Source organism: Microcaecilia unicolor, chromosome 3 (genome assembly GCF_901765095.1).
Source record: "Microcaecilia unicolor chromosome 3, aMicUni1.1, whole genome shotgun sequence".
In the NCBI taxonomy this organism is placed as follows: domain Eukaryota; kingdom Metazoa; phylum Chordata; class Amphibia; order Gymnophiona; family Siphonopidae; genus Microcaecilia; species Microcaecilia unicolor.
Genome location: NC_044033.1, coordinates 413,220,402 through 414,373,834, shown reverse-complemented (window position 1 = coordinate 414,373,834; position 1,153,433 = coordinate 413,220,402). Strand labels below are relative to the sequence as shown.

At 42.3% G+C, this 1,153,433-nt stretch overlaps 1 protein-coding gene and 1 pseudogene across 1 annotated transcript; both read left to right on the top strand.

Moving 5' to 3' along the window:
• Positions 1-202,429: 202,429 nt before the first annotated feature.
• KLHL29 (kelch like family member 29) lies at positions 202,430-1,117,456 on the top strand. The gene is made up of 15 exons (XM_030195140.1): positions 202,430-202,453; positions 202,727-202,803; positions 352,296-352,416; positions 535,886-536,191; positions 786,662-786,818; positions 792,631-793,182; positions 882,313-882,451; positions 936,172-936,371; positions 975,644-975,903; positions 1,009,306-1,009,504; positions 1,023,314-1,023,496; positions 1,025,580-1,025,760; positions 1,063,707-1,063,900; positions 1,086,749-1,086,893; positions 1,115,238-1,117,456. The coding sequence occupies exons 1-15, from the start codon at positions 202,430-202,432 to the stop codon at positions 1,115,419-1,115,421; spliced, it is 2,922 nt and encodes a 973-aa protein (XP_030051000.1). The 3' UTR covers positions 1,115,422-1,117,456.
• Positions 334,274-335,133, top strand: LOC115467364 (annotated as a pseudogene).
• Positions 1,117,457-1,153,433: the final 35,977 nt, after the last annotated feature.

Below are 1,153,433 nucleotides of genomic sequence, written 5' to 3'. Positions count from 1 at the left end.
AGACCTCAAGGCTGGAGGGGGCCAGAGCCCAAGGTGGGGGGGGCACATTTTGGTCTGCCACCCCGCCGCCACCTCGCTGCTCCCGCCACCTCGCCGCCACAATTTAATACCTTGGCTGGCGGGAATCTCCAACCCCCACCAGCTAAAGCCTTCATCCAGCACCAGTCTTGGCGCCACTGTGTTGCCTGCCCTGCTCACTCATCCCCTCACGTCCTGCATGCTGGATGAAGGCTTCAGCTGGTGGAGGTTGGGGACCCCCGCCAGCAAAGCCAGGGGCCCAGAAGAAATTTGGGGGCCCAAGACCCCAGGGCCCCACATAGCTACGCCACTGGTTTTGGCTTTCTCTTTGAAATTTTTCTGGTTATCTTTAATTTCACAAAAATCTTAACACTTCTTTAAGCATTTTTTGTCTTAAATTGTTGGGGTTTTTTTTTAGTTTATCTTTGTTATGTATATAAGTTGCATTTTTTACTTTTTGTATCATAAGATGTGCCTTAAGTTGATAAGTTGAGCTTAGAGAAAATACCTTGGACAAAAAGTATTCTGCCATCGTGTCTACAGAGGAAGAAAGAAAGGTTTCTGAGGACTGAGAAAATGTAAACAATTTTCTGCCAGAGTCTATGAAAACCTGAATCAGTTTAGAATACAATAACTTCTTGGCCTTCTTCAGTTGGGCCACATAAAAGTATTATTGACATTTACAGATCTGATCATTCTCCAAAGTTTTATTTTTGCACCAAAGACCACTCAGCATGCTTCATTTGTCATTTCAAGAGGGTTAAACTCTGATGATACCATGGGTTACTTTTTGCTTCGTAGCAAAATGGCCCTCAGAATACTGTAAGAGAGCAATTTCATTATGCTTATTTTGCAGAAAGGTGTTCTAGAGACGTAATTGTTCTTCAAGTGAACAATCCTGGAAACCATCAGGAAATAAATCAGAAAAGGCATCTTAGTAGAAAAATCAATAGAGTGCAACTTCCTAACCCATCTGCCAGAGGAAAGGGACTTATTAACTGGGGGTATCATAGATACTGAGTAGAGAGGTGTACTGAGAAAAGTATAAGATAGTGGTCAGACATGAAAGGATAACCTTGTAAAAGATTGTTGCAACTTGATAATGTGAAAGGGTTGGATATTATCAGGTCAAGTTTTTTTCCCTGCCAAATGAACATATTGAAGTAATTCAAGATCATTTTAAAAAGTCAGAAAGCGGTCTTAACGGGGTTCTGTATAAATGTCAACATGAATATTGAAGTCATCCATGATAAACAACAAGATTTTCATACTTAATCTTTGGGTCAGCTATGGTTTGATAGACTGAGTCCCAATCAATAGCTGAAAGAGAGGGAAGGCAATAAAATAGAAGCACATGGAAGGTGGAGCAGACTACATTTTTGAGTAGAAGAATTTCCAGATAGGGAAGATCAGTAGGAACTAGCCTCCCGATATTCAGTGCTATTTAACCAGCCAGGAACGGCTTCTGACTGGTTAATTAATGCTTAACTGGCTATCCACAAATATTCAGCAGGAGATAGGCGGTTACCTCCTGCTGAATATTCGCAGTCAGTACTTAGGGCCTTATTCTATAAAGGTTATGCTCCTAAAACTTATGCTCCTAATTTAGGAGCATAATTTACACTCCTGAATTTATGCTTCTAAATTAGGAGCATAATCTATTTTGGAGCATAGAGTAAGCTCCTAATTTAGGAACATAAATTTAGGAGCATAACCTTTATAGAATAAGGACCTTAGCAGCTAGCTAGTTATATCACATGATATAACCGGCTGTCCAAACATATTCAGCATATCACTAGCTAAGTTTGGCAGCCAGATCAGGCCACCAAAATAGCAGGCCTACCTTTGGCTGCTATAAACTTAACCAGCTAGCACTGAACATTAGCTTGGCCGATTAAATTTAAACTGGCCAAAAATAAACTGGAAGTTCAGTGTCGGCCACTGGAAATGGCCTGGCTTTGCATATCTGGTCTTGCTGCCACCAACCACAGGAGTTAGCTGGGTTGCCTCCCGCAGTCTGAATATCGGCTCCAAGTTCTTTAACAATTAATGAACTGGGATAGATAAGGGCTAACCCTCCACCTTGTCTAGATTGCCTAGTTGAAGAGACTGCTAGTTGTGAAGGAGGGAGACATCAATTCAGGTGGCATTCCTCCCCCCGAAAGTAGCCGAGTCTCCACCAGATAATGCAAATCTAATCAGTGCTGGTTTATTAAGTCCAGTATTAGTGGAAACTTCTGTCAGAGTAAATGCAGTTCAAAAGTCCCCATTGTAGAGTTCTTGCAGGGAAGACCTGATTTGCTGGCGAGCAATGTATTAAACATGAGAAAGAATACAATGGCTTATGTGAATATGGGCAGTGGCCATAAAGCACTGGGATATGTTGTCCCTCTGACATTAAGTGACTGGTCGCACAGGAGGATATAAGTGGGAATAGAACCAGAAAAGTCAGGAATTAGAAGTAAGAAAGGTTGAACCTGCTGGGAGCCATAAGGGATTTTCCAGTTCACTCAATCCAAGGAGCTCGCCTAGGGAGAACACCCTGCCGCTTATGCGTGCTCCGCTGTGGTGCAAATGCTGCTACTATTAAGAATTAAATGAGCAACTAATAACTTAGTTGCTCATTTTCAAAGCAGATGGACGTCTTAAAATGCTTTAAAATAGAGGGCCATCTGCTAAAAACATCCAAATCCTGATTTTAGAAAGTCAGAATTTGGACATTTTATCCTGCATTTTGTCCAAATAGCAAGGAGGCCTGTTGTGAGTGTATTTTTGGCGGGACTAGCACAGTCCCAAAAGCAGCATGTCCAACAGATGACATTTAATGTAAGCAAGTGCAAAGTGATGCATGTGGGAAAGAGGAACCCAAACTATAGTTACATGATGCAAGGTTCCACATTAGGAGTCACCAACAAGGAAAGGGATCTAGGTGTCATTTTTTATGATACATTGAAACCCTCTGCTCAGTATGCAGCAACGGTGGCTAAGAAAGCAAATAGAATGTTAGGCATTATTAGGAAAGGAATGGAAAACAAAAATGAGGACGTTATAATGCTTTTGTATTGCTCCAACTAGCAGTGCGACCACACCTCGAATACTGTACGCAATTCTCGTCACTGCATCTCAAAAAAAGATATAATGGAATTAGAAAAATTAGCACCAGCAGCCTGGTTCCATCCCTGTACCATAGCACATGGTTCAGCCCTAAGAAACTCTTACCTTTATTCATGTGTTTTCCATTTTAAAACCCACAGACCTAATGGAAGGTGTGAAGTCTCTTAGATTAGAAAAAATGCATGCAAGGCACCATAGAAGCACTCCACTCGAAATGGAATATATTTACAGGATGAGCAAAAATTGCCCCCAGAATTCACTTCCTCAATCAGCATAACCCATAAGGTATTTTTCCAATCACTGGAGCATTTTTTGTTTCCAGTTAATCTCCTTCCTCTTATTAGGAAGAGAGTGTGGGTGCCTTGCTCCCACTTCATCATATATCAGTAATAAATTCTAATAATAATAAAGCTTATTTCTCATTCCTTTTTGCAGCTTCCAATTTCAACTAGCAATAAGTCTAACTTATGTATTATATTTAAAATGACTTTTTAAATATCACTAGCTCATATACAGTATCTTACTGAGATTTTTAAAAAGTGGCAGTCAAGGATGACAGCAAGCTGACTCAGTGGCTTAGCTGTTGATTAAATTTATGGTTTGTTTGAAAAAAAAAAAAAAAAGTTTTGTGTCACAGAAAAAGTGCCTACTGAGAGGAAGAATGGTAAGGTATACTGTTTGCTTGCCTCAGTTGATGGCACATTCACCTCATAAGCCTCAGGGGATCCAGACTCAAGTCCCATCACCAACTTCAGTCTGTAATTAAATGGCAAGCACAGTGTGTCTGTCTGTTTATGGAAAAAGGCATGTGACAGTCGCCATTTATACACTGGGGTATGTGCAGAATGTAAAATATGTTACTCTAAAATTTGTGCTGTGCTTTCATGCTAAGATTCTGTTACTTCAGAACATCAGTGCTGAAGGTGGAAAATGAAAACTACTTCATCTTCAAGAGCCCCTTGTAAGAAGATGACAGCTGATCGTCTGGAGCATAATAATGTCTGTTAAATTACATGAAATATTCCATATTGTAGAAGAGTTGTTGAGAGGAAGAAGGTGCTCAGGTAGCTGTCAGCTACAGCTATTCCTTCCTTTTTTCTGCACCAGAGAAAACAAGAAGTAGAGGTCCCAGATGGGAAAAAGGAGACTAACAGTTGAGGTTGGCTCCTGCCAGCAACTCCTGCAAAATCTTTAGCTGTAAATGCCCTTTAAAATGCATTTTGACTCATTTATAAATTACCATTATGCAATATCTGGCAGCTCAAGCATCATTTTTCAAGGGATTAAGAGCTGCGAAAGAAAGAAAGAAAGAAAGAAAGAAAGAAAGAAAGAAAGAAAGAAAGAAAGAAAGAAAGAAAGAAAGAAAGAAAGAAAGAAAGAAAGAATCTACACATGAAATGGCATGCTCATGCATTACCCTAAGTACTGGCTTCATGGTCTGTAATTTTTCCACAGGTAAAAAAAAATGCAGGGGGGTTTCCACTTCTTGGTTCATATAGCTAGATTGCAACTTAGCACCCCAAAAGGAAGGTTGTGCGTAAGACTTTTATGTGGCATTTCATCCCTCACAGGATTTGCTTTTTGAGAAGAATATTTTGTGTCATATGTCCTAAAGGGATGTGTCCTAAGTGTGATGTAAAGCAGTTATATATCACCCCTAGAAAAGAAGAGTAAGAGATTCCCATTTCTTTCCTCACACTACTACAGTAAGGGGTCACTCTAGGCCTGAGTGTGTCTTGGACAGGAGAGAGAAATCCTCTAGAGCAGTGTTTTCCAAGTCCAGTCCCAGAGTACTGATTGTCAGTCAGGTTTTCAGGATATTCACAATGAATATGCATGAAAGAGATTTGCATATATTGGAGGCAGTGTATGCAAATCAAGTTCATGCATGTTCATTGTAGATATCCTGAAAACCTGACTGGGAAGGGGTACTCCAGGACTGGACTTGGGAAACACTGGTTTAGGGTGTTCTCACCCTGTTAATGGGTAGCCAGGACTGAATGAGGGTGATTGGTCACAAAGTAAAGGGTCAATGGGCTAGAAGTTGTGTGGGACAAAGTATGGGAGTACCACGGAGAGTCTGTATCCTGCAGAGCCTGAGGGACCGAGGAGAAGAGAATACAGAATAGTACTTAAGCCTCTCTAGTGGCCATGCTAAATTGGAAGAAAGTTGGATACCAGGAATAACATTATTTTGGTTTCCCTTGACTTCACTACTGCTTCCATCCTTGTTTGACTATGGTTTGCTATTGTGATGTTTAGGTGTCCTTGGCATGGGTGGCACAATTCTCAGCTCATTTCAGTCTTTTCTCCATAATAGGTTGGGTTGAATACAATTCCCAGTCCCATTCCTCCTTTCCTTTTGAGTATGGAGTGCACTAGGATTCTATTCTTGTTCCATCTCTATTTAATCTCTTCCTCACTAGCCACACTCATTTGGGGCTTTGGCCTTACCTGTTTGCAGTATATAAAAACTGTGTTCTGTCTTTATAAGCATACTGAAGAAGAATTGGAACCAGTCTCCCTGTGTTTATATCTTTAGTTTGCAGTATATAAATGCCATCCAGCTGGCACTACGGATCTGCAGCTTGTAAACTCATGTCTTGATCTAGTAGCATGATAGTTAGCTCAACACAAGTTAGTCTTCAACCTTCACAGATCTTTGGTTTTCTCAGGAGAAATCCAATTTATCCCTGGCACATTATTCTTGGTAACATTATCTCACTCACAAAATGTGTCTCTAACCTTGGTATTCATATTGATTTTAGCCATAGTTCAGTCTTTCTTTCTGGCTTTGAGGAAGATTCATTACCTTTAAGACATGTGAAAAGGTATTTTCAAAGCACTTAGACTTACAAAGTTATATAGGGGGCATATTTTGAAAGCACTTAGACTTACAAAGTTATATAGGGGGCATATTTTGAAAGCACTTAGACTTACAAAGTTATATAAATGAGGTGTATTTTCAAAGAACTTAGACTTGCAAAGTTCCATAGTAACTTTGTAAGTCTAAGTGCTAAGAAAATGAGCCCTATAGTAAACTATAGAACTTTGTAAGTCTAAGTGCTTTGAAAATGAGCCCCTTAGACAATCATTTTAGAAGTTCTTTGCACAATTTCCACATGGGAATACTGGCACTAACACATGGAAAGAGGCATGTTAAGGACATGGCATGGTTGGTGCTGAGGTTTACATGTCTATGATATATTCTGCAAAGACCATGCATGTCAAAGTTAGAAAATCAAAACCTCACCATCTGCACCTGCTATAGATCTGGTATTGGTTTGGTGCTGGAACCACTGTCTATGTTTGTGCCCCAGGAAACTTATGGGCAACCACAGGACCACTCTCCCCGCCTTGACTCCAGGAAATTCAAAATTAACCCTTGGGTTACAAAACAAATTTAAATATGTTAAAATATTTATGAAAAATAATGAATAAACAACTGTCCAGGTGTATTTAATATTTCCAACAGATATGCAGTGAACTATACTGGTGTGTAACAGTACTGTGCAATGCTCACAAAGAAAAATCTTTCCAGAAAACTCTTGTGTAAACATATATGATTGGTAGGGACATGATATTGGCAGGACATAACTGTGCCTGCTTGTGATAAATGTGCAAATGTTTGCATGTAACATAAATATACAGGTAACATTCGTTAGTGTTTGTCTACTAAAGACATTTAAAAACATAATGATAATGAGCAAATTGGTAAAACCTCTAAAATGCAACAATGTGTGCAATAAAACAATTTTAAGAAGGCTGATAAAATATTTATGCAGCTTATGGTAAATTAATTAAATAAAATGCTTACTTCTACAATGATTGCTTTTACCAATATTTCATTTGCCTTATTTATGGTTTTTCAATAATCAAAACAAGTACAGCTGAAACTTTTTTTTTTAAACAGCAACAAATTAAATGCTAGATAAAACCACCAAAGTATGTGACTACACATTCAAAAAATGGCAACAGCATCCGTCACCTATCATGTTCTTTCAATGACTTTTATTAGCCTATAATGTCTCAAAGTGACATAAAACAATCAGACTGCTCAAAATCCATTTAAAAATAACAAACCGAAGTACAGCAACTGGTAATGCACTGTGAGAGAACTTGGTGCCGTGATTACTGATCAATTGCCATATAGGCACCCCTTCATAGACATGCTATTCACTTATATAGTTTAGCAGTTTAATTTAGGAATGCTTTTTGCAGGTTTAAATTAAACTATATAACTATATGAATAATGGCTGAATATCACTACTGTATATAGAGCTAGTCATTCCATTCTTGCTCCGCCCTAACTCCATCCTAGCACTATCCAGATGGTGCAGTGGAAGTTAGAGGGATTTTTACCAGTATTATCATTCTGGATAATGCCATTGGAAATCCACAGATAGTAGACTTATATGTTTAGTAGTGGCTGCTAAATGTATAACTCTGTTTGAATATTGACCCTTGCATTTTTAGTCATATAATGGTCTGGATGTGATATGCCTATGAGATAAAAGGCCTAGTATAGCACAGGAGATGGACAGCTTCTCACAGAAGTAGGACCTTGAGAGTTAGTTCTCCCTCCCTCCTTCAATCCAATAGAGTCCCTGCCCATACTGTACTTCTGCTGTTCCGTTCCAGTTATCCAGGCCAAAAATCGGCTCGCCTTGGGGCCTATGTACTAAGCCACATAAAACTGGCTGTTAAAGCAGGTAATTAGTCAATGTTATTGCAGACATTATTTGTCATTGTAAAACCCAATGTATTATAGAGCACAAAGCATTTAGCATATCAGGAACTAACAGCAGATTTTTCCTTAGTCAGTAATGCATTTGTAGTGCTGTAACCCCCTAGTGGTAGCATCACATCACAGCAATTAATGTTAAGGAGTCCCCTGGGTAAGGGTAAGGTTTCCTGGACAAATTTCACACCCACCAGGGAATTAAACATTAAGGGGGTCTTTTAGTAAGGCACGCTCACATTTTTAGCATGCGCTAAAATTGGGCGTGTGCTAAACATTAGAGATGCCCATAGGAATGCACTGGCATCTCTAACGTTTAGCGCGCCTACAATTTTAGCACGTACCAAAAACGTGAGCGTGCCTAAGTAAAAGACTCCCTTAAATAGGTAACATTTATTCCTGTCATGAGCAATCGAAGATTAAATTACTAAATAGTTTCAAATTAGTTTCAAATTGTCAAAAAGGAACAGCATTTCTATTTTTCTTATTACAGGGTTCAAGACTGTATGACCTCATCACAACTTTCAGATAAGTACATACAATTTAAAAATTAAATTTACATTTTTTATTTGTTTGGATAACTTAGCTCTCATCAAGAACTTGACTCTTTGTTGTCTCTTCTTATCTTTCAGAACATACAGGCACATCAAACAGGTAAGTATGTCCTTTTCTCTCTCCCTATCTCCCCCCTCTCTTCCGGCCCAAAAACCTCATTAGTAAGTCTCTCAGTCCAATCCTTTATGGCAGATTACGTTGGCTGGCTTCTATAGTTTTCTACGCCCAGGACCAATCTTTCTCTGTTCTTCTGGTACCTACTCCCTAGCTCAACAAACTCAAAAATACAGATCCTAATCTCTAACTAAAACTGTACAGTTGTTTTTTTTTAATTGCAGGTACATTTTTTCATATCTAGCTTTCCCCAAAAATCAGTGTAATCATCTGTTACCCTGCCTACACCAACCAATCCCATATATCCATGCATTCCACAATTAAACCTATGCTACCCCCGCACCTGACACATTTCCCAAACACATACACGCCTGGAAGCCAAAATACCACGGGCTTCAAAATATAATCTCAACATGCAATTCTCTGCTTCTACAGACCAACTTATTCTTAAAACACGCTTTTCTTACACAGCACACAGGCACGCATCTTTCTTTCACAGCGCTGCCCACTCAACTACCAGGTACAGTAACAGCAACTTTTAGAATGTTTTGCCCTGGTTACCAGGGCAACCAGCAGGCACGTGCATTCCTGCACTGAAACAGCTCTCTGCAGCTTGCAATCCCTAATGCACAACAACTACAAAAATCTTTTAAGAAATAGGGTTATTCTAACCGTACTGGAAATTTAAAAAAAAAATGTTTACAAAAACATTTTCTCCTAACCAACATAGAGTTTATTTCACCACCATCTCATTTCTTCCAGCATACTATCATGCACACCTCTTTTACATGTATAACCTTGGTTCAAGTACAAATATACATTTCCCCTTCTCCTCATATCCACATACACCATTAAAATGCCATACAACATACATTTTTTTTTCCACATACTCTTCAAATATTGACATTTAAAATTCAAATAATAAAACATTTTTCATACTGCATTTTTCATGTCTTACAATTTAACCATTTTTTTCTCACAAGTTTTAGAATTTTTTTGTAAGGCTATGGCTGGGTAATCCCCAAATCCTCTCTCACGATCAGCGCTCTCACCCGTGCCACTGAATACGTTTTCCTCTTTAAGTCATAATGGGGAGTAGCCTAGTGGTTAGTACAGCAGACTCTGATCCTGGGGAACTGGCTTCAATTCCCACTGCAGCTCCTTGTGACTCTGGGCAAGTCACTTAACCCTCCATTGCCCCAGGTACAAATAAGTACCTGTATATAATATGTAAACCACTTTGAATGTAGTTGGAAAAACCACAGAAAGGCAGTATATAAGCCCCATTCTGTTCTCACATAGCCATCTCTGTCTCACCTTCCCATGACCTACACTGAGATAATTTCAATTTAGCATGACTATATTCTCCCAACTCTATCTCACATGGCAAGAAGTGGAAACTGATGATTGTCCCTAGACGGTCTCAGACCACGTCTCTGAATAGTTTTCCTGGTAACTTTTCACTTTTCTCTTCTTTCCTATTTTCTTTATAATAATCAATACTTTTGTCATGGTTTTCCTTAAGTTATTCTTATGTCCATACCCATTCCCTTGCTGTTTCTTTTCTAAAACTAAGTGCTGGTTCTCCACCAGTCTTTCCATTTATCATCTTCTTCTTTGGTGACCATATCTTCTATCAAAGTTCCAGATTCTCCAGGCTTCTCATTCTTTGGGTTCACCTCCTCTGCAATGGCTATATTTTTGTCAACCCCATTCTCAACCACAGGCTCTCTTTATGCATCAGATGGACCCTCATTTAACTGTTCCGTTATCGGCTCTTCTTGCAGCTTCATCTCTTCCATTTATGAAATTCTCCTCCCAGAGACATGGAGAGCTTTCATGAAGCCATTCTTAGACAGAACATTCTGCATTTCCTATTGCTACTTTTGTCAGTTGCTCTTCAGTAGACTCTCCTGATGACAACTCTGAAGACTCTTCCTGATTCCTGCCTGAAAACTTGTACCTCTTCTTCTCTCAATTGTGCTATTTGTTCCACAGATATATCATCAGCTTCTCTTGACACAATTCTCTCAACTGACTGTATCACTCCATTCTTTTCTTTTTCCTCCCCAGCAACTGTCAGATTACTCTAATTCTCCTCTTTTTCTTCACTTTTTCTTTTCTGTTCTTCTGTCAGCTTCTTCTGTGATTCTTATAACACATCCAATTTCTCTTGCAACACTTTAAGTTGTTGCAGTCTGTCATCATTCTGTTGGAGCTCTTCAGTGGTTGGGGGTAGAACCTCCATGGTACTATAAATCTGGTACCATGTTGTTGGCCTGGGGCATGGGGAATGTTCTCTTCCTGGACTAAGCCCTGGACATCTTTGTCACTCAGGATTCGGGCTCTGCTCAAGCCTCCTTCAGGCACTTTCAGTCATTTGCCCTCTCCCATAGTAGAAGTCTTCTTCCCCTGTGAGCTCAGCCATACTGAACCACTGAACATGTCCTGTTTGACCATGCCTATAGCAGATTATGGCCAGCTTCTTCCATTCATCCCAGTAGGAGAACTGTCTTCTCTTTTCCTCAAAATGTTCCTGATGATACCGTTCACTTCTGTTACTCCAGAGCTCTTCTTGGTGCTCCTCCCTATCCTTTACTTCTCTGACAATGGCCCAATAGGTCTGTAACTTTGCATGCTGGTCTGCCATCACTGTAGCTAGGAGTGAACTCTGACATTCAGGAAAATTCAGGGATCAGGGATTCGCCAGGGACAACCAAATTACATGAACACTTAAATCTCGCTTTGCAGGTTAGATCTCACTTTGGGTGGTGGACTAGGTGAGAAATCCTGCTGACTATACCAAAATGTAACCCCCCCCCCTAGTGGTAGCATCTGGTATTACATCACATCACAGCAATTAATATTAAGGAGTCGTGACCAAAGGGTAAGGGTTCCCGGACAAATTTGACACCCACCAGGGAATTAAACATTAAAATACGTAACATTTCTTTTTCTCATGAGCAATTGAAGATTAAATTGCTAAATGGTTTCAAATTAGTTTCAAATTGTCAAAAAGGAACAGCATTTCTATTTTTCTTATTACAGGGTTCAAGACTGTATGACCTCACAACTTTCAGATAAGTACATACAATTTAAAAATTAAATTTACATTTTTTTATTTGTTTGGGTAACTTAGCTCTCATCAAGAACTTGACTCTTTGTTGTCACTTCTTATCTTTCAGAACTTACAGGCACATCAAACAGGTAAGTATAACCTTTTCTCTTCCTCTCTATCCCCTCGCTACTGGCCCAAAAACCTCATTAGTAAGTCTCTGTCCAATTCTTTATGGCAAGTTACATTTGCCAGCTACTACAGTCTTTGGTGCCCAGGACCAATCTTCCTTTGTTCTTCTGGTACCTATTCCCTAGCTCAACAAACTCAAAAATGCAGATCTTAATATCTAACTAAAACTGTACAGGTTTTTTTTTTACTGCAATTACTTTTTTTTCCTATCTAGCTTTCCCCCAAAATCAATATAATAATTAGTTACCCTACCTACACCAACCAATCCCATATATCCATACATTCCACAGTTAAACTTATGCTACCCCTCACTTGACATATTTCACAAAAGGCACAAACACATACACACCTTGAAGCCAAAATACTGCAGGCTTCAAACCTTAACCTCAATGCACAATTCTCTGCTTCTACTGATCAATTTATACTTAAAACACACTTTTCTTACACAGCACATAGGCACGTATCTGTCTTTCACAGCGCTGCCCACTTATCTACCAGGTACAGTAACAACAGCTTTTATAATGTTTTACCCAGCAGACAAATGCATGCCTGCTCTGAAACAGCTCTCTGTAGCTTGTAATCCCTACTCCACAACAACTACACAAAAATACTTTTTCCCAGCCCTGATGAATGTTTCAACATACTGCACCCTCAAGTACCCATGAGGACCCAATGCACTCCTACCACCTCATTCCCAGATATTGAACAATACATTTAAAGACCCTGATGCTCACCCCGAAAGTGTTGACAAAGTGTTCTAAGGTACTGATGCCCCTCACCGCCTTTCCTACCCCAACCAAGAAATCTCCTTCTTTGTTACCCTATACAAATTGCATAAAAATGAAGGAGGCAAGAGAGAGCATGACTTCCTCCTACCCCACTGGCACTGATATGCAACAGGTATGGGATGACCTTATGTGTTCCTTTGTCCTTTGTGCATATCTTCTCTTCTTCTTCCATCTTCTTTACACACATCACATAGAGTAGGTAAGCAGGGGTACCTGGAAAAGGAGACATAAGGGTTCAGAGCTTCATCTGCATTACTCAGGTTTGGAGGCAACATCAGAGCCTCTGAACCCTTTTGAAAGTATTTGGGATGTTGAGGGCCACTGGGGCCTTGGGGGAAATGTTCTGAGCCAAAAATCATGCCCTAGTGCCCCTACCCCACCCACTGCCCTGTGGCCACCACAGGAGAGACAATGGTCAGGACTGATCTTTAAACCTATGTCTTCCTTGCATCCTGCTTAAACAACCTTTGGGACAGCTCTGACCTTTGATGCCAATATAGCAACATTTATGTAGGGTGGCATCAGAGCTTCATAGTTGCTCTAGGGAAGTTTTCTTTCAATGCAAGGTCCACAGGACAATTGCATGCCCCTGGAACCTCTATGGTGGCTCTCACCATCATTGTCTTTTTTTTAAGGCCAGATGTATGCTGTGGGTCTTGTATTGAAGAACATTGTCTTGGTCCAGCATCTGCTCCTCCCTCCCCCCCCCCCCCCCAGGTCTGCTCTGTTTTCACCACCCAACCTCACACACCTTCTTGCAGGTCCAGCAGCTACTCTTCCTTCCTTCCTTCCTTCTTCCGACCCCACCACAAATTTACTGTCTTGCCAATAGTGGAAAACCCAGGCTTCTTCCAGGCCAGCACCAGGGGCCTTTCTTATATCATAATTTTCTACTGCCATGTGGAAAGCAGAAGGAAAGTTCTGGGGTTGGCTAGATAGCTTGGTTTTATTGATGCTAGCAAAGACTACAAGTTTGTTGGACCACGGTTAGAAAGGGAGAGTTACAGAATCCACAAGAGGGGGTAGAGAGAGAGAGAGAGACTGAACCAGGGGGTTGAAGAGAGAGGGACTAAGGACCCAGGGAGGGAGGGAGAGATGCAGAGCTGTGAACCCAGGGAGAGAGGGCGAGGTGCAGGACTGTGGGAAGGGAATTGGAGGCAGAGAGGAAGAGGTGCTGGCCATGGGGGTGGGAGGAAGCAGGGAAGAGAAATGAGAGAAGCTAGTCCCAGGGAGAGACAGACACAGAGCCACAGTAAAGATACCGGACTGGGTAAAAGCATAGGAACAGGGACATAGAGGAGCAATGCTGGACAGAGGAGAATAAAAGAGAGATGGGGATGGAGGGGATGGGAAGGGAAGGGAAGAGAGGAAGCAGATGATATACATGGATGGAGGGAGAGGGAAGGAAAGAGAAAGATGAGATGTGCACATGGATGGAGGGGAAAGGAAGAAAAGGAGGAGATGGTACAGATGAATGGAAGAGATGGGAAGAAAATAGAGGGAGGAGATATGCACATGAATGGAAGAAAGTGGAAGAGATGAAAAGCTAGATATATCTGAGAAGGAGACAGAAAATGGAAGAAAGATGCATATGAAAGAACAATGTCAATGATGGGTATAGGAGAGGAAGTGAAGAAAGGAGGAGAGAAAAGAAGTTGCAAATGGATAGGAGACCCCTGGAAACAAATACAGAGGAAAGCAGAACCAGAGCCTGGGAACAAGAAGATTAGAAAACTAAAAATCACCAAATAACAAAGGGCCTCTTTTACCAAACTGTGCTAGCGATTCCTGTGTGGCAATGCCAGCAACGCCTGTTCATAGGGCTTTGTCAGCACTGTTGTGCAGGAATCACTATTGTGGTTTGGTAAGAGGCCCAAAGGTAGGAAAAATTATTTTATTTTCAGTTTAGTGATTGAAATATGTCAGTTTTGAGAATTTAAATCTGCTGTCTTTATATTTTGTACAATGCAGGAGGAAATGTATTTCTTGCTGTTGCACTGCATACAAGTCTAACATCTTAAAGTGTCAATTTAATTATTGTCTACAATAGCACTTTCAGTCTGTGGTCACTTATCCAGTATTCTGCATGTGTGACCAAGGTCAGGTCGTCTGATGGGGATGGATGTTGGCATGCATTGGTCGGTGTCATGGCCCCATCTAGGTCTGCTCTTCTTCAGCCCTTTTGGACCCCAAATGACCCTGACATAAAAATTAGCAAGGATCACTGATCTAGGGGGCTTAGAGGACAGCCATATTAGCAGTCATATAGCTTGCTGAGACAAACTAAAACTGTAACTACACCTCAAGAAGTATAGTTAAGCTTTTGCAGCGGTTAGCACAAATTATGTTGCTTCACACAGTTTGTACTCATTGATATTAATAATTAATAAACTCCTTAGTCTGTATTTTTATGATACAAGTGTCATTTTTATTTTTACATCAGTAATGCAAAACTAGCACTAATTTAGCATTAACTAATGTGAGCTTTAATTTAGTATTAACACATGTTCGTACATTAGACGCTATTGCTGTCTGAGTGCCTAAAGAATTTATAGCAAGTGTCCCTCAAGGTTGTACTTTTTAAACTATACTCAGTTGTGCTACTCTGAAGACTTCAGTCAGTTGTGACTTATGAGCCTCAGGCTAAATAATGTTAATGCTGTTCTCTCTAAAGTTTGATACCTTATTGTAGGGAAATTTAGCCAAATACACTAACCCATAGCACCTGTCCCTGAATTTCATCTTCTTGGTGTACAATTGTGTTTGTTTGAATTAATGAGTTATGCAGCTTGCAACATCCCAAAGGAAGTCAGGAGCATCTGCTTCAAGACAACATTAGCATTATTTCTTGGCCCGATAGATTTCTCCTGCACTTCTGAGCTTCAAGCTCTGTTAGAACTGAAGCTGTGATCTGGGATCATTTACAGTATACAAGGATATTTCCTCTATTTAAGTCCCTTTCCAACTCACTTACACCAGTCATTATCAGGTGCTAGTGCAAGTCAAGTGCAAATCAGTCTTTATTATAGGGTTAAAACCCAATACGAAGTGTTTTATTGGGTTTTAACCCTATAATAAAGACTGATTTGCACTATTGACTGATCTGCTTTGTTTCCATATTGGATTTTGCAGATCATCTGCCTTGCTGTTTTTTGGGATTATCAGGTGCTATTCACCGGTGTACATTGCTGACCCCTGCAATCATGAGACCAAAGTCTGTCTGTAGGTGTCACTGTTGTACAATGATTGGGACTCCCTCTCCCCAGGGGCTGTGAACACTATTTCTATAGCATCCTCAGCAAAAGCCAACCCAATGATTAGAAAACCTGAAACAAAAATAGCACCCAGGTCTTTCACATAGCAGAAGAAGAAAAACACAAAAACGCATTAATAATAAAGATGTCAGTGGCAAGTGATTATTCAGTGAATCTTGGGAAAGAGAAAAGATCCTCAAGTACCAAGGAATACAGTTGGAGATCAAGAAAAAGTAGTAGAAAGATAAAGATATATTTCCCATTATTTTTGGTGCCACAAGATTGATTAAAAAGAATTTTCAAGACCACCTGGATAGATTGCCTATACATGTTACATCTTATGAACTCTAGAAGGAAGTTCTCTGGCACAATGCAAATCCTATGGTGAGTATTAAGAGTAAATTTTGGGAGACTGGTATCATTTTCCACATACCCAGGCTTAGGGTCATTCCTGTCATAGTATGCACAAAACTAACCTCTCTGGAGATATTGCCCAGTCTGAAACATTAGTCTATCCCTATTAGTATTATTTTAAGATTTGTATTCTACAGAACTTGGGAAGGACCAATACCATTAATCTGTGCTCTAACAACAGGAAGGCTCTATCCTGTTGGGTCACAAAACTGTCAAGGTGTGGAACGGCAAACTTTTTTCAAGGGACAACCTTAAAAGCCATGTATGTGGCAGCACAAGGCAACGGAAGAATGTGAGAAGGGAGAAGGTGTATCCACTGAACGATAGGTGGGGGGGGGGTTGTTACCTTATGTGTTCCTTATTTTCTTTCATTTATACTTTTACCCTGTAATCTGTCGCTCCTTACCTCTTCTACTACAAATGTGTCTACACTGAATTCCTCTCTAGAATTCATTTATGTCTCATCCTACCCATGGATATGTGAGCACATACGGATACAACCCTTTTGGGATGTTAGTGGGGTACCTGACACATCCTAAATTTTAACAGAAATAGGTCTCTGGTGATACCAGCCTTCGTGAGTGAAGTGATCCTTAAATCCAAGCTCATTGCACTCTAAATAATAGAAAGAACTAACTCCACAACCAAGTATTATAAAAATAAAGCATGAATTTGTTTACAATAGCAACAAAGATAATGTGCAAAGAAAGCAAGAATAAAGACACAGGAAGTCTTATCATAGAAACAGCTTAGTGTAAACGCCCATATATTCCCTAACTAGACTCCTGAGTAAAAGAGTCACTCTGAACCCAAAGCACATATACAAAGGTACATGGCAAACATACAACCAGATGCAGACCATTAAATTGCAGCATGTTCCTCAGATGGTCAGTCAGGTCCAACGTAGGTCTGCTCTTTGGATGGGATGTCAACATAGCAGCCCTTTCATCAGATAATATCACAAATATTGAGGTTTCAAGAGCCAACTGATTGTTTCAGTGGCACCACACTGAAGCAGTCACCTTGACAAGATGCCAGGGATTCATAAACGATGTGTGATTTGCCAGCCACAGTGTCTCAACAGCTGCAAGGGTAATTTCAAGACTCAATGGCTGTTCTGGCCATGACATTGATGCTGGTAACTAACTTGTTAGTCTCACTCACACACACAAAGACTGACGCTGGCTGCACATACTGCAGCAGGACATATTCATCCACTCCTAACCTGGCTGAGATAATATTTACAACAAACAAAACAGCGAAGATGACTAAAAAAACATAAAAAAAAAATAAAAAATGAAACCATGAAAAATAATAAAAATAATAATAAAAATTTTCAAATATGTGTATAAAAAATGTATGTTTAAAAAAATATAAAAAGGCGACTCTTTGGTTGTGAAAATTAAAAAATAAACTTTATTAATCAATGGATAGCAGGGAGAAAAGGACTCGACACAGCTATGTTTCGGCTGTACAGGCCTGCGTCAGGAGTCAGAGAAATGTCCTCTTCTCTCAGAACTTCTCAGAAAGTGTTGCTAAATAGCACTGTGCTGAGATAAGGAGACGCGTCAATATCTGCGGTGTACAAAAGAAAAATCTCAACCAACGGCCAACTCCGAGAGTCAAACAAAATTTTGTTTGACTCTCGGAGTTGGCCGTTGGTTGAGATTTTTCTTTTGTACACCCCAGCCACCCATGCTTAAATGCTGGTTGTCGTCTCCACCATGCCAACCATATAGGCCAGCAAACCTGATGGAGTCTTGGTTATAACCAAGTATAGCCCAAGTATTGCTGACAGTATTCAACTTACCAGTCAATATGTCTCCCCCCCCCCCCCCCCCCGAGCTGTACAACACCTCACTCACAGCACGTGACAATAAAGTGATCTACAACTCTGGAGTTCCCAAAGCTTCACCTGTCTTTTGTCATTTGTGGCATCAGCCTTGGTTCCCCTAATGCTAGCATTGCCAAATCTTCTTTCAATCTTATGCCATTTGTGGGATACAGACCATAGAAGTCTGTCCAGCATCAGCCTCAGTTCCCCAATTCTGGATTTGGCTAATCTTTCAGTCTTTTGCCATTTGCGGGACCCGCATGTTACACATGCATGCGGGAGACACACCCATGTCATACCAGTAAAGTAGAGGCATAAATGTTAAAAGGAGATGAGGTTTGATAAACCACTTTTCTGTGGTTACAATCAAAGCAGTTTACATATTACATACAGGTACTTATTTTATACTTGGGGAAATAGAGAGCTAATTAAGTTACCCAGCATCACAAGAAGCTGCAGTGGGTATTGAACCCAGTTCCCCTGGGTCTCAGGCTACTCCTCTACTCTTGCTAAATATGGCACTTGGGTGGCAGGTTCTTTCCTCATTTAGAGAGAAGAGAATATTTTTGGCTACCTGGGAAGTATTTCAAGTGCTGGCCTTAACACTAGATGAACAGAATAGATTTTCCAATAAAATGCCTTTTTGGAATAAACCTAGGTTCAGGATTCTTAGTGATCCAATAAACTGGAGGCATTGGCAACAATATGAAATATGAAGGGTTAGACAGGTTATCAACAATGGAGAAATTGTTTCTTTTCAGTATGGGTACCCCTCAAGTTTTTGATTTCAATGTGCATTTGCTGAACAAAGAATGGGAATTTATTTTTTGTCTAAACCATTGTGGGTATCTAAATCTGCATCTATTACACCTTCCTTATATTTGTGGATCATAGAATTTTATGGAACCGGTGACCAAACTAGACAACTTTTGGCCTTGTAATTTATCTAAAGGAACTTTAGAGCACATTATTTACATGGGTAACCTTTTCTCTGTCTGGTTTTGACCGTCGCAACTGCTCCTCTTTTTTTTTCACCGTTCTTCTCATTTTATCATAGTCTCGTTTTTTAAAGTTAAATGCTAACATATTTGATTTCCTATGTATACTTACTTCAAAGCTAATATCAAATCCAATCATATTATGATCACTGTTGTTAAGCGGCCCCAGCACCATTACCTCCTGTACCAGATCATGCGCTCCACTAAGGACTAGGTCTAGAATCTTTCCTTCTCTCGTCAGCTCCTGTACCAGCTGCTCCATAAAGCAGTCTTTGTTTTCATCAAGGAATTTTTCCTTCCTAGCATGCCCTCATGTTACATTTACCCAGTCAATATTGGAGTAATTGAAATCAACCATTATTATTGTGTTGCCCAGTTTGTTTGCGTCCCTAATTTCCTTTAATATTTCTGCATCCGTCTGTTCATCCTGGCCAGGCGGACGGTAGTACACTCCTATCACTATCCTTTCCCCCTTTACACATGGAATTTCAATCCTTAGTGATTCCAAGATGTGTTTTGTGTTTTGTTTCCTGCAGTTGTCATCTAGAAGCACCTGAGGCATAATAAGAAGTTGGCTGAACTGCAAGCCTATTTGTTTGCTTTTGTGTTATTCCTGGTGATTAAGTTGATTGTGTCCAACAGGAAAGATAATTACTATGTGGGGGAATCCTGTACGTCAGGCTTGTCCATTTAAAATGACTGCAGCAGAGAAACACAATTTTTTATTTAAGTGCTTTCAAAGATGGGCTTCTCTAGATGTATATGTTGGCATTTAAGCTTACCACTGTAGCTTGTCTTTTTATTGTATGATTAGCACAGTCTGGTTTGGTATGTTTTTCTGTGTTGTTATTACTCCTTAATAAAAATCCAAAATGCAGCATGGATGCATTAATGGAGAAAAAGTTAACTACACCTCAGGGAGGTATATTTATTGTTTTGTGCTACCATCCACATTAACATATGTCCCTTTGTACTTACACCTTGCAATCTCTCATACTGTGTGTCATATTTACATCTCATTAATATCAGCCATTAAAATATGCCTTAAATACTGCATTTACATGCATTTATGGCCAATGGAGTTTAATGCATCATCCCCTTAAGGATCTTTAAAACTTCACTCCACTTTTTATGCATCTAACATTATACAAATAACTCCAGAATTTTACACACACTTGTAAGCCTTTGAAAATTGTTCCTGATCAGTCCCAGATAAACACACAAAACTTGGGGAAACTTGGAATCATTATATCCCATCATCTCAGAATTATATGAAATGCATAAGGTTGAAATTATTCCCCATTTATAAATATAGCACATCAAAGGATTTCCGAACTCTGGCAAATAACTTAGGGATATTATTCTAATTAGTACTCCCACAAAGCACAAATGGATTTCATTATCTCAAATACTTGCCTGGTATGGGAGCAGTAATTACGACATTCTTTTCAATGCTGATTTCTACAGTGCAATGAGTTTCACATTCACCTTCAAAAAAGGTACAAGGTATGAAAGGGAACAGAAACAAAGCAGAGAAACAAATATTATCATTACATCATAAGCAATTTTTATGACATCAGCCAATATTACTGCAATGTTAAAGGTTAGAAATATTGATTAAATATGTGTTAAAATTCCCTGTAAGGTATTTTGACTCCTCTAGATGTTCAACAATAGTGAGTTATACTATCCAGCTTATAATTGAAAAAGAAAAACGTCTATATTGCGACCCAAATCAGGAGATAGATGTTTATCTCACAAAAACGAATAAAGCGGTATAATCGAAAGCCGAATTTGGACGTTTTCAACTGCACTCCGTCGCGGATGCGGACAAAGTTGATGGGGGCGTGTCGAAGGCGTGGTGAAGGCGGAACTGGGGCGTGGTTATCGGGCGATCAGAGATGGGCGCCTTTCGCTGATAATGGAAGAAAAATATGCGTTTTTAGCGAGAATTTAGGGCACTTTTCCTGGACCCCAGTTTTTCCACGAATAAGGCCCCAAAAAGTGCCCTAAATGACCAGATGACCACTGGAGGGAATCGGGGATGACCTCCCCTGACTCCCCCAGTGGTCACAAACCCCCCTCCCACCACAAAATATGCCGTTTCACAACTTTTATTTTCACCCTCAAATGTCATACCCACCTCCCTGGCAGCAGTATGCAGGTCACTGGAGCAGTTATTAGGTGGTGCAGTGGACTTCAGGCAGGTGGACCCAGGCCCATCCCCCCCCCCCCCCACATGTTACACTTGTGCTGGTAAATGGGAGCCCTCCAAACTGCCCCCAAAACCCACTGTACCCACATGTAGGTGCCCCCCTTCACCCCTTAGGGCTATAGTAATGGTGTAGACTTGTGGGCGGTGGGTTTTGAGGGGCATTTGGGAGGCTCAACACCCAAGGGAAGGGTGCTATGCACCTGGGAGCTCTTTTACCTTTTTTTTTGTTTTTGTAAAAGTGCCCCCTAGGGTGCCCGGTTGGTGTCCTGGCATGTGAGGGGGACCAGTGCACTATGACTCCTGGCCCCTCCCACGAACAAATGCCTTGGATTTATTCGTTTTTGACCTGGGCGCTTTCATTTTCCATTATCACTGAAAAACAAAAACGCCCAGCTCACAAATTGTCGAATAAAACATGGACGTCTATTTTTTTCGAAAATATGTTTCGGTCCGCCCCTTCACGGACCCGTTCTCGGAGATAAACGCCCATGGAGATAGACATTTTTGTTCAATTATGCCCCTCCATGGCACTTATTTTATAAGCCCTGTTTGTGAAATGGAATGGCCGTCCATGTCCTGGGAATGTTCAAATACCAATTTTGCAAAAGCAATACAGGAAACATCCAAGTAACATTGGCATCCCCATATGGGCGTTCAAGAAGAGGAGTGCCAGGGGTTTGGTATAGGTGGTGTCATGATCTCAACAACTCAGCATTATAACGTATAGCAGGCCAGCCTACACAACAGGAAATGGGAGTGTCAATATTAAATCTTATATAAAAATGAACAAATGCCACCTTGACCTATCTTTTGAGAATCTTTTTTGTTGTTGCTGAACAGAGGAAGATTGTGGTTTGATTGCTGTCACTGTCTGCCCTAGTTTGTCACATTCCCATATATATTGTCCTGCCTAGTCCCTCACAGTTGCATACCCCACCTTCCACATCCATCCCTTGTTGTATATTTGCCCCTCCCCCATTTGTGTGATCACCCTGAACCTTGTCCTCTCTGTCTCCCAGGTCCTCCATGTCTCATTGCCTCTCCTGACCACTATTACCTTTAAGCTGAGTCCTCTAAGCTGAGTCCTCCACCTACCAGTCCTACCAGTGGGAAGTGCTGTTTCACTATCACATTTTCAATAGTGATAGACAGACAAGCTCTTCAGGACTACAGGGAATCTGCCTGTCCCAAGGGATTGAAAACACAATATTGAAGCACCACCCCCTACTGGCAGCATTGCAGTTGGAGAACTCCCATTCAGTTTAGAGAGAACAGTGCTCCTGACCCACCTGTATCCTTTTTCTCACTGTCCCTGTAGGCTGTGCCTGCCTCCTTGTGCATCCCATGTTTGTTATTGTGCAAGTTTGCTGGTGCTAGGTATATGTTTTCTACTCTACTAATGGTGTATGTGTGTGTGTGTGTGTGTGTGTGTGTGTGTGTGTGTGTGTGTGTGTGTGTGTGTTTGTAGTCTACTGGTCCTGTGGGTACATATGTCACAAAGTTAGTGTTAGTGTAATTGCATGTATGGTGGTGGGTCTGCTGTAAAATAGGCATGAGTCACTTCAATGAATTGGTCATACATGCATTGATTCATCTGTCATATAGGGAGGAGAGGGGGGGGGGGGCTAACAGGAGCCATCCCTATCAAAGAATATGCAGGCCAAGGACCCACTGATGATAAGTGCCTAACTAGGTTTCATTTGGATGACTGCCGTTCTTCAACTGTGTCAGGAAGTAGAACCCCTCCTTCAGTCCCAGACTGTGCCAGTTCACTTCAAGGTCACAGTCACCTTTGCTTTGTTGGTCTCTGGTACCTTTCAATCTGTTTTGGCTGTCACAGCAGGCCTAAGTCATCAACTGTATCACAATGTATATTACAGTTCTTAGCAGCCTTTCTCACACACATCTCTCAATACATTGTCTTGCCCATCACAGTACAGGAGATCCAACAAAGTATGACAATTTTACAACATAGACCGCATCCCATCTGTCATAGGGGTAATTGACTGTACCCACATGGCTCTCAGACTCCCAAGAGGGAGGGAGCTTACTTATAGGAATCGTAAGGCATATCATTCACTAAACATGCAGGTTGTGTATAATGCACATGGTGAAATTGATGTATATGCCCACTTCCTGAATCAGGTCATGATTCTTATATCTTGCAACACTCTGGAATTTATGAGCATTTCAAGAGTGATCAGATCCCTGGCAGTTGGCTACTGGTTGAGAATGACAGCTCTCCCCCCCCCCCCCCCCCCCCATAAGTAACACAGATGTCCTAAATCAGTGGCATAGGCTTGGGGAGGGTCTTGGGGGCCTGGGACCCCCCAATTTGGGTTCAGCCCCCCCAAAAAAAATTGATCACTGCTGGTTTGCCTGGGACTGCTCCTCAAGCCCTGCCAACAGAAGCCCTCCTCCAGCCAATGCATATTTTCCTAAGCCATCACACACTGCCTCCCCTACCTCTCGCATGTGTCAAAACTGAGCATGCACTGGAGGCGAGCATCACTCGTACATGCTCAATTTCACTAAAACCAAGCATCCATGGGGGAGAAGCATGGCAGGCAGCACAGTGACTCAGAAAAACAAACATTGGCTGGAGGAGGGCTTCCGCTGACAGGGCTTGGGGACCCCCACCAGAACAGGAATGTGGGATCGCAGTGGGAGTGCAGAGCGGCAGGGAGTCAAACAGACTGGAATGGTGGACCACCACCTCTTTTACCAGCAGTTCCACCTCTGCTGAGGAGAATTTGCCCTTCCTCAACAGACCCTCCTTTTGTCCAGTCATTTGCAATGTGGCATATGCAACAACCGTTATAAAATAATGGCATGGACATAATCACTATTCCCTCTAAGCTGAGCAGAAATCCTCCAATTACATTGCTGCTAGTGGGGGGAGGTGCTTCAGTGTTGTGTTTTCAATCAAGAGGGACAGGCAGAGGCTTGCCTGTCCCTCACTATTGAAAATGTGATAGTGAAACAACACCTCCCTCCCCCCACCACCACCAGCACCACACACACACATACACACTGACAGAACAGTAGGTGCATGATTATAAAATGGTTTCCACAATATATGAACATTTATGTCATCCATTTTGTATGCCAAAAAGGACCATTTCCAAGTGAAAAGTGATTGAAGTCTGAGATTGCCCTTTCAACAGCTGTGAGATGTCTCCTCATAAACTTTTCTTTTGTGGCATCAGTACATGACAATTGCTGGACTTCAGGTATAACCAGTTGCATGTGACACAAGTTAAGAACATAACTCTTGATTCATCATTGAACAGAGGTACGCACCAGAGCTCTGAAACTCTGTGACCTTCTCCACTCTCTCGTCATTATGCACAATTGAACACAGGTGCTCTGTATCAAATAAGCAAACTGTATCAGAATTTAAGAAAGCATGGGACAGGCACGTATGATCCCTTAGGAAAAGGCAGAGTTAGTGGTTACTGAGGATGGGCAGACTGGATGGGCCATTTGGCCCTTATCTGCCATTATGTTTCTATGTTTCAATGTGTCTGTGCAATATTGATTATGAGGGTGAAACCTATAATCTGCAGCAATGTGTTGATTGAAATCATCCCTCACCATTAATACTATAGAGTGTGCATGGAGGCTCATTTTCAAAGCACTTAGCCTCCCAAAGTTCCATAGAAACCTATGGAACTTAGCCTCCCAAAGTGCTTTGAAAATATGCCTCATAGTGGTCAACAGACATATTCCAGTACTCTAGAGTCAGTTGTTTTACATTTAGTGGATGATAACTGTGTCTAAGTGTGTTTCCAATGGTATTGTGTCATTAATGTGATGAGTATGTGAAGGTGGCCATTTTCTGGACAGCTCTCCATGTAGAATGGTATATATCTCACAGAACTAACTGGGGACAAAGAGATGCATGCAATGCTGTGTAAATATCTGACCTTATACATAACAAATTACTCCCCAAACCACCTCCATTCCAACCACAATCCAACAGAAATATCAGACATAGGACAGCTATAGCATGACCTTTCTTCTGCACCTCTATGAATCGGTGATGTGGCCTCCTCATAATGGAAGTGGTCACCAAGCAATGGCATCCAGATTCTTGTTCTACTGCTGTTCCTTGTGTTCCAGATCAGATAACATTACATACCACTGGCACAGTTTTGTTATCTTCTGTGAGCCCTCGTGGTACAGCAGACTACAACAGTATTTGACTATTCCCAATAAATAAAATAAATATTCAAGCCATATGAACAAACTACAATTCTATATATACTAAAATATATTCCAGCAACTATTCCAGAGCTGGCGGTTGGGAGGCGGGGCTAGTGCTGGGCAGACTTATACGGTCTGTGCTGGGGCTGGTGGTTGGGAGGCGGGACTAGTGCTGGGCAGACTTATACGGTCTGTGCCGGGGCTGGTGGTTGGGCGGTGGGGATAGTGCTGGGCAGACTTATACGGTCTGTGCCAGAGCTGGTGGTGGGAGGCAGGGATAGTGCTGGGCAGACTTATACGGTCTGTGTCAGAGCTGGTGGTGGAAGGCGGGACTGGTAGTTGGGAGGCGGGGATAGTGCTGGGCAGACTTATAGGGTCTGTGCCAGAGCTGGTGATTGGGAGGCGGGGTTGGTGGTTGGGAGGCGGGGATAGGGCTGGCCAGACTTATACGGTCTGTGCACTGAAGAGGACAGTACAAATAAAAAAGTAGCACATATGAATTTATCTTCTTGGGCAGACTGGATGGACCGTGCAGGTCTTTTTCTGCTGTCATCTACTTTGTTTACTATGTTTAACTATATAAGACATTTTTGCACTGCGTAGTAGCCTTTGACACCTTCCCCCACCCACCTAAGGGGTGAGGCCTTGCTATAGCAGAAATACGTATTTTACTAAAGCCCAAATTTAGGGTAGAGTGAAACACATGTCTTGTGTGCTTTATGGACAAATGAAATGCAGCCTAGAGTCTCTAAAAATAATAGGGAGCTATGAAGGGAATCGAATTGAACCATATAATTGAGAAACTACTCCCAGATCCCAGTTTGCCAAACTGTTTCATGTGCTGTATTGGTGTTACAATTTATTACTGCTATTGCAGACTGCCATACATTTCAATCCACTGCCATGCACTATTGGTTTGCTACCCAATCATATTTATTAGGGCTGCATGTTAATTGTGGTAAACACCATGATTAACAAGTTAATTATTAATCACGATTAATAATTCACTTTCTGCCTCCCTACCCTCCCAGACCACCGACTGCTCTCTCTCCCCTCCCTTTCTCAACCAGTTTCCCTTCAGCTTGCAGTAAGTCTTCGACTCTGCAGCAGAGGCAGCCATACTGAAAAGATGCCTTGCATCCTGACCCATCACAAACAGGAGATTATATCAAAAGGGGGCAGGGTGGATCAGAAGGAAGGCCCAGTGGCTGGGATGGGGAAGGAAAGAGAACCTCAGGTGGTGGGGGGGGATTGAGAGAAAACCTTGGGTGGTGGGGGGAAAGGGAGGGAGGAAGGGAGAACGAACCTTGGGTGGCCGTGGGGAGGCAGAGATAACTGTGGGCAGGGCTAAAAGGGGAGGGAGAGATGCTGGATTGCACAGGGGACGTGTGGAAATAGGGAGAGATGCCAAACTGAGGGAGAGAAGTATGGAGGGAGGGAAATGGAGGGAGAAGTGAGATGGAGAGAAGTTGGGCTCAGAGAGAGGGGGAGATAGATAAAAGACTGATTCCAGGTCAGTTATCTTTTCAATTATGTCTATTTGTATTAATCTGATCTATTTTAAGTAAAGTCAGAAAACACAACAATAAGCTTGATACACATTCTAATTATGAACTTAGCTTTGTCAACTCAGGTGCAAGCAGTCCGACGTGGCACATGTTTCGCATAAAGCTGTTTCAAGGACATACCCCCTGGAAAAACAAAAATTGAAAAAAGCATTCAATTCTTGCAAACATTAGTTTAAACACCTATTATTTTAACAATAATTTGAAAGGTCAGAGAACCCCCAGAGCAGGGGCGTAGCCACGGGTGGGCCTGGATGGGCCTAGGCCCACCCAGTTTGGGTTCAGGCCCACCCAGCAGCAGAGAGGAGGGAGCAGGCAGCGCTGATCCTGCATCTGCCTCCTTCTCTCTGACGGCAGCACTTCCCAGACGCTGCCTACCACCACCACGATCTACCTCCTCCCTCTGTCTCACTCTCAACAGCAGCAGTAGCGATTCAAACACGCTACCTCCTGCTTCTAACCGGTTAGAAGCAGGAGGCAGCGTGTTTGAATTGCGACGCTACCGCTGCTGTTGAGAGTGAGACAGAGGGAGGAGGTAGATCGTGGTGGCGGTAGGCAGCATCTGGGAAGCGCTGCCGTCAGAGAGAGGGCAGGCAGGTGGAATGAGAGGGAAGGATGAATGGGGGTGAAGGAGAATCGCTGGACACATGGATGGGAGCGGGAGGGGAGGGGGAGAGAGGAGAGTCACGGGATGGATGGATGGAGGTGGGGGGTCAGGGGAGAGAGGAGAATTGCTGGGGATGGATGGATGGAGGTGGGGGGCAGGGGAGAGAGGAGAATTGCTGGGGATGATGGATGGATGGATGGAGGTGGGGGCAAGGGAGAGAGGAGAATTTCTGGGGATGGATGGATGGATGGAGGTGGGGGGCAGGGGAGAGAGGAGAATTGCTGGGGATGATGGATGGATGGATGGATGGAGGTGGGGGGCAGGGGAGAGAGGAGAATTGCTGGGGATGGATGGATGGATGGAGGTGGGGGGCAGGGGAGAGAGGAGAATTGCTGGGGATGGATGGATGGATGGATGGATGGATGGAGGTGGGGCAGGGGAGAGAGGAGAATTGCTAGGAATGGATGGATGGAGGGGACAGGGGCAAGAACAGAATTGTTGGGGATGGATGGATAAGGGCAGGGGAGAGAAGAGAATTGCTGGGTATGGATGGATGGAGGGGAGAGGAGAGTTGCTGGACATGGGTGGATGGAGGGGAGGGAAGAGGAGAGAGGAAGGTTGCTGGACATGGGTGGATGGAGGGGAGGGCAGGGGGCAGAGGAGGGTTGCTGGACATGGATGGATGGAGGGAAGGGCAGGAGAGAGGAGGCTGCTGGATATGGATGGAGGAGAGGGAAGGGAGAGAGAAGAAATGCTGGACATGGATGGAGGGGAGGGAAGAGTAAGGAAGGAGATGAGATGAGGGAAAAGGAAGAGAGGAGAAAATTGCACATGGATGAAGAAAATAGGCAGAAGCTGGATCCACTGGACAGTCAAGTCTACGGAGGACCCAGAGCAAGAAATGAAGAAGAAAGGCGGAAAGTAAAGAAATAAATGGAAAGGAAGTCCTGGAAATGGAGTAAAGAGGACAGATAGCAGCAGAATCAGATACTGGGCCAGTATGATCAGAAAAACAAAGTCACCAGACAGCAAAGGTAGAAAAAAAATCATTTTATTTTCATTATAATGATTGGAACATGTCCACTTTGAGAATCAGGTGCTCAACATTAAAAGTTTATATTTATTTACTTATTTATGGCATTTTATCCCACATTAAACATGAATTAGATTGGAACCTGGGATCATTTAATGTTTTTTTTCCTGGAGAGAGTAATGCATTGCCTCCCCCACCCCCCAGGCTCTCTCCCCGGCTATAGACAGCTCTGCAATTTTGAGGGGAGGTGCACAGGTGGCTGGGAGGGGGGGCGCAGAGGTGGACCAGGGAGAGAGCCTGTTGTTAAACATTTACCAGCACACCACTGTCTAGTGCCCACCCATCCAACCTGTTGGCCCACCCAAAAATTGACTTCTGGCTATGCCACTGCCCCAGAGTCATCAAAAATGAGGATCCCCTACCATCACGGCTTAGCTTCTTCTCTTGCTGACCAGCGATGTTACCAAAATGTGGCACTGGCGTTTTTTACATGCCTTTTAAACAGTCAGCTGAGACAATCCACCAATCACAGAAGACACATGCCAAACTGTCATATCAGTGAGACCCACTCAGTCTCAGCATTCAAGCCTGTAGGATTAACAGTTTGTAATAGAAAAATCCAATGTTGTTCCTTATAACTGAGCATGCTTTCATGATTACTACCCTCCCACCCTTCTTTAATCTGGTCCAATATTTGCCATCTAATGTCTTTACTGTATGTTGTTTCTCCCTCCAATGGGGAACTATTGGCATTTCTAGATTACCCGTAGTGATTCTTGATTTGTGTTCATGTAATCACAGACACACCGATCTGCTACTACTTCCTGTATATAACAAGTGGACATTCAATCATATATACCACATTCGAACTGTTACAGTCTGTGTTAAAGCGTGCTTCTACTACACGACCTGTTCGATGGTCAGTCTACACGGGGCCTGTGAGGGTCTGTTCACACCATTGACAATGTCCGCAACATGAATGATTTACGGTGCCGCCAGGAGTTATAATATATTCATACCTTTGTCTGAACAATATCTCACCAATGGTGTGGCCTCTCTTGTTTGCTACAACAGGAAATTTATCTAAGCATCAATAAAGACATAGAACATGCCAGTGTGTTCTCATAATTTGAACCAATACAGGTGTTTTCAATGTGCCTTGTACTTCAGCCCTTCGTGTAGTGCCACTGCCTGTACTCAACCTCATGACCCATGTAGTCACTGGTTTCAACAGTGACGGGACATATGTTGGGAGAATGTACACCCCAATACATGTAACAAAGATAGTAGGGTCATTGCTATCTATTGAAAAGCTTTGCTAACTCCTGCTTTGGACTGTGCAAAGTGTGATGGGTATAGATGTTATAGGATGACATTGATGACTTGTACCTTGGCATTGGATGGCACATAGGGGGTGAGGCCAATGACATAAGGAGTCTGCTAGTTTGATGCTATCTACTAAAATGCCCTTATGAGGTCCTTGTTGTATGTCCCATGTACACTAGCAATCATGGTATATGTGATTCACAGTTGGACTAAATGGTTTTGGGTTAGCTACAAGTAGCGGATGAAGGCACACTATCTGAGAGAATACTACATTGGCATACATTGCAACTTGAGATGGCTGTTAGTGAGATGAGAGGTACACGATACTCACCTTCCTCTGCCACACACAAGCATGTGACCCTTGAGTCTTACCTTGGACCAGTGCTGTTGCTCCCATCCTTCCCACAGCATCAGCTGTGATATGACTTCATCCCCCATTTTTCGTAAAACCCATGCAGGCCTGGTTGTAGCATGGGCTCAGTGGGAGTGCACCGGTGTAACCTGAAAAAAACAAAAGTAGGGGCGGACCAAGGATCTTCTAGAACGCAAATAAAAAAAACACTCCTTTATTGACAAAAGCAGCAACAGTCATCAAAAACTGTGCTGGTGTAAGGCGCATACCCCCGGATTCTATATAATGCGACTTAAGTTCCACGCACAAATCCAGTCATATTCTGGATCTGCGTGAGCAGCTTCATTACTTAACAAGCCGATCATCGCCAATAATTGCCACTTAACAAGCAATTATTAATACTAATTGGCATTAATTGGAATTTACACACACAGCTGTCTAAGCGTATTCTATAATGTGATGAGTGTAAATTCTAAGACGCTTAGGTGAAAAGGGAGTGTGAAATGGGCAGGTTATGGGTGTTTATAAAATGTATGCATGTTGTAATAGAATACATCCTGTCTGCGCATAATTTAGGTGTCGACATTTACACCAAGTTTTACTTGGCATAACTGCCCGTGACTAAATATAGTCGTGTGGACAGGCGCTCAGCATATTCTGTAACCCACATGGAAATGTAGGCTTATTCCATAAAGTATGCCTAAATTTAGGTGCACTTTATAGAATATGCCTAGGCATATTTTGTTTTGCCACTGATTTTTTAGGTGTGATATATAGAATCTAGTCCATAATGTTGAAAATGTAATCTGTGTTATTCAGATAGACCTATGGGAAGCCACTGCTTGCCCTGGGATCAGTAGCATGGAATGTTGCTACTATTTGAGTTTCTGAAAGGTACTTGTGACCTGGATTGGCCACTGTTAGAAGCAGGATACTGAACTAGATGGACCATTGGTCTGACCCAGTATGGCTATTCTTATGTTCTTATGTTGATGTACCATATCAGAGGCAAGTTCTGCCTTTTTTTAAAATTTTATTTTTATTACTTTACAATATTTATAATCAAGTACAACCTCTTGAAAAGAAAGTGATAGAATTAACGAAAAAAATTCTTTACATAATTCATAAAGCATAATCATCATTACCAATTTTATCACTCAAGTCCACAAATAGGATTCCAAGATCTTAAGAAAAAAGAGGAGATAAATCAAAAGGAAAATGTAAATAGAAGAAAGTAGCTTTCACGAAGGGATTGGTGATTCAAAATTTATGAAACTCCAGATGTAATCTTGGAAGCGATAAGTTTTGAAAGCTGAGGCAGATCCGTAAACACATATTTGACATTATCAAACCTTATTATACACTTGCAGGGGTATCTCAAGAAAAAGGTACCTCCTGCTTGAGTTACTGCTGTTTTCATTGTGAGAAATTGTTTACTTTTCTTTTGAGTCTCTCTTGAAAAATCCGGGAATAAGGAAATTCGAAAACCAAGAAATGGTTTCTCCCTATGCTTAAACAACATCTGGAACAACCATGCCTTGTCAGGAACTAAGGCCACGGTTGCAACCAAAGTTGCCGCCGCAGCCTGTTGAGTATCCGATGTCTCAATGAGAGCTGTTACATTCAAACTCTGTTGTAAAGGCAATTTTTGAGGAAGATAGAAAACCTTTGAAAATGGTGGTAAATTAATTTCTGGTATACAAAGATTTTCAAGTAAATATCTTCTTAACATGTCCTCAGGCTTTATCATAGGTACTTGAGGAAAATTTACAAAACGCAAAGTTTGATTCCTGGTATAATTTTCAAAGTTCTCAGTTTTAATTCTTAGGCTACATACATCTTTAACAATAGTCAGTTGTATATTCTCAATTTTTTGTATTTTTTGTTCCATTGTATCTAGTCTAGAAGAAATTTTTTTTTAAATCATTTCCATGTTTTTCAATCTTCTGTTCCATATCAGTTATTTGCTGAGTTTGTGTGGTTAAAGAGGAAAGAAACATTTGTCCCAACTGGGACATAAGGTCCCACAATGAGTCTAACATTACCTCCTTCGGTTTGATAGTCAGGTCAGCAGAAAAAATGAATCCTTGTCCAGCTTTCTTCTCCCCCGTCGCTTCCATTCCCCGCAAAATTTCTCCAGGCAAACAAGGATCTTCAAGAGGATTAAACCTCTTATCTCCCGCTGTTACAAGCTGTTCTTGGGTCCCCAGCGATTCCGACGTTGAAAAACCCCTTCAGGAGGACGCCATCGCCCCCAAGAGCGGGGAACTCGTTGCTACTGGTTGCGGGGGCGGAGCTCTCTCCTCGGGACTCAAAGTTGTTTCAAGCCCGAAAGACGCCGAAGGCTCCTCACCATCACCAGCGTCTAAATTCGGAGGAGTCCCAGGATCACTTCCACCAGCCCTCTGCAGCAGAAAAAACCGATCAATCGGCCCAGGTATCTGGGAAGGGGTCTGGGGGGGCGCAGGCAGCAGCCCTTCCTCTTCTTTTAGGCATGAGCAAGGAATAATGCTGCAGCTAGTCGCAAAAGCCAGCGGCCATCTTGGGGCAGGTTCTGCCTTTGAATGCATCAGAAGCACCACCTTAGCATGTCCAAGTTTTGCTACACTCTAAAGTGCCTGGAAGACACAAATGAGAGTGGACATGGTTCATGTAGTAGCCCTTCCTATATGCTGAAAGATGTTTCCCGAATGACATTCACCACTATCCAACCAAAATGTCAGACATAGGACACCTATAGCATGACATTTCTTCTGCACGTCTATGAACTGGTGATTTGGCCTTCTCGTAACGATAGTAGTCTCCAGGCAATGATTCCAGGTTTCCTGTATTCCAAGTCAAATAACATTACCCACCACTAGCACAGCTTCATAATCACAAACACCTCAGAGAACGTGTCAGCACAGGTCTGACATTTGTGGTGTTGCAGGACAGAGTGCAGTGTCAGCAGTGCTAAAGATACTGGCTAGCCCTTGAACAGCAGTCACCATATGGTAAATGTGGATGACTTTGTGCTTTTGTAGTTATACAGGAAAACGTGCCTCATTATTTCTGTGTTCGTCTTTATCTGCAGTGTAGCAAAGAGGTTGTAATTTGAGAGGAGTCACTATGTGTTGGACTTATGGGTGCTGTCTCAGTATATGTTGGCTGCTTCTTCCATGCATGTTTATGTTACTGTGGGCTTGCAGGCCTTAGTTTAGGGATTGCAAGGTAGATCTTCCATATAGGGTAACACTGCATGTCCTGCCATTTCAATACCTTGGGGGGGGGAGCATGGGGACAGTACAGGAGCCTCATGCCACTGCCACCAACTTGGATTTAGACATATATTTCATGAATGCTTAAGGATTGTACATGGCACGTGCTGGGCACATAGCTCCAATTCAAGATAAATACCTTGCTAGGGTATGCCAGATATGTGTCCACACCCTCATTGCAGTGTCATGATAGGGGGGTCTCCTGTGATGACAGAATAGCTCTCTCCTGTATATCATATACAGGACAGCAAGGAGATTACTCTCCTGGTGGCTAAAGTTTGGTTCCATTCTGGAAGAGATATTTCATATTGGGGGGGAGGGCTGTGGGAAGCACTATTCCATGGGGACAGGAAACTGAATAGCTTAATTACACTTGGCCTATGCTGCCCATCCGGTAGATATACACTTAGTACTTGGACATCTGTTCTATCTACATATATGTACTATGTTTTAGATAGTATGGACGACCATCCTGCGGCCAACTCATGTCTGGAAACGTTCAACTTCTGAGCTGCCTTATAACTGTAACACAATTGGTGCTTAAATTTAGGCACTAAAGTTATAGAATATGGGGGAATAGCCTTCTTTTCATTCAGAAAAGTAGGTTAATAATATCATAGAGATGTATTATGAGGTCATAGAATGTCATTTATGAAGTAATTATAGAGCAGAAGGATGGGGATATAAAGTACACATACCCAGAACAGTATTTCAGGTCAATTTAATAAAATATCGGGCAATGAATTTGCTTTTGTAAACAAAATTAAAATCCTAACTAAAAATATATATGTCATCCATAAAAGTTAGAGATTTTAAAAAATGAAGACCACTAAAATCTGGCATAGCATTTTTAACAAAATCTCAGGTCACAATGGCATTTTTTCTTTTTATATACCAAAACATTCAGTGATTTCATGTCCTTGAAATGGCATCTTTCTGCTATAACCTTGTTTCTACATTATTAAACTGGTGGCAGGCAAGGCATAACTTGCTTTTCATTACTTTTTTGCTTTATTCTTCTTTTTTGTTTCCATAGCAGGGATCCCAGCCTCATTTCCAGAGTGGATAACTCAATGTGTTGACTTTGAAGTACAAAATGAGTGTTTCACATTCTGAATGTGAGAGGGGTAAGTAAATAAAGGAAAAAAATCTCTGTATTCTAAAGTCACTGTGACACCATGGAAGAAAAAGTTAAGTAAACACTGCCAGGGAATAAATCTGAAAAAAAGGTGCATTTGAAATATGCAGCATCAATAGTATGGAATCATTCCTGAGACTCAATGACAATCTCTTGTGCAGTGCAGAAGATTTGAGTTCTGATCTTATGTCTATTGAGGCCAGAGTTACTTAGATATAGCTCTCACCTTTCGCAATAGCTCAAGGTGAGTATATTCAGATACAGTGGATGTTTTCCTGTCCTCGGAGGGTTAATAACTTAGGGGGTCCATTTATTAAGATGCGCTAATGGATTTATCGCGTGCTAATGATTACCGTGCGCTAACTGATAAGCCCATTAGGACGCCCATAGGAATATATCATTTAGCGTGTGCTAATCAATAGCACATGCTAAATCTGTTAGCACATCATAGTAAAAAGGCCCCTAGGTTTGTACCTGAGGCAATGGAAAGTTGGATACTTTGCCTGGGATCATGGGGAGTAGTGGTGGGATTTGAGTCTGGTTTGCCCTGGTTCTTGCCTTGCTGCTCTAATCCCTCCATCTGATGCAGATAAAGTGATTATGCTACTGTAGGCAGAAGCGAAACACAGAGGCGTTATAGCTGGGAAGAAAGAGCTTTGCTTTCAGACTTTGGCAGCAGGATTGTCTTTAGGACAAGCTGATCTGTCTCGGTTTTACCTCACTGCCTGCGTAGACTTGGATTTCTGGATTCATCAGTCCTGAAAATCTGGAGGCAGCAGCCGTCCTATTTAAGCAGCATATGAGCAGAGTGCAAAAATTTTACAGTGCCAAGAGTCCAGTATCATACTCCAAGATCAAAAGCAAAAAAATTCAATATGATCAAGTGCACCCAGTTCAGCAGATTAAAACATATTGTAAAGAGTATGTAGGAAAGGCCCCAAGGGAACCCTGGGATAGGCCAGAATACCCCCGTTATAGGCAGGCATCCCCCAGGAAAAAACTAGAAATAAAGAACTACAACTCCCAGCATGCCCCAAGGGAGCCTGGGGATAAGAGAAACTATGTGCATTCCCAGGAGTCACCAGAGGAGGGCCGCAGGGGAAGGAGTAAGGCTGATTCTCCAACCTGGTGGAAGAGGTGGTGGAACAAGTGGGTGGAGAAAGAAGGGACTCCAAAGAACTTTAATGAAGAAAAGAGTGAGCAGCTGGGAGAAGGGCGGGGTGAAGAGAATACGGATTGGGCACCTGAGGAGAGGGAGAAGGAGAGTGGACCTTGCCCTATGGAGTTGACTGAGCCAGAGAGCGCCCTGGAAGAGCCGATGGACTTTTCAGCTTTGGCTCAGAGAAAGCCAAGGCAGTAGCGTGGCCAAGCCGGGTCATGCGGGAGGAGGTCAGGTAGGAGTAGGACTGACCAAGAGGGTGGGACCCTAGGCTTTGAGCCCGCGCAAAGCCAGTGAACTGGGTTTTGAAAGCCTAGCTGGACTGAGCTGTGTTTTAAAGCTTGGCTAAAATTGAACTGTGTTTTGAAACCAGGGCTGAATTGAGCCGTGTGTTTTTTTTTCTTTTTACTGCTACTCTCCAGGGGACCGGGAGAGAAAGCAGCGGTTGAAGCCTGCACGCTGTAGCATTGTTTGTTGTTTTGGGGAAAAGGGGAGCCATACAGTAGTGGGTTTTTGTTGAGTTTGGTTTTGTGGAAGGGCTGCAACCCAGGAGAAAAGAGGACCCCTTTTACAATATCTAATGGCAATAATGCCCTGAGTCAGTGAGAGAGAGGGAGGCTCCAAGTGCAGAGGATCCAAGGGTGGCAAGCAAGGCTGCAGTACCTACGAAGAGCCTAGAGAAGAAGAGTGGTCTTAGCAGGGAGCTCTACCTTGTAAGTGACAGAGCAGAGGAGGATTGAGGTTGGACAAGTTTGTCTTACAACCTGGTAGACAGTGTGACTTGGGAAGTCAGTGAAAGGGAACGGTGGGGATTACAGGAAGAAACAAGGTAGTTGGGTTGCCTGATGGAGGGGTGAACAAGCATGTTCTGTGGGTGTACAGGAGCAGGCAATGGGAGAGAAAGCTTGTGACTATAAGAAACGACTTTGTATGTTTATTTACCTCTGACCTGTGGAGAGAATGGGTTACACATTTCTCTGCATGCAAGTCAATATTTTTCCATTCAAGAGCGCTTGAAGAACAGCTCGAAAGTCACCATAAGAAAGATATTTTAAATGATGACACAGCTGCAAACGATAATAGGAGCTTGAGATTAAGCTAATCACAATAGGCTTCATTATAAGAGTAGAATCAAGTTACTCCTAAACTTATAATTTGAGTACAAAGAAGAATTTCAACCTGATCCAGTTTCAACACCAGAGGAGTTCCTACCAAAACAGTCTTAGGTTCACGGTGCTATGTTACCTTCTTTTAGAGTAAAATTTTAAAAAAAATCTAAATACTGTTTTTTTCCTAATATAACACTGTACACTTGCATTTCAAAGCAGCCTTGATTTGACTTTACTGCCAGACATTTCCCTCATTAGTCTCAAATCAAGCCAGCTGAGTAATTCCTTGAGGCATAGCTTCTATCCTTATCTTCCTCCCCTATCTTCCCTTCCCCTACTACTACTACTACTCCATCCTTTCCCTGTCTTCCTGTGTCCTGATATTTTTAACTTTCTATTTATATTCTCCTGACATTTTTACATGCTTTCTTATCCTTTTTTCCTATTATTTTTCTCTAAATTATGACTTATGTGATTGTTATTGTTTTGTTTAACTCTATGTAATTTACCCCCTTCTGTTCTTGGGCCCTCTCTCCTCCCTTCCTGTTAGTTAGTTAGTTAGTTAGTTAGTTAGTTAGTTAGTTAGTTAGTTAGTTAGTTAGTTAGTTACCATCTTTTTCAAGAAATTCACCCAAGGCAGTGTACAACAAGAATAAGTTGAACATAGATGATAGACAATTAATAGACAGCATAGAATGTAAGCAGACGTGGAACATATAGACAGAAGGCAGCTAACAAAACAAAGGGACTAACTTAAAGAAAGTTGCATTTGAAGACAGAAAGGTGCATGAATATGATCTCAGCTAGTGTTGGAGTGGATAAGCAAGTCCTGCTACCATATGTGCAGACCGATGTTAGTCCTTGTGTATGTGTGACCAGCAAGTTAGTTGCTTCTTCTAATTAAAGGCTTGGAAGAAGAGCCAAGCTTCCACCTGTTTCCTGAGGTAGAGATTGTATTGTGTTGCCCAAAGCCTCTCAGGGAGTGCATTCCAGAGTGTGGGCTACTCCAGAGAAGGCTCATTGGTGGGTGTCACATTGTGTGATGTCCTTTGGAGAGGGTGTTGATGGGACAGATTCATGGTCCTCTCAACCAGGAAAAAGGGGCATCATCCACAAGGGGTTCAAATTGGAAAGAAGGCTCACGACGAAACCAACCCTGAGAGTGAAACACTGAGATAAGAACAGAAAAAATTCCCAGCTGTGAGATGAAAGTAATAAAAGTGCATACTGAAATATTTGGCCAAATTATTCAGTTAAATAAACCACCTTCAAAGTTTTTATAATGCTATATTGGCTTTGTATTAGCAGGAGGAAAGAAAATGAGAGATCAAGAGGCATTGAAGGGACCACAGAGAAAACCCAGCCATTAACAGCACCTGTAGTAAGAAGAAATTTTCTTCCCTGGTGCCAAGTGGTAACCAGTATCCCAGGGCAATCCAAAACAGTCCAATTCAAAGTCTCCAGGTTCCCATCTACCAACACAGGTATTAAATAACCAGTTCCCATAGCATTATAAGAAAGTATGTATTGTATCATCAGCGCTGAGAAGCAGGGATTCAGCAATCAGATTCCCTGTCTGAATTACAAAGCATTACGCTGCATCTTGTATAGTGTTACAGTATTGTGATTTCCATAAGTACAATCCAGGATATCCAATAATTTCAAAGCAGCAAAGCAGTGCTACAAGGCAGGGACCAAAGCTGGAGAGATGTATAAACTAGTACACATAAACTAGTAGAAAAAGTAGTGACCTCATTTGAAGTGCTACATCCACTTCTGGAGGACACCTAGAGGAACTTCCAGAGAAGATGAGGAAGGAACGTGAAGGGCACAACAACACTTCGGCTGACGGGGGTTTGGGTCCCCCGTCAGCACAGGTAGTACACAACGGCGGCGGGGGGGTGGTTTTCGGCGGTCCGGGGGTGGCGACAGGTTCGCTGATGGGAGGGCGAGGGGGCCGTAGCACGGGGAGCGAGGGGGCCATAGCGTGGGAGGGGGAGAAATTGCCTGCCTAGGGCCCATTTCCTTGTCTTCAGAAACAGGCCTTTTTTACTAGTTTTTTATATTTTTAAACTTATTTAAGTGCAATATTAATCTGTCAACTGTCTTCTTAAATGTTTCCCGGCTTGTTCTTAATCACAATTTATTCCATTCCGTATATATCAAACTTGTTCAAAAGATAATACTTACTTTCAGTGTAGTTTTAGGCACACAGGAACATATTCTATAACAGTGCGCATAAATTTTGGAACGCCCACAAAACGCCTATTTCCCCGCCTATGACCATGCCCCTTTTTGGTTGTGCGCATTAGGATTCAGGTGCAGTGTGTTACAGAATACGCTTAGCAAGTTGTGCGTGTTTGTTCTAGTTATTGACAATTAGTGCTTATTATTGCTCGTTAAGACCTGTTATCAGCACTGATTAGCTTGTTAAGCCAATTAAGTTACACACATCATTATAGAATTTGCTTGGATTTCAGCACAGAACAGTAGACACACTATCAGGGGGGATAGTGCATAATGCAAGTCTATGTGTTCAAATGGGTGGAGCATGAGAGGGGCATGGATGGGATTCCCACTTAGGCATGTATCCTACAGAATACTGTAAGTTATGTGCTTTCTTGCTGTATTTAGGAGTCCTTTTACTAAGGTGTGTTGAAAAATGGCTTGTGGTAGTGTAGGCACGGATTTTGGGCACGTGCCGATCCATTTTTCAACACGCCTGTAAAAAAGGCCTTTTTAAAATTTTTGCAGAAAATGGACGTGCGGCAAAATCAAAATTGCCGTGTGTCCATTTTTGGTCTGAGACCTTACTGCCAGCCATTGACCTAGCAGTAAAGACTCACGCAGTAACTGTGCGGTAATGACCTATGCGCTGGGCCGGTCTTAGCAAGTGCCGGGCCCTGTGCAGACCAATTTGGTGGGGCCCCATCCTAGCCCCGCCCCACCTAGCTCCACCCAACCCTAGCTCCACCCCATTGACAATTAATATCTTTAATTAAATTTAGATATTAGATATGTATCATATGTCAAAGAATTTTAGATATTAGATATGTATTATATGTCAAAGAATAAAGTGGTTGCTCAAAGCATATACTAACCACAATCGCTCAACTGCAAAACAATATGCACAAATTTGTGCAAAAACACACTCAGAACCTTACTGTACCATAAATATTACACTGCGCAGACCCTAATACACCAATATACCGCCCATACGGAAAATGCAGACCGTCAACAATATGAAACAAAGGATCATATCACAATTCTCATGTAGAGCCACAAAACACCTTTTTAGGGTGGAAAGTGTTCACAATGAGCTCCTTTTATTAACGACCATATATAGATCCTTCAAGAGGTAGTGTGTCATGATTTAGGCTCTACACCCTTTCTGATGTTTTGGTGCCACCTCAGTAAGGCCAACACACAATCGCTCCACTGCAAAACACTATACACAAACTTGTGCAAAAACACACTCATAACCTTACCAAACCATAACAGCACTAATTCCAAGGACAGGACGAGCTACAACCTTATGCGTGGAAAGGCAGCACTATAATTACACCGGGCTCTAAAACACCAGTACACAACCTAATAAAACAAAAAACAAAACAAAAAAGGCTGCAAATACTACATGCTAGCAGAATACTGCACCTTGATCACACATGAAAAACACATGACACAACAGATATGAAGGCAAATTTCTGAACTGGAAAGTTACCTCAAGAAGTCAGACTCAGCATGTAGCAATACTAGAAAAATTGAAACTTACATGCAAAATATCACAGATGCACATTTCCAAAAGCTGACATATTCCAATTAATAAATTCTGAATTAAAAAAATGTTTTCTACCTTTGTTGTCTGATCATTTAGTTTTTCTATTCGCTTTGATCCCAGTGTCTTCTGTTTTATGCAGTGTCTTCTTTCCATTTGATATTTTTTCACTCACCACGTCCACCATCCTCCTGTGTCCTTATGTTCTCTCCCCCTGCCCTCCCCTCTCCTCATCCATGTCCAGCAATTTCCTCTCTCCCCTCCATCCATCCATCCATCCATGTCCTGATGTCCAGCAATTTCCTCTCTCCCCTCCCCTCCAGCGATCTGTTCTCGTTCTCTTCCCCCCCCCTCCGCCCTCCTCTCCATGTCCAGTGATCTGTTCTCTCCCTCTCCCTCCCCCTGCCCTCCCATCCCATCCATGGCCAGCGATTCTCCCTGCCCTCCCTCAGCTCCCCTCTCCCTCCCCCTGCCATCCCATCCATGGCCAGCAATTCTCCCTGCCCTCCCTCAGCTCCCCTCTCCCTCCCCCTGCCCTCCCATCCCATCCATGGCCAGCGATTCTCCCTGCCCTCCCTCAGCTCCCCAACAGCCCTCTGAGTCCTCTCCGTTCCCCCCCCCCCCCCCCGCGCACACGAGTGTGTTGAACCTGTCCTTTTTCTTTCAGTAGCAGCGGGCGACGTGAAGGCACTGCAAGCTCGCCAGCTTCAAGTTCTCCCTTCCCTGTCTTCACACAGTGTCCGTCCCCCCTTCGTGGAAACAGGAAATACGTCATCGTAAAGGCAGGATGGACACTGTGTGAAGAGGAAAGGGAGAACTTGAAGCAGTGTCTTCACATCGTTCGCTGCTACTGAAAGAAAAAGGACAGGTTCAACACTCATGCGGGAGGGGGGACGGAACGGAGGGGGGGACGGAGCGGAGGGGGGATCGGAGGGGGAAACGGAACAGAGGAGGGAGGAACAGAGCGGAGGAGGGAGGAATAGAGTGGAGGAGGGCTGCCGGTCGGGCCGAGGGCGGGAAGGAGGCGCGCCACGTGGGGCCCCTTAGAGCGTGAGGCCCTGTGCAGTCACACCGCCTTAAGAGCGGCCCTGCCTATGCGCATCAAATGTCATTTGACATGCATCCAATACGCGCGTCCGAAAAAAATTTATTTTTTTTGGGTGTGCGTATCAGACGTGCACCAAAAATAAAAATTACCACAAGAACCACGCGGTAGCCAGGTGGTAACTCCATTTTGGCACACATTGGGCATGTGTAGACGCTTACATGGTTTAGTAAAAGGGCTCCTTAGCCACCTGCAATTATGTCAGGTCTATGGCTGGTATAATTGTGGGAGCGTAAACGTTAGGTGAGTCAATGCTGGGTTACACTTGTATTCTATAACAGAATCTGGGTGCACAGATGCCATTAAAGAGTAGGCTCTCACCGCACAGCACCATGTGTTAATTTTCTGTGTTAAGCCACGATAACCGCAAAATCTAGAGCACTTTAGTGAAAGGGCCCCTATGAGATTAGATGTTCCACATGAATTACTTTCCCAAATGATTCTAAATAGATCTTGGATAATAGTATTGTTTTAATTTGTAATGCAAGACTTTATTTATGAAATAATCACACTTTCTTCGATCTGTGTATAGGACTTCACATCATGTCTTGAGAGATATTTCTATAAGGTTTTGTTATGTTCAACTGATTATTTATTTATTTGTTTGTTTGTTTGTTTGTTTATTTATTTGTAGCATTTGTATCCCACATTTTCCCACCAATTTGCAGGCTCAATGTGGCTTACATTTGCCGTAGTGGCGATTGCCATTTCCAGTACATGATGTAATATTTCTTATAAATATTTAAGTGTATGTGATAAAATTGCCAAAAATCCCATAAGAATAACATCTTAATGGATGACTAGTGACATCTTCAGCCTGGCCCCTTACAAAAATGCAGCATCACATCAGGTAGATTCGTAGAATATGAAAGACTATTTCACTGCATGTTATGCTGAAATTAATTTACAAACTATATATTGATTCATTTTTAATAGAGAGTAATATTCTTGTCAGTTCTAGACTACAAATTAGGCACAGAAAGCTGTTCTATCTTTTCAAAGAAATGGTACTGTAGATTCATAGATTATCAACCAGGTGATACGTTTCCATGGTCACTTTAAAGTAGTACCCCACGTCTGTTTTCATTACCTGCCATGAATGTTCCTTATTTGTTCTAGTGGCCTCATGGTAGATTATGTTATTATGGTCAATGACATATAATCCAGGCAGCTGCAAGCATTCTCCCCCTTTGTTCTATCAGCTTCTTGGAATTCAGATAACTCTTTCTGTCCTTCTTGATTGCATTTCCAAATCCTAAGGAACTGTGACCGCAATTTATACCAGCTTGTGAAAAGTTAAGAGTGTCAGATATTGCCTTCCATAGGTTGGGAAGTATCCTTTAAAACTTAACTGAGAGTTCCATATGGCAAGTTAAAAATGCCCTTTTAATGTAGAGAAAATATATTTGTGACAACCTCTTTACCAAGTTTGTGTTTCTTTTTTATCGGTCTTCATAAACAGACTGCTGGCTTGCTCTAGGTTGCAGTGTGAAAAATTAGGGAATTTCTTACATTCTCCTCTCTCTTATCTGATAATTGTTTTGTTCAGAGAGGTAAGGCAGGCCAATATAAATGTTTCTGCTATTTTATTTGTCCTTTTTTAGCTCATTCACAGTTTTGTTCAGGCACTTGTTTTTTTTTTTTTATTTTAGCTTCTCTCTATGACTTATATGTTGCACCCTGTCATGAAATGCCTAGCCACCCGCCCAGGGTTCCCTGAGGCCACTTAGCAGGTCTATCCCCAGCACAGCTCAGGTCCACCTGCACCTACCGCTTGTGCTCTACACTAGCATCCTCCTCCCACTGACTGTGTCACAACCGCCTCTGGGTGAGTCTCCCACTCTCAAATTATCCCCACTGATTTCTAAGTTACTAAGGCCACACTCCCAGTGGTCTCACAGTTCCCAGAAAGCACTCACAGACCCAACACACAAACCACCAGGATTCTTTATCAGTCCAGACAAACAGGGCAAACTAACAATTATATTTATTCTCTTAAAAATATTGAACAGTGGAAAAAAATAGTGCAAATAGCAAACAATAGCAGGTAACTGAAATCTGGAACAATTATAACAATAACTAAACATTTGTATACTGTCTAAACAGTACCTGGGGAGATCATGACATATCTGTTCACAGAGCCTTAGCAAAGAGATCTTTCTCTTCTCCCAGGCTAAGCCTGAAGCAACAGCCAGCAAAAACTGCTGGGTAATTTCAAACTCTAGGCCAATCAAAGCCCAGTCAACAAGTTTTAAAAGTATATTGACCACAGAACTATAGATTCACTTCTTCACTAAGTGAAACTAAAAGAGGACATTCACTTTTCTTTAACAGCTTTAACATAAAACATGCACCACCTGCTGGCCAAACTAGAGAAATGCACTTCAAGAGCTAATAAAGGCAATCTTACGGGTTTAAAACACACTATTCTGTCACACACCTCAAGCAAATTTATCTGAATTTCTTTTCATATGATGCTTACCATAGAAAAAGGGGTAACAATATTTATTGACATACATACCCTGCCCTTTCCACAAAGTTATTATTATTTTATCGTCCTGTTCACAGTCCCCACCAAACTATTTTAGTCATTGGTGTAAGGAGGAATTTCTCCAAGGGACAGCAAAGTAATTTTTGAACATCTAGATAGACTAAAGAGGCGTATTTTCAAAGAACTTAGACTTACAAAGTTAAGTGGAGGGGCATTTTTGATATGACATCTAAGTCCAACTTTAGTCGTTTTGCTAAAACTATCCAAAATTCAAGTGGGGAATATAGCCATTTTCAAAAGAGAAAAACATCTTTTTTTCAAAAAATGACTATTTGCTAGATGTTTTTGTGCTCTGTGCGTTTATCTTTTGATCCATTGTCAAAAAAAAAATCCAAATGAAAAGCGCACAAAATCAAACCATTTGGGTGTAGGAGGAGCCAGCATTCTTAGTAAACTGGCCACACAGACATCCCAGCAGAGCAATGGGGCACCCTAGGGGGCACTGCAGTGGACTTCTAATAAATGCTCCATGGTACGCATCTCACTGTTATTCCCTTATCTTGTCTGCTGAGCCCCCCAAAACCCACCTAAAACCCACTACCCCGAACTGTACACCACTAAAATAGCCCTTATGGGTGAAGGGGGCACCTATATGTTGGTACAGTGGGTTTCTGGTGAGTTTTGGAGGGCTCACAGTTTCTACCACAAGTGTAACAGGTTGGAGGAGGTATGGGCCTGGGTCCACCTGTCTGCAGTGCACTACACCCACCATTAGACTACTCCAGAGACCTGCATGCGGCAGCTTGAAAGAGGAACCCAAGGAGTGCTTACGTTCAAATACTCTCCTCTGTCATACAAGTACCTGTCCTGCTGAGATCTGTACTTGTAACCATAATTCAAACAACAAACAAAGGAAATTGACAATTCTATAACATAAGAGCTAAACTGTGGCCTCTCGCATGCTCTAAACTTAATGCTGTACAACTGACAATGGAAGAATGGCAGCGAATCATAGCATCATTTTGGAGTCTACCACAATGGCACATCCACACCTCCCCACCTTATGAGCTCCTGAGACACCATGACCTCTCCTTTCTGAAGGTAGAATCCACCGATGGTGAGGACTCTGTTCTGAAGTCTTTAACAGCACCCATTTAAGACTGATAAAGAGTGTTAACCCGACTGACTCAAATTAGCTATCACCATGAACTGGCTCACATGGATTTGCTTAAGTCTTTTGAGCATGTTGGGCGACAGTCTACCAGATAACTGAGTGCCTAACCCTATCCCTATAGTGCATAATCCATCTAGAAAACACTGTACTAAGAAACACCCTTGCTGTAATGCATAGGCGCCCGGTATCAGAGGCTTGGGGAGGCTAAGCCTCCCCAGCCGAAGATCGGATCCTGATGACGATGCCCACACGACTCAGTTCTGCCCGCCCGGGGCTCGCCGCTCGTCCCAACTGCCCGCCCTCTTCTCTCCCCCAAGACCCTTTCCTTTTTTTTCTTTTAAATTTACCTCCAGTCCAGCAGCACAGTGACAGCGTCAGTGAAAGTGCTCCCAGTAAAAGCGCTTCTCTTCGCTCAGTGTCCCGCCTTCTAAGAAGGTGGGTCACTGAACGGAGAGAAGCACTTTCACTGACGCTGTGCTGCCAGACTTCGGAGGTAAATTTAAAAGAAAAAAAAAGGAAAGGGATCTTGGGGAGGAGAAGAGGGTGGGCAGTTGGGGCAGGGGAGAGATGGGAGATGGATGGGATGGCAGGGCTCAGGGAGAGAGGGGAATTGCTGGATATGGGTGAATGGAGGGGGGCAGAGGAGAGAGGAACATGGATGGGAGGGCAGGACAGGGCTCAGGGAGAGAGGGGAATTGCTGGATATGGATGAATGGAGGGGGCAGGGGAGATAGGGACATGGATGAGAGGGCAGGGCTCAGGGAAAGAGAGGAATTGCTGGATATGGATGAATGGAGGGGGCAGGGGAGAGAGGAGCATGGATGGACATGGATGGGAGGACTGGGCCCAGGAAGAGAGGAAAAATTGCTGAACATAGAGGGGAGGGGAGGGAAGAGAGAGGAAGGAGATGAGATGAGGGAAAAGGAAAAGAGGAGAAAAACTGCACATGGCTGGAGAAAATAGGCAGAAGCTGGATCCACTGGACAGTCAAGTCTGCGGAGGACCCAGCTTTTACTTACGGATGTAGGACAAGAAATGAAGAAGAAAGACGGAAAGTAAAGAAATAAATGGAAAGGAAGCCCTGGAAACAGAGTTAAGAGGACAGATAGCAGCAGAATCGGATACTGGGCCAGCATGATCAGAAAAACAAAGTCACCAGACAACAAAGGTAGAAAAGATCATTTTATTTTCTTTATAGTGTTTGCAATATGTCCACTTAGAGAATCAGGTGCTCAACATTAAAAGTTTATATTTATTTACTTATTTATGGCATTTTATCCCACATTAAACATGAATTAGGGTGTTTTGTGGCTGTACATGAGAATTGTGATATTATGATCCCTTGTTTCATATTGCTGACGGTCTGCATTTTCCGTATGGGTGGTATATTGGTGTATTAGGTTCTGCCCAGTATAATATTTATGGTACAGTAAGGTTCTGAGTGTGTTTTTGCACAAAGTTGTGCATAGTGTTTTGTAGTTGAGCGATTGTGGTTAGTATGTGACTTTTATTTTTTTTCTGTGTGTTATCAGACAATTATGGATTTAAGCTCCACCCCTGGCCCCACCCCTAACCCTGCCCACTTTAGCCTCCCCAAACAGTTGGGCTACCGACCGCCTATGCTGTAATGTCAGATACCTGCCAGACAATGCCAATATATACCATCAGAATAATACTATGGTTTCAGACCAGAACCAAATGGCTAATATTTCACAGCCTAAAAAAACTTGTTATCTTTTGAAATTACTCAAACAAGTCTCCCCTTTGGAACGCAAGTCTCAACTCACTCCTGTCCCTACCATTTATATCAACACCAGGTCTGTGGGGAACACGGCTCTCTTACTCAGGGATCTGCTAGAATCTTCAGATCTGGGCTTTCTGTTTATCTCAGAAATATGGCTCATAGACACTGATAGTCCAATTTTGCCTCACATCTATCTACCCGGTTATGGTATTCTTCACTCTCCAAGACAGAGTAAAGAAAGCAGCAGACTTGCTGTTATATTTTTAAAAAATTTCCACGTATCTTTAGCTAGTTCTGGGGTTGACCTGAACTGGAATATATGCTGTACAAATTCTGCAATGATTCAAAAGAGACAAATCAAATTGCCCTACTTCTCATTTACTGTCCTCCGGGAGCTTGATCCAAGGTAAAACCTCGACTTGTAAAGTTTACTTCTTCTGCCATGTCCCAATTTTCTAGGATTGTCTTCCTGGGAGACTTAAACCTACACTTGGAAAATTATGTGGACACCAATTTCCACAAATTCAAATCATGCCTATCATTCCTGAAGGATTGCAAACTATCTACATTCTCCAAGGGTGCAACTCATGAAAAATGTCATACATTAGAATTTGTGACCTCCTATCCTAATCTGTTTATGTCTTCCCTTGCCTCAATACACCTGGGTCTTTATGAACTACTATTATCCTACACGGATGACATCCTGCTTCTCTTACCAGTGACAGCATCAAACAAAGATACAACTCAGTCTGTAGTGAATGACATGACTGCTGTTAACACCTGGATTCTGACCAATAAACTGAAATTTGTCACGGTTGTGGCCGTGCCCTTATGTTCAGACCTACTGTACATAAATGTATTCTATAAGTTTGGCAACTAAGTGCCCCACCCAAAATGCACACCCCTTTTGCAGTTAAGCACTAAATTATAGAATAGTGCCTCAGAGTAGTTAGGCTCCTAACAGCCTTTTGAGCACCTAACTTGTGGCGCACTATGGGGATCGTTTTCGAATTAGAAAAACATCCAAAAAGGGGGGCACAAAGCAGCAGATGGACCTTTTTTGCCATCTTTCCTCTTTCTCCTTCCTCTCTTTCCTCTCTCTCTTCTTTTCCCTCCCTGCTGCTCATCTGCTTAATTTTGGTATTTATTCTCCCTTCCCTCTTGCCATCAACTGTCATTGTAATTCTCTTCTAAATTCATTGTAAGCTGCTTTGGGACTGCGTTCCATGGCAAAAGGCGGGGTATAAATGATCTAAAATAAATAACATACTGTTTCTCTGTATCTAGCTCTCAGACCTCTTCAGTCTGCCTTTTTCCTGTTGTTGTTGTTCTTCTTGTTAGCCAAGCCTTGCATTGGTGTCCCTGAAGCCAAGCCTCGCTTTAGTATCCCTGCTTCATTTCCTACTTGTGACATCATCAGCCTACTCCTTTATAAGGACCCAGGGAGCTTTCCTGGGTTGCCTTTGCAACAGGTCTATTTTCCTTTTTCTTGTTGTACTGTTGTGTGATTCTAAGGGAACTGGTCTTCTTGTTATACTGTGCCTTTGGGCACAGCCTTGAGCCCTGTGTGAGTGGTTTTGGTTTGAATCTGTATGGATTACTTCCCTGTTAGGTTTGCTCTCAAGCAAAACCCTCTTCTGTTTCTCTGTGTGGGTTGTTCTGCTTAAAGCCCTCTTCTGTTTCTCTGTGTGTGTTGTTCTGTTTTAAACCTGTATGAATTACTAGTCTGTTAACTTTACTTCCAAGCAAATCCCTGGTCTGTTTTTCTGTGTGTGGTTCTGGTTTCAAACTGAACAGATTCCTTCCTTGTTATCTAGGCTCTCTAGCATATGCCTGTTTTATTTCCTTATGTAGTTTCCCTTGTTACCTTTCACTGTTCAGAGAGAGCCGGTTGTTGCCAGCCCAGCTGCTTTCCTTGATTACTTTGCTTCCACAGCCTAGCTGCTTTCTTTGATTACCTTGCTCCCGTGCAGCTGGGCGTGCTCTGTCTCTGCCTGCCTTTCCTTTCCCTTCCTGGCTGAGTTCTGGTAAGAACATTGTTTGTTTTTCCCTTTATTTGCTTTAAACCTTTGACTGCAGTGTAAACCCTGCTTCTTACTTTCCCTTTAGCCTGCTTTAACTCTTTGTCTGCTATGTCTGTCTCCTGATTCTTGTGAGCATTCCTCCTTATCTGATTTGTGTATGTAAAGGCAGCTTTCCCTGTTTGCTTATTTTTTCCCTTTGTCTCTAGTGTCTGTTATTTGACTTGTGTATTCCTATAAGCGGCTTCCCTTTACCCTTGTGTGTTGTGTGGCCAGCCTTGTGTATTCTTATGAGTGGTTTCCCTTTACCTTTGAGTCTTGTATGGCCATCCTTGTGTGTTCTTGTGAGTGGGTTCCCTTTACCCTTGAGTGCTGTGTGGCACAGCCTTGTGTATTTTCTAAATGGCTTCCCTTTACCCTTGAGTCCTGTATGGCCAGCCTTGTGTATTCTCATACCTCACATTAACATTATCAGCTTTTGTCTCACCTAGAATGTAAACTGCACTGAATCCTGAAAAAAGGATAATAGCTGTATACAAGAATTGATTTGATGTGATTAATGGACCTGAGTATAACATCTGAGGCTGGCATAGATGTTTTTAATCACTTTTTGGAAGGGGGAGGGGGTTAGTGACCACTTGGGGAGTAAGGGGAGGCCATCCCTGATTCCCTCCAGTGGTTATCTGGACATACAGGGCACTTTATTGTGGCTTATTCATTACTAAAACAGGTCTAGAACAAAATGTCTAACTTATGGCCCTAGATGTTTTTGTTTTGTTCCATTATGACAGAATAACATCCAAGTGTTACAAATGCCTAGATCCCACCCTTAACATACCCCCTGACACTTCCCCTTATGATTTGAATGTACTTCTGATGGACTTCATAGATCAATGTCTAAAAATAGGTTTTGAAAATATCAATTTGTATGTTTTTGTGAGAAAAATGTCCAAGTGCAGTTTTATGCCACTTTTTGGAAGATTTTCTCTTTTGAAAATGAGCCCTATAGTAACCTATGGAACTTTGTAAGTCTAAGTACTTTGAAAATGAGCCCCATAATTTATTTCATTTTTCGCAATCCAGGTTCCATACTGCCTTTAGTATGGAAAGCATAATCGTTTCCTTATTGGATTCTGCTCGATTAGCTTTAAATGAAGGTAAATTAATGCTTGTTCTTCAGTTTAATCTATCAAACACATTTGACTTAGTTAATCATATCATTCTTTTGAAAATATTAGATTCGATGGGCATTTCGGGTTGTGTTCTATCTTGGTTTTAAGGATTCCTGCAAAGCAGATCATGATAGGGTCAAAAAAGGTGGTGAGCTGCCTAGTTCCTGGTCTAATCCTCACAGCGTTATGCAGGAATCTCTGCCTTCCCCTATTTCATTTAATGTTTTCTTATATTCATTAGGATTTGAATTAGAAGAAGCTGGCTACAAAAACTGACAAAAACCCTGATCCTAACTGTACAATACTTTCAATAGGACAGCAAAACTAGAATTTCTCACCTACTCATTGGCGTAGCGAAGGTGGGGCGGTGGGGGCGGTCCGCCCCGGGTGTCAGCGGGTGGGGGGTGCTCCGCTCCCGCTGCTCCCACCCTGTCCTGCCTTTAAAAAAAAATTTGCGAAGCACCGGAGTGGCAGGCAGGGCCTCGCGTCTGCCTTGCTAGTAAAAATCTCCTCAACATCGTCGGGCCTTCCCACATTGAGTCCCACCCTCCTCTGAGGTAACTTCCTATTACTGCGAGGGCGGGCGGGACTCAGTGTGGGAAGGCCCAACGACGTCGAGGAGATTTTTACTAGCAGGGCAGATGCGAGGCGCTGCCTGGCACTCCGGCGCTTTGCAAATTTTTTTTTTAAAGGCAGGGTGGTGGCAGGAGAACAAAGCTGGTAGGTGGGTTGGGGGGGTTCCCAGCCCAGATGGGAGCAGGAGGGGGTTCTTGGATGGGAGAAGGGGGTGGGGAGAGGTTTCTCAAATGGGAGAAGGGGGTGGGGAAGGGGTTCTCGGATGGTTGAAGGGGACTGGGGTTGGGGTGGGGAGGCGAGGGGGTTCTCGAATGGGAGGAGGGGAGGGGGCTTTCAGGTGGGAGAAGGGGGCTGGAACTGGGGTCTGAGAAGAGGCCATATAGGAAAATGGGGGCCATGCCTGGGGTTGGTGGGAAAATGGGGCATGAGTGGGTCAGGTGGGAGAATGGTTCTGGGGCTAAAAAGGGGGGCCCTAATACAAGGCATGTGGATGAAGGGGGCTGGAACTGGGGGCTGAAAAGGAGGGTAGGTTGGATAAGGGGGCCAGTACTGGGACTGGAGGCTGAAAAGGGGCTGGGGCTGAAACTGTGGGGACAGGGGGCTGAAAAGGAGACAGGGAGAAGTGGCTGGGGCTGAAGCTCGGGACTGGTGAGAGAAAAGGGCTGGGGTTGAAACTGGGGGCTGAAAAGGGGACAAGGAGAAGTGGCTGGGGGCTGAAGCTCGGGACTGGTGGGAGAAAAGGGCAGGGGCTGAAAAAAGGGGCAAAGAGAGGGGCAGATCCTGGATGGAAGGGGGAGTAAGAGGAACGGCAGACCCTGGATGGATGGGAGAGGGAGGGCAAATGGTGGATTGAAGGGGCAGAGAGAAAGGGCAGACAGTGGATAGAAGGGATAGAAAGGGCAGACAGTGAATGGAAGGGGGGAGAGAGAGGGCAGATAGGGGCAGATGGTGGATGGAAGGGGCAGAGATAGAGGGCAGATGTGGATGGAAGGAGCAGAGAGAGAGGGCAGACATTAGATGGAGGGAACAGCAGAGAGGGCAGACACTGGATGGCAGAGAGAGACCGAAGACAGATGCTGGATGGAAGGAAGACAGTGAAAAGAAGATGAGGAAAGCAGAAACCAGAGACAACAAACTGTAAATAAAATATATATTTTTATTTTTTTTTTTGCTTTAGTATAAAGTAGTATTGTAGCTGTGTTAATAAATGTTTATAATTGAACATGTAAACAAGGTAATCTTTTTATTGGACTAATTTTAATACATTTTGGCTAACTTTCGGAGAACAAAACCCCCTTCCTCAGGTCAGGAAAGGATACTGTAACAGTACTATACTGTATTGACCTGAGGAAGGATGTTTTGGCCTCTGAAAGCTAAATGTATTAGTCCAATAAAATGGTATTATTTTATTTTCTATATTTGTTTTATTTATATTTGTTAATTTGTAAAGTGGTGATTGGTATTTGTTAGTTTTTTTCAAATTTACATCTGCTGTCTATATTTTGCACAGTACTAGGGGACATTTTCTGTTTCTGTGATGTTGCATTGTATGCAGAGTCTGGCATCTTGGGGGTTCAGTTTAATTTTTGTCTAAATAGAAAGTTTAAATATTACTACTTATTCTATAGTGGATTAGGGTGTATCTGTGTTTGTGAAAAAGACATGGCTTTCAGTTGGCATTGACTGTGCAGGATCGACGATCTGTACTATTCTGTCTGGTTTCATTTTGCAATAGGTGAATTGATGTTCTAGTGCTCACTGTAGTGTTTAAGATGCTTTCCTTTTCCTTGTGTGATTCGTAGAAATGACTGCTTATGGTATGGTAGAATTGCTCTATAGGTCCTGAGTGTTTTGTATTCTCGGCATGCCTAGTACTGGATTTTGGAATGGGGTGTTAAAAAATGACTGGCCCCGGGTGTCAACTACCCTAGCTACGCCACTGCATCTACTGCAAAGATTTTAGGAGTTTTTATTGATCAAACTGTATCATTTGACACCCAGCTTAATTATGGGCCCTTTTTACAAAGTGGCGGTAAGCCCAGCGCGAGCTTTCCACTTGCTAAAAAGGAAGTACCACCAGGATACCGCAGAAGCCCAGCGGTTGTTCCCAATTCTTCATTTTCAGCTGCAGATACAGCGATAAGAACAGACTCAGATGTAAGCATTTCCAGAAATAGATTTTAGCTTGAGTGGTGAATTACGCTCATTTATAAAACATGCGTATTTTATCTGCATACATTTACACCTACTCCTGAGCAGGTGTAAATGCACGCAGGTTCATTTGACCCAGAATGTTTGCAATATTTCTGCTGGTATGTTATAAAGACACTGAGGTATATATGTGTCATTACAAAATAGGCTGAAAATTGATGCCTATATTGGCCTCTGCACCTAAGTACCTCTTTTTAAAATTATCCTAGCAGTGTTTAATGGACCATAAACTTCAATAGCAAACAAAATTAAATAAAAGCAGTACAAAATGCATATATCATTGCCGCCTTTATTTTGTTTCATTTGAAAATGAAACAGAACAACCTTTCTGTATGCATTTTTTTTCACTTGGTTTCCGAACAAATATATATCCCTAAAGATTCATTGCCAAAGTACTGACCCCAAACACACCATATTATAACTTGCATTGGGAAAAACTGCAGGATCTTTCTGCTGTTTTCCTGCAAAGCATTAAGGTCTCCTGCTACCACTATCTGTGATTTACAGCAAAATCTTACTTTAAGAAGATTACAGACTGTGCTGAGCACTTTGATAGAGTAGAACATACTGATCTGCTACTTTTTCTGTATAGATAATTTTAAAAACCTGACTCTGGTGTTCTTTTGATAAGACTTTTCATTACAGTGGAACTTTTTTTTAGTGAACATCTATTTTTCACTAAAAATGCACTGTCATGAAATTCATTATATCAGGAGAAACACTTTCCTTACTAGTCTATGTCAGAAATATGAGAGATGTGTCCTGAATAGGAAAAGAACAAATGCTGATGCTTACAAGGTACAATATTTTGAATTGACTTTGTTGTTGAAAATATTTGTGAAATGTGTGTGTGTGTGTGTTTTTCTTTTTTTTACAGTAAGCAAGCAGGAAAGCATAAAATACCAAGGCAGAAAACGGCAGGTAAGACCAGTCTTGTCTGTTTGATTTATGTTGATTTATGTTATGTTTTGCCATAAACCCCAAGCTGATCTTGGCTATTTCTTTCACTTTCCAACTAAGGATCCTCTGTGCTTATCACATCCTTTCTTGAATTATGTTCTTATCTCCATTACTAGATCGGGAAACCATTCCATTTATCCATCCACCACACTTTCCATAAAGAAATATTTTCTGATGATTAGGGTTTAAATCAGGTTAATACATTTTCATTAAAAGCTCTACTGCTGGCAGAAAAATAAGTCAGCTACCCATCATACATTCTCTGGATAAAAAATGTTCTTGTCATTTCCCTTTCTATTGTCCTACGCTATTTGAAAGCTAGGATAATTATTGAGATAAGTATTGCATGTTATGTTGAGCAGATGTGATAGATGATATGTAACTATATGCTTAATAGGGAATATTGATGTACTGTGATGGTTTGCTCTTTAAGGGACCCTTTTACTAAAGGGCAGTAGGGGCAGCATGCGGGAAAACAACACTACCGCTGGGTGTGCCCAGGTGCCCTGCGGTAGTTCTGGTTTGGCCGCACACCATTTCCCGCACTAGAAAATAGAAAATTATTTTCTGGCATGGGGGTGGGGAGTAAGCATTCTAGCAGTAATCGGGCACTGCATGGCTATCACCGCACACTGCTCAATCAACGTAGAATTAGCGCATGAGCCCTTACCGCCTACTAAATAGGTAGTGATAAGGGCTCACAGTGGTAATAGCCATACACTACTGGCCATTAATGACCTTCATTTTAAAAGTGCCCTTTTCTGGCCATGGTAAAAAGCAGCCTCAGTGTGCGGCAATTCCATGAGCCCACACTATCGTGGGCCACGCTTTACTGCAGCTTTGTAAAAGGACCCCTAAGTCTCATGTTGTCATAGTAACATACTAACGTAGTAAGCAACGGCAGAAAAAGGCCTGTACGGTCCATCCAGTCTGCCCAACATTGTAATCTGAGCACATCTTGCACAATTTATTTAATAGGTTATTAGTATTATATGCTATCTTCTGTGCTTTTTGTTGAATTATTTTGCTCAGGCCCTACAATGAGGTGATCATTTTGGTTAAGCTCCGGGTAAAAAGGCCTACAGATTTTGTAATAAGACTAATCCTAATTCTAGACCGCCAGTGGTAATTTCAAAAATTTTAAACTATACTCACAAGGTGGAAGTTTTGCAAGTGTACCAAAAACTGGGTAGCCTAAGATACTAAGATAAGAGAGTTTAACATTCCAAGGCTACTTCATGTGGATCTTTGCACAGTGCCATGCTTTCCCTGGTGTTTGCTCAAGGCTGTTTTGTGGTGATGTACCCAACTGTGGAAAAATGGTGTGCAGCACATTTTTGACTCATGCACTGATACAGAGACGTGGTTCACTACCCAGGCCGTGCCATCTGCTTCAAGATGACAAAGGTTCAGGAGCCTAAACACTAAACACTAAATGCTGAGATGATGTATTTGTTCTTTATGGCTCTAATATCTAGTAAGAGAGCCAATCTTGATGCCTTCTTTTTTGATACTATTCTTGCTTTCTGCTGAGGCTTTTTCCCCTTTTCTTCAAAAGGAAACATTGAACTTTACAGCTACGATATTCTACAATGCACTTCACAGAACCATAGTCATACATATATATATAAATACTTTGGTGCCAACATATGAGAGTAACCTCTAAAACATTAACATCTAAGGGGTGTAGTTATCAATGAGGGTTACTTTGTAGCACAGATCCCATTTTATACAGTGAGATCTAGTTACTAATAACTAGGGTTAACAGTAAAATAGCATGTCTTTACGGTAGCCCATGATAACATCGCTACAAATATATGTTTGATAGTTCAGAACCTAAAAGAGTAAGTGCCAGCATTCTCCGCTATTGCAGCCACCTCTGAGGAAGCAGGACATTACATTAGAGAGGTGGCCACAGTAAAGGGAAGAGGTGGATGCCAGCAGCTGGACAGCGTATGGGAATCGCTGGGACCACTAGCTTTAAAAAAACATGAAAAGAAGGTAAAATCGAGGTGAAGGAAGAGGGGAGAAGCCGCTCCCGAAGAGTGCCACCTGAGACCCCCACCTCAGATGGCCTAATGGTCGGGCCACCCCTACCCCCTCCCATCCACTGCGGCCCTGCAGTACAGTCTCACTCCCTCCCCCGCATGCACCTCCGCCGGGTCTGCACTAATAAACTACCATAGGAGAAGTGCGGAACCCAGCTCTCTACAGCGCCACTAGTGCTTCTTACGCCAGTCCTGGAAGTTTACATCAGAGGAGGCGGGCTTAGGGCAGGAAGCATAAGTAGCGCTGCAGAGAACCATGTCCCACGCTCTCCCATGCTTGTTTATTAGTTCAAGCCCAGAAAAGGTGCAACGGGAGGGAGGGAGCAAGACTGTGCTGCAGGACCATGGTGGATAAGAGGGGAGAAGGAGTGGGCCCTGCATGCAGTGAAGGTGCAGTTCAGGCTGGGGAGGCAGCTGAGCCTTGCAACAACAAAGTAATAGCCAATCAGTAGCTGTTCTGGGCAGTTGTAGAGGGCGGGGACTAGGGTTTCCACGTGATGTCAGACCCTGGGTTGCATCAGATTGGGCCTGAACCTCTGGTCCCAGCTCAGCTGTTTTGGGGATGGAAGTTCGGGTCAGCTACAAGCCGCTTCTAACAATATTTGGCAAGCCTGTAGAGGGGGAGAAGCAGAGGAATGGAAAATATTTTCTTTTAAAACTACTTTCTAAATTTGTACTCAGGGGATGGGACTTGATATACTGCCTTTTAGTGGTTACAATTAAAGTGGTTTACATATTATATACAGGTACTTATGTTGTAACTGGGGTGATGGAGGGATAAGTGACTTGCCAGAGTCACAAGGAACTGCAGTGGGAAGTGAACCCAGTTCCCTAGGTTCTCAGGCTGCTGCACTAACCACTAGGCTACTCCTCCAGTACAAAAGTGCAGCTTAAATGTAACTCATTACAAGAAAAAGTACTGCCAATTGTACTTAAGTACTGTAACAAAGTACAAGTACTTTGTTACTACCCCTCTCTGCATGCGTGCATCAGCTTTCTTTTGTTCTGCCTCTCTTCTTTAAAATACCCTATCTCTGCCTTTATGTGCTGAACCTTCACTTCCCAAATTCAAGAGGTCTTTAAAGACTTACCTGTTTTAGGGCTAGATGCACTAAAATAAACGAGCCAGTAACGTTGGTTTTAAACTGGTTCTAGCCAGTTTAATGTGCAAGTAGTAAACCAGGACATGCACAAAAGGGCATTGTCCTGTCACGATAGCAGCTAACAAAAACAGAATGCAGATGAGCAAATTAGTATTATAATGTGTATAATTCGTATTACAATGAGATGCACTACCATTTTCCGATCCCCTCACCGTGGAAAACCTAATGGGAGGTCTGCATCTCTCGTTGGGGCTGCTGTGAGGGAATCAGAAGGAAAAAAAATTCTTGCAGAGCTGAACAACAGCGAGCTTCAAAAACATCTGAGAAGGATGACAATCTGGAAAAAAAAAAGGGCCTAGTGCTCGTCAGGGACGTCCTTCTAAAGTACCTAACATGGACGTCCTTCACTCACAAAACCAAAAAAGGACGTCCCTGACGAGCACTTGGACGTTTGCAGTAGTCTCAATAATACCTGGCTGTCGTGCAATTCATTTCCTCTTGGGTTCCAACTCGGGTGAGTCACTTCTGCGTCTCCAACTTTTGCTAATGCTGAGATCCTGCCTGGAAAAGTGTTAATGCGATTTCTGCCTCCGTGACCCCCCTGGCAAAAGGTTGATAATGAGGTTGATGTCGTACTAGCACCTCTTCCCTGCTCAGTATAAGCAGAGCACTGCTACCCCATTGCCTCCAGGCTCCCCTTGTGTTAAGGCAAAGGCTGAAAAGGGGAGGGAGGAGAGGATGGGGCTCGTATATGGAGATAACAGCAGTGAATGAGGGAGGAAGATCAGAACCAGATTCTGACCTCGCAGAATGTGGATCACGATTGTGAAGCCCCCCCCCCCCCCCCCCCCGGCCTCTCAGCCAATCACAGCGCGTTTAGCTGACACCAGTGACAGCTAAACGCACTGTGATTGGCTGCTCTAGTCCTGGAGGAGGGGTTTTTTTTGTCTCCCGTTGACTTTTTTTTATTTGCGTTCAATCCTTTCCTTTTCTCCCTTTGCTTTGTAATGTGCATGAAACCGGGTTTCACTGCTTCCAATCCAGATCGCAAAAGTGGATTCAGTGGATGCTGTTCAGGTGCTGAACAGCCCCTTATCCACCACTGGGTTTCAAAGAAAGGTAAAGAGTATTGCAAACCTGTTGTCGTCCATAAAGGACGTCCTTGGCATGCACAGTTTTTGTCAGTGCATCTACCCCTTAGTGTGCTTTCTGTGAATGTCTGGGTACTGTGGGGTCCCCATAAGCTCAGTAGTCTATTTCCTTTACTATCCCTACTATCAGTTTCCAATCCTTTTTCTCTTTAATTTCCTGCTTCTGTTTCTCCTATCTGGGGAGTCTTTTTCCCCAAGCCCTCCTTGTCATTCCCAGGTCAGGAACACTGCAGGCGCCAACTGCTCTGTAGCAGGGGCTTCAATCACCACATACTGCAAACTCCTCCTGCCTTGGTTCCCAGGACTTCCGCCTCGGGGCTCAGTGACTCGGCGAGGGGTGGGCTACCAAAGACCAGAATTTTCTCCATGCAATGCCTTTTATTAATTCTTGTCCCAGCCCCTATGGGCTGGTCCTTCACAAAATCCTCCCACCAGACTGGTAGTCCCAGCCCCTGTTGTCTTAGTGACCTCCCTGAAAATCCTCCCACCTTCTGCCTGCAGCAGAGGCAATTGTCAGAGGGGTCACAGACAATATTGCTATACTACCCCCAATGATAGGAAAGTTGATGGCAGACTCCTGTACACCTTTAAAGGATCATTGGCAAAAGGACATTGTGTAGCCTTTCTCATAATCCTAGCATCACAGAAGATCAGAGACCCCTTTTTTAAGATTGTGATTATTTTTTCATGATGGATTTTTACTTTTCTTACTAGCAGCACCTGGAAAAATGCACTAAGAATATTTTTCTTGTACACATGTATATTTTTAATCCAACCTCCTCAAGATTTAGGAAAATGCAACATGTACAACACAATATCAGACTTATTTTCGAAAGAGAAGGGCGCCCATCTTTCGACACAAATCGGGAAATGGGCGTCCTTCTCTCAGGGTCGCCCAAATCGGCATAATCGAAAGCCGATTTTGGGCATCCCCAACTGCTTCCCGTTGCGGGGATGATGAAAGTTCCCGGGGGCATGTCGGAGGCGTAGCGAAGATGGGACTGGGGCGTGCCTAACAGATGGACGTCCTCGACTGATAATGGAAAAAAGAAAATCGTCCCTGACGAGCACTTGGGCGACTTTACTTGGTCCATTTTTTGTTACGACCAAGCCTCAAAAAGATGCCCGAACTGACCAGATGACCACCGGAGGCAATCGGGGATGACCTCCCCTTACTCCCCCAGTGGTGACTAACCCCCTCCCACCCTGAAAAAAACAACTTTAAAAACTTGTTTTGCCAGCCTCAAATATACTTAGGTCCATCGCAGCAGTATACAAGTCCCTGGGGGGGGAGATGTGTATGTGTCAGCGGAGGCATAGCAAAGGCGTGGTCGTCCTTCTTTCAAACATTTTGGATGTCCTGAACTGCCCCCCCCCCCCCTCCACACACACACACACACAGGGATGGCCAAATTTCAAGGGAGTAGCGTGGAGTGGAGGAGTGGCCTAGTGGTTAGAACTCTGGGCTTGCAATCCAAAGGTAGCCAGTTCAAATCCCACTGCTGCTACTTGTGATCCAAAATCCAAATAAATAAATAAAGAGAGTGTCAGAAGCATAGCAAAGGCATGGATATCCTTCTCACAGAAACATCCACATTTTGGACTACCCATCGCAGGCATAGCAAAGGCACCTAACACTTGGACATCCTCCTTCACCCATACTCAAAAAAAAAAAAGACATCCCTGACAAGCACTTGGACGTTTTCAGCTGGACTTGTACTTTTTTAAGGTTGTAGACGGCAATTTATTTAAGGTTGTAGATGGCTATTATACATGCAGCTTGTCTGCGTGTATGAAGCCGTCTTTGGCATGCGCAGAGCAGCCACTCATAACACTTGGCTGCTCTGCACTGGCTTCCCCTCCTTAGGAAGGAAATCGTGTGCAAATGAGCTAACAGCAAGCAAGCTCATTTGCATGCAATTTCCTTCATGCATGCCCGTTCCTTTCCAAATCGCTAAGGGATAGGTAAGGGAAGGGCTTTTTCCGTTCAGTTAGTGCATCAGTTAGTCCACTGCAGTGCCCCCTAGGGTGCCCGGTTGGTGTCCTGGCATGTCATGGGGAACCAATGCACTATGAATACTGGCTCCTCCCACGACCAAATGAGTTGGATTTGGTCGTTTTTGAGATGGGCGTCCTCGGTTTCCATTATTGCTGAAAACCGGGGACGACCATTTCTAAGGTCAACCATCTCAACATTTAGGTCGACCATAAGGTCGACTTAAATGTTGAGATTTGGGCATCCATGACCGTATTATCGAACAAAAGATGGACGCCCATCTTGTTTCGATAATACGGGTTTCCCCACCCCTTCGCGGGGCCGTCCTGCGAGGACGCCCTCATGAAAACTTGGGCGCTCCATTCGATTATGCCCCTCCACGTGAGCTAGGTATGCTTACTCATCTCTAGGTATTTGCTATGAAAAAATGAATCACAAGTTAAATTTACTTTTTCTCACAGCAAGTCCTGTAAATTATTTGGTTTTGTTCTTTGTCTTTAAGCAGCTTTGACCCCATGAAACTGTCCTACAGATTATCATTCTATTGCTTAACGAGACCCCTGAGCTTCTAGCATTCTTTTGGAGATTAGTTGTGGCCTTCTATCTGCATCCTTTATAACCTGCAGTGATCAGTAATGCCAAAATGCTTTGCTTATTAAAACAGAAATTTTGACCACTGAGAGCAACCAGCATTGTATTTCCCTTCTACAGTTCTTTTCTGACATTACATAGTAAGAAAACATCTTCCTGGTTAAATATGAGATTTAAACTGTAAAATTCATATTAAAATACTGACAGGTTTTGTGCTTCAAACTTAAACAAACAAAAAAAATCCACTCTGGTATACAACGTTTTTTGAGGAAAAAAATTGTATTTAAAGACGTAGACAATAGGGTTTGATTCACCTTTGCCAGTTATGAGGAAAAACTTACAGGGAAAAGTTATTCAGTGCATTTAGGAGAATTATAGTAGTTGTATCCTGTGTAGACAACAGAAAAACCACCACACATTTTGTAGTAACTAAACCACTTTTACATAAGATTATAAACCAGACTTCACTCTCCAGTACATTAATCAATTCATTCCAATATGTTTGATCATTATCGCCCATTTTTGGCCATAAAGGAGGTTCTCCTGATGTTACCTCAAACTGGATGGAGTGGAGGAAATGCACAGAGCTTGATTAGAGTATGACATCAAATCAGACTCAAAGCCCAAAATTAAAATCAATTCCTGCTCTGGTTTATTTAAACGTATTCTCCAATGAGTTATGCATTTGATATACTACTTTACTGTGGTACAATCAAAGCAGTTTACATATTATATTAGATTGTGAGCCCTCCTGGGACAGAGAAATATCCAGTGTACCTGACTCTCACCTCGAGCTACTACTGAAAAAGGTGTGAGCAAAAATCTAAATTAATAATAATAATAATAATATTCTGCTACTTTCTCTGTCCCTAGTAGGCTCAAAATCTAAGTTCTTTGTGCCTGGGGCAATGGGAAAAACAGGATTTTCATGAGTGGGAAACCAATTCTAATAGCTTAAAATAAGTTAAAACTATGCTCTGTTGTACTTTTCAAAGGGTGCATATCTTACATCAAGGGCTACACACCTCATAGTGTTTCTCAACCAGTGCGTCAGAGCATGCTAGTGTACCTTCAGCTATGATCATGTGTCACAGAAAAGTCAGCACTGCCTAATGCTCACATCCCAGCCAGCAGCTGGGCTCAACTCTCCATATCTTGCAGGAAAGAGAGACACCAGCAATTAGCAAGATATCTTTTCTTACACAGTGTGAAAATTAATGAGCAGAATGTACAAGGTTCAGGGTTCATTTAATTGATTACCCACTTAGAGTCATACCATCAAAGCGGTGTACACAGATAAAATAATAAGCATAAATACAACTATAATGTGTAGACAGCATTATAGAAAAAAATACTTAAAGTCTAAACAGTACATGTAGGCTATAGATAGCTAGAACCTTCTTTGTGCAGCACACATATTGCAACCTCATTCCTTCTCTTCACCCCACCCCACCCCGATCCTCCTCTTGAATCCTTCCAGCCTCTGATGGGGCTTTTACTGCATCTTTAGGTTTTTTGGCCATATGAGTGCTTGCTAAGTCCATATTGCCAATTGTATGAAGGCTGGTGTGCTATTCATTTTTTGTTAATGTAGGCCTTAGGCTTGAAAATGTTGGGAAACGTTGCACTACATGACCCTTTAATGGAACTGCCAGTGCAGTGACTACATTTAATGCTTAATTTTCTATTTTATTTTATAAATATTTAATAGGTATTCCATTTAGGATCTGATTCACTAAGCTTTTTCCCGTAGCTACATGGTGTTCTAGTGAATCAAGCCCGTTGACTTCTGGTATCTGTTACAACTTCATGCATGAAGTCATGATTGTGTGTGTGTGTGTGTGTGTGTGTGTGTGTGTGTGTGTGTGTGTGAGAGAGAGAGAGAGAGAGAGAGAAAGAGTTTTTAAGTGAGGATAGTAGAAATGGTATGCATCTTGTGAAAGATAGTGAAGACATTAAACTCAGATGCAAGTCATTTTTAAGAAGTGATTTGCGATGATGCCTGTGAAGAAAGTTGTGTTATTCCCTTAAAAGCAGCTACAGTATGTTGTAGGAATAGATAGTCAGTCATTCTTTTTACATAGCTAAAGGGTTTTTTTTCCCAGATACCTATTGATGTTATATGATCACAATATCACTTCCAATGATACCCCCGCCTACATACACAAAGGTACTCCATCCTGAGGTAGAAGTAAATATACTAGGGTATGATGATTCTGGGAGTTAACTAAGCATGTGACTGACTACCCCTTTGTGGGAAGGTCCATGGAACTGAGGGTGCAAGTGAACCATCTATAACAGCTCCACCTATGAGTCTCAAATACCCATTTTTAAGTCATGCTGATATTAGCCACCCTAACATCTCCTGATTTTCCTCTTTTGTAACAGTTTATATCACCCTCTAAGACCAAAACACCAAAGGAGAATTGAGTCCCCAAGTAATGTTTCCACAGACCTACATGGGAGACCTCCAACTAGCCAGTGGAGACAGGTAGGTAGAAGAGATTCAAATATATGCTACACATGTTAGTGGGAACATTGGATATGGATTTCTTTTTTTTGTTACATTTGTACCCCGCGCTTTCCCACTCATGGCAGGCTCAATGCAGCTTACATATTGTATACAGGTACTTATTTGCTCTTTGCAGTTAACACACAGTACCTTCTATACTCTTGTTACTCCTGCAAATAGTGCTCTTAAATAAGAAGTGAGAAGTACATCTGTGGCAAAGATTTTTTTTTTCTGTGCAGTAACTTTATGGGCAGATGCTGAGAACGCACCCGATAATTACTGCACAAGCTTTGCACTTATCATATGGTAGCTGTAAAACTTTACTATACTTTAGTAAATTTTCCTTTGCAGGTGACATGTGCCTTTTTTTAACTTGTCCAAGCTATGCTCTTCAAGATATTATTGAAGAATTTTATATGTTCAGTTAGTCTGCAAGCCTTCAAATTAACTTTGCTAAATCAGAAACAAAAGGGACTGAAGCCAAATGTATATATTGACTATCTCATATCATTTCTAAGATTAGGTGTAGACCGGATGGCCTCACTATTGGGCTCATTTTCGAAAGAGAAGGCCGTGCATCTTTCGACATAAATCGGAAGATGGAAGTCCTTCTCCCAGAGACGTCCAAATTGGTATAATCGAAACCCAATTTTGGACGTCTCCAACTGCAGTCCGTCGCAAGGACGTCCAAATTTCAAGGGGGCATGTTGGAGGCATAGCGAAGGTGGGACTTGGGCGTGCCTAACACTTGGATGTCTTTGACCCATAATCAAAAATAGCAAGGATGTCCCTGACGAACACTTGGACGTTTTCACCTGGACGTGTTTTTCTTATGAATAAGGCACAAAAAGGTGTCCGAAATGACCAGATGACCACCGGAGAGAATCAGGGATGACCTCCCATTACTCCCCCAATGGTCACTAACCCCTCCCACCCTCAAAAAAACATTTTTAAAAATATGTCATGCCAGCCTCTATGCCAGCCTCAAGTCCATGACAGTGCATGAAGGTCCCAGGAGCAGTTTTAGTGGGTACTGCAGTGCACTTCAGACAAGCGGACACAGGCCCATACCCCCCTACCTGTTACATTTGTGGAGGAAACTGAGCTCTCCAAAACCCACCACAAACCCACTGTACCCATATATAGGTGCCCCCTTCACCCGTAAGGGCTATGGTAGTGGTGTACAGTTGTGGGCAATGGGTTTTGGTGGGCTCAGCACACAAGGTAAGGGAGCTATGTTCCTGGGAGCATTTTATGAAGTCCACAGCAGTGCCCCCTAGGGTGCCCGGTTGGTGTCCTGGCATGTGAGGGGGACTATTGCACTACAAATGCTGGCTCTTCCCACATCCAAATGGCTTGCATTAAGATGTTTTTGACATGGACGTCTTTGGTTTCGAAAATCGCCAAAAGTCAGAAACGTCCATATCTAGGGATGTCCAAATCTAGGGACGTCCAAATTTAAGGATTTGGATGTCTCTGACAGTATTTTTGAAACAAAAAGATGGACGTCCATTTTTTTGAAAATACGGGTTTCCCCGCCCCTGGATTTCGCCATTTTGCAAGGACGTCCAAATCGCAACTTGGACGTTTCTTTCGAAAATGCCCCTCCATGGCCCGTAAATTGATTCTTCTGCTGTTATTTTTTATTTATTTGCATTTAATAATAAAGATTACAAGTATTCACTCCATGACCACAACCACTTGAACTTCAGGAAATCACTAAAAACCTACCTCTTCAAAAAAGCCTACCCCAACGACCCCACATAACCCTCTTCACCTACCAACACAGCATGACTATGATCAAACAGGACATCACGCAATCTTCATCCATTCCGACCCTCCACGTATACCTCATACGATCACTATACAACTTTGTATTTGTTATCCACCGACTGGGCAAACGCCTTTGACAGTACTATGTAAGCCACATTGAGCCTGCAAATAGGTGGAAAAATGTGGGATACAAATGCAACAAATAAATAAATAAACTGACTCTTAAAGTAATAACTGCGGGCTTAATAAGCACATTTTACCCCTGAGTTGAAACTTGGGGGCTTCACCTCCCCACTCACTTGTCCGAAGGAATCCCTTGCTGTCTCCACACTTGGGCTCACAACCACCAAGTGGTGTCCCAGGACAGAAACTTGAGCTCACATTTTCTGTGAGCCAGTTCCAGACTTCCAGACTTTGCCTCTGATGCACAAATGTTTGTAATCTGACCCGGTGAAGAAACTTCCAATAGCAAATTGCACCATGTCCCAGTGTCTTCTTGCCTCAGTGGTTCAGGCCAAGATCTGCAGTCAGGGCTCAAACTCATGTCTGACACTGGAAAGGCCGCCTTATCAGGGCCGTGCCAACATGGTAAGCGGGGTAAGCACCGCAGGGGGGCGCCGACCTCTGGAGGGCACCCCGTGCCATACTTACCCTCGTCACTTACTCCCTGCCAGTGTTTTCACTCTCATGCACAGGGATCTCTCAGCCCGGTGCCCAGTGGAGCCCTTCGTGGTGCAGGGTTACCTGCCATACACCCCCCTCCTTTCCCGGGGAGCGAAATATCTGACCCTTCTGCCCACTCACCCGCTGCTCATCACAGTCGCCGCTTTCTGGGCGCCGCCATTTTGCCTGCAGTGACGTAATCAGTCTGTTCTGATTAGTGGTTACCGCACTTCTCGAGTTTCGCGGCACAAAGGTTCCAGCAGGGGGAGGTCCTTGGTACAGACTATGCCTGTCGTGCCCACTCCCTACCTCTCCTATGCACTGATTGGATACCATATGGGAGGAGGCGGGGAAAGCGGTGTCCTTACAGGGTCTTAGTCCCACCCATCCTTCACCCTATAAGTCTTATCAAATAACCCTTCTTGCTGTTGACTCCAGTCCTTTCCCATGCAATGATTGGATATCATAGGGGAGGAGGCGGGGCAAGCAGTGCCCTTGTTCTCTCAGGCCTGTCCCTTCACTGTATAGTATGAATGCACCCTGTATCTCCACCCCTCTCCCTCTCCTGTGCTCTATTGGTTATGGAGGAAAAAAGAGGAGGGGCATAGCACACCCGAAGATTCTCGGGTTCACCAGTGTGGCTGACTTGGGGTGTTCTTCGTGATCAGGATGAATCAGCCACACGAACCCAACCACTTTCCCCTGCAAGAAGAGCCCTTTTCAAGCTTTGCAGAGCTAATCTATTCAGGGCACCGTTGAATTACTCACTTATCATGCTATGTAGAGAGAACCTCCATTATAGGTAAGTAATCTCACGATTTCAGTCTAAAACAGTTAACCTGGGTGAGGGAGGAGGACCTTCAGAGGACCACAGCACACAATACCTCTTTGTTCAGTCCATCCCCAGTGCCCCAGATTTCGCCCCCAGCATTACTCCCTGCCACCAGTCAATCCAGGCACAGCCAGTCTAATCACAGATACAGTGCTTAAAGGCTGTTTTTAAAACATATTTAAGAGGGACATGGAGAGGAGGGGAGGGCAGGGCCCAGGGAGAGGACAAATTGCTGGAAATGGAGGGGAGGGGAGAGAGGAGAATTGCTGAATATGGACGGAGAAGGGAAGGGCAGAGAGGGATAAGGATGGACATGGATGGGAGGGCAGGGCCCAGGGAGAGAGGAGAAATTGCTGGAAATGGAGGGGAGGAGAGAGAGGAGAATTGCTGGACATGGATGGAGGGCAGGGATGGGAAAACAGAGGAAGGGGATGCACATGGATGGAGGGGAAGGGAGAGAGAAGAAATGCTGGGCATGGATGGAGAGGAGGGAAGAGAGATGAAGGAGATGAGATGAGGGGAAAGGAAGAGAGGAGAAAATCTGCACATGGATGGAGAAAATACAGTCAAGTCTGCGGAGGACCCAGCTTTTACTTATGGATATAGAGCAAGAAATGAAGAAGAAAGGAGGAAAGTAAAGAAATAAATGGAAAGGAAGCCCTGGAAACAGAGTTAAGAGGACAGATAGCAGCAGAATCAGATACTGGGCCAGCATGATCAGAAAAAGAAAGTCACCAGACAACAAAGGTAGAAAAAAATCATTTTATTTTCATTTTAGTGTTTGGAATATGTCCACTTTGAGAATTTACATCTGCTATCTTATTTTGCAATGTATAGCAATTTGTTTCTAAGAATATTGCTGACAATTCCTGTTTCCTTTGCATCTTGTGCCACACGGGGGGGGGGGGGCGCCAACTGATAGTCTGCAGGGGGGCACCAGAGACCCTAGGCACAGCCCTGCGCCTTATTGCCAGCTTCGGTTTCCCCTTCCACAGTTGCAGCACCAGTGATCACAAATTCCGTCATGAGTTTCTGGGATACAGAAGATGAGTCATCAGGGTAAGTCCTCACTTTTACATTTCGCCATTTTTGCAAAAGTGATATTTTTAAAGAAAAACAACTCAGTAGGGAGGTGCTCAATATGTGGCTCATCAGGTGTCACCATCTTGGATTCCCTCCATCATCTGTCCCATGATTTCTTGAAGTCAGATACAATCTTCTTCTCTACCACTTCCATTGGAAGGCCGTTGCACTCATCCACCACTCTTTCCATTAAGAAGTGTTTCCTTAGATTATTCCTGAGTCTATCCTCTTTCACCTTCATCCTATATAGCCTATATCCTATATCTTCCTTTCAACTGGAAGAGACTTGCTTTCTGTGCATTTATGCCAAAAAGGTATTTAGATGTCTCTATCATATTTCCCCTCTCCCGCCTATTTTCCAGAATATACATATTGAGATAAGTACATAAATACATAAGTATTGCCACACTGGGTCAGACCAAAGGTCCATCAAGCCCAGCATCCTGTTACCAACAGTGGCCAATCCAGGTCACAAATACCTGGCAAGATCCTGAAAAAGTTCAATACATTTTATACTGCTTATCCCAGAAATAGCAGTGGATTTTCCCCAAGTCAAATTTAATAATGGTCTATGGACTTTTCCTTTAGGAAGCTGTATAGACCATTTTAAAACCCCGCTAAGCTAACTTCCTTTACCGCATTCTCTGGCAATGAATTCCAGAGTTTAATTACACGTTCAGTGAAGAAACGTTTTTTTCCGATTCGTATTAAATTTACTACTTTGTAGCTTCATCGTATGCCCCCTAGTCCTAGTATGTTTGGAAAGAGTAAACTTTATGATGAAGACTGATGACCATTTTAGAAGCTGCCTCTGAACTGACTCCATCTTATGAATATCTTACTCAAGATGCTGTCTCCAAAATTGTACACAGTACTCTAAATGAGAGATTTAAACAGAGGCACTATCACCTCCTCCTTCATGCTGGCCATTCCTCTCCCTATGCATCCAAGCATCCCTTTTGAATTTCTTGTCACCTTTTCTTCCTGTTTGGCTAACTTAAGATCATCAGATACCATCACCCCAGACATACCAAGTTACCTGCATTGAGTCCCCGACTCCAGCTTACACGCCAAAGCCCCTTCCTCTCATGCATTGAGACTCGAGGAGGTGACTTTGGCATCTGGTCATGCAGCAGCGATCCCCAGCCACTGCTGCCTCTGCCGGCTCCACTTGTTCGCAAACTCTCATGATGCTACTGCGAGAGATCACAGCCACCATTTTAAACTGTGGAGCGGAGCCATGGGCAGCACTGCATTGGCTGGGGATCACTGCTGCTCAATACTTTGCAGCTCAGCAAGCAGTAGCAAGGAAAGAGGGAAATACAGCTAGCGAAAGCGCGAGCGGAAGAAAAAATGGCTAAAGATATAAAGAGAGGTGACAATACTTTTTTCAGATATATTGGAGAAAGGAGAAGAGATAGGAATGGAATTGCGAGACTGAAAGATAATGAGAATGGCTATGTGGAGAGTGATAAAGATAAAGCGAACGTGCTAAACAATTCTTTCTCTTCGGTGTTCACGGAGGAAAATCATGGAGAAGGACTGCGGTTGGCTGCCGAGGGAACGTCTGGGAATGGAGTGGATACTGCACCGTTTACGGAAGAAAGAGTTTATAAACAGCTGGAGAATCTGAAGGTGAACAAAGCTATGGGACCGGATGGGATACATCCCAGGATACTGAAGGAGCTCAGAGAGGTCCTGGCAGGACCTCTTAAAGATTTATTTAATAAATCTTTAGAGATGGGGTGCGGAAACCCAAAAGAGAGATACCGAATAGGAGGGGAGAGATTAGCGAGCTTGACTCAGGAGAGAGACCTTGGGGTGTTGGTGTCGGAAGATCTGACGGTGAAGAAACAATGCGACAAGGCGACAACCGTGGCCAGAAGGATGCTAGGCTGCGTAGAGAGGGGCATAACCAGCATAAGAAAGGAGGTGTTGATGCTCCTCTACAAATCGTTGGTGAGGCCACACTTGGAGTATTGTATTCAGTTTTGGTGGCCGTATCTTGCTAAAGATGTAAAAAGACTGGAAGCGGTGCAAAGAAAAGCTACAAAAATGGTATGGGATTTGCGTTGCAAACTGTACGAGGAGAGACTTGCTGACCTGAACATGTATACCTTGGAGGAAAGGAGAAACAGGGGTGATATGATATATACGTTCAAATATTTGAAAGGTATTAATCCGCAAACGAACCTTTTCCGGAGACGGGAAGGCAGTAGAACTAGAGGACATGAATTGAGGTTGAAGGGGGGCAGACTCAGGACTAATGTCAGGGTGGTGGATATGTGGAATGCCCTCCAGTGGGAGGTGGTGGAGATGAAAACGGTAATGGAATTCAAACATGCGTGGGATAAACACAAAGGAATCCTGTTTAGAAGGAATGGTTCCATGGAATATTAGCGGAGATTGGGTGGCGACGCCGGCAATTGGAAACAAAACGGGAGCTGGGCAGACTTCTACGGTTTACGCCCTGATCATGACTGAATAGATAGGGATGGGCTGGAGTGTAAATTTTAAGGGGCTTCGATGTTAGCTTCAGAACTTAGTACAAGATCAGTACTGGGCAGACCTCTACGGTCTGTGCCCTGAGAAAGGCAAGGACAAATCAAACTCAGGTATATATATAAAGTATCACATAGCATGTAAAATGAGTTTATCTTGTTGGGCAGACTGGATGGACCGTACAGGTCTTTATCTGCCGTCATTTACCATGTTACATGGTTTGCTTTTTAAACCCAAAGATTAATCTTAAGGGTGGTTGAACAGGTATAAACTGTGTTGTTTCTGACTTGTTTTGGGCTGCTTTGGGTCCTGCTGATCTATACATCTGCTATCTAGAATTTTGGAAGGTAGAAATGAGAAAACAAACATTAAATTTTGGATGTACTCTGAGAAGTTGTTGTTTACTTTTGCATGTGTGTATGGATGCCTGTTCTGGTGTGTGCATATGATAATATTTGAATAACTGTCTATACTTATGGCTGTGATTTCTGAACATGCGGCATCATTAAAGGACAGACTTTTAAATGCCAGTTGGGTATATATGCCAACTTTGTCAAATGTTTCAGACATGTCCATGTACTTGCTCCCATGATATAACTGAATTCTATTATTCTGTCTCACTGTATTTTCAAATGTAAGCCACATTGAACCTGAGTTTGCTTGGGATAATGTGTGATATAAATGTAAAAAAAAAAATCCTTTATCCTCCACCTTTTAAGACACTGCCTATCCAGCTGGATGGTGATGGCACAAGGAAAGCAAGTTTTGGTCCAGTGAAGACTAAGTCAAAATAACCTGTTCCTTAGCTGGGCTCTAGTATTATCATATTGAAAATGCGACCATACCGTGCCTCTGTGGTTATTTCCACTAATAAGTTAACTGATTAACTGGCTTTCTTGAAAGGATTGTATAAACTTTGGATGCATGACTAGGGACACAAACATACACTTATTTATTCAACATCACAATCCCTCAGGTAGAGCCACAAAACAAACTTTTAGGGTGGGTAGTGTTCACAGTGAGCTCCTTTTATGATCAACCAGATAGAAGCGATAAGTTTTCAGTTTTGGCACAGTATAAGTCTTTCTAATCCAAGATAGCAGGACCGGATTATACAAAATACAGGAGAAAATGCATTTCTGTTACTTTTTTACCAGTATTGCACTGTTTATAGAGTCTGGCTTTCATGGGCAGAGAGGAGGGGGGGTCTCTATTTCAACTTTTGTTGTATGTTGTTGGGGTTTTTGTTTATTTATTTGTTTGTTTGTTTTTGTGGCTCCCTATTCTGTATTAGATTGGTAGCATGGAATGTTGCCACGATTTGGGTTTCTGCCAAGTGCTTGTGACCTGGCTTGGCCACTGTTGGAAACAGGATACTAGGCTAGATGGACCATTGGCTACTCTTATGTAGATGAGGGTCTGTCCATGTTCTACATGTGCGACTGAGATGAAGGATTCTGTTAGCATATAGTGTCTGTGTAGGAATGTGTAACAGTGCAGCTTGTTCCAGTTTCCCAATAGTAGGTATATTGGTGTTCCAGAGCCCAGTGTAATATATATAGCACTGTCTTTTCATAGGTGGGTTAGGGCTGTTATGGTGTGGTAAGTTTGGTGTTCTAGGGCAGTGTTTCCCAAGTTAGTCCTGGAGTATCCCCTTGCCAGTCAGTTTTTCAGGATTTTCACAATAAATATGCATGCAAATCTCTTTCATGCAGATTCATTATGGATAGCCTGAAAACCTGAATGGAAAAGGGGTACTCCAGGACCACCTAGGGAAACACTTCTGTAGGTCCCAATGTAATATTTGTATCACCATCTTTTCATAGGTGGGTTAGGGCTGTTATGGTGTGGTAAGTTTTCAGTATAGGTTTTGGGTGTCTTTTTGCAGGGATTTGTGTTATTTCACAAAGTGTCTGGCCCTTGTCACACAAAATAAAAATGTTCAAGACTAGTGGTCTTCTCATCCTGTAGAGTCACCACATAAACAAAAGCCCATCTGATTTAAACAGTGTCTAGCAGTAGAAGGAATGTGTTTGCTGTTCCTGAGGTGATGATCACAATTTGAATATTTTTACTTTGTACTTAAGAAGACAGGTTGCGCGTCCTTCCTGTTTCCTTGTAGGCAGGATGCAACAAAGACAGCCTGAATTAATCATAAACCACCTCAGTCACTGCACCTGAGCAACGCTTTCTAAAAATACTAGGACTAGGGGGCATGTGATGAAACTACAGTGTAGTAAATTTAAAACAAATCGGAGAAAATGTTTCTTCACCCAACACGTAATTAAACTCTGGAATTCATTGCCGGAGAACGTGGTGAAGGCAGTTAGCTTGGCAGAGTTTAAAAAGGGGTTAGATGGTTTCCTAAAGGACAAGTCCATAAACCGCTACTAAATGGACTTGGGAAAAATCCACAATTCCAGGAATAACATGTATAGAATGTTTGTACGTTTGGGAAGCTTGTCAGGTGCCCTTGGCCTGGATTGGCCGCTGTCGTGAACAGGATGCTGGGCTCGATGGACCCTTGGTCTTTTCCCAGTGTGGCATTACTTATGTACTTATGAACTTAACAACACAGGCACTGCTGTCTAGCTGACACCAACCGGCGCCTATTTTATAAAAGTCTGCTCCCCCTGTGATCAAAACCTGGCTACGCCTCTGCTACACAATGACCCAAATCCCACCTCATTTTTGGACATGCAAGTTTGCTTGTACAGCAATTTATACATCCAAAATTAAGTATAGCAGCGTTTTTAAAAAAAATCACATATTCAATAGCGCCACCAACTGCATAAGAGCTCTTGAATATTGATCTCACTTTTTCCTCTCATGGAGCCCTTACCCTTTACTGATTTTAAAAGAGGTGGCTTGGACAAACATATTCAGCAATGCATGTAACCCTCTAACAAAATCTGTTAGAGGTATAAAATGTGTAAGTATCACCATAAAGTTGTACATTTAGAAAAGATTGTAAATAAATAGGCCTTATAGAGGCATATTTTCAAAGCACTTTGGGAGGCTAAGTTCCATAGGTTTCTATGGAACTTTGGGAGGCTAAGTGCTTTGAAAATATGCCTATTAGTGATGTATGTAAATTAGCACAGCTGTTTCAACAATGAACCTACTACTACTACTTATCATTTCTATAGCGCTACAAGGCATACGCAGCGCTGTACACCATACACAAAAGACAGCCCCTGCTCAAAGAGCTTACAACCTGGTGGCTTGACACTTACACGTGTGCTAAGCATTGAATGGGTGGAGAAAAGCATGGATTGCACATGGTAAGTTAACACACAAGAACATAACAGTCCATCTAGCCCAGTATCCTGTTTTCAACAGTGGCCAATCCAAGTCACAAGTATCTGGCAGAAACCCAAATGTTTAACTGTTAATTCACAAATAACTCATTGCAATTAAAGCAAAATTCCATCTATTGGTTTGTCCTGATAAGGAATGTATTTCATCACTCTTTGCCAATAAATGATGTAATTCTATATGATGTATAAAAAAGTTACTTTCTATTTTAAAAAATGCTCTACAAAGGAATGTTATATTGACCTTTGGATAAAATTTGAGGAACTTCTTCCCAAATCTTTTCATGGTTCAATTGACTTAGTAAGAGCTCCACTGGCTGAATGTGTGGGTTCTTGCACCACTAATGATAAAAGTTAAGTATGGATGGATAAGTGAATGTAGGAGTTGAAGAAAGTCATGCTAGATTTGCCGCCTCAGTGTTGTCACACAGCTTTGTTAAAATTTTGTTCTTGTAGCAGTAAGGATGTAATCAGTCATGCATATTCATAAATAAAGATAATAAATGACTATATCATAATTAGTCATAAAAGATAAAATATTGCGAACATCAACCAGTTTCCTGCATGGGAGTTATAATTATATATGAAATGATCCAAATAACTTTAGATAAATGTGTCTCTTTCTCAAGATTTATTTAATCTAAAATCATAGACTGCAATAGGAAATGTCTATCCAGATTTCCACTGAAATGTTTTTTTGTAGAACATTTGTTTGAAACAAAGCCTGCATTATTGATGAGAGGATCTTAGAAGTAACAAAGCATGCCTTAGTCAATTATTCTTGCCATTCCCATCAAGCTTTGATTTCTGCAAATTTTAGCTATAGTCGCCTCTGCTAGGCTTTCTGTGTTCAGCCCAATGAAAGATAATTGCAATCCTGCATCACAAGGGTGCTTGAAGTTGTCGACATGAAACTCGGTATCAGATGGTTTACCCATTTTGATATACCTTGGACTAGAAAGGAATATATAGCAATGCCATTTCTTTTACTGAATATATCTGTTGTACAGTAGGTAGCTCAAGCTATACAGATTTAAATTAAAATAAACTCTATTTGAAAGACAGAAGCTGTTCCTGAAAGTGAAGAGTTATGCGGTGATTGAGAAAGAGGCTCTAGCTGTCAAGTGGGCCCTGGAAACGTTCCAATATTATTTATTTGGGGCGACACTTCCTGCTGGTTACCGACCATCAACCCCTTCAGTGGATTGCTCAACATAAAGACTCAAATGTGTGTATCACGTGCTGGTTTCTTAAGTCCAGCCCTTTAGTTATTGGGTGGGACATTGGGCGGGGTGAGACCATGCTAACACTGATTTTTTTGTCTCAGGAGGTAGACCCTGATATGGCAGGTGCTCAACTGGGCAGGGTTGAGCTGAGAGGGAGGGTGTGTGGGGGAGTATATAGAACACTGCTCCTTACCCTTACAAATAGTCCCTCAGATAGCCTGAGCCACCTTAAAACCACTAGCCCTGCCCAGGGAGGAAGTGAGATGGGAGGAGTGGAGTCAGAACCAGGAAGTAATAAAAGGCAGGGCTCAAGTGGGGTTAAGGAGGCCCAGGGAAGGAAGAACGGAAGCCCCAGCATATGCCTTTACAACTTATGTCTAGCGACCGTGACTTGACTGAGGTAAGCCAGCTTTTGGATCTGAGACTTGTAAGCCCTGTTTTGAGGTCTAGCTGAAGCCAGACTGGGAAACTCAAAGAGAGAGAGAGAAGAACTTACAGGCTGTGTTTGAGGCACTGTCAGTCACTGGTCCTGGTTAAGACTGCGTTGTCTGAACTAATGAGACATTTCATCTTTTATTCCCAGCCCTGTGATGTAACAGGCCTCAGGTTTCTGTTAATAAAGCACTTATTTCATTTTTACACCTTTGTCTGGCTGTGTTATTGTACAAACCTACCCTCAACCCTTGCTCGCTATATCATACTCTCTATGGACAGGAAAATACCTACCGTACCTGAATGTTGCCTTGAACTATTACTGAGAAAGGTGTGATCTAAATCCAAATCTAGTACCAAACATACTGTGAAGTAATACAAAACACTGCAAATATCACTCAGGACCTTCAGAGCAATTCTACTATACCATAAGAACAGTTACTTGTACAAGTTACACAAGGACCTGCCTAGGAAAAGACGGTACCACAAACACTGCAGTGGGCACTATAGAATATCAGTATATTTATTAGATAATTAAATAAGCAGATTAGTACAGATCGATCCTACACAGTCAGTGGTAACAGAAAGTCATGTATCTTTCACATACATAGAACACAAATAGACCCTCACCCAGTATAGAATAAGTAACCACAAATTAAAACCAGAAATATTTAGACAAAAAATTAAACTAAACCCCCATGAAGCCACAGTGCAACAGCAGAGAAAGAGAAAAAGTTATGCATGTCCCCCTGTACTGTGCAAAATATTAAGACAGCAAACATAAATTTCAAAAATTGAAATATTCCAATCACCTCATTACATTGTACAAATACAAAAAAAAACTGGAAACTATGATCATACCATTCTATTGAACTAAATACATTTTTTTCAACTAGCTTTCAGAGGCAAAAAATCTCCTTCCTCAGGTCAGGACAGTATACTGCTGTTAAATTGACTGAAAAAGGAGGTTTTGGTCTCCAAACGTTAGTCAAAACAGTATGAAATTAGTATATAAAAAGATATCACCTTATTTGAATTTTCTATTTATGAAGTCTTTTTACTAAGCTGCGGTAGTGTATGCTTACCATGGGATGAGGGACTACAATAAGTTCCAAATCTGCATGCTACTTGTATACTAACAAAAAAATATTTTTATTGGAGGCATCTCTGCATCCAGCATCTATCCTCTTTCTCGAATCCATTCCATCTAGCGTATGCCCCCTCTCTCCTCCTCCATCCAGCATGTGCCCACTCTCTCCCCCTCCATCCAGCATCTTCCCACTCTCTTCCCTCCACCCAGCGTCTGCCCACTCTCTCCCCCTCCATCCAGCATGTGCCCACTCTCTCCCCCTCCATCCAGCGTCTTCCCACTTTCTCTCCTCCATCCAGCGTCTTCCCACTCTCTCCCCCTCCATCCAGCATCTGCCCACTCTCTCCCCCTCCATCCAGCATCTGCCCACTCTCTCCCCCCCTCTCCCTCTTCCACCCAGTGTCTGTCCTCTCTATCTCCTTCATTCATCCAGCATCTGCCCCCCTCTAATCTCCTTCCATCCAGTGTCTGCCCCCTCATCCATCCAGTGTCTTCCCCCTCTTGCCCCCTCATCCTTCCAGCAGAAATTCCTTCCTGTGACTGATAGTAAAAGAGAGGTGGGGGTGGGAAGTAGTGTAACACATCTGAAGTAGAACATTATAGCTAAAAATGTATAAAACAAAACTCTGGAATTCATTGCCAGAAAATGCGGTAAAGGAGGTTAGTTTAGCGGGGTTTTAAAATGCCTGGACGGCTTCCTAAACGAAAAGTCCATAGACCATTACTAAATTGATTTAGGGAAAATCCACTGCTTATTTCTGGGATAAGCAGCATAACATGTATTGAACTTTTTCGGGATCTTGTCAGGTATTTGTGACCTGGATTGGCCACTGTTGGAGACAGGATGCTGGGCTTGATGGACCTTTGGTCTGCCCAGTGTGGCAATACTTATGCACTTATGTACTTACCCATTGTCTCCCCCTTCCATCCAACATCTGCCTGCTCTCTCCCCCTCCATCCATCAATTCTGGTCATCGCATCTCAAAAAAATATATAGTGGAATTAGAAAAGGTACAGAAAAGGGTGATGAAAATGATAAAGGGAATGGGACGACTTTGCTATGAGGAAAGGCTAAAGCGGCTATGACTGTTCAGCTTGGAGAAGCGATGGCTGACGGGAGATATAATAGAGGTATATAAAATACTGAGTGGAGTGGAACAGGTAGATGTGAATCACTTGTTTACTCTTTCCAAAAATACTAAGACTAGGGGGCATGCAAAGAAGCTATTAAGTTGCAAATTTAAAACAAAACAGAGAAAATATTTCTTCATTCAATGAGTAATTAAACTCTGGAATTCATTGCCAGATAATGTGTTAAAATCAGTTTGCTTAGCAGTGTTTAAAAAAGATTTGGATAATTTCCTAAAAGAAAAGTCCATAAGCCATTATTAAGATGGACTTGGGAAAATCCACTACATATTCTAGGATAAGCAGCACAAAATCTCTTTTACAGTTCTGTGATCTTGCCAGGTAATTGTGATCTGGATTGGCCACTGTTAAAAACAGGATACTAGACTTGATGGACCTTCGGTCTGTCCCAGTATGGCAATGCTTATGTTTTTATGACATCTTCTGCATACTGCTGCAAAAGACCATCCTAGTGTACATAGTCAACATCCTCATATTCTCTAGGACACAGGTCCAGCACAGGGAGCAAGTCAACAAGTCCTGTAGTGCCTTCAGAACCACCTTTATGCCAAGCTCGATAAGTATGTCTTCGAGCGCAGCGAATTGCCTTTCTTGATATGGGGCATAGCCAAACACCCAATTTTGGGTGGGCCTGAGCCCAAGATGGGTGGGCAGAAGAACCTCGCCCCGTCCCACTCATGATTTGGTCTCTGCTTCTCTCGCCTGCATGCCATATGGTCTCTCAAACATCCCCCCTCTCCCATATACCTTTTAAATAGCAGATTTTCACCAGCAGCGAGCAGCAACTAATACACACTGCTCATGTTGGCCCCACACCCTTCCCTCTGATGCAACTTCCTGTTTCCGCCTAGGCAGAAATACATCAGAGGGAAGGCTGTGGGGCCGGTGCGAGCAGTATGCATGTCACTGCTCACTGCAGGCAAAGATCTGCTACTTACAAGGTATGTAGGAGGGACACTTGTTGGGAGTTTTCGGCTGGTGGGGCTTGGGGATCCCTGCCAGCCACATCATAGGTGTAACCTGGGCAGGTTACATAGGTATGCTGCTACTGGGTCGGCCTGAACCCAAAGTGGGTGGGCTTGGGCCCACCCAAGCCCACCCTTGGCTACGCCACTGATATAATATATCAGACCAAGGCCTGAAGATGGACCCAGCTAAATTCTCTGCTATCCAGGACTAGCCTCACCTCCAGGGTCAGTGAGTATTTCAACAATTCCTAGGATTCGCAAACTACTACTACCAGTTCATCCGGAATTATTCATCCATTGCTGGGAGGAGTGGCCTAATGGTTAGTGCAATGGGCTTTATTGCTGGGAGGAGTGGCCTATTGGTTAGTGCAATGGGCTTTGATCCTGGCAACCTGGGTTCAATTCCCACTGCAGCTCCTTGTGACCTTGGGCAAGTCACTTAACCCTCCATTGCCCCAGGTACAAAAACTTAGTGAGCCCTCTAGGGACAGAGAAAGAACCTGCATATAATGTGTACAGTGCTGCGTATGTCTAGTAGCACTATAGAAATGATTAGTAGTAGTAGTAGATATCATAGACTAGGACAGATATATGTGCAAATCCAATTACATGCCAATTAAATCTAACCCCAGAAACTGACTGTTAGCACCTAATTGATTAATTGTTTGCATGCAAATCTGGGATCCATGCCAAAATTTGGGCGCAACCTATATAGAATCTAGAGGATGAGGTAATAGGGGATGGTCTTCCCTGTCTGTCATAGGAGAGGAGTCACCTCCACAAATTTGGAAGAAACTATAAAAAGGCCTTGTAGACCTACATCAAAGAGCTTCATTTTTCTCACACAATAAATTCAGGAAGTGAAGAGAGGCTGTCTGAGCCCAAGCCGTGGTCCAGCCCACCTGCATGCTATCCTCTCTGACTTATCTGGATACAAGCTTTAGCATTGCAACCACCAGGGCCGCCGAGAGCCAGAGTTGGGCCCGGGACAAGGCCACCCCCGGGCCCCGCCCACCCGAGGTCGCCGCCCACCCAAGATTGCCGGGCCCCACCCACTCGAGGTCGCCGCCTACCCGAGATCGCCGGGCCCCCCGCCGCCCACCCACCCGAGGTCGCTATCGGGCCGGGCCCTCGGAACTAACCTTAAGCCTCCTTTCACTTCGCAGCAAGCAGCGGCAGGGCAGACCTCTCCTCCTTCCTTCCGTGCCCCTCCCTCGCAGACGTTACGTCAGGCGAGGGTGGGACATGGAAGGAAGGAGTGGCCTGACCTGCTGCTGCTTGCTGCGAAGTGAAAGGAGGCTTAAGGTTAGTTCTGGGAGTGATGGAGGGCGGGCCAGGCGGCGACAGAGGGCGGGACAGGCGGCGGCGGCGGCGCCAGGCCCCCCTGGAGGCCTGGGCCCCGGGACTTTTGTCCCCCCTGTCCCCCCCTCTCAGTGGCCCTGGCAACCACCTCCAACTTGGCTAGGCTTGACAAGCAGTATTCTACACTATGGCAAAAAAGGAGTCTATAGACAAAAAGAATGAGAGAAAAGGAGAATACTCTGTAATATAAAAGCTGATGCACCCAGGGAGAGTTAACCATCTAAATGTCTATTGAATACAAAGAAAGAAAAAAATTCTATCAAAGACTGTAGAAGGAACTTAACCACCTAGGTGCATCCCTGCACTACAGTTTGGGTCTCAGTATTGTGCTGGAAGTATAGAAAAACATCTTAAAAATGGGTTTTGAAAATTCTGATTTGGACTTTTTATTTTTTTACAAAACGTCCAAATCACAATTTTCAAAACCCATTTTTAAGATGGTTTTCTATGCTGTTTATATGCAGTGTGTCCAAATCACAAGGGGGCATGTTGGGGGCAGGATTTGGGCATTCCCAAAACTTAGATGTTCTTTTGTCATAATGGAACATTGCAAAAATGCCCTAGGCTAAAAGTTAGATGTTTTAGTCTAGACCTGTTTCAATCATGACTAAGTCACAAAAAGGTGCCCCAAAAGATGACCACTGGAGGGATTAAGGAGAGACCCCTCCTTACTCTCTTAGTGGTCACTTACCCTCTCCCACCCCACAAAGATATGAAAGAAACAGTACATACCAGCTTCTATGACAGTTTCAGATGTTATGGCCTATCCCATTACAGTAGCACTCAGGTCCCTAGATTATCCTAGTGGTTGATGCAGTACATTGTAGAGAAGGGAACCCAGGCTCATATCCCACTCTAACTGTTACACTTGTGGTGGAAAGTGTGAGTCCTCCAAAACCCACCAAAAATCTACAGTACCCACATATTGGTGAATCTTGTAAACATAAGGGCTTTTATAGTGGTATATAGTTGGGTACAGTAGGTTTTTGGTGGGATTTGGAGGGCTCACCATACAATTTAAAGGGATAAAGGTGAAATGTGTACCTGGGACTTTTTATGTAACGTCCACTGCAGTGCCCCCTAGGGTGCTCCAGTGCTCTACTGGGATGCCTGTATGACCAGTCTAAGAATGCTAGCCCCCATCATACATCCAAGTGGCTTGTTTTTTGTGTGCTTTTCCCTTTGACTTTTGTTTTTAATGGTCAAAAAAGATAGATACACTTAGCACAAAAATGTCTGTCAAATGACCATTTTCAAAACAAAAAGTTGGACATTTTTCTGGTTTGTAAACAGCCATGTTTGCTACTGGATTTTTGGATATTTTCTACAAAACATCCAAAATCAGATTTACATTATTTTACAGCATATTTCTATACCTGCAACTACGTGTCAGGTTCAGAGCAGTTTACAATCAATAAAGAAAAGCCAAGACAGACTCTTGGGAACTCAAAAAATTAAAATTTTACAATATACTAACTACATCCTGCAGTGTCAGAAACTTTTAAAAACTACATCACCAAGATCTCTTAAACAGCATGGTTTTCATGACCCTCTTGAATTTAAAAAAATCTATCTGAAAATTAAGACAAGAGAAAAATTTTTTTACAGATCCTCAGAGCTTGTATAGCTACCAGACTATCATGTAATTTGAATCTCTTTACTCCTCTGAGGGGAGGGCAGAAAACATGTTATGACAAGATTTTTTCCCTAATATTGGATGTAAATTCCAAATGTTCTTTATATAAACTGGACATTCACCACTTAAAATCTTATAGAATAGCCAGGGAAATTCAAACAGAATCCTCACCTCTATCAGTAACCAGTGGAGTTCAGTGTAACATAAAGAGATTTTTGTATTTCTTCTGCAAAGAAAAAATTAGTCTAATCGCAATATTTTCTATAGATTGCAACTTACAAATAATTTGTTTAGATGCACCCAAATATATCAGATTCCAATAATCCAGTGTGGCTAAAAGCAATGCCTGGACTATTAGCATAAACAAATTAGAAGAACTTTCTTATACACCTTAAGAAAAAGAAAGTACTTTTAGTTAAAGCTTTGAGTTGTAGTTCTAAGGAGAGAGATATCATATCGAAAATGCCCCTCTTACTGTGGCAACTTCTATAATCCAATAGTTTATTTATATCTGTTGGTTTCCAATAAATATCTGTTTTGAATCCATCTTTCTGAATACTAATCTTTGTATCTAGGAATGGTACCTCCCTTCTATCGTAATGTATCTTAAATGTTAAGTTGCCATCCAAAATGTTCAGCCATACAAAAAATTCTTGAAAAAGTTCTTCTGTACAATTTCACTCAAAAAGAAGTCATCAATGTATCTTTTTCATAGAATTACATTCACTTCATACTTCAGACTCTTAAGAAACTGTTGCTCATAATTAGCTACATATAGGGGGTCTTTTACCAAAGTTTAGCTTGGGTTATCTGCAGTAGAGACCATTTTATTCGTATTTATTTATTTTATTTATTTATTGCATTTGTATCCCACATTTTCCCACCTTTTTGTGGGTTCAGAGTGGCTTACAATATGATATAAATGATGGAAATACAATTTGTTACAACTTGGTTATGGATTACATTGTGTAGATTTAAGCGAAACAGTCAAGTAACGTTAAGGAATATAACAATGGAACACAGACATTGAAACATTGGAAGGGGACAATGGGAGGCTTAAAGGGCAATATTAAGGCATGAAGACATATGGTATACATATTTCTCTGAGTGGAGGTATGAGTGATGTGAGATTACGGGGATAAGGTTGTAGAATTGGATGTGTGATGCATTAGTGAACAGTGAGTATGGACTTTATGTGTTTTGGCTCTTTCCGTATGTTTTTTCAAAAAGATGGGTCTTCAATAATTTGCGGAAGGAAATTTGTTCATGGATCGTTCTTAAGTTGCGTGGCAGTGTATTCCAAAACTGCGTGCTTATGTGAGAGAAGGTTGACGCATGTAGCGTCTTGTATTTCAGGCCCTTGCAGTTGGGGAAGTGAAGGTCGAGGAAAGTTCGAGATGATCTTTTGGCGTTCCTGGGTGGTAAGTCTATTAGCTCAGACATGTAGGCTGGGGCTTCGCCGTGAATGATTTTGTGGACTAATGTGCATACTTTGAAAGTGACGCGTTCCTTGAGTGGTAGCCAGTGTAGTTTCTCTCTTAATGGCTTTGCACTTTCATATTTTGGTTTTCCGAAGATGAGTCTGGCTGCTGTATTCTGAGCCGTTTGCAGTTTCCTCAGTATTTGCTCTTTGCAACCTGCGTATAGTGAGTTGCAGTAATCCAGATGGCTGATTACGAGGGATTGCACTAGGCTGCGAAAGACGGATCTTGGGAAGAATGGTCTTATCCTTTTCAATTTCCACATGCAGTAGAACATCTTTTTAGTTATGTTGTTTGCATGAATTTCGAGTGTTAGGTGGCGGTCGATAGTGACTCCAAGGATTTTTAGCGTTTCTGAGATTGGAAGGTTTAGGTTTGGTGTGTTTATAGCGGTAAATTCCTTTGTGTTGTATTGGGAGGTGAGTGTCAGGCATTGAGTTTTTTCTGCATTTAATTTCAGACGAAATGCATCTGCCCATGTGTTCATGACGTGTAGGCTTTGATTGATTTCATTGAGGATTTCGTTGATGTCTTGTTTGAAAGGGATGTATATTGTAACATCATCAGCGTATATGTATGGGTTGAGGTTATGGATTGATAGGAGTTTAGCCAGGGGGATCATCATTAGGTTGAAAATGGATGGTGAGGAGCCATACTGAGGTGGAGTCAAGATGGCGGCTCGTGCTTGAGGTGTTGCGGGTCGAGTTTGCTGCTCTCTTAGATTTTTACGTCGAGAGTTTTTCCTAATGCCGCATACCAAGAGAAAGGGGATGGTAAAGGGCTTACCGCGGCCAGCCTTTGTTCCTACCCCTACTCAACAAACCCTCCTGCGATTCCTTTCGAGCACCCCAGCTGGAACCGGTGAGATGGACCCTGCGATTGGAGCGACCAGAGGAGCGGCGTCTCCATTAGGGGCTGAAACATCTTTGTCCCCACCGGATCTTAATCCACCGCTTTGCCCTGCAAATCTTCGGGCTGGCGATGAGGACTCAACGGAATCGGAAGTCAGTGACCGGAGGGCCTCAGACTGCGGTGCCATACCCCAGGAAGCAGAGGAGATGAACTTGGAGCTCGCTGCTCCCCAAGCGGTAACTTTGCAAAATATCTGGGCAGCTATTCAAAATTTAACTAAAACTGTTACAAAAACAGCTCAAGATACAGCGTCAATGGTCAACAAAATGGACCTCTTGACCCAAGCTCTTGAGTCTGCTAAACAAGAATCATTAGCTCAAAACGTACAGACGCAAACAGAAATTACCTCTCTTAAAAAGGTTACAGAAGCACTGATAGTTGATAAAATAAAGATGGCTTCAAAGTTGGAACAAATAGAGAACTATAATAGACGTTTAAATTTGAGGATATTAAACTTTCCCATTGCTATTGGAATTTCACCGATGGATTTCTTTAAAAAATACCTGTTTGAAGTTTTGGAATACCCGCAATCTGCTATACCACCGATTAATAAAATATATTACCTTCCTGAAATTAAACAATCCAAGGTGAATCCAATAGAGAATGCTCAAATTCCAGAATTGAACTTGCAGGATATCTCGGCTCTGTTGGAGGAATCCATGTCGGAAGTCTTAAATCGAAGGACCCTTTTGATATCTTTTGTCTTTGAACAAGATTTAAATGTGTTGTTGAAACTTTATTTTAAAAACTCTCAGAGATTATTTTGTGGTCAAAAGATATGGATCTTTCCGGATGTGGCAAGAACTACACAGGACCGTAGGAAAATTTTCCTTGCTTATAGAGAAGTTAAATCTATGGGAGCTAATTTTCTGTTGGCATATCCTTGTAAATGTTGTATAAAATATCTGGGAAATAAGTATGTTTTTTACGAGCCAGAACAGCTTAAATTGTTTATAGAAAGTAAAAAGCTGTCTAGATAGTTGTTGTAAAGTAATTAAGATATGGAAGAGTAATTCTGGGTTTTAGGGCCAGGCCATATGCCTTTTCTTTCTCATTATTTATTTATTTATTTATTTATTTTTTAAATACCTGATTTGATCTTCTCATCTACTCTCTCCACCCCCTTACAAATAGTGGTGGTCTAAGGAAGCATTTTTTGGTTTCTTTTAAAAAAGCTTTCATTGTTTAGAATGCATACATATACCAATAATTCAGACAATTTTCAACTATGTAACTCAAAATCAGATCTATGTAATTCATGCTGTGTTGCAATTTATAAATTTGTCTTGTAAATGTGAAGAAATTAATAAAGAATTAAAAAAAAATGGTTGGTGAGAGGGGTGATCCTTGTGGTACTCCGCATTCAGGTGTCCATGCCTTAGACGTGGTTGAATGTGATGTGACTTGATACAAACATAGGGTTAGGAACCCCTTGAACCAGTTCAGGACATTTCCTCCAATTCCAAAGTATTCAAGTATGTGTAGCAGGATTCCGTGGTCAACCATATCAAAGGCACTTGACATGTCAAATTGTAGAAGGAGTATATTGTTGCCAGTTGCAATTATTTGTTTAAATTTAGTCATAAGGGTGACTAATATTGTTTCTGTGCTATGATTCGACCGGAATCCTGATTGGGCATCATGCAATATTGAGTGTTTGTTCAGATAGTTTGTGAGTTGTTTAGTTACCATTCCTTCGGTTATTTTGGTTATTAGTGGTATGGATGCTACTGGCCTGTAGTTGGTTATTTCGCTCGTGCTTTTCTTTGTATCTTTAGGAATAGGGGTGAGTAAGATTTTTCCTTTTTCTTTTGGGAAGAGTCCGTTTTGTAGCATGAAGTTTACATGGTTCGTTAGGTCTATTATGAATTGTTGAGGAGCAGATTTCATGAGGTTATTTGGGCATATGTCTAGTTTGCAATGGGATTTGGCATATCTTTTGAGAGTTTCAGAGATGGGGTCTCCTGATAGTATTTCGAATTCGGTCCAGGTTCTGTCTGCTGGGTATGTTCCTTCTTCTGGATCCAGACAATCTAAAAGTGTGGCGTACTCAGTAGGGCTGGCGGGTATTTTGAGTCGTAGTTGTATTATTTTCTCTTTGAAGTATTTCGCAAGGTTGGCAACGTCTGGTATATCTTTGTCGTTGTTTGTAACTGGTGTGGTGTCTAGCAGTTTGTTCACAAGGTTGAAGAGTTTATGTGTGTCTTTGTAGTTTGGTCCTACTATTGTTTTGTAATGTAGTCTTTTGGTCTGTTTTATGGTGTATTTGTATTTTCTCCGAAGTAGTTTCCAGGCATTTAGTGTTTGTTCGTCTCTCTTTTTGTTCCATTCTCGTTCTAGTTTCCTGACTTGTGTTTTAAGATTTTTCAGGTCTTCGGTGAACCATGGATTTGCTTTTTTCCTGTGTGATGTTCTGGTTTGGATTGGGGTGATTTTGTCTAATGTTGTTGTACATATATCGTCCCATTCTTGGAGGAATTGGGTGGTGTCAGCGTTTGTTGACCATTCGTTCTGGTAGATCTGTTGCCAGAATATTGTGGGGTCTATTTTTCCTCTTGTTGTGTATGTTGTTCGCTCATGTTTATTGATTGTGTTTATGTGTGTTTTTCGCCAGCAGAAAGAGACATTTGCTTTATAGTGGTCTGACCATAATGTAGGTGTCCATCTTGTGTCAGTGAGTATGATAGTTGAGTCCGGTTCGAATTTGTTTGTTATGATATTGTAAGGAGGTTGGAGGGTCTAAGCAGCCCAGGAGGAGGTATGGGGCCAGACTACATTCCCCACAAGGCCCTGAGAGAAGGGATTGGGGTGGTAGGTCCCAAAACCCGGTATGGCCCCCACGTGGAAGGGAGGGGGAAAAGGACTAGAAAGAGCAGCTGCTATGGCAGGCGAGGGCCAGAAGGGGGAGCAGGGATGACAAAGCTCAATACCCTTGGGTTAGAAATCAGTACAAGATTCCTTCCACCTGGGAGGGGGAGGAGGTCTCCAGCCAACAGCCTAGCAGAGGAGCAGAGTTAATGGAGTGCTTGGAGGAAGGAGAGGCTGGAGAGACCAACACACCAGGTTTGGAGGAGCCAGTTGACATGCACTGTAATTGTACTTTGGGGCAGAGTTGCAGGGACTGAAGGCAGTGGGTGGTCACAGGAGTAAATTAGCTGTGTTGTGGGCGGTGTACTGCCATTCTGCAACCACCCAAGCGGAAAGACTTTAAAACTGAAACCCAGGCTGTTGAACTGAGGGAGACCTTGGATTTAAAGGGAAGTTTTTTCTTGTTGCTTTATTTTGGGAAACTGAATGGGACTTTAACCCCCTTGAACTGAGATTTTGTGGAGGAGGGGAAATAAACTGTGTGGAACTAAAAGCTGGGTTGTCTGGAAGGACTTTGTTTGGGGACTGCTGAAGGGAGCCTACCACCCCTGAAGGTTTGCTACCGGGGTGGCAGATATTACAATATTTAGTGTGTGTCCTTTTTTGTGTGTTGGTGCGTGTTGGGTGCTTGCAGGTCCCAGAGTTTTAGGAATTCTTTGCATTCTCGTGTGCTTGGTGAGGTGTCATCTTCTATGTGTAGGTTGATGTCTCCTAGTATAAGGATGTTTGAGGCAGATACGCAGGAGTTCGAGATGAAGTCCATGAGTTGTGCTTGGGAGTCTTGCCATTTTCCTGGTGGCCTGTAGAATAGGATTGTGTTAAGGTGTCCTATTAGGTTTGGATGATTAATTCTTGTCGATGCAATTTCAAGTTGTGGTGAGGTAGATTCACCCGTGATTGTGATGGTGAATTCGGGTTTGTGAATAATAGCTATTCTGCCTCCTCTCTTTTTTCCTTTTCTTGTCCAGTGGGTGATTTTGTAATCTGGTGGGCATGTTTCTAGGATGGCGGGGTCTGTGGGGCTATGGAACCAGGTTTCTGTGATAAATAGAAGGTCTAAGTTATCTGTGGTAATCCAGTCTCGTATGTCTACTGAGTTGCTTACTGCTGATCTTACGTTGATGTATCCTAGTTGGATTGAGTGGTATGATTCCGTGGGGGGGTTCGATGTATTTATTTTTATTAGTTGTCTGTTTCTTCGGTGGTTGAATTTGTTGTTGTTATTTTCTTCTTTTTGTCGGTGGTATTCATATCCGGAGATTCTTCCTTTTGGTTGTTTATTTTGTCTTTGGTTTGGTGGGTTGTTGATAGTTTGTACATAGGATTGGTGTATTGTGAGTGAGTTGTTCTGGATGTTCTTTAGGGTGGGCATTGTGTATATGTGAGTGCTGTGTGAATTGTGGGTAATGGGGTTGTTGTTATCTGGGTTGTGGGTTGTGTTTGTGTGTATGAGTAGGGAGAGACAATGGATGACTACAAGTGTTTTACTGGTATTCATCTCTATGTCTAAGGCGTTGTGGTAGACATTCAGCTAGTTTACATTCATGCGAATTAAGCTTACATTTGCATTTAAGCTTGGCAGTTCAAATCGAGGTAAAGTCTACATTTGCATTTGAGCTTGGCTACAGTTCAAAGCGAGATAAAGCTTACATATGCATTTAAATTTGGTAACAATTCAAAGCTTAGCAACAATTCAAAACAATTCAAAGCAAGTTTGGTAACAATTCAAGCTTGGCAACAATTCAGAGCAAGGCCAGCCTGCAATTGCCTTTAAACATAAAGTAGTAAGGCATTTGGAAGCAAAGCTTAGAAGCCAAACAGTATGAGGGGCTTTCAGTGTGTGTTTGAAGGCAGTATTGCAGAAAGCAAAAGCAAGCAGTTAAAGGCTATATACAAAGTCAGAAGCAGGCAAGTAAGGTATTTAGAAGCAAAGCCCAGAGGCAAAACAGCATGAGGGGCCCCTAGTATGCGTTTGAAGGCAGTTTTGCAAAAAGCAAAAGCAAGCAGGCAAAGGCATAAGTACATAAGTAATGCCATACTGGGAAAACACCAAGGGTCCATCGAGCCCAGCATCCTGTCCACGACAGCGGCCAATCCAGGCCAAGGGCACCTGGCAAGCTTCCCAAACGTACAAACATTCTATACATGTTATTCCTGGAATTTTGGATTTTTCCAAGTCCGTTTAGTAGCGGTTTATGGACTTGTCCTTTAGGAAACCGTCCAACCCCTTTTTAAACTCTGCTAAGCTAACCGCCTTCACCACTTTCTCCGGCAACGAATTCCAGAGTTTAATTACACGTTGGGTGAAGAAAAATTTTCTCCGATTTGTTTTAAATTTACTACACTGTAGTTTCATTGCATGCCCCCTAGTCCTAGTATTTTTGGACAGCGTGAACAGACGCTTCACATCCACCTGTTCCACTCCACTCATTATTTTATATACCTCTATCATGTCTCCCCTCAGCCGTCTCTTCTCCAAGCTGAAAAGCCCTAGCCTCCTTAGTCTTTCTTCATAGGGAAGTCGTCCCATCCCCGCTATCATTTTAGTCGCCCTTCGCTGCACCTTTTCCAATTCTACTATATCTTTCTTGAGATGCGGCGACCAGAATTGAACACAATACTCAAGGTGCGGTCGCACCATGGAGCGATACAACGACATTATAACATCCTCACACCTGTTTTCCATACCTTTCCTAATAATACCCAATATTCTATTTGCTTTCTTAGCCACAGCAGCACACTGAGCAGAAGGTTTCAGTGTGTTATCGACGACGACACCCAGATCCCTTTCTTGGTCTGTAACTCCTAACGTGGAACCTTGCATGACGTAGCTATAATTCGGGTTCTTTTTTCCCACATGCATCACCTTGCACTTGCTCACATTAAACATCATCTGCCATTTAGCCGCCCAGTCTGCCACAAATCAGAAGCAAGCAGGCAAAGTCAAAGTCAAATGCGGCCCAGCAGCTGTGAGAGCCGTTCCCATCGGGTCTCCAGTACACACACCCAGTCAACAGGATCTCACCCAGCCTGGCTCCATCATCCTCGGTAGCGCCTCCAGTCCAGAGACCCATGGGCTGCTGGCACCTCCAATGTGCCTGGATGACCCGCGGCTCGATGCTCCGGTGAGTGCCCGGGTGCACTGCAGCACCGCGCCTCGGCCGGTTGCCGCCGCTCGTGTCGCCGAGCGGCCGGGTGGCGATCCTGCGATGGAGGCCCCCTGGCCTCCTCGGGCCACGTGGTCGGCGCCTCTCCTCGGGCCGTGGGCACGTCACCCAGACAGCCACCGTCAGTTTCTGGTCGTCCAGTCAACCGATCCGGTGTGGTCCTGGCGCGGCTGGACCCCCGTCCGACCACTGGACCTCTCCTCGGCCTCGGATCAGAGCCAGGCCCCAAGATGGGTGAGTGGCCGCGCTCGGCCCCCACTTCTCGGCCGCTCTCCGCTTGATCGCCGCAGCACAGGGCCTTCGACTCGGCCGGATGCTCGGCTGGAGTGCTGATTCACAGAGCCGGGCAGCCGATTGCCTCGTGGCCCTAGATCTCAGGTCACTGCGAGCCACCGTCCCGCCATGCTCTCGGCTCTCGGCTCGCACCCCACGATCTTCCCTCGCTGCTCCCGAGCAGGCGATCCCGTCCAGTGGAGGCACTCCACCTCCACCTCCCCGTCCACCTCGATCGCAATCCCCAGCAGATCCCAGCGATCCTCTGCAGAGGTCCCGTTTTGGCGTCCGATCAGGTCGCCATCTTGAACAGGCTTCTGTTTGGGCCCTGCTGCAGATAACTCGAGCTAAACTTTAATAAAAGACTGTCATAAGTTGGATATAGAGGGGGTCATAGTACCCCCTTAGCCGTTCCCTTTATTCGATGCTAGAACTCCCCATTAAAACAGAAATAATTCTTAGTGAGTGCAATTGTTGCCAGTTCTACTATGAATTCCATAGGGATTCTAAGTAAGAAGTCTGTATGCCTAATTGTGTTCCATGTTACTTCTATTGCTTCTTGATATGGTGTATTTGTATATAATGATTCTACGTCAAATGTAGACAGGATAATATCCTTAGTATATCTAACAGTCTTTGGGGTATTAATCATGTCTACAGAATCGCAGGTATATGAAGGAACACATTTTACAAAAGGTCTGAGAAATCTATCTATAAATATTGAAAAGGGGTTCTAATACAGAGCCTATGGCAAAAATTATTGGTCTGCCAGGAGGTGATTGTAAGGATTTGTGTATTTTTGGGAGTATATAGATTGTAGGTAACACTGGGTGTTTTACTTCCAGAAAATCATTTTTTAGATGTTAAAATGACCCCCCTGCCCTATATCAATCAAAGCTTTGATTTCTTGCTAAATAAAGAAGGATCTTTTTTGAGCTTCTTCTAAAAAGCAGTCAGTGATTTTTCTCTGGATTTCTCCAATGTATGCTTCCCCATCCTACTACTGCCCCTGCTTTGTCAGTTGACTTTATTACCATATTCTCATCCGCTTGTAATTTATTAATTGCAGCTCTTTCCTCCTTTGATATATTATAATACACTTTTTTTTCTGTTGTTCTAACTTTTCAATGTCATTAAGGATTAATGTTTTATATGTTTTTATTAATGGATTAGTTACACTAGGGGGCTGCCACTTGCTCTCCTTCCTGACAGTGGACATATTTGCATTACTGGCTGTATTTGTAGAGAAATAATCAATGATTATAAGTTTCCTAACAAGTTTAGAAAGCTCCACTCTGTCATTAAACGCATTGTAAGATGGTGTGAGAACAAATAAAAGACCTTTATTCAATACTTTGTTTTCAGTCTCAATCAATTCATGTTTAGAAATGTCATATACCCTGTTTTCTAACATTTTTGTGCCTGATATCCCATCTTGTATTGAGGAAACCATCCTCTCCCTCTTCCTCGATCTCTCCCTCCTCTGGAAATTTTTCTCTCTCTTTTTCTGTCTCGTCTGTTGTTGATCTCCTCTTCCACAACTGGCCCAATTGAAAAAAACCTGTTTATGAATATTGCCCCCTTGTTTACTAAGCCGCACTAGCGGCTGTCGGTGCATTAATACCAACACAGCCCTTTCACTTTAAATGGGCTGTGTCAGCATTGCCGCGTCAACCACTAGCACAGCTTAATAAACAGGGGAGCTGGTTTATGGGGGATTAGTATAGAGGGATTCTGAGTGTTACTTCTCATTTTCTTGTATATGTTTATACTTTCCTGCCTATCCTTGCATTATTCACATTACCTTTACTTCAAAAAATTGTTGTAGCTGGTAGAGAAACAGCAGTTATAAACTCTATTTTCTACTCATTTTTCTACACTATCCTATTCAATACAGATGGCCAAATTTTAGTGAGGATATCCTGTTTCTTGATGGGTTTATATTAATTGTTGTTGTAATCTGCCTTGGAAATATACTAAAATTAAATGGAAGTAAAATTGAACTCTCCTTTCATTGGGGCACATAGAATCGCATCCGCATCTATTTTGTCAAAGTTTAAATTTTCGATGCACAAATGAATTATTCTGTTTTGAACATGTTTCAGGAACAAGTGGTTTTATAAGTCAAAATAAAAATAAATATTTTGTTTCATGCAGATAACCCTGATTGTAGTTTTGATGAGGAGCTGGAGGTGGTGGGGAAGGGGGTGCACCATGTCATCCTTTGCCTCAGGCAGCAGATTGCCTTGGGCCACCCCTGTCTGCTTCCACTGCCTTAAGGGCTTTTCTTATTGGCTTGCCTCGACTTCAAGCATGCTGGGTAAGAAACCTGCTCCAGCCTCCCATTGTATCCTTGTATCCAGTTTTGGAGGCTATATATCTTCAAGGACATAAAAAGACTTGAGGCAGTTCAGAGGAAGGCGACAAAAATATTACAGGGTTTGTGCCATAAGACGTATGAGACGACACTGGAAGACTTGAATATGTATATGCTAGAGAAAAGGAGAGAGAGAGATGATATGATACAGACACTTAAGTACTTGAAAGGTATTAATGTACAAACAAATGTATTCCAAAGACATATGGGCAGTAGAAATAGAGGACATAAATGGAGGCTACATGGAGGTATACTTAGGACTAATATCAGGAAATACTTTTTCACATAAAAGATAGTGGACGCCTGGAGCACCCTTCCAGGACAGGTAGTAGAGTCAAAAATGTTAAGCAAATTAAAAAAATACATAGTATAGACACAGGGGATGCCTTACCTGAAAGAGGGTAGACATAGAACATTGCTGTTTAGGTATTATGTTAGGCACGAATAATGGGAACTAAAGCCAAAGCCAGCCAAACTTCTACAGTCTGTGTCCTGCAAATGGCAAAAGAATGAAGAAGATTCGCCAAATCTAGAATGGGGGAACTAAGGCCAATGCTGAACAGACTTCTACAGTCTGTGTCCTGCAAATAGCAAGAGACAGGTGACCATTTTAGTAGCCGCCCTCTGGACCAACTCCATCCTGTTTATATCCTTTTGAAAGCACAGTCTCCAGAACTATATACAGTACTCTAAATGGGGGTCTCACCCAGGGCAAGACTTAAGCAGGGGAAACAGGAGTGGCCACACAAGGCCCCGCACTCCTAGGGGCCCCATGCTTAACTGAGTCAGTTTTGCAACTGGTGACTGACCAAGAATTGAAGCTTCTTTTCCCTTTCCTTCTCTCTCTCCTCTCCCCGGCCCTTCCCCTTGATAATCATACTCCTTCCACCGCACAAGCCAGCTCTTACATCTCCTCCCTCTCACTCCCACTCACTCCCACTCACTCTTTGGTTTTGCGCTTCTCAGAGAGATAGTGGCATTTTATTGCATTTTGGCAATTAACAAATTCTGTTTAAAAAAAAAAAAAAAGTCCCTTACACCTTATTTGAAATTTTAAGTCAGAGGGGGGAGCACCAAACTGATCCACACAGGACCCCACAACTGGTAAGACCAGCTCTGGTCTCACTGGAGACATATACAGAGAAACTATCACTTCTTTTTTTCCTGCTAGCCATTCCAAGCTTCCTTTTGGCTTGTGGCTTTAAGATTATCTGATACGATCACTCCCAAGTTCTACTCTGCTTTTGTGCATAGAAATGCATTACCTCCTATACTGCACTGTTCCCTTGGGATTTTGAAGCCCAGATGCATGACCCTGCATTAAATCTTAGCTGCCAAATTCTAAACCACTCTTCAAGCTTCACTAGTTCTCTCTTCATGCTATCTACACCATCAAGGGTGTCTACCCTATTGCACATTTTGATATCCACAAAGAGGCAAACCTTTCCAGGCAGCCCTTCTGCAATATTGCTCACAAAAATGTTAAAAAGAGCAGGACCAAGGATTAATAAAATTGTCAAATAGGCTATCTGGGCATTACTTTATAAACTGGAATATTACCTGGTATAGGAAAAACAGACAAAAACATAAGTTTGGTTATTTTGACTTGTTTCTTTAAAGCACTGAAATCAATAGATATATTTTATCTCTATTTTTAAGTGTAGAGGGAAACAATAATTGAAGAGTCTTTGTAAGTGAATAAGGCTTGTAAAGAGTATTAGTATTATACAATAGGCCATACATTTTTAATCCATGAATTCATGCCCAGAATGCATTTGAAAAGAAGAACTATGTAGAGATATAAAATACATCACAGAAATGAATCACATAATGTTCAGTATTTGTGTTACTGGAAGAAATAAGCATTAGCTTATATTACACAGAGCCTCCCACAAGTTAAAGAGATCATCTCACTGACCTTGAAAATCAATTATATTTTTCAACCATTGAAGGGTCTACCTTATAAAATCCATCTTTATAACAAAACTTTAGTTATTACTAGGATTGCTTAGACCAGAGGCAGGGTAGAAGTTGGAGGGGCAATGCAGGACCATAAATCAGGGGAGAGAAGAGAGACAGGCTGGCCAGGATTAAGGCTTAAGCAAACTAGGCACTGCCTTGGGCCTAAATATTTAAGTAGGAGCCTTCTCAGAGGTGCTAAGTCAATGGCTCCCAAGGCAGACTTTTAGGGCGTCTTTTACTAAGGTGCGCTCATATTTTTAGTGAACATTAAAATTGTGGGCACGTTAAACGTTAGAGACAGCCATAGGAATGCATTTATTTATTTATCGGTCCACTTGTATCCCACATTTTCCCAGCTTATGCGGGCTCAATGTGGCTAACAAAGTTACAATAAAATTACATTATACAATAGTAAAAATTGACAAGAGAAGCTAACAGAAGGAAAGGAGCGGATAAACTAACAAAACGGGAAAAGAATAAGGGAGTTAAACAGCATTGTTGACATCTGGGTAGGCTTTGTTAAACAAATAAGTTTTTAGCAGTTTTTTAAAAGTTTGATGATCTGATGTCTCTTTCAAGAATCTCGGCAAAGCATTCCAGGTTCGCGAGCTGATGAATGAGAAGGAAGAGGTATAGATTGTCTTATATTTTAGATGCTTGCAGGAAGGACAGTGCAGATTTAAATAAGTTCAAGATGTCACCAAGGAATTTCTCAACGGCAAATCGATCAAATCACACATGTACACAGGTGCTTCTCCGTAAATGATCTTGTGAGTTAAGGCACAGATCTTGAAATCAATACGGTCCTTAATGGGGAGCCAGTGAAGTTTCACACAAAAAGAGACTGCGCACTGTCAAAGCGAGACTTACCAAAAAACATTCTGGCTGCGGTGTTTTGAACCGTCTGGAGCTTCTTCAGAATATGGTGTGTACAACCAGCAAAAATGCAACTGCAGTCATTGATGTGACTTAAGACCAAAGAGTGAATCAGTGTTTGAAAAATATCCTTAGGCAGGAGCTGTTTGATGCATTTAAGCTTCCACAAAGAGAAGAACATTTTCTTTGTAATTTGTTTAACGTTACAATCAAGCGACAGTTGGCTGTCCAACGTGACCCCAAGAATTTTCAAGCTGTTCGAGACTGGGAGAGTAGTGTCGGGAGTAACCAAAGCTGTAGGGAGAGACTTGGCATCTCAAACGTTTAGTGCGCCCACAATTTTAGCACACGCCAAAAACGTGAGCACGCCTTAGTATAAGACCCTTTTAACCTGGTAAGTCAGTAAGAGTGGGAGCAAGGGAGGACCAGAGCCACTGCAGCCCACAGAAATCTTTCTATTCTCTCCACCTCCTGTATATTGTCCTCTGGTTTGCAGGAGGAGTCAACAAACAGTGGTACTTACCTGCAGAACCCTCTTTATCTATTTTTTCCTTTCAAGTCAGAGCCAAATAAAGCACTTTATGGAAGTTTTAAAATGTATTTATGTTATGAGGGGGGCTCAACATGCTTACCTATGACCCTCCAAATGGTTAATTCTACCCTGGATACAAGAGATGCTGGACACAGGGAGAGGGAGAATAGAGAGATAGAGGGAAAATGCTGTGCACAGGGAGACACAGGTGAGATGCTTGACATAGAAGGCATGGAGGGGCATAATCGAACGTGGCACCCACGTTTTCCTGAGGGCGTCCCCGCAGGATGGCCCCATGAAGGGGCGGGAAAACTGCTATTATCGAAACAAGATGGGCGTCCATCTTTTGTTTCAATAATACGGTCGGGGACGCCCAAATCTCAACATTTAGGTCGACCTTAGAGATGGTTGACCTAAATGTTGAGATGGTCGACCTTAGAGATGGTCGTCCATGGTTTTCGGCGATAATGGAAAACAAGGACACCCATCTCAAAAATGACCAAATCCAAGCCATTTGGTCATAGGAGGAGCCAGCATTCATAGTGGACTGGTCCCCCTGACATGCCAGGACACCAACCGGGCACCCTAGGGGGCATTGCAGTGGACATCAAATGAAAAAGCAAATGAACAAACTTTTGGAAAAAGAAACAAAAGTGAACAGTCATCTTTACTTTCTGACAATCTGCAAGAAGAATGACATCATTTCCAAAGGACTGAGGATCAAAAATCCTTTGGCTACTACTTACAATTCTGACTATGCAGAGAAACTCTGCAAACGCACTAGTCAGAAACTAAGAAATGAACTTATACATCAACTCTACAAGAAAAAAAGAATAATACAAACCCAAAGGGATGTAATCATGAGGAACATGGAGGAATTACATCCACACCTTGTGAACCAACTTAAAGAGGACCTACATAACATCCAAGGAGAAAAACAATACATTGCTATCCGCAAAAAAAGAAATAAAGCTATATTCTCTCCTGCAAAATCAAAGAGAGAGAAACTGCTTATCCTTGAATAGCTACAGCTCTGCAGAACCAACATCCCCAGACACCTTGGAGACACTTGGATACACATCTGAGGCATGTGAAAATCAGAGCCCAAACAAACCAGGGAATACTGATCACACCTTTACAGATGCAAACCAAATGGGGATAATAAACCTCTCGAACCATCAATTATCACAGCATGAGGTCTCTGTACTCTCCAAAGGGCTCTCATTTTGCCTATTCAGTAAACTAGATGAAATCCAACTATATTCAGACCTAGAAGAATTCTTTAGAAAAATGCGCCTTAAAACACATTTCTATAATAAAGGGACACCAAACAGACCGGAATACAGTCTTAAACAAAAGAACACTTATTTCACGTCACAGGAGGGACAAAACTACAAGCTGGATAATTACATAGAAAGTTTCAGACATAGGGTGAAATCCCAACTTTCCAACAAACAAAAGAGAATCCTGTACAATCTTACCCCACCAGAAAGACCGGCCATAAGAACCCTACAAACTAACGAACGCATTATCATCAAACCCGCAGACAAAGGAGGCGCAGTGGTAATTATGGACATACAAAAATACATTGAAGAGGGGCACAGACAGCTCTCAGACAATAAATACTACAGGAAACTAACTGAGGACCCCACACAGGATTACACAAAACAGCTGAAAGAACTTATCAAAACATTTCCTACACAAGCGCAACCTCACCTGAAGAAACTCATACCAAACCAGCCTTCTGTGGGCACATTCTACATGCTACCCAAGATCCACAAACCGGGAGACCCTGGCAGACCAATCATATCAGGTATTGGCACATTCACGGAAGAAATATCTGGATTCATAGAGGGAATTCTGAAACCTCTCGTATACAAAACTAACAGCTTCATACAAGACACCACAGACTTTCAGAATAAATTGAAAAATATCAAGCAACCACCACCTAACACCCTTCTGGTCACGATGGATGTAGAATCACTATACAGCAACATTCCACATGTGGATGGCATAGCTGCATGTGGAAGACTCCTAAAAAAATTTGCACCAGAAACTATTACAAAATTAATCAAATTCATTTTAACTCACAACTACTTCCGCTTTAATGGGCACTGCGATGGGCACCAGGACAGCACCCCAATATGCCAACCTTTTTATGGCTGAGCTGGAAGAGACATTTCTGAATACACACCAGACCAAACCTCTAAAATACTACCGGTACATCAATGACATTTTTATGATTTGGACGGAGGGTGAAGAAACTCTGAAACAATTTTATTCTTCCTTCAATACATACCATCCTACAATCAGATTCAAAATTGACTACTCCCCAGAAAAAGTCAATTTTTTGGACACCACAGTCTCAATCAGTGATGGCTGTATACAAACATCTATATACAAGAAACCCACAGACAGATGCAGCTACCTCCACAACTCCAGCTTCCATCCTTCACATACAAAAAGATCCATCATTTACAGCCAAGCCACAAGATACCACCGTATCTGCTCTGACCCAGGGGACAGAGACAGACACCTTAAAAGCCTGACTGCATCCTTCAAACAGAAAGGCTACAACCCCAAAATAATCTCCAAGAATATTGCCTCCTCCCTCAAAACACCCAGGGAGAATCTGCTACCGTACAAGGAGAAAAAAAGCCACAGACAGAATCCCCCTTGTAGTGACATACAATCCAGAGCTGGAAAAACTGAGGAAAATCATAAGAGATCTACAACCTATACTCCAGGAGGATGAATTACTGAAAGAGATATTCCCATCCCCACCAGTACTGGCCTTCCGACAGCCACCCAACTTAAAACACAAGCTAATCAGAAGTAAACTTCCATCACAGAAAAGGAACAGAAGGGCACACTTCCCTGTAATTTATCCAGTTGCAAACTATGCCAAAACATTTCACAGGACCCCACAGTCATCCACAAAGGAAAGATATTCAACATAAAGGAATCTTTCACATTCTCATCTTCCAATGTGGTATATATCATTCAGTGTAAAAAATGTAACGAAGGATGCTATATTGGAGAAACAGGCCAGATGCTTAAGACAAGATTAAATTTACATAGACATCACATGAACAATGCTGGTGCCAGTAGGGCTCCCACCCCTGTTGGTCAGCATTTTACAGGACCAGGACACTGTACCAGTGACTTCACAGTGAGAATCCTGAAAGGTAACTTTAAAACCATACAAGAACGTAAGACCTTTGAAGTCAGAATGATTGAATATTTTAACACCCAACAGAAAGGACTTAACAAGGATCTGGAGTTCCTAGCCCATTATAAACCATAAAGCTGTATTTCTCTGTTGATCACCCCACCCCTCACCTATCCACACCCATCCTGTTAGAATATCAATGATATGCTTTGATGTCCCCATGCATACCTCCTACCCACCCCCATCCTCCCACCCTATCAGACTGTCATAGTAATGCTTGAATGTTTTCACTTATATACACTGTCAGCTAGCACATTTGCTTATTTCCGATCTGACGAAGAAGGGCAACCTTCGAAAGCTAATCAAGAAATGTATTAAGTTATGTCCAATAAAAAAGGTATCATCTTATTTTCTTTTCCATGTTTTATTTTGTTTGATTTCTATTGATAACCAGTGGACATCAGAAATTGCTCCCAGGTGCATAGCTCCCTTACCTTCAGTGCTGTGCCCCCCAACCCCACCCCCAAAACCCACTCCCCACAACTGTACACCACTACCAGAGCCCTAAGGGCTGAAGGGGGGCACCTACATGTGGGTACAGTGGGTTTTGGGTGGGTTTTGAAGGGCTCACATTTACCAGCACAAGTGTAACAGGTAGGGGGGATGGGCCTGGGTCCGCCTGCCTGAAGTGCACTGCACCCACTAAAACTGCTCCAGGGACCTGCATACCGCTGTCATGGAGCTGGGTATGACATTTGAAGCTGGCATAGAGGCTGGCAAAAAAAACATTTTTTTAATTTTTTAGGGTGGGAGGGGGAGTAAGGGGAAGTCATCCCCAATTCCCTCCGGTGGTCATCTGGTCAGTTTGGGCACCTTTTTGAGGCTTGGTCGTGAAAAAAAATGGACCAAGTAAAGTCAACCAAATGCTCATCAGTGACGCCCTTCTGTTTTCAATTATTGGCCGAGGATGCCCATCTCTTAAGCACGCCCCAGTCCCGCCTTCACTATGCCTCCGACATGCCCCCATGAACTTTGGTCGTCCCCGCGACGGACTGCAGTTGAGGGCGCCCAAAATCCCATTCACTCTTTGTTATCCTTCTTGGTTTACCTCGCTGTTTTCTTTTTGTTGCTTGCGGTTTCGTGAGGTTTTTTCCTTTTTTGGTTAGTTAGTCGGGTGGTAACTCCATTTTGGCATACGGGCGCGCGTAGATGTTTACATGGTTTGTAAAAGAGTCCCTATGTGCAAACAAACAGAAGAAACTTAGGGCCCTGTTTGCTAAGCCACACTGTAGGCACACTAGTGTTTTTAGCGTGTGCTAATTTTTAGTGTGCACTAAAAGCACTAGTGCACCTTAGTAAACAGGCCCTTAGCTTTCAAAATGTTCTTTGATCTATGGATCCCCACCATCTGTGGTCAAAGTTTTGCCAAAAAAGCTATATCAAGGTGTCAGATCACTCTACAAAATACAAAATTTAAAAAAAAAATAAACTTTAAAACATGCTATAAATAAGCACAAGTGATGAAAAGACTTTAACTATGAAAGTGATGACAATGATAAGACCAGTTAACATAGTCTGCTGCAGTATTTACTTTATATTAAGTATAAGCTGGCAAATTTATGAAGAGGTTTTGTATGAGATAAAACATAAAAGGACAGACTTAAAGATCTTAGTATGTATACTTTGGAAGAAAGGTGAGAGAGTGTAGGAATGGACTATTAATTCACACTGACCCCTACAGGGCACTGTAGGTAGAAACATGCAAATACTAAAGCATGTTGTACACTCTAGCTATACCAAGTTCTGACACCTAATATATGTTTATACTACTAAGAACACATAACTGATAGAAATAACAAAGAATGTATTCACATGAAGAATAAGAAGTATTTATAAGAATAAAATGTAAAGAATGAATGAAGTCAGAAATAGCTAGAATATAAAAGTAACATACGAACATTTAGAATATCACAAAATAAAAGAAATAAAATTCACACTAATCAAATATTGAAATGAACACAGACTCCCTGCTGGCAAACTGCCTACTGTTGGTTATCTGCTAGTGATTACAAATTTTCACCAATACAACCTGAGCCGTTGTTTGTCTCTCTCAAGAATGACTGGAGTAGCAGGTGTTTATCTTCATAGGCAGTGCTCACTCTAAAGTGTTCTAGTGATCAATGAGATGAGATGAGATGAGTTGACATAAGATGAAAGTTGCAGGTGCCGATGGATGAAGGGGGATAAGTCCAGATAAGTTGAATTTATGCCTTTTATATTATTTTGTTATCAGCTCTCTCTCAGATTTGATAAGATTGTAACAGGTGATTGGCTAGTACCTTTCGTTGTTACTATAGTGATCACAGGAATGTCTTGTAACAATATTTCTGGAGGGTTTTTCCTGAATTTAGGTTCCAATGAGTCTGAGGGTTGACCTAACCTAGGTCCTCTCACATTGTCCATATTCCATTCTCTTGCATCAGCCAGATAACAGGGTCACAGGTCATGTTCAGGCAAGCATGCTTGGACAAGTTTTCAATCACAGCACATATCTGAGCAGCAGTCTTTGCTCTGTTCTTGCATTCAGCACTGGTTATCTTGTGGCAGGGGCTTTTACCTCTACAGGAGAGAGAAGATATGATAGAAACATTTAAATATCTCCATGGAATAAATGCACAGGAGGTGAGTCTCTCTCAACTGAAATTAATCTCTGGAATGAGAAGGCATAGAATGAATTTTAAAGGGGCATCCAAATGGCAGAGGAAAATTTAATGTGGACAAATGCAAAGTAATGTACATTGGGAAGAATAATCCAAATCATAATTACCTGATGCTATGGTCCACCTTGGGGATCAGTAAACAAGAAAAAGATCCAGGTGTCATTGTAGACAATATGTTGAAATCTTTTGCCCAGTATGCAGTGGCAGCCATAAAAGCAAACAGGATGCTAGGAATTATTAGGAAAGGGATGATAAGTAAAAACAATTGCTTCTGTATCACTCCATGGTGTGATCTCACCTTGAGGTATTGCATTCAATTCTGGTAGCCATATCTCAAAAAAGATATAGCAGAATTAGAAAAGGTTCAAAGAAGAGCGACTAAAATGATATAGGGGATGGAATGCCTCTCATATGAGGAAAGGCTAAAGAGGTTATGGCTCTTCAACTTGGAAAAGAGATGGCTGAGGGGGGATTTGATTGAGGTCTACAAAATCCTCAGTGATGTAGAACAAATAGAAGAGAACTGATTTTTTACTCTTTCAAAAAGTACAAAGACTAGGGGACACTCAATTAAGTTACATGGAAATACTTTTAAAACAAATAGGAGGAAATATTTTTTTCACTCAAAGTATAGTTAAGCTCTGGAACTCATTGACAGAGGATGTGGTAACAGCAGTTAGTGTATGAGTTTAAAAAAAGGTTTGGACATGTTCCTGGAGGAAACGTCCGTGGAGGGGCATAATCGAACGGAAACGCCTATCTCCATGGGCGTTTATCTCCGAGAACGGGTCCGTGAAGGGGCGGGACAAACCGTATTTTCAAAAAAATGGACGTTTTTGAGCTGGGTGTTTGTTTTTTTTAGCGATAATGGAAACTAAAAACGCCCAGCTCAAAAACGTCCTAATCTGAGCCATTTGGTCGTGGGAGGGGCCAGGATTGGTAGTACACTCGCCCCCCCTGATATGCCAGGACACCAACTGGGCACCCTAGGTCAGTGCGGTGGACTTCAGAAAAAGCTCCTAAATGCATAGCTCCCTTACCACGGGTGCTGAGCTCCCAACCCCCCTCCCCCAAAACCCACTACCCACAAATGTACAACACTACCATAGCTCTTAGGGGTGAAGGGGGCACCTACATGTGGGTACAGTGGGTTTTGGAGGCCTCCCATTTACCAGCACAAGTGTTACAGGTAGGGGGGGATGGGCCTGGGGCCACCTGGCTGAAGTGCACTGCGGTACCCACTAAAAGTGCTCCAGGGACCTGCATACACGCAGGCCTCTAGGACTTGTTACTGCTGTATAACATTGGCACACCAGTTTACACCTGAAGACTAATCTCTCCGAAAACGTCCTTTATTGGAATAAGCATGCTTACTCACAGTTAACTGCAGATTAGAGGTTGTGCCCCACCACTAGCAACAAGTCTCCCTGGTAGTGAGATTAGCAGGTCAGAGCTGGCAGAATGCTGTACAATGCCCTCTTTCAGCCACATTCAAGGTAAGAACTAAATTCTCTAACGTGGCTAACACATGGAAGGGATCTAAAACTGGCTTACAAAAATGGCCACTACCTCATGGACCACCGGAAACACAACAGGGCACACTCTGACCCAGTAGGCAGGGGGAAAAGCACCATGGGAGAAGAGCCTACCAACTACCAACATCTTGAGACTGTAACACAAGCTAATGAAATCACGGAGCCCAATACCCTACACCCACCACAATGCAATGCTGATGTGACCCTGTAGTGCACCCAAGAGCCACATCTGACCCAGGGAAAGGCTGTGACAGGATCAAACACATTCTGCTGTCATGGAGGTGGGTACGGCATTTGAGGCTGGCATAGAGGCTGGAAAAAAAGTTTTAAAGTGGGGGGTTTTTTGGTGGGAGGGGGTTAGTGACCACTGGGGGAGTCAGGGGAGGTCATCCTCAATTCCCTCCAGTGGTCATCTGGGCAGTTGGGGCACTTTTTTGGGACTTGTTCGTGAAAAAAAAGGGTCCAAAAAAAGTGACCCAAAATCGCGGTAAAAACGCCTTTTTTTTTTTATTATCAGCTAAAGACGCCCATCTCTCCTCAGCTGATAACCATGCCCCAGTCCCGCCTCCACCATGCCTCCGACACACCCCATCAACTTTATTCGTTTCCGCGACGGAGTGCAGTTGGAAACGCCCAAAATCGGCTTTCGATTATACCGATTTGGGCGCCTTTGCGAGAAAAATGCCCATCTCCCGATTTGGGTCGAAATATAGGCGTTTTTCTCTTTCGATTATAAGCTGGATAGTCTGCTATTGACACAGACATGGCAGAAGCTACTGCTTGCCCTGGGATTGGTTGCATGGAATGTTGCTACTATTTGGGTTTCTGCCAGGTACTTGTGACCTGGATTGGTCACTGTTGGAAGCAGGATACTGGGCTAGATGGACCATTGGTCTCACCCAGTATGGCTATTCTTATGTTCTTATGAATGGGAACCAAGGGACCCAGGCTTAAATCTCACTTCACAAAAATACCTACTTTACCTGAATATAAAGACATCTGCAAGTCTGAAGGCTACTGAAGTGGTATACATTCAGGTACAGTGGGTATTTTTCTATTCCTGAAGGGCTCACAATTAAAAAAAAAATCATAAACAACTGAACTAGAATTTGAACCTGGATCCCCTGATTCTTAACCTACTGATCTAACCATTAGACTACCCCTCTGATTTGCATGGAGGTCCGTGTAGCAGTATTACAAGTTGAATGTTCCTATGCTCCCACACAGACCTCTATGTCTCCTCATCCCTCCCTCTTCATTTTCCTTGAGGTCCCCCTTTCCTTTCTCTTTTAATTTTCCAGGCCATTTCTCCTTCCCACCCAACTCCCCCTTCCCCCTTTCTTTCCACTTTCTTTCTTTTTTTTCCTTTTCTCCTTCCCGTACGCTCTCCTCCCCCTTTCCCTCCTCTGTTTTCTTTTTTCTCCCCCTTCCTTTTCTTTCTTCCACTTCCCCCTTCTTTCCCTCCCCCTCCACTTCCCCCTTCTCCCTTCCCTGCTCCCCTTTTTTGTTTCTTCCTTCTTTCCCTTCCCCAGTTTCCTCCCTTCCATGTTTCCACCCTAGTCCCAGTGAGAACATATTTTCCTTCATTCACCTTTTTTTAATATGATTTTTTTGCAAACAAGTCAGTCCCCAGCACACTTTAGCCTTTTTTTACCCTTTTTTTTTCTATTGGTTTCCCCCTTTTGTTGCACTGGTTTGATGTACAAAACTGCCTTTGCTGTCCACGGTCTCAAACTGTCTCTGTTGTCCACGGTTTCAATATGCATCTCATTTCTCATTTGCACACAGTTCTCCCATTTTTATCTTTTTTTTAACACATATATATGCACATAATTTGGGGGCTGCATCAGTTTAATTGAATTCCACTTTTTGTGGTAATCAAATTTGATTTGTTCCTCTTCACCTTATGTAAATGCACACATAGAGGGGCATAATCGAACGAAAACGTCTATCTCCATGGGCGTTTATCTCCGAGAACGGGTCCGTGAAGGGGCGGACCGAACCGTATTTTCGAAAAAAATAGACGTCCATGTTTTATTCGACAATTTGTGAGCTGGGCGTTTTTGCTTTTCAGCGATAATGGAAAATGAAAGCGCCCAGCTCAAAAACGAATAAATCCAAGGCATTTGTTCGTGGGAGGGGCCAGGATTCGTAGTGCACTGGTCCCCCTCACATGCCAGGACACCAACCGGGCACCCTAGGGGGCACTTTTACAAAAACAAAAAAAAAAGGTAAAAGAGCTCCCAGGTGCATAGCACCCTTCCCTTGTGTGTTGAGCCCCCCAAATCCCCCTCAAAACCCACTGCCCACAAGTCTACACCATTACTATAGCCCTAAGGGGTGAAGGGGGGCACCTACATGTGGGTACAGTGGGTTTGGGGGGGGGGGTTGGACGACTAAGCATTAAGCAGCACAATTGTAACAGGTAGGGGGGGGGATGGGCCTGGGTCCACCTGCCTGAAGTCCACTGCACCCCCTAACAACTGCTCCAGGGACCTGCATACTGCTGCCAGGGAGGTGAGTATGACATTTGAGGGTGAAAATAAAAAGTTGTGAAACATCATTTTTTGTGGTGGGAGGGGGTTAGTGACCACTGGGGGAGTCAGGGGAGGTCATCCCCGATTCCCTCTGGTGGTAATCTGGTCATTTAGGGCACTTTTTGGGGCCTTATTCGTGAAAAAACAGGGTCCAGGAAAAGTGCCCTAAATTCTAGCTACAAACGCATACTTTTTTTCCATTATCGGCGAAAGGCGCCCATCTCTGTTCGGGTGATAACCATGCCCCAGTCCCGCCTTCACCACGCTTCCGACACGCCCCCGTCAACTTTGTATGCTTCCGCGATGAAGTGCAGTTGAAAACGTCCAAGTTCGGCTTTCGATTATACCATGTTATTCGTTTTTGTGAGATAAATGTCCATCTCCCGATTTAGGTCGGAACTTGGACGTTTTTCTCGTTCGATTATAAGCAGGATAGTACATTATCGATCTGAATACACTTCACGCTTTCCAATCAATATAGCCACACAGTTTATTTTGGGGTCTAAGCACTCCACTTGTATTCTATTTTTGAAGCATTTATATTTGATCCTTTTTGATGCGCAAAATATAATTAATCGCATCCATATATAAGTATCATTATCATGCACACACAGTACTATCACTATATTATTACATTTTTTGTGGGTTCAGTATTTTTATTTCTTCCCCAAATATTCCAATGTATTTGTTTTCATACATGGAAGAAAAAAGAGCAGATCAGTGATAGATGTATGCACACTTTATTAGTCAATCCGCATATAAAACAATGCCCCACAGGCCGTGTTTCGCCCAGCAGGGCTGCATCAGGGGCTACTCAGTGATCCTCTCTATTAAGCCTTTATTAAGTGGCCATACATATTCCAACAATTGTTACTAAAAAAAAGGTAAAAGGATAAAAGAAAAATGTGGCTCACAATGATAAGAATGGTGAAAACTCATTCCAATTTCCACTTCATCAAGGTCTAAAAGCCAGCACAGATTTTACATATATGTATCTTATGGTCGACTTCCAAGTCTTCCATGTATGCACTACAATACTGCTGGGCAAAACGCAGCCTGTAGGGCATTGTTTTATATGCGGATTGACTAATAAAGTGTGCATACATCTATCACTGATCTGCTCTTTTTTCTTCCATCTTGGAGTTTGCGGATGGTCTGCCCTGTTGTTTTTTGGGACCCTCTGTTTTCATACATTCAGGGCCCCTTGTAGCATTGGCACATGGATTTTGTGCACACAGAAACCCCTTTACCGCCGCGGGTAAAGAGCCAAAAAAAGGAAATGGCTGTGTGGTAAGTGCACACTTCCGAGCGACCATTTCTGAGGGGAGCCCTTACTGCCACCTAGTTTGGAGGTGGTAAGGGTTCCCACACTAACCTGGCGGTAACCAGGCAGCACTGAGTACCACCAAGTAAAACCACGTGGTAAAAAAATAATTCCTGTTATATTGGAAATGGCGTGCCCTGAAGGCAGCACTACCTCCAGGTCCTGCAGAAGGCCAGCATTGTTCTTTTCTGCCCCTTTTCTCCCCCAATTTTCATTCTTCTTTCCTCCCCTCTTTTAATTTCAGAGAGTTTTTTACATTGCTATTATTTTTCCCCTATTCCATCAACCAGTTTATGAGCAGTATGTCCAAATATTTTTTATCTCTTTTTTAGATGGATATTCTTGTTGCATGTAACAGTCAAGATTGGCTGTTCATGATCCTCTCTGACATTTAAGCCTCACATAGATTCAGTTCTCCACTCTGCCTTCTTTGCCCTCTATCATGTCCAGTGTGTTTGTTCTCTTCTCCCTGCCTCTCTATTGCGCCCTCTCCTTCTCAACTTCATCATATCACATCTTAACTACTGCAATTCCCTTTTTGCTGGTCTTCACCTCTATAGCATCAAACGACTACAGTTAGTTCAATCCACTACAGTTAAGCTCCTCCATAATGTCCATTGTTTTGACCATGTCACCCCCATTATGCAATCCAAACACTGGCTCCCAATTTCTGCTCGCATTAAATTCAAAATACTCCTACTAGTAAATAAATTGTGACTTCCCACTGCCCCTTTTTATCTCTTCACTCCTTACTCCTCCCTCCAATGCCTCATATCTGCTGATAACAACCTACTTACTCTACCCTCACCTTCTGTCCTCCGTCTCAACAACATCCATGACATTGCCTTCAGTTATCTAGGCCCTAGACTCTGAAACAACCTCCCACACCACGTCCATAATCCACCTTCAAGTAGGCCTTGAAGACTTTCCTCTTCATCACTTCTTACTCGGCCCCATCTTAGCTTCTCCATGTTTTTGTAACCATCTAGTCCCATTTTTCCCTCACCCGCTCTCCTGCCGCCCCTTCTCCACTCTGTTAGCCTGGCTCTTCTGCCCTCACCTCTTTTGATAACTATTAATTATTTGTAAACCGCTTTAAAGCCTATGTTCAGGCTCTCTGCGGTTCATCAAGTTAAATGGAAATAAATCATTCATCATCATATTCTGTTTGTGACACATCCTAGGTATGCCTCTTAATAAGTAGCCTTTCTTACAATACTTTGCATGTGTGTTCATTTATATATATTGTACATGTATATTGTGTCACGTCCTTTTATCTATGCCATGAATCCTGGTTGATGAATTGAGTATTAAAAGCATATTGACATTTTGGACTGGTTATATTTGTTTCTTTTTCATTGCCTCACTGCTTGACCTAGTCACAAAGATGAGCCACAGTGATCCACCAGAGGACTAATTATAAGCAGATAAACTACCTGCACCAGGGCTTATTGCCTGATTTCTGGTTCTGGTAGTGGTGAGTGGAGGGTAAACTGTAGAAAAGACAAACTCCTTACAAATAGTTTGGATATGGTAGGGTTCCTTCAGGTCTCCCTGTCAGAAATGGTGACCAATTTCACCTTCCGCATTCCCTTCACTCTAAGGATAGAGAGGAATTAGACACTAAAAATGTATTTCTTTTCTTTGTCATAAGGTACTTATGTTTCCTGATTTATGTAAAATTATGCAATTAAGATAAAAGACTTTTTTTTGTTAAAGCAGGGGGTGGTCTCCCTTGGGGCCACCTTCATGCTACGTCTCCCTTGTAAATGTGAAATAAAACTGGTCGGTAATAAATTTCATTTTTTATGAGCCAGGACAGCTGCAAGATTTTCTGGAGCAGCAGGCCAGACCAAATGCTTTGGTACTTAAAGATGACTCTAATTAGTTATTTGAGAATATGGTACAATTGTAATCTCTTTGAGACCAGGCTTTGTATATCTGTACTAATTTTCCGGAAGAACTCTTCCTTATTTCCCTTAACTAATTTCTTTTGGGATCTTCTACCTTTAGTGGTCTATGATAGTTGTTATCTAATTATCTTTCTTTTATTCCTGAGTAAAAGCTTGTTTTAGGAATATGAATTTGCTGGTGATGTATACTGATTATTTTCAAATGCATTCTTAATGTTATTTGTAATTGAGAAACTCGGGGCTTGATGCTCAAAAGTCACCATTAAATACCATGTGCATCTATATCCGCAGTTGAACTTATGATTTTGAAACCGTGATTAGTACTCAAAGGAAATCGGATGCAAATGAGATGCATGGAAATTCTGCAAGTGGCTCAGTCGGCAAAGCACCTAGCACATGTATAAAACAGTCTCTCGGTAAGCATCGATGCTATATATATGCCCAGGGGAAAAAGGTGACAACCGCATCATAGATTTCCATGACTGTAACAATGCTGTTACGTGCAGGACACACACACACTCACACATATAGTGCATGCACATTGCACATTTCACACACACATGCAGGTTCTATTAACATATGTTTCATGTCAACTTTTTCACACTACTGTTACGTGCGGAACACACACACATATAATACACGCACATGGCACATTTATGTGCGGGACACACACACTCATACATATAAGGCTGCATTCTATATAAGGCGCAGCTAGTAGTGTGCATTAAATTGTAGGTACGGCCAATTTATACGCACTACTCAACGAGCCAACTAGTGATAACAACCAACTATCATCACTAATTGGCAATAATTGGAATTTATGCTTGCTTTCTAAAAAGAGGTGTGCATAAATTCCAACGCGCATAGCTGAAAAGTGTCATGGCCATGGGAGTGAAGGTATGTCAGGGGCATCAATCAAATTTACACACTTTGTTATAGAATTCGAGGGAACACACATACATTTAGATGTGGGCATTTACCCTGGTTTTTTAGTGTCATAAATGGCCACACCTAAATGTAGGCACATTCCCCCAGCCTATGCACTATTTTATAAACCGTGCCTTACTGTAGACGCTGTTTATAGAATAGCGCTATATGTGCTATTCTGAAACGTCTACATTTTAGACACAGTGGGGGGATTCTATACATTTGGTGTCCAAACAATCTGCATGGAAAACATTTTCGCCTAAGCATATTCTAGAAGTGGCGCCTAGGTGTAGGCATGGTATATAGAATATGCTTAGTTGGCATCCTAGCACCTAAAACTGCATGCATCCATTTACACCAACAAAAACAGCGTAATTCCCAGTACATAGATTTAGGTGCCATATTCTATAACTACGAGCGTAAGTTTTGGAAGACCATGAAATGCCCATTTCCCCACCCATAACTATGCCCCTTTTTGCCTTCGTGCATTAGAATAAAGGCGCTCTGCATTATAGAATATGCTTAGCGATTTGTGTGCAAAATTCTAATTATTGTTACTCAAGTGCTCATTATTGCTTGTTAAGTGCTGTTAACAATGCTGATTGGCTTGTTAAGCCAATTAATGTACGAGAGCTGTTATAGAATCCACTTGGATTTCGACGTGGAATGCTAGGCACGCTATATAGAATCCGGGTACATATACATAATTCAGCCCATTGTATACACACATAGCACATTTCACACACATGCAGATTCTATCAACAGATGTTCCATGACAGCTTTTCCACATTACTGTTATGTGCACAACTCACATATATAATAAATGCAAATACAAATACTTTTTAAAAATGCATGCAGACTGCTCCACCGAGAAGTTGCCCTCATGCAAAAACAGCTCCAGACCTGCCAGAACATTTTGAACATTAAAGGTAGCTGCTCCTTTCTGTGCATCGCATGGAATGCTCATTTTAATATTAATGGGCTTGTTGTAATATATTTGCATAGGATTATCGGTAGCTGCTACCGTGAACAGTAAAAGCAACACAGAACCCCTTTGTGAATTAGACACTGAATAATATGTGCGCTAGACTGGCTACAACCAGTCTAAATCAAACGTTATAAGCATGGTAAGATTTGAGCATCAGGACCTCAATAAATAAAATGGTTATCTCTTCTTCACCAGGGTATACTCCAGAGCAAGCATGGATTAATCCTCCAACGAAACACCTAATTTTAAAGAGTCAACGCTTTCAGAAAAGCAGCTGGTACAGTCTGCCCAAGGAATATGAAGAAAAAGTGATGAATACAGAGCTGGAAACAACTCCACAAACAAATATACACAAACTGGAAAAGATAGAATCCGGAGATGAGAAAAGAAAGACAGCACAACAAAATGAAGGCTAAGCTATAGCAATGCCACACCATCCCAATATCTACCGGTATACAATATAAATGCTAAACACAAGCTGGGGAGAAAAGAATCAAAACTACATCTAAATTCTTAAATCTTGATGTAATTCAGTGTGTGAATATATAACTCACCCATGCAGCAGTCTATAACTTCTGAAACTGCTATAGAGGGTGAACAAATTTTTCATTCACTGGGTCTCCCAATATACCATAATCACCAAGTGGCTCTACCAAAGGTATAACAAAAGCTCATACATTATAAACTATTACATAACACTTTACTAACAGTAAAATCTACCTAGAAATATCTTGCTGGTACTAGTACTATCTTACTAATAATATCCTTTCTTACTATAAACACACTGTGAAACATTCAACATTCATAATAATAAGTATAACACTCTTGCTGATATAACACAAATTAATCACTTATTTTGGGAAATACTAGCTATGTTTGATTTCACAGAGACGAGACGTTGCTCTGATGCTTTTTGCCTCACTTTGTTACAAGGATCATTTAACGCTACAATTTTAAAAAGAGACACACATATTTTCTTTATAATTGGATAGAATTAAAAATCAACACACGGTGAGAAGACTCCTGACGCAGGCCTGCACGGCCAAAACACAGCTGTGTCGAGTCCCTTTCTCCCTGCTATCCTTTAGTTAATAAAGTGTTTTAATTTTTTTATATAACAAGTGTCTTTTTCATTTTTTAATTCTTTTATGTATTTGTATTTTTAAATACAAATTTGATCTTTTTTTGTTTTTAATTTTGGATTATTTTTGTTTTTGTTAGTCATCTTCGCTGTTTTGCTTTTTTGGTGTTTTTTGCGAAGACTGGTTTCTTCTGTTTTTTGTATTATATTTGTACCCCACATTTTCCCACCTATTTGCAGGCTCAATGTGCCTTACACAGTACCGTAAAGGCATTTGCCAGTTGGTTGATAACAAATACAGGTTATATTATGGTCGAAATGAGGTAGGTGTGTATCAGGCACCATGAGGATGGAAGGGATGAAGATTATATATTGTCCACTACGATCATTGGTTATGCTGTGTTGCTGGGTGTGGGGATTTGGAGACTTAGTGAATGAAAAATTTGTCCACCCTCTATAGCAGTTTCAGAAGTTCTGTACTGCTGCATGGATTAGTTTTACATTTCTGAGGGTCTTCCCTTTTATCTCATTCATACACTGTGTATTACATCAAGATTTAAGAATTTAGATTTAAGATTTTGTTTTGATTCTTTTCTTCCCAGCTTGTGTCTAGCATAAGCTATAGCAATAGCAGAAACTAAACTCACTTCAGGCGCTGACAGCATGAGCATTTCTTTAACCACCAGTAAATGTCCTCAGGTACAAAGGAGAGAGGCATGAGCAGTGGGAATGAGGTATAACCATGCTGAAATGTGAAGCAATTACATAAAAAGCTACAAGGCATCAGCTACACCATGCCAGATGGACACAGACAGTTTGTGAAAGCCAACTTGCATCTGCATAGTCAGAATCCATCATGCTGGAAAATGAGACATGCAAAGAAAAATAGCTGTTCTCTTGGCTACTCGTACCTCTTGGGGTTCATCTGCAACTACCGAGGCACCAAGAAGTCTACAAACAACCTTTCCTGGTGTCTTAAGAGGGAGGGGAGTGACTCAGACTTTGACTTTGCTTCCTGTTTCACACACACACACCACCTTCTTCTGGATAACTGTGCCACGATCATTCTCAAAAACACAAAAGAGGAAACATCATTCAGCATGTCGCCTAGTAAAGGTCAAATCAAATTACAAATCCATAATTACTGGTCATTGTTACCCTGCCAGCAACACATATGGAACCCATCAGTGATAAACAAGAATCTGTTTATTCATTCATTCACTCATTTATTCACCTCGAAATGCTGTTTTATGTTCATTCCAAACTTCATACACATTCATGGTTTTTCTTTCATGGTTATTACTGAAGATCCATGGGAAGTAATACTGAATTGAGAGGGCCAGCTTAAGTAAATGGGGTGATGATATTGCGATGCTAGCCAGTGGTCACCAACTCTTTTCTCAATCGGTGAGCACAAATATATGATTCCTGCAGTGTGTCATGTTTCTCTAAGGGGCCCTTTTACGAAAGGGTTGCCATGTAGCAACCCGAAACTACCACCAGCCCAACGCGGCCACCGGCGGTAATTCTGCCTCCAGTATGTGCCATTTCCAGAATACCAGAAAATATTTTTATTATTTTTACCACAGCACTAACCCAGAGGTAATCGGGCAGTGGCATGCGCTGCCCAGTTACTGCTAGAGCCTTTACCGCCACCTCAGTGGGTGGCGCTGCATGGCCACGCGTAAAATTAATCTTACCGCATGGCCATTTTATTTTTAGGGGCTTTTTACCTGCTGTGGTAAAAAGGGTGCTGGCACATGGGGAAAATGGCTACTGCAGGGCCCTTTTTACCGCAGCTTGGTAAAAGGACCCCTAAGGGTGGTAAGCAGAGCTTTTTAAAGAGAGCACATTATTTATGCTCAGATATATGTTGGGTGGTATATGAAGCAAAAAATACATTTAGAAACTTACGTATTCTCACATGGCACAGCTAAAACACATTGTTTCATCATCTTTCACAATAAACAACAAATCTGATAGAAGATATGAGATTATTGTAGATTATTTTCTTTTTTTTAGTCATTCCAAGTAAAATAGATATGCTTCTGTTTCTAAAAATACATTAAACCAGATTTGGAGAAATTGGCACACAGAATGCCTGAGAAGATTCCAGCTGGCTAGAGCTTATTACTCCCAATGATTTGCATGAAGACTCACTTTCCTGTATCCTTCATTCTCACAGCTTGTCTGCTGATGTTAAATGGATGCAAGTCTGTGTTATTGGTTTCATCTAGAGGGTGACAGGAAACACAAATGTAATTAATCAGTTCTTTGTCTCTTCAGTGTGTCTAATTATTATTATTATTTATTTACTGCCTTTTTGAAGGAATTTTGCAGATGCATTTGCCTATATACCTATTACATCCAGTAACTCTAACGTGAGGAAGATAGAAGGAAGGTACAAAGAGTTTCTTACAAGATAATTTCTTTTCCTTGTAACAAGAGCTTTTGTCTATTCAATATATTTTATTGAATTTTTTCCCAAAACATACAATAAACCAAGAAACGAGGAAAATCTAAACAAGAAAGGAGAAGGGAGAAAATACAGTGTCAGCATGCCAGAATGCTCTTAACTTCATAAGAGGCATATATATTAAAAAAAAGAAACTTGATATAACCAGATAATGATTGGGCTATAGTGTAGTCTGAAGAGATTGAAGATAGAGTTCCAGAGGAGTCCAAACATTTTTCTTAGAGAAAGTTCTCCGAAATTTTTCCACCATTGCATATTCAAATTTTTGATGTTGTAGAACCGAATTCCACCAAAAATGGACATTTAATAATTGTGCGTATTTCCAGTTTTGTAGTATATGCTTCTGAGCAATAGTAAGCAAAACGTCCAATAATTTTGCCTGTGGAGCTGATAAATTCAGTTGATTAGAAGACTTGAAAATTACTATGGAGGATGAAAGGTCACAATCAATTGACAAGATCTGTTGAATGATACACCATATTACTTTCCAAAATTTAGAGACGTAGGTCACATTCAAAAAGCATATGTAGCAATGTACCAACGTGCTGGGAACAGTGCCAGCATTTATCAGAAGATCAAAGCCCCGCCGCAGCAAGTTTACGGGGTGTCCAGTTGGTTTTATGATATAGAAAGAACATTGATTGCAACATAGAAGCGGAGGAGAGAGGTTTCACTACTTTTGTCCAAAAATGAGTCCATGCTTCATCATCTAGAGCATATTCATTATCCATTTGCCAAATGTTTTAAAGAACTAGATTGAAATTATATGCACTTTTGATAAAAAGTTGATAGATACGAGATGTCGTGTGACCATTTAGAATCAGTGTTTGTGCATTGGAAAAAAATGAGGGTAATTGATGCGTCAGAGAGTTGAGAGTAGACATTGCAGTAGCACTGTGAGATAATTGTAACCATTTAAAGTACATAGAGTATGGCAAATAAATTGTTCCATAATTTCTGAGTAGCCTAGTGGTTAGTGCAGTGGACTTTGATCTTGGGGAACCGAGTTCGATTCCCACTGCAACTCCCTGTAACTCTGGGCAAGTCACTTAACCCTCCATTGCCCCTGGTACAAAATAAGTACCTGAATATATGTAAACCGCTTTGAATGTAGTTGCAAAAACCTCAGAAAGGCAGTATATCTTTACAATATCTGAGAGTCAAAATACCTTTATCTATCCATTCCTTCCAAAAGAAAGGAACCTTATTTACAAATATATCGGGGTTATACCATAGTGATTATGAAAAGACAAGGTAAAAGGAATAGTTTGTAACTTATCTAATTCTGTCATGCATTTAATCGTGGAGATTATGATATCATCTATTTTATGAGATGGAAATGAGGTAGATGAGAGCAAAAAAGACAAACAAAGTGGGTATACCATAGCTTCTTCAAAAAGCAACCATATAGGTTTATAGTCATATTTTTGAAAAAAACAATTACATCCTTGATGAGAAATAAAAGATTTATGATAAGTGTGACAATCAGGAAACAGGACACCTCCTGAGTCTTTAGTACTTTTAAGTTTTTTGAGAGCAATTCTGGGATGTTTGTTCGACCATAAAAAGGAGGTCAATAATTTGTCTATCTGAGAATAAATAACGAGAGGAAAAATAATTGGGAGCATACTTAAAGTGTAATTGATTTTAGGAGAAACTATCATTTTAATTATTTCAAGACGACCCCACCAAGATAAATGTAAGGGGTGCCAGGTATGTAACAACAATTTGAGGGATTTAAGAATCAGGTCAGCATTAAACTGGATAGTATCAACCAGTGAAGTATATAGATCCAGTCCGAGATACTTAATCTTTGGCATTGCCCAGACCAAATTGAAAGATTTAGCAATGTCAGGGAGTGCGAATTTATTAAAGGGTAATAATTCAGTCTTTTGTTGATTGATTTTATAACCTGAGAATTGGGAAAAGAGAGTAATTAAGTCAATGAGGTTAGATATTGATTGATGGGGACTAGACAGATATAGCAAGACATCATCAGCGTAGGCCAAACATTTAATTTCCAAATCCTTGTATACAATACCCTTAATGCGAGTGTGAGACCTAATTGCAATCAGGAGTGGTTCAAGAGCTATGCTAAATAAGTACGGAGAGAGGGGACAGCCTTGTCTAGTACCGCAATGGAGGACTATCTTCTCCGATAATACATTGTTAGTAATTACTCTAGCAGTTGAATTAGCATACAGAGTTTTAATTTTTAACAAAAATTCAGGGGGACACCCAAACCAGGATAAGGCTGCAAAAAGGTAATTCCATTCAACCCTGTCAAAAGCCTTCTCTGCGTCTAGGGAAAGGGCCACAACTGGCTGGACATAGGAAGACGCTACCTGAGATAAGTGCAAAAAAAAGCCTTGTATTGTCGCTAATAAGTCTACCAGGCATGAAATCTACCTGACCCTGGTGAAAAATTTTAGATATGAGTTTTTTTATTCTATTTGCAAGAATATTAGCATATAGTTTGTAATCTACATTTAATAAAGAAATGGGGTGGTGATTAGATACCAAAAGGGGGTTTTTGTTGGGTTTAGGAATCACAGTAATGACTGCCTCCGAGAAATGGCTAGAAGAAATATTTTCAGGAGATAAGTCATTAAAGAGATTTAAGAGAATAGGAGAAAGATCATTTTTAAATGGTTTGTAGAACTTGATGGGAAGAATAAACAGTGTATTCTTTAGCTGTCGGGTTACATAATCTCCATGGATCAATGAGATGTAATTGGTCTATAAGAGAGTGTAAAGTGATAGACGATTTTGAAGGTAACACCTTACTTTGACAATGCCTATCTAGAAAATAATCTAAGGGAATATTAAAGTCCCCTGATATAATAATGGGAATAGAATCCAGTGACTGTATTGTTTGAAAGAGATTAGTGAAAAACTTGGGAGAGTCAGTATTTCGGGCATATAAATTTACCAACAATACAGAAACATTATTTATAGACACTTTGACAATTATCCATCTACCATTTGGGTCAATAATCTGCTCTAAGATAATTGCATTAATATCCTTATGAAACAGTATTGAAACTCCATGTTTCCTACCAAGAGAGGGAGAATCTATATATATATAACTATATTGAAAAAATATATACATAAAAAACAGATATACAACTTAACCCAGGGGTTCTCAACCCAGTGCACAGGAAACACCTAGTCAGTCATGTTTTCAGGATACCCATAATAAATATGCATGAGATAGATTTGCATACAATGGAGATAGTGCATGCAAATTTATCTATGCATATTCGTTACAGGGTATCTTGAAATCCTGACTAGCTAGATGTGTGGGTTGAGAACCTCTGACCTTGCCCAGTATCCTGCTTCCAACAGTGGCCAAGCCACAAGTACCTGCCAGAATCTCAAAAAGTAGCATGATTCCATGCTACTGATCCCAAGGATAAGTAGTGGCTTTCCCAGGGTCTTCCGTAATGATACTTTAACTTCAGGAACTTATCCAAACCTTTTTTAAATCCAGTCACACTGACTGCTTTTACCACATCTTCCAGCAATGAATTCCAGTTTTGCAGCATTTTGTTCTTCCACATTTTGACTACTACAATTCATTGCTTATTGGCCTTCCACAATATATCCTGAAATCTTTACAGATTGCGCAAAACTCTGTTGCACATTTAATTTCTCGTACTTCAAAATTTCACCATATATCCTCAATACAGATATCTCTTCATTGGCTTCCAGTTGAGATGAGGATTCAGTTCAATTTAAAGTGTTGACTCTTGTCTTTAGTGCCATTAAGAATAAGGCCCCTGCCATTTTGTCAGGTTCTCAGGTTCAGAGCCCGCGGGGCCGGGCTCTGGAGCAAACGTGAGCCCTTGGGCTGCTGCCGAGGAGCAACAGCAGCAGGCAAAACCCACCAACCAACACTGGGCAAGCACACCGGCAGGGACTGCAGGCACTGCCCAGCGAACCGGAACATATGGACTGGAATCCCCCGGACTGGGGACACAGGACTGGAACCCCCCGGACTGGAACACTGGACTGGAGCGCACCAGAGTGGAACACACACCAGACAGGAACACACTGGACTGGAGCACACTGGACTGGTCCGCACAGCTTCACCTGCGCTTAGCTACTAAGTCCCCCAGGAGTTGAGCTCCTGGGTTCGAGTAGCCGGCAGGACTTACTGGATACCGGATGACACAGGGACCAGGACTGGAAACAGAAGTGCTCCTAAACCTAAACTGATCTACGTGCTCCCAAGCCCTAAACCAGCAGGAGTGTTCCTAACAGTAAACTGACAAAAAGACTTCCTAAGCCCTATACTAAACAGGAGCTCCTAAGCCCTGCTCAAGAAAGGGACTTCCTAAGCCCTAAACTAACAGAGCAGGGAACTAAACACAAAGCTAACACAGGTGCTACTAAGCACCAAGCCACAAGCAGAGCTTTACACTAATAAGCTAAACACAAAACTAACCAGCTACCTAAGCACTGCTCTAGCAAGCTAGATACAACTAACAAGGTGCTTCCTAAGCACTACTCTGGCAAGCAACCAGAAGAGCTCCTAGCACTAAAAGGGAAGACAGGGGAGGCACAAGGAAAAGCAGGGAAGCTAACACATAAGCCAAAAGTGATTCTAAATCACCAAACACCAACAGCAAAGACTGCAATGCTCCTAATAGCACAAACCCAGAAGTACTTCTAACAGCAAACTCTGCAGTGTTCCTAACAACACCAAACCCTGAAGTACTTCTATCAACAACAGAGCTTCCAAAGCCCTACACACAGCAATGCTTCCAAAACCAAGAGGGAAAAGCAGGGGAACCATAAGGGAAAAGCAGGAAAGCTAAACACACAGTCACCAGTGCACACTGCACTAACACTAACCTGGCCCTTAGCAAAAGCAAGCAGGGAAACTAGACACAAAGTCAGAAGTGCACAGTGCACCACCCTACCTAAAGCAAATACCACTGTTGCAAAGGCCCTGAAGGAAACAACACCACTTCCTTATCAAGGCCCTCCCTGATGATGTCACACTCCCTAGACCTAGGCAAAAGCACACTGACCCAGAGAGGCCCAACCCACACCAATGCAACACTGTGAAGCACTTGAAGCCAGTACACCCAAAGAGAGGTAGAGCAACTCAGGCAACACACACACAGGTGCAGTATAGTGAAACAATTAGAGCCATGCTGCTGGAAGCTGCCAGCACAGAGAGAGAGAACCAGCTGCTCAGAAAGGACAAACAAAAGAAACAGAAGCCAGCTAAGCTGACCACCAGGAAAAAGGTAAGTTTGAGAGGGGTTCTGACCCCAATCATAACACATTTTATGTGCTTCTGTCAGTCCACACGAAATCTCCAGTCAAATGATAAGCATTTACTTGAAGTTCCCTGCTTTCGAACAGTTAGTCTTCTTGGCCTTTGCTCATCCACCTTCCAAGGTATTTGTTCCAAAATGATGGAATTCGCTACCTTTAGATCTATGCAAAATTAACTCTCTTCTGCAATTTAGGAAACATCTTAAGACCTATTTGTTTAAGAAGGCACAATCATGACAGCCTATTCAATTTAGCCTGGAAGGACCCTGATTGTAGAGTCTGGATAAAGCTTTCATGTTGTTTTATGTGGTATTTTATGTTGTTATTCTTAATTATGTATGCTTTATTGTAATCAACCATTGACAGTGGAATGAGTGGAATATAAGGGACCCTTTTACTAAGGTGTGTAGGCACCTACGCACATCCAACACACATCAAATTGGCACTACTGCCCGGCTACTGCATGTCCCTGGCGGTAATTCCATTTCTGGTGCGCACCGAAAACACGCAGTAGAAAATATTTTCCATTTTCTATCGTGGGGCGCTTACCCAGCAGTAATCAGCAGTTGGCACGCGCTAGACACTTACCACCTGGTTAGCATGTGAGACCTTACCGCTAAGTCAATGGGTGGCGTTAAGGTCTCAGGCCAAAAATGGACACGCACTGGTTTTAATTTTGCCACACATCCATTTTTCAGCACAATAAAAAAAAATCCCTTTTTTCCAGACGCGCTCAGGAAATGGAGCATCGTGCACCCAAAGCACGCACCTATACCACCGCAGGCCACTTTTGGGTGTGCCTTAGTAAAAGGGCCCCTAAATGCCTCAAAAAGAAAATTAACTAATTAATTATGGGGTCCTTTTACAAAGGCACTAGCATTTTTAGCACGCACTAAAAATAAGCACTCGCTAAATGTTAGAAATACCCATATATTTCTATGGGCATCTCTAGCGTTCAGCACACGCTAATCATTAGCATGCACTAAAAATGCTAGTGCACTTTTGTAAAAGGACCCCTATGTGATGAGTGAAACAATATGTTCTTCCATTCTCACCTATTTGGCTGAACCTTAATTACTTTTCCTAAAGTTTTTGAAAGAGCAGCCCTAGCACAATGTCAGCATTCAATATGCAGATGCAGTTATTTAGAGACATCTGTGCTATTTATAAGGTTTTTCTATGCTATGTGTAAGATAAGTTGTTCAGTTACTGGAATAGCTAACAAGCAGCCTCACAGATTCCAAAACCTTTGAATTTCTCAAAAAGGTCACCAACAGAGACTGGCAGAAAAAGGTAGGGCTCCCAATTAGCTTGCAACCTCCACTGTTTATTATTGCCTCTGCAGATGTTACCATAAAAAGTTCACAGTAACATATTTTAATTAAATTAAGATGGCATGTGGCCTACAACAGGGGTAGAAGTCTGGACCATGTTATTTAATATTTTCAGCAGCGATCTGAAGGAAGAAATAATCAAATTGTGTCATACTGAAAATATACTGCAGGACTGATTTTGCAGAAGGATATAAATGCACTTGACAAATGGGCCAAAAAGTGGCAGATGAGATTGGTTGTCAACGAATGCAAGATCATACACTTGAGGAACAAGAAAAGGCAGGTGGCAAATGCAACATCTGTTAACAGTAATCAGGAAAAGGACATGACATGTTAGAACCTAAAATCTGGGCATAAATGAACAAAGGAAAGAAGCAGCATTTTGTCATACATGAAACCAGGGGTGCAAACAAGCAGAAGAGATGCCAGGCCTTCCATTTTTACAAGACACTTGTAAATAGAGGATGAGATTCAGTTTTTTGCACCAGTTCTCACAAAGATAAGCCACACTAATCTAACAGATGGCTAACATATGCAGATAAGTCAGCTGTAGTTGGGTTATTTCCCTTACAAAAAAGGCACATGCATGTCAGCCTATTTACATCCTTGTGGGATCTCTCAAGAAAAGCAATGTTGCTCACCTGTAATGAGTATTTTCCAAAGACAGCAGGATTGATATGGCACACAAGTGTGTGAGATCATCTAATGGCACTAGGACAGAATTGCTCTCCCAGAGCTCAGAACGCTAGTGTAAAATTCTAGCATGCACTGTCCTTCCCACATGTAGGGGGTCTCCTCAGCTCAATTCCAAAGTTCAAAGCATTAAGACAAATCTTAGGGACATAGGAAGGATTGTGTGCCTAATCAATCTTGCTATTTATGGAAAACACCTATTGCAGGTGAGCAACATTGCTTATTCATCAACAACCAGGACTAAGTTAGGCATACAAGTGGGTGATTCCCAAGCTTAGGAATGCTCAGCATTGAATTGTCTTAGCATCTGCAGTAGCCTGTACAGTCAAGTACGAGATTTGTTAGTCAAGAAGTACAGATTGTCCAGCATCAGTTGAACAAAGACACTGTCCTGTGCTGAAGCTTGGTCTAAACAATAGTGCACAGAACTCTGATATGAGGACTAGCTACCTGCTTTGTAGATGATATTTGATGAGGCAAACTTATGGGCCGATGATCAGAAGGAAACATGGGTGCTAGAGGCCAATAGCACCATACTAATAGTGCTCGCTGGCTCTGAATGCTAATTGCATGCAAATGCATGCAAACAAGGGTTTCCCACATTCCTCCCTCATGATCAGCTGGCAGTGCACCAAACAAGGGCACTGCTACCACTGCAAACCCTACGCCAGCTCGGAGTTGGTGTTAGGGTTTGCTAGGAAGGGAAGACTGAGGGAGACCCACTGAAGAGGTTTGACAGGTCTGGGAATTTCTTCCGGACCTGTCAAACCTAAGCCCTACCCACAAACGACAAATTCCCCGAAGCACAAGAACCCTGGTGGTCCAGTGGGACCGCTAGCTTCCCCCTCCTACACCCCACATCAAACAAAAACACCCTGGTGGTCCAGTGGGACCGCTATCTGCCCCCCTTCCCCTGGCTGCCTACCTCTTCATAGTAGTAGTAGTAGCTGGAGAAGGGAGGGACTAACACTCCCTTCTTCCTCTTCGGGTACCTTCCCAAAATGGCCACGTCCCACCCTGCCCGGTACATCCTGAGATGTACCGGGCAGGGCTTAACCCATATATGGAAATTAAGCCCCCTTCCCAGCACATCCCAGGATGCACCAGGCAGGGCGGGATGCCACCATTTTGGGAAGGCGCCCGAAGAGGAGGGAGGGAATGCTAGTCCCTCCCTCCTCCAACTACTACGACTATGGAGAGGTAGGCACGGGGAGGGGGCGGATAGTTAACGGTCCCACTGGACCACCAGGGCGTTTTTGTGCGATGTCGGGGGTGAGAGGGAGGAAGCTAGTGGTCCCACTGGATCACCAGGGTTTTTGTGTTTTGGGGGTGGAGGGTCTGGATGTCCACCAGACTTCCAGGTCTTGTGTTTGGGGGGGCAGGCATAGGTTTGACAGCTCCGGGACCGGCTTTTGACAGCCCAAACCTGTCAAACAACTTCTGCGGGAGGATTGTGCCTTGGGCGCATGCCCAGGTACAATCCTCCCGCAGAAGTACCCCTTTGATCAGAGCTAATAGCGCACATAAATTTGCATGCTATTATCTTTGATCCTAGGGGTGTTATAGCCCTGTGCTGGTCCGGCACTATTTTTAGAGCTCATAAGTATATAAGTATATAAGTATTGCCATACTGGGAAAGACCAAAGGTCCATCAAGCCCAGCATCCTGTTTCCAACAGTGGCCAATCCAGATCACAAATACCTGTTTGGAACAGCATGTTGCTTCTGATCATCAGCCCATTAGGTAGGCTACTGTAGTTGCAGTAACTCCAATGTTTTAATGCTTAACTTTAGGGCTGAGAGTAATATACGCTTGTTCATAGCAAAACTGTATTCAAGAGGCCAGCTAGTTAGCTAGAGAATTTATTTGCAACCAGCATACCAGGCTTATTTGGTATGAACAAAACAAATAGTTGAGTCAGCTTTCTCAATGGTGCAGTTCTTTTCCAGCCACAGATAAAAGCCTGTTTACAATCTAAATTATGAAGGGACTTTCATTGAGTATTTGAATGAAACTCCGGACAGAAAGGCATTCAGGTGGAAAGGTATGACAACTTTAGGTAAAAACTTAGGATGTGTTTGAAGAACAATTTTGTGATGATAGGATACTTGCAAATTCTTGCAGTTACTCATACTTAAAGTTTGCTAACCCACCTAGCTAAAGTTCTGACACTTCACTAGCCCACCTAGCTGAAGTGATTGCCACACAAGCATGATGGTTTGCACATGTGCTCACTATCAGGAAAGAGTGTAGCCCAGTGTTCATGGGAGAAAAAACAATGTCAGCTTTGAGATGCTATTTTGTTTCCATCAATAGCACAGCTTGTGAGGTCAAATGCAAGCTGTGTTCATTTTGCATAATAATGAGGTATTTTGCAAACGTTTGCTTGGTTTGCATATTATTATTTAACTTGTGTCGTGCTAGCAATTTTTGTTTATGCTTATAACAGTGCTTTATATGCTACCCTTCAAAAAATATCAGAGTAGTTTACAGTAATAACTAATTAAAAAAAACAGAAAAACTAGACAAACAAGGACTGCGCTGGAAGCCCCTTCCCGAACACATCCAGTCATTGTCTAAAAGCAAGGGAAAAATAATAATACTTTAAAACTAGGTAACAAGCTTTCAGTGCAAAGATATTTAGGGCCCTGTTTACTAAGCCGCTTTATAGGCGTGCTAACTTTTTAGCATGTGCTAATCCTAGGGACACCCATAAGAATGTATGGGTGTCTCTAGCGTTAGCAAGCACAAATTTTTAGTGTGCGCTATAAAGTTAGAGCGCCTACAGCACAGCTTTGTAAACAGGGCTCTAAGTAATGGATCCAGTACATAAAAAGCAGAACTCAAATGTTCTGTAAAGTCTTGCCCTAGAAGAGGACCAAAAGACAAAAGATTCCCACCTTGAAAATGTAGTGGACGCAAAGGAATATAGGGAATCAAAGCATTGGAAAGTGCTGATGGCAATCTAATTTTCAAGCTTTCAAAGGTAATAAAAACTATTTTATAATTAAATGGAAAAAAATACAGGAAGACAGTAAGGGCCCCTTCTAGAAAGCTGCGCTGCCAATTCCCGCACGGCAAATGAGAGGAAGCCCACCCACTTTTGTTTCAGGCCCACCCAGAAGTGCTACACCTCAGCCAAAACATCCCCTCCAACTTCCTGCATGTATAGTACAGCATCTCTTCCCTTCCCTCCACCCTCGCATGTCCAGCACCTCTCACCCCTCCCACAGTTCCGGCACTTTCATGTCTTTCTTACCCTCCCCCACCCCTGCTACAGCAGCGCTTCCACTTTAATGCTATCATGCCGCTAGGCAGGAATGCCACACAGGGCATTGGGGCCTTCCCTCTACCACATCTCACCCACTGATGCAACTTCCTGTTTACACAGGCTGGGCATGACATAGCAGAGAGAGAAGGTTCTGATACAGCACTGTGTGGAGTTCCTGCTGGGTTGCGATGATAGCATGAAGTGCACTGCAAGCGCTGCGGCAGGGATGGGGGGAGGGTAAGGAAGACATGGAGGTGTTGGTGCCGGAACTGTGGGAGGGGAAAGAGGCGCTTGACATGGGGGTTGAAGGGGAAGGTAGGGAAGAGGCACTGCACATGCAGGCGGGAGGTTGGAGGGAAGGGAGAGAGGCACTGAGCATGTAAAGAGCTGCTGGAGGAAAGGGGTAGAGATGTGGAACTGTGAGGGGAGGGAAGGGAAGGGAAGGGAAGGGAGAGAGGTGCTGGATATGTGGGTGGTAGGGAATGGAGAGAGGTGCTGGATATGTGGGTGGGAGGGAAGGGGGAGAGGTGTCGGGCATGCAAGGGGGCTGGAGCGAAAGGAGAGAGGTGCTGGATATGTAGGGAGAGGGAAGGGAGAGAGGTGCTGGATATTTGGGGCGGGCAGGTGGGAAGGGGCAGAGGTGCTGGGCATGCAAGGGGGGCTGGAGCAAAGGAGAGAGGTGCTGGATATGCAGGGGAGGGCTGAGGGAAGGGGGAGAAATGTGGACCTACAAGGGGGCTAGAACAAAAGGAGAGAGGTGCTAGACCTATGGGAGGGGGAGGGGAGGGGGAGGGGGTAGGGTTAGAGGGAAGGGAGAGGGATGTTGGACCAAGAAGATAAAGGAAGAGGGGGTCAAATGCTGAGCCCACAGTGGGAGAATGAACCAGATGCATAAGGGGGAGGGAAGAGAGAAGGAGAGGAGCTGGTTGGGGTGGGGTCAGAGAGGAGAGGGACACATTGGTGTGGGGGAGGGAGAAGGGGGACTTAGAGGGGTATAGAGAAACAGAAGGGAGATGATGGGCATTGGATGGGAGCATGCGGACAGGGACACAGGTGAGATGCTGTATTGGGATGGAATATGGTCACAGAGTGGCAATGCCTGACACAGGGGTGGGGAGGGAGATATGGGAATAGATACAATGGACACAGAGGGGAGATACCAGACAAGGGGGAGAACTGTAACACAGAAGGGAAATGCTAGGCATGGGGTACTTGGGTGCATTAAAGAATGATAATGGATGTGGGAATATGAACACAGGGGAGATGCTGGATAAGAAATATATGGACACAGAGATGGGAGATGGATGGTGGACATGGAGACAGAAGAAATGTCAAATGGACAAGAAAGACAGAAGGAAGCAGAAACCAGAGACTGGGACCAATATGATTTGAAAAATAAAATGCAAACAAAAAAAACAGCACCACGGGCCTTTAAAAATGGAACACAGTTCTTTAATGAATAAGCCTTGTTGCTTTGTAGCCTTTACTATACGTGGGGTAAGGAATAATATATTGTAGAGGAATATTTTTGAGTTATTCCCCGAGTTTTCCATGTCATCACTGTGACCCCTGACGCAGGTGCTAGTCACCGAAACACGGCCCATGACGGGTCTTTTTGTCAAGGCTTATTCATTAAAGAACTGTGTTCCATTTTTAAAGGCCCGTGGTGCTGTTTTTTTGTTTGGACTTCAGTTTGTACTTCGTTCCCTCTCTTTTGCTATATATTGAAAAATAAAATGACCAGACAACAAAAAGGTACAAAAAATTATTTTTATTTTTATTTTCTATTTTGTGATTAGAATATGTCAGATTTGGCATATGTCAGATATGACTGGGGCCCAGGGAAAAAATCTGAGACAGGAACCCAAAGCCCATTATCAGGCTGCACCTTCCTCAGCTTCTGGCAGACTTGGGGCTCTCTCTGGCCATAGAGCCAAGCACAATTGCCCTAGTTGCACGCCAACCCCCACCCCCCAACACCATTCCTGGCATGTGCTATCTTTATATTTTGAACAGGAGGAAATGCCTTTTTTTCTCTCTCTCTAATGTACTACATGCAAGGTCTGGCTTCTTGGGGTTTCAGCTTTAATTTATATTTATAGAGTTTGTGAATTTGGCATTTGTGTTCTGTGTGTTCATGGTATTCTATCACCATGAAGTTTCTATGTAGCATTCTGTAGTAATTTGGCTTGTTCAATTTCCTCGATAGATGTATTGATATTTTAGGGACCCACTGTAATATTTAGGGCACTACCTTTTCATAGATAGGATCCTTGTTTTGGAAGTTAGTGCTGGCATGGTAGATTTGCTCTAGATTCTGAGTGGCATTTTGTTTATAGATTTTTTTAAAATTAGTTTGCAATATGTCTATTATTAAAATTACCAAAATTTCTTTGTATGGTGAGTTTTATGGGGAAATGTCCTTGCTCTGCTCTGCATCCATGGTTGGTGGAAGGCCAGGAGGTTCTCTGGATGCGGAATATATTAAATACCAAAGTGTTTTCAGTGTCTTTAAAATTGGGATGATAAGCTCTCTTCCCTTTAGGAATTAACCTCTCTGTGGAGTTGTTAAACCAGCTGTCACTCCGAATGTGGTGCAAACTCAGCCACTGTAAAAGTACCTTGGCTTTTAGTTTCAGTTTTCATTACCTACGGTCTATGAGTGTGGAGGCTATTTTGCTTGGAGGTAAAATACAGTCTTTCATTATTTAAATTATATTCTAGCTTTGATATTGTGTGTTTAGCAGACTATAAGGCTCATTTTCAAAGCACTTAGCCTCCCAAAGTTCCATAGAAACCTATGGAACTTAGCCTCCCAAAGTGCTTTGAAAATATGCCTCTATAAGCTCTGACAATCCCTCACTGATGCACATTAATGCAACCAAACTTGAATTTTCGATTTTGCGGCTTCAGTCAAAATCAGGTGATGAGTTTTGGCTGCAATTTCGGTTTCGGCCAAACATCTACAGATAATTTTGGTTTCAGCCACAAATGAAAAAAAAATCAGTTTCTGTCAGCCTCTAAAACATGTGCAGTTCCAAAAAGGAAGGATAAGTGATATGCTGGGCATGAAACAGATACAGGGAAATTGGAAATGAAAATGTAAAATGTCCTGTTTACTAAGGGCCCTGTTTACTAAGCCATGCTGTAGGCATACTAGCATTTTTTACGTGTGCTAACGCTAGAGACACACCTATATTCCTATGGGTGTCTCTAGCATTAGCGCATGCTAATTTTTAGCATGGAATGTTGCTACTATTTGGGTCTCTTCCAGGTACTTGTGACCTGGATTGGCCACTGTTGGAAGCAGGATACTAGGCTATGTGAACCACTGGTCTGAGCTAGTATGGCTATCTTATGTTCTTAAGTTTAGTTGTGGGTGGAATTTCTGGTAAAAGAGAGGTTTGCTTGGGTCAATCGAGGGAAAAGGTGATGGATGAAATTGATTGTTAGATTCATGTTCATGTCCAGCTAGGGCTGTGGTCACAGGGGGGGGGGGGGGCAAATGTTTGGGCCAGGGGTGATGGTATCAGACTCAGGAGAGGTGACTTAAGAAAATTAAACAGACTTTTCTGGTGAATTTCACCAAGTGTCAGCTAGCACAATGATATTCTTAAATAAATTCAAAGACAAAAAAGAGGAAAGGGAACTGAGAATACGCGGCTAAACTGCAATTATTGTGTATTGCATCCAGAGGGAAAAAAGCAACAGCAGTCACAAATCTGCATTTTATTTCCTTCTTTAATACAATAAAAATGTACTTAATATGAATTAAATTAAATGGAACTGTTTTTCTGCATTCAGACTAACTGCAATGATTCTTGAAATGTTTTTTAATTCATTGTCATTCTGTATTAAAGTGGTGATATGGGAATATTTATATTAGTTTTCTGCCTGAAGAAAAAGAAAATAAAGTTGCACCTTTAATCTGCAGTTAAATAAATACAGCATAAATTTAAAACCTCTTATTTACTAACTACACTGCAAATGTTTTCTTTTAAGTTGGTTTGTATGATGTTAAGCATTAAAATAAAGAACGATAATCAATAGTCAACCCTGCACAATATTGTGGGTTACCTCAGTGTTCCAGAGGTTAGAACTGAAATTCCACACTGAATATGTTGGTTTTAGAATACGCATAAGTGTCTTGCTTCTGTGGCCAACACTGAATCATGCGTAATCCTGTTCCAGGGAAACAAAATTGTGAGGGGAATCAATAGCTATTAACCATTATCATCTACAAATTTAGAAACGTGGAGGTATATTTTCAAAGCACTTAGACTTACAAAGTTCCATAGGTTACAATGTAGCTTTGTAAGTCTAAGTGCTTTGAAAATGAGTCCCAAAGTGACACACCACAAAATGCTAGAGGCTGCGAGTCCTAAAGTGATTGGGTTAGGAGATGGTTGAGTGAGAAGCAACCAAAGCATAGTGGTAAATGAAGTTTACTCTAGGGAAGAGGCGTAACTAGTGATTCTTATCAACATTTTTGCAGGGGCAACCTACTACTACTACTATTTAGCATTTCTATAGCGCTACAAGGCGTACGCAGCGCTGCACAAACACAGAAGAAAGACAGTCCCTGCTCAAAGAGCTTACAATCTAATAGACAAAAAATAAAGTAATCAAATCAATTAATGTGTACAGGAAGGAGGAGAGGAGGGTAAGTGGAGGCGAGTAGTTACAAGTGGTTATGAGTCAAAAGCAATGTTAAAGAGGTGGGCTTTCAGTCTAGATTTAAAGGTGGCCAAGGATGGGGCAAGACGTAGGGGCTCAGGAAGTTTATTCCAGGCGTAGGGTGCAGCGAGACAGAAGGCGCGAAGTCTGGAGTTGGCAGTAGTGGAGAAGGGAACAGATAAGAAGGATTTATCCATGGAGCGGAGTGCACGGGAAGGGGTGTAGGGAAGGACGAGGGTGGAGAGATACTGGGGAGCAGCAGAGTGAGTACATTTATAGGTTAGTAGAAGAAGTTTGAACAGAATGCGAAAACGGATAGGGAGCCAGTGAAGGGTCTTGAGGAGAGGGGTAGTATGAGTAAAGCGACCCTGGCGGAAGATGAGACGGGCAGCAGAGTTTTGAACCGACTGGAGAGGGGAGAGGTGACTAAGTGGGAGGCCAGCAAGAAGCAGATTGCAGTAGTCTAAACGAGAGGTGACAAGGGTGTGGATGAGGGTTTTGGTAGAGTGCTCGGAAAGAAAGGGGCGGATTTTACGGATGTTGTAAAGAAAGAAACGACAGGCCTTGGCAATCTGCTGGATATGAGCAGAGAAGGAGAGAGAAGAGTCAAAGATGACCCCAAGGTTTCGAGCTGAGAAGACAGGGAGAATGAGAGAGTCATCAACAGAAATAGAAAATGGGGGGAGTGGGGAGGTGGGTTTGGGGGGGGGGGGGGGGGAAATGAGAAGCTCGGTTTTGGTCATATTTAATTTCAGGTGGCGTTGAGACATCCAGACAGCAATGTCAGACAAGCACGCTGAAACTTTGGTTTGGATGCAAGGTGCGATATCAGGGGTAGAAAGGTAGATTTGGGAGTCATCAGCATAGAGATGGTAGGAAAAGCCATGGGATGAGATTAATGAACCAAGGGAAGAAGTGTAGATAGAAAAGAGGAGGGGACCAAGAACAGAACCCTGAGGTACGCCGACAGGCAGAGGGATAGAAGTAGAAGAGGATCCACCAGAGTGAACACTAAAGGTGCGGAGGGAGAGGTAGGAAGAGAACCAGGAAAGGACAGAGCCCTGGAATCCAAGTGAGGACAGGGTATCGAGAAGTATGCTGTGATCAACAGTGTCAAAAGCAGCGGAAATGCCTTTTTGGTTGGGGATGCCACTGCTTAGCTCTCACACCTATTTCTCACTTTAAATTTGCACAATTCATTCTTACATTTTCCTTATATAAATCATGTAGAGTATAATTCATTTACATGGGACATTCCCAGACCAACCAAAAAAAAATCCCCAACAATGTATACAGAGCAATAAGAGCAACACAGGTTCATTGCACTGTCAGACACTGTATGAAGTAACACAAAACCCTGCAAATGGACACTCAGAAGTGCAAGGTTGCGGCTCTATCACACCTAGGGCAGGGTGGTGTGGGCAGTTCACCTCAGATGCCGGCAGCAAGGGGGTGCATGGCTGTCGGCTCAGCCACTTCCCTGTCCCAGAACAGGAAGTTGACATCAGAGGGGGCAGGGGACTGGTAGAGTCGATGACCACGCACCTGCTCTGTGCACCCCCTTGCTTGGAGGAGCAGGATGTGCTGTGCCTGTGGGGGTGCAGTCCACCAGGTGGTGCCCCTTCCCTCCCTGCCCCAGGTGCCATATAAGGTAGTTGTGCCATTGGGTTGTGGGAATTGCTGTTTGAGAGCACGTCTACTGGAACGTTTGTTATGAAGGGTTAGGTAAGGATCAAAATAGCCAGTCTTGGGAAAGGTAGGCATGGATTCCCTATGTGGATAAGAGCATACCACTGGGGATATAAAAGATATATGATGTTCAATTATTTATTATGTAAATGTACTGACTTAGGGGCTCATTTTCGAAAGAGAAAAACATCCAAAAAAGTGTCGTAAAGCAGCAATTGGATGAATTTCTTCTCAAAACATCCAAATCGGTATTTTCAAAACCTGTTTTGCAGACATATATCTATTCAAATCCTAATACACAACTTGCAAATAAATCTCTCTTAATACCATGGAACATCAGGAGAGGAAAAGACTTCAGATACTCGATAGCCACTACAACTTTATTAGTAGTAGGTATCGCGCTGCTCGGCGTTTACGTTTGAAATGACTTTTCTGATGTAAACCTGCTGGCGAGCATCGTCACGAGTCATAAAAACCTCTCTAACTGTACCTTATTACTTTTTTATAAATGTTCTTTTTAAACTTTTTTTTCTAGCAATGTCTTAAATGCTTATAAATCTTAAGAAACTTATCTGCTAACAACTTGGACTAACGAGTGGCGTCCGACAGCGAACCCCTGTTTTGGGTTTCGCCATATGAAATGCCCCGATTGTTGGACCAACTTCGTGGTTTAATAACAGTCTTGAGTAGGCCTCTGGCTAGCAGGCCAAGCACTCTATGGTTGGTGGGGGTGGCCCCGCCCCAAACACCCTGTAAGTTCTCATGCCAGGCTGTTTCTGGTGACTGGCATTGAATATCTGATTTATTTTTAGCCAGTTATCCTCTAGCACACGGCCAAATATAACTGCTAAAGTAGGGCTGAAAATAGGCGGATAGCCTGTTATGTTGGTCAATATTGCTGGCTATCTGCTAGCCACTAACCAGTGATATTCAGCGGGAGATAGCCAATTACCCTATGTTGAATATCACCAGATAACCAGTTATGGGGTTTTTAACCAACCAGATGCCAATCCTGGCCAGTTAAATGCTTTTGAATATCGGGGGGGAAAGTGAATAGCAACATGAATAAGATGGAAATTAAAAGATTATTATTTTTAAATATTATGGTATAAATTCAGCCATGGCATTCAATATTTTTAAATGACAACTGCCACAGGCAAAATTAGCCCTGGATATTCAGTTCCAGGCCACATCCAGGCACCATCCCTGAATATCTAGGGTTAATTCAAAGTTTTCTGGCTTCCAGAGCTTATGTGGGGCCAATATTCAGCTGGGTCTCACATAAGATACTTATGCAGGCCACATAGGTTGTTTCAGGTGCCTCTGCCCCTCTGATCCCCCCACTCTGGTTCCAATTCCCCTCCCTCACCCCTGAAGAAGAATGCTATCTGCCCTTCCGATTCCCTCCACCATGGTCCCAATCCCCCCTCCGTTACCCCTAAAGAAGTCTTTTCCTCCAATTCCCTTCCCCAGTCCCAGTCCCAATCACCCCCCCCCCCCAGAAGCAAAATAAAGTTCCAATCCAAGCCCACACCCTCCACCCCTGTAGGCCCCCCCTAGACCTACCTTGAAAATCCATGGTGGTCTAAAGGGGGACATGTGGGCAAGAGTGATGCCCACTCGCTCCAGCCCAGTCCAGGTCTGGCTACAAAATGGCCACAGCAATCCTTAGCAGCAGTCTCGTGGTACTCACAAGTATACAATGGAGGCAGTGTATGCAAATATATCTGATGCATATTCATTGTGGATATCTTAGAAACCAGACTGGCTTGGGGTTCCCCAAGGACTGGGTTGAGAAACCCTGCTGTAGCTTGTAAATAGGCTCTTGCCTGCTGCTTGAACAGAACTATTTCATTCACAGATTCAACTCAGCTCTGTTTCATTCAATCCAAATAGCCTTGGAAGGCTAGTTGCAAAAAAAAAAAAAAACAAGAACATATTTCTTTCCATTCAAAAGTCAAATCTCATCAAATTATAGCTAAAGCAACTTTTTGGAATCTGCTGCATTGACTACAATCAGCAAGGCAGCTACCTGGTTCTCTCTTCATACTTTCTCTGTATTCTACTATTTGGACCATGTTCCTGCTTGACTGAAGGCGCTGTCCTATACTGTACTAGCCAACCTGTCCATGACACCTAACAACTCTCACTCACACTTGACTGAAAGGAACCCACTCGTGAGCCTGAGTCAATTCTGTTTGACAGACAAAGCAGTATTGCTCACTTATAGCAGTTGCTTTCCCTAGACTACAGGATTGATAAGATACACAATCACTCCCACCCACCCCCTACCCCCTGAGAGCTGTTTAACTGTTTTGAACTTCGGAATTAACTGAAGAGCTGAGGAGACCACTGCACATGCTCAGAACTTCACTCTAAGTTCTAGGAGAGCAGTTCTGTACTGGTGCCATTGGGTGACATCACTCACTTGTGTGCCTTATCAGTGCTACTGCCTATGTAAAACTGCTTTTTTGCACCTGCTAGAAAATAGAGGGGACAGATTGCCTGTAGGAGCAGACTAAAGAGAACTTCTATAAGGGCTGCTCACAACTTCTGAATTCTCATCTTGATTCTTATCAGAAGGGCGTGAGTGGCACTGATATGCAGGTTTTTACATCTTATTATTTGCTTGCTGAATTCATCCTCTCTAACGGATATTCTTTAACATTAAGCACTATCCCTGAATTCTACATAGTGCAACTTAAGTTGCACGTGCAAATCCAGTCGTATTCTGGATTTGCATGCACAACTTAATTAGTTAACGAGCCAATCAGTGCAGATAATTGCCACTTAACAATCAATATTGACACTAATTGGCATTCATTAGAATTTATGCACAGAACTGTCTAAGCATATTCTATAATGTGATGCGCGTAAATTCTAAGTTGCATAGTTGAAAAGGGGGCGTGGCTATGGGCGTGGAATGGGTGGGTTGGGGACGTTTCTAAAATCTATGTGTGTGCTTATAGAATGCATCCGGTCCACATGTAATTTAGGCATCAGCATTTCCCCTGAGTTTTACTTGGCGTAACTGCCCGCGATTAAATTTAGTCACGTGGACGGGCACTCGGCGTATTCTATAAACAGCACAAAACTTTAGGCTTATTCTATAAATTATGCCTAAATTTAGGCGTAATTTATAGAATATGCCTAGGTGTATTTCATTTTGGCGTCAGTTTTTTAGGTGTGATATATGGAATCTAGCCCTATGCATCAACTGACAAGGTCTGTAACTTGGAAACAAAGTTTCCAAGGGTGAATTCATCAAGCAAATAATCCTATATAATAATTTGCACCATGAACATTCCATGAAGCTGCCTGGGTCCGTGCCTCCATTCTGATTGGCTGTGCCTAGAACTGAAGCCTCGGATGACGTCATCCAGAGAGCCCAAGCAACAGCAGCATTCTGACAGAGAAAAAAAAAGTAACACCCTGTCAAAAAACCTCCCCTGTCTCACACATACTACTCTCTGTGACCCACAACACACACAGTTCACCCCCCACACACACATAACACACACAGTTCCCCACTCCACACACACACAATTACTGACTCAAACACACACACACACACATACTCATGCAACATCTAAAACTCCCCCCCCCCCCTCTGTCATTCTGACAGAGAAAAAAAAATGTAACCCTCACCTCTGGCACTGTCAGACACACACACACACACACACACACACAATAACTCTCTCACATACACAATCACTGTCTGTCTCATAGACACACACACTGACCCCTCCTTGGAGAATACAACACAGATGATGAACACTTCGGAACCCCAATACAAGCCCAACACCGACACAGACCACTTCACCACACTACTACTACTACTTGACATTTCTAAAGCGCTACTAGGGTTACGCAACGCTGTACAGTTTAACATAGAAAGACAGTCCCTGCTCAAGGAGCTTACAATCTAAAGGACAAATGTACAGTCAGTCAAATAGGGGTGATGGGTGTGCATACCACACCCATCACCCCACCCCCTCTCTCATTCTGACAAAGAAAAAAAACTGTACCACCCTCTCAAAAACCCTCCCCTGTCTCACTTACACATAAACACACGATCTCTCTCTGTGACACACAACACACACAGTTCCCCAACCCACCTCCACTACCCCCACAAGGTAACTGTCACACACACACACACACACACTCATGCGCCATCGCAGTTCATCAAACCCACCCTCACCACTGTCACTGTCAGAAACATACACACACAATCTAACTATCACATACACAGTTACTGTCTGAATCATATACACACACACTGAAAAAGCCAAGAACTACACAAACAACTACCCCTCCTCTGTCAATAGAACAATGATGTACAACACTTAGGAACTCCACTCAAACACAAACTATCAATAAAAAAACAAACAAACATATATTAAAACAGTTCAGGTCAAAACAAACACAAACAGATAAAACCCTTGCTAGCGCTTGTTTCATTTGATTGAGAAACAGGCCTTTCTTACTAGTAAGATATAATGTTATAGAATATGCTTAATAGGCTGTAGCAGGCTTCAGAACTAATGAGAGCATTTTAATAAACGAGCAAACCCACCAAACAAAATTAATGAAAGCATATTTTCCTAATGTATATTTTGATGCAATGTTAAGGTATTCAGTACTGCTGAATAAGAAATTTTCCCCTGTAAAGATCTAAAGCAGGAAGTTAAGCAATGTATTTATCATGATAGTAATACCCTATACATCATAAAATAACAGCAAAACACACATCATAGAGAGTGAACAAGCAAAGGTATAATGAATAAAGACATCTCTCTTTTTTCAGCAACAGCTGACTTGATTATATCCATAACGTATTTAAAAAATGCTTTGGTAAGACTTTTAAAACCAGGGCTTTTTTTGAGGGGGTACTTGGGGGTACTGAGTATCGGCACCTTTTCCATTGTCTGCTAAAATTGACCCATGGTCCTCATATTTTAATGAAAGAGCTCAGGCTCTACATACAAATTCTGCCTTGTCATAGATTCTGCGACTGGTTGCAGGGGGCCTGGCTATTGTGGGGTGGGTCCCTCAGTGATCACCCCACCCCTGAAGGATGGCCTGGCATTTGAGTACTGGCAACCTTTTTGCTAGAAAAAACACACTGTGTAAAACAGTCAATAAAACAGCAAGGAAGTAGTGTACCACAGTGTTTCCCAAGTCCAGCCCTGGAGTACTCCTTGCCAGTCAGGTTTTCAGTGGAGGAGTGGCCTAGTGGTTAGAGTGGTGGACTTTGGTCCTGGGGAACTGGGTTTGATTCCCACTACAGGCACAGGCAGCTCCTTGTGACTCTGGGCAAGTCACTTAACCCTCCATTGCCCCAGGTACAAATAATTACCTGTATATAATATGTAAGCCACATTGAATTTGCTATGAGTGGGAAAGCGTGGGGTACAAATGTAAGAAAAAAAAAATATGCATGAACTTGATTTGTATACACTGCCTCCATTACTTGCAAATCTCTTTCAGGCATATTCATTGTGGATATCCTGAAAACTTTGGCAAGGAATACTCCAGGACCGGACTTGGCAAACACTGCTGTAGCACAAGAGAGAGAAATGACTTGCTCAAGGAAAGAAGAAGAGTTCCTCATGGATGTAAACCACACAGCAAACACAAAAATAAGGAACAAACAAAGGTCCAAGGAAATCAAGCCTTAAAGGTCCATCGCATTTATTCAAAGTACATCAAAACTCTGGTGCAACAGGAGGTGTGACTCGACACGGGCCTTGGACCTTTGTTTGTTCCTTAGAAATGAATTGCTACCATTTTCAGTACCTGGTAGATGTTGATATTAATGCTGATATTGGTGGATATGTGGAATGCCCTCCCGTGGGAGGTGGTGGAGATGAAAACGGTAATGGAATTCAAACATGCGTGGGATAAACACAAAGGAATCCTGTTTAGAAGGAATGATTCCGCGGAATCTTAGCGGAGATTGGGTGGCGACGCCGATAATTGGGAAACAAAATGGGAGCTGGGTAGACTTCTATAGTCTATGCCCTGATTGTGACTGAATAGATAGGGATGGGCTGGAGTAAATAGGGCCCTATATTCAGAATCTTCAATAACTATTATTGGACTTGAGAAACCCTGGTTCCTGTGCTTCACTTCTTTTCCTTTGCTGTTGCACCCATGAAACTTCCATCTCCTCTCTTGCGTACTGCAAATACAAGTGCACCAGAGATTTATGCAGTGAATGTTTAGTGATACTAATCGATGCAAAAGGCAAATTGCAGTTGTGACTTGTGATGCTGTAAATTATGCATAAAATAGACATTAACCAGGACAAATAAAGTTGCCCCAAATACCTATGGATTTATGGAGCTTAAGATAAAAACTTTTAATGGCAATATATTCCACTGTTTTTATCTGAATAAGGCCCACTATCTTTCTTAAAGGATCTGGTACACTGGCAGAAACACATCCTCTTCTCCCCTCCCTGCAGTAACTTCTCACCTCTGATCACCCCCATTACCTACTGGGGGTTTCCCTGATGGTTATTGGGAGAGCAGGAGAAACTCTTGCCTGGCATTTCTGCTTTTTAAAATAGCTGCTTTACCTTCTAGTGGCAGTCTTATGGTACTAAGGGTCAATCTGCCAAATAAAGGAGTGCTCTCTTATTTTTATTTTGTTACATTTGTACCCCGCGCTTTCCCACTCATGGCAGGCTCAATGCGGCTTGTTTGGTAATCTGACCTCTAGCAGTGGCACCCTGAGATTGCTATTAGGGGACTGAGGTGTCTATTTTGCATAATAATGTGCTTTGTGTAGATTTGCATCTCATTAACTTTCATTGTGCTACAAAAATGTTGATTAAGGGCAAATAACACAGAACTTTCATTATTCCCTTAACTCACATTCCTGTAAAGTAGTTATTAAACTACGCCTTTAAACTGGGTATAATTTTAGAAAGAGAACAAAGCATTGTTAGAAGTGTTGGAGTTTGAAAAGGGCTCTCCATACCAATGAGGTGATGGAAGCAGTAATTAATTCTTGAAATGGAGGGGAAACTGACTGATATAAATATCACATACCACCACGTGTATTTAGTGTTTTGGGTTGCTTTGGGGCTCATTTTCAAAAGAGAAAAACGTGAACTTTCCAATACGATAGAGAGTGGCTCCCGTAGGTTCCTGGGAGGGAGGAGGGATGGAAAGGGGAGGGGGAACGCTTGCATTTCATGGTTGGGTGGCCTGGGGCAGATAGTAGATTTTGGTTTGACCCGCTCCTCTAAATGATATGGCAAAATCATACAGGAAGGTTCATATTTCAGAAGTCGATCAGCAAGGTGTGGAATCCTACTTTAGGTGGCACTGGTGAGGCCTGTTAAGTGGAAACAAGAGTTATGGTTTACCACGCTACATTATCAACCGAATTGTTTAAATAAAATCCTGTGGAGAGGGGGGAGGCACTGTTAACAAGCTTGATAAATACGTTTGTTCTTTTATTTGCACCTAGTTGGCAGTGGCGTAGCCAGACTGCCAATTTTGGATGGGCCTGAACCCAAAGTGGGTGGGCACAAAATTTTCTCTCTACCCCCCTCCCCCAGCAAAATTTAGTCACGCTAATCAGATGCATTTGTCACACAGGGTAAAGTGCTGCTTTTCAGTGCATCAGATTTCAGAAAATGTATTTAATAGCCTAACACCCTTTTCAGTGAGCTTTCAGAGGCCAAAACCTCCTGCCTCAGGTCAGTATAATGCTGTTACGGTATCCTCGCCTGACCTAAGGAAGGAAGTATTGGTCTCTGAAACTTTATTAACACCATATTACTTTATCCTAAATTAAAAATACAATTATTTTCTTTACCTTTGTTGTATGGCCATTTACTTTTTCTCATTGTGTTGCTCCCAGTCTCTAGATTCTGCTTTCCTTCGTTTTCACTTAACTCTTCTGCCACGGTTTCCTGGCCATTTCTCATTTTTCTCTCCTTTTTCTTTGCTTTCTTCAATATTTTTCTGCCTCTCTCTCTCTCTGTCCTGATTTAATTCATTCTTACTATCCATTCTTTAATTTCCTTCATCTACTTATGGCTTTTCATCTTTTTCTCACCCTTGTTCTCCCCATGCCCCTTCCTCTTATTCTCCAGTCTTTCACTACTCTCCTTTTCCATCCAGCAGTTCTCTTCTTTCTCTCCCCATCCTTCCAGTCTCCCCTCTCTCGCCCCATCCTTCCAGTAGTCTCCCCTCTTTCTTTCTGCATCCTTCCGTCCAGTGTCACCTTTCTCCCTACCCTTCCATCCAGCGTCTTCCCTCTTTCTCTCCCCATCCTTCCATCCATCTACCCTCTCTCCTGATCCTTCCATCTAATGTCTCTCTCTCCCTCTTTCTAACCAGTGTCTCCGTATCACTCTACCCTTTTCTGTTCAGTGTCCCTTCTCTCTCCACATCCTTCCAGTCTCTCCCCTTTCTCTCTGCATCCTTCCAGTCTCTCCCCTTTCTCTCCCCATCCTTCCATCCAGTCTCTCTCCCCATCCATCCGTTTTCCCTCTTTCTCTCCCCATCCTTCCATCTGTTTTCCCTCTGTCTCTGCCATCCTTCCATCTGTTTTCTATCTTTTCTCCCCATCCTTCCATGTTTTCCCTCTTTCTCTGCCATCCTTCCATGTTTTCCCTCATTCTCTGCCATCCTTCCATCTGTTTTCCCTCTTTCTCTGCCATCCTTCCATCTGTTTTCCCTCTTTTCTCCCCATCCTTCCATGTTTTCCCTCTTTCTCCCCATCCTTCCATGTTTTCCCTCTTTCTCCCCATCCTTCCATCTGTTTCCCTCTTTCTCTGCCATCCTTCAATCTGTTTTCCCTCTTTTCTCCCCATCCTTCCACGTTTTCCCTCATTCTCTGCCATCCTTCCATCTGTTTTCCCTTTCTCTGCCATCCTTCCATCTGTTTTCCCTCTTTTTCTCCCCATCCTTCCATCTGTTTTCCCTCTTTTCTCCCCATCCTTCCATGTTTTCCCTCTTTCTCCCCATTCTTCCATGTTTCCCTCTTTTCTTCGACGAGGCCCACCCTGCGTGCCAGCGCCAGCCCCAGCTCCCATTGCCGGCCACTGCTGCTTTTCCTGTTGAGCAGCAGGGCCGGCACTACAAAAAGAAGAAGCGCTAACGGCGCTAAGGAAGACGAAAAATGTTTAAAAAAAAAAAAGCGCGGCACCGGCAGGCACTGTCTAGGAAGCCTTGAGGCATTGGCTGCTGGCTCGCAGGCTCCTCCCCTCTCCTACGTCACTGCAGTGACATAGGAGACGGGAGGAGCCTGCGAGCCAGCAGCCAATGCCTCAAGGCTGCCTAGACAGTGCCTGCCGGTGCCGCGCTTTTTTTTTTTTTTAACATTTTTCGTCTTCCTTAGCGCCGTTAGCGCTTCTTCTTTTTGTAGCGCCGGCCCTGCTGCTCAACAGGAAAAGCAGCAGTGGCCGGCAATGGGGGCTGGGGCTGGCGCTGGCGCTGGGCGGGCCTTGGCCGAAATTGGGTGGGCCTGGGCCCAGCCAGGCCCACCCGTAGCTACGCCCCTGCTAGTTGGTATTGTTTGAGTAGCTTACACTGTAAGTATTAACTCCTAGTTTGAGCATCGCCAAGGAAATTGTTGAAATATAAAGGTCTAATTGGACAACATGATACAGTGGGGTGGGGGGGATAAAAGTTAAAAACATTGATGACGATGTGTATCGGAATGTAAGTGTGAAGGTAGTTGAGTTTGTAGAGGATTAATGCATTTATAGTGTGATGTACATTCTTTGTGCTGTCATTAATAAAAACTGTTGAAACACAAAAGAGAAAAACGTCCAAAAAGTGACATGTCTGCATTTGGTCGTTTATCTCACAAAAACGTCCAAATCAGTATTTTCGAAACCTCTTTTTATACGTTTTTCTCTGAAGTCCATCAGAAAGACGTCTAAATCTCAAGGGAGCGTGCCAGGGGCATGTTCAAGGCAGGACTTTGGCGTTCCTAAGACTTAGGTGTCTTTCAGCCATAGTGGAACAAAACAAAAATGTTCAGGACTAAAACTTAGATGATTTGAGCTAGACCTGTTTTTATAAAGAATAGCTACAGTGGGAATTGAACCTACTACCCCAGGATCAAAGGCCACTGCACTAACCACTAGGCTACTCTTCCAGTCCAAACAAAAAGATGCCCTTACTCCCCCAATGGTCACTAACCCCCTCCCACCCCAAAACCTTTGATTAAAAATATTACTTGCCAACCTCTGATATTATACTCAGGTCCATTAGAATAGTATGCAGGTCCCTGGAGTAGTCTAGTAGTGGTGCAGTGCACTGTAGACAGGTAGACCCAGGCTCCTACCTGGGTAGGAGGAAACTGTGACTCCTCCAAAACCCACCAGAAACCCACTGTACCCACATATTGGTGCTCCCTTCACCTGTACGGGCTATGGTAGTGGTGTACAGTTGGGGGTAGTGGGTTTTGGGGAGCTCAGCAGACAAGGTAAGGGAGCAATGGTGAGGTGTACCTGGGGGCATTTTATAAAGTCCACTGCAGTGCCCTCAAGGATGCCCTTTTGCTTTCCTGTGATGTCACTTTTCCACTATTCCACCTGATGCCAAGCTTTCTTTTTTTTTTTATAACATCTGAGCCTTGTGTCTATTGTTTATCAGTAGATTTGGGCTTTGAATTCAGATCTATAGATAAAAAGAAGGTCTCATTACATACATCTAAATACCAGAGTGCTATTTTTCCATACTTCATAGCAAGAGTGTACATTCCCTAATTACTTGTCCAAATACAACTGAAGCTTTTACCTCCTCAGTGCATGTAAATGGTTTCATCCCTATGTGGATTCTCTGATGCCGTGTGAGGCTTTCTTTCCAACCAAAGCTTTTACCACACTCAGGACATGTAAATGGTTTTACTCCTGTGTGTATTCTCTGGTGCATTGTGAGGTTTACCTTCTGACCAAAGCTTTTACCAGACTCTGTACATGCAAATGGTTTCTCTCCTGTGTGGACTTTCTGATGCGCTTTGAGATTTACATTACAGCCAAAGCTTTTACCGTACTTAGAACATATGAATGGTTTTACTCTATTGTAGATTTTCTTGTGTATTTTGTATGTTTTGCATTTGGATGATTTTTGTTTGAAAATGGACCAAACAATGAAATGTCCAAATAACAAAATGTTTTTCCAAACAACATTTTCAAAAGGAAAGATAGACATTTTTTTGTAGAAAATGACCTTTCCTATTCTGATTTTGGGCGTTTTACAAAAAACGACCAAATTCAGACTTACATGTCATATCCAAAAATACCCCTTGTGCATTTGACTTGCCCAAAGTCACAAGGAGCAGCAGTGGGAATTGAACCCAAGTTGCCAGGATCAAAGCCTGCTGCACTAACCATTAAGCCACTCCTCCTCTGTTTTGGATGTTTTGCATTTGGACGTTTTTTGTTCGAAAATGGACCAAAAAAAAACACGTCCAAATCACAAGAAGTCCATAGTATTTTCAAACGATAGACGTCTATCTTTTTCGAAAATGACCTTCTTTCCTGTTCAGAATTTGTAAATAAATGTCTCCAGGAGCCAAGAGCAGAAGGAGGCTTTGGAGAAAGGAAAAACAAAGAGTTCCCTGGTGCAGACAGGACAATCATGGGAGTAGGATCCAGGAGGGTCAGGGCATTATGGAAGAAATGCCTGCTGCCATAGCCTGCTTCCAGCCTCTAAAAATGTAAAGGCATTTGACTGGTGTTACAAGGCGTTCGGGATTTTTCTCAAGTAAGGGAAATTCAGTCTGTAGAGGGTTCCCCAGCCTAAAAATTAAGAACAAATTGCGTGAACTGTGACTATTGCTATTTGAACCTCTGAGAACTATTGTTTTATTTCCACATGTGTCGTTTATTTAAAGCTTTACAATCCCTTCCACTCCCTCAGAAATCCTCTGTGTTTGACTTTGCTTATTTTAATTCAGATAACTGTCCTTTTCTCTACCACCAACAGTGGAAGGTTGCTCTATATAGCCACTATCCTTTATGTAAAGAAATATTTCCTTAGATTACTCCAGAGTCTACCCATCATCATATGACCCCTCATTCCAGAACTTTCTTTCTATTAAGAGACCCACCATTTGTGCATTTATATTAAATATCTCTATCGTATTTCTTCTATCCTCCATCTCTTCCTAAGAAGACGTTGACCATTTCAGTAACTGACCTCCTGCCCTCTGGACCGTAGCTTAACCACAACACTTCACCACCCCACCCCAACTTAAACGACGTCTTTCTTTAAATGTTTACTTAGTTCTTCTCTGTTGTCCTTGATCTCTTTATAACACCAATTTGTATCTTTTAACCTGTATTGGCGATGCCATAACAGATCTTTGTAAGCCACATTGAGCCTGCAAATAAGTTGGAAAATGTGAGATACAAGTGCAATAAATAAATAAATAAAATAAACTTCATCTGGATGATATCTTTTTGAAGTAGTGATTTCCAGACCTGCATATAGAATTCCAAATGAGGTCTCACCAGAGACTTGTTCAGAGGCATTAGCATTTGTATTTTCCTGCTAACCATTCCACTTCCTATATACTCAAACATTCTTCTGGCTTTCGCTGATGCATTATCTACCTGTTTGATGGCCTTTGAATCCATCAGATATGATCACCCCAGATCTCAGTCTTTTTTGGGGGTACAAAAGAACTTCACACCCTCACCTCAAATACATAACCCTTTACTATTCAGCATGAAATTTTAGCTGCCATACTCTAGACCATTCCTCCTGTTTTGTCAGATCTCTCCTCATATTAACCACACCTTTCAAAGTGTCTACCCTGCTGCAGATTTTTTTTTATCTTCCATGAAGGGGAAAATGTTTCCTTACAGCCTTTCCAATATCACATTAAAAAATGCTGAAAACAACCAGACCAAGGCCCTATCGCTCTGAAAAATGCTCCTGTACTCAGAATTTCATTTACTTGTGCCCTTTGTTGGCTTCCAGTCAACCATTTTCTAACTCAGTTAGTCACTTTAGGACCCACACCAAGGGCACTCAGCTTATTTATAAGTTGCTTGTGTAGAATTTTGTGAAAAGGCTTGCTGAAATGCAAGTACACACCACTAGCTCTCTCCCTGAGTCAACTGTGATCGAGGATGAGTATATAGACTGTCATAAACACTGCCCTTCCCCTGATACTCCTACCCCATTACTGGACCTGGCTTTAGACATATAACATATTTCATGGCTAGACATTACAATTGATATAGTTCTGTTTGCTCAGACATTTGTTCATTTGCACTCCACCACTTTATCAAATTACAGCACTAACAAAATAAATCATTTTCACCATTTCTGCTTATTTCTGTACCACAGGAACTCCATATTGCTTAGTGACATTTTGATGTGATTTATTGTGCTACAGCAGGTTACAATGTATCTTTATAGAGGAAAATAATGTAGTACATTGGCATCCTTTCTTATATTTCTTCAGAATTTTTCAGAATTGAAAGTTCAGCATGAGCTTTATCTTTATTCTTAAACTTCTGTTCCACTGTTCCCACAGAAAGTTCAACACAAAACTATCTCGAATGTAAATCAGACAGATCCCACTTAGAATAAAAACTAAAAATTGGATCACTAAATTATCCAGAATCTTAAGAATTGATACCAAAAGTCAATTCAAACAAATATGTTTTTACCTTCCTTTGAAAGGTTAAATAATCATGTTCATCCCAAATAACAGGTGATAATGTATTCGATACCCAAGGACCAGAGACAGAAAAAGCATGATAGCGCTTTTCAGCCAAATGGTTAGACTTCAGTAGTGGAACAGATAACAATGCAACTGCAACAGAATAACATAACATAATATTTATTCTTATAGCCCACAATACCTCTCGGTTCGATGCGGGTTACAAAAGAAAAGAGACTGAACAATTCAGGAAATGCAATATTATACAACTAGCAAAATATACCTATAACAATCAATTCTTATTAAAACTCTGAAACAAATATGCCTTATAGCAAACATCTAAAATGAATGTAACTTGAAGCTTGCGTTATTAAAAGAGAAATATTTTTCCCAATTTAGCAGCTTGATAAGCTAATAATCATTTTCTTCCGAAATTTGTACGCAAACATTACACTCTGGATTTGACAGAACAAAACAATTTACCAAATATGAAAGAGCTATCCCATATAATACCTTATACATCATACAGGACAATTTAAAATTAATCCTGGCTACTATCGATAACCAATGACCTTTTGAGTAATAGAATGTTAAATGATCAGAATGTTTCAGAGAATAAATCAATCTCAATGCAGTATTTTGAATCGTCTGCAGTTTTTGTATTAATACTTTGGAACACCCCAAATAAATAATGTTACAATAATCTAAGGAGCTTAATAATAGAGCTTGGACCAACAACCGAATGATGAACTTCAAAATATTTACAAACACAGCGCAATTTACACATAAGAAAGAAAGCTTACTAACTTGAAGCTCCAAGGTCTGTTGAATCAAAACGTACCCCTAGAATCTTCACAGAAGAGGAGAAAATATACTTTCATTTAATATGAGATTGCTCAAGCTCCTTGGAGCCTGAAATCAACAACAACAACTTTGTCTTTTCCGTATTTAACTTTACTTGTGAACCGACATCCAACATTCAACTGTACTAAATATTGATTGTATAGTTAATAATTCTTTAGCAATTTCTGATTGAATTGGAAGGAGAGCAGTAATATCATCTGCATAACTAAATCATTTTATCCCAAGATTGTCCAGTGTAAATTCCAATGAATGTACATACAAATTAAACAATAGTGGGGACAAAGGGGAAATCTGAGGAACCCCACTCACATTACTCCAACTACCTGACAAATTGTTAGATATTTTAACTCTATTGGGCTCATTTTCAAAAGAGAAAAACGTCCAAAAATTGGCATATGTCTGCATTTGGACATATTTCTCACAAAAACGTCCAAATCAGTATTTTTAAAACCTATACTTAGATGTTTTTCTCTGAAGTCCACTAGAAGTGCATCCAAATCTCAAGGGGGAGTGTTCAGGGTGGAACTTGGACGTTCCTAAGACTTAGATGTTTTTCAGCCATAATGGAACAAAACAAAACCATCCAGGACTAAAACTTAGACGTTTTGAGCTAGACCTGTTTTTATTACAAATAAGGCACAAAAAGGTGCCCTAAATAACCAGATGACCACTGGAGGGAATCAGGAATGACCTCCCCTTATTACTCCAGTGGTCAATAACCCCCTCCCACCCCCACCCTACTACTACTACTACTATTTAGCATTTCTATAGCGCTACAAGGCATACGCAGCGCTGCACAAACATAGAAGAAAGACAGTCCCTGCTCAAAGAGCTTACAATCTAATAGACAAAAATAAATAAAGTAAGCAAATCAAATCAATTAATGTGAACGGGAAGGAAGAGAGGAGGGTAGGTGGAGGCGAGTGGTTACAAGTGGTTACGAGTCAAAAGCAATGTTAAAGAGGTGGGCTTTCAGTCTAGATTTAAAGGTGGCCAAGGATGGGGCAAGACGTAGGGGCTCAGGAAGTTTATTCCAGGCGTAGGGTGCAGCGAGACAGAAGGCGCGAAGTCTGGAGTTGGCAGTAGTGGAGAAGGGAACAGATAAGAAGGATTTATCCATGGAGCGGAGTGCACAGGAAGGGGTGTAGGGAAGGACGAGTGTGGAGAGATACTGGGGAGCAGCAGAGTGAATACATTTATAGGTTAGTAGAAGAAGTTTGAACAGGATGCGAAAATGGATAGGGAGCCAGTGAAGGGTCTTGAGGAGAGGGGTAGTATGAGTAAAGCGACCCTGGCGGAAGATGAGACGGGCAGCAGAGTTTTGAACCGACTGGAGAGGGGAGAGGTGACTAAGTGGGAGGCCAGCAAGAAGCAGATTGCAGTAGTCTAAACGAGAGGTGACAAGGGTGTGGATGAGGGTTTTGGTAGAGTGCTCGGAAAGAAAGGGGCGGATTTTATGAATGTTGTAAAGAAAGAAACGACAGGTCTTGGCGGTCTGCTGGATATGAGCAGAGAAGGAGAGAGAAGAGTCAAAGATGACCCCAAGGTTTCGAGCTGAGGAGACAGGGAGAATGAGAGAGCCATCAACAGAAATAGAAAACGGGGGGAGCGGGGAGGTGGGTTTGGGGGGGAAAATGAGAAGCTCGGTTTTGGTCATATTTAATTTCAGGTGGCGTTGAGACATCCAGGCAGCAATGTCAGACAAGCACGCTGAAACTTTGGTTTGGATGCAAGGTGAGATATCAGGGGTAGAAAGGTAGATTTGGGAGTCATCAGCATAGAGATGGTAGGAAAAGCCATGGGATGAGATTAATGAACCAAGGGAAGAAGTGTAGATAGAAAAGAGGAGGGGACCAAGAACAGAACCCTGAGGTACGCCGACAGGCAGAGGGATAGAAGTAGAAGAGGATCCACCAGAGTGAACACTAAAGGTGCGGAGGGAGAGGTAGGAAGAGAACCAGGAAAGGACAGAGCCCTGGAATCCAAGTGAGGACAGGGTATCGAGAAGTATGCTGTGATTGACAGTGTCAAAAGCAGCGGAAAGATCAAGAAGAATGAGGATGGAATATTGACCTCTGGATTTAGCCAGTAATAGGTCATTGGAGACTTTAGTAAGCGCAGTTTCGGTTGAGTGGAGAGGGCGAAAACCAGATTGTAATGGGTCAAGAATAGCATGTGAGGAGAGAAAATCAAGGCAGCGGCGGTGAACAGCACACTCAAGTAATTTGGAGAGAAAAGGAAGGAGGGAGATGGGTCGGTAATTAGAGGGACAAGTAGGGTCAAGTGAAGGCTTCTTAAGGAGAGGTGTGACCACAGCATGTTTAAAGGCAGCAGGGACAGTCGCAGTGGAAAGTGAGAGGTTGAGAATGTGACAGATAAAAGGAATGAGAGTAGGAGAGATGGCATTAAGAAGGTGGGTGGGAATGGGATCAGAGGAACAGGTGGTACATTTTGAGGAAGAAAGGAGAAGTGTAGTTTCCTCAATAGTAACTTCAGGAAAGAAGGAAAGGGAATGAGGGGAAGGAGAGAGAGGGGAACGGACTAGTGGAGGGAGAGCTGGTGAGGTAGAGAAAGCAAGGTTTATCTTTTGAACCTTGTTGTGAAAGAATTCAGCAAGGGTCTGAGGAGATAATGAAGGGGGAGTTGGGGGAGGGGGCACCTTGAGGAGAGAGTTCAATGTGGTGAAGAGAAGTCGAGGATTGGAGCCAAGAGAGTTGGTCAGTTGGATATAATAATCCTGTTTGGCACGTAAAAGAGCAGATTGGAAGGAGGTCAGCATGAACTTAAAGTGTAAGAAATCAGCAAGGGCCCGAGATTTCCGCCAGAGGCATTCGGCAGAGCGGGTACAGGAACGTAAGTAGCGGATATTAGAAGTCAGCCAAGGTTGGGGTTTTGTACGCCTTACAGGGCGGGTCATCAAAGGTGCAAAAGTGTCTAAGGCAGAGGATAGAGTATTGTTGTAAGAAGAAACAGCCTCGTTGACAGACGTGGATGGTGCCACAGTAGAGAGGAGGTTAGAAACATGGGAGGATAGAGATGAAGGGTCAATATCGTGAAGATTCCTAGATAAATTAGATAGGATAGGACGGGACTGGGAGGGAGGAGATTTAAGTGTGAAAGTTATAAGATGGTGATCAGAGGAGGGATGATCAGAGGCAAGGAAACTAGAAGGTGAACAGTTGGAGGAGAAGATGAGATCAAGACAGTGACCATTTTGATAAGTGGGGGAGGTGGAGCATAGTTGGAGATTAAAGGACGACGTTAAAGCGAGTAACTTGGAAATATAAGAGTTGGAAGGATCATTAGCAGGAATATTAAAGTCACCAAAGATGAGAGAGGGGGAGGAAGGATCATGGAAGAAGGCAAGCCAGGCGTCAAAGTCACTGAGAAAGGATGAAAGGGACTTATCAGGGGGACGATAAATGACCGCTATTCGAAGAGGCAGAGGAGAGAAAAGGCGGATAGAGTGGACTTCAAAGGAGGAAAAACAGTGAGATTGAGGTGGAAGAAGGGGTTGAAATCTGGAGGAGGGAGAGAGAAGTAGTCCAACACCGCCCCCACGGCCAGCAGGGCGAGGAGTATGTGAAAATAGATAACCGCCATGGCACAGGGCTGCGACTGAAGCAGAGTCATCAGGGCAGAGCCAGGTTTCTGTTATGGCGAGCAGATGGAGGTGACGCGAGATAAAGAGGTCCTGGATATAGGCGAGTTTGTTGCAGATAGAGCGGGCATTCCATAGGGCGCAAGAGAAGGGCAGAGAAGAGGAGGGGAGTAGAGGAATAGAGATGAGGTTAGAGAGGTCACGGTGAGATCTGTAGAGTTTGGATAATAGTTGGTGAGGAGGGCCAGGATTGGGATTGATGTCACCAGCTGAGAGTAAGAGAAGGAGTAAAAGAGAGCGGAGGAGAGTAGGAGAGGTGTGGCCACGAAGGCGTCGAAGGCGAGAGGTATTTAGGTGGAATGGGGAAGGCAAAATGGAGGGAAGAAAGAGACGGAGATTAAAAGCCAAGAGGGAGGAAGAGGGTAGGAGAGAAGGTGAGGTGATGAAATCAATGGATGGGAAGTGAGTTCCTGTAGCGGAGAGAGGTAGGGGGTGAGGGAAAAGATTAGGAAGGGACAGAGCTAGGAAGAGAATGTGAATAGGGGCCATAAATGATTAAGGTACTTTAGCAACTGGAAAAAGATTAGATACAAAGAGAAAAATGCCCGGCGCGCGGCACCTAGAGCGGAGGCCCTGAGTGGATCGGGGTGGACCTGGGTGTCACCCCGGAGAAGGATGTAAGGATATGCAGATGAGCTGCAAGTCCTCCACAGCACCTGAAAGGCAGCCGGTGGTAGAGGTGGGCACCTCTCAGCTGAGGAAAGGCTTACCAGGGGTTAGGCCGAAGCCAGCATTCCTCCCCCTGAGGGTCGCCTGAAAATGTGATGAAAAACATTACTTACCAACCACTACGTCAGCCTCAGAAGTTATACTAGGTCCATTAGAACAGCATGCAGATCCCTGGAGTAGTCTAGTGTTGGGTGCAGTACACTGCAGACAGGTGGACCCAGGCTCCTACCTCCCCCTACCTGTTACACACATGGAATAAAACTGTGAGCCCCCCCCAAACTCACCAGAAACCCACTGTACCCACATATATGTGCCCCCTTCACCTGTAATGGCTATGGTAATGGTGTACAGTTGGGGGTAGTGGGTTTTGGGGGCTCAGCAAACAAGGTAAGGGAGCAATGGTGAGATGTGTACCTGGGAGCAGTTTATGAATTCCACTGCAGTGACCCCTAGTGTGCCCTATTGCAGTCCTGGGATGTCAGGGGGACCAGTCTACTAAAAATGCTGGCTCCTTCTATGTCCCAATGGCTTGATTTTGTGCATTTTGCACTTGGACTTTTTTTTTTTTTTTTCAAAAATGGACCAAAAAGCAAAACATCCAAATCACAAAACGTTGTTTGGAACAGCATTTTCGAAAACAAAAGATAAACATTTTTCTTTTTTGAAAATGATCTTCTTTCCTATTCGGATTTTGGACGTTTTGTGCAAAACGTCCAAAGTCGGACTTAGACGTCATATTGAAAATGCCCCTCCACATTTCCTATTCAAAAGAAAGCCCTGAAACCAAGACCTAAAAGACCACAAAATTCCTACAGCATCTAAAATCTGCAGGAGAACCAACTTCAAAGTCTACCAGATCGAAAGCAATACATAAAACTAGCACTTTCTTCCTTTCACTAAGCCACAATTGTATTAAATTGAACATTGTGCCCACTACCGTTTCCGTACTAAAATTCGAACGGAATCCAGATTGAAAAGAATAAAGGATATGATGCTGCTCTAAAAATTGAGAATTCAAGGATCTTATAAGAAATGTGTAACATCAACATCCTAGAGCAGTGACTTTCAGGGCACCCATAATACATATGCATGAGATAAATTTGCATGCACTACCTCCACGTTATGCAAATCTAGAGCATCTCATACATATTCATTGTGGATATCCTGAAAACCTGACTGGCTGGGGTGCCTCCAGGACCAGGTTTGGGAACCACTGGCTTAGTGCAACCCTTATAAAAAAAAAAAACAGTATCAACTCTCTTGCAAAATGAGGTACGCCTTTCATGTGCCGCACTCAAATGTTCTTAGTAATAAGTTTGTCTCCAACTATAATAAAAAGAAATGTGGTCAAATGCATGCTTGCTGAATGTAGAAATGCCCTTCATAAATGGAGGAAATTTGGGGCTATCAACAATCCACAAATACCAAAGGGAAGCAGAATAATCTCATCCAAGATACTTAGCAGTCAAATGGGCCCTTTTACTGAGCTGCGCTAAAAAGTGGCCAGCACTATCGCTAACTTGGGGCTGCAATGAGGCCACTTTTAACGTGGCTGTAAAATGACCACTTTCTCCATGTGCTAATTTCCTCATTAGTGCATGGCCATTAGCGCGTGAGCCCTTACCACCACATGTTTTCTAGGCAGAAAGGGCTCCCACATTAACCACAAGCTAATTAGTTAGCATGCAGCAATGTAGCTGCACTAACCGATTAGCGCAGAACAGGCCTACTCTCCGCCCCCAAACATGCCCCTAGAGCTAAAAAATAAAATGTATTTTTTAGCATATCTATCCATGAAGTATAGTTATTTATTTATTTATTCATTCATTCATTCATTCATGACATTTATACCCTACATTAGCCCGAAATAGTTTCAAGTTCAATGTGGCTTACAAACAAACAATAAATTGAATAAAACATAATAATGTACAGAATATAACACAAATTACAATAAGTTCAAGAAGCAAATTAATACATGTGCAGTAAGTAACCAGGGATTTAGAATATCTCAAGGACAAACAAATAATTAACGGAGTTCTCAGCTTCAAAACCTCTCACCAATAATTTCAAAGCTGACCTCAGTGCCAAACGCCCCTAACAAGAGACACATTCCAAGAGCAGGGGCTAAAGCTATTTAATCACAGGTCATTGCCTCACTAGAAAATGGAGAAAAAAAGCCTATGGCATTAAGAAAAAAACTCGATTCATTAATAAACCATTGATGTGAGCTAATATATAAAACATCAAACAGTCCTCAATGCCAAAATTTGCGCATTCTTGGTTCAAAATCACAGTTCCACAAGTTTATTTTTAAAAATCAAAGTAGTGCACTCACAAGCCCAACAAGGGCCTCTTGCTTCACCGAAGTTGCATCATTGATGTGACTTGCTTCACCTGGTGTGAAAACAAATCAAAACCCTGATGTAGGTCCTTAAAAGATGTCATTATTTATGAAAAACCTGACATGGCTATGTTTTGCCCTCAAGATGTCAGGGGTACAACTAGTTGCACCCCTGGAAACAGCCTGAGGGTGAAACATGGCCACGTTGGGTTTTCATAAAGAATAACATCTTTTAAGGACCCTTTTTAATTGTGGTAATACTGTCTTTTGTCTTCTTGATTTCTGTATTACCAAGCCTCTGTGGTTTTCTTCTTCCCTTTTCCTCCACCACCAGCTCCAGACTCTGGCCCAGATGCTCAAAATTTAACAAGCCAGTAATGTGCTTTTTATACTGGTTGTAGCCTGTTAAGCGAGCACGGAGTTCATGAACAAAGGGGCTCTGCGGGCTCTTTTCCTGTCACGGTAGGAAACAATAATTGTATGCAAAGTTCTTTTAATGAGATAATTACTATTCAAATATGCATTCCAAGTGATGCACAGCCGTTTTCCTAGCGATGCACAGAAAGGACCGCCTACCTTTAGGATGAAATTTTTAAGGGTGATCAGGAACTGTCGGTACTGCTGTTTCCTTCCCATTACCACTGAAATAGCAGCTGCCTGAATGGCTGAAGAGAGCTGCTGCATAGAGCCTGCCCCCTCCCCATTTGCCAAGCATGCAGACACAACCTTTCTCTCTCCTTCGCCTCACTCTCCCTTGCTTCCCTCCCTGCCTGCTTGCAGAGTCAACACCACCTCCCTGGCTGTACTGCTGCTGAGGGTCAGATCAGATTGGGCAGGTCTGGCTGCAGGAAAGTGAGTGCTGAAGAGGAGTCAACTGGCAGCAATTATAAAACATTTTAAAAGAAAAAGAAAGCTACACACTGCTTTCATATACACAGCTTGTATGCATGTATGAACGAAATCTGTAGCATGCACAGAGCAGCCACAGTTACGCCTGTGTTTACAAAGGCATGCTATAAGTGCGTTAGCATTTTTTTTTTTTTTTTAACTCATCTTTATTAACATAAAGTTCAAAAGCCGGGCACAAATCATGAAAAAAGAAAAATAACAAGTACAAAATTGGCCCGTCTTATCTTATACAAGTATCAAGATTTCCACATTTTCAACATTTTCTCCCCTCCCCCCCCTCCCATTCCTACCCCACCCTCCCCCCTCCCTCTCTTCAGGAATTTAAGATTCTGCTGCGGGCTACTGAAGTCAATGTGTCCCAAAAGGGTGCCCAGGCTGTACAAAAAAGGTTTCCCTTAGTCCCTGCCAGGTCTGCAATCCCGCTGCGTTCAAATGAGCACATGTAGATCATGAATGAACGCCATTGGGCTATGGTGGGGGTGTCCGATGTCATCCAGTGTTGTAAAATTGTTTTTTTTCCCATCAATAAAGATCTATGTAAGAAGGCGCGTAAGCCTGGCTTAGATTGTCCGTGTATAGTATAAATTCCAAATAATTGAGTGGGAGTATGTCGCCATCTCACCTGCCACATAGACGAGATGTGTGCCGCTAAGGCTATCCAGAATTGTTGAATGGAGGGGCAAGACCAGAACATGTGACTCAAGTGGGCATTTTCCTTCCCACATCTGCGACAGCGGTCTGATTCACACAATGTGGCCCGGAATGCCCTCCTGGGAGAGATGTGTAGGCGAAAAACAAACTTGTACTGAATTTCCCACCAGCTAACATTTTCAGTCAATTTATAGGTTCCAGCCAAGATAGTCTTAATGGTCTCCGGGGTTATTTGTGTAGACAACTCCACTGTCCATTGCTGTGCCACCCGGTCAAAATCTGGAGAGTGCAGATGGTCTCTCAAATGTGCATGGAAGTACTTTAAGGGGATCCGTAGTCGTGCATCAAGACCAAACATTAAATTAAAACATTCATACACTTCCCTGGATAAGTCTTTCTTGGGCAGGGAGTGCACGTAGTGTTGAAGTTGTAAAAATGCAAATGTATCAGTTCTGTGTAAATGGAACTCTCTGTTGATTTCAGGAAGCCTTTTAATCTCACCCTTATCTGTTATCACCTGATGCAGAAAGGAAACTCCCTTGGCCTCCCATTCACGGAATGTTCTAGAGGTGTCTCCCACTGGGAATTCCGGATTACCCCGTAATGATAGTAAGGGAGAGGTCGACTTATTAAGACTAAAGAACTTACATAACCATCTCCAAGACTGGCGTAGTGGACACAGCACGGGCCCCGCCATTCCCAAACTCGAGGGTGGTCTCTGACCCTGGTGTAGCCAGTTTGAAAAGTGTAGGGAACCCAACCAGCTAGTCTCTGTCGCTGCAAGGGAGAAGTGGTTAGTGGACCTAAACCAGTCCGATATGTGGCGCATGTTACTTGCCACAGAGAACAAGCGAAGATCCAGCAATCCCAGTCCCCCTTTAATTCTTGGAAGGATGGCTCTGTTTATGGTCATGCGCGCCCGTTTCCCTTGCCACAAAAAGTAGTTTAACTTTGCCTTCAACCATTTTTCATCCCTAACGGACAAAAACATAGGCAGGGTTTGGAAAGCATATAGCCACACAGGGAAAAGGACCATGTTATAGAGTGCTACTCTACCCATCAATGAAACTGGGAGGTCCTGCCAGTCCTGAAGGGACCGGGCCACCCGCCTCTTCAGGTGTACCATATTTCGTGAGTATAGTGAGTGCAAATCCATGGGAATCCTTACCCCCAAGTAAATCACCTCCTCCTGTGCCCACTGTAAGGGGAAAGGGCCCTCCCAATTCAACTGAATCTCTGCTTTGGATGGGAGTGCTGTGGATTTCTGCAGGTTCAAACTAAGACCTGAATATAATCCAAACTCGTCAATGGCAGCCAGGACTCTGGGGAGAGACCGCTGGGGATGGGTCAAAGTTAACAGAATATCATCCGCAAAGGATAAGACCTTTACCCGTTGACCCGGGAGAGGCACCCCACTTATATCTGGGTCTTTCTCTAAAGTACGTAGCAATGGCTCTACATATAGTAAAAATAATAAAGGAGAGAGGGGGCATCCCTGTCTGGTACCAGCTTTGATCTGCAGTGGAGGGGACCTTGTTTCATTAATTAGAAGTCTGGCTACAGGCTCTCTATACAGTACTTTAATTGCTTCTAGAAACCAGCCTCCTATTCCCACGTATGATAGTACTTGGAACAAATATTCCCACCGCACTCTGTCGAACGCCTTCTCGGCATCCAAGCTGACTAGCAACAAGTCGATGTCTGCGGCATGGCAATGCGCAATTGTCAAAAGTACTTTACGTACATTGAGCACTGAGTTTCTGTCCCTCATAAATCCCACTTGGTGTTCCCCAATCAGTGTATTCATACAGGGGGCTAACCGATCTGCTAAGATCCGGGCCAAGATTTTAAGGTCCACATTAATAAGAGAGATGGGTCTGTATGATTCCACTCTATCACTCGGTTTGCCCGGCTTTGGGATTAAAGTAATTAAAGCTTCATTGCTCCCCATGGGCAACTCTCCTCGTTCTATCACTTCTTCTAAGTAGTCAATGAAAGTGCTTATAAACTGAGGGGGCAAAGTTTTATAGTATTCAGCTGAAAACCCATCTGGGCCCGGAGCAGAGCCCAGAGGGAGAGACTTCAGCACCTTCTGGACCTCCTGTGCCCGCAACGGTTCCATGAGGACTCTCTGAGCCAGAGGGGAAAGGCGGGGGAACCCTGCATCTACTAGGTAATCTTCCACTGCCATATCTGTAAAGTCTCCCTCGCCTGAGTATAATCTAGAAAAATAGTCATGGAACACCTGAGCAATCCCTTCTGTAGAATATATCTTGTCTCCCTGGGGAGTCAGTATTGATGCTACCAATTTTCTCTGACTACGTGCCCTCGCCATTTGTGCTAACAGTTTTCCGGGTCTATTCCCATATCTACGGTAGTTAAATCCCCTTACTGTTAGTCTCCTTTGAGTTTGCTCGTGGATTAAGGAGTTCAGAGCAACTCTAGTGGAGGACAGTAGATCACTCGCTTCCGAAGAGGGGTTCTGCAAGTATTGTGCCTTTACTGAATGTAGGGTGCGTTCTAGTCTAATTATTCCCGCCGCTAGTCTTTTTGCTCTAGCACTCATATAGGCAATGATGGCCCCCCGCAAAACTGCTTTCGAGGCTTCCCATAGGATTATTGGGGAGTCACAGGAGTTTTGATTGTTAAGAATGAGTCTTTATATATTCATTGAATGTTTTATCTTTATGTAAATAAGCGGAATATCTCCAATGGTATGATTGTTCCCCGGGAGCATTAAACTGTAATTCTGTCCATATCAAGGAGTGGTCAGTGATTTCCATAGGGCCTATCTCAGCCTGAGTAATTTGAGAGAACAAGGAGCGTTGCACCAGGATATAATCCAGCCTAGACCACGAGTGGTGAACCCGAGACTGGTGAGTGAAATCTATTGTGGAGGGATGAAACAGTCTCCATGGATCTACTAAATTTAGGGACTGGCACAGAGCCGAAAGCCCCCTCTCTCCCCTTCTCTCACTTCGCAGGGTTCCCCTGGATCTATCCACCTCTGGGTCCAATACCTGATTGAAATCTCCCGCCCACACCCAGGGTGCATCAGAGTATCGCAGGCCCAGGGAAACCAGAGATTGAAAAAACAGGGGTGAATATACATTTGGCCCATACACCGCACACAAATACAACTGCTGACCGAACATTGTCAAGCGGATCAGGACCACTCTACCCTCCCGATCTTTATATATCAGTTTGGGCTGGCACAGAACACCCCTTCTAATCAAGATCGCTACACCACTTCTTTTTGCTCCCGATGATGAGTAAAAGCACTCTCCCACCCATTGCTGTTTTAACTTCTCATGTTCTTTGTCACTCAACTTCGTCTCCTGGAGACATGCAATTGAGACCTTATGACGCTTCAACTGGGCTAATATCTTGGTCCGTTTAATCGGGGAAGAAATCCCAGATACATTCCAAGACATCAGCCTCACTGGGACCCTATGAGGTTAAGTTAGTCTGTGAATTTTGTTGGCGTTTCACCGTAAGGGAACCCCAGGAGGCCCAGCCCCTCCCCCCGGGGAATGTTGTACTCCAATAGTTAGAAATGTTGACTACAGCCTGCCCTTTTATTGTCTTTTGTGTTCTTCCTGACAAGAATCCCGCCCCTCCCTCCCTCCCATGTTCCCCACCCCCCTCCCTCCTTCTTCCCTTCTCCCCCTTCTCTTTTATCCATCCAAGAATCATATTCTCCTGTCTAGCAGTTGAATACAGGTCACTTCCATGCTAGAGGCCCCCCCGTCCCTCCACACCAACAATCACAATGTCTCAGTCTTTATAAAGTCTCAGCTCTCACCCTCTGCCAATACCTTCGCTTGACTCCAGTTGCATTCATGAGATGGCTTTCAGGTCTCAGTAGCGGCCTCCAAACCATTATCTGGTGCAGTATCTAGGTTTTGGACAAAGGTGTGCGCTTCATCCGCATTATTAAATGCTTTCCACCCATTGCCTTGTTTGATTTTCAACACCGCGGGGTAAAGAAGCATAAATTTGATTTTCTGCCCATGTAGCTTCTGGCATATAGGGTTAAATAGCTTCCTTCGTTCCTGCAATGCCGTGGAGTAATCCTGGAATATGCGGATCAGCTTTCCATCATATTTAGTTGAGTCCCTCTTCTGCCGATATCCACGCAGGATTTCCTCCTTATGTAGGTAGTTATGGATTTTAACAAGGACTACTCGTGGGGCCTGGCGGCCATCTTGAAGGCGCCCCACACGATGAGCCCGTTCGAGGCATAGTGGGCCCATGCTGTCTGAGAGCGTGAACTCTCTCTTCAGGCACTGCTCTAACTCCGTGGCTAGGAATCTGTCTCCAATTGATTCTGGGAGCCCTACGATTCGTAGGTTTGCTCGGCGCGACCTATTCTCTAGATCATCAATTTTCGCTAGTAGTTGCTCGATCGTGCCATTTTGTTTTTTCACCTGCGCCGCATTAGATATGCACGTGTCTTCTAGCTCCGAGACCCGGCGCTCGAGTTCTCCTGTGCGGCCCGTGGTGTCCGCCTGTGAGGCCGTCAACGTAGCGATCTGGGACGCCAATTGTTCAAACTTTGGAGCCAGTGCTAACCCCACCGCATCCGTAAGTTGCTTTAATTGTTTCGGGGTAAAAGTAGCATTATCGCTCTTGGCGTGTTCTTCGTCGCCGTTCAGCGCTTTAGTTTTTTCTTTTTCCCTCTTTGCGCCTCTAGCGGGTAGGCTTTTGGTTTGCGGTTCCACAAATTTATCCATTAGGAGTTCTTGTTAGTCCGCTGTCAATTTAAGACCGAAATTCTAAGTTTTAATCAGGTAGTTGGTGAAGATTAACGGAGGAGCCTCAGAGAGCACAGAAAACACGTCCTGAGCCCTCTAGCGCATCACGTGACCTCCGTGCGTTAGCATTTTTAACGTGCATTAAATGCTAACCTGCGTCAAACGCTAATGTGCCTATAGGAATGTATTGGCGTATTAGTGTTTAATGCGCCTTAACTTTAAAGGCACGTTAAAATTGCTAACACACCTTAGTAAACATACCCTTTAGTGACTGGCTGTTCTGCGCATGCTCTGATGACCAATTGGCTTCCTCCCTGCCAAACTGCTCGCTGTTTTTGTGAGCAGCTCATCTGCATCTCGTTTCTACTGAGCATCCTTCACTATTTCCAACTCGGAAATTTCTACTGAGGTGGAAATAGCGATCAGTGCTTTACTGGGACTTTGGTGCATCTGCCAGTCTGTTCCTTACATTGCTGTGCTGTACACCTGGAATAGACTTCCTGAGATAGTACATCATTGTTTTGTCTCTGGCCCTATTCAAATCCAGGCTAAAAGCTCATCTTTATTAGCTTGTTTTTAACTCTTAACCTCATATTTACCTATTCAACATCCCTGTTGTTTTAAAAATAGGTGTGGAGCGTTATTCTATATAGAGTGCTCCAAGTTGAGTGCTCTTTATAGTTTAGCGCTTAGAGCCCATTCCCATGCCGAAATTTGGGCACCAGTATTTATGCCACCTGAAACATGCTCTTACATTCCAATTTCATCCACCATGTCGGTCTATTTATCACGCCTAAAAAGTCAGCGCCAAAACAAAATACGCCTAAGTGTATTCTATTAAGTACACCTAAATTTAGGCATACTTTACAGAATAAGCCTGAGTTTCCATGCAGTGTACAGAATACATCACCAACTAAATTTAGTCGCGGGCAGTTATGACAAGTAAAACTTGGTATAAATGCCGGTGCCTAAATTATGCATGGACCGGGTGTATTCTATAACAAACACAAACAGAAGAAAGACTCCACTGAGAGAAAGCACCAAGCATAAAACAGTAGAGAAGAAAGAGGAACCTCTCGCAGATGGTGTCCAGGAGGAATCTTTATTAAACAATAATCTTCAATAAACAATCAAAAGGGACCCAACACGCTGCGTGTTTTGGCCCTAACGGCCTGCTTCAGGGGTCTAAAAAATTATATAACATAAAAACATAATGAATAAAAATAATAGTACAGAGGTCTAAAAAATAAAATCATAATCAATAAAAATTATGATAGAGTATCAATAAAATAATAGTACAGAGGTATATGTTATGTTTTTTTATGGTAACTTGAACTAATATGCATGATATATTTATGTTCCCAGACCATGTTTTTTTACATGTATTTAAAGGTTATTCCAAGTGATATTTGCAGAATATATCTATGCTTATGGTTTTCTATGTATTTAATGGCAATTTTAATCGATTTTTGTATTATATTTTTACGCATTTGATATTTGCATGATATATCTTTATTTTTAGACCAGGTCTCTTATTTTTACCTCTTTGTTAAGTTATATAATTTTTGTGCATACATATTTTTTGTGTATTTATATATTTATATTTTTAGACACATATCTTGATGTCTCTTTATATATATGCATATTGATACAATTTTTATACTTACATTAATTTGTTATTTATTTAAGATTCAAAGTTCATTTCTTTCATTCATTTATCTTTTGTGCATAATATTTAGATTACTAATAGGAGATTTGGTTTCATGACTTATCTGGGAATATGTTTGACATGTTAGATTCCTAGGTATGTATTTTTTATACATTTTTAATTCCATTGATACTGTATCATTATTTTTATTGATTATGTTTTTATGTTTTATACCTCTGTACTATTATTTTATTGATACTCTATCATTATTTTATTGATTATGAATTTATTTTTTAGACCTCTGTACTATTATTTTTATTCATTATGTTTTTATGTTATATAATTGTTTAGACCCCTGAAGCAGGCCAAAACATGCAGCGTGTCGGGTCCCCTTTGATTGTTTATTGAAGATTGTTGTTTAATAAAGATTCCTCCTGGACACCATCTGCAAGAGGTTCCTCTTTCTTCTCTACTGTTTGGTATTCTATAACAACGCACATAGATTTTAGAAATGCCCATGATCACGCCTCCTTTTCAAATATGCATCTTAGAATTTTCTTGCATCACGTTATAGAATTTGGATAGACAGTTCTGAGTGTAAATTCTAACTCATGCCAATCAGTGTCAATAATTGCTTGTTAAGTGGTAATTACTGGCATTGAATGGCTTGTTAAGTAATTAAGTTACACATGCAAACCCAGAATACGAGTGGATTTGTACGCACAACTTAAGTTGTGGTAAAAGGGGGCCTTGACGCGCATCAAAAACACGCATGCTTGCCAGTGCAGGCCCCCTTTTGCCGCAGCTTTGTAAAAAGATCCTTTGGCGTATTGAGCAGTTTTGGAGGCCATACCTTACTCAGTCTAGAGGAAGGAGACGAATATGATATGGGCTTCTGCCAAAAGACGTATGAGAAGAGACTGGAAGACCTAAATATGTATATCCTAGAGGAAATAAGGGACAGGAGAGATTGTATCATATCTCCCCTGCCCCTTCTTTCCTCTTATGATACAGACTTTAACACTTGAAAGTATTAATATAAAAACAAATGGAAAGAAGGGACAGGGGAGATTGTATCATATCTCCCCTGTCCTTTCTTTCCTTTATGATACAGACTTTTAAACACTTGAAAGTATTAATATAAAAACAAATGTTTTCCAGAGAAGGGTAACGGTAATGCCAATAAATTCTGTTTCACTAAGAGGGTGGTCAATGCTTGGAATGCTCTCCTGAGGGAAATGATAGAGACAAAAGCTGTGATAGAACTCAAAAAGGCGTGGGATGAACACAGAGAATCTCTAATTAGAAAATGGATGGTATTACAAAAAAAAAAACCTTAAATGGCTGCATGTGTGTTGATGTGTCAAGTGGTGCTTAGATGGCGACTCTAGCTGTGAAGAACCAAGGCTGGTTCTGGGCAGACTTGTACAGTCTGTGTCCAGTATATGGCAATCTGGGTTAGGATGGGCTGGAGAGGGCTTTGACAGCAACTCCAGTAGCTGGAAGGTTAGGACAGTACTGAGCAGACTTTTACAGTCTGTGTCTCGTAAATGACAAGATGGATTCAGATAGGCTGGAGTGGGTTTTGACGGTAACTCCAGTAGTTGGAACATAAGGATAGTGCAGGGCAGATTTCTACAGTCTATGTCCCAGAAATACCAAAGAAAGGCCATGATCATTTTATATCAAATTAATTGGTTTAATCATGAATTGATAATGAGTGTGACTGTTGGGCAGCCTGGATGAACCATTCAGGTCATTATCGGCTGTCATTTACTATGTTACTGTGGGGTCCTTTTACTAAGCCGCATTAAAAAGTGGCCTGCAGTAGTGTGGGCACGTGCTTTTGGTGCACACCGGGCCTGGTTTTACCGCATCTGGGAATAAGGGTTTTTTTGGTAGGCCAGGAAAAGGGCCTGTGGTAAAATTGAAACCAGCACATGCCTATCTATGGCCTGAGCCCTTAACGCCACCCATTGATCTAGCAGTAAGAGCTCATGCACTACATGCGTGGTGACCTATCAACATGCGCCAACTGCCAATTAACACTGGAAATGCCATGTGCGGTAGGAAATAACAAATAATTTATCCTGGTGGTATGGGCACGGGCCAAATCTGAAATTACCATCAGGGGGCATGCTAGCCTGGCAGTAGTCACGTTTTGGCAAATGCTGCATGTGCGTAGAGTCTACCATGCCTTTTTTTGTTACATTTGTACCCCGCACTTTCCCACACATGGCAGGCTCAATGCAGCTTACATGGGGCAATGGAGGGTTAAGTGACTTGCCCAGAGTCACAAGGAGCTACCTGTGCCTGAAGTGGGAATTGAACTCATTTCCTCAGGACCAAAGTCCACCACCCTAACCACTAGGCCACTCCTCCACTATATAAGTTCCTGCAGAAAAAAAGACTTAAAAATTATTAGTTAGATAGACTTGGTACAGCCATTGTTCATCCCTGGAAAAAAGCTAAGAGAAATAGATCAAATTTTTGTGACCTGCTAGGTACCCCTAACTAGGACTGGCCACTGTCAAAGACAAGATGCTGAGGTCAATGGACCTTATGATCTAGTTTTCATATTTTTAACTCTCATGTATGTGATGATGTAGCTTTTCTTTATGCCAGTGATATCTTACACTTACAAACCTTAAGGAGTACATTGAGAGCTAAGGGGCCCTTTTACTAAATGGCATTAAGCCATTAATGCACGGATAATGCACACTAACAGGGTACTTCACAACACATTAAAGAGTTTTGCAGTATTTTGCCTGTTTGCCTGTGCTAACCCATGCATTACCCATTTAAAAAATATATTTCAGAGGGGTTGTGTCATGGGTGGATCATGCGCATTCCTGTGTTATCCAGTTTTAATTAACACACGCTAACTGGATAACACAGACGGGGATCACCTAGCACCTCCTAAATAGGAGATAGAAAGTGCTCCTGCATTAACCTTTTGCAGGTACTGCCCACTAATGGGAACATTAGCCCATGACCTGCAAATTTTTTAAACTAGGTGACTAGAGTAATTTGTTTGATGTCATTGTGGACACATTGGGCCAGATTCTATATATGGCGCCTGAAAAATCCACACATAACAAATTTCCACCTAAGCGTATTCTATAAGTGGCACCTAGATCTAGCCGCAGTATGTACAATACACTTAGTTGATATCCCAGCCCCTAGAACTATGTACATCCATTTACACCAAGGAACCTGGTGTAAGTACTGGCATATACATTTTGGCACAGTGGGGCATATTCTATAACAGTGCACGTAAATTTTGAAAAGCCCACAAAACACCCATTTCCCTGCCTTTAACCGTGCCCCTTTTTGACTGTGCACATTAGAATTTAGACACACTGTATTACAGAATACACTTACCGAATTGTGCACATAAATTCTAATTATTGCCAATTAGTGTTCATTATTGTTTGTTAAGTGCTGTTATCAATGCTGATTAGCATGTTAAGCCAATTAAGTTACGCGCATTGTTATAGAAAATGCTTGGATTTTGGCACAGAACATTAGGCGTGACATATAAAATCCGGGGGATTTCTTATATGGGCTGTCTTTAGGCAAAAGGAAAGCTCATTAAAAGTTGTTTTCCATCTGGCTGTATGAGATGCACAGTTATACAGTACAAGATTCCAAGGATGTAGGCTTATAAATGAGCCCTTATTAAACCAATATGTTAAATCCTATCTGAGATTTCTCAGCTAGTGGGTCTAAATATTGTGATAAGGCAAGCCCCAGAGATTCCCCAGTGAAGCAGTTGAGCCCAGAACTACGGGTCCCAGAAGTCCTTGCAAGAATGAGTGAGGAGAGTAGTCCTAAAAAGATGGAATGGATTCCCAGTCCCAGCAGGGGGAGCAATGGCTCGAGGCAGGGTGAGCCTGTTACTCCCTTCCCCACTAGAGGACGAGGGAAGGATGAAGCTCAGTTTCCCTGGCTTTGCCATCAGTATATAATTCCCCCCAGCTGTGAGAACAGGAGAGCAGATTTCCTGGAGGCTCTCAGTCACCAAAAGGGAGGAGAGTCGCAGGGAGAGAGAGATTCCATGGAGTATGTGGAGGAAGGAAGGAGTCTGTCACTAGAGCTGCCCAAGGGAGAGGAGCCAGCTACCATGGAGTGGGAGAATTCAAAGGTTGCCCTGCCCAGCACTTGAAGGCAGTGGAGGAGGCCACATCAGGCGTGGTGCTGAGAGGTGGAAGAAACTGCCAACTCTGCTCCCTACAGGGTCCCTCTGTGCTGTGAAAAGGCAGGTGATTTGTGGTATTGGTTTGATGTGCAAAGACTGTCCATGAAGATTTGTTCTGAACTGTTGTGCTATATTGGAAGTGTGCTGAACTCTTACTAAACCCTTCTGAAGGAGGGGGAAGGGAAAGCTAATGCCCTAATAGAAGACCTGAGGTCTTCAGGAGCTGAGCGTTTGCTGAGGGATTTTGGGACCGGGACTGTACCTTTTTTTCTTTTGAAGATTATCTTATGAGTACCTTTTTCTTTTGAAGATTATATTAAGAGGGCTGTACCTTTTGTTATGAAGAATTAATTAGGATGAAATTTTTGTATGAAATTGCCTTGACAATAAAATATTTTCGCCCTGAGTTCCAGTATCAGCAGTATTCTCTCCAGGAACCCTGGGAGCCCCGCAGGCTTGCTGGCTCCACCCAAGAGGAGGAAGCGGACCCCCCCCCCCTTTACAATATATATATATATATATATATATATATATATATATATATATATATATATATATATATATATATATATATATATATATATATATATATATAATCATTAGGGCCTGACTTAAGAAGACAAAGGTGATAATTTGAGAAAAAAAAAATTTTAATGTCAGCAGTAGAGGGACCTTCACCCAGTCATGACTTTCTGCCTGTTCACAACAGGTAACCAAAAGTTCTTTTGACCATAAGAACTGCCATATTGGGTCACACCAAAGGTCCATCAAGCCCAACATCCTGTTTCTAACAGTGGCCAAATCAGGTCACAAGTACATGACAGGATCTCAAAAAGGAGCTAGATTCCATGCTAGCTATCCCCAAGGATAAGTAGTGACTTTCCCCAAATCTAACTCAATAACGGTTTACGGGCTTTTTCACCACTATTTTGTTCAAATCTTTTTAAAATCCAACTACACTAGAGCTTTTATTAACTTGTTTCCTTTTCTTCATTGCAGGTGCAGTGGATTGTGAAGACTGTCATTATCCACAACCTGGTACCTTTTCTTTAACTGACACTGCCTTCACCTCTGAGAAAATACCATCTGGATAAACCCTCCAGATTACCTACAGGATGCTTAGGAAGAGGGAAACCATGAGATCTTATGCTTCTGCGTTGTTGAGCTAAAACGAAATGTTAGTATATTGTGTATTGGTACACAGAATGTGCTAGCATCTCAGTGATTTTCACATTTTATTTGGAAATACACAAATACCCTTTGATTTGCTTTAGTGAAGCACTGATGAGTTTTATAGAGCAGAAAATTACATGTCATAATTATTAGACACTATTCTTGTGGAAAAACAATATTTTACAGCAGGAGATTTTTATTTTTTTAGGATATGCAAATATTTTTAAAAATTCCTACCATGTGAAGTCAATTCTGACATTATCCTTTCCCTGGTAATCACCCACCTGGATTATTGCAAGTCTCTGCACTCAGATTTACCACTGACATCTCTCAAACGATTATAGTTAGTACAATCAACTGGAGTCAAATTACTTCATAATCATGTTTCACCCGTATTAATTTCTGAACATTAGCTCCCAGTCTTCACACGTATCCACTTCAAACTTCTTTCCATGGTTCACAAAGGCCCTCTCCCCTTGATCCAGATTACATAAGAGGAAAGGAAAGGAAAAGGAAAATAGCTGCAAAATCCACTGCCTTTCTGTGGTTTTTGGAACTACATTCAAAGCAGTTTACATAGTAGCAATGGATGGTTAAGTGACTTTCCCAGAGTCACAAGGAGCTACAGTGGGAATCAAATCCAGGTCTAAAGGATCAAAGTCCACTGCACTAACCACTAGGCTACTCCTCCACTAACAAATCTGTTAGTCCTCTAACCCCTTCACAGACACTACAGGCCTCACAAGCTGCTCTACTACATCTTCCCCTGCCTTTCTGTTCAAAATTAGATATTACACTGGAGACAGTCTTTAATTACGCAGGTACTAAACTATGGAACACATTGCCATTAGCAATTAGATCTACTAAAATATTTAAAAAAAAACAGATTAAAAGCTGGCTCTTCCACCACATATTCACTACTCAAATGCTATCCTCACAACACCAAGGGGCCCTTTTACCAAACAAAGGTTAAAGGTGGCCTGTGGTGGCGTCAGCACATGGGATTGCCACGTGCTGAGACCACTTTTGATTGCTGCTGGTAAAAGACCTTTTTTTTAAAAGGCCAGTAAATGGCCATGCAATAATTAAAAAATTTCCAAGCAGCCATTTACAGCTGGAGTCCTTACCACTTCCTACTTAGGCACTCCCCGGCCCTACTGCCCTTTGGTAAAAGGGCCCCTAAATTTCCTTTTCCACTTTCTCCACTTGTTCTATCACTCTCCTTTTTACTCAATGTTAGGGAGGGGGTTCACCTTTCTCATTAATAATTTATTAATACCTGTTGGAATGTGAACCACTTTGCTGTGATTGGCAGTATGTCAAGTGTGTGCAGACAAAAGCTCCATGAAGCCCAGTAACCAGTGGCCAATCCAGGTCACAAGTACCTGTCAGGATCCCAAAAAGTAGCAAGATTCCGTTCTTCTTAGCTCCAGGGATCAGCAGCAGCTCTTCAACGGTCTACCTTAATAGTCTATTGATTTTTTTTCTTCAGGAACATGTCCAAACCTTTTTTTAAATTCAACTCGCTAGCTGCTTTTACCACAGCCTCCAGCAATAGGTTCCAAAGCTTAACCGAAGTAGCCTAGTGGTTAGTGCAGTAGGCTTTAATACTGTTGAATGCCCCATCAAACATATAAATGGCGAGTGACCGTACTCACCCGCAAATGCGCAGTAGAGACTTCCCTCTCTGTCCCGCCCCCACGTCAATATGTGATGACGGGGGCGGGACAGAGAGGGAAACTGCATGAAGAGGAGGGAGGGAACCACCAACGTCGCTACCGCTCCCCCCACCCGGAGTCGCCGCCGCCGCCCCCTCCACCCAGCCAGAGCACTCTCTTCGGTATTGAACTTACATCGCCGACACGCAGCAGGCAGATCAGCTGAGCTCCCGTCGGCCTTCCTTCCTGCCTGTGTCCCGCCCTTGCCGACGTTACGTCACACGAGGGCAGGACACAGGCAGAGAAGGAAGGCCGACGGGAGCTCTGCTGATCTGTGTGCTGTGTTTCGGCAATGTAAGTTCAATAGCAAAGAGCAGGCCCGGGCCGGGTGGAGGGGTGGCGGCGGCGGCGCCACCGACTCTGGGGGGGGGACCAGTAGTGGTGACCTCGGGGGGGAGACCTGCAGCGGCGAGGGGAGGGGGCCTTGGAAAAACCCCATACTAGCCCGTTTTAACGGGCTCAACGGCTAGTAGGAATATAATGGGCCTCTTGGCGTTTACCGCCAGCTGATTTCTCTCACAAGCTAAAAACGCTGCTGCAGCTTAGTAAAAGACCCCCTTAATCTTCCACTTCCCCAGGTACAAAATACATGAAATGAGATTGAAGGGGGGCAGACTCAAGAAAAATGTCAGGAAGTATTTTTTCACGGAGAGAGTGGTAGATACTTGGAATGCCCTCCGGCAGGAGGTGGTGGAGATGAAAACGGTAATGAAATTCAAACATGCGTGGGATAAACATAAAAGGAATCCTGTTCAGAAGGAATGGGATGGATCCTCAGAAGCTTAGCAGAGATTGGGTGGCAGAGCCTGTGGTGGGAGGCAGGGCTAGTGGTCGGGAGGCGGGACTAGTGCTACGGTCTGTGCCCTGAAAATGGCAGATAGAAATCAAGGTCAGATATACACAAAAAGTAGCACATATGAGTTTATCTTTGTTGGGCAGACTGGATGGACCGTGCAGGTCTTTTTCTGCTGTCATCTACTATGTTACAAGTATCTCTCTATATAAAAGGCAACACCAACGTTCTATGAAGCCTCCAGCCGGAAGTGTGAAGGGGGCGAGATATCTGGTTTCCCTATGAGTGTCTGCCCCGCCCTCTCTGTAACACAGTCAGTGAAGGAAAACAGCAGAGCACGAAATCAAATCGCTGGCTCTGTAACAGTGAAGGACTCAGAGGGGGGAGGGGAGAGAGGCCAGAGGGTAGGGACACACACACTCCCACATGCACACAGAAGAAACCATTGCTAGCCCCCGTTTCATTTGCATCAGAAGCGGGGCTTTTTTACTAGTCTCTATATAATATATAAACCACTTTGATTGTAACCACAGAAAGGTGGAATATCAAGTCCCTTCCCTTAAAAAAATTTAAATTAAATTAACTCTGCATTGAGTGAAAAACAATTTTTTACTATTTGTTTTAAATGCACTACTTTGTAATTTCATGCTCTGTCCCTTAGTTTTTGTTTGTTTTTTTTAAAAGAATAAACAATAGATTTGTATTTACCTGCTCTATTCTAGTCAGGATTTTTTTTTTTATCTCTGTCATATCTCCCCCCAGCTATCTCTTTTTGCAAGCTGGACTATGTGATAGACAACAGTAACTTCTGATAACTTTACTTTTTAATATAAAAGGATCCTTTAGGGAAGCAGAGCCAGTTTTTAATATTTGCTGCAATAATAAAGATTAAAGCAAAGCTCACAGGTCAGTTAAGTACATATTAATTCAAAGTCATTAAAATGCAGCCTAGGAAAGGGGGTAGTCAGAAGTACAAATGTCATATTTGAATTGGTATTAGAACTACAGAGCACCTGAGACTGTGTAAGAATGTGATTCTGTATTTGATTTTCTCTCATGGGATTATCTTCTGTTTGAGAGGTGGAAAGAACTGGATGGCCAGTCTGTAAATTGAAACAATGTCAGCATTCACCTACTAGCTGGGATAAAATTGTTGTTTGTTATTCAAGTATTATGTGATACAGGAATTTTGACTAACACATGACAAAGTACAGCCAAGCTTTAACAGCAGCCAGAAACAATATTTCTCTCAACACACTGAACTGGCTGTCAATTCAACCAAGCACCTATTCGGGATGGGCTACTGCAACTCCACGAAAGAACAAGCCTGCTCAGTCAAAACTGAGCTGCAATGATTTATTTCTACTAAGGCTTTACTCTTGCTCACTTTTACTAATGAGTAAGATAAGATGATGGTTATGAAAAGATTTTATGTTTTGTGGTCAAAAGATTCAAATGTTTTCAGATGTGGCAAATGTCACTCAGTTGCATTGCAAGTCATTTCTTGCCTTGAGGTCTCAAGGCCTTGCTAAAGAGGAAATCTTTCTGCGGTTGATCCATCCCATCTGGAAAAATTTCTTGCCAATAAAAATGTTACTTCTGATACAGTGGTGTGATGGAAGGGTGGATGATGGTTAGACCTCAATACATTTAGGGCCCTGTTTACTAAGGTGTGTTAGCGTTTTTAGCATGCCTACACTTAGCGCGCGCACTAACCATGTAGGCGCCTATAAGGATACTGTAGGCATGTACATGGTTAACACACGTTAAAAACATTAACGCGCCTATAATGCTGCTTAGTAAAAAGGGCCCTTAGGGCTTCTTTTACAAAGCCACGCTGGTGATTCCTGCATGGCAAATGAGAAGAAGCCCATAGGAACTGAAAATTGGTAGCGCAGCTTTGTAAAAGAGGCCCTTAGCTGTTAATTGGAGACTTTTAATATTATTATTAGCATTTGTATAGCGCTACCAGATGCATGCAGCACTGAACACCTGATACAAAGAGACAGTCAGGGCCGTGCTAACCCGGTAAGCGAGGTAAGCATGGCAGGGGGGCGCCGCCGCACCATGCTCACCTCCCCCCAACATCCCTTTTCTTTTTTTTTCTTTTTAAATTTACCTCCCTGGTGGCGGTTCCGGCAGCGCAGCGTCAGGGAAGGAGGCGGCGCTCCCGACGTCAAGTATGACGTCAGAAGAAGGCAGAATACAGCGAAGGGAAGGCTAGACATCGGGAGCGCCGCCTCTTTCCCTGACGCTGCGCTGCCGGAACCGCCGCCACGGAGGTAAATTTAAAAAGAAAAAAAAAAAGAAAAGGGATGTTGAGGGAAGAGAAGAGGGTGGGCAGTTGAACAATGGGAGTGGGAGGGCAGGGGAGAAACGACAGCAAGGATGCAAAGGGGGGGGCATGGATGCGAAGGGGGGGAGAAGAGGGCGGGCCAGGCTGGGACATGGGAGAGAGAGGAGCATGGATGCGAGGGGGGGTCATGGAAGGGAGAGAGGGGAATTGCTGGAAAAGGATGAATGGAGGGGGCAGGGGACAGAGGAGCATGGATGGGCATGGATTGGGAGGGCAGGGCTCAGGGAGAGAGGGGAATTGCTGGAAAGGGATGAATGGAGGGGCAGGGGACAGAGGAGCATGGATGGGCATGGATTGGGAGGGCAGGGCTCAGGGAGAGAGGGGAATTGCTGGAAAGGGATGAATGGAGGGGGCAGGGGACAGAGGAGCATGGATGAGCATGGATTGGGAGGGCAGGGAGAGGGGAATTGCTGGATAGGGATGAATGGAGGGGACAGATGGGCATGGATGGATATGGATTGCAGGGCAGGGCTCAGGGAGAGAGGGAATTGCTGGATAGGGATGAATGGAGGGGGCAGGTGACAGAGGAGCATAGATGGGCATGGATTGGGAGGGCAGGGCTCAGGGAGAGAGGGGAATTGCTGGAAAGGGATGAATGGAGGGGGCAGGGGACAGAGGAGCATGGATGGGCATGGATTGGGAGGGCAGGGCTCAGGGAGAGAGGGGAATTGCTGGAAAAGGATGAATGGAGGGGGCAGGGGACAGAGGAGCATGGCTGGGCATGGATTGGGAGGGCAGGGCTCAGGGAGAGAGGAGAAATTGCTGGACACAGAGGGGAGGGAAGAGAGATGAAGGAGATGAAATGAGGGAAAAGGAAGAGAGGAGAAAAACTGCACATGGATGAAGAAAATAGGCAGAAGCTGAGGACCAGAAATGAAGAAGAAAGGAGGAAAGGAAAGAAATAAATGGAAAGGAAGCCCTGGAAACGGAGTTAAGAGGACAGATAGCAGCAGAATCAGATACTGGGCCAGCATGATCAGAAAAAGAAAGTCACCAGACAACAAAGGTAGAAAAAAAATCATTTTATTTTCATTTTAGTGTTTGGAATATGTCCACTTTGAGAATTTACATCTGCTATCTTATTTTGCAATGTATAGCAATTTGTTTCTAAGAATATGCTGACAATTCCTGTCAGTGTGACAAGTGGTGAGCGATCATTTTCACGGGGGGGGGGGGGGGGGGGCGCCGCCGCTGCCAACTGATAGTCTGCAGGGGGGGGCGCCAACTGATAGGCTGCAGGGGGGCGCCAGAGACCCTAGGCACGGCTCTGGAGACAGTCCCTGCTCAAAAGAGCTTACAATCTAAATAATATAGATAGACAAGACAGTTACGGGTGAGGAAAGTAATGGGAGCTAAAAAGCAGCAGTGAAAAGGTGGGTTTTCAGCATAGATTTGAAAACAGGTAGAGATGGAGCTAGACGTATAGGTCTAGGAAGTCTATTCCAGGCATAAGGTGCCACGAGGGAAAAGGAACGAAGTCTGGAGTTAGCAGTGGAGGAGAAGGGGGACGACAAGAAAGATTTGCCAGTGAGCGGAGTTCACGGGGAGGAATGTAGGGAGAGATGAGAGTGGAGAGGTAATGGGGGGCTGCAGAGTGGATGCATTTAAAGGTCAGTACGAGAAGTTTAAACTGAATGCGGAAGCGGACAGGGAGCCAGGGAAGTGACTTGAGGAGTGAGCTAGTGTGGGTGTAATGATTCTGGCGGAAAATAAGTTGTGCTGCAGAATTTTGGACAGATTGGAGAGGAGAGAGATGGCTGAGCGGAAGACCAGTGAGAAGTAAATTGCAATAGTCCAAGCAAGAGGTGACAAGGGTGTGGATAAGGGTTCTGGCAGCATATTCAGAAAGGAAGGGGCGAATTTTGCTAAAATTGTAGATAAAGAAATGACAGGTTTTGGCGATCTGTTGAATATGCGCAGAGAAGGAGAGAGAGGAATCAAAGATGACTCCAAGGTTACGAGCCGAGGAGACAGGGAGGATGTGAGAGCCATTAACAGAGATAGAGAAAGGGGGAAGAGGGGAGTTGGGTTTAGGGGGAAAAATGAGAAGTTCAGTTTTGGACATGTTGAGCTTTAGATGGCGTTGAGACATCCAAGCAGCAATGTTGGACAAGCAGGCTGAGATTTTGTCCTGGATCGAGGTTGAGATTTCAGGGGTGGAGATGTAGATCTGATAGTCATCAGCGTAAAGATGGTATTGAAAGCCATGGGATGAAATCAGGGTACCAAGGGAAGAGGTATAGATAGAGAAAAGGAGAGGTCCAAGGACAGAACCCTGAGGCACACCAACAGAAAGCGGGATGGAAGTTGAAGAGGATCCACTAGAGTGAACACTGAAAGAATGAAGTGAGAGGTAAGAGGAGAACCAGGAAAGACAGGGCCCTGGAATCCAAGAGAGGACAGCGTATCCAGAAGTATAGTGAAGTTAACAGTGTCAAAAGCAGCAGATAGGTCAAGAAGGATAAGGATAGAATAGAGACCTCTAGATTTAGCCAGTAGCAGGTCATTAGAGACTTTGGTAAGTGCAGTTTCAGTAAAGTGAAGAGGGCGAAAACCAGATTGGAGTGGGTTAAGAATAGGTTGTGTACAAAGAAAGTCAAGACAACGGCGGTGAACGACACGTTCTGGCTTATTTTCGAAAGGGATCGCCAGCGATCTTCCGACATAAAGCGGGAGATCGCTGGCGATCTCCTGATCCCAGCCAAATCGGTATTATCGAAAGTCGATTTTGGCCGGCTTCAACTGCTGTTTTGTCGCAGTGCCAGCCAACTTTCAAAGGGGCATGTTGGTAGGGTAGCAAAGACGGGACGGGAGGCGGGATGGGGCGTGGATATGAGATGGCCGGCTTCGCCTTATAATGGAAAAAAAGAGGCCGGCTCGAACGAGCATTTCGCCAGCCAGACTTAGTCCATTTATTTATAGGACCAAGTCTGAAAAAAGTGCCCCAACTGACCAGATGACCACTGGATGGAAGCGGGGATCACCTCCCCTTACTCCCCCAATGGTCACCAACCCCGTCCCACCCCCCACCCCCAAAAAAAACTTAAACATTTTTGGCCAGCCTGTATGCCAGCCTGAAATGTCATACCCAGCTCCTTGACAGCAGTATGCAGGTCCCTGGAGCAGTATTTAGTGGGTGCAGTGCACTTCAGGCAGGTGGACCCAGGCCCATCCCCCCCTACCTGTTCCACTTGTGGTGGTTAATGTAGAGCCCTCCAAACCCCCCAAAACCCACTGTACCCACATATAGGTGCCCCCCTTCACCCCTTAGGCCTATGGTAATGGTGTAGAGTTGTGGCAAGTGGGTTTTGGGGGAGATTTGGGGGGCTCAGCACACAAGGTAAGGGTGCTATGCACCTGGAAGCTATTTTTGTTTTTTAAATTTTTGTAAGTGCCCCCTAGGGTGCCCGGCTGGTGTCCTGGCATGTGAGGGTGGCCAGTGCACTACAAATGCTGGCTCCTCCCATGGCCAAATGCCTTGCATTTTGCCGGGTTTGAGATGGCCAGGCCCGGTTTCCATTATGGCTGAAAACCAAAGCCGGCCATCTCATATAAACCCGGCGATCCGCCAACAATCCTGTTGTAAACCCGGCAAGCGATTTGGCTGGCACCAAGCATATTTCGAAAATATGCTTGGCTCGGCCCGCTTATGGCGCCAGCCCCAAAGATGGCCGGCCATCAATTTGGCTGGCGCCATTTGATTATGCCCCTCTTTTTCGCTTTATTTTGGAATGTGGTAGTAATGCCTTGTTTTCTTTATTGAGTGCTTTTCAAAATTAAACAAAAAAAGAAAAGGTCAGTGCTGCAGATATTGAACACCATTACACCTTCTATATTCCCACACGCAGAAATTATACACACTAGTTAGAATACCTCACCTCAGTCATACATACAGAACATAGATGGACTCTTACCTAACACGGATTGAAGGAACATAAATTAGAAACAGAAACATGCAAACAAAAACTGAATGGAAACCCTGAGAAGCCATACTCTTTGTGAGCAGTACATAGGCATCAGAACAGGGGGAGCCATGGGTGCCATGGCACCCAAAAACCCAGAGAGTGCAGGACACCCCACCACCACCACTGCTGTTGCTTATTCAGTAGTGGCAGCAAAAAAAAAAAAAAAAAAAAAACAGATCATGTGACCACACTGTTCATATTCGTCGTGGCTGCTGACTTTGCCGCAGAACAAGAAGTGATGTCAGAGGGGGGTGGGATCAGCAGCCCTGAGTATGAACAAGCAGCCCTGCAATTGCTTTACCTTTGTTTCACTGCTGCACTGCTGTTAGTCTGGACAAACAGGAGCAGTAATGATGGAGGGGTTAGGGGAGGAGGGATACAGAGGGTAAACGCTGGATGAAGAGAAAGGGGGCACAGGCTGGATGGAAATGCAACCCTGCCTTTCTGGAATCAAGACTGGTCTTACTGCCCAAAATTCAATCAATGCAATGACTGATATACCTCAGACCAAATCCTGTCTCTCAGGAATGAGGGGAATACATTAAATAAATGGACCTCATTCAGATGGCTAACTCCAATCTGAAGGAAATTCAGGTTAATTAAGATTTAAGAATCAGAGAAATGTTACACGATTCTTAATGGTGTGTTACAGAAGTAGATTTCTGCAAAAAGCTGTTTATTGCACTTTATATTTTCTTTAAAAAATATATTAGCATCAATATGTTTAAAAAAAACCATTAAAACCAGATTAAAATGTTTAAAAAGTTAAAAAGCATTAAAAAGTAAGTTAAAATGTTTAAAATGTATTAAAAGATATTAACACTTTCAAATATCAATTACAATGTTCACCTTTTTCCACACTAATACTGGAGCCAGTTACATAAACTAATTAAAAAAAACAACAGGTATTTGTTTTAATTTATTATTAACTCCAGAATATTATTATTGATTTCAGTGGTGTACTCAGGCTATCAGGTAAGTATGTCTTTCTGTGTTAGTTTGTGTATGCACTGAGCTCATGGTTTTTTTTTTTTCTCTGTTGTGGAAAATTAAATGTCCATGTGTATTCTGTGTTCTTCCACTTATCTGTTTCTTGCTTTAATTACTTCTTTTTCTTTATCTGTCTTGGACTTCATTCTTCAAGCTTTATTCATCTTCTTGTACCTATTTCTAACTTTAAATTCAAATCAATAAAAGAGACTAAGGCCCCTGTTTACTAAGCCGTGCTATACGCGCTAGCATTTTTAGTGCACACTAAAAATTAGCATGCACTAATGCTAGATACACCCATAGGAATATATGGGTGTCTCTAGCGTTTAGCAAGTGCTAATTTTAGTATGTGCCAAAAATGATAGCGCACCTTAGTAAACAAGGCCCTAAGTGTCCATGTGGTTACTGCCTAAAGGGTCCTTTTACTAAGCCATGGTAAAAAGTGGCTTGCAGTAGTGTGGGGAAAGTGCTTTGGGCATGCCCTGGGCCATTTTTTTTACCACAGCTGGGAAAAAGAGATTTTTTTTAAATGGGCCTAGAAATAGGCATGCGCTGAAATTAAAATTAGCGCTCACCTATTTACTGCCTGATCCCTTTCCACCACCCATTGACCAAGTGATAAGGCCTCACGTCCTACCCACACAGTAATCATGCAGTGTACGGCAACTGCTAATTACCGCTGGGAACACCCTCTGCGGTAGAAAGTAGAAAATTATTTTGTTCCACAGGATTCAGCGCATGCCAAACTCAGAATTACTGCCGGGTGGTAGTGCCAATTTGGCATGTGCTACCCATGCGTTAGCCCTCCCATGCCTTAGTAAAAAGGCTCCTAAGTAAAAACTATTCTACGGTTAAGCATTAGCTAATGAAAATAAAGGATGATTTTAAAACCCTTCACTGCATGAACCTGGCTGTCTTTATACTTATTTCCTGACTAACAGGGAGTGTTTAGCAGGAGTCTCAGCTGGAACATTCAAACATCCACTTCCATACAACTTCTCAGTTTACAGAAAATTAATTTGTTTTTAAGAACAGGATTTTCAGTAGAGAAATATGCTATTCATTGAATTCTTCCAGCACACGTTTCTCTTTATCTTGGAAAAAATTACTACCAGCACTTATTTTTAACATGCAGCTCTCCATAAAAGAACTCCTGTTTGAAATATTTTTCTCACTCTCAAATTATTTCATAAATCTCACTTTCAGAATGTACTTTCCTTTAAATTTTCTTTAAAGAAAATTATGTATCTATTTTTTCAATCTTTCATACAACTGGCATGACTCTTAACTAACCAGACTTATTTATTTCTGTTTGGTCTCACTATTGGGCTCATTTTCAAAAGAGAAGGACGTCCATCTTTCAACATAAATCAGAAGATGGACGTCCTTCTTTCAGAGACATCCAAATCAGTATAATCAAAACCCAATTTTGGACGTCTCTAACTGTAGTCTGTCGCAAGGACGTCCAAATTTCAAGAGGGGGTGTCGGAGGCGTAGCGAAGGCAGGACTTGGGCATGCCTAACACTTAGACGTCCTTGACCCATAATCAAAAAAAACAAGGACATCCCTGACGAACACTTGGACGTTTTCACCCAGATGTGTTTTTATTATGCATAAGGCACAAAAAGGTGCCCGAAATGACCAGACGACCACCGAAGAGAATCGGGGATGACCTCCCATTACTCCCACAGTGGTCACTAACCCACTCCCACCCTCAAAAAACATCTTTAAAAATATGTCGTGCCAGCCTCAGATGTCATACTCAGGTCCATGACAGCGCATGCAGGTCTCAGGAGCAGTTTTAGTGGGTACTACAGTGCACTTCAGACAGGCAGACCCAGGCCCATACCCCTCCTACCTGTTTCATTTGTGGAGGAAACAGTGAGCCCTCCAAAACCCACCACAAACCCATTGTACCCATATATAGGTGCCCCCTTCACCCATAAGGGCTATGGTAGTGGTGTACAGTTGTGGGTAGTGGGTTTTGGGGGGGCTCAGCACACAAGTTAAGGGAGATATGTTCTTGGGAGCATTTTATGAAGTCCACTGGCTCCTCCCATGCCCAAATGGCTTGCATTTGGACATTTTTGACATGGACATCTTTCATTTTGAAAATCACCAAAAGTCATAAACTTCCATGTCTAGGGACGTCCAAATTTAAGGATTGAAAGATGGACGTCCATCTTTTTTCAAAAATACCTGGATTTTGCTGTTTTGCAAGGACATCCAAATCGCAACTTGGACATTTCTTTCGAAAATGCCCCTCTATTTCTCCAAGCAGTTCACTGCACTGAATAATCTTACTTATGGCTCTGTATTGAACTGTACAATAAAAATCTTTCTTCTTTTCTCACTTCACTGTTTGTTCAGTATTTATACTAAAACTGATCAGATTATTCTGACAAATGTTTTATTTAAAATCAATCAAATCTATTAAAATTTTCTTCTTTTAAAATTAATCTCTCTTTTCCATGTATCTATACCTCACTTCTAATTTTCAGACACTCAGAAAATATGGTTGAACACAAATCATTTACTGAGAAACAGATTCCTTCTACAACCTAACAGATTTTAAAATGATCTGTTTTTTTTTATTAGATCTATTTTAGATTAGGTTACCTTGCTCCCTTTCTTTTTCTCCCAACCTAAGAAAATATAGATCCTTCTCCAAAATTATTTTAAAAGACTGTGGTATATACTCTAATTATCAGTTAATTAGAGCTGTTTAACTAAAACTATTTAAACACTGTTAATTACTTTTTTTTTTTAATCTCTCTCATTCACACAAACTCTCAGCACCTCCTGCCTCTTTCAGTTACTCTCAGCTTCTCCCCAACCCTCACCCAGTGAGGTTGGAATTTGTTACAAACAGTTCAGAGTCACAAGTTCCTTCAAAGAGTAGTGCAGCCAATCAGCATACAACTCACGTTGCTTGTAAACTGAATGAGAGAAATAACTTTTAAACTTTATTAAAAATAATTATTTCTAAGCTTCATTTTTGTATTAAACCTCACTAACTCCCCTGTTTACTAAGCAGCGCTAGCAGCTGCTGTGCACTAACGCCGACACAGCACTTTGAATGGGCTGTGTCGGCATTGCCACGCAGCTTAGCAAAGAGGGATAAATCAGGTTAGCAACTATTCAACTTTGCTTTTAACTTTGGCAACATTATGAAATTGTGGTTTTTTTTTACTCTAAACCAATACTAATAAATGCATGCTTCTGCAGACTTTGCTGTCACCTAGCAACCACACAGCACAAATAAGGGGCTTCACAGCACCTGCTCTGGTCACTTTATACCTTTTTAAAACACAAATTTGTATTTTTTATATTTTATAAAGGCACAGGTCTCTGTGCCAGTCTTCCTGCACCCAAAAACGCATACATGAAAAATTGCACCAAAATTGGGCTCCTTGGGCACTGCAACTGGCCCCCCTTAATCCCCAGCAACCATTTCTCAAAGAATACAATCCAAACGTGAGTGTTCCTGTGCATGTGTGATCGTGATTTAAACGCGAATCGCTGCCACTGAAAAAAAACTCTGCCATTTTATTTTTTATATTTTTAATAAATAATTGGTGTCACAGTTTTTGAAATTTAATTCTGAGACTCCTTGGAGCTTACTGTCTCCCCTGCTACTCCCTCTCATGCACAGATGACACGGCTGCTGACATCATTCGCTCCGCATCATGGAGCATGTGCACGAGTTCCATAAGTGCTCTAACAAGGCTGCAGTTTAAGCCAGGGACTCTCCTATTACACATCCCCAGGCTCCCTGCATTTTAAAAAATGGCCCAGAAAGGCACGACGTGCGCCCAAAGTACGCTCTTCATGGTGAAATGTCGCAATTAAAATGCACCTAGAGTATGCCCAAAACCCCAGCAGCATCAAAAATTATTTTAACCAGCTGGTTACAGAAAGAAGGGAGAGAGGGGGCAGACACTGAAGGACATGGGAACTCCTTCTGAGCCTTGCTTCGTCTACAGCCCTCTTTGGATAAATTTAAGACAGATCTTAAAACTCACCTCTTCTCTGATGCTTTTTCTTAATAGTCCAGTCACTAGTACCAGTGAGTTCCCAGATGGAATCCTGGGGACATTTGCAGCACTCCTAATGTTTCTTCCCCATCCTCTATCCTATCTAACATTGTAGTTCCTCCTCTCCTATCCTTCCTATCTCTATCCTGTCAATTCTAGATTTCTGTTCCCTTTCTCTCCATATTGTTAGACTGTAAGCCACTCTGAAGGCACTCCCAAAGAATGAAGTAGTAAACCTTATTAAACTTGGAAACTTGGATGAGGGAGAGAGAAGACAGATGCTAGGTGGAAGGGAGAGAGAGGGGGCAGATACTGGATGAAAAGGGAAAAGAGGGGGCAGATGCTTACTGAAAGGTGGAGAGAGAGGGGGCAGATGCTAAATAGAAGAGGGAGAGAGGGGCAAACACTGGATAGAGAGGGTGTCAGACACTAGATGGAAAGGGGTAGGAGGAGGAGAAGGGGGAAGATGCTAGATGGAAGGGGAGGGGGGCAGATGCTGGATGGAAGGGGAGAGGGGCAGATGCTGGATGGAAGGGGAAAAGAAAGGGGAGAAAACATTGTATGGTGTGGGTGGGAGGGGATAGAGAGGGAGAAGATGCTGGGTGAAAAGAGGAGAGATAGGGGCAGATACTGGATGGAAGGGGGAGAGGGAGAAGGGCCAGACATTAGATGGAAGGGGGAGAGAAAGAGGGGGCAGAGACTAGATGGAAAGGGAGAGGGGGCAGACACTAGATAGAAGGGGGAAAGAGAGGGGAAGATGCTGGATGGAAGGGGAAGAGAAAGGGGGCATACGCTGAATGGAACAGGGAGAGAGAGGGGGCAGGTGCTGGTTGGTTGGAAGGGAGAGAGACAGAGGTAGCAGACGCTGGATGAAAGGAAGAGAGAGAGAGAGGTTGACGGGTGAAGAGCTTTGAGCATCTGCACATGCCCAAGGCCTCTCAGCTTCTGCCTCCTCTGAAATAGGAAGTTTGGAGGAGGAGGGAGCAGGCACCTGCAAACCCCTATGCTTTTGGTGCTTTGTTGATTAGAGTATCACCATCCTGGGAAAGGGAGGTAAAGCACTAAACATGTCATAGGGGGTGAGCACGTGGAGAGAAGTGCTGGTGACCATGAAAGTGTTAGGGCAAGAGAGAAGTCCTGGATACTAAGGGGGAGAAGAGGAGAGGAATGTTGGGCACCATGGGGCTGAGATGTAGGAAAGTATGCTGGATTCTGTGGGAAGGGAGCAACTATGGGACAGTAGAGAAGGGAAGGGGAGATGCTGGAGCTGGGGGAAGCATGGATGGGGTTGGGGGTGGAGCTTGGTCCTCCAGACAAAAAAGCATTCCACTGCCCCTGGAGCAGTGTAACACTGGTGAAACAGAAACAGAAATTGCTTTTTGAGGGTAACAGTTCACGCTGACCATTAGGGATCAGTGTAGGACATCCTATATAATAATTTGCACCTCCGTCTGTATGCCTGGGTTCGTAACACAGTTCCCATTGGTCCGCCCTGGGGATGACGTCACAGGACAGACCAATGGGAAGTGAGAGGGAAGGGAACCCAGCACCAGCCACCGGAGGTGAGTAAAGAATCGCCCCCGAGTTCCATGACCCCCTACCTCCTCCCTCCCTCCTTCCACTCCCGTCCGTCCAAGTTATACGGGCCCACTCCCGTCCGATGGCCCTAATCCCATCCGAGTTCCACGCCCCCCTCCTCCGATTTCCACCGCCCAGCGCCTCCCTCCCTCTCTCTCTGTGGCCTCCGAGTGTAAGCAGGACGTGTGCGGCTGCCCCTACCCTTCGTAAGTGCCGGCTGTTCTTTATAACTTTTTACCTCCTGCTCCGTCGGCAACAGTGAAGTCCAGCATGCACGGACACCGCTTCAGACTGCCTTCGCTTTCGCTTCTGTTTCAGCTGTGCCTCTGGTCCCGCCCTCATTTCCTGTTTGCGGGGGAGGGTGAGGGGAGCCCTTGCTAGCGTCTGTTTTGTTTCACACAGAAACGGGCCTCTTTTACTAGTAAACATATAAATAATAGCACTAAATCTAGGAATAAACAAAACACATCTAATAATAAAGGTCCCAGAGTTCAGAATTCCCTCTTATTATTCACCTGTAAGCTACAAGGACCATACATAACATGCAGAAAAGGATTTATTTACAAGAACAAAGTATAAAGCAAAAATGTAAACAGATGGGGGCTGTCACGGTGGCGGCGGGCGGATGGAGAGGAAATGCGGCGGGCGGGCGGGGGGGGGGGGGTGGTAGCAGGTGGAGAGGAAATGTGAGGCCTGTGCCCACCCAGTCCACCTCCAGGCCCATCTAAAAATTAAACTCTGGCTACGCTACTGGCTGCAGTACTATCCAGTTAGTGCCAGTGGCTGAACCTGGATAACTATCCCAAATAACTTAGAAAAGCAAAAAAGACTGTTCTAAATTAACCAGGTATCTATCTGCGTACCATCACTGAATATCAGTGGCACCCCTGGGGCTGCACCAGACCTCAATATTCAGTGCCTGTATCTAGATAGGGGCTGGCACTGAATCTCCAGGTTTCATTTAGCCAGTAGCAGCCAGTGTTTAAAGAAACAGTGACTGCTGATGGCTGAATATTGACACCACTGTATCCCATGTCCAGCATTTGTCCTGCCCTCCCCCCCCCCCCCCCAAGGTCGCCACCGCCGCCCCTCCCCCCCCCGAGGTCGCCGCCACCCCCCTCCACCCAGGCCAGGCCCTCTCCTCTCCATTAAACGTACAGCGCCTCACCTCCGAAACCGTAGCAGGCAGATCGCCTCCCGTTGGCCTGAGTCCTGCCCTCGTGTGACGTAATGTCGGCGAGGGCGGGACACAGGCAGGGAAGGAAGGCCGACAGGAGCTGATCTGCCTGCTGCGGTTTCAGCGCTGTAAGTTCAATGGAGAAGAGAGGGCCCGGCCTGGGTGGAGGGGGGGCTGTGGCGACCCCCGGGGGGAGCGGTAGCGGGTACCTCGGGGGGGAGGGGAGCGGTAGCGACCTCGGCGGTTCCCTCCCTCCCCTTCCATGTGGTGCACTCCTCAGCGCAGTTTCCCTCTCTGTTTCTTCATCATGTCTTGACGCAGGGGCGGGACAGAAAGGGAAGTCTCTACTGCGCATTTGCAGGTGAGTCAGTCACTTGCCATTTATATGAGGGGTATATAGAAACACAGAAACGTAGAACATGATTACAATTTAATAAACTTGATATACCACCTCGGAAAAAAAGGGTCTAGGTGGTTTACAATGTCGAACAAAAGACAGAACTCCATTACATATAGAAAAACACACACACAAACAAAGATCAAACACACTGAATCTCCTCAGGCTACCTCAAGGTCACCAGAGTCCAGGAGATACAATCAAGAGGCCTGCTTAAAAAAATAAGTTGATAGCAAATAAAGATCATATGGCTTTTATCCAGTGTGTCCATTCAAATCAATCACTTAGCTCTACAATCCCATTTATTTTACCATTAAGATACTTTTGTTTCTTAAGCTACCATTGAGCCAGAAATGTGCTTGCATTAAAATAAATGCTAGAATACTGTCTTATTTATTTAATTATTTAGCAATATTTCATATACCACAATAATAGGAAAAAAGCTCACTCATGATGGTAAATAACAATAAAAAAAAGTTTTAAAATCCAACTCTATCCCACATTACACTTAAAATAAAAATTTAAACCATGGGTACCATTCACCACTTACAACACTAGAACAGCAAGGTGCACTGAACATTTGCCCCCAATGTCCTAAAACCCTACAGCCACCTTACCCACCATTTCTTTGTAAGTCTAAGGGGTCCTTTTACAAACTGTGGTAAAATGTGGCCTGCGGTAGTGTTGGCATGTCTTTTAGACATGTACTTGGCCATTTTTTACCTCGGCAGGGAAAAAGGCTATTTTTTAACGGGTCGGGAAATAGGCATGTGCTAATATTAAAACTAGCGCATGCCTAATTACAGCCTCAGCCCTTACTGCCACCTATTAACCTAGCAGTAAGGGCTCACACACTACCCACGAGGTAACCATGCAGCATGCACCCCCACAGTAGAAAATAGAAAATTATTTTCTACTGCGGGATTCAGCACGCGCTAAACTCAGATTTACTGCCAGGTGCACGTGCTACCCCAGTTGTAGTGCTGATTAGGCCCACGCTATCTGCACGTTAGCCTTTCTGAGCCTTTGTAAATGGGCCCCTAAGTGCTTTGAAAATACGTCTTAACGTATCAAAGTACAGGGTCAGCCACAGCAAATGCTAGAAACCTAAAACGCATCAAGTGAATATCCTGCCTGAAAGTTATCTTAGTAATAATTTACTCAATAGTTAGAGCTAACAAAATAATTAATATGCACAGTATATGATTGATTGATTGATTTTGCTTTTATGAGAAGGGAAACAGTTTCAACCTGCTCCTTTGGGCATCCAGCTGAATCAGAACTTGGGCTAGAGACTGGCACCTTAAGCCTTCACTCACAAACACGCAGGCATATTTCTCCTATTTCAGGGATTCCCAAACCTGTCCTTGTGACCCCACAGTGACCTGGGCTTTTAGATTATCCACAACGAATATCCATGAAATATAGTTGCATGTCATGGGACTACAATTTATGGAAATTTATCTCATGCATATTTGTTGTTGATATCCTGAAAGCCCATGTGGCTATGGGTTCACCAGGACAAATTTGGAAAGGGCCATTTACCAGGGCACCTTCTTGAAACCTGCAATGATGGGACCCAAATCTGATCATTCTGTGTTGCTCCTCTAACACATATATGTTAATTCAATTATTTGAAATTTTGACCAAAGGCTGATTACATTAATATTCTTTCATGGCACTATTCATCCCCATTTTTTTTTTTTTGCCTGCTCAGGAATAAACGGAGGAACCACCCCCACCAAAACATATGCAGAAGATAGTTGATTTTTAAAAAGCCATGATTGGAAAAAAAACATAATTGGGGGCCCTTTAACTTAGGTGCAGTAGTTCTTCAGTTACCACATAATAACTGCAAAGCTTCTCTGTTAACTGTTGGCCTACCATCTCCCCATACAGTTAGGGCTAGCTTCTATGGGCCCTGTTTACTAAGCTGCGCTGTAGGAATGCTATCATTTTTAGCATGTGCTATAAATTAGAGCTTGCTAAATTTTAGTGCACCTTAGTAAACAGGGCACTATATATGGCACCAAAAAAAATCAGAGTCGAAATAAAGCACTTAAAGTTAGGCACAGTTTATAGAATAGCGCTTACGCCTAGGAATCGCACCTAACTTTAAGCATGGTCATTTGCACCAACTGAAATGTGATGCAAATGTACCCACCTACATTAGGCATGTATCCTCATTATTCTATAACAATGAGTATTAATTTTAGGAAGGCCCCCATTATGCCTATAACCCTACAACTTCTGTGCCCCCTTTTTCAGATCACACGTAAATTTTAGGCGCTGATCCCATGCCTAAATTTACGCATGTGAATGCCAATTAAACCTAATTAATGCTAATAATTGCTTGTTAAAAAGCCAATTATTGGCACTAATTAGCTCATTATTCAATTAACTTGCATGTGCAAATTGGGCATGCACCCATATATGTGCATGCAATTTTTGGCAACTTTTATAGAATTAGGAGATTAATGGAGAGAAAATACTTTTATCACATTAAGAGCATCACAGATAATGCAGATCCAGTTACCCTGGATTCTGTATAGGTTGCCCAAGTTTGGATGTGGAGTCCAGATGCATGCACAAACTAATTAGTCAATGAACTGTTAACAAGCAATTATTGATGTTAATTGGCAGTAATTAGGACTTACTTGCAGATCTGCCTATAAGTACATAAGTACATAAGTAATGCCATACTGGGAAAAGACCAAAGGCCCATCGAGCCCAGCATCCTGTCCCTGACAGCGGCCAATCCAGGTCAAGGGCACCTGACAAGCTTCCCAAACGTACAAACATTCTATACATGTTATTCCCGAAATTGTGGATTTTTCCCAAGTCCATTTAGTAGCGGTCTATGGACTTGTCCTTTAGGAAATTGTCCAAACCCTTTTTAAACTCTGCCAAGCTAACCGCCTTCACCGCATTCTCCGGCAACGAATTCCAGAGTTTAATTATGCGTTGGGTGAAGAAACATTTTCTCCTGTTTGTTTTAAATGTACTACACTGTAGTTTCATCGCATGCCCCCTAGTCCTAGTATTTTTGGAAAGCGTGAACAGACGCTTCACATCCACCTGTTCCACTCCACTCATTATTTTATATATGTCTATCATGTCTCCCCTCAGCCGTCTCTTCTCCAAGCTGAAAAGCCCTAGCCTCCTTAGTCTTTTTTCATAGGGAAGTCGTCTCATCCCCGCTATCATTTTCGATGCCCTTCGCTGCACCTTTTCCAATTCCACTATATCTTTCTTGAGATGCGGCGACCATAATTGGACACAATACTCAAGGTGCGGTCGCACCATGGAGCGATACAATGGCATTATAACATCCTCACACCTGCCTATGCGCTATTCTATAATATTTCACACCTAAAGTGTCTCGCAATCAACTCAAAATGGAGTGTGGCCAGTGGAGGGGCATGGACGGGTCAGAGACATTCTGAAAATTTAGTCACAGTATTATAGAATAGGGTCACTTACAGGCCCAACTGCCATTGGCTGCACACCAGCATTTACTCCAGGTTTCAACAGGTGTAAGTCCTCATGCTAAGCGCTATTCTATAAAGGTTACTTAGCACTAAGTGACCTTTATAGAATTGGAGCTTAGCGCGGTTAACGACACCTAACTTTGGGTGCCATTTACTGAATCTGGCCCTTAATGCCACCCACTGAATTCATGTGATCAGTAGATGCAATGCAATATGCAACAATAATGTCAATTTTTTATACTTTATTTATTGCATACATTTGATATACCGCCAAAGGCCTCCATACCGCCATAGGCATCTAAGCAGTTTACCAAATAGAATAGGAGACACATGACAGTCAGTGCAAAGGGAGAGAAAGAAAAATTTAAATAGCATTAGAGAAACAGAGGGAAAAAAGATGAGTCGTTAAAGCTTGTTTAAAGGCAGAAAGTAAAGGCTGATTCCTAATGTGTAGTGATAACTCATTCCAGTATTTAGGGCCAATATATCTAAAAGCAGTATCACAGGAGGTGGAGAGGCAAAGTTGAGAGGGAACGGGCAGAACCAGGAGGTTGTTATCTGCAGACCTGAGACAACGGAGGGGAGCATAAGGAATGAGAAAGCTGTGACAGAGAGAGATCTGGATTTGTAAACCAAGAGAAGAATTTTAAATTTGATGTGAGCCAAAACAGGTAGCCAAGGAGGGTGACATGATTAAAAGAGTGAACACTGTGGAGGCGCATCATAACTGTAGAGGAACATTGCCAAAGTGGAGGACCGTGACGCACTACATACAGAAGTACACAGAAAAATAGTAGTGTTGCCAGCAAAGCTCTTCCATAAAGATAATAGAAGGATGAAACTTTATTCTTCAAGAGACCCAACATGTCACCTTGTTTTGGCAAAATGCCTGCCTCAGGGGTCCAAAAACAATAACAGACATACAGTATTATTAGAAGAGAACAAAAATATACAGTTTGCGAATGCTTACAAAAATTTAAAATAAATAAAACATTAAATAAATGGTTACAACTTCCATGATGGAAATAACAAATAGAAAATATAAAAAGAATAATACATTTATCAAATCGAGACTATGAATACTTGAAAAGCAGGTGAAAAGTATAAAAGTTCATGAAATATGCAAAAACAGGAAAAAAGACAAAAAATGCACCTGTATGAAAAGTCACAAAATAATGTGACATATGGTGGTCAAAAATGAAACAATGTCTGTAAAAAGACACAGAATGGCATGAGTCTAAACAACAATGCACAATGGGCACATCCAATTATATGTGTATGCATGTGTCATTTAGTGACAGCAATTCTAAAGAGTATGACTGGGGGATAAATAATGCTGTAATGTTGAAAACTGTATACATAGCACCAAAAAAGAAACATATTGGACTTGTTATCCTAGCATTCTATAAAGAAAATAGGTGTCTAATAGGCTTAAATAGGAATGTTCTTCAAGACAGCTTGAATGCCTAATTTATGATGTCACATCTTGGTGGTGTTAACGGTATGATGTTTCATCAGACTGTCAACATTGCTACAATGCAATGACACAAATTATGAAGAGTCCAATGTAAAGTTAAACCACTTCTGATGATGAGCACAGCTCCTTCAATCCCCCTTCCCCTGCCCCTAAAGGGCTATGAACAGCACCTCTGTAGCATCTCCAGCTTACTCAGGATGTTCAAAACCGATCCAGAAATTTAACTGTGGAGGAGTAGCCTAGTGGTTAGTACAGCGGACTTTGATCCTGGGGAACTGGGTTGAATTCCCACTGCAACACCTTGTGACCGGGCAAATCACTTAACTCTCCATTTCACCAGGTACAAATAAGTACCTGTATATACTATGTAAACTGCTTTGAATATAATTGTAAAAACCACAGAAAGGTGGTATATCAAGTCCCATTCACTTTCCCCTAACTGGGGATCCTCTGTATGGCCAACTGCAGCATTGCCACTGATTCAGCCTAGACCAAAGTCATCAGGACAATGCCCTACCTGCCTTTTAAGTTTAAACCCGATCAACCATCTGTCACAGAAATTATCATGGCATCGCATAGAAGAATTGATTGAATCCCTGCTAAAGTACTTTCAGGGTTGGTTAAAAATTGCTAAAAACATCAAGCTGATGTTTTGAGGACCTACTGCATTACCAGGCTCCCTGACCAGTACTTATAAATCTAAGAGTAGTTCCACTTATGTATTTAAGGTGTCAGAACCAGTTACTATCAATGTTCTCACACACACACATTATGCATTTGAGACTAGGTTGTAAATATTATACTACAGTGCTTAGTTTCAAAGCCCATACACTAACAAAGTTCCATAGTAACATATGTAACTTTGTAAGTCTATGTGCTTTGAAAATGAGCCTCTACATGTTTAAAGTATTTGATAAACTGCTGTCTTCCTGACAAGTTTTGTACTTTTATTTTCCTAGCTGAGAGAATGAGAATTTTATCTTGTCACCGACATATAACTCTCCATAGGCCTGCTAATGAGTCCAAGAAAATGGGCTGGGAATCCCTGTGCAAAGCTTCTTGAAGTTTTGCCTGCTGTGTTTTTAATTAAACAGACAAACAGGAAAGACTGGGGAAAATAGTCTGACATTTGACAATACACATACACTTGGGGAATTAATAGTAAGTAGTATTATAAGTATTGTTGTAATTTCTATAAACATAACCAATCCCATACAATACTTTCAAAGACATTTTAGGGACAGTCCTTAATCATTGGAACTTAAAATCTAGTCAAGACAGCAGACAAGACACACAGATTAAAAAAAATAAAAACTGAAAATTACATAGAAGGCTTTGATTTAAAACAGTGAGGCCATGATGGGTAAAAAGTAAGGTGGAATATAGCTGGGATTAAGTGAGGAAAGGGCAACTTTAATTGAGTAAAACAGCCTCTTACAAGTCCATGAATGAAAAAGAGCTAGTGACGTGATATAGGAACTAATGAAAACAATTAAAAAAAATCAAATCAAAATCTGCATAAAAGACACATGAAGCTAAATAAAATAAAGGATTTTCTTTTTAAAGGTGTGCACCCCTAATAGAGTGGAATAATAATATTCTTGGTTTTGATCTCCATCTCCTTATATGGAATTATGACTGCTAGCAGCAGTAATGTGAGACTACCACTAGGGGTCATTGGCACCATTTTGAACCTGGCATTATCCTTGGGCAGGAATAGAGGAGGACTGCTCCTGCTCTGGGGCACTAAACTAACAGGGAAATGGGAGGGATCGGGAAGCAAGGGAGGGTCAGGCTCTGTGGTTTGGCACGGCTTGTGCTACAGCAGCTGTGCTGGACTGCTGATAGTGTGTAGCTAATGACAGCTAATGCATGGAACTCATCCACTCACTAGCTGTCATAGCTTGCCACTTCTCTGCTTTACCTATCATGCCTGCATATCACCCCTAACCACATTAAGCAGCTAGTGTTTTGTTTTATACCACGCTTCATGGTTTTAATGCACAGTAGCTGTTATCCTGGGTCTGTGCTAATGACTACTGTGTGGTAAAACCCACACTAGCTGCTTAATGCAGCTTACCAAAAGCGCCCCATATATACCTATGTGTCTTTATAAAATGGGTGCCTAATGACCCAGGCCAGGGGTAGGCAACTCCGGTCCTCGAGAGCCACAGGCAGGTCAGGTTTTCAGGATATCCACCATGAATATGCAGTGCTTGCAAATCTATCTCCTGCATATTCATGGTGGATATCCTGAAAACCTGACCTGCCTGCGGCTCTCGAGGACCGGAGTTGCCTACCCCTGACCCAGGCAACCTGTTATAAAATTACCTTCCTGTTGCTTATTCCATTCTGTGCTAAAGAAGGGGTATTTCTTGAAAGCTAGGTGGGTCATGTGATATGCTGAACCAGAAAGCAATGCTTTCTCTCAAACTTCCAGGTTAACTCCAAGAAATCTCACCCATCAGTCCAACATCTCTAGAAAAGACCTATCTCCATGGCACTAATATCTTGTTAACAGTGTATGGACAAATATGTATAAACAAAGCTGCTCCCGAAAAGACAACAAAAGCAAGCAAAAAGGAGAAAGATAAATTGCGGCCTGCAGACACAGAAAGCCCCAAGATGGCAGAGCATGTAGATGATGGCCCAGTGGCAAGTACAACACGCATACAGCAGATCACAAAAGCAGTAATAAGCGCCTTAGAAGCTAAATTTGACAGATGCACCAAGCAGACTGGATCACTGACATTGTAGCTATTGGATTTTAGGGACTCAATATCTGAGCTTGAGCATCGAATGAGTACTTCTGAAGACTCAATAAGTGTAGCCTTGACAGAGCTATCTAATTTAAAGTGGTATTAAATGAATGTGAAAAAAATATTGAAGATTTAGAAAGTCAGTCAACATGCAGCAATTTGAATTTTTATTTTTCCAACTTAACCCCTCCCCACACCCCCCCCCCCTCCCTCTCCCCCTTCTTCGCTATTATCCATTTACCCCTTCAGCCGAGACTGCTCTCTTGTACTACAGCCTCATTGAGGTGCTCCTGCAACTTCAACAATACAGTTCGATTGACAGCCCCAATATTTAGGCCTTCGCCAGTCTGATCACGTGTATTCTTTACCTCCCTCCCCCCACCCCCTCCCCTCCTCATCCTGTTGCCACGTCCCTTAGCCTATCAGTTCTGTTCTCCTCCTTTACCCTATGGTAGCCCATTGAGTACTTGACTGCGTGCTCTTGGGGATATCGTATTAAACATCAGAATATAAAGACCTGCATGAGAAGAACATCAGGTTCACACTACAATATGCAGCTTGGTTAGGAGTCATGGATAATGGCATGGCACACACTTTCCATATACTGGAGGAGACTGAAAGTTGGCCACCTTATCGACTAGATTGACAGGGTCCCCTAAATAGGACTAAACGAAGCAGGTAAAGCCTTTTGTATCTAGTTATAGACAATGGCCAGCATAGCCCCTGACAGTGTGGGAGAGATTTGTTGATTGCCATAACATTTTACTCTTTGTTGGTGTAAAGAGACAGTGTCTCATTGCTGAATTTCACTGATGAGAGAGGAATGCACTGAGGCTCCCACTTCCTACTGTTATTGGATCTGTAAGGTGATCGTTTGCAGGTATGAAGAAACTAGACATTTGATAGGACCCACTGGATGCTCAGTACATACCCCCACGATACTTGATCCTGGAAGAGTTTGAGATTAGGATAAACTGAGCCTTGTTAGTTCAATATGGATGCAATCAGGTCTCATGGTAACTCAACTTTGAGCTAGCACCAAAGGTTTGTGTTTTGAATATGCTACCTGGTAGTTGTAGCTGCATGTCATTGCTATATAGATCCTGGAAGGAGACGCCAAGGCTAGAAACAAGACAAAAACTCCAAATGTGAACTTTCTCAATATGTCCTGTGTATTGTGACAGGTCAAGGTCCTGTCAGGCAAGGTGGTGCCTTATTGTCAAGAAGCCACAGGGGTAAGCTCTGGCTCCCTGATTTCTGAGTCAGAACTACAAGTAATAAAGGAAACGAACATAACAAATATAAGAATAGCCACACTGGGTCCATCTAGCCCAGTATCATGTTTCCAATAGTGGCCAAGCCAGGTCACAAGTTCCTGGTAGAAACCCAAATCATGGCTACATGCTACAAATCCCAGGGCAAGCAGTTGCTTCCTCATGTCTGTCTCAATAGCAGACTATGGACTTTTCCTCCAGAAATTTGTCCAAACCTTTTTTCAAACCCAGATATGCTAACTGCTGTTACCACATCCTCCGGCAAAGAGTTCCAGAGCTGAAATATTCTTTGAGTGAAAAATATTTCCTCCTATTTGTTTCAAAAGTATCACCATGTAACTTCCTTGAGTGTCCCCTAGTCTTTATACTTTTCCAAAAAGTAAAAAATCAATTACGTCTACTCTTTCTACACTACTCAGGATTTTGTAGACCTCAATCATATCTCCCTTCATCCATCTCTTTATAAGCTGAAGAGCCCTAACCTCCTTAGCCTTTCCTTATACGACAGGAGTTCCATCCCCTTTATCATTTTGGTCACTCTTCTTTGAATCTTTTTAATTCTGCTGAGCAAGTAACACCTACCAAAGTAGAAGCTGAAGCAAGGAGTCTAGGGAGAGCTCAGCTGATAAAATGCTGACATCTGACATCACCAGGGAGAAGGGGCACAGCCATAGGACAAGAGCAGGGGAAGGAGGAACCGGAAGACCAATAGGAGAGAAGCAAGGGAAGCCAGGCAGAGGAAGAGCAGACCCAGGTGAGTGGAAGCAAAGCAATCAAGAAGCCTGGAAGCCAGGCAGAGAGAGAGAGCAGAGCCAGGTGCATGGAAGCAAAGCAATAAAGGAGCCTGCAGCCAGCCAGAGAAAAACTACACACACATGGTTCAGGGCTGTGCCAGTCAAGTGTGCATGTCGATGGGACCCTGCACAGCTCGAGGACGCCACTTACGTTGAGGTAGGGGACATGACACCCAAACAGTGAAGAAGGCAGTTGAATCGGTTTTTGGTGCCCAGTTGTTATCATATATTTCTTGCCAAAATATTTTGGGGTCCATTTTACCTCTTGCTTTCTCAAATGTGTTTTAAATTTGCTACTCCCTAGTCCTAGTATTTTTTGGAAAGAGTAAACAAGTGATTCACATCTACTAATTCTACTCCACTCATTATTTTATAGGCCTCTATCATATCTCCCTTCAGCCGTCTTTTCTCCAAGCTGAAGAGAACATAAAAGTAGCCATACTGGGTCAGACCAATGGTCCATCTAGCCCAGTATCCTGTTTTTCAAACAGTGGCCAAGCCAGGCCACAGGTACCTGGCAGAAACCCAAATCACGGCTACATGCTACAAATCCCAGGGCAAGCAGTTGCTTCCTCATGTCTGTCTCAATAGCAGACTATGGACTTTTCCTCCAGGAATTTGTCCAAACCTTTTTTAATTCCAGATACACTAACTGCTGTTACCACATCCTCCGGCAAAGAGTTCCAGAGCTTAATATTCTTTGAATGAAAAATATTTCCTCCTATTTGTTTTAAAAGTATTTCCATGTAACTTCATTTAGTGTCCACTAGTCTTTGTACTTTTCCAGCCAGTAAAGATCAATTTACGTCTACTCTTTTCACACCACTCAGGATTTTGTAGACTTCAATCATATCTCCCTTCAATTGTCTCTTTTCAAGCTGAAGAGCCCTAACCTCTTTAGCCTTTCCTCATACGAGAGGAATTCCATCCCCTTTATCATTTTGGTCATTCTTCTTTGAACCTTTTCTAATTCTGCTATATCTTTTTTGAGATATGGTGACCATAAGTGAACAAAAAGGTAAGGGAACCACAGAAGCAGAGGACTGTGATCTACTATGTGTAGAGAAGCAAAACAAAGGAGTAGTGAGACCAGCAGGAAACCTTCAGGAATAACAGGACGACTGAGTAATGGAATACAAACTTTTATTGATAGGCTTCAGGGGCCTAAAAGGGAAAAAAATAAAGAATAAAAAATAAAAAATTGAAACGAACTTTGTAGGACAGAACATATAAAATAACACGTGTACATATTTGCAAATAGGTCCATAACAAAATACATATATGTAAGAAGATAAAAAAACACAATGAATATATATATTGTAAAAACATAAAAATGTTATGAGAAAAGACCGCCATATGTGGAATTACAACATGTATATATAATAATAAAATATAGATACAAAGAGCACATTTTTCAAAGTAAAACTTAATAAATGTGATCATGTGTAGAGAGGTCATATAAAAAAAGAGGGAATAATGACCATGTGCTGAGAGGTCATATATGAAAGAATACTGAGAGGGCTGGTTCAAATTCCACTGCTGCTCCTTGTGATCTTGGGCAAGTCACTTAACCCTCCATTGCCTCAGGTACAAACTTAGATTGTGAGCTCTCCTGGGACAGAGAAATATCCAGTGTACCTGAATGTAACTCACCTTGAGCTACTACTGAAAAAGGTGTGAACAAAATCTAAATAAATAAATATAAAAAAGGAGAAAGAAATAGGGACATACCTTTGTGTTGGAAATGTATCTACTGTGAATAAATGAACTTGGTTGTATAAAACACTGGTGTCTAAAACAGAAATGAGTAGATTGAACACTACATGGTAAATGTGTTGGAAAGGGCAAATGCAAAAATACCTACTGCTTAAACCTAAATCTAAGTTGTTGACAACGTGATAATGAGAATGAAGGTGAGACAGAAAAAGACCTGTACGGTCTATCCAGTCTGCCCAACAAGATAAGCTCATATGTGCTACTTTATATATACCTAACCTTGATTTGTATCTGCCACTTTCAGGGCACAGACTGTAGAAGTCTGCCCAGCACTAGTCCCGCCTCCCAACCACTAGCCCTGCCCCCTAACCACCGGCGCTGCAACCCAATCTCTGCTAAGCTTCTAAGGATCCTTTTCTTTTGAACAGGATTCCTTTATGTTTATCCCACGCATTTTTGAATTCCGTTAACATTTTAATCTCCACCACCTCCCTCGGGAGCGCATTCCAAGTATCCACCATTCTCTCTGTGAAAAAATACTTCCTGACATTTTTCTTGAGTCTGCCCCCCCCCCCCCCCTTCAACCTCATTTCATGTCCTCTAGTTTTGCCGCCTTCCCGTCCCCAGAAAAGGTTCGATTGCGGATTAATACCTTTCAAATATTTGAACGTCTGTATCATGTCACCCATTTCTCCTTTCCCCCAGGGTATACATGTTCAGGTCACCAAGTCTCTCCTTATACGTCTTGTAACGCAAATCCCATACCATTTTTGTAGCTTTTCTTTGCACCGCTTCATTTCCTTTTACATCCTTTGCAAGATATGGCCTCACCAACGACTTGTACAGTACCTTGGCAGTAATATAGGGCATATAGGGCATATTGGGCATATTTTATCTTTAGTTTTGAAGATCCCATGCTAATTTTTCAATTAGTGTGCGGAACTGTTACAAAAAATAAAAAACAAAAACCATGGGAGCACTTACCCCCTCCTATTTAGGAGGCTCTAAGGATTCCCATTTTAAGTCCACATTATCCAATTAGCACATACTAATGTAACTAAACTAGCTGGTATTTGTGACCTGGATTGGCCACTGTTGGAAACAGGAGGCTGGGCTTGATGGACCTTTGGAGGCATATTTTCAAAGCACTTAGCCTCCCAAAGTTCCATAGAAACCTATGGAACTTAGCCTCCCAAAGTGCTTTGAAAATATGCCTCTTGGTCTGTCCCAGTAAGGCAATACTTATGTACTTATGGATAACGCTTCCACGCCCATTCCCCATGCTACAGCTCCTCAAAAAAAAAAATAATTGGCATGAGGTTAGCATGTGTAAACAGGGATATTACTGCAGGATGCTTTAGTGTTCCAGCAGTAAGGGTTCCTTTTACAAAGGTGTGCTAGCAGTTTTAGGGTGCGCTAATCATTAGTGCACGCTAAATGCTAGTGACACCCATAGAAATATATGGGCGAATCTAACATTCAGTGCGTCTTTTTTTGTGCTGTAAGCCCAAATTAGGTATTAGCATACCTTAGCAAAAGGGTCCCTTCAATGTTTATGATTCTATAATAGATGCTACTGTGGTACGTAATTGGTGCATATATGTACTTTTCACCATGTACTTCAGAACAAGCTCTACATTTCTACGTCCTTTCTAAAACCCACCTCTACATATATTAAATTAAATGCAATTATTTTGGGTTGTTATTTAGTAACCTTTATAAACAGAGAAGCTTCTGTAGTAGAGAATGACACGGGGACAGGGACCCGCAGTAACCATGGAGATGGGGACAGGGACAGAGCTTGCGGGGACGGGGTAGGGATGGGAACAGAGCCAACAAGGAACACACTTTGTCCCCATGTCATTTTCTACTTTGAAGCTTGTTAATGAACTGGACTGTTATTTATGTTTGATGCAGACAATGATATTTTGATTTTTTGGAAAAACAAGCAAACATGCTGGCCACAACTAGCAAACTTTGCATGGAGGATCCTGCACATCCTGCTACCAGCACATCTTTTATTGCAGGAAGGACTGTGGAAGATAGGAGAGCTAGACTGAATCCTGAGATTGTTGATGACTTCTTATTCATCCACAGATTAAAAAATCATAACAGTGCTTCATAGGGCATATTGCTCCCCTCTAGGTCATACAGAATGGGTTCTATGTTGTACCCCTGGACATTTTAACAGGATGGATTAGGATTCCTTGCGGTAGTAGAAATGAGCTTTTGTTGGGGTTGGAAGGGTAAAGGGTGGTGGTGAGGAAGTTTTGGGAATGGGATATTTAGTACTTATGGTTGTACAATTGTTACAGTTCTATGTGGACTCTTTTGTGAGTCTGAAGGGTATACTTTGTAATTTGCTTTGGAAATAACAAAAAAACGTTTTCAATAAAAATCCTATATAATAAAACTCACCTTCAACGTTCTGAAGACACTGACGTCATTGAAGCCAAGCCACTGACGTCACTTCCTTCAAGACGGGTTCGAAGGGTTCGTGGTGGTGAAGCCACTGAAATCACCAAGTCTCGGGGCCCCGCCCTCGCGTCAAACGTGATGACGTTGAGGGCGGAGCAATGGCGTCACACACCAAGGGCGGAGCAATGGCGTACGGTGCATTCAGGAGGTGCGGAGCAATGGCGTCAGAACGATGAAGGGGTCGGCAGGTAGGTAGGTAGGGAGGGAGGGAGAAGGGGGGGGGGTGTTGGGGAGGAAAACCTTGCTAGCGCCCATTTCATTTGCTCCAGAAACGGGCCTCTTTTACTAGTTTTATATAAAAAAAACCCAACAAAGCTCCTCTTTTACTAAACTGCGCTAGGAATTCCCATGCGGCAAATGCGATGCAGCCCATGAATGCCACACTGGGAATTGGCCAATAACAAGCAATTATTGTCAATAATTAGAATTTACACGTGCAACTTTCTAAGCGTATTCTGCAACATGGTGCACGTCCATTCTAATGCATGGATCTCAAAAGGGGACATGGCCATGGGAGGGGCATGGGTATGTCATGGACATTCCTAGAAACTACATGCACTGTTACAGAATACGCCTGATCCACGCCTAAGTTAGGCACAGGCATTTACACCAGGGTCTCTGTTTACTAAGATGTGCTAGTGTTTTTGATATGTGCTAACTGTGTAGTCACCCATAGGAATATTATGGGCATCTACATGGATAGTGTGTGTTAATGCTTAATGCGCACTAAAAACGCTAATGCTCCTCTAGAACGGCTTAATAAACAGGGCCCTAGGTTTTAGTTGATATAAATGGTCATGCCTACATGTATTAATGGCTCTGGGCACTATGCATATTCTATAAACTGTGCCTAATGTTAGGTGCAGGTTGTAGAATACTGCTAAGCGCAGTTTTTTTTTCTGTATTAATTTTTTTCAGCACCATATATAGCATCTAGTCCTTAATGCAGGAAAAATGGCCTAGCATGAAGCACCAAACCCCTAAGAGAAAAACTACACTGGCTCCCACTAAAAGAACGAATTGCGTTCAAAATTTGCACCCTGGTCCATAAAATCATTCACAGCGAGGCCCCAGTCTATATGTCAGACCTCATAGATTTACCAACCAGGAACACAGAAAGGTCAGCATGCACATTCTTGAATCCCCACTACCCCAGTTGCAAAGGACTTAAATATAAATCAACATATGCATCTAGCTTCTCCTACATTAGCACGCAACTATGGAATGCACTACCAAATGTCATAAAAACAATGCACGACCTAACAATCTTCAGAAAATTACTAAAAACCAACCTGTTCAAAAAGACATACCACAATGATCCATGCTAAATACTAGACAATGAAACTCTACCAGAACTAGACAAAACCGAACTCTCTACACTTGACTGCTTCATTCACTCTGACACTAATGAACGTTAACGCACTACCACTTTATTTCTTACACCGGAAATGAACTGATTGTCTAACTTACTCTATAATTTACTCTATCATTTATGAACTTTAATGCAATACCACTTTGTATTTCTCATTCCGGAAATGGCGATCGCCATTACGGCATAATGTAAGCCACATTGAGCCTGGAAAAAGGTGGGAAAATGTGGGATACAAATGCAAAAAATAAATAAATAAAGTGTTCTGCATTAGTTTTGCCATTTGCATATGCTAAGTACATGGTATTTATTATTTTGGGAGGGAGCATGTCAGGGGTAGAGTGGAGAATGGGCGTGGAAGTGCTGTACAGCTAGTGTGCTGACATTACCGGCATGCTAACCGGTTACTGTATCCATAACATAGGAGACCTCTTGAATAGGAGGTGAATACATGCTCCTGCATTATTTTTTTTTTTAATGGACACACTCTAATGCTAACATTTGAGCATTGCCAGAAATTCAACAAATAGAAAATTCACTATTTTACAGCTGCACTAGAAATGGGCTTAGCGTGCGGGGAAAGTCTGACATTAGGGTGTGCTAAGTCTATTTACTAGCACAGCTTGGTATAAAGGTCTGGTAAGTATTTCATTGCTGTCTTTTTATGTGTCAATGGCAGTATATACATAAACACAACAATACAGAAGAGATCAGTATTTGATTAATGTAAGTCATATGAGTTTAAAGGGCAAAAGAAGGGGGCAGGCTTTGTTTAGCACCTTTTGGGTAGGCAGTTTTATGAAGGCAAATTGGCAGTACATTCACTTATATCCATTCCTGGCCTAGGAAGCCATGTTTTAAAGTTACTCCCCTCTCTGGAACAGCTTCCCTGAGATTGTATGCCATTGCCTTTCTCTGGAGGTATTTGGGTACTGCATAAAATCATACCTTTTTAAGGTTTCTAAAGCCCAACTCTTCCATATCAGAGCTTTGTTGATTTTAACTGTGTTTACTGCAATAAAATAACTTTTTCAGAAGCCTCTTCTTGTCTGTGAGACTTGGCTAGCTTGTAATATCCACAGCGTAGGGACTTCCTCTTATGCTGCATAGGTTTGGTAACACTATAGAAATGACAATTAGCAGTAGTCATAACAATAATTAAAATTGGGGTGATTATTTTTATTATATCACTTTCAGGCCCTCATGATCAAAAGCAAACTCTGGCGCTAGAGGCTGTTAACGCCATACTAGCGCCAGAGTTTGCAGCCGACCTATGATCAGAGCCCTCGAGCGCCTGAAACAGCGCACTCGAGGGCTCTCAGCGCAAGTAGCATGCAAATGCATGCTAAACAGGGCTTCTAGCACAATTAGCTTGCAAATGCATGCTAATTGGCGCGTAACGCATTCATCCCCAATGATCAGCGACCAGCGCGCCAACGTTTGGGTCGCTGGCCGCAGCAAAATCAACGCCAGCTCCGAGCTGGCGTTAGATTTTGTGGATCATTGGGGAGGAATGGTGAGCCCTGTCCAGCTCCCTTACATGGTCCCTTACATGGTCTGTAGCCCCGCCCAGTGCATCCCAGGATGCAGTGGGCGGTGCTGGGCGCCGCCATTTTGGGCTTCGACTGACTGGAAGAGGAGGGAGGAAGGCATGCTGCGTCCCTCCTCCAACACAAGGTAGGGGGGACAGGAGGGGGCCGGGAGGGGGCCAGGGGGGTGTCACGACACCACGGACCACCAGGGAATTTAAGGAGAATGCTGGGGGGAGGATTTGGGGTGGGCTGGAGGTACACCGGACCTCCAGCCCCCCCCCCCCCCCCCGTCGATGGAGCAATGATTTCTGGGGGTTTCGGGGGCTGGAGACCCACCGGACCTCCAGCCCCCACTCCCCCATCGTGGGAGGGTGGGAGAGGGTTTGGCCGGCAGCGGCCACGTTTTCTGGGGGTTTGGGGGGGGGCCTCGTTGTTCAGGCCTCGGGGCAGGCTGTTTGACAGGTTTGGGCTTTTGACAGCCCAGACCTGTCAAACAAGTGCGGGAGGATTGTGCTGAGCGCATGCTCGGCACAATTCTCCCGCACTTTAAACATGATAATCAAAGATAATAGCGCTGCTTAGATTTGCATGCATTATCTTTGATCATCGATGCAGAAAAGCCCTGCGCTGTCCCGGCGCTATTTTTAGGGCGCTGTTTGGAACAGCGCAGGGCTTTTGATCATCTGGGCCTCAGTGTATCTGCAATCCAGCTATTGGAAGAAATAAAGCCCTCAATGTCATAAAAAGTACCAGACAGCTGAAGAACAAACGGTTTCTTCCTATCCAAGTTTTACAGAAGCAGTGAATGAAAAAAGGGACAGACAGAGCCTTTTCACAGTGTTATGTCATGTCTAGAAACAGTACATTTTCACGGACAGAAAGCTCAAGAGACACAGAGAAAGCTGACCGAATACTTGTACGGTTAGATTAACAAGCCCAAACAGTAACTCAGCTCAGCATAACTTGGATTTGAGAAATGGATAGTAACCAAATTAATTTATAACCCATTTCAGCTGCCAAGGCAGGGGCATCGTGCTAGCTTCAGTTCTCGCTATAATATCTAAAGCAAAAGGGAAAGAGCATCTATTTTATTTCTGTCAAACTCAGAACGAAGATAGTCTGTTCTCATCTCACGACCCATATACGGTGCTATCCTAAGAGTGAGTTTCGATGCTAATACATCATATATAATTTAAAAATCAGTAAAAAGCACAGGTATTTATCATTTACAGGAACGCATGTGATGTAGACGAAAGCCTGGGAGAAGAGAACAGTTATTTGATGATATCTATTCGCTTGTCTTTTCCCCACCATAGGATTTCATACGCATTCCCCAGATCACGCTTTTTTTCTCACTTCCTATATGCATTTAGAAATAGTTTTCTTTTATTTCCCCAAAGCGCCTTGAAATTTGAAATGCAAATTATTTTCCAAGATTTCCACTCGCTGTATCGCTCTCATGCCATCGATTATGTGAAATTAATTTTGAAGGGGCGCTAATATCCCGATGATTATCACTGTCACTTAAATATGTGTGCATGTAGATATATGTACACATGATTTATTTAGGTGGGTGGGAGGGTTGCAAAGAAGGTGGGTTGTCGCCGCGCTGCATCCATCCTCTACAGCGACAAATATACCTGAGAAGCGAGTCGGAGCAACACAAACTCACACTCCCGCGCACTCATTACATACACATCTGTACGGACGCCCGCAAACGTCGAACACCTGAAGAGGTGAGGGCAGACTAGACTCGCGTGGGAACGCGCGCAGACTCCACCCAAATCCTCGCCTTCCTTCTGCCGTGACGTAAAGTACCGCCCATCCGGGCCACGCCTCTCCTTGTGGGAAAAAAAAAAGGGGGAGGAGGCCTGCTGGAGTATGGCAGAGCGCGAAGCTCGCCGCAGTAAAGGGAGCCTCTAGCGCCGTTAACCTGAGCTTCCCGGCCCCCTTTCTCTTCAGTCACTCCTCCGCAGTCAGTCACAGCCCGGTTCCCGGGGGAGGGGGAGTGAAGGGAGGAATAAGCAGCGCCGAGAGGCGGCTCTCTGCATACAGCCAGCCTTTTGCGAAAGAGGGAGGGAAAATAATAATAAGGAGAGAAAGAGAGAGAACTCTTCTGTGACCGGTGGCGCTTGGAGTGCAGGTAAGGGACACCGAGTCTTCGTTCCCGCGAGGCGGCGGTGCTGCTGCCGCCGTTGCTGAAGGGTGCCGTTATGTGTGCATGTGTGTATGTGTGTGTAGGTGCTGCCTCTTGTGCAGTGCCAGCCTGCTAATGCTCCTTCTCGTTCCTTTCCCTGCGCCTGCGCCAATTTCTGCAACCCAAACTTCCTGCCTGGCAGTGTGCGGTGGCGGTGAACTGTGCTGCTGTTGCCGCCGCTGCTTCCCCGGGCAGCTCAGCGCCCACTTGGCAGAGCCGCCTCCAAGCCCAGCGCGCCGCAGCGGACTCGGGACCCTTCCTCCATCTCCCCAGTACTTCTCTCTTATTTCTCCTAATTGATAAGCGTTATTAGCGGGGAACTTCCAAGACTGCGCTTAATTATTATCATCTCGTCGTCTTAAATGTTTTTGGATGTTGCAGTACCTTCTGGTAAGAAATCTGGATTTTGCTGCCTATCTTTCTCGTCCATGGCTCTGGTGGTCTGATTTGTTGTTTGGAACACTGCTGTCGCGCTTTGGTGCTGTGTAGTGGGTTGTTGGTAGAAATACGATCTCTTCGTACTACGTTAATTGTCGCCCCCCCCCCCGAATTATTTTTGCTATTTGTTAGCTTGGCACATGGGTTTGAGGGTCAGCTCTTAGGGGCTGTCCTGACTGGCGCTAAGGATTTAGCTTAAGCATTCCCCCCCCCCCCCCCCCCCCCAAAAAAAAAAAAAAAAAAAGTGTAGAGCTCCAAACTGATTGACTTTCTTCAGTGTCTTCTGTTGAAAAAAATGCCCATGCACGACTTTGTGTAAAGTAGCATACTCAAAAAGTAGAACTAATACTGGCTTGTGAATTATGGTAATTGTTAAATTTTGAGCAAGAATTTAAATCATTATTAGTACTTGGTCATTTGGCGTTATTTATTTGGGCTGCCTAGTTGATTCTTCTGGCAATGAGAATGTTAAAAGGAGAAACGGAAAATCAATCTGTTTTCCTGCAAAGGAATTGTAAAACGTGTGTTAATATCGTGCTCATACACATTACATAATAGTGCCTCTACTAATTATTTTAAACTGTCATATTTTTCCCCAAATCGTGCTCTGTTGCTCTAATGAGTTTAAAAGAGCTGTGGTGCTTAACCCCAGTAACCTTAAGAAAAAAAAAATCAATTTTGCTCATTTTAAAAAAGTGTACTACAGCGGGGGCTACTGTCGGGAAAATGATGGCACGATAATATTTTCATGCTTTATAATTAGTAATGTGCTTTTCTCATCTCCCTAGAAAATTTTAAGGTGAACGAAGACACGGTATTATAAGCAGCTTGTTTGTACTTTAAAAACAAGTAGGCATTCCTTTCAGTTTGTTTTCCCCTCAGACTTTTAGTGTTCTTGGGTTGTTTCTTGGTAAGCTTATGAAGGTATCGTTTGCACTGATATGCATGCAACAAATGGGAAATATGAAGCTAAATAAGTGGAAAAGACATTACATCTAAGATATCATTGTTTACAGAGATGTACTTATCCTATAGTAGGCAAAAGTTTGAAAAAAATGTAATTTGAGTGAAGAGATTGAAAGAAGCCACAGAGGTCAAGAGATTTGCTTAACCTGGACTACTGAGTGGCTCTGATCTCAAAACTTGTGTTGGTAGTACTACTTCACTCCGTTTGAGGTAAAGAAGCCTTCCAAGTGTTAATTTCAGTAGATTAGTATTCAGTTTAGATCCAAAAACAGTTCAACTCATAATTTAAAGTAAATCTTTGTATGAAAAGATGATTGACATGATAAGTTTGCCCATCTTTTACTGTTTTATTAGGTGAGTAAGTTTACAGGGAGAAACTGCATGTATATATTTCAGAGTATCAAATGTGTATTTTATTTGCTTTGTGACATTTTGGCCACGTGCTTAAGAGAAAAGAAGGCTTATTTAGCAAGCTGTGATTTAACCTTCTCCAAGCTCTGATCAGAATGTAAAGCACTTGTTAGTGGTTTGGTCATCAGATGTTCATTGGTTGTCTATAGGGAATTTATTTTCAAATACAGACATGTCAGCTAACAAGTTCTAGGTAATACTTTTTTTTTTATTGAAGAGATGTGATTTCTCACAAGCTGTTGTGTGATACTGCCTCCTTCATATATTTGCAAAATTGCAAGGATGAGGAAAGATGTAGTCACAAATGCGCTTTTTTTTTATTGGAAGATCCTATAACTTGTAGCTTTGTTTTCTGACCTGTATTTAAGTGGATTCAAATGATGGATAACTTCATTATTTTATTTCTAAAAACCTGATTACACCTATTTATGTATGTTTCTTTTAGTTCAGAAACTTCGTTCGTTGTGCTGAGAAATAAAGCAGTCAGTTGTTTAGTTCTAATTTTGTATTTATGTGTGTGTGTTCTAAAGTCTTGGCAGCTGAAAATCCATTGAATAATGGACCCCAGGAGACTGCACCCTTCTGGGTGCATAGTATCTCTTAGGTAAGATGTACCGCTGTTGGCATAGTAATGATTGGAGTAATTAAGACCAGTGTTTGTTCCCTTTTGTACTGGAGATGGAATGTACTTTTATCACTCTTCTAATTCTGTAAGCCATGTTATTTGCACTTGCTATTTTGCAAAAACACACAGGCAAAACTATATTTTTATTTAGATTTTGCTCACACCTTTTCAGTAGTAGATCAAGGTGAATTATATTTAGGTATACTGGGTAGTTCTTAAATTGCTTTAATCAAGAATTGTTCCAGAACCAGGAATTCCTTTCCTAGAAGAATTGCACATTATAACAAATTACATACCCTAAATAGAAATTATATATACATAAACATGCATGGCGTTTTTGCAGGCTAAAACTCAGTTTTAAAAATAAGCTTCCATGTTCTGTGATGCTGTTAAAAAAACAAACAAACCCAAAATGCCAAATGTAATCCAAAAATCACTTAATGAAGCAAGACAAAAGCTGATGTGCCCAAGTAAATAAATCACATAGGCGCCATTTTACTAAGTTTAGTGCACACTAATGTAAGCTTTAGTGAAAGGGACCCAAACTGTGGTGGAGGAGTGAACTAATGGTAAGTGCAGCAGGCTTTGATCCTGGCATCCTGGTTTCAGTTTCTGCTGCAGCTTCTTGTGATCTTGGGCAAGTCATTTAACCCTCCATTGCCTCAGGTACAAAAACTGAGTTTGTGAGCCCTCTAGGGACAGAGAAAGTACCTGTTTTATAATGTGTGATTGTTACATAAGTACATAAGTATTGCCATACTGGGAAAGACCAAAGGTCCATCGAGCCCAGCACCCTGTTTCCAACAGTAGCCAATCCAGGTCACAAATACCCGGCAAGATCCAAAAAATGTACAAAACATTTTATACTGCTTATCCCAGAAATAGTGGATTTTTCCCAAGTCCATTTAATAACTGTCTATGGACTTTTCCTTTAGGAAGCCGACCAAACCGTTTTAAAACTCCGCTAAGCTAACAGCCTTTACCACATTCTCTGGCAATGAATTCCAGAGTTTAAATACACGTTGAGTGAAGAAACACATTTTCTCCGATTCGTTTTAAATTTACTACATTGTAGCTTCATCGTATGCCCCCTAGTCCTAGTATTTTTGGAAAGCGTGAACAGACGCTTCACATCTACCCGTTCAACTCCACTCATTATTTTATAGACCTCTATCATATCTCCCCTCAGCCGCCTTTTCTCCAAGCTGTAGAGCCCTAGCTGCTTTAGCCTTTCCTTGATGGTTAAGTGGATTATAAATGCCAGAATTAAATTTAAACATATAGGGCTAAATTCTCTATATGGCGCCTTAAAAATTGGGGCAGAATAAATTTCCACCTAAGTGTATTAGGCGGCGCCTAGATTATGTGCGGTGTATATAGAATGTGCTTAAAACTACCCTTATCCATTTATACCAAGGGAAACATGGCATAAATACTGGTGCATAGATTTAGGTACACAGGGTCATATTCTATAACAATGCATGTAAATTTTGGAATGTCCATGAAACACCCATTTCCCTACCAGTAACACGCCCCTTTTTGTTTCCGAGCATTAGAATTTAGGTGCCGTGCATTAGAATGTAAATTCTAATTATTGACAGTGCTCATTATTGCTTAAGTGCTGTTAAAAATGCTGATTGACTTGTTAAGCCAATTAAATTAACACGTGTTAGAATACGCTTGGAGTTTGGCATGGAACGCTGGGTATGATATATAGAATCCGGTGGATAGTTCTATTAAGTGATTGAGTGAAGTTAGTGATGACAAGGTATGCAAACTTATTTAATGTTGAGTTTGTCCCATTGAAGATAGACACTAACAGAACATTTCTAGAAAGTCATTAAAAGAACAAAAAACAAATCCAGTGAATGACAGCCTTTCAAAGAATAAAAAGGCTGTATGTAGAGTACTGTATCTCTCCCTGTAAGTCTTAACAAAGTGAGATCATATTCTCTAAACAGTTATACAGTTTTATGCTAGCTTAATTCATTAGCATACAAAAAAGGTTTCACTTCCGTTGGCCTGTTTGATATGTCATGTCTATGAACTTTCTGACATTTGTCATCAGGATTGTTGTGGGCTTCCCCAATTTTCTATTTATTCTGGGTGCTTGACTAGTTGTCTTTCAAAATGCAAGCGCAAAGTGAGTTGCAAATTAGGTGCAGTAGGTATTTCCAGAGATACTTCTGACTTTGGTCAAGTTAACTTGAAGTAAGGTTTGACTCTGCTTTCATGCTCTCTCAGCTTATTATTTTAGCCATAGGGCTCATCCTCCACTCTTATGCGATTCTCTTTTTGTTTGGTTTTTTTTTGCCTGATATTTTTCCCTTTAAACTTATATCCTGGTTTTACTGTACTTGGACCCTAAGTATTAGGCATTTTTCTCCATTAAAATGAGAACTCTTTAGAGGACTGTACGTCTAGTACATAAGTAATGCCATACTGGGAAAAGACCAAGGGTCCATCGAGCCCAGCATCTTGTCCACGACAGCGGCCAATCCAGGCCAAGGGCACCTGGCAAGCTTCCCAAACGTACAAACATTCTATACATGTTATTCCTGGGTTTTTGGATTTTTCCAAGTCCCTTTAGTAGCGGTTTATGGACTTGTCCTTTAGGAAACCGTCCAACCCCTTTTTAAACTTTGCTAAGCTAACCGCCTTCACCACATTTTCCGGCAATGAATTCCAGAGTTTAATTACACGTTGGGTGAAGAAAAAGTTTCTCTGATTTGTTTTAAATTTACTACACTGTAGTTTAATCGCATGCCCCCTAGTCCTAGTATTTTTGGAAAACGTGAACAGACGCTTCACATCCACCTGTTCCACTCCGCTCATTATTTTATATACCTCTATCATGTCTCCCCCCAGCCGTCTCTTCTCCAAGCTGAATAGCCCTAGCCTCCTTAGTCTTTCTTCATAGGGAAGTCGTCCCATCCCCGCTATCATTTTAGTCGCCCTTCGCTGCATCTTTTCCAATTCTACTATATCTTTCTTGAGATGCAGCGACCAGAATTGAACACACTACTCAAGGTGCGGTCGCACCATGGAGCGATACAACGGCATTATAACATCCTCACACCTGTTTTCCATACTTTTCCTAATAATACCCAACATTCTATTCGCTTTCCTAGCTGCAGCAGCACACTGAGCAGAAGGTTTCAGCGTGTTATCGACGACGACACCCAGATCCCTTTCTTGGTCCGTAACTCCTAACGTGGAACCTTGCATGACGTAGCTATAATTCGGGTTCTTTTTTCCCACATGCATCACCTTGCACTTGCTCACATTAAACGTCATCCGCCATTTAGCCGCCCAGTCTCCCAGTCTCGTAAGGTCCTCTTGTAATTTTTCACAATCCTGTCGCGAGTTAACGACTTTGAATAACTTTGTGTCATCAGCAAATTTAATTACCTCGCTAGTTACTCCCATCTCTAAATCATTTATAAATATATTAAAAAGCAGCGGTCCTAGCACAGACCCCTGAGGAACCCCACTAACTACCCTTCTCCATTGTGAATACTGCCCATTTAACCCCACTCTGTTTCCTATCCTTCAACCAGTTTTTAATCCACAATAGGACATTTCCTCCTATCCCATGACCCTCCAATTTCCTCTGTAGCCTTTCATGAGGTACCTTGTCAAACGCCTTTTGAAAATCCAGATACACAATATCAACCGGCTCCCCTTTGTCCACATGTTTGTTTACTCCTTCAAAGAATTGAAGTAAATTGGTCAGGCAAGATTTCCCCACACAAAAGCCGTGCTGACTCGGTCTCAGTAATCCATGTCCTCGGATGTGCTCTGTAATTTTGTTTTTAATAATAGCCTCTACCATTTTCCCCAACACCGACGTCAGACTCACCGGTCTATAATTTCCCGGATCTCCCCTGGAGCCTTTTTTAAAAATGGGCGTTACATTGGCCACCCTCCAATCTTCCGGTACCACGCTCGATTTTAAGGATAAGTTGCATATCACTAGCAGTAGCTCCGCAAGCTCATTTTTCAGTTCTATCAGTACTCTAGGATGAATACCATCTGGTCCAGGAGATTTGCTACTCTTCAGTTTGCCGAACTGCCCCATTACGTCCTCCAGGTTTACCTTGAAGTCAGTAAGTTTCTCCGACTCGTCCGTTTGAAATACCATTTCCGACACCGGTGTCCCACCCAAATCTTCCTCGGTGAAGACCGAAGCAAAGAATTCATTCAGTCTCTCCGCTACGTCTTTGTCTTCCTTGATCGCCCCTTTTACCCCTCGGTCATCCAGCGGCCCAACCGATTCTTTTGCCGGCTTCCTGCTAGTAGAGCTGTAGAAATAAGTAGTAGTAGTATGTTTGTGACTTACATAATTTTAATAGTTTTGGATTATTTTTTTAAGAATGTAGGCTGTCTTCAAATTTTGTTATAACCTCAAGATAAGCAAAGTGAGCATTGTCTGGCAAAATAAACCTGAGTGCACTGATGGCCTTGACAATGTCCATTATGCCTTTACTTTTCAGTCAACCTTCATAAATATCACCTATATACTTGGAATATTTTATAGTATTTTAGTTAGAAAGCTACATTAAGAGAAAAGCTCCCTTGCACCTTAGTGTGTGTGTGTGTGTGTGGGGGGGGGGGGGGGGGGGCGTGTATGGCTGAAGGCTTGCTTAGGGCATTTGGTACCCTTGGCACATTTCACCGTAGGCAGGCCAATCCAGTTGTTGTTCTATTATATATTTACTTCCAGGATTTATTAAACCACACAACTTAATCCTCAGTGGCTCATAAAAGAACATACGCAATAATAAAATAAGACGTTTTAAACTAAAATAAGGTGCTCATATTTACAAACTAAGGTCTGACATCAGTTAGTATCCAGTGTATAACTAAAGGTGCACTGAATCAGAGACTTTTTATTAGGGTTACAGGAGCTAATCATAAGAAACCGACAAGGAAACAGCATCCAACAAAACTGCAAATTAGTATGAAAACTGCACATAATCATACAGATCTAGCAAGAGCAAACCTGAGCCATAGGGAGCCTGTTTTTAAGTTTACACCTCCTAAACAGAAAACAAGAATGATTCCCCCCCCCCTCCCCCCAAGAAAAAAAAGTCAGTTTTTACATGTTGAGCTGTCTATTGCAGGCTACATGATTGATGGAATTCCAGAAAGGTTCCCAGACGCAACAAAAGGCTTGACCCTACACAGAGTCCAAGTCAGTAAAATATTTCCGCTCCTGGGTAGCTTGCTGAATCATATAGATCCTCTGTTGGACGAATGTGTGTGTGTTGAAAGTCATCCACTGCAGAAGAATCCATTTTTTGCCAAACACAGTTCTCCATAAAAAGCCTTTAAAACCCCTAGGGATACATGACTCCACAGTATGAGTCAAATAGCATCTTGGACGTCTGCATCCAGCATAAATTCCATAGTGTGGATACGTGAGAGCAAAGCACAGCCCAAAAACGTTGAACTTTAACATGGTGCCAAAACATGTGGCCTAATGTAGTGGCTGGCTGGAAACATTTAAGACTTTTGGAGTTGGGTCTCAGAGTAACTTTAAAGGATCAATGAGGAGAGAGTCACATAACCTCATCAGCATTTTGTATTGTTTTCCAAAGTGACATACTGTAAGGAGCTTTTACATAAAGGGAGAAACTGTTTGAGCTGCTCAGTTGACATATATGTTTGAAGATCAAGTTCCCATTTGTGGCAAAGTTTAGCCTAGTTGTAAGGTGCTGTTCGGTCTAGTAAAGATTGATGGTGAAAACTAAGTGGGACATTGACTTGCACCTGCTCAGATTTGTCCATGTCCAAAGAGGTGTGGGAAATCGAGGAGACATAGAGGCATATTTTCAAAGCACTTAGCCTTCCAAAGTTCCATAGAAACCTATAGAACTTTGGAAGGCTAAGTGCTTTGAAAATATGCCTAATAGTGATGTAATTTCAAGTAAGCAAAAGTGTCACAAGACACTTAATATTGTGTTTACTACAAACTGTATATTCTTGTTTACGACTTTGTAATTCTTCATATTGTTACTATGTAAGCCGCATTGAGCCTGCCATGTGTGGGAAAGCGCGGGGTACAAATGTACTAAATAAGACTGAAGATTAAACTCCTCGCAGAGCACGTCTAAGCTCTTTGTCCTCCGTCTTTGAGAACACACCAAAGATAGAAAGTAGTTGAAAACCAGCGCTGAAAAGTAAGAGAAGTGGAGTTCAGCTTGAAGTCGACATTGCCTGGCAAAGCCAAAAAGGGGTTACATCTGCAGGCAGGCCAAGAGAATTGCATAGCCAGTGCCACATACAGATCTGTCTTAATGGGTCTCAAATGACAGGCTTAGGCATGCAAAACGTAACTGAAATGTCTAATCAGGGGAAAGCCCGTCTCCACTGGAGTACAAGAGTAGTGAGAAGTAACTGAACCAGTCATTCATACGTTGCATTTGACATGCCATTGAAAAGCATTTAAGGTCCAAGAGTCCCAAATCTCCTTTCTCCTGTGGGATGGAGATGACAGAGTAAGTGTCCCGTTCCGGGCCCTTACCTGCCGGTCCGCGGGCCGGGGCAGGAGGTTGGGGCTTCCGTGGGGTGCGGGGCGACGAGGGAAGACTGCCGCCAGGAGGGCCACGACCACAAGTTGCTCCGAGGCCGGCGATCCTGAAGAACTAACGCCGGCCTCGGAGAAGGAGATCCGCCGGCCAAGATGGCGGCGCCGGCGTCGGCGTCCTCCTCGCTGCAGCAGGACCAGCGAGGAGGCTCCGCCCACTTGCGCCGGATTGGCGCATCCACGAAGGAACTCTGCCCCTCAGACGGGAGAACCAATCCGGGCCCCACTGCCGGCTGGGACAGAGAGGATTGGTCCCAGCTGTTCTTCGGCCAGGACGAGCGGGGGATTTAAACGGAAGCACCGAAGGGATCCAGTGCTTCCGTTTTGTTGTTTGAAGCCATCCTGCTAGTCCCTTTCAGACTGTGCTGGTTCCTTGTTTCAGCTAGCCGTCCTGCTAGCTTCTTCCAAGCCTGTGTTTTGTTCCTCGTGACCGCTAGCCGTCCTGCTAGCTCCTTCCAAGCCTGTTTTTGTTCCTCGTGACAGCTAGCCGTCCTGCTAGCTCCTTCCAAGCCTGTGTCTGTTCCTCGTAACAGCTAGCCGTCCTGCTAGCTCCCTCCAAGCCTGTGTTTGTTCCTCTTGACAGCTAGCCGTCCCGCTAGCTCCCTCCAAGCCTGTGTTTGTTCCTCGTAACAGCTAGCCGTCCCGCTAGCTCCTTCCAAGCCTGTGTTTGTTCCTCGTAACAGCTAGCCGTCCTGCTAGCTCCATCCAAGCCTGTGTTTGTTCCTCGTGACAGCTAGCCGTCCTGCTAGCTCCTTCCAAGCCTGTGTTTGTTCCCCGTGACAGCTAGCCGTCCTGCTAGTTCCTTCCAAGACTGTGTTTGTTCCTCGTGGCAGCTAGGCGCCCTGCTAGCTATTTCCAAGACTGTGTTTGTTACTGCTCAGCTAGCCGCCCGGCTAGGTACGCTCACCAAGGACTCTGTATCCACAGCCAGCCAGGTCATCCGTCACCCCGTGGTTCCAGCAGTCCTGCTGGCCGCCCGCAGCTGGGGGCTCAACCCTCGGTGAACGGCGGTCGCCGCGGGTGAAGATTCGGGGTGCTCGGCTATTTCCTGGGCCTAGTGGAGCTCGGGAAAACTCGAGAGCTCACCAACACCAGAGTGACATCAGAGCCGCGACAGAAAACGGAAGCCATGAGCTCGCCGACGCAACCTGATCTACGGGACCTGGCCAAGGTTCTTCAGCAGCAGCAGGAACAGCTTAATGCCCTGTCTGGGGCGCTCCAGAATGTATGTTCTCAACTATCCACGCTTCAGGTGCAGAACCAGGCCGCTGCGGTCCAAGGGGCCGCAGCGGCTCCCCGTATGGGAGGGTTCCGCGTGGGACCTCGGTTCCCTGAACCAGCACGATACGACGGGAACCCGGGAGGTTGTCGAGGGTTCCTCCACCAGTGTAATCTGGCCTTCCGGATGCAACCGGAGGCCTTTGCTTCGGACCAAAGCAAGGTGGGCTACATTATGGGCCTTTGTGAAGGAAAGGCCCGGGACTGGGTAGCCCCCCTGGACGAGCAACATGATCCCATTTTGGAGGATTATAGTGAATTTCAGCGCCGGTTCCGGATGGTGTTTGACCTGCCGGGAAGACCCTCCTCCGTGGCATCGGAGCTGCTCCGGATTCATCAGGGAGAGGGTACGGTGGCCGACTATGCCATCCGGTTTCGTACCTTAGCCACGGAGCTGCGGTGGAATCCGGAGTCCTTGATGGCCATTTTTATGGAGGGATTGCAAGAACGAATCAAGGATGAATTAGCGGGACGGGAGATTCCCGGGCAATTGGATGCCCTCATTTCACTCTGTATCCGGGTGGACACCCGATTCCGGGAGCGAGCCAGAGCCCGGGTGGAGCGGCAGAAGTGGGTACGAGGGTCCTCTCGGACGAGCAAAGGGCCGTCCTCTCGCCAGGGGAACCGGGACACGACGGAGCCCGGGGAGGAGCCCATGGTGATGGGCCGACAACGGTTGACTCCCGCCGAAAGACAGCAACGACGGTCTAATGGACTGTGCTTCTATTGTGGCCAGGATGGGCATTTTCTCCGGACTTGTTCCCTCCGGGCGGGAAACGCGCTCCCCAAGGCACCCTGAGGGGAGGGTTCCTGGGGCACTCCGCTCCCCTACAAGAGACCTTGATCACCCTGCCGGTGACCTTACGGTGGCAGGAGGCCACGGTTCAGACCCGAGCCCTGGTGGACTCGGGCTCCGGGGGCAATTTTATTGGGCTCGAACTACTGCAGCAAATGGGATGGCCCATGGTTCCCCGGAGGCCTATGCTGCGGATAACCTCCATCCAGGGAACTACCCTTCCCCAGCCGGTCACCGAGATTACTCCCCTATTGGGGCTGCAAATCGGGGAGGACCATCGGGAGGAAGCCGAATTCTTAGTGTTATCCCGGACCATTCACCCTGTGGTTCTGGGATTACCATGGCTACGATACCACAACCCGGTCATCGACTGGACCGGGGGAAAGATTCAGACCTGGGGCAATTCCTGTCAAGAGAACTGTTGTAAGGATCGGGCGGGCAGCTGTCCGGCCTTACTTACGGGGTCCGGGGAGGAACTGGGTAAACTGGGCGCCCTGCCTATGATTTATAGAGACTTTGCAGATGTGTTCAGCCCCAAGGAGGCAGAAGTACTACCGCCGCATCGCTCTTTTGACTGTGCTATTAATCTGAAGACAGATACGGTTCCCCCTCGGGGCCGATTGTACAGACTGTCCCGAGGAGAGTTCAAGGCAATGCGAGATTATATCCAGGAGAATCTACGGAAAGGGTTCATTCAGCCGTCTACATCCCCAGCCGGGGCAGGGTTTTTCTTCGTTACCAAGAAGGATGGGACCCTAAGACCGTGCATCGACTATCGGGGTCTAAACGCCATCACCGTGAAGGATCGATTCCCGCTCCCGCTTATTCCTAAGCTCTTGGACAAACTGCAAGGAGCTCAGATCTTCACGAAGTTGGATTTGCGGGGAGCCTACAATCTAGTACGAATCCGGGCAGGGGACGAATGGAAAACGGCCTTCAACACCCACGAGGGACATTTTGAATATCGGGTAATGCCATTCGGTCTCTGCAATGCCCCTGCGGTGTTTCAACGCCTTATCAATTGTGTACTAGAAGAATTGCTAAATTCCACGGTGATTGTATATCTGGATGACATCCTAGTTTACTCTAAGGATCCCCGGGAGCATCCGGGCCATGTACGGGCTGTGCTGTCCCGCCTACGTCAAGCCCATCTTTTTGCTAAGTTGAGTAAGTGCGCTTTCCATCAGCGATCCTTACCCTTTTTGGGGCATATCCTGCTTCCAGGAGGGTTACAGATGGAGCCAGACAAGCTCCAAGCCATTCGAGAGTGGCCTCAACCGAAGGGCCTGAGGGCCTTGCAACGATTCCTGGGTTTCGCCAATTACTATCGCCAATTTATTCCCCAGTACTCCAGGTTGACCACCCCGTTGACGGCGCTCACCCATAAGAACGCGAGGGTGAGGGATTGGCCGCCGGAGGCGCAAACGGCCTTTCATCAGGTAAAAGAGGCCTTTGAGTCCGCGTCTATCCTATTGACCCCCGACCCTGAGAAACCTTTCATTGTAGAAGTGGACGCGTCCGCCCTAGGGGCCGGGGCGGTCATTTCTCAAATCAACCCCGAAGGCCGGCGTCAGCCGTGCTCCTTTTTTTCACGGAAATTCTCTCCTGCCGAGCGGAATTATACGGTAGGGGATAGAGAACTCTTGGCGCTGAAACTAGCATTGCAAGAATGGAGACATCTACTGGAAGGAGCGGAACACCGGTTCACGGTCATCACAGATCATAAAAACCTTCTATACCTCCAAGAGGCCCAGCGGCTGAATCCCCGACAGGCCCGGTGGTCATTATTCTTTGCCAGATTTCATTTCCAATTGGTATTCCGAGCGGCCTCCCAGAATACCCCGGCAGATGCGCTCTCCCGGGCCTTCGAGACACCAGAAGAAACTACGGAGACTCATCCGATGTTAGACCCCGCTTGTGTCTGTGCGGCCACAGGAGAGGTTGCCTCGATCCAGAAATTCGTGGCGGCCGCCGATCGGAAAAGGGTTCTGCAATGGGGGCACTCGTCTAGATGGGCAGGTCACTTCGGGTATCATAAGACACTCCGGTTCATCACGAGACAGTATCGATGGCCACAGATGAGACGAGATATCCTCCAGTTTGTTACCTCGTGTCCGGTATGTGCCCGAACCAAGCCAATAGGAGGACCCCCCGTGGGGGACCTACAACCACTGCCCGTACCGACCAGTCCCTGGTCGGAGATATCCATGGACTTTATCACGGACTTACCTCGGTCCCAGGGTCATACCGTGATCTGGGTGGTAATAGATCGGTTCTCTAAAATGGCTCACTTTGTCCCATTCATGAACCTCCCGTCGGCCGCCTCTCTAGCTCAAGCGTTCATTCACCACATTTTTCGATTACATGGACTGCCCACTCGGATCATCAGTGACCGAGGGCCCCAATTTACATCTCACTTCTGGAGAACTTTGTGCACGGCCTTGGGGGTAGAGAATCATTTTTCATCCGCGTACCATCCTCAGACCAACGGCATGGTTGAGAGGATTAACCAAACCCTGAAAGGATTCTTACGAGCCTTTGTCAACCAACGACAGGATAACTGGGTTTCTCTACTTCCCTGGGCCGAATTCGCCTATAACCAAAGCGACCACTCATCCTCAGGGCAGTCCCCGTTCTTCCTGGTATATGGACGACATCCCCGGCTTCCAGGACCGTTTCCGGCTACCGCCATGAACCCGGCGGGGGATCAAGTCATAGCCGACCTACAAGAGGTCTGGCGGGTGGCTAGGGAACAATTACAGAAGGCCGCGATCAAGAACAAGATCTTTGCTGACCGCCATCGGCGGCCCGCCCCCGTGCTCCAACCAGGACAGAAAGTATGGTTAAGCACAAAACATCTGAGACTCCGAGGACCTTCCCAAAGACTGAGACCTCGGTATGTGGGGCCATATGCAATTCAAGAACGAATTGGGCCGGTAACGTATCGATTGCGGTTACCCGCCACTCTACGAGTACATAACGCCTTTCACATCTCGCTATTGAAGAGGTTCCGGGAGTCCGGGTGGCACCCACATCCAGCCCGAACCGAGGATCTCCAAGTGGTCCCGGACCCGGAGTACGAGGTAGGAGAGATTCTCGACTCAAAGTGGCGGCGAGGAAGACTGTATTATTTGTTAGCATGGAAGTCTTATGGTCCCGAAGATAATTCCTGGGAACCCGTGGCTAATGTTCATGCTCCAGAACTGATCAAAGCCTTCCACGCCCGATATCCGTGCAAACCCGGGCCCCGGAAGAAGGGGTCTTCCGGGGAGGATACTGTCCCGTTCCGGGCCCTTACCTGCCGGTCCGCGGGCCGGGGCAGGAGGTTGGGGCTTCCGTGGGGTGCGGGGCGACGAGGGAAGACTGCCGCCGGGAGGGCCGCGACCACAAGTTGCTCCGAGGCCGGCGATCCTGAAGAACTAACGCCGGCCTCGGAGAAGGAGATCCGCCGGCCAAGATGGCGGCGCCGGCGTCGGCGTCCTCGCTGCAGCAGGACCAGCGAGGAGGCTCCGCCCACTTGCGCCGGATTGGCGCATCCACGAAGGAACTCTGCCCCTCAGACGGGAGAACCAATCCGGGCCCCACTGCCGGCTGGGACAGAGAGGATTGGTCCCAGCTGTTCTTCGGCCAGGACGAGCGGGGGATTTAAACGGAAGCACCGAAGGGATCCAGTGCTTCCGTTTTGTTGTTTGAAGCCATCCTGCTAGTCCCTTTCAGACTGTGCTGGTTCCTTGTTTCAGCTAGCCGTCCTGCTAGCTTCTTCCAAGCCTGTGTTTTGTTCCTCGTGACCGCTAGCCGTCCTGCTAGCTCCTTCCAAGCCTGTGTTTGTTTCTCGTGACAGCTAGCCGTCCTGCTAGCTCCATCCAAGACTGTGTTTTGTTCCTCGTGACAGCTAGCCGTCCTGCTAGCTCCATCCAAGACTGTGTTTTGTTCCTCGTGACAGCTAGCCGTCCTGCTAGCTCCATCCAAGACTGTGTTTTGTTCCTCGTGACAGCTAGCCGTCCTGCTAGCTCCATCCAAGACTGTGTTTGTTCCTCGTAACAGCTAGCCGTCCTGCTAGCTCCATCCAAGCCTGTGTTTGTTCCTCGTGACAGCTAGCCGTCCTGCTAGCTCCTTCCAAGCCTGTGTTTGTTCCCCGTGACAGCTAGCCGTCCTGCTAGTTCCTTCCAAGACTGTGTTTGTTCCTCGTGGCAGCTAGGCGCCCTGCTAGCTATTTCCAAGACTGTGTTTGTTACTGCTCAGCTAGCCGCCCGGCTAGGTACGCTCACCAAGGACTCTGTATCCACAGCCAGCCAGGTCATCCGTCACCCCGTGGTTCCAGCAGTCCTGCTGGCCGCCCGCAGCTGGGGGCTCAACCCTCGGTGAACGGCGGTCGCCGCGGGTGAAGATTCGGGGTGCTCGGCTATTTCCTGGGCCTAGTGGAGCTCGGGAAAACTCGAGAGCTCACCAACACCAGAGTGACATCAGAGCCGCGACAGTAAGACAGATGCACCCTCTTAGCAGCCCGCAAGTAACTAAGGATCATTTTGGAGGGTTGCCGGGCATGGCAAGAGCTAAGGATAAGAGGCAACATTTTTGAAAAGTATATAGCCAATGGGTTTATCATACTGTAGAACACCTGTTTCCCTATCAATGAAAGAGGAAGTCCACATGTAGCTTTGCAATTGTAGGGGAGTGATGTTACAATGACACAATATATGGAGATCTTGTGGTATAACACCTAAAACCTGATGGACCTGCTCACCCACACCAAAGGAAAGACATTCCCAATTGGTGACATCCAGGAGAAATGGTAGGGCCACAGACGTCTGTAGATTAAGGACAAAGCCAGAATAAAACAGAAACTCATCCACTGCACCTAAGACTCTAAGGAATGATGACTGGATACGTTAAAACTAGCAAAATGTTGTCAGCGTATGATGTACTTATCCATTAATGACCAGATCTGGGGTGTGAACTTGGGCAATTTTCACATTAAAGTCTTGTCATATGCTGAGATCTTGCTAGCTTTAACAGATCCACAGTCGTCATTCCTTAAACAAAAGTGGTTAAAGGGGAGGCATCCTTGCCTAGTACCATGCTCAATCTGGGATGTATATCTGTCTGCTCCCCATTAACCAGGTGATGCACCATAGGCCTAGTATATAAGAGTAGTGATACCTTGAAAGAATCAGCCCTGTATGCCTACATAACGAAGGACCTAAAATAAATACGTCCAGTCCACCTGATCAAAGACTTCAGCTGTGTCCAAATTCACTAGCATACTAGGTATTTTATGATGCTGACAATGTGACATCACCAGAAGCACCTTACGGACATTCAACGGTGATTGCTGGTTCTTAACAAAACCAACCTGATGTTCCCCAATCAATGGAGGCAGACAAGCAGAAATTGTCTGCCAATATCTGAGAAAATGGATCTCGTGGATCTTCCTCCACTCCCATCCCACTATCTGTTGGAGTTCCCCAGGGATCTGTCCTTGGACCCCTTCTCTTCTCAATCTACACCTCTTCCCTAGGCTCACTGATCTCATCTCATGGTTTTCAGTATCATCTTTATGCTGATGACACCCAGCTATATCTCTCCACACCAGACATCACTGCGGAGACCCAGGCCAAGGTATCGGCCTGCTTATCCGACATTGTTGCCTGGATGTCCAACCGCCACCTGAAGCTGAACGTGTCCAAAACCGAGCTCCTCGTCTTTCCACCTAAACCCACTTCTCCTCTTCCTCCACTCTCTATCTCAGTTGATAACACCCTCATCCTCCCCGTCCCATCTGCCCGCAACCTCGGAGTCATCTTCGACTCCTCCCTCTCCTTCTCTGCGCATATTCAACAGACTGCCAAGACCTGTCGCTTCTTCCTCTTCAACATCAGCAAAATTTGCCCTTTCCTCTCTGAGCACACCACATGAACTCTCGTCCACGCTCTCATTACCTCTCGCCCTGACTACTGCAACTTACTCCTCACCGGCCTCCCACTTAGCCATCTATCCCCCCTTCAATCTGTTCAGAACGCTGCTGCATGTCTTATATTCCGTCAGAACCGATATACTCATATCACCCCTCTCCTCATGTCACTTCACTGGCTTCCAATCAGATACCGCATACAATTCAAGCTTCTACTCCTTACCTACAAATGCACCTGGTCTGCAGCTCCTCACTACCTCTCTACCCTCATCTCCCCCTATGTTCCCGCCCGTAACCTCCGCTCACAGGACAAATCCCTCCTTTCAGTACCCTTCTCCACCACTGCCAACTCCAGGCTCTGCTCATTCTGCCTTGCCTCACCCTATGCCTGGAACAATCTTCCTCAACCCCTACGCCAAGCCCCCTCCCTACCCATCTTCAAATCTCTGCTTAAAACTCACCTTTTCAATGCTGCCTTCGGCACCTAACCTTTCGAGAAATATAGTATGCCCTATCAAATTGACTCTACACTTGTCTTTTAGATTGTACACTTGTCTTTAGATTGTACACCTGTCTTTTAGATTGTAAGCTCCTTGAGCAGGGACTGTCCTTCCAAGTTTAATTGTACAGCGCTGCGTAACCCTAGTAGCGCTTTAGAAATGTTAAGTAGTAGTAGTAGTAAAATATTTTGATATCTATGTTGATCAAGGCTGGTAAGATTCTGGATAACAATTGGGCTTCCCTGACTACAGGAATAAATAAGAGACTTGTTTGCTTGAAATGGGAAGGATCCCTCCTCCAGTGCAGAGGGAGGGATAAGCTGCAAGAGGACCACAGAGCTGAAAGGTCATCATTTTATAAAAATTCCGGAGTGTATCCATCCAGGCCAGGTGCAGTAACATTCCGGCCTTCCCGGAAGGCTTGCTGAATGTCCTTGGCACGAATAGGGGCATTAAGAAGGGCCAAGACTGCAGGCGAGAGACTGAACAGACTCGAATCTGCCAAGTAATCCAAAAATATCTGTGCCTACTCCCCCTACTGGGGCTGCATACATTTGTAGAAGTGAGAAGCGATGAACAAAGCAATCGGCGATATCTTGCTGTTTATTTAGCACCTTCCCCGCCAGGGTTTGTAGATGAGAAATATAGCTAGAGCCCTGCCAGAGCTTATTTAACTGCAAGCAGTTTTCCAGGCTTATTCCCAAATCCGTGGAATTTTTTTTGTTTCTCAAAAATATAAACAACATCTTTGTGCACAAGATGGGTGCGAACATAATGACGTTTAGTGCATTGATAGTTTTGCTCCAGAATTTGGATTCTTGGGAGAGATGTTTGGCCCTAATTGTAAATGCCAGAATGTACCCTTGTAGAGCAACCTTTGCTGCTTCCCAAAAAGGCCCCAATTATGTGTGTGTTGTATGTATCCTGAGGTACTTAGCTGACAGAACACTACTAAATAGCAATTATTCTGTACTCCTGTCTAGGGGAAGCGTACCTCTTTGGCCCAGTGGCTAGCTAGCTGTGCTGGAAAAGGGAACAATGCCACAGATGGAATATATATTATTTATTGTGTGTGTATATATATATATATATATAGTTCTGAAGCAAAATACAAACTAACTTGCTATGAAAATAGATTATCACCAAAATATAGATAATGAAATATGATTATCCTAATGGACTAACTAAATGAGTGATTTCACAACCAATCACAATACTGATACCCTAATAATTATTATGAGAACTTACACCACACGTCTTATGCAAAATACACAGTTAGCAGCTAAATTCACAGACCATAAGTCATGACATAAAACCCATTTGTCTCAGACAAAAGCCAAGGACTAATTATCCTCATGACCATAGGTAGTATATCCTGTTATCCTACCTTGCTGTCTGTGGCAGACCTCCAATGGTAAAGAAGCGGATTCCTCCTCTGAGACTCAAGCTGAAGCCTCAGCGAGTCTCTCAGTCCAGGAATAGGTCCCAGATCTGTATTCTGGATGCAGATAACAGTCATTAGGTAAGGCCGTATATTGTAGCTGAGCTAACCTTGTGAGTCTGTTACAAGGTATGCAGTTCACTGGTGTTTAGGAAATCAGTCTCTTGCTCTTTCCGAGACTTCTATCCACCTGCAAGTCTTCCGGTCCTCTCCCCTCTCTTCCTCTTCTTCAGTCCAACTTTTTGGCATCCATGGGTCAGATAATACCTGTGGACCAATCACAGATGGTGTAATAATGTCCAGCCAGCTTCGTGGTCATGGAGAGCCTTTGTTGTAGCCATGAAACTGTTATCGATGGCATGCAAACCTCCCTGTCTGATCCCATACTCCTGGTGCCATGTGTGTCTCTCTCCTCCAGTCTTCCCAGGAGATAACTGAGCTAGTTTGCAACAAAGAATATGTCCTTAGATGAAGTCATCATGGTATACTCAGCAGTAATTTTCCTTTGTAACAAAGCTGGTTTCTGATGGTTACTGATGCATACAGGCCACAGGCTGTAAAATTCATATTGTTATAACAGAATGGCTGTATAGGCCAAGACCAGCAAAGGTGAGATCTCAGGTAAATACTCCTACAGTGTGTTGGTCATTAAAGGTGACATAATCAGACCATTTGAGTTTAAAAAGGCCTGAAAGTCCTTAGATAAGTAAGAAGGGGAGTGTGACATCCACCCAGATGGAACATGTGGTCGGACACTGCCATAAGGCCAATCTCTGTTTATAGAGGGGAAAAAAAATCTTGAGATGTCAGAATGTAATCAGTGTGAGAAAATGATGTGTGCCCTGGACAAGTGTGTGTAGTCACGTTTGGTGGGATGTAGCAGGCGGCAGGGATCAACCAGCACCAAGGAAGAGCACAAGTAAGAGAGTCCTTTACTGAAGTGGCAAACAGGCGCTGCTTTAGTGGAGGATCTGTCAAGCTGAAAGCTTGTCCAGGCCACAATGCACTATTTTTTTTTCTGATAAACATTAGGGGCATAAAGAACAAAAAGATAAAATTCACTTGGAAGCTGGATTTTTAACAATTAAAAACCATCCATTATCGTCTTTAGTTATCATCCGAACTTACAGGGCAGGTTCTTTCGTATGCACTATCATGCCTGTTTTCTTATGGAAAGAAGATGAGTAATAAATCTCCCTGACCCAACCACACGTCAGCTTCACATGCTCTCGGCATCATTTAATTTTGTTTTTTGTAAACAAGCTGTATCAATACTCTGCCTCTGCAAGGCTGCTAAGATCTTTGGCATGCTTAATAGGGGATGTGATCCCAGAGACATTCTAAGAAGTTATGCACACATGGGAATCGCCCATAGTCTGTGGCAGAGTCAAAGAGCAAGAAACTTAATAAGGTAGTGATTCTTGTGCTCCTAGGATGCCCAGCCTTCATCCCAGGAGGGAGAGAAACACTTGGAGTCTCTACCCCAAAAGAAAAACAAGAATACAGTCCCCACAGTAGACTCAGCATCCACTTACCAGAAACCCCACAGGTTAACCTGATGCAGCAATAGAAAATTACATAAACACAAAAATGAACTAAAACGCCCCCAATACCCACACCCTGCCCCCTCCCCCACCATCATTATACCCCATTATAAATCTTCTCACCATTTCCTGCTAAAGTGAGAAAAGATGAGACCACGTGTTCTATGTAGCGGGGCCCACACTATCACCCCAGTCAGATACACATAGCAGAAAGCAATGTAGGAGTCCAATGATACTCTGAAGCAGGGGAAAGGCTGCCAGCACAAAAACATTTATGGGTAATCAACAGCAGCACTGAAATGTGTTGCCCATTTAGGGTATAAACAGGGGGACCTGCAGAGAGTCTACAGAAAAGAGGACAGTAATAATCTACAACAGGTCCAACACCAACTTTAGGAGTCAGGCAGGTGATCTGCAGCCATGTAAGTAACGTTAAGCTAGTCCGCCGCTTTCGCGGAAGAGTCAAAGGAGAGCCACTGGCCATCATGATTGACTTTTAGCAAAGCAGGATAGATTAGCATAAACTGGAACTGCTTTTTGGTGAGCTTGACACAGATGGGTTAGAACAAGCCTCGCTTCTCTGTGAGTGCCAGCAAGTAGTCCTGGAAAATGCAGATGGGAGAGTCAGCATACTTGATTCCCCCCCCCATCACCCAAATCGGAGCTTATAACTTCAGAGCAACTCCATGTTTTGCATGTAATCATGAAATTTCACAATAACTACTTGTGGCTTCATGTCTCCCTCTTGCTGATGGGTGCGTTCAATGCAAACAGGCCTAGCACAGGAAAGGTGAGCACTAGTCAATCCTCCAACTCTTGCTGTATCCGCTGATCCAAGATGGTTTTCAGAAACCCGATGAATCTCAAACTGTCATGCTGTGATCTGTTCTCTAAATTGTCAGTTTTTGAGGCTTGATTCTTGACCAGCTTGGCAATGCATGCAAGTTTTTCACGTAAGCCTCTGTTCTCAAGGCCAGACACTGGAGCTCTCAGTGACACCTCAGTGATTGATTTTGAAGGTGCACAAGTTGGTCAGACAGTTTCCCAAATCACGGATACAGAGCAGCAACCATGGCATCGGTGAGTTCAGTAAAGAGAGGCCCTGCATGTTGCATCTATCTCCTTTCCCTAGTCTCTGGCTTTCCACTGGCTTTTCGCAGCCATCCGCTCAAAATTCTGCGTCATAAATCTCTGTAAATAGGAAGGGCCAGATTTAAACTTTTGGATAGATGACCTATGGTTCCCTTGCATGATATTTGTGTAACTTAAAATCTTGCATTGGGCAAAATCTGCACTACTGGAAAATTAGCACACAAGCAAAAGGGTTTATGTACACAGTTTTTTTTTTTTTTCTTTCTTGTAACTTTGGGACTGATCAAATTTAGCCCCGGAGCAGTGCAGGGAATTAAAGCCTCAATGATCAGATTTATGCATAGTATTGGTTTTGATGCAAATTTATGTGCACTGTTGGTTTTGATCATGAGGGGACTTCTGTGGGCAGGGTTGTGCACAGTCCTACCACAAACGTTGTTTGACAGGTCCAGGCTGTCAATTAAAAAAAAAACCCCGGGCCTATCAAACAAAGCTGGAGGTCTTTCCCCCCCCCCCCCCCCCCCCGCATGCAACAGCCTCCATCCCCATGCCCCACCTAACACCTCCTCCATACCTTTAGAAGTGGTGGAGGGAAATAGCATTCCCTCCTCCTGGAGCACCACCTTCAAAATGGCGCCCTGCTATGTGCATCCTGGGATGCACTGGGTGGGGCTTCAATACACTATAAGGGAAAACTTCCTTATATGGTATTGAAGCCCTGTCCAGTGAAATAAAACGAAATGAAAATTAAAGGTACGAGGGGGGAAGGTGTTTGGATGGCACTAGACCACCGGGCTGGGAGTAGATTTGCCCATTGGGGTCTGGGGGTGGACCTGTAAGCATGCAAATGTATACTGGACAGGGCTCCACCTTCCTTACCAATATTCTGCAAAACGTAATGCCAGCTCCGAGCTGGCATAAGGTTTGCTGCGGGAGCTGTGCCAATGTTTGATGTGCTGCCCACTGAACATTGTGGAGGAATAGATAATACCTTGTTTTGCATGCATTTGCATGCTACTTGCAGTCAGAGCTGGTGAGCTCATTTCACACGCTCGCCTGCTCTGATCATGGGGCAGGAGCAAATGCGGGCGCTAGTACTGCACTAATAGCCTCTAGCTTTCGTTTGCTTCTGATCATCGGTCCATTTGTGCTTATTGGCTTTAATACTAATGCATGCAGTGTGCTAGGTCTGATTTTGTTCATGTCTGAATAAATGGAATAATTTGAAATGTAAAACGAAATAATACTGCTTATCTTTATGAAGTTTGAAAGCCACATATACCTCATCAGTTGATGACATTATACCTTGAAGGAGGAGACAGACAGAATTTTAAATGACATAAAGTGGAAATAGTTAAATTCTGTTTTAACTTGTTTTTACAATCAAAGGTGTGTGCACAATGCCATTAGACATAAAGAGCCTGTGGGGTGATTTCACATGCATCTACGATAAACTGTTTGTGACTCTTGAGAACCTGTGCGCAGAGCTATTCTTATAACACCATACAGTATCAGGTGGGTAGATGCTCAGCATGACAAACTGGAAGAATGCAGGAACTGAGACCTTTTTAAAGTAAAAGAGCATGTTTTGTATTGCAAATGAAATTAAATAGCTCGGCTAAATATATTCATAATACAGAAAGCCAATGAAACTTTTATCTTGAAAGGTGGAGAGAACAAAGAAACCACAAGCACAGATGAGTGATCAATTTATCTAGGTCAGCAATGAAGAACCTATGGTATAAATATGCAAGGTTGAGGCAGGATTAAGGCATAGGAGAACAAATCATGTGCCTAGAGCTCTGATTGTTTTAGGAAGGAACTTCTGAGATGTGCTAATTCAGTCCCACGATTGGAAGGTGGCCAATGTTAAAAAAAAAAAAAAAAAAAAAAAGGGAGGGGGGGGGGTCTAGGTGTGATCTGAGAAATTACAGACCAGTTAGCCTGACTTCAGTGCTGAGCAAAGGAAACTACAGTAATTTTGTTTTTTATAATAAACACATAAACACATATTTTAATAGAACAAAGTCAATATGGATTTAGCCTAGGGAAGTCCTGCCTCACCAGTTTGCTTCATTTCTTTGAAGGCATGAGTAAACGTGGATAAAGGTGTGCCAGATGTAGTGTATCTAGACTTTTAGAAAGCTTTTGACAAAGTCCCTCATGAGAGACTCCTGAGAGAATTTAAAAAAGTCATGGTATAGGAGGCAATGTTCTGTTGTGGATTTGGAAGTGGTTAATGGATAGAAAATAGAGGTAGGGTTAAATGGCCATCTCTGTGAGTGGAGGAGTGTGAATAGTGGAGTGACCTAGGGACCTGTACTGGGACTTGTGCTATTTTAACATATTTATAAATGATCTAGAAATGGGACTGACGAGTGAAGCAATTAAATTTGCAGATGACACAACTATTCAAAGTTTAATTGCACATGGACTGTGAATAATTGCAGGAAGACTGGTCATCCAAAGGGCAGATGAAATTTAATGTAGACAAACGCAAAGTGATTCGTATTAGACTAGATTCTATAAATGGTGACTAAAAAATAGCGTTTAGCACTATTTCATAAATCACGCTTAGTTAAGCACAGTTTATGGAATAGTGCTAGGAACTGCAACTATTTAGGTGTGACCATTTACACCAATAAAAATCTGATGTAAATTGCCACATGTAAATTTAGGTGCAGATCCTGCTAATTTTATAACATGCCTAAATGTCCCCGACCTGCCCATACCCTTCCCATTGCAATGTCCCCTTTTTGGATCCGCGCACTAGAATTTACATGCACATCTTTATAGTGTATGCCTAAAGATCTGCACACAAATTCTAATTAGTGTGGAGGAGTGGCCTAGTGGTTAGGGTGGTGGACTTTGGTCCTGAGGAACTGAGTTCAATTCCCACTTCAGGCACAGGCAGCTCCTTGTGACTCTGGGCAAGTCACTTAACCCTCCATTGCCCCATGTAAGCCGCATTGAGCCTGCCATGAGTGGGAAAGTGCGGGGTACAAATGTAACAAAAAAATTGTCAATAATTGCTGCTGCTTTTTGTCTAGTCAGTTTTGATAGGCTCGTTGATGAAGTGGCACATGCAAATTGGATGTGTCCAAATTTGAATGCAGAACTGAATACCATATAGAATCCAGTGGATTGGGGAAAAAATCCAGATCATTGTTACCTGATGTTAGTCTCCACCTTAGGATTCGGCACCCAAGAAAAAAGATCTAGGTGTCATCATGGACAGAATACTGAAATTTTCTGTGTAGTGTGTGGCTGCAGCTAAAAAAGGCAAGTGGAATACTAGGAGTTATTAGGAAAGGGATAGAAAATAAGACGGATACCTTATTGCTTCTGTATCGCTCCATGGTGCACACAATACTCGTGGTGAGGTTGCAATTCTGGTTGCAGTTTCTAAAAAAAAAAATATATATATATATACTACTACTACTTAACATTTCTAGAGCACTACTAGGGTTACGCAGCGCTGTACAATTTAACAAAGAGAGACAGTCCCTGCTCAAAGAGCTTACAATCTAATAGACAAGTGAACGGTCGGTCCGATAGAGGCAGTCAAATTGGGGCAGTCTGGATTCACTGAACGGTAAGGGTTAGGTGCCGAATGCAGCTTTGAAGAGGTGGGCTTTAAGCAAAGACTTGAAGACGGGCAGGGAGGGGGCTTGGCGTAAGGGCTCAGGAAGGTTGTTCCAAGCATAGGGTGAGGCGAGGCAGAATGAGCGGAGCCTGAAGTTGGCGATGGTGGAGAAGGGTACGGACAGGAGGGATTTACCCTGTGAACGGAGGTTACGGGCAGGAACGTAAGGGGAGATGAGGGTAGAAAGATAGTGAGGGGCAGCAGACTGAGTGCATTTGTAGGTAAGAAGGAGAAGCTTGAATTGAATGCGGTATCTGATCGGAAGCCAGTGAAGTGACCTGAGGAGAGGGGTGATATGAGTATATCGGTTCTGGCGGAATATGAGACGTGCAGCAGAGTTCTGAACAGATTGAAGGGGTGATAGATGGCTAAGTGGGAGGCCGGTGAGGAGTAAGTTGCAGTAGTCCAGGCGAGAGGTAATGAGAGCATGGACGAGAGTTCGGGTGGTGTGTTCAGAGAGGAAAGGGCGAATTTTGCTGATGTTAAAGAGGAAGAAGCGACAGGTCTTGGCTATCTGCTGGATATGCGCAGAGAAGGAGAGAGAGGAGTCAAAGATGACTCCGAGGTTGCGGGCAGATGAGACGGGGAAGATGAGGGTGTTATCAACTGAGATAGAAAGTGGAGGAAGAGGAGAAGTGGGTTTTGGTGGAAAGACGATAAGCTCGGTCTTGGACATGTTCAGTTTCAGGTGGCGGTTGGACATCCAGGCTGCCATGTCGGATAAGCAGGCCGTAACCTTTGCCTGGGTCTCCGCGGTGATGTCTGGTGTGGAGAGATACAGTTGGGTGTCATCAGCATAGAGATGATACTGGAAACCATGAGATGAGATCAGGGAGCCCAGGGAAGAGGTGCAGATTGAGAAGAGAAGGGGTCCAAGGACAGATCCCTGGGGAACACCAACAGATAAGGGGATGGGGTGGAGGAAGATCCATGAGAGTGAACTTTGAAGGTGCGGTGGGAGAGATAGGAGGAGAACTAGGAGAGGACAGAGCCCTGGAACCCAAATGAGGACAGTGTGGCAAGAAGTAAGTCATGATTGACAGTGGAATTATAAAAGGTTCAAAGAGAAGGGTAAGCAGAATGATTATGGGATGGAGCTCCTTTCATGAGCAAAGGCTTATGAGATTAGGCGTCTTCAGTTTAAAAAAGACAGCTGAGAGGGGATATGATAGAGGTCTACAAAATCCTGAGTGGTGTAGAACAGATATACACAAATCATTTGTTTATTCTTAAAAAAAGTATTAAGATTATGGGGCGCTCAATGAAGCTACATGGTAATTTTAAAACAAATAGGAGGGAAATGTTTTAACTCAGGAGGTCTTATATTAAAGCTTAGCTCGAGTATCTGCAGCAGGGCCCATTTTATCCCTATGGGCCTGCTGCAAATAACTCAAACTAAGCTTTGGTAAAAGACCCCCCTCAATGAATACTCAAGGTCTGGAGTTCTTCACATAAGTACATAAGTATTGCCATACTGGGACAGACCGACGGTCCATCAAGCCCAGCATCCTGTTTCCAACAGTGGCCAATCCGGGTCACAAATACCTGGCATGATCCCAAAAAAACACTTTATACTGCTTATTCCCAGAAATAGTGGATTTTCCCCAAGTCCAATTTAAAAATGGTCTATGGACTTTTCCTTTAGGAAGCTGTCCAAACCTTTTTTAAACTTTGCTAAACTTAACTGCCTTTACCACATTCTCTGACAACGAGTTCCAGAGTTTAGTTACACGTTGAATGAAGAAACATTTTCTCAGATTCGTTTTAAATTTTAAAGATTCATCGCATACCCCCTAGTCCTAGTATTTTTGGAAAGCGTAAACAGATGCTTCACATCTACCCATTCAACTCCACTCATTTTATAGACTGCTATCATCATCATATCTCCCCTCAGCCGCCTTTTCTCCAAGCTGAAGAGCCTTATTCGCTTTACCCTTTCCTCATAGGGAAGTCGTCCCATCCCTTTATCATTTTCGTCGCCCTTTTCTGCATCTTTTCTAATTCCACTATATCTTTTTGTTTTTTGAGATGTGGCGACCAGAAATGAGCACAATATTTGAGGTGCGGTTGCACCATGGAGCAATACAAAGGCATTATAATGTCCTCATTTTTGTTTTCCATTCCTTTCCTAATAATACCTAACATTCTATTTGCTTTCTTAGCCACAGCAGCAGCACACTGAGCAGAGGGTTTCAACGTATCATCAACAACGACACCTAGATCCCTTTCATGGTCAGTGACTCCTAACGTGGAACCTTGCATGACGTAGCTATAATTCGGGTTCCTCTTTCCCACATGCATCACTTTGCACTTGCTCACATTAAATGTCATCTGCCATTTAGACGCCCAGTCTTGTAAGGTCCTCTTGTAATTTTTCAGAATCCTTCTGCGATTTAACGACTTTGAATAACTTTGTGTCGTTAGTAAATTTAATTACATCACTAGTTACTCCCATCTGTAGGTCATTTTATAAATATGTTAAAAAGCAGTGGTCCCAGTACGGAACCCTGGGAAACCCCACTAACTACCTTTCTCCATTGAGAATACTGAACATTTAACCCTACTCTCTGTTTTCTGACTTTTAACCAGTTTTTAATCCATGTTGGCTTTGTCTCATTAATCCATGCTTTTGAATATGCTCTGTAATTTTGTTCTTTATAGTAATCTCTACCATTTTGCCCGGCACCTACGTTGGACTCACCGGTCTATAACTTTCTGGATCTTCTCTAGAACCTTTTTTTAAAAAATTGGCGTTACATTGGCCACCCTCCAATCCTCCAATGGTACGCTCGATTTTTAAGGATAAATTACATATTACTAACAATAGCTCTGCAAGTTAATTTTTCAGTTCTGTCGGTACTCTGGGATGAATACCATCTGGTCCAGGAGATTTGCTACTCTTCAGTTTGTAGAACTGCCCCATTACATCCTCCAGGTTTATAGAGAACTCATTTAGTTTCTCAGACTCTTCAGCTTCGAATACCATTTCTGGCACTGGTATCTTGCCCAAAAAGACTCTAGTGTTTTTTATTTTTTTATTTATCAAAAAAACTTTTATTCCTATATTTACTTAAAACCTCCTACTCATACCATCCTTTCACCCTTCTCACCCTGCGCTGCACTAGACAATGTTTCAATTAACTTACAAAATTCACATTGTTTTCTATTCACATTGTTTTCACATTTTAGTTGACAATTGAAAAAACACAACTCAGTCTGTAGAATGCAGTAATTCACGCCGCACTTTGCACTCAGCCGCTGCACTCGTAAAGCAAACAAATGCTGATTGTGTTAGTCGCCTGGTGCGGCGTTTTGTGGCCCATGCCTAAGGGAGCCTTAATCTGGCATGCAGCCGATTAGATGAATGACTATGTAATGGTGGTTCCTCCTGAGGAAGATCTAGTGAAATGTGGTCCAGCATCGGGGAACCGACATAAACAGGAGACACCAAGGGTCAATCAATGAAATACTCACCAATTTCTCAGTACCTGTATAATGCTGCACAAGCGTGTTTTTTGCATTGGCAGTGGTAAATAGAGGATTCACATTTGAACTGAGTGTGACACATTCGCGACTAATACAATCAGCATTTGTTTGCTTTATGAGTGCAGTGGCCGAGTGGAAAGCGCGGCGTGAATTACTGCATTCTACAGACTGCGTTGTGTTTTTTCAATTGTCAACTAAAATGTGAAAACAATGTGAATAGAAAAGTGAATTTTGTAAGTTAATTGAAACATTGTCTAGTGCAGCGCAGGGTGAGAAGGGTGAAAGGATGGTATGAGTAGGAGGTTTTAAATATAGGAATAAAAGTTTTTTTGACAAAAAATAAAAAACACTGGAGTCTTTTTGAGAGAGATTCTAAGTTTGGCTCTGGGAGTTGTTTTATCCCCTGATTAGCAGTACTGGTATCTCGCCCAAATCTTCCTCGGTGAAGACCAAAGCAAAGAATTCATTTAATCTCTTCGCTTTGTGTTTGTCTTCCCTGATCGCCCCTTTTACCCCTCGGTCATCTAGCGATCCTACTGATTCTTTTGCCAGCTTCCTGCTTTTAATATACCTAAAAAAAGTTGTTTTTTTTTTTGCCTCCAACGCAATCTTTTTTTCAAAGTCGCTCTTTGCCTTCCTTATCAGCACTTTGCATTTGACTTGACATTCCTTATGCTGGTCCTTATTTTCAGTTGGTTCCTTCCATTTTCTGAAGAATTTTGTTTTAGCTCTAATAGCTTCCTTCACCTCACTTTTTAACCATGCCGGCTGTTGTTTGGTCTTCCGTCCTCCTTTTTTAATACATGGAATATATTTGGGCTTCCAGGATGGTGTTTTTGAACAGCATCCATACCTGATGTAAATTTTTGACCCTAATTTTTTTTTTTCCTCCATCGTTCTTCTCATTTTATCATAGTCTCCTTTTTTAAAGTTAAACACTAACCTATTTGATTTCCTATGTATATCTACTTAAAAGCTAATATCAAATCCGATCATATTATTATCACTGTTATCAAGCGGCACCAGTACCTCCCGCACCAGATCATGCGCTCCATTAAGGACTAGGTCTAGAATTTTTCCTTCTCTCGTCTGCTCCTGTACCAGCTGCTCCATAAAGCAGTCCTTGATTTCATCAAGGAATTTTACCTCCCTAGCATGCCCTGATGTTATGTTTAACCAGTCAATATCGGGGTAATAGAAATCGCCCATTATTATCGTGTTGCGCAGTCTGTTTGTGTCCCTAATTTTCTTTAACATTTCTGCATCCTTCTGTTCATCCTGGCCAGGCAGAATGGTATCACTATCCTTTTCCCCTTTACACATGGCATTTCAATCCATAGTGATTCCAAGATATTTTGTTTCCTGCAGAATTTTCAAACTATTTGATTCAGGGCTCTCCTTAATATACAATACTACCCCTCCACCAATTCAATCCACCCTATCACTACAATATAATTTGTACCCCGGTATGACAGTGTCCCACTGGTTATTCTCCTTCCACCAGGTCTCAGAGATTTATTTTTTATTTTATTTTTGACATTTATATCCCACAATATTCACGCCCATGGGCAGGCTCAATGTGGCGTACAATAGTTAATAAGCAAACAATAGTACATTGCCTATTATATCTACTTTTTCATTTATTGCAATATATTTTAACTCTCCCATCTTATTTCTTAGGCTCTTGGCATTCACATATAGACATTTCAAACTGTTTTTTGTTCCTATTTACATCATGCTCAGTACTTGACAGTATAAATTTGCAATCTTTTTGTCTGTTTTTTAAAAATGTTTATTTAAGGACACCTGATCTACTATGGTCTCTTTTGCAACCTCACTATCAGGATACCCTATCTTTCCTGTTTTGGTGATATCTTTGAAAGATACCTTATCCTGAACCATTCGCTTTTGAACAACTGTCAGCCTCCACCCCCCCCCCCCCCCCCCCCCCCCCCCCCCCCCCCAGTTTCCAGTTTAAAAGCTGCTCTATCTCCTTTTTAAATACTGATGCCAGCAGCCTGGTCCCACCCTGGTTAAGGTGGAGCCCATCCTATTTGAATAGGCTCCCCCTTCCCCAGAATGTTGCCCAGTTCCTAACAAATCTAAAACCTTGCTCCCTGCACCATGGTCTCATCCTTGCATTGAGACTCCGGATCTCTGCCTGTCTCTTGGGCCCTGCTTGTTGAATGGGTAGCACTTCAGAAAATGCTACCCTAGTGGTTCTGGATTTGAGCTTTCTACCTAAGAGTCTAAATTTGGCTTCCTTAACCTCTCTCCCACATTTTCCTATGTCATTGGTGCCCACGTGTACCAAGACAGCCGACTCCTCCCCAGCATTATCTAAAATCCTATCTAGGTGATGCGTGAGGTCCGCCACCTTTGCACCAGGCAGGCAAGTCACCAGGTGATCCTCACATCCACCAGCTATCTATATGCCTAATGATTGAATCACCAACTACAACAGCTGTCCTAACCCTTCCCTCCCGGGCAGCACTTGGAGACGTATCCTCGGTGCAAGAGGATAGTACATCCCCTGGTGGGCAGGTCCTGGCTACAGGAGTACTTCCTACTTCACCAGGGTGATGCTCTCTTTCTAGGAGACCTCCCTCCTCCAAGCTAGCACAGGGGCTACCAGACTGGAGGTGGGACTTCTCTACAACATCCATGTAGGTCTACTCGGGTACCTCTCTGTCTCCCTCAGTTCCACCAAGTTTGCTACTCTAGCCTCAATAGAACAGACATGTTCTCTGAGAGCTAGGATCTCTTTGCATCAGGCACACACATATAACCGCTCACCAACTGGTTGGTAATCATACATGTGACACAATGGAAAAGACTGGATAGCACCTCTCGCTGCTGGACTGCTGACTCCATCTTAGTGTATGAGTTTTTCAGTAGTTTAAAACTTGCTAAAGTATTAAGGATGTTAGCCTAATATAAAAATATCTTTTAGTTTATATGGTGTATTGTGTGATTTATTTATTATTATTAGCATTTGTATAGCGCTACCAGACGCACGCACACAACGCTGAACACCTGACACAGAGACAGTCCCTGCTCAAGAGATTTCCTTCTTAGATGGTAATGAAATGCATTTAAAACTCTGTAAGAGCACTCTTTGCTTGTTATCCTAATTACAATAACTGACTATAAATGAAGAGTTTTCTCTCCTAGGCGTGGACGGGTGTTTGGGTCGATGGGAAGACTAAACTAGATCCTGCAGTGCCTGCTAGAGGCTATCTGTTAATGCTGTGGTACAAAGTTCAAGTTTTAAAACTAAGGGGAAAAGACTATGGAGATTAGCTGTTGAAATTTGCTTTTTAATTTTGCCTAACACTAACCTACAATTCCTCTTTTAAACCCCAATCTTTAAGTTCCCAAAGCACAAAGCAAAGTAGCGTTCACTTACCAGAGAAATGTCCTCTTCTCTCAGAACTTCTCAGAATTTCAGATTTGGTGCTTGATAAAATTTGCTTCTTTATATTTATTCTGCGTATTGCTAACCTACAATTCCTCCTTTAAACCCCAATTCAGGGGCGTAGCCAGACACTCAATTTTGGGTGGGCCTGGGCCCAAGATGGGTGGGCAGAAGAACCTCCCTGTCCTACAGGTGATTTGGTCTCTCCCTCTCTTGCCTGCATGCCATAGGGTCTCTCAAACATCCCCCCTCCCCGCATACCTTTTAAATGCAGCGAGCAGCAATTAATACACACTGCTCATGTTGGCCCCACAGCCTTCCCACTGATGCAACTTCCTGTTTCCACATAGACAAGAATACGTCAGAGGGAAGGCTGTGGGGCCAGTGCGAGCAGTATGTGTCAGTCTCCGCTTGCTGCAGGCAAAGATCTGCTAGTTACAAGCAGTAGCGTAGCCAGAAGGCAATTTTTGGGTGGGCCAACAAGTTGGATGGGTGGGCACTAGAGTTGCCAACTTTTTGAAAGAGAAAAAAAACCCAGCCACCTAATACACCCATGCTTTACCCCTACCCCACCCCATGCTGCACCTCTACCTCACTCCCCATTACTTCAATGAGGGTAGCAGTGCAGGCTTCAGTGGCCAATTAATTGAGAGCTAAAGGAAGTACAAGGAACTGCACTCTTCTTCAGCCCCCATTGAGCCAAGGTCCTCCAACACACATATGGTATTGAAAGCCAAACACTGAACGCCAAACACATTCTGCATCCAGAGCACCTCCTGGCCTTCCATCAATAATGGATGCAGAGCACAGCAAGGACATTTCCCCATAAAACTCACCATACAAAGAAATTCTGGTAATCTGAATAATAGACATGTTGTAAAGTAATTTTAAAAAATCTACAAACAAAAAGTCACTCAGAATCTAGAGCAAATCTACCATGCCAGCACTAACTTCCAAAACAAGGATCCTCTACCTATGAAAAGCGGCTCTAAAATATTGATACATCTATCAAGAAAACTGAACAAGCCAAATTACTACAGAATGCTACATAGAAACTTCATGGTGACAGAATACCTCGGGGCCACGCACACAGAACACAAGAGCCAAATACAGAATAAGTGACCAAAAACTCTATAAATATAAATTAAACTGAAACCCCAAGAAACCAGACCTTGCATGTAGTACAACACTAGAGAAACAAAAAAGAGGCATTTCCTCCTCTGCAAAATTTAAAGGTATCACATGCCAGGGATGATGTGTTTTTTTTTTTTTTTTTTTTTTTTTTTGGGGGGGGGGGGGGTGCAAATAGGGCAATAGTGCTTGGCTTTCTGGCCAGAGAGCCCCAAGCCTGCCAGAAGCTGAAGAAGGTGCAGCCTGGTAATGGGCTTTGGGGTCCTCTCCTAGATTTCTTCCCTGGCCCCAGCCATGTCTGACATATGCCAACTCTGACATAATCTAATCACAAAATAGAAATAAAAATAATTTTTGTACCTTTTTGTTTGGTCATTTTATTTTTCATATCATATTGGTCCCTGTCTCTGGTTTCTGCTTCCCTGTCTCTTTCCTGTCCATTTGACATTTCTTCTGTCTCCATGTCCACCATCCATCTCCCATCTCTGTGTCCATATATTTCCTTATCCAGAATCTCCCGTGTTCATATCCCCGCATCCATCGTCATTCCTTTGTGCACCCATGTACCCCATGCCCCAGCATCTCCCATCTGTGTTCCTATTCTCCCTCTTGTCTGGTATCTCCCCTCTGTGTCCATTGTATCTCTATTCCCATGCTCCCATCCAATGCTCATCCCTTCTGTTTCTTTGTACCTCTCTATGTCCCCTTTCTCCCTCCCACACACCTTTCCTCTCTAACCAGCAACTTTCCTTCTCTCTTCCCTCTCCCTTATGCATCTGGTTCATTCTCCACTGTGGGTTCAGCATTTGACCCCCCCCCCCCCATTCCTTTATCTCCTTGATCCAACATCCTTCTCCCTTTCCTCTAACACTAACCCTGCCCCCTCTCATAGGTCCAGTACTTCTCTCTCTTCGTTCTCGCCCCCCTTGCAGGTCCACATCTCTCCCTCTTCCCTCCAGTCCTCCCCTGCATATCCAGCACCTCTCCCCCTTCCCGCCTGCCCTCCCCCACAAATCCAGCACATCTCTCCCTTCCCTCCCACCCACATATCCAGCACCTCTATCCCTTCTCTCCCCCTACATATCCAGCAACTCTATCCCTTCCCTCCAGCATTTCCTTACATGCCCAGCACATCTCTCCCTTCTCTCCAACCCCCATGTCCAGCGCATCTCTCTCCCCTCCCACAGTTCCGGCACCGCCAGGGCGCTACCTCCGTGTCTTCCTTACCCACCTGCCATCCTTGCCGCGAAACTTCTCTCTCTATGATCGCCACCCAGCAGGAACTTCAAACAGCGCGTCAGCGCTGTGTCAGAGCCTTCCTCTCTGCCGTGTCCCACCTAGCCTGCGTAAACAGGAAGTTGCGTGAGATGTGTCAGAGAGGAAGGCTCTGACACAGCGCTGACGCGCTGTTTGAAGTTCCTGCTGGGTGGCGATCATAGAGAGAGAGAGAGCAAGTTCCACGGCAAGGATGGCGGGTGGGTAAGGAAGACACGTAGGTAGCGGTGCCGGAACTGTGGGAGGGAAGAGAGAGGCGCCGGACATGCAAGGGTGGAGGGAAGGGAGGGAATTGGTTTGGGTGTAGCGCTTCTGGGTGGGCCTGAACCAAGACTGGACGGGCCCAGGCCCACCCGTAGCTACGCCCCTGCCCCAATCTTTAAGTTCACAAAGCAAAATAGTGTTCACTTACCAGAGAAATGTCCTCTTCTCTCAGAACTTCTTCACAAAAGAATTAGTAACAGTAATTAATGTATCTGTCTTTAAAAAAGATTTGGACAACTTCCTGGTGAAAAAGTCAATACTTTGCTATTGAGGTAGACAGTCATGGGGAAAGCCACCCTGTCCCTGGGTTCTTGTGACCTGGATTGGCCACTGCTGGAAGCAGGATACTGGGCTAGATACAACATTAATGGCTATTAGTGTGTTAATGTTTTCTCTGGTAAATCAACTGTTTGGTAAGAGGGAGTAGAGTCACCTTCTCCCCTCCTGTACATTTGTCCTCTGTTCAGCAGGAGGGGTCGGTGAGCAGCACTGCTTGACTGGTGCCTCCCTCTGTTGCAGTCAGAAGCATATGAGATATTTATTTTATATTAGTGTGTTTATGGACTGGATTTAATATACTAGTTTGCCTAGGACCCAACAAAATCTTGCCCTGTCCCAGGTAGAACTGTTTGTTTTACAGCTCATCTGACAGCAAGTGAACTCATTCAGACATTTGCACCCCTCTCTGATAGAAGTGGCCTTCAGACTCATAAGGTTGCCTGTCAGTGGTCTTAATGCAGCAGAGCTGATGCACTTTTTTAGCATGTTTTTTTTAAAAATACAATTGCACACAGATGTTTAAAGTAATCGTTATTCATATACAGAAATGATACAATACTTTACTCTTTTAGCTAATTCCACCTTAAAATTCTTTTGATGTTTGTCAGTTTATTTTGAGTTTAGTTTTAGTCCTTTTAAAAAATCTTCTTGCTAAGTAAATTGGATTTTGATAAAGGTCAGCATGACAAAAACCATGGTAAAAAAAAAGACCTAGGATTCAATAAACAGTGCTGAAAAATCAGCACTATTCCACAAAGAGTGCAACAGGATGAGTGCCCTTCTATAGGATAGTGCTTAGGGGTATTCCTGTGCCAAACTTAAGGTGCGAGAGCTTACACCAGCTCAAACCTGGTGTAAATCCTGCAACACAAGTTGGGAGCAAATCCCTGGAGTTCTATAACACTGTGCACATCTTTTGAGAGTGCCCCTGACCTTTCCATGGCCATGCTCTGGTTTGGTTTGCACTGCTATTCTCTAAGCCTGGGCACCCAACTCCTAATTGGTAGCATCCAGTTATTATGTTTGTGTTGCTTAATATACTGCTACTTCTAACAGAAGATCACAGTAGTTCACAAAATCAAAAAGTAAGAAAAATTAGAAAAGAACTCCAAAAATCAATAGGAAAGACTCTCTCTAAAAAGAGCACACATAACAAAAAATTATTTTAAAAGGCAAAATAAAACTACAGAAAGCTCTGTCGCTGGTCAGGTCAGCCAGTGCCACCACTAAGTTGTGTGGGGAGCAGCGTTTTGAAATGTGAAAGTTGTGGAAAGTTGAGACTACAGGACAAGGAGGTAAGTCGATCAGAGCTTAAAAAAAAAAAGCAGTGTGACTGGTAGTTTCATAATGTGCTTGTTTTGGTGAGGGCAAGACCAAGTGAAGAGAGTTGAGTGAACGGAGGCACGCGAAGGTGTGTAGGGGAGGACAAATAAACAGGTGAGCAGAAGTGAAGGCACATATTTTTGAAACGGGGATGGAATTTAGTCAGAAGCCAGTGAAGAGATGCAAGTAGATCAGATGCAGAATCGAATCTTTGAACCTTACAAAGAAAGCGGGCAGCCGTGTTCTGTAAGTTCTTTAGTTGATGCAGTTGAGAAGCTGGAAGCCCTGCATAGACCACATTAGAATAATCAAGATGGGATATCACAAAAGGCATGGATCAAGGTGTGAAGATTGGAAAAGTCCAGAAATTTAGAAATAGACCGCAAACAACAGAGAGAAAAGAATTCATGCTGGAGAACAGCAGACACCTGTGGACAGAAAGAGAGAGAGCAGAATTGGACAACACCCAGGTACCTAAAAGATGCCAGAGTTTGGAGAATCAAAACAGGAACCATAGAAGGAGTAGAAAAAAGACTGGAAATCCAGCAGGTGACAATTTTAGAAGTATTCAGTACAAGCTGATTGTCAGAGAGCCAAAGAGAAGTGGCAGCTAAGCAAGATTGTAGACAACTACGATCAGGATGAAAAGGAGAAGTAGGGAAGCGCAAGAGGATATCTACGTAGATAAAGAATTTTATATTGAAATTTGAATCAGTGTGGCAAGAGGACTAAGGAAGATATATTTAAAAACGAGGGGCGAGAGAACAGAACCCTGAGGGACACCGCTGGAAAGGGGAAAATCAGCAGAGGAGAATGAAGGTGTAGAAACTGAAAAAGAACAAGCAGAAAAAAAGAGGGAAACCACATGAGTACATTACCTGAAAGTCCAATAGAGGTGATGAGACAAAAGAAGAAAGGTCAAAGGCAGAAGAAAAGTGATACTACCTGCATCAAGGGTAGAATTAAGTTCGCTCAGGAGTGCTGCTATTGTGGTTTCAATACTATGAGTAGTACGAAAACCTGTTTGATGCAGGTGAAGAATGGACAAGTCATCAACCTTGGTGGAAAGTTGATTTTAAAAACGCATTCTGTTATTTTAGATAAGATGCACAAGTTAGAAACCAGCTGAAAGCTCTCAGGGAGGGATGGTTCAAGGGAAGGTGGTAAAGAGCTCAGAAGAGACTTTTTTTTTGGAAGAAAAATACATAAGCACATTAGGAAGACAACTAGAACTAGGGTTGGAGGGGGATGTGATGGTGATCCGGCCACTACCTGAAAGAGTTGCCTGGATGGACAGTGAGACTGAGCAATAAGCTGAGAAAGATAGGACTGTTTGGCCTTTGAGTTGTGAATGGTAACATCTACTGATGAACTGGAAAAATTGAAGATAGGGAGAAGAGCGGTCCTTGTGACACAGGCGCTCAGCCCTGTGAACTTGATGAAACCAGGGTTGAGAGCGATGTTGAGAGACACTTGATTGAAGCGAGTCTGGAACAGCATTCCAACTGGAGGTCATTTCCTCTAGTGGAAGTGAAAGGAAATCTGAGGGGAAATAAAGGAGGGCCGGTTTTAGGATCTTTCTAGACAAAATAGGTCCAGAAGCAGGTAACAGAAGCTGAGGAGTTAAACTGAGATTGTTCAAAGGGACCAGAGTAGGAAAAATTTAAAGTAAGGAGATGGTCTGACCAGCCGAGGGGAAAAGAACCAAAAGAAGAAACAAGAGGAACAGATATATCACAAACTAAGACCAGATCTAGAGTATGATTGTGGAAATGGGTAGGGAAATAGACTAGCTGAGAAAAAGCAATGTAGTAGAGACAGGACACATGAGGGACAGATGGGAGATTATATGAATATTGAAGTTTCTGATTATAAGAAGGTTTTGAAAATGAGTACTAATTTCAGCAAGGGTGAGCAAAAACACTTCCCATTCAGGGCAAGAAATGGAAGTGGGACTATAACAAACTATAATATACTAAGGAACAGGGAAAGACATTTTAACAATTAGAATCTCGGAATAAGGCAAGGAAACAAGTGAGATCTTTGATGCAGGGAGAAATGATGGAAGGCAAATCGCCAAACTGCCACCTCCTTTTGGATGACCTAGCAAGGTGAAATGCAGTAAAACTGTGTGGAAGACAACAGTAAAGGTATGACTCCTCTCCATACCTTAGCCAGGTTTTGTTGAGGCAAAGAATATCCAACTTTATGAACTGAGAGCAAATCAAAAATCAAAGCTGATTTAGACTTGAGACCGGCAGTTTAAAAGTCCAACCAGGCTGCACAGAGAACAGCAAAGAGGAAGAAGGCGACACGGTCTAAATCTCTCTCTCTGAGCAGGGACTGTCTCTCTTTGTTAAATTGTACAGCGCTGCGTAACCCTAGTAGCACTCTAGAAATGTTTAGTAGTAGTAGTATAAGAGGTGACACTTTTGTTCATGGACTGTGGCAGTGCCAACAAATTAAAATTGTATTTATTGGATGTTCTGTTTTCATTTATTCATATGTAGATTCTGTGACCCCTGAGGTAGGCTATCACTGCTCTTTGTTGGGTCTGTTCAGTTGTGGTGCTTTTATCAATAAACCTCTTGTTTTGGACCTCCCTTTTGGCTCCTTGTGGAGTTAACATTGTCCTGCCCTACTTTATTTCTTGGACTTCCATTTACATAGGAGTTGTTTTTTTTTTTTTTCTGATTCTGACTGGGGTTGCTAATTCTGTCATCCTGTACTAATATTGCTGCCTTCTACTGATGGAGTCTAACACCATCAGACTTTCTACTTCTGCTCCTGTGTATGAAACAAAAGTGAAAATGGAGTCCTCAAGGTGGATTCAGCTGCAGGCAGGAAATGTATGGTGGACTGGAAAAATAAGTATTGTGGATCGTGCTTTATATGCCTTCATTCAGAATTTGTACAGTGATACAGTACAGAATACAATCAGAAATCATAGTTGAATACTAGTCATTTGGTAGTCCCCTTTTCATTTATACCTGCTTTCTGCTGAAAATTACTGAAAGCGGCTTCCAACAAAATGATAGTTATTGTACGTTATCATTTGCACTAAACCTTCCCATCTTGTACTGTTCTCTCTCTGCTTCCTGTTTAGCAATGTCACAAAGATGGACTAGGCTGAATGGTGACTGAGGGCCTCATATGCATAGAGGCGTATTTTCAAAGCCCTTAGTTACAAAGTTTCATAGTAATGTATGGAACTTTGTAAGTCTAAATGCTTTGAAAATGAGCCCCAAAGTATACTACTGCATTAGCATAGGCTTACACTATTAATGCACACTATTAGGAAATAGGTTCCAGTGAATAAAATGGGACCTGTACTGTCAGTATATATCAAGGCATTACCTTGTGTTGACACCATAACACCCTTTTAGTAAATGATATCCTAAATCTCTCATCAGTGGTATTGAAGTTTGATGTCATGCTGTAGTCCTGTCCACATGTCAGGAATATTCTGTTTAAAATATTTTATTAAGTGCTGTTGAAAGACTGTCTAAATCTAGCTTAAGGTGGCATTTGCATCTGCAAACCCTTAAAGCTTTTACATAGGCTTTTTTTTTTTTTTTTTAAACCCTACTACTACTAATCATTTCTATAGCGCTACAAGGTATACGCAGCGCTGTACATCATACACAAAAGACAGTCCCTACTCAAAGAGCTTACAGTGTCCCTCACTTTTTAAGGACAGGTCTCATTGCCCTGTACTTTGGACTACGGCCTGTGCTCGTCTCCCTTAAAGGCCCACCAACTTGACTTGCTTTTTGTTTTTTAGTCTTACATATTTTTAAGAGTAATACAATAACAGTTAACAAAAGAACATAAGGGTAATATATAGTATATATGAGTTAGAATATACAGCACATTACAATTTCTTGGGATATATTATGAGAGGCCATTTCTTTGTACAAAGAGCATAATTTTGTAATCTCTTTTAAATCTGAAACTCCTTGACTGTTAAGCATTATAGCAAAATTATATTTATCACGGAGAGGGTCATGAATAAAGTTATTTTTGGAAATCTCTTGTGTCTGTTTCAGCTAGATCATAAGCTCCACGGAGAAGGGACTTTGTTATACATCTGTGCAGTGCTGTATACAGTAGTTGTGGTATAGAAATAACTTTTTAGTGGACCAGTAATCTACCTACATGTATTGCTGCCTTTTAACTTCCTAAATTGTACTTGTGCACAACAGGGGCGTAGCCAGACCTTGCCAGGAGGGGGGGCCAGAGCCCGAGATGGGGGGGCACTGTTAAGCCAACTCCCCCCCCCTCCCGCTACCAACCCTCGGCCGCCGTCGCCGCCCGCCCCATGAAGTACCTTGTTTGCTGGCGGGGCTGCCCAAACCCCGCCAGCCAAGAGTGTTCTTCAGCGCTGGAGTTAGTAAACTCCGGCGCCTTCATTCAAGGAAGTTCGTCTGAAGGATCAGCTGGTTTTGATGCATTTACGTCCTGCACGGGGCTACATGCACGGTGCAGGACGTAAGGCGTCAAAACCAGCTGATCCTTCAGACGAACTTTCTTGAATGAAGGCGCCGGAGTTTACTAACTCCAGCGCTGAAGAACACTCTTGGCTGGCGGGGTTTGGGCATCCCCGCCAGCAATCAAGGTAAATCATGCGGTAGCGGGGCTGGCGGCGATGGTGGGGGAAGGTTGGTGGCGGGAGGGGGGTCGTCGGCGGGGGCCCGGGCCCCCTCAGGCCCCACGTAGCTATGCCACTGGTGCACAATATAGAGTTGAATCTTAAATGGTAAATGATGTAGTGGCAACTTGTAGGTTTTCACTTTAAAAGAAACTTTATTTCAATTCTGATTTTAAACAAATGAGCCACTTTCTTCCTTGGATTCTTTAATATTAATGTTTATAAACAGACTTCAGCATTGCAGATTTGCTTTCAAATTTGTAGACATTTTATAACGTATTGACTTGTTTTTCACTGTATGCTGTAGACTTGGAGAACTTTAGAAAACTTGCTAAACAGATTATATTGTAATATAAAAGAAGGTGCTGTTATAAGAAAGTATTGCACATTTGTAGCCAGCGATGAATAGCTGAGGTTAATATCTTTCAGTTGCCCAACACCCAAGGCCTGTAGAGTAGTTAACAACAAACTTCAGAGAAAAGGTTCATACTTCTATAGATGTCTAGACTCCCTCCCCATAAGTAGGACCTACTCCTAAGTAAAGCTGCCTCAACTTCATAAAAACAGTTAATGATAATTACCTAGATTTCTACTATGACAGCATAGTTAGAAGTGAAGTGGAGGAGTGGCCTAGTGGTTAGGGTGGTGGACTTTGGTCCTGAGGAACTGAGTTCAATTCCCACTTCAGGCACAGGCAGCTCCTTGTGACTCTGGGCAAGTCACTTAACCCTCCATTGCCCCATGTAAGCCACATTGAGCCTGCCATGAGTGGGAAAGCGCGGGGTACAAATGTAACAAAAATAAAATAAAAAAATAAACAGATGCAGTATTCGCTTTCAGCAAACATTTGAAAGGTAAGTAGGAAAAGTAATAAAAATACAAGTAATGAGGATAATAAATGAGCAAATCCATAACCTTATATGTTCTCAGTGGAGATGGCAAGTATAAAATCTTCCATTGCTACTGAAAGAATCCTTTGATTTTCAAATTCCATTATTCTTTCCTCTGTAAGCTATTCCACCTACACCTCATCCTAGTTGTTTTGTAGGCAAAATTATTGTAGGAGTTTGGAGTAATACATCTTTTGGAAAATACTTTTTATTGTCTTTGGTCTGTGTGTGTTTGGTGTTTATATATGTGTGTGTGCATTGCAGCCTGAGGGTTTATGACTTTAAGCATATTTACCTTATTACGAGATGACTTGCTTGCATAGCAGTAGATGTTCTTTACTTCTGTGCCTTGGGTTCTATGAGAGCATTGAACCTGCCTAATGTATTAGAAGGCTACTACTTGAATATATAGCAAAGTGAAAGAAAGTGGTATTTAGGAAACGGTGATACTGCACATATTTAAGGTTTATTTGGATTTTACTTTTCAGTAGTAACTCAAGGTGTTATGTTCAGGTAGATAGGTATTTCCCTGTCCCCAAGCACTTAATCTTTCATTGCCTCAGTATGAAATTATAATTTAAATGCCTTGCCCAAGGTCTGAAGGAGTGTGACAGGAAGATTCGAATCCTTGCTTCTGTGGTTGCCAGCTTGCTCTAACTACTAGGCTACTTCACTCTCATCTCTCTATATAAAAGGCAACACCAACGTTCTATGAAACCTCCAGCCGGAAGTGTGAAGGGGGCGAGATATCTGGTTCCCTATGAGTGTCTGCCCCGCCCTCTCTGTAACACAAACAGTCAGTGAAGGAAAACAGCAGAGCACGAAATCAAATCGCTGGCTCTGTAACAGTGAATGACTCAGAGGGGGGAGGGGAGAGAGGCCAGAGGGCAGGGACACACACACTCCCACATGCACACAGAAGAAAACATTGCTAGCCCCCGTTTCATTTGCATCAGAAACGGGGCTTTTTTTACTACTATTCCTTAATATCAAGAGACAAAAATAACAGAAAAACAAACTACATGCTAGCACCCGTTTCATTTGTTTTCGAAACGGGCCTTTTTCACTAGTAGTAACATAATTGACAGTGTATAAAGACAGGGAGATTTGGAAAGGAAAGCCGTTTGGCAATGCCGACAAAGCCCATTCAAAGTGAATGGGCTGTGTTGGCATTAGTGCACTGGCAGCCACTAGTGCGGCTTTGTAAATGGGCAAATTGGGTAGAAGAGGCTCCTGCCTGGTTAAATTGTAGCAAGCAGGCCATCCCTGGATTTAAAATAGCACTTACCATTCAGTGCTGCTGAAAAACTGGTGTATCCACCACAGCATTGTATGTTTAGTGCCAGGATGGCGCTGGTATTTACCTACAGTGGGGGAAATAAGTATTTGATCCCTTGCTGATTTTGTAAGTTTGCCCACTGACAAAGACATGAGCAGCCCATAATTGAAGGGTAGGTTATTGGTAACAGTGAGAGATAGCACATCACAAATTAAATCCGGAAAATCACATTGTGGAAAGTATATGAATTTATTTGCATTCTGCAGAGGGACATAAGTATTTAATCCCTCTGGCAAACAAGACCTAATACTTGGTGGCAAAACCCTTGTTGGCAAGCACAGCGGTCAGACGTCTTCTGTAGTTGATGATGAAGTTTGCACACATGTCAGGAGGAATTTTGGTCCACTCCTCTTTGCAGATCATCTCTAAATCATTAAGAGTTCTGGGCTGTCGCTTGGCAACTCGCAGCTTCAGCTCCCTCCATAAGTTTTCAATGGGATTAAGGTCTGGTGACTGGCTAGGCCACTCCATGACCCTAATGTGCTTCTTCCTGAGCCACTCCTTTGTTGCCTTGGCTGTATGTTTTGGGTCATTGTCGTGCTGGAAGACCCAGCCACGACCCATTTTTAAGGCCCTGGCGGAGGGAAGGAGGTTGTCACTCAGAATTGTACGGTACATGGCCCCATCCATTCTCCCATTGATGCGGTGAAGTAGTCCTGTGCCCTTAGCAGAGAAACACCCCCAAAACATAACATTTCCACCTCCATGCTTGACAGTGGGGACGGTGTTCTTTGGGTCATAGGCAGCATTTCTCTTCCTCCAAACACGGCGAGTTGAGTTCATGCCAAAGAGCTCAATTTTTGTCTCATCTGACCACAGCACCTTCTCCCAATCACTCTCGGCATCATCCAGGTGTTCACTGGCAAACTTCAGACGGGCCGTCACATGTGCCTTCCGGAGCAGGGGGACCTTGCGGGCACTGCAGGATTGCAATCCGTTATGTCGTAATGTGTTACCAATGGTTTTCGTGGTGACAGTGGTCCCAGCTGCCTTGAGATCATTGACAAGTTCCCCCCTTGTAGTTGTAGGCTGATTTCTAACCTTCCTCATGATCAAGGATACCCCACGAGGTGAGATTTTGCGTGGAGCCCCAGATCTTTGTCGATTGACAGTCATTTTGTACTTCTTCCATTTTCTTACTATGGCACCAACAGTTGTCTCCTTCTCGCCCAGCGTCTTACTGATGGTTTTGTAGCCCATTCCAGCCTTGTGCAGGTGTATGATCTTGTCCCTGACATCCTTAGACAGCTCCTTGCTCTTGGCCATTTTGTAGAGGTTAGAGTCTGACTGATTCACTGAGTCTGTGGACAGGTGTCTTTCATACAGGTGACCATTGCCGACAGCTGTCTGTCATGCAGGTAACGAGTTGATTTGGAGCATCTACCTGGTCTGTAGGGGCCAGATCTCTTACTGGTTGGTGGGGGATAAAATACTTATTTCCCTCTGCAGAATGCAAATAAATTCATATACTTTCCACAATGTGATTTTCCGGATTTAATTTGTGATGTGCTATCTCTCACTGTTACCAATAACCTACCCTTCAATTATGGGCTGCTCATGTCTTTGTCAGTGGGCAAACTTACAAAATCAGCAAGGGATCAAATACTTATTTCCCCCACTGTAGTTAGTGGAGATATCCAGGCAGTTAACTGGTTAGTGAACAGAACAAAATTAGGACAACAAAAAGGCTTTAGCTGGGCTCTGTCTGCATATTGCTCACACCTAGATAACTTCTAGCAGCTGCTGGACCTATATTATATATATATTTTTTTCAAAACTAGGTTTTTACGATGTATTACTGATCTCTCTCTCTCTCTTTTAAATCTCTTTATAAACGTTTAGAACTTTCATTTTACCAGGGGTTCTCAACTCAGACCTTGGGAGTTGCCAGCCAGTCTGGTTTTCAAGATATCCACAATGAATATGCATGAAATAGATTTGCATACAGCAGTGGCGTAGCCACAGGTGGGCCTGGGTGGGCCGGGGCCCACCCATCAGTAGCACACGTTTAGTGGTAGCTGGTAAGATCCCAAGCTCGGCCAGCTGAAGACTTTCTCCTGATGGTAACAAAAATGCTACTCTCCATGATACCGGCACCTGCGTATGTTCAGTTTTCAGTGCATGCCTGCTGCAGACTGCCAAGGTGGAAAGAAGCGTTTTCCCACCAGCTGAGATATTTTTTGGGTGGTGGTTTGGGGGGGGAGAGAACAATTGGTGCCCACCCAGTTCTTCCTTAGGCGTACCCAAAATCTGATGTCTAGCTACGCCCCTGGCATATAGTGGAGGTAGTGCGTGCAAATGTTCTTATGCATACTCATTGTAGGTGTGTAGGGCTAATTAAGGTGATTATCTAATGAGCTAGTTAGCTAATTGTTCTGGTAGAGTTTGTGGCTTGTCTCATCTGTTTGGAGTATGATTTTGCCCTAAAGTGGTCGCAAAACAAAGAGGGTTCTTACAAAGGTTTTGTTGGCAATATGAGAGAATACTTTGGAAATATATTGCAATTTATTGGAGAGAGAGATTGATACATGGATAGATAGTAATATAGCTATCTATATGACAAAAGCAATAAGGAAAACTTAGCAGCAAGACTAACATAGTAACATTCATAGTAACATAGTAGATGACTGCAGAAAAAGACCTGCATGGTCCATCCAGTCTGCCCAACAAGATAGTCATATGTACTACTTTTTGTGTATATCCTACTTTAATTTGTACCTGTCCTCTTCAGGGCACAGACCGTATAAGTCTGCCCAGCACTATCCCTGCCTCCCAACCACCAGTCCTGCCTCCCACCACCGGCTCTGGCACAGACCGTATAAGTCTGCCCGTATAACAGTGAGGTAACAATATTGGTACAACTAATAATTATCCTGTGACATAACTACTGGTCCTAACCTAAGACCACATGCCAAAAGGTTCTGACTCAATTGGAACTTGGCAATACTTTCTATCTCACCCTGACTATAGGAAGGATAACTGACCTCACTCTGTAGACTGCCTGGAAAAAATCCTTTGGCTCCCTATGGCAGGTTAAATGATGGGAGACGGCATGATGTCAGAAGGCTGAGGCCGGAAGCCTCCCAAGGAAGTTTTAATTCTCAGTGCAGCTGCTGCCATCTTTGTACACTCAAAACAATGTAATTGATAAGGCAACAAGCTCTGCCTACTGGCTTCAGCCCACATAATTGGCCAGATAGGAGACATCATTAAACCTCCTTGACATAGCATGGCTGCTCCACGGAGCCTTCCACCACAGACTCAGCAATGAAGTTGGAATGCACACAGCTCTTCTCTGAAATTATCTTAGTTGATGCCAAGATGCTACCCAGGACTGATTCATACTTGGTACGGTATATATTCTTGGTTCAGTTCCTTTTGAACACTGAGAGCTTTAGCTCTTCGCTAATGCTCAGAGGGGACTACATGTTGGCTAGTGAAATAACAGCCATCAGAAGGTGTCGGTCTCTGTCAAACAGGCTTAACTACCTTTGTAGCTCTTGTGCCAAACTCCTTGAGTAGGTTCTTCCTGTAGAATAGCTCCATGTGCACATGATATAGAGGACATTGTATCACACTTAGAACAGTCTCTGGTTGGATGAGCTGAGCACACAAAGACTGACTTGCATAAGGTGTGACATGGACCGTATCATTAAGCTTTGGTCCACTAGGATCACTGAGCTAACTAGATGGTAAACTGTCACTAGCTTGTCACAGGAATGCCTATGCAGATGATATGAGGCCCCTGGCCTTGGTACTGGTTCTCTTTATCAGAGCTGGTACTGCTAGTGCTTTACAAGAAAGAGTCAGCAAAGATTATCACATACCAGTGCTATTTATGGTTGCAGAGTTAGTTAAAAGCGGTTTCCAGTGTGGGGGCCAGCAAACCGCATCAGGACAGTTCACCGTGTGTGTGAGGTCCTCTGAGAGTGCCTATTTAGTGTTCCTATATTCTTATATATCTTTCATTTAGTGAGTTTGAGTCCCCTCAGTTTTTTGACAGAGGGCAGTTACTTAAGAATAAAAAACTACCCTAAACGTTTCCTTCACTTATTTGTGGAATTTTTTTTGTTGTTACCAGAACTCTATTTATATTGGCAGTACAGGTATTCCTTCCTTCCTTTCAGCATTTTGCAAAGGAGTTTAGTATTAGAGTCAAACGTAGTACTGTTGGCTCCATGTTTCTGTGAGAAATTGTACATCTTGAGTCTTTTTTGAGGCTAGTGCACTGTTCCCATGTCTCTCCTACTCTCCACGGTAATCGTGGAAGAGTAGGAACCTCAGTGCTGCCATGGTGGGATTTTCTCCAGATGCAGTGTTGGTGCTTTCAGAGGCAGAATAGTTTGTTCTGGAAGGTGGAGGCTTTCAACCTGAAGGCCACCAAGTTCAGGGCTGGTTTCTGCAAAATACTAGAAGCTGTGGAATTCAGCTGTCTTTCAAATGGGGCATATTTTACTTCGCCATCCCAAATTTCTTGCTTTGACAAGTGGGTCATTGTATGGCTGGGACAGCTAACACTATGCTACAGTTCTAAAGGGTTAGCTCTGTTGGTTTTCCACAGCAGCTCAGCTCTCTGGCATTGGCACACTGACAGTGGCCAAAACTATTGCATACCAACTCCTGCCACCACTGTATCTAAGCAGCACCTCTGGTTGAATGCTGTAGTGTCTCTAAATGCTTCTAAGGCATTTCAACGTTTTCATTGTATTGGAGATCTAGCAATATTACAGAGCTACTTCAATGTAGAGGAATAGCCTAATGGTAAAAGCAGCAAGCTGAGAGCAAGCACAGGGATCCAGAGGTTGCTGGTTCAAATCCTACTGCAGCTTGCCACCAATAGTCACATTCCTGCAGCTTCACACCAGAGAGAGAAAATGCAGATTTCCCTTGGAATGTCAGTGTCCAGTGTTGCAGGAAGTCTTGTAAAAGCCATGACTGTATTGTCCTAAAAAGATGATTACTGGCCCAGTCACAGTTTGGTTCATAGGCCTCAGTTCAGCAATGTAGGCCTTATGTATACAAACAGTATATACCCTACAGCTGTCCTGAAAACCAGACTGGGTTGAGAACCCGCTGATCTAGATGGTTTATAAATGTGCTGTTTGATGCTGCTATTTTCAATGCTGGAGCCCAGATTGGGCCTGACATTGAATATCTAGATTACTTACTGCCCATGGCGCTTACTTCACCTTACATTTTCCCCACTAGACACCAGAAATTTTGCTAGGTAGGCCTGGGAGGGTGGGAGGGGGGGCAGCTATTGGAGTTGGTGGGTAAGTAATTGGGTAAGGAGATTTTGAGGGAGCAGAATCAAGGGGGTGGAGCAGCTGCTGAATTTTTGCCAGCGCCCTTAAAAGGTGTCTGGGAGCGTTAGGCTAGAAAAAATGATGCCATTTTATAGCCCCCCTCTTGCCTCTAAAGGGGGAGCTAAACAGCTTCAGAAGAGACTGAAAGAGAAAGTCCTTCTGGCAAAGGAAAAGCACTCCAGAGTTTAGTTTTTCTCTTATAATAATGCTAAAATTTATTAGAATAAATACATGGTTACAATAAAAATTCTTTTATTCCAGTGTTTACAGAAAATTGAATTCTTATTTATATCAGTCTAAATTTCAGTATAAGCAAAATAAAATCTCTCTGGACTTTCTGTGTATTTCCCTGGAAGCTTAACAAATCTGACTGCCACAAGATGTGCTTGTCAGATTACGGAAGCTTAATTTTGTCTAATCACTTAATGCCTTATATTTTCTCTCTTATCTGGTATTCTTCAACTCTAACCTCTAAGGTCACCTTCACATAATTCTGCTTATTTGGCATTTTCCCCAGTTATCCATCATTTGCCCTTTGTAGCCTCCCTCCCTTGAATACTTATCACTCATACTTGTCCTTCACTTAGTGTGTCTCTGTGTTATGTGTAGAGCCTGTTTGAAGCAAACAGACACTTGTTAAAGTTATGGCCCATTACTAGGGCTAAGCAAGCCTGTCTATTGTCCCTGTAAAGGTCAAGAAAACACAAGCTAGCTATGTGCCCTACTAGATCATAAATAAGGGAATAAGTTATATATACAAAGCTGGCTGATCTGCAAAACCAGACAGCTCTATATTAAACAGCTTTTTGATGCTGATTTTATCAGGATTAGTACAGCTTGTGGTGAGCCACAAGCTGCAGTAATTGATATAATAGATGTTTTGTATGCATTTGCATGCTTTGCATCTTGTTGTTGTGTGTGCTGCAGTATTTTAACATGCATTATGGAAATATAACACGCATTTTGCCCTGCAACTCAAGTTGCTTAACTACCAAAATACACATTGCCCTTTAACATAACTCCTCACCTCTCTTAAATTCTGCCTGCCATAGGCTGAATGGGGGCCTAAAATGGCTCATCTAGTCTGCACACTAAAGTATTTTAGGTTATAACTGTTGCTTTATGCAGGTTACCATTCAATTTAAAGTGCAGAAGTGGGGCTTACAGTACTGAGTACAGTTTTGGATACCATTATCTCAGTAAGGATATAAAGAGGCTAGAGGCAGTCCAGAGAAAAGAAATCAAGATGGCGTGGATCTACACCAAAAGACATGGGATAAGCCTTGAGGAACTAAATATGTATACTCTAGAGGAAGAGAAGGGATAGGGGAAATATACAGACATTTAAATACTTGACAAGGTATTAAATACACAAGAAACAAACCTTTTCCAAAAGGAAAAGAGAACCTGTACAACTTGGGAACATAACATGAAGCCGTAAGGAAACAGCTTTAAAAGCAGTGGATAGCTATAATTCCCTCCATGAAGAAGAAAATTATAGTAATGAATTCAAAGAATCATGGAACACAGGAATTGCCTTAAAGGCAAGAAAGGATGAAACCAGACATTGAATGCCTCAACTCAAAAACAGCAGTGAAATAAAATACTATTAGTCTATTTTTAGAAAAGGCCACAAACAATATCACTTATTGGCTGAGCTCTTTATTTTCAGGAGACTTTTCTAAGGTCAGGTAGTCTGCACCAAGATTCTCCCTGGAGGTAGAGTAGGATAGGTTTGAAGCATTGTAAATTACTAACTTGAAATTAGTTGATATAGCTTTTGGACACTTAAAGTAGCAACAAAGTTATTAGATACTAGTTTGGCAGTGATTTGAGATTTGTTGGTTTTCATTTATAGAGGGGGCCTGCACTGGTGTCGGCGTGTGTGTTTGATGCATTTCAAGGCTCCCTTTTTACCACAACGGGTAAAAGACAGGTCTTTGTTTTTTATTCAGGAAATGGCTGTATGGCAAGTAAAGCACTTGCCGCGTGGCCATTTCAAGAGGGGGGGAGCACTTCCGCCACCTATTGAGGTTGTTGGTAAGGGCTCCCATGCTAACCCGGCAGTAATTGGGCAGCACCTGGCACTGTCCAGTTACACTGGGTACACACTGGCACTACAAAAATAAAATTATTTTTGTAGCGCCGGATATGATGCGTTCTGGAGGCGGGAACTACTGCCAAGCTGCTGCAGTAGCCCAGCAGTACTTCCCTTTTAGCAAGTGGTAAGCCCGCATTGGGCTTGCTGTCACTTTGTAAAAGGACCCTATACTTAAGATATTTTTGGAGCTGAAAATAATACAAACATGGAAAACAATTATTTTCTTCCAAAACTATTCAATCAACAATGTTCATAATAGGTAATATTCATTAACTGAACTTTGATACATGATTATTCCTTGATACCAACTTCAAAACGCTTCTTTATGTAACTACCCTAGGTTTCCAAAACAAATTTCTACTCAGGTGAATGTTTAAATATTTTACCCTATTTTCTGTACTAGTGTTCTTTTAAAACGGAATAAGTTCTAAGACACTTGTCGGTCACTATTGCTTTTTCTGCTGAGGGCAACATTCTTCCTTGGGAACTGAGGATGTCGGTTGACACTGAAGAAGTCTTGCTGTTTTTCCTCTTCTGATGCCTATCCAGGAAGTACCTGTTAATTGAACTCAAAAGAAATCCAATATTAAAAACTTATTTCCCTTTCATGATGCTTCCGTTTAAGTACGTGTGCCTTGTTTCTTCAGGAACTTGAGTACCCCTAAAATAAAAAAGGTATAAGGGGTATCTAAACACACCCACCCTTCCCACCTTGTCAGATTTAAGTTTCTTTCTAGCCGGTTTACTTCACCTACACCTGGAAAAGTCTTCTTGCTCCAAGTTAGAGATCCTCTTTTCAAAGCCCACAAGGAGTGTTTTCCTTAGCCTTCAATTTTTATTTAGCTTCGTTTTGGTGTGCTGTAATCAATTCAGGGAAACAAGCATTAATAAGACTTCCTTTAACTTGTAATTCAGCCAGGTCTCTTGAGAGGAGACAGCCTCACAATCTGAAAACATAGGGCTTTTGTTTTTTTCTCTTCAGGGCTGCCCATAAGGTTGTTTTTTTGATCACCTGGGACATCCTCATGACCCCATTTTGACAGATAAAAAGCTGGATGCAAGAAAACTGGACATAATGGTAAAAGAGAAAACCAGAAGGACACTAATCCATAGAGGTGTTAGTCCTGAGTGAGTACTCTGTGAATGAGAGAAGGTCCCAAGTACCAAGAAATGCAATCTGAAAACAAGAAAATATGGCAGAAATATATCCCATTGTTTTGGGTACCGTAGGCTTGGCCAAAACGTTTCCAAACATACCTAGATAAGTTGTTATAGTATATTTTATGAACTCCAGAGGGAAACTCTCTGATAATTCAAGTTTTATGGCAAGCATTCTCGGTAAATTTGAGAGACTGAGATCATACTCTGCACACACTAGCTTAGGAGTGAAGTTCATTCCTATCATGGTATGTGCAAAACTAACCCATTTGGAGAAATTGCCCTGAGAAAAACTTTGGAAATGTACTTTCTAGAAAATGTTTTAGCAGTAGTATGTCATCTTTATGCACACATACAACAATTAAAGCAAAAGAATGAAAAGAGGATTTTGTTTGCTTTGCGCTTTTATGCATCCTTTTGCACTCCTCCAGTGCAGAGCTGTAGAAGTGCTCTTTCACATACAGCAGATTAAATCGGTAGTATCTTTACCACAGTGCAGTATGCAAAGAAATTTCCTAAGAACACTGCTTTCTCAAATGCAGAGTTTAACTTCTCTCTTGTACTGATAGAATATTTCCTAAACCTTTTAGCTAACAGGCATGCACAGCCTTGCACACAAAAAGACTTTTCTGCTTAAATCATTCTACATTTCAATTCTGAGCTCAAACCTGTTTTTTTTTCCCAGAGCTTTTCCCTTGTTAGTCATGTGCTGTGCCTAGCTATCTTCTACTGCAGAGCTCCTGTGATGCAGAACCGCCCCCCCCCCCCCCCCCCCCGCCTGTTTTGGGTTTGCTTCCTGCCTCCCAGCCTCCACTGTTAAAACTAACAAACCTCTGTGCAGCCCTTTAAACTAATTGAACAGACATCCATCACTCATTCTACCAGCAAGGGTAGTTCTTTTCTCAGCTGTTTCAGTTCAACTGTTTCTATGGGAAATCCCAAGATATTTCTTTTTAACCTACAGTTTACAGTACTCCAATGAGGTCTCGCTCATGACCTGTGCAAAGGCATTGCATCCTTATTCTGCTAGTTATGCACATACCATCTTTGTGCTTTGCCTGCTACCTTTTTTTTTTAACACTGTTTTGCCACCTTGAAATCAGCAGTCACTCCCAAGGTCTCTCTTCTGGTCTATGCCTGTTATTCTACCCCCCACCCCCCCCCACGCATTTGGCTTTCATATCAACATTCTAAATGATGGCAGAAAAAGACCCAGATGGCTCATTAGTCTGCCCAGTAAGGGGGTTGGGGATTGTAACTGCTGCCTCCTCTGTACTTTTAAGTGTGAAGTTTCTCTTTGAGAAGAAATGCTTTATATGTTGTCTCCATCCACTTGCTATATAGGGATCATCTGTGTTTATTCTCTGCATTTATAAATTGTCATTGTTTGTTCTGACTACATCCACCAGGAGGGCATTCCTGGTATTTACTATCCTTTCTGTGAAAGCTTTTTTTTTTTTTTTTTTTGCTGTTAAGTTTATATCTCTAAAACTCTATTTCAAGTTCTCTAATTTAGTTTGCCTCTTTTTTTTTTTTTTTTGGGGGGGGGGGGGATAAGAGCCATTTGTTCATTTATACAGACCTTTGAAATACTTGAAAAGTATCATTTCAGCTCTTATCTCCTCAAGGCTGTGTGTGTGTGTATATATATATATATTGCATTTGTATACCACATTTTCCCACCTCTTTGCAGGCTCAATGTGGCTTACAATACATCATGAATGGTGGAAATAGAGAATATACATTTAGTATTACATAAGGATATTGGGTAACATGATAATGATGAAACATGATAGTAGTGTAGCAAGCAAATATTATAAGACAATTCTGGATATATGTGTAGGAGTTCACATTTGTTGATCTTTGTGGTATGCCTTGTTGAAGAGATGGGTCTTCAGTTGTTTGTGGAAGTTAGTTAATTCATAGATCGTTTTTAGGCTGCATGGCAGTGCTTTCCAGAATTGTGTGCTCAAGTAGGAAAAGGTTTGACGCATGCGTTAGTTTGTATTTTAGACCTTTATAGTTGGGGGAAGTGAAGATTGAGGAATGTGCGGGATGATTTTTTAGCATTCCTGGGTGGTAAGTCTATCAGGTCTGACATGTAGGCTGGGGCATCTCCGTGAATGATTTTGTGAACTAAGGTACATATTTTGAACGTGATGCGTTCTTTAAGTGGGAGCCAGTGTAGCTTTTCTCGTGGGGGTTTCGCACTTTCATATTTTGTTTTTCCGAATATGAGTCTGGCTGCAGTGTTCTGAGCTGTCTGAAGTTTTTTGATTATTTGTTCTTTGCAGCCAGCGTATAGTGCGTTGCAGTAGTCTAGATGATGGAGTACCATTGATTGTACCAAGTTGCGGAAGACGGTCCTGTGGTCCTTGGGAAGAAAGGTCTTACTCTTTTTAGTTTCCACATTGAGTGGAACATCGGTTGTGTTTTTGCGTGACTCTCAAGTTAGGTGTCTATCAATGGTAACTCCAAGAATTTTTAGGGCATCCGAAATTGGAAGGTTCAATTTTGGTGTGTTAATGGTGGTAAATTTGTTCGTATTATGTTGAGAGGTGAGGATTAGGCATTGGGTTTTTTCTGCATTGAGTTTCAGTTGAAATGCATCTGCCCATGAATGCATGATATGTACTTTGGTTGATGTCATTGGAAATTTCCTTTAAATCCTTTAAATGTATATCCTTTAAATGTGTGTGTCTATATATATATACACACACACATACATATATATAATATATCCCTTTTGTATGTCTTTGGGTGTGGACACTATATCACTTTTTTTTAATGACTGCTTAAGTCTCGCTCTCTGTCTCTCCCCATATCATTTGTAAGATTCAACCTCCAAAACTGAACGTAGTACTCAAGTGAGGCCTTACTAAGTTCTGTACAAGGGCGTTATCACCTCTTCCCTTCTAGATATACCACTATATGCAGCCTAACATCTTTCTGGGTTTGGCTGCTACAGAAGAATGGTAACTTCAAGTCTCTCAGGTACTATTACCCTGTGGTCTTAGTCTGTGCCTGTATTGCACAGAGCTCTTTTCAATTTTTGAACACCAAGTGCATCATTCTTTATATTTATTTGCTTTAAATTGTATCTACCCAGTATTAGATAATTATTCTGTTTCTTATTTACTCCCTCTGGGGTGTCCACTCAGTTACACATATGTCATCACAAAAAGGCAAGTTTTTCCTCCTAACTCTTCAACATTATTGCCCATAAAATGTATTGAACAATTTTTATGGCACTCTACTACTTGCCTTTCCTTTCCACCAAAATTTCATTTACCACCACTATCTGTCAATTTCTAATGCAGTTCTGTACCTGATGTCCATGGTTTAGGCTGCTCAGTTTTATTTGAGTATTATATGAAGAACAGTATCAAAGGCTTTACTGAAATCTAAGTAGACCACATCCAGTGGGTGCTTTTTTAAATCTAGATCTTTGGTTCTCCAGTTAAAGAGAGAAATCGCATTGATTTTGTTTTTAGCACAATCTGCATTTGGTAAAACCATGTTGCTTCAAGTCTTGCAACCCACTGGATTTTTGGAAGTCCACTATACTTCCTTCAGTAGCATTTCTATTTTATACCTTTTTTCCAACCACCAAGATAAGGCTTAACAGTTTGTAGTTTTTTCACCTTGTTACCACTTTTTGAAGAGGAACCACACCAGCCTCTCCAGTTCTTTGGAGAGTCTCTGAGGTTCTGTTAGGTTCTGGAGGGTCCTCTTAAGAATTGTGTTTTTCTGAGCTCCCTCCGTACCCTAAAATCTCATCTTGTTCCATTACTTTTTTTTTTTCCTCCAAGTTCTTATCATTTTCTTCCTCTGTTCCTCTACGTACCCTTGTCAGCCATCTATTTTCTCCTCTTTCTCCAAGATTTTCTTCTGTGAACATGGAACAGTTCTACTTTCCACTTTTTCCTCGTCACTGTCTTGGAGCCCATGTTTGGCCTTCCTCTTTTCCCAGTAAGGTGACACACTTAGCCATTTTTAATTCTGCCTGTGCTTATCTTCTTCAATCTTGGTAGTGCTATTTTGTTCTTTTTTTACCACTTGAACTATATAGGTTTCCTGTTCTCTTACTTTTTAGTTTCCTTATATAAAGTTGTTGCCATTTTAGTATTTCTTTGCAGTTTGGTCCACTTCTTCCTACCCCATTGGCTCCCTTCTTAAGGGACTTATCCCATTTTACAAAAATCAGCATGTTTTGAAATCCAGGATTTTGGGTTCTGTGTGTCTGGACTCTGATACAGCTCATATTTGAATCCATACAATGTGGTGGTCACTGCTGCCCTTGTGGGTATCCACCCAGACATTAAGCAAAATGCTTCCATTTGTGAGCACTAGATCCAGTGTTGCCCTTGTCACACGTTTGTTCCATCATCATTTTTCTGAACAAAGCACTTTGAAAGGTATTCCTACTCTCGCTACTTCGGATTCTGAAAATGGGATATTCCAGCCCACATCTGGGAAGCTGAAACTGCTGTAACCAGGATTAATGTTTTGGTTGGGGTGAGTACTAGGCAGTGCAGATGTTAACTACCTCTAGTTCACATCTCGTTAGCTGTTGCTCCTGGGTTTTGACCTATAGGCCTGACTACAAAGTGAAGGGGCCTGGCCTCCCCTATCCTATTTGTGAATATGCCCCTGTGTTGAAATATCCTAGAATCAGCATCTAACTTTTTCATTTGTAGGTGTTGACTATCTTTTGCCAGGTTGCTCTTATTTTATGAGTTGGAGGCATATTTTCAAAGCACTTTGGGAGGCTAAGTTCCATAGGTTTCTATGGAACTTTGGGAGGCTAAGTGCTTTGAAAATAAGCCTCTTTGTCTACACCTGGGTGTATGGAAATTCCATCTTTTTTTATTTTTACAATATGATCCATATTGCTTCTGTCTTTTCCTAAGCATCCCACATTTCAGTTACTTTAATATTGGTTACACAGAAAGGGCTACTACCTCACCCTTTTGTCCATATCTGCCCCTCCTGAACAAATGAGTCGCATATGGCTATGTCCCATTCCTGGGATTCAGATTATCTAAGTCTGCTTCTACCATTAAGGTTTTTTGTCTATTAGATTGTAAGCTCTTTGAGCAGGGACTATCTTTCTTCTGTGTTTGTGCAGCGCTGCGTACGCTTTGTAGCGCTATATAAATGTTAAATAGTAGTAGTAGTGCATATCTGAAACATTACTTAGACTGCAAGCATTTTGTGCTGTCTTGCTTTCTCTGGGGGTGACATGTTTCTATTGAGACAGACATGGGGAAGCCGCTGCTTGACCTGGAATTGGTAAGGGAAATGAGACTTGATATACCGCCTTTCTGAGGTTTTTGCAACTACATTCAAAGTGGTTTACATATATTCAGTTACTTATTTTGTACCAGGGGCAATGGAGGGTTAAGTGACTTGCCCAGAGTCACAAGGAGCTGCAGTGGGAATCGAACTCAGTTCCCCAGGATCAAGGTTCACTGCACTAACCACTAGGCTACTAATGGTAGCTACTAATTGGATTTCTTCCAGGTACTTGTGACCTGGATTGGCTACTGTTAGAAATGGGATTCTGAGCTAGATGGACCATTGGGCTGACCCAGTATGGCTGTTCTTATGTTAGCTGCTTCCATATGCCACCCCCATTCTCTAGTTTAATGTCTAGCAATGTCGTGTCCAAATTTATCACTTAAGATTTTTTTCCCCTGCCACAGAAAGATATAGGTCATTGTTAACATCTTGTTTCTCTATTGCATAGGCCCCCAATGTACAGTATCTCAAACCTTCTTTTTGGCACAGATCAGGACAGCTTATTTAAGCTGTATGTGCATTATGTAGCCTGTGGCTTTATTTTATTTTTTTCTCTTTCCATCGGCAATTAGTAGTTCTGGAAGAGCCTATAGTATTTAGCGTGTACTTAGCCCTTCCCCAGAATTTTAGAGTGCCAAGGACATTTGTCCCTAGGTGGATTATATTTAGCCCAGTGAAGAAAGTAAGGTTTCTAAAATAAGCATAGTATTCCTTCTAGCTGAAGATTCTAGGAGGCATTTTGTCTTGTTGGAAGCATAGGACTGCGTTGCACGAACATCAAACATTTCAGTAGTTTTTTTTTTTTTTTTTTTAGTCTACACCTGAGTTTAGAACTGCAGCCATCAATTTCATTATTTGATTTAATCATCAGCCTTCAGTGAGATTTTAGATGGTTTGTTAGTGGATTTTCAAAGCCCATTATAATTTTAACAACTTGGTCTATATGTGCTGTTAGCTGATCTGGCTACCAGTGGCTTAATCACGCTTAAGCATTTGTGTTTGGTAAGCCCTGTGTACCTGGCTTACATAAGGCTTCTATTTTGCCAATTGCATTTTAATTTTTGCTTTATAACTTCATTTTTTATTTCTTGATATTAAGTGAAGACTTTTTCCTCTGGCTCTGTCATCAAATGCCTTGAACATTATTGGTAAGACAGGCCACATTAATCATGTTACTCAGCCGACATGAATGTCCAAGGTCCCGAGCCCTTGTGAAAAGAGACATCTATCCTGGGCCAGCATCTCGAATGAAATGAAAGTCCAGTCAAATATGGCCAGGAAATAGCTGCGGAAGGTAAATCACGAATTAGCCAGCAGGTGCAGCCAGGCCCTCATACTCCCTAGTCGTCTACGATACTCATGAAACCTGTCTGAAAGGCCAGCGACATAGAGGGAAAGAATAGCATTATATGGATAGTCTGATCAAAAATTAAACAGTCAAATAGGGTAAATGTTACCGTGCAGATGTCGGAACACAGTTCTGATCCATTTTTTACTTCACAGGTGGTAGCGACTCTATAAAGTCCTGCAGTTTCTTGGGTTCCTCAAAGAAGAGCTGTTTGCTTTTGATAGGGTAAGCAGACTCTTGCTGGGTATTGCAGTGAAAATTGCATGCCTCGTGTGAAAAGAGTCGTGCAGTGAGGGGCCAGTGCTCTTCGTTTTCCTGCCAGCAGGTTGGAGTAATCCGGAAAGATCCGCAGGAGTATACCCTCGTAGCATAGGTCCCATTTGTGCTTGTAAAGCGCCATGATTTGAGCTTTATCTGCGAAGTTCAGGATCCGGGCTATCACCGTGCAGGGTTGACCCACTGGTAACACCATGCCTCCCAGCTGATGCGCTCGCTCTGTCTTGATGGGGAGGGTCGTTGTCTGGAACCCCAGCTGCTCCGGGACCCATCTGCCTACTAGAGCGGGGAGTTCGCTGTCTTTAACTGACTCCGGAATTCCCACCAGTCTGATGTTATTTTGCCTGGCTCTGTTTTCTTGATCTTCAAAGCGATTGGTAAGAGTCTTGTTTCTTCCTCGAGCACTCGCAGCCAATTTTCAGCTGAGGCCAACCAGTCCTCCTCATGGGCCACACGGTCTTCCACTTGTTGCAGGCAAGCTCCTTGAGAATCCAAACAGGTCTTAATGTCATCTACTGACGATTGAAGCTTTGATAGCTTGTCCTCAAGGATTACAGCAACACTTCTGGTAAGTTCCTGAACCGTCTCCTCCTGCAATGTGACCATGGGTATCTGTGGGTCCGGCGCCATTTTGTTTTCCACTTGCCGGTTCCGCTCTCTCATAGTGCACAGCGTCTTTCCTGCCTTGGGAAGCTCTATCGTCTTATTCCCAATTAGCAAATAGAAAGGCAGGGAAAGTTGAAAACTGTCTTAGCATTTCTATCCAGATTTCATGCCTCAAAGGGGTGTAAAATAAAGAATAATTAGGGATCCATTCGGGAGCTCCTCTCATGGGCGTCCGTTCACTACCTGATCATCATGTGCCCCCCCCCCCCCCCAAAAAAGCAGTAAACTTTTAATACTTGTTGTCCTGGACTCTGATAGGCTCAGGAGCTCATTTTCATTTGGATTTTACTGTGTTCACCCCCCCCCCCCCCACCAGACTTAGCTTGAGAGAAGAAGCCCTGTGATCAGTTATATTTGATAATCTGTGAGCAGCAAATTTCCTGATTTCCCCAGGTACTTTTTAGAAAGTAAACAAATGTTTAGTGTTTAAATTGATCCATATTTCAGTTACCTGTTGTTGTTTGCGGATTGCACATTTTCTGTTAATTGTTCAATATTTTTTAAAGACAATAAAGAATTTTCAGTTTATTGCCTCTGCTATCTGGACTGCTAAAGAATCCTGGTAGTTTGTGTTGGATCTGTGAGTGCTTTCTGGGAACTGGGGGACCACTGGGAGTGTGGCCTCCAGTAACCTAGAAATCACTGGGGTAATTTTGAGAGTGGGAGACTCTCCCAGAGGCAGTTGAGACCCAGTCGGTGGGAGGAGTGTGTTAGTATAGAGCATAAGCGGCAGGTGCAGAAGGACCTGAGCTGTGCTGGGGATAGACCCTCTTAAGTGGCCGTGGGGTAATCCCAGGAGGATGGCTAGGTGTTTCCGTGGCAGAGCATATATGGTTTTTCAAAAGGAAAGAAATCTTAAAGAAGAATTAAAAAAAACAAAGAAACAAACTAGATGCTGACCTTAGAGCTGAATATCATATTTTATTATTTGACCGAATACAAATAATGGGCATTGAACTTTATCATAAATAATAAAAGTAATGTGAAATCAGAGATAATTTACTTCAGTAGGATTTAACACAGTAGAGCCCTGGTTTATTAGTATTCATATTTTAAATCACTATTTTGCCTAATACAAATAATGTATTCAGGGCACTATTTGGGGCTGAATCGAATACAAATATTTGGTACATCCCTACTGATATTGAGCAACGTAATAGTTCACGTGTTTTGATAGATACTCTACAAGTTGTGGTAACTTAACTAAGCCTACTTAAGATTTATCTAAGCATCTCAAAAGCTACGGGTACTTCCTTCACAAGTTTTCTGGTATGACTTTAGAGGCGTGTTAAGATATGTTGGGATGTTTGATCAAAAAATAAAGGTCAGGCCATGTTTGCTTACCTTTTTGTAGCAGTGGTTCTCTACTCGTAATATGCATGAGAGGAGATGGCATACAGTGGAGGTAGCGTATGCAGATTATCTAATGCATATTCATTGTGAATATCCTGAAAGTCTGGCTCTGTGTGTCCTGAGGATTGAGTTGAGCCCTTGATTTTTGTAAAAATAGCATATTGCTGCAATATTGCTTATAGATGTGCTTCTCTGCATAATTAGAAAATGGAATGGGGTTTGTATTGTAGTAAATCTGCATCAATTAACTACTGTAAGTACATATAGTATTTAGTAGAGAAGTTTCACCTATCTTTAGTCATTCTTAAGCGGCAATACTTCAATGGTCACTGACTTCAGTGAATGTTTTGTAAACCAATGTGAATTGCTTAATGTTTCCTCCTCCTGAGTTCCCTTTTAATAATAGTTTTAGGTATAAGTGGGTAGGTGTTTGCATTTGAGCATCACTTGCCTGCCAGTGACACCCAATTAAAAGTATATAATTTTCCTGCCTTAAGAGCCGTTATCAAAGATGATTTTCCTAGGTGGTAGCTGTTGTTAGCATCATGGCCAGATAAAATATAAATCACCATGTTGTCACTATTTATGCTGTTTTCTTTTAGATGATGTTTTCCTGCAGAGCACCAAATCCACTTTTTTTTTTCTAGAGCTTAGATCAGCCACCCACTTATGTTACTTTTATAGAAGTTACACAACCACTGGCGTTTGTAACAGGTTAGAAATTTGGATGGTGTTTGCTTTTGGCAATTCATCTAGAGTACTATATTTGTAAGGTGAGGAAAAAAAAACCTTCAGTGCTAAGAACTCTTACAATCCTGTTTATAAATTTTTACTCCCCTGCATTCTGTGCTGATAAATCTTAATTTACATTGTACACATAATTTTAAGCAGTGAACTATGAATTACTTGCAAATCAGTGCTATGTATAACCTTCCTATATATAACTCTTGTTCTTTGACAACATAGATGTCGACAATGGACTGATGTGCATATGTTGTCAATTCTCTATCCTAGGATTAGGTCTGAGATCTCTTATGGGGGGGGGGGGGGGGGATGACACCATAGTAGCCTTTATGCTTTTAGGGGGTCTCTTACTAAGGTGTGCTAGCCTTTTTAGCTTGCACTAAAAATCTGCTGCTGCTAAACACCGAGATGCCCATTATGGGCACCTCAGCGTTTCATGACAGCTGATTTTTAGCATGAGCTAAAAATGCTAGTGTACCTTACTAAGAGACACCCTTAATGCTGCATCATCGTTATCTTAACAAAAGGTAAGGGTTTTTAAGGGCCTCTTCCCTATTAGAAATTTTCTATGGTGGTACCAGTTCTTGATGTGATTTCTAGATTATACTTGTTGGAAACATTTGATTCAGAAAAGTGTGTTTGTATTATTATGGGCAGTACCAGAGGTCCTCATGTCCAGTTCTTGAAGTCCAGAACCCAGCCTGGTTTTCAGGATTTCCACAATGAATATGTGTGAGATCTATCTGCATGCAGTGGAAGCAGTGAATGCAAATAGATCTTGTGGAAATCCTGATGGCCAGGCTGGGTTGTAGACCTTGATCTCCAAGGTAGTAAAAGATACTATAACCGGGATGGTGGAATGGCAGGGATCTTCCCTCTTGCTGGGAGACCACATATTCTGTAACAATTTGGAAATCGGAAATCTGATACTGAGATGGCTTTTCCTCCTTTTTCCTCTAGGGGGAGCTATGCATGAGTTATACTAAATAACTGAGTTTCATGCTATTAAACATAAAGATTTTAACTAAAAACAGGCCAAAAGTAAAACAAACAAACCTGTCTCTGATATTTGTGGAAGTGGCCTATAATAGTACATTTAACATATTTTAAAAAATATTAAAACACCCTCTCTATAATAAAATCACTATTATTTGCTGGTATTTTCTTTGTAGTAGATGACAAACCTGCCTCTGCAGTCAGTGATTCAGCTAATAGCCCTGCTTGTAAAATACAAGGACAACATGACAGGCTAGAATGGAGAGCTATAAGAAATCTATCCTGACATAACCTAGCAGGAACCCTTAGGGCTTGGGGTCCTTCCTAAGGGATTTTTGGTTGTTTAAAACATTTTATAGTCCACTAAACAGTTGAACCTGAGACTTTTGAATTTTCCACAATTTAATAACGTGTACTCCTTATTTTATAGATTCTTAGAGACATTTCAATATACAGACTTGGGTCTTGTTGTTATCTTCAGTTTCAGCTCAGAAGTGTAGTATCTCCCCTACCAGAGGAGCTCAGACTGATATTTCATCTGATAATTTAAATCTGACTAATATTTTGGAGAGCTCTATGGAAGAGGTTATTTCCAGAGCTGTTTCATCTTCCATCAGGATGAAGAAGCTTTATTAGGTTTGTTTTGTTCTTGTTTTTTTAGTTTTTTTGTGATGTTTTTTGTTCTTCTTAATGCAGTTTTTTTTTAGGTTGGAAGGTATGTTTCCTGATGTTTTAAAAGGAACATAGCCCAAAAGGAGAAAATTCTTGGCCTTATGTCAAGTATTGCCTCTGAGGACTACTTTGCAACTGTGTTATCATAGTAAATGTTTAATCTCTTAAAAAAATGTTCTATGCATTCTATGAACCATCACAATTGCAGTTCTTCCTGAAAGGAAGTTCCTAGTGTGTAATCCAAATCTGTTCCAATTAGTGTAGAACAGGGTATAAGAATGTTATAGGGGAATGCTGTCCTTACCTTAACTGTAATTTAATTTAGATTCAAATGTATGTATTTTTTTCTGTCTTCAGGACTTTTCCATTTTGGTTTCTCTGATGTGGGCTAACCTAGTATATTGTGATCTTAAGGAAATAGAGATCAGTAGATGCCACATATGGGTAGACTGAAGAGGGCATATGGTATCTATCTGCTATTTTCTTTCTGTTTTAGTGCATCTGGCCCCCGATGAGTTAACTGCAGCTCTCTCACAGAAGTTTTAAGGCACACCTGATCTTACAGATTGTCTTTAAAACAAAATACCAGGTGGGGGAGGGTTCAGCACACTTTTAGGAAGCAAAAGAGATCTAATACTTTTTGGCAGTTATATCTATCTAATTTTCAAATTAAACAGATAAACCAGTTTGAACACAGCAAGCAAATCACAATATTAAAGGTAAGCAACTTCATTGCACTACATGATGTGTTATAAAGCAATGTACAATACAAAGAAATAAAATACAAGAAAAACATGGAAAAAGTAGGGCTGCAAATTAATTGCAGTTAACTCTGCAATTAATGCATTAATCACAATTTTTTAAAAATTAATCACATTGCAGCATCTCTTGTCTCCTCCATACATCTCTTAGGTTCTCTTCCACAGCCAACCCCTCTTTCATGCAATCCGGCATTTTTCCCTCCACCTGTAATTCAACATCACCCCTTCCCTGCCAGCCTACCTTAAAGGTGGTCTTCTGTTGGTGCCTGGCAGTGTTACACATAATGCTGCCTGCCACCTGCTCCAAAGATTTCCTTCTGGTCTGTCTCACCTCCTCTGAATTACTTCCTGTTTCTGCATGAGTGGGATAGGCTAGAGGGAAAGCTTTGCAGCAGGCCGCAGCCTGGCAGTGTATGTGCAACACTGCCGGGAACCAACAGAAAACCACATTTAAGGTGACTGAGGAGGGGAACAGATGTCAAACCCCATTTGGGGGGGGGGGAGTGGGGTGACTGCTTACTTACAAGCAGAACTGGTGGGGGCCACTGGTGGAAGCTATGGCTAATCAGTGAGCTCAACTCAAGCATTACATTACATTATACAGGACTTATAGCCTGCAAATACCCTGGATAGTTCACTGTGGATTACAGAATGATAATAATCGAACCAATTATTCAAATTGATAACAAAATGACAGAGGAAATTAAAAAAATAAATGAGAGAAAATGTATGAGTACATAAATGTATCAATTTATAAAATCTTAAATAAAACCAGCAACTACAAGAAGAACTTGGTGCTACTCACTACCAAGTTTGTGTCACTCATGGGTGTGGAGGGAAGGGAGGAAAGGAAGTGATAATAGACTCCAGCAAAGAAAGATAGTGGGAGGGATTGAGATTCAGTGCTTTAGAAAATGGCATTTTGATATACCACCTTTCTGTGGTTACAATGCAAGCAGTTTGTTATATACAGGTATGTATTTTGTACCTGGAATAATGGAGGAGGATTAAGTGACTTGCCCAGAGTTACAAGGATATGCAGTAGGAAATCACAATTACAAAGGTATATTTATCACAATTAAAATTTTTAATTAAAATGTAGATTTAGCAAAAAGCTTAAACACCCCCCTCCTCCAATAAATTGCCACACAGTGAATGGTAGCCCCACTTGATAGGCAAAAATTTCCATTACAGTAGACCTAAAAGCCTATAATAGGTAATATAAAATAGCCTTGTACACTTAACAAGTTAGAAGGTTAGATTGAGCATGGAATAAAAAGGAAAATGACTCCACACTCAATGCTTGGAAACATCTACAAAGAAAATATAAATATACTATTAGACGAACCAAAAGAGCATACTACAAAAATGAAATTGGGCCAGACAACAATTCACATAAGCTCTTCCAATTAGTGAACAAACTATTAGACACCACACCGATTACCTCTAATAGCACAAACATCCCTTCAGCAGATAATCTTGCTAACTACTTCAAAGAGAAAATTGTTAAGTTACGACTCACGTTACCTAATAATTCCACAGACTTCGTAAAATTTCTTGTTTGTCTAGACCGATTGCCCGGTGAGCATCCAGCAGACAGAACCTGGACTAACTTCGATACACTTTTGGATGATTCCATCCACCAAATGCTTAAGAAGTTTGCCAAATCCCATTGCAAACTAGACATATGCCCTAACAAGCTTCTAAATTCAGCTCCTCAACAATTCATATCTGACCTTACGCTACATATGAATTATATGCTACAAAACGGACTATTCCCAAAGGATAAAGGAAATATTTTACTCACCACTATATCCAAAGATAAAAAAAACCCGCAGATGACTTAACCAGTTATTGCCCAGTAGCATCTATTCCCCTGTTAACCAAGTTAATTGAAGGTATGATGACCATTACCGAATACCTAGATAAATTCTCAATTCTCCACGATTCTCAATCAGGATTTCAGTCAAACCACAGTACCGAAACAGTATTAATTACTCTTTTCACTAAATTCAAACGATCAATAGCAACCGGCAGCAACATGCTCCTCCTACAATTTGACATGTCCAGTGCATTCGATATGATAAACCATAAAATTTTATTAAATATTCTGGATTACTACGGAATTGGAGGTAACGTTCTCAATCGGTTTAGAGGTTTTTTTTTAACTACAAGATCTTACCAAGTAAAATTTAACTCGAATACGTCAGTTTTATGGACACCAGACTGCGGAGTTCCCCAGGGATCTCCACTCTCTCCGACCCTTTTCAACTTAATGATTTTTTGTTACATTTGTACCCTGCGCTTTCCCACTCATGGCAGGCTCAATGCGGCTTACATGGGGCAATGGAGGGTTAAGTGACTTGCCCAGAGTCACAAGGAGCTGCCTGTGCCCGAAGTGGGAATCAAACTCAGTTCCTCAGGACCAAAGTCCACCACTTAATGATGACGCCCCTGGCCAAGATATTATCCAGTGAAGGCCTTAATCCGTACATATATGTGGATGATGTAACGATCTATATCCCGTTCAAACATAATCTATTGGAAATTATGGATGATATCAACCAAAGCTTCCAAATTATGTATTCATGGGCGAATGCTTTTCAATTAAAACTTAACGCTGAAAAAACCAGTGCCTTATACTTACTTCACAACATAATACAAGCAAATTCACCTCCATAACAACTCCAAACTTTTCCCTTCCTGTCTCAGACACCTTAAAGATTCTTGGAGTAACCATTGATTGTAATCTTACACTTTAATTCCATGTTAAGAATGCAACTAGAAAGATGTTTCAGTCAATGTGGAAACTCAGAAGACTAAAACCTTTCTTCCCAAGAGGCATCTTTCGCAACCTGGTACAATCGATGACGTTGAGTCACCTAGATTATTGCAATGCGCGCTGTATGCTGGTTGTAAAGAGTATATCATCAAGAAACTTCAGACAGCCCAGAACACCGCAGCTAGACTCATATTTGGAAAGTCAAAATACGAAAGTGCAAAACCCTTAAGAGAGAAGCTCCACGGCTCCCAGTTAAGGTACGTTCTGTTTTCAAAGTTTGCACTCTGGTTCATAAGGTCATTCATGGAAACGCTCTGGCATACATGTCAGACCTTATTGATTTATCACCCAGGAATGCTAAAAGATCAGCACTCACATTCCTAGGACTTCACTTCCCTAGCTGTAAAGGTCTAAAGTACAAACTAGTACATGCGTCCTGCTTTTCGTACATTGGCGCACAGCTGTGGAATGCATTGCCACGTCATCTGAAAACTATTCATGACCTCATTAACTTTCGAAAATCACTAAAAACTTTTCTTTTTAACAAGACTTACCCTAATGATCAACAATAGGAACTCTAACACATCACTTATTACTTGATAATCTAACTTTTCTGAAATGTTTTTTGAATTGATTATATCCATTGTTACACCTGTTCTTTATGTAACCAATTGTTTACGTACTCTTGATTGACGCTTGCTATGATGTATTATTGTAAGCCACATTGAGTCTGCAGTTAGGTGTGAAAATGTGTGATATAAAGAAATAAACTCTCCATTGAGACACATCATGAATACCCATATCTATTTACCACCTGAAATGTTGTCCTAAATCGGGGTTGGGCAACCATGGTCCTTGAGGGCTACAGCCTAGTCGGGCTTTCAATATTTCCACAATGAATATGCATGAGATCTATTTGCATACAATGGAAGCAGTACATGCAAATCAATCTCATGTAAATCAATTGTGAATTTTGAAAACCTGACTGGCTTGTGGCTCTCTGACCCTGGTTGCCCACCTCTGATCAAAAGGCTATTAATCATTTAGGTTTTTAGAATTTTGCCCTTTTGAATGAAAAGGAGATTTTATTCTTTTTGAAGTAAACTGAATAAGAAGCCTGAATTTGAGAGCAGTCTTTTATTTGGCCAAGGAAGCTTCTGGAGGGATAGTAGCCTAGGAATAAATTAGGGAGGGCCTGCCATACAGGGAGCAAGGCAAAGTGCAGACAGAGCTCCCTTTTTCAGCACAGCACCTTCTGGGCTAGTGCTGGCTCCAATATGGGGAATCCATTTCCTAATCAGTAGAGTGCACCTAGGAACAGCTCCGAGGGTGCCCCCTAGCTGTGACAATGCCCAATGCAATGTTCAACTTGCTTTCAAACTTGAAGAGTAATTGGAAATTTGGTTTCAAACTGCAAAATGAACTATTTTCAGCTGTTACAGCATGCATTTTCAGCTGATTTGAGTTTCATGGAAAAAGTAGCATGTTGCCAAGATGTACGATTGACTTGTCACTGGTATGACGTGCTAAGCCTGATTAGGCGGTTTGATTCAGCATGGCGTGTCTTCAACTGTGGCCAGTCTGGGTCACTAGGAAACTCCTGGCAAATTCCAAAGGCAATAGATCCATTTCTTTAATTCTCACTCAGGGATGAGTGGTAGCTTTCCATGGTCTACTTGTTTATGCATGTCTTCAGCACAACTGGGTTTAAAAGGGGTTTGGACAAATATCAAGATGCCATCTCTGGCAACAAAATACACTGATTTCATAGAGAGAAAATATATTTTCTCCAATTTGTTTAAAATCAGCCACCTTTTTTTTTAGGTTCAAGGAACATCCCCCTAGTCCTGGTACAGTTAAAATGATTTATAAATCTCGTATCCTCCTCCAGGTCTCTTCTCCAGCTTTGTTGGTAAATAGTTCTGTTTATTTTGTACAAGTGCAGAGTACTGTTAGAAAATTTTTTTTTTATTTTTTGAAAGCAGTTATCAGCTGCTTTTGTCTGCTTTCTGTCTGGGAAATTTCAGATGGCAAGACAATAGCAACTCTAGCTTTTCTTTGTTTGTCAGCCATGAGTGGAGTGTAGGAGTAGGCTAATGGTTAGTGCAGTGGTCTGAGAACCTGTGGAGCTGGGTTAAATCCCACTGTCTCCTTGTGATCCTGGACAAGTCACTTAACTCTTTCCATTTTCCCCAAAGTAAAAAAATTTAGATTGTGAGCCCCCTAGGGCCAAAGTACCTGCATATACAGTAAGTGTAAACCTGCTTTGGTTGTAACACATAAGGGAGGTATATCAAATCCATGACCTATTACCCTTTACAGAATCAACAACCCTAAAGTTATAGAGAGAGTTACGCTGCAAGGGTGTCTGCTTTTTCATTCTAAGGGTAGAAGTTTTCCTCTAATATGACTTGGTGCTCAGTTTTGGAGAAATGTTAAAATTGCTGTTTTTTTTTTTTTTTTTAATCTCGCTTCTCTGAGCATTTAATTGCATCCTCTTGTTATGTGATTAGTACTGGAAAACAGAGGGTGATAATGAGAAGGATTCATTGAAGTCCTGTACAGACAATATATATGCTTTTTGTATTTTCTGTATTTCATTTTGTTCCCAGGCTTGTTTTTCCAGGTGATGTAGTAAAGCTGATCATTATACAGCTTGCTGGTGATATCCATCATGATGCTGAACTCTCTTGCCTTGAAATAAGTCAGGTTGGTGAGGTAAAACTATAAAGGCTCAAAATTCTATGACCCTGTTGGATGATTCATTTCACCGCAGGTGCTGGCTGGGCCTTGGCACTTAATTGCCTGGCACTCTATATTCTTCAATTTAGAACAGAGCAATGCATTTCATCTTCAAGTATCTTGTTCCAGTGATTTCATCCTGCAGAAATTAACTAGGTCATGCTGCATGCGTGCCTTTTCCCAAGTGGAGGAGATGCTTGCATTGCTATGTTCATATATAATATGGGGAAGTTGTACCAGCCAGCAAATTAGTTGTTTGCAACAGTGGCAGACCTTGGGGTCAATGCAGAAAGCTACTATGGGCAGAAGCATATGATTAACAAGCAGTTCAGCTGCTTGATAGTGGCTGTTAGATGTAGAATTTCAGTGCTGAAACTCTCAACTTGTGTGGTAGACATCAGCACACGCAGTATATTAATATGTATGGTAAAGTCTTTTACTTAATCCATAGCAATACAGAGATTGTGTGCTTATTTTCTGGCATTGTGCTCGCACTAGACATCTACAGCCAGGTCTGAGGTAGTGAAGCAAGGTAAGGAGATTCCCCTTTGCCTTAGATACCGCTTTCTACATCGGCTCCAGCATCCCTGGTTTCTAGAGCCCCCCACCAACACAATCCCCCTCCCCACTACTTAAAAAAAATCCTGATGTCTACCCAACCCCTTCCCCTAAGTCATACCTGGAAAAGAGGCAGGAGTGATGCCACTTGCTCCTGTCTCTGATACTGCTGTGTAGAAAAATGTTGGCACCCTTATTTGGTTGTCTTCTATGCTCATTGCTGCATAGCCGTGGAATTTTTATAATTAGTTTTGTGGCAGAAGCTGTTCACTGAGCTAGGTCTGCTGTGTGGCTTTCTGCTTCTCTCATTCCTTTACTATTAAAATGTTAGGAAGAGGAAGAACTTCCGCAAAGCCCTGAAGACATACCTCTTTAACAATGCCTACCACGAGAACCCCTAACTTTAACACAACACCTATCCAACTTTATTTAGAATTTATCCTTCTACACCTGCCTGAACAAATCATCTTGTCTTCATTAATCTTGTTTGTAACACCAATTGTATTATTCAACTTGGTATGGCGATGCCTTAACAGGTCTTTGTAAGCCACATTGAGCCTGCAAATAGGTGGGAAAATGTGAGATACAAGTGCAATAAATAAATATTATGTGTAGCACTTTGTAATTTTTTTTTTTTTTTTTTTTGAACAGTGGTTGGAAATTCTTCAGTACATCAGACGTAAGTGTGCTTCAAGGCAAGGTGCTTTGAGTTTGCAAAGTAATTTCAGGTTTTAGAAAAGTAGCACTGTTAACGTAATTTAGTTTTGTTATAACCCATATAAATACATAGTAACCAAAACAGCTTTTCTTTTCCTAGTTGTAGACCGGATTCAAAGTAGAGACTTTTTTTGTTGTTTAGCAGAGCACTCTAATTTTGAGAAAAATCTGAGATGAATGTTTGGCAGGCTTACTTATTTTGTAGCAGCATATCCCTCTGTTTTTTTTAGAATTTCAGTGAAGGTGAACAAATACTGGTGCATCAAGTATCCTGAGCAAATTTGTGTGTCTCTGCCAGAAGGGTTTAGTTGCATTCTGGCATTCACCATGCCATGTTATATTGTGAATTCCACAGCATTCTGAGATTGTGTGTTGTCTTTGTGGCGGAACATCTGTTCTGGTAATTTATGCTTGAGGCTTCCTTAAACAGTACACTCTGGCATTTTCTTCCACTTTGGAAGAAGCAGATGCCTGCTGTAGAAGATATTAATGGTATCCTTTTCTGACTGTACTAGCTAAGTCACTGTGTCACAACCTTGCAAACAGGTGCTGGTTTGGTAGAAATATACATGGGCTTGGTTTTAACATTTCTCTTCTAAACGCTTACTGAGTTCTCATTCAACATAAACCTTTGATATAGGAACATGTGTTGCTGTACTGGCACAGACCGAAGGTCCTCCAAGCCCAGTATCTTGTTTCCAGTAATGGCCATTCCAGGCCGCAAGATCCCTAAAGAATAAAACAGGTTTTATGCTACTTTATCTTAGAAATAAGCAGTGATTTTTAGTAATGGGTTATGGAATGTTTAAGGAAATGATCTGAATCTTTTCTTAAAACTTGCCAAGCTAACTGCTTTAACCACATTCTCTGGCAACAAATTCTAGAGTTTAATTGCACATTGAAATATTTTCTCCAATTTTGTTCTAAAGTTACTGCTTAGTAGCTTCATTGCTTTTCCCCTAGGTTTTGCATTTTTGGAAAGAGTAAACAAGCGATTCATGTCTGTCCGTTCCACTCTATTCAGTATTTTATAGACCTCTACCATGTCTCTCCTCAGCTGTCTCTTCTCTAAGCTGGAGAGCCCTAGCCTATTTAGTCTTTCCTCATAGGGAAGTCATCCCATCCCGTCCCATTCCACTGTATCTTTTTGAGATGTGATGACCAGAATTGCGCACACTGTTTGAGGAGCGGTTGCCAGTGGCATAGCCACAAAGGGGTCTTGGAGGCCTGGGCCCCCACCTTTGGGCTCAGGCCCCCTCCAAACATGCAGCACCTATTAAATGGATGTGGGGAGGGGGAAGCCAAAGAACATAGCATAAGAATAGCCATACTGGCTTAGACCAATGGTCCTTCTAGTCCTGTATGCTGCTTTTAACAGTGGCCAATCAAGGTCACAAGTATTTGGCAGAAATCCAGATAGTAGCAACATTCCATGCTGCTGATGGGCAAGCAGTGGCTTACCCCATATCTCAGAACAGACTATGAACTTTTCCAAATCTTTTTAAAATCCAAATACACTAACCACTGTTACCACATCCTCTGGCAACAAATTCCAGAGCTTAAATATTGAGTGAAAAATTTCCTCATCGAGTGTCCTCTAGTATTTGCACTTTTTTGAAACAGTAAAAAATTGAGTCACTTTTACCTGTACTACACCACAGAATTTTGTCGACCTCTGTCATATCCCCCCTCAGCTGTCTTTTTTTTTTTTTTTTTTTCTTCAAGCTGAAGAGCCCTAACCTCTTTAGCCTTTTTCCTATGAGAAGAGTTTCATCCCCATCATTTTGGTTGGCCTTTGTAAGATGCCCGAGTAGGTATGAGCGTGGCTGGGTAAATAATAGTTGGACAGGAGGTATAACTTCAACATAAAAGTATTTATTTATGGTTCATTTCTACCCCACATTTTCCCACAAATGCAGGCACAATGTGGCTTACATGAATTGTAAAAAAAGAAGAAAAGTACAATACATGAATGCTACTGAGGAATAAGGATGTAACACTAGCAACAATGATAATGACTAAACAGTAGAGTTACTGATGGAGTATGTTTTTTCGAATAGGAACGTTTTCAGCAACTTCTTGAAAAGATGGTGATCAGCTTGCGATCTCAAATGCAAAGGTAGAGCGTTCCAGTTCTTTGGGCTGGATTAGTGGAAAGATGAGGCAAAAAGAAGCTTGTATTTGACACCCCTACAAGTTGGGTAATGTAGTTGGAGATAGGAGCGAGCTGTTTTTATGGCATTTCGTGGTGGTAGATCTATTAAAGGAATCATATATTCCGGAGCTAATCCGTAGATTATTTTATGAGTTAATGTGCAGATCTTGAAAGCAATTCGTTCTTTCACTGGTAGCCAGTGTAGATTGAGATGCAGAGGCTGTGCATGAACTAGGTGTGATTTTCCTAAGATGAGTCTCTCAGCAGTATTCTGGGCAGTTTGGAACTTTCTCGGTAAGTGCTCCTGACAGCCCGCATGTATCCCACTACAGTAATCTAGGTGAGACAGGACTAGCCAGTGAACGAGAGTGCAGAACAGCTCTCTGGTGAGACAGAATCTAATATGCCGCAGCCTCCACATTGCATAGAACATCCTCTTGGTGACCGCTCGCATATGCGGATCCAGCTCAACACCTAGAAGCCGGAGGCTCTTTGAGATAGGAAGTGACTGGTCTTTGATGACAAGGATGCTTGAAAACAATTTGGTATGGAGGGACAAGAGGACAAGACACTGAGTTTTATCTTAACAAAGTTCCTGGTCCTGTTAACTCACAGGGCAGAGTCATAGCAAGATCTTCCTCTGTGTATATCCAAGTCCTCTATAGTTCAAGAATCTAATTATCTACTCTCGGGCTTGTTTCCTCACAGAACCCGAGGTGTTCACAAGGGTGCCACCCTGGCGGTTCAGTAAGCAGTGGTAAGCCAGCCTCTGGCAGCAGCTCAAAACACTGTCCACGGCTGTGGGGTTGCCATGCCCAATCCAGTCTCTCACTTCTACTCCTTGGGTCTGGTCTCGCCTAAGCACAGCCTCCAGCATATTTATACAGTTCAGTGTAAGCAGTACCAAACGTTCCAGCATTCTTGCACAGTTCAGTAAACAGTACTAATGGCGCAGTACTCTTATACAGTTAAGTTCCTTAACTCCCACATGTATTACATCTCCTCAGGGCTTTACCCCAGCCATACACTAGTATTTATACTCAAGGCTTATGGTAATTCTCAGCCTCAGACAAACAACTCACACTCCTGGCTCTGGCTTACCTCAGCCAGATTTCATCACTTCAGTCGTCTCAATTCAGCCAGGTCTCTCTCTGTCTCTCTCTCTCCTTTTTGACTAACTTGTCTGTTGGGAAGTCACTCCCTCCTGAGCAGGCAGCTTCACTTCTCTATGATGCACTGGATCCTGCCATAGTAGTTCTGCAGTTCATCCAGGGACACAGCAGATCCAATCCACCTGCTTTTGGATGGCTGAACTGCAACTCCCCAGTCCCTTACAGCCTTCTTTGAACTTTTTCTAATTCCGCTATGTTTTTTTTTGAGATACGACTACCAGATTTGAATGCAATACCTCAAGGTGAGGTCACACCATGGAGCGATACAGAAGCATTATAATATTCTTGGTCTTATTTTCCATCCTATTCTTAAATTCATAGCATCCTGTTGGCTTTTTTTTTTGGCTGCCACAGCACACTTCCACTCAAAGAAATTTGCTATTGAGCCACTCCCCCTCCTCATGCTGTTGCAGAAAGGAGCAAACAGCATGCCTTCAGCCACCAACAATGGGATTACTCATTCATGCTCAGAATCCCACCAGCTGAATGCACACCCCCAGCTTGCTCTATACTACAGCAGCATGAGGAGAAGGGGAGCTGCTCGGCGGTGAATTTCTTTGGCTGGCAAGACTTCGGCATCCCCTCCAGCAAAAGTAACTTTAATATGGGGGTGGAAGAAAGAATGCATTGCCCCCTCCCCCAAATCGCAGAGCTGGCTATGACCATGGAGTGATTACAAAGGCATGTCATTTTTGTTTTCCATTCCTTTTGTAATTTCTAAAATTCTCTTGAGATTTTGAGATGTCTCTATACTACTAACATTTATTGACTTCACGAGAAGTTCTTTGGTGTGAAGATTTAATAAAAGTTGGCAGGTATCCTGAATAAATTTGCAATGAGCCTACACTCACACTGGCCACCTCACCTGAACAGTGTGACTACCTGGTTCTTCATTTGCCATAATGTTTTCTTCAGTGCAAACTTATCATGCCCTGCCACTGCCTGATTGGCTATTGGTTAAGCCTGTTTCTTGCAATTTTTTTGAAAACATGTTCTATGCGTACCCTTTTCCATTTCTTTTCTGGAAACTCTTGCACCAGTCTTGAGAACCATATCTTTTTTTTTTTTTTTTTCTTTTCCTCCTGGATACAAATTTTTAATAAGGATCAGATTCTCCTTTCTGAAAACCATGGTAACTGTTTAAAAACAGAATCCATTGCCTGCCGCATTGAGCCTGCCATGAGTAGGAAAGCGCGGGGTACAAAATGTAACAAAAAAAAAAAATGACATCTGCATGTGTCATGACAATAATTACTCGGTGCTGGCGATGGTCATTTAGGTGAGGTGGCCAGCATGAGTGTAATCCTGGAGAAGGCCCGCGATTGATTGGCAAAAGCATGAATGAGAATGGAGTGGATAAGAGAGTGTATATGAAAAACTTGAAAATCTAAAGGTGGACAAAGCCATGGGACCGGACGGGATCCACCCCAGGATATTGAGGGAGCTCAGAGAGGTTCTGGTGGGTCCTCTTAAAGATTTGTTTAATAAATTCTTGAAGACGGGAGAGGTTCCGTGGGATTGGAGAATGGAGGACGTAATCCCTCTTCACAAAAGTGGTGATAGGGAAGAAGCTGGAAACTGCAGGCTGATAAGCCTCACTTGAATTATTGGAAAAGTAATGGAAGCAATGCTGAAGGAAAGGATAGTGAATTTCCTGGAAGCCAATAAGTTGCAAGATCCGAGACAACATGGTTTTACCAAAGATAAATCGTGCCAAATGAATCTCATTGAATTCTTTGACTGCGTGACTGGAGAATTGAGTCAGGGACGTGCTATAGACGTAATCTACTTAGATTTCAGCAAAGCTTTTGACACGGTTCCTCACAGGAGGCTCTTAAATAAACTAGACAGGCTGAAGATAGGACCCGACGTGGTGAACTGGATTAGGAACTGGTCGACGGACAGACGCCAGAGGGTGGTGATTAATGGAATTTGCTCGGATGAGGGAAATGTGAGTAGTGGAGTGCCTCAGGGATCGGTGCTGGGGCCGATTCTGTTCAATATATTTGTGAGTGACATTGCCGAAGGGTTAGAAGGTAAAGTTTGCCTTTTTGCGGACGATACTAAGATTTGTAACAGAGTGGACACCTGGGAGGGAGTGGAAAACATGAAAAAGGATCTGCGGAAGCTAGAAGAATGGTCTAAGATTTGCATTTCTTCGTATTGAATTTTAATTGCCAAACTGATGCACTTATGGAGTAGAAATCCACGGGAGACGTATGTGTTAGGCGGTGAGAGTCTGATATGTACGGATGGGGAGAGGGCTCTTGGGGTGATTAGTATCTGTGGATCTGAAGGTGACGAAACAGTGTGACAAGGCGGTGGCCGTAGCTAGAAGGTTGCTAGGCTGTATAGAGAGAGGTGTGACCAGCAGAAGAAAAGAGTTTTTATTATTATTCTTTATTAATTTCAAATTATACACACCAAGTATTACACTGGTAAAGAAAAGGTACATTTGTCCATAATTAAAAAAAAAAAAAAAAAAAAGCAATATTCAAAGAAATAGTAAATCCTGACTAAGTACACACTAGTCCTCAAAATTACATCCAAAATTTAACAATAACCGGAGAATATAGTAACAATTTTAAAGAAAACAAAAACCGGTCAGAAGAAAAAAAAAAGTTTTTAATGCCCCTGTATAAGTCGTTGATGAGGCCCCATCTGGAGTATTGTGTTCAGTTTTGGAGGCTGTATCTTGCTAAGAATGTAAAAAGAATTGAAACGGTGCAAAGAAAAGCTACAAGAATGGTATGGGATTTGCGTTACAAGACGTATGAGGAGAGATTTGCTGACCTGAACATGTATACCCTGGAGGAAACCCTATGTCATGCTCCATCTCTGGCCGTCTTCAAATCTAAGCTAAAAGCCCACCTTTTTGATGCTGCTTTTAACTCCCAACACTTATTCACTTGTTCAGAACCCTTATTTTATCACCCTCACTTTAATATTCTCTTATCTCTTGTTTATCCTGTTTGTCGGTCCTAATTAGATTGTAAGTTCTGTCGAGCAGGGACTGTCTCTTCATGTTCAGCTGTACAGCGCTGCGTACGTCTAGTAGCGCTATAGAAATAAGTAGTAGGAAAGGAGAAACAGGGGTGATATGATACAGACGTTCAAATAATTGAAAGGTATTAATCTGCAAATGAACCTTTTCCGGAGATGGGAAGGCGGTAGAATGAGAGAACATGAAATGAGATTGAAGGGGGGCAGACTCAAGAAAAATGTCAGGAAGTATATTTTCACGGAGAGAGTGGTGGATACTTGGACTGCCCTCCCGCGGGAGGTGTTGGAGATGAAAACGGTAACGGAATTCAAACATGCATGGGATAAACATAAAGGAATCCTGATCAGAAGGAATGGATCCTCAGAAGCTTAGCGGAGATTGGGTGGCAGAGTGGGTGGTGGGAGGCGGGGCTGGTGGTTGGGAGGCAGGGCTAGTGCTGGGCAGACTTCTACAGTCTGTGCCCTGAAAATGGCAGATACGAATCAAGGTAAGGTATACACAAAAAGTAGCACATATGAGTTTATCTTGTTAGGCAGACTGGATGGATCGTGCAGGTCTTTTTCTGCCGTCATCTACTGTGTTAGTATGTTACTATGTTTGCAATTGTTTGGACAGTTGTACAGCAAATGGTTTTTTTTTTTTTTTTGAAACATTGTAGATGTAGGTAAGTAAAGTGAATTTATTTCCTTTCATGGAAAACACTGTTGTGTGGCATATGTAAAAGGAAAATGGCTGAGTTGTGTAGGAAGAGAGGATAATTCTTCCCATGTGGCAGGGACTTGTTGAATTCCCATGTTTTGGAAGGGATTCATGTGGAGTTACATACCCTCCTGACTGTACCCTCTTTGCTCAAGTGGGTTAGGAAGAGAGAGCTTTTTACTTTTTTGCATTAACCAGTTAGAAATTAAAGAAAACTGATAACTTTATGTAAGTAGTTGGAATGATTTCTGCCTAGAAGGATAGTACTGCTTATACTGACTGACCAGTAGGGGCAGAGTAGGACATGGGACGTGTAAATGGCACTGAATCTAAGGGAAACAGTCTAATAAAGGTCCCAGAGTTCACTGATAAGCTACAAGAATCACACACAAAAATAGAAAAATAGTTTATTTACAGTGATAAAAGTATAAAACCAAAGTGTAAACAGAGGTAAGATTTAGAATTTAAAAGTTCCAGATTACAAATATGTAGAATAAGTTGCAGAAGTCAGATGGAATAACACACACACTACCTAGGGCAGAAACCTCCTAAAACCTTGAGTGATAGCAGACTTTAGAGTAAAGAGCATATAAGCTCAGTCTGTTGGGATCGGGTTGTTCCTTCATGTAGGCAGCTGTCACCACAAGCAGATGGTGGCGATCTTCTGATGATTCTGGTATGTGTGACTTTGATGTTCTTGAGCAGTGCTGTCCTGTGCCTTTTGCACATGCATCTTTGATACAAAAACTTAGAAATGTCCTTCAAGATATCATCTTGATAGGTGATTTGGTTTGTGTCCACTGTTATAGATATAGCAACTCCTCTTCCCCCCACCACACAATTCTTGAGGCTCCAAGTACTGTGGTTAGAGCAGTAAGTTATGAAGAAGGGAGCCAGCATTCAAATCCTTGTGATGCTCTTTATGATCTTGGGTAAGTTGCTTCTTCTTTATTGCTTCGGATACAAACTTGGGGCTAGATCTAGTAAGGTGCGTTAAAGTATGTTAATGTGATTTTATGTGGGTAATTGTGTCTATTTACGAATGGGACCTGCATTAAATCACATTAGTAGATCAAGTCCTTGGATTGTAATCCCTCTGGGGACAAATACATTATGGCAGTACATGAGCTAAAACAAACAAATTTTAAAAAAGTATAATTTAAAAAAAAAAATTGTCTCTTTGTCTGTGGTGCACCTGGAGGTTCTCGAAGCAGAATTCTCCTGATTGATCTGGGTTTGTGAATATCCATACTGAGCATGCATGAAAATGTTGTATACGATGAAAGAAGCAAATGCTTCTTTCATGGTATCCACTTGGCTAGCCTGATTTTCAGGATAGCTACACTGAACATGCAAATATCATGCATGTTCAGTGTAGCTATCCTGAAAATCAGGCTAGCCAAGTGGATCCTAAGGACAAGGTTAAGCCCTTCTAGTGCAGAAGGGATAGGTAAGTATTTGTCTTTTTTTTTTTTTTTTTTTTTTAAACCTTAAACAAAAAAATAACTTTATGCGTTTTACTGTAGTACACACATTAATCATTGGACATGTGTAGCCTATGGTGTATACTTTTTCATATTAAATAGAATACCCCAGAATTTGCTTATAATTTATTGTGGATCTCTTATGCTACTTTCAAAAAAAAGAGAAATTAAAAAACTAAGTGTCATTGCCTACAGACAGATTTCCCCCCTTGGCCGTATTCCAATTGAAAGCCAGTCCCCCCCCCCCCCCCTTGTTAATCTACTGATCTGCAGTAGGAGTCAGTTGATCCTTCAGCACTGAATTGGCTTTAGATATCTCAAGCATTTTGGATAGACTTCTTGGATCCAATTGTTGTGCAATGTCTGAGAAATTAATGGTGCAATGGTTGTATGTTGGCTGACCATACTGTGTTTAGTCATTGCCCCAAGTATATTTTTGGCCCATCTCAAGTGACTATTCGAGTCTTTCAAAACTGGGATTTATTTTATATTTTACTTTTTCTTTAGAACCTTTGAGAGTTTGAACCATCTGCCAAAAGCTCTCCAAAATTCATCAAAATAAAAACTTTTTCTTGTAACTCTTCTGTTGTAATATAATTGATTTCTAAGGTTAAATTTAAAAATTGTCCACTAGAGAGCATGATGTATCATACTACATAATCAAGGGGTGTTGAAAGGTAGAACACATTAGACTGAGATCTGTAAATGTTTATTTTGACTTGATGGTATTGCAGGTGTTGATTTATCTTAAGGGGCTGGTGAACTTTAAGATGTCTTTTGCTAGAAGTGAGAGGGCCGTTGTCTAGGATCAGTTGCCTAACTGTCTATTCATGCATATATGCAAACATACAGTATGTCAGTAAAGTCCAGGCACATCAGTCAGATGGTGCGGTAAGGAGCCGGTGGGGGATGTGGGGGGCGGGGTAAGAAGTCTGGATCTGACTTCCAAAGAATAGAGGAGCTAGTGACAAGACGTTCCTTCCACCTGTGGAAGGCAGGGAGGAGAAGATTGGCACACCTCTTGAAGAGAAGAGGAGCTGGCAGAAGCAGTAGTGAGAACAAGGGAGCAGCAGGGTAGATATTAGGAACTGGCTGAGCAGGTAATTAGGAGGTAGGTGGAAAATGTAATGGAGAGGGCAAGAACACAAGGGTAAGAGAGTGGAGGAGTGGCCTAGTGGTTAGTTGGTGGACTTTGGTCCTGGGGAACTGAGGAACTGAGTTCGATTCCCACTTCAGGCACAGGCAGCTCCTTGTGACTCTGGGCAAGTCACTTAACCCTCCATTGCCCTATGTAAACCGCATTGAGCCTGCCATGAGTGGGAAAGCGCGGGGTACAAATGTAACAAAAAAAAAAATAAGGTAAGCTAGAGAGAAAGTGACCTCTTACCTCTAACCCTTTAAACACACCCCATTATGCACCCTTACCTCAAGGGCCGGATTTACATGTACTGCAGCACCTAAGCTGTAACACTTGAGGGCCCCCTCCCTCAGTTTTCAAGTAGGAGGTACATTTTAAGTTTTTAAAGTGAACTGTGAGGTCCTAAACTGTAGCATTTCTTGCCTTATATTTAAATCCAGCCCTACCTCCTTTACACTCTCATGCATACCCTTCCTTGCTTACTCCCCTGCAACCTGCACAGACCCTGCCCCCCCCCCCCCGAAGTCTATACATTTCCCCATAGACACAAATATACCATCACCCTCTGCACACTACTCTGGTACATCTCATCGTGCCTTTTTCCTCCGAATATTTACATGCTTGACTTTTCCAATGGAATAAGGGGAAGTACATCATTGTCACACAAAGGGCCCTCATTTTACAAGCCTTATTCACATTTGATGCATGCAGATCTGGCATTTGTTTATTTATTGGGATTTATTAACCATATTTAAACATTTATCCTTGCATAAACGTCCAAGGTCCCGTTTTGCAAAGCCAGGATATGCATGTATCGAACTCAAGTTCGTTCAAATGGCAAGAGTATGTTTTTTTTGGGAGGTGGGGAGAGAAGAAAAGGGTGTGGAAAGTTCATAGACATTCCCCATTTTAGAAGGGGGTTAACCGTTTTCCCCCCCCTAATAAGATCAGCATTGGAAGTTACACCTGCTACCGAGCACATTGTAGGAGTTGATAAACAGCTGCTATTGAGCATCTCTGGTTCTAATGTTGCAAAAATAACCAATTATTATTGTCGTCATTGTACAACATAACAGGGTATTTGCTGTCTTTGAACCAGTCACTATATACACTTATTTTTGTTAAAGGCATGTTTATGCTATACATACTTGGCGCATAAATGTCCATTTTTCCTGTTGGCAGATTCTTTTGTAAAATACTGGTGAAACTTGAGATACACTAACCTGCACGTCTAAATTCCTTTTACTTCTACGACCTGTCTAAAATGGGGCTATATGTGTGCAGTTTTCAACTTTTATCCTCTTCATTAAAGTTATTTTTTCCCCGAGTAGGAAATAGTGAGAAAGACACAAGAGAAATTTTATTATCCAATGTGAAAACGTGCTTGACATGCTTGAAAAGTGAAAGGTGTGCTTTCTGTGACATGCAGTTTTCTGTAGGGACAGAAAATTGAATGAAGGGGGGGGGGGATGAGGGGATGCTTGCTGTAATAGCATTGTTTTGATAACTTAAGTAAATGCTTCAGCCTCTTTGATCTTTAGGTTTTTTTTATCAGCACCCTGCTGTATGGTAGTCTAACGTCTGAGGGTTTGTTCTTATTGTGGTATTAATGATAAGCATGTCTCTGGACATACTTATTATTTATATACTGTGTACCCTGAGCTCAAGACAATTAAAAAAAAAGTCATCATCTTAAAAATACACTATTAAACCATGTAATTATTTAGAACTCGGAAACGTGGTGAACAAGTTTGTTGGGAGCTCATTCCACAAACTTGGAACAACAGACTGAAATAAAATTTATGAGATGATTTTCAATGAGTGAAAGAAATGGAAGGTATCAAGTTTATTAATATGTTTTGCTTGTAAGAAATTGAGACTTTTTATCTGTGTAAATACTAAACTGCATATTGGACATTAAGAAAAGACTGCATTTTTTTTTTTTTAGCTTATCTCTCTCTTTAACCAAACATCATCTGCTTCTCATGTTATGCTGTGCTGTTGCATTTTTTTCTGGATTTTAAGTCATAAATATTCTGGAGGTCTGAAGTTGGAACTGTGCTTAGAAATAAGAAATTCTTTAAACACTGAGAAGGTGAAAGGCTGTCTTAGGATTGATGTATAGCAAGGATTTTCATGTTTTGCATTTAAGCTCCTGGAGCCCCCCTGGAGGAACAGCTGGATCCAAGTCTGGTAACATCCAAGCTACTGGGCAGAGAGCTGTTTTAGTGTAATTTTACACTGCTGTTTCCTTGCTGTACAAAATAAGTAATGTGACCCAAAATGTCCTTTGTTTTGGCAACAATTGATACCATGTTTTTTCTTTCAAATTACGAATTCGTGTGAAGATTGCAGGCTTCACTAACATTCTGTTGACATGCTAGCTGATTTTATTAGGCTGAGTGAGAATTGTTTAAAGATTCAAGTCTTCTGGACCATAATGGCTCTTACTTGAGGAAGGGATCTGGTTAGTCCTGTTTGTCTTTTCAGATATAACTGTTTTACCTCTGATTTTCTATTAGCTCTTGAAAATGAATGAACACCCGAAGTTAACATTTCCTCCACAAACTATCATAGTTAAGTAGCGTTATTACCTCTTGGTGCTGTGAGTAAGAGATGACAGCAATAGTTGATAAATTGCTCTGATAAAACACTTTTTTTTGGTCGATTAGAGGTGGTTGGTCTACTGTCTAGCTCATTGGTGATCATGCCACATCATACTACCTGATCATGTAAAGGTGAAAAATGTGTTGGCAGAATATGCTGTGACAGATCAGATAGGGACCCTTTTACAAAGGCACGTAAGGACCTACATGCAAGCAGTGCATGCCAAATCAGCATTACTGTCCAGCTAGTGCGTGCACCTGGTGGTAATTCAGAGTTTGGCATGTGCCGAAACCTGCTGTATAAAATCATTTTCTACCATGGGGCGTTCCCAGCAGTAATCAGCAGTTGGCACGCACTGGACGCGGGTAACGTGTCAGCCATTACTGCTAAGTCAGTGGGTGGTGGTAAGGGCTCAGGCCGTAAATAGACGTGTGCTGGTTTTAATTTTGCCGTAAGTTCATTTGCTGGCCCACAACCCCCCTTTTTTTTCCCAGACGCAGTGGAGAAATAGTCCAGCGTGTGTCCTAAACACGAGCCCATACTACTGCAGGCCACTATTTGGTGCACCATTTGTAAAAGGGCCCCATAGTCACTAAGTCAGCGTAACACTTTTCTGGTGCTTTAACACTTTTTTACAGTTTTTGACAACCTGTAAATATATTAGAGGTTATACTATGTACAGTGTTGCAAATTGTAATCGACAGATTTCAATAAGCATTGAAATCATCATAGGTGGTCAGTTGGTGGCCCAACTGTTTGGGGAGGCTAAAGGAGTGTGGGGGTTAGGGGTGGGGCTAGAGGGAGGCTAAAGGAGTGTGGGGGTTAGGGGTGGGGCTAGGGGCAGGCTATACATCCATAATGTCTGACCACACACAGAAAAAAAAAAGTAAAAGGGGGAGGAAAGGAAGTTGCTGGACCAGAGTGCAGAGGTGCTACGGGTGGTCCATCTCAAACAGTGAAAAGTATCACCCTAATTAGTGAGATTGAAGGCTAGCCAGTGAGGGTTTTCTCACAGTGCATTAGGTGTAAACAATTTGTCATGGTGGAGAAGAGACAGAGTCCTAAGGAAGGGCTGCTGATTGACAAGTAATGCCTTCATGTACATATAAAAATGGATTTATATATCATAATGACATCATATTTAAACAATTATTTCAAGCACTTACCAAGACTAAACCACATACACATCTATGGAACAATTCAACATCAAATCCTACAAAATATTGTAAAACCATGTCTGATATTATGACAAACTAAAATTAGTGTTGTCACTTCAGGCCAACAAACAATTCCTCCACTGCAAAACACTATGCACGAACTTGTGCAAACACACACTCAGAACCTTACTGTACCATAACATCACTAACTCCCAGGACTCAACCTTATGCATCAAAAGGCAGCACTGTAGATATTACACTGGGTGGGCCCTAATACTCCAATGCACCACCCAATGAGAAAACAGAACAATCAGGCCTGCAACAACATCTCTACATAGATACATCCTAGTGGAATACCACACCTTGGTCACCTATGCAAGACACAGACAGACCCTCAACAATATGAAACTAGGGACCACAGATCAGTAATAGAGATATGAAGGCAAAAACACTGAAATGGAAATCTCATGAAATCACACTCTGTATAAGGCAATACTATAGATATAGAAACTGAAATCCAAAAGATCAGAATGCACATTTCCAAAAGCTAATATAACAGGATGAGCTAGAAAGAGTCGGTAGCCCAAGGTTGAGTGTAAAATACTTGTAGTGGACATTAATAAGCACATTCTTTCAACTAGAAGTACATTTCAAAGTGCAAACATCCAATAATTGCAAAACAGTGGTCTCAACAGAACAGCAAAGACTCAACACGGCGGAGGAAGGACCCAGCATTGTCATCACTCACACACTGTGTGCTCCCTGGCACAGGGACAGCCGCCAAACAAAATTACCTTCATTTACTCTATTTTAGTTCATTAACGTGCAACATTGAGATTTTCAGTTGGATTATATGAATCTTGATGCTTACATTTTTGCTGAAATACAGCCATGTCAAGTCTTTGATCTTTAATTGAGCCCCCTGTTCTGCAATCATTGGATGTTGCACTTATGACCACATGATTATGGCTTCATGGATTTGTGCACATTTATAAAGCACATTTTTTTTTCAGCTAGAAGTTTTTGGTACTCTCCTTGGATTATCTTGACTCAAGTCATCCTTGCTGGTTTATTTATTTTTTTTTAGGACTTTGTTCTTCTTGCTTTGTCTACATTTCCAAAAGTTTACATGTACCAATTAATAAATTCTAAATAAAATACTTTTCTATCTTTGTTGTCTGAGCATTTAATTTTTCTATTTGCTTTAGTCCCAGGGTCTCTTTCCTGCTGTTCTAGGTTGTTGTGTTTTTTTTTCCTGTCTTTGCAGGGACTTGTGTCCATTTGACATTTCCTCTCTCTGTGCCCACCATTCATCGTCCCTCTGTGTCCCTATCTGCTTTGTACAGTATCTCCCCCTCTGTGTCCCTGTGCCTCCCCAAGCCTCTTATACCAGGTACAATTTAAATCTGTGGTGGGTTTTAAGGGATTCTCTGGAGAAGCTTCATGGACAGAGGGCAAAATAAAAATGTAAATTCAACTGTGATCTTATACCAGTGGTAAAGAAATTTGAGTTTTGAAATATGTCTTGTTTGAAGGTTGTTTTTAGTGCTCGCAGCTGCATGAGAGAGATTTCAGGCAGCAGTGTTGCCTTCTAATAGCTAAGAGCAGCCAAGCCACACATAATATGCAATTGAAAAGTGGCCTAGCATCTCTCAATTAAAACATATATAATGCTCCATGGCTCTACTTGAGACTGAACCAACAGTGGAAGGAAACAAAAAGTTCCAAGAACTCCAGAAGTTCAATAGTGGATTAGCTTGGTAGATAGAACAGAGGGCCTGAATTGTTGCTTCTCCCCCTCCCCCCACCTCTCTCCAAAGCACAGGATGCATAAAAGCCTAAGAAAATAGTACTCATAGCCTAGAAATCTCTCCATCACCTATGAGGGGGAGTTATTAATGTGGTGAGCTATCAGTCAGATGGGTTATTATACTGTTAAACCCCGGTTATTAGTAACTACTGGAATGTCCTCTTAGGAGAAGTGGTGGAGACGTGATTAAATTAAAAAATGTGTAGGATAAACAGGATCTTTAAATGGGGAGAAAAAGAAGGAATCAAAATAAAAACTTGTCAGTGCTCAGATTGCAGTTCCAGTAGTAGGAAAGGACTTCTATGGTCTATCTCCCAAATATGGCAAAACAGGGCAGACTTTCACGGTCTGTGCCCTAATTTTGATTGGGCAGGAGTGGGCTGGGAAGTAGGATCAGTCACAGGCATCCTTTTTATAGTCTGTGATCCAAGGATAGCAGGGATAGATGAACAAGTGTGCATCATTTTATTTATTTTTTGTCACATTCATCTAAGGGCTGATGAGTAAAATGCCAGATTACAACATTGTTGGATTGCTGGTTTACACAGTTCTATACCACAGTGCAGTTTACATCAAGACATCGCAGGCATACCTGAGGAAGATAAACATCTTAACACACCTTGGAAACTATATCCAACAAGTCACATTTAAAAAGTACAGTAATTATGTTAAATTAGCAAAACCCAGCCTTAAAATATAAAGTGCAGAACCAAGACTGATTAGCAATTCAGAAATTTCTCAAAAAAACAAGTTTTAAGTACTTTTCTAAATTTCAGGAGACTAACAGGTAGTCTAAGAATAACAGGGAGGCCGTTCCAAAATTTGACCCCTTCAAAGGAAAATGAAAATTGAAAAACTTTTATACCTTATTAACTTCAGAGATGGCAGATGAAGAAGCAAAGAATTACGTAGTTGTACAGTAGTGGTCCAACAAGGAATAGTAATCAAAGCTAACAAATACCAGGAGCATAGCCATGTAGTATTTTAAAAATAAGCGTACAGCCTTTAAAATACACCCTTGCCTGAATACGTAACCAGTGTGCTCTCATCAACAGGTGAGCAACCCGATCAAACCCTTAGCAGTATATATCAGACAAACTGCCATGTTCTATAAAGTTTGTACCCCCTTTAAAATAGTTTGTGAACAGCCAGCTAATAAAACATAACAGTAATCTAGCTGGCTTTTAAAATTAAGACATTCATGATTAATTTGAACTGCAGAGGTTCTAAGTGCCTAATTTTTCTTAAAGAAGAACTTTTTTTTTTTTGTAGTTAACTGAGCTACTTTCTTTTCAAAAGAAAGTGAAGTATCTAACACAGTACCCAGGATTTTGAGCTCTGGTTCCACTGGAAAGCTGACCTTTATCTACGGTTATCATTTGATATAAAACAGCATGTTGTGAGTTAGAAGCTGTAAAAAAATTTTCATTTTATCTATGTTCAGGTTTAGTCTAGTGTGAGTTATAACCCACAATTTAACACAGTTTGCAACTGTAAACTCCAAGCTTGATATCTCCCTCTCCAATGGTATAAGCAGTGTGTTTTTTCTAGCAAAAAAGGTGCCGGTACTCAAATGCTAGGTCACCCTTCAGGGGTGGGGTAATCACTGTGGGACCCACTCCACAATAGCCAGGTCCCCTGAAACCAGTCACAGTATCTATGACAAGGCAGAATTGGTGTGTAGAGCCTGAGCTCTTTCATTACAATTTGGGGTCCCTGGGTCAATTTTAGCAGACAATGGAAAAGGTGCTGGTACTCAGTACCCCCTCAAAAAAAGCCCTGGGTATAAGTAATGTGATGCTATCTGAATATATAAAATTTTGCAGTGCATTAGTATCCAAGATTTTACCAAGAGTTGACATCACTATGTTGAAAATGTGTGATAACAAGGATCCCTGAGGACACCACATGGTGGAGTCCAGAGGGCAGACAGCTCATTGTTCATTTTAACTGGATAGGATCTAAGAGTTAAAACCCTTTGAACCAATTTAACACTGGGCCTGATATACTTATCCCATCTAGTAACCATGTATTCAAGTATTGACAATAAATGTGACTATCTGAAATTATAAAAGCAGTCTTCCATAATTGTGACTACCCTGTTTATCCTAGTATATGGTCATAATGGAACCTGCATGGAATGGCTTTGATGAAAATTTTGAATTGCAATTAATCTTATGATTAAAATGCTTAATCTCATGATTGATCATGCGATTAAAAACCAGGAAGCTGGGAAAATTTAAAAGCAATGTATTTTATTAATAAAATAACTATAACAAGAACAGCTGAAAAACACATTTTATGCATACATAAACTACAGATATTGCTCTTTTTAAGACCAAAACGCATTCAGTATAAGGCTGCACATTTACAGCAATTATTACTCTGTAGATTTAGTGTTTCAGCTAGTTGCTGAGGCACACAATTTTTTTCAACATTGCCTGGTGAAAGAGCTTCCTGGGGTTTTTTTTTTTTTTTTTTTTTTAACTATGGGGCTTACTTTCAAAGCTCTTAGACTTACAAAGTGTAAACTATGGAACTTTGTAAGTCTAAGTGTTTTGAAAATAGGTCTCTCTGTCAGTGGCGTAGGAAGAGTGGGCGGTCCGCTCCGGGTGCACGCCGCTGGGGGGTGTCGGCTCCGCGCTGGTGCACTGCCCTCTCTGCCCGGAACAGGTTACTTCCTGTTCCGGGACAGAGAGAGCAATGAACCAGCGCGGAGCCGACACACCCCAGCAACGTGCAGTAGGGGCGGATCGGCCCTCCCGCCCGTCCCTCGCCGCAGGTATGTGCTCCGGGGGGGGGGTGCTCTCCAGCAGGAGGAGGGTGCATCGTGCTGCACCCGAGGGGGGGGGGGTGCGCAGCTGGGAAAGAGATAAGAACGTAATGGTGACAGTGCTCCGTGAAGGAGAGGAAAGGCGGTAAGGCACTGGCAGGGACTGATTAATTTTATTAATCATGATTAAAAATTTTAATCGATTATAATTGGCACGTTAATTGCAATTAACGTGCAGCCATATAACCCATCTTAGCCTGTATTAATAAATCCCCTCCCCCCCCCGCCCCATGCGGAGTCTTGTGTTTAGGCAGGTAATTTGGCATATTATTTACAGACTCTCATACTAAAATGTGGAAACCGCTTCAAATGGTATTTTGTGTGGTGGTGGTTGATGCACTGTTTGGTATGAAAGATCAATTGCAGAATTTACCATGCAAAATTCTACCCTTCTCCATTGAGAATACTGACCATTTAACCCTACTCTCCATTTTCTTTCTTTTAACCAGTTTTTAATCCACAATAGGACACTACCTCCTATCCCATGACTTCTCCAATTTCTTCTGGAGACTTTCATGAGGTACTTTGACAAACGCCTTTTGAAAATCCAGATACACAATATGAACCGGCTCACCTTTTCCCACATGTTTGTTCACCCCTTCAAAGAAAAGTAATAAATTGGCGAGACAAGATTTCCCTTCACTAAATCCATATTGGCTTTGTCTCATTAATCCATGCTTTTGAATATGCTGTGTGATTTTGTTTTTTATTATACTCTACCATTTTGCCCGGCACCGACATCAGTCTGATCTGATGTTTTAAATTCTTTTTTCTTTTGACTTGTCTAATATTGAAATATTGGCAAGTTGAGTATGGAATCCATTTCTTGGCACATGTAAGATGGGGACAGAAGCTTTGACTGTCATGCCTGCCTTCATCCTTCTGTCCACTGCACCATCAGCTTCCTCCAACTGAACCTCTGCACCATCAACTTCCTTCAACTGAATCTTTGCTCTAAGAAATTAAAATCTTGCTTTTGATTTATAGCTTTTTGACACCTGTCAATCTATTTTTCCCTTTTTTTCCCTTTTTGAAACACTGCGAAGTCCAATTATCTTCTCTCATCCATTCATCTATTAATTTTTGCCACTGTTCATGCTTCCTCTCTCATTAGCTTCTAGCAAAAGATTTCTCCTCTTCCCTTTATAAATTTTGCTGCTTCTTTTGTATGTGACTACTAAGGTCTTCTCTTGCTGTCCTTGATTTGTGTACCTTATGCATTCCCCTTCTGTACTTGGACAAGACTCCAAAGCTGTCATTAATTCAGATATGTCTACATGTCTGTTCTTATCAGAAACACCAAGCCTCATATTTCAGTTTTATTTGATCAGTCTTAAGTCCCTGCCTTTTTGGTGCTGTTTTCAAGTAGGTCAGGTCAGCAGTGGTCTGACAAATCCTTCCCCCCCCCCCCCCCCCCCCCCCCACTTGGACTCTGTTTTGGATGTGATTTCTCTGCATCCTGTTTTGCTTGCTGCATCAGAAAAATACAGAAGTAGCTATAATTTCTTTCAACAGTATGTAGCATAAGTTCCAGACATGGAATCAAATTTACAATCATTTTGTTGTGGCATGTCTTATCATGCCTGTGACTTTGATACTCCCCTTGCAGAACTTGGAGATGGAAAGAGAAAGATGTTCTTATAAAGTGTCACTGTGCTACAAATTGTCATCTTTTTCTCTAATATATTCTCAATGGTTCTTCTTTTATGCCATTCTGTGTGTTGGTGATTTCCTGGAATATGGCTTTTGTTAGTGTTCTGCTACTGGGAATGGGTGAGTTTTAAAGTTATCCACTTCTGTGTTTAATTAGAGTACATGCATATTCTTTCAGGAACGTTTAACCTGGATTGGCCATGGAAGCAAGACGCTGGGCTAGATGCTCCCAAAAAGCACACAGGGAACCAATCTGAAAAATCCAGAACAGCACAAAAGAAAGCAGACACATGTGGTGAAATAAAACCAAAAGAATAAGTCTCACAAGTGGTTAGCTGTCTATTTCCAGCTTGTGAACCTTATGCTTTTTGCTTCACTGCACTAACCAGACAGGAAAAACATTGGACTTCTTCTGTTATTTTATGATAAGCCCCTGACACAGCCTTTGAGAGGGTGAAACATGACCATGTTGGGCAGTTAGAGAAGCTGTATTCCGTTTTTATGTATCTTGTACTGAATACATTTTTTTTCACCATACGTGTCTGCTTTTCTACTGGGCTAGATGGACCATCAGTTTGACCCAGTTTGGCTCTTGTGTTCTAACCATATACATACTTTCTTGTTAAACATATTGAGACTCTTTGTAATAACAAAAACAAGGAAAAATGTATGGACTCTCTACTTATTACTCAAATAAGAGCATAGATAAATTTTAGGTAACCTATACAAAAATGTAGCTCTCAATATAGGCAACAAATCTGGGGAGAAGTGCAAAACAAAGGAAACAAATCAAGGCAATCCAAAGTGACAGTGCACTTGTACAACCTGAACAACAACAATTTAATAAACCCTTAATGCTTTAAACCACCAAGGTAATTTGGAGACATTGCATAATTGGAGGTTTACAAGTTTGAGCCATCTTCTGTGAACATATTAACTCCTGCAAATGTGAAGGATTCCAAAAAGCACATTTTTTCCCCCAAGAACCCAACAAGATATTTCCTAACTTCAACAAAAAAAAAAATCATACCCAGAGCCAAAGCACTGGATCTGAACTTGAGAAGTATTCCTCCCCCCCCCCCCCTAAAAAAAAAAATCTCCAAAGTTCTTAAGGAAATATCAGGAAAGACCATATAGGAAATCTATGAGGGTGTAAACAGTTCCTTGAAATAAACTCCCAGAGCAGACTATCGGTCGTTGCCGTGAAGGAAACCACTAGTTTCCTCCATGGAAAACTTTTGAATAGAGGTATCCAATATAATAGTCAAGCTTTATATCTTGTTCTGAAGCTGCAAGGCCCATAGGTATGCCTTAAGAATATTGGGGATAGATGCAGTTAAAATGTAAATTAAGGAAATGTTGCTTCAACATTTTCTTTAGGCATTCTTATAGTACAAACAGGAAAATACCAAAAATAAATAGCTGTGCATATTTATCAGCATTGAGCAGAGGTGTTTTTGGAAGCAAGGATTAAAGTAGCTTTTTTTTTTTTTTGTAGATAGAACCTTTAGACTTTACACGTCAGCAGTGTGAAAACTGTTCTTTCTATTACATATTTTCCCACTATTCCAGGACAAGTGGGATATTCTTGTCCATCGACCAGTAGGTGGAGATAGAGATACGTAGTGCAATCACCTGTTTCCAGTTCAAATGTTGTTAAAAAGACGCTGTCGCCATATTGTAACTTGAATCGATGGCGATAAGAAGGCAATAGAAAGGTTGAAACGGTAAGCTAAGGGTTTATTGGAGAGTATTTGTTACAACATATAGGCTTAGAAGCCTGTTGATTTTTTTGGACTAAATGTATCACTGCAGGTCCGGTGCTATGACTCCCCCCTTGACAAAGCATTACCAGCAAAACAGGCACCTGTCGGGGAATGAGAGCACACTGGCAGATACAGATAAGTGATTTGTAGCCATCAGTATTAACAAGATCGCCTTTGAGTAAGATAACGATATAAGTAAATTGACAAACACAGAGTATAGAGAGGAGGAGGGCGAGTTTATGATTAAAAACACACACATAAGCTAAGACTCACCGAAAAGGTGAAGTGAAGTTAGCTGTGGTGGATATATGAGACTCCCCTTTTATGATTAAAGAAAATAGTACAAAAATTATCACCATATAGGCGATTATTACTCTGAATGCTCTACTTTCATAGAATTTGTAAGTCTTTTAAAATGAGCATAAAATGGGGGCATTTTGGGAAACTTGTATAGGCATCTTGCTATAAAATTACTTTTCATATAGGTAAGTGTGTGAAAAATAACATTATACTTTTATGTGGCAATCAGAGGTCTTCCTGGGAACAGAACTAGTGCACAGCTTGAACTACAATGCATATGTTTTGGGTTTTCAAATGTGGATACATACAGCTTTGAGAGAATTTGTGTGACCAAATAGCAAGTGTATACAACTAATTTTGGTGGGATAATTATCAAAAGTGTGTATGCAGGAAAGGGGTATTTTTAATTAAAAAATGTATAGTCCATGCTATCTGTAATTCAGGATAGATTAAATCATACATAGTAACCCCTATCAACTGTCCATACAAGCATATAAATATGGTTTGGAGTATTGTTTCATTTCTACAATAGGCCAGTAATTTGATGTGGTACTTGCAACAGTGGAGAGCCTTGTATTTCTGTGATAGTCTTACATGAACAAAAAGCCAATTTTTGTATTTAATCAGTAACACTGACCCAGACATTACACAATGACCCAGACAATGTAGTCATTGTTTTTTATATTCTTTCTACTTAATGCTGTCAATATTTTAAGTATTGTTTTCAAAACTCCCTCCCCCACAAGCCCCAAAAGTTGGCCTGTTTCACTCTTTTTGCTCCGACGTATTGAGCCATTCAAGGTAAGAGCTATGAGACCTGAAGATCCAGGTATTAATCTTGCCTGTGCACTCATTATTTTGAACAATAAAATTGTTAATGGAGTTTTTTTTTCTGCAACAATTTTATTTTTAATGTAGAAAATGCTTGGCTCAGCAAGTTACCTTCTATGAAGATTTCCTCTGTAGACAATGCTTTGGGAGAATTTAAGTTGTGTAATGTCTGGGTCATTGTGATGCTGAAGAGATATGTGATCTCTTTGGGCTCCAAAGATGATAAGCTCTTGGAAGAAGGCACCAGAAGTGCATACTGGAAATGCATGATTGACAAAAAGTGATGCTTTCAAACCCATTCCATCTACTTATTAAGCATTTAGAATAAGTCTCCTTGAAATTAAATTGTAATAAATAATTGTACTATATCAGATAAAGAATTAAATTGTTTCATGGAGCTTAATCTAGATATTAAAGGAGAGGCAAAATAAAGAGCAAAAGATATGGTAACTTAAACATTGTGGAGACGTATTTGGTGTGTTTTTTTTTTTTAATGTCAGAATTCTTGTCTTTGACTTCTCGACTTTATTGACAACAGACATGCTTCCTAAATGAGACTAGTTTCCACAGATTAGATGATGGTCTGCTGTTAAATATTTATCGTGTGGGCACTAGTTGAGCAACTACCACATTCATATGCAATTTATAGTCAACAGTTTTTCTGTAATTATTTAGTGAAAAATACTTTGAGCAATTGCTGCAGTGATTATTAGCTTAAGAGCCATTCCAGCACTGCCATATGGGGGACCATTAAAAATAAATGGAAGTGGGAAGAGCGCAAGCTCTATCAAATGAACTGTTGTGGTTTCTATTAGCTTGAGATTGTTCTGCCAGTTTGGTTTAGCTCTTGCTGGCCAATTCAGTGTGGCAGGAATTGCACTGTGTGCGCCAGAGAGTTCATTAGGGGCATTGTTATTCCTAATGAATTGCCTAAATTGTATTCCATTTCATTGCAGTCCCTTGACTTTCTTTCTCTTATTGTTAACACTGTTATTGGTTAATCTGCCTTTCAGAAGTCAGAGACATGGGATTTAACTTCAGCCCTGGTGGTGTGCTGGTTCATTGCTAATTTAAAATTCTTGCACTGTAGCTGAACAACTTTTTTTTTTTTTTTTTCATACCCTCTTGTTTCATTCTGCAACTTTTTTGTTTTTGTTTATGGCAAGCCATAAAAAGTATTTTATAATCAAAGGTTTTTTAGGATAGACTTTTGGCAAGCCATAAAAAGTATTTTATAATCAAAGGTTTTTTAGGATAGACTTTTGGAGGTTGAATGCTTAGAGAAAAAAGTGAGAGAAACGTGTGCTCAATGTCCTCCTCTGATTACTGTGACCATAGTTACAATAAAGTGGTGAAGGTACATCAGCCTTGATTGATCATATGAATGCTGTTAAAAAGCAAGATGGTTAAATACGTTGTAAAGCTGTAGCTAACGTGTGGATGCTGTGTTTTTCCTTTTCCTCAACTTTTTTCAATTTTTTTCTCCCTCTCCAATCTTTAGTGCTCAGTTTGGTCTTAGTGTCTATTATATTCTCAAGTGAGAACTTAAATATATTTATATGTTACACTATGATAATATATGAAATTGCTACTTAAACAGCTCTTGTGCTGTAGTAAAGGATGGTGCATCAAGAAATGGAAAATAGTCTGCTAAATTAATTTGTTACGAGATTTCTTTGGTCTTCACGCCCAGTCCTCAAGGGTCACCAATGGGTCAGGTATTCAGGCTATCCCTAATGAACATACATGAAGGAGATTTGCAAATCCTTCATACATCATCTTTAGTGATATCCTGAAAACATGTATGAAAGACTTGCAAATTTCCTTCAAGGAACTTTTGTCTATATTTCTACAGACATTTACTCATTGGGATTCTAATTAATAATGAATGTCAGATTCTATTTTAGGGTAATTTCTTGTGGATGTGGTTGTTGGCCCTCTTGAAAGGGGTTTTTTTCATCCCTCCCCTGTTCAGTGTCTTCCTTGAAAAGTTTCTCCAGTCATATACAGTCTTTTTTTTTTTTAATTTTTTTAAATAATTTACAAATAATTCAAGAACACATCTTGATACAGAAAAGATGAATGAGTTTGTTCGAAATTCCATATTTTCAAATAAATAAAGTACAAAGGAAAAGAGAGAGAAATTTCCATATTACTTTTCATATTATTCATCTTTAGTCCACAATTAGTTGGAGGCATATCACTATTATCTTGGAAAAACAGAGAATAACTCTCCCAATAAAGAAATAGGCTGAAAGAGTCCAGGAATTCTCCTCAAATGTGTAATTATTGCTCTTGGTTGTACAGAAGGGGTCAAGGCTATCTTGGAATCTAAGAAAGAACTTAATTTGTTTAGGATCAAAAAACTCATATTTAACAGAATTTAATTTGATTATGCATTTACAGGGCATATACAGTCTTTTTAAGATGACCTATGCTTCAGCTGTTCCAGGGTCTGGAACTCTTTTCTTGTTATTTGGGCCAGCAATCTCTTCAATTGTAGGAACTTCATATATTCTGATTGCTTTCTTGGCTAAGGACCTCTACCAATGGATTTGACAACCTCTGGGCTTTCTCTTCTTCCGATTTACAAGCTTATCCTAGCCGTTTCTTTTACCCTACTCTACCTTAACAGTTTATTGACTTTTTTTCTTCCAGGAATTTGACAAAGCTTTTTTTAAACCCAGCTATATTAACTGCTTTTCCACATCTGGCAATGAGTTAAAGAGCTTTGTGTTGACTGTAAAAACATTTTCTCTAATGTATTTTAAATGTGCTATTTTGTAACTTCTTGGTGTCCCTAGACATTGTATTTTTTGGAAGTGTAAAATTTCTTTTGGTTTCTATAATTGTGGCTATAAATTCCTCTGGAACACTATATTCTCAGCTGTGGAGAGAGACTGGTCTCTATTCTCTTCTGCTTGAAGTTCTACCCCTCATTTTAAGCTATCTAAGTATGGTGTAATCTCTGAATTTTGACCTTGCCCCTTTCTCAGAACCCTGCCCTAGAGACCCTTAAAAATTTTTTTTTTAAATAAAACCATTCTTTTCTCTCTCTCTCTCTACATTTTTCCCCCTGCAGCTGTTCAACATTCTCTGCATGTGTTGTCTGTCTGACTTGAGTTTATTCTCTTGTTGCTTGTTCATGTTTAACCTGTGTGGGCTATAAACCCAAACACAAATGATCATATCAACATTTTGGCAAAAGTGATTCAAGAGGATGTAAAGTGCTGCTTAGTTTAGTATTTATTCTTGTAATCCAGAAGTTGGAAGTAATTATACAAAAGGGGTCTAACATCTGTCTGGGGGAAAACGAACTCTAAAAATTTAACAATGGGATGAAACTGGACATATTAGAAAAAACAGTGAAAAAGAGACGCATTTTTAAAATGGACCATATTGGACTGAGGGTTCCTGAAAAAAAGGTCTATTCTACTCCCCCCCCCCCCCCCCCCCCCACAATTTCCTAATACATTTCTAAGTCTAGTTTAAACTTATAGTTAAACATAGCAGTTATCCCATTGTACAAACTTCCCTTCTCAACTGCTCCTACCCCGAAAAACTACCCAGCTTCCCTATCCCCCTAAATTACCTCCCCTCAACTTCTGCTCTATGAAAAGTATCCCCAGTAAAACCACGCTGTCAAGAAATTGCTTCACACCCATAAAATAACCTCCTGCAAAACCCTACTACTTCACAAACTGCACCACCTATGAATTCCTTTTGCTACTGCCCTACTACTTCAATCTTCCATACTGCACCATCATCTCAAGCTACCTCTCAGAGACAGCACATGAAATGTACACAGAGAAAGCAGAGATGCACACATATGCAGATGGTTAGAAAGAATATCGTGAACTATGCTCTGCATGCTTTCCCCATTTGTTCACTTGTCCATATTTTCTGTTGCTGTATTCATTGTTTTGTACAGAAGGAGCAGAATTCACTAGAAGACCTGTTAGACTGCTGGTAGTAGCAGAATAAGCCCACCTGTTACCACAAAGAATATTTGTATTTAGAGTGTTGTAAAACATGCAGCAGAGATGCTAATGGTGGGCCCGTCCCAAAAAGTGAGTTTGAAGACCAATGAGTGAGATTTTTCAGATGGTGTGTCTAGGGTATGTCTTTAAAAATATGAATATCTACTATAATAAAAAGCACCTCCAACGTTCTGAAGCTGACTCCGTGGTAGTGAAGGGTTTGTAGGGTTCGTGCTGCCTGTAACCATCTGTCTCACTGTCCAACCCTTGCATCATAACGTTATGGCATTGAGGGCAGAACACTGAGAGGGAAGAGGACGCAGCAGAGTTTCAGGCTCCCTCCCTCCGTCTGAGTTTCAGGGTCCCCCCTCCCTTCCAGTTCCAGGCCCCCTCCCTCCGATGTTTAAAAGTCGTCTTCACTTACCACAGCTGAGAAAGAGAGAGAAGGGCCGAGCCTGCACGTGTTTTACTTCTGCTGCCCGCTGCCATAAGCCTGACTTGGTAAGTGAACATGACTTTTAAAAATCGGAGGGAGGGGGCCTGGAACTGGGAGGAAGGGAGGGATGACGACCCTGGAACTGGGAGGGAGGGGGAGGGACCTTGGAACTGGGAGGGAGGGAGGGAGGTGGGGGGAACGAACCTGGAACTCAGAGGGAGGGAGGGGGAAGACACTGGAACTCGGAGGGAGGGAGACCCTGGAACTGGGAGGGAGGGGGGAGGGGGAGGGGAGGGGGGACCCTGGAACACACTGTCACTCTCACACACACTCTCTCAAACATCCACACTCCAAGGAAAACCTTGCTAGCGCCCGTTTCATTTCTTTCAGAAACGGGCCTTTTTTTACTAGTTGTTTATAAATTAAACTAGCAATATTTTGTATTGCGAGGTGAGTACAAGGCATTGGGTTTTTTCTGCGTTAAGTTTCAGCTGAAATACATCATGAACTCCTGGGCAGACGCATTTCAGCTGAAACGTAACGCAGAAAAAACCCAATGCCTTGTACTCACCTCGCAATACAATAAGAATAAATTCATCACCATCAACACACCCAATCTAAACCTACCAGTTTCGGATACCCTAAAAATTCTAGGAGTCACCATTGATCGACACCTAATACTTGAGAATCATGCTACAAACATAACCAAGAAGATGTTCCACTCAATGTGGAAACTAAAAAGAATTAAACCATTTTTTCCAAGGTCTGTCTTCGGCAATCTGGTACAATCACTAGTACTCAGTCACCTGGACTACTGTAATTCATTATACGCTGGTTGCAAAGAGCAAATACTTAAAAAAAAACTCCAGACAGTCCAGAACACAGCGGCCAGATTAATATTTGGCAAACCAAATGAATGCGCGACACCACTACGAGAAAAACTACACTGGCTCCCACTTAAAGAACGCATCACGTTCAAACTTTGTACCCTAGTCCACAAGATCATCCATGGAGACGCCCCAGCCTACATGTCAGACCTAATAGAACTACCCCACAGGAACGCAATAAAATCTTCTCGCACTTTCCTCAATCTTCATCCTCCCAATTGTAAAGGTCTGAAATACAAAGTGTTGCATGCGTCTACATTTTCCTATATGGGCACGCAGCTATGGAACGCACTACCACACAACCTGAAAATGGTCCATGATCTGGCCAACTTCCGCAAACTACTGAAAACTTCTCTTCGAAAAAATATATCACAAAGATCAACACGTGTAACTGTACAATCTTTATTATAGATAGTAATGTCTTATAACGTCTTTTGTTGTAATACAACCATGTACTTCACCACCATATAACCCAAACCTTCTATAAACCAAATGTACATTTTCTACTTTCTATTTCCAATATTCGCAATGAATTGTAAGCCACATTGAGCCTGCAAAGAGGTGGGATAATGTGGGATACAAATGCAATAAATAAAATAAATACAAGACTTAAATATCTTGTATTGCTTTTTTATTAAAGTTGTAGGCTGCCAGTAATGTTTGGCTAGTTCAGTTTACTTTTGCTCTACCTTTCTATGGTCTGCCTACAGCATGCATCTGTGTATGTGGGAGAGAAACTGGGTTTTTCTGCAGTGCTCCAACAATGTCTTCTGTGGTTAGGATTAGGGCAGTTCAGTTCTCCTTGGACCCTCTGGCCTGCTCCCTGTGCCAGGGGAAGCAAATGGCATTTTCCCTGTCTTTTAGCCAGGTAAAATCTAACACAATCCGAGCATACATCCACACAGCTTGTTTTGTATGTGTCCTTGCTCCAAAGGCATTGCTTTCCTCTAAACTGCCTCAGGATGTATATTCTTAGCACTGGACACAATTGGTGCTAATTCTCTCCAGTTCTCAGCTGATCTTTCTCAGTTCTGGTAGGATCAAGTTTCAGAAAACTACGCCTCCTCTCCTTGCTACTTGTCAGTCTTATTTTTTCTTTGGATGTCCACATTGTAACAGTCTTGCTGTCCATATGATTATCTCTCCATTCAGTTCCTGGATGCTTGAGGAGGTGTTCCGCATGTAAGTGAGTGTGAGGTACTCTGAGTGTGTCTTGCACCTAATTTATATATTTTATTTTATTTCCATTTTGCTCACACCTTTTTCAGTAGTAGCTCAAGGTGAGTTACATTCAGGTACACTGGATATTTCTCTGTCCCAGGAGGGCTCACAATCTAAGTTTGTACCTGGGGCAATGGAGGGTTAAGTGAATTGCCCAAGTTCACAAGGAGCAGCAGTGGGATTTGAACCGACCACCTCTGGATTGCAAGACTGATGCTCTAACTACTAGGCCACTGCGCAGTGGCGTAGCTATGGGTGGGCCTGGGTAGGCACAGGTCACCCATTCTTGGCTCATTCCCACCCAGTGTCAGCAAGCATCTAATTCTCTCTCACTCTCTCTCAACTCTCTCTCTCTCACTCTCAACTCTCTCTCAACTCTTTCCCACCCCCATCCTTCCCCAGTATACTTCCATGGCATTGCTGGCAGCAGCAATTCATATACACTGCCTGCACCAGTCCACAAGCTTCCCTCTGCTGCATCCTACCCTCGCTGACAACACTTCTGTTTTCTCACTATTCAGAACCTACCCAAGGAGCATGATGCATTAAGGAAATGGGGTGGGGAAAACAGTAAAAAGATTTGGTCTCTTAGCCAAGAAGTGGCAACCCTTAGATGACTTTTTGTGAGCAAAAACATCTAGAGGACATAATTTTCTCGGCTATGATTCTGCTAGGAAGTATTCCATGTCCTTGTAACAGCCTTATTCCCTTATCTAACTTATGTTGGTATTCTGTAGGTTACTATATGCAGGTTATGAAGCAGGGAATCTAGTATTTAAATTTCTTAACATCAGCTTACACTGTTCTGAACTAGCGGGTGTTATCCCTTCCCTCCATCAGATGGAGGTAGAAAAAACTGAATTCAATCAGAGACACCACCAGTTATAATCTGTGGTGCTCTCTGGAACATTCAGGTATTTTTCTGTACCTTCCAGCAGGTGGTAGGTTGTGATGTGGTGGTCTGTCCCTGGCCTAGCTCCCCGCTCTGCTGGGTGTGGCTGCACAGCATGGTCAAGCCTAACCGTCCCTCCCAGGCCAGTCTCTGCACCGTACCTGGTTGAGCTCATAGCGTGGTTCTGCAGCCCCCAGTCATAAAGTACTTTGGGAGAAAGGTACTGTATAAAGACCCCATCCTTGAAGGTGTTATCAGTGAGCTGTTATTTACCTGTACCCTGATAACGGCCATCAGCTGGCACTGAGCCTGCCACCAGAATGAAGTTTCACCTACCTGAAGATTTTCCCGGCTGGGAGAGTCCACCTTCTGGCTGAGTTCCTGAATCTTGATTCTTCATAATCAGTTCCTGTGCTGCCTCCAGATCCAGTGTTTGCAAGTGATGTGATATCTGTCAGGTCTGAATGGTTATTTCCTTAGTGTCTGTGAGTGCCTGGGGTGTTAGGCATCCTATTATTTCAGGATTAGGGAGAGTGCGCTATCCTAGTTCTCTTGCCACCTATTTGAGACCCTTTTCCACCATTCTAAGTGATTTGGCATAATTTGTTGTCTCTGATTACATCTATTATTATTTGCTGCCAGTCTAGTACAATAAACAGCTGTACTTTTTTTTTTTTTTTAATAATTTTTGAGCCTTGTATCTATTACTCTCAGTATAAAGTATGTGTGTATAAGCATAATTCTGGATAGTAGGATTAGGATCACTAGGGTGAGAGGTGAGTTGGTTTTGTTTATAATATCCAGTGTGCTTAGAGAGAAATTATACCTCCCACTCACACTCAGTGCCAGCTCCTTTTTGGATTTAGTGATATGCGCTTCGTCCCCACAGCATTGCCATGCAGGAACTGCTAGTGCAACTTGATAAGAGGCCCTTAGATTGTAAACCCTCTGAGGAGAGGTATTTTCATAATTGTTGCAAAAGCAAGCTGTGTGCCATTATTTGTGTGAAAATGAAAGTATTCACTTATGCATTAAGAAAAAAAAGTTTTTCTGTACCTAATTTTCAGTTCTTTGCTGCCTAGTTCCCCTGGAGCGTACTCTGGTACAGCTAAGTCCATAACCTGTATATCTGAAATTCACTTTGGGCTTCAGTTTGGAAAAGTTGAGTAATTCTGTATCAAAATTCAAGCAGCTTCCTTCAAGCCACAGCCTTCAAATCCAGCTTTGTCAGAGCTTCTTGTCAAGTAGGTGTAGAAAGAGTTTTCAGAATTAATATGAACAGTGGTTCTTTTGTTTGCTGTTTCTATGGTTATACTCTGGACAGCTTAGCAGGCTGCAGTAGTAAGGGGACTGACGTTTAGTCACTGGATGTCTGAGTTCATTTGGTGGTTAACATGTTTGTTGCTCTTTTTGTGTAGTATATATGTACAGTAAAGGCTTCTGTTTAAAACTGCTTTGTATTAAAAAAAAAATACCAAAATGATACCATATCCCTACAGCACTGGTGCTGTGAGTCTGCTGTTTTTTTTGTGAACAGACATAGGGTCAGAAGACCTCCTAAATTCTTGAACTATTAATTTGGTTTGGTTGACAGTTGTAAACTTGATAGTTGAATAACTATCTATTTAGGAGGCTTGACTGCTGTATTTATGTATAATAGAGCACTGTTTTCATTTATTTTCTGTTGGCTTGCAGCACAACACAGTTGACAGTTGATTTGACATAAGGGGTTGATGAAAGGAAAGCTATATTTTATTACCTTGGTGGAAACTAGTTTGGAGCAAAGCCATTAAAAAAAACAAACAAAAAAAGAAGTCTAGTCCTTGGGGAGGAGAAGAGAGAGAGAGAGAGCTCCTCTGAAGTCTGACAGGCTGCAGCTTCCTGTTTTGTCACACTGTCAATTATCGATGGCCAAAAGGCATTGTGGGGTGGATTCTTTTTCAGCTTTTGATCGTGTAATGTGCTAAGACTCTATTTGGAAAAGATTTCCTATAGAAAGATGCCATTTTGAAAAAGCAGCTACTAATGTTTACATGGACCTTAAACTGTGGATCAGGCAGGGCGTATATGCTTGCCATTTAAATGCAATTGACTTTCCATTTCTGAGTTCCCTAGACTGTGGAGCACTTTGTGTGCTCTTGAATTCACTACTTTGCATGTATTTCTGTACGGCCACCCTTTAGAGGTGATATTGAAAATTCTCACAGATCTTATCTCTTAGGGCTACTATTACTAAAGTGTATTGCTGTTAGGGTATGATATTAAATAGTTCATACCGTGTGAAAAGTAAGCTTGCTGTAGCCTACTAAGTAACACATGTGTAAAATTATTTAAAAAAAAAAGTGTCTGGGTGATCGGGGGCTGGAGTCATGGCGGTTGCTTTCAGCCACGAATGAAGTTCCTGAGGCAGAGGCAGGCAGAGAAATGGCCTGCTTGAGACTTATCTGCTGGATCCGGCACATCTGAGGCATGCACGTTTGTGCTCTGAGCAGGGATAGGCCCAAATTGAAGCTGGGGCTGTTATGCTGCCAGAAGGACTGCCATGAGAAATCATGGGCAGGCTCCAATAGCACAGTGGGTCTAGCTTGACCTGATCTGGAGATGGTAGTCACTTTAAAGCATCCAGGTGCTCTGGTAAGAGTCTTCTTTTGGTTTTCTGATTTATGATGTTAATTTTTTGAGTGGTTGTGAGGTCCTGAAATCTTCAAGAGGTGGGTTAGGGTGGTGAGATTTTTGGATAAATTATTTTGTGTTAAAATGATTGTTTAGGGTATGGACTGTTCTTATTTTATTTTATTTTTTTTTCTTTCTGGTGACATGTTTTGGACTGACAAAGCTTGGGGATGTGTCTGAGATGATGCTGAATTTAATTTGAGGGGACATCTGTGGATTTTTGGTAGTTCTGAAATCTCAACCTCAATCCAGGACAAAATTTCAGCCTGCTTGTCCAACATTGCTGCTTGGATGTCTCAACGCCATCTAAATCTAAACATGACCAAAATGGAACTTCTCATTTTTTTTCCCTAAACCCACCTCCCCTCTCCCCCCTTTCTCTATCTCTGTTAATGGCTCTCACATCCTCCCTATCTCCTGGGCTCCGTAACCTTGGAGTCATCTTTGATTCCTCTCTCTCCTTCTGTGCACATATTCAACAGATCACCAAAACCTGTCGTTTCTTTATTTACAACATTAGCAAAATTCGCCCCTTCCTTTCTGAATACGCTACCAAAACCCTTGTCCACACCCTTGTCACCTCTCGCTTGGACTATTGCAATTTACTTCTCAGTGGTCTTCCGCTCAGCCATCTCTCTCTCCTCCCCAGTCTGTTCAAAATTCTGCGGCACAACTTATTTTCCGCCAGAATCGTTATACCCACACTAGCCCACTCCTCAAGTCACTCCACTGGCTCCCTGTCCGCTTCCGCATTCAGTTTAAACTTCTCTTACTGACCTTTAAATGCATCCACTCTGCAGCCCCCCATTACCTCTCCACTCTCATCTCTCCCTACATTCCTCCCCGTGAACTCCGCTCACTGGACAAATCTCTCTTGTCGTCCCCCTTCTCCTCCACTGCTAACTCCAGACTTCGTTCCTTTTCCCTCGCGGCACCTTATGCCTGGAATAGACTTCCTGGACCTATACGTCTAGCTTCATCTCTACCTGTTTTCAAATCTATGCTAAAAACCCACCTTTTCACCACTGCTTTTAGCTCCTAGCCACTACTCAGTTGCCCTCCCCTTGTCCCTTCCTTCCTTCTCACCATGTACTTCCCTCACCCGTAACTGTCTTGTCTGTCTGTATTATTTAGATTGTAAGCTCTTTTGAGCAGGGACTGTCTCTTTGTGTCAGGTGTTCAGCGCTGCGTGTGTCTGGTAGCGCTATACAAAAGCTAATAATAATTTGGTATAAATTGTATACTCTTGTTTAAATGTGTTAAAACCTGAGGAAAAAATATGGTGTCTGTGGTTTGAATGGATTAAGGGTTTCAGGTCATTTTGAATAATTTTAATAATGTGTGGCAATTTTTATTAAAAGTTTAACTTTTCAAATATACTCTATGGATAAATTGATTTTCAAAATGGAGATTGTTGAAGTTAAGTTCTGTGCTTCTGAAAATTCTGTGTTCTGGCGGTGGTCAGCTGATGTCAACATTATCGCTGTTTCCCTTAGCATCGGCTACTCTGGCAGTTGGCAGAGGGGTTGAAGATACTAGAGAGCAGGGGAGTAGCCATTTGGGCTCAGGCCCACCCAGCGGGTCTGTACTTTTGCAAGCGCTGGCATAGGGAGAGCAGGCTGGGCTCCGGGTGCGCCTGCGGTCCTGCCTCTCACACCCTCTTTTCCTTCACAAATATTTCTATCAAAGGGTTACTGCCAGCAGCAGTAGCGATTCTGACATGCTGCCCGTGGCTAAACCAGAAGCCTCCCCTCTGTTGCTGTGTACCGCCGCCCCCACTCGATACAACTTCATCTTTTTTTTTTTTGCCTGCATGGAACACTTCAGAGGGGGAAGAGTTCATGGGTTTGCCGCAGGCAGTGTCAGAGGATCGGCTGCTGCTGCTGGCTGTAACCCTTTGACAGAAATCTTCCTGAAGGACATTTCTGTGCCAGCAAGAATCGCTCCCCTGCCCCCATCTACCTTCACTAAAGGTAGGTGTGGGCAGGAGAGCGATAACTCGCTGGAAGGAAGGAAAGGAAAGAGTTGCTGTAGAGAAATACATTGGGGTGTAAGGGAGGGATGGGAAGGAACAAGGTGCTGCACATGGGGGAGGGAAGAGAGAGATGCTGCATGGGGTGTGAGGTTAATGATTTCTGGGGGTGGGAGGGAGAGATGCTGCATTGGTTTTGGGAGGGAGGACTGTTGGAGGTGGGATGGGAAGAGAGGGAGACATGTTGGATATAGAGGTGATGGGGGGGAGAGAGAGGGAAAAGTGTTGGACATGGAGGTGGGAGATGGTGCATGTTAGGGGGAGGAAGAAAGAGATGTTGGACCTGGGGCATGAGAGAGAGATGTGGACAGTGGGAGAAAGGAAGGAGGGACGAGAGATTGGACATTGGGGTGGAGGACTGAAAGGGAGAGAGATGCCCAGGAGGGGGGTGGAAGAAAGAGGAAGTTGTTGGATCCTTGGAAAAGAAAGGAGTGAGGGAAAGATCCTGGACAATTGGAGGGAAGAAAGAGAGGGAGAAATGCTGGATCATGGGGGAGGGGGCAGGAGGGAAGAGAGAAGGGACTGGAAGATGCTGAGGGGGAGTGAAAGGGATATGGAGATGCCAGACTACAAGGGTAGGGAAAGGATAAAGAGGGAGCAGGTTCTGGGCTACAAGAGTGGAGGGAAGAAGATGCTGGAAATGGTGAAACTATGTGGGAGAAGCCAAACTGGGGGGGGGGGGGGGGTGGCAAGGAAATGAATGAGAGGAGTTTAGTGATTACAGGGGGTAGAAATATGGTATGTGGAGTTGATTAAAAATGAAAGGGAATGGAAGGCTGGGGGAAAGAGTGAGATGGGTAATGGGAGAGCTAGTGGGTGAGACCCAGAAAGTGTGATGTTGAAATTTTACTGTGGTGGCAGATAATGCCTCAATGCGGAAGGGTCCAATGTAAACAGGATCCTTCCAAGTCTTGTGTGTGTAATATTTGCGATGAACCAATGCTCCAACTTTTAATGTCAGGTCTTGGAGGGTCAGCATTATCCCCCCCTTTTGTCTGGGAAAAGCAAGATAAAGATGTTATAATGGATTGTAATTGATCCCAATACACCGAGTAAGTATCTGGCAGGTAATATTCAGGATTACCGGGGAAGAGAAGCATTTTGCGTCCAGTGCACAATTGAAATGGGCTCAACTTTGAGGCAGATGGTGAGGCGCGCAGGGTGAGAAGCGCCAGAGGTAAGGCATCCAACCAGGATTTGATGCCATTAGAAGTTGTTGCAATTTGGTTTTCAACAAGCCATTGTATCTTTCAACCAAGCCATTGCTCGTGGGCTTGTAAACGCTCACCGTGCAGTGAGTAATTTGCAATTTAGAAGTCAAAGTTTGAATTAGGTCATTAACAAAATGAGAACCATCAGTAGTAATTTTACAAGGAATGCCAAATCTGGGGATATCATTACAAGAAGGAAATGGAATTTGATAGGTAGCTGAAAAGTTAAAAGGAGAAGGATGAGAAAGAAGGTGAAATCAGAGGCAGTAAAAGAAAGACAGGAAAGAGCTAAAAAGGAAAGATCACTATGTCAAAGATAGGTGTAGTGAGGGATCGGAGCAAGACAGGAGAGAGGAGAAAAGACACATGGACAGCAGCTGCTAGAAGGAGAATTAGCAGAAGACAGGAAAGCAGAAAAGAGAAACTGGAACCAACATGATGGAAAAATAAAATGTCCAGACAACAAAAGTAGAAAAAAAAACCCATTATTTTGAATGTATTACTACTACTACTACTACTACTATTTAGCATTTCTATAGCGCTACAAGGCATACGCAGCGCTGCACAAACATAGAAGAAAGACAGTCCCTGCTCAAAGAGCTTACAATCTAATAGACAAAAAATAAATAAAGTAAGCAAATCAAATCAATTAATGTGAACGGGAAGGAAGAGAGGAGGGTAGGTGGAGGCGAGTGGTTACGAGTCAAAAGCAATGTTAAAGAGGTGGGCTTTCAGTCTAGATTTAAAGGTGGCCAAGGATGGGGCAAGACGTAGGGGCTCAGGAAGTTTATTCCAGGCGTAGGGTGCAGCGAGACAGAAGGCGCGAAGTCTGGAGTTGGCAGTAGTGGAGAAGGGAACAGATAAGAAGGATTTATCCATGGAGCGGAGTGCACGGGAAGGGGTGTAGGGAAGGACGAGTGTGGAGAGATACTGGGGAGCAGCAGAGTGAATACATTTATAGGTCAGTAGAAGAAGTTTGAACAGGATGCGAAAACGGATAGGGAGCCAGTGGAATATGTTAGCTTTGGGAACTGTGCATAGCAAATGTCTCTTTTTTGTATTCACTAGTAAAGGAAATACATTTCTGTTTTTATTTCTTTAGTGTTGCAGTACATGCCAAGTTTAACTTCTTGGGGTTCCCAGTTAAATTTTTGTGATCTCTTGTTCTGTATTTGGTGAGGATCTGTCGGTATTATAATGGCAGCTGAGAGATTGGAGGAGATGCAGGGAAGAAAGGGGATCAGGCAGGCCCCCTCTTATTTTCTGACCTGGGCCCCAACATATTTAACACCCGCCCTGACCCTTGCTTTAGCTGGTGGGGATTTCTAAGCATCACCAACTGAGGACCTCCTGCAAAGGTGGCCAGACATCCGTTCTGCAGTGTGCAGCACCCTGCTTGTCATCAATAACTATACATGTGTGGTGTGCTGACATCGGTAGCTCAGGGACATTGCTGCTGCCTGCCAAACTTGGTCAAAGGTTGTTTTGGCCACCTTCAGAAGAAGTCTTCAGCTTTCAGAGCTTAGGGATCCTCATTAGCTATAGTATTTATATATTGAGTTGTGAGGTGCTAGGGGAGAGGTGAAGAGGGGGGGTTAGGGCAGGAGTAGAGAAAATGTGCCCACCCAAAATTGGCTGTCTGGCTATGCCACTGCTAGAGAGATCAGATGTGTGAGAGAGCTCTGTGTGAATAAGAGAAATTTAGACAAAAAAAAGCTGACAATTAGTTCAGAGGATACTATTTTTAATTCTAGGTTTAGGAAAAGTCCCCCAAGGAAACTCGAATATAGAAAACGGGGATTTTCTTAAAAAAAAAAAAATCAGTTTTATTCTCCGAGGACAAGCAGGCTGCTTGTTCTCACTGATGGTTGACGTCCTCGGCAGCCCCCTCCATCGGAAAGTTTACTAGCAAAGGCCTTTGCTAGTCCTCGCGCGCCCATGCGCACCGCGCATGCGCGGCCGTCTTCCCGCCCGAAACCGACTCGAGCCGGCCAGTCTTCTTTCGTCCGCGCTCGGTACGGTCATGTTACGCCGTTCGTGCCCCAGAGAGTCGACCTCGCGCGTCCTTTTCGACGTGTTTTTTTGCTGTTTTTTCCTTGAAAAAGTTCGGGAAGCGCTCCGGTAGTGTTCCGGAAGACCCTTTCAGGTTTTCTGCCCTTCCCGTATTTCTCAGTTTTTGCCCCGTAAGTTTTCTTTCGTTGTCGGGGTAGGCCTCTTTTGGCCTCGGTCGAGATTTTTCTCCCTCTAAATTTTGGTGCTTCAATTTTCGCCATTTCGGCTTTTGATTTCGCCGGCGTGATTTTTCCGCCCATGACATCGAAGCCTTCCAGCGGCTTCAAGAAGTGCACCCAGTGCGCCCGGGTAGTCTCGCTCACTGATAGGCACTCTGCGTGTCTTCAGTGTCTAGGGGCCCAGCACCGCCCTCAGAACTGCAGTCTGTGTTCCCTGTTACAAAGGCGGACTCAGGTAGCGAGATTAGCCCAGTGGAACGTTTTGTTCTCGGGCTCTTCGTCGGCATCGGCACCGGAGGCATCGAGTGCATCGACGTCGTCAGCGTCCGGACCATCTTCCTTGGCTGCCGCTTCATCGACTGCATCGAGGCATCGAACCTCTGCATCAGCGCCGAGGCATCGGGCGACTGCATCGACGTCGGTGGTACCGAGACTTCGTCTGCTGATGTCGTCGGACGGAGGTGCATCGTCAGGAGTGCAGGTGAGGGCTGTCCATTCCCCTGCTGGTGGCGGTGAGCCTTCGGGTGGGTCTCCTCCTACCCTGAGGGCTCCTGCGGTACAGCCCCCCCGGGATCGACCCTCTTCGGTCTCGGCCCCGAGGAAGCGACGGATGGATTCTACGTCCTCCTCGTCGGTGCCGGGGAGCTCCGGTGACATGCTTCGGAAGAAGTCGAAGCATCGACACCGGTCTCCTCCCCATGTCGGCACCGAGAGCTCTGGGTCGCCGAGGGATTTGGCACCCAGCAGGCATCGGCACCGAGAGGACCGCTCACCCTCTGTTCAGGAGGTGTCGATGCGCTCCACTCTGGACAGCCTGGAACAGCCTCCTCGCCCGGAACAGGTTCTGACGTCGACGCCTGCATCGACCTCTCAGCCTTTCTCTGCAGCCGCTCTAAACGAGAGCCTCCGGGCCGTTCTCCCAGAGATCTGTTGCGCCCTACCCCTCCGGTACTGGCGGTGCTTGCGCCTCCGGTACCGTCGAGCGTGGCGCCGGCTGGCCCATCGCCCGGGTTGAGGTCCCCGACGTCGGTACCGCGTGCGGTGCCGACAGCGGCCACCTCCCAGGAAGGCTCCCCGACTACGTCGGCGGACGGAGCTTCGCCGATGCGGGCGAGGGAGTCTACCTCTCGACGCCCCCACCGTGGACGGGGTTCCACCGAGTCGAGTAGGGCGAGGTTGCAGACGCAGGTTCGTGAACTTGTGTCTGACACCGAGGGTGAGGCCTCGTGGGAGGAAGAGGAGGACCCCAGATATTTCTCTGACGAGGAGTCTGAGGGTCTTCCTTCTGATCCCACTCCCTCTCCTGAGAGACAGCTTTCTCCTCCCGAGAGTCTGTCTTTTGCTTCCTTTGTCCGGGAGATGTCTACGGCCATCCCCTTCCCGGTGGTTGTGGAGGACGAGCCCAGGGCTGAAATGTTTGAGCTCCTGGACTATCCTTCTCCACCTAAGGAAGCGTCCACTGTTCCCTTGCACCATGTCCTAAAAAAGACATTGCTTGCGAACTGGACAAAACCTCTAACTAATCCCCACATCCCCAAGAAGATTGAGTCCCAGTACCGGATCCATGGGGACCCAGAGCTGAGAGCGCACTCAGTTGCCTCATGACTCTGGAGTTGTGGATCTGGCCCTAAAGAAGGCTAAGAGTTCTAGGGAGCATGCTTCGGCGCCCCCGGGCAAAGACCCTAGAACCTTAGACTCCTTTGGGAGGAAGGCCTACCATTCTTCTATGCTCGTGGCCAAGATCCAGTCTTACCAGCTCTACACGAGCATACACATGCGGAACAATGTGCGGCAGTTGGCGGGCTTGGTTGATGCTCTTCCCCCTGAGCAAGCCAAGCCTTTTCAGGAGGTGGTCAGGCAGCTGAAGGCGTGCAGAAAATTCCTGGCCAGAGGAGTTTGACACTTTTGATGTTGCGTCCAGGGCCGCTGCTCAAGGTGTGGTGATGCGCAGGCTCTCATGGCTACGTGCCGCCGACCTAGAGAATAGACTCCAGCAGCGGATTGCGGACTCGCCTTGCCGTGCGGACAACATTTTTGGAGAAAAAGTCGAGCAGGTGGTAGAGTCTCTCCACCAGCGGGACACCGCATTCGACAAGTTCTCCCGCCGGCAGCCTTCAGCCTCTACCTCTACAGGTAGACGATTTTTCGGGGGAAGGAAGACTGGTCCCTATGCTTCTGGTAAGCGTAGGTACAATCCTCCTTCTCGACAGCCTGCGGCCCAGGCTAAGCCCCAGCGCGCTCGCTCTCGTCAGCAGCGTGCGCCTCAGCAAGGCCCCGCGGCTCCCCAGCAAAAGCAAGGGGCGAGCTTTTGACTGGCTCCAGCAGAGCATAGCCGACATCCAAGTGTCAGTGCCGGGCGACCTGCCGGTCGGGGGGAGGTTGAAAGCTTTTCACCAAAGGTGGCCTCTCATAACCTCCGATCAGTGGGTTCTCCAAATAGTCCGGCAGGGATACACCCTCAATTTGGCCTCAAAACCTCCAAATTGTCCACCGGGAGCTCAGTCTTACAGCTTCCAGCACAAGCAGGTACTTGCAGAGGAACTCTCCGCCCTTCTCAGCGCCAATGCGGTCGAGCCCGTGCCATCCGGGCAAGAAGGGCTGGGATTCTATTCCAGGTACTTCCTTGTGGAAAAGAAAACAGGGGGGATGCGTCCCATCCTAGACCTAAGGGCCCTGAACAAATATCTCGTAAAAGAAAAGTTCAGGATGCTTTCCCTGGGCACCCTTCTCCCCATGATTCAGCAAAACGATTGGCTATGCTCTCTGGACTTGAAGGATGCCTACACACACATCCCGATACTGCCAGCTCACAGACAGTATCTGCGATTTCAGTTGGGCACACGCCACTTCCAGTACTGTGTGCTACCCTTTGGGCTCGCCTCTGCGCCCAGGGTGTTCACAAAGTGCCTAGCTGTGGTAGCAGCGGCACTTCGCAGGCTGGGGGTGCACGTGTTCCCATATCTCGACGATTGGCTGGTGAAGAACACATCCGAGGCAGGAGCCCTGCAGTCCATGCAGATGACTATTCGCCTCCTGGAGCTACTGGGGTTTGTGATAAATTACCCAAAGTCCCATCTTCTCCCAGTGCAGAAACTCGAATTCATAGGAGCCCTGCTGGATTCTCGGACAGCTCGCGCCTATCTTCCAGAGGCGAGAGCCAACAACTTGTTGTCCCTCGTCTCGCGGGTGCGTGCGTCCCAGCAGATCACAGCTCGGCAGATGTTGAGATTGCTGGGCCACATGGCCTCCACAGTTCATGTGACTCCCATGGCCCGCCTCCACATGAGATCTGCTCAATGGACCCTAGCCTCCCAGTGGTATCAGGCCGCTGGGGGTCTAGAGGACGTGATCCACTTGTCCACGAGTTTTCTCAAATCCCTGTATTGGTGGACGATTTGCTCCAATTTGACTCTGGGACGTCCCTTCCAAATTCCTCAGCCACAAAAAGTGCTGACCACGGATGCGTCTCTCCTGGGATGGGGAGCTCATGTCGATGGGCTTCACACCCAAGGAAGTTGGTCCCTCCAAGAACGCGATCTACAGATCAATATTCTGGAGTTGCGAGCGATCTGGAACGCTCTGAAGGCTTTCAGAGATCGGCTGTCCCACCAAATTATCCAAATTCAGACAGACAACCAGGTTGCCATGTACTATGTCAACAAGCAGGGGGGCACCGGATCTCGCCCCCTGTGTCAGGAAGCCGTCAGCATGTGGCTCTGGGCCCGCCGTCTCGGCATGGTGCTCCAAGCCACATATCTGGCAGGCGTAAACAACGGTCTGGCCGACAGACTGAGCCGGATTATGCAACCTCACGAGTGGTCGCTCAACTCCAGAGTGGTGCGCCAGATCTTTCAAGCGTGGGGCACCCCCTTGGTGGATCTCTTCGCATCTCGAATGAACCACAAAGTCCCTCAGTTCTGTTCCAGGCTTCAGGCCCCCGGCAGACTAGCATCGGATGCCTTCCTCCTGGATTGGGGGGAGGGCCTGCTGTATGCTTATCCTCCCATCCCTCTGGTGGGGAGGACTTTGTTGAAACTCAAGCAAGACCGAGGCACCATGATTCTGATTGCTCCTTTTTGGCCGCGTCAGATCTGGTTTCCCCTTCTTCTGGAGTTATCCTCCGAAGAACCGTGGAGATTGGAGTGTTTTCCGACCCTCATCACACAGGACGAGGGGGCGCTTCTGCATCCCAACCTCCAGTCTCTGGCTCTCACGGCCTGGATGTTGAGGGCGTAGACTTTGCCTCTTTGGGTCTGTCAGAGGGTGTCTCCCGCATCTTGCTTGCTTCCAGGAAAGACTCCACTAAGAGAAGTTACTTCTTCCATTGGAGGAGATTTGCCGTCTGGTGTGACAGCAAGGCCCTAGATCCTCGCTCTTGTCCTACACAGACCCTGCTTGAATACCTTCTGCACTTGTCTGAGTCTGGTCTCAAGACCAACTCTGTAAGGGTTCACCTTAGTGCAATCAGTGCATACCATTACCGTGTGGAAGGTAAGCCGATCTCGGGACAGCCTTTAGTTGTTCGCTTCATGAGAGGTTTGCTTTTGTCAAAGCCCCCTGTCAAGCCTCCTACAGTGTCATGGGATCTCAATGTCGTTCTCACCCAGCTGATGAAACCTCCTTTTGAGCCACTGAATTCCTGCCATCTGAAGTACTTGACCTGGAAGGTCATTTTCTTGGTGGCAGTTACTTCAGCTCGTAGAGTCAGTGAGCTTCAGGCCCTGGTAGCCCAGGCCCCGTACACCAAATTTCATCATAACAGAGTAGTCCTCCGCACTCACCCTAAGTTCCTGCCGAAGGTTGTGTCGGAGTTCCATCTGAACCAGTCAATTGTCTTGCCAACATTTTTTCCCCGTCCTCATTCCTGCCCTGCTGAACGTCAGCTGCACACATTGGACTGCAAGAGAGCATTGGCCTTCTACCTGGAGCGGACACAGCCCAACAGACAGTCCGCCCAATTGTTTGTTTCTTTTGACCCCAATAGGAGGGGAGTGGCTGTAGGGAAACGCACCATATCCAATTGGCTAGCAGATTGCATTTCCTTCACTTACGCCCAGGCGGGGCTGGCTCTTGAGGGTCATGTCACGGCTCATAATGTTAGAGCCATGGCTGCGTCGGTAGCCCACTTGAAGTCAGCCTCCATTGAAGAAATTTGCAAAGCTGCGACGTGGTCATCTGTCCACACATTCACATCTCATTACTGCCTGCAGCAGGATACCCGACGCGACAGTCGGTTCGGGCAGTCAGTTCTTCAGAACCTGTTTGGGCTTTAGGATCCAACTCCACCCCCCGAGGGCCCTGTTTGTTCTGTTCCAGGCTGCACTCTCAGTTAGTTGGTAAATTTTTTAGGTCAATCTCAGTTATGTCCTCGCCGTTGCGAGGCCCAATTGACCATGGTTGTTGTTTTGAGTGAGCCTGGGGGCTAGGGATACCCCATCAGTGAGAACAAGCAGCCTGCTTGTCCTCGGAGAAAGCGAATGCTACATACCTGTAGAAGGTATTCTCCGAGGACAGCAGGCTGATTGTTCTCACAAACCCGCCCGCCTCCCCTTTGGAGTTGAGTCTTCCCTTGAAGTGTATTGTCTTGCTACATACTGGACTGGCCGGCTCGAGCCGGTTTCGGGCGGGAAGACGGCCGCGCATGCGCGGTGCGCATGGGCGCGCGAGGACTAGCAAAGGCCTTTGCTAGTAAACTTTCCGATGGAGGGGGCTGCCGAGGACGTCAACCCATCAGTGAGAACAATCAGCCTGCTGTCCTCGGAGAATACCTTCTACAGGTATGTAGCATTCGCTTTACTTGAGGGTCACTGTTGGGTCAGAGAGAGACTGGATAAGGTGGCTGAAGTGCTGCATTGGTGAATGAGTGAGAACTCGGTGAAAAGTAAATTTATTTTAACTAACCTCTGTATAGCTGCTTTGGTGGGTAGGCCTTCAAGGCCTGAGTGCTTGATCAACCTGAAAGTGTCCTAAATAAAAGCACATAAGTGAGTGTGACACTGAATGAGAGAAATTGGATTGGGATCCAGTGGACAGCTTAGGGGTCACAGTCATGGATCATAATTTGTTTTCTTTAAAAAGATAGTCATTCCAAACAGTTCCTTTTATTCTGAGATGGGAGGGCGGTAGAACGAGAGGACATGATATGAGAGTGAAGGTGGGCAGACTCAAGAAAAATGTCAGGAAGTATTTTTTCACAGAGAGAGAGTGGTAGATATTTGGAATGCCCTCCCGCGGGAGGTGGTGGAGATGAAAATGGTAGCGGAATTCAAGCATTCGTGAGATAAACATAAAGGAATCCTGTGCAGAAGGAATGGATCCTCAGAAGCTTAGCCGAGATTGGGAGGCGGGGCTGGTGTTTGGGTGGTGGGGCTAGTTCTGGGCAAGACTTCTACGGTCTGTGTCCTGAAAATGGGACTAGTTCTGGGAAAGACTTCTACGGTCTGTGTCCTGAAAATGACAGATACAAATCAAGGTAAGGTATACACAAGAAGTAGCACATATGAGTATATCTTGTTGGGCAGACTAGATGGACCGTGCAGGTCTTTTTCTGCCGTCATCTACTATGTTACTATGTTAGTATAAACTGGGTCTAAAGTCAGGGAGTTAGATCTCCTTTGGTTTGGTTTGCCACAGAAAAGACATGAAGCTGGGCCCTACCGTTTTCAAGTGGGGAGGAGAAGTGAAGATTAAAGAGAGTTTCACACAGATTAGTGGACATTTACACTTAAAGGAGCAAAAGGAGATGCATTATAAAGAACATAGAACAGTGAAATACTTACTTGCTAAAGGGTTCCTTAGGACCTGAAAGACACAAATTAAGCACAAAGGGTACGTCTTAAAAGAAAACAAAATAATTGTTAAAGTATAGAACAAAGAGATTAGTTATTTATCAGTACTTATTTAATACTAAATGTGCTAAAGATTTGCAGTTTGACTCCTGTTTTGGAATAGTTTAATTGAACCAGTAAAAGAAAAGAATTGAATAAAAGTTGAGTGGAAAAGATATTTATTCCCTGTTTACTAAGGTGTGCTAGCGTTTAGTGCAAGCTAAACATTAGTGCATGCTAACGATAGAGACCCCCGTAAGACTATATGGATGTCTCTAACATTAGTGCACGTTAATTTTTAGCATTCGCTAAAAATGCTAGTGCACCTATAGCATGGCTTAGTAAACAGGGCCTTTAGAGAAATAAGGTAAACAATTTTGCTCAAACTTGGAAAGATTTCCGTCAGTACCAGTGATAATTACAATAGCTAACAGGTTCAGAATTGTTATTAATAAAATCTGCTTTATTGCTGTAACATATGACTTGTTCTTGGACTCCAAATACATTGTTTATTTTCTTCTCACTGTTTAACACTGTGGATAGTTTAATTGTATATTGCCACTCAGAACTGTCTGACTTGAGGTATACACATATACATATACACAAAAAATATGTCTAGGTGTATTCTCTAAGGATCGCCTAAATTTTATAGAATAGGTTTTAATTTCTATGCAGTAGAATACACGGAGTGCCTCTCCATGTGACCAAATTTAGTTATGTCTGTTTACTCCATGCTTTACTTGGCGTAAATCCCAACACCTAAATTAGATGCAAAGTGGGTGTATTCTATAACAATATGCATAGATTTTAAATGCCCATGCCCCACCTATGGCCATGCCCTTTTCTGACTATGCAACTTAGAATTTACGCACACCACATTACAGAATACACTTAGCGAGTTCTGTGCATAAATTTTAATGCCAGTTAGTGCTGGTAATTGCTCTTTAACATCCAATTGACATGCTGATCAACTAGTTAACCAGTTAAGTTATGTACATTGTTATAAAACGCACTTCAATTTTCGCACTGAAATTAATGCGCAATATATAGAATCTGGCAGAAAGCCCATGTTTATCGCATTAGTATAATGCTTTGTTGCTTTGAAAGTCATATGCTAATGTAAGCATGCAAGCTGCAAATAACGCGGGATCACTTAGTGCCTCCTATTTAGGAGGTGCTAAGTCTTTCCACATTATGCACATTATTCAGGTAGTGTGCATTAATCATAATGTGCTACTTGAATAACACCTTCATGCCCATTCCCTGCTCATAGCATGCTACCTGTGAAAAAAGTACTTTTGAAAAATGATGCACTTGGGCGCATAGGAAATATTAAATTACCACAACTCTTCAGAGTGTTTTGTGATGTGCATTTTCCCACGCACTATGCATGCATTAGGGCTTAACTCCCTTTAGCAGGTGGAGCCCCTTTGTTCTTTGAGTAAACACAAAAGTTTTTATCATTTAGGTTCTTTTAGCCTAATATTACATTTTGATTTAAGATGAGAAACTGTCAGTGACATATATGGAAGAGCAGGGGAATCAGGAGGGGAATAAATACTTATCACTGTAGATACTTCTCAAATAGGGAGTCATTTGGAACCTTCAATCCTGGGAAGCTAAATAGAAACTAGATAGTTTTTTTTGAAGGTATTTTTAAAATCTTGGTATTTTTTTATAAATTGAAAATACAATTCCTAGATAAGTCTAGCTCTCTTGTGATGTAAATCTGTATTGAGCAGTTTCTAGACAATAGTGGAATAAATGCACTTAATATTGTATTGTAAGATGCCAAACAATGAGTATACAATCAGGCATCTATTACTTCAACAAAACGTAGAGGACTCCTAATCAGAACATGTTTGTTCTCTGTCTCCAAAGATGAATTTTTCATCAGTAAAAAATGCAGTTCAATTGTTCCCTAATTTTGATTTAATTCTGAGTAACTCTAGCATCTAGGGGTCTCCATGCCTCTTTCAAATCGTTGACAGCCGCATTGATATCAATTCTTAGTAACTTGATTTGAGACACCAGTTCCAATTTATTTGATTCATCACAGAAGCATTCACAGATGTGTCAGAAGTTCCAGAACTCTGTCACAGCCCTGGAAGACTTCTCCAGGTTATCTTGTGTGTGTGTGGGGGGGGGGGGGGGGGGGGGGGGCTCTGATTTAGCAAATTGAACAAGTATTGCAGAATAGGTTGGTTTAGGGTCTAAGTCCCACGTGGGTAAGAATATTACTCCTAAGGCTGCACATCTCTTGAGGTCAAGGTTTTAGACAACTGGGAACATGTAGGGCTGAATTCATACCAGTGGTAGTCCCTCAGAATGCATTAAGTACCATGATCAGATAGAAAGATGGATCCAGGGCCACTGAGTACTTATTTCAGGCCCACATTAGCAGGACTTATACACAGGATAGGAATCTGAAAATACCAGGGTGTTGAAAGGTAAAAGGGATGATACTTAATATACTGCCTTTTTGTGGTCATAATCAAAGCAGCTTACATATTATATACAGGTAGGTATTTTGAACCTTGGGCAATTGAGGGTTAAGTGAATTGCTCAGTCCCAAGGAGCTACAGTGCGAATCTAACCATTAGGCTACTCCTGAAACTGGTCGCCTGAGTGTAAGGAAATATGCAACACTGCACATGCTGGATTCTGGCAAAATTGTAGAGCAGTCTGTTTCAAAAAGATGAAGTGCAATTGTTTGTCACTCACCCTGACACATTAGTCCTGCCCAGTCAGTATATGAACCCAGGCCATAACCTCACCTTCCCTTGTCCTTGTGCAGAATGAGGGTGTCCTTTGCACAGATAGTGACTCTAATCAACGTAGGCCACATTACACAGGTGGTTGTCGGAAGATGCCGTAGTGGCTATTATCACAGGCCAAGGCTGATTTGATCCCAGTAGATCAGGGATAGCTTACACTGCCTTTTCTACTCCTTGCACGGGTGAGAAGCTGTTTTAGATCCAAAATCAGAACAGAGGCGGGGGCAAAGGCTTCATGCAGCCATTCTTCCTTAACAGTGCCCTTCCCCCCATTCTGAAGTCTTGTACTTACATGGGACGTTCCCAAAAGACCCCTCAAAGACAGGAAAGCCCTAGCTGGTCTGCGATGCCAGTGTCTATGCCAAGGGTGGATATCTTGATTTTATTTTTGCTTGTTACTGTTCTCAGGGATTTCCATGATAGAATTGTGGAATTGCTGAAGCATTTCTGTGACAACTCCATACTTCTGTTTTTGATCAGCAGAGGCTGTGTGATGCGGGCTGTGTTCCAGTAGATTTCTGCAGCTGTCGTATTGAGCTGAGTTGGTGTGGCTGGATTTGGGAGTGGCATTTCTGGCAGATGCTCTCTGATATTATCCAGATTTCTTTGATATGCAGGTGTGGTGGTGACAACTAGGAGATTCTGATTATGGAAATGGGCAGCAGACCCTGCCTCAAAGGTGTGCCTCAGTAAGCTTCTCTTCAAGGGGAAGGTAGTCTATTGAAGAGAGTTTAGAGAGGATAGTTAACCTCTCCCAGGTTTTTACCTAAAGACTGGAACCATTCAGCGAGGGGCAATGTGAAGAGGATTCTGCTAAGAGAGCAAAGAAGATCCAGGCTGAAAGAAATGTAATTTAAAAAAATAAAAAAGAGGAAAGCATAGTTACGTTGGACCCTATCCCTAGTTCCTCCAAACAGTGAAGCTTTCAATTGTTCTTTTAATCAAAAGCTGTACTGAAAGTTTTAAGGCCAGCCATAACATTTTTGGAAGGAGGTTTCTAGGTGTAAAGCTGATGGGTCGATTTTGCATAGAACAGCCTCCTGGTGGAGATTGTGGAGGTAAGGACTGTGTTGAATTCAAGAAAGCATGGGACAAGCACGTGGGATTTCGTAAGGAGGGGGAGGGGGGAATGGGACTTGATATATCGCCTTTCTGAGGTTTTTTGCAACTACATTCAAAGCGGTTTACATATATTCAGGTACTTATTTTGTACCAGGGGCAATGGAGGGTTAAGTGACTTGCCCAGAGTCACAAGGAGCTGCAGTGGGAATTGAACTCAGTTCCCCAGGATCAAAGTCCACTGCACTAACCACTAGGCTACTCCTCCACGAGTAGGGAGAGAGAGTAGATTGGATGGACCATATGGCCGTTATCAGTCATCATTTTCTTTTTCTATAAAATAAGATTGTAAAGGAAAGCAATGAAAAGCCAGGAAGTGAAAAATAGTCAAGAGGGTGGGAGTACAATTGAAGAATAAGCTAATTAGCACCAATAATTTGATTTTTAACAAGCAATTGGCACTAATTAGAATTAAAATGTACATATTTAAAAATTTAGGCACAGGATCCTCACCTAAATTTTACACTCATAAGGGGCATGGAAATGGGAGGGTCATGGGCTGATTGGGGCTGATCCTTTCAGTTACGTGTGTAATTATTGAATAAGGTGATATCAACACTTAAGTGCCTGCCCACGTTTCCATTGGTGTAAATGGCTGTGCCTAAATTTACTCGTGGTTTCCGGACATAAGTGCTATTCTATAAACTGCCCCTAATTATAAGCACAGTTTATAGAATAGCTCTGAGTAAAGTGGTGTCACCAAACCCACTCCACCCTCTTCCTGTGGGACTGCTTTACTTACATATTCTGGTGTTTGTCAACATTTGCTCATTTATGATCTGAAGAAGGGTTACCGAAAGCTAATCAAAAAAATGTACTGTTAGTCCAATAAAAAAAGGTATCATCTTTTTTTTTTTTTTTTTTTTTTCTGTTATGCTTTATTTCTATTTATTACCTGGAATAACACTGAGTAGCTTTTTCATCACTGATTTTATTAGGCACCATATCTAGACTTCAGTCCTGAATTCTATTCTGCCACTTAAATTTCTTAGTCTCACAAGATCCTTCTGCAAATCCTCATGATACTCTGTGGTTTTAACTGCTTTGAATAGTTTCTTACATTGTATCATGCTGTCCCTATTTAGGATTCAATTTGTCTCCAGTTTTATCTCATTGATTTGGACTCTTACCATTTTAACAGCATAACTGTAAGTTTTATGTTCAGCTATACCTGCTGTACACTGCCTTGGATGAATCTACCAAAGGGGATTAATAAATAAATGCCAATAAATATATTAAAACTGATCTTAATGTCACCAGTGTGAGGAGCACTGCTTTTAGGATTCAAATTTGTAATCACTCATCTCATTCACAATTTTTGTAGAGCCTGTTTTAATATACAATTAATAAATGAAATGAAGGTAAATCCCTCCAATTTTTCTGTTTATACAACAACAATATAAATTTATGGAAAGGAACAGTCAAAACATCTACTGGTGATTCAGCTGACCTTATTTAGGTTTATAGTTTCAGGTGACGCCTCACGAAGCCCCCGGCTACACAATTTGAAAGCTCACAGGGGCTGGGCTGCTTCATCATAGGCAGTCACCTATATAAATTTTTCTTTAATAGTTTTCTTTTCTTTTACTTATTGCTAGTCCTTTACTTATAAATTTTCATTCTACAAAACACTTAGCTCAAATCAAGACGCTGAATTTTGACCACGACCAACAGTGGCCAGCGTTTCGTTATCTGCCTCAGGGTCACGTGGTCTGCGTCGATCCCCACGTCTCACGTAGCAAAAGTTATAAAGCACCAAGGCACCTTCACTTTCTGTATCCATTTGGATACAGAAAGTGAACATCCATTTGGATACAGAAAGTGAAGGTGCCTTGGTGCTTTATAACTTTTGCTACGTGAGACGTGGGGATCGACGCAGACCACGTGACCCTGAGGCAGATAACGAAACGCTGGCCACTGTTGGTCGTGGTCAAAATTCAGCGTCTTGATTTGAGCTAAGTGTTTTGTAGAATGAAAATTTATAAGTAAAGGACTAGCAATAAGTAAAAGAAAAGAAAACTATTAAAGAAAAATTTATATAGGTGACTGCCTATGATGAAGCAGCCCAGCCCCTGTGAGCTTTCAAATTGTGTAGCCGGGGGCTTCGTGAGGCGTCACCTGAAACTATAAACCTAAATAAGATCCTTAATATACAATTAGCCAAAGTCTTCCAAAAGTACATGACAGGTGCAGTGATAGTAGTTTTGGGTCCTCCTGTTCTCAATTCCTATATAGAGCCATGCTTTGTGTATCTGTTTCAGGGACAAAGCAGTATCAGACAACATGTAGAATAGAACTAAGGACAGCATGTTAGTATGCCCCCTGGGCCACATGAGGTCACTACAGTATCTGGATTACAGAGACGTAGAAGGAGGTGACAGACATCAGGAACTGCAAAGAATGATTTTCCAAAATGAAGAGGAACTGCAAAGAATGATTTTCCAAAATGAAGAGAGAGAAAGATTAAACAAAAACAAGAGCAAAAAATATACGTGAGGTGACTGCCTTTTTATTGGATTCATTTTATACATTTTTATGTACAATCATTTTTATTAAACAGTAAATAAGAGACAATCCAAAAGTTTCAAAGCATTGTTTACAGGTAACTACCAAAACTCCTCCCTACCCAACCCTCCCTCCCCTCACATAGTGTGTTCAGAGAGCAGTACTTAGTCTGTTGAAAATGAACCAAAAAGGACCATTACATATTGAGCAGTCTACTCCGGTCAGTAGGAGTCATTGTGTTCCAGAATGGGCGCCTACATTTCTGAAATCGGTCAACTGCAGAGGAAACAAAATCTTGGATACCCATTTGCTCCAATCTCATTGAGAGAATCAGATGAGAGCAACACTATTGAACTGTGGGCTTTCTGGTGTTGGAACCTTTCTATAGGAGAGTCACTCGGTAAGAGACCTGTTTTTGCTGCTATTGTTGCTCTCATCACAAAAGATGCATATCCCAGCGGGGCAGGCGGGCCCAATTGCGGGAAACCAAACATTCCTTATTAAGCAGATGAATCCATTACGAATGGGTTGTGTCCATCAACCAGCAGGGGGAGATAGAGAGCACTGAAAAATCATAGTTCCTCATGGCCAGCTAGCTCCATCTGCCTCTTCAGTATTCTCTATCTCTCCAGCAGGGTGGACGCAGCTTATTCAGCTCCTTCAAAAAATCTGCCTGGGGTGGCTCCTGTGCTTTGGCCAGTGGTAGCAGGGGTGTTGGGGGCTATTGCAGCTCCACTTTGAAGGCACATAGGTTTGCCCTTTCCCTGCCTTACCCAGCACCCGATGTGGATGTAGACACACAGGTTTGCCCTGTCCCTGTCTTTTCCCACACTCCGTGGATGCAGGCACATTGGTTAGTCCTTTCCCTGCCTTTCCCACTCTACTGATCCTCTGGAGTTGGAAATTTGCCTCTATTGCTGTTGCCTCTAATTCTCCTCACAGTGTTAAAAAAAAAAAAAAAAAAAAAAAAAAAAATTGCATCGCGCTTTGGCGCTGCGATTCCAGAAAAGAGGTTTTTCTTCTGATTGTGCAGCGTGACCGGAGCTCTGTGGACTCGGTCTGGTGAGGTAAGAGCGTTTTGTAGCTCCTCCGGGGAGGGCCCGCGATCTGGACGATTTTGGCGCAAATCCGCCATTTTGAATTTTCTGCCGTTTTTGGCGATGGCTGCAGAGGTTAAGCGCTGTTCCCGTTGTGGCAAGCGCAGATCCACAGCAGGGCAGGGCCTGTAAATCGTGCTCTTCAGACGTCAGGGCCAGCCCGAGCATGGCAAGCGATGTTTCTTCCCGCTCAGTGGAGCTGGCAGCGGGCGCCATTTTGGTCACGAACCCCGCAGAAGCGGAGGGGTTTGAATCTGGAGGAGAGCCTCGTGTGGAGGCTAACAGGGGAGCTTCTATCCCCGGATCGGAACCGGGAGGCCATGGTGAGCCCTTCTCCCCTGAGTTTGTGTTACTGCTGCTGCATAAAGCATTCATGTTAAAAAGAGCTCTCCCGCAGGGGTCTCATTCTGCCCTGCTATTTTTTCCCCCTCCAGTGGAGCCTGGCCTCAGATTGTTGTCAGACGCGTTTTCCCCTGACAGCTGGCCGCAAGACAAGCGCAGAAAGGTTAATTCCCCTTCAGAGAGTGGCGCACCCCCCTTCTCCCCCCCGTGGTTGGGATGTGAGGATTCTGAGGGGTCTGGCAGGCCCTCGTGTTCTGAAGAGCCAGAGGAAGGTGCAGGATTGTCACCGGATCCAGATGATCCTTTTTTGGTGACGATTTCCCACCGCGACGAGCTGCCAGCGCTTATTTCTGATGCCTTGCAGGTCCTCTCTATTGAAGATCCTGGGAATGGCGAAGCCTCCTCTGGTAATCCGAGGATGGTCTCTCCCTGGCTGCTTCTCTGGATGTGGCACGGTTTCTCAGAGGGGTGCTTCGGCTCAGTCCTCCCATGCGGGCTCCGTGTCCGGCCTGGAACCTGGGGTTAGTTTTAAAGGCCCTTCAGTGTTCGCCCTTCGAGCCGCTAAGGCGAGCTTCAGAGAAGGATGTGACCCTAAAGACGGTCTTTTTGGTGGCCATTACTTCGGCGAGACGGGTGTCTGAGCTCCAGGCGCCGTCCTATCGAGACCCTTTTCTGCAATTTTCAGAGTCCGGAGTTATGGTATGTACGGTGCCTTCCTTCCTGCCTAAGGTGGTTTCAGCATTTCACCTAAACCAGCCTATTTTCCTGCCTTCCTTTTCCAGAGAGGAGTTTCCGGAAGCCTTTGGGCAATTGCACCTCCTAGATGTGTGAAGGACTCTGTTGCAGTATCTGCGCATGTCAAATGCTTTTAGGACCTCTGATCAACTTTTTGTCCTGTTATCAGGTCCGCGCAGAGGGTTTCCAGCGTCTAAAGCCACTATAGCCCGTTGGCTCAAGGAAGCTATTTTTTCAGCCTATCTGCTGTCTGGCCGGCCTCCGCCTGAAGCCTTCAAGGCACATTCCACAAGAGCGATTTCCTCTTCTTGGGCTGAAACTGGAGCACTCTCTCTTCAAGAGATATGCAGTGCAGCGACATGGGCTTCTAAGCTCTCTTTTGCCCGACATTACAGGCTGGATGTGGCTGCAGGAGAGACACGCTTTTTGGAGCACAAGTGCTGGCGCATGGTGTGGCTTGTTCCCACCCTATCTAGGGATTGCTTTGATACATCCCATTCGTAATAGATTCATCTGCTTGATGACAAGGAAAGGAAAATTAGGTTCTTACCTTGACAATTTTCTTTCCTTTAGTCATAGCAGATGAATCCATGAGCCCTCCCTCAGTGATTCATTGTGTGATTGATGTTGTTTTATGTTCAGTTTTTCGTGTAGATCTGTTCCCTCATTGGGAGAAGTTGGAAAAAAGTCTTCAGGATTTCTGTTCTGTTATAGGAGGTTCAGTTCGTCCCTCCTTTGTGTTATTGCTCCTGTTCTGGGGCGTTCATCCGCTGTGAGGAAAGTTCATGTTATGCTACTTTGCAGTGTAACACTGCTTTGGAAGCTTCAAATACTGAAGAGGCAGAGGAGCTAGCTGGCCATGAGGCACTGGTTTTTCAGTGCTCTCTATCTCCCCCTGCTGGTTGATGGACACAACCCATTCATAATGGATTCATCTTCTATGACTAAAGGAAAGAAAATTACCAAGGTAAGAACCTAATTTTCCCATAAGTCAGGAGCGTAATGCCATCCCACCTGCCTCATCCTGAAGACGTGAAGCAGTACTGCTTTCCAAAAGCTCTCCACCAAGAAACAAGTTTAAAACATATGACCCAGTGTTGCCCTGTCAGCTCCACACTTCAAACAGGATCCCCATGGAGAGAGTCCCATGTGGAAGGCCCTAATCGCAATGCAAACATTATTTATTTAGATTTTGCTCACACCTTTTTCAGTAGTAGCTCAAAGTGAGTTACATTCAGGTATACTGGATATTTCTCTGTCCCAGGAGGGATCACAATCTAAGTTTGTACCTGAGGCAATGGAGGGTTAAGTGACTTGCCCAAGATCACAAGGAGCAGCAGTGGGATTTGAACCGTCCACCTCTGGATTGCAAGACCGGTGTTCTAACCACTAGGCCACTCCACTCCACTTGTATTGAAGTTCCCAATGCACTGCAGAAAAGGATAACTTATGAATGTTTAATATGTGCCTTTTGAATTGCTCCACATCTAAAGTAATGGGAAGTTCTTTCTTCCACTGTGCAAGCAAATTATTGTAATCCAGTTCAGGGATAGTGTCTCTCATATGTTGATGAAAGGATAGAGGCACTTTTTGCTGTTGAAAGCTCCTTCTGCACATCTTCTGCTAACGCCTCCCATGGTAAAGATCGCGCACAATGTCTCCATTGAACATAAAATGTATCACTGAGTTTGAGAGCAAATTCTTTTTGAAGGTTGCCAAATGATTTAGGTTTTCCCTCCAAGGTCACCACGTGTAGCAAATAAATGATTCCCCGGTTCCGCCATTAACGAAAGGTAGGATAAAGTTGCCCAGGCGGAAAAGCTGGGTTATTACAAACAGGGAGAAAAGGCAACACCTTGGCTGAAAATTGATGTAAATGACAAATCTGGTGCATCCTTTACTGCTGAATCAGTCCAAGGAGAGGCAAGTCACCTTGAGGTAACTTTGAGCTCTGAGAGCTGTATGCCGCCTCCTTAACTGGGAAATGGTTTCATATCAGTTGTGAAGTCTGTGTAGGTGTCTTGCCTAGCCCCAGCTCGACAGTTGTGAGCTCATCACTGACTCCTCCTGACCCAGGAAGTACTGTACCACGGCGCAAGGAAGGAGTTGCATCAGAAGGGGTGGGACGGGTCAGAGGGGAAAGGCCTGCTGCATGCCAGAGGCAGCCAGTGAGTAAGGATGCCACTGATGCTGCAGCACTGAAGGCTTCAGGAAAGGTGACAGAGCAGCATGCAGGGCTGCGTGTGCGAGAAAGACATCAGATCATGTGGGGGAGGAGTGAGGAAAGAGTGGGGTAGCCACGGGGGGGGGGGGGGGGGGGGGGGCTTGGGGACCTGGGAGAGGGAGAGTAGCAAGCGTGCAAGGCCAGGAACAGAGGCAGAAAAGCTGTGTGGGGGTGAGGAGTATGGATTCTCAGGTGGTCAAACTTAAGCGGTGTAAACATTTTTATTAAACATAAATATCTAGATTTCTAGACTTCTACTGTTCATTCTTCTCACTCCCTCACTCTTCATATTCTCGTATAGACTTTTTTTTTCTGTTGTTTAAACATGTATCACAATCTAAAATTGGAGCTATCAAAGGCTCTAATCATGCTCCTATAATACTACAATTGAACAGATTAGGGCTGCAGAACTGATGATTTTAATGCCCCTCTTGAATAACCTGATTTTGGGAATCAATGATTACTTTGAATTTAACAAATTGGAAAACACAGGATGGTTTTGTTTGTGGGATGTCTAAAAAGTATATATGAGAGGTACAGTAATCTTATATTGCTAAACTGAAGAAAAATAGATAAGAGCATAAAAAAAATAGCAATGACTTGAAAGTATTAGATCAACTACAAAAATCTTGCTACTTCTACTACACTATTCTTTGTAGGAAAGTGGGGAAATTTGTTTTCATGAAAGTGGCACAATATTTATGCAGAGAATAAATGTGGACATTTATGAGCATGCTATTTAAAAGCTAAATCAGAAAGATCCAACATCACAGCTATCAAAAATGAAAGAAATGAAACATTAAACCAAGTTCTATAAACAAATATATACATCTGAATCGGATACAGACTCTTCGGAATCGGCAGACAAAATGGAACGCATGCTGGAGCCATCATTGCAGGAAACGAGTGCCTCCGCAGTAGCAACGCTATCACCCGGCAAGGGCTCTGAACAGCCTGCCAAAGAAAGTCCCGCTGCAGATTTTCTCTTCCCACAGCGAGAACACCTCTTAACCACCTCTGCGCCATCCTGGCGCCCACTCTGTGGGAAGAAGGGAAACAAGGCACTCACCTAATACAATGCAGCTCAGGCAGAAACAACCTCCCAGAAATAGACCTGCCACCAGACAGGTGCAGGTTAGACAAGGCACCCCGCTGGAGAAGGGACTCCGTAAGAAGCACCGTGCATCCTGTTCTTGCTCTCTCCCTAGTCTCCGTTTGTTTTGTTTTTATTATTATTATTTTTTTTATTAAACTCCAGCTACACAGCTCCTTTTTTTGTTGTTGTGAGGAAGATTACAGCTAGCAGCCAACACTGGGAAGGAAGGGGGGGGGGGGGGCAGGCACCCAGCACTTATGCTTCTAAAGATGGCACCAAAAGGCCAGTCCCCCAGACTCAACTGGCTAATACTAGCCCAGAAGTAGCCCCCAAACCAAAGAATCCAGGAGCTGGTAAGAAGTTGTCGACCACCTGCTGGAGATTGGAGGGGCTGATCATCCAGTATCACTGACTTCAGTTAGTAACCTCTATCTCCACTTAATAGTAGGCGGACACAACCCACCAGTTACTGGATTCATCTGCTGATTGTGCTAAGGAAGGAGGAGATTCCCAAGCGAAATCATTGGGGGGGGGGGGGGGGGGCAGCAGAGGGAAGGCAAGTAAGCTGCAGGAGGATAGGGTTACCATATTTGCCCTGACAAAAAAAAAAAAAAAAAAGACACCAATAGCCATGCTCCCTCTCTGGCACACCCCCACCCACCATCTAGACCTCAGTATGGAATGAGCAGTTCTCTTATATTCTTAAGCAACATTTTTTGCAGAGTCTATTTCTCCTGCCATAACCAAAATGACATTAAAGTTAGGGTAATTAGTGGAATAGTATATTTTCCATTATGAAAAACATTCTGTAGCCAGCAGAGAAAAAGATGACATTCCCCTTGATTTTAACAGATTTTGTTTGTTTTAGAGTCCCCACTAGGTTAAGCCAGTTTGACAACGCACTGTTTTTAATTTTTTTTCCAAACATTTTTTTCTAGGCATTAGGATCCATATAAAAAAAACAGCTAAAATAATATTATCTTAACAAAATACTGGATACACAATGTTGTGTTTTTCAAGGTAGCCCAATATAGAAACCAACTATAAAAAATGTTAAATCTTTTTGTATTAAAGAAGAGAAAAATTCATACATGCAACTAGAATAAAACATTTTATACTTTGGGGCTAAATGTAATTAAGAGACCAGTTAATTGTTTACAATAAGAACTTATTTTCTTTAGGACAACTTGGGGGGGGGGGGGGGAAGAGAGAGAGAGAAGAAAATTAAACTTAAAAACCCATTTACCACAATTTTCCATTGATTCATTACCTTTCCAGCTTATCTTTATAGTACTGAGGGTAAGGATAATCTACTTGGCTCTTTATGTAGCAAGTTACAAACTGTAGCAAAGGTTAACCTCCCCAAGCCTTGCTGCCGGCGCCGTTTCAGAATGGCTGCTGACACTTCAAGCAGTGACCTCGCAAGACTTCTGGAAGTCTCACAAGGCCGCGGCTTGAAATCTCGGCAGGCATTTTGAAGCAGCACCAGTAGCAAGCGGGAGACTTGTCCTTTTTGAGGACACTGTGGGACAGTATGGGCGGGAGATTCCAGCCTGTCCACATACCCGGACAAATGGGCAGGCTGGAAAAACCCGCCCAGACGCCCCCTAGTGTCCTCAAAAAGAGGACACCTCCAGGTAAAACCGGACATATGGTAACCCTGCAGGAGGAAGGTGAAACCAACACCAGAGCACTGCAAGGGAAAGGGGACAGTGGAGCCAGCAAGTATCGCAGGGGCAAGGTAAGAGTACATCAGCCCTAGCATATGCATATTACAGGGACACTTACTGAGAGACTGTTCTGCACATGTGCTAGGCACTTTCCCTACTGAGCTGCTTGCTGAAATTGCGTGCTGCTCATTTGAATGCTATTTCCAAACCAGTAAGTTCAAAAGTAAATGCACAGTTTTTTTTTTTAAATTTTACATTTCCATTTTTATTTTACAAGAAAACTTGTACAGAAAGGAGTATCATCACTACTTTTTAGGAAATAGTCATATACATCATATTTTCAGTGAGAGTTACTACTAAAGTCCACAATAGGGGCAAGGCATAATTCAAGGATTTATCTGCTGATAATTTTAAGAAAATGAATAGAAAGTATTCCGAGTATTATTCTTTACAGAGTGGATATAATAGGAGTTGTCGACAGGGGAAGTGTAGTTGAGTCCTATCTAGAGTCCAGGAAGGATAACAAGTGTTCACCTAAAAAAACAAACAAAAATGTATTTAACAGATTGAAACTTAACACATTTGCAGGGAAAATTAAGCCAAAAGGTTCCACCCAATTGAAGCACACGGAAACAAAGTTTCAAAAAGTCCTGTCGCCTCTTTTGTGTTTGTCTTGAAATGTCAGGAAAAACTTTAACTTTACAATTCAGAAAATCTTCCTGTCAGTGTTTGAAGAAAGACTTTAAAATCCAATCGTGGTCAGGCTGAAGGACAAAGTCCACAATTAAAGTGGCAGGTTGTACACTTAATAGATCATCCTCTATAGTCTGTGAGAGATTTAAATTCAGTTCCTCAAATGGAATTCCTGTGTTTGGTAATATTTGTTCCATTGATTTCTTAACATATGGTGCTAAATATATTTTAGAAATAGGTGGATAAAGTTGTTCTGAAATTTTTAGCACTTCTGAAAGGTACCTCTTAAAAGTTATCAAAGGAGCCATTGCTGCTTGACTTTCCTTAATTTTATTAGTTTCACTCTTAATTTCTTTTTCAAAGGAATAAGTTTGTATAATTTGTGTTTCCAATTCTGCCACTTTACCTGGGAGCGTTTGAGTAACCATTAACATGGAAGTAATTTTCTGTGAAAAAGAATTTGACTTACCAAGGCGTCCCAAATATTTTCAAGGGTAATTCTTTCTGGTTTCTTCATCGTCAAAATCTTGACTGAAAACTGAGTCTCCTGCTGGACTCCTCCATTACTCATAACTTTCACCTCCTCCGTTCCGACTCCCAGATCTCTGACGGTGTTTCCCGCAGTGCCTCCCTTCACTGCTACACTCTGCAATCCACTGCCTTCGTCTGCCCCTGCTCCCAGACTGATCTCCTCATCGGGTCTGAGCGATCTGGGGCATCCAACTGGCTGTGTTGCCAGCATCGCCGGTGGACTCCGCTCCTCCGGGCTCAGTGTGATGTCCCTTTCAAGTGGGGAGAGTGGTTCACCTTCCGCTGCTCCTCCCTGCATTTTGCCCAGCCAACTCTCCTCGGATGGTGAAACGATCCATCTGGCCCAGCTCCAATCTCACAGTGGGAGCAGGGTTAACCCTCTGTCTTCCCCTTCTCTTGGGCATTAGAAAAATGTTAATAGGAATCAATACAGCGAGAACGAGGTGAGTCCGAGGAGCACTCTCACACACTTTCTATTCGGATGCCATCTTGCCCCCCTGTAGATCAGGGATCTTTTGGAAATGTTCTTCAAGTTACTAAAACCACTCAACCGATAGCTATGGGTTTAGATACAGAAAAAGTTTTCGATCATGTTGAGTGGCCATACCTACTTTATACCGTAAAGTGGTTTGGTTTATTGTTAATTTTTATCAAAATGATAAATGTACTATATACAGCACCAACAGCTAGAATTCAGATTAAGTCTAAACCTTTCTGCCTATCAAGAGGAACAAGACAAGGGTGTCCAATGTACCTTTATTATTCAGTATTGCATTACAACCTTTATTAATTGCAATCAGAAATAACTCATCTATACCATTCAACAATACTCATTAATATCTGGATATTAACTCAATTCTACAAAAACTGAGCTAATGCCAATAAACTGTCCAGAGATTAAATCTGACATGGAACAATTCCAATAGAAGTGGTCGCCAAGTAAGCTGAAATATCTTGGCATATTTTTTGATCCTACTCTAGAGGAGACAATACAATATAATGCAACCATTGACTAAATTCTCTGCAAGTACTAATATTGAAATAGTCGCCCCTAAGATTAACATGGTGGGATCATTTGTAAAAGATAAAAATAATGTTCACACCCAAGATCAACTATACACGAAGTATTTCTTCTTTAAATCAACACTATATAAAGATACATAAAAATATCTTATCTTCTTTTTTATGGAACAGCAAACCTCCCCATATAGTAGGGTGTCCAACCTCAGTCCTCGCCAGGTCAGGTTTTCAAGATTTCCCCAATGAATATGCATGAAATCTAGTTGCATACAATGGACATAGTGCGTGGAAATAGACCTCATACATATTTATTGGGGAGATCCAGACTCTTGCTGGTTCTCCGGGCCGGTAGTAGACACAAACCTGGCAAGACGGGACCTCTCACTGTACTCACTGTAGCAGGATCTGGTGGGCATACAACAGAAATCCTTAGATTGCTTGGGAGCTTGTCTCAATCTTATTCTCCTACACACTACATCATGGCTGATTCAGATAAGATGAGTGAAGACAAAATATGCTCATTTGAACGCTCAAGAGCAAAACAGTCTTCTAAGTTTCAGTATTTCATCCATCGCATTCCCAGAAGTTGGGAAGTTCGACAGTCTTGGAGTTCTTCAGTGCTGACGACCCTCCACTCCTTGCGTTACTCCCTTCCTTTGACCTTCAGGCTGAAGCCAGATTTGGTCTTATGTAATGGCCCAGGAACATGCGTTCCTGTGTGCGCTTCTGCGGTCTTGGGATTCTGGGAATAAAGAAAGTGATTATCATCTATGTGGAGAGCATCTGCCGAGTGGAAACCTTATACTTCTCTGGACGGATTTTGTACCACTTTTCAGATTACTTCATTGTTCAGTGGCCTGTGCGGAAAGAAAAATATCCCAAGTCTGTATATCTTGGGCGGATAGTCTGAGAACAAGAATGAACTTTAGCACATCTGACACTTTCCCATGTTGTGAAGCAACTACTGTTCAGGATTAAGAAGATATGCGGGGGAAACAACAGAAGTACTGAGTGCAGTAAGCTCAGAGGGTGAAGTATTTCCAGGGCATAGTTTTATCACAAACACAGCCTGCACTGGTAAAGGACAACAAGAGTGGTTGGATAGCCTTCTTTACTGGGGCTGTGGTGCAGAAGAAATAAATGAAATTTTGAAAAATGAAATCTTCCGCCAGGGTCGCTTTACTCATACTACCCCTCTCCTCAAGACCCTTCACTGGCTCCCTATCCGTTTTTTGCATCCTGTTCAAACTTCTTCTACTAACCTATAAATGTACTCACTCTGCTGCTCCCCAGTATCTCTCCACACTCGTCCTTCCCTACACCCCGTCCCGTGCACTCCGCTCCATGGATAAATCCTTCTTATCTGTTCCCTTCTCCACTACTGCCAACTCCAGACTTCGCGCCTTCTGTCTCGCTGCACCCTACGCCTGGAATAAATTTCCTGAGCCCCTACGTCTTGCCCCATCCTTGGCCACCTTTAAATCTAGACTGAAAGCCCACCTCTTTAACATTGCTTTTGACTCGTAACCACTTGTAACAACTCGCCTCCACCTAACCTCCTCTCTTCCTTCCCGTTCACATTAATTGATTTGATTTGCTTACTTTATTTATTTTTTGTCTATTAGATTGTAAGCTCTTTGAGCAGGGACTGTCTTTCTTCTATGTTTGTGCAGCGCTGCGTATGCCTTGTAGCGCTATAGAAATGCTAAATAGTAGTAGTAGTAGATCCTAAAAACCTGACTGGATTATGGCCCTCAGACTCAGGGTGGACAACTCTGCTGTATAGCTTTTCAAAAAGCTGAAATATCCCAGAGAGAGGGCTGAGTAAACATCATAAGCTTTTATGACTATCACATTGCTTTTATAATAAGAGAGTACTCTGGATAACAGAAGAGAGTTAACTAATTTTCCACTCTGGTTGCAATTTGAAGCAAAAAAGTGTTAAATATCCTTTACACTTTCTTCCTTTCATGTGTATATCTTCTAGTGATGTGAAGAACGCTATAAAAAACATCAACTCAAGTAGCTTTAAAGAAATTGAAGACTCTCTATGCAGCTCCAATGGTCAGTCTGTTTATACGCCACTATGGAATAATGCCCAATTTAAGATTCAAGGAAAAACCATTAATTGGAAGCATTGGCAAGATGCTGGGATATGATATATTGATCAACTAGTAGATAAATCTTCAAAGGATGACCATTTAGATATAAGTTCTAGATTTAACTATACCCACTGGCATAGAATCAACGTAGGAAAGAGATGTGAACACCTCTCCAGGCTAAACGATGGTCTGAAATTTAGAGAAATATATCCAAAACTGTTTGCTCTGCTACTGTTAATCTATTTTCTTTTGCACAGAGCCATTTGGATGCCTTACAAATTATTTAAAAAAAAAATGAATATAGTAAATGCTGGTCAAGTAAAAAAAAAACCAAAAAGCCACAGGGACACTTTCACATATGTTGTTTTCATGTGATTACGTAAAACATTATTGGGATACAATATGGTCTACTATTTGCTCACTTTTAGATATCAATGAACCATTGTCATATAGTGTTTTGGTTCTTGGTGATACTGGCTATAAATCCGTGCTTGATAAAGCAAAGCTATTGAGAATATTATGTTTGGCAATCAAAACTATTGCGATCTTGGAAAGACTGTGCAAGTCTTGAATATAATATATGGTGGAATACAGTTTGTATCGCAGCCAAATTTGAACAGGCGGCTGCGGAAAGGAATTTTAAGTGTGTGTGTATCTTTTTGTTCTATAATAGTTTGGTATTAAGCAGTTTATCAAGGGCCCCTATTACCAAATGGTGATAAAAGGGTCCCTGTGGTTGTCGGTGCATGGGATTGCAGTGAGCCGAGGGCCCCCTTTTAGCGCCGCCGGTTAAGGGCTTTTTTAAAGGAAGGAAATGGTCATGTGGTAAGTTAAACACTTGCTGTGCAGCCATTTCCTGGGGGAGCCCTTACCGCCTATTTAAGGGGATCTGGCAATAACCAGGCAGTGCGTGGTACTGCCTGATTACTGCTGGGCATGCCCCCAGTGCTAGAAAATGAAATATTTTATTGCGCCACAATTGGCATGCAGAGGGAGTTGGAACTACTGCAGAACTCCCCTAGGCGCCTGGCTGTATGGCTGAATCCCTGTGCGCCAAGCCAGTGCTACCCCTACCACCCTTTTGTAAAAGGGCCCCAAAGTAATTAACATCGTGTTAGAGATTGTATCATCAGATACTTAAGTTATTTCAAACTGCTTTTTCTAAGAAACGTGATTCTTCATAAGGTAATCAACAGACTCCTTAGTTTCTAAAGGTTATGATCTTACTAGGTTTTTGGAAACTTGTGATTTAAAAAATTGCTTTAAGAAGAATTTTACTTTTCTGTGGTTCAAACGTTTTAGTACTTCCTGATGTGGCTAGAGCCACACAACTTAGGCTTTTTTCTCTCTAAAATCTTAGGTTGCTCTAGGAGCCATTAAAAAAAAAAAGAATTTCCTTGTCCAATAGCACAGCATACTAATTATGCCTTTGGAATTCTATGGATCTGGATAAATTTATCGTTTAAGATAACAGTTTAGCATTATAAAAATGTGTGTGTGAGGCTTGTGTTCAATGTCTTGAGTATAATTCTATCTACTCCCCCCCCTTTTTTTTTTTTTACAAAGCTGCTCGGTAATGCTGACACAGCCCATTCACTTTGAATGGGCTGTGTCTGCATTACTATGATTGGTAGCGTGGCTTTGTAAAAGGGGGGGGGGGGGGTAATTTTTTTTTCTGCTATTTTGCCTTCTTGTAAAGGCTTTTTTTTTAAATGGGGCTTTGCTTTATTTGTTTGAGATGTATATATAATTTCCTAATTTTCCTTTATATTTTCAAATTCTATATTAAAATTTGTTATTCATAATAAAGAAAAAAGCTCTTGTTTTCCCCCATACCGAAGCTCATACTCTGAATTACCCATGATGGACTTCGGACTGTGTACGGTTATCATCTCCATAATGTCTTCATTTCTCACTAGCTCTATGGCGTTGGAAAGTCTGAATTGGTTCTCTTGCACTGCACATATATCCTTGCTATAAATCTGCAGTATTTATGCCAAGATATACTTAAGTCGTAATCACTGAAACCTTTTTTTTAAACATGTTATTGGGGGGCAGAAAATAATTTTAGAATAGTGTTTCTGAACCTAGTCCCAGGGCACACCTAGCCAGTCAGGTTTTCACGATATCCACAATGAGAATGCATGACAGATTTGCATACAGTAGAGGCAGTGCATGCAAAAGTCTATCTCATGCATATTGTTGATATCCTAGAAACCTGACTGGCTGGATGTATCCCGAGGACAGGGGTGAGAATCCCTGGTTTAGAAGATGGTGTTCCATAGTTAAAATGTTGTGTTTTTTTTTCTCCTGTGGACATAGAATGGAAGAAGAAACTTTTTGATAAATAATCATTTGTAATGTCATCTGTCATTTTTGGACTTTCATGTTTTGACTTAAAGCTGGTGACCAGCATTGAAATTCATTTTTTGCTCTTTAATATTCCTAATTTGGTAGACAAAATTCAAATTATAAAAATGATTTTGGAGAGCTGCTGTTGGAAGCTTAAAACTGTTAGTAACTGAATGTGATGAGGGGTTTTGCTATGTGATGCAAAACATTTCTGAGTTTTGAGTATAAATGTATATATTTTTTTTCAACCATTGGTATGTGTGCAAGCTCATTTCTTGATTGGAGTTCAAATTGTCTGAAGCTATGATAGGGAAGAACAGCTTGTCATGGAAAATGATTAATAGTAGTGCCACCTGCCACAGAGGCTTCCTAAGTGGCAGCAGCAATTCAGGCTGGAGTGCGTGTGCTCTTAGCTATTTCTGAACATAGGCTCTTCTTTTGAAGAGAGGCGGCTGCTTCAAGAATTATTCCCCTTTGAATTTATGCATTTCAGTTATGTTATTTGCCGTAAATGCTTCTTGGTACCTTTTAGCAAACCCCTTATCTTTGTTACAATGCTTAATTAGGCACTTAATCCACTTTCACTGCAACTATCTCATTAGCCAGCCTTGCCTGAAGTGCCCACCAAGAATAAGTAGTACTAAAAGAAAATATTCTAAAACAGTCTATGGAGAAAACAAAGTTGAAACACATGGTATGCCCCCAACACTTACTTAATAATTTAGGGTCAGTTTCTTGTATTTTTGACTCCCCTCCTGACCCTTGTAACCACAGAGCTACTCAAAAGTATGTGACACTTAAGGAAACATGAAATTTGGTGCATTTCTGAAGTCAAAGCATAGCTTTGCCACATGCTAAGCCCAGGTCATCGTTGTCATCTTATATGTTATGTAACAGTGGGGCCATTTTACTAAACTAAGCTTAAAAATGGGACTAGCACATCCTTACAGGGGGCTTTCCTGTGCACTAAGCCCATTTTTAGTGTGGCTTTCAAAAAGGGCTGTTTCCTGTTTGAATATATGGCCATGTGCTAATATTGACATTAGTGCATGGCCATTAAATTGAAATGAGAGCACTTATCACCTCCTATTTAGCAGATGCTAATGATTCCAGTGTTATGGACATGCTAACTAGTTAGTTCGGTGGAGATGTCAGTGCGCTAGCTGACTAGTGTATCTATGCCCAATCTCTGCCATTGACGTGCTCTTCCCCCCCCCCCAAAAAAAAAGTTAAATTACTTCATGCATAGTTATGACATCTGTGCATACTAACGCAGAACACTTTAACATGTCCATGTTAAGCCATTTTTGCTGTGTTAGGCACATGTTAGTCACATGACTGCTTCATAAATGGGCCCCAGTGCCTCTTCTAGCTTCATTGTAGATCACTGTTTCATGTTTTCCAAGGTCTGTCTAGATCTATCTTTTTTTTTTTTTTTCTTTACCCAGATATAAAATGTAAAGGTCTAAATAGCAAAATTCCCACTATCATGTTAAGATTTTAGATCAGTTTTTTTAAATGGAACTTATCTAATCCAGGCTGAGTTATAAGCGCGCCCCATTTTGATTTAAGGTAGGTTGATGGTTTATAAAACGCATATATACTTAGCAATTGTATGCAGTTTCTGATTTCATTACGATCATGAGCTTTAGGTTTATACTTATCTATTGAAAGTTGGAGACTTCTAAGCAGATTGCATGGTACACAAATATTAAGCTGGAGAGTCGCATGGTACGCTGCATGAGGTGGCTGTGTTGCTCTTATGCTCTAGCTCCCCTCCCCTCTAAATCCTAAATAATCATATGTAAATTCATATTGTCTTGCTCCATAATCTTTCTCTGACTTATGGACAAAGAGATTCTGAAGGAAAGGGCAATGATGACTAGTAAAACAGCTGAAAAGATAAGGAGAAAACTAAATCGGCAGAGTCTACGATGGTGGACAAGGATGAAGGTACTCTAGTGGTAAGTGAATCTGGAAAAGTGAGTTGCAAATGCAGAGGGCTTGTTGGAACAGGAACGAACTATAACGTGACACCTATAAAGAGAAATTGGACGATTTAGAAATTACTCAAGGCAAAGTAACTTGCAACTTCTAGGTTTTCTGGAAACTTGGCTGGCAAGGGAGCTGGACCCAGATCCCCATCACAAAGATCTCCAGGTGGAGTTGTCACATCGTCTGGGTCATCGACTGGACTCGTTGGACAGGTCTAGAGTAGCGATTTTCTGCATTTTAAATTGTGCTCACAAGTAACTTCTGCTTGCAGAGTATAAAAAGAGGAAAAATGAGCTGCGCCATAAGCGGATTGTTCTTTTTCAAGACTATTTAGCGCGAGTCTCAGTTTGCAGGAAGGAGTTTAACCTGATTTGTGCTCAGCTGATTTGTATCTAGTGATTTTTGAGGATTTTGCATGAGGGGACAAATTGCACACATGAATCAGCGAGTGGGGCAACAGACTTTTCCAGCAGTTGCAGAACAAGGGAGAAGATCCTACAGAAGCTTCAGAGATCTTGAGAGGTGTGCACCTTTGTGAATCTGCCATCCGAGCTTACTCATTCCATACAAATTCAGTATCAATTCAGAAAATGCAATCTCCATGTGGCTCACACTGCAGGCCCCCCTCTTTTTTCTTTGTCTATTTAGTAAGGTCCTATTCATTTCCTTAGGAGTAATGATGTAGGCCCACAAGCCATGGGGGTAATTCTTGTGGCGTGGGTACTCTAGTCACAGTTGGAGATATGACCTTGAACATTTGAATAGAACTGTGTTTTTTCCGAGGATGAGCAGGCTTGCATATTCTCATGAGTGGGCAGATGCTGATCCACGTCGCCCGGTCCGGCATTTGTGTCAAAGTTAGAGAACGCGGTTCCCTCATTTTCTTTTTTTTCTGCGTGAAGAGCAGCTGCATTTTTTCGGTCTCTCTTCACATGCCTGGTCTTACAGCTTTGTGAGTGCCATTGGCCTTTCTTTTCTTTTTTTATTGTTTTTTTTAACTTTTTTTTTTTTTTTTTTTTTTGCCTGTATTTGTGTTTCCTTTATTTTTGATGAGGGCCTGTTTTAGGCCCTGACTCCGGTCAGGTACTCCCTTCCTTTTTTTTTTTTTTTTGTGTGCCTTCGTCCCTTTTTCAGGTACCATCGAGTCATTTGATTTGGCCGGCTAAGTTCTCCCGTCCCTGTCCACGAAGACTCCCACCAGCTTCAAGCATTGTACCCGGTGCAACCAGAGCATCTCGGGGAAGGACACCCATTATTGGTGTCTGCAGTGTCTTGGGGCCCAACCATAGCCCTGCTAACTGTGTTCTCTGTATTCGTATGAAGAAGAGGACCCAGGTTTCCCTAGAGACTATGTGAAAAGATTTTTGGAGCCAGGTCTGGTTCCTCGACATCGAGGTCGGAGGTGCTGTCATTGACGTTGTTTTGCTTCGGGGTAAGCATGGTTGCTTCGAGACCTCTGGACACTGGGAGCAATGAGGCATTGAGTGGGTCTCCACCTGTCTTGAGGCCTCTTGGTGTGTAGGCCCCCCGGGACTGTCCATCATCGGACCTGACCCCGAGGCGACATGAGGATTCGACATCATCCTCGTCGGTACCGAGGAGCATGGGTGACATGCTTTGGGTGAAGGCCAATTTGCACAGTCATCAGTTACCCTTGATACATGGTGCTGTGAGCTCTGAGACTGAGGGATTCGGCACCCGAGAAGCTTTGGCGCCGGGAGGACCGCTCTCCCTCCATACAAGAGGTGCCAATATGCTTGTCTGCAAGCAGCTGAGATCCTGTTCCTGCATCAGCTCCAACAGTTCTGCAACCTGTGCTTCAGCCGACGCCCTAGCTTTTTCCAATGTCGGCCCTTGATGAATGCATTCTGAGCTGCTGGATGGCCTTATGCAGAGCTGTGCTTCAGTATCAGAGGTGCTTGCATCTGCCATACCTTCTGCTGTGGCCCCGCCTGGCCCTCAGTCTGTGGTACGGCCTCCGGCGCCGCTTGCAGCCCTGGTCTCACTTGTCACCCAGGCTGATACCCCCCTTGACTTCGTTGGAGGAAGCTTTTTCTAGAGTCGAGGCGGGAGCTGGTCTCTCAGTGCTGCTCTCGAGGACATGGTTCCTTGCCATCGAGGCAGGCTCAGTCTCCAACATCCCATATGGAGATCTTGGGAATCTGAGGAGGATCCCAGATACTTTTCCTTGGACCAGTCTTATGGGATTCTGTCTGAGCCCACCTCACCACCTGAAAGGAGATGGTCTCTGATTGAGAGCCTTTCTTTCCCGTCTTTTGTAAAGGAAATGGATGGGTCCATTCCATTTTCATCAGAAATGGAGGATGAGCCCAGGGCCAAGATGCTCGAGGTCCTGGACTATACATATCCTCATAAGGAGGCTGTGATGGCTCCTTTCCACAAGGTACTCAAGGTCGTCCTTGTCAGGAACTGGGCATCCCCTCTGTCGGTCCCTGTTGTCCCCAAGAAGATTGACACCCAGTATTGGATCCACAATGAGCCTGGGTTTGTAAGGCCTCAGTTTCCTTGTGACTCCATGGTGGTGGAATCCACTCTCAAAAGAGCCAGAAGTACTAGGGTCTATGCCTTGGCTCCCCTCAGGCAGAGAAGCTAGAACCCTGGATTCTTTTGGGATGTATCAGGCCTCAATGCTGGTCTCCCGTATTCAGTCATACCAGCTCTTCATGAGTGTTTACTTGTGAAACTCGGTGAGACAGCTGTCAGACTTGGTCAATATGCGCCCTCTGGAGCAAGCCAAGCCCTTTTGCCAGTTGGTCAAGCAGCAGAAGGCGTGTCGAAAGTTCTTGGCCAGGGGCACTTACGGCACTTTTGATGTGGCATCCAGGATTTCTGGTCAAAGTATAGCAATGCGCAGACTCTCTCAGCTGCGTGTTTCTGACTTGGAACATTCTGTTCACCGGAGGTTGGCGGATGCCCCTTGCTGGGGGGAGATAATCTTTTCGGAGAGAAGGTTGAGGAGGTCATAGACTAAATCAAGAAACACACTGATGCTATTTCTTCTGTCTCCCACTGGGCACCTTCTGCATCCACCCCCTCATCTAGGAGGTTTTTGGCAAGTTGGGTACTCCCTACTACTACTACTACTACTGTGGCATAGGTACACTCCTTTGGCTCATCAGCCTGCTCAGACTCGGCCCCAGCGCAGTCGTTCTCGTCAACAGTGTGCGCCTTAGGGCCCTACTGCTCCCTAGTCAAAGCATGGGACAAGTTTTTGACTGGCTCCAGCATAGCAGCAGTAAAAGTGTACTTTCCAGACGACTTTCTGGTTGGGAGAGGTTGAAATTTTTTTCACCAAAGGTGGCCTCTCATAACCTCCAACTGATGGGTTTTTCAAATAGTCTGTATCGGATACACCCTGAATTGGCATTACAAACCCCCAAATTGCTCATTCATTCAGCTCTCAGCACAGGCAGGTACTTGCAGAGGAACTCTCCGCCCTTCTGAATGCCCATGCGGTTGAACCTGTTCCACCAGGGGAAGAAGGGCAGGGATTCTATTCCAGGTACTTCCTTGTGCAGATAAAGACAGAGGGGATGTGTCCTATCCTAGACCTGAGGTCCCTGAACAAATTTCTAGTCTGAGAAAAGTTCAGGATGGTTTCCCTGCGCACCTTTCTCCCAGTGATTCATAAAAATGATTGGCTACGCTCTCTGGACTTGAAGGATGCATATACTCGTATCCTGGTACTTCTTGCCCACTGGAGATACTTTCTTCCTACTGGAAGTATCTTTGATTTCAGCTAGGAACACATCACGTTCAGTCCTGCATGTTGCCTTTTGGCCTCATGTCAGCTCCTAGTGTCTTCACCAAGTGTCTAGCGGTAGTCACAGCATCACTACACAGACTGGAAGTCCATGTGTTCCCATATCTTGACGATTGCTGGTGAAGTGCACCTCAAGAGGATGTTGCTCAAGAGTCCATGCGGATGACTATTTGGGTGCTGAAACTACTAGGGTTTGTTTTAAACTACCCCAAGTCCCATCTACACCCTGTCCAGTAGTTGGAGTTCATAGGAGCCTTCTTGAAATGCAGAAGGTTTGAGCCCACCTGCCAGAAGCCAGAGCAGACAATCTTGTTTTGCTGGTGTCCAGTGTTCATGCCTCTCGGCAGGTCACAGCTTGGCAAATGTTGAGATTGCTGGGCCACATGGCTTCCATAGTGTATGTTACACCCATGACATGCCTTCACTTGAGATAGATTAGCTGAATGGACCCTGGCTTCTCAGTGGTATCAAACCACAGGTAGTCTGGAGAATGTCATCCATGTGTCCCAGAGCTTGTTCGCTCTCTTCAGTGGTGGACAATTTGATCCATTTTGACTCTGGGACTTTCATTCAAAATTCCTCAGCCACAAAAGGTGCTGACAGTGGATGCATCTCTACTGGGATGAGGAGCTCATGTAGATGGGCTCCACACTCAAGGAACTTGGTCCCCCCCCCCCCCCCCCCCCCCCAGGAAATGAATCTTCAGATCAACCTTGTGGCGCTTTGAGTGATCTGGAACCCTTTAAAGACTTTCAGAGATGGCTATCCCATCAAAGTATTCTCATTCAAATGGACAATCAGGTTGCAATGTATTACATCAACAAGCAGGGGGCACTGGATCACGCCCTCTGTGTCAGGAGGCTGTCCGGATGTGGCATTGGGCTCGCCAGCACGGCATGCTCTTTGAGCCGCTTATCTGGTAGGCGCAAACAACACCCTTGGCCGACAGGCTGAGCAGGATAATGCAACCACAGGAGTGGTGTCTACACATGGTCATGGCCCGCAAGATCTTCTGAGCATGGGGCCCCCCCATGGTGGATCATTTTGCCGCTCAACTCAATCACAAGGTCCCTCAGTTCTGTTCCATTCTTCAGTTCCATACCAGACTAGCGTCAGATGCATTCCTTCTCAGTTGGGGGGCATGTTTCTTGTATGCTTATCCTCCAATACCTCTAATAGGAAGAACTTTGTTGAAACTGAAGCAAGATTGTGGAACCTTGATTCTGATCATGCAGTACTAGCCACGGTAGATTTGGTTCCCTCTTCTTCTGGAATGATCCTCTGAAGAACCATAGAGATTGGAGTGTTTTCTGACCGTCATCACTAGGAACGAGGGGTTGCTTCTGCATCCCAACCTCCAATCTCTGGCTTTCACAGCTTAGATGTTGACAGCTTAGAATTTACTTCCTTGGGTCTTTCGGAGGGTGTCTCCTGGGTCTTGCTTGCTTCCAGGAAAGATTCCACTAAGAGGTGGTATTCTTTTAAATGGAGGAGGTTTTCCGTCTGGTGTGAGACCAGGCCCCTAGATCCTCTTACTTGTCCTACACAGACCCTGAGTGAGTACATTCTACACTTCTCAGAGTCTGGTCTCAAGACCAACTCCATAAGGGTCCACCTTAGTGCAATTAGTGTTTATCAACATGTAGAAGGTAAGCCTATCTCTGGACAGCCTTTAGTTCACTTCATGAAAGGTTTTGCTTTTGTCAAAGCCCCCTGTCATACCTTCACCTATGTCATGGGATCTCAATGTCGTTCTCACCCTGTTGATGAAAGCTCCTTTTGAGCCACTGAATTCCTGCCATCTGAAGTACTTGACCTGGAAGGTCGTTTTCTTGGTGGCTGTTACTTCAGCTTGTCGGGTCAGTGAACTTCAGGCCTTAGTAGTGGATGCACCTTGTACTAAGTTTCATCACAACAGAGTAGTCCTCAGCACACTCCCTAAGTTCCTACTGAAGGTGGTGTCTGAGTTCTATCTGAACCAGTTAATTGTCTTGCCAACATTCTTTCCCTGACCTCATTCCTATCCTGGCAAAAGCAGCTTGCTAACCTTTGGATTGCAAGAGAGCATTGGCCTATTACATGGAGTGGAGAAGGCCTCACAGACAGTCTGCCCAACTCTTTTAATCCCAACAGGATGGGGGTTGCCATCGGAAAACACACCATCTCAATTTGGCTGGCAGATTGCATTTCCTTTAGGCTGGGCTGGCCTTGGAGGGTCATGGTTACGGCTCACAATGTCAGAGCCATGGCTGTTTTGGTAGCCCACTTGAGGTCAGTCTCCATTGAAGAAATTTGCAAGGCTTCGCCGTGGTCTTCAGTCCACACATTCACATCTCAGTACTGCCTTGAGCAGGATACCTGATGCGACAGTCAGTGTTGCAGAATCTGTTTGGGGTCTAGAATTCAACTCCACCCTCCTAGGCCCATTTAATTCAGTTTCAGGCTGCACTTTCATTCTGATTATATATAGTTCTAAGTTAATCTGTGTAATGTCCTCACTGATGTGAGGCCTAATTGACCAATGTTTGTTGTGGTGATTCTGAAAATAGGGATTCCCCACTTGAGTATTTGCAAACCTGCTTGTCCTCGGAGAAAGCAAAGATACTTACCTGTAGGAGGTATTCTCAGAGGACCTCAGGCTTCATATTCTCACAATCTTTTCCACCTCCCCTTGGAGTTGTCTCTTTCATTATTTTATTTTTATTTGTTTTTGTTTTAAAATTAAACTGAGGGAACCGCGTTCTTGCGGTGGATGGGAAGGCACTCATGCATGCTCAGTGGAGCACAACTTGTGCTGCACAAAGCTCCAACTTTTAAAAAATATTTTGTCATAAATCCCAGACCGGGCGACATGGATCGGCATCTACCCACTCGTGAGTATATGAAGCCTGCTGTCCTTGGAGAATTCCTGCTACAGGTAAGTATCTTCACTCTTTGTGGTCCTCTGGTAATGAGAGCTGATTATGTGGTTATAGTTTATGGTTTGAGTTAGAGGTATGAATATATGGTTTCTTGGGAAATGAATGTGAATGAAATGATGTATTTGGCTGTATGTAATTTCTTTGAAAAGGAGGGTATATTGGTTGTGGGGAGTTGGGGTGAATGGGGTGGTATGGTGTGTGTGTGTGTGTGTAGCATTAATATGATAGGATGATGCTGTGTTCTGGGTTGTTGCCAGAGGATCATGATGGGACAATGAAATTTCTGAATCCTGTTTGTTCCAGTTGTTTCTTTGCAGAGGGTTTTGGGAAGTGGGGGAGAGGGTGGCTGGCCACATTGGAGTGACCTCTGATGATATTTAGGTCATAGTTGGGATGGTCTTTTGGGGGTGGGGTAAGGAAAAAGATTTGGTGGTAATGTAGGAGTACTGAAGGGGATTGAATGTGTCGTAAGGGGTATATTTAGAGTCTCCGGGACTTTGGGACTTTTATAGATGGTTGCTGTGTGATAGGTCGGGTTGAGGGCTGGGCACTCTGGCATAATCCAATAAAAATTAATTTCAAAGTCACAGTATATATTGTGTTGCAGTGGTTCCCAAACCTGGTTCTAGAGACACCCCAGGCAGTCAGGTTTTTAGGATACTCACAATTAATATTCATGAGAGAGATTTATATGTAGTGGAGGTGGTACATGCAAGTATTGATGAATATTCATTGATATCCTGAAAACTTGTCTGGCTTGGGGTACCTCCAGGATCGGTTTTGGGAATCAATGTTATATAGGAAACTAATACATCACTATACATAATCTCCTGGAATGTAGCAGGTATATATTCCCCTATTAATGTGTAAAATTCTTGTAAAATATCAAGTCAGTGGATCATGTGGAAAAGACAAAATCATGATGTGATGCTGGTTGGGTCCAGTACCGATGCCTTCCCTGAATGAGAAAATCCATGCTATACTCAAGGATGAGCTCTCGGGGATACTGCAGTCAGTCTGTAAAGACGTACAAGCTGCTTGCACCTACTTCAGCCCAACCTGTGGCTACATCAGAGAGAGAGTGTCATGGGAGAGCTCTCATACATCAACGCATGTATCAGCAGAGGAGCTTTCTCCAACATCAGCAGCTCATATGCCTCAACACAGTTACATGCATAATCGACGAACAAGTCGGCACTCTCTGTCACGTACTCCTCTTGAACAGTACTTTGCAGAGTCTGACACAGACCTCTCCTGGGAGACAAATCTGACTCCCAGGACCTCTCAGATGAGGCGTCCTATGGCATCCCATCTGATCCTTCGCCATCTCAGAGGAGAAGATGTCCCCCAGAAAATATATCCTTTCCAGGTTTCTTCGTGAAGTGGCTCAAGCTATACCTTTCAAGCTGGTAAAACAGGAAGAACCTTGAGCAGAACTTTTTGATGATCTTGATTCCCCCCACCAAGAGAGGGTATTAACAGGGCCGTGCCGACACGGTAAGCGAGGTAAGCAACGCAGGGGGGCGCCAACCTCTAGAGGGCGCCACTCACTTGCAAAATCTTTTACCTTAAGTTGTGATTCTCCTCTCTCCTCTGCCCTTCCCGCATCAGGAAGTGAAGGTAGCCCAGTAGTGCTGAGACAGACAGGCTGCTCTGCTAAAGCTACTTCAAAGAGTACAACCAGCAGCTATTTATGGCTTTGGTGTGTGAACAACTTTCATTCAGGGTGAGCTGGAACAACATTCAAATTAAAGAGAACAGGTTTGGAGGCAGGTGTGCAAGTGAGACTGGGGAGCAATAAAAATAGTGTAATTGTTATCTGTAAGTGGTTCAAAGTTTTTGTTTTTTGAGCATGTACACTGAGAGGAGGGCATGACTGCAATGATGTGTACATAATTATCATAATTGGCTGAGGTTCAAAGAGGAAGTTTAGCTGACGTATAGTGTAGAATAGCTGGTAAGTAAAAATCTGATTGCTTTTTTTGTGTGTTTGTTTTTATATAAAACATTCTGCTTGGATAGGGAGAGTTTGTGATATTTGAAAATACATTTTGCTTTAATGAAATTGCTAAACTTTAGAGTCAGAGACTTATCAATGAGGGATACATACAGTGGAAAGGAAGCCCTGGAAACAGAGTTAAGAGGACAGATACCAGCAACAGAATCAGATACTGGGCCAGCATGATCAGAAAAAGAAAGTCACCAGCCAACAAAGGTAGAAAAAATCATTTTATTTTCATTTTAGTGTTTGGAATATGTCCACTTTGAGAATTTACATCTGCTATCTTATTTTGCAATGTATAGCAGTCTCCAAGAGACTGGGCTCCCAGTTAGCTAGGGAGGTCAGACTGTGTAAATGAGATGAAGAGACCCCCCCCCCCCCCCCCCCCACTGTAACAAAGACAGGAACATGCATAATCAAAGCTTAGGTCTCTGCAGTTACAAGGGCTGGCCATTCCTAATTATGCTAATAGTTTTTAATAGGCTGAGTCCCACTGAAAAGCCTCTTTATAAAGGCAGTGCTTTCTCTGGAGAGCAGTGTTAAGAAACAGCAGGAATTGTGTTTATTTTTTTAAACTGCTTTCCTGTGTACGCTAATTTACAGTTTTCTAGTATATGCTTGATATTGAAGGGTGTGGTAGACCCTTTTGTCAGGTCTGGCTGGGCCTGTAGTTTTCAGTCTAAAGGAAAGACAGGTAGCAATGGAGAAACATCTAATGAAGAAGCGAGACGGGGGGGGGGGGGGGGGGCGCCAACTGATAGTCTGCAGGGGGGCACCAGAGACCCTTGGCACGGCCCTGGGTATTAAGATTTAGTTCTTGGTGAAGTGCAGGGCATACTATGAGGGGTAACAGTATTGGGTCCACTGTGAAACAGTGATCATAACGTGATCAAATTTGAGATACTATCTGTAATGAAACCACAAAGGAATTCTACTATAGCAGCATTTAATTTTAACCATTTTCCTAATTTTATCATAGTTACCCTTTCAAAGATTAATCTAAAAGTATCAGCTGCAAATGTTAGGACATTAAATCAGGCATGGATGTTGTTTAAAGATACCATCTTGGAAGCCCAGAGTAGATGCATTCTACATATATACAAAGGTGGAAAGAAGAGAAAATGACAGCCAGTATAGTTAAAAGGAGAAGTGAAAGAGGCTTTTAGAGCCAAAAGAATTCCTTCAAAGAATGGAAAAAGGACCCAAAATGAAGAAAAGAAGCAACATGTGCACTTCCCTAGCTAGATGCAAACATTGATAAAGAAGACTAAAAGAACATGTGAAGGGAAACTTACCGCAGAGGCAAAAAAAACTCACAGTATGTTCAGATCTAATATCTAGTGGCAGAATATTCCAGTTTTTTGTTGCTTGATATGCAAAAATTGAATGAAACATGATTTTTATTTCTACCTTTTGCTGATAGAAAATAGATAACTTGAGTCCCCATACTGTGAAACTTTATGCAATAGTAGAAAAGCCAATAATTGGGCAGACTAGATGGACCGTTCAGGTCTTTATCTGCCGTCATTTACTATGTTAACAACTTTTTCAGGTACATCAGAAGCAGAAAGACTGCAAAGGAATCCATGGGCCAGTTAGATCATGAAGGAGCAAAAGGGTGCACTCAGGGAGGGCAAGGCCATAGTGGAAAACTGAATTAATTCTTTGCTCCAGTCTTTATGAAAGATGCAAGAGATCTACCTGTACTTAATCTGCCAAAAGGCTCACAATACAGTCCATTCCCTCAAAATAATCAATTCAACACATAATGGACTAGTAGTTCATTATTAAATATACATGGATGGGTAGGGGGAAAAAGTCTTATCTGTCGCCAGGTCAAAAACTCTCCAATCTCTCTGGGTCAGTTTATTCAAGGGGTCTTTTACTAAAGGTTAGCTCGAGTTATCTGCAGCAGGGCCCATAGGAATAAAATGGGCCCTGCTGCTGATAACTCAAGTTAATCTTTTTATTAAAAGACCCCCTCAATATGGCCCATTGAGATAGATTTGCATGCAATAGAGGCAGTACATGCAAATCTCTCATGAATATTCATTGTGGATCTCCTGAAAACCTGACTGGCATGACGCCAGGACGAGGTTTGGAAATCACTGGCTTACCCCATTACACAAACCTATACCTGTAACTGCCACTAATAATGAGACCACAATTTTAATTTTTCATTTTGGATGTTGAGAATGACTCCCTTAATCCCTGGTGTAAAAGTCCTGACCGGAGTGAGCACTTCTTAAAAACCTATAGATGCTATGAGCAGGTAGGTGTAAATCTTGATGTGGAAATTTTTCTCTTCTCATGTAAATGGGGAATATATATATATGTAGATTTTAGTCCTTAGATATCTGGGGTGGATACCCATGTGAAAATTGCAGTATCTACATGTGCATATCGCATACACTCTAAATACCTATTTCAGAAAGCAGCTGTTTGCATGCGGAAGTGTTTCTAAAATAGCCATTGTGTTTCAAAATAAGTTATTTTGGAGGCATCTATAAATGGTTTAAATAGTAAATAAAAGGGGAGCTGTGTTTAGGCATTGTCGACCGATAGCTATGCCTCACTGCTCAGGATCCTCTTGTTTATCTGCTAACGTCAAATGCACTGAATTAAAATACGATATTTTAAATCAGTAATGTGATGTGGGTATACAAGAGATGGATAGCTGTTGATTGAAAATGCAAGGATGTATTGATATGTTAGTACTGTACTGCATTTCTGTGAATAAGGATGTTTCTGAACATGTAGATATAAAGGACCCAAGTACAACTTGGCAGAGCTGATAGTATAGAAAGTCACCAGGAGGTACTGCGGTGACTAATATACAAGTATTATTTTTCTGCTGTAGTGTGGCCAACTCTGTAGACACTGCATTTCTGCCCATTTCACTCTTTTTGGTTGTGATTTCTTTCCCAAAGCAGTATGAAGTTATTCCTTATAACAAATAGATTACTTGGTGTTTTTCTTTGCAAGTTGATTGTATTGTTTTACTGAGATCGGTAAGCATAGAGAGTTAACAGCCAACAGCTGCATTATATGCTTTAATATAGTATTTTGAAGTAGAAACAAAAAATCCTTTAGCAACAAAAATTATTTTTAAAAGAAGCATTGTTTTCATATTTTTAGGATAGTATGTACCAGGACCACTCTTCTAGCAGCCCACAGACTTGAGCCTGTGTTCCATGAACTGCTCTCTGACAATACAGCAAGCCAGCAAGGGCTAGCAAGATACTCCAGGAAGGCAGAGGTACATTGATGCTTTTTTTTATTGTGGATTCTCTTTGCCTTTAATGATTTTATATTACTGTTTGCTCCACACCTGTGATTGAACATTTCATGATAGCCAACTCTTGGTCAGCTGTGTTCTGATTATGCTGATAGGTTTGGGGTGTTTGTTTTGGGTTGGTAGTAAGGGAATATGTTGCAGCTGTTATTGATGGAGCTAATTTGCATATGTAGTGGGGTATGTGAAGGATTTGGTCTTTATCTGTGGGGTGATTTTATTGGGGGCAAGAGTACTTTATTATTATTATTATTATTTTTTTTTTTAAATTCTGTATGCTGTTTTAATGCATCACACACGGCACGGAACAGCCTTTGCTGGGAGCATGGTATATAAGTGATGTGTGGGAGTGTAAGAATTTATTTTTTGCAAATCATGCTTTCGTCTGCGTTTTTGTTTGAATTGTTGGACTCTTGAGTAGGATCCTTTTAATTCCACTTCTCATGCTTGTGACTGAAACCCTCAGCTGATCGGATGTTAACATAAACTTCTCCATAATTAGTTTATACAGAGTATGAGCATTGTATTAATACAAAAAAAATTCTGATGCTTGTTTGACTTAATATAATATATTGACCTCGGTTATTTTGTTAGATATACTTTGCTTTTTCATGTTGGTCTGTTCATTAAGGTAAAATTGTTATTTGCATATGTGTGGGAAGCAAAGAGCTCTGGGGATGCTGGCACATCTAATCTAATCTGGTCATTTCAGTTCCGCTTTACCTGAAAGGCTCAAGGCGGATCCCAAGAAAAAAAAGTAGACCCACCAAAGTACAATAAATCTATACAGAATGCAGCAGCAAGACTCATAGAAGGTTGCAAGCGATGTGACCACATCACACCATTTTTGCAAAAATGTCATTGGCCACCAGTACAATACAGGGCTAAATTTAAAACTCTGATCTTCAAGGCCCTGAAAGGAAATGGCCCTGAGTATCTAAAGAATAGGATGATCCTCCACACACCGCCAAGGACATTAAGGTCCTCCCAAGGACTTTCACTAACTACACCCTCTCCAAAAGATATTACACGATGTGATACCTGCAAGCGAGCCTTCTCCGGAGTAGCCCCCACACTCTGGAATGCATTGCCTGAAAGGCTCCACTTAACACAAGACTATCTCTGCTTCAGGAAGCAGGTGAAAGCTTGGCTCTTCAACCAAGCCTTTAACGGAAGAAGTAACTAACTTGTTAGTCTCACTCACACACACAAGTAGTGACTCGGGCTTCACATACTGCAGCAGGACATGTTTATCCACTCCATGTGCAACTTTCTTCAAATCAGTCACCTTACTTTCTAATTATTCCTACTTTCTTACCCATCTATATGTTACAACTTTGCCTTACCCTTCACTACCAATTATAATATCTATTACGTATTGTGTTGACATTGCTAGTATACCATATTTGATCTATTCTTACTGTACACCACCTTGAGTGAACTCCTTCAAAAAGGCGGTAATTAAATCCAAATAAATAAAATCAAACAGATTTAACTATCAGCAGAGAAGTCCATTAGATATTGATTGAGCAGGAGAAATTTAATCACTTTTCTAAAAGTTGAGTAACAATCTTTCTAATGTCCTTAGGCAGTTTATTCCAAAGTTCAGGGCCTTGGCCAATAATAGACCTGTTTTTAGTAGTCATCCTTTGACACTTCAACACAGAAGGTATAATCAGTCTGATCTCTTGCAAGGAACAAAATTCTAGAAGAAGAATACATTAAAACAGTGTCAGCAAGATAATCTGATGCAGGGCTTGTAAAGATAGGGTTTGCCTTGACTGATTATAGGGCCTGTCCTCTCCCTCCCTTCTGATGCACATATGATACTTCAAGCCAATCGAGTGGTAACAGCAGCAGATGCTCATGGAGAGTGACTGTGGGAGATTCTCAGTTCTTATAGCTGTCTTATGCGTGCTGTAGCAGTCTCTTCTTGCTGTCATGACTCAATTGATATAATGAAAGTTCATGGAGGGGGAGCATGAGGGACATGGGAGACAGTGATGGAGGAAGAGAGAGGGGAGATGTAGTTTCAGGAGAATGAGGAGAAAGGGCTACCACTGGAGAAGAAAAGTCAGGCAGGATTAAGTGAATAAATAAACAACATACTGAGCATATTGAAGGTTGAAAAAGTAATGAAAAGAGGGTGAGCTAAGGTTTATATGTGCAGTATAGCTATAGAGGAGTGCATAGACCAGTGATGGCGAACCTTTCAGAGACCGAGTGCCCAAACAGCAACCCAAAATCTAATTATTTATCGCAAAGTGCCAGTACTCATTATGTGCGGGGTCACCACATATGACTCCACCCCTCTGATAGCCACACCCCTTACACCAGCCGTGGCGCTTATAAACAGACATCATTGAAAATATTATACTAGTATAGGAGAAAAAAAAAACATGATTTTTTTTTAATTATAAATCATTCTGTAAGCTGTTACAGCTCCAGTATACCCAGTGCAAACTAAGACAGCAGATGTAAATTCTCAAATTGGACATATTCCAAACACTAAAATGAAAATAAAATGATTTTTTTCTACCTGTCTGGTGATATTGGTCCCCGTCTCTGATTCTGCTGCTCTCTATCTGTTCTCTTAACACCATTTCTAGGGCTTCCTTTCCATTTATTTCTTTACTTTCCTCCTTTCTTCTTCATTTCCTTGAGTAGATGAGTGATAGATGGCTGAGTTAACAGATTTTTTTTTTTTTGGGGGGGGGGGGGGGAATTCATGGGGGAGCTTATGAATGGTAGCAGAAGCTGAATGAGTACTGTGCAGAACCACAAGCTAGTAATCCGGGAGAAGATGAGTGATAGATGGCTGAGTTAACAGATGGGGGGGGGGGGGGGGAATGCATGGGGGAGCTTATGAATGGTAGCAGAAGCTGAATGAGTACTGTGCAGAACCACAAGCTAGTAATCCGGGAGAAGATGAGTGATAGATGGCTGAGTTAACTGATGGGGGGGGGGGGGGGGGGGGGGAATGCATGAGGAGCTTATGAATGGTAGCAGAAGCTGAATGAATACTGTGCAGAACCACAATCTAGTAACTTAGCTGCTTACATGTTGCTTTGTTGGAGGGAGATGGATGTAGAACACAGTAAGGGAAAAATCGATAGGTAGTTGTGAATGAAGGCTTTTGGTGATAGAATTCTGCCCTGATTCCTGTTGAACTGGAAATAGAACAAGATAAAGGCCTATTTTGCTCAGGAAATGCATGGTTGTGATGTTTGAGCTGATGGGGAGAAGAACCACAAGCTAGTAATCCGGGAGCGAGACTTAGTACTATATAGAACAGTGTAGAAAAATGAGCGGATATTACCTGGGCCGACGATACCGGTGGCTCGGCGGGGGTGGAATACAGCTGAAGCACAAGGCGAGACTCTGGAGTCGCGGAGCGGTGGCTGCGTGCTGGCGCACAGAGTGCTACAGGGGGAGCAAGACGCGACGCCGTGACATGGAAGAGAGGAGCCTTACAGGAGATGACGCAGTTAGAGAAGCAGTGGAAGTGTAAGGTAAGCGCCGGCGACACCCCCTAGCTCCAGAGCCGAACAGCCAATGCGGTGCCGCGATTCCTTGGTTTTTTTTTTTCTTTTTGTAGCCACGAACGATGAGGGCTTTGTGTGCCCTCTCTGGCATGCGTGCCATAGGTTCGCCATCACTGGCATAGACAATGGCCTAGTTTCAGCAAATTCCGCGCCCCCCCCCCCCCCCCCCCCCCCCGTTCTGCTTTTCTAGTGACTCGGGTGAATCTGCATCTGTGACCTGACAAATTGCAAGGATAATGTTTCTCAGAGGAACAGTAATGAAAGACTGAGGTAGGGGCATGCTGAGGAGGCCAGTATACCGAGAGGAGCATGGCTAGTACTCCATTCAGGAAGAGGTATAAGGAGACATGAGAAAAGAGATAAAGGTGGAGAGGTCAGGCCCTCAGAAACTAATGTTGAAGACAGATCAGTTCTGAGGAAAATAGTTTTGTTTTATGCTGAATTAATTACAAGAGCAGAAGCAGAGACAGATTTGGGTTGATTTGTGTTTATGAACTCACCCAAGAAATGTTTGCAAATGGACTTAATTGCCTTGTATACAGCCTAGAAAAGGATTTAAATGGAAGCTATAGCATTAAGTCTGCTGTCCTTTTTAAGCCCTCATTGACATAGAGTTAGAATTTCCCAATGGCAATTTTGGGGTTAGCATGATAATTTAAGATGAGTCTGCAATTAATTGAAGTTTTTATAATTACATGGATCATTATGCTGGTCCTAGCTGAGATGCTGCTTTAAAAAATTCTTTATTCAGAAATTTCCATTTAATTCTAAGCTAACTTGTGTAAAGAGATTGATGGAATATGTCCAAAAAAGAAAATAACACAGAACCAAACATATGCACTTACTCTGTCCTTCAACCTATCATAAGGGTGAAAAAGAGCAAGATCCACTGGAATTTTTTATTCTAAAGCAAGAACACAAAGGACCACATGGTGATTAAGTAAAGGGACACTTATTATATTTGTATGCCATATGATTTTGTATGTTGGCTGTAATCCACTTTGGAGAAATATGCTTTAGATTAGCAGACTATAAAACTGTTGAAAGAAATAAATAGGAGCTTCTTTCTGGATCACAGAGAAGCAGACACATCAGGAAAAGCTATTATCACAAAGCATGATAACGGTTATGGATCAAAAACACATTTAACATATTTCATTGTGCATTTACAAACTATAAGAAAATATAGCATTCCAATCTGTAAAACTATAGGCTGCTTCTTTCTCTTTGTGGCTGTAACTACATAAGGGAAAAATCTGTCACATAATGTTCAAAAATGGGATGGAAGTGACATCTCCCACCTGAGTGGAGCTCTAGGTTCAGTGCGCTGTGGTTCTTGCACTAGTCAAATTAGAAATTCCCTCTAGCAGTATTGATTTGCTATTAAGGATACTTGTAGCATAGCAAGAACCCCCATCCTCAGTACAGCATAAAGAAATGTGGTGGATATGCAAGAATTCTCCTTTGAAACAGCAGCTCAACCACATCGCAAGGCTTCCAAGATGGCAACCATGGCACGACGGTGCATGTCCAAGTATGAGGAGCTGGATAGTTAGGGTGATGAACTGACGTCTGGGGTTTCTGAAGGCTTGTGTTCTTGTTCCAAGACTTAAGGCATGACCTTGCAGCAGTGCTTACCAAAATAGCAGACTTGGAGTCCAATTTGAGGGCTGATCTTGCAGAGCTGGGACACAGGTTGGAGGAGGAAGACTGAGGAGCAATAGTCAGCTATTGAAGCACTAGAGAAATGTGTGGAGGAGGTATGTGGGTTGCAAGAGAAGGCTTTTGATAGATTAGAGGACTTGGAGAATAGAAGCCAATGCCAAAACCTATTCTTTAGGGACATCCCTGAGTTGCCAGAATATACTGACTGTGTGGCAGGTAGCACAGGGACTTTTGGTGTCCGCAGAGACTGGGGCAGCTGCCACAAAAGTCAAAATTCAGAGAGCCTATCAAGCTTTTGGTGGGCCTAAGCTGAACTTTCCAAAAGATATAGCCTGTTTTAATAATTAGCAAAATAGAGGTGGGGGTGGTTAGGTGAGGGCAGCTAGTCCACTTTGTAGCACATTTACTAAAACGTTCGACCTGTCCCCAGTAATACTGTGAAGTAGATGAGCAGAGAAATGTATCTACAAAGCTATAAGAGGCGCGTTTTTGTTATCATGGATTCACACTTGCTCTCCTGGTTACTGCAGAAGGGAAAAGCTACAAGGTATGCATGAGAGAAGAGGCTGTGGGGCTGTTGGGACTGAATACTGTGGTCACTAAAGTCACTGCTGAAGATAACCCTGTGGAAGACTGATGCAAGGAGAGAGTGGGGGTGTAAGCATGGTAAGGGGGGCCTAGGGTGGATGACAATATCCTTTCCCCTACAATGTAGGAGGAAACTGGAGGGGATATGGGGGATGGAGAAGGGAGAAGTGTTGGGGGGGGGGGGGGTTCCAGACAGAGAAGGGATTGGGGAGGAGCTGGAAGAGGTATCCTCTAGTGAGCCCTAATGAGTCAGTGAGACAACTGGGTACAGAAGTTGGATAGAGATGGCCCTCAAAATATTCCCTGCCATCTATTAATGTGAAGGGGATCCAATCACCTTTTAAGAGGCAGTGTTTACTGAAGTAGTCTACATACCTCTCAGCACCAGTTTGCTTGGTCCAGGACATATCTCAGGACAGTGGATGAGAAACTGTTTAGGTCTGCTACATATCCCCTCATTCTATAAGTCTAATTGTAAGGAAAAGAAAAAAGGCAGGGTTGGGATCATGTTTTTTTTACAGAGATATAACACCAGGCATTTCAACATATTGCGGATCCTGGAAGAAAATATTTGATGGTACACATAGTTATCCCAGCCAACAGCTTATAAAATTGTCAGTATATGTGCTCAATACTATCAAAGAGCTTTTTATGAGGAATTAGAGGGTAGGTTGCTAGGGTTGGGAAAGGGCCATTGCATAATTGGTGTTTATTTTTAATGTAAAATAAATTCTGGCCAATATTCAGCTGTCAGCAATGAGCGTTTTTTTTTTTTTTTAAAGCTGACTGTCTTCAGTTAAACTAGCTCCAGATATTCAATACCGGGCTACTAGACATGGGCTGGATGTGGGGAATTCTGCAGGCCCTGGCTGAATGTTGACTGGGAGCCACATAAGGAGTCCACATGTCTCCTGGGCCTACCTGAAGAGGCCTAATGGTCTAGTGGTGATTGCAAGATCAAACTCTACTTGGTACTGCCCCTCAGGCTCCTAACAGAAAATTGCTGCCATGATCTCTAACTGTACTACAGCTAGAGGCTAACACCTCTAGTGGTAGTGCTGCAAGACTATTGCTGGAGGTCATGTTGGCCATTTTTGATTTAGGAATCTGAGGGCCAGGATCAAGTGGAGTTCGCTACTGCCCTGACAACCACTAGACCAGCAAACCTCTTCAGGTGGCCCTGGGGGCCTGCTGTGATGAGATGGGGGACCAGAGTGATATTGAAAGGGGGGAAGGGAGGGATGGATCTCAGGCTGCTACCAAATAGTCATGCAGGTGCTGGCCGATATTCAGTGCAAAGTAGCTACTTTTCTCTGAGGACAAGCAGGCTGCTTGTTCTCACTGATGGGTGACGTCCACGGCAGCCCCCTCCAATCGGAATTTTCACTAGCAAAGGCCTTTGCTAGCCCTCGCGCGCCCATGCGCACCGCGCATGCGTGACCGTCTTCCCGCCCGAACCGGCTCGTGTTCGTCAGTCTTCTTTTGTCCGCGCTCGGGACGGTCGTGTTTTGCCTCTGTTTCGTGCCCCTCAAGTTGACCTCGCGCGTCTTCGCAATTTTTGCAAAAAAAACCAAGAGAGACCGATCCGGTCTTTATCCCTTTCCCGTGTTTCCAGCTTTTTCCCCGTGTAAGTTTCCTTTCGCTTTCAGGACCGGCCTATTTGGCCTCGGTACGGGTTTTCTCTTCCTTCTTTTTGGTGCCTTTCGTCGTCATCGCAAATTTTGATTTCACCGGCGTGATTTTTCCGCCCATGTCATCGAAGTCTTCCAGCTACTTCAAGAAGTGCACCGAGTGCGCCCGGGTAATCTCGCTCACTGATAGGCACGCTTCATGTCTTCAGTGTCTGGGGGCTGGGCATCGCCCACAGGCCTGCAGTCTTTGTGCTCTTTTGAAAAAGAGGACTCAGGTAGCGAGATTGGCCCAGTGGAACGCGTTGTTCTCGGGCTCTTCGACGACAACAGCACGGGACGCATCGAGTGCATCAGCATCGACTGCATCGAGGCTTCTACCTCCTGCATCTTCGGTACCGAGACATCGAAGGGCTGCGTCGACGTCGGTGGTACCGGGACCTCCGCTATTGCTGATGTCGTCGGACGGTGGTGCTTCGTCTGGAGTGCAGTTGAGGGCTGTCCATTCCCCTGCTGGTGGCGGTGAGCCTTCGGGTGGGTCTCCTCCTGCCCTGAGGGCTCCTGCGGTACAGCCCCCCCCCCCCCCCCCCCCCCCCCCCGAGATCGACCTTCTTCGGCCTCGGCCCCGAGGAAGCGACGGTTGGATTCTACGTCCTCGTCGGTACCGGGAAGCTCCGGTGACATGCTTCGCTTGAAGTCAGAAGCATCGTCACCGGTCTCCTTCCCGTCTCGGTACCGAGAGCTCTGGGTCGCCGAGGGAGTCGGCACCCAGTAGGCATCGGCACCAGGAGGACCGCTCACCCTCTGTTCAGGAGGTGTCGATGTGCTCCCCCTTGGACAGCCCGGAACCGCCTCCACGCCCGGAACAGACTCTGACCTCGACGCCTGCATCGGCTTCTCAGTCTTTCTCCACAGCCGCTCTGCATGAGAGTCTCCGGGCTGTTCTTCCAGAGATTCTGGGAGAGCTGTTGCGCCCTTCTCCGGTACCGGTGGTGCTTGCACCCCCGGTACCGTCGAGTGAGGCGATGGCTGGCCCCTTGCCCGAGGTGAGATCTCCGGTGTCCGGCTACGGCCGCCTCCCAGGCAGACTCCCCGACGACGTCGGCGGAGGGAGCTTCGCCGGTGCTGGCGAGGGAGTCTACCTCTCGACGCTCCTACCGTGGCCGTGTTTCCACGGAGTCGAGTCGGGCACGGCTTCAGACGCAGGTTTGTGAACTTGTCTGATACCGATGGAGAGGCCTCATGGGAGGAGGAGGAGGACATCAGATATTTCTCTGACGAAGAGTCTGATGGCCTTCCTTCTGATCCCACTCCCTCGCCTGAAAGGCAGCTTTCTCCTCCCGAGAGTCTGTCTTTCGCGGCCTTTGTCCGGGAGATGTCTATGGCCATCCCCTTCCCGGTGGTCGTGGAGGATGAGCCCAGGGCTGAGATGTTTGAGCTCTTGGACTATCCTTCTCCACCTAAGGAAGCATCCACAGTTACCCATGCATCATGTCCTAAAAAAGACATTGCTGGCGAACTGGACCAAGCCATTAACTAATCCCCACATTCCCAAGAAGATAGAGTCCCAGTATCGGATCCATGGGGACCCAGAGCTGATGCGCACTCAGTTACCTCACGACTCTGGTGTGGTGGATCTGGCCCTAAAGAAGGCTAAGAGTTCTAGAGAGCATGCTTCGGCGCCCCCGGGCAAAGACTCCAGAACCTTAGACTCCTTTGGGAGGAAGGCCTATCATTCCTCTATGCTCGTGGCCAAGATTCAGTCCTACCAGCTCTACACGAGCATCCATATGCGAAACAATGTGCGACAGTTGGCGGGCTTGGTGGACAAGCTCCCTCCTGAGCAAGCCAAGCCGTTTCAGGAGGTGGTCAGGCAGCTGAAGGCGTGCAGAAAATTCCTGGCCAGAGGGGTATATGATACCTTTGATGTCGCGTCCAGGGCCGCTGCTGAAGGTGTGGTGATGCGCAGACTCTCATGGCTGCGTGCCTCCGACCTGGAGAATAGGATCCAGCAGCGGATTGCGGACTCCCCTTGCCGAGCGGACAACATTTTTGGAGAAAAGGTCGAACAGGTGGTAGAACAGCTGCACCAGCAGGATAACGCTTTCGACAAATTCTCCCGCCGGCAGCCTTCAGCATCTACCTCCTCAGGTAGACGTTTTTATGGGGGAAGGAGGACTGTTCCCTACTCTTCTGGTAAGCGTAGGTACAATCCTCCCTCTCGCCAGCCTGCGGCCCAGGCTAAGCCCCAGCGCGCTCGCTCTCATCAGCAGCGTGCACCTCAGCAAGGCCCCACGGCTCCCCAGCAAAAGCAGGGGATGAGCTTTTGACTGGCTCCAGCAGAGCATAGCCGACATCAACGTATCCGTGCCGGGCGATCTGCCGGTCGGGGGGAGGTTGAAAGTTTTTCATCAAAGGTGGCCTCTTATAACCTCCGACCGTTGGGTTCTTCAAATAGTCCGGCAAGGGTACGCCCTCAATTTGGCCTCGAAGCCTCCAAATTGCCCACCGGGAGCCCAGTCCTACAGCTTCCAGCACAAGCAGGTACTTGCAGAGGAACTCTCTGCCCTTCTCGGCGCCAATGCGGTCGAGCCCGTGCCACCCGGGCAAGAAGGGCTGAGATTCTATTCCAGGTACTTCCTTGTGGAAAAGAAAACAGGGGGGATGCGTCCCATCCTAGACCTAAGGGCCCTGAACAAATATCTGGTCAAGGAAAAGTTCAGGATGCTTTCCCTGGGCACCCTTCTCCCCATGATTCAGCAAAACGATTGGCTATGCTCTCTGGACTTGAAGGACGCCTACACGCACATCCCGATATTGGCAGCTCACAGGCAGTATCTGCGATTTCGGCTGGGCACACGTCACTTCCAGTACTGTGTGCTTCCCTTTAGGCTCGCCTCTGCGCCCAGGGTGTTCACGAAGTGCCTGGCTATAGTAGCAGCAGCACTTTGCAGGCTGGGAGTGCACGTGTTCCCTTATCTCGACGATTGGCTGGTGAAGAACAATTCCAAGGCAGGAGCTCTACAGTCCATGCAGATGACTATTCGACTCCTGGAGCTACTGGGGTTTGTGATAAATTATCCAAAATCCCATCTTCTCCCAGTACAGAGACTAGAATTCATAGGAGCTCTGCTGGATTCTCGGACGGCTCGTGCCTATCTTCCGGAGACAAGGGCCAACAATCTGCTGTCCCTCGTCTCCCGGGTACGAGCGTCCAAGCAGATCACAGCTCGGCAGATGTTGAGATTGCTTGGCCACATGGCCTCCACAGTTCATGTGACTCCCATGGCTCGTCTTCACATGAGATCTGCTCAATGGACCCTAGCTTCCCAGTGGTTTCAGGCTGCTGGGGATCTAGAGTACATGATCCACCTGTCCACGAGTTTTCTCGAATCCCTGCACTGGTATACGATTTGGTCCAATTTGACACTGGGACGCCCTTTCCAAATTCCTCAGCCACAAAAAGTGCTGACTACGGATGCGTCTCTCCTGGGGTGGGGAGCTCATGTCGATGGGCTTCACACCCAGGGAAGCTGGTCCCTCCAGGAACGCGATCTGCAGATCAATCTTCTGGAGTTACGAGTGGTCTGGAACGCTCTGAAGGCTTTCAGAGATCGGATGTCCCACCAAATTATCCAAATTCAGACAGACAACCAGGTTGCCATGTATTACATCAACAAGCAGGGGGGCACCGGATCTCGCCCCTTGTGTCAGGAAGCCGTCAACATGTGGCTGTGGGCTCGCCGTCACGGCATGTTGCTCCAAGCCACATATCTGGCAGGCGTAAACAACAGTCTGGCCGACAGGTTGAGCAGGATTATGCAACCTCACGAGTGGTCACTCAACTCCAGAGTAGTGCGCCGGATCTTCCAAGTGTGGGGCACCCCCTTGGTAGATCTCTTTGCATCTCGAGCCAACCACAAGGTCTCTCAGTTCTGTTCCAGACTTCAGCCCCACGGCAGACTGGCATCGGATGCCTTCCTCCTGGATTGGGGGGAAGGCCTGCTGTATGCTTATCCTCCCATACCTCTGGTGGGGAAGACTTTGTTGAAACTCAAGCAAGACCGAGGCACCATGATCCTGATTGCTCCTTTTTGGCCGCGTCACACCTGGTTCCCTCTCCTTCTGGAGTTGTCCTCCGAAGAACCGTGGAGATTGGAGTGTTTTCTGACCCTCATCACCCAGAACGAAGGGGCGCTTCTGCATCCCAACCTCCAGTCTCTGGCTCTCACGGCCTGGATGTTGAGAGCATAGACTTTGCCTCTTTGGGTCTGTCGGAGGGTGTCTCCCGTGTCTTGCTTGCTTCCAGGAAAGATTCCACTAAGAGGAGTTACTTCTTTTTATGGAGGAGGTTTGCCATCTGGTGTGACAGCAAGGCCTTAGATCCTCGCTCCTGTCCTACACAGACCCTGCTTGAATACTTTCTGCACTTGTCTGAGTCTGGTCTCAAGACCAACTCTGTAAGGGTTCACCTTAGCGCAATCATTGCATACCATTACCGTGTGGAAGGTAAGCCGATCTCAGGACAGCCTTTAGTTGTTCGCTTCATGAGAGGTTTGCTTTTGTCAAAGCCCCCCGTCAAACCTCCTACAGTGTCATGGGATCTCAATGTCGTTCTCACCCAGCTGATGAAACCTCCTTTTGAGCCACTGAATTCCTGCCATCTGAAGTACTTGACCTGGAAGGTCATTTTCTTGGTGGCAGTTACTTCAGCTCGTAGAGTCAGTGAGCTTCAGGCCCTGGTAGCCCAGGCCCCTTACACCAGATTTCATCATAATAGAGTAGTCCTCCGCACTCACCCTAAGTTCTTGCCGAAGGTAGTGTCGGAGGCCAACATTCTTTCCCCGTCCTCATTCCTGCCCTGCTGAACGTCAGCTGCACACATCGGACTGCAAAAGAGCATTGGCCTTCTATCTGGAGCGGACACAGCCCAACAGACAGTCCACCCAAATGTTTGTTTCTTTTGATCCCAACAGGAGGGGAGTGGCTGTGGGGAAACGCACCTTATCCAATTGGCTAGCAGATTGCATTTCCTTCACTTACGCCCAGGCTGGGCTGGCTCTTGAGGGTCATGTCACAGCTCACAATGTTAGAGCCATGGCAGCGTCAGTGGCCCACTTGAAGTCAGCCACTATTGAAGAGATCTGCAAAGCTGCGACGTGGTCATCTGTCCACACATTCACATCTCATTCCTGCCTGCAGCAGGATACCCGACGCGACAGTCGGTTCAGGCAGTCAGTGCTTCAGAATCTGTTCGGGGTTTAGAATCCAACTCCACCCCCCTAGGCCCATGTTTATTCTGTTCCAGGCTACACACTCAGTTAGTTGGATAAGTTGTTAGGTCAATCTCAGTTATGTCCTCACCGTTGCGAGGCCCAATTGACCATGTTTGTTGTTTTGAGTGAGCCTGGGGGCTAGGGATACCCCATCAGAGAGAACAAGCAGCCTGCTTGTCCTCGGAGAAAGCGAATGCTACATACCTGTAGAAGGTATTCTCCGAGGACAGCAGGCTGATTGTTCTCACATACCCGCCCGCCTCCCCTTTGGAGTTGTGTCTTCCCTTGTCTTTGTATTGCTATATACGGGACTGACGAACCCGAGCCGGTTCGGGCGGGAAGACGGTCGCGCATGCGCGGTGCGCATGGGCGCGCGAGGGCTAGCAAAGGCCTTTGCTAGTGAAGATTCCGATTGGAGGGGGCTGCCGTGGATGTCACCCATCAGTGAGAACAATCAGCCTGCTGTCCTTGGAGAATACCTTCTACAGGTATGTAGCATTCGCTTTTATGTGGTCTTATCTGGCCACTTCACAATGCAGTCACTGGCATTGAGTATTTCTGGCACCTGCATAGCTGTTGGCTCCTCCCCATCTTCACCTTTGGAATTATCTCCCTTGGAACCTCTTTCAAAATGGTTTGTTATTGGCACTGCACAGGTAAAATGTTGGCTGGTCTGCTGACTGCTATTTAAGCAGATAGGAGAGCTCCTACCCACAAATAGTTGTGACTCTTGGGTCCAATGATTCTTTTACAACAAAGAAACAGTACAATTAAGGCAGAATTTATTCTCAAAGGGAAACCAACTTAAGTCTTCAGCCATCTTAATTGGGAAGAAATGCTATATAACCTCACAAAATTTTGTCGAGTTTACACTCTTTCCCCCCCCCCCCCCCCCCCAACCAAGATAAACTAGTTTTCTGAAATTAAGAACTGATCAATATGCAGAAATTTATTTATTTATGGCATTTGTATCCCACAATATTCCCGCCAGCAGGCAGGCTCAATGTGGCGTACAATAGTCTATTAAGCAAAACAGTAGTACAGAATACAGTATTCAAAGTCATAAGAGGGAGAGAGAAACAACTGAGGGAGGAAAGGGAGAGAGGAGAGGTATATGTCGCTGAGATAGCCGCGGTTCAGAAGGTTGTGGCGCCAGGCGGGCTTTCGGCGTATGCTCTGCCAAATAGGAAGGTCTTGAGCCGTCTCTTAAAGGTCTGATGATCTGGAGTGAATTTGATCTCTTGGGCCAGCCCGTTCCTCAATTGAGTACTGAGATAGGGGAAAGAGGAAGCATAGACGGTCTTATATTTGAGGCCACTAAAAGCTGGGTAGTGGAGATTAAGGAATGAACGAGCTGACTTGCGGGAGTTCCTGAGCGGCAGGTTAATGAGTGTCTATATAAGCGGGGGCTTCTTCATAGATGATTTTGTGCACCAATGCGCAGATCTTGAAAGCAATGCGGTCCTTCACTGGAAGCCAGTGCAACCTCTCTCGTAGTGGTCTTGAACTTTCAAATCTCGATTTGCCGAAGATGAGTCGGGCTGCTGTGTTCTGAGCAGTTTGCAATTTTTTTAGGAGCATACTTGTGCATCCCCCATAGATACTGTTGCAGTAATCTAGATGGCTTATGACGAGAGACTGGACTAGGTTACGGAATACTTCTCTAGGGAAATAAGGCTGGATACGCTTAAGCTTCCAAAGAGAGAACATTTGCTTGACTGTAGAGTTCACATGCTGTTCCAGCATCAATGATCTATCTAATAAGACTCCCAAGATTTTTAGGGACTCCGAGATTGGTAGGACGAGCTCAGGAGTGAGCAATGTAGGAGGCCTGAGTTTGTTATAGGGAGAGGAGAGAATCAAGCAATGTGTTTTCTCAGCGTTGAATTTGAATCGAAATTAGTTGGCCCAGTCGAGCATGGTGTAGAAGCCTTGTCGAATCTTACTGGTTGTTTCATTTAAGTCTTTTTCAAAGGGGATGAAGATAGTGATATCATCAGCATAGATAGATGGGTTAAGACCCAATTTGGAGAGAGCCGCTGCTAAAGGAATCAACATCAAGTTGAAGAGGGTTGGCGATAGTGGGGAACCCTGTGGCACTCCACAGTCTGATTTCCAGTGAGATGAAAAATTGGAGTTGGCGGTTACTTGGTAAGTTCTTGACTTAAGAAAGCCTCTCAGCCAGGATAGTACATTTCCGCTGGCACCAAAGTAATCTAGGAGCCGCAACAGGATGCCATGGTGCACCATATCAGAGACACTGGACATGTCGAACTGCAAGAGCAAAATGCTCTTCCCTACAGCTTTCACTCTTGAAGTTGGATAAGAGAGTGGCAAGTACGGTCTCAGTACTATGGAGTGGTCGGAATCCCGATTGCGAGGTATGCAGAATATTAAACTTGTCCAAGTGCTCACTAAGCTGTTACCAAGCCCTCCATGAGTTTCAAGAAAAGGGAAATGGATGCTATCGACCGGTAGTTGGACAGATCACTACTCTTCTTCTTGGTATCTTTGGGTACTGGGGTTAGTAAGATGTTGCCATAGCTTGTAGGGAACTTTCCATTGCCAAGCATGTAGTTGAGATGCAGTGTTAAATCTTCCAGGAAACAGGCTGGGGCACATTGGAGTAAATAGTTGGGGCACACATCTAGCCTGGAATACTTCCTGACAAATCTGCGAAGCTCCAACTTGACAGAATCTACAGAGAGAGGTGAAAAGTTTGAGAGCAATCGGTCTGCTGGTTGCTCGTCAGGACCCGGATCCAAGCCACTAATGAAGTCACTAAGGCTGGAACTGTTCAGCGGAAGGGAGCTCTGTAGTTTGGTGACTTTATCTTGGAAAGATTTGGCTAAATCTATAGCAGATGGTGTGCCTGCTCCTGTAGTGGTAACCACTGTGGCGTCCAACAGTTTGTTTACAAAGAAGTAAAGCTTTTTGGCATCTTTGTAATCCGGGCCTATTTTGGTTTTGAAATAGTGTTTTTTTGCCTGCCTAATTGCATAGTTGTACTTTCTGTGAGACTGCTTCCAGGCTGTGAGATCTTGAGTATCTTGGTGCTTTCTCCAGGCCCTTTCAAGTCTTCTGGTGTTTGTTTTGAGCGCTCTAAGGTCAGCATTAAACCACGGGGCAGCTACTTTCCATTTTGTTGAACATATCTTTAGTGGCGCAATGGCATCTAAGATACTTCTACATCGGTTATCCCAAATGGGGAAGAAGCTGTCCAAATCCACTGGGTCAGGCCAGTGTGACTCATAGATGGACTGCCAGAATGCCGCTGGATCAACATACCCTCTAGTCGTGTAAGGCGTTTGGGAATGTGTGCGCCTTGGACTTTTTATCTGCCACAAGATTGAGCAGGTGAGCTTGAAGTGGTCTGACTAAGGGACAGCTGACCACAGGGCCTTGGTTATGCGCAATCTATCATAATGAGCCGATTTGAGGGAGAGGAGGTCTAAAGTGTGCTCTCTAGAGTGGGTTGCCAGAGTATTCCAGCAGGTAAAGTCCCAGGTGCTAAGGAAGTCTAAACACTCACGTGTGTGCTAAGGAATAGTCTTTGAGATGCAGATTGATGTCTCCCAGGACAAGTACGTTGGGACAGGACAAGCATGTATTGGAAATGAAATCAGCAAAAATGGGCTGCGCTTCACTCCAGTTGCCGGGCGGACGGTAGAATAGGATACAAGTCAAATGACCAGATAAGGTTTTATTAAGGATTCTCACTGAGGCAATTTCAAGCTGTGGCGTAATGGAGTCAGCAATGGGTTCAGTGATGAAGGTGAAACAATAGATGAGTGCAATGCCTCCACCTCTCCTCCCAGGGCGCGGCCAGTGAGCAAGCTTGTAGCCCGAGGGGCATAAGTCAAGCAGGATGGGATCAGTTTGGGGTTGGACCCAGGTTTCTGTAATGAAGACCAGGTCGAGACTAGTGTGATCCAAAATGATTTAACAGGCCAGAAGCAGCTGCTGAATGCTTAAATTGCTTGCTTGGGGCTATCTGCTAATTTTCAGTGACATTTAAATGGTAATCGTGGCTGAAAATTAGCAGTTGGTGCTTAAGCGAAAGCTGGCTATTTTGGGGGGTGTTCCAGGGGCAAAGTCGGCAATTTGCTGGTTAAGGGGTCCTAGCAGTGGGGGCTGTTTTTCCTGTGCGCCAGGGCCCTTTTTACCGCAGCAGGTAAAAAAAGCCCCCAGCACACTTGGCCGTGTGGTAGGGAGCCCTTACCACCACCCATTGAGGTGGCAATGAGGGCTCATGCGCTAACCTGGCAGTAACCAGGCAGCGCATGGCAATGCCCGATTACCGCTGGGTTATCACTGCACAAGTCATTTCCGGGAGGTTTTCTTTTTCCCCTGGAAATGGCGCATGCTTGGGGCGGGACTACAGCAGGTGGCCACGTTGGGCCAGTGGTAGTCCTGGAAATGCAAGCGGTAAGCCCGTGTTGGCTTACCACCAGTCTGTAAAAGGGTCCCTAAGTTATGATTTAGAGATGCTGCATTGTGTGTGTTTGGGGGGGGGGGGGGGAGCAGGAGGGAGACGGGCTGCTCTGTGCTGTTGGATTTGAGGGGACAGTGCGCATAGTTTTTGGTACCCCTTCCTCCTTTGTGCCCTATGTGGTCATACATACAAGGTTCAAGGTTCCATTTATTTGATTAACCGCATAAGAAAAACTATCAAAGCAGTGTACAATTACAATAACATCACATAGAGAAAGAGGGAAATACAAATTGTGATAGAAAAGAAAGCAGAGGCAAAAATATCAGTCTGCTGCATCCCCTCAAGCCCTGATAGCCAAGAGCTATCCAGCAGTCCTAGCCGGAAGGAGAGTTTTATACATTAATCACCTTGTGAAAAATTGTTCTCACTGTTTAAATCATCTCTAAAATCATAAGGCTACAGCCCTGGTTAAATTTAAACTATCGGAAAATGTCTACCTCCAAAGAAAGATTCCTTCTTTGGAGATGACAAATGCACTATACACAAGAAAGAGAAGATGCAGCTTCCAATTGCATTTCTAACATATTCCCAGATATTTATTAAATGATTCTTTTGCTGAAACTTTCTCAGGTCTGGAAAGTTAGCTTAAGATTCTTCTTCCTGGCAGAGTTCTTCAAATTCTCATGATTTCTATGAAGCTAAATTTTCCTTACTAAACATAGCTTAATGCTAGGTCAGTTTGATAACCCTGTGCCCAAGAGTCCAGTCTTGTTTTGCAGTGGGTAGTCAACATTCTGAGCTGGGACAAACTCCCACAATTGTATAGCTGATTTAACTAGCCCAAAATAGTCTTACCCAATACAGGTGGCTCCCAAAGCTGAAATTCAGCATAAGCTGCACAACTTCACCTATGCCCAGCCAAAGAGGACGGTGTATCTGTTATAGCGAGGTGGTTGTTTCATCCCCCAGTAGCCACGGTTTTCAACACTGGTAATCCACTGGCTGCTACTGAACTCTGACTTTGACAAGAAAGGGATCTGGCATGGAGAAAAGCAGATTGCAGTCATTGCAGTCCGGATACCAAAGGCAGGGTTCAGAGGCCACTCCTACACTTTGTGGCTTAATATAGTTTCCAAGACCAAGGACTTTGCTGATCCTCTTTCTACCAGCTTGCCTTCCAGTGGTGGCATCCCTTGAAGATATCTGTAACCCAGCTCTGCAGATGTTCCATGGTCTGTTAGAAACACCCAGGTCTTCCCTTTCCTTTTCACCATATGTAAAGAAAATCATCTTGCTCCTATATTAATGTGCTATCATATGTCTGCCATCTTGTCTTGCCTCTCAGTAAGTAGACTATCCATTGCAGTGCTATTTATTTTTTTTTTTTGGGGGGGGGGAGGGAAGAGATGTGGGTGCCTAGCCCTGTTGTCTAATTAGATTGTAAGCTCTGTCGACCAGGGACTGTCTCTTCATGTTCAAGTGTACAGCGCTGCTTACGTCTAGTAGCGCTTTAGAAATAAGTAGTAGTAGTAGTATAGACAAATACATTGTACAAAATTACATAAGAACATAAGCGTTGCCATACTAGGACAAACCAAAGGTCCATCAAGTCCAGTATCCTGTTTCCAACAGTGGCCAATCCAGGTCACAAGTACCTGGCAAGATCCTAAAATAGTAAGTTTTTATGCTACTTCTCCTAGAAATAACCAGTGGATTTTCCCAAATCCATCTTAATGGCTTATGGACTCTTCTTTAGGAAACTGTCCAAACCTTTTTTTTAAACTCTGCTAAGATGACTGCTTTTACCATGTTCTCTGGCAATGAATTCCAGAGTTTAATTACATGTTGAGGTGGCTATAATGTCCTTTCTCCCAGAGTGTTTGAAATGTATGCCTAAATATGTTAGGGGAGGAAGTAAACTTGCAGTATTTTTATGACCAATTATTAGAATAAAACTGTAGGTGGAAGGTGTGACTGGAAACTGAGCATGGAGAAAGAACTTGGCTTTGACAGACTTATAAATAAAGGAATCAGGGACAACAAATTTAATCAGCATCCCTGCTACTCTTCAAGCCGTTACCTCTCCCAACTTTGCGCTTGTAAAACTGATTAATATAACAATTTAAAGGTTTTAAACAATTTGCATAACCAAGATAAATGTTTATACGTTCACCTGTATTGGGACTGTACCATATTAATTTAATTTTGGTTATGCAGTAGATTTCCCCCCTCCTTTTAAAAACATAACAGGATCAGGAGAGATGAGACTGTCCCTTCTTTGTGAACACTATACCTTTTTTGTTTCCTACTTGATTAATTTAATTGCCAGCTGTAAGTCTATTCATATGAATTGCTAGTGAAGCTGGTGCCAATTATATATATGGCATCATTGCTGTGTAACATGTAGTTCAGTCACTTTACTTCACCTTGAACTTTTGCAAGCAGCTTTAAGGTAAGTAGAGAGAATGTTAGATGTCCCTTTGGGATATTCTTATCACTTGCAGATGAAGGTTAGATACCTGATCAGATGGATATTAGTCTTGTTAAGAGTCCATGTTTAAGGATTTGGTAGATCCAGAAGTATTTGAAATGGAAGATGCTATCTTCATTCAAAGACTCCTGCTCTTTAAACTTTCTGTGAAGTGTAGTTACTTTGGACTGTGAAGCTACAAAATTCTTTTTCTGACTTTTTGTTGTTGTTGTTACAAACTCATGCTTATTCATTTCAGAGGCAGAGTCCTTTCTGGATTCATTAACATAGTGATTAGTTAAACTGGAAAGGGGATCTAAATTAAGATCTACTGAAGGTAAAAGGAGACCAAAATTTTGAATAACTGTAACCTTTGCCTTTCCTCCAAAAACAGTTCTCTAAAATAAGTGAACCTCATTTTGTAGTTTTTTAAATTGAAAAATATTTCCCCACCCTCAGTAGTATTAAATTTAAGTAGATTAAACTGATTTTGTAGGTTGATATATTTAAAATTGTAATTTTAATTTATTTCCTCTTTCATCACCCTTGCCTCTTACTTTGGTAATTGAAATTGTAGAAAGTGCAGCATCGTTCATCTGGCTTAGTCAACAGTGTGGTGTAATTGTTAAATTTTATCTGATTATCTATGCATGTAACTATTAAAATTAATTTCTCATTTGTGGATGATTTCAAAAACAATATACTGACACAATTGCTTTGCTGAAGTTCTGTAGATTCTCTACAAAAAATATAATTACAGAACAGATCCAGTTATCTGATCATCTTTCATCACTATCTGAGAGCTGTGCATTAGAAGGCAGGGAGCAGAAATCCAAATAAATAAGTTAAAATTCTCTGAAAATGGCAGTGATGGAAGGAAAGTGAGTAAATATATCCAAGAGATTTGCAAAACTGATATCTCATGCATTGTTACTAAGATCCCTGTTTACTAAGGTGCGCTAGTGTTTTAGCATGCGCTAATGCTAGAGACCCATAGGAATATATAGGTATCTCTAGCATTAGCACGCGCTAATTTTTAGCACATTCTAAAAACGCTAGCATTCCTACAGTGCGGCCCTAAAGATGTTGATTATATTACATGTGTTTTTGTTAAAGCAGACTTTTGGCTTGAGTTATATGTCTAGCTCTGAAGGCGCTATCTGTGGAAGGCTATCAACAAATTGGAGGTTGTCCAGCGAAGGGCTACGAGAACAGTGTAGGGCCTTGGTGTTCGTCCCAGTCTTCAAGGGCCACCAGCAGGTCAGATTTTCAGGATGAACATACATGAGAGATTTGCATGCAGTGGGGGTGGTAGGCATGCAGGTACTGCATTCATATTCAAGAGTTTAGGGTCTGCATTAGAAGCCCTATGATATGAGAGTAATAAAAAAAAAATGTAAAACATAAATGAGAAATGAAATGGGGAGATATGGTAGATATTCAGATATCTCAAGAGATAAACTTGTTTCAAGGGAAGGAAACTCTTGAACATATGAGCCTCTGAAGAGTTAAGCAGAGGAACAATATCAGGAACTTTTTTTTTTTTGTCTAAGCAACTGAACTGTAAGTTGGATATTCTTTATTCTGAGTAATAAAATAAATAACATTTAAGAACATAAGTATTGCCATACTGGGACAGACCAAAGGTCCATCAAGCCCAGCATCCTGTTTCCAACAGTGGCCAATCCAGGTTCCAAGTACCTGGCAAGATCCCAAAATAGTATGAAACAAGCAGTGAATTTTCCGCAAAGTCCATTTTAATAATGGCTTATGGACTTTTAGGAAGCTGTTCGGACCTTTTTTTAAACCCTTTTAAGCTAATTACTTTTACTACATTCTCTGGCAATGAATTAGTGTTGAATTACATGTTGAGTGAATAAATATTTTCTCCAATTTGTTTTAAATTTACTATTTTGTAGCTTCATTTCGTGCCCCCTAGTCCTAGTATTTTTGGAAAGAGTAAACAAGTGATTCACGTTCACCCGTTGCTGTTCCACTCATCTTATAGACCCCTATCATATCTGCCCCTCAGCCGTCTTTTCTTCAAGCTGAAGAGCCCTAGGCACTTGAGCCTTTCCTCGTAGGGAAGTCATCCCATCCCCTTTATCATTTTCGTTGCCCTTCTCTGTACCTTTTCTAATTTCACTCTTTTTTGAGATGCGATGACCAGAATTGCGCACAGTATTCGAGGTGCGGTCGCACCATGGAGCGATACAAAGACATTATAACGTCCTCATTTCTGTTTTCCATTCCTTTCCTGATAATACCTAACATTCTATTTGCTTTCTTAGCCACTGTCGCATACTGATCAGAGGGTTTCAATGTGTCATCAACATTGACACCTAGATCCCTTTCTTGGTAAGTGACTCCTATTGTGGAACCTTGCATTACGTAGATATAGTTTGGGTTCCTCTTTCCCACATGCATCACTTTGCATTTCCTTACATTAAACATCTGCCATTTGGATGCCCAATCTTCCAGATTACAAGAGGACCTTACAAGACTTTCACAATCATCTCGCAATTTAACAGCTTGGAATAACTTTGTCATCAGCAAGTTTAATTACCTCAGTAGTTACTCCCATTTCTAGATCATGTATAAATATGTTAAAAAGCAGCGGCCCCAGCACAGACCCCTGGGGAACCCCATTATCTACCCTTCTCTAATGAGAATACTGATCATTTAATCCTATTCTCCATTTTCTATCTTTTTTAAACAGTAGATCACTACCTCCTAACCCATGACTCTCCAGTTTCCTCTGGAATATTTCATGAGGAACTTTGTCAAATTCCTTTTGAAAATCCAGATACACAATATTGACCGGCTCACCTTTGTCCACATGTTTGTTCACCCCATCAAAAAAATATATGTGAGGCAAGATTTCCCTTCACTAAATCCATGTTGGCTTTGTCTCATTAATCCAAGCTTTTGAATATGCTCTGTAATTTTGTTCTTTATAATAGTCTTTACCATATTACCCAGCACCAACATCAGACTCACCGGTCTATAATTTTCCCAGATCACCTCTGGAACCTTTTCTAAAAATTGGAGTTGCTTTGGCCACCCTCCAATCTTCCGGTACCATGCTTGATTTTAAAGATATATTACATATACTAACAATAGTTCCACAAGTTCATTTTTCAATTCTATCAATACTCTGGGATGAATTACATCTGGTCCAGGAGATTTGCAACTCTTCAATTTGTCAAATTGCCCCATTACATCCTCTAGGTTTATAGAGACTTCATTCAGTTTCTCCGACTCAACTTTGAATACCATTTCTGGCACCAGTATCTCTCCCAAATCTTCCTCAGTGAAGATCGAAGCAAAGAATTCATTTAATCTCTCTTCTATGGCTTTTGTCTTCCCTGATTGCTCCTTTTACCCCTCGGTCATCTAGTGGTACAACCGATTCTATTGCCGACTTATTGTTTTTACTATGTGTTTTTGCCTCCAACGCAATTTTATTTTCAAAGTCCCTCTTTGCCTTCCATATCAGCGCTTTGCATTTGATTTGACATTCCTTATGCTGTTTCTTATTATTTTCAGTCAGTTCCTTCTTCCATTTTCTGAAGGATTTTCTTTTAGCTCTAATAACTTCCTTCACTTTTTAATCATGCTGGCTGTCGTTTGGTCTTCCGTCCTCCTTTTTTAATACATAGCATATATTTGACCTGTGCTTCCAGGATGGTGTTTTTGAACAGCATCCACGCCTGATGTAAATTTTTGACCCTCGCAGCCACTCATCTAAGTTTGTTTGTTTTTTTTTTTTTTTCCACTGTTTTTCTCATTTTATCATAGTCTCCTTTTTGAAAGTTAAACGCTAATGTATTGTATTTTCTTTGTATATTTACTACAAAGCTAATATCAAATCTGATCATATTATGATCACTGTTATCAAGCCATCACCATTACCTCCCGCACCGGATAATGCACTCCACTAAGTATGAGGTCTAGAATTTTTCCTTTTCTTGTTGGCTCCTGTACCAGCTGCTCCATTAAGCAGTTCTTGATTTCGTCAAGGAATTTACCTCCTTAGCATGCTCTGATGTTACATTTACCCAGTCAATATTGGGTAATTCAGCAACACAATAATACTGGGTGATTCCAGTTTGTTAGCCTCCCTAATTTCCAATAACATTTGTACATCTGTCCATCCTGGCCAGGCGGACAGTAGTACACTCCTATCACTATTCTTTTCCCCTTTACACATGGAATTTGAATCCATAAGGATTCCAAGATGTTTTGTTTCCTGCAGAACTCTCAATCTATTTGATTCAAGGCCCTCCGTAACATACAATACTAACCATCCACAAATTAACTTCTAGTATTATGACAATCAAAAATCATGTGTTTAAAGGTACCGACACATCATTTACATGACCAACAAGTATTGTTAGCAGACAATTTGGCAGTGACATTTGTTGTGACGTCCATAATGTTCTGTGGTGAAAAAAAAATACAAAGACTGTACATAATTTGCTGAAGAGAGAGGTTTCCCATGTTTGGCCGAGAACCATTTACCCTTTTGTCTATTCTTCTATAGATGACCAGCACCTCCACACAGCGGCCCTTGGAAAATCATCCCACTGTCCAGGAAGCCTAAATGTTATATGCACAGCCATTCAAACACCTTCAGGATGAGTGTTTTTCTGCTTAAGGCTTTTAGCTTCAACGAAGTGGATGGACAAGAACATCACCTGTGCACCTATCTGCTTCTCCCCCAGAACCATAGTCAGTTTTGATATATTTGAAGTTAATAACTAGCAGGACCAACCAGATCAGCAGTATCAGATAGTGGTCAATAGGGTTAGTCTTGGCAGATGTAGTTAAACAGCCAGATTAAACCATCGACAAGTAGAAGCTCTACCACAAATCTTTATTGTGGTACTAAGAATAAACAAAGAAGATCCAACTTGCAGTTCAGTTGTTTTGATAGAATTGTTGTCTTCTGCATGCAGGGTCTGTAACTAGCTACTCTAAAGGCAAAAAGATGGCCAGAACCTCAGCCCAGCTGAGATGAAAATTTATAACACAAAGGAAATAAGGGGGAAAACACAGGGTAAATAAAAAAAAAAAAAAAAAAAAAAAAAAAAGGGAATGACTTGGGGAGATGGTGATACCCTAAAAATTCTTGGAGTCACCATCGACCGACACCTAACACTTGAGAATCACGCAAAAAACATAACTAAAAAGATGTTTCATTCAATGTGGAAACTAAAAAGAATCAGACCATTTTGTTCCATGGAGTGTCTTCCGCAACCTGGTACAATCATTGGTACTTAGTCATCTGGACTATTGTAACTCACTTTACGCCGGCTGCAAAGGGCAAATACTTAAACTCCAGACAGCCCAGAACATGGCGGCCAGACTAATATTCGGCAAACCAAAATACGAAAGCGCAAAACCCCTATGTGAAAAACTACACTGGCTCCCACTCAAAGAACACATCACGTTCAAACTTTGTACCCTAATTCATAAAATCATCCATGGTGACACCCCAGCATATATGTCAGACCTAATAGAACTACCACCCAGAAATGCAAAACAATCTTCTCGCACATTCCTTAATCTTCATCCTCCCAAGTGCAAAGGCTTGAAATACAAATCAATGCATGCATCAACCTTTTCTTATACAAGCACACAGCTCTGGAACGCGCTGCCACGCAACCTGAAAACGGTCTATGAATTGACCAACTTCCGCAAACTACTGAAAACTTCTCTTTGACAGCATATATCATAAAGATCAACACGTGTAACTGCACTATCTCTAATATATCCAGAAATGTTCTTTAATGTCTTTTGCTTTAAAACTATCATGTATTTCACCACCATGTAACCCAAAACCCTCTGTAAAACCAATTGTATGTTCTCTTCTACCTCCAGCATCCATGACGAATTGTAAGCCACATTGAGCCTGCAAAGAGGTGGGATAATGTGGGATACAAATGCAATAAATAAAAAAATCTTGATGGAATTACAGTAAATTAAGGAGTGATCAGTCCTAGAACAGTTGCTGATCACAAAGCACACTAGCAAGATTGGGCTTTCTCACACAGCCCTCAGGGGCACAGAGGGAGGGCTGGCCCTAGCTCAGAATAAACTTCCTGAGCCCCTATGTCTTGCCCCATCCTTGGCCAACTTTAAATCTAGACTGAAAGCCCACCTCTTTAACATTGCTTTTGACTCGTAACCACTTGTAGCCACTCGCCTCCACCTACCCTCCTCTCTTCCTTCCCGTTCACATTAATTGATTTGATTTGCTTACTTTATTTTTTGTCTATTAGATTGTAAGCTCTTTGAGCAGGGACTGTCTTTCTTCTATGTTTGTGCAGCGCTGCGTATGCCTTGTAGCGCTATAGAAATGCTAAATAGTAGTAGTAGTAGTAGAATGAACAGCCAATAAGCTCACAAGGAGTCAGGATACTGCAAACTATAGGAAAAGCAGTCCTAATTCATAGTGCTATTAACATAGACAATGTTAATAGCACTACAAATACTGATGCTAAATATAAACAATATACCTGCCTCCATGAATATGGGGCAGAGCATTCTTTACCTGGTATCAGTAGATGCTACTATTTAACTCCTCAAACTATAAATATTATAAGCATGCAAATGCCAATTTACTTCTGGATCTTAAAACTTGGCAATGTCTTGCTCATCTCCAGTTTGCTGTTGCTCTGGCAACTTCTCTTGCAGTCTTGCAGGAGCTGAAATGAGAAAGAGAACATAAACACAAAGTGAGTGAAAAGTCTTTGAGTCTCTGGAGTTGACAACAGTCCACGGTGTCCTCATCTCTTTGTGGTATGAATCACTGACTCAGTGATGGCAGTTCTAAAGAATTTTTTTTGTCTTCCAGGGAAGTCTTTTGTAGAAGTTCCCAGGTGGTAGATTGTCATCGATGCTATGTAGTTCTGTATCTTTGATGGCACTTTGATGTTGAGTATCTGGTCTTTCATCAGCTGGTTGATGAGATGAAAATGCAATCTCTTTGTGACAGCCAGCACTGTGTGCATGGGATGTGCAGTTGTTCAAAAGTCTTTAAAGAATCCTTCCATTTCTCTCACTGTTATCGCATTTCTGGTGGTAATAGAACATCCCACTCATCAGTACTTTGGGAAAAACTCCCTCAGTAGGATCTTCCTTGATTGGTGACTGGAGCTATAAACTCTAGTGACTATGGACTGTGGACAAGACACCTCCGCATGTATATTTTTCTCTTGGGTGAAGACTTGAAAGATAAAAACATCTCTTTAGATCCCAATACAATTCAAGGCTTCTCTGAGGTGGAGCGGCATCTGCTCTTAGATCTAGATCCTTTAAATCTCTGGCATGGTCTTCTGCAGGAAATGCTCTCATTAGTTCTGGACTATTAGAGGCGATTTTATGAATACTCAGATTTGCCTCTGCCAGCATTCCTTGTGTCCTTTTTAGCAAGTCAGTGGCTGCTTCTTTGGTAGGTAAGGACTTCAAGCCATCATCTACATAAGTCTCTCTCAGTGAAATGTCTGGCATTTGTACCATATTCCCTTTCTCCTTGGGCTGTTCTAAGCCCATAGGTTGCTATTGCAGGTGATGGACTATTATGAAAGACAAATTCTTATTCCGTATTCCATGATTTCCTGGTTGTCATTGTTATGGTACAACAGGAATCTCAAGTAATATATGTGGTCTGGGTATACGTCAAAGCAATAGGATATTTGCTGAATATCTGCTGTTAGGCAATAGGGTCTGGTGCTACCCAGCTTAAAATTTTTTTTTTTTTTTTTTTGCTGCTACCTTGGAATTTTTCCCCTTTTTGCCAGCGGGTGTCATCAGGACAGGGCTTACCTTACACAGTACTGTCGAGCATATTGTTCTCAATGATTCATTTAGGTTTTGTTATCTGCCCAAACTATGGCATCCAGCTTTTTCTCTGGTTTCTTCTCTTTTGCAAGGAGTAGATAGAGTTGGCTGATCTTTTCTTTGGGTGTGCTCCCAATTCCTCATCCTCTAGCTTTATGGTTTTTGGTTTGGGTTGGACGGTCTTCTTCACTTTGGGTGTTGGTTAGGTGCTGAAGCTTGGAGACATTGCCTGTTGTGGTTCTCTAGTTCAGTAGTGATTCATAGTGATCTTACTTTTGGATTCTCCAGTAGTCTGCTCTACTCCTTCAATCAGGGCACTACAACTGCTGCTTTCGCCTTTGGATTGCAATTTTGTCCGCTTTTTTTTTTGTCCTCTCCATAGTCCCACCCTTTATGGGTACTGCTTTGCTACATCCCATTCATCTGGACTTGTCTGGTGTGACGACAAGGAAGGAAAAATCCTTACCTGATAATTAGCTTTCCTTTAGCCCTGCCGGACCAGTGCAGACTCCTGCCTGATTCATTCATTGGGTTTCACGAGCGCTTGTTTGGAATTGTACATTATAATTTTCATGAGTTTTTCTTTTCTTTTTTTTTCTTCCGGTATTCTTGCATGTCTCTTGGATCAGGGGCATGCCAGTAAGGTATATGCCTCCTTGCTTATTAGTCTTGGCTGTACAAGACAGAGGTTGAGTTTTCAAGGGGCTGTTAGATAAAAGCAGTCAGGCCCTATTCTTGATTTTTGTTTTGAGCTGTCTGTACTGCCATTGAGAAAGCCACAGGAAAGTTAAAGGCAGGCCCAGGGGTAAGGAAATCAAAGGGATAATCTTGACAGCAGTAACTCCTGAGGGTGGAGGGAGAAATTCCCCCCTCCCTCATATGCCAGTGAACAATCAGAATGGAAATCTGGCACTGTGACCAGTACATGTCTCCCCCCACCACCACTACCTATCTGAATAGTGGCGCTGAATATATGGATTAAGTTAAACGCCAGCACCATGTACTCCAACCCTCCAGGTTTGATTTTTTTTTTAGTGGGGTGGAAGATGGTGGCAGGAGTCATTTTGGGTACGACCCAAAATATTTTCCTTTTCAGTTCCCCACCCCCGCTCAAGTCTAGCCCTCTCCTTGTCTTTCTCTCCCCCTCTCTTATGCCTTCCATACAGCTGTTCTGTTCTCCCAGATTCTGATGACTTTTCCACACCAGTCCTACGAGGCACACATGGATCTAAACATGTGGAGGGGCATTTTCGAAAGGGACGTCCTCGTAAAATGTCCCGATCTAGGGGCAGGGAAACCCGCATTTTCGAAACAAGATGGATGTCCATATTTCGTTTCGAAAATACCGCCAGGAACGTCCAAATCCTTAAATTTGGTTGTCCCTAGATTTGGTCATCCCTAGACATGGACGTTTCTGATTTTCGAAACCAAAGACGTCCATCTCAGAAACGACCAAATGCAAGCCATTTGGTTGTGGGAGGAGTCAGCATTTGTAGTGCACTGGTCTGCCTGACATGCCAGGACACCAACTGAGCACCCTAGGGGGCACTGCAGTGGACTTCATAAATTGCTCCCAGGAACATAGCTCCCTTACCTTGTGTGCTGAGCCACCCAAACTCCCCCCAAAGCCCACTACCCCAACTGTACACCACTACCATAGCCCTTACGGGTAAAGGGGGCACCTAGATGTGGGTACAATGGGTTTGTGGTGGGTTTTGGAGAGCTTGCTGTTTCCTTCACAAATGTAACAGGTGGGGGGGGGGGGGGGGCTGGGTCCAACTGTCTGAAGTGCACTGCACCCACTAAAACTACTAAAACTGCTCCAGGGACCTGCATACTGCTGTCACGGACCTGAGTATGACATCTGAGGCTGGCACAAAATATGGTTTTTTTGAGGTTGGAAGGGGGTTAGTGACCACTGGGAGAGTAATGGGAAGTCATCCCCGATTCTATCCGGTGGTCAATTCGGGCAACATTTTGTGCCTTAGTCGTAAAAAAAAACAGGTCCAGGTGAAAACGTCCAAGTGTTCGTCAAGGAAGTCCTTCTTTTTTTCGATTATGGGTCAAGGACAGCCAAGTGTTAGTCATGCCCAAGTCCCGCCTTTGCTAAGCCTCCGACACACCCCCTTGAACTTTGGCCGTCCCTGAGACAGAGTGCAGTTAGGGATGTCCAAAATCAGCTTTTGATATACCGATTTGGACGTTTCTGTGAGAAGGACATCCATCTTTCAATTTGTGTCGAATGATGGGTGTCCTTGTCTTTCGAAAATGAGCCCAATAGTGGCCTCCTTCACTTGTGGGGTCCTTGACTAGGCTGAATTCTTGGCCTGCACTTTTCGGACTTAAACCTCTAAAAATGTGGATTGGCCCAATCTTCATAAGGACTGTTCATCCTGATCAAGTCCAAGAATGGCAAACTCCCCGCAGGCTTATATTTTGAGGAAAGAAGAGAGAGGTGCTGTTGCTGGGAGATTTCAATCTGCCGGATGTAGATTGGAAGGTTCTGTCTGTGGAATTGGAAAGAAGTAGAGAGATAGTGGATGCTTTTCAAAGTGCTCTGTTCAGACAAATGGTGACGGAACCCACGAGGGACGGAGCGAAGCTGGATCTGATGCTCACAAATGGGGATAGTGTGTCAAATGTCTGAGTGGATGCCCACCTGGGCAGCAGTGACCATCAAACGGTTTGGCTTGATATGACAGCTGAAGTGGAGGGCAGCCACTCAAAACTCAAAGTCCTGGATTTTAATTGTGCTGACTTTAGCAAAATGGGGGAATACCTGAGGAACGAGCTGATGGGCTGGGAGGATGAATGAGAAGTGGAAGGACAGTGGTCCAAGCTGAAAGAAGCTATAAATAGGGCCACAAACCTTTATGTAAGGAGAGTAAATAAAAGCAAGAGAAAAAGGAAACCGATATGGTTCTCCAAGCTAATGGCTGAGAAAATAAAGGCTAAAGAGTTGGCGTTTCTGAAATACAGAAATACTCAAGAAGAGGAACACAGAGAGGAATACTGGATGAAACTGAAAGAAGCCAAGAGAGAGATACGTCTGGCGAAAGCGGAAGAACAAATGGCTAGAAAGGTAAGGAAGGGTGACAAAAATTTCTTTAGTTATATTAGTGAAAGGAGGAAGACTAAAAATGGAATTGAGACTGAAAGATGCTAAAAACCGCTATGTAGAAAATGATGAAGCAAAAGCAAATTTGCTAAACAGATAATTTTGTTCTGTTTTCACAGAAGAAAATCGTGGAGAAGGACCACGATTGACTGACAAAAGTACATATGAGAATGGAGTGGATATAGCACCGTTCACGGAAGAGAGTGTGTATGAACAACTTAAAAATCTAAAGGTGGACAAAGCCATGGGACCGGATGGGATCCACCCCAGGATATTGAGGGAGCTCAGAGAGGTTCTGGCGGGGTCCTCTTAAAGATTTGTTTAATAAATCCTTGGAGACGGGAGAGGTTCCGTGGGAGTGGAGAACGGCGGATGTGGTCCCTCTCCACAAAAGTGGTGATAGGGAAGAAGCCTCACTTCGGTTACTGGAAAAGTAATGGAAGCGATGCTGAAGGAAAGGATAGTGAATTTCCTGGAAGCCAATAAGTTGCAAGATCCGAGACAACATGGTTTTACCAAAGGTAAATCGTTCCAAACGAATCTCATTGAATTCTTTGGGTGACTGGAGAATTGAATCATGGATGTGCTATAGACATAATCTACTTAGATTTCAGCAAAGCTTTTGACACGGTTCCCCACAGGAGGCTCTTGAATAAACTAGACAGGCTGAAGATAGGACCCAAAGTGGTGAACTGGATTAGGAACTGGTTGAAGGACAGACGCCAGAGGGTGGTGGTAAATGGAATTCACTCGGATGAGGGAAAGGTGAGCAATGGAGTGCCTCAAGGATCGGTGATGGGGGCGATTCTGTTCAATATATTTGTGAGTGACATTGCCGAAGGGTTAGAAGGTAGTTTGTCTTTTTGCGAATGATACTAAGGTTTGTAACAGAGTGGACACCTGGGAGGGAGTGGAAAACATGAAAAAGGATCTGCAGAAGCTAGAAGAATGGTCTAAGGTTTGTCAATTAAAATTCAATGCGAAGAAATGCAAAATGATGCACTTAGAGAGTAGAAATCTATGGGAGATGTATGTGTTAGGCGGTCAGAGTCTGATATGTACGGACGGGGAGAGGGATCTTGGAGTGATAGTATCTCAGGATCTGAAGGCGACGAAACAGTGTGACAAGGCGGTGGCCGTAGCTAGAAGGTTGCTAGGCTGTATAGAGAGAGAGGTGTGACCAGCAGAAGAAAGGAGGTATTGATGAGGTCCCACCTGGAGTATTGTGTTTAGTTTTGGAGGCCGTATCTTGCTAAGGATGTAAAAAGAATTGAAGCGGTGCAAAGAAAAGCCATGAGAATGATATGGGATCTGCGTTACAAGATGTATGAGGAGAGACTTGCTGACCTGAACATGTATACCCTGGAGGAAAGGAGAAACAGGGGTGATATGATACAGATGTTCAAATATTTGAAAGGTATTAATCCGCAAACAAACCTTTCCGTAGATGGGAAGGCGGTAGAACTGGAGGACATGAAATGAGATTGAAGGGGGGCAGACTCAAGAAAAATGTCAGGAAGTATTTTTTCACGGAGAGAGTGGTGGATACTTGGAATGCCCTCCCGCGGGAGGTGGAGATGAAAACAGTAACGGAATTAAAAAAATGCGTGGGATAAACATAAAGGAATCCTGCTCAGAAGGAATGGATCCTCAGAAGCTTAGCGGAGATTGGTTGGCAGAGCTGGTGGGGGAGGCGGGGCTAGTGGTTGGGAGGCGGGGCTAATGCTGGGTAGACTTCTACAGTCTGTGCCCTGAAAATGGCAGATACAAATCAAGTAATACAAAAGGGAAATTCAAACTTTAATTGAATAATGTAGTTTGGTGTTCCTCACTGGGTAAATTAGCAAGGAGGACGGTTTTTTTTTTAAATCACGCAATTTTCTCACTTATAGTGAGTTTTTGCGACTGACTGATTTTTCCCCCTTGTTTTCCTTGCTGGAACCAATGATATAAACGGACTCCTAAATCGATAGAGGGTTCTTGATACATTTGTATTTTTCCTCTATCGGGAGATTTGAGGTTCTGTTTTGTTTAAATATTCTCTGAGAGACACCCACAAACTACTTATTCAAATTTTATTAGTTTTTTGAGATACAAATCAGTCAGGTATACACACAAAGCAGCACATATGAGTTTGTCTTGTTGGGCCGACTTGATGGACCGTACAGGGCTTTCTCTGCCGTCATCTACTATGTTACTATCCAGCTCATTTTCAAAAATGATCGCCGGCCATCTTCCGACACACATCAGAAGATGGCCGGCGATCTCCTGAAACCGGCCAAATCGGTATAATTGAAAGCCGATTTTGGCCGGCTTCAACTGCTTTCTGTCGCTGATTTTGGCCGGCTTCAACTGCTTTGCGTCACGGAGCCAGCAAAATTTCAAGGGGGCGTGTCGGAAGGGTAGTGAAGGTGAGGCAGGGGTGGGACGGGGGCGTGCTTACAAGATGGCCCTCAATTCGCCCTATAATGGAAAAAAAAAGCCAGGCTTGATGAGCATTTCGCCGGCTTTACTTGTTCCCTTTTTTTTTCACGACCAAACTGGAGCCCCAACTGACCAAATGACCATCCGAGGGAATCGGGGATGATCTCCCCGTACTCCCCAAGTGGTCATCAATCCCCTCCCACCCCAAAAAAAAAATCCAAGTGCTCGTCAGGGACGTCCTAAATCAAAACTATTTTTGCTTGACTTTTTCAGTAGTACAGTGGGATTTGAACCAGCCATCTCTGGATTACAAGACCGGTACTCTAACCACTTTTCCACAGAACCACTTACTTGGATGTCCTTCCCTTTTGATTATGCCCCTTCAGGTCTCTCTCAGCCAATCACAGACAGGGGTCTCTCTCAGCCACTCACAGACAGCCCCAGCGCTGTGATTGGCTGAGAGAGACCTGAAGGGGCATAGTCAAAGGGGAGGGACATCCAAGTAAGTGGAGCTGTGGCGAAGTGGTTAGAGTATCGGTCTTATAATCCAGAGGTGTCCGGTTCAAATCCCACTGGTACTACTGAAAAAGCCTGAGCACTTGGATTTTTTTTTCCACTTTTTTGAAGCCGGCCATCTGTTAACCCGGCGATCTCAACGTTTGACCTAAATGTTGAGATTTAGCCGGCCCCAACCATATTATCGAAAGAAAAGATGGCCGGCCATCTTTTTCGATAATATGGTTGCACCGCCCCTTTGCAGAGCCGGCCCCAAAAATGGCCGACCATATAGATGGCTGGCGCTGTTCGATTATGCCCCTCTGTTACTTATTCTCAGGTAAGAGTAACATAGTAAATGATGGTATATAGACCTGTATGGTCCATCCAGTCTGCTCAACAAGATAAACTCATTACATATGGTATGATGTGATACTTAATATGTGTATACCTGATCTTGATTTGTCCTTGCTATTTTCAGGGCACAGACTGTAGATGTCTGCCCGACACAGTCCTTGTTCTAAATTTCTGAAGTTGTCAAGCCCCTGAAAAGCTCCACTGCAGCCCATCCACATCTATTCAGCCGCGATCAGGGCATAGACCGAAGAAGTCTTTCCCAGTACTGGCTTTGCTTGTTTCTCCCGTTGAATAAATTTATCTAGGTGAACTTTACACCCAGCATTAATAATGGTGTTTTATCACTGTACAATACTGATTTAGGATTTTTTTCCCCCACTGCATTTCTTTATTCTGTCCACTGCTGAATTTAAAAGTTAAAGCATAAAAATAAATTACAACTCTTAGTTGACTAAATTAACTTTCTCTTGATCTGAGAGACTAAATGCTGCTGTAAAATTTAAATGTAGAGCACGCTGCTATAGTTTTCTTTGAAAGAAAGCATCTAAACATCTAGTTTACATTATTAGATTTAGGAAAAGATCTTTCTTGAGAAAACTGTTTTGCTAATTCTCTATGGGCCTGATATTCAAAGTAGTTTAACGGGGAGAAGAGGCTTAGTTCCTAGCTGCTTATATTAACCAGGTAGTGACACCATGCAGTGCTGCTGAAAATCAGCTCTGACCGCTGCAGTATTCCTGTCTTTGCCCACTTAGCTATCAGATGGCACCTACATAACATCAGGTCAGCAGCTGACCCAGATATTCGATGCCAGTTTCTGGCCATGGCCTGACATATAATATCTAAGCTTAATTCTGCTCATGGCTATCAGCAGCTTAAAAACAGCTGACTTCTGTGAGCTGAATATTGGCCACTATATATTGTAAGTTTATGATGGTTTTGAGACTGACCTTGTCTCGGCAGCGATCTCTAAAATTCACCTCTCTTCAGTGGCCTACAAGGTGGATAGTAAATTATAGATTTTGCAAGAACAGATAAATTTTATCCAAAGAAACAGTGTAAAAGTAGACAGACTATATTGTTACTCTGTATATGTCTGTCTTTTCAAGTTTTTAATAGAAGCTGTTCCATAGTTGTGTTTCTAGGGAAAAATGCTAGGCAGATTACTTGTTTGAAGTTTTTTATGTGAACTGTGGGTATATCTGTCAGGCCATAATGAGCAATGAAAGACTGAAGAATGTTAATTTAATTGATGCTGGTTTTTGCTATTAACGGTAAGCACCACCAGCTGCACCTCATAAGCACTGTTTATCTGCTTTGGATTTACTGTTCAGCTGGGTCTGGCTTGATTGATAAAGGCAGAATTAGGATGATGAACTATGCAGAAGCACTAAGCTGTAACACTGCATCGTAAAGGACAGCGCCTAAATTTTAATTGCTTTTCAAATTATCAAGTGATTATTAGGTTAAATGCTCATAATTGGTGTATGATAATTGGGGAACTGTCATTAAGTAGAGGTCAACACTGATTCTTCTTGTGACAGCGGAGATTAAAAAAAAAAAAAAGAAATTCCCTTTGTGTAATATTTCTGAAGGTTCTTGACTACATTTTTCTTCAACAGAACTGAAATCTGGCTCCAAGTTAACCCTGGCTTCATTAAGGTGGTCTTGTTTGTCACAGAGTACCCTTTCAAAGAATTCTGATATCAGGATAACTACAAATCTGACAAGATGCTGAGGTGGGAGTTAAAAGCAGGAGGAATCGAGGTGCTCATGTGATGCTTGGAACTGACTTGCTGGGTGATAGAACTGCTTCTGTCTCATTTTAATTTAATTTGACACATTTATATTCCACTCAGTCTTAAGTTCAGAACAGATTACAATAGTTAAAAAGCATATAAAAGACTATACTAAAACACACCCACCCATCCAACATCAACTCTAACATTATACAATTGATCCAACTAATCCTTGCCATCAATGAACCTAAAACAAGTTTTCCAGAGCTTCTCAAATAATAATCAAGGTCTACTTAAATATTTAGTAAAAGCCCTTCTCCGTCTCAACATGTCTCGCATCACTGCTTTCAGATACCTTGGCCCTAAACTGTGGCATGACTTTGTCTTACCATTAGGAACTTACCATCCTTCACTGCTTCTAAACAAGCCTTCAAAACTCACCTATTTCTATCCTCCTTCCCCAGGTCCAACTGATGCTTTTCTGCCCCCCTTTTTTTGCCTCTTCTCTCCCTATTTTAATTATTTTAATTGTATTTTATTGTTAATCGCCTAAATGCCTATGTGAAGACCTTTAGTAGTATATCTAGTAGTGCTTTAGAAATGATGATTAGTAGTAGCAGTAGTATATCAAGTGTACCAAAATAAATATAAAAAATATAATAAATTTCAGTTTAAAAATCTGGAAGAATTCCATAGTTTGACCCTTTTACTCATTAATGTCTGTTCTGTACTTGTCATCCGACAGATAAATATAGAAGGTTTAACCATTTCATTTAATTTGCTGAGCAGAGATTTCTTTGAGGGGAATATACTGCCACAAAATCTTTTAAATAACTGGGACTAAGGCCATACAAAATCTTAAACATAAAAATTAAAATCTTAAACTCGATTTTTGCAACTATTGAAGCTGAATCAGATAAAGTGTAATGTAGTCATATTTCCTCCCACCCAAAATTAGTTTGGTTGCATGATTCTGGACAGCCTGCAACCTATAAACTTGTTTGAGAAAGATCCATGAAGACCACGTTACAGTAATCCAGTGTGTTAGGCACCAGCGACTGGACAACCTGTTGAAAATGGTGCACCTCTTTAAAATGTCTATCAACAATTTCAGTTTAAAAATACATTTCTGTATGATACCGCTAATATGAGTCCATAGTGAACCCAGACTCCAGGACTCCCAAGATCTTATATCTGATTTAAGAGGAACTGTTCAGTTTATCTTAATAATTTACAGCACTTCCCTCATAGTGAAGAGATCCTTTCCAGCATCCTAGACAGATCAAGCAGTAAAACCGAAGCACATGGAAATGAGCTGTCCAGGGAGATACAGCGGTGAAGGAGGAGTGGGTCTTGCATAAGGATATATGGTGTGACATGATAGTAGACCTTCATCCTGCTGCAGATAACTTGAGTTAATCTTTAGTAAAAGACCACCTTAGAGCTCAAGTGGGGCAGCGTGATGGCTGTTTGGCAGCAGGAGCAATATTTGAACGGGTGGACCGAATGTGGACTTCTGTTTTGTACAGTGTGTGAATTTTTGCATGGTTCTTTGTGAGTTTAGGAGAGGTTTGAGGAGTTTACAAGTGGATTGTGTAATGTTAGCAAATTAAGGAAAATCAACTTATATACACATAGAATGATCTTGATTTCCATTACAGTATTGCTGTCAAAATCTGTACCCTAGTTCATAAAATAATCTTTGACGAAGCCCCGAGATGACAGACCTCATAGACCTACCAACCAGAAACACATCCGAATCGTCACGAACATATCTAAATCTCCACTACCCAAGTTGTAAATAACTTAAATACAAATCAACTTATGCATTCAGTTTCTCCTTTAAAAGCACACAACTGTGGAATGCATTACCGAAAACCGTGAAAACATACGGCCACTTAAACTTCCGGAAATCACTAAAAATTAATTTGTTCCAAAAGGCATACCCTACCAATCCAACTTAAATGCTCAAACTCTGCAACACATCAGCACCAAAGTACGTAATGGTCACAGCACAACCCTTCCGCTTTATGACACCCTAACGAGACTCTTCCACGAGAACCTATCTTACCACAACATCATTTCGTTTGTTCGCACCGGAGTCTACGAATGCCTCTTCGGTACTATGTAAGCCACATTGAGTCTGCAAATAGGTGGGAAAATGTGGGATACAAATGCATCAAATAAATAAAAAGTCACTTTCATGGAACTTAAAATTTTTTTTATTTTACTACATTTTAGGGGGAGAGGAATAGTTTTCTAATAATTTTCTAAAAGACAAATACTTCACATTGGTTAATCCTTGACACCTCTATACTTGTCACTACAGATTTGAAGAAATGTCATGTACTATCACATGTTTTCAGTGTATTAGCTACGATTTGCAGACTGCTTAAAATCATTCTAAAAAAATAATGATGATAGTTGAAAATTTTGGACTTTGGCTTTTGTTGGACTCTCTATAGATGTTTAAAATTGATTTGTTTCATTACAGGTTGCACAAAGCTGTTTGCTGTAGTTTGCAGGTGTCTCATCATAGTAATATAGTAAATGTTGGCAGCTAGACTTGCACGGCCCATCTACTCTGCCCAAACAGGTGGCCAGAGTTGAGTCTACACAGGTTCCACTTCATAATTAAACATTGGTATACCTAATCTCTCTCTCTCCCTGCCAATTTCGGGGCACAGACTGTAGAAGTCTGCCTGGCACCAGTCCTACTTCCCAACCTTTGAAGCTGCTGTTAAAACTCACTCCAGTTATAGGGTCATTTAAGTTTTGCTTTAATTAGATTCCATCCTTTCTATATAGTGTTCCTCTGTGTTTATCCCATGCATTCTTGAATTCCATCACTGTTTTTGTCTTCACAACCTCCTGCAGGAGGGCATTCCAGGTATCCTCTACTCTTTCCATGAAAAAGTATTTCCTGAAATTCTCTCACCCTGCAATCTCAAATCATGACCACTATTTCATCTTCTTCCCTGTCACCTGAAAAATATTAGTTTCCATATTCCTTTTAAGTATTTTAAACATCTGTATCATATCCCCCCTATCCTTCCTGTTCTCTAGGGTACACATATTGAGGTCTTTAACTCTCTTCTCATATATCTCTTTGCATGAGCCCTATTTCATTTTTGTCACCTTCCTCTGAACTGCCTCTTTTGATGTCTTTAAAGGAATACGGTTTATCTGGGTGAAGTCAGGCTCTCTTTTGCTGTATTTAAGCTGAAGAGAGAGTGGAGACTAGAAAGTTGCACAGGGACAGAAATCTTACCCGTCCCCGCTGAAATCGTAGCCTTCCCCACCCATCCCCACAAGATCTTAACTTGTCCCCACCCATCCACGCAAGAACTTAATGGTACATTAAAAAAACATTCTAGTTGGCTCTCTGTCTCTCTGGGTTTGAACCGCAGCACTGCAGGCAAGAAAGGAATGGAAGTTGGAACTCTCTGGTGTGCACATGTAAGACCTGTCTCTGATTCACCGGTACTATGTTCTGAGAGGCCGCCGCATGCACGTGCAAGTAGATTAGGTGACGTCTGATGCTTGTGCCTGTGTCAGAGCTGAGGTCTGCGCATCAGCCCGGGAGCAGAAAGGATTAACAGTAACATAGTAAGTGACGGCAGATAAAAACCTGAATGGTCCATCTAGTCTGCCCAATAGTCACACTCATCAATTCATAATTAAATCAACAGTGAACATATTATATATTTGATTATGGTCTTTCTTTGGCATTTCTGGGACACAGACCATAGAAGTCTGCCCCGGCTCTATCCTTATGTTCTAACTGCTGGAGTTGCCATCGAAGCCTACGCCAGCCTATTTGTCTCTTCATTTGCGGGACACAGACCGTAAAAGTCTGTCCAGCACTGTCCTCATGTTCCAGCCGCTAAAGTTGTTCTCTAAGCCCTTTCCAGCCCATCCTAAACCAGATTGCCATATATGAGACACAGCAGGCCATATAAGTCTGCCCGGTATCGGCCCTAGTTCACCACAGCCGGAGTCGCCATCTAAGTGTCACTCAGCATATCCACATACGCAGCCATTTAAGTTTAGGATTTTTAAAACTTCCATTTTCTAATTAGTTCATCCCACGCCTTTTTGAATTCTGTCACCATTGTCACCATTTGTGTCTCTACCACCTACTTAATGGAGACTTTCCACATCTGTGCTGTTAAAGCAAGGAGGAGGAGTACTCAAAGAACGTGGTACTCGGTAGGTGAGAGACTTGAGTCAAGTGCAGTGTACACTTCCGTGGGAACCCCACAGGAACTGCTGCCATCCCCGCGGCAACCCCGCAGGAACTGCTGCTGTCCCCATGGCAACCCCATGAACCCCGTTCCTGTGCAAATCTCTAGTGGAAACAAAAGAAAAAGGATTTTTATATAAAGCAACACGTTCCTAGAATTGAAAACCAAAGGGTAAAGGATAATTCTATTTTGCACTTATCTGGTGTTTGTGGGGAAATATAAAGACTTGTTGATACATCTGCTCTGTAGCAATCTGTAGTTACTCTGAAATATATCATTGAGTATTTTGCACCACATTTGTTGATCATTTTTAGCACTTCAGAATAAACATTTACACACAGCTGTGATTTTTAACAAGTTTATGCATATTCGTTGTGGATATCCTGAAAACTTGACTGGCAAGGGGTACTGGACTTGGGAAACACTGCTCTAAATATAAACACAGGTTATTTAATGGCTGTAATGCTCTAGGCTTGTGTGTCTCAGGTTAGGGGAAATACTTGACTACTGTGACCAAAAACAGCTTTTGCTGTTGCTACTGAACTGTGATATTGCTAAAGCTACAAGGGGGCATTATAATAGCGTGACTTCTCCTTTTGTACTTTTGGTTCGAATGCACTATGCTTTATTTTCCTGATAAACAGAAACTAAGAACCCCTTTAATTTACCAGGCCCCATGCATTTGCTTCTGTGATCTAATTGGATCTCCTTTGATATGAGCAGTAAACTTCAGATCAAGTGATGAACAGTATACTTAATTTTAATAACATGAAGGAAGAGAGATCACAGTTACATGAAATATATGAAAGAAAAAATTACTACTGGTCAACAGATTTGTTTGCTGTGCTGACTACATTCATACATGTTTATTGGAGGTGTACCTCCGAGGACCATGTTGCTAGCCTTTTAATACTGAGAATTCAGATCCTAATCTTGTTGATTAAACCATTCATCCTTACAAAATTATATGAATTATCCTTCATTAATTAAGAGTAGTATCATGAGGTTGCATCCTCCTCACGTATAGCTGATAAACAATAGTTTGCAAATGAACTTTTTCCATCAGCTTGGAAACATGTCACACCTTTCATGGAAGAAAGCATTTATAAACGGCTTGAAAATCTGAAAGTGGACAAAGCTATGGGGCTGGATAAGATACATCCCAGGGTACTGAGGGAGCTCAGAAAAGTCCTTGCAGGACCTCTTAAAGATTTATTTAATAGATCTTTAGAGACGGGAGAGGTACCAAGGGATTGGAGTTGAGTGGATGTGGTCCCTCCTCACAGCAGTGGAGACAGGGAAGAAGTGGGAAACTACAGGCTGGTAAGCCTCACGTCACTGGTAGGAAAATTAATGGAATCGCTGCTAAGGGAAAGGATAATGGACTTTCTAGAAGCCAACGGGTTACAAGATCCGAGGCAACATGGTTTTACCAAAGGAATATCCTGCTAAACGAATCTGATTGACTTATTTGACTGGGTGACCAGAGAACTGGATGAATGACGTGTGATAGATGTAATCTACTTGGATTTCAACAAAGCATTTGATATGGTCCCTCACAGAAGGCTTGTGAATAAGCTGAGAGGGCTGAACTTAGGACCCAAAGTGGTGAACTGGATTGGAAACTGGTTGACCAACGGGCGGCAGAGGATACTGATAAATGGAATCAGCTCTGAGGAAAGGAAGGAGAGTAGTGGAGTGCCTCAGGGGTCTGTGCTGGGGTTGATTCTGTTTAATATATTTGTGAGACATTGCTGAAGGGTTAGAAGGAAAAGTCTGCCTTTTTGCAGATGATATGAAGATAGCCAACAGAGTTGGATACCCTGGAGGGAGTAGAAACTATGAGAAGGAATCTCTAAACGTTAGAAGAATGGTTGATGATCTTGCAGTTAAAATTTCAAAATCCAATTGCTCTAAACACATATGGTAATACTCTGAGAAAGAAGGTATTTATTCACATACTTCTTAAAAATGGAGGAAAAAAGTCCTCAGTGAAACCACTCCAGCCAGCCAATACTTGGTTTAAGGCTTGAGCTTAACACACCATTACAGGTCTAGAACAAAAACTCCACTAAAAATTATGTCCTCAATTCTCAATCGGAGTATAACACCATCTGTATATCCACAGACTAAAAATATATTGAAAGATATCACCACACAAAAAATGTTTATATAATCCACTTAGCTCACACTCACTGTCTTCATATCCGGTGTACAAGTATATCAAAAGCTGCATCAGAATGCATTACAGTTCCAAAAGCTCACTGTCTTCTAAATATGAGCGGGGGTAAAGCTGTTTGCAAGCAGATCCTCAATTCCTGATAGGGAGTCCCTGTTTTGTCAGAGCTGCATCAGGGGTAGTAATCCTGTGCCATAATCAGTTCTTCTAAACAAAATAGGCAGGGTAACTGACAAGATACGCTGATCGAAATTTAAAGTTACACTTTTGCTATGGTATATGGTGACTAAAGTTGTGCTTGCAAATCAGCATACATTGCTGATTTGCATATGCAATATAATCGATGAGCCAATTGGCACCAATAATTGACTGCTAATGACCAGTTGGCATTAATTGGCCTTAATTGGGATTTACGCACAGATCGTATTCTGTAACGATCCACATGTAAATCCTGTAACGTGTACATTCAAGGGGGTATTCCCAGAATTTATGCATATTGTTACAGGAGAGACTCCCCCCACTTAAGTTAGGCACCATTTTTGCTCTTAGCCGCTATTCTATAAAAGGCGTGGATCTTTTATAGAATAGTGCTCAGCTCTTAAATTTTTCATCGCTGGTTTTTCAGCGCCATTTATAGAATCTAGCCCTTAGTTACTTTTGTGGATTCCACCATTCCATATTGTCACGTTTTCAAAAGCAGGAACTAGGTTTGTGAGCCCTTGGGCCACTGCCGACGAGCGGCAGTGGCAGGCTAAACCACCCCACACCAGGAACCAGACAGAACTCAGATAGGAACAGCAAGACTTCACCTGCACTAGCCGCCCTTCCCCAGGAGTTGAGCCCCTGGATGCAGGCGGCCGACAGGACTTACAGGACAGGGTAGGAACTGGAAGCTGCAAGCAGCCACTAAAACAGGGAACAAACACTGACAAACACGAGACAGAACTGAAAGCTGTCAGGCAGCCACTGAACAAGAAACACAGACAAACAGAAACTAAACATAAAAGACAAACAAGTAACAAGTCTAGGAAACCAACAAAAACCCTAAGCTAAACTACACACAGACTAACTAGCATCAGACAAGGAACTAGAATAAAAACCAAGCTAGGCAGAAGTGCCACAAGCACCAACATACCAGGGCCTTAGACTTTGCAAAGGCAAAGCAGAGAGTTTCCAAATGGCTAATAAGCCCAGCAGCAGCTGAGATTTATTTATTTGTTGCATTTGTATCCCACATTTTCCCACCTATTTGCAGACTCAATGTGGCTTACATAGTACCGAAGAGGCGTTCGTAGACTCCGGTGCGAACAAACAAAATGATGTTGTGATAGGTTCTCGTTGGAAGAGTCTCGTTAGGTTTCATTCAGCTGCAGCAATCACAAGGCCGCTACGGGTGCTGTGCAGGCTCAAACAAGACAAGCAAGTCTGGCAGGCCAGAAGATCTGGACTGGGCTGAAGTCTGGAATGGGAAACAGCACACAGACAATCCAATGCAGCCACCATGTCTGGCCACCAGGGGGCAAGATGACTGAAAGCCTGAAACTGGGCACGACCGTGACACATATCTTGCCTAATTAAATAGCTGCCTTGATATGGTGATGGGACTGGTGTTTTTTTTTTTTCTTTTCTCTTTTACAATCCTAAGCTGAATACCACAAAGTTGCATTTTGTGTGGATTGGTAGAAACTGTTTTCATCATTATTCTCGAGTATCAAGTGCCAGACTTGGCCATAAGGAATACCTTTACTGAGCTTTTGGTTTGATCAATTTATCTGTAAAACCAGCTTTTCCCTAGTGATGAGGTCAACCCCCCCCTTGGATGTTTTTGCCATGTTATTAAATTGGATTGACTATTGTAGTGTTCTGTATTGTGGAATGAAGCAGTCATCTATTCATAGACTTCAGCTTCTACATAACTGTATAGCACATTTTTTTGTGTAGGACAGGTAGATGTGATATGTGATCCTATTTTAATGTTAATATACCATATCTAAGTAGTTTGCAAAATATCTTCATCGGGGAAAGAGGGATCATCACATAAGGAGGCCTGGTATGCAATATCAGTTATAATTAGTATAGAACATAATTACTCTGAGGGACAAAAGGAAGGGATGACTATGCAGAGATGGATGTGACTTTACTGAGGAAGTTGCACAGGCTGCCTTTTAGTAATAGGATTCAATGTAAGGTCCTGGTCTATAGGGTACTTCATATGGCTATTCTTCATACTTGGCTGTTGCTTTTGTTTCCCATAATAGACAACCGTCGTGGAGGAGCACAGGTCTTGAAGTCTAGAGGTGGCCAGTTCAAACCCCACTGCTGCTCCTTGTGATCTTGGGCAAGTCACTTAACCCTCCATTGCCTCAGGTACAAACTTAGGTTGTGAGCTCTCCTGGGACAGAGAAATATCCAGTGTACCTGAATGTAACTCACCTTGAGCTACTACTGAAAAAGGTGTGAGCAAAATATAAAAATAAATAAATAAACCAGTGTTTCCCAATAAGTATATTGGTTCTTGGTACTCGCTCTGGCTCAGATTTGGTTGGATACTAGCAGAAATACTGCATTTCGAAGAAGCATTGTTCATCTCTGTGGAATAATTTGCCTCCCTCATTAAGATCTGAAACTAATTTTATGTATGTTTTTATTGTAAGCCACTTAGTTCTTTATGTGGGGTATAAGATTTTTAAAATGTGTTTAGCCTTAAGATTTAAAGACATTTTTTATACATGCAGGCCTCTGGGGGAGGGTGTATCATCTCCTGGGGTGTGATGATCTGGAGTGTGTGCACCTCCCGTCTTCTCTGTTCCCTTTATCTTCGTGTTTTAATGTGTAAATTTGCTTTGATATGGCAAAAGATGTTTTTTAAATCTAATAAACTACATAAAACAAAGTTACAGCACATTTCTACAGGTTCTATGGAGGGGGGGAGAAGAAATTAACTTACAGCATTGCATAATAATGCAATAAATATAACTGAAAAGTGCTATTTTGTTGTATGTATAAATAAAGCATATAATACTCCATGGGGAGAATTGCTTCACACCCCAGTTAGTTCTATAAAAAAAACTGTCAACACTAAGCCAAAACAATGTAAAACTGGAACTCACATTTTTGTCTCTATTTTTTTTTTTTCTGTTTAAAGAGTAAGTTGGCATTCAGGAAGATTTCAGTAATCCACTTTCCTTGTTTCATTTTTGAGCTGCTGTTTTTGTATGTGTTCTAGTTGTATTTTTGAATTTGAAAACATTTAGATATAAAACTTTATACAGAAAAAATAAACAGTGCATGAAAATGTACTCTGATAGACTCAAAATTAGAGAAATCGTAAGCAGATGTGGCATGCCTTCATGCAAAAGGCTAAATGTGTGGTTCTCTTTTGAAAGCTTTGATGAATGTGCCAGACATTCTTGCAGCAGTGCTGAGATGCCAGAAGTGGATGTTTCAGAGGTGAAAGTCACCAGGGAAGGCTTGCTGGAAATCTGCATTCCTGAAGATTCCATGCTTATGGAAAGCCTGTGGATCCTATTTGCAGGTTACACTTATTCTGCATCTGTGGCAAAAGATTGAGATGAAGCCCCTGTTTGTTCACACATTCTTATTCTGGTACATTTTGTGCCACATACCTGTCCCGCTCTTGTTCTTTCTGGCCTTATATATTTTAACAAATTCTCTTGGCTATTGATGCTGTTATAGGGTTTGTTTCTATTTATGCCAGTGTTTCCCAAACTGCGCCACGGCACCCTGGTACGCCACGACAAACTCATAGGGGTGCTGCAGAAGTCTAGCAGGGGAAGCAGCCGTACCATGAGAGCTGACGCCTCTTGGGGCAGCAAATCCCAGGCCCCGCTGCTGCTGGAGGGTGAGGAACACTGAAGACCATAAATGGAGCAGCTGTGGCTTTTCACCTAGGGTGGACTTGAGGAGGTGTGGAGCAAGGTGTGCGAAGAGCTGAGGGACTGGCACAGGCTAAAGGCCTGACACAGAGGAAGAAGCTTTACTGTCAGTGGAGCCGCAACGGAAGTGAGATGCTCTGTCCTCAGACAAGGTTAGGACTCCATACTGCTTCGGGGGGGGGGGGGGGGGGGGGGGGGGTTGACCTGAGAGGAAATGTATGTGTGTGGGAGGGGGAAGGAGGGGTGAGGGCACGGAACTGAAAAGGTTTGGGAACCACTGATTTATACCATTCTGTAATTACTGTTTTCCAGTGCTTTTTTTGTGCCGGTACGCAACGGTACGGCGTACCGGCACCTTTTATCTGAGGGCCGGGGCCCTCAGCTCACCAATTTTCCATTTTTTCCCCCTGCAAATTTAATATTTAAGTGAAGTCCCAGCACAAACCCGGTAGACAGTGAAACCAGCAAGCAGGCAGGCTCACCTCCTTCTCGCTTCCCTGCCCTTTCTCAGCTGCACAGCGTCCACTTCCGCGTTCATCGCTGACTCGTTTCCCTTCCCTGCCGTAGTCTCAGCACAGCGTCCCGCCTTCCTCTGATGTAATTTCCTTTCCGCTAGGGCGGGACGCTGTGCTGAGACTATGGCAGTCGGCAGGAAAGCGAAGCGAGTCAGCGATGAACGCAGAAGTGGATGCTGTGAAGCTGAGAGAGGGTTCTTTATCTATGCTGACGATATTCTTTCTTTTTCCAATTTCGCCATTAAATCCCAACCTTAGCTGTTTGCAATCCTGTCTCGTATTGTTTCTGACTTGCTTTCTGCTCATCGTTTGGTGTTGAACACCTCTAAGACTGTTGCTTGTTGGATTTCTGACCCTTTTACTGCTCCTTCACTTGTTCCTGTATTATTCAATACTCCTTTTCCCACTGTTGATTTGTTCAAATATCTTGGTGTTATCTTTGACTCTGCTCTTACTTTTTCATCTCAGGTTTCCTCTGTTCTTTAATGTGGTTTTTTTCTCTCCTAGACATCTTGCTATATCTGCATTCATTTGTAATTTCTCTCTTGGACTATGCTAATGTTGTCTATTCCAGCATCTCTAGCTATTAACTTCGTCGCCTTCAAACTTTACAGAATGCAGCAGCTGGTTTGACTCCATTACACCTCTTCTGTCCTCACTCCATTGGTTACCAATCAGATATCGCTCCTGGTTTAAAATTCTCTGTCTTACCCATAAAACACTTCACTGTGGTTCTTCTGCCTCTCTCTCCTCTCTTATTATCCCTTACACTCCTTTTCACTCTGTTCGTTCTCTGAATTCCCACCGTTTGGTTCTTCCTTCCTCAAGACTGGCCCATTAATAGTCTATCCGTCACTCTGCATTGTGTGTATGTCCTAATTAGATTGTAAGCTCTGTCGAGCAGGGACTGTCTCTTCATGTTCAAGTGTACAGCGCTGCGTATGTCTGGTAGCGCTTTAGAAATAAGTGGTAGTAGTAAGTAGTAGTAGTAGAGGGCAGGAAAGTGAGGAGGAGGCGAGCCCACCTGCTTGCTGGTTTCACTGTTTACCTGGAATGATCTTGTGGGGGGGGGGGGTAGGTGGAGGCTGGGGCGAGTCGCGTCGCTGGACATGGAAGGGAGGGGGACGATGGGGGGGAAAAGGAGAATCACTGGACATGGAGGGGAGGGCAGAGAATCGGTGAACATGGAGGGGAGGGAAGGATAGGGGCAAAGGAGAATAGTTGGAACGAAGGGCAGAGGAGAATCCTGGACATGGATGGGAGGGAAGAATAGGGGCAAAAGAGAATCGCTGGACATGGAGGGGAGGGCAGGGAGGAGAGGAGAATTGCTGGGCATGGATGAGGAAAGGGCAGGGGAGAGAGGAGACATGCTGGACATGGAGGGCAGGGCAGGGAAGAGAGGAGAATCGCTGGGCATGGAGGGCAGGGGAGAGAGGAGACTTGCTGGACATGGAGAGCAGGGGAGAGAGGAGACATGCTGGACATGGATGGGAGGGGAGGGCAAAGCACAGCAAGCAAACTTGTGAGCTGCTGCACATTGTCGTTATTTATTGTCGGTCGAAAAAAACGCCGAACATAGGTGGGTGGCAGGGGAGGGCAGGGGGGACAGGAGGGTCACTGGACATGGGTGGATGGAGGGGATAGCAGGGGGAGAGGAGGGTTGCTGGACATGGGTGGATAGAGGGGAGGGCAGGGGGCAGAGGAGGGTTGCTAGACATGGGTGGATGGAGGGCAGGGCAGGGGGGTTGCTGGACATGGGTGGATGGAGGGCAGGGCAGGGGGGTTGCTGGACATGGGTGGATTGAGGGGAGGGCAGGGGGCAGAGGAGGGTTGCTGGACATGGGTGGATTGAGGGGAGGGCAGGGGGCAGAGGAGGGTTGCTGGACATGGGTGGATGGAGAGGAGGGCAGGGGGGTTGCTGGACATAGGTGGAGGGCAGGGGGGACAGGAGGGTCACTGGACATGGGTGGATGGAGGGGAGGGGGGTTGCTGGACATGGGTGGATGGAGGGGAGAGCAGGGGCAGAGGAGGGTTGCTGGACATGGGTGGATGGAGGAGAAGGAAGGGAGAGAGAAGAAATGCTGGACATGGGTGGATGGAGGGGAGGGCAGGGGAGAGAGGAGGGTTGCTGGACATGGGTGGATGGAGGGAGGGCAGGGGAGAGAGGAGGGTTGCTGGACATGGGTGGATGGAGGGGAGGGCAGGGGAGAGAGGAGGATTGCTGGACATGGGTGGATGGAGGGGAGGGCAGGGGAGAGGAGGGCTGCTAGACATGGATGGAGGATAGAGAAGAAATGCTGGACATGGATGGAGGTGAGGGAAGAGTGAGGAAGGAGATGAGATGAGGGAAAAGGAAGAGAGGAGAAAAACTGCACATGGATGTAGAAAATAGGCAGAAGCTGGATCCACTGGACAATCAAGTCTGCGGAGGACCCAGCTTTTTCTTATGGATGTAGGGCAAGAAATGAAGAAGAAAGGTGGAAAAGTAAAGAAGTAAATGGAAAGGAAGCCCTGGAAACGGAGTTAAGAGGACAGATAGCAGCAGAATCAGATACTGAGCCAGCATGATCAGAAAAACAAAGTCACCAGACAAAGGTAGAAAAAAATCATTTTATTTTCATTTTAGTGTCTGGAATATGTCCAATTTGAGAATTTACATCTGCTGTCTTATTTTGCACTGGGTATACTGGAGCTGTAACAGCTTACAGAAATTATTTATAATGAAAAAAAAAATCACTTTTTTCTCCTATACTAGTATAATATTTTCAATGATGTCTGTTTATATGCGCTATGGCTGGTATAAGGGGTGTGGCTAATGTAGGTGTGGCTATAACAGGGGTGGAGTCATATGTGGTGACTCTGCCCACAATGAGTACTGGCACCTTTTTTTCTACAAAAAAAGCACTGCTGTTTTCTCCCTGTTCTCTGAAGGGATTTTGCCTATTTTTGCCGAAGTCATAAATAAGAATGAGCAGTATAATGGCAAAATGTAGGTAGAGATGACTCACAGGTCTGGTTCCAGCAGATGGTCTACTATCAGTCTTTCTCTTTCTGACTCCTAACCCATCTTTTTCTTTTTTTTTTTTGACCTGTCCTATTATTGAATTTGTAGTTCTTTTCCTTTTCCATATTGTTTGTACACTGCTTTGTTTCCCATTCTGAAAGGCGGTATATTAAGAACCTAATAAACCTAAACTGCTTTCAAAGGGTAGAATATACAGGTGAGAAACCACTCTGTATGTCTGTGTTGTCCCTATTTCTGCTGTCTGTAGGGAAGTGGGGCTGGATGGTTTAAACAGAGCAATATCCCAAGGCTTTAATATATCTAACCCTTAGTTTTCGGTCAGCTGATTTCAAATGATAAACTTTACAGCTTAACCTCAGGATACCACTGTTCCCTGCCATGCTTCTCCACCATTAGTATATCTAGCAAACTGTAGTGGGGAATGGGTGCATGCTGGGGAGAGCACTTTCTGCATGCCTCATAGAATTATTGCTAACCTTGTTTGTGTATGTCTAGCTAAACACCAGGGAAGAGGGTAGAGGCAGTTTGAAAGGAGCAATTCCCTAACTGCTGTATTTCAGTAAATCCTTGTTTGTATTGACTGCTGATTGGGAAGCGTTTCTCTGAAACCTGCAGTTCAGTGTGGCCCATTTTTAAACAGAATATCTTCTCACTGATTTTTCTGTTACATTAAATTTTTTAGAGCAGGCTTGTCCAAGTTGAATCCTCAGGGGCTGCAACCAGGCTAGGTTATCAGGATATCTCCAATGAATATGAATAAACTAACAATCCAGGTCTTAAATCCTTTAATTATCGGTTAATTTTAATTAATCCCTCTATTATAACCTATACTTACACAATCAAATTAATACAATCATATTATACCAAAAAACATAACTTTATTCAATTTAAACATAAATTCCTATTAATTAGTGGAGATTAAACAAACCACTGGTGCAAGGTATTTAACAACTATGACACTCTAAAATTCTTTTCAATTCACATTTCCCATGATTTTGTATAACATACACATAGTCAATTGACTTATCTTATTTCTCATTCCAAATGAAAAGATGTTTGTATATTCACGTATCTAATCCATAAGCGAGTGTCAGTTATATGTCCGTTGATAAATAAGAGAAATTATCAATGTCCTCGTAGTGAGTCAGTATCCTCTGAAACCATTGACTCCACTCCCGAACCAGATCTTCTATCAAGTTCTTCTCACAACAGTGTTAGAATCTCACACATATCCACAATTGTCCACAGATCTCAACACAGGCCGTGTTTCATTGCTACTTCTTCAGGAGATCCTACATAAGAATATGTAACATCACTAAACATATCTTAAATATCAAATCATAATATAAAACCTACATTCTTAAATTTCTTACCAGCTACATTTCAGCACTAGGCACAAAAACAGGAACTTCCGTTCTGATAATATGCATCATCATGTTAGATTGAATGATCTAACTTTATGTGAAGCTCCTACTCTTATACGGACAGTAATAATGCCCAATCAACCTCCTTATTGAGGCCATATGGGTGAACAGTCCTCCAATTAAAGATATATCGCTGTTCCCTACGGATAAGTTCTCTTTCTACGTTGCCATACCCATCTTGCATACAATTAATGACAACAAACCTCAGATCATTAACTGAATGATTATATTGAAGCCAGTATCTATTTTCTGTAATCGAATATTACTCAAATGTTGAGCAATACGTAATTTAATTTTTCTTGTGGTTTCCCCTATATACCATAGCTGACAAGGGCAGCATATAGCATAAACCACATTTTGTGAATTGCAATCTGTATGAGATCGCAACTCAAAATACTTATTCAAAGAATGTATCCATATTCGAGTTGTACATAATGCAAATTTACAATATACACATGAATATGAATGAGAGAGAAATGTATTCAGTTGACATGCACATCTTTCTCATTGGGATTATCCTGAAAACCCAGCCTATTTGCTGCCCTCAGGGCCTGTACTATGACAAGTCTATTGTAGAGCTCTTTTGCCCCCGGACACATGTTCTCAACCCTTTAGATATTTATTTATTTATTATTACATTTGTACCCCAAGTAATTTGTTTGCAACGCTCCATTAGGCTAGGAGAAAGTTTGTGAAGCACGGTTTATGGAGTTCTTTTCAGATGTTTTGCCATTGTATAACCTCTGCCTATTGTTTCCCTTTTATCAATATCTGTTTTCTCTATGTGCATTTCACCTGAGGTGAGAGGGGAGTGACACTTTCAATTGAGTTTTTTTCAGACTTTCCTTTGTATTGGAAAGAGCAATAAAATTAAACTGTTTGATAATATATTTAACTTTGGATACCCCTTTCAACATATTCCAAGTATGAATTTTAGTTTAATCAGAGCTGTCTTTGTCCCATGGCAATGGATTGCCATACTTCTTCTTCACTTGCTGGTAGGATACAGCTGCCAGTAGCAAACTACTAGTTGTCAGAGTAGGTAATCATTATGAAAGCTATATGGTTTAGTTACTAGGTTTTACAACAATGAAAACAAAACTAAATTTCTGAATCACTATGAGCCAGCCAAATGGTGATGAGGTTTCTAAGTAGGGTGTGAGTTTGTATTTTGAGTGTGTATGCATGAGCCCTGTTTATGCCTTTTTTGTGAAATTGGGCAGAAAAAGTTTGCCGAATCTACTTTGCCTATAATGTAGGTTGAATTACAGGCAAGAAGCCAAAAGTGCTTAATCAGACTTTAGTCTCTACACTTTCTCATTTAAAGAAGTGGAGGAGTGGCCTAGTGGTTAGGGTGGTGGACTTTGGTCCTGAGGAACTGAGTTCGATTCCCGGCACAGGCAGCTCCTTGTGACTCTGGGCAAGTCACTTAACCCTCCATTGCCCGCCGCATAGAGCCTGCCATGAGTGGGAAAGGGCGGGGTACAAATGTAACAAAAACAAGATGCTCAGAAGCAGTTGTGTGTTAATCAGTTCTTATGAATTTAGGAGAAACAAGAATACTTAAACAACAAATAGAACTATTTTGTTTACTGTTAAAATTAAACGCTTCTGCTTTTATTAAGATATAGTAAATAAGGCTATAGGCGTTTGGGACGTGTTCCATGTTTGAAGTTAGAGAACACAATCCAGCTTATAATCGAAAGACAAAAATGCCTATATTGCGACCTAAATTGGGAGATAGGCGTTTATCGCCCAAAAACGAATAACGCGGTATAATCGAAAGCCGAACTTGGACGTTTTCAACTGCACTCCATCGTGGAAGCGTACAAAGTTGACGGGGGCGTGTCGAAGGCGTGGTAAAGGCGGAACTGGGGCGTGGTTATCGGCCGATCAGAGATGGGCGCCTTTCGCCGATAATGGAAAACAAATATGCGTTTTTAGCGAGAATTTAGGGCACTTTTCCTGGACCCTGTTTTTCCACGAATAAGACCCCAAAAAGTGCCCTAAATGACCAGATAACCGCTGGAGGGAATCGGGGATGACCTCCCCTGACTCCCCCAGTGGTCACAAACCCCCTCCCACCACAAAATATGCCGTTTCACAACTGTTTATTTTCACCCTCAAATGTCATACCCACCTCCCTGGCAGCAGTATGCAGGTCACTGGAGCAGTTATTAGGGGGTGCAGTGGACTTTAGGCAGGTGGACCCAGGCCCATCCCTCCCCCTACCTGTTACAATTGTGCTGCTTAATGCTTATTAGTCGTCCAACCCCCCAAACCCACTGTACCCACATGTAGGTGCCCCCCTTCACCCCTTAGGGCTTATAGTCATGGTGTAGACTTGTGGGCAGTGGGTTTTGAGGGGGATTTAGGGGGCTCAACACACAAGGGAAGGGTGCTATGCACCTGAGAGCTCTTTTACCTTTTTTTTTTTTTTTTTTTGTAAAAGTGCCCCCTAGGGTGCCTGGTTGATGTCCTGGCATGTGAGGGGGGACAGTGCACTACGAATCCTGGCCCCTCCCACGAACAAATGCCTTGGATTTATTCGTTTTTGAGCTGGGCGCTTTCATTTTCCATTATCGCTGAAAAACAAAAACGCCCAGCTCACAAATTGTCGAATAAAACATGGACGTCTATTTTTCCCAAAATACGGTTCGGTCCGCCCCTTCACGGACCCGTTCTCGGAGATAAACGCCCATGGAGATAGACGTTTTCGTTCAATTATGCCCCTCAATGTAAAAGAGTGTTATGTAAATGTACACTTTGGCAAGCATTAGTGAAAACCCACAGTGTGATTTGTATAGCAGAAGTCTGTTTTAATGAGCTTGAAACTATGTAAAATAACTGGCTTTGATCATGGGCATTTTGAAATAAAGTGATAAATACTGTACACTGTCATGTGGAAAATTCCTGATTCAGTCCCCAAGTCAGGTCATTTGCTTACCTAGTTGGCAAGGGCTTGGGGTGCTATGGAGGCAGTGTTATCAACCCTCGAGGGAGTTATGGTCATTGCTTAAGGGTAAAGGTGAAGCCTACTGGCCAGATTTGGGGCTCATGATTGCAGGATTTTGAGGAGTCCTGGGGCCATAGTGCTTGGCTGAGAGCTGTCACTGCAGTGACCAGACTCTAGGTATGTTGATTGGTGAGGATCCAAAATAGGCAGAAACCAACCCACAGTTGTGGGTCCAACTGTGCTGGAAATAAAAAGAAGCAAGAGTTCACTGTCAAGGACCAAAAAAGAAAAGTTGAAAACTATAAAAACACCAACAAATTAGCTATTTTGTTTTATGTCCTTCCAAAACAAAGTGAGCTATAATACCAAGCTGTTAGTTTATGGCCTTTGAGTGATTTACAGTGGGGGCCCTTTTACTGAATTGTTTTCAGCACTTATCCCCAAATTCTATAATGGCACCCAAAATTAGGCGCCCAACCAATTAAGCACATAACATAAGCAGCTAATTGGCACTTAAATGGAGATAAGTACCAGTAATTGGCGTTGAGCCCTAATTTACCATTGCAGGAGTTAGTCTTATGCCCCTATTCCATAAACAGCACCACTAACTTTTCTCATGCACTAATGCAAAGAAGGTGTTAATATGGGAGAGTGTTCTGACTATTCTTTCACAAGCTGTATAGAATGGTTGCTGTATTTAGGCTGGTGCCTAAATGCAGCAACTGGACATATAAATGCAATAGTTGCATTTGTATGCCCAGTTGCTGCATTTAGGCACCAGCATTTATGATGGCCATAGACATGGCATAAATGGTTGTGCTTAAATTTTGGCATGTAACTGCTAGCATTCTATAATAGATTTGGTACACAACTCTGCCATTATAGAATACTAGCTTAACGCCCAGTGTTTTGGTGCCTATCTTTTAACAACCTATATTGAATTTACCCCTTAAGTCGTGAATTAGCATGAGCTTTCAGCACACATCTGTGATGTTATTGCATTGGTTTGACTCCTAGCATATGTTTTGTAAATAATGAGCATGGGTGTGCAACTTGAAACAAAGCAAAGGGCACTTCCATACCATCAAGCTGATCAATCCATAGACTGGTGGGTTGTGTCCATCTACCAGCAGGTGGAGATAGAGAGCAAACTTTTGCCTCCCTATATGTGGTCATGTGCTGCCGGAAACTCCTCAGTATGTTCTCTATCTCAGCAGGTGGTGGTCACACACAGCAGCAGCTCTGGCTAGGCCTCCAAGCCTAATTTTTAGGTTTTGTTGAGTGCCTGGGGTTGAGGGCTCTTTTGAGCAAGTGCAAACCTGGTGGTGCCAGGTCCCTCCTTTTCTCCCCCCCTCCCGCTGGCTCCGTTAAAAAAAAAAAAAAAAAAAAAAATTTTGAACGTCCTTAAAGGCGTTTATTTCGACGTTTATTTAAACGTTTATTGCAGCTACTCACTGGGACACCAGGTCGTTACAGCTCGGAGCGGACAGCAGGTAATTTTTACCTTTTTATAGCAGGCAGGGGGTTCCCCGATTTATCTCCACGTGGCATATGGCGTCGGAGGGCGAGGGCGTAAAGAGTCGCTCCCCGGATCGCTTGGGCGCTTCTAGAGGGGATGCGGGGGTCTTAAAGCCTGATTCGCCCTTGTTGGGTGACAGTTTCGTGGCCGATGAATGTCCCGGCCCTTCCTCCGGCGTGGCGGTTTTTCCCGCCAATAAACGCCCATCCCCCGCTCCTCGCCTCCGCCATCTTGGCCGGCCACGCGGCTCGGACGGCTTCTTCTTGGGGCCGCCCTTGAGGTTGGAGACATTAATGCCATAAAACGCCCTTAATTTGGGCGACGGCACAAAAGCGGCTAAAGTTAAGCGCCGTTCTTCCCGCGCGGCTCCTTCGCGGAGTGTCGCGCCGGACGCCATTTTGGATGCGCAGCATGTCTCTCCCCGCTCTTGCGAGCGCCGGTTGAGGGTGCGTCTAGGGCTGTTGCCCAGGCTGCGGAAGTACACAGTCTGGGGGGTTTTCTCCCACGAGTTTGTTTTGCTGCTGCATCAGGGCCTTCCTTATGCAAAACGCTGCCCCTGCTCCCTCGTCTGGTAAAGAGGTTGAGGTTCCAGAGGTAAACGCCCTCGGGTTGATTCACAGGCCTTGGAGGACTTGTCTCCTCCGATGTAGATGAGGGCAGCGTGTCTGAGGTCTCCCAACGGTCCTTTGCGGATTCCTTGGAGGAGACGGATCCCCGCTCGGATTGAGCGGATGACCCCCTCTGCAGCGCGGCTTTTTAGCTCAGAGGATTTGTCCAACCTGTTGGTACAGGCCATGGACACTTTGAAGATTTTCCTCTCCGGAGGACGTCTCTCTCTCAGCCCCTGTTGGCTCTGCCATTATGCTGGGGACGAAGCGCCCGCCTAGAACCTTCCACATGCATGATGCCATGCACACCTTAATTGCGGCTCAATGGGATGTCCCGGAAGCGAGCCTTAAAGTGGCTAGGGCTATGTCCCGCCTCTATCCTTTGACTGAAAGTGAACGTGAGGCCTATCTGTGGCCTACCGTGGATTCTTTAATCACTGCGGTGACTAAGAAAACGGCGTTGCCGGTGGAAGGTGGCACGGCCCTAAAGGACGCCCAAGACAGAAGATTGGAGGCGGCCTTAAGGTCGTCCTTTGAGGCAGCTGCTTTAAGTTTGCAGGCCTCAATTTGCGGCTCCTATGTGGCCAGGGCGTGCCTGTCTATGGTGCAGCGGGCTTTCCCCTCGGATCCTTCCTTGAGGGCTGATTGGCCGGCCCTGGAATCGGGCTTAGCCTATTTGGCAGACTTGCTGTATGATGTCTTGAGGGCCTCAGCGAAAGGTATGGCTCAGACAGTCTCTGCGCGGCGGTGGCTTTGGCTGAAACATTGGTCTGCTGACCACGCCTCTAAATCCCGCCTGGCTAGATTGCCTTTTAAAGGCAAGCTGCTCTTTGGGGTCGAGCTGGACAAAATCGTGACCGATCTCGGCACGTCTAAGGGCAAGAAGTTACCAGAGGTCAGGGCTCGGGCTAGTACTCGCCCTGGTACCTCCAGAGGACGGTTTCAGGAAACCCGTCGGTACCGCCCGGGCAGGTCGGGCTCCTCTGCCCCCTCTTCCTTCAAGAGGAACTTCTCCCCCAAGCAGCATTCCTTTCGCAGAGACCGCCGTCCCGGAGGTGCTCCCTCCGGTCCTCCCCCAGGGTCTCGTACCCAATGACAGGGCCTTGGTCCACGCCCCAGTGCAGATTGGAGGACGGCTGTCCTCGTTTATGGGCGAGTGGACCACAATAACTTCAGACGCTTGGGCGCTGGAAGTCATCAGAGACGGCTACAAGCTAGAGTTCTGCCGACTCTTAAAAGACGGGTTTGTACTCTCTCCCTGCAAGTCTCCGGTCAAAGCTGTGGTAGTGCAGCAGACCTTGAACAATCTGATCCGCCTGGGGGCGGTCGTTCCGGTGCCAGAAAATCAGCTTGGCAAGGGATGTTACTCCTTTTTCTTTGTGATTCCAAAGAAAGGAGGTTCTGTACGGCCTATCCTCGACCTCAAGGGGTCAATTGGGCCTTGAAAGTTCGGCACTTTCGCATGGAGACCCTCCGCTCTGTTATAGCGGCAGTGAAGGCAGGAGAGTTCCTGGCATCCTTGGACATCAAGGAAGCGTACTTGCATATTCCCATCTGGCCTCCTCATCAACGCTTTCTGCGTTTTGCAGTCCTGGGCCGACACTTCCAGTTCAGAGCCCTCCCGTTCGGGTTGGCTACTGCTCCACGGACCTTCTCCAAAGTAATGGTGGTCTTCGCGGCCTTCCTGAGGAAGGAAGGAGTTCAAGTCCATCCTTATCTGGACGACTGGTTGATCCAAGCCCCCTCTTATGCAGAGTGCGGCAAAGCTGTGAACCGGGTGGTTGCTCTTTTGAGCTCCCTGGGGTGGATCATCAACTGGGAATAAAGCCAGCTGCGCCCGACTCAGTCCCTGGAGTATCTGGGAGTTCGATTCGACACCCAAGTGGGCAGAGTGTTCCTGCCAGACAATCGGATTGTCAAGTTTCAGGCTCAGGTGGACTAGTTCCTAGTAGCCTCTCCTATTCGGGCTTGGGACTACGTGCAGCTGTTGGGCTCTATGACGGCCACGATGGAAGTAGTGCCCTGGGCCAGGGCTCATATGAGACCACTACAACAATCTCTGCTGCTGCGCTGGACTCCGATTCGGAGATTATGCTGTGCGCCTTCCCTTGGACCCAGCAGTGCGCAAGGCGCTGAGCTGGTGGACGCAGACAGACAGTTGTCTGCAGGAATGCCTCTGGTGACCCGAGTGGATTGTCGTCACGACAGACGCCTCTTGATTGGCTGGGGAGCCCACTGCTTGGGAAGGACAGCGCAGGGGCTCTGGTCTCCTGCAGAGGCAAGTGGTCTATCAACCTCCTGGAACTCAGAGCCATTCGGTTGGTGTTGTTGGAGTTCATCCCGTACTGGCGTTGAAGCCTGTACGGGTTCTGTCGGACAATGCCACGGCTGTGGCCTATGTCACCGCCAGGAGGTACCAAGAGCGCCACTCTAGCCAGGAGGCCATGATCTATGCCAGTGGGCGAAGCGAACCTGGAACAGCTGTCAGCGGCCCACATTGCCGGAGTCATAATGTCAAAGGCGGACTTTCTCAGTCGCCATACCTTGGAGCCCGGAGAGTGGCAGCTATCTGCTCAGGCGTTCTTGGACATCACGAAGCGCTGGGGCCAGCCGAGCCTAGATCTGATGGCGTCATCGGCCGATTGCCAAGTGCCGCGCTTTTTCAGCAGAGGACGGGACCCTCGATCCCTGGGAGTAGTTGCTCTTCTCCAACGGTGGCCGACACAAGAGCTTCTCTATGTGTTCCCGCCCTGGCCCATGTTGGGCAGGGTGCTAGACCGGGTGGCAAAGCATCCCGGCAGGGTAATCCTGGTGGGTCCGGATTGGCCCAGACGTCCCTGGTATGCGGACTTGATCAGGCTCTCAGTCGGCGATCCTCTGCGGCTGCCAGTGGAGCAGGGCCTGTTACATCAGGGTCCCGTGGTGATGGAGGATCCCTCCCCCTTTGGTCTTACGGCCTGGCTATTGAGCGGCAGCGTCTGAGAAAGAAGGACTTCTCAGACAAGGTCATCGCCGCTATGCTGAGAGCGAGGAAGCGCTCTACTTCTACTGCTTACGCCAAGGTTTGGCGTATCTTTGCAGCGTGGTGTGAAGCAGGCTCTCTTTCTCCCTTCACTGCTTCAATTTCTTCAGTGTTGGCGTTCCTGCAAGAAGGTCTGGACAAAGGCCTGTCGCTCAGTTCCCTGAAAGTTCAGGTAGCGGCTCTGGCTTGCTTCAGGGGCCGCCTGAAGGGTGCTTCCCTGGCTTCGCAGCCAGATGTGGTGCGCTTTCTCAAGGGAGTTAATCACCTGCACCCTCCTCTGCACTCAGTGGTGCCTGCGTGGAATCTCAACCTGGTGCTAAGAGCATTGCAGAAGCCGCCTTTTGGACCTTTGTCGAGGGCATCTCTGAAAGACCTGACGTTGAAAGCAGTCTTTTTGGTGGCTACCTCTTCAGCCAGAAGAGTTTCCGAGCTCCAGGCACTCTCATGTCGAGAGCTTTTTCTGCAGTTCACTGAGGCAGGAGTGACTATTCGCACAGTGCCTTCCTTCCTGCCCAAGATTGTTTTTCGCTTCCATGTGATTCAGCAGCTCTGTCTCCCTTCCTTTCGTAGGGAGGTCTACCCAGAGGAATACTCTGCTCTCAATTTCTGGATGTGAGACGAGTCATCATCAGATACTTGGAAGTGACCAATGATTTCCGGAAATCGGATCATCTGTTTGTCCTGTTTACAGGTCCTCGTAAGGGTCTGCAGGATTCTAAGCCTACAGTGGCAAGATGGGCAAGGAAGCCATTGCAGCGGCTTAGGTGGCCGCGGGGAAGGCCCATACCTTTGCCAGGCATTACCGCTTGACTGTGGCTGCTCGGGCGGAGGCCTGGTTTGGAGCTTCAGTGTTGCGGTCAGGGATTTCTATGTCCCGCCCTGGGTGAGTACTGCTTCGGTACATCCCACCAGTCTATGGATTGATCAGCTTGATGATATGGAAGGTAAAATTATGTATCATACCTGATAATTTTCTTTCCATTAATCATAGCTGATCAATCCATAGCCCCTCCCAGATATCTGTACTGTTTATATTCTGGTTGAATTGTAGGTTCAAGTTTAGCCTTCAGTTTCTTCAGGAGGACTTCGTGTTCAAGTTCTTCTTTCACTTGGATTCTTCAAGAGTTGAGACGAGTTTGTGTTACAGTGAGCTGCTGCATTCCTCTCCCCTCCGTTTTACGGGGCTGGATTGAGATTTAAATTCTGCCGGCACTCCCTCCCGCTTCGTGCGGCTGTAGGGCAGCTTTGTACCCCTCCCGCTTCGGCGGTGTTAGGGTCAGTCAGCTCCTCCCGCGGTTGCGGTTGCAGGATAAGCCAGATCCCCCCGCATTGGCGGGTGTGGTGTCCCTCCCCCGCTCCGCGGGGATGAGCTGGACGGATTCCCCTCCCCCACTTGTGTGGGGATGAGCTGGGTTAATTCCCCTCCCCCGTTTCGGCGGTGGTGAGCTGGGCAGAGTGTCCCTTTGTGGGTGTAATTCTCTAAGTGCTGAGTCCTGCGGATGGAGCTTTGATATCGACATACTGAGGAGTTTCCGGCAGCACATGACCACATATAGGGAGGCAAAAGTTTGCTCTCTATCTCCACCTGCTGGTAGATGGACACAACCCACCAGTCTATGGATTGATCAGCTATGATTAATGGAAAGAAAATTATCAGGTATGATACATAATTTTACCTTTCCATAGATTGACTGTATTTAAATATCTGAGTTTCATATTTGGAATTTGTTCCATTCTTATCAGTTTTTGATGTAGCACTATCCTGTTCATGTGGTTTTTCAAGCTCCAACTTCATATCGAGTATACTAGTCAATTGCTCGCTGACATTTTCTTTGCTTGCAGACACAATACCTGACTCTTATTTTAGTTTTCATGTTGATGGTCAGATATTATTTGGCCTTCAATTGATGTTGTGAGATGTAACATTTGCTGCTGGCCTTCTAAACCTCCCATTTGATGATCCCAACCTGTTTTGATCTTCAGGCCTCTTAAGTACATATTGGGAAAGACCGTAAAGGTCCATCAAGCCCCAACATCCTGTTTCCAACAGTGGCCAATCCAGGTCACAAATACCTGGCAAGATCTCAAAAAAGTACAAAACATTCTAAACTGCTTATCCCAGAAATAGTGGATTTTCCCCAAGTCCATTTAATAATGGTATATGGACTTTTTCTTTAGGAAGCTGTCCAAACCTTTTTTAAACTCCGCTAAGCTAACCACCTTTACCACATTCTTGCCAACTCCACTCATTATTTTATAGACCTGTCATTATTTTCATCTCAATTCCTACAAATCTAAAGTAGAGCTCCCGAATGATGATTATCAGTGCATCTGTCTTAGACAATATTTTAGAACCAAGAATTGAGGCTAAGCTATCTCATTTTTCTTAAATTTAGTTCATTTAATTACAGCTAGACGTGTAGCATATCATTTGGCAGCCTGAATTAATGAGCAGCCCATTAAAGTTGGGCAGACAAGAGATAATTGTGAATGGAAGATGAATCATCCAGGCATATTACTGAAAAGCCTGCTAGGAAACCTACAATTTCTTTTTACTAAATTACTATACTATGATTGAGCAAAACAAATTTCACTGAATCCTCTTATGCTTACTTTTTGTTTTGTTTTTGCTTGTTTGAAACACAACTTTGGAGCTGAAATATAAACACAGTTTACAAGAATATTGTGCACAAAGGGCATCAATTTTAAGCTTTTTTTGTGATATTTGTCTTGCACAAGGTAATATATTAGAAAAGCAGAACCAAATAAACTTCCAAATTGTAGTTTAAAAAAATTCCTTCAAAATATTACATATGAATGCAAGCAATTCTCTGTTAAACTAATTTCCTCTTCATTTGTCGGAGGAAAAGACTTCAGATTGTCTGCATTGCGCCCTAGCACATATCATTCAGATTGCAGGCTGCTACCTCTCCTCTGCAGATGATTATCTGCTTTGATTGAGATAAGGTGCAGAATCGTCAACAGTCTGAAAAACCTCCGCTATTCTCAATTGTTTCTTTGTACATTGTAATTTCTTTGTACATAGTTCTTGTATTTATTATTTTATAAAGTTATAATTGCTGTACACTTATCTGGGCTGTAGAATGTTCAGTCGGGACGCTCAACGAGAGCCTCCGTTTCTCTAACCGCTTCCTCAGGAGTCGTACCCTTGACTACTTCACTTGCCCTACAGTTAAAGTGTAAATATACAATATCAGAAAGTGGACTACGGAGAGCTATCTTATAAATAATAATTAGTTTAAAGAAGCCTACCTTGTGCGGGTCCTGCCTTTACTTCTGCAGGATTTCTATTAATTAAAATGGAGTTGGAGCATTTCAACTTTCAACCTGATCACCTGTCCAATCACTATCGACTTCCTTCTTAAAGGGGCCTCCTCTCATTCACCTTGATGGTTTGGTCGTTTTACCTTTTTTTTTAAATACCTTCTTTTTGTAGAAATGCTTTCCACTCTACATGTACATTCAAACCATTCAGTATTATAGTATTTAGCCTAAAGATCCAGCGCTGCTCTGCCTGTATCAGAGCTCGATCCCTATTCCCTCCTCTTATCAATTCCTTCATCTGATCTATCACTATACATTTAAAATCTGAAAATGTGTGCTGTTTTTCCATACATTGAAATTTAAAAAGTGAAATAGGTTTTGCAGGTCGATTAACTTGATCAATCGCGTTTTCCCCATTTCGTTTGCTTATTTTAAAGTCCAGCTATTTTATTAGACTGAGGACACATACTTAGAATATGATGTTCTTTATAGTATAGTAGTTATTTTAGAAGTTCTATTCTTGTTTTGGACATCTGAAAACTGGCGTTTAAATGTCCATATTGCATGGATGTCCAAATCCCAATTATATAAAGCCAGGATATATATTATCTAGCACTGCAATACATCCATATGGCAAGGGGGAGTGGTCTGGATGTGATTTTGGGCATAACTGGAAAAGGGCCAAAATATGAAGGGGAAGGGGACATCCATATCTGAAGAGGTGGTTGTTTATATTTAGACCTGTTACTTTGCGTGTCCAGGTCACAAAAGGTGCTCTGAGCACAACACCTTAATCCCCCAGTGGTTCCTGTCCCTCTCCCTCCTGAATATGAAACCAGCAAAGGATACCAGGCTCTGACAGTTTCAGGTACTGTGGACTTTCTTAACAGAGCAGCTTGTGGATCCATGGAGCACAAAAGAGAGAAAACAAGGGACCCAAGTTCAAACCCCCTTTTTTTAAATTATTTTTAAAATTTATTTTAAATTGTGAGCCCTCTTGGGACAGAAAATTAACTACCGTACCTGAGGGCTGTTGAAGTGGTTTCAGGTATAGTAGGTATTTTTCTATTCCAGGAGGGTTTGATTTAAAATAAACTATAAAAAAAAGAGCTGAAATGGGATTTGAAGCTGGGTCCTTTGTTCTCAGTCTACTGCTCTAACTGTTAGACTACTCCTCTGCTCTACATGGACATCTGTGGTTACTTTATAAAATGGATGTTTTATGCTGCCACACAGACATCATGTCCCTTGTTTTTCCCCATTTATAATTTGGACATTTCAGTTTGTAAAATAGAAAGTCATGCTGGACGTTTCTAGTATATAGATGTCCATCTCTCATGTATTTAGAAGAGGCTTTTTCCTGTTCTAAAATACATGCGAGATGGACGTCCATTTTTGATGTACTGACTTAGATGTCTGTGTTCTGAGTTTTTATCCTTTGGGATCAGATACCATCAACAGACCCCTGATGCAGACATTTATTGCCAAAACACGGACTGCGTTGGGACTGACCAAAAAGAAGTTGAAACACTGTCATTTCTGAAGGCTTTTTGCGCTCTTTTTTGTGGCTTTTTGCATTTACTTATGCTTTTGGGTTCTCTCTTCTGTATCATGCTCCGAGTTGGACATCCACTTCAAACAGAGAACAATCAAAACGTGCAAATATCAATTCAGGATGAAATCCTATTTTGAATTTATGTAGCACAGCATAGTTCAACTTTTCAAAGATGCTTTCTGGAGGTTAATTTTATAATAGGTAACCTAAGTAGGAAATCCAAGTAGGCATCTGTTTTGAGGGTATTTTATAGAAGCAGAGGTCATTTTACAAAACTGTGATAGTGTTTTTATGCGCTTAATATAAAGCTTGTGCAGTAGCTACTGGCGCATTCCCAGCATATTCCCATGCAGTTATTCAACAGTCCATGCTTGTTTTCCACCCCATAAAAAGTATGCAGTTAATACACATATTAGCACGCTGTAATTGTCGTGCCAGAGTGGTAAGTTACAGTTCACTAATTCGTGCACAAATTCATGCAATAACTGTGAGCACACTTTTTAGGAAAAAGGCCATGTAAGCACTTGCGTCTCTTTATAATATAGTCTCAAAACCTGCAGCAAGCACTGGTAAGTGCACCCAGACATCTTCACATCTGCTCTGGAATTAGTATAAATGAATGTGTGTGAGGTATATTTATATTTTATAAAATATGTGCGTAGTTTGTATGAGCTCCACCCATACTCCTTCAAGCATGCCTACCCTTGGGTCGTATAAAAGTCAGTGCTGCGGGAGGTCCCAGCAGCCATGTTTTCAATAGAGCCAGCATGGGCAGCAGCAACTGACGATTGCTCCTGCTCTGACTGATGCATAAGTACATAAGTAATGCCACACTGAGAAAAGACCAAGGGTCCATCGAGCCCAGCATCCTATCCACAATAGCGGCCAATCCAGGCCAAGGGCACCTGGCAAGCGTCCCAAACGTACAAACATTCTATACATGTTATTCCTGGAATTGTGGATTTTTCCAAGTCCATTTAGTAGTGGTTTATGGACTTGTCCTCTAGGAAACCGTCTAACCCCTTTTTAAACTCTGCCAAGCTAACTGCCTTCACCACGTTCTCCGGCAACGAATTCCAGAGTTTAATTACGCGTTGGGTGAAGAAACATTTTCTCCGATTTGTTTTAAATTTACTACACTGTAGTTTCATCGCATGCCCCCTAGTCCTAGTATTTTTGGAAAGCGTGAACAGATGCTTCACATCCACCTGTTCCACTCCACTCATTATTTTATATACCTTTATCATGTCTCCCCTCAGCCGTCTCTTCTCCAAGCTGAAAAGCCCTAGCCTCCTTAGTCTTTCTTCATAGGGAAGTCGTCCCATCCCCGCTATCATTTGTCGCCCTTCGCTGCACCTTTTCCAGTTCCACTATATCTTTCTTGAGATGCGGTGACCAGAATTGAAAACAATACTGAAGGTGCGGTCGCACCATGGAGCGATATAACGGCATTATAACATCCTCACACCTGTTTTCCATACCTTTCCTAATACCCAACATTCTATTCGCTTTCCTAGCCACAGCGGCAGAAGGTTTCAGTGTATTATCGACGACACCCAGATCCCTTTCTTGGTCCGAAACTCCTAACGTGGAACCTTGCATGACGTAGCTATAATTCGGGTTCTTTTTTCCCACATACATCACCTTGCACTTGCTCACATTAAACGTCATCTGCCATCTAGCCGCCCAGTCTCCCAGTCTCGTAAGGTCCTTCTGTAATTTTTCACAATCCTGTTGCGAGTTAACGACTTTGAATAACTTTGTGTCATCAGCAAATTTAATTACCTCGCTAGTTACACCCATCTCTAAATCATTTATAAATATATTAAAAAGCAGCCGGTCCTAGCACAGACCCCTGAGGGACCCCCACTAACTACCCGTCTCCATTGTGAATACTGCCCATGTTAACCCCACTCTGTTTCCTATCCTTCAACCAGTTTTAATCCACAATAGAACATTTCCTCCTATCCCATGACCCTCCAATTTCCTCTGTAGCCTTTCATGAGGTACCTTGTCAAACGCCTTTGACAATCCGATACACAATATCAACCGCTCCCCTTTGTCCACATGTTGTGTTAACTCCTTCAAGGCATTGAAGTAAATTGGTCAGGCAAGATTTCCCCACACCACAGCATGCTGACTTGGTCTCAGTAATCCAATGTCCTTGGATTTGCTCTGTAATTTTGTTTTTAATAATAGCCTCTACCATTTTCCCCGCACTGACGTCAGACTCGCCGGTCTATAATTTCCCGATCTCCCCTGGAACCTTTTTTAAAAATGGATGCAGAACCCTGAGTAGCAGTTTGCAGAACCAGACGGATCCACAGAACCCAGTTTGGGAATCACTGTTGGAAGATATGAAAAGATTGAAAAAGTCAAAAGGGACAGATTATTCCTTCTAATGTTTTCCATTAATCCAATTTAGCTCACAGGTTAGTACATATTTGTAATGTAGCCTGCAGCGATTGATGTAAGTCCACCAATTCCAAACTTTTCTATTCTTCGTTCAGACCCTTTAAGTTCTGAGAGGACTGCGATTGACTGGCAAAAGCACGAATGAGAATGGAGTGGATAGAGCACCATTCCCTGAAGAGTTGTTATGAACAACTTGATGAAAATCTAAAGGTGGACAAAGCCGTTGGAACCGGACGGGATCCCCCCAGGATATTGAGGGAGCTCAGAGAGGTTCTGGCGGGTCCTCTTAAAGATTTGTTTAATAAATCCTTGGATACGGGAGAGGTTCCATGGGATTGGAGAACGGCGGACGTAGTCCCCTCTTCACAAAAGTGGTGATAGGGAAGAAGCTGGAAACTGCAGGCCGGTAAGCCTCACTTCAGTTATTGGTAAAAGTACTGAAGCGTAGTGAATTTCCTGGAAGTCAATAAGTTGCGAGATCTGAGAACATGATTTTACCAAGGTAAATCGTGCCAAACGAATCTCATTGAATTTCTTTGACTGGGTGACCGGAGAATTGAATCATGGACGTGCTATAGACCGTAATCTACTTAGATTTTAGCAAAGCTTTTGACACACTTCCCCACAGGCGGCTCTTGAAATAAACTTGACAGGCTGAAGATAGGCGCCGACATGGTGAACTGGGTTAGGAACTGGTTGACAGACAGACGCCAGAGGGTGGTGATGAATGGAATTCACTCGGATGAGGGAAGGTGAGTAGTGGAGTGCCTCAGGGATCGGTTCTGGGGCCGATTCTGTTCAATATATTTGTGAGTGACATTGCCGAAGGGTTAGAAGGTAAAGTTTGCCTTTTTGCGGATGATACTAAGAATTTGTAACAGAGTGGATACTCGGAAGGGAGTGGAAAAACATGGAAAAAGGATCTGGCGGAAGCTAGAAGAATGGTCTAAGGTTTGGCAATTAAAATTCAATGCAAAAGTGATGCACTTATGGAGTAGAAATCCATGGGAGACATATATGTAGGCAATGAGAGTCTGATATGTACGGACGGGGAGAGGGATGTTGGAGTGATAGTATCTCATGATCTGAAGGCGACGAAACAGTGGTGACAAGGCGGTGGCCATAGCTAGAAGGTTGCTAGGCTGTATAGAGAGAGGTGGTGACCAGCAGAAGAAAAGAGGTTTTAATGCCCCTGATAGAGTCGTTGGTGAGGTCCCACCTGGAGTATTGTGTTCAGTTTTGGAGGCCGTATCTTGCTAAGGATGTAAAAAGAATTGAAGGGGTGCAAAGAAAAGCTACGAGAATGGGTATGGGATTTGCGTTACAAGATGTTATGAGGAGAGACTTGCTGACCTGAGCATGTATACCCTGGAGGAAGGAAGAAACGGGTAATATTATACAGACGTTCAAATATATGAAAGATATTAATCCGCAAACGAACCTTTTCTGTAGAATGGAAGGCGGTAGAACTAGAGGATATGAAATAGATTGAAGGGGGGCGACTCAAGAAAAATGCCAGGAAGTATTTTTTATTCACAGAGAGAGTGGTGGATACTTGGAATGCCCTCCCGCGGAAGGTGTTGGAGATGAAAACAGTAACGGAATTCAAACATGCGTGGGAATAAACATAAAGGAATCCTGTTCAGAAGGAATGGATCCTCAGAAGCTTAGCAGAGATTGGGTGGCAGAGCTGGTGGTGGGAGGTGGAGCTAGTGCTGGGCAGACTTCTACAGTCTGTGCCTTGAAAATGGCAGATATAAATCAAGGTAAGGTATACACAAAAAGTAGCACATATGAGTTTATCTTGTTGGGCAGACTGGATGGACCGTGCAGGTTTTTTTCTGCCATCATCTACAATGTTGCTATTCTCAACCTTAAAAAGTTTAACATACCTATAAATTGGCTTATACCATATATTCATATATTCATCCAAGATGCATTCAAATTCGGACAGATCTAGACAAAAATATATATATAAAATGAGTATGCAAATATGTGAAAAATCATATGTGAAAATATATTTACCACCACGTTTGCATATGGAATGTAAATGGCGTATGTCCTAACAGGTACGTGAACACGGAACAACTCAAATAATGTATATTATATCTTGAAGGAAAAACAGAGTAAAATTGTCGCAACAAACGTTTATGCAGAATTTACTAAATAAAACTGCTAAAGAAATTAACATCCGGAAGAATTAACGTTCGGGTCATTTCAGAATTGCCTGTCCGACAAAAGGTGATAGTCAGAGAGTTGCTGATAAATGGAGAGGTAAATGAAAATAGAAATAAAAGGAATGTTGAAAACTGAAAAGTGTGCGTTCTCTGAAGATGACTTTCTAGTTAAACAATTATGTTGAACGGTGTACACTTATATATAAAAAGCTTACAATACACAAGGTTCAGTTGAGTTTGATAGTGAGAGCTGATGAAAATCTGTACTTATATCTAATACATATATGAAAAGCTTGCCTGCTGGTGCTGTCCGAGCTGATGCCTAAACCATGTAATCAAGGTAAAAACCAATGTGAAGAAAGCGCTGCAATTTAAAGCTCAAAACGATGTCCGCACCGTAAATGACGTATGACATGGTTTAGGCATCAGCTCGGACAGCACCAGCAGGCAAGCTTTTCAATATAGGTAATTAGATATAGAACAGATTTCTATCAACCCATACGTCATTCAACTGTGTGGACGTTGTTTTGAACTTTAAACTGTAGTGTTTCTTTATATTGATTCTGATTTTGATTACATTGTTTATGCATCAGCTCGGATAGCATCAGCAGGCAAGCTTTTCATAATATGTTTTAGATATAAGTATAGATTTTCATCAGCTCTCACTATCAAACTCAACTGAACCTTGTGTATTGTAAGCTTTTTATATATAAGTGTACACCGTTCAACATAATTGTTTAACTAGAAAGTCATCTTCAGAGAACGCACACTTTTCAGTTTTCAACATTCCTTTTTATTTCTATTTTCATTTACCTCTCCATTTATCAGCACTCTCTGACTATCACCTTTTGTCGGACAGGCAATTCTGAAATGACCCGAACGTTAATTCTTCCGGATGTTAATTTCTTTTAGCAGTTTTATTTAGTAAATTCTGCATAAACGTTTGTTGCGACAATTTACTCTGTTTTCCTTCAAGAATATAATATACATTATTTTTGAGTTGTTCCATGTTCACGTACCTGTAGGACATACGCCATTTACCATTCCATATGCAAACGTGGTGGTAAATATATTTTCACATATTGATTTTTCACATATTTGCATACTCATTTTTATATATATATTTTTGTCTAGATCTGTCCGAATTTGAATGCATCTTTGGATGAATATATGAATATTGTATAAGCCAATTTATAGGTATGTTAAAACTTTTTTAAATTACACCATTGTAAGCCTATTATGTTTGCCACATACATCTTTTGATCGCATCATTGTGTTATATATGTCTTTTGATTGCATTATTGTTTTCCTTTTAATCTTCATTTTTATAAGATAATATTATATGTCTATGGCTCATACTTCCACCATTGTAATTACATACTGCGGTTTACTTGTTTATTTATTATTTTAAATATATATGTATTTATTAAGTTTTATGATATTTGTGTTGTATGTTTTGTTTTTTAGACCCCTGAGGAAGGCCATTTTGGCCGAAACACGGACCGTGTAGGGTCTTGAGCAATAAATTTGGCTTTTTATATCTTTGAGTCTGGTCTTTTTGATTTCTTCCGTTCTTTTGTTTTTTCTGTTGTTTTTACGGGAGAATTGGACTCTTTTTGTTGTTTTCGACTATTCTCAACCTTTCCAGTTGTTGCATCTTCAATGCCAGACCATTTGGTTGAGCTATCACAGCCTTCCCCACTTCTGCAGCTTCATCCCATAGAGTGTCCAGAGTTATAGCAGAAGGACAGACAGTAAGAAATTGACATATAACAAACAAATAATATGGCTGTTTTTTTGTGTGTGAGGTAGGAAATTATTGAGTACATTTTGCTTACTGTGCTTGTATCATATTTCAGATACTGAAAATTGTAAACATTTCTTGGTGTCTGTTCAGGTGTCAACTTTAATTGCATACTAATGTCTAGATTACATAAATAGTCTCAGTGTCAGTTAATACCAAGTCTACCTAATAGATTTGATAATATTTGTGTATAATTACAGTAATATAGTAATTTGAACAGCTTTCCCTTTTAGTTGTCATGTTCTACTGCTTTGGCTTCCAAGTATGAACCAGAGGAGCTCTGCCTAGCATGTGAGGTTAAAGCAAAATTTCCCTTCTCTAAACTGAGGTTTTCTCTTCTCCAATTTATGTGCAGACAGGTTGCCAGAATCATTTTCAGTGACCTGAGAGTTTGATGTTATTTTTATCCAACATACATTTTGTGCTTTTTCGTTGACAAACTGATTGCTAATAACCAAGTGGCCTGTTTAGTGTGTGCTTTTTTTTTTTAATCTTCCCTGCCTATTGGTAGGCAGAAGTCCCCCTTCCCTTTCACCCCAGCATTTCTGCTGATCATAAAAATGAAATCTTTTTTTTATGATGATCAAACATGACCTGGAAATTATTCTCTGTTAGTAAAAAGATGAGTTATATACAGAGAAGCTTCTTAAGGTGCTTGTCTTTTTAAAAAAATCTGTGTGGGTTTCTGTTGTAGATTTTTACCTGTATGGAAGAGTAATGCATGACAGGTTGTGGAATTATTCGCTATATATACCCCTCACACTTCATCCCCGTTTAGCTGAGTGAAGGAATTCCTTTGGCAGTGTACACTTTTCACAATATGAATTAATACAGAAGCGGACACATTTTTCTTAATGTGAATATTATAGACCATTTTAGAAAGCATGTGTTAAAATTCAGTGTGCTTTCTTAGCAGGCTAAATTTTCCAAATGGCCCTGCTAAACAATGATAATTATACAGCCACACAAGATATTAAGCCAGAAAAGCTATTAACTTTCTTTCTTGCCTTTTTGAAAAGCAGTGTTATAAAATGAAATTTTTGTAGTAGTTAGCTAAAATGGGTTCATTCTGTGTTAGAAGCAGTCCTGCCAAGTCTCCCGCATTTAGCGAGTCATCTCCCGCACTCCCACCAAAGCGGGAAAGTCTCCCGCTGAAACACATGGTGCCAGCTCCCATTTCCGGCCACTGCTGCGTCTCCTGTTGAGCAGCAGCGGCCGCTACAAAAAGAAAAAGAGCTAATTAAACAAACCAAAAATGTTTTTAAAAAGCAGGCGTTGCACCGCAGGCATCCTTCAGGTATTGGCTGTCGGCTCTGCAGCCGCTCCTCTCTCCTCTCACGTCACTGCCCGTGGAGCAGGAAGTTGAGATCGACTTCCTGCTACGCTGTGCTTCCTCCGGGACTTTGAGAGGAGAGGCTGCAGAAGTCGACAGCCAATGCCTGAAGGCTGCCTGTGGTGTGCCACGCTTGCTTTTTAAAAACATTTTTGTTTTGTTTAATTAGCTCTTTTTTCTTTTGTAGCAGCCACTGCTGCTCAACAGGAGAAGCAGCAGTGGCCAAGAAACGAAGATCTGGTGGAAGGAGGAGCGAGAGGCAGGAGCTAAGATAGAGTGGGGAGAGAAAGAGGGAAGATGGAGAAAGGGCTGGAGAAAGGCTGGAGAAGAGAGAAGCTGCTGGTGATAAGGATGGGGAGAAAGGGGGGCATGATGAATGCAAAAGGGTTAGAGAGAGAGACTGGATGGAAAGAAGGGGAGAGAGAGAGACACTGGATGGAAGGATCGGGAGAGGGGGGGTAGATGGATGGAAGGATGGGGAGATAGAGGGAAATGGACTGGAAGGATGGGGAGAGGGAGGAGGATGGAAGGATGGGGAGAGAAAGAGGGAAGACAGATGGAAGGGTGGGAAGAGAGGGAAGAAGGATGGGGAGAGAGAGGGAAGACGGATGGAAGGATGGGGAGAGAAAGAGGGAAGACGGATGGAAGGATGTGGAGAGAAAGACACTGGATGGAAGGATGGGGAGAGAAAGAGGGGAGATGGATGAAAGGATGCAGAGAGAAAAGAGAGACTGGAAGGATCAGGAGAAGAGGGTAGATGGGTGGAAGGATGGGGAGAGAAAGAGGGAAGATGCTGGATGGAAGGGTAGGGAGAAAGAGGAGATGCTGGATGGAAGGATGCAGAAAGACAGAGGGGAGACACTGGAAGGGTGGGAGAGAGAGCAAAGCTGCTGATGAAAGGGGAGTAGTGAAAGACTGGAGGAATAAGAGGCTGAGGCACGGGGAGAACAAGGGTGAGGAAAAGATGAAAAGTCATAGGTAGTTGAAGTAAAAAGAAGGAAATTAAAGAATGGATAGTAAGAATGAATTAAATCTGGACCGAGAGAGGCAAAAAAATATTGAAGAAAGCAAAGAAAAAGGAGGAGAAAAATGACAAAATGGTCAGGAAACCCTGGCAAAGAGTTAAGCGAAAATAAAGGAAAGCAGACATCAACAGACTGGGAGCAACACAATTAGAAAAAGTAAATGGCCATACAACAAAGGTAAAGAACATAATTTTATTTTAATTTAGGTAAAGTAATATGGTACCTGTGTTAATAAGTTTGAGACCAATACTTCCTTCCTCAGGTCAGGAGAGGATACCATAACAGCATTATACTGACCTGAGGCAGGAGGTCTTGGCCTCTGAAAGCTAATTGAAAAGGGTGTTAGGCTGTTAAATAAATTATTTTCTGAAATGGCCGTGGGTTTGAGGTGTGCTAGGGGGCGGAGCCATGTAGTAGGCAGAGCCAGTGCAATGTGGGGTGGGGCTGTGGGCGTGTACTAAAATCTCCGTCTCAAAAATTGGGACCCCTTGGCAGCTCTGTAGAAGCTGATGCCAGATGAATGATATGGATAGGGAGATGACTATTTTTCTATTAGAGATGCAGCGAATGAAATGTTTGGAGGATTTTCTGTGCATTTGCAATGTATGAAGTTCTTTTAATGATTAAATTTTGTATGCTAGCAGCTTCTAGTTTATAATTTGACCTCATGTGGTCTGGTTTGATTGGGCAACAGTTGGAACAGGGTGGTGGTTTTTTTTTTTTGGCTTCAACAGGGCTGGCATCCAACACACTTTGGGCCATTTAATGTGGTGCGAGAGAAATTGAATACAGCAACTGGTCTGGATATAATAGCGTCTTTCTGTGAAGTTTTCAGTGTTGAACAAAAATTTCCTTGTTCAAATGTCAGCATGTTTAATTCTACAAGAGAGGTTTAATGGCACCTAATGCACTTTTTTCATTTTCAGTTGGTTTCATCTCTTCCTGCAGGGTCTCCTAATCTTCAGCTGACTGGATCTGGTTACCTGTAGCTCCTGTCTTGAAGCAGCAGTGTATTGCGGTCTAATTGCAAAATTCTAATTTATGTATTATTGCATTTGTATCCCACGGTTTCCCACCTCTTTGCAGGCTCAATGTGGCTTACAATACATCATGGATAGTGGAAATATATAAGAAAATAGACATTTAGTATAAAATAAGGATTTGGGGTACATGATAATGATAAAGCATGATAATATTATAACAAGCAAGTATTTATAAGACAATTCTGGATAAATGTGGAGGAGTTCACATTTGTTCATCATTGTGGTATGCCTTGTTAAAAAGAGAGGTCTTCAGTAGTCTGCGGATGTTAGTTTACTATGATAGATCAGCTTTACTATCTTAAAGTGAAAAAGATATACTTTTCCTTAAAAAATAAATAAAAGCATTAACAGTAGCCAAGAAGGTGACCTATGACACTTATTCATCCTGTCTGAGATGACAGATTGGGAAATATTTTTAAAATGCCTTGGTGCTGATCAGGGAGCATGTTGAAAGCAAGAGGAAAACTATGGGCTCATCTGTTTTAATGGCTGAGTAAAGGACCCTTGCAGGGCTGTAGCTAGTTATGTGCAGCTATACAGGGTACAAGGGAAGCTGAGGTACCAAAGCTGCCATATCCATTGACTTCCCTTGCTGATGTCACACAAGTGGGTGGAGTGAAAATGCAATAGGAGCGCTTGGGGTGTGATACACTGGGTGTATTTGCAGCTTGCAATGTTTCTGGACCTGTGATTCCATTGCTAAAAGTGAATTATTATAGAACAAACAGGCTGCCACTTGGAGAGCCTGAGCATAAATCTCAGAAGCTAAGCAAAGTTATGCCTGGCTTGATAACTGCATGGAGGACCACAATGGAAAGCCAGGTTGTGTTAGACAATAGCAAACTTCTGCCATATTTTTCCTAGACAGTGTGATGGCACTATGATTATTGTTCAACGCCCAAAAATAGGTAGATAGAGAAAATGAAACAAAACCAATTGGTTGTGGGTTGTCCTTGTATTTGGGTTTTGTCATGAGTAGCAGGCACTGCTGCTTTAAACTTTACCTGATAAATCAAAGGGAAGAAGTGTTTCCTTGTCATCAGCAGCAGATGAATCCATTAACTGATGGGTTGTATCCGCCTACCAGCAGGTGGAGATAGAGAACACTGAAAGACCATAGTGCCTGTAGGATGGCTAGCCCCAACTGCCTTCAGTATTTCTCTATCTCCCAGCAGGTGTGGACGTAGCTTGATCAGCTCCTGGATTTCAGACTGCCTGGGGTGGCTCCTTTGCTTTGCCAGTTGAGCAGGGGTGTTGTGGCTGGTGGTGCCCACTTTAAAGGCATATAGGTTCACCCTTTCCCTGCCTTACCCATTCCCCCCGCCTCCCGGAATCCCTCTGTTGCTGCCTGCCTCAACTTTGCTCATAGCGTTAAAAAAAAGCGCTTTTACTGCGTGGCTGTTCTGAGGCTTTTTCCAGTGATCCTGCTTCGGTGCAGCTTGATCGGAGCTCGTTGACTCGGTCTTCTGAGGTGAGAGTGGTGCCCAGCTTCTCCGGGGAGGTCCCGTGGACGCCGTTCCGATCAGGGTAAGTTTTGGCGCGAAGCCGCCATTTTCTTGCTATATTCCCGTCCTGTGAAAAAACGGACGATGGCTGTTGAAAGAGTTAAGCGCTGCTCCTGTTGTGGTAAACGCAGATCAGCAGCGGGGCTGTGTAAAACGTGCTCCTTGGATGCTCACACTAGTTTGAGCATGCCAAGCAATGTTTCTTCCCGCTCGATGGAGCTGGCAGCGAGCGCAATTTTGGAAGCGCCGCATGCCTCGACCCTTGCGGTTGCGGAGGAGTCTGAGTGCAGGGGGATGCCTCGTTTAGAGGCTGCCAGAGGAGCTCCTACATCCATTTCTCCTAATTTGGAGGCGGAGGGTCAGGGTGAGTTTTTCTCCCCTGAGCTTGTGCTTTTAATGCATAAGGCTTTTATGCTGAAAAGAGCTCTGTCGCAGGTGTCTGACACTGCGTTGCCTCCTGGCTTCCCTCCGGGTGTTGATGCCCCGGGGATGACTTCAGAGGTTATTTCCTCCCTCGAGCGTTGGAAACACGCTAAACATAGATGGGTAAATTCCCCGTCTGGAAGTGGCGCATATCCTTTTTTCCCCCCTGTGGTCGGGCTGTGGAGAGTCTGAGGGATCTGGCAGACCCTCAGGGACGGATGATCCAGAGGAGGGTGCCTGTTTGCCACTGGATTTGGATGATCCCAATGCGGTCCAGATTTTCCACTGCGACGAGCTGCCAGCTCTCATTACTGACGCCTTGCAGGCCCTCTCGATTGATGATCCTGCTGAAGGCGATGCCTCCTCTGTTAATCTTAGGATGGCGAGTACTAGGAAGCCTACTCGGGCCTTTCCTGTGCATGACTTCATCCAAGAGCTTATTTCTGCTCAATGGTCTGACCCCGATGGGCCTTTGAAAGTGGCCAGGGCTATGGGTCAGCTTTACCCTCTGCGTGAGGAGCACTTGACCCCTTTGGGGATGCCTAAAGTGGATGCATTGGTCACGGCGGTGACAAAAAAGACCACTCTCCTAGTAGAAGGAGGAGTCACTCTGAAAGACATGCTGGACCGGCGGCTTCAGTCCGCGCTGAAGCGGTCCTTTGAAATTGCGGGCCTTGCCTTGAGGGCGTCAATTTGCAGTTCATATGCAGCCCGGGCATGTCTTTCCTGGCTACAGCAGGCGGTGGAACAGTCCGCCGATGATGCGGGCCCCCTTTCTGAGGTTGCCCCACGGATGGAGTCGGCCCTGTCATTTTTGGCTGATGCCCTTTATGATCTGGTCAGAGCTTCGGCTAAACAGATGTCTGTGGTGGTGTCTGCCCGCCGCCTTCTTTGGCTGTGGCATTGGGCGGCTGACATGGCTTCTAAGCAAAGACTGGTGAGGCTACCCTTTCGGGGCTTCCTGTTTTTTGGAGAGGAATTGGAGAAGATTGTGAAAGACCTGGAGGAATCTAAACTCCAGAGGTTATCTGAAGATATGCCGAGGCCTTCTTCCAAAGGTTCTGTGTTTCCCTCCTCTTCCAGACCTCGCTTGCGTGAAGCTCGAAGGTATCGCCCGGGTCGCTCTGCTGGGTTTTCTCAACGTGCCCATTTTCAGCAGAGGAACTCCTTTCGCTCCGACAAACATTGCGCAGGGGCTGGTTCAAGGCCAGGAGTTCAGGGGCGTCCTCTCCAATGATGGGACGCCTGTCCACTCCTCCTTGCCTGCAATAGGAGGACGTCTTTCCCTCTTTCTAGAGGAGTGGACCAAGATTACCTCAGATCAGTGGGTCTTGGACCTGATCAGAGAAGGTTACCGACTGGAATTCGGTGCCCTGGTGAGAGACGTGTTTGTGGAGTTTCGATGCAGCACTGCTGTAAAACGGGCAGCGGTAGAGGAGACATTACAAGTCTTGCTGCACCTCAAAGCGGTGATCCCGGTGCCTCCCGCCGAACGCGGCTGTGGCCGCTATTCCATTAATTTTGTCGTGCCTCGAAAAGACGGGTCTTTCAGGCTGATCCTCGACTTAAGAAGTCAACGAGACTCAGAGTTTGACATTTTCGCATGGAAACCCTGTGCTCCGTCATTGCGGCGGTACAGCCAGGAGAGTTTCTTACCTCTCTGAACCTAAAAGAAGCTTATTTGCACATTCCTATCTGGCCTCCACACCAGCAGTTCCTCCGCTTTGCATTTCCAGTTTCAGGCCTTGCCTTTTGGCCTAGCCACAGCTCCCCGTACCTTTTCCAAGGTGTAATGGTGGTCGTAGCTGCCTGTCTCAGGCGAGAGGGTATCAGAGTTCACCCTTATCTCGACGACTGACTTGTCAGAGCAGACTCGGCAACCGAGAGTCGTCTTGCCACAGTCAGAGTGGTGGCGGTCCTGCAGGGGCTAGGCTGGGTGGTCAATATACCCAAAAGTCACCTGACCCCCTCTCAGTCTCTCGAGTATTTGGGGGTCCGGTTCGACACGGCATCGGGGTTGGTTGGTCTTTCTCCCCGACCAAAGGCGGTGCAAGCTTCAGAATCAGGTCTGTCTGCTCCTGCGGATGCCACACCCGTGAGCTTGGGACTTTGTCCAGCTGCTGGGGTCGATGACGGCCGCTTTGGAGGTGGTGTCTTGGGTGAGAGCGCATATGAGGCCTCTGCAGATTGCCCTGCTTCAACAATGATCTCCCGTGTCCCAGGAATATCAACGCAGACTAACATTGCTCCCTGCAGCCCGGCTCAGTTTGGAGTGGTGGCTCTCCGACAGGATGCTGTGCCAAGGAATGCCTCTGGCGCTTCCTGGTGATAACAGATGCCAGCCTTCTAGGCTGGGGAGCGCATTGCCAAGGAAGCTATGCTCAGGGTCTGTGGACACCCATGGAAGCAGGGTGGTCCATCAATCGCTTGGAACTGAGAGCGATATTCCAGGCTCTTCTGGCCTTTCAAAGACTCTGAAGGGGCTTGCTGTCAGGGTTCTGTCAGACAACACGGCAGCGATGGCATACATAAATAGTTAGGGCGGCACTCAGTGCAGGGCCCTGGCCGCGGAGGCTGCTCAGATTTGCCACTGGGCCGAACTCCACCTGCAGCTTCTGTCAGCAGCTCATAAAGCAGGTCAGAGCAATGTGCAAGCAGATTTTCTCAGCAGGCATGAAATCGACCCGGCGGAATGGGAACTGGCAGAAGAAGTTTTCCTTCAGATTTGTGCCAAATGGGGGACTTCCGGTATGGATCTAATGGCGTCAAGTGCCAACGCCAAAGTACCTCGCTTTTTCAACAGAAGGAGAGATCCTCACTCGGCGGGGTTGGATGCTCTGGCACAACCCTGGCCCTCAGGCCTCCTATATGTGTTCCCTCCTTGGCCCTTGATAGGACGAGTCCTACTGCGGATTCGACAGCACGAGGTCTGGTGATTCTCATCGCTCCAGGTTGGCTAAGGCGGTCCGTGGTATGCGGATCTCTGCTGGATGTTGGTGGATGTTCTGGTGCATTTGCTCCGGGTGCCGAACCTGTTGATTCAGGGTCCGGTGTCTGTGGAGGATCCCTGCTGATCTGGTTTTACGGTTGGCTATTGAGAGGGCGCAATTGAGAGACAAGGGCTACTATAACAAGGTCATCTCCACTCTCTTGCAGGCCCGCAAGCGGTCCACCTCTGCAGCTTATGCTCGGATCTGACGCAAATTTGAGGCATGGGGTGTTTCAAAGGCATTCACACCGACGTGAGCTACTGTCTCAACTGTGCTGAGATTGAAGGGGGGCAGACTCAAAAAAGATGTCAGGAAGTATTTTCTTCACGGAGAGGGTGGTGGATGCTTGAATGCCCTCCCGCGGGAGGTGGTGGAGATGAAAACGGTAACGGAATTCAAACATGTGTGGGATGTGCATAAAGGAATCCTGTGCCGCAGGAATGGATCCTCAGAAGCTTAGCCGAAATTGGGTGGCGGAGCAGGTGGGGGAAGAGAAGTTGGTTGTTGGGAGGCGAGGATAGTGGAGGGCAGACTTATAAGGTCCGTGCCAGAGCCGGTGATGGGAGGCGGGACTGGTGGTTGGGAGGTGGGAAATACTGCTGGGCAGACTTGTACGGTCTGTGCCCTGAGAAAGGCAAGTACAAATCAAGGTAAGGTATACACATGAGTTTATCTTGTTGGGCAGACTGGATGGACCATGCAGTCTTTTTCTGCCGTCATCTACTATGTTACTATGTGCTGGACTTTTTGCAGGAGGGCTTACAAAAAGGCCTGGCTTACAATTCCCTACTGGTGCAAGTGGCAGCATTATCATGCTATCGAGGGAGGGCTTGTCCCTTGCTGCTCATCCGGACATTGCCTGATTTCTCAGAGGGTTCTTAGGCACTGTCCTCCTGTCCGGTTGCCCTGTCTGGCCTGGAACCTGGGGCTAGTGTTGAAGGCTCTTCAGTGTTCGCACTTCAAGCCGCTTAAGCGAGCTTCGGAGAAGGATGTGACTCTCAAGACAGTCTTTTTGGTGGGCCGCTTAAGCGAGCTTCGGAGAAGGATGTGACTCTCAAGACAGTCTTTTTGGTGGCCATGACGTCGGCTAGACGCGTGTCTGAGCTGCAGGCGCTGTCCTGTCGGGACCCTTTTCTGCAATTCTCAGAGTCCGGAGTAACGGTACATACACTGCCTTCCTTCCTGCCTAAGGTGGTTTCAGCGTTTCACCTGAACCAGCCCATTTTTCTTTCTTCCTTTTCTAGGGAAGAGTTCCCGGACTCCTTTGGGCAGTTACATCTTCTGGATGTCCGTAGGGCGCTGTTGCAGTATCTATAGATGTCAAATGGCTTCAGGACTTCTTATCATCTTTTTGTCTTGTTGTCAGGTCCTCGGCGTGAAGTCATAGATGGAAATCCCATCTATGACTCAAATCATCACTGACCAAAAAATCCCCTCCTTGCCTACTTATGCTTTTGTATTAACTGTATTAACATTTATGATAAACGTTAATATAGTAACATAGTAGATGACGGCAGAAAAAGACCTGCACGGTCCATCCAGTCTGCCCAACAAGATAAACTCATATGTGCTAGTTTTTGTGTATACCTTACCTTGATTTGTACCTGTCTTTTTCAGGGCACAGACCGTATAAGTCCGCCCAGTACTATCCCTGCCTCCCAACCACCAGCCCCGCCTCCCACCACGGCTCTGGCACAGACCGTATAAGTCTGCCCAGCACTAATGTTATAAAAACTATCATAAATGTTAATACAAAAGCATAAGTAGTCATTGACCATGGAAATTTACCTTAATTTCAATTTAAAGCCCCCCCCCCCCCAGTTATAGCCATTTGACTTCTCTATTTAAACCATTTGGGAATACAGTATTCCACATAAAAATAAAACATTCTTTAGTGACAGGTGTCTCTGATATATTACCTCCATGGGACAATCCAACTTGAAGTAAAATAGTAAATCTCAAGTCTTGTTCGGTATGATTAAGTGCATTCCAATGTTTCTCTTTATGATTTCTTAAGTTTCTCAAATGTTCACAAATTCGCAATTTAATACTACATCTGGTTTGACCAATGTAGTACAAACTGCATGGACAAATAACACAATATATTACATTGGCACTGGAACATCAGTATACTGTCTCAAAAAGAATAGTCGATTGGACCCAGGTATATTAATATGGTCTGTTTCAATAGCATACCTACAAAATTTACAGTGACCACATTTAATATGTCCAAGTCGTGTGCTCTCTTGTTTATGACAAGGCAGCATTTCTCCAACATTGTGGCTGCGAGTATAAGCAAATTTAGGATAATCATGAAGTGATGGATGAATTTGTAAAACATGCCAATATTTCTGAAGTATAGATTGCACTTGAGATGAAATTTATTTATTTATTTATTGCATTTGTTTCCCACATTTTCCCACCTATTTGCAGGCTCAATGTGGCTTACAGTATGCCGTAATGGCGATCGCCATTTCAGGAAAGAGAAATACAACGTATTATTTATTTATTTGATATTTATATCCCACAATATTCCCACCCATGGGCAGGCTCAATGTGGCGTACAATAATTATTAAGCAAACAATAGTACAAAGTACAGTGGACAAGGTCACAGGAGAGAGAGAAATAACGAAGGAGGGAGAGGAAGAGGGGAGGTGACAAATTATCACGGAGGGAGCCGCAGGCTAAAAGGGTATGGCACCTATTGGGTTCTTAGTGTATGCACTGCCAAAAAGGAAGGTCTTGAGCCGCTTCTTGAAGGTCGGGTGATCTGAAGTGAATTTGACCCCTCGAGGCAACCCGTTCCACAATTGAGTGCTGAGATAAGGAAAGATAAGTTCATAAATGTTGAAGTAAATTATAAAGTAAGTTGGATAAACAGTTCATTTTAGGCATGAGAGATAGGGGGGTAGGACGTTAATGTTCATTGGTGACAAATTGAAGCAATCAGGTGTAAAGGATTCCGTTTTATCTGGTTCTGGTAGAGTTTTGATGTTAGGTCAGTTATGATGTCTCATTATGGTATGTCTTTTTGAACAGGTTGGTCTTTAGTAATTTCCGGAAGGCAGTTAGGTCGTGCATTGTTTTTAAGGCCATTGGTAGTGTATTCCATAGTTGCGTGCTGATGTAGGAGACGCTAGATGCATATATTGATTTATATTTGAGTCCTTTGCAACTGGGGTAGTGGAGGTTCAAGAATGTGCGTGCTGATTTTTGTGTTCCTGGTTGGTAAATCTATGAGGTCTGACATGTATGCCGGGACCGCGCCATGAATGATTTTATGAACCAGGGTACAGATTTTGAATGTAATTCATTATTTGTGTGAGCCAGTGTAGTTTTTCTCTTAGGGGTTTGGCGTTTTCGTATTTCGCTTTTCCAAATATGAGTCTGGCTGCAGTGTTTTGGGCAGTTTGAAGTTTCTTAATGATTTCTTCTTTGTATTCGGCGTAAATGCATTACAGTAATCCAAGTGGCTCAGCACCATTGATTGTACCAGGCTGCAGAATATTTCCCTTGGGAAGGAAAGGTTTAACTCTTTTGAGTTTCCACATTGCATGGAACATTTTCTTTGTTATATTTTTTGCGTGGTTTTCTAGTGTGAGATTTCTGTCAATTGTAACACCCAGAAGTTTCAGGCTGTGTTGTGTTGAATAGGGCAAAACACATACCAAAGAATTGGTCTTTTCCCAGTGTGGCATTACTTATGTACTTATGTCCTGTTTTAGATTGATCCAATAATAGCCATTCTCGGTTAGCAAAAGATGCCAGTTTGTACGCTTGTGGATATACTGTTTGTTAGTATTACTACTACTATAAATCATTTCTATAGCGCTACCAGTCGTATGCAGCGCTTCACAATTGAACATGAAGAAAAGACAGTCCCTGTTCAAAAGAGCTTACAATCTAAATCAGGACAGACAGGACCAATAAGGTATAAGGGTAGGACAGGCAGGACACAAAGGGAAAGGGACTATTGAAGAGGGGAAGACAAGATCAAGGTTACGAGCAAGTGACAACTTAGGAGTCAAAAGCAGCATCAAACAGGTAGGCCTTTAGCCCGGATTTGAAGGCGGCCAGGGATGGAGCTAGACGTAACAGCTCAGTAAGCCTATTCCAGGCATAAGGTGCGGCGAGATAAAAGGAACGGAGTCTGGAGTTAGCGATGGAGGAGAAGGGTGCAATTAGGTGAGATTTGCCTAGTGAACGGAGTTCCTGGGAAGGAGTGTAGGGAGAGATGAAGGTGGAGAAGTAGGTAGTGAGGGGCTGCAGAGTGAATGCACTTATAGGTATTAAGAACTATACAGAGATGTCATCATGTTATAAATTTAATACAACGCTGTAGAGAATATTGTATAGGGCAGCATAGCTGAACATAATCATAATTGGATGTATTTATTCACATAATAGGGCAGTGATTGGGTTCGCAGATATATGCCTCTCCTTCTACTGCGAGGATTGATAAGAATTTGAGTGGCACAAAAAAGGTGTGCTATAATAACGCCAAAAGTGTGATGTTGGTTCTCTACTCAGCCAGTCACATTTATAATGATTGATCTGTGAACTGAGCACTTTTCAATTCAATTTAAATGTATTATTTATAAGCCTAAAAGTACATCATTTTTGTTGCTGTTTTTTTATACCTTCAATTAAGTTGTTTATAGTTAAGGTTTTCCTATCCATTTTTTTCAAATCCTCTTTGAAACAGACAGTTTGTAATTCATCTTGTTAACAGATGCAAACTTAGGAATATTGTGTATCTTCTCCAATGCAATTTATAATTTTACAGTATATACATATTTATAATTCCTCCTGTTCATACCCATCCCTTCTGGGTGTAACAATCTAAGGCTGTGCCTGCACCACTTCTGCAGCAAGCAGATCTTTCTGTGGATCAGACCTTCATGTCTGGCCACACTCTCCTCCAAAGGAGAGTACCTCTTCAGGTTTACCACCTTTTACTCTGAACAGATCTTTCCTGTTCTGCTCCCAGGCTGGGATCCCTTATTTCCCACTTGGAGCACGCCTTCTCATGGTTAATGCTTTACTGACAGCCTTAGTTTCTCAAACCCATCCAGGGCTCCCTTCTCTTCTCAAGGGTCCAGACTTCATGCAAACCCCAACATCAACAATTAACTCCTCCCCTACTGTCATTCAAAACCAGAAACATTTCCCTCTGCAACTTACCCAGGAACTCCACCCCCTTGGGTTGGATCCCTTAACTCCCACAACCTCAGAAACCCTCCCCTCAGTAACTCTGAAGCATTCTCTCTAGAGATTTTGTAATCCCCATTATAATGGGGGATTACATATATAACATGGTTTCTCTTTATGTAATGAAAATGTGTTTGTTTTTTTGCTGTTCCATCCTAACAGTCTATTTTTATACAGACTTTTTATGGCTCTCATTCTGTGGATTTTTTAATGGTATAATTTGTATTTAATAATTTTTATATTATTTCTTCTCTGTAATTGGGATGCTTGACAACAGTGGCATTCCCTTGGTCTCTATTCAAAGACTTTAACATATTTAAACAGTTTAATGCTTTATTTTAATCTTGTTTACATATTCTTTTGTATTTTTATTTTCTATGTAGGTCTGTTAAATCTTCCTCCAAACTTCCACTTACAGCCTAGTTGAAAGCTTTCTTATCCCTGCTTACTGATATTTTGTGATCGGAAGCTGAAATATGAAGGCACATTTTAGATAGGTCATTGATTGAAACTGAGACATCCAGGTCAGAATGTGCTCGATTTTTTTTTTTCCTCTTGTATTTAACTTTCTGTAAAATGCATGTAAAAGCGTGAAGGAATGTAGATGTATTTGCTGACACTATTTTGCAAATACATATGTACAGAAAAAGCACGGCATCAACTCAACAGCTTCCATGTGGCTGCTGGTATTCCCATATAAAGTGGAGCCATTTTATAACCCATTACGTATAAGTCCCGCCAATTAACTAAGGAAGCGTGCTGTTTTGTTTTTATTTAGAGCCCCGTTTACTAAGATGTGCTAGTAGTTTGTGCTATGTAGACACCCATAGGAATATTATGAGCATCTAAATATTATGAGCATCTACATGGTTAGTGCGCTGTAAAAACGCTATCACGCCTCTAGTGTGGCTTAGTAAACAGGGCCCTTAGTTTGGAGGCATAAATTTAAAAAAAAGGGGGGAGGGTTGGGATGTGGGATTGAGAATTATTCCCTTTAATCCTTTGTGTAAAACCCTAGCCAAAATGAGCACTTTAAAAAAAATCTGTGAGCGCCTCTGAAATTTGTAGAAATTTGTTTTAATATGCATATATGTTCATTGTAAGGTGAGCAATATACATATAAATTTTCAGTCCTCTCAGATCATGCGTAGGGTTATCATATGTCCAGTTTTACTCGGACATGTCCTCTTTTTGAGGACACTGTAGGACATCCGGGCCGGGTTTTCCAGCCTGCCTGTTTGCCCGTACGTCCCACAGTGTCCTCAAAAAGAGGACAAGTAAGTCTCCCACTTGCTACTGGTGCCGCTTTAAAATGCCTGCCAAGACTTCAAGCGACGGCCTCGCGAGACTTCCAGAAGTCTTTCAAGATCACCAATTGAAGTGTCGGCAGCCATTTTGAAGCGGCACTGGCATCAAGACTTGGGGAGGTCAACCTTTGCTACAGTTTGTAACTTGCCACATAAGGTGGAGTGGAGCCAATTAGATCATCCTTTCCCTCTGTACTGTAAAGATAAGCTAAAAGGTTATGAATCAATGGAAAATTATGGTAAATGGGTTTATGAGTTTTTCTTTTTTTTCTCTCTCTCTCCGCAAGTTGTCCTAAAGAAAATAAGTTCTTATTGTAAACAATTAACTGGTCTCTTAATCATATTTAGCCCCAAAGTATAAAATGTTTTATTCTAGTTGCATGTATGAATTTTTTCTTAATATAAAAACGATTTAACATTTTTTTACAGTTGGTTTCTATATTGGGCTACCTTGGAAAAACACAGCATTGTGTATCCAGTATTTTGTTAAGAAAATATTATTTTATCTATTTTTTTTTATATGGATTCTAATGTCTAGAAAAAATGTTTTCAGGAAATCAAAAAAGTAAAAACAGTGCGTTGTCAAACTGACTTAACCTAGTGGGGAATCTAAAACAAACAAAATGTGTTAAAATCAAGGGGAACTGTGTCTCATTATCTTTTTCTCTGCTGGCTACAGAATGTTTTTCATAAAGGAAAATTAATTATACTATTCCACTAATTACCCTAACTTTAATGACATCTTGGTTATGGCAGGAGAAATAGACTCTCCAGAAAATGCTGCTTAAGAGTATAAAAGAACTGCTTATTCCATACTGAGGTCTAGGGGGCGGGGTGGGGAGGGCAGATGGCGTGGCTATTGGTGTCCATTTTTTAAAAAAATTTGTCAGGGCAAATGTAAGCCTAACCATGCCTCCCTGAAATATTTGCATTTTAGGGATCCATGTATGGAAATAACAGGTTTCAAGCAAGGCACAGTGCCCCCCCGGTGCATGGAGCTGCCACTAACATGGCGCCGTGCCCTGACGGGCAATGCGCGCTCCTGTCAGCGGGAGGAGCGAGCTAGGTGCAGTGGGCTGCTTCCCGCCTCGCCGAAGCTCCCCGCTGAGAAGGGGAGAGATGAAAAAGGGGGTTTAAAACCCCCAAGCAGAGCCCGGACGTTCCCTTCCGGCGTCCGGGCATCAGACAAGCACGCACCTCTCAGAGCCTCCCCGGACCTGATCTCGCCCGCATCGACATGACCCGACCAACGGTTTCAGCGAGGAGAGTTGTGCTGCAAGCGGTTTCCCCGGTCATCCTCTTCAAGCCCGGTAGGTGAATGCCGTTTTCCAGGGTGTGCGAGTGGCTCTGCAATTTGGTATCCCAGCCGCCGGGCGCAATGGGCGAAAGATGGACTAGTCCTCAGATCCCCGGAAGGCTGCTAGCTCGCACTCCCCTTTTCCTGCGTGGCGCCAGTTTTAAAAAACAAAAAAAAAACGCTTTCCCGTCGGCCTCGCCTCTCGCGCGTGCCATCGCGAGCCAGGCCCCTAGCTCTGATTTGGAGAGCGGGGATAGGGTAAGCGATCAAAGAGTTGTGGCTCCGGGAGGCTAGGACAATGCCCAAGTTCCCTCACGTTGTCGATGGCAGCTTCACGCCTTTTGCTCGTGCTATTGCGCGTCATACCCCAACTCTAAGCGCCGATACGCCATCCACATCCCAGCAAGATTGCCTAATAACAAAAAAAAAATAACCCCACCAACCTCTTCGCTGGCGCAACACAGAACAAGCGTTATATCAACCGAAGGGTATCCCCGTCCGCAGTGGGAGAGCGGCTTCTTAAGGGGAGGCCAATAGAATAGCGGCCATCTTGGTAGTACATTCCGGGTGGCCATCTTGGTCAGTCAACATATGGCATGTGTTGAAGCCATGTAGGTAGTGGGGGCATAGCAGCCATATTGATCAGTCAAATTTCAGCTTTTAGGTGGTCATATTGGTCGGTCAAAAATTCAGCAGTTTAGGCGGCCATCTTGGTCAGTCAACATATGGCATGTGTTGAAGCCATGTAGGTAGGGGGAAATAACAGCCATCTTGGCCAGTCAAGAAGGGGAATGTAGGTGGCCATCTTGGTCGAATATACATGGTTGCCATCTGGGTATGCCAAACTACACAGGAAGTGCCCAGGAAACCGGGGATAGGAACGGGGACTTGATTATGGGTTAGGGGCAACGTAGCCATGGATAGCTACTGTCTGGTTGGTCAAAAAAAAAATTCAAGATAACTGTCCTTGACATGATACTAACGTATTATCTTTTGAGTTATTTAGATCCTCCTGTCTCTCGACTCTATTATATCACTCACCCGAGCAGCATGGAAGCGGCAACCAGCCCGGACAACGATGGAGCGCGCAACCTACCAGAACTCACAGTGGAGGAAGCACACGACGCAAACAACTTATTGGCGGACGAAGCTGTGACACGCTGAGGACACTAGCATCACCACAGCAACGACTGCACAACCGAGAGTCCCATCAGGCAAAGGAAAAGGCCAAAAGAAGAAAGTCAACAGCAAGGCAGTCACAACGGCGACGAAGACCAGAATGAATAAAAAGGGACGACAGACCACCGGCCCCGACGCGGCAAGCCCAACAGATGACATACACTCGCCGGCGAGGCCGGTCTCGCCAGGGCTTTGGCCGGGCCCGTCGGTGGGGCACTGCCACCATCATGCAGCACCTACAACGACGTACGCCCAGAGCTGGAGTTACCCACAGCAACACCATTGCTGCGGCACATGGACAGGTTGCGGTCCTTCCCATTACCATTTACATGTGTAATACTTCAAAAGTACCTCCTCTGGCTCTGGGAATCTTACTTGTACTTGTCAGGAGATTTTAGTGATTAGGCCCTACTCTCCTACTCTAAAGCAGCTAATGCAACAATGATCCCTAAGAGGGCACACAAGCCACGGTTCCCTTCAGAACACAGAAGGAATTAGGCAGGATATGAACCATCTTTTCTTTTGTAAGAAAGTAAAATCCTGACTCAGATGCAATCTTTGTTTTGTTCTTGGTTCCTTTTCTTTGGTCCTATGTTCACCTCTAGGAGGCAATGGTGTTGTAGCACAATAAGACAACAAACAGGTGTGTCTTGGAAAAAGATAATTTATATAGGAAATAGGCTTCTTACAAAGTTGTTAGAGTTGCTTGTTTGTGTGTTTCTGTGTGTGAATGTGTCCTTCTATAAGTGGCTGGGGGGGGGGGGGGGGGGGGGGGGGGGGGAAGGCGTGTGTGGAATGAATATAAGTGTGTGTCAATGTCCAAATGTGTGTATGTGTGTTCTGTTTGTCTCTGTTTTTATACCTGAATTCTCTTTTTCTAGCACCTTCCAGTTTCATCATTTGGTTTGCTTGATCCGATGTCTCCTGCTTACCCAAGGAGGTGTGAACTCTTTTGGGACAGTTCATGGAGTCAAGCTGTCTGGTTTCTTTTGTTGCTCTTGAGCACTGGTTCTAAAACATGCAAACTAGGCCCAAAAGGTAGGAGACATGCAGCCTACATACACTGACATCCAAGATCAGACTTCTAATATCTCCCAAATGTCTGGCTAATATTCTTGGTAGGCCCTGAACAGCACAATGTCATTCCAGGGTGGTAATCTGGCATACTGTGGTTCTTTAGGGATGTTAACAGAGATATGTTTATTCTGTTTTGTGTTCTGCGGTTTTAATCTATTATATTTTAGCATTTGATTATAAAGCACTTTGGATGACCCTCGAGAAGCAGATAGGCAGTCTATAAATATTTTAAAGATATGTATGTGCACAGAGTCCCAACTGTAGTTTCTTTCAGAGGCAATATTTTTCAATGGGGTAATTTTGTGCATACCATGATAGTAATGAACCTCACTCCTAAGCCAGGGTGTGATCTCACTCAAATGTACTGCTAACGCATGCCATAGTACTTGCATTGCACAATAGCAGGATTTCTTTCATAGCCTCTGGAGTTGTATGTATTCATGAATGTCTAGTAGCTGTTACTTTTCCTGCTCCTTTTTTATTAAGTTTTCCAAAGATGGATATTTGCCTTTTTTGTGCAGCCAAAACATCTCCTCAGAGTCACTGCTTGAAGAATCAGGATTGCCATATCCTTTTCTTTTAATATGGATTCATTTAGAACTCAAATATTTACTTCAATCAAGGACAGATGTTGCAATCCTTGTTAGTGGCACTATATTTATCCTTCTAAAATGCCTTTGATTCTTTTTCTATATTTAATTTTGATCTAATTTTACTTTGAAAGATTCCACTCTTGCAGTCTGTTTCCAGTCGAATGTCTTCTGATCGTAGCCAACTCATTCAGAGAATTTTCAGTAACTTAGAACATGAAGTTCATGTTACATTGGTTACAGTCTCTGGCAGAAATCTTTTATTTTGATTTACTAAAGTAGGTTAATTTTTGTTTTGATTCTAAATTGCTTGAGGGCATTTCATTCTGTAGTATGCATGAAATAGGTATAGAAGCATTTCAAAATTTGGCTTGCTTGAAGAGATGGAAGGAGCTGACAGATTACTCTCCTTTAGCAGACTGTGCTGAAGGGTGCTAACATTAAATAATTCAAGGTGCCTGAAATGGAGAATGCTTACTGCCTTGCCCATAAAAATAAATGCCTGATTTTAATTTATTTGGTGAAAATTTATAATCCCTCATTCTGGAGGAGAATGCACTACTCTTGGCAGAATATATTATAAATGACATGAGGTATGCTGGAAAGCATGTATAAAATTCACACAATTAAATCTTAGCTGATAGTATTCCTCTCTAGGGTATCTAGGATGGGGATCGTTCATGGAGAGAGCTTGTGCCTAAGCTGATATGAGCCGGGAGTTGTCCCGGAGGACTAGAGAAGGGTGGATGTGGTTCCTTTTGAGGTAATCAAGTTATATTTCAATTTGATTTGTCATCTGCATTTGACTTGGTGAATCATGTAAAATTGTTGGATATTTTGGGTAATTTAGGAATAGTGGGAAATGTGATACAGTGGTTTAGAGCAGTGTTTCCCAACTCCGGTCCTGCAGTACCCCAGTCAGGGTTTTTTTTTTTCAGGATATCCACAATGAATATGCATGAACTTGATTTGCATACACGGCCTCCATTATATGCAAATTTTTCATGCATATTCATTGTGGATATCTTAAAAACCTGATTTTTAAAAACATATCTATTTGTTTGCAGATGACATAATTATCTTATTTCCATTAACAAAAGCAGTTGAAGATAGTACTAATGAAATCGCTGGTTACTTTGAGACTATGGAGCAATGGGCTTCAAGTTATAAGCTTAAACTAAATGCTGCTAAAACCCAAGATTTTATGTTTAACTTTTCTTACTGTGGCTTTGTATTACATGGAGGGGCATAATTGAACGGGGGCGCCCATCTCTAAGGACGGCACCGTAAAGGGGCGGGGCAACCTGTATTATCGAAACAAGATGGACATCCATCTTTCGTTTCGATAATACGGTCGGGAACGCCCAAATCATGAAATATAGGTCGACCTTAGAGATGGTCGTCCCCGGTTTTCGGCGATAATGGGAAGTGAGGACGCCCATCTCAGAAACGACCAAATCCAAGCCATTTGTTCGTGGGAGGAGCCAGCATTTGTACTGCACTGGTCCCACTAACTGAATGGAAAAAGCCCTTCCCTTACTGATCCGGGAAAGGAAAGGGCATGCATGAAGGAAATTGCAAGCAAATGAGCTGCTCGCTGTTAGCTCATTTGCACACAATTTCCTTCCTAAGGAGGGAAAGCGATGGCAGTTGAGGATGTCCAAAATGTGGATGGTTATGAGAAGGACATCCATTCCTGCTATGCCTCCAACACCCCCTTTATTTATTTGGATTTTGGATCACAAGAAGCAGCAGTGGGATTTGAACTGGCCACCTCTAGATTGCAAGACCAGTGCTCTAACCACTAGGACACTCTGCCACGCCTCCACTCTACTTCACTCCCTTGAAATTTGGCCATCCTTATGGGGGGCAGTTGAGGACGTCCAAAATGTTTGAAAGAAGGACGTCCACGCCTTTGTTATGCCTATGCTGACACACACATACCTCTCCTCCCCCAAGGGACCTGCATACTGCCCCCCCCCCCCACAGGGATGGCCAAATTTCAAGGGAGTGGAGGAGTGGCAGAGTGGCCTAGTGGTTAGAGCATTGGTCTTGCAATCCAGAGGTGGCCAGTTCAAATCCCACTTCTGTGATCCAAAATCCAAATAAATAAAAAGGGTGTCAGAGGCATGGATGTCCTCCTCACAGTAACATCCACACTTTGGACGTCCTCAACTGCCGTGCCGTCACAGGAAAGGATGTCCCCAACTGCCGGTGCAGTGAAGGACGTCCTCAACTGCCGTCGCAGGGACAGAGGCATACCAAAGAACATACTCTTTAAAAAAAAAAAAAAAAAAAAAAAAAAGACAAAAGTTTTTGAAGTTGTTTTTTTTTGGGGTGGGAGGTGGTTAGTGACCACTGGAGTAGTCAGGGGAGGTCATCCTTGATTCCCTCCGGTGGTCATCTGTTCAGTTTGGGCACCTTTTTGATGCTTGGTCGTGAAAAAAAATGGACCAAGTAGTCAGCCAAATGCTCGTCAGGGACGCCCTTCTTTTTTTCTTTAATTGGCCGAGGACACCCATCTGTTAACCACGCCCCAGTCCCGCCTTCTGTACACTGCCAACACACCCCTTTGAACTTCGGTCGTCCCCGCGATGGAAAGCAGTTGAGGACGCCCAAAATTGGCTTTCGATTATGCCGGTTTGGGTGACCTTAGGAGAAGGACGCCCATCTCCCGATTTGTGTCGGAAGATGGGCGCCCTTCTCCTTCGAAAATAAGCAGGATAGTAACATAGTAGATGATGGGAGAGAAAGACCTGCATGGTCAATCCAGTTTGCCCAAAAAGATAAACTCATATGTGCTACTTTATGTGTATACCTGACCTTGATTTGTATCTGCCATTTTCAGGGCACAGACCGTAGAAGTCTGCCCAGGACTAGCCCCGCCTCCCAACCACTAGCCCCGCCTTCCCCACCAGCTCTGCCACCCAATCTCCGCTAAGCTTCTGAGGATCCATTCCTTTTGAAAAGGATTCCTTTGTTTATCCCACACATTTTTGAATTCCGTTACCGTTTTCATCTCTACCACCTCCCGCGGGAGGGTATTCCAAGTATCCACCACTCTCTCTGTGAAAAAAATACTTCCTGACATTTTCCTTGTCTGCCCCCCTTCAATCTCATTTCATGTCCTCTAGTTCTACCGCCTTCCCATCTATGGAAAAGGTTCGTTTGCGGATTAATACCTTTCAAATATTTGAACGTCTGTATCATATCACCCCTGTTTCTCCTTTCCGCCAGAGTATACATGTTTAGTTCAGCAAGTCTCTCCTCATGTTCATCCATGAATATTTGTGGTATTTGTGGTTCAGATTTTTCCTTAGAATCAGCTTTAAAGGTGTTAGGTTCTTTTGGATTCTCATTTAACTATGAAATCTCATATTCACAATTTCTCAGGCTGAGACAGCTCCAGCACATTAAGTATTTGTTGAGTAAAACTCACTTTCAAGTAGTGGTTCAGGCACTGGTGTTGTCTCAGCTTGACTATTGTAATGCACTTTATACTGGATGTTCACAATTATCTTTAAAACTTTTGCGAATTTTGCATAATGTAGCTGCAAAATTGATTTGTAGAAACCATAAGTTTGATCATGTCACTCCTTTGTTGCGATCTCTCCATTGACTTCCTATTGAAGCACGATATAAATTTAAGCTCTGTGTTTTCATCCATAAATTATTTTATGGGTTTGTTCTACATTTTGTGGAGTTATTTACAGTAGAAACAATTCTCTTAGTTACAGTTTCCTTCTTTGAAGTCTAAGTCCTATCATAGTTCTAGCTTTGTTTATTGTTCAGTGCAATGTTGGAACTCCCGAGTTGAGATTAATGGAATCGTATTTACATTTTCGTAAATTTTTAAAAGTTCATCTGTTTTCCATTTATTTAATGTAATTTTGGTGACTAATGTCCTGAGAGATTAGTTTATGAATATTATTTTTTTTCTGTATTGTTGCTAGTGATGGCCTAGTTTTTACTGTAATCCGCATTGATCCAAGTTGGTATATAACGGAATGTAAATTTTATATTGTTTTGTATTGTAAAAGCAGAGGTAAGGAGGAGGTTGGGAACTGCAGGCCAGTTAGTCTTACCTCTGTGGTGAGTAAATTAATGGAAACACTTCCAAAATAGAGGATGGAGAGATTTCTGGCATCAAATGGATTTCAGGACCCAAGGCTGCATGGTTTTACTAGAAGAAGGTCTTGTCAAACTGATTTAACTTCAGTGACTGGGGGAGCACTAGATGTGGTGTACTTAAAATGTAGTAAAGCCTTTGACACAATTCCACATAGGCGACCAATAAATAACTGAGGGCATGTTTTCTAAAGTGTGCTAGTAAATGGGCTTAGTATATGCTAACATGGGGTTTTACTGCGCGTTAAGCCTATTTCTATTGTGCTTAGGAAATAGAGCAATTTCCAGTATTTCTTTCTGAAGTCTTGCACGAATGTTTGCATTAGCACAAGTAACCTGAAACAAATTGATGGGGGAGCACCTACTGCCTCCTATTTAGGGGGGTGCTAAGGGCTCCTGCATTATAGATACGCTAAACATGTGGTAAACAGAACACACTAGCTAGGATAGTGTGTCCATGCCCATTATCTTCCTTTGACAAGCCCCCTCCAGAAATAAAAAAAAAACCATGCACTTAGCATGCGCAAACAGGTTACTACCACAACATGCTTTAGTTTGCTTTGTGTTAAACATTTTTAACCCATGCTAAGCAATTAAAAACTAGATAAGTGGAAGAAGACAGAGGGTTGTGGTATACCAGAGAGATTTGCATATACTCCAAATTTTGTAAATATAACATGCACATTAATTGGTTTATTTTCAAGTTAAGTTTACGTCAGTGTCTGAGGTGGGCACCATTGGTAAATTACTATTAACAATTCAATGAACATACTACCAACACAAACTGATTCCTTATTGAAACGCCTGTTAAAGCTCATAAAAATAATTCCCAAATTATTATGTTAGAAGGGAAAAAGACCTCAGTGGCTCTCATGGTTCCAAAATAAGGAGCCTATGGAAGAACCTCAAATTCAATCCACCATCATTGGTCAAAAACCCTCTCTATTTTTATATGCACTTCAATTTGTGTATACCAGGGGCGTAGCTACGGGTGGGCCTGGGCTCACCCAATTTGGGCTCAGGCCTACCCAGTGGGTCTGTACTCTTGCAAGCGTTGGAATAGGGAGAGCAGGCTGGTCTCTGGGGCTCCTGCAGTTCTGCATCTCTCTCCCTCCCTTCATATTTCTATCAAAGGGTTATTGCCGGCAGTGATTCTGACATGCTTCCTGGAGCTAACCCAGAAGCCTCCCCTCTGCTTCTGCATAGCACCGTCCCCATTCGACACAACTTCCTCTCTTTTTTTTTTTTTTTTTTTTTGCCTGTGCATAACACTTCAGAAAGGAGAGGCTTCTGGGTTTGTCACAGGCAGGCAGTGTCTGAGAATAACTGCTGCTGCCGGCGGTAACCCTTTGACAGAAATCTTTGTGAAGGACATTTCTCTGCCAGCGAGAATTGCTCCCCTGCCCCCATCTACCTTCACTAAAGGTAGATGGGGGCAGGAGAGCAATTCTCGCTAGCAGAAAAGTGCATGGGGGTGAAGAGGAGAGAAGGAAAGAGGTGCTGCAGAGAAATGCATGGGGTTGGAGGGAAGGAATGGAAAGAGGTGCTGTAGAGAAATGCATGGGGTTGTAGGGGATTGGTGGGAAGGAACAAGTTGCACGTGGGGGAGGGGTTAGAGACAGAATTTCTGGGGATGGGGTGGGAGGGAGAGAAGATTGTTGGAGGCAGGGGGCGTAGCCAGACAGATTTTGGGTGGGCCTAGGCAAGAAGTGGGTGGGCACCAAGTTTTCTTCCCCCCCCCCCCCCCCCAAACCACCACCAAAAAAATATCTCAGCTGGTGGGCAAATGCTTCGCTCCACCTTGGCAGTCTGCAGCAGGCATGTGCTGAAAACTGAGCATTCGCAGGTACTAGTATCGTGGAGAGCAGCATTTTTGTTATCAGGGGGAAGTCTTAAGCTGGCAGAGCTTGGGGATCTCCACCAGCTACCGCTAAACGTGTACTACTGTTGGGTGGGCCTGAGCCCTAAGTGGATGGGCCCTGGCCCACCCAGGCCCACCTGTGGCTACGCCACTGGTTGGAGGTGAGATGGGAAGAGAAGAGAGGAAGACACGTTGGACATAGAAGTGATGGAGTTGAGGGGAGGGAGAGAGAGGGAGATGTGTTGAACATGGAGGTGGGAGTGAGGGAGATGCATGGGGAGGGGGGAGTAAGAAAGATGTTAGACCACTTCTTTGGCAGTCTCGTGAGGCCACCGCTTGAACTCTCGGCAGTCATTTTGAATCGGCGCTGGGAGAAAGACAGTCTGCAGATGTTCCGGGCAGGAAATAGATGGGGCTCTTTACTGCCCCAAAGAGGTCACTAGACCGCCAGGGCACCACACTAAGGTAGGGGAGGGGAGGATAGGACACCCTGAGCCCCCGTCCGCTCGCCAGCCTGCCTATTTGTCTGCAATTCTGGACAAATGGGCAGGCTGGCAAAACCCGCCCAGTTGCCCCACTGTGTCCTCAAAAAGAGGACATGTCTGGGTAAAACCGGACATATGGTAACACTACTCTCGACTAAGGGATAAGAGGGGTCTATGTGAAACAAGGATGGGTTTGTGTGAAAAGGGCTGGTGGATGAGGAGATTGTATGAAAGAAGGGTTGGGCTGTGGGAAAAGTGAGTTAGGGATGAAGGAGAAATGTGTGAAAGGGAGCATAAGGGACAGATGTGTGAAAAGGTTTAGAGGGAGAGAATAGGAGGGTGTTTAGGTATAGACACTTGACATGGAGGGATTAAAGTGAGAATACGAGATGGAAAGAAGAGAAGACAGAAGGTGGCGAGAGGAAGACTGGGGAGAGGATGAGCATTAGTGAGGGTGTGTGAAATGGGCTGGTGCTGGACAAGAGAAGCCCCCATCCATGTTAGTCATTCCCCTGTATTCCTTCACAAGATTCAGAACCTCTCTTCTCATCTTCAGCAGTCTTTTTATGTTTAACAATTTTTTTATTCATGACTTTGTGCATAACAAATACAACTGTATCGTGATTAACAAGGTCTAAACTAACCAAACTAATACAAGAAAGCCAGTAAAGAAGACCATCATCAAATTTTCACAATTTCCCCCCTTTCCCTGCCCCCCCATTGCGTGATACTTTTTTTTGTTATTTATTACAACAGCTTATGTACATATAAAACACGAATCTTATTAAGAAAAAGTAGCATGTGTCAACAGCTCCTTGTCCCATCCCCACCACCCTCTATACCCAGCCCATTCCAAAAATGAGCATAATATCAAGCCCTTATTTCCCCAACATAAATTACCCCCTCCCGCCTATCCCCAGCTACAGAGTCAAGTCTCCCCTTCCGGTCTCCATGAGACCTGGATTCTTATGACCCCATGAGACCGTTGGCGAAGAAGTAGCAATGATGTACTACCCTACCCTCTACCCACCCAGGTACCCTCCCAACATGAAGTAGTCAATAGCATGGAGTTGTCATTTGAGAAAAGGACTGATCAAAGGGAGAGTGCAATCGCAACACATTAAGCACCAAACTTCTTCCCCTAGGGGACAGAGAGGACAGATAAGGTTCCCATAGCTTCAAAAAAATGAGTTTTACATTTGTAAGATCCTCTCACCTCCCTCGCCTCCGAATTTATCGATTGATGCACTGGATTATGCCAGTGCCGGTATACTGGTGGTGTGCCCGACACCCAGGACTGCAAAATGTATTTTCATGCCAACAAACATGCTTTCCGGAGCAACAACGTAGATTCCGCTGTGGCTCTCCTCAGAGATGTAGGACAGTCCAGTAACAGTAGGGACATAGTTATCGCTAACTGACGCCGAAGAATCTCTTCAGCAGTCTTTTTAATCTTCTCCATTCCCAACCCCACCTTTTTTTATTCCCAGCCATCAACTACCTTCTCCTATCCTTTCTCCCATCAATATTCCCTTATCCATAAAACTCTCCAGCATAATGAAACAAATTATGTAGACATAAATTAAAGCTGGAAAAGTACTTTATTTTAAAACAGTGGATTCAAATTCATGTAAATATGCCAATAAATTTACACACAAATTTCTAATGCTTTACATAGAATCTATTCCTGATTTACAACAGTAAACAGGATGCAGTAGTCATCTCGAATGCCTAGTGGAATTAGAAAAGGTACAGAGAAGTGTGATGAAAATGATAGGGGATGGGCGACTTCCCTACAAGGGAAAGGCTGAAATGGCTTGGGCTCTTCAGCTTGGAGAAAAGGTGGCTGAGGAGAGATATGATAGAAGTATATATAAAATACTGAGTGGAGTGGAATGGGTAGATGTGAATCGCTTGTTCTTTCCAAAAATACTAGGATTAGGGGGCACTAAATGAATCTACAAAGTAGTAAATTTTAAAACGATTTGGAGAAAATATTCCTTCACTCAACGTGTAATTAAACTCTGGAATTTAAAAGCAGTTAGCTTAACGGGGTTTAAAAAATGTTTGGATAGCTTCCTAAAAGAACAGTCTATAAGCCATTATTAAAATGGACTTGGGAAATCCCAATGCTTATTTCTGGGATAAGTAGCATAAAATGTATTGTACTGTTTTGGGACCTTGCCAGGTACTTGTGACTTGAATTGGCCACTGTTGACTGGGCTTGATGGACCTTTGGTCTGTCCCCAGTATGGCAACACTTATGTACTTATTTTTTTCACTCAAAGAATAGTTATGCTCTGGAATTCATTGCTAGAGAATGTGGTAACAGCAGGAGCTCTCACTTCCAGTATTTTCCTTTTTTTCTATCAGTTGTGCACCTCATCCTGGGGGTACAATAGACAAATACTATTTTTCTGGGACAAGTACAGCAGCACTCCATAGGTTGAGAAATTGGAACACAAGTTAGGAACTGTTGTCCCTATGGTAAGATATTTTTGTTAACAATGCAGCAGTTTATCAATGAAGGGTAAAATAAAGAAAAGTCACATTCTTCCCACATAGTTTTCCACTCTGGAATGCAAAGGCCATAGGAGCTGTTCACAAATTAATTTAGATTAGAGAAATATTGTGCTCTTTGTTTTCTGTTGACACACAGCCCCAAATTATTTGAGTGGCGTGCACAAGGAAATTGGGAAAATAAAACAAAGCAGATGGCAAATGTATAAAATCATCCTGACCGGAGGGTTCTATAAATACTTTCTCTCTGCTTACTTGTTTTAGTTCCCACCACTTCACAGGCAGAACAACATACTATTCACAAAACATTTTGTTACTGCAGAGCAGTAGGAGTTTAAAGAAAAGGGCAGATTAATCCTTTTCAAAACAGCTAGTTTTGAATTAACATTTTTTTTTGTTCTTTAATGATTTACAGCATCATTGTGTTAAATTGTTGGTACAGTACAGTAGCATTGCCATTGAGTTTTCAATCCTGCCATTCTTTTGAAGAACATCACTGCATTTTATACAATGGAAAGTAAACGGCAAAAGTAGAAAACTGCAAACATCATACACTTACACAACAAGAGGAAAGATGGACAACAGCGCAATATGAGCAAACACATACCACCAAACACCCATTTCATGAGAAACTGGGATGAACTAAGTGAAAACACACTGAACAAAACAGCACCACTCCAAAAGAAAACAACCAATCATGCCCCTGTTTTAATGAGGAACTAATGGAAATGAAAATCTTTGCAAAAAAATAGTAAAAAACAAAACAAACAAACGAACAAAATCATATGGAAAACCATAAGAATATGCAAACACAGCATAAAAAAGCCAAAGCAGAACACTACAGCACATATGTGAACCCAGAACAGAACAACACAGAGAAACTGTATGAACTCATGAACAACCTATTGAACACGCAAGCCCTGCGAACATCAGATGAAAGACCACCAACTGCAGATGAGCTCTCACAACATTTTGAACAAATATAGTAAAAATAATATAGAAACTTGCAGCAACCCAAATTGCTCACAGACTTCTTACATGAAAGTGAAACCAACAGTGATCATACCAAGGCAGACAAAATCTGGTCCTCCTTCAAAACAATCACAACCAACTCAGTTAAAACACTGCTGACAAAATATGCACACACCAAGTACCTACTAAGTTGCCCCATCTACATGGTGAAAAATACGCCAGACTGGTTCATCGAATGCTTCATGGAACACACAAAATACATGCTATCGAAAGGCCACGTCCCTTCCAAGGGTGGTATCGTACTCGCTCCAATACCTAAAAATGTCACCAGCAAGATCAATGACCTCCCAAACTATAGACCGGTGGCCTCAATACCACTACTAACCAAAATGATGGAGGGACTAGTAGCAAACCAACTAAGGCACTAACTGATACAGTTCTCCATAACTCAGTCAGGTTTCAGACTACTATACAGCACTGAAATAGTCATAACCATGCAGATAATTCAGAAGAGCAATATGCTAAGGACACAACATACTACTACAGTTTGATTTGTCAAGTGCCTTCGATCTAGTAGACCACACAACACTGATGACACTACTCGACAACATTGGAATCAGCGGAGCAGTGTCAACCTGGTTCAATGGCTTCTTAAGAGCTAGATCCTACACTGTAAGGATGTCCAACCAACTCTTAGCTTCCTGAATACTAGAATGTGGGGTACCACAGAGCTTTCCAGTATCACCTATACTGTTTAATGATGGCCCCACTTGGTAAAAAAACTAGAGCAAATTGGTTTCAACCTATTCATATATGCTGGTGACATCACCATCTTTATACCTTTCAACAATAGCACAGGAGTACTGGATAAGATCAAAAAAGGTCTGTATAATGGGCCACAACCTTTCAACTTCAACTAAATAGAGACAAAATCAAATTTTTGGCCTTATCCAGTCCACACAACCTCACTTCATACCAAAACTTCACAGTCGACCAGCAGACATACCAAATCAAAACTTAAAATACTAGGCATTATTTCCGATAAACATCTGACACTAGAAAGCCAAGTATCAGCAATCACAACAAAATGCTTTGGAAATGTATGGAAACTGAGACAGATTAGAGATTACTTTCCCAGGCAATCATTTTGCCTAATAACACAATTGCTGATACTGTCCCAACTAGACTACTGCAATGCAGCATATGTAGGGTACAAAGCATATGAACATCACTGCAGAAGCCCAAAACACAGCAGCAACACTGATTCAAAAAGTCGAAATATTAAAGCGCAACACCACTGCTCAAAGCACTATGCTGGCTCCCAGTCGAGGCAAGACTTGTTCAAATCAAGCACTCTTATTTTCAAAATACTATTCGGCATGTTCCCAGAGTATATGCTAGACCTGCTAGAATTATCCCCAAGAAATGCAATCCCAGGAACCAGAAGTTACCTACTACTTCACCTTCCAAACTGCAGAGATATAACACATATGTATGGTTAATATTACTGATGGTGGAAAAGGCTTCAGATGCTCAACTTTCAGTGGTGTAATTGCCAAGATGGTTGCTGGGTGAGCTTCCTCATTAGTCTCCCGACGCTAGAATCTTATACAGTTTACAATTCTCGATGTGTTTTGACCTTTTAATTAGATTTATGCTCATGGAAAGATTCAGTTTTCACTGAACGCTGTTGGATATCTGTACCTAGATATTTCTAACAAACGCATCTTTCCTCCTGTAATGTTCACCCCTTACATACAAAAAGATATATACTTAGCTAGGTGCCACAGTATCATCATATGTGTTCTTAACTAAAAAAGAAAAAAAAAGCCAAAGTTGTCTTCGATTGCAAGCCAAATATTTCAAATGCAAAAGCTATACCTTCAAAACATCTCGTGAGAAAGCTGCATCTCGGCTTAAAGTAAGAAAAGCCACAGAGTAGGTATCCCTTAATATGCAGCTCAGTGCTTGAAAATTCATGAATGACCTGCAGCTGTTATTACTGGAAGATGAGTGAGTGGAATATTCCATTTTTCTTCAGTAACCTAATCTAAAACAAAAATGAGTAGGAAGCAAACTTCAAACAAATTGAAATAGAAGAAAATGACACAAACCCTGTAAGACATGCTGGCACAGCTTATAATGTGCTGTATCACAGCACCCTATATCCTCTGGGAAAGATATGCAGTATTAAATGATCACATTTCCTGCTCGTCTTCATAGACATGATTCAGAAAATGTGAAGGAGAATACTGCATCAGTGAAGTGGGTTGGGTGATAAATTCCAGAGTAAACCTCCAACGTAATAAGGTGAGGCTGGAAGGGACAGTGGAAGCGCTCAAGCTGTCCACATGGGGACAAAATCTGCAGCTACACTTTACTCAAGAATGTTGCCTAGCAGAATATGTGCAAGAGAGCGAGAGCTGCAGATTTGCACCTGATTTTCTTATGGGCATTGTTTATTGAAAATTTATCCACATAGAAAAATGGAATCTATACATGCTGGTTTTCTCCCAGATTTCTATATGCCCCTGAGAATGCCACCCCCTAAATTCAGCTGGAAGTATGCACTTTGTGGAAAAATATGCCTACTTTGAGCTGCATTGAGAGCTGAAAATGTGCAGAAAGCTGACATTATATGGGTAAAATGTTTCTACCTAAATGGCTGTGAAAATGTGCCCTCAGAATCACATGCCTTAGAGAACTGCCTGGTCACACTCTTGGGTGGGAACTTTTTTTCCAGAACAGATAACTGCACTGATTGACCTGGAGTAGCCTAGTGGTTAGTGCAGTGGACTTTGATCCTGGGGAACAAGCAAAGCACAGTGCCCCCCGGTGCACAGAGCCGCCAATAACATGGCACCGCGCACTGATGGGCTTGTACGCCAGAAGCAGCGGGGCGTGGAGGTCAGGATCCCGCCCCGCAGATGCTCCCTGCTGAGAGGGGCTGGGATAAAGGGGTTTTAAAACCCCTGGGCTGAGCTCAGATGTCCTCTTACGGCGTCCAAGCACCAGCTAGCAGCACCAGCCAGCAAGCACGCACCTCAGAGCCTCCGCATTTCCCAACCTCTTGCTGCCCCATTGCGACCCGATCACCGGTTGCCTCTGGTGTCTCCAGGTCCCCGCAAACGGAGCTGTGAACGTGTTCCGCCGTACATCCACGCGGTAAGCAATTGTAGCAATTGAGCACTGGCGCGCCGGTAGGAGGCGAGTGTATCGCGCATGTCCGCTCCCTTCTGTTGCTTAGCCTGCGAACCTCCTCGTCAATCTGGCGTGATTTTCAAAAAAATAAAAATTACAAATTTTGGTATGCCCCACGCCTTCCCCTTTTGTCTGTGCCGAGCAGGACCGCTAACCCTCGCAGCGCCTGTCCGATCCGGCGTGATCAAGCGATTTCAAACAAAAAAAAAAACCTCGCTCGCATCAGCGCCGTCGACTGACACGTACTGTCACTATGCTAATCCCATAGTTTCCCCTCCCCGGCCACGGTTTAGGGCCGGTCAGCTCGATGTGCATTTCCCTCGTTAGCTATGGGAGTTTAAAAGGAATGGTGGCCATCTTGGTCAGTCCATAAGGGCATATGAGGAAGCCTTTAGTTAAGGGAATGGTGGCCATCTTGGTAGGGCATATGTGGTGGCCATCTTGGTCAGCCCATAAGGACATATGAGGAAGCCTTTAGTTAGGAAAGTCTTGTCGGCCATTTTTGTCAGTCAATAATCGACATTTAGGAGGCCATATTGGTAGGGTACAAATAGTGGTCAGTCAGTTGGCATACATGGTGGTCATATTGGTCTGCCAAAAAACTCAGATGCTCCCTGGAATGCCGAGACAGGATCGATATAGCTACCACCCGTTTTGGCCACGAAGCGAAATGACCGGTAATATATAGATAATGACCGGTAATATATAGATAAATAAATGAAATATATGTGGACGTTTTTATGCAAAAAAAAAATTTTAATTGTTTTGTCTTCATATGGTGCTAACGTATTTTAAGTTATAGATTTTCTTGTCTCTCGACCCTATTATATTCCACTCGCCTGAGCAGAATGGAAGCGGCAATGAGCAATGATACCGAGGGAGCGTGCCACTTACCCGAACGCACGATGGAGGAAGGACACTGCGCACCCCACGTACCGCCGGATGAGCCACTACAGACGCCGAGGACACTACCAACACCTCAGCGGAGACTGCACGACCGAGGGCCCCAGCAGGCAAAGGAAAAGCCAAAAGAAGAAAGCCAACAGCAAGACAAAAGGGCATGCAGCGGCGACGAAGATGAGAACGAACAAGAAAGGGCGCCAGACACATACTATGGGTCTCCAAACTCATGCACCCGCTCCTGAGGCGCCAAGCACCGCGGACGACATGGAGAGGAGCGCACGCACGCCCTCGAGGCCGGTCTCACCAGGGTTTTGGTCAAACATCCCACAATTACCCAGGTGGACCCCACCGCACCCGGCGATGCAGAACGACGCAGCACAGGGGATGGCTGCCCGGGCCCATCGGTGGGGCACTGCCTATGTTATGAGTTTGATTCCCACTGCAGCTCCTTGTGACTCTTAACCCTCCATTGCCCCGGTACAAAAATAAGTACCTGAATATGTAGACCGCTTTGAATGTAGTTTCAAAAAAAACGCAGAAAGGCGGTATGTCGAGTCCCAATTCCATTTCCCTTTTAATCAAGGTATTAAAAGGGAACTTACTAACTACTTAGCATTTTAGGCATTTTAGGCATTTAAAGGTAAGATGACTGAGCATTTTATTTTCATCGCCAAATTATTAGACACAATCCACTTGCAGCAGTAAATTCTGAGGTATCTCACACCTCAGCAAACACATCAGTGCTCCCCTCCCTTCTGTTCCTTCTCTGTTCTTTACAGTTTAGTATGAAAATATCACTATATTGCACAAGTAAATCTCAAACTAATTATTTTATTTTATTTCAAAATCTTTTTTATTGAAAATTTTAAATAGTAGAACAAACAGTCCCCAATTTCCTCCCTCCCCCAACAGATTAACAGTCAATACAGCAAAAACAAACGAAAAATAAACTTTGCTTCTGGAGATATGACTCTTATGTCCAGTGTACGCTGTATGTTGGATGCAGACCACCTCCTATCCTCTAAACCCACCCCAACCGTCCCCCTCCAAGGGAACCCATCAAAATAGTTATAATGGTATTTGGAGGGTAACATTGTGGGTTATTCTACACATCATACTTCTGAAAAGTTCTGCCACAAGTGAATTTAACTTCATTAGAAAGGAATGGTCTATAATTTATTGAACTTTATTTGTTATATTTTTTACAAAAACAAATTGGTTTCCACTCTTTTATTTTTAAAGAAAAGTAAGGTTTTATTAATTGGGTGGTCATAGTGAGAGTGGTTCTGTAAGGAGCTGCCTAGTTTTAGGCAGCAAGAACGTGTGAATAGTGGTGGTCTAGTAATTTCCGTGAGTACCAACTAGTGGAAATATTTGTGCCATGCTATCATGACTTGTACTTTGCAAGTGAGCATGTGCATGGCAGCGTTTAGGTGAAGCGCACATGTATGCACCTAAATTGTAGGCTACGTTCTCTGCCATTTGTGTGAGTGTTCTGTAAAGAAAAGTAGGTGCCTAATTTTCTTTTTAGAATAATAGGTGCCCTGTTATTGAATTATCTTCTACCATACACACAGTTCTGTTTATCTTCATGTTTTGGGTAGTACATCTATTTGTGTTTGGTTTGCACCTTTTCAGTAGGTTCTTCTTGAGGACTAGATTTAATACATGAATGCAGGCCTCATTATTCTCACTAAGGCCCATTTACAATTAACATTCATTAAATAGCCCTAAATTTCAAATTTAGCTTAAGCTTTTTTCAGTTGTAGCTTAAGATGAGTTACATTCCAGGTACATTAGTTTTGCTCTGCCCCTGGAGGTGGTACACTTTGTTCTTGGGGCAATGGAAGGTTGCATTCAGGTACATTAGTTTTGTTTCTGCCCCTGGAGGCCATACACTTTGTACGTAGGGCAGTAGAAGGTTAAGTGACTTGCTAGAGGGTACAAGGGTACTTCCTAGTTCTTAGCTCTCTGCTCTAAGGACTAGGCTGTTGCTTCATATCTAATGTAATTCTGGTTTTCCCTATGTTTTTCTGACACACACAGATAGCTATGTCTTTTTTGCAACATTAATAGTATTAAAGTGGAACAATATAGGGCAGATACACAAAGTACTTAAAGTATTTCTATTTTGCTGCTACTAGTACACTTCTGCAATCAGATATTTACAATTTGTTAGATATTCTACTTGTAGCTGATATTAATATGAACTTTTGCAAGATAGTATAAAACATTTATTCGGTTAGTGCTTGGGCATTAAACAAAACAAACAAACAAAAAAAAAACTAATCGAACCTTCATCTATGGATGTTTGCATCTTTCATTCTTTTGTTTGTAAACCTAGTTTTAGAAAGAAAACTGGCTTTATGAAATTGTCTTTCTGCTAATCTCCTCCATCATAACCTTTAAGCCATTTGTACAGTTTTGTTCAGATTTCTAACAAATTTGGAGCACCCCATGATTCTTATATGGTCCTCAGGAGTAGCAGCCTAGTTAGAGCAATGAGCTGACAACTAGGGAAGCCAGAATTAAAATCCTGCTACTCCTTGTGGTTTTGGGCAAGACACTTAATCTTGTTTTGCCTAAGGGTACTATGCCTACCAGGGGTATAAAAATAATCTTCTATACCTGAATGTAACTCACCTTTAGCTGCTACTGAATTATTACATTGAAATGTCTTTGGAGCCCTCCTTGTCTTTTTATTCACAGCTTTTCTTTAAACAAAGCTGTTGATTTCAGATTATCTCAAAGAGGATGGTATGCACCCTAGGGTACTGAAAGAACTCTGGTCCTATTTTACAAAGCTGTAATACTGGTGCGGCAAATGAAACGAAGCCCATTCAATTCCTGTGGGCTTCCTCTTATTTGCCATGCAGGAATTGTAGCGTGGCTTTGTAAAAGTAGCCCTCAAAACATTAAATTGCTGATCTACTGTTAGTGATCTGTAACCTGTTAAAATTGTCCATAGTACAGGAAGTCTTGCCTCACTAGTTTGCGTAATTTCTTAAAAGGCATGAATAAACATGTGGATAAAGATGAGCCGTTTGATGTAGTTTATCTAGATTTTCAGAAAGCTATTGGAAAAGTTCCTCCTGAGATCCAGAGACAGTTAAAAATTCATGGGATAGAGGCAATGTTCTGTTGTGGATTAGGAATTGGTTATTGGACAGAAAATAGAGAGTAAGATTAAATGGCCATTTTTCTCAATGGGATCTGTACAGGGACTGGTGCTGTTTAACAAGTGAGGTGATTGAATAGTTTTGTCATCTGCAGATTTAAAGTTGTTAAAAACACACATATGGACTATGAAAAATTATAGGAGGACCATAGGAAATTGGAAGATTGGGCATCCAAATGGTAGATGAAATTTAATGTGGACAAATGCAAAGTAATGCGCATTGGGAAGAATAATCCAAATATATTTACCTGATACTAGGGTCCATTTTAAAAGTCAGCACTCAAGAAAAAGACCTAGGCATCATTGTAGACAATGTACTTAAATCTTCTGCTCTCTGTGGGGCAATCAGCAGCAAAAAAGCAATCAGGATGTTAGGTATTATTAGGAAAGGGATGGAAAATAAGACCAAGAATATTATAACGTCTTTATATTGTTCCATGGTGTGACACCTTGAGTATTGCATTCAGTTCTGGTTGCTGTATCTCAAAAAATATATAGTGGAATTAGAAAAGGTTCAAAGAAGAGTGACCGAAATGATAAAGGGGATGGGACGTCTCTCAAATGAAGAAAGGCTAAAGAGGTTAGGGCTCTTCAGCTTGGAAAAGAGATGACTGTTGGGGGGGGGGGGAGAGGAGGATGTGATTGAGGTCTACAAAATCCTGAGTGGTGTAGAACAGGTGAAAGTGAATTGATTTTATTTTATTTTTTACTCTTTCAAAAAGTACAAAAACCAGGGGAAACTCAATGAAGTTACATGAACTTACTTTTAAAAACGATTAGAAGGAAATATTTTTTTCATTCAATAGATAGTAAAGCTCTGGAACTCATTGCCAAAGCATTGCCAGAGATTGGGGTAACAGTGGTTAGCATATCAGGGTTTTAAAAGTTTTGACAAGTTCCTGGAGGAAAAATCCCTAGTCTGTTGTTGAGATAGACATGGGGGACGCCACTGCTTACCCTGGGATCAGTAGCATGGAACGTTGCTACTGTTTGGGTTTCTGTCAGGTACTTGTGACCTATATCGGCTACTGTTGGAAGCAGAATACTGAGTTAAATGGACCATTGGTCTGACCCAGTATGGCTATTCTATATTCATGTGAAGCACTTTATAATGTCGTCATGTATTTTGAATGTTGTTCTGTCGTGTAGTAGTCATAAGAATAACTTTGATTAACAATTGGGACGATACCACTATCTTTGAAACAAATAAAATTTTACCATCCGAAGTGGCTCAATCAATAAACAGTTGCTCATTCAACTTGTTGCTTCAACTATTTGACTTTTTTTATTATTTCAACTGCTTTATATATATATTAAACCATGTATGTAAAGAAGGAAAAAAGCCTCTGTATTCCCGTTTTCAGTACATATTAGTGCCTGTTAACTGGGATAGAATCTTCATAGGCTCAAAAAACCTTCTGTTATTTTTTAATCAACAAAACCAAATTGTTATGACAACACTTATCTTTTAGTGTCGTCCTTGCCGTTGCAATTTAGCTTCACTCTAAATATGCCGACGGGGTCCCGTTTCGCCGTGCAGGCTTTCTCAAGGGAAACATCTGTTGCTACGATGTCAATCTGCTTCAACAAACAAAAGTATGAGTTAGCTCCTGCTTGAATGCCACCCTCCTGCTTATGATAACGTTTCGTAATCTGCTTTTTTGACCTACTTATTCAGCCCTGCCGTGCTCACTGTCTGAACAACGCTATCCTTGAAAATGGCGCCTTTATGCTACTCCACTGTGATGTCACTGTTCTCTAATTGGCTGGCTCTTTATCTACCAACTTTGAACTGAATCTTAAAGGGCCCCTGTTATAAAAATGTGTAGTAGTCATAACCAGATGCAGTCTGTGCCAAAGGAGGAAACTGGACATCATAGAATGTGTAGTTTTATATATATTTATCTGCAAGTTTTTAATTTTAAATGGAATGGTACTATTTTGTTGTGAAAAAAAAATAGAACGACTTTTGTATTTGATACTATACTTGATAGGACTACCCTCCTGGTGGTATGAAGATGTTACTGCTAACTGCTGCTAACTTTTTCTGGTTGAGATTAGGGACAGAATATTTAGGGGTCCCTTTACTAAGCTGTGATTAAAATGTGGCCTTAGTGTGCCCTTTCCCCCTATGCACTAAGACCATTTTTACCACAGCCGGATAAAGACCGATTTTCTATTTTTTTTTCTATTAATGACCATATGCTAATGTTGCTATTAGTGCATGCCATTAAAATGAATTACTGAGTGAACATAACAGCTGTTTTGTAGGTGGTAGGGGTCACATGGTAATCTAGCACTAACCAGTAATGCAGATGAGCAAATTGATTAACACTGGAAGGCCTACTCTCCGCCCCTCCAACAAAAATGTAAAAGTGTGGTTAGTACGTACCAACTTGGAACTTGCAGGATGCCTGAGCACATCTCGCAGTAAGCCATTTTATGCTGCAGTAAGAGCATGCTAGCACTTAATGCAGCTTAGTAAAAGGGTCCCTTAGTGTTAGAAAGTAAGTAAATAAAGAGACGTTTGTTTTGTCAGGCTTTTGGGGAGTAATGGTAGTTCTATATAAACAGTGTTATGATTAACTGTTGAGGTATACTTGAAAAACAAACAGGAGGGGGGTCACGTGATGCAGTGAGCCATGAGGCAGCATTTTCTCAGAGCTCCTCAGCTTGTTTCCCCCTTCAGGTTCCGTCGAGCTATATTCTGCGCAATTTGTATAATGTTTAATAAGTACTTGTTATACCGCCTTTCCTAGGAAGTCAAATTGGTTTCTAAAATTACAGTGAAAACATAAAGGACGTCCATAGGCACAGCTCGTCTTTTTTTTTTTTAATATATATATATAGTGAAGGACGACCTCGGGGGGGGGGGGGGGGGGGGAGCTGAGCTAAACGCGCTGTGAGACTTCCAGGTCGAGCACTTTTTTCCCCGATTTTTTTTTTTTTTTTGTAACATTTCAATCCCGCACAGCCCCAACGACAGGTACCGACCTCTCATTAGATTTTCCAGTGGTAAGGCAGTCGGAAAAATTTAGTGCATCTCATTACAATGGGGTTTCTACACAATTTGCTCATCTGCATTCCGTTTTTGTTAGCTGCTACCGTCGTCGGAAAATGGCCTTTAGTGAATGCCGGGGTTTACTACTGGCTCGTTAAGTTTAGTGCATCTGGCCCTCTGAGTAGGGTTTGATTCTTGAATTAGGCTAACTCTCAGGTTAAGCTCTGAACAGATGTTGATAACCTATTTGTAGTTGTTTTCTAAGGAGTGGAGAAGTGGCCTAGTGGTTAGGGTGGTGGACTTTGGTCCTGGGGAACTGAGTTCAAGTCCTGGCACAGGCAGCTCCTTGTGACTCTGGGCAAAGTCACTTAACCCTCCATTGCCCCATGTAAGCCGCATTGAGCCTGCCATGAGTGGGAAAGCACGGGGTACAAATGTAATAAAATAAATAAATAAAGACACATGCCACCTTATCACTGCATATACTTTTAAAAGCATAACCCCTGGGGTAATTTATTAAAGTCCTTTTATGTGTGTGAAATTAATTTTGCACATGAAAAATGTTTACAAACTTACCTCCATGCAGTTACTCATGTATTTTTATAAAATATGTGCATACATCACAACTCTGCCTCCACCCCACCCTAACTACAACCCTTGAACACTTAAGTGCAGGGCATGTAAAAGCAGGCACACTTTCCCTGTGCCTACTTTTTCAGCATGTATGTGGCTATGTAATTTTTAAAGGCTCCTGTCTGAGTGCAAAAAAGGCTTAACATGTGCAAAAAGCTTTATAAAATTACCTCCTTATTGACCCAGTCATTATACCCTCTTTGTGAGGAGCAGGAGTGCACTTTATTGGAATTCTTTATGTATGATGAATAGGGAAACTGTTTCCTTTTATAATGCTAATGATCTTGATGATCTGCAACATTATAAATTCAGGTGCTTAAAAAAAAGTAGGTGAAAAGACATATATGCTCAATGCTTTTGTTCTTATTCATTTGGAGAAACTAGATCAGCTTATTGAAATAACCTATATAATGGGCAGGCATTTTTTGGAGTCTTGGAGTGGGGGGGTCAAGGAATGGATAAAGGTTTGTTGATGAAAACTCTACCCTCACTTACGACATTTCTCACTTCTCTGTGATCTCCCGTGGTTTTAGAGATGTACAGTACCTCACAAAGTTGTTTTGTAAGACTGTAAACAGAATCTTAGATGTTGGTGCTGACAATTTGCATATGATGTGAGCAAAAAAAGGAGAAGGAGAAAAAAAGAAGGCTGCAGTGCACAAGTGATGACAGATGAGAAGCACTTGAGTCAGAAGCCTATTTTCTATTATTCTACTGATGTGCTTCTTCCTGCAGCCATGAACAGAGAAGAAAATTAGGTTACCATCTGTTAAATTAGTTGCTTATATGTATGTAGAAGATATTATCACATTTGTACAGTTGTGTGTGACTGCTCAAACTGTCTGACAGTAGTCACCATGGTCAAAGGATTATATTACAGCAATACTGTAAAGCACAGCAGTATGAAAGATTAAATACTTTGTCAGTTTATTACTTGCTGAAAAGGTTATGCACATGGAATTATCTTGTTAATATCATAATGGCATCATTGGATTGACTTCCCATATTCTCACGAGGGGATTCTCAAGCTATTCATTCTTTTTCATCCTTCGAGTGTACATTCAAAACATGTTTCAAAATATTAAATATAGTTCCAATACAGTACATAATATCAAACAAGATCCTAGATTGACTTACTATCTGACAATTTCCTGGTCCTGCACCTGGGCCTGTGACTCGGCTCTATTTCTTACTATGTTAGTGCCCCAGTCGCAGGCTGTCTTAGGTTGCAGGCCACTCAGGTTCCCTCAGCAGGATGGGAATCCCATGCCTGCTTTACCTGTCATTGCCATACAACCTCATGAGCACTAAAGGGCGATCTCAGTTTCCTGCATACAGTAAGTGAGGTGTTGGCATGAGTCACTGTGTCAACTCCTTTTTACAGGTATCGCTATACGTAACAAAAAAAATGTGGTTATAGTGAAATGTAAGTTGCTCCTCTTCAACCTTCCCCGGGCCTTATGTTACTTACACTACCTTACCATCTAAATGATCCTAGAGGAAGATATCTAAATGATCCTAGAGGAAGATAATAATGCAAAATAAAGGGTATCTCAAAGAAATTAAACATTATTTCCAACATTTGCAATTTCTGCGTTAATGCGTAATCTTTCATACAGAACATATGCATGTCCTATAGGTTCTCTCTTATTTAAAGCAGTTTCAATTAACTGTTGCACCAAGCTCCTTATACAAGGTATTACACAACAGCCAAGTAGTACAAATAACAGCAATAACAATTACCAATGTGGTCAAGCTAGATAATATGAAGGTTTTCCGTTTTCCAAAAATATTACCCATCCACCCTGTCCAGGTGGTATCTACACCAGAATTCTCAGCAAGTTCATCGGCTAAGGTGGTAAGGCCTTTCAAAGCCTTGGTTATAGTTCCATCAGGCGCAGTATTTTGGGAATAAAAGTACAACAGTGTCCTCCGAGCATGATACACACGCCACCTTCTTTTGCTAGTATCGAGAACCATCCGGTTTTCTCATGCCATCCGGCTTGTGGCATCTAGTTGAGTGGCAATACCTTTAACTGCATCTCGAGTGTAACTGATAAAACGCTGTTGGTTGTAATAAATGTAATTAATCCAATCAACATTCTTATTAATAGTGGACCACCAAAATAATGCAGATTCGAAACCAACAGCAATTTGGTTACGAGTTTTAAATTCATCTGGCACCCCCCTGGGGACTCCTATAAAATGCTATCGTCAAATGAACCCTGGATGCTTCTCCTTCATCTAATGGAAGAGGGGGCATCAGGGGATCGTGATGCTATGTTGAGGGGGACTACTAGCTGCACCAAAGCGCATTGTCCTTGCCAATTGGGAAGTAAAACATGGTATAGAGTCTTATTGCCACAATACCACCATATATCAGCTCGAGGACGAGAAAAACTTGAAAAGTCGAGGTGTTCAATGGAGAATGAACTGGAGTTACATAAAGATAAGCCTCCTACAAGATAGGGATTGGCAACCTGCGCCCTTTGTAAACAGGTTTCAAATATTGTCCCCTGTACAGGTGTCCTAAACACCGGAGGTACCCTCGCACCCTTGGATAATTCGGGAAATAAAAAACTGAGGGAAAGACAAGATGCTTCATTAATTTTGCTACCAGTAATTTTAGCATACATATAGTTCCATTATAATCATTCACAAAATCCAAAGGAAAGTGAACAGCCAAGGGCTCGGGGCGAGAGGAGGAGCAGACATAACAATAAGATAAATTCAAACTTTTGAGTTGTGAACCGTATCTAATCCATCCACAAATTCGTGTCACCATAACCAGTTTCAAGAGCAAAAGTTTCCTTTAAGCTGGTTACGTTGAGAACCTTAATGGAGATTTTTGTTTCAGTGGTTTGGGGTACCAAGGGATTACCCAGGTTAGTATTGGATGGTGAAGGAGAAGTGACCGTAATGCAAAAGTGGCCAACAAGATCTGTGTTAGTGGCATCTATTCCTATACCAAAGGTGTGGTTCATTGCATTATATATCCCCTTAAATGTGATAAGCACAGGACTGCACTTCCCTATTTCACAGGTTGTGGGGTTAATCGATTGTCGAAGAATGGTGATATTTGTACTTAGGGGATTATGCCAAGCATAATGCCCACTGGTTGGATAATTAGTCCAGTGTGCCACCATACATTTGACCATTGTGTACAAGGAGATGCATAAGTACTCATTTCAGTGTAAACACACAGATAAACACAGAATTTAGAATACCATCTCTGCCACTCAAGAAGCTATACTGCAAACATCTAATTGCAATGTAACTGTCTCATCGGTTGCATTACATTTTATGATAATCGTAACTGGATAGTACCCATAAGCGTAGAATTGTTAGGGCTGTCAACAACATCCTGGGAATTGGCAACTTGTAATCGACAAACTTTAACAAAGATAACAAAGCAAATAAGCATATAGTTATACATCCTTATAGGAGGAGTGGCCTAGTGGTTAGGGTGGTGGACTTTGGTCCTGAGGAACTGAGTTCGATTCCCACTTCAGGCACAGGCAGCTCCTTGTGACTCTGGGCAAGTCACTTAACCATCCATTGCCCCATGTAAGCCGCATTGAGCCTGCCATGAGTGGAAAAGCGCGGGGTACAAATGTAACAAAAATAAACAAAATAAATTATCAATTTTAGTCACAAAAAATAATGCAGTATTTTGCAAGAATCATCAAGATTAATGCTAAAACAAAAGTACACAGGAAAGCAAGTCCAACAATGTTGAGGGTACATTCACAAGCATCCATCTGCAGTTGAATCAGTATAACGTCCTGATTCTGGAGAGGTTGAAAAGTCCTTATGTCTTTACGTTGTACCCAGAAAGTGTGATCTTGCAATTTTACTGCGGTGGCAGATAATGTCTCAATGTGAAAGGGTCCAATGTAATCAGGATCCTTCCAAGTCTTGTGTGTGTAATATTTGTGATGAACCAATGCTCCAACTTTTAATGTATCAGATCTTGGAGGGTCAGCATTTTAAATAGCACAGACTCTAGCAAACCTTTTATAAAGAGTGCTCAGAAAGTACTTTGGAGGAAAAGCCCTCAGAAACCAACGGCAAATTGCCGAAGGTTTAGAATGCTGTTATGTGATGTGTTTTGCAACGTATATAGCGTTCAGTTTCTATCATTGGGCCTTAATTTAACTCCAAAGAAGGTTTTTATATATGTTTTTTTTTGTAAATATTTTTATTGAATTTTCAATAATACAACGATCAGAAAAAAAAAAACCAACAATGTGTACTATACTACAATACAATGGTATACATTAAGCTGAGTACAAGCATTGGTCAGTAGCTAAGCCATAGACAATAGAAAGAGATCCAAAGTTTTCCACTTCTGAGGTCCAGTAGGTCCAGGTAGAAAGCGTATTCACAGTTGCTCATATTTTTTGTACAACAAGACCCAGTTCCACCAAAGAATAACATTAACTGGGAAAAATGTTTTACCACATTATTAAGCTCACGTAAATCCTGCACAATTCTCCATTGCCCTGGCTCTTTTTTCTGTATGGGAAATAATGGCGTATTATACGGTGAATGGCACACTTCTATGATACCCTGATTCAGCAGTTGCTGGATCTGTTTTTTCACTCCTTGTATAATTTCAGGCTTCAAGGGATACTGTCCTATTTTAGGTCCATCACATTTAAGCAACAATTCAATACGATGTGGATTTGTTTGACCCTCCCTATATGATGCGTCCGGGGATGCCCAAAGATAGTGTGGTAATTTTTGTAGCGCTCTAGATACTGTCTGTTCAGCAAGAGTTGTCACAGCAAATATCAGTTATTCTGAGTTGGCTCTGGGATATCAAAATGAATTTGAAATTTAAATTGTGATGATAAATCCCTTCCTAACAAATTCACAGGGCACAATGGGGCATATAACAAGGGAGCTGCTATTTCTTGACCTGCGAACTGGATATTTATTGCTTCTAACATAGGAGTATCAGTTGGTACTCCATTAAAGCCTATTGCGGTAACATTCTCTTAGGACAATTTCAATAGCTTCTACAATTTCAGAGGGGTGCTAGCCAACACTGAGCGTGATTGTCCGGTATCAACCAGAAAAGATACAGGAATACCTTGAATTTGTAATGTTACCATAGGATCACTGTATCCTGCATGTGTGTGTACTACTCCTAGTCACTGTGTCTGCTCCTGGTTTTCAGGATTCCATAATGGAAAAGACTGACGCTGGGGAGGATAGAAAGGATTGTTTTGGGAACCCCCCTTTTGTCTGGGGTCCACTCCTGCATTCTGAGGCAAAATAACCTATGTTATTACATTGCCAACACTGGATATTATGTCGGCGAGATGGACTAGGTTGCCCATCTCTGGCACAACCAGAAAAACCAAAACCTTCCTGTTTCCCACGAAAATTCTCTCTAGTGGCTGTCCTACCTCTGCCATTTATATACAGGATGTGAGAGCCATTATCAAAGTTAGAACAGAAAGGATAATTCCAGCAGTCAGGATTACCATGTGAATCACCGTATGAAGTAGAGTCAGGTTTGTTTTTTTTGATCTTCAATTTGCTTTATTTGTAGGGACATTAAGTGAGTTTGTAATTTCTGCATTTCCTTATCTTGTTTTTGTGTACTTTTCAGAAATGTCCTACAGTGGTGTAAAATATGTTCTTTCATCTCTGGCCATGGTTTATGGGAAAGTCCTACAGTATTATCAAGACCCTCCTTAATTTTAGAAGGTAGGGTTTCTTTAAATCGATGATAAAATATCGGGAGACTATTTGGGGCATCAAAGCGCTCCTCCGTTTCTTCTCTATGCAACTGTTTTAACTTAAGCATATGTGTTTCAATAGGCTCAGTAATTTCCCATCGTTGGAAAGTGAGGACAGAGAAATCCTTACTTGTTGGAAAGCGAGTTTGGATAGCTGCCCACAGTCTGGTTTTAGTAACATTAGAAAATTCATCACCATCCCATGTATTTTCTGTGGCTGCATTACTGAAACCAGCAGCAGCAAAAAGATCAATAACATTAGCTTGCGGGATACGCCCTAATAATGCTTTAATATCCCCTATAGCCAACATGGTCCCCATAGTCAATTCACTAAATTTGCATATCCATTTATTTCCTCCTCCTGTAAGATCAGGTAATTGTTTGGCTAAACTGTTTAGTTCTACATTAGAGTATGGGGTATACTCGGTATGTGGGACACCCGCGGATAATTTATTGAATAAGGGTAGGATTTTTAATGACGAAGTGGGCTATGAGACGGAAAATTTTCCCTCATATTTTTCCCAAAGTTTAAGACCCTCAATCATATAAGTTTTAACCCGAGGATCCCAACCGGGGTCAGGGTATAAATGAATTAGGTCTCTAGTCATATTCAATTTCTCAGTCGTGACAGATCCCCCGCGGGGATATACACACTGAATTGGGCCTTAAGGATTCAGACCAAACCGCAAGGTTATCTGTCCATAGCACCACAAAATACCAGGAATTCTCTTGTTGGGCTACATATTCGTAAACTGTGGAGGGCTTAGAGCCACAATATGCAACGAAAATTTCACTGGGTTTATGTGATTTCTCCTCGGTGGCATGAATTAATGCTTTAGTTTCATTATTTTTGACTTGTGATCTCGTAACAGTACCTGAACCCAGGGCTCTATCTTGTATAACTCAATTTCCAGATCGATTGAGAGGAGACGGTTTGTATAATTTCTTCTTCTACCCTTGTGTTATCAGACTTTGATTTACTGCTCTGGTGATGACTTTTCTGACCTAGAAACTGTTCAAATAATTTTGTGTCCTCAGGTGAAGCATTAGAAACAGAAGGATCACAGAGGTCCACTGTTCCCTTAATTTGAACAGTGATTTTAGGTTCATCCTCATCAACAGTATTACTTCCTGATTGAAGGGGAATTTCTTTTGTTAGATTCGGATATAACTTCTTATAACCTACAGCAGTCCCACAGGGTAATAATTTAGTAGTTTCTGTATTAGTCGGCTCACCATATGGTGGAGGAGACGGAGCCATGGGTGCTGGTGGAGGGGGTGGAAACATACAGGAATCGGGCAAAGATTTTGATTCTGATTCCTTATTACTAATAAGGATTCATTTATTTATGGCTTACAAATGTTTCATACGAGATTTACCTTTTTTATAGGTCTCATATTTAATCAATTTGGGTAATAAATTTAGATCTAAAGATCCATTTGGGGGCCAACAGAAATCAATCTGTTTTTTATTCCATTTGTACCATTTTTGGCATATTTTTGTCAGATCTTTCTGTTCTAACGGAAAGTATTTAATTATTATCTCAAGAGGTGTAGCCATTATTTTTCAAAGATTAAACAAAAATTTGTGACTTACCAATCTTCGTCCTTACCAGGACCGTCTGTTTTGTCGGGAATCGTTCAGCTCAACCAACACCCTCTTTTCTTTTCACGAATGTACCCGGAATCTCCGGACTGAGCCAGGATACTATTTCTTCTCCTTAATGTGCCTAGAATCTCCGGACTGAACCAGGGCACTCCTTACTTGGGTCTGGAATCTCACAACTGAACCAGGACCCTTCTTACTGGGAACCCAAAAACAGGGTCAACCAGAGGGTCGTTCGTCAACGATCCCCTCTATCGACGTCGGGGTTACCAGTGTTTTAAATGCTAGTCTTTTTACCACCACCCCAAAACAATTATGTACCAGCCACAATATTTTGAAGTGATAAAAGACTAGGAAGGCTACGTATGAGAAAAGTGATCTTTTTTTATTTACTTACCAACGTACAGATATATAAAGGTACATATATAATCAATAGTTTCTCATGGGAGAACAGCTGCCGCTACACAAAAGTGTTCTCTGCCACGGTCTCTCCAAAGTAATGCACAGCTTCAACTGTTTATATATCCTTTATTTTCACATAGGTTTAACAAATTATCTTCCTCAAAGATCATTCTGTTTTCTTTCAATACCATCTGCTTTTTCTCTGTCGTTAAACCACATTTTTGTGTCTGTCTCTAATTGCCCCTTTCCCACGCTTGCTTGCATGCAAGAATGTCTTATCAGATCATGAGTCTCTAGCTCACATGCTTATCAGCTTTTGTCTTTTTGCCCTGTCCTGTTTCAGGGTGCCCTTTCGCTCTGTTTCAAGGTGCACACACATGCTCATTATCTACATAGTGCTGGGGTGGAGGGGGGCTATTCATCTAGGTCTACCACTGGGTAGAGAAGCCCTGGTCTAAGGTAGCCCTGGCAAGAAACACCAAATAGCTGTATGGATAGCAGCATTTGAATGTTGATCAGTGACTTTTTACAAAGCTTTTTTTTACTTCACAATGGAGTCCATTTTCAAACTGACTTGTATATTCACCAGTATTTTTAAAGTACTATATACTACTACTACTATGTATATCTTATGAGAGGCTGAATTGTGTTGGACTGAAAATCCCTCTAACCGGCCTGACATTATCCCTATAGTGAAGGAGCAGATTGAGGACAAAATTATCCAGATAGTGGAGAAATTTTCAACTGCTGTTCAGATAATCTATGCCTTCTAGAATGCAGTGGTGGTGGTCAATGGACAATTAAATAATCAGTGAAGCTGAATATATATATTAATTTTTAAATGAATATGATGACCACTGATGCTGGAAATTTAACCCCCAGTATGCCTAATGATGAAAGGAACATCCAGGCCTATAAATAATGGCCCTATCAACTGATAAAAATTGGCAGTATATATTCATCAAAATGAGATCATACATTTAAACTGTTTGAATTTAGAGGTCTTTGATGAAGAAGCTTATGTTTTTCTACCTGTGAAGTCAGAGGGGACGGGAAATGGAATGGGGATTAATCTTTGTTCCTATCTCCACCCCGGTACCTCATGGAAAGCCTGCAGTTACCTTGGGTGGCTACTAAAAAATAAAATGGCAGTGGTCTTTGGGGTCCTTTTACAATGCCACAGTAGAGCTACCGCAGCGTTGTCACACGCCAAATCGGGAATACTGCTGGGCTACTGCACAAGCCCAGCAGAGGTTCCCACCCCCAGCGCACACTACTTCCGTCATGACAAAAATATATATATATTTTTTTTTGAAGTGCTGGGTTAGGATGAGAGGCCTTAACCATCACCTAAATAGGTGGCAGTAAAGGCTGCCCCCAAAAAATGACTGTTCGCCAATCCCTGTGATTAGCACAGGGCCATTTTTTTTTTAGCTGATGATAACCTTTACCCACTGCGGTAAAAGGGGGCCTCAGAAATTCTGGATAATAATTAGCAAAAATGTTGTTTAAATTATGACAAACTTGCAGAATTTGCCAATTTTGTGCGCAGAATTTTGATTTTTTTTTTTTTTTTGCGCAGAATTCCAGAAGGAGTAAGTACCTGAGGGGATAGTTCCAAGGAAGAGAAATAGCCAGAACTAAGTATTTCCATAGGGTGGGAGCTGTATGTAGTAAAATCAGCCTTCAAGAGTTGATTATATGTGGACAGAAGATTGCTAAGGTAGGAGAGAACCTTGCAGGATATGTATAAAGCAGTGGTTCTCAAACCTGGTCCCGGAGGTACCCCAGCCAATCAGGTTTTGAGGATATCCACAATGAATATTCATAATGATGCAGGAATTACCACTATTGTTAGCAGAATCTGTGGTACTTCAGGAGTCAAACACCACACACCAGAATGAGAGAGAAGTCTTCTTTATTTGCCAGCAAACAAAGTAGGACATCAGCGCTAGCTCTCTGTGTCTTGTCTCTCTCGTCTCAGCTCCTTCTCTAACGTAAGCTGCTTCTGTTCTCATTTATATATTGTCCTAAACCCCTCTAGCCCCCCTTTCTCACCAGATGGTAAGGAATAGATTGATTACCCTGTCTTGAACTAATTATCTCTACACATTTACTCAAAATATCAGTTACATAGGTTTGAGATATTTCCTAAACTGACCTATGACCTGGGGCCTCTCAACCTAGACAATGTGGCACCTATCTCCTGCATTTTATTATTATTAAATTCTCAGATTCCCAGTCATAGCTTAAACTGGGTTCATTAAGGGGTTAGTCTTGCTTAATGGCACACAGACATGGTTTGTTATTACTTTCAGGAGGCCAGTCCTACACTTAGCTATAATCCATCAAGGAGAAGAGTTGACTTTTCCTGACCTCTTTCACCTTTTGGCTTCATACACAGAACTAGCTAGGACTGTGGATAATTCAAACCAGATGATGACCTCTTAAACTGTAGGAAATCTCACTTGAAAGTCAGACAATGTAAACACTGAATTGAAAAGATATCTTACATAGAGAAATAGAACTTATTAATTAAACAGACTAAAACATACAGTATTTTAAAATAAGCAGAAATCAGAATTCCTTATAAGACAGAATCTAAATTATCTAGAATTATTTAAATCTAAACTATCTCCTTCTAAACAGCATTCAGCCTAATCTTTTAAAACTGCCTGCTTGCTAATCCCCTCGAGACTGTCAGTATGCCTTACTTAGAATGGCATCCAGATGTGGTAAACAATACCTATGAACCAGCCTTAACAATCCATCACTCAAAAAGGGACAAAGAAAGTTTTATTTCTCACTGACCTTTCTAACCTCTAGTCTAGCAAAAGCTAGACATTTGAGTAATTAAAACCAGATGGCATTCTACCACTTTACAGGACTGAACCAAAATTAAACAGAATTAACAAATTAATATGATTTCTCTGCCCAGGCTGCCTCAATAACAGAGATTTGCATGCACTGCCTCCACAGCATGATAATCTATCTTATAAATATTCAGTGTGTATTTCCTGAAAACCTGGCTGGCTGAGGTGCCTTCAGGATCAGGTTTGGGAACCACTGGCCTATAAAGTATATGAGTTTGGGATGTGCCAAAAAGGGACTTGAAGAGTGTAAATAATTGTGTGTTCCCTCTGAATGATTAATTACTCTGACCTCGTATCTTCTCAGACTGTTTTACACAGGCCGAGTACTAACTAGCTCCATAATCAGAGGGACACCCGGGATTCAGTGGATATAAGGACATAGTTTATTAGCAACTTACCAAAGGCAATGCAGGCATTAGGCATTCATATCTGGAAAATGATGGAGCAGCGCTCCGCGACACATAGCAGGTGCAGTCAGCCTTCTCCCTTCTGTCTTCTGCCCTCATACCCTAGCTGACTGCCTTTTTATACATTTCTTGTACCATTCATTCCTATGGACACTCACTTTCTCACTGGCCATCTTTGTACCTTCTAAAAGTCAACATCTTAGATTGCAATGATTCTACATGTTCCCAGGTTCATATCAGTTGATACCATTGATTCTTACATGGTTCCAAGTTCCCTCCAGCCCCCCCCCCCCCCCCCCCCCCCGGATGTTCTTGCCCTACTTGCATTTGACCCACTGCTATCTGCTTTTAGCCAAAACATCCTTGCCCTTGATTTCTTGCTAGTGCCAGTCCAGCTGTTGTTTATAGAGCAGATTCCCCCTCCCTCTATCTTCTTTCAATTACCTCATTCAGCTTTCATTACAGTGAAATGTCTTATGATTTTTAGAGGCCTAGCTCTTGGCTCTCAGCCTGAGCCCTTGGCCTATTTAAAGAGGAGCCAGTCCCATCAAGAGTATTGACTGGGACTATAGTGTGAGAGAGGACCAGACTCTATTTAAAGGACTAAGCCTGTGAAGAAACAGAGCTGTCTGTAGCCTTATTGGTATACATAAAGTACTTTTTACTTTTACCTGCAACCTGTGTATTTACGTGACACGTTCCTATGAGGTCGTGCATCCAGCCGAATGCCACGCTTCCTCAACACATTTTCCTGCCACCTAATTCTTGGTGCTTTCGTTATAGACTTAGCTCCTGTACATATATATTACCATGTGGATATAATTTCATACATGTTTTTTTTCTAGGATTACCTAAATTATACAATATATATACTTTATATGGATGCATATTTGAAACTACAGAATATTTTTCTTTTCTGTGTAATGTAGAGAGGGAAAGGAATCTTGGATTTAATTCACATGTTTTCCAGTAGGGATTTAGATTTAGTTCATGCCTTTTTCAGTAGTAGCTCAAGGTGAGTTATATTCAGTTACAGGAGTTATTTTCCTGTCTTTGGAAGACTGTACCTGAGGCAAAGGAGGGCTTAGTGGCTTGCCCAAGAATACAAAGAGCACCAGATCTTTCTCTGCTGTATACTTTAGGATTCTCTTAACTTAGTTTAGTAGTGTTGAAAGTTTGTGTGGGTGGCTAAAGTGACTAGCTTGTCTAAATATTGTTTTCATGTTGGATTAATTGTTGGTTCTTTACTAATCGCTGCAAGAAATATTTTACAAGTACTTTACAAACTGATGTTGACATCTATTCCTTCAGTTTTTGTTATTTTAAATACAATAGTAAAGTACCAGATTTAAATGAAGGTCCTCACTTTGATTTAGACTGTCCATCTCGCATCAGAACAGTTTTCTCTTTTTACATATCAGTTATCAAATGCCTTGTTACCATTTTTTAGGAAGCACAGACTAGTTCCTAATTGCATTAGTGATTCTACAGCAATACTCGATACCTGTTTTAGTATCTGTGTCAGTTACTGCCATCTGCAATAACGGAGTGAAGAACCTTGGCCCAGCTGCAGAATTGAAATACACTGGCAAGATCTAACAATTGACCGCCTTTAAGAATATATACACAGCTTATTCTCTTTCCTATTTAGTCATATATTTGGTTATTCATTTATTACATTGGTTAATGTGAATTATTTTCAGGAGATCATTTTTATCTGTTGCATTACATTCTCTTTCCTTACTAAAGACTACTACTGGCTGCAGTTGGCTGCTAGAAGAGGTTGTTGACCTTTGAAAGGGTAACTTTAAAAGGCGTTTCCATTAATAAAAGTGTTCTCTATCAACAAGTAGGAGAGATGAGGACACACTTGCTGGTGACATCTCTGGAAGGAACCTGCCTTCGGTGCTCCAGTCTAGCATGAGACTGAACTTGAAGGCGCATAAGCATGCACAGGAATCCCTTAATACTATCACTCCTCTTCACAGCTCAGTCTTTTTCTCCCCAGGAACCTGTTTAGACCCTGTTTAGACATCCCTGAATTCTTTTTTTCTCTTCTGCTAATAGCTTTTATAGCTCTGTTTGCCCCAGGGGAGAATTAAGATAATGAAAGGGACAGAGTAAGCATGACTAGAGGCCAACCAAAACTGCTTTTTTCAGATTCGGCCTAAACTGCTACTGAAACTGTCAAAACACTTTCAGCCAAAACTCTAGCAGAAACTTATTGCCTCATTTTGGCTGAAACAGAAAACTAAAATTTTGTTGGTGAATGTGAACCAATGAGGCCAAGGGGATTGTCCAAGCTTGCAGTCGGCAGCCCTCTGCTAATCCCACAGGAGATATCCACTCCTACCCTAGCTGAGTTAATATTTAACCATCTGATCTCATGTGCACCTTTTGTTTTTTTAATTAGTCACCTTATTTTTTAACTCCTCTTACTCTCGTACCTATCTGTGTTCCATCTTTGTTTATACACTACACTGTCAATTAAAATGTTCTATTATGTATTGTGTTGACATTGTAAGTAGCCATACATTGTATTGTTATTTGAATATTTTTACTGCTGTAATTGTTACTCGTGTTTGATTTATTCTTATTGTATACTGCCTTGAGTGAATTCCTTCAAAAAGGCGGTAAATAAATCCTAATAAAATATAGTACGAAGGAAAGTGAATCATCACACAATATACTGCTCACCTTCTGATTAATGATAACCTATAGTTTGAGGACAAAGTTCCTCAAAGGCACAGAAATAATTCTAGATGCTTGAAGTGTCACGGGGAAACTGTGCCATCACAGGATATTTTGGCTAAAACTTTCCTTAATTTTTCCCTTCACTGCTCCACCCCTACCCCCCACAATGACTAGAAATTTTGTCTTGCAGCTTTGTCTTGTACTTGAGTGAATGACAGAAAAGGAATGCAAGACACAGGTTACCTATGCTGAACTTTATAATGCTGTGAAACAAATGGATGGTTATCACTGGTAATTTTGTAACATGTAGAGCACGCTTTACGTGTGGAAAATGGTAGTTCATAAAATAGCATGGGGGATATAGTTGTATAGAAAGAAGGTGAACAGGAAGATGGTGCCTATTTTTATGCAATATATGCACAGGTGTTCCTGAGATAGTTTGAGTGGAGCAAGGATTGAATTGCAGTGCACATTCATACTTTATAAAATATGTGCACACTGGGGTAAATTCATGCAAGAGCAATTGTACACTACTGAAGATAGTTTTGGGAGTCTATCCAGATACCTACTTTGCTTTTATAAAATACTATTACATAGAAGCATAGAACATGACAGCAGATGAGGGCCAAATGGCCCATGCAGTCTGCCCATCATCAATAACCACTAACTCTTCCTTTCGTAAGGGACACACATGCCTGTCCCATGCTTTTAATTTCTGACACAGTCCTCATCTCCCTGACCTCCACTGGGAGGTCATTCCACACATCCACCACCCTTTCAGTAAAAGAGTATTTTCTTAGATTTCTCCTAAGTTTATTAGGAGGAGTCTAAGAAAATGCTTTTTCCTCTTAACTTCATCGTATGCCCCCTTGTTCCAGAGTTTTCCTTCATTTGAAAAAGACTCACTTACTGTATATTGACGCCACTGAGGTATTTGAACCCAGTAAGTGTGCTCACACAAATACTGGTTTGTGGGACCATCAGGAAAAAGATAATTAGAGCCTTAGGGCTCCTTTTATCAAGCTGTGGTAGGCAGTAGTGCATGCTTACCACAGCTTAAAAGGGCTTATTGCGGGACACGCTCAGGTGTCTTTCAGTACGTTCCAGGTTAGTACACACACACCAATTGCTAAAAAGATAATTTTCACTATGGAGGATGTATGTCTGTGGTAATCAGTGCAGCTACATTGCTGCGCGTTGATTAGTGCGTGATTACCGTGCGCATCCTTACCGCTTACAAAATAGGTGACAGGGTTCATGTGCTAATGGCAACACTATGTCAGGACTCTCGCGGAACCACTGGGTTAGTGAGCCCTTGCAACCCGGCCGAGGAGCGACAGCGGCAAGAGAATCACCCAAACACAAGACAAGACACAACAGACATACCGGCAAACCCAGGACTGGAACTACCAGACGGAAACTGCAGCCGAGGCAACACAAGTTGGAGCAAGCAGGACAGGAATCAGCCAAACTTCACCTGCGCTTGACCGCCGTTCCCCAGGGGTTGAGCCCCCAGGTGCGGGCGGCCGGCAGGGTTCAGCAGCCAGCCAGCAAACAGCAGAAAACTCCAGAAATCAAACCAGGGTCCCAGACAGGCAGCAAGCAGGAGAATATTCCTGGAACCAGACAGGGTCAAAGGCAGGCAGCCAGCAGTAGAATCCTCCAGAAACCAGACAGGGTCAAAGACAGGATAAGAGTAACAAGGTAGCACTGCAACAACACTCACCGACAAGAAACTCATCAGTCGACCTCTGTTGCAAGGCAAACTAGAAAGCTTTCCAGGTGATTAATAAAGGCAACATACAAGGGAGTTCACCAGGTACGGGTACTGCTTAGTTCTAAAAAAAACTCCCCAAACAATCTGGAAGGCTGGAAGATCCGGACCGGAATATCTTCTGGAACATGGGAAACAGCAAACAGTCAGTCCATAGCAGCCACCAGGTCTAACCACCAGGGGGCGAGGTGACTGAGAGCATGAAACATGGGCACAACCGTGACACACTAGCATGGGAGAAAAGGGGATCCATGCAACTTCAACAAGAAGATCAACGTCACAACAATAAAGGGTGGAAAGGAAAATAGTTCCAAAAGACCCAGGCAGACTATAAAGTCTTAAACTTTCTGAAAACAGTTTATTGCCAAAAAACACAAACATTAATCCACAAAGATATGAGGAGGTAACCCAGGTGACCCTCCACTGGCCGTGTTTTGGCGCTAAGCCCTTCTCAGGGGTCACTAAAGGTTAAACCAGTCAATGTCACAACTTGTGGATTAAGTAAAAATGGAGTATAACAAAGAATGATGAAAGGTTATTCTGTTCTGATACTTCCTCTGTATACATCTGTATGCTGCATAAGCCAGCATGTTTTTATCAATAAACCTCGTTTCAAACTGTAACTCAGATGAAATAACAATGAATGACGACAGCGTGCATACAGCAGCTGATAGTTTTTGTTCTGACCAATATGGCAGCTCTGTGCGAGGGGCTGCTTCAGCCCTTCAACGTCATGCTGGCTTCTGTCATTAAAACCTCCTTGGTTGCATGTGTCAGCCTGAGCAGGAATCGGTTATGTAAGAATATGCACTTCAGAAGCCCTAGAAAGTTCTGTATACTTGGTGACAAGCTAGATTTTTCAAAGGTAGTGACCTACCCTTGACCAGCTGGTAATCCCACCAAGTTTCAACTAGAGTTAATATTGTGCAGTATTTAAATTTCTCTTAAAGATAGGGGCACAGAACGTTTTTTCAGACATTAGTAGGTGAAAGTATTCAGCAACAGAATGGAAGTACATTACCAAATATCCCTGTCTCACAAAGAAACTGAAGGACGTTTATGCTATGGTAGCAGATGTGTATGAAGTCTGTTTAATATTTAAACTCTCCCAGTTTGGGGTTAAGGCTGTTACATTAGGAGTGGGAAGTTGATGTAAAGAAATGAAGAACCATAGACAGATATCGGCAAATACCGTGTCCCTCTACATACAAGCTCATAAAATAAATGTTTATGGAAACTAAATTAACAAGTTGAAAAATAAATATTTCCAATGCGACATGTTTCCCTTTCCTTCATTTACAGATAAAGTATGCCTTTAAAGAGTTGGTGAGGAGTGGTATTGAAAAGTTTCTCTCCATAGAGCTTCAGGAGCTGGGGAGGGGGGGAGCATATGCAGTCTTTGTGTTATGTGCGAATTTTTATGTCTGTGAATGGTAAAGTGTGCATGGAGAAAACTGTAGTACAGATCTGTAGAGGTGTTGGACAGGTGTGAGGGGTATGCGTGAGATTGGGCAAGTTGGACATGGGGATGTGACTAAAATGCATGTGGGGAAAAAAGAACCTGAATTATAGCTACGTCATGCAAGATTCCACGTTAGGAGTTACGGACCAAGAAAGGGATCTGGGTGTCGTCGTTGATAATACACTGAAACCTTCTGCTCAGTGTGCTGCTGCGGCTAGGAAAGCGAATAGAATGTTTGGTATTAGGAAAGGTATGGAAAACGTGTGAGGATGTTATAATGCCGTTGTATCGCTCCATGGTGCGACCACACCTTGAGTATTGTGTCCAATTCTGGTCGCCGCATCTCAAGAAAGATATAGTGGAATTGGAAAAGGTGCAGCAGGGATGAGACGACTTCCCTATAAAGAAAGACGAAGGAGGCTAGGGCTTTTCAGATTGGAGAAGAGACGGCTGAGGGGAGACATGATAGAGGTATATAAAATAATGAGTGGAGTGGAACAGGTGGATGTGAAGCGTCTGTTGACACTTTCCAAAAATACTAGGACTAGGGGGCATGCGATGAAACTACAGTGTAGTACATTTAAAACAAATAGGAGAAAATTTTTCTTCACCCAACGCTTAATTAAACTCTGGAATTAGTTGTCGGAGAACGTGGTGAAGGCTGTTAGCTTGACAGCGTTTAAAAAGGGTTTGGATGGTTTCCTAAAGGACAAGTCCATAGACCGCTACTAAATGGACTTGGGAAAAATCCACAATTTTGGGAATAACGTATAGAATGTTTGTACGTTTGGGAAGCTTGTCAGGTGCCCTTGACCTGGATTGGTCGCTGTCGGGGACAGGATGCTGGGCTCGATTGGTCTTTTTCCAGTATGGCATTACTTATGTACTTATGTAAAATAGTGACTGTGGAAAAGGGGTGGTAGGGTAGTGGGGTGTGTGTGTGAGATTTTCTCATGGGGGATGTTCTGTTGGTATGGTTTGGATTGTTGGGAGGGCTGTGGAGAGATGTCAGTGTTGGGGGTTTGGAGTTGAAATGTGTGGTTGGGCTGTTTTTACTCCTCTTCCCATATTTTTTTTTTTGTTGTTGTTTTTACCTCCTCTTGCACCTCTTTTACCCCTTAATTTTCCATTGCATTCATTTCTTCTCCAGTTAGGTCGCCGGAATATGGGGGGATTGGGATTTGGGAACCTTGGATTCGTCCTTTGTGAGATCATCAGCCTCCCTAAATAAATTATCCTATTGGCATAAACCCATTAAATCCCTGTCTCCAGATCCCAGTATCACCCAGTTGTGAGAACAATGGCATGCTGACATTCCTATTATTTACATATCAACAGTTTGAGGCATTGTTTGATACCCTATATCTCTTTACCAAGTCAGCAGAGCTACAGGAAACTCAATTTAAACTACTCCATTGATGATATCTCACCAGGGAAAGTGGGGGGCACGGTTAGGACTTGGGGAAAATTAGCTGTGTGTTAGGTCCCAGTCCAGTGCTTACAATTAATGTACATTCCTTTTTGGAGTGCGATAGGTTGGACATTTGGAGGAGAGTGCTGCCGTTGCTTGCTTCAATGCTGCATTGTCAGATTGAGTGGGACTAAGGGTTGCTGCTACTAGGCTGGCAAGATTCACTGTTTTGAACCCTCCATTGCCCCAGGTACAAATAAGTACCTGTGTATAGTATGTAAACCGTTTTGAATTAGTTGCAAAAGCCACAGAAAGGTGGTATCAAGTTGCAGTCCCTTCCCCTTCCTCCAGCTTGCTCCAGTGACCCTCCTACCCCAGCTTGCTCAAGCACCCTCCCTACTCCTGTAGCATCCCACCCTATGGTTCATGCACCCCCAGGCTGATCCAGTGATCTGTATCTTCATGGCATATACAACCTTCTTAGCTCCAGTGACCAATCTTCCCCCTTGCTCCAGTATCTCCTCCCCTCCCCCCCCCCCAAGACACCATATCTAACTTTGTGGCATATACTTTGTTACTCTGCTCCTTCTCCTGGGACACACTTGTCCCAGGTTGCTCCAGCTGCTCCCGCACCCTCATTCTCCTTACCTCAGTCTGCTGGGTTTTCCTCCCTGGTTCAACTACAGCAACAAGAGGAAGAGGTGAACATTCACCTTGTATCATCTCAATTGAAGAAAAAGCAGTGCTTATTCCTTGACTTGACGATGTTAGCATTCGACTTGGTGGACCATTCTCTTTTCTTAACACAACTTAGTAACATAAGTATCTCAAGGAATGCTTTAGAATGATTTCACTCGTATCTTATGAATAGAGACTACATGGTCAACTGGCAAAACATCTCTTCTAAATGCTATTCGTTAACATGTGGAGTCCCACAGTGCTCCATCTTAGTTCCAATCCTATATTCCTGGAACCCCCTCCTATCCCTTACCTGCCTAGATCAATTAACTCATTAGAAATACAATCCCTCAATACTAAATTAGATTTAATAGCATTCTGGTTATTGAGCAGTAGCATCCTGGTTATCCAGCAGTCAAATGATCTGAATTCCACAAAATGTAAGGCACTCATAATGTGACCAAGCTACTGCTGAACGCAAGGAAGTGGGAACGGAGGAAGACTAGACAAACTCCAGGAACAAGATAATAAGATTTATTATTATTAACATTTGTATAGCGCTACCAGACGCACGCAGCGCTGAACACCTCATACAAAGAGACAGTCCCTGCACAAAAGAGCTTATAATCTAAGTAATACAGACAAACAAGACAGTTACGGGTGAGGGAAGTAATGGGTGAGAAGGGACAAGGGGAGTGCAATTGTGGCTAGGAGCTAAAAGCAGCAGTGAAAATGTGGGTTTTCAGCATAGATTTGAAAACAGGTAGAGATGGAGCTAGACGTATAGGTCCAGGAAGTCTATTCCAGGCATAAGGTGCCGCGAGAGAAAAGGAGCGAAGCCTGGAGTTAGCAGTGGAGGAGAAGGAGGATGACAAAACAGATTTGTCAAGCGAGCAGAGTTCACGGGGAGGAATGTAGGGAGAGATGAGAGTGGAGAGGTAATGGGGGGCTGCAGAGTGGATGCATTTAAAGGTCAGTACGAGAAGTTTAAAAATAACATAAAATAACATAAAATCAGTATTCAAGATACAATACCACTACCACAGAGAATGAAACAGAGGAATAGATGGGTAACAGTAGGCTCTAGTAGACTAAGATCTTTGACAACAAAGCACTCATCCTCCCATCTTTTGCCCCTGTCAAATTCTTTTGCTGCGTTGCATCATTATGATGCTGAAAAATGAAGTACTGTGGTGGAACAAGAGGCAATAAAAGTAGCACAACCCAAGAAACATCCCCCAAACAAGGACAGATTGGTGAAAAGCAGAAAATTCTTACTGCTCGGAAACTTCATTATCAGAGGCATTAACTTAGGAACACAGTTCAAAGGTTCCAACCTAGTGAAATGCCTTCCAGGACCGTCAGCTACCAGATGTATCAACCAGATACTGAAAGTGATCAGAGAAGAGAGCAAGGCTTCAAATACTGATGTTGTAATTCACCTGGGGACAAATGACCTGGCCAACAATAGCAAGTTTACAGCACAGAGAGCATTCAAGAAGGTTGGCGAGGGATTTAAATCTTTAGTTCGGACTGTGGCTTTTTCTGAAGTAATTTGTACATGGGGGAAGGGATAGGAAAGACTATGCAAAACAGTAGAATTCAGTAAGTGTCATGAGTCTTGTTGTGTTTCTGTGACGGGAAAAAGGATCCTTGGGGAGAAATTCATACAGTATGTTTCTAGACACTTAAACTAGAGGATGGGGGTGACAAAAGGAAACAAGGGAATTCAGAAAGTCACCCCCAGCATAAACATGATGACAGAGGGAAAGGTCAACTAAATATAGAAAAGCAGCTAACCTCACTAAGCACACGGAAAGCAATGAGCACAAGTGCTTGTTAGTCTAATTTAAAAAGGTTCAAGACTTGCAAGCCCTAATGTTTGAAGAAAACTTGGATATTGTTGCTATTACAGAGACATGGTTCAGTGATTCCCATGAATGGAATGTGACCATACTGACTATAATCTATTTAGGAAGGATAGAGAGGGCTCAAGAGGTGGAGTGGCGCTGTATGTGAGAGACAATATCAGAGTGGGGGAAAGGATGAAGCGCTATGGATCATCCTGGAAAGAGAAGATGTAACTTGTATCCACATGAGGGTTATCTACAGACCTCCAGCACAAACGGAGAAGATAGTCAAGGATCTGATAGAAGATATTCAAAAGTTTGTTATGAAAGGAGAGGTGCTACTGTGGGAAGATTTCAACTTGTCTGATGTGGATTGGAACGTCCCATCTGCAGAATCGGAAAGAAGTAGGAAGATTATGGAGCCTGTCAAAGTGTCTTGCTCAGACAAATGGTGATGGAACCCATGAGGGAAAGGTCAATGCTGGATCTAGTGCTCATGAATGGAGGAAGTGTTTCCAATATCCAGGTGAGCGCACACCTACGTAATAGTGATCACACAATATGGTTTGATATAAGGGCAAAGATTTCAGATGTACTGATTTTGATAAAATAGGGGAATACCTGAAGAAGGAGCTGTTGGCATGGGAAGGCATAGAAGAAATGGAAAATCAGTGGTCAAAGCTAAAGGCTCCTTTAAATATGGTGACTGATCTTTACACAAGGAAAGTAAACAAAAACAAGAGAAACAGGAAGCCTATATGGTTCTCCAAACAAGTAGCTGGAAAAAATAAGAGCAAAAGAGGCTTTGTTCAAGAAATACAAAAGAACGCAATGAGAAGATCACAGAAAAGATTATCAGATTAAACTCAGAGGGAAATACGGCTAGTGAAAGTGCAAGCTGAAGAAAATAATGGCTAAAGATTTAAAGAGAGGTGACAAGACCTTTTTCAGATATATTGGAGAAAGGAGAAAAGATAGGCATGGAATTACAAGACTGAAAGATATTGAGAAGGGCTATATGGAGACTGATGAGGATAAAGCGAACGTGCTAAACAATTACTTCTCTTCGATGTTCATTGAGGAAAATCCTGGAGAAGGACCGCGGTCGGTTGCCGAGTGAACATCTGGGAATGGAGTGGTTACTGCGCCGTTTACGGAAGAAAGTTTATAAACAGCTGGAGAATCTGAAGGTGGACAACGCTATGGAGCCGGATGGGATGCATCCCAAGATACTTAGGAAGCTCAGAGCGGTCCTGGCGGGACCTCTTAAAGATTTAATAGATCTTTAGTGATGGGAGAGGTTCTGTAAGATTGGAGGTGAGCAGATGTGGTCCCTCTTAACAAAAATGGAGACAGGGAAGAAGTGGGATAGTACAGATGGTAAGTCACGTTGGTGATAGGAAAAATAATGTAGTTGCTGCTGAAAGAAAGGATAGTTAACTTTCTAGAAGCCAACAGGCTACAGGAACCAAGGCAACATGGTTTCACCAAAGGAAAATCTTGCCAAACGAATCATGGTGACTTCTTTGACTGGGTGACCAAAGAATTGGATGAAGGTCGTACGCTAGATGTAATCTACTTGGATTTCAGCAAAGCCTTTGATACGGTCCCCCACAAAAGACTAGTGAATAAGATGAAAGGACTGAACCTAGGACCAAAAGTGGTGCACTGTATAGGAAATTGGTTGACTGACAGGTGGCAGAGGGTGGTGGTAAATGGAATCTGTTCGAAAGGTGAGCAGTGGAGTTCCTCAGGGGTCAGTGCTGGGGCCAATTCTGTTTAATATATTTGTGGGAGATATTACTGAAGGGTTGGAAGGAAAGGTTTGCCTTTTTGTGGATGACACCAATATAGTCAATAGAGTGGATATTCTGCAGGGAGTAGAAACAATGGGAAGGGATCTCCAAACATTAGAAGAATGGTCAAGGGTCTGGCAGTTAAAATTTAATTAGAATTAGGAGGTCAAGAATTTTTGTACTGGTAATTTTTTTTTTTTGTTACATTTGTACCCCGCGCTTTCCCACTCATTGCAGGCTCAATGCAGCTTACATATACAGGTACTTATTTGTACCTGGGGCAATGTAGGGTTAAGTGACTTGCCCAGAGTCACAAGGAGTTGCCTGTGCCTGAAGTGGTAATCAAACTCAGTTCCCCAGGACCAGAGTCCACCACCCTAACCACTAGTCCACTCCTTCAGTCTTAAACTATTAAATCAGTATTAAAATTACTTTAATAAATATGGTGCTCAGTGATTATGAAGTGTTCCTAGTAACCATCCAGCATGGAAACACTTGTTGGGTGACACTTCATATTATAACATCATAGCACCTGGACCCTCCCTACCTGCCCTGTGCTGAACTGGTTGCATGAACTCAGACTTAACAATCTATCTGTGAGTTCTGATTTTTACTCTTGAGTAGAACAAATTGTAACTAAACTTATCACTTATCTTCTGTTTAGGGATTCGGTGTCCAGTGTCAAAGCATTAACGGTTCCATGCTGGTCAGTCGTGATATCTCTAGCGTGAAGTGCTTTTTCCTAGTACTGTATTGTTACCGATGCAAAGCTGCATTTCGCTATTCAAGCATCTTCAAGAGAACAAACTGCAAAACAGATATTGCTATCGCTTCTTAATCTACATCCAAACATTTTTTTCAAATATTTTATATGCCTTTTAAAGAACTAACCTTTCATCAGTCTTAGTACAGCAGTTTTACCGGGCGAGAAATTGTCTCATCTCTTCACTCCCGAGGTGACGCCACTGCACGCACTGTTTCTTGCTTTTTAAATCAGTCCTGTCAAGTTAGAGAACTTCTGGTTGGTGGTGTTCAAGGGACCTAATTATTATATTAACCAGTCAATTTCCTTATTCAAACCTGTGGGGACCACTGTACCCCATTCATAGATAAATCGCTGTTCTATTTGCAAAAGTGTGTTAGAGACATCCCCACCCAACTCTGATGTTATCTGCTATAGGACCACATATTTGAGGTCATCTTCAGTATGATTATTTTGCATCCAGTGACCTACTGGGGGGCCTCCCATTTCTGCATCAGGAGGTTGCTTAGATGTTCCGCTATGCGTTGCTTAATTTTTCTCTTGGTTTGACCGATGTACCACTTTAAACATGGGCACCGAATCACATATATTACCTTTGTGGAATTGCAAGCCATATGTATTTTGAACTGTATTCTGTTGCCCATTTTGGGATTAACTATTATGTTGGTCTTCATAGCATATTTACAAAGCACACAGTTACGGCAGATGGTTTGGATTTCTGTGAGCTGAATGGAATGTTTCGGATGGAGCAAGGAGAGCCGCTCCCCTAAGTTTCTAGACCTGGTATAGGCTATCTGTGGTCTGTCTTTTAACTGGGGATGCAACGCTAGGATCAACCAGTGGCGATAGATTATCTGACTAATTTCTCGCCCACAGAGAAGTATACAATGTAGTTTTCTATCTTGATGTGTGTCTTTTGGTTTATCTATCAATAGACATTGCCTTTGGGCATTATGTGCCCTTTTGTAAGCCTTTCAGATTATTCTATGGGGGGTAACCTCTTTGTTTATCTTTTTGAATCATTTCCTGTGCTTGTTGATTAAAATTATCTGTAGAACTACACAGTCTCTTGATTCTTAAGAACTGTCACACCGGGATACCATCTTTTAACCCTCTAGGGTGATAACTACCATAATTAAGGACGGTATTCCTGCCTGTGAGTTTCCTATACAATGAGGTTTAAAATCTACCATGTTCATATTTAATATGTATATCCAAGAAGTCTACTTCTGAACCCCCTATGGTGTCTGAAAACACAATATGGAGATCACACTTGTTTAGGTGTGTTAAAAACCGATTGAGATCTTGTCATTGGCCTGCCCAAATAAAAAAAAACCATCTATAAATAATTTCCATACACGTATGTGGGTGCACAGAGTTTCCAGGTGCTTTTTGGCTAGGATCAGGCGACCCTCAGGGGGAGGAATGCTGGCTTCGGCCTAATCCCTGGTAAGCCTTTCCTCAGCTGAGAGGTGCCCACCTCTACCACCGGCTGCCTTTCAGGTGCTGTGGAGGACTTGCAGCTCATCTGCATATCCTTACAGCCTTCTCCGGGGTGACACCCAGGTCCACCCCGATTCACTCAGGGCATTTTTCTCTTTGTATCTAATCTTTTTCCAGTTGCTAAAGTACCTTAATTGTTTATGGCCCCTATTCACATTCTCTTCCTAGCTCTGTCCCTTCCTAATCTTTTCCCTCACCCCCTACCTCTCTCTCCGCTACAGGAACTCACTTCCCATCCATTGACTTCATCACCTCACCTTCTCTCCTACCCTCTTCCTCCCTCTTGGCTTTTAATCTCCGTCTCTTTCTTCCCTCCATTTAGCCTTCCCCATTCCACCTAAATACCTCTCGCCTTCGACGCCTTCGTGGCCACACCTCTCCTAATCTCCTCCGCTCTCTTTTACTCCTTCTCTTACTCTCAGCTGGTGACATCAATCCCAATCCTGGCCCTCCTCACCAACTATTATCCAAACTCTACAGATCTCACCGTGACCTCTCTAACCTCATCTCTATTCCTCTACTCCCCTCCTCTTCTCTGCCCTTCTCTTGCGCCCTATGGAATGCCCGCTCTATCTGTAACAAACTCCCCTATATCCAGGACCTCTTTATCTCGCGTCACCTCCATCTGCTCGCCATAACAGAAACCTGGCTCTGCCCTGATGACTCTGCTTCAGTCACAGCCCTGTGCCATGGCGGTTATCTATTTTCACATACTCCTCGCCCTGCTGGCCGTGGGGGCGGTGTTGGACTACTTCTCTCTCCCTCCTCCAGATTTCAACCCCTTCTTCCACCTCAATCTCACTGTTTTTCCTCCTTTGAAGTCCACTCTATCCGCCTTTTCTCTCCTCTGCCTCTTCGAATAGCGGTCATTTATCGTCCCCCTGATAAGTCCCTTTCATCCTTTCTCAGTGACTTTGACGCCTGGCTTGCCTTCCTCCATGATCCTTCCTCCCCCTCTCTCATCCTTGGTGACTTTAATATTCCTGCTAATGATCCTTCCAACTCTTATATTTCCAAGTTACTCGCTTTAACGTCGTCCTTTAATCTCCAACTATGCTCCACCTCCCCCACTCATCAAAATGGTCACTGTCTTGATCTCATCTTCTCCTCCAACTGTTCACCTTCTAGTTTCCTTGCCTCTGATCATCCCTCCTCTGATCACCATCTTATAACTTTCACACTTAAATCTCCTCCCTCCCAGTCCCGTCCTATCCTATCTAATCTATCTAGGAATCTTCACGATATTGACCCTTCATCTCTGTCCTCCCATGTTTCAAACCTCCTCTCTACTGTGGCACCATCCACGTCTGTCAACGAGGCTGTTTCTTCTTACAACAATACTCTATCCTCTGCCTTAGACACTCTTGCACCTTTGATGACCCGCCCTGTACGGCGTACAAAACCCCAACCGTGGCTGACTTCTAATATCCGCTACCTACGTTCATGTACCCGCTCCGCCGAACGCCTCTGGCGGAAATCTCGGCCCTTGCTGATTTCTTACACTTTAGTTCATGCTGACCTCCTTCCAATCTGCTCTTTTACGTGCCAAACAGGATTATTATATCCAACTGACCAACTCTCTTGGCTCTAATCCTCGACTTCTCTTCACCACATTGAACTCTCTCCTCAAGGTGCCCCCTCCCCCAACTCCCCCTTCATTATCTCCTCAGACCCTTGCTGAATTCTTTCACAACAAGGTTCAAAAGATAAACCTTGCTTTCTCTACCTCACCAGCTCTCCCTCCACTAGTCCGTTCCCCTCTCTCTCCTTCTCCTCATTCCCTTTCCTCCTTTCCTGAAGTTACTATTGAGGAAACTACACTTCTCCTTTCTTCCTCAAAATGTACCACCTGTTCCTCTGATCCCATTCCCACCCACCTTCTTAATGCCATCTCTCCTACTCTTATTCCTTTTATCTGTCACATTCTCAACCTCTCACTTTCCACTGTGACTGTCCCTGCTGCCTTTAAACATGCTGTGGTCACACCTCTCCTTAAGAAGCCTTCACTTGACCCTACTTGTCCCTCTAATTACCGACCCATCTCCCTCCTTCCTTTTCTCTCCAAATTACTTGAGCGTGCTGTTCACCGCCGCTGCCTTGATTTCCTCTCCTCACATGCTACTCTTGACCCATTACAATCTGGTTTTCGCCCTCTCCACTCAACCGAAACTGCGCTTACTAAAGTCTCCAATGACCTATTACTGGCTAAATCCAGAGGTCAATATTCCATCCTCATTCTTCTTGATCTTTCCGCTGCTTTTGACACTGTCGATCACAGCATACTTCTCGATACCCTGTCCTCACTTGGATTCCAGGGCTCTGTCCTTTCCTGGTTCTCTTCCTACCTCTCCCTCCGCACCTTTAGTGTTCACTCTGGTGGATCCTCTTCTACTTCTATCCCTCTGCCTGTCGGCGTACCTCAGGGTTCTGTTCTTGGTCCCCTCCTCTTTTCTATCTACACTTCTTCCCTTGGTTCATTAATCTCATCCCATGGCTTTTCCTACCATCTCTAAGCTGATGACTCCCAAATCTACCTTTCTACCCCTGATATCTCACCTTGCATCCAAACCAAAGTTTCAGCGTGCTTGTCTGACATTGCTGCCTGGATGTCTCAACGCCACCTGAAATTAAATATGACCAAAACCGAGCTTCTCATTTTCCCCCCCAAACCCACCTCCCCGCTCCCCCCGTTTTCTATTTCTGTTGATGGCTCTCTCATTCTCCCTGTCTCCTCAGCTCGAAACCTTGGGGTCATCTTTGACTCTTCTCTCTCCTTCTCTGCTCATATCCAGCAGACCGCCAAGACCTGTCGTTTCTTTCTTTACAACATCCGTAAAATCCGCCCCTTTCTTTCCGAGCACTCTACCAAAACCCTCATCCACACCCTTGTCACCTCTCGTTTAGACTACTGCAATCTGCTTCTTGCTGGCCTCCCACTTAGTCACCTCTCCCCTCTCCAGTCGGTTCAAAACTCTGCTGCCCGTCTCATCTTCCGCCAGGGTCACTTTACTCATACTACCCCTCTCCTCAAGACCCTTCACTGGCTCCCTATCCGTTTTCGCATCCTGTTCAAACTTCTTCTACTAACCTATAAATGTATTCACTCTGCTGCTCCCCAGTTTCTTTCCACACTCGTCCTTCCCTACACCCCTTCCCGTGCACTCCGCTCCATGGATAAATCCTTCTTATCTGTTCCCTTCTCCACTACTGCCAACTCCAGACTTCGCGCCTTCTGTCTCGCTGCACCCTACGCCTGGAATAAACTTCCTGAGCCCCTACGTCTTGCCCCATCCTTGGCCACCTTTAAATCTAGACTGAAAGCCCACCTCTTTAACATTGCTTTTGACTCGTAACCACTCGCCTCCACCTACCCTCCTCTCTTCCTTCCCGTTCACATTAATTGATTTGATTTGCTTACTTTATTTATTTTTTGTCTATTAGATTGTAAGCTCTTTGAGCAGGGACTGTCTTTCTTCTATGTTTGTGCAGCGCTGCATATGCCTTGTAGCGCTATAGAAATGCTAAATAGTAGTAGTAGTAGTAGTAGTGTTAAACTCAGATGAGTATATATGTGTGTGTTCAAATTCAGACATGTATAAGCAGGCGACTGTTGGAGCGACAGTAGCCCCCATAGAGACTCCTTTAGTTTGCAAGTAGAAAGTGCTATGAAAGGCAAAGTAATTTTTCTCTATGATTAACAATGCTATTTGGTTGAGTTCTTTCTTGTCCATGGGTATGTCCAAATTAGAAACATGAGATTCTATAGCTTATAACGCGCCTAGTTGTCACGTTTGTGTACAGTGCCTGTACATCTAGAGTTACCAGGATTAGATAGCCTTCAGTGTCTGTGGTAAATGACTGTAATATTTGCAGTAGATGTGTAGAATCCCGTAAATAAGATTGAGTCCGTTTCTATATCATAAATTTTACAAGTATATGTAAACTGCTCAGATGGATCCTGATGATCGGTATAACAAATAATGAAGAAACTTGAAACAGCGCATTAGGCGGCATTCTTGTTCTTTGCTATCCTAGGCTTGACTGTTCATTTGAACCATGGGGATGTATTGAGGTCCATGTGGTTCAAATGAACAGTTGGGCCTAGGATAGCAAAGGACATACTCAAATCGGAGGTGGAGAGAATCCAAGATGGCCGCACACATCTAAGTGAGCTACAGACCTCGTTTCCTGGTTAGCGAAATGCCAAAAAGAAGGGGCAAGGCAGTGGTCTGGGCTTCCCCAATGCCGGCCCCAGTACTTGCAGGTCCCATTGACCGGTTTTTTGAGGACTCCAGGGCACGATAGAGCGGCCGGGAGCAGTTCCTTAGGGAGCGCCAGTATAATGGAGGATACTTTGGCGTCCCCAGGAATAAATGTTATTCTGACATCCACGACATGAGAGCTCCGCAACCGACACAGATGAGCTCTCCCTCTGAGGGAGTGAGCAGTCAGACTCGAGTGAAGCTCAAATCAAACAACTCGAGAGGGACTTAGGAGGACGATTAATGCCTCCAGAAGTAAACACTCCGATGGTATCGGCTGCAGGTCAAGGAGGCACAGAAATTGAGAAGGAAACAGACGTTTCAAGTATGCCTCCCTGTACTCTGGAGAAACCGTCAAAGGTAACTTTAGATAATCTGTGGGATTTGGTGGCTCAAATGGCACAGCATTTGTCAAAACAAACAAATGCATTATCTCAAAAAGTTAATAAAATAGAAAGTAAAGTGGAGAAAAATGAAACTGATATTAAAACATGCTCTGAAAGGATTGATATTATGGAGGAAAAAAAATACAAACTTGGGAAATATTTTTATTTATTTGTTGCATTTGTATCCCACATTTTCCCACCTATTTGCAGACTCAATGTGGCTTACATAGTACCGAAGAGGCGTTCGTAGACTCCGTTGTGAACAAGCAAAATGATGATGATGTGGTAAGAGGTTCTCGTGGAAGAGTCTCGTTAAGTTGTCATAAAGCGGAAGGGTTGTGTTGTGACCATTACGTACTTTGGTTCTGATGTGTTGCAGAGTTTGAGCATTTAAGTTGGATTGGTATTCAAACTCCTATGTTGAAAGATATATCAAACCTAAGGGGCAAAGTGGAAATATATGAAAATCATATGAGAAGATATAACTTAAGATTTTTAAACTTTCCAAGAGTAAAGATAAGTCCGATAGAAATGTTAAAACGGTACCTTAAAGACGTTTTAGAGATTTCTGAGGCAAACTTACCTCCTTTTACTCAAGTTTATTATGTGCCTTAAAAATAACGTGACCAACCACCACAACAACAAATATCGTTGGATGTTACAAATTTCCTCGAAACATCTGATATAGAACAAGCCACCACAGCACCTTTGGTAGCCACAGTGGCTCTATTGCCAAATAAACAATGGCTGTTCAGAATGTTTTTTAAGCATAAGGACAAATTGTTTCTGGGACTAAAGATATTAGTATTCCCGGATGTCTCGAAGGACACACACAAGAAATGTGAACAATTTTTGATGCTGAAACCAGAAGGATTGCTGTTGGTAGGCACATTTTATCTTGGATTTCCTTGTAAGTGCATTGTAGTTTACAATGCACAAAGGTATGTTTTCATGGATCCATCTCATTTAACAACATTTGTAACCTCTAAAAGAACATAAGGAGCTAAACAATATTAAGTATGCCTACTCTCTCCTAGATGCTGAATTCCTTTTTTTTGAAAAATTATATATTTTCTTCCTTTCACCTCCAGTGCTAAGCATATCTCTCCAATATAACGTGGACTTGAGTGTTGAATATGTGGAATAATATTTTCTTCTGTTATTTGTCTCCTTAAGCTTAATTTGACAGTTTAACACTTTCTATTCAAGTGCAACTCCTTGAAATATTTGTAAATATATAAAAATAAAATAATAATAATAAAAAAAAGCAAAGGACAGCCTGATACACAGCTGTTTGTCACATACACTTGTTGCTGAAGTCTCTGCCGGGTTGAGATGGAAGAGAGCTGCAGACATTAGTGCCTGTGTAGAATTCTGCCCAGATGTGGATTTGTGTAGAAATGTGTATTTTACTCCTAGATGCAGTGCTCTGTGGTGCACTTCCAAATTTAAATTGGTGAACAGGATTTGAGTTAAAGAGGTGGCATAAAACACCTGATGCAGTTACCCAAATGTCATACACTAATTAGGGTTTGACTGCTGAAAGGAATTATGTTTAAAGTCGTCATTATTATTCCAAAACCAAAGGAAGAATTATGTTGACCAATTTGTTGAGAGCAGCAGTTCTTTCCAAAAGTTCTATTTGAAGGTGCTAGAAATCTTATATCAGAGGGTAAAGGTAGTCTTGTTTGTATTTAAATAACCAGAAATTCACTTTAGTTGTTTAGTACAAAGTAATTAAAATTTGTGAACATATTTCTGAATCAAAGGTTTTTCAACAATCTAGTGAAGCTTGTTCTGAAGTCAGTTGGGAACAGTTTAATTTAGTAGAAGCTGGGTTATATTGAAAAGGTAATTTGTAGTCTAAACTCATTTAGCCCACTGAATGTTTGCCCTACTTCCGTTTTAAGATCAATGAGAAGTGATATAGAAGAATCTGTAGCAATCATTGTGATCAAGTCATTGACATCTGAACAGGTACTGAGCCTTTAAAAAAAAAATGCAAGTATTCATCTTGTAATGAAGAAGTGCAATGCTGATCCAGATGACCCTAATAATTATAGCCCAGTGTCCTTCCTATCTTTTCTGGCAAACATTTTAGAGAAAGTGGTTTGTACACTGCAGGACTTTGTGGACTGAGGATGTGCTAGATAAATTTTAATTTGGTTTTTCAACTCAATATGGAGATCTTATAATTATCTAGTTGTGATGAGATGTCACAGATTTGAACATTGGACTGTCTGTTTCAGTGATGCTTGACATAATTGCAGTCTTTGATATGGTTGATCATTCCATTTTAATACAAAGCTTATTAGGTGGTAATGTGTTGAAATGGTTTTCATCATTTCTAACTGCATGATACCATGAGGTGCTTTTACATGATATGTCTCTCCCTTGGTTTTTACTACCTATTGGGATTCTTAGTCCACATTACTTTTTAATTTCTACTGTTTGTTGAGCCTATTTTCTGATTGTCAGGATTGGGTGTAATGCACAAAATCTATGCCAGTGAATTATGGTTTATTATGAACTTGCTATACCACCTGATTTGCCAAGAACATAAAAGAAACATTCTAAGTATAGAGGAAAAAAGAGAGAGAAACTTTGTAAAATAGAAAAGAGAAGCATTCAGTCAAGTAGTCTTGCACATGACATATACATTCAGCAAAATCTAAGTCATCTGCGTACACCCTTACCAAAACATCAAATGCTAAGCTAAAAAGTTAAGTTTTCAGTTGCTTCCAAAAAGCTTTATAAGATTGCTCTGAGCGCAAAAGTAGGGGACAGACTATTCCAGAGAAAAGGGGCAAAAAAAGAAAAAAAAGTTAGTATTCCAAGTAGATTTCTACTTAGCAAAAGAAGGGCCAGGAAGGACCAATCTAAATTCATTTAAGGAATGCAAGAGGGCGCATAGGGAATTGTGAGCATGAAAGATAAACTGAGATGGCTGTATTTAGTGCTTTGAAAGTCAAAAGTAGGGTCTTAAATTGAATCCTATGTTGCAATAGAAACCAATGCAATCGCTGGAAAAAAGGGGAGACGGGCTCCTATCTTTTGGCTTTACAAAGGAGATGGGTAGCAGCATTTTGGAGAGACTACAACCTTTTTAGTTCTGATTAGGGAGCCCCACAATAATTACATTTTGAATTAAAAGCATGAAACTGTGTGTGAAATGCTTGAGAACTGAGGACACACCTAATCTGAGCTTGCAAAGAGTGAGGAGACCTGATTTTAGAAACAAAATTTTCTGGCAAGAGAGAGCTGTGAATCCAAGATTACTCCAGGATATTGTATGCAAATCTCTCTCATGAATATTCATTGTGGATATCCTGAAAACCTGACTGGCTGGGGTGCTTTCAGGACCAGGTTTGGGAACCACTGGGCTACGCTGTTTTGTGTGTTTACATCTAGCCTGCATCAACATTTTCTGAGAATTGATTACTCTTGTCATAGTTTGTGAGCCATGCTGATCCATCACTATATATTGAATGTTGTGCCACAGTCTTTTCCAAGATGTAAATCTTGAGGCCCAGATCTGTATTTACATAAGAGAAAAAACAAACATAATTCATGATTTTTCTTTGTATAAATCCCCTATATGAAGCTGCACAATAAGTTTGATCCAGGCTGTATAAATCTAATTTAAAAATAAAGAGCTAATTTTATCACTAAAATCTACTTTCAGATTTTTCTTCACTTACAAGTGCTAGGGTTTTATTGGTCTTTCCAGTAAAAGCAGTGTTACAGAATTAAATGGTGGATAGTGCCAGCATGCTATGCTTCATTGGTGTCTGAAAGTATTTTAAATTCAGTGGTGGTCCATTTTTCTTCAGCTGAAAGAACTGCTTGGTTAAATTCCTTTAAGAGAGACCCCTGCTGCATGAATAATTTTTGTCTTAAAGATTTTAAATCCTTGTCATGTTGTTCAAGGTATTAAAATTTAAGGGGAAATTGGATTGTTCTTCCCAGTTGCATTACTGACACCTTGAATAGAGTTCTCACTGTTCCTGAGCTTTACTTGGTCAGCCTAATAGGTATAACAAAACTGAAACAGTGCCTCCATTATACATTTTCAGAGAAGAGAAATGTTCTGTAAGCATCAGTGCAGAAGATGATTACTGTTTAATGTATCTATCATTTTATAGGCTTTTAACCCTCTTATTCACAGTTTTATGTTAGTTAAAATACATAAATGTCCTTGTGGTGGTTATAGCAATATGTCAAATATATGAATAATAGTGCAGTGCACACTCTAACTCGGTATGCTTGTATGGTTTGTTTCAACAATTTTTATTGAACAAAAAAAGAAATTTATATCTTGAATGAAAAATGTCATCACTGACAATAATGCAATAACCCAAGTTAGCCAATATTTTTAAGGACATCAGCTCTCCCCTTTTTCTTGTTCACCCCCCCCCCCCAAAATGATATGAAAAGCTCAAAAGAATCCTAGAAATAGCCACTGAGGGTCTGGGCTGTTATGACCCCCTCCCAGGCATTCACATGGGACAACCCCCCACCTGTGCTTCAATAAGGATAGAGCTGTATTACAGGTGAAAATAGAAAGGCCACTAACCTATAAATTAAGGAGCAGACTCCGACCCTGTGGGTGGAGGATGCTTAGGTAAGAATACCAAACCAATAATAACGTTGTTTACATTTAAAGGACCCCTTTGTCTCTCTAGTCTCCCATGTCACCAGCATATGCAATTGATTCCTCCAATGCCAGGAAGCCAGCGGCTCAACCGAGGTCCAATATTGTATATTGCCTTTGTGTGCTAGCAAACTCTTCTTATGAGACAACAGAATATTATCCTTTCTTAGCCCTCTAACAGCTCCTGGTGTATCTAGTAGGAATTGTTCCACTGTGCCTGATACCCCCTCTTCCAACAGTAGTACCAAAAATCTCCGAATGTGGCCCCAAAAGAACTGGATTTTGGGACATGACCAGAAGGAATGATAAAAGGAATTATGAGGGTGGCCACACTTAGGACAAAGGGAATTTTGTACCCCACTCGTGGAACAATTGTGACGTGGTCAAATAGACCCAATGTAAGACTCGATAATAGCATTCCCTTAAGCGTGCATCAGATGTGAGAGCTGGAATATTCAAAGTGCGTGGTATATCCTGTTCCCACCTTTAAGTTGTGTAGTCCCTTTGGGGTTCCCATTTGTTAAGGGCTCTATGGAGGCCTGAAATTGAAACTCCTTCTGGGGATAGCTCTTGAAAATATCCCTGAATTTGTCTCCCATATGTTGACACAAGGGTCTGTTATCTAATAAGGCTATGTAGTGCTTAATCTGACAGTAAGCAAACATGATACCCCAAGTAGGACCAACCTGAGCCTGGAGCTCCTGAAAAGGAAGTAGTTTACCCTATGTGGCATCAAACAAGCTTGATTATATAATTTCACATTCGATAGCCCTAAGCCTCCTTGGTCCCATCCTCCTACCAAAAAGGAGAAATGAATCTTTGGTTTCTTGTAGGCCCAGCAAAACCGGGATAGTAAACGATTAAGACCTCCAAGTCCTTCTGGAGCAGTCATAAAGTAATGTTTGCAGAAGATAATGCCATTTCGGGAACATCATCATTTTCACTAAGCCCACCCTACCTAACAGCGTCAAAGGGAGATCTCTCCAACCTTCCATAAGTCTCCATACATCAGGGATAGAGCTGAGATACTGTATATCCATAGTCAATTGAATACCCAAGTAACCAAAAGAATGATCTGCCAACTTTAATGGAAATCTAGGGCCCCAAATTCTCCGTAACTGATCAGAGGAATATAGGGCCTCTGACTTGGTTAAGTTCAACTGTAATCCTGCATAATCCCCATATTCCTTTGTTTTTAAACGCACCGTGAAACAGTCCAGGGGACATGAAAGGTGAACCAAAAGATCGTCTGCAAAGGCTGCCACCTTAAAACAGACGGGTCCTATCATCATCATTTCGGTCAAAAAAATGCTCTGGTGAAAAAGGATAAAAAAGGAGCTCATAGTTGGCAAAGCAAAACAGTTAATCTATTCAACAAAGTCTCTTGACTGATTCATATGTATGGCACAATACCTCCGCACATATCTTAGCAGAGAAGGAAGACAGGGACCCAACAAAATGGCCCCTCTATATAAGCAATTATGTCAGACGCTTTGTAAACATGGCAGCCAATCACAGGGATTTCTTAAAGGAATACACAGTATCCTTATTCATCAACACGTGATATGGAAAAATGTTTTTTATTTTTCAAAAGAAATGGCATACTCTACTTTCGCATTCAGACCCTCAGGGATTAAAACATTTAATTGAAAAATCCACCAGAGCACTTTTTGATCGCCAGACCCTGAAGCAGGCTGACGAAACGCTGGCCATCGTAGGTCACGGTCTTCATTTGTGGGAAAGGAAGCACCAGAAGAAGCTAAGACAAGCTAAATGAAAGCTGATAGTTGCTTTACAGAATAACTTTGTATGCACTATATAGCAAATATGAATAATATGAAACTGTGGTCCAACATAAAATTGTTTTGGCTCAAACTTAAGGGGAGTCATAACATTTGAAGCAGGAGGTATTTTTTTAAGCCAGTGATGCAGCAGTCCTGCTTCTCAACTAGATGACGCTGGGAGCTTCTTGAGGCCTTTTTTCCTCCTCACACTTCTTAATGATTCTGCGAGTTCAGACCCTGTGAAGAGCATCTCTTGTATTATAGATTTGTGTAGATTGACTAATTTGAAGGGATCTCCCCCTTCCAAAGATTCTAAGCTACCAAATGGCCCTTAACAAATCCCACCTGCGAGTTGTGGAGGAACCGAGCAAGAACACAGGCCAGACGAATGGCCATAATTTTTACAGGTAATTTTACCTCATAATTCAAGAGTGATATCAAACGGTATGATTCAGGGATGGCTGGATTACGCTCCGGTTTGGGAAGAACAATAATTTGCGCTTCATTAAGCGATGGAAGTAGTGCTTCAGCATCTACCAGTGTATTAAACAGATTTGTAAGGGGTGATACGATCTCCTCACCCAAAAGTTTATAGAATTCAGTGCGGAATCCATTCGTGCCTAGTGCCTTTGTCAAGGGGCTCTGTCGAATTGCCAGATACACCTCATCTTCCTGTATCGGTTGGTTTAAAGTGGCTTGATACTCTGGTCTTAAGGTAGGCATATGTCACATGATAGTCCTTCATCCGATGGAGTAGAATATTTGACAAATTTTCTCATCTGTACGCATAGTCAATATCTTAGAGCGGCCCCCCTTAGTTATAATTATATTAGCCAACAACTGGCCTGTTTTATTACCATGACGATGTAACATGTATTGGTAGTAAACCTGTAATTTAATAGCACATTCATGTCGGAGTAATTTAAGTGCTGCCTGGAGCTCTAAAACATTTTGTTTGTGCGCAGTGGTATGCGTGATGACCAAAGTGCTGACGCACCACACAGAGTTGGCTCCCCAATCTCAGGATCTCCCGGTCTCTAGCCTTCCTAACATAATGGCTATAACTAATAATTTCCCCCTGTAAAACAGCTTTCGTAGCTTCAGTAGAGTACTGGAGTAGTTTCATGTCTTGCATTGTGGGTTTTATAATCCTTCCAACAGCTGTCTTGGAAGAATGGATCTTTAAAATGTTCCAAGGGAAAGACCCAGTGTTCACACCACGAGGCTCCTCTTCTTGGAATCCAATCCATCCATACCTAAGCATGGTTGGAAATAACATAAGGCCCTATAGTCACCGTAACCACAGACCCAAATAGCTGTCTAGAGATCAACAAATAATCTATACGAGCCTGTGTGGAATATGCCCGAGATAAGTGAGTGTAGTCTTTCTCTTGAAGGTGGAGCACCTGCTAGACATCTATTAGATCCAATCGATGACACAAATTAGGTAAACCTCTACTGGAGTGGAGGTATGCAGAAGCAGTAGGAAGGGGTTTATCTACCATTGGGTCCCACACTGAATTAAATTTCCCCCCCTCCCCCCAACCACTAAAGATGTAGTAGTGAGATTCATAAGATGAGCAGTCACAATCCTATAAAATTTTCGGTCAAGTTGGTTGGCAGCAAAAATATTGCAAAATATCAATTTCTGGTGATCTACTGTCACCTCACAGAGCAGATATCTACTGTCAGGGTCCACAAATTTAGTGCAGATTTGTTTCGCTACTCCCTAAATAAAATGGCCACCCCCTTTTCTACCTCGTGCCACAGCTGCTACACAGTCTCCAACCCAGCACGTTTTAAGTTTAGCATGTTCAAGGGCAGTTAGATGTGTTTCTTGTATAAGAGCAATATCTATCTTATGACATTGTAGATGTAAAATTTTTGTACACTTAGTGGGCGAGTTAGTCCCCCCAATATTCCAAGTTACTATTTTCATTCTAAAAAGCCAATATAATAGTCAAAAGCATTAACAAAACCAGTTACTGTTTTCCAGATGGGCCATCCCAGCCTGCAGCCCCCCTCCCAAAGATGTCATTCTCCAATGACTGAATGCTCCAAACCTCATCTTACCAGTAGCACCTATCCGCAAGAGGTAATTATAGCACACATCCCTCCCAGCACCGGTAGGATCCATCCTCTGTTGCCCCCCCCCCCCCCAAACCTACCAACTCCCCCAACCCCTCCCCTTTCCCAGTTCCTTGATTTCCCAACATAGGAACCTTCGTGTCTAATGCACCCCATTTCTCATCGCCTAAAGAAAAATAATAGAGGCAAACATTTCCCTCAAAATTGAAACAGCACATGTTGGACTAATTATTCGAAGAGGAAGTGGAGGAGCAGAGAAGGCGGCAAACATTTTTCCCCTTCCTCCCCTGCCCCCTTGTCACTGCAGTAGTACCAAGTGACAGCCCCTCCAATAAGACAAAATAAAACTCCTGCGCATCTTTCAGAACTCCCATTGACTAGTGGAACGGGTCACGGAGAACTCATAGTGGCACCTGAGGGCCCACACGGACTACTTAGTGACCCCCCCCCCCCAAGTGTCTCTCCAAAACGGCTTTAACGGTCCACTACCTCAGTCAGTGTAAGCAAGGCATGGGCCCACAAAAAAATATAGGGAGCCGAAGTTGAATGCCAGCATAGCCCCCGCAGTGGGTAGCCCGACAAGTGTCCCCTGTCCTGAAGAGCGATCCTCCATATTTACTTGTTGACAAAGCCCTGCAGGGACCCTCAAAGTATCTCTCCAAAGCGTCCAAGGCAATCCAAGCACCTGCCATTGTAATTAAGGGATTAGGCCTATAAGCAGTATAGATTCCAAGGCCCAAGATCAATAAAACTACCTCAAGGGGTACCCCAATATGGAGCCCTTTACCCGGAAGCTGAAACCCCCATATGTTATTGACAGAACAATTCCTGTGGGGTCAGGTCATGCACAAGGAAGATGAAAAAAAAACACTCGCTCAGAAATCCCATGACTGTTGTTCTGTGGCATGGTCAAACAACTGTTGCTCAAAAAACCCACCAGACCAACCATTGTTGAGCGTCCTCTTGGCAGCCTCAACCCTGAGAAGATGTGGACGCAGGTCAGATGCGCCTGGGCCGCCACCACCATGTGGCATATTTGATTAATTCCATTGCGGGTCACATACAGCATGGCAGAGTAAAGCGAATTTTGAGAGAGAAAAGTTTTGAAGATAGGGGCAAATACCCTGCGCTTTGCCGCCACTCCTGAGGAATAGTTCTGAAAACATAACATGCGCTTATCATTATATGTTAGCTCTTTTCCAGCATGTACTGTTTGCATAATAGCAGTTTTATGTGCAAAATTGAGAATCCTGAGGATCACCACTCAAGTTATTTTAGATGTGGCCTGCTTATTCTTTGTGCATGTTCCACCCGGAGGGGCCCATAGCAGTCTGGGAGTTGAAGTCTTGTTCCAGCCACAGTTCCAAAAATCCAGTAAGCTTTTTATCCACTATTGTTTCAGGGAGACCCACCAAACGGAGGTTATTCTTCCAAGATCTGTTCTCCAGATCCTCGACCTTGCTTTCCAGTGATGCCACTTCTTTAACCAGTTGCTCATGTGAGTCCTCCACTGTGGTGATTCGATCTTCCACCTCACTGGTCCTTGCCTGACAGCCTGCATGATCTTTAGTCAGCTCCTCCAACTGAGATTGCAGTTTTTCTAGTTTGGAAGCTATTGCAGTCGAGCATCTTACCAGCATATCCTCTAATGCCGAAGTCATCTCTGTCGTGATCTCCGCGACCCAGGCCGAGGACACCGATTGGCCTGCTGGCCTTGGAGACGTTGCCATTTTGTCCTTGGCTGCCCGGCCACGGTTTTTCTCTTTATTTTGCAATCTTGCTGTCATTACGGTCCAAAATTAAAGGGTCAAGCACTGCCGAAAGAGCCAGTAATCTGCCCACAATCAATAATAGGTGTAAGATCAGTCTGCCTGATTAAAGCAGGGATTCAAATGGATTGTCCAGAGAAGCTCTCACCAGCAGCCACTCACGGTCATGGCATCACGTGATCTTGCTTGTATGGTTTAATATGTGAACAGTGTATTAAGCCATTCTATGCCTATTTTATATAGAGGGCTGAAATGGAACCTGCAGCTTAAATTCACTAATCAGTTTTGGCCGAAGCCGAATCCAAACCTAGTCTCTAAGGTCTGGTTCAGCCTGTCCCCTGCACAGAATGAGGCCCACCCCAGGCCTACTGTACATCTCCTGGTGGTCTAGTGGCTAGTCAGGGCAGGAATGATCCCCAGTCACTCCTGCCGATGTCCTCTGCTGCCAGAATGGCTGCCATGATCTCTATCATCGGTCTCGTGAGACTGCAGCCAAAATGGGCAGGAGCAATGTTGAAATGGCAGTCATGACCTCCAGTGGCAGTCTTCATTGGTGGGTCGGGAGGGAGGGAAGAAGGAGGGCTTCTACTGTTTGGGGAGGGAGGGAGAGCTAGGGGGCCCAATATAAAGTTTCTGTACCAGCCAAACACACACCAGTATTTTTGGCCAAAATCAAAACAAGACTGAACATGAATTTGGACTGGTTTCAGTGCTGAAACCAAAATTAAAATTCAGTTGGTCTTTAATTTTATAATGGAAATTGAGGTACAATCAAAATAAGGTGAGCAAAGTTAAATTATTTGCATATTTTTCACCACATGTTTCCAACATTGGTCCATTTAGCAATATAGGGAAATAAATATCTCAAACAAAAAATGTACTTCAAACTTTAATGTTTTCGCTTCAGCAAAAAGTTAATCCAGGCTGTTAAATCATGTTTTGCAATTTGCATTAGCTTATTCAGTCTTTAGTCTGTCAGCCAGGCACACAACACATGGCATCAGCATCTATATTAAACTATAGCTAAGTGCAAACAAACCAATTAGCTCACAGCTTATTAAAAAAAAGGTTAAATTAAAGACCTTCACTCTAATTCAGCATTCAATTCTATAGGGCCAACAGAGTTAAGATGAAAAATCCAAAATTGCTTTCCAATTCAGCTGTTGAGCTCTCAGCACCATGCCAGTGAATGGGCATTAAATCAATAACTCCCCAACACAATCACTGATAGGGAGATGATCAGAAACCCCGTTCTGTTCTAAAGAGCTCTCTAAAAATACAACCGGAACCGCTCAGGGCTATACTGCCCCTATGATCAGAGCTAATAGCATTCAAATATAGGCACAGTATTAGCTCTGATCATAGGAGGAAAGTGTGGGAGAATTGTGCCTGAGCAGGCGCTCGAGCACAATCCTCCCACACTAGTTTGACAGGTCTGGGCTGTCAAAAGCCCGGACTTGCCAAACAAGGAGATGGAGGTCTGTGGGACCCCTAAACCTCTGCCACCTGTGGTCTTGTGCCCCCCCAAGCCCCCCCTCCCAAGACATTGACACAGAGCTGGAGGGTACAAACAATAGCACTTCCCCTTTCATAGTGATAAGTGATATTTTGAGTTTTTAACTAGATGTATATGATGCCTACATAAACAGATGCTGTGTTCCTTCTTTCAATGAAGATTCTCAGACCAGAGAGCCCACAAACCTTTGTCTTGACCAGTGTACCAGCAATATGTACCTGGACCTAGGGAATCTGCAGCCAGCTGTCCTTGTTTGCCATTTGGTTATGACAAAAGGTCTAGGACTATATGAGAGGCAGTCTAGAAAGTGTTTAGATAGAGATTCCATATGCAGCTCATTAGTGTGTATTTACATGTTAATCATGGAGCAGAGGAGTAGCCTAAGGGGCTCATTTTCAAAGCACTTAGCCTTCCAAAGTTCCTTAGAAACCTATGGAACTATGGAAGACTACGTGCTTTGAAAATATGCCTATAAGAGTTAGAACAGGCTGAGAACCAGGGGAGCCTGATTCAAATCCTACTACAGTTCTTGTGATCTTGGACAAGTCAATTAAGCTCAAATTGTGAGCCCTCTAGAGGCAGAAAAATACCTACTGTACCCGAATGTACACTGCTTTGATTGCTTTTGGGTTTGCAGGCAGTATATAACAAATAAGATTGCCACCTTGGTTTAATGCTGATGGTGTGTGTGTAATCTACTTATGTTATAACCTCTAAAGAAATCATAGCATACAGAAGTTGGCACTAAATCAGAAGTAAACTGGCCAGTATGTGAGTTAAAAATTTGTGTTTTGAACAGTATATGGTAATTTGCTATAGAAATCAAGGATATTCATGTCTTTAGGTTCTGTATAAAAATGCAAATGCTTCTTGATTTTTTTTTTAAATGCATTTTATACTAACATTTACTATTTGATTTTGCTTCAAAATACATATGGATGTTGGCATACACCAGTACTGTATATATTATTGAGAACATACGGTATATCATATCTGCATGTTTGATTCACCAAGGATGTCAAAACACCTTGCTGTGTACAAGAAAAAAAAGATATAAAAATCTGACAGTAATTGTGTGAAATGTGTAAAAACAGGTTTCAGTGACAGGTTTTGAAAATGTCAGCTGAAATGGCCTTGCTTTTACTGCATAATGAGGTAGAAAAGTCATTGCATTCTGAAAAAGTATGTTAGTGAACTGAAGATGGATAGATAGTATCTTTAGCCAAACTTCAAGAATAAGAAGTTGTCCAGCATTTGTTCTGAGGATATACAAAGCAGTACAAAAATAAGGATTGAAAAAGGCTTAGAAAAGTAGTAGTAAATGGAGCTTAAGAGAACAAGAGATATGACTAGTTTGTTTTTCAAATGACTAGGAGTCAGTGTGTTTGTGCAAACAAGCAAGAATATAAAAAAAAATAAATTCTAATGGAAGAATGGAGCAAGGATGACTAAAAAGAGCTAAAAGAGGCAGAGGAGTGAATAGACGGATGGAGTAGACTTCGAACGAAGAAAAGCAGTAGGACTGAGGAGGAAGAAGAGCTTGAAATCTACAGGAGGGTGAAAGTAGTAGCCGAACACCACCTCCGCAGCCAACTGGGCGAGGAGTATGGGAGAAAAGATAACCTCTATGGCACAGGGTTGCGACTGAAGCAGAGTCTTCAGGGCAAAGCCAAGTTTCAGTTAGGGCAAGCAAATGGAGAGTACAAGAGATAAAGAGGTTGTGGATGTAGGAAAGTTTATTGCGGGCAGAGCCGGCATTCCACAGAACACATAAGAAAGGCAGGGAAGAAGGAGGGAGGAGAGGAACAGAAATTAGATTGCAGACATCATGGTGTGACCTGCATGAATAGGATGAGAGCTGATGTTGAGGACCAGGATTGGGATTGATATCTCCAGCGGAGAGCAGGAGAAGGAGCAAGAGAGTATGGAGAAGAGTAGGAGAGGCATGGCAACAGCGATGAAGGCAAGATGTACTTGGATAGAATGGAGATGGTTGAATGGAAGGAAGGAAATGTTGAAGGTTGAGAGCTGAGAAGAAGGAAGAGGACAAAAGAGATGATGAAAGCAGAAGGTGGGAAATGTGTTCCTACAGTGTACAGTGGTTTCAAATGGAGAAACAGATTAGGAAGGAACAGTAGCAAGAAGAGAAAGTGTACTGTAGCCATAAGTAGTAACTGGGAGAAAAAATAAAATGTATAGAGAAAATACTCCGGCACATGGCACCTGGAGTGAGGGCCCTGGGAGGATCGGGGTGGACCTGGGAGTCACCCTGGAGAAGGCTATGAGGATATGCAGAAGGGCTGCAAGTCCTCCACAACACCTGGTGGGAGCGCTAGTAAATTTGAGCGAAGTCTCTGAGTGGATCAGAGTGGATCTGGGAGTCACCCCAGAGAAGCCAAGGAAAGGCTTACCAGGGGTTAGGCAGAAACCAGCATTCCTCCCTCTTAGGGTCTTAGCCAAAAGGTACCTGGAAGCCCTGGGAACCTGGTTCGAGGGCCCTGGGAGAATCGGAGTGCACCTGGGAGTCCCCCCGGAGAAGGCTGTTAGGATATGCAGAAGGGCTGCAAGTTCCAAAGCACCTGGTGGGAGGGCTGGGCACCTTGAGCGAAGCCCCTGAGTGGATCGGAGTTGACCTGAGAGTCACCCTGGAGAAGGCTGTTAGGATATGCAGATGAGCTGCAAGTCCTCTACAGTAAGTGGAAGGCAGCTGGTGGGAGAGCTGGGCACCTCTCAGCCAAGGAAAAGCTTACCAGGGGTTAGGCCGAAACCATCATTCCTCCCCCTGAGGGTCGCCTGATCTGAACTCTTATACAGTACTCTAAACTAAATAAGTAACCAATGCAATGACCGAAGTATAGGAGAAACATGCTCAAACCGGGACTTTCTACCCAACAATCATGCAGCAGCATTTTGGATCATCTGCAATGCTTGTATCTTGGATTTAGCAAAACCCAGATACAATGCATTGCAAAAATCGATCTGAGAAATCACCATACTCTGTACTACAGATCTAAAGTCATGTTTAGAAAACATTAACCTAGTAAACAAATGAAGTTTGAGGAAAAAAAACAGAAGAAACCACAGTCAAAATCTGATCTTGCATAGACCACTAGGAATCCAAAATCACACCGAAAACTCGCATACTAATTCAGTCTCACCCGGCATCATGGACTGGCATTGCAACAAATCCTCATCCTTCCAAAGAAACATCAGTTCAGATTTTTTCATATTTAAAACAAGCCTATTACAACGCATCCATCCTCCAACAGCTTTCATACACTGATTCAATTTATCACATAACCCAGTAAGATCTCTTTACACTGGAAAGAATAATTGAACATCATCTGCATAAATCCTATACTCAACCTGTAACTCTTTAAAACCCCCACCCAGAGATGACATGTAAATATTAAACACCAAGGCTGAGAACTGATCCCTGCGGAATGCCTCTAGACACTGCTAACACATGAGATGTTAGTCCCCTACTAAGAACTTGCAAAAACCTCCCCTTCAAAAAGGAGGAAAACCAATTCCACACATCCCCATCTCCTTTAGCTTAACTAACAGCAGATCCACATCCACCATGTCAAAAGAAGCTGACACATCCAGAGAAATAAGACAGAAAGTTAAACGTCTATCAATTCCTTACCTTATCACATCCAGAGATGACGACAAAGTTGCAACACTATATCCAGTTCTAAAAGCATGTTGAAGAACCTCTGAAAATTCTTCAGAAAATAGGATCTGACTGAAAATAATAAGAAACAGCATAAGGAATGGCAAGTCAAATGGAAAATGCTGATAAGAAAGCAAAGAAGGACTTTGAAAAAAGATTGCGTTGAAGGAAAACATATAGTAATTTTTTTTTTTTTTTTTTAGGTATATTAAAAGCAAGAATCTGGTGAAAGAATCAGTTGGAATACAAGATGACCGAGAGGTAAATGTGGCATTCAGGGAAGACAAAGCCATAGTAGAGAGATTAAATGAATTCTTTGCTTTGGTCTTCAGGGAAGATTTGGGAGAGATACTGGTGACAAAAATGGTATTCAAAAACTGATGAGTCAGAGAAACAATGAAATCTCTATAAACCTGGAGGATGTAATGGCGCAATTTGACAAACTGAAGAGTAGCAAATCTGGACCAGATGGTATTCATCCCAGAGTACTGATAGAATTGAAAAATGAACTTGTGGAGCTAACATTTGTAATATGTACTTTCTTTAAAATCAAACGTGGTACCGGAAGATTGGAGGGTGGTCAATGTAACACTGATTTTTAAAAAGGGTTCCAGAGGTGATCCAGGAAATTATAGACTAGTAAATCTAACATCTGTGCTGGGCAACATGGTAGAGACTATTATAAAGAACAAAATTAGTGAGCATATTCAAAAGCATGGATTACTGAGACAAAGCCAACATGGATTTAGTGAAGGGAAATCTTGCCTTACTAATCTATTACATTTCTTTGAAGAGTTGAACAAAGGTGGATAAACGTGAGCCTGTCGATATTGTGTATCTGGATTTTCAAAAGGCATTTGACAAAGTACCTCATGAAAGACTTCAGAGGAAATTGGAGAGTCATGGGGTAGGAGGTAGTGTTCTATTGTGGATTAAAAACTGGTTAAAAGATAGAAAACAGAGAGTTGGGTTAAATGGTCAGTATACTCAATGGAGAAGGGTACATAGTGGGGTTTACCAGGGCTCTGTGCTGGGACTGCTGTTTTTTTTAACATATTTATGAATGTTCTAGAGATGGGAGTAACTAGTGAGGTAATTAAATTTGCTGACGACACACAGTTATTCAAAGTTGTTAAATCACAAGAGGATTGTGAAAAATTACAAGAGATCTTAAGAGACTGGGCATCCAAATGGCAGATGTTTAATGTGAGCAAGTGCAAAGTGATGCATGTAGGAAAGAGGAACCTGAACTATAGCTAGGTAATGCAAGGTTCCACATTAGGAGTCACTGACCAGGAAAGGGATCTAGGCATCATCGTTGATAAAAATTTGAAACCCTCTGCTCAATGTGTGGCAGTGGATAAGAAAGCAAATAGAATGTTAGGCATTATTAGGAAAGGAATGGAAAACAAAAATGAGGACGTTATAATGCCTTTATATCGCTCCATGGTGTGACTGCATCTCAAATATTTTGTTTAATTCTGGTCACCGCATGTAAAAAAAGATACAGTGGAATTAGAAAAGGTACAGAGAAGGGTGACAAAAATGATAAAAGGGATGGATGACTTCCCTATTAGGAAAGGCTAAAGCAGCTAGGGCTCTTCAGCATGGAGAAAAGATGACTGAGGGGAGATATGATAGAGGTCTATAAAATGAGTGGAGTGGAACGGGTAGATGTGAATCACTTGTTTACTTTTTCCAAAAAATACTAGGACTAGGGGGCACGCAATTAAGCTACAAAGTAGTAAATTTAAAATGAATCGGAGAAAATGTTTCTTTACACAACGTAGCGGGGTTTAAAAAAGGTTTGGATAGCTTCCTAAAAGAAAAGTCCATAAGCCATTATTAAAATGGATTTGGGGGATTTCCACTGTTTATTTCTAGGATAAGCAGCATAAAATATATTGTACTCTTTTGGGATCTTGCCAGATACTTGTGACCTGGATTGGCTTCTGTTGGAAACAAGATACTGGGCTTGATGGAACTTTGGTCTGTCCCAGTATGGCAATACTTATATACTTATTTAACACCATCCACAAACTTATCCAGTTGCCTTAAAACCACTTCATCACCTTCACAACAGCAACTACTGAAATTGGCCTATAATTGCTTTACACTGATGTAGCCAAAGGATCACCTTTTTACAAAGGCTTCACTTAGAGAAATTACACTTATCAGGCACTTTACTCAAGGATAATGATTTATTCACAATTAATGGCATTACTGGAGATATAACAGGAGCCAAACTTTTAATGACTACTATGGAATATAGATCAACCAAAGATTTTGTTGTAGATAGAGAAGACACAATACCCGCCACCTCCTGTTCAGTAACCAACCTAAATTCGGTTCAAATCACACCAGACTCCCCATCATTCAACACAGGAATAGTCCTATATTTTGTGAGCTTATCCAAAGTTTCCAATTTTGTACTAAAAATTTGTATAAGCAGTTGCATCTCGTCCTCCACCAGCAAAATCACATACATGGCCCTGCACCAATTGCCTTACTATATCAAACAGTTCTTTAGGCCTATTCAATGCAATTTGAATCTTAGATCTGTAATACTTATTCCTCTCCTCCTCAGAAAACCACAAATACTCAGTCAACCTTAACATAACTTTCAAAATCTTTAATATCTCTTGATCTTTACCAGTGTCTCTCAGTCTGACGTGCCTTCCCTGAAAAATACATCCTTCACAGGTGGCACAATATCCAATGCCTTACCAAGTGAAGTATACCAATTTTTCATCAAGTCATCCACTGAATTCTCACTATCAAAAACCAATAATGGCACCCACGCCTGTTTCAAATCACTAAGTTCAAAAGTTGCTGTTAAAAAAACCCCTTTCTCAGAGCAGTCTCTACACCAACCAAATTCTCAGAAAAACATAAGGAAAAAATAAACAGCACGATCTGACCACCCAACTGATTTGAATTACCAGAGACTGTCAAAACACGAGACAAAAAAAATATCGATTCTAAAATATTCCCTGCAGAATGCGTGGGAGAATAATCAGTCTGACAAAAAGACAAAGCTTTTAACAGCTGCAATAACACCAGCTCAGTGTTTGCATCACTCCACCTACTACCAGTATTGGGACTTTAACATTTCCTAAAATACAAAGCCTTGGCAAGCTACATAAAAATTCAGTAAAAAATGAACAGTCAACCTTCATCATCCCTGGTGGACTATAAAGCAATTTATAAACAAAGCACAAACTAAGGTTCATTCCAGTTAAAACCAGAGTTTCAGCAAAACCAGAATTTCAGCAGAATCTTTTACTTCTGCACTACATAATCTCAAATCAAGATCTTTCCTCATAAGAATCAAAGCTCTTCCCCCCTCTCCTATACTTCCTCATACCCAGATGGACAACATTGGTTAACTAGTTCTTTATCGGTATTTAACAACCAAGATTCAGTAATACATAATACATCAAAACTCACCCCCCAACCCCCTACCTGTCTCGAAGGGAAGGGTTTTAGAGAGCTCATACTTTACACCACAAGTGTAACAGAGCGAGTATGGGTTTGGGTCTCTTCTATAGTGCACTGCACCGATCACTAGGCTACTCCAGGGACCTGCTTGCTACTCTAATAAGACTGTTGTCATAGAGGCTGGTATGTACTGTTTCTTTCACATCTTTGGGGGGTGGGGAGGGGGTCAGTGACCACTGGAGGAGTAAAGGAGGGTCATACCTTAATCCCACTAGTGGTCATTTAGGGTACCTTTTTGTGACTTTGTCATGATTGAAACAGGTCTAGATTAAACAGTGTAATGTTTAGCCCTGGATGTTTTTGCTTTGTTCCTTTATGGCAGAAAAACATCCAAGTTTTGGGAACGCCCAAATCCCGCCCCAAACACATCCCTAACACGTTCTCTTGTGATGCATGCAAACTGCATAGAAAAGTCTTGAAAACAAGTTTGAAAATAGTGATTTGGACATTATGGCAAAAGTCCATCTGCTGCTTTGTCACTTTTTGGATGTTTTTCTGTTTCGAAAATGAGCCCCTATATATACTTACTGAAGATGTGCAGAGTTGCTTCTACTGGATTTCCTCCTTTATGAAATCACAGTTTGTCATAATTATGTATATGGTGTAAGCCTTTAACTTTTCCCTGAAAAAAAATGTTCAGGATTTTTCTGTTTACAGGAGCTTGCATTGTTCTTAAATGATGCTCTAATTCTTTTTCATTAATGTTTTGTTCTGTTTGCGTAACTAATGTGTGTTTGGGCTATGACGGAGCTGCATATAGATGCACATAAAAATGAATGATTTTTTTGCTGAGTATCAGGATGAAACAGGGCATCTTCCATTTATTTCAGAAAAGTGATGATATGCTAAGTATTTTCCCTTTGTCCAACTAATGATATAATCCCTACACAGTGGCTCAAACTATTAACCTGCCTTTGGTGACCCATTTAATGCAACTGCCACATGTTCAGTTAAATAATAATTCACTCTTGTATTGCAACAGCTTTTAGGAGAATAACACCTCATTAAATCAAAATATTGCGTTTATATTATGCAGCTGATTTTCAGTTCATTTCTATTTATTTCTTTATTAGGATTTATTTACCGCCTTTTTGAAGGAATCCACTCAAGGCAGTGTACAGTAAGAATAGATCAAACATGCATTGCACCTCATAATTACAGTACACTAAGTAGTCAAATGCTGACACTATCTATGGGAGTAACAGTAATTCTCTCCTTGGAACTACAATAATCAATATTTATCATCAGACTGTTAGGAAGAGATAGATTTCTGTGTATTTCTTACTCACGTAGGTTCAGGCACAGGTCAGTGAAATGAATCTTTGACTCTTGTCTACCAGGGCTAAACTTAGATCCAGTGAACCATCGTTCACTTTCTTTATCTTCCACGCTTGTGTAGTCAGGCTGTGGTCAACTGGTGGCTCATAACTTTGCTGGTAGTGAACTATACACACTATTTTTCAGACCTTTGTGTTTGACATCCTGTGCATGCAAGAATATTGGATTTTGTGTGTGTTGTGATTGTATTTTATGAATTCTATGCTCTGATTTATAGACATAACATGTTAATCCAATTTATAACATGTTAATCCAATGACCTAAAACATTAACAATCCAGCTAACAAAAATAAAACCTAGTAACTAAAAATGTTTACAACTCCAAATCCTATAACTTGTCAGGCAGCGCACCTCAACGCCTTCAAAAATACTCAATACAGTAAATCTCCTCTTTTTCTAACCATACTAATTAAAAGCCTCTTCAAATTGGGGAGGGGGAGGAGGGGGGAGATTGAATGTGTGTTATGACTTGTGGGTAGGTAGAACTAAGATACTAATCTGTTGTTCGTTGGCCATTGGAGAGGGGCTAGGAGGGAGGGGAAGAGGTTGTTAAGATAATTAAAGGAGGGTCAATACAGGAGCTCAGCCAAGCTTGGATGGGTACATGTATTAAGGTGGGGAGTTGGTACTGAAGTTGGGAGGTTGAAATAACCTGAGATGGGGAGGAATAAAGTTGGGGGAGTATGGAGAGGAATTGTTTTTTTTTTTTCCTCTTTAAAATCTTTTGATAACTGTTTCTTTAACTGGAAGTCACTGTATTGGATTTGTTCTGAAATGATGTACAGTGGGGGAAATAAGTATTTGATCCCTTGCTGATTTTGTAAGTTTGCCCACTGACAAAGACATGAGCAGCCCATAATTGAAGGGTAGGTTATTGGTAACAGTGAGAGATAGCACATCACAAATTAAATCCGGAAAATCACATTGTGGAAAGTATATGAATTTATTTGCATTCTGCAGAGGGAAATAAGTATTTGATCCCCCACCAACCAGTAAGAGATCTGGCCCCTACAGACCAGGTAGATGCTCCAAATCAACTCGTTACCTGCATGACAGACAGCTGTCGGCAATGGTCACCTGTATGAAAGACACCTGTCCACAGACTCAGTGAATCAGTCAGACTCTAACCTCTACAAAATGGCCAAGAGCAAGGAGCTGTCTAAGGATGTCAGGGACAAGATCATACACCTGCACAAGGCTGGAATGGGCTACAAAACCATCAGTAAGACGCTGGGCGAGAAGGAGACAACTGTTGGTGCCATAGTAAGAAAATGGAAGAAGTACAAAATGACTGTCAATCGACAAAGATCTGGGGCTCCACGCAAAATCTCACCTCGTGGGGTATCCTTGATCATGAGGAAGGTTAGAAATCAGCCTACAACTACAAGGGGGGAACTTGTCAATGATCTCAAGGCAGCTGGGACCACTGTCACCACGAAAACCATTGGTAACACATTACGACATAACGGATTGCAATCCTGCAGTGCCCGCAAGGTCCCCCTGCTCCGGAAGGCACATGTGACGGCCCGTCTGAAGTTTGCCAGTGAACACCTGGATGATGCCGAGAGTGATTGGGAGAAGGTGCTGTGGTCAGATGAGACAAAAATTGAGCTCTTTGGCATGAACTCAACTCGCCGTGTTTGGAGGAAGAGAAATGCTGCCTATGACCCAAAGAACACCGTCCCCACTGTCAAGCATGGAGGTGGAAATGTTATGTTTTGGGGGTGTTTCTCTGCTAAGGGCACAGGACTACTTCACCGCATCAATGGGAGAATGGATGGGGCCATGTACCGTACAATTCTGAGTGACAACCTCCTTCCCTCCGCCAGGGCCTTAAAAATGGGTCGTGGCTGGGTCTTCCAGCACGACAATGACCCAAAACATACAGCCAAGGCAACAAAGGAGTGGCTCAGGAAGAAGCACATTAGGGTCATGGAGTGGCCTAGCCAGTCACCAGACCTTAATCCCATTGAAAACTTATGGAGGGAGCTGAAGCTGCGAGTTGCCAAGCGACAGCCCAGAACTCTTAATGATTTAGAGATGATCTGCAAAGAGGAGTGGACCAAAATTCCTCCTGACATGTGTGCAAACCTCATCATCAACTACAGAAGACGTCTGACCGCTGTGCTTGCCAACAAGGGTTTTGCCACCAAGTATTAGGTCTTGTTTGCCAGAGGGATCAAATACTTATTTCCCTCTGCAGAATGCAAATAAATTCATATACTTTCCACAATGTGATTTTCCGGATTTAATTTGTGATGTGCTATCTCTCACTGTTACCAATAACCTACCCTTCAATTATGGGCTGCTCATGTCTTTGTCAGTGGGCAAACTTACAAAATCAGCAAGGGATCAAATACTTATTTCCCCCACTGTATGTTAGTCTAACTGTGACAGGATTGAATCACCATCAATAAAAATGTTGAAACATAAAAGCCTCTTCAAAAAAAGTTTTTAATTTACCCTTTCCAAACAAGTTTTGAATTTATTCCAAAATGCAAGTAAACCCCTTCCTCTTAAATCCTGCGATCAACTGTTCTAAAGAACCAGGTTTCTACTGAAATAGGTCTGAGCCTGTTTAATGGCCAGCCAGACCTCAGCATATTACAGCACTACAAAGAGTTTCCTAACTGCTGATTTAAGAACTTGTCCAGGTACATAAACTGACACCAAAGTTTGTAAATACTTAGGTGTCAAACCATGCACCTTATGGACCTCAAAACCATGGGGCCTTTTTACTAACATTCACTAAGCAGTTTACATGTAAATTAGCAAGCAGTAACTGTTAGCACATTCCCATAGTATGCTCTATAGATGCTGGTAAGTACATCTGTACGGTGATTGTATGGGAAGATCCCTTGGAAGTCCCCCAAAAGCTACCCTACAGGTTTTACACTTTCTACATATATATGCAAAGCATTTTCATCCTTCAGTAAAAAAAAAAAAAAACACACAAAACCCTGAAGTGTGAAATACTCACTGGAACCGTGATGACCAGGGTGAGAAGCACTGATCTACTGTAATGCATTTTGTTTGGGGGGGGGGGGGGACACAATGCCTCTTTGCATGATATACAGAGGCGTAGCTAGGTTTTGATGTCTGGGGGAGCAGACTTTTGTAAAATAGGTGTCAGAAGGGTAGGCCGGCCATAGCATCCCACAGCAGAGAAGGTGCAACTAGACATTCATAGAAAAGTCAAGGTACTGCTAATGCGCCCCAAGCCTAGGGGACACTGGTGGCTGCTTTAGAGTTTCATTGGGATTAGCACATTGTCCAAGGGGAATGTACCTAGGCTCTGACTCTTCTATAAAGGTAACAACCAAATAGGAACTTCTCTGACCTTTTACAGTGTACTGCCAAGTGGCAGCCAAGTGCAAATACAAATACAAACATAGACCAAACAAATATATTTTACACTTGTAGCCTATTTTAGCATGGCAAGACGTTGCATTTGTGTACTGTGAAGTGAAATTTCATACTGAAACTTTAGACACTTTAATCAACTTACAAGTATTTGCATTATACCTCTTAAAACTGAGAGAAAAGCCGAAGTTCAATAAACAAAGTTCCTTGGTTAAGAACAATTGGTCTAGGCACATGCAGAATCTCCTCTCTCTCTCTCTCTGACTGACACACACACACACTTCTTGAGTTTTCTAAAATCACCAAAACTCTGGTTAATGATGGTAGATCACAGGTTGCCTACCCTGGGATAGTAACTCAATATAAACCTTGCACCTCCAGTTCTGTGTATCGCACTTACAACTCACCATAGAAAAAATGTTCACCAATATACCTACTACTGGGAAACTAGAACAAGCTGTACTGTTACAGATTCCTACACAGACATGCTAGCACAATCCTTCATCTTAGTCACACAGGCGACTGATAAATAAATTGAGTGCCCTCGGTATGGGACCTAGAGTAACTGGGTTAAAATTGGTTGAATGGTAGAAGACAGAAGGTACTGGTAAATGGAGCTTGCTCTGAAGAAAAGGATGTCATCAGTGGAGTACCGCAGGGATCGGTCCTAGGGCTGGCTCTTTTTAACGTCTTTGTGAGTGATATTGCGGAAGGGCTGTCTGGTAAGGTTTGTCTCTTTGCGGATGATACTAAACTCTGCAACAGAGTGGACACCCTGGAGGGTGTGAATGACATGAGGAAGGACCTAGCGAAGCTGGAGAAATGGACCAATATTTGGCAACTAAGGTTTAATCCCAAAAAATGCAGGGTCATGCACTTGGGTCACAAGAATCCGAGGGAACGGTACAGTATAGGGGGTGAAGTGCTTCAGTGTATGAAGGAAGAACGGGACTTGGGGGTGATTGTGTCTGATGACCTTAAAGCTTCCAAACAGGTAGAAAAAATGACAGAGCCAGAAGGATGCTTGGGTGCATAAAGAGAAGCATGACCAGCAGGAGAGATGCACAAGCACTACCTCCATTGTATGTAAATCTATCTCATGCATATTCATTATGGGTATCCTGAAAACTTGATTGGCTAGGTGTATCCCGAGGACTGGGTTGAGAACCCCTGGTCTAGACCAACCAAAATTAAAGCCTGAATGGCACAGAAAAAATCTTTTTTGAAAGGTGGAAGTGTAGTTTCTGTAAAATTCTTACTTAAAAAAAAAATCACTTACGTAATTGTTTTAATGTGACACATTACCTGTCCCTCCTCAACATATGCAACTCATCACAGGCTCTCTAGTCAACCAGATTCTGTGGTAGAACAAAAGAACTGATCAGACCAAGGGTTGTTGTATAACCCCAAACTTCAGACCTCACAATATTAAGAAATAAGCAATTCTGCTTAAGCCATTTATCAACCATTGAAACAGCACTGTTGAGAAATCAACTGAATAGATGTCTTCCATAGATTTTATGCTAATGTTAACTGATAAAACCCATTCAAGGGAGGTGAATGCAAATGAGCACTGGGGAGCACACAACCCTGAGGTATCTTAGGTTTTACTGGAGTCTGCACTGAAGTAATTGTCCCTGCTTCACCTGTTGATAGCAGACCTGAAGGAAAGAATGAAGCCAATCCAAACTCACCTTTCACACTCTATTTCCTTCAGATACTGTAGCAAAATATCAGGATGCAAAATGTCAAATGTGAAGAAACATCCAGGGAGATAGAAAAAATTATTCTTCTGAATCCAGTCATGATGAAACCTGCCCACAACTAACTCTTCCTGTACTGTAGTACTTCCTGGATTCAGATTGTCTAGCATCTAATACAGGCTTGTCCAAGTTCAATCCTTTAGGGCTGCAATCAGACCAGGATTTAAGGATAAGAGATCTACATGCAGTGGATATAATGGGCATGCAAATCTATGCATATTCATTAGAGAGATCCTGAAAACATGGCCTGTTTGAAACCCTTAAGGACTGAATTTGAACAAGTCGGGTCTAGTATTAAGGTTCCTCAACACATTCTTCACATTCTTTTAGTATTTCCAAAACTGACTCAATTATTTTACTCAAAATAGATTAATACTGGAAGGAAGGAGAGCTTACTTGAGTCCAGATTGGAGTTGCTGTGGAAGGGGCCTAGAAGGATGCTGAAGCCATCAATAGTGAGAACAGATACCACCTGCCCGCTGCACTAGTACTACAAATACTGTGCTTAAACCTCCTTCAGCAGAAATCCTATGTTCTTTATTAATAAGATAGATAACCTAATGAAATCTCTGATGGTGATATCTGGACTCCTCTGCTCCTCTTGCTGGACCACCCTCCTTTCTCAATTCTCCATTGACAGATTCACACACTGGTTCCTCTACTTGATCTTCTTTTGATGTTCAAAACTTTTTTCTCTGAAAAAAAGCCATGATTTCCATAAAAACCACTTACTGCCCTTGTGATCCTTTTACCGCTTCCTGGTTCAAGGTACCAGAGTTAGATTTGCTGCCAATTTTATTGGCCTTGATCAATCTTATCCTTTCTTTGGCCAAGTTCCTGATCTCTGGAAGCAGGCCATAATTTAACCCATCTTAAAAAAAAAAAAAAAAAAGTCCTCCCTTGACCCTACTATTCCTAGTCATTATTGTCTGGTTTCAAACCTTTGTTATATGTCAAAAGTTCTAGAAAAAATAGTATTTGCCCATCCTTTGCTGAGAAAAATCTTGCTCTACACCCTTGCCAATCTGACTTCAGTGCTAACTATAGTACAGAGACCATCATGGCAGTGCTTATTAGTGAACTTCACTTTTAACATTTTCTTTAGACCTCTCCACCATATTCGATCTGGTTGACCATTCCCTCTTACTTTCACATTTGTCTTTCTTGGCCATCACTGGTACAGTTCTTTCTTGGTTCACTTCTTTTCTAATTGCAAATTTCAGGTCATATTCTCCGATACAACATTTGAGTGGAGAGAACTACATTGTAGAGTGCCCCAAAGGTCAATACTCTCTCCTCTTCTTTTTAATATCTTCCTGAGTCCTCTAGCTGCTCTTTCAATTCTTCAGAATCTCCAGCTATCTTTATGCTGATAACATTCTGTTGATCTACCCCATTACCTCTTCCCCTCCCTCACTCCTTTACAGACATGCTTCGATTGAGTTGCTAGCTGGCTAAAAGGTCATCAATTAATGCTCAAGCCAGATAAAACTGTGGCCTGTTGGTTTTCTGGCACATCTTTTCCCCCTCCATTCCCAATTTCTCTGTTTGGCACTTCTGTCACACCAGTATCTACTTTTCGTTCTTTAGGTGTAATCCTTGATTCTCCAAAGACAAGCAGGCTGATATTCTCACAAGTGTGTGGGTGACGCCACGTCGGCACCGGAGGATTTTAAAGCAAAATCTAAAAATCTCTTCTACGGCGTTTCGTCGCGCGAGCGAACGCACTGCGCATGTGCGCACACCTCTTCCCGCGAGCCGTGCGGACACGCCCCTCAGTTTTTCTTTTTTCGCGTCTGAGGAGACACGGAGTTCGTTAGTGCTTCGTGTTTTCTTCAGGTCCTCGGAGTAAAATCTCTTTTTTTATTTTACCCTTTTTGGGTGTTCTTTATTTTTTCATTTGATCCTTTCATGGCAGGCTCATTGTGGCTTATATATACAGGTACTTTTTTGTACCTGGGGCAAGGAAAAGTTAAGTAGTTGCCAGAGTCACAAGGGGCTGTGCCTGAAAGGAAAACAAAGCATATAAGCTTCTCTTTTTCTTTTTTCTTATAAAAGTGCTGGCATATTGTTATCTGTGGGCTCTCTCTCGCCAGCAAACTAAACAAGCCCACATTTTTAGGATCCATTTATTAAAACTTTACAAATGGCTCTCCAGAGCTGTGAGAGCCTGCTCCAGCACACCACTGTCTTTAAGCCACACAAGTGGTGAAGGTGTATGTCACAGGAAAAACCAGGAACCTAAGCAGGTGCATTCCTGGTCAGCCACTGAATGGGCAACCTGGTGACACAATATCAGTGGTGTAACCTTTGAAGTGAGTCTCCACCCGCCTCGGCGCCTCCTGCTATGCAGGTCATTCGGGCGCATCGGAGGATGTGTCTTGGGCCGGATCATCTCCCTGTGAAGCGCAAGTAGTGTCTCAAAGACGAGACGTATTCTACTCTGCCAGGGATGCCCAAAGGAGATCATTCTGGAGTCCGACAGAGACCGATGCACGCTGGGTATAGTTATGCATCGAATAGGTCTCCACCTGCCTCGGCGCCTCCTGCTTGGCAGGTCATTCGGGCGCATCGGCGGATGTGTCTTGGGCCGGATCATCTCCCTGTGAAGCGCGTCTCAAAGACGAGACGTATTCTACTCTGCCAGGGATGCCCAAAGGAGATGCCCAGAGCTTTGCTCCCTCGGTTATGGAGGTATCCGGGCTTCAGACATCAGTCGGTGCCGAGAGCGTTGCTCCCTCTGTTATGGAGGTATCCTGGCATTGGACGTCGATGCACCGGTACATCGGTACCAGATATCATCGGTGCCGTGGATACCATCGGTGCCAGGTGTCATGGGTCCCGTCGGTACCGGGTATCATCGGTACCATGGGTCCCGTCGGCACCGGGTATCATCGGTACCATGGGTGCCGTCGATGCCGAGTGTCATCGGTGCCATGGGTGCTGTCGGTACCGGGTATCATCGGTGCCATGGGTGCCGTCGGTACCGAATATCATCGGTGCGTCGGTACCGAGGAGTATCGATACCAAGAACATTGGTACCATGGTCGGTGTCATGGGTCCCGTCGGTACCGGGTATCATCGGTACCATGGGTCCCGTCGGCACTGGGTATCATCGGTACCATGGGTGCCGTCGATGCCGAGTGTCATCGGTGCCATGGGTGCTGTCGGTACCGGGTATCATGGGCACCATCGGCACCAGGTATCATGGGCACCATCGACTATCGGTACCAGGTATCATCGCCCATCGGTACCGAGTATCATGAGTGCCATCGGTACCATAGTATCAGGTATCATTGGTACCGTGGATACATGGGTATCAGGTATCATGGATGCCGTCGGCACATGAGTACCATCGATACCAGATATCATGACCAGGTACCATCGGTGCCATGGGTGCCATTGGTACCAGGTGTCATGAGCACCGTCGGTGCCATGTGTACCATCGGTACCGTCGGTGCTGTTGGTGCCGGATATCATGGGTACCATCGGTACCACATGTCATGGCTACCATCGGTACCAGGTATCATGGGTACCATCGATACCAGATATCATGACTATCATCGGTACCATGGGTACCATTGGTACCGGGGTCCATCGGTACCATGTGTATCATCGGTACCGTCGGTGCCATGGTCTAGCAGTCTGGTTTCGATTCTCTTGCATTTCCAGACTTTGTCCTTGGCTTCGGGACCATGGGTACCATTGGATGCCATGGGTGCTACCGCCTCCTGCGGCATCTAGCTTTTCACCTGGTCTCCTTCACCGATGCTGCCTCTGGTATGGGTGTTCACACCCTACTGGGGCAACTTCTCGACCCATAGTAGCCTCCATATCGGACGTGTTTGGATCTGAGCTGCTCTGTTTGAGTAGTTAGTTCAGTTCAATGATGGTCATCTGACATTACAGTGGAGATTGTGAATCCCAATGCCCAGATGCTAGAGGTCCTGGACTACTATCTTCACCTGAGTCTTCTGCACTCAGAACAGATAGGAGTTCTAAGAACTTACTTCGGCGCCCCCGGGGCCAGAGCATACATCCTTAGCCTCTTTTGGAGAACGGCGTACCAGGCTGGCATGATCGCATCCCAAATCAAGTCTTGTCAGATCTTTACGAGCATTCCCACCGGAGTAGGCTAGACCTTTTCACCAAGTGGTCAGGTAGCACACGGTGTGTCGCAGGTTCCTGTCCAAGGGCATTTTCGACACTTGTAATGTAACACCTAGATTTCTGCTCTAGGTACAGTGATGCGCAGACTCTCATGACTGTGTGCCTCTCTCCTAGAGGAGGAGACTCAGCAGAAAACTGTAGATATGCTGTGCATACACTTCCTCATCTTGGAAGTTCTTTAGAGAGAGGAGTAGTTTTCCTTGTGCCTTAAGGGGTCGTACCTATACTCCTACTTCTCGACAGCCGGTTCGGGCTATGCCTCAGCACGCTCGTTCTAGTCAGCGGCGTGCACCTAATCAGGCCCCTGCAGCTATTCCCCAGGAACCAGAGGGGTTTTTGACTGGCTCCAATTCAGTATAGCCACTAAAAGAAAAAAAAAAATGTCCGTACCGGCCAATCTGCCTGTCGGGGGGGAAGTTTAAATTTTCTCCACCAAAGGTGACTTCTTTTATCCTCCAACCGGTGGGTTTTTTCAACTAGTCCGGTTAGGATACATTCTCAATCTGGAATCAAACCCTCCACATTGTTCATTGGAAGCTTAATTCTTTAGCTTCCATCAAAAGTGAGTACTTGCAGAGGAACTCTCTGCTTTTCTCAGCGTCAATGCAGTCGAGCCCGTTCCACCAGGGCAAGAAGGGTTGAGATTCTATTCCAGGTCTTTCCTTGTGGGTTGCGTCCCATCATAGACATAAGGGGCCTAAACAGATTTGGTTCAGGATGCTTTCCCTGGGCATCCTTCTTCCCATACTTCAGGAAAACGATTGGTTATGCTCTCTGGATTTACAGGATACTTATACTCTCTTTGCATCCAGAGTATGTTTTTTTCCTAGTGCCTGGCTGTTGTTGCAGCGTATCTTCATGGACTAGGAGTGCATGTGTTCCCTTAACACGATGATTGCCCGTCTCAACAGATTACAGCACAGTACATATTGAGACTTCTAGACACATGGCTTCCACAGTTCATGTAACTCCCATGGCACTTTTGCACATGACATCCGCTCAGTGCATCCTAGCTTCCCAGTGGTATCAAGTTTAGGGTATCTAGAGGATGTAACCCAACTGTTCGCCAGTCTTCGGTATTCCCCTCAGAGGTGGTTAATTCTCTCTATTTTGATTCTGAGGCATCTTACTCAGTCAAAAGCTGCTGACGAAGGTTGCATCCCTCCTGGCTATCCAACCAAATTATTTTAATTCAACAAACAATCGGGTTGTGATGTACTCGATAACAAAGGAGTACTGGATCTTGCCCTCTCAGTCAGGATGCCATGCAGATGTAGCGGTGGGCCCGCAATGCGGCATGTTTTCTCCAAGCCACTTATCTAATTGGCGTAAACAGCAGTCTGGCCGACAGGCTGAGCAGGATAATGCTACAGTTGAGCATGCCTATAGTTCGAAAGACCCCTCAGTGGATCTTTTTGCTACTTAGTCCAATCGCAAAGTCCCTCAGTTCTGTTCCAGGCTGCAGGTTCACGGCAGGCTACCATCGGATGCCTTTCTCCTTCTTTGGGAGACAGGTTTTCTGTATGCGTATCCTCCCATACATCTGGTGGAAAAGACTTTGCTGTTTCTCAAGCAAGATTGTGGAGCCATGATTCTGATTGCTCTTTTCTAGCTGCGTCAAATAGGATTCCCTCTTCTTCTGGAGTTGGAATGTTTTCCAGCACTCATTACGCAGAACGAGGGGGCACTTCTACATCCCAACCTCCAATCTCTGGCTCACACGGTCTGGATGTTGAGAGTGGGGTTTCGTTGAGTTTTCCAGAGTGTCTCCCGACTCTTGCTTGCTTTCAGAAAAGATTTCACAAAGAGGTGTTATTCTTTTTCATGGAAGAGGTTTGCCGTCTAGTGTGACAGCAAGGCCCTAGATCCTGCATCTTGTCTTATACAGACCTTGCTTGAGTTCTTTCTACACCTGTCTGAGTCTGGTCTCAAGACCAACTCTGTCAGTATTCATCTTTGTGCAATAGAGCTTATCATCAACGTGTGAAAGGTCAGCCTTTAGCTGTCCACTTCACGAGAGGTTTATTTCTCCCCCAATATTGAGAGAATTCCTTGTATGTGTCTAGGGGAGATTATTTCTGTTGGGCTTAGCACCCACAATAATTTTGACAGTTGGCTCTTATGCTTCGGTCAGAGTTCCTATCACTCCTTATCCAGTATCTTGGGGTCCCAATGTCGTTTTCATCCAGCTGCTGCAAGCTCAATTCGGGCTACTGGATTCCTGCCATCTGAAGTATTGGACCTGGAAGGTCGTTTTCCTTAGTGGCTGTTCCTTCAACTCGTAAGGTCGGTGAGCTTCGGTCTCTAGTAGCTCAAGCGCCTTACCTTCTCATCTTAACAGAGTAGTTCTCTGCATGCAGACAAAGTTCTTACTGGCGCTGGTATCAGAGTACCAGCTGATCCAGTCAGTTGTCTTGCCAACATTCTTTCTCCCTCATCTTACAAGCCCTGGCGAAAGCAAGCTCCGCACTTTTTGCGTGGAGCAGACGAGCTCCCTCGGACGGTCCGCCCAGTTGTTTATTTCTTTTAATGCCAGTTGCTGTCGGAAACTGCATAATTTCTTCTTGGCTAGCAGAGTGCATCTCCTTCATTTTTGTCCAAGCTGGACTGACTCTAGAAGGCCATGTCACGGCTCACAAAATTAGAGCCATGGCTGAGTCGGTGGCTCATCTAAGATCAGTCACTATTGAAGAGATCTGCAAAGCTGCGGCGTGGTCATCAGTCCACACATTTTCATCTTACTACTGCCTTCAGCAATAGCCGACTCGTCAGTCGGTTTGGGCAGTCGGGGCTGCAGAACTTCTTTGGGGTTTAGAATCCAACTCCAACCCTCCTAAGCCCATTTTTGTTCTGTTCCAGGCTACACTCATTTAGATATTTCTTCTTTTCAGGTCAATTTTATTCTAGCCTCGCCGTTGCGAGACTCAATTGACCACTGTTTGTTGTGTTGTGTAAGCCTGGAAGCTAGGGATACCCCACTTGTGAGAATATCAGCCTGCTTGTCTTTGGAGAAAGAGTAGTTACTTACCTGTAACAGGTGTTCTCCGAAGACAGCAGGCTGCATATTCTCACAAACCCTCCCACCTTCCCCTTTTGGAGTTGTCTCCTCCATCTTTTGGATTTAACTGAGGGGCGTGTCCGCACGGCGCGCGGGAAGAGGTGTGCGCACATGCGCAGTGCGTTCGCTCGCGCGACGGAACGCCGTAGAAGAGATTTTTAGATTTTGCTTTAAAATCCTCCGGGGCCGATGTGGCGTCACCCACACACTTGTGAGAATATGCAGCCTGCTGTCTTCGGAGAACACCTGTTACATGTAAGTAACTACTCTTTCCTTTCTCTCCTTTCTTCCACAGATCTCACACTTGACTAAAGTCAGTTTTTTCTAGTCTTCCTCCAGTTACGAATAATTTGTCACTTCTTCGATATTCCACAATATCATGCATTAATCCTTTCTTTTTTTTTTACTACCCGCCTTGATTATTGTAATGTTGTTTGCGCGGGTTTGCTCAATCACTCATTAAAGAAACTTGAATCACTCCAGAACATTGTCATCAGGTTACTCTGTCATGCTTATTGCTCTGATCATATTTCACCCCTGCTGAAACAATATCATTAGCTCCCCATCAAACAAAGGATTACTTATAAAATTGCCACTCTTACATTTAAGGCCTTCATGCTTGGTATCCCTGGCGCTTTCCTGTCTCACTATTCCTTACTTCCCCTCCAGAAACCCTCTGTTCTTTAAAAGATCACCATTTAGTTCTGCCTTGTCCAAAATGTATTCACTTGGAATCAACATGTCGCAATGCTTTCTTTTTTTCTTGTTCCTCACATCTGGAATAATCTCCCCCTTTCACTCCATAGCAATTCCTCTTTCAAGAACTTTGAGTTGAAAACCTGACTCTTCAATTAGCTTTTGGGGAAACAGTTTGAATGAAGCTACCAGTGGTACCTGTTCAACCCTGCTATTGTTTTATGTGTGTTGATTTTTTTTTCTTTTAGCTATGCTCATCTTTCAGACTTAACTATCCTGCTTTTCTGTACATTAATGGAGTTCCGTGTCATGTTTTCTACCTTAGCCTCTACACTACTCTGTTCTGCCTGTCAATAGAGCAATATAGAAAGTTTTGCAAATAAGTAGTGACATCAGAGGCCTGCCCCTTTTGCCGCCTCCAAGTTTGAAAGCTGCTGTGATATGTGACCCACGATCGTGTGCCCAAAGTAGTGTACCAAAGGGGCAGGTCACATCTCTTTGGAGCCCCTTCAGAGCAACTGAGGACTTTTGAGGACATGTATGGATTATCTACTGACTTAAGAATATTGCCAGATACTGTGCTATTTTCTGCCCTCCCCTTTTCCTATATTATTTTGCTTAATAGCTTTGTTGAAATTATTAGTGCTTTTGGGCAAAGTAAACTTTTTCTGTGGACTAGTCAATGACTGAATACAAACATTTATACAGGAAACCAATTGACAGCTACCCCCCACCATTCCATCTGCTGTGTTATCATACAGAACAGTCCACAACCAAGCCACATAATACCATTGTATATTCTCTGACCCAAGAGACAGAAATGAACATTTGTAAATCCTGACCAAAATTTTCAAACAAATGCTACGATCCCAAAATCTCCAGGAAAATTGCCTCTTATTTTAAACCACCCAAGGAGAGCCTACTACAGAACAAAAAAAAAAAAAGAGAACCTCAGAGTCCAGCTCGCAAAAGACCTACAGCCAGCATGCCGAGAGGATAAATTACTGAAAGATATTCCTAGCTCCTTCAAATCTGAAGCAAAAATTAGTGACAAGGGTTCTGAAAGAAGCCCAAAATGAAGAGAATGACACAAGTCCCTGCAATATACCAAGCTGCAAAAGGGTTCCAAAACAATATCACAGTTGTCCACATGGTAAAAACAATCAGCATAAAGACATTGTTTTCATACTGTTCCTCAAGTGTAGTATATACTATCCAAACTAATATTTAAAATTGTTCTCTCAAAAATGCACTATGCAGGAAAAAAGTGAACATTATTTGCACAATGTAACTTTTAGAGGCCTGAGATATAGTGAAGTCAATACCATCAATTAAACCTTCTACTGTTTAGTGCACATGGATACATTCTTTGAGAAATACAGTATGTGTTGACTTTTGAACTGCTTAGTTTGGCTGCTCAGGACTTTTAACTGAACCCAGTGTTTTACAGTGGACATCACAGCATTCCTCTTTGTTAGTTAAATGAAATAATAGAATGTTACCATCTTTAGAACTTGTAAGTTCCTATAAGAATACATTTGTGTGATAATGCTGTGAGTTATTTATAAAATCTCTGAATGGAACCGGATGTTAATTATGGAACTTTATTCTCCCTGATACAGCTGGGTGAAACAGTGATTTTAGTTGACAGCTTCCTGAAGTTGATGAAAGATTGGATTTGTACAAAAGAATGTTAGTTGAATAAGTGTTATATACTCAGACCAGTGAATTTTTATTGACACTAGTGAAAAATGGATCCTTGAAGAAACAATGGGTCTTTGATAGTGAAAATGTTTCCTCCCATTTATGCCTATGTTCTGATGATCCAGGGGTAATATAAAATAAGGTACGCAGTGAGAGCTTACTAGTAAAGAATGACACAGGGACTGACGGTAACTGCGGGGATGGGGACAGAGCCCACGGGGCAGGGGTGGGAACAAATCCCGTGGGGATGGGGACAGAGCCCATGGGGACAATCTTTGTTTTTCCCAGACAGGCACTTATTTTCACAAACTTCCATCCAATATGCTCCAGCTTTTCCGATGGGGCAACTAGATCTAGCCTACTGGGTGCAACATTGGCTTAAAACGGGCTACCTTTAGGACGAGGGGGACCTTGTTCCCTTCTTGGAGTTGTAGGAAGAATATGGACTGCCCCCCCCCCCCCGGGATGCTTTCCATTATAGGCAAGTATGAGATTATATTATGAGAAGGGCTAAATATGCTTTGAGTCTAGCGGAGACATCATTGGAGATGTCCCTTGGGGGAGGGGGCAAGGGATCTATGTCACGAATGTACAAAGCTCTATTGCATTACACGACCCCTATGACATAGTATACTAACTTATGGGAAACTGACTTAGCTGCTACCTTGACTGATCAGCAGTGGGAGAAGGGTTTAAAATGATTATTGAAAGTATTGCTGGCCACTACTTTGGTAGAAAATGGCTATAGTTGATACTACATGCCTATGCATTTATATCACATATATAAGACAACTGTGGAGCACTTGGGGACTTTTTTCATGTTTGGTGGACCTTCCCCCAGGTGTGTGCCTATTGGACCATCATTTTGGATTTGCTATCTAACATTATACAGGTTCAGTATGCTCTTCGGGCAGAAGAATACTTTGAAGAAAAGGATGCCGCCACTTTTGTAGAGAAGGCTAGACGATATTTAATATAAACAGTGTATTTACAATTTTTCTGCATAGCTCAATGGGCTATTGCAGGAAGCATTTCTGTACTCAAAGCATATCTACACACAAGCAATATACAGCAAGCTTAAGGCAAATCAAAATGCTATACACAGACAAAGAGAAATTCAAAATGCTTACTTATTTCTTTGTTCCCTCTAGTTTTATACCGGGCCTCTGACTAATTCTCTCATACAACATTCCTGTGCAAGTCTCTGAATACCACAAACTGTTAATCATGGGCAGAACATATGCTGCATCTGGTTCCCATTATCGGCCCCCCCTTTCTTGCCAGACTTTCTGGAGCCGTGCCTTTGGCTAATGTTTAATGTCCGTCAAATTTCTCATGCCTCAGGAGGGTTAGTGTTAAAACAGCTTGTTGTAATCATGGAGCCTTCCACTCCGCATTTTTCATACTTTTATTCAACAAATCTTTCATACTTTTGTTCAACAAATCCTCCCTTTTGAGGCCTGGTATTCCAGGACTCAAACATCTGTTTCAGCTCCAGTCTGTTGTTTCCTTACCTCCCTTCTAAATCTCCTCCCCCTTTGTTTGTGGCATTCAGTTTCTGCACGCTTTTTCAATATTTTTGGCTGACATATTAAAGTTCTATTTATTCTGAATTTCAGTTATCATTGTTATTTTAAAAACATCCTGGCACATCTTTGCAAACATGCTAATACATGTTGCATTAAACAGATTTAATTGTACTAGGGTACAAAATTTATATCTCTTGAGGTATATAATTTATAGGACAGTGAGCTTCATCAAAGGGAAGTACACTGTCATTCATTCTTACTTTCATTAGCTGATGTGGCATTAACAATTACACAAATTAAAAGCATAACATTCATTGAATCAGTTGTTACAACATTCTGCGTGTAAGTGCACTTTATCGGGAGAATGTGTTCAGTTGTCATACTATTAATCAGACACCAACATGATGTCTGTGGGTACTTGTCCATAAGCAAGGCTTGCTTATAAATAGTCTCATTTGTCCAATGAAGGTTTTCATCATCTCTTACACAGGTATTATTGGGATAACAGACATGATTTTATCATTGTAGTCCCATATATCATAGTTGGCAAGGACAAGGATGATGTCAGTCAGTGGGCACATATGATACAATCAGTCAAATTCAACATCTTGGCCACTGTAACAAGTCTATTATCATATGTGTTCATTGTCCATTAACAAACAACAACAGTCCAATACCATCATGTTTAGGGACATGATGTTTGTTTATTCTTTGTCCATTTCAATGTTATTAATTCGTCGAATATCTGCTAAATGTATCCAAGAAGTATGACCTTCCAGACAGGCAGCGGTCTGAGTAAGGGCCATGATAGCAAAAGGCCCTACATACACAGGATCCTTCCATGTTTTATGTGTAAAGTTCTTTCGTAGCACTAGGTCACCTACTTTAAAAGCACAAACATCATTAGTAGTCCCTGCCTGTGATGTTACATTTGTTCGGATCATATCACTTGTCAGGTTCAACATAGGTTGTAGCTTTTGCCAGTACTGAGCTGTGCTATCAGTACTTGCTGTCTGCATCGGGAAAAAATGACGTCCTGTCTGAATTTGGAATGGGGTCAATTTAGTACGCCCATTAGGTTGGGCCCTTATAACTATCAAAGCTAATGGTAACAAATCAAGCCAGGTATATGGTTTACCTGCTGTTTCCTTGTTTAAAGCCTTCAGTAATACTCTCAATTTAGTTTTTAAAATACCATTGTAGCGTTCCACCAAACCATTGGAGGTGGGGCGATACACTGATACTTTTCTGTGTGTTAAACCCATAATCATTGCCATTTCTTTCAAAACACTGTTATTAAAATGCGTCCCGTTATCAGAAATTATTCTAGACGGACACCCATGGCTTGGCATAATATGAGTTATCAGACATTGTACCACCTCATGTGCTGTCTCCCTTTTACATGGAAATGCTTCTACCCACCTTGAGAAAGCATCCACCCAAACTAACAAATACCTTTTTCCCTGTACTGGAACAATCATATCGGTAAAATCAATATACCATTCTTTTGCTGGGCCTTCTGGTATTGGAAGTGTCCCAGGCGATATTTTAGGACCTCTTTTAGGTATGTTAATATTACATACCATGCAATTCTGCACAACCTGTTGAATCAAGTTATCAATTTTTAAAGTCCAAAATCTTTGCTCAAACTGTTGCCTCATTGTTTCCTTATTCCAATGCATGGTTGCATGCCAACCAGCCAATACCTTAATCGCCTGGCTCATTGGCATACAAGGTAATCCTTCTTCTGCATTAAACCATTCACTTCCCAACTTCGTACATCCTCTCTTCAACCATTTTTCACTTTCCTGTCCCTCTGGCTGCCACATTTCAATCTTATCTACATTCGTAAGTGGCCCTTCCTGTGTCTGTCTAGTATTATACAAAATCTTTTCACTTTGCTTAACCACCTCCGTTGCTGCTGCATCAGCCATTGCATTACCTAGTGCTTCAAAGGTTGGCTTTTCAGTGTGGGCCGGGGTCCACACAACTGCAGTTTTTCTACCTTCACGTTCCCTTCTTGCCAAAATTTCAAACAGCAATTTCCAATATGTGTAATGTTGTAGATTTTTACCTGCACTGGTTATCATCCCCCTACGCTGCCATTTTAATATATGATACTGTAGTGAACTTGCAACGTAACCACTATCAGTATATATAGTGACATTTTGAGTCATATCAGTGTGTTGTAAGGCCGTAATAACGGCTAAAAGTTCAGCATGCTGTGCAGTCTGGTTAGGAGGGGTTTTATATTGTACTTGCATTATCTTTCTTAGATTCTCATCTACCTGCACGCAGGCAAAGCCTGCAACAGTCCTTTCACAAGCTCCATCTGTAAACCATATTAACCCATCAGATAAGGGTTCAAAAGTAAGACAGTGAAATGTAGGGATTTCTATAGTATCGATCTCACCCTCTAGATTGACAGGAAAAAGCAGATCTATTTTATTTCTCTGTTCTTTAGTTAATGGTATTATTCTTATATCTTGTCCTAAAAGTACTGCTTGATATTTTCCAAATCTAGTGGCTGTCAATGCCGTCTGGCTAGGGCTCAACAGCGTTTTAATCGTGTGGTTAGTATGTATTACAATAGGAACAAAAGGCATTTGTGCTCTCCACTTGCCTACTGCAGCCACTATAGCTGTCAGTAACTTTGGTATTTCTTTCATTCCTTTTTCCACATGATTAAAAGAGCCTGACAAAAAAGCTACTGGTGCATTTACTTCATTATTCTGATTAATCATAGCTGCCCAACTATTTCCCATATCTTTTACCCATAGATGCACAGGTGATTGGATATCTATTACTGCTAACGGTCCTGGGGATAACAAATCCCTCACAATCTTAGCCAATATTATCTTATCCTGCTCTTCCAATACAATTAATGTATTCTTTGGTGTGGCTGCGGGCAGTTTCAAATGTTTATAAAGTCTCATTACTTTTTGTGTATAATTTGGTATCCATTGTCTGCAGTAATTTAACATTCCCAAAACAGCACGTAACTGGGTAACTGTTTGCGGTACCGGAGTCTCATTTAAAATAGATATAACCTCCGGTATAATTACCTTATGTTCTGCTGAAACATTTTGTCCTAAAAAGGTGACAGTAGACTGAGCTATAATACATTTTTCCCTGTTACATTTATATCCTAACTCTCCTAATAACAAAAATAATTTTCTAGTCCAATCTAGGCATTCTGTTTCAGTCTCAGCAGACAGTAGAATATCATCTACATAGACAAACAATGACACCGTGTCAGGCAATTGACTCCTGAAATCCTTTAAATCCATCATTAGTTGTTTTGAGAATACCGATGGACTATCAGTAAAGCCTTGAGGCATCCTAGTCCACCTGTATGCCTCATTCTGTACTATAAATGACGTCAAATCCCTAGACTCTGGATGAAGAGGTATTGAAAAGAATGCATTAGACAAGTCAATAACAGTGTTATATGCATATATATTCTGAGTGTGTAAAAGTGTAGCAGGATTTGCACAAATCGGAAATTGATTTTTTGTAACCTCATTTAGCTCTCTTAAATCATGTACTATCCTTACATTGTTTTCCCCTTTTGGGACAGGAAACAATGGGGTATTATACGGGGATACTGAAGGTTCAATAATACCACATTTCAATAATTTACCAATGTGTTCTAGGGTTTTGGATACTAATTTAGGTCGTATGGGGTAAGGGTCTTGCTTCGGCCCCTGTGCCCCTTCTATTAATTCTATCTTATGGGGTTTTGCATTTATGGCTAGTCCATATGGTGAATCATTTGTACTCCAAATATGTTGTGGTAATTCTTCCATAACCCTTACTTTATTTTCATTATTCAACTGTTGAACCATGGTGAGCAAACTTGGTATTTCTTTATTTCCAAAATCTAAACACAATCCTAATTGAGACAATAAGTCTCTACCACACAAATTTACTGGGCATTCAGGTGCCACTAAAAAGGGTACCACAGCCTCCCTTGAACCGTGCGGTTGGCATTCCAAGCGCACCAGAGTGGGTTCTGTTAGCCTTTTTCTTTGTTCTATCCCCGTAAATCCCACTGTTGTTCTATACTGATTTGAAAATTTAACTCCCTGTGGTTTTGCACACAACACAGAGGTACTCGCCCCTGTATCTATCAAAAATCTCACAGGAGTTCCATATTTGCCAATTGTCAATGTAATAAAGGGTTCCCTTGTGTCTAATCTGAAAATCATTCCCTCCTCCTGACACTGGTCTGCTTCCAGTCAATAGCATTGGTCTGGAGTATTCTGCCAAGTTGGAAAAGCATTTACAGTACCCTGTCTCTGTACTGCAGCCCCTGGTCCCTGTGATTGCGTCGCTGGCTGCTGTATTGCAGTCTGCGGGGCATTCGCAGGCATCCCTATTACTTGTGGCATTAATCCTTGCTGCATCTGCATTTGTACTTGGGGCATTCCTGCATTCTGATAACATTCTGAGGCATAGTGACCAAATTGCTGCTGACAACACCTCTTTCCCCTATTAGCCCTACACACAGAACTAGCTAGGACTGTGACTAATTTAAGCCAGATGATCTCTTAACACTGCAGGAATCTCACTTAGAAAAGAGTCAAACAAAGTTAAATTGCAAAGACATTCCACATAGAGAACTAGAAACAGAATAACACATATTTTAAAATAAACAGAGATCACCTTATAAGACAAAATCAAACTTATTTAAATCTAATCTAAAACAATCTTTTAAAAGGAACAAAAAAAGTTTCAGTTCTTCCTGAACAGCCAGACACCGAGAAATCAAAAACAGATGACATTCCTCAACCTTCAGGCTGAACAAAAGGTTGCTTTTCCCGCTCTTGCTGTATTTTTTCAAACGATCCATACTGAGACCAGCTCAAAAAAGAATCTTTTGCATCATACCATTTCTCATGTATTTTTTCAATCTGTTTTTTTTCTAATGGGAATAATTCTATGACATGCTGCAAAGGGGAGCATTTTTTTGAACTATCTAAATCTAAATACATAGCATATACAGGAGGCTTTTCTTTCTTATCTGCCCCTTTCCCTTTCATTTTATTCTGACTATTACAATTTCTCCTATAAAGCCACAATCTACAAAAATATACTACTGCACCTAAACCAAGAAAATATACAAAACAGAAAACTATAAAACTAAACAAATATACCTAAGTCCACAATGTAAGCTTACTCACGCGTCTTCTTATTTCTCTTTAGCAAGCCCAGGAGTCGTAGCCTATATGTCCAGTTCAGCAGTTTGATCAATCCCACATCAGTGAAGCACAGAAATTAGGCTTAAACAACGCTTGCTCTCTCAAAATCCTGTAAAAAACGTCGTTAACAACAAACACTTAATTTGTTATTCGTCTCGCCTTCTCTTTTCCGTGTGCGGCCTACTCCTACTCCTACTCCTGGCTGGATCGCCACTTTGAAGAAAAGGATGCCGCCACTTTTGTAGAGAAGGCTAGACGATATTTAATATAAACAGTGTATTTACAATTTTTCTGCATAGCTCAATGGGCTATTGCAGGAAGCATTTCTGTACTCAAAGCATATCTACACACAAGCAATATACAGCAAGCTTAAGGCAAATCAAAATGCTATACACAGACAAAGAGAAATTCAAAATGCTTACTTATTTCTTTGTTCCCTCTAGTTTTATACCGGGCCTCTGACTAATTCTCTCATACAACATTCCTGTGCAAGTCTCTGAATACCACAAACTGTTAATCATGGGCAGAACATATGCTGCATCTGGTTCCCATTATCGGCCCCCCCTTTCTTGCCAGACTTTCTGGAGCCGTGCCTTTGGCTAATGTTTAATGTCCGTCAAATTTCTCATGCCTCAGGAGGGTTAGTGTTAAAACAGCTTGTTGTAATCATGGAGCCTTCCACTCCGCATTTTTCATACTTTTATTCAACAAATCTTTCATACTTTTGTTCAACAACTTTCTGAAACCTAGATGTCCTGGGTAGCAGGTGTAAATCCCACTGTCATTCCTTGCTCTAGTCCTGCCCAGATCACACCTCCTTACCAGATGGCACATTTTAGAGTGTAACATGTATATCCTGACTATGTACAATCAGAATTTAGATGTTTATGCAATAATACATCTAAATAGATGTTTAGATGTCCTGTCCCAGTCTTGTTAGGTCCTCACAATCTGCTCTTGATTTGACAACTGTGAATGTGTCTAGGCAATTCATTGCTCCCTTTCCCAGATAATTTATAGATAAAGTATTACTAGTTCAATACAGCTTCTTGGACACTTTTTTTTTAACTTACCTTTATTAGGAAGTCTAATCATTTAATCCTATTTCTTGTTTTCTGCTTACCTTTCTCCATTGGGAAGTCTGACCATTTAATCCTATTATTTCTTGTCTTTTAACCAATTACCAATCTATATTAAAGCATTGCTTCTTATCCCATAACTCTTTAATTTTCTGATAAGCATTGCATAAGGTTGTTATATTCCTTCTGAAAAACCATATGCACTATATAGACTGTCTAACACTTGTTTAAAAAAATGTAATAGATTGGCAAGGCATGACTGACATTTGCTAAATCCTTGTTGGCTCTGCCCCTTTTTAGCTATGTTTTTCCATATGGCCAGTAATCTTGTTTTCAGAATTGCCTCTACCCTTTTCCTGGTACCAAAGTCAGATTTACTTACTGTACATACATTGGAAAATGAAGCTACCAAGAACAAAGTTTACAGAAACATAGGCTATTGTTTAATAGTCCACAATTTTCACTTGCAGTAGATATACAGTATGTTACCAATCTGTCTGAAATGCTAATTTTAAAATTGATTTCTGTAACCTCATGTTCCTTTTTCTTATGAAAACTGTCATGAGAAACCTAGATAGCTGCTGTTATATGCCAAATGCAAGATTGATTGTTTTCAAAATTAAAACAGCATGAGAGATTGAACTGCTAAGGATTTCTATGTTCTTCAAAAGGATGGGCTTTTGTTTTATGATGCCATCTCCAAAGTAGGTAAGGGGGGGGGGGGGGGGAGTAAATGTAGCTTTTTCAAATCTGTGTAATTGATATGTTGTGAAGTCTATTAATTTTCTTTTAAAATTTTGTAGCAACTTTTGTCCTTATTTCCTTTTTATTTTAACCTTACAGGGGAGCTGTCAGATATTCTCTGAGAATTGGCAGACATATTTTAACAGGATGTCACGGCAGCATAGTCGGTTTGAAAGAGATTATCGTGGTGGATGGGAGCGCTGGGAATGGAGCCCCAATGGTAATCATATGAACAGTACTAACTGCAGTAGTATAAGTAGCAGCAACAGTAACAGACCTGGGCTTTTGCCTTTGCCCGTTGTACCCTCCCGACTTCCTACACCAGCCACAACGGCTTCTACCACAGCCAGCAGCGATGTCATAACAAGCCTTCGGGTGAACCCCTCAACAGCCCCAACTACCAAAGTAAGCTTTAATTTTGTGGTTTTGTTTTTCTATAATACTGGAATGTGCTAATTGGTGGAAAGATTTTCAGAGGCTGGACAGGTGTCAACAGTTGTGTGCACAGCATGAACCTCAAGACTGCAATAGGTATGCTGCACATGTAACAGGCATGAAGATGAGAGCATGCACTAGATTTCTTGCACAAAGATTAGCCCATTTGTGATGTGTAGTTAGTCTGTATTCATTACTCAAGAAAATAACTTTGTCATCCAGCTGTAGACTGCCAGAAGGGGGCCTTCTATTTCTTGATTGATACATCCTCTTTGGTTTCTTTTATGCGACTCTCATGTTTTTCTTACTTAGCTATTTCCATTTTGGTAACTATGTTTAAGTTGAATTTCCCTGAGAATTCTCTGTTACTGGTTCTTACCCTTTCCCTCTTTATTTTTGTGTAGCATTTTAATCCATATTTACAAGACAGCACTGTGTAGTATCAATACATAAAACCAATTACACACTCAGTAGCAGTGCTGGCCGCATAAATATTATACACATAACTTTATTTGCAAAATAGCTAAATGACCAAAGTTATAAGTTTGTAAAAGGATGTCTAATTGGAGTGTGAAAGTTATATATTCAGTACTGAAAATAAGCTGCCAAAGCACATGACATGAGAGTGCAAGTGGTGACAGATAAATAACAAGACTAAGTTTAACAGGTTATCATAAACACTTATAGTTATGCTTGGATTTGCAAAATTGGCACTTGGAGCCTTATGTTATGTTTTCTGAGTCTTATAACCTGCCAAATCTTCTCGAAGGAATTTGAGGCGGAGTAACACAAGATTAAAAAAACTGATACAATAAATCAGGATGTAACAGATTTATAAACCAAAAGAATAAACCGGATATAATCCATCTGTTTACCATTTGAAAAAAAGATATGTTTTCAAAGCTTTCCGAAAAGCAAAAAGATTAGTTATTGAACGAAGCATTTTTGATGAACTATTCCAAATATGACTAGCAGAAAAAAGATCTAGAGAATAATGCTTTAAAGCGAATACCTTTAATAGATGGAAAAGCCAATAATAACAAAAATTGCAAGTCCTCAACCGAGCAAAACTATTTAAAACCTTAAAACTTTCTAAAAAGTCAGCAGAACAGGTTGTATATAAATAAATACAAAACACATTGCTTTGACTTCAACTCTAGCTGCTTTGACTTCAACTCTAGCTGTCACCGGAAACCAGTGTAACTTAACCAACAGTGGAGAAACACTATCATACCTAGAATAGCGAAAAATCATCCTGGCTGCTGAGTTCTGAACCATTTGTGGTCTGGACATTTGTTTGATCTTTAATCCTATATATAATGAATTTCCATAATTGAGTAGTGAACGAACTGCACGATAATTTTAAAATGTACAAGTAAAAAATAAGAATGCAACAAATGCAGTTAAGTTTAAAATAAGCTTTCCATACAACTCTCTTTACCTGAGACTCCATTGAGAGTGAGGACTCCAAAATGACACACAATACTCTGGATTCCCGATCAGCTTGAATAGAACTTCCGTTATTTATTGAAATAGTCTGTGGAATAATTGAGTGGTCTAAGGTGAAACAGAGAATCTTTGTTTTATCCTAATTCAGTTTTAATCTTGGAGCAAAGTTGGAAGTAAATTCAGTAACAAAACATGATTTACTGTGTCAAAAGTGGCTGATATGTTGAATTGAAATAGTACCAAATTTCCTCTGGCATTTAAAACCTTTTTGACTTTTTGGAGGTGATTGACAAAAGCAAGGTTTCAGTACTATGGAATGCTGTGAACCCATGTTGAGAGTTATAGAATAAATTGAACCATTCTATATAGTTTACAAACGGAGAACTAACCACAAATGCAATTAAGTTTGTTAGGAGAGAAATATTTGCAATTGGTCGATTATTAGAAGTTTGTGATCACCAATTATTTATTTTGATGATATTGGAGTTAGTATGTTTCCCATATCTAGGGAAAACCAGCCATTCTTTAGCATTGTATTCACAAATAAAGCTATCCAGTTCAATCTTTCAACAGGAAGATCCTTTAATAAATAATAGGGAAAGTTATCTATAGGACAATTAGATCAAGATGTTTCAAAGAAGGCAACAGGGAAACTGGAACTGGATCAAAAGCTGACCAACATCTGTCTACCGGAATATCTGATTTAAATTTAAATTCTGATAAGTGATAGATGGAATTCACTTCATTTGCAAAGTAACTAGCTAACTCCTCAGCTGATGGCTGGGATACATTCTCTATTGTAGAAGAAGTCAGAATTCACCAAATTAAATAATTTCTCGAAATCAGCCTTTACAAGTCCCACAAGAGAGAAATTATTTCTTTTGGCTTCACTCAAACAAGTTATATACTGTTTTAAATTTACTCTCCATTCAAATCTTACATTCTCGTTTAGATGTTGTGTGAGTCAGTAATTGTGTGTGTGTGTGGGGTGGGGAACTGTGTGTGTGTGTGGGGGGGGGGTGAACTGTGTGTGTTGTGTGTCACAGTAGTATGTGTGAGACAGGGGAGGTTTTCTGACAGGGTGTTACTTTTTTTTTCTCTGTCAGAATGCTGCTGTTGCTTGGGCTCTCTGGATGATGTCATCCGAGGCTTCAGTCCCAGGCACAGCCAATCAGAATGGAGGCACGGACACAGGCAGCTTCATGGAATGTTCATGGTGCAAATTATCATATAGGATAATGGTGATGGCATTTACCACTGCCAGTAGCATGAGTCCTAATGGGAACACTGATAGATTTTAGAAACGCCCATGCCCCACCCATGGTCATGCCTCCTTTTCCACTATGCAGTTTAGAATTTACGCATACCACGTTACAGATTACTTAAGGCATCTTTTACTATGATGCGCTCTCATTTTTAGGGTGCGCTAAACGTTAGACACACCCATAGGAATGCATCAGCATCTCTAATGTTTCGCGCACCCACAATTTTAGCATGCGCCAAAAATGTGAGTGCGCCTTAGTAAAAGACCCCCTTAGTGATGTGTGCACGTAAATCTTAATGACAATTTGTGCTGATAAATGCTTATTAACATTCAATTGACAGCACAGATTAACTAGTTAACCAATTAAGTTACAAGCATTATTATAGAATACCCTTCGATTTCTGCAAGGATGTTAAGGCGCGATATATAGAATCTGGCAGCATATGTGCATTAATGTGGTATTGCAGTATAGGGACCTTAGTGTTCATTGTATGAAGGAAACAGTGGTAGTGGGTGGTTTTTTTTTCTCTGAGTAATAAATCCCTTTCAATTTAGTTTCATTTTAGAACTTGTAAGTTTTCAAAACAAAGAAACCTCAGCCTGGGAAAAAAATCCAGTAAAATTATTTAAAGAAAGCTGAGTGCAAGTGGAAGTTTACAACCATGTCATATTGATTTTTCACCTCACTTTGTAGAATTGCAAGGTCAATACCACAGAGATAGCTAAATGTTTTTCTTGTAAATGTTCTGAGGATAGGTCATGTTATTTAAGTGTTATTCCTGACCTGGTGTGCGTATGTAGTAGTCTTGTCTCTCTAAAGTGCAGAATGCATTTGGGTTGTAATTTATAAAGAAGGATCTCAAATTGAATCTTGTGAGTTGGCACAGTGTAATCTAGTAAATCACATTTTTATTTTAGTTATTACTAATTTGTCTAACTGCTGCTTGGATCAGTGAATTTATTCCAGATGTTAAAATGTTTAGTCTGAACCTGAAACTGCATTCTTTTGCAGGCATAAACAAGCTTTCTAACATCTTAGGTATCTGAAGGGGAGGAAAGGTTTTTTATTTGAGTTGTCATACTTCATTTGATGGGCAATCATATTTTAATCAGTAGGACTGTTGGGGGATTGGGTACAGGATTATGGCAGATCTTTGCACTAGACACTGACCTCAAATATAAAGGATTTGTACCCCTTCATAAAAAAGTCAAACATGATAGACCAAGATGTAGGGTGGTCTGCCAAAGTTCTACCCCCATAAGGTCTAGCCTGCATGCAAGGGCTAGTGCCTTCTCCTGATGTCATGCTTATTTGGGGGGGGGGGGGGGTTAATCGCAAGATTAAAGGTATGTTATGTATTTTTGGGTTTTTTTTGCCCACTGCAGCACCTTGAAACTCTGGGCAATGGAGGGTTAAGTGCCCAGAGTCACAAAGAGCTGCAGTGGACAAAAAAATAAATACATAACATACCTTTAATCTTGTGATTAATCATGGTTATAAATTTTTAATCAAAATGCAGTCCTAAAAAATGGAAGAGTAAAAGGTAATAAAAAGATAAATACAGATTGAAAAATTATAAACTAAAGAATCTAAAACAGCATGCAGAATATCTATAAACAACCTTAGGGCCCTGTTTACTAAGACGCACTGTAGGTGTGCTAGTGTTTTTAGTGTGCTAAAAAATGCTAGCGCATCTTAGTAAACACGGCCCTTTGCATTCACATTTTACTTTAGAAAAGCAAACCTGGTTTAAAGAGATCTAAAGCACCTAATAATATAATGTCACCTCTTGATTTTGTAACGTTCATCTTGGTGTCCTCCTTGTTTGATGGCATTGGCTGGGACTTCTGTAAGTGTAATTGGTACCCTATCTTGAATGCTGTTTCAGTATTTTTCCTGTCCTTATCCTTTGTTTTTCTTAATTAGCGTATGTATTTTACTTTCTATATATTTTGTTGTATTATCTGTATTTTTTCTTGTAAACTCCTTTATCATTGATTTGATTTTTACTATATCAAAATTAAAATACTAAACACAAATGGAGAGGTATAGGTGGAAGGAAAATAGGGGTGTTATAAGACTGTAAACCCTTGTTCCTTTTGTAATCTAATTTTAGATGAAAAACTAGATTTGCTTTGTGTTTCAGCGTACTGTCTGATACAAGAAGATGAGGTTGCATTAGCTCAAATGTGCCTGCTTGGATATTTGGCTAATCTAGGATAGGAAAGAGTGAAGTGGTAATAGTATATCAAAAAGATCTTTATTTGACTCAGCATGCAGCTTAATCAATCCATGGATTATAAATGTTTGAGACTGGGCAAGCTATGCTTGCTAGATTGTTATTGGTGTTATGTTCACCTGAAAAATTGTTTGGAAGCTTAGGAGCTACACTATAAATTCCATTGTGTTTACATAGATTATAAACTTCACGTTGATAATCTCTTATGTGGTGCTCAGGCTCAATATATCTCAACAGTGGAGGTTAGTGGCTTAGGGAAAAATACCTTCACATAAGGCAATATTTTCAAAACATATCCCAGGCACACACCTCATATGCTACACGTATTCTAGTGTGAAGGATCTTCAGATTTGTTGCATCCAGAATGCTTAGCTCATGGTTTTCTAGGCAATCAGATGCATATCGTCATTGATCCATCAACAGCCTTTTCTTTCTCTTTTTTTGGTGTGGGGGGGGGGGGGGATCTTTTTTTGTGATCTTCATCCTTCCCGACCCTCCACATATACCTCTTACGATCACATTTCAACCTTGTACTTGTTATCAACCGACTGGGCAAACGCCTTTGATGGTACTATGTAAGCCACATTGAGCCTGCAAATAGGTGGGAAAATGTGGGATACAAATGCAACAACAATAATAATAATAATAATATATATCTCCCAGTGTTCTTTTGTGTCCTTATAACCTATTTCTATGTATTTGCTATCTTTATGGGATGTGTATACAATATCTCTTCCTTCACTTCATAACTTTCTGCTTTCTTATTTAGTTAGTTCAGTGCACATATTGCATACTTCCTAGCAGTAACATTTCACTTAACTGGCTTCATTCTGCTGCCAGTTAAGTGAAACATTACTGCTAGGAAGTATGCAATATGTGCACTGAACTAACTAAATAAGAAAGCAGAAAGTTATGAAGTGAAGGAAGAGATATTGTATACACATCCCATAAAGATAGCAAATACATAGAAATAGGTTATAAGGACACAAAAGAACACTGGGAGATATATATACAAAAAAGATCCAAAAAAAAAAAAAAGAGAGAAAGAAAAGGCTGTTGATGGATCAGTGATGATATGCACCTGATTGCCCAGAAAACCATGAGTTAAGCATTCTGGATGCAACAAATCTGAAGATCCTTCACACTAGACTATATGTGTAGCATATGAGGTGTGTGTCTGGGATATGTTCTCTCAACAGTCTACTGTCTATAATTTGATTGCAGTCCACTTGTCATTCTGTGTTTATTTTGCCGCATATACTTTTCATCTTCTATTTATTCTGAGCCTGAATACCTAGCCTATAGAAGGGGACAGCATTTTAAAGCCACACTGAGCCCACAAATAGGTGGGAAAATGTGGGATACAAATGCAATAAATAAAATATTAACTGTTAATGTTTATGTATGCCTTTCTCAACATTATCAAAGTGACTTACAAGTTTGAGGCCCTGTTTACTAAGCCATGTTATAGGCACCTTAGAGTTTTTAACGCGCGTAAACCATGTACGTGCCTACAATATCCCTAAAGGCGCCTACACAGTTAGTGCGCATGCTAATTGTAGGCACATTTAAAAAAAACACTAACACACCTTAGTAAGCAGGGCCCTTATTTATGTATATATTAAGATTTATTTGCCACCTTTTTGAATAAATCACCCAAGGTGGTATACAGCAAGAACAGTCTGGACATACTCAGAGAATTTCTAATAAGGCAAAGTAAGAGGAATACAATCGGGGGAAAAAGGAACTGGGTAAGAAAAATGCAGATAGGTAAATGCCAGAGACAAGAAATAAGTTTTTAGTCCAGCTTTCTTTTTTTTAAATTATAAAAGTTTATAGTCCATGTCATCCTACAGTTCTAAGCAGATGACAAAATAAACATACAATGAAACAATACAGAACACAAGACAGACATTAAACATTACATAATATAGTACTCTAGAATTAAAAGGTTGATCTACCTAAAGCCTACTCCAAGGCATAATAAAGCAAAACAACTTTTAAATATTTTCTGAATTGTAGAACTGATCTCTCATAATTCCAAAGGTAGCATGTTCCAAAGACGTACCCCATCCAAAGTCAACTTGTCTGCAGAACTTAGCTTGTGAGGGGTTGATAAATTCTTAATGAGGATGCTAATGCAAGAAGTGCTTTGTTATTCAATGCTTTTAAAGTTAGTCAAAATCTTGAACCCAGTTCTCCAGTACACAAGTAACCAGTGAAGTTCTTTCAAAACAGGGGTTATATGATTGTATTTGGAGAGTCCTTTCCCTAATCTTGCAGCAGCATTTTGAATTAACTGCAGAGAATGAATTACAGGTGGTGCTAGACCCAAATAAAATGAATTGCAATAGTCTGATATAACTAATGCTTGTAATATTTGATACAACGCTTGCAATACTGAATTAAAATTTGTCTCAGGTAGTAGTGTTCAGTCGCTTCAACTACTTTAATCTAAAAGGTGCCTTTTGTAGATTTTTCACTTGTGAAGTAAGACAATTTATAATCCAACATAATTTCAAGATATTTACACTCATTTAATATTTCAGTAAAAAGACGAAAGTAAGGTTAAATGGTCAGTATTCTCATTGGTGAAGGGTAGGTAGTGGGATTCCACAGGGGTCTGTGCTGGAATTGGTGCTTTTTAACATTACTACTACTACTACTATTTAGCATTTCTATAGCGCTACAAGGCATACGCAGCGCTGCACAAACATAGAAGAAAGACAGTCCCTGCTCAAAGAGCTTACAATCTAATAGACAAAAAATAAATAAAGTAAGCAAATGTGAACGGGAAGGAAGAGAGGAGGGTAGGTGGAGGCGAGTGGTTACAAGTGGTTACGAGTCAAAAGCAATGTTAAAGAGGTGGGCTTTCAGTCTAGATTTAAAGGTGGCCAAGGATGGGGCAAGACGTAGGGGCTCAGGAAGTTTATTCCAGGCGTAGGGTGCAGCGAGACAGAAGGCGCGAAGTCTGGAGTTGGCAGTAGTGGAGAAGGGAACAGATAAGAAGGATTTATCCATGGAGCGGAGTGCACGGGAAGGGGTGTAGGGAAGGACGAGTGTGGAGAGATACTGGGGAGCAGCAGAGTGAATACATTTATAGGTTAGTAGAAGAAGTTTGAACAGGATGCGAAAACGGATAGGGAGCCAGTGAAGGGTCTTGAGGAGAGGGGTAATATGAGTAAAGCGACCCTGGCGGAAGATGAGATGGGCAGCAGAGTTTTGAACCGACTGGAGAGGGTAGAGGTGACTAAGTGGGAGGCCAGCAAGAAGCAGATTGCAGTAGTCTAAACGAGAGGTGACAAGGGTGTGGATGAGGGTTTTGGTAGAGTGCTCGGAAAGAAAGGGGCGGATTTTACGGATGTTGTAAAGAAAGAAACGACAGGTCTTGGCGGTCTGCTGGATATGAGCAGAGAAGGAGAGAGAAGAGTCAAAGATGACCCCAAGGTTTCGAGCTGAGGAGACAGGGAGAATGAGAGAGCCATCAACAGAAATAGAAAACGGGGGGAGCGGGGAGGTGGGTTTGGGGGGGAAAATGAGAAGCTCGGTTTTGGTCATATTTAATTTCAGGTGGCGTTGAGACATCCAGGCAGCAATGTCAGACAAGCACGCTGAAACTTTGGTTTGGATGCAAGGTGAGATATCAGGGGTAGAAAGGTAGATTTGGGAGTCATCAGCATAGAGATGGTAGGAAAAGCCATGGGATGAGATTAATGAACCAAGGGAAGAAGTGTAGATAGAAAAGAGGAGGGGACCAAGAACAGAACCCTGAGGTACGCCAACAGGCAGAGGGATAGAAGTAGAAGAGGATCCACCAGAGTGAACACTAAAGGTGCGGAGGGAGAGGTAGGAAGAGAACCAGGAAAGGACAGAGCCCTGGAATCCAAGTGAGGACAGGGTATCGAGAAGTATGCTGTGATCAATAGTGTCAAAAGCAGCGGAAAGATCAAGAAGAATGAGGATGGAATATTGACCTCTGGATTTAGCCAGTAATAGGTCATTGGAGACTTTAGTAAGCGCAGTTTCGGTTGAGTGGAGAGGGCGAAAACCAGATTGTAATGGGTCAAGAATAGCATGTGAGGAGAGAAAATTAAGGCAGCGGCGGTGAACAGCACGCTCAAGTAATTTGGAGAGAAAAGGAAGGAGGGAGATGGGTCGGTAATTAGAGGGACAAGTAGGGTCAAGTGAAGGCTTCTTAAGGAGAGGTGTGACCACAGCATGTTTAAAGGCAGCAGGGACGGTCGCAGTGGAAAGTGAGAGGTTGAGAATGTGACAGATAAAAGGAATAAGAGTAGGAGAGATGGCATTAAGAAGGTGGGTGGGAATGGGATCAGAGGAACAGGTGGTACATTTTGAGGAAGAAAGGAGAAGTGTAGTTTCCTCAATAGTAACTTCAGGAAAGGAAGAAAGGGAATGAGGGGAAGGAGAGAGAGGGGAACGGACTAGTGGAGGGAGAGCTGGTGAGGTAGAGAAAGCAAGGTTTATCTTTTGAACCTTGTTGTGAAATGATCTAGAGATGGGAGTAACAAGTGAAGTAATTAAATTTGCTGAGGACACAAAGTTATTCGAAGTTGGTAAATTGCAAGAGGATTGTGAAAATTTACAAGAGGACCTTATAGACTGGGAGACCGGGCATCCAAACGGTGGATGTCGTTTAGTATGAGCAAATGCAAAGTGATGCATGTGGAAAAGAGGAACCAGAGTTGTAGTTACGTGATGCAAGGTTCCACATTAGGAGTCACTGACCATGAAAGGGATCTAGGTGTCATCGTTGATACGTTGAAACCCTCAGCTCAGTGTGCGGCAGCGGCTAAGCAAGCAAATAGAATGTTAGGAATTATTAGAAAATGAATGGAAAACAAAAATGAGGATGTTATAATGCCTTTGTATCACTCCATGGTGTGACCGCACCTCGAATACTGTGTGCAGTTCTGGTCAGTGCATCTCAAAAAAGATATAGTGGAATTAGAAAAGTTAGAGAAGGGCAATGAAAATGATAAAAGGGTTGAGATGACTTCCCTATAAGGAAAGGCTAAAGCAGCTAGGGCTCTTCAGCTTGGAGAAAAGGCGGCTGAGGGGAGATATGATAGAGGTCTATAAATTGAGTGGAGTGGAACTGGTAGATGAGAATCGCTTGTTTATTTTTTCCAAAAATACTAGGACTAGGAGGCATGCAATGAAGCTATAAAGTAGTAAATTTAAAACAAATTGGAGAAAATATTTCTTCACTCAACATGTAATTAAACTCTGGAATTTGTTGCCAGAGAATGTGGTAAAAGCAGTTTAAAAAAAGGTTTAATTAGCTTTCTAAAAGAAAAGTCCATAAGCTGTTATTAAGATGGACTTTGGGGAATATTCATTGCTGGTTTCATACTGTTTTGGGATCTTGCCAGGTACTTGTAACCTTGATTGGCCACTGTTGGAAACAGGTAGCTGGGCTTGATGGACCTTTGGTCTGTCCCAGTATGGCAATACTTATGTTCTTTATTGTATTACTCAGAATAAAGAAAATCCAACTTACAGTTCAGTTGCTTAGACAAGATAATCTGTTATCTAGAGTGAGGAGACTAGTGGCATTTGATGGCCAGATGATGAAGGGGTACAGTTTGGAATCTGAGAACTGCTTGTAATCAACAGTCTGGGACTTAACTGTATTGAACAACACCTTTTCAGCAGTTATTCAAAGGGGAAAGATCAGGTTGTACAGAGTTCATATATGCAACAATCTGAATATTATCAGCAACAACAAAAAAGACCAGAAACATCCAGAGACTAGATCAGGTAGGCTAACAAACTTATGAATAAATTGAATAGTAAAAGCAAAAAAAAGAGAAATTAAAGATACCTACATGTAAGGGGATGTAAAGTGGAAATTGATGAAACAATTGAAACTGAAAAACACTGCTTAGGAAGAAAAGATTTGAACTGGTTCAACACTTTACCCCTGAGGCCCAAATCGATTGGACAAAGTGGGAGTTATTCTTAAAATTTCATATTGTTTTAGCTTGTTTTCATGTTGGCTTTGTTTGTTCTATAGTGTTTAATCTTCAATTTTGTTTTTATTGTAATACACGTTGAAATTTTGTAGAATATCAAGCATAACAATAGATAAGTAATTATTCCAAGCTAAACTTTTGGGAAAGAGACTCAAGAGCCACTAAATTAGCACAGTTTGAATAAGCTAGCACCTTTACAACTGATGCAGAGAAAGATAGAAAAATTGGAGGAGGGAGCTTTAGTGGAGAAAATCCAAGCATCCGATCAAGATGTCAGAAACCATAATCTAGCAATTCTCTTTTTAGTTCAATTTCTTTGAGAAATGTTATAATATGAAAGAAAACAATTACACAATGAGCTATACAGTAAGAACCACCATTCAAAGTAAGAAAACAGAGAATACAACAAATTGAGGGAGCGTGTGTGCCAGTCAGTACAATAAATTTTGTTTGTCATCCATAGTTTTTACAGCAGAAGCATTTAATCATTTTTCTGAAACATGTAGTTCATATGGTTTAAAGAGGCATACTGTATTCCACCAAAAGGTATAATTCAAAACTTTTGCTGTTTTCCAATTTTTAAATTGTGCTGAATACCAACAGCAAGTAAAATGTCAGCTTAGGTGCACATGAGGACGAAGAAAAACATGGATGTTGAGAGCGAAGAACAATGATGTCATATGTCAGTTGGGATTAGCAATCTGTAATGGCGTTAATAGTTTGCCATATGCGAAACCAAAAGGGTTTTACAGGAGTACAGTCAAAGATCATGTTTGAGAGAACCGGAAGGCGACTAACAATGCCAAAAAAGATCATCATGGCTTAACTTGGCTTTCCACATTCTACAAAGAGTCCATATAGTGCGTTGGACAAAGAAGTAGAGAGATTGTAGCATCCCGGCAGAAAGTAAGGATCTGTTAACAGGTGACAGTTTTATAAGAACATAAGAGTAGCCATATTGGGTCAGACCAATCTAGCTTAGTATCCTATTTTCCAAACAGTGTCCAAGCCAGGTCACAAGTACCTGGCAGAAACCCAAATCATGGCAACACTCCATACTACAAATCCCAGGGCAAGCAATTGCTTCCCATGTCTGTATCAATAGCAGACGATGGACTTTTCCTTCAGGAATTTATTCAGACCTTTTTAAAACCCAGATACACTAACCGCTGTTACCACATCCTCTGGCAAAGAGTTCCAGAGCTTAACTATTTGTTGAGTGTCCCCTAGTCCTTCTACTTTTGGAACGAGTAAAAAAAAATCCATTTACTTCTATTTGTTCTACACCATTCAGGATTTTGTAGACCTCAATCATATCTCCCCTCTTTTCCCAGCTGAAGAGCCCTAACCTCTTTAGCCTTTCCTCATACGAGAGAAGGTTCGTCCCCTTTATCATTTTGGGTCCTCTTCTTTGAACACTTTTTATTTGAATCTTGTTCATTATATCAGCATTAAAAGTAAATACACATGTAATGAAGTAGGCACCAGTCACAAACTTTGTGGACAGTATTCTACGTGAACAATCTGCATGTTTCCAATGTTTGAGTGTATCATACTCATAAATTTTTTTTAGCTTTGCATGTAAGCCTTGAATTCATCATCATTTGAAAAAAAATGAAATCATAGTTTACACACAATTGACTGCCTTTCATGGCCCGGGCTAGTCCATAGAGAAAACGAGATGAGTGCCTTGAGGGAAGCAAACTGACACATCAATAGTACCAATGAGGCTGATTCTTAATGGATTCAAGCAGCATCAAAACACCATCACACCTGCAGGAATGAGTAAAAAAAAAAAAAAAAGTAGTTGTAAGTTAGTCCTGGCTGTATACTGAGTGTTAGCAGCTGGAAGGCACAAAGACAGCTCAGAATGCAGTGACCCTGCTGTTCATCAGGTCTGGGCTCTTGTGTGGTAGCTGTGTCATGATTCAGGCACGTCATGGAGGAAACGTACTCTGGCTTCAAGCCTAGAGAGGAAAACTAAATATAGAGGGTTCATTCAGAGACTGTTTTCAATACAGGCTTTACCCAGTAAGTGAACTTGAGTTAACCAGAGCACATTCCGTGGGAAGATGATAGGGGAAAAACTGAGAAGCAAAGAAGCATTTAAAATCTACAATAAGCTACTGTATTCAGATATCATTCTGTATATGATGATGCTCGTGGAATAAAATTCAAAAAAAATTTTTTTGTTTATTTTACTTAGCTGATTTTCAGCAGCCTTGGCTTTGCCTGGTTATAAGAGGAAAATCTCTTAATGTTCTATTAGGAAGGTTATTTTTAGGGTGAGGTGTCTTCGGTTGAGGATGAGTTTAGGGATAGGCACGTTTGGTAAATATTAGGATATAGGGAATGTCAGCTGATGGGAGGCATAATCTTGCTGAGAAGAAAAGCAGAAGAACAAAAATGTTACACAGAGAGCAAAAAGTGGAGAAGGCCAGTGGGATAATGATGTCACTGGAGCCACATTCTGGCTGTTAATTTTATTGTTGACCTGATATGGCTATGTTTTAGCAAATGCCTACGTTGTCATTATGTCCTCCTGATATTCAGGCAGCGTCAGGCAGCACTTTTGCTGTCCACTTCTGGCGTTAAAGCTAGATATTCAGTACCGGGCCATTTCTGGCAACCAGCATTGAATATCTGGTTTCATTTTTGACTGCAATAACTTAACTAGTTAAAGCAATAATTAGCGCTAACTAGTTAAGTGCTTAGCGGTTAAAGAGAGGCCTACTATTTATGCATCCTATTTTAACCACGAAATGTAGTGGATTTGACACTGAATATCAGAGCCTAACCGACTGTCGCACGATATAGCCAGATAGTGGCTAGCCTCCTATTGCAGATAATCGGAAATAACTTATCTCCCGCTAGATTTCCTTGGTTAGTCGCTAAAACACTATTTAACCAGCCAGGAGTCATTCCCGGCCAGTTAAATAGTTTTGAATATTGGGCCCAATGTGTTCACAAACCTTAGCCTCTCATATAATCTATTGATTCAATAAAATACTGCTATACCATTCAAAGTGGCATTGAAACAAAGTTTTCACAAACTCATTCATGGTCTACAAAAGTAAAGCTTTCCAGCTTTTTTGCTTTACTTTTGTAGACCACAAACAAGTGAGTTTGTGAAGACTTTGTTTCAATGACACTGTAATATGGTGCAGCAATATTTTTGTTTTATCAACGAATTATGAGAGGCTAAGTTTTTGAACACATTCTGGCTGATATTCAACCAGTGGCAGTTGACGTTTTTCTAAATTCTTACCCTCGCTTTCTAGATTAGCCCCTATTATTCAGTGCCGGGCCATATCCAGGCACTAATGGGAGCTAATTTTGGGTATGCTGGCTGCCAAACTTATGAGGGCCCAGCTGACATTCAGGAGGGGCCCACATAAGAGTTATGCAGGCCCTGGCTAATTGTTGGCTGGGACCAATAACTTGTATTTTGTTTTTTTGGCCTCCCAATCCCTTGAAAAAGCCCACTTCCTCTCTTCCTTCTCCCCCCTCCCCCCCTAGCCTGTGAGTCAGGAACCCCCTCCCCTTCCCTGGGAATGAAGCACCCCCCCTGCAGTCTATGTAGCCTCCACCCACGCGTTTGTTTCCTCACTGACATTGGGGGGTGGGGAATAAAGGCCCCTCACTCCTTCCTTTTGCTGCTACTTAGAAAAAATAACTGCTGTGATCTTGCGGCAGCTTGCAGTACTTGTGGAGGAGTAGTTTAATAGTTAATGCAGCAGACTGAGATCCTAGGGAACTGGGTTTGATTCCCACTGCAGCTCCTTGTGATCCTTGGCAAGTCATTTAACACTTCATTGCCCCAGGTACAAAAACTTAGATTGTGAGCCTACTAGGGACAGAGAAAGTATTTGCATGTTTATTTATTTTTATATACTGTGCAATCCCATGGTTCTCAGCGGTGTACAGATTTACATACATAAAAATGTCAAATACATATTGTCAAATCATCATAAAACATAGGAACAAGCATTAACAACAAAATTCTGGCTTAAATTGCAGAATCCGACTTATTAGCTTCCATTTTTTCAGCTCACTTCAGTATCTGGCCCATATGCTTTAAAAAATAAAGAAAGGTCTTAGGTTCTCTCTCAAGCTACTTAATTTCCTGTATTTTCTTAAATCTCAATGGTAGACTATTTCCGTGTCTGACCCATTACATAAAATATAGCTATCCTATATTCAATCGATCTTATAACCTGAAATGAAGGAATGTCTATATGTAATTGTTGCATCAATCTTAGAGTTCTAGGCAGTTGATACATGTGTAATTCTGCTGCTAATATTTTTAAACTGATCCAGTTAAGATCTTAAAAACTAAAAATAAAAGCTTAAACTTTACATGATACTCAATCAGTAATCAGTGTAGGGATTCTAGTACTGGTGTGAGATGTTTGTTTCTACTCACATTTCCTAAAACTCTTAGTACAGCATTTTGTGCAATCTGTAATGCCCTCAATTTGGATTTTGAACTCCCAAGTAACAGACTGTTGCAGTAATCAAAGCATGGTGTTATAAAGCTTTGAACTACAATTCAAAAATTTCCTGGAGTTAGTACTTTTTTTCAAATGTCTGATTAAATGCAGCTTATAGAACACATCTTTTATGTCTTTTTTTTTTTCCATGTCCAAACTGGAATCAATCATCACACTTAAGTCTCGCAAAGTATTAATAGCCATTTCAGAACTCTCAAATGAGGCTGGTACATCAGAAGAAATATATGATGATAAAATCTTTGTCTTATTAATGTTTAACTTCAAGCAGTTTGCATTCATCCAACTATTCACTATTGAAAAATTCATTCTTAATCTATCAAAAATGTTTGAATAGAATAATCAATAGGTAAAAAATATTATATATCATTAGCATAATGTGTAAAATCTAGATTTAATCAATTCAGATTGTGACACAATGGCAATAGAAAGATGTTAAACAATATTTCAGAGAAGTATAATCCCTGTGGTACTCTTGTATTAATATCTTTCAGTCCTGATATATGTTTTCCCGTGATTGTGTATTATCACAGGGGGGGGAATTTTCTGGCTTAATTTTCCTTGTAAATGTGTTGTTAAATTTCAATCTATTAAATATGTTTTCTTTGAGAGTGATCAGTTAGCAGAAAGCCAGGCATCGAAGTCGGTGAGGAAGGAAGAGAGAGATTTATCAGGGGGGCGGTAAATGACTGCCACTCTGAGTGGCAACGGGTGGAATAGGCGGATGGCGTGGGCTTCAAAGGATGAGAAGCAGTGAGATTGTGGTAGGAGGAGGGGTTGGAAACTACAGGAGGGCGAGAGTAGTAACCCGACACCTCCACCACGGCCAACTGGGCGAGGAGTGTGGGAGAAGAGAGAACCTTCATGGCATAGGGCTGCGACTGAGGCAGAGTCATCAGGGGAGAGCCAGGTTTCAGTTAGGGCGAGCAGTTGAAGGGAATGGGAAATGAGGAGATCATGGGTGAAGGAAAGTTTGTTACAGACTGAGTGTGAGTTCCACAAGGCACACGAGAAGGGGGGGGGAGGAGGGGAATAGAGATGAGATTGGAGATATCACGGAAACGTTTGCAAGGATGAGGTGAGGACGGTGACAGGTGTGGGGGACCCGGGTTGGGATTGATGTCTCCTGCGGATAGCAGGAGAAGGAGCAAGAGAGTGCGGAGGAGGATGGGGGAGGTAGGGCGATGAAGGCGACGAAGACGGGGTGCGCTTAGGAGGAATGGGGAGGGGTTCATGGCAGGAAGGAGGTGTTGAAGGTTGAGAGCTAAGAAGGAGGAGGAGGACAGTAGGGAAGGTGAGGTGGGGGACGGGGGAGGGGAGGGTATTGGAGTAGTGGGGTGGACGGGAGAGGACAGGGGCAGTGAGTTCGTGCGATATGTGGCGGTGGGAGGGGGAAAAGATTGGGGAGGGACAGGGCAAGGAAGAGAATGTGTATGGGGGCCATAAGTAGTGACTGGATGTTTACGGGTGCATATGTAGTGACTGAGGTAGGTAGTTATGCAGGCTGGGAGGCAGGCAGGTTGTTGATGGGCAGACCAGCAGGTGGTTGAGAGGCAGGCAGCCTGGGAGGCAGGCAGGGTGTTGATGGGCAGACCAGCAGGTAAGGGGGTAACACAAGGGAATAGGAGAATGAGGAAGGAGCGAGATCGGGAGAGTTAGGGACTGAGAGAAGGAAATGTCAAGTTGATAGGTATGTGAAAAGTAAACAGGAGTTGGAGAACTGGAGGGTTAGAGAGGGTGAAATTTGGTCAGAAAGGCAGAAAAGAAAGTGAGGAAAGGGCTAAAAGGGATAGATAAATCTGACAGAGACATATGTGAGGGAATAGAAGAAGACAGGAGGTGTGAGGAGAAAGGACAAATAGAGAAAGTTGGCACAAAACAGATAGGAAAGCAGAAGAGAGAAACTCACTGGAGCCAACATGATTGGACAAATAAAATGCCCAGACAACAAAGGTAGGAAAAAAATGTGTTCTGAATTTATGAACTGGATTATGTTAGTTTTGGGAAATGTGCATCGTGGATATCTTTGTATTGTATTCAATACAAGAGTAAAGGAATTTGTTTTTATTTTTCCAGTGTTGAGTGCTGAGTTTTGACTTCTTGGGGTTACAGTGTTAATTTTTATTTTCATATTTTTGTTTCTAATTTGTGTTCTCTGATGAAGGTTGATCTGCCACTGTTTTGCCTGTGCAGTATGTTTGCATGTAGTTTATTTAGATATCTACAGAAACCCCACTTGTTCTGTTTGGCCCAGTAGTAGGTGTTTTAGAGTTCTATAGCCCAGTAATATTTGTAGTGTTGCCTATTCATAGGTAGGGTTTTTGCTATTTGAATCTTAGGAATTATTGCTACTGTTGTATGCAGGTTTGCTACATGTATGGTGAGTTGTGTTTTTTTTTCAGATATTTATATTTCATAGTGTGTCTGGTAGTGGAGAGATTAATGTTGCTGTTGCTCTGATGACGAGAATCAGAATATTTTTTTTGTTTGACGACTTCCAAGGAGAAATGTCCTACTTGCTGTTGGGAAGAGGTTGGAGTTCTGTGGATACAGAGCGTGTTTTACATTAAACTCATAAGAACTACTATACTGTGTCAGACCAAAGGTCTTTGCAAATTTAAGCATTCCTCTACCCCAACCTATCTTCTTTGCCCTGCAATGGCAAAGGAAAGCAAGTGCTTCTGTAAAAATAGACACTTGCTTCCTTTTGCCATTGTAGGGCAGTACGCCATTCCATCCGGCTGTCAATTTCTGAGGAGAACACGATGGTTTCAAATGAGTAAATGTTGAGAAACACTTAGAGGCAGATGCAGCAACCAAACGTAAAAAAATCTAAATCGTTAAAGTCCCTAACGATTTTAAAATAACGAAAAATGCACCAAAAAAAAAAAGTCACACATGCTGAGATCGGTAGTGAAACGTACAATGTATCAAAGAATCACAATACACATCGTTAATCGGCCCCCAAATCATGCGCAGAGCAGCCAAGCGTTATGTTAGCTGCTCTGCGCATGCCACAAACAGTCAAAACACAGTCAAATCGCAAGCACATGGCTCCCAAATAAAAACAAAAATAAAAAAAAAGGGTCGGGAGGGGGCAAGGGTGCTCATCAGGAGCGTCCTGTACTGACGGCCTTGCCCCCCCCCCCCGCTGCTCCCCACTTTCCGCCGCTCCCCCCACCCCGAAAAAGCAAAATTCTAGCAGCCCCTGCCCCCTCCCCACTTTCCGCCGCTCCCCCCACCCCGAAAAAGCAAACTTCTAGAAGCCCCTGCCCCCCTCCCTTCCTCACTACTCTCTCACCTCAGCTCCGCCTCCCGACATCCTCCGTCCGTGCCCCGCCCCCTTTTGGGGTCGTCGCCGCCATTCCCCTCCTCCATCGGGCCCCCCTTCCTCTTACCGGGCCCGTGCAGCGCCTCTCTCCTCTGTCCGAAGGCGCTGCACGGGCAAGAAGAAAGCTGAATCAGCTGATGCCTGCCTTCGCCTAGCTTCGATAGAGCGTCTTTCTCCTCCTGGGCCCGCCCCTGTCTGACGTCAGTAACCTACGTAGGTTACTGACGTCAGACAGGGGCGGGCGCAGCAGAAGAAAGACGCGCCATCGCGAAGGCAGGCATCAGCTGATTCAGCTTTCTTCTTGCCCGTGCAGCGCCTTCGGACAGAGGAGAGAGGCGCTGCACGGGCCCGGTAAGAGGAAGGGGGGCCCGATGGAGGAGGGGAATGGCGGCGACGACCCCAAAAGGGGGCGGGGCACGGATGGAGGATGTCGGGAGGCGGAGCTGAGGTGAGAGAGTAGTGAGGAAGGGAGGGGGGCAGGGGCTTCTAGAAGTTTGCTTTTTCGGGGTGGGGGGAGCGGCGGAAAGTGGGGAGCAGCGGGGGGGGGGCAAGGCCGTCCGTACAGGACGCTCCTGATGAGCGCCCTTGCCCCCTCCCGATCCTTTTTTTATTTTTATTTTTTTATGTGTTTTCTGAGGTCCTTTGGACCAATCACAGCGCTTTTAGCTCTGCTAATGCGCTGGGATTGGCTCAAAGTTTGTTTATTTTTTCACTTAACACTTTTTCCTGCCACGGAGCTGTCCTAACGAGAGGTCCAGACCTCTCGTTAGTTTTCCTGCCTTTTTCCTGCGTAAAGGCAATCGGAAAAGGTTAGTGCATGTCGTTTCAATGGGGTTTTCACACTAATTGCTCATCTCCATTCCGTTTTCGTTAGCTGCTACTGTCGTCGGAAAATAGGCTTAAGTGCATGGAAAGGATAGGAAATTCTTCCCTGAGGGCTCATTTAACGATGAAAAACGTTTAGTGCATCTGGGCCTTAGTCCAAAATTTTGTTGATAAGGTTGAAAATTTGTACTACTATGGGTGATATTCTTTAATTAAAAAATTAAATATGTGAATTTTACAAGTATATGTACATACCAGCTTCCTTTTTATCCACAAATAAAATATTGTGTGTGTAGGGGTAAATTCACTTCTGGTTCAGGCCCCTTTCTGTCCTGCCTCCAGTTCCACTTCCTTTTTGTCTACAAATTAAGCCCTGAGCAGTAGTAACCCGCTTAGCTATGTGGGTACCTGCACTGAATATTGCTGTCACCTGCATAACCCCTGGCTCCTCCCTAAAACCGCCCCTGATCTGCCCACTTTCTCTGGGGCCAGTCAGAGGCAATATTCAGTGACACTGCCTGCTTCAGTGCTGCTGAATATCAGAGGTTAGGTAGTGGTGAGCAATTTAAGCGGGCAAGAGAGGCTCCTGCCTGCTAAAATTATTTTTAATATAAGTTAGGTCGTTTACTCACATTGAAAAACAAGAACCCTAATGCAAGCAAGCTGAAACTTGGCTCTTGTCAGGTTGTCAATAAAATTAATAACCAGAGTGTTCTCCAGTGACAACATTATCCCCTAACTATCTCCACTTTTTGCTGTTTGTTGTTCTTGATGTACATCTCCTTGGGTGAATTTCTTCAAAAAGGCAGTAAATAAATCCTAATAAATAACGTGTATGATGAATCAAAATATGAACTAAAAAAGAAATCAGTACAAATTTACATGCATTAAAATATATTCAGCAGCCCTTTCATAATAGCTCGAATGATATTCTTAATGTAAGAAGCAGTTACTGCTGCTATTATTTTTTTTCAAAGCTATCCAAAATAGAAATATTCCAGCTGGTATTCAGCTGGTGGCAGTCAGCGTTTTTTTAAATGCTGACCGTCATTGCCTAAATTAACACCGGATATTCAGTGCTGGACCGTTTCTGGGAACTGGCACTGAATATCCAGACCTAATTCAGTGCTCTGGCTTATGGACCTTATGTGGGTCTCAGCTGTGTGTCGGCCAGGATCCGTTCCCAGATTCTGTTCCTCACCATGTCCCGATTTCCCCCCCCCCCCAATCCTCCCACTAACGAAGGGGCAAGGTAGGTCTGAGCCCCCCTGCCCCCATCGGCCCTCTCCTCCCCCAAGCCTACCTTGCAGAATCTCTGGTGTTTGGGTGGTGAATGTGCAAGAGGAATGCCCACTCGCTCCTGCCTAGGTCTAGATCTGCTAGAAAATTGAAACCTAGTAATAGAACTAAGATGATACAGGATCAGAACTATACACATTTAACAGTGGTTAATGTATCTGGGATTTAAAAAAGGTCTGGACAATTTACTGAAGGAAAAGTCTATTGAGACAGACTTGGGGGAAGCCATCGCTGTCTCTGGGATTGGTAGAATGGAATCTTGCTACTATTTGGGATTCTGGGTACTTGTGACATGGATTGGCCACTGCTTGAAGCAGGGTACTGGGCTAGGCAAAACCATCGGTTTGCCCCACTATGGCTATTCTTATAACAGCAATATAGAACATATAACAGAAATATGGTAAATGTCTGTGGAAAATGTAGTTTCATTCTATTATATTACATTTTAAAAGTTCTTTACTAAACTGATGGAAAGACATTTTTGAGCCGTTTTGTATAATTTTTTTTCCAACTTCCATTAGGTTAGAAAGAATAAAAATCAACACATTCTCATAGCTGTCAAAAATGTATGCACCAGTTATGTTGCCTGTGTAATTTAATATTGCAGCTGATATAAACTGACTTGTAATTTAAGTCACAGATTTAGGAAGAACTGTAATCAGAATTGGAAATAAAGGTAGAAAAATAAAAACATAGTAAGAATGGCATAGAATTGTTGCAAGATACAGCCAGTATGTCTTCGAGTTAATCCTTAAACTAACATTTATTAATTCTGACAAAATATTTGATCTCTGTCTGGAAATATGATTTACATTTTAAAATGTGTTTGAGAAACTATTTTAATCTTTTTGCCTTGGTGTCCAACATGTGATTAAGGAAACACGTACTTATTACACATGTTAATATATTGTTAAACTCTTGTTCTTGTTTGAAGATTAGTTGATAGATTATTTCAGCAGTAGTATTCAAATTTTTTTTAGCAGTTTAAAGATTCATAAGAATTTCCTGCATACACCTTCAGAAGTAATATTGTGTGTGTGGTGCAATGAAACTTGTTGTACTACCTTTTAATTAATTACCATCACTGTGATTAAAGTATTTGCATTTCACTTACAAGCAAATACTATGAGAACATTTGCCTTGTAAGAACATCTTGTTAAAGGTATTTAATTTCCACAGGAAGGAATGAGCTGTATTACCAGAATAGTTTTCTATGAAGAACTTTTTTCCACGTTGCCTCTTATGTTTAAAAAAAAAAATCTGTATTGTTCAGTGATAAGTAACAATGTTAGAGAAAAAAAATCTTGCATAATTCAGTATTTCTCAACCCTCTCCAGAAGGAGGCGTATATGACTGGTCTGTTTCAAGATACCCTTAATCAATGAATACAAATCTATGTCATGTATATTGTTGCTTTTTTTAAAGTTGTTAGGTTGGCAAGGTTGTTTTCTAGGCCTGTCACAGGATTCTCCTTTTTAACCAGGTTCTATGAAAACACTCTCAGAAACATACTCTCCAGGGAAGTCAGTAATTTTATTCCAGTGAGTCTTTTAACTCTGACTTAAAAAAATATCTGCAACTTCCAGTAGGCAATAATGTCTGTGGTTAGTGTGAGGATGGACTGGCTTTCCTCTTGAGCACTGTCCAACAAATGAAACTGTAGCAGAGCCCTGCTGCTAGTGGCTCTTTCTTATTTTAAAGCCCCAAATAAAAATCAAACTGTCCCTGCTCCCTATCTGAAACACTTAAATGTAGACCACAAGTTCAGTCTTAGAAGATCAGTAAGTGACTTTTGCTATCTTTCCCATATTGGCCTTAATTTCTTTCAGCACAATTCCATTTTTTATCATTCCACTCCTTAAAATTTTAACTGCTGCCCCTATTTGACTTCTTGTTCCTTCGTGGCAGCAATAAAGGAACAAGAGGAGGAAGGCCACCACTCAAAATCCTTCACTTGCAGGACCCTCCCACAACCTCACTGAGCTGGCAACAAAAAAAAATTCAGCAGACCGTAACAATGTCTTTTTAGAAAAAAACAGCAGAACAAATTCCAGTTCACACGTTCCTAGTTGCAGCTCGTTACACATCAATATCCGTACCTTCTGAAGTGCTTTCTAATAAGGGTTCAATAGTATCCATTGGCCCCTGGTCAGGAGCAGCTTCTGTTTCCATCGGCTGTGGCTGCTCTGCTCTCTGCTTCTTCCAGGGAATGTTTTCAGATCTGTACACTGACCCATGTGGGCTCCTCCCTTTTCCCATCCCTTAGGAAATGCATCATAGAGATTCCTGCTTCTCATTGGTGCCTTGACTTTCCAACTACATTCTCCACCATGCCTTGCCTTGCCTTGCCTGCCTGCCTGCCTTTGGGCTCCTGTGCATGTAAGGATCAGAAATCCACTTGTTACCCCTCCCCCTCCAAGAATTTTGACAGTATCTATTTTCCCTTTGAGGCAAGCTTGTTTCCTGCACTTCCAGGTAAGGATATTCATAATTCCATGACCTCTGGGTTTGTTACATGTATGGGGAGAAACTCTTCTCTTTAGGGAATTTTGATTAATTACTAGTTCTTCTGGAGACCTACCTTGTTTTCCCTCGGGTCTTGGGGTACACAGGGTCTGAATGTTGTACCTCTTTGCTTTCCACTTGATGAATCATCCTTAAGGGATCACAGTATTCATTGTAGAAAATCTGACTGGATAGGTGTACCTGCTCGAGAGGATTGGAAATACTGTCAAAGTTGATAGTATCATTGTCACCTTTATAAAGTTGGTTTCATAGCAAAAATTAGTACATGAGTATTTCACCAAGCTAATGAATCTATTTTTGAAAGTTTGATAAAGTTTTGAAGTTGTCATGCCTTAATTAAGGGATTGAGGGCTGGGAACAAGAAGGCCTTGGTTCAAATTCCATGGCAGCTCCTTGTAGCCTTGGACAAGTTATTTAACCCTCCATTCCTCAGGGGAAGGCAAACCATTTCTGTATCTTGCCAAGCAAACCATTACAGGGAGGGGGGTCCCCTCTTTGTGTGGTCATCAAGATTCTGTTTGACTTGAGGGCACATCTGGATCTGCATGCCTTAGTTATCCCAGTTAACACACAGTAACTGTGAAACCTCTACATTAACTGTTGGCAGCATTCCTAACATCTTCTTATACTGTTAGAGTGTAATTTTTTAAACCTTGGGTACTTATAAAATTGGGTAGGGGGGAGGGAGAAGAGGGTAATCCCACCCATTCACACTTTTCTTCCACAGGGGGAAGGCACCAAGTGAGTAACGGACCAATGCAGACTGCCCTCTGGAGGCTCCAGCTAGGTTGGGCCCTGGATCCAGGAACACCCTGAACCGGCGCACTATGATAGGATTCTTGTTTTAGAAGTTAGTGCTGGCAAGGTAGATTTGTTATAGGTCCCGAGGGACTCTTTTTTTCAAAATAAATTTTTGTATTACTTCACAATATGCCTGATACTGAGAGGATTTATGTTACTGTTAATGAGATTATGCCAGGTTCAGAAATTTCTTTGTATGGTGAGTTTTTTGAAGGAATGCCCTAGCTCTGCAGCTGCATCCATTGTTGCGGAGGGTCAGGGAGTTCTGTGGATGCAGAAGTTGTTTGGCTTTAATATCCTATGAGGGAAGCATATAAATGTTGGGGCTGTGACTCAATGGGGGTCAAAGAGTGCAAGCTCTTGTACTTCCCCTAGCCCTCATTCTGGCCTACTGAAGCCTGCACTTCTACTCTCACAGTATTAGGCATATTGTAAAGTATAGGAGATATAGAAAATGCTTTTTGTACATTGTGCTTTTGGGTAAGGGACACTACCGGCTACTATTAAATGTGTGGTTTAGTAGATGAAGTATATAGTGTTTCTCTGGAGTACGAGTTAAAATCTACAAGGTAGCATGTAAGAGGTGATAATTGTACTGTTCTGCTCTGTACATTTTGATTTGAGAAAAAAAATCAGAATATAATTTTACATTCAATTAAATGGTTGAAATAAAAAATAGAGGGAGTGTGATAATTTTTTGATGTTCGTAGATGGCAATACTTCCTGTATCTAGAGGAGGAGAGTTGGCTAACTTAATGGTCTGTCTGTTTGTTACCTTCCTTCTTGAGGGACAGAGGGAAGAGGAAGACTTCATTCTGTACTCATTTACTCTTTCCCTTTTATGATGTCACCTTAGAAACTTGAGTGTCTCTAGCCCTGTAGGCTGGGTGAAGTGTTCACCCTTAAACTGTTAAGTCTGCTTGTCTCTTCTGCCTTCTTGGAATTTAGAGGCCTTGAAGTAAGATACCTAGATTTCTGGAGGGGTGAAAGAAACATTAAACTTTGTCATTGAGTGCTAAAACTCCATGAAGGGAACTGAAGCTTGGAGGGGGGTGGGGAGGACCCTGCTGCTGCTGCCCATTCCATGCTCATTTGTATCATAGTTTTAGAAAGAGTGGAGCCAGAGGAAATGAAGAATTGCTATGTTACTAGACCTTTCTACTGCTCTGTTGCTGTATTTTGGAATGTGTAAGCTAATTTTTACTTATTTGAAGAACTGGCACTAAGTGATATTTTTTGGAACTACAAACTTGCTACCTGAACTGTGTTGTGCATTTATGTGGGTGTAAACCAGTGGGGAGAGGAAGAGGATGGAAGATGAACTACAATTGACGACAGTCATACAGAACCTTGATATCCCAGTGATCAATTTATCTAATAAGTCATTAATGTAGAAATATCGGTTTTTCAAAAAAGAATGAAATTTGTGCCCCCAACTAGATATGACCCATTGCAAACGAGGATTGATCTATTTTGGCTTGAAAGAACGCTTAGGATAGCACATTTTTGTTTTCACAGGACAGATACAATGTAGTACTGACTCCTCCATGGTAAGATGCAAGTCCAGATGGGTTCCACCTGGTCCTACTGATCCTCTAATTTCAGCTTTTCATCAATGTGCGCTGAGAGATGTATCTTGTTTGGAAAGTAAGAAGAAGAGTACTGTGACAAAACTGGGTTTTTAAGCCTGTAAAACTGTATTAATTACTTCTTGAAGTGTATTTCTCTAGTTTGGCCAGCAGGTGGTGCATGTTTAAAGCTGTTACAGAGAACTGTCTGTTCCCTCTTTAGTTAACACAGATAAGGGGTAACCTGCAGTGATGTGGCCAGCTATTTTTAAAACTTGTTCTGGGCTCTGATTGGCCCAGGAGCTCAAAATTCAGCTAGTACATACTGGCTTTCTCTTTGCTGAGGCCCTGTGAACAGTTACATTTGATAACTTGTGAGCAACTATATGTCCTAATCTTCCCAGATACTATTTAGATAGTAAACATGTTTAGATAGTGTTATAGTTAATTCATATTCAGTTACCTGTTGTTATGTGCTGTTTTGTTCCATCTGTTTTTAATGGTTCAATATTTTTTTTTCATGACAAACGTTTTTAGTTTATTACCTCTGCTTGTCTGAACTGACTAAGAATTCTGGTTTGAGTGTTGGGCCTGTGAGTGCTTTCTGTGAACAGTGGGACCACTGGGAGGGTGGCCCTCTGTAACCTAGAAATCACTGGAAAACACTTTGAGAGCGGGAGACTCACCCAGAGGTGGTTGGGACCCAGTCGATGGGAGAAAGGTGCTAGTGTAGAGCACAAGTGGCAGTGCAGGCGGACCTGAACTGTGCTGGGGATAGACTCTCTCAGTGGCCATGGAGGTAGCCCAGGCAGGTGTCTAGGCGTTTTGTGACAGACTTTTTTCTATCTTTCTAGAGAATAAAATTTGACTTTGAAGAGTCTCTGACAGAATAGAGATATTGTAATCAAGCCAGCTGACAAAGGGGGTGGAATTGTCATACAGAATATAGAGGGTTATGTTTGAGAGGTCAATAGACAATTATCTGACACTTTCTATAACTTTTTGGAAAAAGATCCTACAGATGAATTGAGAGAAGAAATCAACGTTTGGGTCAATTTCAGTTTTGAATCAGGTTTTCTGACACAGAAAGAGAGTTTCTTGTCGCAGAGCACCCTGTTATACCTACAATACACATGTTGCCTAAAGTGCAAAAATCTTTAGTTAATTCTCCAGGAAGGTTGATAGTTTCTGCCATTGGTTCTATTCTCAAACCTCTTTCAGTTTTCGTAGATGTATTTTTGAGACCCTTCTCAAGTCAGCTTTTACATCCTGGATTCTTCTCAATCAGTAAACATGCTGAATTAATTTGGTGATGTAACTGATATTGTTCTGGTCACTCTGGATCAGAGAGCTTTGTATACAAACATACCATAAGTACAAGCGCTTGAAATAATTAGAAGCTTTTAAAGATAGGTTAGATAGGTCATTGTACAAATGGCAGCTTTAGCACTGAAAAAATTATTTGTTTTCAAGGTCAGTTTTACAAACAGATAAAGGACAGCCATGGGGACAAGTATGGCACCAAACGTAGCCATTCTTTGTCGCTTTTTTTGAATATCAGTTCCTAGAGTCACATCCATTTCAGGAAGATATAAGATTATGGAAAAGGTGGTTTTATGGAGGTTTTATTGAGAGACTGACTGAATTCCATACTTTGTTGAACTCCTTTGATGTGAATTTATGGTTCACAATGCATGAATGCTGGACTCAATCATGATGTCAAGAAATGGAATTTATGAAGAACATAGATGGGATGGGGATGGGACTTGATATACCGCTTTTCTGTGGCTACAATCAAAGTGGTTTACATATTATATACAGGTACTTATTTTGTACATGGGGCAGTGGAGGGTTAAGTGACTTGCCTAGAGTCACAAGACGCAGCAGTGGGACTCAAACCCAGTTCACCAGAATCAAAGCCCTCTGGACTAATCACTATGCTACTCATCTACTCTCTCTACTAGAATCTACAGGAAACCTATGGATAAGCACCATTTTTTTGCACGCTGAAACTTTCCATAACAGAAGTCTGAAGCAAAATTTGCCCTTTTCATAATTTCTGCATCTAAGATTGGAGCAAATAAACGAAGATTACTCAGTGAGAGCAAAGATGGATGTTTACACGTCAAACAGTAATACCAATGGACTGAATGTCGCTATTAAATGGAAAGCCTTTTTGTGAATTTGCATAATTGTTACGTTGGATATCCAGACGTAAATTTTTGAACGTGGAGGTTTAAATCTTGGCGTTTTTGAAAAGCCAGTCACCATTTTGTTTAAGAGCCAGGAGAGATGTTTGTTGAAAGCTGTATATTTTCATTTTTCTTGGATGGACTATACTTAAAAAAAAAAAAACTCTCCCCTGAAGCAGCCCAGTTAAGGTGAAACAGGGAACCCCTGTTGGGATGTTGGAGGATAACTTATTTGATGGATATGAAGAATACTGCAACATGATTTATCATCCAAGGTAAGTACTGTATGCTTGTGAACAGCATTTTTATGGTCTCCAGTCAATTTTGTATCTTGAAAAAGGCTATCTTGTTTTTGTTATATGAATACTATTGATGTTAGTGGAATTTTTTTCAGACCAATGATTAAAAAGGAGCCCTCTATATTTATGAAAGTTTATCATTCAAACTGAGGTGTTCACCATTTTTCATTAAATGATACACAATATACCTTGAGATACTAAAGACAGAATTGTATTAGTACTTTAAATCACACATTATTACTGTGTTCCCCAGTTTGTTAGCCTTCCTAATTTCTGATAAAATTTCTACATCTGTCTTCATTCTAGCTAGGTGGACAGTAGTACACCCCTATCACTATCCTTTTCCCCTTTACATATGGAATTTCAATCCATAGGGATTTGAAGATGTGTTTTGTTTCCTGCAGAATTTTCAATCTATTTGATTCAAGGCCTTACTTAACATACAATGCTACCCCTCCACAAATTCATCCCACCTTGTCACTACGATTTAATTTGTACCCCAGTATTAGTGTTCCACTGGTTATCCTCCTTCCACCATGCCTCAGAGATGCCTTATTATATCTAATTTTTCATTTAGTGCAATATATTCTAATCTCCCATTTATTTCTTAGGCGTCTGGCATTCACATATAGACATTTCAAACTGTTTGTTCCTATTTACATCTTGCTCAGCAGTTAACAGTGTTAATTTGCAATCTTTTGTCTGCTTTTTATTTAAAGTCACCTGATCTTCTATGGTTCTTTGTTACAAGCTCACTATCGGGATACCCTATCTTCCCTGATTTGATGATATCTTTGAAAGATACCTTCTTCCGAACCATGCGCTTTTGAGTGACTGTTGGCCTTACCCCAGTTTCTAGTTTAAAAACTGCTCTATCTCCTTTTTAAATGCCGATTCCAGCAGACTGGTCCCACCCTGGTTAAGGAGGAGCCCATCATTCTGGAATAGCCTCTCCCTTCCCCAGAATTTTGACCATTTCCTTACAAATCTAAAACCCGCATCCCTGCACCACCATCTCATCCATGCATTGAGACTCTGGAATTCTGCCTGTCTTTTGCGCCTGCATGTGAAACTGGGAGCACTTTGGAAAATGCTACCCTAGAGGTTCTGGATTTGAGCTTTCTACCTAAGAGCCTAAATTTGGCTTCCAGAACCTTTGTCCCACATTTTCCTATGTCATTGGTACCCACAGGTTCCAAGACAGCTGGCTCCTCCCCAGCACTATCTAAAATCCTATCTATGTGATGTGTGAGGTCTGCCACCTTCGCACCAGGCAGGCAAGTGACCAGGTGATCCTCACATCCACCAGCCACCCAGCTATCTACATGCTTAATAATCAAATCACCAACTATAACAGCTGTCCTAACCCTTCCCTCCTGTCCAGAAGCTCCTGGAGAGACATCCTCGGTGCGAGAGAATATTGCATCCCTTGGTGGCCTGGTCCTGGCTACAGGATTACTTCCAGCTGCACCAGAATGATGCTTTCCTTTTAGAAGACCTCCCTCCTCCAAGGCAGCACAGTGACTTCTCTATGACATCCCTGTAGGCCTCCTTTATGTACCTCTCTGTCTCCCTCAGCTCCACCAATTCTGCTACTCTAGCCTCAAGAGAATGGATTCGCTCTATGAGTGCTAGAAGCACTTTGCATCGAGGACACATATATAACCTTTCACAAACTGGGAGATAATCATACATGTGACATTCAATACAAAAGACTGGATAGCACCCCTCTTGCTGCTGGACTTCTTTCTGTATCTTAGTATTATAGAGTTGTTTGATAAGAAGTTTTAATCAAACTAGAGATATGAGATGAATATAAAGAGCCTTAAGGATTATATGGTGTAATATGTAATTTATTTAGTGTTTGCTTCTCGGAAACTAATTATTTGTAATAACCTAATAAAAACTCTCATCTTGTTGTCCTAATTAGAAAAATTGACTGTGAGTTGAGCTAGGGATGGGTGGGAGCTGGGGAGGGTAGGTAAGAATAAGGGCTGAACTAGGCCCTGCTGTTCCTTATCTGTTAATGCTGTGGCAGAAAATTCAAGTTTTAAAACTATGGGGAAAGGTATGGAGACTAGCTTATAAAGTTTGTTGCTTTTTTTATTATTTTTAATTCTAACTGTGTTTATCAAACAATTTCTCTTTTAAACCCAATATATAGGAATATATGGGTGTCTCTAGCGTTAGCGTGCACTAAAAGCGTGTGCCTACAGTTGGGCTTAGTAAACAGGGCCCATGGTTTATAACTTGAGCGTGCTTATTTGAAGAGCAGAACAGGAAGAAACCTCTTTGCAGTTCCAAGGAAAAGTAAGAAAGTAGGGAATAAACACAGAGATTTCCAAATGGGGAGTATTCAGGAAAACAAGTTCGTATTAGGGCACCGATGTAAGACCTAACACAGGGTCATGTTTCTGCATGTATGTTTCAGGGGACAAATGCAACACTGTATAAAAGCATTTACTTAAAATTAACATATAAAAGGGGATTACATGTGTGAACACTGGACAATTACAAAAAGTTGTTTTATAAAAAAATATATATTTTGAATGTAAAACATAATAAATATGATAAAAATAAATAGATGAGTTAAATATACAAATTTAAAAAAATAAAATTAAAATGTACTCCTTACATAAGCAAAACATCTCATCGAAAAGTGGTATGAAAAATAATGATCTAGGTGTTACTTACTATATTGGTGGTTATCATGACTGTTGTAAGCACCATCTGTCACCAAACAGGAAAAAACTGTGACATCTAAAATGTCATGCAATTGAATTCATGCTATTATGTGCAAAGATGCATGAGACATATAAGTAAATGTGGAATGCATAATGAATATTAGGTGTAACAAGAGAAACACCCAGTGGGGCTATATATCTAAAAGAAACCTTATGAGGCTGCAAAACTCAATCTAGTGCCCAATATAAAATGGCTCTTGTGGGACTGATGCTGCAAAAGAAGTGTGAAATAAATACGCATGTACAATTCCAGTATAAAAGACTGAAAACAAATCTGTTGTCACTAAAACTGGCGTTAATAATATCTGTATCAGTATACCTTAAATGAAGCCTCTTGTTTGCTTAAAAGGTGTGCAATATGTTGTGGTGCAAAGTCAGTAAATTGATAGGTAAATAGGAGCAGTTATGACAGCAGAGACAATAGCTGGGTATAAAAACTAAATCCATAATTGTAGTACCATGGGGCCTGATTTCAACTGCTATGTAGAGCTGATTGTACCTTCTGTGCATTGGTCTGTATATTAGCTCTTCAAAAAGAATGAAATCTACAGAAAAGGTCTGAAGTCCAAGTCTGAATTAAGACCCTAGGGTATCAGTGTTTGGAGGGAAAAGATGGTGTGTTGGTCTTCTTGTTTTTCACATAGCTTTTAGGATGCTGGCAGTTTCCAATATTTTACAAAGACGTGGACTTGTTCTTTATGGCTTGCACTGCCTCTTTATGACTAATCTGTACATCTTTAAGTTATAATGGTTTGTTAAAATCTTGAGTCTTTATATGTTGTCATGCGAGTTTTGTGTCCAGAGTAGAAAGATTTGTGTGTCAAAAGGAGGATCATGAACTGGATTCTTCTGGCCACAGGGAGCCAATGTTGCTCAATCAATAAAGGTATTATATGATTGAAGTAGTTTGTTTTATAAAGCAGTGTAAGTGCAATATTCTGAATTAATTGTAACTGCCAGATAGAATATTAAGGAAGGCCAGAAAGAAGAGAATTACAGTAATCCAGGTGGTTCATGACCAAGGCAGGAATAAGGGTTTTCAGGGCCACTTTCTGCAAATAGGGACTAAAGGAATGGATTAGCAGTAGTATGTAGAAAATCTTTAGAGTCAGAGGGAAAGTAAGAACAGAAAGATAAGGCATCATCAAAAATTATACCAAGAGAACAGATAGATGTACTGAATTTGATAGGAAAATCATTATGTTTTGGTAATGATGGTGGGGAAGAATTCAATTTGAAAAACCATGTGGCTTCTGTTTTCATAAGATTTCCTTTGACTGTGATCTGTGATCCATGAGATTACTTGAATCAATTTGGAAATAATAGAATCACAGAAAGGTATGCCCCACTGCTCATGAGCTACAAGAATCTGAATGTCAGTGTATATATGTATTTATTTATTACATTTATATCCCACATTATCCCAAATAAGTTTGGGTTGAATGTGACTACAAACTTCACTGCTACTGAATAACAAGTAATAAGTATAAAAAGTAAAACCTAAATAGTGCATCAGTGTGGCCAAGGGCATGATGAAAACATTAAAAAGAACTGGGGCAGAATGGAGCCCTGAAGGACCCCAGCCAATAGAGGAAATGAGGTGGAGAATGTCTCTCTATAAGCAACTTGGAATGTACGGTAGGAAAAATAAGATCTGAACCAATTCAGAGAAGTGAAGCTGACATGAGGTCTAATTAATAGGTTGTCTTTATCAGAGTCCAACATTTTAACAATGCTGCTTACTAAATCAGCTCCTTTATTGCCCTCTTATATTACAGAATGTTACACATATTTAATGAACACCTACAAAATCACATCATTCCCTCAGAGCAGGCATGGTCAGGGTGGAGGAAAGCAGAAACTGCCATGAGTGGAAGATGAGAGGAGACTGCTTCCTCGTCCCACTGAAAGCCCACTCTTTTTCTTTTAGGACTGCAGATATTGCAGTTCTCCTCTGGGCCCATCCTTTCCTGGAGTGAAAGAGTAAACTAATGGTTAGTGAGGTGGTCTGAGAACATGGAGCACTGGATTCAATTTCCCCTGCAGCTCCTTGAGAGTGTGGTCAAGTCACTTAACCTGCCATTGTCCCTGGTACAAAACTTAGATTGTGTTCCATTAGGGAAAGAGAAAGTACCTGCATATATCTAAACCTTTATGACCCTTCCTCTGATTCTGCCTCATCTTACACACCTACTTCTGGATTCAGGCCTGGACCATCTGCATTCAATGGCTCTCTTCTGTTGTGAACTCATGTATGACTGATTTAGCCATGTCCTGGAAGGGAGCACTCTTTTTTCACAATACCAGTAGAAGCAGAAGTGAGAGAGAGACCTGTGCATCATGGCTTTCGAGGAGGCTAGGTTTTGCCTGCCAAACAAGAAGTGGTTCTGACTTGGAAAGCAATGCAGCAGGCAGGAAACAGAGTTCCTTCCAACCAAATTAGAGAAGATGCCAGGGATCTCTGTGGTATAGGTAGTATGCAGAAGAGGGAGGGAGGGGGAAAAGGAAGGGGAGGCATAGATCCCACTCAGTCAGTTGTACCCCTCCATGCACACTATTCACTACCCACCCCAATCCTTATGCCCATGGTCGTATAAGTCCCAGATCTGTAAACAGTATTCAGCAGGGGAGGGGGGTAAGGATATTGTGGCACCATCATAGCAGTCATGTGTGTTTGTAATTTTGTATTTGTATATAGGAAATTATCAGGGAATAAGTAATCTAAGATACTTGGTCCCAGAAGTATTCTGTATTCAGTGGAATGACATTAGCATTATTATCTTGTAATGTGCTTTAAAGTACTTGAATTTCTAATAATAATTAAATACTGTGCCATTTAATATATCGTGCAAAAATGCAAGCATTTATTTGTTTAAATTTTATTGTGTGTTAGAAACTAATTTTAATTTTTTGATGCAAATTTTAGAAATTTTTGGAGTACAACTGCAGAGAATATTCTATTGCTATTTTCCCTTGCCTCTGTTAAATGTGTTAATTTTCTCATAGTGCTCCCCCATCTTTGGTAATTAATAGTTATATGCCCTTAGATGTGCAAAGCCAACACCAAAGGATTTGTGTTGTCAAGCCTGATGCTGTACATTGTAAATTAAAAAAACAAAAATAATTTCAAAATGTAGTCCATATTTCTCACATTCCTTCATGCTTTTTAACGCACATGAATATTAGAATAAAATATCTGTAATTCTACTCATGTGGCAAATTTAATTAAACACTTATCAAGAGAGAAAGCAACTAATGTGACATTGATGGTAATTACCATGTTCCAAGAGCAGCAGAAAGTTATGCTCTGTAGCTTAGTATCAGCTTGATGATCAAGAGGCATGTACTTTTTCAGAAAATTCCGTGTAACCCCTTTGCATTGTACAAATTAAAATTTATATATATTTTTTTCCTCTTAAAGCAAACAGGTTTATCAGTCAAGCAGATGGGTTTTATGGTGTGCTAAATGAAGCTTTTCCAGAGCTTTCTGGTAAAAATTGTTTGCACAATTTTCAAAACAAGAATTGCTTAGGAGAAAAATAACCTATTGAGATATGCACCTACTTCTTTGGATATGTTTTTCTCAGAAAAATAATGTAAAACTATTGTTATCTCCACAATCTGTCCCTTGCTTTGGGCCAGCCTACTTTGCAAGCAGGTTAAGATATGTGTGTTGTTTATCCCTGCATGTGTCTAAAACCAGGGCTGATGGCCCATTTTTTGACATTCTAGGGGGTGGACCAAGATGGTAGCTACAACAAGATTGGAGTAAGCTGCGGCATTTTGTAACCTGTGTTTCTGCCTTTCCAGTCCGAAATGGGGAAGTAGAGGAAAGGGATTTGTAAACAAGTAACAGACAAGACACCAGATTCCACAGTAATTAGCCCAATTGATTTCTTCATTCATCGCAACTAGGCTTCTGGAACATATTTGGTGTGTTTGGCACTTGGGGAGTGATCATTAATGGGAGAAATGCCTTCCCCCTCCCCCCTTGGCTTTAAAAACATCTTTGTCACCTGACCTTCGCAGAGTCCCTGTGGAGTGAGTGTGAAAGGTACAACGGTGACATGCGGGACTTGGCCATCTGGGTGTGGCAATGACACCATCTCCTTTTGGTGCCACGGTAAGGAACAACCTCTGAAAGAACCTCTAAATGTGATTTCTGTGGATTTTTCCACGTTCTTTTTTTTATTTTATTTTATTATTAATAGAAATTTTAAATTTACATAATAAAGATAAACTTTGTACAGAAATTATGCCAATAGATATTAACATCTCAAGAGAAAAAAAGAATAAAAAAGGTAAAGTTTAATTCTGGATCAGCCCACATATAAGGGAATCATGAGCAATTCACTAAACCTGAGAGGCAGTTACATAAAGAACAAACAGGAAAAGTAGGAATAGCACCTATATCTTTAAACCCTACTAACATTTGGACTATCACTTAGAAGACCATCCATCCCAAAAATGGTGTAGCTGAGAGGGATCAAAGCAATGATATATAGTGTTTTCTATCTTCAGAACACACATGCAAGGAAACATTAGCTGATAAGTTTCTACCAAGAGTAATGCCCCGTCTCATAAGTTAAAAAATGTTTTCCTTCTCTTCTTTGTCCATCTGGAAATATCCAAATTGTTTCTTCCAAGTAACATAGTAAATGACGGCAGATAAAGACCTGTACGGTCCATCAAGTCTGCCCAACAAGATAAACTCATTTTACATTGTATGTGATACTTTATATGTATACTTGAGTTTGATTTGTCCTTGCCTTTCTCAGGGCACAGACCGTAGAAGTCTGCCCAGTACTGTTCTTGTACTAAGTTCTGAAGCTTAACATTGAAGCCTCTTAAAATTTACACTCCAGCCCATCCCCATCTATTCAGTCACGATCAGGGCGTAGACTGTAGAAGTCTGCCCAGCTCCCGTTTTGTTTCCCATTTACCGGCGTCGCCACCCAATCTACGCTAAGATTCCACGGAACCATTCCTTCTAAACAGGATTCCTTTGTGTTTATCCCACGCATATTTGAATTCCATTGCCGTTTTCATCTCCACCACCTACCACAGTAGGGCATTCCACATATCTACCACCCTCTCCGTGAAAAAAATACTTCCTGACATTAGTCCTGAGTCTGCCCCCCTTCAACCTCAATTCATGTCCTCTAGTTCTACCACCTTCCCATCTCCAGAAAAGGTTCATTTGCGGATTAATACCTTTCAAATATTTGAATGTCTGTATCATATCTCCCCTGTTTTTCCTTTCCTCCATGTATATGGCTGAGGCAGCTTGTCTCAAATACATTCTAAGTAAAGGTTTTTTTTTTTTTTTAATCTTGAAACAAAGAAAATACCAGGAGGGTAGCTCTAAAACCTAAATCCTTCCCAGAACTTTTCAAAGGAGGTGAAACATTTTTGGTGTCTGAGGAAGTTCTGCTGCTATTGGTCCTTCTGATTTTTCCACCAATGCAGGTGGCAAATGAAATCGACAAAAAATAGTTTTTCTAAGGGTGGCAGATCGTCTTCTGGATACCTGAAAACATCCCTCAAAAATTTATAAAAAGTTGCTTGGGGAGAGCATAGTTTAACGGATGGAAAGTTCAGTAATCTTAAATTGAAAGATCTGGCTCTATTTTCCAACTTTTCAATCTTTCGATGAATTCAAGTGTTATCCTACAGCACTTACTTTCCACCTCCTTCACTTGGGAGAAAGAAGCTTCCACTATATTTAGCTTATTATCCTGATAGTCCATTCAAGACTGTTCTAATGGAAGAAGCATAGAGTTTGCAACAAATGCCAGACACACCTTATGGAGGGTTCCCACAGCCATCCAAATGGACTCCAGAGTGATCTTTGCTGGTCTCACGAGGGGCTGTAAGGCTGCACTGGGTTTGGGCCCACTCCCTTCACCCACTATAGAGTTGGCACGGAATGGAATTTCACTTCCAGGCACACTCAACAGGTGCTGTCAGTGGAGCTCCAAGAATAACTGGTACTTACTACTAATTTCTATAGCACTACTAGATGTACGCAGCGCTGTACACTTGAACATATAAGAGACGGTCCCTGCTTAACAGAGCTTACAATCTAATCAGGACAGACAAACAGGATAAATAAGGGAATTAAGGTGGGAATGATAAAATAGACATGGGTACTGAACAAGTGAATACAGGTAAGGAGTTAAAAGCAGCCTCAAAAAGGTGGACTTTGGACCTAGATTTGAAGATGGCCAGAGATGGGGCTTGACATTACTACTACTATTCTATAGCGCTACAAGATGTACGTAGCGCTGTACAAATTATATGCATGTACTTTCTCTGAAAATTCTGTAGGGGACAAAATACACCTTGGAATCCTTATGGATAGAAATTCCACATATAAAGGGGAAAACAATAGTGATATGGAGTATATTGCTACCTGCCTGACCAGAACATGCTGACAGATGTCGAAATGTTAGCAGAAATTAGGGAAGCTAACAAACTGGGTAATAACAATAATAGGTGATTTCAGTTACTCCAGTACTGACTGGATAAATGTAATCTCAGGGCATGCTAGGGAGATGGTTTCTAGATGAAATGAAACTGCTTTATGAAGTCAAGGAACCAGCAAGAAGGGGCACAGTTCTAGATTTAGTCCTTACTTAACCATGTGATCTGGTGCAAAAGGTAATGGTACTGAGGCCACTTGACAACAGCCACGGTAACATCAGATTTGCTTTAATAGCCAGGTTACCCATCCATCATTCCATTTTTTTTATGCTTACCCTAACCAGGCACACCTCTGTTTCTCTGGTTTTCCCTCTTGACCTGTGGAGGTTTAGCCAAAGCGGTCCTAAAGATATCTTCTGTGGAAAGGGACAGCTTGGGTAAAAGCATATAGCAATGGTTCTGATTATATTAGCAAAGTAAAATAGGACATGTAGCATGCCAGGGCACCTATTAAAGACCAAAATAGAAGTGTATTTAAAAGCAAGAGTATTTTTTTCCTTTCTTTGTTGAAAATGGATATGCATTTTTTATGGCAGCAATTTATTCCAAGGCCATTGCGTTGATGACTCCAGCCTGTAATAATATTAATGCAAACGTCTCTAAAACACCAATTTTAACTGATGGAAATATGTTTTGCTGTAAAACTGATCAATTATGTACAATTTGTATGGAAAGTCATGATGGGGTTCCTGTATGGACTACTAGATTATTATAGCTTCCACTCTTCCATCCCCCTTAGATATTTTATAGCATTTAACAGACTAGAGCTAATATATCAATTAAATGCCAGTTCCAAGTGGGATATTAAAGAACCTTCAAAAGGAAAAAATAAAACACAATAAAATTCTAGTTTCATGTGGAATTTATTGCTTATAGAATTTCAATAGTGTGCAGGAGTGTGACTTGTTTTTGAGTTATTGCATCCCGACGCTTTCATGCTAATCTATTTGGCAAGATATAAATGATCTGGGTAAGACTTTCTTCACACATTATTGCAATGGCTCCTGCTTTAAAAGTATAAGAGAATAAAGGGGTCCTTTTACAAAGGCACACTAGCATTTTTAGCACATGTTAAACGCTAGAGACGGCCATAGGTATATATGGGCATCTCTAGTGTTTAGTGCATGTTTCTTTTTAGCATGTGCTAAAAACTCTAGCATGCCTTTTTAAAAGGACCCTAAAGTTAACAGAGTAAATATTTTTTCAGATTGATAACAGATGGTTAAAATTGATATCTATATCTAACATGAAAAATTTGGAATCTACAATCATAAAAGAAAATATTCTTAAACATAAAATGGAGACCTTAGTCAGAGGCTGTAATTTGAGAATTTTAGATATTAAGGGCCCTGTTTACTAAGCCGCGCTAGCGTTTTTAGCATGCAATAAAAGTTAGCATGCACTAATGCTAGAGCCACCCATAGGAATATATGGGTATCTCTAGCATTAGTGCACGCTAAAAACACTAGCACACCTTAGTTAACAGGGCCCTTAATGAGGAAATTTCATCTGCTAAGAAACATTTTTTGAGATAATTAAAGGAAATCTAAAATGTGATGCCTGATGATAAGATCCTTCCAGTTACTAAGAGTTTATTATATGACTACCCAAAGGAGGGTGGATGGAACTTCTCATTTGGAACCAATACAAGCCCTTGTTTCTTTAGATGTTTCTGTTTTATTAGAAAGATCAGATTCTGAGATGGCTCAGCCTGCAACTGTCACATTTGCTCCAATAGCTGATAAGGAGTGACTTTTGTGTTTATATTTCAGATATTGTGATAAAGCGGTTCTAAATTGCAAAATTCGTATCTACTCAAATATTTCACGGGAAACTCAGAGGAAGAGAAGATAATTTTTAGCAATTGCAGGGCCCTGTGTAGACCAGTTCGCTGGGGCCCCGCCCCCACCTAGCCCCTTGTTGACAAGATATATTTTAAACATTTTATTTTATTTCAAATAAAGACAAATCAAGCAAAACTTGTATACACAAACTAAATGCTATACTAGGAAACCTTTGGGTTTAAAAAGCAAAACCATATGCACGTAAGGACTAGATAAATGAATTAAAACCAATCCCCTTAATATGTAATACTTGGTAGCAATAATGAAACAGTGATTGAATATTCAGATAGAAAGCAGCCTGAGCCAACAGATTTATTTTCCACTGAACATAACTAACTTTGTATGAACTTGGCTGCTAATAGTGTGCTGAACTGGACAATGTTGGCACATTTAGCCACACTCTTTTACTAGCCATGGCACATATAAACAGTAATAATTGAAAATATTACACCAGTACAGGAGAAGAAAAATAACTTTTTCATTATAAATAATTTCAGTAAGCTGTTACAGCTCTAGTATACCCAAAATGACACAAACCAAATTAGCATACAGATTCTGCATGCAGCACAATACCAGAAAAACAGAGCATTGCTATACATTGCAAAATAAGACTGCAGATGTAAATTCTCAAATTAGACATATTCCAAACACTAAAATGAAAATAAAATGATTTTTTCTACCTTTGTTGTCTTGTGACTTTGTTTTTCTGATTATGCTGGTCCCAGTGTCTGATTCTGCTGCTCTCTATCTGCTCCCTTAACTCCACTTCCAAGACTTCCTTTCCATTTATTTCTTTATTTTCGTCCTTTCTTCTTCATTTCTTGCCCTCATCCATAGGTAAAAGCTGGGTCCTCCGCGGACTTGACCAGAGAAGGTATAGAGTGGATTCAGCTTTTGCCTATTTTCTTCAGTCATGTGCAGTTTTTCGCCTCTTTTCCCTTTCCCTCATCTCCGTCAGTATGTATCTCTTTCCTCTTTCTTCCCTCCCCTCCATCCATATGCATCTCCTTCCTCTTTCTTCCCTTCCCTCCATCCATATGCATCTCCTTCCTCTTTCTTCCCTCCCCTCCATCCATATGCATCTCCTTCCTCTTTCTTCCCTCCCCTTCATCCATATGCATCTCCTTCCTCTCTCTTCCATCTCCTCCATCCACGTCAAGCATTTCTCCTCTCTCTCCTTCCCTCCATCCATGTTCATCTCCTTCCCCTCCATCCATATCCAGCATTTCAACTCTCCTCTCCCCTCCATGCATGTACATCTCCTTCCTGTCTTCCCTCATCTCCATCCATGTCCAGCATTTCTCCTGCCCTCCCCTCCATAGCAACTCTCCTCTCCCCTGCCCTCCCCACCCATCCATGTCCAGCAATTTTCCTATGCCCTCCCATCTATGTCCAGTGATTCTCCTTTGCCCCCTGTCCTCCCATCTCATCCACACAGTGATTCTTCTCTGTCCCCTGCCCTCCCATCCCATCCCTCCCCTCCATGTCCTGTGACTTGCCCCAGCCCCCAACTTACCCCCCTTTTCAGCCCCCGAGTTTGTTCCTAACCCCATCCCCACGTGTGCCCTCAGTTTTCCACAGCCCTCCTTTCCTTCCAGCTGCCCTGCACTTAAAAAGTCGCAGCAGCAGCAGGGAAAAAGCAGGCTTGCCTCTAGCCTTTAAGCCTTCCCCTTCTCTCTCAGCGTGCACTGTGCCGCCTTTCTCTGATACAATTTCCTGTTTTCGGTTTCCGCAAAGGCAGCACAGTGCACGTTGAGAGAGAAGGGGAAGGCTTAAAGGCTAGAGGCGAGCCTGCTTTTTCGCTGCCATTGCCACCACTGCGACTTTTTAAACGCAGGGCGGCTGGAAGGAAAGCAGCTGAGTATCAATGGCAGAGAGCAACAGGAAGCGCCGCAGGGCCCCTGGAGGCGCGAGGCCCTGTGCGACTGCTCCTGTCGCCCCTGCCTAAGACCGGCCCTGGCCCTGAACTCAGTATTGTCTCCTCTTGCTGTATTTTTGAACAATTCAATAAATCTGTATTGAAAAAACATACATTGTCATATTGGCAGGGGGGAGCTTTATTACCAGTGACATGCATCTTCAGGCATATAGAAGATATTGAAAGAGAGGCATGAAAAAAATTATTTTCTACATTTTCATACATATTGATTTGATTCTCTTTGGAAAGTTTGTAGATGTGGTAAGGTTAGAATTCAGCCTGATTTCGAAGGTGACTGATGTGATAATGTGAAAACTATGAGATGTGATGGGAAGTTAACTGATTCAGACATCACAAACATTATGCAGCCGTCAATACCTTTGAGAGAGAATGACTGATGTTTTGGGAAAAGTGACTGGGTACAAACAGACTCCCTATAAAAAGCAGCTAAGCCAAAGGTGATGAGCTGGAAGAAAAAGATAGAGAAGGCAAGGCAGTGCTTCTAGAAGAATAAATGAGAAGAATAGAGAAAGTTGTTCTCTAAGACAATTGAATAACAAGAGATAGTAGATAAATGTAAAAACTGAGAAATAGAGCAGTGTAGCCTGTCAAACTCTGAAGATCTGTTGCAGCTAGAAAACTGCATTGAAACTGAACAGTCTAAAAATCAATCTTCCTGTCAACACTTTTTTGTTGAGCAAAGGCATTGCAGCTAAAATAGACAAAAATAAAGGAGAAAAAAATCTGTTATACTTGAAGCATTCATGGAGTCTGGCACCTATGATCTCTGGTAGGTAAATAGGTTTGTGCAGTTCACATTAACCAATGACTAGCCAGGTATATGAAGATTTGCTCAGTAAAGGTGATAGGATTTGTGGAGGAGGCTCGCTTCTTATAGGTGTAATTTCCCTACTTAGCCTTTTACTAAAGGTTAGCGCACATTATCTGCCACAGGACTCATTTTATTCTTACAGACCCTGCTGCAGATAACTTGTGCTAACCTTTAGTAAAAGACCCCCTTAGTTTGGTTGATAAGGGAATAAGGAGATCATATTGGCAATGAGAGAACACTTAAGCACCAGGAACACTTTTTTTTAAGGGGCCATTGGGCCCCCACCCATGGTCTGTCCAAACTGTGCCTGTGCTTCTTATCAGAATACCACAATTTTTAATTGTGTGAAGGGCAATTTTATAATCTAGGTGCCTGCATTTATTGTACCCTTTGCACATATAAATTAAAGAACAACACTTAATATACATGGACAGAGCACGGGTGAGACATAGATGGGGCTCCTCCTTACACACGCTGGACCCTGTTTACTAAACCACACTGTAGGCGCGCTAATTTTTTAGTGTGTGCTAAAAATTAGCACGTGCTAACAATAGACACAGTGCGGCTTAGTAAACAGGGCCCTCAGTGTACAGAATGTGGTAAGTTAAACATGTTACTGCTGCATTTACATGGCAGCAGTTATACCACATCTATGGCTGGTATTAGAGAATGGCATGAGGATGGGGGACAGAGCCCACGGGGACGAGGACAAACTTTGTCCCCGTGTCATTTTCTACTTTGAAGCCTGTTAATGAACTGGATTGTTGTTTGTTTCAGTGATGCAGCCAACGATATTTTCATTTTTTGGAAAAACAAGCAAACATTTTTGCCACAACTAGCAAAATTTGCATGGGGGATCCTGTACATCCTGCCACCAGCACATTTAAGAAGGCATCTTCTATTGCAGGAAGGAAGGTTGAAGTCAGGAGAGGTAGACTGAATCCTGAGATTGTTGATGACTTATTCATCCACAGATTAAAAAGTCATAACAGTGCTTCATAGGGCATATTTCTCCCCTCTGGGGCATACAGAACAGGTTGTATTTTGTACCTCTTGACATTTTAATAGGGTGGATTAGGATTCCTTGGAGTAGTAGAAATTAGCTATTGTTGAGGGTGGAAGGGTAGAGGGTGGTGGTGAGGAAGGTTATTATAGCTGCTCGCTGTTGTTATTGCTTTCTATTTGTAATTTATACACAATGTTTGCACAGCATATTCCTTTTCATACTTTAATAAAAATATTTAAATATAAAATCATAATTGTTCAAGTCTTCTGCAGATGTGGACAGAACCCATGGGGACAGGGTGGGGACGGGGACAGAACATGCGGAGACGGGGCGGGGACAAAGACAGAACCCGTGGGGATGGGGCGAGGATAAATTTTGTCCCTGTGTCATTCTCTAGCTGGCATAACTGTGGTCACACAAATGTTAAGCGTTCTGATACTGGATTATAGAATTACCTCCTTAGAGTATCATGTATGGAATAGAAATGCGCCAAAAAATAGTGAATTGTTTTTGACAAATTTTAAATTTATAAAACACAAGGTGTAGGTACCTTCCAAACGGTGCTTTTTTAAATATATGTATGTAATCCCAACAGTGACACTGTTTCAGCACCTAAGTGCTGTCATCAGGGAGAAAAAGCAAAAACGTATTCTTAGCATCTCTGTGCCTTTATCAGGGAAAAAACAAAGCATTAACATTTTTTATGAACTAGAAAAAATAGATGAGCTGCATTCATTTTTTTCTATATTTTTCTAGTTCATAAAGTTGATGCTTTGCTTTTTCCCCTGATAAAAACAGAGATGCCAAGACAGTGTCATCGTACTGTGTACAAAAAAAAATGCATCAAACTTCTCCTTATAGAACATTTTCTTCATAGATACACTTACAGATCAGGAGGAGTCTATTGTTTTTCTCTCAGATCCCACTTATCTCCACCCCACCCCCCAAATCATGACTGTGCCTATTTACAGCATCCGTGAAGAAGCATACTTGTATTTATATTTTAATGTATCTATCAAATTTGATAGACTACTTATAATGAATAAGGCCTTAACATAGTTTGCAATTAAAAGTACAATGCAAGTAGAGTACAAGCACATAATCTATAATCTTTCAACATATAATACATTTCGATTAAAAGTATTTTTAAAACCATACCATAAATGTAGGAAAGTTCCTCTCTGTGCAACTGGTTCACAAGAAAGCTGACTGCACAGAGTCCAGAAGATTCCTGATTTGAGAAGTAGCAGTTACTGTACTAGTCAGGATGCTGTGCATATCTTTTGCATAGATTCTTATCTCTTCATGGGCTTGTCCATTCTAGAAAAGGTAGAAGGTCTAAGTCCCTCAGTAGAGATGTGATGTCTTTAAAACATTAGTGGACAAGTGGAAGGAGTACGGGAAACATATGGTTTAAGTCGACTTACAATGTGTTGGAGTCAACAATGAGAATTTCTGCCATGGATATTATTGTCCCCGCACACTCATAGTGGCAGACTTTGGAAATGCTTGCAAAAATGCTGTACAAGGGAGATCATCTCTTCAGAGTAAGACCAAAGAGACATTTGATCGGATTAAAGTACTACTTTGTTACGCTTCAGACCCCTCTTCAGCCATTTCTGTTCTGCCCTGCACTTAATCAAGGAAATAATTGTGGGGGCACCAAGGAGACACTTCTGTTTGCTCTCCTTTGATTCTCATCAACAGGGACCTTGTTCTTATTCTGTACAGCAGGGGTTCCAAAAGCAAAGCCAGCCCCTCAGGCAGGGTTTTGACTGAATCCAGGCAGACACAGCCAGATTCCAGTGCCCATTCTTGAGGACCTTTGGTTAAGGCAAATCTAAGAATAAATGTAAATCATTGATCCAGTATAACTCAGGGGCGTAGCTAGACAGCAGATTTTGGGTGGGCCTAGACAAGAAGTGGTGGGCACGTGTTCTCCCCCCTCCTCCACCAACTTAAAAAAATATCTGAGCTGGTAGGAAAACACTATCAGGAGGTCTTCAGCTGACGGAGCTTGGGATCCCCACCAGCTACTACTAAATGTGTGCTGCTGTTGGGTGGGCCTGAGCCCTAAGTGGGTGGGTCCTGGCCCACCCAGGCCCACCTGTGGCTATGCCACTGGTATAACTTGAGGCTAATGGGTTTTCAGAATTGGTGTTTGGGTGATCTGATGGTGTTAGGTCTAGAATGGGACTCAGTTGAAACCCCCATTTTTTTTTTTTGGGGGGGGGGGGGGAGATTATGAAATACTTGGGAGTAAAATCTCTACCCTTTTCCCTTCTGGTGGAACAGGTTCAATCTCATAATACTCCCATCTGGAAAGTATATCCTGATGCTGATATTTTGATTATACTGTAAGTGGGCAATCTGATGGTGTTTCCAATAGGTGCACTCTGCATCTGTTTAAGACATTCGAAGCTTGCAAGATGCTTTCCAAGTCACCGAGCAGCTCAAAGATTCTCTTGGAGGCTTATAATTCAAATGTAGCCCAGGGGCGTTTCTCATATTCCTCAAACTGAAATTGTCCTAACCAAAGATATATCCAATCTGGCACAGGGAGCTCATGTGCTAGACGTAATCTATTGGATTTCAGCAAATCCTTTGATACAGTTCCTCACAAGTCATTGGTGAGGCCTCACTTGGAGTATTGTGTTCAGTTTTGGAGGCCATATCTTGCTAAAGATATAAAAAGACTGAAAGCGGTGCAAAGAAAAGCTACAAAAATGGTATGGGATTTGCGTTGCAAACTGTATGAGGAGAGACTTGCTGACCCGAACATGTATACCTTGGAGGAAAGGAGAAACAGGGCTGATATGATACAGACATTCAAATATTTGAATGGTATTAATCCGCAAACAAACCTTTTCTGGAGACAGGAAGGTGGTAGAACTAAAGGACATGAATTTTGAGGTTGAAGGGGGCAGACTCGGGACTAATGTCAGGAAGATGGTGAAGATGAAAATGGTAATGGAGTTCAAACATGCATGGGATAAACACAAAGGAATCCTGTTTAGAAGGAATGGTTCCATGGAATCTTAGCGGAGGTTGGGTGGTGATGCCGGTAATTGTAAACAAAATGGGAGCTGGGCAGATTTCTACGGTCTACGCACTGATCGTGACTGAATAGATAGGGATGTGCTGGAGTGTAAATTTTAAGGGGCTTCGATGTTAGCTTCAGAACTTAGTACAAGAACAGTACTGAGCAGACTTCTACGGTCTGTGCCCTGAGAAAGGCAAGGACAAATCAAACTCAGGTATACATATAAAGTATCACATACCGTGTAAAACGAGTTTATCTTGTTGGGCAGACTGGATGGACCGTACAGGTCTTTATCTGCTGTCATTTACTATGTTACTTTGAACTTAGGAACCCAAAGTAGTGACTAGATTGGAAACTGGTTGACTGATAAGCAGCAAAGGGTATTGGAAAATGGAATCCACTCGGAGGAAAGGAAGGTGAGTAGTGGAGTGCCTTGGGTCGGTACTGGGGCCGAATCCGTTTAATATATTTGTGAATCTCTTAATCACTACAAGGGTTTCACTTAGTTTTAACCAGTCACTTTGTATTACATACCCATCAACTTGACTATTTTCATAATCATTTAAACATTATACGTATCCACTTCTATATATCCTAATTACTGTTTATTGAATACCACATTCTCACTCATAAACAATATATCTCTCACATATACCATCAAACCTCCTGCAGTCTTCAATCATACGAACTGTGAAATCTAAAAATGTTCATAAAAACTCTTACATAATACAACCCCACTGGTTGCTCGAACTGTGTGTTCTCCAGTATGTCTAATGTCCACACGATGTATCAAAAGTTCATAGTCCAATATCCATACATTACAGATGATGAAAACTCAAACAGTATAATGTAATCACAATCGCAAACACCAGCAGATGTGAAATCTTCATCGCTGACATCGCAGCACAGCAAGGAGGCTTGTCTGGATTTATATCACTCCTCTCAAGCAGGTTACAACCATCCATCCGGTCTCAACATAGGCCGTGTTTCATTTTTCTTCTTCAGGAGACCTTTTACAAAACATCAACAGTTACTCCTCATAACATACATCCAAACCATCAAATAACATTTAATCAAAAATCACTAACAGTACCTTCAACAGCCTCATAGAACTGCCTGGTACACCAAGGTTACACTCTGTATACGGTGTAGCCAACTCACACTGATCAGATGATCTTACGTCTGATCTCCCACCTCTTTTATAGCGTCATTAGTAGTGGCCAATCAATCTCTTTATTCAAACGATACGGTTCCATAGTACCCCAGTTATATATCATTCTTTGTTCGAATGAGCGCCCGTTCAGAATTACTCCCATCACCTTTCCAGCATATTAATGCCACAAATTTTTATATAATTGGGGTACTGTGGAACCGTATCGTTTGAATAAAGAGGGACATTTTTGTATTTCACAGTTCGTATGATTGAAGACTGGAGGAGGTTTAATGGTATATGTGAGAGATATATTGTTTGAGTGAGAATGTGGTATTCAATAAACAGTAATTAGGATATATAGAAGTGGATACGTATAATTAAATATGAAAATAGTCAAGTTGATGGGTATATAATATATTTGTGAGAGACATTGCTGAAGGGTTAAAAGGAAAAGTTTGCTTTTTTGTGGATGACACAAAGATAGTCAATAGACTTGGATACCTTGGAGGAAGTCGAAACCATGAAAACAGAGCTCTCCAAAAAAAGGTGTGGCTGTTAAAATTTAATCGTTATAGTATACTGGGTTATAATCCTGTTCGGTTTCTATTATTTTTTATGAAAACAAATATTCAGAAACCTCATCAACTAACAATTCAAAAACTAAACATATAAGTATTATGATGAGTGCTCAGTTTTTGGCACATTACACTGACCTGAGTCATCTCTTATGTAATACAACCAAGCCATCTTCATAGCACCACTGTCCATCCCTGCATACCACAGCTCATTGTCTGTCATACATCTCATGGTCCACAAACCAGTTCTTACGTCAGTATTAGGTAGTCAAAATTATAAACAGTCCACTTAGCGTTGGATGGTGATTTATTCCTGGTGCAATGACATATTGCTCCAGCTCAATGTTGATTTTAACTTATTTTTTTGTGATTAAAATTCGCACAATCCACTGTGAATAGTATCCTTATGACTAATCCTTATGTTCTCATTCCTTGTGTTCTCAGCATGGTCCTTGTTTCGCTGTAGATAGGCATCCTCAGGAGAACCTAATTGGATCATAAAATAAATCAAAAACAAAAAGTATAATTTTAAGAGACTGTGTCGAAGTCCACTACTTTACCAATCTTTTCTTTTTGAATTACAGTGAAACCTCGGTTTTCGTTGACTTCGGATTTCGTCGGTTTCGGTTTTCGTTGATTTTTTTGGCGAAAATTTTGTCTCGGTTTTCATTGGTCGCCTCGGAATTCGTTGGCATGTCGATGCTGCTAATTTTGCATTCTTCTGGGGCGTTCTTCTGGGGAGTTCTTCTAGGGCATCGTTTTGCCAACTTTGGTTGTGGGATCACACTGCTGCTTCAAATTGCCTGCTGTTTGATGAAAAAATTTCGTCGTTTTGCCAACACTACTGGTTGTGGGATCACACTGCTGCTTCTAATTGCCTGCTGTTTGATGAAAAAAAGTGCCTGGTCATAACTGCCTGCTCTCATCATGGGACCAAAAAAAGTTTCTATATCCAGCAGTCCTTCAAAGAAGTGTTTGCCCCAGGTACAAATAAGTACCTAAGCCGCATTGAGCCAGTGGGAAAGCGCAGGGTACAAATTTAAAAAAAAAAAGGACAGGAACACGATTGAGTTAAAGAAGGAAATCCTTGAAAAATACGAGAGTGGCATTAAGATTGCTGAAATCGCCGCATATACGGGAAGTCACCATCTATGATAAGTTCACGTGGCGAAAAAGGAAGTGATAAAGGAGGCAAAAGTAGCAAAAGGTGTGAATGTGCTAACAAAACAGAGATCACAAACAATTGAAGATGTGGAACAGTTACTATTGATTTGGATCAATCAAAAACAGATGGCAATTCTGTTTCTGAGGCCATCATATGTTAAAAGGCCAGACTGCTGTATGCCAATCTCATTAAGAAAATGCCTGGGACGAGTACTACTGCACTAAGTAATTTTAAGGCCAGCAGAGGCTGGTTCGAAAAATTCAAGAGGCGCACTGGCATACACAGTGTTACTAGGCATGGAGAAGCTGCGAGTTTGGACAAATCTGGTGCCGAAAAATTTGTGTCTGAATTCAAAGATTACGTAGAGGCTGAAGGATTCATCCCCCAACAAGTCTTCAATTGTGATGAAACTGGCCTGTTTTGGAAGAAAATGCCAAAGAGAACGTTCATTACACAGGAGGAAAAGGCACTGCCAGGACATAAGCCTATGAAAGATAGGCTAACTCTTTTGTTGTGAGGTAATGCTAGTGGTGATTGTAAAGTGAAGCCGTTACTGGTGTACCATTCAGAAACTCCTAGAGTATTTAGCAGAAACAATGTGATCAAAAGCAAATTGTGTGTAATGTGGAGGGCAAACAAGAAAGCATGGATCACGAGGGCAATTTTCATTGAATGGATGAATGAAATGTTTGGCCCGAGTGTGAAAAAATACCTCCAGGAAAATCATTTGCCCCTTAAGTGCCTCCTATTAATGGACAATGCTCCTGCACATCCTCCAGGTATGGAAGATGCACTGTTGGAGCAGTTCAGTTTTATCACCGTGAAGTTCTTGCCCCCTAATACCACACCACTCATTCAGCCCATGGACCAGAATGTCATTTCCAATTTCAAGAAACTGTACACAAAAGCATTGTTTCAAAGGTGCTTTGAGGTGATATCAGATACAGAATCGTCCTTAAGAGAGTTCTGGAAAAACCATTTCACCATTCTCAACTGCATCAGCCTCATAGATAAGGCTTGGCAGGGAGTGACATCCAGGATGATAAACTGTGGCTGGAAGAAATTATGGCCGGGATGTGTGCATGAGAGAGATTCAGAAAGGAATGATCCTTCACCTGATGACCCTACACATGTTGTGCAGTCAATCGTTCATTTGGGTAGATCCATGGGTTTGGAGGTGAGTGGTGAAGATGTGGAAGAGTTGGTGGATGACCACAGTGAAGAACTCGCCACTGAAGAGCTGCAAGACCTTCAACTAGAAGTGCAACAGACGGCAGATGAAGAAGTTGCTTCGGATAAGGAGGAAGAAACAGGAGAAGAATGTGCCTTCTTCAGGGATTAAGGACATCTTCTCCATGTGGCATAAAGTGCAGGTGTTTGTGGAGAAACATCACCCAGGCAAAGCTGTTGCAGGCGTGTCTGCAACTTGTTTAATGATAATGTCTTGCCCCATTTTAGGCAAATCTTAGAGGCAACAGAAACAAACCTCTTTGGACAGGTTTCTTATGCGGCATGGGTCCACAGACTCTGAAGCTGGTCCTAGTGCCAAAAGAACAAGAAGGGAAGTGACCCCCCCCAGATTGTGTTCTTATGGAGGGGGATCCCCTTTCCAAACAATAATACAGTATCTGCTCCTCTTTCTCCATCTTCCGTACATCAAGAAGAGTCTTCAGAAAGGTAAATTCCATGTTAAATATTCATCTATTCTACACATTAGTCTTTTTTATTCATTTAAAAGAATTTAGAAAAAAAATTTGCTTGTTGCCTCGGTTTTCGTCGGTTTCAGTTTTTGTCGATAATTTTCGGACGAATTATCGGTGAAAACTGAGGTTTCACTGTATACATTTGCTAACAGATAATTCTAAGCTCACATATCGGCTAACCTGTGATGGAGCCCAATTCTAACTGAGATAACTTGCAAGAACACTGACGCATGTGTTGTAGGCTTATGAGTCACCTGTTACTAACCACGGGAAAACTCAGTGTTAAGCATTCTGTTTCCTTATTGAGGCCAATAGGGGTCACTATGTTCCATCTGAAAATGAACTGCTGTTCTTTTTTTTTTTTTTGAGAGCTGCTGAAACATTGCTCCCCCATAAGGTAAAATTACTTACATTAATACTTCATATCTCAAATCTTATTCTGTATAATTAAATTGCTCCCAATGATCAACGAAAGGAGCTGCTTTTTTATGGACCTTCAAATTGCTTAGATGTTCCGCTATTCTTTGTTTGATTTTCCTTTTCGTATGTCCAATTTACCACTTTCTACATGGACATGATATGCTGTATACTACCTGGGATGTGTTACAATCCGTATGTCCCCATAATTTAAATTCTTCCTGTAACTGGATTAGTTATTACTTTAGTAACCGAGGCAAATTTACAGTAAACACAATGATTACATGGTTTATGTCCCCCATTTTCCACCAGTTCTAATTGAGCATTCATTTTGCTCAGTACTGAGAGTATTTCTCCCAGATTTCGTGCTGTAGTGTATGCAAAGTGGGGAATCTGTTCATATCCATACAAAGATAGTAAGGGCCAATTCTTCTTTTTGATGTTTCTAATCTGCATAATTTGACATGAGTATGGCCATTTTAGATTCAGATCTGCTCTTTGAATGACAGATGTTCAGAGTGGTATATTCTGGTTTTGGTACTTTGCAAATGTGAGCAGTAAAACTTTATTTTGATCCTTCCTTAATACATGCCTTTCTGCATGCATTGATAATTTCTAAATTGGACTATGCTAATGTGGTTTATGTTGGTATGGCGTGTTATCTTTTGAAGAGACTTCAGACGCTCCAAAACTCGGGGCTTAGGTTGTAAGAAGATGTGGGGTGGAGGGATCATGTTACTCCTCTATATGTATGCAGGCATTGGTTGCCCATTGAATATAGGGTGCTATATAAAGTTCTGGATTTGACCCATCAGGTTTTGTATACTCCAGTACTTGAGTCCTTGGTACCGATGGTTCATCCTTATTTGCCATGTCGCTCCTTGAGGTCCGCTACTGCACAATTTGACCATTTCTGGGAATAATCAGGCTCACTTCATGGTCAGTTGTCAATGGTTTTTTTTTTTCTTGGTAGGCACCTTTTCAATGGAATCAGCTTCCTCGAGAGCTAAGGAATGAAATTTCTGTGGTACAATTTAAGAAAAATTTTAAATCCTTATTTCCTTCAAAAGGCTTTTAGGATAGCCAGCTGATCTGTGTTGATGTTGCCTCAGGCTTGCAGGAAGATTGTATGAGTGCTGGTTGAGGTTCTTGGAATGTGTGATTGTGCTGCCCTGTTTTCATATTGGCGTTCTTGTTTTAATGTTTTTATTGTAAACCACTCTATTTGTATAGAAGGACGGTATATCAAGCGTATTAAACTATATATGCTTGTAATTATGATAAAACCAGTATTTTATTGATTTAGCATTTTGAAAAGGATTAAAACCTGGAACAATGGTAAATAGTCCTCCACAAGAGGAAGCTTGGTTGAGCTTCCTTGAAAGAAGTCCTCTATCTCGGCCATTGCTGTTGATTGATTCCCCTATACAAGAAGGGACAGTTCATGAAGCAACAGGCCGTTCTATTGCTTCCTCTGTGATTCTTCTTAAGAAAGTATTTAAATATTAGTTTTCCCAAAATTTGCAGAATAACCAGGTTTACTGACTTCATGTGATCTATCTCAAGAGAGAAAAAAGAGTTGTCAGATGATAGAAGCCATTGTGAGCGGACAATTAGATCAGTTAAAATGGGTTTGGCATGCAGGAGCTGCTCTACTTTGGCTTACAGAACAATGTTTACGGTATTGAGGAATGCCAATTTCGCTTTGTTTTCCTCATTTTTTTATAATCTCCCATTTTGCTGACCCAAAGGCTTTAAAATGTCTCTGTACTGCATGTGGGCTAGTAGAGGCCATCACTGTAGCTGCAGCCACCCTTTTTTTAGGCTGGGCATGAGTAACACATGCTTCATTTTTGATACTGCATATGAAAGCATTTGTAAAGTATCAGGGAAATAGATCAAATTTATTTACAGGTTTACTGAGTTAGCTTAGGGGCCTTTTTACTAAAGGGAGTTAACGTTTTTTGAAAATTATTTTTAGGAGAAGACATGTCATGGGTAAAGTGGTCATCCTGGGTTATCTAGGTAGCAACAAATGCGTCTATTCAGTCTTTGGCAGATGAATTAGCCCAGTAGTTCTCTAGTAAGATTGACTTAATCTGTTTTGTTTTGTTTTTTTTTGAATAGTCCCTCTACATTTTTTTTTTTTTTTTTTGCAAGATACAAATTTCACCTTGACTAGTATTCCTCTAGGTAAACTTTGGTTGTCTCTTCGACCTGTTACAAGTAAGGAAATATTGTCAGTGAAAAAACATATTTCAGTAAGTCACTGCCATTTTGATAAATGTCCTTCCTATCTATTTTTAGGTGCCCCCCGGCTGTTTGTTTTATTAATCTCCATTTAAATTTAGGCAGGTTTTCATCTTTAATAGGGGACATTGTCTAACTTCTATTCCCAAACTGAAAGATTTAGATTTCACAAAATGTGCCAGCTTTAGGCCCATTGCTAACATTTCTTTCCTGACTAAATAGAATTCTTGGTCAGCTTTCAATTGTCTGAGTTTATTGAGCGCCACAACTTGCTATTGAATTCACAATACTGTTTTAGATGCTTTCATACCATAGAAACCTTGTTAATTTCTTTAATATCAGTGGTTAGGAATATACTATGTAGGATGTCAAATGATTTTGCGCCAGTTTGACATTTCTGAAGCATTTGATTCAGTAAACTATGACCTGTTGGAAAAAACGTATCTGTTTGTCCTTGCTGGTCCTTTTCTTTCTTGGCCCTCGTGCTTTTTAAAGAACAGGCACTTAGCTCAGCCTCCAAATATTGGAGCTCCCCTTGTGGTGTCCCCTTAGGGGTCCCCTATTTCACCATTGTTATATAATCTTTTTATGGCCTCTGATGTTCTTTTGGATTTAGGGTAAGTGTTATATTTATATGCTGATCTGATGTTTCTGATGCTAGCTTGTCCAGTAATTAATGGTGTTAATAAGATTAAGATGTGGGTGTTGACACAGCATTTAAAGTTGAATGCTGACAAAAAAAAAAATGCTATGGTTTGGTTTATAGCCTGACTTGATTCCTGACTCTTTTTTGATGATGATCTTTTTCTATAGGTAGATAGGTCATCTAGGATACTGGGAATGATGCTGAACTCTTCATTGAGTAATCTACTTAGATTTTAGCAAAGCTTTTGACACGGTTCCTCACAGGAGGCTCTTAAATAAACTAGATGGGCTGAAGATAGGTCCCGAAGTGGTGAACTGGATTAGGAACTGGTTGACGGACAGACGACAGAGGGTGGTGGTAAATGGAGTTTGCTCGGAGGAGGGAAAGATGAGTAGCGGAGTGCCTCAGGGATCGGTGCTGGGGCCGATTCTGTTCAATATATTTGTGAGTGACATTGCCGAAGGGTTAGAAGGTAAAGTTTGCCTATTTGCGGATGATACTAAGATTTGCAACAGAGTGGACGCCCGGGAGGGCGTGGAAAGCATGAAAAGAGATCTGAGGAAGCTAGAAGAATGGTCTGAGGTTTGGCAATTAAAATTCAATGCGAAGAAATGCAAAGTGATGCATTTAGGGAGTAGAAACCCACGAGAGACGTATGTGTTAGGCGGGGAGAGTCTGATAGGTACTGAGGGGGAGAGGGATCTTGGGGTGATAGTATCCGAGGATCTGAAGGCGACGAAACAGTGTGACAGGGCGGTGGCCGTAGCGAGAAGGTTGCTAGGCTGTATAGAGAGAGGTGTGATCAGCAGAAGAAAGGAAGTGTTGATGCCCCTGTACAAGTCGTTGGTGAGGCCCCACCTGGAGTATTGTGTTCAGTTTTGGAGGCCGTACCTTGTGAAGGATGTTAAAAAAATGGAAGCGGTGCAAAGAAAAGCTACGAGAATGGTATGGGATTTGCGTTCCAAGACGTATGACCAAAGACTTGCTGACCTGAACATGTATACCCTGGAGGAAAGGAGGAACAGGGGTGATATGATACAGACGTTCAAATACTTGAAAGGTATTAATCCGCAAAAAAATCTTTTCCAGAGATGGGAAGGCGGTAGAACGAGAGGACATGAAATGAGATTGAAGGGGGGCAGACTAAAAAAAAGATGTCAGGAAGTATTTTTTCACGGAGAGGGTGGTGGATGCTTGGAATGCCCTCCCGTGGGAGGTGGTGGAGATGAAAACGGTAACGGAATTCAAACGTGTGGGATATGCATAAAGGAATCCTGTGCAGCAGGAATGGATCCTCAGAAGCTTAGCTGAAATTGGGTGGCGGAGCAGGTGGGGGGAAGAGGGGTTGGTGGTTGGGAGGCTAGGATAGGGGAGGGCAGACTTATACGGTCTGTACCAGAGCCGGTGATGGGAGACGGGACTGGTGGTTGGGAGGCGGGAAATACTGCTGGGCAGACTTATATGGTCTGTGCCCTGAAAAAGACAGGTACAAATTCAAGATATGAGTTTATCTTGGGCAGACTAGATGGACCATGCAGGTCTTTTTCTGCCGTCATCTACTATGTTACTATGTTACTATGAGTATGGAACCTCAGATTAATATGTTAATTAAGATGAATTTCTTCAAATTTAAGCAACTACATCTGGTCTGCTGTTTTCATAATCACTTTAGAGTTCTGGTTCAATTATTAATCCTTTCCCATCTGGATTACTGCAACTCCTTAGAGCTAGGCATTTTGTCTAGTCTGATTTTAAAGTTGCAGTTAATCTAGGATACTGCTGCTGCTAAATTAATTTTTAGTAAGTTTGTTTGATCATGTGACACCTTTTGTTTGTTTTCATTGGCTGCCTGTCAAAGCTAGTCGTTTGGTTTATAAAATTCTACTACTACTACTATTTATCATTTCTATAGCAGTATAAGGCATATGCAGTGCTGTACACCATACACAAAAAAGATAGTCCCTGCTCAAAGAGTTTATAATCTTCTCCCCAGAGTCTCTCTCTAATTTAGTTCAACTGGTTGGTATGACCAAAAATGGTTCTAATAAAGAAAGTGTAATATTGGCCTGCCTTCTGTTTAAAAAAAAAAAAAAAAAAAAGTTGACTATAAATTTCTTTTAGTTAAACAATAGTTACACTTTTGGAAACTCGTTAAATCTTATTTTTTCACTGAATCTTTTTAATTTTAGATTTTACTGTAATTTCCTGAAGCTATTCTTCTGTTTTCTTACCTGCACTGAACCTTTGTAGGGTTTAGGTGGGATAACACAAGAGCACTTAGCTCCTCGTGTTTATTTTTTGCAGGTACACACTAATGATTAAGCACATGACCTGAAAAAAACATTTTTTTAATGATCCTACAAAGTGCCATGTTTAAATCTGGATTTAGTGCAGAAACGTCCTGCATTACTATGCACTAAGTTCAAATTTTACTGAAATCTAGTAATAAAGCCTGTTGCCTTGGAATAAAACTGAACAAAGAAGTAGATGTGTGTGAAATAAATTAAAATGATGCCTTGCAACAGGTCAGTTGTTTTCTCAGGAGTCTGGCTATAAGCATGCTGCTGTCATTTTTCATTATAAAACTGAATGTATGTAAATCTGATTCCACTAGCTTTGTTTATAGTTAGTTTGTGAGATACATGCTTGCAATTACTTTTAACTGCAAACTGCTCCTTCAGTACCCTATTTATGGCTGTCCATAGTATTGTTAATGCTGTTGATTACTTAACAAAAGGTGTAGCTATTAAAGTACAAGCTGTTATGTTATAAGCAAAGTTGAGCTGCAATTGTTTAATTATTAATCCAGCTTGATTTGTGTATGCTGCAGGTGCAGTTTTCCACTAGAGTAAAATGAATTAACCTTGGAGTGCTTTTTATGCAGCAATTAATGTCCTTGCTGTCAAGTCATCTACCTTAAGTCTTAAAGCCTGATGATGTTACATTTAGTAGTCTATAGGAAGTTAGCTGCATGGGATGTGAAACTGATTGCTCAGCATGTTTTACTGCAGTATTATGCGCTTTCTATTCACAAGAGATGATCAGGATTTCTGAGAACAGTAGATTAATTTCCATTTGGAACTTGAAAGGAAATCAGTGGTCTGAGAGCAAAAAATCATTCCGATGTCTGTTCTAGCTTTGGCTGTGTATGTTTTATGTAGCTGCTATTGAAAATTGTAATGTTAAAAAATGCTGAGTATAGGAGCTGCAGGTTTCTACAGATTATAGAACTGATATTCAAAGGATTTATGCTCCTAACCTTGAGTTATGCTCCTAAATTGGTCTCTCTGAAAATTAACCAAGGCTGAGTGCCTGAATTTATACCCAAAACTTTATTACACACATAAATTTAGTAGTATAAAAAGTATGTGGCAACAAGGGAGTGATTTGGGTGGGGGAAAACATCAGGAGCTTAGCACTGATTTTCCATACAAGGTTTATAAATTAGGCTCATAAATTCTAGGCAAATTAATGGCAGGCCTAAATATATTGGCATAACTTTTAAACCCCTAAATTCAGATGAATTTTCAGCTGAAAATATGGCACAAATATAGGAGCCTAATTTTAGGAGCTCAGTGATGGTTTTTGTTGTGGTTTTGTTTTTTGTTTTTTTTGTAAATATTGGGCTCTATATTTTTTATATATGTCAGGCAGAAGGTGGCATTGTTTCAAAACAGATGTTAATATTGGCTCCCCAGCATGTTAGTTATGGCCATAATACAGAGATAATCCATATATAGGGCAAATCTATAATTTGGCATCTAAAAATAAGCGAAAATTGTGTGCATAAATTATAGAATAATAGCATGCATGTAAGTGCTAGGCACGATTCTATAACTTATGTGCCCAAACTGCTTAGCACTTAAGTGCTATGGGGGTGTAAATTTGTGAGGAATATGAGTGGGTTGTGGGTTTCTCTCAGAGATAGGCGCATCACTTATAGAATCTTATAAGTTATGTGCACTACAGGCAGGGCTTTTTTTGAGGGGGTACTTGGGGGTACTGAGTACTGGCACCTTTTCCATTGTCTGCTAAAATTGACCCATGGTCTCCAAGTTTTAATGAAAGAGCTCAGGCTCTACACACCAATTCTGCCTTGTCATAGATTCTGTGACTGGTTGCAGGGGGCCTTGCTATTGTGGGGTGGGTCCCTCAGTGATGACCTCACCCCTGAAGGGTGGCCTAGCATTTGAGTACTGGCTCCTTTTTTGCTAGAAAAAAATGCACTGACTACAGGGCACAATTAGGCACTAACTGTCTGCCATTGACTTGTTGTAACTGTTGGCACCTAACTTTAAGTGTATCAATGCCAAATATAGTATTCTATAACAGAATCCTGGCACCAAGATGCAGTTATACAATTGACGCAAAGTGCATGCAATTGGGATACCTAAGTCATAGAATTGCTACCAACCAGGTCTCTAGGTTTGCTGGTTTACAGGCTACCCAGTGGGAACCACATTGGCATCATGATTAAACATGGCTGTTAGCATCATGTGTAAAATATTTTTTGGGAGTGTATGCAGAATCTGAAAGAGTTACAGTGCAGCAGAAACAGGAAACGAGAACCACCCCTAGAGCAGCCATAGAAGAAACAATTGGCTGAAAGAAGTTGGAGCCAGCTGATGAGTACTCTGAGGGGGACCAGCCCCTCTCCACCCCAAGCTCTGACAGGATGGAAGGAGCCAGAAGTGGCAGAGCAATGCACTGTGTCACCCGGACACTGAATCCAGCAGTGATGGTGGTGGCAGCTGGTGAGCATAACAAACACTGTGCTTACTTCTGCATTAACCCACTGTCTCCTGATTTTCTTAAAATACTTCAGTGGTAGTGGCAGCAGGGGAAGCACTTAAGCACACGTCATATCTTAACTATTGTGGGGTGATTGAAGAGTAAAATTGGGATGTGGTGGAGCAAAACATGAACATAAGTACAATTTCTTCTGCTAACGTCTTCCAATCTCCCCAGCCTGAATTGATACTTGTGTGCACATGGGGTGGGGGGGGGGGGAGATAAGAGGGACAGGAGAACTTGGGGTGGCCCCTGAACTGTTCACTACACCTGGATACCCCCCATGTGCCTCCCACTTAAGGAACCACCCTCTCAGTACCCTTCTTCTGGACACATAACACATACCTTCTGGGTCTCTAATACACAACACCCACCCTGACTCACACCTCATACCATAGCCTTGTTGTGCTCTTGACACCATTCTCTTGGATCCCAGATGCAGACCCCCACCATAGACTTGTTCTGCTGTGACAGAAACAACCCCTCCATGTTCTTCCACACAACACACCCCAGTGTGTCTCTGATACACACGGAGCCCCTGATCCACCATCTTAGGTTAGACATCTGATCCACAGCAAGAGTAAAGAGGTAAAGGTAATTAATTTGATATATAGGGATAGGGGTTGGGATTTGATGTACTGCTTCCGTTCAACGCAGTTTACCTTCTCTGTCCCTAGGGCAGAACTCTTCAAACATCTGCTCTCCTAAGCACTCTTGTACAAGTTCCTGGCCCAGATACCCACCTACAATCCGCTCCATCCCAGATATCCACTGACATCCACTCCAACCCAGGTATTGGAGTGTGATGCCACTTAGCCATATAACTTATATCTAGGCAGCATTATTCAGCCACAAAAGGAGTAATTTTGTACAGCTTTTCCCAGTTGTAAAGCCTTATTTACATGCAGAAAAGAGTTTTTGTTTTGTTTTTTAAGTTGCATACATGTCTAAAAAGTCACTTTGAAAGAGGGCACCTATTTTTATAAAATCTGCATGTAGGCATTCCTAGGAGTGTAGTTTGGGATGAGCAGAGGCAAAGAAGCAGTGTGCATGTGTGTATTATAAAATTTTCAGGCACATGCATGGAGGGTAATTCTAAAGGACACCTATATTAGGCACCAAGTAGGTGCATCTGTAGACACAACATATAAGGACAGTTAAATTTTTAACACTGAACTGATTCTTTAAGGAAGTGTTTCCCAAGTCCGGTCCTGGAGTGCCCCTTGCCAGTCAGTGTTTCAGTATATCGCAATGAATATGCATGAAAGAGTTTTGCACGTAATGGAAGCAGTATATGTAAATCAAGATCAAGCATATTTATTGTGGATATCCTGAAAACCTGAATGGCAAGAGGTTCTCCAGGACTGGACTTGGGAAACACTGCTTTAAGGGGCTTCATTGCGCAATGTTTAAAAATCAGTACCTTCTAGTCCAGGGGTTCTCAACCAGTCCTTAGGACACACCTAGCCATTCAGGTTTTCAGGATACCTATGATGGAGATAGATCACAAAAATTTACCTCTTTACTAATCATTTTGGGTATCCTGAAAATCTGACTTGCTAAGTGTGTTCCAATGACTGAGGTGAGAAGAGGACCCCTTATCTAAAGCAGGGGTGTCACCTTTCACTTCTTGTAAGTCACAAACCAGTTGGATTTTCACAGTTTGTAGCCCTTGAGGACTGGAGTTGGAGACCAAATGCAGTGGACAAAATTTGTTTTTGTTAGGAAGCAGATCCTTACTGCATTTGTGTTATAATACTGTTCTGTACCATGCCCAGTATGGAATATCAATTGCAATGGAGAATATTTTTTTGATTTTTTTTTTTTTTTTAAAATAAACCAAAATGGATGTTAGAGAGAACTTTTATTATTAGGTCAAGCATGGAAAATTGGATACTGGGAGATTAGTTGGTCAGCACTCCTGGGTCCTATCCACTCCGGCACAGGTCTTACTACTGTTTCTGAAGATAACTTACCCTGCTTTAAAAAAAAAAAAAAAAGCATTTACAGTATATATAAGGGAGGGAAACATTTTCCTACACAAATCTGGAGGTGGCATGATCCAGCTTGCAAGTTGTTGGTGTTTCCTACTTCTACATATCTAAGGTGTTGGAAATCCTGAACATGATTCAGCTTAGCACGGTTAGGTAGAGGAGCCTGTAAAATTAATGGACCCTAATCCTTTAATAACTACAGTATTTTTAAAGTTGGGGCATTTGAATCTTTGAATTCACTTTGAATCTCGCTGTTTGAAAGCCTCCCTGATTGTTCCAGATTTTATTTTCAAGGAACATTGTAAATTTCAAACCAGTGGAACTAGTGCCACAGTCTAGTACCACTGTAAGCAGTTTTAAAACTTTAAATATTTTCTGCATGTTTCAGTTGCTTCTTAGTGCACTTTTTTTTTCTTTTCTTCCTTTAGCACATTCTTTTAAACTTTGGAAGTAAGTATCATTTAAGGTTGCTTTGGGGGTTTATTTTGTTTGTTTTTCTTCCACTGAAAATGTTAGCCTGCTGAGAAGAACAGTTTTATGGTCTGTGATGGATCAGTCATGCTTTCTTATTTATAATCTGGTTGAGATCAACTGTGGTTTGGCAAATCATTCAGTGGTTCCTCCCTCATTTCACCAAGCATAAAATGTTTAAAGAGTGATTAGTACTATGTAACATTTTGTAAACAGCATATCCCTCATTTTGGTTACTAATGACATGCATACTAGCAATCACCACATCTTCATTTGGAATCATTAGCTGCTTCAGTATTGCTTCCAAAGTAAGTTTTTCTGTTTCTTAATGCCTAAAAAAAAAGTATGAAGTTGTTTGTGCTAAATATTTCATCCTTGTTAAGCTTATTAAAAACAGGATGAATAAGAATTGGTAACAAAATAAAAAAAATCAATTTTACATATTTTTTTGTAATAACATTTAAAAAATGAACTTAGCTGAAATATATGTCAAATAGTCATAACTTCCAATTATATTGTGTGAACATGCTTGCTAATCACTATTGCAAAGGTTTCTTTCTCCATAAAGGAGTATAGAAGAGGCCTTTTTAAAATGTATGTATGTATTGGGATTTAACAATTTGTCTTTATGCAGACATATCCAGTTTGGTTTACAGCAAGTATAGCTTGCCATTTTCGAAAGAGGACGCCGCCCATCTTTCGACACAAATCGGAAGATGGTCGTCCTCACAGGGTCGTCCAAATCGGTATAATCGAAAGCTGATTTTGGACGTCTCCAACTGCTTTCCGTCACAGGGACAGCCAAAGTTCAAGGGGGAGTATCAGAGGCATAGTAAAGGCAGGACTTTGGCGTGCCAAACACACGGATGTCCTCGACCCATAATGGTAGTGGTGTACAGTTGTGGGTAGTGTGTTTTAGGGGGGTTTAGGGGGCTCAGCACTCAAGGTAAGGGAGCTATGTTCCTGGGAGCATTTATGAAGTCCACTGCAGTGCCCCCTAGGGTGCCCGGTTGGTGTCCTGGCATGTCAGGGGGACCAGTGCACTGCAAATGCTGGCTCCTCCCATGATCAAAGGGCTTGCATTTGGTCGTTTCTGAGATGGGCGTCCTTGGATTCCATTATCGCAGAAAATAAGAAATGACCAAGTCTAAGGACGACCATCTCTAAGGACAACCAAAATTTCAAGATTTGGGTGTCCCCGACCGTATTATCGAAACAAAAGATGGACGTCCATCTTGTTTCGATAATACGGGTTTCCCCGCCCCTCCATCGGGACGTTTTGCAAGGACGTCCTCAACAAAACTTGGGCGTTCCTTTCGATTATGCTCCTCCACAGGTGATAAATCACATTAGGGGGTGCGTCCCTGAATGTAAAGATACAATCAAAGGATGAAATACTTTATTAGGACAGACAATTAGGTCATCTGTTTTCACAAGTTTTTAGTTTGTGTAACCATTTCTGGTTGAAGCTTAGGGTATTATTATCAATACAATTTTGGTATGAGAAACATACTAATGAAACCTCAAAGCATAATCTGATAACGACAAACAGGGTGCTTTGGCCAAAGTTGCATTAAGTTTAACAAACACTTAAATAAATCCCAAAGGAGAGACAGTTCAACTTCATTTCCAAAATTATAGTCAATCCCAAAATATAAAAAGGTATATCGGATGCCTAGAGACGTGAACACGCTAATGTCTCTTAATTTAAAGGGCAAAAGGGAGAGTTCAGTATAGGCTGTACCTACAGCCGAGCATAGGTTTTAGTGAGTTAAAGCGCAAAAGCGGCTCACTTTGAAGCTCTATACATCATGTAATGCTCACTGAACTTAAAGCCCTTTAGTCCCCCAATGGATATAGCTTAAATTTTCAGTGTCCCACAAAAATATATAGTGTAAATGAATGTACTAAGGAAAATGATTTTATCCATAGGTATCTGTATACAATCCAGACCCTTTAGTCCCACAGGAGCAGACTTTCCTCCCAGTGGTTTAAGTGCAGTCACTCTTCAAACTTTATAGGTATAACAAACAATATACTTTGCACTGGAAAATAAAGAAAAGACAGAAGCAAAACTTAGCTCTTAAAATCAACTTTGTTGCTATTATACTGTCCGTTCCTATACGTCCGACAGAAATTCCTGTTTCAAACCCTTCCTCACGGATGCCAGTTCACCTTTCACAACGGGTTGTCAATCTTGGGGGGAAAAAAAATAAAAGATGGAAGGCCTGTTGTGAAAGCTGCACTGGCGTCCCTGAGGAAGGGTTTGAAACAGGAATTTCTGTCGGACGTACGGAACGGGCAGTATAATAGCAACGAAGCTGGATTTTCAAATCTACTACTAATAACTACTAATCATTTCTATAGCGCTACTAGTCAATTGCAGTGCTGTACACATTATATACAGGTACTAAGTTATTATTAAGTTATTAAGCTCATTATATACAGGTACTAAGCAAACTACACAGGCACCACCACTAGGCTCTGAATCATAATGTCAAAGGGTGCCTATAAAAGGTAGAAGGGAGCAAATAGTGGAGAAGAGAACAAAATAGTGTTTACACAAGAAGTATATGCATACCTACTCCTACCTACCAAGTTATGCATTTATACCACACCCATACCTCTTTTAGACAACAGTTGCACTTACATTACTCCCTCTAGCTGCAGTATCTTATCATTCCCCTTATCCATACCTTCCTCTTCCACTTCCAGTTACTTTGTGCATCTCCACTCCTCTTTCCATGTATCATCTTTCCAAGTCCCCTTCCTTTCCTCATATTTTTCATATATATATTCATGGCTCATCCCATTTGAGTTTATTGACACTATTCTGTTGATATGAACTGAGACATGAAGTTCCCTCAGTTCATGAAAAACTGTTGACCTTAGCAGTTCACTGCTAGCATATTGAACTTCCCCAGACAAAGAGCACAAGCCACAGCGGCAAGACCATTACAAAGGATGGACACGATGGGCACCCAGATAGGGTGCTGGATCAGTGGAGTTACCATGCCGTTGCCAACATCAGATCAGCAGCTTTTCCCACACTGTGAGACCAGTGATGGAAGTGTGTCCCAGTCAGTGGTACATTAGAAACACTCTTCTGGGCAGGCTATCCACCTGATAATTGAAAGAGAAAAACGCCTAGATTTCGACCCAAATCGGGAGATAGACGTTTATCTCACAAAAACGAATAAATTGGTATAATGGAAAGCCGATTTTGGACGTTTTCAACTGCACTCCATCGCGGAAGTGTACAAAGTTGATGGGGGCGTTTCGGAGGCGTGGCGAAGGTGGAACTGGGGCGTGGTTATCGGCCGAGGAGAGATGGGCGCCTTTCGCCGATAATGGAAAAAAAGTATACGTTTGTAACTAGAATTTAGGGCACTTTTCCTGGACCCTGTTTTTTCACGAATAAGGCCCCAAAAAGTGCCCTAAATGACCAGATTACCACCAGAGGGAATCGGGGATGACCTCCCCTGACTCCCCCAGTGGTCACTAACCCCCTCCCACCACAAAACATGATGTTTCACAACTTTTATTTTCACCCTCAAATGTCATACCCACCTCCCTGGCAGCAGTATGCAGGTCCCTGGAGCAGTTGTTAGGGGGTGCAATGGACTTCAGGCAGGTGGACCCAGGCCCATTCCCCACCTACCTGTTACAATTGTGCTGCTTAATGCTTAGTCGTCCAACCCCCCCCAAACCCACTGTACCCACATGTAGGTGCCCCCCTTCACCCCTTAGGGCTATAGTGATGGTGTAGACTTGTGGGCAGTGGGTTTTGAGGGGGATTTGGGGGGCTCAACACACAAGGGAAGGGTGCTATGCACCTGGGAGCTCTTTTACCTTTTTTTTTGTTTTTGTAAAAGTGCCCCCTAGGGTGCCCGGTTGGTGTCCTGGCATGTGAGGGGGACCAGTGCACTACGAATCCTGGCCCCTCCCACGAACAAATGCCTTGGATTTATTCGTTTTTGAGCTGGGCGCTTTCATTATCACTGAAGAACAAAAACGCCCAGCTCACAAATTGTCGAATAAAACATGGACGTCTATTTTTTTCAAAAATACGGTTCAGTCCGCCCCTTCACGGACCCGTTCTCGGAGATAAACGCCCATTGAGATAGACGTTTTCGTTCAATTATGCCCCTCCACGTCATTCAGTAGACCTTCTGTCCACCTGGGTCACTGAGAGGCATATTTTCAAAGCACTTTGGGAGGCTAAGTTCCACAGGTTTCTAAGGAACTTTGGGAGGCTAAGTGCTTTGAAAATGAGCTTGTGAGTCAAGCAGCGGTCTTGGTGTGAGAATTCAGGGTAGAAAGCAGCAGTGGAAGCCAGGTGATAAGGTCCTTTTTTACGCAAATTCACAACAGGGGGCCCCTATTCCTATAGTTGCAGTGTCTCCATATGAAAGAAAATGGGGGATTTTGTAGGGATGTACCTTTTATCTTATGCTTGGTTTGTTAGAGTGCCTTAAAGAATTTAATGTATGCACAATCAATCTAACACAAATTAATCCATTAATGTGTTAAAAAGGTCTAATGCCTGTTGAAAGCAATTTATTAAACCAATTGTGTGCAACAAACTAAAGAAAGCACCTGAAAATCAGGAATCAAAACATTTTGACTGCATTTTGATTAAACATTACAAATAGCTTTCATAATTATATGACTGGCCTAGGCACTGGAAGAAGGTAATGTACCTAAGCAGAAATGGAATCTTTAAGATTTTTGAGATAGTTTAATTATATTGGATATTTCCTGGATGTAGAGCGAGGGACACAATGACTTCTTGAGGTTTTCTCCAGCCCTTTTATTATATGGGAGCAATTCTATAAATTTGCACCAAGATGGAAGCACCAGAATGGGGCATGTTTAACACCAATTCTATAATGGTTTCTGGGTTCATCAAAGGCATTATAGAATAGTGGCACAAAGCCGCTTTGATGCTCCAGCTTATGTCATATAAATGGTTGGTCTGAGTTTGCATACCTAAGTGCTCCATGCAATGCTTGCAACTGATAGCATAGCATAGCATTTATTCTTGTATTCCACATATATCCAACAACTGGCTCAACGTGGATCACAATTTTAATATCAACCAGATACTTCCCAAAGAATAACATCATCAATTCAAGCAAATTACATTTGAAAAAAATAAAATTTTTAACATTTAACAAATTTCCTAAATTGATTATAGTTCTGAATAGATCTAAATTCAGTTCTCCAAAGTTTCGCTGCCTGAAAGGAAAAGGCAGATTCATACAAACGAGAGGATTTTATCCCTCTAGGAGATGGAAATGCAGACTGACTATTCTCACAACAATCTTACTACAGACAAAAATTCAAACAATGTATACATATAACATGGAGCATCCCCTTGTAAGATTAAAAATAAAATTAAAATGTTATCCTAGCCTCCACAAGAAGCCAGTGGAATCTCAAATAAAAACTTGAAACATGATTAGATTTAGATAATGAATAAGTTAGCCAAACTGCCGCATTTTGAATTGTCTCATTTTTAAAAATTTGATCTAAAGCAATTTAGATAGATAACATTGTAATAATCAATTTGAGATAATAAAAGGGACAGAACCAATAACCAAAAAGGAATAAAATCAAAATATTTTCTAATTTGCCATAGTTTCCTCATTAAAAAAAAAGATTTTTTTAAACAATAGAATTAATTTGAATATCCAGTGATAATGTGTGATCCACCATTATGCCTATTGTTGAGATGGACATGGGGGAAGCTACTGCGTGGCGTGGGTTTGGTAGCATGGAATGGTGCTACTAATCGGGTTTCTGCCAGGTACTTGTGACCTGGATTGGCCACTGCTGGAAGCAGGATACTGGGCTAGATGGACCATTGGTCTGACCATGTATGGCTATTCTTATGTTCCTGAGTACCCAATTTGAATATTCTTGTGTAAGGTTCTATAAGTTTGTGCACATTGCTTGGTGGCATGCACATGGTCTACCCTCTTGTATAACCCCTTTAGATTTGCAGCGTAAGCAACTTACATGTGCTAGTTACACACTCAACTTTCAGTTATTGGCTCCATTCATGCAAGTGCCAGTATTCTTGTTATTGATGCCTAAATATAGGCATTGGCTTATAGAATTATCGTTCACTACTTTATACTTTGGCTCCACAAAGCAAATGCACTAAATAGTCTAACATTTTGTGTTTTACAGTAGTGGGCCACTTCAAAGAAAGGATGACATGTTTTTGAAGGCAAGACCTTTTGTACATGCATGTATGAAATCTTTCATGATACTCAAAAAAAAAAAAAAAAAAAAAAGTCTTATAGTTGCTTTCGTATGTATAGCTTGCCGTCTTATAAAAGAAGATCCAAGGTGTATGCTTCCCATTGCCTTGCCACACTGATTTGTTTCCTGTTAATATGTTGATAAAAATGAATGTGTTCTGCAGAGACAGTATTGATCCATTCTTGTTTCCTTTTCACAAACAGTTCTTTAAAGAGTGTCAGTAGGTTTTCATCAGCGAGGAATATCCTGACAGAGACACTTTGTTCCACTTTTCTCCCTGTAAATGCCATGTACTGAAAGATATTGATGATGACAGTCTAGAGTGCATGTATAAAAATAACATATGATCAATATGTTTTTAACCACTCTTACAGCCATAGAAATCAGGAATTTTGACACACTATTACTAAAGCATTTCATTTTTCTACTGAACACAGAAGCACTCTTCCTAACCTTTGGTGAGAAGTATTTCCCTTACTTATTGCAGCAATAATTTTGCTGTTCTGCATAGTTTTTCCAGCACTTCATTTAACATAACTGGCTGGGTTAAAAAAAACAGATGAGGCTGAATAACTTCAGTGGAAAAAACAGATGGGGTCAAAGCAAGTACAGACATTTCAGTGGCAAGATGTTCTTAAATAATCCAACCTTAAGATTTCAAGCTAAATGTTAAGGTTTATTTGTAGAACTTTGAGCGAGTACCAAGTATGTCTATCACCAGAAAAGCAAAAATCAGTTTAGCTTTGGAATAACATATATAAAATTTTCAGTCAATACCAAGAAGAAGTTTAATGAGGTTTGACAGCTGTAGGTCTTAACAGATTACTTAACATACAAAATACCGTGACACTCACGGAGTAATTTTATAACAGAGCACCTATTATAAAGGAATTAAAACAAAGCTTAAATGTTTATCTGATACAAAAGTATCCTTGTGAAAAAAAATTTCTTGCGTATATTTTTCTAGGAATATTTTTTTCAGATCCTACATACCATATATATGGACCAAGGGTATGTTCTGAAAGATAGGTTCCTTTCATTTTGGGTGAAACTTCTTATTGTTCTGTATCATCTGCAAATTTAATGATCTCACTTGTGATCCCTATTTCCTTATTTATAAGTATGTTAAATAGCACCGGTCCCAATCCCTTCGGCACTCCACTGTTCACCCTCCTCCATTGAGAGAAATAACCATTTAACCCTACCTTCTGTTTTATGTCCAGTAACCAATGGTTCCTATTCCACACCAAAAAACTTGTCTCCTATCCCATGACTCTTTAATTTTTTTAGGAGTCTCTCATGAGGAACTTTATCAAAAGCATTTTGAAAATCTAGATACACTACATCAATCGGCTCACCTTTATCCACATGGTTATTCACGCCTTCAAAGAAACGAAGCAGATTGGTGAGGCAAGACTTCAGTCTGCTGAACCCATGCTGACTCTATCCCATTAAACCATATTTGTCTATGTGTTCTGTAATTTTATTCTTTATAATAGTTTCCACAATTTTGTCTAAAGACAAGAACCCACCCACATCACTGATGGTCTTCAAATCCTGAGGTAGCCTGTTCCAGAATCCAGCTGCTGTGCCTGAAAAATAGCTTGCATACTGCTTTGATGATCTGAAAATTAAATTGTGTTGCATTCAATTGAAGGGACGTCTTGGTGACATAAGTGCTGATTTTTTTTTTCACCTAAGTAACATAGTTTAATTTCATGAGTAGCCTTTAAGACCGAACTTTCCTAGCTTCTATCAGCAACCAGTGATGTGCAGTTAGTACCAGAGTAAGCCTGTCCATGTTTTGCTATGGGTCACCAGTTTTGCAGTTAAATTTTTGAACAACGCAAGTGCAGTAAACGAAATCAACAGTGAAATGGCCCTCAGATGAAACAGCAACTGAAGACAAGGATAATAGAAGCCAAGCCTTTATTTGAATACCTGACATGGCCTGTGTTTCAGCCTACTCACCTGCTTCAGGGATCAGTCAAGGCCTCACAAGAGGCTTACAGCGATGATCCATACTATCATAATCCAAATCCAGGAGTAACCTCAAGATCAGACTAACTTGCCTGTCCTTTCCAGCCACCTTCTTACGTACACTTGTGAAGAAGAGCCATACTTGCCTTTCTCCAATCCTTGGGATCACATTCAAATCTGAGTTGTCTGCCTTTTCCTTTCCTCAGCACTGGATGTTTTTTGAATTGAGAAGCAGAGGGAGCAAATTTTCCCTGTGTTAAGAGCAACTATATAAGGAAAAAGCAGGAAAGGAGACAACTCAGAGTTGGATATGATCCCAAGGATTGGAGATAGGCAATTGTGGCTTCTCCTTACCAGTGGAAGTCAGAAGGCAGATGGAAAGTACAAGCCAGTTAGTCTGATCTTGGAGTTAATCCTGGCTTTTGATTATAATCATCGTTGTAAGCCTTTTTGTGATAACTTGATTGACCCCTGATGCAGGCGAGTAGGCTAAAACATGTCTTGGTGAAGATCCATTAAAGTGTCTTGTTGACACCTGTGACAGGAGACCCATGTTTTTCATCACCTCTACTGTTTTGTTTGTTCTATGTGGGATCCATGGAGGGCAGTTCTGTTTCTGGATTCAATAATCTTAGCTTCCATAGGAGGTTAGACAATACCATTTTTTTGTTGTAGGCAAAACCTTTATTTAAAACTGGGGTCACCAGGGCTTAATACCACTGGAACCTCCCCCATCTCTAGTTCTATAGCTTGTACAAGTTTAAAAAAAATCTCCTTAGACAATTTTTATAACCACCAAGCTCGGCATGAACCTACCACGATGTTTCCTTTTGCAAATTTTACTACTAGCTGTGGAAGATTATCAATCTGAGGCCTATAGAATTCTGTTACTCCCATATTATCTTTCACTGACTCAGCTCAAATATCTTTTAAAGTCTGGACATCCCTTGGGGTATCCCAAATCTAATTTTCTAACTCCTTTTTAATCTCCGTGACCTTAGAAAGAAAAAAAGGCTAAATCTTCAACTAAGGTTTGATTGTATGTTTTCTCTCTCTTTTTTTTTTTTAAGCGCCTTATTTCGTCTTAATTCTCTAACAATTTTAAAAAGCTTGTGAGAAGAATCACTCGCTGATAAAAATCCAGTTTCTGAGGTAATTCATTTTCAAATTAAAAAGCAGTCTCCTGTGCTCTTGGAATAATCGTTTCCAGCTCCTTGTCTGTTCATCATATGATTTACCCCATTGGTGCTCCAGGTAAAATAGTTCTATCTTTTATTCCCCATCTTTTATAAAATGTAGCTGATGTTTTTTTTTCCTGCCATTTACCTTCCTAAAATATGCCAGGTCATCATTTGTTTTAAAGTTATTCCACACGTTATTCAGTTTATCCAGCCTTAGTGAAACATTCCAGTGCCTGAAGGAATTTATCAAAATCAACATGCCCATGCCTAGTAAGCTGTGCCACTTCTTCCTATTTATAGGAAGATCCTTAACAATATATCAAATGCGTTTATAATGTGTCCAGCCTTAATGGAGTACAATATGTTAAATCACAAGCTTATGCTTGAGAGAGAGGTAATAAAATTAAATCTTAAGTGTGTTGGAATCTTGACTAAATTAAAATCTAAAAAGTTTAAACTCATTATCCTTTTCATCAACCACAAAGCAATTAGAATTCCCAGGAATAACCATGTTTGGTTTTTGTATTAACATTCCCAAAAACTAATAAAACATGTCTTCATTGGCATCCACCCCTCCCTATATATTAATAAGAAGTTAAATTACTCTTTTCATGCACAGTTATCAGCAGTCTCCCAGTCCACTGTAACTGGATAAGATAATCTATTTATCTATATATCTATCTATATATCTATATATATATCTATCTATCTATCTATCTATCTATATACAGTGGGGGAAATAAGTATTTGATCCCTTGCTGATTTTGTAAGTTTGCCCACTGACAAAGACATGAGCAGCCCATAATTGAAGGGTAGGTTATTGGTAACAGTGAGAGATAGCACATCACAAATTAAATCCGGAAAATCACATTGTGGAAAGTATATGAATTTATTTGCATTCTGCAGAGGGAAATAAGTATTTAATCCCTCTGGCAAACAAGACCTAATACTTGGTGGCAAAACCCTTGTTGGCAAGCACAGCGGTCAGACGTCTTCTGTAGTTGATGATGAGGTTTGCACACATGTCAGGAGGAATTTTGGTCCACTCCTCTTTGCAGATCATCTCTAAATCATTAAGAGTTCTGGGCTGTCGCTTGGCAACTCGCAGCTTCAGCTCCCTCCATAAGTTTTCAATGGGATTAAGGTCTGGTGACTGGCTAGGCCACTCCATGACCCTAATGTGCTTCTTCCTGAGCCACTCCTTTGTTGCCTTGGCTGTATGTTTTGGGTCATTGTCGTGCTGGAAGACCCAGCCACGACCCATTTTTAAGGCCCTGGCGGAGGGAAGGAGGTTGTCACTCAGAATTGTACGGTACATGGCCCCATCCATTCTCCCATTGATGCGGTGAAGTAGTCCTGTGCCCTTAGCAGAGAAACACCCCCAAAACATAACATTTCCACCTCCATGCTTGACAGTGGGGACGGTGTTCTTTGGGTCATAGGCAGCATTTCTCTTCCTCCAAACACGGCGAGTTGAGTTCATGCCAAAGAGCTCAATTTTTGTCTCATCTGACCACAGCACCTTCTCCCAATCACTCTCGGCATCATCCAGGTGTTCACTGGCAAACTTCAGACGGGCCGTCACATGTGCCTTCCGGAGCAGGGGGACCTTGCGGGCACTGCAGGATTGCAATCCGTTATGTCGTAATGTGTTACCAATGGTTTTCGTGGTGACAGTGGTCCCAGCTGCCTTGAGATCATTGACAAGTTCCCCCCTTGTAGTTGTAGGCTGATTTCTAACCTTCCTCATGATCAAGGATACCCCACGAGGTGAGATTTTGCGTGGAGCCCCAGATCTTTGTCGATTGACAGTCATTTTGTACTTCTTCCATTTTCTTACTATGGCACCAACAGTTGTCTCCTTCTCGCCCAGCGTCTTACTGATGGTTTTGTAGCCCATTCCAGCCTTGTGCAGGTGTATGATCTTGTCCCTGACATCCTTAGACAGCTCCTTGCTCTTGGCCATTTTGTACAGGTTAGAGTCTGACTGATTCACTGAGTCTGTGGACAGGTGTCTTTCATACAGGTGACCATTGCCGACAGCTGTCTGTCATGCAGGTAACGAGTTGATTTGGAGCATCTACCTGGTCTGTAGGGGCCAGATCTCTTACTGGTTGGTGGGGGATCAAATACTTATTTCCCTCTGCAGAATGCAAATAAATTCATATACTTTCCACAATGTGATTTTCCGGATTTAATTTGTGATGTGCTATCTCTCACTGTTACCAATAACCTACCCTTCAATTATGGGCTGCTCATGTCTTTGTCAGTGGGCAAACTTACAAAATCAGCAAGGGATCAAATACTTATTTCCCCCACTGTATATATATATATATATATATATATTCAAATCAAACCAAAATATAATCATTTTGATATATTATTTTCCCTTCCCTTTCCTCTGCCTATTTCCCCTAATTTTGGTTCTGTTTCTTGTCTCCAACTGGTGTGTTACTAAGGTGTTATCGATTTACTAAGATGTGTTAGCTGTTTAATTCGGGGATTAGCATTCAGCAACAGTATGGTGCAGCATTCTGCAAAAATGCACTAACCGGCCTGTTAAAGAACTAACACGGGAAGAAGTGACATCACTGGTGGGGAATAGCCACATAAACAGAGAGCTCTGTGGGAGCTTGGACAAAGTGTGGTAAAAATAGTAAAATATGAGAGCAGACCTACCTGATAAACCCCAAAGTGGTGGCTGTAAACTGGGTAGATGTCGGTGAGGAAATAGAGGAATTCAGGTCTCCATATATCAGAAATGAAAAAGATAATTTCCAAGGTGATCACAGCAGCATGACAATAGGCAGTAGTAATACTTCAGAAGGGGAGTTGAAGGAAGACCTTGTCAAAGTGGCTTGCTGATGAAAAAAGATGTTGAGCTGGTTCATTGGTATCAAACAGATATAGCTATGGTAAAAAGTGAAACTAAAGATACTATAGCATTATTGTACCAAAATTTGAAAGGTATTGGATGTCATATAGAAGTGTAAGCACACATGGAAAGGTACAAAGGGGCCTTAATGGTGGTAAATAAGGACTATGACAACTTAAAGATCAGGAAGGGTTGAGAAAAGATGGAGGTCCTGCAAAATAGGTCAAGGAGAAGTCATTTGAAGATGAGTGGCACACTGGAAATTGACAACTTTATAAAACTTCAAGAATTATGTGGTGGTCTTGTAATACTCTACAAAAGCCTAATAAGGGACAGAAAAGAGAACATGAACTGCTCTATAAAGATGAGGACATGAAGGAACACTTTAATAAGTATTACCAGAAATTTTATGGGTGGGAGTGTTCTACCCCTATATTCATGGAGCAGGGGATATTGTTATGTATATTGAGTATGAGTAGTATTTGTATTAAGTTGCATTGTCTGTATATAATTAGCACTGTGTATTAGGACTGCTTTTCTTATAGTTTGCAGTTTCCTGTGATTGACTGCTTGTTAGTTTTCCCTATTGGCTCTTACCTCTGAGCTAGGGCCAGCCCTCCCTTTCTGCCCCTGCAGGTTGTGTGAGAGAGACCATTTCTCCTTGCGTACCTTGATGATCAGCAGCTGTTCTAGGGGGCTGATCCCTCCTTCTTAATCTACAGTAATTCAATAAAGATTTTCACCATCTCCCCAAGTCATTCCCCTTTTATTTACCCTGAGTTTCTCCCCCTTATTTCCTTTGAGAATTACAGCTTTTCCTCTCAGCTGGGCTGTGGTTCTGGCCAACTCCTTGCCTCTGGAGTGACTAGATGCAGACTCTATTGCAGAAGGCAACAATTCAGTTCCAAGCAATTGAACTGTAAGTTGGGCTTTCTTTGTTTATTATGAGTACTACAATAAGATTTGCTTAAGAACTGAGAGTAGACTGATAAAACTTCTACTCGGGGATGGTTTAAGCTGGCTGTTGAAGCTACTCTATACTTTGCCTAGTACAGCACAGGGAACAATAGTCAGAAATAGTAGATCCCGCTAGAGATACAAGAATAAAATGAAGGTCAAGAGATTTTGGGCTTGGCTTCAATAAGCAATCGATTTTAAAGAGGTAATCAAACTGGATCCTGACTTGTTCTTTTAGTTCTACTAGCATAGGGAGTCACCAAAAAACATTGGAAAGTAGTGTTGCATGTTTAGCAGTAGCCTAATGTGATCTGCCATACCACTGAAAACAGCTTGAACCCCTGACTGGGGGTCTTTGAGCAGGCTGCAAAAAGTAGTTTTGGTGGAACAATTATTAGCCAGACTCCCTATGACCCATGAAAAGTGTGAATTGGACTAGGCTCCTTCAATGGAATACTTGAACAAGGTAGAACAAGCGTAGGTATAAACCTGGGAGAGGGAAGGGAATGCAGGGAGAACGGGGTCGAAAAGATAAACACTGGAAGCAAATGATGTTCCATGTGGTCTTTGCTTAAACTTTAACTTGTTACAGATTCAACGTTGATATATATGGGGTTTTTTTTTTTTAAGAACTGGTGGTGTAATGCATTCTGATTAAAAAAACTTTTGAGGAATGAAGAGCTAACGCAAATCACCATTTTGGGCATGAAATGGGCAGATACTTCAGCCTGCAATTATCATTAGAACTTCTTGCTACTTGTGCATTGCCCTTGAGATGTAGCTAACTGCATTCTATATTTTCTCTCGTTCTATTAGCGCAGATAGTGAACTCCCCCTGCCCCCAATATTCAGCTAGTGGTGGTCAGCATTTTATAAGCACTGACTGTGACCAGCTAAATTAGACATAAATGTTCAATGCCAGGCCATATCCACGCACCAGCATTCAATATCTGGCTATGACCAGACATGTACTGGCTGCTGGCACTAATGTGAATCCTAGCTAAAATTCAGCTCGAACTCACATAAGAAGATCTCCAATTTTCCTCCCAACAGGTACAGGCACCTCATTATACCCCCACCCCCATAAGCACTCTCCAACCCCTCCCCCTCCGACCTGGGCCTACTTGAATATTCCCTGGTGGTCTAGCGGGTCCTTCAGGCAGTAGTAATCCCCAATAGCTCCTGCTCATACCAGCTCCAGCCTCAAAATGGGTACTGCAACCTCTAGCGGCTTAAACTGCCTGGCAGTCCTCCCGAAAATAATAGGGAATGTTCCCAACAGTTACCACAAAGGTAGAGAAGTAGGTGAGAGAGGAAAGAAGGTGACAACAGACCAGGTCTTTCTAATGAGTAACCACTGCTCCAGACATCCCCTCAAAAGTCTTTTGGAAAAGACAAATCTTTAGTTCTGATCTAAATTTCATGTTTGAGGACTCTGGAGAGCAGAAGGTAGGGAATTCCATGAAGCCAGAACAATACAGAAGAAAGCTGATTCTGGATTCTAGAATAAAAACCAAGGGACTGGCCAGTCTAGATTCGGGGGCAGATTAGAGGTATCGAGTTGGAGCACATTAGAGAAGCAATATTGGGTTACCTGCAAAAAGGGGCCTTATGGGTTAGGGTTAGAATTTTAAACTGGATCCTAAACTGAATTGGAAGCCAGTGGTGACAAATCATTAAAGGTATAATATGATCAAATTTCCTTGCATGAGTGAGTGTACAGATATTCTGGATAGATTGTAACCATTTAACCAAACTGCCACTGATTCCAGCAGAGATAATGTTTCAGTAATTGAGTCCCCAAATCACTTAAACACCTTAGTAAATAGGATCCTCGTTGTGAAATCACTAGCCTCACCTTTTCCCTTTGGCTGATAGCGACATTTAATTATTTAGAACAATGGTTATTCAATCACCCTGCAATCTAAATGAATTTCAGTGAGAGTTGAAGACCTTACCTTTTTCCCCTCCCAAGATAACGCATTTTCACACCTGCTTTCCACATGTTTCTGGAGTGTGGTGGAACAGTGGTCAATACTTGGTAATGACACTGTTTCTATGGGAGACCCCTAGCCTCAAATCAAATTGGTTAGGAGTTGCCTAGCTGTTAATTGGGACAAACAAGCATGGATCAGAGAAACAAGTTTGTGCAGAGAACTGGCAGCTGCTTATCCTAGTGGGCCCATGTGGAAGTCAGTTTGCCGTGATTCTACAGCAAGGCACAAATTTTACAGCAGCAGCCATGCATTCATGGCAAACTGATGCTTTAGTAGAGGATAACACACAGAAATGTAAACCATCATATACAGTACTTGGGTATCAGAATTAGAAGGGATACCTTGTTACTAGGCTATATAGGTTGCTATTATACTCCCACTAAATTAAATTGGACATTTCTTTAGATGAAAGTTTGGGAAGATCTTTACTTTTAGTGCTTGATTAGGGATAACTAGGATTTACATCTACTGTAAATGTAGAATTGATCTGTCAAAGATGTAATATTTTTCAGTAAAGCATAAGCATTTGCAGTAGCACTGAAATATTTCATTTTGTCATCTGCTCACAAGCTTTTCATTGCAAAGCGTTTTCTTACGTACTGTTTATGTAGGCTATGGTTTTCTGCTTTTAACAGATGAGCTCTTGTACATGACTTTGACACCATATCTACGCACAAGGGCACTGAGCAATTTATTTAATATCTGTTGGGGGGAAAGCGGGCTTTGTATGCGAGTTATCTTTGTTTTGCTGTTAAAAAAACAAGTATTAGAATTCTTGGGTGTCAAAGACTGCAGTGGTTTTGTACCAAAATGGAAGAAATGAACATTTAATATATTTTAGAAGTAGAGATGTCATAAAAACAAGAGGCTCTTTGGATGATGCAGTCTCCCCCCCCCCCCCCCCCCCCAAGTCAAACAAAGGTATAAATCATATTATTTTTGCATCTGTCCTAATTTTGTGCATCTTGAATATTTGTTAATGGCCATGCTGGTTTAATCAGCTATTGGATACTTTCATTTAGTATTGCTATCATTACTGAATATCTTGGGAAGATTTTAATATTAAGTAGATTTTATTTTCTGGTTTATTCATCTGTTAACTCCCACACTTTTTATCCTTGTCTGTTCTATCAGGTAGATTTTAATGCTGTAGCATGAAAAAGGCTACAATAAAACAATTGTTTTGGGTATTAAAAAAAATGTTTATACTGGGTTTTTCAAAGTTGCATTGTTTTCACACGTATACCCTTAACTCCAGTGGTTCTAAATCAATGTGCCGGGACATACTTGTGTGTCAACAAGAGCTGAGAGGGGTGCCATCAAAAATATGACAGACATCAGGCCTTTGCTTTCCTCAACAACCATGTGTGTCTGCAAACTGGGGAGAGGGAGTCAGGTAGTTGAAATCCACATAACTGAGTTTTTTCTGCTTCACCATTACCCAGAATGCTTACTGCTGCCACCAGCCCCAACTGGAAATGTTGTGAGTCTGCTGTTCCCCACCCAGCTATCACCACCTTTCTTTGCATCATTTTTAGCAGTAATGAATGATATATAAGGGATTTCTTTTTTTGTGTTCAGCCATGAACTGTAATGTTCAGTGTGACATGGATGCAAACACTGTGTGGTGTGTCATAATGGATAAAAGGTTGAGAAACACTGCTCTTATCCATAGTAGTTGCTGATTCATTCCAGTATTTTGGTATTTTAATGTTTCTATACACTTAAAACTGAATTTTTCTGCTTTAGAATTCCTTCAAAATCTCAGCAGCCAGCTTGCACTCATGTTAATGTCTGACATTTTGTTGTCCTACTGAGACCAGACTGTATTATTTTAAGTTTCCATTGATTTTCATTTTGCAAGTTTGAGCCTGTCAGTTAACAAACATGGAAACCCTTTAGAATGTTAAGCAGCACAGCTTGCTGCAATATATATTTTTGTTTGTGTGTTTGAGCTTGATATTCAAAAAGCACTTAGACATTTGGCATGGCATCAGAAGTGCACTTTTTTTTAAATATCAGGCAGCATTATACACCTTCGTTGGCAGGGCCGGTCTTAGGCCGAGGCGACCGATGCGGCCGCATAGGGCCCCGCGCTTAAGGGGGCCCCGCGCGGCACGCCTCAGTCAGCCTCTTCCCAGGGCACCGACGTACGATAATTTTTCTTTTAAATTCACCCTCCGTCGCCGGAATCCAGCACAGCAGCGATCGTCAGTGAAAACGCTCCTCCCCTCCCGAGTCCCCCCGACGTCTGTAGCAGAACAGAAGCTCTTCCTGATTCGTTCATTCTCATTGTCCCGCCCCCGAGGGCGGGACAATGAGAATGAACGAATCAGGAAGAGCTTCTGTTCTGCTACAGACGTCGGGGGAACTCGGGAGGGGAGGAGCGTTTTCACTGACGCTACTCCAGCGGCGATGGAGGGTAAATTTAAAAGAAAAGTTAACCTTCCTTGGTTGGGGGGGAGAAGAGGATGGCAGGAGAGGGCAGGGGGAATAGGAGGGTCGCTGGGCATGGTGGAAGGGGAGGGGGGGTTTCTGGACAGGATGGCAGGGGCAGGCAGGGAGGACAGGAGGGTTTCTGGACATAGGTGGATGGCAGGGGAGGGCAGAGGGGACATGAGGGTCGCTGGACATGGGTGGATGGCAGGGGAGGGGGGTTTCTGGACATAGGTGGATGGCAGGGGAGGGCAAAGGGGACGGGGGGGGGGGGGGTTCTGCACATAGGTGGATGGCAGGAGAGGGCAGGGGGGACAGGAGGGTCGCTGGACATGGTGGCAGGGGAGGGGGGTTTCTGGACAGGATGGCAGTGAGGACAGGAGGGTTTCTGGACATAGGTGGATGGCAGGTGAGGGCAAAGGGGATGGGGGGGTTCTGCACATAGGTGGATGGCAGGGGGGACAGGAGGGTCGCTGGACATGGTGGCAGGGGAGGGGGTTTCTGGACAGGATGGCAGTGAGGACAGGAGGGTTTCTGGACATAGGTGGATGGCAGGTGAGGGCAAAGGGGATGGGGGGGGGGTTCTGCACATAGGTGGATGGCAGGGGGGACAGGAGGGTCGCTGGACATGGTGGCAGGGGAGGGGGTTTCTGGACAGGATGGCAGTGAGGACAGGAGGGTTTCTGGACATAGGTGGATGGCAGGTGAGGGCAAAGGGGATGGGGGGGGGGGTTCTGCACATAGGTGGATGGCAGGGGGGACAGGAGGGTCGCTGGACATGGGTGGATGGCAGGGGAGGGGGGTTTCTGCCCATAGGTGGAGGGCAGGGAGGACAGGAGGGTCGCTGGACATGGGTGGATGGCAGGGGAGGGGGGTTTCTGCCCATAGGTGGAGGGCAGGGAGGACAGGAGGGTCGCTGGACATGGGTGGATGGCAGGGGAGGGGGGTTTCTGCACATAGGTGGAGGGCAGGGAGGACAGGAGGGTCGCTGGACATGGGTGGATGGCAGGGGAGGGGGGTTTCTGCACATAGGTGGAGGGCAGGGAGGACAGGAGGGTCGCTGGACATGGGTGGATGGCAGGGGAGGGGGGTTTCTGCCCATAGGTGGAGGGCAGGGAGGACAGGAGGGTCGCTGGACATGGGTGGATGGCAGGGGAGGGGGGTTTCTGCACATAGGTGGATGGCAGGGGAGGGCAGGGAGGACAGGAGGGTCGCTGGACATGGGTGGATGGCAGGGGAGGGGGGTTTCTGCACATAGGTGGATGGCAGGGAGGGCAGGGAGGACAGGAGGGTCACTGGACATGGGTGGATGGCATGGGAGGGGGGTTCTGGACATAGGTGGATGGCAGGGGAGGGCAAAGGGGATGGGGGGTGTCTGCACATAGGTGGATGGCAGGGGGACAGGAGGGTCGCTGGACATGGGTGGATGGCAGGGGAGGGGGGTTTCTGCACATAGGTGGATATCCGGCAGGGGAGGGCAGGGAGGACAGGAGGGTCGCTGGACATGGGTGGATGGCAGGGGAGGGCAGAGGGGGGGGGTTGCTGGACATAGATGGATGGCAGGGGGGACAGGAGGGTCGCTGGACATGGGTGGATGGCAGGGGAGGGCAGAGGGGGGGGGGGTTGCTGGACATGGATGGCAGGGGGGACAGGAGGGTCGCTGGACATGGGTGGATGGAGGAGAGAGAAGAAATGCTGGACATGGATGGAGGCAAGGGAAGAGTGAGGAAGGAGATGAGGTGAGGGAAAAGGAAGAGAGGAGAAAAAGTGCACATGGATATAGAAAATAGGCAGAAGCTGGATCCACTGGACAGTCAAGTCTGCGGAGGACCCAGCTTTTACTTACGGATGTAGGGCAAGAAATGAAGAAGAAAGGCGGAAAGTAAAGAAATAAATGGAAAGGAAGCCCTGGAAACGGAGTTAAGAGGACAGATAGCAGCAGAATCATATACTGAGCCAGCATGATCAGAAAAACAAAGTCACCAGACAACAAAGGTAGAAAAAACTATTTTATTCAGGATTTATTAATTGGAATATGTCAGTTTTTGGAAATGTGCATCTGTGATATTTTTCATGTAAGTTTCAATTTTTGTAGTATTGCTGCATGCTGATTCTGACTTCTTGAGGTTACTTTCCAGTTCAGTATTTTGCCTTCATGTGTTTTTCAGATGTGATCAAAGAAGGTGCAGTATTCTGCTAGCGTATAGTTTGCAGCCATTTTTGTTTTTTTGTTTTTTTTTTCACTAGGTTGTGCACTGGTGTTTTAGAGCCCGGTGTAATTAAAGTTGGCTTTCCATGCCACGCATAAGGTTGTAGCTCGTCTTGTCCTTGGAATTAGTGCTGTTTATGGTTTCATGATAGCATTTTGCTTATTATTTCAATCAGTTTTTTTGTACAAGTTTAGCGTCATTTGTCTTTATTTGAAATTTCATAATTAAAAAAATTTTCTAAAAATGGAATAATCTTATCAATGGGGTGGGGCTAGGGTGGGGGCGGAGCCGGGGCGGGACTAGGGTGGGCGGGGCTAGGATGGGGCCCCACCAAATTGGTCTGCATAGGGCCCCGCACTTGCTAAGACCGGCCCTGTTTGTTGGACCTGGCCCTGAGGAGATGTGAGGATTCCACGTCCTCATCGGTACCAAGGAGTCTCGATGACTGGCGTCGAGCAGAGGCGAAGAAGCACTGTCATTGTTTTCATTCGACGCACGGTGCCAGGAGCTCCAGGGCGTCGAGAGAGTCGGCACCCGAGAAACGTCGGCGCAGAGAGGATCGCTCCCCCTCGATACATGAGGTGCTGATACGTAGGTCTCCTGACAGCCCGGTACCTGCTCCCAAGCCTCCACAGATTCTGACACCGCTTGTTCCACCGACCCCGCAGCCTTCTCCGATGGCAGCTCTCGACGAGTGTATCCGAGCCTTGTTTTCAGAACTTCTGGAAGGACTGCTACGTCAGTCAGCTTCGGTGTCGGGGGTGCTTGCGCCTTCTGTACCATCTGCTGCAGCAGTGTCTGGCCCTTCTCCTGTGGTGAGGTCCCCAACTGCGATGCCTGCGGCATCGGCGTTGGCAGCCACACAGGTCGATTCCCTTTCGACGTCGGTGGAGGAAGCTTTGCCGCAGTCCGAGCGGGCATCAGCCTCTCGACATCACCATCGAGGACATCATTCCTCGGCATTGAGGCAGGTCCAGTGTCAGAGTACCTTAAGAGAAGTCTTATCTGATACTGAGCAGGAGTGTTGTGGGAGTCGGAGGAAGATCCCAGGCACTTTTCTTCTGATGAGTCCTATGGGATTTGCTCTGAACCTTCCCCTCCACCAGAGAGGAGACTATCTCCAGCGCAGTGTCTTTCCTTTTCCTCTTTTCTCCAGGAAATGGCTACGGGTATTCCCTTCCCTGTGGAGGCTGAGGATGAGCCCAGGAGTGAGATGCTCAAAGTCCTGGACTATTCTTCTCCACCTAAAGAGGCTTTGACAGTCCCTCTATATAAGGTACTGAAGGAAATCCTTATGCGAAATTGGTTGTCCCCTCTGTCTGGCCCTGTGGTCACCAAGAAAGCTGAATCCCAGTATCGGATCCATGGTGAACCTGGATTGATGAGGTCTGTTACCCCACAATTCTATGGTGGTGGATTCCGCCCTCAAGAGAGCCAGGAGTACTAGAGACTGTGCTTCGGTGCCCCCAGGCAGAGAAGCTAGGACTCTTGATTCTTTTGGGAGGAAGACGTATCAGGCCACTATGCTTGCTACCAAGATCCAATCATACCAGCTCTTCACGAACGTTCACTTGCAGGACTTGAGAAAGCAACTGTCTAGCTTGGTTGATGCACTGCCTCCAGAGCAAGCCAAGCCTTTTCACCAGGTGGTCAGGCAGCAGAAGGCGTGTCGGAAATTCCTGGCCAGGGGTACATTCGACACTTTTGATGTAGCATCCAGGATCGCTGCTCAAGGTATAGTGATGCGTAGACTCTCATGGCTGCTGTCTCTGACCTGGATCATTCAGCCTAGCAGCGAATGGCGGATGTTCCTTGCTGGGGGGACAACCTTTGTGGTGAAAAAGTAGAGGATCTTGTTGATCAGATCAAGAAGCATAATGACGCTATGGAACTTCTCTCCCACCGGGTGTCTTCTGCTACTACCTCCTCATCACTCAGAACGAGGAGTCGCTTCGGCATCCCAACCTCCAGTCTCTGGCTCTCACGGCCTGGATGTTGAGAGCTTAGAACTCGCTTCCTTGTGTCTTTCAGAGGGTGTCTCCTAAGTCTTGCTTCCAGGAAAGATTCCACGAAGAGGTGTTACTCTTTCAAACTACTACTACTACTACTACTTAACATTTCTAGAGCGCTACTAGGGTTACGCAGCGCTGTACAAAATAAACAAAGAAGGACGGTCCCTGCTCAAAGGAGCTTACAATCTAAAGAACGAAATGTCAAGTTGGGGCAGTCAAGCTTTCCTGGGTAGAGGTGTAGAGGTTAGTTGCCGAAAGCGACATTGAAGAGGTGGGCTTTAAGCAGAGATTTGAAGATGGGCAGGGAGGAGGCCTGGCGTATGGGCTCGGGGAGTTTGTTCCACGTGTGGGGTGAGGCGAGGCAGAAAGGGGCGGAGCCTGGAGTTGGCGGTGGTGGAGAAGGGTACTGAAAGGAGGGATTTGTCTTGAGAGCGGAGGTTACGGGTAGGAACGTAAGGGGAGATGAGGGTTGAGAGGTAAGGAGGGGCTGCAGATCGAGTACATTTGTAGGTTAGTAGCAGAAGCTTGAATTGAATGCGGTACCTGATTGGAAGCCAATGAAGTGACTTGAGGAGAGGGGTGATGTGAGTGTATCGGTTCAGGCGGAAGATAAGACGTGCAGCAGAGTTCTGAACGGACTGAAGGGAGGGATAGGTGGCTAAGTGGGAGACCAGTGAGGAGTAGTTTGCAGTAGTCAAGGCGAGAGGTAACGAGAGAGTGGATGAGAGACGGGTGGTGTGCTCAGAGAGGAAAGGGCGGATTTTGCTAATGTTACTCTTTCAAATGGAGGAGGTTTGCCGTCTGGTGTGACAGCAAGGCCCTAGATCCTCTTTCTTGTCCTACACAGACCCTGCTGGAATACCTTCTACAATTATCAGAGTCTGGTCTCAAGACTCCGTAAGAGTTCACCTTAGTGCGATTAGTGCTTATCATCGCTGTGTAGAAGGTAAGCCTATCTCTGGACAGCCTTTAGTTGTTAGCTTCATGAGAGGTTAGCTTTTGTAAAAGCCCCATGTCAAACCTCCACCAGTGTCATGGGATCTCAACGTCGTTCTCACCCAGATGATGAAATCTCCTTTTGAGCCACTGAATTCCTGCCATCTGAAGTATTTGACCTGGAAGGTCGTTTTCTTGGTGACTGTTACTTCAGCTCGTAGGGTCAGTGAGCTTCAGGCCTTGGTAGTGCATGCACCTTATATCAAGTTCCATCACAACAGAGTAGTCCTCCGCATGCACCCTAAGTTCCTGCCGAAGGTGGTGTCGGAGTTACATCTGAACCAGTCAATTGTCTTGCCAACATTCTTTCTCCATCCTCATACCCACCCTGGCGAAAGCAGTTTGCATACCTTACTACTACTACTATTTAGCATTTCTATAGCGCTACAAGGCGTATGCAGCGCTGCACAAACATAGAAGAAACAGTCCCTGCTCAAAGAGCTTACAATCTAATAGACAAAAAATAAAGTAATCAAATCAATTAATGTGTACAGGAAGGAGGAGAGGAGGGTAGGTGGAGGCGAGTGGTTACGAGTCAAAAGCAATGTTAAACAGGTGGGCTTTCAGTCTAGATTTAAAGGTGGCCAAGGATAGGGCAAGACGTAGGGGCTCAGAAAGTTTATTCCAGGCGTAGGGTGCAGCGAGACAGAAGGCACGAAGTCTGGAGTTGGCAGTAGTGGAGAAGGGAACAGATAAGAAGGATTTATCCATGGAGTGGGGTGCACGGGAAGGGGTGTGGGGAAGGACGAGTATGGAGAGATACTGGGGAGCAGCAGAGTGAGTACATTTATAGGTTAGTAGAAGAAGTTTGAACAGGATGCGAAAACGGATAGGGAGCCAGTGAAGTGACTTGAGGAGAGGGGTAGTATGAGTAAAGCGACCCTGGCGGAAGATGAGACGGGCAGCAGAGTTTTGAACCGATTGGAGAGGGGAGAGGACCTTGGACTGCAAGAGAGCATTGGCCTTTTACATGGATCAGACAAAGCCCTTCAGACAGTCCGCCCAGTTGTTTCTTTCGATCCCAACAGGAGGGGGAGTTGCCTTTGGGAAACACACAATCTCCAATTGGCTAGCAGATTGCATTTCCTTCACTTATGCCCAAGCTGGGCTGACTCTAGAGGGCTATGTCATGGCTCATAATGTTAGAGCCATGGCTGCGTCAGTGGCTCACTTTAAAGTCAGCCTCCATTGTCAGACACAGCAATGTTCGGTAAGTACCTGAAAGCTATTTTATTCTCTCAGGTATTTGCATAAACCTCTTCAACTAGTTGTGCAGGCGTGGAGCTTGAATGTGACTGAGTCTATATGCTGACTCTCAACTTCTGTTCAGGGTTTTCTAGAACAATTGTCTTTTGTTTAGTTGTGTACCTTTTTTTAAATTATTTCTCTATATTGTGTGTGTGTGTAGTTTTATTGTTTTCCACTTAGGCTTTATGATAGCTGGATTAGACAATTAAAAAAAAAAAAGTTGTTTGTTTTAGGAATTACAGAGACAAACCACAGCCAAGTGCTACAAATTGTGGTTTCCTTCAGAACAATTGCTAGGACCTCACTTCTCACTCCTTCGTCCCCCCCCCCCCCCCCCCCCCCAAAAAAAAAAAATCTCTTTCCCAGGCTGTGAATGCTGCCTCTAGCATCTACAGTAAACTTAGGGCCCTGTTTACTAAGCTGCGCTGTAGGTGTGCACACTTTTTAGCACACGCTAAATATAGAGACACCCATTATATTCCTATTGGTGTCTCTAACATTACTGCGCACTAATTTTTAGCGTGTGCTAAAAGGTTGCGTGGCATAGTAAACAGGGCCCCTAGGAAGCAAAATATTTATGTAAAAATTGAATCAGTCTTCCATATAGTAGTACACAGCACTGCAATGGTGCTAGCCCAAGATGTGTTCCCTTCTCCACTACTGCCAACTCCAGACTTCGCGCCTTCTGTCTCGCTGCACCCTACGCCTGGAATAAACTTCCTGAGCCCCTACGTCTTGCCCCATCTTTGGCCACCTTTAAATCTAGACTGAAAGCCCACCTCTTTAACATTGCTTTTGGTTCGTAACCACTCGCCTCCACCTACCCTCCTCTCCTCCTTCCTGTACACATTAATTGATTTGATTTGCTTACTTTATTTTTTGTCTATTAGATTGTAAGCTCTTTGAGCAGGGACTGTCTTTCTTCTATGTTTGTGCAGCGCTGCGTACGCCTTGTAGCGCTATAGAAATGCTAAATAGTAGTAGTAGTAGTAATGTGTCTAAATTTTAGTATTGTGCAGGCCAGGGGCGTATCTGGAATCCGGCGGTAGGGGGGGCCACAGCCAGAGAGGGGGGGCACATTTTTGCCTCCCTCCCCCCCCCCCGCCGCCGCCGCCTCTCTCCACCCCCTCCCCGCCGTCAACCCTCCCCCGCTGCTTACTTTTGCTGGCGCCGAGGTCCGACCCGCAATCTCCGTTTTTCGTCTTCCTCCGTGGCCATGCTTCCAGGAAGTAACGCTGCAGTGCTGATTCGTTGAATCCAGTTCGGCGTCTGACGTCAGACGTCGAACTGGATTCAACGAATCAGCACTGCAGCGTTACTTCCTGGAAGCATGGCCACGGAGGAAGACGAAAAACGGAGATTGCGGGTCGGACCTCGGCGCCAGCAAAAGTAAGCAGCGGGGGAGGGTTGACGGCGGGGAGGGGGGCCAGGGCGAAATCTGCGGGGGCCCAGGCCCCTGTGGCCCCACGCAGATACGCCCCTGGTGCAGGCTGTGCCCATCTGTAGAGATCAGCTGAGTTCACAGAAGAGCCTCCAGCAGTTTCAGAGACCGTCAATGCTGGCTGTTCTAATTTCTCATTGTTAATACTCTAAGGTACAAAAATCGTTAAAACTATGGGAGAGATTACCTATGCTATTTATTTTTTTATTCTTTAGCCTGTGCCCTAACAGCTGTTTCAAAAGTCGTCCTACTAGCTGAAATTGGCAGCTTTTATAGAAAATCACAGAAAGGTTAAAAAGAAAAAAGCATTTCCTCTGTGACTGGGATTATGCCATTACAACACAGTGATGTGTGAGCTCATAAGAACTTAATTGTATATAACAGTAGCATGAGTTTTCAAAATCTCTTGGTATGTCTTCATAATTCAGGTTTGCCTATTTTTCCACTGTGTCCAGCTCAATAAACAGTTTGGGGATGAATCCAATTATTAAACACAATTTTGAATTTGTGACCTGAGAGCAGTTTCTAAATTTAGAAAAATAATTATTTCATCGGTGGTGGGCAGGAGGGGGGAACATAATCTTTGTAATTGACAACCCCAAAACACTGATAGTTTTGATAACTCTGCAGTAGTTATGAAAATAATACATTAGAGCTGATATCTGATTCTTTTTTTTCTATACTTGTCTTCGGCTCATTTTGACCCATTCCCTTTGATTGAACAGTATAAGAGTTGATAGGGGTTTTTTGTTTTGAAGGTTTCTAAATTCAGCCAGCTATCTCTCTGTGAAAGCTTTGAGGGGTCCTTTTACTAGGGGACGCCAAAAAGTGGCCTGCGCTGGTGTAGATGCGTGTATTGGACTCGCTCAGGTCCATTTTTCAGTGCACCTGCCAAAAAAGGCCTTTTTTAGGGGGGGGGGGGGGGGTAAAGAATGGACATGTGGCAAAATAAAAATTGACGCATGTCCATTTTGGGCATGAGACCTTACTGCCATCCATTGACCTAGTGGAAGTCTCACGCGTTAACTGGGCGGTAATGGTCTATGTGCGTACAGTGCCGATTACCGCCCGGTTAGCACCGCGTTCTGGAAAATTTCCGGCACACTTAGTGGACACACGTAAAAAATGAAATTACCACCCGGGCCACACAGTAGTTGGGCAGTCGCTTAAAATTGATGCGCGTAGGACGTACATATGCACCTACGTGGCTTAGTAAAAGGGCCCCAGAGTTTATTTTGTACAATGATTTCCAGCATGTAGTCATCACATTCAATCATTTTCTAGCACAGTGCTGTTCCTAAATTAGTACCTTGTAAAAGTCTTCACACTTCTGTATGTTTTTCGCAGATTGCCTTCTAAATCATAGTGTTGCAGGAATTGAGATAGGAATTTGTGATACTTCAGGAGTCAGACAGCACACACCAGAATGAGAGAGTAATCTTCTTTATTTGCCAGCAAACAAAGCAGGACATCAGTTCTAGCTCTCTTTTCTCTCTCTCAGCTCTCTGTGTCTTTGTCCCAGCTCTCTGTATATTATGGCTTTTGTCTCAGCTGCTTCTCTTCTGCTGTCTCTCCTGTTGTCTTCCAGCTTTCTTCCTTTCTTCTGACGTAAACTGCTTCTGCTCCCACTTAAATAGGGTCTTAAGCCCTCCTCCTAGCCTAGCCCCCTTTACTCCCAATTGGTTAAGACATTGATTGGCTACCTTGCCTCAACCAATCAGCTCCATACAAATATCAGTTACATAGGTTCCAGACATCCTAAACTGACCTCTAACCTGGGGCCCCTCAAGCCAGACATTTGGGCTCCAGTCTCTTACATGTTATTATGATTGATTTCTCATATTCCTAGTACTAACTGCTAACTAAACTCTGGCATTCATTAAAGAGGTCAAAAGCCAATCTTAATTAATAGCATACATATCAGGTTATTACTTCCAAGACCATTCCTGCATTTTACCTATAATTAATCAAGGAGAAGAGAGCTGACTAGTTCTGACCTTTTTCACCTCTCAGCTCCATACACAGAACTAGCTAAGACCATAGTTAATTCAAAACACATGTTGATCTCCTCACTGCAGCCTTAAACAGCAGACAAAGGATCATTTTAAAAGTAACACAGAGTTGAACAAACATCCTACACAGAATTATTAATTTACACAGAATACAACATATTCTAAAGTAAGCATTCTTATAAGACATATCCTAAATATAAACAGAACTTCTAAATACTAATCTATTGCCTCTCTCTAAATAGTATTTCAGCCTATTCTTAAACTACAATATGTCATATGTCTGGCTCGTGCCTGCTTACAAAACTATTCAGTAAGCCTAATAATTTACAGATGTGCCAGCTAGCATTGGCAATTCACAAGGGACAGAGTTTCATTTCTCACTGACCTTTCCTAACCTTAGCTCGGCCAAACTAGACTCTAATTAATTCCAGCCTGCATTCCTTCACTACTTTGCTGGCAGAGTGAAAAGAATTCAAACTTCAAGCTTTTAATATCATTTCTTATATATATATAATTATTTCTCAGAGTTAACACTTTCTTTGCCCATGGCTGCCTCAATAGAACTCAGAATTGCATTAAAGTGGGAGTTTTTCACTGGTCTGTACAACATTCTGTACCCGTTCAAAATGAAAGTACATTCTTATAAATATTCAAAAGGTAATAAAATAAGAAACCAGATGGCCCAATATTCAGCCATAGCAACTGGTGGAATTTTTTGAACACTACCAGCAGTTTTAAAAAAACACACACATTCTGCATCACATAAAGTTAGTGACTGCCGACCATTGGTGGCATTACATGTAGTGGTGACATTCAGCTTTTGTATATGTAACTGAGTAGTTTAAATTAGGGTAGCCCCATTTCAGGCTTTGGTTTAATTTAATTTCAGCACTTATGTATACAAATAGAGGTGAATTCTATAAATAGCACCGAAACCCCCCCCACTTAAGTGCTATTCTATAAGCTGTGCCTAAAGTTAGGCATGATTTATAGAATAGCGGTTAAGTGCATGTGAATTGAGGCTTGTTCATTTGCACCAATGAAAATGCGGTACAAATGTCCCACCTAAATTTACACACATAACCCCTTTATTGTTTAATTGTGCATGCACGTTCATAGACCTCAGTACCAATAATTGCTTGTTAATCAATTATGGGCACTAATTGGCTCATTCAGTTAACTTGTGCACACAAATTGGGTGCACGCCCAAATTTACCCACGCAATTTTTGGTAACTTTTATAGCATTAGGGCAATAGTGGCTGAATATCTCCACTGTTAAATATGCTGGGAAAGATCTGCTTGCTCAGCCCTGGCATTATCTGGATAGTGCTGGAGTGTATATAGAGAATTATTGGCAGCAGTATCTATACAGTGCTGTTGAAAATCCATAGATATGGAACTTATACATCTAGCAATTGCTGCTAAGTGTATTAGTCCCTCTGTATATTGACCTGAGAGAATCGTGATTATATAAATCTTTACACCCTTTAATTTAGTTCTTGATATATATTCCTTTTGTTTATTTGTATTTGAAATTATTTCTGTATTAACTAAGTAGTTTCTGATTCTAAAAACAAAGGCAGATAACATGCATAAGCACACAATACCATAGTATCAAGCACATCTAGGAGGGCAATTTTATAAATTGGCACCTACAGTTAGGCACCCAGAGGTTGCCTGTCTGGAGCTTATTCTATTAAGGAAAGTAGGTGCCTACTTCCCTTACGGAAGAGTAGTGTAATCACTTACCCCAGCTGTAGAACTGGTGAAAGTTTGAAAAAAATAGTTATAGTATTCTTTACGCATCTAACTGTACTCTGCCCATGTATTTGTCCACCTTCAAACCACATGCCATCACATTTAAGTGAAATCAAACCAGGGTCTTAAAATACGTCAAAACCAGCAGGAGCTAAATCATCAATCATATTTAAGGGCTATTTTATAGAATAGCTTATAGCCAGAATATTTGCACATACCTTGTATATATATGCCAGTATACTGGTCATTTGTCTGCATTCTTGGTGCCTAAATGGTGATGCCTTTTATATAAGATTACCCTCATAGGAGGTAATGTTTTATAAAATCTTTTACATTTGGTCATCTACACATGTCAAAATGTAAAACACTTTTTATAAAATGCTAACTGGTTTATTTATACACACCTTGTGAAGAAGGCATGTACTTTGCCTATAAGCATAGCTGGGGACATAGTCTGGGTAGAGCACGGCCAGAGTAAACAAGTACATGCATGGATTATAAAATATTTTAATCAACACATACACTTGCAAGCATTTACATCTGCTGTCAAAAAGGTGTAAATATCAATACCTGCATTTAAGGTGCGGTTTCTGCCACATGCACTAGTATTTTATAAAGAGACTTATGAACATGTGTGTGTTTAAAAAATAAAAATAAAAGCAGCACCTAAGTAGGTACCTACTTGACCTCTCAATCTAGACACCCTGATATAAAACTTGCCCTATGATGATAATTTTATAACTGGCTGCCTGTAGGCACCTATTTCAGTTCTATTTCATAAAGTCTCATAGGCCTTTGTGACTTTATAAAATTACGCCTCAACACCAGCAGAAATGTTTGAGTATAATTTTACATTCAATTGTGACACCTTCCATGCTCTGTCACAATCAATACTTTTTGATTGTTTATAACAGTTCTGTCACGTTGAAAGTATAACGTGTTGATTAAATTAATGAAACTAACTCCTACTTTAAAGCATTACAAATTGTGTATTTTACATGGCAGAATGTGAGAAATGTGTGTATGAAAACTTTTACAAGGCACTTTAGACACTTAGATGCTATCAAGCAGAGATAATAAAAGCTGTAAAATCTTAAATTCCGTTGTGTTTATGCTTTTCATAAACAGGACATTGCATAGGATATCTTACCAGAACTGATTATGCAATTTAAAAAAAAAGCCTCTCTTTTTTTCAAGAGTAGAGCTGTCATTTTAAGCATGTGGAGGATGTTTTTTGCAGTAAAAGCTTGTAATGGTAATTGACAATATTTTCAAGTTAGTATGTGACTCTTTTCATGTACCATGATGAAAATTGTGCATTTTATGAGTGAAACCTAAGTGATACATAGGAATGGGATTAATCGGGAAGTTTCTTAAAGACAACATCGCAGTTTTATTTGCCTGGCTCATATTGTATGAAGAAGTGTAAAAGCTATAAATCAGGAGCTCTTAACCTAATCCTTGTGACACATCTAGCCAGTCAGATTTTCAAGATACTCATAATGAATATGCGTGAGAGAAATTTGCATAGAATGGAGGTAGTGCATGCAAATTTAACTCGTGCATCATTCATTGTGGAACTCATAACCGGAGGGTGTGGTAGCAGCGTATCTGGGTTTAAAAAAGGTTTGAACAAGTTTCATAAGAACATAAGAATAGCCATACTGGGTCAGACCAATGATCCATCTAACCCAGTATCCTGTTTTCTAAACAGTGGCCAAGTCAGGTCACAAGTACCTGGCAGAAACCCAAATCGTGGCAGCACTCCATACTACAAATTCCAGGGCAAGTAGTTGCTTCCCATGTTTGCCTCAATAGCAGACTATGGACTTTTCCTCCAGGAATTTGTCCAAACCTTTTTTAAACCCAGATACACTAACCGCTGTTAACACATCCTCCGGCAAAGTGTTCTAGAGCTTAACTATTCATTGAGTGAAAAAATATTTCCTCCTATTTGTTTTAAAAGTATTTCCATGTAACTTCAAGTGTCCCCAAGTCCTTTGTACTTTTGGAACGAGTAAAAATTTGATTTACTTCTACTCGTTCTACACCACTCAGGATTTTGTAGACCTTAACCATATCTCCCCTCATCTGTCTCTTTTCCAAGCTGAAGAGCCCTAACCTCTTTAGCCTTTTCTCATATGAGAGGAGTTCCATCCCCTTTATCATTTTGGTCGCTCTTCTTTGAGCCTTTTCTAATTCCATTATATCTTGTTTGAGCTATGGCAACCAGAAGTGAATGCAATACTCAATGCTGATGTACCATGTAGCGATACAAAGGCATTATAGTATTTTCAGTCTTATTCACCATCCCTTTCCTAATAATTCTTAGCATCCTGTTTGCTTTTTTGGCAGCAGCGGCACACTAAGCAGAAGATTTCAGCGTATTATCTACAATGACACCTAGATTTCTTTTTTTTCTTGAGCTCTGACACCCAAGGTGTGGATCCTAGCATCAGGTAGCATCAGATTATTCTTTCCAATGTACATCACCTTGCATTTGTCTACATTAAATTTAATCTGCCATTTGGATGCCCAGTCTTCTAATTTTCTGAGGTCTTCCTTCAATATTTCACAGTCCACACATGTTTTAACAACCTTGAATAGTTCTGTATCATCTGCAAATTTCATCACATCACTCGTTCCAATTCCATATCATTTATAAATATATTAAATAGCACCGGTCCCAGTACAGATCCCTGTGACACTGAAGGAGAAGTTCATAGTTTGTTACTGAGATGGACTTGGGGAAGGCCGCCACTGCTTGCCCTGGGATTGATAGCATAGAATGTTACTACTAATTAGGTTTCTGCTAAGTACTTGTGACCTGGATTGGCCACTGTTGAAAGCAGGGTACTGGGCTAGATGGACCATTGGTCTGTCCCAGTATGGCTATTTTTAGTTCTTATGTAACCTGACTGGGTTGAGAGCCCTTGCTCTAAAGTTCTTTGGCTCTAGCAAACTTTGTTATTAGGAAGATTTCCAATCCTGGGGCTGCCATCGGACGTCGCCCATCAGTGAGAACAATCAGCCTGCTGTCCTCAGAGAATACCTGCTTCAGGTAAGTAACTTCGCTTTATTGTCATGGATTCTGTTTAGGAGAAAAGAATCCTGGAGATTTGCAGTTCGAGACTCGTTTTCAATCTGGGTGTCATATTCAGAAAGAAATTGTTGGCAAATGAAATTTTTTTGTCTGCAGTCAGCCATTTAAAAAGGAGGAGTTGGCATCAGTTCTAATACTTTGGGGTCCTTTTACTAAGCTGATTAAGCAGCTAATATGGGGTTTATGATGAGGTAGACACAGCACAGGTCCATTAACTTATCATCTCAAGAGGAGGTGGTAGGCCTCTACACCCACCAATACATCATCATTCCAACACCCCCAACACATAGCACACCCTCCTTCCACTCCCCGATTTGCCTTCTTGGTAAGTCTTAGTGAGGGGGACCATTAAGGGTAGGAGTTTAGGTTGGTTGGGGTAGTGAAGGGGGTAGGATGACTTTATGAGTACCCCAGTTCTGAATAAGAATGTTTGGGCTGACATTGAAAGGGGAGGTTCAGGAGGTGGGAGGTATTTCAAAGTTGTGATGAGTAGTTGAGGTTTATGGTGGAGGGGCCAGGATTGTGTCATGGGTTTTTTGGGGTGTTGAAGGTTGTGTCAGGGGTTGTGAGGGATTGATCAGGGGAAGGCAAGCTCATTCGGGGGGGGGGGGGGGGGGGGTACTGGGAATGGGTAGCACTGCCATGGGTAGCTATCATTCTGTGTGTTAACATGTGACTACCATGTTACATGCCCGGGCCGATAGCTCAGGCCAAACTGTGCTATCAGCCTGGGAATGTAACATAGTGGCTGTGCATTAACTGTGCCCTATGCATTAAATGCACAATGCTGTATTTACCGGACAGACTTTGCACTTATAGTGTTACTGCATGTTTAACCCATAAATCAAGTGTTAAATCTTCTGCACTTTAATAAAAGAGCTCCTTTGTTTTTACTCCGATTCTGATATTTCTTGCAACAGCTGTTTTGAACTTTCTAGCTTTATAGTATAATTTTATTGTTGAGTGGAAAAAGTGCCTTGTATGCATGTCTAGACTAGGAACGGTAGCCTCTCATCAAACATCCCAACCACAGGCGGCTTATAAATTGCCTATGGTTTAGGAGAAAATATATTATTTGGCCATAGTTGGCAAGGGGAAGAAGACTTTGCTACAGGCACCTCAGAGTCCTGGTTGAGTTTCAAGCCATACTGAATATTCTATTGTTTTCCTAAGACCAACTTAAATCCTATTTTATATTTCAACATTTTTATTGATGAAGACAAAAATAACTACATCCAATATCTGGTTTAACTATAAATGCCATCAACAAACTTTCAAAATAGAAATACAATAATAAAGTCCATCATCAATCTTTTTGACATTTTCTCCCATCCCCCCCTAACCCTCCCTCTTCCCCTCTGCTTTTGGTAGTAACAGTTTTTGTTGATGATAAATCAATACAAACATATTCTCAACAGTAACCATACTTTCCTCTCTATCTCACCTCATACATTAGTAGGATTTAACTCGTATAGACAGTCATCATTTTATACCCTAGATATCCCCATCCCTATCTGTTCATCTTCATACATTTTGTTCTAAATATACACACATATTCACAATGCAAAACAAACACAAATAACTTCCAAAGTAACACGCTAGATCATAATTCTTTAATATTATAATTGTTCTTTACCCATTATAACAGTTCCCATCCCAGCTACTCCCCTCCCCCCTCCCTCAGACTCTCTGCTCTTCCCCCCTTCCCTCCATCCCAGTATGGTTACTGAAGGTCATAGGTACTATGCATCTAGAACATTCTTATCACACTGCATCTAACATTAAGACCTTCATTAATATAACTGTATCATCAAAATCTCAGAAACATTTTATTGATCTTCCCCTTCCCCCCCCCCCCCTCCTCATGCATTCTACCACTTAGCAATGATGTCTGACTTAACAATTAACTTCACGCTCTTTCCACTCTCGTTCAAGCACTCCAGCTACCCTAAAGTATTCAGGACTTGACTCCTTGCTCGTGGGGATATTTTATTTATGTACGCCTTCCAAATTTTTATAAATCGCAGCCGCCTCTTTGGCGTGTTGCGGGCATCTTGCATTTCCCATAACATGAGCTCGTGCACCTTATTTCTCCAGTACCAAAACGAGGGACCCTTTTCTACAGTCCAACAGTTAAGGATGCATTTTTTCCCCAAAATACAGAGCTTACTAAGAAATATCTTTTCTTCAAGCGTTCCTTTATTCCATACCATCATAGAACTCAGTATCATCCCCTCAAAGGACAGGACCACTTGATGCCCTAGAACCCAGCTTATAAATCGGGAGAGAGCTGACCAAAACCCTTGTATCTCTCCACATTGCCACATACCATGGTAAAATGAGGCACCCACTGCCGCACATTTAGGGCACTTACTTGTTTCCACCGCACCTGCGTACCAAGCCTGCTTCACCGAGAAATATGCCCTATGTACAGTTCGGAAATGACACTCCTGCAATTCGGCACTGTTCACCACCCTCACACCTCCTTGAAGCGCTGCTAGTATCTTCCCTTCTGCTATTCGACTTCCCACCTCCTGACTCCATCTTTCAGCAACCAACTTAACATCTCTTTTGGGTTGTTTCCCCTCCAGTGCTTTATGAAACCAGGACACTGATATCTGTCCTGCTGCGTCCCCAGTCAGGAAGTCTTGGATTTCCTTTTCAAATCCTGGCAAGAGGCTTACAGTGGGGAGACTACGCACATAGTGAGAAAGTTGATGATAAGCTAATTTTGCTAACAATCCTCCCGCGTAGTGTTTCTCAAACTCAGAATAAGGCATTATTGTCCCGTCTTTTAATAAGAAATTGCCCAACAATATCACTCCCCGTTTCCCCAGATCTCTGAAAATTTTACTTTCCCGCCCCGGTGAGAACTCCCCATTACCAACGATGGGTAACATCACACTACTCTCTGCGCTATGCCCCCAAAGTTTGGTTATCACTTTCCACAAATGTCTTAAAGGCTGTAGAAGTAGGCTGTGTTTAACCTGTTGAGGGAGATTTCCAGTTTTTGCATGTATTAAGTAATTAAGGTGCCAAGGACTGAAATACTTATTTTCTAACTGTAAATCTGTATACGTACTCGTTCCCAAAATCCAGTCTCTTAAATGTCTTAGGAGACACGCTTGATTATATAGTCGCATGTCCGGCATACCTAACCCTCCGCTCCCTTGAGTCCCCCTAAGGTATTCCCATTTAAGCTTTGCCTTCTTCCCTGCCCAACAAAATCTAGCTACCTGCCTCTGGTGCGCCCTCATATCTTTTTTCCATAACCATAAGGGCAGTAGTTCCAATATATATAACCATTTTGGAAACACCAGCATTCTATATAAATGAATCCTACCACAAAGTGACAATGGTAGGGAGTTCCACTTGGCCAATTGCTCCCTCGTATCTCGCAATAACTTGGGAATATTAGCGGCATAGAGCTGCATGGGATCCAATGTTAATTGAATACCTAGGTATCTAAATGACCCTGTCGCCCACCGTAATGGGAACTGTACCCAGGCTTCCCTCCTTATCTCCTGACTCGCCAATGCCTCCGATTTCATTAAGTTTAAATGAAATCCGGAAAAATCCCCGTATTCCTTTATGCTTTCCATAAGGTGTCTCAAGGAAGTCATGGGGTTCGTCAATAGGACTAATAGGTCGTCCGCAAATGCTGCTATTTTGAATTCCCTATCCTGGATATGGACTCCCGTTATATCAATATTATTGCTTATCTCTCTTATCAGTTGATCAAGTGTTAAGACAAAGAGAAGTGGTGAGAGAGGGCATCTCTGGCGCGTTCCTCGACCTATAGGGAACCAATCCGAGACTATACCATTTATCAGGATTCTCGCTTTAGGATCAGTATACAAAGTTTTAACTGCTTGCAGGAAGAATCCGCCCATACCATATGCTTTGAGTGTTTCAAAAAGAAATCCCCAATCCACCCTATCAAATGCCTTTTCGGCATCAAAACTAATTAGCATTGTTGGTAACCCCTCCTGCCGTGTTTTTTCCAACGCTAAGATTATCCTCCTCATATTCTTTGCTATGTTCCTGCCCCTTACAAATCCCACTTGTGGGTGTTCTACTAAGGAGGGAAGGTATCTAGCCAGCCTATTTGCTAGCAGTTTGGCCAAAAATTTTGCCTCTGAATTTAATAGTGAAATGGGCCTATAAGATTCTGGGTATTGAGCCAATTTACCTGGCTTCAGCAACACCGTTATATGGGCCTGGTTCATATGTAGCGGCAGTAGTTCTCGTTGAACTGTTATGTTAAAGACCTCGGTCAATACTGGGCCAATTTCTGTCTGCAGTAACTTGTAGAACTCATTCCTCAGTCCATCAGGACCTGGTGCCTTCCCTAAGGGGCTTTGTTTAATTACCCATATCACTTCATCTATAGTGATATCTGCATTCAGCACCCTCAGTTCCTCATCATCCACTTTGGGTAACTCGACACAAGCCAAATAAGCTGCACTAGGTGTAACCAGATCTTGTGGTTTATATAATTTAGCAAAAAACTCTTTAAAGATTCCCAAGATTTCACTATCTCTATTTGCTAGTAATCCTTGGCGGTCTTTTAATGCAAGTATCTTCTGGTAACCTGCTTTCCTACCCATGATCCGTGCCAAAAAACCCCCTCCTTTATTGGCGAATTTGTAAAGATGGTATTTTAATAGGCCATAGACCTCTGGACTGTACGATGCAGCAATTCATTTAGACTCTGCTGCGCCTCTAATAGTTGCACCCTTATTCTCTGAGTGGTCTACACTGTATTGCCTCCGTAATTTAGTCACCCTCTTCTCCAATCTAAGGATTTCCTGTTTTCTCGCTTTTCGTTTAAAACTTGTGTAAGCTATGATCTCCCCCCTTACTGCTTTAGCTGCCTCCCAATAGAGCACTGGGTCTGTCCTGTGACTCTCATTATTGGCACTGAAATCCTTCCAACATTTTATCAAGTGAGGTAAAAATTGATTGTCCCGGTACAGCCAGGTTGGGAATTTCCATACAAAAGCCTCTCTCCTTTCCCCCTTTATCTGCAATCTCACCATTACCCAGGCGTGATCTGAGATCATTATTGGCCCAATTTTTGCTGTTTCCACCTGTGTAAACAAGTCCCCAGTTACAAGTATATAGTCAATACGAGATAAAGAGGCGTGTGCTCTCGACAAGTGGGTATAATCCCGTTCTAACGGGTTCAAGGTTCTCCACACAACCACCACCGCAAACGCCTCTTCCAACCCTGCTATACCTCTCCCAGGCCTGGCCAGCTCCCTCCTCGATGGGTTGGACCTGTCCAATGATGGGTCCGCTGCCTCATTGAAATCTCCTCCCATTATAATCTGGGCCTCTCCTAGTCCTTGCAGTGCTCGGGTTAATTGTAGATAGAATCGCTTTTCATACGTGTTGGGGGCATAAATGTTACATAGCACTACTGGCTGTCGATCTAATATTAGGGATGCCAGTACATATCTGCCCTGGGCATCTTTTACAATCTTAATAACCTTCACATGTATGCCTTTGCGTACCAGTGTGATCACCCCTCCTTTTCCCCCCACTGCTGGAGATTCAAAAATTTCTCCAACCCACCAGCGCTTCAGTTTGGCATGTTCTGCTCCTGTTAAGTGTGTCTCCTGCAGAAATGCAACTGATGCCTGTTGATCATTAAGTGTTTTTAAAATTTTTTGTCTTTTAACAGGCGAGTGGATACCCCCCACATTCCAAGTTATAATTTGTAATGAAGTCATGTAATCCCTATCTGTCGGTCAGTGCTTCCATACAATCTTCCAACAATCATGCCAGGGAGGTGTCCCAGCCACCACCTCCCCAGCACTAACTTCCAGTCCTTCCACATTCTCCCATCACTCCAGACATCCCACTCAGTCTCCTTACATACACACAAATAGCTTGTATCCCTCCCATTCCCTACCCCTATCCCTCTCCCCTGCCCCAAGCCTCTTCCCATCCCTCCCTTCTCCCCTCGTCCCCGTTTATCACACTTCCAGGTCCCCTCCATACCCTAGACTTCTCTCGCCCCATAAAGCCCCTACTTTAGCTATAATCTTCTTATTTCTAAACCCCTCACCCCTCAAGGGAGTATCAGCCAGTGGCCCAAATAGACCCAATTCCGGGCGAATAGCAACTGCCCCCTGAGTGTATATCATAACATCTGCAACTACTTTACATCAATGATCCAAGTCCCGAATGAGGACTTTCAATGCAACTCTTACCACATCCACCTATCCAGGCCCCTCACCCCCTCTCCCCAATTCGAGAAAAACCGGGGGGGGGGGGGGGCCTTCAAATGTCCTGCTCAACTCACAGCCCGTCCCAGAGTCATGTATCTGGCTTTTTCATTTCTACATCCAGAAACTGCTGGGCTTCTTGTGCGTTTTGAAAGGAGCGCCATTGACTTCCATGTTGGATCTTTAGGACGGCTGGATAAAGTAACATAAATTTAGTATTCTTGGATACCAGTGCAGAGTATATTGGGTGAAAACGGCGTCGTCGTTCTTGTACCCCCGCTGAGTAGTCCTGAAAAATCTTAATCAGGTTCCCCTCATATGCAAGAGAGTCCCTCTTCAGTCTAAAGCCCCTTAATATCTCTTCCTTATGCAGGTAATTGAGCACTTTAATGATGACTATTCTTGGTCTTTGCAGGTTGGGTTGCCAACGCCCCAACCTGTGGGCTCGCTCAATGCACAGCTCTCCTCGGCTATCAGAGAGAGCTAGTTCTTTTTTTAACCATTGTTCTAACAGTTGCCCAAGCGATTTTTCAGGAATCTTTTCCAGCAGCCCCACAATTCTCAAATTACATCTTCTGGCACGGTTTTCCATGTCTTCTATTTTTTCCTGTTGCGATTTAAGCTGTGCCCGAAGCCTGGCTAACTCTTGCGTATTCTGAGAACAAGAGTCCTCTGCGGCTGCAATCCGATTTTCGGCTTCTCCCACTCTCTTCTCCATTTCAGCCCCAGACGATTCAAGGTTTTTTAATTGTCCAGCCAATAAGTCAAATCGTGGATTTAGGGCAGCACTCACCTCCGCTGTTATTTGCGCCAATTGTTTGTCCGTAAATTCTCCCTCATACACACTTTTCGAGCCGGCCATTTTGTGGCCAGTCTTAAAAGGTGAAATTTTTTCCTTATCAAATTTTGTTCCTCTGCGGGTAGTCCCTGGTGGCATGGGCTTCAAGTATTGCTCCATACACAATTAAATAAGCCACTTATGACCTCCTTGCACCTTTAAGTCTCGCTGAACTATTATTTATTGCGAGGCCTCTACCAGTACTGCGTCCCGGGCCCTCAAGTTACCTTGTAGGTATATCAGAGTCTCAGTTCATGGCCCTCGCATCTGATATGATATTTCTAAAACGTCCTCCTGGTCAGGGCACCTAGGTAGACTACAAAATCATCTCCCAGACTTCCGGACGTAATTATAAATTCCTCAATCTCAGGGGGTCGAAATTGATCCTTGGCTATTCCGCCCTGCGGGCCCCTTAAGCTCTCCTTTCAAAAATTGAAATTGGGCTTACCAACTCTCCCGCCCCACCTCAGTGAGGACGCCACCCTTACTCGGGTCTTTATCGTGGTCCTCCTCGTTCGCCGTCGCTGCCTTCCACAGCTGGTTCAAGTTTTCCTCCTCCCGTCTGGTTGGTCCCTTCTCACGCTCACCACCATGGAGGGCCGTTATGGGCCTCGCGATTCGACCACCGCTGCCATCTTGTACAGGCACTCATTCAGTTCAGGTATTGTTTGCCCTTTCGGTGATCGGCCACGGCGTTGTTAGATTCGCTATTTATGTCCGTCTGGGCTCTTGCTGCTCCCCGATATTCATTTGGCGTTCGGGAGTGGGTTCAGTAGCTCTAAAATCGGGGGCTCCATGCGGGCGGAACGGAGCTCACAACGCGACATCCATCCCGCTGCTCGGCTCCACCGGAAGTCCTAAATCCTATTTTATTTGAACATTCGTTGATATGTATTTCTTCAAATTCGTTGTGCCTTTTCTGGCTAAAGGCTCATGCTGGGTGACTTCACATAAAAATTAAGTAATATGCATGCATTTTGTCATTATTTCCTAACTCTTCCTTCAGCTAGGTTCTCAGTTCTGCAATGTGTCCTCCTTGGATCCACTTTGAATTCTTCATTGTCATACCCTCTTTGATGAAAAAGCTTATAAAGTCTCAACAAATTGCTCCTACTTCATATGATTTTGTTCATTTTCTTCACACCTGTCATAGTGCTGTCTTTGAGTTTGCTTATTTAATAACCTTTAGTACCAGATATATACCTTTAGTACCAGATATGTGTAAATAACACATGCTTACCATAAATTCATTACATACTGTTCACATAGATTAATAATACTTTTTCTTTCCTATACTAAAATCTCATTCTCTTCTTTAAAGGAGAATCTTCATTCATAGCTCTTCTGCCTCACTTCCTCTCATAATTCTCCTTCCATATACATCTGTTTACCATTTTACCATCATTAGTCACAAAAATGTAAATTATGTACATAAATTTACTTCATTCTGTCACTGTTGCAGAGACATTCAAATAAAAGACCAGGCAGGTTCTACAAGCTAATGAACTATAACATGTATGTGTAATTTTTGTTTTTAATAAGAGATCTGAACGATCCAATTCTGTTTTCTGCACTCTGTAAATATAATATTGTAATCCACACCTGGAGAATATAATTGGCTAAAGATTCATTGTTTTCTTCAGTGCATATTCATTAAAAATAATTGCTATAAGATGGGTGAAGAACGGTTCAATGAACAGATGAAGTCTTCAGCAGAACTGTTATTGATGGCAACACTATATGTGGCAGTGTATGAAAACCTATGTCAAATTACAAAATATATAGCAGTTCTATTAAGATTCCTTGACAGTTCAGTCTTTAAATCAGAAGCTTTCTTCTTGAGTAAAAAGCCCACAATACACCTGTTTTTTCTCCTGTCCTTTTTTCTAAGCCTTTTAAAATTTGTATATATGCAACTTATAACAAATATTTTAACAAGCTTGCAGCCCAGCATGAACAGAACAAATTATCATAGATGCAATGTAATCATTTTAAATGGTTTCTACATAAACTTGTCATTTTCCTCATTTGCTGTTGCTTTTCCATAATTAATAATAAGCTATCCAGTTAGTCAAATATTCTTTTTCAGGCTTAGGATTTCCTTATGTAGATCTTATATTTTCTGCCTATATCTCCTCAACCCCAGCCCCCAAACAGCTATCTGGAATTAATGCTACCACTTTCCTTCTTGACTAAACTGCCCCAGTCTTCCTTTCCTTGAAACCCAGAACTGTTTTCCCATTTCATTATATTTAAAAACATAGCCATGATTTTTTTTCCATATTTGGCCTGCTACCCTACTGAGAACCATATTCATTCTAACACTGTCTATTTTTTTATTTTTGTTACATTTGTACCCCGCGCTTTCCCACTCATGGCAGGCTCAATGCGGCTTACATGGGGCAATGGAGGGATAAGTGACTTGCCCAGAGTCACAAGGAGCTGCCTGTGCCGGGAATCGAACTCAGTTCCTCAGGACCAAAGTCCACCACCCTAACCACTAGGCCACTCCTCCACTTTATACTATGGCACCGCTCTCCCATTTTAAAAATGTATTTTTCTTTACTGTAGCCAGAATACTGCTAATGATGATCTTGCCCAGGCTCTTATATTTCCTATTTCTACCTTCAAAGAGATTCACTGACCTTCTTGAGTCTTAATCAAAATAATCTTGATATCGAAAAGACGTATTTGTGTCTAGCTTTCTGACCTTATAACCCTTCTGTTTTTTTCATGGTACACATTCATTATCTAGCCTGGGTCTGTTGTAGATCATTCTTTCACTACATCTGCTGATGGAAAAAACTACCGGTGTCTTTGTCTTATTAATCGTCTCTCACTCTTTGAATGCCATTGGAATAAATGTCTTTTCCATTGTCTTGAATTGAATCCACAACTGATTCTTTTATTATTACAGGGCCTTTGGTCTCATGTTAGTTTACCCAATTTCACATCTTTAGTGAACCTCAATTATAACTCGCCTTGAGCTACAATTGGAAAGGTTGTGAGCCAAATCCAAATAAATACTTTGTATGGCAGGTATTCAGCATTCAAGACTGTATTAGTATATCCCTTAAATTGTTGGAAGGTGTTAAAGGTTCCCGAATCTAAAAAGATGATTTTTGTTAAACACATTTTGTTCCTTTTCCAGTTTTAATTTTTTAATATGCATACATTGAACAAAATATAGTCCATACAAGAGAAACTGAATAATACAGGGCTTTTGTACCTTGTCATGGTTGCCCCTCAGTCAATCAGGTTTTCAAGATAGCCACAATAATTGTAAGAGAGTAATTTGCATAGAATGAATACAGGGTAGGATATATTTGCCTTCTGCATGTTCATTGTGGAAAGCCTGGACCGGTTCTGTGGTCCCAAGAACATTTGGGGAGACCTGGAATAGTATAAGATATGATATTAAATGGAAGTGATTTTGTATTGTTTACTTTTTATAAAAGATTTGATACTTATTTTTAAGAATTTACATTTACGCTTCACTAATATGTTACTATGGATTACTGCTCAGAGCATTAATGTATTTAAAACGTTTATAATCCACTTAGCTCAAATACTAGACAGATAACTAATGTATACAGTAGTTAAATAATGGAAAACATATCATTGATGTGTACAGTAGGTTCTATCCATCTTCTAGCCCACATATAATAACTTTTACCTGCCTTTCAGATACTCCCTATTCTTTACTAAAAGTGCCAGATTTCACACTCTTCAGGTAATTATCCAGCACATTCTGCAACTTCAGATTAGTTGCAGATGATACCCAATTACTCTGTGCCCTTGACTACTATATCTCATAAACTGCAAATGCCATCATTCAGAATATTATCATAGTTGTGAACTAGATCGATAGAAATAAACTGAAGCTACATCCCAATAATGTTGAGACTGTCTTTTTCTCCATGGATTCTATCTTGGCCCCCTTTCCTGCTCCTACTTATCTGGTCCTCTGTTACTGTGAAAGAGAGCACAAATATATTGTGCATTATCTTAGATAATGACTTGTCCTTGGGCCATCAGATAGTTGCCCTAATTGGGAGGAGTTGTTATAATATCCATATTATAATGTCCATCAGGAAAATGTTTTACACAAAATCACTTCACTCTTTAATTCGTGCCTTGATCATGCAATGCGTGGACTACAGTAATGCACTATATCAAGGCTTAAAGGTTTCTGATATAAAAAGGCTCTAGTTAATTCAAAACACTATCAGGCTGATTTGTGAAGCTCGGAAATATAAGCATGTGACTTTTCCTGTCTCCTATAGATCTGCCTTCAATTGCAGTATTGGTCTGAAGAATTTTTCTATGCAGGTCTCTCACACTTTCTGTCTGGTCTCATACTTCCTTATGTCCTTATGTATCTTTACATACTCTTCCTTCATCTTCCCAAAATCTTTTGGTTGAGCCCTCATACAATAGAAATGTGGTATTATTTAATGTCTCTTGTGGTATAGTTGCCTCCTCACTCTGTATTGACTTGCCACTGGATCTCAGGCTGGAGTCTTTATCATAAATATGTCTGCCCTGAAAACACATTAATTCAGACTGGTTTATAAGTCATGAGGACCAGGACCTGAGGTATTCAAATTAGTTCCTGGCTTGGGTGTCTTTTCTGGTTCACTGACTCAGGACACTGTGTGCAATTAACTCAAGATTTTTTTCCCTTCTCTTTTGATTATATCTTTGAATGTATTGCACTATTATTCTGTTTTAGTGTTAACCACATTCTTACTTTGGTCCATTGTGGTATATCAAGTTCAATAAATAAGTTGTGAAAGCATAAGTAAAAAAAAATAAAATTAAAAAAGCAAGCACTTTTGGTTGTTTCCTAATGGTGGGAGTATCAGCCATAACTTTGTGTCACTGGCAACTTATTCAGTTCTGTTTGACCTGTAATAGAAAATGACTAACTGTGAATATCAGTAAAATCTGCCACATTGAGGGAATTGAGATTAATTGAGTTCCATCAAATCTCAGTGGACCAGAGGGGTCTGTAAATTAAGACTGAGTTTAAAGGGTCCTATTAAGGGTCATTTGAATCAGTGATAGTACTTTAAATTTGATTCTCCAAATTTAAAGTAACCAACGCAAAGTATCTAGATGGAGTGATTGTGTTCCTCTCAAGTAAAGCAGCTGCATTCTGAGTGTTTTATAATGCCTTGATGGTGAGGCAAACTCAAATGCAATAAGTTATAGTAATCTAATTAAAGCTGAGGATAGTAATACTGTAGTGTTCTAAAATCATTAAATAGCAACACTGATTTAAATCTGCACAATCTAGAAAAGGTAGTATAAATACCTTAATTAAAGTGAGACTATTACAAGAGTTGTTAAGTATCATCCCCAGACAATGTACCTAATAAGAAACCAGGATGAGCACATCTCTATAATCTGGAGGTCATTTATAAGACTCGGTATATGCAGAGACTGTACATTTCCCGAGCTGAAGGAAGAGTGGGCTTGAGAGAAATAGATTGTACTTACTGAGCTACTAAGCCACACCTCAAATAACGTGTTCAATTCTGATCACCACATCTCAAAAAAGATATAGTGGAATTAGAAAACGTACAGAGAAGGGTGACAAAAATGATAAAGGGGATGGGGACGACTTCCCCATGAGGAAAGACTAAAGTGGCTAGGGCTCTTCAGCTTGGAGAAAAGACGACTGAGGGGGAGATATGATAAGAGGTCTACAAAATAATTAGTGGAGTGGAACGGGGTAGATGTGAATTGCTTGTTTACTCTTTCCAAAAATACTAGGAGGCACGCAATGAAGCTAGAAAGTAGTAAATTTAAAACAAATCAGAGAAAATATTTCTTCACTCAACGTGTAATTAAACTCTGGAATTTGTTGCCAGGGAATGTAGTAAAAGCGGTTAGTTTAGCGGGGTTTAAAGAAGGTTTTGATGGTTTCCTAAAGGAAAAGTCCATAGGCCATTATTAAAATGGACTTGGGGAAAATCCACTGCTTATTTCTAGAATAAGCAGCATAAAATGTATTGTACTGTTTTGAGATCTTGCCAGGTACTTGTGATCTGGATTGGCCACTGTTGGAAACAGGATGCTGGGCTTGATGGACCTTCAGTCTGTCCCAGTATGGCAATACTTATGTACTTATGCCTCCAAGTTTACATGACAGCATCATCAGATACAAATTTGAAAGTAATCATCCAGTATCCACCTCCATCATTAAATTTGGGCAAGCATTCTGATGAGTAGAAGGAATGAGACTCCACTAGTACACATAGCGAAGAAGGCCAAAGAATTTGAACACCTGGGACATTTTCCATCCCAACCAATAAAAAACTGAATGAAAGTAAACCAGACACAGTGGCAAAGGAGAAAACTCAAGAACTGCACAATATCTCGTATTAACTGTATAACAAGTGTTAACAGTAAGTATGGGAGACTGACATCATACTGCACATATCCTGCTTAGGAATAAGGTTCATTACTGTCTAATAGGGCAATTACCTAACCATTGTATGACTGAATACCATCACTTCTAGAATTCCAGGTTAGGTTATAACCTTAGCTTTTTGTTTGAGCCTCGGCAGCCATGATGCTTTGAAGGGCTGTTGTAATCCACATTGAAAGGGTTTAAAATAATTTGCAAAATATAGGAACAGAGTCAAAATAATTTAGCCTTCCTGATTGTTGGAGTTTTTCTTTACATTTGCTTCTAGCCTTTGTCTCATATGCAGATTATTTTCAAGCTCCTTATAAATCAAAATAGTTTGTATGAAGTTAAGTTCAAAGATTTAAAGTCTACAGCTGTTCGTGGCCAAAAATAACTAGTAGACCAGCTTGCATTCTTTTATGTTTCAGTGTATTCGTAAACCCAATCTGTGTATTCTAAAAATAAATTTTAATTGATTTGGTATGAGCATATTTTTATTTTATGGTGAGCTCCTAGAATAAAAATTCTACTCTGGTTCTGCTCTTTATATGGGGGGTTCTGTGACTGCAGGGCATGCATATGGGTTTATATTAGTGAAATTTTTTTAAAAATCCAGCATGACAGCAAATTAAACAGGTAAGTTGATGTCTTAGTATATAAGGCAGGAAACATTCCAAAAATAATAACTTTTCTCTAAACAAACTAAAGCAAATCAGAGTTTGATAATCACAGAGAAATCGTTAACCACCAAAAGAAATTGAAGAGAAGATCCTTACTTTAGAATGTTCCATAGCCTGTGTAAAGGCAGGGCCATATTGCAAAGATAAATAGAAACATAGAAAAAGATGGCAGATAAAGACTGTATGGCCCATCTAGTCTGCCCATCCATATTGTCCACTACCTCTTCCTCCCCCTAAGAGATCCCACGTGCCTTTCTCACACTTTCTTGAATTCAGATACTGTCCTCGTCTCTACCACCTCCAGTGGGAGATCATTCTACACATCCAGCACCCATTTCTGTAAAGAAGTATTTCCTTAAATTACCTCTGAGTATATCCCTTTTTAACTTCAGTTTATGCACTTTCATTCCAGAACTTCCTTTCAGTTGAAAGAGACCTGCCTTCTGTGCATTTACACCATGTAGATATGTAAATGTCTCAATCATATCTCCTCTCTCTCTCGTCTTCCAAAGTATATGTACTGAAGTCTGAGTCTGTCTCTATATGGTGTAATGTGTAGAAATGTTATTGGGCTTTTCCCCCCACCTTTCTCCACCATACTTAGATGGAAGAAAGAATCAGAAAAAGCGAGTGACTGTGGAGGCATGAAGGAAGAAATAATTTACATGACAGTCCTGATTTACAACCCAGTTGCCTCTTGAAATATTATAGACAAATATATAGAAATGGCTCTTATTTTGAAAGGTGGTAGACCTCTACCTTGCACAGAGGCGATCAAGGAAGTCAAAATTTACTTGGCTGGATAAATGGGGAAGGGTGATATATAAAAAGATTCATATATCCAGTGGTGTGCTGGAGCAGGCTCTCACAGGCTTGCAAGAGCCGGTTGTTAAGTTTTTAAGAATTTTGAGAGCCGGTTGTTAAAGTAGGGCCCTCCATGGCTACTTTAACAACTGGCTCCCAAAATGTGGGCTTGGGCCCCCTGCTGAATTCTCTTTTACTTTGCTGGTGGAGATGCTGAGCCCTGCCAGCCAAGTAAATAGACTGCTACTGCTCCCAGCTCCTTGTTTCCAGCTCTGAGCAGCAGGCCGGGACTTCTCCAGCATGTGTGAGAAGTTTCAGCATGCTGCTCAGAGCAAGACGTTGGGAGTGGTGGCAGTCCATTTATTGGTTGCCAGCAAAGGTATGCCTAGCGTGCCCACATGTAGGGAGGGAGGAGAGCGAGGCAAGTGTTGTCCCCCCTCCTCCACCCGGCCACCCCTGGCCCAACTGCAGAGCTGGCTACGTCCGGAGAAAGAGCCTGTTGTTAAAAATTTACCAGCACACCCCTGCATATATCTAACAAGCATTAACGTACATAGTGGCAGTTTTCTTAGAAAAGGAGTCTTATGATGAAGTGGGAGGAGAGAGCACCAAGGGAAGTATGATGAACTACTGCTTTACTAAGAGATTGATAAATAAATGGGATATTTTATGAACAGAAAGGGTAAAGGGCCGTGGCTTTTGATATACTGCTTTCTATGGGTACATCCAAAGTGGTTTACATATTGTACAATAGAAGAAATGGGTACTTGGATATTGGTATTGATATGGAAACAGGCACAAGAAAAGGGAAAAGGCCAAAAAAAAGGAAATGAGAGCCACCACATGGTATGATAGTATTACTGTGTTAAAATTCCCAAAGAGAAGCCTAAGCCAACGAACATGTAGGAGAATGCAGGTTGTGATACACTTTCAGATATTATTGGAGGAAGTCATAGGCTATCTGACATGGGCAGAAGACTTGGGTACATTTCCCAGCTAGTGGTGTAAAACAGTGTTTCCTAAACCTGGTCCTGGAGGCACCCCAGCCAGTCAGGTATTTACGATGTCCACAATGTTTATGAGATAAATTTGCATTCGGTGAAGGCAGTGCATGCAAATCTCTCTCAGAAATATCCATTGTGAATATACTGAAAACTTGACTGACTGGGGTGCCTCTAGGACCAGGTTTGGGAACCACTGGGGATCTCGTGCAGGTGTAGTGATCCCAGTTATGTTATACAAGTGGAAGGCACCACCAGCACAGCAACTTGTGATGAAGGGCAAGCAAAGGTGTTAGTCAAAGCTAGATATGAGAGGATCCAATTTGTATGTCTGAAAACTGGAAAATATGTTATACTAGGCAGAGGGAACCGGGCAGATGGAGTGATCCAAATGGTTTGTATACATTATCATTGACTTTACCACTATATACCTATATGTTTGATCTAAGGAGATTAAATACATTTGTCGCAAACATAATTTTGGGATGGCATTCCTGAGGTTAATTTAAGCAATAAGACCAGGTAACTATTGCTTTATTCTGGATTTATGTTTAAATCATTTTTATTAGAAAGTACAGAGACACATGTTTCAAAAATATCTTTAACAACATATCTAAAGCGAAATCATGTATATCAAGCATTAAACATTAGTAGATATTTTATGAAGAACACCCCCCCTTTTCCCTCCCTATTTACCCCTATTTCACAGGTTCGTTGCCCATCTTAATTCTTAATCCTAGAAGCCTTACATCTATTCCCTCTCCCTTTCCCCTCGTTCTTTCCATGGTCCTATTCCCCTCCCCTCTTCCCCCCTTACCCCAATTCCTAAAAAATTGCACATGAAAGAACAGTCAGCTCACGAAAAGGAAGGAGACTCTAAATGCTGTCGTATTCTGGTTAGCTTGTTCAGTATCTGTCCTTTTATGGTGGGTTGAAGTGTATTCCAATACCTCTGCCACACTCTTTGAAATGCAAGCACATCACTATCTCTTCGCGCCGAGATGGCTATCCCACAGAGCTCTAAGTTCAGAAGCTCTGTCATTTTTGTCCTCCACAACTCTCTTGTGGGGGCAAGGGCTTCTCTCCATTGAAGCAGAATCACTTTTTTCCCAACCACTGTTACTCGCTGGAGGAAACCTACTAGTCCTGCAGGGATGGGTTTTGTCAGAGCAAAGTTATCAAATAAGATCAATGGATGTGCAACCATTTTTCGCCTCCAGCATAAACTTATCTGTGTTAAAATCTGAGTCCAAAACTGATAGATAAGCGGGCAGAGCCAGAACATGTGCCCGAGCGTTGCCACAGCCGCTCCGCATTTGAGGCAAGTCCCTGTTCCAAATCCCGCTTTCAACACTCTGGCCGGTGCCATATAAGCTCGCAACGCAAACTTATACTGTTGCTCCCATTGTCTAATGAAAGGGGTTCTGTGTTGGATAGCTAATAGAAACCTCTGTAGCATTTCAAGCGTGAATGCAGTTCCCAGATCTTGCGCCCAGTCTGTTGCAGTTTTTATGTAGTCAATGTCCTCTGTCGTATCCAGGAGAGATCTATGATGGAAACGCAGCGGCACAACATCCTGAGCTCCTAACGTAAGCATTGTAGACAAAATATCCTGTACATGTTCACTGAGATTGAATGTTCCTAACGCGTGGGCATAGTGTCTCACCTGGGTGTATGCATAAAAATCACAGTTGGAAATTCCGTACTCCCTCTGTAGGTCTCCGAAGGCTTTAATCTGTCCTTCCTTCATCTAACAGCTGATATAGATAGTGTATTCCTTTCTGTCTCCAGCGAACAAACGCTGTTGCAGAGGTACCATCTGGGAAGTCAGGGTTCAAATTCAGAGAGATAAATGGGGTTGCAGCTGCAGAAAACCCATGCCTGCGGCACAGCCATTTCCATGCTGCTCGTGCCGAGAGCACAAAACAGTTAAACAATGGTGTATCCACTGGTCTCTTTTTTGTGGTATGAAGTAGGCAGCTCAGGTGCGTCTCCGGTGTCATGGAGGCCTCTAGACACGTGTTCGTGAAATGCTGAGTCCCTGTAAGCCAGTCTCTGACATGCCTCATGGTACAAGAGATCGTTAAATAACGAACATTAAGTAGCCCCATACCCCCATGATCTTTGGGTTTATATAACACATCTAAGGCTATTCGGGGGTCTCCTGTTGTTCCACAAAAACTTTCTTAATATTCCTTTTAATTTCTTCTCCTCTCTCCCCTGCAAGTACAACGGCAGCATCTGAAACTTGTACAGCCACTTAGGGGCTATCATCATGTTATATAGTGCAACACGCCCTGCCAAAGAGAGAGGACAAGAACCCCAGATCTCCAGCAGGCGTTTAGTCTCTGCTAGCAATGGCAGCACATTCTCCCTATATAACTCATGCATCTGGACTGGGACCATCACCCCTAGGTATTTCAGCTGCCCATCTGCCCAGCTAAAAGGGAAAGGACCTACCCCACTTCTGTTTAGTTAAGTTTAATATGGGAAGTGCTAGAGATTTTGAAAGATTTAAACTAAACCCCGATAGGTCCCCATATTTTTTTATCTCCGCTAACAAGCATAGTACCGAGGCCTGCGGATCATCCACCAAGAGCAGCAGGTCATCCACGTATGCCAAGAGCTTCACTATGTCTTTGCCCACCTTCATCCCCTTAATTTGTGGGTTGGCCCTGATAGAGCACAACAATGGCTCCAGGGAGATAAGAAAGAGCAATGGCGACAGGGCCTCGTGCCCTTCCCTGTTGAGAATTCCGCGGTTTTCACCCCATTTACCAGAAGTCTCGCCCGCGGGTCCGTATATAGTGTTGTTGTAACTGCCTGCAGAAACCACCCCTGAATTCCGACCCATTTTAGTGCCTCAAACATAAATGGCCATAGTACCCTGTCAAAGGCACGTTCTGCATCTAAGCTAATCACCAGACCCCCCGGGTGCTCTTAAAGGCGCCTCTATCATAGCTGCAATTAACTTTCTCACATTTAGTACTGAGTGGCGACCCCTAACAAAACCTACTTGGTCCCCTCCAATTATGGAGGGCAGCACCTGTGCCAATCTCTCTGCCAAGATCCGCGACAAGATCTTAATGTCCACATTTATGAGAGAGATGGGCCTGTACGCTGCTGGTTCCGTCCGATATCTTCCTGGCTTGGGGAGTAGACTAATCAGTGCTTCATTGGCATACCTAGGGAACTGACCCCTCTCAATTGCCTCTTCATACAGTCCCAACAGGGGTCCCACTAATTGTATTTTTTTTTTTTAATTAATTAATTTATTTATTTATATTTTGTAATACATTCACAAGAATTTCTTGCAATAGAAACATGAGGATAACACACATAATACAAAGCAAACAAATTTACTAGAAATTAATCCTCTCTTCTTAGACCACTAAAAGAAGGAGGGGAATTCTTAAAGTTGAGAAGAACACTAGAATAATATTTTAAATAAGCAAACAGGCCTGAACGCTAATCCACGGTTAAACTATATTTCTCAAAACTTTCCCTGGGAGTCACTTGACAATTTTCTTTAATTCAACACAACTTTTCAGCTGGTCCGGATCATAAAATATATCTTTGTTACCCTTATATTTAACCAAACATTTACACGGATACCATAATAGGAAACTAGCTCCCAGCAATTTAGTCTCTTCTCTCAATGCAAGAAACTTTTTACGTTTTTCTTGAGCAGCTCTTGTCACGTCCGGGTATATCCACACTCGCGCTCCAAGGAATTCTTTAAGAGCATTTTTAAAGTATAATTTCATAATTGAGTTAACATCCTGCTCAAAAACAAAAGATACTAGCAAAGTAGTGTGAGACTGAACATCACTCATAGACTGTTCCAAAAAAGCTGTCAAGTCTTGTAATCCAAGAGGTTGTATAGGTTGATTTTCTGATTTTCTCTTCTGCTCCTCTTTTTGTGGAATTGGGAGATAATATATTTTGTTGATCGGAGGCATCAAATCAGAGGAGTAATTGAGAACTTCAGAAAGGTATTTTTTAAATAGTTCAAGTGCACTCACCTCTGGGACTTTTGGAAAATTTATTATTCTCAGATTAAGACGCCTGTTAAAATTTTCAAGCTGGTCTAATTTATTATGTAGAATAATTTTGTCCTTAATCAGGCTGTCTGTAGAATTTTTTAACAAGTCAATTTCTTGCTGAAAAGTAGTTCTCTGAGAACTCACTTCCTGCCGTATCTTTTCTACAGAGTCATTCAGGAAATCAACTTTTGTTACCAAAGAAGTTGTATCCGAAGCAGCTTTCACAGTAATTGTAGTTAAATGTTGTAACATTGCCCAGATACTTCCCAGGGTTACCTCCGCTGGAGCCGAAAGCTCCTGTTGTAGATCTTCTGCAGTCTTTCTGGGTGAGGCACCATCCACTGAGACTTCTTCGGCGCCATCTTCGGACGCCGCCAAAAGCTCCACCTTCCCCCTGAGGTCTGCAGGACACGGAGGAGGATTGAGATCCGGGGAGGAAAGTGTGGTGTCATGCTCCAGGGGAATCGTCGCTCCTCCGAACGTTCCCTCAGCAGAGCTCCCTTTCGCCCTCTCCCGTGGAGTACTCGTGGCGAAACCATCGAGGGTCGTCTGGACTGTTTGGGCAGCCGCAGTCGCAGATGGTAGGCTTTTGACTACCCCCTTTCTTTTTGTATGCGGCATTTCTAATCGCGGAAACTTTCAAATAAAGGGTAAGTCCAGGGAGCCTCGGTGATCGCTACCGAGTTGCGTCCGCCATCTTGGAACGCCCCTGTTCAGTTTGTTCTTTATCCCACTAATTGTATTTTAAGAATCTTAAAAAGTTCCCCCGAAAACCCATCTGGGCCAGGCGCTGAGTGTTGTTTCAGTGCCTGTATTGCCGCCAGTATTTCCTTTGCACTTAGGGGAGAATCCAGGGAGCCTGCCTGACCCATCTGTAACTGTGGCATCTTAACGTGATTCAAATATTTTCGGATCTGAGTGCTCAGATCAGTTTCTGCTCTCTCTCCTTTGTATAGAGCTTCAAAGTGTGCTTTAAAAATTTTCGCTATATGCTCTGGGTTCGAGGTGCTGGTTCCCGCTGCACTGCGGAGTTTCATTACCACATGCAGTTTACGGGGCCCTTTAATGAGCCGTGCCAGCATACCCCCCTGGTCTATCTCCAAACCTATTCAAATTATATTTGCGTACCACCATCGCCCGCCCATGCCTTTCATGCAGTAAGCTATTTAGCTCCGTCCGTGCAGCTGTCAAGGTCTGTAACAGGATCTGAGTGGGGCTGTCCGCGTACCTCCTTCTAGCTTTCTTTACCCTCCGCTCCAGCTCCACCAACTTCTGTGCTATCTGTCGGTTCCTCCTGCTGACATATGCTATTACCTCTCCCCTGATGACAGCCTTTGCAGTGGACCAATAAAGTCCTGGGTGATCTGCATGCTGCGCATTTGTTGTCGCAAAATCCTCCCATTTCTGGGTAAGATATTTGGCAAATTCCGGTGAGAAGTAAAGGTACGCCGGGAACCTCCAGCCTCCCGACCCTTGATAATAGGGCTGAGGCTCAAGGTCTACCTAGATCATAGTATGGTCCGAGAGTTCCTCAGGACCACTTACCGCCTCCACAACCTGAGGGAACAGCCCCTGCGACACTAGAATATAATCCAGCCTTGACTGGGTCCCGTGGGTCCTCGAGGTATGTGTAAAATCACGCTCCTCTTCGTGTAATAATCTCCAGGGATCCACGACCCCCAGTCCTCTGCAAAAGGTCTCCAGTACCCTACGCCCAGGGCTCCCCTCTTCTGCGAGTTGCCCAGTTCTATCTAGCTGCAGATTCATATCCCCCGCCACTATTATTGGGTCCGTCCCATATTTTTGGCACTGTGCAAATATATCTGCAAAAAAAATTTTCACTCCAGTTTGCGGTGCATACACTGCCACCAGCAGTCTAGTCTGTCCCTGTAAGTTCAACCGCACTCCTATATAATGCCCTTCTTTGTCTGCGAACAGCAACCTCGCCCCCACTGCAACAGCTTTATTAAGTAATATAGCTACCCCTCCACGTCTCCCTGAGGCTGGGGAACACAATACCTCTCCCACCCAGTGCGTCTTCAGTTTTTTACTCTCTTCTAAAGATAGTCCGATTTCCTGGATGCAGGCAATTCCCGCCCCATGCCTCTTCAGCGCGCCCAGTATCTTTGCCCGCTTGACCGGCGATGTGATACCACCTACATTCCATGAGATTAGTCTGACATTTTTCCCCGCCCGGTTAGCCATTATAGTCTATCCCATCATACTCAAAGATCTCCATCCATTTTGTCTCCCCCGAGGGGCCCAGCCTCCCCCCAGGGAACCACCTTAATAAATCAAGTGCAGTCCTTTCTCTGGCCCATTGGTCTCCCTGAACATGTATCAAATTCTCCAGGGTCTCTTGTCTTCCCCTCCTATTCTTCCATTCTTGTGCTTCACTTAAGAGTCCTACCCTCCCAACCCCTACCCTCCCATTCATCCTCCCGCCAAACTGCCCATCCCATCCCCCCTGAACACATCCCCAGTTATCCCAGCCCATTATAATAAAATGGGTATAAGGGGCTTCCCGCACCTTCCGGTCCCGCTCCAACACAAGTTAACTATATTCTAATACCAAAAAACACTGTTGTATCTCCCAAGGCATACCTTTGTATACGTATTAACAAGCATACCACATTTAAGTTCTTAATTACAGCTCATCTGGCCTCTGAGTCCTATTCTCCAGGTTGTGCATTTTCCTTCGGTTCATTCACAAATTTTCCCGCCTTCTGGGCATCATCAAACTGTTTCCATCTTCCCTCGTGCCGGATCTTTAAGATTGCAGGATAGATCAGCATGAAAGTCATTTGTTTCTCATGCAGTGCTTTGCAGATCGGGGTTAATTTCTTTCTCCTCTCTTGCAACGCTGCCGAGTAATCTTGAAATAAACGTATCATATGTCCATCATATCTGAGCTCTTTTCTTTTTTGGCGAGACCCTCTCAGTATTTCTTCCTTGTGCACATAATTGTACACTTTGATAATCACTGTTCGTGGAAGCTGCCGTCCATCTTGTTTGTGGCCTATACGATGTGCCCGTTCAAGACAGAGCTTTCCCGCACTATCCGACAGGGCAAACTCGTCCGCCAGCCACTTTTCTAGGACCGACGAGAGGACCCTGTCTGTCACAGTTTCCAGCAGCCCCACCAGCCGTAGGTTCCCTCATCGGGATCTGTTCTCTAGATCGTCGAGTTTTGCCGACATCGCTTGTAGTGTGCTGGCCATAGATTTTACTTGTTGTGCAGTAGGGCCCGCCAGGTCTTCCACCTCCGATACCCGTCTCTCGAGCTCTCCAGTTCTGTGAGTTGTCTCCGTTATGAGCGCCTCTAGGCTCAACACTTTGGCATACAGCTTTTCTAATTTGGGGTCCAGAGCAGCATTCATCGCCTCGGTAATTTGCTGTATTTGCTCTGTTGTAAACAAGGCGCTCCCGCCCAGCGTCAAGCTTTCTGCCATGCTGCCCGGCGTCTTTAGCTTGTCTTTGTCTTTTTTCCCTCCTCTGCTCGTCATTGTTCTCGCTGGCGAGTTTAAGTATTTGTCCATGGGGTATTTAACTTTTCGTTGGTATGCCTCTTGAGTCCCGAAATTTGGTATTTGGTCCAATTCAAAAGGAGCTTGGGCCTGGGAGAGCGCGGGACCACGTCTTCTCTCTTCAGAGCATCACGTGACCCCTTCTTATTCTGGAATTATAAGAAGCCTAGCTTTATTTTCTAGTGACAAAAGCTGATTGATCCTTGATTGAAGTTCTAGTAGATTATACAGTGTCGATGTTTAAGTGCTAGAATTTTTATCAATATTCAAATTATGCTCTTAATTTAATGAACATTTTTCCCCAATTTTGGCAATATTTCTCAGTCATTCAAGCTAAAAATTATTTCTAAAAATGCATTAATGTACCCCATGGGTTAGCTTCTAAATTGGAAAAAGAGTTTAGTCATAGCTTTCCAAGATTTTGCATTTGAGATAAATTTCTATGCAAACATTGGAATAGTCAAGGTATGAGGACAAGATTTGTATTGTAATGGAGTATACCAGAATATTAATATTGACCCAGATAGCTGCAAAACAGATGGATTCATTAGCTCTCATAGTCTTTTTATCAGGCATTTAGATAAGGGTATTTGGCAAATTTTGATTTCGGAAATCTTTGATTGGTCAGAACATTGCCTTCCCCAAAATATAGCTTTTCTTTCTAAAACAATTTGTTCAATTTAAGCAAATCTAATTTGGAACATAAGTATTTTGAAAATTGAACTATTCTATTTAATAATACAATAACATAGTTTTAAGTTAAAAACTGAAAGCAAGAAATGTAATGTGGTAATGCTTTCTTGACTAGCTTTCAGGAGCTAAATTTCCCTCAGGTTTGAATAGATTGAGAAAAAAATTATATTGCCAGGAAATTTAAGTGAATTAAGAAAATCAATCCAATGACGATCTGAAGGGGAAGGATTGGAGGCATAAGGGGAGGTTGATCAGAAGGTTGTGGCATGTAGAATTTTATGACTCTTAATGAGTTAAAAAGTTCAGATCTTTTCTGAGTCCATCTTTGCCCTTCCTATACGGATCATTTTAATTCAAAAATCTAGCACCCTTTGACTGTGTTATCCCTGTATGAGTTAATTTTTATCATTAGTCTGGCCTTGTCTATCACTGTATTATCTTTCATATTTTCTATATTAGGTGATGTATACAATAGAGCTTATTCTTGAAGCATATGGATGTCTCAAAATGCCCAAATGGACGACCATGTGCTTGAAATGTCCAAATCCCGGTTTTGCAAAGTTAAAAAAGAGACATTAAAACAATACAGTATGTCCAAATAGCAAGGCGGCATGTGTGGACTTGTTTTGGGTAGGACTAGGGAGAGCCCAAAATAAGGTCATCCAACAGCAATACTGAATGGGAAAAAATGTTGAAGTCTAAAAAGAATGCCCTAAGTTAAACCTGTTTCAGTCATATCCAGGGTAGGAAAAGATGCTCTGATTGAGCACCTGACCACTGGAGGGATTAATGCATGACACTTCCTTAATCACCCAGTGGTGATTGCCCCCCTCCCTCTCCCTGAAAGGCTCTAGAACAGCTTCAGGTATTATGGGCATTCTTAGCAAAGCAGAAAGCAAGGCTGAGGAGTAGCCTGGTGGTTAGTACAGCAGACTTTAAACCAAGGGACCCAGGCTCAAATCCCATTGTAACTTTTTGATTATTATTATGAGCCCTCCAGAAACATAAAAATACCTACTGTACTTAAATCTATAACCCTCCTGTAAGCCTGAAGGCTATTGAAGTGGTGTATATTCAAGTACACTATGTATTTTTCTGTTCCTGGAGGGCTTATAGTTAGAAAAGAAGAGTTAAAATGGGATTTGAACCTGGGTCACTTGGTCTATAGTCCACTGCACTGATCAGTAGGCTGCCCCTCTGCTCTGTGTGTGGCCATTTTTGTAAGAATGCTGCCAGACAGACATCTTTGTCATTCTTTTTTGCCATTCATATGTTGGATGTTCCAGTCTGTAAAATGTCCATGATGGATCTCCTCAGCACACAGCACTGCAGAGTATACAAGGTTTTGCATGAAAATATTGAAAATGGTGGTTCACAGCTTCCACCCAGGATAGGGACACTCTTGAATAATCCCGACTTGCTCCGGCAAGGATGAATAGCAAGATCAATTTGTTATATATCTTTCCATCAATCTTGCTATACCAGTCTGAATTTCCACCCTGGGAAGCAATGATGCAGAGTAACACAAGATACAAAGATAACTCAAAGGGTCTCCAGGGCACAGAGGAATCAAAGGATCTTTCTGCCATTAATTAAAAAAATGGCTGTAAGTACATGTAAGGGAAACTGTGATAAAGGGATATTGGTTGGCTTCTTGTTGCACCAGCTTTTCTAGGGAACTGAGCAGTTTTGTTCTGTCTCCATCTGCTGCAGTAAGAGAGAAACCCCATTTCTCTGGACTGATCTGTCAGGACTTCAGGTAATATAATTCCACATTTTTAGTTCCTACAGTTTATGATGAAAGTCTCTTTGAGGTGTCCACCGTTGCCTTAATAGGGAGAGAGGGGAGAAAAGTGTATTCTCCCATTCCTCTTAAGTCTCCGTTGTATGCATTTCTCATTCTTTGGAAAATGGCACTTCACTGAATCCTACTAATACTTTCTCTACAGTCATTCAGTGCGTACTCTAAATCATTCCTTGCTCCTGTGTTTTCAACTAGCATTACATTCAGGATTATACAGTATTAGAACTCTTTTCCTGTATTCATACAAAATAAATTGAAGCCATATTGCAATTTACTAAAATTACACAGTAGGTAAGGAAATTGCAGAAAGGCATATGAGCAGTTTCTCAGCATCTTACGATCCCTTTTTATATTTTTTTTCAACCAGAACATAAAATGGCAAAATATATTTGTTAAATTTATAGCAAGGCTTTTTTGCTACTGAGAAATATTTCTTAAGTTGCTTTTGATCATTCGATCATGTCATATATTAGACTCCAGTAGCAAGTGTTTTTTTCATCTAACTCAAACTTCAAATAAGAGAAGTAATTTTATTCTGTCAGGTCTAGTCTTGTACAGTCAACTTATTTCTGTAAACAGGCCATTCATTCACTCTATAAAAAAAAAAAAAATATCCAGGTAAATCAGTCAAGCCCATCAATATTTCACTCTAGAAGTCCCATTGGGGCTCATTTTCGAAATAGAAAAACATCCAACAAGAGTCATAAAGCACCATTTGGATGTTTTTCTTCTCAAAACATCCAAATTGATATTTTTGAAACCTATTTTACAGACGATTATTTATGCAATTTGTCTGCAGTGCATCCAAATCACAAGGGGCCATGTCATGGGTGTTTCAAAGACGGGATTAGGGCATGCCTAACACTTGGACATTTTACAGCCATCATGGAAGAAAACAAAAACGTCTAGGACTAAAACTAAGATATTTTTGTCTAGACCTGTTTTCAGAATGAATAAGGCACAAAGTGCCTTAAATGACCAGATGACCACTGGAGGAAATAAAGGATGAAACCCCCCCAATATCCCCTCCTTGGTCACTGACCCCTCCCACCCCCCCAAAAATGTGAATAAAAATATGACTTGCCAACTTCTATGACAGCCTTAGATGTCAGGTCTGTTAGAGCAGCATGTACTGTAGGTCCCTGGAGTAGTGTAATGGTTGGTGCAGTACCCAGGTCCCTATCTCCCTTTACCTGTCACACTTGTGGTGGAAACTGTGGCCCCTCCCAAAGTCACCAAAAACCTACTGTACCCACATATAGGTGACCCCTTCACCCATAAGGGCTATAGTAATGGGGGACAGTGTGTTTTGGGGGGCTAGGGGATAAGATAAGGAAACAAGGGTGAGACATGCACCTGGGAGCATTTTCATGAAGTGCACAGAAGTGCCCCTCTATGGAGCACTATTGCTCTACTTGGATGTCTGGGGGACCAGTCTACAAAAAATGCTGTCATCTTCTACATCCCAGTGGCATGAGTCTCAACATTTTGCACTTATTTGTTTTTTGTTTTTGTTTTGTTTTTTCAAAAAATGGACCAAAAAACAAAATGTCCAAAGTACAAAACTTTGTTTGAAACAGTATTTTCGAAAAAAAAAAACAAAAAACATACCCAAGTTTTTCGACAATGACCTTCTTTCCTATTCTGATTTTGTGCAAAATGTCCAAAGTCGGACTTAGATGTCATATCAAAAATTCTCCTCATTCTCAGTTAAACATAATTCCATATAGTGTTAAATGATGAGTTAAACAATTGTTTATAACAGCAAATCTACTTCTAGAATATTTAAAAAAAATCCCAAAGAAAAAGTAATTGTGATGTCCACAGGCACAATAAAATCATTCAAAGATAAGTGGATGACGTGAAGTTCAGTTTTCATCTATAAGAAATACACACACACACACACACACACACACACACACACATAAAAAAAAACATAAGAAAAGTCATGCTTTATGGCCCCACATAAGCACATACATAAGTATTGCCATACTTGGACAGACTGAAGGTCCATCAAGCCCAGCATCCTGTTTTGAACATTGGCCAATCCAGGTCACAAGTACCTGGCAAGATCCCAAAACAATACAATACATTTTATGCTGCTTATCCTAGATATAAGCAGTGAATTTCCCCAAGTCCATTTAATAATGTTCTAAGGACTTTTCCTAAGCTAACTGCTTTTACTACATTCTCTGCTAATGAATTCCAGAATTTAATTACACATTGAGTGAAGAAAACTTTTCTCCAATTCGTTTTAAATTTACTAATTTGTAGCTTCATTGCGTACCCCCTAGTCCTAGTATTTTTGGAAGGAGTAAACAATCGATTTACGTCTACCCGTTCCACTCCACTCATTATTTTATAGACTTATATCATTTCTCCAAGCTGAAGAGCCCTAGCCATTTCAGCCTTTTCTCATACGGAAGTCATCCCATCCCCTTTATTATTTTTGTCGCCCTTCTCTGTACCTTTTCTAATTCCACTATATCTGTTTTGAGATGCGATGACCAGAATTGTACACACTATTTGAGGCCTTGACTCACTAAGGAGCGATACAAGGGCATTATAACATCCTCATTTTTGTTTTCCATTCCTTTCCTAATAATACCTAACATTCTATTTGCTTTCTTAGCTGCTGCCGCCGCTGCTGCACACTGAGCAGAGGGTTTCAACGTATCATCAACAATGACACCTAGATCCTTTTCCTGATGGGTGATTCCTAATGTGGAACCTTGCATTACATAGCTATAATTTGGGTTCCTCTTTCCCAAATGAATCACTTTGCACTTGCTCAAATAAACGTCATCTGCCATTTAGATGCCCAGTCTCGTTGGTCCTCTTGTAATTTTTTACAATTCTCTTGCAACTTAACAACTTTGAATAGCTTTGTGTCATCAGCAAACTTAACTTCACTAGTTACTCTCATCTCTAGATCATTTATAAATGTTAAAAAGCAGCAGTCCCAGCACAAAACCCTGGGGAACCCCACTATCTATCTACCCTTCCCCATTGAGAATACTGACCATTTAACACTACTCTCTATTTTCTATCTTTTAACCAGTTTTTAATCCACAATAGGACACTACCTCCAATCCCATGACTCTCTAATTTCTTCTGGAGTCTTTCATAAGGTTCTTTGTCAAATGCCTTTTGAAAATCCAGATACACAATATCAACCGACTGACCTTTATCCGCATGTTTGTTCACTCTCACCTCATCAAAGAAATATAATAGATTGGTGCGTTAAGATGTCTCTTCACTTCCAGCACCGATGTCAGGCTCGTCGGTCTGTAATTTCCTTGATCTCCTCTGGAACCTTTTTTTAAAAATTTGTGTTACATTGGCCACCCTCCAACCTTCCAGTACCATGCACAGTTCATTTTTATTGACAACCACCGAATTTGGGAGATTGTAGGTCAGGCATTTTGAATGGGCTGTGTCAGCTTTGTCATGCGGCTTAGTAACAGGAGGATTAGTCTTGACTGAAACAGGTCTAGATAAAAACACTCATCACTGAAAAAGTGAAAAAGTCTGCCCAAGTCCCTCCCAAAACATGCCACCATCGTGCCCCCTTGCGATTTAGATGAACTGCAGAGTAAAACTTCCCAATTCTGAGTTTAGAAAATCGTGATTTAAATGTTTCCACAAGAAAAACATCTGTGTGCTGCTTTCTGCCACTTTTGAGGTGGAAGGAAGGGGAAGTTCCCAGTTATTTTTCTTTTTTGGGCCTAGGGGAGGAAAAAGAGAGGGTAATATTGGAAGCAGAAAATGGTAGGTAGGGAATGGGGAGGGGGGGGAAGAAACGCTGAAGGGTAATGGTAGAGTGAGGAGGGGGAGAGAGAGAGAGTGGGAGAAATAGAGAAGGAGATCCTGGATGACTGGGAAAGGGGGAGAGGGTCAGAGGGGGTAATGTTGGATTGAGGAGAGAGAGAGGAGATGTTGCATGGCAGGGGGGAGAGAGACACACACACAAGATTCTGGAGGATATGGTAGGGTGGGAGAGAGAGGAGATCTTGGATGGCTGGGAGAGAAGAGAGAGAGAGAAGATATGCTGCGTGGTGGTGGGGGAGGGAGAGACAAGTGCCCCCACATACACATGTGTCACGACCCCAAATATTTAAATTTGTCGTGCCATGCCTTTCTTCAACCCCACCCCACTTTAGCTTCACCAAACATCTGAGCCACTGAACACCTATGCTTGAGCACATCTTCTGACAACAAATTCCAAAACTTTATTATGTGCTGCCTGAAAGAAAAGTTTCTAGAATTTTCTTGCAGTCTGCTGGCCATTTAGTTTTATGACTTGTCCTCTTGTTTTTGTGTTGAAAGGTTAAATAATCTGTGCACAGCACTATCTAGATGAATTATAGAGTTAAGTAGCATTGTAACATTGAGTGGCATTTTAGAATAGATGTTCCAGTCGGAATTGATGTCCAGGTCCATATATGTCACATTCCACTAGTACTTTAAAACAGGCTATCCCGACATAGAGCCTGCTCTGAAACATATGGAGATGTGGATGTTTATGCGCCGATTATGTGTGGCATGAAGAAAGAGTTAAGAAAATAAATATTTAAAATATCAATGGATCAAAACCAGCGTTGAGTTTGAAAAACCTGACATGCCTGAGACTGGTGCAGAAGAGAATTAGGGGACTCAAAATCTACAGACTTTGGAAACTCTGAAGGCATGGAGCTGAGAAAATAAAAGATAAAGGCTTATGCTCTGTAGATAGTAGGTGGGGTCCTTAATTTGGGGGGGGGGGGGCTTTGAGATTGAGTGAAAAAGTTATCTGAGAGCTGGTTAAACTGTGAAGTTTGTCTTTATCATATTACTGCTGCTATCAGTGGGGAAAAGTCATGATAGAGGATGAGCCATCCCTATCATGACTGATTTATTGGGAACTTGATGGGTTTAAGCTAACCCCTGTGAAGAAAAAGGATTTCAGATAGACTGCTCTTAAAAGACAATTAAAACTAATTGAACTGGGACTGATCCCCTATCAAATGACAGCTGAGAGACTTGCTAGCAGAGTTCTGTTTGAAACTACAGGTATATAATGAACTCTGAAGCTCATTTGGAAATGAACTCTGATCTCAGCTTGCCTATTTTGGTGGCTGAACATTGGGAAAAGAGGCACCAGACCTGTTACTTCTGAAGGTATGAGTGTTTAGCAGTGCATCCTTTTTGTTTTAAGACTTACAGTTTAATTCTAATAATCAGTCATCAAAATGGTCTAACTTGACACACAACTAGAATCCAGGAAATCTTTTTCACCTTGACCCTGCATCCACCTTTTTCTTTAGGAGTCCTTTTCTAGAGGTATTTGCATGTGTACATGACAGTAGACACACAAAATGTGTTATAAAATTACCCCATGTTAAAAGTTTGTGCAGTGACAAGAACTTGCATTCTTTGACACTAGTGTAGGCTTGTTTAGGCATGTACTTTGGGAAGTGCATGGGCAGAGTCATAACTGACTTGTATATGCCATAGTTTGCACACACTTAACTCTCAAACAATTACGTCTGTCAGTCAGCAGGAGTAAACGTCTGTTGCTTTATTTTAGCCACAATCAACTTTTGCAGAGAAATTTTATAAAGATACATTGAGCGGCATTTTTGGTATGACGTCTAAGTCCGAATTGAAAGTTTTTGCTCAAAAATCTAGCTCACAGCCATAATGAAACCAGAAAAATGTTTACATTTCTGCTTTGATGCCTATAGATCATGACCAGCTGCAGTACCAGCGCAGTGGCTGCTGACTTGTGGAACCAGCATCCTATCACTGAATTCCTCTTCCTCTCTTCTCACCTCTATCTATGATATTTGTAGTTCTTTTCTGTTTGTAACTCCCTTTTGCATTTATTGTAAACCACTTTGATGGATGTCTTATATCGAGCCCTAGTAAACCTGAAACTTGATTATGGCATTGTGCTAGACATTTTCATGCTCAACACATCCATCTGTAAGTACCATTAAAAAAAATGTCCTGGGGGAAAACACAGAAAAACAAGCAGAATTCTTAGTAAATTGGCCACACATACATCCCAGCAGTGCAGAGGGGCAGCCTAGTGGTCAGTGCAGTGGACTTCGTGTAACCTAGTGGGTTATATTTATTTTTTAAACATTTTTACCTGGAGTCTAGGGGAGGCTTTCGGCTTCCAGCAATTGTTGGTGGCCAGTGCTGTGGCTCCAGAAGCGGTCCTGGTCTTCCTGTGCGGAGCTGCGCCATCTGCGGCTTGCCCCAGTGCTCTGAGCTTTGGATTTTTTTTTTAGTGGGCATTGTTCGGGTATGTGTGTGAGGTGATGCAGAATTTAATTAGAGTGAATATCTCTAGTTGTATAGAAGTTTTGATAGAGATTTATGATAAAAATCTGTAAATGTCTTTAAATGTGTGTTTAAATTTATTTTTAAAAAAATGCACTGTATATGTAGTTTGGCACTAATGGTTATAGGATATTTTGATCAAATTGTATAGAACTTTTATGGGGGGGGGGGGGTCCTAAAAATGTGAGAAATTTTCCAAAATGGGGACTGTGTAAAAAATGCTAATTAGGAAGATTTTATTGAACATTGACAAATGTACAAACAGCAGTACAAACCCATGAGGCAAACACCCTGTGATCTGAAACCTGATTGGCTGGCAGAGGTCATCTGGTGACTCAGTCACAGTCTCCATTTGGCAACAGCATGCCAGGAAGTGGGGAGAGGAGCTGAAGACACTGAGGAGTGAAGATGTTTGTGTGGAAGCTCTGACTACATGACAGGATTTCTGAAAAAAAGTTTGTGAAAGTAGTTTTATCTGCAAGTGTTTGAGCACTGAGTGCAGGTGAAGTGAGCTGGAGGCAAAAGGTGTTGCATTTGAGCAGAGAAAAAAAGAACTAAAACTGATTTTTTAATGGGGTTTTTTTTGTGTGTGTGTGCTGAAGATTTTGCAGTTAAGACCGAGGTGGAGAGACCAAGTGTATGATTGTGTAAAACAAGCTTGTGCATTGGATTTTAGCAGAGAAAACAAATAACTAAAACTGTTTTTTGTTTGTGTGCTGTTTAAAAGTTTTGCAGTTAAGACTGAGGTAGAGAGACCAAGGACATGATTGCGTAAAACAAATTTGTGTAAGTCGATTATTCCCAGTTAAGCCACTAGGAAAACTGGTCTCTAAAGCTTAAGGTTGGGCTGGCATTGTGTATTCTGCCTGGTCTGCTGGTGTGCTAGTATGTAAGATTGCATGATTTTTGGAGAGACCAAGTTGCTGTGGGCAGTGTGAGTACAGAATCCAATGAAGAGTGCCCTTCCTGTGTTAGGGTACTCAGTAAAAGAATAGAAAACCTATTTAAGGTTACACAATTATTATTTATTTATTTTGTTAGTTAGACATCCACTGTTATCCTTGAATCCCAGCTAGGGCTGTTCCTGCTGTTAGGGAGAGGAAGTCTTTTAGTGGGAGGCAGTAGGTTCCGGAATAGAAACAGAGGAACTGAGCTCCAACATATAAGCAAAGAGAAGAAAGAAGCTTCAAGAAAGACTAAAGATAAGTCTTCACTCCCTTGCATAGCTAAAGAAAAGACACTGAAAGGTCACTGAGTTTAATCTGACTTACCTGTTCTAGAGACTGGATCTGGGTGTTCACACCTGAAAGACATAAATTAGTTCAAAAAGAATCAATTCTTGAACTAAAGAGTAGGATAAAGCAAATAAGATACTTTGGTTAATACTTATCTGATGGTTCTTAAGCTATACTCCTGCACCTGTTAGAGAAATGTATGTTTAGTTTATGTTTAAATGTATGTTTATACATCAAAAGAACCTAATGTGTTAACACCACCACATTTTCTATACACCAAATTGGGTTTAAATAAACCACTAGTAACTTGTACTTACTATCTGTCTGGTTACTGGGTCTTGAAATACTTTGTTTTCTTTCCTTTCCATAATTTAGTACTTTGGAGGTGAGGTTAGTTTAATAGTCTCTGAGCTCAAAGGTGAACTGCAAGCTTGAGGTATTTGGCCACGGGTAATGGTAGAGCTTGCAGGGCCTTCTGAGACTTTGAAGCTACATTCACATAAAAGGACCAGATACAAATCTCATCTAAACCCCTTCATATTGTATTGTGAGCCCTCCAGGAACAGAGAAAACCTACTGTACCTAAAGGTCCACCACTGCAATAGCCCTCAGCCTTGCAGGTCACTTATATGTAGCTACAGGAGGTATTTCTATGATCAGGAGAGCTCACATATTCATACTGAAATTAGTGCTAAAGTGGGATTTGAGCCTAGGTCCCGTTGTTCACTGTCCACTGCACTGGCCACTAGGCAGCTCTATGTACTTGCTGCTTTCTTAGGAATGGCCATAATATCTGGAGCTGTCATAGAGCCTGGTATCTAAGTGATTGTTGCATCTTTGAGGGTGGAAGCAGGTTAGTGACCACTGGTGGATTAAGAGAGGTCATGCCTTCCAGTTAGGGCACCTTTTTCTGACTTACCCCTCCCTGTTTACTAAGCTGCGCGCTGATTCCGATACGGTCCATTCACTTAGGCTGTGTCTGCTTTGTCACGCAGCTTAGTAAATGGAGGATTAGTCTTGACTGAAGCAGGTCTAGATAAAAACTTTTTTTTGCCCTGGACCTTTTTTATCACTGAAAAAGTCCAGGTTTTAAGTCCGCCCAAGTCCCTCCCAAAACACGTCTCCAGCATGCCCCCTTGCGATTTAGATGAACTGCGAAATAAAACATCCCAATTCTGAGTTTTGAAAATCGTGACTTAAATGTTTCTACAAGAAAAACATCTGTATGCTGCTTTGTGCCACTTTTGAGACATTTTTCAGTTTTGAAATTGAGTGCCATAGACACATATATCTTTATAGAAGAGGCCCAAAATAGGTCATACTTGGCCTCCCCTAGGTGAACTTTTATAAAATGTTATCAAGCTCAAGTATGCGTATGTTAAACTCATAGCAAATGAAATAATGTGGTATATCTTGTTAGGCAGTAGTAGTAGTAGTGTTATCTACTATGTTACTATGTAAAAGTACTCTCCATATGTTTAATCAAATAGTTTAGGTTTTGTGTTTTCACTGAATTGATGTGTTTGCACCTAGTTTATAATGTTGTCTGTATCTTTCTGTATAAGTATGGATTAATATGTGACCATGTCTAAGAAAATATTTTTTTACTGTACTGTCTAAGCCACTCATTTACTAATGAAAAAACTCTGGTTATAATACTAATTCTAAACACATTTTTGGTAGCTATTTCTAGGTTCTAATTGGTTTCATTCATGACTACCTTTTGTTCTTTGTTTTGCTGTCAAGATAGCTTTTCTTATTGGAACAAGCCAGATTTTCTCCTGACCTAGACATTCAACTTAGTCAAAGAACATGAAATTATAAACTTCCATTGTTCTTTCCTTGTCAGATATAATAGTACATTTATCAAACATATCTAGGGAAAGTGGATGTTTTCAGAAATATTGGGTTTCATCCTCTGTTGAAGTCTATGTTGCAATGCTAATGGAATTGTTACTCATTGTTTTCATATTTTTTTTATTTGCATATGATTTGTGATCCAAAGAAAATCTGCAAGTCCATGGGTATGTTATAGCCACAGACCACAAGCTAATTTCCAAAGGGAAGCTTCCTGTGATATGTCCCTTTGACAGTTCTGGGGCCAGCAAACACTACATGCTAAGAGATCTTTTTTAGAAATATTCACTACCATTTCTTCATCTTTTTCTTTTAATTCTTTTTGTCTCCTCTAATTGTTGTGGAACAATTGCTGTGGTTATATAGAGTTCAGCAAATTTGCAAGCATACTACTTGTAGAAAAAATAAAAACAAATCCATGCAAATTAACATTTCATTTGCTTTAATATTTTATTTATTTATAATGCCATTTGTATCCCACATTAACCCAAACAGTTCAATGTTTCTTACAATCCAGACAATTTAGTACATACCTATTATAGTTATACATCCTCTGATAAAGGAAAAATGTTGAGTAAATCTTCTATATACACAGCCATATGACACTTAATTAGTTTATAAATTATTTTATTTTAATATATGCTACTTTCCTGGTTTACAAATACGAGCAACTGGAAAAAAAATCAAATCCTCAAACTGTGCCTCTCTGATCTTCATTACAGGTAAAACAAACAAAAAAGACCACCAGCATAACGTGTGCTAATATATGTATAGACAATGAACCCTGAAAAAGAAGTAGGAGTACAACTGTATAAAAACAACCCACAGAAAAAGCCCATAATAGAAATACTAAAGAGTTTGCCCAGAGCAAACAATAATCAAAAATATACACACACACAAACAAAATCAATCAGTACCTATAGCCAAATATAAATTAAAAGCTATTTATACTCCCAATAGCACAAAGAAACCGAACTTCAAGGAGAGTTATTAAAATGTCAATTGCTTTTTCTGATTTGGAAGAAAACTTTCATGAGATAACATAAGATTAAAAATATCTCATCAGTGATATGACTTGGTGGAATTCCAACATCATCTTCAGTTTAGTTTGAATAATTCTACTGGCATTTTAAACAATCCAAATTTTTGTTAAAACATCCCTTAGATGATAAACTTTATAATCTGATCTGTCAGTTTCAAACAAGAGTCCACCACTACTGAGGTAATTTTCAAAGACTTTCTGATTCTTAAACAGGGTTTTATCCATGGAAATGGGCTTTTTTTTTTTTTTTTTTTAAATTGCCCTTTGTGTGAGTAAATTTATATATGTAATACTTCTGGATGCTTAATTTTACTTGCAGAGAATAATAGTTGTTTCTGTTGATGGTGGTTTGAAACAAGAATTACAATTATGCATATATTTTTGTATTTCCAAAAGTATATATGTAACTTTACCCAGAAAAAGTACCCACACAAAGAGCAAGTACAAATTTGGATGCATATTTTTGTCACCTTTTAAACTGGTATAAAGTCCAAGTCTGAAAGTACAGTGACTGCAGACTTTATACTTGTGCATACTGAACATCTATTTTCTATTTCTGTTATCCCTACCCTAGAAGCTCATTAAACTTCAAAACATTGATGCATGCTGAAGAACCACATCTGCCAAGAGGTACTGCAAAATGAAGCAAAGTAAAGGTGTAAATCATGACAGTAGCACCTGTTAGGATTTATTCAGACCTTATTAATTGGAATATGTCATCTTTGAGAAATGCACCTATCTGATACCTTACATTTCAGGTTTTATTTCTCTAGTATTGCTGTACATGCACAGTCTGGCTTCTTGAAGTTTCTAGTTCAGCCTTTTGCTTTCATATCTCTATAATTGATATGTGGTCCCTTGTTTCATGTTTGTTGAGGGTCTGTCTGTTTTACATGTTTGGTTAAGGTGTGGTATTCTGCTGACTTGCAGTTTCTGTGTAGAGAGCTGCAGCAGTCCTGTTCAGTTTTCTCATTAGGTGGTGCATAGTGTAATATTTACAAATCTGCGTTTTCACTGATAAAGCTGTTGTTTTTTGAGTCCTGGGAGTCAGTACTGTCATGTTATGGTAAGCTTCTCACTGTGTTTTCGTATACTGTTTTGCAGTGGAGGGATTGTGTGTTGGCCTTACTGAGGTGACATGGGTGAATCTCTTCATAAAGGTGGATAATAAATCCCAATAAATAAAAAAAATAAATGGTGTTACAGGGACCCATCTTAATTTTTCCTTCTGGGGACCATTGTGTCCTAGTTCCACCATTGTGTGAAATATTTTCATAAGTGTTTGAACACTTAGCTGTTTACTAATTTGTAATCTATATGAGGCCTTTTCTGGAGAACATGTGGTATGCTTGACTTTTTTGAAGATTTGATGTTTTATACTTCTTACCTAATTAATTTTAATGTCTATATTTAATGGAAACCTCTGAAAACTTTGGGGCCCTTTTACTAAGGCGTGTAGGCACCTGTGTGCATACAACGCACATCAAATTAGAGCTACCACATGGCTACTGCGTGCCCCGGGCAGTAATTCTAATTTTGATGCACATCCAAAACATGTGGCAGAAAATAATTTATTTTCTACCGCGTGGCACTGACTGGGTGGTAATCAGTAGTATACGTGCGCTGACAATTACCACCCAGTTAACGTGTGATACCTTACCGCTAAGTCAATGGGCGGCAGTAATTTCTCAAGCCCAAAATGGACACGTGCTGGTTTTTATTTTGCCGCACATCCATTTTCGGACAAAATAAAGTCCTTTTTTGCAGGTGCTCTGAATAATGGTCCTGCGTGTGTCCAATATGCTCACCTACACCAGTGCAGGCCATTTTTCGGTACACCCAGTAAAAGGGCCCCTTTGTGATTTGTGCTATAGGAAAGCTTTTAATAAATACAGGGTTAAAAAAGGTAATTTGGTTCCTGGTTATCCTTTTTTTCTGTATTTGGGCCTTACTTGTGGAATGGGGTAACCTAAGGTAATTAGGGACTCTTTAAGACTTAGGAAAGTGCTAAAGCATTGATGATCAAGATAGGGGTGTGGCTAAGGGGATTTTACTGGTGATTCTATTGTTTTATATAAGTTTAAATTAGGAGAGCAGGAGTTTTAAGAATGTTAAAATAAACAGTGCTTTTTCATACAAGAGGCCAGTTCTCTAATATGCTCTGCTTGTAGTTAGTCTCTTTCAGGGAAAGACTGCACAAACCAAATGAATAAGTTTAAAAAATATTCCGAGGAAGCAAGCCCTTGAAAATGGTAAAAAAGCAAAAAAAAAAAAAAATTTGGTCTTGTATTTCTTCATTCTCTCTGTCTTTGAAAAATCTTACGTATCATAGTACAGCAAATCAACTTGCCTTGCAGTTATACACTGAAGAACAGATATGTATTTCACCATAAAATTAAAATCAACTGGATAGTCCTGTTTAAAATGCAAACCTTGAATATGGTCTTATTTTCACCTAGTGCACTTTAGATAAATGTATCAGATCTGCAGCAGGCAGTGTTCTATTGATTTTGAGATGATCTACTGATGCAAAAGAAGTTTCTCTTCAGATATAGCAGCATCTCCAGATAACACAAAGCCTTATAGCTTTAGAGCTTAGTTGGGGAGTTGGAATGTTCACTGAGGATGTTAAGTAGTATCGTAGTGACAGTTTCATATTGTTCTGAAATATACTGTGGCAATGCCGATTGGAAAATCTTCATTAGATTTTTTTTTTTGTATTCTAAAATAGTCCTTACAATAGCTGTGATCTTAGAGTAGGTAGGTTTCTATTCCTCCTTTAGCCACAAGCTAATCATGCTAATCTTGAATTTACTAGCCAGAACACCACTTTTTTCCTAGCACTGTTATTCTAGAACACCATGACGCTGTATTCAAGACTGGAGCAGCCATATCTTTGGTTCAAACAGGTCTCCAAACATGTTTGTTCACTATTGCATTTGGTAAGGAGGGCTGAATGGGAGCCTGCTGGGTTATAGAAGCTTTTGGAATACTATCAAAAGTCCGTAATAACCTTTACCTTGCCTTTTCTTCTTAGTCCTCACAGGGTTAGCAATTTACTCTTCTAGAGTTTTTCTTTGAATTTTACCATCTGCTTCCCATTTTAAGGTAGCTATTGATTCTCTATGAACTGCTTTGAAATATCTTATGTAGGTGGTACATCAAATGAAACTAAACTCTGGGCCTGATAGTCAGTGATACTTATCCAGGTGAGAGTGGTTCCTTCCCAGATAAGTGCTGTTCAAGAGGGTTAACCACTGATCGCCTGTGGCATTATCCAGATAATGCTGCTTAAAGATTCACTGACTGCCCCAGTGCTATCCAGATAGTGCTGCACCTGTCCGTGGCCAAATCCAAGGCAGAGTTGGAACTTATCGAGGTACAGTTAATATTCAGCACCGGTACCCAGATAAGTATCTGGGCAATTTAGGAGAGAAAAATAGGACACACGGGATCTGGCACGCCCGGCTCCTGATTTTTCTCCAGAAATGGCTATCGAGCAAGGATGGAATAGAATTTGCCAGTTTTGGAGGACCTGATTTTCTTCTTTTTTAGGATAAACCCTCATCATTTCCTAAGGGTATCCTACCTAGTAGCTAGGATGAACCTTTGACACAAGGATTTATCTAAATCTGTAGAAATGGAAAGGGCTTCTTCTTACCTGGGATTGGTAGCATGGAATGTTGCTACTATTTGGGATTCTGCCAGGTACTCGCCAGGATACTGGGCTAGATGGACCATCGGTCTTCCTCATTATGGCTATTCTTATGTTCTATAGCTGAATTTAATTTACCAAACCTGAGCTTTCCCTGTGTTGCTCTAACAGATCTCGCCCAGTGAATATTAGTCTGGTTCAGTATAAACATCTGATGATGAGGGGGCATGTGATTCAGGTTTTTGGATCTGGTCAGAATCCTTAAGGTTCATCATGCATTTTAGATAGCTTGTGGTCAGATACCCATAATATTTTCAGAAAGGTGTATTGTATTGCTAGTGAACTTACAAATCTTGCTCCTAGTGGAGTTTAACATTTTGCATACTTTATTGTCAAAGATAAGTGTTTTGGGGTAATAATATTATAGTTCAATACAGATAAAAGCAAAACTGGAGAACAAAATTATGCCTCTGCACAAGTCCATTGTGTGATCGCACTATGAGTATTATATTACATATATTTTGGATAGCTCCATCTCTTAAAGGATGTAGCAAAATTAGAAAACGTTTGAGGTAAGAGAAATGATAAACACCTCACTTGTAAAGAAAAGCTAAATAGTTTAGGCCTCTACACTGAGAGAATATAATGGTTTATAAAATCTTGAGTGGAATGTAACTGTTGAATAGGGAATTCCTGTTTAGCCTTTCAAACATAAGGGCACACTCCATGAAAACTAACAAATCGGAGAAAGTATTTTTTTCACTGCACACAACTAAGCTGCAGCATTTGCCAGAGACCACATTAAAGGCAGCTAAATTAGTGGGGTTCCGTAGTCATTTGGACTCTCCTGTAGGTAAGGTCCATGAAAAATTATTAAGCAGGTAAACTTCAGAAAACCATCACTTATCCCTTGAAGTAAGCTGGAAGAAATAGATCAACTCCTTGGATCTGTCTGGTGATCCTAACTGGCCACTGTTGAAGACAATTCTAGCTTCACTGGACCTTGGGGTTTTTACATGAAAAAGATGTGAAATGGTGCCTGTTTATGGTTTAAAAAAATATAAAACATGGATTGGATTCAGGAAAAAGTGACTGGGATGGTGGTACAATTTTTATTAAAGTGTAATGTAATTTACCTTGTATTTTGTATGGAAATCAATTTTCTCCATACACTTTAATGGGAAAATCTGATTTCAAAATGGAGTTTGTGAAAAGTTTACAAACTGTAAAAGTTGGTTCACCTGCCACAAGCTAGCGTCCTATTGGTGCTGCTAGATTAGATGGCTAAGCTGCAGTCCTGTTGCTAAGGGAGACAGGGCTGTGCGATGAGTGTCCTGGTCTGAGAGAGAGAAATTGACTGTAATTCAGTGAGAGTAACATAGTAGATGACGGCAGAAAAAGACCTGCACGGTCCATCCAGTCTGCCCAACAAGACAAACTCATATGTGCTACTTTTTGTGTATACCTTACCTTGATTTGTAACTGTCATTTTCAGGGCACAGACCGTACAAGTCTGCCCAGCAATATCCCTGCCTCCCAACCACCAGCCCCGGCACAGACCGTATAAGTCTGGCCAGCACTATCCCCGCCTCCCAACCACCAGCCCCGCCACCCAATCTCGGCTAAGCTCCTGAGGATCCATTTCTTCTGAACAGGATTCCTTTATGTTTATCCCACGCATGTATGATATGTATGATAGTGTTTCTCCACTGATGGTTAAGTTACACTGGTTTTCGGTGACAGCTAGAGAGTGTGAGGAAAACATTGTGTTGCATTGCAGAGTAGCTGGTGACTTAGAGTGGAATTTTGTGGAGCAGAGGGACTGAAGGTACAGGGGAGATAGACCTGCATGAAAGATGCTCTGCCCGTGTATGTATAAGAAATTTGTGTGAATAGACAAGCTGATAACCACAGCACACTTGGCTGGCACTGAGGGAGTGTATATGTGTTAATTTGCTAAGTGGTTATACAGAAAGGCTTGCCTGAGTTTGAAATAGGCTGTAAGCTGTATAATAACCTGCTGGTAACAAGTGAAGGTGGCTAGTGGCGGTGAGTGTGCAGGAAAACTGTTGTTTCTGCTGATCTGTCACAAAGCAAAGTGGTGGCCACAGTGCATTTGACTGTGTTAATGGGTGGATGTACTGAGGGGTCTGCCTGAGTTTGGAGTGGGCAACAGGTTGTGTAGGAACCCTGTTGATAACTGGTGAATGTGGCAAGTGGCAGTGAGTGTGCATGAACTCTGGTGTGTTTCCACTGACCTGCTGCGGAGCGGGGTTGTGACCACAGTGCATCTGACTGTAGTGAGAATCTGTGCTGATTAAGAGATTGGGTGAGACTGTTGTCCTTAGCGGAACCACTGTTTAATAGGGCGTGTGGAGGAGTGGCCTAGTGGTTAGGGTGGTGGACTTTGGTCCTGGGGAACTGAGGAACTGAGTTCGATTCCCACTTCAGGCACAGGCAGCTCCTTGTGACTCTGGGCAAGTCACTTAACCCTCCATTGCCCCATGTAAGCCGCATTGAGCCTGCCATGAGTGGGAAAGTGCGGGGTACAAATGTAACAATAAATAAATAAACAATAAAATTGGTGTAAAAGGTGTGGAAAGTAAGCCTGACATCAGTGAGGTGTAAGAAATTAAAAAAAAAATGAATTTCAGTGAGGTGGAAGTCTCTTGCTCAATGATTTTGTTTCAAAGATTTAAAAGAAGCAATTGCCTATAAGGGGTGTTTATGCAAACAGAAGAGTGTTCCTCATTAAGCAGGGGAAAGTAACAAGGCAGGTTCTGCAATAGGGGAACATTAATTATCTATTGATTTAATCTAGATAGGTTGGCCATAGTTTTGAAAATAACATAAATCCTTATAAAAATTCCCACAAGATAGGGAGATACGGTTTCAATTTCTTTTAGTTAACTAGAGTACAAGTACAGAGGTTGTTGGGCAACACAAGAGGATCAACGCAGGAGCAACATGTGCACCAACTACCAAGAAAGACCAAAGATTTTTCCTGTTCAAGAAAGATCAACCAAAAAGCAGCTAAGTAAAAAAATTGCCGTCTACAGCGTCTCAGAGACTCTACACTCATAGGTACTTACCTGGAGGTGTGGGCCTATGTTCAGATCTAGGTGGGGAAGGTCCGATTCCTGAAAGAAAGCAATTGACACAGACAATCAATTTTCTTGTTAAAATTTCATGGTTAAAGTCACTTCTGAGTAACAGAGAAAATAATTATTGGTACTAATCTGATTTGTTATGTTCAGGATATCTATCAGTTAGATGAAAATTCATTGACTGAAAGTTGATACATTTTCTGAAAGTTAGAAAGAAACATTGTTACAGGTCTTGAATGCATATTTTTGCCATGGAATGAAAAATCCATTTGCACTTTAAAAATTGATATTTTAATACAATTGAACAACATCTTGTGCAATAAATTATTATAATTTAAAGTGTGCAATATTGTCATTAAAATTTTGTAACATCTAGGGAAATTTGCTTAACATCTTGAATTGCACACTGTATAATATACAGAATTTCCCCATCTTTCTTTGTACCTTCCCTAAGTGGTGAGTGTTTAGCGTGGGACCCTACACCGTGATTATATTATTTGTACCACCTACTTTAAAAACCTCACCCATAGGGGATCTACAGTAGGGATACTCCATACCTCCTGGCCCAAGACCCACACACCTTGAGTCCAAATGCTCCTTCTGACATCCAGTGGCTCTGAAGGATTTGGGGGTGGGGGGATATAGGAATCCTCTTCCTCACAACATGTTCTATAGTCACGTAATAACATTGCTAATTCCTCTGACATAAGGCAGGAATGGTTGCATTAACACACTGAACACTACTTAGCACTAGAAGAGGTGGGGTTAGTCGGAAGCCTCTAATATGTATTGACAGGAGAGCCTGTGTTAGCCCTGTGCAACATTTAAAGGGGGTTTAGTATTTATTTGTTACATTTATATCCCACATTTTCCCACCTATTTGCAGGCTCAATGTGGCTTGCAAAGTCCCGTAATGGCGTTTGCCATTTTGGTTGATAACAAGTACAAGATTGTGTTGTGGTCAAATGAGGTAGAAGTGAATCAGGTGTGGTTATCCCACACCTGGGTACAATAAGGTTGTATACTGGGGGAGTTACATAGATGAGATTTTTGTTACAGAATACTACTGGCTGAGTTACTCCAATTTGTGGAAGAACTTAATGGATGTTATCCTACCATCAAGTTTGACTGTAATTTATTAAGAACATTTCAATTTTCTAGATGTGTGGATTAAAAAAGGGAGGCAGTTATCTGAGCACGGAAGCTTATTTCAAACCCACAGAAATATTTTTTTAGCATATAAAAGTATGCATCTGGTTCATTTTAAGAACAGTTGTCCCTTTTTTCACAATTTTTAAGATATAGGAGAATATGTGGCACTACCCAACAATATAATCAATCTTCTGAGAAGTTGAAAGTTAAATTTGGGAAAAGTGATACCTGGAGAAATTAATTTAAGAAATCATATAAAAGAGCATTATATAACAAATCGAGATCTTCTTTTGGAACCTAGGGTTAGAAAAAATCTGAGGTTTTTCCTTGTATTTTGAGCTTTACCAGTCATCGGCTATACCTTCAATTATATTTAAAAAATAGACAATTTTACAAACACAGTATTTAAGAAACAAAAATTAATGCTTTCTTATGCTTGCAATTGTAATCTGCAGGATAAATTGAGCAAGTTGAACGTTTGGTCGATTCAAAGGTATCACAGGAAATGTGGACATTGTTTTATATGTTCAGTTACGTTGGAGAGTTCTACAGTGACATGGCAAGGAGGACATAATTTAAATTGAAACATCAAACCACATACGACTCGGTTAATGTACTATATATGCATTTAAATGCCCATGTGCCCAAGTATCCCTGTAACATGTCTTCCTTACCCCTCCCCCAACACTCCGTACCCTCCCCTCCTCTGTGCACTGATTGACGGTATCCTCCACATCAAAAATACTCTCTCCCATCTGTCAGCAATTCTGCCAGCCAACCTCAGGCCAGTCTTCAGACACCACTATCCCCCTCCCCCAGACCAGCAACAGTTTTTAGCTGTTGCTGCCTTTTTTTTTTTTTTTTTAAACTACCCTTTCTCAAGTGTGTGTAAACTCCTATGTTGGTCTGTCTCTTAGGGGTCCTTTTACGAAGCTGTGACAAAAGGGGGTGCGTGTGCTGACATTAGCTCATGTTTTTGACGAGACCCCCCTTTTACCAAAGTGGGTAAAAGGCAGGGATTTTTTTTAAGAGGTATGGTAGCCATGTTAGTCCACTTTTAAAGGTAATCAATAGAAATAAAACAAAATAAAACATGGAAAAGAAAATAAGATGATACCTTTTTTATTGGACATAATACATTTCTTGATTAGCTTTCTAAGGTTGCCCTTCTTCATCAGATCGGAAATAAGCAAATGTTGGTTGATGACAGTATATATGTGAAACATCAAAGCATTTCAGTGACAGTCTAACAGGATGGGGTGGGTAGGTGAGAGATATGCATGGAAACATCAAAGCATTTCAGTGACAGTCTAACAGGATGGGGGTGGGTGGATGGGTGAGAGACAGGTAGATATGCATGGAGACAAACAGAGCATTACAACTTTATGGTTTATAAAGGGCTATAAACCCATAAAGTTGTAATGCTCTGTCTCCATTCATATCTACCTGTCTCTCACCCATCCACCCCATCCTGCTAGACTAATAATTGGACCAGAGGACATTGAGAGAGTGTTTGATCAGCATGCAAAAACCAGCCCTGGATACCCACCCTTTTTTAAGACTGAGAACAAATGAGGCCAGAGCACTTTTTCAAAGGCCTTTTTGGCTTCTAGACTAATGGCCAGTGCAGGAATATCTTGTGCCTGACAAAAATACATTGCAAGCAGTGCCTTCCTAACATTAATGACTGTCTCCCTGACAACCCACCTGACCCGACTGCCCCCCCCCCCCCCCCAAAAAAAAAAAAGTCTGGCAAAAACTCTGCAAGTCTGTTTGCTAAGATTTTGAAGAGAGTTTAATGTTGGGAAATTGGTCTATAAGAATCAGCTTGCACTTGAGGCTCATTTGGCTTAGGGATAAAGGTTTTCAGAGCTGTGTTCTCATGGATTGGGAAGGCCCCAGTCTCCACCACCTCCACACAGATTATTGCAATGGAATATATGCAGGTTGTAAAGTACAGCTTATGAAAAAACTCCAGACAGCCCAAAACAAAGCTGCCAGACTGATATTCAACGAAAAAAAGTTTGATAGCGCTAAACCTCTTCGATTGAAACTACACTGGCTCCCTATCAAGGACCGCATTACTTTCAAAATTTGCTCTCTGGTCCACAAGATAATCTACGGTGAAGCCCCAGGATATATGATTGAGTTAATAGATCTTCCAGCCAGAAACAATCAGTTCATAACGTACTTATCTGAACCTTCACTATCTAAGCTGCATTGGATTTAGATACAAATCAACCTATGCATCCAATTTTTTTTACTTAAGTACGCAAAAGTGGAATGCATTACCAAGGAGTGTGAAAACGATGCACGACCATCAAAACTTCAAGGGAACTTTAAAGACCTATCTGTTTTGCAAGGCCTACCCTATTGATTCTACTTAAATACCTCAACTCTACTATGCATCTATACATACATTGCAATGGACATTTTATTTCTTATTTCCTTGTCCCTTATTGTACCCATTTACCCCTACCTTACCTGACCATTTTTCTAATTGAATTTGTTTAATACCTACCGTACTTGGATTTAACCATTACGGTATTTTGTAAGCCACATTGAGCCTGCTAATATGTGGGGAAAATGCGGGATACAAATGTTGCAAATAAATAAAATATGCTAACAAAGGTTTTACTAAAGAGAATTGTAAGGACTTGTAAAATTCTCCTGAAAAACCATCTGCTCCCAGAGCTGAGTACGTTTTTAATAGCCACTTGTAGTTCCTTTGCTTGGAGGGACAAATTCGAGGTGTCTGCCACCTATGGCAATAATTAGGAAAGTTTGTTTTTTCTAAAAATGATTGGAGACCTCGGGGGGATGGAGATGTCCCTGCCATATAAAAAGATTGGAAATGTATTGCAAAGATTTGCACAATGTGGTCTCTACGAGATGTGAGAAGCCCCTTGCTATCCTTCAGCAAGGACACTGCCCTAGAGACTCCTTGTCAAGTTGACCATTTGTTTTGTTCCCATATGAAACAAACATTTTAAAAGAGCAGGTTAAAGCTTCTTATCATAGGGAGTGGAAGTGTACACCAATAACAAATAAAATTTACACCCCTGAACCTACACCTTGAGGAACAGTGACCCTGAGTATCATCAAAAATAAGGGTAGATGTATAGTGTAGTGCCTTATTAAACACCGCCACTCCCCCATGCCTGCCTCCAGTGGAAGAATAGTACACATCTCCCTCCTACTGATGGTGCAGCTTTTGATGTTCTAGATCAATGAGTAGGGTCTCTTGGAGTCTTGCGATGTCTGCTTTGTGTCTGTTAAGGGCAGAGAGAATCTTAGTTCTCTTAATGGGAGAGGTGAAGCCACTGACATTGCAAGTCGCTATATGACAGGGAGGGACAGTTATTCCCAATCATAGACTGAAAGCTGCCCAAAATAGCCCTGATCAATGTAAAACTTGAGGCGCCCAACCCTCATCCTGAGCACAAAAGATAGCTGATGGTCAGATGAATTTTCAACAGTAAATACAGTTTTAACAAACCGAACATAAGTATTGCCATACTGGGACAGACAGAAGATCCATCAAGCCCAACATCCCATTTACAGCCTTGGCCAATCCAGGTTACAAATCCAGATACACAATGTCAGCTGGCTCACCTTTATCCACATGTATGTTCACCCCTTCAAAGAAATGTGCATTGATGAGGCAAGATTTCCCTTTACAAAATCCATATTGGCTTTGCCTCATTAATCCATGCTTTTGAATATGCTCAGTCTCTGCCATTTTGCCCGGCACCGACAAAGTACCTCATGAAAGTCACCAGAGGAAATAGATAAATATAAACTGCAGTTGATGTGGGGGTGGGGGGGGGAGTCCCACCCCCCCATACCCCTACACTAGGTATCAATTTAATTCAGCCACTCAATTACACACTGATTATGATTTATAACAAATTACTATTCTACCGATGAAAAATTATTCTGTTATACGTTCTCTGTGTATGCCAGGATTTATGGGACCTGAGGCAGGAAAGAAGGTATGGTTGGTGAAAAAAAAGGGTAGGGAGGGTGGGAAATGACCGTGGAGGTGGGGGGGGGGGGGGGGGGGGGTCCTTGGTGGGAAATGATCAAGGGGGGTGAAGTCCTTGGTGGGAATTGTCTCGGTGAAATTGGTGAGTGGGAACTGTCTGGGTGGAAACTTCCCTGATATCCCTATACCTTGGCCACCTGAGCTGACAAAAGTATTACTAGTCTTAGAGCTTTAATCTCAGTTCTGTCAAACTCTGTATGATCCAACCAACTAGATAATGGTCTTTCCAATGAAACCATGCCAACCCATAGGATATGAAAAATTACGGAATATGGCATGGTAGATAAAATACCAGGAGTTTCATATACCTCCATAGAAGTTAAGGAATTGAGGCTTTGAGTGATCTCCAAGACCTCTACATAAGTACATAAGTGTTGCCAGACTGGGACAGACCGAAAGTCCATGAAGACCAGTATCCTGTTTCCAGCAGATGCCAATCCAGGACACAAGTACCTGGCAAGATCCCAAAACAGTACAGTATATTTTATGTTGCTTATCCTAGAAATAAGCAGTGGATTGTCCCGTCCATTTTAATAATTGCTTATGTACTTTTCTTTTTGGAAGCTATCCAAACCTTTTTTAAACCCCACTAAGCTAACTGTTTTTACCACATCCTCTGGCAACGAATTTCAGAGTTTAATTACACATTGAGTGAAGAATTGTTTTCTCTGATTCATTTTAAATTTACTACTTTGGAGGTGTGCCGGATAGAAGATTCCAAACCTAGCATTCAACTCCTTTAGCTTAGGATGAAAAGCCAGAAGAGATTTTCTTTGTTTGATTGTGTTCTTGCTGAGGTCCGGCAGGAAATGCAAAGTCGATCCTTCATATTTAATTGGAGCTTTAATTTTAGCTTGTTGCATTATGTCAAATACTTGGTTATAAAGGAGAACTTTGAGCACTACTTGTTTCGGATATCTGTCATGTGAGCTCCGGTAGATAGGCACTCTGTGTGCTCTTTCAGTTTCGAAATCTGTATTAAACTTTAGGTTTAGTATTTCAGGAATGAATTTTTCCAGAAAAGAAGTCATATTAGATCCTTAAATTGTTTCAGGTATACCAAGTATACGAATGTTGTTGCGTCTCTCTCGGTTATTACCATCTTCCAGCTCTCGTTCCAATACAGTGATTTTCTTACATTGACGCGGAAGTATTTTGATGTTCTCTTCATCAACCTTAGCATTGTTTTCAAGAATTTCTATTCTATTGTTGAATCTTAATAGCTCCAATTTAATGGTAGAAACGTCCTGTTTGATTTCTGTGACATTGCCTTTAGTTTCGCACATAAGTTCTTTGAGGCAGTGGATTTCTTCTAGTATGGCTGCTGCATTTTCATCAGAATCAATAGTAGTGTTCTTTTGTGGAGATGCAGGCTCTGTTCTATTCCATTTTCCTGCTTTATTTGAAGTCATCTTTAATAATCACATTATCTGTGTTGTTTATTATAGAAGGGAAGAAAAGCAGAGTTCCCCTTCTTTTTCTTTTTTTTCAGTTTATTTTCTTAAGTTATATTGACTTAGGTGGGAGCTCAGCTAACACATGGCCTTCTCACATGGTGCTCAACGGAACAAAAAATACGGACTCCTTTACTAGATCAACTACACAATAACCTCTCTCAGAGTTGAACTTCTGTATTACTCTTGTGACTACTATGATTTGTAATAGCAATAATCCTTGTCTAGCCTTAACTTGAACATGTATACTGATGCTTTGTCATTGTTAACCTGTTATGTTGGCCAATTGTATTAATTTTGACCATTTTGTTATCTTCTATAAAACACAATAAAAATATTGGAACTAAAAAAATAATTACTACTTTGTAGCTTCATTGCGTGCCTCCTAGTATGTTTGGAAAGTGTACAAAGGATTCACATCTACCCGTTCCACTCCACTCTGTATTTTAAATACCTCTGTCATATCTTCCCTCAGCCGTCTCTTCTCCAAGCTGAAGAGCCCTAGATGCTTCAGCCTTTCCTCATAGGAAAGTCGTCCCATCCCCTCTGTACCTTTTCAAATTCCAATCTATCTTTTTTGAGATGCAGTGATCAGAATCGAACACAGTATTCGAGGTGCGGTCGCACCATGGACCGATACAGAGGCATTATAATGTCATTTTTATTTTCCATTCCTTTCCTAATAATACCTAACATTTTATTTGCTTTCTTAGCCTTCGCAGCACACTGAGCAGAGGGTTTCAAAGTATCGTCAATGATGACTCCTAGATCCTTTTCCTGGTCGGTGACTCCTAACGTGGAACCTTGCATCACGCAACTATAGCTATAGTTCGGGTTCCTTTCCATTCCAATTGATTTATCAACTAAGATGATCCCTTTTCTTCAACAATCAGTTACTCCCAACATGAACAGCCTTACTTCAGCTGCTCCCCTGCACTCTGATGATGCTTACAGTGCTGCCTCACCTGGCCAACTGGGAAGATTATGTTCCTTGGGGCTGAAAGATGCATCTGCCACCTCCATGGCTTCAGTTCCCTTAAAACATTGTACTCCAAACAGTTCCAAATGACAGACACTGAAGAAATCCATCGATCTTAGCTTATCACGTAGGGGTTGACTGATTCCAGGAGAAAGACCAAAGACCTTCCCCTTCCTCTTCACTATACAGAATCAAAAGAAAACCTGTAACAGAGAAAATTTAAAATTAAAGACATTAAGGCAGATTGAACTGAAACAGTGTACTGAGGGCAACTTGGTTCCATACTTTTCCAGTTTCACACAATATGCATATTTTTCCTCAGGAAAGCTATCCTCATGAGTTTGTAGGTGTAAATGTATGTGAATAGTCTTCTTGGGGCAATTTTCAAATTGAAAACGTGCATAATTTGAAAATTAATGTACAGTTTGCAGGTAGAAGCTACCCACAGACTTTACACAAATGTGGACACTTATAAAATTAGCCCCACATCATATTTCTGTGTTCACATTCTTCTCTAGTATATTATATTTTGTAAGAGGCACACTAATGAGAGAGAAAATATGGATTTTGCATCCATGCCAATGCATCTCCCATACTGTCATATAAATTCAGAAAGCCGATTGATCCTTAGGAAACCTGTCTGCCTGCCTCTTTTCAATTGATGAGAAAAGTATATTCCACAAAGAGTGAATAATCACCTCATTTATAGTTGTACCTTGCTCTATTTTGGTTTGTGAGCCATTTGTTTATTTCTTTCTGCAGTGCTGGATTACTTACTGAAAGGTCATAATTCACATTCTTGTTCTCAAACGTTTACTGGCAAATATAAATTTGTTTACTTATACAAATATATAGGTAACTATTAGTTTATGCTAGTAAGTCTTGTGTCTGTAGCTTAGGTGACACCTTCCCAAATTCTCCACATTTGTTCCCCATGGGCAACTCCCTCCCAGCAGAGGTCAAAATTTAGGCAAATTTCTGTTTGCCTAGTCAAACTGAATTGAGCATGATCTCAGACTCCTTGTCATTGGAACTATGGGAGTAGTATTTCTGATGTAATCATGGGCTTGGAAAAAGGAGCTGACAGTATCACCAGCTGTTCTCTTATTTTTTTATTTTTATTTTATTTTAGTTACATTTATACCCTGTGCTTTCCCACTCATGGCAGGCTCAATGCGGCTTACGTATACAGGTACTTATTTGTACCTGGGGCAATGGAGGGTTAAGTGACTTGCCCAGAGTCACAAGGAGCTGCCTGTGCCTGAAGTGGGAATCGAACTCAGTTCCCCAGGACCAGAGTCCACCACCCTAACCACTAGGCCACTCCTCCACTCCACTCTTAGGATTCCCCGGTTGGTTTCATAGTTGCGGCTGGGCCGCCAGGAGACATAATTAGGCCGGAGGCAGGGCTGCCACTGCCCCAACCCCTCAGGCCACCTCCCCTTATGCTCCTGCATCTGCTTCTCCCTCAGTCTGTCACTTTCTTACTCTTCTGTACTGGGACTAGGGTTATCACGTTAATGCAGTCACCCAGGTCCCGACACACAGGAGCAAGAGAGAGACAAACTGAGGGAGCAGAACCTTCTGTCCCCTTGGAGACCAGGGATTCTTGCCCCTCTTTCTGCAGCCCTATGTTGCAGTTGTTCAGGTCTTGCCATGTCTGAGTAAGTGGAACCAATATTTCAGCCATTGTGCTATGGCTTTCTCAGGGTATGCTATGAGAGCTGCAGTTTGTCTTTATAATGGGTTCTCAAGCCTGATTGTCTGGGGTTTGAGGTGATTTCAGCAGGAAATTGAGGCAGGAAATTCCATTGGTCAAAAATTTGAATTTTGGCAGGAAAGACCATTGGTCACAATTTTAAATACTGGCGGGAATGTGACTGGAAATTCATTTGAGGCAGTTCTGACTTTGGAGGGGGGAGGAATTTGTATAGGTCATATTCTAAAATTTTGAGGGAAGAAGACGTTTATCCTTGGCTTTAGCATCCTTTGCACAGGTTTCTCCATCATGCTAAGGCCATTTACCAATTTTCCAATTTTTGTATTAATGGCTAAAATTAACACGTGTAATTACCGGCACCTATTTTGTAGGTAATAAGGGCTCATGTGCTGACCAGCTAGCGTCCGGTAATGTAGATGCACTAACTGAGTAGTTCAGGAATGCCGACTCTCCACCCCCAGACATGCCCCCCCCCCTCAAATAAAATTTTAAAATATTTTTAGTGTGCAGTTAGCGCACACCGATTTGGAACTTACCAGAGAATGCTTGAGCACATCTCACAGTAAGCCATTTGAAGCTCTAATAAGTGCGCACTAGCAACTACCACAGTTTAGTAAAAGGGCCTGTAAGTTTGTACTTTAAGCAACAGAGTATTAAATGGTTTACCCAAAGTCACAAGGAGCTGCAGAGGGATTTGAACCAAGCCTTCTGATTCTCTGCCCACTGCTTTAACCATTAGGCTGCTTCACTTCCTGTTCCAACCCCTTGCATTCATTTTTGGAAAATTGCCAACACACCCCTGTCTCTTCCCCCCCCCCCCCCCCCCCCCCCCAGTGACACACACTCACAAACTTTAAAAAGTGAAATTCTGACACACACCCTTCCCCAAACCTACCCTTTCACATATATTTTTTGTAGAAAATTGGATTCCCCTGTTTCATAAGAGAGAGAGCACACAAACTGTGTACTTTTCTGTGCCTCCCAAATTGCTCATCAACATGGAAATGTATGATACCTTCCCTTCAAGGTCCTGTCTCCAGACAAAGTTTAATGACAAGAGTTTCAGTCCTTCCTGAGTTATTAAAGGTGGTGGGGGAGGGGGAATATACAAAAAACATGATGATGCGAGAGACAAGCCAACAAAGAGGAGACAGACATCCAGTGCTTTTCGGTGTGTGTCTATTTATATGGAACAGAGGCTAAAAAACGACAGTTTGAAAGTCCCTTAAGTCCTTATGACAAAGCTGGTGGAAGCACCAATGATTTCTCTGATTCCGTATGTACCTGACAAAAAGTCATTATAAAAGTGCAGCTCATAATTATCCTTATATCAAGGTGTTGTTTTAATTTCCCCCTCTTGGACCTCTTTCTGACTCCAGATCACACGGGGGACTAAAGATACCTATTTTACCTAACAGGTTCTGTATGGTTTCTCCAACCTCCATTGTCACCCAATCACAAGGAGGTCTGCTCTGGGTTTGCATTAGGGGCTGTAATCGAATTCTAATTCCCATAACTACTGCTTTCTGTCTTCCTGGATCTAGGTATACTCTGGGCCATTTATGTTCCCAGATAATGCCTAATAAAAATCTGTCTAAGTTTCTCCAGAGACTGAGTGTATGTAATCTGCCTTGTAAACTAAATGTAAGGTAAAGAGAAGATAGAATAAAGACAGAGATAGATTTGAATAAATAGATACATTTTATTTCTTACCCAAAGACAAGTCTTCAAGTTGGTACAAGTACAGACATCAGACTTTAATCAGGTACATTCAGCAGACAGATTCTTGGTACAATCGGACAGAGCCCTGCCGTCTGAGAGAAGCGTTGGGGCGGATACCAAAGCTATGGCAAATTGTCCCCTCTTTTATACACAAACTCTCCATAGAAGTCAATGGTGAGATACCTAGCTCTCAATTTCTGAGATGATACTTTCCCATGCAGTGTTATCAGCATGTTTTGGGAAGCTTTGAGATAACAGTTCCACATCTGTCTGTGTCGCAATACTTTTCACGCCATCTTAAGAACCCTGTATAACCTTGTATAACCCTGTATAACCTCTGTTGCCTTTTATACAAAAGTAATAGACTCCATTTTGTTCATCTGATTTAAAGTGACAGTTGTACCAGTTTGTGTCAGGACTCATTGTTCAGACCTGCTTTTTTTTACAGATTCTGAAATATTAAATCATTTACTTGTTGTTTGGCCTAGTCAGTACTTTTTCAGTTATTTTAGCTGTTAAAGGTATGTAAATTGACCCACCACTATTCCAGTGGATGGATCCCAAGCGGGGACACATATTAACTTACAGGAAAAGCAAGTCCTTGCGCAGCCAGTCATAGATTTTTAAACCTGGCTGGTATTTTTACAGCCTGGGTCCTAAAATCTGGCCTTCCCACCCTTCCGGTGGGCATCCAGTGAGGGTCTCTTGCTGTACTATAATTATACATTCCCCACTTGTCACCCCCTCTGAGGAGGGGTGACACAAAGCTCGTCAAGCTTGTCATCATCCATTCCAGAAGGTGGCAAGCTTTCAAACGAGAGGGGGAGTTTTGCTCTTATGGATTGCTAGCAGATATTATGCCAGACAGAAAACTTCATTCTTAGGTGGTATATTTCTGGGCATATGGAATTCCCTTTATATTACCCAACCCCTTGGGCCTTAATCTTGATGTTACCCCTCTTGAGGCGTACTCAAACCTGTAGTGATAGAGGTTTTATGAATGGGACAAAACCATGAGTTCATCTACAAACTCTCATGAAGTATAGGTCATACTAATACTTTCAGGTCTTTCTATGACTTCTATTGTATCTGTTGCATAGTACATAGGGAGATAATCTAATGTATGTATCTCAGTAGTCTTGAGAAGGAACAGTGGTTTCGATTAAGCATTGTTATGGTGGCTCAACAAATATATAGTTAGTATTCAGATTGCAGGCTGTTTAAGGCTGTAGGTATTCAGAATCCTTAAACAGGTCGGAATTCTTGGATCTTACTATTACTCATCATTGGCATCCAATCATGAGCACTAATAAGTGGATAGCAAGTATGAGGTTGCCTCATACAGCAAAAAGGGTAACAAAGGTCATGCATGGATCTTGACATATGCATAATGACCTGGAAGTATGGGAAGCAATTTATATACTCATTACCCCACTTGGAGCTTAGTCAAACCTACAAAAAGACATGCAACGTAAGTAAGCCTACACCAGAGTTAAACAATTGCATAACTGGTTGATACTCGTATCTGAGCAATATCAACTTCCATTCAAATTACATAAACAGAAATAACAGGGAAATTCTTAGAAAAACAATTAGAACAATAAAGAACAATAAAGAAAATAATAGAAAAAGAAAAATAAAACCTTTTCAATATCTAGACAGGATTACTGCTAAAATAAAACAAAATATGAATCTATAATGTCCATAAACAGCAACAGTAGTTCTCAAATTAAGTATCAGTTCTAAAGTCTCTTTCATCGATCATGGTTGAGGCGGTGGAAGCGCTGAAGAATCTGGACGGAGATCTAACAGGGCTGGGTTTTCAGGCTGGCTTGCTGAAGGAAGTGGCTGGTCTTGAGATGGTTGGGGGATCTAACATCATTTGGGCCTGGATAGATCTTGAAGACGTACTTGTGGTGTACAAATTGGGATCTTTCCATGTCTTTATTCTAGGCATGCAGCATCATAAACAGTTCATCAAGAGTCAGAGGTTGTCAAAGGAATATGCAACATGACTGTATGCCTGAATGATACATTGCTATATCTTAGTGGGCACAGTCAGGGTGAATTGAATAGACATGAAAGTCAATGTAAACATTGGGGTTCAATAATGAAAAGCCAATTTACATAAATAGCAATAGTATATATGAAATTGTATCTACAAAAAAACAATTAGAATTTAGAGATGATGGTAAATGTTCAATTATTGATGTATGGAGGGCAATGCGTTGCAATTTATCGCCAATAGATATGGAATCTTCACCTACGATGACTACCATTCACCAAGGGTTGAGCCCTCAGCTGCAGGAGGCCAGTAGGACTTACGAGCTAGATGATTCAGAAGGAAAGGTAGAGGCCAAAGCTTCTTGCAACTCCAGTAAGTGGAGAGCCTGTCTCTTTCGCTCGTGGACCAATTGATGCATCTGTTGAAACTCACGCTCAACAATGTCTCGTATCTCACGCCGGGTAATGTTGGGGTCTGTGCATCTGTCTTTTAATTTAGCGATTCTTTGCTGCAACATAGCCTTCAGATCAGATACATTATTGGGTAGTTCTTCTTTGCTAGCAGTCGTCTCCTCGGTGAGGGACGTCAACGGAATTCCTGTATCCATCTGAGGAAAGGCAAAACTTAAACAGACCAGTAGTGCAATTTATGTGGTTAAGTTATTGAAAGAAGTCAGAATGCTAGGGGCCAGGAAAGAGGCTTGGTAAGAAACAAAGCATCGAAAATGAAAAATTATAAAAAATCCCCCCCCCAAAAAATAAAATATATAAAAATAAAAATAAAACAAAATATTATACATCTGAATTGCAGCAAGGCGTATTCAGACGGCAATGCAAGAAAAAGGTTCCTCGAAAAAGACAAATGGAAGAAAAACATTAAAAAGTGCAGCCACTTGATTGACCTTCACATAGAGTTTAAGTAACCCTTTTCAGTCAGTCAAAGAAGTAGAGAGAAGCATATCGCTTTAAGACAAAGCCACCATGTGGTAAGAGTTAGTTGAAGCAAGGTGTTAGTTAAATACACAAAGCATAAATTCCAGGACCGCTGCACACGAATAATGTACACCAGTTCTTCTCACAATCACTCACAGTGAAAGACAGAGAGATAAAAAGAGTAATAGTTGCCATATTGTGAGAACCTGTTTTGAATAGAAAGGAATCAGAAAGTGGAGTGTATAATTTTCCCAATTTATGTTTGAAAGCTTCACCAATTCTTAGTCCAAGAATAGTACAAAATCTATGATCAGCGCAAAATGCTTCCCCAAATGGCCAGTTCAGGGGAATATTTTTCGCATTCATTCCATATAACGGATAATGGTTATTAAATATTTCTTCTTTCTTAGACAAGGAAATAATGAAAAGCTTTCAGATGTCACACATATCATAGAGAAATTTCAAAAATGAAGGCTTTATATTCATGAAAAAACTAAAGAAGTGAATGTCACATTAATTTAAACAGCATAACAGTTAAAGCAGAAAACATTTTAAAAATGTGCAATACACAGCTTTTATTTAAAAGGGATCCCGTATAGAGTAAAATGGCATAAATAAGTCAGTTAAGGTTTATATAAAAAAACATAAAATGAACATCCTCTGGGGATCGCTTATCCCTGCAGTTGATAAGAACTCCCCAGGGAAGGTATGCAAAAAAAAACAAATAAAGAACTTGCTGACTCAGTTAGGTCATTTGTATGGTACCATAAACATACACTTGCAATTAAACCTAAAAAAAAATATAAGATAACGACATGTCACCTGTAATAGAAACAGAAACATCACACCAATACATATACAGAGAAATGGTTTCTGGATACTAAATGAGGAGCTGAGTAGTATGAGTGACTGAGAGCAACAAAATCAAATCGGGTTTGGGGTAACGCCTAGTCATTATGGGGTGGGTAATATTGATCCCTAAATCTGTGGTCACTGCGGACGGTGTTGATCCGGGTTCCATAAAGGGAATGACTGCCGTTCAGGGGGATTTTGACGGACCTGCGATTTTCTAAATCTATATGGCTGTGTCTGAAGACATTCAGCAGCATAATGACCATATTGTTGGCAGCGATAACAGAGCACATCAGGATAGCGATCAGGGCTAGGCCGGGAACGGTAGTCTCGTTGTCGCCTAGTATCCTCAAGAGGGCCCCTTGGGGGACCTCGTTGGGGTAGAGAGCGACGACCCCGTTCTTCTGGGTAATCAATTCTACGGTCTGGGCGGTAGGGCCGATTTCGGCCATTATTGTCATAGCGTTGGTCAGCATACATAACAATAACAGGGGGAGAAGTGTCAGGAGTATTGGTATCAGGGTCAGAGCTCCTAGAGGCTCTTTTCTCTTTGAGATCTTCAGTCTGCAGCACTTCCAAGTTAGTGTGTACTGTCTTACGATGTTGGGCTTCATTTTGCTTGCTTTTAATGAGTCGTCTGCAATGATGAAGGATGTGTTCACGAATTTTAGGCCATTTTTCCAGGTGGAGACCCACGGTGTTCTCCAACTTAAGTTTAATTTCTGAAGGTAAGGTTCCCTTCAGTAAATGGTAGAATACTGGGAGGGCATTATCAGAGTCAAATTTTTCCTCTGTTTCTTCCTTATATAGGTCTTGGAGTCTGAGTAAATAAGCCTCAATAGGCTCTGAATCCATTTCCCATCTTTGGGAAGTGATAACCGAAAAGTCTTTAAGGGTTGGATACATGGTCCGGATTTCCTGAAATATTTTTGTCTGAATTTCAGTCAAAGGGTTACCATCATATTGGGTATCTGTAACAAATTTTGCATAGCCCGATTGAGTGAATATGTCAGTGACACTAGCGTGTGGGGTTCTGCCCAGGAGCGCTTTCATGTCGCCGACTGACAGAGTGGTCCCCAGGGTTATGTCTTGTACTTTCTTCAACCATCGATTACCTCCCTGTGCAATATCTGGGAGCTGTAGTATGAGGCTGTTCAATTCAACCGCTGAAAGTGGAGTATATTCCGTATGAGGGACACCTCCGGACATTTTATTCAACAGGGGAAAAAGTTTCACTGATTTAAGGAGATCAATCGAGGTGGTTGGGGGAAACTGATTCTCATACTTTTTCCAAACTTGGAGACCTTGAATTAGGTAGAGGGTCGTTTTCTGATCCCAATGGGGGTCAGGGTGGTCATAAATTAGATCTCTTACAAGTGAAAGTTTGTCAGAACGTAAGGATCCTTCACACGGGAAGAGGGCGGACTGGGGCTGGAGCGCCTCAGACCATCCTGCAAGGTTATCAATCCATGGTCGAACATAATGCCATGAATTCTCATGTAATGCCACATATTGAGCAGGTGTGCTAGGTGGATCAGATAGGATAGGTTCTGTACTGGTATTTAGGGCGGGCAAAACTGTAGGATGATGGGGACTATCAATGACTGTAAGGCAGCGGTTAGATCCCTCATTAGTAAAATAACTTTGAGGGTGGCGTTGTCTGGTATGATGAGAAATAAGATCATGTTGTTGAGGAAAATCAGATTTTGGTGCAACAGATACCACGGTGTCCGGGGTATCAGGGCGCGGTTGTGTTGTCAGGGACTTGCGTAAGGAACGAAGTCCCTCTGAAACAAACGCGAGGCCATCTCCCATACTAGCCAATGCGTGACCGTATTGTTCTTCCGAGGGGACTGGGGTATTAGGTAACGTAAAACGAGGTGAATCGTCTGCAAGGGAAGGGATTACTTCACTATCTGAAAAAGGGGAGAAATGGAACATCGGAGGAGGCTCGTTTCGAATATCCTCTATGTCCGATTTTGTGGGGAGTTGTTGTTTTAAAACTTCCCATGCTTCGTCTAATGGGGAGAGTCTAACCTTCGGTCGCTCCTTATTAGCTGGTTTGGCTGGGAGTACCAAGGGACGCATTGGCCGTGCACCTAACGTGTCCCATCTAGGGTTCACTGGAGCAGGGGGCGGTTTAATGAAACCCCGATCATAGAGTTCCTGACAAATAGCCCGTGTTTGTGTAGCAGGACTACATGGAATGAAACCCATTTGTCGCAATTGGGATAGGATAGACTGTAGGGATTCAGCGGGCAAGGGACCAGTTTGGACAGAAGAGTCCAAACGTAGTGGTGGAGGTGATGTTTGAGTTGGGTGCCCTATATGTGGGTAGGTAGTCGTTTGGGTGGTCATGTGTGAGGTGAATCCTGATCCTAGACCAGGACAAGTGGAGGTCTGGGCAGCCACATCAATTTGATTGATGGCAGGGTGCTGGACGGTGACCGGAACCGGTGGGTTCGGGACACAAGGGTATTGCTCAATAATGGGAGGGGGTATTTCAAGCTCATAGCCTCCAATAGTACGATATACATGAGGCGGTGGTGGGGTTAGCGTCTGGGTTGTTGCTTGCATCGTTGGAACAGTAGTAATAGTAGGCAATTGGGCGGTGGTCGTGGCCACTGGGGTTGTTGAAGGGGTTAAGGGCGTCTGGGTTTGTACTGACCCCTGAGATATTGGAATTGGGTCTTTTTGTGATGAGGGAAGAGATAGATCAACTAAACCGGCAATGTGTACGGTAGTAGGTGGGTCAAATCTGATAGGAGCGGGATGTACCGCAGGCAGCGAAGGTATCGCTGTCTGTGATCCTTGAGATGGGGGGGTCTGTGTCTGAGATCCCTGAGAAATCTGTAGCTGAGGTTTATCACAATATCCCGGGGGTATTGGGGTGTATCCCACTGCACATGGTAGGAGCTTGGTAGTACCTGCAGCGGTAGCAGCATCATAGGGTGGAGGGGCCGTAGGTGTTATTGCCTCTTGGCAAGGGGTTTGATCGCAATCAGACCTTGCTAGGGCTCTGTCATGCTGGTTTTGTGCAATAAGTATGAATTTATTAATAGCAGCTAAATGCTTATCCCTAGATTTTCCTGTTTTGTTGGATTCATTGTAGCAGATCAAGGCTTGGAGTTTACCCTGATCAAATGAACCCTTTGTTGGCCATTCTAGTCCTGGGTCTTTAGCGGACCAAACGGTGTGCCAGGTCTGACATAAACGGGAAAGTTCTTTTTTATCAGCGGGGAAAAAGTTAAGAACTCTTTCCAGGGGGCTAGTAGAGGACTGAGTGGACATAATGGATTTAGAAGTAAGGGGAAAGCAATCCACATAGGTGGAGGTGTGCAGTGTAAAATGGCAAATTAAATCTCAAATTGGATCCTAGTTCGAAGAATTATAATAGGTACCTCTATAAATATATATACATAAATAAAAAGGGTGCAAAAGAAGATCATTCAAAGGAAAACATGCATCATGCGTATAGAAAACACCTTTATACTCACGCGTCTTCAAGAGCGTCCCAGAAGTGGAACCTAAAACATAAATTACTAATTGGCGGAAAGCCCTATGCTTTTGCCGCAGGTTATATTAACAAAGAAATGATAGCCATAAATATGAGAATAGTGCAGGAGTCAGTTGTGTCACTTACTATATATAACCTACTCTAAAAATACTGCCCTCCAGAGTATGCTTCTATAGAAATTGACCATGGGATAACACTCGCCTTGGATTACATATGGGATAACACTCGCCATGAATTTGATATGGGATAACACTCGCCATATTGAAAACCCCAAAAGTGGGGGAAGCAAAAACTCCAAAAAAGATTTTAGCGAACAGCGAAAATAAGTTCTCTAAAATTAAAGGGCAGCGATCTAATTGGTTTTCGCCGGTTAGAAATATGGGAATACACTCGCCATATATGGGAATACACTCGCCATTTTGTCGCTAACCCCCAATAGATGCTTAAATATTCGTCTAGAAGAGAACAAAAATTTAGGGCCCCAGTCAACCTGTATACACTCGCAACGAAAGTCGTTAGACGTCTCTTTATTAACCCCGCGCTCATCTATACAAGTAACTCATAGGTGGGCAATAATGCCGAAACCGCAGGCCACTCCGAAAAATGGAATGGAAGTCTGCTCAAAATCTAATAAATGAGATACCGTCATCCATTGGAGCACCCTCAATGGATGTAAGTCCCAGACATCGGTATCAAACCCAATGGTTATAGCGTGACACTGGTATATAAGAAAACAATAAAAGTATAGTATGTCCCAGGGAAAAGCCCCTGAAAATTACTATAGAAGTGATAGAAAAATAGAGAGAAAAACGAAATATTCCAAAGCAAAACAAAACAAATGTAAGCTCTTTGGGAAAGTCACAGTCATAAAAAGAGCCTTTAGTTGGAACACCTTAGTCAGGACAAAAAATGTGAAAAATTCCACGTTCATCATTCACTAGACAATATATTTTCCACTCAACAAACCAGGAGAAGGAAACTCAAAAGCATTAGAGCGGAACAGTAACAATAAGAAAGCCTGCAATACAAGGGCAAACAGTACAAATAAATTCATTCATACCTGTAGTAAAAGAAGAAAACTAATTAGGAAAGATAAGTGTACATATTATATGATAAAAACTGGGCCTACCTAATTTGTAATGTAAGGCAAAAATAAGCTGTAAGGGTAGGTTGAAAGCTGTATATGAAAACAAAATATAGATTTTAAACAAGACATGAAACTACTACATACTATAATAAGAGTAACAGAGGAGAACCATATATGTAACTGGAACATCGAAAAGGACAAATTAAAACATGTGATTCTTACATCAAGAACTTCCAATGATACAGCATAAAACATACATACTAGTCAGTGATTGTGATGACAAACAGAACAGCTGCAGCATTAGAAGGAAAGAAAAGGTGGGTTGGGTTATAAAGAACCAACAGGAGGCTGCGTGTTCGAATCACGTCGGGGTCACCACTGTTTTAATTTCCCCCTCTTGGACCTCTTTCTGACTCCAGATCACACGGGGGACTAAAGATACCTATTTTACCTAACAGGTTCTGTATGGTTTCTCCAACCTCCATTGTCACCCAATCACAAGGAGGTCTGCTCTGGGTTTGCATTAGGGGCTGTAATCGAATTCTAATTCCCATAACTACTGCTTTCTGTCTTCCTGGATCTAGGTATACTCTGGGCCATTTATGTTCCCAGATAATGCCTAATAAAAATCTGTCTAAGTTTCTCCAGAGACTGAGTGTATGTAATCTGCCTTGTAAACTAAATGTAAGGTAAAGAGAAGATAGAATAAAGACAGAGATAGATTTGAATAAATAGATACATTTTATTTCTTACCCAAAGACAAGTCTTCAAGTTGGTACAAGTACAGACATCAGACTTTAATCAGGTACATTCAGCAGACAGATTCTTGGTACAATCGGACAGAGCCCTGCCGTCTGAGAGAAGCGTTGGGGCGGATACCAAAGCTATGGCAAATTGTCCCCTCTTTTATACACAAACTCTCCATAGAAGTCAATGGTGAGATACCTAGCTCTCAATTTCTGAGATGATACTTTCCCATGCAGTGTTATCAGCATGTTTTGGGAAGCTTTGAGATAACAGTTCCACATCTGTCTGTGTCGCAATACTTTTCACGCCATCTTAAGAACCCTGTATAACCTTGTATAACCCTGTATAACCTCTGTTGCCTTTTATACAAAAGTAATAGACTCCATTTTGTTCATCTGATTTAAAGTGACAGTTGTACCAGTTTGTGTCAGGACTCATTGTTCAGACCTGCTTTTTTTTTACAGATTCTGAAATATTAAATCATTTACTTGTTGTTTGGCCTAGTCAGTACTTTTTCAGTTATTTTAGCTGTTAAAGGTATGTAAATTGACCCACCACTATTCCAGTGGATGGATCCCAAGCGGGGACACATATTAACTTACAGGAAAAGCAAGTCCTTGCGCAGCCAGTCATAGATTTTTAAACCTGGCTGGTATTTTTACAGCCTGGGTCCTAAAATCTGGCCTTCCCACCCTTCCGGTGGGCATCCAGTGAGGGTCTCTTGCTGTACTATAATTATACAGTGTTTTACTGCACCATTGATGGTGGCAAAGTTTTTGTATTTAAAAGAGAAGATTTGTTGCTTTTCTCAATTGTTTACACTGTATTTTATTTTTGCGTGCTGGATAATTTATTGGCTGTTATGTCACTGCATTATTACTGTGATGAATTGGCATGTTTGAAATGCAGATATGTGTAGGGCAAGACTGATGACCTGGTCTGTGTATGGAAAGAAAGAAGATTGTGTTCTAAGAAAAATTACCTTGCTGCCAAGATTCAGAACAGAAAGGGATAACTTCCTTGACTTGGCAGAAAATCGATGTGCAGTGTCAAGGCTGTATAATGACAACTTGATTATAAAGTGCAGAGAATGCCCTTACCATTGAAATTATACCAGAATGTGGGGAAGCATATTTAAGCAGCTTTGCATCTGTATGCTGTGTGCATTAATTCTTGCTTATCTTTTGTGATACAGCAATAGTAAAAGTTAAGTGTCCACATTTTTGTTCTTATTTCCTGATCTCTGTCTTTCATCTAGGTTGCCCCTGGTGGTTTATTATCTCTCTATATAAAACGCACCTCCAACGTTTTAATGAAGCCTCACTTACCCAACATTCTAAGAGTGAAGGGGGTGAGATCGCTTTGTGTCTGCCCCGCCCACGCGTCAAACGTGATGACGTCGAGGGCGGAGCAATGACACTCAACCAATCGCATCGCTCCGCCCTCAACGTCATCAAGTTGGACGTGAGGGATGAGCACACATCGAACACACACGTTGCTAGGGACTTTTGGAGGCTTCAAAACAAGTACGCACCTTCCCCTCGCCACCCCCCCCCAAGGTCGCCTATTCAGTTCGACTCTTCCACTCTCAAAACACCCGCGAGCGAGGTCGCTGCTTCCCCCATTTCCCCCCCCCCCCCCCCCCAAAGGTCACCTCTTTCAAACACAACCCCCCCCCCCCCGAGTTCACAGCTTCCTCTCTCAAGCCCACCCTCCCCTGAGGTTGCCGTTTCACATATCCACCCTCCCCCCTCAAAGATCGCCGCTAATCTTAACAAAAAAAAACACAGACAGCCTTCAGCCATTGGCTGTCTGCGCTGCAGCCACTCATCTCTCACTGCCCCTGGAGCACAGGAACACGAACTTCAAAACAACTTCCTGGTACCTGCGCTCCTACGGAGACAGAAAGAGGAGAGAGGAGCAGCAGCACAGCAAACAAATCAATGCATGAATGCTGCATGCACTGCCAGGGAGGCAGCACAGAAAAGAGGGAGGAGGGCTTGGGATGAAGAGGGGGGCTTGGGGGAGGGACAGCAGACTGGAATGTCGACGGTGAACACAGGGGGAGGAAGAGGAGCACAGAACGGGAAGGGGAATGCGCCACCTGCTTAAAACACTCACACATACACACACACACACTCTTTCAAACACATACACTCACTCTGAGGGGGGGGAGGGTGGCCTGGAACTTGGAGGGTGACTGGGGCGGTGAGAGGAGGGGAAAGAACAGCGACACGGTAGGGGGAGGGGAATGCACCACCTGCTTAAAACACTCACACATACACAGAAACACACACACTCTTTCAAACACACACACTCTCTCCCTCAATCACTCACACACAGTCTACATATATCAAACGCACACACACACTCATTCTCACACACACACAGCCTCACTCTGTCACACACACTCGCACATTCACTCAGTCTCTCTCACACACACACTCTCACGATGAAAACCATGCTAGCGCCCGTTTCATTGGTCTCAGAAACGGGCCTTTTTTACTAGTCCTATATAATAAAACTCACCCTCAACGTTCTGAGGGCACTGACGTCACTGTCAGTTCCTCCAGGCACTTCCTTCCGGTTCGAAGGATTCGTGGTGGTGAAGCCACCGAAATCACTGTGTTGGTGCCCCGCCCTCGCGTCAAATGTAATGACGTCGAGGGCGGAGCAATGGCGTCAGTGGCTTCACAACCAACGACTCAGCACATTGAAGGTGGCGTTGGCGTGCGTTGACGAGGTCCGCAACAATGGTGGTCAGTGCCTTTACAACGCCGAAGGGGTGAGCGGGGGGGGGGGGGTCGGGAGGAAAACCTTGCTAGCGCCCGTTTCATTTGCGCCAGAAACGGGCATGTTTTACTAGTTATCAATAAAGGCATTTCCAACAATCTTGATCCCTGTTTCTACTGTTCTAGTAACACAGCTTAAGCAGCTGTTGTTAACTGTTATATGCTTCATGGTTTCTCCTAATTAGTTGTTCAGGCTAGGATAGCCAGAACTTTCCTCTTTACGTTTACTGTAACTAATTGGCATACGCAGGAAGTCCCGGCATCGAAGGCTGAAGGAACGCCACCAACTTCTGCCAGCAAAGGTATGTTTGGTATGCATGAGAAAGGAGCAGTGTGTTGTACTCCCCAGTCTATCCCTGAGTGCCCCTAAAATTGGAGGGCTGGCTACACCACTGGTTACAGCATCCCCCCTCCCAGGGATGGCAGCAGTGGTACTGCCCACCCCTTTATAAGTCAGAGACTCCAGTGAGCATGTGGGGATGTGATATTTTGAGCTGTGAGGAGCCTGAGTTTTAGGGTCTTAGCCCTTTGACCTTAGTTTTATTATATTTTGTCTCGGGTTTTTGTCTTGTGTGAAGACTCCTTTGATTCTTAGTTTGCGTCCAGTGTGAAGTGAATGTGAGAGGTCAGACGTTTTTTTTTTTTACTCCTTCCTCTGCCTGCTGTTTGAGGAATGAAGCAGTAACCCTCAACCTGATAACCACCAGAACTTGAGAAGCCCTGAAACTCTGAAATACTATATATTCTGGATAGTGTTTTACCCCAACACCAATCAAACTATTAACTAACTATATTAAAGAGATCACAAACACAGTTACCCAATGATGTATGCCTTAAGGATTAAAAGGTTTATACTTACATTTAGTAAAGACACTTGGAGCATCCCACTTCAGCAACCAATTAGGCAGCACGTTATGAAGCCGCTGCTGGTTAACTGATACAGGTGGAACGAGTCAGGTCAAGAAGTGTGTTGAGTAAGTAAGCAGTTTCTATATAATTTGTATTATTTTTATTTTACTATACTATAATGATCGATGTTAGAATAGTGATCTGGATCTGCATTGGGTTTTGGAACTTAGGCTGTATGGCATGCTGCTGATGGTTATTTCATACTAGTAGAACGAGCTGAAGTGTATTAAGTAAGGAGTTTGTTCCTTCTACAGCACTAAAAAGCCCATTGTTAGAATAGCTTTTTCTAAAGGGTAATATGTTATAGGTTTTTTAGGATAACATTTTTATTTATTTCATGTTGATTTTTGAGATATAGATGATTGGTCAATGTGGGCAGAATTAGCGACATATAGATGACAATTATGTCATTTGTATGCATTCATACCTGTTAACCAAGTAACAAGATTGATAAGCTTTTATTTTTATTTTTAATTTGATTTGGCAGTACTAAAATGCACAATGTAACAATAGCGTTATAAGTTGTTTTTTTTTTTTAAACTTAAAAGCATATTTAGAAGCAACATTTAGGCAGTGTGGTATGACTATGCTGGTTAACCGTTATAGGCAGAACAAGTCAGTGTATTAAGGAGTCTTTCTGCTACAGCATCAAAATGCCCATTGTAAGAATAGCGTTTTTAAATACATTATTCAAAATATGTATTGATCTTCAAGGATGTTGATTTTAAGATATAGATGATTGGCTAATGTGGATAGTTTTAGCAGGATAGAGATGGATATTATGTCATTTGTATGCGTTCAAACCTTTTAATCAATCATTAAGCTTCTGGTACATTTGACGGTAACACTAGATTGAGACCAAGCTTTGAGTTGTTTAATTATGTATTTTATATTTCAGGTGGTTTGATTTGCTAACTAAAAGGGATATGCTTAGTTATATCCCCTTTTAGGTATGTAAATGCCCATTGTTAATTCTTTTACACAAGCACTTTCTGCACTTAGTTAACATTGAGCTGTTTATATTATGGAACAGCATTTCACACTGAAGATTGCACTGAATTATTTGTCTTTTTTCCTTTTCTCCATGTACAGTATCACACTATAATCATCTGTCTCCTGTATGTGAGTATTTAGTGCAGTGCTTTAGTAACATAGTAAATGACGGCAGATAAAGACCTGAACAGTCCATCCAGTCCGCCCAACAAGATAAACTCATTTTATATGGTATGTGTTACTTTAAATGTATACCCGAGTTTCATTTGTCCCTGCCTTTCTCAGGGTACAGACCGTAAAAGTCCGCCCAGCACTGTTCCTGTACTAAAAGTTCTGAAGCTAACGTCAAAGTCCCTTAAAATTTACACTCCAGCTTATCCATATCTATTCAGCCACAATCAGGGTGCAGACCGTAGAAGTCCGCCCAGCATTGGTTTTACTCTCCAATTACCTGCGTTGCCACCCAATCTCCGCTAAGATTCCGTAGATCCATTCCTCCTACACAGGATTCCTTTGTGTTTATCCCACGCATATTTGGATTCCATTACCGTTTTCATCTCCACCATTTCCGCGGGAGGGCATTCCACATAATCTACCACCCTTTCCTTGAAAAAATACTTCCTAACATTACTCCTGAGTCTGCCCCCCCCCCCCAACCTCAATTCACGTCTTCTAGTTCTACCACCTTCCCGTCTCCGTAAAAAAAAGGTTTGTGTGCGGATTAATACCTGTCAAATATTTGAACGTCTGTATCATGTCACTACTGTTGCTCCTTTCCTCCAAGGTATACATGTTTAGGTCGGCAAGTCTGTCCTCGTACGGTTTGCAACGCAAATCCCAAACCATTTTTGTAGCTTTTCTTTGCACCGTTTCCAGTCTTTAGCAAGATACGGCCTCCAAAACTGAACACAATATTCCAAGTGGGGCCTCACTAACGACTTGTTTTCTGTTTTTTAATTTCTAATTTTAATTAAATTTTGATGTATAGATTTTATATATCATATATTGTTTTTATATATTTTTATATATTGTGTATTGTATTTATTTGAAACTGTTATTGATGAGAATTTTTATGTATGCTTTTATTTTTTAGTCTTTTTACCCCTGACGCAGCCTGAGGGTGAAACTTGGCCACGTCGGTTAACTGTTTTAATAAACCACTTTTCTTTTATCTGCTTGTTGTTTTTGATCTGCTTTCTTTTATTTTGTTTATTTAAGTAGGCAGTTCTGTGCCTCTTTCTTTTGTTGTTTTCTAAAGTCAGAAGGATTCAGAAGAGGGAGTCTTGACAAGGATACTGATTCGGAGATTAGAGAGCTCCAGGCACAACTAGAGGGAACCTGTCTCTATAATGAAGGTGTCACCTGGGAGTTGGGTGAGGCACAACAGATGTGCCAGAAACTGCAAGAAGAAAATGAAACCCTTTATGTACAACTGGTAAAAGTACAGGACTTGAGACAAGGTCAACATAATTGATTAAGAGTGAGTCCCCGCCTACTCAAAGTACCAAGAGGACAGAGAGAAGAGATTCAAAGGAAGCCAGTACACAGCAGATGGAAGAGTTAGTGTGGGTACTAAATCCCAGAAATTCAACCCTACAGTGGAAGAACTATGGCCAAAGCTAGAGGAGCTACAGTCCAGGGAAATTTTTGGTCCAGCTGTTCTCCTCAGTGGACCAAGAAAGAGTGGTCACAGGTCCACAATGCCTGGTTAAGCACCTAGTTGAAAATTAAAATTAAGGAATTCTGGTGCCTGGCTGGGGAAAGGGAACAGGAGGTCACAGCATTGAAAGAGAGCCTGGAGAGTCTGCAGAGACATGACCTACACTGTGAACTGCAAAAAGCAAGACGACATTCGTAGGCTGCAGAGGTGCAATGTGTGTGACTCAGCTGAGCTCAGTCACGTGACCAGCTCAAGCATCAGTCTCCTCATAGAGGAGCTGTGTGTAGGTAAGTGGCAGCTCAACAGGAGCTACCAAGCACAATTGAAGAGAAAACTGTGTGTGAAAGTGATAGTAAAGTTGCCTAAGAGGGTCAAATAGAGGAGATCAAGAAAATACATAATAGCATAAGAATATCCAGTATCCTACTTCCAATAGTGGCCAGGTCACAAGTACCTGGCAGAATACCACATAGTAGCAAAATTCCATGCTACCAATCCCAGGGCAAGCAGTGGCTTCCCTCATATCTATCTCAATAACAGATTATGGACTTTTTGTCCAGGACCTTGTCCAAACATTTTTTTAAACCCAGATATGCAAACCACTGTAACCACATCCTCTTGCAATGAGTTCCAGAGCTTAACTATTTGTTTTAAAAGTATTGCCATGCTCAAGTTTCTGAACAAGCAACTATCCTAAAGGCTTCAAATGAAACTCTTCAGGAACAGGCAACTAAGCTCCATGAAGAATGGAAGAAGGCAACCTTGTTGGTAGAAAAGCTGCCTGAGGCGAAGGCATAAGTGAGTCAAACACTTCAGGAACTGCTAAAGGAGAGCATCCCAGTGGAGCAGGTTGAGCACATGAAAAGCATTTGCATCCAGGAAGCAAAGGAGCTGGTGCAACAGCAATACAAAGCTCTAAGGAACTCCAGTCCCAGATCTGCCAGCTGACAAACCAGGAATAGGTCTATCAGACCCAAGTAGAGGCTATTCAAGCAGAAGATAACATGACTGCAACAAGAACTGGCCAGTGCAATCCCAGTGGGGCAGTACCTCAAGCTGCAGGGACAGCTGTCTAATCTCCTGCAGGAGAGTCAGTAGGAGCAAATGAAGGTCTGAGTGCTAGAGGGAAGGCCCACTGAACTTCAGTAGCGAACACAAGAGATGCATCTCCAGGGGGAGGAGGAGTTTGAGAGAAGCAAGAACCCAACAGAAGCGTGTTTGGCTGTTGGAAGAGAATAAACTGTTATCACAGATACTTGTAGAGATAGTGTTAACTTGACACAATTTGTTGCCATGCAGGAGCACCAGGAGAAAGTGCTAGAGCTGGACACTGAGACACATGTGCTGCAAGATCAGCTGATGCAGAAATATGCCCAGCTGGCCAAAATGGAGACTTCTAGGAGCAAGACATGGAAGTGTCTGATAGTAAAGAAGGTGGCTTGTCCCAACACATCAGAGTTCTGGAATGATTTACTACAGGAACATAATGCCGCCACCTGGATGCCGGTGAAGAGCATCACAGTGGAGTTCTGAAGGAGTGGCTGCTCTCTGAGTTTTGTGGTTGAATTTTACCCTGCACCTAGGGACTAGAATACACTTATACAGGCAAAGATAAGAAAATGCCCATACTTAGAGACTGTGGAATTAATTCCTTGCCAGAGAAGTGTGAAGACTCGTGAGGGGTATTAAGCTGGAAGGAGGGTACTAGAGAGAATAGTTTACATGAATGAAGTGGGAACCAGTGCTCCCATCCCAGTAGCTTGTTCAGATTGGTCAGTATGATCTGCAGTTGTCCCTCTGATACACATAGTGTGCCCTAAGGTAATAGGACTGGTAATGGAGAGTCTGGATTCTAAACCGTAGTCTGAGAACATAAGTACATAAGTACATAAGTAGTGCCATACTGGGAAAGACCAAAGGTCCATCTAGCCCAGCATCCTGTCACCGACAGTGGCCAATCCAGGTCAAGGGCACCTGGCACGCTCCCCAAACGTAAAAACATTCCAGACAAGTTATACCTAAAAATGCGGAATTTTTCCAAGTCCATTTTAATAGCGGTCTATGGACTTGTCCTTTAGGAATCTATCTAACCCCTTTTTAAACTCCGTCAAGCTAACCGCCCGTACCACGTTCTCCGGCAACGAATTCCAGAGTCTAATTACACGTTGGGTGAAGAAAAATTTTCTCCGATTCGTTTTAAATTTACCACACTGTAGCTTCAACTCATGCCCTCTAGTCCTAGTATTTTTGGATAGCGTGAACAGTCGCTTCACATCCACCCGATCCATTCCACTCATTATTTTATACACTTCTATCATATCTCCCCTCAGCCGTCTCTTCTCCAAGCTGAAAAGCCCTAGCCTTCTCAGCCTCTCTTCATAGGAAAGTCGTCCCATCCCCACTATCATTTTCGTCGCCCTTCGCTGTACCTTTTCCAATTCTACTATATCTTTTTTGAGATACGGAGACCAGTACTGAACACAATACTCCAGGTGCGGTCGCACCATGGAGCGATACAACGGCATTATAACATCCGCACACCTGGACTCCATACCCTTCCTAATAACACCCAACATTCTATTCGCTTTCCTAGCCGCAGCAGCACACTGAGCAGAAGGTTTCAGCGTATCATCGACGACGACACCCAGATCCCTTTCTTGATCCGTAACTCCTAACGCGGAACCTTGCAAGACATAGCTATAATTCGGGTTCCTCTTACCCACATGCATCACTTTGCACTTGTCAACATTGAACTTCATCTGCCACTTGCACGCCCATTCTCCCAGTCTCGCAAGGTCCTCCTGTAATCTTTCACATTCCTCCTGCGACTTGACGACCCTGAATAATTTTGTGTCATCGGCGAATTTAATTACCTCACTAGTTATTCCCATCTCTAGGTCATTTATAAATACATTAAAAAGCAACGGACCCAGCACAGACCCCTGCGGGACCCCACTAACTACCCTCCTCCACTGAGAATACTGGCCACGCAATCCTACTCTCTGCTTCCTATCTTTCAACCAGTTCTTAATCCATAATAATACCCTACCTCCGATTCCATGACTCTGCAATTTCTTCAGGAGTCTTTCGTGCGGCACTTTGTCAAACGCCTTCTGAAAATCCAGATATACAATATCAACCGGCTCCCCATTGTCCACATGTTTGCTTACCCCCTCAAAAAAATGCATTAGATTGGTGAGGCAAGACTTCCCTTCACTAAATCCGTGCTGACTTTGTCTCATCAGTCCATGTTTTTGTATATGCTCTGCAATTTTATTCTTAATAATAGCCTCCACCATCTTGCCCGGCACCGACGTCAGACTCACCGGTCTATAATTTCCCGGATCTCCTCTGGAACCCTTCTTAAAAATCGGAGTAACATTGGCTACCCTCCAGTCTTCCGGTACTACACTCGATTTTAGGGACAGATTGCATATTTCTAAAGGTTGCTGCTAATGACATCTTTAGATATCACTAAGGAAGGAATTGAAGGCTGCAAGCAGTGACATTGAGTGCCAATTTCTTATCTGTGTCGGGGGGATATTTTACCCACCCAGGTGTTTACCATTTACCTGTTCAGTAAGGCAAACATTCAGGGAACTCATACCCCCCAAATGGGGAAATAACTACCACCACCCACTAAGAGAAATAACAGGGGCTCAGTAAGTCAACTAACCTAATATAAGGAGAAGGATACCAAATAGTTACAAGAGACTTGATACTTAATACTAAAGAGTAAAGAGTTATATCTACCATTCACTAAATGCATGAGAAATGTTAATGTGTAAAATTCCTCCAGTGGGACCTGCTAATGTTTCTTGGATGAAGCACCCTTTCCTTTCTGAGCACACTACCAGAACCCTCATCCACACTCTGATCACCTCTCGCTTAAGACTATTGCAACTTGCTTCTCACAGGTCTCCCACTTAGCCATATCTCTCCTCTTCAATCTGTTCAAAATTCTGCTGCACGACTAATATTCCGCCAGTGTCGTTATGCTCATATTAGCTCTCTCCTCAAGTCACTTCACTGGCTTCCTATCCGTTTCCGCATACAGTTCAAACTCCTCTTATTGACCTATAAGTGCATTCACTCTGCAGCTCCTCAGTACCTCTCCACTCTCATCTCTCCCTACATTCTTCCCCGGGAACGCCATTCACTGGGTAAATCTCTCTTATCTGCACCCTTCACCTCCACTGCTAACTCCAGACTCCGTTCCTTTTATCTTGCTGCACCATATGCCTGGAATAGATTTCTTGAGCCGGTACGTCAAGCTCCATCTCTGGCCATCTTCAAATCTAAGGTAAAAGTCCACCTTTTTGATGCTGCTTTTAACTCTTAACCCTTATTTTTTCATCCTCACTTTAATATTCCCTTATCTCTTGTTTGTCCTGTCTGTCCTAATTAGATTGTGAGCTCTGTCGAGCAGGGACTGTCTCTTCATGTTCAAGTGTACAGTGCTGCGTATGTCTAGTAGCGCTTTAGAAATAAGTAGTAGTAGTAAGTGTATGAACGATGTTGCCATCAATTTGCCTTAATACTATGGGCAATTTACCTTTTTGCTTTTTATTTCTCTTACCTTGTATTTACTTGTTAAATAATGGTGTGCCTATTAAGGGGACTTTTATCTTAAGCCACTCTGGTCTCCAGTGTCCTGTTTGCTTTTGTTGTTTTTTTTCCTGTGTCTAACTCTTTGCTGTTAACATAGTAAGCTGATAGCAGCAGAACTCTTTTTACAGTCTCTGTGCTCAAGTTTAATGTTAAAAGGGAGAGTGAATATTTTTAAACATAGATGCTGCATCTTGATTACGTACCTGCCTCCAAGGTAACCCTCAGCCCCTGCTACTCAAGGCGCCACTGCAGATTTGTGTAACCTTATTTTGCCAAGAAAAGATTTAAGTGGTTACTTTAATAACATATAATAGGTTTGGTGGATGTTATTAGGCCCTTGTACCCCTCCCAAATTAGCATATACCAGCCATCAACAACTTGGGGGGATAGAAGAAATCATGCCTATGTGCATATGAGAAAGTCAATTGTTTATTTATTTACCAAGTACAGATACAATTGATAGTTTCTCATGAGAGATCAGTACAGTTACATAAAAAGAGATGTTCTCTGTGACTGCGTCTCTGAAATACTGTTCTGAGACGGCGGCTTATATCGTTTGTTTGACAATGATTTACATGACTTTTTCTGCAAATTATCCTTCTCATAGATTATCTGGTTCTCACCATCTACTTTACTAAACCTGTTAAACCACATTCTTCCTTTTGTTTACACTAGTTTCTTTCCCAAGCCTGCTTGCCCGTAAGGGTATCATAATAGATCATGAATTCCAGAGACACACAGACTTATCAATCTCTAGCCTTTTGACCCCTACCATAGTGCATGACTGTGCTCATAATTCTACATGGGTCAGTACCAGGGCCAGCTTACATTGGGAGGCCATTGACACTTGTAATCCACACACTCCACACTCTTCTGCTCATGCAGTAAATCAGACCCGGCCAGAATTTGGGGTTCTGAACTAAGCAATTTACTTAAACGAAAATCTTTATGGAGAAAAGGACAAAATCTCCACAGCAGAAATATTTACAGGCAGAGGCAGAAAAACAAAATTAGCATCATCACAGCTTCTTCGGGACCCCCAACTTTTTGGAAGCTCCTAAGAGAGGCTGTAGTTGCAGTATCTTGTTCTGGGTGGTTTTCTTCCCCAGGTGAGAGGTTCTCTTTCTTTTCTTGTAAGATATTAGGGAATTTCCTCCTGCCTCTCGAGATCCAATCCTCTGCTTTTCTCATGCGCCTTCTTCTCATTCCTCCTTCACAGGAAGTGTACTGTTTCGGTTTATACCAAATGCCTAGTGCAAAAACATCACTTGCTCTGTCACTGCTGTCCCCTCCTGTTTCCTGCAGTGACTGAGCTAACCACCTTCTTTTTATGGTATGATTTTCTCCTTTTTTTTTTATCCCCTGGTTCCCTGGCTATCATACCAGAGTGTCAAAGGTTTTATACCAGCTATAGTTTTTCTCCAAAAGGGGTATCCTCCCACCGTTACTTCTTACCTGGAGAAGAGAATCCTTCCCTCCAGAAACTGGGGGGGAGGGGAGTTGGTATTTACAAGTCAAAGTTCAGTATTTTAATATAGCCACTAGAGGTCTCTGTGAATCCTCAATAGCACAGACCCCTAGCTGTGTCTACATATGTTTATCATTGTCATTTAGAGTGACATTGTTTATTCGTTTATGCTTTCCAAAAATACTAGCACTAGGGGGTATAAGATGCAGCTATTAAGTTAGTACATTTAAAGCAAACTGGAGAAAATGTTTCTTTACTCAATGTATAATTAAACTCAAGAATTTGTTGCTGGAGAATGTGATAAAAGCAGTTAGGGTTTTAAAAAGGTTTCGATAATGTCCTTAAAGAATAATCCATAAGCCATTTTTAAGATGGACTTGAGAAAATCATAACTACATAAGTATTGCCATACAGGGGCAGACTGAAGGTCCATAAACCCCAGCATTCTGTTTCCAACAGTGGCAAATCCAGGTCACAAGTACCTGGCAAGATCCCAAAAAAGTATAATACGTTTTATGTTGCTTATCCTAGAAATAAACAATGGATTTTCCCCAAGTCCATTTTAATAATGGTCTATGGACTTTTCTTTAGGAAGCCAGCCAAACCCTGTTAAGCTAATTGCTTTTACTACATTATCTGGCAATGAATTCCAGAGATTAATTACACACTGAGTGAAGAAACTTTTTCTCCTATTCATTTTAAACTTACTATGTAGCTTCATTGTGTGCCCCCTAGTCCTAGTATTTTTCAAAAGCGTAAACAATCGATTCACATCTACCCGTTCCACTCCACTCATTATTTTATAGACCTCTATCGTATCTCCCCTCAGCAGTCTTTTCTTTAAGCAGAAAAGCCCTAGCCGTTTTAGCCTTTCCTCATAGGGAAGTCATCCCATCCCCTTTATCATTTTCGTTGCCCTTCTCCTTACCTTTTCTAATTCCCCTATATCTTTTTTGAGATGCGGCAACCAGAATTGAACAAAATATTTGAGGTGCGGTCCCACCATGAAGCGATACAATGGCATTATTACATCCTCATTTTTGTTTTCCATTCCTTTCCTAATAATACCTAACATTCTATTTGCTTTCTTAGCCGCCACTGCACAATGAGCAGAGGGATTCAGCGTATCATCAACGATGACGCCTAGATCTCTTTCCTGGTCGGTAACTCCTAATTATGTATCTATAATTTGGGTTCCTCTTTCCCACATGAATCACTTTGCACTTGCTCACATTAAATGTCATCTGCCATTTAGATGCCAAGTCTCCCAGTCTCATAAGGTCCTCTTGTAATTTTTCACAATCCAGGGCAATCTAGGATAAGGAGCATAAAATCTGTTTTACAGTTCTTGAATCTTGCCAGGTAGTTGTGACCTGGATTGGCCACTGTTGGAAACAGGATACTAGGCATGATGGACCTTCAGTCTGTCCCAGTATGGCAACGCTTATGTTCTTAAAATGTTACATGCCCTGCTGCACTATTGGAGGATATTTGAAAGTAAGTGTAAAAGTGTTACCATCATTCTTATGAACAGACCTTTGGGCTATTTTATTGAGACATGCACTGAAAAGTTTGTATTCCCTGTGAGAAAACTTGCTTACACACTTCCTATTGCTGTAAAATGTTGTGTTACAACCTTCTGGAAAAAAATATTCCCTGTAGGTCTAGTTGATTGATTCTGTTGCATATGGGAGACACATGTGATGGAAAATTTAGCAGCAGCAAGAGCTAAAAGAGACTTCAAATTGTATTGAACCTGTTTTCCCTTCCTGGGATGTACATAAACAGTATGAATCATTAGAAACTACACCCCCTTATATCTTAAACTTGTGTATAATGAAGTGGTATAATTTGTGCTAGCTTTTCTTGGTTCTGCTTCCGCTATGGGTGCAATTTTGAGACTGCTTTCAAGCCCATTTTCAAAGGAAAACACTACCTGGGGTTTTGCCTTGAAAATCAGATGAGCCAAAAATCAAGGAGTTTTTTTTTTTCTGCATACATTTGCATCTTTTTTGAAGCAAATACAAATGTATGTGGTTAAACGGCAAGGTTGTCCCACTGAAACACCATTCATAAATTTCCTTCCCCTGCCTGTTTTGCAAGTGGATATAAGCGTATACACACTGTAAAACACACCTGCAATTAGAAAAATAGGGGTGCAGTTTTCAATGAGAATTTTCGTACAGTAAAAGTTTTGAAAATGATCTTCCCTGTAGGCAAGACACACAAATTAATATATTAAAAACAGCATGGAAATGTCACAGCTAGTTTCCTGCCTTCAAGGTGCTTGAGTGATATAGAGCAGCCAGAAAAGGGGTGGCATTTGATACACTTCCTTTCTGTGGTTACAGTCAAACTGTTTTCGTATTATATACAGGTACTTATTTTGTACCTGGGCCAGTCGAAGGTTAAGTGACTTGCCCAGAGTCACAAGGAGCTGCAGTGGAAAACAAACCTGGTTCCCCTGTAAAGCTGTTGTACTAACCATTAGGCTCCTCCACTCCCAAAAGAGCATGCATATAACCAGTTTTGTTTGGAAAGGATGATTCAGCTCTAATTTTACACTTATTATGCTGATTTTTATAAGATATGTTAAGCACATTTGCAATGGTGTAAGACCTGAATTGTCATCCTGTTCTGAAATAAAAATGGAACTAGTTGACAATTGGAAGCATTAAGGTTGAGAAACCAATGCATTCTTTAATCACACTATTGAATTGCCAAATTTATATCAAATTAGGCCTTGTAGGCTTTCACAAATATCATAGCTGGTGGTCCATATGCTTTAGAAGCTATGATGGCAGAAGTTTCTAATAGTGGATATATGAACTTGGCTAGAGATCTGCAATCAACTTAAAGTAGAACTCATTCCCTGCAGATTTCAGACTGTCATCCTGTTTTGTGGCTGTTTTTAGAATCAGCTGGGAAAGTCAAATTTTTACTATCCAATTTCGAGAACCTTGAAAATATGTTAAATATATTCAAAACAGACTGCAAAAATTAGCTTCAGATAAAAAAAAAAATAAAAATAAGAAGCAAATCTACAAGCCAGGAAAAGATGCCAAGCGTTTCCTGTGCCAAAGAGTGAGATTTACTACACCAATGAGTGAAATTAAGGGACAATGAGTGAGGTTTTTCTCATGAAAGTGTAAATTTGGCATGGTGGTAAAGGAATGGAGGCCTGAAGAAGGGCTGCTTTCTACTCTTATTGGCAAATAATTCCTTCATTTGCACCTAAAAATAGATTTCTGCATCATGGGTGATACTACATATTTTATGGCAATAACTTTCTTTATTGATATATAATAAAACAGAAAAATGCACCACCCTTCCCCCTCATCCCCTCCTTATGCGCTCCACCTTCTCCCTCAATCATCCAGTGGTAAACAGTAAACATACATAGGTGTCAAACAAAATAGTAAATTCAAAAGTTCAGAGAAACTTCCAGGCTAGTCTATTGGGTCCCAATGTGTCAGACCTCCAGTGAATTTAAATAGACAATCTAATTTGCATATTCATAGTATTTAGGTAAGGTAGCCATAGTCTCAGAAATCATTTATTTGCTTAAGGTCCCTTCAGATCAAGTCGCTTGTGTTCCATGTTGAGAAGTTGATGCATCGGATTGTGCCATTGAAGAAGCATAGTTGAATCTGGACGGATTCATTGAAGCAGAATGCAGCGTTTAGCAATCAAAGTAGCCTTATAAAGGATGAGACTTGAAACTTGTGTACCCTCAGCGATATCATCCAAAAGGCAAAGGTATGGTGTGGGCACCGAGGCACAATGATATAATTGGCCCCATAAAGATAATGGGAGAGGTCACCAATGATCACAAAGAGATTTGGTGTAAAGTAAAAGGTGGGAAACATTTATGGAATAAAGGTGAGACATGTCCCAAGGAATAAGAAGTCCTAAGTACTTTAGTTGACTACCTGCCCAGTGGAGGAGAAAAGTTCCTCTCCATTGTCGATTTAAGCCTTCTGTCAAGCATAATGCTTCAGACTTGTCTACATTTATCCACAATCCAGACAGTTGTCCATATTCCAAGAGCACATCTAAAGTTTTAGATAAACTTTGGGAGAAATACAGGCCATGAGGAGGTCATCAAAAAGAACCAATTTAAATTCCTCCTCACCAAGTGGCATTCTTCACCAAGGGGTATACACCCAATTAATTTGTCCCCGATCAATTTTAAAGCCAAAGGCTCTATACACAACAAAAACAATATCAGGAATATCCCTAATGTGTTCCCCTCTGTATATTAATTCTGGAAGAAAGAATCTCTTTCACCAGAACCTGTGCCAAGGATGCAGAATAAAGTAGAGTAATCCATTTGAAATATAGGACCCCGGAATCCAAACCTATGTAACACATCCCATAGATACTGCCAAGAGACTGTATCAAAAGCCTTTTCTATATCAAAGCTTACAATGAGAGAATCAAGCTTTTGTGTGCCAGCAGCCTCCATAGTTCTAATTAAACATCACACAGAAGACAAACCTATATTTATTGAAAGCTGTATTAATTTCTTCCATAGATGGTAAATCAAAATCTTGCCAACCAATATGTCACCTCAGTAAGGCAACACACAATCCCTTCACTGCAAAATACTATGAACAAACTTGTGAAAAATGTATGCACAGAACCTTACTATACTGTAACAGCACTAACTTCCAGGACTCAGAGCAACAACCTCATCTGTGAAAAGGCAGCACCAAATACACCACCTATTGAGAAAACAGAATAAGCAGGACTGCAACAGATCTCTACACAGAGCTACATGATAGCAAAATGTCACACATGCAAAACGCAGAAAGACCTTTATCAAATAAGGGACCAGAGATCAGTAATAAAGATATGAAACTGAACTGGAAACCTCAGCCAGATTTTACATGTACAGCAATACTAAAGAAATAGAAACTGAAATGCAAGGTATAACAGATGTACCTTTTTCAAAGCTAACATATTTCAATTAATAAATTCAAAATAAAATACTTTTTTTGACCTTGAGAATTTTATTTTCCATTTGTTTGATCCCAGTGTATCATTTCTGCTGTTTTCTTTTTCTCTAGGGTCTCCAATGCATTTCACATCTCTATGTCCACCACCCATCTGTCCTCCGTGTCCCTATCCCTTCCCCCGGGTCCAGCGTCATCCCTCTGTGTCTCTATCCCATGCCCCCCTTGGTCCAGCATCACCCATATCCTTATGCTGCCCCCTTTGTCTAGCATCACCCCTCCGTATGCTCCCTCCATGCCCATTACATTTTCCCTCTCCTGTCCTTCCATGAAGAGGGAGAAACTAAACATGGAAGGACAGGTGAAATGTCTGTTCTCTTTCACCTCCCGCTCTTCATCACCCACCTGTGGTCCTCAAAACTTGCCTTCAGCCACTGAGACTGGTAGCAATTAAGGCAGGCTGCCTCTGGCCTTTACTCTGTGTCCTGCTCATGCAGAAATTACAAGTTGCATCAGGGAAGGTGGTATGCAGTAGTGGGAAGGCCCCAGTACCAGACTGAGGCAATCTGTGCTAATTGTTGCACTGCTGGTGACTGAAAACAAGATTGGATGACTATAGGGTAGGAGGGGGAGAGGGGGAAAGGGAGAAATGCCATACCTATGGACCCTAGGTGGGGGAAGGTAGAGAGATGCTGGACCATGGGGGGGGGGGGGTAGCAGTAATCTTAAACGTGTGAGAGGAGGGCTTTTCAGTGTGTGAACTAGAGGACAAAGCCAAATATATATGCTTCGTGTGGGAACCTTTGCATTTACTCACAATAGAAGCCCAGTAATCTTATTGTTGATTTTTGGTTATCTCGTAGCCATCTTAATTGGGGGAGGGATTTTTAATTTAAATCTGTCTAGCACTAGTGTGCCTTTTAGTTCTGACTAGATTTTCTCTTCCTCAACTTGGAAAAATCTGCATGTTCAAAGATGGGTTTCTATTCATGATTATACAACAAAAATAACAAGCGGGTTTTGAAAATAAGAACACTGTATGAATGAAAATAGGAACACTATAAAAGTGTAAACTTGAAAAGGAGACCTCAGACTTGTGACATACAGCAATTTTGCTGCAACTTTTTGCTCGTCCGAGCGTCACACTTATCAATCATTGGTCACCTTCCAACCATCCTATACTGTGCAAAAAATAAATGCAAGTGCCCACATTGATGCCACTTAACTTAAAGCGGGCGCAGTCCGGTTTCCCTGCCCCAACGGTCCCGTTTCGCCAAACGGCTTCTTCGGGGAAAAGCAGGGGAAAACACACAGCCCACACGCTGAGTTGTTGGTGTGGTTGTTGGTCCAGTCACTAGAACCGAGTGTGCTGTGGGTTTTCCTCTGCTTTTCCCTGAAGAAGCCGTTTGGCGAAATGGGACCGTTGGGGCAGGGAAACCGGACTGCGCCCGCTTTAAGTTAAGTGGCATCAATGTGGGCACTTGCATTTATTTTTTGCACAGTATAGGATGGTTGGAAGGTGACCAATGATAAGTGTGACGCTCGGACGAGCAAAAAGTTGCAGCAAAATTGCTGTATGTCACAAGTCTGAGGTCTCCTTTTCAAGTTTACACTTTTATAGTGTTCCTATTTTCATTCATACAGTGTTCTTATTTTCAAAACCCGCTTATTTTTGTTGTATATTGATTAATCTAAGCGGTAGTTCCCTGATTAAGTTTCTATTCATGATTGCCACAATTCCCTGTTTCCTGACTCAGCTTCTGAGGGCAAGGGCTAAAAAAAACTTCAGCAGAACAGTTTCAAAAATTATACAGCAATTCTTTATAGTTCTATAAATCTGCATAGAATTTAAATTACATATTTGTAGAAGCTATTACTTATTTGCAAACCCATCAACTTTTATGATCAAAATAAAGGGAACATTTTTCACATGTTGCACATGTGAGGATGCAGAAGTGCTCTTGTACTTTGCCCTTGCCATATTTACAGATGTATTTAGGTGGAGAAATATATGTATTTTACTGTTCTGACCTAAGCCTACCTTCCAAAATACTTGTTATTTGAGCAATAAAATATAGCCACTTTTTGAAAGGCAGTTTTCTCAACCGTTGACTTAGCCAACTAATTTGCTCCTGTCTGATAGACCTGAGGCTACCCTCTTCAAAGGGAGGAACCTGGGGGGGGGGGCTCTTTTTTATTTTTTCATTGGGAGGTCAGATAGGGCTGGGTTTGTACTGGTAGGATGGAGTTGTCCATGTATTCTGTCGGGCAAGTATGGTGCAGAGAATGGAAGAGGATCTTTTACTTGGCTACATATTTCCTGCTAGGGGGATCACAGCTCAGTGCTGGCTGATTGTTTATGGATTACAGGGGTGCAGGATTATCAGTGGATGCATTAGTCTGCTCATACTCTTGGGAAATGTTAATTATATCTCGAGGTTAGTTAAGTTTTGAAAAGAACCTTTTAATATTAATGAGCTGAATTCTTGATGTGTGCTAACTTGACTTTGACAAACATTAAATGCTAAATTTAATATGTAACACACTAGCACTGCTTAGTAAATAGGCCTCTGAATTAGCTAAATTACTACCAGACGCTCTGAGCATATAATCAGCAAATCTTGTATTCATTTTGACAAGATCTTCATCAACCTCCCTTCATCTCATGATTCATTTCAGGTTATGTCCCTCAGTCATACATCAATTCCAATTCAAATAAGACACATACATCCAATTCCATTTATTTGTCAAACCACTGAGATGTATCCACTGAGTAGCTCTTCCTTTTGCCTTACAATTAAGTCCTTACTTTAAAAAGAGAGAATGTCCCCAAAAATCATTTTGCCTTCACAATTATTTTCATTTCTGTTAAATATTTTTCAGGTACCTTATTTACAGTGATCATTGTAACCTACAGAATCTGTTTCCTCCTATGGACAGCATTGATAGAGCTTTCTGATTGAGCCTGTATTATTATTATAATTATTATTTGTTGCATTTGTATCCCACATTTTCTCACCACTTTGCAGGCTCAATGTGGCTTACAATACATCATGAATAGTGAGAATGCTTGAGAAAGTATACGACCACACAATTCAGACCACATTGTGAATATGTTCAGGAAAGAAAAATAAATTTTCTGTGTCAAAACCAGCTGTCACAGACATTTAAGCAGCCATCTTTGCAAGTCTGCTGCCTGGAAGAAAATTGTATCAATGTTTTATTATTTCAAATATTGTTCAGATACTTTTGCTGTTTTCAGTATTTGGAAAGTTTTGAGTCATTATGGGGAAAGATTTGTAATAAGTCACCTGGATTGAGGGGGGCAAAAATTGCCTATTTGGAGTTCTTCCTATGCTGTGTCTTGCATTTACATGCCACGCCCTTTACAGACTAACGCTTAGTTTGCTGCCACTTGCTCATGTAGGTGTATATTTACAGACAAAAGGTTCAGTATTATATATATTTATCCATGCAAGTGGCATATAAATGTGGGTGCCCAGATATAAAATTGCCCTTTATGTGTATGCGTATTGACTTATAAGCACACAAGTGATTTTACTTTACCCCTCTTGATTGTTTAAGGGGCCCGTTTACTAAACTGCGCTGAAAAGTGGCTGGCGCTGTTTGTAGCATGTGGGTTTACCGTGCACTGTAGCCACTTTTAGTTCTGCGGTAAAATGGCTACATTTGTAGTTTGTCTTGTAAGGCCACACGCTAATTTAAGCAATTAGCATGTGGCCAGCCCTTACTGCCACCTATTTACTAGGCGGTAAGGACTCCCGCGCTAATCAGGCAGTGCATGGCAATGTATTTGCACTACCCAGTTAGCGTAGGGCACACCTACTCTCTGCCCTTAGACATGCCTTCTGGGTTATGAGGTTATTGGGTTATGAGGGCCTGTTATGGGCCGTTGTAAGCGATGACTCCATTGGGGGCCGCTGAAGGCAACTTGTGTCAATGGACTAATTGCTGTTCTGTTTCACAACATTGAATTTTTCAATAAAAATTTAAAGTTAAAAAAAAATATATATATACAGTGGGGGAAATAAGTATTTGATCCCTTGCTGATTTTGTAAGTTTGCCCACTGACAAAGACATGAGCAGCCCATATTTGAAGGGTAGGTTATTGGTAACAGTGAGAGATAGCACATCACAAATTAAATCCGGAAAATCACATTGTGGAAAGTATATGAATTTATTTGCATTCTGCAGAGGGAAATAAGTATTTAATCCCTCTGGCAAACAAGACCTAATACTTGGTGGCAAAACCCTTGTTGGCAAGCACAGCGGTCAGACGTCTTCTGTAGTTGATGATGAGGTTTGCACACATGTCAGGAGGAATTTTGGTCCACTCCTCTTTGCAGATCATCTCTAAATCATTAAGAGTTCTGGGCTGTCGCTTGGCAACTCGCAGCTTCAGCTCCCTCCATAAGTTTTCAATGGGATTAAGGTCTGGTGACTGGCTAGGCCACTCCATGACCCTAATGTGCTTCTTCCTGAGCCACTCCTTTGTTGCCTTGGCTGTATGTTTTGGGTCATTGTCGTGCTGGAAGACCCAGCCACGACCCATTTTTAAGGCCCTGGCGGAGGGAAGGAGGTTGTCACTCAGAATTGTACGGTACATGGCCCCATCCATTCTCCCATTGATGCGGTGAAGTAGTCCTGTGCCCTTAGCAGAGAAACACCCCCAAAACATAACATTTCCACCTCCATGCTTGACAGTGGGGACGGTGTTCTTTGGGTCATAGGCAGCATTTCTCTTCCTCCAAACACGGCGAGTTGAGTTCATGCCAAAGAGCTCAATTTTTGTCTCATCTGACCACAGCACCTTCTCCCAATCACTCTCGGCATCATCCAGGTGTTCACTGGCAAACTTCAGACGGGCCGTCACATGTGCCTTCCGGAGCAGGGGGACCTTGCGGGCACTGCAGGATTGCAATCCGTTATGTCGTAATGTGTTACCAATGGTTTTCGTGGTGACAGTGGTCCCAGCTGCCTTGAGATCATTGACAAGTTCCCCCCTTGTAGTTGTAGGCTGATTTCTAACCTTCCTCATGATCAAGGATACCCCACGAGGTGAGATTTTGCGTGGAGCCCCAGATCTTTGTCGATTGACAGTCATTTTGTACTTCTTCCATTTTCTTACTATGGCACCAACAGTTGTCTCCTTCTCGCCCAGCGTCTTACTGATAGTTTTGTAGCCCATTCCAGCCTTGTGCAGGTGTATGATCTTGTCCCTGACATCCTTAGACAGCTCCTTGCTCTTGGCCATTTTGTAGAGGTTAGAGTCTGACTGATTCACTGAGTCTGTGGACAGGTGTCTTTCATACAGGTGACCATTGCCGACAGCTGTCTGTCATGCAGGTAACGAGTTGATTTGGAGCATCTACCTGGTCTGTAGGGGCCAGATCTCTTACTGGTTGGTGGGGGATCAAATACTTATTTCCCTCTGCAGAATGCAAATAAATTCATATACTTTCCACAATGTGATTTTCCGGATTTAATTTGTGATGTGCTATCTCTCACTGTTACCAATAACCTACCCTTCAATTATGGGCTGCTCATGTCTTTGTCAGTGGGCAAACTTACAAAATCAGCAAGGGATCAAATACTTATTTCCCCCACTGTATATATTTTTTAAACACAGGATTAGCGCGCAGAGATAGGCACACCATTGTGGGACACCTCAGTGCGGCCCGCGGCAGTGCTTTTTGGTGCACGGTAGGCACACATTAGTGCCAGCTGCAGCTTAGTAAAATGACCCCTAACTTTTTAGCTCTTTATAAATGTAAATGACAATTTTGGTGTATTTTGTATTGCACCAAAGAGATTTATTACCTTTGAAATTCTCCACACAGGCAAATAATTCATATTTCTGGTACAATGACATTCTAAGGTTTCAAACCATCTGAGAAATATGTAAATTACCACTTAAAATATTATGACATCAGAAATAAAGAGCTACTGCAACAAATCACATATAGTGCAATTGCCTATATGTATCTAGCACTGTATAGAGAAACATTAATGAACATACTCTAATCCTTTGAATTTACAGTCTAGTCAAGATGAACAATGAACACACTAAAAATGAAACTTTGAGTTTAGGGCAAACAAGCTTGATTAAGAAGAGTAAAGTAGATAACCATAGGTGAGGGTTTTGGATGGGAGGTACTGTAAATATTTAATAGAGAACCTGGGTTATGAATTTCGTTACTGATCAGCCTGTTCTTAATTTAAACAGGCATAGAATGTATGGATAAGTTGAGAAACATCTTCCCCATCCAGAGCTTAGATTGGTGAAATCTGCTTGAGCAGAAACATTTAAGGTTAAAGTAATAAAAGCAGCCTTGAGAGGATGAGCTTTCAACTTGATTTGAATATGAACAGAGAGTGGGCCTGGTGCATGTGTTTAGAAGACTGGTTTGGGCTTTTGGTGTAGCAAAGCAGAAGGCATGGTGTTGGGGAAGTAAGGCACAAATAGCTTGCATGATGACCAGCTGGGAAGTAGATTGCAAAGGACAAGAAGAGAGGCGCTGTAAAGTGAATGTAGTTACAGGCAAATAAATATAAGTAGTTTCAGTTTTATGCAGAAGTATATGGGTAGCCAATCATGTAAAGGGGTTATGTGCTCATAATGGCACCTATGGATATTCTAACCTGACCTGAAACAAGGGAGTTTTCGCAACTGAAAGCTACTCAAAATTGAATTTAGTCCAATAAAAGGTTTTACCTTGTACTGCTGTTCTTGGTTTGATTTTATTTATTAAGCTTTATTTCTATACTTTCGATGGACTAACATGACAACTGTACTACTTTATTTTGTGTTCATTCAGTGGACTACGGCCATCTCTATTGTCTGTGTCCTCTTTAAGTAGACTTTGGAGATGTGAGAATGACACTTGTAAACAGGTTTGTGGATGGGGAAGGGAATGAAAATGAAGTCAGGACATGCATGTTATGGGGTAGCTTCAAGGGAACTAGGAGGAAAATGGTGTAATTTATGGTGATTGAAGAGGGGAAAAGGAGAGGAGGCTTTGATGGAAAGAATAGGTTCCTTTTAGGCCACATTGACTTAAATGCAAGAGTGGCATGTCTAAGCAACAATATCAGACAGGTAGACGGATTTGCGTTTGGATGCTTAGAGTTGTGATACTGAGAGGTAGATCTGGTAACTGGCCATATAACAGTGGTACTGAAATCTGTGGCAACAGTTATAGCTATACTGGCTTTCCACTATCATTTGTGTCCAGTGAGCTCCATTGCTACAATCATGGGTGCTGTATTGAAGCAGAAAAAAAGAGAAAATGGACAATTCTGCTTTCTACTGCTGAATATCTCTTTACACACTCTTTATTCGTATTTAGAAAATGTATTATACCATCAAAGTTCTTTTACATCTTTTAAGTACAGGTGCTGTTTGAGAGCTTTCATAAAAGGGTGTGAAGTTGAATTTCTTAAGAAAAAAAATTCAGGTATCAAAGTAATTCATATTGCACAGGTCTCACAGCTGTAGAATAAAATCTATTATTTTGCCTCAAGATGCTGCTGCATCTCCAATAATGATTACCATCTGTGATACTGTATTTTCCCTAGGAAGCTAAAATGAGTAAAACTTGAAACCAATTTAGAAAGCTTCCTAAATGTAAAAAGGGCATTAATCATTTTTTTCTGTTTTCTTAAATTTAACAAAATTAGTTTCCTGTAGCAGAAGAAAAGTCTAAAACTCTCTTTTCCTTCAGTGCAACTCTGTAACCTTATGTTTATTTCCAGCAAGATATTTTAAAGAGAGAAATTTTAATAAAATTGTGACATTTGTATCTTAGAGCTCTATTGCATGCTTTGCTACTGGCATGCTTAGGCTATTGTAATTTTCTTTTTTTATCAGTTCACTTTTGAAGAATATGCACAGAATGCAACAGAGGCGGTCTCAGCTTGTAATTGTAGAGATAGTTATCCCGTTTTTGAGGAACTATATTGGTAGCTAGCATCCTTGTGGGCACAATTTAAGGTATTGAATCAGACTTGTAGTGTAGAGTGTTGAATGATCTCCTTATAAAAGCATCTGTTTAAAAATGAGGTGGCATGTGACCTGAGAAGTTTTGCTCTGAATTCCCTCTTTGAAGGAACTGTAGTTGGAAAAGACAAGGACACATGACATTTCAAATGTAATTTTATAACAGGATGTCGAGGCTAACATGGCTCATAGATGCATGTGTTGTCTACGTTACAAAGGACCAACATCAGAATTCCCCTGACCATACTAAACTAATTTTTAATGATTGAACTGTCAGCAACCACGGAAGCCAAACAAGGCTTCAACTGGCACTGGATAAACTCCCAATCTTCAAGGGTCCAAATATTCACGTTCTTCTATTATTCATCCCTATTTTTCCATATTCATTATCCTATAACTTATATTTCCACTCAGATTCAATATATTTGTGAAAAACAGGAGCACTTAACTTTGGTATGGTAGGCAGCTTCCCTCAACACAATCATGTTTCATTTAAATGGCATCAGAATGGAGGCTTCTTAAACTTTTCCTCTGAGGTTTGTAGCTGCAACATGCTGTTCATATCTGCCATTCATATTTGAACTTGTGAAGATTGGGAGTTTATCAGATGCCAGTTGAAGCCTTGTTTGGGTACCACAATTGCTATCTGATGGTCTAACCATTAAATATTAGTTGAGTACAGTCGGGGGAATTATGATGGTGGTTTGAGTATTCTATTCCCTTGTGAGATTATTATATTCAGTACCATGATTTTGTATGCAGTGAGTACATTATAAAGGAAACATGTTGTGTGTACACCAGAAACAATAGGCACGCATGCATATATATTGGAAAGTATATACATAGTTTCCAGTCCCATCCCTGCTCTGCCTATTCTCCACTACTTGGTATGACTATACATATGATAACAAAATTACTAATTAGGGGATAACTCTTTTAATTCCAGAGTCACTTTTAATATCTATTACACAAAGACTCCAGTATTTTTTTCATATCACAAAAACGTTTTATTATATTGCAATGCCCACTAACCTCACTAGCACTGCTACCTAATGTTAAAACCTCACACATTCATTCCTCCACTCACCTTGCACTACCTGTATTTGAATACAAACCAACTGTTTTTACATTTTAAACTGCATACTTATGCTGCTTCTTATTTTACATATGTTTTACAATACTTATAAATTATATCATGCACAAAGGATCAGAACTCAGTCCTGCCAGCTAGATAGTCCTTTTCCTTCAGACGCCACGCCTTCCGCTTGGTCGCTGTAAACATGTTTACACGTAAACGCTGGATGACTGCTCTTCGATGGAAAAACCTGTGTGTCTATTGACCCTCCGTTGGCTGGTTAAATACACCACCTCATCATCTGTATGCATCACAATACAAGTGCTGTGTGCTCGATAACTAACTCAACAGTCCACCATATCTGTTTCATATTGTGCCGGCTCCCAACAGTTGGTTTGTATTCAAATACAGGTGGTGCAAGGTGAGTGGAGGAATGAATGTGTGAGGTTTTAACATTAGGTAGCAGTGCTAGTGAGGTTAGTGGGCATTGCAATATAATAAAACGTTTTTGTGATATGAAAAAAATACTGGAGTCTTTGTGTAATAGATGACTATACATATACCATATAAAAGTAGACACTATAATTGCACTTGAGCACTTAAATGTACAGAATACTGTCACCTATGTGCATAAAGGGCAGCAAAACACTAAACTCTATTCTGTAAGGCATAGCATACAAATGCAAGGGGAAGTTCACATAGATGGAGCATGGGGGGGGGGGGGGCCATGAGTAGGAGTACCACTTACAGCTTAGATCAGTGGTTCCCAAACCTGGTCCTGGAGGCATCCCAGCCAGTTAGGCTTTCAGGATACCCACAATGAATATTCATGAGAGAGATTGGCATACAGTGAAGGTAGTAAATGCAAATCTCTCTCATAAATATTCATTGCCACTTGTTATATAATAGACTCACTGCATGGCATTAGAGTGTGTAAAAGGTGGTGCAAGCGTATAAAATTACTCCCACAGGGGGCAATTCTATAACAGCTCACTTATATAAAAGTCCAGACACCTCGAGCCGAATTCAGCAAATGGTGCCGGATTAAATTAGTGCTGTTCTATAAGGGTGCTCCGGGATGAATGCCCCTTTATAGAATAGTGCCTAGTGGGAATTGCCATGCAGAGCTTTGAGCATGGGGATGTATACCAGCTGAAACCTGGTGTAAAATCCGGCGTGCGAGTTGAGTGCGGATTCCTGGAATTTTTTTTTTAATCTTATTAAATTTGTTTATTAATTTTAAACATTACAACAAGAAAATACTTGTTATTGAAATACAGCCATGATTCATAAGGGATTCCTTGAATTTCTATACCTCTCCTATGGCCATGCCTCCTCCTGGGTTGTGCCACTATATCATTAGAATTCCACGCAACCAGATGTGTGCAGAACCCCTAATTGGTGCCAATTAACAGCAATTGATAGCATCCAATCATTGATATGAATAGGCTCATTACTCAATTAGGTTGTGTGCACCTCTGGTATAAAAGTATGTGCGATGGCCAGAAGGCATATCCTTTTGCTCGACATAGTCTTGGACACGTTCAGGGTGGAATTGGTTAGAGTATAGAGTCATGATTTACAGAAGTACTTTATAAAATACATGCACATACTTAACCCAATAGCTCATCTAAAGTGTTATGACCAAACAATTACCATCAATCCTTTATCTTTAATTGTAAAGTCTATATATTCTGCTACTTACTAAATTCATTCAGAAAAGGCAAAATATGAATAATAGACTTCTCACTTATATCTTCATGATGAAACTGATATGCCATTATGAAACAAACTCATGCAATGTCCCCAATAGCACATGGGTTTACACTTTATTCAAGGAAGGTTTAAATATATGTGTGTGTATTATATTTCTCTAGATCCCTCAATCCCTGCTCATTGTAGACCAGTTTCCAGTCTATAAAATAATGAGTGGAGTTGAACAGATAGACATGAATCACTTGTTTACTCTTTCCAAAAACACTAGGACTAGAGGGCACGCAATGAAACTACAAAGTAGTATATTTAAAACAAATTGGAGAAAATATTTTTTCACTCAACATGCAATGCGGTAAAAGCAGTTAGCAGGGTTTAAAGAAGGTTTGGATAGTTTCCTAAAAGAAGAGTCCATAAGCCATTATTAAGATGGACTTGGGGAAAATCCACTGCTTATTTCTTGGATAAACAGCATAAAATGTATTGTAATTCTTTGGGATCTTGCCAGGTATTTGTAACCTGGAAAGAGGATTCTAGGCTTGATGGACATTTGGTCTGTCCCAGTATGGCAACGCTTATTTTCTTATATTCCAACCTGTATTTTACCTCAAAACTTTTAGAAAAGCTCGTTTTTGACCAGCTTCTCTCCTTTGCCAAAAAACCCTCAGACCTCCACCCCTGCCAATGGGGATACAGGACCCACTTCAGTACAGACGCTGTGCCTACTAGTGTTATCAGCGAAATTCTTTCCAACTTTCATAAAGGTAGGAGTGCCCTTGCAGGCTCCTTAGACCTCTCTGCTGCCTTAGATCTTAATGACCACAGTCTTTTGCTTTCCTTTCTTTCTTCTTTTGGTTTAACAGGGAATGTTCTGGCATGGTTCTCCTCTTTTATGACTTACCATTCTTTTACCATTTTGTCCATGTCCCCTACACTGCCGCCTTCTAAGCCTAAACCCCAAACATGGTGTTCCCCAGGGTCCATTCTGTCGCCCCTCCTCTTCAATTTGTTCCTCAGTGCGCTTGATAGAATTATACAGGAATATGCGGTATCAGTTTACATTTATGCCAACGACATCTTACTCATCTTCTGTACTGATCCAGATGCACTATCTTTGGAGAATCTTCAGTCTTGCTTGATCTCTGTGGCCAATTGGCTTTCCGATCACCGCTTAGATTTTTAATACAGAAAAAAACTGTAGCCTGCTGGATCACAAATAAGTATTTTGTACCTAGCCAGCCACTCCCCTTGTTTGAATTTCTAATGCAACCTGTTGAATCTTTTCATTATCTAGGCATCAGAATTGACTCCTACCTCACTTTTAAGAAACATATTTTCTCTTATTAAATCTGTGTATTACAACTGCGAGCACTTAGATTATACTTCAGTCAGAATAGTTTTCAGTCTTTTGTCTTTTGTAATTTCCAAATTAGATTACTGTAACATTTTTTGCTGGTGTTCCTCAATCTTCTCTTAAAAAGTTATTCAGTTCAAATTGTTGCAATTTGTCATCTTTGCCATGCTAAATGACTTTATCATTGGCTTCCCATTTCTTATAGAATTCATTACAAGATTCTCCTATTAACGTTTAAGGCCTTGCGAATTGGCACCGCTTCCTATTTGTCTTCCCGATACCGTATTCACCTTCTCAAATATTGCACTTGTTGAAAAATCACTTTTTAGTGTTACCCAGCCCTAAATTTGCCCAGCAAGAACAAACCAGTCATCACGCTTTCTTTTTCTTGCCCCCAGCCACTTGGAACAGTGCTCCACTATTCCTTCGAGGCCATATCTTGCTAAGGAGAGACTTACTGACCTGAACATATATATCCTGGAGGAAAGGAGAAACAGGGGTGATATGATTCAGATGTTCAAATATTTGAAAGATATTAATCTGCAAACGAACCTTTTCCAGAAACAGGAAGGCAGTAGAACTAGAGGACATGAATTGAGGTTGAAGGGTGGGAAGACAGGCACAATGTCAGGAAGTATTTTTTCATATAGATGGTGGTAGATACTTAGAATGCCCTCCCACGGGAAGTGGTGGAGATGAAAACTGTAACGAAATTCAAAACTGCTTGGGATAAACACAAAGGAATCCTTTTTAGAAGGAATGGATCCACAGTAGTTAACGGATATTGGGTGGCAACACTGATAATTGGGATGCAAAGCCGGTGATGGGCAGATTTCTACAGTCTGTGCCCTGAAAATGGCAAGGACAAATCAAGGTCTGGTATACATATAAAATATGTTTATCTAGTTGGGCAGATTGTTTGGACCGTACAGGTCTTTATCTGCCGTCATCTACTATGTGTATAGCACATGCACTAAAAAAAACGTAGTGCATCAGACATTGTCATATGTTGGCTTCTAAGTTTTTCAAACAGACATTAAAACATTGTTACCATGAGTTCCAGTGCATTCCATCTAAGGGGGGAAGTTATCAATGTGGATTATTGTTAAGTCAGGTTATTTTAGCACAGGGACTCATTACACCCATCGAGAGCAAGGCAGTGCGTAGCAGCCCATTATAAAACAGTGAGAAATCAAACATTGGTTTATGAATTTGTGCATTATCTTTGCATGGGGTCATGATAATCTTCCATAATTTCAGGTTTAGTAATGTCTTGCAAAAGCAAGCACGCAACCATTCTGCCTTTAATAGGAAACAAATTTAAATGTTCTCAGTGTAGGTTATTATATCATTTCTCATATGGGTGATAAGCTTTACTGCTAAAGTCAGATAAATTGCATTTTGAAACTAATAACTTGAGGAGAACACTCAATGCAATTTAAGGATTTGAGCCTATGGTCATACTAGTGAAATCACAAAATGAATTAGGAAACCTATTCCCTCTCCTTATTTCTGTCAATATTCCGACACCTGTTTTATTTTAGTACGTACCTGCTAGGTACCTAGAAAATTGCACTTCTCATTTAAACACTGAAATTAACTCTGTATAGTACTGCTAAATAGACTAATTTTAATCAAGTAATTATTTAAATTACTTTAATCACATAATGTGAAGGTCGGCGAATAATTGATGATGCATACTCAACTGAACACCATGTGTTCTGCTGCCAGTAAATGCTAATGGGAAGCTTCATTAATTTCCTTGGCCTATTCTAACCCAACAGGTGTTCTTTACATTGTCTTTCAGGGCCAAGGTCTGAACCTATTAATTTGGATCTAACATTTAAGTATCTAGCAGGTTTCAGTAGGTAATAGAAGGTAGCATTTTCTGTAGAATGAGAAGCTGAGAAAAAAAAGGGTCAATATTTGAAGATAAAGGAAAGGTGGTTAAAAAGAATGATAAAATAATATATGTATTAACTCTCTCTCTCTCTCTCTCTCTAATCTAATCCAGTAAGAAGGGAGTGAGTACCTGGAACAGACCTCCAGTGGAGGTGTTAGGAACCACAACCAGGACAGAATTTAAACACGCTTGGGACACATACAATAGGACTTCAGTGAATTAAGACTATGTATGATGTAGTTTTCTTTCTTTAGTATTAACTGTTATTGTATTCCCGGGATTTACCGGTATCATATTGATTGTGATCCACGATGAAATAATTTCTTTTTGGCATATGTAGAATATAAGAATAAATATTATTATTAAATCGAGAGGAAGAAGACCAGAGATAGAATAGGACAGGAACAGACTGGCCATCTGGGGACACTGACAAATTTCTAAAAAGCAGGTATTCTAAAAGGCCACTGACCAGTCCCTTATATGATGCCTTTTGTTAAGCAACTGAATTAATATATAGTTAAGACTCACCAAGCCCAGTATACAGACTCTGACTGTGGCCAATCTGAGTCACAAGTATCAGGCAGGATCACAAGGAGTAGATCATTTCATATTCGCCTGGCTAACTGACTTAAGGTGTAGGATAGATGGAGCAAGCAGGCACCCTTTCTTCCTGAGTTCTTTCCTGATGGAGTAAAGGTAGTCTTTTGGGGGGCCCTAGATCCTCTGGAAAGTACCAGTTGAATTAAATATACCACTCATCAACTTAGGTTTGTACCAAAAAGAATCCTTTTACTTGATGCAAAACGAATGTTTCTTATCTTGCTTGACCAATTTAGATGAGTGGGATTATATTGGTTTAAACGTCAACTTGGCTCTGTTTTCTTTTCAAGCAGTTGCTATCTGGAATAACTTACCAGGTATGATACGTCTAGAATTATATGCATTTGCGAAAGAGGTTAAAACTTTTTATTTGATAAATATAACGGTTAATATTCTGTTTTATTGTATACTTGACTGTGTAATTTTGTAATTCCTCGTTTTGGCTGAGCCTCTCTTACTGTAAACCGCATGGAATCTCCTGCAGGGATATAGAGCGGTATAAAAGATATAGATTGGATTGGATATCCCTCTACCAGCAGATTGAGGCTGAAAGAGCATGTTTAAAGATCAAGATGTGCTCCTTAGGCAGTTTATGTGCCTCTTTGGGTACTTTTGTATCATCCCTTTCCTCATCTGTTCCCTTGCTGTGGCTGTCCTTGCCTGTTACTCCAGCTCTGTCCTCTGCAGCAGTTACGCCCTACCGTATACTAGTCTGGTGGGATCATCTGCCCACAAAGCCCAGCCTGGTTAAGTGTCCTTGCTCTCAGTGCTACTTTACTACTGTTGCCCATTAAGTCTGTGTTCTCCCCCAGGCTCTTCCTCCACTGTCAGTGGACCTTCTCAGTGCCTGCTGAATAAAGAAATGTTCTTTGGTGGATGATCTCAGTACCACTCACAATCTGAATTGCCTTTGTTACTGAGACCTGACTGAACCTGGGTTTAATTGACTCACGTGATTGAATCAGCCCCATGTCCAGTGATTCCCAAACCTGGCCTACAAATCTCTCATGAATGTTCATTGTGGATATCCTGAAAACCTGACTGGCTGGGGAGTCCCCAGGCTAGGTTTGGGAAATGCTGCTCTAGTCCTTTAAGTCACTTTCTTACTCTGATGCATGGGTCCTACAACTCTTCTCAGCTAGGGTTACCATATTTGCCATGACAAAAAAGAGGTCACACCACCTGCCCCCGCCACACCACCTGTCATGCCCCAGCCCTAACCCCGCATCACAGTGTCACCTTGACCCCCACCCCCCTCTCAAGAAAGCCAGATTCTGTAAGCAGGGAAAATACTGGTAAAGTAACAAATTCATCCGTGCTAAATACAAAATGAACATAAGCTCATGAAATGCTTAGACATGTACATTTCATGAGCATGTCCCCTTTCTTTTCTTTTCTTTTCCTTCCCTTCCCATCCATGAGCAGCATATCCCCCTCTCCTTTTCTCTCCATCTCACATGACTCCATCCCATACCTTATCGTGCCTGGTGGTATAGTGGCCTCTTCAGAGCAGGAAAAAGCCCCCTCTTTTCTGCCTGGTGCTTCCACAGACCACTCGCTGCCAGCGCTTCAAAATGACTGCTGAGAGTTCCAGCAGTGACCTTGCAAGAGCTGCATTCAGTGCAAGAGGATACTGGCTATTAAAGACTGTTATAGTCCAATAGAAAATGTAAAAATATAGGACCTGTTTAATTCTTCCAGTGATGATCAGTTGACCTATCATTAGAGGACCATAGCCCCAAATACAAAAACTTAGATTATGAGCCATCTAGGGTGGAATGGAATGGACAGACAGATGTCAGGCCATGAGGGTGGGGTGGGAGATATCAAATGGGAGGGACAGTGTGGGAGAGGCCAAATGGGAGGTGGTGAGGAGATGACCGAGGATAGTAAGTGCGGAAGGTAGAAATGTGTTAATGGGAAGTAGATGAAAGATGGAAGGGAATAGGAGGCTGAAGGAGTGAGATGATAAATGGGAAGAGCTAGGGGGATGACAAAAGGAGATGGAGAGTTCATAGGTAGGTAAAAAGGGATGGAACTTGATATACCGTCTTTCTGTGGTTACAATCAAAGCGGTCTACATATTATATACATATTATTTTGTACCTGGGGCAATGGAGGGTTATGTGACTTTGCCCAGAATCACAAGGAGCTGCAGTGGGGATTGAACCCAGTTCACCAGGATCAAAGTTCACTGCACTAATCACTAGGCTACTGATCAACTCAATTAAAAAGCTAGGGGGATGACAAAAGGAGATGGAAAGTTCATAGGTGGGTGAAAAGGGAAAGGGGATGGGACTTGATATACTACCTTTCCGTGGTTACAATCAAAGTGGTCTACATATTATATACATATTATTTTGTACCTGGGGCAATGGAGGGTTGTGAGTTGCCCAGAGTCACAAAGAGCTACAGTGGGAATCAAACCCAGTTCCCCATGATCAAAGTCCACTACTCTAACCACTTGTCTACTTCTCCACGGTCTTCTACCCCCCCCCCACCTAGTTGGAAAAGAAAGTTCATGGTGCCAGCTGAGCGAGTTGGACACCAAAAAGAGCAGAAGAGAAACTGTAGCCAGTGGAGCTGGACTCTGGGCAACTCATAACCCTCCATTGCCCCAGGTACAAAATAATATGTATATAATATGTAGACCACTTTGATTGTAACCACGGAAAGGTAGTATATCAAGTCCCATCCCCTTTCCCTTTTCACCCACCTATGAACTTTTCATCTCCTTTTGTCACATTCTCTTCCTAGCCCTGTCCCTTCCTAATCTTTTCCCTCACCCCCTACCTCTCTCCACTACAGGAACTCACTGCCCATCCATCGACTTCATCACCTCACCTTCTCTCCTACCCTCTTCCTCCCTCTTGGCTTTTAATCTCCGCCTCTTTCTTCCGTCCATTTTGTCTTCCCCATTCCACCTAAATACCTCTCGCCTTCGTGGCCACACCTCTCCTTCTCTCCTCCGCTCTCTTTTACTCCTTCTCTTACTCTCAGCTGGTGACATCAATCCCAATCCTGGCCCCTTTCACCAACTATTATCCAAACTCTACAGATCTCACCGCGACCTCTCTAACCTCATCTCTATTTCTCTGCTCCCCTCCTCTTCTCTGCCCTTCTCTTGTGCCCTATGGAATGCCCGCTCTATCTGTAACAAACTCGCCTAGATCCAGGACCTCTTTATCTCGCGTCACCTCCATCTGCTCGCCATAATAGAAACCTGGCTCTGCCCTGATGACTCTGCTTCAGTCGCAGCCCTGTGCCATGGCGGTTATCTATTTTCACATACTCCTTGCCCTGCTGGCCGTGGGGGCGGTGTTGGAATACTTCTCTCTCCCTCCTCCTCCAGATTTCAACCCCTTCTTCCACCTCAATCTCACTGTTTTTTCTCCTTTGAAGTCCACTCTATCCGCCTTTTCTCTCCTCTGCCTCTTCGAATAGCGGTCATTTATCGTCCCCCTGATAAGTCCCTTTCATCCTTTCTCAGTGACTTTGACGCCTGGCTTGCCTTTTTCCATGATCCTTCCTCCCCCTCTCTAATCCTTGGTGACTTTAATATTCCTGCTAATGATCCTTCCAACTCTTATATTTCCAAGTTACTCGCTTTAACGTCCTCCTTTAATCTCCAACTATGCTCCACCTCCCCCACTCATCAAAATGGTCACTGTCTTGATCTCATCTTCTCCTCCAACTGTTCACCCTCTAGTTTCCTTGCCTCTGATCTTCCCTCCTCTGATCACCATCTTATAACTTTCATACTTAAATTTCCTCCCTCCCAGTCCCGTCCTATCTTATCTAATTTATCTAGGAATCTTCACGATATTGACCCTTCATCTCTATCCTCCCATGTTTCAAACCTCCTCTCTACTGTGGCACCATCCACGTCTGTCAACGAGGCTGTTTCATCTTACAACAATACTCTATCCTCTGCCTTAGACACTCTTGCACCTTTGATGACCCGCCCTGTAAGGCGTACAAAACCCCAACCTTGGCTGACTTCTAATATCCACTACCTACGTTCCTGTACCCGCTCCGCCGAACGCCTCTGGCGGAAATCTCGGGCCCTTGCTGATTTCTTACACTTTAAGTTCATGCTGACCTCCTTCCAATCTGCTGTTTTACGTGCCAGACAGGATTATTATATCCAACTGACCAACTCTCTTGGCTCTAATCCTCGACTTCTCTTCACTACATTGAACTCTCTCTTCAAGGTGCCCCCTCCCCCAACTCCCCCTTCATTATCTCCTCAGACCCTTGCTGAATTCTTTCACAACAAGGTTCAAAAGATAAACCTTGCTTTCTCTACTTCATCACCTCTCCCTCCACTAGTCCGTTCCCCTCTCTCTCCTTCCCCTCATTCCCTTTCCTCCTTTCCTGAAGTTACTATTGAGGAAACTACACTTCTCCTTTCTTCCTCAAAATGTACCACCTGTTCCTCTGATCCCATTCCCACCCACCTTCTGAATGCCATCTCTCCTGCTCTTATTCCTTTTATCTGTCACATTCTCAACCTCTCACTTTCCACTGCGACTGTCCCTGCTGCCTTTAAACATGCTGTGGTCACACTTCTCCTTAAGAAGCCTTCACTCGACCCTACTTGTGCCTCTAATTACCGACCCATCTCCCTCCTTCCTTTTCTCTCCAAATTACTTGAGCGTGCTGTTCACCGCCGCTGCCTTGATTTTCTCTCCTCACATGCTATTCTTGACCCACTACAATCTGGTTTTCGCCCTCTCCACTCAACCGAAACTGCGCTTACTAAAGTCTCCAATGACCTATTACTGGCTAAATCCAGAGGTCAATATTCCATCCTCATTCTTCTTGATCTTTCCGCTGCTTTTGACACTATTGATCACAGCATACTTCTCGATACCCTGTCCTCACTTGGATTCCAGGGCTCTGTCCTTTCCTGGTTCTCTTCCTACCTCTCCCTCCGCACCTTTAGTTTTCACTCTGGTGGATCCTCTTCTACTTCTATCCCTCTGCCTGTTGGCGTACCTCAGGGTTCTGTTCTTGGTCCCCTTCAGCCTTTCCTCATAGGGAAGTCATCCCAGCTCCTTCATCATTTTGGTCGCCCTTCTCTGTACCTTTTCTAATTCCACTATATCTTTTTTGAGATGCGGTGACCAGAATTGAACACAATATTCGAGGTGCGGTTGCACCATGGACCGATACAAAGGCATTATAACGTCCTCACTTTTGTTTTCCATTCCTTTCCTAATAATACCTAAAATTTTGTTTGCTTTTTTAGCTGCCGCAGCACACTGAGGAGAGGATTTCAACGTATGATCAACAATGATGCCGAGATTCCTTTCTTGGTCTATGACTCCTAACCTGGAACCTTGCATTACGTAGCTCATGTTCCTCTTTCCCACATGCATCACTTCGCACTTGCTCACATTAAACATCATCTGCCATTTAGACGCCCAGTCTCCCAATCTCATATGGTCCTCTTGTAATTTTTTCACAATCCTCTCACGATTTAACAACTTCGAAAGGGTGCAGAAAAGGGCGAAGAAAATGATAAAGTGGATGGGACAACTTCCCTATGAGGAAAGGCAAAAGCAACTAGGGCTCTTCAGCTTGGAGAAATTGCGGCTGAGGGGGAGATATGTTAGAGGTCTATAAAATAATGAGTGGAGTTGAACAGGTAGAAGTGAAGCATCTGTTTACGCTTTCCAAAAATACTAGGACTAGGGGGCATGCGATGAAGCTACAATGTAGTAAATTAAAAATGAAACAGAGAAAATTTTTCTTCACTCGACATGTAATTAAACTCTGGAATTTGTTGCCAGAGAATGTGGTAAAGGCGGCTAGCTTAGCGGAGTTTATAAAAGGTTTGAACGGTTTACTAAAGGAAAAGTCCATAGACCATTATTAAATGGACTTGAGGAAAATCCACTATTTCTGGGATAAGCAGTATAAAATGTTTTGTACTTTTTTTGGATCTTGTCAGGTATATGTGACCTGGATTGGCCACTGTTGGAAACAGGATGCTGGGCTTGATAGACCTTTGGTCTTTCCCAGTATGGCAATACTTTTGTACTTGAATAACTTTGTGTTGTCACAAGTTTAATTACCTCACTAGTTACTCCCATCTCTAGATCATTTATAAATATGTTAAAAAGCAGCAGTCCCAGCACAGACCCCTGAGGAACCCCACTATCCACCCTTCTCCATTGAGAATACTGACCATTTAACCCTACTTTCTGTTTTCTATCCTTTAACTAGTGTTTAATCCATAAAAGGACACTACTTCCTATCCCATGACTCTCCAATTTCTTTAGGAGCCTTTTGAAAATCCAGATACACAATAACAACCAGCTCGCCTTTATCCATATGTTTGTTCACCCCTTCAAATAAATGTAATAGATTGGTGAGGCAAGATTTCCCTTCACTAAATCCATGTTGGCTTTGTCTCATTAATCCGTGCTTTTGCATATGCTCTGTGATTTTGTTCTGTACAATAGTCTCTACCATTTTGCCCGGCACCAACGTAAGGCTCACTGGTCTATAATTTCCCGGATCCTCTCTGGAACCTTTTTATGTTTGCAAATTCATTTCTTATATCTGATATAAATTTTAATTAGATTTATAATTTGGAGTAAAATTCTTGTGATTTCTTACAAATACACTTGCTTTCCTGTGTAGTTTATGTTGTGTACAAGATTGAAGTTTTTAGTGTGAGGACTTACACTACTCTGACTGCTCATGGCCATATTAGACTGACTAACCGGGGATAAGCCCAAAGGTTTATCCTCCTAAGGAGTCAGATGGGGTGAGGACCTCAGGGGTTTAAACAATTGGCCATTTTCCAATCCTCGTGTACTGTGGAGGATTTTAATGACAAGTTACAGATTAATAATAGGTGATATTTCATTTTTTTAGTTCTTTTTGGTACTCTGGGGTGTATGCCATCTGGTTCAGTAGATTTACTGCTACCTAACCACCTAAATTTTGATTCCAGAACCTTCAACCCATATTTTCCTATATCATTGGTACTTACATATATCAACACAACTTGCTCCTCCCCAGCATTGTCTAAAATCTTATCTAGGTGATGCCTGAGGTCTTCCACCTTTGTACCAGGCAGGCAAGTGACTATGGGGCTCATTTCAAAGCACTTAGACTTACAAAGTTTTATAGCTTACTATGGAACTTTGTAAGTCTAAGTGCCTTTAAAATATGCCTCAAAGCAATCTTGATATCCACCAACCACTCAGTTATCTATATGCCTAATAATCGAATTTCCAACTAAACATTTTCCTAACTCTTCCCTCCTGGACTGAAACCCCTAGAGAGCCATCCTCAGTAGGAGAGGATGTATGGAAAACTCATTTATCTACATAAGACATTCTACACTGTCAGTATTCAAAATTTAAGAAGAAACACATAACAAAAACCTACTATAATACATTTTGAATTGTTAGCAGAATGTAGAAAATGAACAAAGGTGTGAAGACATTTACAAGGTGCTGTAGGTTTGCATGTAATATGGTATATAAAATTAATCTCTAGGATTGAACCATTAGAGTTCATTTTACAGAGTGTGGTGCCAAACATCAGGAGTCTGAAGCTACTGCCTCTTGTGTAAGTGAGCTCCTGTCTGAGACTAGAAACAAAATCAGAGGATTTAAAAGTGACAAGGCCAAAAGGGGCAAATATGGAACCATCAATTAATAACTAAACCCTAACCACAGTCGCTACCCCTACTTTCACATTATGGTTTTATGCAGTGACTATAGGAGCCAGCTCTGAGGGTGCTTCAGCACCCACAATATTGAACAAACTCCTTAACTGTGTCAAGGGAGAGGTAATTCCTTGTTGGGTTAAGCACCCCCAATAATTTTGAAAAGTTGCCTCCTATGGCACAAGCTCAGCTAGATGCATCAAGTTAGTGCCTCTTTTTACAAAGCTTGGTTAGGTTTTTGTTCATTAAAAGCATTTGTATCTCACTAATCACTAACCCCCCCCCCCCCCCCCCTGTTTACGAAACCGTGCTAGTGGCTGCTGGTGTGGTATTGCTGACAGAACCCATTCACTTTGAATGGGCTGTGTTAGCATTGCTGCATGGCTTTGTAAATAGGGGGCAACTGTTCTAGATGGTGAGTGTTGGGATCCAGTTTGAATATCACACTGTAAGTAAATCCAAATGGTTACTTGTGCTATAGTCTAGTGATGGTAAGTATCCATCATATGTTTAAAGGAATTCTTTTTATTGCTCCTCTTTTTATAAATGTTTTAACCATATAAAGAAAAGGTTATATTTAGAAATATAAATGAGTCAGAATAAGATTATAAAACTGTAGCATTTCAATTGTAGGAGGAGGAAATATTGTTATAAGTTGCTTTAAAAAAAAACTCCCAGCAAAGTACTGACAGTACATTTATAAGCACATACCTTGAATCACTGTGGTATTCAAGCTAGAAGTCTCTCAATTTGACACATTATTGGTTACTATTATTTGAAATTTCTATGGGTTGTGGAGCGTTTGATGGTTATTCTCTAGAACTGAAACTATTTAGGATTCAGGATATTTTTTTTCAGTGGCAGCAGCAGACTGAGTCTTTGAGCAGTTTCAGAGCTGTTCAACAGCAGATTGGGCTTTTTAATAGGCACGGGCAAATTGGTAATAATACCCTTCTGTGCACTGCAAATAATTTTGTAACAGTACATATTTTCTAAATAATTAAGTAGGAAACCTAATATAGAAGCTAAGAGACCAGTAAATGCCTGCTACTTCTTGAGTAGTGTGAATTCATAGCCTTTATTGTGCTTCTATCACAGTAAGTCATTCATTCATTCTACATCTCCATACTCTCACTGCCTTCAAGAAATGGGTGGGCAAGTGGGGTCAGAAGGATTTCTTCTGAGACCCCGCATTAAATTTGTGACATTGATATAGCAAAGGAGCACCATAGGGACTTGTGATATTCTTAGCTTTCATATGATGCCTGAGTAACTTCACCAAGCACAATTTATCATCATAACCAGGAAATTTACTTGTGTCAAGTTTTTATTAACCCTCGGAAAAACAGGTAGCAGTGTTATAACCTTTACTGTAGAGCTTTGTACCTGCTCTTTAAAAAAAATCATCAGAGCAAGAAATATAATTGGAAAAGTTGGTTAATTCTTTATTGGAAAGGGCATTGATCTCAGAAGAAAGCAACTAAGCTTGCCCAAGGTTTGTAATATTCGTGGAACACTGAAATGTTTTCATTGGGAAGAAAAAAGGTATCAATGTAGCATATGACATATGAAGCCTGATTTTTGTTTAGATCATCTAGGTAGAAAAAAGGTATCCAAGTCTGGAAATTCAGTGTGCAGAGTATTCTAAGAAAGGCTTAGTAAATGTGAAGGCTTTTATAAAATAAGGAAAGGGGGAAGGAGATGGTATTTGATATACTTGCCTTTCTGTGGTTATAATCAAAGCGGTTTACATATTATATACAGGTACAGTACAATCTCGATTATTCGACGTAAATGAGACTGAGCCATTGTCGGATAAATGAAGTCAGATGATATGGAAAACAATGGTAACCCCTTAAAAATGCACAGAAAACATACTTTATGTATAAAGAACAGGCATAGGGTATCTGTATTTAAAATACTGTTTATTAACACTAACCAGCAACCAATATGTGAAACCGGAAAACAGGAAGAGAACCTGCGCAAGTAATGACAAAGTGATGATGTCACGGGTAGGGGATGGCTGTTTGATATGCCGGATGGTCAGACTAGTGAAGGTCAGATATTTGAGCCTGTACTGTACTTATTTTGTACCTGGGGCAGTGGAGGGTTAAGTGGCCCGCCTAGAGTCACAATGAGCTGCAGTGGAACTTGAACCTGGTTCCCTGGTTGTCAGGCTGCTGCACTAACCATTAGGCTACATTTACATGCAAATACTTCTAAGTCTGCGGGGGAAAATGTGTATGTTGCATGGTCAGAAGGAACAAACATTTTACAGCAAACAAAAGAAAAACAGGGAAATTATAGAGCAACAGAGCAGCATCAGTTGGATCTTTGAACGTGTAGGTGCTGATTTTGAGTCTGTCCGTGAAGTGTTTGATTTTTACATATTTGCACAACCAAGGAGAGCCTCTCTGGATACAGAAATAGCATCTAATACGGTTTGTAGTCCTGCATCAGATTAAAACACAAAGAGGAGGGAACATCCCCCGGATATTGTTAAGAAAAGAGCAGAGGTTGATTTTCCAGTGGAATACAGTTATCCCACATGGTCTCAATAAGGAGATCGAGTAGTTGAACCTGTGAGAGTGGGTATTTAAAGCACCGAATCCCTGAACCACATTATGTACAAGCGTGGGCGTCGTTTTGACGTCCCACAATGGTACAATGTGGTGTGAGTGCACAGTGGCTTTCTGGCAGCCGGTAAGCATTATACGTTTGTTTAAAAGATATTGTATTGTTTGGTAAGAAAGAAGTAGTTGAATTGGAATATATTTTCTGCTGTTTCATTTAGAAATACTGACCCCTGATGACGCTAATTAAGCAAAACACGTGCGTGTAGGGTCATAGCACGAAGGATCACAGCATGAGAACCCGGCATGGGCAAATTGATGATATCCATATGTACAAATATGTCTACAAGAAGATGAATATACAGTAGCACGTTCCTTGTCTTGAATGTGATTGAAAATTTGACACAAACAGTTGAGAGAAGATTATGGTAGTGTCATTTGGTTGAAGAATGAAGCAATTTAATTTAAATATGGAGGATTGACTGTGAAAGTAAAGCAGGAAACTGAAACTGAACTGTGTTAGCTTCAATTGAATGAAGCGAAGATCTGTGGACTAACTTATGCAGTTAATCTCTACAGGTGGTGAATATGAATGAAAGTGAAAATATTTTTTTTGTGTAAGATTGTGTTAGGAATGTGGACTGTTGTCTTCATTAGAGACCTGTAAAAGAGAATTTTATAAATGAGGGTATAAGTGAGATGGAATGAATGTGATATGAATGTGGATAAGTATGAATGGTTTTACTAGATGAAAACAGTATTAAATGGAACGATGTTTACAGATATAATGATTAGTGCAAAGAATAATAAAGATTGATAATAGACAAATCAAGGGTTGTTTGAAAAATGTATGTATTACATTAAATACAACTAATTATTGAAAGGTGTACCCGTGTTAGTACAGTGGTCAATGAATATTCATGAATTAAATTTACATGCAGTGGAGGTAGTACATGCAAATCTAACTCATAAATATTCATTACAAATATCCTGAAAACCTAACTGGCTGGGGTTCCCTTAGGACAGGTTTGTGAACCATTGCTGTAGAGGGTCTTCCTGGTGAATAATTTAGAGGATCATGATAAACCCTGGCACTTCTACCTTGGCAGCCTTGTCAGTTAGAATAGCAGCCCCAGGCCCCCTGAGTAGTACTGTAGTCTGATGCAACCCTGAGAGGAAAGGTAACATCTTTTGAAGTTTTAATTTTACATGAATAAGGCAGTTTATGGGGTTTAACACAAACTATTTTGTTTATTTTGCATAATAATGAGGTGCTTTATTCCTGGGATTTCACTGATGACCCCTCTAGTTCTTATGCCTCAAAGGTTCCTTGACATCCTCTGCAGATAAACTCCAGTCATGCTCTACCTCTCCCACTCAACAGCATGGCAACTGTCTTGAAATAAAAAACAAAGAGTGGCAAAAATGTGTTAACCAACAGTGTCTCACACCAGTACACAAAGTAGGTGAACCAATAATCTAACAACTTTTATGGAAGGAGGAAAAACAACTTCATATGTTGCAAAGAAATTGTGCACTGCTTAAACTGGTGCAGATGTAAAACTTTTAGTAACTGCTGTAATCATAGGTTCTAAAAAAAAACACTCCGAGCCCAACACAAATCTCTTTCTTGAAACAAAATTAGACTCGTTTTTCCATAATTTTTTATTTGGATTTTTTTTTATATAAGAAACAAGATAACCACCATGCTGAATAAATATACTGAAAAATGGTTGAACTCCTTAGCTTCGTCTGAGTGCATTCAAAAGTGTAAAACAATAATTTTACAGAGCAGACGGGTGACTTCAGATCCTGACAGGCACCCGTTTCGCCATTGCTTCCTCTGGCGATCACAAACAGTCATTTGCACTACACTCTTGAGTGCTCTATGCTTGATAAACAGTGCAGTGCAAGTGACTGTTTGTGATCGCCAGAGAAAGCAATGGTGAAATGGGTGCCTGTCAGGATCACCATATTTCTTCACTTATGCGTAGTGGTTAGAGTGGTGGACTTTGGTCCTGCGGAACTGGGTTCGATTCCCACTGCGGGCACAGGCAGCTCCTTGTGACTCTGGGCAAGTCACTTAACCCTCCATTGCCCCAGGTACAAATAAGTACCTAAGCCACATTGAGCCTGCCATGAGTGGGAAAGCGCGGTGTACAAATAAAAAAAAAAAATTCTACACTTACAAAAGTGCCAGCATTCTGAACATTTATGCATGCAAATGGTGCATAATTTGTGTGTCAATTAAAGTAAATTCTGAAGGCTATCTCCTTCTTACTAAGTTATCTACCGTATTTTTTGGACTATAAGACGCACCGGACCATAAGACGCACCTAGGTTTTAGAGGAGGGAAATAGGAAAAATTTTTTTTTCCTTTTTGCCTCCTCTAAAACCTAGGTGCTCCGGTGCGTCTTGTCCGAATCCCTCCCTCCGAGTTCGGGATCGCCCTCCCCCCGGCCCTGTCACCACTTCTCCCTACTCACGTCACGCGATCTTCCCTGGTGGTCTAGTGACGTCGGGGCAAGAAAGAGCCCCCTCTTTCCTGCCCAGCGCGCTGCTCTCCGTCCTCCTGTATGCTGCCTGACGGTCTCGGCGAGATTCAAAATGGCCGCCGAGACTTCAATTCTCAGCGGCCATTTTGAATCTCACCGAGACCGTCAGGCAGCATACAGGAGGACGGAGAGCAGCGCGCTGGGCAGGAAAGAGGGGGCTCTTTCCTGCCCTGACGTCACTAGACCACCAGGGAAGATCGCATGACATGAGTAGGGAGAAGTGGTGAGGGGGGGGGAGATCCCGAACTCGGAGGGAGGGAGGGAAATCTCTACCTTCGGACTATAAGACGCACCCCCCATTTTCCTCCCAAATTTTTGGGGAAAAAAGTGCGTCTTATAGTCCGAAAAATACGGTATATAACAAGCTCAGATGTGAAGGAGATATGAAAAAGCACAACTGGCATACATTGTGACCACAGAATAAATCATTAAATTAAAGAGGTGTTGCCTCTAGAAGCCCCCGGCTCTATATATTCAGAGCTCACGGGGGCTGGGCTGCTTCATCATTGGCAAACACCCCTGAGCTATTAAACAGTTCAATATCCTGCATGCACTTAATTTTTCTTTTTTTCTATTTTAATTTTTGCTTCTCATGCGGAATATAAAGTCTATAAGGAGTTTAACTTGAAAACTACTTAGCTTTACAGGGGTCCGATCTTTTCTCTCGGACCCCTGTAAAGCTAAGTAATTTTCAAGTTAAACTCCTTATAGACTTTATATTCCGCATGAGAAGCATGCGGAACCACTTGTAACCACTCGCCTCCACCTACCCTCCTCTCCTCCTTCCTGTACACATTAATTGATTTGATTTGCTTACTTTATTTCTTGTCTATTAGATTGTAAGCTCTTTGAGCAGGGACTGTCTTTCTTCTATGTTTGTGCAGCGCTGCATACGCCTTGTAGCGCAATAGAAATGCTAAATAGTAGTAGTAGTAGTAGTAGTTTTGTCCATGATTTACACAAGTTTGTACCGCTAAAGGAAGAGGGAAATTTGGAGGTGTGTTTGTAACTGGAGCTCACGGGGGCTGGGCTGCTTCATCATTGGCAAACACCCCTGAGCTATTAAACAGTTCAATATCCTGCATGCACTTAATTTTTCTTTTTTTCTATTTTAATTTTTGCTTCTCATGCGGAATATAAAGTCTATAAGGAGTTTAACTTGAAAACTACTTAGCTTTACAGGGGTCCGATCTTTTCTCTCGGACCCCTGTAAAGCTAAGTAATTTTCAAGTTAAACTCCTTATAGACTTTATATTCCGCATGAGAAGCATGCGGAACCACTTGTAACCACTCGCCTCCACCTACCCTCCTCTCCTCCTTCCTGTACACATTAATTGATTTGATTTGCTTACTTTATTTCTTGTCTATTAGATTGTAAGCTCTTTGAGCAGGGACTGTCTTTCTTCTATGTTTGTGCAGCGCTGCATACGCCTTGTAGCGCAATAGAAATGCTAAATAGTAGTAGTAGTAGTAGTAGTTTTGTCCATGATTTACACAAGTTTGTACCGCTAAAGGAAGAGGGAAATTTGGAGGTGTGTTTGTAACTGGAGTAAAAGCATAGTAATATGAAGGTTCTTTGTGTGTGCTTTCTGTGTTAAATGTATGTTTGAAATAATACTAGGTTATGTAATTTTCCATGTTACTCATTACGTAACTGTTTTTTGACATGCCTTGGAGAATCATTTATGAAGTTTGTACTTCTGCAGGGATCAATAAAATGGAGGCAAGGAGCATGTAGTGCCTTTTATTCACAATTAATCCTTTATTTTTAAAATCCAATCTACTTTAATGGTGCATAAAATGATTTCGTCATCATTTGGCCATTTAACCAGTATGATGGTTGTTAACTGCTCAAATTGCATGAAATTGGAATGAACTTTGTATAGTCCTTTTTAGACCTATGTATAATTTCAGTGTAACGATTGTGACTATCGGTGTCCTGCAGGGTATTGAACACTTAACATGTTATCACCTGTAATTACCATTTGATTAGATGAATGCTATAATTTTAGCAGGGTAAGGCTTACATTGTTGCTTAAAAAAGCACTAAAAAGGAGCAGGTGCTTGAACTGGCTACAGATTCTATTGTACATATGGCTGCTCTGTATGAACAGTCTGTTAAAGGGTTAATCATGTCTGTTACTGGAGGGATTCTCCTGTTAGAGCCTGTGGTAAGGGTTCTTTGATCCCTTTCTGAACAAGGATGCCCTGCTCACAATGACATCTCCTTGGAGACCTGAATCATTATTGAAAATGAAGCTTGTTCAAACCAGCAATACACAGTGTGAGGTTTATGTGCAAACTAAACGTACCCTGGATGGTAGTAATATTGATCAAGCCAAGTTAATAACTTACCAATATCTTGCAGCTGTGTTCAGTGGGTCCCATGTGTGTGTATGTGTGAACGAGCTCCTTGCTTTCTGTGCATTTGTGTGCAGAAGCAAGTGCTCAATTGAAAATAAAGAATGCCATGTCACTGTGTCCGAGCAAATATGTTAAAATATATATCCATAAAGTAATTTTAGCAAAACTCACCTAGATGAAGGGGCCTAGTTGTCATCTATTTTGGGTTTATATGTATCTGTCTCTCTTTACAAAGTTTCCTCACTAATCCTGTAGAAATTTCAGGTAAAATATATAATTAATCTCTATGTTGGAACTTGCCTATGTGTGTTTTTTCAAATAGTACTCTGGAATGCAAGTTATACTCTCTTTAGAAACTTTCACTTTCTAAAGGAGGAAAAGACTTCAGAAATTCTGCACAATGCTCTCACACTATTTCTATTTGCAGACTGCTTCCTTTCCTTAGCCAGTGATTAACCACTCTGTTTAGGATAAGGTGCAGAGTCGTCATTAGTCTAAAAAACCTCCTTGTAATTTTAAAGATATGCTGTATATGTTGTTTTTCATTTAATCATCACATTTTTAGTTTTTTATTCTTTTATACTTATCTGAGTTGTGGCATATGCAGTCGGGAACGCTCAACAGAGAGCCTCCGTTTCTCTGCTTCCTCAGAAGTCGTACCCTCAACCACCATACTCTGCCCTGCAGCTAAAGTGTCCTCTCTCTAATACCATGTATTTACACTTTAACTGCAGGGCAGAGTGTGGTGGTTGTGGGTACATCTCCTGAGGAAGCAGATAGAGAAACGGAGGCTCTCTGTTGAGCGCTCCCGACTGCATATGCCACAACTCATATAAGTATAAAAGTGTAAAAGAATAAAAATCTAAAAACGTGATGATTAAATGAAAAACAATATATACAGCATATCTTTAAAATTACAAGGAGGTTTTTTTAGACTGATGACGATTCTGCACCTTATCCTAAACAGAGTGGTTAATCACTGGCAAAGGGAAAGGAAGCAGTCTGCAAATAGAAATAGTGCAAGAGCACTGTGCGTGCAAAATTCCTGAAGTCTTTTCCTCCATTAGAAAGTGAAAGTTTCTAAAGAGAGTATAACTTGCAGTCCAGAGTACTATAGGTAAAATATATACCCAACTGTGTGTATCTTATTTTTAAAAACTGTAGGGGTCTTTTACCACATGGTGGATAAAAGGGGCCCCACAGTGGCATCGACGTATGAATTTGCTGCGTGCCAAGGCCCTCTTTTACCACCACCGGTAAATTCCATTTTTCTCAAAGGAAATGGCTATAAACCAAGCCAAAGCATTGGCACACAGCCATTTCCTAGGGAACCAGGGGGAGCCTTTGGGGTTTCAGCGGTAACCGGGCAGTGCACGGTGCTGCCCAATTACTGCCGGGCACGCCCCCTGAACTAGAAAGTATTTTCTATTGCTGAAAGCCAGAACTACTTCTAGGCTTCTGAGCAAGCCCGGCAGTAGGGCCGATTTGGTGTGCTGTGGTATGGCTACCACTGCTTTGTAAAAGGGCCCTGTAATATGTAACTCTGCATGTGCCCTTCCTAGTTTCTACTCCTAGATACACCTACAACAAAATAGCATATAAGTATTCATACTTCTACGCACAGAACAGTTTTACGAGAGGCATTTTATGTGCTTATACTGGCATATATGTGTGAAAAGTCATGTGCAAATATTGAGAGAGTGATGTTGCATAACTAGGTATCCTGAGCCTTAACCTGGCTCGTATTTTTTTTTAATTAGAATGTTTTTCTTTTTGCATATATAATTGTTGGAATTCATTGCTTTTGCTTGTACGTGGTATCCTGTCTTGCAAGCGGCTTGCTTGTTCTACTGAATACTTGTCACATTTATTAGACTGTACATGAAAAGCAATCACTTGTGGTGGTTTTGTTTTTTATAATTTTTTTTTTTCAGTTCTGAAGCTGCAAGAGTCCATTAAAATATATATTTTTTTTTAAACTCTTGAAACTTATGAGCCGTTCAAATACATGTTTACAGCAGCTTTGCTTAACATTTGTTTACCACTAGGCTCTGCTTTGCATTATAATAATTACCTCGTATTGATGAAGGTGGAGGGAAGGTTGCTTGCTTTTCTTGGGGCTTCCTTTCTGTGGCCAACCTATCTTGCATTTGCTGATTCTTTCATTTAGCAGGGTTAGTTGCACACTTGGGAAAGAGCCTGGCATTGATGTTGGCTGTTTTTTTCTTCTGTGTTTCTCTATGTGAAAGCTGAGTAAATATTAAAATAGCAGCAGTAAATGGTAAGATTGTGCTGACCTCATTTATTTTATTTCAAAACAAATTCTGGTGGATCTGTACTTAAGGTTAGCAGCAGGAGCATTGGGGAAATGTGAGAGGTTAGCAGTAGGTCTTGCTTCTTTAATGTTGTCCTAGCAGTAAAGCAGAACCAGGTGCCTTGGTGCAAGTTTGGCCATTACTTTTACCTAGAGAGTTTCTACTGATAAAGCTATACTACACGAGCAGTTTTGTTTTCCTTCTATGAAAAAAAATGTACAGGATTTGCTTCTGGTTTCTCTATGTAATTTATTTTGCTACAAATCTCAATGTGTTTTGAATAATCAAAAATACTCACTTAGCTCAACCTTTTGCCCTCTTTTTGCTCTCCTTCCACCCCCCCCCCCCCCCCACCGAGTCCACCTCTCCAGTGTTGTTGGAAATGCGCTTATTTATTTTTACTCAGCAGATAAGGTGGGTGATAATTACATTGCAGCAAACAACAAAGGGCTAGATGCACTAAACCTTAACGACCCTCTAACAACCCTTTAACGAACGAAATTCCCAACCGTTGCATGCATTAAAGGCCTTTTTCCAACGAAGCAAGCAGCTAACGAAAACGGAGTAACTACCATTGTAATGTGGGCGATTCGGGATGCACTAACAATACCGACGATTACACCGAATCATTTTCCGCAACATATTTAACGTGTTGTCAGACCAGTTGTAAAGGCCTGAGCTGTCATCTCCCCGCTGCCCCCTGTACCAGAAAAATCAAAGCTGGCATGTTTAAACATGAAAAGTGAGAAAAAAAAAATAAAAACACCACAAACACTGGCTCCCCGCTTTCCCCTGCATTAGTAAAAAAATTAACATACCTTAAAAAAGGATCGGGAGGGGGCAAAGGCGCTCGTCAGAAGCATCCTGTATGGACGGCCTTGCCCCCCCCCCCCAGATCGCCGCTGTTCCACGCTTCCGCCCTTCACTAAATTAAAAACTGAAAATAAAAAGTTAAACTTTAGCAGCGCCGGGCCCCCCTCCCTTCCTGTGTTCATCTTCTTCTTTTCCCAACACTGCTCCGCCCCCCCGAGTTCATCGCCGCCGTTCCCCCCCTTCAAAGGACTCCCCGCCACCTTACCGGCCGTGCAGCGCCTCTCACCTTTGTGTGAAGGCGCTGCACGAGATGAAACAACGGATCGTCGCTCCCTTCTGCCTCCACCGACGTCTCTCTCCATCTTCCTCCATCTTCCTCATGTGCACGCCCTCCTCTGACGTAAGTCTCCTACGTCATTGGAAAATACCCAATGTTATGTTACAGCAACTAGTAGTAGCTCATATTGAATGAGCAGATCTGTATACCAAAACAAATCAAAATATCCCAGAAAAAACTAAGGGGACAATAAATCGACCTGCATATAAAGTATATGGCGATTAGAGTGTGTCGGGTCGTTTTCATGGTTTTTAGGAATAAAGAGTTCTTGATATCCTACTTGTGTCTACCGCACTTTGTTGTTTGCTGCTTACGTTTGCATGAGGGACTTTTCCCCCTCTCGTATTTTCTTGATAATTAGATTATCCATATTCGCAGAGAAGGTACTGTTTTACCCACTGAAATTTATTTATTTGGATTTTGCTCACACCTTTTCAGTAGTAACTCAAGGTGAGGCACATTCTGGTACACTGAGTATTTCCCTGTCCCTGGAGGACTCACAATCTAAGTACCTGAGGCAATGGAGATTAAGTTGCTTTCATTATCAACCTCTTACTCTTTAATAATGAAATTCAAAAAGAAAAGATTACCTTGAACATACAAGCCAAATTATTTGTAATGCTGTATTTAAACCTTTCCATATCCAAGTTTAAGATGAGTTAGGTTTGGGTAATGGCCCTAATTTTACAAGTACTCCCATGTGGTGGTTGTGTTAATTGCATTCCATTCAACCACTGCAGTGCATGACACCTCATACCTGTCTTCCCTTCCCTCCTTGCCTCCCCTTCTCATGCCATCTTCATATACTTCAATAGTACCAACCATTTGTTTTTAAAATCTCCATATCAATTGTGACGAATAGCAGTGAGCATTTCAATTAACACGACAACCCCTAACCTCATTCTACACTTGTTTCCATCTATATACTATTTCACACTGTGCTGCAGAAAGGCTGAAATCATTTCTTGATTTTTATAGGGAGCACTTTTCCTCCAGTATTCCAGCAGGTAACTTTTTGGATCTAATCTGGTATTGACGTTCTTTTAGCCTGTGTTATCTTTTTCCACTGCTTTTGAGATAGTTTCTCCTAAGTCTGTCTCCCAAACGTGTATTACATTTTTCAAAGCTGCGGTGTTCTCCCCATGTAAAGGACAGTTCTCTAACTTAGGCACCAACATTGTGTGCATCACACATGTAGTAAATATTGAGAACAGTAGCATTTATGCGCACATACCCTTGACAGTACTAGCACGGCGCCTAAGTGCTTTTCTCTGAGAACAAGCAGGACAACGATTTTCACCAATGGGTGATGTCATCCAACAGAACCCCAGTGCAGATGCTACTAAGTGTTCTACAGCTTTCAGAAGCTTTTGGCAGCATTACACCACATATGCACGCGTGTCTTCCCATCCAGTGTGATTGTGTGTTACCAGCAGTTGTCTTTCTGCAGAGCAGAAAGATTTTGCTTTGTGAGCTCTCCTCAGCGTATCATTTTTTTTTTCACAGAATGCCGTCCTGTATGGGTATATATACCCTTTTTTCATTCTTCTCTTTTGGAGTTTTTCCCCCCTTCCTCTATCCCAGGTATTGTGCTCCTTAAGTTTTTGAAGCAATTTTTCTGTATATTTTCTGGCTATGAGGCCCGCTTAGACCTGAGCATCAGCCTGGAGTTGTCTGTGAGGATCTTCTCTTCCTCACTATTGAGCCATTTGATTTTGCCTCTGTTGCTTTTTCAGTGTTCCAGAAAGTTCCCAGTGTATTAGGGTTATGTCCAGCATGAGATCCCCACAATTGCTGTTTTAGGTGCCTAGGCCCTGATCATAATGCTCCTGTCCTCTCTGTCTGAAAATACAGAAATCAAGTCAAGGCAGGCCCAACAGGAAAAACCTTTTGGGCCCTCTTGTCTGATCCATTGACATCTGCATCGGAAGCATCAGTCCCCATAGCCGATGGAGCTGCATGAGACACTGGGAGCCAACTTGCCTTGACAGGCACTGGTAGCAAGCCCCAGGACCAGTCTGCATCAGACCCAACACTGAGGAAACATATGGATTCGATGACATCCTTGTTGGCACCGAAGGACCGTGATGCCATTCATAAGGCAAGGTCAAGAAGCATTGGCGTGGTGCTTGGATCTCTGGGGCATTGGCTGCACCAAGAGGACAACTTCCCCCTGTGATTGTGGTGCTGCCATGCCAGTCTCTACATGGCCAGGATCCTGCTTCTGATTTTGCACTGGCAGGTTCCCAGACTGCTTCTATACTTGCCCAGTACCTGCCTGTCCTGGAGGAGCAGGTTTGAGCCATGCTCCAGAGTACCTTCTTGCAGGACATGATACCCAGGTATCAAGGGCGCTTGCACCAGACATGGAAGTGCCTCGTCCCATCCTGGAGGTTAAAGCCCTGCCTGTCAGGTAGTCATCGATGCCAGTGCCAGATATTGGCACCTCCCACTGCAGTGATCCTCTCAGTGTCAGGGGAGGAAGCTTTCATAGAGTGTCAGGGACAAGCTGCACCTCGGTGCCCATCATCAAGGCCTGGACCCTCTTACAGCAGACTGAGGAATGCAAAGACTCAGATGTCTTATGACTATTTTGCTGAGTCTGAGATGGACCACTCTTGAGCCTCTGAGGAGGAACCTGAGAACTTCTCAGAGGAGAGATTTTTAGGTATTCTGATCTCTCCCTACCACAGGAGAGAAGGAAGTCTCCTCCAGAGGAGCTCTCCTATTTGGGCTTTTTAAGGGAAATGGCCATAGCCATTCATTTAGATGGAAGTGGAGAACGAGCCTGAGTAGTTAACTGTCCTGAACTATGATTCTCTACTGTGGGAGGCTGTGACACTTCCTGTTCACAATGTCTTGCGGGATATGCAGATGAGAAACTGGAAGATGCCTCTCTCTGTGCAGGTAGTACCAAAGAAAGTGGACTCCACCTACAGAGTCTAGGAAGGCCCAATTACCCCACCACTCTAAAAGGGCCAAGAGCTCCCACACTCATGCTCTTCTTCCCCAGGTACACAGGCTCGGAATTTGGACTCCTTTAGGAGAAACGTTTTTCAGGCTTTGATGCTTATATCTCACATCCAGACCTATCAGCTGTACACAAACCTGTGCTTACCTTTGTGGACACTTCCACTGGAGCAGGCCACAGAGCTTTGCAGGTTAGTATAAAAAGTATCTGCCTAGGGGCACTTTTGAAAATAGTTACCATGAAACACTGGCCACCATTGGAGTTAAACTTGGAGCAAGACTTTTGACATTCTAAGCTAAGTTCAAGGTTTTTAATTTTTCACTTGATGTAATATGATTTGAATAAAAACATCATGTTAAGTTTATATACAGAAAGGTTTTTTATTTCTATGACTGAAATTGAACTCTGGGATTATTCCCTTAATGTTCTCTGAGGCTTTTTCCTTCCTGTTATCCTCTTTGTAAGGAGTTCATTCACATGGGTGGAGCATGGGCAATACTGTAAGTTACATGCATCCCTGCTGATACAGCTGTGGGTACCTAAATGTTAGGCACATTGATACCAGGTTACTCCAGTATTCTACATGGTACCTGGTGCCTAGGTTGCATTATAGATTAGGCTCCTAACACATGGCCTGTGGAGGTCTGCAGTCCATCTGCATATTCCTCCCAGCATTCTCTGGGGGGACTCCCAAGTCCACCTGATCCAGTTTAGGGTCTCCACTTCAGGTGCCTAGCGTTCCCACTGGTCACCTACCAGGTGCTGTGCAGGTCTTGCAACCCATCTGCATATTCCTCCTAGCTTTTCTCGGGTGACTCCCAGGTCCACACTGATCCACTCAGGGTCTCTGCCCCAGATGCTGTGCGCCTAACGGTGTGTGAAACATTTGTTTCTACAGGTTTTTATTTTACTTTCTCCTATTTCCAATGGCTCCACTACACTTTCTCCTCTTGATACTGACATTTGCCAATCATCTCAAACCACTGCATACCTCAAGACCATATTGCCCACCTTCTGTTTCATCACCTCACCTTCACTTTTGTGTTCTACTTTCTTCTCAGCTCTCAAGCTTCCAACATTTTCTTCCTTTCATTCAACTATCTCCATTCTATCTGAGTGCATTTCATCTTTGTTGCTGTCATCATGCCTCTCCTACTGTTCTCCATACTTTCTTGCTCCTCCTCCTCCTCCTTTCTGCTGGAGATATTAATCTCAATCCTGGTCTTCCAAATCAACTCTCATCCTCCTTGTGCAGGTCACATCACAATGATTCCAATCTTATTTCTGTTGCTCTTATCCCTCCTTCTCTGTCCTCATGTACCCTGTGGAATGCCCGCTCTGTCTCCAAGCTTGCCTACATCCATGACATCCTTATCTCTCATACTCTCCATCTGCTTGCACTAACTGAGACTTGACTTTGCCCTGAAGTCTGTGTTCAGTTAATGCCTGAGGTTTCCTTTTCTCCCATACACCTCACCCAGTTGGCTGCGGAGGTGGTGTAGGGCTGCTACTCTCACCACCTTGTAGATCCATTCCATCCATCTATTCACTCCTCTACCTCTCTGAGTATCAGTCATTTATCGACCCCCTGATAGGTCCCTTTCTTCTTTTCTCACCGACTTCAACTCCGAGCTTTCCTTCTTTCTCAAACTGCCCTTCCCTCATTCTTGGAGATTTTAATATTCCTTTCCTTTCTCAAACTGCCCTCCTTTTCCCTCATTCTTGGAGATTTTAATATTCATGCTAATGATTCCTCTGACTCACATGCCTCTCTGTTTATCGCTTTAATGTCCTCATTCAGTCTTCAGCTATGCTCCACTACCTGTACTCACCAGAATGGCTACTGCTTGATCTTGTCAACAACTACAGTCTCTCCAATTTCTCCACCTCAGTTCTTCTGCTCTCTGACCATCATCTGATAATCGCACTTGATTCCCCCCACCACCACCACCCTACTAGTCTCATCCAATCTCCACCAATACATTTAGGAATATTCAGGCTATTGACCCTTGCCCTCTCTCCACGACTGTTTCATCCCTCTTCTCAACTACTGTGTTTATCCAAGTCTGTCAGTGAGGCTGTTTCATCCTTTAATAGTAGAATCTTCTCTGCTCTGGATACTCACTCCTCCCATTCCCTGTTCTGTAAGGTGTTCCAAATCCCAGCATTGGCTGACCTCTAGAATCCACTACCTATGTTCCTGTTCCCATTCTTCTGAATGCCTTTGGCTAAAATCCCATGTCCATGCTGATTTTATACATTTCATATTCTTGCTGATCTCCTTCCAGTTTGCTCTTTTACTTGCCAAACAAGATTACTACATCTATTTGACAAACTTTGTCTTGGCTCCAACCCTTGCCATCTGTTTGGCTCCAACCCTCGCCGTCTGTTTGCCACACTGAGCTCTCTACTTAAAGTGCCTTCATCTCAAAGCCCCCTTCATGTTCTCCCCAGACTATGACTGAGTACTTCCATGACAAGGTTCACAAGCTTAACCTTGAGTTCTCAACCAAGTCACCTCCACCTCTCCTTCCCTCAGTCCACTCTGCCGGCCTTCCTTCAACCCCTGCCACTTGTTCTTCCTTTTCTGAAATCACTGAAAAGGAAACTCTACATTTTCTTTCCTTCTCCAAACTCAATTACCTGTTCCTCTAATCATATTCTCACCCATCTGTTGAGCACCGTCTCTCCTACTGTTATCCCTTCTATCTGTTATATCAATCTTTCATGTATATGTCCTTTGACTCCTTATCCGCTTCCTCATACAGTTTAAACTCCTCTTATTAACTTACAAGTGCATTCACTCTGCAACTCCTCAGTACCTCTCTACACTCCTCCCCAGTAACTCCATCTATCAGGTAAATTTCTTATTTGTACCCTTCTCCGTCACCACTAGTTCTTTATCTTGCTGAACTGTATGCCTGGAATAGATTTCCTGAGTCAGTACTTCAAGCTCCGTTTCTGCCAAATTAGAATCTAGGCTAAGAGCCCACCTTTTTTGAGACTGCTTTTAACTCCTAACTCCTATTTACTTGTTCAGTACCCATGTCTGTTTTAATCTTCCCCACCATAAGTAATTCGATAATCCCTTATTTGTCTTTTTTGTCTTGATTAGATGGTAAGCTGTGTCAAGCAGGGATTGTCTTGTATGTGTTTAATGTACAGTGCGCTATAGAAATGATTAGTAGTAGTATGGTTTTGAGGCACCTAAATGGAGATGCCTACTTATAGTCTTGCCCCTTTCCTCTGCACTCAGACCTTTTTGTAAATTGCAGCTTTTCGACATGTAGATTGGCATACGTATAAAAGCAATTTTAGAAAAGAGGTTATACATTTGAGGAAGCTGTCCACATTTACATAGTAAGGAGGTATGGTTAAGGCATAGTAAGGGTATTCCTGCCAAATATGGTTAAGGCATAGTGAGGGTATTCCTGCCAAACATACCGATTTGTACTCGTATTACAAAAGGGAATGCGTGTGAATATGGAAAAATATCCACATCTGCATTTACACCTGTCCCATGACACACAATGCATGCTGGAAGGGCAGGTGCACCCCCCTTTCCACTGTCCCCGCCACACAACCAAACCCTTTCTGATTCCCCACACACAAACCCCAATCAAGGCTGCCAAGAGACAGAGCTGGGGCAGAGCTTCCCTCCCCCTACTCAGGCCGCAGTCATCGCTGCTGCCACCCCCCCCCTTACCTTTCTGCGTCTGCTCCTCCCTTGGTCTGTCATTCGTGTTCATGTGTGGCGGAACCCAGGTTATCATGTTAACGCAATCACCTGGGTCCCGACACACAGGAGCAGGAGAGACAGATCGAGGGAGCAGAACTGTAGCCTGCCTCCAGAAGCCTTGCTGGCATCGGGCCTCCTTGGAGGCCGGGCCTGGAGAATCTTGTCCCCCCCCCACCCCCCCTCTTAGCAGCCCTGACCCCCATACCCACCAACCCACCCACTCACATGATGTAGTGTCTTTTGGAGAGCAGGAGCAAGCTTCTTGCTCTGTCAAAGTCCTGAGTTCAAAATGGCATATGTAAGCCCTAGTAATAGTTTTGTGGCACTACTGCTAGGGGTCAGGCTGCCATATAAAGGCACAATTTTTAACCCAGGACTTTGAATGGAGCAAGAGCAACTAGTGCTCACTTTTGCTTTCCACTAGACCGCAAGGACTGCAAGTCAGAGTGAGAAGGGGGTTCTTGTTCATGAAGGGGTTGGAAGTGGTCTAGATGTTGGGGGATTAGTTGAGGGTATGGATGTGTGGATTTGGGATTGGAAAGAATGGGTCACCCTCAACCTATGTATCTGTCCTTCCAGCAGGCCTTATCCTAGATGAATATCACTCTTCATTTTCTCTGTTATGTTATGGAATACACTCCCCATTGAAATTTGACAAATTAGTTCTGTGATTCAATGTAGAAAACAGCTTAAAGCTTATTTTTGAAAGCTTTGCCATCTTAATGGCTTTTTTTATTGTAACATATTGGATGCTATTCTGACTGGTTTGTCTTCATTATATTTTTAGTCAGTTTTATTATTGTCTATGTCCTTTTGTTGGCCCGCCTAAAATGGTAGGATAATGCAGGATTGAGATTTTTTAAATAAATATATAGATAGATTTTTGGAGGCAATCAGAAGGGATCTGGATGTTAAAGGGGGGGGGGGGAATAGGAAGGAAGGGAGCACATGGGGGGGGGGGATATGGAGGTGAGGTGGTGCTGTTTGGAGGTGTGTATTGGAGGGTCAGGGCATATGCTGGTGACAGGAGCAGCAATTTGATAAAGCTGCTTTCAGGTCTAAGTGGAATAGAGCTTCACATCTTCCCCATATGCAGCTTTCTGAAGGCATTGTCCCACTGCATGTGGAGGGACATGAACAGTCCTGCACCTGTTTTACAAGAAGCTCTGTTTGACCAAGCTTCTTGTGTGTGAATTTTCTCTACTCTTGAGCTAGATGTGTGAGTTCCCTGCTCCTTGTACTTTCTCACATCAGCTTCAAAAGGACCCTGCACTGGAGAGATCACAATCTTAAAAGGATAGATTTACTAACTTTAATTAGCATGTTATTTACATTAAATTCAATGGGGCCTTTTTTTCTTACTAATGACGTTCATTAAGGGCATGTTATTACAGATCCTTAAATCTAGCCCTAAGTTTGTACCTGAGATGATAGAGGGTTAAGTGACATGCCCAAGATCACAAGGCATATAAATGGATGTAAGACTTATATATAGGTCTCTGTGGTTCTCAGCCTACTGCTCCAACTACTTGACCACTAGCACTGAATTGCTTGATTCAGCAGTTATGTGACTGAGGGGCATATTTTCAAATCACTTAGACTTACAAAGTTCCATAGTAACCTGTGGAACTTTGTAAGTCAAAGTGCTTTGAAAATGAGCCCCTGAGTGATCAAAGAGGTGTTTTAAGGAGCTGAGCCTAAGTTTTTGTTTTTAAATATAATTTAGTTACTTCCTCTTTGAAAAATAATCTAAGGAGGTGTACAGAAAGTATAAACTAGACGTAGGCAATTTAAAATTATAACATTAAGATATTAATGTAATTGCACATTAACCAGAGTAAAGTATATAATTAGAACTATGCTACTTAGTGTCAACACAGCACACATTAACAGCAAAGGGGCAAGTAGAGGTAGAACATATAGACAAAAATGAGTAGCACAAGAGTTGAGAAAGATAAGTAGGTGACCAACTTATTGCGTGTGCAGTCGGAAAAGATGTTTGTTGCTGATTTCCATTATAGTATGTGTGTAAACTAGTTCCGCAGTTTGTGTAGTTGATTTTAATGTGGTGGGGGAAGATGAGGGGGGGCAGCCAGTTAGTTGCCTTGAGCACTCATTAAAGGCTTGAAAAAATTGCCATACTATTCTCCCCCCCAAAAAAACACAAGCGTGGTCTTTTTCACAGCAATCTCAGATCAGCAAGACATGCTAACTCAGATCTCAAGAATGTCCTTTTCCACCAAATTCAGTATTCAGCTGATTTGTTTGAGAGCAAAGCCATTGAACACAGCACCACTACAGGGAATCTTTATTATCTGTATTCACCTATTTCTTTCTTGTACAATTCAATTTTACTGCACAAATTCACATGCATGTCTATATAGCAAAATTAAGTCTATGTTGTAAAGTCATCTTTGGGCATTTGTCTATGGAAGTGTTAATATTGGATGCTAATGTGCATGGTCTGTCTGGCATTGTACTGTATGTGGCTCAGAAGAGATATTGAATTTGGCTAGTCAGCAACGGTGTCAGTAACAATCCCTTTTGGATTAGGGAAAAATAGAGTAGCCACTTTTTATTACATCCGTTAAAAGAACACCTAATAAAAATGTGTCTTCTGACAGAGGGCAAAACTTCAAAATCTTTTTATGTGTTGTTTGCTGCCATCAAATTGTTGTTTTGAGAGGTATAAAACCGTTGAGCATTAATAGAATGCCTGCCGTTGACTTTACAGTCGTCATGAGGATTGCTGCAGTTGATTTTATAAGGTAGAAAGGGAATACTGTTAGCTAGCCAAGAATAAAATGTTAAAATAACCAATGCAGTCTTATAAATTGACATCTTTATCAAATCAGACTGTTTCCAATAAGATAGTAATGACCCCCCCCCCCCAAATAAAAAAGATATCATATTTAATATGTGGATTGTGCATAGAGCTATACCTGATCCTGGGTTATTTGATATGGGTTACCACATTTATATCCATAATATTTATTTTTATTCTATTTTTTTCATTTTGATATTAATTTGGAATATATTTCTTACAGCATTACAAATTTAAAACTGGATCGTCCATCCTACACAAATGGATGACATTGTGACAGGCTGACCAATATAGGATAGATCACACACTGCAAGTCTGAGCTACAAGAGACAATTTACCCCTAAAAGAATTTTCCAGCCTCTGTATGCAGGCTGAGAAGTTTTAACAGTTCAGCAAATCCAGGGCAGCATTAAAGGTTAAGCTCAAAGTTTTCCTTTGATTCACTATCAGTTCTTTCATACAATCTTTCTTTGTCCCTAAGTTCTGCTGCTTGGCAGTATTCCCCAGGACACAGCAAACCCAATTAACACATTAAGCTTTCCTTCCTCAGGGCTTTGCTCTTCCAGCTGCAGAATGAACAGGGACAAGCTACTGCAGTTGGCATTCTTTAAAATAAAAGAACAGTGTGATTTACAGCAGCACTTTGGGTGAAGAGAACCAGCTATGTGTTCCCAAAAGACTCTGACCCTCTTCCCTTGCTGTTGGTTTATATTTGGTAGACATGTCCACTCCGTTCAATATATGGGAGACAGCTGGATTTTCCTCTGCATGTGCCTGTTGTTTGGCAGTTTTTAATCCTTTCCTTGCCAAATTATTTGTACTGTCAATTATCCATCTGTACAAAGTATTCACAACTAATATGTTTCAGATGTATTTCTATACACCGTTTTCAAGATATATATATTCATTTCAATATCCTCACAACATAAGAACTGCCATACTGGGTCAGAACAAAGGTCCATCAAGCCTAGTTCCCTGATGCCAGCAGTGACCAACTCGGGTTTACAAGTACCTGATAGGATCCCCCAAATTATATAGATGCTGTGGGGCTTATTTTTAAAGCATACGAATGTGTCAAAATGATCAAATGGATATTCATGTGCTTGAAACATGCAAATTCTGATTTTGTAAAGGCAGAAAAGGGATGTCCAACATGGCAGTACATCCAAATAGCAAGGGGGCATCCTCTGGGCCCAATCAGGACATCAACAGCAATGTCCAAACATAAAAAGAATGTCCTAAATTAGACCTGTTTCAGTCACGTCCAGGGTACAAAAGGTGCTCTGATTGAGCAGCTGACCACTGGAGAGGCACATCCTTAATCCCCCAGTGGTTGCTGGCCCCCTCTCCCTCCCTGCCCCCTGAAAGTGAAACTGAAAGGGGGATACCACACTCTGACAGATTCAGGCACACTGCATTCCCACTATTCACAAGGGTGTGGTTCCAAAAATATTATGCAAAACATGAGATGATGCATTGTTCCTATGGGAAATACAGGGTTACATTCCTGCCAAGCTCTGGTTCCACAAAAACATGAAAAATAAAGTATTGTTCCTATGAGAAATACAGGGTTAGGTTCCAGCTTGCATTTTTGTCAGGCAATTAACAACAAAAATAATGCATACTAAACCAAATATTGTACAAGGAAAACAAATTATATATTTACAGTAACAGTAGAGCAGAAACAGTTTCTAAAAGAAAAATGCACAGAAAGTGCAGGAAAATAAAACAGTAGTATACATCAGCAGCTGCAGGAGGGGAAGAGATTTGCACCTCCTGCACAGCAGGAGGCAATGACATAAACACTGGCAAATGGACCTCAGAAGATGTTTGCACCTCCTGCAAAGTAGGAGACCATGATGGCGAAGAAATGTCAGCCTTATTTGTTTGGCTTTCCTCCTTGTCCTTAAGCATCTGAGTGTAATGTACAAATGCAGAGTTTGCGAAATGCTTACATTTTAGACTGTGTCTAGCATGGGATCACATTTCTCCATGTCACGGAATATTTTATCCAACGTTAATGCTCAATCTGCGATTTTTGCCACTGTGAGAGACAAAATTTTTGGAGCCTTAGGCTGATCTTCCTCTTCGCCATCACTGCCTCTGTTACCTTGTTGCACTTTCTCATCTAGGTCTTCATTGCTGGATTCTGCTGCAGTCTCAGCCAAAATTTCCTCCACATATTCTTGTCACTTCCTCAAAACCCACTCTACTGACTTCTTTGCGCAAAGTGCATATGTTTTGTACACCTTTTTTCACATTTTTTTGCAACACCTTCAAAGCCCTCAAAGTTTATTATGCAGTCAGGCCACATTTTTTCCCCCCAACAAATAGCCTCTGCGTGACACTGTTCCAGGCTATGCCAACATAGTCAATTACATTGCATATCATGTCTGTCTTCCAGTAATAAAGCACGGTGGTTTCATTATCGGTATCTAAATCTTCATTGGTTTTGATGTAAAGCTCCTGCATATAGTGGCACTTGCAAGCCTTTATTATTCCCTGATCGAGGGAGGGGATGGATGACAGAAGTAGTGTTCGGGGGCATAAAAAGGACTTCCACATCTGGGTGAGCATTTTCAAGGACTTCATGACAGTATACCGGGGCATTATCCAAAATCAGCAAAACCTTGAAGGCGTGGTTTTTGTATTGGAGATAATGTTCAACTTTTGGGATAAATAATCCCAGAATATTTTAGATGTCATCCAAGCTTTGTGGTTCCACCTCCAATGGACTGGCATGCAGTTCAGGTTCTTTCCTTTAAGTGCATGAGGATTTTGTGCTCTCTAGACCATAAAAGGCTTGTGTTTGAAATTGCCCATGGCATTGGCACGCATTAGAAGGGTGGTGCAATCTTTAAGTGATTTAAGGCCAGGGGCTTTGGTTGCCATTTTCGTTATATATGTCTGTAAAATAAGCCAGTCTCATTAATGTTGAAGACCTGCTCCAACGCATAATCCTTTTCTTCTAACACACTTAGCAGGTAATTTTTTTTAATTCTTTAGCAGCTTCGTTGTCAGCTGAATCTGCCTCACCAGAAAGCTTTACATTTTTCCGTGCATATTACCTTCTATAATGTGCAATCCAACCAAAACTAGCAGAAAAGTGTTTCACGTTTCCTGGCCCTGGGTGTTGTGTTTATAATTTTTTTTGCCTTTCATCCTCGCAACAATGCTATCCACTGTGCTTTTTTTATCATCCACCATTTGCTTAATCCACAAATTTAGCCACTTTTTCCACTGTGCTTTTTTTAATCATCCACCATTTGCTTAATCCACAAATTTTAGCCGCTTTTTCATCTTTTCCATTGACTGATCACGAACTACAGATATTTTAGTACTTTCTGGCGCAGCTTCATGAAAGTTTGGCAATTATCTTCTTCCTTTAGCCGTATGTATTGGATTGTTGATTTGTTAACAATGAACTCACAGCCAACAGCAGTAACAAACATGTCAGAACAAACCTTATCTAACACATGCATTTTGTCACTAAGATACATCACAGATTTCTTGTGCTTATGAATGGTAGCTTGAAGCACTTGCAGGATGCTTTAGTAGAAAACATGAGGACTCCACCAGTGACTCCACAGCTTTCAGTTCTGATACATAAATGCCAGCAAAGCAAAAGAAAGAACTTGTTTTAAAATGTGCATGTCCACAAATAGGCAGAAATTCAGCGCGAAAGGTGATTTGTTGGTTACATATACATCTCTGCAAATATGCAAAAGTGTAAATTGTGAATGCATGAATAGCAAAATCACACTGTATTATGGGCATTCTTAGCAAAGCAGGACGCAAGTTTGAGTAGCCTAGTGGTTAGTGCAGCAGACTTTAAACCAAGGGGGATCCAGATTCAAATCCCACTTCATTTTTTTCTTATTGTGTCCTCTAGAGTTTGTACTTTGAAAGTTTAAACAATTCATATTTATTCATTCTGTTCCACTTATTATTTTATAGACCTCTAGCATATCTCCTCTTAGCTCGCTCTCCAAGCTGAAGAGCCCTATCATTTTTAGTGTCTTCTCATGGGGGGGGGGGGGGGGGGGGGTCATTCCATCCTCAATCATTATTGGTTGCCCTTCTCTGTACCTTTTCTAATTCTATTTTATTTTTGAGATTCAGCAGCTAGGGTGGCATGCAGTACATAAGGTGCAGTTTCACCTTGGAGTAATACAGAGGTAGTATGACATATTCTGGCTCCATTCCTTTTCAATTCCTAATATATATTTGGGGGGGGGGGGGGGTCTTTTTTTTTGCCACCAAGCTCTGAGTAATGCATCAGCTATGATGTCTTATAATCACTTCAGCTTTTACAAAACATGGTTGCCAGATTGATTTTTAAGAAAAAAAAAAAAAAGGTTGATTGGTTTATCTTTGTTTATAAAGCTTCATCGGCTTCTGGTTTGGGCTTGTTACCTTGTTTTGTTTTTAAGATTCTTTATGGTCTAGCCCCCTGTTTTTTTTTTCTATCCAACTTGATTTCTATTCCTTCTGGAAAGCAAACTTCTAGATTGACAGACCTTTTGAAATGTCTATCTTCTAAGGGTGTACATATTAAGAAAAAGTTTTAGAAGGCTCTGTTTTTGTTTCAGGCAGTCCACATTTGGAATAATTTGCCACTGTCCATAAAACAACAATTTTATTCAGTTAGATATTTGAAAACTCGCACTTAATTCAAAAATACATGAGCTGCATTTGTTTTTTTGTTTTTTATTTTAAATTTTTTGCTGTTGTAATTTTCTTTACATGATTGTAAGATTTCTGTACGTCCATTGTACTTTTTGTAAGCTGCCTTGGACCTGTTATGGGATTAAGCAGGTTATAAATGTTTAGGATTAGATTAGTTTAGATGCTTTGCCTGGGTGGTAACTCTTAATGTGAAACCTAATATTATATAGTTAGAGTTTAGATTATTCTTCACAATGTGTGTTACTTTTCACTTATCCACCTTAAATTTCAGCTGCCACTTGGATACCCAGTCTTCTAGTCTCTCAAGGTCCTGCTACAATTTTACACAATCGCTGAGAAAACTGACAATTTAGCCCAACAGTCTGGGCCCAATAATCAATGGGACTTATTCTTGGGAGGTGCTTCTGGAGTGAGTCCATGCTTTGTGCCTGTCAAATGATCTTCCTTCACATTCTCCGAGGACAAGCAGGCTGCTTGTTCTCACTGATGGGTGACGTCCACGGCAGCCCCTCCAATCGGAAACTTCACTAGCAAAGTCCTTTGCTAGCCCTCGCGCGCCCGCGCGCACCGCGCATGCGCGGCCGTCTTCCCGCCCGAAACCGGCTCGAGCCGGCCAGTCTTCTTTTGTCCGCACTCGGTACGGTCGTGTTTTCGCCGTGTCGAGCCCCGGAAAGTCGACCTCGCGCGTCCAATTGTTTGAACGTGTTTTTTTCCTTCGGGAAAGTTTTGTCATAGTCGGGAAGTGCTCCGGAAACCCCCCGCCGGGTTTCGTGTAAATCCTCCCCGTACTTCCAGCTTTTTTGCCCCGGTAAGTTTTCTTTCGTCGTCGGGGTAGGCCTTTTTTCGGCCTCGGTCGAGATTTGTTCTCCCTCTAAATTTGGTGCTTCGAATTTCGCCATTTCGGCTTTTGATTTCGCCGGCGTGATTTTTCCGCCCATGACATCGAAGCCTTCCAGCGGCTTCAAGAAGTGCACCCAGTGCGCCCGGGTTATCTCGCTCACTGATCGACACTCGTCGTGTCTTCAGTGTCTGGGGGCCGAGCACCGCCCTCAGAACTGCAGTCTGTGTTCCCTGCTTCAAAGGCGGACTCAGGTAGCGAGACTAGCCCAGTGGAACGTGTTGTTCTCGGGCTCTTCGTCGGCATCGGCACCGGGATCTTCGAGTGCATCGACGTCGTCAGCGTCCAGACCATCTTCCTCGGCCGCCCCTGCATCGAGTGCATCGAGGCATCGGGCCTCTGCATCGGCGCCGAGACATCGGATAGCTGCATCGACGTCGGTGGTACCAGGACCTCGTCTGCTGATGTCGTCGGACGGTGGTGCATCGGGTGGAGTGCAGGTGAGGGCTGTCCATTCCCCTGCTGGTGGCGGTGAGCCCTCGGGTGGGTCTCCGCCTACCCTGAGGGCTCCTGCGGTACAGCCCCCCCGAGATCGACCTTCTTCAGTCTCGGCCCCGAGGAAGCGACGGGTGGATTCGACGTCCTCCTCGTCGGTGCCGGGGAGCTCCGGTGACATGCTTCGGAAGAAATCGAAGAAGCATCGACACCGGTCTCCTCCCCGTGTCGGCACCGAGAGCTCTGGGTCGCCGAGGGATTCGGCACCCAGCAGGCATCGGCACCGAGAGGACCGCTCACCCTCTGTTCAGGAGGTGTCGATGCGCTCCGCTCTGGACAGCCCGGAACAGCCTCCACGCCCGGAACAGGTACTGACGTCGACGCCTGCATCGACCCCTCAGCCTTTCTCTGCAGCCGCTCTAAACGAGAGCCTCCGGGCCGTTCTCCCAGAGATTCTGGGAGAGCTGTTGCGCCCTACCCCTCCGGTACCGGCGGTGCTTGCGCCACCGGTACCGTCGAGCGTGGCGCCGGCTGGCCCATCGCCCAGGTTGAGGTCCCCGACGTCGGTACCGCGTGCGGTACCGACCGCGGCCACCTCCCAGGAAGGCTCCCCGACTACGTCGGCGGAGGGAGCTTCGCCGATGCGGGCGAGGGAGTCTACCTCTCGACGCCCCCATCGTGGACAGGGTTCCACGGAGTCGAGCAGGGCGAGGTTGCAGACACAGGTCCGTGAACTTGTGTCTGACACCGAGGGTGAGGCCTCGTGGGAGGAAGAGGAAGATCCCAGATATTTCTCTGACGAGGAGTCTGGGGGTCTTCCGTCTGATCCCACTCCCTCTCCTGAGAGACAGCTTTCTCCTCCCGAGAGTCTGTCTTTTGCCTCCTTTGTCCGGGAGATGTCTACGGCCATCCCCTTCCCGGTGGTTGTGGAGGACGAGCCCAGGGCTGAAATGTTTGAGCTCCTGGACTATCCTTCTCCACCTAAGGAAGCGTCCACTGTTCCCTTGCACCATGTCCTGAAGAAGACATTGCTTGCGAACTGGACCAAACCATTAACTAATCCCCACATTCCCAAGAAGATCGAGTCCCAGTACCGGATCCATGGGGACCCAGAGCTGATGCGCACTCAGTTGCCTCATGACTCTGGAGTTGTGGATTTGGCCCTAAAGAAGGCTAAGAGTTCTAGGGAACATGCTTCGGCGCCCCCGGGCAAGGACGCTAGAACCTTAGACTCCTTTGGGAGGAAGGCCTACCATTCCTCTATGCTCGTGTCCAAGATCCAGTCTTACCAGCTCTACACGAGCATACACATGCGGAATAATGTGCGGCAGTTGGCGGGCTTGGTTGATGCTCTTCCCCCTGAGCAAGCCAAGCCTTTTCAGGAGGTGGTCAGGCAGCTGAAGGCGTGCAGAAAATTCCTGGCCAGAGGAGTTTATGACACTTTTGATGTTGCGTCCAGGGCCGCTGCTCAAGGTGTGGTGATGCGCAGGCTCTCATGGCTGCGTGCCGCCGACCTGGAGAATAGAGTCCAGCAGCGGATTACGGACTTGCCTTGCCGTGCGGATAACATTTTTGGCGAAAAAGTCGAGCAGGTGGTAGAGTCTCTCCACCAGCGGGACACCGCATTCGACAAGTTCGCCCGCCGGCAGCCTTCAGCTTCTACCTCTACAGGTAGACGATTTTTCGGGGGAAGGAAGACTGTTCCCTATACTTCTGGCAAGCGTAGGTACAATCCTCCTTCCCGACAGCCTGCGGCCCAGGCTAAGCCCCAGCGCGCTCGCTCTCGTCAGCAGCGTGCGAATCAGCAAGGCCCCGCGGCTCCCCAGCAAAAGCAAGGGGCGAGCTTTTGACTGGCTCCAGCAGAGCATAGCCGACACCCAAGTGTCAGTGCCGGGCGACCTGCCTGTCGGAGGGAGGTTGAAAGCTTTTCACCAAAGGTGGCCTCTCATAACCTCCGATCAGTGGGTTCTCCAAATAGTCCGGCAAGGATACTCCCTCAATTTGGCCTCTCAACCTCCAAATTGTCCACCGGGAGCTCAGTCCTACAGCTTCCAGCACAAGCAGGTACTTGCAGAGGAACTCTCCGCCCTTCTCAGCGCCAATGCGGTCGAGCCCGTGCCATCCGGGCAAGAAGGGCTGGGGTTCTATTCCAGGTACTTCCTTGTGGAAAAGAAAACAGGGGGGATGCGTCCCATCCTAGACCTAAGGGCCCTGAACAAATATCTCGTAAAAGAAAAGTTCAGGATGCTTTCCCTGGGCACCCTTCTCCCCATGATTCAGCAAAACGATTGGCTATGCTCTCTGGACTTGAAGGATGCCTACACACACATCCCGATACTGCCAGCTCACAGACAGTATCTGCGATTTCAGCTGGGCGCACGCCACTTCCAGTACTGTGTGCTACCCTTTGGGCTCGCCTCTGCGCCCAGGGTGTTCACAAAGTGCCTAGCTGTGGTAGCAGCGGCGCTTCGCAGGCTGGGGGTGCACGTGTTCCCATATCTCGACGATTGGCTGGTGAAGAACACATCCGAGGCAGGAGCCCTGCAGTCCATGCAGATGACTATTCGCCTCCTGGAGCTACTGGGGTTTGTGATAAATTACCCAAAGTCCCATCTTCTCCCAGTGCAGAAACTCGAATTCATCGGAGCCCTGCTGGATTCTCGGACGGCTCGCGCCTATCTCCCAGAGGCGAGGGCCAACAACTTGTTGTCCCTCGTCTCGCGGGTACGAGCGTCCCAGCAGATCACAGCTCGGCAGATGTTGAGATTGCTGGGCCACATGGCCTCCACAGTTCATGTGACTCCCATGGCCCGCCTTCACATGAGATCTGCTCAATGGACCCTAGCCTCCCAGTGGTATCAGGCCGCCGGGGGTCTAGAGGACGTGATCCACCTGTCCACGAGTTTTCTCGAATCCCTGTATTGGTGGACGATTTGCTCCAATTTGACTCTGGGACGTCCCTTCCAAATTCCTCAGCCTCAAAAAGTGCTGACCACGGATGCGTCTCTCCTGGGATGGGGAGCTCATGTCGATGGGCTTCACACCCAAGGAAGGTGGTCCCTCCAAGAAAGCGATCTACAGATCAATCTTCTGGAGTTGCGAGCGATCTGGAACGCTCTGAAGGCTTTCAGAGATCGGCTGTCCCACCAAATTATCCAAATTCAGACAGACAATCAGGTTGCCATGTACTATGTCAACAAGCAGGGGGGCACCGGATCTCGCCCCCTGTGTCAGGAAGCCGTCAGCATGTGGCTCTGGGCTCGCCGTCAAGGCATGGTGCTCCAAGCCACATATCTGGCAGGCGTAAACAACAGTCTGGCCGACAGGTTGAGCAGGATTATGCAACCTCACGAGTGGTCGCTCAATTCCCGTGTGGTGCGACAGATCTTCCAGGCGTGGGGCACCCCCCTGGTAGATCTCTTCGCATCTCAAGTGAACCACAAGGTCCCTCAGTTCTGTTCCAGGCTTCAGGCCCACGGCAGACTGGCGTCGGATGCCTTCCTCCTGGATTGGGGGGAAGGTCTGCTGTATGCTTATCCTCCCATTCCTCTGGTGGGGAAGACTTTGTTGAAACTCAAGCAAGACCGAGGCACCATGATTCTGATTGCTCCCTTTTGGCCGCGTCAGATCTGGTTCCCTCTTCTTCTGGAGTTATCCTCCGAAGAACCGTGGAGATTGGAGTGTTTTCCGACCCTCATCACGCAGGACGAAGGGGCTCTTCTGCATCCCAACCTCCAGTCCCTGGCTCTCACGGCCTGGATGTTGAGGGCGTAGACTTTGCCTCTTTGGGTCTGCCAGAGGGTGTCTCCCGCATCTTGCTTGCTTCCAGGAAAGACTCCACTAAGAGAAGTTACTTCTTTCATTGGAGGAGGTTTGCCGTCTGGTGTGACAGCAAGGCCCTAGATCCTCGCTCTTGTCCTACACAGACCCTGCTTGAATACCTTCTCCACTTGTCTGAGTCTGGTCTGAAGACCAACTCCGTAAGGGTTCACCTTAGTGCAATCAGTGCATACCATTACCAAGTGGAAGGTAAGCCGATCTCAGGACAGCCTTTAGTTGTTCGCTTCATGAGAGGTTTGCTTTTGTCAAAGCCCCCTGTCAAGCCTCCTACAGTGTCATGGGATCTCAATGTCGTTCTCACCCAGCTGATGAAACCTCCTTTCGAGCCACTGAATTCCTGCCATCCGAAGTACTTGACCTGGAAGGTCATTTTCTTGGTGGCAGTTACCTCGGCTCGTAGAGTCAGTGAGCTTCAGGCCCTGGTAGCCCAGGCCCCTTACACCAAATTTCATCACAACAGAGTAGTCCTCCGCACTCACCCTAAGTTTCTGCCAAAGGTTGTGTCGGAGTTCCATCTGAACCAGTCAATTGTCTTGCCAACATTCTTTCCCCGTCCTCATTCCTGCCCTGCTGAACGTCAGCTGCACACATTGGACTGCAAGAGAGCATTGGCCTTCTATCTGGAGCGGACACAGCCCCACAGACAGTCCGCCCAATTGTTTGTTTCTTTTGATCCCAACAAGAGGGGAGTGGCTGTAGGGAAACGCACCATATCCAATTGGCTAGCAGATTGCATTTCCTTCACTTACGCCCAGGCTGGGCTGGCTCTTGAGGGTCATGTCACGGCTCATAATGTTAGAGCCATGGCAGCGTCGGTAGCCCACTTGAAGTCAGCCACCATGGAGGAAATTTGCAAAGCTGCGACGTGGTCATCTGTCCACACATTCACATCTCATTACTGCCTGCAGCAGGATACCCGACGCGACAGTCGGTTCGGGCAGTCAGTTCTTCAGAACCTGTTTGGGCTTTAGGATCCAACTCCACCCCCCGAGGGCCCTGTTTGTTCTGTTCCAGGCTACACTCTCAGTTAGTTGGTAAATTTTTTAGGTCAATCTCAGTTATGTCCTCGCCGTTGCGAGGCCCAATTGACCAATGTTGTTGTTTTGAGTGAGCCTGGGGGCTAGGGATACCCCATCAGTGAGAACAAGCAGCCTGCTTGTCCTCGGAGAAAGCGAATGCTACATACCTGTAGAAGGTATTCTCCGAGGACAGCAGGCTGATTGTTCTCACAAACCCGCCCGCCTCCCCTTTGGAGTTGTGTCTTCCCTTGAAGTGTATTGTCTTGCTACATACTGGACTGGCCGGCTCGAGCCGGTTTCGGGCGGGAAGACGGCCGCGCATGCGCGGTGCGCGCGGGCGCGCGAGGGCTAGCAAAGGACTTTGCTAGTGAAGTTTCCGATTGGAGGGGCTGCCGTGGACGTCACCCATCAGTGAGAACAATCAGCCTGCTGTCCTCGGAGAATACCTTCTACAGGTATGTAGCATTCGCTTTGTCTCTGGCTGTGAACGATTGACTTTCAGCAGTAGATTCTATTTTAATTGCATCTATCTCAAAATTCATTTTTTTCAGGCCCTGTTATTCAGAGCTAGAAAGGGAATATGTAGTCCTAGTAGTTAAAGGGACACTGATATTCAGGATAACGCCAAAGAAAAACCAACCAGCCAGCCCTCCTAGGAAACGGCCCAATGATCCAAAGGTTACTACCTTTCTTTATGGTTGATCACATTTAAAAAAATATATATATCTTATAAAAGGAATTATAATAAAGGCTTTAGTGTTTTTTATGGTGTGACTTGTAATGTAGAAAAAGCACAATCAGGCGGTTAGCTTAGCAGAGTTTAAAAAGGGGTTGGACGGTTTCCTAAAGGACAAGTCCATAAACCGCTACTAAATGGACTTGGGAAAAATCCACAATTCCAGGAATTACTACTACTACTACTACTTAGCATTTCTATAGCGCTGCCAGGGTTACGCAGCGCTGTACAAGTTTAGACAAGGGGAAGGACAGTCCCTGCTCAAGAGAGCTTACAATCTAAAGGTAATAAGCTATGTAGTCAGTGTATGTATCTGGAATGGGGAAGGTGGTTAGGCGCCAAAAGCAAGGGAGAAGAGATGGGCCTTGAGTAAGGACTTGAAAATGGGCAGGGAGGGCACACGGCATATGGGCTCAGGAAGTCTGTTCCAGGCATAAGGTGAGGCGAGGCAGAAGGGGCGGAGTCTGGAGTTAGCGGTGGTGGAGAAGGGTACAGATAGGAGTGATTTGTCCTGAGAGCGGAGGTTACGGGTGGGAACATATGGGGAGAGGAGGGTAGAGAGGTAGTGGGGGGCTGCAGATTGAGTGCACTTGAAGGTCAATAGGAGAAGCTTGAATTGTATACGGTAGTGGATCGGGAGCCAGTGAAGCGACTTGAGGAGAGGGGTGATATGAGAGTATCGGTTCACGCGGTAGATAAGACGTGCGGTGGAGTTTTGGACAGATTGAAGGGGGGATAGGTGGCTAAGAGGGAGGCCAGCGAGGAGAAGGTTGCAATAGTCAAGACGAGAGGTAACGAGTGAGTGGACGAGAGTTCGGGTGGTCTGTTCAGAAAGGAATGGGCGAATTTTGCTAATATTATAGAGGAAGAAGCGACAGGTCTTAGCTGTCTGCTGGATATGGGCAGAGAAGGAGAGGGAGGAGTCGAAAATGACTCCGAGATTGCGGGCTGAAGAGACGGGGAGGATGAGGGCATTGTCAACAGAGACGGAGAGTGGGGGAAGAGGAGAAGAGGGTTTGGGTGGGAAGACAAGGAGCTCAGTCTTAGCCATGTTCAGTTTCAGATGCCGGTTGGACATCCAGGCAGCGATGTCGGAGAGGCAGGCCGAAACTTTGGCCTGGGTTTCAACTGTGATGTCGGGAGTGGAGAGGTAAAGCTGGGTGTCGTCAGCAATTCCAGGAATAACATGTATAGAATGTTTGTACGTTTGGGAAGCTTGCCAGGTGCCCTTGGCTTGGATTGGCCGCTGTCGTGGACATGATGCTGGGCTCGATGGACCCTTGGTCTTTTTCCAGTATGGCATTACTTATGTACTTATGCACACTACAGCAGAAATAATTTAGAATTATAGATGACATCATATAGTGCTCCTTTTACAAAGCGGTGCTACCAATTAGCGGTGCACTGAATGTGAAGAAGCCCATTCAATTCCTATGGGCTTCTTTGCATTCAGTGCATGATAATTAGTAGCACTGCTTTATGAAAGGAGCCCATAATTGTTGATGGCTGGTCAAATTACCATTACCAGTTTTTACTAGTTATTTTTTTTCAGTAGCCATCCTTAAGTCCTAAGAAAGAGATGGATCCTGTTACATTTTAGCATGCTGTGATTGGTGGGGGTCCTTCTCCTTATGAAACCACAATCTTCCCATCTGCCATTCCTATCACACACTGACTGACCCTCACCAAATACAGAACAAGGGGGGACAAATTAGAAATAATATGTAGACAAAAATTTAATTGGGATCCCCAAGAAGTTAAATATGGCACTGAGAAAAATAAATCCAATTCCTTTTGTACTGAATACAATACAAAGTCTGCCGTGATCTAGGCTCTACTAACCTGCTAGATCCCTAAAAAGGTTTGAAGCAGCTTACAAAAGATTTAAAAGGACACAGAGAGGGAAATGGGAAAAAAACCTCAACAAAATGTAGAGGTTGCTATAGATATTTTTCAAATAAGATGATTTTCAAGTATCTTCTAAACAGTAAGCAGGTTGGAGTTTCAGAGCTGAACAGAATTATGAAGTTCCTAGTATCTTTTTCTTAGTTAAACCTGTCTGGGCATTTTGGGCCTCTTTTACCAAACCATGCTAGCGATTTCCTGTGCAGAAATGCCAACAAAGCTCATTCATTTTATTACTTTATTTTTCAATCCTGTTGGTCTGTTTCTCTCTTCTGCTTTCCTGTCTGCCTTCTGCTAATTCTTTCCCATCGCTGCTGTCCATTTGTTTTTTTTTTCTCCTCCTGTCTTGTTCTATTCTCACTATACCTGTCAAGTGATCTTTTGCTTTTAGCTCTTTCTTTTCTTGTTTCTTCCTCTGTCCCCTCAGTTTTCACCCTCTTTCACATCTTGCTTTTTAATTGAGTTGAGCAGTAGCCTAGTGATTAGTGCAGTGAACTTTGATCCTGGTGAACTGGGTTCAATCCCCACTGCAGCTCCTTGTGATTCTGGGCAAAGTCACATAACCCTCCATTGCCCCAGGTACAAAATAATATGTATATAATATGTAGACCACTTTGATTGTAACCACAGAAAGACGGTATATCAAGTTCCATCCCTTTTTACCTACCTATGAACTTTCCATCTCCTTTTGTCACCCCCCCCCCCCCAGCTCTTCCATTTCTCATCTCACTCCAGCCTCCTATTCCCTTCCATCTTTCATCTACTTCCCATTACCATATTTCTACCTTCTGCACTTACTATCCTCGCTCATCTCTTTACCATCTCCCATTTGGCCTCTCCCACACTGTCCCTCCCATTTGGCATCTCCCACCCCACCCTCATGGCCATCTGTCTGCCCATTCCATTCCACCCCTAGCATCTTTCTTGTTCCCCCATCTCTCTCCCCTCCTGCCCTCTTCTGTGGTCCAGCATATCTACTCCTCCCCCTCCAAAAGAAAAACACAGTCTAGGATTTCTTCCTCTCCCTCTGTCCTCCCTCCCTTGTGGTCCAGCATATCTCCCTCCCCTCTGCTCTTGGATCCAGCATCAGCCTTCTATATCAGTCCCTCCCTCTCTCTTGCAACTGCCACCCCATGGTCTACCTCAAAACATGTCTGTTATAGGGGTTGCCGGCAGCAGTAGTGGTTCACTCACTGCTGCCAAGTGAACTCTGGAGCTTTCTCTCTGACATAACATTTTCATGGGCTGAAAGCATCAGAGGGGGAGGCTCCTGGGTTCATTGGGCAGCAGCATAAGTGACACTGTTGGTGACCCCTATAGCAAAGAAACGCATTAAGGTAGATTAGGGATGGGGGTTACTAGAGAGAGAGATGCCAGACTGGGGGAGAGAAGGAAATGTCAGATCATGGGGGTCCAGTTTGCCCCTAACCAACTCGTGCTGAGCAAGATTCACCACTGCTGGGTGGGCCCCCTACCCACCCATGGCTACACCACTGGCACAAGGTTGTAAATAGTCTTGATGAGAGTAGTAGGATTAGAACCTTGGTTCTCTGGCTCTGTCTACTGCTCTATCTGCTATGCTGCTACTCCACTGTTAAGGATATTAAAGTTTCTTATTTTCTGTATCATGATGCAAAGCAGTGATATTTTAGTCTGGAAAATTAGTTCTAGTTTTCATTGGAGCTCTGTATTGAGCCATATTAGAAATAAGTGTTTAAGCTACATTAAACATTATGGATTTGTAGTGATCCTTAGCTTTTATGTTGCTAATCCCAGAGGCATGCGTCTAGCCAAAATGCCATTGTTTTATGTTGATGTCAGGTGTGTGTTTTTCTTTTTTTTTCAGTGCTGGAAACTACGTGCAGATAAGTGATCAGTGACATACACACTTTTTGTGTTTCTTTATATTTTGAATAAAGTCAATGTGTATGTAGTGTGGTTGGAGTAACAAGTGACTGAAAATAACTCTGAGGTCTGGACTTGGAATAGCTTTGTGTGGAATAGCTTTACGTTTTTGAGTAATTTTTTTGTCCTTTTTTCATATAATTTCTAGACCGCAAGAAACCATATATAGGGGTAAAAGAGAAAAATACCAGACTTGATCATAGAGGTGTCAGTCCCAAGAGATTACCCTGTGAATAATGTAGAGAAAGAAAAGATCTTCAAACACCAAGAAATACAATCCAAGAACAAGAAAATGTGGCAGAAGGATACAGAAATATAGCTGCACTGGTGACAGTACTCTCATGCTTCAGCCTTCCCGTAGCTCTGCTTCAGTTGTGCTGTTGCCTCCATCACTAGATTATTGTACAGGCCCCCAGTGCTACCTAAAATAATCCTGCATTTCATTATGACCTTCCCACTCCTTGAAGCCTGTGGCCTCTTGGTGATTTGTCACATTACGTTTTGTGGAAAATTTAGTGATCCTATACTGGAGTGATTATACTAGAATGAGTACCAAAATGTAAGTGTAAGTAAAATTACCTGTATTAGGGATCCCTAAAAATAAAGTAAGATATATTGGGGATCCCTAAGATAAAGTATATATATATATATATATATATATATATATATATATGTATATATATATAAAGTGAAGCAACGCTCACTTAAGAGAAAGCCCCTTATTTCTTATTTGTCCTGTTTGTCCTAATTAGATTGTAAGCTCTGTCGAGCAGGGACTCTCTCTTCATGTTCAAGTGTACAGCACTGCGTACGTCTTGTAGCGCTATAGAAATAAGTAGTAGTAGTACAGTCCACAAATAGACAGGAGTATCTCCTCCACTTCTTTTGGAGGGACATACAAAGAGCATCTCTGGAAGTTAAGGGTTTCTCTCTCTATAGCACAGCTTGAGGTCTCCAGATGGCATTGAATAATCTGCATTTGGGGTCGCTACCTGGGTGGGTTCTCCATAGGTGCATCATTAATCTGCATCTTCTGGAGGTCATGGGCACAGCCACAGAAAGATTGATGATCTCTGCCCTATAGGAATCCATATGAAAGGTGAACTGCAGGAGCCCGGGGTCTCAGGAGGCATTTTAGAAGAAGCCTCACTGTTGGCCATCTAGGTTATCCAGAACAGGTAGATCTGTGCTTCCTAAGCCAGATAGGCTTACCAGAGAAGCAGAGGAAAATTAGATGTCTAAACTGGAAAATTGGAGCAATGAGCTCAAGCCACAGGCCCCAGTGGGATCCAGCTCTCCTAGAAGTCTTTTGCCCCAAGAAGTAGTCTCCCTGGTTTATCCTAAACAAAGTATTCTGGACTGTTTAAATTTAGAGCACATGACAATGATAATATTTAAATATTGAGCTATGAATTAGTCAGAGGGATAAAAGTAGTCTGTGAATATGTCTTGACAGAATCAACTGAGAGAAGTTTGGACTTTGGAATTGAAAGGAGGAGGATGAGTGACCCAGGGTCTCAGAAGGGAAGAAAGAGAGAGGTAGTAAAAGGGGAACCTAATTCAGTGTCAAAAGACCTCAGCCGAGAGTTTTGTGGAGCTTTATTTCTCTTAAGTGAGCATTTCTGCTTTTGCTTTTTTGCTTCACTTTTATATAAAAAATTTCACATTGAAATTGAAAGCGGTTGCTGAAAAAAACAGCAAAAACCTCTAAGGGTTTACTTGGTTTTTTTTTTTTTTTTTTGCCTCACCCTATAGAAATAATCCAGGTTTTCTTTTTGATCTCAGGTACTCAATGAAAATGAGGGTTTTTTTTGTGTTTGTGTGTGTTTTTTGTTTTTAATTGCTAACAGCCACATTTTAGGAGCAGTTTTAGATTGCAGTCTTCAATAACATGATTTTTGGCCCATCTTTATAAATGTTGAAAGAACAGTGTTGGTACAAAATGAGTGTCGTATGGTCTGACATGGAAGCTTCAAACTGTTTGGTAATCTTCATAACTATGATGTTTATCCCCCTCTGTACAAAGAAAAGTGTGTTGTATTTCCATTTTCTGCCTCCTACCACTAGTATGTTTCTTGTTACAGGCATCTGACATGAAAGCCAAGCATAATGAAATTAGTTAATACGACATCTGCATTACACTAATGTAGCCAAGTTGTAGTCTCTTTAATAGACACAACCAGATTAATGTTGCAAATTTTAAGAAAATCGTCTTGGCAAGTTAGATACTAAAATACTGCAATTAATGGTTTAAAAAAAAAAAAAGAGTCTGATAGAAATTGTGGGAATAATTAAGAGCTTTGCAAAGCAGTAATATTTCCATCAAATCAGAGACAGATAAGTTATAGACCTTTGTCTAGTAAGAATGAAGCAAGCCAAAAGTTTGCAAAACTGTAGGATTTTCCTACATAGAAAAATGAAAGATGTTAACAGTAAAGATAACTTAGTTCCCCCAGTCTGTCCATTTATACCTGCCTCCCATGTTGTCACAGATCGATCTTGATTCTGCATTCTTTTCCTTGCTGCTGCTACAAAGGTCTTTTTGCATCCATCCCATCCGTGCTTGAATTTTGGTACTGTTGGCTCCTATGATCTCTGCTACAAGTGAAAATACTTCCCTCCCTAAAATATGACAAAATTATGTTTGATCTTATAACTACTACTACTACTTATCATTTCTATAGCGCTACTAGACGTACACGCGCTGTACACTTGAACATGAAGAGACAGTCCCTGCTCGACAGAGCTTACAATCTAATTAGGACAGACAAACAGGACAAACAAGAGATAAGGGAATATTAAAGTGAGGATGATAAAATAAGGGTTCTGAACAAGTGAATAAGGGTTAGGAGTTAAAAGCAGCATCAAAAAGGTGGGCTTTTAGCTTAGATTTGAAGACGGCCAGAGATGGAGCTTAACGTACCGGCTCAGGAAGTCTATTCCAAGCATATGGTGCAGCAAGATAAAAGGAACGGAGTCTGGAGTTAGCAGTGGAGGAGAAGGGTGCAGATAAGAGAGATTTACCAAGTGAACAGAGTTCCCAGGGAGGAATGTAGGGAGAGATGAGTGGCGAGGTACTGAGGAGCTGCAGAGTGAATGCACTTATAGGTCAATAAGAGGAATTTGAACTGTATGCGGAAACGGATAGGAAGCCAGTGAAGTGATTGAGGAGAGGGGCTAATATGAGCATAACGACCCTGGCGGAATATTAGTCGTGCACCAGAATTTTGAGCAGATTGAAGAGGAGAGAGATGGCTAAGTGGGAGACCTGTGAGAAGCAATTTGCAATAGTCTAAGCGAGAGGTCATAAGAGTGTGAATGAGGGTTCTGGTGGTGTGCTCAGAAAGGAAAGGGCGAATTTTGGTGGTGATATAGAGAAAGAAACGACAGGTTTTAGCAGTCTGCTGAATATGTGCAGAGAAGGAGAGGGAGGAGTCGAAGACCCCAAGGTTACGAGCTGATGAGACAGGAAGGAGATCATAAAAGATTTAGGGGTCCTTTTATTAAGCTGCGGTGTGCTGAGACTGCCCTTTACCACAGCGGGCCATTTCGGGAGAGTACTTACCGCCATCCATTGTGGTGGTAGTAAGGGCTCCCTGGCTAACCCAGCAGTAACCGGGCAGCGCAACACTGCCTGATTGCCACCGGTGCTATAAAAATAAAAAAAATTTGTAGCGCTGGAAATGGCACATGTGCTGGGGGTGGAAACTACTGCTGGGCTGCTACGGTGCCCAGCTGTTTTTCCAGTTTAGCAAGTGGTAAGCCCACATTGGGCTTGTCGCCGCTTAGTAAAGGACCCCTTTAGGGAGGTAATATTATTTTCCTTTTTCTATTAGTGACACTTTTTCCTTTGCATCCAGTTATACAATTAGTTGTCCCAGCTGCTTTGTAACACTTGAGGTTATCAAGGATGATCCCACGCCCCCAAGTCTCATTCCTGTTTGGTGACTGCTAGTTCTTCATCTCTATTAATTGCAAAAGAAAGAATGATGTTGAATATGACATGGTATGAAGCTTCACAAAGAAGAATCAAGAGCAGCATCAAGATGTTTTCGTGCTGAAAAGGGTGGCGGATGCATGGAATGGACTCCCACTGGAGGTGGTGGAGATGAGAATAGTAACTGAATTTTAAAAAGCCTTGGAAAAGCGGAATGCTGCAGTGGGAAAGGACGAGGGGAAAAAAACTGTACTGTGATCTGGGACATTACTCTAAGAATGAAGTTGGTCAGACTAAAACAGGCTTGTCCAAGTTTAGTCCTTAAGGACTTCAAACAGAACAGATTTTCAAATGAATATGCATGAGAGAGATCTGCAAATCTTTCTCATGCATATCATTAGAGATATCTTGAAACCTAGCCTTTTTGTGGCCCTGAAGGATTGAACCTTAGATAAGTCTGGACTAAGAGCAGAAACAGGAGAAGAGTCGGTATGGATATACTCCCTCTGTCTCACTCTCACACACTTTCTCTGTCGGACACACAGTCTGTCTCTCTCTCACACACACATACACTGTGTCACGCTGCGTAACCCTAGTAGCACTATAGAAATGCTTAGTAGTATGTCTCAATGACTGCCCCTGTGGTCCTGCCCACACACTCTCGCATCAGATGGAAGGAGAGCAAGGGAAGGAGGGGGTCATGGAACTCAGTTCCACACACACACACTCTCTGTCACACTGTATCTCTCTGTCACACACACAGTCTCTCTCTCTCTCTCTCTCTCACACACACACACACACACACTCTTTCACTCCCTCTGTCTCACTCTCACACACAATCTCTCTTGGACACACACACACACACACACTCTTTCACTCCCTCTGTCTCACTCTCACACACAATCTCTCTTGGACACACACACACACACACACTCTTTCACTCCCTCTGTCTCACTCTCACACACAATCTCTCTTGGACACACACACAGTCTGTCTCTCTCTCTCACACACACTCTCACACACACATACACTCTGTCTCAATGACCGCCCCTGTAGTCCTGCCCACACACTCTCTCACATCAGACGGAAGGAGAGCAAGGGAAGGAGGGGGTCATGGAACTTACCCCCCACACACACACACACTCTGTCACACTGTATCTCTCAGTCACGCACACACACTCTTTCATTCTGTGTCTCATTCTCACACACACTCTCTCTCAGACACACACAGACGGTCTCTCTCTCTCTCTCTCTCTCTCTCTCTCTCTCTCTCTCTCTCTCTCTCTCTCTGGGGTCTGGAACTCCAAACAAAAGGGAGACTTCACCTCGGACTGAAATACAATTGACAAGGAAAAAAATGTCATACGAACAATCTTCCTCATTATACACCCTTCACAATTACTCCATCTCATTATAGCACTTTACTATGAACTGTTTGGTTAACAACAATCAACATATGAATATAACCTTGCTAGCGCCCATTTCATTTCTAACAGAAACGGACCTTTTTTTACTAGTGATGTTATGTTATAAGTTAATAATTTTCTGATAAAATTCGATGTCTTCCAGAATTCTGGGAATTGAGGTGGATAGTCAATTATCTTTAGCAACTCAGGTTCATATGGTAGTAAGAGATTCTTTTCTGTTATTAAAGAAATTAAGAATTATTTAGAAATGTTTTGATTTGCTTGTTTTTAGATTGTTCAGCAACTTAAACAGTCTTTATAATGTTTGTTCAATTCCTTAACAACATGGCATTAACTCAAGGGTGTTCTCAGATTTCATGCTTTGCACAGTTCAAAGTATATGTAGGATATAATAAAAATCAATGGCCATACTGGTCTGACCAAAAAGAGGATGTCAGAAGTCATATACATGTCCCTGTTACAAACATTTCTACATAGATTCAGTTTACACATGCATATTTTCAGCTCTCATTACAAATACACTTTGTCATTAGTTTAAACATTTCTGTAACTTTCTACATAAAATTTTCCAAAATTGAATGAGAGAATGCTTGTAAGTTCTACACAATTGTATTCTATACAATTCAAGACATTATTTTAAATCTTTGTCATAGGGCTATTACAAACAAGCTTCTTAAAAGCATTGGATAGGCACGTTTCATTTATGGAAAAAAAAATTTGGGAAAAATAAAAATTACATCAGCATCCAATTGTTAACAGTGGAAATTAAAGTTCTATTCTTGTCCTAAAAAAGCTAATTCATAGCTTGCATAACAAAGAAGATTAGAGCATCAAGTAATCAGTTAGAAGCACAGTTTCTCCATTTATACTAAACAAAGGTCATAAAGAATACAGAAAAAAGGGGGGGAATAGTTTAACATGACAGCTGTTTAACATTATCATCAAAAAATTGTATCTATACTATGTAGAAATATCCCTCTTGTTTCGAGATAATATGGTGGAAGCAAATTAGGGACAAAGTGGGCAGTCGCCTAGCAAGACACTGTCTTTGTTCTGGGGCAGTACAAAGCATTTTCATTCAAGGCACATAAAATATCTTAACTTCTTTTTAATCTAAACATTCAGCTAGATACAATTTTCCTGTAAAGTAAATCAGGAGACAAATGTTACCTAGCACTAATGACATTAGCAAAACAAAAGTTTCAGGAAGACTGTGTTAAAATCCTGTGTTAATGACACTCACTTGCAAACTACAGGTGATTGCTCAGGGACATTAGGGAGGAATAGAATGTAACCTGCAAATGAGCCTGCAAATTGGTGGGAAAATGTGGGATACAAATGCTACAAATAAATAAATAACCATATGGGAACAGTAAAACTGCATCACAAAGTTTAAAGTGTAAAAGTATGTAGCATGTAGACATAACAGAAAAATATAGGCAGAAGCCTTACAGTAAATCTCACAGTTAATGTAAAATTTATCCTTGTATGAAAATATACTAATCAGAATCTAAAATGTGGATGTCAAGTTTGAATCCAATGTAAGAAAATCAGCTTTAAAAAAGAAAAATCCTAATGAGGCAGACAAAAGTGCATCCTTGACTGACCTTTACAAAGATTCACATAGATCAGGCAAGAAATATAGCACATATGTCTCTACAATCAAGATGGGGCAAAGATATCATCTAGGTAAAAGTTATCTTTTATGGAAAAGTTTATCTTAAAGAAAAAGAGACCCTAATTTTGTACTGAATGTGAAAAAATTATACTTTAGCTGTAACTAATGCATTAAAAAATGTTGATAAGAGACAGAATATTAGTAGTAGTAATATGTCTACTAGGGAATGCAGAAAATAAATCTTTTGTTATATTGCATACAAAACTAATGTATTCATGAGAGAAACATTTTATATGTACTGATGGTACTAATAAAATTGGAAAAAAGTCAGAAGTGATCACTTATACTCGTATGTAAGGGGTAACATAAAGACTGACAAACAAAACACAAATAATTAAGAGGCTGTAAATTAGATCATGCTATTGGAATTCAGTACTGGGCATAACCTTTAAATTAAACATGGTGTTATACACAAGTATGTATGATAAATTACCAAAACAGTGACCTGGGGCTAGAAGTACTTCTTATGTGCATAAATTAATAATATTGCATAGCTACTCCAGAAGTAGGAAGAATGTACTATAGTACTGTGCTCCATTGAGATTCTTTATTTCTGCAGGTAATAAAAAGGCTCTTTGGAGTATATTACAAATGATATTTCTTTATATTCCACTGGTCTGGCTATGTCATTCTTAGGACACACATGTACATGTTTCATCATAGTATCTCAAAACAAGTAGGGGAAAATTACCATAAATTTTTATACTGGAATGTGGACCAAATTCCTAATATTTTAAATATCCTGAAAATAAAACTAGAATTTTTAGTAAGTTTAGCGGGAAAACAAAATTATGTAGAAACGGTGACATAGAATTGTATCAAATAAATATTAGATTTAAGCCAGTAGGATTAAAACTGATATGTTTAGGGTAAACTTGGCAAACTGTTTTTTTTCTTTTATGATGCAAAGGCAGTGCCAGGTCAACAGTTAATTGCTTTGGGCTAAACACAAAAGGTAATTTAATCCTTATCAGTACTGCTGGAATGCAGGATTTCAAAGGCTCACACAGAGAAGGAGATAACAAGTGATAGTACAGGAAAAACCAGTTCAAAAGTAACAATGGAAAGAATGTATCTGTGCTCCAAGAAATATTTCCTCCAAGAAGTAAAAGAAAAATGTTTTACAAGAGAGGGTCTTTTTTTTTCAACTGCTGGAAAAGATAAATGCTGAGTCACAGAATTTTACTAATTTAGATAGTTGTAACTGACTATAACATAGAGGCAGATGCACTAAAGCTTAATGAGCCTTTAATGACCCTCCAACGAGGAAAATTTGATCCGTTGCATGCATCAAAGGGCTTTTACCGAGGAAGCCAGCAGCTAACGAAAACGGAATGGAGATGAGCAATTAGTGTGAAAACCCCATTGAAACGAGATGCACTAACCTTTTCCGATTGCCTTTACGCAGGAAAAAGGCAGGAAATCTAACGAGAGGTCTGGACCTCTCGTTAGGACAGCTCTGTGCCAGGAAAAATAGTAAAGTGAAAAAACAAACTGTGAGCCAATCCCAGCGCATTAGCAGAGCTAATAGCGCTGTGATTGGTCAAAAGGAAACTGAAAGGCACAATCCCCAGAACTTCATGCCACTCTTTGCCATTCTAAATTAAAATAACGAAGAATGCACCAAAAAAAAAGTCACACACTTGCCCCCCCCCCACCCGAGGTCGCCGTTCCCCCCTGCCCCACTTCCCCCTGCATTCTAAATTAAAAAGCAAACGTACCTTTAGCAGCCCCGGCCCCCCTCCCTTCCTCACTACTCTGTCTCCCCTCAGCTCCGCCTCCCGACATCCTCCGCCCTGTGGGGCAGGGGGAACGGCGCCCTTGGGTGGGGGGGGGGGGGGGAAGGACGGCCATACAGGACGCTTCTGACGAGCGCCTTTGCCCCCTCCCGACCCTTTTTTTATTTTTGTTTTGATTTTGGAGCCATGTGCTTGTGTTTTGACTGTTTGTGGCATGCGCAGAGCAGCTAACATAACGCTTGGCTGCTCTGCGCATGATTTGGGGGCCGATTAACGATGTATATTGTGATTCTTTGATACATTGTACGTTTCAATACCGATCTCAGCATGTGTGACTTTTTTTTTTGGTGCATTCTTCGTTATTTTAAAATCGTTAGGGACTTTAACGATTTTGATTTTTTAACGTTTGGTTGATGCATCTGCCTCTAAGTGAAATATATCCCTAGTTACAGTTTGAGCCATGAAATCAAACATTTTTTTTAAAACAAAGATGTAAATAAAGCCTCCTGTGGCCACAAAGAAGGGATTCTCTAGCAATCATATGCCTTTTTTTTTCTTTTTATAAAGGACTATAGCTTTAGTAATTAGAAAACTCAGAGTAGAAAAAGGAAAACATCATTAGGAACAAAGAAAAAATTCAAAGAATGAGAACTAAGATTTGAAATAGAGCTCAAATAACTTAAGAAAATGTTCCCTAACAGAATAGGGAAAGGGAAATGGGACTTGATATACCGCCTTTTTGTGGTATTTTGCAACTACATTCAAAGCGGTTTACATATATACAGGTATTTATTTTGTACCTGGGGCAATGGAGGGTTAAGTGACTTGCCCACAGTCACAAGGAGCTGCAGAGTAGGAATCGAACCCAGTTCCCCAGGATCAAAGTCCACTGCACTAACCACTAGGCTATGCAATTATATACTTATGAATTCTGGTGAAATTGGGGGAAATGGGTGTGGGCACAGCTTTCACTTCATTTACACTCATAAAGAACAATTCCTGGTATTTACTGCAATAGCTACAAACAGCAAATGCAAAACTTGGGACAAGAAAAAGGATGATATTAAAAATAGATTTCTATAAATTAAACTACAATCTTCTCTCTGACCAGCAGATAGAAGTTTCAGTAGACGTCATGGGTCACCATTTGTACTAGGCTACGCATTTGATTTGCTATTCTCTAAACAACTTACCAAAATATTATAAAATATTATAGAAAATTGTACAAGAATCAGAGAGAAAAGTCTTAATTACTCACCCACCAGCACAGCATCAGACATCAGTTTCAAGTTATAACAAACTTACAAAATCTGATATCAGTATCTCTGGTAATTATAAGGGGGGGAGTGCATCCCTTCGTGAAAAAACATAGGCCATTGGACGGATCTGAAACTCTCTCTCCAAGCATGCCTAGTTTTTCAGAGTTCCTTTGCAGCATGGTTTTATAGGCTGTGGTGAGCATCCACCTCTCCTCTACCCTGGACCAATCATAGGTGCTGCATATGGGCTGGAGACTTGTAATTGGGACTTTCATATGTGCTGGAAGCTTGCAATTGATGTCCTTGCCATTCCTGCTTTCTGTAAATTACTTTTGTAACAAGATATACCAGGTATCTGAGTTGCCAGTTGCCTTAGCAACATTTTCACCATCAGAGCATGTTACCAGCCAGAAATTCCTTCATATGGCTGAAAGGAAAAGAGAGATGGGGGAAGGGAAATAGTGCATTATACCTGAAGTAAAACTTTATAGCTTATAGGTAAAATTATAGACACATGTTACCCTCTATTACAGGAGTGGTTAAAGGACATTGAAAAATCCCTTCGCTAAACTTACAGTGAACCTGTGGGCTAGAGAGAGGGAGAGAATAAGTGGTAATGGTCTTACATATTTAATGCTAATCTGTCGTCTTAGCTGGTTTAAAGTAGGTAAGATTTATAATAAGTTTCAGGAGTGAGTGCAGAAGGGACTGTCTAAAATTGGGCAACTGTTAACTGAATGTGAACAATTAAAGGGGTCTAAGTAAATTCAAACTCAATTTGGGCTAACAAAAATGAATCTTATTTCAGTACTGATGTTTTAAGGGGTATTATTAGAAAGGAAAGGACTTCAAAGTCACTTTTAGAGGAGCTGATCCTGAAATATAGCAGGATAGAAAAGTGAGGCATATATTGTAGTGACATGGAAAAGGGGAACTTGGGGAGGAATTGGAGGCTGTGGAATAGAACAAGATACCTGAAGCTATAGGAAAGACAAATGTTTTAGCACAGTTACAGGAAAATAGTCATAAAGGGCTACATTCTATATATCATGCCAAAAAAATTGGTGCTGAAAAAAATACAAGGCATATGCTATAAGCTATGCCTAAATTTCAGCACTGTTTATAGAATATGCTTAGTGCCCGCCCACATCAATAATGTAGTCATAAGCAGTTCCACAAAGTAAAACCTGGTGTAGATGCCTGTGTCTAAATTAGGCACGGACCAGGTGTATTCTATAACACACACAGATTTTAGAAATGCCCACAGCCCACCCATTCCATGCCCCCTTTCCTTCAGCGCACATTAGAATTTACATGCCTTCCTTTATAGAATACACATTGCAAGTTGTTTGTCCAAATTCTAATTAAAGCCCATTACTGTCAATAATTGGCTTGTTAGCTAATTAAGTTGCATGTGCAAATCCAGACTATGACCAGATTTTCACGAACAACTCACGTTGCACAATCTAGAATCTGGGGGAAAGTGTTTATGCGTTAATTTGGATTTAGCTCACACATTTTTCAGTAGTAGTTCAAGGTGAGTTCTGTTCAAGTGCACTAGGACTTACAAGTCTGTCTGTACCTGAGACAATGGAGAGTTAAGTGACTTACCCAGGGTCACAAGGAGCAGCAGCGGGATTTGCACTGAGTTTTCCTGGGTCTCAGCCCAGTGCTCTAACCACTAGGCTCCTACTCCAGCTCAGAAAAAAAAAGTAGATGAAAAAAAGGGAGGGAGTGAGGACAGGAAGGTCATTTTCTGCAAATGTGGTGAGAATGCCCAATTGTTCAAAAGTGATATGTTCTTGGAGGCATGGAAAGTGAAAGTACACATGAACCCAAAGAGATGTTTGTTAATAGATATTTCACTAGAGGATCAGGACCCTAATTTAAATGTTTATGGCATATACCCCCAGATTCATATAGAGGCATATTTTCAAAGCACTTAGCCTTACAAAGTTCCATAGGTTTCTATGGAACTTTGGAAGGCTAAGTGCTTTGAAAATATGCCTCATAGCGTACCTAGAGATCGTAGCCAAAATCCAAGTGTATTCTGTAACAACGTGCTTAAGCTATTCATTAACAGCTCTTAACAAGCAATAATGAGCAGTAATTGGCAATAATTAGAATTTACATGCACAACTTGCTAAGTGCATTCTGTAATTCAATGTGCCTATCTTCTAACATGCACAGGCAAAAAGGGGGTGGTTATAGGTGGGGTGTAAATGGAGGTGTGTAGTTATAGGCGCTGGGATATCAACTAAGCGTATTTTATATTTCTCCGAGGACAAGCAGGCTGCTTGTTCTCACGACTGGGTGACGTCCGCGGCAGCCCCCACCAACCGGAAGAAGCTTCGCGGGCGGTCCGCACGCGGGGCACGCCCACCGCGCATGCGCGGCCGTCTTCCCGCTCGTGCGTGACCGTTCCCGCCAGTCTTTTCTTTTCCACGCCTGAGGAGAGTCGTGCCGTCGCCGCTCTCCCTTCGCAGCCCCGGAAAGACCGTCGCGTTTACGCGATTTTGTTTAATTTTCGTTTTATTCGGTTGCCGCGTGCTCCAGTTTTTCTTTTCTTCAAAAAAAAAAAAAAGAGCACGCACTCCTTTTTCCCTCGTTTCTAGCGAGGGCGTCGCGTTGCGGCCTTGTGGCCGCGCGATCGATTTATTTTTTCGAGGTGTGATTTCCGCCACCATCGACGACTTTAACTTCGCCGACGCGATTTTTCCGTCAATGTTCTCAAAGGTCCCGAGTGGATTTAAGAAGTGTGGTCGGTGCGGCCGGCCGATCTCGCAGACCGACACCCACGCTTGGTGCCTCCAGTGCCTCGGGCCGGAGCACAATATCAAGTCGTGTTCTCTGTGTCTCGGTCTCCGGAAACGGACTCAGGTTGCAAGGCAAGTTCTGCGGGACCGCCGTTTTGGAACTTGCGCCGGCCCCTCGACGTCAACTTCGACGGCATCGGTATCGACGCCCGGTCCTTCGGTACCGGTATCGATGCCCGAAAAATCGGCATCGATGGCATCGACCCCAGGAGAACAGGTCCCGTCGGCCCGCCGGTCCTCCGGTGAGGGTAGAGGTGAGAGACCGCGTGGGCAGTCGGCCCCGGTCACTCCTTCAGCCCGTGGCCCTCGGGACCGAACCCTGTCTGACCCGGTTCCTCGGGACCGAGGGGGATCGACCTCCTCCTCCTCCATACCACCCGGCACCGGTGACGGGCACCGTAAGAAGGCAAAGAAGCACCGTCACCGGTCGCCCTCGACGCATCCGGCTGTCGGTACCGGAGAGGAGTCGACGCCGAAGCGTCCGCGTCGAGAGGAGAGGTCCCCCTCGGTGGTGGAGGTACCGCCACGTCAGGGTCCCAGCACTTCGGTGCAGTCTCCTGGACCCGAGCAGCTTCCGGCACCGATGCCTCTACCGGCCCCCACGTCTTTCCCGACAGCGGGCCTGGACGAGTGCCTCCGAGCCATCCTTCCGGGGATCCTGGAAGGGCTGATGCGCCAGGCTGTGCCGGCGCTGGGGGTGCTTGCGCCCTCGGCGCCGATGACTGTGGCGCCGGCGAGCTCTAGCCCGGTGCCGCCGCTGCTTGCGACGCCGGTCTCGACCGCCACGCAGGTGGAGTCCCCGTCGACGTCGATGGAGGGAGCTTCGTCCCCGCCGGCGCGGGAGTCCACCGCTCGACGACATCGAGGCCTCGGCGGCGAGCCGGACCCGGTTCAGGACTCAGCTACATGAGCTTATGTTCGATACCGAGGAAGAGGCCTCGTGGGGGGAAGAGGAGGACCCCAGATATTTCTCCTCAGAGGAGTCTGCGGGTCTTCCCTCGGACCCCACGCCTTCACCTGAGAGGAAGCTCTCGCCTCCTGAGAGTCTCTCTTTTGCCTCCTTTGTGCAGGATATGTCTATTTGCATTCCCTTTCCCGTGGTCTCTGTGGATGAGCCGAGGGCTGAGATGCTCGAGGTCCTCGACTATCCATCACCACCTAGAGAGTCCACCACAGTACCGCTGCACAATGTCCTCAAGGAGACACTGCTTCGGAACTGGATGCGACCATTATCTAATCCCACCATCCCCAAGAAAGCAGAGTCCCAGTACAGGATCCACTCGGACCCAGAGTTAATGCGGCCACAATTGCCCCATGACTCGGCGGTCGTGGATTCTGCTCTCAAGAGGGCACGGAGTTCGAGGGATACCCACGTCTAAATAGCTATAAATTTACATCAGAACCTCCAAAGGGCTTTAAGGAGTTTATTAAACTGATTATGCTCTTTGGACTCACCTCAATTCTGCAGGTCTGGTTGACCTCAGCGAGACCTTCAGCACAGGTCTGGAGGTCGCAGTTAATACACCAGATGAGACTAGACCAGTGTAGTATCACCGATTTTGAGAGTGACCCGGGCTGCAAGTTTTGTACATTGTGGGAGCCACTGTGGACTACCCTTCCCTCAGCTGGCAGAAGCTATTTGTTGAATTTTTAAGCAGGAGGCTGGTCCACAATGGGTGGTGAGTGGGGAAGCGAAAAGGAAGGGGGGGCTAAGAGGGTGGATGTCACAAGCACCACAGAGATGGGGGGATAGGATGATGAGAATTGGGTGAATTAAGGTACACAATATCCTTGTATTAGGTATCTCAGATGCTAAACAGCAATGGGAACTGTGTGGGTTATCTGTGTGTCAGTATGGCTAATACATGTAATTTAACAAGTAACGGGAAGGGGGGGATAGGGGGTAGGTAGGAATTGCCTCAAATTGGCTAATGATGGTTATCATATGGGTTAACTCTGTTTGTCAAAGGTGGGGGGGGGGGGGGTTAAGAAATATGAAAATCTATGACAGTAGGAGTGCAGTATTTTCGTGTTGTTGTTCTGTTTAATGTGATATTGCACCAATGTTATGGTTACGAACTGGATTGTACTTTTGACCTGTCATCAATAAAACCGTTGAAACATATACCACGTCTAAATCTATGTGCCTCTTATAGAATACGCTTAGTCGGCACTGATTTCCATGCCCTCTTTTAGGTGCCATACGTAGAATCTCCCCCATAGTGTGATAGCAGTTTGGGGTCTATTTTGATAATCTTCTGTTTGCTACTTAGTTATCACAGATGCTTGTGGTAGTTCTGTCTCTTTCATTTTTATCTCTAATAAAAAAAAATTTCATGAAAAAAGAGCATGAGCTGGATGTGTAAATTTGCAGAGCATAGGGGACATAGAAGCACTCAATACCAGAACATTTGTGGTCTTTTGAAAAGTAATACAATAAGACATGTAAGATGAGGTAGGAGGGGTAGCGGGAACGATACTCCAAGGAAAGGGGGCAGGGGAGAGTAGGGTATGGGCAAGAGAGGAGTTTATTAGTGGCTTTACATAGGTCAGTGATGGCGAACCTATGGCTCGTGTGCCAGAGAGGGCACGCGTGCTGTCGCCTCAGTCAGTTCCAGCCGCCCCGCCCTCCGAGCACCAGGCCCCACGTCCGAATAAAAGTCATACCTGGTCGGGGTTAAGGCGTCGGCAGCAGTAGTAGTGAAAAGTGTACTGACTCGGCGTGCCTTCAGCCTTCCCTTCTGTCTCTCAAGCTCTGTGGTCCCGCCCTCATTTCCTATTTCCACAAGGGCGGGACCACAGAGCTTGAGAGACAGAAGGGAAGGCTGAAGGCGAGTCGTCAGCACGCTTTTAACTACTACTGCTGCTGCCGACGCCGCCTTAACCCCGACCAGGTATGACTTTTAAATTTTGGAGGGAGGGCCCTGGTACTCGGACGGAGGGAAGGTGGGCTGCTCTAGAAAAACATTTGTCTTTGACGCCATTGGTTTTCCTTGTCATACCAGCCTCCATGTAAGGTTGCTGGTGTGTTTTCACTATGACGGCAGTGCAGGATTAAATAAAACACCGTTCCGTTTATGGGGCACAAAGATTGGCTACCACAGTAGTAAGAAAATGCTGATAGGAGAGAGTCATTGAATGAGCAGCATTCTGGTTCCTCCCACGACAACCCTGGAACTGGGAGGGAGGGAAAGGGGGAGACCCTGGAACTGGGAGGGAGAGGGAATCCTGGTCCTGGAACTGGGAGGGAGAAGGGACCCTGTGGAATTCAGAGGGAGGGGGGATCCTGGAACTCAGGGGAAGGGGAGAGGGAGGGGGGACAAGAGGGAGTGGGACGGAGGGGGACGAGGGGGAGGGGGGAATGGTACTTTGCAATAAATAATTAGATTTTGGGTTGCTGTTTGGGCACTCAGTCTCTGAAAGGTTCACCATCACTGACATAGGTTGTGAAATGGCTAGGAGGGAGTGGTTAGGTGTACAACATCCAGTCTGTAAGAAACATATGTCTTGTTAAAAAGTTCACAATTTTATTTTACCTTGGGATATTGTGAAAAGTATTGGAGCTCGGGGACAGATTTGTGCACGTTGAACTTGGCATTTATAGTCTGTTTAAAAACTAACCACCACCCCCTTGTTTACTAAGCTGCACTAGCAAACAAACCCCTAAACAATTATTGTTGGCTGTAACGTGCACAGAATGATAGGTAAAGCCCTAAATAATGGCAGAGAGCGGGTAGTCTTAATAGAGCAACAGGTTACAACCCTAGCCAACCTAGATAGGCCATGCTGATCTTATCTACTGTCCTTTATTAATGTGTGTTATAAGTTGAGAAATCTTCCATGTTCACATTGAATTTATATGAAACTAGCTAGTTCAATAATACATTTACCCATCTTCCTCAGCAAACTGCTTCTGTCTTCAATGTTCCCTTATTTGTGACCATCTCTGGGAAAACATGACTAAAGTCATGTATCCAAAATATTGACAATTGCTGATTTTCACATCATGGGTCCAAATTGAGTTCTGCACTTTAAGCTACATATTTTTTAACCATGTGTAATAAAAATGAACTCAAAAGTATTTTTAATACTTTTAGAGAGACTGTTTCTAGTGACTTTAATCATGTTTTCCTAGAGATGGTCACATTTTGTAGCATTGTTCTGTGCTGAGCAAATTGTATTTATTAAGGGTGTGATAAGGAACAAAATGATAGAGATTTGAAGTAAATTGTAATTTGTATGCATATTTAACTTATGGTGTATTTGGGTTCACTTCACCCTTGGCCCTATTGATGTGAATAATACCTAATATCCAATTTTCCTAAACATCTACTGCCATTAAAAGGGGTGTATTTCAAACTCTCAAAGTTATTCACAAGGCCTGTAAAGGTTTTTGAGGTATATAGGTTGAGCCTATCTATACTGATAAGAGAAATTCCCATCCTATGTTTATCAATAACATGTAAAAAGCACAAGAAGATAATTTTGAAAGAGAAAGAAGGTCAAGAACCAAGACTTTGAGTGAGAAGCAAGTAACAGGCACACATATTTTGAACAAGCAGTAGACTCACTATTGCTTTGTTTTATTTTGTTTTTCTTTCTGTTAGCCATCTGGCCCTACCAAGACTGAAAATCAGACTCATCAGACTCAAGGGCAGCTTCTTGCAACAAGCGTGAGATGGGGGCAAACACCTATCAACCAGTCTACGCCCTGGGACACCGAGGAACCCCCTTCTAAACAAATGAGAGAAAATGAAACCCCAGGTAGCTATGAATAATGATGTACTATAATCCTGTCAAGGAAAGTAATGCAAAACCAGCAAATGGTCTCTACTATCTACTAGACTGAAGTGACTTAATGTCATTAATTATTTTTCTCTTTTTTTCCTTGTTTCATTCTATAACCCTTTCCAGTTCTCCAAGGATTGTGATAAAATGTCTAAGTTCGATTTTTGGATGTTTTATAGTTTAGTAGAAGTTGCTATACTGCTATAACTAACTAGCAGTTCCTGGTGGCTTGCAATAGTTCAAAACAAATTAGGAAAGGAACTACCAAATTTGACAGGAAAGCAGTTAAGTGACATACACAGGAACCAATGTGGAGAATGTGGGGCAAAGAAAAAGACAATGTAGTGAAGGGAAAAGGGATAGGGTCTTAAATGAGGAAGGAGAGGGCATCGCAGCAATTCAGTCTTAGTAAACAACCAGGTTTTCAGTTTTGATTTGAAATTATTAAATGACGTTTCTGCACGAATATCTAACAGGAGAGAATTCCAGTGAAAGAGGGTGGCAAAGAAGAAAGCATCATGACAAGTAGAATCTAAATGAGCAAGTTTAGGGCCAGGTAAAACAAAATGATGGTCGTTTATTGAACGGAGAAGGCAGACTGGTGAGTATGAAATAGTGAGGGAGGAGAGGTAATGAGGTTGCCCAATCCTATGGGATTTGAATGCAAGGACCAATAATTTGAACAGCAGACATTGAGGAATCGGAAGTCAGTGATGTTTTTGTAGCAGTGGAGATATGCTGTCGAAACGATGAGCATGATGACTTAACCAGATGGCAGGTACTGTAGTTTTTTAATGGAGGCTTGAGTAGAACCTAAGTAGCTGAGGACTTCTTTTACAAAGCCGAGCTAGCGATTCCCGTGTGTTAAATGAGAGTAAGCTCATAGGATGTAATGAGCAATGTGAGAAGTAAAGAATGAAAGATTTCAGAACTAAAATAGTGACAGATTGCATGAAGTTGGAGAAGTACAGAGAAACCTGTTTTGCACATATTGAAGATCTGAGAAGTGAATAAGTGTGAATCGAGGATAACCCTGAGGTAGCTAAATGATTCAACTGGTTGAAAATGGAGCCAAAGCACTGAAGCAAAACAGACGGAATAGAAAGACCTCCTGTAGACCAGCAGATTACGGTTTTGTCTTTAAGAACTAGTTTGTGGTTAAAGAACCAGTCAGACATAAGTTTAAGACAATCTTGAAGTGGTTCAAGGGATGGGTTGAAATCAAGAGAATGTCATCCATGTAAAAGTGAAATGAGGTTGCTAGAGGACTGAGAAATAAGTTGAAAAGAAGTGGAAACAGAGCCTCGCCTCACAGGATGCTGCATGGTAGTGACCGAGGTGAAGCTCTGGAAGCAGTGGTGTAGCTACGGGGGGGCCTTGGGGGCCACACACCCCCATTCCAGTCTCAGGCACCCCCCCCCCCCACCCAAACCTGGTGGCCAGTCAAGTGCCTGAGTTTTGGGCACTACTGGCTGCTCTCCTGCTCCCTGCTTCAGCCATCATGCCATCTCCTGTTCTCAATCTAACTGCCTTGGTCAGCTCTTTCGTACTCCCTTTCGGCTCCATGCAGCGCTGCCTTCTTCAACTTTCTGGACCGCCAGCAGCGTCGGTGAGGTAAGCACACTGCCTTTGGTGATCTGGAAGCTTTCCCTTTGCTGCAATTTCCTATCCCGCATAGGTGGGATGCTGAAACAGAGGAAGAGTTTCTGGGGCCACCGAAGGCAGTGTGCCTACTTCACTCACGCTGCCAACGGCCCAGAAAGTTGAAGAACGCAGCAGTGCTGGGAGTCAGAACTAAGGGAGCGAGTAGGAGAGAGCTGACCAAGGCTGTTAGAGTGAGACGGCTGAAGCCCATGAGGTTTGTCTCCCTTTCCCTCTCCTCCGTACACCCGTCATCCCCGTTACCCAACAAAGCAAACAAATCTATGAGCATCTCTATACAAGTTGTCATTCTTTAGTATTGGTGGCATTTTTATTTGATCTCGCTTATATTTTACAAGATGCCGGCTTGTACAGTATGCGGATGTACACTGAAGAAGTATTGGTTTCATTGGTTAGAGTAGTAATTAGTTCTGAATCATAATCATTGTGTCATTTGGAGGGCTGGCTATAGGGAATCACTGTATTCTGATGTTTTCACTTAGTAAAGGTCCACCAAAATGACATTATGAGTATCAGGTGCTTAACTATCAGACTTACTATAAGTACAGTTAGCAAAATCATTAATTAGGTTGAGACCTGGGAGCATTTAATATCTTTTCTTCTTAAGCCTGCATCAAAAGAAGGTGGCATATGGTTATTTGCTCCTTTTGTTTTGTGGATTGCAGTGGTATATTATATGTATAAAGTAGCAAATAATCCTCTCAAAGATTTTTATCAAGGAAGAAAAGACTTCAGATGTTCAACACTTTCTGCTCGCCATTCAGATAACAGTATGTGGTTGAAGCCTACAACATCCAATATTGAGGAACCTTTTCTTTCTCGAAGTGGATCTCGGGCGAGCTCCTCATCAGTCAAAAACCTCCTGGTGACATTTAAATTCTAAAGGGATTCTTTCTATTACTGAAAGAGAAAATCCCAGCAGCACTTATCTGAGCTTGTGACAGTTGCTTTGGCTGGGGACGCTCTACAGCAAGCTTCTGTTTCGCTTTAAGCTTCTTAAGGAGCGAAGTCCTCTGCCTCACTGAATGAATGGTATATTATAAAAATGCACTCGCCTTTTTTTTATTACTACTGTTTCACAGAGAAGGTATTGAATAACGAGGGAAGGGTTTTCTGTCCAGAGTCAGTCTAAATGTGCCAACATTGGCCAGGACAGCTGCCAAGTTCATACAAAGTTAATTATGTTCAATGGAAAATAAATCTGTTGGCTCACTGCTTGCTATATGAAATTTCCATCCGTTTCATTATTGCTACCAAGTATTAAATATTAAGGGCATTTGTTTTAAACTTTGTTTTAATTCATTTATCCAGTCCTTACATACACATGATTTTGCTTTTTAAACCCAAAGGTGAATTCTAAGGGTGGTTGAACAATTAGGTATAAACTGTGTTGTGTCTGACTTTACTTGTTTTGGACTGCTTTGGGTCCTACTGATCTGTACATCTACTGTCTAGGATTTTGGACGATGGAAATAAGAAAATAACATTAAGTATTGGATGTAGAAACAGTTGTTTGCAGTGTGTATACGGATGCCTGTTCTCGTGTGTGCATGTTTATACGTATGGCTGATTTCTGAACATGCGTCATCATTAAAGGACAGGCTTTTAAATGCCTAGTTGGGTATATATGCTGTTCTCAGCTTTGTTAAGTGTTTGACTTATCCATCTACTTGCTCCCATGATATAATTTGAAAATACAGTGAAACAGAATAATAGAATTCAATGTAAAGCCAAACGAAGACTAACTCAAAATAACCTTTTCCGTAGCTGGGCTGTAGTATTACCATATTGAAAATGTGACTATACGATGACTCTGTGGTTATGTTCCACTAACAAGTTAAACGATTAACTGGCTTTTTTGAAAGGATTATATAACCTTTGGGTGCATGACAAAATATACTTATTTATTCAATATTACAGTTCCTCATGTAAGGGAGAAGGGGATGGAAGGAACACTGTCAGGAACTCCAGGAGGAGAAAGCAGTAGAACCAGAGGAAAAGACAAGAAGACTTATTTTACTACTACAGCTTAATAAGGCATTTTATATTTGTTATAAAGCAAAGTTGAGGGATACATGCCACTGCAGTAATTATTTTCCAGCATACTATGATGTATGTTGAGAGGTTGACCAGACTCTACTGTAATGGCAAAGTTTAAGTTATGGGATAATGCAACTTCATTTAAAAATGTTAGTGTGTCCAAAGTTTCCATAAGTGTGCATGCAGTTTATGTTGTTGCAGGACAGACTGTTTACTTAGAAATCCATTATCAAGTGCACTGTAAGGCATTTTTGGGAGTATACCAAGCACTACTCACACCTATCCTATGTGCCTAGTGCCCCCCACCCCCCTGCTAATGACAGGTCTGGCTATGCCCCTGCCTGGAAGAAGCCATGATGACAGAGTAGGTATGGTCAGAAAGAAATGACATGAACCAAGAAACATCTAAAAATTGAGTGTTGAACATAGCCATTTTGGAACCTGGAAAAATATTTTTGGTTCAAAAATTGCTTTTTTTCCTAGATGTTTTGTGCTCACTGTGTTTTTCTTTTGGGACCATTTTGGAAAATAAAAATGTCCAAAAACCAGCCATTGGGATGTCTGGGTGGCCTTCGTTCTTGGTAGACTGGCTTCATAGACATCCCAGCAGAGTAATGGGACAGCCTAGGGGACACTGCAGTGGACTTCACGTAAAAGATCTCGGGTACACATCTCGCCATAACTCACTTCAGGAACAGAAAAATGCCTATTGTACCTCACTTGTACACCACTACAATAGCTCTCAAGCTTGCAGGTGTCAACTGTGTGTAGGTACAATAGGTATTTAGTGTATTTTAGAGGGCTCATACATTGCACCTCAAGTGTACCAGTTAAAGTGGGATATGGACCTGGACCCCTTTCTCTACAGTCCACTGCACTGACCACTAGGCTACTCCTGCGACCTGCTTGCTGCTGTAATAAGAATGGCCATCATATCAAAAGCTGTCATAGAACCTGATATGTACTGTCACTAGAACTTTATTGGTTGGCGAGTAAGACTCAACACGAATCGTGTTTCGTCCATGAGGCCTGCATCGGAGTCTACAAACAGACAATAAAAACATTAAAAATTGTCTTCAAAAAAGGTGTAAAACATTAATATAAAAATAAATATAGGTACATAAATCCTTATTTTCAAAAAATTTAAAACGTTCCAACTTACAAAGTTCTTGTACCGCACCGCTTGTTTTGGGACTTTTTTTGTCACCTTTGCTTTTTGTCTTTGCTTGGTGGAAAGAGGGCTGGGAGGAGGTGAGTGACCACTGGGTGAGTAAGGGGAAGGTTATGCCATTATCCCTGCAGTGGTCATTTAGGTCATCCTTTGGTCACTTAGTCATGATTGAAATGGGTCTAATCAAAAAAGCCTTAATTTTGGCCCTAGATGTTTTTATTTTGTTCCATTGTTGTAGAAAAATGTCTACCTTTTGGTGCCACCCATATCCAACCCAGGTCTTGCACAAAACACAGTCCTATCATACCCACTTGAAATTTGGATGAACTGTAGAGCAAAACGTCTAAAATTGGGATGTCAAAAATCACAACTTGGATGTATTCGAGAGAAAAACGTCATCCTGCCACCTTATGACGTTTTTTGGACTCTTTTTATTTTGAAAATGAGCTCCATTGCAGATTCATTGGAGCACTTTTTCTTTCCTGGTATGTCATTGTCACAGTGAAAGTATACTGTAAGCTTTCCCCTATGTTAAGAACTACTTGAAATGGTTCCCAGCTTCAGGGAACACACAGTTGCTATTCTTTAGTAGTGGATGATGCTTTGCTATATACATGCTGTTTATTTGTCACAGAGCTATTTAAGCACGGGAAAGAGAGGTGGAGGCTAATTTTCATGCAAGTGCACTTAAGCTGCATAACACATCAAGCTTGTATTGTTGTAAACAGATGTTACTCAGTCTGTTTTAACAGCTGCTTGTATTTCTGCCACCTATTAAATTGTTTGGAATCTTCCCAACACTACCTCTGTTTCAATCAAACAAATAAAAAGACATTGGTACCTGTAAAAATGTTTTTGCAACTATAAATTGATGCAGTTGTTAAAAATTATTCTTGTTTTTCTATTCCATTCTAGGTGCATCCGCGTGGGCCACAACTATCTCGACGAGTGGTCAACCACCTCTTATCACCCATTCATATGGAATGGCTCAGCCTCCGACCTACAGTCAAGCAGTCAGCGTTCAGGCTCCTGTTATTGGCGTGACACCCACTATCCCCCCTCATGTTGCACCTACTGTACCTACATTAATGACAGCTCATTACCAGCTTCAGCAGCACCAGCAGGCCTCACAACCTCTCAGTAATATGGTTGCGAACCTGCAAAGCCAGCCTCTGTACAGAAACAGTCAGCCAATCGTCATGTCTTCTCTGACCGGGATTGGTCAAGTACCTCATCCTGGTCACACTGCGGTAGGGAATGGTCATTTGACATGCCCTATTCTGCCGCCTCCACCACCTGCACTACCTTCAGCTGCTTTACCTAATAGTGTTCCTGCTACCAATGGGCAGGCTGCTCTCCAGCTTCCACCCAACCAATCAATCAGTCAGGACACCACCAATGGGGTACAAATGTTACGGACTATTGGCATGGGAAAGTACGAGTTTACAGATCCGTGGCATCCAAAAGGTAGGTCATTTACATTTTGTCTTAACTTTATATTTTGAACCATAGCTCATATGAATGTTAGTATGCGATGTGGCAAAAAGACAGGAAAACTTTTCTGTTGGTAACAGATTTCTGCGTGTACTTCAGTATCAGTTTCCACTCATATACGCTGCAAATACATTTATAAATGAATGGTGAAAAAAAGCAGGGTTTCTGACAGTTAAATTGACTCTTGCATCTGCAGAATAACGAAGGCTTTCCTATTTCCATCTATCGCAACCACCACCTTATTTTTACACACATTTATAAGAATTTGCTAAGTGTTCCATTACTTTACAGGCTGGGTTTTTTTATTTACATCATAAATTATGCTTGAGCCTTAGTGCTCCTTGACAGCTGACATTCTGTAGCTGGTACAGCTCACAAACTAAGGGGTCTGTTTACTAAACTCTGTTAAGCACAAATCATGCTTAACTCAGAAACATGGGGCACAAGTGGGGCAAAATATTGCACAAAATTGCTCCTTATTGCACATAAAAATTACCACTGTAAGTGAGTGGCCCAGTGAATGAAGTCCAATGTTTCACCTGTTAGTGGTCTACAGTGACTACCACGTGGGTGTATAAATTTTGAGGGCACTCCTCTTTCCTATATATTTGGTACTTTCTCCTGGTTTTGGATGTTATAATACAGAAAAATGTCATGGGGAGAACGGGCATGAATGCGCTATTCAGCTAGCGCTTGCTAACTGAATAATGCTGACTTAACATGGGAGCCTAAATAGGAGGCGGTAAATGCTCCTGCATTAATTTTCTGTAAAATGGTTGTGCACTAATGCAAACATTAATATACAGCCAGAAATTCAACAAATAGGAAAATGCCTCTTTTAGGGGAAGTCCTGCGTTAGAGTGTGCTAAACCCATTTACTGGCACAGCTTAGTAAAAGGGCCCCTAAGCTTTTTCAGAAAAGTAATTATTTCTAAGTTTTTGATTTTTCTGCTTGGATTTTCTAGGTATAATTCACTGCCGTATCTAATATCCAGGATATAAAAAATGTAATGTTCAAAATGTGTTAATAGCAGAAAAGAAAGGGAGAGGCTAAATATGATGCACCAGCTTAAAAACAAAGATTGGTCATATTACCTTAAAAGTTCCTGCACAAACACAGTGGGATTAGATATGGGCCATTTTTTAATGTCTCCCCAGAAAGCTTACATTTTTACATTCAATTGATTTCACACTTTCTGAATAATACACAGCTTGCTATGTTTTTTTTTGTTTAAACTTATCAAGCATTATAATCAGATGCACTGCAGAAAGCATCAAGATTCATCTCATTAAATTGCTGAGAGTGCCTATTTTGTTGTCTGACTTGCCAGTCCAGCCTTATTCCATAGTTTGAGTAATTGCTGAACGATAACCCAAAGTGAAAGAATGGGTCTTCCCTGTCACAGTGATGTGAGTGCTGATATTTTTAGAGTTCATTAGAGAACTGATTTGAAATTTCACATTTTGTTTCCCCTTAATTATAATGTGTTCTATTTGACTGGGTTTTATTCCTATAGGACTAAACGAATCGTTTGGTGAAAAAAATTACATGTCCTTAATTGGCTACTTGTTTTTTGAATTTTTTTTTTTCATGTTACTGAAAAAAGTGTATTGAAATGCTGTTTGGTTTGCAATGGGTCATGTGATCTTCTAGAATATTCTTTTAACCAATTTGAGTCAACCAGTACTGTTTGACAAGTAATTTTTTGAACGCATCAAGTATTCATAAGTATGCATAATAATTGCTATTGAGTTATAATTCTCTAACAAGTGGGTATGGCACTGCATACAATTCATATAACTGCAAGTTTTATTGGCAAAGAGGATACAGAGGATTTTCCCAGTGCTTGCTAAGAACACTTTCTATACATGGGCAACTGCAGTTGCTCAGGTCAGTGGCGTACCAAGGGGGGGGCGGTCCGCCCCGGGTGCACGCCGCTGGGGGGGGTGCCGCGTGCCTGTCCGCTACGTTCGTTCTGTGCTCCCTCTACCCCGCAACAGGTTACTTCCTGTTCCAGGGCAGAGGGAGCATGGAAACGAACGAAGCGGACAGGCGCGCGGCACCCCCCCCCCCCCAATGGCTTGCACCCGGGGGGAGGGGTTATTTCGCCAGGGGGGTGTCCTTTCGTCGGGGGGGGGGGGGTCGCGCTGCACCCGGGGGGCAGGGCACATCGGCGATGCACCCTGGGTGTCAGCCCCCCTAGGAATGCCACTGGCTCAGGTATTTTTTTTTGGGGGGGGGGGGGGGAATCATTTTTTTGTAATTGGAGGAGGAAGATCTGAACTCTAGAGCTGTATTTCCCTCATTACAGCAACATCCTAATTAAGGCTTCTTCTAAGTTTTTCTATGTTGCTGCTATCCACAGTCAGTACAAACAGTAGTATATTTCTGTGAACCCATGTTTGATGTTAGGGCCTAATTAGAAAGTTTTCCACTCAGTATATTCATTATTGCATGTATGTGGACGGTTAAAATTTCAACCTGTGTAAAATGTGTATGTGATGGCATGTACCATGCCAGTAAGTGGGTACAGGGTGTTTAGGTAGTGGGCAAAGTTCACATGTGTTGATTATAAAATAGGCTAGTTTGGATTTTGTACTTCAATAAGCTAGGCATGGACATTTACATCTGCAGGAGAGCATGCCTCCACCTGCTTTGTGGGCGCAATTCCTGCTGCTTATACTAGCATTTTGTTTAAAATGTATATTTACTAAATCCCTTTCTTTATTGTAGACCTGAAAAAAGTAAAGCTCTATACAACACATGCAAACATGGCAAAAATTGAAAAAAATCCACTATACACAAAAATAGGGAAATAGAAGAACATGCAGTGATCCACCAAATAAAAGTTATCCTTTTAAAATGTAAGTAATTCAGGTTTGAAGCTTCTAAAACACAACAAAGACAAACATTTAAAAAAAAATTGGAAGGAAAATCCTCAGAGCTACAGACTTACAAGTCTTCGGAGCTAGAGCATTTCATCATAGGCATAAAAAACCTTCCATACATATTTAGAGCGTTCTTAAAGCCCTCTACGAAGGTAGAGCCATAAGCACCCATAACCTCATGGATCTACCTTCGGAGAGGGCTTGACAACGTAGTCAGTTAAGTGACTGTTTCATTAAGCTTTAAGTATGCTTTAAATATGTATGGAAGATTTTTTTATGCCTATGATGAAATGCTCTAGCTCCGAAGACTTGGTTTGGAGCTCTTTGAGGCTTTTTCCTTCCGATTTTTTGACGTGTTTGTCTTTGTTGTGCTCTGAAAATATCTGTTTTCGCTACAAGGTGGTAATCCACATTCAAAAGGTTTTAGTATCAAAGACCCTTATCTGAATGGCAGCATTGTTCAGATATATCAGTATCATTAGTTAATACTCCAGTGTGAACCATACATTTCACATGAATTGACTCAATGGCTTGATACCGATGTATTTGAAACATGGAGCCATATTGAAGTAGAACGTGTATGCAGTGCCTGAATTAGACTGTTTTAGCGACTATTATGCATTCTCTTATAGCAGCAATGCTACCTTTCAGATAAGGGCCTTTGATACTAAAATGTTTTGAACGGAGACTACCTTGTAGTGAGAACTGACATTTTATGTGTAATTTTTTCAATTTTTGTCATGTTTGTGTATGATGTACTGTTGATTTATTTTTCTGGGGTTACAATGAACAGAAAGATGTAGTAAAATAAATAAAGTACAAAAGCAGATCAATAGCAGGGCCAGTCACAAAAAGCATTATTCACCACATAAATAAAACACATTAAAAGACTGACACGGCCATGTTTTCCCCACTTCTGGGCTGCACCAGTGGCTAGTTAATAACTAAGTGGTGTCTTTTAGATGTGCCACGTACTTAGGTCAAAACTGGAGTGCTGCTTTGAACTTTAGTAGGTGACACCTCTAAAAGACACCGCTTAGTTATTACCTAGCCCTTGATACAGGCTAGAAGTGGGCAAAACAGGGCCATGTCAGGCTTTTAATGTGTTTTATTTATGTGATCAATAAATGCTTTTGGTGATGGACAATCTTCTGTGCCCTGTTACTTTTTGGTGACAGATATCTTCTACTGATATGCTTTCATTCTGGATTTTATGGATTGTCTGCCTTGCTGTTTGTTTAAAAAAAAAAAAAGGTATTTTGACATTGAATTTTATTTTTTAATTTAATTTAGAGGTTCATTTTCAAAACAGAAAAATATTTTAAAAGTGGCATAAAGAGTCATTTGGACACTTTGCTTGCCAAAACGTTCAAATCACTATTTTCAAAACCCATTATCTGAATATTTTGTTATGCAGTTCATCCGCAGTGCGTTCAGATCACAAGGGAAAGTGTTGAGGTGGGATTTGGGCCTTCCTAAGACTTGGATGTTTTTTGGCCATAATGGAATAAAACAAAAATGTCCAGGGCTACAATTGAGATGTTTTGGTCTAGACCTGTTTTTATCACGACTAAGTCACAAAAAAGTGCCCCAAATGACACTGGAGGGATTAAGGCATGAACCCCCCCCCCCCCCCTTATGCCCCCAGTGTTCGCTGACCCGCTCCCACCCCCAAAGATGTGAATGAAACAGTACATACCAGCCTCTATGACAGCTTCAGTCCTGTTAGAGCAGCAAGCATGTCCCTGGTGTAGCCTACTAGTCGGTGCTGTGCACTGTAGAGAAGGGGGCTCAAGCCTATAACGCACTCTGTTAAGCTTGTGGTGGAAAGTGTGAGCCCTCCAAAACCCACCAAAAACCTACTGTACCCACATATAGGTGACACCTGCAGCCATAAGGGCTATTATAGTGGTTTATAGTGGGTACAGTAGGGTTTTGGTGGGTTTAGGAGGGCTCTTCATACAATATAAGGGGGGCAACAATAAGATGCGTACCTAGGACCTTTTATGTGAAATCCACTGCAGTGCCTCCTAGGTTGCCCTACTGCTCTGCTGGGTTGTCTGTGTGTCCAGTCTACTAAGAAGGCTGGCTTCTTCATCCCAAAGGGTTGATTTTGTGCATTTTCACATTGACTTTGACTTTTTTTTTTTTCAAAAAATGGTCCAAAAAGACACACCGAGCACTACAACATCTAGGAAATGGCCATTTTTGAAAATAACAAAAAAGATGTTTTGCCGTTTCAGAATTGGATTTAGACATCATATCAAAAATGGTGTGCGTCACCATATGTAAACATCAGCTTTTTTAGGAGTATTGTTAGGGTGTGGAGAGGGATTAGTCTGGGTGGACCTAAAATATTGAAGTTTTACAAAGGGGAATGCACGTTGATATAAAAAATTCCAGACATTGGTATTGACACTTACCCAATGATAAACATAAGTGCCTGTTTGAAGGGGCAGATGTAAAGACCAAGACCAGTCCCCCCAGGACCCCTCACGAAATCAGTTACCCCAGCAGACACCTGCATTGCAGCCCACCTGCAAAGTGACTCTCCCAACAGACCCCCCCCCCCCCTCCACCAGTAATCCCTTGATTCTTACAGGGGTCACTGGTATTCTAGTGGAACAGGAGCAATCTCCAGTTACTCATCTTTTAAGTTCTGGGTTGAAAATGGCACCTGAGACCCCTGATATTGTCTCAGTACTACAGCTAGGGTTCAAGCTGCCAAATAAGGGAAAATGTCTGGATGTTGTCATGCCCTTATTTGGCAGCCTGACCCCTAGCAGTAGAACTGCAAGGAGTCTCACACCATTTTGAAAAGATACTCACAAGGACAGGAGCAAGTTGGGATCACTTCTGCTCCTACTAGAGTACTAGGGACCCCAGTAAGAGCTGGAAGATGGGGATTAGGGAGTGGAGGGATCTGCCGGTAGTGGGGTCACTTTGGGGTGGACTGTAATAGGGGTGTCAGCAGCAGGATTGGATTTCAGAGGATGATAGGGGGTCAAGAGGAGAATAAGATGTGAGGGTGGTGTTTTCATTGCATGAGCTTGATGTACTGCATTTGTGTATGTCACGAAATGCCTAGCCACCGGCCTGGGTTTATCCTGCATGACCACTTAAATGGTCCATCTTCTGAACAACTCAGGTCCGTCTGCACCTGCCGCTTGTTCTGTACACTAGCACCCTCCTCCCACTGACTGGGTCACGACCGCCTCTGGGCAAGACTCCCGCTCTCAAATTATCCCCAGTGATTTCTTGGTTACTGAGGCCACACTCCCAGTGGTCCCACAGTTCCCAGAAAGCACTCACAGACCCAACACAGAAACCACCAGGATTCTTTATCAGTCCAGATGAACAATTGTTTATTTTCATAAAAATATTGAACAATGGACAGAAAAAGTGCAATCAGCAAACAATAACAATAATTGATCCTGAAATATGGATCAATTATAACACTAAACATTTGTTTACTTTCTAAAAAGTACCTGGGGAGATCAGGAAATATAGCTGCTCACTAGTTATCAAATATAACTGTTTTTACAGAGCTGAAACTTGGGTAGAGTTCAAAAGAAATTAGCACAATTACAGCAAGCAAACAGTGAACTTGACAGTAGTGAATTAGTAGTTTTCAGTCATGAGTCAGTTTTGTAAAACTACAAGCAAGAGGGCCAGGCACTAGTGTGATAAATGCCCATATTACAGATAAATTGGGCCAAAACAATTGTCAAGCATAGGGCAGCATTTCTGTGGCAAGAAAGTCATGCCATCTTCAATTGCCCTAACACTTTCTTGTAACCAGCAACATTTTTTGACTAGCCCTTCAACTAATCTGGCTTCTTGTGAGTAAGGGGACTTTGGTTGTTCTTCATATACTCTTGGGCTAGTGTACAAGCCAGGGCAACTGCCTTCTAACCCAAACCATCCCGTTGTCAAATATAGTGGTGACCAGAATTCAGACTAGCTAAAAGAATTAATGCAGCAGCTTCAAAAGGCTCCTGAAGTACTTATTAAATTTGTTTATATAGCTTCAAGCTTTGTAACAGCCATATGAAAGAATGGCATAATAAATATGAGTGCTAAGGGGATGTAGATCATGTCTGTGCAGTTTTTATGCAAAGATGTTACCAGGAGTGGTTTAGGCCTGGAAGCAAAGGTTCTTTGCCTAGCTCACAAATACTTCAATTCAAAGCTGAACTCAGCGCTCAAGGAGAAGACCCAAAGATTTGGCCATTGTAGTGGTTAACCACCTTTACAGTGGTTCTCAGCTGACACAGGCCTAGGAGCCAGAATAAATCACTGGAATGTCTAATGGCTTGAAGACCTCGACTCCTGAGTGAAAATGGGCATGGGCAACTGCTGATTCTTTAGCAGAGGTTCCAGCACTTTGGCAGTCTGTGTATGCCTGGTTTAATGCACATGGATGTGGTGAAGATTGCCCATGCTCTGAAGTAGTCAAGCTTGGAGAACTGTCTAGTCAATTGATTCAGAGCTAAGCCACACTGGTCTCTCAAGGTCTGTCCACAAGATTTTGAACACTGCTTTGTCATAGCTTTCCAGGAAGAGCAGTGCCTTCCAAGGGCTACTCCAGGTTTTTTTTTTCTGGCAACATTTAGAGCAGAAATAGATAATTTCTGTTGGCATCTCGGGCACGGTGGTGTATCAGTATTTACCAGGCTGATTTGCATCAGCTAAACATCAATGCTGAAGTCTGCCTAGTCAGCATGAGTCTTTGTAATTAACTACTGTATCTTGATCTTGATCCCAGGAATGTTTTATGCTAAAAGCATCAGCTCTTTCATCATGTTGGCCTTTTAACTCCTCCCTCTAGTTTATTATTGGACCTAGCAGTTTTCTTATGCTCCTTTGGGGGCCTCTGACTCAGTGAAAGTCAGAGCTGGGATCCTGGTGCCATAAGTTTTCATTTGCAAGTACCTGTGGATTTTTTTCCCTCCTATATGTTATCCCCATCTCTCACCTGTCACGATTGTGGTCGTGACCCCTCTCAGGCTCACCTTATTTCTGGCAGTCAGCTTCTGAGCTGGCTTCGGTCCTTCTTGAGTTAGTTCTGTCTGTGTGCTGGCTGCTTCCAGTATGGCTCTGATTACTCCACTATACTGCACCTGTGTGTGTTAAGCCTCTCCGTGCTTCAGTATGCTTTCTGCTTGTGTTTTGGTTTGTGTTCCTCTTGCCCTCTGGTGGCTAGACCTGGTGGCTGCATTGGGTTGTCTGTGTGCTGTTTCCCGTTCCAGACTTCAGCCCAGTCCAGTCTGGAGCTTCCGGCCTGCCAGACTTGCTTGTCTTGTTTGAGCCTGCACAGCACCCTTAGCTGCCTTGTAATTGCTGCAGTGAGTCTCAGCTGCTGCTGGGCTTATTAGCCATTTGGAAACTCTCTGCTTTGCCTTTGCATCGCCTAAGGCCCTGGTTTGTTGGTGCTTGTTGTACTTCTGCCTAGTCCAGTTTATAGTCTGTATTCTTGCCTGATTCTAGTTTAGTCTTTGTGTAGCTTCTTGTACTGTATTGCTTGTTTCCCAGTCTTGTTTCTTGTTTGTATGTCTTTGTCTAGTTCTAGGTTGTTTGTTCCCTGTTTCGGTGGCTGCTTGCAGCTTTCAGTTCTGTCTCTTATCTATCAGTGTTTGTTCCCTGTTTCGGTGGCTGCTTGCAGCTTTCAGTTCTGTCTCTTATCTATCAGTGTTTATTCCCTGTTTCAGTGGCTGCTTGCAGCTTTCAGTCCTGTCCCATGTCTGTCTGAGAGTCCTAGTCTAGTATTCTGCCTAGCCCCCCTGTGTGTTCTAGTCCCTGAATGTATCTTGCTGGTATCCAGTTCCAGCCCTGTCCGGCAAGTCCTGTCGGCCACCTGCACCCAGGGGCTCAACTCCTGGGGAAGGGTGGCCAGGTGCAGGTGAAGTGTAGCCATCCCTGTCAGAGTTCTGTCTTATCCCTGTGTGGGGTGGTTTTGCCTTCCACTGCCACTCCTCGGCAGTGGCCCAAGGGCTCACGATCCTAGTTCCTGCTTTTGGAAAGCGTGACATCACCCAAACGTACCTGGTCTGCTCATTACAATGACAGCCCTAGCCTGGACGTCATGCACTAGAGCTGCTTTCAGAACATTGCAGGAATGGGACACGAATCCAGCCACCAACTATCCATCTTAAGCAATGACCATGACTTCTCTTCCCCACACAGGTGCTATGGACTCTGCCTTTCCATCATCTCCAGCTGATCCAGGTAGGAAAGACCTAACTCTGGGATCAAAATAGGGACCCTCTTCATGACTATAGCACTGTTAAGATCCACAAGACAAGCCCGATTCCGTAACTGTAAAGGCTTTTGAGTCTGAGATTTTTCAACGTACATCTCTCCAAATTGTCCATACAAAGAGCTTTCAGGCCCTCCCTTAAACAGAGAAGGTTCAGATTACAAATGTGTCTCTCCTGGAAATCCTATAAATTAAATCCTGCTTCACAATAAGAGAGAGAGGCTAGGATTTTATCCCAGATTATTCAGGTTCCTAAGAAAAATTAAGGAATTCAGACCCATCCTGGATGTAAGGCATCTGAATATATTATTGTAAAGGAAAGATTTCAAGGTGCTTCCCCTAGGCCTCTTTCAGGATATCTATAATAAACAGAGATATAATTCTTTCTCTCCCTCTGTTGCATGCACTTTACTCTCCCGCATATTCATTGTATATATCATGAAAACCTGACCAGCTACAAATCCCACAGAGCAGGTTTGGACACCACTGCCATAGATAGTATTTTCCCTATATCAAAGGAACATCTGGAGCAGACTGACAGTGATCTGGGCCCTCAGGCAAAAAGGGTCATGGTCCCCCTAAACACCTATCAAAAGTGATTAAACTAGACAGAGGTTAGAGTACAGTGTGCCCTCGGACACTGACCTATTCCAATGGTAATTCTGCCCCTGGGAACTAGATATATCCTCTGGATCCTGAAGGTGTACAATAACAGAGGGATACATCCATGTAACAGGACATATCTCGGGGTAGAGGCAAGAGCACTGCACTTCCTTTTTTTTGTTGTTGGGTCATTAATACAATATTGGTGTTCAAGCTAAATGATTAAAAGGATCTGTGTCCCTATTTTGAAGGCTCTTAGTGCTTTTTTTTCTGCTAATTTGCCCTTTAGTCTACCTTCCACAGTCAGGCAAATGTCTAGATGTTATCATGGCATATATACATAAGCCAGTAATATGGGTGTGTTCTGCTGTCTGGATAACTATCAAAACAAGAACCAAGATGAATAAAATAGTGTGGTTCATCATCCAGGTTTTGCAGTCATAAGGGATTTTCCATCACCTTTTCATAGTGCTTTTTTTTTCTCTAGGAAAAAAAGGTGCTGGTACTCAAACAGGGCAAACTGTAGGGGAAGGGGTGACTACCCGTGACTCCTCCCCTACAGTAGCTACACCCCTGTTACCATCCATGCAGCATATACAAGAACAAAGGCAGTTTTCCAAATATTATCGCAATTCATCTCTTGGGAAAACAGAGCAAACAGGATAGTCTACACAAAAGCTACATATCAGCAGAATACCACATCTTGGTTATATATGCACACAACATGGATATTGCACAGCCTTAAAACGCCAATATACACTGGAAGTAAAATCACAAGAAGTGCCACTTGCAGCTATGAAATGGCAAGGGACACAACTGGGATCAAATTGTGGCTATAACGAATCTGGGTTATTCAGTGACAGGCTATGCTAGTTTTGGTTTTACCCACATTGCATGAAGTGGAATGACACAGGGACCAAGTTTGTCCCTGCCCTGTGCCCACGAGCTCTGTCCTCCATCTGCACAAGCCTCAAACATTGGGGTTTCCTCCCAAATTTCTGCCCTGGGCCCCAGTCATGTCTTAACACTAGGTCTGGCAAGATGTACATTTCAAATCTGACGCCCTGTAATCACAAAATAGAAAATAATATTATTTTTCTACCTGTTGTTGTCTGGCCATTGTATTTTGCCACCTCTCGTCTCCTGGGTTTTGCTTGGAAGTGTCTTGTTGATCACACTACCCCCTTGCATCTGTACTCTTCTCATAGCGGATCCAGTTTCTCCACTTCTGTGGGTTTTTTGTGCATTGTATTTTTTGAATTATGTTGGTCTCAGGCTCTTGTTTCTGCTTCTCTCTGTCTTCTCTTAACTCACTCACCAGGCTCTCCTGTCCACTTGACTTCTCTTCTCTCTCCATGTCCATCCTCCATTTCTGTGTCTGTCGTTCCCCACATTCAGCATCTCCCTTCTGTATCCCTATATTTCCGTGTCCAGTATCTCCCCTGTGCTTATCCTCACATCCATCAACACCTCCCTATCTCTTTATCCTCGCCCCTTGTGTCAGACAGCATTGCCCTTCTGTGTCCATATACCATACCCACACTTCATCTCCCATTTGTGTCCCTGTGCTCCTCCCCCCATACACATCATTTCTCCTCAGTTTCTGTTACCTCCCTGTGTCCCGCTTCTTCCCTCTCTTCCTTTTCCACACCAATGCGTCTCTCTCCTCTCCAACCCAACCCAGCTTCTCTCCTCTTCCCCCACCCATTCCAGCATCTGGTTCACCTGCCTGACTTCTTTCCCTTTCTTCTTCCCACTGTGGGTTGAGTATTTGACGCCTTCTTCCTGTTGGTCTGGCATCTCTTTCCCTTCCCTGTAACCCACATCCTCCCATGGATCCAGCCAGCACCTCTCTCCTTTCCCTCCAGCCCACCTCCTCCCACGGGTGCAGCCCTCACCTCTCTCCTTTCCCATCAGCCCCCTTCTTCCCATGGGTCCAGCCGCCAGCTCTCTCCTTTCCCTCCAGCCCCCATTCCTCCTCACATGGGTCCAGCCAGTCCCCCACCTCCTTTCCCTCGATCCCCTTTCCTCCTCCCCACACTTTTCTCCCACCCCTCCACCCTGCAGGTGTCACTTCAGGAAGTTTTGGTGTCACTTATACTTTCCTGCAACCAGCCGGCAGCGATTCACACAGGCCGGCTCTGTGGTCTTCCTCCTGCAAAGTCCCACCCTCTCTGCAAGTTGCTGTTTCATCTAAACAGAAAGTTGTAGTAGAGAGGGTGGGACTTGAGAGGAAGAAGGCCTCGGAGTCGGCCTGTGTGAATTGCTGCTGGCTGGCTGCAGGAAAGTATAAGTCACTTCAATACTTTCTTGAGTGACACCCACAGGGAGGAGAGAATTTTTTTTTTTTTTTTTTTACTGCGGGAACAAGCTTTTTACTGTTTCTGCAAGGCAGTAAAAAAGTTTATTCCCACATCAATGGTAATGTATTTTTTTGTGTGTGTTGCCCTTACCACGGTATATCCACAGTAACCGTGTCATTCTTTAAATGGGAGTAAAACCGGGAGCTGGTTCATATTGTCTCTGATGGCCCAGAGCTGGCGTTAGCTCATAAGCTTTTCAGATTCAGACTCTAGGAACAGCTACATCTGAAAGCAATCAGATTGGGTGGCCTAATCCAAACACAACTGACAAAACTTTCCAGAGGTACAACAAGCATTTGTAGCCTATTAGCAGAGATTAGTAAGTGCCGCCATAAAAAAAAAATTCCATATACCATTTAAGGAAGTGTAGTAAAATCTGCTTGCAATCAGTGTGAACTGAAGTACAGAAAGCTGAGAGGCTATTGGGGTTGTAAGGTCTAAGTAGGTGGTCCTGGTGTTTCTTCTTCACAGCAAATAACTGATTATAGGATCAGTGCAGTATTTCAATAAAATAATAAAAATGGTGTGGATCACTGAAGACCCCCCTGGGACATTGGATCCAGAGCTTGAGATAATCCATGATGATTTCTTTTTAGATCTAGGTAAGTTTGCCCAGCAGGATTTAATTTGTACATCTTGAGATTTAAATTTCTGCTGCATAAAAGACTGCTTGCTAAAGCATTAAGTTTGTCCTCTGGCCAGTAAAAAAAAAAGTTTAAATCTTGCACAACTTTCAAATCCTTTCAGAACAGCAGTAGGCATCAAGAGAATCTTGCTTACTATGGGGCCAATGCTCAAAGGTTCATGGTTGTTCCCTCACTCTACTGCAAACTGAGCGCAAAAAAGTAGCCACTGCACGCTCAAACTAGTGAACATGCAAATCAATGTTGCATTGACATTTAAAAGAATGTTGCAAAATGGCCGGCCCAACTAGTGCCCCCCCCCCCCCCCCAAAGAAACAATCTGAAATTGCAGTTGCATTATAGTCAACATACAGCTGGATGGGAGAAAAAGATCTCAGAAGCCTTTGCAGAGGTTAATATTTGAATTATCTCAGCAGATTAGGCTGAATATTTTTCATTGGTCATAAACTCCGTCATTTTTTGTGCAATCTTTCATGTGCTCTAATTCCTGTACACACTTTGTGTTCACTTTGTGTTTCTAATAAATGTGCTTTAAAACCTTTATTCTAATTCCAGTTCTAAACTTTTCTAATTATATAATCAATACTGGGTGCAAAAAAACAGTTGATGTAGAGCTAGGAAAACTTAACTTTAGACCCGAAGCCACCATTTCACTCGACAGCATTCAGGCTTCTTCAGGGTATAAGCCCAGCTCCTTCATTTTCTTGAAATTTTTCATTAAACCAGCATATTTTTGTTCCTAGAAACCAGCTTCTCTTGTTTGTTCTATGCAATCAGCATGGCTTCTGTAATGGAGACAGGCCCTGCCCAATGCATCCAGGATGCACCATGCTGCACGCTGAGACGTCATAATTTTGAAAATAACAGCGCCCAGAGGCAGGAACGAGTGGGCATTGTTGCTCCTCCTTTCTTTCCAGGTACAGGGAGGCCTTGGGTTGGGGTCACGGGGTGGGAGAGCACAAGACTGGTAGAGAAGGGGTTTTTTTTTTTTTAAATGAGATGGGGGGGAACACTAGACCAGAAAAGTTTTGTTTTATAGGATGGTGGGAGGGAGTGGACCATTTCACTAGGGATATTTGTTTGTGTGAGGGTGCGAGGAAGAGGGCCCCTGGGGTCCATTAGACCACCCGGGAGTCTTTTTTATTTAATAATCAGGGGTGGGTCAGCTCAGCTTGGGGGGGGGGGAGCGGGAAACAGTCTAGGGTAGTCAGGTTAGAGGGAGAGAAGGGGTGCTGCTAGGCACCCGCTCCAATCAACCAACCCTTCTACGCTGCTCTGGACCTGACATAAAGTTTCTCATGCTTAAACATGCATGAGAAACTTTTTTTTTAAATTACATGGCTGCAGGGTGGATATTGACCATGTTAATATGCATTTAGATGCATATTAAATGCAGTCTGTGGTAATGGTTTCAGCTTGAATTTAAAAGTACGGTGAAACTATGTGTTCATTAGGAGGACTACAGTGTGCATGTTAACACCAGCGGTAGTTTTGAGCATTGGCCCTATGAGTCTAGTCCATTCATCAAGAGATAGAACAGCTACACCATCAACTCAAATGTCACAGGTTCAAGACTGGCATCTGCGTAATAGCTATTAAAACGTGGGGGCGGGGGAGAGAACATGTTGAGAGACTGAGTGAAAAAGCCTTGCCTTTCCCAAGTGTTTTTTGAGCTCAACACCTCATTTGGATTTCATAGGGATTCTGCTAGACATGATTTGTTATAAACTATCTCCATAGTAAGAACATGTTAACACAAGTAATGCTATAGTGGGTCAGAACAAAGGTCCATCAAGCCCAGTTTCCTGTTTTCAGCAATGCCTAATCCAGGTTATAAGTACCTGGCAGGATACCCAAAAATAGCTAGATTCCATGCTGAGGCTTTTTTAACTTAATGGTTTATGGACTTTTCCTCCAGGAACTTGTCCAAACTTTTTAAATTCTATTACCTAGAAACTTTGGGTCCAATATTCAAAGTGATTTAAATGGCCAGGAAAGGCTCCTGGTCATTTAAATTGCCTGTTTGAGGCTATATGGGGATATTCAGCGGCACTGTCCAGTTATTTCCTCTAACCCCGCGCATGCTGAAACTGGCTAGTTTGTGGGTGGTCTAGGGGCAGAGTTCAAGTAGTGCAGTAACCTAGCTGGTTAGATTTTCAGTCTGCTAATCGAATGAGAAACCACACAAAGTTAGGACAGAAAAAAGGCTGTCCTAACTTTATGCAGTAAAGTCAACCAGGCACCGATCAGAATATCAGCCAGTATCCGTTAACTTCCGAGTCCTCAACTAACGTTGTGCCATCCCCATCCCTCCCTGGCAACTCCCCCTGGAACATCTGGACTCCCCCTTCCCACCCCCACGATCTCTTCAAAGTACCGCAAGGCTGCCACTGGAGGTCATGGTAGACATTTTTAGGAGGCTGCCACAATGGGCATGAATGAGTAGGCACCAGTCCTGCCCATTTTCTCCCTGGACCACCAAGCAAATGAACAGTAAGCCCGATAGCATGGGGGGAGGGGCTTGCATATCCAGGGAGTAGGGATTGGGGGGAAGCAGAGAAATCTAGAACAGGGGAGGGCTCTTTAAGGTTAGAGCACTGGGCAAGGCTCAATCCTGTCAGCTCACATGCCTGGACAGTAAGGGATGGAAAGCAGGGTTGGTAATTCTGTTGCGAAAGAAGCCCCAGCCTGAAGATAAACAAAGAGGGGGGCAGTACTCCAGTAGGCTACTAAAGAGAAGGTTCAGTACCTGGGAAGAGGGAGCAGGATTCCTTGAGGCTAGGAAACAGGATGCTAGGAATTATTAGGAAAGGGATGCAAAATAAAACCAAGAATTTTACAATGCCATATTGCTCCATAGTGCAACCTTACCATGAATATTGCGTTCAATTCTGGTCACCGTATCTCAAAAAAAGATATAGCCAGTGGTGTGCTGGAGCCGGCTCGCACTGGCTCGCCAGAGACATTTGTTATTTTTTAAAGAATTTTGGAAGCCGGTTGTTAAACTTTAACAACCGGCTCCCAAAATTCGAGCTGGGGTGGCTCAGGTCCCTTCCTGGCAGCGTCAGCTCCAGCTGCCCTATGGCTGGACGTCTCTCACTCCTAGTCCGATGACCCTCGCTCGCAGCAAAATAAAAAAGACCATGAAACCATGTGCGGGGTCGTAGCCCTGCGTGTGCTGCTGCCGGGCCGGCTCCCTTCCTCCTCCCTCTCCAAAACAGGAAGTTACATACTGAGGGGAGGGAGGAGGAAGAAAGCCGGCCCGGCAGCAGCGCGTGCAGGGCTACGGCCCCGCGCACACAGTTTCATACTGTTTTTTGTTTTGCCTGCCACAAACATGAGGATCGCAGCTCAAGGTTCTTGCTTCAGGCCACCGATGTACCAGCCCGGGAGAAGAAAGGAAGCCGACAACAGTGAATGCAGGGCTGCAGCTCAAAGAAGACATATTGTCAAGATTCCTCAGAGGTTTGTCTGTTTTCCCTACCCTGCGCAGCCATCATCCCAAACAAATCAAACAGTCCTCTGAGCTGCTGCATCCATGTTGTCGTTCTTTAATGATGGTAGCATGTTTATTTAATCTCACTTATATGTTCAAACATGCCAGCTTTTCATAGGTAGAGTAGTAAATTGTTATAAATCGTAATTAGTGTGTCATTTGGAGGAGGGGCAGGTAATAGGGACACTCTAGCACGTGTTGTATTCATCCAGAAATTTTTCTTTTCTCCTGGAAAGAGCCACTAAAACAGATATCATGTTATGAGAAATCAGGTGCTCAACATCCAGAGTTTCTATCTATTTACTTTCTTTAAGTTATTTATGAGATTTATATTCCCACATTAAACATGAATTAGGTTGAAACCTGGGAGCATTTAAAATCTTTTTTTTCCTGTGCCTAGATCAAAAGAGAAAGATAGTTGGCATCCCTGCCAGCAAAGGTATGCCTTGCATGCTCGCATGGGGGGCGCAGGGGAGACTGAGAAGTGCGTTGCCCTCCAATCCACCTCGGCCTCCCCCCCCCCCCCACACTGTACGGCTGGCTATGCCCGGAGACAGAGCCTGTTGTTAAAAATTTTCCAACACACCACTGGATATAGCGGAATTAGAAAAGGTTCAAAGAGCGACCAAAGTGATAAAGGGGATGGAACTCCTCTCATATTAGGAAAGGCTAAAGAGGTTAGGGCTCTTCTGCTTAAAAAAGAGACAATTGAGGGGGGATATGATTGAGGTCTACAAAATCCTGAGCGATATAGAATGGGTAAAAGTGAATCACTTTTGTTTTTTCTCTCTTTCAAAAGTACAAAGGCCAGGGGACACTCAATGAAGTTACATGGAAATACTTTTAAAAGAAATAGGAGGAAATATTTTTTCACTCAAACAATAGTTATGCTCGGGACCTCTTTGCCGGAGGATGTGGTAACAGTGGTTAGCGTGTCTAGGTTTAAATACAAGTTTTAGACAAGTTCCTGGAGGAAAAGTACATAGTTTGTTATTGAGATAGACATGGGAGAAACCAGCATGGAATTTTGCTGCTAATTTGGTTTCTGCCAGGTACTTGTGACCTGGATTGGCCACTGTTGAAAGCAGGATACTGGGCTAGATGGACCATTGGTCTGACCCAGCATGTCTATTCTTATGTGGTTCTTATAGGAACCGGAGGATTCAATCTGTAAGAGACAAGGAGCTAAGTTTTGAGGGGTAAATTCCACTTAATCCAGAGGATTCCCACAAGTTAAGGTAAATTCCCAGACAGTTGTTTGTGTTTGCTCTCCTGAATGATGTGGTAAAAGGTACAGGGGTCTGATGTATAGAAGTCTGTGGAAACAATGGTGCATAGAATACCCTGGTCAGGATACCACAGTGGGGGAAGGGCTAGTGGAAAAGCCAAACCCCTGTAGCTAATTTAGTAGGTGAAACAAAATTGTTTAACCTTGAGTTTGTAAGGTGGGGGAAGCGTCAGTTAATAATGAATACCACATAGCTACTGGCTTAGTTGAAAAGGAATGTGATTATAATCCTTATTACAAATGATATGGGGAAAAGGTCCATTGATTGCTTGTTTGTAAAGTAAGCTGTGTTAAGAGCTATGATTTATAATACTGTAGGAAAACCTGACCTGGATTGTGTGTTTGAGCAAGGTCAGGCAGAAGATGTAAGAGGTTGCAGGAGTATGTAGAATGTACTTTTATGACAATTTGATATATGCTGTTTAGTTTAGACATATTAAAGAACCTGCATCTTACTGACTGTTCTTCATTTGCGCCTCGTTCTGGCAGCCGAAAAGGTGGGGGGAGGCTTCCCAGAGCTGTAGTGAAAACCTTATCCCTAGGGCAAGAAGGAGGTGCCCCAACAGGAGATATCACAGTATGTTTGCCATGATGACACCCAGACATTTGTTGAACTGTGGATTGGAAGGTAAACTAAAGGGCCAGAGGAAAAAAAAAAAAAAAAGGAAATGCATGCTCCTGCTTCTACCCTGAGAGGTGTCATGTGACACCTATGGTAGTAGGTCTTCTGGAGCCAGAGGAGAGAGCCAGTCCCTTTGATAGAGCAGAGAGAAAATGTTACCTAGAGCAGTGGTGTCCAGACCTGCTTTGTGGGATTCATAGCCAGTGAGGTTTTCATAATATAGAAAATGAATATGCAGAAGAGAAACGTACATGAAATAGAGGGAGAAAAAGCAATTATGTTTCTCCAGAAACCACTGACCTAGGTAAATCACCTTGAAATGTGTTCAGGTGCTTTACATCCAGGATGGGTCAAAATTCTTTGATTTTCTTAGGAACCAGAATGATAAAATACTAGCCTCTCTCCTAGTGGAGCAGATTTGAATTCCCTCTTTTTTTAACGTTTATATGTATAATTTTACAACTGTAAATCAAGAACATCTTGACATCAGAAAAATATTCCTTATAACAACAATAACTGTACCATATAATTGCATAAAAGGAGACTTACATATAAGGAATATTAAATGACTAGACTTAATAAGTAAGGAAATCTAAATAAAGGAGGAGCACAGAAATACTAGTTAAGCAGGGAACTGTTCCATAACAAATATCCTTAATTTTCCAGTACTAGTAATCAAAAAGCCATTATTTACCATCGAATGAGCTATTCAATTCACATTATAGTTAGGGGTAGATACCAATATTAGACTAGGAAGTTTCAAGAAAATTCTTAAACTGGTCAGGAACCAAAAACAAACATTTGAGCTTCAAATTTTACAAAATTTATACATGGAAATTGTAGGAAAAACAACGCTCCAGCTGCCAAAAGCTGTGGCTTAAGAGCCAAAAATGCCTTTTGCCTAAGCTTGAGTGCCTCTAGAGAGGTCAGGAAATATCACTACCTTCTAAGCCAAGAAAACATTTTCTTATGACAGACACAATCTTAGGACCCGGTTTTTTCTGGCTCCAAAGCAAAGGAAGTAATCAAGGTGGCTTTAGATATCACAGGGCTTGACCCTTCCAGAAAACCAGAAAGGGAAAGAGGATGGGATTTGATATCCTGCCTTTCTATAAGTCAAAGCGACTTTTATATATTACATGCAGGTATTTATTTTGTACCTGGTACCTTTATTGAGAAACTTGCATTGGTTGCCATTTCGAGCACGTGTTGTGTTTGATTACTTGTACAATATTTAAAATCTTACATGATCATTGTTCATACCCAGTTATTAATGTATCCAGTCTACTGTGAGAATTCCCGTTTCTGTGTTACTCTATTATTGGGTTTTCCAACAACCAAGAAAGTTTGATTTAAAATAATTTTACATGGTAGATTTATATACCAATCTAATAAGATTTGGAATTCAATTCCGGAGCAAATATGTACTCTTTCTGGATATATTTTGTTTTGGAAAGCATTGAAAACTATTTGATAAATAGCTGATTTTTGTTGTATTTTCAGATTTTATTGGTTGTGTATTCTTTATACTCAACCAATAAAATGTGAAAATACAACAAAAATCAGCTATTTATCAAATAGTTTTCAATGCTTTCCAAAGCAAAATTACATCAAAACTTGTATATTACATCTTTTGTAACCCTTTTAGGGGGTTGTTTACTAAAGCTTAGCTCGAGTTATCTGCAGCAGGACCCATTTTATTCCTAAGGGCCCTGCTGCAGATAGCGCGAGCCAAGCTTTAGTAAATAGGGGGGGGGGGGTAGATTCTTTAATGACAGAAATGGGATATAAATGCCAAGAATTAGAATACAGTGAGATTAAGTGACATGCCTAGAGTCACAAGGAGCTGCAGTGGAAATTGAACCCAGTTCCCCTGGTTCCCAGGAAACTGCACTAACCATTAGGCTACTTCTTAACTGCCCCTTCTTTTCTTGCTTCATGCTGCTCAGAGCTACGTCAGTCTATATAAAACGATCTTACAAGAGGCAGCAACAGTTTCCTGGGAATCTGCAGTATCTTCATTAGATATTTTTTAAACATGTCCACAGGCATCAAAACTGGTGGTTTGTGGAAAATAAGGCATCATAAATTTGATGATGCTCAGTTCTCTGAAGTTTCCAGTTTTTCATGGGTGATGAACCTATCCTTAGGCAATAAAGCATGGCACTCTTTTAAAGTCTGAAACTCAGTTCCCAACCTCTGAACTACACTTTCATGTTGTAAAAGGTCCCCATGGTATGTCACCTTAGACTACAGTGAGTCTTGGCCAGAACCAATCTTATTAAGTCTCTTCAAAAAGGAGTTCTCTAGCTGTCCAATAGCATCCCATTCCTCTAAGGTGACCTTACAAGGTTTTTTCTAACCCCCAAAGTAGTCATCTCCAGGTTTCACTTGGCGAGACTGAGCTGGACTCCAAACCATGTTCCAGGCTAGGCACAACTCCTTCTATCTTCTGTACTCCAGTAAGATTGGTTCCAGCTTCTGTCTTGGGGAACTCTGGATACGATGTAGCCCCATCAACAGGCTGAACTTTGGCAAAAACACTGGCATCCAGGGGCGTAGCTACGGGTGGGCCTGTATTGGGTGGGCCACCCAATCTCAGCTCAGGCCCACCCAGTTTTGCGCCAGCGAAAAGTACACAGCAAAGCGGCAGCTGAACGGGCCACAGCTTTTCTGCCGTCGTGGTGGCAACCTGCTTAGCTGACGTTCCACCCACCTGCGTTTTGCCAGTCTCGGCAGCTTTTAACTTCCGGTCCTCCTGCGCTGCCTCAGCCTTGTTCTCGCGTGACTCGCACTAAAATAAGAGGCTCAGCTGCTGCATGCGCCGCAGCCACACAGTACCTCCTGCTCCCCCCCCCCCCCCGGTCCGTAGTGCAGGCAGATAGGGTTCTCAAACCCCTTCCGGGGACTCTTGAAGTTGGGTAATTTGGAACATCGTGGGACCATGAGTATCGGGAAGGAATTCTACTGTGAGCTTTCAGCCTTTGAGTTTCGCCTTTGCCTAAATGCTGAGGACCGAACCTGCACTGAGAACTGCTCCCTGCTCCGGTGTGAGGCAGTAGGGCCGGCTCATGCCGATGGCCGCTTTGATCTCTTTCTCCCAAACAAGAAGCTGTACCTACGGGAAGCTGAGGACTGGGTGGACAGACTGGAGGGAGGAGGTGCTGCAGAAATGTCGCCCCCAGCAAGAAGAGACCTGGGAAGTCCTGAAGTCCCCAGAATCTGACAGTAACACACCATGAATCCAGCTGGTTCTCCACTTGTGTTCGACTGGCCATCAGGGCTGTCTGTGGAACAGGATGCATTCAAGGAATCTGTTCTGTACATGAGAGTGGATCGGAGCTGGAGCCGCTTCATTTTCTCTTTGTCCTTGGAGGCTTTGAAGTGTTTTGTGGTGATAGACTGCACAAAGACCCTGTGCCAGGTCTATGGAATTAACATAATTCGAGACATCCTTCCAGATGCCAGCCTTGGAGGCCCTGCTTTCTTCAGAGTTGTAACCTCAAAGACCTCATTGCGACTACAGGCTGAGAGCGCCAAGGAAGCTAAGGCCTGGCGGGAGCTTATTCGAGGGGCCCTGACGTCTTATTTAGAAGCAGCCGATGAGCCATTGAATAGGGACTGGGGCAGGAATTCACAGGTTGTGGTGAGAGAAGACAGTTCTTTGTTACAGTGCTTGACCCACACATACCCACAGGAAAAGGACTGGATTCTCAGAACTTCAAGTGTGCAGGTAAAGGCCTTTATAACTGTTGGTAAACTTCCACAAACTCATGTTTATGACCAAGCTTTATTGTAGTAATATTTCATAATAACCAGGTTGCTGTAATCATCCAATCATGTTACTTTAGAGTGATGTCACACATAATTCTAGTTTGGTTAGTCTGTCACTTTAGTCAGTAATTTTTCTCCTTTTCTTCTTACTATTATCATAGTGTCTTTTGGATCTTAATCCATCAAAGTTTGTGTCTCTGGGCAAGTCACTTAACCCTCCATTGCCCTGTACCTGTATATAATATGTAAACCGCTTTGATTGTAACCACAGAAAGGCGGTATATCAAGTCCGATCCCCTTTCTCTTTCCTTTCAAGTCTTATCCAATCTAACTAGTCCATAATGGAATTTCTTTTAGTTAGATGGCTTCCGTTCTTATTTCTCCTATCATGCTTGGTGAGTCTCCAATTAAATGCACTCGAGGAATACTGTTATATCCCAGTGATTTATACATCTATGCAACACTTTCATTGTCCTACATAGGCTACAGGACAATTTAAAAGTTTTGGTCCTTTATGCTGTAATTGATGAAGGTTGATCTGTGTTCTTCATGTGAGAGATTCTTCGGGCATGTGGCTTGTGTGGGTATCTATATCAGTCTGACTTGTCTGGCTTTTCCAGTAGGACACACATTGGTGTTGTGTATATTCACTGCTGCCTTTTTAAAGGCGCTGTTATTGGTATTTGTGTGTTCAGAATTGGTGGTGTTAAGGTTTGCAACATAGGCTCTGAGTATTTATGTGGTTATGTTGATGCAGGACAGATGGGCAGATTATTTATTTAGAAATCCATCATCAAGTACACTCTAAGGCATTATTTAACAGTACTCACACCTATATATACATAGTGCCCACCCATATTAGCTTTGGACCCACCCAAAATGTCAGGTCTGGCTACGCCACTGCTGGCATCTATCACCACTTCTTGGTTATGGTGGATTCTCATGGACTTCTGGGTTAAACAATACATTGAAGATGCCATTCATGGATCTATTGTGATAATGTGAGATATAAATGAAATAAATAGTCTGCAATCAATAGGCATTACTGGCATTGCATTATCTTGGTTTGATTCTTATCCATCTGATAGAACATTTCAGTTAAAATGACAACGCTCTTTTTCTGTTACTGTCTGCCTCTGCTGTGGTATACCTCAGGGATCTCTTTTGGGTCCTTTCCTCTTCAATATCTCTAATATAATGTAATCTCTCTCTCTCTCCTCCTTGTGCTTCTTTTACAGTCTTTAGAAATCGCCTTCTTTATAAATGCAGATGATGTTCAATTACTTTTCCTTCTTGAAACATGTTCTCCGCAAGTTGTTGATAACATTTCAGCAAAGCTGGTCAAAGTCTCCAATTGGCTATGTTTAAACTGCATGAAACTAAATGTATCAAAGATGGTTCCATGCTCTTTCCCTTGGTTGAGCCAGCTGTTCTCCCACATTCTTCTATGTGGTTTGTCTATTCCGTTGAAAGAATCTATTCAAATATTAGGTATTGTGATAGTCAACCATCTCACCTTTTCTCAACTCATCTCCAGTGTTCGGAAATCACTTTGCTTAGATAAATTCAAGCTGTTCATTCCCTTTTTGATTGTCAGTTCCTCTGTCTACTGGTACATTCTTTCATTATTTACCATTTTGACTACTGTAAGTCTTTTTTTCTGGGGACCCTTTTACTAAGGTGCACCAAAAATGGGCTGCACTAGTGTAGGCACGTGTTTTAGGCATGCACAGATCCATTTGTCAGTGCGCCTGTAAAAAAGGCTTTTTAAAAATTTTTTGACAAAAATGGATATGCAGCAAAATAAAAATTGGCGCGCATTCATTTTGGATATGAGACCTTGCCACCAGCCATTGACTTAGCAGTAAGGTCTCATGCGGTAACCATGCAGTAAACATCTACGTGCGAAGAATGATGATTACTGCCCGATTTCTGCCGCGCACCAGAAAATAAAAATGAAATTACCGCAAGAGCCACACAGTAGCGGGCAGTAACTCAAATTTGACCCACGTTGGGTGTGCTTAGATGCCTACACAGCTTAGTAAAAGGGTCCCCTGGTCTTACATATCAAATCCATCTTCATTTAATTCAGAATACTATGGTTATGCTTATTCATGGCGCACACAAGTATGATAGCATTACCCCACCCCCTTTCTGAAATTAGAACATTGGCTCCCTATTAATCACTGTATTTCTTTTAAAGTATTATCATTAACTCACCATATTATGCATATGGAAATTCATCACTTTCTGTTCCATTCTTATTCTATTCACTCCAGTATGTGCCCTAAGCTCTATTGATCAGCATCTCCTAGTTGTCCCTTCGTACCTGTGAGATCCACGTGTTTTTCTGTAGATGCTCCTATGCTTTGGAACTCTGTATTCCCTCAGTTTCTGTTTTAGAATTTTTTTTTAATAACTTTAAGGTGGCACTAAAAATGTATTTCTTCAATAAGGCTTTTTGCTCCAAATGGATAATGGCTGTATAGGTTTTGTACTGATGTTAATTGCTTTTTAGTAGAGCCCTGGAATTGTTCTGCTTGTGTGCTGTTTCTGTCTTACCTCCCCGCTTTTGTATATTTAAAGTACTTTTGTTCTTCCCCTAGTCCCTTATTAAGAAGAAATTGTAACCTAGTACCTTTTTGTGTTGCTCCTAAATCTTGGTTTCTCTATTTTTCTTTTAATTTTATCTGTAAACTGCGTAGATTTTTATGGATTTGTGGTATATAAAATAAAGCTAAACTTTGAACCTTATATCTAACAGAAAGCGCAAATGAAATCAAACACAGCTTCCAAATCATGAATTCATGGGAGGACGCATTTCAATTTAAATGCTGAGAAAACACAATGTATCATCCTCTCTTCACAATATAATGCGAACAAATATACCACTATAAACACCCCAGACTACACCCTTCCTGTTTCAGAAAGCCTGAAAATTCTCAGAGTCACAATCGACCGAAATCTCACACTAGAAAGCCAGGTGAAAAATACAACAAAGAAAACATTCCATTCAATGTGGAAACTCAAAAGAATAAAACCTTTCTTCCCAAGGGAAATATTCCGCAGCCTGGTACACTCATTGGCACTAAGCCATCTAGATTACTGTAATGCAATCTATGCCAGATGCAAAGAACAAATCATCAAGAAACTCCAAACCGTCCAAAAAACAGCGGCCAGACTCATATTTGGAAAAACTGGCTCCCACTTAAAGAACGGATTGTGTTCAAAATCTGCACCCTGGTTCATAAAATCATTCACGGCGAGGCCCCGGCCCCAGCCTACGTGTCAGACCTCATTGACCTACCAACAAGGAACACAAAAAGGTCAGCATGCACATTCCTTAATCTCCATTACCCCAGTTGTAAAGGACAAAAATATAAATCAACATATGCAACCAGCTTTTCATACATGAGCACCCAACTATGGAATGCACTACCGAACGCCGTAAGAACAATGCAAGACCTAACATACTTCCGAAAATCACTATAAACCAACCTGTTCATAAAGGCATACCACAATTGATCCAACCTAAATACCAGACATCGAAGCCTATACCTGAACAGAAAAAAACCGAACTCTCTATTCACGACTACCTCATTCACTATGTCACCAATGTACTTTAACGCTATTCCACTGTTTTTCCACTCCAGAAATGAACACTTTATACTTGACCACCTAATCTTATAAACTATCACTTATGAATTCTAACGCAGTACCAATTTGTATTTCTCATCCTGGAAATGGCAATCGCCAGAACGAAATAATATAAGCCACATTGAGCCTGCAGATAGGTGGGGAAATGTGGGGTACAAATGCAATAAATAAAATAAAACATAATAAAGTGTAATCCTTTTGTATTAGCAGTCGTAGAGGATCGGATGGTAGAAAAATCATTAAGATTTTTAGTGTGATAGACGCAGTCACAAAATACAATAGATATTAGTATTCACCATTTTCTAAAAATGATGGACAAACAAGACCAAAACAAATGCCCTAAAACTGCTCCCCTCACACCACATATTTAGAAGTTTTTAGCTATGTGTTATCACATTTCAACTGTTTTTACTAGATTCTTTGGCCTATGATGGGCTGTAAAATACATTTGATCCACCGTATCATCTCTCTATATAATAATTGGTCAATCTGCATCCCTGGATGGCTGGCTGGCTGGCAGGGTTCGTAACCGTATGCTAATGAATTTAAGTCAGCTCGCCTCCAGCGTTCCCTTCCCTCTCAGTGTCCCGCCCTCGCGGAAAGACAAAATGATGTCGGATGAGGGCGGGACACTGAGAGGGAAGGGAACACTGAAGGCGGCTAGAGCCAAGCCTGCCCCAGCTGTGACCTCAGGTATGGAGGGGAGGGAGGATCACTGGACATGGATGGGAGGGGAGAATAGCTGGACAGGGAGTGGAGAGCAGAGCAGGGGAGAATTGCTGGGCAGGGGAGAATCACTGGACATGGAGGGGAGGGCAGGGGAGAGGAGAGGCGAGAAAATGCTTAGACAACAGTCTTCCTAGGGCCCGTTTCATTTGTTCCAAAATGGGCATTTTTGCTTGTTGTAATTATAATGTGGATCCTGGTATTAATGTCCCATTGGTTATCCTTTCTCTGCCAGATCTCTGAGATGCTCGTTATATCAACCTCTTCATTTAGTGCTGACTCTCCCATCTTATTTTGACTTCTAATATTCACATTTTTACATTTCAAAAGGTTTTTTTTGTTTGTTTTAATTGCTAAGCGTGTTTTAATACAGGGATAGTTTGGATGCTTTCAATTCTGTTTGTTCTTTGCTTAAAGGCTTCTGAGCTGCTTTTGCTCTTACTGTAACCTTTCCATTGGAATTCTCTATTCTGCTAATATGCTTAAAAGAAACCTCATTCCGAATCAAATGCTGCTGAGACAACCAGGTTTCCCCCATGTTCTAGTTTAGAAGCTGCTCTATCTTTTTAAATATGAGCAGCAACAGCCAGGTTACACCTGGTGGAGCATAGGCTTCCTCCTTCCCCAAAATGTTGCCTAGTTCCTAACATATTTAAATTCTCTCCTGCTAAACTCGCCAAATTGAACACAATAAAACCAAAAAACAGTGCGAATAAATGCTGGACCTGTGAAAAAGATGTTGGAAATCTTAAACATATCATCTATTCTTGCCCATATATTCAAGAATATTGGAATTCTGTATGGGACACAATATCTTCCACCTTGAATATTCAAGATGTTTTATCATATAATATAGTTATATGTGGATCACTAATGTTACAATCATCAATAGACAAATATCAAGCACAATTACTGGATTTAATGTTACATCAAGCCCTTAGAACACTTTTCTTTTGTTGGAAAGATCTTGACAAAGTAATGGTGGAATTCTGTGTGTATTTTAGCTAAATATGAATATGCTGCGGCTGAAAAACATAACTCACTTGTTAAGTACAACAAAATATGGTCTCCTTTACTAAACTCACTACGTAATAACCTTTGTCAGAATTGAAATTATGTATTACTCCTGTGACTTATGATTATGATCTGTTATCGAAATAATCCCGGACTTGCCCTAACTTGAACATGTATGCTGATGCTTGTTACTGTTAATTTGTTAAACTGGCTAATTGCTTTATTTTAGCCATTTGTTATCATTTATAAAACACAATAAAAATATTGGAACTAAATTCTCTTTTCTCAAATGATCGTATCCATGGTTTGGGACTCCAGAGCCCCCTGCCTGTCCCTGGGGTCCTGCGAAGTGGAGTCACTCAATCCATTGTAGCAGGCATTGAAACTTGATCAGGCCAGGGCTGGTCCTTTTGGAAGATTTTCTATGGTATTACCCCTGCAGACTACACTTCAGTGATGTGTGTCTGAATGTTTGGAGTTTGAACAGCCAAAGCTAAGTATTGTTTATTTCAACACTGGATAGTTTGCTGAACAATATTTGTGTTCTGGCTATTTCCATTTCTTTTGGGATCACAATCTGGATGGATTCTCCATAGGTACACCATTATTTTGCAACTCCAGGTGGGGAGGTGGAGGGTCACACAATTTTAATTTGACCTTGATCATGAGGTTACAGCTACAAAAAGATTGATAAGCACTGGTGTATGGGCTTGACCCCAACAACAAAATGCAGATCAAATTGTCCTGTATTCTCAATCCTTAATATCTAATTAAATTTAATGCCAGTCTAAAGGCATTTCTTATCACAGATGCCTTGGAGATGGAGCAGTCTCTGAAGCTTGCAAAATTGCTGGGCTGTCTTGGACAAAGCACTTGCGTTGTACTAACATTAAATTTGTGTCACTTTGAGCAGGAGCAACAGGGATAAATGGCCCTGATGGACTAAAGAATGATGTGTTTGTATTGCTATCCTGACTGAATTTCTGCCATGTAGAAGGGCGATTCCCTCCTGAAAGAGGAGGGAGATTTTTGTGTTTCAGAGAAGCTTTAGAGGCTGACTTCACAGTAATACTACTGACAGCTGGGCCGCTGTGGGTTTGTTTACTTATAGGTGGCTGAGCAGGCTTTGAATAACAGTGCTTCTTTTTTTTCTTTGTTTACCTGCACTTTGTTTGCTCACTGAATCACTACTACCCCATTCACTGCACTGCTAGCCCGTGGTTGTGCAAGGCAGAAGTCAAGCAAAATCGGAGGAAGTTATTGGGGTGCAGCAATGGTCTTGATTCTACGGGCCTTGCATTCCAGAACCCATTCACCTGCCCCCCCCCCCCCCCCCACTAAGAGAAAAACTGTGGCTTGCTAAGCAGCAGTGATGTTTGTTTTAAGCTTTCCTGCAGTCTCCTATGCTTAGGGTTGAGAAAAGGAGTGAGGAACTGGAGGAAGCAGAGGGAAAAAATTAACTTGAGGTACTGTGAGAAGAGCTAATTGACAAGGCCACAGACTGAAGAGACTCTGAGGCATTTCTCTCTACCCTCCACCCACCCACGATGACCGGACATTTCTTACCTCTTCTGAAGGTTATGGCTGGGGATGGGCAATTATTTGGGAATAATTTACAATATAGAAACACAGACAGAACTGAACATTGTCTATGTCCAATCATAAAATGCTCTGTAACGTTTCCAAAATAACCTAACTGTAAGCTATATTAAACCTACACTAGAGGAAAAATGTGGGGTACAAATGCTGAAATAAATATAAATTTAAAGGATTTTTTAGCCTTGAAGTGTGTGTGTGTGTGGGGGGGGGGGTGTGAGATTATTAGAATACGATATATTGAAGCACATATGTTTCAGGGCTTCTACATATAAACTATATGTAGAAGACCCCAAATATTGGTACTATCCCTATATGCTTTTGGCTTTGATGCCTCAAGTTGTACCTGTTTTTTCACATCTGATTCAAACATATTAGTAAGTATAGGGGCCAAATATCAGTACCTACACTTATTTATGGCCCCACATTGGAACAATCCAAGTCTTCCCCTCTCCTCATTCCCCTGCTCTGTGTACTCTATTACATATATGGACTATGGTGCTTATTTTAGAAGTGCTGTTTTAGGTTTTAGACATGCATAAACTAGCATTTAGATGTTGATATTTCATAAATGTCTAAATCCTAATTTTACAAAGCTGGCATATACACTTCTAAAACCGAAAAACATGCATCTGGCAAAGGGTGTGTTTGAGGTGGGCTTAAAATATAAACGTGTATCCCCATTTCAAAAAGGGAATGCATCTATTTCCAAAAAGACCAACATCAGGATTTACAACTGATCCCTCAGATGTTTAGCTGTCAGAAAATGTTATTTAGAAGTCCTTTACTGGAGGGATAGGGGAGTTCACCCCTTAATACCCTGTGGTAGATAACCTCCCCAAAAGTGAAACTGGCAAGGGATGTCGGGCTTTGATAGCTTTGGGAAAAATGTTTGTTTCTGAAATGGCTAATATAAACATGTATATGCCCATTTTAACCCTTTGATATTTTAAATGTTTGTTAATGGTTCTAAAATGGATGCTCCTGCCTCACATAACTAGAACTTAAATGTCCATTTCGCCATGTATTTTAGAACAGGCTGTAAGTCGGCAGATACTGTTCTAAAATGCTAGCAGAACTTGACATCCCAAACTTGATGTCTCAGTTCCGATTTATGTCTTTTCTAAAATCTGCCTCCACTTGTATAATGCTACTGAATTTTTTTTCTTTTAACACACAGACATTCGGCATGTTGCCAGTTGTTTAAATGCTGTTTGAATATTGACCCTGTATAATACCACTTGGAAAGTAGGCACAAACATTTACTTACATATGCTCCGAGGCAATCAGACTGGGAAGTTGCAATTCTATACCTCTAGTTGGAATGAGAAAAGAGAAAACAGAAACAAGAAGGTGGAGAAGGAAATTAGTTGTTGTAATGAGGGAAACATGGAATGAAGGATGTAAAATCTAGATGAGGAGAGATTGCTTTCTTATATGCATAGTACTAGTAGTAACCACTGGTGCTGTCACAAATGCAAGTAGCAGGGTATGCTGAAAGAATCTATAACAGATTTGCAAGCCAGGCATGTCTGTGGTGGTCTTGGAGCCCCTGTGTCTTGGTGACGGTGCCTTATCTACAGGGAAGAAATACAATGCCATCAAACGTCTCAAATTTTAATACAATTTCATATTTTCATTAATCTACAAACCTACAAAGCCACCAGCTTTTTGACATGCCTAACAGAAAGGAATGAGCTGCTCCTTTCCCTACTGCATGTAAAATAAAAAAAACAAAAAAAACAAGCCATGGGATAAAGAAAAGGGTCCAGGAAAATTAATTAGGTATTATAGAGGTCTTTGGCAGAATAAAGTTTGAAAATAATTATTCTTAATAGTTCTTTGGCATGTGATCTATAAATGGAACAATATTGTTTTATATATATTAGTATTAGCAAAACAGTTGAACCTTCCCTAATGGTGATATACATGACAGAAGTTGTGAATTTGATGAGATACTGAGGATGGATCTTAGTTGCATGCAGATTTGTGCTTGAATGCAAAGCATATTTATTCTCTTGGCTGCTACCAAAGAAGTTCATGTTACTGTCACTGCTGATTAAAGAAGAGAAACTGCCAAAAATGCACCACTATGGTTGCTATCCATCTGGCTTTCCAAGTATTTTTTCTTTTCTGTTTCCAATTAGGGTAAGTACAGGACTTTGACAAGTACACAGCGTTCTGACAGGTGTACTTTTGCCTCTGATTTTGGATTGTATGTAGTCCACTTTCTAGTCTTATCTAGTTGCCTGTGATTACAGGCAGGCATTAGAAAAAAGCAGAGCACAATCAGGAAATTTTCTTCAAACCTTTATTCTGAAATATAAACTAAACAAATTCCAACCCTGGCTGTGTTTTGCCCACACAAGGGCTGCCTCGGGGGCTAGCCAAATAGGAACGTAAGTACATAAGTATTGCCATACTGGGAAAGACCAAAGGTCCATCAAGCCCAGCATCCTGTTTCCATCAGTGGCCAATCCAGGTCACAAATACCTGGCAAGATCCCAAAAAATTACAAAACATTTTATGCTGCTTATCCTCGAAATACTGGATTTTCCCCAAGTCCAATTTAATAATGATCTATGGAGTTTTCCTTTAGGAAGCCGTCTAAACCTTTTTAAACTTTGCTAAGCTAACCGCCTTTACCACATTCTCTGGCAACAAATTCCAGAGTTTAATTACACATTGAGTGAAGAAACATTTTCTCCGATTCGTTTTAAATTTACTACTTTGTAGCTTCATCACATGCCCCCTAGTCCTAGTATTTTTCGAAAGCGTAAACAGACGCTTCACGTCTACCCGTTCCACTCCACTCATTATTTTATAGACATCTACTACTACTACTTATCATTTCTATAGCACTACAAGGCATACGCAGTGCTGTACACTATACACAGAAGACAGTCCCTGCTCAACGAGCTTACAATCTAGATAAGACAGGTAACAGACAGAACAATAAGGGTAAGGGGGTAAAGAGGTGATAATAAAGGGATGGAAAACAACTCAACCTCACAACTCATCCGCCGATCCGGAAGGGCAGTGGAGAGCGAGGACCCAGATCCAGCATGGTCGCCTCGGACAACTGAGAGTGAGGAAACACGAGAGCGCTGCAGGAGAGGCCGAATGGAGCCGCCGAAGGCTCTGCCAGCAGCGCCTCATGGCTGGATGACCAGAGCTGCGACAGTGGCGTAGAGACAGAGCTGACGCAGCGGTGAGTTCCGGGTGCCGTCTGCCCGGGATTCGGTGTATAGCGGCGCAGCCCGGATTGTTGCCTCCTTCCCCAGCTCCTGTCTCCAACCATTGAAATAACTCCAGAACTCAGTGTGGTACCAAAGCTGCTGGAGCCTTATTGACCCGGAGCGCAACCGAACCCGAATGCTCCTACTTCCAACCACGAAAACAACTCTAAGGATACTCCTGTTGGAATCAGTGTTCCCAGTGCCTGCCATATGAGTATTGTGGCTTGACTGCTATCACCATTCTTGAATTTGCTACTATTGTTGCTGAATAGTTACTGGGAGCATTATAATAAGCCTTTGGCAGTAACATGAATATTAACCTACTGTAATGTTGGAAAGCTGCTTTCTGCTGAGTTTTTTTCTGACCTGTGATTATGAAGGAGCCTTCCTATTTAGACTACTATTAGTTGCTGTAGCATGACTTCTGGTTGTCGGAGGCCTTTTTCACCACAATTTTTGTTTGGTTTGATACTTCAGTACTACAGTAGATACTCTAGGTTTTATAAAATCTCAACTACCCCAATATTGACTGGATAAATGCTACATCAGGGAGCGCTAGGGAGGTGGTAATACAATCATTTAGATAAAATAAAGCCATCAAAAAACCTATCAACTGGCAGCATTGCACATCAAAGACACCACAATTTTTGTTTGGTTTGCTAGTTCAGCATTACAGTAGAAGAGGGTGGACTTCTAGGTTTTTTTAAATCTCAACTACCCCAATATTGACTGGAGAAACGCTACATCAGGGAGCGCTAGGGAGGTAATGATACAATCATTTAGATTCAATAAAGCCATCAAGGTGGAGGAAAAACCTATCAACTAGCAGCATTGCACATCAGACTCCCAGGAAATACAAGTTCAGCTGATCTCCAACTTCAGACTGCACCGGTTTTGCCACAAAATAACAGGAACTGGTTCTTCTATTGTATGAATGTGGCAATATATAATTATATTGGTGGGACACTTGGGACAAGACTCAGAAAATAATAAACTCTCTAACGTACTTTGACGGTGTTCCTTGTGATTTTGGTCTGCTTAGGGTATACTAAGCAGACCAAAATCACAAGGAACACCGTCAAAGTACTTCTAGTAATCTACTCCCTGTCGCTAATCCACCTAACACTCACCACACCAATCGCAGAAAGTAACAAAATACCCATACTATACAATTACCAAAGACTAAACAGATACACCATACTGACAACAACCAAAACGAAGGAAAAACACAAACAAACACCCACAACAGAAAGGGGAAAGTGAAATGGGACTTGATAATACTGCCTTTCTGAGGTTTTTGCAACTACATTCAAAGCGGTTTTCATATATTCAGGTACTTATTTTGTACCAGGGGCAATGGAGGGTTAAGTGACTTGCCCAGAGTCGCAGGAAAGAAAGGTCATAAAGACCCTCACAAACTATGAAACAACAATTGACAGAAGTCCACATAACACAGAAGACCCATACCAAAAAATACAAGTAGGCTACGCTAACGCCAGATCCGTAGTAAACAAAACATCAATAATAACAGACTGGATTATGTCAGCAAAACTTGATCTACTTTTCATCACAGAAACATGGATCCATGATTAAGAGGACCCAATCATCCTAAACCTATGCCCTCCAGGATATAAAATCACTCATTGGACCAGAAAGGAAAAAAGAAGCGGAGGCATAGCGCTTATATACCGATCCCATTTCACTACAGAAACCACAGGTGAATCCATAACAACCCAACTCGAAATAGCCTCAATCAGAATCCAATATAAAACCCTACTCGAACACCTAAACTGTGTCCTGTTTTACAGACCACCATGCAATTGGAATGAAAGCCAGTCAAACTTCATGGACTTCATTTCAAATACTTGCATATCCAACTCCAATATACTAGTATTAGGAGATATTAACCTTCATCTAGAAGACCCAAACTCTACCAACACATGAGAATGCAAGGACTTCCTTCACTTATGCGATCTTAAATGGCCGCACATGCAAATAACTACTACTACTACTTAACATTTCTAGAGCGCTACTAGGGTTATGCAGCGCTGTATAATTTAACAAAGAGAGACAGTCCCTGCTCAAAGAGCTTACAATCTAATAGACAAGTGAACGGTTGGTCCGATAGGGGCAGTCAAATTGGGGCAGTCTGGATTCACTGAACGGTAAGGGTTAGGTACCGAACGCAGCATTGAAGAGGTGGGCTTTAAGCAAAGACTTGAAGACGGGCAGGGAGGGGGCTTGGCGTAAGGGCTCAGGAAGGTTGTTCCAAGCATAGGGTGAGGCGAGGCAGAATGAGCGGAGCCTGGAGTTGGCGGTGGTGGAGAAGGGTACTGAGAGGAGGGATTTATCCTGTGAACGGAGGTTACGGGCGGGAACGTAACCCATGCGAAATGGCACACACTCGACCTTATCTCACACAAACTGTCCACGGACCAGAACCTAATAATAACAGAAACTAAATGGACAGAAACACCATGGACCAACCACTACAAACTAAACCTATCCCTAAAATGGCGGAAAAAGGGTTCTCTCCACATACGAGAACATACAACGTAACCCATGCGAAATGGCACACACTCGACCTTATCTCACACAAACTGTCCACGGACCAGAACCTAATAACAGAAACTAAATGGACAGAAACACCATGGACCGACCACTACAAACTAAACCTATCCCTAAAATGGCGGAAAAAGGGTTCTCTCCACGTACGAGAACATACAACCTACACCACGAGAGGCCAAATAGACACGGAAACATTCTGGAAACAGATATACAATAATGACTGGACAGCACAAACAGACTCCATATGCTACCTCTCAGAATGGGACAAAAGATGTAGACACATATTAGACGAAATAGCACCCTTACGAATAAGAACCTCACACAGACATAATTCAATACCGTGGTTCAACGAAGAATTGAAAAAATTAAAAACACAATCCAGGAAATTGAAACACGCATGGAAAAAAAAAATAAAAGATGAACATACACTCAACGCATGAAAACAATTACAAAGGAAATACAAATACACAATAAGGCAGACCAATAGGTCATACTACAAAACTAAAATAGGGCCGGGTTACAAAGACACGAACAAACTATACCATCTCGTGAACAAACTACTTGACACAACGCCGGTCACCACAACCAATATTGACATCCCATCTGCAGACAACCTTGCTAAATACTTGAGTGAAAAAATTGCAAACCTACGCAAAACTCTACCTCAAGACAACATGGACATTGAAAACTTCATCAACGAACTGGACCCAACCCCTGAATGCCCAGCGGACCGAATTTGGTCAAACTTCGCTCTCCTCACCGCCGATACAGTTACCCAGGCGCTTAATAGGTTCTCCAACAGTCAATGTCATCTTCCGCCAGGGTCGCTTTACTCATACTACCCCTCTCCTCAAGACCCTTCACTGGCTCCCTATCCGTTTTCGCATCCTGTTCAAACTTCTTCTACTAACCTATAAATGTACTCACTCTGCTGCTCCCCAGTATCTCTCCACGCTCGTCCTTCCCTACACCCCTTCCCGTGCACTCCGCTCCATGGATAAATCCTTCTTATCTGTTCCCTTCTCCACTACTGCCAACTCCAGACTTCGCGCCTTCTGTCTCGCTGCACCCTACGCCTGGAATAAACTTCCTGAGCCCCTACGTCTTGCCCCATCCTTGGCCACCTTTAAATCTAGACTGAAAGCCCACCTCTTTAACATTGCTTTTGACTCGTAACCACTTGTAACAACTCGCCTCCACCTACCCTCCTCTCTTCCTTCCCGTTCACATTAATTGATTTGATTTGCTTACTTTATTTATTTTTTTGTCTATTAGATTGTAAGCTCTTTGAGCAGGGACTGTCTTTCTTCTATGTTTGTGCAGCGCTGCGTATGCCTTGTAGCGCTATAGAAATGCTAAATAGTAGTAGTAGTAGTAGATATCAGCCCCAGTTACCTAATAAAATCCGCCCCCCACTGCTTCATAATAGCCCTCACATCCCACTTAAACTTCATGCTTCAACAAGGTACCTTCCCTAAAGAAAAAGGCAACATACTACTCACCCCAATACCAAAAGACACTAAGAAAAAAAAAAAAAATGACATTACCAACTACCGACCAGTTGCAGCTATCCCATTGGTAGTCAAATTAATGGAAGGCCTGGTACATAAATAAATTCACAATACTATACGAAACACAATCAGGATTCCGCCCCCTACACAGCACCGAAACAGTACTACTTACTCTCTTAACTAAATTCAAGCAGGAAATAGCATTGGGTAAAAGCATACTTCTCCTACAATTCAACATGTCCAGTGCGTTCGACATGGTCAACCATAAAATATTACTAAGACTCCTAGACTACTTCGGTATTGGCGGAAACACACTCAAATGGATCAAGGGTTTCCTAACCACCAGAACGTATCAAGTGAAATCTAGCACAAACACATCATCACCTTGGAAACCAGACTGCAGAGTACCACAAGGATCACCACTATCACCAATCCTCTTCAACCTCATGATGACCCCACTAGCCAGGTCCTTATCCATTCAAGGTCTCAACCCATTCATATATGCTGACGATGTCACAATCTACATACCCTACAAACACGATCTGGCAGAAATCACCAATGAAATCAAGCTCAGTTTGAACATCATGGACTCATGGGCAAATGCATTCCAATTAAAAAACACAGAAAAAATACAATTGTCTCATCATTTCATCCCAATACAACACAGATAATCCCATAAACATAAGCACCCCAGGTTACACCCTTCCTATCGTAGACAGCCTGAAAATCCTTGGAGTAATAATCGACCGGAACCTCTCATTAGAGAACCAAGCAAAATCTACAATAAAGAAAATGCTTCACTCTATGTGGAAACTCAAACGTGTGAAACCATTCTTCCCGAGGGAACTATTTCGCAACCTGATACAATCAATGGTACTAAGCCATGCAGACTACTGCAATGGAATTTATGTGGGTTGCAAAGAACAAATTACAAAGAAACTTCAGACTGCTCAAAACACAGCAGCCACGCTTATATTTGGAAAAACGCGTTTTGAAAGCGCCAAACCCCTCCAAGAAAAACTGCATTGGCGAAGCCCCAGGATACATGACAGACCTCATAGACCTGCCAACCATAAATACAAGATCAGCATGAACATACCAAAATCTTCACTACCCAAGCTGCAAAGGACTCAAATACAAATTAACGTATGCATCCAGCTTCTCCTAGTTAAGCGCTCAACTATAGAATGCACTACCAAAAATAGTAAAAACGTACGGCCACCTAAATTTCCGGAAAGAAATAATAACAAACCTGTTCAGAAAGGCATATCCCACCGACCCAACATAAGAACCTAAGTACCTGAAACACAACAAAACCAAAGAGCGTGATGGACACACCCCAACTCTCCCTCTTCCTCTCTATTGTTTCTCCAATGTATCTACCATACATGAACCTTATTCTACCACTATTACACCTTGTATTTGTTCATGCCAGAACTTACGGTACTATGTAAGCCACACTGATATGTTGGAAAATGTGGGATACAAATGTAACAAATAAATAATACCTAACGTTCTATTTGCTTTCTTAGCCGCCGTAGCACACTGAGCAGAAGGTTTCAACGTATCATCAACGACGACACCTAGGTCCCTTTCTTGGTCAGTAACTCCTAATGTGGAACCTTGCATGATGTAGCTATAATTCGGGTGTCAGGTTTTCAAAGCAGCAGCTAGGTTTGTGAGCCCTTGGGCCGCTACCGAGGAGTGGCAGTGGCAGGCAAAACCACCCCCAAACCTTAGACAAGGCAGGAACCCCGGACTGGAGTTGCAGCTGAGGCAACAAGCTGGAACAGGTAAGGCAGGAGCAACTAGGCTTCACCTGCACTTGATCGCCCTTCCCCAGGAGTTGAGCCCCTGGGTGCAGGCAGCCGGCAGGACTTACAGGACAGGGCAGGAAATGGACAGGTATAAGCGTAAGGACTGAAAGCTGCCAGGCAGCCACTAGCAAGAAACACAGACAACAGGAACTAGACAAGAGATACAGACCAGAAACAAGACAAGGAAATAAGCAATAAACCTAAGCTAAATTACACACAGACTAACTAGAACCAGACTAGAAACCAGACTAGGGAGAAGTGCAACAAGCACCAACATACCAGGGACCTTAGACGATGCAAAGGCAAACACAGGAGTTTCCAGATGGCTAATAAAGCCCATCAGCAGCTGAAATTCAGCTGCAGGAGTCACAAGGCAACTACGGGTGCTGTTCAGGTACAAACAAGAAAAGCAAGTCTGGCAGCCCGGAAGATTTGGACCGGATTAGGCTGAAATCTGGAACATGTGACAGTCCATAGCAGCCACCGGTTCTGGCCACCAGAGGGCGAGGTGGGCACAGACAAGGAAACATTCACATACGTGACTTCGGGTTCCTCTTTTCCAAATGGATCACTCTGCACTTGCTCACGTTAAATGTCATCTGCCATTTAGACTCCCAGTCTCGTAAGGTCCTCTTGTAATTTTTCACAATCCTCCCACGATTTAATGACTTTGAATAACTTTGTATCATCAGCAAATTTAATTACCTCACTAGTTACTCCCATCTCTAGGTTGTTTATAAATATGTTAAAAAGCAGCGGTCCCAGCACAGAACCCTGGGGAACCCCACTAACTACCCTTCTCCATTGAGTATACTGACCATTTAACGCTACTCTCTGTTTTCTATCTTTTAACCAGTTTTTAATCCACAATAGAACAGTACCTCCTATCCCATGACTCTCCAATTTCCTCTGGAGTCTTTCATAAGGTACTTTGTCAAATGCTTTCTGAAAATCCAGGTACACAGTATCAACTGGCTCACCTTTATCCACATGTTTGTTCACCCCTTCAAAGAAATGTAATAGATTGATGAGGTAAGATTTCCCTTCACTAAATCCATATTGGCTTTGTCTCTTTAATCCATGCTTTTGAATATGCTCTGTAAATTTGTTCTTTATAATAGTCTTTACCATTTTGCCCGGCACCGACGTCAGGCTCATCGGTCTATAATTTCCCGCATCTCCTCTGGAACCTCTTCTAAAAATCGACGTTACATTGGCCACCCTCCAATCTTCTGGTACCACGCTCGATTGTAGGGATAAATTACATATTACTAACAATAGTTCTGCAAGTTCATTTTTCAGTTCTATCAGTACTCCGGGATGAATATCATCCGGTCCAGGAGATTTGCTACTCTTCAATTTGTAGCACTGCCCCATTACATCCTCCAGGTTTATAGAGATTTCATTCAGTTTCTCTGACTCGTCAGCTTTGAATACCATTTCTGGCACTGGTATCTCTCCCAAATCTTCCTCGGTGAAGACTGAAGCAAAGAATTAATTAATTTAATCTCTCCGCTATGGTTTTGTCTTCCCTGATCGCCCCTTTTACCCCTCGGTCATCTAGTGGTCCAATCGATTCTTTTGCTGGCTTCCTGCTTTTAATATACCTATATTTTTTTGCCTCCAATGTAATCTGTTTTTCAAAGTCCCTCTTTGCCTTCTTTATCAACGCTTTGCATTTGACTTACATAGTAACATAGTGGATGATGGCAGAGAAAGACCTGTACGGTCCATTCAGTCTGCCCAACATTCCTTGACATATTCCTTATGGTGTCAACATGATTTGACATTCCTTATGCTGTTTCTTATTATTTTCATTCAGTTCCTTCTTCCATTTTCTGAAGGATTTTCTTTTAGCTCTAATAGCTTCCTTCACCTCACTTTTTAACCATGCTGGCTGTCATTTGGTCTTTCGTCCTCCATTTGTAATACACAGAATATATTTGGCCTGGTCTTTCAGGAAGATGTCTTTGAACAGCATCCGTGTCTGATGTAAAGTTTTTACCCTTGCAGCCAATTCTCTTTTTTTCACCGTTCTTATTTGATCATAGTCTCCTTTTTTTAAAGTTAAATGCTAATGTATTGGATTTCCTGTGTATACTTACTTCAAAGCTAATATCAAGTCTGATCATATTATTACCACTGTTATCAAGCGGCCCCAGTACCATTTCCTCCCACACCAGATCATGCAGTCCACTAATGATTAGGTCTAGAATTTTTCCTTCTCTCGTCAGCTGCTGTACCAGCTGCTCCATAAAGCAGCCCTTGATGTCGTCAAGGAATTTTACATTCCCAACAAATAAAAAGAAAACCGTGTTAGTAAATCCATAAAAACAGAAGTAATCAATAACATAAATATCAAAATATAAATGTAGAACCTAGAACATGTACATAAAAACAGTTAAAATATAAATAACATGAATTAACACAAATATAAATATAATAACTATAAACATAAAAACTGTAAATGAGCTATAATAAAATACAGAATAAAAAAAGGACACCTTCCCAAGTGGTGTTCAAAAGTCATCTCACCACCTTGATTAAAACTTTAAAAATACCAACTCAAGAACAGTCAAAAAATGAAACCCCAGCATATACAACCAATAGACAACATAAACAGCACTCCTACTAGCTCACTCCAGAAGATGGCAGCCTCTCTCAACATTCCACAACCATGATAGTGACAGCACTGCAATGTGTACTTGAAAGAGTGCATTTCATACCCCCTGCTGATGTCATGGGTCAGGGAAACTGAAATATGTTTTAAAGTAGCCAGACCCTCAAAAGGCATAGGGCAGCTAAGCATATTCATTAGATAGAAATAAATAAAGTCATGGTAAAAAACGACCTGTTAAAAAAAAATGCCACCAGAAATCAGAAAAAAATGTATGCTGAAACCCTTATACATGCTGAACCATTCCCAAAGACTTTATCTAGCATTGACTACCATATGGAGAAGATCATATTGCACTATTCATTATACAGCTGTTAAAACCTAAAAGTATAAATAATGTACTTCTAGGTTTTAACAGCTGTATAATGAATAGTGCAATATGATCTTCTCCATATGGTAGTCAATGCTAGATAAGATGTCAGCAGAACCCACAAATGAGGAAAACTTGCTACCTATTCCCATCGGATATATCAATGCACGATCAGAGCTAAATAAAGTAGAGAAAATCAGAGATTGGATTGAAGAGTAAAAACTAGGTCTGGTCTTCGTGGAAACATGGCTTTCTTCCAAGGATGACCCAATATAAAATATCCCATTGGACCAGAACACAGAAAAAAGGAGGAGGAATAGCAGTCCTATTAAGATCATTTTTCAAGACCGAATCCATTGTAGAACTCATAACCCCCCAACTATCAAAATAACAGATGATTCACTCACAGGCCACCAGGAATCTGGAAAGAGTCCCATTTGGACTTTATGGACTTTACCTCAAATATCTTTATGACCTGTTCAAACGTCTTGATCGTAGCTGACATCAGTCTTCATCTTGACAACACGACTGATGAAAACACAAGGGAATACAAAGAATTCTTAACAATATGGAACGTCCACATACCCCAGCTCCTAAAACCCATATTAAAGGAGACACACACTGGTTTCACTATTCACTATCAACCAAGACCTTTCTGTGGGTGATTACAATTGGGCAGAAATACCATAGTCAGATCACCATAGACGTCACTTAACATTAAACTGGAGGCAAACCTCGACTCAGACCAAGAAAACACCGATCCGACATGAATCCCAAGGCAGGCACAACAGCGATGAATTGTGGGACAGGATTAATAATGACACCAAGCATCTCCCGGCAGCGGCCACTGAATTCCTCGCAACCTGGGATGAAAAATGTAAATGCATACTAGATTAGATTGCACCCCTAAAGCTGAAACAGCAATACAGAACAAAACCATCCCAGTGGTTCCATGAGGAACTGAAAAAGCTAAAATGCCAGTGCAGGAAACTAGAATGCAGATGGCAAAGTGTAGAGGCGAAGAGTCCAAACTTGCATGGAAATAAGCAGTCAAAACCTACAAGGTGAGTATAAGACACACAAAATATAAATACTACAAGGAGCAGGTGGGAATTAACTACAAGAATGTGAAGAATTTATATGGACTAGTGAACAATCTAATAGACAAAAACCCTGTGACATCAATGAATGAGCCCTCCCCCAAACTGCACGTGTCTTAGCAGAGTACTTTGAAATGAAGGTCACTGACCTAAGACATGGACTAGCACAGGACAACAAACCTGGAACTGTACATCGAAGCACTGGGAGCACAGCACACAGGAGTCATAGCAGACAGAATCTGGATTTCATTCCCCTCCTCCCCTCCCCCCCCCCCCCACACACTCACTCAAAGTAGTCATCCATTCTGTGAAGAAGCTCTCAAAGGCCTATACATGTTGCACATGCACCAAGTACCTAATGAAGGATGCCCCTGCACACTTCATAGCCTAAATTCATTCCCATATATCATTCATGCTAACCAACAGAGAGAGACAGAATAGTACTGACGCCAATCCTGAAGACCATGCAAAAAAGCAGAAGCAAAGTCTCAAACTAGAGACCTGTGGCCTCCATCCCCCTCATGACCAAGGTGTAATGGAAGGTTTGGTCACCAACTAATGGACTACCTCAAAAATTTCTCCATTTTCCAATCGGAATTCAGACCACAGTTCAGCATTGAAATGGTACTCATGACCTTACTGGCCAATTTCAAGAGAGAAATTGGCAAGGGTAAGAAAATACTTCTACAATTTGACTTGTCAAGCGCATCAAATCCTGCTCAGACTGCTGTACAAACTAGAAATCGGAGATGAGGTGCTGCGATGGTTCAGAAGCTTCCTTACATCCAAATCCTACCAGGTAAAAATGAACAGCATACTCTTTCCCTCCCCCCCCCCCCCCCCCCCAATGGTTAGCAGACTATGGGGTACCGCTTTGATGGCAACTTCAGATACTGGGAAGTAAGATCAATGCTGGGCAGACTTCTGTGGTCGGGGTCCTGTAAATGGCAAAGACAGATCAGGATCGAACCTGGAGTGGGCTTCCATGGCAACTCCAGTAGTTGGGAAGTAGGACCAGTGCCAGGCAGACTTCTACGGTCTGTGACCTAAAATTGACAATGAGAGACAGAGATTAAGTATACCAGTGTTAAATCTTGAAGTGGAACCTGTGCAGAGTGCCAGATTCAGCTGGCCACCTTGTTGGGCAGAATGGATGGACCGTGCATGTCTTTATCTGCTGACATTAACTATGTTACTATGCAGTTCATTTTCAAAGCACTTAGACTTACAAAATTCTATAGGTTATTATGTAACTTTGTAAGTCCAAGTGCTTTGAAAATACACCTCTACTTAACACAATCTTTCTTTCAAGTTGCAAAGAATTTAACTCTTACACTTAAACCTATTGCTATTTTGGTCTTTCATTCAGCTGTATTTCCCATGACTGCTACATAGATTGGGTATGCACCCTATTTTTCTTTTGCACTATATTTTCCTACAGTATTCCCTACACCTGCTTTTCAATTTAGCATAGGCAGCAAACCATATTACAGTTTGTGATCTTTCAGACACCTTATGTGTTTCTATTATCTCCCTAATTTAGGGGGTACATAAGTACATAAGTCTTTCACTAAAGCTTAGCTCGAGTTATCTGCAGCAGGGCCCTGCTGCAGATAACTCAAGCTAAGCTTTAGTAAGACCTCCTTAGAAATTTATCATTGTATCAATGAGCTGGATCAATGGATATCCTGCAATTTCTTCCTTTCTGTAAATTCTTAAAACGTAGTCATTTTAACTAAGGTCCTTTATTCCTTCTCTATAGTAATGTCTGCTCATCTTGTAGAGCTCTATTTTTTAATTCCCCTCTTGAGAATGAGAATAGATTCTCTCTAGAAGAGGGGTTAAGGTATTCCTTTTCTGTTTCAGCAAATGGCATCAGACTGAGACATCCTGGTCATCTCAAATAGGTAGAAGCCCCAAAATAGCCATCACAGCTCCAATTCATTATCCACTTGCAGCCTAACACCTCTGTGTGCCAGGCTATGCATATTCTTCACCTACTTTTTAGGAAATTGGACAAGAAAAATAGTTGAATTTGCTCTAGGTTTTAATAAATTTTAATTATCTCTCCTGTCAATTAAATAAAAAAAGGTAATTATCATATCAAAGTAAATTGTAGGAATTTTCCTGACACTTCTCCAGGTACAATAATCCTATATTTTGTATAATCATTCATAAAACTGTTAAGCACCTATTCTCATTCCTCTGACTTCCTGTTACGTCCGCATGCTTATTTCACATTCTAGTAAAGGATAATAGTTATAGTACTCACCATATCAAGTCAAGTTATGTGGCCCTCAAACATTCAAACACAAAATCTGCCTCTGCAAAGCCAATGAGGCACCTTCCATGGCCATGAATTGCTGCCTTGTATGAGTTGGTCCATTCTAGGTTCTAAAACGATACAAAAGGAAAAGGTAAACAAGTAGCACACTAAAATCACTAAGGGACATCTTGGTTCTTCACTTCATTTCCTATGCTCTAATATGACTCCATTGACTGCTGTTGAACAGCCTTTCTAATTGCAGGCGTGTTTTTAACTACCAAGTGTCATGGCTGTGGCCATGCCCCATATGTCTAGATGTATTTGTTCTCTTTAATCTGGCTCTGTGTCGTCTCCAGACTGCCTTTTACCTGCATGGTGGTTTCTGCTGTTGGTGTTCCTGCACCAAACCTCATTCCTAGTTGTGACATCAGCTAACTCCTTTATAAAGGATCTTGGAATTTTCATGCCTTGCCTTTGCAACAGGTCTATTTTACCTTTTCTTGTTGTAGTGTTCTTGTTTGATTCTAAGTGAACTGGTCGTCTTGTTAGCTGTGCCTCAGGCACAGCCCTGAGCTCTGTGTGTGGTTTTTGTTTGAACCTTAGTAGATTTCTTTTCTGTTAGCTGCCCTTCCAGGCACAGCCCTATACTGTTTCTGTGTGGATGTGGTTCTTGTTTGAAGCTGAGTGGATTATTTTTCTGTTAGCTGTGCTTTCAGGCACAGCCTTGTACTGTTTCTTTGTGGGTGTGATTCTTGTTTGAACCTGAGTAGATTACTTTTCTGTTAGCCGTGCTTCCAGGCACATCCCTGTACTGTTTCTGTGTGGCTGTGGTTCTTGTTTGAACCTGAGTGAATTTCCTTTCTGTTAGCTGTACTTCTTGACATAACCCTGTGTTTCTGGGTGTGGTTCTTGTTTGTACCTATGTGAATTAGAGATTTGCACGGGAACGGGGTTCCCGCAGGGATGGAAGCAGTTTGGGCATTCCATGGAGACGGAAGCAGTTTCTGCAGGGTTCCCGTGGGGATGGAAGCAATTCTGAGGGGGTTCCCGTGGAAGTGTACACTGCATGTCTGCCAGCCTCTCACCTACCTAGTACCAAGTTCTTTGAGTGCTGTCTCCTCCTCCTCCTCGCTTTAACAGCACAGATGCAGAAAATCTCCATTAAGAAGGTGGTAAAGACACAAATGGTGATGGAATTCAAAAAGGCGTGGGATGAACACAGTGGATCTCTAATTAGAAAATGGAAGTTATAAAAAAAACCTAAACTTAAATGGCTGCATGTGTGTGGATGTGTCGAGTGACGCTTAGATGATGACTAAGGCTGTGATAAACTAGGGCCGATACCGAGCAGACTTGTAATGTCTGTGTCTCATATATGGCAATCTGGTTTAGGATGAGCTGGAAAGGGCTTAGACAGCAACTTTAGTGGCTGGAACATGAGGACAATGCTAGACAGACTTTTACGGCCTGTGTCCCACAAATGAGAAGACGAATAGGCTGGAGTGGGTTTCGACGGCAACTCCAACAGTTGGAACACAAGGATGGGTCCAGGCGGACTTCTATGATCTATGTCCCAGAAGTGTCAAAGAAAGACCATAATCAAGTATATAATATCACGTTAATTGTTGATTTAATCATTAACTGACAATGAGTGTGACTATTGGGCAGACTGGATGGACCGTTTGGGTTTTTATCTGCTGTTACTTACTATGTTACTATTAATCCTCTCTTCTCCCCAAGCTGATGCACAGACCTCAACTCTGACACAGGCACAAGCATCATATGTCACCTGACCTACTTTCACGTGCTTGTGGTAACCTCTTAGCACATAGTGCCAGTGAATCAGAGACAAGTCTTACATGTGCACACCAGAGTGTTCCAAGTTCTAACTTCTGTTCCTTCCTTGCCTGCAGTGCTCCAACTTGAACCCAGAGACATACAGACAGAGCCGACCAGAATTTTATTTTTATATACCATTAAATTCGTGTGGGACTGAGTGAGGACAGGTGGGGATGGGTAAGATTTCTGTGCCCGTGCAACTCTCTAGTGTGAATTACTTTTATATATATTTGAATCTGAGTGTGTGGCACAGCCTTGCTTCTTTGTGTGCTTCCCCTTCACCCTTGCTGTATTTGATGTTTGCATCTGAGTGGCTGTGTGGCACTGCTTCTGTGTGAGGTTCCCTTTACCCTTGAGTGCCATATTGCACAATCTTGAGTGCGTCTGTGAGTGATTTCCCTTTACCCTTGAGTGCCATGTGGCACAGCCTTTAGTGCTTCTATGAGTGGCTTCCCTTTATCCTTGAGTGCCGGGTGGCACAACCTTGAGTACTTCGGTGAGTGGCTTCCCTTTACCCTTTGAGTGGCCATGTGGCCTAGCCTTTAGTTGTTTCTTTGTGTGGCTTCTCTTTACCTTAGAATGGCCATGTGGCCCTGCCTAGAGTTGCTTCTTTGTGTGATTTCCCTTTACCTTAGTATGGCCGAGTGGCCCTGCCTTGAGTTGCTTTTCTGTGGGGCTTCCCTTTACCCTTTGAGTGGCCATGTGGCCCAGCCTTGAGTTACTTCTTTGTGTGGCTTCTTCTTTTCTTTGAGTGGCCGTGTGGCCCAGCCTTGTGTTACTTCGCTGTGTGCTCTGCCTTTTACCCTTTATGTGCTGTATCTGTTGTTTGGATCTTGTGAGGACTGCGCTTCGTCTAAGCTGTGTAGCCTGAGCTACCTTTCTGTGTGCTTTCTGTTTGAGTCCTATCTGTGAGGTTTCTGTTTGAGTCTGAATGGCTTACTCTTTCGTTTAGCTATTGCTTCTAATACAGCCCTGGGCTACCTCTCTGTGTTTTCTGTTTGAGTCTTCTTTGTGAGGTTTTTGTTCGAGTCTGATTGAGTTGCTGTTTCGTCTGACTATGCTTTCTGGCACAGTGTGAGCTATTTCTTTGTGTATTGTTGTCTTTTCCCTTCAGTTATTGTTTGAGCCTGTATGCAAGGTCTTTTAACTTCAGGTTTGTGGCTATGTTTCGCGCAGCATGTGTGCACTGCTTGGTTAGTCTTTGCTTAGGGGATTTCTTTCTGTTTCTTTCCCCTTTCTTTCTGTTTATTTGGGTTCCAGTTTTGCCTTGTGGCCCATATGCTTGGACATTGTTACATGTGGATTCCAGTTCGGCCTGTAGCCCGTATGAATGTCCATTTTGTTCCTGGTTCCTGCTACAGCCAGGCTCTGTTTCTACCTTATCTTGAGTGTGCACTGCTTATTTGCCATGTCTTGTGCCTTGTCTTGGGTTCTTCCTTTAGTTTCTGGATCCAGTGCTTGGTCTGCCTTGTCTTGTCTAGATTTAGTGTCTGGCTCGCCTCTGGTTTGTGCTTGTGCCATCCCAGAGGACTTGTCTGCTGCAGTCCTGGCCGCAGCCCAAGGGCTCACCATCCCTGAATCCATGACACCAAGAATAGCTGCAACTGAACTCTGAAGTCCTTTTACTAAGCGGCTTAAAACGGCTTACTGCAGAACACATACAAGTATTCTGTGGTAAGTTCCAAATATTTGCTCGCTACCCACACACTAAAATATATTTTTAAAAATTTTATTGGAGAGTGCATGTCTGTAGGCGGAGAGTGTGTTCCTTCTCTAATCAGCATATCTGCATAACCACATGCTAACTGGTTAGCACAGGATTACCACATGAGCCCTTACTGCCTGTAAAATAGGTATTGATAAATGCTCCTGTGGTAATTCTTTTTAATGGCCACATGCTAAGGCAGCATTAACACATGACCATTAATAGAAGAAATAGAAAATTGGTCATTTTCCAGCTGCTGTAAAAATGGCCTTAGCATGCAGGGAAAAAACCTGTATAAGGGCATGATATGCCCACTTTTTACCACAGTTTAATAAAAGGACTCCTTTGTGACTTATTGCCCAAAGATCCAACTCTTAATTCCCAACAGCATTCTTTTTCCTTAAGTTGTTAGCCTCCAATTCTTGCCAAATATTCTTCGTGCCCTACCTGTGGACTATCCAGTTAGATTTTCTCATCCATTTTTAAAATTAAATTATAACATTTTTGTATTACAATAATAATATTGTACAATAAAATGCCATAAGAAATTAAATAACTATTAAAAAAACAAAACTACAAAAAAAATAAATAGGTATAGAGCTCACATTAAGGGAGCAGCACAATAAAAAATAAGAAACTATAAAAACAAGAGGTAATTAACTCATGACAAGCAGTCTAATTGCGTAGAACCCTGTATTTTACTTTACCATAAAAATCCAAAAATATTAGTTTGTTCTAATATTGCTTTATCACGTAAGAACTCCTCTAACTACAAGGAATCAAAAAACACATAATGATTATTCTGATAAAAAATTAAACATTTATATGGAAACTTAAGAAAAGAAAGTATTGCCAATAGCAAAGACCTGAGCCTTCACCTGCTAAAAAGCTCTCCTTTTTCACAGCATAGATCTAGCAACATCTGGAAACATGTAAATAGATTGCCTACAAAATGGGAGGGGTTTTAAGAGGAAAAAAAGCTTTTAAAATTTCCATCTTACACATTGCTGACTGCAATACTACTATCAATGTAGCTCTTCCTATATAATAATTCTCACCTCCAACAGGATGTGCCTGGGACCGTGCCTGCCGGAAGTGGTCTGCTAGGCAGGCACGCACTGACCTCAGTGACATCAGTGACAGACAATTTCGCAAAGCAAAACAATCTGAGTGCTGGCCATTAGGACACAGGGTTGATAGGAGAGTTTTAAAAGACTGAAGGAACCGAAAGTGTTAAATGGGGGAAGGGGGGGGAGTTCTGAAAGACATGCAAATTTGGGACAGGAAAACAATCTCAATGCTGGCCATTAGCACACAGGGTACATAGGAGAGTTTTAAAAGACTGAAGGAACCAAAAGTGTTTTTTTTGGGGGGGGGGGGGGGGCAAGTTCTGAATGAATGAAAGAAATGAAAATTTACGAGAGGAACACAATCTGAATGCCGGGCATTTGCACACAGGGTACATAGGACACTTAAAAAAAAAAAAAAAAAATGAAGGAGAGGTCACGTGACGCAGTGAGCGACGGTGGACGTGTGAAACAGCGTCTGCTCCGGAGCCCACGCCAAACCAGCATTTAATCTGCCCCAGAACCTTGCAGAACAGCACAAAAGGCGTGCGAACTTGGTGGGAGTGCATGGACAAATTTTTGACTCAGCACGTCATGGCGGCCTCGGCAAAATCGGCAAAGAGAAAAGATGAGAGACTCCGTGGTGCCGAAAACAAAATGGCGCCCGCCACTCCACCTGCATCCCAATCTCAGGTGCCGGCAGATACGCTGGTGCTAGAAATCACAGAGGCGGTAGTAAAAGCACTGGATTCCCGATTCTCGCAGCTATCAGAGCAAATTACCGGGATCATGGCAGCAACAGCGGAGCTAACCCGCCGAGCCGGAGAACTGGAAGCGCGGGTATCGGAGGTAGAGGAAGTGCAAGCAGACCACGTGGCAAGCATAGAAAAGCTAGAGCGTCTCAGTCAGGATTACCAAGAAAAGTTAGACGATCTTGAAAATCGTGCACGAAGAGATAACTTACGGTTTGTGGGTTTTCCTGAGACACTTGAAGAAGGGCAAATAAAACTGACCCTGGAAACATGGCTGAAGGCGCGATTTCCGGAAGCCAGCGAAGGGGGAGAGCTTCATTTGGACAGAGCACACACAATTGGCTTGAAGCAACCCCGTGAGAATAGGCCCCGGATAATTATAGCGAAATTCCATCGCTATACACAAAAAGCAGCAGTATTACGTCTGTATAAAACTAATAAAGAAGAGGCCAAGTTCGAAGGGGGAACTATAAGAATATTTCAGGATTACTCAGCGCCACTAACTTCGCGGAGAAGAGCCTTTACACCCATTTGTGCTCGTCTGGTGGAGAAGAAACAACGATTCATATTGCAATATCCAGCCACCCTGAAGGTCCAAACGAGCAATGGCTGGAAGAACTTCATGACGCCGGAATTGGCCCAAGCATGGGTAGATTCAGTTTTTGGGTGAAAATCTCATACCAGGAGAACAGAGTATTGTAGATTGCACTGCCAAGTGTAGCACTCATGGACGATGACTACAGCAGAAGAATTGAGGTTATATTATTTACATGTATGTATAAAATGTTTATGATCGCTCTGAGAAGGAGTTGTTTGGGGCACTGAATAGAGTTGGTTTACTTGAGGGAAGGTTTGGTGTGGGCACCGGGTGTGTTGTACGGGCCTGCTTGCTAAAGGGAGCGAGCTAGAAGGATAAGAGGGAATAGAGAATGTCAGGGGGGAGGGGGGTTGAGAGGGGAGGGGAGGGAGGGATATGCATAACTTCACCAGGCTTACGAGATAGATGTGCAGTAGATCAGACTAAAGTAGATGTACAAGTGAGGTGGTTTTCTAGAAGGTTCCGGGGTCTAGGCTGGGAGACCCGGAGACCTAGACAATGCCAGAGTATTGTGCTCTCCTCTAAAATAGGTGAATATGGCTAAGCCCCTAACATTAAGACTTGCATCCTGGAATGTGTCAGGGATAAATTCTCCCATTAAAAGGACTAAGATTCTCGCCCAGCTAAAGAGACACGTGGTGTCAATAGCATGTCTGCAGGAGACCAAATTAACAGATGTAGAACATCAGAAGCTCAAACAGCAATGGGTAGGGGAATGCTACTATTCATCGGCGGGGGGACGGAGGGGGGGAGTGGCCCTCCTTATAAAAAAAGGACTGGTGGGTAAAACCCGATTGGTAGAAAAGGATAAGGATGGGCGGTATGTCCTGGTACATTTGAGCTATCAGGGGCAGGAATATTATCTCTGCGGAATATATGGGCCTAACACTCGTGATCCGCAATTCTTACACTCCTTAGTCCAATTGGGCATGCAGTATGACTCAGCTCCATGGGTGTTGATGGGAGATTTCAACCAAGTGCTAGATCCAGGGCTTGATAGATCCTCGAATGCAGCTTGGGGAGCGTTGAGAAAAGGGAAGGGAATGGATTACCTATGTAAAATGTTAAATTTGGTGGACCCCTGGCGCCTTTTGCATCCCACACAACGAGAGTACACCCACCTCTCCAAGGCACACCGGACCTGGTCCCGCATAGATTACATTCTTATAGCAGAGACGTTGTTCCCAGCTACACATACAGCAGACATAGGTCCGATGGCAATATCGGACCACGCCTTGATTTGGGTGGATGTGGAGATGGGGTGTCCCGCTGATTTGCAGGCTCGTTGGAGATTTCCTGCGTATTTGGCGGGGGACCCTGACTTCCGTGGTTTCCTAGAGCAGAAATGGGTGCAGTATGCAGAAATAAATGAGCAACATCAGGAAACACCAGTGCTGTTCTGGGAGGCATCGAAAGCAGTACTCCGAGGCGAAATAATAAGTTATGTGGCGGGTAGAAATAAAAAGATAGCCCGAGGAATAATTCAGTTAGAACGCCAGTACACAGTCTCGAAACGTAAACACCAACAGCAGCCAACCCATACTCATTATGAGCAAATGATGACAAACCTTGCGGGACTCAATACATTAATACACGAAAGGACTAAAAAGTCTCTCTTTCACAGGAAATTCCAATATTTCAAATATGGTAACCGTACAGGGAAACTATTAGCTCGTACCGTTAAGACCTGGACGGGGAACACATGTATTCATATGGTGCGAGCCCCAGATGGGACTAGTAAGCATCGTCCAACAGATTTGTTGCAAGTATTTAGAGAATATGTCTCAGAAGTTTATAGGGCAGAACCCGAGATAGAGGTCTCAGCAATTAAAGATTATCTGGAGGACTCTGGAATTCCATGTTTAACACAGGAAATGGTAGAGCAACTTAATGCCCCTTTGACAGCTCAAGAGATACAAAATGTAATACGATCTCTTCCAGGGGGCACAAGCCCAGGAAGAGACGGGTTCTCCACAGAATATTATAAGTTAATTTCACATAGAGTCAGTATCCCGCTAGTAAAATATTTTGAAGAGGTAGTAGAGAAAGGGCGATTTCCTGCAGGGGTGAATGAAGCGCTTATCACATTAATACCAAAGCCTGGGAAAAACCCTGAAACGTTGGAGGCATACAGGCCAATCTCCCTCATTAATGTAGATCTAAAAATTCTGGCCAGAGCCTTAGCAGACAGACTGGCAAAGTATCTCCCTCAGGTAGTGGGACCGCATCAAGTGGGATTCGTGCGGGGGCGGCACCCAGGCCTCAATGTTAGACGCGCGTTATTGGCCATGGCCCATAGTTGTGCGGAGAATGATCCATTATTGTTGGTCAGCCTCGACGCTGAGAAAGCGTTTGACAAAGTACGATGGGGGTACCTCTTTGAAGTACTGAAGCACATAGGGATAGGAGGTTGGTATCTGCACGCAGTATCGACCTTATATACAGGACCTCTCGCCCGCATCATAGTGAATAGGATGACTTCTCAAGCCTTTCAAGTACAGAGGGGTACACGGCAGGGGTGTCCTTTATCACCACTACTTTTCTTACTATATATAGAACCCTTCCTCCGTACAGTGGAACACAATGCGGAAATCAAGGGAGTACAACTCCTGGGATTACCAATCAAAGTATTAGCATACGCAGACGACATTCTTCTTACATTAACGCAGCCGCAGAGCTCACTCCACAATTTGTTGGAAATGGTGGATGAGTTTCGATACCACTCGGGGTTTACCCTAAATAAACAAAAGTCAGTTGCTTTGCCAAGCACGCCGGACATACAACATCGCTGGGTGGGCCCCTTCCCTTTGCAGTGGAGAGAAGGCAAAATAAAGTACTTGGGCATTTACATAACAACACAATTAGAACAAATACATAAAGAGAATCTGAAACCACTCTGGGGATCTACTAAGGAAGCCTTGCAAATGTGGCAAAAGCTGCCTATATCTCTGTGGGGGAGGGTGGCATTATATAATATGATAATAGTCCCGAAGTGGACGTATGTCACCCAAGTGATGTCGCTACTTCTAACCCACAGAGAGGAATTAGATCTACATGGGCTGTTAAAGCGATTTCTATGGAATGGGAAAAGAGCACGCGTCTCATTGAAACAAACTTACCTGCCACGTGGTAATGGAGGGTTGGGCGTTCTGAGTGTTAAATGGCTGTCTGTGGCGGGATGCATGAGGCACATAGCGGACTGGTTGAGAGGAACAGGACACTTTACCTATCCGGAAGCGGAGTGTAGGCTGCTGGGAAACACACACTTCAGCTATTGGTTGCATGCGGGGCCGGGAAAGGTGAAGACGCCCAAACATCTTTGTTTTTTATACACACCACTAAGGAAAACTTGGAAATGGATTTGTAGATTATACGGGCTGGATGCTCGGACGTCACCTTACCTGCCGCTTGGAGGAAACACGGATTTCCCAGTGGGCAATTCCTCCCGCACATTTAGAGAGTGGAGAGAGGTGGGGGTATTCTTTCTCTATCAGGTCTTACAGGGGGATGGGGCACTGAAGGCTAGGGAGGAACTGTGGAGGGACCTGGGGTTAGACCTTGGAGATTTTCTAGCTTATGCGCAACTGCAACATTATGTAGACTCGCTCCCCAGGCCAGCACTGCAACATTCAGTACGGGCACAGCTTATGGAACTCTTTGACTTAGAGGCTCGACGAGCTGTTCCATTAAAATACCATCATGCACAAATTCGAATAGCCATGCCATTAGTGCAGTACCAACATTTGACAAAAGCATGGGCCGGAGAATTGAAATCTCGGATTGGGCATGACACCCTGCAGACCTGCCTGCGGACGTGCTATAGGGAGTTTAAGGGTGCGGATATACAAGAAACCCAATATAAATTCTTAATGCGTCTATTTATTTCTCCGCATAGAGCGTACAGAGCGACATTGAGACCCTTAGATGACTGCCCAAAATGTAAAGGAAGAGGAGCACACCTAGGCCATATGTTCTGGCATTGTCCATTGATATTGGGTTTTTGGTCTATGATATGTAAACAAGTTTCTAAGATGTGGCAGATACAATGGGTGAAACGCCCAGGACTGTTGTTTGATGAGTTCACAAATCGTGGATCATCTAAGGGGGGCTTGCGCCACTTCCAGAGAAGAACGGTGATGATGGGGAAAAAAGCAATACTTAAGCTATGGCTACAGGACGATGGCCCCACAATCCAACTTTGGCGGGCATACATGATATCATTATGTGCTTTGGAACGAAGAGATGTGCGTGACTTGGCTTCTAAGCAGGGGGAGAGATACCTCCAATGTTGGATGCCGTTTTTAGACACACTGACACCGCCAGCACGCAGTAGAGTCCTAAACGGTTAAACAAAAATCTGATTGTATAGAGGCCTGGTGAAGAAGAAGGGGGGGGAGGGGGGGAGGGAATGAGAGGGGGGGAGAAAAGGGAAAAACTGTTTGATGACAAGCTATGTTGTATAAGTTCAAGCATGCAGAATTGTCTGTTGGAATGTGTATGCCATCAATAAAAATATTATTAAAAAAAAAAAAAAAAATGAAGGACGTGAAAGTATTACATCTTGGGGGAGGGGTGAGGAGGAAAGCGGTGGGGTATCCGGATACTGGGCCACTGGGGTACATAGACTTTTGAAAGCCTTAAGGAACCAAAGTGTGGGAAGGAGGAGGAAAAGGAGGAGAGGGAACGGGGTGAGGGGAATTAGGAACAGGGGAGGGGGGCCCTGTCACACACTCTCATTCTCTCTCACACACACACTGTCACACAGACAGTCTCACTCTGTCACACACCCGCATATTCACTCTGGCTCTCTCTCTCAAAATACACACTCCCAGGAAAACCTTGCTAGTGCCCATTTCATTCGTTCCAGAAACGGGCCTTTTTTACTAGTTTTCTAATAATATCTTGAGAAGACTCTAAAAATTGTGAAAGGTCAAGTCTATCTGAAGAGTTAAGAGGATCTAGAGCTCCTTCTTTTTCAACCCTAGAGCTGTTAGGAATATAGTAAGCATTAATAATTACAACTTTTTCCCACTGAGGAAATTGTAAAACCTCTTAAGATTTTTCAAAAAAGCTCTCTAGGGGAGAGATAATGAGTAATAAGAAGATTTAACAAACATAAATTAGAAGCTCTGGAAACTTTCTTCAGTTTTCCAAGCTGCACATGTATGGATAAATTGTGCTTAACAGCTGTTGTAGTTGCCAATTGCATCAAAGAAGTTTGAGTCTCAAGTTTCTAAACGGTCAACCACATTTAACAGCTTTTTGTCTATCTCAATCATCTTAACGGAAGCTTCCTCAGTATACTTTGCCAGTCTCGAGAATTGAGCTAAATTAACTTGCAACACGCTTTCCGTAAGATTTTCTCATCTATTCTCACACAAGATTGCACTAGAAGCACAGCACATCTTCACATTCCTAAATGCTGAAGTCCAGTTTTCATCAATAACCTCCCAGATCAACTTTTAATATGTGTTGCACTGCTTTCCGTTCATTACAGGTTCTCAGAAGAAATCCACCTTTTTCAAGCCAACATCATATGTCCACCATAATTCAGAAATTGAGAGATCTATTCTAGGTACGTCTAAAAGAAAAATATATAATAGTAGTAATAAGATAATGATATAGATGAAGTCAGGGCAAATATTTAAGTATTCAGGATAGCCGCAATCTCCTTTATTCTTATTACCGTCAGTGAAAATGATTGACTTTACACTTCAAATCTCAAGAGTGCATGAACAAATAGTCTACTTAATTCTTGTCACAAACACAGCCCAGAAGTTCCCCAGATTTAGCTATTCCCAGCCTAAAGTCCTACCCTTCCATTTATTATTAACTACTAGGTGTTTTTTTTTTTTTTTAGAACGCCTTGTGCTGGTGGCAGTACACCCCAGTAAATGGTGCAGTCATAAGTTAAAAGCCTTATCTTTCCAGAAGGAAACTATTGCTTTTCTCCCATCTCTATTGTTTCTAAGCAATCTCCTTTTGTTTTTACCAGCAGGCTTAAACACTTTAAATCCAAAGTCTGTTCTCTTTAGGAAAGAGAGAAAAGCCAGGTTGTAACAATCTCTGTTTATGCCATTCAGTCACTGCAATGTTAAACAGTATTTACAGCTGCTGGGGCATAAGATTTTGGTGATTCATGTCGTTCCTTTCAGTTTAGCTATGAGGTATCCATACCACTATGGTAAAGTCAAATTGAATTAATGCTTCTTGTCTCCTTTTTGATATCTCACCCACCCTTTTTGGCTATATCTGTTCTTTAAAAAAAACGGCATATCTTTTGCATTATGGCAGCATATCTTATGGTCAAGATATGGTGTTTTGACAATACCACATTACCTCTGGTGTTGTCTCTGATGGCACATATTTCTTGCTGTCTGACATTGTAAGATGCCTGGACCACTATACCAGTGTTAAGTTGGTGATTAGTCCTAAGCTTTGGAATGGACCACTTGTGTGCCTGACTCAGTTCTGATTGTTGATGTTTTCTGGAGACAGGATTGATGAGGCACACAATCTGCCCATTTTCATGAGAGGAGTTTTTCTCCTATGGGAGAGTTATCATCACTTGATATGTTTCATATGGGGTACCTGGTTTATTAAATGTTTAATGTACTCACTGAGAATAGTTTTATAAAATGCTTTTTCCCATGTTTTTTAGGCATGCAATATTACTGTCGTGATCCCTGCTTATTCCGCAGTAGATGATTTAATAGATGATTGAATGATTACACGTTTTTTAAAATTAAATTAGGAAAAGACTAAATTTTTATTAGTGGGAGCAAAAGATATATCTTTTGATCATCCTCTTTTAATTGGTGTTATTGCTTATGTTTTTGAACAGACAATGAAAACTTTCGGTGTAAAAATAGATACTGGTATGTCAGTGGAGCCTCAAGTAAATGTGTTAAGGCATTGTTTTGGATTTTGCAGAAATTGAGGATTCTGAAGTATACTCAGTCTGATCAGTTTACCTTGGATGTGCAAATTTTACTGCTGTCACAATTAGACTATTGCAATACTTTGTATTTTGGTGTCTCAGATTCTCTATGTAAGAAATTACAGATGGTACAGAATACAGCAGTGCAATTAATGTATTCATTTCATAAGAGAGACAGAATTTCTCCGCTGCCTAAGCAATTGCATTGGCTACCAGTCAAAGGCAGAGTAGTATTTTAAATTGTGTAGTATGTTCACAAGCGACTCATAGGTTCGCCAACACCCACTGCAAACTGGATATGTCCCAGTCATCTACTTAAATCTGCCCCCAGCCGCTTCATAGCAGACCTCACATCCCACCTAAACTTCATGCTACAACAAGGTCTCTTCCCCAAGGAATATGGCAACATCCTACTCACCCCAATACCAAAAGACAGTAAGAAAAACACAAACGACCTCACCAATTACCGCCCAGTTGCATCTATCGCACTAGTAGTCAAGCTGATGGAAAGTTTGATGACCAAACAGCTTACGGAATACATGGACAAGTTCTCAATACTACACGACTCACAATCAAGATTCCGCCCTCACCATAGTACTGAAACTGTCCTAGTCACTCTCCTGGCGAAATTCAAGCAGGAAATAGCCACAGGTAAAAGCATACTTCTACTCCAATTCGACATGTCAAGCGCATTCAACATGGTAAACCACAATATACTACTAAGACTCCTTGGCCACTTTGGGATTGATGAATGCATACTTAATTGGATCAAGGGTTTTCTAACCACCAGAACATACCAAGTAAAATCAAACTCAAACATATCACCACTGTGGAAAGCAGCCTGTGGAGTACCTCAAGGATCACCATTATCACCAATACTCTTCAACATAATGTTGATCCCACTGGCAAAGTCCCTATCCAATCGAGGCCTCAACCCGTTCATCTATGCAGATGATGTTACAATCTACATTCCCTTCAAACATGACTTAACAGAAATAACCAATGAAATCAATAACGGCCTGAACATCATGGACTCTTGGGCAAATTCATTCCAACTGAAACTGAACACTGAAAAAACACACTGCCTCATCTTCTCATCTCAACATAACAAGTACAAACCCACAACCATAAACACCCCAGGACACACCCTCCCTACCTCAGACAGCCTGAAAATACTCTGAGTCACAGTTGACCGCAACCTTACCCTTGAGAGCCAAGTAAACTCCATAATAAAGAAAATGTTCTACTCAATGTGGAAACTTAAACGATTAAAGCCTTTCTTCCCGAGTGAAATTTTTCGAAACCTAATACAATCAATGGTCCTAAGCCATGCAGATTACTGCAACGGAATCTACGCGGGATGCAAAGAACAACTCACAAAAAGACTCCAGACCGCCCAAAGCACAGCAGCTAGGCTGATTCTTGGTAAAACACAATTCGATGGAGCTAAACCCCTCTGAGAAAAGCTGCACTGGCTCCCAATCAAAGGAAGGATCATCTTCAAAATCTGCACCTTGGTCCACAAAATTATCTACAGTGTAGTCCCAGGATACATGAATAGACCTCATAGATCTACCAACCAGAAACAGAATCAGATCATCATGATCATACCTAAACCTACATTCTCCAAGGACAAGCAGGCTGCTTGTTCTCATGATTGGCCCAGGAGACCGCGATGGCCCAGGAGACCGGCAAATCCCTAAGAAAAACAAAACTTCTGGAACGCACTGTCGTGCAGGCAGAGCGAACTGCGCATGTGCGAACGCCTTCCCGCCCGCGGCACGAGTGTGCCCTCTCAGTTTCTTTTTATCCGCGTCCTGAGTGACACGTTTTTTCGACTGTGCTCAATTTTGGCCCAGGAGACTTAGTCTAGTGTTTACCGCTCCCCTTTTTCTTTTTTCTTCTTTGTTTTAGTAGTATATTACAAATATTAAAAAAAAAAAATTTTTAAGAGTTTTTCCCTTATTTCTCAGTTTTTCTTCACTTGTTTAAGTTTCCTTCTTTTTTTGTCTCGGACGGGTTTTCTTTTCCTTTTTTGTGCCTTTTTATTTGGCACAAATGAGTCCTTTAATTTTGCAGCCACCGTTTTTCCGTCCATTTCATCAAGGACTAGCAGCGGCTTCAAGCGTGGTACTCGGTGCAGCCAGCCCATCTCTGGTACCAACCCCCATGCGTGGTGTCTTCAGTGCCTTGGGGCCCAATCATTTGCCAGCTGCTTGTAAGGTGTGCTCTTTAATGAAAAAGCGAACCCAAGTGTCTCGGGAGGCTCAACGTGAAAAATATTTTGCTGATCAGTCCGGTCCTTCGACATCAGCATTGACATCGGTACTGAGGTCGGCGGCGTCGACGTCGAGGGAAGCATCGACTTCAAGAGCACAGGTAATGGCTGCCGAACGACCACATCGCGCTGGGAGCAGCGAGGCATCGAGTGGGTCTCCACCTGTCTCAAGGCCTACTGCTATGCAGGCCCCCCAGGACCGACCTTTGTCGGACCCGGCCCCGAGGAGGCGTGAGGATTCCACGTCTTCTTCGGTATCAAGGAGTCTCGATGACAGGCGTCGAGCGAAGGCTAAGAAGCACCATCATCGTTCTCCTTCCATGCACGGTACCGAGAGTTCCAGGGAGCCGAGGGATTCAGCACCCGAGAAGCATCGGCACCGGGAGGACCGCTCACCCTCTATACAGGAGGTGCCGATGCCGGTCTTCTGGCAGCTTGGTACCAGCTCTCGAGCCCCCTCAGATTCTGCCACCAGCCCCGCGGCCTTTTCCGATGGAGGCTCTAGATGAGCGCATCAGGGCCCTTTTTTCACAGCTTCTGGAGGGATTGCTGCGCTTTCTGCATCGACTATGGAAGCTGCATCTGGTCCTTCGCCTGAGGTGAGGTCCCCGTCCTCGGTGCCGCTTGCGGTGTCGGCGTTGGCCGCCACCCGGGTCGATTCTCCCTCAACTTCGGTGGAGAAAGCTTTGCCACAGTCCAGGCAGGGGTCGACTTCTAGACATCCCCCTCGAGGTCGTCGTTCCTCGACGTCGAGACAGGCTCGGTTTCGGGCTGCTCTTAGAGAGCTTTTGTCCGATACCAATGATGAGTGCTCGTGGGAGGAAGAGGAAGATCCCAGATACTTTTCAGAAGAGGAGTCTTTTGGGGTCCCCTCTGATCCTACTCCGCCAATTGAAAGAAGGATGTCTTTCCCTGAGAGTCTTCCTTTTTCCTCCTTTGTTTGGGAAATGTCTAATTCCCTTCCCTATGGAGGTTGTGGATGAGCCCAGGGCCGAGATGCTCGAGGTCCTCGACTATCCTTTTCCACCCACAGAGGTTGCAATGGCCCCCTTGCATACCACACTCAGGGAAGTTCTTATGCAAAACTGGTCGTTCCCTCTATCTAATCCAATGGTCCCCAAAAAAACTGAGTCCCAGTACAGAATCCATGGAGAGACAGTTATGGTGAAGGCCCAACTACCTCACAATTCCATGGTGGTGGGCTCTGCTCTCAGAAGAGCCAAGAGTACTAGAGACTGTGTCTCAGCGCCCCCAGACACAGAGTCTAGGACCTTGGATTCTTTTGGGAGAAAGACGTATCAGGCCACTATGCTCACAGCCAAGATCCAAACATACCAGCTCTACATGAGCATCCACATGCGGAACTTGGTGAGGCAACTGTCCAGTTTGGTCAAAGCACTTCCTCCGGAGCTCGCCAAACCTTTTCACCAGGTGGTCAGGCAGCAGAAGGCGTGTCGCAAATTCTTGGCCAGGGGTACTTAACGACACTTTTGATGTAGCATCCCGAGCAGCTGCTCAAGGTATAGTGATGCGCAGACTCTCATGGCTGCGTGTCTCTGACCTGGATCATAAGACCCAGCAGCGAATGGCAGATGTTCCTTGCTGGGGGATTAGCTTTTTGGCGAAAAGTAGGGGACATGGTTGATCAGATCAAGAAGCACCATGATGCTATGGATTCTCTCTCCCGCCGGGCGTCTTCTGCTACTGCCTTCTCATCTAGGAGAGTTTTTGGAGGGAAGAGGAGTGCTCCCTATTCCTACAATAGGCGTAGGTACACTCCTGCTTCTTGGCAACCTGTCCAGGCTCAGTCCCAGCATGCTCATTCCCGTCAATGGCATGGGACTAAGGCCCCTGCGGCTCCCCAGCAAAAGCAAGGGACGGGCTTTTGACTGGCTCCAGTGCAGCATAGCCTTAGAAAAAGTGTCCGTGTCGGACGACTTGCCGGTCGGAGGGAGGTTGATATTTTTTCACCAAAGGTGGCCTCTTACAACCTCCAACAGGTGGGTTCTTCAAATAGTCTGGTTAGGATACACTCTCAACCTAGAATCCATGCCTCCAAATTGTTCACCTGGAGCTCCGTCCTTCAGCTCCCAGCACAAGCAGGTACTTGCAGAGGAACTCTCCGCCCTTCTAAAGGCCAATGCGTTTGAACCCGTTCCACATCTTCCACTGGTCTTGCTTGCATTTTAAATCTGTGATTTTGACTACAAATCCTGCGATATCGCAGTAGTTGAGAAAATGGCAAACTATCTGTAGTTGCTCTTGGGTGGAGGATGTGATCTTCAATTTATCCTCAAAATCGCTCTCATCTACGGAACAAGCGGTACTAGGTAAAGGTCTCTCCTTTATCCCTCAAACCCCAGTTGACCTTTTATCAATTTCATATGGACATAGAAAGGTTTGTCAGATTGCTTAATCTCAAAGTCTATTTTTCAGACAAAGAAGACTTTACCGATCGGTCCATCAAGAAAAACAAATGCTGATGGAATCCCCCAGGTCCGGTAGATCCTTTAATACTGTCCTTTAAAAAACTGGTCATAGATGATGTGACATGCAGCATGAACAAAACAGCCCACATGCATAACATGACAAAAGAAGAATGGAAGGCGATGACAGCATTAAAAGCAGACGACAATATCATTATCCGTAGTGCTGATAAAGGAGGAGCTCTAGTAGTTCTCGGTAAGGAATACTACATTCGAGAAGCTCTACAACAATTAGAAAATAGATCCACTTATATCCAAATGCAACAGGATCCAGCAGATGAGATACAGAAGATGATATTTGATATCACTAGTGAAGGTTTAACAAAGGGATTTTTAACAAAACATGAGTTTGCTTTTTTGAACAAAAAGTTCCCAAGGGTTCCTTTATTTTACACAGTACCAAAAGTACATAAAAACTCCCAAACCCCTCCAGGAAGACCAATAGTTGCTTCCATTGATTCAGTATTAGAACCACTATCCCAATACCTAGATTGGTTTTTGAGCTCGATAGTACAAAATAGTAAAACTTATCTAAAAGACAGCACCCACTTTTTGACAATCCTAGAGACAGTGCCTCCTGCGGTCCATCTATTGACATTGGTTTCCTTAGATGTTGCAGCTTTATACACTTTTTTACCACAGGCAGACTGTTTAGAAATCATTGAGGATTGTCTTTCTAGGAAAAAGATTTCGTCCCCATCAGATACCCACCTCATTTTTAATGAGGCTAGCACGAATACCGTTAACAAAAAATTATTTTTTGTTTCTAAATCAATTTTATCAGCAAAACCAAGGAGTGGCGATGGGCGCTACTTGCGCACCATCGATAGCTTGCTTATATATGATCTATTATGAAGACAAATGGCTATTGAACAACCCTTGGAAACAGTGGATAATAGATACATAGATGATGTATTTATGTTATGGAGAGGAACACAAGAACAAATACAACAGTTCTTCATATGGCTTAACACCAGGGATATCCACATACAGTTCACCATGCAACAATCAGTCCACCAAATAAAGTTTTTAGACATACTTATTATTCAAACACAGTTTACAACTGAGGTATATGTCAAACTGACTGATCGTAATAGCTTATTGCATTATTAAAGCAACCACCCAAGAGCAACTACAGATAGTTTGCCATTTTCTCAACTACTGCGATATCGCAGGATTTGTAGTCAAAATCACAGATTTAAAATGCAAGCAAGAACTTTGTTACAAAAATTCACGATGCGGGGATATCCTGACAAAGTGTCGCAGAAATCCTACACTCGAGCCAAGTATAATCATAGACAAACCCTATTATTACCAAAATCAAAGATAGAAGATTTCACAGCACAAACCTGTGTTCTGCGCTATACACAAGGATCAAAAAGGGTGGCTAATATCCTCAGACAACACTGGAGAATTCTACAAACTCATCCTGTATTCCGCGATAACCATCTGAGAATAGCCTATTCGCGAGGCCAAAATTTAAAAGACATACTACAATCTAAACCCCAACATCAGAGGTCTGATATCACTCCAGGGCACGAGGCTTGTGGCAAATGCATTTTTTGCCCTAATAGGATACAAACGCAAAGTTTCATTAACCCACAAGATATCAATTCCACTATCACACGAACTGTTCAACAACACATGTGGTATATATATTGCGCTGTACATGTGGCAAAATATATGTGGGAAAAACAACCAGATAGTTAAAACAACGGCTGAGTGACCACAAACCCAACCTTTTGCATCAGAGCCAGACAAAGTCCCATACATTTGAAGATTTGAAATGTATAGTGATAGATCACGTTGCTACATCCATACGAGATGGAAACAGGGATCGTAAATTACACCAAATTGAACAACGCTGGATATATAGATTAAACTCCTTAACTCCTGCAGGTCTCAACAATAGAATTGAATGGCATGCCTTCCTTTAATCCAACAAAAAGAATTATAGAAATATTCCTTTAAGAAAAAGGTAACCCCACCCTTAGGTGGGAGGGGTCTATGAGTCATGGGTTTAAAAACTGCAGCCATTTTATAGATTGGTTCCGATCAGGATTTCAGCTGAACATTACCTGGTAAGCCACATGAATGAAAGTAACACCTACGCTGTCGCCACTTCCCAAATATCTCTCTACATTTATAGTGTTATATGCCTTTCCGGAGTACGTAATACGGCGGAGGTCTTCGCTCCTAAAGAAGCTCTTTTCAAAACAGAAGCTTGCTGTAGAACATCTCCAGCCCAGTCACAAGCTCAGATAAGTGCAGCCTATATTTCAAAGTATTAGAAAAAGTTAGTAGTAAAATACGGAGGTTTTTTTGACTAATGAAGAGCTAGCCTAATATCCACAATATGAAGAATTTTTTCTTAAGTGAGGGATATTGCAGGCATCTACCACAAAATGCTAATCTAAGGGTTGACGTATAAATGGTTGAGCGTCTGAAGTCTTTTCCTCCATTATATCCAAACTGAACTAAATATTGAGTCTAATTGCTTTGTGTTAAAAAAATAAATAAAATAATTAACCAGCACACTGCCACCTGTGTTTTTACTGCTGGTCTGCCTGCCAACTAGCACCTAAAACAAAACCAATCCCATTCCTACCAGTTTACTAGTCTCCGTCATCTAACTTATTCCTCTTCTATCTCCTATTTCTTTTTTTTGTTTTGTTTTGTTTCCTTTATTTTTATCCCAGCATTTTGCCTCCTGCAAATAGCTGCTCACTAACTCACAGGTGCCTGAGAAACCCAAAACTTGGAAACTTGGATTTAGAGCAAATTACTACTCTAAATGATAGGTTATTCCGAGGGAGGATGTACATTAGTTGAGTTCCCGTTTTATACCAGAATACCTAAAGAAGTAGGCGCGCTCCCCAGAGAATGGGGAAGAAGAAAGGCAAAGTCGTGGTGTTGCCCTCCTCGAACACGGCTGGGGTTCCCACCACTTCTCAATGTACTTTGGAGAGATTCGGAGTCATAACATTGGGGATATCGGTTCCTGTTTCGGGGAACAGCAAGGCTTTATTGCCAGATTTCAGTGGAGAGGGAGTGACTTTGAGTCCCCCTGTTGGCATGACCTCTCCAAGACCCGGAAACAGTAACGCTTCGCTATGGAGGTCGACAAAGGAAACGCCCGAAGTGGGTTAGGATTTTCACGCGATCCGAGGAGGTCCTGGCGCAGCATTGACTCCGGATAATAAACCAACTGGGGGAATGGAGAGTGAGCTCTTCCCCCCGAAGATATCTGGAGCAGTTTCTGTGGAGAAATTGGATCTGGTGAAGCCAAACAATGTCACAATGGACGCACTATGGGAAGTGCTGCAGAGTGTGAATAACTCTCTTCTTCAGATGTCAAAATTTTTTTTAGGAATAAATATGTGATTATATCAATACTTATCTAACAAAGTGGAAGTCCAAGATAAAAAAAAATAAAGACTTTGATTTCGGAAATGGTTTCTCTATGAAAATCAGTTAATCTGGTAATGAAGGACAATTTATGTTTCTTGTAAAAAATTGGAACTTCTGGAGAACCAATTAAGGAAAAATAACTTGAGAAAGATAAATTTTCCTAAAATACCCTGTACATAGAGTTATAGTATTAGTGACTTTTGCCTTTGATTTAGATAGGAACAATGTTTTGAAATTGTATTTCCGACATATGGCTGGTAGTTTTTTTGTGTTCAAAGATAAATATATTTCCTGACATATCAAGGGAATTGCAGACTAGGAGGTGTGAACTCTTGGCTTTTAAGCCAAGAATCATTGCCCTGGGTGGGACCTTCCTAGAGCGATTCCCTTGTAAGTGTTTTATTTCCTGATTATTTGTTGAACCCAGGAAATTACAAGAGTTTGTGGAGTTAAAAGAACAGATGAAGAACCTTCCTTTAAGTGGAGGAGTGGCCTAGTGGTTAGGGTGGTGGACTTTGGTCCTGGGAAACTGAGGAACTGAGTTCGATTCCCGGCACAGGCAGCTCCTTGTGACTCTGGGCAAGTCACTTAACCCTCCATCGCCTGCCGCATTGAGCCTGCCATGAGTGGGAAAGCGCGGGGTACAAATGTAACAAAAATAAATAAAATAAGTTACCACTGTACCGGCTGCAATTACCGATTAACCTTCCTCCCTCAGAAAATATGAATTGTAAGATTAACCATTCCGTGTTTTTCTTATTTTTTTTTAGATTGTTTTCCTGATCTTGGATCCCCCAATTGTGGACTAACAAAGATGATATTTTTCCTCAACGTTTGTTTTTAATTGATATTTTCTCTTTTCTTTCCCATTTATGTATTGGACATAAATGTAATATAAAATGAATAAATAAAATAATTTAAAAGAAAGGTTATTCCGTTGTGATACTTCCTCTGTGTACATCTGTATGCTGCACAAGCCGCCATGTTTCTAACTATAACTGTGACAACATGGATACAGCAGCTGATAGTTTGTTGTGGTAGCACCAATATAGCGGCTGCATGGGGGAGATTGGGGGGGACAGCTTCAACTTTTTGACTTCACGCTCGCTCCTGTCTTATTAAACCTCCTTGGAGTAGACTCACTGAGGGAGTGGTTCTCTGGGTCAGAAAGCTTGTGGTATAATGCACAAAGAAATATTCTCCACCAGCTATTAAAGGCTTATATCAACCTGTTAAAAATGTGGTGACAGTAAATGCACTAAGGCTAGCATCAGCAATTATAGTGGTTTGTAACATTTCTCCCCCCCCCCCCCCCCCCCTTGGGCTGTGTGTGTAAATACAACAGATCATTACTTATCTCAAGAAGAGTCAACCATCGCTACAGGGTACCATGTTATTGGATTTAATGAGTACCAAAACAGATCATGGCACTCTGAAATTCCTGCGTAGTTTGGCCATTTCCCTTCTCTAAAGCATAGAGGCTGTTTTTGTACAGTTCCATCACAGCCTTATTAAATTCTCCTATTGAATTTTCTTGTTTATTATTAAAATTAACCAGTTTTGATTACCAACCTTTCTGCCTCTGTAGCATCATGGGGAACTCTCTGATCTACCTTTGCAACATGTTTTATAGTGACTGCCAGAAGACATCCTGAATAGAATTGCCAATTAGATTGTTTTAATACATGCAGTACTTCCTAGACCATGTATAGCTATCCTTAGAATGTGTGTGTGTGTTGGTGTGTGTGTTGGGGAAGGGGGATTGATAAGACAGTAAATTTTTTTTCAGTTCCATGCTATGATGACTGATGTATTCCTTCCATTTCAAAGCATATGCTTTTCTGTACTGTTGCAAGTAAAAGTTTCAAATTCATCATCTTGCTTGTCATGCATTATATGTGAAAATTTACCAGAGGTAAAAAAAGAAAAACGTATATGATACACAGAGGACTCTGTTGATTAGAAATTGTTTGGTTCTCATACCCGTGTTTATTGGCACCCCTTGGTCCTTTAGACCATTCATTATCCATAATCATTTAAATTAAAAAGAGGCTTTCTGTACACAACTAAATGAACAACAACAAAAGAAGATTGTTCATAGTAACATAGTAACATAGTAGATGATGGCAGAAAAAGACCTGCACTGTTCATCCAGTCTGCCCAACAAGATAACTCCTATGTGCTACTTTTTGTGTATACCCTACTTTGATTTGTACCTGTGCTCTTCAGGGCACAGACTGTATAAATCTGCCCAGCACTATCCCCGCCTCCCAACCACCAGCCCCGCCTCCCAACCACTGGCTCTGGCACAGACCGTATAAGTCTGCCCAGCACTATCCCTGCCTCCCAACCACCAGCCCCGCCACCCACCACCGGCTCTGGCACAGACCGTATAAGTCTGCCCAGCACTATCCCTGCCTCCCACCACCGGCTCTGGCACAGACCGTATAAGTCTGCCCAGCACTATCCCTGCCTCCCAACCACCAGCCCCGCCTCCCACCACCGGCTCTGCCACTCGATCTCGACTAAGCTCCTGAGGATCCATTCCTTCTGCACAGGATTCCTTTATGCTTATCCCATGCATGTTGGAATTCCGTTACCGTTTTCATTTCCACCACCTCCCGCGGGAGGGCATTCCAAGCATCCACTACTCTCTCCGTGAAAAAATACTTCCTGACATAGTATAAGTGATTTGTCAGAATGTTCAGTTGCTGTATAAATTTAAAATCTTGTCTTCTGTAATCATATTTGGAATCTTATGTTCAGTGCTCTATGGTAAAAGAAAAGGAGACTTAATCCAAGTGTAGACGTGTAGAGCACAAGGTTATGTTCTCCTGCCGTTTGTAGTCTCTCAGAATGTTCCTCACTTTGTAGCCTCACTTTTAAGGCAATGTTAGCAGTAATGAGACAAGATAGTGATACACTGTGTTCAAAGAAACACTATTCAAACATTTCAGATTTAAAAAAAAATTGAGAGAGTACCTGATCACCAAGTTCATGAATGTTTAAAAGCAAGAAATAGAGAAACTCATTATCTCTTCAGATCTTGGAAGTCTTAGTATGAATTTTAAATGTGTAACTTTCTTTTCAACTCTAATACCCCAGTGTTATTCATTGACAATAATAGCCTGATAGTGGGGGGGAGGTGGGGTTAACCCATGGACATAGGATAGGAGAAAAGCATTGATTTGTGCTCATCAATAACTTTGATAATATGTAAACAGTTGTAATGCCCCCTTACAGGCCTGCTCCTAGATCCAGGGTCCAACCTGGCTGGAGCTTCCTGAATGCACTCTGTTGGTCCCTTACTTGTCGCTCAGTGCCTCTACCCGGGGAACAATAATGTTAGTGTATAGGCTTACCCTCTTCCCCCCCCCCCCCCCCCCCCCAAAGGACAAATCTAAAATATTGCTGTGAACAGGGCTGGCTAATAAATTCATCAGGTTTTATTGAAGTTTTTACATACACCTCTATATACACTGGATTTCTTATCACATCAAGCGGTGTCTATTCCTATACCCTTCAAAGGTCTTTTTCAAGACCAGAATATTTACTATCAAGCGATTTTATCCGGCATGCTTTGTCAAGTAGCTCTCTGAGACAAATTAGTAAGACTCCTAAGGAAGGCACTTAGTGCCGAAACAGGGTACCTTGTTGAATCTTCAATAAATCATTTTTGGAATTTGATTGTTTTCTGTCATTGAAGAGCCTGGTTCTGTTCCCACTACTCTTTTGCTCCTGTGATTGCTCGTGGGACATTTTCTTTGCCCACTTCAGTGGTCTTATTGTTTCCGATCTCACCTTTGTTAAATGTTTCAGACATATTCATCTATGTGCTCCCATGATTTTTCTGAATTCTATTTTTCTGTCTCACTGTGTTTGCAAACGTAAGTGTAATGCCCCTGTAGTGGGCGCTCCTGGATTCGGGGTCTGACCTGTTTGGAACCTCCCGAAGGCAGTCTCTGTTGGTTGCTTACTCGCTTGGCGCCTCCACCTGAGGAAAGAAGCATTAGCGTGTGGGATTACCCTCTCCCCTCCCCCCCAGGAACCATAAGAGAGACAAATCCAAAGGGGAATTGCTGTGGACTAGGCTGATTGAATGCCACAGGTTCGGCTGAGGTGGGTGTTCCAGCTCTGGGATGGTGTTCTGCAGGTTCAGGATACAATTGCACTCTCTCAGGTCCAGTGATCACACTGGAGTCAGCAGTTTATGTAAAAACTGAAACTGTTTATTCTTCAACTCGGCAAAAGCAGGAACATCAAACCTTATCAACTCTCCAACATTGAATGCAAGTCTTTTAAAACCACATTGTGATGGAAAAAATGGTTGACAATATGCGTACTTTCTGTTATGCTCTTTGAGATCTAAGAAGTATGTGTTATTGGAAATTTCATTAGTAAAAGACTGGATATACAGCTACTAGTGACCAGATATTGAAAGGACTGGCCCCTCAAAGAATGGCTTAAATTACCTACATAGTTAAGAACAGGAAGAAATCATGTTATTTTTAGGGAAAAAAGCTGAACATCTGAATATTCTTTTTATGGTGAATTAAGGTTACAGTAGTTTTGATTACATTTAATACAGGAATATCATCTAGGTATGGGCCTGGTTTATCTCACGCCTGTCATGACAGGAATGAACCTCATTCCTAAGCCAGGGCATGTGGCGTATGATCCCAGTTTCTCAAATTTATTGCTAATGCTCACCAAAGTACTCGGTTTACTTTATGAGGTGATAAATGATATTTAGATTTGTTCATATTTAATGAAATCTTTGGATGCAAAATATAAAGTCTGACCTTCTTTTTTGGATGTATGTGGTATACAGACATGCATCCAAAAAAGAAAGGGCCTGCTTTGCATTGGGCTGCTGCCCCTCCCCCACCTACCCCACCGATCTCTTCCCCCTCTGCACCCCTCACCCCCGTGGGTCAAGCATCGCTCCTTCTCTCCCTCTTCCCTTCTCCCCCGTGAGTTAGCAGCAGCCTGAACATTTTTGGCCAAGCTGTGGGTCTTTTCTCTTCCATTTCTCTCCCCCCCCCCCCCAACACGAAATTGCATCAGAAGAAGTAGAGTGGTAGAGGGAAGATCCGAAAGCAGCCTGTGTTTAGGCGGCTGCCAGTAACACACACAAAGTTTACAGAACTTGGGGGGTGGGGAGGGGGAGAAGCAAAGAAGGAGTGATGTTGGACCCAGGGGTGTGGAGGTAGAGGGGAGAGAGATTGGGCCAGGTGAGAGATGATGGACTCATGGAGAGGATGGAAAAAAGAGAAGAGAAGGCTTCAAACATTTGACCAGATGAGGTTAGAGGCTAGGATTTTGGCATACTTTATTGCCTCCTGAACCAGTGTCTCGCCTTGTCCAAAAGTTAGGTTGGCTCTGCAGGGATCCATCCGTTGATAGCTAGGTTATATGTCTGTCATGTGAATTATCAACTTCATAAATCACCTGCCTCAAATGCCCTCAGAGAAGCAGGGCATAAGTGGCATTATAAATTAAACAAAACACAATTACCTTACAAAATTTAAGCATCCTTGAATCACATGCAAAAGGTAATTTTATAACATTGCACCCGCTATTTGAGAAAGATCCATAGACACCTATTTTGTTCCTATTTAATAAAGACAAAATAGACACCAATGTGCCTTTCTAAAATAGGCTTGCATAGTGTCCCCCAAATTCTCTTGCATAAGTTTATACCTGCTCTGAAGAAGGTATGCATGCGTGTGTGTGTTTTTATTTATTGTATTTGTTTTTTTGTTACCCTTGTTGGGTAAAGGCGGGATATAAATAAAATAAAAATGTGTTCTGTGCATGTAGATACATATGTTATAAAATATGTGCAAACACTGCAACCCCAACCCAACTCAACCCCTCCCAAACTACACCTCCAGGATTGCTATCTTGCTGTGAGGCAGCAGGTTTATAAGAACCTGTTTCCACATGTAAAGCATACTTCATATGTGGAAAAAGCTTTGTAAAATTGAGACCATAGAGAGCAGTGGTGAGAATAGGGCTGGAAGACCTTGGTGGGCAGTACCACCTGGGTGGGGGGGAGGTTACATATTGGAACTTATGTTCTTATCTACTCAAAATTACTGGTTCAAAGATGGACAACAACAAAACTGCCTTGAGTGAGGAGCAGTATGCCAAAGATCAGTGGCGTAGCCAGACTGCCAATTTTGGGTGGGCCTGAACCCAAAGTGGGTGGGCACAAAATTTTCTCTCTAACCCCCCCCCCCCACCCCCCCCCCCCCACCCCCCCCCCCAGCAAAATGTAGTCACACTCAGATACATTTGTCACACAGGGTAAAGTGCTGCTTTTCAGTGCATCCGATTTCAGACAATTTATTTAATAGCCTAATCCTTTTCAGTGAGCTTTCAGAGGCCAAAACCTCCTGCCTCAGGTCAGTATAATGCTGTTACGGTATCCTCTCCTGACCTAAGGAAGGAAGTATTGGTCTCTGAAACTTATTAACACCATATTACTTTATCCTAAATTAAAAATAAAATTATTTTCTTTACCTTTGTTGTATGGCCATTTACTTTTTCTCATTGTGTTGCTCCCAGTCTCTAGATTCTGCTTTTCTTAGTTTTCGCTTGACTCTTCTGCCAGGGTTTCCTGGCCATTTCTCATTTTTCTCTCCTTTTTCTTTACTTTCTTCAATATTTTTCTGCCTCTCTCTGTGTCCAGATTTAATTCATTCTTACTATCCATTCTTTAATTTCCTTCATCTACTTATGGCTTTTCATCTTTTTCTCACCCTTGTTCTCCCCATGCCCCTTCCTCTTATTCTCCAATCTTTCACTACTCCCCCTTTCCATGCAGCAGCTCTCCTCTTTCTCTCCCCATCCTTCCAGTGTCTCACCTCTCTCTCCCCATCCTTCATAGTCTCCCTCCTCTTTCTTTCTTTCTTCTGCATCCTTCCATCCAGTGTCACCTCTTCTCCTACCCTTCCATCCAGCATCTTCCCTCTTTCTCTCCCCATCCTTCCACCCATCTACCCTCTCTCCTGATCCTTCCAGCTAATGTCTCTCTCCCTCCTTCTAACCAGTGTCTATCTCTACCCTTTTCTGTTCAGTGTCCCTTCTCTCTCCACATCCTTCCACTCTTCCTTTTTCTCTGCATCCTTTCATCCATCTCCCTCTTTCTTGCATCCTCCATCTGTTTTCCCTCTTTCTCTCCCCATCCTTCTGTTTTCCTCTTCTCTGCCATCCTCCATCTGTTTTCCCTCTTTCTCTCCCCATCCTTTGTTTTCCCTCTTTCTCCCCATCCTGCCATCTGTTTTCCCTTTCTCTCCCCATCCTTCTTTCCCTCTTTCTCCCCATCCTGCCATCTGTTTTCCCTCTTTCTCCCCATCCTTCCATTTTCCTCTCTTTCTGCCATCCCCATCTGTTTTCCCTCTTTCTCCCCATCCTTCCATTTTCCCTCTTTTCTGCATCCTTCCATTTCCTCTTTCTCCCCATCCTGCCATGTTTTCCCTCTTTCTCAACCATCCTTCCATTTTCCCTCTTTCTCTGCCATCCTCCCATCTGTTTTCTTTCTCTCCCATCCTTCTGTTTTCCCTCTTCTCTGCCATCCTCCCATCTGTTTTCCCTCTTTCTCTCCCATCCTTCTGTTTTCCCTCTTCTCCCATCCTGCCATCTGTTTTCCCTCTTTCTCCCCATCCTTCCATTTCCCTCTTTCTCCCCATCCTGCCATCCTTTTCCCTCTTTCTCTCCCCATCCTTCCATTTTCCCTCTTTCTCCCATCCTGCCATCTGTTTTCCCTCTTTCTCTCCCCATCCTTCCATTTCCCTCTTTCTTCCCCATCCTTCCATTTTCCCTCTTTCTCTGCCATCCTCCATCTGTTTCCCCTTTCTCTCCCCATCCTTCTGTTTTCCCTTTCTCTGCCATCCTCCCATGTTTTCCCTCTTTCTTCCCCATCCTTCTGTTTTCCCTTTTCTCCCCATCCTGCATCTGTTTTCCCTCTTTCTCTCCCCATCCTTCCATTTTCCCTCTTTCTCCCCATCCTTCTGTTTTCCCTCTTTCTCTGCCATCCTTCCTTTTCCCTCTTTCTCTGCCATCCTCCCATCTGTTTTCCTCTTTCTCTCCCCATCCTTCTGTTTCCCTCTTCTTCCCATCCTGCCATCTGTTTCCCTCTTCTCTCCCCATCCTTCCGTTTCCCTCTTTCTCTGCCATCCTCCCATCTGTTTCCCTCTTTCTTCCCATCCTTCCATTTTCCCTCCTTCCCCATCCTTCCATTTTCCCTCTTTCTCCCCATCCTGCCATGTTTTCCCTCTTCTCTCCCATCTTCCATTTTCCCTCTTTCTCTGCCATCCTCCCATGTTTTCCTCTTTCTCTCCCCATCCTTCTGTTTTCCCTCTTTCTCTGCCATCCTCCATCTGTTTTCCCTCTTCTCTCCCCATCCTTCTGTTTTCCTCTTTCTCCCCATCCTGCCATCTGTTTTCCCTCTTCTCCCCATCCTTCTGTTTTCCCTCTTTCCCCATCCTGCCATCTGTTTTCCTCTTCTTCCCCATCCTTCCATTTTCCCTTTTCTCCATCCTGCCATCTGTTTTCCCTCTTTCTCTCCCCATCCTTCTGTTTCCCTCTTTCTCCCATCCTGCCATCTGTTTTCTCTTTCTCTCCCCATCCTTCATTTTCCCTCTTTCCCCATCCTGCCATCTGTTTTCCCTTTCTCTCCCCATCCTTCCATTTTCCCTCTTTCTCTGCCATCCTCCATCTGTTTTCCCTCTTTCTCCCCATCCTTTGTTTCCTCTTTTCTCTCCCATGCCATCTGTTTCCCTCTTTCTCTCCCCATCCTTCTGTTTTCCCTCTTTCTCCCCCATCCCATCTGTTTTCTCTTTCTCTCCCATCCATCGTTTCCCTCTTTCTCTGCCATCCTCTGTTTTCCCTCTTTCTCTCCCATCCTGCCATCTGTTTTCCCTCTTTCTCTCCCCATCCTTCCGTTTCCCTCTTTCTCTGCCATCTCCCATCTGTTTTCCCTCTTTCTCTCTCCCCATCCTTCTGTTTTCCCTCTTTCTCCCCATCCTGCCATCTGTTTTCCCTCTTTCTCTTCTCCCTCCTGCCATCTTTCCCTTTTCTCCCATCTTCTTCCCTCTTTCTCCCCATCCTGCCATCCATTTTCCCTCTCCCATTCAGGCCCACCAGCACCAGCTCCCATTGCCGGCCACTGCTGCTTTTCCTGATGAGCAGCAGGGCCGGCGCTACAAAAAGAAGCGCTCAGCTGACTGAGCTGAGCACCAACGTGTCGCTAAGGACGAGAAAAAATGTTTTTAAAAAAACGCGGCACTGCAGGCAGCCTCGAAGCATTGGCTGCTGGCTCTGTGCAGGCTCCTCCCGTCTCTTACATCACTGCCCCTGTAGCGAAGCAGGGGCAGTGACGTAAGAGACGGAAAGAGCCTGCAGAGCCAGCAGCCAATGCTTCGAGGCTGCCTGCAGTGCCGCGTTTTTTTAAAAACATTTTTTCTCGTCCTTAGCGACGCGTTGGCGCTCAGCTCAGTCAGCTGAGCGCTTCTTCTTTTTGTAGCGCCGGCCCTGCTGCTCATCAGGAAAAGCAGCAGTGGCCGGCAATGGGAGCTGGCGCTGGGCGGGCCTGGGCTGGAATTGGGTGGGCCTGGGCCCACCCAGGCCCACCCGTAGCTACGCCCCTGCCAAAGATGGTAAAATTAGTACAATTGGCAGCTGTGACAGCTAGAGCAACATACATGGAAACAATTGCTCCTTATTTACCATTATCTCCTATCTTACTATGTAAAATCCAAAGCAAATCCAAGTTGGGGGGGGGGGTTGATTTTTTTTTTTTTTTTTTTTTTTGCTGCTGAAAAAAATAGATATTGGGCAGACCAGGTGGACTTTATTATACCCCTTAAAGCAAAACTATCTTAACTTCAGGAATCAGGTGCAAGCTTGGCTCTTCTCCTAAGCTTTTAATGGAAGAAGCAACTAATACCAGCTGCATATACTGTAACAGGACTTATCTCCTCCTCCTTTAGCGGAGATTATTTTCCTGCACCTTTTCTGAATCCACATGCAATTTTTCTTTAAGAAGTCACCCTTATTTTCTAACTTCAGCTACTCTTTCTGTCTACATGTTCAACCTCCATTTACAGCCTATACTGTCTGTTAAAATGTTTTAATGTGTATTGTGTTGACATTCTAATTAGAATTCTATACCATAATATGTAGTACTATTGAATATTTGTACTGCTGTAATTGTCTATTGGCTATGTCTAGCTGCTTATTGCCGTACACCATCTTGGGTGGATGTCTTCAAAAAGGTAGCAAATAAATAAAGATAAATAATTAATGCTATGTGATGATGAGCACTCTTTTACTAAGCTGCATTAAGTAGCTAGTGTAGGTTCTACTGCATGGAAGACATTAGTTATGGACACACGTCAACACACTAACGTCTACCATGCATTAAAACGAGCATTGTGGTACAAAAATCTGTGCTGGCTCTTTAACGCAGTTAGGGGCAGAAACTGGGCATGACATGAAAAGGTCAAAAGAATGGCTGGCTGGGACTGCTGGTATATGCAGTGGCGTAGCTAGGTGGGGCGCCAGGGGAGCGGCCGCTCCCCCAAACTGAGTTCTGCCGGTGCCTACTTTTTTTCGTCCTGTTGCACTGAAAATGTGCGCCGGCGGAAGTCCGCTCTCACTCCCCCTGCGCCATCACCCTGCCTCATCCTGGCTCCGCTTCTGGGTATATGGGTCGGTAGTATATGCTACCTGTCACGATCATTGATAGCACAGCTGCACTTAAAACCACCCCAAGAGAAGGGACCAAGAGCAGCCATGCTACTGGCACTCTAGTAGTATATTCCAAAACTTTTGAGAACTCAAACCACTTACATAAAGGACATTCGTCAAAACTTATATGTGGTGTTACAATGAAATGGTTTTTAGACCATTAACTCGAAGAAAGAGAGTATCAGAGGGGAAAAGCCTTTGTACGTTAGCAGTCTGATATTATTGCATTAACAAACTCACATAACAGTCCTTCATTGGCTAAAAAACCCTCTGTGTTACGTTCCTTTTTGCTCTTAAATATTTTCAATTCAGTAACTTATACGTGTTTGACATTCATAATATTAGGTTTTGTCATTAAACTCGAGTATAGCATATATTCTCAAAGTATTGATAAAGTTGCAAAAAAGACACTTAAAAAATATCTACTCATGATAATATCATCTGACGGGGTCCCGTTTCGCCCATCAATTTTGTCAGGTTTTATTAAGGAAATCCATATGTCATAGCAACTATCTTTACTGCTGAATCTGAATAGCAAACACTGGCATAAGATTCCACATCATAACTTGGTCGCTATTCACAGATTACCAAATATACTGATTTAGTGTTATTTTTTATATTTATTTTTTCAGCCCAGCTCACCAAAAATTCTCTCCCATGGCAAAACGCACGCTAAATAACTAACCATAATCAGATATCTTCTACTAGTAAAATTAAATACCTCTGTAAACCCCAAAAGTGCTTACTTGTGCTGCAGCTTCAATTTCTTTGCTGCTAGTCAAAAGTATCAAGATTCAAAGATGGTGCCCTTATTTAAACAGGATGCTCATTAATTCATGATGTCGCCTGTCATTTAAAATGTAAAGGAACGCTGCCCATTGAATCGCCGTGTTTAAACCTTTAGGTTATAAGTTTTGTAATTTGAAAATCCATCGTTGCTCCAACTGAAGGAGATGTCTGGCACGATCACACCCCTCTTATATTGATAGTCACTTGATCAGTAACAAATCTTTGAAAATGGGTGGTCATGTTTAGTGAAGCTGCAGTGTGCGACTAATGAAGATCCAACTTTGGGGGCAAGATGGCGTCTAAGAGAGGAGACGTGATGTGAGAGCTCCAGAAAACTGCAAACGCGTCTTTTGCAAGGGGGCACTTTTTCTCCGTTTTTAGATGGGGAAAAGGAAAGGGAAGTCCGGGGTGAAAGCCTCTCCTAACCCCGGAGGTAATCCTGCTCTCAAACAGATGACGCTTGACTAATTCAGAACTCCACCACCGGGAGTGCGAAGGCCTGCTTTGATTGATCCTACCTGCTCGTCAGGGAAATCCAGTGTTGAAGCAGCCTCTTTAAGTCCGCTTTTCCAACCTCCACCTCTGAGACCCGGTAGCAGTGTGATGATGCCAGCTGAGCTCCGAAGCTGGTAATTCTGCCTCGAGGGCTGGGAGAGGACCTGTCGATTCATCAACCCCACTGGAATTAACATCACAGAGGGTAGAGATGGCTGAGGCCCTCCCTATTTCCTCTACTAAGGGAGCTGCTCCTGAAAGTCCCGGTCTGATGGTAAAACCGGCGGTTGTAACACTCGATGTACTGTGGGAAGCTATCCAAGCTCTAAGTGCCTCGCTTCAGCAGGTAAATAACTCATTCAAACAGGAACTATTGGTTTTAAACCAATTTAAATTGTCCTCTAATGAAAAAATTCAAATAAATGAACAAAAAATTGTAACACATGATAATGAAATAAAAAAATTGCAAAGTTCTGTTGGGACTCTTATCCAAGATAGGAATATCCTGGATAAAAGATTGGAATATCTGGATAATCAAACAAGAAAGAACAATCTGAGATTCCTTAAATTTCCTAAATCACCGCTTATTGCTCTGATTGAAATGTTGAGGAAATACTTCACAGAAATATTAGAAATTCCTAAAGAGGTATTTCCTCCAATAGTCAAAGCATTCTATATTACCAGGACTTCTACTTCTGTGGAGACTCAACAACAATTGAATCTATCCGAATTCTTGGAAAGTTCTCTCGAGGCTATCACAGACCGGACAACGTTAATTGTTACATTTGCTTTCGAGACTGACCGAAACAATATTTTGAGATTATATTTTAAGCACATGTCAGCACTATTCTATGAATCTAAAATACAAATATTCCCTGATCTCAATAGAGAAACTCAGAAAAGAAGAAGACAATTTATGGGTCTGAAATCAAGGATTCTTGAATTGAATGGGTCGTTTCTCTTAAAATTTCCCTGTAGATGCCTGATTTCCTTAAACTCTGTTAACTATGCTTTCTTTGATCCTAAAAAACTACAGGACTTTATATTATCACATGAAGACAGAGCGGCTGGTAGTAAAGATACCCCCACAGTTTGAACACTGGAAATCGCTAGCTGCCTATTCGCATTTCCCCCTCTTAATTTAAATTTATTTACTTAAATAATTTATTAGTATCTTGCCAAAGAAATATTGTGGACAAACATCTAATTTTTTGGTTGATTTATTTTATATTACTAATACTATGTTATTTCTTTGTTCTTAAAACATTTATTCAATGTAAATGTATTAATGAAACTTATACATAAAGGGGGGGGGGGGGGAAAGAAGATCCAACTTTGGGGCTATTTATACATGACTTATGCTCCAACAGCCTTGTACGTAGCTTTCTGGTGGTCTTTCCAACATATAGTTTATTACAAGGACAACATAAGACATAAACTACGAAGCTTGGAATTACAATCCATGTTAGATTTAATTAAATATTTCTGTTGATCAACTGGATTGATGAATTTGTCACAATGTACACTTATAGCGCTAGTACTGCATAATGCCACATTTTACATGTCCACGGGGTGCCTTAATTTCTGAATTCCATCTCAACTGTGTTGGACTTAAAATCTCCTTTAGATTTTGGCCCCGAGAAAAGGCTAAACGGAGATTACTACGTGCAAACAATGGGTGTGTGTTCACAATATCCCAATTTTTCTTTATTATATTGCTCACCTCTTCCACTCCTCTAAAGAATTTTAATACAAAACTTTGTCTCCTCATCTCTCTCTCTCTCTCTTAATTCAAATCAATAGCTGATTTCTTTGCACATTTGCAGAGATCCATTTTTTTTAGATGTCACTATACTAAGAGATCAAGATACTTTGAAAACTTTGGTATTTAAAAAGACCAACTGACAGAAATACTCTGTTACAATACAGGATCAAGATACTTGGAAAACCTCAGTATTTAAAAAACCAACTGGCAGAAATACTCTGTTACAATACAGGAGATGTCATCTGAAATCCTTAAAAAACGGTTTACCATACTCACAGTTCTTAAGGTTTAAAAGGATCTGCACAAATATGAGTGATTTCAAGAAATCTGCAAAAGAAATTGGCTATTGATTTGAATAAATGGGGATATCCTTCATGTGTAGTCAAAAAAGCTTATACTACAGCGAAATTTAGTGATAGAGACATCTCTTATTAATGGATAAGTGAGCACCAGTTGACATAGAAGAGAGAGACGAGGACACAGAAATTTTTGTATTAGAATTCTGTAGAGGAGGGGAAGAGGTGGGCAATATAATTTAAAAAATTGGGATATTGTGAAATCATACCCATTGTTTGTACGTAGCAATCTCCATTTAGCCTTTTCTTGGGGTCAAAATCTAAAGGAGATTTTAAATCCAACACAGTTGAGATGGCATTCAGAAACTAAGGCATCCTGTGGACATGTAAAATGTGGCAAATGCAGTACTTGCGCTATAACTGTAGATTGTGACAAATTCATCAGTCCAGTTGATCAACAGAAATATTCAATTAAATCTAACACGGATTGTAATTCCAGCTTCGTAGTTTACATCTTGTGTTGTCCTTGCAATAGACTATATGTTGGGAAGACCACCAGAAAGTTACATACAAAGCTGTTGGAGCATAAGTCATGTATAAATAGATCCAAAGTTGGATCTTCATTAGTTGCACACTGCAGCCTCACTAAACATGACTTCACCCATTTTCAGAGTTTTGTTATTGATCAAGTGAATATCAATATAAGAGGGAGGTGATCGTGCCAGACATCTTCAGTTGGAGCAACGATGGATTTTCAAATTACAAACCTTAGAACCTAAAGGTTTAAACAGGGCGATTCAATGGGCAACATTCCTTTAAATTTTAAATGACAGATGATGTCATGAATTAATGAGCGTCCTGTTTAAATACGGGCACCATGTTTCAATTTCAATACTTTTGACTAGCAGCAAAGAAGTTGAAGGTGCTGCACAAGTAAGCACTTTTGGGGTTTACAGAGGTATTTAATTTTACTAGTAGAAGATATCTGATTTAGTTATTTAGCATGGGTTTTGCAATGGGTGAGAAGTTTTTGGCAAGCCGGGCTGAAAAAATAAATATAAAAATTAAAAACACTAAATCAGTATATTTGGTAATCCGTGAATAGCGACCAAGTTATGTTGTGGATTCTTATGCCAGTGTTTGCTTTTCAGATTCAGCAGCATAGCATAGTTGCTATGATATGGATTTCCTTAAGAAAGCCCGACAAAATTGATGGGCAAAACGGGACCTTGCCAGATGATGATATCATGAGTAGACACATTTTTAAGTGTTTTTTTTTTTTTTGCAACTTTATCAATACTTTGACGATATATGCTATACTCAATGTGTTTGACAAAACCTAATATTTTGAATGTCAAACACGTATAAATTATTGAATTGAAAATATTTAAGAGGAAAAAGGAACGTAACGGAGGGTTTTTAGCCAATGAAGAAGAGCTGTTATGCAAGTCTGTTAATACAACAATATTCAGACTCCTAACGTACAAAGACTTTTTCCCTCTTTGATACTCTGTTTTCTCGAGTTAATGGTCTAAAAATCATATGACATTAACATACTTTCATTGTAACCACAGTATTGTAAAACCACATAAAAGTTATGACTCTAGTAGTGCAGCCACAGACCAATTTGGTAGAGATCCTCAGCCCCTCTCCCCCCCCCCCCCCCCAATTTGATCCCCTCCCCTGATCACTTTCCCAGTCCCCCTTGCTGCTAGATACTCTACCTCAACTCAAGACTCCACCCACAACATGGCAAGGAAATCCTCCTCTACAGCCTCTGAGATTTACCAGGAAGTGGCTTTTGGTAGTCTAATGAGCTGCGGTGGGAGTGTTCTCTCGCCACTCCTGCCCTGCCCAGTTCTGGGATTCAAAATGGCCACCACTACCACTCATTGTAGTCTCATGGTACTATTTTTAGGGGGCTTCCTTCCTTGTAAGGAGTTAGCCACAGCAGGTGTGGAGGAGGACTGCCCCTGCCCCAAACACTACCTACTAGGGATTTCTGGGGTAAGTGATGGGGGGGGGGGAGCAGGGGACTGTTCTATTTTGATTTTTTGGGGGTGGGTGGGTCAGGGAAGGGCTTTGCTCCAGATGAAGGCCTTTGGCTTAGGGGGGTCTTGAGTCAGAGCTGTTCTGATCAGAGTATAGGGCCTTCCATTAGGGTGGGATTGAATGAGGGAGGGGGGTTCTCTGACCACATACTTTTGTTTTCTTTTGGTATGGGGCAGTGCTGAGACCCACATTACATGTATTGGCAGATAATGCAAGCCTGTGTGGAGTAAATGTCTGCCCTGTGTAGTACACCCCATATTCAGGGCCAGATAAACATTATATTGGGCCCTAAGCAAACATATACTTGTGGCCCCCTACCATGAACCCCAATTTACTTTTGACCTTCCTAAAATTCTATTCAATTTCCCTGCCCCCTCCTTCCCCATTTTTTATTCAGGGCCTGTCCCCCACCCCATCCCCATTTTACCTTTACAGAAGTAGCAGGAAAAAGTGTAATCTAGCTGTGGGTGTGGTGACAGTAAGTTTGAGTGAGCATGATGACTATACAAGCACATGTTTTGATTGGAGAGACCTAGCTGTTAGAGCTGGAGATCTGCCAAGTCATCCAGAATAAGTTAGCCTGTCAAGGAGCATCACTATCTATACCCTACCCTCATCAGAAGAAATTGAATATCCAACAGTGAGCCTTCTCGGTAGTAGCCACCACATTCTGGAACTGACTCCCAGAGGGGCTTTGCCAAACTCAAGACTACCTCTACTTCAGGAATCAGGTGAAAGCCTGGCTCTCTTCCCAAGCCTTTAATACAGTACATGCAGTGATTGACTATCCACTTACTCCACCTTGTGCTAATTTACTGCACACCATGGGGTTCATTTTCAAAGCACTTAGACTTACAAAGTTCCATAGGTTACTATGTAACTTTGTAAGTCTAAGTGCTTTGAAAATACGCCTGACATGTAACTTAGACTTTTTCCTCACATCTTATCCAACCATACTTATAATTGAAGGGCTTATTTCCAGAACCTCTAAGTCCATACTTAGAGGGTTTTGGATTAAGCCCTTCAATTTGACTTCAGTTTGGCCTGTCTATATTTCTCAACTGCACTTGCCCCCTTGCCTAACCTATTAAGATGTTTCCTTGTATTGTATATACAGCGTTAGCATCATATCTGTTTGAATATTCTAATGTGTGCCTATTAAGGTGTTTCATTTGTATTGCTCTGACATTGTATCATATCTGTGCTATACTTGTGATTGGTCTTCGATACTACCTACCAAGACATCATTTGTATTCTACTGGCATTTATCATATTTCTGATATAAACTTATAACAATATTGTAAGACAAACATGTATTTCTGATACTGTTTCATGTTTGTCCTATTACCAGGATTCAAATTACCATCTCCAGGTTTTCCTCACTGATTGTCGTCATGCTTTTTTTTTTTGTTCCAATTACTGTTTATCCTTTTAACAAAATTTGTAGATTTTGTCAAGCTGTACCTGCTGAACACCTCCTTGGGCTGCATCTCTTCATAACAGTGGTGAATAAAACCCAATAAATAAAATAAATGTCACTCAGGAATTATAGAGCAATTGTACCCTACCATAATGGCACTAATTTCCAGGAGTCATACAAGAAGGGCCTGCCTAAGAAAAAGCTGCACCATAAACATTGTGGTAAGCACTAGAACATCAATACATCTATCAAAAACTAAACAAACCAGATCAGTACTGATTGATCCAGCACAGACATTCAGTATTAACATAATATCTGGTCTCTTCCACACATGCTGAACACAGACAGACTCTCACCAAATGTAGAATAAGTAACAAAAAACTAAAAATAGACATATGTAGACAAAAATTAAACCAAACTCCCAAGAAGTCAAACTTTGCACACAATACACCACCAGAGAAACAGTAGCATGTGTTCTCCTATACCAGTGTTTCCAAATCCAGTCTTGGGAGTACCCCCTTTGTGAGTCAGGTTTTCAGGATATCCACAATGAATATGCATGAACTTGATTTGCATACACTGCCTCCGTTATATGCAGATCTCTTTCATGCATATTCATTGTGGATATCCTGAAAACCTCCAAGACTGGACTTATGAAACACTGCCCTATACTGTGCAAAATATAAAGATAGCAGGTGTAAATTTCAAAACCTGACACATTCCAAGTACTGCATTACAAATTAAATATGGTGTATTGTCCTATCCAGAGGAAGGAAGTTTGGCTTCTGAAATCTAAATGAAAAATGTATTAACTTAGTCCAATAGAAAGCTATCACCTTATTTTCCATTTTTTATTTATATTTAATTTGTAATGTACTGTTTGTAATTTACACCTGCTATTATATTTTTCACAGTACAGGGGAACACATATCACTGTTTCTCTTTCTGTGGTACTGCATTGTATGCAGAGTCTATTGGCTTAAGGGTTCAGTTTAATTTTTGTCTGCACATTTGTTTTATTTTTATTTATTAACCTTTAGAGTATAATAACCAGCTAAGTGCCGCAAAATATTGTGGTTAGCTCCAAACACAAAGCTGCCTATCTTGGGGGCATTCCGGGGGCGGAGTCAGCAAGAGGCTGCGTAAGTGCTGATATTCAGCACTTAAGTGGCCAGGGTTAACACATAAATGGGACCGCATATGTCCTATTGTTATGTGGTAACCCATGGCTGCTTAAAGTGATGAATATCAATTTAAGCGGCTGTATGTTAACTGGCTTAAAAATAACCAGATATTCAAATCCAAAGCCCGCACAGGTCCAGCTTTGAATATCAGGGAATAATGCCATCGACATTGAGCAAAACGTTCACTGATGATGGCTGAATATTGGCACCAAAATTCTTTTTTCTACCAGTGTGATCTAGTCATTTAATTTTTGTATTCGTGTTGATTCCAGTCTCTGGTTTCTCCTTTCTTTGCCTTCCCTTAACTCTCTTGCCAGGGTTTCTTGACCATTTTGTCATTTTTCCTCTCCTGTCTTTTTCACTTCCTTCATTGCATCCATCTCCAGCATTGATCTTGCCCTTTCAGTTTCTACCATTTATTTTCTACCTGTCTGTCCAGATTTTGTTTTCAATTTCTCTTTTTACTGCATCTACCTACATGTTTCCATCTTTTCCCTCACCCTGGCCCTCCCAACACCCATCCTCTCTCTCTCTCTCTCCCATCCCGTGTCTCCATCCATTACATACGTGTGTGTGCCTGCCAGGTCTCGCCGTCTTGGAAACAGGAAGTTGACTTCAGAGGGGGTGGGACTACAGTGCTAGTAGTCACACCCACAGAGACTGTGGCCCCGCAGTTTTTTTTCCTTTTTCCCAGATGCATATCTAGGACTGAATGTGCTCCCCTAAAACAACATCTCTCCCAAAGAAAGAGGGTACCCAGGGGAGGGGGAGGGTGAACCCCTGTAGAGCTCTAGTAAAAAATAAATAAAGTCCAGACCTATCTAGAAAACCTGTTATAATTGAAATTGAAATGCAAGATACCAAAGATACACATTTCATAAAGCTTAAAACTAATACATTCTGAAAAAATACTTTTTTTTAACCTTTTGTTTTCTGGGCATTGCTTTACTCAGTGTCGCTTTTCTGTTTTTCTCTATTTCTTAACTCCTTTTCCAGTATCTCCTGTCCTTTTGATATTTCTTCTCTCTGTGTCTACCATCTATCTTTCCTCTACATCCCTTATCCATCTTGTCCCTATATTCTCCCCATGTTTTGTGTATGCCCTCTAGTGCCCCTATCCTCCCCTCATATTTATCATCATCCCTTCTTTGTCCCTATCCCTCTCTTTGTGTTCAGCATTGTCCCTCTGTGTTCCTGTGTCTAGGTTCCCTCCATGCTCGTATTTGTTCTGTGTCCCTGTCCCTTCCCATGTCCAGCTTCTCCTTTTCTCCTTTACCCCAACCCCTTTGGTCCAGCATCTCTGTCTACTCCACAAGGACTGGGGAAAAGATGCTGGGCCAGTCTTTCTCTTCCCTCTGTTTCCCCCACCCCAGGTCCAAGATTTCTCCACATCCCCTTTGCTTCCAGGTCTGTTGCTCTCTCTTTCCTCTGCATCCCTCACCCAAGGTCCAGCATCTCTCCCCCTCTCTTCCTCCTTTCAGTTGTGTTGGTCCCAGTCTCTGGTTTATGCTTTCCTCATCTTCTCTCAATAACCTTGACAGTATTTCCTGTCCATTTATCATTTCCCTCCTTTTCCTTTCATCTTTCTTCAATTTATGTTCTTCCTCTGTCCAGATTTAATTCTTTTTTACTATCCAGTCCGTAATTTCCCTCATTTTACTGTGTTTACCTACAACTTGCCACCTCTTTCCCTCACCCTGGCTCTCCTATTTCACTTCTTATTCCCCAGTCTCTCACTAACTCTAGTTAATTGGCCTCTCCTCCCCCATCCAGCATCTGCCCTTTTTCCCTCTTCCATCCAGCATCTGCCCTTTTCTTTATTCCCCTTCCATCCAGCATCTGCCCTTTTCTTTATTCCCCTTCCATCCAGTGTCTGCCCTTTTCTTTATTCCCCTTCCATTCAGTGTCTGCCCTCTTTCTCTGCTCTCTTTCATTAAGCGTCTACCTTGTTTCCTCCCTCCTTTCATCCAATGTCTGTCTCCTCTATTCCCTCTTCTATCCAGAATGTGCCTTCTTCACTTGACCCTCCATTGCCCCAGGTACAAAAGAAACAATTAGTGTGAGCACCTTAGGAGTTGAAAAAAATGCCTATATATATAATATGTAAAATGCTTTGATTGTAACAAAGAAATGCAGTATATCAAATCCCTTGCCCCTTTTCCATACAGCATGTGACCTCTCTTCCCCTTGTTATTCCAGCATCTGCCTCCTCTCTCCTCACTTCCTTCCAGCATCTGCCTCCTCTCTTCTTGGCTCTTTCATCCAGCATCTGCCTGCCACTCTCTCCTCCTCTCCCCTCTTCCATCCAGTGTCTACCCCAAACCAGCAGCAGCAGCAGCACTGTACATTCCAACTGCTGGCTCTGCCCCTGGAACAAGTAATGACATTGGAGAGGGTGGACCAGCAGCCGTACGTATGTACGGTGATGTCCCGCGACGGCTGTATTTTGTTTTGGCGCTGCTGTTGCTGGTTTGGGAAAACAGGAACAGCGGAGCAGGTCCCTGTGCACTGGCTGCATAGTAGGCCAGAACTGTGTGGCCTCTTACCAAAAGGTGCATAGCCACACAGTTCAGAGGGAGCAGTGTTGGTGTGTCATGTGGCACTTATCTGTTTAAAGTGCCACTGACTATATGAGTAAAATAAGTAGTTAAAGGGAATATGGTTAACTTTTACTGTGATTATACTGAATATCAAACCCTGACCTCCGCCACCCCCCCCCCCCCCCCCCCAAAAAAAAAATATTCCAAACCATTTAACTGGCCAGGAATGGCACCTGGCCGGTTAAATTGCACTTAACCAGCTATCTGACAATATTCTGCGGGATTATCCCTGTTGAATATTCTGGGTTAGCACCTAGGATATAACCGGCTATATTGCACGATACAGCCACCTATCCCTGAATATTCAATTCATATCCGGCTATTGTAAGCGGCCAAATTGGGCTGCTTAAATAGCTGGTATATCTTTAGCCAGTTTAAAGTTAACCGGCTATCTTTTAATATCAACTTATCTGGTTAACTTTAACTGGCTAAAAATAAACTGGATATTCAATGCCAGTCACCGGAACGACCCAGGATTGTCTGGGCTGACCTCCAACTACAGGAGTTAGCTGGGCTCCCTCCCATGGTCTGAATATCAGCCCCTAAGTCAGTGGTTCCCAAATCTGGTCCTGGAGGAAGGTTTAGGAACCACTGCCCTGTTAAAAAAGCAGATGTACATGCATGCTCTCTGTCAATTGTCAATCCTATTTCCTCTGTTATGGGTGTGACCCAAGCCTGTTCTTCCTTTCAAGGCTATATGTATAATGATGTGTTCATTCTCAAGAGAAGGCTGACCTATTTCAGCCCTGCATAATTAGCCTCCCAGGTACTACTTTGTTTCCATTATAAGCTAGCTAGTTTCAAATGTGGATGTTGTGTTTGTTTACCTGGGTAGAACATCTAGTTCTGAAATTTCCTTTTATGCTTTTCTCTCTCTCATTTCCTTCTAAGATGTGTAAATTTAATTTTACTTTCTTAACACCACATGCTGCCAATTTTTCTCAGACTTTGTCCAGAGACTGCCTGTAGTGAGACAGTAGACAAATATATAAGACTGTGTCTACAGTTCAGAGAAGAGTATGATGCTGAGTAGATGTTGACAAATTATTTACTTGATGCAGTACAAGCTAAGGATCCTGACCTATTGCAAAACAAACAAGTGCAAAACCTATATTTAATTTGATTTTCTTAAATGATGATTTACCACAGTTCATTTCTTTTTTTATTTCCACAAGTATAAAGAACTCGAGCAGCTGACATTTTTTGAATAAAGGCTTCACAATAGAGGTTTTATTTCTTCTAGTAACAAACATGTGTTTTTGATACTGATTTAAATATGTAGTGCAAAATATCTTTCACTGTTGAGCATGGAAATTGTCTTGCCAATTGTTCTTGGTGGCAGAATCACTTTAGAAGTACGAAACGAAATGTATCCTGCAGCTTTCCTCTGCTCTGAATGGAGATTTGGCGGGTGACAGGGAATGGTGCATCAGGTAGGTCCTACTGATGGTTGCAAATAATTCACAAGGTTATTTCTGGCATTCTTTATGATGCGGTGGAGGAAATTATTGTGTAAAAAAAAAATAAAGCTAACTGAACTTCTGAATGAAACAAGAGGTCTTCAGAGTGGCAAAGGAAATAGTGCCAGAAGGAAAGAGTGCCAAAGAACTTGAAGCCCTTTTGCTATTTAATTTCTGTTCATAGTAATTTCATTGTCATCTTTTTAGGCGATGAAAATAACACTTAATGTGTGCTTTCACTTGTTATTGGAAGTAATGACAAGTTAAATAATATTTTTCTGCCATTATGCTTCACATTTTGTCACTGACTATTCTCCTACCCGTAATATGTATGCATTTAGGATATATTGTTCCTGCAGGTCTTGTGATTTGATTCCTTTGAACCATATCCAGTTCACATACTGTCACATTTTACTTACTATTGATCAAATACATTCAAAAGTCATATGCATTTGGAGAAAACTACATAGCTACATTTTCCATTTTAACAAATTATTTTTAACTTTTCTGTGACAATGCATTATATGTTTCTGATTTGTCAATGCTGAAATATCTTTTTTTAACCCTTCCAAATTTAGGATTTTTTTTCTTTCCTTTTTATTCTTTTTAGTCGTTAGACCTACCGGCTCCTGCTTATTTTATTTTTTTGTGCATTTTGTCCGTGACACCTCTCCTACTTGTCAGTGTTTGATCCACTCTTGCCAACATTATCGACTGTTTTCCTAATTCTCTACTTGATGAAAACTCTTAATTGGAACCCTGGCAATGTCTGTCTTCTCTGTTCTGCAGAAATGTTGAAGGAGCTGAACCAGCAGCGCACAGTGAAAGAGTTTACAGACCTGAAAATTATTGTTGAAGGCAAAGAGTTTGAAGTCCACCAAAATGTTCTAGCTTCCTGCAGCTTGTATTTCAAGGACCTGATTAAAAGGTTTGCCTTCCTTCCAGCTGTGATCTGCTCTGTTCCTTTGTAGGAAGCATTTGTGTCGCTTTGTTTTTTTTTTTTTTTTCCTCCCCTCTCTTGCAGGTTTTATGAAGATTGAATCTCCTGTCACAGAGCCAGTAGCCATTCTTTCCACCTCTTTTGAATGTTTGTTCAAACGGAACACTCCGATCCATTTGTTACATGTCCAGCTTATACATATATCCAGCTTATACAATACAGTTCAGTTTGATCATCAATGTCCCTTTTTTCTGCTTTTAGCTGAAGAAAGTGTCCCATTCTTACATGATCCAATCTTTAAAACCATTATTGAAAATAATTGCTAGAGCATTCCATATATGAGGAAAAAGATAGAACAAGAATTAACACTGTCTGATGCATAAGTTGAGATATTAAATGTGCCATTGACAATTTAGTATTAAATTTCTTGATTTACATGCAAGCATACAGCAACTGCCATTGTCCATATTCTTCCTGGACTTTGCTGTATGCCATATTGTCAACAAGCAACTTAAGTTCAGTAGATGACAGTTATGAGAAAAGTTAATGCTAACAGTATATAGTTGGCAATAATATTTAAAGATACTTATTTGTAAATCAAATATATTACTGAGTTGATTAGTAAACGTTACACACATTTTTTCTGCATGTTTAATTTGAACTAATTCCAAATTAACAAGCATTGCTGTAGCAAACGATAGAGTGGGTCTGTGCACATTTCCAAAACATTGTTTCTATGATTTTGCATTTTCCCTTCTTTGTTTCAAGTTGATTGATTCTTAAATAGTGCATGCTGGGGTTTTTTTTTTGGTTTTTTTTTTTTCATTACATTGGTTTTTCAATTTGTATGCTTCATATCCTTGGAAAGAAATAAGTGATTACAGTTCTGTAATTGGCAAGCTAGAGTAGCAAAGGAAAATCGTATAACTTTCATTTTTCTTTCAATCATCAGCAAATTAATCCAACTGCAGTTTTTGCCTTGCAGCCTCTCTCTGAGCAGCCTTGGAGCCAGGACTGTGCTCGGCGTGGGGAACTAAGGAGCCTCTTGCTTGCTTTCAAATTCTGTACCTACATTTACAAACTAACAAAACAGTGATTGTATTTTGTTTCAGGAAGTCATATTGGTGGGGATGGGTGTTTATTGATCTTGGTCAAACAAAGTTCTTTAGTTTATGTAAATATAAATTAATCACATACACACTGCTGTGCATTATTTATTATGAAAAGTTATTTGCCAAATGATCTTTTCTGTGGATCTAAGGCTTATGCACTCCCTCCCCCCCCCCCCCCCCACCCCAGTGCTTTGCCTTTCCCATCTTCTGTTCTCTTAAAATCTCTCTTCTCATTAGATATGCAATTTACATACCATCTCCCAGGGTAAAGGTTGTGAAAATTAGAAGAATCTCGTTATTGTGCCTGGGACTTTGAATCTCTGTATACTATTCGGAAAGAAAGTTATGATGAATTACAGTGGCTGCTGACTTTATAAACACCAATGTGAACACCAATGTGAACCTCAAGCAGGAGGTTGAAAACTCAATGGCAGTTAATAGTATCATGCCCTATAGTATAGATTTTATATGTGTGGTACTGAAAATCATCATTTAAACTCCAGGGTGTGCCTGGTTGTTTGTCCCATAATATTAAGGAAATGGTATTCTGGCCTTTCTTGTCAAGCAATAAAAGTTCCAATTGAAGTTACTGTGTAGGATGCAAGAAAGTGGCCCCAGTGTTTGTGAAACAGCATGAAAACTGTAAGTATGATATGAGGTAGAAGTGAGAACCCTTGGAACAAACATAGTTATAAAGGTATACAGGGTTATTCAGCCCCCAGAAAAGCCTGCATTAAAAAAAGCTTAGTAAATGAGTATGTGATGGTGCCAAGGTTAATTCTATAGGGTATGTAGGTTAGATAAGGGATGCCAGAGGGGAAAATATATATCCAGCAGCACGTACAGCAGGAGGAACAGCAATTTTACTAAAAACCACATACAAAAAAGAGCAGTATCACTCAGGGTTTTCTTTGTGTATAAATAGTGGTACTGAGAGGGAAGTTGTCAAGCTGCGTTATTTGCCCCTTAATGTGACTTCAAGGCCCTAAGTAATTTGACAAAATTTACCACAGCAACGATTTGAAATAAATTAAAGCTAGATTATAAGGCGAGCTTTCACAAAAGCTGTCAATTTGAAAAGTTGGGCAAAATTTGTTGTACAAATATATGATAGAAGCTCAACTAAAAATGTTTTGAAAGAATAATATAAACAAATTTGTGCCTTGTAAAAGTCTTCATACCCTTGTGCAGTTTTCACATTCTGTTGTCTAAAATATATAATTTAAATTGTATTAAAGTAAGAGTTGCACTGATCTACTGGAATCTGAAAGAACAATTAGACATCGATGGGACAGAACAGGGAGCCCCTCAACCAGGAAAGAGGGGTGTCACTCAGAGGGGTCTTGAGAATCCCAAAGGATAATCCCGAAATCAACACTGAGAGGGAAACCCTGACATTAGAACAGAGAAATTCCCAGCTGTAAGATGGAAGTAAACAAGAGTGCAAGCAGATGGTATTTGGCCAAATTATTCAGTTAAATAAACCACCTTCAAAGTTTCTATAATGCTATGTGGGCTTTGTACTCACAAGAGAAAAAAATGAGATCAAAAAGCATTGAAGGGACCATAGAGAAAACACAGCCTTACACAGCACCGCATTCAGTAAAATAACCTTACCTGGCATCAGGTGGTAACTGGTATCTCTGGGCAACTCGAAACAGTCCAGTTTAAAGTCTCCAGATTCCCATCCACCAACACTGATAAAGAATTAAATGAGCAGGTCACAGGGTGGGAAAGACCAAGGCGATGAAACAAAGATGGTTGAAAAGCCTTTATTAAATAAGCCAATCAAGCCGGATTACAGACAATCACTGTAGCATGGGATTCTACATAGACTGTGTTTCGGTCAGAGCCTTCATCAGGCGTCTGGGTAGCAGCCAAAACTGAGGCAACAGGAGCAATAAGACTCCACTTGATGTCAATAAAGGTGTGATACAGGCAGCACATAATGGCAATAAGAGCTCAATGCAATCCGCAATCTAGGTGCATCTAAGTTACTATCTGAAATCTAGATGCATCTAAGTTACTATGGTGACTTAGATGAACCTAGATTTTGGATTGCATATGATTGTCTGTAAACTGGCTTGATTGGCTTATTTAATAGACTTTTCAACCATCTTTGTTTCATCGCTTTGGTCTTTCCCACAAAGAATTAAATGACCAATTCCCATAGCATTATAAGAAAGTGTTTATTGTGTCAGCACTGAGAGACAAGGATTCAGCAATCAGGTTCTCTGTCTGAACTACAAAGCTTTGTGCAGTACCTTATATAGTGTTACAATATTGTGATTTCCATAAGTACAATCCAGGATAATACATACATAACTCATTAGTGCATACATGTAATACTGATTAGTAACATAGCACTTGCTAATCTTGCTGTCTCTCACTAATGAGTGATGCTCTCAAACACTACCTATTTTGGCAGAAGATGCATAAAATGGTACAAGCCAGACATGTGTAATTTGCAAGTCGGTCAAGGGATATCTTGAGGAGGTCAATATCTGACCCCTCACGTCTTTACACACTTTTGAGGAAAACAAATTCTGCCCCAAACCAGTTTGTACCTGTAGGGCTATACCATATGCCAGGTATTTTACTTGAGATATCCCTGTTATTTAAGTAACTTCTACATGACATCTCATTTTGTTTCTGAACAGACCCCCTTCTGTATGCCTGCAGTGGCCTTCAGTGAATCAGTGAATGCTTGCTACTACTCTCACGCACATTCCTTTCTACGTTACACTGACTGTACAATTTACAGTAGCAGAAAACATAGGCCTACGATTTCCTTCAACATGTTCAAAGTAAATAAGAAATCAAAAACTCTTGATTGCATAAGTCTTCACAACCCTTGCGCCAGTAATTGGCACTCCTAATCATTTTGAATTGTTGGCACCTTTAGCTGTTAGGCTAAAAAAAGCAGCTACAACCAAACACAGTAAAAAGAAAAAAAACAACTTGCCCTCCTTGGACACAATGGAGGAGCTTGCTCAATATTGGGGATGCTCATCGCCCACAGAGCTGTCTCCTGTGAGTCATTTAAGATAAGTACCTACCTACTTTGTACAGTGGGATGGTGCAGATTTTGCCTGTTCTTGGCAGACTAGCTCAAGCTCTTTGTTTTGTTCATTTAGATTTAGCACATGCCTTTCAGTAGTAGTTCAAGGCAAGTTACATTCATGTGCTGTTGATCCTTCCCTGTTTGTTTAGTTGGATTTGGTTTATTTCATTTGATGTATACCATCACAGTGGTTTACATTACAATACAATATAATAAAATAACAACTAAAAGGAAGAATTACAATTCAGTCAAAAGAATAGTTCAGTTAAAAGAAAGATTGAGTGTAAAGTCTCGTCTTCACTGTCAGCAGTGAAAAAACAGACACCCTTCTGTCATCATTGCCTACTAAAAGCTTCCTTAAAAAAAAGTTAATTTCTTCTTAAAATGTTCACATGGCGTTTTGTGGAAAGCTTACAATCTAAGAGGCAGATGCTCAAATGTATACACTAAAGATAATAGTGCAGAGCTCCATAGCACATCACAGAAAACTAGCTAAGGGATGCTCAAAGCTTTATGCATAGAATCGCTCTTTGAACAGAAAGTAAGGGGGAGTTATGTGCCTGGCACATGGTAAGCGGGGGTCTTAGTTGCATGTCTGGATGAAACCGGAAGCCCAGACACACATCTGTGCTGTTCATCTTCGCTTTTCAATATAAGGCTTTTAAAAATTGCACTTTAAGGCTCATATTCAAGCACAGATAAACAGGCACCAATATTTGCCCTCACTTTCACTTCTGCTTGGACAGGTGCACATGTTTTTCGCTTCTGCTTGGACGGGTGCACATGTTTTTCCTCACTGTAGATGCTTAAAACTTGCATAGACTTCCTTTCCATTGCAAAAGAGGACAATAGCCACACTTAAATGTACCAAATTGGCAAGAAATCTCCTGAAAACCTTCGCCACCCCTGAGCTGGTGGTGTGTTTTCAGCGTTAATGCTAGCATTTGCTTCTACACTGTCATCTGAGCATTGGGAGGGAGTGCTGACTGACCCTATTAACATCCATTTGAATGCATTTAAATACAATTTTTGGCCATCTTTAGTACACACGTTAATACTCTCTCTAGAAGCCTCTGAACATTTTGTGCACGTTAACATGTGTGCTAGTCACTGACCGCCTTTAACGCTGGTGTTACATTTTCAGCATTAGCCCCTAAGTTTGCACCTGAGACCATGATAGGTTAAGTGACTTGCATAATGGCACAAGAAGTGTTAGTGGAGTTCTTCTGGCTTCACTATGTCTCAAGTAAAGTGCTGTTCTAACAACTAAGCTACTCCGAAAGAGTTTGACCACACTCTCTCTTGCCACAGATTTTCTATTGAACTCAGACCTGGATTTTGACTGGGCTATTTGAAGATTTTCATGTTCTTCTTGCCACTCAGTTAATTGCTTTTGCTTTGTTCTTAGGATTGCTGTTCTGCTGCATTATTCTTCATTCCTTTGATCTTCATAAGCTTCCCTTCTCCCACTCCTTTAAAATTTGAGTGGTGGTAGCAGGGTGGTATGCAGTATTAGTTTTACACCACAGTGTTAAGTGGTGTAAAACAAATAAGCTTAAGAGTTTAGACCTATGTGTGTAGAGTCCCCTAAATGTTCCTTTGCAAGCAGTATATGGCACATATTTTTTTTTCAGTTTCAGCCAGAGAACCTTGTTCTTTTACAGTAATCTTAGGTCTCTTGGAGGCATATTTTCAAAGCACTTAGCCCTTCCAAAGTTCCAAAGGTTTCTATGGAAGTTTGGAAGGCTAAGTGCTTTGAAAATATGCCTCATAGTGAATTTCCTCATAGTTGATGGTGGCAAACTGTTTCCACTGTATGTGATTAATTTGACAATACCCAGAGGGATATTCAAAACACATTGACATTTTCTTAAAGCCTTCCTGGAATATGCATCCTTATCCTGGAGTTGTTTCAGCAGCTTTATGTTCAGAATATTTAGACCCTTGCTTCAGATTCACTTCATCCTATACTAGAAACAGATTGGCTCTTCATCTAGAAATGTCCGAATCAGCTCAACTACTGTGAATGGACATCCTGTGCTCCAGTTAAAATTGTGAGACTTGTTAAGGTAATTTTTGGAAACAAAACTAGTTTGGGTTTGCTATCACAAATGGTGTAAAGATGTATGCAATCAAGATTTTTTGGATTCTTAGTCATATTTATTGTATGAATATTTTTATAATCATTCTTCCACATTGAAAGTGTAGAGTATGTGTTGATCAATGAAACAAACTCCTGCTTTAATGGACTTTGAATTTTAGACAACAGAATGTAAAAATGTATAAGGTGAAAAGGGAGGGGCACAGACGTGGGGAGAGAAAGAGAGAACATTGACCCTGAAATTGATTACTCTTATTTTGCTGCCAGTTCAAAGAATTTCTAAAAGGATCATGCTTATTTTCCTTTCATTTATTTGTCAATCTAATAATTTCACCAGAGTGCATAGTTTTGTGAGCAGAGTCTGCAAATTGGTAAAACTAAGAAAAATTTCTCTTCATTTTTGAAATAAGCAAATGTGATATAAAAATCAGAAAAAAACAAGCACTGTATTTCTACAGTATTATGTCTTGATATTTAAGGTATCTGCAGAACTAGAACCGCCTAAAATTTAGTCCTATCTTTATGTGGTTAGCCATAGCTGGTTAAGTGCTGAATGTCGCACTTAACTAGCTATTGTTTAGCCGGCTCCGTAAACATCAAAATTCAATGCTAGAGCCCAGACATGGCCTGGCATTGAATTTCCAGGCATAATGCCAGCAGCAGTCAGCAAAACTCCAAGAGCAGCTGGCTGAATATTGACCCCTATGTAGAAAATCCAGCCCACCTCAAATGATGCAAGGCTTTGGTGAAAAATGAACTATGGAAATTTATTTTATTATTTGGATTTTGCTCACACCTTTTTTCAGTAGTAGCTCAAGGTTCATCAGGTACATTGGATGTTTCTCTGTCCCAGGAGGGCTCACAATCTAGGTTTGTACCTGAGGCAATGGAGGGTTAAGTGATTTGCCCAAGATCAGAAGGAGCAGCATTGGGATTTGAACTGTCCACCTCTGGATTGCAAGACCAGTGCTCTAACCACTAGGCCACTCTCCTCCTCAAACTTTACTTAGGAGCCCTTTTACTAAAGCTTAGTGCGTGCTATTGGAATTAGTGTGCACTAAATTATAAGAAAGCCATAGATTTTTTTTTTGTTACATTTGTACTCCACGCTTTCCCTCTCATGGCAGGCTCAATGCGGCTTACTTAGCGCACTAAGTTTTAGCAAAAGGGCCCCTTAGCCACTTGTCCCCTAAGATTATAATCTTATGTGCCCATTCTTGTGATTAGCCTTCAAAATGGCATGTGCGGGTTATAGAATACTACCAGTTACGTGCAAAACTTAATTATGCACTAATTGGCATTAATAATTGGATTTTGCTATCTTTGAGTTTTGGATTTGATTACTTTGCCACACACAGCTCAAGGTGAGTTAAGTCATGTACAATAGGTATTGCCCTGCTTCACAATAAGCATCATTGGGAGAAGCGTTGTTTGAACCCCGACTTCCCTGGCTCTCAGACTTACCATTTTTCATAGAAGGTCTTCAGCCTCAAGAGATGAGTTTAATCTATTGAAAACTCATGTTGAAGCTGTGTTTGAGATTACTAGGGACACCATCATTCTAATACAAATCAATCATGTTTTGGGGGTATTTTCACACAATGTTTTTATTGTATTTGTATGAAAAATCAACAGCTCTTCCTTTAATATACCTGCTGCTGGCAACACTTTGTATATTGAGCATCACAGAAGTAAAGCTTGCTGGCATAACTTATACATTGAAGTTACATGGAGAGTCATTGAATATCTCTGCTCTCCATATAACTGTTCTGCCAACCCCTTGCCTGCCCTTTACACTGGCTCCCAGGCAATACATAACTTTGTAGTCAACGGGTTATGCACATAAATTATCCATATGACTGACCTGAATATTCCTAAATCTGTTTGTCAGGTCTTATTTCTTTGGCAGTTGGTTTTACTTGGATTTAGCTCACACCTTTGCAATAATAGCTCCAGGCACATTATGTTCAGGTATACTAGATATTTCCCTGTTGCCGAAGAGCTTAAAATTGAAGGGACCTTTTTATTAAGTTGTGTTAGGTGTTAACAAAGCTTAAAATGGTGTACCGCAGGATTCACTCAGGTGTGCTGTGTTAAGTGCCAAATGTGCATGCATTAACCACACACTAGAAAATTTTCACTTTTTTTTTGAGGGGGTGTGAGAGTGAGCATTCTTGCCCTAATCAGTTAGTGCAGGAATAGCATATGAGCCCTTACTGCCTACAAAATGGGTAGCAGTACGTGCACACATGCTAATTTTTTTTTTTTTATACTGGTTGCATTTTATTGGCAATAAGCACATGGCAATCCACAAAAGCAGAACACAACACACATCTTCTGTTCTAAAAAGGTTTTTATTTCCACCACTCCAAAGTCAAACAATTCCTGACATGGCCATGTTTCACCTTCCTAGGTGCTGCTTCAGGGGCTACAACTATTAGGGTCCCAAGTTAGTTTGTCCAAATAAAACAGCAGGAATTAGCAGCTAGCAGCAGTATTCTCACTCACAGAGTAACTCCTCCTCACTCAGCACCAAACAGCATGGCCATTAATACAAAGGACAACAAAAGGCCCTTTTTACTGCTGCGGTAAAAATGGCCTTACTGCACAGGAAACACCAGTGCAAGGGCATGCTAAGGCCACTTTCTGCCACAGCTTAGTAAAACCTTCCAAACAAATTCAGTCCCTTTTAACTGAGAGTTTACAATCCTCTGGGATCTCAATACTCACCATCATATCAACACTAAAATAATGCATACTATTTGTAAAAAAGGGCATGCTCACTGAGACTAACCACAAAAAAAAAAAAGAAACAGGAAACCAAACCAAACAATTTTTGGGCTGCCCATCCCTAGTATATGGCTGAAGTATGTGTGTGGATGCATATTATAACCTATTGTGTGACTTCAGGATTCCACCTGTGCTCTTACCAACAATATCTACTCTTGGGTCACATACAAGAACATGCCTAATTATCATTGTGTGTACTTGTACCGGGGGGGGGGGGGGGGGGGGAGGAAGTGGGAGTAATTTTAAAGAGGCATTCTGTGTATGTTTACTGACTTCAAAAGGGGGCTTTCTTGCATATATAATTGCCCCCTACATATCTACTAAATAGCTTTAGCAGGCTGCTCCTAATTATCTATCCAAGCTGTTGATTAACCACACTAGGGGACATGCTTTATGCTCACCGCAGCAGAATTTGTTAAGGTGCCAGCTACTTCTGTAAGATTACTGAATTCCTTGTTGTAACCATTTAGCTCTGGAAGTTTAAAGCCTGATGTTTGTGCAGGATCTTCCTGAGCTTCATCACTCCTGAATTCAGTTTTTAAGGAAAATTCATGTATTCAGTTCTGTAACATTTGGTTTAAAAGATGATAAATATTGGGTTTATTTTTATTCTTTGTTTTAATTTTTAGCCTGATTTATTGTGTAAGATTTCTAAGATTTATTTTTAGTTTGCAGTGTCTGGAGGCATTTTGTTATACACATGATATAAATAAATACATAAATCCTAAATAAGCTCCTTTATCATCAGGAGTGGCCTAGTGGTTAGAGCACCGGTCTTGCAATCCAGAGGTGGCCGGTTCAAATCTCACTGCTGCTCTTTGTGATCTTGGGCAAGTCACTTAACCCTTATCAAAGCAAGGCCTCAACCCGTTCATAGACCATTATTAAATGGACTTGGGGGAAAATCCACTATTTCTGGGATAAGCAGTAAAAAATGTTTTCTACATTTTGGGGATCTTGCCGGGTATTTGTGACCTGGATTGGCCACTTTTGGAAACAGGATGCTGGGCTCGATGGACCTTTGGTCTTTCCCAGTATGGCAATACTTATGTACTTATCTACGCAGACGATGTCACAATATACATTCCCTTCAGACATGATCTTAACAGAAATCAACAATGAAATCAAACTCGGTCTGAACACCATGGGCTCATGGGCAAATTCTTTTCAACTGAAAAAACACACTGCCTCATCCTCTCATCTCAACACGACACGTACAAACCCACAACCTTAATCACCCCAGACCACACTGTCCGTATCTCAGACAGTCTGAAAATACTCGGCGTTACAATCAACCGCAACCTCACATTCAAAAGCCAAGTGAACTCCACAACAAAGAAAATGTTCCACTCAATGTGGAAACTTAAAACGCGTAAAACCTTTCTTCCCGAGGGAAATATTTTGCAGCCTTGTACAATCGATGGTACTAAGCCATACAGACTATTGCAACGGAATCTATGCGGGATGCAAAGAACAACTGACAAACTTCAGACCGCTCAAAACACAGCAGCCAGGTTGATATTTGGTAAATCACGATTCAAAAGTGCCAAACCCCTCCAGGCAAAACTGCACTGGCTTTTAATCAAAGAACATATCACCTTCAAAATCTGCATCCTGGTCCACAAAATTATCTACGGCCAAGTCCCAGGATATATGACAAACCTCATTGACCTACCAATCAGAAACATATCTAGTTCATCTCGAACATACCTAAACGTCCACTACACAAACTGCAAAGGACTAGGCGCTATCATTTAAATCAGTGCTTCTTAATCCAGTCCTTAGGGCATTCTCAGCCAACCAGATTTTTAAGGTATCCACAAGGAATAGGCATGAGATAGATTTGCATGCACTGTGTCCTTGGTATGCAAATCTATCTCATGCATGATAATTGTGGGTATCCTGAAAACCCAACTGGATGTGTGTGCCCAAGAACTGGGTTGAGAACCGCTGATTTATATGCACATTACATGCGTAAATGTTTAGAATACTAGCATATTCATGCACATATATGCATGGCATATACAGTGCACTATTCCACCTAAGCCAGGGGTCCTAAAGGTCCACAACCCAGCCTGGTTTTCAGGATGTCCACAACGAATATGTATGAGATTTATTTGCATTGACTGTTTCCATTGCATGCAGATAGATCTCATATTATGTTCAATGTGGAAATCCTGAAAATCAGGCTGGGTTGTGGACCTCAAGGACTGGATTTGAAGACCCCAGATCTAAGCCCTACTCTGCAGACACCCACTTAAATTTCATATTGCACATTTGCAAGGGGGCAGAACATAGACAGGGCTACCTCACATATGTAATACTGTAAGCTATACGTTTCCCAGCCATATTTATTTGCTTGCACTTACACCAGCTCTATAGCTCTCTACGCTCATCTCCCCTTACGTTCCTACCCGTAACCTCCGCTCTCAAGACAAATCCCTCCCCTCAGTACCCTTCTCCACCACCGCCAACTCCAGGCTCCGCCCTTTCTGCCTCGCCTCATGCTTGGAATAAACTCCCTGAGCCCATACGCCAGGCCCCCTCCCTGCCCATCTTCAAATCCTTGCTCAAAGTGCACCTCTTCAATGTCACCTTCGGCACCTAACCAGTACACCTCTATTCAGGAAATCTTGACTGCCCCAACTTGACATTTCGTCCTTTAGATTGTAAGCTCCTTCGAGCAGGGACTGTCCTTCTTTGTTAAACTGTACAGCGCTGCGTAACCCTAGTAGCGCTCTTGGTTCATTAATCTCATCTCATGGCTTTTCCTACCATCTCTATGCTGATGACTCCCAAATCTACCTTTCTACCCCTGATATCTCACCTTGCATCCAAACCAAAGTTTCAGCGTACTTGTCTGACATTGCTGTCTGGATGTCTCAACGCCACCTGAAATTAAATATGACCAAAACCGAGCTTCTCATTTTCCCCCCCAAACCCACCTCCCCGCTCCCCCCGTTTTCTATTTCTGTTGATGGCTCTCTCATTCTCCCTGTCTCCTCAGCTCAAAACCTTGGGGTCATCTTTGACTCTTCTCTCTCCTTCTCTGCTCATATCCAGCAGATTGCCAAGACCTGTCGTTTCTTTCTTTACAACATCCGTAAAATCCGCCCCTTTCTTTCTGAGCACTCTACCAAAACCCTCATCCACACCCTTGTCACCCCTCGTTTAGACTACTGCAATCTGCTTCTTGCTGGCCTCCCACTTAGTCACCTCTCCCCTCTCCAGTCGGTTCAAAACTCTGCTGCCCGTCTCATCTTCCGCCAGGGTCGCTTTACTCATACTACCCCTCTCCTCAAGACCCTTCACTGGCTCCCTATCCGTTTTCGCATCCTGTTCAAACTTCTTCTACTAACCTATAAATGTACTCACTCTGCTGCTCCCCAGTATCTCTCCACACTCGTCCATCCCTACACCCCTTCCCGTGCACTCCGCTCCATGGATAAATCCTTCTTATCTGTTCCCTTCTCCACTACTGCCATCTCCAGACTTCGCGCCTTTTGTCTCGCTGCACCCTACGCCTGGAATAAACTTCCTGAGCCCCTACGTCTTGCCCCATCCTTGGCCACCTTTAAATCTAGACTGAAAGCCCACCTCTTTAACATTGCTTTTGACTCGTAACCACTTGTAACCACTCGCCTCCACCTACCTTCCTCTCTTCCTTCCCGTTCACATTAATTGATTTGATTTGCTTACTTTATTTATTTTTTGTCTATTAGATTGTAAGCTCTTTGAGCAGGGACTGTCTTTCTTCTATGTTTGTGCAGCGCTGCGTATGCTTTGTAGCGCTATAGAAATGCTAAATAGTAGTAGTAGCTGGTATATGTGTAGGTTCCTAAATGTTAGATATTACAAATCCGGTTTATCCCTCATGAGTCTGAGACCCTGTAGCCTGGGTTACCAACCACTGTGACAAAGGCCCCCAACCATCATCGTCCCATGCCTCAAAATCCCCGAGGAAAACCACCTCCGAGCAGCAGGAAAAGCATTGAAATACCCCGCTCCCCCTCCCCTCTTCATCAGAGACTTCTATCCCTGCCCCACCAATCAGCTCGTCCCTCAGCCTAGCCTACCCTTGAACTGCTCAATGGCAAGCCAAGTTGCCGGGAACCGCTGTCCTTTGACCTTGCTCTCTCCCTTTTCCTGCCTGCTCGCCACTGCACAAACCTCGATAGGTAAGGAGGACCTCCAGACAGCCTCTCGGGCTGGTTTATTATGTCTTCAGATTGTAGAAGACAGGGGGATTGTTTAAAAGAGTCAAGTGAATTCCTAGAAGAAAAGTCCATAATTTTTTTTCTTATATGATCTTTATAAGAAAAACATTTTATGTTAATATACACAACCAAATGAGAAGGAACTAAAGGAAAAGTCCATAGACCATTATTAAATAGAATTGGGGAAAATCCAGTATTTCTGGGATAAGCAGTATAAAATGTTTTGCAATTTTTAGGGGATCTTGCCAGGTGTTTGTGACCTGGATTGGCCACTGTTGGAAACAGGATGCTGGGCTTGATGGACCTTTGGTCTTTCCCAGTATTGCAATACTTATGTACATTACATTAAGATTCTGTAGCCCGATACAATCAACAAGTTGTAAGCAGATAACAATCTAGAGATGGGGCATTTTCTAAGCTATTATACAATTAAAAAAACAATCAGTTTCAAAATGTAAAATATGAAATTGAGAGAGATTTCCAGAAAAGAAAAACCTTTAACAACTTCCTAAACTCAGAATAATGCCCTTGCTTGGTATGTTGGAGAAGATTGTAGCGGTCAATATGCTTGGACAGTAGGAAAGCCTAAGATACAGAGATTTCTGATCTATTCTGATTTTGATTTAAAAAAATGTTCAATTAAATAACTTGGAGAGTCTCTGTGAAAGGCTTTAAAGGTTAGAACTAAGGTTTTAAACTTCAGTCTAGCCTCTACTGGCAACCAGTGCCAACTGCAACATAAGAGGAGAAATAGGCTCATAGTTGCTTGCTGCATAAATTACTCCACTGTGGCATTTTGAACTCTCCACAACTTCATTTTTAAAGATTTTGAACAACCAATATAAATAGAATTACAGTAGTCTAGTAGTGTATCAAGGATTGAACCACCAAGCAAAAAATTGCTAATTCAAAATACTTACAGATAGCAGCAGCATTTTAAGCAACAGGAAAGATTTACTGACCACTTTGTTAGCCTGAATGTTGAGAGAGAGAAAGTTGGCTACCTAATTCCACACCTAGTATTCTTGCAAATGAATCCAGTTTTAAATCAAAATTGTCAATCTTAATAATGGGATTATCATTCAGAAAACCAATGGGCCAATCCAAAGGACCTTGGTTTTCTCTTTGTTTGACTTTAATTTTGTACCAAAGCATCAACTGCTGTTAAACAGCATAGCAAGTTGGGCTCATGAAGCAAGTTACCTTGAATATCAACACTGTAATGTCATCTATATGTGTGTGTGTGTGTATATATATATATATCTGAAGTGAGCCCAAATAATTCGCCAAGGGTTGCATCAAAATATTGAACAGCGAGGGCAAAAGGAGACCCCTGTGGTACTCCACAAACAGAATTACATGGGTCAGAAAGATCACCTTGCGTTTTCATCCTGTAAGATCTTGTTAGAAATCGCACTCATATCAGGTTACTCTAGTGCACTATAATGGAACCTAGGTTCTGTTATAGAATAGGCTTCTATCAGATGCTCTTCTGGTGCCTAAATGAAGGCACCTCGTTACAGAATTGCCCTCTTAACTGCAAACTTAGTCTCTTAAATCTTTATACAAATGCAGTGTTTTGTAGTTTGGATTAAGCTCATGGTTTTCCAGTTGTAGCTCAAAGTGAGTTACATTCAAGTACATTAGACTGAAAACTCCAGGGACAGAGAAATACCTAATTTTATACCCGAGACAATAGAGGGTTAAGCAGTAGTGTAGCAGATGGCAGATTTTGGATGGGCACAAAATGTCCTCTTTGCTGCCTCCTCCCCCCTTCTCACTCTCCTACTCTTTCCCTCAGAGGCTAACATTTTCAGACCCAAAATAGCGTGTTCACAGTCTAGCCAATTGCGCTAAATAGCTATTTTCCACTCCAGTTTCTAAGAGGGCAATATTCAATAGTATTCCCATGGGTAATCATGAGTTTAACAATGGGGGGAAAAAAACTTTGGAAAATTGTCCCCTTACCCCTTACCCAGTGGTGTGCTGGAGCCGGCTCGCACCGGCTCGCAAGAGCCTGTTGTTAAATTTTACTGATTTTTGCGAGGCGGCACACAAGCACACAAGCTTCTGGGTTTTTTTTCTCCTCCTCTCTCCCTCCTCCCCCTGCCCCAGCGTACCTCATCATGTCGTCCCTTATGTTCATCATCCCCCCCCCCCCCCCCTCACCACTGCCTGACCAACCCGGAGCCTTTTCTCTACCGGATACCACCCACAGGAAGTTGCATCAGCGGAGTTGTACACTATTCGGCAGAGACAAGGCTACGGGTAGAAGACCAGGCACTGCATGAAACAAATTGAAGATGTTTAGGTTAGTCTGATTCCCCTTCCCGCGCTGCTGTTATACCCAAAACAAAATCAAGCAAACTTATGAGCTGCTGCATCTACGTTGCCGTTCTTTATTGTTGGTAGCATTTTAATTTCATCTCACTCATATTTTCAAACATGCCAGCTTGTGCAGCACACGGATGTACACAGAGGATAACTTTTCATAGGTAGAGTAGTAACTTGTTGTAAATGGTAATCACTCTGTCATTTGGAGGGGCTGGTTATAGGGACACCTTCTTGCATGTATTATATTTGTGCGGAGATTTTTTTTCTCTTGGTAAAGGGCCACTAAAAAGATATGTTATAAGAATCAGGTGCTGCGTCCATGTTGTCGTTCTTTATTGTTGGTAGCATTTTAATTCAATCTCGCTTATATTTTCAAACATGCCAGCTTTGGCAGCATACAGATGTGCACAGAGGTCAGAGAAGTATAGTAATGGAATAACTTTTCATAGAGTAGTAATTTGTTACAAATCATAATCTGTGTGTCATTTAGAGGGGCTGGTTATAGGGACACCCTAGCATGTATTATATTTGTGCAGAGATCTTTTTTTCCTGGTAAAGGGCCATTAAAACAGATGACGTCATATAAGGATCAGGTGCTCACTATTTATTTAGTTACTTATTTATGACATTTAACCCTGTTTTTGGTGCAGAGATTTTTTTTTCTCCTGGTAATGGGCTTCTAAAACAGACATCATGTTATGGGAATCAGGTTCTTAATGCTCAGAGTTTCTATCTATTTATTTATTTACTTATTTATGGCATTTTATCCCACGTTAAACTCGAATTAGATTGGAACCCGGAAGCATTAAAAAAAAAAAATCCCGGAAAGAGTAATGCATGACCCCCCCCCCCCCCCCGGCTCTCTCCCTGGGTATAGCCAGCTCTGCAATTTGGGGGGGGGGGGGGCGTAGAGGTGGACGGGGAGAGAGCCTGTTATTAAAAATTTACCAGCACACCACTGACCTTACCACCTCCTTAGTGCAAATAAAACTCTAGGCACTGATTGTGGTGCACATACTTTTATCCATAGGAAAAGGAGACTCAGGTAAGTCAGAGGACTCAAAGTTCATGTAGAGAATTCATGTTGAAAACAATGCTTTAAACATGCTCCCATACAGATAATTTTGTACATAAATTGTGTTTTGTGCTCCTTTTCTGAGGAAAACTGTGAGTTTTCTCTTTTAAAAATGACCTTACAATTGATTTCAAAACCTCTAAGGTGTAATGTCTGTCATCTTAAGGGCAGGATTAAGGTGTAGGCAAAATGATCACTGCAAGGCTTGAAAGGTTTAGGGACCCTGTGTAATAAATCTGGTAGTGGTTTTACTTTCCTTAAAAAAAAAAAAAAATATTCATGTCAGACACCCGCTGCAATCAACTGTAGCTTGTAAGTATGAGGATGGACAGGACAGTTATGTTGCTTGCTTTCTCCTGCTCTCAGTACTGGTGTCCAGTTTGTGCACCTCATGCTGGATGGATTTTGCACATGTAATTGTCACATCTGTGTGATGCTAACGGCAGGATGCTGCATAGAGCCATTGGTGTCACTGTAAGGTGAGGTCTTAAATTATGTGTGTACCTTGCCTAGGACCTAGTAAAATGCTAAGCTGTCTCTGCTCATCTGAAGGGTGGGGGTGGACTGGGTTCAAACTGTGGAATGGTAGTTCAGTTTTCTTATGTGTAAAACCAAAGCACTAATTAATTATGTGTCTGCACATGACAGGCTGCAAAAACGAATCACTAAGACATGCAGCATTAAGGTTAAGTACAAAAGGACAGCACAGCTTTCACCAAATGTTGCTTTTGCATAAGGACTTCAAAAATTTGAAATCCCGGAATTTCAACAAGTGGGGTGGTAAATCAATATTCTGTAAGTAGCCCAACACTAAATAAAAACTTCAACACCACAATAATCCACAGGGTAGGCTGGCAATGTCCGTGGATAAGAAGCCTCAGAAGTGACTTGTTTCACACTAAGTTACAGCATAGTGTCTCGCATAGGTCATCGGCTTCAAACTAAATTATCCCCCATATTAATTTTCATAAATAATTTCACTTTAATCAACTACTTAAGATAAGTGACTTAAGTAGTTGATTAATGTGAAATTATTTATGAAAATTAATATGGGGGATAATTTAGTTTGAAGCTGATGATTTACATCAAGGACCTCCAACATGAGTCATGATTCGCAGTGCTGCCACAAGATCTACCCTGATGCAGCTCGTGCGTCCAATTTTTCAAGTCATGCTTTTCAGTGTGTAAAGTTGTTTTATGCTGGTGGTACCCACTGGAAGATGAGGTTTGAACTGAGTCTAAGGAGCTTAATAAAGGTCACAATAAAATTCAACTCAGCTTTCTTTTTCAAGTTTTACTGGTGCTTCTTGTAACCAGAGTTACCATTACCAGCTAAATGAAGTGTATTCCCTGTTGTGTCTGTGCTGGATTTCATTACTTTTAGAGGTTAGAAGGAGATTATTCTTTACATGATAAGAATCCCTTCACTCTTAAGTCGTTTCTAACTGCAGCATGTTGGGTACCATTGGATACCATTGGATAAGCCTATAAAATCTTTCTTTCACAGCTGACACACTTCTCATGCAGTTCTTGGATGTATTTCTCAAGGCTGAGTTAAGCACAATTCCAACCCTAAAGTTACAACTAGCTCTTCTAGTTAATATTATTCAGCTACCAACTGGGAGCAGATGTTGAACAGTGTGTTTTCACTGAAGTGAATACATGTTTCCATGTAAATCAGCTCTAGCGAAAAGATTTAATCAAACTACAGATGACAAGGCAAGAGAAAATAAATTAGAAGGAAAATGTCATCTATTTGGGAATTTTAGATATCTGTCCTTACCGACTGACAGAAAGAGATCTTACTTCTCAAAAGATGAAATATCTGCAGTTGTAATTCTTAGTTTTGACCATTATATCATTTACACTGAGAATCGGTAACCTACCACTTAGAACAGAGGTTCTCAACCTAGTCCCCAGGACACACACAGCCAGAAAGGTTTTCAGGATATGCACAATTAATATGCATGAGATAAATTTGCATACATTGCCTCCATTGTATGCAGATTTTTCTCATGTATATTCACTATGAATATCCTGAAAAATCAGACTGGTGGGTGTGCTGAGGACTGGATTGAGAACTCCTGGTTTAGAGTAAAATGGCAGCTAGGAAACCCAGCTTCAAATCTTGCTTCTACCACCAAAACTCAACATGACATCAGGTTAGCATGTAAACTCTGCAATTAGGGTGGAGCAAGGGTTTTAATGGTATCTGGATAGTGGTGATATTCAGCCACTATCTGTGGCCCATAGGTATAAAATAGGATGTACAGCATTTAGCATGCGCTAATATCTGTTAGTGCATACTAAGTTTTAGGTTTATCTTTTTATTTTTTTAATTTGAATTCCCTTCCATTTTTGATCCATAGATGACCTTCAGAATGCTCTGTGGGGTATAAAGGTTCTTCCATGTGTAAATACTGTTTTATATTCAGTAAAGACCTTTTATAAATTGCAGCATAATATAATGCCTATAAGAATAGCCATACTGGGTCAGAACAATGGTCCATCTAGCCTAATATCCTGTTTCCAACAGTGGGGCAGGAACTCAAATAGTAGCAACTTTCCATGCTACCAATCCCAGGGCAAGCAGTGGCTTCCCTGTGTCTGTCTCAATAGCAGACTATGGACTTTTCCTCTAGGAACTTGTCCAATCCTTTTTTTAAACCCAGATATGCTAATCTCTGTTACCACATCTTCCAGCAACAAATTCCAGATTCTTTGAGTGAAAAAATATTTACTCCTATTTGTTTTAAAAGTATTTCTGTGTAATTTAATTGTGTCCCCTAGTCTTTTTACTTTTTTGGAAGAGTAAAAAAAATCGATTCAATACTTCTTGTTCTACAGCACTTAGGATTTTATAGACCTCAATCATATCTCCCCCTCAGCCGTCTTTTTTCCAAGCCGAAGAGCCCTGATCTCTTTATCCTTTCCTCATATGAGAGGAATTCCATCCCCTTTATCATTTTAGTCGCTCTTCTTTGAACTTTTCCTAATTCTGCAATATCTTTTTTGAGATATGACAACCAGAACTGAACGCAGTACTCAAGGTGAGGTCACACCATAGAGCGATATAGAGCATAATCGTGGTCATATTTACCAATATCTCCTAATAATTCCTAGCATCCTGTTTGCATTTTGTGTCTGCCGCCGCAGCACACTACACAGATTTTTTTTTCTTGGGTGCTGTTGACTCCCAAGGTGGACCCCGTCATGGTAACAGGACAGCATGTACTTGTGTATTCTGTATGAAGACTTTCCTATGGGTAGAATTTGGGTAGAACAGGATAAGTGCAATGTATATATGTATTTTATAAAAAAACAATACACAAGTACATGACAGAGTACAAACACATTTGCACTGTCTTCACAGCAGGTGTAAATGTGTACATCATCATTTGTGCACTATTGTGGTTGCTTCTGGGAGCCCATTATATAAAGGCACTTGGAGGGGCATTTTCGATATGACATCCAAATTGGCTTTGGACATTTTGCTCTAAATGTGACCACTTTCAAAACCGTAAAAGTCTTTTTTTTTTTTTTTTTAATACTGTTTGTAACAAGGTTTTGTGCTCTGTGCGTTTATTTTTTCAGGCTATTTAAAAAAAAAGTACAAGTGAAAAATATAGAATAGATCAAGCCATTGGGATGTAGGAGGAGCCAACATTTTTAGAAGACTGGTCCCCCCAGACATCCCAGGAGAGCAATGGGGGCACCCTAAGGAGCACTGCTGTGAACTTCTTATAAATGCTCCCAGGTATACATCTCACCATTGCTCCCTTATCTTGTCTGCTGAGCCCTCCAGAACCTCCCAAACCCTCTACTCCCAACTGTACACCTCTACGATAGCCCTTATAGGTGAAGAGGGCACCTTTATGTGGGTACAGTGGGTTTCTGTTGAGTTTTGGAGGGCTCACAGTTTCCACCACAAGTGCAACAGGTAGGGGGGCGGTATGGGCCTGGGTCCACCTGTATATAGTGCATTGCACCCACCACTACACTACTACAGAAACCTACATACTGCTGTAACAGACTGTCTATAAAATCTGAGGCTGTCATAGAGGCTGGTGAGTACTATTTTTATTCACATTTTTTGGGGTGGGTAGGGGTCACTGACCACTGGGGGGGAGTAAGGGGAGGTCATCTCTGATATCCTCCATCTGGTGATTTAGGGCACCTTGTTGACGTTTTTGCCCTAGGTCAGTGGTTCTCAGACCTGGTCCTGGAGTCACCCCAGCCAGTCAGGTTTTCAGGATATCCACAATGAATATTCATGAGAGAGATTTGCATGCAGTGGAGGCAGTGCATGCAAATCTCTCATGAATATTTATTGTGGATAACCAGAAAACATAACTTTCTGGGGTGCCTCCAGGACCAGGATTGGGAACCACTGCCCTAGACGTTTTCATTTTTTTTTCATTATGGCTGTAAAACATCCACGTGTTAAGCACGCCTTAAACCCTACCCTAATCCCACCTTCTAAATGCCCTGACATCCCCCCTTGGGATTTGGACGCATTGCAGATGAAATATATAGATAAACATCTGCAAAATAAGTTTTGAAAATACCAATTTGGCCGTTTTGAGAAGAAATCTGTCCAAATGGTGCTTTATGACACTTTGGATGTTTTTCTCTTTCAAAAGTGAGCCCCATAGGCACTTATGTAGCCTTTATAAAATAGGCAACTTTTTGGGCTTCTTGTGTCAGCATCCTGTTAAAAAATCAGACCTATTAAGTTTCAAGTACCTTCCTCCTCTGTGGTAAACTGGTCACCACCAATATTATTGCACATTTTGGCGTGTGGTCAGCTTGACAGAATTAGCTATTCTGACACTCTTACAGTGGATACACACTATCTCATGATGCAGTTAAAAGCATACTTAAAAAAAAAAAAAAGAATCTCTCTGGACAAAAGGCTTTTTGTTTGTTCAGGTGTTTGCTTTTAATCTAGCAGCTTGCCTTGTTATCTAATTACTGTTGCCTGGTTTCCTGATGGATATTTTTCTGATGGAGTAGTCCAACATTTATGACATTTTCTAATGCATTTCACACAATCATTTTGTGCTTTATTGTTAACCATTATCACATGCGAGCATTGCATGATTAGTTTTACATTATATTCGTTTTACTGTGTACAGTGTGGATTTAAACCAGCATCTGCATAAGCTAGCTAGATTTACAGCTTTGATGCATTCTTTTTTTTTACAGTATAACATTAACATGAAAAGGCAATGCATCAAGGTAGTGTGTGTATAGATATATAATTTCATTGTACAACAAAGAACTTTTGATGGGCTGTTTGGGGAGGAGGGGTTACCGACATTGCCTAATGAGTTGATTTTTTTTTTTTTTTTGCATTGTGAGTTGCACTATAAAAATCCATTTACGAGGGAACACATACTCTAGGTTATCATTTTTCCTGCATCTTATTAGGATTTATTGTCAACCTCAAACTGTATATTACTGTGCAGTACTTAACAGAAGCATCCCAAAAGTCCTGTTTTGAAAATGTTTTCTCATAAACACAGAAGAGGGCATATGGGAAATTGTGGCATAGTTTGCTTATTTTTCCATCTCCCCCCCCCCCCCCCCCCCTTGGTTAAGAAATTATATCATTTGTAGGTATAATTTTTACCAGCATTTGTTCTTAAAGTAGATTTGCATTGAATTGGCCCAATTATAGGGAAATTTATTTTGTACAGCATTTTGCTTTCAGGCATACAGACAAGAATTTAAACTGGATCAAGGAAGATATATTTCACTGTTAACTTTGCTAGAGATGTTTAAATAATTCTAAGGTATAAATTTGCAAGAGGTGAGATTATTGCTTAAGAATGTCTTTATGGAAAGGGTAATGGATGCATGGAACACCCTTTCAGTGGCGGTGGTAGAAATGAGGATGGTATCTGACTGGAGGATCTCTGAGGGAGAGGATGGATTGTAGAGCTTAGTAGTTGGTATCAATGGGCAGATTGAATAGGCCATGTAGTCTTTATCTGCTGTCATTTTCTGTGTGAGTGAATAAAAAGCACAGCATAAAAGTTGCGTGTAGCTTTTATATGTGGTTTAAAAATTGCCCCCATAGTATACTAAGGTGGATGTTAAATGATGCAGCAATAGAACAGTCTTTTGCAGGAATTGAAATACCATGAAGATTATCATCTACACCAGGAGTACATCCTAAAATTTGTTCTTCAGTGAAGAATATTTTTAATGTGCACTTCTTGTATGCTGCAAAGTCTCACAGAAGCTACTTAATCCTTCTGTCATTTTGTTTATCCTTGTGATCCAAGCAATTTGACAAAGGAGATGAAATAACATTTAATTTAAGTGCTTCATTCACACTATATAAACTTTTATTTCCATATGTTGAGAGTAGTACAGAGGTGTTCTTTTCTGTAGGGGGGGGGGGGTGTAGAGGACCATCAATTACTGACCCAGGCACCTGTCACCCTGCATCCTGCCTTTCCTCATTGTACATAGCAAAGCAGTTTGCAAGTAACTAGTCCGTAGAAAGAAAGGAGAGTTGAAAGTTTAGAGAGTGAAAAATATTGGATTATTTCAGTGATCAACACAAAAGTTTAATGCTTACGCAAGAAAATATATCAGAGAATGTTATTGAACTGAAACCTCAAGGCCTATCTAAGGCCATAAAAGACTAGATCTATATATCACACCTAAAAAAAAAAAAGTGCCAAAAATAAATACGCCTAGGCATATTCTTTATTCTATAAATTTAGGTGTGCCTTTATAGAATATGCCTAAATTCCAGCATGGTTTATAGAATTACACAAAGTGCCCGTCCGCATGACTAATTTAGCGACTGGCAGTTCCACCAAGTAAAACTTGGTTTAAATGCTGATGCCTAAATTAGGTGCAGACCAGGTGTGTTGTATAAAAATGTGCATAGATTTTAGAAACACCATGCCCCCTTCTCAACCATGCGACTTAGAATTTACTTACATTACAGAATATGCTTAGACAGTTTTGAGTGTAAATTCTAATGAATGCCAGTTAGCATCAATATTTACTTGTTAATTGACAATTATCAGTGCTGATTGGTATAATTAAGATGCATGCGCAAATCCAGAATATGATTGGATTTGCATGCGCAATTTAAGTTGCACCAATTAGAATCCAGGGGAAAACAAGGTTTACAGGGACCTGCCTGGGAACCTCTTCCAGTTCTGCACTCTCTTTCTGATAGCATTCTCTTAGGGCATGAGAATTGCCCTGGGCCTTGGATGCACTTCTGGAGGCTTTGATGTGACCTCAACTGGCAGCAGACTGTAGGATTCATTCATTTAGGATTTGATAATCTGACAGGAAGGGCATCGCAGCCTATTTCTGGATAAGCCGTCATGCATTTCTAGGGATTCTTGATTCTCAGTTTTCTTCCTGAGGTCACCCTTGCTTCTAAACTGTGTCTCATCATATATGTCTGCTGCTGTTGTTTAGAAGTTATTCCTGTGTAGTTCATTAGAGCATTTTTTTTTTTGCTCAAGTTCCTTAGCATCTCAGGTTCTATGCTTCAACAATGCAAAAGCTCTCAGTACATCTAAGAATCCTTTATCTCTGCCTCTGAAATGTGAATTGTGTTCTGTAACATTCTTGTTTCTGAACTGTTAAGCCCAGTTTAGCATAGGATGCCAGGATAGGGAAAAAAAAAAAACCACCCACATCTGGACATTCACAATTTGAGGGGTATTTTATGAATGGTGGAGCCTTGTAAAATCCCTATAATGCAGTGGGAAATACATTCATAGTTGGTAACATGTACAATGGGAACAGCCATTTTACAAAGATACGTTCAAAATGTGTCATCACTTGGAGCTTTAAAAATGGAAGCAGCTGATTTTTCAACTCACATGTTTGAGTGCTGGATTTAACAAAATTGGATGCTGGAGGGGAACCAATTAAGGAGTGGAGCTCCAAAACTCTAAATTTTTGGCTTTTTGAGGTGGTTTTAAACTCCAGAGGTAAGCACACTTGTCTCAAAGCCTAAGTCCATGAGAGCAGTTATGTGACATGCAGTTGTTGTAAATGCAATCAGGCAATTTTTAAAAAAATTAGTATATATAGACACTGCAAAAAAGAAAATGTGTGTATCTTTCAGACACACTCCCTTCAAACCTATGCATGCCACAGATATTCATGTAGAAGTGATTGCTTTTCTCAAATTGCACACTTAAAAAAAAAACTGTTCCCTTTAATGGTGCTAAGTGTTCGGTTTTGTTTTGTTTTTTAACACATTTTAAGTACTTTTTTTTTTAGTTCAGTTGATTGTATTTTATCACAAGTGGGCTCACTAGTGGTATCTGAGCACCCTGGGAGGTTTGTGTTTTAATCTAGTCACATGTTGATTTTGGTGACTTCTGTGGGTTATTCAGATCAGTAACAGATGTTCTGCTGTGCAGTTCCCTATTCTCATTTGCATTTTCTCACTTAGCTGGCATCCTATAGAGTGTCAGAATTCTGTATAGTTTGAGGTTTCATCATATTGAACAAATATACACACTGTTTCTTCTAAGCTGAATGTGGGGGGGGGGGGGGGGTGCTGTTTCACTATCATATTTTCAAATGTGAGGGACCGGCAATCTCTGCAGAAATCTAGAGAACCTGTCTGTCCCTAGCAATTGAAAGCACAATTTATTTATGGCATTTCTACCCTATATTAACCCAAGTGGAACTCGGGTTCAATGTGGCTTACAATATAAACATAAAAGAAATAAAATAGAGTTAGATTTAAAGAATATAACATAAACATATTACATAAGAAGTGATAGGGGCAAATTCAGTGGGACGTCAGGAAGAAATGAAATATAAGGAACTAAATAACATTCAGCACTGAGTTCTAACATTGTTAAAGATTGAGTTAAAAAAAGTAAGTTTTCAATAAATTATGAAATAACCCATAATCACTAGTATATCTAATTCGCTTAGGAAGAGAGTTCCAGAGTGACTTTGGTGAATTGCTAAGAAAAGTTAGCATTGTGGATTGTTTTGTAAGCTACATTCTTTTTTTTTTTGTTACATTTGTACCCCGCGCTTTCCCACTCATGGCAGGCTCAATGTGGCTTACATGGGGCAATGGAGGGTTAAGTGACTTGCCCAGAGTCACAAGGAGCTGCCTGTGCCTGAAGTGGGAATCGAACTCAGTTCCTCAGATCCCCAGGACCAAAGTCCACCACCCTAACCACTAGGCCACTCCTCCACTCTGAGGACAAGCAGGCTCTAATATTCTCACAAGTGGATAGATGCCGATCCGCATCGCCCGGTCCAGCATTTATGCCATAGAAAAAAGTTAGAGCTTTGTGAAGTGCGAGCCATGCTCCACTGTGCATGCGCAAGTGCCTTCCTGCCCACCGCGTGAACACAGACCCATCAGTTCTTCTCTTTCTGCGTGAGGAGCAGCTTCATTTTAAAAAAAATATTTTTATTGGCAGAGAAACACATCGTACAGCCAATAAGAACGCAATTTTCATCAAAAACATTTCAACACATTTGCTAATACAAAGCAAAAACTAGTGATAAATAGCAAAGTGCAAATACAAATACATGTGTCAAAGTACCTTTATATACCATTACTTAATAGTTGAAGTGTTAAAACGTTATTCAAAGTATTAAAGCATTAATGCTTGATATGTAATGCATATTGGGCCGCCCCCACGATTAGGGATATACTAACTTGGCTCTCCATTGCTAATGGGCCCTGCCCTCTGCCCCCTGTCCTCAGGTGTGTCCGGCCATCTACATCCCCATTCGCCAGCATGAGGTCTCTCTGTTTTTTCCTTTTTTTTCCCCCAATCTCCTCTCTACTCCCCCCTTCCCCCTCCCTCCCCCTTCCTTCCACCCTCCCTCCCTCCTCCTCCCTCCCTCCCTCCTTCCTCTCTCCCCCCAACTGGGCTGGTGCTCCGCTTCTCAATTATGGCTCCAGTGTAGTTAATATTATGTTGATCCATAAAGTGAGGATACTGTGTGTGCATGCTGTTTCTGGATGTCCCCTGCCAAACTTTCCACAAACTGCTATACACACTCTGGGCTTTGCAGGAGTGTTCTGAATCCCCGCGCACCCATTCCGCCATCTGTGCCATACCAGTCTGCCATCGGGCCAGAGGAGGTGGGGCCGCATCCATCCAGCATTGCAAGATGACCCGTTTTGCTAACATTAACGCCACCAGCACAAATCGACACTGAGGAGCGGAGAGCCCCTGTTCTGTGACATCTGCATCCGAGTCCAGCAGGAGTATACTATATGACCATTCTAGCGAGACTTGCACAACTCCCTCCAGTCTGTGACTCCCTTCCAGAAATCCCGAAGGACCCAACATTCCAAAAAAATGGTGTACGATAGTACCCTTTCCCCTGTGACATTTGTTACATTCATCCGAGTCCCAAAGTCCAAGCTTCTGCTCCTTACTTCTAGTGACGTATGCCATGTGTAGTATTTTCAGTTGTATTTCATGTAGCCCTGCGTTGGAGGTAATTTTAAAAGTCATGTAAAAACAGTGCGATAACTCTTTCTTTCTGATACCTCCCCAACTATCAGCGTGCTCCATTGCTGTGCCAATTGAGTGAAGAAAAAATTCGGTCTCCATTGCAGCCCCATTCTGTACCAGTATGATAATTTATTATATTCAGGTGGCAGCTGCCTAAACAGGTTGTCAACTTTGGTAAACATCGGGTACCCCCTATCCAATCTTTTCAATGAGCGCACATAGTGCGCAAGTTGCACATGGGAGAAGGATGACTTCTGAGACAGCTGCCATTGCAACTGACACTGCGCAAAGGATGGAAAACCTCCTCCCACCTCTACCAACTGGCCCACATACCGACAGCCCCCTTTTCCCCACGCATCGAAGGGTGATAGCTTCCCCTGCCCCGCTGGGAATCGAGGGTTATTCCTCACCTCTAGGAATGGGGATATGCCTTCTGCCCCCCACCTTCCCCCTCCACCACTGCCAAGCTAGTTTTAACGGTTTCAACAATGGAGATAGCTGAAGTGGCTGCCCTATATTGTGTAAGACTGAAAATAGTGAGAAGTTTGCAGCCTCATGTTCCCATACCCCATCCGGCGCAAATACCCGCGCTCCCGTGTGCATTTCATGGATCCAACATAACGCTGCTGCGACATTGTATAGCCTTAAATCTGGTAACCGTACTCCCCCCTCACGCCTATCCCTGGTCAATTTATTATAGCCTATGCATGCTCGTTGGTTACCCCAAATAAAAGAAGATATCACTCCCCGGAACATATTCTCATCTTTGCTTTTTATCCAAAGGGGCATCATCTGAAGAGGGTATAGCACTTTGGGGAACAACATCATCTTCACCAGTGCCACTCTGCCTAAGAATGATATAGGGTAATCCTTCCATCTACTGCACAGCCCTCGAATCGCTTCCAGCTTGTCACTAACATTTTTTTTATACATTAGGGAAAAATCCAGATGCAGATATACTCCCAAGTATTTCAATGGGCCTACTGCCCATGTCAAGGGGAAGTTTGGAAGCTGTCTGCAAGCACAGTTCAAAGACAACGCCATCGCCTCTGATTTTTCAAAATTTATCTTAAGGCCTGAGAATAACCCAAACTGCCTGATAAGCGCGATTAATAGTGGCAGTCCCCGGGAGGCACAACCCAAGAATATTAACATGTCATCTGCGAACAAATTTACCTTAAGTTCTTTTTCGCCTACTCGTATCACTTGTAGCTCCACTGCATGCTGTATCTTGCAGGCCAGCGGTTCCAGTGCCAGTACAAAGAGCAAAGGGGACAAGGGGCAACCCTGTCGTGTGCATCTCTCTAGGGCAAATTTGTTGGATAGTTCTCCATTTATCAGGATCTGAGCTGTGGGACTGCGATACAATGCTCTGACTCCAGACAAAAATTCCCCAAAGATTCCAAATTGTGGAAGTGTCCAAAACAAATGGTCCCACAAAATTTTGTCGAACGCTTTTTCAGCATCAAGGCTTGCAATAATCGCGTCTCCAGGTTTCCCCCCTTTGGCCTGCATGGCACTGAAGGCTCTCAGAATGTTAGTGGAAGCATATCTGCCCGGGACAAACCCAGTTTGGTCTCCATTTATCAATACAGAAAGGACCCGCCCCAACCTAGAAGCCATTATGCTGGCAAACAACTTAATGTCCTGATTGAAAAGGGAAATGGGCCTGTATGACCCCAACAGCGCCTTGTCTCTCCCGGGTTTAGGGAGTACAACTATGGTGGCATGCGTCAATTCGCCCGTCTCCACATCCGGTTTTAGCAGCGCCTGCCCCAAGTCTCCAAGTGGACCTGCTACTTGCATCCCCAATATCTTATAAAATACAGGACCTAAACCATCGGGCCCGGGCGCCTTCGCCAACTTCAATATTTTAATAGCTGCCTGCGTTTCCTCTCCCTTTATTGGCACATTTAATATCTCCAGTTGCTTTGGGTCTAATTTGGGCAAACTTAATCCCTTAAAGAAATCTGAGAGCTCTCCAATGTCACAGTGCCCTGAATCATACAGCGTGCGATAGAAGTCCACAAATGCTTCCTTAATTTCCGACTGTGTTCCACAAAGCTGCCCCGTATGCGTTTTAATCCGTGAAATCACTTGCTTAGCAGGCGTGTTGCGTATTAAGTTGGCTAACAATTTCCCCGCCTTATTCCCCCACTGATGCAAGTTATGTTTATATAATTGAATGTCATTCTTGGCCCTTTGGGTCAGGAGGTCATTGATGCTAGATTTCAAAGCTTGAAATTTATCCTTAGCCTCTGTTTTCCCCTTCATCAGTTCTCCCCTAGCATCCTGTAATTGTTTCAGCATGCGAAGAAGGTCCCCGTCTTGCTTTTTCCTCTTACGTGCTGTGTATTCTATGATCTTACCCCTCATGACAGCTTTCCCCGCTTCCCAAAACACTACCGGGCCCGTATCCTGCGGGTTATTTTCCGCCAGGAAATATTGCCGTTCCTTTATTAGGAAGGACCTAAACTCCTGGTCCAGATGTAAAGTAGGATTCATTCTCCATCCCGCCACCCTTCTACCCCTTAGCCCTCCCATCTCAACCCATACCAAACTATGGTCTGACACTACTGCCGCCTCAATGACTGCTCTGCGAGTTTTTGATAACAGGTGGGGAGATATCAGTATGTAGTCCAAGCGGGCTCTTACTTTGTGCACGTGAGAAAAGAAAGTGTAATCTCTTTCATCTGGGTGAAGGGTCCTCCATATATCCACCAGCCCCATTTCCTGTTGTAACAATCCCACTCCCTTCTCTGCCATTCCGTTAGGTCTCTTTTTGGAGGGGTTACAGTCCACTAAAGGGTCCGCTGTTATGTTAAAATCCCCCCCCCCCCCCCCCACTACCAGTTGATACTCAGTAAATAGAACAAGCGCTGCCAATAAGAAAAAAATTTGTGCGAGTAAACGTTAGGGGCATATACGGAACATAAAGCTACTCTGCTTCCCTGCACCAGGCCAGCCCAGATGATAAACCGCCCCTCAGTGTCTTGGACAATCTTATGCCGGGTGATTTCAAGGCTCTTACTGATCAACACAACTACTCCTCGTTTTCTGTTATTAAAAGATGCAGAACCCACCTCCCCCACCCACCCCTGCTTCAATTTAGCGTGTTCTGTTTATGAGAGATGTGTTTCCTGAATGAGTAATACATCCACTCTCATGTGGTTACTATATTGCAGAATTTTTGACCTCTTAACTGGCGAGTGAACACCATCCACATTCAATGTGGCTATACGCAGACTAGTCATTCTCCCATCTTTCCGTTATATGAGTGGTTTTAACCTGTTTACCTCCCCCTAGAGTGGCGTCCCAGCTAAACCGCCCCCCCCCCCCAGGGACATAATACATCAGCATCCAGAAAATAGATATCCTCCCCACATATTCCACCACTGCTTGTTCTTTGTGATCTTGAGGTTGCACCAGTTCCCTCCCTTCTCCCCTGCCCCCTCTCCCCCACTTATTCCCCTTACCCCTTGTTCTCACTTTCCCTCCAACCCCATCTGCATTCACTGCTCCCCCATACATCATAACGCATTCCCCCACACTCAAAGAAACACACCCCTTGCCCCCCTAATATATACCCAGTACACAAGGCCCCGCCTCCCTCCCCCCTACATCACAACTATAAGCTGCTCTTAAAGCGCAATCTATAACTGAAACATTCCCCTGCCACCAAACGAACAGTGAACCCGCATACCCAAACAGTCATAATAAACAACCCAAACAGTTTCGTCTTTCCAACAAACCACAAAAGACAAAACTTCAATTCCTGTTCCATTCTGGTCGAATACTGCTGCATCTCTTTATTAAGACATCTCCCCCTCCAAGCCTGAAGTGCTTGATCCGCCACGCTTCGCAGCTGCCAGACAATTTCTCTCATGGAAGCATTTAAATCAGATTCCCTCTTTTTTTTTTTTTCTGTACCAGCTATAGGGCACCACATTCTGAAGCATGTGCCCCCAAATTATAACTCAATATTGTAATCCAGTGTGCGTCTATGAGGCACTAGTCTCCAGCAACTCCCACTCCACGCTCCGGAAACACCATACTTTGCTGCCTTTGCTCTCTCATCAACACCACAGTTAGTATTGCGGGTGCCATGCCTTTTATTCTTTCGGGAGCTTGGCCAGGAATGCTTTTAACTCTTCAACCTTGGTTAGAGTTACTGTGTGGTTATCGTGAGTGATCCGGACCCGAGCAGGGTACTGGAAAGCGAAACGTATGCCTCGTGCAAATAATTGAGAACAGAATGGCGCCAAAAGCTTCCGCTGTTCTGTTACTCTAACTGAGAAGTCCTGGAAAAGTAGCAGCCGCGCACCCTTATATTCCAGCGCCCTTTGTTTTTTAAACAAGATCTTAGCTTTAATGTTATAATTAAGATAGCGCGCAATTACCGGTCTCGCCCGTCCAGCATCTTCCCTACGTGCTCCAATCCGGTGCACCCTCTCCACGTGCACACGGCCTACTTCCGGAGGCAATCCCAGACTTTTCGGGATCCAGTTCTCCATCAGTTCCCGCAATTCACTGTCCGATACACTTTCCGGGACTCCTATTACACGCAGATTATTCCTGCGTCCTCTGTTGTCTTGATCCTGTACTCTTTCGAGAAGCGTGCTAACCTGAGTCTCCAACGCTCGGATCCTAGAGTCTGCTGCCGTTAATAGGTCCTCCTGCGCTGCTATGTGCTCCTCAGCCTGCTGTATCCTAACTGCATGGCCGGCCACACTGTCTTTTATTTCTTCCACCCCTTTGTGCAATTTAGCCAGCTTGTCGTCTAACAGTTGAGAGAGGTTCCGCATTGTAACATGCACAGTATCGTCCTGCACTCCCATCTGTGCCGCTGCAACTGGTGGCGACGGGGGAGCCTGCGACGCCATTTTTGTTTTTCCAACCACGGCTATTTTATCCCGTCCTTGACGCGCCGACTTCACCGGCATCCCCACTTTTCGCCGCTCTTAGTCTCCTTCACCTCTTTAGTGACCTTCGCTCCACAAAACCGACTTGTCTCCGCTTGAAGGTCGTTTAATCGGATTTTTGAGGGTAGGGGAGAGGAGCCGAGCCAGCAGACGTCCCCAGGCAGAGAAGCTAGAACCCTGGACTCTTTTGGGAAGATAATGTCAGGCTTCAATGCTGATCTCCCATATTCAGTCATACCAGCTCTTCACAAGCATTCATATGTGAAACTCAGTAAGACACCTGTCAGACCTGGTCGTCACACACTCTCCAGAGCACGCCGGGCCTTTTTGCCAGTTGGTCAAGCAGCAGAAGGAGTGTCGCAAGTTCTTGGCCAGGGGCACTTACAACACTTTTGATGTAGCATCCAGGATCTCTGCCCAAAGTATAGCAATGATGACTGTGAATAATTCTTTCTGTAAATTAGATTATCTACATCCTTCTGTTGTGAAAACATTAAAAGTCCTATTTTTACCTTTGTATACTCAAATGATTAATGCGTCTTTACAAGAGGGCATTATGCCATTGGTTTTGAAATTAGCAGCTGTGAAACCTTTGCTTTAAAATTTCAAATCTTAATCAGACACAAATTGACAATTATCGTCCAATTTCTTCATTACCTTTTTTTGCAAAATTGATTGAACATGCTGTGTTTCAACAACTCGATGATTTTTTACAGGAACATGAAATTTTAGATCAATATCAATTAGGGTTTTGAAAAGACCATGATACTGAAACATTACTAATATCTTTGTTAAACAGTGTCAGGACAGGTTTTGATAAGGGTACAGTTTCTGTTAGTTACCTTGGATATTTCTGCAGCTTTTGATACCATTGATCATTCTATTTTGTTGAATCGATTACAATCAATCGGATTATCCAACTTTGTGGTATATTGATTTAAATCTTTTTTGTAAGATAGGAAGTTCTGTGTGTTTGAAAGAATAGAGAAATCAGAATTTTTGGCTTCTTCGACAGAAGTTCCGCAGGGCTCCTGTCTTTCAGAGGTGTTATTTAATCTTTTTCTTCTACCTTTATGCACATTGTTGTGATGTTTGGGGGTGCAATACAAGTTGTATGCTGAAGACATACAGTTTGTATTGCCTGTTGAGAAATGTTTTGAAGGCACTTTTGTTAAATTGAGATTTTTACCATTCATAAATAGTGCGATGAATGGAGGGAAATCGTTTGAAATTGAACATTTTGAAAACTCAAATTCTTTTCCTCTCTGGTACAAAAGGAGTAAATTGTCCTAAAGTTTTTAACGTGGACTCTGTTCATATCCCCATTGTCCATCAGATTAGAAATTTGGGGGTGCAACTTGACACTACATTATCTATGAAAAATCAGGTTGGAAATATAATAGCAAAGGTATTTTATAAATTAAGGATTGTACAGCGTATTAGATCACTGGTTTCTGTCAAAACTTTCTGTAAAATTGTCCAGTCTATAGTTTGTCCACTGTTAGATTATTGTAATGGTTTGTCAATCGGGGTTACCAGTAATATGCTGAAGGAGTTGCAAGTTATTCAAAATGCTATAGCCCAAGTGATCAAAGGAGGTTCTCGCTATGATCATGTTACTCCAATCTTGAAATCACTGCATTGGCTCTCTGTAAAATATCATATTGAATTTAAAATTTTGCTGTTTTTAAAAAATTGAATGATAATATTTCACCAACTCTTAGTGCCACTCTAAGATGTTATCAACCTGCTCACTCTCTGAGATCATCTCAAAAACAGCTACTTCATGTGCCTTAATTTCATCAGGTTTATTTGGAAGAATGCAGATCTATTTTTTACATCACATGATTTAGGAGAAACGAAACTTACAACAGTATATATGTGATAACTAAGAGACATGGGCCGAGCAGACTTTATTTAGTCTTTGCGTCTGGCTTTTTCTATGTGACAACTTGCTCCAGAGAGAAAAATTATTTAGTATTGGCTTAGTGAGATACCAATAAAGATTTTTTACTGGTTGCGCCTATATCTAAGTCTGTCTCTCTTATTTCCAGCCCCTAGGGCTGAAGTGTCCTCTCCTCCTAGGGGGCAAGGGACAGAGGGGATATTACAGTATAATATTTTATTACCGTGTAAATTTAATTTGCTGTATGTTTTAAAAGTAATAAAAGAAACAAAACAAAAAGCACCAAGGGCCTTCAAAAAAGGGGGAATAAAGTCTTTTTGTAAATGTTGATGATACAATACTTAAATAGGGTCCTATTTAAGTATTGCATCATCAACGTTTACAATTAGACTTCATTCCCCTTTTTTGAAGGCCCTTGGTGCTTTTTGTTTTGTTTCTTGGCTTTTTTTTTGTGCTTCGCTCCCTCTCTATATTAAGAATAATATAGCAATTTATGTATAGTTTGAGCAAAGAAATACTTTTTATTGTTATGTCCTATTATATTTTGTATGTGACTTGTTCCCCACTTAGACTTCTATAGATCTAGTAGGTTTTTTTATTATTATAAATGCGCAGACTCTCATGGCTGCATGTTTCTGATTTGGAACATTCTGTTCAGCAGAGTTTGGCAGATGCCCCTTGACGGGAAGATAACCTTTTTGGAGCGAAGGTTGAGGAGGTTGCTGACCATATCAAGAAACACACTGATGCCATCTCCCGCCGGACGTCTTCTGCTTCTGCCTCCTCATCTAGGTGGTATTTTGGCAAACCACAGAGTGGTTCCTACTACTATTCTAGGCATAGGTACACTCCTGTGGCTCATCAGCCTGCTCAGGCTCAATCCCAATACACTCGTTCACATCAACAATATGCTCCTAAGGCCCCTGCTGCTCCCCAGTCAAAGCAAGGGGTGAGCTTTTGACTGGCTGCAGCAGAGCATAGCCATGATCATTGTCAATCCCGGATGACTTGCCAGTCAGGGGGAGGCTAAAGTTTTTTCACCAAAGGTGGCCACTTATAACCTACGACCGGTGGGTTCTTCAACTAGTCTGTCTTGGATACACCCTTAATTGGCTATCCAAACCTCCAAATTGCCCACCGAAAGCTCAATCATTCAGCTCTCAGCACAGACAGGTACTTGCAGAGAAACTCCCCGCTCATCTTAAAGGCCTGTGTGGTCAAACCTGTTCCACTAGTGGAAGAAGGGCAGGGATTCTATTCCAGGTACTTCCTTGTGCAGAAAAAGACAGGGGGACATGCATCCCATCCTAGACCTGAGGGCTCTGAACAAATTCCTAGTTTGAGAAAAGTTCAGGATGGTTTCTCTGGGCACCCTTCTCACCATGATTCAGAAGGATGATTGGCTCTGCTCTCTGGACTTGAAGGATGCATATACTCACATCCCGATACTTCCAGCTCACCAGAAGTATATTCTATTTCGGCTGGGAACATATCACTTTCAGTACTGCGTGTTGCATGTGGCCTCACATCAGCTCCCAGGGTCTTCACCAAGTGTCTAGCAGTAGTCGCAGTGTTGCTATGCAGACTGGGAGTCCATGTGTTCTCCTATCTCAACGATTGGCTGGTAAAGAGTATCTCGAAGGATGGTGCTCAGGTGTCCATGCGGATGACTATTCGGGTGCTAGAGCTACTAGGGTTCATTTTAAACTACCCCAAGTCCCATCTCCACCCTGCAACGATTGGTGTTCATAGGAGCCCTGCTCAACACGCAGATGGTTCTTCGAGCCTACCTTCTGGAAACACGAGCAGACAATCTTGTCTCCAAAGGGTCCAAGGTTCGTGCCTCTCAGCAGGTCACAGCTTGGCAGATGTTGAGATTGTTGGGCCACATGGCTTCCACAGTGTGTAACACCCATCGCACGTCTTCACATGAGATCAGCTCAATGGACCCTGGCTTCTCAGTAGTATCAAGCCACGGGGATAGAAGATGTAATCCAAGTGTCCCCAGTGCTTGTACGCCCTCTTCAGTAGTGGACAATTCAATCCAGTTTGACTCTAGGACTTCCATTCCAAATTCCTCATCCACAGAAAGTGTATAACTTGCTGGAAGAGAGGAAGCAATTAAAAAAAGGGCAGTCTAGACTGGAGAGGTTCAAAGGGAGAGAGACATGGTCCTGACTGGCCCTGCTATAGATATGGGGTTGCCTTAAAACTATAAGGCCAGAAGAAAATAAGGACTTCGGGTTTCAGGAAGCTATAGAGAGCTGGCTTTCTTCAAAGGAACACCTGATCTTCATGACACTGAAGCAGCATTGCTAATTTGAGCTAAAGTGAAACGTTGGCCAATGTTGGTCTGGGGGACTGGTTAAAGCTGGAGTAATGACTTTAGGAGAGATGATCATCTGAGGTTTTGAGCTAAGTACTAACCCTGAGGTTTCTTGTATTTCACGCTGTGTTGGCTTTTGACATCGATGAGTTTAGACAATATAAGCACTATAAGCAAATGTGTGCTCTTGTTTGATGCTTTACACTTTGGATGTTTTGATGCAATTCACATAGCAAGTTAAACAGTGAATTTTCTTTTAACACCGGGAAGGTTTTTTTTTAGCCAATGATGAGGAACAGATCATTGTGATCATCTTTAGCTCTATAGATCTGTGGATCTGGAGCTTTTTGAGGCTTTTTCCTTCCTTTATGCACATCTTGTGTGTTCACACACATTTTTGTTATTTCAGTGGGTCATTTTTGTTTTCTTGTTTAGAGTGGTTGCATTTTATTTCTTCATGAAAATAGCTTTGAGGTTGCAATAGAGTTCAATGTTAACTGCCTTGCTAAGGAGGAATTGTTATCCAAAAGGCATGTTAGTTTTATTGTTTATCTGACCGGAAATAAAGATTAGTTTGTGCGGGAACATGGGCTGAAATTTTCATTTTTATATAGTATTTGTTATTGTACATGTTTGTTCCACACAGATGGATCTGCTTTAATTGTGTTTGGGTTTTGTAGCTACAGCTGGTAAATTGTCATAATATTTGTTTTGTGTATAGGTAGCTTTTCCTCTTTAATGTGAAACAGTGTAATACTGTAGCCAGTCTTAGATAGCTGGAGCATTGCATTAGTATGGAAAGTTATGACTGCAAAAACAATTTAATTCAATATACTGCTTCTAATTAGAGCAAGGCATATGGAAAATTATTGTTGGATAGTAACAGAAACAGTATGTAAAGTATGCCCGTGCTGTCAGATTGTTTAGGAAGCTGATTCTCTGAAATGCAATAAATTGTGCATTCTTTATACTTTTCTGCTTTAATTCAAGATTCCCTGAGAGAGAGAGGCAGACAGGCATTTGAGGGTCTTTTGATTGTGATCAACCTGTACATTGAATGGCAAAGGTGAAAACTGAACCTGGGATCCAGAGTTGCTTTAGATGTTTGATTTTAATTACACTCTAAAAATGCTTCTTTCAAAGTGCATCTTGGTAAGAGTAGTTTGGTATGTATATGTTTTCAGAAATTAGGCAGAAAATGGTTGTCTATAAAAAGCAAGAAATGTTACACAAGTATATATTTGTTTAAAATAGTGCAGTTGCTATGTGTGTTCATTTGGAAATAGACAAATATTTCAGTATTTGTCTAAGAATAACAAATCTCGGGAGCAGCATTTCAAGACCATACATACAGAGTATGTAGGGAAGGGTTTCCTCTTGGAAGAATAGGTCCTCTATGTCTAAGTTATGCACTTGAACTTTCCACTGGCAACTCAGTTATCTCAAGAATGAGAAAACTTAGTCCTGAAACAGTTTTAACAGTCTGCTTGTGGTGCATCTATTTAAATCCGTAAGTGAACTCATCTGCAATCAATATACTAGGAAAGTACAGAGAGAATTTCCAAGCTTGTAAAACTAGCTCTCTTTAAAGGCAGAATCGGTCGCACTTTACCAAGCATTTGAAAGTGTGATAATAAAGTATGCCGAATGAATGCTAAATATTTTATTCAGCCTTCCATATTACAGGTTTTATATTTGGTGGTTTGATTTTAAATATGAATGTGTTTTTCATACAAGCAAATGCTGGTGCCGTCATCCCAATAAAGAAGAAAAGTGGCAGCAGTAGCCATTAAGGAGAAATCTAATTGAGGGTTTCGGTTTTCTGCAACAGCTCAAGGTACAAGCGTAGATTCTGCAGGTGTTGTTGAATTTTTCCTGCATATGATAGTATGTTACTTAATATCTGCACAAAAGTCTCTTTATTGAAAATGCTAGTTTTCTACATGTCCTTAAAGATCATTGTCTAGCCTTGTTTCCCTCCAGTGTCCATTTCAGTTTTCTTCCTTCTTTTTCGGTAGACTGAAAAGCCATTTTCTTCCTCCTACTTCTTTTTTATCTCTGTTCCGTGCTCTTACACATTTCTCTCTCCCATTTCCACTGTTCATTGCCTCTATTCTTCCACTCTGTTTTTAGCTTCCCTTTCAGCTTTTCCTTCTCTCTCTCCTTATTCTACTTTAACCTCATATTTTTCTTCCTTTCTGTAATCCGTCCTTTCCTTCCTTATACTTTTTCTATAGACTCTTATTCCTCCAAGTTGCTGCTACCTGACTTTAAAACCCTTCTGCTGCTGCTGCTTCTGCTTCCACCACCTTTTACCACAGTTGATGTCTCCTCATCCTTCATTCCTTGCCAACTACTCAGTCTTTTTTGCCCTCCTGTTCACTCACCAGCCTTCTCCTCTATGCCTCACCCCATCTGCTGCTCGCCAGCTATACTTATCCCTAGCTGATGGCTGTCTTCATTACTGCACTGGTCACTGTCTCTTCTACTACACCCCTTAGCCTCTTTCTTCTTCCCTCACAGCCTCCATCTATCCACAAGCCACTGTTCCTTCCTCTGCCTGCCCCACCCTGTTTTCCAACTCATTTATTCTGCTACCCCCCTATAAATACTCCCTCACCAGCTTCACCTTAAAAATTGGCTGCAGGCTGTTCGTCAGCAGTGCCAACCTTTTCTCCAGACACTGCACAGTTCTGTTTCATGTGACTCGTAGAATATTGGAACGCTAGTGGTAATGCTTTCTTTTAGTATGAACAGAGCACTAGCACCAGCAGAGTGGCGCTTACAGGGAGCAGAGTTGTATGGGAGGCAATTCAATAAAGTGGCAATTATGTGTGTACATATTTAGAATAATAGCATGTACATGTGTATGCATACACACACACTGATAAATGACAAAATTTTATATAAACTCTGTTCTGTAAATATGTGTATATCTGGCAGATAAGAGTACATATAGACGGAAGCTAGATGGGATACACATTTAAACACACAACTTGTAGAATACTATGTTATTTGTATATCTAGAAACATAGAAAAATGAAGGCAGATAAAGACCATATGGCCTATCCAGTCTGCCCATCTATGCAATCTTCTATCCCTCTCTCTCCCTATGTACTTGTCTCAAGCTTTCTTGAATTCAGATAATTTTCTCTCCTTCACCAGGAGACCATTCCATGAATTCACCACCCTTTCTGTGAAGAAGTATTTCTTCAGGTTACTTCTGAGTCTCTCCCCTTTCCACCTTCATCCTATGCCCCCTCATTCCAGAGCTTTCAATGGAAAGAGGCTTGTCTCTTGTGCATTTGTCACATAGGTATTTAAACATCTTTATCATATCTCCCCTCTCCTGCCTTTCTTCCAGAGTATACGTATTGAGATCTTTGTCTGTACCCATACACTTTATGACCAAGACCACTGACCATTTGAGTAGGTGCCCTCTGGACCAGGTTTTTTCAACCCAGTCCTTTGGATACACCCAGCCAGTCAGGTTTCCAGATTACCCACAATGAATATGCATGAGATAAATTTGCATGCACTATCTCATGTATATTAATTGGTGTGTAGCTTGAAAACCAGACTGGTTTGGTGTGGCCCAAGGACTGAGTTGAGAACCCCTGCTCTGGACTGACTCCATCCTGTCTCTTTGTGAAAGTGCAGTTTCCAGAATTGTACACAATATTCTAAATGAGGTCTCACTAGAGTCTTATGAGGGGCATCACCTCTTTTTTCTTTTCTTTTTTTTTTTTCCTACTGGCTATTCCTCTTCCTGTGTACCCAAGCATCCTTCTAGCATTTACCATTGCCTTTTCTACTTGTTTAGCCACCTTAAGATCATCACATACGATCACACACAAATCCTGCTCCTGTTTTGTGCTCAAAAGTTTTTCATCCCCTAAATTGTATTGTCCCCTCGGGGTTTTGTAGCTCAAATGCATGACCCTGCATTTTTGGCATTAATTCTTAGCTGCCAAATTCCAGACCATTCTTCAAGCTTCGCTAGGTCCTTCCTCATTTTATCCACTTCTTTCTTCCTTATAGATGTCCTTATTTAGACAATCTTTGAGTTAATCCTCTCCATCTGAACAAAATTAGTTTATTTATAAAACCTTCACTTTTGAATGAACCTTCTCCATACCTATCTTAATATTAAAGCACACCATCCAGAAGATCACACTATAGCATCAAAAACACTCTCCCCATTCATAAGCACTTAGTCCAGTGTGGCCCTTTCTTGTGTGGGTTCCATTGTCAACTGCTGGAATAGTTCTCACTGTAGAGAATCCAGGATCTCCCTACTTCTAGACGATGCTGTAATCGGGATACCCCAATCAACATCTGTCATATTAATATCATCTATTAGTAGTACTTCCCTTTTCACGGATATATTTTGAATATCTTCAATTACATCTTTGTCCACTTGTGTCTGTGAAGGAGGCCCGTATCTCAGTAATTTAGGTATGAGCACTTAAACCAGCTCTATGGCAGACATAAATGTTTACACCTTAAATTATAGATACATATTTCACCTATCACACTAACATTCAATAAAGGGAAGTAGGCACCATATAGGCACACTGTTACAGACTTGCCTCCATAGCACCCAGCAGGTCTGGACCTGATTAGTATTAGCAGTGGTTGCCTGCAATAGCAGTGGAGCCAGCAGCAGCTAAGAGTGGAGTGGAGAGAGGGGGGAAAAGATGAGGAGGCCAGCAGATGTGGTTAGGAAAGAGAGAAAGAAGCCAGCAATTCCAAGGGAGGTGGAGAGGAAGAAGGGGAAAGAGGGGATATGGGCATGCCAGGACAGCAACTAGTTTCTTGGTAATTTGTAAGGAGGAGAAAATGGTACAGAACCTGCTGCGCCTTTGCAGGAGATCAAGGTTTTAAATATAATCAAAGTAAAAGTATATGCCAAATAGGAAATAAAGTACATTGTGTGGTGAGGAGCATGATATTTTAAGGTAGCTTATAGCAGTGCTTCTCAGCCTGGTCCCTGGAACACACTCAGCCAGTTGTCTTTTTAAGACATCCACAATGAATATGCGTAAGATAGATTTGTGTACACTGCCTCTTTGATATGCAGATATAACTTATGCATATTCATTATGCAAATCCTGAAAACCGGGCAGGCTGGTGTGCCCCAGGGAGCTGAGTTGAGAAACATTGGATTATGCAATATTTCTTCACTTTGTTTTTCCATTACCCAGGTGGAAATGTGTGAAGTGCTTTATTTGTTCTTCCAGTGGGTTCAGGAGCTCTCCATCTCTCAGTACACTATTTGCTTAGCTATGGTAGAATTAATTTGTTAAAGAGCTCTTACAGTTTGTTTGAAAGTTAATGCAAACAAAGCTCTTTGTTTTATCAAGAAGGATCTTTCTTAAATCCAGTTGTAAATCATATTTGACTTGTTAAATTTTTTTTTAAGTCATGGTCTCAAGTATGACCCAGTTTCTCTACAGTTATTTGCAAAACTTGCAGTCCTGACTAAGAAAGCATACTATTTGGAAATTGAACCCCAGTATCCATGTTTTCAGCTTTTGGTTCATTTTGTATTTAGTAGATTATTACCATAAACTTGTTGGGCACAGATTTATGTAACTCAGACTTACAAGCAACAATTGGACTGGTAGCTTAAGACATATAGGGTGTGGCCAAAGCTAAACAAGAGTGTGGCTCTAGCAAGTGAAGTCATTACTGGAGCTTGTGCTGAGAATCTAAATTTGACAAATATACGGAATTAAGAAAGTGAGTTATGTGCGCTCACCTCTTGGCTTCTAATGCTGAGGCACTAAAGTTTCTCTGAGTTGAAATGGTAGAAGAAAGATTTTTTGGGTTTTTAATGTTTGCACATTTTGGTGAAATTGCCTGTATCAGGAGTTACATCTTATGAATGCAAGAGATGATGTTCAGAGGTTTGCTCTTCATGAGATGCAGAGATATGCATAGATGAGCTCATATTGCATAAATATCAGCTCTCACATTTGTAAGGAGTAGTGACTCTTGACGCAGGAAAGTTTGCCAAAACACGGCAGTGTCGAGTCCATATCCCATGGATGCTTGTGTCTGATATGAGATTACCTTCTTCAGTTAATTTCATTTATCAACCCAGCTGAAAATTTTTAAGTTTCATGTTTATTTGGCTATTACAATACATGCTGAGTAAATTAACAAGTAAAACCTGAAAATTAAAGGCCACATCAACTTATGTCTTGGCTATAGTGGCAAAAAAAAAAAAAAAAACCAGGGCAGAGAGAAAAGTGTACAAAAATCACAAAAAAGAATCAATCCTACTAGAAGAAAAAAAAAAAATATATATATATTTGTGTGTGTGTGTTACCAGGTTCCAAGGGACCTGTACTTAAATATCAATAAGCTTACTATCTGAGTAGATTTTTAAGGGAGGCAGAGGAGAATTCAGTCTAGGCTGTAATCCACAGCCGAGCTTAATCTTAGTGAGTAAAGCATTTATTTTGGGATTAATTTTGATTCAACAAGTTTAAGGATCAGTACAAGCCTGGGTAATCGGTTATAAGTGGTTCATTTTGGACTGCTAGCCTGTTTGTCTTAATGATGAAGTTTTAAAGCCAGATTAACTTTTTCCTTTGTTCATTCCATTGTGGTTATGAGCCCCTTGCCATAAGAGATGTTAGACACCCACACATTCAGAATCGTAGTAAAAAGTTTACTACTTTTATCCCTGAACTACAGCAATAGTGTTTATGTAGGATGTCACAAAACCTTATGAGACAATCCAAAACACAGCAGCATTTTTGATTTTCATTTTGTTTTGTTTTTTTGCAACCAAAAGCAAGTTTCCCCTTTGCTGCTGGCCCTCCATCTGTTACCGGTGGAGGCACATGTTGAACGTAAGGTCTGTACCTTAATCTTTAAGATCATTCATGGGTTAGCTCCAGCTGACCTCTCCTACTGGGTTCAAATTATTATTAAAACTAAGGGCCTTTGAGATTGATCTCCAACTCCACTTCCCTACATCTAAAAGGGTTCAGTCCAAGACAAGTTTTTCAGCCAGTCTTTTATATCAGGTGCCTGCTCTATGGAATTCCATTCTACCTAGACATTAGAAGAATCGATAGTTATACTGTTTTGTTTTGTAATGTAATGTATTGTAAGCCACATTGAGCCTGCAAAGAGGTGGGAAAATGTGGGATACAAATGCAACAAATAAAACAAAACATTTCTTTTAAAGAAATGTTTAGCTTAATACTCACACAAGCTTTAGTTGACTTTGTATTGTTAGCGCACAGGGTTTGCCTGTTTTTCTTTATCAGCGCTGAATTCTTTTGGGTAGTTGCAGAATACAAGAATCAATATAATGTAATATAAAGGAATGATGTTGATCCATCGCATGGGAATAGCGAGAGAACACTGGGAATGTCACCCTGGATTTATCTTTATTAAAATACTTATACAGTGCATATACCAACACAGTGTGTTCAAAGTTGTTTGTATAAAATCGCATTCATAAAAATGAATAACATACAAACATATCAAACAATTAGTATCTTAGAAATGTTAAACTCCAATACCCCATCAACCTCCTACTTAGCCTGGGAAGAGCCATGCTTTAAATTTATTTTTAAATTGTTTCTGAATCAGATTTATGCTCTTTAACGAGATCATTTCCTGCATGGTATGTGATTAGTGCAGATGAGTGTCTGATTTGTGGTTCAGTGTGACAGGAGCATCATCTGATCCAATCACAGACCCGATGATGAAACCAATAAATGCAAAAATCTCTGGCTACCAAACCTAGGTGTTCCCAGTGATTCCTTGCCAATGCTTTTTTTGTGAGTTCAAAAAATATATGAATGATCACATTGTTCTGAGGTCTTCTGCCCTGTGCATGTAATGGATCCACAGTTACACCAAGTCTGTGGCTGGCACAACTGTGGACCTTTAAATGTTAGGCACATTGATACCGGGTTATGTTAGTATTGTATAACAGAACCTGGGTACCTAGGTTCCATTATAGAATTGTGGCTCCGAGTTGGAGAATTGCCTCTTAGTGTGTCTGGTCTGGCTGTTTCAGTGCCACCTGGACTAACTTCTAACATTTTTTAAATGAAAAATGGCTTTACAGGGTCCTCTATGCCCAAGATCTTTGTACAAAATGATAGCCCTGCTTGGAGTGAAGGTATACAGTACTTTCCAGGGACCACCTTGTTTGCTTAGGGCTTTCTTTTTTTTTTTTTTTTTTTTTCATTTCATATTTTTATTAAGATTTTTCAAGCATAACACAAAACAAAAAGGAAAAAACCAAAAGGAACAATAATCCATGGCAACTAAAGAAACAAAAATGAAAAGACAGAACAACATCAGCATTTCATGACAATACCCGTATCAAATCAGCAATTTATAGTAATCAGGTAGTGCTATTAGGAGTCTGACAAAATGAATCTAAACGAGCCCAAGTCTTCAAGACAGATGGAACACACCGGTGTTTATGGGCTAGAATAGTTTCATATTTTCTAATCACACACACTTAACTCCACCATTCATTATAATTTAGATTTACAGTATTTTTCCAGTTTGAAACAATTAAGTGTAAAGCAACAGCCAACAATATATTAAACAATTTCTTATCGGATTCTAGGATAGAGAGGTTAGGAGAAGAGACCCTTAAAAGCACAACATCGTAAGAGAGCACTGTTGGCGCAGGCAAATGAAAAATAAGGCACAACTTAGCCCAAATGAGTCGCCAGTACGCTCTTACGTTCTTACAGTAAAAAACCATATGGGAAAGGGATCCATCTGATTCTTGACAGGACCAGCATTTGTAGTCAAGACTCTTGGTAATCCAGGCTACTCTAGCAGGTGTCCAATAGGCTCTGTGGAAAAGAAAATAAGAGGATTGGGATATCGCTGCTGATTTAGTAGGACGCATCGAATGGACCCAAAAGGTGTACCAGTCAAAATCAGACGCACCAAGACTTAGTTCCCTTTCCCAAGACAACCGTAGTGAAGCAACAGCGTCGACACACGAATCCTGAAGTTTTTTTTATAAAGGACAGATGCTTTCTTCTTACCAGTTACAATTTTGAGACAGAGGGCAACAAAATCTGAAGGAGTAGTGAGAAGGGAATTAGAGACCTGAAAGGTCAAGATAAAAGTAGAGATATCCTTCCACACGGGAGAGGCCAGTAAAGAAACATCATATAGTGCAGCTAAAGCTTGGGACTTTCTTGATTGCATGGGACCTTCTTGATTGCTTGGATTCCAATGTATATTAACAATACACTGCATTTTTTTGTTCTCTCCTGTCAGAAAATAACTTGAAAGTCTGTAGACCTGTACTGTGTGTTCTATGCTTTTTCTGTGATAATAAGTTCTAGAGTAAGTTCCATGCTGCCTCAGGCCAAATCTCCCTAGTCTTTTAGACAGGGTTGAGCACAGCTCTTCAACTGCTGGGGCCAGGAATCTGAGAGGTGAACACACAAAATGAGATAGGATATCAATTATAATATTTGTTTAGCTTAAGACAGTGGCTCACCCTAAAATTTTTGTTAAGTCTGATCCATGAGATGAGAATTTCTCTTGCTAAATGGATCAATTAAGGGTTCTACAAATAAAACCGCAAAGGACAAGGAGAGACCCCTATGAAGTTCAAACAGACTACAAAGTAGGGATTCAACAATGGTGATCCAAGGAAGGAAAAGTCCAGGCGCAAAGTGGCAGTCTCTGAATTTATTGAAGAAGAACAAGAGAGGACTCAATATGGAGCCATGTTCCGGCGGGTGACCTCATGTTTCAGGAGTCATATAGTCAGAGGCTGATGATGCTTGAGCACAGTGGAGCCTTCTGATGATAATGCTACAGGATATTGCTGTTGCAGCTGATCAACAAAAGCCAAAAAGCATGCATAACACTTAGAGTTGCATTGGCATCTTGCCGAGCCAGCACGGGATAGCGGCTCCATGTCAAGTCCTTTGATTGTTGTTCTTCAGTACATTCTGAGGCTGCCACATTGCGCCTGAACTCTTCTTCCTTGGATCACCATTATTGAATCACTACTTTGTGGTCTCTCTCAATATACGGTTCTAGCATATAGCCTTCCATTTCTGCTATATTTCTTAGCATCACACACCCCCTTTGCAAATATGCATGCTGTAAGTTAAGTAGTATTTGAAGAATAGCAGTTAAGTGCCCTGGTGACACTTTCACAGGTCTAAGTGTACACTTAGATGCATAAATGCTAGTATTCTAGACATTTATGCAGATTTTGTGCATAAATGAGGACACCAAGATGATAGAATTGTCGTTATAATTCACTATATATGAGAGAACTTCATAGTCATTTCTGCGTGTATGTGACCATTTATTGCATAAATAACCTCATATGAAATACTGAAGAGTGTAAAAGTACGTTCCATGACATGATGGTGTATGCTTTGTTGATGACTGGGGACAGGGATGGAGTTTGGGCGGTGTGCATGGTTTATGAAATATCTTAATCTGTGCACATATATACATTAACTACGCACCTTCACTTGTACCAGTCCTTGCATGCGAAGTGGCAAAATGACAGTGAAATCAGCCTGGCCTGAAAATCCAAAACCAGATGTCAGTTCCCTCTGGGTCATCAGCAGGACTCAATGGCACTGACAGCATGTTGTGCTCTGGGGGGGCTGCTGAGTAAGCACCCTGGAATCCTAAATCACCTTGTACCAACAAGTGCCCTAACAGACAACAGGAGCACATCCTGAAAGATGCGAGCATGATTTTAGTGGGTAAATCTGTAGAAAAGAAAGTTTAGATATAATACAAGACACACCAAATGGATAACAGAATTGTTGTGGTACTTCTTCTTTAATTCTCCTGATGCATCCATATATTCAGAAATGCAGATTATGTACCAGGCATCACTCTTCCTTTGATTTATTTTTATGTACCGTAGGTGTTTGATCTTCCTCCACAGCTGCAAAAAAGTATGTGGATTAATTACATGCAAAAACAGTGACAGAACCAAAAAAAAAAAGTTTTAAGTAGAACAACATGTCACATTTCAATGTCCTGTTTCCTGGAAAATCTCTTACAGTATTATTGCCAAAAAAACCTCAAAACTGTTTTATACTTTTGGGCACATATGCACGATTATGCATTTTCATACATGTGACATAAGCTGTTTCTATATAAATATGTACAGTTACAAATCATTGAAATCTATTTCTGTTTTGCCTTTTTTTTTTAACCTGGATTACAAGTAAATGTTCATACTGATTGCATTAAGGAAATAGTGACAACTGTGTCCTGTGAATAAATACAAGGTTTTCTACAAGGTAAATGAACAGCTGAATTAATTATCCAGCGCTATCCATAATAGTACTGTCGGGCCTATGAATTTGTTAGCGAAAAGTTGCTACTCCTGTGTACAGTGTGAAAGATGTTAAAGTAGCTGAAATTATGTTTCTGACCTTCAAACAGTGGGTTCATTGTCCTAACACCCTTTTCCCCTACTTGACATTACTGAGTTCTCTCTCTTTTAATTTTTCAGGCTTAACTGTGCTTAGTGTTGCAGCTTCCCCAGGGAATCATGCAGTGGGATCTAGGCTCTCTGGTTCAGTAGTTCACAAACACTAATTCACACTTCAAATGCAGGACGTGTTTGGATCCCAAATTGTTTAGCACTTTATGCAGGAGAAATCCTAGGCCACAGTCATGAAAACTTCTAAAGGATGGCTGCTGGCTTCCTGTGGCAGAGCTGGTTGCTTCCCCTCCCTCTGCCCCCATTCTCTCCCTCCTCCCCCTTGCTCTAACTGTTTTGTCTGTCTATCTTGTATTGTATTCTGTTTTCAAAGCAGTGCCATTCAGAGCTTCCTTTCAGTGCTAAGAAGGGAACAATATATTTTTGACTATGGAAATTGTAGCTTAAGCTGTCATAAACTTATACAGACATATGCAATTTTTTTATACCTCTATACACTGTATTTCAAAATAAAATGAGACCCCTTCTATTTTTTTCTATAACAAATAAATGGCTGGATATACAATAATAAAATTTGGATCACGAATAGGCCTATGATAGAGCTATAAAATGATGAATAAATTTTTCAGCATGAGAAAATATTTTTCCAAATCATAACCACTTATGATGATGTCATTTGCAGTTGGTCTGTATTTATTTTATTTATTTGTAGCATTTATACCCCTCTCTTTTCCGCTGTTAGCAGGTTCAGTGCTGCTTACAAAGTATAGTACAGAGTTACAATGCAGGTTTAGTGTGGTTTACAAAGTGTGGTACAAAGTCACAATGTCTGATACAAAGTATCACAGAAATAACATAATTGTATAAAGTAGGGCAAGAGGAAGAGATGTGGGGGTGGGTTTAATGTAAGAATAATGCTAGTGGTGTGGATTAGGTTCGTGAATTAAGTTGGGTCATTTGGATAGGCTTGTTTGAAGAGGTAGGTTTTCAGCAGCTTGCGGAAGGGTAGATGTTCTTTGGTTGTTCGGATGTGTCTGGGTATGGCGTTCCAGAGTTGGCTGCCTATAACAGAGAAGTTGGATGCGTAGTAGGTTTTGTATTTGAGACCTTTGCAATTGGGAAGGTGAAGATTGAGAAATGTTCGAGATGATTTGGTCCCGTTTCTGGCTGGAAGATCGACCAAATTGTTCATTTAGCTTGGGGCTACTCCAAGGAGGATCTTGTGGATCAATGTATGGACTTTGAAATGTATTCGTTCTTTGATAGGGAGCCAATGGAGTTATTCACAGAGTGGGGTTGCGCTTTCAAATTGTGGTTTGCCAAAAATGAGTCTGGCTGCTGTGTTTTGGGCGGTTTGGAGTTTTTTCAGGATTTGGGCTTTGCAGCCAATGAAGATGCTGTTGCAGTAGTCGACGTGGGTGAGTACTGTTGATTGTACCAGATTGCAGAAAGTTTTTTGGGGGAGGAATGGTTTAACTCTTTTCAATACCCACATCATATTGAACATCTTCTTTGTTATGGTTTTTGCATGAGTTTCTAGAGTTAGGTGGTTGTCTAGCGTTATACCTAGGGTTTTTAGATTGTCGGATATTGGGATTGTGACATCGGGTGTGGTCAGGGTGGTAGGGAGCATAGCGGAGTGTTGTGATGAGTGGATTAAGCGTTGAGTTTTTTCTTTGTTCAGTTTCATCTTGAAAGCGTTGGCCCAGTCGGCTAGGATGTTCATGCCAGTAGTTATTTTCTTTAAGATTTCATCCAGGTTAGATTGGAATGGAATGAATATGGTGACGTCGTCAGCATAGATGAAGGGGTTTAGACCAGAATTGGATAGGGATTTAGCCAGGGGAATCATCATAAGGTTGAAGAGGATCGGGGATAGAGGCGATCCCTGGGGGACTCCGCATTTTGATGACCATGCAGACGATATTGATGAGGTTGATTTGACTTGATAAGATCTGGTGGTGATGAAACTTTTTATCCACTTAATGATGTTTCTGCTGATCCCTAGTTTGTCCAGTAGTTTTGTGAGAATGTCGTGGTCTACCATGTCAAATGCACTGGATAGGTCGAATTGCAGAAGAAGTATTTTGTTGCCAGTTGAGATTTCTTGTTTGAACTTGGATATGAGGGTAAGGAATACTGTTTCTGTGCTGTGTGCTGGTCGAAAACCCGATTGTGATTCATGTAGTATAGAGAACTTTTGTATGAATTCATTGAGTTGGGAGGTCACTCTGTTTTCCATCAGTTTGGTTAAAAGAGGGATGGAGGCCACAGGTCGATAGTTGGTGGTGTCTTTCGCTGGTTTCTTGGGGTTTTTCAGTAATGGTGTGAGTAGAATGTTGCCATGTTCGGAGGGGAAGGAGCCTTGTTGGAGTAGGAAATTTAGGTGGGTGGTGAGACCCAAAATGAACTGTGTTGGGGCATTTTTCATTAGATAATTGGGTTTTTCGATAAAAGGCATGTAATAAAAATTTTGAGACAGACAAAAGGTTATGGAGAAAGTGTTTCTTAAAATGTTTCCTGAAAAACAATGGTTACAGGCGCGCTCTTTTCCAAAGTTGCACTAGCATTTATAGTGGGCACTAATGATCAGCATGCGCTAAATGCTAGAGATGCCCATAGAAATATATGTTCTTATTATTACCCAGCTCCAATGACCTCTTCTCAATATCCTTACACACCATTTAAAGGGTACTGAGTATTGGATCCATCAGATATCCATGTCACCACTATTCAGGCTATATATATGTGAGCCAGGTACTTTACGATGGTGGGCATGTATTCGTCATTGATCCATGATTTTAATCTTTTAACTTTCTTCTTTCTACTTTCACCCAATAATTTTATCTTGTAATCAAAATTACACTTAGCTTAGTTGAAGTTTTGCTATTTCGCTGTTCTTTTTTTCTTTTCTTTTTCTTTTAAATAGAAATATATGGGCATCTCTAACATTTAGCACATGCCTATTTTTAGCACATGCTAAAAATACTAGCATGTTTTATAAAAGGACCTTTTGGTGAACTGAAGAAGCTTATTCACATAATTGATATTACTGGTAATTTCAAATGCTGCTCCAGTAGCAGTGGACCCTGAAGTATGTATACTGCTGATATCGTTGACCAAGTTGAGGATCTTGTATTAAATCAGGAAGACACTCCACAGACCCACTCCATGCAAAGGCATTTCAAACATGCCCTTTAAACTGTTGGTGCAAATAACAAATTCAGTATATTTTTGTATGCAAATCGATTTTAAACATAGCATTCTTAACGTTTACATTTATTGTTCTCATTTGTTCATGTGTTTCTTTTGTTTTCATTTTTATTTATAAAATGTATTATATTATATATTCAGTAATCCAAATTGAGGGCTCCTTTTATCAAGCTGCAGTAAAAGGGCCTCTACAGTAGCATAGGCACCTGGATCTGCTGTGCACCGAGGCCCTTTTAACACAGCAGGTAAAAAGCCAAAAAGAGGAAATGGCTGTGCAGTAAGTAAACACATGCTGCATGGCCATTTCCGGGGGCAGCCCTTACCGCCACCTATTTAGGTGATGGTAAGGGCTCTCTTGCTAAAAAAATATATATATATTGGTCACACCGGAAATGGTGCACGCTGGGGGGCAGCACTACTGCTGGCTCCCACATTAGGCCGGTGGTAATGACGGATTGGCATGCAGCAAAGCGGCGGTAGCTCTACCGCCTGAATGACAAGAAATATATTTCCCATTTTAATTATATATATATATGGACCAAGAATTAGGGTAAAGCAATATAGGAACTTATCATAGAGGCAATGGAGTAAATATAGCAAACTGGTTCTCCCAAATTATTTAGTGAGCCTTTTCTATTATAAAAAATGAATTCTGAAGCTGTTTAGGGGTGAGGGAAAGAGAACATTATCTACCATATAGTATAAAACAGAAACGAGGAAATAATAATTTAAAAAAAATTCAATTGTCCAACCCAAAACCAGGACTCAAGGTTTTTAGGCCAGTAAGTCTCTTCTTCTGAGTTGGATCCAAAAAGGAATCAGGAAAAGCATTGAACGCTCCTGTAAACAGATCCCTCACATGTCCACGGCATAATTCCAACATCATAATCCAATCAGGTTCCAGCAGAAAGGTTAGTGATCAAATTCTTAAGGCCACTAACTCCATTTCTCCAGAAGAACCATCAAATCCAAAGGGTCACTTTAAGCTGACCATCATCCAGTCGTACAAACTCTGGATGCTCTTACTGGTCAAGATTGGCAGTAATACCATAATCAAGAAGTAGACAATTAAAATTTCACCTATAGAGAAGAGTCCACTATCTGAAAGGCATCTCATTGCCGGTCCAACATGACTTCAGATCTTCCTGTATCTAGACTCAGCTAACTGGTAGAGGGAATAAGGTGACCCCAGATCAATGACACTGTTTATTCCGCTCAAGCACCCTCCCATTCCCCTAAACCAAAGAAGAGGCTGCCAGGATGTTCCCCTCTATGGGAGCAGAAAACCATAGTCCTCGGACAGTGAGCCCTCCCGAGCTCCCGCCGGAGTAATTCTGGGCTGTGGAGGTGCACTTCACATGTTAGTCTAACAAATGTATATTCCAAACTCTGACCCAACCTCTCAGGGCGACCCGCAGCTACACTTTTTCCGTTACTGGATAGACGCCATTATTCTGAAAGACTGGCCGGACACTGTGGGGAGGATCCTTGGGCATGGAAGGGTAAGTTTGTGGTTTCCCCTCCTCTTCCCCATCTCAGAACCGGCATAACGTTGATGATCACACAGCTTTGTCCAACACAACCTCTTCTGGCACTAATCTTTGTCCTGCAGCAGGTTTGGGACACACTGTGTGGTTTCTCCTCAGAGGCCTGTCTGATGCAGGTGGCCCTAAGCATAGCTCTCAGAGTCATGGAAACACATAAGACCCTCCACCACAACAAGGTGGTGTCTCTTCGGAGGGGTTCATGTGTTGTTTCAATGTACCTTTATGATGTGAAATTCATAACAAATATGTATAACGATATGTTTGTTGCATGATTTATAACTGTATCAAAGGCCTATTTGTGAGCCAAATGCTATTGTACAGTCAGCCATTTATTTGTTATAGAGAAAAATAAAAGGGGCCCTTTTTTTTTTTTTTTTGAAACATGGTGTATATAGAGGTAAATATGCGTACATATAGCCTTTTTCCCATCTTCAAAATTTTTATCGGCTAATTTAATGCATTTTTTAAATAAAAACATTTTAATGCATATTTGTAGTACATTAAAATATTAAATTGATTTTTTTGCTTGTACTAAATCTTTTAAGAAACACTAAGTGCTTGTCCCTAAGCTAGATATAAAACACCTACCTACTGTACCTGAATGTACACAACTTCGATAACATTCAGGCTTGCAAGTTCTATATAAGAAACGGAATAAATATAAATACCACATATACCACAGGTCCTTCAAGATATCTCTTAAACAGCATATATCCTAGGCAAAATGGGGTATGTTTTTATCCTGTGTTTCTACATAGTTTCTCATTTCTCCATTGAGTTGCCTATAAATGAGATTTTAAAAATAGATTTCAAATGTATTGATTCCCTTTGAGAGCTCTTTCTTTTCATCAGTGTTCATTCTTTTTTCCTGTTTGCAACTTTTTTGTTTGTTTGTTTTGCATGAGAATGCATAATAGCAATAAACAGAATTTAGTTTTGATAGGGTGGTTTTGTATTGGTGTCTTGTAAAATATGCTCGACTCTTCTTTTTCAGATGCAGTTAAATTATTAGTTACTTTAAATACCAATGTACTTCAGCTCCATAAAATGGAGAGAGCTAATGAACCATGAAGTGATTTTCTAGTCCTTGCTAATTGGTGAATGGCAGAAAACTAGATGGTTAATGGCCTCTGAGAATTTCATTGTCTGCTGTTACCAGGTCATCACGGGACAGTGTCAGAAATGGAGAACCCTTGGAATTGGCCATGTCCAACATTAATGCTGATGTCCTGGAATTACTACTGGAGTTTGTTTATACAGGTTCCTTAATAATAGATTCTGCCAATGCAAAAATCCTTCTGGAGGCTGCTAGCAAGTTCCAATTTCATACTTTCTGTAAAGTCTGCGTTTCTTTTCTAGGTAAGTGGTGATTTATTTTTTATTTTTTTGAAAGTTTAGTTGTGGCCTTGCATGAGTGTGTGTACCTGGTTTCATTGTTGAAAAATTTGAACGCTGACATTCTCCAAGGACAAGCAGACTTCCAATTTTCACAAGTAGACGATCCGCGTAGCCCAGGATTCAGCACGTTAGCCATCATAGAAAAAATTTCGAGAGAGTTTTGGGGCACAAGCCGCATCCCACTGTGCATGCAGGAGCTCCTTCCAGCCCACAGCACACCCACTTCACTTCAGTTTCTTTCTTTCTTTCTTTCTGCCAGAGGAAGCAGCTGCGCTCTTCATTGCTCCTCACACGCCTGGGAAGAGCCTTAACCGTGTTTTCAGCGCTTTTTACTTGACTTTTTTTTCCTCTTTCATTATTGTTATTTTAAAAAATCCTCTTATTTTCCTAGATTTTTGGCCTGCGTTTAAGTTTTCTTTATTTTTTCATTTCGATCCCCCATTTAGGCCTGCTCAGATAGGTCTCTTCTTTTTTGTGCCTTTTTCTATTTTTAATGCACAATCGTGACTTTTTTTGCCGGAGCCATTTTCCCTTCCATGTCAGCACCGACACCGATCTCCTTCACACGGTGCCAGGAGCTCCGGGGGACCAAGAGACTTGGCCCCGAGAAGTGCCGGTGCCGGGAGGACCACGCCCCCTCTATCCAAGAGGTGTCAATGCATCTTTCTCCCAAGATCCTGCTTCCGCACCCCAGGTGGTTCGGCAACCTGACTCCACACCAGCCCCTCAGACTTTACCGATGACGGCTCTCGACAAAGTATCCAGGTCTTGCTCCCAGAGCTCTTGGAGGAATTGATGCAGCAATGTGCATCGACATCAGGGGTGCCTGCGTCTGCCATGCCTTTCGTTGCGGCCCCACCTGGCCCTCAACCCGTGGTGCGGCCTCCAGCACCAGCACCACTTGTGCTGCAGTGTCGATTGCCACCCAGGCTGGTTCTCCTTCGACGTCGATGGAGGACGTTTCACCGGAGTTGATGCAGGAGCAGACTTCTCGACACCACTCCTGAGGACATGGGTCCTCTATGTCGAGGCAGGACCGTTCCCTGAGGGAAGTGCTGTCTGACACTGAAGAGGAGCACTCGTGGGAATCAGAAGAGGATCCCAGGTACTTTTCCTCCTGTGAGTCCTATGGGATCCCTTCTGAGCCTTCCCCTCCACCTGAGAGGAGACTGTCTCCACGTGAGAGGCTCTCCTTCACCTCCTTTGTATGGGAAATGGAGGATGAGACCAGAGCCAAGATGCTCAAGGTCCTGGACTACACCTCTCCACCTAAGGAGGCAGTGACGGCTCCTCCCCATGAGATAGGCAGTCCTTGTACGGAACTGGGCGTCCCCTCTGTCTGTCCCTGTGGTGCCCAAGAAGATTGATACCCAGTATTGGATCCACAGTGAGCCCAGGTTGGTGAGGTCTCAGTTACCCCACAATGCCATGGTGGTGGATGCCGCTCTCAAAAAAGCCAGGAGTACTAGGGACTATGCCTCGGCTCCCACAGATAGAGAAGCTAGAACCCTGCATAGCGGCCTGAGCGTCTACTTGCAGAACTTGGTGAGGTAGCTGTCTGACTTGGTTGATGCGCTCCTTCCGGAGCAGCCTGAGCCTTTTTGCCAGTTGGTCAAGCAGCAGAAGGCATGTCGCAAGTTCTTGGCCAGGGGCACTTATGACACTTTTGATATGGCATCCAGAATCTCTGCCCAGGGTATAGCAATGCACAGTCTCTCCTGGCTGCATGTTTGACCTGGACCATTTGGTCCAGCAGAGAATGGCGGATGCCCCTTGCTGGGGGGATAATCTTTTCAAAGAGAAGGTCAAAGAGGTCACTGACCAGATCAAAAAGCACACTGAGGCTGTGTTTTCTCTCTCCCGCAGGACATCTTCTGCAGCCACCTCCTCATTTATTTTTTTTATTTTTGTTACATTTGTACCCCGCACTTTCCCACTCATGGCAGGCTCAATGCGGCTTACATGGGGCAATGGAGGGTTAAGTGACTTGCCCAGAGTCACAAGGAGCTGCCTGTGCCTGAAGTGGGAATCAAACTCAATTCCTCAGTTCCCCAGGACCAAAGTCCACCACCCTAACCACTAAGCCACTCATCCAGGAGTGCTCCCTATTTCTACTCTAGGTGTAGGTACACTTCTGTGGCTCGCCAGCTTGTTTAGGCTCAGCCCCAGTGTGCTCATTCTCATCAACAGCCTTCTCCCAAGGCCCCTGTTGCTCCCCAGCAAAAGCAAGGGACAAACATTTTACTGGCTCCAGCAGAGTATAGCCGCAGTCAATGTCCATCTCGGAAAACTTGCTGGTTGGAGGGAGGTAAAAAATTTTCTACCAAAGGAGGCCTCTTATAACCTCCAACTGGTGGGCTGTTCAAATAGGCCGGTTAGGATACAACCTCAATTTGTTATCCAAACCTCCAAATTGCCCACTGAGAGCTCATTCATTCAGCTCTCAGCACAAGCAGGTACTTGCAGAGGAACTTTCCGCCCTTCTAAAGGCTCATGTGGTCGAACCCGTTCCACCAGGAGAAGGGCAGAGATTCTATTCCAGGTATTTCCTTGTACAGAAGAAAATAGAGGAGATGTGTCCCTGAGGGCCCTGAACAAATTCCTAGTCCGAGAAAAGTTCAGGATGGTTTCCCTGGGCACTCTTCTTCCCATGAATCAGGAAAGCGATTGGCTATGCTCTCTGGAAGTAAAGGATGCATACACTCATCCCAATACTTCCAGCTCGCAGAAAGTATCTTCAGTTTCGGCTGGGAGCACATCACTTTCAGTACCACGTATAGTCCTTTGACCTCACGTCATCTCCCAGGGTTTTTACAAAATGTCTAGCGATAGTTACAGGGTCGCTATGCAAGCTGGGAGTGCATATGTTCCCTTATCGCGACGATTGGCTGGTGAAGATAACCTCTGAGGACCGGTGCTCGAGAGTCAATGCGGATGACTATTCAGGTGCTGGAACTACTAGGGTTTGTAATAAACTACCCCAAGTCCTATCTCCATCAACAATTGGAGTAGAATGCCTGAGCCCTGCTCGAAACGAAGAATGCCTGAGCCTTCCTCCCAGAGGCACGTGTGGACAACCTTCTCTCCTTTGCGTCCAAGGTTTGGTCATCCGAGTGTCCCCAGAGCTTGTGTGCTGTCTTCAGTGATGGACAATTTGGTCCAATCTGACTTTGGGACTACCATTCCAAATTCCTCAGCCACAAAAAGTTCTGACAATGGATTCATCTCTCCTGGGATGGGGAGCTCACGTAGATAGAACTTAGTCCTTCCAAGAAACAAATCTTCAGATCAATCTTCTGGAGCTCCGAGCGATCTGTAATGTGCTAAGAGCTTTCAGAGATTGGCTGTCCAATCAAATTATCCTAATTTAAGCAGACAATCAGGTTTCGATGTATTACACCAACAAGCAGGAGGGCTTCGGATCTCGCCCTCTCTGTCAGGAAGCCGTCCAGATGTGGCTCTGGGCACACCGTCACAGCATGTTTCTCCAGTCCACTTTTCTAGCAGGCGTAAACAACAGCCTGGCCGACAGACTGAGCAGGATAATGCAACCTTATGAGTGGTCTCTGAACATGGGCGTAGCCAGCAAGATCTTCTGAGCATGGGGCACCCCCTTGGGGGATCTTTTTGCCACTCAACTCAAACACAAGGTTCCCTCAGTTCTGTTCCAGGCTTCAGGCCCACGACAGACTAGCGTCAAATGCCTTCCTTCTTCATTGGGGGACAGGCCTTCTGTATGCGTATCCTCCCATACCTCTAGTGGGAAAGACTTTGTTGAAAGTCAGTCAAGACCACGGAACCATGATTCTGATCGTGCCCTTCTGGCCATGGCAGATATGGTTCTCTCTTCTTCTGGAATTGTTCTCCAAAGAACTGTGGAGATTGGAGTGTTTTCCAACCCTCATCACACAGAACAAGGCATTGCTTTTGCATTCCAACCTTCAGTTTCTGGCTCTCGTGGCCTGGATGTTGAGAGCCTAGAATTCGCTTCCTTGGGTCATTCGGAGGGTGTCTCCCAGGTCTTGCTGGCTTCCAGAAAAGATTCCACTAAAAGGTGTTACTCTTTTACATGGAGGAGGTTTGCCGTCTGGTGTGACAGCAAGGCCATAGATCCCCTTTCTTGGTCTACACAGACCCTGCTTGAATAGCTTCTACACTTATCAGAGTCTGGTCGTAAGTTCAACTCCGTAAGGGTTCACCTTAGTGCAATTAGTGCTTATCCGCATGTAGAAGGTAGGCCTATCTCTGGACAGCTTTTAGTTGTTTGCTTCATGAGAGGTTCGCTTTTCTCATTTTCTTGGTGGCTGTTAATTCAGCTCGTAGGGTCAGTGAGCTTCAAGCCTTAGTAGTGAATGCACCTTATACCAAGCTTCATTACAGCAGAATAGTCCTCCATTGAAGAGATTTGCAAGGCTACGACGTGGTCTTCAGTCCACACATTCACATCTCACTACTGCCTTGAGTAGGATATCCAATGCGACAGTCGGTTTGGGCAGTCAGTGTTGCAGAATCTGTTTGGGGTCTAGAATCCAACTCCGCCCTCCTAGACCTGTTTTTATTCTGTTCCAGGCTGTACCTTCATCTAGTTGCATTTTGTTTCAGGTTAATTTTCGTTTAGTCCTTGCCGTTGTGAGGCCCAGTTGACCATTGTTGTGTTGGGTGAGCCTGGATGCTAGGGATTCCCCACTTGTGAGAATTGGAAGCCTGCTTGTCAGAGAAAAACGAAGATACTTACCTGGAGCAGGTATTCTCTGAGGACAGCAGGCTTCACATTCTTACAATCCCGCCCAGCTCCCCTTGGAGTTGTTTCTTCTTAATTTGTTTTATTTTTATGCTATTAAACTGAATTGAAGTGGATGTAGGGCGGGCAGGAAGTTGCTTCGTGCATGCACAGTGGGATGTGGCTCACGCCCCAGCAGGCTCTCAAAATGTTTTCTGTGCTGGCTTAAGTGCTGAATCCTGGGCGATGCAGGTCGTCTACCCACTTGTGAGAATGTGGAGCCTGATGTCCTTGGAGAATACCTGCTACAGGTAAGCATCTTTGCTGTATGGTCCTATGATCCATTCTCATGTGTGGGGACTATGATCTGAATTAAAATAAGTTGTATGAAACCCAAAATCGTATTCAGTGTTTATCACTTTGTTGTACTTCCTACTATTCAAACAAACTGAACTTGAAAAATTAATGTCTATTGCCTCTTTAATATAATGATGTAGTCTGCTTGGCACAGGTTTCAGGTTATTTTGTTGTATCTGCAGCTATGTTCTTACGAGTTAAATTGCTGAAGAATTTCATTTATACAGAAAAATAAGCACTTACAGTTAGAATAATAGAAAATGATATTCATCTGCACTAATGGCATGTAGAATAGAGAGTTGTACGGGGACAGAAATCTTACCCATCCCCGCCCGTCCCTGCTGGAATCTTACCCATCCCCATCCATCCCCGCAAAAATGTAACCCATTCCAACCCGTCCCCGCAAGAATTTAACCCATCCCCACCCGTCCCCGCAAGAATTTAACCCATCCCCACCCATCACTGTAAGAATTTAATGATACATAAAAGAAAATTCCAATCAGCTCCCTCAGTCTCTCTCTGGATTTGAGCCACAGCACTGTAGGCAAGGAAGGAATGGAAGCTGAAACTTGGAACACTCTGGTGTGCACATGTAAGATTTGTCTCTGATTTGCTGGCACTGTGTGCTGAGAGGTCACTACATGCATGCGCCAGTAGGTCAGGTGGCATCCGATGCTCATACCTGTGTCAGAGCTGAGGTCTGCTCATCAGCCCGGGAGCAAAGAGGATTAATTGTAACATAGTAAGTGACAGCAAATAAAGGCCTGAATGGTCCATCCAGCTGCCCAATAGTCACACTCATTATCAATTCATGATTAAATCAACGAGTGTGTTATTATATACTTGATTATGGTCTTTCTTTTGTGTTTCTGGAACATAGACCATAGAAGTCTATCTGGCCCTATCCTTATGTTCCAACTGCTGGAGTTGTTGTTGAAGCCCACTCCAGTCTATTCATCTTCTCATTTGTGGGACACAGTTTGTAAAAATCTGTCCAGAACTGTCCTTATGTTCCAGCCACTGAAGTTGCTGTCTAAGCCCTTTCCAGCCCATCCTAAACCAGACTTCCATATATTAGACACAGACCATACAAGTCTGCCCGGTATCAGCCCTAGTTAACCACAGCCAGTCACCATCTAAGCATTACTTCACACATCCACACACACATGCAGCCATTTAAGGTTAGGTTTTTTATAACTTCCATTTTCTAATTAGAGATCCTCTGTGTTCATCCCACGCCTTTTTGAATTCCATCATCATTTGTGTCTCTACCACCTCCTTAATGGAAATATTTCCACATTTGTGCTGTTAAAGCAAAGAGGAGGAGGAGGAGACATCACTCAAAGAACTTGGTACGCGGTAGATGAGAGGCTGGTGCACGTGTAGCTTACACTTCCACGAGAACCCCACAGAACTGCTTCCATCCCCGCGGGAACCCCACAGGAACTGCTTCCGTCCCCGCGGGAACCCCGCAGAACTGCTTCCGTCCCCGCAGGAACCCCACAGAACTGCTTCCGTCCCTGCGGGAATCCCGTTCCCGTGCAGCTCTCTAATATAGAACCATTTTGAATGGTTGTCCAGGAAGGCAGTGTATAAGTGTTTTACAAATGGAACTAGTCACATAAAATAAACTATCCCTTCTAAATTGCAGTGTAAAAGTCAACCATTTATCCTTCTTCTTTAAAGGAAGCCATTTTTCCAGTGGCATACCATTAACTGGAAGATATAAAACTAAAACAAGGAGATGAATTATATAAAAAGGCAGTCTTTAATGAAGTAAAATGTTCCCAGGTTAATAATCATCTGTGCCCAACATGGCCATGTTTCGCCAGTAATAATGGCTGCGTCAGGGACAGAATAAACCAGATGGTGTATGCAGCACATTTCACCTAGTCTGGTCCAGCAGAGTAGATTTACTCATCTCAGGGTACAAGAGCATTGCCTATATCGTTTTACTCTGCTGGACCAGACTACGTGAAATGTGCTGTATACACCAGCTAGTTTATTCTGCCCCTGATGCAGCCATTATTACTGGCAAAACATGGCTATGTCAGGCACAGATGACTTTTAACCTGGGAGCATTTTTCTTCATTAAAGATTGCCTCTTTATATGATCTGCCTCCATGTTTTATATCTTCCACATTGGGTTTGGCAAACTCCCTGCCATTAACTGGGCCACCATTGATCTGTTTTTCTGCCCTGTACAAATGATTGTTATGGTACCCATAGCACTGTTCATCCCCATCCCTCAAAGGTTTATTTTGATTGATTTCTTTACAACCTTCTCATCCCCCCTCCCAAAAAAAAACTACTTATGAGTGTCTAAAGACCCTTTGCTACTGGGGTGGTGGTAGACTAAAGCTACCTGATTTCTGGTACCTGCATTTGGAACACTTATTCCTTGTGGAGCTAGGAGCGAGCGGGCAGTTTGGGGGCGGGGGGCGGTGGTTGTCAGGTGAAACATGCCCATGGGAAATATACCTGAAAGTGTTGTCTTTAAACATTTTTATTCAATACAGTGCTCCTCTCTCCCCTGCTCCCCTCCATCCATCCATATCCAGCAATTCTCCTCCCTCCCCTCCCCTCCATGTCCAGCAATTTCTCCTCTCTCCCTGGGCCCTGTCCATCCATCCATGTCCATCGATGCTCCTCTCTCCCCTGCCCCCCTCCATCCATCCATATCCAGCAATTCTCCTCCCTCCCCTCCATTTCCAGCAATTTCTCCTCGCTCCCTGGGCCCTGCCGTTCCATCCATGTCCATCGATTAATGCTTCTCTCTCCCCTGCCCTCCCGCTCCCATGTCCACCTGCCCGCCCTCTTCTCTGGCTTAAATCATGTTTAAATTTACCTCCAACGTCGCAGCAGCTGCGCAGCGTCAGTGAAAGCGCTGCTGCTGACGTCTCCCAGCCTTCCCTTCGCTCATTCGTTCCCTCTGTGTTCCGCCCTCACAAGGAAATGACGTCAGAAGAAGGCGGGACACTGAGGGAATGAAAGAGTGAAGGGAAAGCTAGAGACGGGCAGCAGCGCTTTCACTGATGCTGTGCAGCTGCTGTGACATCGGAGGTAAATTTAAATGCAAGATTTAAGTCCCCCAGGGCCGCGTGGGTACCGGAGCAGGAGACCGAAGGCAGGGCTGCTGTCGGGGTCTGGGAGCGGAGGTAACCGGCGAGGGTAAACATGGCGCTGTGGCACCCTCCTGCCATGCTTACCTCGCTTACCTGGTTGGACCGGCCCTGCTGGTAGGGATCATAAGCCTCCCCAGCTGAGGACTTCCGCCAAAGACGGCCAGAACTTCCTTCTATCAAGCTGTGCAGTCGGTGACAGCATGCTTGAGTCACTGACAGCTAAGCACGCATAGGGTGCTGGCATCAGTGGCTTACAGATGTTGCTGCTGCCTGCCAAGTTTGGTAAAAGGGAGTTCTGGCCACTTTCAGAGAAAGTCTTCAGCTGACAGAGCTTGAGGATCCTAAGGAGCTTAGCCGAGATTGGGTGGCAGAGCCGGTGGCGGGAGGCGGGGATAGTGCTGGGCAGACTTATATGGTCTGTGCCAGAGCCGGTGGTGGGAGACGGGGCTGGTGGTTGGGAGGCGGGGATAGTGCTGGGCAGACTTACACGGTCTGTGCCCTGAAAAGGACAGGTGCAAATCAAGGTAAGGTATATACAAAAAGTAGCACATATGAGTTTATCTTGTAGGGCAGACTGGATGGACCATGCAGGTCTTTTTCTGCCGTCATTTACTATGTTACTATGTTATTAGCTAATGTATTTATATTTTGCGGTAGGGCAGGGCAGAGAAAATATTGTGCCCACCCACTTTGGGCGCAGGCCCATCCAAAATTGGCTGTCTGGCTACACCACTGGTTACTATATATAAGAAACATCAGCTATTGCTGCTGACTTAGGAGAAAAAGATAGTGAGCTGGGGTAGGTACAGTGCTGCATTTGTCTAGTAGTGTTATAGAAATTAGTAGTAGTAAGTATCATTCACTCCCCTTGCTGCCAGGGCCTTGATGAAGATGCTAAATTGGGCTTGGTGCTTCTGCTTGCTCTTCCAGTTGACTCAGCGGTGCAAACCGTTGGTGCACCCTCTGAGTCACTGCCCTGTAGAAGTGCACCACTTGTACCATAGGCTGCTCTGGCCCTGGCATTTGTCTTTGTGTCATTTTAGACATCACCACCAGAGGAGGCCAATCATATCCAGCATTTGTTGTGATGTTTGAATCTCTTACTAATGTGGCTAAAACAGAGGTATTAAAGGGGAACTACTTAGAGTATCAGTAAGTTGTAAGTATGAAAGCAAAAAAAAAATATTTTTCTTATACATTGGAAGTACTTAACTTTGCATAGGGTGTCGACTTTTGGGCAGACTGAAGGGGCCATATGGCCTTTAGCTGCCATCATTTTTTATGCTTTCTTTTAATCAACTTAACCTCTCTCCTGTTCTCAGCATCATTCTTATAAGTGGTTTAACATGCTTTATTTTATCTGGAGAACTACAAAGGTTAACTTTTCTGAATTAATTTAATTTGAAACCTATAAATTGCTAGCCCAGAACTGCCCACAGCAATGTACAGCTAATGAAAGCATCAATATTATTACACCACCTTGGGTGTAATCCTAAAATAAATAGATAATGTGTAAGTAAATCAAAAATTGAAACACTGCATCAATTTATCATTAAAAGGAAATGAGAATGTTATATATAGCAGCATAGATCAGACGTTCATTAAAGAACGGGGAAACAAACTAATGTTAAAAAATATATATAAAGATGCAGTATCATTAACATGAACTTGAGATCCTTTTATCAGGAAAAAAGGGTGTTATACAGAAGCATTAACCTAGTGTCCAATTTTCTTTGGCACAGAAGACATGGCAAAGTGTGTAAAGTGATATATAAGTACCTTCTTTCTGTGTTCAAGTTCATAGCTAATGACAGCTATGCTGGAAAGGGAATGGTACTGATTTTGTACCTGGGGCCATGGAGGGTGTAGTGACTTGCCCAGAGTCACAAGGAGCTGCAGTGCTGTATTTGGACTATAGCCAGATGCAATAAGAGACTAGCTTCAGCTTCCTCAGTTCGGACTAAACACTGAAGCATTTGTTCATGTTTTGCTCCAGACTTGTTCTGGTGCAAAAATTGTACCAGGTTTACTAACAATGGGGCATATTTACTAAAGGGTGTTAAGCCCTTAATGCATGCTAACAGGGGATACCACATGATGGCATTAAAGCATTCTGTGGTAATACACCAATAGCACACCCATTAGGGAATTTTTCTGTGAGAAGGCATGGCATGGAAACAGTATCTAGTTAGCGTGTTCTAGGTAATGTGTGCTAACTGGATAACAGCTGAGTTAATGCAGGATTACTTAAAGCCTCCTACATAGGAGTTGCTAAGTGCTCCCATGTTAAATCCTAGCAGTCATTATGTGCTAAGGATTAAATTAGCGCCTGACCTGCATAAACATACCCTCAAAAAGAAAAGCGTTAGATTTGTAGTTAACACATTCTAAAATCCCTGTTAACTCCAAATCCTAACACCTTTTAGTAAGCGTACTCCAAATGGGGAGGTCAAACACAAAAAAAATTCTCATAATGTTGCGATGGTTCTATTTTTGCTTCCCCTTAACAAAAGGACATGTTTTTTATATGTCACTCCACCTGAAAAGTCTCACTCTCTAGGGAGATGTCTTAAGAAATTATGCTAAACAGTTGCTCTAGGATTCTATATGTGGTGCTTAATGTTAGGTACTATGTCTGTACCGAGTTTTCAGCATTCTAACGGATGTAAGGTGCCAAAATGGAGCAGAAATGGCACTTCCGCGTCAAAACACACTTACATGTCCTTTATAGAATAGCTCCTAAGTGTATCTGCAAAGAGAGCATAACAATGTAGCTCCTAAGTGTATCTGCAAAGGGGGCATAGTGATGAGAGGGACAAGGGACAGGTTTTCTTAAGATGCATCCAGTGTTATAGAATAGTGTGGATCCGTGCCCAACTTGTGTGCTGGTTTCACTTGCTATAAATCTTTGTGCCCAAAATTGAGAGCTGATCCCAATTTTGAGTACCATTTGCTGAATCCAGCCAACTGTTACCGCAATGGCATAGCAGTTTGCGTCTGGTAATTGGCACACTAACTACATGTTGGATTGGGGGGGGGGGGGGCAGGAATTAGGTGGGCCATGGGCTGAGAATGGGCAGGGATTGCGTACTACAGTTAGTGTGCCGTACTTTGTGCTAACTGGTAGATTTGCAGTTAGTGCCTTCTCAGTAGGAGGTGCTAATTGCATTCATACTAATTGCAACCAGGCTTACGCATGCTAGTGAAGTTTTCAGTGCAGTAATTACTACTACCACTTAACATTTCTAGAGCGCTACTAGGGTTACGCAGCGCTGTACAAAATAAACAAAGAAGGACGGTCCCTGCTCAAAGGAGCTTACAATCTAAAGAACGAAATGTCAAGTTGGGCAGTCTAGATTTCCTGGGTAGAGGTGTAGAGGTTACAATCTAAAGAACGAAATGTCAAGTTGGGCAGTCTAGATTTCCTGGGTAGAGGTGTAGAGGTTAGGTGCCGAAGGCGACGTTGAAGAGGTGGGCTTTAAGCAGAGATTTGAAGATGGGCAGGGAGGGGGCCTGGCGTATGGGCTCGGGGAGTTTGTTCCACGCGTGGGGTGAAGCGAGGCAGAAAGGGCGGAGCCTGGAGTTGGCGGTGGTGGAGAACGGTACTGAAAGGAGGGATTTGTCATGAGAGCGGAGGTTACGAGTAGGAACGTAAGGGGAGATGAGGGTTGAGAGGTAAGGAGGGGCTGCAGGTTAGTAGCAGAAGCTTGAATTGAATGCGGTACCTGATCGGAAGCCAATGAAGTGACTTGAGGAGAGGGGTGATATGAGTGTTCAGGCGGAAGATAAGACACGCAGCAGAGTTCTGAATGGACTGAAGGGGGGCTAGGTGGCTAAGTGGGAGACCAGTGAGGAGTAGGTTGCAGTAGTCAAGGCGAGAGGTAATGAGAGAGTGGATGAGAGTTCGGGTGGTGTGCTCAGAGAGGAAAGGGTGGATTTTGCTAATGTTATAGAGGAAGAAGCGACAGGTCTTGGCTGTCTGCTGGATATGCGCAGAGAAGGAGAGGGAGGAGTCGAAGATGACACCGAGGTTGCGGGCAGATGAGACGGGGACGAAATAGAGAGTGGAGGTAGAGGGGAAGTGGGTTTGGGTGGGAAGACAAGAAGTTCGGTCTTGGCCATGTTCAGTTTCAGGTGGCGGTTGGACATCCAGGCGGCAATGTCGGATAAGCAGGCCGATACTTTGGCCTGGGTTTCCGCATGATGTCAGGTGTGGAGAGATAAAGCTGGGTGTCGTCAGCATAGAGATGATACTGGAAGCCATGAGACGAGATCAGGGAGCCCAGGGAAGAGGTGTAGATAGAGAAAAGAAGGGGTCCAAGGACAGAACCTTGAGGGACTCCAACAGAGAGCGGGATAGGGGTGGAGGAAGAACCATGAGAGTGTACTCTGAAGGTACGATGGTAGAGATAAGAGGAGAAGCAGGAGAGGACAGAGCCCTGGAACCCAAAAGAGGACAGTGTGTCAAGAAGTAAGTTGTGATTGACAGTGTCAAAAGCGACGGATAGGTCGAGGAGAATGAGGATGGAGTAATGACCTTTGGATTTGGCGAGGAACAGGTCATTACAGACTTTGGATAATGCCGTTTCTGTTGAGTGAAGTGGGCGAAAGCCAGATTGAAGCGGATCGAGGATGGTATGAGAGGCGAGAAAATCAATGCAACGGCTGTGAATGGCGCATTCAAGTATTTTGGAGAGGAAGGGTAGGAGGGAGATGGGGCGGTAGTTGGAGGGACAAGTAGGGTCAAGTGAAGGTTTTTTGAGGAGAGGTGTGACAACAGCATGCTTGAAGGTGTCAGGGACAGTTGCTGAGGACATGCTAGGCACGCTCCCAGCAATTACCACATAGCCTTTGCACTTAGCACTTTTTAATTTTTTGTTGTTAAGGCCCCCCCCCCCCTATACAGGTATGCTGTAGGGGATGGGAGCAGGAAAAAGGAAGGCAGTCATTTGCACCTAATGAGCAGATTTAGGGCATGTGAGTACATATTTGATCCTTCTATTCTGTAGACTAGTGCAGAACTAATTTAAGTGGATGTAATTCTATTTTGAAATTATCTTTACCATTGCCTCAAATTTTGTATGAGGAAGAGAGATTATTTTTCTTTATATTTAATAGATTGATTACTTTTTAATTATGCTGACAGCAGATAATATATTTGATACCAATTTGAGACTGATATTTGATAATCAGATGCATGATTTCCACACCTTACAAGATTGAGCACATCAGCATTATGACACAATTGATAGTGCTGGTCTCGTAAGTTATGAAAACCCAATGCATCTGATTATCAATCACCAATCTCAAAATAAGCATCTCTCATATCTGCTGCCAGCATTTTGTGTAGTTACCATCTGATTGCCAGGTGTCAGTCTTAGGAGCTGGCGTTCTTCACGATTTACTACTGATTCAGCCTTCAAGCAAAACATGGCCTTTTGGGGTTTTATCATTTGCTTTTAAGAAAATTATAAAAATTTTGACTTTGGAAACCTTTCTTATATGGGTGCTGTTCTTGTGGTTCTTCAGTTTGGCTACAGCACCCTGCCTCCCTTGTTGGTTTGGACATTAGATAAACTCAAACAATTGGAGCTCCTAAGGTGTCTTAGACATGTTTGTATACCTTGGAATAAAGAAGAAACAGAGGTGACATGATACAGATGTTCAAATATTGAAAGGTATTAATCCGCAAATGAATCTTTTTCCGGAGAAGGGAAAGTGATAGAACTAGAGGATGTGAATTGAGGGGGCAGACTCTGGAGTAATGTCAGGAAGTATTTTTTTCACGGAAAGGGTGGTAGATATGTGGAGTGCCCTCCCGTGGGAGGTGGTGAAAATGAAAACGGTAATGGAATTCAAACATGCGTGGGATAAACACAAAAGAATCCTGTTTAGAAGGAATGGATCTACGGAATCTTAGAGGATATTGGGTGGCAACGCGGGTAATTGGGAAGCAAAACCAGTTCTGGGCAGACTTCTACTATATGTGCCCTGATCGTGACTGAATAGATATGGATGGGCTTGAGTGTGAATTTAAGGGGTTTCGACGTTACCTTCAGAACTTTTACTACAAAAACAGTGCTGGAAAGACTTCTATGGTCTGTGCCCTGAGAATGGCAGGGACAAATCAAACTCGGGCATACATATAAAGTATCACATACCATGTAAAATGAGTTTATCTTGTTGGGCAGACTAGGTGGACCATTCAGGTCATTTACTATATATGTTACATGTTGTTACTTTGTTTTCACAAGATGAAGAGAAGGTATGCAGCCTTTAAATGAATGGTTAATACTTGTCAACTGTGGTAAAATTCCCTTGCAATACATGAGAACTTTAAATGTGTTTCATGGGAGCTTTGTATTGCATGCTACCACATGATTGCACGCTTTCACTGGATGAGTAATTATCAGTTCTTTATTCATATTGACGTGAAACCCTGTAACTCCTCAGATTCCTACCTAGTCATAACGTGTTTCCAAAACACTTGTGAATTGAACAAACATTTTAAAAAATTAATTTTGAGGTATGATTGTAAAATCACAGTGGTTTGCTTAAAAATAAAATCTGATAAAGCATATCACAGAACAGATTTTTTTATACTCATGTTGCTGTACTTGTTTGTACACATACTTAATTAAATCATATTAAAAGTACCAGGACATCTGTAGGATTCACTGGAAATTGAAAATCTCACTGTTCCACTTTCTGCCTTAGGCACCATACTTAACACTTTTTAAAATATATATTTAAGAAACCTGTCATCAGGAATAATTGCAAATTGTAAACCATATGTTAATTGTGGCTTTAATGCACTCTGAGGATGCTCGACCTCTTCTTCAGTAAAGTAATGTGGTTGCCTTGTTAGTCCATTAAAATATGTAAAAATAATAGTTACCAAGCAAGGTGTAGACTGTAGGTGGTTCTAGTGCTCATACTATGTTAATTAAAAAAAGAACAACAACACAGAACAAAAAAGCAATATATTAAAAATAAAACCTTAAAAACTAAAGTATAATGTCTAATAATGGAATATTATGCAGTAATAAAAATAGCAATGTTATATATATGGGCTGCATTTGAATTAGTTTTTAATCTTAGTCCATTCATGTGCCCTCTCCCCAGCAGCTCATGGAGGAGGGGGCACAGGGGTGGTTTGGAGGGGGCATGCATTTCCTCTCCCTCCCCTCATTAGATATCAAGAAGAAATCCACTGCCAAAGCAGCTCTCTTCCAACTTGTGCTGCCTCAGGAGCGAGGAAATCAGTGGGCCAGCGGAGTGCCTCCAGCCGCCGTTGCCGGCACTCCCTGAGTATGCTCAGTTCAGCCTGCTTTATCTCATTTGACTATATCATATTCAGTAGTTGGGTATTATGAAAAGAACTTCCAACTAGAGCTCAACTGCAACCAAGTTGATTATGGGATTATTGGTTTTACTTTGTCCCACAAGGCTTGACTCTGGATGGGAGGGGGGGTCTAGCCTAGATGGGAGAGGGATGGGTGGGGGGGGGGGGGGGAATTAGCCTTGAAGGGGTGAGATCAGAAGGAGCACAGGTCAACCTTTTCTTTTATGCAGGTGCCAGCCCTGAATAATACTGGCACCTGCATAACTGCCAGCTTCTCTCCAACCCCCCCCCCCCCCCCCCCCCCCCCGTGTAGCCCCTGACCTGCCCACTTCACCCATAGTCATTTTGGGCTAGATTCTATATAAGGCAACTAAAAAAAAATATGCACGGTGAACATTTCCACCTAAGTGTATTCTATAAGTGGCGCCTAGATTTAGGTGCGGTATATAGAATATATATATATATATATATATATATATATATATATATATATCCCAGCACCTAAAACTACGCACCTCCATTTACACCAACGAAAACATGGCATAAATCCCCGTGTTTAGATTACGTGCACTGGGCCATATTCTATAACTAATCCCTACATATACGCAGACGATGTCACGATTTACATCCCGTTCAAACACGATCTAAATGAAATCACCAATGAGATCAACCAAAGCCTACAAATAATGCACTCCTGGGTGGATGCATTCCAGCTAAAACTCAACGCAGTTAAAACACAATGTCTTATACTCGCCTCACAACACAACAAAATCAACTACTCCACTATAACCACACCTTACTGCTCTCTCCCCATTGCACAAAACCTGAAAATTCTTGGAGTTACCATTGACCAAAACCTCACACTCGATGCTCACGTGAAGAACACAACGAAAAAGATGTTCCACTCCATGTGGAAACTCAAAAGAGTAAAACCTTTCTTCCCGAGATTCATATTCCGTACCTTAGTACAATCAATGGTAATAAGTCCTCTGGACTACTGCAACACACTGTACGCTGGTTGCAAAGAACAGACTATCAAAAAAACTCCAAACAGCTCAGAATACTGCCGCCAGACTCATATTTGGAAAAACCAAATACAAAAATGCAAAACCCTTAAGAGAGAAACTTCACTGGCTCCCACTTAAGGAATGCATTGCGTTCAAAATCTGTACGAGTGTACACAAAATCATCCACGCAGATGCCCCAATCTACATGCTAAACCTCGTGTACCTGCCTCCCAGGAACGCCATAAAATCATCCCGCAAATTTCTCAAGCTGCACTTCCCCAGCTGTAAAGGACTAAAATACAATCTGTTACACGCCACCACCTTCTCTTACATGAGCATGCAGCTGTGGAACGCACTGCCTACAGCCCTGAAAGCTATTGACGAGATAACTAACTTCCGCAAATCTTTGAAGACACATCTCTTCAACAAGGCATATTAAGAGAACCCATACCCTGTACAACATTACCACACCAATATTTCCAAATATTAACGTCCACCTTCCACACTATCCTGTCTAACACCTTCGTTCTCTCTTCCCTTACTTAATCTCTATACAATACTAAGTGTATCTGATATCATGTAATGACTGTGCCATAACAAACTATGTAAGCCACATTGAGCCTGCAAATAGGTGGGAAAATGTGGGATACAAATGCAATAAAATTAATAAATAACTAGCACCTGGTGTTTGTGTGCTTGTTGCTTTGGCCTATCGATAGTGCCGCCTGTTTTTTTGAAAGTGCTCGGAGGGTGAAGGGTTAAGGCTTCACTGTCACTCTCTTCTTTTTGTACACTGCCTGTGGTGTATGTTCATGACTTAAAGCAGCTGTACTAACAAAAAATATAACATTCCAATGGCATTTGAAACAAATAGAAGTCATGAAGATTAAATGGGCCATGCTGGGTTAGACCAATACTGTGACCTAGCATTCTGCCTCTGACAGCAGCCAGTCTGATCCCTTGGAAGCACCCACCAAATCGTAATGAAAAGATCCTGTCTCTGTTGCTTATTCCCTGAAATAAAGCTGCTGATCCTCACATCTGCCTGGCTAATAGTTATTAACGGACCTATTCACCAGAAAGATCATTTTTGTAAACCCTTTGTTATACTGTTAACTTAAATACATCATCCAGTAACAAATTCAACAGGTTAATTGTAAGCTGATTGAACAAATACTTTAATTTGATTCATATCTTACCATTTAGTGTCATGGAGTGTCCCTTAATTCTCATTCTATTTGAATGGGTGAGTAACTATTTCTTATTAACAAATGTCACACCAGTCTATCATAAGCCTGTTTCTAAATCAACAAGCTTTCTTCATTCTACTCATTTTATCCTTCTGTTGCCCTTCTCTTTTTTTTTTGTTTTTGTAAACACCCGTATCTTGCTCAGAGGCCAATGCTGAAAGCCCTGAGTAAACTGTTTACACATGTTGCCTTCTACCACGAGAGTAATACTGTGGCATGCAGAAAGATAAGTCTATGCAAATTTTATGCATGCAGAACTTGCATACAAATGGGGGTGGGGAGCCTGCCAGATGGATGGTCTCAAAGATTTTGCGATAAGCACAGCTTCTTGTGTGCATGTCAAATCAACAACAGAAGTATCTGCACATATCAGCACCTGTTCTGTGTACAAATATCAGCCTCGCAAAAATTTCTAGTACATAAAAATTGTGTAAGACTTGATATGTGCAGAAGGAGAGGCGCCAATATGCACTGATACTTTCATTTTTGTTTTGGCACGAACACGAGCTCTGCTAACCTCCCATCAGTATTTTAAAATGGCATGTCCCAAAGAATGTGAATCCCCTATATTTTGAGCCTAGTATCCTAAGGAATATTGTGAGGATGTTCAAGTCTTACTTGTGAGATGTTTTAGTTGATATAGAAGATAGTTGGAGCAATAACTAAAAAGGAATCCTTGCAACATGTATGCACTTGTTGAGGAAAATGAGAGTCCCTCCTATATGGCACTACTAGGATACACTAGATACCCTAGGCTGTACCTTCAAAGAAAGAAAAACATTCAATAGAAAGTCAAGATAGTCCCTGGGTAAGCTGACCAGGTGTACCTACATTTTTATACCCAACTGTACATTATGGCGATAATTTTATAAAGCTGTTTTTGCATTCCAAAAATTGCTTTTATGAAATGTTGCCACCGCATCCTTTCATTAAAATTATGTTCATAGAAAGTGTGGGCCTGCTATTAAGCAATCTGTGCGTAGGTGTTCCCAAGGGCATTGTTATGGGCATAGGAAGGAAGGAATTGCGATGTAGTATATATTTTGTTAAACAGTCATGTGCATGCATAGAATGCACACAAATTTGCATCTTTCTCAGAACAGGTGTAAATTTGTATGTCAACACTGGTATGCTTTTGGGGCTAAGTCTAGGAGCCTATTTAATAAATGAATAGAGGCACCTCTATTGCCTTTATAAATAGGTGCCGTTTCTAGCAGATCTTCCCTGTTTGGGTATGAATTGGTGGGCAACGGGGCTGGTCTGAAGATCTGGGGATCCAGCCTTATAGTGAGCACTCATGCAAATTGTTCACTGCCCCTACTGTTGTTTATCAACATAGGTTTTCAGGAACAGTGTTTTAAGATTGTATTTTCAGGGCTTATATTTCTCCTTATCAAGCTTGGAAGATGCAAATTGCAGATGATAGTAAATGTCTCAAATGTGGCAGTGAGGCGGCAATGCTGGGACATTTATTTTGGATCTGCCCTATCATAAAACGTTTTTGGGCAGAAGTTGCCCATTTTGTTTATTATATATTGTATCTAAACGTGTCCATGCTCCCACAGCTTTTTCTTTTTGTTGATTAATCAGTGTTTGTTTTATTTATATAATTGGCACCATCCACAGTTCTGTGTGGAGGACAGAAAGATGTGAATAAAATTTCATGAAACAAAAAATATATAAAAATAAACAATATTCAAAGTATGCTCTGCATACATTACACTTTAATTATATCAGAGCATAAATGAATTCCTTAGCTGAGAGACTACTACTGCTACTTAGCATTTCTATAGCGCTGCCAGGGTTACGCAGCGCTGTACAAGTTTAACATGGGGAAGGACAGTCCCTGCTCAGGAGAGCTTACAATCTAAAGGTTACAAACTATGTAGTCAGTGTAGGAAGATGTTCTACTGCATGTGGAAATTGAAAAGGATAAGACCATTCTTCCCAAGATTCGTCTTCCGCAGCCTAGTGCAATCCCTCGTCCTCAGCCACCTGGATTACTGCAACTCACTATACGCGGGCTTCAAAGAGCAAATACTGAGGAAACTTCAAACAGCCCAAAACACAGCAGCCAGGCTCATCTTCGGAAAACCAAGATATGAAAGTGCAAAACCACTACGAGAGAAATTACATTGGCTTCCACTTAAGGAACGCGTTACTTTTAAAGTTTGCACACTGGTCCATAAGATCATTTACGGCGAAGCCCCAGCGTATATGTCATACAAGGTATAGACCTACCACCCAGAAACGCTAAAAGATCATCCCGAACACACCTCAACCTCCACTTCCCCACTTGCAAGGGCCTGAAATACAAGACGCTACACGCGTCAACCTTTTCCCACATGAGCATGCAGGCTTGGAATACACTACCGCGCAACCTAAGAGTGATTAACGAACAAGCTTCCTTCCGTAAACTACTGAAGACTCACCTGTTTGAACAAACTTACGGAAAGAGCCAAAACACATAGAGTCCATACTCACTGTTCATCAATGCAACATACATCCACTTCTGATCCCTCATCCCGCAATCCAGTCAATCATACATTTATTCACGGAACTATGTTCATCATATGTCTTTGTCTAACACTGCCCTTTAGCTTCCCATTGTCTCCTTCCAATGTTTCTATGTTGATGTCCCATTGTCATATTCCTAATTGATATTCGAATGTCTCGCACAACTCTGCACAATGTAATCCATAACCAAGTTGTAACAAATGTATTTCTATTATTCATATCCTATTGTAAGCCACACTGAGCCCGCAAAAAGGTGGGATACAAATGCAATAAATAAATAGGTAGCTTACAATCTAAAGGTTATACACTAAGTAGCTTACAATCTAGAGGTTACAAACTATGTAGTCAGTGTAGGTAACATGAATGGGGAAGGTGGTTAGGCGCCAGACAAAACCTCAAATCAAATATGTTCATTACAACAGAGGATCTGGCAAATCAAAAGCCTTTCGGAATAAAACAGATTTTAATCTCTTTCTAAATACATCCAAAGATTTCATCAGTTTCAAAGAAGAAGGTAGTGGTTTGCTGCAGATCTTAAAGCACAAGTAGGTTGATATAAATGAACAGCATTTGCTATAGCAATGGCAACACAACCATTTACAGCTTTAAATATTAACAGTAACACTTTCTAATGAATCCTAAATTCAACTGGTAGCCAATGCAGTCTAAGTGCAAAGTGATGCATGTGGGAAAGAGGAACCCAAACTATAGCTACGTGATGCAAGGTTCCACGTTTGGAGTCACCAACCAGGAAAAGAATCTAGGAGTCATTGTTGATGATACTTTGAAACCTTCTGCTCAGTATGCTGCAGCAGCAAAGAAAACGAATAGAATGTTAGGTATTATTAGGAAAGGAATGGAAAATAAAAATGAAGATGTTATAATGCCTTTGTATTGTTCCATGGTGCGACCGCACCTTGGATACTGTGTGCAATTCTGGTCACCACATCTCAAAAAAGATATAGTGGAATTAGAAAAGGTACAGAGAAGGGCAACGAAAATGGTAAAGGGGATGGGATGACTTCCCTATGAGGAAAGGCTGAAACAGCTTGTGCTCATCAGCTTGGAGAAAAGACGGCTGAAGGGAGATATGATAGAGATATATAAATACTGAGTGGAGTGGGTAGACGTGAATCACTTGTTTACTCTTTCCAAAAATACTAGGACTAGGGGGCACACAATGAAGCTACAAAGTAGTACATTTAAAACGAATTGGAGAAATATTTCTTCTCAATGTGTAATTAAACTCTGGAATTCGTTGCCAGAGAATGTGGTAAAAGCATCTTGGTTGGGTTTAAAAAAAAGTTTGGATAGCTTCCTAAAAGAAAAGTCCTTAAGCCATTATTTAAATGGACTTGGGAAAATCCACTGCTTATTTCTGGGATAGTAAGAACTCCTGGGATCGCTCAATAATATGCACACAGATAAGTGTTTGAATTCTGACATGATATATATAAAAAATATTAAAAAAATAAGAAAACTTCCACTGAATTCACCTGGGTCACTTAATCACACAAGAAGTTTTTCAGTTGTGATTTGATTAGCAGACGTAAGAAAAAAATATTTATATAAAAACAGGTATGGACGGTAGGGGGTTGTCTATGATTAAAGTTGTCATATGAAATAGGCATACCAGATTGACACAAGCTCTTTGCCTAAAGTGACTGTATGAGACTTCCCTTAAAACATACCTACTGAGTGATTGAGTGATTACATCTCTACTACTTTATTTTTTGTTTTGTTTATTTCTGGGATAAGCAGCATAAAATGTATTGTACTGTTTTGAGATCTTGCAAGTTACTTGTGATCTGGATTGGCCCCTGTTGGAAACAGGATGCTGGGCTTGATGGACCTTCGGCCTGTCCCAGTATGGCAACACTTATGTGCTTATGTAATCAGTACTGGAGAGATATGACCATACCTAGACAAACCAAATAAGGCTCGAACAATAGCATTTTGGGCTAATTGTAAAGATTTCAGAGCTTTTTATAAATTACTACTACTACTATTTAGCATTTCTATAGCGCTACAAGGCATACGCAGTGCTGCACAAACATAGAAGAAAGACAGTCCCTACTCGAAGAGCTTACAATCTAATAGACAAAAAATAAATAAAGTAAGCAAATCAAATCAATTAATGTGAACGGGAAGGAAGAGAGGAGGGTAGGTGGAGGCGAGTGGTTACGAGTCAAAAGCAATGTTAAAGAGGTGGGCTTTCAGTATAGATTTAAAGGTGGCCAAGGATGGGGCAAGACGTAGGGGCTCAGGAAGTTTATTCCAGGCGTAGGGTGCAGCGAGACAGAAGGCGTGAAGTCTGGAGTTGGCAGTAGTGGAGAAGGGAACAGATAAGAAGGATTTATCCATGGAGCGGAGTGCACGGGAAGGGGTGTAGGGAAGGACGAGTGTGGAGAGATGCTGGGGAGCAGCAGAGTGAGTACAGTTATAGGTTAGTAGAAGAAGTTTGAACAGGATGCGAAAACGGATAGGGAGCCAGTGAAGGGTCTTGAGGAGAGGGGTAGTATGAGTAAAGCGACCCTGGCGGAAGATGAGACAGGCAGCAGAGTTTTGAACTGACTGGAGAGGGGAGAGGTGACTAAGTGGGAGGCCAGCAAGAAGCAGATTGCAGTAGTCTAAACGAGAGGTGACAAGGGTGTGGATGAAGGTTTTGGTAGAGTGCTCGGAAAGAAAGGGGCGGATTTTACGGATGTTGTAAAGAAAGAAACGACAGGTCTTGGCGATCTGCTGGATATGAGCAGAGAAGGAGAGAGAAGAGTCAAAGATGACCCCAAGGTTTCGAGCTGAGGAGACAGGGAGAATGAGAGAGCCATCAACAGAAATAGAAAACGGGGGGAGCGGGGAGGTGGGTTTGGGGGGGAAAATGAGAAGCTCGGTTTTGGTCATATTTAATTTCAGGTGGCGTTGAGACATCCAGACAGCAATGTCAGACAGCAACGCTGAAACTTTGGTTTGGATGCAAGGTGAGATATCAGTGGTAGAAAGGTAGATTTGGGAGTCATCAGCATAGAGATGGTAGGAAAAGCCATGGGATGAGATTAATGAACCAAGGGAAGAAGTGTAGATAGAAAAGAGGAGGGGACCAAGAACAGAACCCTGAGGTACGCCGACAGGCAGAGGGATAGAAGTAGAAGAGGATCTACCAGAGTGAACACTAAAGGTGCGGAGGGAGAGGTAGGAAGAGAACCAGGAAAGGACAGAGCCCTGGAATCCAAGTGAGGACAGGGTATCGAGAAGTATGCTGTGATCGACAGTGTCAAAAGCAGCGGAAAGATCAAGAAGAATGAGGATGGAATATTGACCTCTGGATTTAGCCAGTAATAGGTCATTGGAGACTTTAGTAAGCGCAGTTTCGGTTGAGTGGAGAGGGCGAAAACCAGATTGTAGTGGGTCAAGAATAGCATGTGAGGAGAGAAAATCAAGACAGCGGCGGTGAACAGCACGCTCAAGTAATTTGGAGAGAAAAGGAAGGAGGGAGATGGGTCGGTAATTAGAGGGACAAGTAGGGTCGAGTGAAGGCTTCTTAAGGAGAGGTGTGACCACAGCATGTTTAAAGGCAGCAGGGACAGTCGCAGTGGAAAGTGAGAGGTTGAGAATGTGACAGATAAAAGGAATAAGAGCAGGAGAGATGGCATTAAGAAGGTGGGTGGGAATGGGATCAGAGGAACAGGTGGTACATTTTGAGGAAGAAAGGAGAAGTGTAGTTTCCTCAATAGTAACTTCAGGAAAGGAGGAAAGGGAATGGGGGGAAGGAGAGAGAGGGGAACGGACTAGTGGAGGGAGAGGTGGTGAGGTAGAGAAAGCAAGATTTATCTTTTGAACCTTGTTGTGAAAGAATTCAGCAAGGGTCTGAGGAGATAATGAAGGGGGAGTTGGGGGAGGGGGCACCTTGAGGAGAGAGTTCAATGTGGTGAAGAGAAGTCGAGGATTAGAGCCAAGAGAGTTGGTCAGTTGGATATAATAATCCTGTTTGGCACGTAAAAGAGCAGATTGGATGGAAGGAGGTCAGCATGAACTTAAAGTGTATGAAATCAGCAAGGGCCCGAGATTTCCGCCAGAGGCGTTCGGCGGAGCGGGTACAGGAACGTAGGTAGCGGATATTAGAAGTCAGACAAGGTTGGGGTTTTGTACGCCTTACAGGGCGGGTCATCAAAGGTGCAAGAGTGTCTAAGGCAGAGGATAGAGTATTGTTGTAAGAAGAAACAGCCTCGTTGACAGACGTGGATGGTGCCACAGTAGAGAGGAGGTTTGAAACATGGGAGGATAGAGATGAATGGTCAATATCGTGAAGATTCCTAGATAAATTAGATAAGATGGGACTGGGAGGGAGGAGATTTAAGTGTGAAAGTTATAAGATGGTGATCAGAGGAGGGAAGATCAGAGGCAAGGAAACTAGAGGGTGAACAGTTGGAGGAGAAGATGAGATCAAGACAGTGACCATTTTGATGAGTGGGGGAGGTGGAGCATAGTTGGAGATTAAAGGAGGACGTTAAAGCGAGTAACTTGGAAATATAAGAGTTGGAAGGATCATTAGCAGAAATATTAAAGTCACCAAGGATATGAGAGGGGGAGGAAGGATCATGGAAGAAGGCAAGCCAGGCGTCAAAGTCACTGAGAGAGGATGAAAGGGACTTATCAGGGGGGCGATAAATGACCGCTATTCGAAGAGGCAGAGGAGAGAAAAGGCGGATAGAGTGTACTTCAAAGGAGGAAAAACAGTGAGATTGAGGTGGAAGAAGGGGTTGAAATCTGGAGGAGGGAGAGAGAAGTAGTCCAACACCGCCCCCACGGCCAGCAGGGCGAGGAGTATGTGAAAATAGATAACCGCCATGGCAGAGGGCTGCGACTGAAGCAGAGTCATCAGGGCAGAGCAGATGGAGATGACGCGAGATAAAGAGGTCCTGGATATAGGCGAGTTTGTTACAGATAGAGCGGGCATTCCATAGGGCGCAAGAGAAGGGCAGAGAAGAGGAGGGGAGTAGAGAAATAGAGATGAGGTTAGAGAGGTCGCGGTGAGATCTGTAGAGTTGGGATAATAGTTGGTGAGGGGGGGCCAGGATTGGGATTGATGTCACCGGCTGAGAGTAGAGAAGGAGTAAAAGAGAGCGGAGGAGAGTAGGAGAGGTGTGGCCACGAAGGCGTCGAAGGCGAGAGGTATTTAGGTGGAATGGGAAGGCAAAATGGAGGGAAGAAAGAGGCGGAGATTAAAAGCCAAGAGGGAGGAAGAGGGTAGGAGAGAAGGTGAGGTGATGAATCAATGGATGGGAAGTGAGTTCCTGTAGCGGAGAGAGGTAGGGGGTGAGGGAAAAGATTAGGAAGGGACAGAGCTAGGAAGAGAATGTGAATAGGGGCCATAAATGATTAAGGTACTTTAGCAACTGGAAAAAGATTAGATACAAAGAGAAAAGAGAAATTCCTAACAAAAGACTATTGCAGTACTCAAAATATGGGGTTATTAGGCTTTGAACTTCCATTCAAGTAAAGTGTTATGGTAACCAAATAGAAATAAAACAAAATATAGAAAACAAAATAAGATACCTTTTTTTATTAGACTAAACTTATCTTATTTTCTTTTTTCTGTTTTATTTCTATTTATTAACTACCATTCAAAAACTATGCATAGATATAGTCTTTAAAACATCTGATCATTATTAATTTTCCAAAAATCAACCCAACAGAGCTCTTTATCTGCGGTTTCATAGAGTATAACCTCTAATGATTATATTTTGTCTATAGCAGGGATGTTTAATCCATCTGTGGTAAAAGAGCAAAAGCAGCTTCTTGATTTTATATTTGCCCTAGCCTGTAAAGCTATTTTGCTTAATTGGTGACTATTGGAGCCACCTAATTTTGACTCAGTGGCAAAAGTTACTATATACTATAATGGTAATAGAGCTTCTTAAAGTGGGGCAAAATCAAACTGCAAGATGGAATCTATATCAAGCAATCTGGGAGCCAGTTTGAACTGCCATGTCACATAGAGCTTGTAGTTGGATACTTAACATGAGGTTATGATATTATCATTTCATCAGGTGCTAAACTCAGGAAGTTGCTTTACTGTATCGTTTTGTTTACCCTGCCTCTGGTGTATGGAACTCCACCCAACCAGGCTGTCACAGATCCATGGTTTTATTTCGGTTGTAAGTAAAGAAAGCATTGTAATAAGATCGGGGAAAAGGAGGATTGAAGAATGGGAGTGGGTTGGGGAGGTTTTATAGTTATAAAATTTTAAATTGAAATAGCATTTCACTTTGTATTGATTGCCTATATACATTGTTTGTAGAACAGTGCATTTTTATTTGTTCATTGCTAATCTGCTTTCAATAAAAATAATTTATTAAAAACAGACAAAATTAGGTGCCTTTTGGATTTCACATAGGAATCCTGATATGAATTAACCCCATCCCCAGCCCCCACACAAATGTTTGGAGTTGAAAATCATTTAAAAAAAATCTAAGGTTAGAATAGGGAACAGAACTGTCTTCTGTTCCCTAAAGCTTCCAGCATATATGTAGAATATCTGATACTTTTATAGAAATAGGGAAAAATATCTATTCAGGAAAGACAGGCTAGGAAAAGAGGGTGGCGAGTGGCAGCATATGTTAATAATATTGAAGTGACACAATTGGAGGACATATGGGGTAAGGTAGAAGCACTGTGAGTTAAACTGGAAAGAGGGAATATAAAAAAAGTATTTACATTGGTGTGATAAATAGGCTTCCTCACAATCAGAAGAAATAGAGATTTAATTGAAGACATTCACAATATAGTACTACTGGTAGGTGATTTTAATATGCTGGACGTTGATTGAGGCGTCCTGTTGTGGAGTCACCTAGAAGCAAGGGGATCTTGGATTCTCCACAAGAAGAATTATTCTAGTAGTTGGTAATGGAACCCACGCAAGATAAAGATATTCTGGACCTGATGCTTACAAACGGGGAGTGTGTTTCTCATTTTATGGTGAGAAATCATTTGGCATCTAGTGATCAACGGATAGTGTGGTTCAATATTAAGACACATGAGAAGAGAGCTTATTCAAGATTGAAGGTTCTAGACTTTGCCAAGATGGGGGAATATCTAAAAGAAGAGTTAGTTGGATTGGAACAGCTGAAGGAAGTAAGACAGCAGTGGGAAAACTGAAAGGAATGTAAAGGAATAGAAAAGTATGTAAAAGTAAGAGGAAAAGTGGCCGCTTTGGTTCTCAAATGTAATGGCTGAAAAGGTAAAAGAAAAAAAGGTTAGCCTTCATAAGTTTACAAGATGACCAGAAAGAGGAAGACAGACAAAATATCTAGAAAAGCTAAGGAAGCTGGAAAAGCTGTTAGGAAAACAAAAGTACAAATGAAAGAAAAGATAGCCAGTATGGTACAACTGGGGGACGAGACATTTTTTTGATATGTAAGTGATGGGGGAAGTGCCAAAATGGTATAGTGAGGCTCAAGGATGACGGGGCGGAATACGTGGAAGCTGATGAGGATAAAGCTGAACTGCTTAACAACTATTTATTTATATATTTTAAAATGTCTATTCTGCTTACAACTAAATTATTTCTGTTCTTTGTTCACGGATGAAAGGTTGGGGGTAGGATTATAGAAAATAAATGCTAATGAGAATAGATGTTTGGAAGACCAGGACCGATTCTCAGAAGACTGTGTTCTTAAGGAGCTAGCTAAACTAAAATAGACAGTGATGGGGCCTGATAGGATACATCCGAGGGTATTCGAGAAACTCTGGTGGCTCCTTTGAATGACCTCTTCAATGCTTCCTTAGAGTCTAGAGTGATCCCAGCGGATTGGAGAAGATGTAAGGAGGAGGTTGGGAATTACAGACCTGTTTGTCTGATTTCAGTTGTGAGGAAATGCTTCTAAAGCGGAGGATTGTGAAGTTTCTAGAATGAAATGGGCTACAGGACCCGAGGCAGCATGGTTTCACTAGAGGCAGGTCTTGTTGGAGAAATCTGATTGATTTCTTTGATTAGGAGACCAAACAGTTGGATATGGGAGGGGCACTAGATGTGGTGTACTTGAATTTTAGCAAAGCCTTTGACACGGTTCTGCACAGGCAACTGATAAATAACTACTACTTATCATTTCTATACCGCTACTAGACGTACTAAAGTGACTGACTGGGTTAAAAACTGGTTAAGTGAAAGGAGACAGAGGGTAGTAGTAAATGGAGTTTGCTCCGAGGAAAAGGATGTTGTCAGTGGTGTACCGCAGGGATCAGTCCTTGGGCTGGCTCCGTTTAACATATTTGTGAGTGATATTGCGGAAATGCTGTCTGGTAAGATTTGTCTCTTTGCCGACAATGCCAAACTCTGTAATACAGTAGACATCCCAGAGGGTGTGGATAGCATGCAGAGAGATCTGGTGAAGCTTTAAGAATGGTCCAGCAATTGGCAACTCAGATTTAATGCTAAAAAATTCAGGGTCATCCAAGTACTTCTGTGTACGGAAGAAGAGCAGGACTTGGGGGTGATTGTGTCTGATGATCTCAAGGTGGCCAAACAGGTAGAAAAGGTGACGGTCAAAGCCAGAACGTTGCTCAGGTACATAGGGAGAGGAATGGCCAGCAGGAAAAAAGGGGTGATGGTGCTCTTGTATAAGTCTCTGGAGACTGCACCTATGAAAAAATAAAAACAGGATGGAGTCAGTCTAGAGGGCAGCTACAAAATTGGTCAGTGGTCTCTGTCATAAAGCATATGGGGACAGACGTAAGGATCTCAATATATATATATATATATATACTTTGGAAGAAAGACTGGAAAGAGAGAATATGGTAGACATTTTTAAATATTTCTGTGGCATTAATGTACAGGAGGTAAACCTCTTTCAAATGATGGAAAACTCTGGAATGAGAGGGCATAGATTGAAGTTAAGAGTATAGGCTCAGGAGTAATCTAAGGACATACTTTTTCACAGATAGAGTGGTGGATGCGTGGAATCGCCTCCTAGTGGAGGTGGTAGAGACTAGGACTGTGTCTGAATTTAAGAAAGCATGGGACAGGCAAGTGGGATCTCTTAGGGAAAGGAAGAGATAGGGGTTGTTGTAGATGGGCAGAGTGGATGAGCCATTTGGCTCTTATCTGCTGTCATGTTTCTATTAATAAGAGGTCATTTACTAACAGTGTGTGCTATCTGCTGTAGGTCCCATTTATTACTGCTTACATACTTTTGCCATTAGTAAATGATCCGTGGGTGATTTGATTATTTTATAATTTCTATTGTGAAATAGGTTTATCTAATTTATTTGGGTTTGCTGGCTCAAAACATTTCAATTTTAAATATATATTTTTCTTATGAGAAATAAAAACATGCACAGATGCAATGCACAAAAATCTATCAAGGTTTATTTTGAGTTAGAGCAACTAACAGCAGGATTCCACGGAAAACGGGGATACGTATCTGAAGGAAAAGTCCATAAGAAATTATTAGCCAGTTAGACTTGAGAGCAGTGGCATAGCCAGACAGCCAATTTGGGTGGATATAAAATATTCTGTCCTCTCCTCTCCTTCCTTCCCCTGAGCTCTGCCCCCTGAGTCTTCCAACTCAAAATGTAAATACTTTAGCTGGCAGGTATCCCAAGCCCTGACAGCTGATGACCACCTTCAAAGGCAAAACTAAAAATATATATATATTTGGGGGGATGAGACCCCTGCTTTGTCTATATGCACCTTCAAAGGCAGCCAGAATTCTCTTTTACCATGCTTGGCAGTCGGCAGCAGTATACCTGAGCCACCAGTGCCAGCACCCCGTATGTGCTTAGTTTTCATGCATGTGTGGAGTGTCATTCAGAGGCAATGCCACAGACTGTTGTAGGAATTCCTCACCAGGTGGGGCTTAGAGATACCCGCCGACTGCAGTAATGGCCATGGCTAGTATTAGAACTATCTCAATCAAATTGGGTTCAGCAATAAATTCAATTAAAGCAAAACCTTCATTTCAAACTGTTTTTAGAGTTTTCTGACTTTCAAACATATAAGAAAATTTTTAAAAAACATATGTTAACAATTTTCATATTTTTCAAGGCAACCTCAGAGGCGCTCACTGCCAAAGATGTAAATCTGGCAATGTAGCTAGCGCCCACTTCTTCATCAGTTCACCCGATTTCCTTAGTTTTTAAATTTTAAACTCTTTTTTATTATTTTCTTATCAATTAAATTACTTATCTTTTATTTTGCACTCAGACCAAGGGGTTCAACTGCCCGACATGCATGTTTCGCTCTGCACCGAGCTGTATCAAGGGCTGTCCCCTATAATAGAAAACCCAATATGTTAATTTACTTTCCCATCGATTAGAAAACCTTCCTTCATAAGTTTTCAAAACCTAGGTAGTTTTTAAAAATTCCTAAATATAAACCTCTTACCTATAGTCTCTCCCAGCGTCAGCTCTACTTTATTTTAATGGGTTTACTCCTTCCCAAGATGGCGCTGGCGTTCTACTCTCCTACTTAAATATTTTAATTATCTCTGACATCATGGATCCTCCCCTAGGCTCTATTGGACACTTGAAGCGGAAGTCTAGCTGATCTAACTAATTAACGACGCCCATTCTAGCTCGGCATTTAAGCCGGCCACTGATACCGTATTTAAAGAGAAAATATAAAATTGTTCATGATAATTTAATAACTTTTTAACTGAGCCTCCCTCCTCCCCTGGGCCTACATACTCCAGGATTCTCCAATGTATCTCATCTACCGTATGATTTTTTTTCCAGCCAATGGGCTACTAAGGGTGCCTGCATATTTTGAGTAGTGATTCTGGACTTGTGTTCTGTTAATCGAACTTTTATCGATCTAGCGCTTCTCCCTACATAAATCAGTCCACAAGGACAAATAATGCTATATACCACATTACTAAAATCACAAGTAACTCTCTCTCTCTCTCAATCTAATGATACTATCTCTACCAGGGACACACCAACTAGGGCCCATAATTCCTGTTCTACACCACTGACAATGACCACATTCTATTTGTTCACCTCTTCCTTCTTTCCAATTGGAGTAAAGAAATTTCTTCTTTGACAACCACTCCCCCACTGTTTTTCCTCTAGTATATGCAATTCGGGGGGCTCTGGAAAACAGGGATATAACTGTAAAATGTGCCAATGAGTTTTAATGATCTGTATCAACTTCTGACTCATTGTAGTAAACGGAAGAGCACAAGTTAATTTTTCTTCTCGAACTTCATCATCAGGCGTATTTTCTTTTAATAATAAGGGTCGTTGGGCATAACGAGCCCGCAAATATGCTTTTCTAATCGATGATGTGGGGTATCCTCATACTTGAAATTGTTGTTTCAAGTCAATCGATTGATTTTTGAACTCCTGAAGAGTAGAGCACACCCTTCTCACCCTCAAAAATTGACAGGGAGGTTGTATTTTAAATGGTATGGATGACAGCTATTGAACTGTAAGTGTATTAAGGCTTGAAGGCTTACGATATAATGATGTAGATAGTCCAGATTCATTTTTATATACCCACAAGTCCAGAAATTCAATCGATGTCCTATTAGCTGTCATAGTGAACGAGATATTTGAATCCAGTGTGTTTAACCAAGCAGTAAACTCATAGAGAGATTGTTTGGAGTCAGTCCAAAGAAAAAAGATATCATCTAAAAAACGTTTCCACATTCGTACTGGTTTAAAACGTTTCCACATTCGTACTGGTTTAAAACGTTCAGATGGATAAATCAGCATAGCTTCTAAACGAGCAATATAGAGTGTTGCCACAGACGGAGCTAGGGTAGCCCCCATTGCTACACCTTGGATTTGCAGGTAAACTTTTTTATCAAACCAAAAATAGTTCTTCAAAATAACCAATTCTGCCAATTGAACAATAAAATCAGATGTAATCCGCTGGTGTTCATTTCTTGCCTCAACAATTTGTTTTATTATTTCTAAAGCCCCTAACTGAGGGATCCGTGTGTACAAAGACACTATATCTAACGTAACCAACCAGGTATCTTCCGTCACATTTCCGATATTTTCCAATCTCTTAGAAAATGAGAAGAGTCTTTTATATAAGATGGCATATCTTGTACATGATTTTTCAGAAAAAGATCCACAAACTGAGACAGATGTTTCAAAACAGATGACTTAGTAGAGACAATTGGACGTCCCGGCGGATTTTTCATCTGTTTATGAATCTTTGGTAAGAAATATATTTTAGGAGTCTGAGGATTTTTTTTCTATAAGAAAATTTCCTTCTTTAACTGTAAGTATGTTCATTTTTACTGCTTCTGTTACCAGATCTTTAATATATGTCTGCAATCCTTCCATCGGGTCTGTAGCAAGCACTCTATACGCTACCGTATCATTCAATTGTTTCATTGCTTCTTCACGACATTGATGAATATCCGAAATCACCGTAGCTCCCCCCTTGTCTGCTCTCAAAACGACAATGGAGGGCTCGTTTTTCAGCTGTTGCAACGCAGTCCATTGTCCAGATGACAAATTTCTTTTTCCTCTGAACTTACTTCCATTTTGTTCCAATACTTCAAGATCTCTCAAAACCAGATCCTTAAAAGTGGATATCACTGGGTTAGTAGGGCCAGGCAGATACCATGTGGAGGGTGGCTTCGCTATGGACATATCAATAGTATTAGCATGATCCAAAAAATACACTTTACATTGTAATTTTCTAAAATATTTTTGAAGAGCTACACGAAGGCGAAACGGATCATGATCAGTTGTAGGGACAAAACCCAGTCCCAAATTTAGCAGATTTATTTCATCCTGCGAGAGGACATACTTAGAAATATTTACTATTGTTTCTGATATCCCAGAGTCCGGGGATTCTCCTGTTGGTTCCGATCTTTGTAACCTTGTCGCTGTTTCTGTTGAACCACCTTCACTCTCGTTCTCACATGCTCCGAACCACCTCCTTCCCCCATCCTTTCATTTTGTTCTTGATCACTTCCTGTGCTTAACTCCTCACTCTCTTCTGTCGATCCCTCAAAGGCTACTCGTTTTCGGGTGTTAGTGGTGTATTCTCTCTTGTGCCAGGTATATATCCTACCCTATTGGTAATCTCGCTCATCCCGCTTCAACTTCTTAATTTGTCTTATTGAATCTTTCATAGATTGTACCGATTTCTTCAAATCTCCCATACGCTTGTCATATTCTTCCGGTATTTGACTAGTTTTAAGCGCCTCTTCTACCGTATTAATTTGTATTTTAAGGTCAGCTTCCACAATTAGTGCCATAAGATCTCGACTGCATTTATTTAATATGGCTGACCATTTATCCATAAAGATCCTATCAGATACAAAAATTTTTGGTTCTTTTATAATTCGCAACCCACGTGGGATCCATGATCTTTTTAAATATTGCACTAACGTGTTCGCATGTAGTTCCGCTCTCGCTAGTCTCTTCTTTAAATTTTCCAGCTCCGTCCAAGAGCCCAGGGGATCGGACCCATCCTCATCTTCAAGCAGGAGAAGAGAGGAACAGAAATTAGATTGGAGACATCACAGTGTGACCTGCAGAAATAGGTTGAGAACTGACGTGGAGGAGCAGAATTGGGGTTGATATCCCCAGCGGAGACAAGGAGAAGAAGCAAGAGAGTATGTAGATGAGGAGAGCACAGTGACAGCAACGAACATGAGATGTACTCAGGCAGAATGGAGATGGTTGAATGAAAGGAAGGAAATGTTGAAGGTTGAGAAGAAGGGAGAAGATGAAAGTGATGGTGAGATAATGAAAGCAGAAGGTTGGCAATGTGTTCCTGAGGTATACAGTGGTTTCAGATGGAGAACGAGATTGGGAAGGGGCAGTATCAAGAAGAAAAATTGTACTGGAGCAAGGGAATAGCGGAGAGACAATACAGGCTATAGAGAGAAAATATTTCATCGCAAGGCACCTGGAGTGTAGGCCCTGGTGGATTGGAGTGGACCTGAGAGTCACCCCGTAGAAGGCTGGGAGGATATGCAGATGGGCTGCATGTCCTCTACAGCACCTGGAAGGCAACTGGTGGAAGCGCTAGAAATACAGTCTACTTAAATCCATAGAGGGGAACCTACTAATAACATTAAAATAATAATAAATCTAGAATATAACTAGAAATCTTAGGGGACTTTAGTTTACATATTCCCAACTCCAATAGCAACTTAATTAAGAAATCACCTATAATAAGGTGCAGACAGTAGTCCAGCAGTGAGATGGGGACTATCCAGTCTTTTGCACTGAGTGTCACATGTTTATCTCCCACTTGGTGAGAAGTTGTATATATGTACTCTGTGCAAAGATCTCCTAGCACTAAGGGAACGGTTTTGATCTTTGGAGGCTAGAATAGCAAACTTAGACGAGCTGAGGCAGACAGGTTTATAGTGGAGGCCTACAGGGACATAGTAGAGAAGTCCCACCTTCAGGTTGCCATGGAGGAGAAAAGGTCTCCTTAAGGGAGAGCATCACCATGGAGAGGCAGGAAATGATCCTGTGGCCAGGACCTGCCCTCCAGGGGATTCAATATCTTCACACTGAGAATATGTCTCCAGAGGTTTCTGCCCAGTATGGAAGGGTTAGGATGGCTGTTTTAGTTGGAAGTCCTATCATTCGGCATGTAGGTAGCTGGATGACTATGAGGATTGCTTGATCACATGCCTGCCTGATTCGAAGGTGGCAGATCTCACTCAGCACCTAGATTTTGGACCATGCTGGGGAGGAGACTACTGTCTTGGTACATGCAGGTACCAATGATATAGGGAAAAGTGGGCGGGAAGTTCTGGAAGCAAAATTTAGGATCATAGAAAGAAAGCTTAAGTCCAGAATCTCCAGGATAGCATTTTCAGAAGTGCTTCCTGTTCCACATGCAGGGCCCAAGAGACAGAAAGAGCTCCGGAGTCTCAGTGCATGGATGAGGCGATGAGGGAGGAGGATTTTAGATTTGCTAAGAACTGGGTATCATGCTGGGGAAGGAGGAGCCTGTTCTGGAAATATGGGCTCCACCTTAAACAGGGTGGAATCAGGCTGCTAGCATCAACATTTAAAAATGAGATAGAACAGCTTTTAAACTAGAAACTGGGGGAAGATTTACAATCACTCAAAAGTGCATGTGTATGAAAGAAGAGCGGGACTTGGGGGCGATTGTGTCTGATGACCTTAAAGTGGCCAAACGGGTAGAAAAAGTGACGGTCAAAGCCAGGAAGATGCTTGGGTACATAAGGAGAGGGATGACCAGCAGGAAAAAAAAGAGGTGATAATGCCCTTGTATTTAAAATGTTATAAATGTGATGGTGGTTCCTCCTGAGGAAGATTTGTGAAATGCGGTCCTGCATCGGGGAACCGGCACAAATAGGAGATGTTTATGGTGGATTAATGAGTTAATCACTGAGCACACAGCACCTGTACTTTGATGTATAAAGATGATTGGATGTATCATATTCAAGTAGCTAACGGAATGTTAGCATATAAACTGTGTTTACACTCTGGAGATCAGCCACCCAGTGTTTCTGCACAACGTGTTTACAGCAGCCAAGCGGAAAGCGTGGCGCCATAAAGACTAGGACTACTGCGCTGGGAGGACTGATTTGTGATTTATTTGTATGATACAGTGTATAATTGGTGTAAAATATATGAAAAATCAAGGAACAGCACACATTTACTGTTCGGATTGTAACAGTGGTGGGTTTATATTTAGGTACAGGTAGTGCACGGTGACTGGAAGAATGAGTGAGTGAGTTTTTAACATCAGACAGCAGTGTCAGTTGTTTTAGAGTGGTACTGCAATGTAATAAATTCTTTTGTGATACTGAAAGCTGGAGTCTTTTGTAATAGATGTTAACATTGACTCTGGGAATATAAGAATTATCCCCTAATTAGTAATACTTTAATTTTACGCCAGCTTTATGGCTGGTGTGATCACGCCCAAATTTTAGGCATGTAAATTCATGGTAACGCTAGTATTTTATAAAGGTGTCCTGTTTATAGAATTATCCCCAACATATTATTTTACATAATGGGCACATTTGTGTGCGAGATGGAAGTTTTGTGTGGGATGAGGCTAGCAAGTGAATCATGTAGTTTAATCTTGATTAGTCAATCTGGTATTGTTAGTGTCCATCCCAACACCTGGCAAGTTTAATGAGTTAGCAATGTCATTTCATGTGCAGTGCACTTCTTAATAATCAAGTAGCAGTCAGATCAGCCATATGTTTTCTGCTTAAAATAAACTTGTTTTTGCATTAATTACTCTTCTTAGATTCTACACACCTTCATTGAACTAACAAAAATGCTCTGGCAATCATTTAAAATTTGATTAGATATTAGTTTAAAACTATATTGTTAACTGGAAATAATAGCAATTTTTAAAATAATAGCAATTTTTAAAATGTCAAATGAAGTTTATCAGTTTCTATTGAAATGAAACTAGCCATGTCTCTGCTAAACTTGCATGTTTTTGGCTGGCATTGTTTTTTTGGCTATCAATAAAAATTAATTAAACATAAATTGTCAATGAAGTTTCATTCCAGAAAGGTAGGTCTTTTATTTTTCACCAGACAGAAAAAAAACCTCTGCTTTCGTGGAATGAGAATCTGCCAGGGTATGATTTGTCATTTTCAGTAAATGTGCCTGATTAGCCCCGTAGTGTACTGTTAAGTGCAACTGATTTTAGAAAAGCAAATCCAGTTTTGTTTTTTGTTTTTTTTGTTCTTTGATATTTTCTTATGTATTTCCATTTTCATCTCAACAAAGAGCAGAATGGTAAAGAATGAGGATTGAGGGCATGGCATTGTAGAACCTGCTTGACTGACAAGTTGGCACCTTGTGAACTTATCTCAATCTAATCATTGTGTCTGGATCCATCTGTGGATTCTTGGGGACCTCTCTATGTCTTGTCCACATTGTGGGATTTTTATTTAGTTGTTAAGGCAGAAAATATAAATGTTCTTTGTGGCTATTTTAGAATGGATTTATTATTAAAAATGTGATTTCCTCAATGACAAACTGAGTCCAACTGACTGGTATGTCATTGGATCAAGTCACTGGAACCCAATATGCAGATAATCAAAAGGCTATATTTGAGAGATTTTGACTAGCTAGGTCTGGTGCTCTTACCAAATACCCTTTCAGATTTGATCAGCGCTTTTGTTATCAGGAGGTGGCAGTCAAAAAGAGCTGTACAACATGTTTTCATAGAGATGGCTCTATTGGCTTGCTAAAAATAAAGTAGTATTCTCAGCTTTATTTTCTTTGAGCTGGTAAGCAGCTTAATTGTACAAAGGCTTATAATCAGTGCATTGTGTCAAGGGGATTACTATTATCTACCAAATCTAGGTCTTTGACAGTCACAGTAGGAAAAAAAAAGTTGCTTTGTAGTTAATAGTGAAACAGGAATACATGATAATGCATCAGTTCAGGTTCAGGTTATTTTATTTGATTAACCGCCTAGGGAAAACCATCAAAGGGGAGTACAATATATTATATAAAAGTCAGGACTATTGTCCAAAAGGAACTCATCAACATAAAGGATAGGAAAGGTAAAAGCATCAGTGGTGCTGAGATCTCATGTCCCCAGGCCCGACACACAATTACTCCTCTACCACTAATACTATAATATCATAAAAAAGGACCTGGTTAAATATCTTTATTAAATGCTTCTGAAAAGAGATGAGCTTTCAGAAGCCGCTTAAAAAATATAAAAGAAGTTTTAATTCATAGGAAACCCAGTAACTGAGTTCCGAAGGGAACTGGAGGAAACTTGGCAAGGAGACGACACCACTAATTGGCACTGTTGAGCTGTTCGCAAAGCCCAAGCATGGATGTAGGGTATCAAAAACTGAGACAAAAACAAAGGGGAGCCCACCTGATGAATTTTTTGTATCAGTACCAATATGCTAAAGGTCACTTGAAAAATTGTTTGGCAACTATTGCTCAGCCTGTTATAAAGGGGTAAAATGATCAAATTTCTTTGCCCAAAAAGTTTGCTACTTTATACAGTAAATTCCTTCTGAGAATAAGCCAATTTCTTTGTATTTACTTTAAAAGTGACCATGTTGGAGTTACTTAGAAGCCACGTAAGCTGTCCAATGCCTAAGCCAGAGCCATCTTCTTGCTGAAAGTGTAAAAAAGTGGTTAGTGTGGCTGTGCACTAGGACTGGCTGGCATGGCTATACATTGGAGCTAACTAGTGTGGCTGAGAGCCAGAGCTAGATGGTGTAGCAGAATATGGCTGTTTGTACAATTGTGCATTATTGATGGTAAGCTGCAGTGGGACTTGAACCAGCAACCTGTACATCTCGCGGAAATAGGAAGTTACATCAGAGGAGGGCGGGACACAGTGAGGGAAAGCCCAACGAGGCGATCCGCTTTTTGTACACACAGTCACGAGGCGGTGCGCCGCCGCTTCAGAGATTTTTTTAAAGGCAAGGTGGCAGGGAGAAGATAGCTGTCAATGGAGCTGAGGGTAGGCAGGTGGGGACTGGGGCACCAGCAGCCTTTGGGTGGGAGCAGCGGGAGCGGAGCACCCCCCTCATGCTGACACCCGGGGCGGACCGCCCCGCCCTTGGTACGTCACTGAATGTAGAGGAATAGCTTAAAGGTTAATGCAGCCAGGTGAGAGTGAGCACAGAGATGTAGAGGTTGCTGGTTCAAGTCCAACTGCAGCTTATGATTTCTTTTGGATGGGAGGGGAGCAAAGCAAAACATGTTGGGGAGCTTCTTATGAATTTGCTTTATTTAAAATAATTTATAAGTTTTGGTGAGGTATTGTGTGGAAGGGTAATAGAGCTGCTGACAGTGTGGAGAATACATCAATTCCCGAAGAAACCAAATACTGGTGGCTGAGTTTACTTATCATTGTTTATTGGTGGACCATGGAACTGAACCATGTTTAAGGTTTTGTGAATATGAATCATTGTTAAGCTATTGACGTAATGACTTTTTTGTGTTTTTCTTTAGAAAAGCAACTGACTGCTAATAACTGTTTGGGTATATTAGCCATGGCTGAAGCTATGCAATGCATTGAACTATACAACATGGCAAAAGCATATGCACTGCAAAATTTCCCAGAAGTGGCGAGCCAAGAAGAGATTCTAAACATTTCTAAAGAGGATTTCGTTTCCTATATTTCTAATGACAGCCTGAATACTAAAGCAGAGGAACTGGTGTATGAAACAATGATAAAATGGATTAAGAATGACCCTGCAGCCAGAGCTAAGGTACACACACACACTACTGTGATAAAGAATAATAATGTATTTGTACCTGTCTGTTTCAGAGTTCTTTACAGAACCACGTAATGATGCAATTGGCTCAAGGCTGGATTCAAGGAAAAGAATTTTACCACTAGCTTGTGTTTCCTTAAGCCCCGCATTATTTCCCAAAATGTGAATACTTACAGTATATTTTCAAACTTTCTCAAATGCAGTCATAAATCTACAAAATGAAAGGATTACTATAAATAGAAAACTGGAGAATGCATTAAATTCCTTCATTGTTTGATCTACAATGAAGATTACCCTGGTCTGCCCAATAATGTATACTGTTTTCATTTTGTCTGTCAGATAGCCCCCTCCTTTCATTTACAGTTAAGCTTACGTCAGTCTGCAGTAAGCCATGTCATACTATAATTTCACCATTACTGTACTTGGAAATGTAACATAATTTTTATAAATTGTTCTGTTGTCACTCTATAAAGACTGTTTTCTTTTATTAATAGTAGTAGCATACATAACACACAATATAAAGGTTTGTCTGGTAGCACTGGAGAATTTGAGCATCACCCAGAAGTGTAGGAATTATCCCTGTATTGTCGCAAAATATAGCTTGAACCTAGCAAAACTGTTATTTGTTTTGGGGTTTTTTTTTTTTTTTTGTAAGTCCACTGTTGTCAAACTTGAGATATCAAGATATTTTTAGAAAGTTTTTCAGCCTTGGTGTAAGAGTGCCTAAGGCTCCAACAACAATAGGGATAACCCAATATGTCTTGTTCTAGAGTCTTCATAGAAAAACAGGGAAATGCAAACTGAAATAATACTATAAATAAATCCAAAGAGTTTGCACACTTAGTTTGCGGGTGTCTCCACACAGTAAATTCAAACTAACAAATGGAACCTCAAATGCCCTGATAGGGAGAATATCAATGTAGAACTACCACTACGATTATAGGGGTCCGTTTTTATCATTGGTTCCAAAGAAGAGGAAAACCAGCAGCCAGTTTTCTTTGTCTCCGAACCCACTTTTCTTTAGTTTGGTGACTGGTGAGCTCCACATTATTTTGGGTAAGGAACAGGAGGAGGTTTTTAAATCACTCGTTTTTTCTCACTTAGTGAGTTTTTTGCGTGTGATTGGTTTTCCTCTTCTTTGGTCCCTTACGGAACCAATGATAAAAACGGACCCCTATAATGGTAGTGGTAGTTCTACATTGATATTCTCCCTATCAGGGGATTTGAGGTTCCATTTGTTAGTTTGAATTTACTATGTGGAGACACCCGCAAACCAAGTGTGCAAACTCTTTGGATTTATTGTTGTAGAGTCTTGCCATTTCTACAGTCAGGTCTCGGTGCTTGGTTAATTTTTCCAATTCTTTGGGGTCCTTTTACTAAAAGATGTTAAATCCTTAACACGCAATTAGCACAAAGCTAACAGGCTACCATACAGAACCTCTTTAAAGTGTTTTGTGGTATTTTAACTGTGTGTGCACACTAACTTACTGTGGCGGGGGGGGGGGGGGTCCCCAATTAGGGCGAGTAAGCTAAGAAGCTCCCCTCTATACAATTCTTGGAGCGCTTAGAAAAGCTGGGTCAAAACAGCAGGCCCCTTAAGTATAATGCTCAGGAGAGGAACACCTACAAATGGGAACCCATAAAGAAACGTGAAATTTTTTTACCCTGGGAGAGGGGTAGGATGAGCAATCCAGTTTACTCTTGGCCAATAAGAAACCCAGACAGAAGGGTCCAGTCAGAGAAAGGTAGACTAAGAGGTAGAGCTTTTAAGGGCCATCTTCCATGGATAGAGGAGGAGGAGTGGACGCTTCCAGAGGACACTGAGATGCTGTTGGACGTTGAAGGAGAAGAAGAACTACCAATGGATACTACTGAATGGTCCACCCAAAAGGACATAGAAATTGAACCGTTTTGAAACTTAGTGAGTTTTTTTTTCTTGTTTCTCTTCCTTCTGAAAGAAGACCAGTAGCAAAGATAACTGAATGAGGAAGCAAGCAGGTAGTGGCCTTCTACCCTTTTCCCTGCTTGTGCTCCCTGGGCAGGAAAAGGGTTTTGCAAAAGGAAACTTGGATTTTTTGATTCAGATTTTGTCTCCTTTTTGTTTTGAAAGCGACTAGGCCAGAAGGAAGCTCTGGATGTTTTGAGGGTTTTTTTTTTTTTTTGGTTTAGGGCACCGGGCTGAAAACTGTTTGAGGAGAGATGTTATGGAATTTGCATAAGCTAGGTGTGGACCTAATTTGCATATTTCTGTCATTCTGTTGAACTGTTCTATCTATTTAAAAGACTTGTGGGAATTTTACATTTGTTGTTTCCTTTTGGTAAGGACATTAAAGAGAACTCCTGAGAGAAGTAATAATTTTTATTTCTTTTCCACTTCACCCTGAGTATGAGTGGTCAGGAAGATGGACCTGAAACTACTTCTTTGTGGAGGTCCTTGATGGTTGAATAGCTTTGGACCCTTCAGAATAGGAGTGGCAGAGGAGACTCCCATAGGCAAAGAAGGCCATCCAACTTGGACCCTACCTGTCCTGTGAGAGGCAGTGTGACACTACGCATTTATTGATTTTTTTTTTCTATTTTTTTTTAAGAAATATATTTTGGAGGGAGTAGAGAGTGAGCATTTCTGCATTATCTGGTTAGTGCATTATGATTAGTGTGCACATGCTAATGCTGGAGCACTTTCTTGCCTCCTAAATAGGAGGCAGTAAGTGCTCTTGTGTTAACTTCTTTGCAGGTACCATACACTATTGAGGAACATTAGCACGTGACCTACAGTTAAAACAACAGAAAAAGCATTAAAAATGCCACATCCAGTTGGGGCTTAGAATGTGGGAAGAACTCACGTTAACTTGTGTTAAGTCCAGATTTCACCGTAGTTTAGTAAAACGACTCCATTGTACTCTTGCTTTTCTGAAGTACGCTGTTTATAGGTATCGTATATGCTGTTTTAGATTCTTCAGTTTTTAACTTTTCCGTTTGTATTTTGCATTTCTTATGTTTTCATTAGTTTTTATTCTGTAATTTTTTTTAGTGCTTCATTTTGATTAAAATTTGTAATCGTGATTAATTGTGCATTTAAAGGGATGTTGTTAATTTTTTTCCGCACTGCAGAAGAGGGTTAAGTGACTTGCCTAGAGTCGAAAGGAGCTACAGTGGGGGAAAAATAAATAGCACCTTTAAACATGTGGTTAATCGTGATTAACATTTTAATCGAAATGCAGCCCTACTCCTTTGTATTTAATTCTTTTGTCTCCTGGTACTGCATTGTCAATGGAAATCACAATATTTTTAATTACTATAATATCAGATGTGTTATGTTCCAAATGTTGGTCCATTTGAATTTGAAAGTCCCATAAAACCTTGATGTGTTCATTTTCTATGACTTTGTACATGGTGGTTATACCAGTGTTTGTTAACTCTAAAATCATACGTTTTGCACAGGCTCTAGTGGATCATTGTGGTTAACCTATTGTGACATTGTTTGTAGTCAGTTTGGGTGATTTTACTACATCCTTTGAGCAAGTGGTCAATGGTTTCAGCTTTTTCATTACATAGTATACATTTGCTTTTTGTGGAAATATGTTGACTGTTTGCTTTCATGTAGTTAGTTTGTAATGCTTGTTCGTGAGCTACAAAAAATAATTATCCTTTCTTTTCCTTGATTATTATTAGTAGTAGTATGTCTTTTATTGGCACATCACTCTCAGTGTTGACTTGTTTTTACTCCATTAATTTATGTCCGACTGAATCAGAGCACAAAATGTAATTTAATCTGTTTTAAAGGCATAACCTACTACTTTCAACTAATGTCGTACAGTGTGAGTTACAATAAAATATTCATAACCAAACATCACACAGTCTAATCCACATATCCCCTAGCCACTCCCCCCCTATAGAAATCACTCATCCCTATAATACTGAGTAAAAAAAAAAAGACTTTGGCTTTAAAAAAATGCATAACCTCGATGCACTTTCAGTTCCCTGGTATCTTATTCCACAAACCAGGTGCAACACCCAAAAAAAACCACATCATGTCTGCACAGAATAGAAATCTCTCGCAACCGGCAACACCAAGTTACTCTGCCCACTACATCGCAACTTGAGGGCTCATAAAGTTGCAAATGTCCCCACAAATATTGGAGTCCTAGCTCTTGTAAATCTTTGAAAACCAAGCAGCATAGCTTAAACGGAATATTGTTTTATAGCAGGTGTCCTCAAATCCAGTCTATGAGTTCCACAACCCAGCCTGGTTTTCAGGATTTCCATAATGAATATGTATGCGATCTCTTTGCTTGCAATGGAAACAGTGAATGCAAATAGATCACATATGTAATTCTGAAAACCAGACTGGGGTGTGGACCTTGAAGACTGGATTTGAGGACCATTGCTTTATAGGTAGCCAGTGCAATGTACATAAAAGGGATAACCCTATCATAACGTTTCTGGTATGTTGTCATACAAGCAGCAATATTCTGTACCTACTGCAGCTTTTGAAAAACATACTGAGTAGAGGGGTCACATGATCTCATCTTTTAGTGCCCTGAGGAACTCTCACTGCCTTATTTTGGATCAGCTGGAAATGTTTCAGGTCTTGTATATGCAGTCCTTGAAAGAGAGAGTTGCAGTAATCTAACCAATTTACCAAAAAGTGAATTAATATGCGTAGTGACTTATGATCCAGAAATGAGATTGTAAGCTCTTTGAGCAGGGACTGTCTTTTTCTTCTATGTTTGTGCAGCGCTGCGTACTCCTTGTAGCGCTATAGAAATGCTAAATAGTAAATAGTAGTAGTAGCATACAGAGCAAATTAATTTCAACTTGAAGTAGCAACTTCTAATTAATATAGAAATATGCTGTCTAAAGGGCAGTTGATGATCTAAAGTGATTCCTAGGGTTTTGTGTATCTACCAGCTCAATAAAAACATTGACTACATAAAGGGATTTATCAGGGCTAATATTCTCAGTATCAGAGAACAGAATGGCCTTAGTTTTAGAGCAGGAGTGGGCAACCTTTTTACATGGAGGGTTGCATAAATGTCAGCACTATAGCTAGGGTAACGCACACATAAAATTTCCTCGCTCCCTAGATAAAACTCCCTCCCTCCAAGATAAGATTAGCTCCCTCCACACAAAATCCCCCTCACTCAACACAAAAAATTCCTCCACACAAAATCCCCCTCGCGTGCACACACACAAAATTCCTCCACATAAAATTCTTTCACCCACATATGTTCTCCTTCATTTCTCCTCTTCCCTACCCCAAGGTCTCTAGAATCTCTCTCCTTCCTGCCCTCCTAGTAGTCTGCATCTCTCTCTTGCCTACCCCTTTCCATCCACCTGCTCCACAATCCATGTACTGCAGTAGTTCCCCCTCTCTCTTCCGAGTGTCCCAGTTGTTCCCCTGTCTTTTTTTCCCTGCCCCAGAATTCCATGTGCATGTGAGAAAGTGGATGATATAGCAGCAGATGACCCTGAGAACACACCCTCAGAGGCCGCAGTTCCTCCACCTTACGGCAGGTAGCGATTATCTGGCATGTCAGAGGCAGAGGAGTGGGGCTCAGGCTGGGAGGTGGTTAAATACCATGGAGTTGAATAGTTCAGGGAAGGCCCCAAGGCAAGAGTTTTCCAGGTGTGAGACCCTGAATACAGAGATCTCCTGGAGAAAGACTGCAAGAGAAGGAATCATCCTAAGGAGTTGGCTGGGCTGTAGTACCTGGGTGAGGCTCAGGGAAGCAGAGTGACCCTCAAGCTTTAAAGTTGATACCTATAGTTGGTTTTATGTAGTATGTTTGTTTATGAAGTCATTGCCAGTACAAATAGCAGAGTGATAGACTCTCCTTGAAATCCTCCTTGTCTGATTTTGACTTCACCCAGCTCTTCTCCGTTCACTGCCAGATTTGTCTTCCAGGAGTCCAGTGATATCTTTAGCAATTATGTGATGCTTTTACTCATTCCAAAAAAATGTTGTGATCCATCTATGAGGAAGTATATCAAATGTCTTTTTGTATTTAATTCAAGTCATGAAAAGATTTATTTTCCTCATATTTGAATTTTTCTAAATCATTTGGTCAGCAATTGGTTTTTTGAATTTTTGAACGTGATCTTTTCTTCTGTTAAGAAAAGAGATTTTCCTTTAAATAGGCATATATCAAATTAGTTATAATTCCAGTGAACAGTAGTTGGCAGGCAACTTCTTGGCCTGTAGCGTGTTATTAGGATCAGTACCTTTTATCTATATTTTTCTGAATCAAATTCTTCCTACTGTCATGCTCTATGCTCTATGATTTCATTGAGTTTTCCAAAGCTAGAAATATAGTAATTAAGGGTCCTATTTACCAAAGGGTGTGTCTACATACATCATTTCCCACTGTAGCAATTACTACAGTTTAGAAAGTCCCACATTCCTGTGGCTGGTAATGAGTTATGAGGAGCAGAAACACACATTTCTGGTCACCTCCTCAGGGAGCTGTAAGGAAGCTGGTTTCCCTGAATTTTAACAACCTCCACACATACACAAAACACTTCTCCCAAACCAAATCCCTCTTTCACCCAACTAACAAGTTCACCCCCATGCAGTTCTCAAAAAATACCTATGCTGGACTCCCCTATGCTCCCTTACACACCCCATCTCCCATCTTGGACTTTCCTATATCCTACACAACTGTGATTGGCCTACATGGAAGGGCAGTCTAGAAGATTTTATAAATAGTCATATCATCCAGTATCCTTCTCCTTACCCCTTCCACCGCTGGCAGAAGTGATTCTATGACAAGCCTGATACCATTATTCAAAATGTAATTTTATAAGTAACACTGCTAAGCAAACAGTCCCCTTAGTGTGAGCATTTTCTAAATAATGTTTTGTTACACTTCAAAAATGTGTGTCTTGGCAATCAGTTTTTTTAATATAGAAACATGAGGAATACATCAGAACTTAATGTTGTCTTGGAGACAATTCAATTCAGTCGCTGCATTTGTATATGGTATTTTGTCATATGGGCTGGTATGGGTAGATTTTTGGTAGTGAATGGGTATGGACTTGAACAGAACAACAGCAGAGGTGATCCGTGGAATGAAGAGCAGATGGGAGTTTACCAAAATGGCTTTGCCTTTGTCAGGGATCTGCAAATATACATTCATATAAAAACAGTTAAAAATTACATTCATTATGATACAAATAATATAACAGATGATCACCAACACTAATAGACAAACAACAAAAATCCACAAAAATTACCATCAGTCTTCCAAGCAAAATCAAACATGTTAAAAAAAAAACTCCTTATACCTGTAGCTGAGCAAAATATAATAATATAGAAAAATGTATTATACAAATTTTGAGGCATATTTTCAAAGCACTTAGCCTTCCAAAGTTCCATAGAAACCTGTGGAACTTTGGAAGGCTAAGTGCTTTGAAAATATCTACAAATAATCAGCTTTCCAAAATCAGTTTGTGCAGCAGTAAAACTGCACATCAATACATTTTTCTTATAAGCTAAATATATATGCATTTAAGATGACCTGGATTGGTATGGCTATTCTTATGTTCTTTTGATGTCCAACGTAAAATGTTTCAAGTTTATTTATAAATTTACTAAATAAACTTGAAATAGGATGTCTGAGACGCTTACATGCTAAACATAAAGTGTAGAGTAAGGAAAAATAGAGCGTTAGAAAGTGGGTGGGTTAGAACTACAATTTTCATATAGGACAAGAAGAGGGGGTGACAGGAAAGGAGGATTGAGACTGGTCTGAGCGGTTTAACGGGCTTCATCTCCATGGATTTATCAAGTGGGTTTAGGAGTATGCATCGTAAAAAAGGAATGTTTTTAGATTAGTTTTAAAGTTTTGAAGTTGTCTGTTGGCGCAAGGACTGGGGTAATTTGTTCCCATGTTCGAGGCCTTGAACTGAAAAGCTGACTTTTCTACTGTGTTGATGACTGATTTCTCGGAAGAATGGGATTACCAGTAAGTTTTGAAATGATGAACGAAAAGTTCTAGTGTTTGAGTATGGGGTTAGCATGCGGAAAAGGTAAGGTGGTTCGATGGGTTGGCGAATTCTAAAGACCAAGAGTAAGATTTTATAGATGAAGTGATGGGGTAATGGGAGCCAGTGGGCTTCTTTCAGTAGCAGGATGATGTGATAAAACTTATTTTTACCATGGATGAGTGTAATTGCAGTGTTTTGGTTATATGTAAATGCCTGACATTGGATGTTCTAATGCCTATATAAAGGAAGTTGCAGTAATCTAGTTTACTGATGATTAAAGAATAAACTGGTGTGTTTAGTGCTGGTGGGTCAATAAAAGGATGAATTTGAATGTATTTGTTGCAATTTGTGGAAGCATTGTAGGATCATAGTGGAGATATGCATTATAATAGTTCAGCCTTGATATCAAGGTATGAACCACTATGACAACTTGTCTTCTCAATGTAGGGAAAGAAATTGCATAGTTTTCATGAGTGATACAGGCAGCTCCTGAAGGGTGTTAGATAAGTATCAGTGTTGAGTCTAGCGCTGTATCCCCAGGTTTCTGACTTATGACTTGAGGGGGAGTTTTAAACCAAATAAAATAGAGTTCCTAACACTAGCTGTCAAATACCCAATATCCAATCCAATTTGGGAGCTTCAAATATTTTTCTAGCCCATTTTTAAAATGTTGATAGGCAGTCAGTTTACTCAGAGCTGTAGGTAAGTCTGGTCCAGTGGGTACAAATAGCTGCACATAATCTTTGTAGATGTAGAACTGTGTATCCATCAACCAGATTGGCTCAGCTAGTGGCTTGAGGTAGATATTAAAGTAGGCAACAATAGGGATTCCTTTGTTGGTGCTCAAGGTGGTGATGTGGTGCTGATGAATAGTATGGACTGTTGGCTAGCAGATAAATAGGATTTGAACCAGTCAAATACTGTGCCGTTGATACCTGTTTCTACTAGTTGTGCTAGCATGTTGTTATGGTCCAGAGTGTCAAATGCTGCTGAGAAAACTGGCAGTACTAACACTCAGGTGAATTCCCTACTACAGTTCCTGTGGAGATCATCTAGAAAAGGGATTCTCAGCCCAGTCTTTGAGACACACCCAGCCAATCAAGGCAGTACATGCAAATTTATCTAATGCATACTCATTATGGGTATCGTGAAACCTGAGTGAATGGCTATGTCCTAAGGACTGGTCTAGCAAAAAAACAAGGACCACCTCCATTCCTTAACAAAGTCTGAATCTAGTTTGACATATTAGCTTTGAAAATCATCTTACAACATGAGAGAGATTTTTAAGAGAATATTTAATATAATTTTAAGAAATGGGGGCTTCAGGTTTTTTTGTTGTTGTTGTTGGCTTAGGCATGGTGACTATTCTGCTACATTAGAAATAGTGAAAAACATTACAGAGTTAATTAAATCACAACTTTATAAATTGATCTCTACAGTGAAGACATCCTTTAATCTAAAAAGGCTTAGAATATATATTTTAGATCTGCATTTAAATGACAGTCCTAATACTGTATACATATTGTAATCTATTACTATAAAAGAGTACAATTCCACATATATCTCTGCTGCTTTGGTGATGATATTTTATAAAATAAATTTCACTTGGAAAAATCACATAATATGAGGTTACTAAATTGTCAGCTAATTTCCTATTGCTGTGACAACAGGCTACTGAAATTGCATTGATTTGCCAATGGGCACAAAACCTGATACATATGGAAAAGTTTATTTGGGGAAGAGCCCCACCTCCTCTTTACCCTCATTGAGTACGGAATCTAATATTCTTGCCAACCTTCTAAATTCTATCCATCTGTTTTTGTATTTGTTCCACGTTATTGGTTCCAAGAGATTCCTGTGTCTGTGCCACATTTGAATTAGGAAGTTAAAAGCATAGTGTGTAGCTTTAATATATCTGTTTATAATTTAGAGGTCCTTAATATATCTGTTTATAATTTAGAGGTCTGTAAATGCAGGAACTCATGGTTCTTATTATACTTAAATGTTTATGTACTACATTGGAGTTGTGATGGTCTAGTAGTAGCACTAAAGGTGTTAATATTTTGTCATCAATTTAAACAACACTGTATGTTCACATACCTGTATTATAAACTCATTTGAGCAGAAGCTAAGTGAAAAAAGATTAAAGAAAGCAGAAAAAGCGAAGTTGAGAGGCTGGTGAGGATTGGCAGTGAATTGAGCAGGGAGGGCAGCAAAGATGAAACTTAACCTTGGGGAGCTAGGGAATCTCAAGTTTCATAGCTCAGTGGAACTGCTACTGCCAGCCAAAGTTATAAGTTAATATTTGCATATAAGCTGTTCTGTAGGATGTATGAGTATGTTTTAGAGTATTGTTTCAAAGAACAAAGGATACAGTTGGACAAATCATACTGCACCTACTTGACAACTTGACATCCAGCAGTAGTACTGAGAAATTACCATAGAGAGTGAGAGGTGCCATTTTAAACTGAGATATCCAGTGCTATCTGCAGAAGTGACGGTGCACAATAATTGGCCATGCACTAACCACATGCAGCACCATTAGTTCCCGTTTATACCCTTTTTTCTGTTGAAGGCAGCCTGTAGCAGGGAGTCCCATATTGTGAGGACTTGCTATCCTGAGGATGTGTTCATGGACAAAGGGACAGAAGTTTTCCCACCTCTCTGTGGAGTTGAATTCTATGATGAGCTTTAAGAATAGACTGAAGCACCCCTTGACAGACAAATGGTGTACATGCACAATGAGCATATTCAAAGGCTTCTAGAAACTCGAAGCTGGAGTAGATTTTCGTGCACCAGCACCTGTATTGTTAGACTGCTGTCTATGAGGAACACCTGCTACAAGTAACTTGGTTTTCCCCACACTAGGTCCACTCCTGTTGCCACCCACTTTTTAGGCTCCTAAATTTGAAAATTTACTAGGGCTGTAGAGGCCAATTTATTTTTTTTTTAATTTTTTATTTATAAATTATATGCATTTACATTTATGTAATGTAGCATAAATTCAGATATCAAAGAAATATATCAAAATAAATAAACAGGAAAATTTCCAATTATTTAGTCCACAATAATGGATTCAAGATCTAGGTAATACTATACTCAATAAAAGGGGAAAAAAAACAAACAAACATGAGCTGAAGGAGCTGGTGAAGTCACAGCCGGGTAATAAGTGCCTAGCAATCCTAAACTATTACAGCATTATTCTTTAGAGGAAATAAATTAATTCAATTAATTTTCCTGGATCAAAGAAAATATAATTTGTGGAATTGAAAGAGACATAACATTTACAAGGAAATCTTAACAAGAAAGTCCCTCCAACTCGAAGAACTCTCTCTTTTAGCAAAAGAAAATTTTTTCTTCTTCTTTGAGTGTCTCTAGAAAGATCTGGAAAAATCTGCACTTTTGATCCAAGGAAAAGAGAGTTCATGTGGCGGAAATAAAGCTTAAATATGTTGTTGCGGTCAAGTTGCAGAGCGAATGTGACCAACAGTGTTGTTCTCTCTGTTATAACCTCCATAGAGTTCTCTAAGAAATCAGATAAATTTAAAGCAGCTTGTGGCTCATTTAGTAATTCTCTCCCCCCAGTACCAGAGATATATTGTAACCTAGTAATAGGTGGGAAACCCTCAGCGGGGACTCCCAGTATTTCTCTTACATATTTTTTTAACATCTCTAGGGTTGGAATGAGAGGAGATTTAGGAAAATTTAGAAAACGCAGATTATTACCTCTAATCTTGTTCTCTAAATATTCTATCTTGCGCTGTTGGAGGTTACTGTCTTTAATTAACATTAAGATTGAGGAATTCACTGATTTCAAGTCCTTATCAAAGATTTCCATCTTGTTTGCTCTGCAAGTTTGTTTGTCACTCCTACTTGAGCCTGTTTTAGTTCAGCCACTTCTCCCCTTAAAGTACCTGAGATTTGCTGCAAGGTGTTGTTCACAGCTTGAATTGCTTCCCATACTGTTTCCAGTGTAACAGACGTTGGTTTTCTCAAAGCCTCAAAACTTAAGGAAGGCACGCCTGAGCTTCTCTCCGACAGAGAGCCTGCCTGGCCTGATGGTCCCTCTGGCGTCGACGAGGCTGCGGGGTCTCCACATTCAGCCGCAGGGGTCCGACTTCCGGGTTTTGCGCGCTGCTCATTCGCTGCCGGTCTATCCATTCCTGGTCTTGGGGGCGCTGTTAATGAAGGAGGGCTCAGCGAAACTCCTTCGGCGCTTTGGTCAGACAGGTCTTCCGGACCTCCTGAAGTGGCCGCTCCAGTTCCCCGCGCTCTCAGTCCCGATTCCTCGTGTGTCGTCTGACGCATGGGAGTGGGATTCACCCTGCCTGTGGAGATAGACAAATTGGGTTTCCCTTTCCTCTTCCCCCTCTTCCCCATTACGGGCCAAGTTCATACAAAGTTAATTATTTTCAGTGGAAAATAAATCTGTTGGCTGCATGCTATGTGAATATTCCATCACTGTTTCATTATTGCTACCAAGTATTACATATTTAGAGCATATTGTAATATAGAGAGAGAAATAAAAAAATAAAAAAATACTTACCTGGGGGGCTCCGGGAGTCCGGGGGCTGCTCCAGGGTGAGTGCAGTGGCAGCTTGGGGGCCATTGCGGGGCTGTAAGGAGCGGGGATTCCGCGGAAGACATAAGATACAAGACCTATGGGAGAAACAACCTTAAAAAGTAGGTGCAGGGATTTGGGGGCCGTGGGGGACGCTGCTGAGGCAGCATCGCCATGTTTTTGATGCCCGGGGACGGTTGGGCACGTCCCCGGGTGTAACGGGACGAGGGGAGGTTTCTTCACCCCGTTTCGGGGCCGGTTTTGGCTTTGGCGCTAGGCGCCAAGCGAAGAGGAGTGCCGAAGAGAAGAGGAGAAAACGTGTGGGCGTGTGCATGAGGCGGCGCGCCTCATGCACATATCGCGAACGAGCGTCTTCGCATGTAGGCCGAAGCCGGGGCCTAAATTTTGGCCCGGCTTCGGAAGTTTTTTTATTTTGGCTCCGTTTCGGTAGGGGGACGTCCAGGACCGGAACGGAGGGAAGCGGAAACGTTAGGGGAAAATCAGGAAAACAGGTAAGGGGTTTTTAACCCAAAATTTTAATTGGTTAATTTTTAAATTGTGGAAATAGGGACTTTTATTTTAAAAAATCAGGGTTTGAGTTTTTTAAATTCTGTTTTCAGTTTTGGGGTCGGGGGATTTTTGGGGATTTTTTGGGTGAGTTAGTTTTTGAATTTTTATATTTTTAGGGGGTCTTTTGGGAAGGGTGCTATTTTATGGGGTTAGGAAAGGGTTAATTTTTAAATTTCGACGTGGTATGTCCGGGAGATGGTTTTAGAATTTTTGAGGGGGGTTTTAAATTTTTTGGGAATTTTTTCGGGATTTTAGGAAGTTTTTTTCCGGGCGGATATTAAATTTTGGGATTTTTAAATTTTAAAGATATAGGTTAATAGAGAATGGGAGGTTTAATTAGTATGGGAAATTTGGGGTAATTTGAGTAAAATTTTCAGGGGTTTTATATTAATTAAAGTTTTCCCATAGATTCCTATGGGAAATCTTTAATTAAAATGGGGCTTGAGTAGTGCTGCTCAACATTCCGCTGGTCAGCAGAAGGATACGGAATGTTGAGCAGGACTCAGGATTGGCTGGATGGGCTGCGGAACCCCAAGCCAAGGGTCCGTCTCCCAGGTAACGGGCAGGCTGGCAGTTGGCAGAGCATTGCTGACTGAGGTGAGGAGAGGAAGTGTTTTTGGTGGTGTGGCTGAGATAGAGGTTTGGGATTGAGTTTGTGAAGATTGGATGGTGTTAAGGTTTGGAGTTGGGGGATAAGCAGAGTGTTGTGAGAGGTTGGAGGTTTGAGAGAGAATTTTTGGAGGTGTGTTGTGATTTTTGGGTGCAAAGTGTATGGTGAAAAAGGGGGTGTATATATGTTAATGCTCTTTAGTATAGGGATCATTTAAATAAGATTAGGGGGTTTTAGTGAGGGTGTTGTTATTTTAATTTTGTTAGTTAGGGGTGGCCATTGTATAGAATTTAAGCTTGGATTAATGTCATTAGTGGGGTGGGGTGATTAATAGGTAGATAGGGTTTCCCTTCCTTTTGATTTGTTAAGTGTGAGGTGTAGGTGACGGTCACAAGGGATCCTGAAACATCTGAAAACATTCATCTTGGGCCCCTACGCAAGACAGATCCTGAGGACAACCGGCCGGTGCAACCAGTGTGGTGACTATATTACACAAATATAAATTTAAATACTTACATGAGTTGATCACGGTGCTGAGCTCCTAGAGAGATTAAAAAAAAAAATTGCACACAAAGTATCATTTTCTTTTACTGACTAAAGATTTAAAATTTGAAATTATTAAAAAATTCATTGAATGTTTAGAAAATAAAAGAAGAAAAGAACGAAAAGAATACTTATCTGATCTGTTCCTTTTGTGGTGTCCAGAGGCTTCTGTAATAAAAGAAAGAAAAAGAAATTATTTCACTGTTAGTATAATATTCTGTTTAAAATTGTATCTGATATACAGTGGGGGAAATAAGTATTTGATCCCTTGCTGATTTTGTAAGTTTGCCCACTGACAAAGACATGAGCAGCCCATAATTGAAGGGTAGGTTATTGGTAACAGTGAGAGATAGCACATCACAAATTAAATCCGGAAAATCACATTGTGGAAAGTATATGAATTTATTTGCATTCTGCAGAGGGAAATAAGTATTTAATCCCTCTGGCAAACAAGACCTAATACTTGGTGGCAAAACCCTTGTTGGCAAGCACAGCGGTCAGACGTCTTCTGTAGTTGATGATGAGGTTTGCACACATGTCAGGAGGAATTTTGGTCCACTCCTCTTTGCAGATCATCTCTAAATCATTAAGAGTTCTGGGCTGTCGCTTGGCAACTCGCAGCTTCAGCTCCCTCCATAAGTTTTCAATGGGATTAAGGTCTGGTGACTGGCTAGGCCACTCCATGACCCTAATGTGCTTCTTCCTGAGCCACTCCTTTGTTGCCTTGGCTGTATGTTTTGGGTCATTGTCGTGCTGAAAGACCCAGCCATGACCCATTTTTAAGGCCCTGGCGGAGGGAAGGAGGTTGTCACTCAGAATTGTACGGTACATGGCCCCATCCATTCTCCCATTGATGCGGTGAAGTAGTCCTGTGCCCTTAGCAGAGAAACACCCCCAAAACATAACATTTCCACCTCCATGCTTGACAGTGGGGACGGTGTTCTTTGGGTCATAGGCAGCATTTCTCTTCCTCCAAACACGGCGAGTTGAGTTCATGCCAAAGAGCTCAATTTTTGTCTCATCTGACCACAGCACCTTCTCCCAATCACTCTCGGCATCATCCAGGTGTTCACTGGCAAACTTCAGACGGGCCGTCACATGTGCCTTCCGGAGCAGGGGGACCTTGCGGGCACTGCAGGATTGCAATCCGTTATGTCGTAATGTGTTACCAATGGTTTTCGTGGTGACAGTGGTCCCAGCTGCCTTGAGATCATTGACAAGTTCCCCCCTTGTAGTTGTAGGCTGATTTCTAACCTTCCTCATGATCAAGGATACCCCACGAGGTGAGATTTTGCGTGGAGCCCCAGATCTTTGTCGATTGACAGTCATTTTGTACTTCTTCCATTTTCTTACTATGGCACCAACAGTTGTCTCCTTCTCGCCCAGCGTCTTACTGATGGTTTTGTAGCCCATTCCAGCCTTGTGCAGGTGTATGATCTTGTCCCTGACATCCTTAGACAGCTCCTTGCTCTTGGCCATTTTGTAGAGGTTAGAGTCTGACTGATTCACTGAGTCTGTGGACAGGTGTCTTTCATACAGGTGACCATTGCCGACAGCTGTCTGTCATGCAGGTAACGAGTTGATTTGGAGCATCTACCTGGTCTGTAGGGGCCAGATCTCTTACTGGTTGGTGGGGGATCAAATACTTATTTCCCTCTGCAGAATGCAAATAAATTCATATACTTTCCACAATGTGATTTTCCGGATTTAATTTGTGATGTGCTATCTCTCACTGTTACCAATAACCTACCCTTCAATTATGGGCTGCTCATGTCTTTGTCAGTGGGCAAACTTACAAAATCAGCAAGGGATCAAATACTTATTTCCCCCACTGTATATATAATAAATGTTGATTGCATTGTAACATCAGAATTGAGTTTGAGTAATTCAGGTGGAATCCAATTTTAGTTTTCTTTCCCTGTACACCCTTTGAGGGTCTACAGCGAGGTTAGTGAACTTGTATCACCCCCTGTGTTCTCAGAGGTACCCCTACCTGGCACGACTACATTCAACAGGGTTAGGGTGACACATATATAACGGAACACAGAGGGGGGGATAGCAAGAATATGCCTTCAATATAGATTGTTTGCGTGTTTATCTAGACCATATATAAAATGGTATTGCTTGTTAAATCCAAAGGCAAAACCTAAGGGTGGTTAAACAATTTGGTATAAACTGTGTTGTTTATGACTTTACTTGTTTTGCACTGCTTTGGGTCCTACTGGATGTTCAATGCTGGTAACTGGAAACAGCCTGGCATTGAAAATCCAGGGTAAGTATCGATCACGGCACTTATGCGCGGGCTGTCTCCTGCAGTCTGTATATCGGGCCCACTGTATCCTACATGTTTTTAACATTTCATAGGTATCCATATAATTTATTTGTGGAATTTATTTTGGGGTAGAAAGTGATCTTGCATTTTGCTTCCTACAGTAGATTTATTTTTATTTTTATTTCTTCTGTGCTGTTCAGCTTATAGAGAATGAGATTTTTTTAGTGTTTCCTTTTCTAATTTTTGGACCATTATTAAAATAGACTTTGGGAAAATCAACTGCTTATTTCTAGGATAAGCAGCATAAAATGTCTTGTACTGTTTTGGGATCTTGCCAGGTACTTGTGACCTGGATTGGCCACTGTTGGAAACAGGATACTGGACTTGATGGACCTTCGGTCTGGCCTAGTATGGCAACACTTATGTACTTGTGGTCCAGTTATTTTTAACACTTATGCAAATAATAATGCAGAAGGGCTGTTGCATACCAAAATTTGCAGTACTGTAGACAGTATGGAAGGTGTGGATAAAATGAAGAGGAAACTAGTGAAACTTGAATGGTCTAAAATTTAGCAGCTAAGATTTATTGCTAGAAAATACAAGGTCATGCATTTGGGCTGTAAAAAGGGAGAGGTTCAGTATTGGTGGTGACGTTCTTTTGTTCACGAAAGAAGAACAGAATCTAGGCATCATCATATCTGATACATTGTAAGGTGGCTAAGCAGATAGAAAATTTAATGGCAAAAGCCAGAAGGATGCTTGGGTGCACAGGGAGAGGAATGGCTAGTAGGAAAAAGAGCTAAAATAGTGCTAGTATAAAACTCTAGTCATTCCTCATTTGGAATATTATGTACAGTACTGGAGACTGTACCTTCAAAAATATATAAAAAGGTTGGAGTTGGTTCAGAAGATGGTTCTTAAAATGGTCATAGAACATATGAGGACAGATTCAAAATATGTAAAATTTGGGGAAAAGGTGGGAGAGGGGGTACAGTAGAGACATTTAAATATCCCCATGGCATAAATGCATAGGACACAATCCTCATAATTGAAAGGAAACTCTGGAGCAATGGTGCATAGGATTAAGGTGAAGTGAGAGAGACCCAGGATTAATTTAAGAAAATATTTATGTATGGAAAGAATGGTGGATGCGTGGAATGATTTCCCAGCAGAAGTGGTGGGGATGAGGACTGTATCTTCAATTCTTGAAAGCATGGGACAAGCACGGAAGATCTCTAAATGAGAGGAAGAAACTGAAGACTTTAGTTATTGGTATGAATAAGCAGACTTCATCATGCAGCGGTGAGGGCCAAAGTACACAGCACAAATGGCTCCCAAGAATGGAACGTACCCTTTATTGATGACCCAACACAGGCCGTGTTCTAAAATATATACAAAGATAACTTTAGGGTAATATATTCTTATATATTTTTGAAAGCATGTACATCACATTTTCTTGGGGTCCAATAATAGTTCATTTGCCAGCTCATTTTCAAAAGAGATCCCCGGCCATCTTCCGACACAAATCGGGAGATGGCTGGCGATCTCCTGAAACCGGCCAAATCGGTATAATCGAAAGCCGATTTTGGCCAGGTTCAACTGCTTTCCGTCGCGGAGCCGGCGAAACTTCAAGGGGGTGTGTCGGTTGGGTAGTGAAGGCAGGACAGGGGCGGCACAGGGGTGTGCTCACGAGATGGCTGACCGCCCGATAATGGAAAAAAAAAGGCCAGGCTTGACGAGCATTTCGCCGGCTTTACTTGGTCCCTTTTTTTTCACAACCAAGCTTCACAAAGGAGACCCAACTGGCCAAATGACCACCGGAGAGAATCGGGGATCACCTTTCTTTACTCCCCCAGTGGTCACCAACCCCCTCCCACCCAAAAAAAAAAGTTTTTTGCCAGCCTGAAATGTCATACCCAGCTCCATGACAGCAGTATGCAAGTCCCTGGAGCAGTTTTTATTGGGTGCTGTGCACTTCAGGCAGGTGGACCCAGGCCCATCCCCCCCTACCTGTTACTCTTGTGGTGGTAACTGGGAGCCCTCCAACCCCCCCCCCCCCCCCCAAAAAAAAAAACCCACTGTACCCACATGCAGGTGCCCCCCTTCATCCCTAAGGGCTATGTTAGTGGTGTACAGTTGTGGATAGTGGGTTTTGGGGGGGATTTGGGGGGCTCAGCACACAAGGTAAGGGAGCTGTGTACCTGGGAGCTATTTTTATTTTTAATTTTTAGAAGTGCCCCCCTAGGGTGCCCGGTTGGTGTCCTGCCATGGGAGGGGGGCCAGTGTACTACAAATGCTGGCTCCTCCCAGGACCAAATGCCTTGCATTTCGCCGGGTTTGAAATGGCCAGGCCCAGTTTCCATTATGGCTGAAAAACGAAGGCGGCCATCTCTACACCCGGTGATCAATTTAGCCGGCCTGAACCGTATTTTGAAAATACGGTTGGCTCCGCCCCCTTGCGGCACCGGCCCCAAAGATAGCTTGCCAGCTATTTGGCCGGCGCCATTCGATTATGCCTCTCAATGTACAGTTTTTGGTTCGTAATATTTTCATTTTATTTTAGTGCTTAATTATGTAATGTGTTATGTTATCTTTGTTTATATTTTTGAACTGACCCCTGAGGCAGGTGTTACTATATGCCGAAACATGGCCCATGTCGGGTCATCAATAAAGGGTACTTGTTCCATTCTTGAGAGCCCTTTGTGCTTCTTTTTAGACAATAAGCATACTTCACCATATGGTCTTTGTCATCATTTGATATATTTCTGTGACTGAAGAAATGAAATCCTGAATTGTATCCAGAAAAGCACCTTAAAGCCTTTCATGCTAACACTTTGCAAGATTTTCATAAAGCAAAATAAGCTGTTGGAGAAGAGTTGAAATCCGACTAGCCTATATGTTTGTCTTTTGGTGTTTGGTGCCTGATTTAATATTGTTTTGGTAACTGTAGGGAATGAGTGCCACAATTGATTGACCTACCAGCTGTCAAAACACACTTTCTCCTTTCTCCTCCCCTATTCCTCCAACAAACAAAATGCTACTTCACTGGGATGTTGGAATTCAAAAAATGTCAGTTTATTTTGTGAAATGACAATGTGTATTGCTTTAACTTTCTAACTTGATAACTTTATGAAAGTGATTTTAGAACTGGCCAAGTAAGTGGATAAAGCTAGAAAACATGTAAAAAGTTGAAATTTAGAAACAGAAAGCACATATGTACCTTACCTTCTGATATTACTGCTTATACATGAAACTAGTGGCGGCAGGCACGCACATATATGTATGCCTGCTCCAGAGCAAGCATAACACGTGTATATCTGATGGGTTATATACATATTTATTACTTTACAAAGTGCATGTGTAGGGCCACTGAGAGGCGAAGCCAAGCCTAGGACAAAAGATTTTAAGGGGACCCCCTCCCCACCGCACCAATAGTTGTCAAAAGTAGCTTTGATAATATTTATAATTTAATATGTTGTAATAATTATATAGAATACATAGAGGCATATTTTCAAAGCACTTTGGGAGGCTAAGTTCCATAGGTTTCTATGGAACTTTGGGAGGCTAAGTGCTTTGAAAATGAGCCTGATAGGCTACTGACATACTTATGTGATGATAGGCTGTGGTTGGATTCTCATGAAGGTATGCTTGGTAAGCCTTGGCAAATGTTTCTATGACTGTGTCAAAGTTGATGTCTTCCTAATTTCACCTCAATGGCAAGTAATCCTAAATTGCTGAGTCTCTGTTGCCTCACTGTTGATCGAACCAAGCTTTTTACTCTTCAGAGTGCCAAATGATTGTTCGGCTTCAGCCACAGACGCTTGTAGAGTACAAAATATGCATAAAACAACACAAACATTTGGAAACGATGAAGACAGATTCAAACACTTTAACTTGTTCAATAGTTCAAGGAGCGCCTCAAGTCGTTTCCAGTTTTGGCTTTGTGAATTGCTTTTCAAGAATTTTATGTCTTCAACCAATGCTGAAGAGGAAACATCAACACTGTATTTGGAGCAAAAGGTTTTAGCCTTTTCATCTATTTCTTCATCAGATACTACCTTTTTGGTACAACTTAATATTTTGGGCCCAAGATAAAATAAGTTTGTAGACTAAATTAAGAGAAGTTCAACTTGAAGGGCTCCTTTTACTATGGTGCACTAACAATTAGTGTATGCTAAATGCTAGGAAGCCCATTTTATTCCTATGGGCTTAGCACACCTTACTAAAAGGAGCCCAAATTATTCATGGAACACTATTGATAACTACTTTTTTCCTATATCAAATTGCATCAGCAAGACCGTTTACCTAAAGTTACTTCCCACCTAACATTTGATAATAATGTGTGGGAGCAAAAAACAGATCACACCACCTCTTGGAAGATGGTGCAGTTAGGAACATGAACTTTAGTAGAATTAGCACTCTGGGATTTATGAAAACCACTCTTACGTTCCCTGACTTATGGATCCAAGTCCACAGCCCTGGTTATACTGACAAGTAACTGACACAAGGCACAAGTATTATTTAAAAACAAAAAAAAAAAAGCTTATTTGTTTAGCAGCAGGTAAAAATAATAAAAATGTGAGAACAATGGACAAATGCTAGATTACCTAGAGAAAAGCAATGAGAACCTATCAGATAATTTAGAGGGAACACCTGCCTTGTACCCTAAGCCCACAGCTGTTGGGCCTCTTTATATATCCCCAGCACTACAAAATTGGAACAGTTACAACCTAGCTATTGAAGCCACAACCTGGCTATTGAAGCCAGAGCAGGAAAGCTGAGCCGTTCCCTCTGGGACACCAAGGTGCTGTGGTTTTATGAGCTGTGTAGATACCTGAGGCACTGTTACCTCGAATCTGGAAGTCCGGTCGTCACCAGATCACTAGATAATCTCTTGCTTTTGAAGAGGCTCCTTATAGTCAGCTCTTGAAAGACATAGTGACCCCAAAGGTTATCGTAACAGTCCACTTTGTTCCAGATGTTATGAGCTGAAGAATCGCAAGACTGTCCTTCTTATGTCATTCTGGAGGTTTTTGTCTGAACTCACCAGGTTCTTCAAATGCTGGGTGAGCTTGACCAGGAGTCATTGTTCCAAAACAAGAAGTACATGTTGCCATTATTGCCCATCTATTACATCAGTCAAGTAAGACAGGGGATATTCCTGCTGACATCACAGACCTTGACAAGTTCTGACAAAAGTTAGACTGATATTCTGTGGTATGTATTGCAATAGGCTCTTGCAGGAGAGTTTTAACTAGCCAGGCCCTGTATTGTGCTATGAACGGAGTCTTACCCCTACAAATGTCATCAAAACCATCTCCTTTACTGTATCCACTATGGAAACCTGACTCTGATTTATGAAGAAAATTCTGATCTTCAAGATATTCCATCAACAAGTTCCTCTATAATTTTAGTTAATACTGGTATGGAGCTACTGGCCTATAGTTGGATATCAAATCTCTTTTTTAAGCTGCAATTTTTTGGAATGGGAGTTAATACTATATGACCATTATCCATAGAAAAATATTCAGAGATAAGCATTCTTTTCAAACAACCTATCAAATGAAGAACAAATTCTGTTGATGCTTTCCTTATCAAGGGGGTGTTTTCCAAAGGCATGCTAGCATTTTTAGTGTGCGCTAAATGCTAGAGATGCCCATAGGAATATATGGGAGTCTCTAATGTTTAGCGCACACTTATTTTTAATGTGCGCTAAAAATGGTAGCACACCTTTGTAAAATACCCCCAACTGATTCAGGTAATTATCCAAAATGCAGTGTGGTTTGGCATATTTATGTAAAGATACCTTGACTGTTGCAATAGTGGGAAGCCTAAACTGAGACCAGTTTCTGTCAGCTGCGATTCCTATGTCATTTGTTGAAAGATAATAATCAAGATCTATTGGTATTGAGTTTTGGGAGGATAGATATTCCCCTGATTTTTATCAATTTTTCCTGTCTAACATAAGAAGAGCAGTATATTAATTAGGGCTGTACTGGATATTCATATTCAGTTTGATTTAGCCCCAAATAGTGCCCTGAATACATTATTCATATTTGCTGAATAGTGATTTCAGTTCGAATACTAATAATCCTGGGCTCTGCTGTGCTAAATCCTACTGAAGTAAACACTTGATATCTGATTTCATGTTGCTTCTTTTATTTATGTTAAAGCTCAATGCCCATTATTCGCATTCAGACAAATAATGTTTTTCATTATTCATATTCTGCCGAATAGTAAAATTTGGTACAACTAAATTAATTTAGCTTTCTTGATCTTGGTCTTAACAAAAAGCTGTTTTGTTATCAGATGTTTTCTCTATAGGTCCTCTTACCAGTAAGAATGTCCTCAGTGAACCAAGAGTTTGATGTTAGCTGAGCATGTTTTCTGGGTTACTGAGGCTATCTCATCTAATACATTTTTACTCAATTCATTCCAATCAGTCAAAAAATGTTCTGTAATTTCAGTTGACTGCTCCAACATTTGCCATAATCCAGAAATCACTATTGTCAATTTTACATAAGTACATAAGTAATGCCACACTGGGAAAAGACCAAGGGTCCATCGAGCCCAGCATCCTATCCACGACAGCGGCCAATCCAGGCCAAGGGCACCTGGCAAGCTTCCCAAACGTAAGACATTCTATACATGTTACTCCTGGAATTGTGGATTTTTCCCAAGTTCATTTAGTAGCGGTTTATGGACTTGTCCTTTAGGAAACCGTCTAACTCCTTTTTAAACTCTGCCAAGCTAACCGCCTTCACCACGTTCTCCGGCAACGAATTCCAGAGTTCAATGACGCGTTGGGTTAAGAAAAAGTTTCTTCGATTTGTTTTAAATTTACTACACTGTAGTTTCATCGCTTGCCCCCTGGTCCTAGTATTTTTGGAAAGCGTGAACAGACACTTCACATCCACCTGTTCCACTCCACTCATTATTTTATATACCTCTATCATGTCTCCCCTCAGCCGTCTCTTCTCCAAGCTGAAAAGCTCTAGCCTCCTTAGTCTTTCTTCATAGGGAAGTCGTCCCATCCCCGCTATCATTTTAGTCGCCCTTCACTGCACCTTTTCCAGTTCCACTATATCTTTCTTGAGATGCGGCGACCAGAATTGAACACAATACTCAAGGTGCGGTCGCACCATGGAGCGATATAACGGCATTATAACATCCTCACACCTTTTATTCCATACCTTTCCTAATAATACCCAATATTCTATTCGCTTTCCGAGCCACAGCAGCACACTGAACAGAAGGTTTCAGTGTATTATCGATGACAACACCCAGATCCCTTTCTTGGTCTGTAACTCCTAACGTGGAAACTTGCATGACGTAGCTATAATTCAGGTTCTTTTTTCCCACATGCATCACCTTGCACTTGCTCACATTAAACATCTGCCATCTAGTCTCCCAGTCTCGTAAGGTCCTTCTGTAATTTTTCACAATCCTGTCATGAGTTTAGGACTTTGAATAACTTTGTGTCATCAGCAAATTTAATTACCTCGCTAGTTACTCCCATCTCTAAATCATTTATAAATATATTAAAAAGCAGCGGTCCTAGCACAGACCCCTGAGGAACCCCACTAACTACTCTTCTCCATTGTGAATACTGTGCATTTAACCCCACTCTCTGTTTCCTATCTTTCAACCAGTTTTTAATCTACAATAGGACTTTTCCTCCTATCCCATGACCCTCCAATTTCCTCTGTAGCCTTTCATGAGGTACCTTGTCAAACGCCTTTTGAAAATCCAGATACACAATATCAACCGGCTCCCCTTTGTCCACATGTTTGTTTACTTCTTCAAAGAATTGAAGTAAATTGGTCAGGCAAGATTTCTCCACACAAAAGCCGTGCTGACTCGATCTCAGTAATCCATGTCCTCGGATGTGCTCTGTAATTTTGTTTTTAATAATAGCTTCTACCATTTTCCCCGGCACTGACGTCAGACTCACCGGTCTATAATTTCCCGGATCTCCCCTGGAACCTTTTTTAAAAATGGGTGTTACATTTTCCCCCTTGTATTACAGTGCTCTACCTGGCATTTCTTATCCCTGTTACCTCCTAAACTTACTTTCCAATAGTGGAATTGTCCATGACATAAATGTCCAGAAAGAGTCTGAAATAGAAAAAATATCCAATCTACTAGACTTGTGTGCGGCAAGTCCAGTTGATGGCCCTTAATATAAGTGGGAGTAGATGGAAACTACTCAAATCCTAAAGAATTTAATTAACAAATTATAGACTATGGATACTCTATGGTCAGTGAGGTTTTCAAGATTCGGGTTAATGGGGGGGGGGGGGATTTACATATTCCACTCCCTACCACGTGCAGAAACCTCACTTGTATAACTCGGAAATTTCCTCCAGATTATCTCCTCCCTTTCTATGACTAGAACTGCCTTCCTGTCCTACACCCCACTGCCTTTCTATTGACGGAATCCTAGTTACAATGTAAGTAGACAGGGCAGGCTCATGTACCAGGAGGTTGAGGAGGAGGAAGGAAGGCTAGTTTTGTAACAGCAATTCAGTGCTTTCGATCCCCATAGTTATTTCTTTGAATTAAGGATACACCCTTAAAATGATTGTCACAAAATGTCTAACCACCTGACTGGGGTTACCCCATGGCCACTTAGAGGGTCTATCCCCAGCACAGCTCAGGCCCACCTGCAGCTTGTGCTTTACACTAGCACCCTCCTTTCATCGTCTTGGTCATAGCTGCCTCTGGGCGCAAGTCTCCTGCTCTCAAATTATCCTCAGTGATTTCTAGGTTACTGGGGCCACACTCCCAGTGGTCTCACAATTCCCAGAAAGTATTCACAGACCCAATACACAAACCGCCAGAATTCTTTATCAGTACAGACAGACAGCATCAACAAACTAAACAGGTTTATTGTCACACTTGAACAATGAAGAAAAAAATGTGCAATCAGGAAACAATAGCAGGTAACTGAAATATGATCAATTATAACACTAGCTAAACATTTGGTTACTTCCTAAAAAGTACCTGGGGAGTTCAGGACATATATAACTGTTCACCAGTAAAACCAGTACAGTTCAGAACTCCTGGGCCAATCGGAGCCTAGTTAACAAGTTTTTAAAAGTATACTGCTCACAGTACTGTAGATTCCCTTCTTCACTGAGTGAAACTAAGAGAGCATTCACTTTTCTATAACAGCTTTAACATAAAACATGCACCACCTGCTGTCCAAACTAGAGAAATGCACTTCAGAATTAATGTAGGCAGTGTACAGGCTTAAAACACACTGTTCTGTCACAATGATAAATACCTCAAAAGTACTAGGTTTCATATTAGATTACACTTCGACTTTAAAGCCTCAAATAAATCACCTAAGCAGAAAAACGTTTTTTGAAATTGAGACAGCTTTGCTCAATTCACTCCTTTTTCTATCTAGAGCATCTTCATTTGGTTGTTCAGTCAATAATATTGTCTTACTTTGATTACTGAAATTCTTTGTATTCAGAGATCTCATCTAAACTATCTTCCAGGCTACAGTTACTACAGCACTGCAATGAGACTGATATATGAATTTCAAAAGTTCAACAGAGTTACACCGCTGATGATTCAATTGCATTGGATGCCCATAAATGCTTGAATTGAATTTAAAACTGCATTCCCGGAGTTTAAAATCTTTAATAGGTTAAGTTCTTTTTTGAATATGCAACTCATTTCTTATCCAGCACTTAGGAATTCTTCTCAATTTCATTCCACTCTAATTTTGAGTTGTCCTATAAAATACATTTGTTTCAAACATCTGCTAGATAGTTTTTATTTCTAAATTAAATAAAATTTGGAACAGCATTCCTACTCAGATCAAATTACAGCCAACTTACTGTTCTGTAGAAACCTAAAAATGTATCTATTTCACAAATATTTTTAAATATGATCACTTAGCAAATGGCAATTTGTAATTCTTAACAGTCTTTGTTAATATCTTTTTGTAACCCACTTTGAATACATTGTGATTTAAGCAGGATATTAATGTCTGAATGGAATAAAAGTGCAGATAGTTTTTAAAGTCAGAAAAATATCTAGACATATTATACATCATTCTACCTTCTGGACATTAATGTAACTTCTTCTGACTTCTAAAATAAGCTCAGACAGTTGGTAAGCTTAACCTCCTGAGTACATATCAAGTTCCCCTAAACATGTGGACATGTAATCCCCCAGATTCCATATAGTGCGACTTGAGTTGTGCATACAATTCAAGTCGTATTCTGTATTGCATGTGTAATTTTATTTTAGCAAGCCAGTCACTGCTTGTTAATTGCCAATTAACAGGCAATTATTGCCACTAATTGGCTTTATTTAGAATGTACGTGCACTAGGCATATTTGGGGGGGGGGGGGCACCATATATAGAATCTAGCCAATTATGTAGAAAGTTTGCCAATGGCTTAATCTGGCCCTGATCATGATTACAGATGTTACTTGGCAAAGACATAGCAACCAATTAAAAAAACTAGTACAACATAGTAAAATTAACAACAAAGAAAATGAAATAAATGGATAGAGAATTGTGTGCATTCCTTGTGTGTATATCTGTGGGGTCTGCCTATATTTGTATCTGTGTTGTGTGTGTGTATGTGTGTGTGCTAGACAAGTTTCTGTGGAGAAGGTAGCAGGGGTGATGGTAGTTTTGGAGCATGTTATGGTAGTTAAGGGGGACTAGTTTTGAGGGTGGTAAGATTAAGGGTATAGTTACGGTTGGGGTAGTTTGTGGGGTGTTATATCAGTTGATGGTAGTGTAGCTGCAGGATAATGGGGCAGTTAAGATTAATTTTTGGAAGCGGGTCAGCTTGGGGGATTTGAGGTAATTGTGGGGTTAGCTATTGGAGGTGGGACAATGTATAGGGTAGTGGTACAGTTAGGGGTAGTTATTTGGAGTGAGGCAGTTTGCAGGGGTAGGTTTCAGGGAACGGGGCAGTCTGAAGTGGTATGGCAGTTGCAGGAGATATTTTATGAGTGTGTATGCGGGGTGGGTGTGTATACTGGGTGGTGTAGCAGTTATGGTGGGTAGTTTACTTGGGAAGGGGCAGTTTGGTGTGGCAGTTGAAGGGCAAGGTTTTTTGGGATATGGCAGTTTGGGGCAGATGAAAAACAGTAGTTTGTGGGCTGTGGGGGTAGTTGCAAGAGGGAAAGGGGAAGGATTTTGATATACTGCCTTTCTGTGTGTAATTGGTTAACAGAGATTTCAAGGGGACGTGGTTTGGGCCTGCCTTTAGCAGGTGTTCCCCATTTTACAAAGGGAAAACATGATTATGGGAAAATATTTCCTTGTCACATTTTACACCACCTCAAAGGCATGCATAGAGTTCTTCAAAGTGCTCCTTTTGGCCAAGCCTTTATACAAGGGATTAATGTAGTAATTCTCCTTCATCCCTCTTTGTTTATTTGCATCTCCAAATGAGGAAGAATAAAAATTACAGCCTCACTACTTAATTGGCAGCACTTGCTTGTCTAGGTTTGTAAAATGGGACAGCTATACGAGGAAGTGCTAGGTTCATGCTATTCTTTTTTCCATGTGTATATTTGTAAGATGGCTGTTACCAGGCAAATACATGAGCAGTTCTCTACACCCTTATATGTATTGTACAAAATCCTTCAGGTTCAGCAGAGCCTGTGCAAAATACTGAACAGCCATACTGGGGCAGACTAATGGTTCAGATAGCCCAGTATCCTGCTTCCAACAGTGGCTAATCCAGCTCACAAGTAGACTCACAGAACTCTAATAGCAAGATCCCATGCTACCAATCCTAGGGACAGCAGTGGTTTCCACATTTCTATCTCAATAGCAAACTATGGACTTTTCCTCCAGGAACTTGTCCAAACTGGCCCTACCTGGAGATCTAAATTCTGTTCTCAATGTTCTGTGTAAAATGAGCCTTGAAGACTGGTAGAGACTGTATTACACCACTACTACAAAAGCTCCATAAAGACAGACTTTCTGTGTACTAGACACACAAAAAAAACTGGAACATACATTAGAATTACAAGTCTATTTTTTTCTATTAGGAAGAATCATCTGTTTATAATAGAACATATAGGGGACCTTTTACTAAATAGTGTTAAAGCATGGAAACAAGATACTGCTGCATTAAGGAGTTTAGTGGTAGTTTGCCTCTTACCACGAATTACTGAATTTTTCAGATTTTTTTTTCCTCAGTGAGTGTGTGTACTGACCTGGTTTTACAGCCTGCTTTACTGACACAGATTACTCAGTAATTACTGTGAATTCTTTTGGATTCGTATTAGGTAAATGAGACTTTTATTAGAGGTTCTAAAATACACATTGATTAAGATATATACAATGATTAAGCTATATACCCAAAAAGAAACAGTACCTATCTATAGTTAAAAAGAAACAATCATTACATCACTGGTCATTAATTACTACATCTATGCTTCCTTAACAGCGACACTAGGAGTCTCTTGACCAGGAGAATAAAGAAAGATAATATACATACATCACTGATCATGAATTACCACATTCAGGCTCATATCAGCTAGGAAGCCCTTTCAGCGAAAACCTGAAGTCTTGTGATCATGAGCGATATTTTCTATGCAATACGTCTATCCATAGATGAGCTTCTGGCTTCACTGTTCAAAGCTCCCCTGTTAGTTTTTTTTTCAGAGCCATGGAAAATTACAAAGATGTGCAAGAGAATGTAGTCACATGCTCTTGGTTTCAAGTAACAAGCCACTGGCCAGATGGCTTATCACTTGACCCTTAAACTTGCTCCACTTCCCTTTTGCACTAAATAAATCAGAGACATGACTTCATCTTGTTTTGCAAGAAAAAATTAGTTTCGGTCAGAAAACAGGAACTTTAAAGTAGACTGTTGATTTAGAGCAGAATTGAAAAACAATCTTTAAAATCTTTCTATTACAGTGTGACATGGTTGGAAGAGTAGATGCGGACGTGTTAGCCAGCTAGTGCCTTACACTTACTGCATGCTAACTGACTAATGCAATTAACACAGGACCACTTACGTTAACTCTCAGCAGATACCACATGCTAATGGAAATATAGTGGTCCCACTATTTTTTATTGTAGATGCCACACAAAATTTACAGCTACCGCACAGTAAAATCACACATTAAGCAATGGTAATTGCAAATTTTAGCATATTTTAGTAAAAGGGCCCCATAATTTGTATGCTGTAAATAGAAGCTTAGTCCCCCAGAATGTTTGTTTTGTTATTTGCATTAATTCTTGTCACAGTTTTGATATCAAATCAGAGCAATTTCCTAATGGGTTTGTCAGTTTGCTTGTGGCTTTTGGTGAGTGTATCAGTGCCTGAGAAAATGTTGTATTTTCCTCACAAACTAAAAGTAAATTTGCTGTGTCTGAGGGTAAAGTTGGAACAATTAAGCTTATTAGTCTTTATAATGGATTGAATATATTCTTAGTTTTGAAAAAAACCTGCACTTTGTTTAATGGCTAAAACAGCAGTCTGCTGCTGAAATGAAAACATTCCTTAATATGGATAATTTAACTTCTATATTTCAGCTGCTGGCTACAATGTGTTTCTTCAAGCGGATATCACAAAGGTTCTTTTGTACAAGGGATTGGCAAATATATACAGACAGATGAGCTATAAAGCATTAGGTGACCATTATTTTGACCTCTCTGAGCATTACTTCAAATACATCAAGAATGCTGACAGCCTCCCAGTATAATATTTAAGGCACAGGAAATTATATTCTGCAGCAGTAACGGTATTTCTTTTTCAGACAAGTTGTATACCATTGTGACTACAGCCTAATCTGGGTCACAAAGCTAGCACCTTTACAGAATACCTAGGAGCGTTCTACCAATCTGAAGATCTGTGAGTGAAGATAAAGGTTGCCTTTTTCAAAATGAGCTGGCAGTGCTGAGGAGAATGTTTTAAGCAAGACTTATCAGTAAGTGTAGTAATGTAAGTCTCGGTTCTCGCCTCCTAGGTGAGAGAAGTGATTCAAAAAGTTTAGCAAAGTAAAGTTAACATCTACATGCAACATAGAGCTGTTTGTAAAAAAAAAAAAAAAAGTAAATTAATTTTCACTGTTTGACTCCCTATTGCACTGTTAATAATAGTCTGGCTCAGGGTTACAAATTTCTGCCTCCTCTTTGTCCCTGTGGCCTTCACAATGCAAAAACAGCTCTTTCTATGTTGCTAGATGGAAGGGGGAGGGAGAGAGAGAAGGAGGATACGCTGGATGGGAGGGAGAAAGGGAGGGACACTGGATGAAAGGAGGAGAGAGAGGTGATAGGAGACATCAGTAGCGTAGCCAGAGTTCAATTTTTAGATGGGCCTGGAGGTGGACTGGGTGGGCACAGGCCTCGCATTTCCTCCCCACCCGCTACCACCCGCCACCGCCGCATTTCCTCTCCACCCGTTACCCCCTCCTCCCCCCGAGACAGCCCCCTGCACATGGTCAGTTCTGGTCATTTTTGCTGACCTGAAGCGCCGTTCTCCCTCCAGCACCGGCAATTCCCATAGCCAGCCTTCTGCCAGCGCGCGTCGTCAGAGCCTCTTCTCAGGCGCATTCCGCCTACTCTGCAACTTCCTGTTTTCCGAAAAGGTGAGACGCAGGAAGTTGCAGAGTAGGCGGGACGTGCCTGAGAAGAGGCCCCAACAACACGCGCTGGCAGAAGGCTGGCTTTGGGAATCGCCGGTGCTGGAGGGAGAACGGCGCTTCGGGGCAGTAAAAGTCAGCAGACCACATGGACGGGGAGAACGGGCAGAAGAGGCTGGGCGGGCCTGGAGCAAAAGTGGCTGGGCCTGGGCCCGTCCAGGCCCACTCGTGGCTACGCCCCTGGGAGACATAAAGAAACGGTGAAAGAAGGGATGCAAAGAAATTCAGGAAGGAACAGAGGGAGAGAGAGAGAGGATGAGATTACAGAGTTGAAGTCTGAGTAATATGAGGAAGGGAAATGGGAGGGCTGGGTGGAGGGAAAGAGAAGCAGTAAAAAGAGGGACACTGAAGTCTGGTTAGTAATAATGAAATCTGGACAGAGAGGCAGAAAAATAATGGAAGAAACTGAAAGGAAAAGATCAGTGCCTGAGATGAATAGAATGGAGAAAGTGAAGAAGATAGGAGGAGACAGAAAAATGACAAACGGATAAGAAACCCTGGCAAGAGAGTTACGAGAAGACAGAAGAAAGCAGAAAACAGAGACTGGAATCAACAAGATCAGAAAATTTGAGGGGGCCTTTTACTAAGGTGCGCTCACGTTTTTGGCGCGCTAAACGTTAGAGATGCCAATGCATTCCTATGGGCATCTCTAACGTTTAGCGCGTCCACAATTTTAGCGCGCATTAAAAACAGCGTGCCTTAGTAAAAGACACCCTAAATGACCAGACCACACAGATCGAAAAATATATTTTTAATTTAGGATAAGTAGTGTCATAACTGTATTATTTTACTCTAAAGGTTAATAAATACAATTTTTTAAAAATATGTAGACAATAATTAAATTGAACCATTAAGAAGCCAGACTCTGCACATAATGCACCACCACAGAAAGAGAAAAAGTGGCATGTCCCCCTGAACTGTGGAAAATATAAAAGTAGGTGTACATTTTAAAAACTGACATAAATAGTACATTTTAAAATATAAAATGGAAAATGAGGTGATAGGTTTCTGTGGACCAGTGGCGTAGCTAGGTGGGGTCATGGGGACCTGAGCCCCCCCCCCCCCCAATTTCATCTAGGCCACTGGTTTTCCTGGCAGGAGGTCCCCAACCCCGCCAGCCAAAGCCTTCTTCAGAGCCGGTCTCCGGCGCACCGCATTCCCTGCCCTGTGCTCATTCTTCCTGCTAATGTCCTGCACGTTCCTTTAAGTGAAACCGAGCACGGTTGAGTGCTGAATATTGCATAAGGGAGAGCAGCCTGCATGAACACAGTTAATCAGTGCTGGTTTCTGTACACGGTCCAGAATTGAATATTAGGGGATGATGCCAGTGATGGCTAAAAACAGTCACCACTGCCAATTGAATATCTACCCTTGAATTTTTAATTAAGATCACCAGATAGTTCCCTGTCATAAGAATCAGGTTTAGCCAGTACTGCTTTTGCCTATTACATCTGTGGACTAATAATCCAACTTGGACTAATAGTCCAACTTTTATTAGAGAAACTGAAACTATAAAAACGCAGGTGCAACGGGATAAAACTAGTCTATCCTTTATTACATGGAACTAAGGATGATCATGTGTTTTATGGAATGAAAGAAAAAAGAGAAGAATGTATGAACTTCTTTGTGTGTTGTATCTAAACTACCTCTAAAGTGAAAAGGATTTGGGCAGTTAGTTGTAAACCAGAATAAATCAGAAATTGGCTAGTGTAAATCCATATCATCTGTGGATCACCTTCAGTCAACAAACTCTCTTCTCTCAGTTCTTGTTCCAGTTTGGTTGAAAATGTTTGCAGATTCTAGAAGATCTGCATTGTTTTAAATAACACAGAATTTCTGAATATTCATATAAATCTAAACCAAATATATCTGGATCTTTCAGGAATGAGTGAGATTTGAACCATGTCAATGCTGACAAATTATTGTAGTAAATTTGATTGTGCAACTGGATATGAACCACATTAGAATACACTGTAGGTTCTGATTGTCAAAGGAATTCTTGTTCATAATATCCAACCTCAAAATTCGGCTTCTGCAGACTTATAACCTGTGCCCATATAGCAGCTGTACATTGCAGATGATCAGTGTTTCATCTTCAGATCTTATTGTAGAATGATATAACAATCTCACTTGCCTTAAATCAAAGGACATTTATAAAAGAGCAACCAGGATATATTGCAGTAAAGTGACTTTCTTTTCTTCTCAGCATGCTTCAGAGTTGTTGGCAGTAGTCCGCCTTCCCTTCATCCATCCCAGTTACCTGCTAAATGTTGTTGACAACGAAGAGCTGATAAAGTCTTCGGAAGCCTGCCGGGATCTAGTCAATGAAGCGAAACGCTATCACATGCTTCCGCATGCTCGACAAGAGATGCAAACACCAAGAACTCGGCCAAGGCTATCAGCAGGTGAGGCAATGGAACCAGCTCCACAGAGCATTTCTGGCTCGTCATATGCTGGCCCAGCTACTGGCAAAGAAAAAATTGTTGCTAACTTTAATGATATCTGTTTTGCTCATTATGCATTGCTAAATCACTGAGAGAAAAAGAATGGCCAGATCACCGGCCAAATGATTGCTTAACAACAACAGCATGGTTTCAAAATTATGATGGTATTGATTTCCAGATTGGGAAAACAAAAAACTTTCCAGGCAAAGAGTAGACACTCTTGCCTGACTCACACACAACATTACACAGACATTAAGAGTAAGGACTGCAATCTTGAACAAGTTGCTTAATTTCTTTGTACTCAGACAGACTCCTGTTGAGTAATACAAGTGTGGTTACACAAGTATTTTGATATGTGCTTTGAAAAAGTCTCCTAATATAATTTATTATAGTCCTATATCTTTCAGGCAATTATAGAATGGACCGTGGCATTTCAAATGCATTTCGGTGTGCAGCCCCCGGCAGATTTGTTTAGACTGGAAGAAGCTTCCTAGATATTTTTCCTCTTTCTTCCAATAAATTTGGTCATGCTTGTAAGTGCACCTAGAGCTAGGCAGAAGGCACTGTTCAGAGCACCCAAAGTTTATCTCATCGCTCTCCCCTCACAGTGGGAGCAGGAGCAGTTCCTGCAATCCTCACCACTGTGCTCAGCTGCTGCCACCAGCGTTACAGCACTTCTGTCCCTTCTGAGAGATAAGAAGTACTTGTTTATGACTTTTAAAAATAAGGTGCCATGGAGAGCAAAGGCACAGACTCTGCTGCTTTGTAAAGCATTAATCCGGCAAGGGATGGAGGGGAAAGAATTTGGCTGCCTGGGAGTGATGCTGAGGGCTAGAGTTGGGGCTGAGAATGGAAGAGGGCTTCTGCTGATGCTGGGACTGAAACTGGTAAGGAACTGATGGCAAGGCTTGGCTGGAAGGAGGCTGATACTGGGGCAAAGGTTGGAATTGGAAGGAGGTTAGGGTTCATGCTGAGGGGGCTTTGACTGGAAATGAGCGGATATTGGGAGCGTTAGGACTGGATGGGGACTGGGACTAATGCTGTGAGCTGGGAACACGTAATTAGCCTATCTGTGTATTTTCAAATATTTATGAATAATATCAGGCTGTTTAAATCGCTAATGGGATGGATGTTATCCATATATTTGTGGTCCATGTTGGGAGGAGTTAGGACAGGCCAGAAAATTTTTAAGATAGCAGCAGTATTTAGCCTGTATCTGGTTAAATTATACATTTAGTTTAGGCTTTTTGAACTGTAAGCCTAAACTAAACCAAACCAATAGTGCCAGCATGGTCACTATGTGGTTACATACATAGAAAAATGTAGTAAGATAAAGACCATATGGCATATCTAGTCTGCCCATCTGTGCCAACCTACTCTCCCCCCTTAGAGATCCTAGGTACTTGTCCCAAGCTCTCTTGAATTCAGATATTGTTTTTGTCTCCACTAGGAGGCCGTTCCATGAATTTACTACCCTTTCTGTGAAGAAGTATTTCCTCAGGTGACTTCTGAATCTGTCCCCTTTCACCTTCATCCTATGCTCCCTTGTTCTTGAGCTTCCTATCAATTGAAAAACACTTATCTCCTGTGCATTTATTCTGCATAGGTATTTAAATGTCTGTCATATCTCCCCTCTTCTGCCTTTCTTCCAAAATATACATATTCTGATCTATGTCTATGATGACCACTGACCATTTTAGTAGCCACCCTCTGGACCAACCCATTTTCCAGGAAGCCAAAATTATCTTGACTGCACCATCTGCGTAGCCACATTTTCATCTCCAAGATGTGATTTTCTCTGCCTTAGTCTTTACCCTCAACAGGGAGGATCGACAAGAATACCACCTGTGCACCTGTCTTCTTCACCCTCTCTTCCAGAGCCATGAAGTCATTTTTGATATGTTCAGTGGGATACCTAGCAGTATCATTTGTGCCAACATGGATAAACAGCATTGGATTATAGTCATTAGGCTTGATGAGTCTTGGCAATTTCATATATTCAGTATTGCTACCTACACAGGTAATGCTAAATATAAGGATTAAGTAAAATGGTGGCACTTGTATTTAACTTAAACCAGTGACTACACCAGAGAACTTAACAGGTGCCATATGAATCCAGACCAAAGATGTACTGGGCCTAGGATACTGTCCTTCCAGTGTGCCCAATCCAGGTCACAAAATCCTAGCAGGATCCCATAGATCAGGGGTTCCTGACATTTTTCAGTTCCATCACCCCCTTTAATTGATCAATGAAACCCTCTTACCCCCTGCTTAAACATGTGGCCACTAGTGTTTTATTTTTTATTTATAAACATTATTTAACTATATCCAAGAATAGCCTTGAAACAGTTTTTTAAAAAAAGGCATACATAGTTACACATCAAAATGCCAGAGTAATCATTAACAAAATTATTATAATAGAAATCCAAATTACTGCCTCTAACGTAGTCCACAATATATAGGGAGGCAAGGAACAATTCTAGGATAATATCTACATAATAGCAGAAAAGAAAAAAAGGGGGAAAAAAGAGGAGAGTCCTGACAGGCTAAACTAAATATGCTATGGAGTAGGAGAAGCAGAAATAGCACTTTTTGCATCCAAGACAGTAGAAAATGGCTGAGTTCAAAGAAAATATATTTCACAGAGTTTAACTTAACTACACATTTGCTGAGAAAAATTAAGATTAAAACGAATTGCCTGATCGTGACTGAATAGATAGGGATGGGCTGGGGTGTAAATTTTAAGGGGCTTCGACGTTAGCTTCTGAACTTAGTACAAGAACAGTACTGGGCAGACTTCTACGGTCTGTGCCCTGAGAAAGGCAAGGACAAATCAAACTATGGTATACATATAAAGTATCTTGTTGGGCAGACTGGAGTCACATTCAATTGACCATAAGATACATCAGTGTCAACAGCCAATGGTTGCTGCATATCCTCCTTTTTTGAGAAGGGAGCATAATATATTCTTGCAACTGGTAAGGGTAATATTGCTCTGCAATATTTAAGATTTCAGTCGTGTAACATTTAAAAGTCAACAAAGGAGCTACTGATGGGTTTTATTTATTTATTAGGATTTATTTACCGCCTTTTGAAGGAATTCACTCAAGTCGGTATACTGCAAGAATAAGTCAAACATAAGCAATAGACAATTACAGCAGTAAAAATATTCAAACATTAATACAAAGTATGGTATAGTATGCTACATTACAATGTCAACACAATACACAATAAAATATTTTAATAGACAGCATAGGGTGTAAGCAGATAGATAAGAGGAGTAAGAAAATAAGGTACTAATTTAAAGGAAGTTACAAATGAAACGAGAATGGTGCACAGATGATTGTTAACCTGTGAGCTTTTTACTGAATTAAAGACTTTTTTTTTTTACCTCCCTGTCTACCTCCCTGTTTCTGCCTTCCACATTGAATTTGGTGGACTCCCTACCTTGTTGTTTCTTGACTATTTAATGTACAGACTTGATTGTGAAGTAGGTTTTAGGTGAATTTCTAGGTGTAGAGGAAGAAGCATCAGTCCAGCACAAATTACTGCGAGTAAAAATCAGTAGTAGATTAAAATTGATATTGAAAAGTGCTTTAACAGCACAGAATAAGATACAAGCCACTAGGTATAGTATCAGTCCTGGATAACATGGGGGAGGTTTCACAGGTTTTCATACTGCTCATTAGATTAATGAGCCTTTGACACCACATATATTTCATCTTCAGATATGACCAAAGAAATCATAGATATTTCATAGCTGAGAAAATCTCAATAGCTTTCCCGCAAAGCTTCATTGTTGGATAATTCTTACCTTGATCCATTAAAAAAAAATCATAACCTGCACAGGATCTTGGTGAAATGAATTAAGAAATTATTTTTCATAAGGTGTCAGTGGCAATGTATATGTATCACATGCTCTGTGCTGCTGACAGTTTGATGGTGCAATGATGACTGACCTGGGGAGATTACCTTTTAAACTGCATTGTTAATAGCATATGTGCATCTCTGTGTACAGTTCTTAGAATGAATTGTGCTGAATGAGGTCAGAAAGTTGGCTTATGAGCCAGTACCTCATGGCAGCTTCAGATGCTTCCTTAAGCTTAGTGGCACTCTTCCAATTGATTGTCAGTCTGTAATGCATCAGCATGGCAGTGATGTGGGCATGATGCAGCAATTTTCACGTTCTTCTATTATTTGTTGTTAACATGTTTTTATACTGGTAAAAATTATAGAAAACAATCTTTCTGTAACTGACATCAGCTTATCTTTACATTGGTTTCAGAAAGAACACATCCTGGGCTTCATGTGCTAGTTTTTGTGCAGTGAATAAGAGTGACCAACAAACCTCTGCATATGTGTGCTTTAAGTTGCACGACAACTACACACACAGAAATAAGGTTGTCTTTTTAGGGACTGACTTTTATAGCAGGAAAGGCAATCAATACTTGAACTTTCCGTTTTTTGTACCCATTTTCTATTCGGTGTAATAGCCAGAACCACTGGTTTCTAGGAGTGTGCAGCCTGAAATTTTTGTCTTGTGTTGTTTCTGAGAGTATTCATATTCTTCAGGAGTGGTTTGTTGTTGTTTTTTTTTTTTACTTCATTATGTCAGCACAGGAACAATGTCCTTAAGAGTGCACACACTTTCAAAAGAGCATGCACTATTCATGAAAAGTATGCACTAATAGTGTGTGTGGGGGGGGGGGGGGGGCAGTATTCAGACATGTGCAATGATTTCATTCATATATGCTTTATTGGGAAGGAATGTGCAGTCTTCATTCTCTTTGAAAAGAGTATGCACTATTGACAGTACACAAAAAAATACTAAATGTTTTTATTTTCCAGTGACATTGGGGAATGTCATTTCAAATGCATACATATACTTACTGCATACCTGCCATGTCGTATCAGCTAGCACAGAATATATTGTATCTTCTGGCAGTTTTCTCACTTCCAACAGAATTACAGGAAACTAGAACAGCTGCTTCTTTAGTCTTTCACTGTGGCTTTACACTTTATTTCCCCACCAGCTGCAGCATTATTTCCTGTTTCCCAAGTCAAATCCCCAGTCAGTCAGTAAACCACCTCACTCTTCCCTCCCTCTCTCCGTCTCCTATAAGAAAACTAAGAATAGCTGTACTAGGTCAGATTAATGGTCCATCTTGTCCAGTATACTCCTTCCAACAGTGGCCAATCCAGGTCACAAGTACCCGGCAGAACCCAAGGTATAGCATGAATCCATGCTACCGATCCCAAGGATAAGTAGTGGCTTTTCCTATGTCTGCCTTAATAGCAGTTTATAACCTTTTTCTCCAGGAACTTGTCCAAATCTTTTTTAAGCCAGATATTACCGTGTAATTTAATGTATTGTCCTCTCATCTTTGTACTTTTTGAAACAATCAATTCACATTTACCTGTTCCACTTCACTCAATATTTTATAGATCTCTATCATATCCCTTCTCAGCCATCTCTTCTTCAAGCTCAAGAGCCCTGTGCTCTTAAGATTTTTCTACATAAGGAAGGAGTTCCATTCCCTTAATCATTTTGCTTGCCCTTCTTTTGAACCTTTTCTAATTCCACTATATCTTTTTTGAGATGCAGCGACCAGAATTGCTAACAATACTCAAGATGAAGTCACACCATGGAGTGATATATGATATTGTCTTATTTTATACCCCTTTCCTAAGTTGTTATATCACCTTACACACAAGTTTTAAAGTGGTTTACAATAACAATTTTTAAAAAAGCATAATACAATAAACAGATAAGGTAACTGATATTAAATCCCACCATCTATATTCATAATAAAACCTCACAAGAGGATGGAATTAAAAATCACCAAAGGTATTTTGAAACATCCAAGTTTTAGTGGCTACTTCAGTTTTCAAAAAGTCTTGACGTTTTCAAGACTTTTTGAAAATGGAAGTAGCCACTTAAAATACTGACATCAAACAAAGAATTCCATAAGGAGAGACCCACAGTATGTTTGCTTTTTTGGGCACTGCCATAGCTTCACTGTCTTCTGTGGCCTCCCAAATTTGCTTTCCAAGGAAAATTTGCCCTTTCTTCCCTTAGACCAGGTGGTGAAACAGAGATGAGGGTAAAATGGAGAGGGTGTGAGAATTGCTATAGATGAGAAAACGTGCTGTATAAGATTGAATATGGTAAATTAGATAAAAGAAAGTGTGTGTTGGGGGGGGAGGGGGAATGCAAGGATGAAAATTCAATTTGAAAAGAGAAGAAATGATTTAACCACTGAATAGGTTGAAAAAAGTTTTATGTTAAGACGTCGTGATTGTAGCAGAGTAATTTTGACTAATCTAAATACATGAGGGGAGGATATTTACAGAGATTAGAACATGGCACATTCTCTTTCTAGCTTGAAGAATCTAGCATCCTAACAGCATTGTGTGCAGCGGGCAGTAATCAACCAGGCAACAAAATGTTTTCAAAATAATAAATAACACCAGAGTTATAACAACACAGATGCTTACACCTGTTTTGCTCTTTCTCCCCTTACCATTAAGGCTATATCTCTGAAAGCAAATTGCCTAAGCAGTGAAAAAAAAGCTAATTAGTAAACCAATCAATTACTAGAGTCTGTGTTAGCTAATTAGGCATGTGGGCATGATGAGAGACATGTCACACGTCTTAATCCACCAGAGAAATAACTTCACCAATGCAGCACAAACCTAGCAGTGCTTCCATGTGATGGCAAAATGACCAATAAATGACCACATGTTAAATTTGCTTTGTGTTTTAAAATGTTAAATCGTGTATATGTTCTTCAGCAAAAAAAAAAATCTTTATAATAAAAATAAAAAATTCAGTGGGAGGGTGCAATAATCTGATTTTATATAGATAAATGTATTTTGAAAATAATCTGGTCATATATTGGTAAAAATGTGTATGCTACATGGAAAGAGAGGTGGAATTGGGTCAGTGAAGCAAAAGCACGTGTGGAGATTTTATCGCCACAGTCTTGTTTATAGAAGCATTTAATAAGTCCAAATGCATAGGTTTTCACATCTCCATGCATTCTTTCAAGCAGGTATAGCAGGATCATCAAAATGTATCCATGTATCCTCTGTATACACAGAAAGGAACATTTTGAAGTCTGCTGTGCTCCCTAACCTAATCCCTTGCTTGCAGTATGAGGTAACTGAGGCCGAATTTCCCTGCCAGTAACTAAGCGGAAAGAGGTCCCTATAAATTCTGGAAGGAAGTATGAAAGAGCCTGTATGAAGTATCCATATGTTGTCTTTCCTGCTGAGGTCTCCAGGACGCATGAATGGCTGTGCTTAACAAACGGGTACTTCACAGCCTGAGGTGCTACATCTTAAATGGCCACCTGCCACAAAAGTGCTCAATCCATAGGCCAGCCAGGCTTGAATCAGGTACAAGCAAAGGATGAAGGAGTTCAAGATACAGAAGGATCAGTGCTGTAGAGTAGAGATGTGCATTTGTTTTGAAATGGAAATATTCTAGGTAATCATAAGGGATGTTGTATTGTTCGCAGAGTTTCCAGAGGATGAGAGCTGCCACATTATTGTTTTGGGTTTTTTTTTTTGTATAGAAATGTTCTCCCATCAGAACTTTGTATCCAGCTAAGAGATGAATAATCATTTCCAGCTGTTCTTGTACAGTTACCATTTTTTTTGGACTTGCTGTGAACCATCTCATCCATATTCCACTGTTCTGGGCTGCAGCTATCAATCTGTCATTCTTAGGTTTCAGTGTACCAATCCTTGTGCTTCCTTACCTATACTGGTAGATTTTTACTCATTCTTTCTAGTCATCAGGATGCTTGTCCAAGTTTAAGGTCTGTTGATGCTGTTAAGTAGGTCTGGAGGCCTATTATGATATCAGCTCTATGTGTATAATCTATTTCTATGGGGCCCATTCTTCCATTGGCTATAGGAATGTACAGTCTGTGTCACATGATGGGGAGGGTGAACCCTTGAGCCGCAGCCAAATTTACACTGCCCACTGACCCGGATGCTAGGTAGGCCCTGACTGACGGTAGGCAAGCCACATGCAGGCTAGGATCAAGGCTGGCTAAGTCTCACCAGAAGGATGGGCAGGATCTATGGATTATGAGAAGTAGGAGCAACCCAGAAGTGGTGCAAGCTTCACTGAATGAAGTCCAAGGGTGAGATGGGTTGCGGTCAGCCAAGACTCCCACGTCGTATGTTCCCCAACAAAAGTAGAAGAAAGTTTTGTAATGGAGGCAAACAGCAGGCGAGCTGGAATGGAAACTATAACAATGGTACTGAAGCGGCCCAAGAAGGTCCAATTCTACCAGGGAAGAGGGCTAGGAAAGTCTAAGTTCAGGACTGGCTGTGAACAAAGCATGGTCAGGCAGGCGGAGATCCAGAGGAACATAGAAGCCAAGCTGAGGTCAAAGCCAAAAAGTCAGTCCAAGGAACGAGGTAGGAACGATGGTTGCTAGACTGGAGACACGGTCAGGTAGGCTGGAGTCAGAGCAGGAAGACTGGGGCAAGAGCAGGAACAGCAGATAGGAACAGGAACCAAGTATAGCAACTCACACCAAGCAGAAGCTAAGAGGACCCATTGCAAGGGCAGTGCAGGAGAGTCCCAAAATCTCTTATAAGGGCCCCAGCTCATTATGTCATCATTGGATGTCCTGATGATCTCTTGCCGTGGGTCCTTTAATTCAAGGCCCACAGCGTATGTGCATGCTTTAAAGAATCAGCAACGGCCAGCACAAGAGAGCAGCCTGTGTTACTGGCAGGGCACCCCTGAGCATTGGAGGCAGCAGCGCAGGTGGCTCACCATGTCAGGGAAGCAACTTGAGGCCCTGGGGAAAGCCATGGCGCCCGACCACAATACCTACCAATGGCAGAAGGTAAGCCAGGGTACAGCCATGGCTGTAACACTCGGCACACATTGATTCTTATAAATTATCTCATGGGCATGGAGGTGTTTTCTTGTTCATACATTCAGTTTTTCAGATCCTTATGGGGTCAGTCTACAATTCCAAAATTTTAGGAGAGTAATGGAATTGATACCGATTAATGACTTTTATCTTTTTCCATTCTGTTCAACCTTCTTTATGTCACAGTCATCAACTGGAGAGAATGTTTTCAGTTTTGCTTAATATTCCTCTAAGCAAGGGTCACATTAACACATTTGTCCTGACCAAAACTCATCCTGATGTCACTTGAAACCCACGCAAATAACACAACCAAAAAGATGTTCTACTGCATGTGGAAACTGAAACGAATAAAACCATTCTTCCCAAGATCCGTCTTCCGAAGCCTAGTGCAATCACTTGTGCTCAGCCATCTGGACTACTGCAACTCACTATACGCAGGTTGTAAGGAACAATTACTGAAGAAGCTCCAAACAGCCCAGAACACAGCAGCCAGACTCATCTTCGGGAAACCAAAATACGAAAGTGCGAAACCCTTACGAGAGAAGCTACACTGGCTCCCACTCAAGGAACGCATCACTTTTAAAGTATGCACACTAGTCCACAAAATTATTCATGGTGAAGCCCCAGCCTACATGTCTGACCTAATAGACCTACCACCCAGAAACACTAAAAGATCATCTCGAACCTTCCTAAACCTCCACTTCCCTAACTGCAAAGGCATAAAATACAAAGTTCTGTACGCGTCAACCTTTTCTTATATGAGTACACAATTCTGGAACAAACTACCACGAATTCCGCAAACTACTAAAGACCCATCTTTTTGAAAAAATATATCGAAAGGATCAAAACACATGAAGTCCACACACACTGTTAGCAATACATCAATACATCCTCTTCCGTACTTCTATCCCCCGCAATCTTACACGCTTAAACCTATTCTACAGGTAAAAAACAGAAAATATTATACCCGAACGATCTCTTGTTATTGCTCTGCTGCCCAATCAGGATCCGGTGTTCTTCTATTGTTTTGTTGTCCTTTGCCATTGTTTTATTCTCTTTAACGATACAGGGACTTGTTTTAATTTAACGCCTCATAATGTAACCATAATTATGTTGTAACAGATTGTACTTCCATCAATACAATGTATTGTAAGCCACAATGAACCCGCAAATAGGTGGGAAAATGTGGGATACAAATGCAATAAATAAATAAATCTGAAAAGCTTTTCATGACACAGATTTTCCCATTAACTGTTGGTCACTGAAGCTATAGCATTTCAAGTCATATACAAACAGTATGTATGCTGTTATCTTGGGATTGATGCCATCTTTCAGGTTAAGGATTAATCTGTATCCCAAAGAGTTAATAAGAATATTCAGTGGAGTGCAGTGTAAAAGAAGAATGGTGATAGGGAGTCACCCTGAAATGTTTTTCATTGGATATTGATAAGAATGGCAAACAGTGGAATGTAGTTTGCTGTATTTTCATGGTGAATTTAGTAGTCAATCAACCAAGGCTTTGTTTTGTACATTTCAAAGCAATTTATTATCCAGGCAGACTTTCTTATAGCCAATCCATGCTATACTGAGATTACTTCTTTTCTTACTGGCTGAGATGGCTTTATTCAGCATTAAGTGGTGTTTGGTTCCATGTGCTTCCCTCCTATTGTTTTTCTGTCCTACTGTCATGTCATGTTCAACTTGACACAATCTGAAACTCTTGTTTTAGTGTCTTGGCAACTTCTCTCTGGAATTCGTTCCTTTATCTATGTTTGGAGAAGTCCTTCACTAAACTTAAGGCTGTGCTTAAAGCTTTCTATTTTTCTATTGCTTTCCAGACTATTTTGTAGAACTGTTTTTTTTTTTTCCTCCCAGAATGGTCTGCATTTCTCAACTGAATGAGAGATTTCTTGTCTATCATCCCTTCTTGGAATATTTCCTCCCCTTTTCTCCTGTTATATTACTGCATTTTTTGTGTGTGTGTGTTTTGTACTCTCCACCCTTTCCCTTATTTTATCATGATATTGTAAACTGCTTAGACTTGGTGGTATATCAAATATAATGAACCTTGAATCTTAATATTATTGGAATGAATATGATCTGATCTTCTGTTGACATCTGTTACTATTGGAGTGCACTGGTAGTGAGCTTTTTCCCCATATTTTCTCCAGGGTCACCCTCACCCCCTAGTAAGAGACTGGGTACACAGATGCAAACATATCCATATTGGGCATACCAGCCATATTGACAAAGTGAAACTCTACAACAGGTTCCCATTTGGCAATGAGTTTGTACTCATGAAGCCGGAAGCTGTTTGGAGAACTGAAAATTGCTGTCCTCTTGTATAGAATTGTGCATGTGTGTATCTACACACCAACACAGAGATATATAAAATACATATATATACATGTACGAACCTACACACACACACACTACTCTCTCTATGGCAGGGGTCCTCAAATCCAGTTCTTGAGGTCCACAACCCAGCCTGATTTTCAGTATTTCCACAATAAATATGTGGAGCTGGAGCTCTTGTTTCTGATTCTAGTATCCTGTAAGGAGTTGCAGAGGAGTTGTGTGGGAATGTTTCTGACAGTCCAGAGAAGCAGTGAGCTGAGGAGTTTTGGAGAGTACAGAAAAGGATAAATTTACCCACCGGATGCTTGAACTAGGAATCCAGCTAATCTTAGAGGAGAGGAGTTGCTAAAGAGAGAGTAAAGCTTTAGAGCTTAAGGGTACCCAGTGAAGCCTGGGAAAATAGTGATGGAAGAAAGGTGTCCTAGGACTGCATGATAGGAAAAAGCTTTTTGTATTTTTTTTTTAACAGACAGTGACATCAAAGAACTGAAGGGAACTACAGCAGTTTTAGTTAAAGATGATATGCTAATTCACCATAAATTGGAACAGATTGAAAACTTTAATAAGAGACTGAATTTGCAAATATTGAATTTTCCCAAGACTGTGGGAATGTCATCTGTGGATTTCTTTAAGAAGTACCTGACAGAGATTCTTCAGTATACCTTGAATACTATACCTCCTTTAAATAAGGTATACTGTATTCCGGTTTCCTCGGGGACTACAGGGACTCCCCCAGAAACTTGGAAGGCGCAGCCAAGGTCCAGGATGGGGGTGATGGGCTGCAAAATATATCTACAGTATTGGAAGATTCACTGTCTGAAGTGCAAGAGCGAGCTACACTTATGGTCTCCTTTATTTTTGAACAGGATTTTAATGCTGTGATTAAACTGGGTTTTTGTTTTGTTTTGGGGTTTTTTGTAATTCCTGTAAATTCTTTTGTGGTCACAAAGTATGGGCCAATCCTGATGTGACAAACTATACGGGATAGACAAAAACAGTTTTTGAGCTTAAAAGAAGATACATGCAGTTGGGGTGCCTCATTTTTGCTTACTTACTCTTGTAAATGTAAAGTATTTGGGATTAAAATATATTTTCTTAGAGTCACAACAACTGAAGGCCTTCATAGAATTAAAGAAGATCTTCAGGAGGACTTAGACCTTGTTCTGGCCTTGAAGAAATAATAGAAGTCTAGTTCAGTTAGACCTTTTCCTTATATTTCTTTTGACCTCTCCATTGATCTTTCACTTTGCTCATCTCCCCCCCCCCCCCCCCCACTTCCCCTTTTTAGTGGTCTAAGGAAGAGTTTAATTTAATCTGAGTTGATTCCTATTTTCCTTATCTACCTAAGGGGGTATTTTACTAAGCCACAATAGAAATCAGCTGGCGGTAAACGCTAAGACCCCCATAGGAGTATAATGGGTTTTTATGGATAGGTCCATCATTACCTTTGAGTGATATAATGTTACAGAATTCTGGGAATTGAGGTGGATAATCTTTAGGTACCCAGGTTCATAAGGTGGTAAGAGATTCTTTTCTGTTACTAAAGAAATTAAGAACTATTCAGACATTTTTAAATCTGTTTTTAGATTTTTGGTTCAGGTTTTGATACTTTCAAAACTATTGCAACTCTATTTATATTGGTTGCACAAAGCTGCTGAAGTCTAAATTACAACAAGTACAGAATGCAGGGCAAGAACTATTTTTGCAGCAGACAAATATCACATTACTCCTTTGTTATTCCATCTGCATTGGCTACCATTAGAAGTAAAATTTCAATTTAAGGTATCAGCTTTGACCTATCAAGCTTGTATGGATTTACCCTTGCGTATTTAGGCATCCATCTTGCTTTTTTAAATGATTTTATTTCTAGATCTACTAGAAATCATTTTTTTTTAAGTTTCCCCCATTTTGCCATGTAAAGGCAAAGAGGATTTTTCAATCAACTTTTCCATATCAGGCTGCACAATTTTGGAATTCAATTCCTTCTTTTCTCTTAAGAATTTGTGGTTCTCTTCAGTTTAGGAAAGCCCTTAACACATTTCTTTTTAAGAAATTGTATTACTTTTGTGGTAACTGAGGTTTTTTTATCAGGGTGCTGCTATGTATGTAAGGGCTTAAAATCCACACTTAAATTATATATATGTACTCCAGCCAGTGGTGAACATATAACTTTGTTTCAATATTAGCTCCATAATTTTTAAGTGCAGCTCCAGTGATAGATTTACGAGTGGTGTCCTTTCCAGAGATCACATTTATCTTTCTGCTGGGACCTTTACCTGTAACATTTTAAAAGCTCACTATCAGCTGGTTGACTTCAAGCCTCATTACGTCTGATTCTTCCACAATTATGTCTGTCTGTGAAAAGTAAGACGTATTATTTTCTTCTGGATCAATATGGTTTTCACAGCCTAATAAGAAAACATGTTTACAGAGCCTGCGTTTGTTAAACATGTATACAGCCACTAAAGAGGTTAATTTTCTCTCTCACATTAATTTTGTTGTGCATTAGGTGTGGCAGAAGTAATAGTCTTGGTTGGAGGGCGTCAGATGATTGGAATGAATCAGAGAACTCTGACTGCAGTCACTTGCTTAAACCCACAGAATAATAAGTGGTACCCACTTGCCAGCCTACCGTTTTACGATCGGGAGTTTTTTAGTGTGGTCAGCGCTGGAGACAATATCTATCTCTCAGGTAAGAAGGAAATGGCTGTCCATAAGTATGAAAGCTGCAACTGTATATAGATCTACCAAGAGAAACAGATTGTTGATCCAACTTTTGCTTGTCACTGGGTGCTAGATCATGAAAAAAAGTAAGCCCCTGGTTTAGTTCTTTGCTTCCCTTAAGACTGCATAATCTTCTTTTGTAATTTTCAAGGGCACATCTTATAGTTAGAACATTTTCAAAACGTTAGATGCACATTAATAATTCTTTTAAAAGTTTTACCTGCTCTAATGACACAATTTCATGGAGTCTAATTATAACACTGTGGCATTGTACAGGTTGTGCTCAACAAAATCACTACTTTCTCATTTAAGGTATAGTCAAAAAATAAAACCTGCCTTCATTTTTTTAATACATTTTAAACTACTCAGCAATAAATATATATTTCCCTTGGCCATTTTTATTTTAGAAATGTATTAAGAGCAACATGTACGCTGATTGGACATACCTCTTATCAGCTCTTTTCACCCATTTATGTCTTTTCCTAATGGGCTTCTAGGCCAGAGCATATTGCTGAGTTGTCTGGGCTAAGTGTGATATCAGCATCTATCTGGAGTTGCTGCTTTTCGTTTTCTCCATTTGTTTTTGGGACCAGTTGTTGCAAGGGATAATTTGATGACCTGCGATAGGGAGCCTAGACCAGGAGGATAGTACAGCAACGTCTATAGAACAAATCAAAGCACTAGAATGTTTCCTCCCTGGGGACCAATGAGAGATCAGAGATCATGCTGTGAGGTTAAGGTCTTATGTGGGCCCTACCAGTGAAAGAGCTAACCGCATTTCTGGAGTATGTGTATGGTGAAAACATGTCCAGGATTAATACAAGCTTGTTACAGTGAAGGTTATTAGAGCTGTTATCATTCCCCTTTATTTCAGTGTTTTAAAAAATCTTCTGGGTCTGGAACTGTTTGCAATGAATCTTTCCACTCAAGCCTAGTCCAACGTTGTGACTATCCCTGAACACTCAGAAAAAAAGTAACAATCTGGGGGCCTGGGTCTGTATCTTTACAAATTGTAACTCTTGATCTTCATGAGGATAATGGGATGATCCACAAAGTAAGCTGGAGACACTGGAGATTCAGACCAGACATTTAGATCATTTTAAAACACATCTTTTTGTGGGCAAAACAGAGTTTTACATACAGATGTAGCATTTTATAAAATTGTCTAGACTATGTGCACATAAATGTATCTAACCTGTCAGAAATGTCTCTGTTTGGAGAGAGGAAGTGATGTAAATTCACTGAATGGCAACCATCTGCCTTAAGTTCAGCCCCAATTCTTTTCCCTCCTTCAGAGTCTTGCTACTGGTACTAAATCCAAATTAATTATTCTGTTTTCTACCTGCATTTTGCAGGTCTCTGTAAGTTTGAGTCATTCACTGCCTAAGCTACTCTACTATTCAAGAGAAAAAGAACAGTGCAGGAGATTGGGCGCCATGCGGTTCAAACTTACTGAGAGTCACATGCCACCAGAAGAAAACAGCACTGCTGTTCTAGATCTGGCAATTGCCAGTGAGCCTCTGCTGAAAATGTAGAGGGATTTAAAAAACTGGGGAGAGAGCCAGCTTGAAAGGGTTGGAGTTGGAGATGTGATGGTGAAGTTGACCAGCGGGAATGAGATGAGGATTGAGACACTTTAAACTGCTGACAGCCGCTGTATAGATGATTGGGCAGGCTCCGGATTTCAACAGCTGCCAAGTATTTGGGGGATCCCTGCCAGCTACAGAATTATGTATCTGGCAGCTGGGTGGGACTGAGGCAAAATAGATGGGACCAGGCCCTCCTGTGGCTATGAACTGTGAAAGACATTAGAAATAATGAGGTTCTGCAAGCTTGTGCAGTACTGCCCTTTCTATTTACCGTAGACATGGTTAAAAAAAGGCTTAGTGAAAGAGAGCCTTAATGTATGTTTCTTACCACAAGCACAAATGATTAAAAATGAAATATCATTGGAGCTTATAATTAGTTCTTGAGAGAGAAACCTGAGTTACCTGTGTTAGTCATTCTCAAAACATTTTTTTTTTTTCTTCCTGTATTACTCATGGTCCCAGGTGGAATGGAATCTGGTGTCGCACTTGCAGATGTCTGGTGTTACATGTCCCTACTTGATAATTGGAATCTTGTATCCCGAATGACTGTCCCAAGGTGCCGACACAACAGCCTGGTGTATGATGGGAAAATCTATACCATCGGAGGTCTTGGTGCAGCAGGCAATGTTGATCATGTTGAAAGGTAAAGCTTAAAAAAAAACCTCGCCAGCACAAGCAGAAAGATGTGCTAGGTTGCTTTGTGTTCCTTTCATAATCACAGAATACAGAAATTCCCACAACATAAACCTGTGCTTCCCAGTGTTTCTGTGGCCGCGACCCCATGATTGTGACCAAATAAAATTATGACCCTCTGGAGGTGCAGAATAGTGAGGCATCTATGGAGAGCTCTCACCTAGGTTTGTAACCCCAAAGGCAGGTTTTGGGATTCCCGATCCACAGTTTGAGAAGCTCTAGCATAAAAATTTGAATTGTTTGGAAAGCCATGCTATGCCATTTTGAGCCATTTTTTTTCGGCAGATCTTCAAGCATGTCTGTTAAGTGCTATACTACCCTAATGCAATCTCCCCCCTCCTCCCGAGGTGTGAATTTCATTTTCAAATAATTTCAGATGCATTTCAAAATTTTTGGGGATAATGTATAAATCCAGTTTTATTCATACCAAATACCAGGTACAATTGTGTGCAGCTAGTTTGAATGGGGTAATTTTTAAGATGAATTTATACATGTAAGTTCACTTTGAAACAGTTGTAACATTTTTAATAGTCTGAAAATTTATGCAGATTATCAGATGTTATCTTTAGTTTGCATGGAATTCTGGCTCTTCAATTATAGATGGACTGCACATCATTTGAGGTCCTGGAATCAAAGACAGTATCAGAATTCAAGAGAGCTAGGGATGAATGGTAACATAATTGTGAAAAGTAAAGAGAAAGCCAAAAGCCTGTTGAAGTCCATGGTATTGTGTTGGGAAATATATTGAGCAAACTACATAAATCGTATAGTCTCTGTTTGCTGTTACTCTGTTTCTGTGACTTGTTGAAAACTTCGGTTGTGAGCCCAGTGAGACAGAGAAAGTACCTGCATATAATAAATGTAAACCACTTTAGTTGCACCACAGAAAGACAGTATTTACTAGGAACTTGACACATGCCACTATTCTTGCATAGACCAGGGGTTGGGTAACCATGGTGTTTGAGGACCACAACCCAGTTGAGTTTTCAAGATTTCCATAATGAATGTGCATGATAACTTTTTGCATACAATGGAAGCAGTGCGTGCAAATCATTCTCATGCATATTCATTGTGGAAGTCTTGAAACCCAACTGGATTGTGACCCTTGAGGACTGTGGTTGCCCACTCCTGGCATAGACCATCAATCAAGGCCGGTACTGGTGCCCCCCCCCCCCCCCTGCAACCTATCAGTCTGTGCCCCCTACCAATCCAGCATTTCAACCTTCTTTCTTCCCTCCTCCACTCCCCTCCCCAGGGGCAGCAGAATTCCTTTTTGCTTGGTAGAGTCCAAGTTCTGCCCCTAGTTTCACCTTCAGGTTCCCACACCATTTAGTCAATTTTATGTAAGTCATATATCCCCTAATTCTATATCAGGGTGCCTAAAGTTAGGCGTCATCCCCCAAATTCTATATAGTGCGATCAGTGTTGTGCGTGCAAATGTAGGTGTATTCTGATTTGCGCACATAACTCAACTGGTTAACAAGCCATTCAGCTCCGATAATTGGATGTTAACAAGCATTTATCGGCATTAATTAGAATTTATGTGCACTATGATAAGGGATCTCCAAAAGTTACAAGAATGGTTGAGGGTCTGGCAGTTAAAATTTAATCATAAACTTTATATAGAAACCATAAATTCAAAAAATTCAAAATAAAAACGTGAAAAGGAAAAAAGAATATCTTAAATTATGTAAATTGTGCTCAGTTTTTTGGTGTATTACACAGACCAGAGTCATAGCATATATAATATCACCATTCCACCATCATAGCACATAGACCAACCCTGCCTCCACTAGCTGAGTACATTTCCTAAATCTCAGAATATCATAGTTCATTAGCCAAAAAACTCACACAGACTCTAAATTACTCATCTTAAGTGGAGTGGGCAGTGTGCTTCAAGATGTCCACAGTGGTATCCTTAAAGGTGATCACTACTCTTAGCTGTAATCCAGTTCAGTGCAATACTTTTAATTAAAATGTTCCAACAAATACCATCACCGTGACTGCCCACTCCACTTAAAATGGTGATGATATATATGCTATGACTCCGGTCAGTGTAATACACCAAAAAACGGAGCACAATTTACATAATTTAAGAAGGTATTCTTTTTTCCTTTTCACTTTTTTTTATTTTGAATTTATGGTTTCTATATAAAATTTACAGTTAATAATAAAGAAACCGAAGATGAAATAAAACCCAGTATTTTGATTAGAGTTAAAATTTAATGCCAAGAAATGCAAACTGATGCCCTTGGAGTGCAGAAACCCAAAAGAGGTACTGGATAAGAGGGGAGAGATTAGTAAGCTCGACTCAGGAGAGAGACCTTGGGGTGTTAGTGTCAGAGGATCTGAAGGTGAAGAAACAGTGTAACAAGGCGACGGCTATGGCCAGAAGGCTGCTAGGCTGCATAGAGAGAGATATAACCAGCAGAAGAAAGGAGGTGTTGATGCCCCTCTACAAGTCATTAGTGAGGCCTCACTTGGAGTATTGTGTTCAGTTTTGGAGGCCGTATATTGCTAAAGATGTAAAAAGACTGGAAACTGTACAAAGAAAAGCTACAAAAATGGTATGGGATTTGCGTTGCAAACTGTATGAGAAGAGACTTGCTGACCTACTACTACTATTTAGCATTGAACATGTATATCTTGGAGGAAAGGAGAAATAGGGGTAACATGATACAGACGTTCAAATATTTGAAAGGTATTAATTCGCAAACAAACCTTTTCCGGAGACGGGAAGGTGGTAGAACTAGAGGACATGAATTGAGGTTGAAGGGGGGGGGCAGACTCAGGAGTTGTCAGGAAGTGTTTTTTCATGGAAAGGGTGGTAGATACGTGGAACACCTCCCGCAGGTGGTGGTTGAGATGAAAACGGTAATGGAATTCAAAAATGCGTGGGATAAACACAAAGGAATCCTGTTTAGTAGGAATGGATCTATGGAATCTTAGCAGACATTGGGTGGCAACGCTGGTAATTGGGAAGCAAAACCAGTGCTGGGAAGACTTCTACAGTCTGCACCCTGATCGTAACTGAATAGATATGGATGGACTGGAATGTAAATTTAAGGGGCTTCGACGTTTGCTTCAGAGCTTTTAGTACGAGCAGAGTGTTGGGCAGACTTCTACGGTATGTGCCCTGAGAATGGCAGGGACAAGTAAAACTCGGGTATACAAATAAAGTATCACATACCATGTAAAATGAGTTTATCTTGTTGGGCAGACTGGATGAACCGTTCAGGTCTTTATCTGCCGTCATTTACTATGTTAATATATGTTACTCGCTAAGAGTGTTAAGTAGTCCACATAAATTTTACCAAGTGGATCTCAAAAGGAGGTGTGGCCATGGGAGAAATATGGGCAAGTCGTGGGAATTCCTAACATTTACACGCAGTGTAATAGAATAACCTGTTCCGTACCTAAAGTTAGGCATGGGCATTTACACCAGCTTTTCATTGGTGTAAATAGCTGCACCTAAATTTTAGTCATGTGGATGATGCTACACGTATTCTATAAACCGTACCTAACTTCAGACACAGTTATAGAATACACATAGGCACGTTTTTACATTGGTGGCAAATATAGAATCTGGCCCCATTTGTGTACATGTTATAGAATACTAGCACTTGCATATAACACACATTTCTGTGTCTAAGTATTAAAGCACTATTCTTTAATTTTACATGCAGAGGTCAATTAGCACATAAGTACAAGGGGAGTACATGTAAGTGTAAGCTAACATACTGAAGTGCCACATTTAGCCATCAACAGTTATGCGTTCTCTAGACTTGATCTAACTCTTGACACCTACGTTTAGGTGTGTCAATGCTGACTTGGGCTAATAATCTCTAACTGCATCTTGGTGCACAGAAGCTTTTATAGAATTGTCCCCATAGAATATAATTATTCATTCACATGGAACATTCCCTAATTGACCAATATAAAATTCCCAGCAACAGGTACAGAGCAGAAGTAGAATGAAAAAAATATTCTGTTCAAACTTTGGTGTCTCCTCAGTGAGAGCAACAGAAACTCCTTCCACTACCAGACACTGAGAAGTAACACAAAACCTTGCAAACAGACACTTAAGCTGCACTAACTCTACTTATAGAAAATCAGCGCTGCAAATATTCTAGAACACCAGAGCACCTCCAGCTATGAAGAGAGAACAACCATACACAGAATCTACACAGTAAAAGAATCCTTCTCTGGTTATAGAAGAAAAACACACCACAGAAACAAATACTTAGCAAAAAAAATAAAAACCCAAGAAAGCAGACTGTGCACAGTGTAACAATGAAAAAAGAGAAGTAGAAAGACATTTCCTGTTCTATAGAACAAAATACAAGAAGTCCGCATTTTCAAATTAGACATCTCATTTCACTAAATATTAAAAATCCAAAAGTTTTTTGTACCTTTGTTGTCTTACTGTTTGTTTTTCTACTTGGGTTGGTCCTAGTCTCTCTTTATTACATTCTCTTGTTGGTTTTCTCCTAAGTCCTTTTCCAGGATCTAATTTCTATTTTCTGCTATATCTTCTTCCCTTCCTCCCCTATATCAAACTCAGATTCCACGGTCTCTTTATTTTTTCTCCATTTCTCTCATCTACTCTTTTGTTAACCTACATCTAGCTAAATTTTGTTCCTCCTTTTTCCCCTCCTTTCATTCTTCAGTCTCCATCATTTACCTGCTTACCAGCTTTTTACTTACAGCATTTACCACCCTAGTTCTCCCATTCCTACATGTCTTACTCTTTTCCCAGTCTATTTCCTATATTTCATCTGCTTGCTCTTTATTCATTTCCTTTCCAGCTTATCTTCTCTGCCTCTCACCCCTTACCAACCCCAACTCCTTCCGTATCACTCATTCCCTCTCCAGCTCGAGTCCCTTTGTCTTATCCCCTTATTCAGGCTCCCATTTCTCCTTTTACCTTCCCTATGTCCACCCTTTCTCTTCTCATTCCTTTGCCCCTCACCCTCTTTTTCCCCCATCATCCTTTGTCCCCTGCCTCTTCTCCCATACTACTTTCTCCAGCATCTGTCCACCGACATCCCTCTACATTATTTATTCACCTTGTCTTTCCTCCACCTTAACACCAGTACCCGTTCCTCTGGTCCTCCATCTTCACCCTCCCCTGCATATTCCCTTGCTTCTCCCTCTCCCCCATACATATTTGTCCTTCTCTGCATTCCCCCAGGGCCTTCATCAACCCTCAACCCTTTGATCCCTTCTCCCATCCCATCCTCAACCACAGTTGGATAGCTCTGAGTCTCCCATTTCTCTGTCCCAGCCCTAGCATTAGCCCCTTCTTGCATATGCCCTCAGTATCTGCCAACATTGGCCACTTCTTGCATCTGCTCCCACCATCTGCCAGTATCATTCCCTGTTCCTATCCCCAGCCACCTTAGCCCCTGAATCAGGGCCATTTCCAAGCCTCAGCCACTTTCTCTCATTTGCCCCCCTTGTCAGCCCCAGCTGCCTTCTCCCACCTGCCCCCAGTTCCAGCCCCAGCCCCTACTCCCATCTGACTTCCAGAGGTGTAACTAGGTGGGTTGCCAGGGGAGCGACTGCTCCCCCCCCCAAACAGATTTCTGACAGCACCGGCACCTATTTTTCACGCGATCTGTCGCATGAAAAATAAGCGCCGTCTACTCTCCACTCCCCCTGACACCTCAGCCTAGCTACGCTTCTGTTCCAGCCTCCTTCTCCCATCTTCCTCCTCCCTTTTCAGTCCCATCCTCCTCCTCCCACCTGCCCTCCCTTCTTTTCTGTCCCAGCTGTCTCCTCCCATTTGCCCTTCCTTCTTTTCAGTTGCAGCCTTTTTATCCCACCTGCCCCCCCAACCAATTTTCAGCCCAGACCTAGCCCCTTCTCCCATCTGCCCTCCTTTTCAGATAGTCTCTTCCTTCCACCTGCCCCCTTTTTTTAGCCTAATTTGCATGCAAAATGCTGCCGGATTGTTCCCTCAGTAGTAATGCTGTTGGCCCTTTCACACCATTACTGTCAAACGCCCATTGTTGCATGTAAATCCTACTCACATACTGAATATTATCGTATGGGCAAATGTGACGCAGGCACACATGCCAAAACACACCTGTGTCTAGTCCATTATATATTATACACTTGGAATCCTCATCTTCTTTGGTGCCTTACTTCCTTTGTTTGCTGTTGCACATTTGTGAGGCTTAGACTTTCTGCTTTTGTCTTTGGACTATCCTCTCTTTTTAACCTCCAGTTGATGCCCCCTTTCAGCCATCAGCTCCAGCACTAACCTCCTTTTCCCATCTGCCCCCCCCCCCCCCCAATTTGAAGGCTCCAGCCTCTTTCTCCCATCTGCCCTCCTTTTCATCCCCAGCGTCCTTCTCCCTCCATCCCCCTTCTCAGTCACTGCTCCCCAGCTCCCCTTTCCCGTTTGTCCTGCTTTAGTTTGCCCCAAGTCTTTCCAGTAGCATTGGCAAAGGATGCAGGCTGCCTCAGGCCTTCCCTCAGTCCCATCCCGCCCTCACAGAAACAGGAAATTGCATTAGAGGTTGGTAGGATGCGACAGAGGAAAGGCCTGAGGCAGCCTGCATCCATTGACAATGCTGCTGGAGAGACTCAGGATACGTTTTTAGAAGATCGCCGGAAAGAGAGGAGGTATGGGAGAAAGATGCTGCACTGCCCCGGGGGAGGGGAGGGAGGGGATCAGAGATGCAATGCTGGCTGCATGGGGGCAATGTAGTGGGGGAGATGCAGGAACTGGGAAAGATAGAGAAGACAATAGCCTGGCATGCTTGTCGGGTTGTGCCGGCCCTTCCATCAAATGGCTTAAGATGATAGTGACTTACGGGCAGTGATGATCTAAACTGTACTGAAACCAGCACTAGAAGACATCCTTTGCATGATGTAAACATTTCTGAATTTTGTAAATTTTGTTTTTTCTGTAAATGTTGAACGTTTTCTGGGTCATTAAATGCCAGCTGTCTGAAAATCAGCCAGCTGCATGTGTGCTTATAATGAAAACAGTAGAGAAGTTTATATATTTTCACATATTGCTCTGTAGTATCAACCTGAGAGAGCCTGCCCAGAACACAGAGATAAGAATTCTAATTGACATCATAGCCATTAACCGTGCTACAGTGCCCATGTCTATAAACCAACTGGCTGCAAGGCTGCTTATAGAACCAGAAAAACAACTTAAATATCTTTTCTCATTTTTAATAATGTAGGTCTTCCATAACAGTTCTAATGACCTCCAAGTCAGATACTTGCTGTACATTAAGAACCCTGGTAGGTTTTAAGGGCCCTTGGCAACTGTTGCTTAATTACACAGACACCATTTCTCATTAAAAATATAAGCTTAGTTTATTCCTTTTTACATCCTGTTGAGAAATGTTCTCTCCATGGCTTTGCCATGCATTTTGCCTCTGCAAGCATAGATAAGCCTTTCAGATGGGATTTCTCAGTCCTGTAGTTATAATTAATCCATAATTATCCTTAAAGGGGCTTACTTGGGCAGAGAGTGAAGAAATATTGTAAAAATGATAGTACATCCCTTTTGAGTTATTCTTTAAAAGGAAGCATTTTTAAGAATATTTGAAATTGCCAGATTAGGTTTTATATTTCATAATATTAATTAAATATTCATGATTTTTACAAATACATTTTACAATGCATGCATTTAAAAATAATTATCCAAAGTAAATAGACATTTTTAAAAAAATAGATACATGCTACTTCACTAAGAGCCTTACAAAGTAGGGGAGAAAATAACTTGTGAGTGGAGGAGTAGCCTAATGGTTAGTGCAGCGGGATTTGATCCTGGTGGCCTGGGTTCGATTCCCACTGCAGCTCCTTGTGACCTTGGTCAAGGCACTTCATTGCTCCAAGTACAAAAACTTAGATTGCGAGCCCTCTAGGGACAAAAAAGTACCTGCATATAATGAGGGGAGCAGTAAAAATGGGGGGGGGGGGGAAACAATATAATATCAAGATGGCAAATCATCATTGTCATATCCTGAAAACAAAAACATGGTCAACCTGGACCACCTTGCCTCTCCCTGTGCCTATATACAAACAGACATATCTGACCACAATGATACACACACACGCATAGAGCAGGTAAATGTATAAAACAAATGTAGATGATTTTGAGAGAACTCCATGAGCCATGCTATTCATGCTTTTCCCACTTGATTTGCAATTATTGGGATGAGCTATTGAATGAATGGTCTTGTTTATGAATGTATATGTGAGATTTCTTAGGGTTTTAAATGTGATTGTAATTAAAGGCAGATGGGAAGTGGATGATAATAATGATCTGCATTTCTTTAAGGTTTTTTTTTTTTTTTTTGGGGGGGGGGGTTACTTTATGTACCACATCTTGAGTAACTGTAGAGGTTGTAATCAAATGCAAATAAGGAAAGTGTAGCATAGCAAATAAGGACAAACTGGATGGAATGGCTTACAAATAACAGGTTAGGGCTCTCTTGTATGGAGCTCAGAGGAGATATCGATGGAAATGTGTAAGTGGGGTGGAATGTATAAATAAGGAAATACAGTTTACACTTTCATGTACTATTGAGACAAAGGAGCATTTAAAGCAAGCCATAGAAAGTATTTTTTCATTCAACATATAGTTAAACGGTGGAATTTGTTGCCAGATGATGTGGTTAAGGCAGTTTGCATAGCTGGCTTAAAAGGGGTTTAGAACAGCTTTGAGAAATGTCCATAAACCATTATTAGCCATGTCTCTGTGTATGAATAATAAATTAATCTATTCTTTCGGATCCTGCTAGGTACTTGTGACCTTGATTGACTACTGTCAAACTCCTGATGCTGTGCTTGATGAGCCTTTGGTCTGATTCGACATGGTACATCTTATGTTCTAAGTATCAGGAGATGCGCCAGCAAAAGATAGAAAGCAAATTATTAACTTTCATCATTCACACTGCCATGCTGCAATGGTGCTCCATCTACACTACAGAGGGAAAGGGAGCATAATGCAGAGTCCATAGCTCCTGATTCACAAAATCATTGACTAAGTTGCCCTCTAGAAAGACCAATTGTGAATTGGTTGAAATTACTGTATTTTTGTTTTGGGGTTTGTTGTCCTTTTTTTTTTTTTTTTTTTTTTTTACAGCCAGGGGTGACAATGATGTTTACTATTGGGGACACAGAAAATGGACCTACAGTCCTACCCAACTCCAACTCAGACTACAAATATTGCTTAATTGTTCCAACTATTCTAGATATTCAAGTGGAATTCATGGCCCTAGACCCCCACACAAGGAATCCCGAAACCAAAACTTTCACTAAATAGGTGGCATCCTCTTGATTTAGGTACCTCTGTAACCAGGGCTGCATACCTCCAAGATAATCGGGAGTAAATAGATATTTGCCCTTGGATAAAACTCCTTTGAAATTAATAGTTTATTAAAAACTTTGATATACTACCCCCCACATCTATTGGAGCAGTTTACAAAGTTATCTTCTATGTCAGAAAAAGATGTAGCAGTGGGGATGGGATTAAGCATAGCTAGTAAAGTTTGTGGAAGATTTCATTTTGAAATAGCACCTGCTTTACCTCCATCATGTACTTAGACCTGCAAAGTAAACAGGGTAAAGACTCCCCACATCAATCCACTGATGAAATTTTATTGGAAAACTTTGTGGGGGAGTTTAACAGTGGTGGATATGAGTGTGCCAATCATTTTGCTTGCAGGCTTTTATCTGTAGGACACTTGGGGCTAGAAGAATGACATTCTACCTGTTCATAGATCATATTCTCTGGACATCGTGGAAAGGTAGAATGTGATGGCAGATAAGAACTGTAGGATATATCTATTGTACTGTTAGCCGTACAAACGCTAGTTCTAGTTGATCTTTCAGCCTACAAATATTCTTCCACTGTTCCAGCTATTTTATTTATTTATTTAAATTTATTTAGATAATTTATACCCCGCTTTTTACCACATAAAGCAGCCTCTAAGCAGCTTACAATGAACCAAAGAAACAATTACATTGACAGTAGAGAGGGTAGAGGGAACAGAGGAAGAAGGGAAGGGGAATATACAATATTTAAACAAATAAGTAGGCAAGGAAAAGAAAACAGAAAGAGGAGAAAGTAAGGAGGGAGTCCGAAATCAGGTCTTGACTCGCTGAGACACATTAAGGCAGATAATCAGTTCCTGCGAACAGGACAGGAATGCGGGCGATGGCCAACAGCTGGAATCGGCGATTCAGGAGGAAACAGGGCCCCTTCAAACGTGCAGCACTCGCCAAGCTCAAAGCAGCCGTAGAATAGATGAACAGCAGCCAACATCGCCGAGGACGACCACCACAGTCCAGCAGCAAAGCCAAGAAGGTATGACTCGTAGTGATAACCATGGCCTGGAGACAAAGCAGAGCAGAAGTCGACGCTGAAAGAGAACCCACAGCGCGGGAGAAGCCAGTGGCCCGTTGGAAAAGCTGGTGAAGAATCGAGGCATATAGGTAGTTGGCTTTCCGAGAGAGGCCAGTCTGAGGGATATTCCAGATGCTGAGACGCTCTTCCTCTCTATTTCTTTCCAGCTGTTCTCAGACCATTTTCTCTTTGGCTGTTTCTGCTCATACTTCTTCTCCACATACTCTGTGTAGGTTTGAATCCGATAGCTTTCCGCATACTTGCTGGTGTTGACAGCTATTTGAACTTGTTCAGGCTGGCTAAGTGACACAAACGCTGATGGATCATCAATCCAGGATACTTGAATGTTATCAAATGCACTGAAAAGCTGATACAGATCACTTGTCTTCCATTCTGTTGGAAAGGTAACATGAAGGACATGATCTCGTTTTGGTTGGAAGTCTGGCCCTTGTAGATTGAGATATGGTATGTCCATAACCCTTATAAGAAATAACTTGTTATAAAATGGTTCAATGAGTTTTGATCGAGCAGAGACATTGAGCTTGGGAGGGTTGAGGAAGGAACCTAGGAAGTTTGCCATGGAGATGAAGCAGAGTCCTGTGATGTATGCATCGTAGCCCGCTTCATGAAGTTGTTCAGAAGCCGTGTTGTAACTTGGAAACCCTTCTGCACTTTCAACTGTAGGAGGTTTGAATGGTGTTTCTTTTAAACGCTTCTCCAGTTCTGCAAGGGATGTGTTGTTAATGATTTCCTTAAAAGGCTGTGTGCTTGCCATCAGTTTGGTATCCAGCAATCTGGGAAGCACCTGGTCTCTTCTCCAAGGGCCTTCATAAGGTTGTTAGTGAATTGAAATAGACTTGGCATTTGGGCACTTTGAATCTGATGATCACATAACATACTATACCAGAAATGATATTATGTTTATAATTAAGAAGCTTGCAAGAACAGTAATGCAATACAATCTAGTCAGTGAATGCTTTATTTCCATTTGTGTACAAGATGCACCCTTCAATACCACCATTATTCAGGTATATACACCAACAACAGAACATGCAAACAAGATATACTGATAGTCATGGGCAACTGGAACACAAATGTTGGGAACAAAGAAGAAGGCCAAGTGATTGGAAAATATGGCTCAGCAACAGAAACAAGCTATTGATAGAATTCTGCAAGGCCAACAATCTTTTAAACCACCTTCTTCCAGCAGTGCAAGTGGTGACTGTACACATGGACTTCACCCAGTGGATTGTACAAAATCAGATTGTGACATCTGTGGAAGTTAGCAATTGAAAAGCTCAATAACGTCAATAAAGATTACATGGAGTCAACTGTGCTCATGAGCTAGTAGTATGCAAACTCAAACTAAAAGTGAAAAAGAGCAAGCTTGTAATGAACAAGGCAAAATATGATCTTGAAATATACCATGGGAATTTAAAGACTGCCTGCATGAATGATTCACCTCATCCAGATACTTACAACAGAGTACCAGAAGAGTTATGGGAAGACATTAAGAAAGCTGTTCAAGAAGAAAGTGAAAAGTCCTCACCAAAAGTGAAAAAGCAAAAATAGTCAAAATGGGTGACTCAGAAACATAGAGAGGCAGTCTTGGAATGTAGTCAGAATTTCCAGTTTGCCACAATACAAAACACAGTGAGGTACTACAACTATACATGCAAGGAAACAGAATCAGAAAATATAAGAGGAAGAGGAATAACAAGATCAGCTTTCTTAAAGCTACGTTAATTAAATAGAAAATTCCAGCCTCAAACCAGAATGCTAAAAACACTTAAGGATCCATGTTGAACAATCTCAAGAAGATCAAGAAAAGGTGAAAAGATTACATAGGTATTATACCATAAAGATCAAGTGGATCAATAATTGTTTCAACTTGTACCTCATGTTCAGGAACTACTGGAGATGAATGAAGTCATCAAAGCAGCATTGAAAGCTTTATCAAAGAGCAAGGCACTGGCATCGATGGCATTCCCAGTTGTTACAATACTTACAAGGCTCTGCCAGAAATTTTAAAAGACAACATGACCAACTGACTGGAAAACATCTGTGAAGTAACAGAAAGCGGGTCAAACAACAATTACTTTTATTGAAAAATTCACCCAACGTGGTCCACAGTTTCCCACTCGTGGGCTGCCTTAGGGGTACAGAACTACAAATACAATCATAAAAACACATAAAAATACATGTAAAATGATAATAATATAAAAATACATTAGTGTAAAATATATCACACAAAATTATACAACATGCAGAGTGTAAGGGTACCAGAGCATTTGTGTGCATTCAGAATAGAACAAACAGAAATACATTGTATAAAGAATGTGCATTAAACAAATACAGAACAATGTGGGCAAGACTGTGCAAAATATGATCAAATAATCAAGAACCAATAGGGTATTTTAAATGCACATAAAAGCCCATCTAAAAAGGCAGAAAAACAAATGTGAGCAGCCATCATATGAGTAAAAATATACATACCAATTGCCAAAAGTTTGAAATAGCACTCTCAATTAAACAAAAGAGTTCAATAAAGCAAGCACAACAGGGCTTAAAAATAAAAACAAGTTATATATAATAAAAAAAAAACCAAACTATATATCTTAATATGAAGACTGCAGGTTTGCTATCTGAGGCTGCCATCTTCTGGAGTGAACTGGCAGGAGAAAGCTTTTATGCTGTTCTGTGGGGTTCAGTGCTGAAACTTATTATGCTACTAAGTAACTACGGCTTATATATGTTTTTATTTTTCAGTCTCACTAAGGTGGTGAGGTATTTTTTGAACACCGCTTGGGTAGGCGTCCTCCTTTTACTTTCTAACTAATCCCTTTGTATGTGACAATGTCATTTTGAGTGTTTGCAAGTGCATGTTCTGGCTTTTATATTTATATTTGTATTTTTATTTCTGTTATTTGTGAAGAGGTTTACTAACATATCTTTGTTTTATTTGTTGGCAGCATTTTGTAGCCCCTGACACAGCCTGGGCAAAACACAGCCTGTGTTGAGCTTGTTTGATTTTTATTTTATAATAAAAGGTTTTGGAGCATATATTCCCCGAGTCTGATCTGCTTCTGTTAACCACCATCTTCGAGTTTGCGGATTGTCTGCCCTATTGTTTTCTTAGACCAAGCCCTGGTATTTTCAGTAATGTAATTGGCTGTGAAAGTTGGACAGTGAAGAAGCAAGACAGGAAGAAAATTGATTGTCTTAAAAATTATAGTGCTTGGGAAGGATATTGTATATACCATGGACTGCCTGAAGAACAAATCAATCTGTATTGGAGGAGATCAAACCTAAGCTTTCCTTGAAAGTTCAAATGACACAACTTCGACCTTCATGCTTCGAACACATCAAGTGAAAAAGATTTTTAGAGAAAGATGGCAAGGGTGAAGGTCAATGCAAAAGAGGTAGACTTGCAATACAGTGGATCTATACAATAACAGCAGCTGTGAATGCTACCCTATTAACAGTTGCCTAACTGAAGACTGAGCACAGTTCAAGGCAACTATCCAGAGGGTTGCCATGATTTGACACTGACTCCATAGCACTTAACAACTGTTGATTTCTGGCTTTCCTTTCAATTACTTTGCAGGTAGAAATATTCTGTTTGTATATCATAGGCTTTTTTTTTTAATTCTGTTGGTGTTTTTGCCTCAACCACTTTCACTGGGAGTCCAGTCCATGCATCCTCCAGCCCTTCTGTTATTCCTGAGTTTACCTACAAAGGATTTACTGGGTTGTTAAGAGTATATACTGAAAAATCTCCAAACTCTTCAAAATGCAGCTTTACATTTAATTTTTTCTTTGAAGAAATCAGTATATCCTCGTTTTAGCTAAAAAAAATCTATTGACTCCCTATATAGGCCAAGGCAGCGACGTAGCTACGGGTGGGCCCAGGCCCGCCCACCCAAATTACAGCAGCAGCAGCACGGCACGACGACAGGGACGGCACCCGCACGCACCCGCTGTGGCTCAGCTGATCAGGCTCCGAGGGGACAGAATCCAGCCCGATTTCGCTCGCTCAGGCCCGCCCCCGGCCCACCACCACCCAAGTGCACACTGCTGCAGTTTGCAGCAGTGGCAGCCTAGCGCTAGCGTACCACGTCACGGGCAGCCGGGCACCCGCTCAGGTCTCCAGGGCAGGCTCCGCCTTCGACAACATCAGCCCGCCGGGCCGGCGCCTACCTTCGGCTTCGGGAATGCACTTGGCTTGCAGGGCCGCCCAGGCAGCGCATCGTAGTTTCCCATCATCCATTCCATAATGACTGGACGACGTGCGCACACGCACGCAGGTGCGAGGCGAGCCTCAGCCTGGCCCTACCTGGACGTGGGAATTGGTTTGGGAAGGAAGTTCGAGGAGAGATCATTCCAGAATCGAGTTCCAGGCTCCAGCAGTGTCTCCACTCTCCAATCCATTACTTTACTGCCAAGGTAAGCAGCAGCAGCAGCTGCCAGCAGCCCAGCCCAGCCCAGCAGGACAGGTAATAAAATTGTAAATGCTTTTTTTTTTCATCATAATCGTTTGCCCTGCAGTGAAGAGCCCACCCCGAAGCCCACCACCATGACCTGCCAGCATTTTGATTATTCTTTTTTGTAATCAAAATGATGGCTGTGGTCTGGTAGTGGGCTTCTGGATGGGGGGAGGGTAGACGTGCCGGTGCCTAGGGCAATGAGGAGCCCTCCCGCGGGAGGTGGTGGAAATGAAAATGGTAACAGAATTCAAACACGCGTGGGATAAACATAAAGGAATCCTGTTCAGAAGGAATGGATCCTAAGGAGCTTATCCGAGATTGGGTGGCAGAGCCGGTGGCGGGAGGCGGGGATAGTGCTGGGCAGACTTATGCAGTCTGTGCTAGAGCCGGTGGTGGGAGGCGGGGCTGGTGGTTGGAAGGCGGGGATAGTGCTGGGCAGACTTATACGGTCTGTGCCCGGAAGAGGACAGGTACAAATCAAAGTAGGGTATACACAAAAAGTAGCACATATGAGTTTATCTTGTTGGGCAGACTGGATGGACCATGCAGGTCTTTTTCTGCCGTCATTTACTATGTTACTATCCCCACCCAAAAATTCCCCAGCACTCTTTCTTGTAGCAAGAAGGACATTTACATTGCTTGTAATTTCATGCAAACTTGATATCACATTGCCAAAAACACAAATGTTAACTTCATTTTTTGCAATGCAGCACAGTGAAATTTGTTCATTGGTATGGAAAGCAATGTTAGTAAATCTACAAAAAAATGAAAGTGGTTTGCAGCAGAATAGATAGAATATGCCAAAGGTTAATGCCCCATATATATTTTTCTCCATATTCTATGGAATAACTTAAACATTTATGACTAGTGCTGAATCTATTAATCTCTAATTAATTTGGCACTATGGTATTTCAGCCAGCTAATAAGCAATTTCTCTCTGCCTGGGCAACAAAATAAAGCTATAAATGTATTTTAATGTTTTTGATGTCACCGTGAGTTGCTAAGCAAGCTTAATTTAAAGAACAATATTTTTGAGATGTGTAGTATTGGATAGTCAAAGTTGTGCAGTATTCTAGTAGCTGTACTGATTCTAAAAGAAAATGCATTCTTTATTTATTATGAGTAGTGATATATTGTATTAGGCAATCATAAGAATAATCAAAAGATGGGAGTACATACGTTTTCTAGACTAAATTATTTTCAGCATTTTTGTAAACATATTTTGGAAAGGATGTCAGGAAAGGATTGGTTTTTGTAGATAATACCAAAATCTGCAATTGGATGGGTATCTTGGAAGGTGTAGAAAATATGAGATACAATCTGGTGAAGCTTGAGGAATGCTTTAGAATTTGGCAGCTATGATATAACGTAGGTAAATAAAAGCAAAATCATAAACTTGAGCTACAAAAGCCAAAGGGAGTGAGTGGTACAGTATAGCAGTGAAGTTCTGTGCATAAAAGAGCAAGATCTGGGGGGTGATTGTATCTAATGGTATTAAGGTGGCTAAACAGGTAGGTAAAGTGACAGCAAAAAGCTAAAAGGATGCTTGGGTGCATAAAGAGAGAAATGGCCAGCAGCAAAAAGGATATGCTGCTTATCTCTCTGGTGAGAAATCATTTGTAGTTCAGTTTCCAGAAGCTGCGTCTTCAAAATGATCTAGACTGAATGGATGTGGTGTAGAAGGCAGGCGGCTATTAAAATGGTCATCAGTTCTTCTCTGTAAAGTATATGGGGAGAGACTTAATCTAGATATGAATACCTAGAAGGAAATGGAGGTTCTGCCAGATTAACTCAGGAGGTTAGGATTGCCAGCTGTCTGGCTTTTCTTTTTTTATGATTCAATAGGTTTTTAATATTTAGAAACTAGAAAGATGGCTATCATGTTTGGACATTTTGCAGACTTTAATACCTTTATTTCCAGTTTGAGTGAGATTGCCTTACATACTTCCAGTATAATTAGCAACAGAGAATATGGGTAGGATCTAGCCAATAAGGGTAGATGACTAAAATGCTACTGTAGTCACAGGAAGGGGGAGAAGTGAGCTGGAATAAGTTATTTTGCTGTAGAAGCGAGATTTCTACATATGACATGTGTTTGGTGGGGGTGACCCCCCCCCCCCCCCAAAAAAAAAAAAGCCCAGTGCCTTTCTGTGTCAGAAGATCCAACAGCTGCAGTGTATAAGCACTCATTTTTTTGTAATGTATTGATTAAATAATTGCATTCTTTAAACAGCCCTCCCTTCTCACTTTTTCTCCTTATCACAGAAACACAGACAATTGAAAGAATATACAGTACACACATGAAAGCATTGATATATACACACATGCATTGAGATACACATATGCCCATATATACAAAGATGCAGAGAGATACCAACTCTCTCACAGAGATACACAAACAAATAAAAATATAAAACTGACACAGACACACACTCTTACAAAAACACATGCATGTGCACACGCAGAAAGAATGGAAAGAAAACCATGAACCATGCTATATGTGCTTTTCCCAAGTGTTAATCATAACTAATATTTTACGAACTTTGGTCATGTGAGGGTACCATTAGTTAAATACTGAAACTAAAGATATCATACTGCCTCCAAGTCTGGTTTTGATTGTTGCCACATTTGTAAAAAAAAAAATTGTCTGAACTTGTGGCATTCTCTGAAATCTTCATCTCTAGTTTATTAACAGTACTTCTTTATGGTCAGCATCTTAATTAAATCAGACACTGATGACCTTAAAACCAATTTATTACACTAATGCATATTCCTGCTGCATGAAAATGGATTTTGTGATGAAATCCTATTCCAACATCAAACTGCTTCTTAATATACGCAGCATCCTATAATGAAGTTTAATAGCTTGGACCAGAAATGTAAAAGAAAATGAAGGCCATCTTAAGTGCCTCTCAGTTACCAGTTAGCCAGCTTTGTAAGAACGTTCCTGTTGTATTTGTCCAATATTTTGGACCAATTAAAAGGTTTTATTCATTTATAAGAAAAAAAAGGTTTGTGGTGTTCTAGTAAACAGACACTTGGGGGTAAGGTACAGAAGAGGGCTTTTATAAAATTGCTTGACTACATACAGAGAAAGCATGTGCCTACTTTAACATGATCTGCTAATAGGTATGGGATTTTGGATTTAGGTGAAAGCTAACAATAGTAATTTCAGGCACATTACAGTCAGGTACTATAAGTATTTTCCTATCCCCAGAGGGCTTCACATAGAAGCATCGAAAAAGAAAGCATATAAAGTCCATATGACCTTTCCAGTCTGCCCATCCCTTCTTATTCCTTAAAGATCCTATGTATTTGTCCTAAGCTTTCTTGAATTTAGATAGTCTTTGCTTCCACCAGGACATCATTCCACAAATTCACCACCCTTTCCGTGAAGCAGTATTTCCACAGGTTACTCCTGAGTTTGTCCTCTTTTATCCTCATCCTTTGCTCTCTCATCTCAAAAGATAATGACTAGGCAAGAGATGAGGATGAGGCAATGCACCTCATGAACCATGCCTTTGAGCAGACATGATATGTAAAGATCTCCGAGGAACAGTCCACATAGAAAGGCGCTCTTAAGATGGCATCTTAGTCCCTATACACAAGGTAGGAAGGGCAAAGGTCAAGTTCATGCATGGACCATTGACCCTAAGAGCCTTGTCCTCCAGAGTCAATTAGCTGGCAGTTTAAACAGTTCTTGACATGCCAGAGAATACTGTCAGTAGTGTAAAGGTCAACCCTGATCTCATGCTGGCCAGCTCTGAAAGTTCAACTCACTACCTCGATAGCACTCTTAACAGGTCATCAACCTTTGTTACCAGGGCTGAGAAAAATTAGGTGCTCACTGCAGGATCCTTCAGCACCTACTCACTCACAGCAGGGTTGTGGAAGAAAAGTAGCCCAGTCTCTACCCGTAGAAAACATGCACCATGCCTTTAAAAAGAAAAATCTCTCCTATCCTATGTCAAATTGTTTCAGTTCATAGATCAGTAACATCATCTTGGTTTCAGATTTTGTTGAGGCCTAATAAGCAATATTAAACAAGTGGGGAAAGCATGCAGAGGACATTTGTACCCCACGCTTTCCCACTCATGGCACGCTCAGTGTATGTGCATGTGTGTCTTACGTCTATCTTTTATATGTATCTGTTTTGTGTGTGTGTATTTATCAGTGCTTTTTTTGTAGGGAAAAAGGAACCTTAGGGGTGGGGTTTACTATCTGTGGCCCAGACCCTTATGGTAGCCACATCCCTTTTACCAGCCATGGTGCATATAAGCAGGCATGCAGAACAGAGATAGCCTCTCTTCAAATTCTTCAAAAAATCAAGCTGAAATTCTAAGAACCTAGACTCTATGCAGCACAATATCAGGAAAACAAACAGAAACATTATTCCTCCTATACAGTGCAAAATAAAACAGCAGATGTAAATTCTTAAATTGGACATATTCCAAAAACTAAAATGGAAATAAAATGATATTTTTCTACCTTTGTTGTCTGGTGACTTTGTTTTTCTGATTTTATTGGTCCCAGTGTATGATTCTGCTGATCTCTCTCTGTTCACTTAACTCTGTTTCTGGGGCCTCCTGTCCATTTATTTCTTACTTTCCTCCTTTCGTCTTCATTTCTTGTCCTACATACATAAGTAAAAGCTGGGTCCTCCACGGACTTGATTGGAGGAGGTATACAGCTGATTCGTTTTTTTCCCTATTTTCTCCATCCATGTGCAGTTTTATTCTTCTCTTCCCTTTCCCTCATCTCTATCTATATGCATCTTCTTCTTTTCTTTTCTTTTCTCTTCACTCCCCTCCATCCATGTCCAGCGATTCTCTTTCTCCATCCATCCATCCATATCTGGCAATTCTCCTTTTCCCCTACCGTTCCATCCATCCATGTCCAGAAATTCTCCTCTCTCCCTATCCTCCCCTCCCATCCATACCTAGCGATTCTCCTCTCCCCCTGCCCTTCCTCCTTCTCTCTCTGCCTGCCTGCTTGAGAGTCCAGGCCTGCAGTAATCAGCCAAACAGAAGGCCCAGAACCAGCACTAAGGAGCCTTCTTGTCCAACGCCATGCACTCGAGAAGGCCCTGTTAGTTCCGTCCTCTCTGACACGTACGTGTCAGGGCGGTACCAACAGGGCCTGCCACGAGCGGATAGGCTGGAACAAAGGTCAAGTGTGCTGGTGCCGGGCCGCTGATTCCAGGCCCGAACTCTTGAGCAGGTACTGAAAAAAGAAAACAGGGACAGTGAATGGGAGATTTAAAAATGTACCGGCACAGAAAAAGCACTGGTATTTGTTTTTTGTTCTATGTATGTTTGTAATCGGAAGAGGAGAAGATTGTTTGAAAGGTACAATTTTATAATTGCTATGTTACTGTTAGATAATGTTTGTATGCTGTAGCTGTTAGAACTGCTTTTCCTACAGGAGGGGGGGGGGAAGGTTGAGCCTCGTTTCTCTTCCATTTCCCACCACATGTAGAAAATTCATTTCTACAGCACAGGGCTCTCTAGCCCCTCTTTCAGTGACTAAAGTTGTTTTCCAGTGTTCTACCCCCCACAGCCCCCCCACTGACTGGACACTACCCACAGTCTCCATTGCTAATTACCATGGAAGTATGCAGGGGAGAGTCACTCTCATGTGGAAGGATTGGAGATCAGTCTCTGAAAATTTTCCAGACGTAATAGTTATCCTCCTCGCTTCTGGATATGAATATAAAAATCAGTAGGATCTTGAAAACAGCCTGATAGTTTTCAATACTAACCTCCCAAGTCCTGAGCACATTTGACAGGGCCCTCTAAACTTTGAATCTTTAGGTATACAGGGAACCTGGGAAAAGGAAGAAGCTTTATGGCTCATCCTTGAAAAAGAGAAGATGGAACCTGTATCCACAAGGGGGTTATCTACACTCCTCCGGCACAAACAGAGAAGCTAGACAAGGATCTGATAGAAGATATTCAAAAGATTGGTATGAAAAGGGAGGTGCTACTGTTGGGAGATTTCAACTTGTCTCATGTGGATTGGAACATCCCGTCTGCGGAATCAGAAAGAAGTAGGAAGATTGTGGGCGCCTGTCAAGGTGCCTTGCTCAGACAAATGGTGACAGAACCCACAAGGGAAGGGTCGATGCTGGATCTAGTACTCACAAACGGAGGAAGTGTTTCTGGTATCCGGATGGGTGCCCGCCTATGTAATTGTGATCATCACACAATATGGTTTGATATAAGAGCAAATGCGGAGTGCGGATGCACAAAATTCAAAGTACTGGATTTCAGATGTACTGATTTTGATAAAATGGGGGAATACCCAAAGAAGGAGCTGTTGGCATGAGACAGCGTAGGAGAAGTGGTCAAAGCTAAAGGCTGCTATAGCTATAGCAACTGATCTTTACACAAGGAAAGTAAATAACAACAAAGAGAAACAGGAAGCCTATATGGTTCTCCAAAAGTAGCTGGAAAAAATATGAGCAAAAGAGGCTTTGTTCAAGAAATACAAAAGAACGCAATGAGAGGACCATGGAAAAGATTATCAGATTAAACTCAAAGAAGCAAAGAGGGAAATACGGCTAGCGAAAGCACAAGTGGAAGAAAAAATGGCTATAGATGTTGAGAGGTGACCAGACCTTTTTCAGATATATTGGAGAAAGGAGAAAAGATAGGAATGGAATTGCGAGACTGAAAGATAATGAGAATGGCTATGTGATGAGGATAAGACAAACATGCTAAACAATTACTTCTCTTTGCTGTTCATGGAGGAAAATCCTGGAGAAGGACCAGCAAGGGAATATCTGGAAATTGAGTGGATATTGTGCCATTTATGGAAGAAAGAGTTTACAAACAGCTTGAGAATCTGAAGGTGGACATAGCTATGGGGCCAGATGGGATACATCCTAGGATACTGAGTGAGCTATGGTGCCGGATGGGATACATCCTAGGATACTGAGGGAGCTCAGAGAAGTCCTGACAGGACCTCAAAGATTTATTTAATAGATCTTTAGAAATGGGAGAGGCTCCGCAGGATTGGAGACGAGCAGATGTGGTCTGTGGAATACTACTACATATCCTGGAATACTTTGGAGTTGGAGGTAACGTTCTTAACTGGTTTAGAGGATTCCTGACAACAAGATCATACCAAGTAACAACTGAAGTGGCGATATCAGCCCCATGGGTACCAGAATGCAGAGTTCCTCAAGGATCCCCCCTCTCACCAACCCTCTTTAACCTAATGATGACACCACTAGCCAAGCTATTAGACAATCAAAATCTTAACCCATACATATATGCAGATGATGTCACGATCCACATCCTGTTCAAACATGACCTAAAGGAAATCACTGTCACGTCTGTGGCCGTGACCACCCTCAGCCTTACCTTCTTTCTGGGGGTCAGCAGCTCTGCTGGCTTCTGTCTGTGTTTGTGTTTGTCTTGTCTCTAGTCTCTGGGCTGATTGCTTCACTAGACCTCACCTGTGTGGGCTATGCCTCTCTAGGGAGCCAGCATCTAAGATGGCTGCCACTGGCTCTGTGCCAGCTTCCAAGATGGCTCCTGCTTGTCTTTCCTGTGGGCTCACTTCCTATGTGTGTCAAGCCTCTCTTTGGGGTCTGTGTACTTCCTGCTTCTGCCCTACTGCTGGTGACTCATCAGTGAGAGCCTTCATAAGGAAGTGCTGTGCATGCAGTCAGGGCCTTTGCATAAGTGTTATGCTCTTAGGTCAGGTTAGTAAGTGTCTGCTGCACTACTGCTTAGCCTCTCTCTGGGTTCCAGCCCAGTTTCTTTCTGTGTCTGTGTCTCTGTTGTCCTTCCGTGGGGGGGTCTTCCCTGCCACTGTCTGTCTGTGGACTGCGGGTCCTTCCTGGCTTACCCTGTGTTTGGGGTGAAGCCTCTGTTCCTGGCTTACCCTGTGTTGGGGTGAAGCCTCTGCTCCAGGCTTACCCTGTGTTGGGGTGAAGCCTCTGTTCCTGGCTTACCCTGGGTTGGGGTGAAGCCTTTGTCCGGGTTTGTTCTCTGTTTGTATGCGAAGCCTCAGTCTTTGTGGGTTCCCCAGTCAGTGTGTGGAACGGCTGTGGCTTCAGACCCTTGGCCTGTGCTTCCTGGTTACTCTGTTTGCTGTGCTGCCTGCCCAAGACTCTTGGCCTGTTATTCCTGGTTTGCTCTCTTTACCCTGAACCCTGCCTTACCTAGCCTGTGTGCCTACCCTGCTTGTATATCCTGAGGGTATATCCTGAATCCTGTATCTGTCTGGCTAGTGTGTTTTCCTGGGTGAATATTCCTGTATCCTGTCTCCACCTAGCTAGAGGGTTTACCCTGTGGGTATTCCCGGATCCCCGTTCTGCCTAGTGTGTTGCTGCCCTAGTCCTTGCTCCTGCTAGCTTCTGTACGCCTTGTGTTCCTTGGTCTGTCTTCTGGGTCTTGCTAGTGGCTGTGCTGCAGCACACTGTCTGAGTCTAGTTCCGTGCCCTGTCGCCCTCGTGTATCCCAGACCCAGGGTGGGTCCTCTGGATCTTCAGTTCCTGCCTTATCCTGCAAGTCCTGCCGGCCGCCTGCACTTCGGAGCTCAACTCCGGAGGAATGGTGGCTAGGTGCAGGTGAAGCTGTTCCTGTCTCATCTGTTCTAGTTGCCTGCCTTGTACTACTCCAGTCCAGAGTTCCAGTACTGCTCTTCTGTGTTTCCAGTCCCGAGGTGGTCTTGCCTGCCGCTCCTCGGTAGTGGCCCAAGGGCTCACGTACTCCAGTCCTGCCTTGAGGACCTGACAGAATGCCTATGCCCTCGAGAACGCAACAATCACCAACGAAATCAACCAAAGCTTCCAAATCATGCAATCCTGGGCGGACACATTTCAGCTAAAACTTAATGCAGAAAAAACACAATGTCTTATACTCACCTCACAGCACAAATAAATTCACCACCATAACCACCCCAAACTTTTCCCTCCCCTTCTCAAACAACCTGAAAATTCTGGGAGTTACCATCGACCGAAATCTCACACTTGAAAATCACATGAAGAATACAACGAAGAAAATGTTTCACTCCATGTGGAAACTCAAAAGAGTAAAACCTTTCTTCCCAAGGGCCATCTTTCGCAACCTGGTACAGTCAATGGTATTAAGTCACCTAGACTATTGCAATGCACTCTACGCTGGTTGTAAAGAAAAGACCATCTAGAAACTTCAAACAGCCCAGAACACCGCAGCCAGACTCGTATTTAGAAAAACAAAATATGAAAGTGCAACACCCCTAAGAAAGAAATTACACTGGCTCCCACTCAAAGAACGCACCACATTCAAGATCTGCACGATTATTCATAAAATCGTCTACGGAGATACCCCGACCTACATGCTAGACCTCGTGGACCTACCACCCAGAAATGCTAAACGATCTTCCCGCACCTTTCTCAACCTACACTTCCCCAGCTGTAAAGGATTAAAATACAAACTAGCACACACGACCAGCTTTTCCTACATGAGTACGCAGATGTGGAATGCACTACCAACTCACTTGAAAACGATAAACGAGCTAAATAGCTTCCGCAAAGCTCTGAAAACGATAAACGAGCTAAATAGCTTCCGCAAAGCTCTGAAAACCTATCTCTTTAATAAGGCCTTCCACGAGAACACATAATTAACTATAACACAACACCTAAACACCTTTATTCAGAATGTTTTACTCTACTACTGCTTGAACAGATCCTCTTGTCCTCTTTAATTTATTTGTAACACCAATTGTATTATTTACCCTGTTATGGCGTTGCCATAACATATCTTTGTAAGCCACATTGAGCCTGCAAATAGGTGGGAAAATGTGGGATACAAGTGCAATAAATAAATAAAAGTAGAGATAGAAGAAGTGGGAAACTACAGATTGGTAAGTCTCACAACGGTAGTAGGAAAATGGTTGTTTCCCTAGTCAAAGCTATTATGTGGAACTGAGAAGGGCAATGCTACACAAAAGCTACCACACATGAGCTGTGAAAGACTTTACACCAATCCAGACAACTCTGGAAGATTCCATCCAAGCACAGTCACATGAAACATCAGTGTGTCTGGTGAATTGCTGTAATCCAAGAACAACATATTTTATATACTGCCGTAACCACTTAGCTCTAGGCAGCTACAAATAATGAAATTGTGGCCAAATCAGACATTACAATTACATTTCAAGTTTGAGACGATATACCACTTGTGAAAGGTAATATGATTCAGAAATTTTTAAAAAATATAAAGTTCAGACAAGATAAAATAAACCACAGTGGATAACACAAAATATTGTCATTATAATACTTGTTGAATAGCCAAAACTTCCAAGAGTTTTCAAAATTGCAAAGTTTGATGTACCTCTAATATTATAGGGCGGAGAGTTCCAGAAAATCATGGTAGCAATGTTCAGGGGTTTTTTACAGAAGAGGTTAAACAGGTTGCTGAAGCTGAGGGCAATTCAGACTTATTCAAATGAGTTCTACAATGTAACTTTTAACCAGGAAATTAAACACAAACAGGCTTATTTTCGAAAGAGAAGGGTGCCCATCTTTCGACACAAATCGGGAGATGGGCGTCCTTCTTTCAGGGTTGCCCAAATCAGCATAACCGAAAGCCAATTTTGGGCATCCCCAACTGCTTTCCGTCGCGGAGACGAGCAAAGTTCCCAGAGGCGTGTCGGAAGCATAGCGAAGGCGGGACTGGGGCGTGCCTAACAGATGGGCATCCTCAAGCGATAATGGAAAAAAGAAGGGTGTCCCTGACGACTACTTGGCCGACTTTACTTGATCCTTCTTTTTTTACGACCAAGCCACAAAAATGTGCCCTAAATGACCAGATGACCACCGGAGGGAATCGGGGATGACGTCCCCTGACTCCCCCAGTGGTCAGTAACCACCTCCCACCCCGAAAAAAACAACTTTAAAAGCTTTCATCTTTTTTTTAAAGAGTATTGGTGAAGGACGTCCTTTGCTATGCCTCCGTCCCTGCAACAGCAGTTGAGGACGTCCAAAATGTGGATGTTTCTGGGAGAAGGACGTCCATGCCTTTACTATGCCTCTGACACCCCCTTTATTTATTTATTTGGATTTTGGATCACAAGTAGCAGCAGTGGGATCTGAACCAGCCACCTCTGGATTGCAAGACCAGTGCTCTAACCACTAGGCCACTCCTCCACTCCACTCTCTTGAAATTTGGCCATCCCTGTGGGGGGGCAGTATGCAGGTCCCTGGGGGGGGAGGTATGTGTGTGCCAGCGGAGGCATAATGAAGGTGTGGACGTCCTTCTTTCAAACATTTTGGACGTCTTCAACTGCCCCCCCCCCCCACAGGGACAGCCAAATTTCAAGGGAGTGGAGTGGAGGAGTGGCCTAGTGGTTAGAGCACTGGTCTTGCAATCCAGAGGTGGCCGGCTCAAATCCCACTGCTGCTACTTGTGATCCAAAATCCAAATAAATAAAGGGGGTGTTGAAGGCATAGCAAAGGCATGGACGTCCTCACAGAAACATCCAGGTGTGGACATCCTTCTCACAGAAACATCCACATTTTGGACGTCCTCAACTGCCATCGCAGGGACAGAGGCATAGTGAAGGACGTCCTTCACCCATACTCTTTAAAAAAAAAAAAAAAAAAAAAAGTTTTTAAAGTTGTTTATTTTGGGGTGGGGGTGGTTAGTGACCACTGCATGCCTTTTTCCATTCAGTTAGTGCATCAGTTAGTCCACTGCAGTGCCCCCTAGGGTGCCTGGTTGGTGTCTTGGTATGTGAGGGGCACTACAAATGCTGGCTTTTCCCACGACCAAAGGGCTTGGATTTGGTCGTTTCTGAGTTGGGCGTCCTCGGTTTCCATTATCGCTGAAAACCGGGGGCGACCATCTCTAAGGACGACCTAAATGTTGAGATTTGGGCGTCCCCCACCGTATTATCAAAACGAAAGATGGACGCCTATCTTGTTTCGATAATATGGGTTTCCCCGCCCCTTCGCCGGGACGTCCTGCAAGGTCGCCCTCAGGAAACTTGCGTTCGATTATGCCCCTCAAAGGATTCCACATACATCAATTTAAACGCCAAATGGAGAATCTTAAACTCAATCTGAGCTGATATAGGAAGCCAATGCAAAGATTGCATTTGTGATATTTTTCTGTAAACAGAATTGTCTTAGTGGCAGAATTTTGTGCAAATGTAATCTCAACAATAATACCTTTATAGAACCCAAAAAATAAAGAATTGCAATAGTCTAAATGGGGAGAAAACAAAAGCATGAACTAATTTTTGAAGTTCATCCAAGTCAAAACATGGCCTAATCTGCTTTAGAAAAAACCCGCAGTTTCTGAAAGTTACTAAATCCAAATAACGAACAGCTGTTGTGACATCTTAGTTTTTTGGGTGCCATCTGGCTTCAAGTCAAAAGAATGCACTAATTCAGGCTTGGTTTTATCCTGTGGATGTGTCTATAGTTCTGCCTTTCTTTTTATAATTCATCTCTGTGCAGATGTTAAGGTTTTTGAACGTTTCTCCTGTTCTACTTCTGATTCTAAATTGGGTTATTTCTGTGCTGACCATTATCAGAACCCCATCTGAACCACACATTGATAACTCACATTATGTTCGGGCTATTGTGTTATTTTATATTATTGTTGTCTATTTCACACTTTTTAAACTTTATAAAGTGTAAAATAGACAACAATAATATAAAGTAACACGCCTGAACATAATGTGAGAAGTGTTTCTACACTATCATCATATGTTCACAAATGTTATTTGAAAAAAAGTGAGAAATGAATTCAATTAGGACACTGAGAAAAGAGATACAAGAATAATACCAGAAGAAGGCACTATAGACAACAAGATAGGCAAGTTTATACCTTAAGCTGTCTAGCTATTACTAGTGTTCTGATCCTTTTCTTATATATAAATAGGTTTCTTTGGAGCTACTGAATTGAGACAAATGAAACCATGAAATTAGATGATAATATTAATTAAGTAGTGTGTGCATTAAAGGATTTGTGATGGAATAGCTTAATGAAATGTGGAGGCCATTTGTACTGTCCTGGGAAAGATAGTGCATTCATTTTGTACCAGTCTGAGGCGTACTTTCATAGCACTTAGACTTACAAAGTTTCATAGATTACTACGGGGCTCATTTTCAAAAGAGAAAAACATGCAAAAAGTGGCATAAATCTGCATTTGGACATTTCCTCATAAAAACGTCCAAATTGGTATTTTCCAAACCAATTTTTAAACATTTTTCTATGAGGTCCATCAGAAGTGCATTCAAATCACAAGGGGGGTGTCAGGGGTGTGTCAAGGGTGGGATCTGGGCATTCCTAACACTTGAACCTTTTTCTGCCACAATGGAACAAAACAAAAACATCCAGGGTTATAAGTTGGATATTTTGGACTAGACTTGTTTTATTAAAAAAAAGTGACCTAAATGACCGGATGACCTCCCCTTACGCCCCACAGTGGTTATTGACACGCTCCCACCCCCCACCCCCAAAATGTGATTAAAAACATTAGTTACCAGCCTCTATTCCAGCCTCAGATGTTATACTCAGGCACATTAGAGCAGCATGCAGGTCCCTGGAGTAGTCTAGTGGTGGTTGCAGTGCACTGTAGACAGGTGGACCCAGGCCCATACCTCCCCCTACCTGTTAAACTTGTGGTGGAAACTCTGAGCCCTCCAAAACTCACCAGAAACCAATGTGCCCACATACAGATGCCCCTTCACCTTTAAGGGCTATTGTAGTGGTGTACAGTTGGGGGATACTGTGTTTTGGGAGTCTCAGCAGACAAGATAAGGGAGCAATGGTGAGATGTGTACCTGGGAGCATTTATTTGAAGTTCACTGCAGTATCCCCTAGTGCACCTAATTGCTCTCCTGGTATATCTGTGTGGCCAGTCTAATGTCTCCTACATCCCAATGGCTTGATTTTGTGTGTATTTTACTTGGACTTTTTTATTTTTTCGAAAATGGACCGAAAAGATAAATGCACAGAACACAAAAACATCTAGCAAATGGCCATTTTTGGAAAATAAATATGTTTTTCTATTTTTGAAAATGGCTATATTCCCCACTTGAATTTTGGACATTTTTAGCAAAATATCCAAAGTTGAACTTAGATGTCATATCAAAAATGCCCCTCCACATAACATTGTAAGTCTAAGGAAGTCTCTTACTAAGCCGCAGTAGCATTTTTAGCTTGAGGTAGAAATCAAATGGCGGTAAACACCAAGATGCCCATTATATTCTCATGGGCGTCTTGGCATTTACCGCCATTTGATTTCTACCTCAAGCTAAAAATGCTACTGTGGCTTAGTAAAAGACCCCCTAAGTGCTTTGAAAATATACCTCTAGTAGTAAATAAGGCCCATTTCTGACACACATGAAACGGGTGCTAGCAAGGTTTTCCTCGGAGTGTGTATGTTTGAGAGAGTGTGTGTGAGAGTGACTGTGTGAGAGAGAGAGAAGGAGAGAGAGTGAATGTGAGAATGAGAGTGTGTGCGAGTGCGTATGGTGGAGACAGTGACTGTGAGAGTGTGTTTCACACAGATACACTGTGTGTGTGAGAGAGCGTGTGTGTGAGACAGATTGTGAGAGAGTGTGTGCGATACACAGACTCTCTGTGAGACCAAGAGAGTGTATGAGACCGAGTGTGTGAGATTGAGAGTATGTGAGAGTGACTGTGTGACACATAGAGAGTGAATGTGATACAGTGTGAGACATAGTGTGAGAGACTGTGTGAGAGTGAGAGAAAGACACTGACTGTGAGAGAGAGAGTGTGTATGTGACAGAGATACCTCCCCTCCCTCTGTGGTCTCAGGACCCCCTCCCCTGTGGTCTCAGGATCCCCTGCCTCTCCCCCACCTCTGCGTGGTTGGCAGCACCGTGCGAGTGTGTGTGTGTGAGAGAGAGTGAGACTGGGTGTGAGTGTGTGTCTGTGTGAGAGAGAGTGTGTGTGATTGTCCTCTCTCCCCTGGCCCCCCCCCCTCCAGCCAACCAGCGATTCTCATCTCCCCTGCCCCCCTCCAGCCAACCAACTATTCTCTTGACTCCCCTGCCCCCCTCGAGCCATGCAGCAATTCTCCTCTCTCCCCTGCTCCAGCCACCCAGCGTTTCTGCTCTTTCCCCTGCCCCCCCCTCCAGCCACCCTGCGATTCTCCTCTCTCCCCTGCCCCCCTCCAGCCACCCAGCGATTCTGCTCTCTCCCCTGCCCCCCCTCCAGCCACCCAGCGATTCTGCTCTCTCCCCTGCCCCCCCCCTCCAGCCACCCAGCGATTCTGCTCTCTCCCCTGCCCCTCTCCAGCCACCCAGCAATTTGCCAGCCCCACTGTTTTGCCAGCGCACTCAGAAATCCCGGCAAAACTGCAACCCAAACCGGATCACAACAGTACGCAGCATGACCGAACGACACCAATGTATGAAACAATGCCTGAAATACTGCAATCCCTACTAAGAACCCGCACTGCCGACAGCCATATTAAGAACAAATATGTCTGAATGTCACCGCTATACACTACAGGCAGCAGGCAGGAAAAAACCGTGAAGGCACACAACGTAGCCCCCCACATACCCACACCAGGAACATCGGAAAAGAACACACAACATCCAATATGGAGAACAGAAGTCCCCTTAGTGTGGATCCTCCGTGGGGTTTTTTTTTTTTTTTTAGACCCTCATACCTTTCCCAAACTTTGAACACATAGGAACTGCAAATAAAGAAAAATAAACCAATGTTCCAGCGATGTTCCTCTCCTGCGTGCTGCACACAAAATGACCCCTTTTCCTGACGTTCCTCCCTTCTTCCCATACACTTCCCTCTGATAGGTCCCTCATGCGTCGGGCGGGGCAGAGAGAGATGTGACACCCTTACGAACTTACGAACCCTGAAGCCACGGAGTCAGCTTCAGAACGTTGGAGGTGCGTTTTATTATAGTAGATATCTTCCTTAATAGTAGGATCACCTGCCCTGAATGTCCCTTTATAGACAGTTTGAATATTTATAAGATTTATAGTATGTTTATTTGGGTATCGTGTATTTTTTATAGTTAGTTACAATGGCAACTAATTATGGCTCCCAAGCAATATTTTTTGGACATACTCCCCAGAGTAGCGGGGAGTGAACCTTAAAAGATCTGGGAGCTGCTACAGTTGGGTCACCGCCTCCGTGGGGTTTCCCTGAATTGCCAGGGCTACTTTGGCAGAATTTATTCCACTGATTTGTTATTCAGCAGTATTGCCACATGAATTGATCAATGCTAATAGTTTTCTCACTTATTCACTAGATAACTCTAAATCAACCCTCTTGTATTATTATTTGCATGTCATTTAGAATGCTGTTTTATTCAGACACCTAAATTGTGACTGTACTTAATATAGCATTGAAAAGAGACAATAGATATGTTGACACTGTATTCGGCAGACGCATATCATAATATGCATATTATAGAACAATGTCTCTGATCATAATATTTCACCAAGTAGAAATGATAGTATGCTCCCTACCTATTAAAGTTTAAAATCTTAAGTGCTCAATTACACATGGGTAAACTTATGAAAGGTAGATAGGAGACAATGGGTGTACTTTTATGAAAGCTTTCTCACGCTGATGTGCCTCTTTTCAATGCAGGTATAGGCATGCTTGGAGTGGGAGTGTGTGCATTGTTTATAAAATAGGCACATACTTTTCCACCTGGTCCTGAGCACATGTAAACGTATATAAGTTCATTTTACCCATAATGTTTCCAGGATTTGTGCTAATATTTTATAAAGAAACACAAAGGGCAATTCTAAAAGCTGGTGCCGAATGTTAGCTGCCAGATACATGCATAGGTTATAGAATACTAGCACTTAGTTACTTAATTGCTAGGCGCTAGTCTATAAAGTATGCACCAAATTCAATTGGAGCATACCTATAAGGGGGGCATGAGCATGGGTGAAACAATGGCATGTCACCATGAAACACACATTAGAATACTACCTGTTTCAGGGGGAAGTGACGTCACCGCCTACAGAATGGACGCTAGAGAGCACAGCTCCCGCTTCCCCGAATAAAAAGATACCAAACGAACCGGCAGCATAGAAAGAAAAGTCAGCCCAAACTTGCCTGCTTGATGCCCAAACAGCGAGGAGTCAACAATATGGGAATCACAACGCCGCAAGGGAGAGCCTAGCGCGATTCGCTTTCTTGAAGAGCGGGGAGCCACGAGGAAACAAGATGGCAGAATTGGAAAAAGCGCTGATCCCTTCGGGCTTGATGGAAACGAAACATAATAGCAGTGATTCCGAGCCCTCTGGGACAGCGGCAATAATGACTGAGATCCCCGGGGAGCTCAAAACTTGGCTAAAGGACATCAGTACAAATATTCAGTCGCTGCGCTCAGAGGTAGCAGCAATGGGGGCGGACCTGCGGAGCGAAATTCGAGCATTGGGCTCCAGGCTAGATGAACTGGAAACGCAGCTGGAGAGCCATAATGAAGCTCTGGGATCAGTAGACCAGCAGTTGCTGGAGATGCGGGCAATACAGCAACTCCAAACAGACAAACTAGAAGACTTAGAAAATAGAGGCCGCAGGAACAACCTGAGATTCTGAGGTCTCCCAGATACGCCCACATACCAAAATAGCGAAGAGACTGTACAAAAAATAGTAGTGAAACTCCTGGGAGTGGGTGGAACGCTGATGAAAGAAGAAGTCAGCTTAGAGAGAGCACACAGAGTGCTGGGCGCGCCACAGAATAATGTGCCAAAAGACATCATAGCATGCTTCTCCAACTATAAGCTCAAGGAGCGGGTGATCCAGGCGTCACGCCAAGCGCAAGACTTCACATGGGAGTCTTATAAAATTGAGATATACCAGGACTTGGCAGCAGCGACTTTGCAGCAAAGAAACGAATTCAAACCTCTCACCAGAGTACTAAGAGAATCTAAGATTCAATACCACTGGAAACACCCATTTGCACTAGTCTTCTACAAAGAAGGCAAGCTACATCAAGTGAAATCGTTGGAAGAGGCCAAAGCGATATACCCAGAAGCTGAGTTGGAGAAAGATAGAACAGGCCTGAGCAAGACTCAGCGGAGAGTGACACTTAATGCCCCCCCCCCCCGAAATGGCGACGAGTGGGCAAGGGACCAAAGCACCTACAGCGGCAGCAGTCAGCATCCAAGATCACCTGAAAAATTGCACGCTGCAGGCCCAATAGGCTGACGGAGCAGAAGACATGGTTTACGGTGTCACTATAGAGACTGGTAATGTTACAATGATCAAAAGTTTCGGTTTGGTTGAGTCTGTTGACAGATTATTACGGGGATAAGCGACATATCTTTCACTTTCCTACACACAAGGGGCCTAGTGCCACAACACTGGGCGCCACAAAACCAGAGGGGGGATAAAGGGGGGAGGGGAGGGGGGATAAATGGGAACTAGTGCAGAGGGAGAGGGCTGGTTTGAGCAACAGAGATCAGGGATGGCCAGGATATGGTGGTGGGTGGCATGAACACAGACACATAGAAAGTTTATGACTTACAACTAATGAATGAGATAAAGTGGGTGACACTTAATGTTAAAGGACTAAACATACCCAGAAAGAGTCAGCTACTATTTAGAGAACTAAACCGCCTGCAGGTGGACATAGCGCTAATACAAGAAACACATCTTAAACGTAATTATGAGCGGCTATGTTCCCACAAAAGTTACCCGACAATATACTTTGCATCAAATCTTGTGGGAAGTAAGAGTAAAGGAGTGCTAATAGCTTTACGAAACTCCAGACCCTGGGAAGTTAAGAAAACGGTGCGAGACAAGGAGGGTAGGTACCTATTATTGGTTATAGTCCTGGCGGGGAAATCCTACACAGTACTTAATATATATGGGCCCCATGTATACCAAGAAGGATTTTATGAAGAAATCGATAGACAAATTGCTGCCCATATAGAGGGGTCCCTCTTAATTGGGGGGGGACTTCAATGTTACACTACAGCCTCAATTAGACAACTCCTCTACCTGGGTGGCATATGCAAAACAAAATAGGCGTCACGTACACAAACTGATAGAGCACTGGCACCTCACAGATCTGTGACGGAGGGAACATTCCACGCAACGCCAATACACTCATTACTCAATGGTCCACAAGTCATATTCCAGAATAGATATGTGGCTGGGAGATGAGGCAATTGCAGGGCAGATAGACACCCATGAGATTATGCCATGCACCTGGACAGATCATGACTCAGTACCCCTTCACCTGATGAGCGGGGAGAGCTTTAAAGTGCCCCTTCCTTGGCGCCTAGATGACACCCTGCTGTTAGACCCACAAAATATCACCAAAATAGAACAGCACATTAAAGATTACATACAGTTCAATGACAATGGAGAAGTCTCTCCGATAGTTTTGTGGGAGGGTTTCAAGGCTGTTCTAAGGAGCCATCTTATAGCTTTGAGCTCCCACAGTTGGAAACAGCGCTCCATGACAGAGAAAAAGCTGAGATCGAGTCTACAACAGCTAGAACAAGGGGGGCAAAGTGGGGAAGCTAAGGAAGTGGAAGAGATAGCAACCCAAAAAAGGAAGCTCCGGGACCAGATACAGGAATTGGAACTGGCGGATTTATCCGAGCAGTTACAAAAAGCGTGCCAATCCCATTTCGAGTTTGGAAACAAATCTAGCAGATTACTAGCTTATAAATTAAAGCAACAAGCGGCCCGCAATGGGGTGGGGGGCATACAAGACGAAAATGGGGAAACAAGGGCAGATCAGCAATACTTGCAACAAGCTTTCAGGCATTTTTATGAGTCCCTATACTCCCCTGACACCTCACAGAGCCCAGGGACCATTACTCAATATTTAGAGGAGGTAGACTTACCACAGCTACCTAGAGAGGCCCAGCAAGCAATCTCTGAACCCATACAACTGAAAGAAATAGAACAGACTATAAAGGAGCTAGCTATAGGCAAGGCCCCAGGGCCAGATGGGTACACCAACAGATTTTACAAAACGTTTGGTGCACTGCTAGCCCCCATGCTGTTGAAGGTCTTTAACTCTCTAGAGATAGAGGAGGGATGCCCACCAACGTGGAACCTGGTCACTATAACAATCATACCAAAACCAGGTAAGGATCCGCAATGTTGTGGATTGTACAGACCCATATCTCTCCTAGGCGTAGACTACAAGATCTTTACCAAAATACTAGCGACAAGGCTGCAGGAGTACTTGCCAGAGCTAATTCATGAAGATCAGGCGGGCTTCATAAAAAACAGACAGACCTTTGACAATATTAGGAGGGCCCTTTATATGGTGCAGAATGCACACCTAAGCGAGAAACAACTGTGCATTCTCTCGCTGGACGCGGAGAAGGCCTTCGACCGGGTGAGTTGGCCCTTTCTTTTTGCAGTTACCGAACGAATGGGTGTAGTAGGGTGCTTTGCTACATTGCTCCGAATGATTTATAGAGAACCACAGGCCTCGGTGTGAGTAAATGGACATCTCTCACAACCATTTAGATTACATAAAGGCACGCAGCAGGGGTGTGCACTGTCCCCACTACTCTTCGCTCTAGTGATGGAGCCATTGGCAATGCAGATAAGAACACATCCCAAGATCAAGGGGCTAAGATGGAGACAGCTAGAGACAAAAATCCTCTTGTTTGCAGATTACATCTTGTTGATCCTGCGGGAACCACACAGGGCCCCTCCCGGTGGTGGGGGAGGTGATCTTGAAATATGGAAAGGTATCGGGGTTTAAAATAAATTTTGATAAATCAGAGGCCTTAGATATAAATATCCCGAAAGACCAATTACAACAGCTACAAACACGTTTTCCATACAGATGGGCAAAAAAACATATCAGGTACCTAGGCATAAACATTCCACAAAAGCTGGAAGAGCTGTTCACAGCTAACTTCCCGAACAAAGTACAGGAGCTGTTCACTGAGACAGAGAGATGGGAGGGTCTCACCCTATCTTGGATGGGGTGAATAAACGCAATAAAAATGACCTTTCTCCCGAAACTTTTATACCTTTTCATGGCCCTACCCATCACACTTCCAAAGGGGTACATACGAAGCTTGCAAAAAAAAGTTTTATATGGTGGAAAAGACCGCCTCGGGTAAGGAAATGTACCAACCTAGAGAGGCAGGAGGAATGGGTGTACCTTGCTTGCAAACATATTTCCAGGCCGCTCATCTGAGAATTATAGCCATATGGTTGCAAAAAGAGGGAAAAATGGGTAGTACCCTGGAGCAGGGATGGTGGGGGCCGGTTCCTCTGAAAGCAGCACCTTGGCTCCCGAAACAGAAATTAAGGGAGCTAGTCAAAATAAGCCCCCCTTTGTTGCAATGGCCTCTAGAAACCTGGAGTAGGATATGAGAACAATTTTTTCCAGAGCGCACATACTTTACTCACACATATCTTCGATTTGCACCCGGGTTTGAACCAGGGTCGCTGGACAAGAGCTATATAGAATGGGAAAAAATGGGATTATGTGAGCTAGGCCAGATGTCATAAAAGGACAAGTGGTCTCCCATACTGAACTGTGCCAGGTGCATGGGCTCTCACCCCTGCAGGCGTTTCATTACCTCCAAGCAAAAACTTTCATTAAGCAAAAGGCAGAGGAAGAGCTAAATTTAGCTGAAACTCGGTTAGAGCGGGGACTGATGGGGGGGAGGAGGACGTGGAAGCATCTCCAAGCTATACAAAGCCTTACTCCTACACAACACTCAGGTGGTTCATTACACAGCTAAATGGGAATTAGCGATGGGGGAGACACACCCGCCCGAAATATGGTGTCGGGCATTTCGATCATTAAGAGTTTCAACCTCCAGTGCTTTAATGGAGAATGGGCATAAAATACTGTACAGTTGGTACTATACACCCAGTCGCCTGCAACATATTTATAAGAGAGGGTCTGGGCTGTGCTGGAGGCAGTGTGGGGGTCATGGAGATATGGTACGTGTGTGGTGGACCTGCGAGGTTGTGAGACAGTTCTGGATTGAAATAATATCCTTCTTGAATAAGTTGGCAGGCACAGCATACCCAGTGAAAATGGACTGCTGCCTGCTACACTTTAAACCTAAAGGAATCAAAAACACCATCCACCAATTTGCCACACAATTGTTTGTGGCTAGCAAACTGACCATAGCAACATCGTGGAGAAAGCCGAAACTCCCAGGGCTGCAAAGAGTGCTAGGAAGACTGGACAATGTACGACAGATGTCAAAATTGTCAGCCTTCCGAAGAGGCACTCTAGCCCAATACCACAAAATATGGGACATATATGAAACAAGCAACCACTAACATGCAAGAACTACCCAACATGTCCTCGAGTGAGAAAGAGATGGGGGGGTGGGAGGGAGGAGAGGGGGGTACTAGAGGTATAGATTTAAATAAAGTGAACTCCTTTATATGTGTGATAGTTAACACGAGCAGTTGAATTTGTACTACATAACGATATAGAGCATAAGAGTTTTGTTAATATGTTTTATTTCTGTACTATTTGGAAAATACATAAAATAAACAGATAAAAAGAATACTACCTGTTTCACACAATGCATGGCGCATGTAGGCTTGCGTGCTTATCCCAGCCATTGACCCTCCATAAGTGAGCAAAGTGAAGTTTTGGCATACCAACAAGCCTTTACACTAGAGTTGGCACTTAGCACACCCCATTCTGGTGCCTATGTTGAGATGTCAAGTTATAGAATTGCCCCAATAGGTATCAGTGTCTATATAAAAATAAGTCCAAACTGGGCACCCACCTGGCCTCCCTAACTAGGCAGCTTGTTTAAAAAAAAATTACCCTCAGTATGAAGTGACAGTAGTCAATAGAGAATAAATACATTTATGGAAGTCATTGATTCACATATTAGAACTCAGTGCTGAGCACAGTTCTCCCAGTCTGCCTCTCCTGCCACCCTTAATGCCATCTAAATGTAGATACCCAATAAAAATAGACACGTAGCATTCATCAGTCTTTGATTATTAGCTTGTATTTACGAGCACACTCATACTTTTTGTATCCGAGCTGTTTCCGTGCTGAATTTAATAATTTTCACCTGTTTCCACTATCATTCAGGTATGACACAATCACTAATCAGTGGGAGACTGTGGCTCCTTTACCAAAGCCTGTACACTCTGCAGCTTCTACAGTTTGTGGTGGTAAAATCTATGTGTTTGGAGGTGTGAATGAAGCTGGCCGAGCTGCTGGAGTTCTGCAGTCCTATGCTCCTCAGACCAACACTTGGAGTTTTATAGAGTCTCCCATGATAGGTAAGTCTTGCTTTCCACTACTGTTAGTTCACAAGTTTGTAAACCTAAAATAATGGATCATTCAAACATCCTACAGCTACTCATTACTCATGCCAGTATCTGTGCATCAGTGTTGCTCTGCAGGGAAGCATCTGCCCTACATATTGTAAGCCCAGTGGAGATAGGGAAATTCCTACTTTACCTACATATAACTCATCCTGAGCCACCAGTGAAAAGGCATGCATTAATACCAATTAAAAATACGTGAAAACCATCACAAATATCTAACTGACCATTCAGCTAACTTGCTAAGTACAAGTGCAGTAAGTACGTTTGACAAGACAGTAGAGAGTGCCTGATGAATGATGGGGTGCATCAGGAGAGGTAGGGCCAACACAAGTAAAAGAAAGCAATGATGTACAGATCATTGGTTTCTCTTTTTCTTTTTGTCACAGAGCACTGACAGGTGTGCAGAGGAACAGTCATGGAAACATGACAAGGACTGTAATGCTAGTGTTTCTGCTGCAGCCCCTGGAACTGAGCTAAGACGACCAACTCATTTCAAATAGACCCTTGCTATGGCCGCCACAGCAACTGTGGAACTGTCCTACCAAGTTAGGAACCACCCCAGTGGCGCTAGAGCAGTGATGTGCTGGAGCTGGCTCGCAAGAGCTGGTTGTTAAATTTTTCAACATTAAATTCCTTTATGCAGGCCGCGATCTGTTTCCCTCTCCTCCCCCAAGCCTAGCTCGGCACTCGGTGATAATGTTCACCTTGCATCATCGCACTACAACCCTCCCTGCCTCCTGTTAATAATCTTAGCCAGCCCCTCCGGGCCCCGCATCTGTTCAAATAAAGTACTTATCTCAGGGTTGATAGTCCTTGGATAACGCCTTTGCTGGTGCCGGTTGTTAATTTCTTGTATACCAGGTATTGTACAAAATCTAGTGAATAAGTGATATTTCCTCTTCTCTCAAGATATAGTCCAATTCATTAGGTCCTCAGACTCAAATTCTTTAGTCCTCTACACGGGCCATGTTTCGCCACTGTGGGTGTCTTCAGGAGAACTGTAAGTGTCTGTAGAATCACAAATCATAATCATCAATAGTTTAACAACTTTTCAACTGTGCACCAATATAGGATAATAGTCACAGTGTCTAAGCAGTTCTGAATCTTACTGAGATTAATCATTAAAGGATCTATGACATTTAAGAGAAGAATGTCATCTGCGTAGTAAAAAGCACTGATTCCCAAGGTCTGAACAAATAAGGTAAGAGGATTCAAATATATTAGAGAAGTGGAGCAAAGACAGAGCCTTGTGGAACCGCACAGGTGAGGGCATATTGAGAGAAGATGAAGAAGAGGAACAAGATATTGAGATGTCCTATTACTCAAGAAAAAGTGAAACCAAACACAGTCTCAGAAATACCCAAGGATTGAAGTCTGGAAAAGAGAATGGCATGATCCACTAGATCAGATGCTTGCAATGAGGTCTAAAGAGATGACTACTATCAATAGATAGGGAGGGGAATTTCAAAGCTACGACTATTGCATTAGGGAGCCAGATGCAAACTCAAGAAGCAACAGTGCACATAGAGGAGGCAGTGTCATAGGATCAATATAAGCACATGGTATGAGAAAAACTGAAATGCTCCTTGAAGCTCAGTCTGAAATGTAATAAGATAGTAATCAGTCCAGGGGAGTTCAGAAGTAGAGAAAGGGAAACAGGTGAGAGCTGGAATGCATAGAACCAGGTCAAGGGTGTGGCCAGCTGCGTGGGTTGGAAGAGAAACATCATGTTGGAGATCAAGATCCGAAAGAAGAACTAAGAATTGTTTGTCCTGAGGACAAAGTGGAAAATCCGTGTGAAAACTGAAGTCTCCTGTATATTTGGAAAATGAATAATTGCCAGTGCCATTGTCTGGGTAAGATGTTCCAAAGAGGTGGCATCATAGGAAGGTGGAAAATATAGGACCAGTAGCTGCTGGGAGAGAAAGTTTGACCAGAAGGGATTCTGAGTAGGAGAAGAGATCAGTCTTGATTTACACAGGTGAAAGGAAATCAGCTACCAAACATGCCACTTCACCACCCCAACGGGAGTTATGAAAAGTAAAGAAGGCCGCATACTGAGGAGACAGTGTTATGATCGTGGTCAGAACCCCTCTCAAACTTACCTTTTTCCTGGGGGTCAGCTTCTTAGCTGGCTTCTGTTTCTTTTGTCTGTCCTTTCTGAGCTAGCTCTCTCTCTCTCAATGCTGGCAGCTTCCAGCAGCATGACTCTAATTGTTTCACTTTACTACAGCTTTGTGTGTGGACTGAGTTAGCTCTACCTCTCTTTGGGTGTACTGGCTTCAAGTGCTTCACGGTGCTGCATTGGTGTGAGTTGGGCCTCTCTGGGTTTCAGTGTGCTGTCTGCCTGGGTCTAGGGTGAGTGACATCATCAGGGAGGGCCTTGATAAGGAAGTGGCTCACGTTTGCTCCAGAACCCGGCCCACGGGCTCTGAACCTGAGAACCTGACAGACAGTGATTGAAGATGGACTCCTTTTCATTGTGCAACCACGTTTAAATGAGTGCCAGTGTAGAACTCTCTGTCGGAAAGGAGGTCATAAAGAGTCCATTGTTTTCCTTTTTAAAGACTGTTAAGCAGGGAAAATGTAAAGGCAGTAGGAGCCTTGAAGACAAGAGATTCAGACCAAGGTTCAGATGATAAGCATGGTAGCAAATTTCTTACTTTAGGAAGGGAGGCAAATGGAGTGAACACATGGGGCATTGTCTCCAATTCACTGGAATGGGTTTGCCCAAGGCCTCTGAGGGTAGAGCCGACAGCAACATAGGGCTAGTCAGAGACAAACCCATGAAGCAAAATAACCACCAGAATGCCCCAAGGAGCATGACCTCCCTGTCATGCTCCTTCAGCATGCACTGCCACAGAGAAAAATGCCGCAGTAAATTTTATGTAGAGAGGGCCACATCACTACTGGGTCAGGTTGGTGGGTGGGGTTGGGACCAGAGCTGGGAACAACAGAGGAAGGCAGAGGATCCAGCAGCAGGCAGCAAAGTTGACAAGACAAAAATCAAACAAGAACAAAAGCAAATTATAGCAGTAAGTGGAAATGGTGCATACTTTTGTTTTGTTCTTACACTTCTTCCAAATTCCATCCATGCACATGCCCGGCAAATTACATGCCATTAATGCATGGTGTGTATGTCTACACTACTGGTATTCTGTAAGACCAGCGTTTTTCAACCCAGTCCTCAGGGACCATCTTTCCAGTCAGGTTTTTAGGATATCCACAATGAATATGTGTATGAGAGAATTCCATTCACTGTCTCCTTGATATGCAAATCTCTCTCAGCAAAGTCACTGTGGATATGTTGAAAACCCAACTAGACAGGTGGTCCTTGAGGACTGGGTTGAAAACCACTAGTATAAGAGGTCATTTATGTGCTGTAGTACCCAGTTATGCACACAAATGATTAGAATGCTGCCATTTACATACCGCCTTGCTGCTAGGCAGCTTCTTATAGAATTACTCCCATATGTGCCTTCATAATCCATATTCTATTTTTTCTCCATACCCTTTGTTTTGACCTAATGAAGGGACCTTAGCTCTCAAAAACTAGTCTCAAATGTATGAAGTTACTCCAAAAAAAAAAAGTTATAATCTACAACTTTTTAAACCTTTATTTCTACCTATACAGTAGAAAAGGCACTCTTCTTGGTGCTTTATTTTCCCTTTTGCATTTTATTCTCTCTTAAAAAAAAAAAAAAAAACAATAACCAATTTCCAAAAAAACCTTATGAAGTGCCCCAGTCTCCACATGGCATCATGACAAGTTTGTATTGTCCAAGATTGCTTTTCTTTTTAGTAATTTTTTTCTCAGTTGGGGGTTAAATAAGGAAAAAGAAGAGCATTTAGAGAATCCTAGCTTGCATTTCAGACCTAATGCCTCCCACTTTCTTGCTGTCTTTTTCTGAGCATCTCAGATATCCAAGGTTGTGTTTCACCCTCAGGGGCTTAAAAGGGCAGGTGGACTGATAGCCTGAGGCAATTGTGTGTAGGTCTAAGATGTGCTTAGCATCCTTTGCTCCCATGGTGGGTATCAGTTCTGAGTGGAATTGTTGAAACAGAGCCTTGTAAACAGCAGGTTTGAGAGCAATGAGAGAGAGCAAGCTCTGAGGACAGGTCTCCAGGGCATCTGTCAGAGTTTCATATGAATTCCTGAGAGGATTGTCTTGCTAATTATATAGCTAGACACCATGTCCAGTCAGAGCTCAAAGTATTAAAACTGTAATGATCACTTTGAAGACAATATTAACCATGTCTTTGCAGACAACAGTAAGCATGTTTCTGGCATTGTTCCTTATCTTCAGTGTTTTGTTCATTTTAAAGGACTGAGGGCACCTCTCAGTGTTAGCAAATTGTTTTGAGACCCGAAGGCTAGTTTTTAAAATACTGATATTAAAAGCTTATGGGACTGAAGGAACATTCTTTTTGGCTCATTTAAAGCAAGTTGAAACTCAGTCTTGCAGAGGCAAATCCTTGAAAACCTGTGCACCAGTGGTAGCAGTTATAAGATTGCAGCTAACTTTACTGTTTTCTGTTATCTTAATAATTATGCTATTACATTTCATTTATTAAATTTGTATTATGCATAGTCGAAAAGTAGTTCTTGATGAATACATTAGTCCTGTTTGTCTTGAATAGATTATAAGCTCTGTTGGGCAGGGACTCTCTCTCTCTTACGGGTTTGTGTACAGCACTGTGTACATCTAGTAGAATTATAGAAGTAAGCAGCAGTAGTTGCTAAATCACATTACCACATACAGTGTAAAATGTTACTGTCTCATCACATATGTCTACGCCTCACCACTTTACTAATTTGTAATGGCATATGCAGGCAGTCTAAGTCCTAGATGAGTTTGTACTATTTAAATGCATTGTAACTGCATTGTTTCTTCACTGACATATTAGAGAGGTTATGTTGTGACAAGAGTTTCAGCATTTTTAATTGCTGGACCACTTATGTGGAATGCGTTACCTGGTCTGCTGCACTGTCTTATAATTTAAGAAAATGTTAATAACGCAGTTTTTTGTGTAGGCCTTTTTTGCTTGAGAGGGACTGTATTAATAGAGTGTGTATATGGCAGCACTGGGATGGAAATTGTATATGACAGTACTTTTTGTCTGGTGTGTGTGTATTGGTTTTTAATATGTATGTTTTTATGGTAACCGCTTAGGATGTAAGCAGGTTAGAAGTTTTAAAAATAAATAAATAAAAGCTGGTCACAGATATATTAAGTTAGTCCAATAAAAAGGTATGGTTACAACTCACCACAAAACAAAAACTAATAACATAAAACCATCAACTACAATGATAGTCAAAGAGATCATCTTCAAACCTAGAAAAATAAGGCAACACATCACAAAAACAACATTCCATTTCATCAAGCAGATCAATCCATAGACTGGTGGGTTGTGTCCATCTACAAGCAGGTGGAGATAGAGAGCAATCTTTTGCCTCCCTATATGTGGTCATGTGCTGCCGGAAACTCCCCAGTATGTTCTCTATCTCAGCAGGTGGTGGTCACACACAGCAGCAGCTCTGGCTAGGTCTCCAAGCTTATTCATTTAGGTTTTGTTGAGTACCTGGGGTTGAGGGCTCTTCCTGAGCAAGTGCAAACCTGGTGGTGCCAGGTCTCTCCTTTTCTCCCCCCTCCCACTGGCTCCGTTGAAAAAAAAAAGTCTTTTTTTAAAACGTCCACAAAGGGCGTTTATTTCAGCTGCTCACTGGGACACCAATTCGTTGCAGCTCGGAGCGAGAAACAGGTAATTTTACCTTTTATAGCGGGCAGGGGGTTCCCCGAACGGTCTCCTCGTGGCTTATGGCGTCAGAGGGCAAGGGCGCGAAAAGTCGCTCCCCGGAACACGTGTGCACGTCTAGCGGAGAAGCGGGGGGTTCGAAGGCAGAGTCGCCTTTTTTGGGCCCCTTTTCGGAGTCTGGAGAGTTCCCCGGTTTTTCCTCCGGTGCGGCGGGGTTTCCCGCCTTAGGCGCCCATCCCCCGCTGGACGCCCTCCCAGTTTTGGCCGGCCACGCTGCTCGGACGGCTTCTTCTTGGGTCGCCCTCGAGGTGGGAGACGTTAATCCTATGGTTGCCCTTGACTTGGGAGACGGTAAGAAGGCGGCGAATTTCAAGCGCCATTCTTCCCGTGCGGCTCCTTCGCGGAGTGTCACGCCGGACGCCATTTTGGATGTGCAGCGCGCCTCACCCCCGCTCTTGTGAGCGCAGGTTGAGAGTGCCTCTAGGGCCGTGGCCCAGGCTGCAGAAGGGCACAAACTGGAGGGTTTCTCCCCTGAGTTCATTTTGCTGCTGCATCAGGCTTTTCTTATGCAAAACGCTGCCCCTGCTACCCTGTCTGATAAGGGTGATGAGGCTTCTGTGATCAAACGCCCTCGGGTGGATCTCCAGACCCTGGGGGACTCTGTCTCCTCTGATGTGGATGAGGGCAGCGTATCTGAGTTCTCCCAAAGGTCCTTAGGGGATTCTTTGGAGGAGACTGATCCTCGCTCGGATGGAGCGAATGACCCCTCAGCAGCGCGGCTTTTTCGCTCAGAGGATTTGCCCAACCTGTTAGTGCAGGCCATGAGCATTTTGAAAATTTCCTGTCCAGAGGAAGGCCCTCTCTCAGCCTCAGCTGGCTCAGCCATTATGCTGGGAACTAAGCGCCTGCCTAGAACCTTCCACGTTCATGAAGCCATGCAGACCTTAATTTCGGCTCAATGGGATTCTCCTGAAGCGAGCCTTAAAGTAGCCAGGGCTATGTCCCGTCTGTATCCTCTGCCTGAGGGGGAACGGGAAGCCTTTCTCTGGCCTACAGTGGATTCTTTAATCACTGCGGTGACTAAGAAAACGACTCTGCCGGTGGAAGGTGGCACTGCCCTGAAGGATGCTCAGGACAGGAGATTGGAGGCAGCCTTAAAGTTGGCCTTTGAGGTGGCCGCCCTGAGTTTGCAAGCCTCGGTTTGCGGCTCCTATATGGCCAGGGCGTTCCTGACTGTTTTGCAGCGGACTTCCCCCTTGGATTCTTCCTTGAGGGTGGACTGGACGGCCCTGGAGTTGGGCTTGGCCTACTTGGCAGACTTCCTGTATGATGTCTTGAGAGCCTCAGCTAAAGGTATGGCTCAGACAGTCTCTGCCCGGCGGTGGCTCTGGCTTAAGCACTGGTCAGCTGACCATGCCTCAAAATCTCGCCTAGCCAAGTTGCCTGTTAAAAGCAAGCTTCTCTTTGGGGATGAACTGGACAAGATTGTGATGGAGCTCGGCACGTCTAAGGGCAAAAGGTTGCCTGAGGTCAGGGCACGGGCCGGCAGTGCTCACCCTGGTTCCTCCAAGGGCCAATTTCAGGAAGCCCGTTGGTATCGCCCGGGCAAGTCGACCTCCTCTTCCTCCTCTTCCTTCAAGCAGAACTTCTCCCCCAAGCAGAATTCCTTTCGCAGGGACCGCCGTCCCGGAGGTTCGTCCTCCAGCCCTCCCCCAGGGTCTCGTACCCAGTGACGGGGCCCTGGTCCATGGCCCAGAGCAGATAGGAGGACGGCTATCCTCGTTTCTGGGAGAGTGGACCAGGGTAACTTCAGACGCTTGGGTTCTGGAAGTCATCAGAGACGGCTACAAGTTGGAGTTCTGCCGGCCCTTGAGAGACGGGTTTGTGAACTCTCCCTGCAAGTCCAGTCAAAGCGGTGGCAGTGCAGCAGACTTTGGTCAACCTGATCCGCCTGGGTGCGGTGGTCCCAGTGCCAGTAGATCAACTTGGCAAGGGACGTTACTCCATTTACTTTGTGGTGCCAAAGAAGGGAGGTTCTGTTCGGCTCAAGGGAGTCAATCGGGCCTTGAAAATACGGCACTTCCGGATGGAGACTCTCCGCTCCGTAATAGCTGCGGTAAAAAAAGGAGAATTCCTGGAATCCTTGGACATCAAGGAAGCTTACTTACATATTCCCATCTGGCCGCCTCATCAGCGCTTCCTGCGCTTTGCAGTCCTGGGCCGCCACTTCCAGTTCATAGCCCTCCCGTTCGGGCTGGCTACTGCTTCGCGGACCTTCTCCAAAGTAATGGTGGTCATCGCGGCTTACCTCCGCAAAGAAGGAGTGCAAGTCCATCCCTATCTGGACGACTGGCTGATCCGAGCCCCCTCTTATGCAGAGTGTGGGAGAGCTACGGACAGGGTTATTGCCCTTCTGAGCTCCCTGGGATGGATCGTCAACTGGGAGAAAAGTCAGCTGCACCTGACTCAGTCCCTGGAGTATCTGGGAGTTCGATTCGACACCCAAGTGGGCAGAGTGTTCCTGCCAGACAACCGGAGCGTCAAGCTTCGGACCCAGGTGGACCAGTTCCTAGCATCTTCTACACTTCGGGCTTGGGACTATGTGCAGCTGATGGGCTCCATGACGGCCACGATGGAGGTAGTGCCCTGGGCCAGGGCCCATATGAGACCACTACAGCACTCTCTTCTGCGGCGGTGGACTCCAGTCTCGGAGGATTACGCTGTACGCCTTCCTTTGGATGCAGCAGTGCGCAAGGCGCTGAGTTGGTGGCTGAGGCCAGACAAGCTGTCCGCAGGAATGCCTCTCACGACCCCGGAGTGGGTTGTCGTCACGACGGACGCCTGTTTGACGGGCTGGGGAGCCCACTGCCTGGGGCTGTGGTCTCCTGCGGAGCCGAAGTGGTCTATCAACCTCCTGGAACTCCGAGCCATTCGGTTGGCGCTTCTAGAGTTTCTCCTGGTCCTGGTGCTGAGGCCAGTATGGGTCCTCTCGGACAATACCACGACTGTGGCCTATGTCAATCACCAGGGAGGTACCAGGAGCGTCCCTCTAACCAAGGAGGCCATGAAGCTATGCCTGTGGGCGGAAGCGAATCTGGAACAGCTGTCGGCGGCCCACATTACGGGAGTCATCAATGTCAAGGCGGACTTTCTCAGTCGCCATACTTTGGATCCCGGAGAGTGGCAGCTGTCGCCTCAGGCGTTCTTGGACATCACGAAGTGCTGGGGCCAGCCGAGCCTGGATCTGATGGCATCCTCCGCCAATTGCCAAGTGCCGCAGATCTTCAGCAAAGGATGGGACCCTCGATCTCTGGGAGTCAATGCTCTTCTCTAGCAGTGGCCGGCACAGGAGCTTCTCTACATGTTCCCGCCCTGGCACATGATGGGCAGAGTTCTAGGCCGGGTGGCAAAGCAGCCGAGCCTGGTGATCCTGGTGGGTCCTGATTGGCCCAGACGCCCCTGGTATGCAGACTTAATCAGGCTGTCAGTGGACGGCCCTCTGAGGCTGCCAGCGGAGCGGGGCCTCTTGCATCAGGGTCCTGTGGTGATGGAGGATCCCTCCCCCTTTGGTCTTACGGCCTGGCTATTGAGCGGAAGCGGCTGAGGAAGAAGGGTTTCTCAGACAAGGTCATCACCACTATGCTGAGAACGAGGAAGCGCTCTACTTCTACTACTTACGCCAGGGTTTGGCGTACCTTTGCATCCTGGTGCGAGGCAGGCTCTCTATCGCCCTTCACTGCTCCGATATCTTCAGTGTTGGCGTTCCTGCAAGAGGGTCTGGAGAAAGGCCTGTCGCTCAGTTCGCTGAAAGTCCAGGTGGCGGCTCTAGCTTGCTTCAGGAGCCGTTTGAAGGGTGCTTCCCTGGCTTCGCAGCAGATGTGGTGCGTTTCCTCAAAGGAGTTAATCACCTGCGCCCTCTACTGCACTTGATAGTGCCTACGTGGAATCTCAATCTAGTGCTATGGGCCTTGCAGAAGCCGCCCTTTGAGCCCTTGTCGAGGGCATCGCTGAAGGGCCTGATGTTGAAAGCGGTCTTTTTGGTGGCTATCACGTCAGCCAGAAGAGTTTCCGAGCTCCAGGCACTCTCGTGTCGAGAGCCGTTCCTGCGGTTCACTGAGGCAGGAGTCTCGATTCGCCCAGTGCCTTCCTTTCTGCCCAAGATTGTTTCTCGCTTCCATGTGAATCAGAAGCTTTGTCTACCCTCCTTTCATAGGGAGGATTACCCAGAGGAGTACCCTGCTCTCAAATGTCTGGATGTGAGACGAGCCATCATCAGATACTTGGAAGTGACCAATGACTTCTGGAAGTCTGATCACCTGTTCGTGCTGTTCGCAGGCCCTCAAAAGGGTCTGCAGGCATCTAAGCCTACGGTGGCACGTTGGGTCAAGGAGACGATTGCTGCAGCTTATGTGGCTGCAGGGAAACATCCGCCTATTCAGCTGAAGGCGCACTCTACCAGAGCACAGGCGGCCTCGATGGCACAGTCCAGATCTGTCTCCTTGGAAGAGATTTGTAGAGCGGCAACTTGGGCATCGGCTCATACCTTCTCACGACATTACCGCTTGGATATGGCTGCTCGGGCCGAGGCCCAGTTTGGAGCTTCAGTGTTGCGTTCATGGATTTCCATGTCCCGCCCTGGGTGAGTACTGCTTCGGTACATCCCACCAGTCTATGGATTGATCTGCTTGATGAAATGGAAGGTAAAATTATGTATCATACCTGATAATTTTCTTTCCATTAATCATAGCAGATCAATCCATAGCCCCGCCCAGACATCTGTATTGTTTTTGTTCTGGTTATATTTCAGGTTTAGTCTTCAGTTCCTGTTCAGGAGGACTTCGCGTTCAGGTTCTTCCAATTGGATTTTCCTTGAGTTGAAACAATTTTGTGTTACAGAGAGCTGCTGCATTCCTCTCCCCCCGTGGCGACGGTGGTTGGATTGATAACTAAATTATGCAGGCGCTCCCCCCCCCCCCCCCCGCTTCGTGCATCCCTCCCGCTTCAGCGGTGTTAGGGTCAGCCAGCTCCTCCCGCGGTTGCGGTAGCAGGATAAGCCAGATCCCCCTGCATCGGCGGGTGTGGTGTCCCTCCCCCGCTTCGCGGGGATGAGCTGGACGGATTCCCCTCCCCCGCTTTGGCGGTGGTGAGCTGGGCAGAGTGTCCCTTTGTGGGTGTAATTCTCTAAGTGCTGAGTCCTGCGGATAGAGCTTTGATATCGACATACTGAGGAGTTTCCGGCAGCACATGACCACATATAGGGAGTCAAAAGATTGCTCTCTATCTCCACCTGCTGGTAGATGGACACAACCCACCAGTCTATGGATTGATCTGCTATGATTAATGGAAAGAAAATTATCAGGTATGATACATAATTTTACCATCCTACACAAGGAAAGATTGTGACCAAACATGAGGATCCTGTCCCCAGCCGCTCCCTTCCCTTTAGGTACACTGTCTCTCACTTATCCTTGATGCTACAGGCTGCTGCTCCTGACTGTATCTGCTATCACTGCAAGGCCCTGCTTCAGCTGGTCTAAATAAATCCCAGCAGCAGTGCACCCCTTCAGGTCTGTCCCCTGAAAGGCACAGGAGTCCATGAACTGGTAGCTATTTCCTATACTGCTAATTACAAAACCCTGTACCTTTAGGACAGACACAAAGAGGACATGCTGTCGACTCTATACTGAAAAGATCATTTCTAATATCATTTGAGCTCAGTGTTTTATATGTTTTTTTCAAGTGGAGTTACGATTTGGTTAACTTTTGAAAGATGATTAAGATTTTAGTGTTATATATTTTTTTGGTTTTGTGTTGTATGGTTTTATTTATTTATTGGGATTTATTAACTGCCTTTATGAAGAGATTCACCCAAGGTGGTGTATGGCTGTAATCTGCTCAGAATGTAAGATGTGTTTGAATATTTTATATAATAATTTGCACCTCCAACGTTCCACGTCTGGATGCTTGGTTTGTAACATCCATAAGCACTCATTGCCCCGCCCTCGCGTCAGAGGGCGGAACAGTGAGAGGGAAGGGAAGCCAGCCAGCCAGAGAACGTTGGAGGTGCAAATTATTATATAGGATAATAGAACAAGTGCTGAGAAGGTTTCTTTGGTGCAATAAACCCCATGCATAGGCGCCCAAGTTCCCAGACCCCCCTCCCTCCCTCTCCTCCGAGCCCCCTCCCTCCCTCTCCTCCGAGTGCTAGCCCGACCTGCGCTGCCCGCCCTCTTCTCCCAATCCTCCTCCTGCCCCTCGCCTTCCTACGCCACCCAGAATTTAAAAGTTATCTTACCTCGGGGTCCAGCGGCAGCAGTGAAAGGCGAGCACGCTCGGCTCTTTAGTCTGCCTTCCCTTCTCTCTCAGCTCTGCCTCTGGTCCCGCCCTCATTTCTTGTTTCTGGAAGCCCTATGTCATAAAGATGCACACAGCTGAACCTGCATATAACCAGACGGCTCTCGGATATTGTCATTTATTTGGTTATTTAAAATATTCCCTGCAACAGTGGTAAGGAGCATTATTTGCAATGAACAAAAATACATAAAAACAAAAAATAATCACACACACACACATAATCGAAAACTACTATTACTTCACGTGCTGGACAGTGATTGCAAAAGTTAAAATGCTCACTTACCTGAGTATCTTCTTAATACAGTACAGGCCATAATGGCGTTGCCCTGTCAATACAGAAACAGATATGGCACAAACTAATAGTAGGGACAATGAGGCTAAAAATTAAAAAGCCAATCAAACCTCTTTGTCACTGACTTACCAACAGTTAACATCAAACCATCATATATTACACTAGGAGGCTCATTTTCAAAGCACTTACTTACAAAGTTCCATAGGTTACTATGCAACTTTATTTATTTATTTAGATTTTGCTCACACTTTTTTCAGTAGTAGCTCAAGGTGAGTTACATTCAGGTACATTGGATATTTCTCTGTCCCAGGAGAGCTCACAATCAAGTCTAACTAGTTTGAAAATACACCTCCACGTAGATAATAATGTGGCATCAGCAGATTGGATCTAAGAGGAAGTTAGGAGGCATTAGCAGTAAATCAAGACCCAAGAGTAAGTGAAGAGGCAGCAGGTCAGAGATAGGAAGGGGTTTTTAATGCTGGTAAGTTGCCAAATGTAAACAAAAAGTAGTCCCCTTTTCCATTAGAGCATATCCCCTGTCTGTAATCACATTGGGCCCAATATTCAGTGCTATTTAACCGGCCAGGAATGGCTCCTGGCTGATTAAACAGCGCTTAGCCAGCTAAGCACTAATGTTCAGTGTGAGATAGCTGGTTATCTCTGCTGAATATTAGCGCTTAGTTGTTAGCCGCTAACTGACCATGTCTTGTGACTTAGCTGGCAGTGCTAAACTGGCTAAGTTGAGCAGTTAAGATAGGCCACTTAAATGGCAGGTATAGCTTTAACCACTATCAACCCGGTAGTGTTGACTATCTGCTCAGAATGTTGACATAATCGGATCTGTATCTTCCAAGTCCAATCTGTTTTAGGTATGCCAAGCAATGGGTATCGCAACAGTTGTCAAGGACCAGAGTAGTAACTATTTTCTACTGTATTCTTGTCCCACCTTGCTGATTTACTCTCCCAATATTCTCTTACATCCTTATTTTTCTGTATTTTCAAGTACTAAGTATCATATGCTTCCTGTGTGAGGAAAGTGAGAGTGTAGGATCTAGAGCTATATCGAATAACATATTTTACTATTCGGTCAAATACAAATACTGAATATGAATAATGGGCATTGGGTTTTAATATAACAAATAATAAAAGAAGCAACATGAAATCAGAGAGAGTGTTAATTTCAGTAGGATTTAGCACAGTAGAGCCCCAGCTTATTCGTATTCAAATCACCATTCGGCCAAATATAAATAATGTATTCAGGGCACTATTCGGAGCCAAATTGAATTGAATATGGATATTTGGTACAGCCCTAGTAGGATCCTCAATTTGAAAGTCAGTATAAACTAGTATTCAGTGGGATATAAATATAGCAGATGAATAAGAATAATAATTCAGCGAAGCAGCGCCTGTATCTGGGAACAATCTTCTTCACAGTAGCATAACCTATTTAAAGAAATGTGTATTTATTTTAAGTGGTGTGATTTCAATAAGGTATTTACATTATGTACTGTTCCTAACAGTTATTTTACTGCTGGAGGACTGGTTTTCTCTCAGAATAAACTACTGTATTAGTCTAAGGCAAAAGAATTACTTTAAGATCAAAGAGAATACTTTAGGAAATGATTTTTTAAAATCTATATCTAAATGTATTTTTATGCAGTTATGGTAAAAAAAAAAAAATCACACACACTACTCAGAAGCACAATTCAAGTGGAAGCAGTCCTGATTGTGATAGTTGCTGCTTGTTCTTGGACCCTTGGCCCTTGCACCAGTTGAGAAGCATAGGACAGAGGTATGAAAGACACAAGTGCTCACTTGGAGTAGGAAAGAATTAGAAAAAGGGAGGAGAAACATGATAATCCATTTTGGAAAAGGGGTTGGCCACAGAAACATAATTGGAGAAATGTAGACAAGTCCTGGGGTACAGAAGGACCACAAGTCCATGTAGCGCCTAGATTCTCAACACACGGTATGTGTACTCCAAAGAGTATGCGGAAAGGCTGAAGCATCTAGGGCTCTTCAGCTTGGAGAAGAGATGGCCGAGGGGAGATATAATAGAGGTCTATAAAATAATGAATGGAGTGGAACGGGTAGATGTGAATTGTTTGTTTACTCTTTCCTAAAATACTAGGACTAGGGAGCATGCGTTGAAGCTACAAAGTAGTAGCTTAATACCAATCGGAGTAAATATTTCTTCACTGAACGTGTAATTAAACTCTGGAATTCGTTGCCAGAGAATGTGGTAAAGGCTGTTACAGTGGGGGAAATAAGTATTTGATCCCTTGCTGATTTTGTAAGTTTGCCCACTGACAAAGACATGAGCAGCCCATAATTGAAGGGTAGGTTATTGGTAACAGTGAGAGATAGCACATCACAAATTAAATCCGGAAAATCACATTGTGGAAAGTATATGAATTTATTTGCATTCTGCAGAGGGAAATAAGTATTTGATCCCCCACCAACCAGTAAGAGATCTGGCCCCTACAGACCAGGTAGATGCTCCAAATCAACTCGTTACCTGCATGACAGACAGCTGTCGGCAATGGTCACCTGTATGAAAGACACCTGTCCACAGACTCAGTGAATCAGTCAGACTCTAACCTCTACAAAATGGCCAAGAGCAAGGAGCTGTCTAAGGATGTCAGGGACAAGATCATACACCTGCACAAGGCTGGAATGGGCTACAAAACCATCAGTAAGACGCTGGGCGAGAAGGAGACAACTGTTGGTGCCATAGTAAGAAAATGGAAGAAGTACAAAATGACTGTCAATCGACAAAGATCTGGGGCTCCACGCAAAATCTCACCTCGTGGGGTATCCTTGATCATGAGGAAGGTTAGAAATCAGCCTACAACTACAAGGGGGGAACTTGTCAATGATCTCAAGGCAGCTGGGACCACTGTCACCACGAAAACCATTGGTAACACATTACGACATAACGGATTGCAATCCTGCAGTGCCCGCAAGGTCCCCCTGCTCCGGAAGGCACATGTGACGGCCCGTCTGAAGTTTGCCAGTGAACACCTGGATGATGCCGAGAGTGATTGGGAGAAGGTGCTGTGGTCAGATGAGACAAAAATTGAGCTCTTTGGCATGAACTCAACTCGCCGTGTTTGGAGGAAGAGAAATGCTACCTATGACCCAAAGAACACCGTCCCCACTGTCAAGCATGGAGGTGGAAATGTTATGTTTTGGGGGTGTTTCTCTGCTAAGGGCACAGGACTACTTCACCGCATCAATGGGAGAATGGATGGGGCCATGTACCGTACAATTCTGAGTGACAACCTCCTTCCCTCCGCCAGGGCCTTAAAAATGGGTCGTGGCTGGGTCTTCCAGCACGACAATGACCCAAAACATACAGCCAAGGCAACAAAGGAGTGGCTCAGGAAGAAGCACATTAGGGTCATGGAGTGGCCTAGCCAGTCACCAGACCTTAATCCCATTGAAAACTTATGGAGGGAGCTGAAGCTGCGAGTTGCCAAGTGACAGCCCAGAACTCTTAATGATTTAGAGATGATCTGCAAAGAGGAGTGGACCAAAATTCCTCCTGACATGTGTGCAAACCTCATAGTCAACTACAGAAGACGTCTGACCGCTGTGCTTGCCAACAAGGGTTTTGCCACCAAGTATTAGGTCTTGTTTGCCAGAGGGATTAAATACTTATTTCCCTCTGCAGAATGCAAATAAATTCATATACTTTCCACAATGTGATTTTCCGGATTTAATTTGTGATGTGCTATCTCTCACTGTTACCAATAACCTACCCTTCAATTATGGGCTGCTCATGTCTTTGTCAGTGGGCAAACTTACAAAATCAGCAAGGGATCAAATACTTATTTCCCCCACTGTAGCTTAGCAGAGTTTAAAAAGTGGATGGCTTCCTAAAAGAAAAGTCCATAGACCATTATTAAATTGACTTGGGGAAAATCCACTCCTTATTTCTGGGATAAGCAGCATAAAATGTATTGAGCTTTTTGGGGATCTTGCCAGATATTTGTGATTAGGATTGGTCACTGGAAACAGGATGCTGGGCTTCATGGACCTTTGGTCTGTCCCAGTGTGGCAATACTTATGTACTTAGTATGCAAGATCTCTGCAAGGACCACACCGTGCCCAGTGGACTCTTATCATGTGTTCCTCACCTCCCCCTGCTGCCACACCCACCGCTGCTGATTCCCCAGAGAAGCAGCAGTCACGTGGTCTCAGTCTTCCTGCGTGCTGTTGGATCTGCTGGCCCCCTTCCCCAGAAGAGGAAGTTGATGTCAGAGGGACAGTGACAGCAGAGCCAACAGTGCAGGAAGACCTCAACCACACAACTGCTGTATGGTTTACTGCTGGTCTGAAGAAGCAACAGTGGCTTGGGGGGAACAGAAGGTGCAATGCGGGAGGGGAGAGAAAGTACACTGGATACAGTGAGGAGAGAGAGATGCTGGATGGCAAGATGGAGAAAGAAAGGGAAAATGCAAATATGCTCATTCTTGATCACTCCAGCCTAAAGTTTATTCTTTGATCCTTTCTAAGTTGAACTATTGTAATTCCTTAGTAGAAACATAGAAAGATGACGGCAGATAAGGGCCAAGTGGCCCATCCAGTCTGCCCATCGTCAGTAACCACTAACTCCTCCTTTTCCTAAGAGATCTCATGTGCCTTTCCACGCTTTCTTAAATTCTGACACAATCCTTGTCTCCATGACCTCTACCCAGGAAGCCATTCCATTCATCTACCACCCTTTCTGTGAAAAAGTGTATTCTTAGATTCCTCCTAAGTCTCTTTCCTCTTACCTTCATCCTATGCCATCTCATTCCAGAGTTTTCCTTCATTTGAAAAAGGCTTACCCTCCTGTACATTAATGCCACTGATGTATTTAAACATCTCTCATATCCCCTCTCTCCAGCCTCTCTTCCAGTGTGTATACATGTTGAGGTTCATAAGCCTGTCCCTATATGTTTTATGACCGAGACCGCTGATCAGTTTTGTAGCCACCAGCTGAACCAACTCCATCCTGTTTATATCTTTCTGTAGGTGCGGTCTCCAGAATTGTACACAGTCCTCTAAATGGGACCTCACCAGAGACTTATACAAGGGCACTATCATCTCTTTTTTCCTGCTGGTCATTCCTCTCCTTATGCACCCGAGCATCCTTCTGGCTTTGACCATTGCCTTTTCTACCTGTTTGGCCACCTTAAGATTATCAGACACAATCACCTCAAGTTCCGCTCTTCTTTTGTACACAGAAGCATTTCACACCCTATATTGTCCCATTCCTTTGGATTTTTGTAACCCAAGTGTATGACCCTGCATTTCTTAGCATTAAATCTTAGTTGACAGTTATTGAACCATTCTTAAGCTTTGCTAGATCCTTCCTCATGCTATCCACACCCTCCGGGGTGTCCACCCTATTACAGAGTTTGGTATCATCCGCAAAGAGACAAACCTTACCAGACAGTCCTTCTGCAATATCACTCGGAATTAAAAAGAGCTGGCCCGAGGACCAATCACTGTGGTACACCACTGATAACATCCCTTTCCTCTGAGCAAGCTCCATTTACCACTGCTGTCTGTCTCCTTCCATTTAACCAATTTTTAACCCAGTCACTTTAGGTCCCATACTGAGGGCACTCAGTTTTTTTATCTGTTGCCTGTGCGGAGCCATGTCAAAGGCTTTGCTAAAATCCAAGTACACCACATCTAGCACCTCTCCCACATCCAACTGTTTTGTCACTCAAATAAATCAATCTTGTGTGACATGACCTGCCTCTAGTGAAACCATGCTGCCTCAGGAAGTAACCTGTTCCGGGGCAAAGGGAGCATGAAAACGAAGAGCCAACAGGTGTGCGGCACCCCCCCAGCGGCGTGCACCCAGGGGGGGGAGCTGCACCTGGGGGCGGGGCGCATCGGCGATCCGCCCCGGGTGTCAGCACCCCTAGGAACGCCACTGAGCCCAACACAACCACCTTGTTGTCCCCTCTTACTGTGTAGTTAAATTCAAAATCTAATGGTAACTCTTGTTTCAAAGTGGTAGCTAATGATTGGTGGTATATCAAAATGAACCATGGAAGGCGGGGGAGAAAGAGGGGAGACACTGGATGGCAGGATGGGGAGAGAAAGAGGGGAGATGCTGGATGGCAGGATGGAAATAGAAGAGAGAAAAGGGAGATATGCTGAATGGGAGAGAGAGAGGGGAGGGAGACTCTGAATAAAAGCGAAAGACTAGAGAATAAGTGGAAGAGACATCTTTCATGTTCAAAAATTGCTGTGAGATGGGGGTTTGGGGGATGTTATAATCAGAACATCCCAATTCTGACTTGGCTGTTCTCTTGAAAATGTCCCTCCACGTTTGTTTTTTAATTAACCTGATTGGAGTATGGGGGTACTGGTTGAAATTTGTTCATCTTGTGGGGGGGGGGGGGGGGGGGGGTGTTTGACCTGAAGTTGAGGAACACTGCTAGCACGCATAGTTTTCCATCTCCTTTCAGTACTTGCACCTTTTCCCCTATCCCCATACCTCTACTTTAGCTCTGACCTGTTCACATCTGCTACACTTAGGGACCTTTTGTTTTCAGTTTTTAGTTTAGTTTATTTTCCTTTGACAATTTATCAGTGTTTAACAATAAAATCATGAGAAAATCAGTCTAGTGGTTGCACCGGCCACCAGTGGTGCTAAATCCATAGTTGCTCATACCCCTCTCCCTTGCCCTCGTTCTCTCTCCCACCCCCTCCCTTGCTCAGTCCACTCTCACCCTTCTTTTCTTGAATTCTGTTGCTGATGAATAGTTCTAAACTTTCTGATAAGAAATATATATTTCTTAAATTTATTCTGGTGTCTAATCCATTTGAGCCTCACATAACATCTTGCATTAGAATTTCCTTCTTGTGCTTTATTTATATCTCTAGCACATGCTTTCTTTTGGATGTGCTTATTCAGGTCTTTAATTTGCATTTCACAGACCATTTAGGTAGCCCTTATGTAGGCTGTCTTTAAAAAAAGCACAAGATAAGGTCTCACCAATGACATTCAGAGGCATCATTACCTCTGTCTCCTGATTCTACTTCTCTGTATGCTCCCGCAGGTCTAAATTCAGGCACAGAGATTTGCAATTTTGTGTATTTCATAAAATGGAAATTACGTAGGAAAATCTGACCAACTTTGGCACAAGGATCATCAACATATGTATGCAGAGCCCTGGGGCTAATTTTGTAAATGCCAATTTCTGCACATAAAACAGTATTTTAGGTGCTGAAATCCTTTGTAAAATTACTACCTTAAGGTCCTTTGCCATAAAGTGACATAATGAAAAAAATGAACAAGAATAAAAAGAAGGCATACAAAAAGAAAATGAGGACTGTGGAAAAACTCAGTCTTGAAATAAATATTAACTTTGTTTAATGGAAAAAAAACTGATTCATCTGCCCTTTTTTTTTCCCTACCTCAAGGGCAGCTATAAGAAGCTTTCTTCACCATTCTTGAAATAACAAGCTCTCACTAAGCATTCGCTGATAATATAAACTGTTTTTATTTCTCTCATCTCTTCACTATTAGAAATAAAGAGCAATCTGATACTCTTTCTCTCTCAAATGAATTTGTATTTTACTTTTCAATAAGAATTAATGGGGAAAAGCTGGCAGCAATAGAAAGAAAATAGAGCACTCAACAGATAGTATATTAAATATCAGTAAATAGAAATGAAATGGTGTGATATCCTTGGTATCCATAAAACAACCAAAATATTAGTGATTCTCAAGGAAGAGTGAAAATACATTCCTTTCTTTACAAAAACAGGTTCTTTCTTGCTCTCTTCACCCCGTGTGTGTATATGCACATATAGGAACATACTTTATTGGCCTTTGAAACATGATTTCCTGATTATTATATTAGGTTCGTTTTTTTTTTTCTCTGCCATCATCATGAGCAGAAGAGCATAATGATTTGTAACTGTAAGGATTGCAACCTAGATTTGAGGAGCTGTTGTGAGTGAGTATTCAGTGTAAGATACAATAGATGTAAAAAAAAAAAAAAGTTCCAGTGTCATGTAATTGTTGCTCACCATGCAAATCTGCCTTGGGAATGTTACTCTGTCACTGTTGTAAGCAGAGGTATGAAGGACAGATGTAGAAAGTGGTAAGCTAAAAGGAGCTGAGTCTTTGCTCATCTCCATAGTTCATTGCTGTCATCTGAAAACAAAGGAAACCTTCCTGGCATGAATCATCTTGAGTTTTCTTCTGTCTCTTTAACTCCCTCCTTATTTATAAATTTCATGTGATAATTATTTGTATGCTTTCCTACCTCTATCCCATCCTCTCTTCCTCGGAGGTTAGCCTATTTTGATCTTAGTAAGCATGGTCCTACTACAGTAATTTGCCTGAGATCTCGGGAAGGGTGAACTACATAGAAATTAATGTGCTAGTATCTCACTAGATCAATAATGTTAGTGCAGATCTGTCTAAGAGAACCATCTAGCAATTATCTGCATTTCTTGGCTCCGCTAAACAGCTTTTAAATAGTTTATTGGTTTCTGAAGAGTAATGGATAAAACAATTATGACTTGGGAATTTGCAGTATATCATCATAAGCAAACATTTTATTGCCATGTAATTATAATGAGAGAGGAGTCTGTCTTCGAACAGCAGTGAAATGAATTTTTGCACTTCAAAGGAGAGCAGATGACCAGCATGGAGTGGGAATTTAAAACCCTAACCATCTTACTGTACAGACTAGCTAGACTGTTTTGGTCTTTGTCATCTTCTACTATGTTACAACATTGTAGGGGTTATGTGTTAGTTTTCTCAAAAATATGAGGCAGGTCACCCCCCATGTGGAAAAGAGTCTGGCCCAGATAAGGCTGAATTTGTGTTAAAAGGGAAGTTCTGAGTTTACTGTTCATTATCTAAAATGGATGACAGTGGCTGCAGTAAACTCCCAAAATTTTTAGCAGTAAAGTGCCCATCGTTCCATCCCTGCTCCAGTACCAGAGCCAGGCAGTTGGCTGTTAGGGAGATTGAAAGTGGCTCTAGTGATTTTTTTTGTTAATTAGGCTTGGCCTGTAGAGATTTAGAGTGATAATAGTGCTGTTTGTCTCAGCTTTTGGCCTTTCAGTTCTTTTCTTCAGCCTCTTAGGTGAACCGTTTCATTTTTGCACATTTTCTGCTTGCATGGATACCTGCTAGCATAAAAACATAAGAAACTGTCATTTAATCCATCATGGTCTAAGGTTTGTTCCTAAATTGATGGAGGACTGACAAGATAACCTATTGCAAACATTATCTTCATTTTACTCATCAGCCCTCCCTTCTCAGCTTCCAATACTTCCCCTGTCTACTGCACACACTAAGGTCATATTCAGATCATCTTACCTGGAGGAGTTAGGCACCACTATGGTGACCAGAGATGCATCAAATTATGGAACTGGTCCAAAGCAAACATTGTTTGCAGCAGGGGCGTAGCTAGGTGGGGCCACGGGATCATGGGCCCCCCACAGACTTAAGTCCTGGCCCCCCTGGTTTTGCTGGCGGGGGTCCCCAACCCCCCACCAGCCAAAGCCACCTTCAGCGCCAGTCTCCGATGCGTTCGCTGATCTGTGCTGCTGTCTTCTTAAGTCCTGACGTCCTGTATGTTCCTTTACGTGAAACTGCTCAGAGGAGTGGAGGAGTGGCCTAGTGGTTAGAGCACCGGTCTTGCAATCCAGAGGTGGCCAGTTCAAATCCCGCTGCTGCTCCTTGTGAACTTGGGCAAGTCACTTAACCCTCCATTGCCTCAGGTACAAACTTAGATTGTGAGCCCTCCTGAGACAGAGAAATATCCACCATATCTGAAAGTAACTCACCTTGAGCTACTACTGAAAAAAGTGTGAGCAAAATCTAAATAAATAAATAATCGGTAGTGTCACTTTTTAAAAGAAGCCTTTAAATTGACACTGAAAATGTGTCTGTTCTAAAAGGCCTATAGTGAGCAGTAGGACTTGGGATGGCTTGGAGCAGATTGACCAGTTCTATATCCCCTATTCTGTATTTTCTCTTTCTCTTTATGAAATTGTGTTCTTTTCTTTTTAATTTTGATGTGTAAACCACTTTGTGTCCAGGAAAGGCAGTATATTAAGTTAAATAAATCATAAACATTTTCCATGTTCCTTCTGATTCTTCCTTCTTGCAACTTTGTATCATGATCTCTTGTACTTAGATTCTTGTTCTTAATTATTGAAAACTTCCAAGAGTTTCTCATATTGCAAGAGTAGAACAGAGTAGGATAGGTTTGGGGTGTTTATTTGCTGTCATTTTTTCTGTATCTATGAATAATATAGAGCAGGCATAATTTTCCTTTTATCTACTTTTTACCTAATATTTAGGATGAGAACTGATATGGCTGATGCCTGTGTGTATTCTTTTTTTTATCCTATTAACAGATAACAGATATGCTCCTGCAGTTACCCTCAATGGTTTTATCTTTATTCTTGGAGGAGCATATGCAAGAGCAACTACAATCTATGATCCTGAGAAAGGCAATATCAAAGCAGGCCCCAACATGAATCATTCCAGACAATTCTGCAGGTGAGAGAAATTTAAGATTTTTTTTTTTTTAATTTTCTGAAAAGAATGAGAGGAAAGAGAAAAGAAACATTTACACTGCCGTATTAACACACTTGGGACCCTGTTTACTAAGGCACATTAGCATTTTTAACGCACCTACAATTAGCGTGCACATTAACCACGTAGGCGCCTATAGAGATATTGTAAGTGCCTACATGATTAACGCGTGTTAAAGACGCTAACGCACTTATAACGCGGCTTAGTAAACAGAGCCCTTGGATTGGAATGAGGTTTTGTGTTTAAAAAATAAAGAAAGCTTGCCAGTCAGCTACATTTGGTATAGATTTATGAGGAGAGTTCTCATTTGTTCTTGCAACATGTATGTTGTTTTTCTGAGATATGATCACAAGATTAAATCACTAGAGGTGCACTGCCAGTGACAGGGTAGCCATGTAAGTGAGCAAGCAGGGATAAGAAAAATATACTCTTCCAGTGCTTAAGCTGGTGAAGTAACTCCTTCAGAGCAGTAATACAGACTCAGTGAAACCAATGCTGTTACAATGCATAATAAAATACATCTATAGATTCATTGTTATGCACAAAATAGGTATATTTGTACCAGTTTCTATAATTATATGGGTTAGGATTGGGAGCATGCCAAGAGCAAGAATGGACAATATGGAGCATATTGCTCATCTGGGTATATTTTTAATGCTTTAGAATTTGGATGATGTGTGGTTATACATAACAGGCAGTCACCATTTTCAGTGCCAACTATGTAATTGCTTTGGGTCAAACTTCTGTTCAAATAAACTGAGTGCCCTCAGTCTTGACCAAAAAGTGATTAACTGGGTTAGAAACTGGTTACATGGAAGAAGACAGAGGGTGGTGGTAAATGGAGGTCATTCTAAGGAAAAGGGTGTTGGCTCTTTTTAACATCTTTGTGAGTAATATTGTGGAAGGGCTGTCAGTTAAGATTTGCATCTTTGTGGATGATAAAACTCTGTAATAGAATAGATACCCCTGATGATATGGATAGGATGAGGAAGGATCTAGTGAAGCTTGATGAATAATCCAGGAATTGTCAACTAAGATTTAATGCTAGGAAATGTAGGTCATGCACTTCGGCTACAGAAACTCAAGGGAGAAGTACCATTTAGGGGAAGAAGTACTTCTGTGCTCGAAAGAAAAGATAGACTTGGGGATGATAGTTTCTGTTGATCTTAAGGTGGCAGAACATGTAGAGAAGGCTGCAACCAAAGTCAGAAGGATGCTTGGGTGCATAGGAAGATAAATGGCCAGCAGGAAAAAGGAGGTAATAATGCTTCTGTATAAGTCTCTGGTGAGGCCACATTTAGAGTACAATGTACAATCTGTATGCCACACCTTCAAAAAGATATGAACAGGATGACTTCTAAAATGGTCTGTGGACTTCATCATAAAGCATATAAAGACAGACTCGTAGACCTCGATATGTATACTTTGAAAGCAAGAGGAGATATGATTGAGAGATTTAAATATCTCCATGGCATAAATGCACAGGAGGCAGGTCTCTTTTAACCGAAAGGAAACTCTGGAATGAGAGAGCATAAGATGGTTAAGAGGATAGAGTCAGAAGTAAGCAAAGGAAATACTTGTTTGTGGAATGACCTCCTGGTGGAAATGAGGACTGTATATGAATTCAAGAAAGCATGAGACAGGCATGTGAGATCTCTTAGGGGGGGAGGAAGAGAGAGTGGATGATACGGATGGGCAGACTGCATATGTGTATGTCATATGGCCTTTATCTGCTGTCATTTTCTATGTTTCTATGTAACATGAAGAGAAAGTTAGTGTTGGGAAAATTAATAGAAAGTGCAGGTTAATGACAGGGATGACGTTTTCTTTTAGGAAGGGCAAATGGTGTGTAATGAGAGAGGAACAGTGATCATTTTCACCAGCCTGTGAGCCACATTAAGCCCTCCCTTCACCTCGGTCCTTAACTTATCTCAGCTGATTCCACTTAGCATACTCACAGCCAGATGCACAAAGCTTATCGTGCTATTACTGCTTGCTTTAGACTGGTTCTAGCCAGTCTAAAGCAAGCAATCAGTTAGCTAATAATGCACAAAGGGGTTTTCCGTGGCTTTAATGAGTACCGTTAGCAGCCACCGATGCAAATGTATTCTGATGTGTATTCCATGGGATGCACAACTCCACAGCAGGTTAATTTAATGAGAAAATTTTATGGCTGCTCTGGAGCTGTGGAAAAGGAGGGTAGCACAAGCAGACAGCTGCAAAAGGCTTGCCTGCTTATGCTTCCTACTTCTTAACTCCTGGCGCCCCCCCAACCAAGCCCCATTGTGAGCTCCCCTCCCTAAAAAAATTTTTAAATTTCCCTGGTGGTCCAATGGACCTTGACACCCCCTATTCCTGCCCTCCTGCCTCCACCTTCTAAAGGTACCTGGAAGGGTGTGGGTGGGGAGGGAAAATAAAAAATGATTTGGGGAGGGGGAGAGTCGGGGTCCACTGGATAGGCATGCATTCTAAAAAACATAGATATGGTGTTCATGTCAGTATGATACAATTAAATATCTTAATTGGCAGTTGAGGGGGCAGGTACAGTTGAGACATATAGATGGACAAGCTGATTAGAACAAATTCATTGGGATAAAAAGATTGGCCGCTAAATAGAAGGTAAATTATATGAACAGTTGAATAAGGTTTGAGGAGCTGTTCCAGATGTGGCAAGCTTAGTCTGCTTGTGGTTGAGTGGATTGTCAATCACCATATGTAGTAAAGGTGTGGGAGAAGGGCCGGGCTTCCAGAAGTAGAGGTAATAATCAAAGTTGGCATAGCCCCTCTGGGAGAGAGTTCAGGTGTGGGAGACATCCTGAGAAGGAGCAATGGAGGATATCACATCGTGTGATTTCTTTTGATGAAGGTACAGATAATAATGCTCTTTGAAAGAATCTTGAAGGCCTAAAAGCTTGTAGGGTTGTTTTTTTTTTTTTTCAAGTACTCCAGTCTATTTTGTCTGAGGACCTTAAAAATTAAAACGAGAGTTTAAAATTTGGCTCTGTAAGGCAGATTTTGCAGGAAGGGTGTGATGTGGGCATGCCGCTTACAGCATTCTATCAGGTATGCTGCAGAATTCTGAATAAGTATGATCTGGTGCAAACTCATTTTTATTTGACCAATGTACACGGCATTACAGTAGTCCAGGCATGACATTATCACTTTATGATCAGACTTACCTTTTTGATGTATGGAGAGAGATTTCGTAGTTTCCACAGGTGGTGATATACAGTTTTTAAAGGTTCTTTGAATTTGCAGGATCAAAGTAAGTAATGAGTCTATCAGTATCCAAACACTCCTCATTTGTGATCTTTGGAGGAGTTTATACTTCTCTAATGGTATTTTGAAGTCATATACTTGTCCATTTGTGTTAGAAACCCACCGAATCTCTGTTTTACATGGATTCAGACAGTTTATTATTTTTTGCCCATTTCTGAGTTGCTGTTAGACATATCAAGCAGTGGGTAGATCTGGTTCAGTGGGTATGAGTAGCTGTACATCATCAGCATAGATCATGCATGCCTTTATCAACCGAAGCAGTTCAACTAAAGGCTTGAAGTAGATATTAAAAATATAGGTGACAATATGAATCGCTATGGTACCCTATACATCAATGCCCAAAGTGATGTGCTGTTGCTGAACAGATTGACACATAGGATTTGAAAAAATAATGTCCCAGCCTCAAAAACTTAAGTTTCTTAGATGGGTCCACTTATTTCATATTAAGACAACAGTAATAAACGAGCAACCCTTCCTGTTTGTTTGTTTTTTAGTTTTATTTTATTTATAATATTTTACCATATATACCAAGTATCCACTTGCACAGAAAAGTGATTTTTCCAATCAAAAAATAAAGAAACGTTTTCAATAACAAAAGGAAATTCACTCAAGTCCCCATTATTGGATCCAAGACTTACAATGGGAGGATATAAAAGGAAATGTTTACAAAAGAAAAATAGCAACTAAAGCATTACAGACTCGATAACAATTATTATTAAGAGCAAACTATGAATGTTGTTACTCTCCCACCACATATTAATAGACTTATCTAATGATGCACTTACAAGGGTAGCACAAAAAAAAAAGTTGCACCAACTTGGAGAACTCCTGGTTTTATTAGCAAAAATTGCCTACGATGACGTTGGGTATCTCTAGCAACATCAGGAAAAACTTGTATTTTATAACCCCAAAACAGTTTTTCTTTATTTTTAAAGTACATCCTCATAAACCAAAATTTATCAGGGGCTAAAGCAACTGTAGCCAATAAGGTAGACACCGTGGCTTCCTTTGAGTCTGAAGATTCCAACACTGCAGAAATATCCAAAGCTGTCTGAGATTGCCCCTCTACCCTTGTATAATACACTTGAGGAAATGGAGGAAGTTTATCTTCAGAAATACCCAAACTCTCCATCAAATATCGTTTCAACATATCCCTAGGAAAAACTGTGTTTAAGCGAGGAAAATTCAAAACATGAAGATTTACTCCTGGCAAAATTGTCCAAAGCTTGAGAGGGCATGAGCCTGAGGAAAAAGAGTCTTATCCAAGTCTGATATTAGTAATCATAATGAATCCAGGTTCACTTTGTCAGGCTTCTTCTGCAAAAATTCAGGAATTTGCACCACTGATATCTGATGCAGGCCATTGGTTCCAGAACCCTCCCTTCAGCTTTACTGAGACTTGCCATCGTAATGCTCACTTTTGGAAGGGCAACCAATGTCTCCTCCACAGCTCCGGCTTGTCAAGCCCCACTCAAACCAGCGTCGCTTGCATTATCCAGCAGAGACGCCACTGACTCCAGAAGCGGAGAGCTAGATCCTCATGGCTGCAAGGTAGGAGCTCTTCATTCGGGACTCAAGGTTGTTTCAAGCCCAGGAGATTGCATTTGTATCCCTGAAGCCAACATCTCAAGCAGACTGCCCTGTGACCCTTCTATCAGCCTAGAGCCTCTCAACAGTCGGTCCATAGAACCCACCACAGGTGTTACTGGCCACTGGGGAGCTTGAGCAGCAGCTTTATCTCGCTGCTTAGGCATATATAAAAACAAAAAAATGCTGAAGAAATTGAGAAGCTCAAAAGCACTTCAGGTGCGTTCCGCCATCTTGGATCCTCCTTCCTTCCTTTTTGTAACACTGCCTTAACACTTTACTAATTGAACCATGCAAATACTATGCCTCCAATACCTGTTTCTGCCAGCCATGTAAGCATATTGTGGTCCACAGAATTTGAAGGCTACTAAGCACTCTAATAACATAACATAACCTGCCTTGCTATCATCCATTGCTATATCCCTGTCACAGTTTCTGTGAAGATTGTCAAGCAGGGATACAAAAACTGTTTCTTCTAAACCCAGGTCTGAAGCAGACTGACATGAGTCTTACCAGTTTTTCATCTAGTTGTTGAGTTGAATGCAGATAGTCTGTTGTATAAGTTCTGCCAGGAAAGGGATGTTAAAATCTTGTTGGTAGTTTTCAATCTTGTCCTGGTCAAGAGAGTTATTTTTCAGTAGGAGGCGTAACACAGCCCTGTTTAGTGTCATCAGCCCCTGCTCTCACAAAGAGTGAAGTCAATTTTAGTGACCCCTTCAATGGGTTCTTTGTTGTACCATCTTTGCTAGGCAAGGGCCAAGAGACTAGGATGTTGGTCATAGGCCTTTCAAGATATTTTTGAGAGTCTCTTCTATTATATGATTTGATGACTCCCAAGATATCTGGGGGGGGGGGGGGGGGGGAGAGAGAGAGAGGGATGCTCTCTTCATTAGCTGGTGAGATGCTTAATGGAACTACCAATAGGTCCTGGCAAAATTATTACTGTTTAGCTGTGACATGTCGAACTCTCTCAAAAAAAAAAAAAAAAAAGGCCTGAAGGACTCTCCCAGAGAACTCTGTAAAACTACTACTACTACTTGACATTTCTAAAGCGCTACTAGGGTTGCTTTTACAGAGTTCTCTGGGAGAGCTGTGTTAGCACTATCAGATGACATTGTCCATTTATATTGGGTTGTTTTATATTCCTTGTCCTCAAAGAGTATTTATTATGCTATTTTGTTTTCAGTTTTATTAATGATTTTCTCCCACTTTATATAATTGAAGGTAGTGAGGAGTTAGAGAAAATTCAATTAAAGTGTAAGTGGGTTGGACGTCAGTGAGATGCGGTGGTAGTGAGCTCCTCAATTTGGTGTTTGTCTTCTGTGCTTATTTCCTCTTACCGTATGCCTAATTGTAAGGGCAAGATTTAGGGTACTCTTCCTCCTTCACAATCTGCTGGATCATTATGATAGAACACTATTTCAGCTTTTGCGGCCTCTTCTACTAGGGGTGTTGCTGCTGTTAGGATGAGGAAAAGTCCCAACTTAGCCAGTGATACCTTACTGAGCGTACAAGGTCCACAGCCGCCTCCTTGTTCCAGGCGGAATAGTGTACAACTATTGTGTAATGAGGCAGATGTGGAAGTGCAGGTCAGACTACACAATCGATGCCTGAGCAGGTGGAATAGCATTGTCATCTCAGGTGACATCAATTTAGAGTATATAGAGAGGCACAAATAACACACAGAGAGTTAGGACCTGGAGATCTCTGATTGGTGGGAGAAGCCAGCATGACATCTCAGGACTTTTCTCCCTCAGCTATGACTCCCCTAAAAGCTCCGGTGAAACCCAAGGTGGTAATGATATAAGCATTATGGATGGACACACTGTACTAGGTGTGTGTTTTGGGGTTTTTTGGGGTTTTTTTTCTATTTTGCTATCCTCAATGGACAAACTGCAAGATATTGATGGTAAAATGAACTAACAAACCTCTAGGATAGATGGGCTGCAGACATCTTTGGAAGAGTTAAGGAATTTTCAAGGTGCTTTGGCTAAGGATAAAAATGTACTACTAAGAAAAATTGAGAATTTTGAAAACTTTAATTGGAACTTAAATTTAAGAATTCTTAATTTTCCTCAATCCAATTCATCATTTGCAAAAGACCAGAGACTTCTGCCCAGAAGGTTAGAATGGCTGTTGTAGTTGGAGATTTGATCATTAGGCATGCAGATAGCTGGGTGGCTTGTGGATGTGAGGATTGCTTAGTCACTTGCCTGCCAGCTGCAAAGGAGACAGACCTCAACATGTCACCTAGATAAGATTTTAGACCATACTCTGGTGGAGCCTGCTGCCTTGGAGCTTGTTGGGTACTAATGACATAGGAAAATGTGGAAGAGAGGTTCTGAAAGCCAAATTTAGGTTCTTAGCTGAAATCTTAGACCCTCCAGGATAACATTTTCAGAAGTGCTCCCTATTCCACGCACAGGACCCAAAGATGGGCAGAGCTGTGGAGTCTCAATACATGGATGGAGGCGGTGGTGCAAGGATGGGGAGGGTATTAGATTTCTAAGGAACCAGGCAACATTCTGGGGAAGGGGGAGCTTATTCCAAAAAGATGGGCTCCACCTGAATCAGGCTGCTGACATCAACATTTAAAAAAGATATAGAGCAGCTTTTAAATTAGAAATTGGGGAAAGGCCAACAGGCACTCAAAAGTATACGGTTCAGAACAAGATAGCAAGGTTGCAGTAGAGACCATAGTAGACCAGTGGGGCTTATTTTCAAAGCACTTAAACTTACAAAGTTCCATAGGTTCCTATGTAGCTTTGTAAGTCTAAATAATTTGAAAAAAAATCTCCAGGTGTCTTTAAATAAAGAGCAGACGGGTTTTAAAGATGGCAAATTATCACTGTCAACTGCTGAGCAAGTTGTAAATAGAAACAACAAACATTGTTTGAAATGTCTGTATGCAAATACCAGAAGCCTAAGAAATAAGATGGAAAAGTTAGAATATATTGCACTAAATGAAAAGATAGATATAATAGACATTTCTGAGACCTAGTAGAAATAAGTTAAACAATAGGACACTGTCATACCAGGGTACAAATTATATTGCAATGATAGGGTGGAATGAATTGGTGGAGGGGGTAGCATTATACATTAAAGAGGGCCTTGAATCGAATAGACTAAAAATTCTACAGGACACAAAACACATCTTAGAATCCCTATGGATAGAAATTCTATGTGCCAAGGGGAAAAGTTAGTGATAGGAGTATATTATCTCCACTAACGTTCACCTGGCCAAAATGAACAGACAGATGCAGAAAAGTGTTCAAAAATTAGGGAGGTTAACAAACAGGGGAACACAATAATAATGGGTGATTTCAATTACCTCACTTACAGAAAAATTCTACTTAATATAACCCAGTATTGGAAGTGTAAAGTCACTAGTATGCATGAAACGTGGAGAAAAAAAGACTTCAGAAACCATGGAGATTACTCATTATGCAGGAAAAACCTTTCAAGTTTAGAGAACTCCTCTTCTTCAATCACTAGTCTTCACAAAAAAAACTCCACTCTTCTCATTCATGCAATACATGCACATACACCTTCCACAATACTATATGGTAGAGGCCTGTGTAAACGCCATACATCCGGTGAACTAAATATTACTTAGCTTGGATAATCATGATGCCACTGGTCCGAACTGTCTTCCACAGCATACGGTAATCGCAAAGCCCAACAGGAGAACCCTGTTTCGCCACTATCGGGCTGTTTCAAGGGCTAATCACAGACACTGTATACAAGCCAAAAAAACATATGAACATTCTGGTTTCTCATTGTCTTTTGAAACAACATGATTTTTTGCAATCTGCAATGTTTGGTTTTGGAACAGACTCGGGTGACAGAGCGAAGAGGAGATGTGAGAAGAGTGTTAAGACAGAGAGAACAAAGATGGATATAAGTGCTACAAACCGTAATTCCTAAAGGTTTGAATATTTCAATTGAGTGGAAAGCGTTTTTGTGAAATGATCATTTATCAATAAAGTTTTGCTGTCAATTACATCATTAAGATACACATCATGGAGGAAGGTAGTTTTGTTCAAGGAAATGACGTATATATATGGAAGGGAAGTCCACTTTGATCTAAAGACGCCGAGAAGAGGCAGTTAGCGTAGTGAAGTGGAGAAGCTTTGGATGTAGTTTGCTGTGGCAGTGTTTAGCCTTTGAAACAGCCCGATAGTGGGGAAAGGGGCTTTGCGATTACATTATTCTGTGGAAGACAGTTCAGACCAGTGGCATCATGATTATCCAAGCTAAGTAATATTTACTCAACGTGTAATGAAACTCTGGAATTCGTTGCCAGAAATGTGGTAAAAGCAATTAGTTTAGCGGGTTTACAAAACGTTTGGATAATTTTCTAAAAGAAAAGGCCATAAGCCATTATTAAGGTGGACTTGTGAAAATCTATTGCTTGTTCCTAGGATAAGCAACATAAAAACTGTTTTGCAGTGGCGTTCCTAGGGGGAGGGGGTGCGGTCCGCCCCGGGTGCACGCTGCTGCTGGGGGGGGGGTGCGCCATGCGCGCCTGTCCTCCATTGTTCCATGCTTCTTCTCTGCCCCGGAACAGGTTACTTCCTGTTCCGGGGCAGAGAAGAAGCATGGAACAACGGAGGACAGGCACGCGCGGCACCCCCCCAGCGGCGTGCACCCGGCAATCCGCCCCGGGTGCCAGCCCCCCCAGGAATGCCACTGCTGTTTTGGGATCTTGCCAGGTTCTTGTGACTTGGATTGGCCACTTGATGGACCTTCGGTCAGTCTCAGTATGGCAACTCATATGTTCTTATGAGCTGTTTATTAAGTTCCTAACAATGGTCCTTGGTCATCCCAAAACTGTATGCTCCTCCCTCCCCTTTTGTTTTTTATGCTTAAAGTCTACTGTCTGATCCAAATGGGTAAACCTGAAGGGAGCTGTGCTCCATTAGATATATCAGAAATATTGGAGTCTTTTGAAGAGATTCTGTACTCGTCAAGATAAAGAATCACTATTGAGATTTCATTATTGTGCTACAGATTCCAACTTTCTAGGAGGTAAGGTTCAGATTTCCCCAGATATATCTAAGTGGACGCAGTTTAGAAGGAAGAAATTTCATGTATTAAGACAGTCCACAGTTTCTCTGAGGGCAACATTCCAATTGTGATTTTTTTCTTTATAAATGTGTTATTACCTTAAAATATGTTTGATTATGTGTTTTATAAGCTATCACAAATTAAGATTTTTTTCTTGAAGGGAAAGGTACTTCCTAATAGTCACTTTAAGCTGGTTTGTTATTTCTGGAGATTAATTTGGCAATAAGAGCGACCAAAATGATAAAGGGGATGGAACTCCTCTGATATGAGGAAAGGCTTAAAAGAGGTTAGGGCTCTTCAGCTTGGAAAGGAGACAGATATGATTGAGGTCTACAAAATCCTGAGTGGTGTAGGAGTAAATTGATTTTTTACTCATTCCAAAAGTACAAAGACTAGGGAACACTCAAGGAAGTTACATGGAAATACTTTTAACAAATAAGAGGAAATATTTTTTAACTCAACGAATAGTTAAGCTCTGGAACTCTTTGCCGGAGGATGTAGTGACCACAGTTAGCATATCCGGGTTTAAAAATGTTTGGACAAGTTCCTGGAGGAAAAGTCCATAGTCTGCAATTGAGACAGGCATGGGGAAGCAACTGCTTGCCCTGAGATTGGTAGCATGGAATGTTGCCCTGATTTGGGTTTCTGCCAGCTACTTGTGACCAGGCTTGGCCACTGTTAGAAACAGGATACTGGGCTAGATGGACCATTGGTCTGACCCAGTATGGCTATTCTTATGTTATGATTTTGTTTCTATTCCATCTTTATATGGTTTTTTACTCCTGATTTCCCCCAGCTTTGTGGACTGTATGTTTAGATTTCTTCCTAGTTTATTGGGTTTACTTATATTTCTTTGTAAAGATTTCTACATTTCTTTACAAAGTTTATTTGATGTGTATATTTCTAATTACAGTTTTTTATAGGGTTAAAATTTTAAACTTAAATCTACATGTATCTCACATAGGATTTTTCATAACTGACTTGTGGCTCTGCTGCTTATGAATTACAGAAAGTTCACGCCTTACTCCTGGCTAAAAGAATGTGATATTTATTTAATCAGCAGTGTTTTAATCGGTCCAGGGTACACACACATTACAAGTTCTAGCCAGAGTTCTTATACTATTTTTCTCTTTTGATGACATGTTTTCAGCATTTTGCAGTACTTACATTTTAAATCACGATAGCATATAATCTTTTCACCTGTTGAGTTGTAATGGCAACAGAAAGGTTGCGCATTCTAATTATTTCATTACTTTTTAACATTGTAACCTTGCCAAGATTAGCAGTAGAGCATAAATATTATCTCATCATACTAAGACCCCAGATCAGATTCTTGCTCATATTCTTTTTCTTGCATCTAATGAATTTTTCTTTTGCTTATGGGTTCATGTATACACAAGAATAGCAAAGACCAGCCTATATTACTGGACTTGGGGGGGGGGGGGGGGGAAGGAAACGAGGAATGGTTCTCTGTAAAAATTAAGGGCCCTGTTTACTAAGAAGCATTAGCATTTTTAGCATGCGCCTAAAATTAACATGTGCTAAATGCTAGAGACACCCATATATTCCCTATATGTGTCTTTAGTGTTTAACGCGTGTAACAATACTTCTTTCTTTCTTTCTCCCTTCCTCCCCCTCCCTTTAATTTGTACTTTTCTGAGGAATCAGTTTCTTGATTTTATTTTCTGATTGCATATTTTGAATTTATTCAGTTGTATTACTTGAAGATACAAATAAAAAGATTGAGAGCATTCTAGATAAAACATTCCAGGTGAAACAGCAGCATGGAATCCTTGTGGATAGAAATTCCATGTGTGAAGGAAAGGAATATACTCTTAGGGCTGTACTACTGACCACCAGGACAGAATGAACAGATGAAGGAATGTTTACAGAAATTAGGAAAGCTGGCAAATTGGGCAACATTATAATGGTGATTTCAATTACCAAGAAAAAATGCACAAGGGAAGAATAGAACAAACCAAAATTCCAATAAAAATCCACTCTCTTCCAGTGTGGTATTGGAACACCTACTCGCAACAAAAGAAATTGTGGAGAAAAAAGACCTCGGTTACAAGGAGCCATTCCATTCCAGCACATAGCTATTTCAAAGGTAGACTCTCAGATAATCCTAGGTCAGAAAAAAAAACAACCACAGAACATCAAGTAGGCAATCTACAACCACATTGGGCTAATGTCCATCAAATTTCTGCATAAGTGAAGTCTGACAAAAAGACATCCAGTGAACAGAAAACAGCAGGAATCTTCAAACTTTCAAAATAGCAGAAGAAATTTCAGTGTTCATCTAATAATCCACTGGTCTGTACAAACGAAATCCCAACAGGAGTACCTTGTTTCTCTCAACAGACGTCTTCGGGGGAAACGAGCCAATTTCCAGCTCAGCTTGACTGCATGCTCCAAAATACAGTGGTGGAAATAAGTATTTGATCCCTTGCTGATTTTGTAAGTTTGCCCACTGACAAAGACATGAGCAGCCCATAATTGAAGGGTAGGTTATTGGTAACAGTGAGAGATAGCACATCACAAATTAAATCCGGAAAATCACATTGTGGAAAGTATATGAATTTATTTGCATTCTGCAGAGGGAAATAAGTATTTGATCCCCCACCAACCAGTAAGAGATCTGGCCCCTACAGACCAGGTAGATGCTCCAAATCAACTCGTTACCTGCATGACAGACAGCTGTCGGCAATGGTCACCTGTATGAAAGACACCTGTCCACAGACTCAGTGAATCAGTCAGACTCTAACCTCTACAAAATGGCCAAGAGCAAGGAGCTGTCTAAGGATGTCAGGGACAAGATCATACACCTGCACAAGGCTGGAATGGGCTACAAAACCATCAGTAAGACGCTGGGCGAGAAGGAGACAACTGTTGGTGCCATAGTAAGAAAATGGAAGAAGTACAAAATGACTGTCAATCGACAAAGATCTGGGGCTCCACGCAAAATCTCACCTCGTGGGGTATCCTTGATCATGAGGAAGGTTAGAAATCAGCCTACAACTACAAGGGGGAACTTGTCAATGATCTCAAGGCAGCTGGGACCACTGTCACCACGAAAACCATTGGTAACACATTACGACATAACGGATTGCAATCCTGCAGTGCCCGCAAGGTCCCCCTGCTCCGGAAGGCACATGTGACGGCCCGTCTGAAGTTTGCCAGTGAACACCTGGATGATGCCGAGAGTGATTGGGAGAAGGTGCTGTGGTCAGATGAGACAAAAATTGAGCTCTTTGGCATGAACTCAACTCGCCGTGTTTGGAGGAAGAGAAATGCTGCCTATGACCCAAAGAACACCGTCCCCACTGTCAAGCATGGAGGTGGAAATGTTATGTTTTGGGGGTGTTTCTCTGCTAAGGGCACAGGACTACTTCACCGCATCAATGGGAGAATGGATGGGGCCATGTACCGTACAATTCTGAGTGACAACCTCCTTCCCTCCGCCAGGGCCTTAAAAATGGGTCGTGGCTGGGTCTTCCAGCACGACAATGACCCAAAACATACAGCCAAGGCAACAAAGGAGTGGCTCAGGAAGAAGCACATTAGGGTCATGGAGTGGCCTAGCCAGTCACCAGAGCTTAATCCCATTGAAAACTTATGGAGGGAGCTGAAGCTGCGAGTTGCCAAGCGACAGCCCAGAACTCTTAATGATTTAGAGATGATCTGCAAAGAGGAGTGGACCAAAATTCCTCCTGACATGTGTGCAAACCTCATCATCAACTACAGAAGACGTCTGACCGCTGTGCTTGCCAACAAGGGTTTTGCCACCAAGTATTAGGTCTTGTTTGCCAGAGGGATTAAATACTTATTTCCCTCTGCAGAATGCAAATAAATTCATATACTTTCCACAATGTGATTTTCCGGATTTAATTTGTGATGTGCTATCTCTCACTGTTACCAATAACCTACCCTTCAATTATGGGCTGCTCATGTCTTTGTCAGTGGGCAAACTTACAAAATCAGCAAGGGATCAAATACTTATTTCCACCACTGTAGCTGTGGAGAAGAAAAGTGCCACTATTAAAAGAAGCCAATTGATAACATCACCACATCACTCACCACACAGCCAATCACAGAAATGCTTTCTATTCAAGAGCGGAGTTTAAATTCCACTGAGGTAGTCTGTAAGTGAAAAATACGTCTCTACTCTTTTTACCACAATTGATGGCAAATATTGCCATGACGATCATTCACAGTCAACTGTTTGAGCACCACACAGCAGAAAGAAGAAAAAACATGATTCAAATCCACACTGTGTGGCACCAAAGGTTCCATCATCTTTCGTGCCAGTGACAGCGTCTGTGTTCAATTGGCCGTATTTTCAAAGATCTTGAAGTCTGCCCAATGTAATATAAATTGCAGGGACAAATGAACAAATAGATGAGATTCATAGAATCACATGTTGTGAGAATACAGGGAGAAAATCTTTCCCAACTTGCTGTCACTAAATTGAGATACTTCCAACAGCAGATCACTCACAGAGCCATGTCCATGTTTGCCATTTGTCCACAGTCATTGTTTGATTCAGCACAGCCTTCCACTGAATCCTGTGATTGCTCTGTGGTTCTGGAGTCTTCTACATGGATTCCTCCAGAAGTGTTGGACCCATTATTGTTGACCTTGAAGAAATTGATATTAAATAATTTGGAACATTTTCAGATGGATCTTCCTTGGAAGAGATTTAATCTGTTTAAAGCAAAACAGCAGACATTACAACAGCTTCATTGTGATAAGTCCCTCATCATATGGAGAATCAGATAAGAGAGGAGGTGTGCTTCAAAATCTTTCTGACTAAGCTTGAAGTCTTTTGACAATTATCTGATAATAGTATTTATCTCCCTTTGTATGCTGATTCTTCAGATTCTATTTTTCAGACATTGAGGTGATTTGGGGGGATTTAAGGCAGGGTTTTTTGACTAAGGCTAAATTTCAAGTTTTTCGTTTTTCTTAGTTTGAAATTCCTGTGTTTTACATCCTACCTAAAATCCATAAAAGTTTGGATCATCCTCCGGGATGTTCCATTGTTTCAGCCCGGGATTCTTTGCTGGAACATGTTTGTAAATAGTTTGATTATCTTTTACAACCATGTGTGCTACAGATCAAGCCCTATATTAAAGACAGCACTCATTTTCTGCCACATTTGGAAGCTCTTTCTGTACCAGATTCTCTGATTCTAGTGACACTGGATCTCTCTCCACTGTCTACGAACATTCCACGGGAGGTTGCATTACAAGTTGTTCATGATGCTTTACCTCGTCCACACATGGTACCCACTAGTTTTTTAGTGGCTTTGACTGAATTGGCCATGTCCCATAATTATTTTTTGTTTGATGGGTGTTTTTATTTACAGAAAAAAGGTGTGGCTATGGAGTCATCATTTGCCTCTTATATTGCTAAACTGTTTATGGCATGGTTTGAGGATCATGGGTTCACTGCTGGTGGCAATTTATTGATACCTTTTTTTTTTTTTTTTTTGGAGGGGTACAGAAATGGATTTGGCTGTTTTAGTGTCTGAATTGAATAATTATCATCCCACGATCTCTTTTGAAACTCATTGGCATCATGAGAAGATTACGTTTCTGGACGTGGAGGTTATTTGGGATCAAGGACAGTTTAATACCACAGTTTACGTGAAGCCGACAGACACGGAACATTCTCCTCTATTTTATCAGCATGCATCCTATCCATTCATGTGCTTGCATTTCGTCTTCTCAATTTTTATGTTATCATAGCCTGTGTTCTTCATCACAAGGCTATAATAAGATCAAGGCTATGGAATTACAGAGTAAATTTGGTGGGAGAGGTTATCCAATGACTACCATGAGAAAAGCTGCTAAAAGAGCTCTTTTTAACTGTAGAGATCTGTTATTGTAGGAGAGAATAGAGGGTTTGGATAAGAACATTCGTACCTTCATATTAAAATATAATATTCATACTCCGGATTTAGTGTATTTGGTGAAATGTCATTCGGCGTATTGTCTGCAAATCCTTATTTATGAGATTTAAACTTCCTTATGAATGCAATTCTAACTTAAATGATCAACTGTGATCAGCTGAAGTATTGAAACATGAGAGACTGGGGAGGGAAGGGAGAGAATCTCACAGCGAAAGTGGACATTGCCCTGTATCAGGGGCGTAGCCAGACAACAGATTTTGGGTGGCCTAGGAAAGAAGTGGGTGGGCACCAAGTGTTCTCCCCCCACCACCACCAAAAAAAATATCTCAGCTAGCAGGAAAACACTTCTTTCCACCTTGGTAGTCTGCAGCAGGCATGCGCTGAAAACTGAGCATGCGCAGGTGCCGGTATCATGGAGAGTAATGTTTTCGTTACCATCAGCGTCAACTGGTGGAGTTTGGGATACCCACCAGCTACCACTAAACATATGCTACTGTTGGGTGGGCCTCAGCCCTAAGTGGGTGGGCCCACCTGTGGCTACGCCACTGCCCTATATGTGATCTGATGTTTTAAGTATCTCAATTTAGCGACACTCATATATTGAATAAACATAGAAAATCAGATTTCAGAATGCCGGGATTTACACATATAAATTGCGAATATGTGCATATTACAAGGGGGCATGGCTTGGATGTGGTCAGGGTGAGACTGGGGCAGGGCCAAAATATATGGGGTATTCCTTACTTCAGAACAGGAATGCATGTCTGTGTGCAGTGAGATAAACATTGGAACTGACACCTGCTCCTCGATGCATCTAGGTCTCATAAAAGTGCTTGTTTTTGGCAGTTCTGTAGTCACAAGGAGGGATTAGGGAAGGTTAACCTCTTAATCTCCCCTCCCCTCCCCCCCCCCCCCCCCCCCAACGAATTTGATAGTTCTGCACAAATGCAAGCACTGTACCTAATTGGGAGAACATAGACTTATGCATCTAAGTGTCAGCATATATGTTTAAGTGCCAAGACACAGGGGTATAGTTATGAACATGGGTTATCGTTAAGACATGTTATTTTACCACTAACATGCTATTTTAGCACAGGTCTGATTTTATGCCATGAGCGGTGAAGAAATCCAAAACAGCAGTATGTGCTAGGAGGTGAGAGACTGTCATGCACAGATCAGGAGAGAGTAGAGTCCTTGGGGTGATAATGTATGAGGATCTAAAGTCAGCAAAACAATGTAACAAGGCGGTGACTGTTGCTAGACTGCATAGAGAGAGGCATAATCAGCAAAAGAAAGGTGTTGATGCCCCTGTACAAATCATTGGAGAGGCCTCACTTGGAGTATTGTTTCCAGTTTGGGAGGCTATATGTTTTCAAAGACATAAAAAGATTTGAGGCAGTTCAGAGGAAGGTGACAAAAATGGTGCAGCATTTATTTATTGCATTTGTATCCCACATTTTCCCACCTATTTGCAGGCTCAATGTGGCTTACATGGTACCGTGAGGCGATCACCTTTCCAGTGTGACAAATACAGAGTGATGATATGGTATAATAAAGTGCATGTGTGACAGACACATAAGGGAATGGAAAGGAGGAAGGGAATGGTCCAGTTCCGATCAGGTACCGCATACAGTTCAAGCTTCTGCTGCTAACCTACAAATGCACTCAATCTGCAGCCCCTCCTTACCCAGTGGCGTAGCCAGACCTGACATTTTGGGTGGGCCCAGAGCTGATATGGGTGGGCACTAGGTGTGAGTAGTGTTTCTTGGGATACTCCTTAATAATGCCTTAGAATGCACTTGATGATGGATTTCTAAGTAAATAGTCTGTGCAACAGCTCTCCTGCATTAACACAAACCACATACCTGGTTCATGGAACACTGACATTTTTAAATATAGTGATTTTATCCCATATCTTAAACTTGACCAAATATGACTGCTATAAGGCAAACAAATCAATGGCACATATCTTTCAAACTTTGCTTTGTAACAAATGCAAATGCCTGATTAAGCTGTATTCATAAAACAGGTAAATTCTGAAACTGACATTCCCATTTAAAAAGCCAGAGAAGTCAGACTCATATAGATCCCCACACGAACTACATGCACACAGAATCTTTTACGTCGGTCACATGCAGAACAGACCACCCCTTACAAACTGCAGAATAAAACACAAAAAATTAGAAATCACAGAGATGGCAAATTACCCAGTTCCAGGGTTGAGATTTTGTGCAGTCCTGATTTAAACTTTATAACCCAAATCAGTGTGGGATTTGCAGTGCCTGATTCTGCCCATGGAAATCAGTGCTGCAAGTCCCATATCAATGGGATGGTCAGAAATGCTGGACTGTTCCAAAATCTCCAGCCTGGAACTGTAGCCTGGCATCAACTCTGCCCTTCCCCTTCCCCCATAGTTTGGCATCAGCCGCCCCTCCACCATAGTTTGGCATCAGCTGCGAGAGAATAGGCAGCGACAGCGATCAAAACAGTGGTGTACCTAGGGTAGTTGACACCTGGGGCTGGTCATTTTTTAACACCCCCCTCCAAAATCCAGTACCAGGCATACCAAGAATACAAAACACTCAGGACCTATAGCGCAATTCTAGCATACCATAAGCAGTCATTTCTACAAGTCACACAAGGAAAAGAAAAGCATCTTAAACACTACAGTGAGCACTAGAACATCAATTCACCTATTGTAAAACGAAACCAGACAGAATAGTACAGATCCTTGATCCTGCAGTCAATGCCAACTGAAAGCCATGTCTTTTTCACAAACACAGATACACCCTAATCCACTATAGAATAAGTAATCATAAACTTTCTATTTAGACAAAAATTAAATTGAACCCCCAAGATGCCAGACTCTGCATACAATGCAACGCCATAGAAACAGAAAATGTCCCCTAGTACTGTGCAAAATATAAAGACAGCAGATGTAAATTTGAAAAAAAAAACTAGCAAATGCCAATCACCAAATAGAAATAAAACAAATATAGAAAATAAAATACCATTTTATTGGACTAATACATTTAGCTTTCAGAGGCCAAAACCTCCGTCCTCAGGTCAATACAGTATAGTGCTGTTACAGTATCGTATCCTGACCCGAGGAAGGGGGTTTTGTTCTCTGAAAGTTAGACAAAATGTATTAAAATTAGTCCAATAAAAAGTTTACCTTATTTACATGTTCATTTATAAACATTTATTAACACATCTACAATACTAATTTATCCTAAAGCAAAAAAATAAAAATATATATTTTATTTACAGTTTGTTGTCTCTGGTTTCTGCTTTCCTCATCTTCTTTGCACCGTCTTCCTTCCATCCAGCATCTGTCTTCACTCTCTCTCTGCCATCCAGTGTCTGCCCTCTCTGCTATCCCTTCCATCCACTGTCTGCCCTTTCTCTCTGCCCCTTCAATCCATCATTTGTCCTCTCTCTCCCATCCATCCAGGGTCTGCCCTCCCTCTCGCTGCCCTTTCTTTTCAGCCCCCAGTTCCAGCCCCATTATCCCACCTGCCCCTAGTTCACATCTCCCACCTGCCCCTCCTTTTCAGTCCCCAGTTTCAGCCCCAGCCCTTTTCTCCCACCAGTCCAGAGCGTCAGCCCCCAGCCACTTCTCCCTGTCCCCTTTTCAGCCCCCAGTTCTAGTACTAGCCCCCTTATCCCACCTACCCTCCTTTTCAGCCCCCAGTTCCCTTCATCCACATACCTTGCATTAGGCCCCTCTTTTCAGCCCCATACCTATTCTGCCACCTGCCCCAGGCATGGCCCCATTCTCCCTCCTGCCCCCTTCTCAGACCCCAGCTCTAGGCCCCTTCTCCCATCTGAGCCCACCCAGTCCCCTTCTCCCATCAGAGCCCCCCTCCCCAACTCAGTCCCCTTCTCCCATCTGAGCTCCCCTCCCTGACCCAGTCCCCACCTGCCTACTAGCTCCTTCGACTGTCAGACGACCCTCTTCTACTACTACTACAACTACTTATCATTTCTATAGCGCTACTAGACGTACGCAGCGCTGTACACTTGAACATGAAGAGACAGTCCCTGCTCGACAAGAGCCTATAATCTAATTAGGACAGACAAACAGGACAAACAAGACAAACAAGAGATAAGGGAATATTAAAGTGAGGATTATAAAATAAGGGTTCTGAACAAGTGAATAAAGGTTAGGCGTTACAAGCAGTTTAAAAGGAGTTAAAAGAGAGGATCTGGAATTCCCCTTGAAGCTCTGGTGAAAGAAAGAAGAGAAATCAGGGCTCCAAGTCTCTTTAAACCTTGGGATGTCTGCATGGTGTGTATGTGTGTGTGTGTGTGGGGGGGGGGGGGTGACTTGTCAATACTTGGGCTGCCTGGCAATCCCTTATGAAAACTGCTGGGGGGGGAGGGACAGCAGAAGGAAGGAAGAAAGAAGGAAGGAAGGAAGGAAGGAAGGGCTTAGTATCAGCATGCATATTAGTGTGCCAATACTCTGAAACAGGGAGGTACAGTTAATATAATCATGAAGGTGAAAAGTTAACATAGATTTCTGCATTAAACCAAGCTGTGCCAATGTTTAAAGCTGATATGCACTATATTTTTAATATTAATCAAATTATTTAAATTTCAACAAGGAAGTCAGTATTATTAAAATATAAAAACCGGACTGAATCAGTGTTAACATACAGACTGTAAAGCATGTTAATTCTGTGTTAATACCAAAGTGAGGACTAAACTTATTAAAAAGGCCCCTCAGTATTCAGCCTTTATGAATAAATGACATTATCTCACTTGATCTTTTTGTAAGTTTGCATCTTCCACCAGTTGCATGCTGTCTCGCACTCTTGCCACAGCCTCATATCTCTCTTCTTCCAGATCTGAACACTTTGCTTGAAGCTCCCCGACTTGTTTTTCCAAACTCGTTCTTTCTCTTCCTAATTGCTCCGCATCTTGGGCAGCTACACGTAACCTTTTTTCCAGCACCCAGCCTTAAAAAAAATCGGCGAAGCACCTCGCGTCAGCTCTGCACTGTTGTACAGCAAAAATTGCCTCGTCGCGTCGTCGGCCTTTTCTTCACTGTGTCCCGCCCTCGCAGAAATAGGAAGTTACATCAGAGGGCGGGACACAGTGAAGGAAAGGCCGACGACGCGACGAGGCAATTTTTGCTGTACAGCAGTGCAGAGCCAACGTGAGGCGCTTCGCCGATTTTGTTTTTTTTCTAAGGCTGGGTGCTGGAGAAGAGGGTCATCTCGTCTGACAGTGGAAGGAGCTGATCCGGACCACCCCTCCCTTTGGTATGAGCATGTTGTCTGGGCGCCCCTGCTACCCTCATCTCCCCTTACGTTCCTACGCGTAACCTCCGCTCTGAAGACAGTACCTTTCTCACCACTTCCATCTCCAGGCTCCGCCCTTTCTGCCTCGCCTCACCCCATGCTTGGAATAAACTCCCTGAGCCCATACGCCAGGCCCCCTCCCTGCCCATCTTCAAATCCTTGCTCAAAGCCCACCTCTTCAATGTCGCCTTTGGCACCTAACCACTACCTCTATTCAGGAAATCTAGACTGCCCCAACTTGACATTTCGTTCTTTAGATTGTAAGCTCCTTTGAGCAGGGACTGTCCTTCTTTGTTAAACTGTACAGCGCTGCGTAACCCTAGTAGCACTCTAGAAATGTTAAGTAGTAGTAGTAGTTTGAGTATTAGTATTGTGTTGCAGGATTCAGGATCGTTAGGGTATGCCTTTTTGAACAAGATAGTCTTTAATGATTTCCGGAAGTTTGGTAGGTCATACGTTGTTTTTGCGGTGATTGGTAGTGTGTTTCAAAGTTTTGTGCTTATATAGAAGAAGCTGGATGCATACGTTGATTTGTATTTGAGTCCTTTGCAGCTTGGGTGGTGAAGGTTTAGATTTGAGCGTGTTGATCTTGTGTTTCTGGTTAGAAGGTCTATGAGATTAAACATGTATCCCAGGGCTTCGCCGTAGATGATTTTATGAACCAGAGGGCAGATTTTGAACGCAATACATCCTTTGATTGAGAGCCAATGCAGTTTTTCTCATAGGGGTCTGGCCAAAGCACATGCAAGAAGAGACTGGAGGACTTGAATGTGTATATGCTAGAGAGACAGAGAGGTGATATGATACAGACATTTAAGTACTTGAAAGGTATTAATATACAAACAAACTTCTTCCAGAGACAAAGGAGCAGTAGAACTTGAGGACATGAATTGAGGTTGCAGGGAGAGAGGAGTAATATCGGGAAATACTTTTTTTTTCAGAGAGAGAGTAGTAGACACCTGGAATGCCCTTCCAGGAGAGGTGGTAGAGTCAAAAACAGTGAGCAAATTAAAAAATGTATGGAAAAGGCACAGGGGATCCGTAAACAGAAAGCGGATGGAAACGCAAAATGGCTGTTGTGGTGTTGTGTTGAGCAAGAGTAGTGGGAACTAAGACTGAAGCTGGATAGACTTCTACGGTCTGTGTCCAACGAATGGCAAAAACTGAAGATTAGTCAAATCCTGCATGGGGGAAGTAAGGCCGATGTCAGACAGACTTTTACGGTTTGTGTTCCACAAATGGCAAAAGACAGGTGAAGCTTTGACAACTCCAGTATTGTAGATCACTTTATTGTCACATGCTGCAAGTGAGGGTGCTGTGCAGCTTGCGGAAGGGGAAGACATCTTGACTGGTAAGTTGAATACTGTCAGCAATACTTGGGTGATGATATATGGTTATAACCAAGACTGCATGTTTAGCTGCCTTTATGTGATTGGCATGGTGGAGACTCACCAACCAGTGGCTCACACAGAGTGAGTGTGGCTCTGGCCACCTTGTTGGGCAGACTGGATAGACCATGGGGGTCTTTATCTGCTGTCATTTAGTGTGTTATTAATAACTAGGATTAATGTAAAATAACACAACTTAATCGAAGCACACTTTGGTAACTCCTCTCCCCCTCTATAGATGTGTATGATGCCTAGTTGCCTCTGTTGATGTTTTAGATGTTGACAGGTGCAAAATGAGTGTTGCCACTGCATGTAGAGCTGGTACATACATTCCCATTCTTGCACGTATTGGGCTTTATGTTGACAAATTCTTTCTAAAATACTACCAGAATGTGACACATCTCTCCTTGGACACCAATTCTGATTGTGTACATTTTTTTTCTAAAATCTGCCTTCACATTGGTACTACTACACTGGATCAATGTTGTCTCATTGACTGCCACCCTCCCCCCTTTACATTCTTATACTAGCTCTTAAAGGCCTGAAATTATAACTGCCGTTCACTGTGTGGTGGTGCTGATTACCAGAAGTACTGAGAAGAAACTAAGATTGAGATAAGGGATTGAAGAATCTAACCAGTAGACAGAGTTAACCTAGCAACTTTTATTAGTTCAAATCATTGACACCACAACTAGACTATTGTGGCCAGTTCTGGAAGCTGAATATCCAACAAGATAAAAACACAACAAAGAATGTAGAAGAGAGCTAAACTGCACCATAAGGATCATGAGGTAAGACTTAAGGAGCTAAATAATCCCTCTGATTCCATAACAGTCGCCAAAAATTGGGACTTATGCATGTAAATTTAAACACAGCCCAAAAAAGGGTCGTGGAAATGGGAGGGTCAAGTGCGTTTCAGGACAGATTGGGGGCGTGGTTTTGAGTTAGGCATGTAATTATAGAATAATGGTGCTCTGCACTTAAATTTAGGTGAACTGTACCGTGTTTTTATTCTGTAAACTGCACTGAACTTTAGGAACAGCTTATAGAATATGGCGTAAGCGGATTTGTTTTCAGCACCGATTGTTTTTAAGCACCATTTATAGAATTCACCCCAATATGTATACCAGAAGGGAACTGGAGGTGAGGTATATGATGAAAATATTTAGATAGCTCAAAATTATTTATTTTTTTAAATTTGTTATTGAATTTAGTTCACTCGTTTTCAATAGTAGTTCAAGGTAAGTTACACTCAGGAACAGGAGGTATTTTCCTGTCCTCAGAAAGTTTACAATCTAATTTTGTGCGTGATGCAATGGAGGGTTAGATGACTTGCCCAAGGCCACAAATAGCATGAGTGAGATCTGAGCCCTGATTCTCAGTCTGCTGCTCTAACCAATAATGTAGAAAAGGCCAACATTTTTCAGTGGAAAGAAACTTTTAGAAAAAGGAATTAGTTACATGAAGCTAAACAAAATTGTGAACTCAAGAGAAATATAAAGAGAGATTAATTTGCTTCAATTTCTATGCCTTCCATCCAAAATAAAGTTGACTTTTGAGTGGATTACATTATCGTCAGCGAGAGAGTAGGAAGCGCAGTGTGGGAGGTGATGGAGGCAAAACTGTGTCAGAATTCAAGAATGTATCCAATGGTTATGTAATAGTTTCAAAATAGTTGTAAAATAGGTGTTTATACTGCACACACCCAGTGCATAAATGTTCATTTCCCTGTATTTTAGAACAGCAGATTTTGTTCTAAAATATAGGTCAAAATTGAGCGAGACTGACCTGTACATCTCATTTCCTTCTTGTGTGCCCTAAAATGCGGGTAAATGTGTGAAGAGTGGATCCCTTATTGAGCAAATTTATTGGAATGGAGATAAATACAGATAAAAATATAAAGGATCATATCTAATATAATTTACTCCTCCAACGTTCCAATGAGGCTACCTGCGTCCGTAACCATCTCCTGACGTCCCTCTCCCGCAGTAGAACCCTGCTTACCTGATGTCAGGAAATGGTTACCGCAGTGAGAGACATTGGAACGTTGCAGGAGCAGCTTCAGCCCTTCCTCCACACGCACCAACATCTCCACCCAGGGCCGGCAAGAGACTGGGCCGGGACACGGCCACCTCCGGGGCCCCGCCCCTGCCGCCCTCACCACCACGCCCCCCAGGTTGCCGCCGCCGCTAACCCCTCCACCCCCCCGAGGTCGCCACCGCTCCCCCCTCCACGAGGTCACCGCAGCCACTGCTCCTCCCCTCCACTCCCCCCCCCCCCCCCGAGGTCACCACCCAGGCCCAGCTACTTTTCCTCCAGTCCCACCCACCCACCCAACAGACCTGCCAAGTCTCCCGCGAAACACGCGGCGCCAGCTCCCATTTCCGGCCATTGCTGCTTCTCCTGTTGAGCAGCAGCGGCCGCTACAAAAACAAAAAAGAGCTAATTAAAGCACCAAATGCTTTTAAAAAGCAAGCGCAGCACTGCAGGCAGCCATCAGGCATTGCCTGTCAGCTCTGCAGCCGCTCCTCTCGCCTCTCACGTCACTTCCCCTGGAGCAGACCCCAGAGGAGCGCAGCGACATGAGAGGCGAGAGGAGCAGCTGCAGAGCCTACAGCCAATGCATGATGTCTGCCTGCGGTGCCGCGCTTGCTTTTTAAAAACATTTTTGGTGCTTTAAATAGCTCTTTTTGTTTTTGTACCAGTCACTGCTGCTCAACAGGAGAGGCAGCAGTGGCCGGAAATGGGAGCTGGTGCCGCGTGTTTCATGGGAGACTTGGCAGGTCTGTGTTGGGTGGGCGGGCCTGGATGGAAAGAAGGGGATAGAGAGAGAGACACGGGATGGGGGTAGACGGATGAAGGATGGGGAGAGAAAGAGGGAAAACAGGTGGAAGGATGGGGAGAGAAAGACACGATGGAAGGATGGGGAGAGAAAGGGGGAGATGGATGAATGGATGCAGAGAGAAAGGGGAGAGACTGGAAGTATGTGGAGAGAGAAGGGACACTGAACAGAAAAGGGTAGAGAGATAGACACTGGATAGACGGAGGGGGAGAGAGACATTAGATGGAAGGATCAGGAGAGAGGGTAGATGGGTGGAAGGATGGGGAGAGAAAGAGGGAAGATGCTGGATGGAAGGGTATGGAAAAAAAAGGAGACACTGGATGGAAGGATGCAGAAAGAAAGAGGGAAGACATTGGGAGGGGGTCCTGAGACCTGAGAGGGGGATGGAGGGGGTCCTGAGACCTGAGAGGGAGGGGGTCCTGAAACCAGAGAGGGAGGGGGGAGGTATCTCTCTCTCTCACACACTCTCTCTCTCTCTCTCTCTCTCTCACAGTCAGTGTCTTTCTCACTCCCACACACTGTCTCTCATACACTCTGTCTCACACTGTATCACATTCACTATCTATGTGTCACACAGTCACTCTCAAACACTCTCTCGATCTCATACACTCTCTTGGTCTCACAGAGAGTCTGTGTATCGCACACTTACTCTCACACTCTGTCTCGCACTCTCTCACACACTCGCACCCACACTCTCTCTCTGTCATACACACACGCTCACACATTCACTCTATCTCTCTCACACAGTCACTCTGACACACACACTCTCTCAAACATACACACTCCGAGGAAAACCTTGCTAGCGCCCATTTCATTTGTGTCAGAAACGGGCCTTTTTTACTAGTATATAATATATAGATACTAGTAAAAAAGGCCCGTTTCTGGAACAAATGAAACGGGCGCTAGCAAGGTTTTCCTGGGAAGTGTGTATGTTTGAGAGAGTGTGTGTGAGAGTGAGAGCCAGAGTGAATGTGCGGGTGTGTGACCTAGAATGAGACTGTTTGTGTGTCAGTGTGTGTGTGAGAATGAGAGTGTGCGGCAGGGCCCCCCTCACCCCCTTCCCTCCTCCTCCCCCCCCTCCTTTTCCTCCTCCTTCTCCCCTCCCAGTTCCAGCGTGGCCCCCCTCCCTCCGCCTTTCAGGTTTGTGCCCCTCCCTCCTTCAGGGTCCCTCCCTCGCTCCCTCCTTCTTGCCCGTTTCCGTTTGAAAGGAAACGGGTGCTAGCAGACCACCTCCAAGCCGAGGGAGCCACGGTCCCAGGCACATTAGGACGTTGGTGTGTGTCTGTGTGAGAGTGTGTGTGTGACAGTGAGACAGAGTGAAAGACTGGTTGCGTTTGAGAGAGAGCGCGTGTGTGTGTGTGTGTGACACAGAGATAGTGTGTGACAGAGTATGTGGGTGTGGGTTTGTCTCCATATCCTTCTCCTTCCAGCAAGCCCTTGCAGGAGCACAGGGGTGGGCAGTGAAACAGAGTGTATGTGTGTGTGTGAGAGTGTGTGTGTGACAGACAGAGTGTGTGTGTGTGTGTGTGTTTCAGAGAGTGTGTGTCACAGTGACACACAAAGAGTGAAAGACTGTGTGTGTGAGAGTGTGTGTCTGTGCATGACCCCTTCCTTCTGTCCAAGGTGCAGGGTCGTTCCCCCCCCCCCCCCCCCCCCCCCGTTCCTTTTTTTAGTCCAGCAATTGTACTCTTTTTCCCATGCCCTCCATCCATCCATGTGCAACATTTGTCCTCTCCCCTTCCCTCCTGTTCTGTACTTTCCCCCCCTTCTCCATGTCTTTGTCTGCCATGTCTCCCCTTCAAGTTCCAGGCCCTCCCTCCATCCCCTCCTCTCCCTCCCTCCCTCCCTCCCCTCCTCTCCCTCAAGTTCCTGACCCCTCCCTCCCTTAAGTTTACCTGCTGTTAGCCAAGTTTTTCCATCAGCTTCGTGCAGAGAAGTCTGCAGTTTGCTGTAGCTTCGGGCACGGCCTGCTTAAAGGTTGCCTTATGGTCGACGTCCCCTGCTGATGCGCTGGTAGGGCGGCTATCTCTTCACGTGTTTTTTTTTTTTTGTTATTGCGATAGGGCGGTTTGGGGCGGCGGTATTCGGGTCAGCTGGGCGGCAGGTTCGGGAGGGCGGCGGTATTCTTGTTAGCTGGGCGGCAAGGCATTATGGCTCCCTCTGTCGTTCAGGCAGGCTGGCTCCCTCGTCCTGTCTGGTCAACGGTTTTGTTGTGTTTCTTTGAAGGCGTTTAGTGTGCGCGCGGGAGGGTCCGTTACGCGGAGGGGGGGAGAGTGTTGAACTCGGTGGGAAGGGCACGAGATGGGACGTCACTGATGGTGCCTAGCAGACCATGGAGCCACGGTCCCTGGCACAGAACGTTGGAGGTGAGAATTATATATATATAGATATATATCATGGATCCCTGATTATAATTGGGTGATCGTGTTAGATTCTAAAGGAAAGAGGAAAGGTGATTCTGTATTATAGCCAGAGCAAACTGTGCTGCTAGGTTTTTCAGTCCTGATGTGGCCCAATGTTTCTGAAGTGCTGTCCTTGAATATATTGGTTGCTGGTTTGGATGAAAGGCAACAAGCAAACCAGCTTTATAATAAAAATGCAAAGACTTCTAAGAAAAATATTTTCTAATTGTCGCCATTCAGATTATTCATGTGTATTAACCTGTGAATAATTGTGTATAAAGTTGATTTCTGTGTTGAATTTTTTTTTAATTAACCTAAGTGTTTGAGATGAACAAAAAAAAAATGTTAAATTTGGGGAAAATGCCAATTCAACCAAATGTGAGTGGAGATTTGTTTTTCATTGTGCACATCCTTAATTCTTGGACCTGTAAATTGTTCAGCAGAAATGAATTCAGATTGTGCTAAGCTGAAATTGTTTATAATGTTTGATTTTTTTTTTTTTATTGTTTGGTAGTGCTGTGGTCCTTGATGGAAAAATCTACGCTACTGGTGGGATTGTTAGCAGTGAGGGGCCAGCCCTTGGAAATATGGAGTCCTATGATCCAAAGACAAACAGCTGGATCCTTCTATCAAACATGCCTTGCCCGGTGTTCCGACATGGATGTGTAGTCATCAAAAAGTACATTCAAAGTGGTTGACCTTATGGGACCCCATTTGCAGAACTGGTTTTTGACCTGCTTTAACATTGAAATCTTTCACAAGAAGAGAATTTAAAAAAACAAACATGAACATCTTGCTGTATAAAGTTTTTGAATACCATCTACATTGAATGTAGAAAATCATTCTCACCTTTTGGTGAAAAGGAGCAAATGTCTCTCTTCTGTATATAATAGTATAACTTAACAATGCTTTAGTGGCACTTGTTATTAACAACCTGGGTGCAATAGCATTTCCCTTATTTTTTTAACTTGGGTCTTTGGGGCAGAGAGAGGATCTGCGTGTTGCTCTAGGGAGTGTACATGACAAGTGACCGGGCAGATTAGTTTTATGAGTACAAAGTAAGCATTGAACTATTTGAAAGGAGGTAATCAAAGTGTCTTTGCCACCTTGATTCCTATATTTGTTTTAACAAGCACCTACTTTTCAATAACAGCAAGTGAGATGCGGCTGGCAGGAGACTTAGATTGAAATGTCAGTCTTCCAGCAGATTCCCATGAATTTTCTAGGTCTCTAGTACATTACTGTCTGCAAAAGCAAAAGAAAGAAATAAAAATAGACCACCACACTCATGAAATTCTATATGATATCTGACGGTGACAGGGTCATGTGTGTGCGTGTAATTTCTCTGCTTTCTCCTCAATTTTATCTAGAAATCAAACTCAATGGGACTTTCTCTGTAATTCTGTATAAAGCCTTGAAGATTTCAGAGACATTTTGTTAAATCTCTTTAACTTTTTAGACATGTTTAAGCTAGTACCTTTCACTGAAGGCTGTAAGGTTTACAAGATTTCTGCACAGACCATGTTGTCATATGGACATGCTGCATATTGGGAAATACACCAGGAAAAAAAATGTACAACATACCTCAACCCAGCAAGATACTGCACCATGGCATACTGTAGCATTTGGAATATGACAACCAGGGTTTCTGCTCCTTGGGAAAGGACTTTTTGAACATTCATTGCCTACAATCTTGCTTCACAGCCTCATTAGGGATAACATTTGTATCCAGCTCTTAACTGCAATCCTTCCATTTTTAAGACTGTTTTTTAAGTGATTTCCAAGGGAAGATTCTGGAAGTCTTACAGCACAGTTACTTTATTTAAAGTAAGAAATAGCTTGCCTGATATACAGTTATGAAAACAAGTTCTTCATGAAAAAAAGGCTTTGGTTTAAGTTAATGCACATTATAAGATATGTGTGGAATTTCTAGTACATATGTAGCAGTCATATGGAAAAATTGCATTCTTCAATGCAGAGAATTACAGCAAGGCAAACATCTTTAAAAGACAAGAAAAATTCAAGGTTCACCATAACATTTTAATTAAGGATGAATTTCTCTAGCCCTGTGCTCTTCCTTCTTCCATTGATGTGCCTCAGGATAGCATCTTCGTACTTTCCATTCCTAAATGTCATGCTGTAAGTTTATGCAACAGCATTGTGTGTAACACCAAAACAATGCAGAGATGAATTTGAAAGTAAGAGATGCAAGTATGCTTGATTTTCTTTATCATATTTTGGGTAGAACAGTACTTCAGTAACATTGTAGATGACTAGCCCAGCAAATTTCATACATTAGCAAAACAAAAGAACATGTTGAGAATGGAAAATTGTACTATAATGCTGACAAAATATTTACTTGGTTGGCAAATAATTGTGGAGCCATTTTAAGGCTGTTCAGAGAGTGTGAGAAGGTCCATTCTTTATGCAGTTGTTTTAAATATTTATTATTCTTTATAAAATATAAGCACAAGAAAATTATGTAAGTAGTAGGATAAATGAAATATTTATGTCAAACGATGCAGGAGTGAACCTAGTGATTGGAGCACAATTTTCTAACTGCCTGGGGCAGGAATAATTTTAGAAGTTCATGCGTTTCTTGCCTCCAAAGGAGGTGCTGGCCAGCTACACAGGGCTCCACCCACTTAATGTTTTTCCAGCTTTGCTTATTCATCTAATCACACTGGAGCAAAACTGACCACATCTATGAATAATACAAAACAGGGATATCTGTGATGGTAATGTACATAGTTTATGTTTACTGTTAAGTTCTTGTTATAATAAATATATTTATAGATCTAGATCCATTATCAATTGAGAGACTTTCATTTAAGATGTAACATGGTTTTGTTTCTGGAATCTCTTGACAACAATGAGCATGATGATGAAATCTGAGTCTGGGGTATATATTAGAAAGCAAGGTTATCTTTATTTAGATATTGTTGTTTTCACAGTGTCCTTAACAGACCAGTCCAGAATGTATGGATTATGCCTGCCAATCAACAGATGGAAACAGAGAACAAGTGCTGAAAGTTCTGCCCCATAAGGGCATGGTGCAACCTTAGCTGTTCATTATTTCTCTGTCTCCAGCAGATGGTGACAGGCTAACCATGCAGCTTCTGAACTGATTTGTTATGGATGCTCCTGGGTCAACTGGACAGCCTTTCCCAGTTGAGCAGGGAAATATTCTTTCAAATATTCTTAGCTGAGTTTCAGCTCGGAGTTGAGGACAAAGGCAAAGTTTAACACACAGGCGTATGATTTCCCTCCAATCCCCTTTGTCTCTCCACCACTGGACTTTTCATCTTGAAGTTTGATTCCTTCAAGCTTAAAGGTATTTTTACTCTGGCTCTGGATGGGGGCTTATATGCACTCCACAAGTGAAAGGGGGAGCCTATGGGCATGGCTGATCCTGAGGGAGGTTGAGCGCCCAGCTGCAATTTTTGTCTGAAAATGTACACCTCAGGGGCGCTTATGTTAGAGTGAGCTGGTTATGGCTGTTCTTCAAGGAGATACGGCTTCACTTGTGAATTATAGCAGTGGCAGTGCCCTCCAGGTTACACTTAAGCTGAAACAGTGCACTATGCTTGGGTCCCTGAAAGCTCAGGAGTTAAGACGTTTTTTTACCATACAGAGTAAATTCCTAAGGGGACCTACCCAGAGTCAGCAGGCTTATTGCTTCAGGTCCAATGAATCTTGGTATTCAAACCAGGTATTTGTTCTAAAGGGATTCATATCCCGAGGGGCACTTAAGTAAAAATTGCAGTGGCAGAATACCTTAGTACCAAGGCAGTGTGGGAGGTAAATATGTTTGCCAGTGCAAGATACGTCAGGGGATACAAGCAAGCTGAAGCACCAGGCTTAAATAGTGAGACTGCCTGCCCACCTGAGGTAATTTGGTTCCTTGCTGGCAATTTATCCTAACCTATGTTGGCTGCAGTCTGCAGTTTGCATGTCTGGCAATCATGACGTTCCTTATTAATTTTCTGACCGCATAGGCACCCAGCTCCTCAATACTAACTGTAGAGCCAGTAAACCATACTTCAATAGTTCACCTGTGCTTAATGAGTAGACCATGGGAAGAATATCTGTTTAGACTCAGAAACCTGAAAGGAAGGAAGAAGACTTTGGCTGGCGGAGGATGGGGTCCCTGCCAGCCCAGGTAGGTGACGGCGAGTGGGCAGGGGCGGTCGACGGTAGGGGGGGTCCAGGGCCAAATCTACGGGGGCCCTGGCCCCCATGGCCCCATAGCAGTGACGCCCCTGGTGTGGACAAATGCAAAGTGATTCACATTGGGAAGAACAAGCAAAATCATAAATACCTGATGCTAGGGTCCACCTTGGAGAGGGGGGGTGAGCACCCAAGTAAAAGATCTAGCTGTCATCATAGACAGTATGCTAAAATCTTCTGCCCGGTATGCAGTGGTAGCCAAAAAAGCAAACAGGATGCTAGGCATGATTAGAAAACGGATGATAAATAAGACTGAAAATACAATAATGCGTCTGTATTGCTCCATGGTGTGACCTTACCTTGAGTATTGCATTCAGTTCTGGTTGCCATATCTCAAAAAAGATATACATAGTAGATGACGGCAGAAAAAGACTTGCATTGTCCATCCAGTCTGCCCAACAAGATAAATTCATATGTGCTACTTTTTATTTGTACCTGTCCTCTTCAGGTATTCTGCCACTGCAATTTTTACTTAAGTGCCCCTCGGGATATGAATCCCTTTAGAACAAATACCTGGTTTGAATACCAAGATTCATTGGACCTCTTCAGGGCACAGACCGTATAAGTCTGGCCAGCACTATCCCCGCCTCCCACCAGCAGCTCTGGCACAGACCGTATAAGTCTGCCCAGCACTATCCCCGCCTCCCAACTACCAGTCCCACCTCCCACCACCAGCTCTGGCACAGACCGTATAAGTCTGCCCAGCACTATCTCCGCCTCCCAACCACCAGCCCCGCCTCCCACCACCGGCTCTGGCACAGACTGTATAAGTCTGCCTAGCACTAGCCCTGCCTCCCAACCACTAGCCCCGCCTCCCGCCACCGGCTCTGCCACCTAAACTTGGCTAAGCTCCCAAGGATACATTCCTTCTGAAAAGGATTCCTTTATGTTTATCCCAAGCATGTTTGAATTCTGTTACCGTTTTCATTCCAAGCATCCACCACTCTCTCTGTGAAAAAGTACTTCCTGACATTTTTCCTGAGTCTGCCCCCCTTCAATCTCATTTCATGTCCTCGTTCTACTGACTTCGCATCTCCGGAAAAGATTCGTTTGCGGATTAATACCTTTCAAATATTTGAACGTCTGTATCATATCACCCCTATTTCTCCTTTCCTCCAGAGTATACATGTTCAGGTAATTAGAAAAGGTTCAAAGAAGAATGACCAAAATTATAAAGGGGATGGAACTCCTCTCTTATGAAGAAAGGCTAAAGAGGTTAGAGCTCTTCAACTTGGAAAAAAGATGGCTAAGAGGAGATACGATTGAGGTCTACAAAATCTTTAGTGTTGAAGAACGAGTAGAAATGAATTCGTTTTTTACTCTTTCAAAAAAGTGCAAAAACTAGGGGACACTCAGTGAAATTACATGGTAAGGTGTGATTAGAGCAGGTACCTGAATCTGGGCTGCTTCTTTGGGGCCAGTTTATAGCAGTGACCTGCCATCTCTGACTTGTTTCCTGTTTCTGCATGGGAGGGCCACAGTGACAAAGAGAAGACGTGAAGACAGGTCGCGCCACTGGAAGTGTATGTGAATCGTTCTGCTCATCTTGGTATGTCTCTTTGCAACAAGCCCAAAAACAAGCTACCCGCAAGTTGAGAAAAAAAATTAGTTTAAAAAAACATGCCCAAACTCGCAGGACATAAGCGAGGTTGGCAGCACTGCAACTGGAGCTATGAAGAAGAGGGAGGAGTTTTCTGAGGATGAAAATATCTGTGGATGGTTCCTTGGCTCAGGGAGGGAGTTATGATGTCAGTCAGAGTGAGCAGATGACAGAGGGGTGAAGGATTTTCAGTGTTATTTCTGTGATCTTTGTAAGTGTGAATAGATCACAGATGACAAGAGGTGTGAGAAGTTTTAAGGTAGTTGTGGGAAGACAGAGCTTAGTGATGAGGGAAAGCGGTAAAACATTTGACAGAGGAATTCACTGGGGCCCCAATGATTAAATGTAAATGCAGGCACTAGAAACCACTACCACCTGCATTTACCATCACTCAAATGATCAGAGGGATCTACAGAACCCACAGCAGGAAATACTGCAGAACTCATTTAAATTAGATTTAAATGAGCTCTGCAGTATTCCACCCATATGATCAGAGAACAGCGCTCTGATAGTACAGACAGAATAACGCTCAGAGCTGGTGTTAGGGTTAAGCTCTGTCCCCTCTCCACCCTGTTCAAGCCAGGCAGCTTGGACTGTCACTGTCAGCCCTGGGGGTCCAGTGGACCTCCAGACCCCCCAATGGCTGAGGCACCGGTGGCCTAGTGCGCCCCCCCCCCCCCCCCGAACAGCAACATGGGGGCTGGAGGTGGGCAACATACCTCCACTCACCCTGGTAGTCTAGCGGTCCCCTCCCACCCTACCTTTGCATCCTGGGGTGTGCTGGGGCATCCCCACCATATAAAGGAGTTTCTTCCTTATATGGTAGGGAAGCCCCACTCAGCACATCCCAGGATGCACTAGGCACCGCCATTTTGGAGGCAGTGCTGGAAGGAGGAGGGCGTGCTACTCCTTCCCCCTTTGAAAGGTACGGGGTTGAGGAAGTTGCAAGACCACCAGGGCTGTTAGGGGGTAGGGGTATGTTGCCCACTGGGCCACCAGAGGGGCTAAGGGTTCACCAGATCTCAGTCCCCCTGTGCTCTTGTGTCTGGGGAGCTGGAGGTCCACCATGTCGCTGTCTGAGGGGGGTGGGGGCTTGGGGGGCACTAGGCTACCAGGGCCTTCCCTTTGGGGAGGTCCGGGGGCTCCCACAGACCTCCAGCTCTTGTGTTTGACAGGTCCGGGCTTTTGACAGCCTGGACCTGTCAAACAAGTGTGGGAGGATTGTGCTGAGCACATGCCCAGGCACAATCCTCCCACACGTCCCCCAATGATCAACGCTAATAGCACACCTAAATTTGCATGTTCTTAGCATCGATCATTACAGAGTTAATTCCCCACATTGTTCTGATGCTATGTAGGGCACTGTTTTAGAACAGAATGGGGAATTGATCATTGGGGACTGAGATTTTGAAGTAGTTCGTGAGGGAAAGGGAAAGTATTTCACTCTATAATGTTCTTTCTACACTTTGTAGATGTTCTCCTTGGGTGAAGCCATCAAGGTGCCAGAGATATTTAATTGGGGGGGGGGGGGGGGGGGGGATGACAGAGCTGGCCCAAGCGGAGGCATCTGTCAGGTGAGCCCTCGGCACCATATTCCGGGAACACCTTGGAGGGGGTGTTACATATGTAAGCTGGGTTATGCGTCAGCTCCAGCCATGGGTCACAAAACAGATCTCAATTCAGTTTTACATTCAGGGCCAATCTCCCCTCACTTATCAGTTCCAGCACACATGCAGTCGAGCTTGGGAGTGGATCAATTGTCCGGAATAGCGATCTGGGGGAGACCCTGTTCTGGGTTCCACTCCGCTTTTCAGTCCAGGAACCACACGGCACTCCAAATAAAATTAACTTTTATTGCAATCTCTGCAACAGGCAGACTTTATCTTTAACCTTCTTCACAGTCACTTCATAAACTCCAACAGAACTCAGTCCCAGAAATGTCCTTTAATTTGTCCCCACAGATTTTTATTGCATAAACCCAACCCATCATTTTAAACAGTTAAACAGAAAAGTTTTCCATGGACCTGAGTACTACTCAGTATTCAGCTCAGCTAGTTGGGGTCAGGTTTCTGAACCATCACCCTGCCTTGAAGTGGTCTTGTCACCCCAAAATTCTTTAGGTCATGGTACACATCCATGACCTCAATATAATGGGTCTGGACTGACTGGCCCACAATCCAGTTGGTATATTGTGCCAGGATATGTCCTTTCATTCCCAGATCCTCCATTTCAATAGGATACATGGGGTATGTCTTCATCCAGCAAAAAATCTTTTCTTTGGACCACAGTTCTCTCTGCATGTCCACCAGGCACATCATGGTCAGAGGGACATAAAGGAAGGGAAGCCCCCACAGATCCCAGGCTACTTTCTTCAAGTAGTGATCAAGTCTGCTAAGTTTGGGAAATTTTGTCACCTCTGCTCTTCTATTCTCAATTCAGACTCCATTGAGGAGTTTGTTGGACACTGGTTCCCCAAGTTAGCACCTTTCTAGGGCCTGGGGGATCAACCCAGGCTGGTCCATCCATATCAACAACACCCTGTGAAGTTCTGCAGGGTCCGGAGGAAGTCCTCCTCCAGTCCATGGACCACCCATTCAGAAGCCAGTTTTGCAAGTATACTGACATCAAGCTCGCCAGTAGCCAGACATAGGTGGTGCCCAGCATCATGGCTGGCATAGGTAATCCTGTCTCCAGGTCTTTTGCCATCAGATGAGGGTGCAAGAACTCTTGAGGCTGAGTCGGGGGCTCCATCTTCCCCCTCAACAGCAGGGGTGCAGCCCTCCTCAGTATCTCAGAGGCTCTCTCCCAGGCCAGGACCACCTCTGCATCCACAGTGCAATGTCTTTGCCCCCAGCCATGGATCCAACCCACCAGAGGTTCAGGGCTGCTCCAGTCTTTCCAGGTGGGCAACAGGGTAGTTGCATCCTCTAACTCGGGTGTCTCCCCCAGTAGCCCCTCAGATGGCACTCTCAGCAAGGTATCTCCAGTAGCTGCAGGACTTACTGGCACCTCAGGCTCTGCCCCATGGTCCTCCCCCAAGGTGTCCTCCAAGGCTGGTCCTCCAACCAAGCCCTCTGATGACTTAGCCCACTCTCACTTTTCATCTCTCAGGTCACGTATCCCCCCTCCTTGAGAGGCACTGGGCTCATGCTGCCAGATGACATGCTGATCCCTTCTCGCTCGCAAAAGTCAGTTCCACATGCCGGGCAGCACAGTTTAACTGGCACAGGCTCACTCTGGGTAGGGACATTCAGGACAAATTATGCACCCCAGCACAGTGTTCTCCTCTATGCTCAACTCAACAAATACTTGCAGACAGTGAGCCATCCTTTCTAGCCGTCTCGCCACCTCATCCATCACATTCTCCAGAACTCCCACGTGACTAGGCAAAGGCTCTTCTTTTGAAGGGCAGGGCACTGCATCCAACCCATGTGTATACCCTCCACCCTCGTGTGGCGTCATATGCCCTAACTGTTCAATGGTAATCTGCTCCCAAAAGCTCTGCAGCATGCTATTAATTGAAGTACTCTATCCTCCTCGTCCCTGGCTGACATGGGAAACCACCACCGTGATGACTCAGCACTCTCTTCCCGCCCTTTCCCAGGTACTTACAGTTCTGGTGGGATTTTCTGTGGTCTGGGCAGGGAAATTTAAACTTTTACTGGGTCTGCTCAATAGTCCATTCCCAGTATCAGTAACAAATTTGTAAATCCCAGGCCTACGTGACAGGTCCTCTGATACTTGTAATCCACAACGTGGGAGTCCTTTTTCTTCATTGTAAGTAACAGGGCAACAAATTTGTAATTCCCCAGCAAAGACGTTCTTCTCATTGTGGGTTGAAATTCCATGTATAAAAGGGAAAAGGACGGTGATAGGAGTGTACTACCGTCTGCCTCACCAGGATGAGCAGGTTAGATGCAGAAATGATAAAAGAAATCAGAGACGCAAACAAAATGGGCAATGTGATAATAATGGGTGACTTCAATTATCTAAATATAGACTGGGTAAATGTAACATCGGGACACGCTAGAGAGGTACAATTCCTTGATGAAATCAAGGACAGCTTTATGGAGCAGCTGGTGCAGGAGCCGACGAGAGAAGGAAAAATTCTAGACTTGGTCCTTAGTGGAGCACATGATCTGGTGAGGGACGTTATGGTACTGGGCCGCTTGATAACAGTGATCATAATATGATCAGTTTTGATATCAACCTTGAAGTAACTATACACAGGAAGTCAAATACGTTAGCGTTTAACTTTAAAAAAGGAGACTATGATAAAATGAGAAGAGCGGTTAAAAAAAAACTTAGGGGGGGCAACTGAGAGGGTAAAAACTGTACAACAGGCATGGACGCTGTTCAAAATTACCTTCCTGGAGGTATTCCGCGAATTAGAAAAGAAAGACTGAAGTCCAAAAGACAGCTGGCATGGTTGAAAAGTGAGGTGAAGAAAGCTATTAGGGTTAAAAGAAACGCCTTCAGAAAATGGAAGAAGGAACCATCTGAAAATAACAAGAAGCAGCATAAGGAGTGTCAAAGCAAATGCAAGGCGCAGATAAAGAAGGCCAAGAGGGATTACGAAAAAAAGATAGCATTAGAGGCAAAAAAACATAGCAAAAAGTTTTTCGGTATATTAAAAGCAGGAAGCCGGCTGAGGGGAGACAATGTAGAGGTATATACAATAATGAGTGGAGTGGAACAGGTGGATGTGAAGCGTCTGTTCACACTTTCCGAAAATACTAGGACTAGGGGGCAAGCGATGAAACTACAGTGTAATAAATTTAAAACAAATCAGAGTAAATTTCTTCACCCAATGCATAATTAAACTCTGGAATTCGTTGCTGGCGAACGTGGTGAAGGCGGTTAGCAGAGTTTAAAAAGGGGTTAGACGGTTTCCTAAAGAACAAGTCCATAAACCACTACTACATGGACTTGGGAAAAATCCACAATTCCAGGAATAACATGTATAGAATGTTTGTCTTTCAGGCCTAGGACTTTTGCTAGTACATTTGATTCAACATACAATTAGCCTAAGTCAAGCACTCACAGTTCAGCCTCAGAAAAACTTAAACTTTTTTCATTATATGACTGACACAGCCTTCCCATTTCTCCCTTATCCAGTGGTGTGCTGGAGCTGGCTCACACCGGCTTATGAGAGCCGTTTGGTAGTTTTTAAAAAAAATTTGGGAGCCAGTTGTTAAAGTAGCAAAATTTAACAAAATTTGGACTCGTCATGCCTCCTCTTGGCATCCTCCTTCCAGTGGCGTACCAAGGGGGGGCGGCCCGCCCCGGGTGCACGCCGCTGGGGGGTGCTGCGGCGCACGCCTGCTCTGAGTTCGTTGACTTCTTCGCGCGCTCGCTGCAGCTCCCTCTGCCCTGGAACAGGTTACTTCCTGTTCCGGATCAGAGGAAGTTTTAGTGAACGCGCGAAGAATCAGCGAACTCAGAGCAGGCGTGCGCCGCGGCACTCCCCCCAGCGGCGTGTACCCGCGCTGCATCGGGGGGGGGGTGCTGCACCCGGGGGGGCGGGGCGCTGCCCCGGGTGTCCGCCCCCCTAGGAACGCCACTGCCTCCTTCCTTGTGTCTCATTCGGGTAACCCTCCCCACCACCACCACCCCCCTCAATGTAGCACCTCTTCTTCTTTCAACAATTAACTTTTTTAAAGCAGTGCCGTCAGAAAAAGTAGGCAACTTCAGCCAAACCCAGGGGCCTTCTTCAGCCTGTCCCACCCCCAGGGTTAGTGAAGCAGCCTACTTTTTCTGACGGTGCTCGGTCGACTGGTATTGCTTTAAAAAAAAGAGTTGCTGCATCATGAGGGAAGCAAGGATGTTGGATAAAAACAGGAGAATGGAGTACTGTTAAAAAGTTGAAGCCAGTTTGGTAAGTCTCTGTTTCCCCTTCCCTGCATAGCTGTAATGCATTCACTCAAAGCAAACAAAACAAACCTATGGGCTGCTGCACCCATGATGTCGTTCTTTATTGTTGGTGGCATTTTACATAACAAAAGAACATAAGAGTAGCCATATTGGGTCAGACCAATGGCCCATCTAGCCCAGTATCTTGTTTTCCAAACAGTGGCCAAGCGAGGTGGTCACAAGTACATAGCAGAAACCCAAACTGTGACAACACTTCATACTACAAATCCCAGGGCAAGCAGTTGCTTCCCATGTCTGTCTCAATAGCAGACTATATACTTTTCCTCCAGGAATTTGTCCAAACCTTTTTTAAATCCAGATATGCTAACCACCGTTACCGTATCCTCCAGGAAAGAGTTCCAGAGCTTAACTATTAGTTGAGTGAAAAAATATTTCCTCTTATTTGTTTTAAAAGTATTTCCATGTAACTTCCTCGAGTGTCCCCTAGTCTTTGTACTTTTGGAATGAGTAAAAAAAATCAATTTACTTCTACTCGTTCTACACCACTCAGGGTTTTGTAGACCTCAATCATATCTCCCCTCAGCCATAGGCGCCGACTCCGTAGGTGCTGTGGGTGCTCGAGCACCCCCAATGTTTTCACCCACCCAGGCAGGGGCGGGGGGCGCCGCTTACCCCTCCGACGTCGCAGCACCGTACCACCTACGCAGCATCAGTGAAAGCGCTGCCCGCTAGTCTTCCCTTCGCTTCGCTCGTTCGTTCCCTGTCAGTGTCCCGCCCTCGCGGAAATGATGTCAGAAGAAGGCGGGACACTGATAGGGAACGAACGAACCAGCGAAGCGAAGGGAAGGCTAGGGGGCAGCACTTTCACTGAAGCTGCGCAGGCTCAGCTGCTGCGACGGAGGTAAATTTAAAATATTTAGAGAAGAGGGGCAGTTAGGGCAGATGGACATGGGAGCGGGAGGGCAGGGGAGAGCGAAGCATTGATGGGTGGATCTGGATGGGAGGAGAGGGCAGGGCCCAGGGAGAGTGGAGAAATTGCTGTACAGGGAGGGAAGGGAGGAGAATTGCTTGAGATGGCTGTATGGAGGTGGGCATGGGACAGAGGAGCACGGATGGACATGGATTGGAGGACAGGGCCCAGGGAGAGAGGAGAAATTGCTTGATATGGCTGGATGGAGGTGGGCAGGGGACAGAGGAGCATGGATGGACATGGATTGGAGGACAGGGCCCAGGGAGAGCGTAGAAATTGCTTGATATGGCTGGATGGAGGTGGGCAGGGGACAGAGGAGCATGGATGGACATGGCTTGGAGGAGAGGGCCCAGGGAGAGAGGAGAAATTGCTTGATATGGCTGGACGGAGGTGGGCAGGGGACAGAGGAGCACGGATAGACATGGATTGGAGGACAGGGCCCAGGGAGAGAGTAGAAATTGCTTGATATGGCTGGATGGAGGTGGGCAGAGGAGCATGGATGGGAGGACAGGACCCAGGGAGAGAGTAGAAATTGCTTGATATGGCTGGATGGAGGTGGGCAGGGGACAGAGGAGCACGGATAGACATGGATTGGAGGACAGGGCCCAGGGAGAGAGGAGAAATTGCTTGATGTGGAGAGGAGGGCAGGGGAGAGAGGAGAATTGCTGGATATGGATGGATGGAGGTGGGCAGGGGACAGAGGAGCATGGATGGACATGGCTTGGAGGAGAGGGCCCAGGGAGAGAGGAGAAATTGCTTGATATGGCTGGACGGAGGTGGGCAGGGGACAGAGGAGCACGGATAGACATGGATTGGAGGACAGGGCCCAGGGAGAGAGTAGAAATTGCTTGATATGGCTGGATGGAGGTGGGCAGAGGAGCATGGATGGGAGGACAGGACCCAGGGAGAGAGTAGAAATTGCTTGATATGGCTGGATGGAGGTGGGCAGGGGACAGAGGAGCACGGATAGACATGGATTGGAGGACAGGGCCCAGGGAGAGAGGAGAAATTGCTTGATGTGGAGAGGAGGGCAGGGGAGAGAGGAGAATTGCTGGATATGGATGGATGGAGGAGGACAAGGGAGAGAGGAGGACCCAGCTTTTACTTATGGATATAGAGCAAGAAATGAAGAAGAAAGGAGGAAAGTAAAGAAATAAATGGCAATGAAGCCATGGAAACGGAGTTAAGAGGACAGATAGCAGCAGAATCAGATACTGGGCCAGCATAATCAGAAAAACAAAGTCACCAGACAAAGGTAGAAAAAATCATTTTATTTTCATTTTAGTGTTTGTAATAGGTCCACTTTGAGAATTTACATCTGCTACATCTGCTGTCTTATTTTGCAATGTATAGCAATGTGTTTCTTTCTGTTTGTCTGGTATTGTGCTGCATGCAGGGTCTAACTTCTTAGGATTTCAGGTTAATTTTTGAAGAATTTGAAGAGGGGCTAGCTCTGTTCTGCATGTGTGACTGCAAGGCCAAGTGTCTGAATAGGGATCTGTTTGTTAGATTCTGAGATTTTGCTAACACATTGTTTTTCAGAGTTGGCAAGACTGTTCTCGTATGCTAATTTGGTTTGTGTCATTTAGAGTATAATGGAGCTGTAACAGCTTACAGAAACTATTTATAATGAAAACAAAAAAGAAACAAGTTATTTTTCTTCTTTACTGGTGTAATATTTTCAATGACGTCGTGGCTGGTAAAAGGGGTGTGACTACTGTGATCCCACCCCTGGATGGGTAGGGGCACCGACTAATAGGCTGCAAGAGGGTGCCAGAAATCCTAGGACCAGCTCTGCACCCGCCGGAAGTCGGAAGTTCCCTTCCCAGCCAGCCCACCTGCCCGGTGCCCGGCCTCTTCTCCTTCACTTCTCTGCCGGTCCGTCCTCGCCTTCCTGCGTGCCGCCCAGAATTTTAAAACTCATCTTACCTCAGGGTCCCAGCAGCAGCAGTGAAAGGCGAGCAGGCTCGGCACTTCAGCCTTCCCTTCTCTCTCAACTCTGGTCCCGCTCTCATTTTCTGTTTCCGCAAGGGCGTGACCAGAGCTGAGAGAGAAGGGAAGGCTGAAGCACCGAGCCTGCTCGCCTTTCACTGCTGCCGCGGGGACCCCGAGGTAAGATGAGTTTTAAAATTCTGGGCGGCATTCAGGAAGGCGAGGATGGACAGGCGGAGGACTGTTGTGGGAGAAGAGATCAGGCTGGGGTTGGGACTGGCATTCGGAGGAGGGGGGCCTGGAACTTGGGGGAGGGGGGCAGCGAGGGGGAGGGAGGGGGCGGGGGAATGCGCCACCTGTTAAAAAAAAAATTCAGCACCCCCAATCATTTTGAAAAGTTGGCTCCTATGCCCTCAGCCGTCTCTTTTCCAAGCTGAACAGCCCTAACCTCTTTAGCCTTTCTTCATACGAGAGTTCCATCCCCTTTATCGTTTTAATTGCTCTTCTTTGAACCTTTTCTAATTCCACTATATCTTTTTTTGGAGATATGGCAACCAGAACTGAACGTAATACTCAAGGTGCAGACACACCATGGAGCGATACAGAGACATTATAGTATTTTTGGTCTTATTCACCATTCTTCCCTAATAATTCCTAGCATCCGCCGCCGCACACTGAGCAGAAGATTTCAATGCATTATCTACAATGACACCCAGATCTTTTTCTTGAGTGCTGACCCCCAGGTGGACCCTAGTATCAGGTAACTATGATTAGAATTATTCTTTCCAATGTGCATCACCTTGCATTTGTCCACATTGAATTTCATCTGCCATTTAGATGCTCAGTCTTCCGATTTCCTAAGGTCTTCCTGCAATATTTCACAGTCCGCATGTGTTTTAACAACCTTGAATAGTTTTGTATCATCTGCAAATTTGAGCGCCTCACTCATCGTTCCAATTTCCATATCATTTAAAAACTAGAAAAAAAAGGCCCGTTTCCAGTGGTGTGCTGGAGCCGGCTTGCAAGAGCCGGTTGTTAAATTTTCTTCCGGCTTGCGAGCCGGTTGTTGAAAATTGTGAGCCGGCTCTGGCTCTCCTCCCTCCCTCCCTCTGGATCCGCCTCACCGCCCGCTTGTTTTTTGAATTCTTTGGGGCAGGCAGTCTTGCCTGCCTGCTTCCAGCGCTGACTGTCCTCCCCTGTAGGTTCGTGCTTTAAAAATGGCCGCCGAGACTTCCAGAGGTGGCTTAGAGAGACTTCTGCTGAAGTCTCGGTGGCCATTTTGAAGTGCGAATCGGCAGCGGGGGACAGTCAGCGCTGGAAGCGGGCAGGCAAGACTGCCTGCCCCGAAGAATTCAAAGAACAAGCGGGCGGTGAGGGGCCAGATAGGGAGGGAGGGAGGAGAAGAATTCGCCAACAACTCGGGAGGGGCTGGCAGGGGGGAAAAGGGAGTCAATGCTGGGCATGGGTGGATGGAGGGGGTCGCTGGACATCATGGTTGCATGCAGGGCAGAGGAGAGGAGGGTCACTGCTGGACATGGGTGCATGCAGGGCAGGGGAGAGGAGGGTCACTGCTGGACATGGGTGCATGCAGGGCAGGGGAAAGGAGGGTCACTGCTGGACATGGGTGCATGCAGGGCAGGGGAGAGGAGGGGAGAGAGAAGAAATGCTGGACATGGATGGAGGGGAGAGAAGAGTGAGGAAGGAGATGAGATGAGGGAAAAGGAAGAGAGGAGAAAAACTGCACATGGATGAAGAAAATAGGCAGAAGCTGAGGACCAGAAATGAAGAAGAAAGGAGGAAAAGAAAGAAATAAATGGAAAGGAAGCCCTGGAAATGGAGTTAAGAGGACAGATAGCAGCAGAATCGGATACTGGGCCAGCATGATCAGAAAAACAGTCACCAGACAACAAAGGTAGAAAAAATCATTTTATTTTCATTATAGTGTTTGGAATATGTTCACTTTGAGAATCAGGTGCTCAACATTAAAAGTTTATATTTATTTACTTATTTATGGCATTTTATCCCACATTAAACATGAATTAGATTGGAACCTGGGATCATTTAATTTTTTTTACTGGAGAGAGTAATGCATTGCCCCCCCCCCCCCCCAGCTATAGCCAGCTCTGCAATTTTGGGGGTGTGCAGAGGTGGACGGGGGGTGCCGAGGTGGACCAGAGAGAGAGCCTGTTGTTAAAAATTTACCAGCACACCACTGCCCGTTTCTGACACAAATGAAACGGGCGCTAGCAAGGTTGTCCTCAGAGGGTGAGTGTTTTACAGAGTGTGTGTGAGAGTGAGTGTGTGATACAGAGTGAATGTGTGAGTGTGTGTGACAGAGGGAGAGTGAATGTGTTGAGTGTGTGTGACAGAGAGAGTGAGACTGTGTGTGAGAATGAGAGTGTGTGCCAGGGGCCCCCTCCGACCCAGTTTCAGGGTCCGCCTGCGCCCCGTCCCTCCCAGTTTCAGGGTCCGGACCCCCTCCAAGTTCCAGGGTCCGCTCTCCCTCCCAGTTTCTGGGTCTCTCCCCCTCCCTCCCAGTTTCAGGGCCACCCCCCCCCCACCATCCATCCCAGTTTCTGGGTGCGCCTGGCCCCCCTCCAAGTTCCAGGGTCCAGCCACCCACCCTCCAAGTTGTAGGGGCCGCCCACCCCCCCACCCAGTTCCAGGATCGTTGCCCCCCTCTCTCCCTCCCTCCCAGTTCCAGGGTAGTTGCCCCCTCTCTTTCCCTCCTCTCCCCTCCCCTCCAGCCACCCACCTGCAATGTTGTGAAGCTGACTCTGTGGCTTCATTGAAGGGATTCGTAATTTTCGTCAGGTTCGTCGTTCTTTAACCATCTCTGTCGGCCCTGCCCTTGCGCCTCTGATAGGTCCGCCGCCTTCGACGTCAAAACGTGATGATGTCGAGGACGTCAAAACGCGATGACGTCAAGGACGATGGACCTATCAGAGGCGCGAGGGCAGGGCCGAGCGAGATGGTGACAGAGCGATGAACCTAACGATCCTTATGAACCCTTCACTTGAAGCCAAGGAGTCAGCTTCAGAAAGTTGAAGGTGCCTTTTATTATAGTAGAGATATGTTAAATAGCTCCGGTCCCAGTACAGATCCCTGCGACACTCCACTGTTCACTCGCCTCCATTGAGAGAAATTACCATTTAACCCTACCCTCTTTTTCTGTCCAATAACCAATTCCTAATCCACACCAGAACCTTGCCTCCTATCCCATGACACTCTAATTTTCTCAGGAGTCTCTCATGAGGAACTTTATCAAAAGCATTCTGAAAATCTAGATACATTACATCAACCGGCTCACCTTTACCCACACGTTTATTCACGCCTTCAAAGAAACAAAGCAAATTAGTGAGGCAAGACTTCCCTCGGCTGACCCCATGCTGACTCTGTCCTATTAAACCATGTTTGTCTACATGTTCTGTAATTTTATTCTTTATAATAGTTTCCACTATTTTGCTTGGTACCAATGTCATGTTTACTGGTCTATAATTTCCCCTAGAACCCCTTTAAAAAATCGGTGTCACATTGGCCACCCTCCAATCTTCAGTTACTACGGACGATTTTAATGACAGGTTACATATTACTAACAGCAGATCAGCAATTTCATGCTTGACTTCTTTGAATACCCTTGGATGTATGCCATCAAGTCCAGGTGATTTATGATGAAACTACAGTGTAGTAAATTTAAAACAAATCGGAGAAAATCTTTCTTCACCCAACATGTAATTAAACTCTGGAATTCGTTGCCGGAGAACGTGGTGAAGGCGGTTAGCTTGGCAGAGTTTAAAAGGGGATCAGACGGTTTCCTAAAGGACAAGTCCATAAACCACTACTAAATGGACTTGGGAAAAATCCACAATTCCGGGAATAACATGTATAGAATGTTTGTACGTTTGGGAAGCTTGCCAGGTGCCCTTGGCCTGGATTGGCCGCTGTTGTGGACAGGATGCTGGGCTCGATGGACCCTTGGTCTTTCCCCAGTGTGGCATTACTTATGTACTTAGTTTGGCTCAGTACATCTTCCAGGTTCACTGAGATTTATTTCAATTCCTCCACATCATCACCCTTGAAAACCATTTCCAATACAGGCAGATCTCATACATCTTTTTCCGTGAAAAAAAACAGAAGCAAAGAATTCATTCAGTTTCTCTGCTATGGCCTTGTCCTCCCTGAGTGCCCCTTTTGCTCCTTCATGATCTAATGGTCCCATGTATTCCCTCATAGCCTTCTTTATTAATGCTTTGTATCTGACTTGCCCGTGCTTATGTTGCTTCTTATTTTCTTCATTTGGGTCCATTTTCCATTCTTTGAAGGACAATATTTTGGCTCTATTAGCCTCTTTTACTTCACCTTTTAACCATGCTGATTGATGTTTTCTCTTCTTTCCACCTTTGCAAATAGTAGAATGCATCTGGACTGGGCTTCCAACATGGTATTTTTGAATAACGTCCAACCATGATTTTGTGTCCTAACCTTTGCAGCCGATCCTTTTAGTTTCTTTTTAACCATTTTCCTCATTTTATTATAGTTGCCCTTTCGAAAATTAAATATAGCTACAGTAGATTTCCTTTACGGGTTCATCCCAGATAGTAGCTAAAACTTGGTCGTGTTATGATCACTGTTTCTTAGAGGACCCAACACCACCACCACCTCTCATACTATGCCCTGTACGCCACCAAGGACCAGATCCAAAATGGCCCCCCTCTTGTTGGTTTCTGAACTAGCTGCTCCAAGAAGCAGTCGTTTATTACATCTAGAAATTTTATCTCCCTGGCATTCCCTGATGTAACATTTATCCAGTCAATACTGGGGTAATTGAAGTCACCCATTATTATAGCGTTGGCCAATTTGCCAGCTTTCCTAATCTCTGTAAACATTTCTTCATCCATCTGTTCATTCTGTCCCGGCGGACGGTAGTACAGCCCTAAAAGAATACTCCTTCCCTTCACACATGGAATTTCTATCCATAATCATTCCACGCTGCTATCTGTATTATGTAGAATGTTTATTTTATTTGATTCAATTCCCTCTTTAACATATAGCACAACCCCTCCTCCAATTTGATCCTCTCTATCATTGCAGTACAATTTGTACCCTGTTAACAGTGTCCCATTGATTGTCCTCTTTCCACCAAGTCTCTGAGATACCTATTATAGCTACCTCATCATTTAGTGCTATATATTCTAACTCTCCCATCTTATTTGTTAGGCTTCTAGCGTTTGTTTACAGGCAGGTATAAAATTGCCAGAGATTTAAAGAGAATTACAAGACTTTTTTCAGATATGTCGGGGAAAGAAGGAAGGCTAGAAATGGAATTGTAAGACTGAAAGATGCTGAGAACCAATAGGTGGCGAATAATGAAGAAAAAGCAGACAAGTTAAGCATTACTTCTGTTCTGTATTCAAGGAAGAAAATGTTGGAAAAGGACCACAGTCATCTGACAGAGGTATAAAAGCCCCTGAGAACAAAAGCGGACCAAGTCTGTTTTGTTACAATGGGAGATACACTGGCCATCTAAGTTATGAAGTATACACTTCAGTAAAAAGAACAAGAAATGCCATTGGTTTTAATCTATATTTGACTGACAGATGGCAGAGGGTGGTAGTAAATGGAGCTTCCTCAGAGAATAGAACAATAAGTAGTGGAATGCCTCGGGTCGGTACTGGGGACAATTCTATTCAACACATTTGTGAGCAACATCACTGAAGGGTTTGAAGGAACAGTTTGCCTTTTTGCGGATGACACCAAGATTTGCAACAGAGTGGACTCCCTGGAAGGCGTGGACAACATGAGAAGAGATCTACAAAAATTAGAATGATCAAATGTTTGACAGTTAAAATTTAATGCGAAGAACAGCAAAGTGATGCACTTGGGATGTAGAAATCCAAAAGATCAGTATGTGCTAGAGGGTAAGAAACTGACATGCACAGATCAGGACAGAAACCTTGGATTGATAGTGTCTGAAGATCTCAAAAAAGTGTGATAAAGGTGGTGGCTGTTGCCTGAAGAATGCTAGGCTGCATAGAGAGAGGCATAACTAGCAAAAGAAATGAGGTGGTGAGGTCCACTTGGAGTATTGTGTCCAGTTTTGGAAGCTATATCTCTTCAAGAACATACAAAAAAACCTGAGGCAGTTCAGAGGAAGGCAACAAAAATGGTATAGGGTTTGTGACATAAAACATAGCAACTGGAGCAAGTGAATATGTATACGCTAGATAAAAGAAGAGATAGAGATGATATGATACAGACATTTAATTACTTGAAATGTATTAATATACAAATAAACCTCTTCCAGAAATGTAGAGTCAGTAGAACTAGAGAACATAAATTGAGGTTGCAGGGTGTTAAACTTAGGAGTAATGTCAGGAAATAGTTTTTCACAGAGAGAGTTGTGGATGCCTGGAACACCCTTCCAGGACAGGTGGTAGATTTCATCTTGAGCATGGTAGAAGTGCATCTCAAGCCTCATTCCAGCTCCAAATTTGACCCATAGGAGGTGAGGTGAGTGGTGGGGTCATCAAATGATGATGATGACATCACGCTGGTCTGGTCTGGACCAGTGGCATTGCCAGAGGGCAATTTTTGAGTGGGCCAACAGGTTGGATGGATGGACACTACTAGGATTAGGGGGCATGCAAATTTAAAACAAATCAAAGATAATATTTCTTCCCTCAGCATGTAATTAAACTCTGGAATTTGTTGCCAGAGAATGTAAGTAAAAGTAGTTAGCTTAGTGGGGTTTTAAAAAGGTTTGGATAGCTTCCTAAAAGAAAAGTCCATAAGCCATTATTAAGATGGACTTGGGGAAACTCCACTGCTTATTTCTAGGATACTGCCCAACAATCTTTGGCCTCACTCAGTCCACTTCAGAGATATAACAAACCCACTGACAGAGTGTATTTAAATGAGTTAACTATACAGAGAAGCTATATAGATTAACTATGTGAGGTAGAGTCTCATATTTCTGACACGGCTGTTCTCATTTCACTCTAAGGTGAATCACTTGCTCGTGTGCATTATCTAATCATAGACTCGTCCCCCACCTCCTTGTAACCAAGTTTCGTTTCCACATCTTAGCCACTTTCGTTATTACTAGTTTATACACACAACACTTATCTTATGCAGGTTGGTGAGCTCTTATACCCCAACAGGTCCCCATTTCGTTTAACTTTGTCAAGGGGGAGTATCACCAAATCTGTCAATAAAAAAATAGTGGAATCAAAAATACTGCCTCTTCATACCGTACTCATTACATTCTCACAATTATGCTCCCAGCTTACCAGATTTTTGCTTATAGCGTCTGTGTGTGTTCACTCTATTACATTTGCAAAACAAAAATGGTGATGGCGTTCTTTTACTCTGTCAGACCGGAAACAGCTAATCACTGTCTTACCTCACATCTCCTCTATCTGTATCAGAAAAAACAGCCCCAATGCGTGTAGGTATTAAGCCCATTGGATTCTACTGTGTCTAATGTAAAGATCCAGAATGTTTCCCATTGTAAAATTCTCCTGTTTAAATCTCCTCCCTTTTTAGACAGGAGAACTTGCTCGATTGCCATACATCTAAGATCATCGATTGCATGCTTGTTTGTCACACAATGTTGGACCAAGGGGGCCCCCATATTTTGGGCTAATATACGTGAACGGTGTTCTATCATCCGTTCATGTAAATATCTTGTCGTTTTCCCTATATATTTGTGTCTGAATGGTCTTTTGTTAAAGGGGGAGGTGAAAAACCAGACCAGTTGATCTGCTTCTGTCTCTATAAGTCTTGAAAGCTGTATTTTTATATTGGTATCTGATCCAGCAAAATAAAATGATATCCTGCTACATATTTCAATAATTCTGACAATTAAACTCATATCATGCTACATATTTCCCTCTCTTGATTCTTAGAGACAATATTAACACAATATTGGAACGGAGAATCACAAATAACTATAAAAGTTACAAACTTAACCTTAACCTAATACAGAAGCATAATTTCAAAAAGAACAATGGACTATTTACATGGGTGTATTGGGAGAAGTGAATCTTTGAATAGTGGATATTGAACCTTGGAACATGCCACCTAATAGGAATTGTGACTACTATAAGCAAAAGACTCATCATTATTACTTTTGTTTGCTCATGACTTACATTTGGTTATTCACCATTGATGAAGTTTTCTGTGGTCCTCTGACATCAGTTCCATTCGGCTTAGGAGGCTTTGGGCAGAGTCTGGCTTTGCTCTAGTTTTAGCAGGCTTGCAATGACACTTATGTGCCTCATATGTACCACCCCTAGAGACCAGTTCATTTTTGCCACTGCTCAGGGACATAGGTTGCTCCCAAGTTGATGCCACCCGATATCTTCTGGATCTGGTGAAACTTTCTCTTAACCCAGCATGCTAGCCAAATCATTAGCATAAGAGTGAGCAACTGACCAATCAATACCACCACAATGGGATGGAACAATCTATTCTGTGCATTATTCCCAATATTTGACCTTCCAAGGAAAATATCCCACTATGAATGTTTCCCTATATTCTCTATTACAGAAGATAACTGATGTATTAATAACAATAATAAAAGAACCGACTGTTATCATTAGAAAGATGAAAGGCACAGATATCATTAAGCATGTGATTATCATAAAAACTTCCTAGGTTACTATCACACACAAAAATAATTATTCCTATCTACGGGAATACATAAATCCTGTAAAATAATAACTAATTGATCATTGACCGAATAAGCAAAAACAGGATCATGGTATGGTACAATGAGATATCTTTCAGAGAAAAACCATGTATGGGTAGTGAGTGTAGTAAAAGGTTGCAATATTCATCTACTCTTTTTAATGTAGTAAATTAATAGACAATACTCATGTGTTTAGTGTTATTTATAAAGAATTTAGAAGATATATATTAATTGTGCTTTGCCCTCAACCAATATTTCATTCCAGAGAGAGACATTGTGGATGCACTGGTTGTGATACAGAATAAACTAAAAGGTCAGATACATTCCCTATACTGATTTTATCTGGTAGGTCATATAAAGAGAAACTTTTTTTTGTTCATAATTTTAGATATAGACATATAAGTACATGACAGTAAATAGTAATTTGTAGAACTTAATATATAAACCATAGCTTGAATAATAATGAACATGTTTTTTTTCTATAGCTTGCCTGTCAGTGAGAATTTTGTTTTGGGGGGGGGGGGGGGGGGGGAAAGGACATGGCACAATTTGAACTATTGGAAGGGCTGTTAGTGGGGAGGGTCTAGGAATGTCTGTTGTGTTGCAACTCTTTTGGTATACCATACGATAGAATAAACATATAAAAATGGATACCACGTGACAAATAAACAAAAGAGCTGTAGTATTCCTTCTGTATCTGATCAGTCCATTCCAGATTCAGGATTGGGTTTAACCTGCAAACAATCACAAAAACAGCATCTGTGGCATCCAATTTGGATTACCAAAGCAGTTTCATTCATTGAGAAGTACTTCTTATGCGCAAAATAAGCAAAAATTATACATGGTACCACTATCTCATAAGTAGAAAAGGCACAGGTCTGTTTATTTTAAAATGTATCTGAGATAGCCATGTATGTATCAATCCCTAGCCCCATAAAAATCCTAAATTTAAAGCTTGAACTCTGAAAAAGAAAGAAAAAGACACTTTCACATTAATTAATTTAAAAGGTCATATGGCTCCATGTTTCTGTTGGGGCATTCCCTCTTTCGCAGTTCCTTCCCAGGATCTTAGACCATGGCATGCATGCTGGATATAGATAGGCTTTAGTTTCTTCTACAAAAATAAGCATATCTTGTTAATTCAAATTAAAGCACAATATTCAGTTTCAGCTCAAGTGGGAGTTACTTACTACAGAGAGACATTTTTAAATCTTAAACAATATTACAAAAGTACTTCAGTGCAAAAACTTTTTCCTATATTCCTGTCCAACCTATACCAAAAATCAGCCACCTGGATCCCACTGCAATCTGCAGAGTGGATAATGCTGTGGAGAAGTCCAGTCCAGGCTGGACGCATCTCCTCATGTCTCATAGAAATCAAACTTTGCAGGAAGGGCTGAGAGAATGTCAGTTTCTGGTCCAGTAGGACATGCAGCTATAGGTTCCTGCTTATCTGGTGGCAGATTTCTCTTTTTATAAGATTTCTGGGTAGCTATCTGTAAGGCTTTTGCTGTAAGGATACTGGTGGGTTTGTTTTCACCATGAGATTTCAAAATGTCACATGCTTGCTTGCGGTTTTCAGTATCTACAAATTGAGGAGCTGATTTTTTAATTAAAGGTTTACCTTTATGGGAGCCTAGGTCAGAATGCAGAACAGGTTGTGCATATATGTGCTGGGGTTTTGGATGCTTTGTTGGGGCCTGTTCCTGGTATGGTGTTAAATCAGGGTATAAAACAGGTCCAGCTGCTGCCACTGGGTGTGAAGCATAAGGCTGATACTTTTGGACATCCCTTGCCTTCACACACAAATCTTTAGCAAAGGCCAGCTCGTTTGGGGCCCATGAGCATAACACTCTTGCAATAGCAGGATGCATGCCCTGACAAATTTCCCTGAGACCCTCAGTATCTATGTGCACATCTAAAAGATCTTTTGGTGGCTGCCCTCTTGAATCTCTCCCATCAGCTAGTCCAGTCATCACCAGTAATAGGATTGCTTTTCTCACATAATCTTCAGTACTCTCATTTCTATCCTGTTGAATAAATGCACTTTAGGCCTTGAATTTCCTCATGCCAAAAGAGACACAAACAGCTGTTGCCAAGGTAAGTAAGGAAAAACCTACTTGCTTTGCCATTGTTAGAGGTTTGGATTGTGATACCTTTATCACAGCTGAAACATGCTTAGCTGTGGCTGTATTTGGGCCTAGAGGGGCACATGGGAGACCCGTAATGGCTGAAACCTACAAGCGAGCATCCTGCAGCTTTTGTTTTAAGGTCTGTATCTCCCTGTGACAATGTGCATGGTCAGCCTCCTCACCTAGAGTGGGAGACTGCAGTGTTAATTCTCTAAGTGTTTCAAGCCTGGGACCTGGCTTGCTTGTATTTCTAAAGCTGAAATTTGGATCTGCATTTGGTTTTCCTGGGCTGCCTGCTGTTGTACCTGCTGCTTAAAAGAATCTAATTGATAATTTAAGCAAGTGGTCATTGTGATTAAAAAATCTTTTTCTGTATCTATCTGCATACATTCTTTCTCTTTGGCTAGTAATTTCTCTTTCAATTCTGCCTGCTCCTTTAAGACTTTCTCACATGTGGCCCACATCAGTCAAATGCAAGCAGCATTTCTCTTACGCTCTGACTTAACTGGATATAAAGAACAATACTTTTCAAATTTAGTTTCAATATCAGAGGTGCCACTAATATCGTCTGCTACACTGCGCGTCCAAGGGTTAGGGCCAGAGAATACCACGCATTGCTTAAACAAGGTGGGGTTATCTACACAGCATTCTAAGTGCCCTGAACCTTATTTATCAACTGGAAATTTAATTAATGAAACCTGATACTCAGTTCTCTATAAAGCAGAAAAATGAACCTTATTTATCAACTGGAAATTTAATTAATAAAACTCGATACTCAGTTCTCTATAAAGCAGAAAAATACAATTTCGGTAATTATATAACTTTTAGAAAGAACACTATTATCTTGCGCATAATATTTCCTGCCCACGTTTCTCCACCATTAAAATGTTACAATTAATGTTACAGTTAGGGGGAATTACTCAGAGCATGTGGTCGCAGCATGTGCTGTATTTAATAAATATGGGAAAATTATATTTATTGATTCTATATTTTATTCCCCACCAATTTCCTATAAGGTAATAAGATTTACAATTGCAAAAATAAAGGGAAATTAAGTAATATCTCTGTTGAATTATATTAACCTGCACTGCAAGATTTAAAAACATGTGTTCAGAACAGAAAAGACCATATATTTTAGCTTCAAAAGGGTTTATTTACAATTCAGGTAATGTAATCATGTTACAAGAGAGGTATCTTTTAGAAGGATTTTGGTACAGGAGAAATTTGCTTAAACAAGATAACAGGTTGAATCCTAAATTAACTTACAAATCTTTGTTGCAGAAGATCACAGGAGAAATCTTTGTTGCAGAAGGTCTCAGGAGCTGAGAGAGAGTGAAGAAAGAATCCTCTCTACAGAGGATGTATTTTCTTGTAAAGCTGTGGTTGTTGCCTGGAGAATTCTTGTCAGGGTGTGTGTGTGTGTGTGAAGTTCAGCAGAGAGAAGCAGGTCCCAAGAGCAGCAGATCCCAAGAGGGCGAGTAGGGCTGTTCCCAGGCTTTTTATAATGTTCCTATGGAAAACTTAGGGGCTACTGAAATCTGGGTAATGTAGTTCGCAGAGCATGGTCACGTTTCCTGGATATCTGCTGGCAAATGGCTTATTGTGGCAAATGGCTTTCTGCTTATGTTTCATTCTGAGTCTTTTTGTCTTTAATAGGTGGGGTTTCGCACATCTCCAGTCTTTCTGTCTGTTGTTGTCTTTGCACTTTTATTGTGTTGATATCCACACTCGGGCAGGCTTTTGTTCAGTCTTTCAGGTGGGAGGGGAAGAGGAACTCGAAATCTCTTTGCTTATTTGTGTCTGAATGGTCTTTTGTTAAAGGGGGAGGTGAAAAACCAGACCAGTTGATCTGCTTCTGTCTCTATAAGTCTTTAAAGCTGTATTTTTATATTGATACCTGATCCAGCAAAATAAACTGATATCCTGCTACATATTTCAATAATTCTGACATGCTACACAGATACGCTTAAAATGAAGGAACTGAGAAAAAGAGAGACTCTGTCTTAATGCTTTAGGATGGCACCTACCATATTCTAGAAAAGTATTGCGATCAGTGCTCTTAATAAACACTTTTGTTTCAAACTGTTTTTGTATCAGGTGTAATTCTACATCCAAAAAATGTATCTTATCTTCTGACCATGTAAGAGTAAACTGAATCCTCATGTGACACTGGTTGAGCCATTGATGAAATTCTATTAGTTCTTCTGCATTACCATACCACAAAACAAAAATGTCAGCGATGAAACGTCTCCAAATACCCATCTTGTGTTTAAATGGAGAAACAGACAACCATTTATCTTCAAACCACGCCATATAAAGATTGGCCAAAGTGGGGGCAAAAGTCGCCCCCATTGCCACACCTGACTTCTGCATGTAGAACTTGTCCCTAAACAGAAAATATTTTTGCACAATGCTATCTCTGTTAGTCCACACAAAAATCCTGTCAGAACCTGATGTGGTTTAGGACGATCATTCAATGTTTCTCTTATTATATCCAGCAACTCACCCTGCGGGATCATAGTATACAAGGACTTGATGTCAAAAGTGGCCATCAATATGGGAAAATCTGGTATTTGTACTGTTTGCAAAACGTTCAAAAATGTGTGGTATCCTTAATGTAGTTCATAGTGGAAATGAAACTTGGTTACAAGGAGGTGGGGGACAAGTCTATGATTAGATAATGCACACGAGCAAGTGATTCAGAGTGAAATGAGAACAGCCGTGTCAGAAATATGAGACTCTACCTCACATAGTTAATCTATATAGCTTCTCTATATAGTTAACGCGTTTAAATACACTCTGTCAGTGGTTTTGTTATATATTTCTAGGATAAACAGCATAAAATGTATTGGGATCTTGCCAGGAAACAGGATGCTGGGCTTGAATGGGCCTTTGGTCTGTCCCAGTATGGCAACACTTATGTTCTTATGTACTACTTGTACCATGCCCTGCATGCCAAGGACTAGATCTAAAATGGCTCCCCTTCTTTTTGGTTCCTGGACCAGTTGTTCCAAGTAGTAGACATTTATTACATCTAGGAATTTAATCTCCCTGGCGCCCCTGATGCAACATTTATCTAATCAATATTGGGATAATTGATATCACCTATTACTATACTGTTGCTCAATGTGCCTGCTTTCCTAATTTCTGTAAACATTTCTTCGTCTATCTCTTCGTTCTGTCCTGGTGGATAGTAGTACAGCCCTACAAGAATACTCCTTCCCTTCACACATAGAATTTCTATCCGTAATGACTCCACACTGCTATCTGTGACCTGTAGAATGTTTAACTCAACTCCCTCTTTAACATATTTATTTGTTACATTTGTATCCCACCTTTTCCCACTTACTAGTAGGCTCAAAGTGGCTTACATAGTTCCAGAGAGATGGTTACAGACTTCGGTGTGAACAAATACAGTATAGGGGCAGTGGCGATTCTAGGTCGGCTGCCACCCGGGGCGAATCACTGCTGCGCACACCCCCCCCCCAACCGGGTGCAGCGGCGTCCGCCTCCACAGGGTGCAGCATGACACCCCAGGTGCATCAAGCCCCCCCCCCCCCCAGTGCATTCTTAGCTGCTGGGAGCAACCGCGCAGCTGTTGGCTCCACTGGCTCCCTGCTCCCTCTGCCCCGGAACAGGAAGTAACCTGTTCTGGGGCAGAGGGAGCAGGGAACCAGCAGAGCCGACAGGCGTGCGGCTGCTCTGTGTACCCTCCAGCAGTGTGCATCCGGGGCAGACCGCCCCCACCACCCCACCCTTGGTACGCCACTGTATAGGGGTACTATTACAGTGACAAATACAGTAAAGAAGTATCGGTAAATAGGTTGGAGTGATTCAGACAAAATGTTAGGGTGTGATCATGCGTTGGGTTTGAAAACTGTCCGTTTCCTGATAAAAATGCCATATTTCATTATTCAGTATTTATGTCAGATGCTGTGGGGTATGCCTTCTTGAACAGGTGAGTTTTTAGGTTTTGTCAAAACAAGCTCTTTTGAATGATTATTTGATATGAAATTTGAGAAAAGGTCTTGAAACAGATTTTCTGAATGCACTTTAAAAGTAAAACATAAAAACAATGGGACCTATGACAATTTGTGGTGAGCCATGAGCAGTTGAGTTCAGCATGCTCATGTGAAATAGGCAACATCTGACAGTCCGAAAAGTAAAGTACTGCAGCATATAACAATTAAATGAGTTGAAGATGCTGGGATTCTGTGTGTCAATTATTTGATTTCCCTGCATATTAATGTTTAAGACCTGTTTAAGGGATTTACTGAAAAGTTCACTACATCTACCACCATCTGCTGGTCAGGAAGGAACACAACCCACTGGTTCAAACTGGTCTGGTGGGACAATACAGAATCAGATTTTCTAATACCCCCTCCTAACTTATTTTCAGTCACTGCAGAGACAGTCCCTGGCAAAGAGCCATGTACCAGGGTTCCCTCCAGAATACTGCAACCAGACACAATCTACCTGAAGCTATGTTTTTTGAGTAACAAGTATAAGCCTCACTCCATGAAAGACTTTGAATGCCATTTTCACAGGGTTCAAGCCTGACTAACTCAGAAGCAGAAAATCTGAGCCACAATCATATGTAGCCTGGTCAGTGAGCCACTGGACCAGCCCTCATTTCCTTTTCTGATTCCCCTCACCCCCATGATCCCACTGACAGCTAAAAATCAAGAAACCTTTTGGAAACCATAATGAAATATATAGTGCAACCCCCCTCCAATTTGATCCCATCACTGTGATATAATTTGTACCCTGTTAACACAGTGTCCCATTGATTATCCTGCTTCCACCAAGTTTCTGAGATGCCTATTATATCTACCTCATCATTTAGTGCTATATGCTTTAACTCTCCTATCTTATTTTTTAGGCTTCTAGCATTTGTATACAGGCACTTCAAATTGTGTTTTTTCCTTGCCTCTACAAACTGTTTAGAAGTTGACGGGGAACTGTGCATCCTTTACCCTGCTTTCTCCTTAAACACTCCTGGTTTTCTTTCACCATTGTTGAAATCTCTCTATTGGGTTTCCCTAAATGCCCTGTTTCAATAGTAGGAGTGATCCACCTAAGTGGATGAACACTAGCTCCCACGTAAATATAACAGCACAGAAGAGGAGTGGGAAATGGACCAATGACTCCAGGAGAATGGGAGATAAATTTAAAGAACCACTTTATTAAATGACTCAGAATGGTTCTTTAAATTTATCTCCCATTCTCCTGGAGTCATTGGTCCATTTCCCACTCCTCTTCTGTGCTGTTTCAATAGTATCCTTCAAGGATATTCCACACCGAACCATGTGCTCCTGGGCAGCTGTCAGCTCCCCCCCCCCACCCCATTTTAGTTTAAAAGCTGCTCTCCTTTTTAATTTTAATGCCAGCAGCCTTGTTCCATCCCGGTTACGGTGGAATCCATCCTTTTGGAACAGGCTCCCCCTTTCCCAGAATGTTTCCCTGTTCCTAATAAATCTAAGTAGATAGGTAGTACTTCAGAAAAAGCTACAGTCTGTACCAAAAAGTTTTAACCCCTCTCCCAGCTTCTGGAAAGCTCTCTCAGCTACAAGTGTGCTATTATTGGCCATTCCTGGGACAAGCACGAATCACTTGGTCAAGCTAGCCAAACCCCCAAACTTATTCCACCATATGGAAGTATCACGTGGAGGGGCATTTTTGAAAAGTCGTCCACGTATGAATTAGGATGCCCTCGCGAATCGGCCAAAATCAGGTAGGTATAATCGAAAAATAGTATGGATGTCCTTATTACTTTATTGCAATGTAAAATACCCAAATCAGGGACGCTGAAAGTAAAGTAAAAAGGACACCCATCTTCCAGAACCAAGAAAGGACGTCCGTAAAACTCACTGTACTTGAATTTGTCATATTACGTCCTTCGCCAGTTCTACGAGAAAGACATCCTTATTACTATACTTTGGACTTCTTTGATGTACCTGGTTGTTCCGCAAGTACAATGCATGTACATGTTCCGCAAGTACTGCTGAAGGAGGTCCATCTTACTAGGAGGATGGCGGGCCTGTAAGAGGGACATCCTTCGGCAGTTCTGTAAGAAACACGTCCTTCTTACTGCACTTTACACTTATGAATGTTCCTTATATTTCCCGTACCTGGATGTCTGCAACTACATGCACTGTACTTGCAGAACATGCAGCTATGGGAAATAAGGAACATACATATTTTATTGTGTATATATGAAGAGGTTTGCACACTTGATAATGATCCATACAAGGAAGGCTCCACACGTGTGAACACTTACTCATCCAAATAAAGTCCCGCACGTGTGACAACGGTCCATGTATGTCATGGTTGTCCATGTGCGGACCCATCATATATGTGGCCAGGACGTCCACGTGCTAATTTGTCCATATATGGGATGGTAGTCCATATATGGATCTGTGCATGTAAGGATGTCCATCATGCATGGATGTCCATATAAGACGATGCACATTTTCCAACGGTTATTCACTGAGAAACATGTCTCTCTGCAAGGAGCCAAATTTCAGCATTGCTGAAAATCTGAGGCAAATTGAGCTGTGCCTGAGGAACCGTCATGCCCTTCTCATGCACCACCACCACCACCTGCCTACCAGGACTGTCTCAATACGAGCCTGGAGTCGTATAAGAGACCAGTTGGAAAGGAAACTGTTTGTTTCTCTCCCCCCCCCCCCCCGGCCTATCAGGTCCCCCTCCTGTAGCTACACATATAAGAGCTCCCTCAGTAATGTAAGCACTAACTGTAGTCTGCATTCAAGGGTAATCAGTATGTGCACAAGCACATTCATTAATAGAATCAATTTACTAGAAAGGAAAAACATTCTCACTCCCCAACAATACTGCACACAAACGGTACTCTCTGGCCTCATGTCCACCTCAATGACATCACCTGTACCAATGTCATGTTCCCCCCCCCCCCCCCCCCCCATCAGTAGTGTTGTATGTCTCTACAATTTGGCTGCTAAATGATTTTATGTTGTGAAGGCAAGAAGGGCCATCCCCTGACTCCTGGTGTACAAACTTGTATCTTACAGACGTTTTGGCATATGTAGGGACCTCAAGTCCCTACAGCAAAGGTTCCGCCGTGTACGGTGGGACCACCCCGACATCATTCGGAGCATGCAACGGCGCCTCAGGGCTCGACATAAGTATTATAAACAGGCTACCTGTAATCCTTTGTAAATGTATTTATTTAATAATTTAGATTTCATGTTCAGTTTCCATGTGGCTGGTTGGCTGTTTGTAATCTAATATTGTTGAGTTGCTAATACATTGCTAAGGGAGAAGAAAATGTTAAAATTAATGAACATTCCCTCAGATTTATTTGGTGTATTTTATTGGCTACTCAATTATTTGCAAGGGGATTATAATCAATCTACTTATTAGGTCAGAGTAACTCACTTCTTCGTTTAAATGTCTAATTATATGTTCTGAAATGTTCCCTCTTGTGGTTGTCTTATTGGGGGTAGTCTTCTATCAATTAACGTGCCTGGAGTGAATGGGACTTTGGAAGGAAACACAGGGATTTTAAAACTCTAAAAGCTATGTGGAGGGGCATTTGCGATATGACAAAACATCCAAAAATCCAGTGCCAAACATGGTCATTTTCAAACCAGAAAACCATCTCTTTTTGATTCAAAAATTGCCCTATTTTAGAGGTTTTTGTGCTCAGCACTTTTTTCTTTTAGGGCCATTTTCAAACAAAAAATGTCCAAGGAACAAATGCACAAAAACAATCCATTGGGATGTCTGAGGGCCAGTAGTCCTATTAGGCTGACCATACAGACATCCCAGCAGAGCAGTGGGGCAGCCTAGGGGGCACTGCAGTGAACTTCACATAAAAGGTCCCAGATACAAATTACATCATAACCTCCTTATATTATATGGTGAGCCCTCCAGGAATAGTAAAAGTAGTACTGTACCAAACTGCACACCTCTACAATAGCCCTTTTGCCTGCAGGTGTCACCTATATATGGGGTCAGTAGGTATTTTGTAGTTTTTGTAGCGCTCACACTACCACAAGTGTACTAATGTGGGATATGGGTCTGGGTCCTCTTCTCTACAATCCACTGCACCGACCACTTGGCTACTCCAGGGACCTGCTTGCTCCTCTAAGAGGAATGGCCATAATAGCTGAAGCTGTTAAAACAGATGTAACATAGAATATAAAACAAGACAAAACTTACATGTTACACAATTTCTCCCCCCCCCCCCCCCCAGTGCTGTATTGGTGCTACAGTCCACTGCACTGACCACTTGGCTACTCCAAGGATCTGCTTGTTGTTCCAAATGGAATCGCCATTACATCTGCAGCCATCATAGAGCCTGGTATGTACTGGGAAGAGATCAGTGACCACTGGGAGATTAAGGGGAGGTCATGCCTTTATCTCTCCAGTGGTCATCTGGTCACCTTTTTGACACTTAGGACATTTTGGCTAGACATGTTTTAATAATGATGTTTTTACAATGTTCCATTATCACAGAAAAATGTCTAAATTGTAACCTGCCTAAAACATGCCTCCAACATGCCCCCTTGAGATTTAGATGAACTGCATAGAAAATGTCTTAAAAATGAATTTCAAAAGTAGAGATTTGAACATTTTAATGAAAAAGTCCACCTGCTGCTGTTTATTTATTTATTTGTAGCATTTGTATCCCATATTTTCCCACCTGTTTGCAGGCTCAATGTGGCTTACATTTGCCGTAATGGTGATTGCCATTTCCGAGTAACAGAATTACAATGTTATTGCATTAAGGTACATACATGGTAATATATATGGAACTAGTACATATGATACAGATCATGGTATATATATATATATATATATATATATATATATATATTCCCTGTGCATACATACATGGTAAAGAATACATTATGGTAGTGCAAGAGGTTCCTGAGTAATAAATTAGATTGTGACAGACATTAGATCCTCGACTTAAGAAAAATCCTATTCGACATACGGTTTGAAGTGGTGGTGTTCGATCATTAATAACAAGGATTAAACAATCATGTGGCAAAAGATCGGTTTTGTATAGATCGTGTGTAGTGTTATTGTTTAGTATTTAAGATGGATGTTTATGATAAGCCTTCTTGAAAAGATCTGTTTTCAGTAGTCTTCAGAAGATGGTTAGGTCTTGCGTTGTTTTTATGGCCTTCGGTAGTGCATTCCATAGCTGCGTGCAGATGTATGAGAAGCTGGTCTTGTATGTGCATTTGTATTTTATCCCTTTACAGTTAGGGTAGTGGAGATTGAGGAATGTGCGTGATGATCTTTTTGCATTCCTTATAGGTAAGTCTATAAGATCTATCATGTAGGTCGGGGCTTCTCCATAGACGATTTTGTGGACCAGGATGCAAACTTTGAACACAATTCGTTCTTTTAGTAGGAGCCAGTGTAGTTTTTCTCTTAGGGGTTTGACGCTTTCGTATTTCGTTTTCCCAAATATGAGTCTGGCTGCTGTGTTTTGAGCGGTTTTCAAGCTTCTTGATGATTTGTTCTTTGCATCCGGCATAAATGGCATTGCAGTAGTCTAGATGATTTAGCACCATTGATTGTACTAGGCTGCGGAATACTTCCCTTGGGAAGAAAGGTTTGATTCTTTTAAGTTTCCACATTGAGTAGAACATTTTCTTTGCTGTATTTTTCACCTGGTCTTCGAGTGTGAGATTTTGGTCAATTGTGACTCCCAGAATTTTCAAGCTGTCTGAGATCGGGAGTGTGTAATCTGGGGTGTTCATGGTATTGGGTTTGCTTGTGTTGTATTGTGAGGACAGGATCAGACAATGTGTTTTTTCTGCGTTTAGCTTTAGTTGGAATGCGTCCGCCCATGAGTTCATTATTTGGAGGCTGTGTGTGATTTCATTTGTGATTTCGGTTATGTCTTGTTTGAACGGGATGTATATCGTAACATCGTCAGCATAGATGTACGGGTTAAGTCCTTGGTTGGATAACGATTTGGCTAAAGGTATCATCATTAAGTTGAAAAGGGTTGGTGAGAGCGGTGATCCTTGTGGTACCCCACATTCAGGTTTCCATTGTGTTGATGTTTTTGAATTTGAGATCACTTGATAGGATCTTGCTGTTAAGAAGCCTTTAAACCATCTTAGTATGTTTCCACCAATCCTGAAGTAGTCTAGGATGTTCGGGAGTATTTGGTGGCTAACCATGTCAAACGCACTGGACATATCAAATTGTAGGAGTAGCACATTGTTTCCAGTTGCAATTAGGTGTTTAAATTTGGTTATGAGAGTGGTTAGCACTGTTTCAGTACTATGGTTGGATCGAAATCCTGACTGTGATTCATGTAGTATTGTGAAATTGTTTAGGTATTTGGTGAGTTGTTTGGTCACAATACTTTCCATTAGTTTTACTATCAGGGGGATGGATGCAACTGGTCGATAGTTGGTTGTGTCATTTAATTTTTTCTTTAAGTCTTTGGGTATGGGTGTAAGTAGGATATTTCCTTTGTCCTTGGGGAAAAGTCCGTGTTGTAACATGTAGTTCAGATGTGATGTAAGGTCTGTTATGAAGCATTTGGGGGCGGACCTTATTAGACTACCGGGGCAAATATCCAGTTTGGAATGGGTTTTGGAGAATTTGTTGAGTGCTTGAGTGATGGTTTCTTCGGTTAGCAAATCGAAGTCGTTCCAGGTTCGGACTGATGGATATTCACTGGGAGTAGGGTCCAGGCATTCCATAAATTTCTCGTAATCAGTGGTATTGACCAGTAGTGTGGATCCAAGTTTTATAATTTTCTCATTGAAGTATTTGGGAAGTTGGTCTGCCGATGGGGTATCTGTGCTGGTTATGGTAGCCGGTGTGGTGTCTATTAGTTTATTCACGAGTTGGTAGAGTTTATGTGCGTCTTTGTAGTCTGGTCCTATTTTGGTTTTGTAGAAAGCTTTTTTGGTTTGTCTTATTGTATATTTGTATTTTCTTTGCATTTGTTTCCAGGCTCTGAGTGTATGTTCATTTTTTTGTTTTTTGCCTTGCACGCTCTAGTCTCCTGACTTGAGTTTTTAGTTTTTTTCAGTTTGCTTCCCCCCCCCCCCCCGCTGTTTTTCTGTTTCAAAAATGAGCCCCTAAATATACTGAGGTTCTGCCATCAACCTGCACAGGGCTCACTTCCTGGGAGAGTTTTGCTGGGGTGGATTTCTGCCCTCCTGCCACATGGTGTCAGTGTTCCTCACCAAGCAGGCTAACCATGTCTGTTCACACCATGGATGGCTGTTGTTTCCTTCCAGAGGCCATCTTGTATGGACTCCTATACAAATCTATTGTTTGGCTTCTTTTTAATAGTTTGGTCTACACTGCTTGGTGTCATCCTATGCTTTGGCTGCCTGATATTCCTCTGAACCTATCCTGTTGTTGAGTGCTTGTTGTTCGTGCTTCAGTCCCTGCAGGACTTCAACCTTACTCCTGTCTTCTTGTTTGTAAGTGCCCCAGCCATATCAAGTGCTAAAATCTAAATACATCACATCTAGCGCTGTCCCTCGATCCAACTCCCTGGTCACCCAGTCAAAGAAATGAATCAGATTTGTCTGACAAGACCTACCTCTAGTGAAACCATGTTGCCTCAGGTCCTGTAATCCATTGGTTCCTCTGCTTTCTGCATTCCTCCTCAGATTTTGGATTTGGGCTGTTCACCACCAGCACCGGAAGGCTCACCAAGAATTCTGGTGAGCCCATGCCATATGGGGAACCTGTCCATGGACCTAGCCCAGTCACCACTCCTGGGTCTCCTCTATTGACCAGAACCACCACAATGAACAATTTAATCCACCCTTTCTCTCTCCACACAGGCTTAAAGGTACAATTTTCATATATTTCATATATATTTATTACATTTGTATCCCACATTTTCCCGCATAGCAGTAGGCTTAATGTGGCTTACAGGTTCCGTAGAGTACCAACTCCGGGAATATATACAGAGTGGAAACTAGAGTAACAGTAGGTGCAAGGAAGCCGATAAGGTTCCTGAAAAGAGAATACAACTCTGGGACGAATATATAATAGCATACAGAGAGAAGCAATCCCAATGAGGCTGATAAGTCTCAGGGGATGGGACTACAGCTTCTAGTGAGCAATACAGAGTAGGATAAGGGTAGAAGTACACTTAATTATAACTGGAGTGGTAAAATTCATACAGTATGAAGTAATATGATTATGTGGAAGGGGTATTGTTTATTTCTTAGCTCAATAGATGTGATGCATTGTTCATGAATTAGTTTGGGTCTGCTGGGTAGGCTTTCCGGAAGAGATGAGTCTTCAGGTCTTTATAAAATGTGGGATAATTACAATTAATTCCTTTGCCCTGGAGGTTAAGCTTGCCATGTTCTACAAAATGATTTCCTCTTTCTTCTGTTCATCAATGTGCTCTTTTTCTCGGAGGCCTCTGGAGATGGTTCTGTAGTAGTCTTATTTTGTTTGCAGAGGGGAATTCATGTTGGTATTGCTTGTAGAGATGAAGATTGAGACATGGCTTTGTTTCTTGCTGGGAAGATGGGAGAGAAAAAGAGCATGCCTTTGTTCTTTTTTTTTAAGGTGCAAAAAGAAAGCAAAAGAAAATTGTTCCTGGTCTTGTCCTGTTCTTTTATAACTTGTGGTGCTGCAGGTTACATGTTTTGTCGTTTATCCAATCACATAGTACAGAAACAGGTCTATTACAATAAATATATAGAAAATTTTTCCAGTAAAGATTGGCTATATTCTCCTGAAGTGGAATAACTGAAAGGCTGACCCCATACTTGGGCATTGTTTTATTTATTTATTTATTTGTTACATTTGTATCCCACATTTTCCCACCTATTTGCAGGCTCAATGTGGCTTACATAATACCGTAAAGGCGATCGCCAAGTCCGGTATGGAAACAAATACAATTTGATATTAGGGTCGGGTAAGGTTAATATATTCAGGTACATAGGGATCGAAAATAGGAAGAAATATAAAATATCCAATACATTAACTTTTTTTTTTTAAATTACATTTGTACCCCGTGCTTTCCCACTCATGGCAGGCTCAATGCAGCAGGCAATGGAGGGTTAAGTGACTTGCCCAGAGTCACAAGGAGCTGCCTGTGCCGGGAATCGAACGCAGTTCCTCAGGAGCCAAAGTCCACCACCCTAACCATTAGGCCACTCCTCCACTCCAATGCAAAACTCAATGCAAAACTGAGTTATGTTATTTCTCTTTCAACATTCTTCACAAGACACTTTTGCCCTACATCCAGATGTAATATTCCTGGATGACTGTAATTA

Excerpts from the sequence above, each read along its gene's own strand:
- KLHL29 (XM_030195140.1), top strand. The coding sequence starts at position 202,430 with ATGTGTGCATGTGTGTATGTGTGT. Across the intron at positions 536,192-786,661 it reads CAACAGCCCCAACTACCAAA|CCATCTGGCCCTACCAAGAC; the intron begins GTAAGCTTTAAT and ends TCTTTCTGTTAG. Across the intron at positions 882,452-936,171 it reads TTCAAGGACCTGATTAAAAG|GTCATCACGGGACAGTGTCA; the intron begins GTTTGCCTTCCT and ends TGCTGTTACCAG.